This window comes from Ambystoma mexicanum, chromosome 14 (genome assembly GCF_040938575.1).
Source record: "Ambystoma mexicanum isolate Mex_15411 chromosome 14, UKY_AmexF1_1, whole genome shotgun sequence".
Lineage (NCBI taxonomy): Eukaryota > Metazoa > Chordata > Amphibia > Caudata > Ambystomatidae > Ambystoma > Ambystoma mexicanum.
Window position 1 is genome coordinate 523182134 of NC_090940.1, and position 1153433 is coordinate 524335566.

The 1153433-nt window shown below is 46.5% G+C and overlaps 1 long non-coding RNA gene across 1 annotated transcript; it reads right to left on the minus strand.

The window, feature by feature from the left end:
* Window positions 1–106063: 106063 nt before the first annotated feature.
* LOC138526924 (uncharacterized) lies at window positions 106064–723164 on the minus strand. The gene is made up of 3 exons (XR_011283777.1): window positions 723014–723164; window positions 473040–473399; window positions 106064–106180 (listed from the first exon to the last, which is right to left on the minus strand). It is a non-coding gene; the product is annotated as an uncharacterized lncRNA (long non-coding RNA).
* Between the last annotated feature and the right edge of the window lie 430269 nt (window positions 723165–1153433).

Genomic DNA, 1153433 nt, shown 5'->3' on the forward strand with positions numbered 1-1153433 from the left:
TCCTCTCCTCATCGCATGCCATAATCCACACACTCAACAGAATCCTTCTTGTCCTGCAGCAATTGGTAAAATGACCTCACCTATTGTATTTTTTACATAAGGCTTTAGCCCCAGGACAGCACTATTGGAAAAGTGGTAAACGCTGTCACAACGGAAACATCGTTTCCTCTCTTCTTCATCCTTTTTTGTATCAGTCAGTCCTCCTTTCCTATTCTTTGACACACTTATGAGTGTGTGGTATTTCTTTTGCAACTCTGGGCACTTACTCAAGGGAAGGGTTACTCTTTGACCACAAAGCCTCCGGAACGTTACCATCAGTACATTCTAACATAAGATTTGTGCTGCTGCTGCTTTCTCTTCCCAAAATGATACCTCTCTAGTACTATACTGAGTGACTTCTCATAAAGTTTGACCAGCATATTTATGCATTTATCATACTCAGACAGACAAACCACTGGATCAAGGCCAAGAAGCAGTTCAGAATCTTCTACTCCAAACTGAACACATCGGAGCAAATAAAGAGTTCTTGATGCTTTTATCACAGTTTATTTCTGCACATTCTTGTTTCGAGTATGATCATAAATACTACAGACAGATATCTGGAACTGCAATGGGGGCAACCATGGCACCATCTTATGCCAATTGTTTTATGTATGTATTTGAAAGCCAAAATATCCTTGAAAATGAGAGATGGAAACCTTACTTGAAAACCTGGATTCGATATATCGATGACATTTTTGGGATATGGTCAGGAGATAAGGAAGATTTGGATGTGTTCTTAGGATACCTCAACAGTATAGATTCACGGTTGCAATTTACTCTCGAAATTGGAGACCCCAACATACACTACTTAGATGTACAAACAGTGATCAATGGGAATAAGATCGACACAACGCTTTACACTAAAAAAACTGATCGTAATAACTTGCTCCATCGGATGAGTTTTCACCCTCCAAATATGCTACGCAATTTACCTTTTGGCCAAATGCTAAGAATCAAACTGATTGTTAGCGACCCAGAAGATTGTGAGAGACAATTGGAACAGCTTAAAGAAAGATTAAAATAAAGAGGCTACCCAGAAGCAGATTTGCAAACAGCATGTGAAAAGACAGAAATATTAACAAGAGAACAATTGCTTACAAAAAGGAAAGAAAGGACAAACCCAGAATTGGTCTTTATCACGACATATGCCATACAAAGCAATAAAATAAAAGAAATAATTCGGGACAGGTGGAATGTATTGACGAGTGATGCCCGGATTAAAGATTTGTTCCCACAACCACCCGTGTTTGCCTATAAAAGAAGTAACAATTTAAGCAACATGCTGGTGAACACAAGAAGCAAAAATTCCAACAGGAAACCAGACAAGCACCCCGGTACTTACCCGTGTATGAGCTGCTGCAATTGGAATAATGTGATGAAGGGAAATACTATAATGCACACCAAAACTGGAGCAAAAATCAAACTGAGGTACCACGCGACTTGCTTGTCAGAGAAGAACAAGTTACTTCTTACCTTGTAACGTTCTTTCGACGGGATGTTCCTCCGACGTATTCCTCATCTTAGATATATCCTTCCAGCTCTGCTGGCCTCGGAATTTTTTTTCTCTAGAGGGCGCTGCGCGTCGACGTCCTCCGAGTCGATGTCCTTCGACAGCCGCCGTATCGACGTCGACGTCATCCTGCCTATAAAGGCCGCGCGCAGCGTCCGTTGCTCAGTTCCGTTTTGTAGCCCACAATAATACTTTCTGGACTAACTAATCACCCTGAAGGAGCGTAAGCTGCAACAACAAGGGAAGTAGAACTGCGGGGATGGATGGGAGGGTCGATGAGGAATACGGCGGAGGAACATCCCGTCGAAAGAACGTTACAAGGTAAGAAGTAACTTGTTCTTCGAAGGGATTGTGTCCTCCGACGTATTCCTCATCTTAGATAGGCTTCCATAGCAGTATTCTATTATCGGAGGAGGGAGTACTGACTTCACGCTGTCTTCTATTGATGAATAGAATGCAGTACAGCCCTTCCAAACCTAGTCTCTTGACTGGAGGAGGAATCCAGATTGTAAAAACATGTAAAGGTATGGACAGACGACCATGTAGCGGCCGCACATATGTCTTTAACCGGCACGCCTCTTTTGAGGGCCGATGAAGCTGCAATACCTCTGGTCGAGTGAGCCCTAAGGTTTTGAGGGGGCTCCGTCCCTGCCAGTTTATAACATTCCAGAATGGCTAGAATGATCCATCTGGAAATGGTCTGCTTAGTTATTGGTAACCCCAGCTTGTGACCTGCGTAACCTACAAACAGCTGGTCTGCCTGTCTTATCCTGGCTAGTCTACTAATGTAAAAACTTAAAGCCCTCCTAGGGTCTAGCCTGTGTAACCTCTCTTCCTCTTTCCCCGGGTGAGGAGGAGGATAGAAAGATGGTAGGGTAATCTTCTGAGTGATATGGAATTCAGAAACCACCTTTGGGAGGAAATTAGGCTTCACTTGCAGGACAACTTTGTCTTTGTGAAATATAGTATGAGGGGGTTTACAAGAAAGACCTTGTAATTCGCTCACCCTTCTAGCAGATGTAAGTGCTATTAATAAAACAGTTTTAAGGGTAAGGAATCTTAACGAACAAGAATGGAGAGGTTCGAATGGTGTACCCATCAGGAAAGTTAGTACTAAGTTTAAATCCCATAGGGGAACTTGGAATGGTCTTGGGGGGTAAACATTGGTTAACCCCTTTAGAAACTGTATTACCAAGGGTAATTTGAAATAGGATGGTTCTTCCGCAGTACGCTTAAAGATGGATAGCGCTGCGAGATAGCCCTTAATGGTGCCAACTTGAAGGCCTGAATTTGCCAAATATAGTAGGAAGGACAAAACCATTGGTGTACCACATGAAAAAGGGTCGATATTCTGTTCTCTGATTCTGATATTCAGCTGCAAAATCTGTTCCAACGGCAGCGGTATAAAGACTTTGTTGCTGGCCTCCTTGCCGAAAGCAACACCTCCATAACATCATCAGGGAGGTCCCAATCCTTGTACCTCAGCCTTTCAGAAGCCAAGCGTGAAGGTTGAGGGTTTTGATGTCTGGATGGAGAACCTGACCTCCCTTCTGTGAGAGTAGGTTCTCTCTGAGTGGAAGTCGAATTGGAGGGCAGATGGACAAGTCTAGAAGGTCCGGGTACCACGTTCTCCTGGCCCAATCCGGGGCAATTAGGATCATGGTTCGCCGGAATCTTCTCAACCTCCTGATCATTTGAGGAATGACAGGGACCGGTGGGAACGCGTACAGAAGCGGAAACTCCCAGTCCACTATGAACGCGTCTCCCAGAGCTCCTCTCGGGGGAAATTCCCTTGGGCAGAACAGGTCGCATTTCCTGTTTAGGCTGGTGGCGAACAGATCTACCTGAGGGGTTCCCCAAAGGGCGAAGATCTCTTGAAGGACTTCCTGAGCTAGCTCCCACTCGTGGGAGACTGTGTTCTGCCTGCTCAGAGCATCCGCTGTCAAGTTCTTCTCTCCGGCTAGGTGAACTGCCGATAGAGAGATTCCTTCTTGGATTGCCCAAAACCAGAGCTGCATCGCCTCTCTGCACAGGGGTAGTGATCCTACGCCTCCTCTTTTATTGAGGTAAAGCATGGCCACCGTGTTGTCCGTCATTATCAGAACGTTCTTCCCTTGTACAGCTGGCAGGAACGCCTTCAGCGCAAGTCTGATGGATCTCAGCTCTAACAGGTTGATGTGTAGTCTGGACTCCGATGGAGACCAACGACCGCTGATGGTCAAGTCGTTGGCGTGGGCTCCCCACCCCGTGAGTGAGGCATCCGTGACTACTGTTATCTCCGGCCAGGGTTGCCAAAACTGTTCTCCTTTCAGAATGTTCTCCTGACAGGCCCACCACTGAAGGTCTCGAGCCACCCTGCCGGGAACCTGAAGAAGATCTGTCATTCTCCCTGAGAATTGTGACCACTGAGTCCTCAGTGCCCACTGGAGGGATCTCATTCTCAGGCGAGCCTCTGGCACTAGGAAAATGCAGGATGCCATTAGGCCTAGCAACCTCAAAAAGTCGAAGGCTGGGAGACGTTGGGCATGCTGGAACTTGGTAACCATCTGTAGAATATCTTGAGCACTCACCTCTGGTGGCGAGGCTTTTCCCAGGGAAGTATCCAGGATCGCTCCTATGAACTGGAGTCTCTGCGATGGTATCATTTGTGACTTCTTTAAATTGAGGGAGAAGCCCAGTCTGTGAAGGAAGTGGCACACGTGATTTAGCTGGATCTGAGCTTGTTCCGGAATAACAGCCCTGATCAACCAATCGTCCAGGTAGGGGTAGACGTGAATCCCTTCCCTCCTTAGACTTGCAGCCACTACCGACATTAACTTGGTGAAGACCCTCGGGCGGAGGTCAGCCCAAATGGCAGCACTCGAAATTGATAGTGAGAGTTGCCAATTGCGAACCTCAGGTATTTCCTGTGTTTGAGATGGATAGGCACATGGAAATAAGCGTCCTGAAGGTCCAGAGATACCAACCAGTCCTGGAACTGAAGGGCCTGGAGGATCTGAGAAAGAGTGACCATCTTGAATTTGTCTTTTCTGAGGAATTTGTTCAATTCTCGCAAGTCCAAGATGGGTCTCATTCCTCCGTCTTTCTTTGGAATGTGAAAGTAAGGGGAGTACCAGCCCTTGTTCCTCTCCGCTACAGGTACCGGTTCTATGGCACCTTTCTCTAGCAGGTCCCAAATTTCCTGCAAGAGGAGCGGATCTGGAGCTTTCTGAGAGCTGATCCCCGGAGGATGACTCTGAGGTATACGTAGGAAAGGCAGGCAGTAACCTTAGGCAACTGTTTCCAATGCCCAAGCATCTGACGTGATAGCCTGCCATACCGTCAGATGTTGAGTCAACCTGCCTCCTACAGGTGTCCTGTGAGGGAAGTCCTCAGAGTGGTTTTGGGGCGGCTGATGCAGATGCCGATGGTAAAGAGGCACCTGCTGTTGCTGCGGCTTTTGAATATCTACCCCGTCCACCTCGGGTAGTTCTTCTTTGACCCCTTTGAGTCGGTCGTCCTCTACCTCTTCCGAATGCGGAGTAGAAGCGAAAGGACTTGCCCCTCGCAGAGGTTCCTGTGGGACAAAAAGGAGTCTGACGGATTGCAGCTCCTAGGGATTTTGCTGCTGCTTTTGAAGTTTGCAGTTTCTCTAAACTGTCATCCGCCTTTTTCCCGAACAAAGAAGAGCCATCGAATGGCATGTTCAAGAGCCTGGCTTGCACATCTGGGGCAAAACCCGACTTTCTCAACCAAGCGAATCTCCTGGTTGATGTACTTGCCGCCATTGCTCTGCTGATACTGTCAGCCGAATCAATGCCCGTCTGGAGGGATTCGCACATAGCGTCTTTACCGTCCTGTATAATATTCAGGAACGCATCCCTTTCTTCTCCCTCCGGGATGCAGTCAGCCGCTGTAGAAGCACACTCCCAAAGTGTATGGCTGAACCTAGCAAGGGTGCAAGTAGCATTAACAGATTTTAACGCCATGCTACATGCTGAAAAGACTTTCTTTGCCATAGCATCATATGTTTTATCGTCCCTGTCCTGTGGGATGGTAGGATAAGCCGTCTTGACATCGGTAGAGGATGCTGCCTGTACCACCAGACTTTCTGGGGATGGGTGTTTAGACAAAAACTCTGGGTCTGTAGAAGATACCCTGTACTTTGTAGACAGTTTTTTTATTTACTGCTGGTACTACATCTGGGGTTTCCCAGTTTGTCATGATCTTTCTCTGAAGAGCTTTATGAAAAGGCACCACAGGATCCTCCTGTGGGCCTTTGTCAAGAATATCCGTGAGGTCATCTTGTTGGAAAGATTGTGAAGCTGCAGACCACCCCATGAACTCTGTAATCCTGGCCATTAAGGCTCTGTAGGGGGTTTCAGCATGCTCCCCCGGGTCTGGCTTAGCAAACTCCACCTCAGGGGAAGTGTCTAACCCACTTGCCTCATGTAAAGAATCATGAAGATCCTTTAATCTGCGCTCTTCAGAGGAAAATTCCTCTCTAACTGGGGTTACAGGTCCCTGTAACTGAAATGTGTCTTCCTGTTCAGACAAATCACCCTCTTCTAAAATTGAGGATATAGTTCTCAATTGTTCTGAACTCATAAAGGGAGTAAATCCCATTTCCAAGGCAGAGGGTGCCGAACTTGTCATTATTGGCCTCGAAAACGTCGATGTCGTCGACGCCGACGTCGAAGGCTTCGAGCGTGGCGTCGAAAACAGAGGCGGAGGCCTCGAAGACCTCGACAGAATTGGAATTCTACTCGACAATATCGAAGCCATCGACGTCGAGGGCCTGGGGATAGTCACTGGATGTGTGGTAACCGTGACTTTTCTTGGCGTCGACGCCGGAGTCGAAGCCGGCGTCGAGTCGACAGACCCGTGTGTCGAAGGTCCCTTCGACAACGGCGTCGAAGACATCAACCTCGACGTCGACAGAACCTTCGTCGACGGCGTCGACGGAACCTTCGAGGAAGGTTTGGAGGTCATAGTCCTGTTCGAGGGTTCGAGACGCGCTCGAGAGGTTTCTTTCGCCGGGTACTGCGACTCGCAGCGTTTTTGACCTTCGGGTCTTTCGACCAGAGCATCGCTCTCGGCAGTTTTCGAGGTGGTCGAGGCCGCTTTCTCGAAGACGCTCATCATATTTTTTCGGAATTCCTCCCATTCACCCCGGGAACTATGTTTCGTGGGGCAAGGGATTCTTTTTGGCGAAACAGAGGAAGAGGAAGACGGAGAAGGGGATCTTCGAAGTCTCCTCTTCGAGTGCATCGATCTCGAGGAGTGATGAGACCCACTCCGAGACCTGGAGCGCGAATGGTGAGGAGGAGACGAATGTCTCGACTTCGTCGACGAAGAAGAAGCTTTAAAAGTCTTACCTTTCTCCAGCTTCCCCCTACGCTCCTTCAGGGCCTTAGCTGTCATGGACATACAGTCCTCGCACTCCGAACAATGGTGTTCAGCTCCCAAACACCACAGACAAATTCTGTGAGGATCGGTCAACGACATCTTTTTGCCACAATCTCGACATTTCTTGAAGCCGGATCGAGGAGTTGTCGGTTCCAACGAGGAAGCCATCGAGTACGGATCGAATAACTCGAGGTAAATAGGATTAATCTGACTAAGAACTGAGCAACGGTATTCCGAGGCACTGAGTAAGCGCGGAAAAACGGAACTGAGCAACGGACGCTGCGCGCGGCCTTTATAGGCAGGATGACGTCGACGTCGATACGGCGGCTGTCGAAGGACATCGACTCGGAGGACGTCGACGCGCAGCGCCCTCTAGAGAAAAAATTTTCCGAGGCCAGCAGAGCTGGAAGGAGATATCTAAGATGAGGAATACGTCGGAGGACACAATCCCTTCGAATGTGGTTTACGCCATAAGATGCCCTTGTGGCATCTACTATGTAGGAGAAACAGCGCGTAAAATACGGATAAGGATAAACAAACACAAATCATGTATTCGCAACAGCAACATGACCTCAGCCGTAGCTAGATATTTCAAGGCGAATGGACACTCTCTCACACAATTGAGGTTTGCTGTACTGGAGGTACTATCTACCAAAAAACACAACAAAGACATGAAAAAATGGAGGGCACAACAAGAAGCCTTCTGGATTAACGAATTGGACGCACTAGCTCCCGATGGGATCAACGAGGAGTTTGATTTGAGTTGTTTTTTATGAAAACGTTTCCTTTTGGGATGTTATCATTTTTATAATTTTTATGGTATTGAATGTCCATGTTAACGCACAAGATGACACAACAGCCGTATAATTTTACCATAAATCTGTGACCACTTGCGGGGGAGTTGATACCAAATTGTATATCATGATTATATTCTGTTGATGTTGTCAGCTCATGACCATATTTACACTATATATTAGAGGGCACTATGGTTATATAGGTCACAATACTTAAGTTATACTACTCTGTATTAACACGAATATTAAGAAATTAACTACTCTGAGAAAGGAACACACTCATATTACTTTAACAGTGTTCCTTGTTAAGTATTCTTTAGCTAGATTTCATATCAAGTTAGTGATCAATACTCTGACAGACCTCTATGGTCAGCCTCTATTCATCAGGTAGAATTAGGAATTAAGGATAAGAGATATAGTGTTTTATGTAGATAAGTGGCACAATTCTTTTACCTACGCTATATACACAGCTCTATTTATCTCCCGATTGTACTAATACACTGTGGCTATACACATAACGTATCAAGATAACTACAGTGTTTCATAACAGATGTGAGTATTCTACATGTCCGGAGATAGTATTACTGATTTTTTGTCTTCAACATACTTTACTGACCTGCCATTGACAGACATAGATCGAGACACTACCCTGACGTCCTCAACCATAGCTTTTGTGGAGTGACGTGTGGATAGAGGAATGAGTAATTACCCCCTCACCTTGTTTTACATCTTACGCGCAGTTTAGGTCATTTTCACTAGCGTTCTCAAATCGAGGATTCATTCATAAGTGTTTCATCCTATGAGGAACACACGCATCGGATGATGTGAATATTTCATCGGCACATATTCGCATTGTGACTAGTGTGACCCACCATGTTACCTTTTTGGTTTTTTTACTTTTTTCACTTAATTCACGCTTTGTAGAGATTACAGGATGACGCCGCCGTATCGAAACGGCAATACATGTTCTGTCAGTTTCAAATTTTTTTTGTTTTAAAGAATTTTGATTAGTTCATTTTTTTCAGTGTTTGGCTAAATATATGAATTAGAATGAGTCGACGAAACCATATTGAGATAGAGAGTGTATGTTACTCCTAGTTTGATTAAGCATAACATTGTAATGGCACCATTCAAATATGACCGCCGCTTTTGTCCGTCATTTTCCTGTTGGAGCTCCATGGGGTTTCCATGGTAACTTTTAACAACAGAATAACTTGCAGTGAAACGTGCGTCCACGCGGTTTCACCGAGAGCTGAGGCGAGTCCTCATGCAGAATCAGGTAAGCTTATGCGTCTTACAGCATTGATCGTGCTATTGGTAGATGTTATATAGAGTCTGACTGACCCAGTATACACTTTTAAAGATTTACTTTGGAATCCATTCTTTGGCACTTGAACGCATGCAATCTCTTTTAGAGAACGCCCAGCCATTTTGCAAGCTCCACTTTTTACAGGGATACAAGGTAGGTGTTTAGTCCATAGTCCGAACATTATAATAATTTCTTTTACCTCTGAATGAGGATTAAAGTACATTTCTTTGCCTTTTTTTTCTCTTATTGATATGGCTAACTCTCCGTTTTTCAACATACTTCATACCCGTGTGTATACTTTTAAATATTACTATTTTTTGTGCACTTGGGGGTACAAATGGTGGCACACCTTGTTTTTTTCACACATATTAATTTATGCAATTGTTGGATAAATGCTTTTAGAAAATGTGATTTAATTAATGTGGTTGGCATCATCTTTGCGCATCCTGGACATTTTAACTGTGGTCATTTCGCCACTTTTTTGCATTTGGCGATATTTTGGTGATGTTGTGATTTCTTTTTTGTGTAACGTATGATGACGTATAGGCCCAGGATTTTATTCCGAAATGCGTTGGCCTTCCCACTAAGCACCTGCATTGAGAATATTTATCAATTGCAAAATAACTTGAATAAAAACTCAATTATATGAGAGATAAACATTGGATATGAGATTATTTTATGCCAGTGAGACATAATTTATAATTTACTTAAAGAAACCACTTTCTAGTGGATATAGGAGTGCAGCCCGCACCGTTGGCCTCACAGCCAAGGTCTTTGAACATTGAGACAAATCATTGGACTCATCCTCAGACAATGAGGGCAAATTCTCAAATTGTTCTTACCCATAATTCCCTAGACAATGCAAGAGGAGACATGTTTTTCTTTCACTGGAACAATGCAGACCCTGCTCTGCCAAAACATACTGCTCAACACATTTTTCCCACCTTTTCCACGGAATACTGGGCTCCCCTTGGATCTCCAAAAAATAGTTTGGTGGAGGTACACCCTGCGTTTTGCAAACTATGTAGGATTTCTTTATAAAATGTAACACACTACTGACAATGTTTTATTAACCACAGACAGGAGCACTATAGCTCGCTACCAGTTGAATTTGCCCTGTGCGATAAAAATGAGCACTGCAATATGAACTTCACAATAAAGGCAGCACATTAAGCTTGGAATATCAATGTTATTTGTTATGGTAAAACCACAGAACTGTTTGTGAAAGCCTGAAAAGGCTACGCAGTAAATGTAAATTCCACTGTAAATTCCATTGTAAATGTATCTTAAAGGGAAAATATAGAAATGTATTCAGGAGATTGTACACTTATAGAACTGTATTAAGGCATTTGTGTACTGTACTCCTGTATTCTGACGATTGCGCACTATACTCAGGTAAATGTCTCCAGCGATCGTACTCTAAAGTGTTTCCCACCAACTGCAACGTAATGCCGACTTCATAAAAGTGGAAACTGCAATGGAAAGTAAGATTGCTGTCAAATTCAGGATGTAACTTTGTGCTTTCTTCGAACATTTATTTTTCCTTTTTAATGATTTAGTTTATTTAAACCTTTCATATTATTTCTCTCTGCAGACACTACAGATGAAAATATATAATATAATTCATTCATCATACTTTCGCATATTCATCCTTAATCAATCACATCCTTTAAAATGTCTTTCAAGAATGTCATCCCCGCTATAATCAATTATACATTTTGTCCGGTTAAAAATAATAACAACCACTTGTCCACTGACATGGATTTCAAGTTTTCACAAATGTCAGACAAAAACACAGTCCGAGTTACTTGAAAGGCACTACACTCTAAAAGTAGGTGTTTCACAGATTCAGTAATTTCTTGATTTTTTCAAAATCTGCAGAAGGCCTCGGATTTTTGAATTTGACCATCAGCACCTCTCTTGTTGGAAGTATGTTTAAGCATACTTACATAAACAAGTCTCTTAATTCTGCGCATGGGGATTTGGACAAGTATGCAGGCAAGTGTCCTACTGCTCTTCTTTCTTGTTCCAAGGGCAAAGTCACTTTATAGGAGCATCTTCCATCTTGGGTATTTATCCAGTCTTGGATACACATTCTATTTGTTCACCTTCTGTGGGTTTGTTATAAGTATCTCTTCATTCAATTCGAGAGAGAACACCCAAGTTTGACACATTTCTTTTCATGTATCAAACAGCCTCTCGCTTTCCTCATATGAATTAACTCACAACATTTTAAATGGCGGAAGAACATTGCCCGTAATGCATTTACAATACAATGCTATAGATTTCCATAGAACGATGGATTGTAATGATTGCAGGCCCCATTCATATCTCACCAATGTTATTGGAATACTGGGTGCAAGTTAGGGACTTTTTTCCAGAAAACGCCCTCCAGGCAATCCCAGAATTGCCATAGTAAGTTTAAGGCAGTTTCGGCTCCATATGTAAGAACTGGTGTAACTTTTTATTTTTAAACTGTTACTATTGGTCACATGGTGAACTTGCCATACTTATTCTTCACAAGTCTTGCTTGAGATGCTAAGGTTTGGCATTTGGATTTCAATACAGATGTTCATTCTTTTTCGTTGATGTTGCTATTAATATGGACTCCCAAATAAGTGATAAATTGAACTTTCTCCAGTTTCCGATTACCAACCTGCCATGTCTCTCTTGCATTGTTTTTGCAACGGGCACTTGCTAAACCATGATCGTCTTAGTGATACTTAGAGGCAGACCATTATTCCTAATATAGGTTTCAAGAGTATTAATTCCCTGTTACAGCCCCATCACTGTCTGATCCAGGACAACTAAATCGTATGCATATAAAATCCACGGAATCACAATTCCACATAATTTGGAGTGGAAGGCCCTAACTACTTTTTGGGTTCATCCATTTCTGACAAATATATGTTAAATAGTATGGCAGCAAGCAGGAAGCCTTGTTTTAACTCCCTAAAGTTGTTATTTTTTATAGAGAAAAGCCCATCTCTTGTTAACCTCACTTGGACAGAAGTTGATGTATATAAGGCTCTTATTTTTGCTAGCAAGTCTCTCGGGCATCCCCACAAGCGCATTTTAAAACCATAGGGCCTCATTCTGAGTTGGGCAGTAAGGGATACCGGGCACCGTTAAGGAGACCGGTGCCGGTAATCTCTTAACGCCCAATTCGGAGGTCCCTTAGAGGTAACCACAAAGGACGAGTGGTCTGACCACACGTTCTTTACGGGACCTGTTAAGGGAACTTGGAGCTAATAACGGGCCCGCAATTAGCGGGCCGTTATTAGCGCCTTCCGCCTTCCCATTGAGCCCTATAGGGGCTCAAATGGGAATAGGGAATGGCATTTGGAATGGGGATTTACCGGGTCCGCCTAGGTTGGAATGTCCGGTAAGTCCCCATTCCACCAGACGGGACCCGGTATTGGAGGTAGCTATGGTGCTAATAGTGCCATGGCTACCGCCCAACTCGGAATGAGGCCCATAGTCTCTCTCAGCAGACTGTCGAAAGCTTGTTCTAGATTGACAAAGGCTGTGTATATTTTAGATTTGGACCCTATAGCTTTCAGCTTCAACAGATTTAGAAACAGTAAATTAAGATTAGTACCAACTCCTCTGACCAATCCTGATTGTCTGGGGTCCAAGCACCCAGAGCGGTTTGCCCATGTTCTAAGTTGTTGTAATCGAATCGTACCAACATTTTTTCCCCCAAGGTGCCTAAAAGAGGTCTGGGACGATAATTGGCTGTCTCTGCCCAAGCTCGCGTTTTTCAATATGGGAATATGTAATGCGGTGTTCCAGGACACCGGGAATTCTCTAGCAGTTAAAATTTCATGAAACAATAACATGCAGAAGTCAGCCCATGCCTCGTGATTTTGTTTCAGAGTAGAGTTTGTAAGGCTCAGCAGGACTGGGGCAGCGTGAGAAGCTTAGATTTTTTATTATGTTTAAGATGAACAAGTTACTTACCAACTGGTAATGTTCTTTCGATTCAATGTTCCTCCAACGCATTCCTCATCTTGGATATTCACTACCAGCTTCGCTGCTTCTGAAACATTTTCTCGGCATAGGGCGCCATACGTCAATGGCGCTGAGTCGATGTCCCTCGAAGGCCTCCATCCAGGGTGATGTCATCAGGTGTACAAGTAGCACATGCGGCGCCCGTTGGCCTCAGTTCTGTTTTTCCCTCCTGTTCATATTGATTGTCAGTGTAGGCAGGCAGTAGACAGCCCTGCAAGAGCTGAAGTTGTAACAGCATAGGAAATTCTACAGAGGGGTAGGATGGGAGGGTGATGTGGAATATGTGGGAGGAACATCCAATCGAAAGAATGTTACCAGTTGGTAAGTAACTTGTTCTTTGAACGGATTGTTTCCTCCAACGTATTCCTCAACTTTGATACACTCCCAAAGCAGTATGCACGATTTGGTGGAGAGAGTAGAATTTGAGATTATCTGCATTTTATAAGGCCGAATACAGAACTGCCTTACCAAAGACAACTTCTTGAGAGTGGGAAGACAGTAATACTTTGTGAATGTATGCAGTGAAGACCAAGTTGCTGCATCACAGATTGATTTAATAGGAACGCCCCTTTGAAGGGCTGCTGTAGAGGTATTGTAGGATTGGACCGAAAAAAAAGGTCCGACCGTACAATACGACCGAAAAATGCTACCACCAAAGGTTCGAACACCAAAAGTTCGAACCTCTGGTGGTAGCACTGAAGGTAAGTAAAAACATTTTTTTTAAAAGACTGCAGGGGCTGCAGGGGTGCCCCCTGCAACACCACACTCACTATACTGTGTGGTATAGTGATCAGGGTGTTGCGGGGGACACCCCCGCAGCACACCGCAAAAGAAAAAAACTCCCTGCTCACTATACTTCACAGTATAGCAGCAGGGGTTGCGGGGAAAACCCCTGCAGCCTCCATAGTATGTAAGTGTGTTCGCATGAGAAAGGTGCAAACTTTTGGTAGTCTGCACCTTTCTCATGTGAACTTTCCGGCCGCAACAAAATCAGCCGCGGTTGAATCACTTAGAACCGCTGTAGAGGCTATACCTCTGGCGAATGAGCCCTCAAGCCTTCTGGCAGGTCCTTGCCTGCCAATTTGTAACAAACCGAGATGCCAAGTATGATCCACCTTGATAAGGTCTGTTTTGAAACAGCTTGACCCAATTTTCTTCCGGTATACCCAATAAAGAGTTGGTCATCCTCTCTGAGCTTGGAGAACCTAGAAATATAAAAGCTTAAAGCTCTTTTAGGGTCCAACCTATGGAGCCTTTCTTCCTCTTTACCGGGTTGTGGCGGGGGGTAGAACGCCGGCAGAATAATTTTCTGGTTCAGATGGAAATCAGGTACAACTTTAGGTAGGACGGAGGGTCTTACCCTCAACACAACCTTGTCCTTGTGGAACACGGTATAGGGTGGTCTGGAAGAAAGTGCCTGCAACTCGCTCACTCTACGTGCAGATATTAATGCAACCAATAATATGGTTTTAAAGGTTAACAACCTCAATGGGTATGTGTGCAAGGGTTCGAATGTGGCACACATTAAAACGAACCGGATTAAGGTCCCAAACTGGGACTTGAAAAGAAGAAGGTGGGAACACATTTGTGAGCCCTTTTAGGAATTGAATCACAAAGGGAATTTTAAAATAGGAACATTTTTCCAAAGAGCGTTTGAAGATGGAAAGCGCTGCCAGGTAACCTTTAATGGTCCCAACATTGAGACCTTTATGTGCCAATGATAAGAGGAAAGATAACACCTCTGGAATTGAACATAGAAAAGGATCAACATTCTTTTCCCTACACCAGTTGTTCAAATGGCAACGGTACAGAGACTTTGTTGCTGGCCTTTTTGCCGAAAGCAACACCTCCATGATGTCCTCCAGGAGGTCCCAATCCTTGTATCTCAGCCTTTCAGAAAACCAACCTCAGGCATTTTCTGTGCTTGAGATGGATCGGCACATGAAAATAAGCATCCTAAAGGTTCAATGACACCAACCAATCCTGAAGTTGGAGGGGCTGAAGGATATGAGAAAGAGTAATCATCTTGAACTTGACCTTCCTGAGGAACTTGTTCAAGTATCTCAATTCTAAGATGGGTCTCAGTCCTCCGTCTTTCTTGAGGATAAAAAAATATGGGGAATACCAACCCTTTTTCCTCTCCGCTACAGGTACCGGTACTATAGCATCTTTCTCTAGCAGTGTTAATATTTCCTGCACAAGGAGCGGATCTGGAATCCTCAAAGAGTGTTTCCCAGATGGATTGTTGTGAGGCTGCGTTAAGAATGGAAGGCAGTAACCCTGGGCTATTGTTTCCAGAGCCCAGGCATCTGAAGTAATGTCACGTCATTCTTGCAGATGTTGAGATAGTCTGCCTACCCAACGGGGTTATGTGACACAAGCTCTGAAAGCGGTTTTGAGGCGGTTGCTGCAGCTGCTGATGGCAAAGAAGCTGGAGCTGGCTTTGCACTTTTACCTCGTCCACCACGAGGGATTTTTCCTTTGGCCTCTGACCGGCCATTCCTCTCGCCTTTCCAAATAAGGAATAGTAACGATAAGATCGTCCCCTTCAAGACTGTCCGGATGAACAAAAAGGCTGAGGTTGCCTAACAGCGGCCCCTAAAGATTTGGCAGCCGTCTTTGAGGTCTGCAACTTCTCAAGACTCTCGTCAGCCTTGTTGCCAAAAAGTTGAGACCTGCCAAATGGCCTATTCAGAAGATAGGACTGCACATCTGCTGGAAACCCAACTTCCGCAACCAAGCAAACCTGTGCATATCCGTGCTAACAGCCATGGACCTGCTAACGCTATCTGTATTGTCCAATACAGAATGAAGGGATTCTTGAATGGCCTCCTTTCCATCTCTAACGATAGCTAGGAAACCCTCCTTTTCCTCCCCTTCTGGTATGTGCTCTGCCGCCATGTAGATGCACTCCCACAGAGTGTATGAAAACTTGGCTAAGGCACAAGTGGCGTTGGCCGACTTTAAGGCCATACTGCCAGCTGAAAATACCTTGCTAATGGAATGGCAGTATTTTCTAGTGAGGAATTTATCCACAGCAGGGATGGAATCAGAGGACTCCCAATTCTTGGCCACCCTATTTTGTAAGGCCACATGGAAAGGTAAAACTGGGTCTGTAGGTGGACCTTTGTCTAGAATGTCTGTAAAATCATCCTGAATAAACTGAGCTTGTGGTTTGGTCCAGCCTAAATACTCTACCACTTTTGACATTAGGTGTCGATAAGAAGAGTCAGCGTGTTCGCCTAGCTCTGGTTTGCCAAACTCAGTCTCTGGCATTGTGCAGTGTGTCAGTAAGGTCTTTCATTCTACTTTCTTCAGAGATTAAACACTCTGGCACATTAGGAGTACCAAACTCCAGACCAAAAGGAACCTCCTCTTCCTCAGATCTTTCCTCTTCTTCAAATATTGAAGACAAGGCTCCTTCCTGGGTAAAAGAGTGTACGTTTTTTCAGGAGATGGATTCAGTTTTGTGCAAGGCTTTGTTTTAACAGCTTTTTCTTTTGCTGCAACATGCTCAGAGGACTGATCTGAAACCTTGGAAATCTTTGGCGCCAATGGTTTCAGTGTCGAGGTCGACAAGGGCGTTGATGTTAATGGCTCTGATGGTGTTGAGGCTTCGACAACCACCGTCGAAGATTTCACCTTTGGAGTATGAGGACCTCGAAGGCTCTCAATGCGTTTTTCTTCGATCACCCGGGCTCGAGGGCGCGCAAGTGTCGGAACAGGAATGCTCTCGGCCGGCTTCCGTAGAAGTTGCAAACAGAGGCTTGTCCTTCTCAAACATTTCAAACATTTTAGGCAAAATGCCTCCCACTCTGCAGAAGACTAATGCTTGGTGGGACAACTACATTTCCTGGGGGATTCGTCTGACGACGATGAAGAAGACGACCGGTGGTGTCGCTTCTTCAATCTCTTCGTCAAAGATGATGAGTGGCGGGAGCCACTTTGGGATCTCGACCTCTTTTCCTCACTCTTGCGTCGAGGAGAATGAACACCAGACTCGATGGTCGAGGATCGGTCGGTTTTGGTTTTACGACCTAACTGTAATTTCCCCTTCCTCTCTCGCAGGGCTTTACCCGTCATCGAATGACACTTCAAGCAGCCCATCGTGTCGTGGCCTTCTCCCAAACACCACAGACACGATCGATGGGGGTCTGTGATCGACATTTTTTAACTCATTCCTTGCACTTCTTGAAACCTGAGAGAGGGGTAGTCGGGGTTGATGCCAAAGAATGAACTATGTAGTAGAAATATACTAATGAGGCGCACCAAGTCTCTGAAGCAATACGTTCTGTGGAAAAATGGAACTGAAGCCAAAGGGCGCCGCGCGTGCTACTTGCGATTACATCACCCTCGACGGAGGCCTTCGAGGGACATCGACTCGACGCCATCGACGTACGGAGCCCTCTGCTGAGAAAAGTTTTCCGAAACAGCCGAACCTGGATGTAAATATCAAAGATTAGGAACACGTTGGAGGACACAATCCATTCAAAGTCATCTTTCTCAACTTCAATTTCCCAAGGGCCAATTGAGACTTCTTTTTCGAGAAAAACAGAATATTCAGGACATGGACATAGTGTGGTAAAATGCAGGTGGCGTTGTTTCTCTGTCACCATATTTGGGAGTGACGCTAGTTGAACAGTTGGATTATTATTCAATATGGCCCATAGAGGAGGAATTCTTCGAGCAGATAGCTTTTAGCATGTATTCTGAATTGTGTTGCGACCTCAGAGCTCTAGATGATATTAGCCAATTGTTGTACTGTTGCGTTCTTATTCTTCTAAGTTTGACTCTCTTCTCTTTCACATGTATTGATTTGTCACATGTCAGCACAATATATTTTCCTGACTTCACTCAGGTCTTTGTTGTAAGCATGCAATCTTGTGAATGGACCCTTGATGTTTTTTTTATGGTTTCCTCTAAACGCCAACAAGACATCTGAGCAGTCTAAATCTCCCTTCTTTTCACTTGGTTTCACAGAGTAATTGTTGATAATAATGTCAACATTGGCAGGATTGATTCTCAATCTATTAGCCCCATATTCTATTTGTAAAGGAGGTAAACGTTGAACACTATTACACTTTTAGAGATCCTTCCATGTTATTGTTAGCAATTTATGATCACTACTTGTCGCTGTGTTAATTATCAAGGTATCAATCGCATCCATTATGGATACATAATAGTAAGCAAGGTGGGCTTTCTGGTCATTACAAGACCATGTAAATTTGCCTGTTACGTCTCACTTTATTTGTCCTTTTAGCATGAAAAGATCATGTGCCCTCATTTCATGGGTCCATAGCGCTGATCTCATTTACATTGAATTTGCTGATACTCTTACCCTCTTCATCTAGATATTTGATATTAAGGTCGCCACATAATATCATGTGTGGATCTGTAAATTGCATGTACGTGTCGTCAATCAAGGCTGTTAGTACGTCTAGAAATCGTTTAGTTGCTATTTTGGCTAGATTCCAGTATAAATTAAATACCACTAATGTTTTCTTCTCGGTCTCCAGTGGCTGTAGCCAATCAAGTACCAGTCTTTGTAAGAATGGATGCGGGTTCTTCTCATCTATGACCAAAGTCAACAACCCTGAACAACGATGACCGGTTATCCCTTTTGGAGCTGGTTTTAAGAAGACTGTATCCTTCGCAAATCGTTTTTTGACGGATCCACGTATCTTGGCTGCACATAATATCATGAGTTGTCAAACTCATCTCATCGTTACTGAAGAGATGGGCGAAGCCTCTGATGTTCCTAAATCCCATTCTTAAAGCCCTGCAATCTTCATTTCTTGGCTGTTATCTTGCATGAGTAGATGCTAATGACGCTGAAACCCATGTCCAGTCTTCTTTTTGTTTCAAGGGGTGTCCCATTTGGATGTAAATCATTCACCTTCCTTTCACCTATATCGGACCTTTTGAAGGTGACTTTTAAGCCTGCCATCAATTGATCTGATTATACACTCACCAACTTTAGAGGTTTGCTGAGGTTGGCGGCGAGTTTGAGTCTTTTCTTACTCTGTTAGCCTCACGCCTACCAGTGTGTTACCCTCACACTTTTTCCTTGTTTACACCTGGCTGATCTGGTCGAAATTTCAACTTGTCGCTTATTTCAAAACCGTATGGAAGTAAATCAGCTGTCGTGTCTAACAGGTTATTTTGGATTAGTTCCGAGTTCAGATGCAATATAACCCTGTCTAAACGCTCTTCATTTACAAACTGGCCTATTTGTATGTCTTCAGAGACAATCCCGCGTAATGTAGGGCTGCAGTGTGTTGTTTTATTACATTTGAAAGATTTAAAATCAAATCGTCCTTGGAAGGCAGAATTCTTTCAACCACTACTGTTGTTAGTTTTGAGTCTAGTTGACGGTGATGACAACAACTCGTGGCTTAGGTTCTGATTTGTTGTTTGGGATGCCTCTAAAAGTCTGGATTGATACTGTCACAGCTTTTTGAGTTAAGGTTTTTCTTCTATCTTCCAAAGTTTGGAATGGCATCACCACTTTCGTATGCATTTTTTAAAGGAGATCTTCATTTGTTGTAGCTGTAGTTCCAGCCCCCCTCCCCCCCCTCCCTTCCCTCTGGTTGATAAGTGCTATTGATGGTACTGTTTGCCTGGGACTTTGTTAGATCAATTGTTTCACCTTGAAGTTCAGATTCATTTACTGAAGTCGAGAGGTCTAGCAGTGCTTCCATCTCTAGATTTTCTCCATCTTCTTCTAGTTTCCTGATCATCAGCTCACTGGGATTTCCAGTGATATCTTGTTGGTGGGTTGATAGTGACTTATCAGTTTGATATCCTTATCATTAGTTACTCTTCTTGTGACTGCTCTGTTGCAAAGGGTCAATTCCTTAGAGTAGACAGATTTCTCAAGAATGCTCGCGTTCAGTTTGATTTTTAACTTGTACATTTCTTGTCTTTTTAGTTCACTTGCTTCTTACTTTTTCAATTGTAGGGTGCCACTTACTAGATGGTTCAAAGATTGGAAAGACTTTCAAGTTCACTTGCATCGATTTTTCTTGTTTCAATAGTTTCGTTTTTATATTACATTCACTCTTTTCGTGGGTCCCTGAACATTGGGAGCAAGACTCACAATGAGTCAATAAAGCGGCCTTCTCCACCAGGGGCATATTGTTGTTATTTCCAACTGTCACAGGGATATTTACTTGTCTCAAGGTGTCTTGAGTCTCCATTTCTAGCTCTTGGGTATGCAGAGGTCCCTGCTGCAATATATGTCCTGGCAATTCAGGGAGGGGTGTACATTTGCACTTTTTCTAATTCTTGATCGCTACTCATTATTTGCCAGTTGTCTTTGCGTGTTAGTATTAGAGATATTGGTCAATCAATGGACTTTGTCTAGGGCATTCCTCAGCCATTTTACAGACTCTAGTATAGCAGCATCGTGATGTTTTTATCTCCTACCTCACTACATGCTAAATCATAGTCTTCCTTGCCATTGGATCGTTAGCTCAGCCTTTGTCTAAACACCTTTGAACCACATTAGTAAATGATTCTAAGAATATTAGTTTTCTGTTGATCCTAGCCATGAGGGTGTCTTGATCTTTAACCCCTTAAGTGCCAAGGACGAGATATCTCATCCTTGACATTACCTCCGTAGTGCCAAGGACGAGATAGCTTGTCCTTTTTGGCACCTTGTTTTGAGCGATCCCTGCAAAGCAGGCATCGCTCTGTTGAAAGTGAGTGCAAGAAATCTACCTTTGGCCTAGCCCCGCGTGGGCGACCATGTTGTCAATCCCAGACAAATCTCCTAGGGGGGTGTGGATCACTATGCCCATCCCTGCTCTTGTATCTCAGGGCCTTTGTGCACTGCGTTACTCCTAGATTACTCCTAAATTACTCCTATGAACACACTAACATAAGACACAAAGAAAACACATGAATCGATTCGATTCAACAATAGAAACACTTTTATTCATACATAGCAATGCATGCTGCAAACATTACTATAATGCAAATCTCGAATTTGCACCTTTTATGCTTTTGGTGCAAAATCTACCATGCAATGCAATAACTATAAGCCTTACAGGCTTCTACTGCAAGCAATCTATTAGCAACTCCAATCCACACCATTCCTCTCCATTCCACACCATACTTCACACTCTCTCTCTCTAAGACAAACCCTGTCTGATTACCCCATCTATCAAGTCAGCCAAAGCCCTGTGTGATTGTATGTTCTAATTCACCAAAAACATGTTTTATTCAACAATACTCCCCTTTTACTCTGTGTTGCTCTGTTTCTCCTCTCCAACTAACTCTGCAACCAGCCAGTCAGTCAGGGCCACGCCTCTCTCTGCCAGATCCCTGCCAGATCGATCTCATCAGCTCTGCTGCACCCAAAACCGCTTCCCGAAGTACATCCAATTACTCCCAAACGCCTCTCGAAGTCATCTCTCGATCTCTCAGAGTGCCAGTGTGCCATCTCCAACTCCATCTAGCATCTCAAACTACCAACTACCTCTCTCTTCAGAGAGTAGACCAGCAGACAGCAGCCACACAAATCTCAGAGCCTCACCTCTCATTATACTGTTCAATGACGTATTCATATCCATGATTACACTCGTTCTCTCTAAGCTAAAATGCCTCTCTTTATATCTGTCAGCATTTCTAAATGTGAGCAGTGCCTAAAAGTCTGTGATGCATGTACTTGTACTTTTCAATCACTGCATGTTCTGGTCAATCACTGCGTGTTCTGGTCATTGTGACATTTGTCATCATATCGATACCATATCTTCTTCTGTCTGCAAAGCATCCTACCATCTCCTCATATTTCTCCATTCAAATCCCTCTCTCCTTCGTGGTGCTGCCTGCCCCCACCTTCTCTCTGTCTGCAAAGCACAACCCAGGCTGATAAGGCTTCCAATGCCTTCTCCACTCGGACAAAGTTTGCGTCATCTGTCTGCCAAGCAAACTGTTTACACATACTTTGTACATTGTAACTCATAACAACTTCCGCGCTCCGCGGCGCTTCTGTGTGTCTCATTGGAATGGCTTCATGCTTTCTCTATTCTCGAATGTAGTGCTTACACTCTCTCTCGCAAACTCGAGTGCTATCTATAATGTAGACTTCATGCATATTCTAAGTGCACACTCATGCGTTTCTCTCTACATGCATACTTAATACATAACAACATATCTCTACATGTGTCTACATGTCTCTACAAATATAACATGTGTCTCTACATGGCACTTCAAATATAACAGTCCTCATTCTATAGCAAATTGCAAATGCATACAAAGTGGCAGAATAATGTAGATAGTCTAAAGTCACTACTTCATGTCACTACTAATCAGAATGAATGATGGATAACTGGATCCCTAAATGGGTAATGATTCTCTAACAATGGGTAATGATTCCATAATGATAACAAACCAGGCTTTTCCATACTATCAGGTTTCACAGCTCAAAACTGTAATCCAACCCCTACCGGGCTATGTGAGGAGGAGGTCTTCCTCACTGCCCGGGAGCTGGAAAACCTTCAATTTCACGTCGGCGTGAAAGTGAAAGTAATTCTCACCGCGGCAGCCATTTCGGGCTGCCGCGGTGAAAATGAAAGGTGAGTCTCCACTTTTCTCCCCCTCGATCGACGGCTGTATTTCAAGCCAGAGATCGAGGGAGGTGTCGTTGGAAAGGGGAGATTCTTTTGGCCACATTTCGGACTTTGAAAGGGGTTCTGGGTAATACATTCTGGGCCGATCTGCGCAAGTCAGACCTCTGCAGATTCCCACGTGTGTCCTCTTTTTGGAAATGCCTGGGGTTCCCAGTTTTACTTGGTCGATCGGACACCCTAAACCCATATCTGTATGGTGCACCCTTCCACGAAATTCATCAAATTCTGCTGTTGGAAAAGACTTGGGTTTAGCCACGTTTTTTGGCTCTCCCCTTTGCCCCCAGGTAGGTGCACCCACGCATGTGAGGTACCGTTTTCGTCGGAACACCTGTGAGAACGCGGGAAGGTAGGCCATATGTTGTTGGCAGCGTGTTTCGGTGGGTGAGCCGAGTGAAATGTGCGGAAATTGGGGTTCTTTTCCCCACATTTCGGACTTTGGCGGGCTTTCTAGGTAATACATTCTGGGCCGATTTGCGCAAGTCAGACCTCTGCGGATTCCCACGGATGTCCTCTTTTCAGAAATGCATGGGGTTCCCTGTTTTCTTTTGTGGCTCGGACACCCCAGACCCATATATGTATGGTGTGCACTTCCAGGAAATTCATCAAATTCAGCTGTCAGAAAAGACTTGGGGTTAGCCACGTTTTTGACTCTCCCCTTGGCCCCTGGTTAGGTGCACCCACACATGTGAGGAACCGTTTTCGTTGGGACACCTGTGGGAACGCGGGAAGGTGGGCCATCTGTTGTTGGTGGTGTGTTTCGGTGGGTGAGCCGAGTTAAATGTGCAGAAATTGGGGGTTTTTCGCCACATTTTGGACTTTGCCGGGCTTTCTGAGTAAAAAATTCTGGGCCGATTTGTGCAAGTCAGACCTCTGCGGATTCCCACGGGTGTCTTCTTTTTCGGAAATGCATGGGGTTCCCAGTTTTACTTGGTGGCTTGAACACCCTAGGCCCAAATCTGTATGGTGTGTGCTTCCACGAAATTCATCAAATTCAGCTGTACGAAAAGACTTATGGTTAGCCACGTTTTTAGCTCTCCCCTTGTCCCTGGGTAGGTGCACCCACACATGTGAGGTACCAATTTCGTCGGGACACCTGTGGGATCGCGAGAAAGTAGGCCATATGTTGTTGGCTGCGTGTTTCGGTTAGTGAGTCAAGTGAAATGTGTGGAAATTGGGGTTTTTTGTGACATTTTGGACTTTGGCGGGCTTTCAAGGTAATGCATTCTGGGCCGATTTGCGCAAGTCAGACCTCTGCGGATTCCCACGGATGTCCTCTTTTCAGAAATGCATGGGGTTCCCTGTTTTCTTTTATGGCTCGGACACCCTAGACCCATATATGTATGGTGCGCCCTTCCACGAAATTCATAAAATTCTGCTGTCGGAAAAGACTTGGGTTTAGCCACATTTTTGGCTCTCCCTTTTGCCCCCAGGTAGGTGCACCCACACATGTGAGGTACCGTTTTTGTCGGGACGCCTGTGAGAACGCGGGAAGGTAGGCCATGTGTTGCTGGCAGCGTGTTTCGGTGGGTAAGCCGAGTGAAATGTGCGTAAATTGGGTTTTTAGTGCAAGTTAGACCTCTGCAGATTCCCACAGATGTCCTGTTTTTGGAAATGCATGGGGTTCCCTGTTTTCTTTGGTGGCTCGGACACCCTAGGCCCATATCTGTATGGTGTGCCCCTCCACGAAATTTATCAGATTCTGCTGTCGGAAAAGACTTGGTGTTAGCTGCCTTTTTGGCTCTCCCCTTTGCCCTTAGGTAGGTGCATCCACACATGTGAGATACCATTTCCGTCGGGACACCTGTGGGAACGCGGGAAGTTAGGCCATGTGTTGTTGGTGGCGTGTTTTGGTGGGTGAGCCGAGTGAAATATGCGAAAATTGGGGTTTTTTCCTCACATTTCGGACTTTGCCGGGCTTTCTGGGTAAAAAAGTCTGAGCCGATTTGCGCAAGTCAGACCTCTGCGGATTCCCACGGGTGTCCTCTTTCCGGAAATGCATAGGGTTCCCAGTTTTCCTTGGTGGCCTGGACACCCTAGGCCCAAATCTGTATGGTGTGCACTTCCACGAAATACATCAAATTCTGCTGCCGGCAAAGACTTGCGGTTAGTCGCGTTTTTGGCTCTCCCCTTGGCCCCAGGTAGATGCACCCACACATGTGAGGAACCGTTTTCGTCGGGACATCTGTGGGAATGCGGGACGGTAGGCCATGTGTTGTTGGCGGCGTGTTTCAGTGGGTGAGCCGAGTGAAATGTGCAGAAATTGGGGGTTTTTTGCCATATTTCTGACTTTACCAGTCTTTCTGGGTAATAAATTCTGGGCCGATTTGCACATGTCAGACCTCTGCGGATTCCCACGGGTGTCCTCTTTTTGGAAATGCATGGGGTTCCCAGTTTTCCTTGGTGGCTCGGACACCGTAGGCCCATATCTGTATGGTGCGCCCTTCTGAAAAAATCGTGAAATTCAGCTGTCGGAAAAGACTTTGTGGTTAGCCTCGTTTCTGGCTCTCCACTTCGCCCCCAGGTGGGTGCACCCACACATGTGAGGTACCGTGTTTGTGTGATTTTCATATTGTTTCAATCCATTTGCTGCTGCCCTTTGTCACACAACCATTTCATTTCTCAAATGTGACCTACATTTAGTCACTGCTTTAGGCACCATACACTTTTGTAAACTGCACAAGTCACCTACCCTTGAAAAGGTCTGCCTGTGGTCTTTCAAAAAAATGTATGCTTTCCCTTCCTGCCCACATTGGTTTTCCTGATGTACACATGCTAAGTACATCTGTTCAGGCCGTAAGCATAAAACTCCTGCGTACCATGGCTTCGATTCTTGGCTTGTGGTATTGCTTGTTTGTGAAACCTTACAAAAAATGTGTTATTTCCTAACTGCAAGATTCGGGGGAATGTAGCGGAGCATTGTTTTTCTCAAAATTCATAGAAGCCATTGCCGTACCAGGCTAACCATGTCCATCACATACCTTTTTTCGGTCATTTTCCCACCTTTTTCATAAATTATGGAATTTTCCCCAACCTAGTTGTTCCCTGACCTGTGCAAATCACCCCTTCCTAAACTTGAAATTGTCTACTTTTCAGAAATGTATGCCTTTCTGTTCTCCAATTCGGCTTTCCTACCCTTTTCTACCATTCCGTCCATGCATGTCCAATTGGCAAAAATGGCCAAAATAGCCTACCTCTCACAAAACGGTTGATAACCACATCAAAATAATGTCTTTTCGTTTCCACTCAACCTGTTCTTGAAAGCCAATAATTTGGGGAATTCAGCACAGCAAACCATTTGTTCCTAGCTCTTACAAGGAAACGACCACAGGCTTCTTTGTACATCATTTTACTTGCATTTTTTGGAAAAAAAAAAAAAGTTGACCTTTTTTACTTATTTTCTCTCACCCCCCTAAAGCAACCTAGGATTCCTGGGTTGCGTTACGACTGCCTACATGTGGGAAGAAAAGGGGCCAAATTTGGCAGAGATAGCTCATGTAACAAAATAGTTACAAGACATTGAATGGCGACATACCGAAATCACCAAAAAAGGCCGTGGCACTGGGGGGAAAACCCATGGCACTTAAAGGGTTTATGGACTCATTCAAGCTTTTACTATTTAGTAAAGGGATTCAGTGCAATTGTTAGGGCCGACATTATAGTCGATTGAATTTGTGACATATTTATTGTAGGTAACGGATGATCATATTGAGACCGAGGGGATCGCTCCATGTTGGAATCGCTATCTGAAGAGTTTAAGCTCCATGTTACAGACACGCTAGCAAGTTGTCGGAGCTATTGGAGGCTTGTCCAATCCACTAAGGGTGGAATGCAAGAAGTCTTACTTACTTACCTGTAACTGTATTTCTCCATCATTGGTATCTTTCATAGATTCACATGCTTGAATACTCCCTGTCATCAGACCGGGAATCCTTGTTGATTTAAAAATAATTATATATATACATTATTTCCATAGAAACAAGGCAATGAGGGTTGCCAATTATGTCCAATAGGGCATACATTTGTGCAGTCCCTCCACCTCACTTTGGTACTATTTGACCCTAACCAATGAGGTGGCATGGCTTAATCTCCACCCCCGGCAGCCATCTTCAGATTTTGAGCCGTATACCGACTGCATATATGATGACTGCCGGGCCTTGGAGCAGCCTTTCAGGGGAGGCGGATGGGCGCATGTGAATCTATGAAAGATACCAATGCTGGAGAAATACAGTTACAGGTAAGTAACTTAGACTTTTCCAGCAGTGGATCTTTCATAGATTCACATGCTTGAATAGAATACTAAGCAGTTAAAGATGCCCAAAACGGTTACACCCTGAAGGTTAATCTTCAGTATACCTAGTGTATAGAACCTAAACTTAATTCACAAATACTAGGGAAGGTGGGAGAAAAGACTGCTCCTACCTTAAAGAAATAGGTGGCGGAGGACCGCCTATCCAACCCCTGATTCTTTGTTGGTGTCTTCTGTCGATTTGCCTCCAGGAAATTCCCTCTAGTTTTGTCCAGATTTTATGGTCCAAACTACATCCTGTTTCTGAGCCATATGTGATTCCTGGGACTACCTTTTACACACAAAACTGCTGCACTGGGATTAAGCTGAACTTTCCAAACAAGGTGTGGATTCGCGCCCCTTGTAGAGCGAACGTTTTCATTCGTTGCAGCAAGTTTAGTGCCCAATTATTTTCTCGAATTGTCTTGTTTATTAGAACTCCCAGGTAGCGTATTTCGCCGACTGCTTCAATTTCTTCGTTGTCGATCTTCCAATTAAAGTCTCGGTTTCTTTTTCCTTTTGCCGGGCTAAACTTCATTATTTTGGTCTTTTTTACATTGATTCTTAGGTCATTTTTCTCCATGTATTGTTGTAAACCTAATATTAGTCACTGTAGCCCTATTTGAGTTTTGTCAATCAGAACCAGGTCATCTGCATAGGTTATACACTAGATTTGATGACCATTTATTTTTGGAGAGAAGCGGTGTATGTTTGTTAATGCATCCGGGATATCAGCAATGAATAGTTTAAACAAGACTGCATCTAGAGGGCAACCTTGTTTTACCCCTCTATTCTTGGCTATTGCTTCAGTTAATTCACCCTTTCCATTTATCCTTACATTAATTGATGTTTTAGAGTGAAAGGCCATTATTGGATCTAGAATATTCTTTGGGCAACCCCAATTTTTAAGTTTTCTCCATAGAAGTTCACGATGTACTGTATCAAAAGCCTGTTGCATATCTACAAAGGCAAGAAATAGGTTTGAGCTATTCGACAAGGCTTCCAGTTTCAGTAGGTTTACTATGGTTAGATTAATCTCCGTCCCGACTCCTCTAGTAAACCCAGTCTGACGGCAATCCATGATTCCTTTGTTATTAGCTCACGTTGTTAATTTTTGTTGGAGAAAGGTAGCCATTATTTTTCCAAATGTATCTAGAAGGGCGACTGGCCTATAATTGACTGGGTCAGACTGATCCCCCTTCTTGAAAACTGGCACAACAATCGCCTCAGTCCAGGATACTGGGAGTAATTTTTGGTTTGTGATTCTGTCAAACAGTATAGCGATAAAGATGGACCATTCCGCTTTATGTGACTTTACTTTATGTGCCTTTAACATTACGTTGCAGATGCCATCAGGCCCTGCTGCTCTTGAATTTTTTAACTTGGAGATTGCATATTGTATATCTTCCTCGGTTTCCGCAACTTCCGATCATGTTAACTCACTATTCGTGTCTGTTAATGGGCCTTGTTGTGATTGTTTGAAAACGCCTGTAAAATGGTGTTGCCAGGCTCCCTCAGAAACTCCATTGGCAAGCTCGTCTGTTTGGTTTGCATTATTGTTGTTTAAAATGCACCAAATGTCTCTCACGTTGTTCGATTGAATCAAGGATAGCATCAACTCGCCACGTTCTTGATCTCTTGCACAGGCAAACGATTTATGCCAATTGCATTATTTTTGTTATCATTGTTTAATATGTAAGGCGGCGTTCACTCCAACGTTCTGCTTTAACTTCCTTATTTCTTTATTGAGCAGTTTCTTCTGGTCATTTACTAGTCTGCTCCAATCATGCCTGTGTGTTTTTCTGTTGTTTAGAACCCTTGAATTGCTCAGTTGTTGATAAGGCAATAAGGCGACATAGTTTATCGAATTTGCTATTTTGTTAAATAGAGTTCGATACTCCTCTGTTAGGCCTTTTATTTGATTTTCTTTTAGGCGTAACCGATTTCGCCCTTTATTTACTTGAACTGATTGTTTGCAGAACGCTGCTACCGGTTTCTGACTTAAAGGCCAGGACATTTCCAAGACGTCATGATCACTTCGATCTGTCTGGATAATTCGTAGCTTTGTGATCTTAGTCCATACATTTCTTGATGTCCATATGTAGTCAAGAATCTTTTTATGACCAAAGTTTCTCCAAGTGAACATTGGCGGTATGTCTCCAGTTATTTGTCCATTTACCATGTCGCAGTCTCTTGCGTCCATTTCATTGTCCCAACACACTCTCCTTTTGCTGATATTATTTTTGTCCTTTGTTTTTGATGAAATGAGCTTCTTTTCATCATTGAACCATGATAGGTTCATATCACTGCATATAATTATCTATAGTTCTTGGTGTTTCCTTTGATTTTTGTCAATTATGTTTGTTATTGATTGGATGAACATTCGCCTTTGATTAAGGCCCTTTGGGTCTCTTCTGGAACAGTTTGAAAGTAGTCTTCATGTCATGTCAGCTGTTGGTACGGTTGTCTCAATGGGTACCGTGCTGCCCATGGTTGTCTGGTAATTGGCACTTCTACAGGTATTGCTCTTCCGATGGGCACTGGACAAAGCCTTAGGGCGGCTCTCTGCTGGTTTATTTGCTCATCATACATCACATATCTCGGCGAGTATGTTCCTTGGTATTTCAAAATGGGTGGCTGGAGTGCAGGCCATATCTGGGACCTCCTCTACACTCCCCCCTCTGGTCGGTTCATCAACCACTTCTGCTTCCTCCTTTGGATTCACCTTACTTGGTTCTTCTGTATTCATTTCTTCTTCATCTTCTGGGTTTGTACATGATGGTGCGAAGGAGTGTCTCTTTGGAGTCCAAATTTTTATCACTCCTTTCAAACTTCCTGCTGTTTTTACATGTTCTTCTTTGTTCCAGGTCATTAGCTGGCGAGGTCCATTTGGGCTACAATAAATCCATTTTCCTTCGTACTTTCTTCGTTTCCTAGGATACGCAAATTTCGTTCCTTCTGGCGCATATTCGCTGGCCTTCACAAATTCTCTTATTTCTTCATCAGTCAGGTCTCTGGGCTTCCATCCTGGTTTGATATCGATCATGGCTTTCTTCGCGGTTTTCTGGCATTTTGAGATAATTATCTTGATAACACAAAATCCTAATAGTATCATCAGTAACAGGGCTCCCAGGAACTTGAATATGTCTGCCATCCATTGTGGGACCCATGAGAACAGTGTTCCAAACCAGCTGTCATCATCAACTTTGTCAGTTTCATCAATCATCTGGTTCTGTAGGTTTGTCAGCATACTTATGGCTTCTGCTAAAGTTCCGTCATGAGAAGGTTTAAATGTGCAACATGACTCTCTGATTTTTGTACAAACTCCTCCATCCATCGCTGTGATCATGTCAAGCACATATCTATTCTGTAAAGTCATCAGTCGGATTGCTCTTAACTCTTCCTTGATTGCGTTGAATCCCTTTATTGTCGAGTTGATGGTTTGCAGTAATTCACATCTAGTGATTTGCAACCACTTAGTATTTGCTCCAACCTGGAACCTTGGCATGATGATTATTGTGAACACAGATGAGGTGAGGCTGAAGAGCCTGTGCTCATACGGGATTGCATGGAATGTTTCTTCTGATTTGGCAGAAAAATAATTTTCTCTCTTCCTTTGGGATACCAGCTCAACAGATCTCCTTTTCCTCAGGTGAGCATCTGGTTTCAGGAAACTGTCAATATTCAAGTTGCTTTTCGGGATCACTAGTGCAGGAATGTGGACATTCATTGTTGTGCATATGCCTCCTCAGTTTTTCGGCAGTCTTATGTATGCTTGGATCCACATGCCCAGTAATGATTCATAATTACTGCGGTTCCATGAGTCATTTCTGGAGCTTCAAAGATTCTTCCGCAGTTCTGATTCTCTCCCATCTTCCTCGTGTCATTGTTCCTGAAGCACAATTTCGGGTTTTCCAGTGGCACTATTGCGGGGGCCCTCCTCTGTCTTCCACCCATGTTAGCAATTTTGTAGGTTTCGGCCATAAAGGTTTGCACAACCTCTGAGAGTTCTCTATTTCTTTCTTATAAACTCCAAAGACTATCCATGCTCGGCAGATCACTGTAACGCTCACCAGATTCCCACGGAGGCGCTGGTCTTGGCAGGAAGGTGTCTGTGACCCGAAAAGTGATGTGCAGGACTCGATTTGCTTCTGGGGCCGAACCTCTTCGCACTGTGTGTCGAACTCGAAGAGTGAGATTTCTGCAGGTGAAAGAATATGGGGGTTAATGATCTGGGTTGTTGAAGGTCCCTCTCTCTCTCTCTCCTCCTAGCTTCTCCGTAAAGCCCCAGGTCAACGTGCTCACCTTAGATAGGTGAATGCTGGACTCTCCATCTGCGTCTGGTGCAGGGTGCCGTTGCCAGTTCCTTCACTGGTGAAACATAGGCCTCTTGACATCAGAGGATCGCTACCGTCGTTAACTGCACGAGCGGTGAGTTTCCGGACACCTTTTTAGTCCTTATAGTCTTTAGGTGCGTGGGCACGTTAATATAGAACAGGACTCTGTATAATGCTTTTTCCTATTTGTCTTGCAGGGCTCTTGAGATAGGAGATGGTGTGAAGAGAGCCGAAATTGGAGCCAGAGCCTTGGAATGAAGCGCTTGGAAATGCGTAAGTAAATGCAAGCGCTCTAACTGTCTCTTTTCCCTTGCAGCTGTGAGTTCGTGCTGAAGAGATGCTGGAAAACGCCAGAGTATTTGCAGGCGTTCAATTGTGGCGAGCGCGATGGACGTGAGTAAATACCTGTCTAATGTCTCTTTGTTTGTCTTTCAGATGCTGGGTTGCAGCGTTGAAGAAATCCGGAATTCGCGGAGTGCCGGTAAGTAATAACAATGCTTTTGTCTTCACAGGCGGAGGTGCAGCGTGAAGAAATGTTCGCTGCCGATGGATCAGGTGAGGAAAGCGCTGCGTGTAAAGGTTGCCGTGCTAACCTGTTGTTTCTTGTCTTTGCAGGTGCTGCTGAATACTGGATACAGGAGTGGTAAGTATTGTTCTTGCAGGATCGGAAGGAAGAAAGGCTGGAACAGACTCGGTGAGCGTTCTGCTGCAGATGCAGAATAACGCGAAGCACGTTTGTTCAATCGGGTGTGGTTTAAATAGCCTTGGAGTGATGAGTCGTCTTCCTCCACGGCCCCGCCTAGGTAAGAAAAGAGTTCCAGTTCCAGAAGAGTTCCCGTGTTGTATCCAGGGAGTGGAGCTTGCCCCACCTAGGTAAGAAAGTAGTTTCTGTTCACAGAGGATTCCTATGTGGCTGGTAAGTAAGCAGCATGGTCTGCTGCAGGTAAGTCCACCCAAGCATCTTCATACATATTATGAGCCCGGCGCTTCCAGTGCCGGGACCGATGGCTTTGATGAGCCTGGTGCCACCGGCGCCAGGACAAGGTCCAAAAGGTCCCAGTGGGGACCGGCTGGTGCCTAAGATAACGGTTAGGGGCCTGCTTCCAAGGACGTTGGGCTGTTCCTGACTCCTTGGAAGCAGTGATCATGACAGCACCCCCCCTCAAGGCCCCTCCCAAGCGTGTCTTCTCCGGGGGTCTTGGCTTGTCGGGGTGATTCAAATGGAATTTCTTGACCAGACGAGGTGCGTGGACATGCTCTGAGGGTTCCCAAGACCTTTCCTGGGTGCCGTATCCTTTCAAATCAACCAGGTAATATAATTTAGATTTGGAGATTTTGGAGTCTAGGATGTTCTTTACTTCGAACTCAAGTTCTCCATCTACTAAAACAGGTTCCGGGAGTTCGGTCAATCGGGTTCCTGGTTGCACTGGTTTTAGTAAGGAGACATGGAATACTGGATGTATTTTCATATGCGAAGGCAATTCCAATTTAACAGCCACCGGATTAATTATGGTAGAGATAAGATAGGGTCCAAGGTATCTCGGGATGAAAGTGCGGGGTCCTTTTAGAGGTAGGTGCTTAGTGGATAACCAGACCTGATCTCCCACTGCGTAGTGAGGGGCCTCTTTACGGTGCTGATCTGCTCCTTTCTTAAATTGAGCTTTAGCTCTTTGCAGATGGGCAGTGGCTTCCTTAAAAGCACGAGTGATCCCCGAGTGCAAGTGATCCACAGCAGGTGTTTCGAATTCTTGGGGAGGATCCAGGTTAGAGGTTCTAGGATGGTGTCCGTATAATAGGAAGAAGGGAGTCTTCCCGGTTCCAGAATGAGTCGAATTGTTATAGGCGTATTCAGCGATCCAAAGAATGTCCTTCCAAGGGTTTTCAGTTTGTTGGAGCATGCAACGTAGATATTGCTCTAGAGTTTGATTTGTCCTCTCGGTTTGTCCGTCAGTTTGGGGATGGTGACTGGTAGAAAGTCTCACATCAATTTGGGCTAAACGACAGCAACTTCGCCAAAAGTGGGAGATGAATTGACTTCCCCTATCGGAGACCAAAACCGAGGGGAAACCGTGTAACCGAACAATGTTTTCTAAGAATCCTCGGGCTAATACTGAAGCTGAAGGTAGGCCCTTCAGGGGAATGAAGTGAGCCATCTTGGAGAATAGATCCACGACTACTAAAATGGTATTATACCCTGAGCATGGAGGTAAGTCCGTGATGAAATCCATGGACAGGGTATGCCATGGACAGGGAGGGATGTCTAGTGGGTGTAAGAGACCGGCTGGTTTCTCCTTCTGACTCTTATTCTGGGCACACACACCGCAGGAGATTACAAAGTCTCTAATGTCCTTCTTCCATGATGGCCACCAGAAATGTCTTTTGACCTTTTCCATGGTTTTGGTTATGCCAGGGTGACCCTCCATTAGTGAATCGTGATAACAGGAGATTACCTGTTTTTGTATTTTCTCACTGGGCAAGTACAATCGTCCTCCGAAATATGGTAGGTCTCGATCCACTGAGAATTCTTTTCCTTTTAATTGCCAGTCCTGTAAGTCGGCCGGAGTTAAAAGTGATTTGACTGTAGTCTTAATGTCTTCAAAGGATTGAGCGCTGACCAAGCCCAAAATCCTTTGTTCTGGGATTATGGGTATTGGTTCTGGATTGGTCAAATGTTCATCTATTCCCATCCAGGAGAGGGCATCTGCTTTTCCATTTTTACCGCCTGGTCGATAAGTAATTATAAAGTCAAACTCAGCCAAAAACAGAGCCCAGCGAAGCTGCCTGGAAGATTGAGCTTTGGCTGTCTTCAGATACTGTAAGTTGCGGTGATCAGTCATTACGGTGACTGTGTGTCTGGCTCCCAAAAGATAATGTCGCCAGGCTTTAAAGGCCGATCTGATAGCTAAAAGTTCCTTGTCTGTAATTGAATAGTTGATCTCGGGAGCCGAGAATTTGCGGGACCAAAAGGCTACAGGATGTAATTGGTGTGTGACCGGATCCCTTTGTGATAAAACTGCCCCCATAGCAAGACTAGAAGCATCTGTTTCTACGATGTAGGGGAGTTCTGGGCGAGGATGTTTTAGAACAGGTGCAGAAATGAATTTAGTCTTTAAGTCCTGAAAAGCTTGTTCTGCCTCGGTAGACCACTCAAAACGTTTGTTTTTCTTTAACAGAGCGGTGATGGGCTGGACTATTTGAGAGAATTCAGGGATGAATCTGCGGTAAAAGTTAGCGAAGCCTAACATGCTTTGGACTCCTTTTACAGAGGTTGGTGAAGGCCACTTGATGATTGCATCGACTTTCTTTGAATCCATATGGACTCCGTTAGGTGACAATATGAATCCCAGGAACTCAACTTCAGTTACGTTGAAAACGCATTTTTCGAGCTTAGCAAAAAGGTTATGTTGACGCAATCTCTCGAGGACCTCTCTAACGTGTTTCCTATGTTCTTCTTCAGATGATGAATAGACGAGGATGTCATCAATGTAGACAACAACACACACATCAATGAGTTCTCTAAGGACATCATTCATAAAATACTGGAAGGCGGCAGGAGCGTTGCAAAGTCCAAAGGGCATAACTTGATATTCAAACAGCCCATACTTGTTGCGGAAGGCCGTCTTCCATTCATCGCCCTCTTTTATTCGTACCAAATGGTAGGCTCCTCTGAGATCCAACTTTGTATATATATACATGCATCTTTGACTTGGTCCAGGAGTTCAGGGATCAAAGGAACTCAACTTCAGTTACGTTGAAAACGCATTTTTCGAGCTTAGCAAAAAGGTTATGTTGACGCAATCTCTCGAGGACCTCTCTAACGTGTTTCCGATGTTCTTCTTCAGATGATGAATAGACGAGGATGTCATCAATGTAGACAACAACACACACATCAATGAGTTCTCTAAGGACATCATTCATAAAATACTGGAAGGCGGCAGGAGCGTTGCAAAGTCCAAAGGGCATAACTTGATATTCAAACAGCCCATACTTGTTGCGGAAGGCCGTCTTCCATTCATCGCCCTCTTTTATTCGTACCAAATGGTAGGCTCCTCTGAGATCCAACTTTGTATATATACATGCGTCTTTGACTTGGTCCAGGAGTTCAGGGATCAAAGGTAACGGGTATCTGTTTTTAACGGTGATTTGATTCAGGGCGCGGTAATCTATACAAGTCCTAAGGTCTCCTTCCTTTTTCGGAACGAAGAACAAAGCCGAGGAAGCTGGAGATTTTGAAGGACGGATAAACCTGTTAGCTAGGTATTGGTCCAGATATTGTCTGAGGTGAAGATTCTCTGGCTCGGTGAGGGCATAAATCCTACTGCAAGGAGGAGTTGTTCCGGGTATCAGATCTATTTGACAGTCGTAAGACCTATCAGGAGGCAGGGTGTTAGCTTGGTCCTTCCGAAAGACGTCTTGGAATTCCTGGTATTCGGGAGGTAATTTGGGAACCTCAGAAGAGATTGCCGCCAGTGAAACATCAGGCCGAGGATAACAAGTGGTAAAACATTCTGGAAACTGAACCGTCTTTGCTCGCCAATCGATCTGAGGATTGTGCTTCTCTAACCAAGGGATTCCCAGAATGATCTGGAACTGAGGGGCCTTGATCACATCGAACACTATCTTCTCCCGGTGTCCATCTTGGCTCACTAACGTCACTTCTTGGGTGGCGTGCGTTACTGGTCCGGAGGCTATCTCCGTGCCATCCACTGTAGTAATGACGTCTTTTACTGCCTTAGGGACAAGAGGTAGATTCATCCTTGATACCATTTCACGGTCCACATAATTACTGATTGCTCCGCTGTCGATGTAAGCTTCAATTGCATGCAAACGATCTGGACGTTCAGGACTAATGAGGACCATAGGCACCACGAAATGCAAGGTCACGGGACAGATTTTAACGCTCGGCAAGAGGACCTCTACACTTGTCGGGCTAGGTCGTTTCCCTGCTCCGAATTTGTGGTACAGGTATCTGCGGCTCCTACAGCCTTCTTAGCTGGTTTCACTGGACAGTCTTGAAGAAAGTGCCCCGAGTTTCCGCAATAGAGGCATAATAGCAGCTGTCTTCTTCTTTCCCGCTCCTTTTGGGTTAAATGTCCTTTCATGCCCCCTATTTGCATGGGTTCCACAGTGTCAGCTCCCCTAGTAGAGGTCTGTGGTTTAGAAAACATTCGGGTATCAAATTTGGAACGATCAGCATTCCTGTTCTGTAATCTGTGGTCCAATTGGACAACTAAGTCAATATAGTCTGAGCATTCTTGTGGAGGATTCACGACTTGAGCTAACACATCCTTGAGCTCTCCACGCAGGCCTCTGTAGAAGAGCGTTATTCTCTTATCCTCAGGCCATTGAGTTTCCACTATAAGTCTGTTGAATGAGGCTATATAAGTCAAGAGGTCTTGATTACCCTGTCGTAACGAAAGAAGTTCATTGTCCAAGGCCTGCCCTTATGCATGTCTTGCGAACAGTTTCTCCATGCTGGACTGGAAGGCCTGGAAATCATGCAGAACCGGATCATCCTGAGTGACTAAAGGGATCGACCAATCTGCGGCGCTGCCACTGAGATAAGAAAGCACGAAAGCCACCTTGGTCTGATCTGTTGGGAAGGCAGCTGGTCGACATAAGAAGTGTAGGCGGGACTGGTTAATGAACACTGCAAATTTCTTTGGGTCACCAAAAAAGCATTCGGGCGGAGCCAAGGGCACATTGCCGGGTAGATTGATTTGCACTGGATTTAAGGATGATGCAGAAGGATAACTTCCTCCTGGAGCGGGCAAAGGTGTCTGTCCTGCCTGCGTTTGTAGCAATTGCCTAGCGAGGTCCTCTGTTCGCTCCTTGGAAATTATCAGCTCTCTTCTTAGAGAGTTTGTTTCCTGACGAGCTGCATGTACTTCTGCTCTTAGTTCCCTAAGTAACTGGGCTAATTGATCAGTGTCTGAGGTTTCCATTGCGCCTGCGTAGGAGTTTTGTGGTGGGCTTCGCGTTCTGTAACGCTCACCTGATTCCCACGGAGGCGCTGGTCTTGACAGGAAGGTGTCTGTGACCCGAAAAGTGATGTGCAGGACTCGATTTGCTTCTGGGGCCGAACCTCTTCGCACTGTGTGTCGAACTCGAAGAGTGAGATTTCTGCAGGTGAAAGAATATCGGGGTTAATGATCTGGGTTGTTGAATGTCCCTCTCTCTCTCTCTCCTCCTAGCTTCTCCGTAGAGCCCCCAGGTCAACGTGCTCACCTTAGATAGGTGAATGCTGGACTCTCCATCTGCGTCTGGTGCAGGGTGCCGTTGCCAGTTCCTTCACTGGTGAAACATAGGCCTCTTGACATCAGAGGATCGCTACCGTTGTTAACTGCACGAGCGGTGAGTTTCCGGACACCTTTTTAGTCCTTATAGTCTTTAGGTGCGTGGGCACGTTAATATAGAACAGGACTCTGTATAATGCTTTTTCCTATTTGTATTGCAGGGCTCTTGAGATAGGAGATGGTGTGAAGAGAGCCGAAGTGGGAGCCAGAGCCTTGGAATGAAGCGCTTGGAAATGCGTAAGTAAATGCAAGCGCTCTAACTGTCTCTTTTCCCTTGCAGCTGTGAGTTCGTGCTGAAGAGATGCTGGAAAACGCCAGAGTATTTGCAGGCGTTCAATTGTGGCGAGCGCGATGGACGTGAGTAAATACCTGTCTAATGTCTCTTCGTTTGTCTTTCAGATGCTGGGTTGCAGCGTTGAAGAAATCCGGAATTCGCGGAGTGCCGGTAAGTAATAACAATGCTTTTGTCTTTACAGGCGGAGGTGCAGCGTGAAGAAATGTTCGCTGCCGATGGATAAGGTGAGGAAAGCGCTGCGTGTAAAGGTTGCCGTGCTAACCTGTTGTTTCTTGTCTTTGCAGGTGCTGCTGAATACTGGATACAGGAGTGGTAAGTATTGTTCTTGCAGGTTCAGGATCGGAAGCAAGAAAGGCTGGAACAGACTCGGTGAGCGTTCTGCTGCAGATGCAGAATAACGCGAAGCACGTTTGTTCAATCGGGTGTGGTTTAAATAGCCTTGGAGTGATGAGGCGTCTTCCTCCACGGCCCCGCCTAGGTAAGAAAAGAGTTCCAGTTCCAGAAGAGTTCCCGTGTTGTATCCAGGGAGTGGAGCTTGCCCCACCCAGGTAAGAAAGTAGTTCCTGTTCACAGAGGATTCCTATGTGGCTGGTAAGTAAGCAGCATGGTCTGCTGCAGGTAAGTCCACCCAAGCATCTTCATACATATTATGAGCCCGGCGCTTCCAGTGCCGGGACCGATGGCTTTGATGAGCCTGGTGCCACCGGCGCCAGGACAAGGTCCAAAAGGTCCCAGTGGGGACCGGCTGGTCCCTAAGATAACGGTTAGGGGCCTGCTTCCAAGGACGTTGGGCTGTTCCTGACTCCTTGGAAGCAGTGATCATGACAATCACAACTCCTTCTTTCCATCCGTCTGGTAAAAGCACTGTTCCCCAAATCTGCATTTGGCCTCTGTTCTTCCAATTTTTTGCCTCTTCTGGAGTTTTTCCTTGGACTTTTAGCTTTGGGTTCACTTCCCATCTGATTGCTGCTCCTTTAATTCCAGGCTTCTCGTACCTGATCACATGATTCCTTGTATGGGCTCTGTTTCTTGTCTTAATGGCCCTCATTCCGAGTATGGTGGTAGTCATGGCGCTATTCCCGCCATGACTACCTCCCATACCGGTACCAACTCCGACTTGATTCAATGGGGACTTACCGGTGTAGTCCGACCTTTGCGGGACCAGTAAATCCCCATTGAAAAATCCATTCCCCATTCCCATTTGAGCCCCCATAGGGCTTAATAGGGATGGGGAAGTAGCTAATAACGGTACCGGACAGACCAGACGTTAAAGGAGGGACCCACTAAGGGCCCTCGGTATAGGGCGCAAAGGGTTTACCAGCACCGCTGTCCTTACCGGTGCCGGTAATCCCTTTGCGCCCAACTCAGAATGAGGCTCAATGTCCTGTATATAATCATCTTCATCTAGGTAATTTGTCTCGGTTGCCCATATCAATGAGGCATCCCTCCCCATAAACGGCCCTCTAGTGTTGCACATTGCTACGTGTGAAAGACAGTGTGCTGTCGGGACATCCATTTCTACAGCCACGAAGATCTTGGATTTCCCCATGCTGTACGGTAGGAGTGCACAAACTAAGCATTCTCCTTCTGATTTTCTTCTTCCAACTTCTTTCACGTGCTGGTATCAAATGTTGTTTCCTAGATGTGCTGTGTTGTCCAGGTAGTCGTTCAGTTCACTGTTATCTTCATGCAGGCTCCTCTTGATCCTTAGTGTCTTCCTGTAGTTTGCTATAACTACATCTCTAAGCGCCACTGTGTGGCTTTTCCTTGCTGGAGGACTCTCGGGCATTCTGGTCGATTGAGCAAGTTTCTTTATCTTCATCGATGTGGTAGGTGGAGGTTTTGCAATTCTCTCCTTCTCTTCTTGCATTCTTTTCCTGCCCTCTATAAGTGCCTTTATTAGCCACCAGCCTGTCACCGGCCTCGTGTATGGCTGCATTGTGGGCCTGGTACTTGCTCCTTGTGTTGGAACCTGTGTAATTGTCGGTACAATCTCAATTCCTCATGCCGTTTTTTCGCTCTAGCTATAAACTATAAACAGGAATAAATTATCTATTACCATTTGTGTCTTTGCAGTGAATTCTCCTACAGCTGCTTCTGTCTTTTAAGGGCTTTTGTTAAGTCTTCTTTCGTTGGATTTTCTCTTGATTCTTTTTGGTTTGTCTCATTATTTTCTGGGGCTGATTGTTCGGTAGGCAGTCTCATGCTCTCAATTGCCTTCGCATGAGGTCCTGTGGCCATTGACACACGCCCTGGTTCGTGTGAATTCAGTGTGTGGGTGCGTGTAGTTGTCAGTGCTATGTTTTCATTCATTCCGTGCTGACCCTGTCTCCAGCTCTTCTCTTCATTCGTAACTAAAGTGTGTATGTGTCACTGTTTATTACATTCATTTTCAGTTCATTCACTTTACCATCAGATTTTCTCTGGACTGGAATAACTATATAGGGTCTGGGTGTTTTTGTGGGACTCATGTGTACATCATCAGGTGGCTGCAATGAAATTGGAACGCTTTGTGCACCAAGAAAAAATGCAGTTCTGACCGTTAATGACAGCAAAATTATGATAAACACAATGCATAGATACATGCTAGTGCAGTAGGTAAAACAGCAGCGTTTCCTTCCAGAGAAGCGGGGGCGCCCCTCTGCTTGTGGGAGGACCAGGTTACTGTTCTGGGCCCCCATCTTGATCATAACAAAATGTCGATGTTTATTCTTTTCCCCCAATTCACTGTTGTTCTCCAACAGTTTGTATCATAAAGTGTCAGGTGCTTCACAAGTGTCCCCCCTCTTGCGGGTGGCGATTGTCTCTTGATAGAGGATGCAGTGTCCTTGCTAGACTATGGAAAAATAGATTAGACTAACACTTTGATAAGTCACTTTTACTGTGTATATTAAAAGTAGGTGAGTTCCCAGTCCGTCCCCCGAATCTACTTCAGTCCTGAGGACATGCTGGACACTGTTCAATGTGAAGAAATGGGAAAAAGGTAATTAAAACAAATAAAGGTAAAGTTCTTGTCTCTGTTCCCTCGATCTGTCCCTCAGTGGAAAACCTCAGCTTCCTCGATCTGTCCCTCGGCGGAAGGTTTTACTGGAATCTCCTCATGTAATCTCTCTGAAAGTTGGACAGCTCCACTTGCAGCATTATGCAAAGGAGGAGCGTTCCCATCTGTGCGACGTTAGTTGGATCTCTGATGAAGGTGAGGACGTCAACCTCGACAGGTCTCCCCACCATTTCCGGAAACTCAATTACTAGGCAAAAGAGGACATTGTGCGCCAGTCGGTTGTCCTCAGGTGACAGAGACATTTGTCCTGCCTTGCTGGGTTCAGGATTATAGGCTCTTTCCTTTACGTGAACAATGCTTGCACTTTCCTGACGCGTGGATTGCGACCAAATAACTTAGCTTGGTCCACAGCTGGCTCAAAAGTTCAGAGTTTGCTGGATCTCGAATAAATGTGAGAGTGTCTGTGGTTCTCCCGACAATAGCTGGGCACTCCTCTATGATGCGAAAGAAAAGCGTATTGACGGGTTCATCTATAATTTTCTGTGGTGGAAGCATTTGTGTCCTTATCACTGTATTCAGGCAGTCCAATGAAGGCTTCCGTGATGAAGGTAAGTAGTTGACAGATTACTTTCTTGCTGGCAGGATCCTGGATAAAGTCTGTGACACTGGTAACCCTCCCTACCAGCGACGGATATGATGCCAACACTAACTGGAAGTAAGTGAGTAGGTCCTCTGCGATGTTCCTGCTGGGGGACACCAAACTGCCAAACAAGGTCTTGATATTTGATGATTCAGGATACTGTGTTTAGCTCTTAAGGTTAAAGTCCTTGATCACTGTCTGTTAAAGTCTTGTTTCTCAACAACGCTTAAGTGTGGTTTGGTTTACAAGTTCATGTCAACAAAACGTATTGTGGCTTAAATGTGCAATTTTCTTCTTCATCCTGCAACTAGGATGCACAGAGTGTCCTTTTATGTCCTTATCCCCTTTTGCTTAGAGGAAATCTCCATTTTAATCCACATCTTGCAGAAGGGGTAATTTGTCTTTGCTTTGCTGCTCATGCGTCCTTCTTCCTCGTCATAGATCTCGTCTGCACCTGCTGAGGTTCTTCCACGTTGTCTGTGGGTTCTTTGCAGTGGGGTGCAGCTAGAGGGCTTTCTCCAATATAGGGCTTAATGTCTTTGAGAAAAATCCATGCTCTCCTGCCCTGCAGTTTTACAGCTGAAGGAGTGCAGTCCTCTATGATGAAAGGGCCATTGAATCTTGGCTCATCCCACCTCTTCCTCATGTGTTTTTTTTACCAATACTGCATTTCCAGGAAAGACGGGTGGAACACGTTGACCTTGAACTGCGTCTGTTTCAGTGTCTCCAGCTGTGTTTTGTGCGGTGCTGCACCCTTTTCGTCATCGCTGCATTGGTCTGAAATTACAGTAAGAATGGATGTCATACAGTTCAGATATTTTTATAATTCAGATCCCAGGACCTCTCGGGTTGGCTGAGCATCACATCTAGCTCTGTCTCGAGGAGTCAGGGGAGTATTCATTCTCCTTCCTGTGACTATCTCTTGCGGCGTAAGATGGTCGGCGCCTGGTTGGTTCCAAAGAGCATACAATGCCAGTGGAAGGCAGTGCAACCATCCCCTCTTTAGAGTAAGCTTCAACTTGGCTATCCTTTCCTTTAACAAGCTGTTGAGCCTCTCACAAATACCATTACCTTCTGGATGATACGCTGACGAGAACTTGTGCTTTATACCAAACAACAAGCTAATCTGTTCAAAGACTGAATTTACAAAATGAGCCCCATTATCTGATATCATCACTTCACACACCCCCCCAATCTAGGGAACACTTCTCTCACTAGGAATTTGGCCACACAGGTAGAGTCTGGGTGTGTACATGGACCTGCTTCTATCCATCTAGAGAATGGACACACCACTACAATTAAGTATCTGTACCCGTTGCACACTTGAATCATGTCGACATAGTCGATATGTAAGTGTTTAAAAGGCCCATTTGGCCGGGGATGACTCCTCTCACTACTTTTAATGTGTGCCCAGCAGTGAATTGCTGGCAGATTATGCAGTTCACTATGAAGAATGCAACATGCTCAGCTAAATTCGGTATAAACCAGGCTTCTGCGAGCGTTGCTGCTAGATTCTCTTTCGACATGTTTAGTGGGTAATGCAATTGCTCCAAAGCTATTTTTAGTAGGGCTACAGGCATTACTGGTTTACCAGTGTTGTCTTGCCGTCACAATCCATCAGAGGGGTTTAAAGAACACCCTCAACATTTCCATAGGTTCTTCTCATCCTGTGGTGTCTCCCCTTGAGCTCCATTAGTTGCGTCTGCCCCAGATTACTATAGGCTTCAGGTGTGGTATGTGCTACCATCATTCTCTCATGGGTGCACGCCACTTCCACTTCCATGACCGTCTCACTTTTGGAAGCCATGCGCTTGGCTTCCATGTCTGCTGCGTGGTTCCCGCGTGACACGAAATCTGTCCCTTTGGTGTGGGCAGCGCATTTTGTCACCGTGCCCACTAGGAGCTGTAGTGCCTTAATCAATGTGTCACATAAGGGGGTAGCCGCCTAACAAAGTTACACCATACTATAACTTGTGTATGTGGTGGGTATTATAAAATTGGTGGTCTATGCAGAAGTTAACCTATGATTCATCCTAGTGATGTAATCTGACATCCCCTGGGGGTTGAAAACAAGACAATATACTTTGTATTGTATAGGCAAGACAAGAAAACAGTTTTATATGGTGCAGTTTATTTTATTGCACTCAATTTTCTTTAACAAAACAACAAAAACGGAAATGCAGTGTTCTGATGGAAAAGCAAAATAATTTTTCAAGGCAATAGTAGAGCATCAGTGTCAAACCAAAAAGAAAAATTACTTATAGCATCATCATTTGCATGGTAAGGTTCTTTTACCAGCAACAACAGGGTAACACTTGTTTTAGTTACAAATAAGGTTTGACAGATTGTTTAACAAATTGTTTTCCAAATTGGGAAGCTCTGTAACACCAAATAAAGCAGGACAGAGTGGTGAATGTTAGTAGAGTAGTGTACATTTACATATAGGTGGGCAACAGTTTACCTCACAATATTAATGGTGAATCCTATATAGTTGTACACTAGTATACGGATCTACAAGTGACCAATCCTCAGTCGGTCTACGTCAGGAAAAAGAAAAATTCCCAAAGATGTAGGTTGGGTCAGCAGTGGTGGTTCTGGACCCTGGGACATTTCGGCTTCCAGTGTGGGTGCCTTCATCTGGGCCAAAAGAGGATTGTATCTCCCTGAAACGGTGCCTTAATCAGCCTGTCCAATAAGGCTGCATGCTGCACTGGCGTGCCGTCTGCTCGGAGGTAGCCCCTCCTTTTCTAGCGCACTAGTCCTGCGTGCACTGTGGACGTCACATAGGCAGAGTCACTGTACACCGTTACTTCCTGGTCTGCGTGATTCTCTATGGTGAGTACCAATGCCAATAGTTCTGCAGCCTGCGCTGAATAATGAGATGGTATTCGTGCACTGACGAGTACTTGAAATTCTCTGTTTGCTATGAGTTTCATTATGGCAACGTCTGTATATCTTTGTCCGTCTTCTTGGTCGATTCTCGAAGATCCGTCAATAAAAACGATCTCTCCTCCTGCCAGGGCATTTTCTTTCACCCTGGGAATTTCATCATAGAATTCTTCATAGTTTGCACAGCCATGTATTGGCTCTCCTTCAGTGACTGGCTCTGCTATGAATGTAGCTGGTCTCACTGTTTTACATCGAAGTACTTTGATCGATGGATTAGATATGATCACTTCATATGCAGAAGCTCTCTGAGACGTCAACGTGCCTTTAGGTTTCTCTAAAATAGCGAATAGTGAATGTTCGACGTATAACGTCATGGAACATCCCATCACAATAGTGGTTGCCATTTTCTATGGCGAATGCTGCGGCAGCTAAACTTTGTTCGCATGGAAAGTGGCCTCTTATTACTGGGTCCAGGATCCCACTTAATATGCCAGGGGCTTGTATCCCAACAAAGTTTTTTGAGCGAGCACTGCCATCATAACATTGCCATCTGTGTGCGAGAATAGGTAGAATTCCTCTGCATAATTAGGAATCCCGAGAACTGGAGCTGTACAAATCGCTCTCTTGAGTTCTGCAAACCCCTTTTCCATTGCTTCAGTCCATTCAATCTTTTCCTTTGTCGCCTGGGCCTTCTTCAGGGCCTGGAGCAAGGGCTTGGTATATGAGCTGTAATCGAAGGCCCATGCACTAACATAATTGCATAGGCCTAGAAAGCTCTGCATTTGCTTTATTGTGTGTGGCTTAGCCGTGTTCATGATGGCTTCAGCCCTTTCTGGGGTCACCTTTTTACCTTCATGTGAGATTAGCTGGCCTATGTATAGCACCTCCTGTTGACAATATTGCAACTTTTCCTTGTCAACCTTATAATCTTTCCCAGCCAGTACAGTCAATAGCTGAATAGAATTGCGTCTGCATTGTTCTTCCGTGGAGCTGCAGATCAAGATGTCGCCCACATATTGCAAGACGCCACTTACTAATGCAATATTGCTTAGGTCCATCTGTAGGACTCTGTTGAAGATGGACGGGGACTCAAAGTACCCCTGTGGCAACCTCGTGCTTTTCAGATGCGTTTGTCTGAATGTGAATGACGTCAGATCTTGAGAGTCACGGTGCAACGGGATTGAGAAGAAGGCATTTTTCAAGTCAATCACCATAAAATATTTTGCCTCTGTGGGTATATTACATAAGATTGTAGAAGGATTAGGGACCAGAGGGAACTCGGCTTCAACAATAAAGTTTAATGCTCTTAAATCTTGAATTAAACGCCAAGACCCTCCCTTTGATTTCTTGACAGGATAAATCACTGTACTACATGGTGACTCTGACGTCACCAACATGCCCTAATCCATCATGGTGGAAATTGTCTTCGCAATCCCTTCATCTGCCTCTCTGGACATGGGGTATTGTCGCGCTATCGGTGAAATTGCTCCTGGTTTCAGCTTAATTTTCACTTCTCCCACCCCCTTCAGGAGGCCTACGTCATATGGTCCTGTAGTCCATACTGAGACAGGCACCTGGGCCATGTCGCGATCAAAGTATTCCGGACGTGTCAGTGACAACATCATTCTCTGAGGCACTTCGCTTTTGATCATTAATACCCAACATATGAGACTCACTTCCACCCTTGTCTCTTCTGAGTCTGGTTGTTCTTCAAACAGATCGTCATCGGTGACGGCAGTCACTCAACACCCTTCTTCAATGGTGATAATTGCGCACCATTGTCTGCCTTCATCATCGTAGCCTTCAACCAATGCTGCTTTCCCACGCATTGCTGCGGTATGTATCATCAAGGAAAATACTTGTCCCTCCTCTTCATGCATTGGTATTCTTGGTCTGAATAAAAATTCATTGGGGGTTCTCATGGTCCTATCTGCGAGGCCTGGCAATCCTGCCATGAGCACACGCATGCCAAACTTCTGGCTCTAATGGTATAGCTCTCATGGCTGTATGCCCTGAGTATGCCCTGATCATTTCGCACATGTTTGAATAATGCCTTCCTGGAGTGCAGCATACTATGCCCTCCTCCGTAAACGTTATTGTTGTGTTCAACTTCGTCATTACGTCTCGACCCAAAATGTTTACTGGGGTCTGATGCGAATACAATTAAGGTACATTCATTTTGCACTCTCTTACGGAGACTGGGAGTGCGTCTGTAAAGGGAACTCGACTGTGAGCTTCTGTAAAACTCTGAGTATTTATGGCCTCGCCGGACACGGCAAATTTCCTTCTCATGTGCACAAGCGTGTTGCACCTGTGTCAACTAAGACGGAATATTCTTTACCCCCTATGATGACATTCACCCTAGGTTCCCTATTAGGGTCTGGTGTCACTGAGGATAGCTTAATGGCAACGTGCGCGCCTTGGAAACAAGGAAACATGAAGCAACACAGGTTCGATCCCCGGGTCCGCGCTTAGAAACCTCTGGGTGTTTAAGCGCGTTATAAATACGCAACTAGGAGAAAAAAAAAAAACAAAATTACGCAATTGAAAAAACAAACAATTCCTGTAACAGCGCCTTGATGCCCGCGGGCTGTAAGAGTGCATTAAAAATGCAACAAATAAATAAGGGTTCCCAGTGAGCTGTCCTAGTTCATATATAAGTTCGGCCCACTGTACACTTGTGGATTCCCTCCACTCTCTGGGCTGCCTCCCCTTCCAGAGTTTGTGCCCTGAGACGACTGCAGTGGTGCCTGTTGAAATTGCCCTTGTGGCAAATTCCCCATGTTCGTGGGTTGAACCCCTTGTTGCGCACCTTGCTGCACGCCTTATGCTTGCTGCTGCACTGTGAGATTCTGTGGATTGCCCTACTGTGAGGTCGCAGGTGGATTTGCGGTGCCTGCTGCCATTCCTTGGCTATTTTGCCACACGTCTTGACTTCTGCACGTGCGCGCCAAATGCCCCGTCATTTCACACAGCCAACATACTGGCGGTGGTCGGATTATTTGTCTGTTTGACATATCTGGGTTGCCCATTTGCACGTTTTGAAAACCTCCTTGATTACTCTGGAAACCTCCTTGATTACTTTGCCATCCTCTTACTCTAAATCCCCTTCCCCTCGGGTACAGTCCTACGTTACCCTGGTTGTTCTGCTGTGGGTTAGCCACCTGTTGTAAGTTCTGTTCAGCTGGGCTAGTTAGCATGGCTCCTTCGAGAGCATACTTTGATAATTTCTTTTGCACCAGCTTCGCTTCCTCACCCTTTCGTGTTGCTTCCTTTTTCCGATTCATTACTTGCAACAATCTACAGTAATGTGCGATAGTTAACTGTATTTCAGCCCAAGGTTTAGCCTCAAACCCTACCAATTTCTTGAGCTGTTTCTGCACCGGTTCTGGCAACCCTTGGCACAATATGTGGTAAAACACCGGTATAGATTTCGTCCAGGATTCATGCATTTCGAGCACCCACATGTCTTGAATATTCTGGATATAAATCAACCAATGTTCTGACTCCTTCATTTTTTGAGTCATTATAGCTCCCATATCGGAAGTGTCCGGGTAAAGCACTCATAGCACTTTCCATACTGCTGCTCTGCAATTATTAAATGGCGCTCTGTCGTGAGCAGTTTTAATTATGGTTACACCAGGGTACCCTGCCCGTGTCCACACATCGTCTGCTCTCTCACCAAGTATGGTGATCAGGAGACTTTTAATGTCCCCCATAGCTAACGTGACACCCCCTGTCATTTTTTCTAACTCATGTATCCACTTCCCGGTTCTCGATGTCAGCATTGGAAGCTTGTTTTTCAGGTTTTCTCGATCCATGTGTGGCCAAGGAATATATTGCGGTCTTGCTCCTCCCTTTTCTAATAGCGGAAATTGGAATGCGCAGCCTTCCTTTCTTCTCTCATAGCTCTCCTGTCTATTGCAGGTGTTATATTCCTGCATCATTGTCTGCCTGGAAATGAACTCAACCTGTCAACATAGGCGGGTGCCAACACCCACCTCTGACCATGGGGAGTTCCATCAGGCCAGTCCGATTGTGTGGCAGACTCTGATGTCTTCGGTACGGACTCACTAGCACCCGACCATCGTACCCCTTTGTCCCTTGGAAGCCGCTTTTCACACTGTCTCCCTTCTTCATTTGTCTTGCACTCCGTTTCCTCTCCGGAGTCGGACATTGATTGTTCCCAATTCACACAACTCCTTGTGTCATCATCATTTTTATTGATTTCTAGTCTGTCCAGGGAGTCTCCTGCTCACACTACTTCGGGTGACATCCTCAGTGTCATACAGTTGAGTGCTTTCCAAGCGCTCGTCTTCCCTTTCCCTTTAGGATATTTGTTCTAATCCCATTTCATCATATATTTTATCGATAGTTTCCCCGATGCTTCTGGTGTCGAAGTCATCTTCAATATTGGCCCCAATTGTGCCTGGCACTGAGTCGTGCGCAGGAAAGAATTCTTCAATGTCTTCCCATTCTACAACAGGATTGGGTTTTTTAACTTCCTGCTTCAAATATTCAAGATCGCGTGCCCTCTGTCTACGCTTACGTTCTATGACATCATCACATTCTTTGTGCTTCCTCGCCTCTTCTCTGACCTTATCTTCTTCTCTTCTCCTTTCATTTCTATGTTAATTTTCCCTTCAAACTTCCTCATCTCTTCATCTCCTTTGTCTATCCTTCCGTCTTATCCTTTCATCCCTTGACTCCTTGTCTTTCTCATTATTCTGCGCCTCGTCTAACCTCTCTTTAGGTCTCACATCATCACTTCCCTTCCCATCTAGTTTTAACAATATCTGTCCTCCCATCCATTCTTCCTTTGCGAATGCTATCTCATCAGTTCTGCTTTCACCTTCTTTCCATTTCTTTCCCTCTCTCCCCTTATCGAAAGATGCACTAATCTGTGCCTGACCCATCCTCTCATCATCTCGTCTCTCCTTGTCCCACGGGACTGCAGAGATAAGAATCTTGTCCTGATCCTTCCCTCGGTTTTCGTCATTACTGTAAGTAGGTGACTCATATGCAGGGTTGCTGTACCCTGTGGCTGCTTTAAGCTCTTTTAATGGGTAGAGTCGCTCAGGCTTCTTCCTCGGTTTCGGTTTTGGGCGGGGCAGGTGGCGCGGTATGCATCTCACCTCCCTCCGTGCATACGTTTAATATCCAGTCAGCAGGTGGCTCTTCTTCCTTCGACTGTTCGAACATTTTCCAAAATTCCAGAACAGTAAGGCATTTCTCTAGTTTTTTTCCTGTATATGTGGCATGCAAGTAAGTCATCATATGCTGTAAGACGGCTTTGGATAAGGACCCATTTTGTGGCCACGGCATAAACATCTTGTGGGCGGTACCCTTAACCCACTCGGTGCTATATGTCTTAGGCTTGTGTGCATGTTTCGGCAGTTGCTTATATAAGTGTGCCAATGGTGTAATTTCTTCCATACTTACATCTGTTCTACTTTCCTCTCAAACACCACTTTTCAATGCTTCCATGCAATTTAACACTATCAACAATATGAGCGAGCACCAAACACTGCAAGCTCCTATCCAATTTTTTCCCGCCAAAACTTTTTATCACCAATTTATTCAAGAATATCAGTTCATGTGCGATTCCCTCTCAACTATAGAATTGCGTAAAAACCCTATTTGATTTCAACAAAACAAGACAACATTTTCTTACATGTGCAACACAACAGAACAGGTACAACAGACATTTGACGGACTAGACAGACACCAGCTGGACACAAATATCTCCACCTCTAATTAGTACCCCGACATGGAGTTTAAAAAAACTCCTTTTACGACGTCTTTAAATGTGGTAGTAGCCTAGTCGCCCCCTATTATGTGGGCTCTGAGTTCACATTTCTTCTGACAGCTATATGAAAGCGCAGGAACAAGGCGAATCCTCTCTCTCCTCAGATGTCCGCCATAGACTCCTCTCTCTTCTCGGGTGCCTACCCCGTTATTCTTTAATATCTCAGGTGTCTACCCTGGTATTCTTTAATATCTCAGGTGTCCACCCTGGTATTCTTTACTATCTCAGGTGTCCACACTGGTATTCTTTAATGTCTCAATTATTCTCGAGTCGTTATCCCTTTATATATATACAGTCTTCTCTACTTCTGACTATTTTGTTTTTTCCCACCTCCCTCCGTTACCTTTTACCTTACTTGTTCTAATGCCTAAGATGTTTGCCAAAGCATTCAATTTTTTGTTTCACTCACCGCTCGCATGGTTCCTCTCTGGATCCTCGGGATCACCGCCTCCGTTACCGCCTCCTTTAGTCTTTCGTCTGTTCCGCTGCCCTTAGGAATGGAAGGGTTTATGTTTATAAAATGGGTCCTTTCAGACCCACTGCAGTTTTTTGGACAGATTTAAACTATCATTGTCCACGGGAAGCTTCACAATCTACTCGGCCAACCGCGAAGGACTCGTGATATTGCCGAAGACCTAGAGTTACTTCGTGTCGACGGTCAACAGGTGTCTTATTTTAATCAATAATCAATAATCGATGGTCAAAACCATCCTCTGCTACCAAGTGTACAGGAGGGCGGAGCGACCTCTGACAGGCCCATGGGTTCAGAGCTCACCCTCTAGTACTTTAAGACGAGATAGCTGCACCTTGAGGTGGATGGGATGCAGGATTCTCTTACTCCAACACCAATCAATAAGGACAACTCAAATGGTTTGGCAAAGGGAAGTCTGTTTAATGACAAGTACAAAAAACAGGGAAACATTAGGAAATCATCAGTGATGCGATCGCCCGTCTCGCTTCAACTCCCCCAATCTTCATACAAACAGCAATTCTTATAGGCAAAGGTTGTCATCATTGACGTGTAACACTCGAAAGTTTGTCATGCAAGTCTATTGGCTGGAAAAGGTAACTTAGGTATAGGTACTATATCTGTATATGGTAACGGGGTGTGGGGATTGGATAACTCTTATCGGGTGGGAATCTACGCCCATCCCTCTACATCACTCATGCTAGACGTCACTACAAGTACGACATCTCATTGGCTCTATTAACTATAGGACCATAGATTACTTGGTCCATTGTGATTGGGTCAGTTACACCCCCAAGCATAAATCTCCACTTTAATTAGCAGCATGCAGAATGTTCACCCAGATGCAGCATGCCCCAAGATTCACCCTGCCTCCCTTCCATCAATCAGTACTTTAGCGCTATGTGTCAATTAGTTGGCTGAGGATGGCCTCGAAACTGTAACTTCTTATCAGGGAAAGTTATGGCATCCTCTGGTTTTGGGTGACATCAGACGTTGGTACCTCTTCGCGCTTAGCTGGTCACGTGTCTGTACACCATGAAGCTGCTTCATTTTCCATCTATTTGCGTATTTGATTCTCTCTTCGGCCTCGCCACCTGCCTGGGCCTCCTTATCTCGACCTTCACGGGCAGGCTGCTATGCTCTTTAAGTTTTGATTCTTCGGCATTGGCGCTCTCCTCCCTTCCCTAGGTTGACCTCGAATTCCCAGGCATGAGCTGCTTCTTACTAAGTTTCGGTTCCGCTCTTTCGTCTGGCTTTGTGCTTGCATAGGAATCCTGGCCTGTTTGGCCCCTACCATCCTGGGCTTAATTCTGCTTTCATGTAGAGTGGACTGCACTTATATAATGTGCTTCATTGAGGTATATATATATAAATAACGAGGGGGTCTTGGGAGACTCTCTGCCAGACATGAGTCCTGTTTACAAGAGCCTTACCCAGAGTCTTTAGCTCACTATCTTTCACAGAGGAGAAATATCCTAAACATATCAGTCTTTGTCCTGCCCTGGGGCAGTCCAGCACCGAAATGCTAGCCAATTCTCCTCTGAACAAGAGTACCAACAGCAACCCCAGACACGTGTTTTGGTCTGGTTGAACCTCATCAGTAGGGTGTAGCTGTCCCTCTCTAAGAATAGTGAGCAAGGGGTCCACGTCTGGATTCCCCTAATACCTGAGGGTGAGACCCCAGACACGTGTCTATTGTAACCAGGACTCATGTCTGGCAGAGAGTCTCCCAGGACCCCCCTTGTTATTTGCATATTTCAAGTAACTTTGGGTCTCACCCTCAGTTACTAGGGGAATCCAGACGTGGACCCCTTGCTCACTATTCTTAGAGAGGCACAGCTACACCCTACTGATGAGTTTCAACCAGACCGAAACACATGTCTGGGGTTGCTGTTAGTACTCATGTTCAGAGGAGAATTGTCTAGCATTTCGGTGCTGGACTGTCCCAGGGCAGGACAAAGACTGATATGTTTAGGATATTTCTCCTCTGTGAAAGATAGTGAGCTAAAGACTCTGGGTTAGGCTATTGTACCCAGGACTCATGTCTGGAAGAGAGTCTCCCAGGACCCCCCTTGTTATTTGGTAGATATATATAGTTGGCGCTTGCCGCTCTATTCTTCTACTAAGCATAGCAAGCTGCACTGTTTTCTTAGCTTCTTGCGTTACAAGCCTATGTACAGGCGTTAGCTGGTTGCATACTTCCATCCTGCTTTATGGTTACGTTTCTTTATATTTCAACATCGTTTCTTCTTCTATGCCTGTGATATCCTTATCCATAGTGTTTCGTCTTAGTGTGTCATCTTTTGGTTGTTGTTCGTTCATCAGTACGTCTGTCCGGGCCCTCGTGTCGTCACCATTCACCTTCGATTAAGGCCCTTTGGGTCTCTTCTGGGACAGTTTGAAAGTAGTGTTTGTGTCATGTAAGCTGTTGGTACGGTTGTCTCAATGGGTACTGTGCTGCCCATGGTTGTCTGGTAATTGGCACTTCAACAGGTATTGCTCTTCCGATGGGCACTGGACAAAGCCTTAGCGCGGCTCTCTGCTGGTTTATTTGCTCATCATACATCACATATCTCGGCGAGTATGTTCCTGGTATTTCAAAATGAGTGGATGGAGTGCAGGCCAGATCTTGGACCTCCTCTACACCTTCTTTTAGATGTTTGTCTCTCAGATGGTTTGTGAGATGTAACAGGGCCTGTCTTGGCAGATTCCTCATCCAAGGAGTGGCACTTGGACTCCAGATGTAATAATAGCCTCCTGGGCCTGTCTTGGAAAGTCTTGTTGGTGAACGTTTTACAATTTTCACACTGGTGGATATCATGAGGGTATAAACATTAGATACACTGCTCATGTGTATCCCTCATGTACACTAGTTTCTTTCTGCATCTGGTGCAGTCCCTTTACAGGGAAGGCTTCTTGGCAGTTGGTGTTTCCTCAGCCATGGTGTGAAGTAATCCTTCACTTCACAAAAAAGGGTTGAAATCTTATGCTTTCTGATCTCAGAACGTCACAAATAGTAGTCCTTGACTAGATTAATAAAATAGGGTAAAATTCAAAAGTAGCTTTAACAGCTAAAGATAGTAAAATCAAAGAAGCCCAGAGAGCTGGAGGATTCCCTCTGTCTGTTAGACTGCACTGAAAATCTGAAGATGGCTGCCTGGGGTGGAGCTTAAGCACTGCCACCTCATTGGTTACGGTCAAATAGGACCAAAGTGAGGTGGAGGGAATACACAAGTGAATGTCCCATTGGACATAATGGGCAACTCTCATTGCCTTTTTTCTATGGAAATAATGTTTACATATAATTATTTTTAAATCACAGAGGATTCCTGGTCTGACGACAGGGAATATTCAAGCATGTGAATCTATGAAAGATCCAATGCTGGAGAAGTGTTTGTTATCAGTGCTTGTGAAGGCCTAGGTCCAGCATTGTATAAAGAGATTTCATGCCCTTGATGGTTCATGGCTGTTTCTAGTGATGTTTCACGTGACCACCATTCTAGTTTGGAATTGTTGATTTTCTTATTCTCAAGAGCAGGCGTCTTGACAGTATCATGTTGTATATTACTTAGACTTTTTTACCAGGCAATTGTCATTTTATCTCAGCCAAATCGTGTGATAAATGCACTGCCAGGATGGAGTGTTGGGTCTCCAAACTGGGAATTTGCGCGTTGTCACTCCCAAATGGACTCAAGAGTTTCACTTTTCGATTGTGTAAATTTAAAGACTGATATTCAAGGGACTCGGGTTGTATGAATAAAACATCTAAAAAGGCACAATCGTCTTCTATGTAAGATGATATACTTTGGCCATAGTTCTGTCATTTGGCTTTGATTTTATTTACATAATTTTCTGGAGAGATACATGGGCTGGGTGGGGGCCGTAGGTGTGAAGTATCTATAACTCCAATTGTTGTTAGATTAAGTTCAGGATTTAACACTGACACAGTAAGTATTGGAGGTAATTGTCTCAACAGGCCCCCTGGACAACTCCCCCCCATTTTTTCCTCCATCTCAGTGTCGGTTCTCAAACTGAACGGGGGAGCCGGGTGTAGTCCTCAGTTTGTGAGATGTTATGATCACTTTTGTCAGGCAAGGCAAGCTCAATCGCCGGCTTAATCGGCATGTTTGCAGGGTTAAACGCACATTTTATCTCAGTGTCACAATGGTATTGCTCACCTTGCTCCACACTGACACAGAGAATGCTGAGAGTATCTCATCTCATCATTTCCCTTGGCAGCACCTGCATGGACAGGTCGGCATCAGCTCAAGTTGCTTGTCTTCCAGGACGCTGCTGGTACTGCTGTGCACTAAAAGGGAGAAGCATAGTCACTTGTCTAGTCTCGTTTCTCTGGTTTGCTGACCCTTCCCAACTCCACGCGCGCCACAGGGGTTTTGAACAGAATCACTCCCCTTCACGATAGGCACAGAGGATAGACTCCACACAGTAGGCACAGTCCCCAGTTAGCAAAGGACTGCAGAGACTGCTCGACTCCTCGAACATTCAAGTGAACGTTTATGTTGGCATGCATGCGGTAGTCATGGAGACCAACATGGCCACCATGCAAAAGAACGGTGATAGGTCCTTTGCTTAAGACTCCTTAATGGTTGCCACAGAAATACCTGTCGGCAGGACTTGAAAGTCGCATGTCGCACCCTTGGGTCAGGGAGTGTGCAACCAAACGAGCAAAAACCGTACCCCCCAAAATGGTCCAATCTCCAACCTCACGGCGGAGGCACTCATGCAGTTGTCCCAACCTCACAGACAGCGGAGGCTCCCGCACTTGATCAAAGGCCAAACTGTCAAAGCTGCACCCATCAGCAACAGTCAAAGTGGTCTCTTTACGGACCGGAGATACAGGAAAAGCAATCTCATGGACTACAGCCCAGACTGCGACAAAGCCAAGTCACCTGCCGCACCAGTTAGCAAAAGCAAAGTGGACTCTAGCAGCAAACATGCACAGGTCCTTCCACAATGCTGGTACTCAGTGGGGCTACAGCACTGCACAGCTTGTCGCCATTGAAATGATACTGCAACAAGATAGGTATGTATCTTCTTTCTTTATTAAGAGCTGATGTACGCCCCACTAGTTCCTTCCGAACCTTTCTTCTGTTTGCCCTCCTTCTAACACTGGACCATCTAAAGATGCAAATTCTAAGAGCCCTAATGCAACACTCCACATTCTGAAGTTCAGCATGCAGAATGCTACAAATAACTTATCAGTTCACACTTTAGCAACATGATGAATCAAATGGCACACACTGTTTTCCAAGCATCTCAATGGCAGAAGAGAGAGAAAAACATCTTTCTACAGGTAGTTCCAGAATTATCCAGATTGAACGCCAAAGATTAGTAGGCACACATTGCAAATTATTTATATAACTAGATGAACAATTAGAAGAAATAAGAATAACTAATAGGTTTATAAAATCCCTTTGTCTTGTAGACCTCGAAGAAGCACGTGATGTGGGAATATTTATTTTATGTATTGGACATTTGTAAGGCGCCTATACAACCAATGGTGTTTCAAGGCCCCACAAGACAAAAAGGCGGGGGGGGACAAGGGAGAAAGATAACAATAATGGTCCCAGTAGGCCTTGTGACATTTGGATCGTGCAAGTGCAGTAACAAGAAGTGCGTGGGATGGGGCGGGGGAAGTGCCAGACTTCTTGAAATACGAAGTGCTGAGGTGGGAAGGGAAGTGCAGGGTAAAGAGAAGAGAGTGCAAGTGAAGGGGGGCATATGAGGGGGAGGAAGAGGGCCACAGGAGCTAGGCGGGCGCTAAGGGGTGGCCAGGAGGGCAAGTGCTAGGGATTGCATGGGGTGCAGGGTTGGAGAGGCCACATGATAAGTGCGAGAAGGAGGGTGGACTGGGGGGTCCTAGAGCCCTGTTGTACTCAGAAGGACCCAGGCATCCAGTCACTGCTGCAGAAGGGAGTGTTAGCAGGGGTGAGGGAAGGAAGAAGAGAAAAAGAAGATCTTGAGGAGCTTCCGGAAAGTAAGGAGATCTGGCTCAAGCCTGAAAGGGGCAGGGAGATCATTCCAGAGGGAGACTCCTGTGAGCAGGGGAGAGGGAGAGAGAAGTATTTTGCACAAAGTGTTGGCGCAAGAAAATCAGTGAAAAAATATGAAGCATTATAATAACATTATTAGTTGAATCAGTAAATGCACAAATTGACAAAAGTACACATAATTGCTGATATACAAAATACAGGAATATAGTGCAATTTAAATATTCATCATAAATGTTTGTGTTTTACTTCTCTCATATTTTTCCGCATTATCATCTATAATACATATATGTCACAACAGCAATGAATTTTGACTGTTGAAAAAATCAACTTGTGAGTACAATTTATGAATATTGCACCTCTTTTTGTGATTGAAATTTCCATGAATTGTACGCAATGCACATTGGTATGTGAAAAATGTGTGTTCATTGATTTCTTTATTTTTGCATTTGTGGTTGGTTAGTAAATAACCTTTAACATTCGATATAGAGTAAAAGAAAGATCAAATTGTACAATTATTTAGAAAAGAAAAGTTATTCTTTAAAACAATTACAATAGATACAAAATCATAAAACAATTTCAATTAATATATCCTAAAATACATCAAAGTGCAGGAATAAAGCCCTCCAACCCCCCTTAAAATATCAGCCGACCTAATATCCGGTTGATCAAAACAGAGTAGTAGAAAGGTGTAAAACCTTAATAAAGCCAGTGACAGTAATTACTACGGAAGTGGTTCAGACCCCCAGACAAGTGCCCCATATTAAATCAGCCTGACTTGAGGAACCATTTCAAGGACCTTGCTAAAATAATTACACTGTAAACCCTGTACAGATGGGCAAAATAGAATGAAATGGTCAAGAGTTTTAATCTCACTATTCCTCAAACAAAAACGACAAGTAGCAAGATCCTTAGATAGCATTCTGTATCTTACCAGAATCTACTTAGTTAGTGTTAGACCCCAAAGGAATCTCAAAGAGAGATTGAGTACTCTTGTCTGGATAAAGTGAAAGAAAAGGGGCAAGCACTCCAGATTTTTGTGGTCTTTCCCTAAATGCTCTAATGAGGAATTTGTATGCATGTTTTCGATCGTACAAATCCAATCATAGGCATATAGGGATTGTTTAGCTGAATTAGGCCGTGGAACTAGTTCTTCAATCGAACCACCAATTTCCGCTAGGAGCGTACTGGTACAATTGTACATATCCACAATTCAGGCACTCCCCCCTTCTTCAAGTAGAACTTTCTTATCGACAAAGAGGGAATCCACAACGGGGCATACGATTTTACACAGAAAAGACAAGATCTTCCAGAATGCGCTTGCCTTGAGTGAAACAATTCCCAAGTCATAGCGGATTACATCCACATGAAGAGAAGAAGGCAGTCTCAAAGTCCACCTCCAGATTAGTGCTTCGAGGGAAGATAAAGATTCCAGTGCCACCAAGGCATAACACTCCATCCCATATAATAATTTAGGAACAATTTTGCATAGATAGTCTCAAACTGCAGGTTTTAGGGAGAATTTACCAAATTTAGAATCAATCCTTTGTAACTGGTTTGCCATGGCCGAGGCTCGATCAAAGAGCCTGTGTAATGCCTTCCTATATTTGTCATGCCTGCGCCATGGGCGCATCCATTTACGCTCAATTTGGACTATATGTTTATCATTTATTTACAACAGACTCTTGGATCCATCTATATTTACTTTGGGAACTTTATTTCCCATTTGCGAGACTTTGGTGCTTTATTATTATTTCCAACAAACTACGCATACCATAATGCACCTGGCTACAAGCATCGATTCCTGGCTGTTCCTATTGGTTATCATAGGAACTACACCCCCCAGAAGCCCTAGGGACTTGCCCTGCTTCCACCAGCCCAGGAACAGAAAGGGAGGTGGCCGATTGCCTGCAGGTGTGCTTCGCCAGGTGAAACCAATTAGCCTGCCCCTGTGCTGGGCTAGGCAGTATAAAGGCTGCTGCCTGCAGTGGCTCAGCCTCTTGCATCTGAGAGTCCTTCCTCCACCTTTTGCATCTTCCTACGGATCTTGTATGCTGCTTACCTTCACTCCTGTTTGGACCCTGCCTTGTTGCTTGCTCCACCCTGCTGCCTCCAGCCATAGCCTGCCAGGCTCCCTGCCTCACAGCCCTGCTCCTCTGGGCTCTCCACACTGCAGCTGATCACGCTCTGCTGCCTTCCAGCCTTCCAGCCTTCGCCCTTGCCCTGCTGGGCTCTCCAAACTGCAGCTGATCACGCTCTGCTGCCTTCCAGCCTTCGCCCTTGCCCTGCCGGGCTCTCCACATTGCAGCCGATCACGCTCTGCTGCCTTCCAGCCTCCGCCCTTGCCCTGCCGGGCTCTCCACATTGCAGGCGATCACACTCTGCTGCCTTCCAGCCTCCGCCCTTGCCCTGCGGACCCTCTACATTGCAGCTGATCACGCTCTGCTGCTTTCCTGCCTCAGCCCTTGTCCTCTGGACTCCCTGCCCTGCAGCCTACCTCTCTGGCTACCTACAGCCCTTGTCCTCTGGGCCTTCCTACTTTGCAGCTTATCACGCTCCGCTGCCTACTACCTACCTTTTCCGCTGGGTTCTCGGCCTAGCAGCTCTCTACAGTCCTCTGCTACCTTCTACGTTCATCGGCCCTGTCCCTCAGGGTTCACTCCTTACTGCCCTGCCCTTACGGGATCCTTGCCGTGCAGTCTGCTTTACTCTGCTGCCCTAAGCCCTTTTTCCTCTGGGCGTTCTACCTTACAGTCCTACTCCTGTGGGCTTACTCATTGCTTTCCTGCTCCTCTGAGCTCTCAACCTTGTTCCTTACTGTCCTCTGCTATCCTATCCTGTTACACGACTTTCCTTTCATTTCCTTCTGCTAGTTTGCTATCACCTCCTTTACTGGATTTGTCTGTAGTATCTTCTCTTGTACTGTTTGTAGACCCTTTTGTACAGAGCTTGTCTGTTGGTTCCCATCAGTCAACCTCTGCCCCTTCCCTTGTCCTGTTTCTACATTGCAGACACCCAGAGCTGCTGTTCCAAGTCATGAGCAAACAGCGTGGGCCTCTGTTATAGCAAACTGTGCAGAAGGCTAGAGTATTTCCAAGGTTCGTGGAATACTCTTTTCCTATATCTGCATACACCCCAAGAGGGTATTCATTCTGTATCTTTTCCCTTGCTACTCTTGCTTACTCTTCGTTCTCTTTCCTTTCCGCTGTGTGTGTTCTTATCTGTCCACTTTATTTGGCACAACCACCCAAACCCTTTCTGGGTGTCCTGTGCCACTCTTAATAGAGTGCCACTCCTGACAGAATGCAAGAGCAAAAGATTTCTTGTTCCATAGGCCGGAAAGGCACACACAGACCAAAGATGCTTCCCTTTCGAGTTAAGAAACCTTTGCATAAACCTATGGTTTCCCTAAAGACAGCAAACAAGAACCTTAGTCTAAAGGACAGTCTCGCCTTATTAAACAAAGATTTACAAGCACGGTACTATACTCACTGGCTAGCTGACCCTTCTTCCATGTACAATTATTATGACATTTGCGACTATGATCCGCAGTCCTTATCTGTTGCAGAGCTACAGCAAGATAATGAATTCTTACAGATCTTGTTAGACCAAACAGTGAAAGACTCTCCTGCGTCTTCTGACAAGCCTTCTAACACCGCAACAGCTAAGGATATATCACTCATTGTGGGAGACTCTAAACCAGAATACGCTGTTGCCAGAGTGATATGCGCAAGATCAGCTTGGCAAGCCCCCCAGAATGCTGGAAAACCTTATTTGACAGGACAAGGCAGTCATTATCCTGAGGTTTGTGCATCTGGTCCTCGGTACAAAAGACCTATACTAACCATCGGTTGTCTAAATGCTTCCACAGTATCTACTAACCACAATAACCCTAAGGTCAGTCTTCCCATTGCTGCAACCGAATTTTCTACCACACCAGCTTCTGAAGCTTTAGATCAAACAAATGATACTTACCTTCTACAAGAACAACTCCTACGCCTTAAAAGAAAGACCGAAGACCTCTATGATGACTTTGTTTATTTGCATTATCAGAATCTTATGAAGGGACACACGTTACCAGACCATCTGACACTATGTCCAACACCTGACATCTTATCTTTAGAGATCGACATGATAAGGCCTGGAATTGCCATACAGAAAAGTATACAGACTTATACCAAGCAGATGGAAGACCTAAATATAGCATATGTATCCCTTCTAAAGACTGACACAGCTCTTTCACCTTCCAGCCACCGAAACTCAAGTTGTTGTACTGACAGAAAAGAATTAACTCCTCCGGTGGGTCAAATCACGCACACAGCCATTACACCACAAAACAAGGGTGGTCTTCTGATTGGAAATCCCTCTGAGTCAAAGGATGGTTCCGCCTTCACCCTTGCCTATTGTCCAGTACTCACACTTACAACCTCTTCTGAAATGACAATGGCAGCTGAAGAGATTGGCGCAGTTCACACCGAGCATGCTGAGTTGGCAAGCGGGGCTTGCCAAAGTGTGGCTGTGCTATCAGACAACACTCTTGAGCAATCAACATCTTCAGTTTCTTCGATACCCCCTGAATCGCCAGTGGTTGTGGTACCCGATCCACCAGTAGTTGCAACACCTGAACTGTCTGTAGCTGCTACAGCACCCGAACTTCCAACTGCAATTCATGATCTTCCTGCTGCTGGGGTTCCTAAACTCCCTGCCACATTTGAGACTCCTCAAGTCTCTGCTGCAAATCTTGAGGTTGCTATAGCTACTGTGATTCCTGAAGCTACTGCTAATTCTGATGCTCCCGATGCCCAGATTTCTACTTCCTTCGCAGCTGTGCTCGCTGCAGCAGAATCCTCTGCTACACAACCTGATCCCTCAGCACCTTCTCTTCCTGATCCTACATCCACCATGCTAACTGTTGCAAAGTCAGCGAAGGGTTTTCCTGTTAAGACTACTGCTCCAGTTGTTCCTGCTGGTGTATCTATAGCACTAAGACTGCCAGACTCTACTCTACCAGTCTCAGGTGCGTTCCAGCCCGCTGGCTCTCTCATGACACCCACACACCCAGTTGCTACAGCCTTGATACTCTCTACAGCCATTCAAGATCTCACTGCTGCTGTAACCTCTGAACTGTCTACTAATCATGGGAAAACCGCCGCTGTGACTCCTGAACTCTCTGCGGCTAACCCTAACGTTGTCATTGCTGCTCCGGATGTCTTGGAAAGCCTTCCTAAAGCTACCAACTCTGCTGTACCTATGGCTCCACTTTCCAGCACCATATTGTTGCCCATCAAAGCAAAATCTATCATGGAGCCTGCAGCAGTGTTTCGCAGTTCCTCTTTTCATGCACACACAGTTGGGGTCTGTGTTCCAAAGACTTCGTCTATTCTGATTGCTACATCAGAGGTTCTGAAGATTGGTACTATCTCCGTCATTCAAGACTCTCACCTTGCAACCCGTTTCTGGTGCTTCATGATGTGCCTTTTTGGATTAAGACTCTTGTACGGTGTGACAGACATTCTTCCTGTAGGTCGGTCTTCAGGGAGCCTGGAGAGGGGCATACTGTCATGCCTGCGCCATGGGCGCATCCATTTACGCTCAATTTGGACTATATGTTTATCTTGGATCCATCTATATTTACTTTGGGAACTTTATTTCCCATTTGCGAGACTTTGGTGCTTTATTATTATTTCCAACAAACTACGCATACCATAATGCACCTGGCTACAAGCATCGATTCCTGGCTGTTCCTATTGGTTATCAAAGGAACTACACCCCCCAGAAGCCATAGGGACTTGCCCTGCTTCCACCAGCCCAGGAACAGAAAGGGAGGTGGCCGATTGCCTGCAGGTGTGCTTCGCCAGGTGCAACCAATTAGCCTGCCCCTGTGCTGGGCTAGGCAGTATAAAGGCTGCTGCCTGCAGTGGCTCAGCCTCTTGCATCTGAGAGTCCTTCCTCCACCTTTTGCATCTTCCTACGGATCTTGTATGCTGCTTACCTTCACTCCTGTTTGGACCCTGCCTTGTTGCTTGCTCCACCCTGCTGCCTCCAGCCATAGCCTGCCAGGCTCCCTGCCTCACAGCCCTGCTCCTCTGGGCTCTCCACACTGCAGCTGATCACGCTCTGCTGCCTTCCAGCCTTCGCCCTTGCCCTGCTGGGCTCTCCACACTGCAGCTGATCACGCTCTGCTGCCTTCCAGCCTTCGCCCTTGCCCTGCCGGGCTCTCCACATTGCAGCCGATCACGCTCTGCTGCCTTCCAGCCTCCGCCCTTACCCTGCCGGGCTCTCCACATTGCAGCCGATCACACTCTGCTGCCTTCCAGCCTCCGCCCTTGCCCTGCGGACCCTCTACATTGCAGCTGATCACACTCTGCTGCTTTCCTGCCTCAGCCCTTGTCCTCTGGGCTCTCTGCCCTGCAGCCTACCTCTCTCTGGCTACCTACAGCCCTTGTCCTCTGGGCCTTCCTACTTTGCAGTTTATCACGCTCCGCTGCCTACTACCTACCTTTTCCGCTGGGTTCTCGGCCTAGCAGCTCTCTACAGTCCTCTGCTAACTTCTACGTTCATCGGCCCTGTCCCTCAGGGTTCACTCCTTACTGCCCGGCCCTTACGGGATCCTTGCCGTGCAGTCTGCTTTACTCTGCTGCCCTAAGCCCTTTTTCCTCTGGGCGTTCTACCTTACAGTCCTACTCCTGTGGGCTTACTCATTGCTTTCCTGCTCCTCTGAGCTCTCAACCTTGTTCCTTACTGTCCTCTGCTATCCTATCCTGTTACACGACTTTCCTTTCATTTCCTTCTGCTAGTTTGCTATCACCTCCTTTACTGGATTTGTCTGTAGTATCTTCTCTTGTACTGTTTGTAGACCCTTTTGTACAGAGCGTGTCTGTTGGTTCCCATCAGTCAACCTCTGCCTCTTCCCTTGTCCTGTTTCTACATTACAGACACCCAGAGCTGCTGTTCCAAGTCATGAGCAAACAGCGTGGGCCTCTGTTATAGCAAACTGTGCAGAAGGCTAGAGTATTTCCAAGGTTCGTGGAATACTCTTTTCCTATATCTGCATACACCCCAAGAGGGTATTCATTCTGTATCTTTTCCCTTGCTACTCTTGCTTACTCTTCGTTCTCTTTCCTTTCCGCTGTGTGTGTTCTTATCTGTCCACTTTATTTGGCACAACCACCCACACCCTTTCTGGGTGTCCTGTGCCACTCTTAATAGAGTGCCACTCCTGACAATATTAGGTTTAAATTAAACCAGAAAACAAGGTTACACCAAACAGTGGATTTTCCCCACAGCATCATTACCAATATACCAGCAGAATTTGGAATCTCTCCTTCCCTTGGTGCACTGAAGAACTTTTGTTTTAATTTGATTCATTTTTAAAGAATGTTTCAACGCAAAGGAAGAGAAAACATCAATCAAGTGTTCAAACCTACATGGGTACAATCAAATAAAAGAAAATCATCAGCATAGGATAGCCAATGGGGACACACATTTTGCAGATTTCAAGTGTTTGCCAATATCAGCCATGAAGAGATTAAAAAGGCAATGTGCCAAAACGCAGCCTTGCCTAACCCCTGATATGCTCTTATAGTATGGGAGAGCAATCAGGCATGATTAACAAGCACACGCATATTAGTCTGCACATAAAACCCAATTATCAATCAAAGCCCAAAGGGATTCTTCATGAATATAGTTTAGCCCAGAGTAGATTTCGTTTGACTGCATCAAAAGCTGATGATAAATCCACTGAAGCAACATAGATGGAATTATATTTTCCTCCCCAGGCTAAATTCTGCCCATATTCCTGCAGAATCCAGTCTGCCATTTCTCCAATACAGAAGAGTTCCTGGTTTATTGCTCTAGATGTGACAGCAGGATCGAGCCAATCACCTTGCTGTCAGCATCAAGAATTAGAAAGGGCATATACTTCATAGGGTAAGTTCTATCTCCTTTTTTGAAAATTGGAACAAAATGAGCAGTGGTCCAAGTAGATGGAAAAGAATTAAAGGTGATGAGATTTTGAAACAGACAGGATAAGTTCTTAGCCCAGACAGTGGGTTCACCCATAAACAAAACATTTCAGAGACCATTTGGTACAACTGCAAGTGAGGAAGAAATCTTATTGATCACCTTAAGTACCTCCTCATAATCAATATCAATTCCAAGAAGGGGGCAGTTATAACCTGACTTATTGTTTGACTAAGTGTCGACTCCTCCAATCGGGCATGCATGGAATCAAAATGCAGCACCCAGGTCAATTCCGGGACCATGTTAATTGAGGAATTGGACAAGGGGGCATCCAGGCCATTCATATGAGACCAAAAGGCCTTATAGTGTTCATTCCTGATGGCCTCTAACATACCCTCTGCGTCCTCCTGCCGTATTAAGGCTTGAGCCTGAAGAAGCCTGTTGTTGTAAGACTGTCGTAAACCTTTGACCAAAATATACCTCTTTATTGTAGGCGTGAGGGTGATGTTCCGAGGAGCCTTCCTCTTCTGACCACTCACATTGTTAGCTAATAACAAAGAGTCGACAAAGTCCACAAAATTATTGTTCACACAGAAGGTGTCAAGCATCCATGTATCAGAGGTATTATATAAACATTTAAAGAAACACTGATTTACTCTTACTTTAAAAGTATTCATGTCATTCCACTTCACCTTGTTACCAGCACATTAGAGGTCAAAGCGGCAAGTTCCTTCACAGTTTCCACATGTGTTACCACTATAAACACAAACTGACCCTCTAACATACAATGGTCACTAGTCTCAGTAATTAAGGTATCAAAACATGAACATTTCGAGAGCAGCCAGGTATCCACAAAAATATAATCAATTATTGATTGATGGTTTCCGTTCGACCAAGTAGGTAAAGAGGCAGCCTCTTCACTCAGAATTTCATGCAATAAAAATATACCCAGGCCAACCAAGTCATTCCGCCAAATAGTCAAATTTTCATATTTGTTCCCACAAGAGTTACTGGGGAAAATGTTATCACGTAAATGGAGGGTGACGCAATTACAGTTTAAGAGTTTAGGTCACCCGCAAACAAAAGGTGACCCTGAGGAATCTGATCAAGCCAGGCCTTCATATCATATACCAGCCAATCCAAAGTCTCCTTTAAATCTCCCATCCCTTAATGCCAGTAAACATTAAGTATAAGCAGATCCAGGCAACATTTGTCCAGAGATTTTATGTGGGTGACTAGGATGCCAAAACAAGAGTCATCACACCCACACCATCAAGGGCAATACAAGATTTAACAATGGGTAGGAGGCTGCCGGATGGACGACCAATCAATCCTCACTTAGCAGATTGAAAAGAGACTTCAAATCCATCAAAAACCAGGGGGTGGGGGGCAGACAACCATGTCTCCTGCAGGGTGACAATCACATAAGACTGAAATATCACACCCAATGCAGGATTAGAAAAAAGATGGGAATGACTCAGTGAGTTCCAGGAAAGAATACATAATTGACAATCAGAGGCTATGGTCTTATATTCTAAGGAACCAACGTTAAAGACGCATTGCATTCAGCAGCCATGACCAGTCTTTATTCTCCTCCGAGATCTTCATTTTTTCCTTTAAGCATTGGACCTCATCCCCAAAGGGTCGCTCTTTATCAAGCCCCTTCATAATATTACCCTTTTTAGATTTCTTTAATTGATGTCCCTTTCATTTAACTCTCATCTTTGGGGCTGAAAAGTTCAAACTTTGAGAAACATCTGGGGAGTTGGTAGAGATATTTCCCAATACAGCTGCAACCAGAGTATTGTTTATAAGGCCTCGAGGGTCGCTCACCCTTGAAGAAGGAAGCTTCCCCACACACACTAATGCATCACCGTCAACTTCATTACCACCTGCATTAGTGCTGGGAGTTAAGTCAATAACCACTGGATGGTGAGTTTCCCTCTCAGTGTTAGTACCAATATCCTTAGATGAGCCCCTAAAGTATGGGGTAGTTATGGGTAGCTTCCCATTCTCATAACTGGTTGTGTTCTGTTTAAATAAAAATTATTTTGCAGCCATATCTAATTTCAAATTGTCAAATTAAAAAAAGCAATGATTCCAAAACCACATAATTCGATTTAACTTCTGACTGTAGCTTCTCATAAAGGGAGACCAACATGCAGAGGATCTGATTTATGTCAGATAATGTAGGAGAAGCAGAATTCCTCATACTTATTACAAGTGGTCGTGGTCACCCCAGGCGCACCGGTCAAAGAAGAGCACACCAAATCTGTACTACTAGCCAGCCGTACCTTCTCCTTTCGTGGGAAAAAGGATTTTTAAAATGTTTTACTGCGACATGGTGTAAATAGGGGAGCAGGCCCAAATGCAGTCTGAGTCAAAATACCCTCCATCGGGTTACCAGTAGTCAGTGCGGTGGAATTCTCACATCCACCGTCAATAGATGGAGACAACACAAGACTAGAGGAGTCCGGAAAGGAGGGGAGAGGGAGGTTCACTGCTACCAACATTCTGGCATCAGAAATATATTAAATGTTGGTAATAGTCTGTCCAGCGGTGTCACCTGTCTTCAGATGAGGCAAGCTTGAACGGGCTAGCTTGTCAAAGGAAGAATGCTCTTTGTCTTGTAGCTATGATATTCCATGTTAGGCTTCTTTGTTCTTCTCATTGGTCATTTCTCTAACGAAGTGGAGTGCAGGTGCTTGTCTTTCTTGAGATGTGTAATTGGTACATTGACTCTGTTGGTCGGGTGACTGGCTTTATTCTTGACAGTGACTTTGGCTGTGGTCCTCTCTTTATTGTGGGCCCTGTGGGGTAATCAGAGCTTCATAGGGTATAGTCATTCCTGTAGAGCAGCGCAGGGACCTGAAGGAAGGAGACATTTCCAAATTGTAGTGGCAGACAGCATGAGGGCCATGCAAGCTGATGGAACAGGTAGAGCAGGCAATCCTCATTTTAGACTCCCCTTTTCTAGAAGACCTCTAATAAAATTCCATTTTCCAACTATCATCCTGGTGTCCCAGTCTTTGACTATCTCCTCTGTGATTTAAAGGATCTGAAATTGCTGGGAGCTATTTAGCTCTCGCTTTTACCCTAGGAGAGCCTGGTCAGCTTAAAACCAATAGTTACCAGGAACCCCAGACTGACTGATGCCTTACAAACATCCATATGTGACATTCATTTTGAATGTAAATAAAGGAGAATCAGGACACCTCTAGGGCACATGTAAATTTACCAGGTTACTCACCGTAGTGACCACCTTACTCCTAGTCCATAGTCCCCTTTCCTCCATACTTGTGGGACATCTCTCCGTCCTGTGGATCGGGACCGGAGCACTTTGTAAAAAGCATCCACATTTTTTAAAAAAATGTGTCGCTCCTCTCTTTAATGAGCGGGGCCCGGCACGTGGCCGTAACCCCGCCCACCTTGGCTCCGCCACGCGCATCGCCCATCAGTCCTTTTCTATCGCCGGGTCACAGACCCATTAGCAATAACAGAGGAACCTTATTAGAGGGGACGGCGGGCGTATGGAGAAAAGGGGACTATGGACTAGGAGAAAGGTGGTCACTATGGTTAGTAACCTGGTAATACTCCTACATCCCGTCCCCTTTCCTCCATACTTGTGGGAGATTCCCAAGCACTTCTTACAGGAACTACGGGTGGATGGAAATACCCCTTACTGAAACAGGTTCTTCAGCACAACCTGACCAAACTGAGCGTCAGCTCTAGAGCTCATGTCGAGACAGTAGTGCTTACAGAAAGCTGTTGGGGAGGCCCAAGTAGCTGCCCTAGCGATGGACTCCCAGGGGACATATTTCAGAAAAGCAACCGCGGCTGCCTTGCCCTGCACCAGGTACGCATAGATACCTTTAGGAGGTTTCAGCCTTTGGACGGTGAAAGACTCTGTGATGCAGTCGGCAATCCACCTGGAAATAGTTGCCTTAGACGCCGGCTTGCCCTGAGGGTTACCGTATGTCACAAAAAATTGAGAACTCCTAAGCTCGGAAGTCCTGTCCAGGTAGAACTTAAGAGCTCTTCGGACATCAAGACAGTGTGGAACTCTTTCAGCCTCTGAGGCAGGGTTCGGAAAAAAGACCGGAAGTGAGATCAACTGATTCAGATGGAATTCGGTCACTAACTTCGGTAGGAAAGCCGGGTTTGTCCAAAGGACTACCTTGTCCTTGTGAAAGACCAAGAAAGGATGCTCCACCGACAATACCTGGAGCTCACTCACTCTCCTCGCTGACGTAACGGCGACCAGAAAAGACACTTTCCAAGGCAAGTACTTGAGGTCCACCGTAGCCATTGGTTCAAAGGCTTTATGGCACAGCGCTGTCAGGACTACATTTAGGTCCCATGGCAGGTGCGGATTACGCACCGGAGGGTAGAGGCGTGTCAAGCCAGCAAAATGCCTCTTCACCATTGGGTTAGTTAGAGAATAAGAACACGGGTCTGTAGAAAGGTAAGCGGAAACCGCTGAGAGTTAAGTCCTGCATGACAGAACATGAACCCCTGACTCTGCTAGAGAGGACATGAAGGACAGCACCGTGTCAATCGTGGCCATCCTCGGATCCAACTTCTTCTCCAAACACCAATGACAGAACCTGACCCATTTACTCCTGTATTGAGATCTGGTCAAGGATTTCTTAGCTGCCTGGTTAATGCGCATGTTATCCGCAGACAAACTCAGATGCTCTAAAGACTTGAACTCAGGCACCATGCCACCAAGCTGAGCGATTGTGGGGGAGGGGTGCCACATCTGTTGTTCCCCTTGGTGAAGAAGATCGGGAGTTACTGGTAACCTGATCGGCGGATATGCCGTCTGGTGTTGAATTTCTGAGAACCAAAACCTGGCCGGCCAACACAGAGCTATCAGCAGAAGGGAACAGTTCACAGAGTTCTTCAACTTCCAAATTGCTCGATGAACTAGAGGCAGAGGCGGGAAGGCGTAAGCTCTCATGTTGTGCCATGGAATCTCGAGAGCATCCCCCAGAGAGGAGGCTTCCAGCCCCCCTCTGGAGGCATACTGAGGAAGCTTCTTGTTTACCGCCGTAGCAAAGAGGTCCACCTCTGGTGTGCCCCAACGCAAGAAAATCCATGATAGGACCTCCGCCTTCAACTCCCACTTGTAGCTGACCACTGTCTGCCGGCTGAGGGCATCCGCTGTGACATTCAGCTGGCCCGGGATGTGCATTGCAAGCAGCCAGACACCATGAAGCACGGCCCACTCCCAAATCCGGATGGACAGGTCGACAAGGGGGGGAGACTTTGTTCCCCCTTGCTTGTTTATGTAATACATTGATACCACATTGTCCGTTCTTATGCGGACCACCTTGTTGACAATGAGCGGTCCGAACGCCTTGAGCACCAGAAAAATCGCTAGAAGCTCCAAATGATTTATGTGCAGGAGCTTGTCCTGAGGCGACCAGAGGACCGAGGCCTGAAGAAGATCTAACGTCGCACCCCACCCCAGAAGGGAGGAGTCCGTCGTGATCGTCACCATGGGGGCTTGGTCCTGAAACCCTGCACCCACCGACAGGTTGCTGAGAGATGACCACCAGTCCAGGTCCACTCTCATGGAATCCGGAATCATTATCCGCATGGAATCCGGATCCACTGCCTGACGCCATGAATTCCGAAAAGCCACCTGGGTCCGTCTCACTTTGAGACGAGCAAGAGGAAGAGACAGAACACAGGAGGCCAAGAGGCCCAGAAGCCTCTGGAACCACCAGGCTGACATGCTCTCTGACTGCGCAAACATCTGATACGTGGCCAACAGATCCGCCATTCTGTCCCCGGTCAGATACACTCTGCAGTCGATCGTGTTCCAACGAAAACCCAGGAAGATCAGGTCCTGTGAGGCCGTCATGGAGGATTTCCGCCAGTTCACCGACAGCCCAAGATGGAACAGGAGCTAAAGGAGAGACTGGAGGTTGCCCGCTGCTACCAACGGACAAGGGCTGCGTAAGAGCCAGTCGTCCAAATAAGGATACACATGGATACCCTGGAGACAAAGATAGGCCGCAATCACCGACATCATCTTCGTGAAGACACGCAGCGCCGAACTGAGGCCAAAAGGAAGCACCCGAAACTGGAAGTGCTCCTCTCCCAAAGAGAAGCGGAGGTATCTCCTGTGTGGATTCCAAATCAGGATATGCATGTACGCATCCTGAAGATCCACCACGCTGAGCCAATCGCCCATCTGCAACGAGGAGCATATCTGGCCGGGCGTGATCATCTTGAATTTCTCTTGGGGTAGGAAAAGATTGAACTGGGAAAGGTCTAGGATGGTGCGCAGGCCAGCCTGGTTGGGTTTGGGCACCGTAAACAGCCGGGAGTAGAAGCCCTCCCCTCGCTCCCCAGGGGGAACAGGTTCCACAGCTCTGAGGTCCAGAAGTTTCTGAACTTCGGCCTTGAGGGACAGCTGAAAAGGAGGGTTAAAGGTTGGGGTAGGGGGTAAAGGTAAATGGAAGCCCGCTCGAGCGACTGACAAGGCCCATCTGTCTTCTGTGATGGTCTGCCACGCCTCCCAATGAGACGCAATGCGTCCTCCCACCGGGGTCTCGTGCAAGCGCTGAAAACCCTCATTTGGCAGGTTTATCGGTGGCGGTGCTATCTGAACCTGATGAGGAGGCTGAGGAGCGGGAGAAAAACTGTGTGCGTTGTTGTCCACGGCGGTTATTCCCTGCAGGAGTATCCACTCTGCAAGATTTGCGGCCGAGGAAGCCCCTAAAACCAGAGGAGGGTCGACTTTGAGACAACGGTCTCTGGAAGTTTAACCAGAACCGACAATGATTTAGCCGTCTGAGTGCTATCCTTGGTTTTGGTGAGCTCTACATCAGTAGAAGAATGAAAAAGCTCCTTACCATCGAATGGAAGGTCCAACACTTTTTCTTGCACTTCCTTAGAAAATTTAGTGGCATGCAGCCACGCCTGCCGTGAGGTATCAACCCCGAGCATGAGGCCTCGAGCCGAGGTGTCTACATGATGAGCCGCAGCCTCCAGGAGATCCTGGGCCAAGACCCTGGTATCAGAAAGGCCTCCTTTGAAGTCCTCCAGCTTCTAGACCGGGATGTGCTCCTCAAACTCTAACAGACCTTTCCACATCCGCATGTTATCTCCCGCCAATATCAATTTGGCGTTGGCCTGCCTAAGCTGCAAGGCCGAGTTGGCGAAGATTTTCCTCTCGAGGGAGTCGAGGAGCTTGTCCTCCTTACCCAGAACCTGAGTAGCCGTCGTGGAAGAGGATGCTGCAGGCCTGGACTGCAAAGTGGCCGCAGCCACAACCATAGAGGAGGGAGGCGGACAAGATGACAGAGCAATCTCTTCCGAAGAATGCAGCCTGTACCTCGCGTCAATCTTTTTATTGACAAAAAGTCCAGAGTGTGGCTTTTCCCAGACTCTTCGGACCTCGGCCAGAACATCCTTATGCAGGAACAGGCCGGTACGTTCCAAGGGAGACAGGGTGAACGCCCCAGAAAGCACGCCCTCCTGCGGAGCTGGTGCCTCGGGCACCGGAACATCTAAGAAACTCATCATGTCCAGTACCCGGTCATGAAAGGCTCTGATAGAGCGGGGAAGGTCCTCGTTGTCCTGATCGCCTTGAGGGTCATCTGACAGCTCAGGATCCTGCTGAGCCGTGTCAGGCACTGCCTTCTCCACTGGGGACAATGGAGGCAAAGGCGGGAGAGCAGGGTGGGCACCACGGGCAAGGGAGACGCCGGCGGAACCACCTGAGGAACAGGTGGAGCCGGAGGCGCCGGTGGACATATCTCCTTGAAAAGCCCTTTGAAATATTCCCTCAAGGGGTCGGTGCACATAAGCGCTTGAAATTTACCGAAAAAAGGCAACCTCAGGAGATTGTTTCGGGACCTGAGGAGGCCTCTCATGAGGTGGACAAGTCGAGGGACGTAACGGGGAAGGGTGCCACACCGGGCCCTCCACCGACGTATCCACATAAATCAAAGGAGCCGCCCCCAAGGGCAACAAAACATTGTGCGGAAGAGGCATCCGGGCGTTCCAATCATAAACCGGCCGGTAAGAATGCACACAAGGGACCTTAGGTTCACCCAAGAGACCGAGCCCTACACCAGAAGCCAATGGCGTAGTTGTAGGGGTAGCACCTAAAATGGCCACCCTAGGCATGGCGGGAACAGGCGCCATTTTGTCCTCATCTGAGGGGAACTGCGGCACGTGAGGAACTGAGGCAGGGGTCCCCGTCGATGGATCAGGGGTCTTAATCTTAGCCTTAACATAAGGAACCTCGGCCGAGCCGGTACTATGAGGCCTGGAATGTTTTTGTGACATACCAACCACCAACTGAGCCTTCGAAGGAAGGACCTCAGCACTGCCGGTAAAAGAACTTTGCTTCTTTGCCCCCTCAACAGATCTGGTGTCACCACAAGAGCGGGAATAGTGTGCTTTCACCGGCAAAGCCTTGACCGGCCTCTCAGAACTGTTGGTAGCTTTAGCCTCTGTACGAGTGACCTCAGACCCCGGTCCGGTAACAGCCTTTTCTGTGTGGGCCTCGAACATCCGTTCGGTAACTACAAGCCTCGACCTCGGGGCGCACCCCTGTTTTGTTTTTGAGAGAAGCCGACAGAGAGGCCTCAGAGCGAACTCTGGTACCCCACGACTTAGTAGGTTGCCCTCTACAAACAGCCCCCACAGGAGGGGCCTCGGAGCGTACTCCTGTTTTCACAGGCCCCTTACGGAGACCCTCGGAGAAAACTCTGGTAGAACTATTAGGCCCAACGGGCACCTCAGGGCGAACCCCGGTATCAGAGCGATCAACGCCCCTCCCGGACCGAGAGGAACCCGGGAAGGTATCCCCCGGTCGGGTGCTCTGAAAAGTAAAGAACTTACCGGGCGTTTTTTCTTCTCGTCGATGAACGCCTGAAAATGTGAAGGAGGAGTTCGTCGGAACACCTCCTACCTCCGCTCCAACCGACGCTGAAGTGCCCGGACCGAAAGGGAGTCACAGTAAAAACAGGAGTCCCAACGGTGTTCCGGACCCAAACACTCTAAACAAAGAGGATGGGGATCCACCCTCACGAAGCGACGGTGACACGATCAACAATCTGGAAAATCTAATTTGAAAGACATAGACAGACTAGTAAACGAACGCTAGCGAGAGCCAGAGAGGAAAAAAGGGAAGAAAATCTTCAGAGGATGCAAGTGCGTCCGGCCCCGATCGAGTGGAGAAAAGGACTGATGGGTGATGCGCGGGGCGGAGCCACGGTGAGCAGGGTTACGGCCGCGTGCCAGGCCCCGCGCAGGAAAGAGAAGAGGGACAAATTTCTGAAAAAAATGTGGATGCTTTTTACAAAGTGCTCCGGTCCCGTCCCACAGGACGGAGAGATGTCCCACAAGTATGGAGGAAAGGGGACAGGACGTAGGAGTAATAATAGATTATGCATAATGGGCAAAACGTAAATTGTGCATCTCATGTGGAAGTTACATTTGCAGTGTACTCCCTCCTGGTACCCTAGCGTCAGCTTCTGCCTACTGGCTGATGCTCGACACCCAGGAACTGGTTTTCGCTCATGCTCATCAAATCTTAATTTCGAACTCTGGTATTATAACATTCAGTGTCAGATGTCAGGAACTTTGGAACAAAGGACGACAGCTATCCTCTGCAAAAGAACAGGAGAGAGGTATTGTTAAAATACCTTGTTATTGGATTGCACTTTTTACTTGCTGTCATGTTTAAGAGGTTGCCCTTGAAAAATGCAAATAAACCTGCCCACGCCTAAGGACATTGTAAATATTGTGAAAGTAACTTTTGGACTGCAGTTGTTTCCAAGGCCTGATTTGACCTCTAAGGTCAATAGTGAAGATTACTTATTTTCTTCCACCCTCTGCTGAACATTTCAGATGGACAAGGCTGAGAACATGTTGCCCAATGAAAAAACATAACTTTATTAGCTGTGGCCAAAGAATGTGTATTAAAATCATTCAAGTGTTATATCTTAAAACTAAGCACCTGGAATCTGCTATCCACATAAGAACACAGCCTGGGTCCCCAAATCACCCATTCTTGCAACTATGAAGCTTAAAGAGAACTAGATTTCTTAACATGCCCTTATAATTCGGATACTATGTGTCCAGAAAATGTGTTTCCAGTTGAAATGTGATTTGTATTCAATGAATATCTTTACTATATTTTTTTACTACTAAATAATATAAAATGTAAGGCCTATTGCAACCTTATGTAAAGCACCACTATATAATTTCAGTGACAGGATTTGCATATTTTTAATTTTATCCAAAATAGGGTGAGAAGTAAAGTCATACAGGAATCAGCAAATAAAGTTTCATTTTATTCTGTCATGCCTGTAATTCATGTTAAACTACAGTTCATAAATGCACAGTTAATTTAGGCCCAGCACATTTCCCTTGCTAAAGGGCAGTTCGAAACAGTTTGAATAGTGAATTCAAAACCCTTTGAAGATTCTGATTCCCAGGCCTAACCCACCACAGGAATTCAATTGCCTTCCACAGAACTAGTGATCTATTGTGCTGAATGCAGTTTCTAAGGTGACAGTCCCATAAACCCACTTGCAGATATCAACTAAGAGGCTTGGGGTCTCGGCTTCAAAGGGCTTGTCATAATTCCTCAAACTCCAGGCTTCCCCTAAAAACTCTATTAGCCCAGGTGAAGGGAAAGTTAATTGAATTGTATACACAGCAAGAAGACGACACATTGATAGGATGCAAACGGAGAATGAAGGGGATGCACATCCAGTGCCACCTGCAGGAAAAAGTCAGCACCAGCAACATGAATAGAAAGAAACATGAAGAAAATCTTAAATTAAATATTTAATCATTAAAATAACTGCTGCATCGCGATGCAAGCTTGGATCGACACAAAATGTTTACATTTTGCACATAGGAGCAATATCTACCAAATCAAGGGAAAGAAACATATACAGTGCCACGTTAAAAATAGGCTAATAATGGCAAAAACATAACTTCCTCAAATTTGATCATGGAATGATCTTTTGAGTGTCTAATTGTGCGCACTGACATCTAGATTACAGTAGAACAAGTTACTTACCAACTGTAACGTTCTTTCAACTGGATGTTCCTCCCACATATTCCTCATCTTGTGATATTTGTTATCGCCAGCTTTGCTGCTTCAGAGTTTTTTTTTCGGCAGAGGGCGCTGTGCTCGAGGTTGTGGCGTCGATTGTCCTTCGATGGGCTCTGTACCGTGTCGACGTCGCTGTTGGTATAAATAGCTCGAGACGCGCCCGTTTGCTTCAGTTGTTTTTTCTAGGAAATATTTGTGGAACACCCAGGCGTGTCCTGTGACTGATAGGCCCATCGTGAGAGGAAAGTATAAGAAAATGTAAACTGTACTGTGGGGTAGGCTGGGAGGGTCGATGAGGAATACGTGGGAGGAACATCCAGTCAAAAGAACGTTACAGTTCGTAAGTAACTTGTTCTTCGAATGGATTGTGTCCTCCCATGTATTCCTCATCTTGTGATAGACTCCCATAGCAGTGGTCAATTTGGAGGTGGGAGTACTAGTTTTTGTTTTCATGGACGGAATGCTTGATGAAGGTATGCATTGATGCCCATGTTGCAGCTGAGCAAATATCTTTTGCAGGGACTCCCCTCTTCAAAGCCGCAGAAGTAGCCATTCCCCTAGTGGAATGGGCCTGTAGCCCATCCGGTGGGTCTTTTCCTGCTAATCTGTAGCATTCCAATGTAGCTAGAATGATCCAGCGGGATATAGTTTGTTTTGGCACCGCCAACCCCAATTTACGACCTGTATAACCCGCAAAGAGTTGGTTATCCTGACGTAATTTTGATATTCTTGAAATGTAAAAACTGAGGGCCCTTTTGGGGTCCGGTCTATGCAGTCTCTCCTCTTCTTTACTCATATGAAGAGGAGGATAGAATGTTGGTAAAATGATTTTTTGTGACAAATGGGAGTCAGAAACTACTTTCGGTAAGAAAGATGGTTTAACCTTAAGAACTACCTTGTCCTTGTAAAATGTGGTATATGGAGGTTTACATGAGAGAGCCTGTAGTTCACTAACCCTGCGGGCTGATGTTAATGCTAAAAGAAGGAAAGTTTTTAGTGCCTCAATGGACAGGAGTGCAGAGGCTCAAATGGTACACAAGTTAGAAATTTAAAAACCAGGTTTAAATCCCAAGTTGGGACATGAAACGGTACTGGTGGATATACATTGGTAAGTCATTTCAGGAACTGAATGATTAATGGAATTTTGAAGTAAGAAACCTCTTCTGAGGAGCGCGTGAAAATGGACAGCGCAGCAAGATACCCTTTAATTGTTCCGATCTGGAGCCCCAGATTGGCTAGATGCAATAGGAAAGAAAGCACCATTGGGGTGCCACATTGAAAAGGGTCCACATCCTTATCTTTTCACCAGTTACTGAATTTGTTCCAATGCCACCGATACAAGGATTTCGTTGCTGGCCTTCTGGCCGAAAGCAAAATTTCCATAATGTCGTCCGGAAGGTCCCAATCCCTGTATCTCAACCTCTCAGAAACGATGTGTGAAGGTTGAGTGTCTTGACCTCTGGATGGAAAACCCGACCTTCCTCTTGCGAGAGAAGATCCTCTCTTTGCGGAAGACGTATTGGAGGGCAGATGGATATGTCCAGCAGGTCCGGGTACCACATCCTCCTGGCCCAATCCGGGGCAATTAGGATCATGGTTTTCCTGAACTTTCTCAACCTCCTGATTACTTGAAGAATAACAGGGACTGGAGGAAACGCGTACAGTAGGGGGAAATCCCAGTCCACCACGAACGTGTCTCCTAGAGCTCCTCTCCAGGGAAATTCCCTTGAGCAATACTGTTCGCACTTCCGGTTTACCTCGGTCGCGAACAGATCCACTTGAGGGGTTCCCCAAAGGGTGAAGATCTCCAGAAGGTCTTCCTGAGCTAACTCCCACTCGTGGGAGACTGTGCTCTGCGTGCTCAGAGCGTCTGCCGCCGTGTTCTGCTCTCCGGCTAGGTGAATTGCCGATAGATTCATTCCCGTATTGCCCAGAACCAGAACTCCATTGCTTCTCTGCACAGTGGTAGTGATCCTACGCCTCCTCTTTTGTTGAGGTAGTACATGGCCACTGTGTTGTCCGTCATTATCAGGACATTCTTTCCTTGTACAGAGGGCAGGAAGGCCTTCAGTGCTAGGTTGATGTGTAGTTTGGACTCCGATGGAGACCAACGACCGCTGATTCTCATATCATTGGTATGAGCTCCCCACCCCGTGAGTGAGGCGTCAATTACTACTGTTATCTCCGGCCATAGTTGCCAAAAAGATTCCCCTTTGAGGATGTTGTCGTTGCAAGCCCACCATAGTAGATCCTGAGCAACTGCGCTCGGGACTTGCAGAAGATCCGACATACTCCCCGAGAACTGGGACCACTGAGTCCTGAGGGCCCATTGAAGGGATCTCATTCTCAATCTGGCCTCTGGCACCAGAAAAATGAAGGATGCCATGAGGCCGAGCAACCTCAGAAAATCAAAGGCCGGCAGATGCTGGGCTTTCTGGAATTTTGTTACCATCTGCAGAATGTGGAGAGCTCTTATCTTGGGAGGCTAGGCTTTGCCCGAGGAAGTGTCCAAGACTGCTCCGATAAACTGGAGTTTTTGGAATGGTATCATGTGGGACTTCTTGAAATTGAGGGAGAAGCCCAGATTGTGAAGGAAGTGACAGATGATCGACTGATGTTTTTGAGCTTGTTTGGGAGAACGTGCTCTGATCAACCAGTCGTCCAAGTAGGGGTAGATGTGAATCCCTCCTCTCCTGTGACTCGCTGCCACTACCGCCATCAGCTTGGTGAAAACCCTCGGGCGGAGGTCAGCCCGAATGGCAGAACTCGAAACTGATAGTGAGAACCGCCAACTGTGAACCTCAGGTACTTTCTGTGCTTGGGATGGATTGGCACATGAAAGTAAGCATCCTGAAGGTCCAATAATACCAACCAGTCTTGGGGTTGAAGAGCCTGAAGGATCTGAGAAAGGGTTACCATCTTGACCTTGTCCTTCCTGTGGAACTTGTTCAAGTTTCTTAAGTCCAAGATGGGTCTCAATCCAACGTCCTTCTTTGGGATGAGAAAATAAGGGGAGTACCAACCCTTGTTCCTCTCTGCCACAGGTACATGTTCTATTGCACTTTTATCTAGCAGGGTTAAAATTTCCTGCTAAAGGAGCAGGTCTGGAATTTTGGTCGAGTTGGCTCCCGGTGGATGATCGTGAGGCCTTTTTAGGAAGGGAAGGCAGTAACCTTGAGCTACTGTTTCCAGTGCCCAAGCATCTGAAGTAATGCCCCGCCATTCTTTCAGATGCTGAGAGATTCTGCGTCCTACTGGTGTTTTGTATGATAAGGCCTCAGAGTGATTTGGAGTCGGCTGCAGGAGTGGCTGAGGGTAAAGATGCCGTTCCTGAAGATGGCTTTGTAGTCTTTCCTCGTCCACCACGAGTGACATTTCTTTTGCCCCTTTGAAAAGCCTGTCCTTTTCCTCTACCAAAAGAAGAGTAGTACCGAAAAGGACGACCCCTCCAGGAAGATGAGCCCGAATAGGGTTTCTGAGGTTGTCGCATGGAGGCACTAAGGGATTTAGCTGCCGCTTTTGAGGTCTGCAGTTTTTCTAAGCTCTCATCAGCCTTACTACCAAACAGCCTCAAGTCATCAAAAGGCATGTTGAGAAGCCTGGCCTGCACATCTGGTGCAAAACCCGACTTTCTCAACCAGGCAAATCTGCGTAGCACTGTGCTTGATGCCATGGATCTGCTAATACTTTCAGCAGTATCCAGTTCAGACTGGAGACATCCCCCATTGCCTCCTTCCCGTCTTTGACAATATTCAGGAAGCTTTCCCTTTCCTCGCCTTCCGGAATATGTTCAGCCGCCGCCGAAATGCATTCCCACAGGGCATGTGTGAACCTGGCTAGGGTACAGGTGACATTGGATGACTTTAAGGCCATGCTACCCGAAGTAAAAACTTTACAGGCCCAAGCATCAACCTTCTTATCCTCCCTATCCCGAGGTATGGTTGGATATGCAGTTTGTCTCGAAGTAGTTGCAGCCTGAATAACCAGACTTTCTGGATTGGGATGTCTATTCAGATACTCGGGATCAGAAGTAGAAGTTCTATACTTCTTAGGAAAATTGCTGTTTACCGCAGCAATGTTGTCAGGGGTTTCCCAGTTCTTTTCCACTGTTCTCTGAAGCGCCCTATGGAAGGGGAGAACGGATCCTTCTGGTGGGCCAGAACAATTATGTCCATCATATCGTCCTGTTCAAAAGTGGGTGAGGTTCTACCCCAGCCCATATATTCTACCACTCTGTTCATTAAACTCCTGTACCCTGAATCTGCATGTTCTGCAGGATAAGGTCTTGCAAACTCTAATTCAGGTGACGTGTCAATGCCACTAGCAAAATGCAGAGTCTTGCACAGGTCTCTCATTTTAGATTCTGGGTCTATAAGTTCCTCTGGAACTTCTCTAGTGCCATATTGCACTGCAAAAGGAGAGATTTCCTCATCCTCAGAGCCAGTTTCTTCAAAAATCGAAGACATAGGGCCTCATTACACGTTGTGCGGTAAAAATCGCAAATTACCGGCATGGCGTTATTAACGTGTCCACCATTGCAAAAGGGCGCTAATAGCGTACCATTACGAGTACACGAACACAAGCATAGCGCCATGCCAGTAATGACCCCCCCGCCATGCCGCTAAAGACCCCAAAAAGACCCTTACCGGCACCGATGAAAGCGCAGATAGCACTTCCGACCTCCAGCAACATGCAAACAGTGGTTACCGCAATTAGCGGTCACCGTTAAAAAGCAGAACCGGAAATAGCGTCATCGCACAGGAACGGGAAGGAGCACGGCGGCCATCTTTAAAAACACAATCCATTGCCATCCTCTGCCCCCTGGACCTGTTTTGAGTAGTTTTCAATTGGAAATCCACAGGGACACCCTCGCCATGCCTAAGGCCGTTAAAAAAAACACGGACCGGCAGCGCAAGGAAAAGTTCACCACGGAGGAGCTAATAATGCTCACACATACCCTTGCTGCTAATGCCGCCGTGGTATTTGCGAGCGACATGCGTCGGGAGACCCTTATCCGAAAGAAGGCAATCTGGGCAGACGTTGCCTTGAAAGTGAGTGCAGTGGGCACCACCACCCGCAATGTCCGTGAGTGCAGAAAGCGGTGGGATGATCTCCGCCTCCGGGTCAGAAGCATCCTGTCTGTGAACCACAACATAACCACAGCAGGTGGATCTGATTCGCCGATTAAATTAAAGGAGTGGGAAGAGACCTGCGCCAACCTGATTGGAGTGGAATCAATAGAGGGAGTCGGGACAATGGAGCATGGCGTGGCAACCACTTCAGATGGAGGTGAGTGTACACATGAAAGTATGCACTGTGAATTTTCAGGTCCCCCCAAATGTGAGCCCAGAATCACCTCATGTATGCCCAAACATCCACAGATGCATACAACCCTGGCCATGTCAGTGTGAAACCCAAACACACACACACATGCACACATCACCAGAGACAAGTGCCACACACAACCATGCATGGATGAGCCACTGAACAGACACATCACCTGCATCCTTACCAATGAAGTCCAAATGCCCACAACTGCATTATTGACGTATATGGCATTAAGTACATAGAACCGTAACCAATGCCATCCCCCTCTTTGTCCCCGACAGGCTCACATACAGACAGTGAGGATACTGGCACTGGATCTCAGGCCCCCCCTGCGAGTAAAAAATCAAGGCCACCGGACACAGAGGACACCCCCACGACATCAAGGGGCAAAGGGAGAAGGGTCCCCATGCACAGTGACAAACATCGATGGAGCGCCACTGCCAAGATGCAACTGTCCACACCAGCAACAACTGCCCCACCTCCTGAGGTGAACCCACCACCACAGATCCCAGCCACGGAGGGCCCACCCTCAGCTGCAACTAGTTCCACAGGAGAGGCGGCAGCCACAGAGCCACTCTCGGATGTGGAGGATACGACATATTTCCACATGGAGATGCACACCCCAAACCCCCCTGGAACACCCGAGGCATCACCACAGCAGACACCTGGGTCCAGTGTCCCTGTCGAGGACAACATGGGAGGTTTCAGTACCCCCACCGGTGGCTTCACCAGTTGTCTTGGTTGCATCGGAAGGCGCAGCAGCCACACCACCAGAACGCAACAGTGCCCTTGACCTGGCCAGCATCAGCAGCACCAAGAGGACATAACTGTGCTGGTTGGGCAGCATGTGGAGGAGGCTGCCCATCTCAGGGCGGAGATTACAGAGACAGCCAGGCACTCCAGGGAGGCAATGGAGGCCTGCACCAACAGGCTGTGTGGGGAGATTGTCCAATTTAGGGAGGTCCTCACGCGGATAGCGGATGCAATGGACCGCCAGTTCCCACCACCACCACCACCAGGACAGTCAGCCACTTCCTCATCCGCCAGTTCGAGGCAGACAACAGACAAGCCCCCTACGCCGCTCCACACGCACCACCAGGCGCACGTCTAGCCACCCTCCTAATGCCGGTGGCAATGGCGAATAGGGACTGCATGGTCAAGCTTCCACGTGCATAGCTGGACAACAACATTGTGCCAGACACATAAGGGACTGTTGTGGAGGGTGGGGGGAAGGGTGTTTTTGGACTGTTGTGGGGTGTGGGGGGAAGGGTGTTTTTGGACTGTTGTGGGGGTGGAGGGAAGGGTGTTTTTGGACTGTTGTGAGGGTGCGGGGGTAGGGTGTTTTTGGACTGTTATGGGGGGTGGGGGGAAGGGTGGTGGGATGTTTGGGGACATGCACTTTTACATCTTCATATTTCTTAATACACTGGTGTTTGATCTATACACAGGCTTGGACTTCTTCATTGTGTATGTGTACTTTATTGGCGACAGGGTCCATTGTGCGCTTCCAAACAGACACCAGTGCATTACTACCCATATCCATTCCTACAAAAAGAAAACATGTAACTCAGAATATTTGGTTGATCAGATGCTGTCTCACAGCACATCCCTCCTGGCCATCCCATCTTGCATGACCTGCATCCCCGTAAACTTAGTCCTCATCACCATCATCATCCTCATCAGGTGCTTCTATTTCTACGTCAGGGGGCAGTGGCATATTCCGTCTGATGCACATATTGTGCAGCATGACACATGCCATGGTGATCTTGGCCACCTTCTTATGGCCATACAGGAGAGCGCCACCTGACCTGCTAATGCACCTAAACCGTGTCTTCAAAAGGCCAAAAGTCTGCTCGAACACGATGCGGGTACGGGTATGTGCACGATTGCAGTCCTCTTCGTGCCTGTTCTGTGGGTTCCGTACAGGGGTAAGGAGCCACCTCTTCAGGGGATAGCCGGCATCACCTGTATGGGGGGACGAATGGGGTCTGGTTACTGTTCACCTCAAGAGCGGCCTGTTCATATCAATTCACAAATTGACTTTGCATTGTGATTGAAGTCCACAATTAACAGCATGCATGCAGACGATCTGTGTGACTGCAATGTGCAAAGTTGAGCTCGACCCTGCAAGTGAACATGCCCCATTAATGCCTCCAACAGTAATTGACATGTCCTGGGTGTGGCCAGGTCTTAGGTGTCCCTGGGCCCAGGCAGAATTGGTACCACACTGCTAGTGTACTGCCATTCAAACATTTATGTTGCCATGCTGAGAGGCATCACTTCAGCGGTGCTATAGGTGCGTGGTACAATTCTATGGGTAGGGGTGATCCCTTTGCATGCATTCAAGAGCACATCGCATAATTGTGCTTGGGCTGCGCTGATTCTGTATGACTATCTTGACGGCATGTAGGAGATTTGTGTATTTTGTGGTGTTGAATGTTGTGCAATGTGGATGTGGATGGATGTTTAATGTTTCTAGACCTAGATTGTTCTCTATGTTGTGTAGCTTATACTTGCATGTTGGTTCATCTCAGGTACATTGCGGCCTTCCCAGATGGACATTGGCGTACATCTGTATGTGCATTTGTCCTACGGACGACAAGCTACACCCAGTTGGAGTATGTATCTCTCCCCATCGCACCCAGTTGGAGTATGTATCTCCCCCCCATCACACCCAGTTGGAGTATGTATCCCTCACCCAATCACACCCAGTTGGAGTATGTATCTCTCCCTCCCAATCACACCCAGTTGGAGTATGTATCTCCCCCCCAAAAACACCCAGTTGGAGTATGTAGGCCCCCCCCCCAATCACACTGCCATGTGCTTGCCCTGCTATTCACCAAGTAGCCACGAACGTTGTCCGGCTTGTCGCTTCATGTAGCGTGGGATGGTTGAGTTCCGCAGGACCATGGAATCATGGGTTGATCCGGGGAAACGGGCACAACAATGCGTGATTATCTTGTTGGTGTCACATACCATTTGGACATTGATAGAGTGGAATTGCTTCCTGTTTCGGTAGACAACTTCATTGTGATGTGGGACCACCAATTCCACATGGGTACAGGCGATGGCCCCAATGCAACTTCAGATGCCTGCCAGTAAATAGAAGCCAACTTTGGTGTTTGCAATCTCCTGGGCAGTCCGTGGCATGAATATGTGTTCAGGTGAATGCCTTAGGAAGGCATCGAGTACCTGGTTCAGCGTGCGTGAGAATACTGGTTGTGAGATGCCATGCATGTGCCCCACTGTATGCTGGTAGGTGCCTGTGGCCAGGAAGTGGAGCACAGTCACCACCTTTAGTAGAGGGGGGGATGGCAGTTCTGATGTCTATGAGGCTCACAATGAAATCATGTATCATGTCCACGATGCTGGTGATAGTATGCCGGTCCTGACGGTACAGGGTGTGTACCTGCTCAGGGGTTAGGTTAAATGGACTGGCTCTGATCCTGGGGATTAGTGGCTGCCTCTGTGGTATGACTAGGTGCCGTGGTGGTTTTTGCTGTGCCTGTCTTGCCCTCCTCCTCCTCCTGCGTCTCCTCTGTGCTGCCTGTTGTTGTTGCTGCTGCACTGCAATCATGTCCTCCAGCCCATGTAATGCTGCTAGTATTGGGACCATCTTGGTGTGGGAAGGGGTGTGTGAAGGGGTGTGGTGTGCTCCTTTTGTGCTGCCACAGTCTCCATTACCTCCACCTGTGCTGATTGTGTCCACCTGTGGCAGGTGGGAACACTGCTCAGTTCTCTTAACGGGTGGTTCGTGATGCCGGTATTAGCGCCATGGCGATAAGGGATTTTGGGGGCTTTACCATGCCGCTATTGGCATGTCCGCTTGGCTTGTGATGGTGTGCTATTAGCGGCATGGCGTTATTTACGGGATGGAGGGTCGCGCGCACGCGGACTAGCTGCTATTAGTGGCACCGTACTTAGCGGTGCCGCTAATAGCGGTGAGCCGGGTCGTAATTGGCATGGGGATTTAATGTTACCGGTATTCCATTACCGGTAATGTTAAATCCCTACCGCCTACCGTGTAATGAGGCCCCTAGACTTAAAAAAAAGTCTAATTTTGGTAATGGCGCAAATCTCCTCTCTTCCTCCTGAGTTTTAGTCGAAGGAATGGAAGGATTCTTTGAAGGTGTCGAAGTGTCAGGGGTTTTGACCCATGTTCGAGTTATTATGCTGCAACATTTGGTGCTGTGGGCTTAGGAAATCCAAGATGGCGGAAAGCCCACATTTGCACCAGGATCCAGGAAAACCACGCAGTTTTTGCGCACACCAAAATGGTCGCCTGACCTACCACCCACCAGTGTGAGCGTGATGGGCCAGGAGTGCCATGGGTGAAATGTGTGCAAAAGGAAAAACAGCAGTGCCGGTTGGCTCAAAAAGCGCTTTGAAATCACCTTTGTTTCTCTGAAATGCAAGCTAAAAATGCCTATTTTAAACATTGCAAGATATTCAAAAATCTCACTGAACACCAGCAGACATTTGGCAGAATGTATTCTTGTGTGCATACAAAATCTGGAAAGAGAAAGAGCCCAAAATAATGTTCATAATGAAACTGGCTGAGCCGTGGATGTCAGCAGCTGAAGTGAAATTGGACTGAAAGACACTAAAATCTAAATGTTTAAAATAAATGAGTGACCTACTGTTGAGTGTCACATAGTTTGCAACTGTTCAATGTCATAGTTTTGAACTTAGAATCAGTGTTCTAGCTGCATGTGTAAAAATTGTAAGTTTGATTTGGATGAAGAAAAACTGGGAACAAAAGTGACATTTAGGTGAAGCCTGGCTTAAAGAGATTGAATTCTGCCTGGCAACTACCCCCCGACAGGAGTTGAAACTTGCTCAGCCACTCTTCCCATGCCTGGCTGCATTCCGCTGCCCCCACCAAAGGGAGATGACACCTCTCTGATTGGATTAGGGGAGGAGCAGCTGGGGACTGCAGGAAACTGAACAATGAGCCTTCCTTGGCTCGGGCAAATGTTAAATTAGGGGGAGTCGTAAATGGCTTCCTCTTGAGAGAAACGGGGAGGGGCAGTGCCTCTGTGAGCAACTTGAGTTGGAGGAAGTGGACAAACCAGAAATTCCACCATGTGCTTTGGGAAACCACACCCCTCTGGGCCAGAGCATAATTTAAAAAAAGATGGATAATTCATAGTACGGACTTGTCAAAATTATATAATTAATATCATTATTCTTGTGATTTTTCTGTGCACATTTTAAGAGGTGTTAGAACTCTGTAGCATGTTCTGAGGCAAAACCCCATGAACTATGGAGATTGCAGACACGGGTTCACGCTAGAAAGATGAAAATTTACTGGAATATGCGTAGAGAGGCGGTGTACATCTGTGTCATTTTTGGTAAAAATACAATATTGGTAAACCAACCAAAAAGCGCAAAATGTTGTCATTTCTTAATCCAAGCTCTCAGAAACATCAGAGTTGGCACAGAAACTACCTTATGTGATATATTATGTGTATATGTAAAGTCAACCACTTGTGTATCTGGGAAATGTGCTTAGTTATGAAAATGATTTTCTAAGGTAAAAGCAAAGGGGATTGTTCTTTCTGTATGCCATAAAGATGACACCTGATGACTCACTGCTCCCTTCTCAAATCAGGTCAAAGAGAAATCCTTGACCTATCAAATCGTGAGTGGGTTGGGCAAAGAAAGTTAGCATCCACACCCATTTTCAAAAGACATAAAAAGAGCCACTGGAAGTCAGACAAGGACATTCATTTTCCAACCTTCAACTGAATTCCTGCGCAGCACGCTGACAGAGAACTCCAGAATCTAGAACTTCAGAATCCAGCAATCCAACCAAACTATTCTACAGCCGGGCAAGCTGTTGGATTCTTGCCAAGAACTTTTGCCAGAACCGGTAGCAGACCAAGAAAGAAGTGCCGACAGCAGAACCACAGACCAGATCAGAACCAGAGAGACCAGAACCAGAGAACCACAGACCAGACCGCAGTGAAGTGCAGAGCAGAGCTGAACCAGAGAGCTGTGACTTCAGAACCACCCGCCCGGAGTCCAGTCCAACCTGCTGACCAGACCCTGACGGCCTATTTCAAATTCAGAGTGTGAGTACTCAGCCAGAACTGTGCAAAACCAATCTCTTAGCTCAAAATAATCTGATTCAAAACATTTGAACCTGTCCAGAACTGCATCATAGGAATCGTGTGTCCCTTCTCCGATTTTAAACCTGTAAAAGTGTCATTTGCCATTTTGAATCATTATTTCATTTCTGAAAAACTACCTTCATAAAATCGTCCGTATCTCTTGAACGGTGTGTGCGAGGAACGAGATTTAACTTGCATTTGGAAGCTAAGATTCCCAGCTCTAACCCGACTTGCTTCTCCTTATAGCGACTCCGTAATTGCACTCGACGCACGTGACTAAATTGTCGCGATTTGACATTTTGCTTCATTTCAGCCACGTGTAAAAATATTTGTCTTTTGCTTCCATTACAGAATTCCGTTTTCAACCTGATAACCATCCCTGAATCATTGATAGGGCTGGCCTGAACTAATTTAAAGTAGCTATCACCCACCCTGAATCTCTTATAGGGAATTAAAATCATTTTTAGCATATTTTTCCCTTCTTTGCCTACCACATTTAAATTACTTTGCCTGTGTTTAAAATCATCCCTGTTTCTCTAAGCTTGCTGGGGGGAACGGGAACTGAATTGCATGTTGATTGTATTCCTGAAAACTGTGTGCTTTACTTCCAGCTCCTTATATTGCATAAAGGGAGGGAGTGAATTGCCACAAGGGGAAAAGTGAACATATTAGCTCTTGTTGAACCCATATCAGTTTATTCCTGTGCTGCATTTTTCCATCACTGCATTCCTTGAAATCATAAAAGTATTCTCAGCTACCTTGTTCTTTCCATACCAACTCCTAAGTAATAAAATAAGTGTGCTAGTATAACATTATCCATTGTTGATCGACATTATACTCATAAGTGTGATATCAAATCTTAATTTATTATAAAAGTGTGATATATATATTGTTTAATTATTCAATAAATCTTTTAAATTGCAAAACAAACCTACTTCTTGGCTCAGTGAGGTCAGGGGGATTCAAAGAGAGGGGCGTTATATAAGGGTTTATCATCCAGAGTATAACTTGTCATAAAAATATATAATTAAGGGCTTCCCTTGGGCGTCCCAGACGAGGCACTGACTTAGTGGGATTGCTGACTTGAAGTCACTTAACAGAGTGGGGGCTCGTCCGGGATTCTGGATTAGATCTATCACTTGTGCAGATTAATACAGTGTGCTAACTGACAGGCTATATAAATTCTGTTGGATCACCACGCCGTGTTACACTGTAAAAACACCCCTCAAAGGAACGCTCTAAGGAAACGGTCTGTTTTGCAAAATAAAATACAAACGTCTGTAAGTCAGGAAGGAAATCAAGTTCCAGAATGACGACCTTGGTAGATATCAAAATAGCCAGAGAACACCTCTTACATAAGCTATTTGTGAGAGGTGAGTGGGCTCATCGGGACCAGGCGGTCTGGTTGCAGGCAATCGCACCCCAGATCACTGGTGCCTTTCAAACGCAGAGGGACGACCTGGCGGCACAGATGCAGGCTCTTAGTCAGGAAGGGGACACCTTAGGCCAGGAAGTCTGCCAATTAAAAGAAAAAAATGAAGGAAATCACCTGGCCCTCCAGGGGCTGGGTGACCTCCAAAAAGAGCATCAGAACTTGTTAGAGCACACCAGGAGGGTGGAAGATGCTCTGGCAAGAAAGGAGCAGGCCAGTAGGGATGGGATTCAGGAGGTAACCCTCCTGCAGAAAAGACTGGCCCAGTATTCCAGGACCAATCAGGAGGCACAGAGAGAGAATGAGGCTCTCTGTCAGCACGATAGGCTCCAGAAACAGGTAGCCATGCAGGAGAGACTGATAGAGTCTAGTAAGGCCTTAACTGAGGAACTGAAAGCGCAGGCTCTTGCATTGCAACAGGGAGCAGGGGCTGATATAGATGAAGTTCGCTGGGAAAGGGAAACACCTGAGCATAACCTCAGGAGCCCTAGTACCAGAGGCCTTCATCTCTCCCAGTCCTTGGACTCTGCCTCCCCCATGTCCCCTGGCGCACATGAGCACAGGCCTACAGGGAGGGCAGATTACTAGCCAGCTAAAAGTATGGGGTTCGTAGGCCAGTACCTCCCAGGAATGGAGGGGTGGGCATCCGGGTAAGCACAGTGCAATTTAGTGGAGAACCCCAGGAGAGTAGGCCCACTAAGGGCATCCTGAAAACCTCTGCCCAGTTAGGTCAGTGGGGGGTACCCATCAAATCTTGTCAGCAAGGAGGGATCTGAAGACTCCTCTGAGCGGCCCAGGACACAGGAGACTAGGTCCCCACATTCTGCCAGCCATTCCCAGGCTCGCAGAATCTGGGAAAAACCTGGAAGATCAGACGGGCACCTCTGGGAGCAGTGCCTCTGAGTCAGAGGATGAGTGGACCAGGGTTACCCGAACCAAAAAGGCCAATAAGGCAAAAAGGGCCTTGCTTAAGGACCCCTTAAAGCAGATCAAGGCAATAAGGAGTGTCATCACGCCTTATCACAAGAACGCCAAGTATTCTGTTTGGGAACACTTGGAGCTCTATGAGCAAATGATGGAGACTTTCCATTTGAAGGACAGCAGTAGCTGCATCCAGTACGTCAAATGGACATTCTCCCCAGAATACTCCAGTTTCTTTGCGGAGCTGGAGGGCCAAAATCATTCAAGATGGTCCACCTATAGGGCGGCCATCTTGAAACATTTTTCTGTTCATAGAAATACTCAAGAGGCTCGCAAGGCAGCCTACAATTTGCAATGTGGGGAGGATCAGGCCCCACAAGAATTTGTGCAGGAGTTAAAGCGTGCTTTTGCGCAAACTACCAAAAGGGTGCGCACCGGCAGTAAGGAATTTGTTAATACGTTTTTCCATGCCTTACCCAAATACATAATGACCCAGCTCGTGAGAGATTTTCACTAGAAAAGATCTTTAGACTGGGTCATTGAGCAAGCCACCCGCATCTATGAGGTGCAGAAACCGGTGGAAAATAAGAATCAGCCCAAAAACCCCCAAACCAACAGCACCCCTGCTGCTGCCAAGGTGGCAGAGGTAAAGGTTGCCCCTGTTTTAGATTTGGAGATGGGAGGGCCTAAAAACCTGCCTGCACCGAACAATTCACAGCCCAGAAGGCCCTTGGGCCAGTCACAGACAGGGAGTCAAGAAGGTAATCCCACAAATGGGGTCCTCGCTCCCCTGACTATGTAAGTCCCTGCTACAAGGGAAACAGACCCATCCTGGGTTACGTGTGGACTCCTCCAGCCCAAGGGGGGGTGATCCAGCCAAGCACCTGACCCAGGGTACTTCCCTCCTAACTTCCCACAGGGGGGCAGAAATTCACCAAATCCTGGGCAGAACTTGTTCCCCAGGTATCCACCCAACTTCCAACCCCAAAATCATCCATCCTTCTTTCCCCAATTCCCTGAGCCCAGACAACCGAATCCGGGAGAGGGGAGGCCAAGGGTGGAGGGGTACCCAAATCTTCCCAACCCGGGGTACTACCAGAGAAGGGATAGCTACCCCTCCTGGGATCAGCCCAGGGAAGAAAATAGAACCCTGTATCAGCCTGAGTGGGTTTCACAGTTAGAGCGCCAGGTCCAAAATATGGCACAGGATCTGGGTCACATACTGAGGGCTCAACAGAACCCTCAGATGAGCATGCCACCGCAGAATGCCCCAAACTCTGGGCCTGGTGCTCCAGAACAATGATGGGGGCAGCACCCCGATAACCCACCGGTTCCCAGGGAGGAGGCACAAGGGGAAGGAGGGTGTAAAGCCTTGGAGGAAGCTTCCTTCCCCACTTGTAAACAGCCCCTGGAAACCCAGAAACCGGAAACAAAATCTCCTGCCCCTGAAAGTCTGCCTCCCAAGGAGCAGAGGGGGGGTAGGAGAAACAAAGGACCCAAACAGACCCATTTTGTAGAGGAGGTACAGGTCTACCAATTTGAGGGAGAGGGATCCTGGGAAAAGGATCTTCTCTTTCAGAGATGGGGGAACTCCTCCCAAGGAAAAATGGGTCCCAAGGGATTCCAACCCAGACTGGGTAGATGTGGGGATTGAGCTGTCGCCGCCCATCATTCTATCCCAGAACCAACAATACCGAAAACCCCTGGTTAAAACCCATCCTGGTGACTGCCTCAAAAAAGGGGGGGGCGGCCCAGGACCAGAACCAGGGGAACTCGAATATCCTCTTTCAAGTTGCCAACTTTTTCTTGCAGATTCCCATGACTCTCCACAGAATTCTGCCCAAATCTCTTCTCTCGCAATGTCCAAAACCAGAAAATTAGCCCACCAGTTGTCCAAAAATGTGCATTATCTGTGCCCCCTTACAGAGAAGGAGGGGAGATACTATGCCCTGGTTCAAGTACAGGGGCAGGGTACAATTTTGGCACTGGTGGACACTGGATCCCAAGCTACTCTTCTGTCCAAAAGGGCCTTTGATGAACTAAATGCAGGAAGGGGGAGAATTACACTTCCTGGACAACTCCAGAACTTTGACGGGAAGGAAATTCCCGTTGAGGGGACTGCAGATTTGGACGTCAAAATTGGGTGACACAAGGTGAAACACCCGGTCATAGTAGTGACTCCAGAGGGCACCCCTTGTTTACTAGGGAATGACCTCCTGAGAAGGTTGTCACCCCTAATAGATTGCATAAACAAGGTCCTCTGGACCCAGACTAGCCGACCAATAAAATTAAGTGTCAACCATATTAATTTAAACGGCACATGAACAAAAATCTGACCAAGTAGATTTTCACTTCCAGAACAACAAAATTCCAGATGTGACAGTAATAGCAGTAGGACAACAGACTGGTGATGGGGGGTCTTCTCTATTTCTGAAAATCAACCTTCCTTCCAATTTAAGGTGGTATTCCACACTGGAAGGAAATACTCTGAAATTCTTTACTAATCCACAATCAGACATTCCCACCCGGATAGTCCAGAAAGATGTGAAATCAGCCAAGAGCCTAGCTGATATTCAGCAAATTGGAGAGCAGTTGTTCATCCCTGTTCAGTTAAATGATGGGAAGGACTCTGTTCTCGCCCGAGTGTGTGTGAACAACGGTAAGAGCTTCATCAGCGAAGCCATGTTCCGCCAACTCCCAAAAGATCCAGCCATTCCCGCATTCAAACTGATAGACAAATGGGAAATGGACCTGGAAGCACCTAATTCCAAACAGCAGGTGTATGCTCAAAATCTTTATTGGCAACAATTTTACTTAGGCAGTGATATTCTCAATCGCTTTGCCATTAGTTTGGGCCTAACAAACTTCAAAGCTTGGTCCCGATTAGCGGATAATCCCATGGGCTTTGATGATCCAGAAAAAGCATTTAGGTCAGCCCAATTGCTACCTTATGCAGTTGAAATTCAGGTTAAAAAGGAAGTCACCATCCCAGAAAGGACCCGACAATTCTCCCTGGAAGTGAAAGTTAAAGGAGGACAGAAATTGAAAAAACGTGATGCTTATATGCATCTAAATGCTTCTCTCCAACAGCAAGGGTTAGGGGTAAACCCAACACCATTAGTCAACATAGAACATGACACCATTCCAATAGAGGTGGATAACAGCGACTTAAAAAGTATTACTCTAGCCACAGGCACCATTATTGGAATGGCGGTTGATGACCGACATTTCTCCATTGATTTGGGAAATGAACTATTAGGACCAATCCCCAAGGACTGTTTTGACAGTGATGACAATACAACACCAGACAGGATATTCACCCGGCATGGGAGGAACTTCCTGGTGTACACTTCTTGCCCTTATGGTAAGGAAGATGGAAATTGTGACTTCAGAGGGGATGAGGTGATTTTCCAGGTCCATGAGGGCGGCCTTTCCCACCTGAAGCCTCCGGTCCAAATCAGCACTCTGACCAGGGACTTCTCCACCCAGCTGGAGGAGGCCGCTGAGATAGCAAAACCAGAAGTCTTTCCAGGCTTCAGGCAGATGGTGGAAGAGAGAGTCAACCTAGCTGATGCCTGCGTGACTCTGGAACAGAAGCAAAAGTTGAAACAAGTTTTCTTGGATTTCCAAAATCTCTTTGCGGTAGACTCATATGACTGTGGTCTCACCGACATCCACACAACAACAATTCGCCGGACCCTGGCATGACTCCAGTGTTTGTGAAGCAATATTGCTTGCCTCTCGCATCAATGGAGTCCCTTACTGAAATAATTAAGAACCTTGAGTCCCGGGGAATAATCCGTCCAGTACACAGCACCTTCAATAATCCGGTGCTGGGAATATTGAAGCCAAACGGCCAGTGGAGACTGTGTGCCGACCTTAGGGAGCTCAACAAACAGGTCTATACTTCCCGATGGCCTCTGCCCTACATTGACCAAGGGCTGGCCCAGATTCAGGGGTCACAGGTATTCACTGCAATAGACCTGACCAATGGATACTGGACCGTGCCTGTCAGTAGGGAGGACCAATACAAACTGGCTTTTACCTTTGGAGGCCAGCAGTACACATGGACCCGGACTTCCTTCGGATACCTCAACTCCGGCAATGAGTTCAACATTTTCCTACATAAGGCCATGCCCGACCTGGGTGCGAGGGGTAACCTGGCTTATGTAGATGATGTCCTCATCAAAAGTTCATCTGTGGAAGAACACATCGCGGAGATCCATTATGTTCTGACACAGTTGAGGGCCGCCGGAGCAAAACTTTCCTTTCAGAAAATACAGTGGTGTAGAACCTGTGTTAATTTCTTGGGGAATGAGATTACTCCTCAGGGTCTCTGTCCCCAGGAAAAGAAAGTGGAATCACTTCAGAAACTGAAAGACCCCACAACTTTGCGGGAACTAAGGAGCCTCCTTGGACTGACTAATTACAGCAGAAAGTTCATTGAGGGCTACGCAGAGATCACCAGACCCCTGATTCATCTCTTGAAGGGGGGGGTCAAGTGGGAATGGGGTCCAGAACAATCCGAGGCAGTAAGACAACTCAAAAGGAGCCTCTCACAAGCGCCTTGCCTAGCTTACCCTGTCAGAAACAAGGAGTTCTTCCTTGAGACAGGGTTCTCTAATACGTGCTTGACGGCAGTATTATACCAAAAGCATGACAAGGTCAATAAAATAATCTCCTATGCGAGCAAAACTTTATCCTCTGTGGAGGAAAAATTCAACGGTTGTGAGAAGGCACTCCTGGCAACGGTGTGGGCATTGAAGGATTACCGCCCGTTCATCCAGGGGGAACACATCATAGTGGAGACTCCACACCAGCCTCTGCAATATCTCCGAAGTGACAGAATCCGGGCCGGAAATGTGAGTAATTCCGGAATTACTTCCTGGATTCTGTCAATGCAAGGCTTTCCTGTGGAGGTCAGATATGGCCAAAACAAGAAGAGTCCCCTCGCGCAAGGTCTGGCTGACTTGCATGATTGTGCCAGAGAAAACTGTCTCAAGGACGAAAGTCTAAAAATCAAGGACAACATGGAGGCATACCTTAATTCCCCACACAAAGTCTTTGAAGAAGACAAGTGTGAGGGAATGCACACTGTCTATGTGGATGGATGCTCTTACCATGTTGAAAACAACGGGGAAAAAGAACTGGTGGCCGGCGTAGGGAATGCGTGGGTGAATGAGTCTCCAGAACCCTCTGCTGCGTACAAAATCGGTCCCTGACAGAGTTGATGGCTGTGCATCAAGCCATCCTCACTGCTGTCCAACATCAACTCCACAAACTGGTTATAATCACAGATTCGGATTATGTACGGAACGGATTCTTGGAGCACCTGGCCAATTGGAAAACCAGAGGCATGCTATGTGCTAACAACAAACCCTTGAAACATGGGAAGTTGATCCAAAACATTGATGATCTGGTCACATCGAATGGGATGACCATCTACTGGAAAAAGATCAAGGGTCATTCCAAAGTAGAGGGACCAGACAAAACTGGAAATGACTTAGCTGATCAGCTGGCCAAAACCGGGGCCATCCAAGAGGATCTAATAGAGATTGAGTCCCTGTTGGGGGAAATCCAGGTCACGGCTATCACTAGGTTCCAGACAAATGCTCACAATGATCTTTCAACTGCACAATGGAGTAAGGAGACCCCTGATGCTGATTTAATTACGGCTCAGAAGCGGGATCCAATAATTGGTAAGTTTTACCAACACATTGAGGACCCTGAGAACTTTCCCCTGACGGATACCGATTATATTGGGAAAGAGGACCTTAGAGTGTTGATGAAATGTCCAAAGATGTTCCGAATCCAAGACGGTTTGTTGGTAAGGAAATCCCAAGCTGGCCATGATCAGTGGGTGGTCCCTACCTCATTCCGAAGGCTGATGTTAAGTCACGCCCATGATGCGGCCACCGCTGGTCATAGGGGGTTTCATACAACACTTGAGATCTTAAGAGAGGTTGCATACTGGCCACACATGGGGCAGGACCTCAACCAATACTTGAAAGGGTGTCTTGTGTGTGCACAATTTCAGCCGACATCCCTCACACAATTTGCGCCTCTCCAAAAGAGGGGGATGACACTGCCATGGTCAGATTTGCAAATCGACTTTGTAGGCCCTGTGATTCGCTCGTCTAGGGGAAACAAGTACATGTTGACGGTCACATGCTTGTTTACCAAGTGGGTGGAATGTCTCCCGGCCCCAAAATGCAGGGCAGAAATAGCAGCTGCCCTGATGATTAACCACATCTTTTCCCGTTTTGGTCTACCTCAAAGGATTGAGTCAGACAGAGGTAGCCATTTTACCAGCGAAGTAATGACTAAGATGTGGGACATACTGGGGGTCAAAAGGAAGCTACACATTGCTTACCGACCAGCTTCTCCTGGGCAGTAGAACGCTATAACCGAACCATTGTAAGCATCTTAAAAAAGTTTGTGGCAGATTCTGGGCCAAGTTGGGATATCCGAATACCTCTGGTCCTAATGGCCATCAGATCTACCCCTTCATCTGCAACCAAAATGTCACCATTTGAGTTGATGACTGGACGCAAGATGGTGCTTCCCCAGCATTTGCTATACAGGACCCAAGAGCAGACGTTGATCAATGCCTCCACAACTCATAAGTATGTGGAGAATTTGAGGAAACACCTCCAACATGCTTTTGCCTATGCTCAGCGAAATCTAGAAAGATCAGCTGATAGCATGAAGACCCATTACGATTTGAAAACGTCCAGGAAAGTATATAATGTGGGAGACCGGGTCTATCTATACAATTTCCAAAGGAACCAGGCCAAACAGCGAAAATGTTTGCCTACATGGAAGGGACCCTTTGAAATTATAGACAAGATCTCCCCAGTTGCATACAAGATCCGCATCCCCAAAGTTAGTTTGGCGGAAGGGGAAGACAAGTGGGTCCATATAAATCAGTTAAAGTGTTGCCATCCCAGGCAAACTCTGCAACAACTGGAGGAATCCTCTGGAATCCCAGAGGGGGCCGCTCCAGAGTAATTCAGTTCCAACCCTAAAATATCCCACATACAGTCTCTAAAATATTATGATTCTTAAATGCCGATGTATCCTGTTATATCTTGTTTTTAAAATAAGACTGCAAAATGTATCCTGATGTATAAAATGTATATGTTCGTTGCACTATTAAGAGTGGTGGATAAATGTTTAGGAATGTGTATTGCCGCTTTGCTTTATAATCCTAGGAGAGATGAAACCATGGAGACTGACCACGGAAGACGACCTGGGGACCGGGAGCAAAGATCCGAGGGGCCCAGGGTACCGCCCAATACTCCCATCAGGACCGGCAAGGAGAACTGATCGAACGACCCTGATGAAGGAAAATGATGAACTGTGCCATCTGCGGAATCGAAAGAAGATGATGCGGACATCCCAGCGCGTGGATCAAAACATCCTTTGCACCCGACTTCCCCTCGACTCGAAATCAAAGCGCAGTCAGGCGGGGGGCTTGTCAGGGGTTTTGACCCATGTTCGAGTTATTATGCTGCAACATTTGGTGCTGTGGGCTTAGGAAATCCAAGATGGCGGAAAAGCCCACATTTGCGCCAGGATCCAGGAAAACAGCGCAGTTTTTGCGCACACCAAAATGGTCGCCTGACCTACCACCCACCAGTGTGAGCATTAAACATCATCCTATTTCAATTTCAAAGCTGCTACCACAAATTTCAGTACGGCCAAAATCATGGGAATTGTTTCTCCAGTTATGAACATGTGCCACTAGTTCTCCAAGGATAGTGATTTCAAACTTTGCATGACATCTTTCATATACATAATTCTTAAGCTTGATAATCATGAACATTCCAACATCAAATGTTTAACAGTGTCAATAATTTCAGGCTCACAGCAAAATCTACAGAACCTATCCTTTTTCTCTATTTGTCTTCCAGTGGCCAAGACGTCTCGTATAGCTAGTGATGGGCCAGGAGTGCCATGGGTGAAATGTGTGCAAAAGGAAAAACAGCAGTGCTGGTTGGCTCAAAAAGCGCTTTGAAATCACCTTTGTTTCTCTGAAATGCAAGCTAAAAATGTCTATTTTAAGCATTGCAAGATATTCAAAAATCTCACTAAACACCAGCAGACATTTGGCAGAATGTATTCTTGTGTGCATACAAAATCTGGAAAGAGAAAGAGCCCAAAATAATGTTCATAATGAAACTGGCTGAGCCGTGGATGTCAGCAGCTGAAGTGAAATTGGACTGAAAGACACTAAAATCTAAATGTTTAAAATAAATGAGTGACCTACTGTTGAGTGTCACATCGTTTGCAACTGTTAGATGTCATAGTTTTGAACTTAGAATCAGCGTTCTAGCTGCATGTGTAAAAATTGTAAGTTTGATTTGGATGAAGAAAAACTGGGAACAAAAGTGACATTTAGCTGAAGCCTGGTTTACAGACATTGAATTCTGCCTGGCAACTACCCCCGACAGGAGTTGAAACTTGCTCAGCCACTCTTCCCAGGCCTGGCTGCATTCTGCTGCCCCCACCAAAGGGAGATGACACCCCTCTGATTGGATTAGGGGAGGAGCAGCTGGGGACTGCAGGAAACTGAACAATGAGCCTTCCTTGGCTCAGGCAAATGTTAAATTAGGGGGGGTCGTAAATGGCTTCCTCTTGAGAGAAACGGGGAGGGGCAGTGCCTCTGTGAGCAACTTGAGTTTGAGGAAGTGGACAAACCAGAAATTCCACCATGTGCTTTGGGAAACCACACCCCTCTGGGCCAGAGCATAATTTTAAAAAAAGATGGATAATTCATAGTACGGACTTGTCAAAATTATATAATTACTATCATTATTCTTGTGATTTTTCTGTGCACATTTTAAGAGGTGTTAGAACTCTGTACCATGTTCTGAGGCAAAACCCCATGAACTATGGAGATTGCAGACATGGGGTTCACGTTAGAAAAATGAAAATTTACTGGAATATGTGTAGGGAGGTGGTGTACATCTGTAGCATTTTTGGTAAAAATACAATATTGGTAAACCAACCAAAAAGCGCAAAATGTTGTCCTTTCTCAATCCAAGCTCTTAGAAACATCAGAGTTGGAACAGAAACTACCTTATGTAATATATGATGTGTTTATGTAATGTCAACCACTTGTGTATCTGGGAAATGTGTTTAGTTATGAAAATGATTTTCTAAGGTAAAAACAAAGGGGAGTGTTCTTTCTGTATGCCATAAAGATGACACCTGATGACACACTGCTCCCTTCTCAAATCAGGTCAAAGAGAAATCCTTGATCTATCAAATCGTGAGTGGGTTGGGGAAAGAAAGTTAGCATCCACACCCATTTTCAAAAGACATAAAAAGAGCCACTGGAAGTCAGACAGGGACATTCATTTTCCAACCTTCAACTGAATTCCTGCGCAGCACGCTGACAGAGAACTCCAGAATCCAGAACTTCAGAATCCAGCAATCCAACCAAACTTTTCTACAGCCGGGCGAGCGGTAGCAGACCCAGAAAGAAGTGCCGACAGCAGAACCACAGACCAGATCAGGAGCAGAGAGACCAGAACCAGAGAACCACAGACCAGACCGCGGTGAAGTGCAGAGCAGAGCTGAACCAGAGAGCTGTGACTTCAGAACCACCCGTCCGGAGTCCAGTCCAACCTGCTGACCAGACCCTGACGGCCTATTTCAAATTCATAGTGTGAGTACTCAGCCAGAACTGTGCAAAACCAATCTCTTAGCTTAAAATAATCTGATTCAAAACATTTGAAACTGTCCAGAACTGCATCATAGGAATTGTGTGTCCCTTCTCCGATTTTAAACCTGGAAAAGTGTCATTTGCCATTTTGAATCATTATTTAATTTCTGAAAAACTACCTTCATAAAGTCGTCCGTATCTCTTGAATCGTTAAACGAGATTTAACTTTCATTTGGGAGCTAAGATTCCCAGCTTTCCAACAAGCTCTAAACCGACTTGCTACTCCTTATAGCGCCTCCGTAATTGCGCTCGACGCACGCGACTAAATTGCCGCGATTTGACATTTTGCTTCATTTCAGCCACGTGTAAAAATATTTGTGTTTTGCTTCCATTACGGAATTCCGTTTTCAACCTGATAACCATCCCTGAATCATTGATAGGGCTGGCCTTAACTAATTTAAAGTAACTATCACCCACCCTGAATCTCTTATAGGGAATTAAAATCATTTTTAGCATATTTTTCCCTTCTTTGCCTACCACATTCAAAGTACTTTGCCTGTGTTTAAAATCATCCCTGTTTCTCTAAGCTTGCTGGGGGAAACGGGAACTGAATTGCATGTTGATTGTATTCCTGAAAACTGTGTGCTTTACTTCCATCTCCTTATATTGCAAAAAGGGGGGGAGTGAATTGCCACAAGGGGAAAAGTGAACATATTAGCTCTTGTTGAACCCAAATCAGTTTATTCCTGTGCTGCATTTTTCCATCACTGCATTCCTTGAAATCATAAAAGTATTCTCAGCTACCTTTTTCTTTCCATACCAACTCCTAAGTAATAAAATAAGTGTGCTAGTATAACATTATCCATTGTTGATTGACATTATACTCATAAGTGTGATATCAAATCTTAATTTATTATAAAAGTGTGATATATATATTGTTTAATTATTCAATAAATCTTTTAAATTGTAAAACAAACCTACTTCTTGGCTCAGTGAAGTGAGGGGGATTCAAAGAGAGGGGCGTTATATAAGGGTTTATCATCCAGAATATAACTTGTCATAAAAATATATAATTAAGGGCTTCCCTTGGGCGTCCCAGACGAGGCACTGACTTAGTGGGATTGCTGACTTGAAGTCACTTAACAGAAGGAATCTTCGACGACCCTGATGAAGTCTTCGACAAAGGCGTCAAAGAAGTTTTAGGCTTCGATATCGAAGCTGTCGGCGCCGATGGCGTCGCCGAAGTTGCAGATGTTTTCGACAACTTCTGTTTTTTATGAGGTGTCGGTGAAACACTCGACTTTCGAGGATTCCTCGACGATTTGTCGACTCGAGTTTTCTGGGTTTCACCCATACCACTGGGTCTTAACACATTAGTTCCCGACTTCCCTGTGTCGTCCAATGGAGCGACCGGGGTCTGGCTCTTTTGGGGTTTCTTTGAGGGGGTTGAGGCCGCATTCTCAAAGACCTCCATCATCTTTCTTCTAAAATCCTCCCATTTTCTTGGGGAATCCGATTAAGTAGGGCATCGAACTAATTTGGTCGATGTATCGGTCGATGTATTGGATGATGATGAAGGAGATCTATGTCCCCGTTTAACTTTTTTAGAAGATGAAGATCGCCTCGATCTACTACGAGATCGGGATTTCTTAGAGTGTTTTTTGTGACGTTCCGATTCTTTTGAATCGGACGATTTTTTATGTCTTTTCAACGAGGCCTTCGAAGCCTCCAGCCCCACCACTAGTATACCTTTCCTCTCACGGAGGGACTTCTCCATCATCGACTGACAGGAGCCACAGTCGCCAGTTCGATGATCTGAACCCAGGCACCAAAGACAGATGCAGTGAGGATCGGTGATTGACATCAGTCGATACACTTCTTAAACCCAGTCTTGGGTGCAGAAGCAGTAGATGATGATGACATTTTCTGACAGAAAATCTCGAAGCGCACCGTTCTCGAGAGCGAAGCAATTGGAAAAACGGAACTGAAGCCAATGGGCGCGGCTTGAGCTATTTATACCAACAGTGATGTCGACATGGTATGGAGCCCGTCGAGGGACAATCAACGCCACGACCTCGAGCACAGCACCCTCTGCCGAAAAAAAATTCCAAAGCAGTGAAGGTGGTGTTAACAATTATCACAAGATGAGGAATACGTGGGAGGACACAATCCATTCGAAATGTAGGTTTTATTACGATGGCATATTTTAATAAAATAAATTGTCAAAAAACGAAATTGTCATTTCTTCAATAGGAGTGGTTTTGACAACCACCTTTGCTGAAATATATAACTAATAAAACCACACCTAGTCACAAGGCAGGGGAGGAGTCCGAAAGATATATAATTGCATGCACACAGGACATAAGGATTATGATTATAGAATATGGGGAGATGAACACTGAGAATTTTTGGGGACAATCTAGAGATGAGAAAGTAGAGCTGATATTATTTGAAGGACGGACCCCATGCAGATTGGAGACCAGTCCCTGGAGAGAAGGATGGCCAGTCTTTGTTTGAGAAATGATATCCAGATAGCCCCCAGAAAAGCGGGTTTGCCGAAAAACAGCACCAGGCTCACTGAGTCCACAGCTGATTCTACAAATAAGCCACATTAAAAAAGGTACATCAAACCCAAATAAACCCCAAACTTTCTGTATAGATTGTCCACGGTAAATTTGGAAAAATAAAGGTCAGGGAGAAACCAGGAGAATGCATTTTGTGAATAGGAACACAGGTGCGGGCATTTAAATGCCTGGTGCTCTTCTAGTTACATTGAACACAAAGTGAGTTGTTAGTTCTTTAAAACCCAATGTTCTGAAACAATATTTAAAACTGAATGCATTTTGGTGCCATTTTAATGCAGAATTGCCTCAGTAAAATTAGTACTATTTAATATATGATTAGTGGCTTAAGCCGGTGTAGAGTAATTATGGATCATAGTGTGAGCCACGACACACTATTGTCTGAGAGATATCATGCATTAATGCAGCTTGGGAAGGCCATAGTTGCAGATTAGAGGTTTGCCAACTGAAACAAGTATAGGGAATTCATTTTATTCAATACAAATTGTGTAACACATTAAACCCCTGTAGTCCCTTATCTTTGGATGTACAGGCAAACTCATGTGTAATGAGGAAGCGCAGGGGGATGGGGAGTTAATAATTGTACATGTTACTGGAGAATAGTATACCTCCGAGCCAAACACACATGCAGGCTGAAAACTATACAGAAGCCTGTATGTATACATAGTTACACAGTGTCCAGTGATTCCCTCGAATACAAAGCATCGATTGAAAACGCATCAAATGCAAAAGCCTCGAAAAAATGCATTTTTTTGTAGGTAACTTTTTTAAAAATTAAAATGGGGTTTACGAGGTAAAAAAACAGGGGTTGGGGTACCCCCCATTAAATTTTTTTTTTAAAACTGAATTTTTTCGATGCATTTTTTTTCGAGGCTTTTGCTTTTGATGCTTTGGATGTCGAGGCTATCACTAGGAACCTAGTTGCACATGTAAGTAGACTGAAAGCAGTGCACACACACACACAAATTAAAAGCTGCATACTTAGCTGTATTCAAAGTCACACACACACACAGATTGCCCACATCCAAGCACAATGTTCAGGCAATCAGGCTATACAGATGTTAAGAAACCACAGACTATCAAGAATGTCCAGCGATTACAATGCCTAAGCCCATGATCACAAGTTAGTGTGTCCCAGTGGAGGCCGAACAACCTAACTAATACTGGACCTATACTGAGGAAACACCAGATGTCCTTGAAAATGAAGCAGAGCGATGAATGTTGATGCAAGGAAAGATGAGGCAACCATACAACCTTCCTGTTAAGCTGAGAGGACAACTTGCTTGACTCTGGAATACCCCAGTCTGCAGTACAATTGGATTTCATCTACCCAGAGAAATGAGTACCTAACTGCCTTATTCTGATTGAGTGTACGTGGTGACAGACCGTCCACCCAAATACCTGGGACAGATTTAACAGTTGATGGAGAAAAACTTCAATAAGATTTAGCCGAGATTATTTAAAAATCTTCCCCGGGGGAAAAACCTGAACCAATTTGGCTGTTGGTCTTGAAAAATGTCATCACCAGGAGCCATAAGAAGAGGAGGATATCCATGCCTTCACCATGGACAATGAGGGACTTGGAATAATCAAGGGGAATTGGAATGATCACCAGACACTACAGAAGATCCCAACCTATATCTACACAAGCACCTAGTAGAAAATGTAGGAATAGCAAAAAAGAAGCAGAGCATGTTTTAATGTCTCTTGCTTGACCACAGGTGTACAGAGGAAAGTGACATGTTGTCACTCCATCCACTATGATGCAGGGCACAGGGTGGCATGGGGAGGACCACCTGTATATCCTCCAACACCTGGGTCAAGTGGAAGAGGCTTGTCCCATGTGATCTAACATTGGTTACTAGTTTTTTTTTAAGTTTTCCCACCACATATAAATCAAAATTACACTTGGTCAGATAACATGAGCCCTGAGAGGGAAGTCCTGCAGTGCTATGACAATATGAACCTGAATAATAAATACCAGCTTGAAGGGAGAACAGTGAGGGGAGCAGTCAGTTGAATACCATTCTAAGCCAGCTGTGGACCAGAGCCCTCACAAGACCCGTTAGCATCATGTAGAGCTTGCCCTTTCCCGCACATGTGTGTAGAGTCTATGATGCTTAGAGTGTATGCAAAACAAGATGTTTACCAAACAGATGCACCTCCTGCAGCAGAGGCATTGGAAGAGGGTGGGAGAGCTAAGGAGGAGGTGAACAGAGGAGCAGCCAAGTTGGAGGAGGGTGAGAGAGCTGAGGAGAATGAGTTGAAAGGAGGAGCAGAGGATTTGGTGGATGGTGAGAGAGAAATTAGAGAGTGACAAATCTGAGGAGGGGGTTGTGAAAGAAAAATCAGAGATGGTAGAGGAGAGTGCAAGATCTGGTGAGGAGACAGGGAAAGGAGGAGCAGAAGAGTTGGTGTTACACTAAAGAAAGGACGGAGACCAGAAAGGACGGAGACCAGAAAGGTCTGAGACTAAGCCCACAAGGATACTCTTTTAGAGGCCTGAGTCAACCTGAAAAGGCAACAATGAATAACTAACCACACCACTTAAACCGGATTCAGTGTGACGTTGGCAGGGTCGCTGAAAGATTTTTTTTGAGTCTTTTTTTGTTCAGTGAAGTAAGACTTCTGTTAAAACACTGAGACTATATTTTGATTCAGTTATACCCCATTTATGAGAAAGGATTGTTTGCCACCCTGACACAACCTCCTTTGCATCTAGCAACTCAAAAAAACCACAAGAAGGAAAATGTTGGTGGTTAGGTGAAAGGCAATTTGGGTCAGGTGGCCATTTTATATATCATTCAGAATACACTGCGAGACTTGTCCTTGGCCCAAGCCTTGGGATCGTATCGCTACAGCCCTAAAATCTCTGCATTGGCTCCAAGTGGCTACTAGGATTAAATTCAAGACCCTATGCATTGCCCACAGTGCTTTCTAGGGCCTGGGTCCAAAATACCTTCAGCTCTCCCTCCGTAAATACCTTCCGACTCAAGCTCTTCGCTCCTCCTCCTTCAACTCCCTCAGGTTCAGTTGCTTCTCCAAGCAACGAGTTGGTGGTAGATCTCTTTCCTCAGCTGTGGCCTTCCTCTGGAACAGCCTCCCTGCCACCATGAAACTTGAGGAGAACCATCTCTGGTTCCAAAAGCACCTCACGACCTCCCTCTTTGCTTCTGCCTTCGCTCTTCCTCTCCCCTGCTGATCTGTCTGCTTCAGCTCTGTGCGAATAGTTACCCCCTGATTTCAGGCCCATGTCCCTGCCCACCCTGCCACACACCCGCACTGCCTCCTGGCAACCCTTGCACTTGGGTCTGTATCTGCAACTCTACAGTCCCCTTTCTTGCACTTATCAGACACCCCTTGTCTTTGCTTTAACCTTGCACTTGCCACATTGCTGGCTGTACTACTAGTTGTTGTCTTTTATCCCTTGCTCAGCACTTTCCACTTCTCCCCTCTCCCTTGCACTTTCCCCCTTCCCTGCCCTTGCACATTCTCAATGTGACTGGGCCTAGTAAGATCATTGTTTTGTCCTCCTTCTTCCCCACCCTTGCCTCGTCGCGCTCTGAAACACTTGTGTATGAGCAAAATACAAATAAAGTATCATATATCATACATCTGTGCTGCATACTTGGCATCTGATGGATTAATAAGTACTAGTGTTCGCCCTCTACACCCAAGCAGTCAGCTTGGCAGAGGTACCTTCAGGGGTAGATCAAGAAATAGCTGAAGATATCTGTAAAACGTGAGAGCAGTGTTGTATTGTAGCTTCTCGATAATGCACAGTTTCTGCTATATACAAAAAATGTGGACCTGAATGGTGCTTCTAAGTCACCATATGATGTATACTTGACCACTGCTGGTGAGAAGGCCTCGGATTGTTTAGATGCTTGCTGGATCCGTATTTGACCCATTACATTGTTGCATCGTGTTTTGGTTAGAATAAGTAGGTAGGGCAATGAGTTGGTGGTTGCTAGTACTGTGAATATTCATTGTCTATAATCTGGTGTCTACCAGTATGCAATGTAATAGTTGCAATATCTTTGATAGCTACCTCTACAGACACTTAATTGAAAACCAATCAAATCCTTAAAACAATGTAATGTGATAGCTCAAAGTCTGGTTTCTATAACATGACTCACATCATAGCAAAAGGACTGTGAAGAACAAGTGTAGGACTCATTGCTATGCAAATTACCAGTAAGTAATGAAAGCATTACTAGTTACTTACCTCTAAGTCTAAGCGTTCGAAAATTCACGTGACTATGTTGAGTTGGATATCACATCATGAACTGTCTCAGCTCACATAATCACATTTAATTTACCTTAGTTGTTAGAAAGGTATTCCTATAAGACATAAAAAATACATTTCAGCTGTGTTTCACTAGCATTAAGGGGTTTCATCTTAAAAATACATCATTACTGTGTTTTCTAGTTACTTTTTTATAAAACAATAAACCCTATCTGTCCGAAGGGGAACAAAACATTTATTTATAAATTGTACAATCACAGCTCTGGCAGAGTGGGTTATCCGAGGTGAAACGCATGCGCTATGATACCCTTCAGTTCTAAGCTTAAAACAAATTATTTTTCTTAAGTCGACGATGACAGTGATTTCTGCCCGAGTAATGATAGCAAAGCGCGCTATTGCTAATTTATTCTGTATTGCCACAGTGCTCTATTAATATAAAGCTAAATCACAGAATATGTCATTTTTTATATAGACACTTTTACAGTTGAATGTTTAGGTTTACGTTAGTGAATATATCTACTTCTGACATAAACATATTGGTCTAGATTTCCAAACCTTGATTTTGACGTTAGTAAACAGATGTGCTAGCGCATTTCATCGTTTGTACCAAAAAATAGAAGCAGTCCAATTCACAAAGGGCAACAGAATGATCGATTCTTAAATGTGCTCATTCAGATCCCCTTTTTCACCCGTTTGCGCATTTGTTTCCAATAGGCGCAGGGGGAGGCGCAAATCATAACAGGGTGATTTTAAACAGGAATGGAAATGCTTTCTATTTTTCAAGCATTTCCTAGAGAAGTGCCCTTTGGGGGCACGTCTTTGTGAAATGCCCTTCAGCATCCATGTGGGATAGAAGTATCTCCCAATACCAATGTATGCAAACTTGAGCTATTATCCAGCTCCTCCTTATATGCACAGAACACTATTGAGAATAGAGTGACCTGTGCATTTCTAAGAGTAGCAGAAATGAAACAAGCAGATTCTATGTGCTCCTTTTATTTGCACTCCTTTGTGAGAATCTGCCCCATAGTGAGGTAACTGTTCATTAGAAAATGTAGCTCTTTCTTACAAGGATGTTTCTTACACAGAACTGCAAGTTCCAGGGGTCATTAGAACCCTGGTGGTCTTTAGTGCTGAAATATCCCTGATGGCAATTAGCACTACTGGCAGTGCCAATTTGAGATTCGGATCGTGTTACATGATTACCATCATAGTAGTGTTAACAGTAAACTAATCACAATGGTAAACAATAAATACAATACCGGAGATAACTAGAAAAATTGGTTACCAGAGGACATATGGAAAAAATACAGTTACTACCAGTGCCCTTTATAGAATTGAACTCACCACTGCTACAATGACTGAGCCTGCCACGCTAGCCATTTTTAGTTTGGGCTATTTTTTGTATATTTCTTTATTTTTATTTGGTTTATACCAAACCTTTCATAAAATTCATCATAACATACATCACAATAATTCATCCAGAGAAGGGTTAGAAAAAGAACACAAATTCAGTTTGCGTCTCAAAACACAAATTCAATTCACATCTAACCTACGCACGTCCTAACTTTCTCCAACTTCCATATTTTATGCTTTGATAGTTTTTAACCCAATCAGACTTGAAATTCATTAAACATCATCCTATTTCAATTTCAAAGATGCTACCACAAATTTCAGTACGGCCAAAATCATGGGAATTGTTTCTCCAGTTATGAACATGTACCACTAGTTCTCCAAGGATAGTGATTTCAAACTTTGCATGACATCTTTCATATACATAATTCTCAAGCTTGATAATCCTGAACATTCCAATATCAAGGGGGTAATTCATAGAATTCAGCGCACAAGTGGTGCACGCCGCTGGCGCACAGTGTGCGCGTGCGAATCCCTGAGCCAGCTGCGTGCGCAAGAATCCATTTCCACGCACAGCGTATTCATGGATTCCAGCCACCAAAACCAGCCGTGGCGCACAGTGGCGCAGCGACCCTGCAGCAGCGCCAGTTACGCCCCCAAGAACGCCTCTCGCGCAGGGAAAAGCCATCAATATACCCAATCCAGCGCAAAGGGCTGCGCTAACCCTGTACCAGCACAGCAAGCGGGCTACGTGTATCACTGGGGTGCGCGGGAAGTACCTCACGCGATTGGCCCCGTGCGAGCAGGGTACGCGTATCTCAGGGGTGCGCGGGAAGTTCCACACGCGATTCCATCAGGGTACGTGTATTTCAGGGGTGGCGGGAATTTCCACACGCGATTGGGCCCGTGCGAGCAGGGTACGCATATCTCAGGGGTGCGCGGGAAGTTCCACACGCGATTCCATCAGGGTACGTGTATTTCGGGGTGCGCGTGAAGTTCCACACGCGATTCCATCAGGGTACGTGTATTTCGGGGTGCGTGTGAAGTTCCACACGCGATATCAGCAGGGTACGTGTATTCCAGGGTGCAGGGGAAGTTACACACGCGATTCCAGCAGGGTACGTGTATTTCAGGGGTGCGCGGGAATTTCCACACGCGATTGGGCACGTGCAAGCAGGTTACGCGTATCTCAGGGGTGCGCGGGAAGTTCCACACGCGATTCCTTCAGGGTACGTGTATTTCGGGGTGCGCGTGAAGTTCCACACGCGATTCCATCAGGGTACGTGTATTTCGGGGTGCGCGTGAAGTTCCACACACGATATCAGCAGGGTACGTGTATTCCAGGGTGCAGGGGAAGTTACACACGCGATTCCAGCAGGGTACGTGTATTTCAGGGGTGCGCGGGAATTTCCACACGCGATTGGGCCCGTGCGAGCAGGGTACGCGTATCTCAGGGGTGCGCGGGAAGTTCCACACGCGATTCCTTTAGGGTACGTGTATTTCGGGGTGCGCGTGAAGTTCCACACGCGATTCCATCAGGGTACGTGTATTTCGGGGTGCGCGTGAAGTTCCACACGCGATATCAGCAGGGTACGTGTATTCCAGGGGTGCGCGGGAAGTACCACACGCGATTCCATCAGGGTACGTGTATTTCAGGGTGCAGGGGAAGTTCCACACGCGATTTCAGCAGGGTACGTGTATTTCAGGGGTGCGCGTGAAGTTATGCACGCAATTTCAGCAGGGTACGTGTATTTCAGGGGTGCACGGGAAGTTCCACACGCGATTCCATCAGGGTACGTGTATTTCAGGGTGCATGGGAAGTTCCAGACGCGATTTCAGCAGGGTACGTGTATTTCAGGGGTGCGCGTGAAATTCCACACGCAATTCCATCAGGGTACGTGTATTTCAGGGTGCAGGGGAAGTTCCAGACGCGATTTCAGCAGGGTACGTGTATTTCAGGGGTGCGCGGGAAGTTCCACACGCGATATCAGCAGGGTACGTGTATTTCAGGGTGCAGGGGAAGTTACACACGCGAAATCAGCAGGGTACGTGTATTCCAGTGGTGCGCGGGAAGTTCCACATGCGATTCCATCAGGGTACGTGTATTTCAGGGTGCAGGGGAAGTTCCAGACGCGATTTCAGCAGGGTACGTGTATTTCAGGGGTGCGCGGGAAGTTCCACATGCGATTCCATCAGGGTACGTGTATTTCAGGGTGCATGGGAAGTTCCAGACGCGATTTCAGCAGGGTACGTGTATTTCAGGGGTGCGCGTGAAGTTCCACATGCGATTCCATCAGGGTACGTGTATTTCAGGGTGCAGGGGAAGTTCCAGACGCGATTTCAGCAGGGTACGTGTATTTCAGGGGTGCGCCGGAAGTTCCACACGCGATATCAGCAGGGTACGTGTATTTCAGGGTGCAGGGGAAGTTACACACGCGAAATCAGCAGGGTATGTGTATTCCAGGGGTGCGCAGGAAGTTCCACACCCGATTCCATCAGGGTACGTGTATTTCAGGGTGCAGGGGAAGTTCCAGACGCGATTTCAGCAGGGTACGTGTATTTAAGGGGTGCGCGGGAAGTTCCACACGCGATTCCATCAGGGTACGTGTATTTCAGGGTGCATGGGAAGTTCCAGACGCGATTTCAGCAGGGTACGTGTATTTCAGGGGTGCGCATGAAGTTCCACACGCGATTCCATCAGGGTACGTGTATTTCAGGGTGCAGGGGAAGTTCCAGACGCGATTTCAGCAGGGTACGTGTATTTCAGGGGTGCGCAGGAAGTTCCACACGCGATATCAGCAGGGTACGTGTATTTCAGGGTGCAGGGGAAGTTACACACGTGAAATCAGCAGGGTATGTGTATTCCAGGGGTGCGCGGGAAGTTCCACACGCGATTCCATCAGGGTACGTGTATTTCGGGGTGCGGGGGAAGTTCGACACGTGATTCCATTAGGGTACGTGTATTACAGGGGTGCGCGGGGAGCACCACACGTGAATTGCACATGTGGGCCCTCCCAGGTGTTCCCTCTACACCCTTCACGGCACCTGCAGGTGGCTCACACCACAGGGGCCTACCCTGCACATGTCCTGCAGGCACCCCATCCACCATGGCCATGCCCCCCAGCCAACCCACATGTCAACTTGCACTACTGCCCACCAACGCATGTCCCCCTGCACCCCCAGCCACCAGGGGCACCAACCACCAGGCCCCCACCCATGTCTACCACCACCCCCACCCCCCCAGTCACCAGGGGCAGCCTCCACCAGGCCCCCACCCATGTCTCCCACCACCCCCACCCCCCCAGTCACCAGGGGCACCCTCCACCAGGCCCCCACCCATGTCTCCCACCACCCCCACCCCCCAGCCACCAGGGGCAGCCTCCACCAGGCCCCCACACATGTCTCCCACCACCCCCACCCCCCAGCAGTGCAGGGGCAGCCTCCACCAGGCCCCCACCCATGTCTCCCACCACCCCCACCCCCCCGTCACCAGGGGCAGCCTCCACCAGGCCCCCACCCATGTCCAACTCATGTTCCCCACCACCCCCACCCCCCAGCACTGTGGGGCACCTGCCAGCAGGCCCCCACCCATGTCCAACTCATGTTCCCCACCGCCCCCACCCCCCAGCACTGTGGGGCACCTGCCAGCAGGCCCCACTCATGTCACCTATCACCCCCACCCCCCAGCCACCATGGGCAGCCTCCACCAGGTCCTCACAATCCCCAATCATGTGCGTTATGGTCAGCCTCCACAGCTAAAAAGCCCTACCAAGTAACCCATTCACCCACATGGAAATGGAAATTACATGTTACACCCCCAATGTTCATAAAGCAAATGAACCCATGTCCGTCACACACAATGGTTGCAATTGAATGGGAAAACACCCAACATGACATGCATGAAACCAATGAGATGATACCACACAGTGAAGTATGAAAACAAAATTGTATTAAAAAAAAAGAATGCAAAAGAAATGAAACAAACTACAATGGCAATGAAAAAAAGATAAGCTGCATGTCCGTTTAAAAAAATAAAAACACAAAATCCTAATCCAAAAAAATGTTGTCCAAAGTCAAATGAAAAATAAAATCAATCCAATGAAGAACTATGTACAAAACATCCAAGGGTCCATGAGCCCAACTGAACAAAGGAAACCTACAAAAAACCCTAACTAAAATGCAACTATATACAAAAAGTGGAGCAGTGTCCGTCGACTCCAAATCATAAGAACAAACAAAGGAAACCTAAAACTAAAGAACTATATACAAAGGCGGCGGACAAGTCCAGCGGCTCACTCTGTGGGGTTCCGGGCCAGGGCATCATCGAACTCCTGTTCGATGTCCCGGAGGCGGTCCTGTTCCATGGCCCCGAGGGTCCGCAGGGACGACGCCGTGTCCTCCTCCAACCCCCTGCGGATTGCCTCGAGGCACTCGGCCCGCCTCAGGGCCCTCCGCATGGAGTTCTCCACCCTGACCATTGTGAGCCGCGCCTCTTCCGCCCGCCGCCGCTCCGCATCTATGGCGTGGCCCAACCGCTGCCACACGGAAGACACTCTCTGTCCTGGGTCCTCCTGCCCTCCGGCCGATGCCTGCCCCTCCGATGTCGAAGGCCCCGAGCCTTCATGGCTCCCACCATGTTGCTGCTGCTGCTCTGCCTCTGCCCGTGCACTGCCTCCTGCTGCCTGCACATCCTCCGCCAGCTGGGGTGCAGTCGTAGATGTGGCCACCCCTGCTGGACGTCCGACTCCCGACTGTGGCAGGGATGCCTCCTCCACCAGCCTGGCCGCACCGTCAGAGGCAGCTCCACATGGCACCCAGGTGACTGATGGGTGGGAAGATGGCACAGAGGACGACTGGCGCGTAGGGGGTCCAGTTGAGGAGGGGGTCGGAGCAAGCCCCATCAGACGGAGGAATCCGGCCTGGGTGACCTGTCCCAGCAGGCTGACATGGTCAACGAGCCATTCCAGATGACGTGCAGTCTCTCCATGAAAAGACTGCAGGTCACCTCGCATGGCCCGTTGACGCAACGCCACACCAGCCAGGACAGGCTCAACCCGGACCTGGATAGCCACGTCCGCAGGCAGAGGAAGGCCAGTTGACGTCAGCTCATCCCCTGCCTGAAAACGGGTCTGGACGTAGGCATCCCTGCTGGTGCAAGATGATGCAGGGACAGGATCGGGGACAGGATTGCACACAGGCACCTCCGCGGCAGCCTGTGCTGCCTCCTGTCCCTGGTCCTGCACTGCACCACTAGCACCAGTGGGATCCCCACCTCCAGACCCCGTCTCTGGTGCTTGCACGGCCTCCTCCTCCACCAAACCCCCGACCAACCTGGATGACTCCGTGCCATCTTCCCCTGTTGGGCCCTGTGGGGTCCCAGCTGCCCCTTCTGCTGCCGAGGAGTCCAACTCCAACCTCCGCCTCTTGGACCTCCCCCCGGCAGCTGCGGCCTGGGACGCGGCACCGGACTCCTCACTCCCCGACGAGATGACAACACGGGAGGGGAGCCGGGCCTTGCGTCTCCGGCTGGCGGTGGGATCCCCGCCGCTGTGCTCCACAGCACCTTCTCCGCCCTCTTCTACAGTTGACGCTGCAGGCAGGGAGAAACAAAACACAGGCATCAGGGCACTGTACAATGGACACATACACACATGACAGTTGCACATGAGTGGCATTGGCAAACCTCAGACATGTCATCACAATCCCAAACACACATGTCATTACAACTCGCACACATGAGCTATACCACAGCCATATCGCAACTGCCACCACCATCCATACACATACAACAGCATGAGCAGCCAAAGGTGAGCCAGACATCACATGCAACACAGGAAGTGCACCACACATGTACACACACCACCACACTTGCATGCATGTGTACACCTCTGCCAAGTGTCGCACTGTTCAGACGGGCATCCATGTCACATCTGCCAATCAGGCTTCCACATCCCGCTGTCACATGCATCCATGTTGCATCACTGTTGCACCCTTGTCAAATACACACGCATGCACATGTACACAGTGCTGATACATGCAGCCGAAAACAACATACATGCGTGACATCACGGACATGTCTACTTGCATACACATTCATCCAAACATGTGTGCCCACACAACTGCATTTGGCATGCAAGCCTACACACAGAAGCACCATCCATGTCTCACACATCACAGCCCTCGCATGTGTCAGCCCCACGGCCCTGTACACCCCCACCCATACTCGACCCCATACAAACAGATGTGCAACCTGCACACTACCGAAGAATCACCACACGCACTGCTCACAATCAGGATGCATGTACACTCACCGCTCGACTCCAGACGGGTCTGCTTCTCTAGGACCTGGACGTGGACCGCTGGGGATATGCGTTCCAGGACCCTCATCTGTTCTTCCGACAGGTGGCCCCGGCGCCCCTTGGCATCCGCTTTCTTCAAGAGGCGCCGGGCCTTGTTCAGGGTCCTGGACCTGAAGTCCTCCCAGCGCTTCCTGACATGTTGTAAGTCGCGGACTGCCACCCCCTCCGCGATTATGGCAGTCACGATGTCAGTCCAGATCCGAGTCCGTCCTTCCTTGTCGGCGCGGGAACTTCCGAAGAGGGCATCATACTGCCCCAGGACTTACTCCATCAGGACACCAACTTCGGTGGCACTGAAGCTGGTGCCCCTCTGCCTCTCTGGCCGGGGGTTGTCAGTGGTCACAGATGGTGTTTGCCCCGACATGACAACCCCAGAGGCAGGAGTGGGTGGGCAACTGGGTCCTGGGGTTGGGCTGTGGAGCGATGGAATCCCAGTCGGGAGTCTTCGGTTCCAGCAGGGGTGGTCACAGCAACAGCACCCCTGGCTGATGTGCAGGCAGCAAATGGCAGTGCACGTGGGCAGCAGGCAGCAGCAGATGGCAGGTGGGAGTGTGCTCGGGGCTCTGGGGGGCAGTAGTTCGGCCTTCTGGGCAGGAGCGTGGTCTTCCGTGTGCATACGCGTGGCCAGCTTGATACGGAGTGATTTGGCACGTGAAAAATCTGCACGTCAGCGTTTAATTTGAGGAAAGGCCCTTAGCGCGTAAGCGCGTCTGCACGCATACGCATTTTCATTGGACAGAAGGCCCCTCAAGCGCAAGCGCCCCTGTGACGTGACGCGTACAGACATGCATGCGCATTTCAGCGCGCGTGAAAAACTGCACGTCCGCGTGTAATACGAGGAAAGGGCCCATGCGCGTAAGCGCGTGTGGAAACTGCACGTCCGCGTGTAATACGTGGAAAGGGCCCATGCGCGTAAGCGCGTTAGGAAACTGCACGTCCGCGTGTAATACGAGGAAAGGGCCATGCACGTATGCACGGCAGCACGCATATGCGATTTCATTGGACCAAAGGCCCTTAGCGCATGAGCGCGTCTGTGACGTGACGCGCGCAGGTGTTTCCCTCATTGCACGTGATGACAGAACACACGTGGATTTCCACCAATCGCGTGTGAAAGTTCCCAGCACCCCGGAACACACGTACCCAGGCTTATCGCGTGTGGAACTTCCCGCGCACCCCTGGAATACACGTACCCTGCTGATATCGCGTGTGGAACTTCACGCGCACCCCGAAATACACGTACCCTGATGGAATCGCGTGTGTAACTTCCCCCGCACCCTGAAATACACGTACCCTGCTGATATCGCGTGTGGAACTTCACGCGCACCCCTGTAATACACGTGCCCTGATGGAATCACGTGTCGAACTTCCCCCGCACCCTGAAATACACGTACCCTGCTGATATCGCGTGTGGAACTTCACGCGCACCCCTGTAATACACGTGCCCTGATGGAATCACGTGTCGAACTTCCCCCGCACCCCGAAATACACGTACCCTGATGGAATCGCGTGTGTAACTTCCCCCGCACCCCGAAATACACGTACCCTGCTGATATTGCGCGTGATACTTCACGCGCACCCCTGAAATACACGTACCCTGCAGAAATCGCGTGTGTGACTTCCCCTGCACCCTGAAATACACGTACCCTGCTGATATCGTGTGTGGAACTTCATGCGCACCCCGAAATACACGTACCCTGATGGAATCGCGTGTGGAACTTCACGCGCACCCCGAAATACACGTACCCTGATGGAATTGCGTGTGGAACTTCCCGCGCACCCCTGAGATATGCGTACCCTGCTCGCACGGGCCCAATCGCGTGTGGAAATTCCTGCGCACCCCTGAAATACACGTACCCTGCTGGAATCGCGTGTGTAACTTCCCCTGCACCCTGAAATACACGCACCCTGCTGATATCGCATGTGGAACTTCACGCGCACCCCGAAATACACGTACCCTGATGGAATCGCGTGTGGAACTTCACGCGCACCCCGAAATACACGTACCCTGATGGAATCGCGTGTGGAACTTCCCGCGCACCCCTGAGATACGCGTACCCTGCTCGCACAGGCACTATTGCTGTATGTTGCCACTTTTGTAATGCGCACGGACGCTACCGCCTGCCTTCGTGTGGCGGACGTGTTTGGGCTTGTGCGTGTCTTTCGCTCTGCGTGGCTTTGCCCTATTCGATTCCATGAATATGTGTGGTTCGGGTGCGTGTGGGCGTTCCGTCTGCTTCCCTGCAGTACATCCCCAGTTACGCCCTTATTTTCGCGCGTTGTTCCACATTCCGCACGTTACGCCCCATGTCCCGCCCACTTTCTGGTGTATGCGCCGAGGTTGTGCGCTTTCACTGTGTGCGTCGCGCACGCCTTTCGGGATGTTGCAGTGACTTGTGCGCCATGCACGGGTTTGGCGCACATCCCGGGGTGTACACGCGCAGGGACTTCCATGTATCGCACGCGTGCGCGTGCGCCTGTTTTTTTCTGCTTGCGCCTGCTTGCGCGTAGATTTTCGGCGCACGTTTGTTCCATGAATCGGCCCCCAAATGTTTAACAGTGTCAATAATTTCAGTCTCACAGCAAAATCTACAGAACCTATCCTTTTTCTCTATTTGTCTTCCAGTGGCCAAGACTTCTTGTATAGCTAATACAGCCTTAGCCACATGAACATATCCCGATAGTAAGGTGAAGGGAATTTATTATGCATACATATGCAGGGAGTTGATTAATAGGCCTCTGTTCTCACATCATACTAAAGGAGAGTTTGCATGTCAACCTTTGCTCCTGTGTTCTGATCCAGTCCTGCTCCTGGATCCTCTTTTTAACCTTATCGGGGGTTTCTAATAGGGTAGGCTTAGTTTGGTCAAGAGATTCTAATACTGCCTCACAGTTGTTTTTCCATGAATCTAATAGCTCTTTTCTTCCTTCATTCTACAAGATCTTAAATGGGAGGGGGCCTTCCACTTTGACACTTTTCCTAAAAAGCGCCAGGGATCTCATCCAATAATCAAGTTGACAGATTGTAGCCCCAGTTCATATCGGATGGCTACCGTTGGAAGGGATTTCAGTAGATGTAATACCTGCTTCCAGGATTGGCCTTCTAAAACCTCGTAGAAGTGCACAGGTAAGTTAATCGCAGTCCCTGCCACATATATCAGAATAGGGACCACCTTCTGTTTAAAGAAGGTGAGAGTGGGGATCAATGAACATTTCTCATATCTCCTCTGTATCATAAGAGCCTGGGTTGCCACATTTCATTCTTAGGGTTGTGTCATGCATTGCATTTTTACAGAGCTCAGATTGAGGGGAACCCCCAAATAGGACATTTCCTTGACACATTTTATGGGTTCTGAGGCCAGACCATGACCTTTGTCTTTTTGGTATTCATAACAAAGATCATAGTTTTTAAGATACTGAATTAACTGATTCAGACTTCTCTGTAGACCGATCATAGTCTGGTAAATAATGATAGCTCTCTGATGGTCATTAGAAGATCTGGGGGAAAGTCTCATGTTTTGAGTTTAGCCCAGAGCTTCTCCCTATTTATTTATGCTGTCAAATTCTTGTTTGAGATCTATGAACGCAAAGTACAGCTTACATTTACATGCTTATATGTGTCGCTTGTGACACTGTTAGGCAGAATCCTGTGCAGTGCCCTTAGGGACCACTACACACAATTAAGATTACAGGTGGAAATACAAGTTTTACCTTTGGTACACGCCTGTACTACTATGTTAAAGTGGTAGCAGTAGCGGAGCAGCCAGGCTTATCTCAAGAGTATATGAGCAGTAGCAGAGATTACACAAAGGGACCACAATTAATGTGACTCAAGCAAACACTGACTCAAGGTTTCAGGTAAAAAAATATAAGTACATTTATTTTTAAACCATCTGTTATAAACACAACACTTCTATTAATTTGAAACCACACGTAAAATACACTACAACCAACCAATTCACTTTGGTACACTCTAACTCAAGGTAAGTACCCTATGTTTTAACGGACCGGTGTTGTGAAACAAAAGACGTTACCGGGAATACACTTGCGATCACTTTTTGACAGTAATGACAGTTCGGTCTTACTAAAGAAACGCGTATCCGCGGGAAGAAATGTTACCTGGGCAAACAACACACTTAGCACCTGAGTTAACCAGAGAGAGTTGGGGGCAAAAATCATAGGCAATACTTTTGTCGTCAAGGCAGACAGAATCAGAGAACACTATTTGACGGAATTCAAGAGTCAATAGGCCAGAGCCAGTGTCAAGTGGAACCAGATTCCCGTTGTCGATGATCACACAGTCGGACAGTTCAAGATTCAAAGTTGCCAGGAATACTTAGATATTGTCAACAGAGGAAGCAAAAGTTATAAGAAGGAGGGAAAACAAGGGCAAGCCTTGGAGGCGAAGAAAAGGCATTCACCCTAATTCCTCAAGCAGAACACAGTACCCTATTCAATGAAGAGGCTGGTGCCACGGCAGTTGTTCCTGTTGGCTTCCTGCAGACCCACGGTTCGTGAAGCTTCGGTGCAAAGGAGGACGTCTGGAGGGGTCTACACCACACAGGGATGAAGCCGGCAGCAACGACGGTGAATAAAAGGTGCACTCCTTAAAAACAGGAGAGGCTCTTCAGGTGGCTATCCGGAGCACTACAGCAGCGTGCAGCGATTTCGACCAAGAAGAGGATCCTCTGGCTGTGGAAGATGAGCTGGTTATCCCCAATAGGCTCAATGGAAGAGGACTCCGGACTGGATCTTCTCTAGTCGTCGAAGGGTAGGGACTGCAGCAGGGATTCACCGGGACGGGGTAGTTGCAGCAGCCGTCTTCTTCTCCGCTTCTCTTCAGTTCCTTGTAGTTCCAGTGGCGACACTGACTACTAGCCCAAGAAACCTGCCTTTTATGCGAAAATGCCACATTCACACAGCCTGGCTGTCAATCACGAAGCAGGGGGGTTGTCCAGCCCGGACAACCACCTCAGCCAAACATGGCAAAGTGCGACTTGGGTTTCCTAGGATACCCTGTGCAGGGGGTGACTACACACCTCCCTCACATTCAGCCCACCTAGACACCCAGGTGCCTGGAGGAGGGCTTCTTGGCAGAAGCCCGTCAAAAAACAGTGAACAAAGGAGGCAAAACTGATTTGCCACGCAAAGTAAAAGACAAGAAGGAGTTTAACAAAATGAAATGGCGAATAAACCCGACTGGAGCCAAAAGAAAAAGTATTTGGTCAAGCGGGTTTAAGTTTGAGGCTAATATAATAGCCTAAAACAATACCACGTTTATATAATATAATCGCGGTAGAAAAGTTAGGGTAGATACCACTGCCACCAGCCAAGTCTAAATGTTAAAAGAGCGAAACAGTGCTCTAGGAGGTACAGATAAAAAGGGATACAGATTAACCTTTTCCAGTACTCCATGTAAGGTGGGGTGTACTGGATCTATGGTTAAATGACTAAGTAAAGTTAATGGCAACTTTACCCTTTTCTGGGGGACTGTAGATAGCCCCAGAAATGGAGTTGGTGGGAAGTCTAAAAGACAACCCTGTGTCACTGCACGGAAGATGCTGTGTACCACACAAAAGACGGGGACTACTGAAGTGGTGTACTCCAGAGTCCACAATCACAAAATCAGGTAAATGACACATGGCAAAACACGGGTAAGAGTGGGGGAAATGCTCACACTCTTACCAAGTGAAAAAAATAAACTCCAGAAATCCAGCAAAGCTGCTGGGGGACTCACTAGGTGAGGGAAATTAGCCATAAAATGAGAATTCTCCCTAACACTCACCCCCCCCCCCAGACTAATGGACAGGAGGATTTAATCCACTCCTGGATGGGTTACCTACCTCTAGTCGGTTAAAAACATCCTAGAGAGACCATCAGCATTTTGGTGGTGACTTCCTGCTCTGTGCTCAATGGGAAAATCAAATCGTAACTTTGTGTTTTCCCCTTTCATTTGCATCAAACATCTCAAGGGTGGGTGGTCAGTCTGAATGATGAAGGTAGATCCATACAAGTATGGTCTAAACCTCTTCAGTGACCACACAATAGCAAAGCATTCACGTTCTATTGTTGCCCACCTTGTCTCAGGATCCTTAAACTTCCTGCTGATGAAACAAATAGGGTGTTCCCTACCTTTCTCATCCAGTTGACTAAGGACTGCACCTATACCTACATTATAAGCATCAGTTTGTACAATGAAGGGTTGGTGATAGTCAGGAGCTCTTAGGACTGGAGCTTGACAAATGGCTTTCTTCAGACCTTCAAAGGCTTGATTGCACTCCTCATTCCACCTGACCTTTTTAGGAAATTTGGGAGAGGAGAGGAGATGACATTCAAGGGAGAAGCTATGGTTCCATAGTTCTCTATGAAGTTCCTGTAATACCCAGTGAGACCTAGGAAGGCTCTCACTTGGGTTTGAGTAGTAGGGGTGGCCCAGTTTTGTACAGCTTGTACTTTGCTAGGCAATGGCCTTATTTCACCACCTCCTACCTCATGACGAGGTAGACCACTGTACTCTGATCAATTTGACATTTACTTGCCTTTATGGTCAGATGGGCCTGTTCCAGAGCCTGCAATACATATCCTAGGTGTTCAATATGTTCTTTCCATGTAGCGCTGAACACTGCAATGTCATCCAAGTATGCCATGCAGAAGTCCTCCATCCCATTCAGAACTTGATTGACCATCCTCTGAAATGTAGCAGGTGCATTCTTTAGTCCAAAAGTCATTACCTTGAATTGGTAGAGGCCAGCTGGGGTGGAGAATGCAGTTTTCTCCTTGGCATGGTCTGTCAGGGCTATTTGCCAATAGCCTGACGTTAGGTCAAATGTGCTGAGGTACTTGGTTGCACCAAGTTTGTCCACCAGCTCATCTGTCCTAGGCAGAGGATGGGCATCAGTCTCTGTGACTGCATTTAGAGCTCTATAGTCCATGCAGAATCTCAACTCTTTGGATCCTGCCTTTGGTACAAGCACAACTTGGCTAGACCATGGGCTAGTAGAGGGATCTATAACCCCGAGATCAAGCATCTTGTTGACCTCATTCCTTATATAGGTTCTTACATTGTCAGACATTCTGTACCCCCTGCTTTTGACAGGCAAACAGTCACCAGTGAGTATATCATGCTGGCCCCAAGGGGTCAAGCCTGGTGAAAGTGAGAACAGGGAGGAAAACTGATTCAACAGTAACTTGCATTCATCCTGCTGGTCAGTTGTGAGACTGGAAGAGAGATTAGCTCCTTCCACTTGCTCATCTAAAGGTAAGTCTCTGAGGAGGTCAGGCAGAGGTTCACTGCCCTCCTCCTCCTGAGCTGAAGCAGAGCTCCTATGTCAGGTCTAGAGACATAACCCTTTAAAAGGTTGGTGTGAAAGACTCTGGGAACCTCCTTAGGATTGCCTAAATCCACCAGATAGTTTACCTCTTCAAGTTTACCCACAACTTTGAAGGGTCCTATCCATTTGTCATGCAAGGCCCTCTGCCTTGTGGGGACCATAACAAGAACAAGCTGGTCTTGAGTAAACTCAACCATGTTAGCCTTCTGGTCATGCCAATATTTGACCAGAGCGTGAACAGCCCTCAAGTTATCACTTGCCTCTGCCATCATGTGTGACATTCTCCTCTGGAGACCTATCACATAGTCAGTCACTCTGACTGGCTTGGGGGAAGGAGCACTCTCCAACCCCTCCTTAATCAGGGCCAATGGACCTCTGACTGGATGGTCATAGAGAAGTTCGAAGGGACTGAACCCTACTCCCTCCTGAGGGACTTCTCTATAGGCACAGAGAAGGCATGGCAGTAGAAGGTCCCACTTTCTTCTAACGGGTTCTTCTAAAGCACCTATCATGCTCTTCATAGTTCTGTTAAACCTCTCCACCAACCCATTGGTTTGGGGATGGTAGGCAGTTGAGAACTTGTAGGTGACTCCACAGGTTTTCCACATGGTTTGCATGTAGTGGGACATAAAATTTGATGCCCTGTCAGATATCAAATCCTTAGGAAAACCTACTCTGGTAAAAAATACCAAGTAGGGCCTTAGCCACAGCCGGAGCCGTAACAGTTCTCATAGGTATGGCTTCAGGAAATCTAGTGGCATGATCCACTACAACCAGGATAAACCTGTTGTCTGAAGATGTGGGAGGGTCAAGAGGACCAACAATGTCAATTCCCAACCCTCTCAAAAGGAACTCCCACCACTGGGAGAGGCACCAAGGGTGCCACATTCGTGGCTCCACTCTTGTCAGAGGTTTGGCAAGTGTGGCAGCTCCTGCAGAATTTGTCTACTTCTGAACCCATTTTAGGCCGGTAGAAGTAAAGAGAGAGCCTTTCCTTGGTATTCTTAAAACTTAAGTGACCAGCCAAGGGTATCTTGTGGGCTTACTGCAGAAACTGGAGTCAGTTCACTAGAGGTACTCCAAGTTTCTTGGAGTCTCCAGGGGTTGACTCAGTTGGTTCACTGTAGAAGAGACCATCTTCACAGTGCAACCTATACTTTCCAGGCTCAGTCCCATTGAGCTGAGAAGCTGCCTGTAGGCGAAGACCTTCAAGGGTAGGCCACTCTCCTTGTCCTTTGCTGAAATCTGCCCTGTTGGTTCCACCTTCTGCCAATAAAGACTGCAGCTCAGGATAGTCAACAGGGTCAAGATCTCCTACCAGAGTAAGATCTTCTTCTAGATCTGATTCCTCAGTATCTAGCTGAACCATAGAGGGTTGAACCTCACACTCAGCCTCTGCTGGTGGAGGAGTCACAGATGTGACTTTGGACAGCCTTGGAGGTGTCCTTTTGGGCACAGGAGTGCTTGCTGGTTTCTTGCTGGCAGACTTGGGTTTCCCCTTTGTCTCTTTCTGCCCTGCAATAGCAGTAAGTAAGTCCTGTGGACTTGGGGTGATAGTTTCTTCTATTATGTCCCCAGGAGAGCCTCTAAAGGTTCTCTCCCTTACAGACCTAGTGCGCTCCTGCTTCCTTCTGCTAGGGGTCCTGGGGGTACTAGACACAACTCCAAAAGTTTTGAGGTCATTACCCAGCAGGACCCTCCCAGGTACGTTATTTTGCATGCACACTTACAGGTATTCTGACAGTCATGTCATTACACTGGATGAGAGCTGGTAACTAGGGAACCATTTGCACAGGGCCTCCAGCTAACTTGGTTAGGTGTTTGGGCGCCTTAGCAACATCCTCTACCTTGAAAAAACATTCATCAACCACAGTTATGCTGGCTCCAGTGTCTCTGATGGCAGGGGTTTCCTGACCATTCACAAGAACACTATCTTTGTAATACTCTTTTTTATTATCTGGGATTGAGTTATAGACATCTAAGTCCTGTTGTTCCCAAAGACCCAAGGACACTAAAGAAACACTAGCTGAGACTCTCATGGGCTCATCAGCTAGTAACTGAAAGTTTCCACTGGCTATAGGTACTTCATCCAGCTGGAAGAAGGCTAAGCTATTAATGCTAGTTTCACACACTCATAATCCTTTTTATCCTCCTCCCCCAACTCCATTACAGCATCATTTGCAACAGGGGGAAGCCTAGAGAAAAGCCAGGAATCAGCTGATTCCCTGAGATACTTTGAATCCCATGATTGTACTCAAATATTGCTAACCAATCCAAAACATCAAGTTTAGTCTCATACATACCAATCATTTCCTTTGGCATACGGGGTCTCTTAGGGCTGGAAGACCTAGAAGACTCTGGGAGGGAAGCATTTTCTACAGACAACTTCTTCATCTCTAGTTCATGATTCAGCTCCATTTCTCTGAGCCTTAACTCTTGATGTTTCATGGCAGTTTGTGCATCAATACATTTCACTTCCAATTCAAGTCTCATTTTCTCAAGTTCAATAAACTCAGGAGTAAGTGCAGGACCTGTGGGGTCCCTGTGGACAGAGGTTGTGCTTTCTGAGCAGGCAAAGGGGTTGTAGGGTTTCCTAACAAGAACTCATCTACTTCTTCTGAAGTAACACTCTCAGAATCAGAAACATCAGTATCCACATTTGCTGGAGGGGTAGGCCCTTCTGACCCACTCTCCAGACTTTGTTTTCCTATTATCTTTGCAACCAATTCGGATTTCTTTCCTTTACCAGAGAGACTCCTCTCCCTACACATGGTTCTCAGAACCTAAGAAGTGTAGTTTAAGAGACCCTCTTCAGTGTAGCTTTCCATATTTGACATGATTTCTCAGTTAAATAGAATTGGTGGTGTTAGCCTTGTGGTTAGTTGAACCCAAGCAATAGCAGCACTCTAAGTGTAATCACTGTACTTCCAAATCCTCACCGCTGTACACCAGTTTTAGGGAGAATCCTGTGCAGTGCCCTTAGGGACCACTACACACAATTAAGACTACAGGTACAAGCCTGTACTACTATGTTAAAGTGGTAGCAGTAGCGGAGCAGCCAGGCTTATCTCAAGAGTATATGAGCAGTAGCAGAGATTACACAAAGGGACCACAATTACTGTGACTCAAGCAAACACTGACTCAAGGTTTCAGGTAAAAAAATATAAGTACATTTCGACGACCACAGAAGGCTGGATCTTCTCTGGTCGTCGAAGGGTAGATAGCTCGGGACTGCAGAAGGGCTTCACCGGGACAGGGTAGTTGCAGCAGCTGTCTTCTTCTCCGCTTCTCTTCGGTTCCTTGTAGTTCTAGTGGCGACTCTGACTTCTAGCCCAAGAGACCTGTCTTTCATGCGAAAATCCCCCATTCACACAGCCTGGCTGTCAATCCCGCAGCAGGGGGGTTGTCCAGCCCGGACAACCACCTTAGCCAATCATGGCAAAGTGCGACTTAGGTTTCCTAGTATACCCTGTGCAGGAGGTGACTACACTTCTCTCTCACATTCAGCCCACCTAGACACCCAGGCGCCTGGAGGAGGGCTTCTTGGCAGAAGCCCGCCAAAAGCCAGTGAACAAAGGAGGCAAACCTGGTTTGCCGCGCACACTAAAACACAAGAAGGACTTTAACAAAAAGAATTGGCAAATAAACCTGACAGGAGCCAAAAGAAAAGGATTTGGTCAAGCGGGTTTAAGTTCGAGGCGATTACAATAGCCTAAAACAATACCACATTTATATAATATAATTGAGGTAGAAAAGTTAGGGTAAATACCACTCCCACCAGCCAAGTCTAAATGTTAAAAGAGCGAAACAATGCTCTAGGAGGTACAGATAAAAAGGGATATGGAGTAACCCTTTCCAGTACTCCATGTAAGATGGGGTGTACTGGATTTGTGGTTAAATGACTAAGTAAAGTTAATGGCAACTTTACTCTTTTCTGGGGGACTGTAGTCAGCCCCAGAAATGGAGTCGGTGGGAAGTCTAAAAGACAACCCTGTGTCACTGCACGGAAGGTGCTGTTTAACACACAAAAGAGGGGGACTACTGAAGTGGTGTACTCCAGAGTCCACAATCACAAAAACAGGTAAAAGACACATGGCAAAACATGGGTAAGAGTGGGGGAAAATCTCACACTCTTACCAAGTGAAAAAAATAAACTCCAGAAATCCAGCAAAGCTGCTGGGGGACTCACTAGGTGAGGGAAATTAGCCATGAAATGAGAATTTTCCTGCATTGGAGTACAGCTAGGGTGGAATGGCATATGAGGAGGGACATATGTAATCTTATTGTTTTTGTAAAGCGCATCTGTGTATCCCACAACCCCACTACACAAACATTCAGCCTCCTCTGCCATTTGAACATGGGAAACCTGCCTATGATAGTACCACACTTTGACAATCGTTGCCTCACATGATCATCAAATTGCTCGTATTACTGGAATGTACACACAAGACTACATTTGCGGAACTATTTTGCTTGATTGTACCATAAGTCTCACAGTCCTACTTATCTGAATGCATCGTATCCAAACGTATTTAGTAGAACACTAATTTGTTCGAACTGTTACTGACCACACTACAGCTTAACATGATTTTCTCCCAAACGTACTGCATTCTAAACCTGCCCTATGATTACTGAATTGATATTGATTGTATTGCAGACCAAACACTGCCGTAGGATTATTAATACTACTGTGTTTTGGGACAGAAGGCAGATCGTTTTGTATCCTAAACCTGCCTATGACTACAAAGTGGTATTGATTACATTGCAGTCCAACTTGTTATACAACCTTACCACTAGATCAGTTGACAAAGCCTGCTGCCTCTCTGTTTGAACTTGCATACGCAATTGCATTATGTACCTGCTCCATATATTACTATTAGTCGTTGGTACCACTACTTACTCCGCTATCCAACCTAACCTGATACTCACCAACACGCTCAAAATGGCATGCACACCTCTAACCATGAGCAACAGACACCCTCCAATGGACAGCATTGTATCATTAGCCTTCCTGCCCACAACCCATTGCCAGAATCACCCCCATCACAACACTGCACAACCCTTACTTGAATTCACCAGCCTTATGAATTGAACACTTCTCCACCAAACCTACACCAAATCAACCCAGCGCTCTGATTCTCAGGAATTCCAGACTAGGCATTAGATTCACACCAGCCCCATTAGTATGCAAGCCCACCACCATTACTAAAACCCACATAACCTCTAGTAAAACAGTTAACATCCCTAAGATTACAACTACCTTGGGTACCTTGCCTAAGGAACTCTCCACCACAGCTGAGATCAAACACACTTCCAACGAAGCTACTCCAAAAAAAGCTACTATAAAGGGCTCACTAATCAACGCTAGGTCACTCTCAGCACACGCCTTAGACATTGCAGATTACATCTGCTGGTGTGCCAGCAGTGTGTTTGGTGGTTATTGTGGGCAAGGACCTGTTTGTTCAACTCTCCTGAAAAATACCTACTGGATGGATAAAAGTCCTTGAAGCCTCTACAGACTTGCAGTTTATGAAGTACTCTTTCTATTACACCTGTTTTCCGACTCAAAACAATAAACACACCGCGCATGCGCAGTGCATTGCACGGTGTGCCAGCAGTGTGTTTGGTTGTTATTGTGGGGAAGGACCTGTTTGCTCAACTCTCCTGAAAAATACCTACTGGGCGGATAAAAGTCCTTGAAGCCTCTACAGACTTGTAGTTCTTGAAGTCCTCTTTCTATTACACCTGCTTTCCAACTCAACCCCATAAACACACTGTGCATGCGCGCAGCACTGCACGGTGTGCCAGAAGTGTGTTTGGTGGTTATTGTGGGGAAGGACCTGTTTGCTTGACTCTCCTGAGAAATACCTACTGGGCGGATAAAAGTCCTTGAAGCCTCTACAGACTTGCAGTTTTTGAAGTCCTCTTTCTATTACACCTGCTTTCCGACTCCAGCCCATAAACACACCGCGTATGCGCGGAGTGCTGAAAGGTGTGCCACCATTGTGTTTGGTGGTGTTTGTGGGGAAGGACCTGTTTGCTTGACTCTCCTGAAAAATACCTACTGGGCGGATAAAAGTCCTTGAAGCCTTTACGGACTTGTAGTTTTTGAAGTCCTCTTTCTATTACACATGCTTTCCGACTAAAGCCCATAAACACACTGCGCACGCGATATCAGCAGGGTACGTGTATTTCAGGGTGCATGGGAATTTCCAGACGCGATTTCAGCAGGGTACGTGTATTTCAGGGGTGTGCGTGAAGTTCCACATGCGATTCCATCAGGGTACATGTATTTCAGGGTGCAGGGGAAGTTGCAGACGCGATTTCAGCAGGGTACGTGTATTTCAGGGGTGCGCGGGAAGTTCCACACGCGATATCAGCAGGGTACGTGTATTTCAGGGTGCAGGGGAAGTTACACACGCGAAATCAGCAGGGTATGTGTATTCCAGGGGTGCGCGGGAAGTTCCACACGCGATTCCATCAGGGTACGTGTATTTCAGGGTGCAGGGGAAGTTCCAGACGCAATTTCAGCAGGGTACGTGTATTTAAGGGGTGCGCGGGAAGTTCCACACGCGATTCCATCAGGGTACGTGTATTTCAGGGTGCATGGGAAGTTCCAGACGCGATTTCAGCAGGGTACGTGTATTTCAGGGGTGCGCGTGAAGTTCCACACGCGATTCCATCAGGGTACGTGTATTTCAGGGTGCAGGGGAAGTTCCAGACGCGATTTCAGCAGGGTACGTGTATTTCAGGGGTGCGCAGGAAGTTCCACACGCGATATCAGCAGGGTACGTGTATTTCAGGGTGCAGGGGAAGTTACACACGCGAAATCAGCAGGGTACGTGTATTCCAGGGGTGCGCGGGAAGTTCCACACGCGATTCCATCAGGGTACATGTATTTCAGGGTGCGGGGGAAGTTCGACACGTGATTCCATCAGGGTACGTGTATTACAGGGGTGCGCGGGGAGCACCACACGTGAATTGCACGTGTGGGCCCTCCCAGGTGTTCCCTCTACACCCTTCACGGCACCTGCAGGTGGCTCACACCACAGGGGCCTACCCTGCACATGTCCTGCAGGCACCCCATCCACCATGGCCATGCCCCCCAGCCAACCCACATGTCAACTTGCACTACTGCCCACCAACGCATGTCCCCCTGCACCCCCAGCCACCAGGGGCACCAACCACCAGGCCCCCACCCATGTCTCCCACTACCCCCACCCCCCCAGTCACCAGGGGCAGCCTCCACCAGGCCCCCACCCATGTCTCCCACCACCCCCACCCCCCCAGTCACCAGGGGCAGCCTCCACCAGGCCCCCACCCCTGTCTCCCACCACCCCCACCCCCCAGCCACCAGGGGCAGCCTCCACCAGGCCCCCACCCATGTCTCCCACCACCCTACCCCCCAGCAGTGCAGGGGCAGCCTCCACCAGGCCCCCACCCATGTCTCCCACCACCCCCACCCCCCCGTCACCAGGGGCAGCCTCCACCAGGCCCTCACCCATGTCCAACTCATGTTCCCCACCACCCCCACCCCCCAGCACTGTGGGGCACCTGCCAGCAGGCCCCCACCCATGTCCAACTCATGTTCCCCACCGCCCCCACCCCCCAGCACTGTGGGGCACCTGCCAGCAGGCCCCACTCATGTCCCCTATCACCCCCACCCCCCAGCCACCATGGGCAGCCTCCACCAGGTCCTCACAATCCCCAATCATGTGCGTTATGGTCAGCCTCCACAGCTAAAAAGCCCTACCAAGTAACCCATTCACCCACATGGAAATGGAAATTACATGTTACACCCCCAATGTTCATAAAGCAAATTAACCCATGTCCGTCACACACAATGGTTGCAATTGAATGGGAAAACACCCAACATGACATGCATGAAACCAATGAGATGATACCACACAGTGAAGTATAAAAACAAAATTGTATTAAAAAAAAAAAGAATGCAAAAGAAATGAAACAAACTACAATGGCAATGAAAAAAAGATAAGCTGCATGTCCGTTTAAAAAAATAAAAACACAAAATCCTAATCCAAAAAAATGTTGTCCAAAGTCAAATGAAAAATAAAATCAATCCAATGAAGAACTATGTACAAAACATCCAAGGGTCCATGAGCCCAATTGAACAAAGGAAACCTACAAAAAACCCTAACTAAAATGCAACTATATACAAAAAGTGGAGCAGTGTCCGTCGACTCCAAATCATAAGAACAAACAAAGGAAACCTAAAACTAAACTATATACAAAGGCGGCGGGCAAGTCCAGCGGCTCACTCCGTGGGGTTCCGGGCCAGGGCATCATCGAACTCCTGTTCGATGTCCCGGAGGCGGTCCTGTTCCATGGCCCCGAGGGTCCGCAGGGACGACACCGTGTCCTCCTCCAACCCCCTGCGGATTGCCTCGAGGCACTCGGCCCGCCTCAGGGCCCTCCGCATGGAGTTCTCCACCCTGACCATTGTGAGCCGCGCCTCTTCCGCCCGCCGCCGCTCCGCATCTATGGCGTGGCCCAACCGCTGCCACACGGAAGACACTCTCTGTCCTGGGTCCTTCTGCCCTCCGGCCGATGCCTGCCCCTCCGATGTCGAAGGCCCCGAGCCTTCATGGCTCCCACCATGTTGCTGCTGCTGCTCTGCCTCTGCCCGTGCACTGCCTCCTGCTGCCTGCACATCCTCCGCCGGCTGGGGTGCAGTCGTAGATGTGGCCATCCCTGCTAGACGTCCGACTCCCGACTGTGGCAGGGATGCCTCCTCCACCAGCCTGGCCGCACCGTCAGAGGCAGCTCCACAGGGCACCCAGGTGACTGATGGGTGGGAAGATGGCACAGAGGACGACTGGCGCGTAGGGGGTCCAGTTGAGGAGGGGGTCGGAGCAAGCCCCATCAGACGGAGGAATCCGGCCTGGGTGACCTGTCCCAGCAGGCTGACATGGTCAACGAGCCATTCCAGATGACGTGCAGTCTCTCCATGAAAAGACTGCAGGTCACCTCGCATGGCCCGTTGACGCAACACCACACCAGCCAGGACAGGCTCAACCCGGACCTGGATAGCCACGTCCGCAGGCAGAGGAAGGCCAGTTGACGTCAGCTCATCCCCTGCCTGAAAACGGGTCTGGACGTAGGCATCCCTGCTGGTGCAAGATGATGCAGGGACAGGATCGGGGACAGGATTGCACACAGGCACCTCTGCGGCGGCCTGTGCTGCCTCCTGTCCCTGGTCCTGCACTGCACCACTAGCACCAGTGGGATCCCCACCTCCAGACCCCGTCTCTGGTGCTTGCACGGCCTCCTCCTCCACCAAACCCCCGACCAACCTGGATGACTCCGTGCCATCTTCCCCTGTTGGGCCCTGTGGGGTCCCAGCTGCCCCTTCTGCTGCCGAGGAGTCCAACTCCAACCTCCGCCTCTTGGACCTCCCCCCGGCAGCTGCGGCCTGGGACGCGGCACCAGATTCCTCACTCCCTGACGAGATGACAACACGGGAGGGGAGCCGGGCCTTGCGTCTCCGGCTGGCGGTGGGATCCCCGCCGCTGTGCTCCACAGCACCTTCTCCGCCCTCTTCTACAGTTGACGCTGCAGGCAGGGAGAAACAAAACACAGGCATCAGGGCACTGTACAATGGACACATACACACATGACAGTTGCACATGAGTGGCATTGGCAAACCTCAGACATGTCATCACAATCCCAAACACACATGTCATTACAACTCGCACACATGAGCTATACCACAGCCATATCGCAACTGCCACCACCATCCATACACATACAACAGCATGAGCAGCCAAAGGTGAGCCAGACATCACATGCAACACAGGAAGTGCACCACACATGTACACACACCACCACACTTGCATGCATGTGTACACCTCTGCCAAGTGTCGCACTGTTCAGACGGGCATCCATGTCACATCTGCCAATCAGGCTTCCACATCCCGCTGTCACATGCATCCATGTTGCATCACTGTTGCACCCTTGTCAAATACACACACATGCACATGTACACAGTGCTGATACATGCAGCCGAAAACAACATACATGCGTGACATCACGGACGTGTCTACTTGCATACACATTCATCCAAACATGTGTGCCCACACAACTGCATTTGGCATGCAAGCCTACACACACAAGCACCATCCATGTCTCACTCATCACAGCCCTCGCATGTGTCAGCCCCACGGCCCTGTACACCCCCACCCATACTCGACCCCATACAAACAGATGTGCAACCTGCACACTACCGAAGAATCACCACACGCACTGCTCACAATCAGGATGCATGTACACTCACCGCTCGACTCCAGACGGGTCTGCTTCTCTAGGACCTGGACGTGGACCTCTGGGGATATGCGGTCCAGGACCCTCATCTGTTCTTCCGACAGGTGGCCCCGGCGCCCCTTGGCATCCGCTTCCTTCAAGAGGCGCCGGGCCTTGTTCAGGGTCCTGGACCTGAAGTCCTCCCAGCGCTTCCTGACATGTTGTAAGTCGCGGACTGCCACCCCCTCCGCGTTTATGGCAGTCACGATGTCAGTCCAGATCCGAGTCCGTCCTTCCTTGTCGGCGCGGGAACTTCCGAAGAGGGCATCATACTGCCCCAGGACTTACTCCATCAGGACACCAACTTCGGTGGCACTGAAGCTGGTGCCCCTCTGCCTCTCTGGCCGGGGGTTGTCAGTGGTCACAGATGGTGTTTGCCCCGACATGACAACCCCAGAGGCAGGAGTGGGTGGGCAACTGGGTCCTGGGGCTGGGCTGTGGAGCGATGGAATCCCAGTCGGGAGTCTTCGGTTCCGGCAGGGGTGGTCACAGCAATAGCACCCCTGGCTGATGTGCAGGCAGCAAATGGCAGTGCACGTGGGCAGCAGGCAGTCAGGCAGCAGCAGATGGCAGGTGGGAGCGTGCTCGGGGCTCTGGGGGGCAGTAGTTCGGCCTTCTGGGCAGGAGCGTGGTCTTCCGTGTGCATACGCGTGGCCAGCTTGATACGGAGTGATTTGGCACGTGAAAAATCTGCACGTCAGCGTGTAATTCGAGGAAAGGCCCTTAGCGCGTAAGCGCGTCTGCACGCATACGCATTTTCATTGGACAGAAGGCCCCTCAAGCGCAAGCGCCCCTGTGACGTGACGAGTACAGACGTGCATGCGCATGAAAAACTGCACGGCCGCGTGTAATACGAGGAAAGGGCCCATGCGCGTAAGCGCGTGTGGAAACTGCACGTCCGCGTGTAATACGTGGAAAGGGCCCATGCGCGTAAGCGCGTTAGGAAACTGCACGTCCGCGTGTAATACGAGGAAAGGGCCATGCGCGTATGCACGGCAGCACGCATATGCGATTTCATTGGACCAAAGGCCCTTAGCGCGTGAGCGCGTCTGTGACGTGACGCGCGCAGGTGTTTCCCTCATTGCACGTGATGACAGAACACACGTGGATTTCCACCAATCGCGTGTGAAAGTTCCCGGCACCCCGGAACACACGTACCCAGGCTAATCGCGTGTGGAACTTCCCGCGCACCCCTGGAATACACGTACCCTGCTGATATCGCGTGTGGAACTTCACGCGCACCCCGAAATACATGTACCCTGATGGAATCACGTGTGTAACTTCCCCCGCACCCTGAAATACACGTACCCTGCTGATATCGCGTGTGGAACTTCGTGCGCACCCCTGTAATACACGTGCCCTGATGGAATCACGTGTCGAACTTCCCCCGCACCCTGAAATACACGTACCCTGCTGATATCGCGTGTGGAACTTCACGCGCACCCCTGTAATACACGTGCCCTGATGGAATCACGTGTCGAACTTCCCCTGCACTTCGAAATACACGTACCCTGATGGAATCGCGTGTGTAACTTCCCCCGCACCCCGAAATACACGTACCCTGCTGATATCGCGTGTGATACTTCACGCGCACCCCTGAAATACACGTACCCTGCAGAAATCGCGTGTGTGACTTCCCCTGCACCCTGAAATACACGTACCCTGCTGATATCGCGTGTGGAACTTCACGCGCACCCCGAAATACACGTACCCTGATGGAATCGCGTGTGGAACTTCACGCGCACCCCGAAATACACGTACCCTGATGGAATCGCGTGTGGAACTTCCCGCGCACCCCTGAGATATGCGTACCCTGCTCGCACGGGCCCAATCGCGTGTGGAAATTCCTGCGCACCCCTGAAATACACGTACCCTGCTGGAATCGCGTGTGTAACTTCCCCTGCACCCTGAAATACACGCACCCTGCTGATATCGCATGTGGAACTTCACGCGCACCCCGAAATACACGTACCCTGATGGAATCGCGTGTGGAACTTCACGCGCACTCCGAAATACACGTACCCTGATGGAATCGCGTGTGGAACTTCCCGCGCACCCCTGAGATACGCGTACCCTGCTCGCACAGGCACTATTGCTGTATGTTGCCACTTTTGTAATGCGTACAGACGCTACCGCCTGCCTTCGTGTGGCGGACGTGTTTGGGCTTGTGTGTGTCTTTCGCTGTGCGTGGCTTTGCCCTATTCGATTCCATGAATATGTGTGGTTCGGGTGCGTGTGGGCGTTCCGTCTGCTTCCCTGCAGTACATCCCCAGTTACGCCCTTATTTTCGCGCGTTGTTCCACATTCCGCACGTTAAGCCCCGTGTCCCGCCCACTTTCTGGTGTATGCGCCGAGGTTGTGCGCTTTCACTGTGCGCGTCGCGCACGCCTTTCGGGATGTTGCAGTGACTTGTGCGCCATGCACGGGTTTGGCGCACATCCCGGGGTGTACACGCGCAGGGACTTCCATGTATCGCACGCGTGCGCGTGCGCCTGTTTTTTTCCGCTTGCGCCTGCTTGCGCGTAGATTTTCGGCGCACGTTTGTTCCATGAATCGGCCCCCAAATGTTTAACATTGTCAATAATTTCAGTCTCACAGCAAAATCTACAGAACCTATCCTTTTTCTCTATTTGTCTTCCAGTGGCCAAGACTTCTTGTATAGCTAATACAGCCTTAGCCACATGAACATATCCCGATAGTAAGGTGAAGGGAATTTATTATGCATACATATGCAGGGAGTTGATTAATAGGCCTCTGTTCTCACATCATACTAAAGGAGAGTTTGCATGTCAACCTTTGCTCCTGTGTTCTGATCCAGTCCTGCTCCTGGATCCTCTTTTTAACCTTATCGGGGGTTTCTAATAGGGTAGGCTTAGTTTGGTCAAGAGATTCTAATACTGCCTCACAGTTGTTTTTCCATGAATCTAATAGCTCTTTTCTTCCTTCATTCTACAAGATCTTAAATGGGAGGGGGCCTTCCACTTTGACACTTTTCCTAAAAAGCGCCAGGGATCTCATCCAATAATCAAGTTGACAGATTGTAGCCCCAGTTCATATCGGATGGCTACCGTTGGAAAGGATTTCAGTAGATGTAATACCTGCTTCCAGGATTGGCCTTCTAAAACCTCGTAGAAGTGCACAGGTAAGTTAATCGCAGTCCCTGCCACATATATCAGAATAGGGACCACCTTCTGTTTAAAGAAGGTGAGAGTGGGGATCAATGAACATTTCTCATATCTCCTCTGTATCATAAGAGCCTGGGTTGCCACATTTCATTCTTAGGGTTGTGTCATGCATTGCATTTTTACAGAGCTCAGATTGAGGGGAACCCCCAAATAGGACATTTCCTTGACACATTTTATGGGTTCTGAGGCCAGACCATGACCTTTGTCTTTTTGGTATTCATAACAAAGATCATAGTTTTTAAGATACTGAATTAACTGATTCAGACTTCTCTGTAGACCGATCATAGTCTGGTAAATAATGATAGCTCTCTGATGGTCATTAGAAGATCTGGGGGAAAGTCCCATGTTTTGAGTTTAGCCCAGAGCTTCTCCCTATTTATTTATGCTGTCAAATTCTTGTTTGAGATCTATGAACGCAAAGTACAGCTTACATTTACATGCTTATATGTGTCGCTTGTGACACTGTTAGGCAGAATCCTGTGCAGTGCCCTTAGGGACCACTACACACAATTAAGATTACAGGTGGAAATACAAGTTTTACCTTTGGTACACGCCTGTACTACTATGTTAAAGTGGTAGCAGTAGCGGAGCAGCCAGGCTTATCTCAAGAGTATATGAGCAGTAGCAGAGATTACACAAAGGGACCACAATTAATGTGACTCAAGCAAACACTGACTCAAGGTTTCAGGTAAAAAAATATAAGTACATTTATTTTTAAACCATCTGTTATAAACACAACACTTCTATTAGAAAAGTTAGGGTAGATACCACTGCCACCAGCCAAGTCTAAATGTTAAAAGAGCGAAACAGTGCTCTAGGAGGTACAGATAAAAAGGGATACAGATTAACCTATTCCAGTACTCCATGTAAGGTGGGGTGTACTGGATCTATGGTTAAATGACTAAGTAAAGTTAATGGCAACTTTACCCTTTTCTGGGGGACTGTAGATAGCCCCAGAAATGGAGTTGGTGGGAAGTCTAAAAGACAACCCTGTGTCACTGCACGGAAGATGCTGTGTACCACACAAAAGACGGGGACTACTGAAGTGGTGTACTCCAGAGTCCACAATCACAAAATCAGGTAAATGACACATGGCAAAACACGGGTAAGAGTGGGGGAAATGCTCACACTCTTACCAAGTGAAAAAAATAAACTCCAGAAATCCAGCAAAGCTGCTGGGGGACTCACTAGGTGAGGGAAATTAGCCATAAAATGAGAATTCTCCCTAACACTCACCCCCCCCAGACTAATGGACAGGAGGATTTAATCCACTCCTGGATGGGTTATCTACCTCTAGTCGGTTAAAAACATCCTAGAGAGACCATCAGCATTTTGGTGGTGACTTCCTGCTCTGTGCTCAATGGGAAAATCAAATCGTAACTTTGTGTTTTCCCCTTTCATTTGCATCAAACATCTCAAGGGTGGGTGGTCAGTCTGAATGATGAAGGTAGATCCATACAAGTATGGTCTAAACCTCTTCAGTTACCACACAATAGCAAAGCATTCACGTTCTATTGTTGCCCACCTTGTCTCAGAATCCTTAAACTTCCTGCTGATGAAACAAATAGGGTGTTCCCTACCTTTCTCATCCAGTTGACTAAGGACTGCACCTATACCTACATTATAAGCATCAGTTTGTACAATGAAGGGTTGGTGATAGTCAGGAGCTCTTAGGACTGGAGCTTGACAAATGGCTTTCTTCAGACCTTCAAAGGCTTGATTGCACTCCTCATTCCACCTGACCTTTTTAGGAAATTTGGGAGAGGAGAGGAGATGACATTCAAGGGAGAAGCTATGGTTCCATAGTTCTCTATGAAGTTCCTGTAATACCCAGTGAGACCTAGGAAGGCTCTCACTTGGGTTTGAGTAGTAGGGGTGGCCCAGTTTTGTACAGCTTGTACTTTGCTAGGCAATGGCCTTATTTCACCGCCTCCTACCTCATGACGAGGTAGACCACTGTACTCTGATCAATTTGACATTTACTTGCCTTTATGGTCAGATGGGCCTGTTCCAGAGCCTGCAATACATATCCTAGGTGTTCAATATGTTCTTTCCATGTAGCGCTGAACACTGCAATGTCATCCAAGTATGCCATGCAGAAGTCCTCCATCCCATTCAGAACTTGATTGACCATCCTCTGAAATGTAGCAGGTGCATTCTTTAGTCCAAAAGTCATTACCTTGAATTGGTAGAGGCCAGCTGGGGTGGAGAATGCAGTTTTCTCCTTGGCATGGTCTGTCAGGGCTATTTGCCAATAGCCTGACGTTAGGTCAAATGTGCTGAGGTACTTGGTTGCACCAAGTTTGTCCACCAGCTCATCTGTCCTAGGCAAAGGATGGGCATCAGTCTTTGTGACTGCATTTAGAGCTCTATAGTCCATGCAGAATCTCAACTCTTTGGATCCTGCCTTTGGTACAAGCACAACTTGGCTAGACCATGGGCTAGTAGAGGGATCTATAACCCCGAGATCAAGCATCTTGTTGACCTCATTCCTTATATAGGTTCTTACATTGTCAGACATTCTGTACCCCCTGCTTTTGACAGGCAAACAGTCACCAGTGAGTATATCATGCTGGCCCCAAGGGGTCAAGCCTGGTGAAAGTGAGAACAGGGAGGAAAACTGATTCAACAGTAACTTGCATTCATCCTGCTGGTCAGTTGTGAGACTGGGAGAGAGATTAGCTCCTTCCACTTGCTCATCTAAAGGTAAGCCTCTGAGGAGGTCAGGCAGAGGTTCACTGCCCTCCTCCTCCTGAGCTGAAGCTAGAAGCAGAGCTCCTATGTCAGGTCTAGAGACATAACCCTTTAAAAGGTTGGTGTGAAAGACTCTGGGAACCTCCTTAGGATTGCCTAAATCCACCAGATAGTTTACCTCTTCAAGTTTACCCACAACTTTGAAGGGTCCTATCTATTTGTCATGCAAGGCCCTCTGCCTTGTGGGGACCATAACAAGAACAAGCTGGTCTTGAGTAAACTCAACCATGTTAGCCTTCTGGTCATGCCAATATTTGACCAGAGCGTGAACAGCCCTCAAGTTATCACTTGCCTCTGCCATCATGTGTGACATTCTCCTCTGGAGACCTATCACATAGTCAGTCACTCTGACTGGCTTGGGGGAAGGAGCACTCTCCAATCCCTCCTTAATCAGGGCCAATGGACCTCTGACTGGATGGTCATAGAGAAGTTCGAAGGGACTGAACCCTACTCCCTCCTGAGGGACTTCTCTATAGGCACAGAGAAGGCATGGCAGTAGAAGGTCCCACTTTCTTCTAACGGGTTCTTCTAAAGCACCTATCATGCTCTTCATAGTTCTGTTAAACCTCTCCACCAACCCATTGGTTTGGGGATGGTAGGCAGTTGAGAACTTGTAGGTGACTCCACAGGTTTTCCACATGGTTTGCATGTAGTGGGACATAAAATTTGATGCCCTGTCAGATATCAAATCCTTAGGAAAACCTACTCTGGTAAAAAATACCAAGTAGGGCTTTAGCCACAGCCGGCGCCGTAACAGTTCTCATAGGTATGGCTTCAGGAAATCTAGTGGCATGATCCACTACAACCAGGATAAACCTGTTGTCTGAAGATGTGGGAGGGTCAAGAGGACCAACAATGTCAATTCCCAACCCTCTCAAAGGAACTCCCACCACTGGGAGAGGCACCAAGGGTGCCACATTCTTGGCTCCACTCTTGTCAGAGGTTTAGCAAGTGTGGCAGCTCCTGCAGAATTTGTCTACTTCTGAACCCATTTTGGGCCGGTAGAAGTAAAGAGAGAGCCTTTCCTTGGTATTCTTAAAACTTATGTGACCAGCCAAGGGTATCTTGTGGGCTTACTGCAGAAACTGGAGTCAGTTCACTAGAGGTACTCCAAGTTTCTTGGAGTCTCCAGGGGTTGACTCAGTTGGTTCACTGTAGAAGAGACCATCTTCACAGTGCAACCTATACTTTCCAGGCTCAGTCCCATTGAGCTGAGAAGCTGCCTGTAGGCGAAGACCTTCAAGGGTAGGCCACTCTCTTTGTCCTTTGCTGAAATCTGCCCTGTTGGTTCCACCTTCTGCCAATAAAGACTGCAGCTCAGGATAGTCAACAGGGTCAAGATCTCCTACCAGAGTAAGATCTTCTTCTAGATCTGATTCCTCAGTATCTAGCTGAACCATAGAGGGTTGAACCTCACACTCAGCCTCTGCTGGTGGAGGAGTCACAGATGTGACTTTGGACAGCCTTGGAGATGTCCTTTAGGGCACAGAAGTGCTTGCTGGTTTCTTGCTGGCAGACCTGGGTTTCCCCTTTGTCTCTTTCTGCCCTGCAATAGCAGTAAGTAAGTCCTGTGGACTTGGGGTGATAGTTTCCTCTATTATGTCCCCAGGAGAGCCTCTTAAGGTTCTCTCCCTTACAGACCTAGTGCGCTCCTGCTTCCTTCTGCTAGGGGTCCTGGGGGTACTAGACACAACTCCAAAAGTTTTGAGGTCATTACCCAGCAGGACCCTCCCAGGTACGTTATTTTGCATGCACACTTACAGGTATTCTGACAGTCATGTCATTACACTGGATGAGAGCTGGTAACTAGGGAACCATTTGCACAGGGCCTCCAGCTAACTTGGTTAGGTGTTTGGGCGCCTTAGCAACATCCTCTACCTTGAAAAAACATTCATCAACCACAGTTATGCTGGCTCCAGTGTCTCTGATGGCAGGGGTTTCCTGACCATTCACAAGAACACTATCTTTGTAATACTCTTTTTTATTATCTGGGATTGAGTTATAGACATCTAAGTCCTGTTGTTCCCAAAGACCCAAGGACACTAAAGAAACACTAGCTGAGACTCTCATGGGCTCATCAGCTAGTAACTGAAAGTTTCCACTGGCTATAGGTACTTCATCCAGCTGGAAGAAGGCTAAGCTATTAATGCTAGTTTCACACACTCATAATCCTTTGTATCCTCCTCCCCCAACTCCATTACAGCATCATTTGCAACAGGGGGAAGCCTAGAGAAAAGCCAGGAATCAGCTGATTCCCTGAGATACTTTGAATCCCATGATTGTACTCAAACATTGCTAACCAATCCAAAACATCAAGTTTAGTCTCATACATACCAATCATTTCCTTTGGCATACGGGGTCTCTTAGGGCTGGAAGACCTAGAAGACTCTGGGAGGGAAGCATTTTCTACAGACAACTTCTTCATCTCTAGTTCATGATTCAGCTCCATTTCTCTGAGCCTTAACTCTTGATGTTTCATGGCAGTTTGTGCATCAATACATTTCACTTCCAATTCAAGTCTCATTTTCTCAAGTGCAATAAACTCAGGAGTAAGTGCAGGACCTGTGGGGTCCCTGTGGAGAGAGGTTGTGCTTTCTGAGCAGGCAAAGGGGTTGTAGGGTTTCCTAACAAGGACTCATCTACTTCTTCTGAAGTAACACTCTCAGAATCAGAAACATCAGTATCCACATTTGCTGGAGGGGTAGGCCCTTCTGACCCACTCTCCAGACTTTGTTTTCCTATTATCTTTGCAACCAATTCGGATTTCTTTCCTTTACCAGAGAGACTCCTCTCCCTACACATGGTTCTCAGAACCTAAGAAGTGTAGTTTAAGAGACCCTCTTCAGTGTAGCTTTCCATATTTGACATGATTTCTCAGTTAAATAGAATTGGTGGTGTTAGCCTTGTGGTTAGTTGAACCCAAGCAATAGCAGCACTCTAAGTGTAATCACTGTACTTCCAAATCCTCACCGCTGTACACCAGTGTTAGGGAGAATCCTGTGCAGTGCCCTTAGGGACCACTACACACAATTAAGACTACAGGTACAAGCCTGTACTACTATGTTAAAGTGGTAGCAGTAGCGGAGCAGCCAGGCTTATCTCAAGAGTATATGAGCAGTAGCAGAGATTACACAAAGGGACCACAATTACTGTGACTCAAGCAAACACTGACTCAAGGTTTCAGGTAAAAAAATATAAGTACATTTTGACGACCACAGAAGGCTGGATCTTCTCTGGTCGTCGAAGGGTAGATAGCTCGGGCCTGCAGAAGGGCTTCACCGGGACAGGGTAGTTGCAGCAGCTGTCTTCTTCTCCGCTTCTCTTCGGTTCCTTGTAGTTCTAGTGGCGACTCTGACTTCTAGCCCAAGAGACCTGTCTTTCATGCGAAAATCCCCCATTCACACAGCCTGGCTGTCAATCCCGCAGCAGGGGGGTTGTCCAGCCCGGACAACCACCTTAGCCAATCATGGCAAAGTGCGACTTAGGTTTCCTAGTATACCCTGTGCAGGAGGTGACTACACTTCTCCCTCACATTCAGCCCACCTAGACACCCAGGCGCCTGGAGGAGGGCTTCTTGGCAGAAGCCCGCCAAAAGCCAGTGAACAAAGGAGGCAAACCTGGTTTGCCGCGCACACTAAAACACAAGAAGGACTTTAACAAAAAGAATTGGCAAATAAACCTGACAGGAGCCAAAAGAAAAGTATTTGGTCAATCGGGTTTAAGTTCGAGGCTAATACAATAGCCTAAAACAATACCACATTTATATAATATAATTGAGGTAGAAAAGTTAGGGTAAATACCACTCCCACCAGCCAAGTCTAAATGTTAAAAGAGCGAAACAATGCTCTAGGAGGTACAGATAAAAAGGGATATGGAGTAACCCTTTCCAGTACTCCATGTAAGATGGGGTGTACTGGATTTGTGGTTAAATGACTAAGTAAAGTTAATGGCAACTTTACTCTTTTCTGGGGGACTGTAGTCAGCCCCAGAAATGGAGTCGGTGGGAAGTCTAAAAGACAACCCTGTGTCACTGCACGGAAGGTGCTGTTTAACACACAAAAGAGGGGGACTACTGAAGTGGTGTACTCCAGAGTCCACAATCACAAAAACAGGTAAAAGACACATGGCAAAACATGGGTAAGAGTGGGGGAAAATCTCACACTCTTACCAAGTGAAAAAAATAAACTCCAGAAATCCAGCAAAGCTGCTGGGGGACTCACTAGGTGAGGGAAATTAGCCATGAAATGAGAATTTTCCTGCATTGGAGTACAGCTAGGGTGGAATGGCATATGAGGAGGGACATATGTAATCTTATTGTTTTTGTAAAGCGCATCTGTGTATCCCACAACCCCACTACACAAACATTCAGCCTCCTCTGCCATTTGAACATGGGAAACCTGCCTATGATAGTACCACACTTTGACAATCGTTGCCTCACATGATCATCAAATTGCTCGTATTACTGGAATGTACACACAAGACTACATTTGCGGAACTATTTTGCTTGATTGTACCATAAGTCTCACAGTCCTACTTATCTGAATGCATCGTATCCAAACGTATTTAGTAGAACACTAATTTGTTCGAACTGTTACTGACCACACTACAGCTTAACATGATTTTCTCCCAAACGTACTGCATTCTAAACCTGCCCTATGATTACTGAATTGATATTGATTGTATTGCAGACCAAACACTGCCATAGGATTATTAATACTACTGTGTTTTGGGACAGAAGGCAGATCGTTTTGTATCCTAAACCTGCCTATGACTACAAAGTGGTATTGATTACATTGCAGTCCAACTTGTTATACAACCTTACCACTAGAAATGTTGACAAAGCCTGCTGCCTCTCTGTTTGAACTTGCATACGCAATTGCATTATGTACCTGCTCCATATATTACTATTAGTAGTTGGTACCACTACTTACTCCGCTATCCAACCTAACCTGATACTCACCAACACGCTCAAAATGGCATGCACACCTCTAACCATGAGCAACAGACACCCTCCAATGGACAGCATTGTATCATTAGCCTTCCTGCCCACAACCCATTGCCAGAATCACCCCCATCACAACACTGCACAACCCTTACTTGAATTCACCAGCCTTATGAATTGAACACTTCTCCACCAAACCTACACCAAATCAACCCAGCGCTCTGATTCTCAGGAATTCCAGACTAGGCATTAGATTCACACCAGCCCCATTAGTATGCAAGCCCACCACCATTACTAAAACCCACATAACCTCTAGTAAAACAGTTAACATCCCTAAGATTACAACTACCTTGGGTACCTTGCCTAAGGAACTCTCCACCACAGCTGAGATCAAACACACTTCCAACGAAGCTACTCCAAAAAAAGCTACTATAAAGGGCTCACTAATCAACGCTAGGTCACTCTCAGCACACGCCTTAGACATTGCAGATTACATCTGCTGGTGTGCCAGCAGTGTGTTTGGTGGTTATTGTGGGCAAGGACCTGTTTGTTCAACTCTCCTGAAAAATACCTACTGGATGGATAAAAGTCCTTGAAGCCTCTACAGACTTGCAGTTTATGAAGTACTCTTTCTATTACACCTGTTTTCCGACTCAAAACAATAAACACACCGCGCATGCGCAGAGCACTGCACGGTGTGCCAGCAGTGTGTTTGGTTGTTATTGTGGGGAAGGACCTGTTTGCTCAACTCTCCTGAAAAATACCTACTGGGCGGATAAAAGTCCTTGAAGCCTCTACAGACTTGTAGTTCTTGAAGTCCTCTTTCTATTACACCTGCTTTCCAACTCAACCCCATAAACACACTGTGCATGCGCGCAGCACTGCACGGTGTGCCAGAAGTGTGTTTAGTGGTTATTGTGGGGAAGGACCTGTTTGCTTGACTCTCCTGAGAAATACCTACTGGGCGGATAAAAGTCCTTGAAGCCTCTACAGACTTGCAGTCTTTGAAGTCCTCTTTCTATTACACTTGCTTTCCGACTCCAGCCCATAAACACACCGCGTATGCGCGGAGTGCTGAAAGGTGTGCCACCATTGTGTTTGGTGGTGTTTGTGGGGAAGGACCTGTTTGCTTGACTCTCCTGAAAAATACCTACTGGGCGGATAAAAGTCCTTGAAGCCTTTACGGACTTGTAGTTTTTGAAGTCCTCTTTCTATTACACATGCTTTCCGACTAAAGCCCATAAACACACTGCGCATGCTTGCAGCGCTGCACGGTGTGCCAGGAGTGTGTTTGGTGGATATTGTGGGGAAGGACCTGTTTGCTTGACTCTCCTGAGAAATACCTACTGGGCGGATAACAGTCCTTGAAGCCTCTACAGACTTGCAGTCTTTGAAGTCCTCTTTCTATTACACCTGCTTTCTGACTCAAGCCCATAAACACACCGTGCATGCGCGTAGCGCTGCGTGGTGTGCCAGCAGTGTGTTTGGTGTACGGTGGGAGCGTGGCAGTGGCGCACTCCCTCTTGCATTTTCTGGATTGTATGGTGAGTGCCTTGCAATTTGGAACTTGCTAACTACATTGCCTCGCCTTGCGTGGGTTGATATTTCGTCTCACGCACTACCAGCAGTCTAACTTGACAACATATGGATTCAATTTTGTTGGCATTGTCGGAGAGGCTTTCCCTTCTTCCATCGCCAGTGAAGTCATTTCCGATTCAGCCAAGCTCGGATTGATTCCGCAATGGTTCTAACATTGTACTTTTGCGGTGAAACTTTGCTACTCGGCTCCTGCTTGAAAAGTTGTTTGCCATGCTGTGAACACCAAAAGGGAACGTCTACCCACTGTATGTTTTTGGCCACATTCCCCCAACTATATCATGACTGTTGAGGGAATGCTGTGTATTGACTGTGTGATTCAATTAATGTGCGGTGTAGTACCTGTGGGCCAGTGACTCTGAGAACCGTACGTCCTCTTAAGCAGTGGTGTGACTAGTTTGGGATTCCATTGCGCTTGTGGCGGGAGAGGTCCATGCGCTCCAAGACACAAGAAAGTCGCTTTTTGGAAGTCTTTGTGTTAAGAATGAAGCTACTTACAAGGCTTGCCATCTTGGTAACTGTAGCCGTGAAGTGTGTCTTTGGACCGTAGTGCCTTTGTCGTTAGCCTCGCAGCTGCACCTGTAAAGCTATTGTTCGGACACAGTCTTAGGGGGTGACTGCCGGTCTAGGAGCCTTTGAACCCCAGGAGGCTAAGGAACATTAGTCAGGTGTTTGCCAGGTTGAAAGCTGACATCTTGGCTGAAGTGGGGGTGACTGTCGGCACCTGTGCGTTTGAGCTCGTAGTAAATCTTGCTTTTCTGACTCTGACTATGTTTTCGAACTTGCTGCATCTTAGGAAGTGACTGTGGACCATGAGCCTTTGAACCCCAGGAGGCTGAGGAACATCAGTCAGGTGTTTGTCAATTTGAAAGTTGACATCTTGGCTGAAGTGGGGGCGGCTGTCGGCACCTGTGCCCTTGAGCCCGTACACGTAGTAAATCCTGTTTTTCTGACTTTGCCAATGTTTTTGCACTCGCTGCATTTTAGGGGGTGATTGCGGGCCGTGGAGCCTTTGAACCCCACTAGGTTGAGGAGTGCCGTATAGGTACTGATTCCTGGTCCTTGTGATTGATCCTCTAAAAGTGAAGTAGGACGCGTAGGAACACAGTTGACAAGTCCTGCAGAGAGGTTCTGTGTGCAGAAGCGGGGATCAACTCTGTTGAAGGGACAACACGCTTGTGTTTAGAGATGCAAGTTTTTGATTAAATCTATCTTTCAGTTTTTCCTTTTCTTCTCTTTCTCTTTTTCTTTTTCTTCCTTTTATTTTATTTTTGTGCAAAAACGTTCTTTTAGTTTATTTTGGTTCTCTAATTGTGAATAGGTGCTTGCAATTTTGTGTGTTCCATATTCACGTTGATAATTATTACAAGCACACAGATTAGGAATTTTCTGATTTTGATCGCTTTAAACTTTTTGTTTGAGTTGATTTATTATTTTTGAATCATTAAAACTGTTTTGATTGATTTTGTTTTTTTTCCAACCTTGGCCATGAGTAGATCCGTGAGAAGTGGAATCTGTTTGTGTAAACCCTCGAGAGGAACAACTAAAGCCATGACCGGTAAAACAGCTAATGTAACTCTTCCTTTGCTCTCACAAAGTAAAAAGTCCCTTCTATCCATGCCTGTACTTCCTCCCTCTATCCCAAGGCCTCCAGATATAGATGATGTCTCGACTTTGCCACCTGACCTTTAATGGGATCTGGGGACAGAGGCGTACCTCCAGAAGCCATCTCTAATCAGATCTTGCCCTCATTTTCGGTTAAAGATGCAAATTATGAACAAGGAAGTTTGATGAATGAAGCACCTAACCGGGCTGAGTTGAGTTGTACACATAGGGATGTTGAGGAAGGATTTGTGTCTATTTCGGGCACGTCGATGCTTGCCCCGGCCATCATGAATGAGCTGGGAAAATGCATAAGGCTGTCCTTTGGCCCATCCTCTCCGGCGTCAAGGTCCCATGCTCCTCAGGAACAAGTTCACTTGCACCTTCCTGACAAATTCATTGACAAAGATTTCATGGTACCTGTTAGGAAATCTTACTGATCGAGCTCTTATGATGCCGGACCTGATAAACACCTCTCGCACAGAGATATTGAATCTCTTCAGCCAGAAGGCCCATGTTCTCCACTGTCATGTTCATTAAGTGAGCATGACCAAAGATCAGTTTCTCCTGACTCCCATCTACCAACATCAGTGGATATTCCTTCCTCGACCCTGGAGGATTTTCCGAACAACATATATGAACAGGAGTTGCAGAACTTTCCTGTAATTACGAGAATCCTTAATCCCCTTGATAAAGGTCATGATCTTACTCATTGTTCTCTTAGAGAACTGAAACGTTCGCTAGGACATATGATGGAAAACATTTGCAAGATAGAAGGCTATATAAATAAGGGAATAGTTTCTTACCTGTAACTCCATTTCTCCAGCATTGGTATCTTTCATGGATTCACATGCTTAGAATATTCCCCGTCGTCAGACTGGGACCCTCGGTACACATATATAGCCTTTTCCTATAGGAAAAACTTCCGACACTTTTGTGTCCTATCTACGTCCTTTTAGGACCCGCCTACGCATGCTCCGTAGGCCGTCCCAGTATAAGAGGCCCGCCCCCGCGGCTCCCCTTCAGATTTCGGCCCCTCCAAAGTAGAAAGGGTTAAACTTATTAAGCAAATACATTGCATTCCGGGGAGGTTGGCGGGCGCATGTGAATCCATGAAAGATACCAATGCTGGAGAAATGGAGTTACAGGTAAGATACTATTCCCTTCTCCAGCATTGGATCTTTCATGTATTCACATGCTTAGAATAGATTGTATAGCAGTAACATCTGAGACGGCGGTGAGAATGTAATGTAATATACCCTCACCATAAATGCATATGTACAGCAGGAATAAGTTAACTCATATAACCTTACCCACATAAAGTATACTGTCATCAAAAGGTAGAAAAAACTGACTCTCCACAGCGTGGAGCTTACCTTACTGAAACAGATGGCGCAGGACAGCTCTTCCAATCTGCACCTCGTCCGCATGCTGCCTGGCAAGGCAGTAGTGGCGGGTAAACGTGTGGGGCACTGACCATGCCGCAGCCTGGCATATGTCTGTCAGCGGAATTCCTGCCCACAATGCTGCTGAGGAAGACGTTGCTCTTGTAGAATGGGCTCTAGGATGCCCTTGCAGTGGCCTTCCGGCCTTGGAGTGGCAAAACGCAATCGTTGATGAGACCCATCGAGCCAATCCTTGTTTAGAGATTGCTTTTCCCCTCGTCGACGGACCATATGCGATGAACAACTGTCGAGTAGACCTGAGTTCCTGTGTACGATGTAGGTAAAATTTCAGAGCCCTCTTAACGTCCAAGGTATGAAGAGCTTTTTCTGCTGCCGATGATGGGGTCGCGAAGAAAGTAGGGAGAACAATGGACGAGTGTTTGTGATACACTGTCGGAACTTTTGGGACAAACGTAGGATTAGTTGCCAGGACCACCTTGTCCTTAAAGAATCTCAAGTATGGCGGGTCTACGACCAGCGCTTGCAGTTCCGAGATTCTCCTAGCTGATGTGATAGCAATTAAGAATGCCAACTTCCACGACATGAATTTCATGTCCGACGTGGCCATAGGCTCAAATGGCGGTTTCATTAAGCCTGCCAACACTGTGTTGAGACTCCAAGTTGGAGGGAAACGTTTCACCGGGGGAAAAGTACGAAATAAACCCCTCATGAAGTGTTTCACCAGTCTGTCGCTGAATAGAGGAGACGACTGTCTCTTCCTCGTGAACCTCGAGATGGCCGCCAGGTGCACCTTTATCGATGTGAAGGATAAACCACTCTCCGCCAAGAGAAGCAGGTAAGGTAGAATTTGTTCCGGCGTCACCGTCAACGGTTGTAGGCCTTGCTGTCCTCGACACCATTCACAGAACCTCTGCCACTTATAGGTGTAAGATTTGTTGGTAGAAGGGGCTGGAGCCGCCTGCAGAATTTTTTGACAATCCTCCGAAACGTCTAAAGCACCGAACTCCGAAAAGTCAGGAGCCAGGCTGCAAGGTTGAGACTGTCCGGGACGTGATGCCACACCGTGCCTTTGTCCCGGGATAGAAGGTTTGGGACTCTCGGAAACGGTATTGGATGTTCCAGCGACAGGTGAAGCAGGTCGGAGAACCACGGTTGCCGCGGCCAATACGGTGCCACTAGAATTACCCGGCAACTGTATCTGCGTATCCACTGTACTGTCCACCGTATGAGGGGGAACGGAGGAAAAGCATAAAGGAACATGTCCGTCCATGGGAAGGAGAATGCCTCCCCCATGGAACCCTCCTGGGGCCATCTGCTTGCGAATTGCTCGCATTTCTTGTTGTCCTTGGTTGTGCAAGCGTCCAGAGGGGGGTGACCCCATTTCTCGAACACTTTCATCAGCTGAAGTGTGTCCATTTCCCATTCGTGTATCTGGGCCATGCTTCTGCTGAGGGAATCCGCTTGCGCATTCCTCACTCCCGGGAGATGGTGAGCCACGATGGAAATCCCGTGCTTTAATGCCCAATGCCATGTTTTCTGGGCCTCTATGGAAAGAGTTCTTGATCGCGTCCCTTCTTGTTTTCTCAAATAAAACATGGCCGTCGTATTGTCGGTCAGTACTCGTACTCGCGATCCCTTGATGTGTGGTAGGAATGCCTTCAAGGCCCATCGTACTGCTCTGAGCTCTAACACGTTTATGTGTAGGAGTGACTCCGTTGGAGACCAGCGACCTTGCGTTTGAAGGGTACCCATGTGAGCTCCCCATCCGGTTAGGGACGCATCCGTGACTATGGTTCGCTGAAACTCCGGTTCCTGTAGGGGTACACCGTTGTTGAAATTGTGCGAACTCTGCCACCACTGAAGGGTCCGAAGCAGCTTGTCGTCGTCGATGGTTATCTTGTCTGACCACGATCCTTGGGCCTGTGTCCATCGGTCCGCGAGGAATTCCTGGACTGGCCTCATGAATAGGCGACAGTTTTCCACCAGATGGATGCAGGATGCCATGGCCCCTAGGACCGAAACGTATTTCCTCACTGAGAGCCTGGTGGTTTGTCGTAGTCGGCCCGCCAGCTGATTGAGTTTTGAGGTTCTGTCGAGAGAAGGCTTCACTAGCCCCAACTGGGTCTCGAACTGTGCCCCCAGGAACACCAACGTTCTCGATGGCTGCAGAGAGGATTTTTCGAAGTTTATGGCAAATCCCAGCTGTTGCAGAAGCTGCATGGTGGCTTGCAAACTTGTGTCGGTCGACGCTGGGGAGGATCCCCTTACCAGCCAGTCGTCGAGGTATGGGTATACGTGGTGGCCTTGCTTCCTTAGCCAGGCCGCTACTGGGGCCAGGCATTTCGTGAACGTTCTGGGGGAGGTCTTGAGCCCAAAGGGAAGAACCGTGAACTGGTAGTGAGTCCGCCCTATTACAAATCTCAGGAATTTCCTGTGTTTCTGACACATTGGAATATGGAAGTACGTGTCCTGTAAATCCAGGGACGCTAGAAAATCCCCTTCTTGAACGGCGCGGATCACTTCCTGCAGCGTGAGCATTTTGAATTTTAGGCTCTTTAAAGACTTGTTGAGATCTCGTAAGTCTAAAATGGGACGCCTTTTGCCGTTCGGCATTTTTACGACGAAGTATCTCGAGTAGACTCCCTGACCTCTCTGTAATGTTGGAACTAATTCTATCACGCCCTTTGCTAACATGAGTGTTACCTCTTGTTGCAGTATCCTTAGATGGGAATGAGCGGTGAACGCAGGTGGAATGTGCGGAGGGCTGTGCTTGAATTGTAGAGAGTGCCCGTTCCTTACAGTGTCCAGCACCCATTGATCCGTCATTATTCGTTCCCACTCGTCGACATATGCGGACACTCTTCCCCCCAGAAAGGTGTGTTGACTGTCACTGCTGATCTTTATTTTGTTTGTCTCTCGATGACGACGGATAGGATGGTCTCTTCCTGGACGTCTGGAAGTTCCGGCGTCGGTTTGCCGTTTGGGAAGCACGCCTGTACCCTTGGGAGGGGTAAGCCGACCTGCCAAAAGATCTGTCTCCAGACGCAGAGAATCTGGAATTACGTGAAGCCCCTCTAAAGGGACGAAAAGACTTGTAGCTTCGGCCACTCTGGAGGGCACCCAATGAACGTGCCGTGTCCGAGTCCTCTTTCATTCCCTTTAGGGCCTCGTCTACCTTCTCTCCGAATAAAAGGTCTCCCTCAAAAGGCATATCTAATACTTTGTATTGTACCTCTGGTCTGAAGTAGGTACACTTGAGCCATGACTGTTGTTGTAATACGACCCCATTATTGACTTGCTTGAAGCCTGATTCAGCGAGGTCCACTGCAATGTTTATTGCGTGATTGGAGGCTTCCTCACCCTCTCGGACAAGTAACATCTCTGCCTTCCTATGCTCTTCCGGAAGATGATCCAGCAACGGCGCTAGCCTGTGCCACATCTCTCTGTCGTATCTGGCTACAATAGCCAGAGAGTTTGCGGCCTTTACTGTGGTTGCTCCCACGGATAGCACTTTTTTGCCAAAGGCATCCTGGCGTCTTGCTTCGTTTTCAGGAGGAGTCGTGCACTTGTGCTGGGCCTTCGCCTTCCTCGCCGCTGCCGCCGACACCACCGATTCTGGCGTTGGTTGGGAGGATAAACACTTGGGGGTAGACTCTGGAGCCTTAAACCTTTTCTCGAGGCGTCCTTTCACTGCCGGCTCCGAAAAGGGGTGACCCATTGTCTGCAACCCCTCCTTCCACACGTGGTCTAGTATTGGTATTGAGAACACAGACCTCCTTCTCTTACCCATGTGGTCGAACAAAAAACAGTCCTTTATCTGTTCTTCCTGGGACAAACCAAATTCCTTACACGCCTTCTCCATCATAGAATGGAATGATGCAATGTCGTCCGGAGGGGATGGGTGAGCTGGGCTTCTTGGGGTTTCTAACTCCACCTCTGACTCCCAGGTTGGATCCCTGGAGGGGGATGATGAGATATCGGACATGGCTCCCCTGTCCGACTCCGAATCTGGCAGCTCACCTTCCTCTTGGGGTGCCAGTGCTGTGATTGGCGTGCGAAAGTGCGTCGGTGGACGGGACGGGCCCGGCTCGTCGACGGGAGACTGTGGCAGGTTTACCTGAGGTAGTCTCTGGTCCAACGACTGTACCAAAGACTGAAGCGTGGACAGAATTTCCAACGACAAAACAGATTGAGGATTGAGAAGAGGGGCAGATACCGGTATACCGGATCCCCTCGTCGACGACTTGTCAACCAATCGTAGCCCGAGGTCTGCCGGGCCAGCTATTCTCCCGCTCACGTCCTCCCCCGAGGACAGCGACACAGCCTGTTCTTGCAATAAAGTATCCGGGGGAATCGGATCAAAAACTTCAGGCCTCCAGGCTTCCTGTAGAATCCCCGTTGACGAGGCCACCGTCGCAGTCGTTGTCGGTGGGACGGTGGATACCACATGCGTCAGTGGCAGAGTGGAGGCCGATGACTGGACCGCTGTCGACGACGGTGGCTTAGCAGGTGGTTTAGGCGGTCCCACTTTTTCCACACTTGGCCTGCCTTTACTCGACTCTCGATTCGAGGTCGATCTATGGTGATCGCCCGAGGAGGATTTTGGCCTTTCCTTGTCATACTTTTTTGATGAAGATGACGATTTCTTCGACGAGGATTCTCTAGCCGAATGACTCCGAGATGACTCTTTTTCCGTCGGTCGAGATTTCCTCACCGGTGGTTCCGACGAGGCAGCGCGGTGTGATGTTTTCGCCGATTGTGTGGAGCCTACCTCCGAAGGGGGGTATGCCCCTGCGCCATCATTCAGCCATGCCACCAGCCGTCGGTTTTCGGTCTTTGAGGGTCTTTTGAGAAAACCCTTTGCATATGTCGCAGCTATCAGCCGAATGATGAGGGTGGAGGCAGTATATACAATCCATATGTCCGTCCCCCTCGTAAACTTTTTTCAATCCGCACGTCGCGCATGGACGGAACAGCGCTTTTCCTGATATGGAGGAAAAGTTCTCGAACTCCAACTCCAGTACACAACCTTGTACCAAAAAGTAAGACGACGCGAGGAGATCCCACTACTTTGGAGACGGTTGAAATCTGAAGGGGAGCCGCGGGGGCGGGCCTCTTATACTGGGACGGCCTATGGAGCATGCGTAGGCCGGTCCTAAAAGGACGTAGATAGGACACAAAAGTGTCGGAAGTTTTTCCTATAGGAAAAGGCTATATATGTGTACCGAGCGTCCCAGTCTGACGACGGGGAATATTCTAAGCATGTGAATCCATGAAAGATCCAATGCTGGAGAAAACAGGGTGATTGTATTCAGGAGAACAGACTTCAAAAGGATGAAGGAATTCTCACCCTGGTAACATCGTCTATAATGGGATGGGAATCCAAGCAAACAATATCTACGCAAATGAGCCTAAATCGATCAGCAATGCTTAAAGCCTTCCAGGCAATTCCAGCGCTGAGAACAATCAGAAGCGATGACATTGACTGGGTTCGCTTAGCTAGTGCAAACCCTACCAGGATGATTTGTAGCTACCATTCCCATATCATAATGAATATTATATGGGAACAGAAGGATGACTTGGAATTATTGGGCTATATCCATCTATATTTAGCACTGACAAACAGGCCGAACTTTTTATTACAACACCCCTAGAAAAAAAGTTCTCCCAGTGACCGCAACAGCAGGAGGTGGGGTTTGCCTCATTTGATTGAGGATCTGTTTAAACAATGTATGAGTTTTGCGGCAATCGTCTCTGGAATGTCGGGTCCAGGCCTAAACATTCAGGTACCGGCACCAGTGAATAAGGGAAAACAGTAGGATAATGTAGATGGACTTTCGTTCCTCTCATTGAACTCATGAGGCATGGGCAATTTGCGAGGCTGGACAGCCAAACTTGATATAGCAACTCGTCCAAATATTTGTTTTGTCCAGGAAACAATGGCTCAGGGAGACTTTGACCTAGAGGGTTATTACATACATTACCATCCAGCGATAAGAGGGGTGCTCGGTCGTCCGTCGGGAGGGTTTGCTATCCTGATTCATAAGAGTTTCAGGATGACATCCACATTAGTGGGGGCAGAGGATTCCTTTGTAGCTGTGGAGGTTCTGCCATCGGGTTGTAACCCTTTGAGATTTTTACTCATAAATCTATATTGGAATCCTGCTAGAATTTTATTTGAGAATCTTACCAATCAACTAAGCACAACATTTGAAAATGTGTTATCAACGCATCTTAGAACTTGTATTTTGATTGGGGGAGACTTCAATGAGACATGCTTGATTATTAAGAACGAACACAGTATGAACAATCAGAGAGTAGGTTCTCGATCATTGATAAATGGAAAGAGATGGGTTAACTACTTTTTAACATGGGACATCCAATTGGCCCCTTTTGAAAAAGACTCATACCAGTATACCTGGTCTAGAGGGCCCTGTATGTCAATGATTGACTATATTTTCATATCGTCCAAGAGGCTAACCATGATCGTTCCTATACGAATCTGCAATCTACAGTATGGTGATCATTTCGCTTTGAAGTCATTACTCCAACTAAATATGGGTACATTTAAGTGTAACCCTACTGTAACAGCAATTGAATTTGATCGGCCTCGTGTATCACTAAAATGGAACTCAAAAATATGTCACAAATTCATACAAAAAATAGAAAATGATCCATTATTTATTTTGAGAGTGACTCAAGGTGGATCTCAATCAGTCATGTGCTGAAACACAAAATGCATGAAGAATTCATACCTATATGACACAGATTATGAAAGAGAATGTGGTAACAATTTCCAACACTCACCTCCACCAATTCAATGTGAACGTTTTGAATTAAAAAAAAAATAAACTGAAACAACTACGTGATCTTGGTCTATTTAGCTATGACCCTATGACATATTTGAGACAGAAACAGCTAATTTTACAAGCACATCGACGAAAGCTAAAATCTCTTATTTATGACATATATGTGACAGACAATCAAAAAATATTACGTCATCTCTTACAGAATGATTCTAGACATGTGTGGGGTACCCTTAGATCTTTAATTGGAACTGCAGATGCAATTGAAGAACCTGCGGTTTCCGCGGATAGTTGGGTAGAATTTATAAAAACTAAATTTGCAATGCCTCTGCAATCCGTTAATGAACAATCGCTAAATCTATTTAATATTGTGAAAAATAAGAGTATATGGTCTACTGATGAAATTCGAATGGCCATTAATAAAGTGAAGGGCTCTCGTGCACCTGGGCCTGATGGTATCCCTCCCTGTCTAATGAAAATAAACCAGAAATTATGGGCCGACATATTGAAAATAAGGTTTGATGCGATCCAAGAAACAGGCACTATTCCTAGTTCCCGGTGTTCGGCCATCATAATTCCGATATATAAAAAGGGAGTGACGAATGATCCCGCAAATTTTAGGCCAATTGCGCTTATGGATGCCTCTGAAAAGATCTATTCTTGTCTATTGCTGATTGTTATTCAGTCGTTTATATCAGCATTTTCCCTACTTCCAAAATTTCAAGTGGGCTTTCGTAAATGTATGGGCTGTTCTCTAAACGCCACCATAATTGCCCATTTATATCAGTCCACGAAACATTCAAATAAAGGACCGATATATATGGCAGCCCTGGATTTAACAACTGCCTTTGATTCTGTTATAAGATCCTTACTCTGGGCTAAAATGCTGAAGTATGGCTTTCCCATGACTTTGGTCGCGAATATCGCACTACTCCACCACCAGACCACTTATAGTGTACAAATGAATAGAGCAGGGGCAATGACCGGTCCTATACCCACCGAGATCGGGCTTAAGCAGGGCTGCAACATGGCTGCAGTCCTGTTTAACCTTTATCTCCTCGATCTCGATGAAGGTTGAGAGAATGTGGTCATTTTCCCGGTCAAATTAGGTGGTCAAATATTGAATTGGCTTAGTTTTGCTGACGATCTGTTATTCTTTGATCGGACGCCGTTTGGCTTGCAGACCAAGCTGAATTTATTCTATAGCTACGCTACTAAAAATAACTTGTTGGTAAATCCTACAAAATCTTATATTATTTCCTTTGCAGATGGTAGGAAAAAAACAGCAAAATTCAATTGGTGCCTAAATGGTATATCAATTCCAAGGCCCATTTCCATGAGCTACCTTGGATACAATTTGGCTACGACATACTTGCGTGAAATATGGAAAAATATCTTAAATGAAAAAATTCTACCTCTTACATCACAGTTGCGGATCATTTTTCAGATACTCCGGAGATTCTCCCTTTTACCAAATCTTAAATTTTATCTTCAAAAAATTGAACCCATCCTATTATATTACATAGACATTTGTTTATGTGACATCGAAGACATCTTGGATGTCTTGCAGGGAAAGCTGTGGAAACGGGTCTTGGGTCTGGCCATGTCAACCCCTAATGTTATCATTTGTCATGAGCTCGGACTATTACCATGAAAGGGGCCCCTAGGGGTCCCTCGTGCTATGGAAAAAAGGCAATAACCATACACGAAAAGATGCGCCAGACACGAGGTTCAAATTCCCAATGCTAGGGTTTATTGCAAGCAAAAGATAGTATCAATTGGCCAATTCTGATCTTATGCCCCGCGACGTGAGTTTCCTAGACCTCGAGGGACGCAAGAGAGCGAATTACGTACATCAGTTACATATATACAAAATGCATATCATACAATCAGCAAAGTCATGTTCAACAACCCTCTTTATTAAGTTCCTTTGAACTCGGGATGACGATGGACATATCCGACGAGTATGACGATTATGACATTTTCGATGTCTATTCTAGTAACAATTTGCAATTAGAAAGTGCAGAGGCATCTTTTAGTTGTTGAACAGAACACAATGGTTCTGTTCTTGGAAGCAAGCTGCACACGGGGGAAGAGCCACATTCCAAGCTTTGCTATCTATGAGGTACTATTCGTGTCCTGGGAGCCGACACGTTCTAAAGGGTTTTGCGAAGGGGGGCCGTAAGAAAAGCATAAATCAAGCCTTTAGCTGTATTATTCTAACATATTCTACCTTCGTACGAGACTGGCTGGCAGCTGTGAAGTGATTAAATGCCCTGCAGCTCTCTCCCAAGGCTACAGACAGGGAGCGTCAGCATTCCTCTCTGGGCTACTCATGAGGAGTTTCAACAAACTCTTCAGTCGCGCGACCTTGACTTTCATATTCAGACAACAATGTTAACAGTTGAGCAGGGTAAGCAGAATCCGCAAGAATTGTAAACTGCAAAGCAGGTTTTTGACAGAAAGCAATGAGCAATGGTTAACAAGCAAAATGGTGATTCTTGCTACATTTAAAATGGCCGCTCGTTGGTCAAGCATAGCAGTTTATATTTCTATAATTCGGTGCATAAGACGGTTGGCCCACGGCCATCAAGTTACGTCTATCATTCAAATGAAGGGTATTCATTTTTCCAGATTGACAAACCCTCCTTTTGGCCGTATGCCAAACGTCTTATTTATTCATTGTATCCTCCTCTAATGAGGATAAGTCTGGGGTATCTACATCTGAATCCTCTTCATCATTAATGTCTATCGTCATGAATTGTTTTACTGTTTTTGTTTCCTCAGTGTCTCTGTTATTTCGGCCATGCGTTTGTTTTCCTCTCAACACCATGTGCATACATCCCTTAGTACATCCATCAGTTATTTCAGTGCACACTATTGGTAAGCATTGTATGCAACAGCAGCATGTTATGAATATCCCGAGTACCATCATTAGTATCGAAATTAACTTCCATCCCCAAGACCACAATAATCCCCAAAACCAGGATCCTATCCCCCAACCCCCTTCTTCAGTAGAGAGTGTGGAACTTATGACATGTAATTTCCGTATCGCTTTAAATATTGTATGGGAGTAGTCATCTATATACACACAGCATGCAGTTTTTACGAGCTTGCAAACTCCCCCACGATCAACTAATATTATATCGAGAGCCATCCTGTTTTGAAGCGCCATTAGTCTTATTCCTTTTTCTTCTATCGTCATATTCAATAAAATATCAGTTGTGGAATCTATTGTTTTTTGTAATATTCCAGACAGTTTTCTTATATTGTAAGAATTTTCCATTTGGGACAAGAACGGTATAAATGATTTGGCTATATCCATTGCTATCATTCCATCCTCGCTACTCCTTTCGGTTCTACCTTTTGTTCGTTTGGCTACTTCTGCTGTCTCCAAGAGGAACACTCCTGTAAACAGTAGACTGGGGAGGTAGCATTTACCTCCCCAGTTTCTAGGTAACCATGGATATGCTTTTTCTCCACATATAAAGTAAACAGGGTCTCCTACCTACACGGGTTCTATTTCGTGTTTTAAAACCACTGTGTTCAGGCAGTTGCTAAACGTTCCTACTTTATAGGAACCCTTTTTCTGTAGACATATGGGAGCAGTTTTGGGGCTGTGATCCACTGTATAGGCAGGGGGCAGAGCATCTTTGTTCCATTCATCCCTCATTCGAAATGTCATTACTGATGTTCCTTCTGCTGGCGGGGTTGGTCTATTCTGCCTATGTAATCTATCTAGTCTTGTTATTTTTCGTGTATTCTTTCTCATGGGTTCTAGTGCAAACACGCAAGCTTTTTGGAATATGGAACAACCCACAGGTCTCATGATCACTTCCTCAAATTCACTCATATTGGTCTCATCTAGCTGACCCGTATTACTCTTTTTCCATTTCCCAAAGAACATTGCACTTAATGTTACCTCACATGAATAAATCAATGGCAGCGGTTGTACATACCAGCCTATCCCTTTCCCACCGTGCTGTGGTAAATGGGCGCAAACCCAGCAATCTTTTTTCTTTAAAACCGCATGGGTCATGTTCATGATGAGCAACAATATATTGTTGCTGTATCCTTCTCTATGTCTCTCTTTCATTGGGGGCAAAGTACCAGTTATTACATGAACCGGGCTTTCAGTAGCTGCTTTAGGCAAAAGTGTTTCTAATGGGTGTACGTACTCCAGGAACCATAGTGTAATAGCTGTTATTGTTGGTACTATCATACTTAAGAAACATAGGACCAATGTCCAAATCAGTACCTTATTCCTTTTACCATGCTTTTTCCCTAAATTTACAGTCTCTAAATCTATTATCTTTTCAGCAGGGGTGCAGGAGGAAGCTGAAACCGATCTTGACTGTTCTTCATCGTCCTTCTTCTTGCTGGCAAAGTTCGTCGCGAATGTCTCTCGTTCTTGATGCCAGAAAAGTTCAACGAGAAATGTCACAGTTCAATTCTGCCAGCCTTTCCACAGCCTGGATCATTTATCCACTCCGAACAAGATTAGTTGTTCTTTCTCCCACTGCTCAGACGATTTTCGGACAGTTCTTTATTGATAGAGTACTATGTGCATCCAGCTTGTCCCGCTCTGGCTTAGGACACATGTACTCTATCAGCCTTAGTACTTATGTGCGTCCAGCATGTCCTGCTCTGGCTCCTGACACATGTACCTTTATAAGCGCACCGAGGAGCCGTGAGTCTTGAATTGTCCAACTTGCACAATTCTCACACTTCTCTCCTCTACGCCCCTGGTTCCTACTCCGTCCGTGAGTGGAACCAAAGGCAAAAAGAAAAGCACCAAAGATATGTGGATCACTGTCCCTGTCGAGGCCGCAAATTATACCGATTCACTCCTGGTATTGTATGATCCGTGAATAGTGCCGTTGCATTTCCAGTATCAGGCTCAGTGTCAGCCTGTGGCACAATGATGGGTAGCGATGAGAACCGTGGCAATGATGTAGTTTCTTTCTTTGGCTTTGGTGCATTTGCAGGAACTGGTGGGCGCCAAAGGGGTACACGCGTTGTTTCTGCTCGTGTTTGTAATGCAGGGTTTGTGTCGCTCGGCAGTGATGTTGTTTCTGCTGAGCAACATTGGGGCACTTTTCGCTCTTTCCCCTTGCTGGCAGCCTCCTCAGGCTCTGTTTCGAGTTTCACTTCTCGTTTGCGCTTTGTTTCAACTTTCACTTCTCGCTCAGGCTGATGCTGTGGCACTGGACTGGCAACAGTTTCTTTCGTTTCTGAGACCGTTTCCTTTCTCTGGTCGTCGGAAGTTGTCAGCAGTCCTGGGAATCTTTTGGCATGTGTCGCGTGGATCCATGCCTTTCGTCCGTCTACTCGGATGGCCGTCTGCGTTGCCAAAAGTACTTGATAGGGGCCGCGCCACCTGGGTGCTAATGCTGTCTTCCGTTCAAAGTTTTTAATTAACACCCAGCTTCCAGGCTCCAGCGAGTGCCCCGGTCCAGTATATCGCACTGGTAACGCCTCCTGCACCTGCTGATGAATCAAACGCAACTTCTGTATTAAAAGCCCACAATAAGTGCTTAACATAGGATGCTCGACCTCACATAATCTTTTGGGCTGTGGTGCGCACCATACATTTGCTGGTCTCCCCATTATAATCTCATAGGGGGAGAGCCCAGTCTTAGCCTGCACAGACGTGCGCATACACAACAGCGCTGGGGGTAATGCATCCACCCAACTCAACTTGCTCCCAGCGCAAATTTTTTCTATCTTTGACTTCAAGATTCCGTTGTGTCTCTCCACAATTCCGGCAGAACTGGGATGCCTGGAACTGTGGACTCTCTTCTCTATTTGCAGACCTGCACAGATCTGTAGCACTACTGCGCCCACAAAGTGGGGGCCGTTGTCTGACCACAGGACACGGGGCAACCCAAACCGGGAGAAATACTCCTTTCGCATTACTTTTGCTGTGGACATGGCAGTACAGTCTTTTAAAGGATATGCCTCCACCCACTTGCGTAATGCACAAATTACCACTAACAGATATTTGTAGTTCTGGCACCTTCCATTTCTATGAAATCAAAATGGACCACCACAAACGTCATAGAGGGTGGGCCGAAACTACCTGCTGGAGTCACGGTTCCATTCCCTACATTGTGTTGCAGGCACGTGATACAATTCTGCACTAGTCTTTCTGCATTCTTTTTTATGTGCTCATTCTTCCATACTGTGGATAAATGCTGTACCATCTTCTTCGCGCAAATGTGGGTAGGGCTATGCGCCATTATAACCATTGCAGTTACATAACAATTTGGCAACATCCAGTTCTTTGTTTCCTTGTCCACCCAACATCCTTCCAAATCTAACTCAGCAGAGCCCTCAGCCCACCCCTGAATCTCTTCGGTCGTGGCCTCAGCCTGCATTTCTTTGACTGTGGCAACTCCATTCTCTATCATACAAGGTACTTCCTCAGTCTGTACTGTCATCATTTTATTCCCCAAATCTGTGGCTGTTTGCTTCGCAATCCTGTCTGCAAATGCGTTTCCCTCTCCCACTCTACATGTTACTTTCTTATGCGCCTTGCACTTCACTATAGCTAGGCGCTTTTGAAACGTGAGTGCAGACAACAATCGCACAATCAAAGGGCCATGCTGAATCCTGGCCCCATGTGATGTTAAGAAACCCCTCTCAGCCCAAAGTCGGCCAAAGTTGTGAACCACGCCAAAGGCGTACTGGCTGTCAGTATAAATATTCACGTTAAAATTCTCAGAGAGTTCACAGGCTCGGGTCAGTGCTATTATTTCTGCGGCTTGCGCCGAATTGTAGGGGATTCTTCTGCTTTCTAAAACACTCTTTAGGGTAGTAATTGCATATGCGGCCATTGATGAGCCATCAGGTAATTTAAAACAAAAGCCATCACAAAATAACTCCCCATCTGGCTCTCTTTGTGGGATATCGCTCAAATCAAACCTTCCCTTTGTTTCTTCTTCAGAGACCATTAAACAATCATGGGGTGGTGATTCGTTGTCACCAATTTCTGCTATGGGCAGTGGCAATAATTCTGCAGGATTCAATGCGCTACACCTCATAATTTGGATGTGGGGTGCAAACAAGATGAGCTCATATCTTGTCAGTCTAGCTGAGGTGAGGTGATGCGTCTGCGTCCTATTTAATAGAACGTCTATAGCATGTGGCACCATCAGAATTAAAGTGTGCCCCAATACCATTCCTTCCGTTTATTTCACTGACGCAGCAGCCGCTGCGACGGATCGCAAACATCGTGGTAGTACGCGCGCTACAGGGTCCAACGCGCAAGAAAAATAGCCGCACAGCCTATTTCTTCTACCTTGTTCCTGTGTCAAAACCGCCAATGCACAAACTTCACTCTCACTCACAAACAGTCTAAAGATCTTTTTATAGTTAGGAGTGCCTAAAACTGGCGCAGCACACAATGCAGCTTTTAATTGCTCAAACGCTTTCTGACATTCCTCATCCCACTGTAAAGGCATCTCTGCATCCTTTTTTGTCAACTTTATCATCGGCTTCACAATCAACGCAAAATGAATGATCCACTGCCGACAATAAGAGGCCATGCCTATTACATCTCTCACTCCTTTTTGAGTTTTTGGAATAGGCATACTAGAAATACTTTCTATGCGTTCTGGTGTTAATCTTCTCCCTTCTTTCGAAAGTAGGTAACCCAAATAAGACACCTCCTTCTGATTATACTGGAATTTCTTCAAACTTGCCTTGTGGCCATGGGTCGCTATGTGTGTCAATAGTAAGATAGTACTTTCTTTGCAGATCTCTTTTGTGTCAGCAGCTAGTAACAAGTCATCTATGTACTGCAAGAGTACCAACCTTCGGGTAATTCTAGCATGTCTAGCTGCTCTTTTAGCGCTCTGCTGTAAATGCTCAGGCTTTCTGTGTATCCTTGTGGAATGCGTGCGAATGTGAATGATCGACCTCCTAGAGTGAACGCAAACAGATATCTACTGCTTTTATCCACTGCAATGCTAAAGAATGCGTTCTTCAAATCGACTACACTAAAGTATTCTGCAGTGGCCGATATCATTGTCAGTATTGTTGGGACATCTGGGACCAAAGGGAATTGTGGGTCTACCACTTTGTTTAATGCGCGCAGATCAATTATGAAACGACAGGGTACCTCATTGCCTCCTTTCTTGTAAACTGGAAGAATCGAGCTGTTGCCCGTGCTACCTGCAATTTCCTCAACCACCCCCAATCTCACCAGGTCAGTAATAATGCTTTTCAATCCCTTCCACCTTCAACAGAAATTTTATACTCGGGAATTCGTGGTAGTGTGACACCTTCTTTCAAAGTTATTTTTGCTGGCTCTATTTTCAAGCATCCCACATCATTATCATGCATTGCCCACAGAGAGGTTGGTACTATGCTTACCTCTTCTGGCAACTCTTTTGACATAAATTCCGTCACCGGTGCATCGTGAGGCCACATCGTGAGGAACACCCCGTCTGCCGTACAATGTATGACTGCCCCCAATTTTCTCAACAAATTTAATCCTAGCAAGTTCTCTCCACAATTTTCTGTCGAAAGAAATGGACACTGTTCCGTAAATGGTCCTATTGTAATTGGGAAAGCTTCGGACATGGGGTTAATTACTGGTGTACCTGCGAACCCTACAGAAACATTCTTCTGCCCCGACAGTGGTATCTCCGGAACCAAGTGGTGGTCTATCGAGCACTTCTGTACCCCTGTATCTACAAGGAAACGGTGCTCCTTATTCCCGACTCTCATTTCTACGTAGGGTCCTCTCTGATTCACGGGAATAGACACTGGTTCCGACCCCTGTCGTGGGCTGTCCTATCGCGAAAATAACACATCGTCCGATGTGTAGTCACCGCTACTGCTATAATATGTGTTTGGTTGTGTATCAAAAATATTCCCATTTCCCCCTCGATGTCCTCCACTCTGATCATTTCTCTGTTGGCCCTGCCCGCCCTGATTTTGGTTTGAAACTCTTTGGTTCAATGCCTGGTTCAGTTGTGCTTGGTTTTGACCATATGATTGGGTTTGAGTACCTCCATTGGTATATCCCTGCTGCTGCTGCATGTTATTTCTGCTTGGGCCGTTTGACCCCTGATGTCCTCTATGAGGCCATCTCTGACCAAACCCACCTCTATTCTGTAGGTGCGGGCATTGCGCTCGGCAGTGTCCTTCCTCCTTACAGTACGCACATTGATTTAATCCCAATGACACCCCATGCATATTATTCAAATTTCCCCTGCCTTGTGCGTTTCCTCTACCTCTATTGTATCCAATGACCTGCTGCAGTAACACCCTTGTTTTTAAATTTACTCTATCCTTCACCTCTCTTTCTTTCGCCACGTTTACCCTGTTCTCATAATATTGGGCTATGTGTAATATCTCACTCACCGGTTTTGCTGCCCAGGAACTTTCCGACGTCATTAACATATCTTGAATTGGTGATATTAGTCCCCTCACATATTTATCAACAAATAGCCTTTTCCCCGACTCTGTGCTCACATCCTGCCCACTGAAGTCTGTGAATACTCCTTCAAATCTATTGAAATAATCCGTTACTGGCTCATCCTTGCCCCGTACACATGTAGTTAATTTGTCCCACTGATTCCTTTTTTCTGGAATTATTTCCCTCAATCTCCGCATTATCCGTTCTGGTAGATCTGCCATGCGGGTTCCCGGATTTTCCCCTACTTTTCTATTTTTGTCCTCCAGTAGTAACTCCGCCCATGTGGCGCCAAAAACCCCCGCGTCATCTTCCGTCCTCATCTGTTTCCATATATCTGCTGGCAAAATGGCTGGGAAAATCAAATCTATATCGCTCATAGTAAGCACTGCTGATCTCAGGGTTGACTCTACTTCCTTCTAGAAACTTGCTGGATTCTTTCTTATATCGGGAATCGTCTGTTTTATAGTATTCACCTCTTGCCTGGAAAAGGGGACATGCACATACTGGGCAGTGAAATGGGCTGATGTTACCTGCGCTCCTACTGTTCCCGTCGCAGGGATCTCTACTTTTGGTACAAACGTGGGCGGGACCTCTCTCATGGGAAATGCCCCACTCACAATCCCTTCCCCTTCTCTTAGGTTCAATAGTATTCCTAAGTCCAGTGATAGGTCAGTTTCTCCTGTACTTCGCTCGAATGCTCTCCTGTATACCGCTAGTATCTCAGGTGGGCTAGCCTTATTGTTTTTTATATCCTTCTCCATCAAATGTTCAGCCGTCGCTTGCAGTGCCTTTCTTTTCATTGGTATGGAATATTCGTCAAATATGTCATGCATAACAATTGTTGGAATACTAGGATTTGATACCCATTTTACTGCTTCTCGTATACATACTTTCAATTTCTCGCCCTTCTGTACAGATGACATTGAATGTCTCCGCTCTATGTATGATTCTACCGTCCCTCTCCCCTCTCTTCTAATATCCCAACCCCTGCACTCAGGTGCAGCAAACATTTCGGCATATTCATTATCGAACTCATTTTTAAGATCAAAAAGTCTATCCACATATTCCTTCACTTCTTCATCTTTTATTCTACAACATGCTAATTGGTTCAAATCTAACAATCTTTGTGGTGGTAATTCGTCAAGTAACTTTTTCCATTCTCCCACCAAAAATTTCCCCATGCATTCCAACCCTACCTGTCTCTTGTTGCTTCTTCGGTACCCATACAATGAGGCCAATGCTGCCGTCTCATCATTTCCTTCTATGTACATTTCTGCCTCTTGCCGTAATTCAATCTTTCTTTCTTTGCTGATCGCGCTTCGAGTTTCCCGTCCAAATCCTGTTCCTTCAGCCCCGCCTCTCGCCTACCCGGTCTCAATTTCGACTTCGGGAGGGGCGGATGGTGCTGAATCTGTCTCTAGAGCGGGAGGTGCGGATGGGATAAGTGACACAGGTGGCATCTGTGAAGGGCCTTGCTGGGTGCTGGGAAATTGTGTGTCCGCGGTCTGCAGTTGTGGGAGTGCTCGCGCTGTGGGCGGGGCTTGGGTTAACGCTTGCGTGAGGGGAAGTGCTTGGGCTGCGGGAGGGGGTATGAGAGCTACTGGTTGGGCCTGCGCAGTCACTGCTGGCGTGTTTGGTTTCGATTCTGGTTTTGGGCCTCGACCTGTGTTAGTTAACAAATGTTCCATTAATTCGTCTGCTATGTGTAGTTCCCGCTGCAGGTATATTCTATGTTCATCTGGTCACGTCTCCCTTCCCGTCTTAGACTTGCAGTCCACTCCTCCTCTTCCTTCTCTTCTGCTACCTCATGCTTCGTTTTGTGCCTACGCGCATGCTTCTCTCTACTCCTAAGTCGGAGCATTGCTTCCCTCCTCCAATCTTTGACAGTCTCAAAAGCTGCAGGTTGCGCTTTCTTTCTAATTAGCCCCCTTTCTAGGTTATCTATCCTCCCAATCTCAAAACTACCATTAATCGGCCACTGATGGTCGGGTTGCTTTCTAGTTTGCATATGCCAAATTTCACAAAATATTATCGCACCCACACCATATTTTGCATACATATCATAAGCCGGCGTTCCCCCAGGCGGTGCACTTTGGCCATATTCCAAGGACTGTCTACTGCAGCTGAAAAGCCCCGCTAAAGTGGACAGTACTCCAGGCATGTTTCTTTAAACTTCCCCTTTGGTTAGCCACTTTTACCTGAACGTTTGAGTTTGCAAAATCAACACTCTACCAAAAATCAGGTCTCTCTTTGAATCGGGGAATGACTCACCTGATAAAACAAGTCGCCTGTTCTAATGCAACCTCTCCCAACGTTGTGTCTGCGCTTCTCTGGCTTCTGCCTCGTCTCAGGACCCTCGCCTCCTTTGCCCTCTGGCCCGGTACGTCGATCAGGGATCAGATGTGTGCAGATCTGCGGAAGGAATCTCTCCTCACTTCTACAGAGAGCACCCTACAATTCATGATCCTGGCACGACCGTCCCGTCCTCGCCGTTCTTCCGCCTTTACTCCGTTACAACGTATACGATGGGGCAAGTAGGGGAGGGTCCCTATTCGGGCGCCATCTTGAAAGGGGCCCCTAGGGGTCCCTCGTGCTATGGAAACAAGCCAATAACCATACAAGAAAAGATGCGCCAGATACGAGGTTCAAATTCCCAATGCTAGGGTGTATTGCAAGCAAAAGATAGTATCAATTGGCCAATTCTGATCTCAAGACCCGCAACGTGAGTTTCCTAGACCTCGAGGGACGCAAGAGAGCGAATTACGTACATCAGTTACATATATACAAAATGCATATCATACAATCCGCAAAGTCATGTTCAACACCCCTCTTTATTAAGTTCCTTTGAACTCGGGATGACGATGGACATATCCGACGAGTATGACGATTATGACATTTCCAATGTCTATTCTAATAACAATGTGCAATTAGAAAGTGCGGAGGCATCTTTTAGTTGTTGAACAGAACACAGTGGTTCTGTTCTTGGAAGCAAGCTGCACACGGGGGAAGAGCCACATTCCAAGCTTTGCTATTTATGAGGTACTATTTGTGTCCTGGGAGCCGACACGTTCTAAAGGGTTTTGCGAAGGGGGGCCGTAAGAAAAGCATAAATCAAGCCTTTAGCTGTATTATTCTAACATATTCTACCATCGTATGGGACTGGCTGGCAGCTCTGAAGTGATTAAATGCCCTGCAGCTCTCTCCCAAGGCTACAGACAGGGAGCGTGGGCATTCCTCTCTGGGCTACTCATGAGGAGTTTCAACAAACTCTTCAGTCCCCCGACCTTGTCCTTTCATATTCAGACAACAATGTTAACAGTTGAGCAGGGTAAGCAGAATCCGCAAGAATTGTAAGCTGCAAAGCAGTTAGTTTTTTGACAGAAAGCAATGAGCAATGGTTAACAAGCAAAATGGCGATTCTTGCTACATTTAAAATGGCCGCTCGTTGGTCAAGCATAGCAGTTTATATTTCTATAATTCGGTGCATAAGACGGTTGGCCCACGGCCATCAAGTTACGTCTATCATTCAAATGAAGGGTATTCATTTTTCCAGATTGACAACCATTATCAGTAAAATGGAACTGGGGTCTTCTATCGAACTATGCCAAAATGCTGTCACCACCATCGGCCTCATTATATGAAGACTTGGCCATTATTATCTCTAAAAATTCACCACCTTCGATTGCAAAATTTAGAGTTAAAATGGATGCTATTTTGGCTGAAACAACAATAGCATAGGAGGATCTAATCTTAGGTCTTCCGTCGTGTAAATTGAAGTACCAAAGATTCTATTGGTGCACATTGGTTGACAAAATTAACAAATCTAAGGCATTCTATGAATATGCGAAATTCACTCGCTCATGGGGACAACATGTAAGTTATCTCGAGATCTTTCCTTGCCACAAAGCAAGACATACTTAAGATTTCGTTTAAATTTAATTCAAACCAACAAAAAACGAATGCATTGGTTCCCTGATAAACCCAAACTATATACTGGACAATGTAGATTTTGTGAACATATAAATGTTCTAGAAACATTAAAACATCTGATAGTCTACTGTCCACTTTTTTAATACAAAAGAAAACAAATTTTGGGGGATTATTTGTTCTCTGATTCAGAGTTGAGCAGGGAAACCTTGTGCCAAAGATGTATGGGGCGACAGAGCCAAGCTTTGACTCTTTCACTAACCAAATTCATAATATTTCTGGAGGTAAAGTTGTTAGACAAGAGACAAATGTGTTAAATTCCAAGTGATTGATAAAGGAAAATAACTTGTGCTTGCTCAAAATAAATATAAAGTCTCAAAACCTTGATTGGTATAAGTGCATTTATACAATCTGTCCTATATACGAAACCATCTCGAGAAATTATTTATCATAATGACAATTGCCTTAATGCGAATTCATATTCAGTGACATGTTTATGATTACTTTTGTTTTTTAATCTTTTATAGTGGTCTTAAAATAATATTTCTTTTTCTTTTTAAAAGTGTGTTATTGATGAAATAATTACTGTAAGATGTGTTGTAATGTTTTATTTTTGCAATTATGAAATTCTAAAGGTATTTTTATTTGATTACCATATAGAATTATTAATAAAAAATAAAAAAAAATAGAAGGCTATATAATGGCGCAGGAGCAATCCAACTCCTTCTATATCACACACCTGGAAAAAATGTGGTCAATACTTCAACCACCCATAGTTCCACAGCCCTCATCACCCGAAATATCAACACAGGGAACTCAAACGGACGCTGTCGTGATAGGCCCACGTCATGCAGATAGATCATACTCTCAAGCTTTGCAGGGCCTGCAACTATCTCTAGAAGGAATGTTATATGATGAATCCATCAACTTGTTTGAAGTGACTAAACTTGCATCATTTTGTGTGCATGCCTGTCGCGCGTCCGTTGGCCGTCCTAGTGGCGGTCTAGCTGTACTCATTAGGAATATCCTAAGATTTACGGGCAAGTTATTGGACAATACTGACTCTTTTGTGATGGTTCAATTAACCAGTGAAGGAACGCCCATCTTGAAGATATTGCTGGTCTCAATTTATTCGAATCCGATGGCACTATCCTTAGAGATAATCCTCCAATCCTAAAATGTGGCATTGACAAATTACCAGGTTACTCACCATAGTGACCACCTTACTCCTAGTCCATAGTCCCCTTTCCTCCATACTTGTGGGACACCTCTCCGTCCTGTGGGACGGGACCGGAGCACTTTGTAAAAAGCATCCACATTTTTTTCAAAAATGTGTCCCTACTCTCTTTCCCGCGCGGGGCCCGGCACGCGGCCATAACCCGCGCATCGCCCATCAGTCCTTTTCTATCGCAGGGTCCAAGACCCATTAGCAATAACAGAGGAACCTTATTAGAGGGGACCGCGGGCGGGCGTATGGAGGAAAGGGGACTATGGACTAGGAGTAAGGTGGTCACTACGGTGAGTAAGCTGGTAATACTCCTACGACCCGTCCCCTTTCCTCCATACTTGGGGAGATTCCCAAGCACTCCTTACAGGAACTATGGGTGGATGGAAATACCCCTTACTGAAACAGGTACTTTAGCACAGCCTGACCAAACTGAGCGTCAGCTCTAGAGCTCATATCGAGGCAGTAATGCTTACAGAAAGCAGATGGGGAGGCCCAAGTAGGTGCTTTAGCGATGGACTCCCAGGGAACATACTTCTGAAAAGCAACCGCGGCTTCCTTGCCCCGCACCAGGTGTGCATGGATACCTTTAGGAGGTTTCAGCTTTTCGACGGTGAAAGACTCTGTGATACAGGTGGCAATCCATCTGGAAATAGATGCCTTAGACGCCGGTCTGCCCTGAGGGTTACCAAAGGTCACAAAAAGCTGAGAAGAACTCTGAAGCTCGGAAGTCCTGTCCAGGTAGAACCTAAGAGCTCTTCGGACATCCAGACAGTGTAGAACCCTTTCAGCCTCCGAGGCAGGGTTTGGAAAAAAGACCGGAAGGGAGATCGACTGATTCAGATGGAATTCGGTCACTACCTTTGGTAGGAAAGCCAGGTTTGTCCGAAAGACTACATTGTCCTTGTGAAAGACCAAGAAAGGATGCTCCACCAACAATGCCTGGAGCTCACTCACTCTCCTCGCTGACGTAACAGCGACCAGAAAGGACACTTTCCAGGACTCGTACTTGAGGTCAACCGTAGCCATTGGCTCAAAGGGTTTATGGCACAGCGCTGTCAGGACTACATTTAGGTCCCAAGGCGGGTGCGGACTACGAACCGGAGGGTAGAGGTGTGTCAAGCCAGCAAAATGTCTCTTCACCACCGGGTTAGTTAGAGAATAAGAACACCGGTCTGTAGAGAGGTAAGTGGAAACCACTGAGAGATAAGTCCTTGTTATGCTTGAACTAAAATGGCGCTGGTGTGCAGTGCATTCTGGGAGCGCTTGGAGCCATGATGGATATTTAATTCATGCTGCAGTGAAAAGCTGCACACATTTTGCTGAGTGTTAGATTCACGGTGCTGAGAAAAACATGCTTTCCAAACCTGGTATGCGGTCAAGGACATTTCTGCCGGGAAAGCTAACTTTGTTATGGTTTGTTACTATTCTCCGTGGAGCATGTTTTTAGAGGAGGGAGGCACTCTGCTCCTTGAGGGTGGCTGTCGATTGACCGAGCTGGCAACCGACGGCTGCTCATCAACTGCGCAAGTGCCATTTCCAGAAGGTTCGAGAACTGCCACCCCTTTTCGGAGTGTGTATATATGCGGAAACCCGGAGGTGGTCAGGTGAGACTTCAGCCGGAGGAGGACGCTTACGTCCGGCATTCCTGTGAGCTGTGGTGCTCTCGGCCTGGCTGTTCCCGGGGTCTTCCAGCCGCTTCTGGACGAGATGAGGAATCCAGTTACGCTCACGGTGATGTATTTCCTTTTGAATTCTTTGCTTCTTCTGTGATTTATGTCTATGTTACTGCTGTGAGTTATTTCCATGTTATCACTGGTTGCTTCTAAACTTTGAATAAATAGCCGTATAAGTGCTGATTATCTTCTAAGAGTGTGTGGTTGCGAGTTATTGCGTCTTTCTGCGTTCAAAGTATTGGCTCTATAATTGCATTGGTGATTATGTTTTTCCGTGCACTCTGGGGAGAGCAATACAGTCCTGCAAGACAGAACATGAACCCCTCACTCTGCTAGGGAGGATACGAAGGACAGCACCGTGTCAATCGTTGCCACCCTCGGATCCAACTCTTTCTCCAAACACCAATGACAAAACCTGAGCCATTTACTCTTGTATTGAGATCTGGTCAAGGGTTTCCTGGCTGCCTGGATAATGCGCATGTTATCCGCAGACAAACTCAAATGCTCTAAAGACTTGAACTCAGGCACCATGCCGCCAAGTTGAGCGATTGTGGGGAGGGGTGCCACATCTGTTGTTCCCCTTGGTGAAGAAGATTGGGAGTTACTGGTAACCTGATCGGCGGACACACCGACAGGTGTTGAAGTTCTGAGAACCAAAACCTGGCCGACCACCACGGAGCTATCAGTAGAAGAGAACAGTTCACAGAGTTCTTCAACTTCCAGATTGCTCGATGAACTAGGGGCAGAGGCGGGAAGGCGTAAGCTATTATGTTGTGCCATGGAATCTCGAGAGCATCCCCCAGAGAGGAGGGTGCCAGCCCCCCTCTGGAGGCATACTGAGGAAGCTTCTTGTTTACCACCGTGGCGAAGAGGTCCACCTCCGGTGTGCCCCAACGCGAGAAAATCCAGGAGAGGATCTCCGCCTTCAACTCCTACTCGTAGCTGACCACTGTCCGCCGGCTGAGGGCATCCGCTGTGACATTCAGCTGGCTCGGGATGTGCACTGCAAGCAGCCAGACCCCATGAAGCACGGCCCACTCCCAAATCTGGATGGACAGGTCCACGAGAGGGGGAGACTTCGTTCCCCCTTGCTTGTTTATGTAATACATTGATACCACATTGTCCGTTCTTATGCGGACCACCTTGTTGACAATGAGCGGTCTGAACGCCTTGAGCGCCAGAAAGATCGCCAGAAGCTCCAAATGATTTATGTGCAGGAGCTTGTCCTGAGGCGACCAGAGGTCCGAGACCTGAAGAAGATCTAACTTCGCACCCCACCCCAAAAGGGAGGAGTCCGTCGTGATCGTCACCATGGGGGCTGGGTCCTGAAACCCCGCGCCGACTGACAGGTTGCTGAGAGATGACCACCAGTCCAGGTCCACTCTCATGGAATCCGGAATCATTATCCGCTTGGAATCCGGGTCCACAGCCTGACGCCAGGAACTCCGAAGAGCCATCTGGGTCCGTCTCATTTTGAGACGAGTAAGAGGAAGAGCCAGTACACACAAAGCCATGAGGCCCAGAAGCCTCTGGAACCACCAGGCCGACATGCTCTCCGACTGTGCAAACATTTGACACGTGGCCAACAGATCCGCCATTCTGTCCCCAGTCAGATACACTTGGCAGTCGATCGTGTTCCAACAAAAACTCAGGAAAGTCAGGTCCTGTGAGACCGTCATGGAGGATTTTCCGCCAGTGCACCGACAGCCCAAGATGGAACAGGAGCTAAAGGAGAGACTGGAGGTTGCCCGCTGCTGCCAACGGACAAGGGCTGCGTAAGAGCCAGTCGTCCAAATAGAGATACACATGGTACCCTGGAGACGAAGATAGGCCGCAATCACCGACATCATCTTCGTGAAGGCACGCGGCATCAAGCTGAGACCAAAAGGAAGCACCCGAAACTGGAAGTGCTCCTCTCCCAAAGAGAAGCGGAGGTATCTCCTGTGTGGATTCCAAATCAGGATATGCATGTACGCATCCTGAAGATCCACCACGCTGAGCCAATCGCCCGTCTGCAAAGAGGAGCGAATCTGGCCGGGCTTGATCATCTTGAACTTCTCTTGGGGTAGGAAAAGATTGAACTGGGAAAGGTCTAGGATGGTGCGCAGCCCAGGCTGGTTGGGTTTGGGCACCGTAAACAGCCGGGAGTAAAAGCCCTCCCCTTGCTACCCAAGGGGAACGGGTTCCACAGCTCTGAGGTGCAGAGGTTTCTGAACCTCGGCCTTGAGGGAGGGTGAGCCCGACAGCTGAAAAGGAGGGTTGAGGGGTGGGGTGGGGGGTAAGGGCAAGCAGAAGCCCGTTCGAGCGACTGACAAGACCCATCTGTCTTCTGTGATGGTCTGCCACGTCTCCCAATGAGACGCAATGCGTCCTCCCACCGGGGTCTCATGCGAGCGCCGAAAACACTCATTTGGCAGGCTTATCGGTGGCGGTGCCACCTGAACCTGAGGAGGAGGCTGAGGAGCGGGAGAAAAAACGCGTACGCTGTTGTCTACGGCGGTTATTCCCCGCAGGAGTATCCACTCTGCGAGATTTGCGGTCGAGGAAGCCCCTAAAACCAGAGGAAGGTCGATTTTGCGACGACGGTCTCTGGGATTTGAAAGGAGCTTTAACCAGAACAGACAATGACTTAGCCGTCTGAGTGCTATCCTTGGTTTTGGCGAGCTCTACATCAGTAGAAGAGTGAAAAAAAGCTCCTTACCATTGAATGGAAGGTCCAGTACCTTGTCTTGCACTTCCTTCGAAAACTTAGTGGCATGCAGCCACGCTTGGCGCGAGGTATCAACCCCAAGCATCAGGCCCGAGCCGAGGTGTCTACGTGATGAGCCGCAGCCTCCAGGAGATCCTGGGCCAAGAGCCTGGCATCGGAAAGGCCCCCTCTGATATCTTCCAACTTCTCGACCTGAATGTGCTCCTCAAACTCCGACAGACCTTTCCACATCCGCATGTTAGCTCCCGCCAAAATCAATTCTGCATTGGCCTGCCTGAGCTGCAAGGCCGAATTGGCAAAGATTTTCCTCCCTAGGGAGTCCAGGAGCTTGTCCTCCTTTCCCAAGACCTGAGTAGCCGTCGCAGAAGAGGATGCTGCAGGTCTGGATTGCAACGTAGCCGCAGCCACCACTGTGGAGGAGGGAGGCGGACAAGACGACAATGCCACTTCTTCCGAAGAATGCAGCCTGTACCTCGCGTCAATCTTTTTATTGACAAAAAGTCCAGAGTGTGGCTTTTCCCAAACTCTTCGGACCTCGGCAAGAACGTCCTTCTGCAGGAACAGGCCGGTACGCTCCAAGGGAGACAAGGTGAACGCCCCAGAAAGCACGCCCTCCAGTGGAGTGGTTGCCTCGGGCACCGGGACATCTAAGAAACTCATCATGTCCAGCACCCGGTCATGGAAAGCTCTGATAGAGCGGGGAAGGTCCTCGTTGTCCTAATCGCCTTGAGGGTCATCTGACAGGTCAGGATCCTGCTGAGCCGTGTCAGGCACTGCCTTGTCCACTGGGGACAATGGTGGCAAAGGCAGAAGAGCAGGGGGAGGCACCACAGGCAAGGGAGGCGCCGGTGGAACCAACGGAGGAACAGGTGGAGCCGAAGGAGCAGGTGGACATATCTCCTTGAAAAGCCCTTTGAAATATTCCCTCGTGGGGTCGGTGCGCATAAGCGCCTGAAATTTACCGAAAAAGGCGTCCTTAGGAGATTGTTTCAGAACCTGAGGAGGCCTCTCATGAGGTGGACAAATCCAGGGACGTAATGGAGAAGGGTGACACACGGGCCCGTCCACCGACGTATTCAAATAAATAAAGGGAGGCGCCCCCGCGGGCAATGAAACATTGTGCGGAAGAGGCATCCGGGCGTTCCAATCATAAACCGGCCGGTAAGGATGAGCACAAGGGACCTTAGGTTCACCCAAAGGACAGAACCCTACACCAGGGGCTAATGGCGTAGTTGTAGGGGTAGTACCTAAAATGGCCGCCGTGGTCATGGCGGGAACGGCCGCCATTTTCTCCTCATCTGAGGGGAACTGCGGCACGTGAGGAAGTGAGGCAGGGGTCCCCGGCGATGGTTCAGGGGTCTTAATTTTAGCCTTAACGTAAGGAACCTCGGCAGAGCCGTTACTATGAGGCCTGGAATGTTTCTGCGACATACCAACTGCCAAATGAGCCTTTGAAGGAAGGGCCTCGGCACTGCCGGTAAAAGAAGAACCTTTCTTCTTTGCCCCCTCAACAGATCCGGTGTCACCACAAGAGCGGGAACGGTGAGCAACCGCTTTCACCGACAGGGCCTAGCCCGGCCCCTCAGAACTGTTGGTAGCCTTAGCCTCTGTACGAGGGACCTCGGACATAGGCCTGGTAAAAGCACGGGCCTCGAACATCTGTTCGGTAACCACAAGCCCAGCCAAGGCCTCGGGCGCACCCCTGTTTTGTTTTTGAGGGAAGCCAAAAGAGAGGCTTCAGAGCAAGCTCTGGTACCCCACGACTCAGTAGAACTGGGCCTACAAACAGCCCCCACAGGAGGGGCCTTGGAGCGTACTCCGGTGAACACAGGCCCCTTATGGAGACCCTTGGAGAAAACTCTGGTAGAATTATTAGGCCCGACAGGCACCTCAGGGCGAACCCCGGTAACAGAGCGATCAACGCCCCTCCCGGCCCGAGAGGAACCTGGGAAGGTATCCCCCGGTCGGGGTGCTCTGAAAAGTAAAGAACTTACCGGGCGTTTCTTCTTCTCGTCGATGAACGCCTGAAAATGAGAAGGAGGAGTTCGTCCGAACACCTCCTCCCACCTCTCCAACCGACGTTGAAGTGCCCCGACCGAAAGGGAGTCACAGTAAAAACAGGAGTCCCAACGGTGTTCCGGACCCAAACACTCTAAACAAAGAGGATGGGGATCCGCCCTCGAGAAGTGACGGTGACACGATGAACAGTCTGGAAAATCTAGTTTAAAAGACATAGACAGACTAGTAAACGAACGCTAGCGAGAGCCAGAGAGGAAAACAGGGAAGAAAATCTTCCGAGGATGCAAGTGCGTCTGGCCCCGATCGTGCGGAGAAAAGGACTGATGGGCGATGCGTGGGGCGGAGCCAAGGTGGGCGGGGATATGGCCGCGTGCCGGGCCCCGCGCAGGAAAGGGAGGAGGGACACATTTTTGAAAAAAATGTGGATGCTTTTTACAGAGTGCTCCGGTCCCGTCCCACAGGACGGAGAGATGTCCCACAAGTATGGAGGAAAGGGGACGGGACGTAGGAGTATGCTATGTTGCAGTATTTCGATCATGACATTTTGATTGGGGGTGATCTTAATGCAAGATTGGATACGGAAGGAATTAGATCAGTTTCTAACGATGCCACAACCCATGCAAAGCAGGCAGTTGATAGGGTTAAGCTATGGTCTGACTTTTTCAAAGCTCTGGGGATATATCCACTTCCCTTAGCTGGCCATAACACTAAAAGATCTTGGCAGCATGGCACCCGCTGCTCCCTAATTGACTACATTTTGGCTTGAAGTGAGCTATCTGGTTTCCTTGACCCAATTTTGATCACCAACTTGGGTCTCGGCGACCATGGTGCTTTGTCCACCAACCTCCAATTTACTTGTAACATCTTTGAAAAATCGGAGGAAACGGTGCTTGTTGAAAGTGATAGATATGCCCTTTCTGTCCGCTGGAATCCTGGCACGTGTAGGAAACTCGTGTCTTGGGTTAACAGGGACATTTTGGTAAATAATGACAACACAGCTTCACCACTCCATCTAGAAAAGGTTACTGCCATTAATTGAAACATGATACATGATCCTCTGATAACTTTATCCAAGATGCCTTGACAGCACTTGGATTCCCATCCCTCTCAGAAGTACATTTCTGATAAAGGACATTTGAAACGTATAAAAAATTGCGATCTTAGAGCTGCGCAACATCTGCATTGATCTCCCACACTCTGCTTAACTGTTAAAAATGCCATTTTGGCTAGATAGAAGAAAAAATGTAAAGAAATGTGCCATGTGCACCATACTTTGGATAATCAGAACATAATCAATGTCTCATGTAAGCGTAACATAAGAGAGTTGTGGGTGACTCTCAGAAACCCTTCACGTACGCCAATAAATCGTTTGGTTGCTGCTATAAATGGAGACACTTGGCAGGAGTATTTTAAGGAGAAATATGCACTGCCTCCTTGCCATGTAGAGCAGAAAAATGACCTTCCCCTTATGACCATCGCACCCACATGTACTTGGGTGCTAAAGGATGTAATTTGGGTGATTTCTAAATTGACGTACACCAAATCGGCAGGCCCGGATGGGCTTCCACGTTGCGTCATTAAAGACGACCCGTACTTTTGGGCTAAACAACTGGTCACACGGTTTGAATTGATATTTCACTCCGGAGTAATTCCCTGCTCGTGGTTGATTGCAATTATTAACCCAATCCATAAAAAGGGCCCTCTGGACAATCCGGCCAACTTTAGGCCCATCGCCCTCATTGACGTACAAGCAAAAAATGTTGCTAGTCTTATACTAAAAGAATTGGAAGTTTGCATAGCAACATCTGCAATCGTAGCAAAAGCACAGGTTGGGTTTTGCAAGGCAATGGGCAAGCATTTGAACGCAACCATCCTTTCACACCTACTGTTGTCATCACATTTATATGGCCTCATTGGATCTTTCATCAGCGTTCAATAGTGTTCTTCTAACACGATTATGGATGAAAGTGTTGGCATATGGAATTCCAGCACATTTAGTAGCGTTGATCGGCCTCCTACACAAAAACACCTCATATAGGGTGCGCATCAACTCTGCTGGCCCTTTGTCTGACCATATTCCCACTAGAATTGGTGTGAAGCAATGATGCAACTTCGCAGCGATTCTTTTCAAGTTATATTAAGTGGATATTGACACCATATGGGCTATTAACGACATCTTCCCCGTTAAACTGGGAAATCTCAGCTTAAAGTGTTTGGCCTTTGCGGACGACATTATCCTCTTTGACCGCACACCTTTTTGGCTGCAAAACAAGCTGAACTATTTTCATCAGTACTGCACACTTAACAACTTGGTCATTAACTCAGCTAAATCGAACATCAAAGTTTTCACAGCAAAGAGGAATCTGCCTAGATATAGGTGGTACGTGAACTCAAAGCAGATAACCACAAAAAGCGATATGATCTACCTGGGCTATCAGCTTTCTAACATCAACTCGCTCAATAAATGGCAAACACTTTTGAATACCAAATCTGCTCAATTTATAACCCAGATGAAACTAATTTACCATCATTACTGCAAGTTTTCCTTCGTTCCGCTGTTAAACTATTATCAGTTAAAGGTTGAGCCAACACTATTGTATGGGCTTGACCTTTGTCTGTTGGACATGGGCCCGATCTAAACAAAACTCTGGGAAAAGTGTGGAAAACAGTTTTGGGGCTTCCGAGTTATCTTCCAAATCCCATTCTGATTAACGAATTGGGCCTTCAGGCTCTTGCTGATAGATTTGAATGGCGAATGTTAAACAACTTCACGAAGATGGTATCTCCTCCACCAAACTCATTATATGAGGTTCCTCATGCAATGTTGATTGACGATCATCCAGCATCGATCGCCTACTTTCATGCACGTATGAATAAGGTTCTCCTCTCTCTTCATTTAACTAAGCTAGATACCATCGAGTGCCCAGGGTTGGTAAAGAAACGATTCCATACGAACGCTTGGGCCCGCAACTTGGATTTAATAGCAGGCTATGTCTCCTTTAATAACTATGCCACCTTTAGACATGCGCAGAAACCACGCAGTCGTTACCTCTTGTACTTTCCAGACAATAAAGTTCGGAATATGTACATGATGTTTTGACTTGACTTAATCCATACTGGTTTTCGAATTGGCAAATGGCAACTCCATGGAGCAGTCGAACTGGGCTCTAATTGTCGTTTCTGTGCGAACTCGAATGAGACGGAAACCCTTCAGCACCTACTCTTGTATTGTCCCTTTTTTTTGTAATGTGAAAGTCACCAATGCTTAGCTGCTTACATAGGAATAGCCTTGAATCAAGCCTGTCATTGGGCCTCATTACGGCCCAGACGCTAATGGGTTAACAGCGCCGTAAAAGGCTGCGGCGCCGTTAGCCTATTAGAGCCTAATACGAGGTCCCTTTGCGGGACCCGACCTTAACGGCTGGTTTTACCAGCCGTTAAAGTAGGGACCCACAAAGGGACCTTGGTGCTAAGTACGGTGCCGCAATTTGTGGCACCGTAATTAGCGCCTTCCCCATTCCCATTGAGCCCTATGTGGCAAAAATGGGAATGGGGAAGGGCCCATGGTGAATGGGGAATTACCGCCCCGCCAACCTTGGAATGGGGCGGTAATTCCGCCATTCACCATGGCGGACCCCAGCATGGACCATTGGGCTAACAGCACCATGGTTTAGCGCCGGGGTCATAATGAGGCCCATTATGTCTGGATGCGTTGTATGGTGGGGAAGCAGCAACTCTATAATATTGGCTACGGTACAACTCGTGGGGAAAACTGAGGCTGTTTTAAAAGTAAAAATTGCTGGTTTAACAAACTTGAATTAGCATGTACCTTTGATAGTACTGTTTGGCGAACCATAATCTTTAATGGAAAAGTTGGTGTTTTCAGTCATGCCACAACTGCACTAGTGTTTGTATAAAAGACCCTTTTCTATATATTGAATGTGGATGTCGCTATTGGATGCTTTGACCAAGGTAAAACTCTGGGAAGATAGATCCTTTGGCAGATCTTCTCAGATACGGAAAGCATAAGGATCAACTGAATGAATCGGTCTCTGAATGCAATATGAAAGCTATTAAAGCGGTTAATGTATAAAACCTTTGATGTCAGAAAAGGCATGGTGGCGTAAATTGCAATGTTTTAGTCTAATCCGAAGTGTTTTAAAATTCTTATTCTTATTTCTATATGATACTAATACCCTTTTATGATTAGTAGTGAAAATGTTCCATTAGGGAACAAACAGTGATCAATATGTAATGAAACCCCTATGAGAAAAAGGGGAATCTTTGTTTTAAACTGTGGCAACAATTTATGGTACTAACAATGTGTAACTTAAGAGGTGTTGTAACACTGTAATATGTAAATTACTGTTTACGATTTTTATTTGTAGTAGTATACGTTTGGATGTCTATTTGTAAAGGTGTAAATGTGTTTTCCACCAAAAATACATAAAAATAAATAAATGAATAAATATAAACAAGATGCAGATTACATCACTACCCAAGACCTCGACTTTTTAGCCATTACTGAGACCTGGTTACATACTGCATCAGGACCATCTCTCTCCCTTGCCATCCCCAACGACTACTCCATCACCAGATGTGATAGAAACTCCAAAGGTGGAGGTGTCGCCTTCATCTCTAAAACCTCACTAGGCCTTAGACTCATACGAAGTCAGCACATTCAGTCTGCTGAACTATTATCCGTCAAGCTACCTATTTCCACTACCTAAACACTTACCATGCATCTGATATACAGGCCACTGGGGCCAGTGTCCACTTTCGAAGAAGACATTGCAGCCCTCCTCTCGACCAACACCAAGCCCAGCTCTCAAATCATGCTATTGGGTGACCTTAATCTTGGCTTCCAAGATGCTAAGGATCCCAAAGCACTAGACATTGCCAACACTATAACAGAACTAGGTTTTACCCACCGCATCCACACACCCACCCATTTGAAAGGCAGAACCCTTGATTGGCTCGCAGATTTCAACTGTAGTATAAATATCGTGTCCATTATCCCTGCGCTTGTTCAGATCATCATCTGAATACATTCACCATCAAATCTAACAACCAGTACTCTAAGCAGAATATAGCACCACCCATTCGCACCAGAAACAAGAAGGACATACCTAACGAAAAACTGCTCCCACTGATAGTACCTATCCTTAACATTGCCACTGAGTCACTCACTGACTCTATTGCGTTAGTTGATATCGACAATCAAACTATTCTTAAGGCCATCAACACTATTGCTCCACTTAAATTACATAAGTCAAAACAACAAACACACCTCAACTCTTGGTTTACCCCGACTCTCAGAGCGTTACGCAAAGACAAAAGGAACGCATAGGCACTCTGGAAGAGCCTACCTACTGCATCTAATAAGAATAACCTCACACTAGAATCCCTCAACTACAAAGAGGCAATCTTCCAAGCAAAAAAGACAGTTGCAATAACCGATTATCCAAGCCAAATCAAGTATGAAAGAATGCTTTAAGATACTCAAAGAATTGGAATCACCAGCTGCCCCCCTTGACACTTGTGTTAAAGATATCACATGGTGCTCTAACATTCAAAAAACACTCCTAGACAAAATCATTATGCTCCAAAATAAAATCGATTTTTAAAAAAAGCACTCCATCATCGGGCTCACAACAAAATCCACTAGCCAGCTCATCTATCCCCCTTCAGCATGCACACAAGCTATTCAATTTCACACCACTCCCCACTAAAGACGTAGAAAATATAACCCTCAAATTCAAACCTTCCAATTGTCAGGGAGACACCTGCCCAGCCCCCATCATTAAGGAGGCAACGAGAGAAGTAGCACCATTTATCAATACCCTAATAAATGCCTCATTTAACACTGGCATCGTACCCAACAACCTCAAAGACGCCTGGGATCTCCCATTACTCAAAAAACCATCAATAGACCTACACATCCCCATCAACTACAGGCCTATCACTACAGTCCCCTTTCTGTTGAAAATCCTGGACAGAGCAGCCTATCTGCAGATCCAGGACCATTTAGAATTCAATAGCCTCCTGGGCCTCAGAAAATCAGGCTTTAGACGCATGCATGGAACTAAGACGGCCTTTGACCGATTTTAAGACCCAAATTGAAGACTTAAAAGATAATGGCAAATTCTCCCTTCTCCTTTTACTCGATTTATCGGCTGCATTTGATTTTGTCAATTACCAAATACTATGCAACCATCTTATCTCCGCAGTCCATTTCTCAGATAAAGCCACCACTTGGATCAGATAATTCCTCGAGAACAGATCAATCAGGGTTTTCTCTCCTTCGGCTTCGGCCAAACCGGCACCAGTCTTGTTTGGAGTCTCTCAGGCATGATGCATATCCCCTACATTGTACAATGTATTTACGAAGCCCCTCTTCGATATCCTTGACCATTTGGGTGTCACCTACACTAATTATGCAGATGACACCCAAATACTCATTCCCATCACTGGTGACCACAAAGTAGACTCCAAAGCACTCAATGATATTTATCTCGTCATCCAGGCCTGGATGGCACAACATGGGCTGTGTCTTAATAACGATAAGACAGAGCTACTCATCCTAGGCTCACAATCCAGACTCAACAAGCTAGATCCTGATTTTGACTCCTTCATTATCGATGGTAACACCATCAAGGTGTCCAATGATGCTAAAACCCTGGGCATTTACCTTGACTCTACCCTACCACTAAAAAGACAAACCAACGCCATAACTTCCTCGGCGGTGTACACATGCAAACTCATCACCGCATGTCGACCTTTCCTAACCACTGCTAACTATACTACCTTAGCCAGAACTTTGGTCCCGTTCGAAACTCGACTATTGCAAAGCACTCTACTTAGGGACTTGCCAACAGTATACAAATAAATTACAAGTAATTCAAAACCATGGCATTAGAGCAGCACCCAATGTCCCCAGAAATCACCACATTTCCGACACCAGATAGTCTACACTAGCAACTTGTCAATTAAAGAATTGCTTTCAAATCATTATCACTTAAACATAAGTGCCTTGCAAACTGTGCACCTTGCTACCTATCAAATCTATTCACGCGCAACACTTCAGACCGCCCTCGGAGAACGGCCCAAGCACACTGCCTCATTGTACCGAGGTTCAAGCTAAAAAGGGCTGGAGGCAGCAGCTTCCCGGTGCTTGCAACAAAGCTATGGAACTCTCTACCTTTTCCACTCAGAACTGAACCGTCCTTCCACTCATTCAAAAGCAGAGCTAAAATCTGGCTCACAAGACAGGACCACCAGATATCTTGATCATGCCTAACAAATTTGTAAATAATGTACTGTACTCTGGATACTATGTATCCAGCCATGTATATATCTTCACTCATGTTTACCATTATCAATAACTATGTAAATATCTTCTTTTGTTTACTTTCTCTCATATGTAATAATATGTAAATTGATGTAATTGTATCTCAAGAAATGTAACTGTAACATTTAAGCAATGCGCCCAGGTGCCTGTGGGCTTGTCGTGCAATACAAATAAATAAATACAAATATACAAAAATAAAACGTACGGCCCAAAAGCATCTTGGCCCTACAAATCGGACAGGTAGATTAAAAGAAGAATAGATGAAAAGCAAAAAGAAAGCCTAAAAAAGGTGGGGTTTTAGAGACTGACGGAATAATAGGTGGTTCTCAGTAGCTCGATGAGCATAAGGGAGGGCATCCCAAAGCTTGGCTGTGGCTACCGAGGAAGTGCGTCCGCCAACCTGGGAATATTTAGACTGGGACCTCAATCAAATGTGTGTTCTGGGAGCGCAAGGATGGCTGAGGGGTTTAGGGGCGAAATTTAGCCTGCAGATACTCTGCACACATGCCAAAGAATGCACATTGTACAATGTAGAGCAATTTTAAAAGGATATTTGAAAACGGGAAGCCAAGGTAAGGACTGAAGAACAGGAGAGATGTGAGCCCTAAAGGGAGGGACAGTAGCCATCCAGGCAGCAAGAATTTAAGACGGTTGATCAAATAACCTGAGTGAGCCAAGCATAATGAGTTGCAGTAGTCAATAATTGTAAGAATCAAAGAAGCAACAACAGGGGAGCGCATATGGGGCAGTAGAAATGGAAGACCATTCGGCAAGATTTTAAGCTGGAAATGGCGATTTAGAGACCGAGCTGATCTGGGCTGCAGATGAAAGAGATGCAGACAATCTTATACCCAGGTCCTTAACAACAGGGATTGGAGATGGAAAAGGGCCAATCACAGATGGCCAGAAAACTGGCGTTTGGCGTGAAACCATGGAAAGAGAGCCAATCACTAATACATCAGTTCTGTCCCCATTGAGCTTAAGCCAGTTATTGCCAATCCAACATCGCACAGCCTCCAGGCAACTTCTCAGCCAAGGCGCAACATCATCATCGTTCAGAAGATTTAAGCAAACAATTATCTGCCTATCATTGGCATATGAGTAGCAACGGGGCCATAGGAGTGGATGAGTTCAACTAGCGGCTGAATGAAGACATTAAAGATGATTGAGAATAAGGCAGAGCCCTGAGGGACTCTGCATGTAAGAGAGGCTGGAGCAGACCGAAAAGATGTCAATAAAAGGGACTGGGCTCAATCAGACGAAAATGAATCGAACCTGCACCCTCCTTCCCTATCTCTTTTTGGCTGACCTCCCTTGGCCCTCTTTCTGCTCCCACCTTTGATGCTAAGAACCTCTGGGTGATCTTCTACTCCACACTCTCCTTCTCTCCTCACATCTCTGATGTCTCTAAGAAGTCAAACTACCAACTGCACCTCCTCAAAGGCATTCTCTTTTTCCTCTCCTTTCCCCCAGAAGCTTACTGTCTCTAGAGCTCTGGTTCTCTCCAGGCTGGACTACTGCAACAGCCTCTTTCTAAATCTGCCTGTTTCTACTCTCCGCCCCCTCCAAATCATCCAGAACAGGACTGTGAGACTTGTCCTTGGCCTCAAGCCCTGGGATTGTATCGCTGCAGCCCTAAAGTCTCTGCATTGGCTCCCAGTGGCTCCCAGGATTAAATTCAAGACCCTCTGCATTGTCCGCGGAGCTTTCTGGGTCCAAAATTCCTTCAATTCGCCCTCCGTAAATACCTTTCCACTCAGGCTCTTCCCTCCTCCACCTCCAACTCCCTCAGGGTCAGTTGCTTCTACAAGCAACGAGTTGGTGGTAGATCTCTTTCCTCGGCTGGGGCCTCCCTCTGGAACAGCCTCCCTGCCACCTTGGAACTTGAGGAGAACCATCTCCGGTTCCAGAAGCACCTCAAGACCTCCCTCTTTGCTTCTGCTTTCTCTCTTCCTCTCCCCTGCTGATCTGTCTGCTTCAGCTCTGTGTGAATTGTTACCCCCTGATTTCAGGCCCGGATGTCTGCCCACCCAGCCACACACCCGCACTGCCTCCTGACAACTTGGGTCTGTGTCTGCAACCCTACAATCCCCTTACTTGCACTTATCAGACACCCCTTGTCTGTGCTTTAACCTTGCACTTGCCACCTTGTTGGCTGTACTACCAGTTGTTATGTTTTATCCCTTGCTCAGCACTTTGCCCTTCTCCCGTCTCCCTGGCACTTTCCCCCTTCCCTGCACTTGCGCATTCTCAATGTGACTGGGCCTAGTAAGATCGTTGTTTTGTCCTCCTTGTTCTCCTCCCTTGCCTTGTTGAGCTCTGAAACACTTGTGTAGGAGTGCGAAACAAAATAAGTATCATATATCATAGATCTGTGTTGCATATTTGGCATCTGATAGATTGATAAGTACTAGTGGTCGCCCTCCACACCCATGTACTCAGCTTGGCAGAGGTACCTTGAGGGGTAGGTCAAGAAAGAGCAGAAGATATCTGTAAAACTTGAGAGCAGTGTTGTTGTGTAGTGTAGCTTCTCGATAATGCACAGTTTCCGCTATATACAAAAAATATGGACCTAAATGGTGCTTCTAAGTCACCATATGCTGTATAGTTGACCATTGCTGGTGAGAAGGCCTCGGATTGTTTAGATGCTTGCTGGATTCGTATTTGACCCATTACATTGTTGCATCGTGTTTTGATTTGAATAAGTAGGTAGGGCAGGTAGTTGGTGGTTGCTAGTACCGGGAATATTCATTGCCTTTAATCTGGTTTCTACCAGTATGCAATGTAACAGTTGCAATATCTTTGATAGCTACCTCTAGAGACACTTCATTGAAAATCAATCAAGTTCTCAAAATAATGTAATGTGATAGCTCAAATTCTGGTTTCTATTACATGACTCACATCATAGCAAAAGGACTGTGAAGAACAAGTGTAGGACTCATTGCTATGCAAATTACCAGTAAGTAATGAAAGTATTACTAGTTACTTACCTCTAAGTCTAAGCCTTCGAAAAAATTCACGTGACTATGTTGAGTTGGATATCACATCATGAACTGTCTCAGCTCACATAATCACATTTAATTTACCTTAGTTGTTGGAAAGGTATTTCCTGCTGACAGAGAAAATAGATGTCCTATAAAACATTAAAAAAATACATTTCAGCTGTGTTTCACTAGCATTAAGGGTTTGAACCTTAACAATACATCATTACTGTGTTTTCTGGTTACTTTTTATAAAACAATAAACACTACCTGTCCGAAGGGGAACAAAACATTTATTTATAAACTGTACAATCACAGCTCTGGCAGAGTGGGTTATCCGAGGTGAAACACATGCGCTATGAAACCTTTCAGTTCTAAGCTTAAAACAAATGATTTTTCTTAAGTGGAAGATGACAGTGATTTCTGCCTGGGTAATGATAGCAAAGCGCGTTAGTGCTAATTTATTCTGTATTGCCACAGTGCTCTATTAATATAAAGCTAAATCACACAATATGTCATTTTTCATATGGACACTTTTACAGTTGAATAATTAGGTGTATTTTAGTGCATATATCTACTTCTGAAATAAACATATTGGTCTAGATTTTCAAACCTTGTTTTTGGGGTGTTTGTGATGAGATGTGCTACCTCATCTCATCGCTGCACCAAAAAATAGAAGCAGCCCAATTCACAAAGGGCAACAGAATGAGTGAATCTTAAATGTGCTCATTCAGATCCTCTTTTTCACCCCTTTGCGCATTTGTTTCCAATAGGCGCAGGGGGAGGCGCAAATCATAACAGGGTAATTTTAAACAGGAATGAAAATGCTTTCTATTTTACGAGCATTTCCTAGAGACGTGCGCTTTAGGGGGCCCATCTCTGTGAAATGCTCTTCAGCATCCATGTGGGATAGAGGTATCTCCCGATGCCAATGTATGAATGGGGACTGGAACTCGCAAACCTGAGCTATTATCCAGCTCCTCCTGAAATGCGCAGAACACTATTGAGAATAGAGTGACCTGTGCATTTCTAAGAGTAGCAGAAATGAAACAAGCACATTCTCTGTGCACCTTTCATTTGCACTCATTTGTGAGAATTTGCCCCATAGTGAGGTAACTGTTTTATTAGAAAATTGAGCTCTTTCTTACAAGGATGTTTGTTTGTTACACAGAACTGCAAGTTCCAGGGGTCATTAGAACCCTGGTGGTCTTTAGGGCTGAAATATCCCTGATGGCAATTAGCACTACCGGCAGTGCTAATTTGAGTTTCTGACCCTGTTACAGGATTATCCCCACAGTAGTGGTAACAGTAAACTAATCACAATGGTAAACAATAAAGATTTCCCACGCTTACAGCTCAGGAAGTCTTCATTCTAATGACGACAAGGAGGCGAGCATTATGCTATACTTTCTTTACTACTGCCATAATTAGCTTTTAAAATGAAACTTTTTAAAACTACAAAATTTGTAATGTTTTTCTTAACATTTTGAAAAAGATGCAAATTTGGGTTTAAAAGTTCTCCAAACCAAGTAAGGTCTTAATGTTTTAACTCCAAAACACGACTCGCATGACTCTCCGGAGTTTGGCAGTCCTGACCTCTCCTCCTGCACCTATCAGCATGCAGGTCAGTCCTTAAGAACCCTCAACCGCAGGTCCTTTCCTCTTTCTTTTCCTTTCCCAAGCTTGTCTATTAATTGCAAAGGTCTTAAGGCCAACTAGCAACGATCTTCAAACTGTAACTGTGACTTCGAACTGTTGAAGTCTTGAACTCCCTGGATGACTGGTACTTGTGTTCACATTAATCTCTCTGTTCCCGATCAGGCCGCTCTTTGATCGTCTCCTACGAGAAATGGAAAACAATACTATGCTCCGAGCACCACTGGGTCCAACTCTTCCATGCTGCGTTATAGTTCCTAATGGTGGAAGGCGCCTAGGAATCTCTGATGCAATCTGCAGCGAGCTGCGAAATGCCTGGCAATTCCAACTTTCTCCTGAAACCTTGCAGGCCATCAACTGCAAAGTGTTCGCTATTATTAATGGGTGTCTCTGCCCGGATGGGTCGAGTAGAAGGTCCTGCTGATGAGGAACTATCCTCGGAAAATCCGTAGAAAGTTCCATTGCTACTAGAAACCAGGGCTGGGATTTCCAGATTGGGAGAATTATCACTAGTTCTGCTTGCTCCCTCCAAACTTTCGCTAACGTCCTTGTGATCATGAGGAACGGTGGGAATGCATAGTGGAGCGCTCCGCTCCATGATTGGAGGAACGCATCTGTGCCAGCTGCACCCGGGTCTATCCTCCAGCTGAAATACTTCTGAGTTTGCGCGTTCAGTCTGGACGCAAACAGATCTATGTGAAAGGGGCCCCAGAGTTCTTGTAACTTCTTGAAAACTCGTGGGTGCAGTCTCCTGTCGCTGGAGTCCACTAAATATCGTGAATTCCAGTCTGCTACCTCGTTGAGAGTGCCTGGCAGATATTCTGCTGTGACTGTGATCTGGTTCTGAAGGCAATAATGCCAGAGGTCTTTCACTAGTTCTGCTAGCAATTTGGACTTTGTGCCACCCAATTTGTTGATGTAACGCACTGCGGAGATATTGTCCATCTTGAGCAGCACACATTTGACCTTGTCTTTCGTAAAGGCATGGACTGCGAATGACCCTGCTAACAACTCGAGACAGTTGATGTGGAGACGTAATTCCTGCTCTGACCATTTCCCTCCTGTCTCTATGTGTTCGCACCGGGCTCCCCAGCCAGATCTGCTCACATCTGACTCTATGATGAGGTCTGGGGAATCCCCGAAAATCGCCCGGCCATTCAAGGCTTCCATATTCTGGAGCCACCGTTGTAGTTCGGTAATGGCGTCGGGGTCTAAAGTCACCATCTGATAGTAGCCGAGCCCTCCTTGAAGGTGTCTGATCTTTAATCTCTGTAACGCCCGATAGTGGAGGGGCCCTGGGAAAATCGCTTCAATGGAGGCTGCAAGCAAGCCCACAACTCTGGCGAGGTTCTGTAGTGAAATCACTCTCTTCGCTATCACTAGCCTGAGTTCCTTTTTTATTGCTCTCACTTTACAATGTGGAATCTTGAGGGTCGCCTTGAGCGTATCTATGTTGAATCCTAGGAATTCTATGGTCTCTACTGGTACCAACTGGGATTTGTCTAAATTCACTAAGAATCAGAGAGATGCTAAGAGAGAAAAAATCCACTGGACGCTCTTGGTGAGGGTCTCTTTGTCTGGGCCTAGCACGAGAATGTCGTCTAGGTAGATAATGATGCAAATCTCTCTCTCTCTCTTATGGCTGCTGTTGCTGGTCTCATCCGTTTGATGAACGCCCAGTGTGCTGACGCTAGGCCGAACGGGACACATGTAAAATGCCAGGTTTCCCTGTTTCAGCAGAAGCAGAGATATCTTCGAAATTCCTGAGCTATCGGAATCGTAAGGTAAGCGTCCTTGAGATCGAGCCGGGCTAACCAATCTCCTGTACGCAGGAGATCTCGGAGCAGATGGATACCTTCCATCTTGAAGTGATTGTACACTAGCCATTCGTTTAGACCTTTTAGATTTATGACTGGCCCTATTTTGCCCCCTCTGTGTACTAGAAACATGTTGCTGAGGAACCCTGGTCCTCTTTGAACATCTTGCTCTATTGCATTCTTGTCTCTCAACTTGAGCAGTTGGCTGTGTAACAGCGCTGCTTCTTCGTTCGACATCTGAATGGGACGAGGTTCTGAGCTCTGAACGGGGTCTCCTACAAAATCTAAATGAAGCCCTGCGACTGCTTGTAACACCCATGTATCGCGCGATAACGCCTGCCATGCGCTCAGATAATGAAGGGTTCTCCCTCCTACTTTCATGCTTATTGCACTCACCTCCTGATGCATTAGGCTGACGGTAGGATCCTCTCCCTCTACAACCTCTGAGAAACCTGGATGTGGTCGGGAAGAAGGTATCTAGTTGCTTCCGTTCCCAGTATTGGGCGCACGGCCCCTGGGGTCTATGATGGTAATTGGATCGACCGGACGGACGACCCCTTTTGGCGTCCGGTCCCGTAAAAAACACGATTTGGGAAGATCTTCTTTATTGAGCTTTGCGCTCTCTCTAGAGCAGAATAAGTGCCTACAAACTGTGCCATTTCTTTAGCGAATGCTTCGCCGAATAAAAGGCCTTTGGCATTTTCGCCAGCTTCGTAAGAAGCAAAATCACTTTGTTTCTTGTCGATCTTTAGCAGAACCCCTCTTCTTCTCTCGGAGGAGATTGCACAATTTGCATTCCCTGAGAGACACACTGCCCGTTGGGCCCAATTAGCGAGTGCGGAAACGTCCACTGGAGTACCAGTATCTTTCGCCTTCTCTGCTAGGTCCATTATTTTTGCCAATGGACCTGCAATATTGAGGAGCTTGTCTTGCAACCCTCGCCATGCACGATCTACCCCTTTCCTTATTTCTCGTGTAGATTTAGTCACGAAAATTACCATCTTGGGATCTAGATCTGGTGTTTCTGTTAGTTTCCCCAGTAAGTCTGGCCTGGGGCATTCTGATCTCATACGAGATCGTACTTCTCGTTCCAGTGGCTTGCGAATGTGCTGCGCCATGTAAGCTGCCACTCTAGGCGATGGCACCCACTCCAAAGACTTCGGGTGCCTGATGGGCTCCGTATCAAACATGTCAGTGGTGTTATCCACTTCTTGGGGATCGATTTCTTCTTCCACTTGTTGAAAGGTGTCATTCTCGCCCTCGTTGTCAGGCATACAACCTTCCTCGTTGTTCCCTATATTGTTAACCCCTGGGGTAAGGGGTCTGTCCTGGCATTGTTTTTTCTTTTCCAGGAAGGCTCTCTTTAGCCTAGCGACAGGGTCACTCACTCCTTGAGGAGCAGTATCCTCCCTTTCAACATTGCTCGGGGGAGTCAAAGAGTTCTTGCTCTTCCAAGCTGCTTTACGCCTCTCAGGTTCAACCCCAGCGGGGTGTCTGGCTGACGGTCCCTCTCCGGGGCTCTCTGCTCTTCTCTTCCTGGCAAGCCTTGCTTGCTGTTCCTCCAAAATAGCCTCCAACACTTCCAACCTTTGAGCGATAGGTTGTACTCCCTGCGAGACTGCTTTTGAGAGCGAGTCTCCCAGCACTTGCTTAAAACTTTGGGAGAGGTCTGTCTCTTGATTGTAAGGACCTTCCTCCCACTCTTCTTCCGACCACTCTGGCGAAGTGGATGGTGTCTGGCCAGGGCTTCTGCATTGAGCCATGTCTAGTATTGGCAGTGCCAAAATCTGTATGGATTAGATATAAATGCCCCTTCGTTTGTTCCTTTTTTTAAATGTAAATTCGATAAGTGTTGAGGCCGTAGTATGACTTGCTTCGCGATCGCACTTTCAACTGTGCGCACAAGCATTAGATGCGCAGGGAAAGCTGGGAGATTACTCCTTCTCCCCCTCCCCTGGGTCCTAATGCTAGTCGAGTTCGCCGGCACTAGCACATAGTATGGAGGAGCGGGGCCGGTTGACTGAGGCAAGCGTTTTTCACTCGCAGCGTCGGCCCCACCTCTCTCCTGACAAAAGAAAACTACTTATTTCACTCTCGCCGTTACTGCACGAAAACACATGCGACTCCTCCTCACACGCGCCGAAACCAAAGCGCTTCTAAGTATGTATGTATTTCTTCTTTTTTTTTTTTACATTAATCGTGCTAATATAAAACGCGCACCTACTACATACAATGCCTAAGCAAAGCACTCTTACTACAGAAGATATACATTACTGAATGGCTTGAAAGGCTCAACAGAATAATTAACATAGCAGCTTGGTAAATACTGAGGTACTTATCTCGACAAGGCAGCAAAAAAGAAAGAGGAAAGGACCTAGGGTTGAGGGTTCTTAAGGATTGACCTGCATGCTGATAGGTTCAGAAGGAGAGGTCAGGACTGCCAAACCCCGGAGAGTCATGGGAGTCGTGGTTTGGAGTTAAAACTTTAAGACCTTACTTGGTTTGGAGAACTTTTGAACCCAAATTTGCATCTTTTTCAAAATGTTCAAAAAAACATTACAAATTTTGTAGTTTTAAAAAGTTTAATTTGAAAAGCTAATTATGGCAGTAATAAAGAAAGTATAGCATAATGCGAGCCTCCTGTCTTGTCATAGAATAAAAATACAATCAAAACCGGCAATAACTAGAAAAATTGGTTACCAGAAGACATATGGAAAAAATACAGTTACTACCAGTGCCCTTTTTAGAATTGACCTTAACACTGCTACAATGACTGAGCCTGCCCCACGAGCCATTTTTAGCTTAGGCTATTTTTTGTATATTTCTTTATTGTTATTTGGTTTATACCAAACCTTTAATAAAATTCTTCATAACATACATCACAATAATTCATCCAGACAAAGGTTAGAAAAAGAAGAAAACAAATTCAGTTTGCGTCGCACAACACAAATTCAATTCGCATCTAACCTGCACACGTCCTAATTTTCTCCAACTTCCATATTTTATGCTTTGATAGTTTTTAACACAGTCAGACTTGAAATTCATCAAACATCATCCTATTTCAATTCCAAAGCTGCTACCACCAATTTCAGTACAGCCAACATCAAGGGAATTGTTTCTCCAATTATGAACATGTGCCACCAGTTCTCCAAGGATAGTGATTTCAAACCTTGCATGACATCTTTCATATACATCATTCACAAGCTTGATAAACCTGAACATTTCAATATCAAATGTTTAACAGTCTCAATAATCTCAGGGTCATAGCTAAATCTACAGAACCTACCCTTTTTCTCTATTTGTCTTCCAGTGGCCAAGACTTCTCGCATAGGTAATACGTTTAGCCTTAGCCTCATGAACATATACCGATTGTAAGGTGAAGGAAATTTATTAAGGTATGCAGGGAGTTGATTAATAGGCCTGTGTTCACACATCATGCTAAAGGAGAGTTTGTATGTCAACCTTTGCTCCTGGGTTCTGATCCAGTCCTGCTCCTGGATCCTCTTTTTAACCTCATCAGGGGTTTCTAATAGGGTAGACTTAGGGCCTCATTATGACCCTGGCGGTCCGTAATGGACGGTGCCGGTACGGGATCGGCACTGTTCATTACGGGATGCCTGATTACGAGGTCCCCTAGCGGGACCCGGAACAGACATCTGGTAAAAGCAGACGTCCTCTCCGGGTCCCACGAGGGGACCAAGGAGCTAATAATGGGAGGGAGTTATTAACGGGCCCGTTATTAGCTCCCTCCCCATTCCCATTGAGCCCTATGGTGGCTCAATTGGGAATGGGGATGGGTTTTTCCAATGAGGACTTACCGGGTCCTCCATGGTTGGAATAGTAAGTCCTCATTGGAGGAACCCGGTACTGGAACCCGGTATGGAGGCAGCCATGCCCCTATTAAGGGCATGGCTACGTCCATACTCGTAATGAGGCTCTTAGTTTGGTCAAGAGATTCTAATACTGCCTCACAGTTGTTTTTCCATGAATCTAATACCTCTTTTCTTCTTTCATTATACAAGATCTTAAATGGGACGGGGCCTTCCACTTTGGCATTTTTCTTAGAAAGCGCTGGGGATCTCATCAAAAAATCGAGTTGACAGATTGTAGCCCGAGTTCATATCTGATGGCTACCATTGGAAGGGATTTCAGTAGATGTAATACCTGCTTCCAGTATTGGCCCTCTAAAACCTCCTAGACGTGCACAGGTAAGTTAATCGTAGTCTCTGCCCCATACACCAGAATAGGGACCACCTTCTGTTTATAGAAGGTTAGAGTGGGGAATCAATGAACATTTCCCATATCTACTATGTATCATAAGAGCCTGGGTTGCCAGTCTTTTACATTTCATTCTTATGGTTGTCATCCATTGAATTTCTACAGAGCTCAGATAGAAGGGAGCCCCCAAATAGGTCATTTCCTTGACACATTTTATGGGTTCTGAGGCCAGACCATGACCTTTGTCTTATAACAAAGATGAACAAGTTACTTCTTACCTTGTAACGTTCTTTCGATGAGATGTTCCTCCGACGTATTCCTTATCTTAGATATCTCTTTCCAGCTTTGCTGGCCTCGGAAAAATGTTTCTCTAGAGGGCGCTGTGCGTCGACGTCCGCTGAGTCGATGTCCCTCGACAGCCGCCGTATCGACGTTGACGTCATCCTGCCTATAAAGGCCGCGCGCAGCATCCGTTGCTCAGTTCCGTTTTGTAGCCCACAATAATTCTTTCTGGACTAGACTAATCACTCTGAAGGAGCGTAAGCTGCAACAACAAGGGAAGTAGTACTGCGGGGATGGATGGGAGGGTCGATAAGGAATACGTCGGAGGAACATCCCATCGAAAGAACGTTACAAGGTAAGAAGTAACTTGTTCTTCGAAGGGATTGTGTCATCCAACGTATTCCTTATCTTAGATAGGCTCCCATAGCAGTATTCTGTTATTGGAGGTGGGAGTACTGGCTTCATGCTTCCTCTTATTGATGAATAGAGTGCAATACTGCCCTTCCAAACCTAGTCTCTTGACTGGAGGAGGAATCCAAGTTGTAAAACCGTGTAAAGGTATGGACGGACGACCATGTGAAGCCGCACATATGTCTCTAACCGGCACTCCTCTTTTGAGGGCCGATGAAGCTGCGATACCTCTGGTCGAATGAGCCCTAAGATTTTGAGGGGGCTCTTTTCCTGCCAGTTTATAACATTCCAAAATGGTTAAAATGATCCATCTGGAAATGGTCTGCTTAGTTATTGGTAACCCCAGCTTGTGACCTGCGTAGCCTACAAACAGCTGGTCTGCTTGTCTTATCCTAGCCAGTCTACTGATGTAAAAACTGAAAGCCCTTCTTGAGTCCAGCCTGTGTAACCTCTCTTCCTCTTTCCCCGGATGAGGAGGAGGATAGAAAGATGGAAGGGTAATCTTCTGAGTGATATGAAATTCAGAAACCACCTTTGGGAGGAAATTAGGCTTCACTTGCAGAACAACTTTGTCTTTGTGAAAGATTGTATGAGGGGGTTTACAAGAAAGAGCTTGTAACTCGCTCACCCTTCTAGCAGATGTAAGTGCTATTAATAAAACAGTCTTAAGGGTAAGAAATCTTAACGAACAAGAGTGGAGTGGTTCGAAAGGTGTGCCCATCAGGAAAGTTAGGACTACGTTTAAATCCCATAGGGGAGCCTGAAATGGTCTTGGGGGATAAACGTTAGTTAACCCCCTTAGAAACTGTATTACCAAGGGTAACTTGAAATAGGATGGTTCTTCCGCAGTGCGCTTAAAGATGGATAGCGCTGCGAGATAACCCTTGATGGTGCCAACTTGAAGGCCTGAATTCGCTAAATAGAGTAGGAAGGACAAAACAATTGGTGTACCACATGAAAAGGGGTCGATATTCTTTTCTCTACACCAGCTGCAAAATCTGTTCCAACGGCAGCAGTATAAAGATTTTGTTGCTGGCCTTCTTGCCGAAAGCAACACCTCCATAACGTCATCAGGGAGGTCCCAATCCTTGTACCTCAGCCTTTCAGAAGCCAAGCGTGAAGGTTGAGGGTTTTGATGTCTGGATGGAGAACCTGACCTCCCTTCTGTGAGAGCAGATTCTCTCTGAGTGGAAGTCGAATTGGAGGGCAGATGGACAAGTCTAGAAGGTCCGGGTACCACGTTCTCCTGGCCCAATCCGGGGCAATTAGGATCATGGTTTTCCGGAATCTTCTCAACCTCCTGATCATTTGAGGAATGACAGGGACCGGTGGAAACGCGTACAGAAGCGGAAACTCCCAGTCCACCATGAACGCGTCTCCCAGAGCTCCTCTCGGGGGAAATTCCCTTGAACAGAACAGATCGCACTTCCTGTTGACACTGGTGGCGAACAGATCCAACTGAGGGGTTCCCCAAAGGGCGAAGATCTCTTGAAGGACTTCCTGAGCTAGTTCCCACTCGTGGGAGACTGTGCTCTGCCTGCTCAGAGCGTCCGCTGTCAAGTTCTTCTCTCCGGCTAGGTGAACTGCCGATAGAGAGATTCCTTCTTGGATTGCCCAAAACCAGAGCTTCATCGCCTCTCTGCACAGAGGTAGTGATCCTACGCCTCCTCTTTTGTTGAGGTAATGCATGGCCACTGTGTTGTCCGTCATTATCAGGACATTCTTTCCTTGTACAGATGGCAGAAAAGCCTTCAGCGCAAGTCTGATGGCCCTCAGCTCTAACAGGTTGATATGTAGTCTGGACTCCTAAAAGGTGTCTGACGGATTGCAGCGCCTAGGGATTTTGCTGCTGCCTTTGATGTTTGCAGTTTTTCTAAACTGTCATCCGCCTTTTTCCCAAACAAAGAAGAACCATCGAATGGCATGTTCAAGAGCCTGGCTTACACATCTGGGGCAAAACCAGACTTTCTCAACCAAGCGAATCTCCTGGTTGTTGTACTTGCCGCCATTGCTCTGCTGATACTGTCAGCCGAATCAATGCCCGTCTGGAGGGATTCGCACATAGCGTCTTTACCGTCCTGTATGATATTTAGGAACGCCTCCCTTTCTTCTCCCTCCGGGATGCAGTCAGCCGCTGTAGAAGCACACTCCCAAAGTGTATGGCTGAATCTAGCAAGGGTGCAAGTAGCATTAATAGATTTTAACGCCATGCTACATGCCGAAAAAACTTTCTTAGCCATAGCATCATATTTTTTGTCGTCCCTGTCCTGTGGGACGGTAGGGTAAGCAGTCTTGATGTCAGTAGAATATGCTGCCTGCACCACCAAACTTTCTGGGGATGGGTGTTTGGACAAAAACTCCGGGTCTGCAGAAGATACCCTGTATTTAGTAGACAGTTTTTTATTTACTGCCGGGACGACATCTGGGGTTTCCCAGTTCGTCTTGATTTTCCTTTGAAGAGCTTTATGAAAAGGTACTACAGGATCCTCCTGTGGACCTTTATCAAGAATATCCGTGAGGTCATCTTGTTGGAAAGCCTGTGAAGGTGTTGACCACCCCATAAATTCTGTGATCCTGGCCATTAAGGCTCTATAGGGGGTTTCAGCATGCTCCCCTGGGTCTGGCCTAGCGAACTCCACCTCAGGGGAAGTGTCTAAACCACTTGCCTCATGTAAGGAATCATGGAGTTCCTTTAATCTGCGTTCCTCTGAGGATAACTCCTCTTGAACTGGGGTTGCAGATCCCTGCAACTCAAATGTCTCTTCTTGGTCAGATAGTTCTCCCTCTTCCATAATTGAGGACATTGTTCTCAATTGGTCTGAACTCACAAAGGGTGTGAAACCCATCTCCAAGGCAGAGGGTGCCAAACTTGCTGTAATCGGCCTCGAAAACGTCGATGTCGTCGACGCCGACGTCGAAGGCTTCGAACGTGGCGTCGAAAACAAAGGCGGAGGCCTCGAGGTCCTCGATAGAATTGGGATTCTGCTTGAGGATGTCGACAATCTCGACGACATCGTCATCGAAGACCTGGGGATAGCCACTAGGTGTGCCGCAACCGTGACTTTCCTTGGCATCGAAGCCGGTGTCAAAGATGGCGTCGAGTCGACAGACCCGTGTGTCGAAGGTCCCTTCGACAACGACGTCGAAGACACCGACCTCAGCGTCGACGGAACCTTTGTCGACGGCATCGACGGAACCTTCGAAGAAGGATTCGAGGTCTTAGCTTTACTCGAGGGTTCGTGACGCGCTCAAGAAGCTTCCTTCGCCGGGTACTGCGACTCGCGGCGTTTTGGACCTTCGGGTCTTTCGACCAGAGCATCGCTCTCGGCATTCTTCGAGGGGGTCGAGGCCGCTTTCTCGAAGACGCTCATCATATTTTTGCGGAATTCCTCCCATTCAGCCCGGGAACTATTTTTCGTGGGGCAAGGGATTCTCTTAGGTGAAACAGAGGAAGAGGAGGACGAAGAAGGGGATCTTCGACGTCTCCTCTTCGAGTGCTTCGATCTCGAGGAGTGATGGGACCCGCTTCGAAACCTGGAGCGCGAATGGTGACGAGGAGACGGATGTCTCGACTTCGTCGAGGAAGAAGAAGCTTTCAGAAGTCTTACCTTTTTCCAGCTTCCCTCTACGCTCCTTCAGGGCCTTAACTGTCATGGACATACAGTCCTCGCACTCCGAACAATGGTGTTCAGCTCCCAAACACCACAGACAAACTCTGTGAGGGTCAGTCAGCGACATCTTTTTCCCACAGTCTCGGCATTTTTTAAAACCGGACCGAGGGGTCGTCGGTTCCGACGAGGAAGCCATCGAGTATGGATCGAATATCTCGAGGAAATTGGATTAATTCTCTACGAAACTGAGCAACGATATTCCGAGGCACTGAGTAAGCGCGGAAAAACGGAACTGAGCAACGGACGCTGCGCGCGGCCTTTATAGGCAGGATGACGTCGACGTCAATACGGTGGCTGTCGAGGGACATCGACTCGGCGGACGTCGACGCGCAGTGCCCTCTAGAGAAAAAAATTTCCGAGGCCAGCAAAGCTGGAAAGAGATATCTAAGATAAGGAATACGTCGGAGGACACAATCCCTTCGAACATTGTTTTTAAGATCCTCAATTAACTGATAAAGACTTCTCTGTAGTCCGATCGGAGTCTGGTCAATAATGAGTAGATTGTCCGCGTAGATGATCCATGGGACCTTTTGTCCAAAGATTGTAGGTGGAAATAACCTCACATTTAACTGGTTTGTTGTCATATCAGAGATGTACAAATTAAACAGCAGTGGGGCCAGCGGGCAGCGTTGTTTTAGCCCACTATAAAAAAGATTTCAGAAAGGACCCCATCCCTGGATATCTCACCTGAATATCCATGCCAGTATATACCTCTGATGGCCATTAGTAGGTCTGGGGGACAGTCCCATGTTTTGAGTTTGGCCCAGAGCGTCTCCCTATTTATGCTGTCAAATTCTTGTTCGAGATCTATGAACGAAAACTACACCTTAGATTTAGAGGCTTATAGGTGTCGCTTGTGACACCTATAAGCCAAAACGATTGCATTGGAGTACAGCTAGGGAGGAATGGCATATGAGGAGGGACACATATAATGTTATTGTTTTTTGTAAAGCGCATCCGTGTATCCCACAACCCCACTAAACAAACATTCAGCCTCCTCTGCCATTTGAACATGGGAAACCTGCCTATGATAGTACCACACTTTGACAATTGTTGCCTCACATGATCATCAAATTGCTCATATTACTGTAATGTACACACGAGACTACATTTGCGGAACTATATTGCTTGATTGTACCATAAGTCTCACAGTACTAATTATCTGAATGCATTGTATCCAAACTTATTTAGTAGAACACTAATTTGCTCGAACTGTTACTGACCACACTACAGCTTAACATGATTTACTCCCGAACGTACTGTATTCAAAACCTGCCCTATGATTACTGAATTGATCGATTATATTGCAGACTTAACATTGCCCTATGATTCCTTGATGGATATTGATTGTATTGCAGACCAAACACTTCCATAGGATTATCAATACTACTGTGTATTGGGGCATAAGGCAGATTGTTTTGTATCCTAAACCTGCCAATGACTACAAAGTGGTATTGATTACATTGCAGTCCAATGTGTTATACAACCTTACCACTAGATCATTTGAATAAGCCTGATGCCGCTCTGTTTGAACTTGCATACTCAATTGAATTATGTACCTGTTCCATTTATTACTATTAGTACTTGGCACCACTACTTACTCAGCTATCCAGCCTAACCTGGTACTCACCAACACACTCAAAATGGCATGCACACCTCTAACCATGAGCAAGAGGCTCCCTCGAATGGACTGCATTGTACCGTCAGCCTTCCTGCCCCCGTGCCCACAACCCATTGCCAGAATCACCCCCACCCCCATCACAACAGTGCACAACCCTTAATTGAATTCACCAACCTTATGGATTGAACACTTCGCCACCAAACCTACAACGAATCAACCTTGCGCTCTGATTCTCAGAAATTCCAGACTAGGCACTAGATTCCCACCAGCCCCATTAGTACGCAAGCCCACCACCATTACTAAAACTAACATAACCTCTAGTAAAACAGTTAACATCCCTAAGATTACAACTACCGTGGGTACCTTGCCTAAGGAACTCTCCACCACGGCTGAGATCAAACACACTTCCAACAAAGCTACTCCAAACAAAGCCACTACAAAGGGCGCACTAATCAACGCTAGGTCACTTCCAGTACACGCTTTAAACATTGCAGATTACATCACTACCCAAGACCTCAACAATTTAGCCATTACTGAGACCTGGTTACATACTGCATCAGGACCATCTCTCCCACTTGCCATCCCTAAAGACTACTCCATCACCAGATGTGATAGAAACTCCAACTAATATAAAGGCGGAGGTGTCGCCTTCATCTCTAAAACCTCACTAGGCCTTAGACTCATACCAAGTCAGCACATTCAGTCTGCTGAACTATTATCCGTCAAGCTACTTACTTTTACTACCTAAACACTTACCATGCATCTGATATACAGGCCACTGGGGCCAGTGTTCACTTTCGAAGAAGACATTGCAACCTTCCTCTCAGCCAACACCAAGGCCAGCTATCGAATCATGCTATTGGATGACCTTATTCTTGGCTTCCAAGATGCTAAGGATCCCAAAGCACTAGACATCGCCAACACTATAACAGAACTAGGTGTTACCCACCTTCTCCACATACCCACCCATATCAAAGGCAGAACCCTTGATTGGTTCGCAGATTTCAACTGCAGTATAAATATCCTGTCCAATCATCCCTGCGCTTTGTCAGATCACCATCTGATTACATTCACCATCAAATCTAACAACCAGTACTCTAAGCAGAATATAGCACCACCCATTAGCACCAGAAACAAGAAGTACATAACTAACGAGAAACTGCTCCCACTGATACTACCTATCCGTAACATCGCCACTGAGTCACTCACTGACCCTACGGCATTAGTTGATATCTACAATCAAACTATCCTTAAGGCCATCTACCCTATTGCTCCACTTAATTTATGTAAATCAAAACAACAAGCACACCCCAACTCTTGGTTTACCCCAACCCTCAGAGCGTTACGCAAAAACAAAAGAAATGCAGAGGCACTCTGGAAGATCCTACTTACTGCATCTAATAAGAATAACCTCAGACTAGCATCCCTCAACTACAAAGAGGCAATCTTCCAAGCCAAAAAAGACACTTACAATAACCAGATTATCTAAGCCAAGTCGCGTACAACAGAACTCTTTAAGATACTCCAAGAATTGGAATCACCAGCAGCCTCCCTTGACACTTGCGTTAAAGATATCGTATGGTGCTCTAACATTCAAAAAGCACTCCTAGACAAAATCACTATGCTCCAAAATAAAATCGATTTGAAAAAAAGCACTCTGTCATCCGGCTCAAAACAAAATCCACTAGCCAGCTCATCTATCCCCCTTCAGCATGCCCACAAGCTATTCAATTACACACCCCTCTTCACTAAAGAAGTAGAAAATATAATCCTACAAAACAAACCTTCCAATTGTCACGGAAACGCCGGCCCAGCCCTCATCATTAAGGAGGCAACGAGAGAACTAGCACCATTTATCACTACCCTAATAAATGCCTCATTTAACACTGGCATTGTACCCAATAACCTCAAAAACGCCTGGGATCTCCCATTACTCATGAAACCATCACTAGACCTGAGCATCCCCACCAACTAGAGGCCCATCACTACAGTCCCCTTTCTGTTGAAAATCCTAGACAGAGCAGCCTATCTGCATATCCAGAAAATGACAAACACTGTTGACAGGCGCTCCAAAAGAGATTTATTTGTTAGTCTCTGTTGTCATCACAGTTTAGTACCATCATTTGCTGGTATTTTAAACAAACATAAATGGCCCCCAACACGTGTTTCCCCACTTATCTTCAGTGGTTCGTCAGGAGGGATAGTGCAATCAATCTTTTGAATTACTGCAAAATTAAAGTGAACAAAAAAAGACTCTCAAATATGTTCTTCTCATATGTCTAATATCAACAGAAACATTTGTTAAGATGTGTTTTCATAACATAAACAAACGAAATGTTAAAAATCGGACAGGTAGACTAAAAGCAGAAGAGATGAAAAGCAAAAAGACAGCTTAAAAAAGGTGGGTTTTAGAGACTGACGCAACAATAGGTGGTTCTCAGTAGCTCGAAGAGCATTAGGGAGGGCATTCCAAAGCTTGGCTGCGGCTACTGAGGAAGTGTGTCCTCCAATCTGGGAATATTTAGAACAGGACCTCAATTAAATGAGCGTTCTGGGAGCGCAAGGATGGCTCAGGGCTATAGGGGCGAAATTTAGCCTGCAGATACTCTGCACCCATGCCAAAGAACGCACAGTGTACAATGTAGTGGGATTTTGAAAGGATATTTGGAAACAGGAAGCCAATGTAAGGACTGAAGAACAGGAGAGATGTGAGCCCTAAAGGGAGGGACAGTAGCCAACCAGGCAGCTGAGTTCTGCAAGATTTTAAGACGGTTGATGAAATAACCTGACTGAGCCAAGTATAAGGAGTTGCAGTAGTCAATAATTCTAAGAATCAAAGAAGCAACAACAGGGGAGCACATATGGGGCAGTAGTAAGGGAAGAACATTCTGCAAGATTTTAAGCTGGAAATGGCGAGTGACAGACCGAGCTGATCTGGGCTGCAGATGAAAGAGAGGCAGACAATGTTATACCCAGGTCCTTAACAACAGGGACTGGAGATGGAAAAGGGCCAATCACAGATGGCCAGAAAACTGGAGTCCGGCGTGAAACCATGGAAAGAGAGACAATCACCAATACATCAGTTCTGTCCCCATTCAGCTTAAGCCAGTTATTGCTAATCCGACGTCGCACAGCATCCAGGCAACTCCTCTGCCAAGGCGCAGCATCATCGTTCAGAATATTTAAGCAAACGATTATCTGCCTATCATCGGCGTATGAGTAGCAACGGGGCCATAGCAGTGGATGAGTTCAACCAGCGGCTGAATGTAGACATTAAAGAGGATTGAGGATAAGGCAGAGCCCTGAGGGACTCTGCAAGTAAGAGAGGCTGGAGCAGACCGAAGAGATGTCAATAAAAGGGACTGGGCTCAATCAGAAAAAACATTAATCGAACCAAGAAAGGACCATACAAGAGAGGCCTGCCCCTGCTAAATGGTTGAGCAGGGTAGAGTGGTCCATGGTATTGAATGCTGCTGATTGGACAAGGAGAATCAGGGCACCCACACTACATTGATCAGAAAGACGGGTCAGATCATCCACCAATGAGACAAGTACGCTTTCAGCGCCTCAATGCCGGGCGGAAGCCTGACTAAAATGTTTAGAAAAATCATGTTTTCTCCAGGAACTCACCAATCAAGGGAGTGATCACAGAGACTCCAAAAGTTTCATAAGAAATGGTAAAAGAGATATGCGCCGGAAATTAGCAGGAATGGGTGGATCCATGGAAGGTTTTTTTTAGACACATGGAAATGACATATGAGGAGGGATACATAGTCTGTAGGTGTTGTTTGGTTTTGTGCCCAACCATTGCGTGCCCATGACCATGCAAATCCTTATGGCCTTTCCCACCCATTCCTGCCTCTGCCTGCCCAAAACACCTCCTCATAGGAACTCTTTGAGCTCGCTTTAATCAAGCTTAACCAACAGGCTTTGCATTCAAAGTACCTGCCAGTATTTGTTCAAAGCAGTCTTGTGAGTTAATGGGACTCATTACAAGTTTGCCGATATATGGTATAAATGCTGGTAATACCTTTTCTTTTACCAGCACTTTTACCGATCTAGCCAAGTACGATTTTGCCAGAACACAGTGGCTGTTAATCACCGGTGTTGGTATCATCTCATCCGGAACAACCGGTGCCGGTATCACATCATCCGTAATTACCAGCACCGGTCACACCAGCAACAAAAATATAGGATGGGTTGGAAACCTGCAGCCGTCATACCAGCACAATGGTATCATCGGCATATCACGAGATTGGATTTGCCAGTAATCTCAGCTGATATTCGCCACTAACACCAGCAAAACCAAGGCGGAGATAGCAACACCTCAGAGCAGTCAGTTAATGGACACAGCAGAGGAAATAAGGCCACAGGTACACCCAATCCACTCAGGTGGACCCAATGCACACAGGAAGAGTACAAAAGGGCAACACCTTCACCAACAACACTTCCCAACACAGCCATGCTGCAAGTCATTATTGCAAACATGGAGCTGGAGGTGCTGCATACAAAGCTACAGCTGCAGGGGCTGGGGCACAAGCAGAGGCAACAGGAGGCATGGGAGAGAAGGAGGTGGAGGATGTGGATGATGGGGATGCAGGTGGCAAGGCAGAGGCATGCAGTGATCCCTCTCACCAGGGTCAAACCCTGGGCCCTCACTGACAGGCAGATACTAACCCTGTACCGCCTAAACAGGGAGACCTTACCTGACCTCCTTACCCACATCCAGCTGGGCATTGGGAACAGTATCGGCATCAAGTCAGCCATACCACCTATGGTAAAGCTGGTGTTGGTCCTGCACTTCCTTGGCAGTGGCAGGTCTCAGCACTCTGTTAGCCAGCTGTACAGCATTTCACAGTCTGCCTTCTCCAGGGTGCTGGTGCAGGTGCTGGAGGCCCTCCTGCTCCAACTGGGCCAGCACATCTCTCTCCCCACCACCCAGGCACAGCTCAACGCCACCAAGGCCCTCTTCTAGGCAAGTGTGGGCATGTCTAATGTGGTGGCAGCTTTGGACTACATGCATGTTGAGCTGCTACCTCCCCACGCGGAAGAGCAGGTCTACAGGAACCAGAAGCATTTGCATTCCATGAATGTCCAGTTCACCTGTGTCGCAGACCTTACCATCACACACTGCTGTGACCGATTCCCAGGATCAACCAACAATGCAATGGTCCTGCAGAACAGCACGCTGCCGGTCATTGTTGCAAACGTGGAGCTGTAGGCACTGCATGCCAATCTATAGCTGCAGGGGCTGGAGTACCAGCAAAGGCAACAGGAGGCATGAAAGAGAAGGAGGAGGAGGAGGAGGATGGGATGCAGGTGGCAAGGCAGAGGCGTGCAGCAATCCCTCTCACCCGGGGCGCTCACTGACAGGTAGATACTAACCCTGTACCACCTAAACAGGAATATATTACTTGACCTCATTACCCACATCTAGGTGGGCATTGGAAGCAGGATTGGCATCAAGTCAGCCATACCACTGCTGGTAAAGCTGGTGTTGGACCTGCACTTCCTGGCAAGTGGCATGCACCAGCAGTCTGTGAGCACGCTGCAATCCATTTATCAGTCTGCCTTCTCTGGAGTGCTGGTTCAGGTGCTGGAGGCCCTCCGGCGCCTTGTGGGCCGGCACATCACTCTCCCCATTACCCGGGAACAGCTCAATGCCACCAAGGCCCGCTTCTATGCAATTGCGGGTATGCCCAATGTGGTGGAAGCATTGGACTGCACTTATGTTGAGCTAGTGCCACCCCATGCCGCAGAGCAGTTCTACAGGAAACGGAAGCAGTTCCAATCCCTGGATGTTCAGGTCACCTCTGTTGCCGACCTTACCATCACACACTGCTGTGCCTGATTCCCAGGATCAATCCAAAACACAGTAGTCTTGCGGAACAGCATGTTGCTTGTCTACATGGAGTGTCACAGAGGACAAAGAACCTGGATGATGGGTGAGCACATGTACAATCCCATCTACCTTGCACCATGAGTGATAGGTGAAGGGGAGGCAACAGTGTCCCAAATGCATGTCCGGAATGTTCCTTGTACATGCAGGACCCACCAGCGCACCCCTCAAATGACAGATCACAACGCACAACACACAGGAGAAGCACATGAATGTGATGCATCAGTCACTAACCGGTACTATCCAACCCCAACAGGAGAAACAAGATGCAATGCACTACAGGTACCAGAATGAAACACCCCACCTCCCCATTGAAATGGCAGCGGATAGGTTGACATGGCCACTTTTGCAATCAAATGTACGTCCAGAGGCACCTCCAAGAGCCTGGTGTCAAGCCTGGAGATTAATGAAAACAACAACAACAACAAAGACCAAGGTCCACGTACAGTCACAGAGAAGAACAAATTGCAGTGATGCACAATTACTTGTGCCTATCCAATGAAATGCACATGACCGGAACAGTCTGCCAAGGCCCACACTCACCTGTCATAAACTATGGGGTACAGGCCAAGACTAGGTGCAGGGCCCACAAACAGCAATGTTGCCCATGACAACGCTGAAGGTTGGGCCACCCAATGACACCCCCAAACATGGGATGAAACACTGGCAAACATTTACTGAGGGTCACTACCCTGCCATCAGACCTGGCATGCAATTTGTTCACAAGCAATGACACACACCATCATGGATGCCACACGGATCACCTTCACATTTGCACAAAAAGGTCTGGGAGCCCCTCTACTGAGAACCAACACAGCCAAATAACCTGTTCTATAGGAAGGTGCCCACTCGAAAGGGTCTACAACCACGTTTTAGCTCACTGTACGTTTCACCCCCTTGTGGGTTGTACAAAGACTAATATGCAAACAGATATTTCTCATCTGTGAAGGGTGCAGTGAGCTATTTTTTTTTTTTTTTTTTTTATTGTATATGGTTTACAAAAAACCTTTACAAATAGAACAAACTTTATAATTAAAAACAAAATAGTAAAAAAAGAGATAAACATTCATTGCTTTGCATTTGCATTTGAAAAAAGAAGAAAAAGAAAATGCCCGCTAAAGAAATACGAAATTACAGATTTACATAAGTTGCAAAAGTTTGCAAATTTTACAGAAAAGGGACAGACAATAGATAATCAACCGGTTTCAGATTTGAAATTTGATTGTCTAAGATTAATCAAGTCAATATAAAGTACTAGTTACAGAGAATAACAGATAGAATAAATACAAGGTATAAAATATGAAATACATTGCTCGTATTAAAAACACTGTGCTCATATAGTAAAAAATTCATAGTTCCAAGAATAGGAGCAGAAATCAGACCAAAGGGGCATATAGGTCAAGGGCTCTGATAAAGCCCGCCACAGCCAGACCAACCTTGATGTTCGAGATTGAGAGACATTGTGACCAAATCCAGTTATCTACCCCCAGTCGCCCCATAACATTAAAAATGCCTAGATATTTGTCCCTTAAAGAGGTCAAAGCCTTGCAGTCAAGAATGAGATGCCGAGAAGTTTCAGTGACCCCCAAAAGTTTGCAGAAACGACAGGTGGGATCCAAATCAGAAAACTTCTTCCTTTTGCGTAGGACTTCCCGAGTGGGAAGAAGGTTCCATCTGAGTTTTATAAGAAGAGAGCGGTAGTGTCTATTAGGAAATTGGATCAAAATAAAGGACATCTCACCTCTCTTCTTATGATCAAATTGAAGATCACTCAGTGAGGAATAACCATGAAGTTTTTCGATAGTGTTGCTCCAATCATGGCTGAACAAAGACTCCTTTACCTTGTTAGGGTTTGTAAGTAATGTGTCCCTGTCGGAGGATATGTCCATCAGGGTCTTATCGCAGAGAGTGGAGAAAAGATGGAGATATATGTTGTGGTCCGAGTGTGTCTGGGAAAAAATCATGTGGCCCACATCAACATATAAAGTATCAGGTCTAGGGGAAAGCAAGGCTGAGAACAATGAGAGAACCCTCCAAAGAATCCTAGCTCGTAGAGAAACCAGACCCAACTCATATCTAATGGCAACAGTAGGAATTGAATTGGGCAGTTTTAAAACTTTCCTCCAGTAAATACCTTCAAGAGAGTCCCAGAAGGGCAGAAGTGTAAAATAATGGAGTTCCATACCATACAATAACTTTGGAGTCACCTTACCCTTGAAAAAGTCTACCACGGGTTTGAGGGAAAACATACAATATTTATTCTCCAAAGTACGTGATTGGGAAATGAGAGGGAGCAATTTCTGTCTAAGAAATCGTCTCAGTTCTATCACCGATGGTTGGGCCAAGATCAAAAAGCCCAAATAGACGATTTTGTTAACTCGAGAAATGTTTGTTCCCCCCATTTTCCATACTTTGTTGTTTCGGGTTCTCCCCTTTGAGAATTCCATGATACGTGTTTTACCAGGATTGATCTTCAGCCCATTTAGCAGTGCGTACTGTTCAAATTTACACAGGAGCCTCTGCAGGCCCACTTTGGTCTGGTCGAACAAGAGAAAGTCATCGGCATATGCCAACCATGAGAATCTCAGGTCCCCAAGTTTAGCACTCACCATGCCTGCATTTTTCAGGAAGTTATCCACATCAGCCAAATAGAGGATAAATAGACAGGGAGCTAACGAGCAACCCTGTCTCACCCCGATACGCGTCCTAATCCTCCTAGAGAGAGTACCAGCCAAATCGAGCCTGATGTGTATCCCCGAGTTTTCATAGAGGGCCATAATGAGAGAAAGGAGGCCCGCCGGGATGCCCCATTTAGTTAATTTTTCCCATAATCTGGATCTAATGACCAGATCAAATGCATTGGATAAATCAATAGAGGCGACATACAAAGGACCATCAGATTTTCCCCAAGAAGAGGCCTGAAGGGCAGTTATAATAAGACCATTGAGGTGCAGTGAGCTAAAATGTGGTTGTAGACCCTCCTGAGTGGAAGAAATTCCAAAGAACAGGGTATTTGTCCCATGTTCCTTCTCAGTAGAAGGGCTCCCACACTCCTTTTCAATGTTGTAAAATCTGGGGTTTCACCCTAAGAAACCAGGGGTAATCCAGATGTAGACCCCTTGCTCTCTGTGTCTTAGAGAAGCTCAGCTTCACCTCACTGAGGAGGCCCAACAAGGCTGAAACACGTATCTGGGGTTGCTGATGGTACTCTTGTTCAGTGGACAATTGACTAGCATTTCGGTGCTGGACTGCCCTTCTGGGTGGGACAAGGACTGATATGCAAATGGGTATTTCTCATCCGTCCGTGAAGGGTGCAGTGTGCTAAAACATGGTTGTAGACCCTCCTGAGTGGAAGAAATTCCATAGAACAGGGTATTTGTCCCATGTTCTTTCTCAGTAGAGGGACTCTCACACTCCTTTTCACCTTCACATGTGACCCAGACTTCCATTAGGTACCAGGCATGGTGGCAATGCAAAGGCCTAGACTGCCCCACCCCGGCATGGCACCCTCACGGTCAGATACCAAAATACAGTGTGTGTTGGCCGTGCGCTGTGTGCAAGTATTTCCATTTCAGACTGGATAACCCCCTTGGCATTGCAATACTCATGCAAGGACTGAAACGTAACACAGTGTGGCACAATGTGAAATAGGACATGCATGCACAGATTGACCATCACGATGCCGCGTGACAGGCATCATGAGTCACACCTGTGTATTTCCACCTTGTAGGTGACTCTAGATACCCACTGCTTCTGTGGCTGTTGACCCCCACGTGGCTGATGAGCCCTGTGACGAATCCCAGATGCCACAGAAGAACAAGTTATTTACCATCTGGTAATGTTCTTTCGACTGGATGTTCTTCAAGTGTATTCCTCATCTTAGATATATTCGTCCAGCTTTAGCTGCTTCGGAAATTGTTCTCGGCAGAGGGAGCTATGCGTCGATGTTGTCGAGTCGAAGTCCCTCGAAGGCCTCCGTTGGCCTCAGTTCTGTTTTTCCCCTCTTGATCTGCTGTATAGATAGTGTAGGTATCCAGGTGTCAGCCTTGCAAGAGTTAAAGTGGTAATAACACCAAAAATCTACAGAGGGGTAGGATGGGAGGGCGATGAGGGATACGTTGGAGGAACATCCAGTCAAAAGAACGTTACCAGTTGGTAAGTAACTTGTTCTTTGAATGAATTGTGTCCTCCAACGTATTCCTCATCTTAGATAGACTCCCAAAGCAGTGTAAATGTTCTTTGGAGGAGGGAGTAGATTTTTAATATTATATAGCTGAATACAGCACTGCTTACGAAAAGCAAGCTCTTTAGAGTGGGAAGCATCCAGATTATATAATTTAGAAAAAGTGTGCAACGAAGACCAAGTCGCTACTTCACTAATAGATTTTATGCGAACACCTCTTTGAAGGGCTGTCGAAGAGGCTATGTCTCTGGTTGAATGGGCCCTCAAGCCTTCTGGTGGATCTTTGCCAGCCAATCTGTAGCATTCTGAAATGCAAAGCACAATCCAACGTGATAGGGTCTGTTTTGACACCGACTGACCCAACTTCCTTCCGGTGTAGCCAATGAAAAGTTGATTATCTACTCTAAGCTTGGAGAGCCTAGAAACGTAAAAGCTTAGAGCTCTTCTCGGGTCCAGCCTGTGCAATCTTTCCTCCTCCTTGCTGGGATGAGGTGGAGGATAGAATGTGGGCAGAATGATCTTCTGATTTAAATGGAAATCAGACACAACTTTAGGTAAGAACAAGGGTTTAAGCCTCAATACAACTCTGTCCTTGTGGAACACAGTATAGGGTGGCCCAGAAGACAGTGCCTGCAACTCGCTCACTCTTCGTGCAGATGTTAAAGCAACCAAGAAAACGGTTTTCAACTTTAGTAATCTTAAATGGCATGTGTGTAAAGGCTCAAAAGGGGCACACATTAAAAACTTTAGAACCAGATTAAGGTCCCAAACTGGGACTTGGAAAGAAGAGGGAGGAAACACATTGGTGAGTCCCTTTAAGAATTGTATTATCAAAGGAATTTTAAAATAGGAGCATTATTCCGAAGAGCGCTTGAAGATGGAAAGAGCTGCAAGCTACCCTTTAATGGTCCCAACATTGAGTTCACTATGTGCCAATGATAAGAGGAAGAATAATACTTCTGGAATAGGACACCGAAAAGGATCAACATTCTTTTCCCTGCACCAGTTGCAAAACTTCTTCCAGCGGCAACGGTACAAAGATTTTGTTGCTGGCCTTCTCGCCGGAAGCAACACCTCCATGATGTCATCCGGAAGGTACCAATCCTTGGATCTCAGCCTTTCTGATACCAAGCATGAAAGTTGAGTGTCCTGACCTCTGGATGGAGAACCTGGCCCGCCTTTTGTGAGAGAAGGTCCTCTCTCTGAGTAAGATGTAAAGGAGGGCAGATGGACATATCTAGAAAGCCTGGGTACCACATTCTCCTGGCCTAATCCGGGGCAATTAGGATGCTGTGCTTTTTGAACCGTCTTAGCCTCCTGATGACTTGAGGAATGACGGGGATCAGAGGGAACATGTATAGCAGTGGGAAGTTCCCCTCCACCATGAACGCGTCCCCTAGGGCTCCTCTCGGGGGAAATTCCCTTGAGCAATACCTTTTGCACTTCCGGTTGATTCCGGTAGCAAACAGGTCTACTTGAGGGATTCCTCAAGGGGTGAAGATCTCCTGAAGGACTTCCTGAGCCAGTTCCAACTCGTGGGACACAGTGCTCTGCCTGCTCAGAGCGTCCGCCAACATATTCTTGTCCCCGGCTAGATGAACTGCTGATAAGGAGATTCCTTCCTGAATTGCCCAATACGAGAGCCGCATTGCCTCTCTGCACAGAGGTAGTGACCCTACACCTCCTCTTTTGTTTAGGTAATGCATGGCCACTGTGTTGTCCGTCATTACCAGGACATTTTTCCTCTGACAGATGGCAGGAATGCCTTCAGCGCTAGTCTGATTGCTTTCAGCTCTAAAAGGTTGATGTGTAGATTGGACTCTGATGGAGACCAACGACCGCTGATTGTCAAATCGTTGGCATGAGCTCCCCACCCCATGAGTGAGGCGTCCATCACTACTGTAATCTCAGGCCATGGTTGCCAAAAATATTCTCCTTTTAGGATGTTCTTTGTGCAAGTCCACCACAGAAGATCCTGCCGAACCTTGTTCGGAATCTGAAAGAGATCCGCCATTTGTCCTAAGAATTGGGACCATTGAGTCTTTAGAGCCCATTGAAGGGATCTCATACTCAGGCGTGCTTATGGCACTAGGAAATTGCAGGATGCCATGAGGCCAAGCAGCCTCAAAAAGTCGTAGGATTGGAGATTTTGGGAATTTTGGAATTTGGAAACCATCTGAAGAATGTCTTGAGCCCTCGACTTGGGAGGCAAGCTCTTTCCCAAGGATGTGTCTAGTACAGCCCCTATGTACTGGAGCTGTTGGGAAGGTGTCATTTGTGACTTCTTGAAATTGAGGGAGAAGCCCAGTCTGTGGAGGAAGTAGAAGGTGACTTTCAGATGATTCAGGGCTTTCTCGGCAGAACACGCCCTGATCAACCAATCGTCCAGGTAGGGGTAGACGTGAATCCCCCCTCTCCTGAGGTGCGCTGCCACCACTGCCATCAACTTGGTGAAGACCCTCGGGCGGAGGTCAACCCAAATGGTAGGACTCGAAACTGATAATACGAGTCGCCAACCGCAAACCTCAGGTATTTTCTGTGCTTGAGATGGATTGGCACATGATAATAAGCATCCTGAAGGTCCAATGACACCAACCAATCCTGAAGTTGAAGGGCCTGAAGGATCTGAGAAAGAGTAACCATCTTGAACTTGTCCTTCCTGAGGAACTGGTTCAAGCCTCTTAAGTCCAAGATGGATCTCAGTCCTCTGTCCTTTTTGGGGATCAAAAAATATGGGGAGTACCATCCCTTGTTGCTCTCCGCTACAGGTTCTCGTTCTATAGCACCTTTCTCTAGCAGGGTTAAAACTTCCTGCTGTAGGAGCGGGTCTGGAAGCTTCAAAGAGTGACTTCCCGGTGGATTGTTTTGAGGTTGCGTTAGAAAAGGAAGGCAGTAACCTTGGGCTATTATTTCTAGAGCCCAAACATCTGAAGTAATAGCTCGTCATTCTTGCAGATGCTGTCACAGCCTGCCTCCTACAGGTGTCTTGTGATGCAAGTCCTCGAAGTGGTTTTGTGGTGGTTGCTGCAGCTGCTGATGGCAAAGAGGCTGCAGCTGTGTCTGGCTTAGCACGTTTACCTCGTCCACCACGAGTGGTTTATCTCTGGCCTCTTTGACTGGCCATTCCTCTCGCCTTTCCATATGAGGAGTAATAACGATAAGATCGTCCCCTCCAAGATTGTCCCTTATGCACGATAAGGCTGAGGTTGCCTAATAGCAGCTCCTAAAGATTTGGCTGCTACTTTTGAGGTCTGCAACCTCTCAAGGCTCTCGCCAGCCTTGTTGCCGAAAAAGTGAGACCAGTCAAAAGGCATGTTCAAAAGACGGTTTTGCACGTCTGGTGCGAAACCCGACGTTCGCAACCATGCAAATCTGCGTATTAATGTGCTAGAGGCCATGGACCTGCTCACGCTATCTGCAGTGTCCAATCCAGACTGAATGGATGCCTGCATGGCTTCCTTTCCATCTCTAACGATGGCTAGGAATCCTTCCTTTTCTTCCCCTTCTGGTATGTGCTCTGCCGCCATTGCAATGCACTCCCACAAAGGCACATGTGGAACTGGTCTATTTTAATGCCATACTCCCAGCTGAAAATACCATGCGTGCCCAACCATCCACATGCTTGTCATCCCTATCCGGAGGGATGGAAGGGTACGCCACCTTATTAGAATTTGTGGCTGCCTGGACCACCAGACTCTCAGGAGTAGGGTGTTTGGACAGATGGCCAGGGTCGCTACTGGAAGGGCCGTATTTTGAAGGGAGGGATTTATTCACAGGAGGAATTGAGTCCGGGGTCTCCCAATTTTTGGCCACCCTATTGTGTAAGGCTACATGGAAAGGTACAATCGGATCTTTGGTGGGGCCATGATCCAATATGTCAGTCAAGTCATCCTGGATGAACTGAGTTGGTGGTCTAGCCCATCCTAAATAATCCACCACCTTTGTCATCAGTTGTCTGTATGAGGGACTGGCATGTTCCCCTGGTTCTGGTCTGCCAAAATCTGTTGCAGGTGATGTGTCAATTCCAGTTGCGTTATGCAAGGTTTCCACTAAATCCCTCATTCTGCTTTCCTCAGAAACTAGACATTCTGGGACATTAGGGGTGACATACTCTAGGCCAAAAGGAACATCCTCCTCCTCAGACCTTTCTTGTTCTTCAAAAATTGAAGTCAAGGATTTAAAATATTCCTTCCTTGGTAGAGGTCTATACATTTTTTCTGGAGGAGCTGTTACAGTGGAGGCTGAAGGTTTTAGACTTTGCAGCTTTTTTCTTTTTCTGCTATTCTGTCAGTTTCTGGCTGAACTGGAGCCTTTGAAACCTTTGGCACTGAAGACTTCCGACTCGACGTCGACAAAGGCGTTGATGGCATAGACGAAATAGCAGTCGTTGACGGAGCTGGCTTTGAGGGCATCGAGATGCTCTTCGAAGGCTCGTCCTTCAAGGTGTGTAGGGCTCCGTACGGCATCGATGACCTCGAGCAGTCAACTTGACTCGAGCGATCTTTATCACTCAGGGTCCTGGAAGGTTCCCGATCTTTCCTCCTTCGATCACCCGGGCTCGAGGGCACGCATTAGTCGGAACGTTAATGCTCTCGGCCAGCTTCCGAGGAAAGCGCAGACCAAGGCTTAGCCTTTTCAAAAACCTCCATCATTTTTACTGTAAATGTTTCATATTCTTCATAGGAAGAGTGTTTTGTGAGGCATTTCATTTTCTTGGGGGATTCGTCCCAAGACGAGGTGGAAGGGTCCAGTGGCGTCTCTTTTTAGACTTTTTCGTCGAAGACAAAGAGGCGTGTGAACCACTTCGGGACCTAGACCTATGTTTTCGCCTTTCGCGTCGAGGAGATTTTTCCTCATGGGATCTCGACTCGACGCTTTGGGTTTTTCGGTCGGGTTTTTTACCTACCTGTAGTTTTCCCTTCCTCTCTCGCAAGGCCTTGTCCATCAGTGCCTGACACTTTGTACAGGCCTCCATGTCGTGGTTTTCACCGAGGCACCACAGACATTCTCAGTGCGGATACGTGATCGACATTTTGGAAACGCAGGTTTTACATTTCTTGAACCCCGAACCCAGGTTAGTCGGGGTCGATGATGAGGACATCTCGAATATCTTCTTCACAATAACTGCGTCACAGAACTATCGAGACGCGCTGAGTCTCCAAAGCAACACGTACTGCAGAAAAACAGAACTGAGGCCAACTGAGGCCGAGCATGCTACTTGTATACCTGATAACGTTGCTCTCGACGGAGGCCTTCGAGGGACTTCGACTCGACGACATCGACGCATGGCGCCCTCTGCTGAGAAAAAATTTCCGAAGCAGCTAAGGCTGGACGAATATATCTAAGATGAGGAATACGTTGGAGGACACAATCCATTCAAAAATGAGTTTACCCTCCAGTCTGCACACCCCTTGCCCCTTTGTAAATATCATGCACCATCACAGTAAGCACTTGTTTGAAAAAAAGGAAAGTCCTGTCATTCTTTCATTGCTTCAAGTGAAATTTTTGTATTGTAACATGAATAGTGGCAACCCTAAATACCCCCATCCCCAGCCCTCCCTACACACACCACTCCCCACACACCTCCCTCCCTACACAACTGCCCTCTCCCTCACAACATCCCTCTCCTTCTGCCCTCCCCACATACCCAGTGATGCAACCATGTCAGTGTTCTACAGTCACATGTGGCGCCTCTTCACCATGGGGCTCTTTGCCTGCTCCTGGGAAGACTGGAGTCGGCGGCTTCGGCACTGTGGTGTCCCAGGCTGGGATCCCTCAGTGGTGGTGATGGAGGTTGGTGGGTCAGTGCTCTGCCCCTGCATGTGCTGCAGGGATAATTTGATGCTGCAATTGGTGGTCTCAGCTGTGGCAGACACCTCATTGACCTCATGCACCTTTTGAGCAAGGGAGACGAGGGCAGAAATGTGATGTACAAGGGACTTTTCAGTCCTGCGGCTCGACCCATGTATGCATTGCCACATCAGGTGAATCTCATTAAGCTGATGGTGTGCCACGACAGAGTTCCGAATGGCTGTCCACAATGGCACGTAGAAATGCATCCTGTGATCGTATGCTGGGCAGTGGTGGAGGGCTGTAGGGTGGGCCAGGGCTGTAACAAGCAGAGGGTAGGACGTGTCATCGTCCTCCTTGTCAGTGGTGGTGACCCTGCCACCATGGACTGGTGGCTCCAGTGCCGGTGGTGGTATTGAGGACACAAGAGGGACAGCAGCGCAGGTTGCCCAGACTGTGGCCTGGTCAGGCCTGCCAGAGGTGGCTCTTGGGGCTGGCGTGTTTCCCTGCTGACCAGTGGTGGGGCCACAGATCTCAGGCACCACTGATGTGCCACTTGCAGCGGTGGGTAGTGATGGTGGTACGGCTGATTCAGCTGATGGTGGTAGGGTTGAGGCAGGCATTGTTGTGCCGATGACCCTGCTGCCTGGGTGTGCTGGCGGGGGTTTGGACTTCGTAGGTCTGGCTGCAGATGTTGACCGTCCAGCTCCATCGCTGGCCGTGGACTGCGTGTCTGTTGGGAAGAGATGAGCATACTGTTCAGTCATCTGGGAGCCATGTCTGAAGGCTTGCATTACACTCATGCAACATTCTGTGTGTCCTGCTCTATTCATGTGGCCTCCTTGGGGTCTTGGGCCTAATGTGTGCTCCTACATGTAGGTTGTGGGAGGGCTGTTTGCCTGTTGGCATGCCAAGGTACCTTTTTGTTCTTTGTGTGGAGGGCCAACGATTCATGTCATGGACTTCCTTAGCACTCATGGGCGCTTCACATGTGTATGTGTGGGGCTGTACATTTTTGCTACAGCGCTTGTGCATGGCTACGTCTACCTGCATCCCCTGGCATGTGTGTGTGTGATCTACCTATTTGCTGTGACTGAAATGTGTTGGGCTATTTCACTTGCATATTCGATGTTTGAGTGCTTGGGCATGCATGTACTTGGACACAATATTTTCATTTACATGGGGTTGGTTGTACCACCTTCGCCTTGGGTGCTTGCTCATGCATCTGCCGTCCCACCCCCTCATTGCCCTCCATATGCAGGATGGAGCTGCATGTCTCCTCCCAAGGCAAAAGGTTGAGGGGTGCCACAGTCCCTCATCCTGGGGCAGCCATCTCCCTCCTATGCTGAGAGATGAGGTTCCAGACCCTCAGGCACAGATCATCACAGTGCTTTCGGCAGTCCCTCTCAATGCGGGTGACAGTCCAAACAGCCGCCACCCTCTCATCCACCTCCTGCGATATGACAGTCTTTTTTGCTTGCTGGTCCTTCTGTGGCCAGCCCCAAAGAGTGCCTCTGAGTGCTGCACCATAGTGTCAACCAGTGCAGTCAGTTCGGCCTCAGAGAATTTGGGTTTGCGCAGGCAGACGTCAAGGACTGGTGTCTTTTGGCTTCCTGACATGTTTGACTCCTCCTGTAGCAATGGATGGCAGTTGGAAGTGGGGGATTCAAAGAGTTTTAAACATGGCCACCGGCGAGCTTCCCATCCTGGCGGAGACGCTATTTCGGGTGGTGGTAATTACAGCAGGTTGGGTGCCAGTATTGGTATTACCAGCACAAGTCTGATTGGAATACCGCTGGATGGTTGCCGACGCCAGTGATTCCGGCAGTTTGGTTAAAGGTATCAGTGTTACTGGCACAAATTTGCCAGTAAGACCCCTGGATGGCTGCTGATGCTGGTTATTCCGGCTTATGGGGTTTGCGCACGCCCATGGACTTGTAATTTGCTGGTAATTCCTGCAGACACTCCTGGAGCTGGAGGTAAATCAGGTCCCTAATGGAAAATACATGCCGGAATGGACAGCACCAGTATTACCTGTGCCGATAATTCCGATAATCCCGGCCATGGCATCCTATGGGACTCCACGGAATGTAGATTTACCGCCTTTTCCGTCACATGTAATATCCCAGTAATTCTGGGATATCAGGCAGTGGGAACAGTAGGGGCAGTTTGCCAGTATCTTACCAGAATTTCTGTTGGGATACCGGCAAACTTCTAATGAGCCCCATTGACTTTCTGCTTTATCACGTTATAGAATGAGGTGTCTGTGCGCAGCTGCTGCCAATCCATAGCTACAATTGTTTATCTCCTGGGTTAATTCTGCAGATTTTCTTTTTAAAATGAGAGCATAGCCAATAACCGGTTTGATTTACACCTTGTTCTCTCATGTCTAGAGAATGAAGAAGGGTGTGACCGATACAGGACATCCAGGGATTGTGCACTTTGCGGGTCAATAGATTTTGAAAACTGTTGTGATGATCAGTGTTCGACATGAAAAAAATAGTAGTTAAACTGTGGAATTTTGCACTGTTACCAAAGAATTGTCTACTCACATTTGCACAATCCAACAAGTGTGCAATATCACCTTTGGATTTTTAAGTGCAAATGTCACTGCTGGGTTCTTCGGTTGGTGCACAACTGCACCTGTTGTTGCAAATACCGAAGCTGCATCTATGGGGCCTGCAAACAGAAAATAGATGTTCCTCTTTGCAGCAGGCCCGTGGCACCATGAAGGTAGTGCCAATGCTTGTTCAGGCTGCATGTGCATTCAAGTCCCTGCCTAGGCCCGAGGGAGTAATGCCACGTGACATGACATGACAGGAATGACACAAACGCTGTGTGAGGGCGTTCCAAATTTGTTTAATTTTCTTTGAAAAATAAACCATTCTGGAACAATTTCTTTTTAAACACTAGTATGGGAACTGTGAAGAATAAAAAATGTCCATAATAACTTACTAGAAAGTCTTAATTCTATTAAAGACACGGAGGCGAGCATTATGCTTCTCTTTCTTTTATTTTAACATATGAAAGAAGCTCAGCAGCAAGTATTTTATGCAACTGACTGCGAGCACATAGTATGCATAACAAAGGTGCAGTAAAATATCAACACAAATATCAATAAAGTATCAAACAAAACCAAAGTTCAGTCTATAACTGTCTCTGAAGGAAGAAACTAAATTTCCCAGGAGACACACCATAGTTCACCAAAGGTCACTAGCATGGGACACCAGTCCACCAACAGGTACACAGTTGCCCTCATAAACAGTCCTGAAGATGATGTCACTTCCTCTTTCGAGGCTGCGAACTTGGCTGCCCGTAAACCAGTAGAGCGAAACTGTAACAGAATCCGTCTTGTGGAAGAAGAAACAGGGTCGAGCCGGAGATCAGGAGGACTTGTCTGTAGGCGCTGTCATGGAAGAAACAAATAGCTAAAATGACTTCATGCGTATGAAAACCCTAGTTCCCCTAGTGGGGGTGTGAGAGAAATCAGTGTATTATTTGAAGAGTACACATAACATGAAAAAAACGATAATCGCTCTCAAGCATGGCGTGTGCCGCTATTTCTCTCACCGGGCGGGATAATGCTCACCTCCGTGTATTTAATAGAATTAAGACTTTCTAGTAAGTTATTATGGAAAATCTTTATTCTATGTGAAGACCGGAGGTTCACATTATGCTTGTTTAAAGCTTACTTACCACAATCGATGCAGGCTGTTCTACCGGTTTCAGGTAGAATTGCTTAAAAATCGACTCACCTGCCCAATCGTCCATCCTCATGATGTCCTTTAAACGGACTCCAACCTGAAAGGCTTTGGAAGCCATGGCCCCTCTCACAGAGTGGGCGCAGAAGTGAAGATTATCTATTCCTGCTTGCGTCAGAGTCCAACGCACCCAGCGTGCCAATGTCGGGGCAGAAACCGCTTTGTGAGGCCTGCGCAAGGCTATCAATAATTTCTGTCACCTCTTCGTAGACCTTCAAACATCTGACCAGGCAAAGCTTGGGCTGCTCTCTGAAGGCGGGGTAAGATATCACTCTTGAGTTGCATTTTGTCCTCCTGTGTATGTGAAACACTATACCGTCAGGAGAAAAGGTCCTGCCTGCTAGATCAAGAGCTCTGACATGCGAAACCCTTCTGCAGGAGACCAAGTAGAGCAGCGTAGTAAGTTTGCCGGAGAGGGCAGTACGTGATAACGCCTCATTACGTGGCTATGAAAGAAAAAGATTGAGTACCTTATTGACGTCCCAAAATCTTGTTATAGCGGGATGGAAGCAGCACCGTAAGCCTACACCCTTGAGTAATCTGCAAACTAGGCGATGTTCCCCCGCTGGGACTTCCTGGAAGAGGTCATGGCCGGCAGAAATTAGCAAGTGGCAAGCGTTGACCGTCTTGTAGGCGAGACCCCTCTCAACCAAAGAGGTAAGGAAATTGAGGATCTCCTCTATAGGTGCTGAAACTGGATGAAACTCTCGATCCTGGCACCAGGTCATCCAGGTGCTCCAAGAGTTGGAGTCACATTTGAGGGTAGCAGGGGCCCAGCTCTCCTTGATGAGGCTGACGGCCTTGAGTGACATATCTGGAACTCTCTACCTTGCCTTGAAATCCTCCAGGCTGCTAGGATCAGTGACCCACTGAGAAGAAGGGGGTTGTGTTGACCTGACGTACCCAGTAGGAGATCTGGAAAGTGGGGTAGAAGGATTGGAGAATCCGTGGAAAGTTCCAGAAGAACTGGATACCAGGTCTGAGAGGTCCAGACCGGGGCTATGAGGACCAGCTATGTTCGCTCCTGACGGGCCTTCGCCACGGTCCTCTCTATCATGTTAAAGGGGGGAAAGGCATAGTGGATCTCCTCGGTCCAGTGCTGCAGGAATGCGTCTGTCGCAGTCGCTGCTGGATCTGGTCTCCAGCTGTAAAACACTGGTAACTGAGTGTTGAGGCTGTAGGCAAAGAGATCCTTGTACGTAGGGCCCCAAACTTGTTGATCGCGGAGAAAGACGTCTCTGTTGAGCCTCCAGTTGCTGTAATCGATCGAATGGCGGGAGTGCCAATCTGCTACCACGTTTGTGAGACCCGGGAGATACTCCGCCGTGACAGAGATCCGGTGTTCTAGACAGAAATGCCAAAAGTCTTTGGCTAGCTCCGCTAGAGGCCGTGATTTCGTGCCACTGAGATGGTTGATGTATCTTACTGCGGAAATGTTGTCCATTTTCAGCAAGATACAACAACTCGCTCTGTCCCTGGCAAAGGAGCGCACTGCGAAAGAGCCTGCAAGGAGCTCTAGGCAGTTTATATGCATTTTCAGTTTATGGGGAGACCAAGTCCCACCAGTGGCTACTGAGCCGCATCTCGCTCCCCAACCGGAGCGACTAGCATCTGTCTCGATTACTATATCTGGGGTGGATCCGAAGATGGCTCTGCTGTTCCAGGCTTCCATGTGCGTGAGCCACCAGTTGAGCTCCGTCTTCACCTGCGGCAAAAGTGTCAGACGCTGGGAATAAGAGAGGCTGCGCCTTAAATGTTGGCCTTTCAGCCTCTGCAGTTCTCGGTAGTGAAGAGGACCGGGAAATATTGCTTGGATGGAAGAGGATAGGAGACCTATTACTCTCGCTAGTTCTCAAAGAGATATGAGGTTCCTTTGTAGCAGTCTGCGAATCTCCCGTCGGGTGGAGTGTATCATGTCCGCCGGGAGACAAAGCTGAGAAATCTGGGTATCCACCACAAACCCTAGAAACTCTAGATTCCTGGGTGGACAAAGGATCGATTTCTCCCAATTGATAAGGAAGCTGAGACTGTGCAGCAGGTCTATGGCCAGCCTGGTCTGCTCTTCTACCAGTGCTTGAGATTGAGCCATGAAAATAATGTCGTCCAGGTAGACTATTAGCCTGACGCCTTGTTCTCTTAGATGAGCCACTACGGGCCTCAGAAGCTTGGTAAAAGCCTGAGGTGCTGAAGAGAGCCCGAACGGTAAACTCGTGAACTCCCAGTCTTGGTGCTTCCAGGAAAACCTCAGCTAGCTTACGTGGGCCTGCTGGTAAGCGTCCTTCAGGTCTAGACACATAAGCCAATCGTTTGGTCTCAAGATGTCCCTGAGAATGTGGATGCCTTCCATCTTGAAATAGCGGTAGACAATGAAATCATTGAGAGCCCTTAGATTTATCACTGGGCGTACTTTCTGCTTCCTGCAGAATAAAAATATGGGGCAGTAGAAGCCGCCCTGGCTTGAGCAGGAGCGAATTGCCTGTTTCAGATATAAGCTCTGTTTCAGCGCTACCTCGTCCGCTATTGACATTGCTATTGGGGCGGGCGACAGATTTGAAAAGGTTGCGCAAACAATTCTAGGCACAGACCGCAAGTTGCGTCCCTGACCCAAGCATCTCCTGATAAGGAGTCCCATGCACGCGCAAAGAGAGCTAGTCTCTCTCCTATAGGTGCTTGCGGCGCTGACGCTGCTATAAGTACACTGACCTGTGGATTGTTGCTGGGCTGGGTATCTGGCGGCATTGTGTTGGTCCCTGGACTGCTGAGGTCTTCTATCAAATGAGTACTGGCCGGAAGAGCGACCTCGACCTCGACCTGGAGACATTTTGGAAGAGAAAACTATTTTGATGGAGCCTGGAGCCTTGTCCAAGACGGTAAAAGTGCACACGAATTTTGACATCCCCTTCATAAAGGTAGTGCTGAAAAGCAGACCTTGGGCTGCGGCACCAGACTTGGTGTCCGCTAGTATACTCAGCTTAGCGTCAATCTTAAACAAGATGCCTTTCCAGCGTTGGGCTGATATGGCACAGCTGGCATTTCACAGCAGACAAATTGCTCTTTGGGCCCAACCCGAAAGAATTACCGGGTCAATGGGGTCGCCTGTGTGGATGGCTGCTTCAGCTAGGTCCATCGTTTTTGCCAGGGGACCAGTGACATCCAGGACTCTGTCCTGGCAGGACCTCCAGGCACGGTCAATGCCCTTTCTTGGATCTTTTACTTTCTTGGCCAGGAAAGTGAGAATCTTGGAGTCTAGCTCCGGAGTTAGAGCCACCTTCCCCGGAATCTCTGAGCGAGGGCATTCTGCTCTGAGTATTGCTCTAACCTCTTTATCCAGAGGCTTACACAGCCTGTCTTTGATACACTCCATTGTTCTTGACGACGGTTCCCAGTCGGTAGATCTGGGATTCACTAGATCCTCCCTCCGATGTAAACATCCCCCTAGAAGGAAACTGTTCCCCGGCTGACTTCTTGGGGATGGGGGCTGCCGCAATCCCCGAAGTTGACGTCGTGACCCTATGGTCTGAACATCCTCATCAGAGGAGGCGGGAGACTGATCGTAGATATCATATACTCCTTTGACTTTCTCGTCGTCAGTGCCCTGTCGGTATCCCTCCGGGCTCGAGGGTCCAGTATCCCTGTTGTCTTCCTCGGGGTAAGAGAGTCCATCAGGGGAAGGGGTTTCCTTCCTGTTCAGAAAGGCCTTTTTCAGCCTGGAGAAGGTGTCCGTGACGGCAGCAGTGGCTGGTTCTGACTGGCTCAGTGGGGTCGGAGAGTTTTCACTCATACGGGCCGGAATACATCCCCCATTCGAAAGGTGCTTTCTCCTTTGTGTCTTTTTTCTTCCCGGCGGGGAGGCTTCTTGTAGGTGCCTCTCCATGCGGTCCAGGCGCTGCTGAATCAGTAGGTGCATCTCAGATACAGCCTTCTTGATGCTGGTCTCTTTTTTAGGCTCTTTGCCATTGCCACTTTATCGATCTGGTAGGTATCCTCCTCATACTTAGACCAATCCTGGTCTGCCTTAGAGGAGTACTGAGCTGCCATAATTTCCAATTTATATAGCACCTTTCTCACTCACTCTTTTTTTTTCAATCATCCTCTTTATTTCTATTCTCTTCTGTGGGCACAGGACGCCTTCTCTCTAGCCCACTGTAACAGGATATTGGGCCTCATTACGACCCAGGCGGTAAGTTACCGCCTGGGCCGTGACTTTACCACCATGGCGTAAACTACGTTTACGCCATGGTGGTTGGCGGACTTACCGCCCCATTCCGAGGTCGGCGGGGCGGTAAGTCCCCAATCCCCATTTACCCTTCCCCATTCCCATTTTTGCCCCATAGGGCATAATGGGAGTGGGGAAGGCGTTAATTACGCCACCGTAAATTACGGTGGCGTAATTAACTCCATGGTCCCTTAGCGCCATGGATTTTAACACCTGCTAAAAGCAGGTGTTAAAAGCGCCATGGCGCTAAGGGACCTCGTAATTGGCGGTAAGGGGTCGGCGCAGCTAACGCTGGCGTTAACCCCTTACCGCCAGGGTCGTAATGAGGCCCATTGTGTGACTGATCCCAGTCTTCAGACCTCTTGCGTCTATCCTGTTATTGATCTTCTCTCCTTTTCTTCTTTTTTTTTTTTGATCAGGTAAACAATGAAGAATATTCAGGGAAAACACTGCCGTAGCTTCTGATGCTCGCGATCACAAATCCGCTATAAAATATAACGGAAATGCGCTCACGAGCGCCAGAAAGCAGAGCAAAGGACCAGAGTTCCCTCAGGTGGCCGTGGGCCGGGGAAGCACGCGGAACGTTACGCGAGGGTCCGCTGAGGCGGACCTTTGAAGGAACAGCAAATGAAATGCCTAACCGGCGTAGAACAAAACAAACAGTTTTCGTGTGTTCGCTACGTTCTCCGACGCCAGCAGGAAACAGCTGGCGTCAGAGACATTCAACGGCAGCCAAAGAGGACGCGAAAGGGGGAGCAATTGTTATCCTTAACAAACAAGATTACATCAATGAATGTGAACGCCAGTTAAGCGACAACTCCTTTTATGAATCTCTAGTAATGGATCCTACCAAGAGATTACAATCACTTATTAACAACAAAGTGATAAAAGCAGCAGAAAGAGGATGGATATCGAAGCAGGAAGCTGATTATCTGATGCCCTCCTGCCTGAGTGTTCCTAATTTCTATACACTGCCTAAAATCCACAAAACTCTACAAAACCCCCTTGGCAGACCAATAGTGTCCGGTTGTGGCTCCCTTTTAGAACCTCTCTCTAAATTTGCAGACTACTTCCTGAGCCCTTATGTAAAAGAAATGACATCCTACACCCAAGACACGACAGAAGTCATTAGAATAGTAGAAGGGATGAAGGTTGACAATGAAGATCTATTGGTTACATTAGACGTGATATCACAAAGATCCCTCAGGCAGCTACACTGAGTATGATAGAAGAAAAATTGCTAACAGCTAGAACGACAGGAAAGACACCCAATTCCTTTATACTTTGGTGCACTGAGATGGCGCTGTGCGAAAACTACTTTTTCTTTAATGGTCGATTCTACAAACAAATCCATGGGACTGCCATGGGGTCTGCAGTAGCACCGACTCTGGCCAATTTGTATGTTGAAACAATAGAGACACACGTGATCTTGACTGATGGTAACCCTTACAGAAAATACATCAAACTTTGGAAAAGGTTTATTGATGACATCCTGATGATATGGATTGGTGATCTGTTAAATTTTGAAGCATTTAAAGTGTGGCTGAATACACAAAATCTTTTTTTGAAATTTACCAGTTCTGCAAGCTATGATGACATTAATTTTTTGGATTTAACTATTTTTATTAACAAAGAACAACGAATACTTCAGGTCAAACCATTTCACAAGAGCACTGATAAAAACTCGATGCTATTATACTCGAGCTTTCATCCTCAACATACGAGGCAAAATTTGCCGTTTGGCCAGTTTCTACGTATAAAGAGAAACAGCAGTGAGAAAAAGGATTTTGTGGAAGAAGCTGTAAACTTGAAACAGAATCTGCTAAAGAGAGGTTATCCTAAAAAAAGTGGTCAAAAATGCATACAAAAGAGCCTCCAACAACAACAGAGATGCAATCCTAGAATATAGAGAAAAAAGAACTAATGATGATAAGATTGTATTTGTGAGCACATATAATCCATTGTCAAATGAAATATCTAAGATTGTGAGAAGAAATTGTCACATACTGGAAAAAGGGGAATGCCCCTTATCGACACCAAAATGTGCGTTCCGCAGAAGTAAGAACTTAAAAGAACTAACAACTAAAAATGATGTAACAACAAACCGGTACACACAACTGACACTAACAGAAAGTTGGGGCCTCCCCAGAACTAAAGGCCATAGTCCATGTGGACACTGCCAGTGCTGTGCACAAACGTGCAGGACAAAAGACATTGACCTGGGCCTGCACAAAAGATGGGAACAAAGAGCCTTTACCAATTGCAACTCTATGATGGTAGAGTATGCCATTTGGTGCCCCTGTGATAGACTTTATATCGGAAAAACAGAAAGAAAGATAAAAGTCAGAATAGGAGAACACAAAAGCTGTATTAGAAACAATACAGCAAATGCACCTCTAGTGGGACACTTTACCAGCCTAGGCCATAAACCGGAAGAACTCAAATGGACTGTAATTATGAAGATTGAATCAACCCAAGACTCTAACGCAGACAAACGCACCTTAAGCACACAAGAACAAAAAATGATCTTTTTGACAAAAAGCTATCCTGAAGATCTAAATGAAAATATCGATTGGAGTGTCTTCATTAATTAATTCATATCCACCCCACTCCCCTACGACACTTTCTAAATTTTAGTTAGCTCCCTGATATCTAACTACTACAGTATTAACTGTTACTCTGCGATTTCAGGCACACCGCGCCATCACTGAAATGTAATGCTCTTTCTTCCCTACTCCTTATGCGCGTAGGATGCGAAGGACTAGTGTTTCTACCCTGGCGCATGTGCACAACCTTGCCTTTCTCCTTTCCCATCACGGGCCCACATTCGATATAATTTTACTATTATCTACAACGATCTTACCATGAACTAGCCAACTGATGAGAGCACTATTTCAATGTTAATCTCTCTTTTGTTTCGAAAGCCGGCACATCGTGCAAGCTTTCAGAGATAGGATCCTCTATCTTTTCGACCACCTATCCTCCGTAGAAATGAGCAATACGAGGGGAGCAGTGGTATCTGTACAGTTTTGCACATGCGCACTGGAATATCCTCCATATGCGCATGAGCGTAGGAACTAGCGTCCTCAGTCATGCGCATGCGGACATAGAACCAGAGTTAACTCACCCCTCATAAAGCGTCTGACAGCTCAGTCCTTCCGAGCATTTGCGGTGAGAGGAGCACCAGCAGTACCAACGCTCGAACACTTGCTGTGATCATCTATTAACAGGTATACGTTTTGCTTCTCCCCTCACTACTTTACACCCCTGTGATTGTACCTTGATTCTTCGTGATCCACATGCAATGGTTAATCTCATGGCAACTTGATTGCCCTTACATCCACATTACTATCTCATTGGGGATGTATATTTCCAACACTTACCATCTATTCGCATGTAGCCAAATAGTCTTGCGTTTAGCCCTTTTTTTCTAGCTCTGTTCATCACGATTTACCACTCGTGAACAGAAGCACAAACGGTAATTAAATTGTTTAGCACCCCACCTTTTGATTACTGAATCTAGTATTTATCTATTTTTCAGTTTGATCTACAATCCTGCTCACTTGATGTCACGCATGAAACATCTCTAGTACTGCTACCACAACAAATTACGTATTTAAACTAGAGACACAAGTCAAGTAAGTCTTGCCATTTTTTCTTAAAGCCAGTACCACCTGCATCAACTCGTTAATATTTGAAAATAAGGCCATTGGCCGAGATTGTTGTAATTCCTTTGCCCTATCACTACACCATAGGGGACTGAGTGTCCTGTCATTTTGTTGTATGTCTACAGGGTTCCAATTTGACCTGCGACTTAGTAGCAAAGTGCAGTATCCTGAAGATGCTTAACCGACACTGAGAAACGGTAAGCTCCAACATACACCTTACTGAGCCAATTAATGAATGGTGTATTTGAGTTAAAGCAACCACACTAATTAGCCTGTGGTTTGTTGTTTTTATTATTAGGTTCACACTGGATCCACTTCTCGGTACTCAACACCAACGAAGTGGTTTTGGCACGTCTATTATGCACCCAAAAGGGATAAACCATCCGCAAACGCACACTGTTATGTCAACATCAAGTCTTCAAGTGTCCATCTAATACCATCACCAATTGGGTCAAGGGCGTTCGTAGGCCTTGGCTCAACTATCCCCCTGAAGAAGTTCCTACAACTAGTTTGAATCTTGGAAGGAACGAAACATGTTGGGTCTATACAGATACAACTGAGTAGTATCTAAATGAGTATCAAATAACCTTGATGCACTCTAAATATATGGTTACTGAGGCATCACAATTAGAGACATTGTTCAACAAGGGTTTCTATATGTATATATTGTGAGGTTTAATGTTCAGCGAAGAATGAATGTTACAATTATTCAAGAACTGTTTACATGTTGACCTGTACACTTGAGGTTAGTAGAGTACCTCATAGTAGAGATACAGTTTTCTCCTTGATGATGAATACCAAGCACTGTCTATGAAGCACTTGTCACTTTCGCTAGTTTTCTATGTTAGTTTTTATGTGTTTTTATATGATTACTATTTATATTAAAATTTGCTTTTGAAACAGAATTACTGATGAAGTCAGGTTGAATTCTCCTAAGACTTCTGTTTTTTAAGTTTGCACTTCCCCCACAGATGTGAGTATCCCACCAATATCCAGCGAATTATGTGTCTATAACCTAACTAGCGAGGTGGCCTCTCTTTTGTTGAAAGTACCTCAGGCAAAAACGCATCAAAGAAGGCATCAAGGTAACGCAACTATCACGTTAGGAAAAAAGAAAGGCATTCAGCAATTAAGCGCAGTCAAATACAGTTTGTATAAGCAGAAATATATAAAAATAAAATCACTATGTAAATACAGTCTTAGAACATGAATGTACTTATATCTTGCAGTGAGCAGCAAAGAAAGAGGAAGTTACATCATGTTCAGGACTGTTTATGAGGGCAACTGTGTACCTATTGGTGGACTGGTGTCACATGTTTGTGACCTTTGGTGAACTATGGTGTGTCTCCTGGGAAATGGAGTTTCTTCCTTCAGAGACAGCTATAGACTGAACTTTGGTTTTGTTTGATACTTTATTGATATTTTACTGCACCTTTGTTATTCAAAATATGTGCTCACAGTCAGGTGCATAAAATATTTGCTGCTGAGCTTCTTTCATATGTTAAAATAAAAGAAAGAGAAGCATAATGTGAGCCTCCGACTCACTTCCACCACACAGCAACAATTCCAAGGGGTCGTCTACGAAGTTCTAATTGTAACTGGAATCGAAGTAACGCAGTAGTTCTAACACGCTTCCTACCTTCTTAGCTGCCAGGTCCAGTGGGGTTTTTCTCTATGAAAGGCACATTCTAGGTTGGGCTGCAACAAAAATGTAATGGCAATACGTAGACAGAGAGAACGGGGCAGTAGGATGTGGAAGTGGTTTGAAACGTATATGCCCATAGCAATGTTAACCTTGTCATTGACATTTGACATTGTTATTTGCCATGTGTATGCACACTTGCCTGCGGTCTGGGCTTTTATGTCAAGTTAGGGTTAGTAAATTAGCACTATTGACTGGCTCTATAGTTAGTAATGGTAGAAAACATTCCTTTTTTGTGGGGTTGCTGATGGTACTCTTGTTCAGAGGAGAATGGCCTAGCATTTCGGTGCTCGACTACCCTTGTGGGTGGGACAAAGACTGATATGCAAATGGATATTTCTCCTCTGTGAAGGGTGCGGTGAGCTAAAATGTGATTGTAGACCCTTCAGAGTGGAAGAAATTCCATAGCACAGGATATTTGTACTATGTTTGTTCTCAGTAGAGGGGCGCCCACACTCCTTTTCACCTTCGCATGTGACCCAGACTCCTATCAGGTACCAGGCATGGTGGCAATGCACAGGCCTAGACCGACCCTGCCCCGGCATTGGCATCCGCACAGTCAGATACCAAAATGCAATGTGTGTTGGCCGTGCGCTGTGTGCAAGTAGTTCCATGTCAGACTGGACAACCCCTTGGCATTGCAATAAGCATGCAAGGACTGGAAAGTAAAACAGTATGGCACAATATGAAATGGGACATGCATGGACGGATTGACAATTGGGATGGCGCGTGACAGGCAATACCACTGCCGGGCATCATTGGTCACACCTGTGTCTTTCCACCTTTTAGGTGACTCTGGATACCCACTGCTTCCGTGGCTGATGACCCCGCTGAGGAATCCCCAGATGCCACAGAAAATGAGTTTACCCTCCAGTCTGCACACCCCGTGCATCTTTGTAAATATCATGCACCATCACAGAAGCACTTGTTTGAAAAAAGGAATGTCCAGTCATTGCTTGATTGCTTCAAGTGAAATGTTTTGTATTGTAATGTGAATAGTGGCAACCTTAAACACCCCCTCCCCATCCCACAATACACTTCCCTCCTTCCCCACACAACTCCCCTCCCCGTAACAACTCCCCCTTCTTCTGCCCTCCCCACACACCCAATGATGCACCCTGCCAGTGTTCTACAGTCACATGTGGCGCCTCTTCACCATGGGGTTCTTTGCCTGCTCCTGTGATGACGGGAGTCGGCGGGAGCAGAAGTGTGGGGTTCCAGGCTGGGAAGCCTCAGTGGTGGATATGGAGGTTGGTGGGTCAGATCCCTGGCCCCGCATGTGCTGCAGGGTCAATTTGATGCTGTGATTGGTGGCCTTAAGCTGTGGCTTGGACCTCATTGACTTCACTCTCCCTTTGGGCAAAGGAGACAAGGCGGCATTGGGATGTCTGAGGGACCTGTCAGTCCTGCAGCTCAACCCATGTCTGCATTGCCACATCAAGTGAATCTCAGCGAGCTGCTGGTGTGCCACGATGGAGAGTTCCGACTGCCTGTCCTCAATGGCACGCAGGAGTGCATCCAGTGATCATATGCTGGGCACTGGCCGTGGTGGAGGGCTCTGTGGTGGGCCAGGGCCGTAACAAGCAGAGGGTAGGGCGTGTCATCATCCTCCTTGTCAGTGGTGGTGACCCTGCCACCATGGACTGGTGGCTGCAGTGCCGGTGGTGCTATTGAGGGCACAAGAGGGACAGCAACACAGGTTGCCCAGACTGTGGCCTGGTCAGGCCTGTCAGAGGTGCTTCTTGGGGATGGAGTGTTTCCCTGCTGACAGGTGGTGGAGCCTCTGACCACAGGCACCATTGATGTGCCACTTGCAGCGGTGGGTGGTGATGGTGGTACAGCTGATGCAGCTGATGGTGGTAAGGCTGAAGCAGGAGTTGTTGTGCCGATGGCCCAGCCCTGCAGCCTGGGTGTGCTGGCGGGGGGCTGGACTTTGTAGGTCTGGCTGCAGATGAAGACAGTCCAGCTCCATCACTGTCCGTGGGCTGCGTGTTTGTTGGGAAGAGATGCTGTTGGTCGTCTGGGAGCCATGTCTGAGGGCTTGCAATAAACTCATGCAACATTCTGTGTGTGTTGCTGTATTCATGTGGCCTCATTGGGGTTTTGGGCCTAATGTGTGCACCTACATGTAGGTTGTGAGAGTGCAGATTGCATGTTGGCATGCCAAGGTGCCTTTTTGTTGTGTGTGGGTGGGCCAATGATTCATGTCATGGACTTCCTTAGCATTCATGGGCGTTTCTCATGTGTCCATGTGTGGGGCTGTACATTTCTGCTACAGTGGTTGTGCATGGCTACATCTACCTGCATCCCCTGGCATGTGTGTGTGTTCTGCCCATTTGCTGTGACTGACATATGTTGGGTCAGTTCACTTTCACATTTTTTGGTTGAGTGCTTGGGCATGCATCTATTTGGACACGATATTTGCATTTACACGCGGTTTGTTGTACCACCTTTGCCTTGGGTCACGGCTCGTCCATCCGCTGTCCCACCCCCTCAATGCCCTCCATGTGCAGGATGGAGCTGCATGACTCCTCCCAGGGCATGAGGTGGAGGGGTGCCACTGTCCCTCCTCTTGTAACAGCCGTCCACCTCCTGTGCTGGGAGATGAGGTTCCAGACCCTCAGACACAGATCATCCCAGCGTGCGTAAAGGGGATGATATCCTGTATGTTTGGTTTGAGAGGGGCTGTGGTAAGTGAATAATCTTGGGAGGTGATTTGAAGTCCTTCTGCGCAGAAGGAGTTCTGTGTAATACAATGGTGGCCACTCCGACCTTTCAACACTTGAATACCAAATGAGGCACCTGTTGGGATCTCCTCTTGGAGGATTGGGACATGGTCTTGCTGGATCAATCTTCCTCTTCTCTCGCCTCCAGATATCCTTGGCATAGAGGGGCTCCGACTTCGAGGATTAACCTCATTTACATTTCTAATGGCATCAGGAACAGCTGTAGTTAAGTGAACCATATTCCAACTGGGTTGGGTGACCATTTACCCCTCTTCTTCTCTTTGTCTATATCCATTCCTACCCTTCTGACAAAACCAGACCTGGCTGGTTTAACTATCAACAATAAGGGGACAAATGTTGTGTGAAATAGAAAAAAAACTATTCTCAAATTCAATCGTCTCTTGTATGCCTCCTTGAAGGACTCGGTTTCTGGTCTTTCTACGAGCATATTGAGGGAGGGTCATAGGGACTCACTGTATAACATCACATTGGCCTGCATTCGACAAATCAAACACCAACACATTCCAGCTAGTGTCTGGAAAAATACCTATTTGAGTGACGATAGCATCTCTCAATCTAAGACTCGCAAAAGAAGGGAACTTGTCGGTTTGGGAAGGCAGTGTATGACCACCTCTGAGCATGCGGCGTGCAAGCGCAAACTTCTGCAAAGACACAAGAACTTATTAAAATCCCTTAAGATGGATGCTTTCCACAGGCTTCAACATATTATGCTGGAAAACCTGTGTAAAGGTAAAGATGGACAATTTTGGTCTGCTGTCAACAGGACCTTGGGCAATGACAAAGGTGGTTTGGATTGACGCATATAATCTGCTAATTGGGTGAAATATTACACCAATAAATATGCCTTACCTGTTGATTTTAGGGTTACTGATGGTTATGATTTGGTTATCCCTGTTGTAGGCCTGTGTACCTGGGACAGGAAGGACATTGTGTGGGCCATTGGCCGATTTAGGCCGTCTCTGGCCCCTGTTCCGGAAGGTATACCTCCCTTTGTTCTTAAGGAGGGAGCTCTTGAAGCCTATGTTTGACTATATTTTCCAGTCCCATACTGCCCCTGCCTCATGGGTCCAATCTACTATTGTACCTATGCACAAGGGACATCAATCGTGCGATCAAAGGTAACAATTTCCTGAGCCAGTTTCAGGTGGGGTTCAGGGAAAAACTGGGCACCTCACTCAATGCGACCATCCTGGCCCACATTAGACATTATGTTTATCATTCACAAGTGGAGGATGTGTATTTAGCATCACTGGATATGACCAGTGCCTTTGATGGTGTCATAAGGTCTAGACTCTGGCAGAAAATGTTTGCTATGAATATCCCTTGCAAGCTGGTCCAACTGATTGCCCTCCTACATTCTCATACTACCATACAAGAACAGCACAATACCATACCATACCATACCAGCACAATTAATAAAGGACGCAGCTAGGGATCTAGCTCCCTTCATTTCCAAGCTCATAAACTCTTCCTTTAAATCCAACACGGTACCTACCAACCTCAAAGAATCATGGGTCCTCCCATTATTGAAAAAACAAACTCTGGACCCTACCATCCCCACCAACTACAGACCAATCACCCCAGTGCCCTTTCTACTAAAAATCCTATACAGAGCTGCCTACATACAAATCCAGGATTACTTGGAGGCCAACCACCTGCTTGGCTCTCGGCAGTCTGGCTTCCTCCCACTTCATGGCACGGAAACAGCTCTGCTAGACCTAAAGACACAAATTGAGGAATTTAAGGATAACAGGAAAACAGCCTTGCTTCTCCTACTGGACTTGTCGGCTACATTTGACTTGGTGGACCATGCAGACTTATGCAACCACCTTGAATCTGCCGCCAACTTCACCGGAGATGCTATAGCCTGGGTCCAATCCTTCTTAGCAAATCGCACCATGCGAGTCTTCTCCACCACCAACTCAGCTGACCCTATCAAAATAACCTGTGGTGTCCCACAATGATCCTGTGTCTCCCCTACCATGTACAATATCTTCGCCAAGCCTTTGTTTGACAAGTTGGACAGATTGGGTATCATCTACACGAACTACGCAGCTGACACCCAGATCCTCATACCCCTTTCGGGCGACTATGAGACAGACTCAGCCTTGGTGAACAAGATATACACTCTCATTCAGGCATGGATGGCCACACATGGCCTCTGCCTGAATGACGATAAAACAGAACTACTAATCCTAGGCCCTGAAGCCAACATCCAAAAACTATGCCCAAACTACACATCCTTCAGCATTGATAACAACCATATCAAGGTGATGCCTGTGGTTAAAACCCTGGGATTCTATCTGGACTCCTCCCTTACTCTCAAGAAGCAGGTCAACTCCCTCGCCTCCTCGACTACCTACACCTGCAAACTCATCCGTGCAGCTAGACCTTACCTCTCCAGTACAAGCTGCATTACATTAGCTAACGCCCTTATCATGTCCAGGCTAGATTGCTGTAATGCCCTGTATTCTGGAACCAATAAATATATCACTGATAAACTTCAAAGATTACAGAACAATGCCTTAAGAGCAGCACTAAATATCCCTTACAGAGAACACATCACTAACGTCAGGAAAGAGGTTAGTGGTTAAAAATAACAGATAGAATCCTACTTAAAACAGCTTCCCTGACATCTAAGTGTCTAAACAACCTAGCCCCCCGTATCTTATGGAAAAAATAAACAGGAAAATCCCCACGCGACGCACAAGATCCGCTAACACCTCCAAACTAGAGATTTCAAGGTTTAAATGCTCCACCATGGGAGGAACTAGCTTTCCTGTCAAAGCTGCTCACTGCTGGAACAAATTACCACGTGACCTCAGAACGGAACAACTGTACCCGAAATTCATGCATAAGATAATCAATTGGCTGCGCGCCAATGACACATAATTTACACCCAGCCTCCGACCCAGCCACGACCTACCCATTGACCGGACACCCCAAGACATGCCTTGTTCGGGGTATATGTCTGCATATATTCTTGGATATATTTTCTTTTTGCCGTTGTGTTTCATATGTATATGCTTGTATATAGTCTTACATATATTTGTTCTTCTTGCCGCTGTGTTGTATATACTCATGCCAAATACTGTAACAAGCTTAAGTCTTCATGTAAACTGTTGCGCCCAGCTACCCATGTGTTTGGCGCGCATTAACAAATAAATAAACAAACAAACATACAAGTTCGTCTCACGGAGGTGGGGTCTCTTTCACCAGCGATATACACATACATTGGGGTTAAACAAGGGAGTACACTGGCACCTATGCTCTTCAACCTATAAATGTGTGATGTGGAGAGACTGTGGCAGGGTCCTTACATCGTGCCCGTTAGGCGGTGGAGTATTAGGTTGGAGTGGATGGCTTTTGCGGCTGATTTTATTCTTCTCGATAGAACTCTGCGAGGCTTGAGAAAAAAAATACAGCTGTTCTTTAAATATGCTTTGGACAACAATCCCTTGCCTAATGCGTTCAAGTCTAAGGTCTTGGTCTTTTCTCGTAGAACTAAGACTCAGCACTGTGTTTGGATTATGGGACCGGATAATGTGGAAAAGGTCAAGGCTGTTATCTATTTTTCGGCTATTACCTTTCTAATAGGGCTATCATTGAGTGTTGGAAAAACATACTATCTGACAAAGCTAAAAAATTTACTGTACAACAGAAATTTTTGAAACACACAGTTTTCGAATGTTCACTGATACCCTTGAGGCGCTACTATGTAGCCAAATTTGAGACAATCATTTTGTATGGCCTTGACCTTTGTATCCACAATATGGGAAATACCTTAAACATAATACAAGGGAAGCTATGGAAGGAGGTATTGGGTCTCTCAATGGCTATCCCTAATGCGGTCATAAGACACAAGCTGTGTCTTGTCTTTTTAAAGACCAGGTACGTTTGGAGGCAGCTCTCTGTGTATAGAAGAATAATTGATCCTCCAATAAATTCCCTTTTTGAGAATTTACATCTAGCCATGCATGCTGGAACTTTCCCTTCTAACCAAGAATTTAGAGAAATTATGAGTTTGGTATTAGCCCATAATGGGGTCACTCACGAAGATCTTGTGCAAAGACCAGGGCACATTAAAAAGATTTTGTTTAAGACCGATTGGACTGAGACAATTGACTGCATTTCCTCTTATACTACCTATGTGGAATATTCTCATTTTCCCCATGCTAGAGAGTGTTTATTGCTGTATCTCCAGTGTTTACCGCTGTATCTCCAGCGTTTCCCTTGCCCTATTATTCACATAACTTAGATGGTTTTAGGCTCAAACAATTGCCTTTTCTTGAGATGATCAAGCTTTGGAGGGATGCCCCACTGTTGCTTAGCAACAACATATCCGAGAACAAATGAAGGTTTTGTGGAGTCTTTGATTCTTTTGAAACCCTGAGACACTTGGTTACTGTGTGTCCCCACTTTGAAGATGAACGTGTTAAATGTTTCAAAGAAAAAAATGCTGCTAACTCTGAAGTGTCTATGAATCTGTTTTGGTGCAGGTGCATGTGGGGCAGAAGTATTTCTTTGGTTTGAGCTCTGAAACTTTTTTTTAACCTGCATCAATCTTGAACAGGATAAGAAAAACCTGGATAGTGCACAATGATTATATTGAGATAATAGAATTTGTGGGAACTGTATTGAATTGAATTATTGCTCTTTTATTCGTTTGACCTTTTTTTATGAAGATGGATTCAGATTTTTATTCTGTTGTTTTTATGTGTGAACTAGTTTTTTCTTACTTTTTCTCGTCTCCTTTGTTCATTTATGTTGTGTAAGGTTTCTTGTGAACTATATATGCAACAATAAAAACATTAATTTAAAAAAAGGACAGTCCTCAAGAGTCGTTTTAGCTCACTGCACCCTTCACAGAGGAGAAATATCCATTTTCATATCAGTCTTTGTTCCACCCACAAGGGCAGTCCAGCACCGGAATGCTAGCAGTGCTGGACTACCCCAAGTTAGGGTTAGTAAATTACCACTATTGACTGGCTCTATAATTAGTTATGGTAGAAAACGTCTCCTTTTGTGTGGGGTTGCTAATTGTAGTCTTGTTCAGAGGAGAATTACCTAGTATTTCGGTACTGGACTGCCTTTGTGGGTGGGAACGCTCTGGATGTGCCGCCAGTGCATCTAGGAAGGTTAAGGTAACCCAAAATAAGAATCCATATGAGGTCATATTGGATCTTCAAATGAAACTTCAAATGAAAAAGCTATCCAAACCATGATTTATATAATTTAACTTTGCGTTGGGGTGGCACATATTTCTCAGTTTGGTGTGGCCCACCTTGAAGGTTTTAATGCCAGAGAGGATGAGATAAAGAACTGGTATCCGGTAAATAGGTTTACAACTATGATAAACAACCAGATCAATGAAGGGGAATGAAGTTACAGAATACCAAGCTGTAATACGAGGGCCCATGGCCACATTTCTAACAGGGAGGGTTCAGGAGCCCTGCTTGCTAAGTACAACGTCTTCCACCTCCAGTAAACATGGCTGGAGTCTACAATGTTCATTGAGGGGATATCACTTGCACCAAATCAAAGAAAATAGAGGCTTACGGGGTCGACCATATGGGGGGATGTAATCGCAGTAAGACAGGAAATTGAATCCTGCTCCCTTGACCAATTCCCTATCACAGACTCTGTTCATGCAGTTGAGCTAAGGATGGGAGAGCCTGGAGATAGGTGCACTATTTTGATCGTAAATCTATAAATCCCCAACCAGATATTGCATGCTTGGAGAGTATTCATGCCCTCTTGGAGAAGGTTCTCTCCACTTGGTGCGAGCCTTCAGAAAACAGGATGATCCTTATGGGTGGTGAATTTAACGCACAGTGCACTGACACCCAAGCCTGTGTTTCCTAGAAATATTATAAATAAATGTGTGATGCTACAAAAACGGAAATCAGAAAAGCGCCCAATGGGTGCAGTTCTTAAGCGATTGGGACCTCACATTTATGAATGACAGAACAAATGGGGATATACCTGGGAATTATACCCTGGAAACGGGCAATTCTCGATCAACATAGAGCAATTTTTTTTGGGAACAATGTACGCCTCATCAATACAGCAGATTTAAAAATGCAGCTGAATTGCTTCAGCGACCGTTAGATTCTGGCACTAAGCATTTCTTTCCCTAAGAAAAAAAGGTCCTTCTATAACTATAGTGGATTACACCCGAACCACGTGGGTAACAGTATTAGCTGGACTGCTAACCATGTACGAAAAGCAAATTTAATAATAACTAAACTCACAGATAGACATATCACTAGGGTCCCTGAACAGAAGTGAATTTTAAGCATGGCTAAAACGCATAGCAACTGTATCTGATGCAGGTATTCGTTCCCGCCGGGTAGATGTGGACAATCATATCAACAAATTCGATATTGCTATACATGACGCCAAAAGAGCAAAGGGCAAGACGATTGGGATGGTACGCAACTCAATGTAGACAAACATGGGCTATCATGGTGGCCTATAAGTTCTGGTTAAAACAATGGCGCTATTCCAGTAAAAATAGCATATGGCTAACTACCATCCGTACACTTTGAAATAAGTACATTAGAAATATATGGCAGATTTTGTCTCGAGCTAAGGGAGACAAATCTAATAAAATGTTGTTCGGAAAGATTCCCATTTATGTGTAATTTTCCCTCCAGTTGTGTACCCCCAACTTTTTGCTGCTGTTTAAACATCATAGTTTGACCTTGCTAGTGAAGCACAGCCTTCAGCTGCACTCCACTGGGCTTTCTCTCACTTTTTTATGGGCAAACTGGCATGCCCTTAAAGGCAGTCAGTACTGGGAGATTTTGTTTCCCTTAGTCCTTCCCAATGTTGCAACTTTTCTGCAACATGTTACAAGTGCACAATGTACCTTACAGTACAGTGCGTGTGGGTCTTCCTTTAGTTTCCATAGACCCTAGACTCCCTCAAAGGATTTCTTAGAAGTTAACTGCAGATGTGCCTTGGACAGGGCTAGTGGCAGCTTATCTTTTTGCATATTTTTAACTCTTTCCTGCCATGCACAGGAAGATGGCCTGGTTCCAAAATGGCCATGCCACAAGGTTCTTTGTCCTGCCCTTTGGCCATCTTGCCCCTTTGCCTTCCCCAGGTCGAGCCAACCTGGGTCAGTCCTTATTTGGGCATATATTCTCCCACGAAACGCCAAGCTTTTGCTGGCTTCTGCATGCCTCGTGTGTGTGCTTCGAGGATGGGGGCTGGACTGTTTAGTTCCAATACACAGTCTGAGTGCCAGAAAGTCTGGTGTGCTGTGAATGACTGGGACCTCCGTGGTCCGTGATTTGTCCACGTCTGGGGTGCCTGTATGTGAGCAGATCTCCCATTGGGTCCTCTTCGTTTGGCACAAAGGAGATTCTGGATAAGAGAAGGCCCCAAACACCCACACTAGGTAGATCTCTTGTGTTCTCACTGAACCTAGCATAGGATCCAAGTATCCTGAAACTAAGAAGCCAAGTCTGGGAACCACTGGTGACCCACTGGAAGGTTTGGCACCCTGAGCCCACTGTTGTCCCTCTGGACCCCTCTGCATCTGATCGAACTAGAAGGTCTGCGAAGATGCTTCAACCCATTAGAATAGTGGGACCAACTATTCTCTGCACCTTCATCAAACCCTGCAAGTAAGCCTTCTTGGGCATGTGACCCTGGGCCAACCAGTGGGCTGACCAGCTTGCGCAGGACCTTTGCTCTGACACCACTGCCGTTTTGAGGAGACCCTTGAAACTTGGTACATCGCAAGCTCTGTATTCACAGCACTCTCACACCGAATTTGTACACTTGGCATTCCCAGGTCTGGAATAAAGAGAGCGCCCGAACTGGAGTACACACACGATTACTGTATCGCCGAGCCATGGTGATGAACTTCACAGGTGCCTTACTGCTGTGCCCCTCTGTGCAATGAAGCCTAGTCTTGACTGCTGCCAATGCTACCTTTATTGGTCTGGCATGTCCAGAAGGTTACCCTGTTCCAAGAAACTAGGCTGGCCTTCAGAACCTCTGCCCACCAGGTTACAGTTCAGAAATCCATCTTAACAAATTGGTATACAGTGGTGGGATATACCTGAAGGTATTCAGTGTTGCACACTAGTGAAGGCATTTCAGATTACCCCGACCCAGGACACAGTGAGCTTATTACTAAGTAACTGTAAAGGCCATAGACCTATCTATAATAATGGAAACGATTACCAATATAACCTTGAATGCTTCAAAATCTGAAACATTAATGATGTGTACTCAGAGAGGCTTGCCTCATCAAGGTACAAAGATTGAAATGATCCAAAGGATCATGGAATGGCAAGAGTCCTAACTCCAAGCCATTGTGTCAGATGAGATTGCAGAAGGAGGTGGGGCTGCTCCCACTGACACAACTGGCAGTTCTGTCGTTGCCCTCATCCATGGTGTCCATGATGACAGGGATGATGTAAGGCAGCTTGAATTTATATGTTCACAGGCCCTCAGGAAGGGTTTTCAACCCGAAATGCATAGGCCTCCAATGTGAATTTTCCAGCCTCTAAATCACAATACCCCGAGAGGGTGTAAAAGCTTATGAAACGAATAAGCAATGAATAAAGCTATATTTAATTTTTGGCTACAGTGAATAATTATTGTATGAAAAATACTCGAACTTAACCACTTTAAAGTGGTCCATGGGTGTGCAACCCACACCGCTGGCCTCAGGGCCAAGGTCTTTTCCCACGATTTTTCCAGTGCTAACCACGGAGGCACTATTCACAGTGGGTTTACACCCTAAACTTTTTCAGAATTATTTCTTTACGTTGATACAACCTATTCCAAGCATATTATGTAGTGCATAGCTCACCACCATCCTAGTTGTTACTTCTCCACATCCGTGACCACATTTGAGCTAGCGCACACCACTATGTCGTACGAAGATATTGAATTTCTTACAGACAACAGAGCCACGACACTTGGCTTTTCAGCCGAAGAGGCAGATGCCATACTTGGTCTTATCAAGGAAACAGTTCATACCACAACTAACAGAGACCCTCAAAGCAAAATTAAACAACTAGAATATTCAATCAGGAAGCTAATTAACCGTAAACTATATGCAGTCACTCTCAGCCGATACTACAAAGCACAGCGCATTCCCAGAGGACTTAGAATACCATTACGTCCAACTTTATGTAAAGAAAACAGAGTGTTTGTTGAAAAATGGGAACAAAGATTAAACAAATGTTCCCTTGATTTGATATTACTTACTATCAAAGAACTTTCAGGGAATATCGAATTGCTAGAGAAAGAAATAGAAACCCTATCCAAGGATATAACAGTGCTGACATATGCAGAATCATTTGCCGAGATATTAGTAGATATCAATACCAAACTGGATAGTTACAAACGAGATTTAGAATCCCGCAAAATACGGAAATTCAAGAGAGACACTTATGACTATCTAAATAATGAAGTGTACACTTGGGCGGATAAATACCTTAACCAAACACAAAGACCTAATAAACCTACGAGCGACCAAAGCAGTTCTGAATCAGATAATGCAGAAACTGCAGATGAACCTACAACAGAAAATCCCACAGCAAGTGGATCATGAATTAATCTAAGACCTAGACAACCAACTAATTAATTAAGGAAAGATTTTTTAGGAGGACGAGGAAGAGGACAAGGAGAGGAAGGAAGAAGAGGACAAGGAATGAAAACACGATTACAAACAAATCGGAATTAGTGGTTAATCTATCAACCAGGAACCTTACAATCAAAGAAGTTAGAACACTCGAAAAAGGTGTAAAGTTTGTACCAACTTACAGCAATAATATGTTTATACCCAAAGGTCAAACTGTACAAACTAGTTCGTAAACTCAAACTGAAAACATATTTTGCCGAAACAACGAATACCATGGATACTCCCAACCAAGATGAAAACAAATACATTGAATTTAAACCCAAGAGCACATTTAATCCACCAGTGCACATACCAGCTATTGATATTTTTCATAATATGGTACTAAATGACATGAAGAAAATACAATTCCACCAACCCAAAAGGAGAAATTTGAATCGAGGAGAATTATCGATTATTAAAAACCTTTTCACAGACGACTCTATAACAATCAGATCAGCCGATAAAGGAGGCGCTATAGTTATACAGGATGCTGCACAATATGATTCCGAGTGTTTGAGACAATTGTCAGATGCTGAGACATATCAAATCCTATCGCACGATCCAACCAAAGACATTAAAGCTGAACTCAAAGGTATATTGGATACTGCATTGGAGAACAACTGGATCAGCAGCAAAACTAAAGCCTATCTGTGGACCCAATACCCTAAAATGCCGCATTTATACATTCTGCCAAAGATTCACAAACAACTTACTAATCCTCCTGGGAGACCGATAGTGGCTGCCACGGAAAGCATACTACAGCCCTTAGGCACATACATCGACTATTTCCTTCAGCCTATTATTCAGCAAACCTCCACGTATGTAAAATACACCACTCGCTTTCTACAAATTCTGGAAGGAATCGAGCTCACAACAGAAGATATTCTTTTCACCATAGATGTTGCTAGTCTCTACACAAGCATTCCACACAACTTAGGACAAAAAGCAGTGGAGAAATTACTATTTGATGCAGGATGCATAGGAACCAATAAAGAATTCCTCTTGATCTTATTGAAATTTATCTCAGAACATTCATGTTTTAAATACAAAGAAACGTATTACAAACAACTTACTGGAACCGCAATGGGAGCTACCATGGCACCATCATATGCCAATACGTTCATGTATGATTTCGAAACCAAGCATATCATTAATCACCCGCAATGGAGCATACATTTGAAAAAGTGGAATCGATACATCAATGATATATTTGGGATCTGGACAGGTAACCGAGAGGAACTCAACATTTTCTTACTGTATTTGAATAATATTGATAAAAGAATACAATTTACTATGGAAATAGGCAACCCAGATATCCATTACTTAGATGTCCAAACAGCGATTAACGGTTCCAGGATTCTAACAAAATTGTACTCAAAACCTACCGACAGAAACAACCTTCTGCACAGAATGAGTTTTCACCCACCCAATATCCTTCGTAATTTACCATTCGGCCAAATGCTGCGTATCAAAAGGATCGTAAGCGACCCAGCAGAATGTGATCTGGAACTAAACAAATTACACATGAAACTCAAGGAAAGAGGATATCCTGAGGATGATCTCCTAGCTGCCAGGACCAAAACAGACACACAAGATCGTGCACAACTGCTGTCCAAAAAACCTGAACGCAAGAGCCCAGATTTAGTTTTTGTCACAAAATACTCGATTCAGAGTCGACAAATTAAAGACAGTGTGCTTAAAAGATGGAACATATTGCAAAACGATCAGAGGATAAGAGAACTGTTTGTACAACCACCTGTGTTTGCATACCAAAAAAGTAACAACCTACGCAATCTATTGGTTGACACGGATAGCAAGAAATCTAAACAGAGAACTGCTGACAAACACCCTGGGACATATCCATGCATGAGTTGCGGTAACTGCAATAACATTATCAAAGGACCCTATATATCAGATCCAAGGACAGGAGAGAAAATACAACTCAGACATCATGCCACTTGTCTATCTGAGAACGTCATTTACGCATTAAAATGCCCATGTGCTAAGTATTATGTCGGCGAGACTGCACGTAAGGTACGAGTACGTATCAATGAACACAAATCCTGCATTCGAATCAATAACCAAGCATCAGCAGTGGCAAGACATTTCACTCAAAAAGGCCACACAGTAGCACAACTCAGATTTGCGGTGCTGGAGGTGATCCCCACTAAAGGACAGAGTGCGAACATGAAAAAATTGAGAGCCCAGAAAGAAGCGTTATGGATTGAAAAGTTGGCGTCCATGACACCAGAAGGGATGAATGAAGAATTTGATTTGAGTTGTTTTTTATAAATGATTTATATTATTGGTGTTCAATTTTTGCACTACATTCATATTAGGATTACGTTGTGGGTTCAAGTTTTAATTTTGTTTTATTTTTAGACCTATAAGTATCATAGACTTATATGACTTATTATTTCACTATTCTTTTTTTCCTATCTGTCAGTCTCTTTTTCCTTTTGAATTTCGTATATGATTATTCTCACCACTTTTGATTGAATTTTTTTAACTAGGCATTTCTTTATCACACCCATATAATCTGTTATTTTCAGTTATTTATACTTATGCTTTCACATCGTCCAGTCTAGCGAGCCTTCGCTTTTCATACTCATCACATTACACATATGAGCCTTTAACAGCATCCTAAAATGGCCGCTTTGTTTTCCAAACGCGCATTGCAGAGCGCATCCAACCATGTTAGCATTTTTGGTTGCCACAGCAACCTCTCATGACTAAGCTAGTTTCCCTCTGCACGCGAGCGCACACAGCGTTCTGCCGCCGCTCAGCGCTGCGTGAGATTCATTCAGGTACTGATACTTTTCCAGACCCTGCTTTGGCCGCCTGTCATTCTACTTCATCTAACCTCCTAACAGGCCCAGTTGAATACGGACACGATCGTCTCCGTGAAAGGAAGCTATTTAGCCTAGTAACACACACGCGAGCAGCAGGTCAGTTTACCTGCTTTTACTTTGTTGCATTTCTCTTTAAATAGTCTGGTTTTAATAACATCGCTCTATGCATAGACATATCCTTATTTCCGTTTCATTTTTGTTTTTGTTTTTGAATTTCTGCAACTTGATGAATCCTGTGATGATAATGATCTGCTTATACATGACCCTCATGACATTCAATTGGTAACGTACAACTTCTAATGTGATATACGCATACACGGGTGATTTGTTACATTGAATATATTGTATGATGTTTTCTTTTGCTGGGACATTGATACTGTTTCACTATTTATAAATGGTTGATTATATATTTACCATGCAAGTAGATTTGACCACAAGGCAGCTTGAATTTATATGTTCACAGGCCCTGAGGAAGGGTTTTCAACCCGAAATGCATAGGCCTCCAATGTGACATTTCCAGCCTCTAAATCACAATACTCCGAGAGGGTGTAAAAGCTTATGAAACGAATAAGCAATGAATAAAGCTATATTTAATTTTTGGCTACAGTGAATAATTATTGTATGAAAAATACTCAAACTTAACCACTTTTGAGTGGTCCACGGGTGTGCAGCCCACACCGCTGGCCTCACGGCCAAGGTCTTTTTCCACGATTTTTTCAGTGATAACCGAGGAGGCACTATACACAGTGGGTTTGCACCCTAAACTTTTCAAGAATTATTTCCTTACGTTGATACAACCTATTTCAAACATATTACGTTGTGCATAGCTCACCACCATCCTAGGGATGATGTAATGTCCCAAGATTCCTCTGCCAGCTCTGATGCTGATGCCATGTTGGAATTCAAGAAGCAAGAGCTGCTTTTTAAGCAGAAGGAGCTTGATTTCCACATGGCTAAGCTGAAGATAAAGCAGGCAGAAAAACAAAAGGACAGGGATCACCAGTTGGAACTGGCCAAGCTTCAGTTACAAATGGATACAAGGGATCTGGACATGGGTCTGGGTCCTCCTCTCATCCAAGATTTCCTAAAGATCTGCTCAGTGTGTATGATGAGAAGAATGACATTATGGACTGGTTGAATGCATTTGAGTATGCATGTGAGGTTCAAGAGGTTGGAAATGCTGATACAATTACATGGTTGCTCAGTATACTCCCCTTTTCTGGCTGCAGTGCTATTATGTAGATGTCAAAAGCTGAAAGAGTAGATTTTGCTAAATTGAAGCAAACTCTCATCTTAAAGTTTGGGAAGACTCCTGCCCAATACTTGAAGAGGTTTAGAGAGTACAAAAAGAAAGAAGGTAGTACTTGGGTGTATTATGTAACTGATTCCTTAAAAACTTGACTGATTCGGTTGAAGGCTATAAGGTCTCTATCTTTGAGGCTATTATATGTCTTGTAACGTTTGAACATATTTGTGCATCTTGTTCCCCTGAGCTTAAGCAGCACTTGGCTGATCCTAAGAAGCTGGCCATAGCAGCAGATTTGTGGGTGTCACATAGAGTGTCCCATACGACAAGACTCATCCTGGCAAGCAGGAGGAGGGGGGAAAGTCCAAAGATAAAGAGGGTGGGGGTCTGATAAAACCTCCTCCCAAAGGAACCAGCAAAAGAAATGTAAGGGTAAGTCACAGGAGCATTCACAAGGTAGTGGAAGTTATCCTTCCAAGCAGAACTCTGGTTACAGAAAGCCTCCCAATATCCCAAGACCCAGTGTATCTTGTGTGGCTTGTGGAGTAAGTGACCATGTGAAGGGGACCCCAAATGTAAGGTCAAAGCCTTGGGGATCCACTCTGCGATTCTGACCTTCCCCTCCTTTGAGGAGGAAGAGATCACAGGGGCATCCTTCTCCTCAGACTCCTTCCCCAGTGGGATAGAATCTGAGGTAGTCCTAGTTTCCCTGGGTTCCTGGGAGCTTACGGTCTCAGAGGCTTATGCTAGAATTCCTAATAACACCAAGCACTATTTTAAAGACAGTGGGCCTCATTACGAGTTTGGAGGTAGCCATGCCGTTTTTAGTGGCATAGCTACCCCCAAACTCGGGTCCGGGTCCCAAAAAATGGGATTTACTGGGCCATTTCGACATTTGCGGGCCCGGTAAATTCCATTTTTGGGACCCGGACCTGGTACGTCCCCATTCCCATTTAAGCCCCCATAGGGCTCAATAGGAATGAGGAGGATGCTTACAACGGACCCGTTAATGACAGGTCCGTTGTTAGCATCCTGGTCTGCTCGTGGGTGCCAATATGCACATCTGGCCTGACCAGTCGTGCATACTGCCACCCGCAAGCAAACTCGTAATGTAACGGCCCAGTATGAACGGTGCCGGTACTTTACCGGCAAAGTTCATACCGCGGCCGCCAAGGTCGTAATGAGGCCCAGTGTGCTGATCGATGGAGTTCACACACCTGCCCTTAGGGATAGTGGGGCCAGAAGAACAGTAGTGGATTCTACCTTGGTAGACCCAGAGGAAGTTGTCAGAGCTCCTTTGTTACCCACTAAGTTAGCTCATGCCCCCCCCTCTCAAGTTCCCATTAATGCCTGTAAATCTTACCATAAATGGTAAAATGGTCAGGATTCCAGTGAGCATTCAGAGCCAAGTCCAAGGAAAGGTCTTGCAGGGGAATGATCTGAGAGCTTTAGAGCTTGTGGTTGACACAGCAGAGACCATGCACAAGGTCACAAACAAGGGCTGCATTGGCCAAGTCCAATGCCCAGCCAAGGGGGAAACCCAAGGCCAATGGAGTCAAAAAAGACAGAAGAGGGAAAGAGAATATTCCCCCTAACTCACCTACCACTGCGGTGGAGGTGGTTGGTCAAACACTTGAACCTGACGAGGTGGAGGTGTTGCCAGAAATCCTCAATCCGCATGACCATCCTGAACTACAGAGTTTGTCAGTGGAAGGTGTTCCGGACAGGGATGAGTTCATTAAGGGCCAACGTGAGTGCCCATCTTTGGAAGGCCTCAGAAGACAGGCCTGATCCCAGCTTGAGGGTGAACCTCCTGGAAAGCACAGGATTTTTTGGGACGGTGGGCTCCTTTACAGTGAGCCCACAGAGTCTACAGAAGGAGACCATAAGAGGTTGGTGGTTTCCCTTGCTGTAAGACCCTTCCTCTTTCAGTTGGTGCATGAAGTCCCCCTTGAAGGCTATAAGGTCTCCATCTTTGAGGCTATGATATGTCTTGTAATGCTTGAACATATTTGTGCATCTTGTTCCCCTAAACTTAAGCATCAAGAGAAACAAGCAAAGGTTATCCATGCACTTCTACTGGCACAAGATGGGGTGCAAGTAGAAAGTCACTCCAGGAGCCGTGCGACATGCCAATTATCTGGGAAGAGCGATACAACAATCCAAGCTCCACTGGTACCACTCCCATTTGGGGGGGTTTCATTTGAGAGGGTAGGGATTGCCATTGTTGGTCCCCTTGACCTCACAAACATTGTCAGGCTATAGGTTTATCCCGGTGCCGGTCGACCATGCCACCAGGTATCCTGAGGCCATCCCATTGAAAGCTGTGACTGCCAAGTGTTAGGAAAGATTTCGTAATTGTAGGTAATTTTCCTTTCATGTGGCAACCCCTAAACTTTTTGCTGTTGTTTTTCACCTTGTTCTTGACTTTGCCAGAGAAGTGCAGCCTTCTGCCGCACTCCTCTGGGCTTTCCCTCCTTTCTTACGGGGAAACTGACATGCCCTTAAGAAAGTCAGTACCAGGGAACGCTGTTTCCCGTAGTTTCTTTTATCATGTTGCGGCTTTCGTGCAACATGACACAAGAGGGCACTGTAAGCTAAGTTACAGCTCTCTTGGGTCTCTATCCTTCTACAGGCCCTAGATACTCGTTTAGGATTGTATCTGATCGGTGCAAGTGATTCAGGGACGGGAATGGTGGCAGCGATCGTTTCTTGTGTTTTGAGCTCCTTTTGGCGGTCTAAGCGTGTTTTCCGCGCTTAACCCAAAATGGTGCCCTGGCTCCCAAAATGGCCAGACCACGAGGCTCCTTTGTCCTGTCCGCTGACCGTCTTGCTCCCTTCACCTTCCCCAGGTCGAGCCGACCCGGAGCCTTCCTTATTTGGGCATGTACTTTCCCGCGAAACACGGATGCTTTCGTGGGCTTCTACATGTCTTGTGTGTGCCTCCAGGATGTGGGCTGGGATGTCTGGTCCCAATACACATCCTGGGTGCCAGAGAGTCTAGGGTGGTGTGAATGCCTGGGACCACCGTGGTCCGTGATTGGTCCACGAATGGTGTGAGTGTTGATGAGCGGATCTCCCATTGGGTCCCCTCCGTTTTGGCGCAAAGGGAACCGTGGATAAGAGGGGGCTGGAAACACCACTACCATGTCGATCTCCTGAGTTCTCACGAACGAAGGAATACAGGAGCCAAGTATCCTGCAACCAAGAGGCTGGACCGAGGAATCGCTGGTGACCCGCTGAAGGACTTCTCCTCTGCACTGCTGTCGCCTTGTGAAACCCTTTTCACCTTTGATCGAACCAGAAGGCCTGGACTGGTACTTCGACCCTTGGAATAGCGGGGACAGCTATTCTCGCATCTTCACCATCTCCTGCCAGTAAGCCTTCGGAAGCGTCTCTGGGCCATCCAGTTGACTGACCAGCTTACACGGGAGTCTTGCTCTGTAACCGCCGCCAGGTTGTGTAGTATTTCGAGTCCTTGTCACTCTCACACGCTTCGTACACTTGGCGTTCCCAGGTCTGAAGTGAGTAGTGTACATGTGGCTCAGATACACACGGCCGCTCCGTTGCCCTGCTGTGGTAACAAACTGTGCGGGTTTCTTCGATTGGGACGTCTTTTTACTCATCACAATGACGAGGCGTTCCCTGCTGTTCTGAACCTGCCAGCTACTGAAACGGACGCGGAGAAGCCTTGGTCTGCTTGCATCGGGGACCGGTGAGTAGCATAGCTAGGATCTGGTCGCCCTCCTGCAGGAGCCCATTGCTTTTCCCCGCTGTGTCAAACAGCACCCTTTTCCGTACTCGCGCTCTGCTTCTGCCCACTGTGGAGGCTGCGCTTGAGTCGCGGAACTTGTTCTTCTTTTGTGGACTAAACTGAACTGCCTGATTTCCCTCGAAGAGCTTCTCCTTTTGCCCGTTGGCACCAGCGCGTGCAGGTACTTTTGAGCACAAGGCTCCACTCTTCGCAGGGCTCGGACTTCCATCTAGTTAGGTGCCTCTGAAGGCGAACTGGGTCTAAGCATTATTGCGCACTGCCTGTTTTCCCTCCCTTTTAGGTGGACTACACATTTCGTGCATATAACGCTTGAGACTTGTTGTATTTGTATATATATTGTGTTGATATGGTATGTGTTGGTTTACTATCGTTATATTGTGATTTTCTCGCTACGGTCATTGTTTTAAAGGCCTTGAAATAAATGTCTATATATTTTTAATATAACAACTGTTTGGAGTAGTTTGTAAGTGTTCTTGCTTTGTGTGCTCATTGCGGGCTTTCAGTCACCCTCACCCCTCTTGAGACCTAGTCTTGACCGCCGCGATCGCTACCTTGATTGGTCTGGCTCGTCCAGAGGTTACCCTGTTCCAAGTAATTAGGTTGGCCTTCTGAACTTCTGCGCCACCAGGACAGAGTTCAGAAATCCGTCTTAACACCAAGTCAGTTGCAAAAGCTTTACTTGGCATCTTTACTAGGGTTGACTTCTCTAAAGAGGTTGAGTCTGATAGGGCCAGCAACTTTATGTCAAAGTATATGCAGGCCATGTGGAAGGAATGTGGAGTTGCATATAAGTTCTCATCCATATACCACCCACAAACCAATGGCCTAGTTGAGCAGTTTAACAGGACCCTTAAGAGCATTATTGGAGCTCTGCAAGAGCCCCAAAGAAGAAATGGGATCTTATCTTACCATGCTTACCGTGTGCCTACAGAGAAGTACCTCAGGAGGGTGTTGGTTTGAGCCCCTTCAAGCTTCTTTTTGGTCACCCTGTGTCACGATCCATGCCACTGACCCCATCAGGTATAACAGCCCCCTGGCAGCAGTGGGGCTAAAGCCCTTCAGACTGGCCCCAAAGGCCTTAAAACTCCATCAGAAACATACATGGAGTCAGGCTCATTATCAGGAATAAAGCAATGCCAATTTTGGACCTTAATCCAACATGAAGACCTATTACACAGCTCAGTTCTTTAGAACCAAGCCATGCGGTTTAGTGTTTTTGGTGTGGCTGGGCCTGGAACTACTTGGCCTGGAACTACTTTACCTGGGCTATTTAATCCACACCCAAACAGCAGAACACGCTTTGCGTTCTTCTTCACTCCTGCAGCGTAACGCTCACCGCGTCCAGTTCCTGCTCATCTGCTTCTCCGGCGGCCCGATCCTGAAGCCCTAGATCTGGATTCCATTAATAACCTGGAAGAACAAGAAAAGCATTAGCGAGCAAGAACACTTACCTGTGAAGTAACCGGTCTTGAATCCATCCTGCGCTTTGCTTACCTCACCCATCGCCGGGTTTCACCGCATCGTGCAAGGGAGAAGGAACAAGGTCACCATAAACAAAGCACTTACCTGGGCAAGCAGCGCTTCGATCGCTCATCACTCTGGAACATCACTGCAACCTGTACAAAGAAGGGAAGAGAACACAGGTTAGCAATTAACACCAATAAACAGCGCAGCTCCATCGGTGCGGCAACTCCGAGATCGCAACCATCCCTGTGAAAACAAAAAGAGACATCATTAGGGAACAGCGTAGTGGAGCAAGACGCAGAGAAGACAGAGAAAATGGAGGGAAAGAAAGAGACAGAATAAAGACGGAAAAGACATTATAACTCACCTGGAAGACAGCAAGCAGAGTCGGAGTCACAGCCGGTCTGGACCCGACATAAGGGCACATGGACCAGTAAAGCAACTAGGTCCACGGAACACCCGCACCAACCATGCGCCCCTGCACAGAGACACAGGACGGAGAGTTCAATGCACAAAAACCCAAGGGAAGCAATAACCCCAACGGAGGGGATTTGGACCAGAGGGAGGTGGGAGTCCACCCATCACAGAACCAGTATCTTAACCCTCCATTCTCCTGTTATAGGCGCTACCCAACGTCTGGCACATAACCAAGCAGAGAAGGGTCCGGGATAGCACTTAGACCTCCATCCAGTATTGTGTGGCACCCCCGTGGATACCAGGTGAGCGTAACAGAATGCGAAGCCTCAATTAAAAACATCCACCTGGACGTCATGGAAACATCAGAGACTGACCAACTAGCCCAGTTACTGGGAGAATTACGGGCTGAGGTGCACTCAGCCCAGCAAGAAACCAACACCCTTCGGAGGGAGTTGATTGTCACCAAGGACCGCACCAATGAATTAGCCAGACAATTGCTCCAAACACAGGCTGGGCAGGCTCCGTTGCCAGGAAGTATTCCGTCGGTTCCAGCCACATCCGTCAATCCAGTGCAAGTGGTCCTCCCTGGGGCAGTTCCTTTGGCCCCACCGGAACGTTTTACGGGGGACCCAAGAAAATATGCAGTATTCATGAACCAGTGCCGCCTCCATTTTCTTTGTAGACCCGGAGCCTTTTCTAACGATCAGTCGCAGGGTTGCCTTTGTTCTGTCATATCTGAGTGGCAGTGCCGCGGATTGGTCCATACTGTTAGTAAGCCAGGATGACCCACTCCTGCGGGATTTCAACAGGAGATAGAGAAGCTGTTCGCCCGACATACCCAGGGCCAAGCTCTAGATAACAAACCTCTGTCCCTCCGCCAAGGCAAAACAGAAAGGTGATGGCTGGAAGGTTTCGAATTAATCATAACCACGGGCAAAGCTCTGGGCAACCCTCCAGACCATCATTTTTCAGCCTGCCAAGCCATTACAGAAGGGGAAAAACCATATGCAAATCAGGCTTGGTCCTACCCCAAAAGGGGCAGTCCAGCGTGAACTGCTAGGTCACATCCCTTCTGCACGAGACCACAAGCATCCCCAGACATGTTTCAGCCTTTGTGGGCGTCATCAGTGAGGAGTAGCTTGGGTCTCTAGGCCCGGCAGACTCGGGACCCACGCTGGGCATACCCGTCCCACTCGGGGTGACTTTAGCAAAACAGAAAGGTGATGGCTGGAAGGTTTTGAATTAATCATAAGCACGGGCAAAGCTCTGGGCAACCCTCCAGACCATCGTTTTTCAGCCTGCCAAGTCATTACAGAAGGGGAAAAACCATATGCAAATCAGGCTTGGTCCTACCCCAAAAGGGGCAGTCCAGCATGAACTGCTAGGTCACATCCCTTCTGCACGAGACCACAAGCATCCCCAGACATGTTTTAGCCTTTTTGGGCGTCATCAGTGAGGAGTAGCTTGGGTCTCTAGGCCCGGCAGACTCGGGACCCACGTCTGGGCATACCCGTCCACTCAGGCTGACTTTAGCAAAACAGAAAGGTGATGGCTGGAAGGTTTTGAATTAATCATAACCACGGGCAAAGCTCTGGGCAACCCTCCAGACCATCGTTTTTCAGCCTGCCAAGCCATTACAGAAGGGGAAAAACCATATGCAAATCAGGCTTGGTCCTACCCCAAAAGGGGCAGTCCAGCGCGGACTGCTAGGTCACATCCCTTCTGCACGAGACCACAAGCATCCCCAGACATGTTTCAGCCTTTTTGGGCGTCATCAGTGAGGAGTAGCTTGGGTCTCTAGGCCCGGCAGACTCGGGACCCACGTCTGGGCATACGTGTCCCACTCGGGGTGACTTTAGCAAAACAGAAAGGTGATGGCTGGAAGGTTTTGAATTAATCTTAACCACTGGCATTGCTCGGGGCAACCCTCCAGACCATTGTGATTTGCATATGGTTTTTCCCCTTCTGTAATGGCTTGGCAGGCGAAGAACGATGGTCTGGAGGGTTGCCCTGAGCAATGCCAGTGGTTAAGATTCAGTCTAAACCTTCCAGCCATCACCTCTTTGTTTTTTCTTTGTCACCCCGAGTGGGACGGGTATGCCCAGACGTAGGTCCCGTGCCTGCTGGGCCTAGAGACCCAAGCTACTCCTCACTGATGAGCCCCAACAAGGGTGAAACATGTTTGGGGATGCTTGTGGTCTCGTGCAGAAGGGATTTGACCTAGCAGTTCGGGCTGGACTTCCCTTTTTGGAGTGGGGCCAAGCCTGATTTGCATATGGTCTTTCCCCTTCTGTAATGGCTTGGCAGGCGAAGAACGATGGTCTGGAGGCTTGCCCCGAGCAATGCCAGTGGTTAAGATTCAGTCTAAACCGTCCAGCCATCACCTCTTTGTTTTTGCTTTGTCACCCCGAGTGGGACGGGTATGCCCAGACGTGGGTCCCGTGCCTGCTGGGCCTAGAGACCCAAGCTATTCCTCACTGATGAGCCCCAACAAGGGTGAAACATGTTTGGGGATGCTTGTGGTCTCATGCAGAAGGGATGTGACCTAGCAGTTCGGGCTGGACTTCCCCTTTTGGGGTGGGGCCAAGCCTGATTTGCATATGGTCTTTCCCCTTCTGTAATGGCTTGGCAGGCGAAGAACGATGGTCTGGAGGGTTGCCCCGAGCAATGCCAGTGGTTAAGATTCAGTCTAAACCTTCCAGCCATCACCTCTTTGTTTTTGCTTTGTCCTATTTGCCCCTATTCTTCATACCCAAGAAGGAGGGGGACTTGAGAATGTGCATCAAATACCGCGCACTAAACCAGGTAACAGTTAAAAACCGTTATCCTCTACCCCTTATCCCAGAACTGCTGGACCAAGTCAAGGATGCCCAAATTTACACCAAATTTGACCTCAGGGGGGCTTATCATCTCGTGCGTGTAAAGAAAGGAGACGAATAGAAAACCGCCTTTCGTACTAAGTATGGGCTGTACGAATATCAGGTGATGCCCTTTGGGCTTTGCAACGCTCCCGCTGCGTTCCAGGACTTCATGAACGATGTACTACGGGAATTGATCAATGTATGCGCCCTAGTTTACATAGACGACATCTTGGTGTACTCCTCTTCTAAACAGGACCATGTCAGGCACGTTTGCTCCGTCCTTGCAAAACTCCAACAGCACCAGCCATACGCCAAACTTGAAAAATGCTCCTTCCATGTCGCCGAAGTTGAGTTCCTTGGTTTTGTCCTCACTCCCAGAGGCGTCTGGGTGGATAGGCACAAAGTAGACACCATCCTTAGCTGGCATCACCGTCTTCAGTCAAAGGTGTCCAAAGTATGCTCGGCTTTGTGAACTTTTATCGCCGATTCATCCCGGGTTTCTCCCAGATTGTGCACCTATCACTTCTTTATTACGAAAAAACAACAAACTGTTCCAATGGACAGAAGAGGTGGAAAAGGCCTTCCAGGAACTCCAGAAAAGATTTACCTCAGCCCTGGTGCTATGACACCCCCACCCAGATCTCCCATATGCTGTGGAAACAGATGCCTCCAGCATGGCAATGAGGGCTGTTCTTTCCCAAAGGGATCCTGAAACAGGCCAGTTACATCCTATGGCCTTTTGGTTGCGAAAATGCACTACATCGGAACTTAACTATGAAATAACAGACAAGGAAATCCTAGCGATCAAGGCAGCCTTTAAGGCTTGATGGCATTACCTCCTAGGCGCCAGACATACCATCACAGTAATCACCGTCCATCGCAACCTACAATACCTCAAGACGGCAAAGGCTCAATCATCCTGTCAACTCTGATGGGCGTGTTCTTCACAGAATATGATTACATAATCACGTACCGATCTGGAGTCCAGAACGGAAAAGCCGACGCTCTATCCAGCATGGGTATTGATGAAAACGCATATTCAACCCCAGACCCGGTGGCCATTATTCCAGGTGACAAACTACTAGGATTTACAACAACGTTATCTCTAGACGAACTCCAAAAGGAAATTCGGCTCCTAATGAACACAGAGGCTCTACAAGACTGGACCACTCATGGTGAACATTACACAACAAAGAACCAACTCCCATATTTCAGAGGTCGTATATATCTATCGAATAAGGCACTACAAGAACAAGTCATTTCTGGTTATCACGACCCCTTGATAGAAGGACATCCAGGAATTGCTAAGACCCTAGCCAAGGTGAAAAGAAATTATTGGTGCCCGACCTGGCAAAAGGACATTACGCAGTTTATCCTGTCATGTGGCATTTGTGCACGGAATAAATCCCAGAAACAAAGATCTGCGGGCCTTCTTCAACCCCTGGAAATTACACCTGCACCTTGGCACACACTCTCCCACAATTTCATCACAGATCTGCCTCTCGGTCAAGGGTTCAACACTATCCTAGTGGTTGTTGACCTATTCTCTAAAATGGCCCATTTCATTCAGCTTAAGGGTCTACCAAACACATCCAGTCTGGCAAAGATGTTTTTAAAGCAAATCGTACGATTACATGGTTTCCCCTCCTTCCTGATTTCTGACCGAGGGAGTCAGTTTGTGTATAACTTCTGGGGGAAGAGTTGTGCAAATGCCCAAATCGATATTCGTCTCTCCACTAGTCACCATGGACAAACTGATGGCCAAACGGGGCGGATGAATCAGACCCTAGAGCAATACCTACGGTGCATGTTACATCAAGTGGAAGAAGGCTGGACGGATGTGCTGTGGATAGCCGAATATGCCTATAACAACTCGCTACACACCAGTACCGGACAGAGTCCATTCTATACCGTATTTGGAAGGCACCCACGTACTTCCGAATGCGATACCCCCATGGCCTTGGAAATGCCCGTGGTGAAGACTTTACATACGACCATCACTCAAGCCTTCAAAAAAGCAGCAGACCACTTGATCCAAGCCAAAGAAAGACAGAAAAGATTCTCTGAGCAACAGCGAAGAAAAGCCCCAGACTACCAAGTCGGAGATGAAGTCTGGTTGGCGTCTTGGAACGTGCCCATAAGAGGAGCTCGAACATTTCGTCCCAGATATCTAGGGCCCTATACCATCAAGGCTATTATAAATCCTGTGGCAGTAAAACTAGCATACCACCAAATATGCAGATCCATCCCGTATTCCACGTGTCACTCTTAAAACCTGTTCAGCCTGGAACTCGGGTCAAAACACCACCAAATCCGGTACTGGTTAACGGAGAACCCAAATTTGAAGTCAAGGACATCCTAGATTCTAAGCTCACCATGTCCAAGTTATATTACTTAGTGGACTGGAAGGGATACGGCCCTCAGGACAGGACATGGGAGCCTAGCGAGCACGTCCATGCGCCACACCTGGTAAGATGATTTCATCGGAACGATCTGACCAAACCAGGGCCAGACGGAGGAAATACCTTGAGAGGGGCCTTAGGGGGGAGTGCTGTCACGATCCATGCCCCGGACCCCCTCAGGTATAACATCTCCCTGGCAGCAGTGGGGCTAAAGCCCTTCACACTGGCCCCAAAGGCCTTAAAAGTCCATCAGAAACATACATGGAGTCAGTCCTGGAGCCTTTGGCTCCAGGTTCATTATCAGGAATAAAGCAATACCAGTTTTGGACCTTAATCCAACATGGAGGCCTATTACACAGCTCAGTTCTTTAGAACCAAGCCATGCATCTAGTGTTTTGGGTGTGGCTGGGCCTGGAACTACTTGGCCTGGAACTACTTTACGTGTGCTATTTAAACCACACCTAAACAGCAGAACATGCTTCGCGTTATTCTGCACTCCTGCAGCGTAACGCTCACCGTGTCCAGTTCCCGCTCATCTGCTTCTTCGGCGGCCCGATCCTGAAGCCCTAGATCTGGATTCTATTAATAACTTGGAAGAACTAGAACAGCATTAGCGAGCAAGAACACTTACCTGTGAAGTAACCGATCTTGAATCCATCCTGCGCTTCGCTTACCTCGCCCATCTCTGGGTTTCACCGCAACCTGCCAGGGAGAAGGAACAAGGTCAGCATTAACAAAGCATTTACCCGGGCAAGCAGCACTTCGATTGCTCTTCACTCCGGAACATCACCGCAACCTGTACAAAGAAGGGAAGAGAACACAGGTTAGCAATTAACACGAATAAACAGCGCAGCGCTCCGCGCATCAATGACTCGCCGCGGTCTTCGCCATCGGCGCGGCAAATCCCAGATCGCAACCATCCCTGTGAAAACAAAAAGAGACATCGTTACGGAACAGCATAGTGGAGCAAGACGCCGAGAAGACAGAGAAAATGGAGGGAAAGAAAGAGACAGAATAAAGACGGAAAAGACATTGTAACTCACCTGGAAGACAGCAAGCAGAGCCGGAGTCACAGCCAGTCTGGACCCGAGATAAGGGCACACGGACCAGTGAAGCAACTAGGTCCACGGAACGCCCTCACCAACCACACGCCCCTGCACAGAGACGCAGGACGGAGAGTTCAATGCACAAAAACCTACGGTGAGCAATAACCCCAAGGGAGGGGATTTAGACCAGAGGGAGGTGGGAGTCCACCCATCACAGAACCAGTATCTTAACCCTCCATTCTCCTGTTATAGGCGCTACCCAACGTCTGGCACATAACCAAGCAGAGAGGGGTCCTGGATATCGCTTAGACCTCCATCCAGTATCGTGTGGCACCCCCGTAGATACCAGGTGAGCATAAAACTCTGTAAGGGGACCCTTAACGATAGTCAAGGAGGGTTGGGAGATGCCCACTCCCTCCATCACTACCTACATACTAGACTATGTGCTAGGTCTCAGAAATGATAATTTACTCACTGTAGTGACTAACGTACTCTTAGTCCTTAGTGCCCTTTTCTCCATACTGCTTGGGCTTCCCTGCCAAGGGACGGGGACGGAACCTTTTACACCAGAAAAAACATTTTTCACTTTAAATTTAGAGGCACGCTGGGGTGCGGCCCTGGGAGCATTCGCTGCCCTGACCCCGCCCTCCGGCGCCACACCTTAGTCCCCATAGATGCATCGACAATAGATTAACATTGACTAATGACACCAGATTTATTAGTGGGAGGATGGTGGGACGTATGGAGGAAAAGGGACTAAGGACTAAGAGTATGTTAGTCACCACGATGAGTAACTTATAATTACCCTTACGTCCCATCCCCTTTCCTCCATACTGCATGGGTGATTACAACTGCGTGTAGCCCCAGGGTGTAAAGAATACCCTCCTTGAGCAAATAGGTTTCTAAGAACCGCCTCTCCGAAGGCCACGTCTGATCTAGACCTGGCGTCCAAACAGTAGTGCTTGCAGAAAGCCGAAGGGGTGGCCATGTAGCCGCCCTGCTTATGCCAGGGGACATGCCGCTGGAAAGAGATTGCTGTTGCCTTGGCTCTAACAGCGTGGGCGTGCATGTTGGCCGGCAGTGGCTCATGCTGCCCCTCGTAAGCTTCTTTGATGGCCGAGGCCATCCAACGGGCTAGGGAAGCCTTGAAGGCCTGATTCCCCGATTTTGATCCACCAAAGGTGACAAAAGATGCATCCGACTTGTGGAAGCCTTTGGTCCTGTCTAAGTACAATTTTAGGGCACGCCTGACATCAAGGCAGTGCAGAACTCTCTGTGCCTTGTCTTTGGGCCCAGCAAAAAACATAGGCAGTACTATTTCTTCGTTGGGATGGAATGCAGAAGGCATTTTCGTTAGGAATGCTGGGTTTGTCCGAAGGACTACCTTATCCCTGTGAAAAGTACTATATGGCTCTGAGGTGACCAGCGAGGTGAGGCCGACTAAAAAGGCCTTCTTAATGGTGACCAACCTGATGTCCGCGGATGCCATTGGTTTGAATGGTTTGTACACCAGGGCACCCAATACTATCTGGAGGTCCCACACAGAGTGCGGCTTCTTGATGGGCGGGTAGAGCCTGGAGAGTCCCGTCAGATGTTTCTTGACAATCGGGTTGGAAGAGGAAAAGGTCTCCTCCTGTGAGTTTCTGTAAGCCCCGATGGCTGCCAGGTAGGTGCGGCAAGTGTCCACCTTCATGCCTGAAAGGGCGGGGTGCGCCGAGAAGGAGAGCATGTCGTCCAGGCTACAAGCCAGGGGGTTGATATCCTTCGAGTCTGCCCAGTTGCAGAACTTGGTTCACTTACTCTTAAACTGGGCCCTGGTAGCCTTGCTCCTGGTGCCCTAAATGATCTCTAAATTAGCCTGGGAAAGGCTGAGGTGACCTAGCCTGACCTGTTCAGGGAACACGCTGTGAGGGCTAGTTTCTGTGGAGCGTGGTGAATGACCCTACCCCCTGCTGTGCCAGAAGATGCACTGGGCCCGTCGGAAGGCGAATTGGAGGACTCTCCAGGAGGCTCTGCAGCTCCAAGAACCATGGCCTGGCTGGCCACCACGGTGCTATTAGAATGATGTTAAGGTGGCGAGACTCCTTGATCTTGCATATCACCCTGTGTATCAGCGGTGTGGGCGGGAAGGCGTATGCTGTCATTCCGTCCCACCAAATCTGGAAGGCATCGCCCAGGGAGCCTGGGCCCTGACCCTGCCAGGAGGTGAACAGATGGCACTTCCTGTTGTCCGAGGAGGCAAAGAGGTCCATCTGGGTGTGTCCCCATTCATAGCAGATCTCCTGTAGTACCAGGTCGTTTAACTGCCACTCGTAGTTGTCCACTCCTAGTCTTCTGAGCCTGTCTGGCTCCAGGTTGGATTCCCCCGGCAAGTGGACAGCCATGGGGTAGATGTTGATCTCCAGGGCCCACTCCCACATGCTGACGGCCAGTCTGAACAGTTGGGGGATCTGGTACCTCCCTGCTTGTTTTTATTTTTATTTTTAAAAATGTTTTATTGAATATTTAAAAAAACAATACAACCCAAACTTGCAGTGTGTACAATAACATTTCGGTTATACATTGTCAATCTTGTTCACTGCCTCCCTTTACCCACCCCCCGTTACAAGCCTGCCTTCACTAATGTTCTATTTCTACATCTTGTGATGGGTATTCCTTTCCGTGGGATCCACTGGGTCGTGCATTGACCCAAATAGTTCTGCTATCAGTAGTTTCCAGGCCATCAGGGTCTCAGTTTCCTCCTCCCGCCCAGCACTGCTAGCTTCTAGCCATACCATGGTTTCCGCTTCCGCCCACTTCTGCAGGTCTTTTCACCATACTTCCAATCGTGGTTTGTGGCACGTCTTCCACCCCAAAGCAATTCTCCTCTTTGCAAGCGCATATGCCAGATCTTTCAGTTTGCTTACATGCCTAAGTTCCGCAGGCCCACACAGTATCCATCACGATCTTGATACCGTTTTCTGCTAGTTTGCGTGCAACCTCACCCCAGAAAGGCTCGATAACCGGGCATGACCAAAACATATGCACCATGCCCGCGTTCTCCCCATCACACTTAGGGTATGCCTTCCGTCCTGCATTCTTGAACTTGGCTATCCTCTGGGGTGTCAGATACGCCCTATGTGTGATGTAAAACTGCATCTGCTTAAGTCTCGCGTTCCTCGACACCTTCTTGTGATACCCTTGGACACGTTCCCACATCCCATCCTTCATCAGGGTTCCTACTTCCTCCTCCCATTCTAGTCTCCATTGCACCGCCTCCTTTCCCACCTTGGCCATCATCATCTCGTATATACTGGATATCTCGTGTCCCCCCTCTGCTATGTTTTATATTGTGTCTATGGCAGCATCTGGTTCTTCCTCAAGCACTAGTTTGGACCACGTACTCTTAATCCTCTGCACCAGTCTGTGGTACGTGATATACTGGCCAGTGTGTAACCCAGTTTCCACCTCCAACTCCCCAAAATCTGTTATGGACTCCTCCTGCCAAATATCCCCCATTGTCGCTATACCAGCTGGCTCCAAATTTTTCCTAATTATCATCCTCAGTTGCTCTTCTCCCCCCGCCAATGCAACCAGTGGTACCTGAGGGGAGCACGTCCATGGGTTCCCCATCAGTTGACATGCCCTTCGCCACATCTTCCATCCTAGTACCATCATCTTTGGGCACCCATCCATTTCCGCCTGGGGCAACCACATGATCTCCTTCAGATAGAATGGGGCACAGTCCTGCCTGAACAGCCTGGTTTTGGAGGTCACCACCTCTGAGAGCCATTTGGCCACATATTGCAGCTGACTTGCAACATAATAAACTTCATAATTAGGCAGGGTTATACCCCCCTTCTCATAAATGTTCTGTAGCTTCCAGAGGGCCACTCTGTTCCTTGTACCCTGCCACAGGAAGTCCCTGCACATACTGGCCAGTCTACTAAAGAACTTCTTTGGTATCAAATACGGGATATTCCCGAAGTAGTGCAGGAGCCTAGGCAAGACCATCATCTTCAACATTGCACCACGTCCCATCATTGCTAAGGGCAGCTTTACCCAGAACCGCATACAATTCTCAATTTTCGTAATGGCTACTTCTGTATTATGCTTATGCTCTTCTTCCACAGCGTGATATATATCTATTCCCAGATAGCGAAATGTGCTAGCTTCCCATGGCACTTGCAACACCGGTAATTGTTTAAGGGGGATCCCTTTATATCCACCCAACGGGAACATGCTAGAGCTCTGAGGGTTCACCGCTATAGCGGACATTCCCACATATCTTCCCATCACCTCCAAGACATACTGGAGGTTTTCCTCTGGATATCACAAATACAATAGTATGTCATCTGCATATAATGATATCAGGTGTCCTTCACCTCCCACGGGGATGCCTATCATGTCATATTGTTGCCTGTAACGCTCATCTGGTATCCACGGGGACGTCACTCAGCCTGTTCTGACCTCTTACGACCTCGAACCCTTCACTGGAGGCTATTCGACTGGAGACTGTGCCTGAAACACAGGATTGGTAGAGTTTAACTCCCTATTGTCTCTGTGTGCTTGAACCCCTTCTTCCCCGGGGTCCAACCCTTCCCTTTGATCCACAGCTCACCTTGTTTTCTTGGATAGTGTGCTCTCCGTCCTGCTTTCAGCGCAGGGGCACGTTGATTGATGCAGGCTCGTTGCTGCCTAGTTACTTCACTGGCAAGAGTCCGACAGGTAAGTATAATGAGTCTTTTGAACAGTTCTCTAACTTCGTTCCTTTCCTTCCTTAGATGATGGCCGGCGTCCGGGGATGGCGGCGTGCTGCTGAGACGAGTAGCGCTGAAGGTGAGTGAGAGCGCGATGCGCGATACACCCCTTTCGTATTTGCATTGAACTGAGTTCTTTTTCTGTGTCTTTTAGGTGCTGCAACGTTTTCAGCATGGATGCCGGTTATGAAGAACAAATGCGTTGGGTAAGCGCGGTATGCAGCGCCTCGAGATGTTTACACGCTAACCTGGAGTGTCTTTTCCCTCTTACAGATGGATGAGAAGTTCCAGAGAAAGAGTTCCCCCAGAGCGGCTGGGATTCAGGTAAGCGTTTGAAGCACGTACATTATTTAAAAATAAGCGAAGATTTGCAGAATGCTTACTAATGCCTTTTTTCTGTTCTTTTCCCTTTTCCTTAGGAAGCGACGTGCCAGGATGGGAATGACACCGCCGAAGATGCCCGCAGAACAGAAGGAGCGATGAATGATGGGCAGAAGCGCCGCAAGGTAAGGCTGTTCCTAACGGTGTTCTTGTCCTTGCAGGAGCTGAGCACAGAAGAAAGATGCAGGCCTACTGGAGACCGATCCGAACATGGTGAGTGTCATACTGCAGGTGCAGAAAACGCAAAGCATGTTTCTCAGCCTGGGTGTGGCTTAAATAGTCTCTCGGTATCCCAGGTGTCTCTGGGCTGAACCACACCCAAAAGACTAGACCGCACCTGCAGTTCTGGGAACCAAAATATGTGGCGGCATCCATCTTGTCCCCATCAATGCACTACAAGTCCAATCCCCAATGTTATCCTATGGGAGTGAGTGAGTCTGGTGCCACAAGCGCCAAGTCTGACTCCAAGTGGGTCTTTGGAGGGATGGAGAGGCCCTTGAAGGCCATGTAGGTGATTGTGGCCTGGCTCCAGCCTGACATCTTGGAGGGCTGGGTACATGAGGGGCAGGAATCATGACAGCACACCCCCAAGGCCCCTCTCAAGGTGGCTCTTCTGTCTGGTCCTGGTTTGGTTGGATGGTTTTGATGAAATCGTCTAAGCAAGCGATGTGCATGGATGCACTCACAAGGCTCCCATGTCCTGTCTTGTGGACCATACCCCTTCCAGTCTACTAAGTAGTATCATTTGGATCTGACGTACTTTGAATCTAGGATGTCCTTGACTTCGAATGCTGGCTCCCCGGCGACTACTACTGGCTGCGGTGGCGTTGCTACCCCGGTCCCAGGTTGAACAGGTTTAAGGAGAGACACGTGGAACACAGGATGAATCTGCATGTTTGACGGCAAAGCTAGTCTGACTGCCACAGGATTTATCACAGAGGTGACTGTGAATGGACCCAGGTATCTTGGACGGAAAGTTCGGGCTCCTTTAATGGACACGTGTTTAGACGCCAGCCATACTTTGTCTCCAACTTGGTAGTTGGGGGCCTTTGCTCGGGGTTGATCAGCAAACTTCTTTTGGCAATTCTTAGCTTGAAGTAGGTGTTCAGCTGCCTTTTTAAATGTTTGAGAAACGGTCATGTACAAGGTTTTGACTGCTGGCATTTCCAGGGTTGTAAGAACGTCCAACTCAGAAGTACGTGGGTGCCTGCCATACATGGTATAAAAGGGTGTCTGCCCAGTGCTGGTGTGTAGGGAATTATTATAAGCATATTCAGCTATCCATAATAGGTCGAACCAGCTTCCTTCAGCTTGGTGTAACATGCAACGCAGATACTGGTCGAGCGTCTGATTTGTCCTCTCAGTTTGACCATCCGTTTGGGGATGGTGACTGGTGGATAGCCGGATGTCGATCTGGGCCATAGAGCGGCATTTTCTCCAGAAGTTAGATACAAATTGAGTACCTCGGTCTGAGACCAAAACTGAAGGAAACCCATGGAGCCGTACGATGCCTTCAAGAAATACCTTTGCCAGAGTGGAAGCATTTGGGAGCCCCTTAAGAGGAATGAAATGTGCCATTTTTGAAAATAGGTCCACGACCACAAGAATAGTGTTAAACCCTTGACTGGGTGGTAAATCAGTAATAAAATCGAGGGACAACGTGTGCCAGGGTGCTGGTGGATTTCCAATGGTTGTAATAGCCCATCCGGTTTCTGCTTGGATGACTTGTTTTGAGCACACACTCCACAAGATAGGATGAATTGGATAATGTCTTTGCGCCACGTGGGCCACCAATAATTTTGTTTTACCTTGGCTAGGGTTTTAGCGATTACGGGGTGGCCCTCGATCAAGGAATCATGATAACCGGACATGACTTGTTCTCGTTGTTCTTGGTTTGGTAAGAATAAACGATTCCTGAAGTAGGGCAACTGATCTTTTATCATGTAATGTTCACCTTGTGCACTCCACGCTTGTAATTGCACCAGACTCATTAGGTTTTGTATTTCTTCATGTAATTCTTTCTGAGTTATGGTTGCTCTTTTTCCTAGGAGCTTGTCACTCGGGATGATTGCTATTGGGTCAGGGGTCTGATACCCTTGCTCTTCCATCCCCATACGGGAAAGGGCACCAACCTTCCCGTTTTTCACCCCTGGTCGAAATGTAATCACGTAGCCATATTCAGCAAAAAAAAGAGCCCAACGTAGTTGTCGTGAGGATTGGCCCTTTGCCATTTTTAGGTACTGGAGGTTCTGGTGGTCAGTTATTACGGTGATTGTGTATCTGGCGCCCAAGAGGTAGTGCCGCCATGCCTTAAAGGCTGACTTAATGGCCAGGAGTTCTTTGTCTGTGATAGCGTAATTGAGTTCAGGGGGTGTGAATTTACGCGACCAGAAGACAACATGGTGTAACCGGCCCGTTTCGGGGTCCTTTTGTGAGAGGACTGCTACCACAGTCATGCTTGAGGCGTCCGTTTCAACCAGGTATGGGAGATTAGGGCGAGGGTGGCATAAGATTGGGGCAGATGTGAATCTTGCTTTGAGTTCTTGGAAAGCCACCTCCGTTTCTGTTGTCCACTGGAACTTTTTGTTGCTTTTCCTTAGTAATGACGTGATGGGATGCACGATTTGCGAAAAAACCTGGGATGAACCGGCGGTAGAAGTTTGCAAAACCCAGCATACTTTGAACCCCTTTGAATGAATTTGGGGATGGCCAGTTCAGGATAGCATCTATCTTGTGTGCATCCATTCGGATTCCATTCGGGCTGAGAATAAAGCCCAGGAATTCCACCTCGGAGACCTGGAATGAGCAATTTTCGAGCTTGGCGTAGAGCTGGTGTTGATGGAGTTTCTCCAATACGGATCGGACGTGTTTAACGTGGTCCTGCTTTGATGCGGAATATACTAGGATATCGTCGATGTACGCTAGAGCACGGACATCAATCAATTCCCGTAGGACATCGTTCATGAAGTATTGAAATGCAGCAGGCGTGTTGCAAAGGCCAAAGGGCATTACTTGATATTCGTACAAGCCGTATTTGGTGCGAAAAGCGGTTTTCCATTCGTCCCCCTGTTTTACGCGAACAAGGTGATATGCCCCCCTTAGGTCTAGTTTTGTGTAGATTTGGGCATCTTTGACTTGATCAAGCAATTCAGGGATCAGTGGCAGGGGGTAGCAATTTTTTACGGTAATCTGGTTCAGTGCGCGATAGTCGATGCACGTTCTCAAGTCCCCCTCCTTTTTCGGTACGAAGAATAGAGGACTGGCTGCTGGAGACATCGAGGGACGGATGAACCCGTTGGCCAGGTATTGGTCAAGATAGGCCTTTAGGTGCTGGTTTTCTGGTTCCGTGAGTGCGTAAATTCGCCCACAAGGGATTTGTGCGCCGGGTATCAGGTCGATTTTGGCAATCGTATGGTCTATGCAGTGGCAGGGTATTAGCCTGTTCTTTCTGAAAGACATCTTGAAAGTCCTGGTATTCACTTGGTAGGGTGCCGATTGTCACAGTCGCAAGCGTGGAGGTTCTGGTGTCTATTGGTTGTTTCTCTTGGCGATCACATGTGTGGGCGCAAGTCTCGGGAAAGGCCAATTCTTTTGCTCGCCAATCGATTTGAGGATTGTGAGCTACCAACCATGGCATTCCCAAAATCAACCGGAACTGTGGTGCCTTAATGAGGTCGAAAACAATAGATTCTTGGTGTCCATCCTGGCACAGAAGGGTTAAAGCTGCAGTGCATTGGGATACTGGACCAGAAGCTATTTCCGTGCCGTCGACAGTGGTAACAGTGTAGATGGTTGATTTAGGGCGTAACGGAAGCCCCATCTTTGCCGCAAGATCCTGGTCTATGTAATTCCCAACGGCTCCACTGTCTATGTACGCTCTTACTGCGTGCATCCGAGATGGTTGTTGGTGATTGATCAAGACCACAGATAGTGCAAAATGGGAGGTCTGTAGTTCACCTTCTTCGCTCGACAAGTGGACCCCTACACTTGCCGGGCTGGGGAGTTTTCTGATTCCTTGATGGTATCTTCCTTGTCCGTGGCCCCTACCGTCCTCCTCGGTGGCTTCACAGGGCACTCTTTAAGGAAATGACCTGACCTTCCACAGTACAGACATAACTGCTGCTGTCTCCTTTTATCCCTTTCCGCTTTAGTCAAGGGGGATCTGACCCCCCCGATTTGCATTGGTTCTCCTGAACCTTCCGTTGTTCGGGCAGTATTATCCTTTGAACGCACATACGTAGGACGAGGGTCCGGTCTGGTTCGATCTGCTCTTCGGTCCTGTAACCTATGATCCAGTTGAACAACAAGGTCAATGAATTCTGAGCAGTCTTTCGGGGGGGTTCACTACTTGTGCGAGAACATCCTTGAGCTCCCCCCGCAACCCCTGATGAAATAACGTGGTTCTCTTCTCCAGTGGCCATTCTGCTTCAACTACGAGTCTATTGAACGTGGCTATGTATGTTAATAGGTCTTGATTCCCTTGGCATAGGGATAGAAGTTCGTTGTCTAATGTCTGCCCATGAGTACGACGGGCGAACAGCTTTTCCATCGCCTGCTGAAAGCCCCTGAAGTCATGCAGCAAAGGATCGTCTTGGGCCACAAAGGGTACAGACCAGTCCGCGGCGCTAACACTCAGGTAGGATAGCACAAAAGGGACCCGTGATTGGTCATTCGGAAAGGCCCCTGGCCTACAAAGGAAGTGCAGGCGGCACTGGTTCATGAACATTGCAAACCTCTTGCGATCCCCCGTAAATCGTTCGGGCGGGGCCAAGGGAACTGCCCCAGGATGGGGTATCTGAACGGGATTGGCTGATGGTGCTGGCAACGAGGGCACGCTTCCCGGCAATGGTGCATGCCCAGCTTGTGACTGGAGAAGTTGCCGACTTAAATCATCAGTGCGTTCTTTGGCTACTATCAGCTCTCTCCTCAGGGTGTTGGTCTCCTGCCTGGCTGCATGTACTTCGGAACGTAGCTGCCCCAACATGTGGGCTAACTGGTCGGTTTCTGATGTTTCCATGACGCCCAGGTGGATTTTGATGTGAGGCTTTGCGTTCTGTAACGCTCACCTAGTATCCAAGGGATAGTCACTCAGCCTCTTCTGACCTCTTACGACCTTGAACCCTTCCCTGGAGGCTATTCAACTGGAGACTGGGCCTGAAACACAGGATTGGGAGAGTTAAACTCCCTATTTTCTCTGTGTACTTGAACCCCTTCTTCCCCGGGGTCCAACCCTTCCCTTTGATCCACAGCTCACCTTGTTTTCTTGGATAGTGTGCTCTCCGTCCTGCTTTCAGCGCAGGGCGCGTTGATTGATGCGGGCTTGTTGCTGCCTAGTTACTTCACTGGCAAGAGTCCGACAGCTAAGTATAATGAGTCTCTTGAACAGTTCTCTAACTTTGTTGCTTTCCTTCCTTAGATGATGGCTGGCGTCCGGGGATGGCAGCGTGCTGCTGAGATGAGTAGCACTGAAGATGAGTGAGAGCGCGATGCGCGCTGCACCCCTTTCGTATTTGCATTGAACTGAGTTCTTTTTCTGTGTCTTTTAGGTGCAGCAACGTTTTCAGCATGGATGCCAGTTATGAAGAACAAATGCGGTGGGTAAGCGCGGTATGCGGCGCCTCTAGATGTTTGCACGCTAACTTGGAGTGTCTTTTCCCTCTTGCAGATGGATGAGAAGTTCCGGAGAAAGAGTTCTCCCAGAGCGGCTGGGATTCAGGTAAGCGTTTGAAGCTCGTACAGTATTTAAAAATAAGCAAAGATTTGCAGAATGCTTACTAATGCCTTTTTTCTGTTCTTTTCCCTTTTCCTTAGGAAGCAGGATGGGAATGACACCGCCGAAGATGCCCGCAGAACAGAAGGAGCGATGAATGATGGGCAGAAGCGCCGCAAGGTAAGGCTGTTCCTAGCAGTGTTTTTGTTCTTCCAGGAGCTGAGCGCAGAAGAAAGATGCAGGCCTACTGGAGACCGATCCGAAAACAGTGAGTGTCACGCTGCAGGTGCAGAAAACGCAAAGCATGTTTCTCAGCCTGGGTGTGGCTTGAATAGTCTCTGGGTATCCCAGGTGTCTCTGGGCTGAACCACACCCAAAAGACTAGACCGCACATGCAGTTCTGGGAACCGAAATATGTGGGGGCATCTATCTTGTCCCCATCAATGCACTACAAGTCCAATCCCCAATGTTATCCTATGGGAGTGAGTGAGTCTGGTGCCACAAGCGCCAAGTCTGACTCCAAGTGGGTCTTTGGAGGGATGGAGAGGCCCTTGAGGGCCATGTAGGTGATCGTGGCCTGGCTCCAGCCTGACATCTTGGAGGGCTGGGGACATGAGGGGCAGGAATCATGACATTGCCTTAAGTAGATAGCTAGGGGTTCTAGGGCCAGTATATAGAGCATAGGGGACCATGGGCAACCTTGCCTGGTTCCCCTACGGAGCTGCCACTTTTCCGATACCACTGACCCTGTTTTAACGCTGGCCAGCGGTTCACTATATAACATTTTTGCCCACTGTAGATATCCCGGACCCATCCCATAGCCAGCCAGGGACTCCAACAACCATGGCCATTTGACCAAGTCGAAGGCCTTTATTGCATCCAACGATACAATTGCCAGTTCGTCCTCGCTTTCGTTTCCATATTCAATGACACTATGGAGCCTTCTAAGATTATTGGATATGTTCCTATTTCGAACATAGCCCGTCTGGTCAGGGTGTATCAGTATGCCTATGACTTTCCTTAATCTGTTTGCCAAAACGGCAGTCAGAATTTTACTATCTTGATTCAACATCGACAGGGGTCTATAAGAGCTGCAGCTATGCCCTGGGTTGTTGAGTTTGGTAAGTGGTATTATAATCGCTTCTCGGAGTGACACTGGCAGTCTTCCTAGCTCATACGCCTCATTCAGCATATCTAAAAATGGGGGGAGCACCTCATCTTTAAATATTTTATAAAATTCGCTCAGTAGTCCATCAGCCTCCGGGGTTTTACTAGTTGGCAACTGTCTTACTACCTCTTCCAACTCCTCTAAAGGATTAGGTGCGTCCATCTCCTCTCTTTCCTCAGCACTGATCTGCGTCAATCCTATGTCCTCCAGTGTTTCCACTATCATCGCAAGATTATCTTCACCATCATCCCCATATAGCCGCCCATAATAGTTTGCGAACTCCTGATTAACTCCCTCTTGGGTATCCGCCACTGTCCCGTCTTCCGTTGTTATCGATCTAATCGGGGGTTTAGGGGTTTCACTCTTATCCATGCCAAAAGCCTTCCTGGTTTGTCTCCTCTCGCATGCTGCCGCTCTATATACTTTTTGTAGTTAAGGTTACACAGTCTTTCCCAGTGCCCTGCGCACTTTTGCTGCAGCCTTAGTATCAAATTTGTGTCTTGGTTGGTACTATTTTCTTTTCTATGTGCCCTTTCCAGTTCTCCCTCGGTTTCCTGCAGGCACGCCTGGATCCCTCCCTGCAATCCCTTAGATTTTGCTATTGCCACTCCTCTCATCACAACTTTGAAGGCCTCCCACAATATGCCAGCCGAATCCACACTACCCGTATTTGTCTCAAAGTAGCTAACTATCTCTTCCCTCATGTCCTCCCTAAAATGGGGGTCTCTGAGCGCCTGTGACCTGGGGCGCCATGTCGGAATTCTTGCTCTCGGGGGACAACATTGCCAACTAAGGATCGGAGGCGAGTGGTCCGAAAGGACCCTTGCTTTATATTCAACTTGCATGATCTCGGTCAGTATCTCTGGAGTGACGAAGACGTAGTCCCAGCCTTGTGTGTAGTTGCTGCGGGGCAGAATAATGCGAGTATTGCCTCTCATGAGGATGGCGTGCCCTCCATACATCTTCTAACCCAAAATCATTCATCAGCGACTGTAGCGCTCTAGCCGATGGGGCTGGCCTATCCATTTTCCCATCTGACCTGTCCACCCTAGGGTTGAATACGCAATTAAAGACCCCCCCCCACCCAAATCACCGCACTCCCTACACACATGCTAAGATTGTTACACAGCGTTTTAAAATATGCCGCAGTATTTTGGTTCGGGGCATACGTGTTTTCAATATTTATCTCCCTGTTTTCTACCAATCCCCTCATCACAACCATCCTCCCATCCGTCTCCACCAGTGACTGTAGTAGCTGAAACGGGACGTGTGGCGCCACCCAGATGATCACTCCCCTGGCATAAGCCGAATATGGCAAACCCACCACCGTTCCCCTCCATTTCTTCCTGATCATCTCCATCTTATCTCGTGTCAGGTGGTCTCTTGCAATAAGGCAATATCTATCTTCTGTCTTCGTAAGTACAGCATGACTTTATTTCACTTCAGGTAACTATTGAGCCCCCTGATGTTCCAAGTGATTATTTTAAGATCCCCCCATGACATGTAAGAGTCCCTCCTTTCCCCCCACCTATCATACCCCAGCTTGAACTCCCCTCAGCAGTGCAGTCCAAATCCAATTGTATACCCCTTCTACATAGGCTCGTTTCCCAACTTAAACTCCCCTTAACTAAAAACACATCAAACACCCCAACCTCCCTCCCTCCCACCCACCTCTCATCCCCACCCCAACTCACACTGAAACACCCCCCCTTTCCTCCCAACTGTTGCCCAGCTCCATCCCTGAATCTCAGGCTCCCCCACATCTAGCTCTTTCCTGGCACTGCCCTTACTTGGATTCAGTGGGGAGATGTCGCCCTATCGGTGCACCTACTACTAATGGGGATAAAGCGCAAGTATCCTGTGGCTCCGATATGTCTATACGGCACAGCGCTATGCATCACATTCCTAAATAGTCATCACTATATTCCAGTCCAGTGTTCGTTTGGCGAGCATATATGGCAGGGGCCTTCTGCTCTGTTATCATTCATTTTTCGCTAACAACCCAGCCCCCTTACCCTTATTCAATGTCACTCCCACCCCCTCTGCCCCCGTATCGCCGGCTCACTTATCCTCTCCGCTTCGGTCCTGGTCCCTTTCCGGCTCTGGACATCCGTGCGTGTCCAGCCAGCATGCCACTTCTTCCGGGTTCTTGAAGAAGTGGGCTTTACCCTTATGCAGAACTTTTAACTTAGCAGGGTAGAATAACATGTATTTCATCCCTGCAGTGCGCAATCTCCTCTTGACTGCCACATAGCTATAACGTTGCCTTTGCACCAGCATTGTATAATCCGGGGAAGGCCGTGATCGTTGCCGACGCTCGTGTTATAGTACCACCTTTACGGAAAAATTCCAAAATCTTCTCACGGTCTCTGTAATTCAGAATTTTCGCAATGATAGCCCTGGGTGGCGCCCCTGGTTGTGGTCTCCTCGTCTGGGCCCGATGCGCTCGCTCCACCGCAAATCCCTGAGAGAGTTTACCAGCTCCCACTGCCTGGAGCAGCATGTTCTTGACATAGTCCGTGGAGTCTGCACCTTATTCCCCTTCCGGCAGGCCCACCACCCATATGTTGCTTCGTCTAGCCTGCCCTTCAGCTTCCTCTGCCCGATTTTCCAAATTGGCCACTTGTTGCTTCAGTACATGGACCTCTTTTGCATTTGTGGAACTAAGGTCCTAATTTTTCTTCACAGCACTTTCCAAGCTACTAGTTCGGTCCGCCAGTGCTCTCACATCTTGCCGCAGTAGGTTTACATCTATTCCTACTGTGTCTATCTTCTTTTCCAGCGCTTCTCTGAGCTCGCACATCGCCACACCCCATGAGGATTTCAGTTCCGTAACAGCCTCCAGTATCTCCTGGTAGTCTCCCACCACACCCTCAGTCTCTTGCGTCTTCGTCCCAGACTGTGCTGGGGGGGGTAGTGGGTTGCTGCGCTTTGGTGAATACGTCCAGGGTCGGCTGTTTCACCCTGCTCTTAATTCCATTTTGTGCCATTTTGCGGGCGCCTTCTTGTTCTCTGTCAGTTCGACTTTCCGGGGCCCTGGGCACTGCTGGCACCTGTTCGTGGGTTCCTTATGGCTGCAATGTTTTGTGATGCTTCCTGGGGCCACCCACCGATTCGTGTCTCCTGGGCCGCACTGCGGGTGAAAGCACAACACTGTAATGTCTGTGCGGTCTCTTGTGGGCACGCAGCGTTTTCCTCTGTGTGTCCACTGTCTCGCCCGGACCATGAGGTTTCAGCTTGCCTCTGTCCCTGGTCTCGGCTGCGCTGCACCCTCCTGCTTGGCAGCGGCCCTGTCTTATTCGCGTATGGGCCTCCAGCCACCCCTACTCCAGCCGGGCCGCCATCTTTCCTTTGTTGTGCCAGACCTCGTGTGGCCCGTTCAGAACGCTCGTGAGCTGGTGGCACTGCTTCGTTGTGTCTTGTTATCACGCCCAGACCTCAGGGCTATTTAGTTGTCAGCTACGGCTTGTGCCCCATATGGCAGCTTGTCTGCATATATTTATCGTTGGTATTTATAGGGGGTCACTTTTCCAAGGGGGGGGGGCACCTGCGAGTCCACCACCCCCTATTCAGCTCGCTCCAAGTGCGAGATCAGCTGCATCCTGCCCGACGCACTCAGGGACACTGCAGCAGTCCCACGTCACACTCCCCGCAGCTCTCAGATGTTCGGAGCGGCCCGCTCCACGTTGTGAGGTCGCTCTAGCAACCTGCGCTGCATATGCTCAGGAGACAACGGTGGGTCCTGCCGTTGGTAATCCCCAGGGCTTCACGCCCCCTCTATGAGGTGCGCCACGGGCTCTCTCCCTCCCAGCGGTGGCCCTGTATTGTAGTGGCTGGGGGCCCCCAGCCGCTCACGGCATCAGCGCTGCCTGCTCCTTATTGAAACGGAGCCACAGTCCGCATCCGAACTCCAATGTATCCCCCAGGCATGCTCCCCACTGCGCTTTCTCCCTCAGCGCTGGGCTCGCAACATATGTTTCAGCAGCCCGGAGCGCCTGAAGTCACCAAGACTTTCCTCCTACGCTACACGTTATCTCGCAGCTTTGCACAATCGTCCGGTCCTCTCAAGGGCTGAAGGACGCCCTAGACAGTTGTTGCTAGCCTTCTCATGGGCTTGGGTGTCCTTTGCCTTAGGCCGCCATCTTGGTATTCGTTTAACGGCCGGGCACGGGATACAAAGTGTCCAGACTACCGCTCCTCCGCCGCAAACAAGACTCTGTCTCGCTCTTCTTCTGCCCAATGTACTCACACATAGGTCATATTGTTTTTGAGCTGTAATCAGCTGTTTGATGCACGCTTTTCAACGGATCTGTGTACCGGATCATGGAGCTTCCAGGAAACAAAGCCTATTCCATGGCTGCCTAGCCACGCCCCCCTCTACCTCCCTGCTTGTTGACATAGAACATACTGGTCGAGTTGTGTGTCTGAATGAGGATGACCTTGCCCTCGATAACCAAAAGGAAGGCTCTGAGCACCAGCCAGATGGCCTTCAGTTCCAGTCAACTGATGTGGAACTCCTGCTCCTGCTGGGACCAGTTGCCATGGACGCAGTGGTTGTCCAGGGTGGCCAACCAGCCCTCGAGAGAGAGGAGTCCGTGGTGATGGTGACCTGTGGGATAGGTTGTCGGAAAGGCTTGCCCGCCCACAGGTTGCAGTCCCTGGACCACCATGTGAGGTCGGCAGTCAGGATTCCATCTTCATTATGCTCGTTATCTAATAGATGTTCCACCAGGTTCGAAATTCGGCCTTGTCAAGACACAACTACACAAAGTACCAGACACCAGGTCCCTAGTCATTGTGGCCCACTGCCAATAAACTCTCTCGCATTGTTCCATGGTTCACAGTGCCACACTCATACTGGGTTGACTCCTCCCCCTTGCTCTCACTATACTCCTCAAACTACCTGGAGGTTACCATGGCGACTCTGGCACCCGATACGTTCCAACGTATGCCTTGGGGGGTGTGGCGTTGTTTCCCGGCAACAAGTATTTAGCTTCCGGGTTTCTGAGAACCGCGCTTCTGATTTTGTGTTAATCAGGTGCTGTCCTTGTCACGTTCTGTTTTTTCCTGAGATCTTGTTGTCTTGCTTACCCTCGTTTCTTGCCTTCCCCATCTGATCTTGATCTTAAGTTGACTCGTGCTGACAACGAACTCGGACCGCTAAACGACCTGCCTCTGCCTGCCCATTTGGATCTAATTACTACACGCACAAACTACAAACCCGGACCGCTAACAACCTGCCTCTGCCTGCCAATTTGGATCTTCTTACTACCCGCACAAACTACAAACCCAGACAGCTAACAACCTCTCTCTGCCTGCCAATTTGGATCTTCTTACTACCCGCACAAACTACAAACCCAGACAGCTAACAACCTGCCTCTGCCTGCTGATTTGGATCTACTCTGTCATCTGCACCAACGCTAACTAGCATTGGTAAACTAAGTACCCATTTCCCTGTTACCCCAACTACTATTTCCTGGAGTCGGACATGGACGTTCCATTCCACCCAACATCACGGCGCTCCAGTATTGCCCTAAGTTAGCGCAGGAACTTTTGGACTTCCATCCCTGGTGCTTAGAGTCGTTAGGTGTCCGCGTGCCATCGGGGACTTGAGACAGTTGGTGACTCTCGCTACGTCCTCGTTTCATCGGGTACTGACTCTTAGGGCAATACGCTGCTGTTAGGGTGTCAAATGAAGATTCCTCACTGGACGACCGGTGAACGTTTATCCAAGTCTTCTGTTTTCTAGTGTCACACGATTCCCGATTCCAGCTGGTGCCCATCTCTCCCAATCAATTGATCCCTTTGTATGTTTACTTAATCAGAGGGTTACATTGGCAGGGAGAATTCTTCGCCTACACAACGTGGGCAAGTACTCTTATGCCTCACCTGCCATACCAGGTACTCTGATATATTGCCAATTCTGACATAATCAGAAGCCTTATATATACAAAGATGGACACCAGTGACACCTTGTCTACCTTGATGAAAATGGTAGCGGATATCCGCACGGAGATGGTAGCCTCCCATGCCACTTCACAATCTCACACACAGATGATGGCTGATCTCCGTGCTGAGATGGTTGCTGCCCATGCAGCCACTCAGGGTAAGATAGTGGAATTACAGACAGGAGCCTCCTTGGGGGCTTCGGCTCCATCCCAAGAAGTGGCTCCTGTTGCTGTGGATCAGGTTTCTCCCTCGGCCGCTCCTCCAATATATCTGACATCCCAATACCATTGGCACCCCCAGAACGCTTCCATGGTGACCCTAAAATGTACCGTACCTTTCTTAACCAGTGCAGGTTACATTTCTTGTGCCATACTAAAGCCTTTCCTGATAGTACCACTAAAGCTGTCTTTGTGCTTTCCCATTTAGGAGGAAATGCCGCCACTTGGGCAAATCCCCGGTTAGAGGGCGGTAGTCCTTTACTCTTTGATTGTGATGCTCTCCTAGTAGCCATGGGTCGAGTGTTTGATACTCAGTACAGGACCCAAGCCACTGAATTGGAACTATTAGGACTACAACAAGGGGATACCTCGCTTCTTGCTAATGTTGCCAGGTTCAACCAATTGGTGGCCGAGACTAATTGGCCGGAAGACAAAAAGGTTTCTTTGTTTTATAAAAGATTGGCAGACAAACTAAAAGATACCTTAGCCACAGTTCCAGTAGTCCCGACTGCATATTAAGAACTCTTGGACTTTGTGCTCCAGATCGATGCAAGACGAGCCGAGAGGAAAGGAGAAAAGACAGGACTGGTTCCTTTACCTCCGCCATCACAACGCAGTTCCCAGCCTCCTCCAGAAGCAATGCAAATCAGAGCCGTTAGGGGACCCCTGATCGCTGCTGAATGGGAGAGGTGACGGACTACTAAACTCTGTTTCTATTGTGGGTCCACGGACCACTTACTGGAGGCTTGCTCTAAAAAACCCAAGAAGTCGGGAAACAGGAAGACTCAGTGATGGATGGAACCTAGTCACCGGATCTCTGGCTATCGGGTTCCAGTACTCTTGTGATTAAAGTATATTTCGATCTCCCCTCAGGTTTTTCATAGTCAGGGGAAGCTGTAATAGACTCAGGAGCAACAGGCAATTATGTGGATTAAGGGTACGCTTTGGTTAATGAAATCCCATTGGCCCTTAAGGAACATCCTGAAATAGTGAATGCTGTGGATGGCTCTACTTTGATTTCAGGGTTGATAACCGAAAAAATTGTTGATTTGTTCATGAACACCCTGGGGGGGCACAGAGAGACCATACGATTTGATGTGATTGTCGCCCCCAGTGCTAAGTCATTCTGGGTTTGCCTTGGTTGAAACTGCACAACCCAGTCATTGATTGGTCTGCTGAACATGTATCCTTCTCCTCAAGTTATTGTATGAATCACTGTCAAGAACAACAAGCTTGCACAAAGAATACCTGTCATTCCCTATTAGACACAGCTCCCAGTATCGGAGCCCTGGTTTCAACCTCATTACCTAAAGAGTACCAGGGATTTCAAGATGTCTTCAGTGCCCAGGGAGCCGATATACTACCACCGCATCAGCACTATGATTGTCCCATTGATCTAGTGCCTGGAGCTAAAATTCCATCCGATCGCATTTACTCCTTGACGGTGAAGGAAGACGTGATATTGAAAGAGTATATCGATAAAGCATTGGCTAATGGCTTTATCCAACCTTTGCGTTCCCCAGCAGCCTCACCAATGTTCTTTGTCCCTAAAAATGAAGGCGATTTTCGCCCTTGCATAGATTACCGCGACCTCAATGTGGTTACCGTTCGCAACCAGTACCCAATACCGCTTATTTCTGTACTCCTAGATCAGTTGGGTGTTGCTAAAATATTTACCAAGTTGGATCTGAGGGGTGCCTATAACTTGGTTCGCATGCGTTGGTGCGATGAGTGGAAGACAGCCTTTAAAACCAAGTACGGTTTGTATGAATATCTTGTGATGCCGTTTGGCCTATGTTACGCTCCGGCTACTTTCCAGCATTTTATAAATGATGCGTTTTGCGATATGTTGGATTGCTTTCTGGTTGTCTACCTGGATGACATTTTGATCTACTCACCCACGTACGAAACCCATGTTCAACATGTTTCTATGGTGCTTCAACGGCTCCAGAACAATCATGTATATGCCAAATTAGAAAAGTGCGTTTTTCATGTGAACCAGGTGGAATTCCTGGGATACGATATTACCAATAAAGTTATTCAGATGAGTGCTTCAAAAGTTTGAGCAGTTCTGGATTGGCCTGTTCCAAAGGATGTCAAGTCCCTACAATCTTTTCTTGGTTTTGCCAATTATTATAGGAGATTTATCCACTCCTTCTCCAAGATCACTGTTCCTTTGACATCTCTTACAAGTCCTAAATCACCATTTGTGTGGAATCCAGATGCCCAACAAGCATTCGACCTTCTGAAGTCAGCCTTTACCACGGCCCCAGTTCTACTCCATCCCGATCCTGATCTACCCTTTGTGGTTGAGGCCAATGCATCGGACACACCTGTTGGTGCCATTCTATCGCAGACCTGTAGGGAAACGTGGGTCTTACATCCAGTAGCCTTTCACTCACGCAAATTAACATTGTTTCAAGGCAACTACACTATCGCAGAAAAAGAGTTATTAGCAGTACATGATTCCTAATATGGAGACACCACCTCTTGGGTACTAAAGCACCAGTTAAAGTATTTACTAATCATAGGAATCTCTTGTCTCCCCAGTCAGTAAAATGTACCACCACTCGTCATGCAAGATGGCAAGAATTTATTTCCATGTAGCATTTTGTCATCACTTACCGCCCAGGCATCAGACATTCCAAAGCCGATGCATTGTCTCGTATCCACGGGTCAGCGTCCGGTCATCAGACTGGCGTTCCCATTCTGTTGCCACAGAATGTGATTTGTGCTTGTACTTTACAAACACCTCTACTTTCACATCTCTCCGACTGGGTTCAGAACCATTCCCAAGATATATGGGATTTAGATCGCCAGGTATTTCAAGGTATTCCTTACCATCAGAGTTAAATATACCTATCTGCTGGCCTCCCTCACACCATTGCCCTAAAATGGGAACATGATGCTAAGTGTTTGGCCCATCCAGGGATCAAAAAGACCAGAGAACTCCTGGACCGCTGGTGTTGGTGGCTTTCCATGGGCAAGGACGTTCGAGAGTACGTTGCTTCATGTTCGGTGTGTGCTCAGTGTAAGCAACAACCAGGCAAACCAGTCGGTCTCTTGCGGCCGTTAACATTCCAAAGCAACCATGGGTTATGTTATCAATGGATTTCATTGTAGAATGACCACAAGTCGATGGTTATGACTGCATCTGGGTGGTCGTTGATTCATTTACAAATATGGCTCTGTTTATTCCCTGCAAGGGTATTCGTAGCGCTCCTATTCTGACCGACTTTTTTCTTCACAACATCTTTGGTTTCTTTGGTCTCCCAGACATCATCATCTCAGATCACGGTTCTCAGTTAACATCAAGTTTTTGGGGTGCTCTTACAAAATCCTTGGGTATCAATGACAGATATTCTTCGGCCTATCATCCTCAGATAGATGGCGAAACGGAGCGTGTTAATGCCACTCGAACAGTTCTTGCGCTGTCTTATTTTGCAAATCCAAGACTTGGTATTCCCTTCTGTCAATGGCTGAGTTCGCGTATAATAATTCTTTGCACACTGCCACAGGCTAGTCTCCCTTCTTTGCTATGTATGGGCATCATCCTCGTACCATTTCTTTGCACCCATTGATTGTCCTCTCCGACCAGCCTTGCAGCATCTTCCTGTGTCAGGGATTTGACCAAGGTGCGCAACTCAATATCTCTGGATTTACAGCAGGCCATGTTGCGCGATAGAGCTCAGGCTGATGCGCACCGGAGACCTGCTCCTGATTATGTGGTGGGTTCCAAAGTTTGGCTTTCTTTTCGCAACCTTCGCCTCCCTGGTCGTCGTCCCTTACTTCCTCGTTTTGTCGATCCCTACTCTGTCACTAAGGTTATTAACAGAGTGGTGATGCGTTTGGGTTTGCCCTCCTCCTGGAAGATCCACCCGGACTTTCACGTGTCTCTTCTTAAACCTTTCCATCCCGCAACTTGGAGGTCCCAACCCTGATTCCACAACCCTCAGACGAGTGTGAGGTGAGTGGTATTTTGGACACTCGAGTACGTTGGAGGGTAAGTATGTACTTGGTTGACAGGAAGGGTTATGGCCCGGAGGACAGGACGTGGGAACCCTCTGGCAACATTTATGCTCCCGCATTGCTGGCTAGGTTCTGGTCCGCCAGGAGGGTTAGGCGATCTTTGAGGGTGGGTACTGTCAGGATTCCATCTTCAGTACGCTCGTTATCTACTAGACGTTCCACCAGGTTGCAAATTTGGCCTTGCCAAGACACAACTACGCAAGGTATCAGACACCAGGTCCCTGGTCATTGTGGCCCACTGCCAATAAACTCTTTCGCATTGTTCCCTGGTTCACAGTGCCACGCACGTACTAGGTTGACTCCTCCCCCTTGCTCTCGCTATACTCCTCAAACTACCTGGAGGTTACCATGGCGACTCTGGCACCCGATACGTTCCAACGTACGCCTTCGGGGGCCGGGCTGTTGTTTCCCGGCAACGAGTATTTAGCTTCCGGGTTTCTGAGAACCAGCGCTTCTGATTTTGTGTTAATCAGGTGCTGTCCTTGTCACGTTCTGTTTTTTCCTGAGATCTTGTTGTCTTGCTTACCCTTGTTTCCTTGCCTTCCCCATCTGATCTTGATCCTAAGTTGACACCTGCTGACAGTGAACACGGACTGCTAAACGACCTGCCTCTGCCTGTCAATTTGGATCAAATTACTACACGCACAAACTCTGAACCCGGACCGCTAACCACCTGTCTCTGCCTGCCGATTTGGATCTACTTGCTACCCGCACAAACTACAAACCCGGACCGCTAACGACCTGCCTCTGCCTGCTGATTCGGATCTACTCTGTCATCTGCACCAATGCTAACTAGGATTGGTAAACTAAGTACCCATTTCCCTGGTACCCCAACTACTATTTCCTGGAGTCAGACCTGGACGTTCCATTCCACCTGATATCATGGCGCTCATGTATTGCCCTAAGTTAGCACAGGAACTTTTGGACTTCCATCCCTGGCGCTTAGAGTCGTTAGGTGTCCGCGTGCCGCCGGTATAGGTGACCCTGGGGACTTGAGACTGTTGGTCACTCTCGCTACGTCCTCGTTTCGTCGGGTACTGACTTTTAGGACAATACGCTGCCGTTGTGGTGTCAAACGTAGATTCCTCACTGGACGATCGGTGGCCGTCTATCCAAGTCTTCTGTTTCTACTCCGATATCCATACTGGAAGGGTGTCTTGTACTCTATTCTTGTCTAGGTTAGCCTTACATACTGGCTCTATTGTCCTGCTCAGTTATCATATTTATACCTTGCATCTAAAACGGTATTATTTATGTTACAGACTTCCAGTTCCGTTACTACCAACCTCTTGTGTCAGACGACTCCCGTTTCCAGCTGGTGCCCATCTCTCCCAATCAATTGATCCCTTTGTATGTTTACTTCATCAGAGGGTTACATTTGCAGGGACAATTCTTCGCCTACACGATGTGGGCAAGTCCTCTCATCCCTCACCTGCCATACCAGGTACTCTGATATATTGCCAATTCTGACACTGGGTGGAGCGACGGAGGAACTTTGATCATCTCTGACTGAGTACCTGGTTCCTGGTTCCAGGATGCCGTAAGGTGCAGCTGTATCCCCCTCATCCTGAGTCTCGTGTGGGGGACGGCCAAAAGGACTGCTGCCATGTGACCCAGTAGGTGTTGGTACCATAAGGCCAAGGTCACTTCTCTGCTGAGGAAGTGCACCGTGGCCCTCTTGATGGCCGTGATCTTGTCCTTCAACGGAAAAACTTTCTCGGAGCACGTGTCCCATACGAGGCCCAAGAAGGTCAGTCTCTGCATAGGCTGCAGCTGCGATTTCTTGAGGCTGAGTGAAAAACCCAGCTCGTGCAGCGTGTTCATGAGAGTGTGGGAAGTGTGATGCACCGCTTCTGGAGATGTCACTCTGACGAGCCAGTCATCGAGGTATCGGTAGATGTGGTGGCCCTGAGACCTGAGGAGGGCCGCCACGGTTTTCATTAGCCTGGTAAAGACCCTGGGGGGCAGAGTTGAGGCCGAAGGGAAGCACATTGTGTTGAAAATGGTAGCCCATGATCCTGAATCATAGAAAAGAACGATGAGGCTGCCAGATCGGGATGTGTAAGTACGTGTCCTTCAGATCCAGGGAGCATATCCAGTCTCCATTGCACAATGTCTCTGCTATCAAAGCTGGCTTAACCATCTTGAATTTTTGTAGAGGTAGGGAGAGGTTGAGGGTGGAAAGGTCCAGCACAACTTTCAGGCCCGCCTGGTTCTTTTTCTGAATGGCAAAAATTCTGTAGTAAAAGCCTAAGCCTCGCTGGGAGGCTGGGACTTCCTCCACTGTCTGGCTCTCGACGAGCGACCGGATCTCCGGCAAAAGAGTTGCTGTCCCAACCTGTAGGAGTGGAGGGGAAGAGGAAGGAGAGGCTGGAAAAGGAAGGCAGTACCCTGTGGATACTACAGAGAGGATCCAAGGGTCCGCGAAATTCTGGCGCCAAAAATGTGCATGGATAGCAAGCCTGCCCCCCACTGGAGACATGTGGACCCGGAGGGGCGTGTCATGCCTTCTATCCCTCTGAGGCTTTTGCAGAGGAGGGGGACTGGAAAAAGCCCTTACCCCCCCAAGCACCATTGTGTTGCTTGCGCCGATGTTGTGTATGCGAACAATCAGGCTGCCTGGAACTCCGCTCTTGGAAGCAGCAGAACACTCTGTATTACGCCCCTTGTCCGAGCGCTGCTGTGACTGGGTGTATGTTTTGGGCGTGGTCTTTGTAAGGATGGATAAAGACTTGGCCTTTTGTCAGCTATTTTTCTTTTTGTCCAGCTCCTTGTCCGTGGTGGAGTGGAAGAGGTCACCCACTTCGAACAGAAGGTCTAATATACGTTCCTGGACGTCCGGGTTGAATTTAGTCGCACAGAGCCAGGTTGTTATTCTCATGTCCGTGATAATGCAGATGACCCGGCCAGAGGTGTCGATGTGGGCCACCATAGATTCCATGATGTCTTGAGCCACTATATTGGCCTCTGCCAGTCCCGCCTTGAAACGTAATTGGCTCTGCGTCAGAAACTCTGGGAGGAAGTACGCAATTTCCCACCAAAGCCTCTGGTTAACGGCTGCCAGCATGGCATCTTCGTTGGCTTGACGAAGATGTAGGGATGCGTTGGAATACAGCTTCTTCCCATACGGCTCCAAGATCGTCTCCTCCTTGCCTAACAGCGCAGCGGAGGAAGAGGCCGAGGACGACTGCGGCTTGGAGTATAGTGATGCCGCAGTGATCACTGAAGAGTGCAGCTGAGTGTGGGCCGAGAGCAAGAGTGTATCCCCCTCCATCTGCCTGTATTTGGCGTCGAGGCGTTGATTTACCAGCTGGACCGAGTGAGGCCTGAGCCAGCCCTTTTTTGCCAATGCGACTATGTCATTTTGCATATGGATACCCGTTTTTGCTGTGGGATGCAGCGTGTGGACTTCTGCAAGGACCTCCTCTGCTGGTTGCTCAACCTCAGGTTTAGGAAGGCCCAAGTACTCTGCCAGCCCTGCAAGACATTTGTGGAAGGCCTTGGCTGATGACGGTGTGTCGGGGCCCTCCTCCTCTTCCGTGTCCACTTGAGGGTCCGGTTGGTCCGGCACCAGTGGAGGGGTCCTGGAGGCCGAAGGCTGGGGAGTGGATACAGGAGCTGGAGGCTGGTACGGAACCGCCTGCACAATCGGTTGGGGGGCTGGAGCGGGCGGCTGAGGCTGCACCGGGGCCAGGGGCGCTGGTACTGGGGCGTGCGGCACAGGGGCCACTGGCGGGAGCACATCCCTGATGGCATCCCTGAGGATGTCCTCCATCCGAGGTGATTTCATGAGGCCAAGGCACCTTTCAAAAAATCTGTCCTTGCATGCAGGAGTGGTAGGCGATACTGACGTGGTAGCGGGCAGCTGCTGGTAACGTTGCATGCCCTGTCCATACGGACGCAGCAGGAACCTGCCTTGCGCAAATGAAAGGTAGGCTGTAGGCCACATACCGGGTTGACACCAGTCCCACCTAGACAACCGTTCCTCCACCTGCTCCCTGCCTTGGTGTGGTGTCGGGCGGATGTCCGGAATGTCTGGCACGGTGGCCATTTTGTCGAGCTGCCTTCTACGTGCCTGCGTTGTTTTGCTTGGCTCACTGGGCCCCGCCCCATCCAGGACTCTTGAGTGTGGATCATGGGGCCTACCCTGTTACTCAGGCTGAGGCCTGGTAAACATTTCACCCTTGGCGGATCTGCTGGTAGAACTGCGTATAGGCGGCCCCTCTGACATAATGCCGGTAATAGGGCATGGCCCCTCGGGTAAAGACCCAGTAAAAGAACCTTCTGGTCCCTCAGCAATGTCACTGGGAGGATCGATTGACCCCTGAGCCTGTCGGCTGTTAGCTGATGTAGCCTCTACTCGTGCTGGTATGAGGACCTGAGCGGTCCCTCCCACACGGGCGAGCCCTTGGGACGGAGTCTCCCTTGCGGTGTGCGCTGGAAAAGAGCAGCCCTGCCTTGGGCTTGGAGCGATGAAAGACGAAGTCCTTTAGGTCCTTTGGAGGCGATCTCTGGAAGAGCTCCCTCTACCTAGCTAGTCTGTTCTTCAGAGACCTCAAGGAGAGCGTGTCGCACGCAGTACAAGATGGCCAGCTGTGGTCTGGGCAAAGACAGCGTAGGCAGAGGGCGTGAGGGTCTTAAGTTGGAAAGAGATCCTCGCAGGAAGGAAACTTGCTTAACCCTGTAGAAGTCGACATGTGCCGAGGAGGAGCGTGACGCCTCAGGACCGAGTACCTGAATGATAAAAAGACAAAAAAGACAGAAGAGAAGAAGTATTGACGCATGGAATTATATGGCCGAAGCCAAACCCAAGAGCCCTGGTGAATTCGGCCTGTTCCCGTCGACTCGGAAAAGGGGACTGAGGTGTGGCACCGGAGGGCGGGGTCAGGGCAGCGCATGCTCCCAGGGCCGCGCCCCTGCGCGCCTCTAATGTTGTGTCTTGACTGTTGTGTAGGCAGAAGATACCTTCGTCCACAAGTGTCGCACAGAGATAGTTCAAACCACTCTCTGTACAACCTTTGAGGCCACAGGTGGGAGATGATCTTCCGGAACCGCAGACTTCTGGGAACCTCTGGACCACTGCAAAAAATCACTGGTTAAGTATCAAGCCAAAACAACATCCACAAACCAAACAACAAAGAATGGAGCAGTTTTACCAATGAATGACAGCAGCGATTCAGTTGAACCTATGGAGGGGTTCCGGGACCCACCAGTGTCTCACTCCCAGTATTGGATAGTAAACTCAGGAGGATAGGTGGGATTCCGAGTGCGCCGGGCCCACCCGCAGGTGGAATCCAAACAAGAAATCCAGGAAATGCAGTAGCAAGGTATGTAGCAAAAATGGAAGTCCAAAATCAGTCCATGATCCGTAACAAGAGTTCCAAAATTCAAGAGCCAGTAATCAGGGTAATCCAAAACAATCTGTGAAGCAATCCGAGGTCAGTTTCCACACGATCCAAACCAAAACGAATGTAGCGCCAAACAGTGTCCAAGAGAAACAGCTGTGAAGCACTGAACACTATGAACGAGTGTTTAAATAGTGGTGCTACGAGTGCCTTCCGGTCGTGATCGTGTTTTAGTAACACGTGAGCGGGAGGCGTTGGTCATGTGACGCGGAAGCAGGAAGCGAGGCCAATCTCGCAGCTGCCACGGAATGCGTCAATGGGGCGGGCGTCTTCGGGGATGGGCGGGCTGTTGAAACACCCGCCATGGAACACGGGAGTTCGAAGAGAGCACACGTGAGTCCCGGATCCAGGCAAGTGGAGGGGCAGAGTGGAGGTTTGGTGGGGGGGGCATTGGAAATGCCGGGAGCCCCAAGGGACGTGACATCTAAATTTTAAAGGGCAAGAAGGTTTTTTCTGGTGAAAAAGGTTCTGTCTCTCGTCCCTTGGAAGGGACGCCCAAGCAGTATGGAGGAAAGGGGACGGGACGTAAGAGTAAAAGAATCGTACTCCTGATGGGTCTGGCTAGTGAGAAGCTGAAGGCTGGGCAAGTTCTAGTGAAACATTGGTATGACCAGAAGGCTGCCCTCATCAACTTCACATCAGGTCACCAAGTCCTGATCATGAATCCTATAAGGCCTAGACCTTTGCAGGACAAATGGTCAGGCCCTTACCCAGTGACTGAAGGCTTTCATCCCAAGAGTTGAAATTGCTAGACTGTTGTTGGCTTCAGATGTTGAGGAGGAGGAGCCAGAACCTCTCTGTGACCTGTTCCAGGGCAGTTCTTAAAATAGCTCCATTGAGGGTGTCAAAGTGCCCCCCACCCGAATTCTGAAGTTTGCTGAGGCAGTTCTCGCCCTTGTTTTCACAAACTCCTGGTTTGCCACCTTGGTGCAAACATGATATTGACACAGGAGATAGTGTACCTACTAAAAGTAGGGGATACAGAATGTCAGACAAAGTAAGGTCTTACATTAAGACAGATTTCAACAAAATGTTGGATCTTGGGGTGATTGAACCCTCCAGTAGTCCTTGGTCCAGCCCTGTGGTTTTGGTTCCAGAGGCAGGTACCTCTGAGCTGAGATTATATGTGTATTACAGGGCTCTGAATGCTGTCTTCAAGACCGATGCACACCCCTTGCCTAGAACAGATGAGCTGGTGGATGCTTTGGGTGCCTCCAAATACCTCAGCACATTTTGACCTCACTGCAGGTTATTGGCAAATAGCTCTTGCAGAGCATGCTAAGGAGAAGACAGCTTTCTCAACACCTGAGGGTCTTCACCAGTTCAGGTAATGCCTTTTGGGGGTTGAAGAATGCACTTGCCACTTTTCAGAGGCTTGTGAATCATGTCCTTAATGGGTTGGATGAATTCTGTCTTGCATATCTGGATGATATAGCAGTTTTCGGTGCAACCTGGGAGGATCATGTGAACACCTTAGAATAGTGTTTCAGGCTCTTCACAAGGCCCACTTGACCATAAAGGCCAGTAAGTGCCAGATCGGACAAGGTTCAGTGGTCTACTTTGGGCATGAAGTAGGTGGAGGGAGGATACACCCTCTACCCAGTAAAGTACAAGCAGTACAAGACTGGCCTATCCCAACTACACAAACCCAGGTGAGAGCCTTTTTAGGACTCACAGGGTACTACCGAAATTTCATGGCAGACTATGGCTCCATAGCTGCCCCACTGACTGCTCTCACCAAGAAGGTATGTTGGTCTGAAGAGTGTGGGAAGGCCTTCAATGGCTTAAAAGACTTCTTGTGCCAGGCCCCCATTCTCAGGGCCCCTGATAACCAAAGAGCTTTTATTGTGCCGACAGATGCCTCTGACACTGGGATAGGAGCTGTACTACCACAACTAGATGAGAAGGGTAAGGAACAGCCTATTGGATGCATTCGTGGCCAGCTTAAGGACAGATAGCTCAGGTGGTCCACAGTAGGGAAATAATGTTTCTCTGTTGTGTGGGCACTAAGGAAGCTGAGGCACTACCTCTATGGGACCCACTTCACTGTGCACCGCGATTGGCACAGGAAGGGGGCCTGGCTCCCAAATGGCCATGCCACGAGGTTCTTTGTCCTGTCCTATGGCCATCTTGCCCCTTTGCCTTCCCCAGTTCCAGCCGACCCTGGTCAGTCGTTATTTGGGCATGCATTCTATAGCGAAACGGTAAGCTTTTGCGGGCTTCTGCATGCCTTGTGTGTGTGCTTACATGATGTGGGATGGACTGTCTAGTTCCACTGGATGCCAGAGAGTCTGGTGTGCTGTGAATGACTGGGACCACCATGGTCCGTGATTGGTCCACGTCTGGTGTGCCTGTATGTGGGCAGATCTCCCAATGGGTTCTCTCCGTTTTAGCACAAAGGAGATTCTGGATAAGAGAAGGCCCCAAACACCCACACCAGGTTGATCTCTTGAGTTCTCACTGAACCTAGGATAGGATCCAAGTATCCTGAAACTAAGAAGCCGAGTCGAGGAACCGCTGGTAACCTGCTGGAAGGTTTGGCACCCTGAGCCCGCTGTTGTCCTGCTGGACCCCTCTGCATCTGATCGAACTAGAAGGTCTGCGAAGACGCTTTGACCGGAACAGTGGGACAACTATTCTCTGCACCTTCAATCGGTCCAAACCCGGTTGTGTGCAACTTTGTTCTTAGACTGTGCACAAACCAATTACCCTTACTTGCCCTACGTGGTACTCATTTCAAGATCCCCTAGCCCAAAGGATATGCCATATGTATAAATCACCATATATGGTCGAAACAGCCAGACACATACTTACTGAATGCGGGCTTGGGATCTTTGTACATGACCACGTTCGACAGTTATGTCTATAGATATGACTTGATAAAGAGTGAGGAGTTATGGGTTTATTGCCTCAATTCAAAGTCGGAAAACCTACAACTTGCACTGTACTGGCTGTGGCGACATATTTTTAAATTACTTTCTGTGGACAGTATAATTCCTTAATTCGATTTTCTTGAATGAACAAAGCGATAAAGATGCGTTGTACCGCATTATTATACAATATTTTTCTGTAGCTTAATTGCCTGAGCTCATAGACTCTTACAATCAAAAGAACTCTACTATACTTTTTACAACCACTCACCTAAACTAAAATGCTCTTATAATTGGTTTAAACTGTCGGCTGCCTTCAACTATTAGATATGTTTGATTTTATTTGATTATAAGGTTTTTTTATAGAATGCAATGTATTTGGATTTTAAAATGTACCTTTTTTAGCTTTTAGAAGTTTATACAGGTTCTTCAAGAATCAAATGCAAATAAATAAATAATATTTCTCAGTTTGCTGTAGGGAAATGCTGGGCAGCCAGTGTGGTGCTTTGGACAAAGAAAATAAACACCTCCATTATTCAAAGCCTTTAATGCATTGTTCAGCAAAGGTCGCCAAATTTCCACTAGCTATTAGTGAGAAAAATATCTCAAGTACGATAGTGAGTATACAGAGGCCTTGAACCCTGCCTAAATGCTCAGCTTGCACATGTGCAGTCTGTGTGCACAATCCCTATTACCCTTTGCAGAGAGTGGCCTGGGGTCTGATGTTCTCTCAGGGCCTTGAGGTGCTAGACCGCCTGTATGATAAAATAATTTCTGGGTGATGGAGTCTATGGCAGGCAGCCATCGAAGTAAGTGAAAAAGGGCTAGCAATACCAACAGCCCAAGGCAGCCTGCTTTGTTTAAGGAGACTGTGGAGGTGTGTGTATCTGCAGCATGTGCTCAGCACAAAGGATAGAACTGTTGAGCTAGCTGTCGGTGGCCGCAAGGCAACATGGACTTGAGGTTTCCATCAGTGCCGCAGCAAACCCTGGTTAATGGGACACCTGCAGTGTCTAGACAGTATTGGGAGCAGTGTCCTCAAGTCTTCCAAATTGGGTGGTAGACTGATGAAATTGACTGTCCAAAGCTAACTAACATTGACCTTTTTAGTTTGGGCCATTAGATGTCGCCTGTGACACCTATAAGCTGAAATGATTGCATTAGAGTACAGATAGGGGGGAATGCTCACAGCCTGTCAGTGTTTTTTGGTTATGTCCCCATCCATAGACTGGCCATGGCCATGCTAATCACTATGGTCATTCCCGCCCCTCCCCGCCCAAAACAGGTCCTCATGGGAACTTTTTGAGCTTGCTTTAATCAAGCCTTACCATCAAACATTGCACTTGAAATGCCATCCAGTGTTTTTCAAAGCAGTCTTCTGAGAGTTACTGACTTAATTGGAGTTGTGAACCGAATACTGGGTAATACAAATGTCTCCCCAGGTCTTTCGCAGCCACTCGATTTCTGAACACTCTGCGTGTCCTTCACTGGGACTGGCATTGGACTGGCATTGGGACTGGCATTGGACTGGCAAAGGGTTGGCATTAAGCAAATACATTTTAGATTTTGTTGAGTTAATTTTTTCATCACATCAGGGGCAGATGTGTTTTATCCATACAGCTCATGTATTAGTCTAGTTCATAAGGTCGATTTTGGGTGTTCAGTAAGCAAACTAGTTCTAATGCTTTTTAACATGTGAGCATATGTTAGATCTGCGGACTGTCACATGTTTTGAGTTAGTTCTCTGTCGCGAAAATGACACCACAAATTCACACTGCCAATCCTGGTGATTGTATTCCAGCATTCTTTGTGTCCTAATGTTTTGAATATGAGTTGGCCTTTCATGGGTGTTAACTATAGTAGATCTCCAAAAACAATAACGTGTTTTCCTCCCAACAGTTCCTCATAACCAGTTTTTTGGCCTTCCTGCATTCTTAGATGAATTTAAGGCAGCATAAATTTGGAAACCATGCTTATTTCATCTACTAGGAGGACTTCTATTTGTCGTAGAATTCTGCGTACTTCAGTCGCAGCTTCTGTTGACAATTTGTAATAATCTCATTTGTTTTTGTGTTCTACAGGGAGAAAAAGTCAGTGTAAAGTTACACCTGCTATGCTGTAAGCAGCGAGACCTGTGGGGGCTGTTACAACAGCTGAAAGGTTGTTGTTTGTTACTTTTTCTACATATTTCCTGATTGTTATAATTAAGAACGTTTTGCTTCACCACTTACAACAAGAGCAGAGGTTTGTAATTTTCACAACTGCAAATTTAATTTTCATGCTTTAGTCCATGATCAGTTTCTTCAGTCTCTTCTAGGTAAATAATGAGTTGTTGATCATTTAGCTGTGATTGGAGCACTGACACATCTTTAGATTGTTTGGATTCATGAATAGGGTTTTCTACCTCATTCATTGCAATTTCGGCTTTGCTTTGGATGACTGGTTCTCCAAGTGGTTCTTGGCTTCCTGTAACAGAAGGTTGACTGCCTCAAGGAGTGTATTTTCTGGCATAGTTTCTATTACTTCTTCTTGTTAGCACTCATTGTCCAACATTTCTTTGTACTGCTTTGAATGCAGCTTCACATGTGAAATGGCCATCTAACAGTTATTGCTTCTTTCTCCATGGTTTGAAGAGTTGCAGTATGGCCATGTAATAAAGTAATTTTTGCTGAGGAGAATTAAAGGACAACTTTACATGATTTACAAGACTGGGTTTGGTAAGCCTTACTAGGCTTCCTTCACAATTTAAGAATATTTGGCAGTTGTCTCATCTGGCATAACATTATTTTTGTAGGAATAGGTTTGGGATATGTCGTAAAGGGACATGTTTTTTAAAGCATTATTTTTGCTTGGATAGTATATGCAATAAAATTGTTTTAAAAAATATTTTGGCTGTTGGGATGGATCATTTGTGGCTATATTTTCAATTTCCTGATAGGATTTAAGTACTCTTTTTCGGGACAAAGCGGGACCATGGTCCATCACAGAATGTTTTCAGATTTACCATAACAAGCTATAACTATTAAACGATTTGCAGCTTCGTAGGACCCGCAATCTCTGTGTGACAGCATTTTGATACCAAAGCTGTACTATTTTGTGACAGTGTTTTGTCGGATGAAAGGTCATCCAAAAGGTCTTTTAGCTCAGTCTTCTCAACTTTGGTGAAATAGGGTGTGACATACCTTGCAACAGCAGTTGAATTACCTGAAATGTATTGAATGTCTATATTGGCATTCCACAAAAGAGCAATGATAGGATTATAATCATTGATGTACTTGGATGCAGCATCTCTTTTAATGTTGTATTTGATAATTGGAGATTTGCCGTTTGCACTGTGCCTAACAGAAGACATGAACTTTATTTACTTGACCTTTGGTGCAAACTGGTCTAGGGAAGCCAAAGCGACATTTGGTGTAGTACTTTTGTTTGTTTCTATATCGGCGTTGGCAGTTTTGCCAAACGTATGTCTTTGAAAGTGTATGATTGCTGTCCGTAGGTCACTATGTGTGTCTTCTGAAGGATGTCGCATGTAATGCAGTGCTCAATAACAATTTGAGTGTACGAATTCGGCTAAATAAAAAGGGGGACATGTCAGCTGTGGTCCGTACATATCGTTGGGTTAGACAGGGCTGCGTCTTAGCCCCATGGGTATTTAACCAATATGTCTCTGACGTATCGGAGTAATTGCTGAAGGAGGGTCTTCTAGCGCCAAGAATTGGCTCCGTGAAGTTTATTTGGCTGGCCTATGCAGACGACTACTTATTATTTGACCAAACTAAGGTGGGGCTACAGCGTTTGCTGGATGTATTCGCCAACTATGCTAAGCTAAATGGGTTGAATATCAACCCCCTGAAAACCAAAATCCTTGACTTATTCAAAGGGCCGATTAGGAAGAAAACTAACCTCTGGAATCTGGGGGGCGTAAGACTACCTTGTTCCACCTGCTTTACTTATCTGGGCTATTATGTGAAAGCTAGTAGAGGCTCGAAAGGGCAGATTCATCTTCTCCTAAACAAAGCTAAGGTACTGGCCAGGCAGGTCCTTAAAATCGACGGCAAATATGGCCGATTCTTTATTTGATCTGCCCTCCTTTTCTTCGAGGGTAAAATCGCCCTGAAACTGATATATGGTCTAGAATTCTGTACGGGTTAACCATCTCCAAACTCGATGGGATTGAAGGTAACATCTGGAGACGGGTCTTACTTCTCCCTAATGCTGTCCCTCTGGCCGCAATTCGATTCGTGCTAGGCTACATCTCATCAAAATCCCAAGTTGATTGGAGGATGCTTATGCTCTACGCTAAACTTAAGGCACCTATATCCAATACTTTATATGAACTTGTTGGGAACAACTTTAAACAATCTGCTTTCTTAATTAATTTTGCTAAGTTGTGCGAAGTCATTTTGTGTAACATTAACTCAGATTTAGAGCAGCTAATCACTAATCCTACCAAAACTAAAAAGAAGTTGTGGGATTATGATTGGTGCCAGACTCTGGACGCTTTTTACTCCTACAGCTCTATGTCTCAACTGGCACATGAACACAAGAAAAGAGGCACTCTTTCCCCAATTCTCAGGATTTTTCCAAATCGTGACCATCGTCAAACCTTACTTAGATTGCGGTGGAATATTCTACCAACTCTGGACACCAAATTGAGGTGGAAACAGATTTCAGTGGCTGACGCCTTTGTAGATTCTGCCATATAGTTCCCGAAACGGCTAAACATCTTATTTTGTTTTGTACACAACTTAAAACCCTGAGAGATTCCTGTTTGAATGTACTAAAAGCTCTATTCTTGGGTTTACCAATCGAACTGGAATGGCAACACTGTTTGTGTATTGGAACTACTCGAGAGGGCTTGGCTCTATCTAGTTTTATTCATAATCTTCATCTGGAACATATGTGATTGAATGCATTTTGCTGTTCAAAACATATAGCTTTCAAAACATATAGTTTTCTTCTTTAGACACTATTTTTGCTATCCTAAGTGAATATATTGGTATTTTAATTGTCAATACATTAACTGTATATGCACTTTTGTATTTTTTATATGTATTTGTTTTTTCTTTTGTAAAGGTTTAATAAAACCATATACAATAAAAAAACTTATTTAAAAAAAAACTGTTCAATAAGTTGTAAAACAGTTTCATTACTGTTATAGTCACATTTGGGAGCATCTGTTATCCACAAAATCATGTGGATGTGTGGTGCTCCTCTGGATTGATATTCTTTTCTTCAGAAGAAGTGTTCTACTTCACAGACATTTTGTATTGCAGATGATGTGCAGCATTAGAATGACATGATGCTGAAAGTATTTGTGATACATTGACTGGATCAAAAGAACAGAGTTCTCCTGGACGTGTAATGCCTATTGCTTCTTTATTTTGGTTTGCAGTGCATAGGGAGTCATACATACAATGCACATCAGCATGACGTCAGAACCAGTATCCCTTTGTACCACGCATGTTTGCCAAGAGATTTGTGATACTTGACGACAAAACTTCAGCTTTGTCTTTTATCTTTTGAAGGAGTTGAGTAGCTGACATGTTTAAGAAATGAGAGCCTGTTTTTAGTGTGTGCGTAACTCTGTAACATAGAGTTGCTAGTTCGCTTTCGAACAAGAGGTGGAAAATGTATTCAACATTTTGCCAGAATCTTGGGTCTTCAGAATATATTCGTAAAGAATATTTTGATGCACTGATTTGTGTGGGTCTTTCATCTTATCTTCCTCTCTTTCCTGAGGGAAAGAGTAGAGGAAAACAACGTACTTCTACACCTTTCTCCCATATGCTCATTGTTGGAGTCCTTTTTGCTTGACGCATTTGAAATGTTTATAATGCATCAACCATGGTGTCTCTTGAATGTTGTGGGTGAATTTTATACTGGTCTAATATGTTGTCCGCAGAAAGAAGATCAACAAGTTTAAATTGGCCAGTTTGTGGTAATTCCTGAAATATTTGGGTGCTTTCTTTTAAGTTTCCTCTATGTTTATATCCCTATAGTATTAATTGTTTTCTTTAAGATATTCTGGGGCTTGGGCTTATTTAACTTTGTTTAAGTCAACTAGTTGTTGACACACCATTCAATACAATCTAACTACAATCAAAGTCGACCTACTCCTAGAGTTTCTACATTTTCATTAAGTTCTAATGGTAAATATCCTACTTTACCACAAATGCCTTCCAGTAATTCTGATAGGGCAATTTGGCAGTTTTGGGATGGAGACGTATTATAGCTTGGAATAGGTATACTGTTTGAATTATTATGCTGTCATACAGGTTAAAATGTTGAAAATCTTTTGGAAGTGGGAATATTTAGTTATTAGTGATAGCCTGTGGTGGTATTTGGTTATGATCAAGCTAATTATTGCAGTATGTGTAAACTAGTAAGGGGTTAGTTATATTGTATTTATTTTCTGCTGTTAGATATAAAGCTAATTAGAACCATTGGGATTCCTCATTATCTTCTATTTTGTAGGTCATATCTACTATTTTAGTACTCTTCTTATCAAAATGTTCTGCATCACCAGACACATACTTGATCCGGAATTTCAGCAGATGCGTTTTAAAACTTTGCTATTTCTGTCTTGTAAGTGTGCGTACGGAGGTTACAGTTGGTAAATTGTTGGTTGAAGTTTTGTAAAGTAATTGAATTTTCTAACTCCACTTCAGTTGCAAAATATGTATTTTGTATGTGTTCTATTTGTCTCAGGAGTTCTTTGGCTGTTCCACTTAGGAGATTGTTATTTAATTGTTGGAGTTCTAAAGCAGAGCTTTTTGTAGCATTGTATAATCGATGCACAAGGTTGCACATTGCAGAATGGTGTGTTGCTAACAGGTGCTTTTACAGGATGTTCCTGAAATGCAGGCTAATTAATGCCCTTGTTCTCCAGTGTGGATGCACACTGGGCAGGAGTCTTTTTCTGAGAAGATAAGCTGTCTGCACAGGCAGATTAAGTGAATATTATACATTTAACAGTTTAGGCCTGCCGACGATTCTGCATTTTTTTTCAAGTGCACATTAAGGGGTGAAGACAAGGGAGAACAGACAGAACAATATTCTGGCAGGGCTTGATACAGATTGTGTAAGTGCGGGAGGGTAAGAGAGGGGTAGGGGACCAAGTGTGCCCAGTCAATAGAGATTGGTGAAGTGCGGATAGAGAGCTCTCAGGGCTTTAGAAAATGCAGTGGGGTGTAGGGCCTTGTGGCAAGTGCAGAAGGACTGGCAGGGGTGCCTGGGACATGTGAGACGCTAAGGTACACCAGGCAACCGGTCAATAAACTGGATGGAAGGAGGGAGAGAAGGAAAAGCAGAGAGCTAGGTTAGCAGTGTAGGGTGAGAGAGAAGGAAATGGAGAAGAGGAAGGTCTTGAGGAGTTTCCGGAATTTGAGAATTTCAGGCTCAAGACGCAGGGCGGCAAGGAGGCTGTTCCAGAGGGAGGCACCTGCTGAGGAAAGGGATCTGCTGCCAAATCTCTGCTTGGAGAACCGGCTCACTCGCAGAAGGTTGGAGGAAGAGGAGTGGAGGGCTCGAGAGGGACAGTATTTAGGTAGGCAACATTGAAGGTAAGAAGGTCCCAGGCCTCAGAAAGCCTTGTGTACAATGCAGAGAATCTTGAATTTGATCCTTGCTGCCACAGGGAGCCAGTGAAGTGATTTCAGTGCCGGGGAGATGCGGTCCCTGGGCTTGAGGCCAAGGATAAATCTTGTAGTTCTCTTCTGGATGAGTTGCAGAAGGCAAAGGGCGGAAGCAGGGAGGTTGAAGAAGAGGCTGTTGCAGTAGTCCAGCCTGGAGAGAACTAAGGCTCTGGAGACAGTGATCCGTTGAAGGAAAGTGAGAAATGGTAGAGTGCCTCTAAGGAGGTGTAGTTGATAGTTAGAATTTTTTGAAATGTCAGAAATCTGAGAGGAGAAGGAGAGAGTGGAGTCGAAGATGACCCCAAGGTTTTTGGCCTCACAGGTGGCGGTAGGCGCAGGGCCAAGGGAGGCCGGCCAGAGTGAGAGGGGGAAGGCGGGAGAAGGTGTCCCAATGCGAAAAATCTCAGTTTTACTGGCATCGAGACAGAGGTCATTTGCAGCACACCATGATTGAATAGCAGACAGAAAAGTAAAAGACAGTCAGATATGAGTGAGGAGGAGGTGGCAGCTGAGGGTAGCCTGAAGGATAGCTGTGTGTCATCCGCATAACACTGGAAGTTAGAGGTGAAAGTGGCAATCAAACGTACAAAGGCAGCCATGTAGACATTGAAGAACCAGGGGGATAGGTTAGAACCCTGGGGAATGCTGCAAGTTGAGAGGGTGATGGTTGAAATAAAGGCACTGAGTTCGACCTGGGATGGGCGGTCTGAGAGAAAAGAGGTTAACCAAGCCAGTGTCATGACCCGGCGAAATTGCCCCTTCTGGACCTCATGGTCATTGTCACGAAGGGCTTGTACTCCTTGTTCCTCCCAACATGGCTGTACCAAGCTCCGTGCTACGCACTAGCTTTCACGTCGTAGCACGTACTATAAATTGGTCACGCCCCTGCGGTCCGCGCGTCTCAACGCCATCTTCGATAGTGACCCGACGTGTGTTTGCTCTCTACATTTGCTTCCTTGATCCTCATACTTCCTTCCTTGCCTTTTTTTCTGTTCCTGGACTTCCCCCCTACATTGCTTGTTATCGCTAATCCTGGACACCCTGGAACCACGAACTTCCCAGAACCCTGAACGCGCTCTGCAACCTGACGAGGCTTGGGCGAGCCTATTCAAGACCCGAACCACCCACAGGAAGAGTCCTGCGGCCAAACAAGGGAGATCCCGATCACAGGTGAGACAGGGGGAGATGTATGACAGCCAGACCCTGACCTGTGATTCCCAAGGTGTCACAAAGCCGAGAGATTAGAGTGTTGTGGTTAGCCATGTCAAATGCAGAGGAGAGATCAAGGAGAATGAGGACAGAGGGAGTGTTAGTATCAAGATTTGAGAGCAGTTCTTCACGGGTGTTCCGTGCCTCTGGATGCTCTTAAATCAGACTGATGGTCATAGAAACAGCTAATTGATTCCGTGTGGAGGTGTGAAACCATTCACCTGCACAGAAGTTAGAAAAGGTATCTATATTGACATTGCGCATGTGTGCAAGGTGTGGTTTTAGTTCTTGATTAATTTAGTTAGTGATTTAATTCTGTTTAACACTAATATAAAAATAAAATCTCTTTAGTTTAAATGTACTGTCAATCATACAGATAGGTTTTAAATGCTGAATGCAACAGTTCAGATTTTTTAATGAGATTGCTAAGAGCACTGCACTGGAATAAAATGGTCTTTTATGAATTGTGGCTACATCAACATTGGTAGATATAGTTTGAGGTTGATGTTCAGGAATACTTTCCTTACTGCATATTTTATCTGTGTTTTAGAATGAGGTCAATTACCTTTTTTGTAGTGATGCTTGTTTTAGTTTGCTTCAGTGATGTTACTATGTCTCTTTTTTTAATGTTCTCATACATTATTTTGTGGAGTGTGACTATATGACTTCTCTTTGTTTTTATCTGCTCTAGCCTTTCATTGTTGTCTACGGAATTGACTTTAGTAGGCATTTTGTTGTATCTGTTGGGAAACAAAGTGTGTATTTCAAAGTTGTAGAAGGATTATGTGGGTGTTATAGTAGAGATATGAGGGTTTTGTACTGACTTAATTATGTTACTACAATGAAGGTGACATACATGGTACATTAATATATTTTCCTTTTAGCAGTTGAAGAGTTTTATTTGTTCTGCAGGTGTCTTTGGCAATCTTCCTTTTTTCTGCAAATGTGAAAAAAAGACGGTTGGTACATGTGATAATGTTGAAGTGGTTTAAGTAGTAGTGATATAGATACATAGGACATTGCTATCTTTTGTGACCGTCGACGACGACAATATGATGTCTGTGGACTATGACACCCACACAAAGTAGTCGCACGCATGTGATTTCCACGACGGAGCACAGCATTCGTTAACCAATTATAAGTGCGTCATGTCGGAACGGACATGTCTGAAATAGGTGGTATGTTCTTTAACATGAGACATCCGGGTGACGTCGGCATGACGGAAATATGCAAACACCGACATGTACATTTATAGTAGGCAGACTTGTGGTTGGCATTTAAAAAAACATTTTTGGGGAAATTTATATACATAAAATGTACATCGCATTATTTTCAAAAAGGTATGGGGAATCACTGTGGGCAACAAAAATAGGGGTCTATAGGGGCTATAGATTATCATGATTAGGTAAAGTAGGGAGAGACATTTCAGCAAACCGTCTGTAATTTATATTTGCTTGAACTGATTTAGGTGATTGCTGGGGTAAAGGGGTAAAGGGACAGGTAGGGCAATGAAAATCAACATTTCTGATGACATGATTTTTAACATATGTGACTAGTTCTTCAAATTGATTAGTAAGGACTCCTATTTGTAAAGATAATTTGGTCATTTGATTTTGCAGATTTGGTAATTGTGGTTCTCTTTCTGGGAGTTCAGCTTGTTCATGATTACTTTTGGGTCTGCTTTCTTCCTCTACATGATGAAGTATGAAAAAAGAGAAATCCTAATTTTTAATAGGTTATGCATAAGTTTCATTATTTGCTTGCCTTATAACATATATTATTTACTGTTAGTTACTTGTTAATCACTCATATTATCTTTGGGGAAGTACTCCTCCAACCACTCAAAATGTGCTTGCCATTTCTGCCAAAATATACAATGGTCATATTTATTTATGAAAAAAGTGTTATAATGTATGTATAATGAATGGTTACAAATCAAAGAAAAACAAAGTTTACATAGAGTTGTCTGTGAGACTGTTCTGCACTGTTGGGTTGCTGTGCGTCAGTGTCTGTGAAGAGTTGCACTGAACTGACGACATGAGGTGTACAGTTATTCTTTGTACTTGGTATAATCCATAATATTGTGTGCTCATTAACAAATTCGTTTTTGCATTGGTAAAAGTTTAATTGTATATAGATGTACATTTGGGGGGTACTAAATGTTTTAATTTTTATGCATAACTTTTATATTAGAAGGGTAAGAAATATTGGGCCTCATTACAAGAATGGTGGTGCAGGAAACCAATTGGCGGTAATTACCACCATACAACGAGTATGGCCAAGGAGTGGCAGATTTACCTCCAACATCATGCTGAAGGTAAATCCACCCCTTTCCCCCGAAAGTCGGCAAAAATCAGCGGAATTGCCGTTGCAGTAATTCTGCCAAAACAGCCCCATAGAGTCCAATGAAATCTTCAAAATTTGGGGTAACTCTGCCACCAACATTTGTAATCTGGCGGAAATTACGCCGGACAAAGTGGCGTTAACAGTCATTCTGTTGGGCAGTATAGTGCCCAACTCATAATGAGACCTATTATTTTGTCCTCTGTGGTTTTGGGTTATATTGATGCTCCCTGGTCCCAGGTAAGTCTGAGGACATTCCATCTTGTCTGCAAACGTTATAGCTGTTGCATAGCAGGGGAGAGTGATTTTTAGGTTTAAGGTTTGAAAAGAGAAATTAGGAAGTTGTAGGAAATTAGGTTGCACTGGTAAAAACCTATTAAATCCAGTGAACAATCTTTGTTAAAGGGATGTTATGGTTATTTTGCCTGGGTCAAAATGTATCAAATTCAGTGAAAAAACTTTAGTTGAAGGGACATTATGGTTAAGTTATGCTAATAAGAACATATGAAATTAAGTGAAAAAACCTTTGTTACAAGGATGTTATAGTTACGAAGTAAAATCGAAAAACCCAAGAAATATGCCAGTTATGGTTTGCTATGCAATCATAACTAGCTCTACCGCCATGCACTTGTGAGACTATCACCCAGGACACCAAAGATGACATCCCAAATGGCATTACTGATGACATCACATATCCTGGGCAGTAGTTTCTCTTTGATGCAGAAGATATGATCTAGTTAAAATGCATTGAAAACATGATACACATACTCTAAAGGTGCTGAATATGTAGACCTTACCTTTGTACTAAATTCTTAAGGTAGTTTGCTTAGGGTTTCACCTGAGCTCATGGCGTAGATACATGGAACATTAAATAGGCCCCTGACAGACTACAACTTTTTTATTCATGATGATGAACCCTGATCTTCATGTTATTCTCTAGTCATGGTATTTGTTTCCTCATTATTAGTGTTTCCTGTATGTGTCTCAGATTTTTATGCATTAATGCTCTCCATGTATATTTTGTTGTACTAACACATGTGTTTGCATTCTTGTATTGTTAGTGGTTAACTGAAAGTTTACATTAGTGAACATTCTGATAGGCTTGGAGTTATGATTCAACTAGTGAGACATACCAGGTTAAACATACTCTACTCCTGTGATCCACTCTTGAGCTATTGCATATGTGTATGCAATTTTAGTTTGCTCTATTAACAACAAAACTTCAGTAGAATGTTTGTGTTTCAATAATTGTACATTTTGATACACAGATTAGTTGATGAGAGGTTTCCCGATCATCTTTCATATGTTTCTAGCAATACTCAGAATAGAACCCTATGTAGCGGCTTTCCATCAGGGGTGATGTCATATGTTATGTCAGTGATGTCATTGATAATGCCATTTGTGATGTCCTCTTTGATTTCCTGGGTGTTAGTTTTAGGTATCCCTACAAAATATCCCCACCAAAAATATTGCCGTACATAAGGCCGTTTGTCTCGACATAGGCAATATTTTTGGGGGGGATCATTTGTGGGAGCGTGGGAATAGCCCGTACATTTTAAAATAATGCAGGGGTTGCAGTGGTGTCCCCCGCAGGGTCCATGGGTCAATATCGTCACAAAAATATGGCGATATTTTTGTAACGCAATATTTTTGCGGGGATGTTATCACATGGAACCTAATTTTTGCAGTGCATGGTGGTGGCGCTAGTTATGGTTGCATAGAAAACCATAACTGGTGTATTTCTTGAGATTTTCGATTTTACTTTCCTGTATTCCTGTAACAAATGTTTTTTCATTGAATTTCATAGATTTTTATTAGTAGAACTTAATAATAATGTTCCTTCAAATAAAGTATGGTCACTGAATATATATATCTATGTACACGCACACACAGAAAAAAGGACAGATTAGATTGGCTAGGGAACGAGATGATATCCTGGACAAAGGAAATGTATAAAAAATAAAAAACAGGAAGGAGAAGTGCATGGTCCACTGTGGAGGTTGACTAACAGACCAGCAGGAGGGAAGGAAGGAGCGGCAGATGGTGGAGGCAAATTGGGGAGCAGGTGAGGTATGAGATAGAAATTGGTATTGCAATGTGACTGCATGTTTGTGTGGTGAGTATAAATTAATACTGACTGAAGTGATGGTGACTGAGTAAGTAGTGTGGCAGAGGAAGGCAGTGGATGATAAAATAATCATCCACCTGATATGTAAGTGGGTTTACCCTTTTGTCCAGAGCTCAGTGGCAGAAGCATATCCACATACTTTGACATTGAGAACAAGTGGAGGAATTCCTAGCCACTTGAATTATCTTTAAGTTTTCCTGTGACAGGTACATGTGGCACATGGTCGATTCTTCAGGAACCAAGCTGTGAAGGCTACCGCTCAAGGGCAAGAGTGGAGAACCATCCTGCCCTGTTAGAAGAGAAGGTTCCTGGTTCAGCAGAAAGAACACTAGACCCTCCTTTGACAGGATGAGAGTTCAGAGAATCATATCCTCGCTGGCCAACAAGGGGTTACTAATATCAAGTAGCAGGGACAGACCCTGCATTTGTTCAGTTGCTCCAAAAGACATGAAATAATTCGGCAGAGATGGGGTCATGAGTTCCATTAGCATGCAAGCAAAGAATATTTGGATTTTCCTTGGTGGCAAAAAGATACAGTGAAGGAGAGCTCCAAAGATAGAACACTTCCTGAACCCTGGCCAGATTGAGTTCCCATTTTGGTTCAACACATTAAACATGCTTAGTTTGTCCAGCTCAGCCATGATTGTAGTGCTAATACATCTGTCAATATGCATCCTCCTTTTTAAAACAGAGGTTGCAGAGCCATACAAATATGAACAATCTGGTTGACACGGGGAAATCTTTTTCCACTTTCTCCTTGTGCATATCTTCTTGGCTCTTGGTGGGTTGAGGTTGGTTCCCAGGAGTAGGGACAAGAACCATAGGATCTCCAGCATGGGCTCTGGAACTACACATACTGAGCAAATGGGGGGTGCGGTCATGCGGCTGATGTCAGTGTCTGCGGAGGCAGCATCTGAGGGGGTAGCATTAGCCACAGAGATTCTGGACCAGTTGGTGGAGCCGCAGGGGTAAGACCTCCTACATCAGGGACATCAAAATGGCAGTTATTTTATGTGATTTCATCAGATTCATAAACCAAGAGAAAAAAAAGCTGACTCCTGCTCCAAGACCTGACTCTGCATGGTAGGTGATAATGAGTCTAAAAGATGTAATGCCATGCAAGAATGGAACCCAGTGCTACAGATGGACTGGAACCATTCAAGGACCCAAAAACTTCACAGATGATGAACATGCAGTTAGGCAGCTCACCATCAAACCGGGAAGTCTGTACTGATGACCACTGCAAATCGGGGGCAGCTTCATATCTGGCCATGGTGAGGGGGTGCAGCCTGTTCCTGAAAATGCTTTCTGGAGCAGAACCCTTGAGCACAGGTTCTCTGGAACCCATGTGTAAAACCCTGGTAGTCGTGCTGTGACTTGGTATGCCGTAGGCCCTCAGCGAAAGAAGCTGAAGTAGTCACTTCATGTAAAGTTGTCCCTTTGGGCATAGACCTGCTAGCAGAGGCAGAAAGGCCCTCAGAGTGAGCACTAATAGAAGTCATTCCATAGCGTCCGGCTTATGCCCAGTGGAACTTTTATGCCCCTCAGCATGTGCGCGGGTAAGAAAAGCCTGACAGGATTCAGCTAGTCCATGGGCAGTGGGAAGATGTTGCTGAACAATCAGTGTTATGACCCCTCTCAGTCAAGGAGCTCTCTGTTAAGTAGTCCCACTGCTGAGACGCCATGGAAATCAAAGGAGTACTCACATTGTATGATCTGGCAGTCTTCCTAGTGGATTCTAGAAATAGTCTGGAGGTAATTTGGTAAAAATCTCCCTGCAGCGCTGTAAGTGGTTCTTTACATCAATTGGAATAAGTGGATCACAGGCAGCACAAGCGTCCCATCGCTGCACAGTACTGATATGGGGACATCGGCATGGTTGGGGAGGCCTGACGATACCTAGTCAGTGCGCACCGCGGGTTGACTGCGGGGAAGCACAGACCTAGGGCACGGGATACCATCAGCAACTGATCTCACGTTCCCGAAGAATACACTACGAGTAATGAAGATTATCGATTAATAATTTATTACCAGGTTACTCACCGTAGTGACCACCTTACTCCTAGTCCATAGTCCCCTTTCCTCCATACTTATGGGACATCTCTCCGTCCTGTGGGACGGGACCGTAGCACTTTGTAAAAAGCATCCACATTTTTTTCAAAAATGTGTCCCTCCTCTCTTTCCTGCACGGGGCCCGGCACGCGGCCGTAACCCCGCCCACCTTGGCTCCGCCCCACGCATTGCCCATCAGTCCTTTTCTATTGCAGGGTCAAAGACCCATTAGCAATAACAGAGGAACCTTATTAGAGGGGACGGCGGGCGGGCGTATGGAGGAAAGGGGACTATGGACTAGGAGTAAGGTGGTCACTACGGTGAGTAACCTGGTAATACTCCTACGTCCCGTCCCCTTTCCTCCATACTTATGGGAGATTCCCAAGCACTCCTTACAGGAACTATGGGTGGATGGAAATACCCCTTACTGAAACAGGTTCTTCAGCACAGCCTGGCCAAACTGAGCGTCAGCTCTAGAGCTCATATTGACGCATTAATGCTTACAGAAAGCAGATAGGGAGGCCCAAGTAGCCGCTTTAGCGATGGACTCCCAGGGAACATAATTCTGAAAAGCAACCGCGGCTGCCTTGCCCCGCACCAGGTGTGCATGGATACCTTTAGGAGGTTTCAGCTTTTGGACGGTGAACGATTCCGTGATACAGGAGGCAATCCATCTGGAAATAGTTGCCTTAGACGCCGGCCTGCCTTGAGGGTTACCGAAGGTCACAAAAAGTTGGGATGAACTCCGAAGCTCGGAAGTCCTGTCCAGGTAGAAGTTAAGAGCTCTTCGGACATCCAGGCATTGTAGAACCCTTTCCGCCTCCGAGGCAGGGTTCGGAAAAAAGACCGGAAGGGAAATCGACTGATTCAGATGGAATTCGGTCACTACCTTTGGTAGGAAAGCTGGTTTCGTCCAAAGGACTACCTTGTCCTTATGAAAGACCAAGAAAGGATGCTCCAGCGACAATGCCTGGAGCTCACTCACTCTCCTCGCTGACGTAACGGCGACCAGAAAGGACACTTTCCAGGACACGTACTTGAGGTCAACCGTAGCCATTGGCTCAAAAGGTTTATGGCACAGTGCCGTCAGGACTACATTTAGGTCCCAAGGCGGGTGCGGACTACGAACCGGAGGGTAGATGCGTGTCAAGCCAGCAAAATGTCTCTTTACCACCGGGTTAGTTAAAGAATAAGAACACCGGTCTGTAGAGAGGTAAGCGGAAACCGCTGAGAGATAAGTCCTGCAAGACAGAACATGAACCCCTGACTCTGCTAGGGAGGATACGAAGGACAGTACAGTGTCAATCGTTGCCACCCTCAGGTCCAATTCTTTCTCCAAACACCAATGACAGAACCTGAGCCATACTCTTGTATTGGGATCTGGTCGAGGGTTTCCTGGCTGCCTGGATAATGCGCATGTTATCCGCAGACAAACCCAAACGCACCAGAGTCGTGAACTCAGGCACCATGCCGCCAAGCTGAGCGATTGCGGGGAGGGGTGCCACATCTGCTGTTCCCCTTCATGAAGAAGATCAGGAGTTACTGGTAACCTGATCGGATGACACACCGACAGATGGTGAAGTTCTGAAAACTAAAACCTGGCCGGCCACCACAGAGCTATCAGTAGAAGAGAACAGTTGACAGAGCTCTTCAACTTCCAAATTGCTCGATGAACTAGGGGAAGAGGCGGGAAGGCGTAAGCTCTCATGTTGTGCCATGGAATCCCGAGAGCGTCCCCCAGAGAGGAGGCTCCCAGCCCCCCTCTCGAGGCGTACTGAGGAAGCTTCTTGTTTACTGCGTGGCGAAGAGGTCCACCTCCGGTGTGCCCCAATGCGAGAAAATCCATGAGAGCATCTCCGCCTTCAACTCCCACTCGTAGCTGACCACTGTCCGCCGGCTGAGGGCATCCGCAGTGACATTCAGCTGGCCCGGGATGTGCACTGCAAGCAGCCAGACCCCATGAAGCACAGCCCACTCCCAAATTTGGATGGACAGGTCCACGAGAGGGGGAGACTTCGTTCCCCCTTACTTGTTTATGTAATACATTGATACCACATTGTCCGTTCTTATGCGGACCACCTTGTTGACAATGAGCGGTCTGAACGCCTTGAGCGCCAGAAAGATCGCCAGAAGCTCCAAATGATTTATGTGCAGGAGCTTGTCCTGAGGCGACCAGAGGTCCGAGACCTGAAGAAGATCTAACGTCGTACCCCACCCCAAAAGGGAGGAGTCTGTCGTGATCGTCACCATGGGGGCTGGGTCTTGAAACCCCGCGCCCACTGACAGGTTGCTGAGAGATGACCACCAGTCCAGGTCCACTCTCATGGAATCAGGAATCATTAACCGCTTGGAATCCAGGTCCACAGCCTGACGCCAGGAACTACGAAGAGCCATCTAGGTCCATCTCATTTTGAGACGAGCAAGAGGAAGAGCCAGTACACATGAGGCCATGAGGCCCAGAAGCCTCTGGAACCACCAGGCCGACATGCTCTCTGACTGCGCAAACATCTGACACGTGGCCAACAGATCCACCATTCTGTCCCCGGTCAGATACACTCGGCAGTCGATCGTGTTCCAACGAAAACCCAGGAAAGTCAGGTCCTGTGAGACCGTCATGGAGGATTTCCGCCAGTTCACCGACAGCCCAAGATGGAACAGGTGCTGAAGAAGAGACTGGAGGTGGCCCGCTGCTGCCAACGGACAAGGGCTGCGTAGGCGCCAGTCTTCCAAATAGGGATACACATGGATACCCTGGAGACGAAGATAGGCTGCAATCACCGACATCATCTTCGTGAAGACACGCGGCGCCGAACTGAGGCCAAAAGGAAGCACCCGAAACTGGAAGTGCTCCTCTCCCAAAGAGAAGCAGAGGTATCTCCTGTGTGGATTCCAAATCAGGATATGCATCCTGAAGATCCACCACGCTGAGCCAATCGCCCATCTGCAAATAGGAGCGAATCTGGCCGGGCGTGATCATCTTGAATTTCTCTTGGGGTAGGAAAAGATTGAACTGGGAAAGGTCTAGGATGGTGCGCAGGCCAGCCTGGTTGGGTTTGGGCACCGTCAACAGCCGGGAGTAAAAACCCTCCCCTCGCTCCCCAAGGGGAACGGGTTCCACAGCTGAGGTGCAGAAGTTTCTGAACCTCGGCCTTGAGGGAGGGTGAGCCCGACAGCTGAAAAGGAGGGTTGAGGGGTGGGTTAGGGGGTAAAGGTAAGTGGAAGCCCGCTCGAGCGACTGACAAGACCCATCTGTCTTCTGTGATGGTCTGCCACGCCTCCCAATGAGACACAATGCGTCCTCCCACCGGGGTCTCGTGCGAGCGCGGAAAACCCTCATTTGGCAGGCTTATCGGTGGCGGTGCCACCTGAACCTGATGAGGAGGCTGAGGAGCGGGAGAAAAACCGCGTACGCTTTTGTCTACGGCGGTTATTGCCCGCAGGAGTATCCACTCTGCGAGATTTGCAGTCGAGGAAGCCCCTAAAACCAGAGGAAGATCGACTTTGCGACAACGGTCTTTGAGACTTGAAGGGAGCTTTAACCAGAACAGACAATGATTTAGCCGTCTGAGTGCTATCTTTGGTTTTGGTGAGCTCTACATCAGTAGAAGAGTGAAAAAGCTCCTTACCATCGAATGGAAGGTCCAGAACCTTGTCTTGCACTTTCTTCGAAAACTTAGTGGCATGCAGCCACGCTTGCCGCGAGGTATCAACCCCAAGCATCAGACCCCGAGCCGAGGTGTCTACGTGATGAGCCGCAGCCTCCAGGAGATCCTGGGCCAAGACCCTGGCATCGGAAAGGCCCCCTCTGAAATCTTCCAACTTCTCGACCGGAATGTGCTCCTCAAACTCCGCCAGACCTCTCCACATCCGCATGTTAGGTCCCGCCAAAATCAATTCTGCATTGGCCTGCCTGAGCTGTAAGGCCAAATTGGCAAAGATTTTCCTCCCTATGGAGTCCAGGAGCTTGTCCTCCTTTCCCAAGACCTGAGTAGCCGTCGCGGAGGAGGATGCCGCAGCCCTGGATTGCCACGTAGCTGCAGCCACCACTGTGGAGGAGGGAGGCGGACAAGACGACAAGGCCACTTCTTCCGAAGAATGTAGCCTGTACCTCGGGTCAATCGTTTTATTGACAAAAAGTCCCAAGTGTGGCTTTTCCCAAACTCTTCGGACCTCGGCCCGAACGTCCTTCTGCAAGAACTGGCCGGTACACTCCAAAGGAGACAAGGTGAACGCCCCAGAAAGCACGCCCTCCTGCGGAGTGGGTGCCTCGGGCACCAGAACATCTAAGAAACTCATCATGTCCAGCACCCGGTCATGGAAAGCTCTGATAGAGCGGGGGAGGTCCTCATTGTCCTGATCGCCTTGAGGGTCATCTGACAGGTCAGGATCCTGCTGAGCCGTGTCAGGCACTGTCTTGTCCACTGGGGACAATGGTGGCAAAGGCGGAAACGCTGGGGAAGGCACCACGGGCAAAGGAGGCGCCGGCAGGACCACCGGCGGAACGGGTGGAGCCAGAGGCGCAGGTGGACATATCTCCTTGAAAAGCCCTTTGAAATATTCCCTCATGGGGTCGGTGCGCATAAGCGCTTGAAATTTACCGAAAAATGCGTCCTCAGGAGATTGTTTCGGAACCTGAGGAGGCCTCTCATGAGGTGGACAAATCCAGGGACGTAACGGGGAAGGGTGCCACACCGGCCCCTCCACCGACGTATCCACATAAATTAAGGGAGCCGCCCCCGCGGGCAACTAAACATTGTGCAGAGGAGGCATCCGGGCGTTCCAATCATAAACCGGCCGGTAAGGATGCGCACAAGGGACCTTAGGTTCACCCAAAGGACCGAACCCTACACCAGGGGCCGATGGCATAGTTGTAGGGGTAATACCTAAAATGGCCAGCGTGGTCGTGGCGGGAATAGCTGCCATTTTGTCCTCATCTGAGGGGAACTGCGGCACATGAGGAAGTGAGGCATGGGTCCCTGTCAATGGGTCAGGGGTCTTAACTTTAACCTTAACGTAAGGAACCTCGGCAGAGCCGGTACTATGAGGCCTGGAATGTTTCTGCGACATACCAACTGCCAACTGAGCCTTCGAAGGAAGGGCCTCGGCACTGCCGGTAAAAGAAGAAACTTTCTTCTTTGCCCCCTCAACAGATCTGGTGTCACCACAAGAGCGGGAACGGTGAGCAACCGTTTCACCGACAGGACCTTGCCCGGCCCTTCAGAACTGTTGGTAGCCCTAGCCTCTGTACGAGGGACCTCGGACGTAGGCTCGGTAGAAGCCTTATCGGCACGGGCCTCGAACATCCGTTCGGTAACCTCAAGCCCAGCCAAGACCTCAGGGCGCACCCCGGTTTTGTTTTTGAGGGAAGCCGAAAGAGCGGCCTCAGAGCAAGCTCTGGTACCCCACGACTCAGTAGAACTGGGTCTACAAACAGCTCCCACCCCACAGGAGGGGCCTCGGAGCGTACTCCGGTGAACACAGGCCCCTTACGGAGACCCTCGGAGAAAACTCAGGTAGAATTATTAGGCCCGACAGGCACCTCAGGGCGAACCCCGGTAACAGAGCGATTGACGCCCCTCCCGGCCCGAGAGGAACCCGGAAAGGTATCCCCTGGCCGGGGTGCTCTGAAAAGTAAAGAACTTAACGGGCGTTTTTTCTTCTCGTCGATGAACGCCTGAAAATGGGAAGGAGGAGTTTGTCCGAACACCTCTTCCCACCGCTCCAACCGACGTTGAAGTGCCCAGACCGAAAGGGAGTCACAGTAAAAATAGGAGTCCCAACAGTGTTCCGGACCCAAACACTCTAAACACAGAGGATGGGGATCCGCCCTTGCGAAGCGACGGTGACACGATGAACAGTCTGGAAAATCTAGTTTAAAAGACATAGACAGACTAGTAAACGAATGCTAGCGAGAGCCAGAGAGGAAAACAGGGAAGAAAGTCTTCCGAGGATGCAAGTGCATCCGGCCCCGATCGTGCGGAGAAAAGGACTGATGGGCGATGCGCGGGGCGGAGCCAAGGTGGGCGGGGTTACGGCCGCGTGCCGGGCCCCGAGCAGGAAAGAGAGGAGGGACACATTTTTGAAAAAAATGTGGATGCTTTTTACAAAGTGCTCCGGTCCCGTCCCACAGAACAGAGAGATGTCCCATAAGTATGGAGGAAAGGGGACTATGGACTAAGTAAGGTGGTCACTACGGTGTGTAACCTGGTAATAAATTATTCATCGATAATCTTCATTACTCGTAGTCCATTCTTCGAGAACGCGAGATCAGTTGCTGATGGTATCCCGTGCCCTAGGTCTGTGCTTCCCCGCAGTCAACCCGCGGTGCGCACTGACTAGGTATCGTCAGGCCTGAGGACGGAGAGATGTCCCAGAAGTATGGAGGAAAGGGGACAGGACGTAGAAGTAAGGCATTGTTCACCAAAAAGGAAATCAGGAAATCAAACATCCACAGAGATAATTTAATATTACACACCCACGCACCCACCACACTATTTGTACGCCTAAAATATCAATATGGTTACACCTTTGTATATGAACTTGGAAATGCATTTGTTTTAGGCACACATTGAATTCATTTGTGGTGTCCAAAGAGATAGTGAATGTGTAAGTAAACAAAGTTCACTTTTCACAATCCTCTGTTATAGCACAGACATATTGCAAATCTAATTGGCAGACTAGAGAGGCTCGAAATCCATTGACAACAAGAAGCAGATCGTTTTCAACCCATTGTTCATGTTACATGTGTATTAACTAGGGAATGTCATTATCAAATGTCACACGTTGTGAACTTAATGTTGATTCTGAAATAAACTAAAAGGATATTGAACAGAAAATAATATCATATGCTGCAGGAATGGTTGTACACAAATGAAAAGGTTTACAGATATTTGAACCACATCATGAATGTTAACTATGTAGTTTATGTAAAGAAAACGGTAATTATAATGGTAATTGGCATTGATGGTTTGCATTGGCAGAAATTGTGCAATATGTGGGATAGGCAAAACCAGCCACCACCGCCTTTGTACCAGATATTCTGAAATACATTGGGCAGACAGAAATGTAAAATGAAGAATAATTTACTGAATATCGTTAAATACTTTTAATTGCATTTTTGGTTTGAAAGCAAACTAATTTGATGCCACAATGTTTCGCTGTTATCTAAGGTTTAACTATTCTGAATTAAGCGTACAACTTTGTTATTATTTCATTGTCAGTAAACACATAGCTCTCAACCATGTGTGTCACAAAGGCGGGTGAAAACACCCGATTTTACTTTTGGCGGGTGAGAGGCCCATTGAAATGAATGGGCATGCAGGAGGCTTGGCGGGCGAGTCAGCTGTTTAGAAGGCGGGTGACACCCGCCAAAAGCGTGTGAGTTGAGAGCTATGGTAAACATATTACATTGGTTCACGTATTTTTTAAAAACTCTACCTGTAGTTCTTTGATGCACTCTGCTTGCATACTTCCTGTACAAAAACGATATTTAGTTTTAGCATGTAAATACGGGAAAGCCAAATCGTTAAAGTAATTATCAAGGAAGATAGCATAATAGCATATTAATTGATTAGCTTTTCATATTAATCGATTAGCTTTTCAAAATCATATACACTTTGTCAATGAAATGGAATCAAAGATCAGTTGCATTGATTGTTGAAAAATTCTGAAGCTAAGCCATTCAGAAAGGTTATATTATCAAGTCAATTCTTGTTTCTTACAAGGCCAGCAACAGAGTTTCTCACTGAATTAATTGTATGAATCTTTCTTCCTAATGTGCAAAGTAGGCAAGGTGAATAATTGTACTAAAAGTTTTTGAGTTCATGGCAACCAGAAAAAGTCAAACCGAATCTCTTTATTGTGATCGGTTTAATAATGCATCAGTCTGGTTCACGGCTCATATTGAGGACACAAACAAACACAGACCAGAACTTGATAATCTCTCGGACAAAAGAGAAGCAGAGCTCACAAACTGAATATGTCTGGATAAAATGAGTTTATGTCTTATTTCATTATTATGTGAAAGTCAATGAAGTCATTTAGAATGTTCTATTTGACAGCCTTCCTTAATGGACACATTTTTTGTTTTGTTTAGCTATTCAGTGTGTGATTTCCAAATATACTTCCTTTTACAGCTGAATCGTCATTCTGCTTTAAAGAAACATCCAACGATGAGAAAAGCAGCGTGGGTTTACTGATATACAAACGCAAGAGCACACAAATAATTAAAAGGACGTGATTTTTTCAAATACTTCTATAACTATACAATGCTAATACTTATAGAAGTGTTTCACAGCAAAGGGTACATGCATATTGGGAGAAATTGTGCTTGATAAGTAACGAAAACCTAAACCAGTGCAGACAATTAATCTTGCACATCTTAGTTTTGGGGTGATGGTGCCTTACGAAATACATGATAAAATAAAATGAATTGCATTATACGTTGTCGTCTACTGCATCATGGCAATTAAGTTAAAGCTTGTATCCCTTTTCTTTGCAGTTCAAACATTTGTTCTGCCTTCTGCTCTGCAGAAGTGAGTACAGGAATGATTAGTGTTTAAACCCCTACCTAATGCCCACAATTCTACAAAACAACATTGATCCCAATCATAAAGAAACAACAAGCACAGAGAGTGGGGTAGGGTGGGTATGGGTGTTGAGAAAATGGGTCTAGGGTGGATGGGAGAATGTATAGAGAGTGGGGGTAGGATGGGGTAGAGAGAGTGGGGGTGGCTGAGTAGGAAAGGTTGAAGGGAGAGTGGGGGTGGGGTGGCTGAGTGGTGGTAGTTGGTTGGAGGAACGCAACATGAGCAACAAAGCTGCCTTGGAAGGACTTGTCAAATGTAGCCTAAAAATAGCCCAAACATAACCCAACAAGCATGTGTAATGGGGGTGGGTTCGGCGGGGAGAAAGAGTGGTGGTAGAGAGAGTGGGAATCGGCTGGGTGGTAGTAAAGAGAAGGCCTTGAGGGGAAATAAAATGTTCACAAAGTAGCCCAAATATAGCCCAATTGTACGCAAAATAAACCAAAATAGACCAATAAGGCCACTATGCAGGTGTCATGATCACTGCTTCCAAGGGGCTAGGACCAGCCCAACGTCCTTGGAAGCAGGCCTCTAACCTTCATCCTAGGCACCAGCCGGTCCTTTTGGACCCTGTCCTGGCGCCGGTGGCACCAGGCTCATCAAAATCACTGGTCCCTGCACTGGAAGCGCCGGGCTAATAACATGTATAAAGATGCTTGGGTGGACTTACCTGCAGCAGACCATGCTGCTTACTTACCAGCCATATGGGAATCCTCTACGAGCCGGGACTAGTTTCTTACCTGGGTGGGGCAGGCTCCACTCCCTGGATACAACACTGGAACTCTTCTAGAACAGGAACTCTTTTCTTTCCTGGGCGAGGCAGTGGAGGAAGACGCCTCATCACTCCAAGGCTATTTAAACCACACCCGATTGATGCAACGTGCTTCGCGTTATTCTGCATCTGCAGCAGAACGCTCACCGTGTCGGTTCCAGTCTTCATTCTTCCGATCCTGAACCTGTGAGAACAAAAGCTTACCTTTCTTGTATCCAGCCTTCAGAAGCACCTGCAAAGACAAAGAAACAACAGGTTAGCACAGCAACCTTCACTCGCACCGCTTTCCTCACCTGATCCATCGGCAGTTACCAACTCTTCGCGCTGCTCCTCCGCCATTATAAAAGCCTGAGAAGACAAAAGCATAATTATTCCTGTGGGGAATTTACTTGCTTGGCACCCCTCGAATTCCGGTTTTCTTCAACGCTGCATTCCTGCACCTGAAAGAGAAAAGGAGAGACATTAGGCAGGCTATTTACTCACGCGCCATTGCGCCCTCCACAATTAGGCGCCTGCAAATACCCTGGCGTTTTCCAGAGTCTCTTCAGCATCCGAACTCATACCTGCAAAAGAAAAGAGACAGTTACCACCCTGCCAAGACCAGCGCCTCCGTGGGAATCAGGTGAGCGTTACAGAACGCGAAGCCTACCGCAAAACTCCTACCCAGGCGCAATGGAAACCTCAGATACCGATCAATTGTCCCAGTTACTTGGGGAACTAAAGCGGAAGTACATGCAGCTCGTCAGGAAACGAACGCTCTAAGAAGAGAGCTGATTATATCCAAGGAGCGAACAGATGACCTGGCTAGGCAATTGCTACAAACGCAGGCAGGACAAACACCTCTGCCCGCTTCAGGAGGAAACTATCCTTCAGCATCCTCCACAAACCCAGTGCAAATCAATCTACCCGGTAATGTGCCCTTGGCTCCGCCCGAACGCTTTTCTAGTGACCCAAAGAGATTTGCAGTGTTCATTAACCAGTGCCGCTTACACTTCTTATGTAGGCCAGCAGCCTTCCCAACAGATCAGGCCAAGGTGGCCTTCGTGCTTTCTTATCTCAGTGGCAGTGCTGCAGATTGGTCGATCCCTTTAGTCACTCAGGATGATCCGGTTCTTCATAATTTCCAGGCTTTCCAGTCCAGCATGGAGAAACTGTTCGCAAGACATTCACAAGGGCAGGCCTTGGACAATGAACTCCTTTCGTTACGACAGGGTAATCAAGACCTTTTGACTTACATTGCATCATTCAACAGACTTATAGTGGAAACTCAATGGCCTGAGGATAAGAGAATTACGCTTTTCTACAGAGGCCTGCGTGGAGAGCTCAAGGATGTGTTAGCTCAAGTTGTGAATCCTCCACAAGACTGCGCAGACTATATTGACCTAGTTGTTCAATTGGACCACAGATTACAGAACAGGAAGGCTGATCGTTCCAAATTTGATACCCGAGTGTTTTCCAAACCGCAGACCTTAGCTAGGGGAGTTGACACCGTGGAACCCATGCAAATAGGGGACATGAAAGGACCATTAACCCAAAAAGAGCGAGAAAGGGGAAGACAGCTGCAATTACGCCTCTATTGCGGAAACTCGGGGCACTTTCTTCGAGACTGTCCAGTGAAACCAGCTAAGAAGGCTGTAGGAGCTGCAGTTACCTGTACCACAAATTCTGAGCAGGGAAACGACCTAGCCCGACAAGTGTAGAGGTCCTCTTGCCGAGCGTTAAAATCTGTTCCGTGACCTCGCATTTCGTGGTGCCTATGGTCCTCATTAGCCCTGAACGTCCGGATCGTTTGCATGCAATTGAAGCTTACATCGACAGCGGAGCAATCGGCAATTATGTGGACCGTGAAATGGTATCAAGGATGAATCTACCTCTTTGTCCTAAGGCAGTAAAAGACGTCATTACTACAGTGGATGGCACGGAGATAGCCTCCGGACCAGTAACTCACACCACCCAGGAAGTGACGTTAGTGAGCCAAGATGGACACCGGGAGAAAATCGTGTTCGATGTGATCAAGGCCCCTCAGTTCCAGATCATTCTAGGAATTCCTTGGTTAGAGAAGCACAATCCTCAGATCGATTGGCGAGCAAAGACGGTTCAGTTTCCTGAATGTGGACCACATTCATCAAAATCACTGGTCCCGGCACTGGAAGCGCCGGGCTCATAACATGTATAAAGATGCTTGGGTGGACTTACCTGCAGCAGACCTTGCTGCTTACTTACCAGCCATATGGGAATCCTCTACGAGACGGGACTAGTTTCTTACCTGGGTGGGGCAGGCTCCACTCCCTGGATACAACACTGGAACTCTTCTAGAACAGGAACTCTTTTCTTTCCTGGGTGAGGCAGTGGAGGAAGACGCCTCATCACTCCAAGGCTATTTAAACCACACCCGATTGATGCAACGTGCTTCGCGTTATTCTGCATCTGCAGCAGAACGCTCACCGTGTCGGTTCCAGTCTTCATTCTTCCGATCCTGAACCTGTGAGAACAAAAGCTTACCTTTCTTGTATCCAGCCTTCAGAAGCACCTGCAAAGACAAAGAAACAACAGGTTAGCACAGCAACCTTCACTCGCACCGCTTTCCTCACCTGATCCATCGGCAGTTACCAACTCTTTGCGCTGCTCCTCCGCCATTATAAAAGCCTGTGAAGACAAAAGCATAATTATTCCTGTGGGGAATTTACCTACCGGCACCCCTCGAATTCCGGTTTTCTTCAACGCTGCATTCCTGCACCTGAAAGAGAAAAGGAGAGACATTAGGCAGGCTATTTACTCACGCGCCATCGCGCCCTCCACAATTAGGCGCCTGCAAATACCCCAGCGTTTTCCAGAGTCTCTTCAGCATCCAAACTCATACCTGCAAAAGAAAAGAGACAGTTGGAGTGCATTTCGAAAGCAGGCAACAGGCACTTACTTACGCACTCCCAAGCGCTTCATTCCTATGCGCTGGCTCGAACTCCGGCTCTCTTCAAACCACCATCTTCCGCCTCAAGAGCCCTGCAAGACAAAAGGCACCATTTGAAAAGAACATTATACAGAGCCCTATTCCATACTAACGTGCCCACGCACCTAAAGACTGTAAGGACATTCAAGGTGCCCGGAAACTCACTGTTCGTGCAGTTAACGACGGTTAGCAATCCTCTGAAGTCAAGAGGCCTACGTTTCAACCCAGTGAAGGTACTGGTAACGGCACCCTGCACCAGACGCAGATGGAGAGTCCAGCATTCACCTATCTAAGGTGAGCACGTTGACCTTGGGGCTCCAAGGAAAAGTGAGAGGGGGAGAGAGAGAGACACACCTACAATCCCAGGTCATTAACCCCATATTCTTTCACCTGCAGACATCTTACTCTTCGAGTTAGACACACAGTGCGAAGAGGCCCAGCCCCGGAAGCCAATCGAGTCCTGCACTTCACTTTTCAAGATACAGTTACCACCCTGCCAAGACCAGCGCCTCCGTGGGAATCAGGTGAGCGTTACAGCAGGTGGGAAATAGAAAGCCGGCAAACTTGCTTCTTACAAAGCTGCAGATTGGAGCAAATCTTGTTAGAGAGCTCTGAAAAACGTGTGTATGAGCGCAATAGAAATAAAATATCAATACAATACAATCTCACTGGGTAGTATGGCGGAGGAGATTTGAAAAATAGATTTTAGTGAGTTGGTCATTTCATGCCGTGGTATTGCTGGTTGCTGCGCCAACCAGATATTCTCAGTTTAGAACCTCATTTCCCTCTCTCATTTGTATCAGTGGCTTCAGCAATTTTGTGACTTGCACCACAAAACATTTGCCACAACCAAAAATAGACGAGTATCATGTACCTCCTTTTCTACGTAGAGGTTTGAGGAGGTTAACCGAGAGAAAAAGAGAATGCAAATCTAAATCGTGTGAAGCTCAATGAAAATGAGGTCAGATTGTTGAATACCTGCACAAGACAGAGTGACTGGATTACAGCACTGACAAAGCACACACCTATGCCTATTTTACTGTCCAGGAAGACTAAAGTGGGCATCACACACGAGTTAGGAAGTTTTATAAGGGCAGAGAGCAAGCATAGCTAGTGAAACATCAAATACAAAGTGATGCACAGTAGACTAGTTCGTTGTTGCCAAACTAGTGCACCAGCGATAAGGTCCTTACATGCAGCATAGTAAACAATGCTGCAGAGGATGCTAATTCTCTCGCCAAGCTCCTCCCTGGAAGCAATAGTGCAGAATACCCCGTCATTTTCTAGTTATCCAAGTAATCATCGACAGGGGCAAAGGCTCAAGCAAAGTCAATGCTTACGCAAAGTGTTGCAAGCTGTACAGGGGCAGTGGTATGATTTGGAAGCATTTATTTACTGTTATATACCTTCATTTTGAACAGTATGTAGTCTGTCAAACAGTTGATGTGTGTGTGCAGTCATTTGCATGCCACTTACCTGTAACTGTATTTCTCCAGCATTGGTATCTTTCACAGATTCACATGCTTGAATATTCCCTGTCATCAGACTGGGAATCCTTGGTAATTGAAATATTAAAAGTAATAATATAAAACTTCGTCCTTAGGAAGAAAAGCTACACCCATAGAGACCTGCAGGGCCTGTGTAGCCTTCGCTGGTGGAGTCCCTCCACCTTCCTTGGTCCTTTTAGGCCCCAACCAATGAGGTGGCAGGGCTTAGGCTCTACCCCAGTCAGCCATCTTCAGATTTTGAATCGTGAAGGCTAGTAACTGATGACTGACTGGAGAAGGAGCAGCCTCTACCCAGGGGAGGAGGGCAGGCACATGTGAATCTATGAAATATACCAATGCTGGAGAAACACAGTTACAGGAAAGTAACTAAGACTTCTCCAGCATTGGATCTTTCATCGATTCACATGCTTGAATAGAATACCAAGCAGTCAACTACCATGTAGCATGTCTGATAGCTGAAGGTTGCACCGGTATGTGCATGCTCTATATATAGCTTGTGTAACATCCTTATAGTGTACAAAGTAAGGCTACCAGAAAATACATGCAATGGGGTGGTGGGAACAATCAAGAGTGAAAGTTAAGGAAAAAAAGGCTGCTCCTACCGTAAGTGAATAAGTGCTGAAGCACTGCTTGTACTACCGTGGATTCCCTTCTGCTGTCTTCTTCCAAGCAGTAATGCCGGGCAAACATGTGGAGAGTGCTCCAGGTGGCTGCCTGGCAGATGTCCTTCAAAGGCACTCCTGCCTGAAATGCAGTTGAGGCCGCTGTCGCTCTGGTGGAGTGTGCCGTGGCTGGCAGATGGGTATTTCTGATTGGGTCACAGTGAGTAATGCGACTGGAAACCCAACATGCCAGATCTTGCTTGTTTCGGTATGCACTGACCCTTGGTTTGTCCTGCAAAGGTGACAAAAAGTCTTGTTGAAGTCCTGAATTCTCTTGTTCTCTCAATGTAGAATTTGAGAGTCCTTGCCACAGCAGCGTCTGCTCTGCTGCGGTTATGTGGCTGCCAAAGAAAGTGGTCAAAAGATTATTTCTGCTAAGATGGATTTAGACACGACCGTGGGAATTAATTTAGGATGTGGTTGTAGACTGACGCTATCCTTGTAAAAGATTGTGTGCGGCTCAGTGATTAGTGCTTGTAGCTCCCCGATACACTAGCCGAGGGGATAGACACCAAGAAGGCTGTTTTCCAGGATAAAAACATATTGTGACACCTGTGAATAGGTTCATAAGGCACTCTCATTAGCGCGACTAAGAATGCGTTAAGACTCCAGATAGGAGCACTCTTTCTCTGTTTGGGAAAAGAGCACATAAGTCCTTTAATGAAGGTTTTGACAGCCGGGTGTGCCACTAGAGAGTGTTGATGAGGCCTGGTGGTATAAACGGAAATGACCGAAAGATGGACCTTGATGGAAGTAATTGCCAAACCATTCCATTCTTTGCTAAAGGTAAGGTAATATCTGTTCTGCAGGTGCCAATAAGGGATCTGTTCCAGCTTCTGAACACCAGGATCTGAACTGTTTCCATTTCTTAGTATATGTATCTCTGGTGGATGGAGCCCTGGCAGCTCACAGTATACCCCAGCATTTGGGGTCTAGGGAGAGATTGTGGAATTGTTGCTGCTGAGGAGCCAGCCCTCGAGGCACAGGCTGGCCGGGTTGTGGTGAAGCAGTTTGCTCCATGTTGAGACAAAAGGTGCGGGTGAGGCAGGAGGCAAAATGGCTTCTGCTGCGCTAGTTGAAGGAGTGCAATGTACCAAATCTTACGTGCCCACATTGGTGCAATCAGTATCATTGTGCAGGGTTGTTCGTTTATCCTGCGCAGCACCCGAGGGATTAAAGGTGTCAGCGGCAACCTGTAAAGGAATTTCCCCTTCCATTCTATGGAGAACGCGTTCCCCAAGGAGTATTTCTCTGGATACCTGGAAGGGAACTGATTGCACTTCTTGTTCACGTGGTTTGCAAATAGGTATATGGTGGGTTTTCCTCATCTGAGGAATAATCTCTGAGGTTGCAGTCGTTGATCTCCCATTCGTGGGATTCGCTGAATTGCCGGCTGAGTTTGCCTGCCAAAACATTGTCCTTGCCGGGGAGATGTTCTGCCCTCATGTGTATCTTGTGGTGTATTGCCCAGTTCCAGAGCTGTTGCGCCTCCATTGACAGGATCCTGGACCTGGTGCCGCCTTGTTTGTTTGTGTAATGCCTTGACGTGATGTTGACCATCTGCACTTTCACCATCTGTCTGGAAAGTACCGGTAGGAAGGACCTTAACGTCCACCGGATGGCCCTGAGCTCCAGCACAGTATGTGTAGACAGGCTTCTGCCGATGACCACACCCTGTTGGCGTGCAAATTGCCCAGATGGGACCCCGAGACCGTGAGTGAAGCGTTTGTTCTCAAGAGTAGAGTGGACGTGGGTTGCTGGAAGGGTAAACCTTGTAGAAGATGAGAGTGTTTGGCCACCATTTGAGGGCTTTGTAGAAATTTGGCATGAGCTGCACGATGTCCTCCCACGATCTGCTGTGTTGAGCCCTTTGGCTGTCCAGTTCCTCCAGAAGCAGACTCATTTCAGTCTGCAATTCGGTACAAGGAAAATACAGGAGGACATCATGCCCAGGAGGGATTTGTATTGTCTGACATTAGAGCTTGTTCTCTCCTTGAACCATGCGATCAGATTTCGCACTGTGGCCACTCTGTCCGGAGAGGGGCAAACTCTCGGAATTTGAGTGTCCAGATCTGCTTTCTGTGAGGGGTAGTTGTGATGATTTCTCCCCGTTGATCGAGAACCCCTCGTCCTGGAGTGGGGTTGTTGCTTTTTCCACTGCCTTTGATGCTGTTTCCAGGGAGCCTCCTTTCACTAGCCAGTCGTATAGGTATGATAAAACCTGTACCCCAGAGAACCTGAGGCGAGTGATCACTGGGGCCAGGCATTTTGTAAACACTCTTGGTGCAGACTTTAGCCCGAAAGGAAGTACCTTGAACTGGAGCTGTTGGTTGCGACAGTGAACCGGAGGTACTGTCTATGGGATGGATGGATGGGTACATGGAAGTAGGCGTCCTCCAAGTCTAGGGTAGCGAGGAAATCGCCCTTGCTCAGCCATGGAAAGACAAGTTGAAGGGAGGCCTCTAGAAAAAAGTGGGACTAGAATCCCTTCACACATTGCAGAGGTGGTACCCGCTCTATGGCGGCCTTTTGTAAAAGCTTGCAAGCTTCTACCCTTAGCTATTGCAGCCAGAAGATGTTTTCCTTTGCGGTGGGAGGGTGGTGGTCGCTGAAGTAAGTCCATTTGTATGTCCTCCTCTTATAACTTGAAGCACCCATGTGTCCGACATTATGGTGTATCAATGACTGAGGTGCAGCAAGTCATGTTCTCCCATTGGGGTGTGATGTAGAAGGTGCGCCAAGTACAAGTCTGTTCTTCTTGGTCTGGATGCTTCCCTGGCATGAACCCCTTTTGTCACTGTGGGGTGCATTTAAGGCCCTAAGCAGAAATCCCCTTCACCTAAAACCGCATTTAAACAGTTCCACCAAAATGAATGTGCTTTTGTCTTTCTGGCACATGTGTGGCAAGATAAACGGCCCTGCGTTTGCTTCATTTTCGTCTGCATAACTAGAAGTTGTGCCCTGCCTTCAGAACGGAGCTGCATGTGTTTTTCTCACATCTGGAGAACATAAAGTAAGCATGAAATCTGAAACAGCTTTGTTTTAGTGATGAATCACATGATGGGCAAGGGTTTCTACATTACAGCCTGACACGGCTTTTGTTTCCCTTAGATGTGAACCATTGTTCTCAAATTACTGAAAATGAAAGAAATAGCGTGGCCTTTTCTCTTTTCTTTGTCCAAATCAAAGAAAACCTGTGCAGTATCCCTCTGGATCATGAGAAACTGTACATGCAAACCCCCTCCAAAGGACTAATTGAAAGACAATTCTGTGACCTTCAGAACCGCATTTTGAAACTTTAAATGAAAGACCTGCACAAGTGTGAATCTGCTCTTTGGAAAATAAGGAAAAATATTGCTTAAAAGTCAACCTTGAATGACAGCTGTTTCTTGCACAGAAATGTCTGAATATGTGTGGGTGGAGGATTGGCTACCCAATGTACATTATATTTGTCACCCAAAGATATAGTTACATTGGAGAAGGCTCAGAAACCAGGAAAACTGGTTTTCGGCTCATGCACAGAATTCATTTGCAAGCCTTGCCTCCCACTGAAAATTCGTATGAATAAGTGAAACAGTCCACAACGGCATGTGAGGTGGCTGAGAGTGTGAGGATTCTCTGTTCTGCCAGACTAGCAGACATTACTGGAAGAGGGGACAACAGAAGCCAGTGTGGCTAGTGCGTGACCAAGAAGTGCGATTTCCTCCAGCACCCACTCTGAAAGAGGAACTGTCAAACTTCAAACGACATCATAAAAGTCCTTTGTTGCAAGCCGAGCCCGGAGGAGAACGTTTTTTTGTGGTGGTCTGCAGCACCGCCCCGATATGTGAGAAATCTGCTCCATTGACATTAAAGGACTTCTTCATTTTAACAGATTTTTCCCAGCACCTTGAATAAATAGTCATTTTGTATTATGCTAGTTTTCCATGCGATTATAAGATGACTGTAAAGAGACCAAGGGCATTTTTCTAGGACTTTGTGCACTGAAATGGCCAAGAAAGACACGTTTGTGGCTGAATTATAAATGGTATAAATATGAAATTAGGTGGAAAGATGGAAAATGTAATTATGAACATGTGTACTAATTGGCAGAATTTGAACTATTATGCATTTTATGAAAAGGGCAAAAATGTGCCAAAGGGCGATGCTACCTCGCACGGAGCCGGTGAACGGTTTGTCCAATTCCCTGTGACCCATTGAATCCGCATATCTACTTCTTATGGCAGTGGCTAGTATAAGTTTGAAGCTTTGATCCATAACTCATTGTTTGCTAAAAAGTGGATCTGAGAACAAAGAAATGTCATAAATGCAAACACACAAATGATGCCCTTTCCCCTGAACCAATCGGCCCAGTGGGAGGAGAGAGGACTGGCAAGCTGTCAGGATTGGCTCCCAGATGGCTCGCAAATGTTCTCTCCTGTTTACAACAGCAGGAAGGGTAACACGTCATCTAGACGGATCACACACACCTTGCGGGAGCTAGTGATATGGACACCCTGACCTGGTCTCCGTTCCCGTCCTTTCCATCCTCCTAGAGCACGCGGGTGCAGGTTGCCAGGTTATGCTGGAGGAGGCGGAGCTAAGTATTCCATGGCAACCTATTTAATACTTCCGGGTGGCCGTAAACGCTGCTCCTGATTTTGTTACAATCACGGCTCTTGCTCTTGAAGAACTTTGTTCTTGTCCCATTCTTGACCTGTATTTTACCCATTTCCCTCCTTTGCCTTGTACCCTCTTGCCTTTCTGAATTACCGGAATTGAAAATTGGAACGTTTACTCGACTCCTGCACGCCTGCCGATTCCAGCCTTGAAATTGCTCTAATGACGGCGAACCGGAACGTTACTCGGATACTCTTTTGGCTCAACGATTATAACCTCGATCCCTGCCGGCACAACGACAAACCCGGCCCGTTACCTGACAACTCCTCCGCTCATTCTTTTCTAACCGTACAATTCATTTCGCACTACAATTCAACGGTTCCATGTGATAATATCGCCGAAAAAATATCGCCATACAAAAATGTCGCCATATTTTTGCGGCAATATTACCCCATGGAACCTGCGGGGGACACCCCCGCAACCCCCATATATTTAAAAGGGAGCGGGGGACACCCCCGCAGCCCCCCCATCCATTTACCCCATAAATTATCCCCACCAAAAATATCGCCTATGGCCGTTTCCGACGACCATATGTACGGCAATATTTTTGGTGGGGATATTACCTGATACCAATTCAACTGGAAACGACACATGTGTACCATAATAAACATCTGGATTGCTTCGAGGCACTCGGGTACCAGCGCCACTCAGTCCGGACTCACCTTTACCCAGAAGAATAACCAGGTTACTCACCGTAGTGACCACCTTACTCCTAGTCCATAGTCCCCTTTCCTCCATACTTGTGGGACATTCCTCCGTCCTTTGGGACAGGACCGGAGCGCTTTGTAAAAGCATCCAAAAATTACAAAACATTTTTAGTCCTTCCTCTCTTTCTATGCGGGGCCCGGCACACGGCCATAACCCCGCCCATCCCGGCTCCGCCCTGCGTATCGCCCATCAGTCCTTTTCTATCGCCAGGTCAGAGACCTTTTAGCAATAACAGAGGAACCTAGTTAGAGGGGACCAAACTGAGCATCAGCTTTGGAACTAAGGTCTAGACAATTATGTTTACAAAAAGCCGATGGGGAGGCCCAAGTTGCTGCCCTTGCAATGGTCTCCAAGGGGACATATTTCTGAAAGGCAACTGCGGCTGCCTTGCCCCGCACCAGGTGTGCATGAATACCTTTAGGAGGCTTCAGCCCTTGAACGGTGTAAGACTCCGTAATCCAGGCCGCGATCCATCGGGAGATGGTCGCCTTAGAGGCCTGGATTACCAAAGGTGACGAACAGTTGAGAAGAGCTCCTAAGTTCAGAAGTTATGTCAAGATAGAACTTGAGAGCCCTTCTAACATCCAGACAGTGTAGAACCCTTTCCGCATCTGAAGCGAGGTTCGGGAAAAAGACCGGCAGGGAAAAAGACTGGTTTAGATGGAACTCAGAAACCACCTTCGGCAAGAAAGCAGGGTTTGTCCGTAGGACCACCTTATCCTTGTGAAAAGCCAAGAAGGGATGTTCCACCGACAAAGCTTGGAGCTCACTCACGCGCCTTGCCGAAGTGACGGCCACCAAAAAGGACACCTTCCATGACAGGTGCTTGAGGACCACCATGGCCATTGGTTCGAAAGGCTTATGGCACAACGCCGTCAGGACCACATTTAGATCCCACGCCGGGTGCGGACTACGAATCAGAGGATAAAGGTGTGTCAAGACTGCAAAATGTCTCTTAACCACTGGATTAGACAGAGAGTAAGAACATTTGTCCGTAGATAGGTATGCGGAAACCAACGAAAGATAAGTTCTACATGACAGAACCTGAACTCCTGACTCTGCTAAGTAGGATACAAAGGACAACACTGTATCAATCGTAGCCCGCCTTGGGTCCAACTGCTTGTTTAAACATCAATGGCAGAACCTAAGCCATTTGCTTCTGTACTGGAACCTAGTCGAAGGTTTTCTGGCTGCCTGGATAATACGCATGTTATCCGCAGACAGGCTAAGATGTTCTAAAGACCTGAACTCAGGCACCATGCCGCCAAGCTGAGTGATTGTGGGGAGGGGTGCCACAGTTGTTGTTCCCCCGGTGAAGAAGATCAGGGTCACCAGTAGCCTGATCGGCGGATACACTGACAGGTGTTGAAGTTCTGAGAACCAAAACCTGGCTGGCCACCTCGGGGCTATGAGCAGAAGAGAACAGTTCACTGAGTTCTTCAATTTGCAAATCATCCGATGAACTAAAGGCAGAGGCAGGAAGGCATAAGCCCTCCTATTGTGCCATGGAATTTTGAGAGCATCCCCCAGAGAGGAGGCTCCCAGTCTGTTTCTGGAGGCATACAGAGGAAGCTTCTTTTTTGCCACCGTAGCGAAGAGGTCCACTTCCGGAGTGCCCCAGTGCAGGAAAATCCATGAGAGGACCTCCGCCTTCAGTTCCCACTCGTAGCTGACTATAGTCCTCCAACTGAGGGCATCTGCCGTGACATTCAGCTGGCCCGGAATGTGTACTGCAAGTAGCCAGACACCATGCTGAACCACTCACTCCCAAATCTGGATGGACAGCTCCACGAGCGGGGGAGACTTGATGCCCCCTTGCTTGTTGATGTAAAACATCGACACCACATTGTCCGTGCAAATCCAGACCACCTTGTTGGCTATGATCGGTCTGAATGCCTTGAGCGCTAGGAAAATCGCCAGGAGCTCCAGATGATTTATGTGTAGGAGCTTGTCCTGAGGCGACCAAAGATCCGAGACCTGAAGAAGATCCAATGTCGCAGCCCGCCCCAGAAGGGAGGAGTCCGTTATGACCGTTATCGTCGGGCTGGGTCCTGAAACCCTGACCCCACCCACAGGTTGCTGAGAGACGGCCACCAGTCCAGGTCCGCACTCATGGAAGCCGGAATCGTTATCAACTTGGAGTCTGGATCCACAGCCTGAAGCCAAGAGCTCTGAAGAGCCATCTGAGTCTGCCTCATCTTGCGGCGAGCAAGAGGAAGCGCCAAAAGGCATGAGGCCATGAGGCCCAGAAGCCTCTGAAACCACCAGGCCGACACGCAAACATCTGACACGTGGCCAACAGATCTGCCATTCTTTCCCCGGTCAGGTACACTCTGCAGTCGATCACGTTCCAGCGAAAACCCAGGAAAATCAAGTCCTGAGAGACCGTCATGGAAGATTTCCGCCAGTTCACTGACAGCCCGAGGTGGAACAGGAGCTGGAGGAGAGACTGAAGATTGCAGGCAGCTTTCAGCGTACAAGGGCTGCACAAGAGCCAGTTGTCCAAATACGTATATACATGGATACACTGCAGACGAAGATAGGCCGCGATCACCGACATCATCTTCGTAAAGACACGCAGTGCCGAACCTAGGCCAAAAGGAAGCACTCGAAACTGAAAATGCTCCTCTCCCACAGAGAAACTGAGATATCTCCTGTGTGGACCCCAGATCAGGATATGCATGTAGGCATCCTGAAGGTACACCACGCTGAGCCAATCGCCCATATGCAGGGAAGACCGTATCTGGCCGGGCGTGATCATCTTGAATTTCTCTTGGGGTAGGAAAAGATTGAACTGGGAAAGGTCTAGGATGGTGCGAAAGGCCAGCCTGGTTGGTTTAGGCACCGTAAACAGCCGGGAGTAGAAGCCCTCCCCTCGCTCCCCAAGAGGAACAGGTTCCACAGCTCTGAGGTCCTGCAGTTTCTACACCTTGGCTTTTAGGGAGGGCGATCCTGACTGCTGGAAAGGAGGGTTGAAGGGTGGCGTAGGGGTAAGCAGAAGCCCGCCCGAGCGACTGACAAGACCCACCTGTCCTCGGCGATGGTCTGCCACACCTCCCAATGAGATGCAATGCTTCCTCCGACCGGGGTCTCGTGCGAGCGAGGAAAACCCTCATTGGGCAGGCTTTTTAGTGGTGTTACCACCCGACCTGAGGAGGAGGCTGAGGAGCGGGAGAAAAACTGAGTCTGTTGCTGCCTCCGGCGGTTATTACCCAAAGGATATTGATATTGATATTTTATTTCTATCGTGCTCATACACAAGCGTTTCAGAGCGCGACAAGGCAAGGGAAGGGGAACAGAGGAGAAACAAAAACAACGATCTTACTAGGCCCAGTGACATTGAGACGCGCAAGTGCATGGTAGAGGGGGAGAGGGAGAAGTGCATGGAAGGTGGAACAAAAGGAGAAAAAAACCCCATAAATAATAATAAATAAATTAATAAATAAAAAGTCAACAAACAGAGGGAGTGCAGCCAGCAAGTGGCAGTGCTGGGTTTAAGGCAGCAGGCTGGATAGGTCTGATAAGTGCAGGAAGACCAAAACAAAGGGGTGGGGCTGTATGGGCACAGATACAGACCGCAGTGCAAGGGAAATCCCGGAGGCAGTGCGTGTGGGTGGCAAGAGGAGCAGGTACCTGGGCCCAGAGGAAAGAGGGTGGCCAGGTGCATGGTGCCGAGGGAGAGTAGAGTCAGCAGGGGAGAGGGGGGGCAAAGGCAGAAGCAAAGAGTAAGGTCTTGAGGTGCTTCCGGAACCGGAGATGGTTCTCCTCAAGTTTTAGAGTGGCAGGGAGGCTGTTCCAGAGGGAGGCCCCAGCCGAAGACAGAGATCTACCCCCAGCTCGTTTCTTTGAGAAACGACTGATCCTGAGGGAGTTAGAGGTAGAGGAGCGGAGTGCCCGAGATAGGAGGTATTTGCGGAGGGATAGCTGAAGGTATGTTGGACCCAGGCCACAGAAAGCCTTGTGGACAATGCAGAAGGTTTTCAATTTAATCCTTGCATCAACTGGGAGCCAATGGAGAGATTTCAGAGCTGGAGAGATACGATCCCAGGGCTTGAGGCCAAGGACAAGTCTCGCAGTCCTGTTCTGGATAAGTTGCGAAGGGCGGAGAGTAGAGGTAGGTAGATTAAGAAAGAGGCTGTTGCAATAGTCCAACTTAGAGAGAAACAGAGCTTGGGAGACAGTGAGCTTCTGGGGGAATGAGAGGAAAGGAAGAGTACCTCTGAGGAGGTGCAGTAGGAAGTTTGACTTTTTTGATACAACAGCGATGTGGGCGGAGAAGGAGAGTGTGGAATCAAAGGTGACACCAAGGTTCTTGGCCTTGCAGGTAGGGATAGGAGGAGGGCCAAGGGAGGCCGGCCAGAGAGTGAGGGGAAAGGAAGGTGATGGTGTGCCAATGAGGAGGATCTCAGTCTTGCTGGCATTTAGACAGAGATTGTTGGCAGCACACCAATCTTGAATGGCAGTTAGGCAATCAGTGATGAGAGAGGTGGAGGAGGTGGCCGAGGGCAGCCTGAAAATGAGCTGAGTGTCATCTGCGTAGCACTGGAAGTTTGAGCAGAAAATGGCAATACAGCGGGCGAGAGTTGCTAGGTATTGGATGGAAATCCTCGGCGAGAGGTTAGACCCCTGGGGAACACCACACGTGGAGAGGAAGATAGATGATAGGAAGGACCCAAGTTGGACCTGGGAGGGTCGATCAGAGAGGAAAGAGGTCAGCCAGGCCAGAGCCTGATCGGTGATGCCCAGGTTATCACGGAGACGGTTGAGCAGGATGGTATGGTTGACCGTGTCGAAGGCAGAGGAGAGATCAAGTAGGATGAGGACTGAGAGAATGCTAGAGTCAAGGTTGGAAAGCAGATCTTGACGCATGTTCAGGAGAGCAGTTTCCGTGCTTCTGCCGGATCTAAAGCCAGACTGATGGTCATGGAGACAGCCAACAGAGTCAGAATGAAGGATTAGCTGAGAGATGGCCAGCTTTTCAAGGAGTTTGCCCAAGAAGGGGGTAATGGAAATTGGGTGATAGTTGGCCAGACAAGAGGGATCAGCTGTGGGTTTCTTGAGGAGAGGATGCACAAGGGAGTGCTTAAGAGGGGAGGGGAAGGATCCTGAGGCAAAGGAGTGGTTGCAGAAATCAGCAAGGGCCGGAGCAAGGGTATCAATGTGGTCCTTGATAGTTTTAGAGGAACAGGGATGAACCTGTTTTGATGAGGCTTTCATAGATTGGACTTGTCTAGCGACCTCATCAGGGGAGAAAAGAGGAACGGAAGAGAAGGAGGGAGGGGGGAAGGCTGGAGGAGGGTCAGTGAGTACAGAATGAGAGGGGAGAGGGGAGGGATTGGAAGAGAGGGTGGACAAGATGTCCTGGATTTTTGAGATAAAGTGAGAGGCCAGGGCATTGCAAAGAGCCCGGGACGCAAGGGGAGGGGTAGAGACTGCAGCAGGGTTGGCCAGCTCCTTGCAGATTTTAAAGAGTTCGTCCGAGCTGTTAGATGCCGCAGAGACACAGGCTTGAATGTGGACTTCTTGGTACGGACAGAGAGACGGTATTGCCTTTGGAGTAGGCCACAGGCCAGTTTGTCAGAGGATGAACAGGAATCCCTCAATTTTCTCTCAGCCGCCCTACACTTACGTTTAAGTGTAGCTAGGTCAGAGTCATACCAGGAATTGCACTTGGCTTTGGACTTCAGGCGGATCCTCATGACAGGGGCAAGAACATCAAGAGTATCAGAAATAGAGGAATAGAGAAGAGACAGGGCTGTGTCAGGGTGTGAGTCAGCCAGAGGATGTGGGGGGGAGGGAGTAGGTGGCAGCAAAAGCCTCGACTGACACACGCTTCATGGGCCAGATATCCAGGAAGGTAGGTGGCAGTGTTGGGATAGGCTTGGCTTGGGGGGAAGAGAGAGAGAGATAAGAGGAGAAGAGGTAGTAGTCACTCCAAGAGAGAGGAGTGGAGAAAGGGATAGAGAAGGGGAGGCTAGAGGAGATCAAGGCATCAAGTGTGTGCCCTGCAGAGTGCGTTGGGCCAGAGGGATGGAGGGAGAGGGAATCGCAGAGGTCGCGAAAGAGCAAAGTTGAGGGACAGGCAGAATCGAGGTGAATGTTGAGGTCACCAAGGAGGAGGAGTTGAGTGGTTGAGGCCAGAAGAGAGGAAGAGAGGTCAGCCCACTCATAGAGAAAAGAGGTGATCTGACCAGGGGGCCGGTAGAGAGTAGCAATAGTAAGAGAGTGGCTGGGAGAGATTGAGAGCCTGCAGACGAGGTATTCGAAAGAGGAGTAGATCTGAGTGGGAATGATAGTGGTAAGAATCCACTCTGGAAAGATCAAGGCTACACCCCCCTGCGGGCCGAGTGGACCTGGGTTCGGAGAAGATCTTGAAGCCAACAGGGAGGATAGTGTCAAAGCTTGTGACAGAGCTGCCCGTGAACCATGTCTCTGTAAGAGCAAGGACATCAAGGTCAAGTTCTTCAAGGAGGTGTCAGATGTCAGAGGAGTGTTTGACAGCAGAGCGAGAGTTGAGAGTGGCAAGATGGAGAAGGTTGCCAGCCTCGAAGACCTTCCGGGGAGGGGTACAAATCAGAGGTACGCCCTGCGGAGTTGTGGAGGTAGCCAGAAGAGGGGCAGAGGAGGGAAGAGTGGGCAAGGTAGCCAAGGAATGAGAGGAGGGAACAGCCGGAGAAGAAAGAAAGTTGATGAGGCGAGGGAACCGCCTATCAAAGAGGAGGAGATTGGCCTGGGGACCTTTGACCATGACAGTGCCATTTACGTAGACGTTAAGGATGACTCTAGAGGAGTCGAAAGAAGCCATGAGGACTTCCCAGCGTGTGCCACCATTTATGGGAGAGGAGGAGACAGGAGAAAGCACAGAGATCATATGGGGGGTCCATAGATCTGGCGATGGAACAACAAAGAGGATGTCAGTGAGGGTCTGTCTGGAAGAGGCACTGGTGTAGGTATCAGCAATAGGGAGACCAGGGTTGGTAGCTAAGATATCCTTTTTAAACTTCTTCTTTCCTGACTTAGTGAGTAGGGATGGATAGTTAATAGAGAAGCAGTTGGAATAGAGTGGAGAAACAGACAGCGCCATGAGTGTGAACAGAGGAGGTAGAGGGAGTAGTAAGCAAGCACAGCGGTAAATAACAGTCACTGGGATAGCAAGTTACAATCAATGGTCAAAAACTTAAATGCAAAAAACACCCAAGTTTGACTTTCAAGCAAATGCAAAAATACACCCAAGTTTGACTTTCAAGTTAAATGCAAAAAACACCCAAGTTTGATTTTCAAGTTAAATGCAAAATACACCCCCAAGATTGACTTTCAAGCTGAATGCAGAAAACAACCAAGTTTGACTTTCAAGTTAAATGCACAAATACACCCAAGATTGACCTTCAAGCTAAATGCAAAATGCACCCAATTTCGACTTTCAAGCTAATTGCAAAAATACACCCAAGTTTGACTTTCAAGCTAAATGCAAAATACACCCAAGTTTGACTTTCAAGCTAAATGCAGAAAACAACCAAGTTTGACTTTCAAGTTAAATGCAAAAATACACCCAAGATTGACTTTCAAGCTAAATGCAAAATACACCCAAGTTTGACTTTCAAGCTAAATGCAAAAATACACCCAAGATTGACTTTCAAGCTAAATGCAAAATACACTGAAGTTTGACTTTCAAGCTAAATGCAAAATACCTACCCAAGTTTGACTTTTAAGATACATAAGGCCCTGTAGTTAGGGAGTCAAGTGGGAGTCAGATGGTAAGGGTGAGTACACACATGATTACATTTTGAGAACATAACAAGGAGAGCTGAAAGAGTACCAGCAGAGGAGGTAGTACAAAGGAAGTCAGAAAGGAGGGACTAACCCATGCAGAATGTGTTAATAGAGTCATGGTAGTCCAATAGTCCAGGGGTAGCAGCCTCAGGGAGGGTTTGGCTGTGGCAGTACTTCCATATAGCAGCCAATGAAACATACAGGGAAGCTGACAGGAGCCTTTGTGTGGGCCTGGGTGCACTGAGCAGGCTCCCGCCTCCCCGTTGCTGCTATTGGTCTATGGCGACCTGGGCAACCAATGGAAGGGGGAGACCAGTGCAAGCACAGTGGAGCTTAGGCAAAGGAAAGGTGCAGCCATCTTGGAGACAGGCAGAGCACAATGGGCCCCAATGAGGGAGAGGCAGAAGAAAAGTAAGAACGTTTACTCGACTCCTGCACGCCTGCCGATTCCAGCCTTGAAAATGCTCTCACAACGACGAACCGGAACGTTACTCGGATACTCTTTTGGCTCAACGATTATAACCTCGATCCCTGCCAGCACAACGACAAACCCAGACCGTTACCTGACAACTCCTCCGCTCATTCTTTTCTAACCGTACAATTCATTTGGCACTACAATTCAATGGTTCCATGTGATAATATTGCCGAAAAAATATCGCCATACAAAAATGTCGCCATATTTTTGCGGCAATATTACCCCATGGAACCTGCGGGAGACACCCCCGCAACCCCCATATATTTAATAGGGAGCGCGGGACATCCCCGCAGCCCCCCCATCCATTTACCCCATAAATTATCCCCACCAAAAATATCGCCTATGGCCGTTCCCGACGACCATATGTACGGCAATATTTTTGGTGGGGATATTACCTGATACCAATTCAACTGGAAACGACACATGTGTACCATAATAAACATCTGGATTGCTTCGAGGCACTCGAGTACCAGCGCCACTCAGTCCGGACTCACCTTTACCCAGAAGAATAACCAGGTTACTCACCGTAGTGACCACCTTACTCCTAGTCCATAGTCCCCTTTCCTCCATACTTATGGGACATTCCTCCGTCCTTTGGGACGGGACCAGAGCGCTATGTAAAAGCATCCAAAAATTTCAAAACATTTTTAGTCCTTCCTCTCTTTCTATGCGGGGCCCGGCACACGGCCATAACCCCGCCCATCCCGGCTCCGCCCCGCGCATCGCCCGTCAGTCCTTTTCTATCGCCAGGTCAGAGACCTTTTAGCAATAACAGAGGAACCTAGTTAGAGGGGACGGCGGGCGGGCGTATGGAGGAAAGGGGACTATGGACTAGGAGTAAGGTGGTCACTACGGTGAGTAACCTGGTTATACTCCTACGTCCCGTCCCCTTTCCTCCATACTTATGGGAGATTCCCAAGCACTCCTTACAGGAACTATGGGTGGATGGAAAAAAAAAAACCTTACTGAGACAGGTTTTTCAGCACAGCCTGAACAAACTGAGCATCAGCTTTGGAACTAAGATCTAGACAATTAAGTTTACAAAAAGCCGATGGGGAGGCCCAAGTAGCTGCCCTTTGCGATGGTCTCCCAGGGAACATATTTCTGAAAGGCAAATGCGGCTGCCTTGCCCCGCACCAGGTGTGCATGAATACCTTAGAACGGTATAAGACTCCGTAATCCAGGCCGCGATCCATCGGGAGATGGTCGCCTTAGAGGCCTGCTTACCTTGTGGATTACCAAAGGTGACGAACAGTTGAGAAGAGCTCCTAAGTTCGGAAGTTCTGTCAAGATAGAACTTGAGAGCCCTTCTAACATCCAGACAGTGTAGAACCCTTTCCGCATCTGAAGCGGGGTTTGGGAAAAAGACCGGCAGGGAAAAAGACTGGTTTAGATGGAACTCAGAAACCACCTTCGGCAAGAAAGCAGGGTTTGTCCGTAGGACCACCTTATCCTTGTGAAAAGCCAAGAAGGGATGTTCCACCGACAAAGCTTGGAGCTCACTCACGCGCCTTGCCGAAGTGACGGCCACCAAAAAGGACACCTTCCATGACAGGTGCTTGAGGACCACCGTGGCCATTGGTTCGAAAGGCTTATGGCACAGCGCCGTCAGGACCACATTTAGATCCCACGCCGGGTGCGGACTGCGAATCAGAGGATAAAGGTGTGTCAAGACTGCAAAATGTCTCTTAACCACTGGATTAGACAGAGAGTAAGAACATTTGTCCGTAGATAGGTATGCGGAAACCGCCGAAAGATAAGTTCTACATGACAGAACTTGAACTCCCGACTCTGCTAAGTAGAATACAATGGACAACACTGTATCAATCGTAGCCCGCCTTGGGTCCAACTGCTTGTTTAAACATCAATGGCAGAACCTAAGCCATTTGCTTCTGTACTGGAACCTAGTCGAAGGTTTTCTGGCTGCCTGGATAAAACGCAAGTTATCAGCAGACAGGCTATGATGTTCTAAAGACCTGAGCTCAGGCACCATGCCGCCAAGCTGAGTGATTGTGGGGAGGGGTGCCACAGTTGTTGTTCCCCCCTGGTGAAGAAGATTGGGGTCACCAGTAGCCTGATCGGCGGATACACTGACAGGTGTTGAAGTTCTGAGAACCAAAACCTGGCTGGCCACCTCGGGGCTATGAGCAGAAAAGAACAGTTCACTGAGTTGTTCAATTTGCAAATCGTCCGATGAACTAAAGGCAGAGGCGGGAAGGCATAAGCCCTCCTATTGTGCCATGGAATTTTGAGAGCATCCCCCAGAGAGGAGGCTCCCAGTCTGTTTCTGGAGGCATACAGAGGAAGCTTCTTTTTTGCCGCCGCAACAAAGCGGTCCACTTCCGGAGTGCCCTAGCGCAGGAAAATCCATGAGAGGACCTCCGCCTTCAGTTCCCACTCGTAGCTGACTATAGTCCTCCAACTGAGGGCATCTGCCGTGACATTCAGCTGGCCCGGAATGTGTACTGCAAGTAGCCAGACACCATGCTGAACCACTCACTCCCAAATCTGGATGGACAGCTCCACGAGCGGGGGAGACCTGGTGCCCCCTTGCTTGTTGATGTAAAACATCGACACCACATTGTCCGTGCAAATCCAGACCATCTTGTTGGCTATGATCGGTCTGAATGCCTTGAGCGCTAGGAAAATCGCCAGGAGCTCCAGATGATTTATGTGTAGGAGCTTGTCCTGAGGCGACCAAAGATCCGAGACCTGAAGAAGATCCAACGTAGCACCCCGCCCCAGATGGGAGGAGTCCGTTATGACCGTTATCGTCGGGGATGGGTCCTGAAACCCTGACCCCACCCACAGGTTGCTGAGAGACGGCCACCAGTCCAGGTCCGCACTCATGGAAGCCGGAATCGTTATCAACTTGGAGTCTGGATCCACAGCCTGAAGCCAAGAGCTCTGAAGAGCCATCTGAGTCTGCCTCATCTTGCGGCGAGCAAGAGGAAGCGCCAAAAGGCATGAGGCCATGAGGCCCAGAAGCCTCTGAAACCACCAGGCCGACACGCTAACATCTGACACGTGGCCAACAGATCTGCCATTCTTTCCCCGGTCAGGTACACTCTGCAGTCGATCACGTTCCAGCGAAAACCCAGGAAAATCAAGTCCTGAGAGACCGTCATGGAAGATTTCCGCCAGTTCACTGACAGCCCGAGGTGGAACAGGAGCTGGAGGAGAGACTGAAGATTGCAGGCAGCTTTCAGCGTACAAGGGCTGCACAAGAGCCAGTTGTCCAAATACGTATATACATGGATACACTGCAGACGAAGATAGGCCGCGATCACCGACATCATCTTCGTAAAGACACGCAGTGCCGAACCTAGGCCAAAAGGAAGCACTCGAAACTGAAAATACTCCTCTCCCACAGAGAAACTGAGATATCTCCTGTGTGGACCCCAGATCAGGATATGCATGTAGGCATCCTGAAGGTACACCACGCTGAGCCAATCGCCCATCTGCAGGGAAGACCGTATCTGGCCGGGCGTGATCATCTTGAATTTCTCTTGGGATAGGAAAAGATTGAACTGGGAAAGGTCTAGGATGGTGCTTAGGCCAGCCTGGTTGGGTTTAGGCACCGTAAACAGCCGGGAGTAGAAGCCCTCCCCTCGCTCCCCAAGAGGAACACGTTCCACAGCTCTGAGGTCCTGCAGTTTCTGCACCTTGGCTTTTAGGGAGGGCGATCCTGACTGCTGGAAAGGAGGGTTGAAGGGTGGGGTAGGGCGTAGGGGTAAGCAGAAGCCCGCCCGAGCGACTGACAAGACCCACCTGTCCTCGGTGATGGTCTGCCACGCCTCCCAATGAGATGCAATGCGTCCTCACACCGGGGTCTCGTGCGAGCGAGGAAAACCCTCATTGGGCAGGCTTTTTAGTGGTGTTACCACCTGAACCTGAGGAGGAGGCTGAGGAGCGGGAGAAAAACCGAGTCTGTTGCTGCCTCCGGCGATTATTACCCAAAGGATATTGATATTGATATTTTATTTCTATCGCGCTCATACACAAGCGTTTCAGAGCGCGACAAGGCAAGGGAAGGGGAACAGAGGAGAAACAAAAACAACGATCTTACTAGGCCCAGTGACATTGAGAACGCGCAAGTGCATGGTAGAGGGGAAGAGGGAGAAGTGCATGGAAGGGGGAACAAAAGGAGGGAAAAAAACATAAATAATAATAAATAAATTAATAAATAAAAAGTCAACAAACAGAGGGAGTGCAGCCAGCAAGTGGAAGTGCTGGGTTTAAGGCAGCATGCTGGATAGGTCTGATAAGTGCAGGAAGACCAAATCAAAGGGGTGGGGCTGTATGGGCACAGATACAGACCGCAGTGCAAGGGAAATCCCGGAGGCAGTGCGTGCGGGTGGCAAGAGGAGCAGGTACCTGGGCCCAGAGGAAAGAGGGTGGCCAGGTGCATGGTGCCGAGGGAGAGTAGAGTCAGCAGGGGACAGGGGGGTCAAAGGCAGAAGCAAAGAGTAAGGTCTTGAGGTGCTTCCGGAACCAGAGATGGTTCTCCTCAAGTTTTAGAGTGGCAGGGAGGCTGTTCCAGAGGGAGGCCCCAGCCGAAGACAGAGATCTACACCCAGCTTGTTTCTTTGAGAAACGACTGATCCTGAGGGAGTTAGAGGTAGAGGAGCGGAGTGCCCGAGATGGGAGGTATTTGCGGAGGGATAGCTGAAGGTATGTTGGACCCAGGCCACAGAAAGCCTTGTGGACAATGCAGAGGGTTTTCAATTTAATCCTTGCATCAACTGGGAGCAAATGGAGAGATTTCAGAGCTGGAGAGATACGATCCCAGAGCTTGAGGCCAAGGACAAGTCTTGCAGTCCTGTTCTGGATAAGTTGCGAAGGGCGAGAGTAGAGGTAGGTAGATTAAGAAAGAGGCTGTTGCAATAGTCCAACTTAGAGAGAAACAGAGCTTGGGAGACAGTGAGCTTCTGGGGGAATGAGAGGAAAGGAAGAGTACCTCTGAGGAGGTGCAGTAGGAAGTTTGACTTTTTTGATACAACAGCGATGTGGGCGGAGGAGAGTGTGGAATCAAAGGTGACACCAAGGTTCTTGGCCTCGCAGGTAGGGATAGGAGGAGGACCAAGGGAGGCCGGCCAGAGAGTGAGGGGAAAGGAAGGTGATGGTGTGCCAATGAGGAGGATCTCAGTCTTGCTGGCATTCAGACAGAGATCGTTGGCAGCACACCAATCTTGAATGGCAGTTAGGCAATCAGTGATGAGAGAGGTGGAGGAGGTGGCCGAGGGCAGCCTGAAAATGAGCTGAGTGTCATCTGCGTAGCACTGGAAGTTTGAGCAGAAAATGGCAATACAGCGGGCGAGTGTTGCTAGGTATTGGTTGGAAAGCCTCGGCGAGAGGTTAGACCCCTGGGGAACACCACAGGTGGAGAGGAAGATAGATGATAGGAAGGACCCAAGTTGGACCTGGGAGGGTCGATCAGAGAGGAAAGAGGTCAGCCAGGCCAGAGCCTGATCGGTGATGCCCAGGTTATCACGGAGACGGTTGAGCAGGATGGTATGGTTGACCGTGTCGAAGGCAGAGGAGAGATCAAGTAGGATGAGGACTGAGAGAATGCTAGAGTCAAGGTTGGAAAGCAGATCTCCACGCATGTTCAGGAGAGCAGTTTCCGTGCTTCTGCCGGATCTAAAGCCAGACTGATGGTCATGGAGACAGCCAACAGAGTCAGAATGAAGGATTAGCTGAGAGATGGCCAGCTTTTCAAGGAGTTTGCCCAAGAAGGGGGTAATGGAAATTGGGCGATAGTTGGCCAGACAAGAGGGATCAGCTGTGGGTTTCTTGAGGAGAGGATGCACAAGGGAGTGCTTAAGAGGGGAGGGGAAGGATCCTGAGGCAAAGGAGTGGTTGCAGAAATCGGCAATGGCCGGAACGAGGGTATCAATGTGGTCCTTGATAGTTTTAGAGGAACAGGGATGAACCTGTTTTGATGAGGCTTTCATAGATTGGACTTGTCTAGCGACCTCATCAGGGGAGAAAAGAGGAAAGGAAGAGAAGGAGGGAGGGGGAAGGCTGGAGGAGGGTCAGTGAGTACAGACTGAGAGGGGAGAGGGGAGGGATTGGAAGAGAGGGTGGACAAGATGTCCTGGATTTTTGAGATAAAGTGAGAGGCCAGGGCATTGCAAAGAGCCTGAGACGCAAGGGGAGGGGTAGAGACTGCAGCAGGGTTGGCCAGCTCCTTGCAGATTTTAAAGAGTTCGTCCGAGCTGTTAGATGCCGCAGAGACACAGGCTTGAATGTGGACTTCTTGGTACGGACAGAGAGACGGTATTGCCTTTGGAGTAGGCCACAGGCCAGTTTGTCAGAGGATGAACAGGAATCCCTCCATTTTCTCTCAGCCGCCCTAAACTTACGTTTAAGTGTAGCTAGGTCAGAGTCATACCAGGAATTGCACTTGGCTTTGGACTTCAGGCGGATCCTCATGACAGGGGCAAGAACATCAAGAGTATCAGAAATAGAGGAATAGAGAAGAGACAGGGCTGTGTCAGGGTGTGAGTCAGCCAGAGGATGTGGGGGAGGGGGGGAGTAGGTGGCAGCAAAAGCCTTGACTGACACACGCTTCATGGGCCAGATATCCAGGAAGGTAGGTGGCAGTGTTGGGATAGGCTTGGCTTGGGGGGAAGAGAGAGAGAGATAAGAGGAGAAGAGGTAGTAGTCACTCCAAGAGAGAGGAGTGGAGAGAGGGATAGAGAAGGGGAGGCTAGAGGAGATCAAGGCATCAAGTGTGTGCCCTGCAGAGTGCTTTGGGCCAGAGGGATGGATAGAGAGGGAGAGGGAATCGCAGAGGTCGCGAAAGAGCAAAGTTGAGGGACAGGCAGAATCAAGGTGAATGTTGAGGTCACCAAGGAGGAGGAGTTGAGTGGTTGAGGCCAGAAGAGAGGAAGAGAGGTCAGCCCACTCAGAGAGAAAAGAGGTGATCTGACCAGGGGGCCGGTAGAGAGTAGCAACAGTAAGAGAGTGGCTGGGAGAGATTGAGAGCCTGCAGACGAGGTATTCGAAAGAGGAGTAGATCTGAGTGGGAATGATAGTGGTAAGAATCCACTCTGGAAAGATCAAGGCTACACCCCCCTGCGGGCCGAATGGACCTGGGTGCGGAGAAGATCTTGAAGCCAACAGGGAGGAGAGTGTCAAAGCTTGTGACAGAGCTGCCCGTGAACCATGTCTCTGTAAGAGCAAGGACATCAAGGTCAAGTTCTTCAAGGAGTTGTCAGATGTCAGAGGAGTGTTTGACAGCAGAGCGAGAGTTGAGAGTGGCAAGATGGAGAAGGTTGCCAGCCTTGAAGACCTTCCGGGGAGGGGTACAAATCAGAGGTACGCCCTACGGAGTTGTGGAGGTAGCCAGAAGAGGGGCAGAGGAGGGAAGAGTGGGCAAGGTAGCCAAGGAATGAGAGGAGGGAACAGCCGGAGAAGAAAGAAAGTTGATGAGGCGAGGGAACCGCCTATCAAAGAGGAGGAGATTGGCCTGGGGACCTTTGACCATGACAGTGCCATTTACGTAGACGTTAAGGATGACTCTAGAGGAGTCGAAAGAAGCCATGAGGACTTCCCAGCGCGTGCCACCATTTATGGGAGAGGAGGAGACAGGACAAAGCACAGAGATCATATGGGGGGTCCATAGATCTGGCGATGGAACAACAAAGAGGATATCAGTGAGGGTCTGTCTGGAAGAGGCACTGGTGTAGGTATCAGCAATAGGGAGACCAGGGTTGGTAGCCAAGATATCCTTTTTAAACTTCTTCTTTCCTGACTTAGTGAGTAGGGATGGATAGTTGATAGAGAAGCAGTTGGAATAGAGTGGAGAAACAGACAGCGCCATGAGTGTGAAGAGAGGAGGTAGAGGGAGGAGTAAGCAAGCACAGCGGTAAAGAACAGTCACTGGGCTAGCAAGTTACAATCAATGGTCAAAAATTAAATGCAAAAAACACCCAAGTTTGACTTTCAAGCAAATGCAAAAATACACCCAAGTTTGACTTTCAAGTTAAATGCACAAATACACCCAAGATTGACCTTCAAGCTAAATGCAAAATACACCCAATTTTGACTTTCAAGCTAATTGCAAAAATACACCCAAGTTTGACTTTCAAGCTAAATGCAAAATGCACCCAAGTTTGACTTTCAAGCTAAATGCAGAAAACAACCAAGTTTGACTTTCAAGTTAAATGCAAAAATACACCCAAGATTGACTTTCAAGCTAAATGCAAAATACACCCAAGTTTGACTTTTAAGCTAAATGCAAAAATACACCCAAGATTGACTTTCAAGCTAAATGCAAAATACACTGAAGTTTGACTTTCAAGCTAAATGCAAAAATACACCCAAGTTTGACTTTCAAGCTAAATGCAAAATACCTACCCATGTTTGACTTTTAAGATACATAAGGCCCTGTAGTTAAGGAGTCAAGTGGGAGTCAGATGGTAAGGGTGAGTATACACATGATTACATTTTGAGAACATAACAAGGAGAGCTGAAAGAGTACCAGCAGAGGAGGTAGTACAAAGGAAGTCAGAAAGGAGGGACTAACCCATGCAGAATGTGTTAATAGAGTCATGGTAGTCCAATAGTCCAGGGGTAGCAGCCTCAGGGAGGGTTTGGCTGTGGCAGTACTTCCATATAGCAGCCAATGAAACAGACAGGGAAGCTGACAGGAGCCTTGGTGTGGGCCTGGGTGCACTGAGCAGGCTCCCGCCTCCCCGTTGCTGCTATTGGTCTATGGTGACATGGGCAACCAATGGGAGGGGGAGAACAGTGCAAGCACAGTGGAGCTTAGGCAAAGGAAAAAGGTGCAGCCATCTTGGAGGCAGGCAGAGCACAATGGGCCCCAATGAGGGAGAGGCAGAAGAAAAGTAAGAACAATGGTATTTTGAATCAAATGAGCCAGCAGAGGGCTCCCCAGGCACTGAGTGCTCTGCCAGCAAGATACATTTCAATTTGCAGCAGAAAATGCTGAGCGTGCCACTTCAGGCGCATAAGACACCAAAAATGGAGTGCTTACCCTTTGTGGGGCGCTAGTTGTGCTGGAGTTGTTTGCAGGCAGCAGGAGGTCTTTAGGAGCAAAAACGAGGGCTCCAAATGTCCAGAGGATCTGAAGAGGAATGAATGCAGGGCCTCGTGAAGGAGTATCCACTCTGCGGGATTTCCAGTCTAGGAAGCCCCTGAAACCAGAGGAGGGCCAGCTTTGCGACAGCGGTCTCTGGGTCCTAAAAGGGGTTTTAACCAGGACTGACAAGGACTTAGCTGTCTGGGTGTTGTCCTTCATTTTGGTGAGCTCCACATCCGTTGTGGAATGAAAAAGCTCCTTACCGTCAAACGGCAGGTCCAACAACTTGTCCTGTACCTCCTTCGAGAACTGGGTGGCATCCAACCACGCCTGTCGAGAGGTGTCAACACCCAGAATAAGGCCCCCAGCCAATGTGTCGACGTGATGAGCCGCGGCCTCAAGCAGATCCTGGGCCAAGACTCTGTCGTCAGATAAACCCGCCTTAAAGTCTTCCAGCTCCTCGACCGGAATGAACTCCTCGAACTCTGACAGACCTTTCCACATCTTCATATTCGCCCCCGATAACACCAGTTCCGCGTTAGACTGCTGGAGCTGCAAGGCTGAGTTAGCGAAAATCTTCCTCCCAAGGGAGCCCAGAAGTTTGTCCTCTTTTCCCAGAACCTGAGTCACCGTCGTAGAAGAGGACACTGCAGGCCTGGACTGCAAAGTGACCGCAGCCACCACTGTAGAGGAGGGGGGCAGACAGGATAACAGGGCCACCTCTTCCGAAGAATGCAGCCTGTATCGAGCGTCAATTTTCTTATTGATGAAAAGTCCAGAGTGTGGCTTTTCCCAGACCCTGCGGACCTCAGCCAAAACCTCTTTCTGCAAGAACAGGCCGGTACGCTCCGAAGAAGACAAGGTGAACGCCCCAAAAGCACACCCTCCTGCGGAGCGGGTACCTCGGGCACTGGAACATCCAATAGGCACATCATGTCCAGTACCTGGTCGTGAAAAGCTCTCATAGAGCAGGGCTGGTCTTCTCTGTCCTGCTCGCCCTGCACATCATCCGACAGGTCAGGATCCTGCGGAACCGTGTCAGGCACCGCCTTGTCCACGGGGATAATGGGGGCAAGGGCGGAAGGGTCGGTGGAGGCACCATAGTCAAGGGCGGTGCCGGCGGAACCACTGGTGGAACGGGTGGAGCCCGAGGTGCAGGTGGGCAAATCTCCCTAAAAAGACAATTGAAATACTCTTTCATGGGGTCGGTACGCATGAGCGTCTGAAATTTGCCAAAAAAGGCGACTTGGAACTGCCGGAGAAGGCCTCTCAGGAGGAGGATAATTCCAGGGACGCAGAGGGGAGGGTTGCCACACAGGCCCATCCCCCGAAGTGTCCACAAAAATCAAAGGTGCCAAACCCACAGGCAACGAGACATTGTGCGGAAGGGGCATCCGGGGGTTCCAATCATAAACTGGATGAAACAGATGCGCACAAGGAATTTCATGTTCACCCGCGAAACCAACTCCTACACCTGAGGCTGATGGCGTAGCTGTTGGGGAAGCGCCCAAACTGGCCGCCGTGGTCGTGGCGGGAACGGCCACCATTTTGCCATCACCTGAGAGGAACTGCGGCACGTGTGGAAGTGAGGCAGGGGTCCCCGTCGGTGGATCAGGGGTCTTCATTTTAGCATTTACATAAGGAGCCTCGGCCGAGCCGGTACTATGAGGCCTGGAATGTTTCTGCGACATACCAATAGCCAAACTAGCCTTCACAGGAAGGACCTCGACACTGCCGGTAAAGGAAGAACTTTCACTCCTTGCCCCCTGAATAGTTCTGGTGTCGCCACAAGAGCGGGAACGGTGAGGAACAACTTTCACCGATAAGGCCTTGGCAGGCCTCTCAGAAATGTTGGTCACTTTAGCCTCTGCACGAGGGACCTCGGACCCATGTCTGGTAACAGCCTTACTAGCATGGGCCTCGAACATCCGTTCGATAACACCAAGCACCCCAGTACTTTTGAGGGAAGCCGATAATGAGGCCTCAGAGCGAGCTCCGGTACCCCACGACTCAGTAGAACAGGGTCTACAGGCAGCCCCCACAGGAGGGGCCTCGGAGCGTGCTCTGTTATCCACAGGCCCCTAACGGAGACCCCAGAAGTTTGTCCTCTTTTCCCAGAGCCTGAGTTACCGTCGTAGAAGAGGACACTGCAGGCCTGGACTGCAAAGTGTCCGCAGCCACCACTGTGGAGGAGGGGGGCGGACAGGATGACAGGGCCACCTCTTCCGAAGAATGCAGCCTGTATCGAGCGTCAATTTTCTTATTGATGAAAAGTCCAGAGTGTGGCTTTTCCCAGACCCTGCGGACCTCGGCCAAAACCTCTTTCTGCAAGAACAGGCCGGTACACTCCGAAGGAGACAAGGTGAACGCCCCCGAAAGCACACCCTCCTGCGGAGCGGGTACCTCGGGCACTGGAACATCCAATAGGCACACCATGTCCAGTACCTGGTCGTGAAAAGCTCTCATAGAGCAGGGCTGGTCTTCGCTGTCCTGCTCGCCCTGTGCATCATCCAACAGGTCAGGATCCTGCGGAACCGTGTCAGGCACCGCCTTGTCCACGGGGATAATGGGGGCAAGGGCGGAAGGGTCGGTGGAGGCACCATAGTCAAGGGCAGTGCTGGCGGAACCACTGGTGGAACGGGTGGAGCCGGAGGTGCAGGTGGGCAAATCTCCCTAAAAAGACCCTTGAAATACTCTTTCATGGGGTCGGTACGCATGAGCGTCTGAAATTTGCCAAAAAAGGCGTCTTGGAACTGCCAGAGAAGGCCTCTCAGGAGGAGGATAATTTCAGGGACGCAGAGGGGAGAGTTGCCACACAGGCCCATCCCCCGAAGTGTCCACAAAAATCAAAGGTGCCAAACCCACAGGAAACGAGACATTGTGCGGAAGGGGAATCTGGGGGTTCCAATCATAAACTGGATGAAACGGATGCGCACAAGGAATTTTATGTTCACCCGCGAAACCAACTCCTACACCTGAGGCCGATGGCCTAGCTGTTGGGGAAGCGCCCAAACTGGCCGCCGTGGTCGTGGCGGGAACGGCCACCATTTTGCCATCACCTGAGAGGAACTGCGGCACATGTGGAAGTGAGGCAGGGGTCCCCATCGGTGGATCAGGGGTCTTCATTTTAGCCTTTACATAAGGAGCCTCGGCCGAGCCGGTACTATGAGGCCTGGAATGTTTCTGCGACATACCAATAGCCAAACTAGCCTTCACAGGAAGGACCTCGGCACTGCCGGTAAAGGAAGAACTTTCACTCCTTGCCCCCTGAACAGTTCTGGTGTCGCCACAAGAGCGGGAACGGTGAGGAACAACTTTCACCGATAAGGCCTTGGCAGGACTCTCAGAAATGTTGGTCACTTTAGCCTCTGCACGAGGGACCTCGAACCCATGTCCGGTAACAGCCTTACTAGCATGGGCCTCAAACATCCGTTCGATAACATCAAGCACCCCGGTACTTTTGAGGGAAGCCGATAATGAGGCCTCAGAGCGAGCTCCGGTACCCCACGACTCAGTAGAACAGGGTCTACAGGCAGCCCCCACAGGAGGGGCCTCGGAGCGTGCTCTGGTATCCACAGGCCCCTAACGGAGACCCTCGGAAAAAACTCTGGTAGAATTGTTAGGCCCAGAAGGCACCTAGGGGGCAACCCCCAGTGACAGAGCGATCAACGCTCCACCTGGCTCGGGAAGAGCCCGGAAAGGTATCTCCCTGCCGGGGTGCTCTGAAAAGTAAAGAACTTACCGGGCGTTTCTTCTTTACGTCGATAAACGCCTGAAAATGCGAAGGAGGAGTACATCGAATCACCTCCTTCCACCGCTTCAACCGACGTTGAAGTGCCCGGACCGAGAGGGAGTCGCAATAAAAACAGGAGTCCCAACGGTGATCCAGACCCAAACACTTTAGACAAAGAGGATGGGGATCCGCCCTCACGAAGCGTCAGTGACACGATGAACAATCTGGAATGTCTAGTTTGAACGACATAGACAGACGAGTACACAATCGCTAGCGAGAGCCAGAGAGGAGGAAAAAAAGGGAAGAAGATCTTTCGAGGATGCAAGCGCGTCCAGTCCCGAACGAGCGTAGAAAAGGACTGATGGGCGATGCGCGGGGCGGAGCCGAGATGGGCGGGGTTATGTCCGCGTGCCGGGCCCTGAATAGCAAGAGAGGAAGGACTAAAAATGTTTTGAAATTTTTGGATGCTTTTACAAAGCGCCCGGTCCCGTCCCACTGGACGGAGGAATGTCTCATAAGTATGGAGGAAAGAGGACGGGACGTAGGAGTACAAGAGAAACAAACTCAGCCCTTGTGTATTCCCAAACCAGCGCACATAGACTTGAGACTTTTATTGCTGGCACTGAGGATGTTAGGCGTCCTCGTTCCGTCAGGACAGGATTGGGACTAGAGACTTCCTGTTTACCGTAAAGGCGTCCTCGTGCCGTCGTGGTTTAGGGTTAGACAAGGAATACAGAGGTGCTTCATTGGTTTCCATTCCTGCCTCCTGTCCATCTTGGTAACTTCTTTTCCCTGTTTGCGCTATACGATCTTGATATTTCACTCCTGTTCCTCAGTCTTTTCATTTCTTGTCTTGTGTCTTAGAACCTGTCACAAACCTCTTAACCTGCATACTATTGCACCAGATCCCAGTCTAGAGAAATACAAAAGAACCATTCCTCTGTCGGTTAGTCTTCCACCTCTTGTTTTTATTCTTTGTGTGTCGGAATCAATTAGTTGAGTAACCTTGCCTTGCTCTTCCCTTACAGTGTCAGGGTTTTCGTGTGGTGTTTCCATCTTTCGATTAACTGACTCCTCTGTACTTAGTTTGTTTTGTCCAGAGGGGTACATTGGTAGAAAGAACTCAATGGCTACACTTCGGGTTCAACTACCAAGGATTCTGACACAAGCTATCTGTCATGACCACTGTGAGGGGGCACAAGTTGTGCCACAAGCAGGCTCCCAGCAGAACCCTGAAGGCCTTAAAACCACTGCATAAGGGTTCCTGGAGCCAGTCCTGGCGCCTTTGGCACCAGGCTCATATGTAGGAAGGAAGGGCTGTTCAAACCAGGTCCCATTTATGTACATGGGCCTTTAAATCCAACAAGGAAGCACCCATACAGTCTAGTTCTAAGGACCAAGCCATGCGGTCTAATGTTTTGGGTGTGGCAGGCATGGAACTACTTTCCCTGGTACTACTTTACCTAGGCTATATAAACCACACCCTGACTGCAGAACATGCTTTGTGTTATCCTGCAACCAGCAGCGTGACACTCACCGTGTCCAGCTCCTGGTCTTCAGCATCTTCCTGTAATCCTGCAAGAACAAGAACAAGATTATTCTGTCATACCGGAGAAAACATCATCCAGCACTCAGCATCTCAACTGGGCTGCAATCTGTGGAAACCGACAGAAGAAACATCACTCACCTGTGAGTTCTAGTTTAAGGACTTCCGGCTAACCGCTACCACAGCTGCTGTTCGAACATTGTGACCTGCAATAACGAGAAAGGGAAAAACAATATTAGAATGTGCGCCTCCAAAACATGGAATTCCATCAGTCTTATCTGAATTCCATTGCGCTATGCCACGCTTCCACCCGGAGCACCACAGCAACATCTGCAAAGGAAAAGAGACATATTCAGGTTCGCTTTCAATATTAAACAACCACACAGCGCTGTACTACCTTAACAGATTCCGGGGGCCTGTTTTTCATCACGCTCTCATCCACTCGCAGCACCACAGCGGCCTGTGAGGAGAAGAAGAAGAAAACACAGGTTAGCTTTAAAAGACAATAAAGGCGCTGCGCTTTGCGCTTTCTCTTACCTAGAAACGTGCCTCTCCATCCAGCACGCCAGCATCAAGACCTTCGCACCCGAAAAGAAGAAGATAAAGACATTAACAAATTCCCACTATAAACAGAACAAAGACTTACAATTAAAAAAACTACCTGCCTACCAGCAGATTTGAAGTGAAGCAACTCGGGCAGCTCGCCAACAAACGTCAAGCGCCCCTGCCCAAGAAACGCAGGACGGATAGCTCACCCTACAAATAACTAAGATTCATTATTCAGCACTGGGCAACTACACATCCAGGGTTCCAGATCTCAGAGCCTTCCAGACGCCCCCGGGGATATCAGGTGAGCGTAACACTGTCCTAACCCAGGATAGGAGTAATTCCAGAGTACTTCCCCCCAGATTGTAAAATAGATGATGTCATCTGAGCTATATAAGAGGGACACAGAGAGACACAAGGGATCCTCCCCATCTACAGCAAGATACACAGATTCCAGATCCAGACACCTACAAGAATCCAGGGAGAAAGGAGATGAGGCAGCTGATGTCATCCAAGAGAGTACAGAGACCAGAACTTGCCTAGCTGACCACATCTAGGAGAGCACAGTGACCAGATACCTTGGCCTAGCTGTGCAGAGTGACCAGATCCCTTGGCCTAGCTGTGCAGAGTGTCCAGATCCCTTGGCCTCGCTGTCCAGAGTGAACAGAGACATCGCTGGCTTTCCAGAATCCCAAACTCAAGCTTACATTGTAATTAGCAAATAACCCCATTCCAAAACTGCATGCCCCTCTCTTTTGAATCTTGCAGTCGATAGAAAATCCCATTCAAAGTCCCAAATTGCCAGTATAATCCATTCACTTTTTCATAGACGAATCTGTATATGTGTATGTATGTTTATTTATTTATTTGCATTTGTATAGCGCACTTACAGTCCAAGGGCATCGAGGCGCTGTTACATGAAATCTTACATGAAAGTGTAATTGACTAGTTTACAGGTGACCGAGTAGGTCTCTTGGGTACAAGTGCATAAAAATCAGTGACTTAATACATGAAAGGTAGGTGAACTTGAAAACATAATCAAGTGGGCACGCAATCAGTAATACATCAGAGATAACATGGCAAAGGAGTAAGGAATACAGTTATACAAAAAGCTTGGTTTTGATGGCTTTACGGAAAGCTTGGTGGGACTCGATCATCCTTAGGTGAAAGGGAAGAGTGTTCCGGTGAGAGGCGGCCAGTGTGGGAAAGCTAGACCCCCCAGCGCGAACTTTGAGCGATTTAGGAGTGATGATATTGTTGGCATTCTGAGGGGCCTTGTGGAGGTGTGCTTAATGATTCTTTAGGAAAGGTAGGGTGGTGCCAGATCATGAAGGCATTTATGTGTAAGCGACAGAGTTTTAAAGATGATTCGCTCTTTGACTGGGAGCCAGTGAGCCTCTCTCCGTACTGCGGAGATGTGGTCTTTCCTTGATGTGCCCGTGGCCGCTCTGAAGGCGTTATTTTGCACCAGTTGGAGTTCAGCAAGGTTCTGGCAGGAGGTCCCTAGAAGGAGGGCATTGCAGTAATCCAACCTTGATCCAATTTTTGCTCTAGCGATGGTAAGACAATTCTGACGGGATAAGAAAGACCTGGCTGCATTGAGAACTTTAGAATAGTAGGCGGATGAGGAGGCCACGGCGCTAACCTGTCTTTCCATGGTCAGGTCCGAGTCAAGATAAACACCAAGCGTCTTAACATTATTGGATACCTTGATGGGGATGTTGACAATAGTTAAGGACATGTACTGCTGATCCAAATTGCCCAGAGTAGTTGGGGAGCCAATTAGGAGGATTTCCGTTTTCTCACTATTAAGGCAGAGCCAATTATCCACCAAACATGACTGGATTGTGGAGTATATGGTGGTGAGGGTGATCAGGTCCTCTTTGTAGTTGCCAGTGAGTGGAATAAGCATCTGTGTGTCATCCGCATAGTTGGTGTACGAGATGCAGAGAGAGTCCAGGATGCTGAATAGAGGCCTAGTGAAAAGGTTGTAGAGGGTGGGCGCAATCCAGGACCCTTGCGGTACTCCACATTTGATGATGCTGGGGGTGGCAGAGGCTGAGTCTGAGAAGACTTTCAAAGCCCTTTCTTGGAGAAAGGAGGTGATTCAGGCACAGGCTTTGGGGGAGAAGTTGGCTGCAGTTGCAAGATGGCAGCAAAGGGTGTCATGCTCTACCAAATCAAAGGCCGCTGATAAGTCAAGGAGCAGTAAGAGTGCAGGTTTGCCTGAGTCTCTATGATCGTCCATTTGATTCTTTAGGTATAGAAGGGCCGTTTCAGTGCCATGTCGTGGGCGGAAGCCAGATTGCCGCAGGCCTAGGAGACGGATGTCTTTGAGAAATTTCTGGACTTGCAGGTAGGTTGCTTTGTCAAGGATTTTTAGGAGGAAAGGGACAGTAGTAATGGGCCTATAGTTCCCTGGAACCGTTGGGTCTAGGGACGGATTTTTGAGGAGCGGGCGAACCCAGGCTTCCTTGTGGTCCTTGGGGACAAGGCCAGTTTTAAATGAGGAGTTGATAAAGGCTGTTATGACGGGGTCGAGAGGGGTGCAGAGTCTTTAATGAGTTGTGCCGGGCAGGCATCACTCTTACAATTGGAGGGTTTGATGGTTTTGAGCAAGGCAATGACTTCCAGTTCTGTCATTTCTTTGAAGTCAAATGGGGTGGATGTGTTAGAATTTGAGACTGCCGGCGTGTTGTCATGCAAGTCTGATATGAGAGGGCTAAGGGCTTTTTGATGGCCTCTGATTTTGGTTTGGAGGGTATTCAGCTTGTCCAGCATAGCTGACTGAATGTTGTTACACCAATTTTCATCCTTGAGGAGAGTGGGAGGAGGGGTGGAAGGCTTCTCAAGCTCACGGAAGATAGTGAATATTTCTTTGGATCCTGATTTGGCATTGTTGATCCTAGAGTTAAAAGAGGCAGCTTTAGCTTGGATAATGTAGGTTTTTCATTTTTTAGAGATGGCTTTAAAGGCACTCCTGGTGGCCTCCGAAGGGCTGGCTTTCCAAGCAGAGAGTGCTAGCCTTTTTTGGCTCGTTCGTCTAGTAAGTCCTTAGAGAACCAGGTATTAGAGTGTTTGGCTTTTTTTTTGGCTTTCTTGAGCCAGAGGGGGGCTATAGAGTCGACAGCTTGTGTGATGATGTCTTTGTAGGTGGTTGCGAGAGTGTCAGGGTTGTCAGAGAACGGGGCTTGGAGTGCGGGAACCGATAAGAAGGGTGCAATGTTTTCTGCAGTGAGCTGCCTTGAACTTCTAGCAAAGGCAGCTGGGCATGGAGTGGTAGGCTTCGAGGAGCCTTTTTTTGGAGAGGAGGTTGAATTGAATATAATGGTGGTCCGACCATGGGATGAGCGTGTTGGCAATTACTTGGATGGTGCAGTTATGCTGGGCAATCCAATCTATGGTGCTTCCTTTAATGTGTGTGGGTTCATGGATGATCTGGGAGAAGCCCAAGGTGGTCAAGGCTTTGTTCACTGTATTGGCATGGGAATCCTTGGGGTCGTTAAGCCCTAAGTTAAGATCGCCCAACTCCCTTTTAATGTTGTCAGACAATTAAAGGATAAGGTTTTCATGGAGGCAATGGGCCCTGGGGGGGGGCAATATATAATGTGCATAGAAAATGTGCAGTTGTGAGAGGCGTTAATTTTAAGAGGGAGGTAGTCGCAACTGAGACTGATTTGACCTAAAGCCTCCCTGATAGAGAGGGATTCCCTTGCAATAAGGGCGACACCACCACCTCTCTGGTGCGTATGGTCTTTTCTAAGTATTGTGTAGCCTGTGGGATGGCAAGAGCTAGAGCAGGACCAGAACTTTCGTTGAGCCAAGTCTCAGTGATTATTAATAGGTTAAGATTGTCTTTGATAATGAGGTCATTAATATCCAATGCATGGGCCGGTAATGAATGTGCATTGATGAGTGCACACTTGAGGGTATAGAGGGGAGGAGGGTGATGAGGAGCTGGCGTTGCAGTGCTGTGGTTAGTAGCACAGGTGGGTAATAGTAGGGGCCCAGTGTCATGATGCCTACTCCCGGGCATCTGGATCAAGCCCATCAGCCACGGGAGCAGGCATCCAGATATTTAATGAAACCCCAGCAGCCCCGGCTGGGGGCTGTCTGGGTTCAGTCCTGGTGCCTTAGGCGCCAGGCTCATAATAGAAATCAGTCCTAGCGCCATAGACGCCAGGCTCATAGACATTACTTACCTCATGCAAACCATGCTGCAAATGAATCCAAGCCAACGTGAGGCCCGGATGGGACTATTTTACTACAGGGACTATTGTTTACTCGGGTGTGGTTCAAGGTACTTCTTACCTGGAACTACTTTGGAGGCTATTCAAACCATGCCCGAACAGCAGCACATGCTTCGTGTTATTCTGCATCCAGCAGCGTAACGCTTACCGTGCCTGCAGTCAGCATCCAGTCTTCAGCCACGCCCGTCTCAAATCCAGAGCTCCTAGCAAAAGAGAAAAAGAAGAAGGAAAGGTTAGAACACAGATATTATTTCAATCCTTACCTGATTTCCGGATCCACCACGTCTTCGAACTTGAAAAGGACATTATTTCTACACGCGTCGCATCGCCAGCTGCAGCGCCGCGCCATACTCACCAGTCCTCACAGCATTTTTCGATCCGGCGCAGCCTCCATCATTTTCTTCGCCGAATTCCACCATCTAGGGGACAAAAAAAACATAAGGTGAGCCAAGAGAGCCAACAAATACAACCTCTCCACCATAGACTTACCTGATTTACAACCGGAGGCATTATTCTGTAACAAACCGCAACTTCTTACGCCGCACCTGTAAGGAGAGAGAAACCAGCAAGTTAAATACACGCATCTTTTACCGGACAGTGTTGGGTAATACAGACTCTTACCTGAACACCATCAGCTGCCACAAGACAATCTTCCCTTGGACCCAGCTGCAACACAAGAAAGGAATGTACAAGAGTGAACATCGGACATATTGAACTCCTTGAACTTTATACTTACGGGTTCTCGCCTGGAACCTCGGAGTCAATATTCATCCGGAACTCTTCCAACGCCTTCGAACCAGTGAAGTTACTGGTATCTACGCACCCCTGCATTCCACGCAGGATGGAGAGCACATCATTTAAAAACATAAGGTGAGCTTACTGAAAGTGAATATCGGAGTTGATTAGTGGGGAGAACAGTGGGATGCCATTACTAGAATCCACGGGTGGCTAAATCCCTTTCTCCACTTGCAGGAGAATACTTCTACGGGTCAAGCAGACGAGATTAGGCAGTCCAGTCCAGTCTGTCATCTCTGCACTACGCTTCACGTTGGAGGAGGTCGCAGCTGTCTGGGTCCGATCGACGCCCCTGTGGGAGCCAGGTGAGCGAACACCCAGGCAGATGTATTTCCTGGTGCGTGGGCATAGTATGGCTGGTGTTATTTTGAACCACAGGTAGTGCCGTGGGCAGGTGCATAGCATTAGCAATAGCATGTAGTGGAGTGGGCATCACATCAAGATCAACAGGTAGTGCCGTGGGCAGGTGCATAGCATTAGCAATAGCATGTGGTGGAGTGGGCATCACATCAACATCAACAGGTGGTGCCATGGGCAAGGGCATAGCATTAGCAATAGCATGAGGTGGAGTGGGCATCACATCAATATCAACAGGTAGTGCCGTGGGCAAGGGCATAACAACAGCAATAGCATGAAGTGGAGTGGGCATCACATCAACATCAACAGGTAGTGCTGTGGGCAAGGGCATAGTATTAGTAATAGCATGTGGTGGAGTGGGCATCACATCAACATCAATAGGTAGTGCCGTGGGTAAGGGCATAACAGCAATAGCATGAAGTGGAGTGGGCATCACATCAACATCAACAGGTAGTGCCGTGGGCAAGGGCATAGCATTAGCAATAGTATGAGGTGGAGTGGGCATCACATCAACATCAACAGGTAGTGCCGATGGTAAGGGCATAACAACAGCAATAGCAGGTAGTTTAATAATATTGGCCATAGCAGTGGGCGTCGGGGTACAGAATTGGCATGGTGCGTACGCATTACTGTGAACGTCAGATCCGGAGGCGAGTATGTGGGCACAGAGCAGCCCCCAACTGAGTGGGCAAGCGAACTAGTGTCATAGACATAGAGTCACAAGTGGGCGACAGGGCTTCTCCTGTATCTTCAGCGAGGTAAGTGTTGTTAGCGAGTCTGTGGCAAGAATCATGTGGCACGCGGCAGGACTTTATGGTAAACCTTAGGGATGATAGGCGTGGTTGATGGACCATGTGACTGGACACGTGTGGATCAGCGATGTATACGGCGCCGGCAGAGGCCGGGGGCTTAAGGAACGTGGTAAGTGCAGCGTTCCTCGTTCCGATATTGAGATGCACACGGGTAGGCGCGCTAGTGGGGAACCTGGCTCCAAGCCTGAGGTTGCGTGTTGGCACGCAAGGAGCGTGAGTGAGGGGTTGGGCAGGGCGCATGCGGAAGCGGAGTCACGAATTTCTTATGAAGCAGGGGAGGGCTGAGGGGGAGAGAGTGGTAGGCTTTCCCCAACCGGGAGCGTTGAAGCAAGCTACGTCGCCTTTGGCCTTACCTTCAGTATAACAGCATGCACCCTCGCAAACCGATTTCCGATTTTGACAGCAAAGCCCTTTCCGTGGCTACCTGTCATCACAAGTCCCGCGTAAAAACGAATTTCCATTCTGCTTTATGTTTTTCTTTTGCATTTGTTTTGTGTCCCAAAATCGATTTTATTACCTTGTGTCCATGTTGCCTTGGTGCTCTGCTTAGTAGTCTGTAAGCTTCCTTATCTTTCAAGTGTAGCAACATAAATTTCTTTTCCAGCTGTCCCACTGCGGTTGTAAGCTGCTGTGCGAGTAACAAGTCAAATCAGATTATGCCGTTTTGCTCATAAATTGGGTTTTCATTTTCTTTTCTGGCCTCCCATCTGGGGTGGTGGGCTGAATTCTAAATCTGATTTTTCCTTCTTTATCCTGACTCCTCACGACTGCCTTCCATCCAAAAAGAATTAAGTTAGCAGATGTTTGGGGGGGTGAGTGCTGCAGGGGGAGTGCTTAACCTTAGTACCATTATATGTTTTAAAAATAATTTTTCCTGTTTTGCCATTCTTGTGAATTGTGGGGATTTTGAACTGACTGTGTTGTAGGAATGTTTGCATTTGTATTGCCACAACTTTGGTGGCTGCAGCTCAATTGTTTGATTTTGCTGTTATTTTCATTGAACCATAACATTAATAAATATCATATTGATACACACTGGCCTGGTTCCTCGTCCACTGTGACACGGGGTGTTTGTGAAGGTTGGGTGCAAGACGGGTTGGGGACCTACTCAAATAAAAGAACCCATGGTTGATTAAAGATAGAAAGTGTTTCTATTGTGCGCCACATTCATTGTCAGGGGAAAGAGTCCCTAGCTGGAGTGTGCCGTGCTATAAATGACTACATCACGTTGGTTCTGGTACGTGGTGGAACCGTGTTTGTATCTATGCCCTGATTGGAAGGAGGTCAAAGAGGACGCTTGACCCTGGAACAATCTGCCGTATGACTTGTATTTGGAGCTGGTACCTTAAAAGGAATGAAAAAGGACGGCGTTCCTTGTCCCTTAACAAGATATTCGCCCTTACGCTGTCAGTGTCATCCTTGATGCCCTTCAAGTGGTCATCTATTTTCTTTCAAAATAGGTCTTGTCCATCGAAGGGCATTCAAGTGGTCATCTATTTTCTTTCCAAATAGGTCTTGTCCATGGAAGGGCATGTCTAGGATCGGCGCCTGTACCTCTGGCCTGAAACTTGTGGCCTTTATCCATGCTTGGCGCCTCAAGACTGTGCCGTGTGCCATCTAGCTGAAGCCGCAGTGCACAGTGTTCACAGATGTGTCGATCATGTGGTCAGAGAACACTTTGCTGTCTATGATAATGGCCTTGGCCTCTTTCTGAAACTCCTCCGGAAGGTGTTTAGTGAGACAGGAAATATGGAGCCATAATTCTCTATCCAGCCTTGCCATCATGGCCATGGCGTTGCTGGCTCGCACCGTCAATGATGCAGCCTTTGAAAACATGTGCCCCACCGTTTCTAGTTTACGCCCCCTCCTTATCCAGGGGAGCTGTCTGGGGAGCGACTGGGTTTTACAGTCTTTTCCTCTCAGCCACCGTAATGACGGAATCAGGTTTAGGATGGCCTCTGAGACACCACAGGGCAGAATCCGGTGCTTTGCATTTCTTCTCCGGTCTCGCCACCAGCGCCGAAGTGGACAGTGGTGTGGCTAGGATCTTTTCACCTGCGTCCCAAATGTTTTCTAATATTGGTATCGTGGTGATGGTGCGTCGTCTTCTGTCTCTGTGCTCATACAGAACTGATGCCTTCTCCTCTGTGAAGACTGATATTTTGAAGATCTCTGCCTACTTTGCCATGATGGAATGAAAAGATACGATATCATCCGGAGGTGAGGATGCCACGGTGTGTCACGTTTCTTCTGCTTCTCGATGACAATAGACTCCCAGTCATCTGGGTCTGTGTCTGGAGTGTCCTGAGGCAGTTCACCCTCTTCCGGCTCGTCGTCCTCACTGTCGGGTCAGATAATTCCCTAAATGTGTCAACAGGCTCCCCAGCATCGTCTACAATGTCTTCAGGATGTTCTGAGACTGTGATAATTGAAGGAACATTGCGCACGCTGGACCTTTGAGGTGAAGACCTTGGAAGAGATAGAGAGCGTCTTCTCTTAAGAGACCTGGGGGATCCGCCATAGCGTGAGTGTTGACCTTGTTGACTGCTAAATGATGAAGACCTCCTTTGAGGAGATGGAGAGTGTCTTCTTTTTTGAGACCTGGGTGATCCGCCATAACGTGAGACTTGTGTCGGCGGTGAAGGAAAGCTGGGTGATCCGCCGTAGCGTGGTGATGTGCTTCGTGAAGGTCCGCTTACAGGAACTGCGTGCATGACCAGGAGTCTTGCCCTTTGCTTCCTTTGGAACTCGTCCATAATTCTGTGCATGGACTGCAGTAGAGAAGGGTCAAAAGGATCTGCCACGTCTTCTATCACTGGTTGCCAGTGAGGACAGTGCTCTTTATGCTCTACTGGCCGTAGTTCCTCCCACTATGAGAAATCCTCCTGTAATATGATGTCAGGTAGTTCGTTCATCTCAGTTACAGGGGATAGAGGGGCAACGCCTTCTAACCGATTTAGTTGTGGTGTATGAGAGTCTAAAGCTTCCTCTGGCTGTTGAAAGGGCTTGTTGATCATGTCTGATGGTGTTGGGTAAACAGACTGTGTTATGTCCAGTTCTTGGGGGCTCGTTGACAGTTCTCCCATTGGCGGTTTCTCCGTAGACATCAAATGTTTGGAGTGCTTCGTCGACGAGGATGCCTTCATTGACGCATGCTTTTCGGTAGTGTCTTTCGTGGACGGGTGGTTCATCAACAGTTTTTTCATCGATGATGATGCCTTAGTAGACGAGGTGGTTGATTTGACGGTGGACGACGGCTTATCCGTCGACGAAGGGACAGTTTTAGTGAACGGCAAGGTCAGTTTAGCCGTGGACAGCCGTTTCATTGGAGGTGGAGAAGAGAAAGAGGAACTTTTACCTTTGTGTAGTTCTGCTTCCAGTAGACCTTTAGCTACAGATTCAGTTGAGGACTCCTCTTCGTGCCCTTGGATGGCAGAGAGTCTGCTCTATCCACTGAAGAGGCTCACCTCTTTGGAGCTTACTTCTCAGGGTGCCTGGAGGAAGTTGAGGGAGCAGTTTTGCTGGATTCCTCATCAGACAACATTTGTCTGCTCTCCATGTGGAGTAATGGTCTCCTATGCCTGTCCTCCAGAATCATCTTGGAGAAGGTCTGACATATTTTAAATGACTGGATGTCATTGGGTAAAGACAATAGAAGCAAAGTTTGTGGTGGTCTCTGATGAATATGACCTTCTTACCACACCTGGAGCAGTCCTTGACAAAGGAGTTCTTCTCCTTGACAGCTTGTACTTGATTCTCAGCCATAAGGTGAGAGTGAGCAGCCAACAAACTCAACGTTTTTAGATGGTATGGGGCGGAAAACTGTTCCCAAAGAGTTGTACCAGGAAGCCCCAGCGAAGATGAAGCTTAAAAAAGCTTAACGTATGACAAAAATGTCTAGAATTTGTCACGATCCGCTTCCTTCGCTCCCTTTCCCACCACTTGGGGGCATGATCTGGGGTTTATTCCCTACTGGACTTTCCTTCCGAACCTTATGCTACAGTGCTGTGATGAATTGGGAGCGCTAAATCCTTATTTGCCAAACTACTTGCCTTCCGGATCCATTCCAGGTTTTTGCCAGCCAGTATGCTGCTTTAATCAAATGACTATGCTTCCCAGAATGCCTGGCCCACTGCTTCATCTCCACCCTTGCAGGAAAAGGCTGGGTGGAGGATAGGCAACACCTGTGGCTGCAGGTGCAGCAAGCAGCACACCTGCGGCATGTGCTCGTTAAGCAGGTTTAAAAGCCTCAGTTTGCTTCAGTCCAGCGCTGGTCATTGTTGCAGTGTTCCTGTTGTGACTGGCCCCTTGTTCCTGGTTCTTAGCCTTGTGCCTAGTTCCAAATTTCCATTGCTTGTTCCTTATCCTTGGATTTTGAATTTATCTGCTTAATTGATTTCTGCTTGCCAGATTTCCCTTCTGTCTTCCCCTGTTTGCAGGCAGCATTTCTCAGTGCTTCCCTTTTGGTGCAGCCCAGTTTGCCTGTGTTCTATATTTCTCTGACTTGTCCTTTGCTGCTGTATACCTTGATGCCTTAGTCTTTTCTCCTTTTAGATTAGCTTTCTGCCTTTTTTCCTTGGACGGGTGAGGAAAGTTTGCCCTTGTAATTTCGTTTTCCCTGTTCCTGTTCCTTTACTTTCCTTGGAATCCATTCCATGTTTTCCCTTGCACCTCTGCATTTACTTTCCATTGATCATTAGGTGTGGTGTGCGGTTGTAGCTAACTCCTGTGTGAATGCCTATGTTTTCCTTACTATTCTGTAATCACTATTCCTACTTGCCCCTTGTCTTGAGTCTTATGTATTTAGTTATCCTCCCATTGCTGTTACAGCCTTTGGGGGTCCCTGTTTGATCAACAGGGTTTGGGGGCTCGCTGACATTCAAGTGGTATTTCTCGTCCTCGTGAGTACTGTTTTTAAGTTTCCTTATTTAATACCATCAAGAGTGTTAGATCACAGATCCTGTCGTTGCTTGCCCTCTACGTGGGCTTAGCGCTGTCAGTACCTGTAATAGCAATTGTGGGTAGGAGCTTGCCGACTTTCCTTACAGTCATAAGGAGTATCTAAGTGCTTACCCCACATCCCTTTTCATATATTTGTATTGTTGTCACACTTTGTTTGCACTCCTGGGTTTTAGCATACCTGAGTCTTGGTTCCTGTATGTATGTTGTTTGACTCAAACCATTCACTGTGTGATAGTGTGCACATTTCCCTTGCCATATTCACTGCCTTTGTCCTTACTTGACAGATTCCTGACAGAATGAGTATTGAAAAAACAAATTTGCTTAGAGAGTTGAAGGGGATTCCCCTAATCTGCAGACACAGTGAAAAATCTGAAGATGGCTGACTGGGGGGGGAGCCTAAGCCCTGCAAAAACAAGGGGGGTTCTGGGAGTTTCTCTACTACCGGCCTATATCACGGGTTAGAGTCTCAACTAGAGTCTTTAGCTCACCATCCTTTAACAGAAGAGACATTTCTACTACATATCAGTCTTTGTCCTTCCCAAGGGCAGTCCAGCACCGAAATGCCTGGCAATTCTCTTCTGAACAAGAGTTCCAACAGCAACCCCAGACACATGTTTCGGCCTGGTTGGGCCTCATCAGTGAGGTGGAGCTGTGCCTCTCTAAGAACAGTGAGCAAGGGTTCCATGTCTGGATTACCCTTGTGACTTAGGGTGAAAACCCAAAGCTACTTAATATGCAAAAACAATGAAGGTTCTGGGAGTTTCTCTATTACCGGCCTATATCCCAGGTTAGAGTCTCAACCAGAGTCTTTAGCTTACCATCCTTTCACAGAAGAGAAATTTCCACTACATACAAGTCTTTGTCCTGCCCAAGGGCAATGGAGCCTAACCCTGCCACCTCATTGGTTGGGGCCTAAAAGGACCAAAGGAGGTAGAGGGACACCACAAGTGAAGGGCTACACAGGCCATTTGGGTCTATATGGGTGTAGCTTTCTATTGTTGTAGCTTTTCTTCCTAAGGAAGACGTTTTATATTATTATTTATATTATTTAAATTACTGAGGATTCCCAGTCTAACAACAGGGAATATTCAAGCATGTGAATCGATGAAAGAGCCAATGCTGGAGAAGTACTTGTTTTTTAACTTTCATTTTTGCGGATCCTGAAAAATGTACACATTACCAAATCGGTTATATGCATTTGTGAATGCAATCAAAGGCTGTTAGTTAAAGAAGAACAAGTTACTTACCAACTGTAACGTTCTTTCGAGTGGATTTTCCTCCCACGTATTCCTCATCTTGTGATAATTTGTTTCGCCAGCTTCGCTGCATCGGAACATTTTTTTTCGGCAGAGGGCGCTGTACTCGATGTCATGGTGTCGAATGTCCCTCAACGGGCTCCATACCATGTCAACGTCACCGATGGTATAAATGGCTCGAGCCATGCTTCAGTTCTGTTTTTTCGAAGAAATACTCGTGGAACATCTAGGCGAATGCTGTGACTGATAGGCCCATCAAGAGAGGAAATTGTAAGAGAATGTAAACTATACTGTGGGGTAGGCTGGGAGGGTCGATGAGGAATACGTGGGGGGAACATCCAGTCGAAAGAACGTTACAGTTGGTAAGTAACTTGTTCTTCGAATGGATTGTGTCCTCCCACGTATTCCTCATCTTGTGATAGATTCCCATAGCAGTGACCAATTTGGAGGTGGGAGTGCTAGTTTTTGTTTTCATGTACAGAGTGAAGTACTGCTCTGGCAAAAAGTACCTCATTTGAGGATGAGGCATCTAAGCAGTAATGTTTGATGAAGGTATGCATTGATGCCCATGTTGCAGCTGAGCAAATATCTTTTGCAGGGACTCCCCTCTTCAAAGCCGCAGAAGTAGCCATTCCCCTTGTGGAGTGAGCACGTAACCAATCCGGTGGGTCTTTTCCTGCTAATCTGTAGCATTCCAATATAGCTAGAATAATCCAGCGGGATATGGTTTGCTTTGTGACCGCTTTGTGACCGCTAACCCCAATTTACAAACCTGTGTATCCCACAAAAAGTTGGTCGTCTTGACGTAATTTTGACATTCTTGCAATGTAAAAACTGAGAGCCCTCTTGGGGTCCAGCCTATGTAACCTCTCCTCTTCTTTTCCCAAATGAGGAGGTGGATATAATGTTGGTAAAACAATTTTCTGCGACAAATGGAAGTCGGAAACTACTTTCGGTAAGAAGAACAAGTTACTTCTTACCTTGTAACGTTCTTTCGACGGGATGTTCCTCCGACGTATTCCTCATCTTAGACATCTCCTTCCAGCTCTGCTGGCCTCGGAAAATTTTTTCTCTAGAGGGCGCTGCGCGTCAACGTCCTCCGAGTCGATGTCCTTCGACAGCCGCCGTATCGACGTCGACGTCATCCTGCCTATAAAGGCCGTGCGCAGCGTCCGTTGCTCAGTTCCGTTTTGTAGCCCACAATAATACTTTCTGGACTAACTAATCACCCTGAAGGGAGCGTAAGCTGCAACAACAAGGGAAGTAGAACTGCGGGGATGGATGGGAGGGTCGATGAGGAATACGTCGGAGGAACATCCCGTCGAAAGAACGTTACAAGGTAGGAAGTAACTTGTTCTTCGAAGGGATTGTTTCCTCCGACGTATTCCTCATCTTAGATAGGCTCCCATAGCAGTATTCTATTATCGGAGGAGGGAGTACTGACTTCACGCTGTCTTCTATTGATGAATAGAATGCAGTACAGCCCTTCCAAACCTAGTCTCTTAACTGGAGGAGGAATCCAGATTGTAAAAACGTGTAAAGGTATGGACAGACGACCATGTAGCGGCCGCACATATGTCTTTAACCGGCACGCCTCTTTTGAGGGCCGATGAAGCTGCAATACCTCTGGTCGAATGAGCCCTAAGGTTTTGAGGGGGCTCTTTCCCTGCCAGTTTATAACATTCCAGAATGGCTAGAATGATCCATCTGGAAATGGTCTGCTTAGTTATTGGTAACCCCAGCTTGTGACCTGTGTAACCTACAAACAGCTGGTCTGCCTGTCTTATCCTGGCTAGTCTACTAATGTAAAAACTTAAAGCCCTCCTAGGGTCTAGCCTCTGTAACCTCTCTTCCTCTTTCCCCGGGTGAGGAGGAGGATAGAAAGATGGTAGGGTAATCTTCTGAGTGATATGGAATTCAGAAACCACCTTTGGGAGGAAATTAGGCTTCACTTGCAGGACAACTTTGTCTTTGTGAAATATAGTATGAGGGGGTTTACAAGAAAGAGCTTGTAATTCGCTCACCCTTCTAGCACATGTAAGTGCTATTAATAAAACAGTTTTAAGGGTAAGGAATCTTAACGAACAAGAATGGAGAGGTTCGAAAGGTGTACCCATCAGGAAAGTTAGGACTAAGTTTAAATCCCATAGGGGAACTTGGAATGGTCTTGGGGGATAAACATTGGTTAACCCCTTTAGAAACTGTATTACCAAGGGTAATTTGAAATAGGATGGTTCTTCCGCAGTACACTTAAAGATGGATAGCGCTGCGAGATAGCCCTTAATGGTGCCAACTTGAAGGCCTGAATTTGCCAAATATAGTAGGAAGGACAAAACCATTGGTGTACCACATGAAAAAGGGTCGATATTCTGTTCTCTACACCAGCTGCAAAATCTGTTCCAACGGCAGCGGTATAAAGACTTTGTTGCTGGCCTCCTTGCCGAAAGCAACACCTCCATAACATCATCAGGGAGGTCCCAATCCTTGTACCTCAGCCTTTCAGAAGCCAAGCGTGAAGGTTGAGGGTTTTGATGTCTGGATGGAGAACCTGACCTCCCTTCTGTGAGAGTAGGTTCTCTCTGAGTGGAAGTCGAATTGGAGGGCAGATGGACAAGTCTAGAAGGTCCGGGTACCACGTTCTCCTGGCCCAATCTGGGGCAATTAGGATCATGGTTCGCCGGAATCTTCTCAACCTCCTGATCATTTGAGGAATGACAGGGACCGGTGGGAACGCGTACAGAAGCGGAAACTCCCAGTCCACTATGAACGCGTCTCCCAGAGCTCCTCTCGGGGGAAATTCCCTTGAGCAGAACAGGTCGCATTTCCTGTTTAGGCTGGTGGCGAACAGATCTACCTGAGGGGTTCCCCAAAGGGCGAAGATCTCTTGAAGGACTTCCTGAGCTAGCTCCCACTCGTGGGAAACTGTGTTCTGCCTGCTCAGAGCGTCCGCTGTCAAGTTCTTCTCTCCGGCTAGGTGAACTGCCGATAGAGAGATTCCCTCTTGGATTGCCCAAAACCAGAGCTGCATCGCCTCTCTGCACAGGGGTAGTGATCCTACGCCTCCTCTTTTGTTGAGGTAATGCATGGCCACCGTGTTGTCCGTCATTATCAGGATGTTCTTCCCTTGTACAGCTGGCAGGAACGCCTTCAGCGCAAGTCTGATGGCTCTCAGCTCTAACAGGTTGATGTGTAGTCTGGACTCCGATGGAGACCAACGACCGCTGATGGTCAAGTCGACTGTTCTCCTTTCAGAATGTTCTCCTGACAGGCCAACCACTGAAGGTCTCGAGCCACCCTGCCGGGAACCTGAAGAAGATCTGTCATTCTCCCTGAGAATTGTGACCACTGAGTCCTCAGTGCCCACTGGAGGGATCTCATTCTCAGGCGAGCCTCTGGCACTAGGAAAATGCAGGATGCCATGAGGCCTAGCAACCTTAAAAAGTCGAAGGCTGGGAGACGTTGGGCATGCTGGAACTTGGTAACCATCTGTAGAATATCTTGAGCCCTCACCTCTGGTGGCGAGGCTTTTCCCAGGGAAGTATCCAGGATCGCTCCTATGAACTGGAGTATCTGCGATGGTATCATTTGTGACTTCTTTAAATTGAGGGAGAAGCTCAGTCTGTGAAGGAAGTGGCACACGTGATTTAGCTGGATCTGAGCTTGTTCCGGAGAAACAGCCCTGATCAACCAATCGTCCAGGTAGGGGTAGATGTGAATCCCTTCCCTCCTTAGACTTGCAGCCACTACCGACATTAACTTGGTGAAGACCCTCGGGCGGAGGTCAGCCCAAATGGCAGCACTCGAAATTGATAGTGAGAGTTGCCAATTGCGAACCTCAGGTATTTCCTGTGTTTGAGATGGATAGGCACATGGAAATAAGCGTCCTGGAGGTCCAGAGATACCAACCAGTCCTGGAACTGAAGGGCCTGGAGGATCTGAGAAAGAGTGACCATCTTGAATTTGTCTTTTCTGAGGAATTTGTTCAATTCTTGCAAGTCCAAGATGGGTCTCAGTCCTCCGTCTTTCTTTGGAATGAGAAAGTAAGGGGAGTACCAGCCCTTGTTCCTCTCCGCTACAGGTACCGGTTCTATGGCACCTTTCTCTAGCAGGTCCCAAATTTCCTGCAAGATGAGCGGATCTGGAGCTTTCTGAGAGCTGATCCCCGGTGGATGACTCTGAGGTATCCGTAGGAAAGGCAGGCAGTAACCTTGGGCAACTGTTTCCAATGCCCAAGCATCTGACGTGATAGCCTGCCATACCGCCAGATGTTGAGTCAACCTGCCTCCTACAGGTGTCCTGTGAGGGAAGTCCTCAGAGTGGTTTTGGGGCGGCTGATGCAGATGCCGATGGTAAAGAGACACCTGCTGTTGCTGCGGCTTTTGAATATCTACCCCGTCCACCTCGGGTAGTTCTTCTTTGACCCCTTTGAGCCGGTCGTCCTCTACCTCTTCCGAATGCGGAGAAGAAGCGAAAGGACTTGCCCCTCGCAGAGGTTCCTGTGGGACGAAAAGGAGTCTGACGGATTGCAGCTCCTAGGGATTTTGCTGCTTCTTTTGAAGTTTGCAGTTTCTCTAAACTGTCATCCGCCTTTTTCCCGAACAAAGAAGAGCCATCGAATGGCATGTTCAAGAGCCTGGCTTGCACAGCTGGGGCAAAACCCGACTTTCTCAACCAAGCGAATCTCCTGGTTGATGTACTTGCCGCCATTGCTCTGCTGATACTGTCAGCCGAATCAATGCCCGTCTGGAGGGATTCGCACATAGCGTCTTTACCGTCCTGTATAATATTCAAGAACGCATCCCTTTCTTCTCCCTCGGGGATGCAGTCAGCCGCTGTAGAAGCACACTCCCAAAGTGTATGGCTGAACCTAGCAAGGGTGCAAGTAGCATTAACAGATTTTAACGCCATGCTACATGCTGAAAAGACTTTCTTTGCCATAGCATCATATTTTTTATCGTCCCTGTCATGTGGGACGGTAGGATAAGCCGTCTTGACATCGGTAGAGGATGCTGCCTGTACCACCAGACTTTCTGGGGATGGGTGTTTAGACAAAAACTCTGGGTCTGTAGAAGATACCCTGTACTTTGTAGACAGTTTTTTATTTACTGCTGGTACTACATCTGGGGTTTCCCAGTTTGTCATGATCTTTCTCTGAAGAGCTTTATGAAAATGCACCACAGGATCCTCCTGTGGGCTTTTGTCAAGAATATCCGTGAGGTCATCTTGTTGGAAAGATTGTGAAGGTGCAGACCACCCCATGAACTCTGTAATCCTGGCCATTAAGGCTCTGTAGGGGGTTTCAGCATGCTCCCCCGGGTCTGGCTTAGCAAACTCCACCTAAGGGGAAGTGTCTAACCCACTTGCCTCATGTAAAGAATCATGAAGATCCTTTAACCTGCGCTCTTCAGAGGAAAATTCCTCTCTAACTGGGGTTACAGGTCCCTGTAACTCAAATGTGTCTTCCTGTTCAGACAAATCACCCTCTTCTAAAATTGAGGATATAGTTCTCAATTGTTCTGAACTCATAAAGGGAGTAAATCCCATTTCCAAGGCAGAGGGTGCCGAACTTGTCATTATTGGCCTCGAAAACGTCGATGTCGTCGACGTCGAAGGCTTCGAGCGTGGCGTCGAAAACAGAGGCGGAGGCCTCGAAGACCTCGACAGAATTGGAATTCTACTCGACAATATCGAAGCCATCGACGTCGAGGGCCTGGGGATAGTCACTGGATGTGTGGTAACCGTGACTTTTCTTGGCGTCGACGCCGGTGTCGAAGCTGGTGTCGAGTCGACAGACCCGTGTGTCGAAGGTCCCTTCGACAACGGCGTTGAAGACATCGACCTCGACGGAACCTTCGTCGACGGTGTTGACGGAACCTTAGAGGAAGGTTTGGAGGTCATAGACCTGCTCGAGGGTTCGAGACGCGCTCGAGAGGTTTCTTTCGCCGGGTACTGCGACTCGCTGCGTTTTTGACCTTCGGGTCTTTCGACCAGAGCATCGCTCTCGGCAGTCTCTGAGGGGGTCGAGGCCGCTTTCTCGAAGACGCTCATCATATTTTTTCGGAATTCCTCCCATTCAGCCCGGGAACTATGTTTCGTGGGGCAAGGGATTCTTTTTGGCGAAACAGAGGAAGAGGAAGACGGAGAAGGGGATCTTCGACGTCTCCTCTTCGAGTGCTTCGATCTCGAGGAGTGATGAGACCCACTCCGAGACCTGGAGCGCGAATGGTGACGAGGAGACGAATGTCTCGCCTTCGTCGACGAAGAAGAAGCTTTAAAAGTCTTACCTTTCTCCAGCTTCCCCCTACGCTCCTTCAGGGCCTTAGCTGTCATGGACATACAGTCCTCGCACTCCGAACAATGGTGTTCAGCTCCCAAACACCACAGACAAATTCTGTGAGGATCGGTCAACGACATCTTTTTCCCACAATCTCGACATTTCTTGAAGCCGGATCGAGGAGTTGTCGGTTCCGACGAGGAAGCCATCGAGTACGGATCGAATAACTCGAGGTAAATAGGATTAATCTGACTAAGAACTGAGCAACAGTATTCCGGGGCACTGAGTAAGCGCGGAAAAACGGAACTGAACAACGGACGCTGCGCGCGGCCTTTATAGGCAGGATGACGTCGACACGGCGGCTGTCGAAGGACATCGACTCGGAGGACGTCGATGCACAGCGCCCTCTAGAGAAAAATTTTCCGAGGCCAGCAGAGCTGGAAGGAGATATCTAAGATGAGGAATACGTCGGAGGACACAATCCCTTCGAATGCAGAGTTTCAGATAGATCTCTTATTTTTGTATCAGGATTTATCAGTTCCTCTGGAACTTGTCTAGTTCCATATTTTACTCCAAAAGGGGTGATCTCCTCCTCATCTCATGAACCAGATTCCTCAAAAATCGAAGACATGGACTTAAAGAAGTCTGATCTTGGTAAAGGTGTAAACCTTCTCTCTTCTTCCTCATCATTTGTCGAAGGAATCAGTGTTTTCTTCGAGGGAGTCTTCGAGGGAGTCGAAGGAATCTTCGACACACTCGACGAAGCCTTTGACAAAGGTGTTGAAGATAAACTAGGCTTTGTCATCGGAGCAGTCGGCGCCGATGGCGTCGATGAAGTTGCACCCGACTTTGACAATTTTTGTTTCTTATGAGGGATCGGAGAGGCCAGAGTGCCATTTAGCAATGCTTAAGACATTCTGTTGGTGCTTTAATTACAATGCCCACGCCTTAGGTTGGAATGTGACATTGATGACATATCACACCTTTAACCTGTGATACTTAGATGTCCTTTGTGATATGTTTGTGGATGCATATATGAACATTCAAACAAGCCATATGCAACCATTGAAACTAAACGTGGCATGCATTATGGGATAAAGCACACACATACTGTACACTAGGAAATAAATGACTGACAATCTCTAAAACTATTTCTATCAACAATACTTGCAAAAAGCCAGTTTGCACAGACTGCAGAAACAACACGATTTGTGGAATGCTGCTACGCCTAAGAATTTAGGCATTGTTTCCAGAGCAATTGAAACTTTTATAGCAGTATTAAATAAGCTGTATAAATTATGTGTACATTGAGAGAGTGGGTATTCTTGCGGGTCTGAAGGATTTGGTTCATTTCTCCTGTGGGCACAATGCGCACATGGGTTTCATCAACATCTTCCACTACAATCGGAAATGTGTCTAGGCTAAGGACGCACGTTTTCACAGATTCAATTCGACTGCTGCAGTAGAGTAGCAAGTAAGTGTATGTACTCCTTCAAATTTGTCAACATGGCCTCTATTTCTTGGTTAAAAATCTTGGAGAATGTGGGCTGATATATGGACGTCCAGGGTTACTGTACCAAGTAGTGATCAGATAGCAATAAAATTAAGCACAGACAGCAACTTGAACTTCAACAGAGGTGGCACTGCAGTGTTAATATTTGTGCAAGTTTTCAGTTTGTTGTTAATTCGACACAGTACTTCGAGGATTGCTCCTTCATTTACACAGTATGGGGCAGATTCTCAAAAACAGGCTTATCTCAATAAGATGTGCAATGGTGCAATGGTGCACCTGCGCCATTACGCATCTAATTGGAGATGGCAAAGTCAAAAAGAAAACACCAAAAAAGGGCCAGTGTGCAAAGGTGCAAGAGTTATGGTGCAAAAGGGGCGCAGACAAGCGAGCATTTAATGGTGCATCCGAGTTGCATATATCCTTGGCGCAGTCAGATGCCCACTTTTTTATGTGAAATGCTGACATGAGCATCAATTTGCACCAAAAACATGGACATCACATCCGATACCCCAAAAAAGAGTGCATCATCCCAGAAAACACAAGCAAAGTATTTTGCACAATTTGTTTAATGTTAATTCTCTTGTTTTGTCTTATGTGCATAATAAATCTGAGAATAATACAATGCATATTTTTTAACTTCAGCTTTGTGGCGATTTTACTTTGTAAAGTGAATCACTTCCCATGGGTGTAAGTGCATGCCATTTAAATGTCTCAGGTGGTAGTTTTGCTACGTAATTCAGAAATGTCATAAAGCGATGTCGATGATTGTGTTGATGTAGAGTAGAATTATGCATATAATTGTGTAAAAACTGGCAGTGTGACTGCTATACAGCCACATAGAAATGATTATATATACTAATGTCCTCTCATACCTCCGCAAGTGCTCTATGGCTGCAGGGGTATGAGGGCCCCATGGGTGCAATAAATGGCAACACAAACACACAGTATGCAGCTATATCGTAAAATGCCTACACTAATCCTGCATTGGTAAATGTATAAGGAGGCATTCCAATATATAACTTGTCAGATATAAGGATCATGTTGAAGACCTTGTGAAGAATGACAGTGCATTGACTAGTGGTGGTATGGCATGGGCGGCGATGTGTGTGTTAAGGGCCCCCGCTCATTAACTCACCATCTCCAGCATGATATGGTGTGTGAAGCTGTACCTCTGGGTGACCAATTCATCAGCCAGTTGAAAAACAGTGACCCTTCCATGTATCATTTCCCTCCTCATCAGTCAGTGCAGCAGCATGATGCCTACTTTATTGACCAATTTGGGAATGTGAACGTGCATCCCTCTCCTGTGTTTTTATACTATGTTTTTGGTTGTAAATGAGGTGCACTGTGTGCTTCTTTGGTTAGATATGTCACTTGGACGTTTTTCTGGGCCACTTTCTCCACTTTTAAATGGAGTAAATGTTGAACAGCTTTTTTAGAGCAAATTCTGTGGTCTGGTTTTGCGAATCAGGATTTTGGTGCATCTTTGCTCACTTTCTGTGGTCATGTTTAGTTTGATGGGGTTGCAAGATTTCCACCCACGTTGTGCATCTTTTGCCCACATTTTTCACTCCTTTTATAAGCTGGGATTTGGAGCCTCTATTTCCTGCACATTTGAGGCGCATCTCAGATTTGCACACTTTTTGCTTTTGAGAATCTGGTTCTGGGCCTTCAAAATACGTTCAGAACTCACATGAAAAAGGCTTTTCTTGTACAATAAAAGCGTACATCTCCTTTTTATAGATACAGCTAAATTTGCCTCGCAAATTCATTTTTTTCTTAAGACTGAGAAGACAGCCACAATTATTACTGTGCTGTATTGTAAGCACGTATTGACAAATAGGAAACGGGCCTGTCCAGCACTGCACAGCACAGAGGGACTTGATGACAAGATGCAGCCATTTAAATGTACTAAGTAAAATCTAGTGGTGGATTTCAGATAAAGCAAAGCTAGTAGTGTGCCATAACACACACATGCACGATCACATTTTATAATTTAAAGAAGCAATGTTTTGATACTAGCATAAAGAACTGCGGATGTATATATATTTTTTTATTAAAGTGCATTGGTTTATTAAAAACCTCTAACAATTTTACAAAATTTTAAAAAACGAAAGCAAAAGAAAATAAATGATAAAAATGCAAAGAAATGGATACATACAACTTCATATGATATTAAGACATAATCAGAAAAAGAGAAAAAGGTAATCAATACTAGAAAACTATTTAAAAAGGAACAATCAATTAATAAAAACATAATAGTCTAACAGCTGCTATTGTCAATAAATTGTGATTGCCTGAAAGAAATCTAAGCCAGAACTGATGTGAAATCAGTAAAGTAGGACCATGCAGAAATGGTCTTAAATATGGAGATCTACGTTGAAATGTGCCTCTGCGATCACCAAATAGGTGTTTACAAGATTCGGCTGCTTAATACCTGAGCATAGCTCAATAGAATGTTTACACAAAATCTTAAAAAGTTGTCTCCCAAACTAGCACTAGGGAATGTGTACAGGTATGTAGGTAATTCACCCATTTTCTTAGGTTCTGTTACAAGGAGACAATAAGGCTTGTATTTCTATACAGATTCCATAGTATAAATCCAGTCTTTCTCCCAGAGCTTTTTCTTTACCAAAGTGGATTTATGTAAAAAAAAAAAAGTGTTGTGATCAGTACCTAATTGAATAAGTAGGCGATTGCATTTGTTAGCCAATTCCTTCATCAGTATACATGAAATAGTGTGCAAACAAGACTTTGTCTACAAACATTGTATTAGGAGGAGGTTGCACGATTTTGTAGTACAGTGAACAAATGTTCCATTGTATACGTGCCTTTAGAGAATTTAGACCAAATGTGTGTCTAATACCGATGCCCGGGACACAATTAAGCAATAACAGAACCTTTCTCTATAAAATGCCTTTGAGTAAGTTAAGGCCCTTGCAGTCATCTAAGTTCCAGAGTTTCAGGCGACAAGTAATAACTGGTATTACCATTCCGGTATAATATTTAACAAGAGGGACTAACAAATAAAGGCAAAATATTAAGTGCTACAATTGAGCAGTGCATACTGAAATTCTCTTCCTAAGAAAAATCAAAAGTAGAGCAGGATTTGATCTATTCTGAATTTTATATCCTAAGACAGTAAGATGGGTAAATAACTCTATTTTAGTACTGGAGAGGGCCTAATTAAACTCAGATTGTTTTTTCGGACATCTTAACTGAATTATTTTAGTTTTTGCAATATTTAAATCTAATTCAATCTAATTCACCTTGTGATGTTATATCCTTGAAAAAATGTTCATTTGATGTCGATTCATACAACCTTATAGACAAAAAACAATATTTTTTCATAAATAGACAAAGTGAGTCTTTTTTCTTTGATGCAGAGGGTGATAAGGGGCATGAGTGCTTTTTTAGCAAAATTTCTCTCTGGACCTATTCAATTTTAATTTTGTTTCGTAAACTATGAATACATCCAAATCAGAGGTTACAGGATTCCAATATAAATTAATTATGAACAGGTCAGGATTTAATTGACATTATTTAATTTTAAGCTTTATTAATAAACGCCAGGCAGGGATCAGCCCAAACATCTACATTACAAATGAAGGTGTTATTTACTGCAAAGAAGAGGCTTCCACATATGTCTCCAGTGCCACAAGTAGCTAGCTGTAACACATTAAAAAGAAACTGCCTAACAACGGAGGTTTCAGTCAGCCACACCTCCTGAAAAAGAGTTATTCCAAAAGAATTAAAGACTGGACATGTATCTGAAATAGATCCTTGTGACCTCTTGTGTTCCATGAAAGTAATTGCAAATCAGAAGTGTTAAAGAGGTTGTGTATGTTATGTTATGTTATGTTATCTCCATTTGTAAAGCGCACGGTCGCCTGCAGGCATCATGACCTATCAAGTGAAGCTCAGTGTGTAAGGCTAAAGGTAGGCAGGACCAATCCAATTATTTGGACAAATTGAGCTTATCAAATAGGGCAACAGGCACGGTTCTCCAGTTTGGTTGATCATTACAGCAGGAGAAAAGTGTCTTTCTGCAATGGAAAATAAATCATAATCCAAAGTCAATAGATTTTGAGTTTCCTCCAGCAGCAGATAAGCTATCATTCTGGATTTAAAGTGAATGCAAACTCAACCCAGTGAATGTCCTTAGCGGCAACATTCCTTATTCTTGAAATATCATATTATGGTACAAGTCCAAAGAGTAAACATTTTATAAACTGACATTCAGATGATGCAACATTGGCAACAAATAAAAAAGCATATGCGTAAGATTAGAGAGATTATGATCAACCGCTTATGTTGGAAACAATAGGAAAGCCAAACAACAATTTTGTAATTGGGTAAAAATTTACAAACAACTGTTTGTAAATAAAGGAAAATGAAAAATTACTATTAAGCCTCCACAAAAAATCAACACATTTCTTGTGGAAATAGATCAATGGTGTAATTATATGCCCGGATAACATAATATCAAATATTATTCAGGAATCATGTTGGGTCGATCATTATAAACAAACATTTAGCCATACACCTATGACGAAATTACTCTTTAATTTTGACACCCTCCAATTATGGGTGGCAAATTTTCAGTGGACGACATAGAAATTAAATTTATTAATTGCAAAAGCTTGCGATCAATGGGTCCGGATGGCCTCCTTAATATGTTCTTAAAAGCAAATCCAGGTATGTGGTCACTTATACTGAAGAAGTAATTTGAAAATGTTACGAGGGACTGCTATATCCAGGTAATTACCGACTAATCGCATGACAAGATTCTACTGCAAAAATCTGTGCTGCCATGTTGCTGGGCGAATTAAATAAATGGGCTAACAAAATTGGTAAACCCACGAAATTCCAAGGGTTTAGAACACAAATTGGGACATTACGTAATGTTTTTTTAGTCATACTTTTATAGAAACAAGCATTGATATCGAAGAACAATGAATAATTTAGTGCATGTGTTCATATATCACTTGCCTTTGACTACATCAACCGAAACGGATTATGGAATAAACTTTGGTCTTGGGGCATACATAAAGGTTTTTTGCTATGTGAGCCGGCTGGCCCTGCAACGAAGGCCCTAAAGAAAGGCTGTCTCCTGTCTGTTTTTCTATTCAGCCTGCCCTCACTCCAAGAACAAAACCGGCACACGAGACGGTCTCTCCCATAAGGCAGGAATATGCTGCCTCGATGCCCTGCATATCAGTCCATGAGATCGGGCTTCGTGGTAAGATGCCTGCTGCCTCTTACTTCAAGGAGGCTTCAACCATTGTAGATGCGGCAGATGTCCCACCCTTGGCCCTTTCCGATTGGCGAGACTATTTGCCAAAAGAGCCAATGCAATGTGAGCCCGATGGCCCTGCTGGCTGGCCATGCAAGGAAGGCCCTAAAGAAAGGCTGCATTCTGTCCGTGCCTGTACGGACCTGGCAGGCTGTACGTACTACTGTAAACCATCGCTTAGGTACGCGCATTCTATTGTGCTGCAACCACCTCATTGTTCTGAGTATCATGACTACATATATATTACAAACACAATTTACTCCTGAATGCCTCAACATGGAATATCTCTCCTTGCATTACCGCTTACTCATTCCCCTGACTGCCTGCAAGCGCCACACACTCCACTGTGCACTCATGCAATTGTAGTAAGTAGGAGATTGTCCTGTCATACCACACTAGCTTGCCGCAATATGTTATTCTCATAATGTCCACAGCAAGTCACATTGCAATGCAATTATAGCCCCCTGCACCATGAGGAGAGATGCCTTCTGTTTGTGCATTCAATTTGTCATTAATGTTGCAAACTTTGCATGTCCTATGCTTGTCTACAGGCCTGAAGTAACCCCCCCCCAACACCATGAGGTGTGGTTTTGCCAGTTTGTAGGCATACACCTATGTTGTCTTTATGTTTGACTACAGGCCTGAAGTAGCCCCCCGCACCATGAAGTGGGACTTTGCTAGTCTGTGGGCACACACCTATTTTGTCTTTATGCTTTTCTACAGGCCTGAAGTAGCCCTCTGCACCATAAAGTGAGCCTTTGCCAGCCTGTAGGCACACAACTATCTTGACTTAAACCCATATGCGTTTTCTCACACTTTATGGTTTGTACTATGCACTTTCTGTAACTAGTGCCTAGATGCCTCTGGTTTTTGTGCGCTGATTTAAATGCAAAAATAAATAAATAAATGAATTGAAATTAATAATTAGTTTATATCTTCGTACCTCTGTGCATATTAGATTGGATATTGGAGCATATTTAAGCAAAGAGGTAACTACATTCAAAGGATTACGCCAAGGCTGTGTCCTGGAGCCTGCACTATTTAATCTAAATGTGTTTGATTTGAATAAAGTTCTAGATAATATTAATGAATTTTCTCTGAAATTGGGCCATCTGAGGATTCATGTGTCAATATTTGCCGATGATATCATGCTGTTTGATAAAGCACAAGTAGGACTACAGCGTGCTCTGTCTTCTTCCTTGGAAGTGTATATGAATTTAAACAATCTAAAAACAAATGCTACATAATCGGCTGTCTTAACAGGTCTAACAAGGAATGAAAAATTCACCCGGTATATAGAAGGGAAAAAGACTATGCAGTCAACAAAACTGCCCTACTTTCAATATGACATCCACGAGAAACATAGCCGCAAAGATACTATGACAAGAATAAAAAAAGGAAAATGGTACCGTTTTTGGCTCAAATGAGAAAAATCAAGTCAAAGTTTTGTGCTTTTACGTTGCTCCGTCTTAGAAAATATTATTGTGGGAAAGTGATACCTTTCTTAACTAATAGGCTGCAGGTATCCCCTCTGCCCATACTTAAGGCACTAGATCGAATGGAGGGGGTCCTTTGGGAAAAGATCTTGGGATTGCCCAATGCAATTCCACAAGCTTTAATTCGTTATGAATTGGGGCTTCAATCATAGACTTCTAGAATAAATCGAAATAAATTGAACCCGATTTTATAAGATCTTAAATCCAACAAAGAATTAATTATTCAATGATTTGAGTAAATTGCATCAGGAAAATGCACATACAGTTTTAACGAAGTATGTCCAGGAATGTTAGTTGGATTTGTCAGAATTGGACAGTAATCATCTAGCTTTGCTGGGGGCGTGGCTAATAGGCCATGGAGTGAGACGTGTCTCCATGTGAGCTCCTGCAGATTCGAGAAGATCCTGGGTGAAAAAATTGCGTCTACAATGAGCGTTTGTGCATAAAAAAATTAGTACAGGAGGATGAAATGGTGGAGCATGTCTGGGAAGAAACTAGTACACTAAGGACTTGAAGCTGGCTGCTGCAAGATTGTAACCAGTAGTGGAAGAAACAGAAACAAGATGGCCGGCAGCAAGGAACAAAGGACAGCTGTGAGGAGGGCGGATATATGAAAACCAGCGGCTGGAGCTTGCGCTTTTTCAACAAATGGCAGAGAGAAGTACCTGCCCGCTATAATGTTACATCGGAGGCTGACTGGCGGTCAGGATCAATGAGAAGGGCTGCCGATGCAGCTTCGTGAAACGTGGGAGAAGGAGCGGCTGCCTGAAAGGTGGGGGCGGAACGAACAAGAGGATTGGGAAGACAGGCCCCCAGGGGGAGAGCTGCTGGCAGACGGCACGGCGACTGCGGCCGGGTTTAATAACATATCCGCAGCTGCCTGCACGGGGGGGGGGTTGGACGCGACACTTAACGACAGACTGAGTGAGGCACACAGACCCTTGGAAAGAGAATGGAGGGCTCTGTTACTGTGATCAGCTGAGACGCGGCACACGCAGCTAATTAAGATACGCATTAAGGCTTTGCTGGCACCTGAAGCTATGATGCATTAGAGCATGGAGCATGCCTGAGAATATTTCGTAGAGGGCAGCCTGGAAGCGGACCTGCAAAAAAACAGGCACACCAGCCACACGAACATTGCCCCCAGCGTGCACAGGGTGCATAGCAATTAAAGCATGTTCAGTAAAAAACACTCTGAATTGTGGCTGTGCAGTAGTGCACCAGTGCCAGATGCCAAGTACAAGGCAAGGTGGAGGTGCTGCGGACAAAAACAAGTGCAGTAATCCTGGATTGAACTAGATGCCACAGACAGAGGCGATAAGAGCAAAGGGCACAAGGCTCTGCGGCAAACTTGAAGCCACCACAAGGTCACAGGCCATAAAACTGGTACCCATGCAGAACTGTAGGGCATACCAGCAGACAACGCTGGCAGAGGGTGGAAGCAAGGACTTCACAGTGGACTGACCAAGACTACGCAGCAGGCACCGGACTCACAGGTCAGCATGTAGGAGGATACCTGACCACCAGGCCTGGGAAAACTCCTAGACTGACCAACAAAGCACGGTGAGGAGGCAGCTGAGGAACCGACCTGGACTAAGACCTAGCAGAGTTGCCTAGGATGAATAAAAGCCCCCTACATTCATGAAGTCGCACGAAGACCAGCCAGAGCGAGCACAGCCCAGCACTAAGCAAGCATGAGAAGTGCACAGAACGACACCACGCAGTATATGTCCAAACAACAACCAATACTGTTAAGGAGGGATAACCCGCCGGATCAAGGAGGCGCAGGGGCCAATGCCAAGCTTGGGAAGCACAGTAAGAGTCCTCTGATTCAAGGCCCACAAAGCTAACCAGCGCACCTTATGGCGCACTAATATCTGTAGATGCACCCCACACCCCGCGGGCGATGCCGGCAACTCCCAAATTGAACCAAGCACTAGATTAGCCGGGGCAGGCTGAAGGGTCCGAGAGATTAGCCCCAACTACTGTGAACTGATACACTAGGTGGCACCAGGATGGTATCCAAGTTGCCCAAAACAAAAGGGAAACAACCAACAATGGAGGAATTCCCAAAAACACCTCAGTCAACGGAGGGAGCCAGGAATAGAGAAAGGAACCCGCAAAAAGATACTGCACCAGCGTGCAACGATCAGCAGATCCTGGACGCGATTGCAGACCTGAAAATTGCATGGGAAACCAAGCTGGAGGCCGCCGTGGCTGAACTCAAAACATCACTGGAGCTTAAAATTGGAGCGGTGCAAAAGGACGTCAATCTACTGAGACAAGACGTAAAGAAAATAGCCGAACGCAAAGGAAAACTGGAGAAGGAAGCGAACTCAAACACAGCTGCCTGCATGTCACATGCATCGGAGATCCACATACTGCGGCAACAAGTGAGCAACCTGGAAAACAGAGCAGAGGAAGCGGAAGGATGGGCCTGCTGAAACAACATACGCATGGTGGGGCTCCCGGAAGGAGAAGAAGGACCAAACACCAACGATTACATAGAGACCATGTTGCTGCAAGAAATCGCGGCAGAGCACTTACCCAGGGGTTTGCGGTGGAGAGAGCGCATAGAGCCCTGACAAAGAAACCACTGCCAGGAACCCCCCCACCCCGAGACCGATAATTGCCAATATCTTGAACTACCGAGACAGGGAGAAGATCCTGGAATTCTTCCGAAAAGGGGGTACAATACAAAGGGAATCCGCGACTATCACAGCGTACCCGGACTATACTCTCCTGGTGCAGAGAAGGCGACTAAACTATGGGACTGCGAGAGGTGGGCTTTAAGTATGTGTTGATGTACCCAGCGAAATAGAAAGTGTTTCACAGGAACAAGGCCCTTTTTTTTAAACCCCAGAGGATGCAACAGAGTGGCTGGATGGACAAAATTGCCAGTCGGGGACAGACACACAGAATGACGGAACGGAGAAGTGAAGCAGCGTTTCCAGAAATTGGGGTGCTGTATAAACTATGACACTGGGACTTGAATATAAGATAGAGCAAGCGTAAACTGGATACGAGTTAGGTTTTAAGTAGAAGAATACGGGCGCACATAATATAATATGGCATGATTGCGGGAGATACAGCTGACCCACTCTCACACCCCAATAGTTAGTTTAGATAGGTTACCGGTAGTGTGGTAAACTCCTGCTGAGGTCCTAGTACCGGCAAGCCGAGATAGGACTAAATGCGGGATTGCCTGAGATCCAGGGATGGAGCTGGGCAACAGTTGGGGACGGGAAGCGCGGGGGATGGAGGGGAGATGGGGGATTTGTAGTGTTATTTGTTAGGGAACGAGCTTCCACACACGCGCGGTGGTGCTTAAATCGGAAAATGAAGAGAGTCAGAGGTGGGGACTGGGTATGGTTGAAATATGGGGGACCTTAAGATATTAACCTGGAATGTCAGGGGGCTCAACAGTTACCTGAAGAGGAACAAGATAAGGATGAATTTAAGAAGGCAGAAAATAGATATAGCCCTAATACAAGAAACACATCTCACGAAAGAAAAACAAGAGATGATACAGAGGAAATAGAAGGGGACCATCATAGGTGAAACGTATTCGGCTTATGCCAGAGGGGTGATCACTTGGGTGGCACCACATGTCCCTTTCCAGATGCTACAGACCACAGTGGAGGCGGACGGGAGGTTGGTGGCAATACGGGAATTGATAGAAAACAGAGAAATACGCATTATCAACACATATGCCCCGAACCAAGACACAGTGGCTTATTTCAAGACCCTATATAGTAAGATGAGCCCGTACCTGGGGGTGTGGTTATATGGGGAGGGCACTTTAACTGCACATTGGACCCAAGAGTAGACAGGTTAGACAGGAAATTAGATAAACCCACCCCTCTGCCAAAACTCTAAAGACACTGTTGGGAGACCTTCGGCTGGAGGATATGTGGAGGCTACACCACCTACACGATAGACATTACTCGCATTACACTGCCCCACAAAACTTGTACACATGGTTAGACTATATGTTCGCCTCACAAGAGATGACGGGAGAAATAGTGTGATCAGAATACAAAGCGATGGTCCTCTTGGACCACTCGCCACTGGTTATAACATGGCAATATATGCCTCCAAGAGCTAGGATCCCAACGTGGTGACTCAGAGCCGAAGCATTGAGAGACACAGTGGGCCTGATTAGAACTAAGGTGGTAAGGGGTTAACGGTGCCGGTAAAGGTGCCAGCGCCGTTAACCCCATACAGCCTCATTACGACGTTCCCTCGCGGGACCCGCTCTGGACCTCTGGTCAGACCAGACGTTCTTTGCGGGTCCCGCGAGGGGACCAGCATGCTGTATTGCTCTCCCCAAAGTGCACGGAACAAACATAAATCACCAATGCAATTACAGAGCAAATACGTTGAACGTAGACAGATGCAATAACTAACAGCCACGCGTTCTTAGAAGATAATCAGCTCTTATACGGCTATTTATTCAAGGCTTAGAAGTACATAGAAATAACTCACAAAAATAATATGGACATAAATCACAGAAGAAGTAAAGAATTCAAAAGGAAATACATCACCGTGAGCGTAACAGAATTCCTCATCTCGCCCAGAAGCGGCTGGAAGACCCCGGGAACAGCCAGGCCGAGAGCACCACAGCTCACAGGAGGGCCGGACGTAAGCGTCCTTCTCCGGCTGAAGTCTCACCTGACCACCTCCGGGCTTCCGCATATGTACACACTCCACACAGGGGAGTCAATTCTCGAACCTTCTGGAAATTGCACTTGCGCAGTTGAGGAACAGCCGTCGGTTGCCAGCTGGGTCAATCGAGAGCTCCCCCCAAGAAGCGCAGTGCCTCCCTTCTCTAAAAACACGCTCCACGGAGAACAGTAGCAAACCATAACAAAGTTAGCTTTCCCAGCAGAAATGTCCTTGACCGCATACCAGGTTTGGAAAGCATGTTTTTCTCAGCATCGTGAATCTAACACTCAGCAAAATGTGTGCAACTTTTCACTGCAGCATGAAGTAAATATCCATCATGGCTCCGAGCGCTCCCAGAATGCATTGCGCACGTGCGCCATTTTAGTTCAAGCATAACAATTCCACCCTTGAATATTTACCTTCCATAGCCCAGTGGCACAGGAACCGGTCTCTGAAACCTACGAAATGTTAAAACTAAATTGGGAATACATTGAATGCAACAACAACAAACAATTATAATAGACAATATAATAAAAATGCAAGCAAAAGCGTAACGTAGTGTACCCCCAATATCAGGTATCCATGAAAATAACCAATCCCACCAATTTCCAGTACGATCTTGAGACACTTGAGAAATGAGATCCCTCAAACCTCGAATATGACTTTCAATAGATCGTGAATGGTCACTTAAATTGAAACAACACATACCTTCAAATGCGTTACACCCTAAATTATGTTTTAGCAATAGATAATCAACAGCAGCTCTGTTCTGCAAAGTTGCTTTTCTAATAACTTGACTATCAAGGTGTAATTCTTCTAATGCCTGCGAAGTATGATTAAGGCTTTTGACTACTAAACATGCTAATTTCATCAAAGATTTGTAACCTCCAGCAGCTAAACCCCAAACTCTCACTAATGAAAGGGTTAATGCTAGAACCTCAGCTTCTGATAATAAATGTACATGTGAATCACAGTCAGGAGATAGACCTACAGATTCGAAAGTTGTCCTTTTACCTCGAGTTATCGCTGGGTGTAAAGGAAACATCATTAGTCCTAATCGAGTTAAAGCACATGGACCTCCAGAAATGTTAGCTGGAATATAAGTGTATGTAATGTTACCACATGAAAAGAGCCATCCTGTTGGAAGTTTCACATGATTCAAATGACTGGCAGTTATCACTGTATGATTACAAGACATAGGGCCTCATTACGAGTTGCCCGGTAAAACCGGGTTCATTACCGGCATGCCAGAATGAGCGTGTCCGTGCACGTATGAACCCGCTAATTGCGGGTCATCACGAGTGCGCGAGCACGTGCGTTCCCCCATGCCGGTAGTGGCAAATTCCGCCATGCCGCTAAAGGGCCTCCAAGCCCCCTATACCAGCATCGCGGGCCCGCCCATTGCGCTACCGCCTCACACTAACCCGTAAATACCGGCACGGTAATACCGTCATGTTATTACCGTGTTCGCAAAAAACGGACCCGGAAATTACCTCATCGCGCAGGAACGGGAAATGGGCCGGCGGCCATCTTTAAAAACACAATCCATTGCCATCCTCCATTACTACCACTACACCTGTGTTGTTGAGTGCCAAAACACAACCAGGATGTCAGAGGCCACTGGGAAAAGCTCACAAAGGAAGAGGAAGCAGCACTTTTCAGATGCAGAATTGACAATGCTAGCGGACACCCTACAACAGCATGCTGACATAATCCGAAGCACGGACCTGAAGCATGCGGCCCAAACGCGTAAAAAACAGGTGTGGCAGGAGGTTGCGCAGAGGGTAACAGCAGTGGGGTGCACCCCAAGGAGTGTCTGGGATTGCAGAAAGCGCTGGGACGACCTCCGCCTCCGTTTCCGGAAGATCCTTGCTTAGAACCGGAGGGCCGCAATGGCGACAGGCGATGGCACACACTCCCCTGTTAAGCTCACCACATGGGAAGAGATTGCAAGTGGATTCATCGATCCAGAATCCATAGAGGGGATCGGAGAGCAGGAGTTCGGGGCAGCTACCACAACAGGCAACACTGTTTGTTGCGCACACGGGGACATTTGGGATCTGTGGGGTGTGTGAGGGAGTTTGTTTTGGGATTGTGGGAGGGGGGAGTGAGCACAGTTTTGCACTTTCATATAATACACAAGTTTTCTGGAGAACAATCCCTGGCTGGACATTGTAATTTTTGGTGTGCATCCATTTAATGTGTTACGGTGTTCAGTGTCCAAACTACAACATTCCCTTTGTGCATGTTCACATTGGCCCAGTGTCTGACTGACAAAAGTCATTCATGGTCCCTGTGTCTTAAAAGTATTCGTCAATTAGTGCTTGGCGTACAGCATGGCCGTCCTGTGCACCACGTACTGGCAGGGGGGCTCCTTCGCCTCCATCTCCATCCCCTTCATCCTCACCCGGGCCATGCATGTCAATGTCAGGTGGCAGTGGTACATTCCTTCGGACGCACATGTTGTGCAGCATGACACAGGCCATGGCGATCTTTGCCACCTTCTCAGGCCTATACAGGAGTGCCCCACCAGACCTGCTTAGGCAGCGGAACCGCGCCTTCAATAGGCCAAAGGTCTGCTTAATCACAACACGGGTTCGAGTGTGCACACGATTGTACTCCTCTTCATGGCTGTTCTGCGGGTTACGCACAGGGGTAAGTAGCCACGGCCTCAAGGGATATCCTCCATCACCTGCAAGCAGATACAAATAGGTGTGTGTCACTCTGAACTGACACCTTCAGGGAGCACGGTCATGGCAGCAGCTATTAGGTGTGAGCATGCACATGTCCCTGTACGTGTACCAAATAGTCACCTATATGGAATGTATACTGTAAAGAGGTGTGGAACACTGGATGGGGTTGAATAGATGATGCAGGGTGTAAGCATGCATGCTGAGGCAGGTGTGCTGTGGCAGTGCGACAATGTTTAGCCTCCAAATCATGCAGTATACTGTTTGCTATGCATGGTCACACTGGCCGCATTGGCACAGTTGCCATCCTATTCAGTCATGCATTGCTTGCCATCACCATGGTGGCCTGGTTGTGCCTCTTACTTGTTGTCATCCATTTACATCATTTGTGATATGTGCCCCAGTGATGTGTCATTTTCAGTTTGGCTGTGTCAGGTGAGGAGTTTAGCTCTGCATTCATTCTACACTCACTGGCTATTGCCACCCAGGTGTACTATCCCTCCCTTTCCCACCCAGGTGTACTATCCCCCCCCTTCTGCATCCGCACACATGAGTACCCCACAGCATGGCCATGGGCCTGTTGTGCAACTCACCGAGCAGCCAGGCACGTGGTCCAGCATGTCGCTCCATGTGACGGGGTAGCGTGGAGTTGCGCAGTACCATGGCATCATGTGTGGATCCAGGAAATCGGGCGCAGTAATGAGTGATGATCTTGCTGGAGTCACATACCATTTGCACATTGATGGAGTGGTATTGGTTGCGATTGCGTTACACCGCCTCTGTGGCATGGGGGACTACCAATTCCACATGGGTGCAGTCAATGGCACCGACACAATTGGGCATGTCTGCCAGTGCATGGAAGCCTACTTTGGTTTCGGCTATCTCCTGGGCAGTCCGTGGTAGGGATATGTGGGTGCTTGCGTGCTTCAGGAGGGCATCCAGCACTTGGTTCAGCATGCGTGAGAATAGTGGTTGTGAAATGCCATGCAGCTGGCCCACTGTGTGTTGGTAGGTGCCTGTGGCCCGGAAGTGTAGCACAGACACCACCTTCAGTAGTGGGGGGATGGCAGTGCGTATTTGTATGTGGCTGGCAATGTCGTTCTGTATCATGTCCACTATGGTGGTGATGGTGTCACGGTCCAACCGGTACAGGGTGTGGATCTGCTCAGGGGTTAGGTTGAATGGGCTGGGTCTGGTGCGAGGGATTAGTGGCTGCCTACGAGGCGCTGGTGGTAATTGCTGGGCCTGTCTCACCCTCCTTCTCCTCCTGCGTCTCCTCTGTGCTGCCTGTTCTTGCTGCTGTTGTTGTTGCTGTAGTTGTAGCAGTATAGGCATGTCCTCCTACGCCATGATTGCAAATGCTAGTGGTAGCATTTTGGTGTAGGAAGGGGTGTGGTGTGTGGGTGTGCTCCTTTTGTACTGGCCCACTCTGCATTGCCTACACCTGGGGGGGGGTTGTGGTGTGTGGGTGTGCTCAGTTCCTACTGGCGCAGCCTCCTTTGACTCCACCTGTGGGGATTGTGTGCACCTGTGGCAGCTGCCTTGTATCTTGGTTGCTGTTTGTGGGTGGTCCGCGATGCCTGTTTTTCCGGCATCATGCAGCCCGTTGTTACCGTGTTCGCGATGCCGGTATTTCCATGTTTGCGTGGGTTGTGATTACCCCCTATTACCGGCATGCCGGTATTTACTACCTGAAGAGGCACGTGTACGCGCCTATGCCGCTATTAGCGGCACCGTAAATAACATTGCCGTTCATACCGGGTTTGCGGGTCAGAATGCTACGGAACGTTAAATGATACCGGTATTTACATACCGGCATCATTTTTCCCTTACCGGCATGACTCGTAATGAGGCCCATAGTGTTATTTACACTGGTGCATTTGCGTGGCACTCGCGAACACAGTCTTCTCTCGAACATTGTATGATTGTGCTAATTGGTCAACTCTATTTGTCGGCATTTGCCAATTTCTTGTGCATTGCATGTCATAACGTAACATACATCACCTTGGGTTATATTATAAATAATAACACTTGTCAAATTTCTCCATTTACGGTAAGTCTCTTGGCAGAACCTACAGTATTCATAAACTGAAAAAGATTGCCTAATATTTGATTCTTGAACTGAAGAATCATTGTGTGTGACGCCGAAGATATGCTTTAAAACCGGAACAGGCGTCGGCGCCGCTACTAAACACGTAGTCAATAAAGCTTCAGCATTGGGCACATCAGTAAGACAAAAGTGTGATATGTTCAGTACTTGCTGTGCCAGATATATCCACATGTTCTCCGCTTGAGTAATCATAGGAGAATGTTTTTGCCTTCCTGAAAACGCATCCTGCAAGACTGGCATCAAGGTTGTTTTCACTTGCTCCTGATGTGTTTGTCGCATTTCACAAATCCATGTCTTCAGTCTGGCTGGCTTTTCGGCACTGGCATAAGGCTGCTTGGGGACAGCATTATTCATCACTATCACTATCCCCTTGATCACTGGCAGAGATGTGACATTTTTCGTTGGTAGCAGCAGACTGTTTAACTCTCCCAAATGGAGTCCATTTAGTGCCACAATTACACCAACCAGACACAGGATCTACAAGGCAAACCCAGAAAAGAGATATCAGTGTTGCACATCACTCTCTCAGGTAACATTTGTCTGCGGGTACATATTGCCATTTCTTTCTACCAAGCTCCATAACTAAAACTACTTGATCTCTGCCTGATGCAATGACATCTGCGGGCACTGGTGGGCCACTTGGCTTTTCCACCCACACCTTTGCACCCGGTACCATACTGTCTGAAGAGCCAAAGCCGCGATCCCCACGGGTAGTTAACACTGTAGGAGGCTCCCCCTTCTTAATCATGGACAACTTAATAGGAATGAATATTAATTGGGCCACTCGATCACCCTTGTGGATTGATAACAATTGATCCCCACTATTCATTAGGATGACTTTAATCTCGCCCTGGTAATTAGCATCAATTACCCCTCCCAACACGTGAACTCCCTTCAATGCTAGGCCAGATCTAGGGGCAATCCATCCCATAAGCTATGGGGGAATCTGTACTCCAATCCCTGTTTCAATCACAACTATTCCTCTTGGATCCCATCTGATTTCTTCATGGGAATGCAAGTCTATCCCTGCTGACTCTGGAGTTGCTCGATAGGGAGCTAAGGAACCTGGAGTAATTTCCCAGTACAATAGTGTTTCTCTGACTGAATTGGGTTGAACCTGTAAAGTAGGAGTCCTTAATCGCATCAAAGGAGTTTCATGTTCATACACAGGCCTATTGTTTACTGCTTGCACCGCATCAAACACACGATCACGCCAGCCTGCCAAACTGCTGTCTCCAAATTTGCGCAACTGTTCTTTCAATAACCCATTCATTCGTTGAATTAACCCTGAAGCAGCTGGGTGATATGGGATGTGGTACACCCACTCAATGCTCTTTTCCTGACAAAACTCCTGTATTAATTTGCCTTTGACATGTGACCCATTGTCACTTTGAATCTGCAAAGGCACTCCATAATGTAATATGATCTGATCTAACAACCTGATGGTGTTCAGTTGGGTTGCACGTTTGCACGGCAAAACCATCAAATATCCTTAGTATGTATCCACAATAGTACATGCATACTGACAACCTCTACTGATTGGCATGGGACCGATATAATCAATCTGCCAAATTTGACCTGGTAATTTTCCTCTTCTCAATGTGCCTCGAACAATTTGAGGGATAGGTCTATGCAATTGGTGTTGGCACATGGGACATTGCAAAATGATCGTTTTCACTACTTCTAAAGGAAGACTGATGCCTCGAGCTTGTGCCCACCTGAAAGTAGCCTTTTCTCCAAGGTGCCCACATTTCTGATGGGCCCATTTGGCCAAACCCTCCAAATCGTCTTTCTGAGCCTCTGCATCCACAGATGAAATCTTGGTGTGTTCGTCTGCAACAGAATTAAACCAACGTTCTAATGAGTCTGTGGCACAATGCGCGTCCACATGATATACAGTGACTTCACTTTGTAATAACATTTCTGCAATATCTTGCCACAGTTATTTTCCCCACAACGCTTTTGAATGAATCTTCCACCCATTCTTTTGCCAAGTTGGCAACCACACTGCCAATCCATTCGCCACTGACCATGAATCTGTGTACACATAACATTGACCAGCGGTCTCTTGTTTCAATGCTTGGTAAACTGCGTAAAGTTCTGCAAACTGATTGCTCTTCCCTTTCCCTGTCGTTGTCAACATCTTTTTTGTTTTGGGATTGTACGATACGGCTTTCCAGTACCGCTCAGTTCCCACATATTGAGCTGAACCATCCATGAACCAAGCATGCTCTGTTTGCTCCACGGTCAAATCGCTGTAAGGTACCCCCCATTTCACGGGAGACTCACGTTTTTCAGGCACTTCCGGTGGTTTGTAATCTGAGGGCGGCATGTACTTTTGCCACTCCACCCTTTCCTGATTTGGCTCTGTCTTGAATATACCATTTCCACTTAATTATGCTGGCTTCTTGAGCATGACCTATTCTATGCGTTTTAGGAGAGCTCAGTACCCATTGCATGATTGGTATTTCTGGTCTCATAAATACATCATGGCCCACCGTCATCTGCTCGGTATCAACAAGAGCCCAATAACATGCCAGCAATTGCTTCTCAAACGGAGTGTATGAGTCACCAGCGTCTGGTAACTCACGACTCCAAAACCCTAATGGCACACGTTTCCAGTCTTGTTTCTGCTACACACTCCAGTTAGCATAATTGTCTTGTACAGACACATTTAATTCCACTTCTCCTTCCTTCAAGGGCCATAAATCAAGCACCTGCTGCACGGTGTCTTTCGCCATCTCAAAGGCTTTCTGCTGCTCTTCCCCCCACTGAAACTCATATTTCTTTTGTGTCACCTTGTAGAGGGGGGCCAATATCTGCCCTAATTGAGGAATGTGCTGTCTCCAAAACACAAACAGTCCTATTAACTGCTGAGCTTGCTTTTTGTTCATTGGAGTGGTGAATTCAAGTATTTTCTGTCGGTTCTTTGGCACCATTTCTCCATGCCCATGATGCCACTGAATCCCTAGGAATATCACTGTTTCAGCTGGACCTTGAATTTTACTCGGATTAATCTCCCACCCTTCCTTTTTCAATCCTTCCATAAGGACATCTAACTGGCTTTGCACACTGTGCTCATCCTTGCCTTGGATCAAAATATCATCAATGTAATGAGAGATTTGTATGTCCGGTTTGCACAGTATCGTGTCTAAGTGCTCTGCCACCAGCCGGTGACAGATAGTCGGGCTGTGTCTGTACCCCATAGGTAGCCTCGTGAAAGTGTACTGACATCCACTCCATGAAAATGCAAACTGTTCTTGACACTCGTCAGCAATTGGCACGGAGAAAAATTCATTAGCTAAATCGATCACTGCATACCAAGTACCCTCAAACTTTTGGACATTTTCAATCAAGGTAACAGCATCTGGGACTGCGGGCTCTAAGGGAGGAGTGTGTTTATTCAACTCCCTGTAATCCACCGTCATCCTCCACGACCCCTCTCCCTTTTTAATAGGCCAGAGAGGATTGTTCCATGAGGTGGTAATAGGGCGTAATACACCTGCCTCCACGTACTCTTTGATGGTGTCTGAAATTTCCTTGTGCCCCCCAGGAATGCGTTATTGTTTCATTGCTACTCGCTTAGTTGCCACTGGCACTTCCACTGGGGCATCTTCAATTCGCCTGCGGTAATGGGTGTACAGATTAATGCACTCACCCCAAACTGGTACATTTTACCACCAAGTCCCAAGGTTAATCCTTCCAAAATGTCAAAGCCAATTATATATTCAGGTATCGGGACAATCAACACTTGATACTTCTGCCTATTCAAATTGCCTATTTTCATCTCCACTTTCGTTTGTACTGCGGGGGTCTCCTTTCCCCCTAGACCTGTAATAGTAAACTGTTTGCCTTTAAATCGTGTTGGATTACCATGAATCAAAGAGGCCTCCGCCCCGGTGTCTATCAATGCTCGCACCCCTTGTGTATTTCCTGGCCCTCAAAAAATCTTAACATCAACAAGAGGCCGCCTATCCACTTTTATGCGGGCAGACGCTGCCGGAGCTTGGCCGAAGCCCTAGTCAAACTTCGAATGAGTGTGACTCGACTCCGCCTCTAGCATTGCACTCACCACCTTTCTCAAATCAGCGTATGTTGGCTGGTACAGGGAAGGTGTCCCCATAGACCCTTCATCTTGTTCTTCCGCAGGGGGAGCAGAAGGTGAGGTGTCCCCCTGTGGCATGGTGACTACTTGTTTCTTAACCTGTTTATAGCGCTCTTTGGCTGCAAGTCCTCGTTTTTTGTATAATTCATACATTACTCTGGTTTCAATGCCATTGATTTCTTTGTGTGGCACACCATCTTTTAACAAAGCAAAAACATGTCTTTTCGGGACACTCGGGAGTCTCTGCTATCTTGCCGCCTGCCTTCGGTTCTTCTCTCACTATGCCCCTCTCTCCCGTGGCTTGTTATCGCTTTTATCCCACTCCCCCAAATCTGCAAGTTGCCGAATGGCATCTGCTACCTCATCAGTAGCCTTGCCCATCATACCTACGAGCAAAGTCATAATAACACTTTTGTATGCAGGTGGCGCAGTTCTAATCACCATGTTTCGAGTTGAAACTGAGAGCGGCACGGCTCCCATGTGATCAGGAGCATCTACGTGAATAGCCTCTTTCATAGCATGCTCCCGGACTTTTTGAATTGCTGCTCTCGACGTATACCACTTCGTTTCTTCACTGGGCCAATCTGTGGTAATAGGGTATTTACGGTTACATGCTTGGGCTACCAGGTGCAACAAAGACACCTGCGTATCTTGACCATTTGCATCAGGGGGCGGTCCTGCTCTTAAGACCTCCTGTACATTGGTGTCAATTGACAGGGGTAAAAAACGCGGTGAATCCGTAGAATCTACCAACAACCCTGCAGCACACCCATCTAGTAATCTCACCATCCATGTCAGTAAAGCTTCCCCTGATTTTTGCCTCAAACGGGTAATAATTTCCCCAAGCTCCTGTTGTGTGTAATCCTCCAGCGTGGTTAAATCCACCATTCCGCCAGCAGGATCCTGCGGGTGGGGTCCGGCTCGCCGTCTTCTAACGGGCTTAGCCACCACGGTTTTCTGTTTCACTTCCATTTTGGGGTCAGACTCATCTGCGGAACTACTTTCTAGACTGGTCGAATCAAAAATATCACCATCCCACTTATCCGGATCCCAGTCTACGCCAGCGATTACAGTTGCCACCTTTCTTTTGTTGAACCCTCCCCGTCTTTTCCTATACTTATACCGGGCCACTCTGACTGCTGCTCTCTCGGCCACCGCCTGATATGTGTCGGCCTTATCTTTAAACAGTTTCATTTGAATCTGCTGCATTAACACAGTCTGCCGTTCTGCAGCTAGCTCTCTTTCTAATCGCAAGACCTCATTTTTCATTTCCACCTTCATTTGCTGTATTTTCCTATAAGCATGCAAAAGAACCCAACCTCGTCTACCTAATGCCGCACATTCTTTACCACGTTCTACTGGAACTTGTTGCAAGCATGCCATTACATCAGCCGGATCGGCATCTCCCAATCCTTGATCCCATGTTTCAATTAGACCTGCACCACATGCCCACGGCTGAGCCAACTTATCATATGGACTCTTAGTCCAGCCTGGAATAACAACATCAGAACAGTCACCGCCAGCGGTAACGCTCTTCTTCCTGAACAAACTACTCATTATCGCAAACAAAACAAAACCTCGTTGAATCTATAAATTTTTTCTCTCCACGCTGCAATCACTCCCACAGGCACTCACACACTGACAAAAAGGGAAAAAAAACTTCACTATTCAAAAGCTTCACTTACAAGACAACCAAATCCTATCTACGTTTCAACAGATTCTTGAATACTCGGCACAACTCATCACAAGCATCCTGTTTGTGACGCCAAAAATGTATTGCTCTCCCTAAAGTGCACAGAACAAACATAAATCACCAATGCAATTACAGAGCAAATACATTGAACGTAGACAGACGCAATCACTCACAGCCACGCGTTCTTAGAAGATAATCAGCTCTTATACTGCTATTTACTCAAGGCTTCGAAGTACATAGAAATAACTCACAAAAAATAATATGGACATAAATCACAGAAGAAGTAAAGAATTCAAAAGGAAATACATCACCGTGAGCGTAACAGAATTCCTCAACTCGCCCAGAAGTGGCTGGAAGACCCCGGGAACAGCCAGGCCGAGAGCACCACAGCTCACAGGAGGGCCGGACGTAAGCGTCCTTCTCCGGCTGAAGTCTCACCTGACCACCTCCGGGCTTCCGCATATATACACACTCCACAAAGGGGAGTCAATTCTCGAACCTTCTGGAAATTGCACTTGCGCAGTTGAGGAACAGCCGTCGGTTGCCAGCTGGGTCAATTGAGAGCTCCCCCCAAGAAGCGCAGTGCCTCCCTTCTCTAAAAACACGCTCCACGGAGAACAGTAGCAAACCATAACAAAGTTATCTTTCCCAGCAGAAATGTCCTTGACCGCATACCAGGTTTGGAAAGCATGTTTTTCTCAGCATCGTGAATCTAACACTCAGCAAAGTGTGTGCAGCTTTTCACTGCGGCATGAAGTAAATATCCATCATGGCTCCGAGCGCTCCCAGAATGCATTGCGCACCTGCGCCATTTTAGTGCAAGCATAACACATGCTAACAACGGATCCGTTGTTAGAATGCTCCCCATTCCCATTGAGCCCTATAGGGGCTCAAATGAGAATGGGGATGGGCCATTCCGACTTTGGAGGGCCCAGTATTTCCCCATTCAGGGACCATGGACCCGGACCCGAGTTTGGAGGCAGCCAAGCCCTTATTAAGGGCATGGCTGCCTCCAAACTCGTAATGAGGCCAAGTGTTTAGGGAGGACCTGAGAGAAGAAATTGTAGAATACTTCAAAAATAACACTGGGAGTGTAGAATCGGCCAGCACCCTATGGGAAGCATTTAAGGTGGTGATGAGAGGATCAGCTATAGTCAAATCTAAAGGGTTGCAGGGAGGCATACTACGAGAGCTGCAGAAGGCAGAGGCAAAACTAGAGACAGTCTTGGGTAGAGGAGGTAACACCCGAGAAGAAGCTGAAACCATAAATCAATTGCAGCAGGAATGTGTAGGGCACTGGGAGAGATTATGTAATTTAAACTATAAGAAATACACAGAGAGGCAGCACGCTGGGGGAGACAAGCCGGGGAGATTGCTGGCATGGTTGTATAAAAGTGAGACCCCCAGACCAACAATCAGAGCAGTAACAGGGGAGAGTGGACAAATATTGGATACTCAAGAGGGCATGAACGGAGAGTTCCTTGAATTCTATAAACGATTGTACAGGGACGCAGGAGGGGGTGAAGGGAGCGAGACAGTGGATACACTAGAGGATATTGGCTTACGAAAATTAAGTGCTGAAGAGCAAGAGGACCTAGATGCCCCAATTACATTGGAAGAACTAGTAGCGGTGGTGGAGCAGCTACCCACCAGTAAAACCCTGAGAGCAGATGGACTCCCCAGTGAGTTCTACAAAATGTATAGGAAATAAGTGCTCCCCCCGCTGCTGGCAATGTTAAATGAAGCATTCGAAACAGGGATACTGCAAGAATCCCTGAGAGAGGCGATCATTATCCCACTCCCCAAACCTAATAAGCCAAGCACGGACTGCGGGTCGTACAGACCGCTGTCTATGCTGAACCAGGGCAGTAAGATACTCACGGCTGTGTTGGCGAGTAGAATGAGACAGGTCATAAGCAGATTAATACATCCCGATCAGACCGGATATGTCCCGCACAGAAGCATATCCAACAACCTCAGACGGCTCCATCGGGTTATAGAGCACACAGAAGGTGACACGCGCGAGATTACAATTGTATCACTAGATGCAGTGAAGGCTTTTGACTCTGTCAAATGGCCTTGGTTGATGGCAGCCCTAAAAGAATATGGGATGGGACACGGGTACCTGAAGTGGGTGAAATTACTATACAGTTCTCCGTTAGCCAGAGTCAAGACAGGAGCAATCTTATCAGAGAGGTGGCAACTCAGTAGGGGCACCAGACAGGGATGCCCTTGGTCTCCAATGCTGTACATTCTAGCACTGGAACCCCTGGCGATATACCTGAGACAACAATACGAGGAAGTGGGGATCTACACAAAAGGGGGACCGCACTTGATTTCATTATACGCAGATGACATGTTGTTATACTTGAGGTAGCCTGAGGAAAATCTGCAATACATCCTAGAAGCAATGGAGCGATTTGCGTTGCTCTCTGGTATTGCAATTAATCCTAAGAAATCGTGTATATTCCTTTTGGGGAGGTATAATGGGGTCCCACAGGAACAACTGCCAGTTTTACAAATACCCTGGGAGACCAGTACTTTTAGATACTTGGGGATTGACATCTATCACACGGTGGAAGCAGAATATAAACATAACACTGTGAAAGCGGTAGCAAATATTGAGAATAACATGAGGTTCTGGACTAAGCTACCCTTGGCCATGATGGGGAGGGGGCGCTGCTGAAGATGGTCGTATTGCCTAGGCTAGTACATTTCTTTGGGAACATACCATACATGATACCCAAGCGTTTTTTTGTCAAACTCCAGAGCATATGGAGGGGCTTCATCTGGCATGGAACTAGGAACAGAATAGCCCTATGGAAATTACATAAAGCGTATGACAAGGGAAGTATAAAACTGCCTAACTTTGAGATCTATCATTTGGCCAGTCAATTGCAATACGTGGCTAACTGGTTAACGGAAGACTCAACATCAGAGTCCAGGCTGTTGAGATCTGAGTGTGCAACGTTTTTTTTGTTGTTGAAAGAATTGATATGGCTGCCCAAACCTGAGTTACAAGGGCACCCGGGGATGTTGGAATTGGGATGGAAGATATGGCGTAAGGCCTGCCAGGCCATGGAGAACCCAACCTTGTGTTCTCCGCAAGTGCCGTTAGTGGCATTGACCGGAGGAGACGTGCAACTGAGGAAGATGATTCGTAGGCATTGGGAACCTGTGGGAATCACAACAATGGGAGACATATGGCAAGAGGGGGAAGTAAAGGAATTTGAGGTGCTGGTAGAAGAAACAGGTTTACACTTATGGCAGTACACTACTTATACCAGATTGGTACGGCGGGTGAGAGAGACATGGTTTGAAATAATGTTGGAAGATCAAACTGACACGGCCATAGAAACGATGTATGATTTTGCAGATGGAGGGCATGAGATTTCCCGAATCTATGAGCTGCTGATGTCCAGGGTGGGAAACGAAGTGGCCCGGTTAAGATGGGATTGGGAAGAGGAAGCAGGGGAATTCATGGAGGACGGGTTATGGGAGATAATTCAAGGGTACCATAGGAAAGTGTCTAGGAATGCAAGGCTACAACAAATACAGCTATATGTAACCCACAGGGCATACATGACCTCCCAGAAGGATAGCTCAGTTCAAGAGCGCTGAACGGCCAAATGCGGGGAATAAAACACTGGGATGATACACATGTTTTGGGCATGTCCAGAAATTGGGAAGTTCTGGGGAGAAGTAGCCCACCGACTAAATGAGAAAGGGATCAATCTAAACGTTGAATCAGTGTGGGCATGCATGGCAGGGGGTTACCTAGACATCGGCAATTGAAACGTGTGCAAACTTAAGGACTTGGCTTATATACTTCCCAAGCGCAGAATTGCCATAGGGTGGAAAGCATGCAACAGACCGAAGGGAGAGGTTTGGTGGAATGATCTCCTAAAATGGACCGAAGCCGAAACGGCAGTATGGAATGAAAAAGTCAGTAGGGGAGGGGAGGGGAGTAGGAAGCAGAACGCTGATGGCTTGGAAACACTTAGTGGCCACACTGTCGGGATGCACCCAGGACTGCTCAAGCGATCACGAAACTGCTGAGATACTGATGGGGAGGTACCCTTAGAAAGTGGGGAAACGGTAGAGTGAGAGGTGGAGAAGGCTCGAGTAGGGGGGTGGGTAAGGGGTAAGCAGTAGATACTTAATAACATTTACATGATGCTAAACTATTATGACAAGTACTGCTGGTTTTGTTGAATGTTGATTGCTTGTTGAAAAAATTAATAACATTTTCTTTTTAAAAATCATCTAGCTTTGCTGGAAAATCCAGAAAAGATCTTGAGAAAGTTAAAAACATATGGTTTCAACTAATACAAAAATTAAGCAAACAAAAACTATTCAAAGAATATGTTAAGATGGTTAGATCAGTACACCTTTTACCAAAATATCTATTTAGCTATCCCAATAAACATCTGTAATGACTTCATGAGATTCAGCTTTAATTTATTAGGAGCCCTGGGGAAATGGGTACCAATTTGTGGCTTAGGCATTGAAAACTGTGCCATGCCACAACAATTTAAAACCTTGAAAAATCTGATTATAAACTGTGTGGCTATGCACAACTATAGAAGACTAATATTAGAAAAATATTTGTATAGCCCTAGCAGGTTCTTCAGTTCGGAACTCTGGTTGAGTCTAATGGTGGGGAATAAAATATCATTGACCGTAGCACTTTTTATATTTCTTAAGAACATACATGAACTTTTAGATGAGGATTTATAATATAAAATGTAATCAATTATGTGTAAATTTATAGGTTGAATTATTGATTTTATTAACTGATGCATGAACTAAGAATGACATTTTTAATGTTAATATATTATAATGTTGACAAAAAATTGTGAAAAGTTTAGTTAAACTGTTTCACAAATAAAAATAAATCATATAACAACGCCAAAATGTTCACCCCATTCAAGACAATCACTGATGCAGTAGGAAGAACAAATTACTTACCCCTGCTAATGTTCTTTCTACTGGATATTCCTCCCAGGGATTCCTCATCTTAAATATATCAATATCCTGCTTTGCAGTCTCTAAAAATTATTTCGACAGCAGAGGGCGCTGTGCGGCATGGAGTCAATGTCCCTCGACGTTTGCCATTCGCTCGCCCGGATGTGATTGATGATAGTATGAATAGCACTCTCTACACCCGTTACCTCAGTACCTAGTTTTTCCCTCTTTCTGACAGCCGACTTGAGGATTATAGAACCGGCATGGGCACTGAAAGAGAGAATTATATTTAAACAATCGCCCACAGCCAAAAGGATAGGCTGGGAGGTTGATGAGGAATCCAAGGGAGGAACATCCAGTAAAAACAACCATATCAGGGTTGTCATGTTTTCTTGCTTCTGCATCAATGATGGTCAATAATGGTCTTGCTGGTCATCAATCAGCATCTTAAAGTAAGAGCCTTATTCTGGCGTGCATTTAAAAATGGAAATCGCCGCAGGGTACCCTTTGACGGTAGCCAACTGCAGCCCCTCATCGGCTAGGTGCAGTAAAAATTAAAGCACTGCAGGTGTATTACAAGAGAAAAAATCTATATCTTTGGCTCTACAGCAGCTGCAAAATGTGTTCCAATGGCAGCAGCATAGTGCTTTTGTTGCTGGTCTTGTAGACAAAAGCAACACCTCCATTGCGTCTTCTGGGAGTTCCCAATCCTTATATCTCAACCTCTCTGAAACAAGGCATGAAGGTTCAGATTTCTGATTCCTGGGTGAAAAAGACTGCCTCCTTTTTGTGCGAGTAGGTCCACTCTCTGGGAAAGACGGAATGGAATGGCAGATGGACATGTCTAGAAGGGAGCACGTCCTCCTGGCCCAATCCGCAGCAATCAGGATCATGGAGTTCCCAAACTTCCTCAGTCTCCTGATGATATGAGGAATACCAGGGACTGTGGAAAAGCATGCAAGAGAGAAAATTCACTGGAGCAGAACAAGTCACACTTCCTGTTGGTACTGGACACAAACAGAAGCACTTGAGGGGTTCCCCAAAGGGTGATCTCTAGAAGGATTTCCTGAGCTAACTCCCACGCATGGGAGATCCTGAGCTGCCTGCTCAGAGCATCTACCGTTGTCTTCTCTTGTAGGTGAACAACTGACCGAGAGATCCCATTTTGTATCGCCCAAAACCAGAGCTGCACTGCCTCCCTGCACAGTGGTAGTGACCCTAGTCCTCCACTTGTATTAAGGTAATGCCTGGCTACTGTGGTGTCTGTCATCATCAGGACGTTCTCCCCCCATGTGGAAGGCAAAAAGGCCATCAGCGCCAGTCTGATCACCCTCAGCACTAACAGGTTTATGTGTAGTCTTGATTCTGATGGGGACTACAGTTCGCTGATTGTCAGATTGCTCATGTGAGCGCCCCGTCTCTTGAAAGAAGCATCTGTGACTGCAATTCTCTCCAGCCAGGATTGGCAAAAGGTTTCCCCTATTATAACATTCTCCTCGCAGGCCCACCACAGGAGATCCTGTGCGACCTTGCTTCAGGACCTGAATAAGGTTAGTCATCCCGCGAGAGAATCGTGACCATTGGGATCTGAGGGCCCACTGGAGGGCCCTAATCCTTAGGTGGGCTTCTGGCACCAGAAAATGCAGGATGCCATGAGGGCCAGCAACCTCAGAAAGTCGAAAGGTGGTAGATATTGGGTGTTTTGAAATCTCCTTACCATCTGCAAGATATGAAGAGCCCCCAACTCAGGAGGCAAAGCCTTCCCCAAGGAAGAGGCCAGGACTGCTCCAACAAATTTAAGCTTTTCAGAAGGTGTCACCTGGGATTTTTTACAGTTGAGGGAGAAGCCTAGTTTGTGAGTGGCAGGCGCACCCAGCAAGCAACTACATCAAGTACTGTTTACTGTGCCGGAGGACTTTGTGGGGCCTGCGCCGTGGTTTCGTTTGAACATTTCCCTTGGAGTTAGAAGCGTTCTGCTTCTGCCGTGTTGCAGTGTTGCTGTTTGTCCACAGGGAGGACGTACTTTACAGCAACACCGGATTGCCTGGACTACAGAAATAAAAAAAGGTGACTGACTGTGCACGTTGCTAACACGAGTTGTGTTGTTGTGTTGGGCACGTTGCCAACAACGGGTTGTGAGGGGGTGTTACAAGAACTTCAATTGACAGTGCGTAATACTTCCTTTTTCTTTGCTATTCAAAGGTCCTAACCCGCTGTCCCCGCCCCCATGGCGCGCACGCTACCAAAATAAAATCACCTGCATCAGCGCACCCGCGCGCGCACCCAGCAAGCAAGTACATCAAGTACTGTTTACTGTTCACGGTGCGCGGCGCGAGGTGCGGGGACTGTTAAAACATGTGTGCTACCAAAGGTCAGACCAATATTTGATGAGTGTGATGATGGAGGTATAAATTGCAAACTGCAAGTGTTAAGGTGTTTAAAACAGTGCTGATCTGCCCCATAAGTGGGAAATTGTATAAGGACATCGATGAGTGGCGGAGGGGAGATCAACACATGATACTTGTAGCACCATTGGAAAGCATTGTGTCTAATTGCTTGGGTGTGTATTTCGTAATATCTGTAATCAATAGGTACTTGTGTTTTGCGGTTGACCAGCATGGTTAAAAAGCTGCGAAACGGGAAAAGGTGTCTTAACGGGTCTCCCTCTGTGTTAAGCGAAGGAAACATGTCAGAGGATGAGTTATCTCAAGACACTATAAATCAAGTTTAAAAAAAAAGGGAGAAGTGCTAGCAAGGCATCAAGTGTTAAGGAACTAGTTTTAGTCTCTTTAAATATACAATGCCCAAACACAACATCGCTTGATTTGGCAAATTGCAATGACGCACCAAACAAAATAGATACATTGGCTCAAATTCACATGGAGAGTACTGATGGGCTCACATATCCACTAAATCCTATATGTAACATACCCATCACCGATAGCTCGTTGCTGGGTGCGGTAGGTGATGGATATAGTCTGCCTACTGATGATACTTCACTGGTAGCACCAGAGGTTCTTGCTGAACTACACAGCAGAACCCGTCTATCAAATGGTCCCTCGACCCCCGCAGCAAGCTCACGTAGTTTGAGAGAACAAGTACACTTTCATGCAGGAGAGAAAAAGACACAAAACAAAAAGCAAGCTCACCTGCCCATGACTTGGTGAGCAATCCATCTGAAATAATGTATGCGCACTCACCTGTTCTAGGGTCTGACCCACTTCTATCTAAACGACTCTCTGATACAATACGCCAACCAAATTCATCCCTTCCACTCTTCCCACTTGAAGACATGCTGGTTGATCTGAATCAACAAGAGCTACAAATTTTCCCTGTGCTGGCAAGGATTCTTAACTTGTTGGACAAAGGGCATGAATACACCCATGGAGCAATTGGTGCCCTTAGTACAACAACCTCTGATATTGCCTCTAGATTGAGTAGAATAGAAGGCTTCATGATGGCACAGGAAAAATGCCATACATTCTGGGCCGAACAACTTATCAGAGGCACTCCAAGAAACAACAACAAATTGTTGGAGCTGATAGGAGCGGAAAACAACGGTATTGAGCCTGTGACAAAATCACAATCTACCCAAACCAACTTTGGGGATATTTCTAATACTTTGGAAATATATACAGATTCTTGCTCACTTGATAAAAAAATAAACCAGTTGCCGCCTTATGCAGAAATTGCAAAACTGCAACACGAGAGAATTTTGGTATTGGAAAAAATTGTCATAGCTGCGAATCTAGTCCCTGTTGAGGTTCTCTGTGGAGAACAGGTTTCACACGGGGATAACCATGCTCCTTTGTCCCACCCCGGTCCTGATAGTCCTTCGGCTCTCACGGATCTGATTGACCTAAATGAAGGTGCTAATCTGAAAGTACATGATCCTATTAAAACCGCATCTGAAGACTCTAATGAAAACCAAACACCATTTTTTATGTCCCGCAAAGCAAAAAAACTTTATGCTAGAGCGAAAAAGAGACAAGCCCATACAGGAGCACAAAATGGTATAACACAAGTGGGGCTCAATTAAACAGAAAAAAATGGGAACAAAAAACAAAAAAAAATGTTGATGTTAGGAGAGACATTAAAAAAAAAAATGTAACTAAAATAAAGGATGAACCGATCATTGACTTAACCCAACTAAATATGGAAAGCCAGGTACTTTTGGAGGTCAATGAATGTAATGTTCAGGGGGAGTCTGCATCCGCATCAGCAAAGGGGTCCGATAAAACACCAGAACCGAGGTGTAGTGAAGACATCTCGGAAGTTGTTAAAGATGCTGGCAATATATCTACCCCTCTTCTTATACAAACACAGCTCCAATGCTTTTTTGAAAAGATGGATAAGAAAATAACATTTCTAACTCAACCATCTCATGGTACTGTGATCAACACTGAAGACACTGTTCTGACCACTAATGTAATGAATGTTAATGATACTAGTCACGCACAAAATGAGAAAAAAGAAATGGAGTCAGCTATGATGTCTGGGACTGGTAATAAACAGGCAATCACGGTAGGACTAGATGCCCACGACAAAAAGAAACCCATTAAAGATATTCCGACACATGATGGACATGGTCTAAATAGTATGAACAGTCACAAAGAAGTGTCATCTGAAATGAAATTGGTGATGGGTTGGACGGTAGACCCGTCAAAGATCGACAAACCAAACCTAAATTGGGCCTCTTGATGAAAGTGTTTCATCAAATTCCAGACCTGCGAAATCTGGTATCAAATGATATTGATTGGATTAGGCTCCCATATGTCCCCAATTGTAGGATGTTGTGTAAATATCAAAACATAATAATTGTTTGTCTAATATGGCAACATGTTAAAGACTTTGAAATGTTGGGTTATGAATTATCGATGTATTATTGAATGGAAGATGCAAGTAGTTTTGTTGAATATCACGCTCCATTGTGCCAAAATAAACCTAGTGCTGAGGTGAGAGAGAATGAACTTGTAAGCATGCACGAAAAAATAAGAGTACAATCAGAGGCAGTGGCTCAAATTGTGACAGGTCTTGCATGGCTTGAACCATTAATGAAAACTATAATTGGTGAGCTCCCAGGAAAGGTAAATCTATAAAATGATGCATTGTTTATAAATTCATGGAACTGCTTTGGCCTGAAGAACTTGAATGCATGGTTTCAGAAATTACAACATAGCAAATTACCTGCTATAATTATGGTTCAGGAAACCATGGCACTCCAGGATATTTACCTAGAAGGCTATACAGCATTTTGTGCACACGCCGTGAGGGGTGTATCTGGGCGTCCATCATGTGGACTTGCAATTTTTGTAAAACACATATATTCTGTCAAGGCACGGCAAGTGTTTACATCTATTGACATACTCGCAATAGAAATTACATCAAGCACTATAATGTATCCGCACATACTATTAATCACTCTATACTGGAATCCAACTGCAACCACTGTAGATACCATAATGGAAAAACTAACAGGCCGATTCATGGATTAATTAGCGCGGCGCAAGTGGGCAAAAACGTGCGAATCGCAGTGGAATAGCGAAAATCGCAGTGCAAGTGCGAAAATCGCACGAAAAGCAGCGTACATCGATTCATGGAAGTCCGTGCGCGAGAAAACCAGCGGATGTGCGATAAAAAAGTGCGTGGCGCACGTTGGCGCACAGGCCATCTAACAGCGTGCGCCAGGTCACAGCGAAAATCGCACAGGCCACAGCGAAATTCGCACATAGCGCGGCGCACGCAACAAAAGTAGGCGGAACACGGGCGTAACACTCGGAATGGGAACAACTTGCCAAAACGTGGGCGTCACGGGGGAAGTACAGAGCACAAGTGCGCGGAACGCTCACACGCTCGCCTACAACACGTATTCATGGAATAGAATAGGGCAAAAAAGCGCACGTTCAAACCAGCGCACAGGCACAAACACGACCGCCACAAGAAAGCAGGCGGTAGCGTCTCTGCGGCTGTAAGAAATGTGCGCCAAAAGGTGCGCCAACAAATAGCACCTATATACTGCCATGATGAATGTCCTATACTGTGGCCCCCCAGGACAAATGACGTGCAAAGGGGTACCCACAAAAACGGACACCCGCTGACAAAAAATACGTGTGCGTGTATACCGGGGTGCGCGGGAAGTCTCACACGCGATTTGGCCGGGTACGTGTATTTCAGGGGTGCGCGGGAAGTTCCACAGCGATTGGCCCAGTGCGAGCAAGGTATGTGTATTTCAGGGGTGCGCGGGAAGTTCCACACGCGATTGGCCCAGTGCGAGCAGGGTACGTGTATTTCAGGGGTGCGGGGGAAGTTCCACACGCGATTTCAGCAGGGTACGTGTATTTCAGGGGTGCGCGGGAAGTTCCACACGCGATTGGCCCAGTGCGAGCAAGGTATGTGTATTTCAGGCGTGCGCGGGAAGTTCCACACGCGATTGGCCCAGTGCGAGCAGGGTACGTGTATTTCAGGGGTGCGGGGGAAGTTCCACACGCGATTTCAGCAAGGTATGTGTATTTCAGGGGTGCGCGGGAAGTTCCACACGCGATTTCTGCAGGGTACGTGTATTTCAGGGGTGCGCGGGAAGTTCCACACGCGATTGGCCCAGTGCGAGCAGGGTACGTGTATTTCAGGGGTGCGCGGGAAGTTCCACACACGATTCCAGCAAGGTATGTGTATTTCAGGGGTGCGCGGGAAGTTCCACACGCGATTTCAGCAGGGTACGTGTATTACAGGGGTGCGCGGGAAGTTCCACACGCGATTGGCCCAGTGCGAGCAGGGTACGTGTATTTCAGGGGTGCGGGGGAAGTTCCACACGCGATTTCAGCAAGGTATGTGTATTTCAGGGGTGCGCGGGAAGTTCCACACGCGATTTCTGCAGGGTACGTGTATTTCAGGGGTGCGCGGGAAGTTCCACACGCGATTGGCCCAGCGCGAGCAGGGTACTTGTATTTCAGGGGTGCGTGGGAAGTTCCACACGCGATTCCAGCAAGGTATGTGTATTTCAGGGGTGCGCGGGAAGTTCCACACGCGATTTCAGCAGGGTACGTGTATTTCAGGGGTGCGCGGGAAGTTCCACACGCGATTGGCCCAGTGCGAGCAAGGTAGGTGTATTTCAGGGGTGCGCGGGAAGTTCCACACGCGATTGGCCCAGTGCGAGCAGGGTACGTGTATTTCAGGGGTGCGCGGGAAGTTCCACACGCGATTTCAGCAAGGTATGTGTATTTCAGGGATGCGCGGGAAGTTCCACACACGATTTCAGCAGGGTATGTGTATTTCAGGGGTTCTGGGGAGTACCACACGTGAATTGGCCGTGTGGGCCCTCCCAGGTGTACGCTCCACAACCTCCATGGACCCTGCAGGCAGCCCACACCACGGGGGACTACCCTGCACCCATGCTCATGTCCCGCAGGCAGCCCATCCACCATGGGCATGCCCCCCAGCCAACCCACATGTCACCTTGCACTACTCATCAACAATGCATGTCTACCACCACCCCCACCCCCCAGAAGTGCAGGGTCAGCCTCCACCAGGCCCCCACTCATGTCTCCCACCACCCCCACCCCCCTGCCACCATGGGCAGCCTCCACCAGGCCCCCACTCATGTCTCCCACCACCCCCACCCCCCAGCAGTGCAGGGGCAGCCTCCACCAGGCCCCCACTCATATCCCCCTGCACCCCCACCCCCCAGCCACCAGGGTCACCCTCCACCAGGCCCCCACTCATGTCTCCCACCACCCCCACCCCCCAGCCACCAGGGGCAGCCTCCACCAGGCCCCCACTCATGTCTCCCACCACCCCCACCCCCTGCCACCATGGGCAGCCTCCACCAGGCCCCCACTCATGTCTCCCACCACCCCCACCCCCCAGCCACCATGGGCAGCCTCCACCAGGCCCCCACTCATATCCCCCTGCACCCCCACCCCCCAGCATCCAGGGTCACCCTCCACCAGGCCCCCACTCATGTCTCCCACCACCCCCACCCCCCTGCCACCATGGGCAGCCTCCCCAGGCCCCCACTCATGTCTCCCACCACCCCCACCCACCAGCAGTGCAGGGGCAGCCTCCACCAGGCCCCCACTCATGTCTCCCACCACCCCCACCCCCCAGCCACCAGGGGCAGCCCCCACCAGGCCCCCACTCATGTCTCCCACCACCCCCACCCCCCAGCAGTGCAGGGGCAGCCTCCACCAGGCCCCCACTCATGTCTCCCACCCCCCCACCCCCCAGCAGTGCAGGGGCAGCCTCCACCAGGCCCCCACTCATGTCTCCCACCACCCCCACCCCCCAGCCACCAGGGGCAGCCTCCACCAGGCCCCCACCCATGTCTCCCACCCCCCCACCCCCCAGCAGTGCAGGGGCAGCCTCCACCAGGCCCCCACCCATGTCTCCCACCACCCCCACCCCCCAGCCACCAGGGGCAGCCCCCACCAGGCCCTACCAAGTAACCCATTCACCCACATGGAAATGGAAATCACATGTTACACCCCCAATGTTCATGAAGCTAATGAACCCATGTCCGTCACACACAATGGTTGCAATTGAATGGGAAAACACACAACATGACATGCATGAAACCAATGAGATGATACCACACAGTGAAGTATGGAAACAAAATTGTATTGAAAAAAATAAAGAATGCTAAAGAAAGAAAACAAACTACAATGTGAATGAGAAAAAAAAACCTGCATGTCCGTATAAAAACAAAAAACTGGAAATTAGAATCCAAAAAATATTTGGCCAAAGTTAAATGTTAAAAAATCTCCATGCAATAAAGAACTATGTACAAAAATTCCAAGGGTCCATGAGCCCAACTGAACAAAGGAAACCTACTAAAAAACCTACCTAAAAACCAACTATATACAAAAAGTGGAGCAGTGTCCGTCGACTCCAAATCATAATAAGAAAGAAAGGAAACCTAAAACTAAAGAACTATATACAAAGGCGGCGGGCAAGTCCAGCGGCTCACTCCGTGGTGTCCCGGACCAGGGCATCATCGAACTCCTGTTCGATGTCCCGGAGGCGGTCCAGTTCCATGGCCCCGAGGGTCTGCAGGGACGACGCCGTGTCCTCCTCCAACCCCCTGCGGATTGCCTCGAGGCACTCGGCCCGCCTCAGGGCCCTCCGCATGGAGTTCTCCGCCCTGACCATTGTGAGCCGCGCCTCTTCCGCCCGCCGCCGCTCCGCACCTATGGCGTGGCCCAACCGCTGGCACACGGAAGACACTCTCTGTCCTGGGTCCCCCTGCCCTCCGGCCGATGCCTGCCCCTCCGATGTCGAAAGCCCCGAGCCTTCATGTCTCCCACCATGTTGCTGCTGCTGCTGCTCTGCCTCTGCCCGTGCACTGCCTCCTGCTGCCTGCACATCCTCCGCTGGCTGGGGTGCACTTGTTGATGTGGCCACCCCTGCTGGACCTCCGACTCCCGACTGTGGCAGGGATGCCTCCTCCACCAGCCTGGCCGCACCGTCAGAGGCAGCTCCACAGGGCACCCAGATGACTGATGGGTGGGAAGATGGCACAGAGGACGACTGGCGCGTAGGGGGTCCAGTTGAGGAGGGGGTCGGAGCAAGCCCCATCAGACGGAGGAATCCGGCCTGGGTGACCTGTCCCAGCAGGCTGACGTGGTCAACGAGCCATTCGAGATGACGTGCAGTCTCTCCATGAAAAGACTGCAGGTCACCTCGCATGGCCCGTTGACGCAACGCCACACCAGCCAGGACAGGCTCAACCCGGACCTGGATGGCCACGTCCGCAGGCAGAGGAAGGCCAGTTGACGTCAGCTCATCCCCTGCCTGAAAACGGGTCTGGACGTAGGCATCCCTGCTGGTGCAAGATGATGCAGGGACAGGATCGGGGACAGGATTGCACACAGGCACCTCCGCGGCCGCCTGTGCTGCCTCCTGTCCCTGGTCCTGCACTGCAACACTAGCACCAGTGGGATCCCCACCTCCAGACCCCGTCTCTGGTGCTTGCTCGGCCCCCTCCTCCACCAAACCCCCCACCAACCTGGATGACTCCGTGCCATCTTCCCCTGTTGGGCCCTGTGGGGTCCCAGCTGCCCCTTCTGCTGCCGAGGAGTCCAACTGCAACCTCCGCCTCTTGGACCTCCCCCCGGCAGCTGCGGCCTGGGACGCGGCACCTGACTCCTCACTCCCCGACGAGATGACAACACGGGAGGGGAGCCGGGCCTTGCGTCTCCGGCTGGCGGTCGGATCCCCGCCGCTGTGCTCCACAGCACCTTCTCCGCCCTCTTCATCAGTTGACGCTGCAGACAGGGAGAAACAAAACACAGGCATCAGGGCACTGTACAATGGACACATACACGCATGACAGTTGCACATGAGTGGCATTGGCAAACCTCAGACATGTCATCACAATCCCCAACACACATGTCATTGCAACTGGCACACATGAGCCATACCACAGCCATATCGCAACTGCCACCACCATCCATACACATACAACAGCATCAGCAGCCAAAGGGGAGCCAGACATCACATGCAACACAGGAAGTGCACCACACATGTACATACACCACCACACTTGCATGCATGTCTACACCTCTGCCAAGTGTCGCACTGTTCAGACGGGCATCCATGCCACATCTGCCAATCAGGCTTCCACATACCGCTGTCACATGCATCCATGTTGCATCACTGTTGCACCCTTGACAAATACACACACATGCACATGTACACAGTGCTCATACATGCAGCCGAAAACAACATACATGCCTGACATCACGGACATGTCTACTTACACACACATTCATCCAAACATGTGTGCACGCACAACTGCATTTGCCATGCAAGCCCACACACACAAGCACCATCCATGTCTCACACATTACAGCCCTCGCATGTGTCAGCCCCACGGCCCTGTACACCCACACCCATACTCGACCCCATACAAACAGATGTGCAACCGGCACAATGCCGAATAATCACCACACGCACTGCTCACAATCAGGATGCATGTACACTCACCGCTCGACTCCAGACGGGTCTGCTTCTCTAGGACCTGGACGTGGAGCGCTGGGGATATGCGTTCCAGGACCCCCATCTGTTCTTCCGACAAGTGGCCCCAGCGCCCCTTGGCATCCGCTGCCTTCAAGAGGCGCCGGGCCTTGTTCAGGGTCCTGGACCTGAAGTCCTCCCAGCGCTTCCTGACATGTTGTAAGTCCCGGACTGCCACCCCCTCCGCGTTGATGGCAGTCACGATGTCAGTCCAGATCCGAGTCCGTCCTTCCTTGTCGGCGCGGGAACTTCCGAAGAGGGCATCATACTGCCCCAGGACTTGCTCCACCAGGACAGCAACTTCGGTGGCACTGAAGCTGGTGCCCCTCTGCCTCTCTGGCCGGGGGTTGTCAGTGGCCACAGATGGTGTTTGCCCCGACATGACAACCCCAGAGGCAGGAGTGGGTGGGCAACTGGGTCCTGGGGCTGGGCTGTGGAGCGATGGAATTCCAGTCGGGAGTCTTCGGTTCCAGCAGGGGTGGTCACAGCAACAGCACCCCTGGCTGATGTGCAGGCAGCAAATGGCAGTGCACGTGGGCAGCAGGCAGTCAGGCAGCAGCAGATGGCAGGTGGGAGCGTGCTCGGGGCTCTGGGGGGCAGTAGTTCGGCCTTCTGGGCAGGAGCGTGGTCTTCCGTGTGCTTACGCGTGGCCAGCTTGGTACGGAGTGATTTGGCACGTGAAAATCCTGCACGTCAGCGTGAAAACCGAGGAAAGGCCCTTAGCGCGTAAGCGCATCAGCACGCATACGCGATTCTATTGGACCAAAGGCCCTCAGCGCGTAAGCGCGTCTGTGACGTGACCCGCACGGGTGTTTCCCACACAGCACGTGATGACAGAGCACACGTGGAAAGACTGCACGTCAGAGTGTCATCGCATGTAATTGGACAGCACCTCAGAGTCTCATCGAGTGTAATTGGACAAAAGTGCGCGTACACGCGATTGGCCTATGTACGTGTAAATCAGGTGTGCGCGGACACTTACACACTCAAGTACGTCAGCGCACCTGTATCCCGGTGTGCGCGGCAATTTCCACACGCTATTGGACTGGGTACTGGATTTCAGGGGTGCGCGGGTCACACGCTCGCCTACAACACGTGCAACGCATTAATTTGCGCGATAACAAAATAACAAGCTCAGACCCAGGATGAACATACCGTTCCTAGCAGCAGTGGGCGTGGCCTACCAAAGGAGGAGGAGGAGGATAGTCAGGGCCAGAATATTCACACCCAGAACCAGCCTTTTCGGGATGCCTGATGACCAGGTGCATGGGAGGTACAGGTTTCCACCCCACATCATACTGGACCTGGTGAGTGAGTGGGAGGATGACCTCACATCACCCACCCTGTGCTCCCAAGCACTCAGCCCCCTGGAGAAGGTCCTCAATGTACTGCACTTCTTAGCCACTGGATCATTTCAGCGGACAAGTGCCATTGTGGGTGGTGTATCACAGGCCACCCAGTCACGCTGCCTACACCAGGTCTTGAATATCATCACTGCATGCCCATCAGTCCGCAGGCACATATACCTGCCCAGAACCCCTGCAGAAAGGCATGCTGCCGCCCTGGATTTTTACGCTGTGGCACGATTCCCCAAAGTGCTAGGTGCCATCGACTGCACCCATGTGGCTCTACGTCCCCCCAGGGCATCTGAGCACATCTATAGGAACCGCAAGCACTGGTAGTATGTAATGCCAAGGGAATCATCACCTCAGTATATGCCAACTATCCCGGGTCAACCCACGACAGCTTCATTTACCGAATGTCCACCCTAAGCCGGGACCTAGAAGCTGGCCGGCATGGCGATACATGGCTGCTTGGTGAGTATGAATGCCACTGCACATGCATGCATGTCAGATACTGAGCAAGGTCACAACCCCACCAATGATACCAATCACCACCTCCACAGGGGCAGTGCCTACCCTCTCAGCCCCCACATGATGACGCCAATTCGGAACCCCACCACGCCACCCCAGGTAAGATATAACGCAGCCCACATTACAACCCGGGGCATAGTGGAGCGCACATTCGGAGTGCTGAAGTCACGCTTTCGCTCCCTTGACCGTTCTGGCGGGCAGCTGTTGTACGCTCCCCCAGTAGTGTGCTGGATCATAGTGGCAGCATGTGTCCCGCACAACGTTGCAACACGGCGGGGCCTGGCAGTGGACATGGTGGTGCCCCCCATCCCCAACCACATGCACAGCCGCTGCGCATGGGAGGGGAAAGGGCACGGGGGGAGGCAGCCCGTACACAGCTAGTGGCTAATTACTTCACATAGAAATCACACCCCTGTGGAGTGCACACTGCCCTGGCACATTCCATCTGACAATCAATGATGACTCAACCTGACACTGATCCTGAATGTCTGGAGAAAGAACCGTGAAAACCATATCAGCCTGAGATTGTTCACCTGGAAGTGTCACAATGTGTGCATCCCTACCCACACTGACACCACCAATGCAGTTTTGTGAAGTTACACATTCAAGCAGCTAAAATGAATACCCACTTGCAAAATGCAACAAGAGGACAGTGCCATGTCAGCCAACCCAACCCCAGCACCGCCACCCGACACACCGTGCCATGTCATGCTATTTGCAGGTAAACAAAGTAATCCCCACAACATGACACTAGTGTCACAATGTACAGTGTCCCTATTAGAAACTTGCAACACCTGAAATGCTCACAGTAATGCCGGACCAACAACAAACTTGAGCACGTACTACCATTAACATGACATCACTAATGTTTAATATTAGTAGTCTCACCACCTGGAAATGCCTGCACTCCCACCACTACCAACTGTGCAGTGTTGGCGCCATGTAGAGTTGTAGGTGCACTGCTGCCAACATGGACCACATCTCCAGACTAGAGGTCCTTGTGTAGACATGAGGAAGGGACCTGCAAATTGGGAGGTAGACACAGAAGATGAGTTACACATCAATGCAACATGCAGTGTACAACACAACAGCAATATGCACTAGGAATGTATACACAGTATTGACTACAGACTGCCCACACAGCTCATGGGAGTCCAACGTCACTGTGTAATTCACTGTCACTTGGGCACACCCTTTGCAAGCCCATGGAAACGGGAAGCAGGAGGGGTGTGTGTGACTCAAACCCAAGCATCTGAACCAAATACATTACAAGCCTGCATGTGCCCAGCCACAATGCAGCGTATGCCCACAGGAACCACGGAAGCCAACAAATCGTCCCAAAAAAATTGGGAATAAAATAAATAAAAATAAAAATTAATATAAAAAAAAAATCAAAAATGGCCATTGAAGGGCCTGGGGGGGTTGGGGAGGCCACCCAGGAGGTCCGAGGACAGGATGCACACCAGAACCCACCTGCGTGGATCCTGGGGAAAAAAAACACCTCCATGGGCTCATGGCCCACACGGCTACCCTATTGTGGGAGTATCACTGCTATCGCTATTATCACCTGTGCAGCTGCATCCGGAGGTGGTTGCACTATGGGAGGCAGCCCACGCAAGGCCCTAGTCTGCTCCTCCATGGCTGCAAGCATGCGGGTGTGGTAGGTCTGGTTCTGGAGGATGAGTGTGCGGAGGTCCCCATGCAACAACTCACGAGATGCCTGGACCTCCGCCCTCGTTGCCTGCATCTCAGCTGAGAGCGTACGGGTGAGACGCTCCAGCTGCTGTTCTGTCCTTTGGTGTGTTGAAGCCTCAAGCTCAACAAGAGTCATCCTGAGGTGAAGGAGCTCCTGCCTCAGGGCTTCCCTGTGGCCCTGGGACTCAATGGAGATGGCCTCCTGCAGAGTCGCCAGTGCCGCCCGCCTGTCCCTGTTGGACCCCAACATGTCCTCCCTGTGTGACTGGCAGATGGAGTCGGTTGCCTGCTCTAGTCGCTCCATCAGCCTTTCAGGGGGGACAATGGAAGTGGCCACCCTATCCATGGCCTGAGCCATTATCTCGGATGATGCTGCCTGTTGGGTTGCCATACCGTAAATGGATTGCTCCCATGCAGTACTGCCAGGTGGCGTAGGGCCACCACGTCGGCGGGCACCACACCTGTCTGGGGCAAGGCGAACTGCGCCTTGCTGTGCCGGCACTGCCTGAGGCTGCAGGACTGCATTCCCCCTCTGATCTGCTGGCCCAGGAACAGGATCAGATGTTGCGGAGTGTGACCCTGCATCCGTAACCACCAAAGGCGTAGCTGCCAACACTGACATCCCCATTGAGGGTTCTGACCCTGGTGCAGGTGGGTGAGACAGAACAGAATCCCTCCCTGGAACACTCACCTGCGACGGCACGTAGGTCTCATCCAAATCAACACCTGAGTACAGCTCGGGGGAGGTGCAGCCAGAGACACCCCTTGAGAGCAGGACCTGCAGCACTTGTGGGTTCTCACCCACCACCACACCACGTCCCTCACTGGTGGTTGGTCGGCCCTCGGACCCCTCCTGGGTCTGCACCATCTCCACAACCCCAGCAGTATCAGGTGCGTCTTCCCCTGCAAAGACATAAAAACAAAGAAATGGAAACAGGCATTAGCACCATGGCACACAATGAGGGCTGAGAAGCAAGAGAACCAGTACTTGTTTGACACATGTCCCACATGACTAAAACCCTCCCATGCATGCACCCTCACTGCGTATGAAGGGCAGGCAAATGGCACACACTGATGACACCAAGATGGAAGATGAACACATTTTCTGCATGCTGCCTGGCAGTGGCATCACACATTGGCCTGTGATTGGCAGGTGAAACACACATGCCATCACACAGATGGCATGTACCATTGCTATTGAGTGAAGAGGGCAGCACCTATTCATTCAGTCCAGTTCCCGCATGTAATAGCTTTTCTAAATCAAACAGGTCAGATTCTTCACCTGGAGCTGCCAGTCCGAAATGGTGCAATTGCACAGGGACATGTTTGAACAAATGATATCCAGGTAACAAAGTCACTCCACTTTACCATAGCCATGTCAGACATGTGACTAGAGGACTGCGACATGCCTAGTAAAAGTGGTGGAATGCAAACAATCTGACTAAATGAACAGTGGAAAATTAAGCAACAATGTTGTGGCAAGGTGACACTTCAAGGGGAACTGGCGTGCAGTTGTGCTAGATGTCTACTGTTGGCAGAAGGGATACTGCTATGGCCAAATGCAGCTGCGCAGGATGTATTGCATGAAGCACATGGCTGACCCATACGACTCAGGTGCACACACTCTCACCTGTCACACAAACAGAAGCCCTCACACACACCATGCACATGGATGACACACACATGCATGTGCACTCACCGGACAATGCCTCGTAATCAGCCAAATCTCCCACGCCTTGGATCTGTTCCTCCGTGACATAGGTCCCAGCGACTGACTCATGTGGAGTGAGTTCCATGTCTACTACTGGAGACCCACCTCCAGTCACTAAAGTTGCGGCATGACTTGAGGCCAGCTTACTCTTTGCCCTGCGCTTTAGGTCATTCCAGCGCTTATAGCAATCATTGGCTGTGCGCCTCACGATTCCAAGGGCACTTACGATGTCCGCAACGGTCTGCCAGTGTGCCTGGCGTTGTGCAGGTGTGGTCTTGGATCCTGCAACAATGACCATCTCGTTGTCATGTGCGGACACATACTCGACAAGTGCATTCAGTTCGTCATCCGTGAAGCTGGGCTTCCTGGACGGGCCGGACTGTGTAGCCGTGTCTGGGGCATCAGCCTGTGCCGGACGAGCACTCTTCCTCTTCCGCTTGGAAGGTGGTGGTGATCCTGAGTGTCCTGCGCCGCTCTGGACACTAGGGGCAGGAGCCCTGGTGGACTCTGTATCAGGAGTGTGGGATTGCACACTCAGCATGGGAGTTGGTGCAGGCATTGGCTCTAGTGTGATGGTGTCAGGGGGAATGTCAGCAGCATGGACTAGGACCGACACTGTCCGGGCTGGGTGTGTGAAGGCTGGGGTGGATGGAGCCGCAGCTGCCCCTGCAGCCTCTCCGCCCTGCCTACTTGGTGCAGCAGATGACCTTGCTGCCCCAGATGCACGTGGCATGGTGACATCAACGTGCACCAGCGCACGTGTCATAGGCCTGCTGACCTGGAAGTCAGCCATGGAGTCAGCCAGGTCTGGTGCCACAATGGGCTGGTCCAACAAGGGCTGAGCATGGATGGTGTCAGCCACATCAGCCTCAACGGGAGAGAGGGGTGGGGGGATTATGGGTGCCCTTGACTGGTCCTCCACACATGGGGGGACAGGCTCACCCTGCAAGTAACGACCACGTCCCCTACCGGATCCACCACGGCCACCACTTGTGGCTCTTCCACCTTTGCCACCCTTTACGGAATCCTCGCCTCCCAGCCATGGCACTGATGTTAATGTGCGTATGGGAGTGGCTGTAAAATATTGTCCTGGGCAATTGGGTGTCAAAGGGGTTGGGTACCAGATGGTAATTGTACCCTAGTGCTCTTGCAAGGCTGATTGTAACCCCTGGGGAAAGATGACGGGTCACGCTACGCACAGGAGCCCCAAAAAAGGGAGATGACGTGCACGCAACCCCTCCTAGACCACGTGTGCAGAAAGAAAAACCTGCACTACGCTGTGGCACCCAGTAACACAAGAATGAACGTATGCGTGTCACACGCAGCCTAGAATGACCTCTGAAGGGGTAGGCTACACACAGGGCAAGCACAGATGTTAGATACGTGCGTGACTCACCGTCTGCCAGGTAAAAGAGCGTGAAAAAGGAGCGCGTTTGGTTGGCAACACACCCGCCAAAAGAAGATTTGTACGCTGTCTGAGGAGACAGGACAACAGTAGAAGGGAACACTGTTTGAGGGAACAGGCCCAGGTAAACCAGTAAAAGAGGAAAAAGAGAAAAATCTGTCAGAGGTAACAGGGAATACGAACTTGAAACGCCGTGAAGTAAATCGCGTGTGAACCGACAAGAAGTACAGAATTCACCCACTCGCTCTCCACGAAAAGCACGTACAAGGAAATGGTGTTCTACGCGTACCTTTTATACAGGCCCACACGTCCAGCGTCACTTACGCGGCGTGTACGCGCTAGGGCCATTTCCACCAATTACACGCTTTGTGACTTATGCGTGTAGGGCCATTTCCACCAATTACACGCTTTGTCACTTCTGCGTGTAGGGCCATTTCCACCAATCACACGCGATGACACTCTGACGTGCAGTCTTTCCACGTGTGCTCTGTCATCACGTGCTGTGTGGGAAACACCCGTGCGGGTCACGTCACAGACGCGCTTACGCGCTGAGGGCCTTTGGTCCAATAGAATCGCGTATGCGTGCTGACGCGCTTACGCGCTAAGGGCCTTTCCTCGGTTTTCACGCTGACGTGCAGGATTTTCACGTGCCAAATCACTCCATACCAAGCTGGCCACGCGTAAGCACACGGAAGACCACGCTCCTGCCCAGAAGGCCGAACTACTGCCCCCCAGAGCCCCGAGCACGCTCCCACCTGCCATCTGCTGCTGCCTGGCTGCCTACTGCCCACATGCACTGCCATTTGCTGCCTGCACATCAGCCAGGGGTGCTGTTGCTGTGACCACCCCTGCTGGAACCGAAGACTCCCGACTGGAATTCCATCGCTCCACAGCCCAGCCCCAGGACCCAGCTGCCCACCCACTCCTGCCTCTGGGGTTGTCATGTCGGGGCAAACACCATCTGTGACCACTGACAACCCCCGGCCAGAGAGGCAGAGGGGCACCAGCTTCAGTGCCACCGAAGTTGGTGTCCTGGTGGAGCAAGTCCTGGGGCAGTATGATGCCCTCTTCGGAAGTTCCCGCGCCGACAAGGAAGGACGGACTCGGATCTGGACTGACATCGTGACTGCCATCAACGCGGAGGGGGTGGCAGTCCGGGACTTACAACATGTCAGGAAGCGCTGGGAGGACTTCAGGTCCAGGACCCTGAACAAGGCCCGGCGCCTCTTGAAGGCAGCGGATGCCAAGGGGCGCCGGGGCCACTTGTCGGAAGAACAGATGGGGGTCCTGGAACGCATATCCCCAGCGCTCCACGTCCAGGTCCTAGAGAAGCAGACCCGTCTGGAGTCGAGCGGTGAGTGTACATGCATCCTGATTGTGAGCAGTGCGTGTGGTGATTATTCGGCATTGTGCCGGTTGCACATCTGTTTGTATGGGGTCGAGTATGGGTGGGGGTGTACAGGGCCGTGGGGCTGACACATGTGAGGGCTGTAATGTGTGAGACATGGATGGTGCTTGTGTGTGTGGACTTGCATGGCAAATGCAGTTGTGTGTGCACACATGTTTGGATGAATGTGTATGTAAGTAGACATGTCCGTGATGTCAGGCATGTATGTTGTTTTCGGCTGCATGTATGAGCACTGTGTACATGTGCATGTGTGTGTATTTGTCAAGGGTGCAACAGTGATGCAACATGGATGCATGTGACAGCGGTATGTGGAAGCCTGATTGGCAGATGTGACATGGATGCCCGTCTGAACAGTGCGACACTTGGCAGAGGTGTAGACATGCATGCAAGTGTGGTGGTGTGTGTACATGTGTGGTGCACTTCCTGTGTTGCATGTGATGTCTGGCTCCCCTTTGGCTGCTGATGCTGTTGTATGTGTATGGATGGTGGTGGCAGTTGCGATATGGCTGTGGTATGGCTCATGTGTGCCAGTTGCAATGACATGTGTGTTGGGGATTGTGATGACATGTCTGAGGTTTGCCAATGCCACTCATGTGCAACTGTCATGCGTGTATGTGTCCATTGTACAGTGCCCTGATGCCTGTGTTTTGTTTCTCCCTGTCTGCAGCGTCAACTGATGAAGAGGGCGGAGAAGGTGCTGTGGAGCACAGCGGCGGGGATCCGACCGCCAGCCGGAGACGCAAGGCCCGGCTCCCCTCCCGTGTTGTCATCTCGTCGGGGAGTGAGGAGTCCGGTGCCGCGTCCCAGGCCGCAGCTGCCGGGGGGAGGTCCAAGAGGCGGAGGTTGCAGTTGGACTCCTCGGCAGCAGAAGGGGCAGCTGGGACCCCACAGGGCCCAACAGGGGAAGATGGCACGGAGTCATCCAGGTTGGTGGGGGGTTTGGTGGAGGAGGGGGCCGCGCAAGCACCAGAGACGGGGTCTGGAGGTGGGGATCCCACTGGTGCTAGTGCTGCAGTGCAGGACCAGGGACAGGAGGCAGCACAGGCGGCCGCGGAGGTGCCTGTGTGCAATCCTGTCCCCGATCCTGTCCCTGCATCATCTTGCACCAGCAGGGATGCCTAAGTCCAGACCCGTTTTCAGGCAGGGGATGAGCTGACGTCAACTGGCCTTCCTCTGCCTGCGGACGTGGCCATCCAGGTCCGGGTTGAGCCTGTCCTGGCTGGTGTGGCGTTGCGTCAAGGGGCCATGCGAGGTGACCTGCAGTCTTTTCATGGAGAGACTGCACGTCATCTCGAATGGCTCGTTGACCACGTCAGCCAGCTGGGACAGGTCACCCAGGCCGGATTCCGCTGTCTGATGGGGCTTGCTTCGACCCCCTCCTCAACTGGACCCCCTACGCGCCAGTCGTCCTCTGGGCCATCTTCCCACCCATCAGTCACCTGGGTGCCCTGTGGAGCTGCCTCTGACGGTGCGGCCAGGCTGGTGGAGGAGGCATCCCTGCCACAGTCGGGAGTCGGAGGTCCAGCAGGGGTGGCCACATCAACAAGTGCACCCCAGCCGGCGGAGGATGTGCAGGCAGCAGGAGGCAGTGCACGGGCAGAGGCAGAGCAGCAGCAGCAGCAACATGGTGGGAGACATGAAGGCTCGGGGCTTTCGACATCGGAGGGGCAGGCATCGGCCGGAGGGCAGGGGGACCCAGGACAGAGAGTGTCTTCCGTGTGGCAGCGGTTGGGCCACGCCATAGGTGCGGAGCGGCGGCGGGCGGAAGAGGCGCGGCTCACAATGGTCAGGGCGGAGAACTCCATGCAGAGGGCCCTGAGGCGGGCCGAGTGCCTCGAGGCAATCCGCAGGGGGTTGGAGGAGGACACGGCGTCGTCCCTGCGAACCCTCGGGCCATGGAGCTGGACCGCCTCCGGGACATCGAACAGGAGTTCGATGATGCCCTGGCCCGGGACACCACGGAGTGAGCCGCTGGACTTGCCCGCCGCCTTTGTATATAGTTCTTTAGTTTTAGGTTTCCTTTCTTTCTTATTATGATTTGGAGTCGACAGACACTGCTCCACTTTTTGTATATAGTTGATTTTTAGGTAGGTTTTTTAGTAGGTTTCCTTTGTTCAGTTGGGCTCATGGACCCTTGGTATTTTTGTACATAGTTCTTTATTGCATGGAGATTTTTTTACATTTGACTTTGGACACATTTTTTTTGGATTCTGATTTCCAGGTTTTTTGTTTTTATACGGACATGCAGGTTTTTTTTTCTCATTCACATTGTAGTTTGTTTTCTTTCTTTAGCATTCTTTATTTTTTTCAATACAATTTTGTTTCCATACTTCACTGTGTGGTATCATCTCATTGGTTTCATGCATGTCATGTTGTGTGTTTTCCCATTCAATTGCAACCATTGTGTGTGACGGACATGGGTTCATTAGCTTCATGAACATTGGGGGTGTAACATGTGATTTCCATTTCCATGTGGGTGAATGGGTTACTTGGTAGGGCTTTTTGGCTGTGGAGGCTGACCATTACGCACATGATTGGGGATTGTGAGGACCTGGTGGGGGCTGCCCATGGTGGCAGGGGGGTGGGGGTGGTGGGAGACATGAGTGGGGGCCTGGTGGAGGGTGACCCTGGTGGCTGGGGGGTGGGGGTGCAGGGGGATATGAGTGGGGGCCTGGTGGAGGCTGCCCCTGCACTGCTGGGGGGTGGGGGTGGTGGGAGACATGAGTGGGGGCCTGGTGGAGGGTGACCCTGGATGCTGGGGGGTGGGGGTGCAGGGGGATATGAGTGGGGGCCTGGTGGAGGCTGCCCATGGTGGCTGGGGGGTGGGGGTGGTGGGAGACATGAGTGGGGGCCTGGTGGAGGCTGCCCATGGTGGCAGGGGGTGGGGGTGGTGGGAGACATGAGTGGGGGCCTGGTGGAGGCTGCCCATGGTGGCTGGGGGGTGGGGGTGGTGGGAGACATGAGTGGGGGCCTGGTGGAGGCTGCCCCTGGTGGCAGGGGGGTGGGGGTGGTGGGAGACATGAGTGGGGGCCTGGTGGAGGATGCCCATGGTGGCGTGGGGGTGGTGGGAGACATGAGTGGGGGCCTGGTGGAGGGTGACCCTGGATGCTGTGGGGTGGGGGTGGTGGGAGACATGAGTGGGGGCCTGGTGGAGGCTGCCCCTGCACTGCTGGTGGGTGGGGGTGGTGGGAGACATGGGTGGGGGCCTGGTGGGGGCTGCCCCTGGTGGCTGGAGGGTGGGGGTGGTGGGAGACATGAGTGGGGGCCTGGTGGAGGCTGCCCATGGTGGCAGGGGGGTGGGGGTGGTGGGAGACATGAGTGGGGGCCTGGTGGAGGGTGACCCTGGATGCTGGGGGGTGGGGGTGCAGGGGGATATGAGTGGGGGCCTGGTGGAGGCTGCCCCTGCACTGCTGGGGGGTGGGGGTGGTGGGAGACATGAGTGGGGGCCTGGTGGAGGCTGCCCCTGCACTGCTGGGGGGTGGGGTGGTGGAAGACATGAGTGGGGGCCTGGTGGAGGCTGCCCCTGCACTGCTGGGGGGTGGTGGGAGACATGAGTGGGGGCCTGGTGGAGGGTGACCCTGCACTGCTGGTGGGTGGGGGTGGTGGGAGACATGAGTGGGTGCCTGGTGGAGGGTGACCATGGTGGCAGGGGGGTGGGGGTGGTGGTTGACATGAGTGGGGGCCTGGTGGAGGCTGCCCCTGCACTGCTGGGGGGTGGGGGTGGTGGGAGACATGCATTGTTGATCAGTAGTGCAAGGTGACATGTAGGTTGGCTGGGGGGCATGCCCATGGTGGATGGGCTGCCTGCGGGACATGGGCAGGGGTGCAGGGTAGTCCCCCGTGGTGTGGGCTGCCTGCAGGGGCCGTGGAGGTTGTGGAGCGTACACCTGGGAGGACCCACACGGCCAAATCACGTGTAGTACTCCCCAGAACCCCTGAAATACACATTCCCTGCTGGTATCGCGTGTGCAACTTCCCGCGCACCCCTGAAATACACGTACCCTGCTCGCACTGGGCCAATCGCGTGTGGGACTTCCTGCGCACCCCTGAAATACACGTACCCTGCTCGCACTGGGACAATCGCGTGTGGGACTTCCCGCGCACCCCTGAAATACACGTACCCTGCTCGCACTGGGACAATCGCGTGTGGAACTTCCCGCGCACCCCTGAAATACACGTACCCTGCTTGCACTGGGACTATCGCGTGTGGAACTTCCCGCGCACCCCTGAAATACACGTACCCTGCTCACACTGGGCTAATCGCGTGTGTAACTTCCCGCGCACCCCTCAAATACACGTACCCTGATGAAATCGCGTGTGGAACTTCCCGCGCACCCATGGAATACACGTACCCTGCTCGCACTGGCCCGTTCGAATGTTTAACTTCCCGCGCACCCCTGAAATACACGTACCCTGATGGAATCGCGTGTGGAACTTCCCGCGCACCCCTGCAATACACGTTCCCCGCTTGGCGTTTGCTGTTTGCCAGCCCGGTGAACTGGTCCAGGGTTAGCGCAGCCCTTTGCGATGATTTAGCGATTTGGATGGCTTTTCCTTGCGCGAGGGCGTTCTTGGGGGCGTTACTGGCGCTGCTGCAGGGTCGCTGCGATTCTCTGCGCCACGGCTGGTTTGGAAGCCTGAAATCCATGAATACGCTGTGCGCGGAAATCGGTTTTAGCGCACGTGCCTAGCGCAGTCAAAACGCACGCGGACACTCTGCGCCAGCCGCTTGCGACACTTTTCTGCGAAATTCTATGAATTACCATGTTAATCACGTAATGACTGAAGTTGTAGAAGACTCTCCTAATGTTATGATCATTATAGGTGGTGACTTTGATTCTAATCTCAGTGCAAGTAGTGTGGTCCAAGCAACATCTAACTATGGATATACTACATCCTCTTTTGAAAGGGGACAATTATGGTCAAATTACTTTGATCAATGGGACATGCAAATAATACCATTTCCTGACAAGGATCTACTATTCACTTGGTCTTGTGGTCCTAAAAACTCTACTATTGACTATATTGTGATGTCTGGACCTATAGCTAATACTGCATCTGTGTGCAACATCATAAATTCCCACCTAAGTGATCACTGCATTTTGGAGTGTTCCTTCGAATGTACTCTTCCAGTATATAACGTTTTACCGGCCTTGTCTTTAATGGAAATTGATCAGCAAGCTTTATCCATACGTTGGAATACGAGACTGTATAGGAAACTGAATTTCTTGGTGAACAGGGACAATGTTAAAATGAATCCTCAGTTAATGACTATATCCGAGGTTAAGACCTACGAATCGGAAAATGCTAACATGACACGTAGGCACATTGAATAGCTGGCAGCACAAAAAGGAAATGAAACACAGGCAAATCAAAAGGGATTGTACAATGCTGAAATTGCCACTAATAAAAAGAAGAAGAACTTAGCACTGCGTAATCTGTCTAAATCCTATAATGGTACACTATCTTACCTCACAGAAAAAAAGGCTAATTTGATAACTTATAAATATGATATTAAACAACTAAAGCTTGCTAAATATCACAAGTCTAACCAGAGAATGATTTATAATCTCATCCAAAAAAACACAAGAGAAATCTGGGCAATGCTAAGAGATCCCCTAATGAAAGAAACACCATCTTTGTGCTCGGCTGTTAGTGGGGAAGTCTTGACAGACGTATATTGTAACAAATATGCACTGCCACCCAAATTCAGACACCAGCAGACTTTGGTTAATATGTTAGATCTGCCATCAAAATTCCCATGGGGAGTGTATGACATTGAAACGATAATAGGGAATTTGAAACCCTCAAAGGCTGCCGGTCCGGATGGCATCCCTCCCATTGTGTCTTAAAAGATGATCCTAAATTATGGGCTGGTATCATTCTGAGGAGCATAGAATGTGTGTTTCAAACCAAGAGAGTACCGGTGTCCTGGTTATCGGCTATTGTGATTCCTATACATAAAAAAGGTCCACTCAACGATCCATCAAACTTTAGACCGATAGCCCTCATAGATGCAACAGCAAAAGTATTTGCTGCCCTAATTTTAAAAGATCTTAATACATTTATTGTAAAACAGAAGATCCTTTCCCGATTCCAAACAGGTTTTAGGAAAGGAATGGGCACGCAACTAAATGCTATCATACTGGCTAATCTATTAAAGCTAACCAGGATGAAAGATCATGGCCCGATTAATATGGCTCTTCTGGATATATCTGGTGCATTCGACTCAGTAATAAGACAAATTCTCTGGGGAAGAATGCAAGAGCTTAAAATACCATCTCAAATTATAGCCATGAGTGTACTATTACATACTAACACGAACTACAGGATAAAAATGGACCAAAGTGGATCTCTTACCTCTCCAATCGACACATATGTAGGAGTTAAGCAGGGATGCAATCTTGCAGCTAACCTGTTCAACCTGTATTTAACAGAGATTGGTGTCCTATGGTCAAGATGTAATTCTTTCGCGGTCAAATTGGGGGTTCTGCGATTGGATTGGATGGCTTTGCGGACAATCTAATACTATTCGATCTTACCCCATTTGGACTGCAAAACAAATTGACATGTTTGGTTGAATTTTGTGACAATCACAACTTGAAATTAAATACAAAGAAATCGAATATCATGGTTTTTACCAACAAGAAAAAGCTAATACATTACCAATGGAACATCAAAGGGTTGTCTATTCCGCGGCCACTGGGCTTGTTATATTTAGGGTACAATTTAACAAATGCTGACTCACTTGCAAAATGGCAGCTGGAAATTATTACCAAAGCTTCTCCACTAATTTCCCAAATGAAACTAATACACATGAAGCTTTGTCAATTCTCACTAATACCACTGATTGAATATTATACGCTTCAAGTGGAACCGATAATTATCTATGGGCTAGACTTATGTTCTCTTGAAATTGGAAAAATTCTTAACAAAACGCAAGGTAAAATATGGAAGCAAGTTTTGCATTTACCCACATCACTTCCAAACTCCATAATTATTCACAAATTGGGACTTACCTCACTAGCTACGAAATACTTATGGTGTAAAATGGCCAGTTATGCAAAAATGCTAGATCCAGTTTCAAATTCCTTGTATGAAGACCTAGGACACATGTTAAAACAGGGTAGCCCAAAATCTGTATATGATGTTGGACAACAATGTGAAAAAACATTAGAAAAAATTGCAATGGATACAGATGATTTAATCAAACGGCCACAAATTGTGAAGCTGAAACTACAACAATATGATTGGGCACTTACAGCAGACACAATTGGGTCCTACATACTGTATAAGGAATATGCCAAATTTCGTCATAGTCAAAAACCTGTACTAGAATATATCAAGCAGGTACCCTGTCAAAAGATCCGCACATTATATATGCGATTTAAATTCAACCTATTCAGAACAACAGCACGGATTAAAAGTTGGCAGCATATTCCACGACTATCTGTAAAAGGTTGTAGATTTTGCAAAACACCTCTAAATGAGACTCTGAAACATCTGGTAGTGTACTGTCTCTACTTTGCAAAAGATAGGAAAATGCATCTAGGGAAATATGTGGGTGAAGCAGCTATCTATGATTTGGAATTCCTGTGGATAAAATGTATGTGGGGGACACAGGAAACCCTTGATTATTGACCTGTATCATTTTTTAACTATTCTTGAGAGAAAGCTGGAAAACAAATAATCATGGAATTATATAGAGGTTGATTTGAAGTGGCCACTAAAAGCTAACTTGTAACTGTGCGCAAATTGAGTTAATCGTGCTAAATATGCTTGCCTCTTGAATAAATGCTCTAAGGTTTGATCATGATATTGATAGACATGTTCTAACTATGATTCACTACTGTTTTGACACCTATTTTTATCTTTCTCTGCTATTTCTTTTTAGTATCATGTAATTATTATAACATCTGTAATTTGAGCAAGGAAAAGAAATAATAATATTGGTTTTATGTTGATTTTATAAAATGTGTTTTTTTTTCTTCTTTCTTTTTTTTTATACCGATGTTGTAAAGATATATTATCGAAAAACAGCAATAAAAAAATAAAAAAGTGGCAGGTGTTGGTGAGATGTTCCAGAGCATGTTCGGGAGAACGTGCTCTGAGCAGCCAATTGTCTAGGTAGGGAAAGATGTTAAGCCCTCCCCTCTTTAGATTTGCTGGCATCAACTTGGTGAAGATCCTCGGTTGGAGGTCAGTCGGAAAGGCAGCACTCAAAACTGATAGTGAGAACTGCTAATGGTGAACCCTAGGTACCTTTTGTGCTTGGGATGTAAAGGCATATTAAAGTAAGCATCCTGAAGATCAAGTGACGCCATCCAATCCTGGAGCTCAAGGGCCTGGAGTATCTGTGAAAGAGTGAGACTCTTGAATCTGTCTATACTGCGGAGGTTGTTAAAGTGTCTAAAGTCTAAGATGGGTTGCAGTCCTCTGTCTTTCTTGGGAACCAGAAAATAGGTGGAGTACGAACCATGGGATTCCAGTGCACCTTTCTCTAACAGGGAAATAATCTCCTGTAGAAGGAGTGGATCCAGAGAGATTGCTTGTCCAGGGGCGATCTGGAGGCCTTTTATAATGATATATTTTATTGTTTTTTTTGCATAGAAATTACAACAACAACTGACTCTATCTGGGTCAACAAAGAAACAAAACTACAAAAAGCATCATCAAAGGAGGGGGACATCGGGTTTGAGTCAATTGCTCCAGTCTCATACAATTTAGCAGTTTTGTTTTACACACTTGTATGACTCCTGGCACCATTTTTGGACAAGGGCTCACATTGCTTCCTCCCACCGTTGCCAGATTTTGCTGGCTTTTTCGGGGCATCCCCTTGCTCTATATACTCTCTGCTAGCGCATAATTGTACATCTGCAGCCCATTGTTCGATTGTCGGAACCTCTGTCACACCCCATAGTTTTGCAATGTTCCTCTTGGTTACTGCAGTGGCGGTTGACAGACACAGTTTTTCATATCGGGACAAATCCTCCATTCCCAACAACATCTCGGGATCCCTAGGGATCGTTTGGCCCAGGACCTTTGACAATATTTCACAGCATTGCTGCCAGTAGATTTGTATGCGTGGGCTGTCCTATAATATGTGAAAGAACGTGCCCTCCACATTACGACAACACAGACAGTTGGGTTCTGCTATCTTACCCCAGCGGTACAGTGCCACTCTCGGATAGTATACCCTGTGTAGTATCTTTAATTGAATTAAGCGTAGTCTGGCCGAAATGGCCACCTCACATGGACATATTAGGGCTTTGATCCAGTCTTCTGGCATAATAATTCCTACATCCCTTTCCCACTTGGTTTTCAGACTCAGTAGTTCAGGTGTGGCAAAGGAGGTGATGGCAGCGTATATGATCGTGGTAACTTTCGTGTCTATTCGTTCTATGACTACATTCCTTTCCACTGGGGTACACTCTGGCATGTTGGCCAGAGCAGGTAGGTGTTGCTGTAGGGCGTGTCTAAGTTGTGTGTAGTGGTATCTTTCGGTTGCTGGGAGGTTAAATGTCACCAGTAGATCCTCAAAGGGTTTGGGGGTCCCATTTGCTACTATATCCCCCACTTTCCGCACATCACACTCTACCCAGGCTGGCCATCGGGGCAGTTTAATTACTTCAGGGAGGTTGCTGCTCTCCCATAGTGGTTGTATCGGTGTGACCTTCTTTTCCCATCCAAGAGAAGTATGTATCTCTGGCCAAATTTTGGATGTCTGTGTCGACATATCTTTATGAAGTGGCGCTGTGGTTTTAAGTATAGTTTCAGTGGCGGGGCTGCACGTATGTGTGGTAGATTTACATCCGCATGCAGTGCATCATTAACCACCATCAGCTGGCTGGCCCAGTAATATGTCTGTAGTCGTGGGAGACTGATCCCACCCTCCCATATAGATCTCTGCAGCGTTCGGAGTGCTATTCTTGGGTGTCCACCACTCCATAGGAGTTTCCTTATTGTGCAGTCTATTATCTAGAAAGTCTTTGTGGGTATGTGAATTGGGGCATTTTGTAAGACATGAAGAAAGCGGGGGAGAGCCAACATCTTAAAGAGGGCTGCCCATCCTAAAAAAATTTCAGTGGAAGAGACATCCAGTGCTGTACGTCTCTTGCACACCTTTCCATGATGGGGTGCAGGTTATCAGCTGTGTAATTGTTAAGGTTGCACGTGATTTGGATCCCCAGATATCGAAAGTGGTCCCTTACGATCTTGTATGGGCAGGACTCAGGGAGTCTCCCTCCTGCATCGTTGATCGGGAATAGTGTTGACCTCTCCCAGTTAATCCTTAGTCCACTAAAGGCCCTTATTGTTCTAATATTCTTGTCACCGCTGAGCATGCTGAAGCCGGGTTTCTCAGGTATATCAGCAGGTCACCGCGTATAAGGAGACTCTGTCTTCCCAGCCCGATGGGCTTGGGAATCCCTTCCAGGCATGTGACAACCTCAGCAGTATAGCCAGCGGTTCCATTGCTAGTGCGAAGAGTAGTGCCGATAGGGGGCAGCCCTGTCTCGTCCCCTTGCCCAGCGCAAAGGGTCTAGACACCCACCCATTCACCTTGACCTCAGCTACTGGTGAAGCATACAGTAATTTGACCGAGCTAAAAAATTGAGCACCAAACCCCATCCGTCTCATGATGTCCCAGAGAGCATCCCAGTAGACAGAATCGAACGCTTTCTCGAAGTCTATCGCCTACAGTGCCAATGGGATCTCTATGGTCTGGGCCCGCTCGATTGCTAAGTGAAGTCTACGTATATTCATCCTCGTGGATCTGCAGGGCATGAAGCCACATTGATCTGGGTGGATCAGGGATGTTATAACTTTTTGTAGTCTCGTTGCCAAGACTTTGGCTAGGATTTTTGACTCGCTGTTAATCAGGGATATTGGTCTGTATGAGCTGCACTTTTCCGGTGGCTTGTCAGCTTTGGGTATTACTATTATTGTGGCCTTTCTGAGGTAGCCGGGAGGATGCCCAGTTCTCTGGCTTTCCGATGCATGTTCAGGAGATCAGGGGCAATCTCGTTGCCTCCTATTCTCTTCCAGGTTTCCACCGGGAAACCGGTTGGACCCGGTGTTTTAACAGCTTGGAGTTGTGTCATTCCCGATATCACTTCTACTTCCATGATATCTGCTTCCAGACTAGTGCTTTGTGGAGGGGTCAAGAGAGGAAGGGTGACCTCAACCAGCATGGAGGACGAGGGGCTGTCATTGGGGGCGTGATATAGATCTTCATATTATTGTGCAAACCCTTCCACTATCTCTGCATGTATTAGAAGTGGGTCGGCATTATCTGGGGTGATCATTCTTACCTGGCTATGGCCTTCATCTCATCACTCCAGCCGCGCTAACATTTTCCCCGCTTTGTCCCCTGTCTCATAGATCCTAACTTTCATTGCATTATGAGCCTGGCTGGCGTTATAAAGTGACACGTTTTGCAATTTCTTTTGGGCTAAGATTAAGGCTCTGTGCGTGTCTGCTGGTCCTGAGTAAGGTGAACTGTTTCAGCTTGTTTAAATTCTTCCTCTGCTTCTATTACTGCTTTCAGGTGTGTTTTTTTATGCGCTGTGGTCCAGGAGATGACCTCACCGCAGAGTACAGGCTTGTAGGCCTCCCCGAGTGTAATAGGACATTCCACCGAGTCTACATTTAGCTCAAAGTATGTTTTGCTGGCGCTTTTCATGTGTTCAGTCAGTTCCAGGAAGCCCAGATAGTATCCGTTCAGGCGCCATAGTGGTGGAGGTGATGGTTTAGAGGTTTCAATCATTATGAGCAATGGAGAGTGGTCTGAGATGCCCCTTGGTAGGAAGGTTGCCTGCGTAGCCATGTTTATCGTGGGTGTCGGTAGGAAGAAGTAGTCCAGCCGTGACATAGAAGTGTGTGTCCCAGAGTGGAATGAGTATACCCTATCGTTTGGGTGTAGGTCACGCCACATGTCTCGAAGTCCAAGAGCTTCAGAGAATGTTGCCAGTTTAGTACGTGTGTTGGGGTCTCTACCGCGTAGGTGTGCGCAGTCTTGAGTCACATCAAGAACCTCATTAAAGTCCCTTCCCAGGATTAGGATCTCAGATGTATCCTCAATCAACAAAGGTGATATGTCTTGTATCATTGTGGCTAGCAACGTGGGTGGGGAATAGATCGCCAGGAAGGAGACTTTTTTGTCCCATAGTGTGCCTGTAATGTACGTGAATCTACCACCCGTGTCTTGTGTCACCTTTTCTAGGGTAAATGGAAGTCTCTTGTGTCTGAGTCTTATCACCCCTCTCAAGACCATTGTAAAGCCTGCCTGTATCGCTGTCGGTAGTTAGTGCGTCCAAAGAGGTTGTTGTTCATGCCTGCCAGGTGGGTTTGTGTTAGGAAGACCACATCCGGGCTGGGTCTGTTTAGGAACTGTAACACCAGTCTCCTTTTTATGCTACTCCCCAGTCCGTTCAAGTTCCAGGTCATGACTTTAAGGGCCCGTTTTCCTGTGTTAGTTGTGGGCATTTGATAAGTTTAGATGTGAATATCTAATACAGTATGTAGGGTAGGTGCTGGTGGCCCCAGTCCCTATTGCGTGCCAATCTATGGTTGTTCTATGTGCGTTGAGTGCTAACCGGATCCAGGAGTGTTTGGGTACAACTCTCCTCCATCTTATTGGTCTTGCAACATATACTTGGAAATTAAAAACATTACCAACTTTCCTCTCTTTCATACCTTGCCCCAACCTGAAGCATCTGTCGCCCGAACAGTAGTCAGAGGACGGCAAACAGCACGCCTCCAGCTAGAATATTAACTTTAGTAACTCACAACAGGGGCCTCGGACCAGTGGTATGTAAACATTGAGAAGGAAGGGACAGAGGGAAAATTTCAAGCGGAGTAAGGGAGAGAGGGAGGATGGGGGGGGCTGTGCATCTACGTTGGCCGTTTCTTTTTAGGCACATCCGTGCTCTATGAGTTTGTGTGCAGCGCACACGATATATTAGTTTGGTTATCCATTTTCTGAGTTGTTGAGGGCTAGTTTGCTTCATAGGTGTATCTGTTGCAGTCCATTCCCTCCTGCTGTATTGGCTCTTGCGCTGGTGGCTGCGGGGCCGGCGGGTCTCTCTCTGGCGGCACCCGAGGGTTCCTATTTCTGTTTCTGGTGTTTCTCACTACTCTCCAGTCGCCTTCCATATGTTTCGTAGCCCAACTCCACGCCTCCTTAGGATCAGTGAAGTGCACTGTTCTTCCTGCATGATATATCTATCTTAAGTTGGGCCAGGAATATTAGGCCATAGTTCACGTTTAGGGTCTGAAGCTGTTTTTTCAGTTGGTCAAACGATTGCCTGGCCTTTTGCACTTCCCTCGTGTAGTTCGGAAAGAATGCAATTTTGGACCCATTATAGGTCAGTGTGCCCTTGGCATGTGCCATCTGGAGTAGCGCGTCTCTGTCCCTGTAGTTTAACAGTTTTGCTACCATGGTGCGCAGGGGCGCTCCAGGTATCGGTCTTCCAGGGGGCATCCGATACGTACATTCGACTGAAAAGAATTTTGAGAATGTTTTGGATTCGAACAAATCAGTGAGCCATTGTTCAAGGGACAGTTCCATGGAGGGGCCTTCAGTTCTTTCTGACAAGCCCAGGATACGAACATTATTTCGCCTTGATCTTCCATCACTTTCCTCTACTCTCTCCTCCATTGTTTTCAGGCATGTTATGACCCCGGCTAGCCTCAGTTCTAGATTGCCTAGTCCATCTTCAGTTCCAGAAATGTGCTGTTCCGCTTCTCCTGTACGGGATGTCAGTTTCTGTAAGTCGTGGTGGAGGAGTGAAACATCCATGCTGATGCCATCAATTTTTTGTTCCATGGTGGCCCTGGAGTCTGCAATTGCAGCCATGATATCTTTCAAGGATACAGTGTTTTCCGTTCTTGCCATGGCGTCTGGTTGATCGTGTCCCAGTTGGGAGCGTGACGTGGACGTGGTAAATTGGTCAATTTTGCTTTGATTGGTTAGCTTTTTCATCTTGTCCTTCCCCATCAAAGAAGCAGGTGTCGGCCAGTCATGTTTGACAGGTTCTATTACGGTGGTTAGCAGGCAGCACGTGGCAATTTGCACCAATTAGTCAGAGTCGGATTGCAGGGGGTGTTTTTAGTCCAGATTGTGTAACAACCACAATTATGGTGATTTCTGTTTCGCTGTGTAGTTTCACTCCATGTCCTTAGCTATGATTTGATTGGTTCTCGAGTCTGTGTACCAAACCTTGGCTGGAGCTGTATGGGGGGTGGGGGAGAAGCAGTTGACTTTTGTTATTTCTCTGGTCACCCAGAGGCTTGTATTGGCTTTACTGGTTTTCTTGTAGGACAACGTTCACACTATCCCTCTTGTGCCGATGTTTTGGAGTAAACTGCTGACAGGAGGTTGCTTTAATTTTGTTCTCTCCCCTTCTCCTGTGCGGCACCGGTCGGCAGTTGTGGCATTTCGGCTCGTGCAGGAATGTGTGGTGCGTGGCAGGTCTGTTGTCTGTTCCCTGTCATCCACTATTGGTCCCCTAAAACAAGGGCCGCTTTGGTTCGACCACCCTTCCACACAAAGGATATCTGTTTAAGAGTCGGGGTCTGCTCACAATTGGGGCTCTATGTTACTTGGAGGGGGCCCTCAATAACTCAGTGTAGTGCTGTTCAGAGGCGGGTGCGTCGCCTGGCGCTCTGCACAGTAGGGGACCTCGCCGGATTTGTGCAGGTTTTAGTGTGTTACAATTGCCCCTCACGCTGGTCTCTGATCTCTTGTTAGTATATTATGGGGGGGCCTGAGGACAATGCAGGCGGTGTATCTGTGTAGCTCTGCGTTGTGATCCCCCAGTGCACCTTCTTCAGCGCATTTTCTTATGCCTTGCCCAACCCATTGGTAATGTTCCCACTGCTTTCCAGCCTCGCTTGGTGCGCATATTCTATCCGGGTATTGGTTCCGGGTGTAGTCCAGCGGCTCACCGCACCTCTTCGGAGTGTTAACTGTTGGTCGGAGTGAGGCCCACATGCTTTGCACGGTGGTGTGTACTCACGTTTTGGCCTGTTATGTGGCGGCCGGGTGCTTATCCCCCTCGCACTTCGCTGTCATCTCTACTCCGTCTCCGCTGCCTCTATCATACGTGGGGCTCCTCCTCTGGAGCTCCCCGAGGATCTAGTAGCCGACTGTTAGGCCTCAGCTCGGGGCTCGGCAGACTCTGGCCCGATGGAGGCCTTTGTAGAAATGGGAGACAGTACCCTTGGGTCAATGTCTGTGTGCCCATCCATCTGAGGTTATGCAGTGCCATTCTTACCGATGCTGGGCCAACCTGATTTCCACAGGTTTTGGGGCTGTGGCTGTGCTAGAGGGCAGTGAGGAGGTAGCTGCCTGAGTAGCCTTACCTCTTCCGCCTTGACTAAAAGAGGAGAAGTAGCAAAAAGAACAAACTATCCAAGCCTGCATAGGTAGGCGTGGTTGTTGTGGCTTAAACGACAGCCATAGATGCTTTGGGATTTTCTACATCATTTTTCGCCTGCCTTTGGCCCAAACAGGTTGAACCCATTGAAGGGCATGTTCACAAGCCTTGATTGGACGTCAGGGGCAAACCCAAACTTGCGTAACCAGACAAATCTCCCAATTACTGCACCTGAACCCATACACTGGCAGGCGGAGTCTGATGCATCAAGGCCTGACTGAAGTGACTGGCAAGAAGCTTCCTTAACATCATTGATGAGGTTGTTAAAGCCATCTCTCATCTCCCCTTCGGTAATGTTTTCTACTGCTTGGGAAATGACATTCCATAGTGTGCAAATGTATTTTGCCAGAGAACAAGATGCATTGATGGCTTTCAATGCCATGAATCTTGCAGAGAATCCCCTCTTAGCCAGTGCGTCGTATTTCTTATCATCCCTATCTGGTAGGATGGTCTGATAAGTTGCAGATTTTGAGGTGTAAGTAGCCACCTGCACCGCCATACTTTCTAGTGAAAGTTTCCTGTAAAGGAAGTCATGGTCAACAGAGGAAGGTCTGTACATTTTTCACCAACTTCTTGTTCACAGCAGGAGTGGTCTGACCAGGTGTTAAGGACGGGACCCGTTAAGGGACCTGGGCGCAAATAACAGGCTTGGCATACGCCGGCCCATTATTTGCGCCCTGCCCATTCCCATTGAGCCCTATGGGGGCTCAAATGGGAATGCGGAATGGTTTGGTGAATGGGGACTTACCGGTCCCTCTAAGGTCGTAATGGACCGGTAAGTCCCCATTGTTAGGGAGAATTCTCATTCTATGGCTAATTTCCCTTACCTAGTGAGTCCCCCAGCAGCCTTGCTGGATTTCTGGAGTTTGTTTTTCCACTTAGTAAGAGTGTACACCTTTTTCCCACTCTTACTTGTGTTTTGCCATGTGTATTTCATCTGTTCTTGTGATTGTGGACTCTGGAGTACACCACTTCAGTAGCCCCTTTCTTTTGTGTGTTACATAGCACCTTCAGTGCAGTGACACAGGGTTGTCTTTTAGACTTCCCACCGATCCATTTCTGAGGCTGACTACTGTCCGCCAGAAAAGGGTAAAGTTGTCATTAACTTTACTTAGTCATTTAACCACAGATCCAGTACACCCCATCTTACATGAAGTACTGGAAAGGGTTAATCCTTAGCCCTTTTTATCTGTACCTCCTATAGCATTATTTCGCTCTTTTAACATTTAGACTTGGCTGGTGGCAGTGGTATCTACCCTAACTTTTCTACCACGATTATACTAGAGAAACGTGGTATTGTTTTAGGCTATTATATTAGCCTCGAACTTAAACCTGCTTGACCAAATACTTTTTCTTTTGGCTCCGGTCGGGTTTATTCGCCATTTCTTTTTGTTAAAGTCCTTCTTGTGTTTTACTTTGCGTGGAAAACCAGGTTTGCCTTCTTTGTTCACTGTCTTTTAGCAGGCTTCTGCCCAGAAGCCCTCCTCTAGGCGCCTGGGTGTCTAGGGGGGCTGAATGTGAGGGAGGGGTGTAGTCACCCCCTGCTCAGGGTATCCTAGGAAACCCAAGTCACACTTTGCCATGATTGGCTGAGGTGGTTGTCCGGGCCGGACAACCCCCCTGCTGCGTGATTGACAGCCAGGCTGTGTGAATGGGGGATTTTTGCATAAAAGGCAGGTCTCTTGGGCTTGAAGTCAGAGTCGCCACTGGAACTACAAGGAACCAAAGAGAAGCGGAGAAGAAGTCGACTGCTGGAACTCTCCCGTCCCGGTGAAGCCCTGCTGCAGTCCTGAGCTATCTACCCTTCGACGACCAGAGAAGATCCAGTCCGGAGTCTTCTTCCCTTGAGCTTGGTGGGGATAACCAGCTCATCATCTACAGCCAGAGGATCCTCTTCGTGGTCGAAATCACTGCACACTGCTGTAGTGGTCCGGATAGCCATCTGAAGAACCTCTCCTGTTTTTTTTAAGGAGTGCACCTTTTATTCACCGTCGCTGCTGCTGGCTTCAGCCCTGTGTGGTGCAGACCCCTCCAGACGTCCTCCTTCGGATCGAAGCTCCAGGAACTGTGGGTCTGCAGGAAACTTCCAGGAACAACTGCCGTTGCACCAGCTTCTTCATTGAATAAGGTACTGTGTTCTGCTCGAGGAATTAGGGTGAATCCCTTTTCTTTGCCTCCAAGGCTTGCCCTTGTCTTCCCTCCTTCTTATAACTTTTGCTTCCTCTGTTGACAATATCTAAGTACTCCTGGCTACGTTGAATCGTGAACTATCCGACTGTTTGATCCTCGACAACAGGAACCCAGTTCCACTTGACACTGGCTCCGGCCTATTGACTCTTGAATTTCTGTCTAAGAGTGTTCTCTGATTCTGTCTGCCTTGACAAAAGTATTGCCTATGATTTTTGACCCCAACTCTCTCTGGGTATCTCAGGTGCTAAGTGTGTTTTTGCCCCGGGAACATTTCTTGCTGCGGATACGCGTTTCTTTCGTAAGACCGAACTGTCATTACTGTCAAAAAGTGATCGCAAGTGTATTCCCGGTAACGTCTTTTGTTTCACAACACCGGTCTGCCCAAACACAGGGTACTTACCTTGAAGTTATACCGTACAAAGTGAATTGGTTAGTTGTAGTGTATTTTACGTGTGGTTTTTGAATTAATAGAAGTGTTGTGTTTATAACAAACGGTTTAAAAATAAATGTACTTATATTTTTTACCTGAAACCTTGAGTCAGTGGCCCTCATTACAACCTTGGCAGAGGACCATGGTGCTATTAGCACCATGGTCCATGCCGCTACTGTTACAATTCCGCCATGGTGGATGGCGGAATTACCGCCCCATTCCAAGGTGAGTGGGGCGGTAATTCCCCATTCACCATTTGCCCTTCCCCATTCCCATTTTTGCCCCCATAGGGCATAATGGGAATGGGGAAGGCGCTAATTACGGCACCGTAAATTACGGTGCCGTAATTAGCTCCAAAGTCCCTTTGCGGGTTGGATGTTTAACGCCTGCCAAAAGCAGACGTTAAACACCAACCCGCAAAAGGACACTTGTAATCAGGCGTTAAGGGTTAACGGCGCCAACGGCGCCGTTAAACCCTTAACGCCTGAGTTGTAATGAGGGCCAGTGTTTGCTTGAGTCACAGTAATTGTGGTCCCTTTGTGTAATCTCTGCTACTGCTCATATACTCTTGAGATAAGCCTGGCTGCTCTTCTACTGCTACCACTTTAACATAGTAGTACAGGCTTGTACCAAAGGTAAAACTTGTATTACCACCTGTAGTCTTAATTGTGTGTAGTGGTCCCTAAGGGCACTGCACGGGATTCTGCCTAACACCCATTGTACCAAACCAGAGTCGGTACCGGTATGGGAGGCAGTCATGGCGCAAATAGCGCCATGACTTCCACCATACTCGGAATGAGGGGCTATGATTAGTAAACAAATCCATTTGATTAGCAATGTTGTGCTAATACGTTTAAAGTAATTTAAAGTTATTTGTGCCCAAGACATAAAATGAGCAACAATACAGCAGTTTTGTATACTGCTGAAGTAAGACATTAGTGAGACGAGGGGCCTTGCAAATTCTTTAAAATTCCGCTAGACCTGCAGGTTGAGTAACTTACTTTACTTACTCAACCTAAGAGAAATGCACTCGATCCATGGCAACGGGTGACATGAAATTTAAATGAACTTTCTGTAAAATGGTGCATGTCACCACAAACCCACTTTATGTATGGCACACTTATGCCATCCAGAAGCCAGCCATGCACAGTGAAACCTTTATTTGACATTTACTGCAAGCAAAGTAAATGTTAAATAAAAGTTTCAAACATCCCCTGCAAATGGTACTCGACTATGCAAGAGGGCGAAAAGACAGGATGAATGTATGAAAAATGTAAAAATAAATAGATATGATAAAAAGGTTCTGAATACTGCTTTCTCCAGCAGGTGCATATATATGTATAATGCAATCATAATCATAGAGCACAGCAACCTCTGGAGGCTAATTAAAGTGTATGGTAGTGCAGTAGATCTTTAGGTGTACAGACTAGACGGAACTTTTGATCACTACTTTGCATAAACATATATGTAGCTTTGTGTATTTATTATGTAAGAGGAAAGAAAGTAAGAGAATAAGTAGAGTGGAGGCCTAGCAGGCAGAGAACTGATCAAACTTGGTGGAATATTGTAGTTTGCAGCCATCTTAATTTCAGGGTAGCTGGTATAAAGCAACAGGGTAATAAGATAGAAGAACTAGTTACTCTTACCTTGTAACGTTCTTTCGATGGGATGTTCCTCCGACGTATTCCTTATTTTAGATAGAAATCCTTCAGCTTTGCTGGCCTCGGAAAATTTTTTCGCCAGAGGGCGCTGCGCGTCGATGATCGCCGAGTCGATGACCCTCGACGGCCTCCGTGCCGACGTCGACGTCATCCTGCCTATAAAGGCCGCGCGCAGCGTCCGTTGCTCAGTTCCGTTTTGTAGTCCCCAGTAATGTTTTTGGATTAGACTAATCACCTTGAAGGAGCATAGGCTGCAAACCCACAGGAAGTCATACTGCGGGGATGGATGGGAGGGTCGATAAGGAATACGTCGGAGGAACATCCCATCGAAAGAACGTTACAAGGTAAGAGTAACTAGTTCTTCGAAGGGATTGTGTCCTCCGACGTATTCCTTATCTTAGATAGACTCCCATAGCAGTGGTATTGTGACTGGAGGCGGGAGTAATAAAAGTTATGTTACCCTTCCAGAATGGACAGAGTGTAACACAGCCTTGCCGAATCTAGTTTCTTGACTAGAGGAGGAATCCAGGCTATAGAATTTGGTAAATGTATGTGCGGACGACCATGTGGCAGCCGCACATATATCTCGAATTGGCACCCCTCTTTGAAGGGCTGAGGATGTTGCGATACCCCTGGTAGAATGAGCCCTTAGATTTTGAGGAGGCTCCTTTCCTGCCAATTTGTAGCACTCCAGAATGGCTAAAATAATCCATCTGGAGATGGTTTGTTTTGTTATTGGAAGGCCCAACTTATGTCCTGCATAACCTACAAAGAGTTGGTCTGCTTGTCTGATCTTAGCCAATCTGCTGATATAGAAGCTCAAGGCTCGCTTAGGGTCCAGCCTGTGCAGTCTCTCTTCCTCCTTCCCCGGATGAGGAGGAGGGTAGAAAGAAGGTAATATAATCTTCTGAGTGATGTGAAACTCCGAGACTACCTTCGGGAGGAAGTTAGGCTTCACCTGAAGAACAACTTTGTCCTTGTAAAAGATTGTATGTGGAGGTTTACACGATAAGGCTTGCAACTCGCTAACCCTTCTAGCAGATGTCAATGCTATTAGCAAAACAGTTTTGAGGGTGAGAAGCTTCAATGAACAAGAGTGTAGTGGTTCAAAAGGGGCACCCTTTAGGAAGTTTAAAATTAGGTTTAAATCCCATAAGGGAACTTGAAAAGGTTTCGGGGGATAAACATTAGTTAATCCTTTTAGGTATTGTATTACCAATGGAATTTTGAAGTATGAAGGCTCCTCTGCAGTGCGCTTAAAGATTGATAGCGCTGCGAGATAGCCCTTAATTGTGCCAACCTGTAGGCCTGAATTAGCCAGGTAAAGTAAGAATGACAACACCATAGGTGTACCACAAGAAAAGGGTTCAATATTCTTTTCTCTGCACCAGCTGCAAAATTTGTTCCAACGGCAGCGGTATAGAGTTTTAGTTGCCGGCCTTCTGGCCGAAAGCAACACCTCCATAACATCATCCGGAAGGTCCCAATCCTTGTACCTCAACCTTTCAGACACCAAGCGTGAAGGTTGAGGGTCTTGATGGCTGGATGGAGAACCTGACCTTCCTTCTGCGAGAGAAGATCCTCTCTGTATGGCAGTCGAATTGGAGGGCAGATGGACATGTCTAGAAGGTCCGGGTACCACGTTCTCCTGGCCCAATCCGGGGCAATTAGGATCATGGTCTTCCGAAACCTTCTCAACCTCCTGATCATTTGAGGAATGACAGGGACCGGAGGGAACGCGTACAGAAGTGGGAACTCCCAGTCCACTACGAACGCATCTCCTAGAGCTCCTCTCGGGGGAAATTCCCTTGAGCAAAATCTGTCGCACTTCCTGTTGATACTGGTGGCGAACAGATCCACTTGAGGGGTTCCCCAAAGGGCGAAGATCTCTTGAAGGACTTCCTGAGCTATCTCCCACTCGTGAGAGACTGTGCTCTGCCTGCTCAGAGCGTCCGCTGTCAAGTTCTTCTCTCCGGCTAGGTGAATTGCCGATAGAGAGATTCCTTCCTGAATTGCCCAAAACCAGAGCTGCATCGCCTCTTTGCACAGTGGTAGTGAGCCTACGCCTCCTCTTTTGTTGAGGTAGTGCATGGCCACTGTATTGTCCGTCATTATTAGGACGTTTCTTCCCCGTACAGACGGCAGAAAAGCCTTCAGCGCTAGTCTGATGGCTCTCAGCTCCAACAGGTTGATATGTAGTCTGGACTCCGATGGAGACCAACGACCGCTGATGGTCAAGTCGTTGGCGTGAGCTCCCCACCCCGTGAGTGAGGCATCCGTGACTACTGTTATCTCCGGCCATGGTTGCCAAAACATTTCTCCTTTCAGGATGTTCTCCCGACAGGCCCACCACTGAAGGTCTCGGGCTACTTTGACCGGGATCCGAAGGAGATCTGTCATCCTTCCTGAGAACTGTGACCACTGAGTTCTCAGTGCCCACTGGAGGGATCTCATTCTCAGGCGAGCCTCCGGCACGAGGAATATGCAGGATGCCATGAGGCCTAGCAACCTCAGAAAGTCGTAGGCTGGGAGATATTGGGCATTCTGAAATCTGATGACCATCTGCAGAATATCTCGAGCCCTCACCTCTGGTGGCAAGGCTTTTCCCAGGGAAGTGTCCAGGACTGCTCCAATGAATTGGAGTCTCTGTGATGGTATCATCTGTGACTTCTTTAAATTGAGGGAGAAGCCCAGCTTGTGAAGGAAGTGGCAAACATAATCTAGTTGTCTCTGAGCCTGTTCCGAAGATACAGCTCTGATCAACCAATCGTCTAGGTAAGGGTAGACATGAATCCCTTCCCTCCTTAGACTTGCAGCCACAACCGACATTAGCTTGGTAAAGACCCTCGGGGCGGAGGTTAGCCCAAATGGCAGAACTCGAAATTGATAATGAGAGCTGCCAATTGCGAACCTCAGGTATCTCCTGTGCCTGGGATGGATCGGCACATGGAAATAAGCGTCCTGGAGGTCTAGAGATACCAACCAGTCCTGAAGCTGGAGGGCCTGAAGGATCTGAGAGAGAGTCACCATCTTGAACTTGTCCTTTCGGAGGAATTTGTTCAATTCCCGTAAGTCTAAGATGGGTCTCAGTCCTCCGTCCTTCTTCGGTATTATGAAGTAGGGGGAGTACCAACCCTTGTTCCTTTCCGCTACAGGTACCAGTTCTATGGCACCTTTCTCTAGCAGGTCTAAAACCTCCTGCAAGAGGAGCGGATCTGGAAGCTTCAAAGGGTTGTTCCCCGGTGGATGACTCTGAGGGATATGTAGGAAGGGCAGGCAGTAACCTTGGGCCACTGTCTCCAGAGCCCAAGCATCTGACGTAATAGCCTGCCATTCCGTCAGATGGTGAGTTAACCTGCCCCCTACTGGTGTTCTGTGAGGGGAGACCTCAGAGTGGTTTTGAAGCGGCTGATGCAGTTGCCGAAGGTAAAGTGGCTCCTGCTCCTGCGGGTGCGGCTTTCTTTCCCCTACCCCGTCCACCACGGGTAAATCTTCCTTGGCCTCTTTGAGCCGGTCGTCCCCTGCCCCTTCCATATGAGGAATAGTAACGAAAGGACCGTCCTCTCCACGATGATCCCGAAGGACGAAAGGTATTCTGACGGATAGCAGCTCCCAATGACTTGGCTGCTGCCTTGGACGTTTGCAGTTTCTCCAAACTGTCATCCGCCTTCTTTCCAAAGAGGGTAGAACCGTCAAAGGGCATATTCAAAAGCCTGGTCTGCACGTCAGAGGCAAAACCAGACTTCCTCAACCACGCATGCCTGCGGATTGTGGTACTTGCCGCCATGGCCCTGCTGATACTGTCAGCAGAATCTAGGCCAGTTTGTAGGGTCTCGCACATCACATCTTTACCATCCCTGATGATGTTTAAAAATGCGTCCCTTTCCTCTCCTTCTTGGAGGCAGTCAGCCGCTGATGAAGCGCACTCCCAAAGGGTGTGGCTGAACCTAGCGAGCGTACAGGTCGCGTTAATAGACTTTAACGCCATGCTACAGGCAGAAAAAACCTTCTTAGCCATGGCATCATACTTTTTGTCATCCCTATCCTGCGGAGCAGTGGGGTATGCAGATGTGCTGCCTGATGAGGTTGCAGCCTGTACAACCAAGCTCTCAGGAGTAGGGTGTTTTGACAAATATTCAGGGTCAGAACTAGCCACCCTGTATTTTGTTGACAGTTTTTTATTTACTGCCGGGATAATTTCTGGCGTTTCCCAGTTTGTCAAAATCCTTCTCTGTAGAGCAGAGTGAAATGGAACCACAGGATCCTCCTGTGGGCCCTTGTCCAGTATGTCAGTGAGGTCATCCTGCTGAAAGGCAGGAGAAGGTGCAGACCAACCCATAAATTCTATGATTCTAGACATCAGAGCTCTATATGGAGTCTCCGCATGTTCTCCTGGGTCTGGTTTGATAAATTCTGCTTCAGGAGAAGTGTCCAAGCCACTAGCTTCCTGAAGTGCATCCTGAAGATTTTTTAATCTTCCTTCCTCAGAGGCGAAAGTCTCTGGCTCTGGTGATGTGGTCCTCTGTAAATCAATATCTTCTGAATTCCTCCCACTCAGCTTGCGAGCTGCGTTTTGTGGGGCAATGAACTCTCTCAGGAGAACTCGACGAAGATGACGAAGGGGATCTCCTACGTCTCTTCTTCGAGTGTCTCGATGTCGACGAGTGGTGGGAGCCACTTCGTGATCTAGATCGAGAGTGTTTTTTATGGTGAGGAGACGAACGTCTCGACTCTACCGAAGAAGCTTTCGAGGAAGTTAAAGTTGACCTACCTCTCTCGAGCTTCCCCCTACGCTCCTTCAAGGCTTTCGCCGTCATGGAAAGGCATTCCTCACACTCCGAACTCTGGTGCGTGATTCCCAGACACCACAAACAGACCCTGTGAGGGTCCGTCAACGACATTTTCTTCCCGCAGTCTCGGCACTTTTTGAAACCGGACCGAGGGGTCGTCGGGTCGGAGGAGGATGCCATCGATATCGAGGTAAATAGTAGTTATTATATACGTTATCTTGACGAGAACTGAGCAACGGTGTTCCGAGGCACAACGAAGCGCGGAAAAACGGAACTGAGCAACGGACGCTGCGCGCGGCCTTTATAGGCAGGATGACGTCGACGTCGGCACGGAGGCCGTCGAGGGTCATCGACTCGGCGATCATCGACGCGCAGCGCCCTCTGGCGAAAAAATTTTCCGAGGCCAGCAAAGCTGAAGGATTTCTATCTAAGATAAGGAATACGTCGGAGGACACAATCCCTTCGAATGTCAAGGACTATGGGATCAGCTCATGGGTTGAGCACCAGTTGCATAGATGTACACAACCAGCAGATTACGGAACTAGTTTTGCTATCAAAAGCATTTGGCCGTGTGATCATGTACATTTTCACTCATCAATATGATGCATCTTCCCCAACAAATTTAAATATAGTTGACACTGAGATTTAGATACACTAACCTAAACTTTACTGTAAAGCATGGACTTTTAGGAATGGAATTGCATGACTGTCTTTTAAAGAAAATAAAGTTAACACATACTGGTCTTTGGATAGGATATAGTTGACTGAATAAAAACATCATCCCGATTAAAACTGGTTTGCAATTATTTGAAGAAAAAAAAATAATTCTGGCCTAGCTCTCCCCCACAGGCCTTTGGCACTTAAAGATGAGGAGAGGATAAAAGCTGCACTCTCTCTCCATTATCCCCAGTGAACTTGCAATGAACAGAGAAAAAAGGGTTGCAAGAGCCCCGAGGACAAGTGTGGAATGCAGGGTGAGCTGTGCTTTCATTGAACAGAATAGCTTAAATAGCTAACGTTGTTAAACAAGTTTCAATTTAATTTGCAAACCTACAGAATTACATAGCAAATTGCTGTGCAACACTGCTTATTTTATGCCTTGATGTCCAGTAAAAAGATACCATAGCTGTCCCCTTCGCCTCACAATGCCTAACACACGCACACAATCAAAGTGATTGTGTGTTTATGCAAGGCGCTGGGGAGCCCATGGAGAATGCATGGTATTTTTTACCAGACATTAATCATAGATGTCCAGTAAAGAAATACCATCCCTGTCCACTGGGCCCCACAACACCTCAGAATGAGAGCTGATTTTGGCAGGTGGGTAGGGTAATTGTGCAACAAAGGCATTTTTAAAATCACTTGCCAAAATCAGATTCACAGACCAGCAACAAAAAAACACACACACACACACACACACACACAAACACTCACACACACACACACACACTCACACACACACACACACACACACGCACACACACACACGCACACACACACACACCAAGCACTCTATCATTCACAAAAGCACCCATCACCATACACTCATATAACACAAGCACACACAAATCCATACACATTTAAATAAAAAATAAATGAACATTAAGTTACCTTTTCCCATGGTCCTGAAGTTTCCTCCCCAGCGTTCAAGCTCATGCATCATGTACAGGAATCGGGAAGCAAGAGCTTCTTGGTTCCTGCACATGCATGCATGGGCATGAGCGTGGGTGCTGAAACACCCGCTCCAGCCTGCTCTCTCTGTAGGTGCGAGGAGGCACATACAGACATGCAGTTCCTCAGCCAGCATTTCCAATGAACTATGCAAGGCTGGCAAAACAAAACAACACCAGCCTTGCATGGCTCATTGAGCATGTGTGGCTTGGGAACTGAACTGTCAAAAGGAAACAGTGTTTGCCTTTGACAGTTCAGCCAGCCCAGGAGCGCTCCCTCGGCTGGAAAAAGCAGCTGAGGGAGTGCTCAGTGTTTCACTGGGCTGGCTCCTACATAATGGGTGAGGGGGCCACTGGGTCGACGCCCCCTCACCCATTATGGATGAGCCGCCCCTGCCCAGGGCTCCCCCACGCCCCACGTTTTCTTTCCTCAGTTTTTGTGAAAAATATTTTTTTACACGTTTCAGGTTGGAGTCCCGTGCCCCCCGCCGTCCCCAGGAATGAGGCTGCCCTTCAGTTTGAATATCTCTGCCTTAGGAGGACCTCTATCCAAAATGTGAGTACGGTCATTCTGTTTAATGTCCTTAGCAGGACATTGCCAACACAAATACTCAATCACACTATTCATGACTGTTCTATTGGTTGCATTCTGGAACATTGGGAGTCCCAAAACGTTCCTACCCACAGGGTACAACGCCATATACCTCAAAGATAGACCCAAAGGATATGAAGAAATCAGATTTTGATTTGGGTTTAAAACACAAATTTGTCGCTGAGGTTGATGTCAAAGGGCTCTTTGACTTGACTCCTTTGAGGAGGAAGTTAAAGAAGGTTTTTGCTTCGATGAAGTCTCAATGGTAAATGCAGTCATGCTATGTAAGAGGACATCCTTGCGGTCTTCAGACTGGGGCTCTTGATCACGGGGTTCGAAGCCTTGCTGGATTCCCTGCCGGTCTTGGAAGATGCAATGGGTTCAACAGCCTTTTTCGGCTCTTGAGGGACCAAGTGTCATGAATCCTCTCGGGTGGCGATGGTTGCCGTTGTTAAGGCTTCGCCGCCATAAAACCCTGCCACCACGTCCTCCACGCTTTCTCCGCTTAACGGTCTAGTGTTTTTCTTGTCCGTTCTTCTGGTCTATTTACTTCCTGTCACCCATGGCTCCCTGCGTTGCAACCGTCTCCTTTCGGTTTCACAGTGAGACGCTACCAGTGCTTTTCTCTCTCTCTGCTACCCTGTTTTTCCCTTGTTTTTTCTCCCGTTTTTTCCCCTTTTCCTTCGCTCTTCCCTCCGCGCTTTGCCATGCTCCACTTGCAGCATTTCTCTCTCCGCCGCTTCCCCCTCGCTTACGCTCCACGGCGTTTTGCCTGCCATTCATACAAACTCCCTTTCCTCTCTCACCCTGTTCACCCTGCTTGATTTTGGAGCTTCATATTTCGCATTGCATTTACGGGGATACTACGTCTGCTACTGCTACTACGTCTGCTACTGCTACGCATCCTGCCTCATCTACCATCCAGCAGTACTACAACAACACAGGGGTTTTTTCCGCCTTCGGGCTTTTTCCCCTGACCCTGCCTGCATCCGGGACCGGAGTCGAGGTGTGAACCAATTCAGAGTTTCACCACGGCTTTGCCCTGTGTCAGAGCTCTAACTTCAAGAAATAAAAAGGATTACTTAGCTCATCGACACAGAATCGGATCGTCAGACTCTGAAGACTCAGGTGAGGAGAGTGGTGCCTCGGGTGGGAAAGCAGAACATTCGGGGAATACCCCTACGGTGGCCTCAGGACTTGCACAGAGTTTTGACAGTTTGCAACGCCAGGAATTACAGATGGCTACTCCAGAGCAGCTGCAGGAACAGATGCAAGAGCTTTGGAAAGCTGTACAGAGCCTTTCCCAAGAGCTACAGACCGTCAAGGCGGAAAATGTAGTGTTAAAACAATTGGTTTCGGGTAGAGAACCTCCTCCTCCTCCAGAATTGCCACCGGTTGCTCTACCTTCAGGAAACTTTGACGGTTCTCCCAAGAAGCTTAAGGAGTTTTTGGAGGCTGCCACAGTACACTTCAGTTTCCGTCCCCGCATGTTTTCTTCTGACCAAGCTAAGGTTGGTTTCCTCATTTCGAATATGGTTGGCAATGCCCTCGTCTGGGCAACCCCTCTAGTGACTGGAGAGGACCCCGTTTTACAGAATTATGGGAATTTCAAGACTCTTCTCAGAGAGACTTTTGAAAGACATGAACTCACCTATACTGCTTGTGAGGATCTCCTGGATGTAAGACAGGGATCCTCGGATCTCCTCACTTACATCACTAAGTTCAAGACCTTGGCTGCAGGGGCCAGCTGGCCCGCACAGGCACAATATGCCATTTTTCGTAGAGGTCTTAAGGAAGAGTTAAAAGACGAATTAGCACGGTCTCCCCGACCTGCTTCCTTTTCGTATCTTTTATCCTCAGTCCTACAAATTGAACATCGACTGCAGGAGAGGCGCAACGAAAGAAGGCGTTACAGAGGAAGTCCCTCTAGTATCGATCCATCACCGAACACTCTTTCTCCATCTCCTATTTACAGTGAAGAGCCTATGCAGATAGGAATCACTCGGGCACCACTCTCCGTGGAAGAAAGGAGGAGGCGGAGAGAAAAAGGACTTTGCGCCTACTGCGGGTCTGACAAACATCTTCTCAAAGACTGTTCCGAACTGCCTCGGCGGCGTTCGGGAAACAAATCATCCCGGTTTTATAAAGGGACAGAAAGCTAGGGGTTACCAAACTCATCCAGTCCCTGGCTGTATCCACTAAGGAAACACAAGAGGATTCCAGACTTATGGTGATCAATATCAGCGTGAAGATCCAAGATCAACTGGTAGAGACTTTGGCACTCTTAGACTGCAGAGCAGCGGGGAACTTTGTTGATACCTTATGGGTAGACAAGGTGGGCCTCAAAAGGCTACCACGACTCGAGGACCAGAAGGTGGAGGGCTAGATGGTACTCCCTTGTCGTCAGGACCCATAACGCAGACTACAGAGGAGATAGAAGTCCGGATCTTTCAACATGTGGAGAGTCTACAATTTGATATCATTAAAGCTGCCCATTTTCGAGTCATCTTGGGAATCACTTGGCTCAGGAGACATAACCCGCAAATAGATTGGGTCTCTAATCTGTTACGTTTCGAGTCTGAGTTTTGCAAACAGCATTGCCTTCCTAAGCAACCGTACTTACAACTCCAGGTCACCCCAACTTCTTGTCAAGAATCCTCAACAGTCCATACTATGTCACACTTTAGTGAGACCTTCCGAGAGATCTTCGCCGAGGTCAAGCCAGCACCTCTGCCACCCCAACGCCCAGAGGATTGCTCTATAGACCTTGAGCCCAACGCCCTGGTTCCATTTGGCCGCATGTTTCCCCTGTCCCAATCCGAGAAGGAGGTCTTACGAGCTTACCTGGACGTCAATCTTCACAATGGCCTCATCCAACCGTCCAAATCTCCCGCCGGAGCCCCTTTGTTCTTCATTTCAAAGAGGGATTCTAAAGAATTACGACTGTGCATAGACTATAGAGGTCTCAACAAGGTCACTATCAGAGACCGCTACCCAATGCCACTTATCACAGACATACTTGAGGCGGTTCGAGGTGCACACATTTTCACAAAGTTGGACCTTCGCAATGCTTACCATTTATTGCGCATTGCAAAGGGGGATAAATGGAAGACTGCTTTTCGAACGCCATTCGGGTTGTTTGAATACAGAGTTATGATGATATTCTAGTGTTTTCGATCAACAAGGAAGAACACGAGCAGCATGTCCTGGTGGTACTTAATCGACTGAAGGAGAACTGTTTACTGGCCAAACCTGAGAAATGCCAGTTCGGAGTCTCCAGCATTCCATATTTGGGGTTAATTTTGTCTGATCGGAGTATCTCCATGGACCCTCGCAAAGTGTCTGCCATTTTGGAGTGGCCTTCTCCTTCTTCCGTTAAGGAGGTACAAAGATTCTTGGGTTTAACAAATTTCTATAGAAGATTTATACCCCGGTTCTCCGAGATGGTGTTACCCATTACATCCCTTCTCAAAAAATCATCCGGAACTTTTGTATGGTCCTCAGCGGCAGAATCTAGTTTCCGACATCTCAAGACTCTTTTTTGCTCAACGCCCATTTTGCTCCAGCCCGATCAATCCAAACAGTTTATTGTGGAAACAGATGCCTATTCAGCCGCCATTGGTGCTGCTTTACTCCAGGAGTCTGAAGGAATAGAACATCCTGTGGCCTACCTCTCTCGCACTCTGACGGCCAGTCAACTAAACGACTCTGTCCTTGAAAAAGAGTTATTAGCTATGAAACAGGCCTGTGAGGAATGGCGGCATCTGTTATTGGGTGCGAGCATTCCCTTCGTCATACGAACGGACCATAAGAACCTAAAAGTCCTGCAGTCCCTGCAATGTGCCAACTCTCGCCAAGCGCGGTGGGCTTATTATTTTTCTCAATACGATTTCACCATTACTTATTTACCAGGCTCTCAGAATGTTCTGGCCGACGCCTTATCCCGCAAGGAGTCGTTTACCGACTCGGGTCACCTCACACCTGAACTTATGTTTCCATCTAATCGTATTGTGGCACACATTCATACTTTCCTACAGGAGGTCAAAGAGGCTTCGGACTCTGAACTCTGCATAAAAGATAAATGACAGGCGCCTCAGTATCGTCTCAAGGACGGTCTCTGGTTTTACAAGGACCGGCTTTACATACCTTGAGGACATCTCCGTAAGAGGATTCTCAAGTGGTGCCATGACAGCTGGGTTGCAGGACATCGAGGTCAGTCGAACACCATTGAACTCATTAGACGCTCTTTTAACTGGCCCAACCTCCAAGAGGAGGTCCAGTCCTACATAAAGGCGTGCCCGGTTTGTGCCATGGCTAAGAACCCACAGGCAAACCGTTGGGTCTCCTTACTCAGCCAGACTTACCCCAGAGGCCATGGGGAAACTTGTCCACCGACTTCATAGTGGATTTACCCTTATCCGATTCCTGCTCTTGCATCATGGTAACGGTTGATTTGTTTACCAAGATGGCCCATTTCTCTCCTCTGGAGGGTTTACCTACGGCTGCCCGCATGGCTGAGGTTTTCATCCGGGATGTGTTTCGCCTTCATGGCTTGCCCGATAAGATTACTTCGGACCGAGGTAGCCAATATAATTCTAAGTTCTGGAAGGCACTATGTTCACGTTTAGGAATAGACAGGGCTCTTTCCTCGGGGTTTCATCCCCAGACAAATGGCCAGACGGAAAGACTCAATGCCACTCTTGAACAATATCTCAGGTGCTACACAAATAGACCCCAGGATAATTGGGTTCAACTTCTTCCCACGACGGAATTCGCTTACAATAACACTAAACATGCTGCCACAGGCATCACTCCTTTTTTCTGCAATTACGGGCTACATCCCAAGGCCATATGGACCTTTGCTCCTCATACCAGCAATTCTCCGGTGGCAGAATCTGCACTGTCTGACATTTCAGAAGCCCACAGGACTGCCAAGGACAGTTTAGCAAAGAGCCTCAAGGCCTATAAGACGCTTGCTGATCAACATTGCCAAGCTGCCCCTAATTGGACTAAGGGGACGAAGGTTTGGCTTTCTACCAAATACCTACCAAGGTGGATTCGTTCCTCCAAGTTGTCTCCCCGTTTCCTGGGTCTGTTTCCCATCTTAGAAAGGATCAACCCGGTAGCTTACAAGATACAACTACCATCCTACCTCCGCCGGGTACACCCGGTCTTTCATACCTCTCTTCTTAAGGAATCACAATCTGAACTGCACTTTAGGACAAGGTCCTGGCAAGACATACAACAAAGTAACACTCAAGAGGTCTACGAAGTATCTAAAATTCATGACTCCCGGTACTACCGGGGATGACTACAATACCTTATTTCCTGGAAGGGGTACCCCAGGTCTGAAGATTTCTGGGAACCCGTGCATTTTGTCAAAGTGCCCCGTCTAGTAGCTCGATTCCACCGTATGCATCCTGGCAAGCCTGGCGGAGTAGGCAGTAAGAAGGGGCATACTGTCATGAATCCTCTCGGGTGGCGATGGTTGCCATTGTTAAGGCTTTGCCGCCATTAAACCATGCCACCACGTCCTCCACGCTTTCTCCGCTTAACGGTTTAGTGTTTTTGTTTTCCGTTCTTCTGGTCTATTTACTTCCTGTCACCCATGGCTCCCTGCATTGCAACCGTCTCCTTTCGGTTTCACAATGAGACGCTACCAGTGCTTTTCTCTCTCTCCGCTACCCTGTTTTTCCCTTGTTTTTTCTCCTGTTTTTTCCCTTTTTCCTTCGCTCTTCCCTCCTTGCTTTGCCAGGCTCCACTTGCGACATTTATCTCCCCGCCGCTTCCCCCTCGCTTACGCTCCACAGCGTTTTGCCTGCCATTCATACAGACTCCCTTTCCTCTCTCACCCTGTTCACCCTGCTTGATTTTGGAGCTTCGTATTTCGCATTGCATTTACGGGGATACTACGTCTGCTACTGCTACTACGTCTGCTACTGCTACGCATCCTGCCTCATCTACCATCCAGCAGTCCTACAACAACACAGGGTTTTTTTCCACCTTCGGGCTTTTTCCCCTGACCCTGCCTGCATCCGGGACCGGAGTCGAGGTGTGAACCAATTCAGAGTTTCACCACGGCTTCGCCCCGTGTCAGAGCTCTAACTTCAAGAAATAAAAAGGATTACTTAGCTCATCGACATGGAATCGGATCGTCAGACTCTGAAGACTCAGGTGAGGAGAGTGGTGCCTCGGGTGGGAAAGCAGAGCATTCGGGGAATACCCCTACGGTGGCCTCAGGTCTTGTACAGAGTTTTGACACCAAGAGGGTCCACCTTCGAAAATACCTCCATCATCTTTTCTCTGAACCTTTCCCATTCAACCGCAGAAGCGGTCTTATCAAGAAAACTTGCCTGGCGCTTGTCAAGCGAGGAGTCAGAGGATGAGGAACAATGGTGCGGTTTCTTCAACTTCTTCTGTGACGATGAAGAGGAAGAGTGATGGGAATCGCTCCTGGATCTTGACCATTTGGAATGTCGAGATCGTTTCTTTGGCCTTTTTGAAGACTTGTCTCCAGTGGAGCTTCTACCTTCGGAAGACTTTCTCTTCATCAAGGCCTTGCTGGTCATCGACTGGCAGGACCCGTACTCAATGACTTCATGTTTTTTGCTGAGGCACAAGAGAAAAATCTTGTGGATCTGTGATCAACATCTTCGAATTACAGTCTTAAAGCCTGCCTTCTGCGTAGACATTGTGAAGATTTTACGCAAAAAGTAAAGACGTTAGTCGAGAGATTCGCTGAGGTTATTCAAACCTTTTCGAGAGCGTGCAGGCAGCGGGTGCAGTGTATGCTATTTATGTTATCATCGATGTCAAGTCCAGACGCGAGAATGGCAACCGTTAAGGGACATTGCCTTGATGCCACACAGCGCCCTCTGCTGTAGAAACATTTCAGAGACTGCAAAGCTGGATATGGATATATCTAAGATGAAAAATCCATAGGAGAACATAATCCCATAGTAATATAAATTATAGTGCCAGTTTATGAGGGGCTAGCTAGAGTGCTCTTTGGAGTGCAGCACTTCACGGATCTACTATGTTTGACTGCCAGAAAAACTTGCCAATGCTGGGACAAGACCACAAATATTGGTGTAATCGTCAAGTTCATTTACAAGAACTGAACTTTCAGAACAGAGTAACTTGACATCTTTTAAAGTCACATTCAAACAGACCTGTTTGGCCCCTTGAATGCTTCTGGTATTAATACTTTCAAAATATAAAAAACAGTTCTCACCAGAAGTAGTACTTCTTGGCCAACGCCTTATTTGTAGGTTTTTTTGTTCAGTTAACCTAGGTCATTTTTGGTGAATCGCACTTAGATTAACTGAATTGGGGAAGCATTCCTCATAAAAGATGCAGCCTATTAAAGAGTGAACCATGTGCTTTAATAAAAAGACATATGAAAGTTAATGTTTGGAAAAATAGTATCAACAAATAAACTGTTTTTGACTAAATTTTTAGTTATGTGGATTAGGATTCAAAAGAAACATAACAAAAGAATAAATATCAAGCTTGTGATATCAAGGGTGTGGATGTCTTGCCGACCTCTGCTGCTGTTTTCTGGTCCATGAGTGCCTCTGTTGCGGGAAAACTGTTTGGCCACGCCCCCTGCACATCAAGGGCACAGGTGTTTCGCTCCTGAAGGTTGTGTAAAGACTGTGGCCGGTGAGCCTACGCAGCTGAAGTATTGTGCAGGATAACTACTCAGGAACTACTTAAGAAGACATCCCAGAAAACTCTGAGAGGCCACACAAATATTTGATCAGGTGAGGGCAGAGGTGGGGCATCATATTTTCACTGCTCAAATCCACAGACACGCCACAAACGCGCTAATGGGTGAGCGCAAAGCTGAACTAACTGAATAAACTGAAATGCATTGAACCGAGCTGTGCAGTGGTTCCCAAAGACACAAAGGTGTATCCACCTGTCGCTTGGCTCCTGGCTCCTGGTTACCCCTGGTTACTGTTCCCACCATGTCAACACCCAGATGAAAAATCCTCAACTGTTAAAAGGAAAATGCCACGGGTACCCTTACCACCTTAACCATGCACTGCAATAACCTCACTAATTCTGTAAGACCTTCGGGGGAGTCATACATTCTGATAAGTGAAATCCATCGATTTGTTGGCTCATTTAGCATTTCCGGTAAGCTTGGACCCCATGGGGGACAAAAACAATGCACCCCTTCACGCCTGAAACTACATTTCCTAGCTTTCCTGTGCTTTTTCCCATAACATTTGGCGCTTGTGTGCTGGCGCTTCTGGTACAATCTGGTATTCGCTGGTAGTTAATTAGCTGACTTACACTCCCAAAGTTGATTCCCTTCTATTCAGGTCCGCAACGGCTAAACCTGTGCATTATTTACTAACAGCCTATAAGATCGTTAATTGCTGCATTTAATCTTGGAAAGAATTGTAACAGGTTTTTGTCATTTCAGAATTATTGTGTGTAAACTGTGTTAGGATCGATGGTTAGGCAGAGAGAAAAAGCACTCTCATAGAAACCAGTGTGTATCATTTTTGCTGAGTTTTGTAGTTCCAGATTTCGCCTGAAACTTCACTTTCCAGCTTATTTCCCATAACATCAGGCGCTTCTGCGCCGGTGCTTCTGGGACTTCTGGGACAAGCCGGTCTTCGACAGTCCAGATAGGACACGTCATACTTTGGCACACCAATATATCCTCTTTCTGTTTCCCCTAAGTTCTTGCCCCCTTCACTCCTTTCGTGCTGCTGCATCTTTCTCTTTCTTAGGTGACCTTTCTCTCCATCCTACTCCTATAAGCTGCCTGACAGCTTTGATTTATATACCACTACCACACGGACTCTACATAATACTGCCGATATCCGGGTGCTCTCCTCACCTTTCCAGATCTTACTTGGCCGTTTTTGAGAAACTCCCCTCTTTTACCCTGCCTTTCACTTGAGTTGTCTACAGAACGGACAGCCGTACGGCTATCAACAACAAATACCTCCTGACCCAATTGGAAATTGTTCCCTCCTCCTCACTGGAACCCCTTACACAAGCTGGACCGACCTATAGCTGTCCCACCCGGTAATCTACCAGTAGTACACAATATCAATGATGGCGTAGATGGTATAGAAACCATTTACAATGAGGGCTATATACCTCCCCTCACTGTGAACATCACACAACTCTCCAAACCCAGGCACCAAATGGAGTCCCCGCTTCCTATCAATAATCATCATCACGACAACAGTATCTTGTTAATTGTAAACTTAGATCCACAAGGCCATCAGCCATAAAAACACAAAATAGCAGACTACTCCCTGTAGAGATGACTATCTTGATGCCAAACTGCCTAACAGCTCCGACATCCAAACTCCAACCCTTAGGCTACTACCTACCAACATAGTAGAAGAGATAGGATCAATTAATACACCCCGTATCCTAAAAGCAAGCATTTTAAATTCTCCCAAACTAGTTTGATTGATAGTAATGACCTTAAAGCATACTTCTTAACACCAAATCACTAAGCAAGCACACTATTGACATACATGATTACATAATTGACAATGATCTTGACATTCTGTGTCTAACAGAGACCTAGCTCACGGAATCTAACAGCCCTATGATCAACCAGGCCAACTCCAAGGAATATACAATTTACTGTAGCTATGCTTGCAAAGAAAAAAATTCCACTTCTTTGAATCCATCAGTCATTGCAATCACTGTGAAATTCTTCCACTGAAATTTTATCCACATATTGCAGTTGCGTGAAAGTTCTTCTCCCGAAGATATGCCAAACTTTAACAAGGATACTGTACAACTCCTGAGATCATTGAATAAACCCAATTGTGCTACGCTGTTCTTGGGAGACCTAAACCGCTGGCGTAACAATACTACTAATAAAGACACGGTTTTTCTAGAACAATGCCTGAACAACATTGACCACTATGTCCACAACAGTGACCCCTCCTATAATAAAGGGAATGTGCTAGACTGGTTAGTCTCCAGAAATCTGGACACATGCACTAAAAGTATAAATCCTTGTATTTGTTCAGACCATTTCTTCATTGATTTTAACATCCTACTCCAAGACATTCCAGAGAAACAAGCTAATGCCCTCAAGAATGTCATCAGTCGTAACTATAAAAAGTTACAAACCTCTGATTTAGAGAAGTGCCTCAATGGAATCATGATCTCTACTTCTAACCTTGACTCCGCAGATCTGCTGGTGTCAACATAAGACTCCATCATGACTCGTATGTTAGACCAGGTAGCCCCATTAAGAAAAAAAACAGTCAAAGAAAACACTGTGCACAAAAAGTGGTTTACATCTGATCTCACAATTTGGAGCAAAGAAAAGAGATGAGTAGAGTGAAAATGTCTGAAAACCCCTTCTGGTGCACACAAAGAAACCTGAAAATAACTTGAATGCTCCTACAGGCTAGCCATATTTGAGACAAAAAAATAATGAAGTTACTCATTGTAGTGACTACCTTACTCCTAGTCCATAGTCCCCTTTCCTCCATACTTATAGGACATTCCTCCGTCCTGTGGGACGGGACCGGAGAACTTTGTAAAAAGCATCACATTTTTCAAAAACGTGTCCTTCTTCTCTTATTATGCACAGTACAGCACGCAGCCATTACCCCGCCCTCCTTAGCTCCGCCCAGCACATCGCCGATCAGTCCTTTTCTATCGCCAGGTCTATGACCTTTAAGCAATAACAGAGTAACCTTTTTAGAGGGAACGGCGGGTGGGCGTATGGAAGAAAGGGGATTATGGACTAGGAGTAAGGTAGTCACTACGGTGAGTAACTTAATTATACTCCTACGTCCATCCCCTTTCCTCCATACTTTTGGGAGATTACCAAGCACTCCTTACAGGATAAAGGGTGGATGGAACTCCTTTACTGAAAGAGGGTTTTAAGAACAGCTTGTCCAAACTGAGCATCAGCACTGCAGCTCAGGTCTAAGCAGTAATGCTTCACAAAAGCTTATGGGGAGAACATATGTTTGGAAGGCAATGTCAGCTGCCTTGCCCCGCACAAGATGGGCATGAATTCCCTTTGGAGGTTGAAGGCCCTGAACGGAATACACTTGAGAGATACAGGAAGCAATCCATCGGGAGATAGTTGCTTTCAAAGCTGGCTTTCCTTTTGGGTCTCCGAAGGTCACCAAGAGCTGGGAAGAGCTCAGAAGATTAGATGTTCTGTCCAAATAAAACTTAAGAGCTTGTCTTACATCCAAATTATGCAGAACCATCTTGGCATCTGAAGCCAGTTCTGGGAAGAAAACTGTAAGGAAATTGACTGGTTGAAATGAAAATCAGATACCACCTTTGAAAGGAAAGAGGGATTGGTCCGGAGGACAACCTTATCTTTATGAAAATTAAGGAATGGATGCTGAACCGACAAGGCCTGAAGCTCACTTACACGCTTTGCCGAAGTCACAGCAATCAAAAAGGACACTTTCCAGGAAAGGTACTTAAAATCGACAGTAGCCATGGGCTCAAAATGCTTATGACACAAGGCCGTAAGGACGACATTCAAATCTCACCTCGGATGCAGGTTACGGACAGGAGGATAAAGATGCATCAGGCCCGCAAAGTGTCTTTTAATGGCTGGATTAGACAGTGAAAAGGAACACTAGTCAGTGGAGAAATAAGCAGCAACAGCCGATAAATATATCCCGCAGGACAAAATGTGGATGCCAGACTCTGCCAGATGTGAGACAAAAGACAGGACCGTGTCAATAGTAGCCTCCCTAGGGTCTAGCTGCCTAGCCAAACACCAGTGACAGAAGCGTAGCCATTTACTTCTATACTGAGATCTTGTTGAGAGCTTCCTGGCTGCTTGAATAATGCGCATGTTATCCGCAGACAAATTGAAGCGCTCTAAAGATCTGAACTCAGGCACCAAGCCGCCAAGCTGAACGATTGTGGGGAGGGGTGCCACAGTTGTTGATCGCTCTGGTGAAGCAGGTCGGGAACCAGTAGAAGCTTGAGCGGCGGGCACACTGTTAGGTGCTGAAGCTCCAAAAAACAAAACCTGGCTGGCCACTTAGGGGTTATGAACAGCAGGTAGCAATTCACTGTGTTCCTCAGCTTTCAAAGCACCCGATGGATCAGAGGAGAGGCGGAAAAGCATAGGCCTTCATGTTGTGCCCTGGGATTTCGAGAGCATCCCAGAGTGAGGAGGCTCCGAGCCCCTTCCTGGAGGCATACAGGGGAAGCTTCTTGTTTGTAGTTGTCGCAACAGGTCCACTTCTGGAGTGTCGCAACAGCAGAAAATGTCTGAGGATCTCTGTGTTCAGTTCCCACTCGTAGCTGACAATTACTTGTCGCCTGAGGGCATCCACACTGACATTCAGCTGGCCCGGGATGTGAACTGCTACCAGCCAGATACCATGCTGAAAGGCCCATTCCCAGGTCTGGATGGCAAGATCCACAAGAGGAGGGGACCTGGTACCCCCCTGCTTGTTGATATAGAACATGGACACCGCATTGTCCGTGCGGACACGGACCACCTTGTTGACAATTCCTGGTTTGAACGCTTTCAGTTCCAGATAATTTATATGAAGCTGTCTGTCCTGTGGCGACCAGAGATCTAAAACTTGAAGATGATCCAGCGTCGCACCCCAACCCAGAAGGGAGGAGTTCGTTGGCGGGCAACAGTCCTAGAAGGGAGCGCCCACCGACAGATTGCTGAGAGACAACCACCACAAGAGGTCTGTCCTCATGAACGATGGAACCAGTATCATTTTGGAATCTGGATCCAGTGCTTGAAGCAATGAGCTCCGAAGAGCCATCTGCATCCGCCTCATCTTGAGAAGAGCAGGAGGAAGAGCAAGCACGCAAAAAGCCATGAAGAAGACACTGGAACAACCAGGCTGACATCCTCTCCGACTGCATTAACGCCTGACACGTGGCAAACAGATCCGCCATTCTGTCCCCAGTCAGGTGTACCTTGCAATCGATCGTGTTCCAAACGGAAACCCAGGAAAATCAAGTCCTGAGAGACCATCATGCAGGTTTTCCACCAGTTCACTGACAGCCCAGGGTGGAACAGGAGCTGGAGGAGAGACTGAGGTTGCTTGAGGCTTTCAGTGGACAGGGACTGCGCAGCAGCCAGTCGTTCAAATATGGATACACATGGATACCCTGAAGCCGAAAGTTGCGATGACCGACATCATCTTCGTAAAGACACAAAAGGGAGCACACAAAACTGGAAATGCTCCTCCCCCATGGAAAACCGTAGGTATTTCCAATGCAGGCTCCAAATGAGGATATGCATATAAGCATCCTGAAAGTCCACCACACTGAGCCAGTCGCCTTTCTGTACAGACAACTTTTTCTGGCCGGGGGTGATCATCTTGAATTTCTCTTGGGGAAGAGAAAGGTTGAACTGGGAAAGGTCTAGGATGGTGCGTAGGCCAGCCTCGGTGGGTTTGGGCACCGTGAACAGACGGGAGTAGAAGCCATCCTCTTGCTCCCCTAGGGGAACGGTTTCCACCTCCTTGAGTTCCAGAAGCTTATGGACTTCGGCTCTGTGGGAGGGCGTCCCCGACTGCTGGAAGGGAATATTGAAGGGTGGGGTAAGGGGAAGGGGCAAGCGGAAGCCTGCCCGAGCTACTGACAAGACCCACCGGTCCACAGTGATGGTCTGCCATGCCTCCCAGTGAGGCAATGCGCCCTCCAACCGGGGACTCGTGCGAGAGCCAAAAACCCTCATTTAGCGGGTTTCTCAGAGGCAGGACCCCCAGATCCTGAGGAGAAGGCCGAGGACCGAGAGAAAAACCGGCCTCGCTGCTGATGCCGGCGGGAATTTCCAGCTGGAGGATCGACTCTCTGTGTTTTCCGATCTAGAAACCCCCGAAAACCAGAGGAAGACTGAGGCTGCAAAGGTGTTCTCTAAGCCCTAAAAGGTGGTTTTATCAGAACAGACAAAGAATTTTTGCCGTCTGAGTGCTGTCCTTTGTTTTAGTCAGCTCTACGTCCATTGACGAATGGAACAGTTCTTTGCCGTCAATAGGAAGGTCCAGAACTTTATCCTGCACCTCTTTGGAAAACTTTGTGGCATGAAGTCAAGCCTGACAAGACGTGTCCACGTGAAGCATGAGGCCCCGAGCTGAGGTGTTGACATGATGCGCTGCAGCTTCAAGCATATCCTGCGCCAGGACTCTGGCATCTGACAAGCCAGTTTTAAAATCATCCAGCTTGTCCGCAGGAATAAAACTCCTCAAATTCCGACAGACCTTTCCACATTTTCATATTTGCCCCTGCTAAAATGAGCTCTGCGTTCGCTTGGCGCAACTGAAGAGCCGAATTAGCAAAGATCTTCTTCCCCAAAGAATCAAGCAACTTGTCCTCCTTGGCCAGTACCTGAGCCACCGCTGTAGATGACGCTGAAGAGGGTCTGGATTGAAGCATAGCGGGCGCCACCAGTGTGGAGGAAGGAAGCGGGCAAGACGCTAAGGCTATCTCCTCCGTAGTATGAAGCCTATAACGAGCATCAATCTTTTTATTAACATGCAGTCCAGAGTATGGCTTATCCCAGACTTTGCGGACCTCGGCCAAAACGTCCTTCTGAAAGAACAAGCCGGTGTGCTCCTGAGGAGACAAGGTGAATGCCCCCGAAAGCACCCCTTCTTGCAGAGACTTGTCTATAGGAGACAAGGGCGGCGGAGGCAGAAGGGCTGGAAGTGGGCCAACTGGTAGAGGTGGGACAGCTGCTGGAACAACCGGTGCTGTGACGGGAACCGTCGGAACGGAACCCGGCCCTGTAGGGCAGATTTCCTTAAAAAGCCCTCTGAAATATTCCTTCAAGGGGTCAGAGTGCATTAGCTTCTGAAATTTTCCGAAGAAGGCATCCTCCGCCGAAGGCTTAGACACTGTGGCAGGCCTCTCATGAGAGGAATAGCTCCAGGGCCGCAAAGAAGAGGGTTGCCAAGAGGGGCCCTCAACAGCCGGGTTGACGTAGATCAATGGCGCAGATGCTGCAGGGAGCGAGACCGAGTGCTGTAATTGCAACCAAGCGTCGCAGTCATAAACTGGACGAAACGGTGCACAAGGAAAATGCTGTTCACCCAAAAAAATGCTCCCAGCACCCAACGCCGATGGCTGAGCTGTAAGGGAAGAGTCCAAAATGGCCATCACAGTTCGCCCGTGAATGGGCGCCATTTTGTCAACGCCTGAGGAGAACTGCTTCACATGTGTGAGTGAGGCAGAGGTGACCAGAGACAGGTCAGGGGTCTTGACTTTAGCCTTGACACAAGGAACCTCGGCAGAGCCGGTACTGTGTGGCCTAGGATGTTTCTGAGACATACTAATAGCCAAATTAGCCTCTGAAAGAGGAACCTCAGCGACGCCGGTAACAGAAGAATTACAGTCAGCAACCTCACTCTGTGCCTCCTCAACAGAACCACTATCCCCACTAGAGCGGGACCGATGAGGAACCCACCTCACCGAAAAGACCTTAACAGGCCTCTCAGTTCTGTTGGTCACCTTAGGCTCCGATAGAGGAACCTCGGACCCAAGTCCGGTAACACCTCCCTCACGAGGGGCCTTGAACCTTGGTTCAGAACAGAAAACCTCAATAGAGGCCTCGGGGCACACCCCAGTGTCTGTATGGGAAGCGCCAGACAAGAAGACCTCGAAGCAAGCTCCGGTACCCACCGCCTCAGTAGAACAGGCCCGTTGACTAGCCCCCACAGGAGGGGCCTCGGATTGCAATTCGGTGTGAGTAGATCCCTTACGGAGGCCCTCAGAGAAAACTCTGGTACTTTTCTTAGGCCTAGAAGGCACCTCAGGGGAAACCCCAGTGACAGAGCTTTTAAAGCCCCTCCCGGAATGGGAAGACCCCGGGAAGGAGTCCCCCGATCGGGGTGCCCCAAAAACTAAAAAACTTACCAGGCGTCTCTTCTTCTCATCAATGAAACTCTGAAAATGCGGAGGAGGAACGCGCTGAAACACCTACTCCCACCGTTCTAGATGACGTTGAAGTGCCCGGACCGAAAGCGAATCACAGTAGAAGCACGAGTCCCACCAGTGGTCCGGAGCCAAACACTCTAAACAAAGAGGATGGGGATTCGCCCTAGCGGAACGTCGTTTGCAGGAAGAACAATTAGGAAAATCTAACCGAAACGGCATAGACGGACTACTACGCGACCGCTAAACCGGAGCAGGAGAGACGGACACTGGAAGGAAAAAATCTTCCGAAGATGCAAGTGCGTCAAGTCCCGAACCTGCGAAGAAAAAGACTGATGGGCGATGCGCTGGGCGGAGCTAAGGAGGGTGGGTTTACGGCCGCGTGCGGTACCCCGCATAAAGAGAGAAGAAGGACACATTTTTGAAATATTGCTCCTGTCCCGTCCCACAGGAATGAGGAATGTCCCATAAGTATGGAGGAAAGGGGACGGGATGTAGGAGTATAACTATTTTAATGAGCAAATCAGTGGGGCAAACAATAACACCAAAAGGTATTTTTAAAATACTAAAATACTAAAATTACTTGAAATTACTCACTAAGACTGTGCTAAGGTTCAGCTTCCCTTCGCTGATAAAATTATCATGGCACGTGACAAGATCAACAAAGACTTGGTAGCCAATGAACCCCTCAACCACATGCTACTGCGCCCAATCTACCAAACATCAATCATAAGTTACCACAAAAAAACTACTTAAACTTCAATTTCAAATCCATCACAATATCAGATATGGAGAAAAAAACATTGAGCATAATGCACCCCACCTTTTGCCCTGGAGACATTATTCCTTCAAAGTTCATCCTGCATAACATAGGGTTCTTTTACCCTTTTCTAGCTAGATTTGTGAACGCTTCCTTCCATCATAACCATATCCCAGAGATCATTAAGGAAGTCACTGTCCCCCCTCTAGTAAGGAAAGCGTGTCTGGACCCAAAAGACACTAAGAACCTAAGGCCTATCATCAACTCCACATTGTTCTGAAGATTGTAGATAATATAGCCACATCACGCAACTTCAGCATTACCTAGACTCCACATTAAAATTACACACTAGGCAGTCAGGTTTCCGTTTTGGGCATGATACAGAGACTGCTCTGCTTGGCCTCCAGACCCACATGCTTTAGATCACAGACAAGGGCAAAGCAGGACTGTTTGTCTTATCGGACCTATCAGCATTGTTCGATCTCTTAAATCACGAACGACTTCTCAACATTCTTGCCGATATAGGGAACTGCTCACAAGAAACAGTCAATTGGATCCAATCATTCTTATCCCATTGTAAGTCTATTATACACTGGGGAAACACAAACTCAGAGCCTGCTCCAATCCTATGTGGCGTACCTCGGGGGCTTGTCTAGCTCCCACATTGTTCAACATCTATATCCGACCACTCTGCTATCTCCTCGCTGAAAATTGGGTGTTTTTCACTAATTATGTGTACGAAACTCAGCTAATACTTGAGATCAATGGAGAGTAGCATACTGACACAGCCAACCTTCGACATGTATACAATTTGATTGAACACTGGATGACCACCAATTTGATGTGTCTTAACTGTGGGAAAACTGAGCTGTTGATCTTCGGATCTCTTCAGGCTCGCACTAAACTGGATGCCGGTTACTCCAGCTTTAACATCAAGGGCAGTAACTTCCCCACACTAGAGAAAGTTAAAACCTTGGGTACCTACCTAGAATCCTACGTCAGTGCAGAAGCACACGTCAACCAGACAACCAAAAATTGGCAATATGATTTCAGATTACTCAGGAACATAAAACCATTCATCCCCGAGGCCAAATGCCCAACGATAGAACGTGCAATCATACTACTGTAATGCCCTCTATCTGGTACAAACAAAGGATGCCTCAATGAACTCCAGGTTTTGTAAAATGACGCCAATACGTATCATAAAAGGGATCCCTCTGAGAGTGCACTTCTCCACAAGTAGGCAAAATATGCACTGGCTCCCAGTTACAGCCTGTATCCAACTTAAGATTGCCATGTTGGTCTACAGATGCCTCTCTGGTAATGCTGCAACCTATTTGAAGACCAGACTGGTCATCTATGAACCTAAGAGAACCTTACGCTGAGGTAATCAGGCCTCATTTGCTGCCCCAGATGTAAGCGAGCTAATGGCTTAGGCAGGTCCTTACCTGGAGCTTTTTACCAGTGGAACTACAACAGGAAACACACCTGCCCTCTCTCTGTAAATCCCTAAAAACCATGCCTTTCAGCTGAAGTGGCTTGAACATAAACCTGAGTCTTTTTTCCATCCTTGTCCTGTCATTAATGTTCGTACCATTGTGTTTTTGTGTGCCCTGATGCCTGCAGATTTTCCGTGTGTTGTGAATAAATAAATAAATAAGAGATCAAGGACACCAACGCTGTTAACAAGACCACATGTCCACCTCACAAAGGCCTTGACACCGGCAGGGGTGATGACTGGCCCAAGACTACTGATAATCTACTTCCCTTTGGGGGGGCCTATAACAATCAGTCCCGGACTACCGCTGGGCTACGTCAGTGTACAGCTATTCCAGCCTCTGCCTATGGGACGGCCCCATTGCCCGGATACCCCATAGACTGTTTGCCCAAGGGGGGTATAATTGTACCAATGACAGCCAGCACTGATATTTCCCAGATAATCAAGCGATCTCTCTTACCACAGGGCCATGGCATGATGCAGTTCGGAACAGTAAACTGTCAGATGAAAATAGGGGGAAAGGCGCCTCCAAGGATACAGGAGGCACCAGCAGGGGCAACTAGCGATATCCAGGTGGGAAGTGGCCGATTCGGCCCCATACCCCCTCCAAGCTAACTGTAAAGCGATCATCGGATCAGATTGGAGCCCAGCCATCAAGGAATGCAGAATGTGCCCAGCACCAAGGAATGCAGATGTAGCACTGTTCTGTCCAAACTCATGATACTCAAGAATGTGATCCTATTCCTGCTAGAAGTAATTGGGAAGGGAATGGACAAGGGGGTGGGGCACCAATTAGTCCAGGGGGGTGGAAAAAAAGCCTCAAATACATTGTGGACTGCCACACCCATCACTCCAAGATCCACAGAGGAATGAAGACAGTCTACCAGCGGAAATAGAGCAAGCACTAAAATACTGTGAGCCCTGGCTTGCAAAGGATCAACGCCTCCAACAAATGCAAGTGTTCGGGAACACACCTTGCATAGCCAATACCCAGTACAATCCCCACCATTGCAGACTCCTACCTCGATGTTGTTGGTGCATCCAGGGCAAAGGTGGTATTCGCCAAGATAGTAGGTAGGACTGACCACAAACCATCTATATCCACTGTCAAAACCGCCAAGGTGCCAGGCCAGAGTCTCACACAGGGGCGGGGGTCAATATATTTATTCAAAGTACCCATTTTGGCAACTAACCAGCATGGACCTAGGGTTTGCACTTTTAAATAAATGTACACACTAGCTCCAGGAAGTGAGGGGTTGCTTATTTGTTACCAGGGAACTGTAAATTGTACCCGAATATGCCACAAGGAGGGGAACAATTCCAACTTTATTAGAAATGCCCTTAGAGAGACAAAAATGGTGAAAGGCATACTGAGCTTTGGCAGGAGATTCTATCTCCCAGCGAACAGTGTAATCGAACTGAGTGCTCACCCCCCCAGCAGCACTGACAATATCCGGGAAAAAAACACAGTTGCACATTCTCTCGGCTGCAAATGCCATCCCTCCGGGGAAAAGGAAAATTACTGACTCTCCCTGGTCTAAACCAATGTAGTAAATGGCATCTGATGGCCAGCAGGCCTACCCAACCTAGGCTGAGAATCTCTATTCAGCGGGCAGAGCCCTGACCGGGATAGCACAGGGTCCCTGGGCACTGGTACTTAACCTAAGTGAAACTTAATCTCACTATGGAGGGAATGTGTAATGACTTATGTATGTGCAATGGTTTATGTGTCATGATGTACTTTTATGGCTTAACGCTGAAATCAAGTTATTGATTGATTGACAAATATCAAAAGAGCATTTAAGGAGGGCGCATTTCATTCCCTCACAAAGTCTAGGTAGGCCAGTTGTGATAACTGATTTAAAAAATGGTATCAATGTCATCAAGGAAACACTTTTCACTAGACAGAAACTGCTTTTCCAATGAAATTCTGAATTCATTAATTGTATATTGCGCCAACAGGGATTGCGCAATAGACAACCATCTTGCTTGGGTTCTCAATGCCGCCCCGCTATCCGACCATCTGCTATTAATAAAAATGGGCTGCATGAGGGTAACATTTTACCACTTGCTGATGATTCACTACTGTTATGCACGTTATAACAAAGTACAGTAGCTGGAAAGACATATTTTACCAAATGCATGACAAACTCTGAACTGGATTTGTCACAGAATCTGTACAATGAATCCAAACAAAACTGAAATAATAGTGGAGGGAGCACCCCACTTCCTGTGGTGGCATATTTATATCTGTCCAGAAATGCAGGAGAAAGTTCAAAGCCTAGCTCATGAGAAATTTCACAGTGTTTTCGAAATAGCACTTTGCACATGCAAACATGAATCATGATCACATTCTCCAATCAGAAACCCATAGAGAAATGGAAGAAGTGACAGTGAAAGGGATTGCACTTTCAGGAACAATTTGGAACCTGACTCTCCCTGCATCTAATGAGAAGACTCACCAACAGAAGAAGAAGTTGATAAGCCTGGCACTCAGGACATCAAGGAGACCGGTTTAGTGAGGAACCCAGATCACATTCTCCCTAAGACCCCAAGATATTAACAAGGATAAAACCATCTCTATCCATGAGACACTTAATCAACCTCTTTGGTGCTTCCACACAAGAAGGACAAGACACTGATGTACTGACAGACGATTTAGCAGGGCAGTTTTTGTAGACAAATATGTGCATAATGGAGGGGTTGGGTAGAAGAGCAGAAGATCACCTTGGTCTATGCTGACCCTAGTAAAAGCATCAAAGGAACTGATTTTGGGGCAGCTTAAGGTAAATGAGGAATTGAAGAATGATATGGCCCACTGTGAAGGTTCCCCATCTGGTAGGGGAAATCTCCCAGATTTTTGGAAGTTTTAGGCATGCTAATGAATAGTTTCTGGCAAGAAAGTCACATCTGCTAAAAAAGTGTCAATTTCGCAGGTTCCGGGCTTTCCTTGCCCTTTTCGGTGACCTTGCTCCAAGCGGTCACTTCCTGCTTGGAGCGTGGGTGTCTGTGCTCCTGGACACTGGTACCCCTCGCTTTTGGTGTTGGTGGCACTTCCTGCCTCAGTGACCCCTCTCTGGCTTGAGGTTCTGCCTTCGTAGAAGCTAAAGTGTTCCCCATGCTGTCTCTGGTTTCCACCCACCTGCTTCGTTCTTGGCTCCTCCTCTGCGCGGCTTTGCAAGCCGTCTTTTCTCGCTCCACAGCGAATGCTCTCCCGTTTGCTGCATGTTCGCTGGTCTTTCAGTTCTTCCCTGGAACGGAAGCGGAAACTTGATTGGTGTTGGTTTCCACGGATAGGTGAGGACGAATGAAGGTCAGAAACCGAGCCTTCCACATTAAAGGAGACCTGCACATATTTACTGTTCTCAATTCACATGTAACCAATAAACATGCCAGATTGTGGGAAGGGGAAAGTGGAGTGTTATTCTACTCAGGACATTTGTTATCCCCAAAGGGGGGAGTCATTCCCAGTAGGATCTCTCTTGTCCTGTCCACTTGGGAGGATGTTGCGTAGCAGGCTAACCTTCCTATTCCCAAAGTGGGTGGCTCCCAATTGGGGAGAAGGAATGAATTGCCACATAGGAAATAACTGGAGGCAGACAGAGGAAGAGGTGGTTAGAGTGGCTCTAGAGAGAATCGACCAGAAAGAAAAAGGTTCTGCCATCTTCGTACATTTCAGGCCAACACATTTCCTGTGTCCCCTGCCCTCTTCCTGCGGACAAGGCACCCTGGACGTGAGCTCACCAGGGAAAAGACTCGGCACAAAGCAGCCATGATTGAAGCCCTTACAAGAAGGCTAAAAGAGAACAAATAAGCTCCGGCAGGTAGCCAATGGAAGAGGGTGAGCCAACCAACATAGTAGATTAATCTTTGGACTTTGAGATTAAAAGCAGTCACCTGGAACGCAGTTGGGCATACAGTCTACTTCAAAGTAGTCCGGCACAGAGGTGAAGACAGATAGCTCAAAGCGAGAGGAAAGCTTTTCCCCTACCCATTTCAAAGGCACATTTGGGATCAACCTGCCATGTGGACAACGCCAACTGTAACTGAAGCACTGGTATATATGCAAAACAATATCATTCAATGGCTTTACAGCAGAACTGAACTTGTATACATTTCCTCCATAAACTAAGTATGAGATTAATAAAGTAAAGTTTATTAAACACAAACACATGGGAGGCTCAGTTACGAGCACTGTATCATCTAAGGCAAATGGTTTCCAACAGTAAGTTCATAGGTTATGCAAATGGTCTATGTGGATGTTGTGAAATCAATATCAATATTATATTTCAACTGCAAAAAGTAACAGATAAGATGCTTCTAATAGTGAACTGAGCTACCCAACCAACACATAAAAAAACAATGAAGTCATTGTGCATTCAAGGAAAATCATGACAGCTTTTAAAAAAAGAACTGTATTAATACAAATATTATGGGCGCTAAAATCTCTTGCTTGTGCTAATGAGCTAGGATTAGACTAATCTGAATAATATTGGTAGTTTTTTGGGAAGATCATTTTGCAAGAGGTCCTGCAGTAGTGAGAAAAATGCTGCAGATCTCCAGAAAGATTGACTCTGCATCATTACGTTGCTATAGCAGGCATTCATAGAAGGCAATCTTTGCTAGCTCAAGCATCCTGCCCTTGAATAGTGGCATGTCTTTTCAACCCCCATTTTCTGAGGAAATATAATTTAGCTACCATGTGTGTGTAGATCCTATCAGCCTATGGTTATCTTTTCTCAACCTTCCAAGTTCAATAAATCATGCAGTATGATTATTTTTGCTTCCAATGTAAAAACTGTCCTAGAACATAATTTGACCCAAAGTGTTCACCGGTAATGTTCTAATTTTGGGAAAGAACATAAAATGTGTTTGATATTAGTACTACAGGTGCATTGCCAAGGAACAAGTTACTTACCTGTAACTGTTGTTCTCCAGCATGGGTCTGGCATGGATTCACATGCTCATGAATATTCCCCGTCGTCAGGCTGGGAATCCTCGGTAAAGAAAAATCAGTATCAGTTTCATTTCTGATCTGTCTTTCGTAGTAGTAACCAATCACTGATCTCTGCGTCATACTGACCACAGCCAATGACTGCCATCTCCCTAAGCCCCGCCTCTTGCAGCCATCTTCAGATTTGGTAGCACGTGAAGAGGCAGTATGACCAAGTGAAGAGCCGCAGAGGGGTAGGCGGGAGGGTTCGCATGTGAATCCATGCCAGACCCATGCTGGAGAACAACAGTTACAGATAAGTAACTTGTTCCTTCTCCAGCATGGGGTCTGGCATGGATTCACATGCTCATGAATAAAAGAATACATAGCAGTACACACATGCACAACCACGGGAGGTGGCAAAGGCTCAACATTAAGCATTACATCAAAACTCAACATTAAGCAATTCTTATCTCCTCACTAGGCTCACCTTAGGCGAACAGGCTGCGCAGCACTGCTTGGCCGACCCTGGACTCCTCCCTGGAATCCCGATCGACGCAGCAGAATTTCGTGAAGGTGTGCGTCGACCTCCACGTAGCAGCCCTGCAGATGTCCAGCAAGGGCACACCAGATAGGAACGCCGTGGTAGCTGCGATCGCTCTGGTGGAATGGGCTCTCGGACGGCCAGGCAGCGGTCGGTTTGCCAACCGATGGCAGTACATGATACAGCCAGAGAGCCATCTGGAAATGGAAGCCTTCGAGAGAGCCTTCCCCTGATTGACAGGTCCAAAGCTCACAAAAAGTTGTGACGTCTTCCGAAAACACTTCGTGCAGTCCACGTAGAACTTCAGCGCTCTAGCCACATCCAGCGAGTGCAAAGTCCTTTCAGCCGGCGACAAAGGCGATGGGAAGAAAACAGGCAACACCAAGGGTTCGTTGAGGTGGAAGTCCGACGGCACCTTGGGCATGAAGGAGGGGTGCGTCCTGAGCACTACCCTCGTGTCGTGAAAAGTCAAGTACGGGGGCTTGCAGGAAAGGGCCTGGATCTCTCCCACCCGTCGTGCGGAGGTGATGGCCACAAGAAACGCTGTTTTCCACGACAAGAACTTCAACGAAGCCGAGTGCAGAGGCTCGAACGGAGGTCCCATGAGCTTGGTCAGCACCAGGTTGAGCTCCCACGCCGGGGCCGTGGCCTTCACCGGCGGGAACGGTCTGAACAGTCCCTTCATGAATTCTTTCACCAGACGATGAGACCACAAAGACGACCGTCCCGTGGTTCTGGTGTATCGGGAGATCGCAGCAAGATGAATCTTGATGGAAGCGTGCGCCAGTCCAGCCTTGGCCAGCGTCAGCAGGTACGGCAGTACTTGGGGAGCCGTAATCCGTAGAGGGTTAATCTTCTGTGCGTGGCACCAGACAGAGAACCTCTTCCATTTGTGTCTGTAGCATTTAAGAGTTGAGGACGCCCTGGCCTTTGCAAGAACCTCTCTGCAGTCGGCCGGTATGTCGTAACCTCCAAACTCTAACGCTGCAGGAGCCAGGCCTGCAAGTTCAGAGACTTCGGGTCGTGATGGAGGATGGCGCCTCCTTCCCTGGAGAGAAGATCCGCATCCACTGGCAGTTTGATTGACGGGGACGCTGATAAGTCCAGAAGGTCCGGGAACCATATCTGCCTCGGCCATGCAGGTGCGACAAGGATCATCCTGCACCGTGACCTCTTGAGCTGGTTGATGAGCCGGATCAGCAGCGGCAATGGAGGGAACGCATATAGGAACAGGCCCTCCCAGGGGAACGAGAAAGCATCGCCCATGCTCCTCGGCTGGGGAAACCTGCTGGCGAACCTCCGGCACTTGGAGTTCGTCGCCGTCGCGAACAGGTCGATCTGGGGTGTGCCGCTAGATCCTGTAGTAGTTCCCACTCGTGGCACGAGCACAGCTCTCTGCTGAGCGAGTCGGCGATGGTGTTTTTTATTCCTGCCAGGTGAAACGGCACCAGAAACATCCCTTGGGCGACGGCCCAATGCCACAGATCCTGTGCCTCCTTGGACAGGGCTGGGGATCTGGTACCGCCCTGCTTCCTGATGTAGAACATGGTGGTGGTGTTGTCGGTGAAGATCCTCACCACCTTGCCCTTGAGGGACGGAAGAAAGGACCAGAGGCCCCAAAACACTGCACGGAGTTCCAGGACGTTGATATGGAGGGACCTCTCCGCCGGCAGCCAAAGACCCCTCGCGTGCAGGTTTTCGGTGTGCGCTCCCCACCCCTCCAGGGAGGCATCCGTGGTCACTGTCTTCTGGTGGCCCGGGGTCTGGAAGTCCATGCCCGCCGTCAGATGCGCGCGGGTGCCCCACCACCGGATCGCTCGTCGGAAACTCTCGTCGAGTGTGATCCTCTCCTCGAAGCTGCCCGTCGTCTGGATCCAGCGCGCGTCCAGGAACTCCTGCAACGGGCGCATCCGGAGCCTGCACAGGCGGATGAGATAAATGCAAGAAGACATCATTCCGAGGAGGGACTTGATGGACCTCACCCTGGCCGCGTCCGCAACCAGCATCTGCTGCACCTTGCCCAAGATGGCCCTCGTCCTTTCCTCCGACGGAGAGGCCAGAAGCGACACTGTGTCGAGCTTCGCTCCCAGAAACAGTGCGTCTTGCACGGGCACCAGGTGGGACTTGGCGTAGTTTATGGAGAATCCCAGGTCTGTGAGTAGTTGGACGGTCCTTGCCGTGTGCTCCACGGCGAGCTCCTTCGTCTTTGCTCGGATGAGCCAGTCGTCCAGGTAGGGGTAGACGTGGATCCCCTCTAGGCACAGCCGCGCCGCCACCGGTGCGAGGCACTTGGTGAACACCCTGGGTGCCGACCTCAATCCGAAGGGAAGGGCTCTGAACTGGTAGTGACGCCCTTGGACCACGAATCTGAGAAACTTTCTGTGTCCCTTTAGGATGGGGATATGGAAGTAGGCATCCTCCAAATCCAACGACGACAGGAAATCGCCCTCCTCCAGTTGACCCAGGACGTTTTGGTGGGTGACCATCCGGAACTTCTGTGCCTTGATGAATTTGTTCAGTCGTCGTAGGTCCAGGATGGGACACCATCCTCCCGTCTTCTTCTTCACGAGGAAGTATCTTGAGTAAACTCCAGAGCCCCGAAGCCTCTTTGGGACGAGCTCGATGGCGCCCTTCCTGAGCATCGCCTTTACCTCCAAGAGAAGTTGAGGGACGTGATGTTCCTTCCTGGCCACAGGGGGGACGCGCGGGCACCTCTTTAGAAACTCGAGCGCGTGACCCTGAGCCAGGGCATCCAGCACCCAGTGGTCGGTGGAGATGGACTCCCACACGCTGACGAAGCTCGCCAGCCGGCCTCCCACCGGGGTGCTTCGGTGGGGGCTCGACCCCACGGGCGGTTCAGTCCTGCTTCGACGAGGCTTTGCCGCCTTGTCCTCCTTGGCGACGACGGCGGGGTCCGCCCGACTTGCCTCGTCCCCTGTAGGCTTCCTGTGACGACAAACGGGCCGCTTGACGATAGGTGGAAAATCCGCCGCTGTAACCTTTGGAGGCACACTGTTTGCCTCCGCCGCTCCGAAAGGGTGGCCGTCGTTGCTGGAGAACACCAAGAGTCCGGGCCGTCTCCGTGTCCGCCTTGATGGCTTGTAGGGAATCGTCCACTGTTTTCCCAAACAGGTTGCTCCCGTCGAACGGCATGTCCAAGACTCTAGTCTGCACGTCCTGACGGAAGTCAGTAGCTTTGAGCCATCCACGCCGCCTAAGGCACACGCCGTTGCCCAACTGGCGAAATCCAGTGTCAGCGATGTCCATCGCTATCGTAATGGCGTGGTCCGACACCACTTCTCCTTCCTGCAAGATCTCTAGGGCATCCGCCCTCTTGTCGTCTGGTAGGAAGTCCAGCAGGGGGGCGAGTTTGTACCACAACTCCCTGTCGTAGCGGGCAACGATAGCCAAGGCGATGGCAGCCTTAATCGTCGTTGCTGCCGATGAGATGACTCTGCGTCCCATCGTGTCCAATTTCTTTCCCTCGCCGTCCGGCGTGGAGGTTGACGTAGAGGCCGCGCCCCCCCCGCTTTCTTCCTGGCCGCCGCGGAGACGACTGAGTTCGGGGTCGGCTGTGCCCGAAGGCACAAGGGGGCCGCGTCCGGGACCCGGTACTTCTTCTCGTACCGATCCCTTCTAGCCGGCGTTGTGGATGGGTTCTTGAGGAGGGAGAGACCCTCATCCCAGATATCATCCAGTAGAGGTACAGCGAGGACCGTCTTCCTCTTGGTCTCGCGCCGTTGATAAAGGAAACCTTCCTTCTTCTTCTCTTCCGGGCAGAGCTGGAAAAGCTTGGATGCCCTGGCGATCATGGCGTGAAACGATCCAATCTCGTCGGGCGGGGAAGCCCGGGTGGGAGGTGACGACGGGAGATCCTCATCGTAAACCTAGTCGTCTGTACCCGTCGCGGCCGTGTCAGTCCCCGTATCATCCCCACGTGTCGTGGACGGGGAGGAGGGCTGAGCAGGGCGCGATGGTTGAAAAGGAGGTGGAGGATGAATCCTTCTTCTCTCAAGAGGAGGGCTCCCAGAAGGGCCTGGCTCCGGGTCCCCCGTCGGGAGCGGTTCCTCCGTTGGTGGTAACAGCAGTCTCGTCCTTATCTCCGAGCATAAGGACTGTATAGCCAACAAAATGGCTGCCGAGTTGTCTTGCGGCACTGGTTGAGGGGGTTCCGATGGGCGATCAGGAGCCCCGTCGGCACCCTCGACGTTCTCGTCGTCTCCCACGTCGGGGTCCCTCCCGACAGGATGGTCTTCTTCCACGCCAGCGCCGTGGCCTAAGACTTCGATCAGCTCCTCCTCAGAGGTAGAGGCCGAAATCACGACGACCTCCTGCCCCCCCTTTTTCTTCTCCGTCGGAGGTTTCACGGGGTTCCTGTCGATGGGCATGAAAGAGGATTCCCTCTGCGGTGGCAGGGAGATTCTGGGCCCCGAGGTCGCCACCACTGGTGTAGCCTCCACAGGCTGAGCCAGGGCCGCCGCGACTGTCTCGATAGAGGCCTTGGCTGGATGGATCAAGGCTTTCACCACCTTAGGTGCGCTCACCGCCTTCTCCTTGGGGGGAGGGTCACCACCTCGCTCCCCCTCCGATGGGGCCTTCGAGCACGACCGGGGTCTCTCCAGGAGCTTTGCCGGGTGCTCGCCCTTCCTCTTACCCGAGCCAGAGCGTTGGCTCGTGGTTGATGGCGCCGGGGAGGATGCGCCCTGCCTGGCGCCCGTAGAGCCCGACCTTTCGGCGCTCCCGGTGCCAGCGGACTTGCGGTGCTTGGCCTTCTGTTGGACCCCCGTCGCCGGGGCGCCCTCAAAGGTCTTAGAAGACTGCTCTGACTTCTTCTTCTTCTTCTCGCCTGACGGGCTCTTACCTTCCAGCCAGTTGGCGAGACGCTGATGGCGGTCCTTCATGGTCCGCTCCGACATATTGCCGCAAAACGCACAGTCCTTCTCCACGTGCGTCTTGTCTTCATGTTAAAGACATTCTGAAGCTGGCATCCAGGGCAGACCCTGAACAGCTTTCCGGGCGTCAAGCTTCCCTTCTCCTGGGCCATGCTCGAGAAGGGCCTGAGAAACTTCTGGAGTCCTCCAAAAGCGTGGCTCGACGAAATCTTCACCCTTGAGGGGCGTAGAAGAATCCGACACGGGTCCCCGTTGATCGGATAAAGAAACGGTGGAGCTTGAGGCTCTTTTGACCGAAAAATAGAAAATTTTCCTAAGAAAAAGCACGAAAAAAGCACTAACGCTCGAGAGCAATAGCACGAGGATCCCAACACTTGAACGTGCGGTAAAAATCTTAAGATGGCTGCCAGAGGCGGGGCTTAGGGAGATGGTAGTCATTGGCTGTGGTCAGTATGACGCAGAGATCAGTGATTGGTTACTACTACGAAAGACAGATCAGAAACGAAACTGATACTGATTTTTCTTTACCGAGGATTCCCAGCCTGACGACAGGGAATATTCATGAGCATGTGAATCCATGCCAGACCCCATGCTGGAGAATGTGTGTCTTCTGTGATCCATCCTGAAGTATGCAGCCTATAGGGAGTCCAATGCCTGTAAGGTGAAATGTTTATATCCTTTTGAATTTAATCCTGCATTCCATAAAGTTAGTTGTATAGTTTTCACCTTCTTCAGGTATATCTACTCACTGCTCATCTGCAAACTGGCAGTGAATTTCAAATTCCCCAGCCAACTGTACTTTGTCAGAGTTAATGTCATGGTACACGTCCTGTATAAGTGTATGATTGCAAGCCAAAGTAATCCCTTCTGCATCCCCTTGTATAGCTAACTGATGAGCAACCAGTGACTTTGTAAGAGGGCAACAAATTGATTTTAAGGCCATATCGAATCAGCACGTGAGCTGACACGTGATGTAATCGTTTTTTTAATTGGAAGCCTTTTGCCGAGTGTAACATGGTAGTGCAGATGCTGTTTCTGAGTCCCACATAATGCACCTGGTACTCTTACAAAGCCAGTCCTCACAAAAAACGTAATCCCTACCATATTCAGTCGGCAGTTATGCCAGAGGGGCACCAAAAGGTGTAGAAAAGGGTCTGTTCTGAGCAATTATATGTCCCTGCTAAGCAGTGTGATTTCAGACAGCCGCCAATAGAGGTTGTAGGGCTAGTAGAAACAAAAGAAGAGGGACAATGGCATCCTAATTGTGTTCCTTGGGCTATGCCCATTACAAATGACTCTGGCAGTGAGATTAGTATGTAACTATTTGGTTTCAATATGGAAAGATTGCGTGGGAGTGTTGGTCGTGTTGAATCCCTGCTTCCTACTACTGTGACTTACCGAGCTCCTGAACTGCTGTATGGAGCTGCGAGGATTTCTTTTGTTTCCCAGTGAAGGCGGAGTCAGACGACTCAAATACTCAGCCTCCGACGTGGAGCATTGCGGAGTGAGTGGGAGTGTTGGTCGTGTTGAATCCCTGCTTTCTACTACTGTGATTTACCGAGTAACTGCTGTGTTGAGCTGCAATGATTTCTTTTATCTCCCTGTGAAATACCCAGCCTCCGACGCAGGGCATCGCGCAGTGTTGTTCGTGTTAATCGGGTTAGTGCAGGGTGAGGTATGCCACCTGCTCTTCAGCAAAAAAAAATCAGGAAGATGGAATCCTGATGGGTGAGCTTTGCAAGCCCCTGGCGCCTGTAACACTGCCTGGAATACTGCCTGGAACACACCCACTGACAAGACTTAAACAGCAACGTTATAAGTCTGCTTTGTCAGAGGAGCCAGGGGAGCCGACTTATGAATTTCCAGGAGCTGGGGGCGGGGGGCAAATACAGGAAGTGACATCACTGGCAGTTATAGGACCGCAAATTTGCATGTAGTCGCCAACTTGGTGCAACGGCGCGCAAAGGGGGTGGAGCCGCACACAGCGCAGAACAGTGGAAACATTGGCTAGCATGTACTGCATATACTAAAGTAAGAAGGAGATTTAAGCCTTCGAGTTGCATTCCAGTAGGCCATCACTGCCCCTACTCCACCCCTCTATAATCATCCAGGTTGTAGTAGCCCTCAAAAGGCAGAGTAACACAACTAGGATGGGAGAACGAAATGCCGCCCCATCCTGTGAGTGTGTCAAACGTCAGAGCAAAGACGGTGTGTGTGCCTCCTACCATGGAGCATAATCTCACTAATTTGGTGCAAATCTCGGTAGTGGGAGCATGGGAATCCCCTGCGTGTGTGTGTCGGCTGCAGACCCCGGATCACATGCTCACTTCTTCAGTGTGAAACTCTGGCCAAGGCTCTTTGGGCAAGCATTCAGGATGGGTCTCACACCTATAAACAGTGTGATATATTGAGTGGGAACCTCACTCCTTGGAGCATAGTATCAACCGTTGCTGGTAATCTCAAAACTGAATGTACAGTTTCACTCTTGGTCATCTCAGTGACCGCATGTATATTAATGGAGTCGGTCTCCCATCTGGGAAGACAATTATATTTCTGTTAAAACACTCTGAATTGTCACTCCAGTTTTCTCAATCTATAGATTCATACCATATTCATTCAATGTGTGTGCAGGGGTGATAACTTGTGTCTGAGAGAGCTCATTCTTTCATTCGGGAGAGATAAAGGGGTAACAACCCCCTGTATGTGGGATCAGGCTCATTTTGCCCCATTGCCCCTCCAGAAGGAGTGAGCAGGTTTTAAGACCCTGCTGATTCTGCTATCCGACAGGCTCGAGCCTTCTATCCCTTGCCCCATCACCGCTCCCAACATCCTGAGTGGCAGCTTATGGACAGCAGGCAGCTCCGGACATGCCTGTTGCCAATTGAATGTAGACAGATCTACTATTTAGACCCTGGGAAAGAGCCATGAATCCACATTGGTGGTGAATAAGCACTCAACATACAGAACACAATGGTATAGTGTTGCAGTCCTGCTGAGAAATGACAATTCTGAGCATGTGAGCAGTAGGCTGGATCAGTGCTGCCCCATAAAAGGTGTAGAAGCCTCTGTGAGAAGTGGCAGTACTGTCCCAACGGTGAGAAGTGTAGTATTTTCACATTAACTATGCTTAAGAACTTTGGGTTATTAAACAGTGCTGCTACATTCTGAGTAATTCCATCCCTTTAAATATATGAGCTCTTGTATAACCACAACAGTGTTGAGTTATTCTGATGATGACAGACTTGCTCAATAGTTCTGGTTCTGTATCATTAAATGTACTTCAGATCTTTAGAGTATCGGAAGGATAGCTCAGGGGCAACGGGCTTGCCTTGGAAGCAAGACGACACAGAGCAACACAGGTTCGATCCCGCGGTCAGGGCAACACAGGTTCGCTCCCTCGGTCCACGCAACACAGGTTCGTTCCCTCGGTGCGTGCAACACAGGTTCACTCCCTCAGTCCGCGCTTAGAAACCTCTGGGTAGTACACGCATTATAAATAACCAATTAAAATAAAAAGAAATACATCTGTTGAGAAGTGCTGGGGCCTTGTCAATAAGAGTGTAGCAGCTCAAACGATAAGTGCTGATGTTGCCCCATCAAAAGTATAGCAGCCCCACTAAGATGAGCTAGCACTGCCTCAACAAAAGCATAGTATTATTGCTGAGAAGATTCAACAATTATAGAAGCCCTGTTAAAGCAGTACTATCCCATCAAGAATATAACTGCCTCAACAAAAGCATAGTATTATTGCTGAGAAGATTCAACAATTATAGAAGCCCTGTTAAAGCAGTACTATCCCATCAAGAATATAGCGAGCTAACTGAGGAGTACCAGCATTGCCCCATTTCAAATATGGCAGCTCTACTAGAAAGTGCTGGCTCATAGGCCTCCGCTCACCACCCATAGCATTCACCCTCAACACGTGTACACCCAGAGACATGCAAACAGTCTCATTTGCCCTCTCCCTGCCCCTGCTCCCAGCCCCCTCTGTCGCTTTGCATCTGTGCCTCCATTTCTAAAAATCGTTTTGGGTTGGGTGTATCTCTACATCTGTGCACCCCTCTTGCCAACAGGGGTGCATAGATGTACAAATACACCCAACGATATGAGTTGGGGCTCTTATCAATCAACGCAAGAGTGGCATGGAATATGTTAGTGATGAATAGAATGATCATTGTGGATAATCACGTACCACAGTTTGACATTTTGTATGACCTAAGAAGTGGAGGTAAAGAGACAATTAGCCGACAATGGGTGCACACTTGTGAAAGTTGTCTCATGGATTTGAAAACAGACATCATGACTCTGAAGAACAACCCATATCTAGTAAAAAAAGAAACTGTGGGAACAAGATTTGGTGAACACGGTAGAGACAAGGAACCATTATGGGCTGAAGAAAAACGCAGCGCTAGAATCAAGGACATGGAATATATTACGACAATATATCGAGAAATCGCTAAATTCAAAACATAGAGCTACATGTATGAAATTTCACCAACTTATTTGAGACAAAAGAAAGTATATGTATGAGATATAGAGAGACACTCTTGAATCCCAAATGTAGGTTTTGTAACGACGCAGATGAATCTTTGAAACACTTGACCCTGTATTGTACAGCACTCAAGCAGTTAAGAACTCGGCATTTGGGTACTTTCGTAAACGAGAAACCATCATTATGTGGTGATGATTGGTGGGTGGTGTTGGCAGATCAAAGCAAAAAACTGTTTTAAGCCTTAACTGCTTACTTATATAAAATGGATAGTTTACTAATCAAAGTGGCTACAACTTAAGATAAAAGGTGGTAAATCAATGAAAGCATGTGTAACATGAGAGTTAAGATCAAAAGACATGATATGATGTGACGTGATTAGCATATGAAATTGTTCATTTTTATCTTGTTTTTAAAAGTTTATAATAAACTATATATAAAAAAGGAAGGATTCCTGCATGCCAAATCTGGAGAGTATATGTAACATGGCGAGTGTGGGTGGTGTCCTTCTCTTGCCAGATGATGTATAATATGTACCGGACGTTGTTCCAAAACATCCACCTAGGTAAGTCACCTGCGTAGGACATACAGGCCAATTGTGGGAGGTATCTTTGCAACCTGTTTGTCAGAATTTTTCCAAGAATGTTTATGTCTGCTTTAATTAAAGTTATTGGCCATATTTGTGCCACTTTGCATTGTCTCTGTCTTATGTATGACTGAAGGAGGTGAGTCAAATAAGAGCAGATGTCAGATTTGTTGTTACTTGTTGCATAGAGTGAACATACTGCCAGAATAGATTTAGTTGTAATTTGGCAAATGTCAACCTCACTTCTCCATCTGTCTAGGTCATTAAGATCTTACTCCTGAGAGATCTGTGCAGTAAAAGCCCCACCTCAAATCCGTTACCCTCTCCTTCAGGTCTGCAGCTGTTACTTATCTTTCCATCTGAGTCCCTGCTTAGTTGTCCGACTTCATCCATAACAAATTGTGTCATTTGAATGGGGCTATACCAGTTTTTTTTACATTTCAGGTATTGTTGAATGTTCTTATGTTTTACACAGCATTGATTTTGTTAACGTTAAATCCATTAACCCAGAGAGCTGTCATGCATCACAATTACATAGTGATTTCTGAATGGGTTTCTAATTTCCCTAAACGGCAGAAGTCGATCACATCAAATGTGTAAGTGTATTAGTCGGTGTGGAAAGGTGTGGAAAACTTAAAAAGCTGCAGCTCAATAAATGCATAAAAGGCCACATCTGAAACATAGCAAAACATGTTAACTGCAGTAAAGAGCAATAAACTAAACTGAGTGATGTCACAATCAGATCATAAAAAATAATAATGCATGTGAAAGTTATATATTTAACTTTTAGTCACAATGACCACTATAAGTCACTAAACCGGACCTGTAAATGGGGATGGAAAGTTTGAATCCCTGTTGCGTGTACCTGGAGCCAACAAAAAGTAGGGGGAAATTATGACATAAGTGCCATACAAGGTAATATTACTAAATCAAACGTAAGAAGTGTACATGCACATTAGGAACACGTGCATATGAGCACAACAAATGGGATACATGCCATACAAGTATATTAGTATCTGTGCTAAACCATTCAGTGAGAAACTGTTTTCGTGCCGCTTCTCGTAAGCAACAAAGCCAATATAGAATTATCAGTCTGAAGTATCTTTGTGTACCTGATTATTCATCACTTTTATCGTGATCCACAATGATCTCAGATATTCTCATCTGCAACAGTCTGTTCACTGGTATTGTTCTGTGGAAATAGAGGTGACCTTCTCTCATTGTGATTTGTAGGGAAATCTATCCCAGCAGTCTTCCCTATCTTTGATACTGTAGATGTTTCTTCTTAAGTCGACCGCAAAGTTTTACCCATTGATGACTTGCCCTTTGCTTCTTGGTCTTGCCTTGTAAGGTGAACCATGAAGTCTTCCGGTTCCAGAAATTCTTTTGTCATTACATCTTTGGTAACAATCATCCAGGCATGGTCCAAGAGAAATTTGAAATTTATTTTCAACACTTTCGCTTCCAAAATCCTTTTGTTGTAGAAAACATAAAAAACCATCCGATTAAATACATAATAAAGCCAGAATTAAAAAAAAACAACAGAGAAGGAAAAAGAAAGAACGAGGATACATTTTAACATGGCAGGAATTGCATATTAAAAAAACAGTGAATTATATACAGAAAACTACTAGAATTAAAAATGATGTTATTTTATTTGAGAGAATATGATGAAATGATAAAATGGACCAATTAAAAAGAACAAAAGCAAATATTTAATGTAAAGCTTCCATCATTACCAGTCCACTAGGCTAACTATTCTTCACAAAGTGTCACAGGTGGCACCAGAAATCATGCTGGTTCTGTGAGACAACACAAGGTTTATTTTTCCCAATATATATTTATTGAAAGCTTCAAAAAGAGGGTACATCAATTTTGCTTAGCCGTAGGCAGATCACCAGACCTTAGATCAAGCAGCCAGCCGCGCCAGAGGCACAAAACAAGGCATTTAAATGAAACATCTGTCACCAATTTGCAACACCACAACATTGCTATCAGAATTTTCACAGCATACAGTTCCCGAACAATAATGTCAGAATCCCCCTCCCACACCCCCCTGACCACCTGAAACGGTGTAAGAGTAGGGGCCAAACGTCACATTCAAGGGACAACCTCTGGATGATGGGACGAGAGAAAGAAAGGTCAATAGAAGAAAGGAAGGATGGATGGAGACGAACTGACAGTTGGCCGCCGAGTAATGTAGGTTGGGATTTGCCATAACCTGCTACTCCTGATTCCAAAAGCTTAGACCACTCGTGTGGGGGGAGAGGACATCTCATGCCTTTGCTGGAGCAGTGTGGACGGCACAGTGTTCTACGCCATCTATGTCCCTTACCCGTCCCAGGACGTCCCAGAACCTCCTTCCTGTAGGTTTTCACCAATGGGCATCCCCACCACATATGCCAATATGTACTGTCCTGCCCACAGTTTCTTCAACACAGGGAGCTAACATTAGGGTACATCCTCGAGAGCCGCATTGAGGTCAAGTGCCATCTAATCAATACCCTGGCTTTATGCATCTTGTAATGGATGGCTATCGAGGAAGACCGCACAGCCTTTTATATGCATCTCCATACATCCGTGTCCTCGGGGAGTTGCAGGTCCGCCGACCACTTTGCCGTGAAATAAGCCCTCTAAAGCCCATGTGTGTGTTAAGGATGTGTTAAAACTGGGTCAGGGGGTGTTTCAATGCTTCACCCCAACATGCATCTGTCATGACCCCCTTTAGCTGTAAATATAAAAAGGGAGCAATGGGTGACAAGTTCAGCGCGGTCTCGATGTCAGTTTTAGAAAGGAAACTTCCTTTTTTCCACAACTGTCCGGTCCGGACCTGTCCCGCCTCGTAGCAGATTTGAAATCTGGTGAGGTCCACTATCTTATCCAGAGGTGCCACACCACCGATTGGACCGGTTGTTCACTCCTTCAGGGGAGTCGTCACTGTGGAACCCACAGCCATTCTGCCCCCGTCATCGGATAAATAAAACGTTCTCTAAGGTGACCCATCGCCTTCCTTGTTTTCAATGACATGTTCCACCAGGATCCCGAGCTGTGCAGCACAACAATATTCATAAGTGTCTGGTAAACCCGTTCCGCCCTCCTCTTTAGGCAGAGTAAGGGTAGATTATGCTATCCACGGCCACTGACCTGCCCACAAAAAGCAGATTAGAGCCCTTTTGACATCAGTATGGAATGCCGGAAGTATAACGGGAAGGGCCTGAAACAAAAACAAGAGTCGTGGGAGGACATTCCTTTTTATGGCGGTCAGCCTGGCTACCCAGGTCAGCTTTAGCCCTGACCATCTTTGGAAGTCTTTAGCTATCACATCCCAAAGGGTGGCGGGGAGAATTAGTTTTATACAGGCCAACCAAATTTGCAGTGATATAAACCCCCAAATACTTGATCTTCATCTGTTGAATCTGTAAGCCTAGCTCTTTCATACTGTCGGATCGAGTGAGGTGATTTATTACGCAGAGGGAGGGCCACCGTTTTTGTGATATTTATCTTGAAGCCCAATAGCTGGCCGTAATCTGTTAAGGAGTTCAATAATGCGGCACCCGAGGTGCTTGGCGAGCTCAGGTATGCCACGATATCCTCGGCATATAACGCCAATTTATACTCTACTGCTCCCTTTTCAGGCCTTGAATAGATGCGTTAGAGCGTATCGACACTGCTAGCGGTTCCAAGGCTAGCACAAAGATAAGTGATGACAGGAGCAGCCCTGTCGTGGTCCCGCGGCTCAAGGGGAATTTGTTACAGGCCACACCATTTACCATCGCCCTGGCTCTCGCATGCTGATACAGACCCATTGCCCCCATGACCCATCTAATCCCTCAACCCCATCTTCACTAAGGCGGATCTCATACATTTCCATTCAACTCTGTTGAGTGCTTTCTCAGCATCTACAGACAGAAGTAAGGCATCCTCCCATCCAGCGCCTACGCCCGCAATAAAGCCGAGAGTTTAAAAAATGTTATCCATCCACTCTCTGTATCTGACAAAGCCAACCTGGTCGTTGTGATTAAAGGTAGGGAGACCCTGATTCAGCCTACTAGCCAGGACAGTAGCATAAATCTTTGCTTCTGTGTTGATGAGTGATATGGGACTGTACGCCCCACACTCCAATACATCCTTACCATGCTTGGGAATTACCACAATCCGGGCTTGTGTAAATGATGGCGGAGCTGTCCCTCCCTCCAGTCTGCTATTAAAATGTTTTGTCAGGAATGGAATCAGGAGGGAGCTGTGTCTCTTATAAAATGCTGGAATGTAGCCGTCCTGTCCCGGGGCCGACCCCACTCTCAATCTAGAGATTGCCACACAGACCTCCTCCCCTGAGATAGGGGCATCCACGATCCCCCGCTCTCCCACGTCCAGTTTCCACAGGGGAAAGGAGTCCAAGTATGCCCAAGCCTCCCCTTTACCCTTACAGTCCTCCGTAGTATATAAAAGTCTCTGGGGGTCATTCCGAGTAGGGCGGTAAGAGTTAACGGTCACCGTTAACGAGACCGGTGCCGTTAAACCCTTACCGCCCTATTCCGAGTTCCCTTTGCGGGTTGGTACTTAACGTCTGCTTTTTGCAGGCGTTAAAAAACCAACCCGCAAAGGGACCTAGGAGCTAATTACGGCACCATAATTTACAGTGCCGTAATTAGCGCCTTCCCCATTCCCATTGAGCCCTATGGGCCAAAAATGGGAATGGGGAAGGGCCCATGGTGAATGGGGAATTACCGCCCCCGCCAACCTTGGAATGGGGCGGTAATTACGCTATTCACCATGGCAGAGTTGGAAAAATACTGGCGTCAACCAAGGCGCTAATAGTGCCTTGGTTAACGCCAGGGTCGGAATGAGGCCCTCTGTATCTGGCTGCTATTGCTACAGGATCAGTTAGGAACTCACCCTTTGGACCCCTAATTTGGAAGATTGCTCTTTCCGACCTCTGGCGTCTCAGACGAGATGCTAATCGTGGTAGGGGTCTGTCCCCCTTAGCGAAGAACCGCTGCTTTATAAAGCGAAGGTGCGCTATTGCCTTCCCGTGACATATATCCCCCAACTCTCATCTCAATTACCTTATCTCCAGCATTAGGCTGTCCGACTGCGCCCCCATAGAACTCAACTCCTCCTCCCTCTCCCTTATCTAGTCCTTGAGCACCACCTTGCAGCGCTTCCTCTCCCTCTTTTTGTCCACACTTTCTAAAATAATAAAACCGTGAAAGGTGGCCTTAGCCGCCTCCAATACCCTATGAGGCGAAACATCCCTGGTATCGTTACACCAGAAAAAATCCTCCATTTCTACCCAGAAAGAGGCACTAAAGATGCTATCATGGAAAAGAGTGTCATTACAAACCTAGCGCCTGTCCATCGGTTCCCGCGGACCCACATCCATGGTAACTACACCAATGTCATGTTCAGACCACCCAACCACGTGGATATCTGCCCTGATCACAAGATACACCTGCAAGGCTGCCAGCAGCACATAATCAATTCTTGTGGAGGTCTTGTGGGGAGGTGAATAACAAGTGTAACCTCAAGTGTGGGGATGTGCTGTTACCAGGATATGTTCCTGCAGCAATGCTGACAAGGCCACATCCTCTTGCGACAAGGGAGGCTGCGTGCCGCTTCTGACAGATGGCTAGTCCATGGTTGGGTCTCTTATGAGGTTCAAATTCACCCCCACAAATCCACATCCCATACCCCCATGAGTCTGGCAGGGTCAGTGCCTCTGAACAGAACGCTAATTGACTTTAGTTGTGGGCATAAATCGAGCACAAGGTAAACTCCCTTTGACCGAGTGTGAAGTTCACTACCAACAAGTGTACCTCCATGCCCCTCTTCACCTGAGTTACCTCCAGGCCGAGGTCGCCCAGAACAAGGATGCCCACCCACGCTCATTTAACAGGGCCCAATTCCCACCATTATTTCCCCAGTCCCTTTCCCCTCAAAGCATACACTTTCTCCGTCTTGAATTTAGTCTCCTGTAGCAGCAGCACATCCAGCTTGGACTGTGTAAATTCCCTAATGACCATGGAGCACTTCTGGGGAGAATTCCAACCATTAACATTAAGCAATCCCACCCTAATGACTCGTCAAGTACCCGGCAACACCATCATAAAGTCAGCAAGTTAGATCTCAACCCGATGAGGTCCCCATCTTTAACCCTTGATAATCTTGCAACATAACTTAGTGTCCCATGTCTCTCCAATCGGTCTTCCGCCCCTCTTAAAGTCTCTGATGATTCCCCCCTCCACCGTTTCCCCATTCCCACAGGCGGTCCGCCCGCTCCCGCCCCCATGTTCACAAGAGCGAGAAAGACTCTGTTCGAACCTGGAGATGCCCCAAAGAGAAGGTAGAACAACGGGGCCGCCAAAGGAGAGAAACCCTCCCTCCCCAAGGGCCTGAGACCTACATCTCGCGCCATTCAACCTCCACCCGTTAGTAACTTCAAAATTACAATATGTCAACATAAACGCTTGATCCCCGCCATACCCGAGGGGTCGCCCAGCCCTCTCGATAGAATTTCCCAAAGGGGAGCCACTGAGCACTTCACAAACAACCAGAGTCAAAGAAAGAACTCTGTTTGTTGGCTGCCTAAATCACAGTGTGTTAAATCGCTGGTATTCCCTTGTGCCTGCCGCCCTGCCTCTCCTGGTTCAAGCTGTAAGTCCTCTACACTGGGCCATTGTTACTACTGGCCCACGATCATCCATTTTCAGGTGTTGTAGGACCCCCTCTGCCTCCTCCAGCGAGGTAACCCTATAGTCCTTTGCGCAATGTTGAAAAGAGAGGGCAAAGGGAAACCCCCATCTGTAACGTATATTCTTTTCTCGCAGCCATTGGGTCAATGGGTGGCAAAGATAGTGCTTATTCAGGGTCATTGCCAAGAGGTCCTGGAAAATCCACACTTCAGAGTCCGCAAATATAATCCGATCCTTCTCTCTGGCCCAACATAGGATGGCTGCGGTATTCTTGAAGTAGTAGCACTTGTCACCAGAATCGATATGGGACCCTGTGGGGGTCCTCCCGCCCGGTGAATCCTATCGAATACAATTTTAGGGGAGGGCACCTCCTCGAAGAGGCCATTTATCAGTGATCGCACACAGAGCTCCAGCATGAGGGCAGACTCCCCCCTGGGTCTCCTTCTTACCTAGGATTTTTCTTTCAAAATGTATATAGTGCCAAAAGCCTGCAGGCATTGGGGCCCTCCGAAAACATGAAGACATGGTCATAAGCTAGACAGGACAACGCAAAGGGAGAGAACAAGGAGGTGAGGAGGTGAAAGATGCTGGGGGATTAAGAGAAAAGCAAAGCTTTCAGCCCTGAGCGAAATATTGCAGGGTCTATTTGTTGTCTGAGGTCACAAGGAAGAGAATTTCAGAGGCTAGCTCCAGTAGCAGGGACATATCTACCCAGAACTTTTGTACTTAAGTAGTTTAATGGACAAATCAGGTGGAGGGAAGAGAACGCAAGGTTCTGGGGGCAAGCCGTATCCGATTTTTAAGATGGGTGGGGCAAGAGTCGTACAGGCATTTATGCACCAGGGTTGCAGTCTTAAACTGTACTCTTGCTGTGACAGGGAGCCAATGCACTGATTGACAGCATTCTGTTATGTGGTCCCTCCTTGTTTTCTTTTTAATGATGCGTACCGCATCATTCTGGACTAGCCAGAGTTTTTGTATGCTCTTTTTAGAGGCCCCCCCCTATGAGGGCCTTGCCATAATCAATCCTTGGGAGTATCACTGCGTATGCAAAGGATGCACTATTGGGTTCAGACAGAAATGGTCGGAAGAATATTTTTGGCGGAATGAGGTTTTCAGGGCTGGATGGCGTCTCACTCAGAGTCTCACTTATTGTTTCCTTTTCTCTTGTGGGAAGGGGGGGTACGTTTTCCAGATCGGTTTGAATCTTTGCCCTTGATGTTTTTATTTTGTTTTGAAATGCTATTTGGGCCATAGCACAATCTTGGCCAGAGTAATATTAGGGGGTGTTAAGGCAGCTGTTTTTTCCAGCATGTTAAAGACCTCAAATACATTTTTTGTGCTTTTTTCGGCTTCCACAATTTGGTCATTAAAGAAGGTGCCTTTGGCCTCAACCATATTTTCCCTGTAAATTGTTTTAAGACACTTTCCAATTGGCTTCATTAGTAGGGGAGGGGTGTTTGTGCCATTTTGCTGCGACCCTTCTCTTCTCCTTTCAGAGGGAGATTAGTTATTGAGTGAATCAGCTTCTTTGTAGCACATTATCTCTCATTTGTTTGGGGCGGATGGGTGCCACTCTGTTTAGCATGTCATTCAACTGGCTAGAGAGTTGATCAACAAGAATGGAAGGGGAGTCAAGGTCTAACGTTGGTGACATAACATGTGATAGATACTCCTGCAGATCTTTCCACTTACTTTTTTGAAATTTCGACTCATAATTCGTTTTACCGGGCTAATGATTTTAAGGGGTGGTGATGGAGCACATATTGTGAGGGTAATAGCAAGGGGATCGGACCACACGCAGGGGATTGTACTCATGATTCCTACTGTAAGATTTTTAGAGGCCACCCAATCAAGCATGTGACCCTTCTCCGTAGTGGGTTCTGAATTATGCACTATGATTTTTTGATTGGTGAGGGCCGATTTTGAGGTCAGAGGTCTCTTTATCTAGGATGTTGTTATGCCAAAGATTTAGATCGCAGACTAGAAGTGTTGAGCGGTTTGGTCCATTTATATCATTAAGGATATTGATAATTTCACTGTTAAAGCGGTAGACAAGCAGGAGGTTCAGCAGCAGCAGGCAGAATGGGTCATTTTTAGATTGAGTATTTCACAGCCTTCTCATTTGATGCTTTTTATAAAAAATGTAAGGTGTTTTTTTGCGATAACTGCAACACCTCCGGCTTTGCCTTGAATGCGGTTTTGACAGCAGATATAATACCCATCAGGGGTGGCTGTGTCTATCTGGGGTCCGCTAGCATCGCTAATCCAGGTTTCCGTGAGAAACGAGAGATCCAAATTGAGATTAACAATGTAGTTGTGGATGTCTATAGTGTGCTTGTTCGGAGATCTTGTATTAAGTAGGGCACATTTCAATAGGTTAGATAAGGAAGCTACAACATGCTTTTGTGGTTGTTATCTGTGGAAGGATGTGAATGTTCGTGCGCCTCTCACGGTTTTCCAAAACATTCACCTTTAGTTCGAGATCTCTCATTTTATGTTCATAATCCTGCATCCTGCCGTCCATTTTCATTTCTCTGAGGTACGCCGATAGCTGATTATTCTCTAGGGTACTCCAGGCCCGTCCAGAGCTCCCTCTCATGCAGGGTGCACTGTGTAGAGGCTCGGCTCTAGTTCCAGAGGTCCTCGTGAGGCAAGCGTGCACTCCCTTCTCCGCCCTAACTGCTCACCCACCCAGAGGAGCTGCGGCCACAGTCCTCGCCACCTTCCTTACTGTGGCTGGTTCACTGTCCCAGGGTTATGGGACCTCTGTACTGCTTCACTCTACTGTGGCTCAGCTCCCGATGTGGGTCCCTGCTTCACTGCCACCTTTATGCCGGTATGTAGTTACTCCAAACTGGGGTGGGCCCGCCAGTGGCCATGGCTCCTCCTGGCACCCAGAACGTTGGCCAGGTCACACCTACTCCCGCGCCAAGCAGATCGCTGTGGTGGCTCCTGGGGCTGGTCCTCGGGGGCTGCCAGCCCTCTGTATGGCAGCGCGCTGGCTACTCAGCGTTGTTGCCGCACACCTCTCTGACAGGATTTCCTTCTCTCAGCAGTCAGGACTCAGTTGCTGCGCTGTCGCCAAGATGGCACCTGGAACGCGATCCTCCAAAGCCAGGCTGTGGCTTTGGTAAAGATTATCTCAGTAAATCTGTCTATTCCCAGGACCAAATTCGGGCAGTGGACTCCAGGGATATTTAGGAGTCCACTCCTCCAGTTTCAGGGCTGAATGTCAAGCTTTCAAGCATTTATTTGGTCTCCCCAGCGCAAGGGTTTTTATGTGGGCCCTAGGGTTGTTCCCCTCTCTCTCGTCTCCCTCATAGGTATCCCCTATTGCCTAATAGCTGACTTCTTCTATGGTTGTATTCCCTAAGGCTGGCTAGCTATACTCCCTTCAAACTAACTCCAACTTCTCCTCCCACCAATACCCTATCCCTCAAATGTTCACTACCATAGTTCTTGCCTCCATCCTTTGATCATGCAACTCCTCCCACTCTCACTCTCCTCCTACCAGTCATGCTCTCCTCCTACCACTCCTACTCTCCTTGTACTATTACTCCCCTCTTATGACTCCTACTGTCCTCCTTCCACTCCTACACTCCCTTTCACACTACTACTCCCCTCCTTCCACCACTACTCCCTCCAAGCTGCTCACTCTCCTTCTCTACCAAACACTTCCCATTCACTCCTTACACTGACTTATCCTACTCAGTCCCCACACAAACACACACACACAGTCACACTGCAGCACTCTTATATTTACTAAACCAACACCTCACCTTTGGAGAAAAAGTCTCAACAACCCACTGCTTCCTCCTGCTTGTACCTTGGTCTACCTCCTACACCTTCCCTGACCTCACCAGGAAAACCCACACCTGCCCATTCCTGATGCTGGCTTAAAGGCATGGTCTAGTAAAAATTTTTATTGTCCCTACGGGTCGGCCATGTTTTTTTAAGCCTAAGTGGCTCGATTTTAGAAAACTTTCCTATGGACCTTACCCGAGTTTTCGTCCATTGAACGCACGCGAAAACAAGCACCAGGGAGCCGCCATTTTCTGATAATCCTATCTTTTCCCCGATCGCCCTGGCTGACCTGCTTTTGCGGCACTAAATCAATTCCCCCGCCCCTGAGCCTGTCATCAGCAGACTCGTACCGCCCATTTCCCAACGCCAAAGCACGTCTCGTGTCAACATTCGCTGCGCTTCAGCTAATGACGTGTCGCCATGGAAATGGCAGGACGCCTCTCTTCTCAATAAGTATAAACAGACCGTTTCACAACACACAGCAGCCGATTTTCGATTCCATTCCTCTCTCTGTGTTACTTTGAGTATTCTGTGACTCGTTTCAGTGCTCTGGTCAGCTACCTTCGCCGCTTGTAGCCCGTGTGAACAGATACCAGTACCACCGCTATAAATTATTTTAGTTTGTTTAACACACAATGGCTACAATAATGCCCCACATGTACGAGCCCGAGTATACCGAGGAGGAACTACTGGAAAGGGAAGCACGCAAAAACGATGGGGATTCGGACGGCAGTTGGCAGGACGAATCAACAGATGAAGAGCCTGGGCCTAGTCGAATGGACGGCGTCTCCACCTGGTGCACATGCAATCGGTGCGAGCTAATGCCAACCGAGGACGAGAACTGCTGCTGCCGAGAAAACTCGGGATGCCTGGCCTACATTTCGGAAGTCGAGCCACGACCACAATGAATCACCGAGCTGCCAGACTTCAGGACAGCCTGCCTCACACGGGCGTGTTGAGAATAATGATGGTGCTTATGCACGAACTTCGAGCAACTGTTCGTCCTCGTAATCCGAGTAACGAGTAAGTATACTCTGCTTGTCATGCCACTCCTATTTCATGGTCTTCTACTATATCCAAAATTACATCTACATATCATTGGAACGCATGTAAGTCGTTGAATAGTGTGCATTGTCTAGATAGCATTTGTCCGTGTAAAATGCCATTAGTTACAAGAATTGTCATTGACAACAAACGTTTATTAAACTTATCTTGGTAATTTAAAAACAGTTTGTTTCATTCCTTTTCACAGGTGGTACAGGCTGGTGGCCTATCGTTCCTTTACATGGTGGCTTCACGGGAGGCTTGGACAACGCGTTCGAAGAGTGATACCCGCCTGTGCCGTTCGTGCCAGTAGAGGAACGTTCCCGAGTGACAGCGGTCAGTACAGGGGATCTGTATAATCTTTAAAGTCTTGTATTTTTGTGTCATGAAAATAAGATACAAAATAAAACACCACATATATTTTAACAACGGTTGTCTCGATTTTTTAAATGAATCAAGTGTATCTCCATTCAAGGATGGACGTCAGACATCTGTGCTCCGAATGGGTGAAGGTCTGGTTGCTGTGAAGCAGGGTGGTCACTATCTATCTAAGCTAACATAACATATTCTCGATAATGCATGCACTAAAACACACTTGTTCAAAGTCTTTCAGTAGGTTATGTCTCTATAAAAGTCACACATATATCTATACTAACATTTACCATTGGATTATATAGTCTTGACCACTATAATACACCGGTTGAAGTGTGGGTCTGTGCTCACAAGAATCTCCGGTATGTGGCATTTGTTAATAATAAGCAACGATATACTGATGCTCGCTGGCACGGGGGGCTGTGACGGGCACGAACGGCCAAGGTGCAAAACTACATGTACACTTCAAAAGGTGTCCCACGCCAAGGGGCCATTGTTCACATGGTCTCCTCAGACCCCGTGTCTCCAGGCAGGCCTCCCCTGAGGCAGGCCGCCCCTATGCAATCCACATAAGTGTGTCTCCATTCAGCAGTCTTCCTGTGCCTTATCTGCACGCCCCAGGCCCATCCATCCGACCCTCCTCTATCAAAGGCGGTTCACACCCGGGGATGAGCGCTCGCATGGGGTGCTGTCAGGGGCGGGAAAGGCCAAGGTGCCAAACTGCATGTACACTTCAAAAGGTGTCCCACGCCAAGGGGCCATCGGTCACATGGCCTCCTCAGACCCTGTGTCTCCAGGCAGGCCTCCCCTGAGGCAGGCCGCCCCCCTGCAATCCACATAAGTGTGTCTCCATTCAGCAGTCTTCCTGTGCCTTATCTGCACGCCCCAGGCCCATCCATCCCACCCCCCTCTATCAAAGGCGGTTCACACCCGGGGATGAGCGCTGGCATGGGGGGCTGTCAGGGGCGCGAAAGGCCAAGGTGCCAAACTGCATGTACACTTCAAAAGGTGTCCCACGCCAAGGGGCCATCGGTCACATGGCCTCCTCAGAGCCCGTGTCTCCAGGCAAGCCTCCCCTTCAAGCAGGCCGCCCCCCTAATACCACGACATACATATGTCATTCATTCACAAACACACACCAGTTTCTAATACTTTAAAAACCACTCGATATGTCTCATGAGAAGATCTTTGTGCTTTGCAAGTCAACTTTCGAACGTGCTACCTGGGAACCACTGAGATCTATGCTAATCTGCTCGTCGTCGTGCTATCCGTGAACTTCTTTGACCGCTTCGAGCATACCCATCAGTGCGCTACCTGTGGCCATCCACCTATTCTCCCGCAACATACTGCTCTGCTTGCTGAATCCAACTGTTTGTTGGTCAAGGTAATGCCATGTATCCTGGTCACATTTCGCAGATTTTTAAATTTCTATCTATTTTCGAGTAGAGTACACAATAGTGCTATGTTCATTGGTCTCATTGGTATTGACTTGAGTTTCCATTGCTATGCTATCAATAGATCTATTTATTTTCATCTGTGACTATTGTGATTGAATTGCATCCTTCGGGGGTCCAGTCAATAATGTTAGCATGTTTCCTTCTCGTGCAAGAGAGAACATCCAAGGGACGAGTCACATGTTCAGATTTCAGTCACATCAATTATACATTTCTGCAACTTATGCAAATACTAAGCAGCACATAATGAACTGGTATAGTTCCTGCGACCAAAACAAACCTTGCATTGATCATTGTATGATTCATTTACTTTTGTATCAAATCTTTACTCTTAAAGATTGTATAATAATGTCGATATTTACTTTTCAGATTTATCAACAATGCCTGCCTGTTCGATTAGCGGTTGCCCTTCGAAGACCCATGCGAAATCTGAAGGAACTACAATGCATGTATTCCCGAAAACTGTTGATCGAATAAGAGAATGGGTCAGACATTGCGGATATCCACTGGATGAGCTGGAAAGTAGAGTCCAACAAGTCTTAGAGGACAAGAGGGGTGATCGATACCACATCTGCAGCCGGCACTTTTCCTTGGACATGTACACAACTTCTTGGGTAACAAAGAAGAATAAACGGCGAACGACACGGAAATTGCACGAAAACGCTATTCCCACTCTATCCGTCCACATTCCGCCACCGGTGAGTCAAGTGTCCGGATTTAGCTTTCGGCCTTGCGGTAGTGTGTAGCCGAATGGATTAATAGATATTGTAGGTGTTCTATCCCTTGTAATAATTTCGATATTGATATGAGTGTATAGTTTTTTGAATAATGACATTTATCAATATATTATTTTTTGATTTCATAACCCACAAACGCAATGTATATATATATGGGGACAGGGAACTGTGCTGTATTGAGCATTTTTCAAGTATTCTGTCGGCTTACATGGCTATTTTTAATATTGGCATTTCATTATCAATCATTAATTGACCTTTACAACTTCTTGACTATCCCTTGAATCTGAAGCAAGAACATTCTACATCCTTGACGTGGTCGCAGTTATCAACCACGTCTAGCGCGTATCAGGTAATCTTACTAGGCTAATCCGCTTCATACTTGTTTTATGCATGTCAAGTAATAGTTTTATTCTATTGTGTAATTATTTTACCGAATGTTTGGTTACTGCTTTCCAATTGATATACACCTTAGTTATCGTCCACTGGTGTTTTTTTTCAGTTATAATTAGTGTTATCCATACTAATGCAAGTACTGTCTTTCAGGGAGATGCTGAAGCGTCCGCCACATCTACAACTTTTCTAGATGTTTTTCAACATCAGGAGGTATGGATACTGACAGCTCCATCGAGCGTCATCATCAGAGCTGGAATTCTTGTCGTTTGATTGTTCTACACAATGTTTCATTCGTGGTTAGCCGTTGATATGTACCTGTGCTGTCGACCCCAGGTGTGTGTTATGTTTTCACAATTGTAATCCTCACTAATGCAAGTACTATGTTTCAGGCAGTTGATGGAGCGTCAACCCCTGCACTTGATGCAGAGCCTGACATTCAAGTATACGAATTGGCGCAACAGCTTTCGGAAGTGCGCACTACATTTGCAACATCCATAGATATTCTTCAGCAGCACGAGGTATGGATAATGACAGCTCCATCATGCGTGATCATATAACGTGATTCCATTTGCTATACTTTCTTCCCTATTAACGCAAGTGCTGTGTTTCAGGGAGACGACGAAGCTTCCACCACAATCACAACATCTCATTTAGATGATGCAGATGTAAAGGAATCGTTGAAATAAGTCGATGAAATGTGATCATATTTGGATTTTCCTTGATTCTTTTGGACAATGCATCTTTCGCGGTTATCTCTTTATATGTACCTGTGCGTTCGACCCTAAGTGTGTGTTATGTTTCCAGTATTGAAAACCATACTAATCCAAGTACTGTGTTTCAGGGAGACGACGGAGCTTCCACCACAATCACAACATCTCATTTAGATGATGGAGATGTAAAGGAATCGTTGAAATAAGTCGATGAAATGTGATCATATTTGGATTTTCCTTGATTCTTTTGGACAATGCATCATTTGCGGTTATCTCTTTATATGTACCTGTGCCGTCGACCCCAAGTGTGTGTTGTGTTTCCAATATTGAAAAGCATACTAATGCAAGTACTGTGTTTCAGGGAGATGCTGATGCCTCCTCTCCAATACAACAATTCATGGCAGTCCATGCAGAGCCAGAGGTATGGATACTGACAGTTCCATCGAAATAGATCATCACTGGTCGAATACTTGTCATTTGATTGTTGCACACAATGTTTAAATCGTATTTGGCTATTGAGATGTACCTATGTGTTCGTCCTCACGTGTGTTTTATGCTAACAATATTTTGATAGATAGTAATGAAAGTACTATGTTTCAGGGAGACGATGGAGCTTCATTCCGTGCTGTCTCTGCGGATACAGAAAATATAGTCGTTGCAGCGCAAGAGGAAGGGAGGACATGCGGAAACGAATCGGAGCTACAGCGTGCAGATGTTGAAGGTCCAGTCAAAAAAGTTGCAAAGAAAAAAAAACAAAAAAGGTTAGTTACAAACAGTTCATAACTTTAAAAAAATGTTTGTGCTGGGGACTATTTTATGTTTTTTTCCAGTCAATTCTACTACACTCCATCTTGTGTTTAAACTGAACATCCCTTTTCCAATCTCTCCTCCAGTTACCCGTGGGTGTCAGAACTATACACACACAGACAGTGAAGCGAATGAGAAATGTGGCTTGCCAGACCGTGTACACTATGGAGGAACTATTAATTGAGGCGAGGCGTGTTCAGGCTCGAGATGCTCATGTCCAATGGCCAGAACATGAATTAATTGTGTTTGGAGACTACAGCAAAGTTGCATTGGACCATAGCTACAGTGCGACCGCACCATCACAAGAAGATGTTATTGAATGTATTGAAGATAGCTCTGAAGTAGTTGCAGATCAATTTACATAATCTACACCCGCCAAAAATTTGCCACCAAAAAACCTGTCGACATTGTTGTGTTCTCCCATCAATGTCGAAGTAATAGATGTTGAAATGACAGAGAATGAACCAGCCGCAACATCCATAGACGCATCAGAACTTGATATCAGCGATATTACTTACCAATGTGTTGAAATCTCCACAACGTCAAAGGCCGACACAACATTGACGCAGGATGACAGTCTAATGAAAGAGAGCAAATACATTGTATTCGACAGTTGTTTGATGGAAATTATAAGTATGCTGAAATGTGTGCATTCCATTAGAGGGAAAGTATGTGGGAAGCCATTGATTAATGTGACTCGTCAAATAAAAGGCAGTAACGTCAAAATAAATGCCGCCTGTAGATTAAATCATAGGTTATCATGGTCTGCACAACCGATGCTGGGGAAACTGCCAGCAGGCAATCTACTGTGTGCAGCTGCATCACTTTTTAGTGGCTCCAGTTTTAGAAAGTTAGAGGCTTTCTTTCAGTTTGTGGGACTCCATTTCATTTCTAAAGCGCTGTACTACACATACCAACGTGATTATCTGTTTCCGGCCATTAGTGATGCTTGGAAAATTGTCTCTAGCAAGTACATTCGAAGGCAAACGATTCAGGCTAGCCGGCGATGGACAGTGCGACAGCCCTGGATTTTCTGCCAAGTACTGCACCTACCACTTTCAGGACATGGATAGTAAGAAAATTGTGAGTTTGGTGGTCGTTGCAGGTAACACAATGTACATCCTCAGTGGCCATGGAGAAACTAGGTTTTATAAAATCAGTGGAATATCTACAATCGAGGGGAATGCACATCGACCTCATAGCCACGGATAGACACGTTTCAATTGCCAAGACAATGAGAGAGCAGTTCCCACATATTAAACATCAATTTGACGTATGGCATCTTGCTAAATCAATCAATAAGAAAATCTCGGCTGCAGGGAAAAAAAAAGGTTTTGAAAGTATTTTGCAGTGGTCACATTCTATCACCAACCATCTTTGGTGTAGCTCAAAAACTTGTGAGGGGTCAGTGGAAATACTACTTGAAAAATGGCGGTCACTGATGCACCACTGTACCAACGTTCACCGCTGGACAGCAAATGAACATTTCCACCAATGTGAACATGGCCCTTTGTCCCCAGAGGAGGCACGGAAGAAGAAGTGGTTGATTCCATCTTCACCGACACACAAAGCCATTGAGAAGATTGTTTTCGACAAAACTCTATCAAGAGATTTGAGAGGACTGACAGAATTCTGTCACACAGGAGATTTGGAGGTGTTCCACAATATGTGCCTAAAGTACAGGCCAAAGCGCTTGCATTTTAGCTTTCGGGGCATGAAACATTGCACTCTACTAGTGGTCTTGGCCCATAACAGCAATGTCGGACGTGAACAATCTAGTACTAGGGGTAAAGTAAGGATGCCTCGCTACACTAAGGTGTTTTCAAAACGAAGTAAGCAATGGGTGATCAAACCAGTCCATGATGAAATGCAGTTCGACTTTGTGAAAGGCCTTATTGTTGCTGTGTTAGAGAAGCACAGATATGTAATTTTGGACGTTTCTGTGCAGAGCAGTGATCCATTGCCACCGAACATTGCGACTGTGCCATGCCCACCCGAAGCACTGCTGATTGTGAAGTACAAATCCCGGTTTAAATAATTGCAATACGATTGTCTTTTTGTAAATAAATGTTATTGTACAGGTACCTGTAACCCTAACCCCTACCTTCACCATCATGTGTGGCAAACAAGCTGGGTGTCATCTTTGAATTCTCTCTATTCACCTCATATATGTGTATGTATATATTTTTCTCATGTCTCATCTCATGTAAATGTAAATGCTGCACACTGTTAACGGAGTGGAGGCTTGCGTATTGCAAATAATAAAACAAACAAACAATAAATCTCACTTTTAACTCAACTCCTGTGGTACTTTATACTTTCCCTGACCTTCTGCCAAAAATTAAATGTCTCAATTTGGGCTGCAAAGCTCGCAGACAACGGGGACAAAATTGGGGCACTTAGAACGCGCCAGCCAAGCGGCCCGTGGCATTTGGGAGAAAAGCCAGTTCGCATTTGCACATTGAGGCGCACTACATAGACGGATTCTAAACTTCAAGTTCTCACAGATGCCTATACTACGTGATGTTGCAAATAAAGAATGCAAAGGACAGCGCCCAGATGAGGCCCACAAGTCGCACTGGAAGAATAAGGGTCTATTGTTTTTTGACCTTGAGACAGGGACCATGCCGAAAGAACTACATTTGAAGGGAGTGCGCAATAACGTAAGAGACGATAAGGCAGAAAATTCAGAAACTAGACCGAGTTTCAGTTTTAGGTCAGTATACGAAAATCATTGTCAAGAGCACGGTCCGTTTTACAGACTGCATTACGAAGAGACACAATGGAAATTTCAAATATAATGTAAGTAAATCTTTACACGCTTTTATACCGGAATGAAGATTTAATGAATGGATGTATGAATAAATGAATGAATGAAGAGCTAGGAAAAGCAAGTAAAACTGTTCGTAGTGGGCACATGGGCATGCAGGTCCACTGGTCTCACCGATCTCGGTCCTTGGCCCAGCCACTTTTCCCTGCACTACGGGACTGTCTCTGTATCCTTCAGCCACTTCTCCCGGCATTTACCTTGCACTTGCCACCAGCTGGCCCTATTATTTAATTTGTATTCAACTAACCATGTACAGCCCTTCCCCATGCGCGATCAGAAAGACACCTGGCCTAGTAGGATCGTTGTCTGTCTGCCCTTGTTCCCCACCTGCCTCGTCACGCCTAGAAACACTTGAGTATAGGCGCGTTACAAATGCCATATCATATATCATATCATTCCTCACGCATGTAGACTGTCGTTTATCATTGTGTGTTGGCCTCGATTTATCTTGTTACTTTTCGCATTGATTTTAGAGACGAACATACTCCATTGAACTATCCTTGCAAGCAAATAGTTTCTGATCGGCCATAATAAATAAAATGAGTAATATTAATGAAGTTCGGCTAGCGAGACTAATTATCATTTTTTTGTTTTCATAACAGGTATTTGATCCCTTTCTGCCACTGCCACCTGTTTGAGACACCGGCGGATGGATTCTTCAGCAGACACCTGCAGCTTTGTGTCAACAGCTGGAGCACGGTCACCATGTTATGGGACGATCTCCAAGGGCCCACATGCCCTTACGCTGTACTAGTGGCTAGAAGCAACATATCAACCTTTAGGCTGGACTAGTGCCTAGTTGATGGAACAGCCTTGCGGTTCACCGTGCTTCCAAAGTGATTCTTTTTACGAAAATGAACACCCTGTGTACCATAAAGGAACAGCGCGTGACTCAAGATGAAACGGAACAGTTATTGCGGATACAGATAAAAGAAAATAAATAGCTTCCGGAGTTCATATGTCAATTGCTGAATATTCTCTAAACATTTAATGTCAAATAAATGTACTTTACCAAAAGTACTGTGTTGCTGTTTCATTTTAAAGTACAGTTTCATATTCCGAATTGTGGCGCGCTGTGTTGTGAGTTGATCTGTGTTGGTTTCCGGGTTCTGTGTGGAGTCACGCAGAAGACGACAGGGCGCGTTTGCCTACACAGCACAGTAACGTCACGGGGAGAGGCGGGCAATATGAATGTTTTGATAATGTCAGGCTCAGGGGCGGGGGAATTGATTTAGTGCCGCAAAAGCAGGTCAGCCAGGGCGATCAGGGAAAAGATAGGATTATCAGAAAATGGCGGCTCCCTGGTGCTTGTTTTCGCGTGCGTTCAATGGACGAAAACTCGGGTAAGGTCCATAAGAAAGTTTTCTAAAATCGAGCCACTTAGGCTTAAAAAAACATGGCCGACCCGTAGGGACAATAAAACATTTTACTAGACCATGCCTTTAAGTTCCCCTCAGTCTGTGATGATTGGATAACTCCTCCTGGCCAATTTAGTTTTCTCTTCCCCTCCTGTGGCGTGTAAGTGCGAGGGAAAGTCATTAAGATGGGTTAAGCTGTCCCTGCTCTGCCCTGCTAGCGGCATCTCCAAAATGGTGGATTTCACATTTCCAGGCTCTTGCTCTGAGGTCAGGCCCAGTCCGGGTTGGGAACCAGAGTAATTTTATCAGGTGAGGTTGTGTGTGTGAAAGGGTTGGGTGTGGGGGGGAAGTTAGAACTCTCCTTTTATTCACTGGTCTATGGGAGTCCTGAGGGAGGGGTTAGAACTCTTTTTATTCTCTGGTGGTATATAGCAGTGTGGAGTTTAAGAGCCGGTAGGCCAACACTCTCACTCCGGCGGCTCAGCAGGGTTAGATATCTCTCATGGCAGGACATCTCTGCTGGGCAGCTGTGGTTTTCTCTGCTCTCTTCTTATTTGGTGGGTGGTTCGCAGGAGTTGTCTTTACTCGATCATCTGAAGGATCTCTCTGCTTCTCCTTTTAGACTGGAAAAAAACACTGGCCAGTGTGACAAAGGCACCCTGACCTTGTCAGTTACAGTGCTATCCAGGAGGAATATGGATATACCAGGGAAAGACCCAAGTTCGGTATACAGTCCCTATCTGAGTGAGTGCATGTGCAGACACATACCTCCAATCCTATCTAGAAATAGAAAGCAGCTAGGCTGCCACCAACCCTTGGGAGGACGGGAAGTCATAACCTTCACCCAAGGCTCCCATGCGAGAATCTGAGGCCCCATGCCCGCCAACAGAGGGAGATCGATGATGGCAGCAGGGAGAGGGTGCTGCAAAAAAGACAGATGGTTCACCACAGTAAGGGTGGCAGCAGCAACTTGCAGCTCCAACACCACACTACATATAATCAGATTGGCAATGACCATAAGAGTGACTGCCAAGCCCAAGCTTGCACTGCTGACCCACCAGGAGCCTGCAAGGATAAAGGGAACTGAACCAGAATCCCCTTACGAGTAATCCCTCCTTCACCTCCCAAATACTTGTCCCATTATGCAGCCATGTTCTCTGGATGAATGGATAAGTGGGACAAGAAGGCAAGACTTAGCCCCCTTTTTGAAACTTCTGAAAAAACACACACACACACACACACACACACACACACACACACACACACACACACACACACACACACACACACACACACACACACACACACACACACACACACACACACACACACACACACACACACACACACACACACACACACACACACACACACACACACACACACACACACACACACACACACACACACACACACACACACACACACACACACACACACACACACACACACACACCCCCCCCCCCCCCCCCCCCCCCCACCCCCCACCCCCAGAAACAAGGGGAGGATTTAAGGCAATGGCAGGAAGAACGGGCTGAGTGAGGTCAGTGGAGTTGGAGGTGGCTGTCCAAGAGACCAGCAGGAGGTGCAGCAGATTTTGGAGGCATTGTGTGAAAAAGCTGTGGCATTGGTTTTGTGAGAACAAGGGTACTGCTGTGTGAATGAGCGTGACTGGGAAATAAGTGCAGATAGATCATCTAGTGTAACGGGTGCATGGCATATGAGTGAAAGAGGGGTGTGGTGTAAAGGTGGTTGGAGGAGAGTAGTGGTGGCTGGGTGTAGTCATAGGGGCTGGATGGCAGTAGCAGTGTTTGGCAGGGTTCTACGTGATTATATTGCAAACATTTTCATTGGGGGGGGGTCCCCTTAACCACCCCATATACATTTTAAAAAACAATTCTGTATTTGCTGTAATTGTTTCTCTGAAAAATACCTCTCTGATTTTTCCCCGCTGAAATCACTGGAAACCGTTTGGGAGTAGTAGTGGTTGAGTAGTAGTAATGGTAGTTTGGAGGAGAGTAGTAGAACTAAGAGGAGTAATAGTTTGGGAGGAGAAGTGGCAAGGTGAAGGAGTAAGGAAAGAGGTAACATTGAAGGCCGGATGCAGGAGAAAGGCGTGGTGAAAAATCAGATAGAAAGCACACCGGTGGGGAGTAGCAAAGGCAGAAGAAGCAAGTATAGTAGCAGGGAAAGGTAGGGTTGGGCGTGATAGGCATACACTATTCCTACAGATCAACTGCAGGCACTGTTCCCGTTAGAAAATGCACCCATGGTAAAATAGGGCCAGTTAGAAAACAAAAACAGGGAGCCTAGATAGCTGGCACTTAGGAAACCATCGGTAAATAAAGCCAGCTCTTAGACAGTTGGGGGTAAAAGCCAGCTCTTAAACAGTAGGGGGTACCAATCAGTAGAACTACCTCCAATTTACAGACACCTGGGCTAGGGAGGGAACACAGAGGAGATGAGATAGAGTGGGACGGCCTTAGGGCCCATCAAGTAAAAAGATAAGAGTAATTGGACTGTTCTTGCATCTCCAGGGGTTGTTTGTGCCACTGAGACACCAGACTGAAGCAAGAGACAAGATTTGAGTCAAGGGTCTACAAACATACATGTTGGCATGGGAGAGGCTGGGGACAGGCTTGGGTATAATTGGTTTAACATTGTTCTCCTTCTCCCCCCTTTGACAAAACCAGGGCTTTTGAGTTTTTTCATGCATTTTTCAGATCCACCGAACTTCAATTAATTTGTTTCAAATGGTCCAACACACGGCAAAACATGTTTGAGGAGTAACTCACCCTTTAACAAGTGCTACAGGATAATCAAATCAAAACGGTCATGCCACTGAAAGGCCCTAGGAAATTTCTTTGATAAATATTTGTCATTTTTAAGAACTAGGTTCCCAAATTTGCATGTTGGAAATTAATCCTTTTTCTTGCTTTTTTAAAAACTTTGTTTTCAACATAATTTTGTGAGTGAGACAAGGGATTGATGGGTGTATTGTGCATAAGAGAGTAGGATGATGAGGAATGAGTACAATCATGGATAAATGGATGAGTGAGAGGATGAGTGTTGGATGGATAGATACATGCATTGATGGGTGAGGGATGGATGAACAGATTGATGAGTGACTGAATAAATGTTGCACTGACGGATTACTGAGAAAAAGGTGACTAGCAGGGTGAGAGATGGATGGATTGGTGCGTGTTGGTGAGTTTTGCATACATTGCTAAGTGAGTGAATGGGTGGTAGACTGAAGGATAGATGAATGGACTGGTAAGTGAGAGAGTAATTGATTCATTGCAGAGTGAGACTGTATGTGTTAAACAAGGGTGTGGGAGCCCCTCTACTGAGAGTTAACATGGGTCAAATTACCTGTTCTATCGAATGTTTTCCACTCGGGAGGGTCTGCAACCACGTTTTAGCTCACTGCTCTGTTCACAAAGGAGAAATACCCATTTGCTTAGCCGTCTGGAGGGCAGTACAGCACAGAAATGTTAAGGAATTCTCTGAACAAGAGTACCACCAACAACCCCAGACAAGTCTTTCAGTCTTGTTGGCTGGTCATTTCTGGACCCTTATCAAGGATGTCAGTTAGATCATCCTGCTCAAAGGGGAGGGTAGGCCTATCCATCTCAAGTAATCTACAACCTTAGACATCAACTGTCTATATGATACATCTGCATGTTCTTCAGATTCAGGTTTACCACATTCTAGGTGAAGTGTTCACTCCACTGGCTGTTTGTAAGTTGTCATAAAGATCTTTTAGCCTTGTCTCCTCTGATATAAAGCTTTCAGGGACATTTGGTGTACCATACTGTAGCCCTAATGGTGGATCGTTATCCGATGGCTCATTGTCCTCATAAATCGAGGTTAGTGATTTAAAATAATCCTTTCTAAGTAAAGGAGTATATGTTTTATCAGCTATGGGTGTCGAAGGCGATATTTTCAATGAAGTGGTTTTCGACTTCGATGGTGTCGAAGGCGACATTCGTGTCGATGGCGCAGCTGGCGTGAAGGCGCAGCTGGTCTCGATGGTGTCGACAACCTCAACTTATTCTTCGACTTGCGGCTCGAAGGATCCTTCGATTTCTCATTGCGTCAAGGCCTCAACGGCTCTCAGTGTGGATCTGGCCTTCATACCCGGCTAGAGGGTGTGCAGGATTAGGCTCAAGCCCTTTCCTTACCGGCTTTAGAAGGCGCATGGCTTATCAAGGGTTTATGATTTTCAAACATTGCTTGCATTTCTAACCTGAATGCTTCACATTCAGCAAGAGTGGAGGCCCTTGTAGGACAGGATATAGCTCTCTCAGGAGAGGAGTCAGATGAAGAAGTCGAAGTGGGCCACTTATGGTGCCTTTTCTTCGATGACGATGAGGAGTGATAGGAGTGATAGGAGCCAATCCTCGACCTAGACCTTTTCAACTTCTTCCTTTGAGGAGTCACCTCTTGCATCGCCCGAAGAAGGTTTTTTTTGACGGGGTGGTCAATGGGGATTTCTTGGGTTTTCTACCTACCGCCCATTTCCCCTTTCGCTCCTTCAGAGCTTTTCCGGTCATGAATTGGCATTTCGAGCAGGCCGAGGTCTTTTGCTCCACACGAGACACCACAAGCATACTCGAAGTGGATTGGTTATCGACATCTTGGAATCGCAGTCCTGACACTTCTTAAACCCGGTCTTTTGGGTAGTCGGTGTCGAAGATTAAGACATTTTATATTGCAAATGAAACTATTGAAGCGCGCCATAGTTCTCGAAGCGTAAGCTTACTCAGAAAAACGGAAACTGAAGCGAACAGGTGCTGCGCATGCTATATATACCTTCGATGACATCATCATCGAGATGGAGGCCCTCGAGGGACATCGAGTCAACTGTATCGACACACAGCACCCTCTGCCTTAAACATTTTTCTGAAGCAGCTGAAGCTGGATATTGAATATCAAAGATGAAGAATACGTGGGAGGACACAATCCATTCAAACTACCCATTTGCATATAGGTCTGGTCCCACCCACAAGGGTAGTTCAGCACAGAAATGCTAGGCAATTCTCCTCTGAACAAGAGTACCATCAGCATCCCCAGACACGTGTTTCGGCCTTGTTGAGCCTCCTCAGTAAGTTGAAGCTGAGCCTCTCTAAAGCACAGTGAGCAATGGGTCCACGTCTGGATTACCCTAGGTTACTCAGAGTTACTTACAAATTAAGCAAGGGTGTCAGAGCCTCTCTACTGAGAACTAACGTGGATCAAATACCCTGTTCTGTGGAAATTCTTCCACTAAGGAGGGTCTACAACCACGTTTGGCTGGGACCAGACTGATATACAAATGGATATTTCTCCTATGTGAAAGGTACAGTGAGCTAAAACTTCATCGTAGACCCTTCAGAGTGGGCACCTTCACATAGAACAGATTATTTGTTCGTGTTTGTTCTCTGTAGAGAGGCTCCCAGAACTCTTTGTAAGAATGTATGTGGTTGCAGATGTATGGATGGATTAATGCGTGCGGGAGTGGATGGCTGGATTTTTGAGAGTGAGTGAGAAGATGAATGATGGAGGGTGCTTGTTGGATAGATATATGGATTCATGGTAAAGTGAATAATGGGGTAAGGGACAGATGGATGTGTGATTGAGAGAGTGGGTGAAAGGCTGTGGGCCTCTTTCCTGGTCTGGTGGTCTGGAAATAAGGGTGTCGGTAGCAACGTACCGGCACCCTTTTCAGACCGCCAGACTGGGAGAATGCCTGCAGGGACCAGTGCTCCCGGGAGGTGTGACCTGGCGGGAGCACCAGCCCCTGCAGGCATGGTTTTCACTGAAGCACCGGCACCATTAGTCCCTATGGGACTCAACCCGAATGGGAATTCAGTTTCTGCCGCCTGACATCCCGGGACGCTGGGACTTGTAATATCCGGGAACTCAGGCGGTGGGGTCTCAGGTAGCATAACAGTGTTAAGAGGTCAGTGGCAACCCGCTGGTAGCACCAGCGGGTTACTGCCGACCTTGTAATGAGGCCCTGTGTGTTGGACGTAGAGGTGGACTTGAGAAAATTAGCATTGTATGGATGTGCGAAAGAATGAAAGGGTGAGTGCTGTGGCATCAGAGAGCCCACCTTTGCAGTCCTCCAGCCTGTGCTGAGAATACAGTCTTGAAATTCAAGCAATTCCCTCCATAACTTGAGGTTAGCATCCGCAAGTATCGCCTCTGTGTTTGCCTGGTGTAGCTGAAGCCCCGCGTTGGGAAATACTTTTTCCCCAACCCTGTGAAGGCTCTTGTCTTCCTTAGACAACACTTGTGCTGAAGCAATGTAATAAGCGGAAGTGGCCGCCACCACTGTAGACGAAGGGAGTGGGCATGAAACCAAAGGAATTTCTTTAGATGAATTAAGCTTGTAAAAACCATCAATTTTTTTGTTAATGCGATGCCCCGTATGAGGCTTTTCTGATATTTTGCAGGCCTCTGCCAGCACATCTTTCTGTAGAAAAAGACCTGAACGCTGCTGGGATTTCAACGTCAGGGTCCCCAATAATGTCCCCTCCGGAGATGGACTATCCAACAATGCCATTACATCCAGCACTCTGTCATGGAACGCCCTGATTGAAAAGGGCGGGTACTCACTGTCCTCACTCATTTCCTCCTTGTCCTTTTTGGCAGGAACTGAAGGTAGTTCCGAAACATGTGGCGGGTCAGACACGATCAGTTCTAGAAGCTGCACAACCAGAGACTGTGGTGGAGGAGGTGGAGGAGGCAATGCCGAAGGCTGATGAGGCAATTCAGACACACTTTGAGGCAGTGGCCGAGGAGTGGGTTGAGGTTTGAAAGGCGTTGGGCACAAATTCTTGAAGGGGTCCCTAAAATAAGCCTTAGGCTTAGGCGTGGGCAGTGGCTGATCCAACGGGCCATACCTCCACGACTCCATCGAAATTGGGTGCCACCCCTTACTTGATCAAAGTAGTATAGAGGGGCCGAATTTGGCTAGAGCGCCATAGTTTGCAGAAGAGAGATTCTAGTACTCCAGTCAGATGCCGGCCAAAAAGGATTCGGTTATCAAGCTCGGGCGACGAAAGATGGGGTCTGGCTGCTATACCGAGTCCTCCTGGCAAACTTGTTAAAATGGCACAGTTGGAAGGAGCAGACAAAATGGACAACTCTGACATGTAGGCTGTGACATCATCTTGTGACTCTCTGAAGAGACCTGCGTCATAGGCCTGTCTGAGGCCATCACTATGACAGGATTTGTAGGAGCCTTAGAACTGACTTTAGCCCTCTGTGAGGGATCCTCAGCTGAGCCGGTAATCGGAGACCTTGGGCATTTGCCCAACTTCTTCTCTCCCTCAGCACGACCCATATGGAGTTTAAACCCTTTGATGGGCACCCAGTGCCAAAAGCCCCATTGTGGGAACTCCCAGCCCTGCTGGCTTTTCTCTTAGCCCCTATTTGGGGATCCTCCGGAATGACCATGTATTTGTAGCCCCTGTCCAGGGAACCCCAGGAGAAACCCATGTACATTTCCCCTCTGAGTGGGGATCTACAGGGAAACCCCCAGTACTTTTAGCCCCTGTCCAGGGTACTGCAGGAATTACCTGGCTGGGGAACCTCGGGGTGACCCCGGTACATTTAGCCCCTTGAAGGGGATCATCAGAGGTGACTCCAGTATCCAGATTAGATCCTTTCAGGGATACCTCAGGGTGCACTGTGGTAAGGGTTGAGCTGTTGAGGCCACTCCTAGCACTAGATGACCCCGGGAAAGAGTCATCCAACTGGGGTGCCCTAAAAAGTAATGAACTTACCAGACGATTCCTCTTCTCATCGTCTTCCCACCTGACGATCCTACGCTGAAGTGCCCAGACGGATAGAGAGTCACAGTAAAGAAAGGAATCCCACTCTGGGCCCAAGCACTTCAAACAAAGAGAATGAGGATCTGCTCTTGCAAAGTGACATTTGCAAGATGAACAGGAAACGAAACCCTGTTGCTCTGGCATAGACGGAGATGAAGAAGACCACTGAACCGGAGCAGAAAGATTGAAGGTCAAGAGGAGAAAAACCAAAACCCCACGATGCCAGTGCATCTGACCCCGACCACGGGGGCTAAAAGGCAGTGCACTGGGCAGGGCTCAGGAAGGCGGGGCTACACCCACACTTGATGGCATCGCATAAATATAGAAGAAGGACAATAACATTTATGATGCTTCAAAAAGAGCTCCGGTCCCGTCATGAAGGAAGAATGTCCTAAAAGTATGGAGGAAAGGGGATGGGTCATAGGGGTATGTTATGCTGCTATATTGAATGGTTCGCCGAAGAAAAATAATAAACTGGAAGGATAGCATAATGGACTGAACCGGGCGATGAGACATACAAAACCAATAATTTGTAAATTCTTAAATGTATTGCAAAATGAAGAAGGAATACAAGAAAACAGTATAATTCAAACGTTAAGTGGAAAAAAGGTACAAAAAAAACAACAAAAAGTATCCAGAATATCTAAAAAATGAAGGAAATTTCAAGCATGGCATTTAATATTAATGTCATTGTTCTGTGAATAAGTGAGAAGGAAAAACATTGACAAAAACAATTGAAAGGAAAGACAATGAGACTGAAAAATGTATATGGGAAAAAAGAAAAAGATTAAAAAAAACAGATTATTTACAGTAGAGTCTAAATTCAAGTTCTGCAAAAAGTTAAAATTTAATACATTTTGAATTTTAAAATAGAAAATGAATGTACATTTCTGTGTTTTTTTGTTTCAAAACACAGCATATTGCTAATTGCTAAACAGAGATTTGGCATGAAAATTCTATGAGAAGGAGCAAAAAGGAACTAATTAGCGAGAGGTGAGGTTGTCCTATAGTGAGGACTTCCATTTTAAAGCCCCTTGGCGTGTGTAATTGTTCCTAAATTGTTTTAAATTGTAATTTTTCCAAGCAGTGCCCTACTGCTGTGCGCCAACTGTAAATGGTTCAATTACATCTTTAAATTAAACCCCAGTAGTACATTATTATTGAATGATTTATTGAATTTTCTTCATTGATTATTTTAACATTAATTTTTCTTCATGTGATCAAATTCATACATCTCATATGCACATATTTCTCTCTTCTCGCAACACGTGTTTCCCCATGGTCAATTTCCCATGGCTATCAGGAGAGAATTTAACAAGAAGTCTTAGTTACTTACCTGTAACTGTATTTCTCCAGCATTGGTATCTTTCATAGATTCACATGCTTGAATATTCCCCGTCGTCAGACTGGGAATCCTCGGTGATAAATTAAATAATAATAATAATTTTTTTTTAAATATATATATATATAAACATATATATATATATATATATATATATATATATATATATATACACTGCCACCTAGCAGTGCATGTACATAGCCCATTATAGCCTATGAGCCACTTCATTGTGTAGTCCCTCCACCTCACTTTGGTCCTTTATGGTCCCAGCCAATGTGGTGGCAGGGCTTAAGCTCCGCCCCCGGCAGCCATCTTCAGATTTTGAACCGTAGAGATTACAGTATGATGGATGCCGAGCATAGGAGCAGCCTCTCAGGGGAGGCGGGCGGGCGCATGTGAATCTATGAAAGATACCAATGCTGGAGAAATACAGTTACAGGTAAGTAACTAAGACTTCTCCAGCATTGGATCTTTCATAGATTCAGATGCTTGAATAGAATACCAAGCAGTTAAAACATGCCACCATTATAAACAGATATGCATAATTACAGAAAAACATATTTCTGATCAAACCTTTACCATGCAGCAACACAACGGTTACATACTTCGGGAAAGGTGGGAAAGGAGGCTGGTCCTACCTTATACAAAGAGATGGCGGAGCACTGCCTGTCCAACTGCAGTTTCTTTGTTGGTATCTTCAGTCAGGCAGTAGTGTTTCGCGAAAGTATGCAGAGTGCTCCACGTGGCAGCTCTGCATATGTCTTTCAAGGCCACCCCTGCGTGGAATGCTGTTGACGCCGCCCTTCCCCTGGTGGAGTGAGCAGACGGCGGTCTAGTTAAAGGGTCGCCTTTCAACTGATGACAGTGGGTGATGCAGGACGATACCCAGCGTGCCAGGCTTTGTTTGGATATATGTTGGCCCTTGGTACGGCCAGAGAAGGAAATGAATAGCCGGTTTGAGGAGCGGAACTCCTTGGTTCTTTGCAAGTAAAACTTCAACACCTTAGAAACGTCTAGAGAGTGTAATGTCCTTTCCGCTTCCGAAGCGTGATTCTGGAAGAAGGTTGGTAAAACAATGCGCTCAGTGAACGACATCTCCGAAAGTACCTTGGGGAGGAACTTAGGGTGAGGCCTTAAGATGACGCGGTCCTTCTGGAACAAGGTAAACGGAGGTTCCGAAGACAAAGCTTGCAACTCACTGATCCTTCTGGCCGATGTGATGGCTACCAGGAAGGATGTCTTCCAGGACAAGAATTTCATATCGCATCTATGTATGGGCTCGAAGGGAGGTTGCATGAGGGCTGTTAAGACGGTGTTGAGGCTCCAGTCCGGAACTGGTGTAGGTGTAGGCGGATGAGTACGCATCAGTCCTTTCAGGAAGATCTTGATCGCTGGTAAGGAGAGTAAGGCTTGCGTCTCCGCGGTTACTGTGTAGGCCGCTATGGCTGACAGATGGACCTTGATAGAGGACAGTGAGAGCCCTGATTTAGCCAGGTGCAACAAGTAAGGCAGAATTTGATCAACCGAGGCCGTGAGGGGATCGATCGCAGAGGTCTCGCACCATTTGGAAAACCTGGTCCATTTTCTGGTGTAGGTGAGTTGCGTGGATGGGGCTCTAGCGGCCCTGATGATATCCCAGCATTCTGGTGGTAACTTTAGGTGCATCAGTTTACGCTGCTCAGGAACCATGCTTTGAGGGACAGGCTCCTCGGGTCGTGGTGGAGGACCTTGCGGTTCTGTTGTGTCAGTAGATATTGATGTGATTTGAGACGAATCGGGGTTTTGCAGGATAGATGTCTCAGCATCGGGTACCAGACTTGCCGTGCCCAATCGGGTGCAATAAGAATCAAGGAACAATCCTGTTCTTTCACCCTGCGAAGTACCCTCGACATGAGGGGAATGGGTGGGAAGGCGTAGAGGAGCTTCCCCGACCAATTCACTGAGAACGCGTCTCCCAGCGATTGGTGCTCAGGGTATCTTGACGCAAATCTCTTGCATTTTTTGTTGTTCCTGGTGGCAAAAAGGTCGATCTGCGGATGGCCCCATAAGGCAAATATCCGTCGGGTTTCTCTGTCGTCCAACTCCCACTCGTGTGACGCTGTGTATTCTCTGCTTAATCTGTCCACTAGGACATTGTCTACTCCTGGAAGGTGCTCTGCCCTGATCTGTATCCCGTAGCGCAAGGCCCATGCCCATAGCTGTTGGGCTTCTTGCGACAGAATCTGAGACCTCGTGCCTCCCTGCTTGTTTGTATAGTGCATGGAGGTCGTGTTGTCTGTCTGGACCGTAAGAACTTGACCAGCTATAACCGGTAGGAAGGCTTTCAGCGCCAACCTTACGGCCCTGAGCCCCAACACGTTGATGTGGAGCTGGGACTCTTGTGCCGACCAAGATCCCTTGGTTTGGAGGTCCGCAAGATGAGCGCCCCAGCCTGATAAGGTTGCGTCCGTCCGCAGCAGGAGGGTCGATGGCGGTGCTTGAAACGGCATTCCCTGTAGAAGATTCCTCAGAGCGTTCCACCATCGAAGGGCCTTGTGCAACGTCGATGGAATCTGGACAATGTCTTCCCAGCATCCGAAAGCTTGTTTCCATTGGTGGTCCAGAGCTTCCTGAACCGGCCTCATGCGAAGCCTGCAGTTCGGTATGAGGAATATGCATGATGATGTCATGCCCAATAGGGATTTGTAAGAGCGTACAGATGTTGTCTCTTTCTGTAGGAAGTTCGAAGTTAAGCGTAGAATCGCTGCTATTCTCTCTGAGGATGGTCTCACTCTGGGAATGCTGGAGTCGAGCTCGGCTCCCAGGAAGAGAGCTACCTTGCTGGGAACGAGGCAGGACTTCGTCTGGTTGATGGAGAAACCTAACTCTTTTAGGAGGTTGACCGTCCTCGACACTGCCGAACGAGCCTTTGCAGCTGAACTTGCCTTTATCAGCCAATCGTCCAGGTATGGAAAAACGTCCGTTCCTGCTCTCCCGAGACTTGCCGCTACCGGTGCCAGGCATTTCGTGAAAACTCTTGGCGCCGATTTTAGACCGAACGGAAGCACTTGAAACTGAAAGTGGAGCCCTCCCACTGTGAACCTGAGGAACTGCCTGTGTGCTGGATGGATCGGAATGTGGAAGTATGCATCCTCCAAGTCTAAAGTGGCCAAGAAGTCGTGCTTGTTTAACCAAGGTAGCACCCCTTGTAGAGCTACCATCTTGAAAGTTATGCGCTTGATGAACTTGTTGAGAGCCCTCGGGTCCAAGATGGGCCTCCATTGACCGTTTTTCTTTCTGACGAGGAAGAATCGGGAGTAGAAACCTTTTCCCCTCTGGGAATAGGGTACTGGTTCTACTGCTGCCTTCTGGAGCAGTTTTTTCACTTCGGACATGACCTGTCCTAGCATATGCACTCTGCGGGGAGTTGGAGGCAGGGAAGGAGGTTGGTCCAGAAATTCCAAGGTGTGACCCTTTCGGATCACCTGTAACACCCATTTATCCGATGTAATTGACCGCCAGCGCTGGAAAAACTGGCTCACCCTTCCCCCCACCGGGGCGTGGCGAAGGGGGGGGGGAAATTGGTTGTCAGTTCTGCTTGCCTTGCGACTTCCCTTGGGCGGAGCCACGTCTGCCTCTATGGGCGTATCTGTTTGATGACTGATATTTATTGCCTTGGTACGTGCCGCCTTGTGCTTTTTGACCATAGGAGGAACGACTGTATCCCTTGAACTTGGAAGATGAACCTCTAAAGGGACGAAAAGACCGGTGATCCTTACTTTTGTCCTTTAAAGAACTGATGGCTCTGGCTGTGTCAGTGTCTGTCTTGATTGCCTTCAAATGGTCGTCTATCTTTTTCCCAAAGAGATCTTGGCCGTCAAATGGCATGTCTAGTATCTGCGCCTGAACTTCAGGTCTAAAGTTAGTAGCCTTCATCCAGGCCTGCCTTCTGAGCACTGTGCCGTGCGCCATCTGCCTGATTCGGCCACATCAACTGCTGCGTCGATCATGTGATCCGATGTTGCTTCACCATCCGCGATTATGGATTTTGCCTCCTCCTGGAGTTCCGGTGGTAATTGTTTTGCCAAGTTAGACATGCGGAGCCAAAGCTCGCGATCGAATCTTGCGGTCATGGCCAGTGCATTACCCGCTCTGATTGTAAGTGATGCAGAAGATGATACTTTCCTGCCCATGGCTTCCAATTTACGTCCGTCCTTATCCGGTGGTGCCAACAACGGTGAGGAGGGGTTGGCGAGTTTCTTTCTGGCCGCCACTGTAATAACTGAGTCCGGTTTTGTATGACCCCTTAAACAAAGCGGTGCTGAATCCGGAGCTTTATATTTCTTTTCTGGCCTGGACACCAACGCCGGAGTCGATAAGGGCGTAGATAGGATCTTGGATCCGGAATCCCAGATGGTATCGAGGAGGGGAATTGTGGTCACTGTCCTCCTTCGTTTGTCCCTGTGCTCATAGAGCACTGATTGCCTTTCCTCCGAAGAAACCTGAATTTTAAACAGTTCTGCGGCTTTACCTATTATGGTGTGGAAAGGGACGAGATCGTCCGGTGGTGAGGCCTTGCCCGGCGAGTCTCTCCTCCTGGGCTTCTCGACGACGTAGTCATCCCAATCACTGGGTGCGTCTGGCTCCTGAGTAATTTCTCCTTCTTCTGGTTCCGAAAATTCACCAAAAGGATCCTCCTGCCAGTCTGATACCGAGATGGTGGACGGTACCATGGTGGGATCTACGTCCGGAGATCGCGGTCTGTGCGATGACTGTGGTGACGGGACTCTTGTAGGTGAAGCACTGTGGGTGCTGCTCCTCGGTCTTCGAACAGGTGATCTCATCCGTTTTTGCGGTCTACTCCTGTAAGGAGAGCAACCCGATGTGCCTGGAATCGGGGATGACTCTCTAGGAATGGGATTAATCGGAATTTGCTTCTCCCTTTGCCGTTTGTAAAATTCTTCTACAATCCTCTGCACGGATAACATGAGCACCGGATCATGAGGATATTCGGATTCTCCCGTGGACGGGTGCCAAGGAGGGCTGTATTGTTTCGGTAAGGGACCGATGGACTCTTCCACCACTTCCACATCGGAGAATTCTTCCTGAAGAATTATATCCGGATGTTCTGCCATGTGCCCCAAAGGTGAAAATTGCTGCACCAGAGGTTCAGTTACAGTATTCTTCTCAATGATATTGCTTGTAATGACAGGAGCTTCAAGAGTGAGAGGCAGTAAATCCTCTGTAACTGCCGAAATTTGCGGTGCCTCTGAAGGCGTTATGGATGATGTTATCCTCGTCGACGACTGAGATTTTCCCGTCGACGAGGGCTTCGCCGCCGACTGAGATTTTCCCGTCGACGACTGAGATTGTCCCGTCAACGAAGGCTTCGCTGTCGACTGAGATTTTCCCGTCGACGACTGAGATTGTCCCGTCGACGAAGGCTTCGCTGTCGACTGAGATTTTCCCGTCGACGACTGAGATTTTCCCGTCGACGAGGGATTCGTCGTCGACGACTGACATTTCCCCGTCGACGAGGGCTTCGTTGACGAATGTGAAGTGTGTTCCGTGGACGACTCCGTCATGGACGAATGCTTCGTGGACGAGTGGTGTTTCTTGCTCGTCGACGATTGCTTCGCGGTCGACATGTCCGATGACGATGATCTAACTGTTGACGATGTCTTAAGCGTCGTCGTCGTCGATGCTGGTTTCGTCGACGGTATGGCCGATGACGGCCTTTACCTTTCCCTTCATTCGTGGGCGGTTTAACCGCCGACGACTGCCCCCCCCCCCATTTTTTGCAAACTCCTCCTTACCTCTGGAGGCAGATTTTGCTGACTTTTTCTGGCTTGACAGGTCAGCTGGAGGCAGAAAGGGTATCAATTCCAGCTTCCTCTTTTTGGATTTGGGAGAGGAACTCCTTTCCACTGAAGAGGCCCTTCTCTTTGAAGTTTGCCTCTCAGGTGGAGTGCTGGATTGGACAGGAGCTGTTCTGACAGACTCTTCGTCCGAGGATTGATCCCTGGATTCCAGGTATGAAAGGAGTCTTCTATGCCTGTCATGAAGGGTCTTGGTGGAAAAAGTTTTACAAATCTCTCATTTTTTAATGTCATGTGGGTACAGACAATAAATGCAATGCTCGTGGGGGTCCTTGTAGTAAACCAATTTCTTCTTGCACCTCGTGCAGTCCCTGAACAGGGAAGGCTTCCTGACAGCCTGAGGTGCCTCCATTTCTGAAGAGAAGTTCAGTCGACGATTTTGAGAGGAAAACCACAAGTTTTGCCACCAAGGTTAATTGGAAAGAAAGCCCCTAAGAAGGGGAACAAGATGGAATATATTTTACAAATATATTCCACACAAAAGTAGAAAGAATTTGAAAAAAGCTCAGAGAGTTTGAGGATTCCCTGTGTCTGATAGACTGCGGTGAAAAATCTGAAGATGGCTGCCGGGGGCAGAGCTTAAGCCCTGCCACCTCATTGGCTGGGACCATAAAGGACCAAAGTGAGGTGGAGGGAATACACAATGAAGTGGCTCATAGGCTATAATGGGCTATGTACATGCACTGCTAGGTGGCAGTGTATATAGGTATATATATATATATATATATATATATATATATATATATATATATATATATATATATATATATATATATGTTTATATATATATATTTTTTAAAAAAATTATTATTATTATTTAATTTATCACCAAGGATTCCCAGTCTGACGACGGGGAATATTCAAGCATCTGAATCTATGAAAGATCCAATGCTGGAGAAACAAAAAATCTAACAACCGATGTTTACAAAACCTTCCCGAATATGTCTTTTCAACTCTTGCGAGCTATTTGGCTAAGTACTCTGATGATCCTTCAATGAAACTTTTAGGCACTTACCCTAAATTTCGCTTAATTCTCCTCTTTCGTCCTTTCTAATTCAAATTTGTCTTCTCTGTTTTTTTCTGGCTGTTCTGTTACCGTAAAATTAATCAGTTACATAATTAGTTTCCATTTTCATAAAAATGCACTATGTTAAACTTATATCAGTTTTGTTCACCTTTACTGAAGCCAATCTACTTTAATTATTGCAGTCACAGTGAATGATCTAATATGATGTGGAATGCCACATTTTAAGCTTGGTTTTCCCACTTTTTTTTATTATACCCTGACCTATACTACTGAGTGAGCACGGTCTAAAAAAGGAAAGAGAGATGAAACGAAAAGTAAATTCCCCCTCCTTACCTGAACGAGCGATTCATGAGATACGATTGTCCATGCAGCGTCCATTCCGCGCTGTGTTTTTGCTCATTCTGAGCTTCTTAATATACTATAGAGGGACTGACATCATCTAGTTTCCTTGCGCGATGACATCAGCACGCTTGTGCTTCTCGCAGCCATTTTGAATGCTGCTTTGTTTTTATTGCTCCTCCCACTCAAATTTTAGCTTTACTCTTTGTTTTAACTATAGTTCCTTATAAGTATGCACTTACATTTGCTAACAATTGTCTCCTGCACACTGACATCTCATCTTAATTAGTCACTAGGATCCCTTGTCTTGCCTACAATTTTATTATCTAAGCTTATTTTAATCCTTTATTCCAAGATCTTAGTGTAGCTGTCATTCAATCTTATTTATTCTAATATTTCATTTTAATCCCGTATTTTACTATATTTTCACCCGAATGATTCAATGTTTACAGACCATGGAGAAGGCTACCAGGAACCTATCCATATTCAATTCTCTGTTTGCCTTGCCCTCTGGTGTTTGTACTTTTTGGCTTTTTCCTCATGAACCCGTTTAGTAATGGTTACACATACATTTTTAAAAAAACGGTTCATAATACAGACAAAAAACAATTTATAATACAGACAAAACATGTTCTCTTATCAATTCACTTTCTACTAATTTTCCAACTTTGGGCCTGAAGCCTAAAGGTCAGACAAGCCATGCTCATAACTCAAATGTCTTGAATGATCAACAGATAGTACGCCCAGTTTCTAATTTCATAGCCAGTAGACCATCTCATGCTCTGAATTCAGACCTGATATACAGGTGTCCATGAGAAAAACCCATTCTGATTCCTTACTTCTTAGTAAGAGTTCTCGGTTTCCTCCTCTCTCTGGGGCATTTACCTTTTCCAGCCCAGTAAATTTGATCTTGTCCATTTCTGTATCATGGTGCTAAGAACTGAAGTGGATAGAGAGCGGGTATCTTGAATCTCTATTTCTGATTGCTCTCATGTGTTCAAGAAGTCTTGTTTTCAGGGCCCTGATTGTGTTTCCAAAGTACATTTTCGGGCACACACATATGATGCCATAACCCACGAATTTGCTATTATGATTGATGAATTGTTTTATGTCTTTACTTTTTCCATTTGGTAGGATCTGATTCTTTACTTCATTTAGGATGAGGACAGAGTTTGCAATTCCCACATTTGAACATTCCTATTGGGGGAGGTATGTTTAAATAGCTACTGAGGTTTTTAAGTGACTCCTTTTTGAGTTTCCTTGGGCTGATCTGTTGTTTTATGGTGGGTGCTTTTCGAAAGATCATAGTTGGACTTTCATCTATATATTTTTTGATGCTGTTGTCTGCCTTCAAAATATTACAATGCTCCTTAAGAATACTTTTTGTGATGCCTACATCACTACTATACGTGGTGATGAAATTCCCTTTGGTCATTTCGTTTCTTGTTTTTTGTTTGTTCTTTAAACGATAGTCTCTAGAGATTTTCTCTGCATTTATTAGAGCTTTATTTAGAGATTCGGGCTGATAGCCTCTTGCATGATTTTGACTTTCAACTGTTTTACATGTCTATCAAAAGTTTCTCCTGTGCTACAGTTCCTTTTGACTCTAAGTATCTCCCCATAAGGAATATTCTTAATCATGTGTTTCGGTTGGTTGCTCTCTGCGTGCAAGATGCTATTCACTGCTGTTGGTTTGATTAATAGATTTGTTAGGATTTTGCCACCATCAATGTACAATTCAAGGTCCAAGAATTGCATCTTCTCTTTACTACTATTCATCATAAATTTGATGGTGTACTCATTTTCATTGAGGTAGTTAACATACTCCAAAAGTTCTCTTTTTCCTTCATTCCAGATCATAAGCACGTCGTCTATATATCGTCCCCAATATATGACGTTATTGTTTACATTGAAGGATCTATGTTGTCACGCATGATTTAATTTGTAATGTCCCATAAATAAGTTTGCATATGGTTTTCGCGCCCATAGCCGTCCCTTGTTGTTGCCGATAGATCACTGTGTCAAAAGTGAAGATATTATTCTCCAGTACAAATTATAACATTTTCAGTATCATTTCTTTTTTGGTTAGTATATGAAATTGACCTCATTTTCCAGCAAGGGCTTGAAAGGGCTGATTCGGCTGTGAACGCTGCTTGTGAGGACACTCAATTCTTTGCTGCTACTATTTCAACTTTGTGGACTTTATTGAACACTTGACTTTGAAAACTTGATCACATGCTCTTGTGACTCCTCCTCCACCTCCCAGAAGCCCATAACATGTATAGCGCACGTGCATTCGCGCGCGTGCATTCAAGCAAGGGCTTGTAAGGGCTGATACGGCTGTGAACGCTGCTTGTGAGGATGCTCAATTCTGTGCTGCTACTATTTCAACTTTGTGGACTTTATTGAACACTTAACTTTGGAAACTTGATCACATGCTCTCGTGACTCCTCCTCCAACTCCCAGAAGCCCATAACATCTAGAGAGCACGCTCATTTTTGCGTGCGCTTTCAAGCAAGGGCTTGTAAGGGCTGATACGGCTGATAGGGTTGGAGGGTGCAGAGGTAAAGCTAAACTGAGACCATTGTTTAATTAATTGTTGCTTGTGTATTTAATTTTTACTTTTTGTAATACCTTATTTTGCTTAAGCCGCATGGCTAAATTGTACACTTTGCTGACTGATATCCCCCCCTAAGGCTTTTACGGAAGCTCTGTTTTCAAGCCACATTACGCCAAGGAGTGCTCCTCAGGCTATTAGTCATAATAAACGAATTGTGCGCCACAGGTCAATGTCTCTAACAACTGACATCCAAACGTTTTATGCGGACAAAGTTCCCGGTAACTTAGTACTCCCAAGCGAACCAATGGAGATACCTGAGCAAACACCATTGCTTTCTGCCATTGTTGTCACAACTGCTGAAATTCAGGTGCCGCCTATAGATCTATGCACGCCGTCTGATTCCCTATTGGTGGCGTTTTCAGAGGCAAATCTTCTGGGCGATTTTGCTCTGCCGTCACAAACTCAGCCCATAACTAAGGTGGAAGTACTCCCTGCAGTTGCACCCTTTTCATTTTCCCCATGTACGGAAGCGAAGCATGGTTTTCATGAATCGAATGAGGAGCACGGCGCTTCTCAACACTGGGTAATAACGGTAGCATATCGCCAAAAACAAATGAACGAGATAATCTACCTGATTTTGAACACTTGTCACAATCACCGGTAATGTTAACGGAATCTCCACATGTATCTTCAATATCATCAGTTTCGAGTACTCAGCCTACTCCGAGACGAGTTATCCATGTATTTCCCCACAATAATGATTTAGCAACATACCCAATGGCTCTATGTGCAGAAACAAGACTGCAAGCTATGAATACAGCCTTGTTCTCACTGGCAAAATTGTACGAGTCTCTTGATAGACCAACATTTCTTATTGAAAGAACTGCTGGAATCAAGGCATATGCAGCTTCGACAATGACGCACTCAGTGTCTTCTAATAGCACGTTGGATTGTGTCATTGTCAACAAAACTATCCAACTAGGTGAACCTATTGTTCTGCCTAGGTCTTCAGGTGTCGATTCCAATCCCACGAGCTTAGTTATGCGTCCAGTAAACCAACCATCTGTAAATAACAAAAGCAATGGATGCATAATACGGCAGGCGAAAGATGAGGAAGTGATTAGAGCCGATAATAGAATCCCTTCAGCTGAGCACCAGGTGCTGGACTCTGCTATAGCAACATGCAAAAAGCTGGATAGTCCAGCATTTGGCATCTTTGCTGAGCAAGATAATAGCAAACCAAAAGAATCTACCACGACTCCAAAAATTGTTCCTGTTAAAAAAACTAAGAATGAAAAAATGTCCAAGTTGCAAAAGACTAGAAATTTTCGGCAATTTGTGAAGCTGTTATCACTTCCTGACAGAGGCATCAAAGAAAGAGGTGCTGCCATTGTTAGGAAGTATGCTGCTCTTTCTAAGCTCAAGATTGCCGCAAAACAATCAAATCAGGTGCCCCAAAATATTGATGAACCTTTGCCCCATGACTTGCAATATGCCCCCTTGGATAATCTGGTTGATGCAATTTCCAAAGCAAGTGTTGCACCTTCAATCTGGAAAAATGCACCTGCTTTGCAATTAAAATCAATGAACAACTCCTTTCAAACTTGCTTGGCGCCCCTAATCGAGGCTTCTCCCACATCTACCCTACAGATTAGGCGCAAAGAAATCCAGAAATCAATAGGGTTATTTATGTCACGTCCCTTTTGTACTTCGACAGCAAACACAAGTCTTAACTGATATGTCTTGCCAAGCAGCTCCTAGCAAGTTGGCGCAGACAATGACATTTCACCCCACCACTAAACCTATGGGCCCAAACCATCTGCAATCTCGTCAAAATGCTGTTGGACTGCTTGGTGACAAAAACCCTGAAGCTAAAAATCGCTCTAAAGGTAGACAAAACAATTGCAATTACAGCACGCATTTCAGCCTTATCCTACAATGTCGTGGTGGCGAGCACTGTTTTTTCGACCTTAATAGGTCGGCTGTCTTGAATATTCTAAATAACATTGCTTCCCTTCAAGATGTGTTATCTGCCAATATTGCTCAAATAGAGTTCATCAATGAATATGATAAGTCAGTGGTCAAAATATGGATGTTGTCAGCTCTGGTTCGAAACTCCATTTGGCAAGCCAGACAGGAAATTTATCAGATGGGATTTATATTGTTAAATCTAACCGAGGAGGCTTCTGGAGAAAAATCCCATTTGCAGAATTCAAGAGCTGCCCATATGCAACCTTGGTTGACTACCCCCATAACAATCTCTTATTCTGCAGGGGAGAATAATCATTCACGGTCTGTGGCTTTTCTTCGTGCTGATGCACAAGACAACTTTCAATAACAACCCGAGAACACTAAAAATCATACTTTTAAACTGGCCTTGTGGAATACGTGAGGACACAAGCATCTAAAGTAATCCTCGGTGAGCCTTCTAGCCCATTATGACATCATTCTATTGCAGGAAGTGTGGCTTACGAGTCTTCCCATATGGGAAAATCATCAAATTTTGTTAATTCCAGCCTCACATCCTTTGAGAGGGCGACCCATTCCGGGATTACTTATAGCTATTAAGTCTTCTGCTAACTTTTATTTAGAGTCCTGGGCTTTGCCCAACAGCTATATGCAACTAGTCAAGATCACTCACAATCACAAGTGTCTTGCTTGCCTGAATCTCTATTGGAACCATCAGGCGATCAAAGACAATTACGTTTTTGAGGGGTCTAGACATTTGTTTTGATCTCATCGACAAAGACCCCTCAATAGCCTATATGATTATAGCAGGGGATCTTAACATGAACTGCTTTAAAGGGAAATGAGGCAAGTTCAGTGAGTCCTCTAAACAATGGACTCTCCTTATGAAGGAAAGAGGGTTAATTATGGTGAATGGTTCAATGAAAGACGATGTTCCGTCCAATCACACATGGTAATGCAGTAATCATACGTCTTTGGTTGACTATATATATGTTGACAGTAACCTGTTTACTTTGTAAAAGTTCTTTAAAGTTATTTAACAGACATTGAGTGACCATACTATTCAGGAAATTATATGGGAATGGCCAGATAACACCAACCAAGACTTGCCTCAGCGTTATGCTGTTGATTTGATGCTGTCTTCTAAAGGAAACCGTTTTAGGTGGTCGCTGTCGATCTTGGATGATCTCCTTTTGGCTGAAACATATTCTTAAAGACATTTTAGGCCCTGATATTCTTTATCAAGAGGGGTCTTATGTTGTGCCGTTCAGTTTTTCACAGTAAAGAGTACTCAACAATCTACAACTAAGCAAAATCACATGCATGTGTATGATGAAGAAATCAGAACCCATAAAGCTAATCTGAAAAGAGAAATTCAGAACTTAACCTGTACTTCCCTTATGGAAAAAACAAAACAAATTAACAGTCTCAAAAACAAGTATAACAACTGGGTCAAACAACGCAAAGCTGCTATGCATCTCAATGATGCTAGGACCAAGTTACAGTCGCTAGCATCCAAGAGCTCCGCCATGGTGTGGGGTCTGATAAAAACAGTATACATGAATTCTCAATCTGTGACTCAGATTAATTCAATCTCGGAAGAAGTGTGGTCACAATATTACACTTCACTATATGCATGTTCGCAATGGGCTATTTATGTTCCTTCGTCAGCTTTTGACATGAACCCCCAGTTGACTATTAGTGAAATCGATATATTGGATAACATAAAAAAGCTAAGTGCTTCGAGAGCCCCGGGACCGGATGGGCTGTCAAACATAATGTTGAAAGCCCACCCTGAAGCCTTGCCCAGCATCTTAAGAGTTATATTCTCCCAGACCATCTACTCACAAAGAATTTCCCACTCATGGCAGAAATCGATTATTGTGCCTATATATAAGAAGGGAGACAGATTGAGTCCTCAGAATTATAGGCCTATTGCCTTATTGGATGCCCCTGGCAAGTGATTTGCATGATTAGTCCTGGATGATTTTAATAAATGGTCCAACTCGCTTAACATCAATGACCCGTTTCAAACTGGCTTCATACCGGGACAAGGCACATCCATTAATTTGCATGTTCTTCATGCCATCAAAGAACACAAGTTACAGATGAAGCAGCCTCTGTTGCGACTTTTATTGATTTTGCTACTGCTTTCGACTCTGTTTCTAGGCACCTTCTTTTCTCTAAATTAGCCACTAGTTCTTGTCCAATATATTTACAGCACTGGATACAGGAATTTCATACCAACACATCTATTCAAATAAGACAATCTATGGATGGTAGGCTTACACGCTTTATTAATACATACAAAGGTCTGAAGCAGGGTTGACAGTTGGCATCTTCTATATTTAACTACTTTACATTTGACATAGTGCATAGTTTTGCAGTGGCCACATCTGATTCACCTCGTCTGGGGGACTGTGCGATCCCCTGGCTGTTTTACGCTGACAACCTTGTGTTGCTGGTGAAAACTCCCAGGGGTCTGCAGACACTGCTGGACACTTTGGGTGACTATGTGGATAAGAACAACTTTATAGTCAACACAAACAAATAGAAGATCATGATGGTAGTGCCCTCGCATGCAAAAAAAAGGATTTATCGAGTCTGGTTCCTCCAACAGCATCCTCTTGAAGTTGCAGAGGAATATAAATATCTGTGACTAAACGTTAATACTATGATATCGGATGCGCCATACTGTAATGAAATTAAAGTAAAAATGAAGACTGCGTCCATGCAGGCCTCTATATTACATCACAAGTATGGCTCCTTTTCTCTGAAACCTCTACTGATATAGTATTGCCAGAAAGCGGTGCCAACAGTGATTTATGGTGCGGAGACTAGGACATGGCGAGATGAACAAGTTTCTTCTTACCTTGTAACGTTCTTTCGATGGGATGTTCCTCCGACGTATTCCTTATCTTTGATAATAGGTTTCCAGCTTGCTGGCCTCCGAAATTTTTTCTGTAGAGGGCGCTGCGCGTCGACGTCCGGCGAGTCGATGTCCCTCGACGGCCACCGTATCGGCGCCGACGTCACCATGCCAAGAAATAGCCACGCGCGGCATCCGTTGCTCAGTTCCATTTTGTAGCATAAGAAAAGTCATGCCTGAATTGGTATTGACCTTGAAGGAGCGTAAGCTGCAACCACAAGGGAAGTATTACTGCGGGGATGGATGGGAGGGGCGATAAGGAATACGTCAGAAGAACATCCCATCGAAAGAACGTTACAAGGTGAGAAGTAACTTGTTCTTCGAAGGGATTGTGTCCTCCGACGTATTCCTTATCTTTGATAGACTCCCATAGCAGTGGCATGTAATTGGAGATGGGAGTAAGAATGTCATGTATCCCTTTAGGGATGGACCGAATGTAATACGGCTTTGCCAAATCTGGTCTCTTGACTAGTGGAGGAATCCAGGTTGTAAAATTTTGTGAATGTATGTGCGGACGACCATGTGGCAGCCGCACATATGTCTCTGACCGGTACCCCTCTTTGGAGGGCCGAAGAGGCTGGATACCCCTGGTTGTATGAGCCCTAAGATTTTGGGGTGGCTCTTTCCCTGCCAGTTTGTAACATTCCAGAATAGCCAAAATATTCCACCTGGAAATGGTTTGTTTTGTTATGGGTAATCCCAACTTGTGACCTGAGTATCCTACAAACAGTTGGTCTGCTTGCCTGATCCTAGCCATTCTGCTGATGTAAAAGCTTAGAGCTCGCCTTTGGTCCAGCCTATGTAGCCTTTCTTCCTCTTTCCCCGGATCGGGAGGAGGGTAGAACGAAGGTAAAGTAATTTTCTGAGTAGGAACCAGTTACTTACCTGTAACTGTTGTTCTCCAGCATGGGTCTGGCATGGATTCACATGCTCATGAATATTCCCCATCGTCAGGCTGGGAATCCTCGGTAAAGAAAAATCAGTATCAGTTTCGTTTCTGATCTGTCTTTCGTAGTAGTAACAAATCACTGATCTCTGCGTCATACTGACCACAGCCAATGACTGCCATCTCCCTAAGCCCTGCCTCTGGCAGCCATCTTCAGATTTGGTAGCAGGTGAAGTCGCAGTATGACCAAGTGAAGAGCCGCAGAGGGGAAGGCGGGAGGTAAGTAACTTGTTCCTTCTCCAGCATGGGGTCTGGCATGGATTCACATGCTCATGAATAAAGAATACATAGCAGTACACACATGCACAACCACGGGAGGTGGCAACAGGCTCAACATTAAGCAATACAACAACTCAACAGTAAGCATCTCTTACCTTCTCACCAGGCTCACCTTAGGCGAACAGGCTGCGCAGCACTGCTTGGCCGACCCTGGACTCCTCCCTGGAATCCCGGTCGACGCAGTAGAATTTCGTGAAGGTGTGCGTCGACCTCCACGTAGCAGCCCTGCTGATGTCAGCAAGGGCACACCAGATAGGAACGCCGTGGTAGCTGCGATCACTCTGGTGGAATGGGCTCTCGGACGGCCGGGCAGCGGTCGGTTTGCCAACCGATGAAGTACATGATACAGCCGGAGAGCCATCTGGAAATGGAAGCCTTTGAGAGAGCCTTCCCCTGATTGACAGGTCCAAAGTTCACAAAAAGTTGTGACGTCTTCCGAAAACTCTTCGTGCGGTCCACGTAGAACTTCAGCACTCTAGCCACATCCAGCGAGTGCAAAGTCCTTTCAGCCGACGACGAAGGCGACGGGAAGAAAACAGGCAACACCAAGGGTTTGTTGAGGTGGAAGTCCGACGGCACCTTGGGCATGAAGGAGGGGTGCGTCCTGAGCACTACCCTTGTGTCGTGAAAAGTCAAGTACGGGGGCTTGCAGGAAAGGGCCTGGATCTCTCGCACTCGTCGTGCAGAGGTGATGGCCACAAGAAACGCTGTTTTCCACAACAGGAACTTCAACAGAGCTGAGTGCAGAGGCTCGAACGGAGGTCCCATGAGCTTGGTCAGCACCACGTTGAGCTCCCACGCCGGGGCCGGAGCCTTCACCGGCGGGAACGATCTGAACAGTCCCTTCATGAATTCTTTCACCAGACGATGAGACCACAAAGACGTCCATCCCGTGGTTCTGGTGTATCGGGAGATCGCAGCAAGATGGATCTTGATGGAAGCATGCGCCAGTCCAGCCTAGGCCAGCGTCAGTAAGTACAGCAGTACTTGAGGAGCCGTAATCCGTAGAGGGTTAATCTTCTGTGCATGGCACCAGACAGAGAACATCTTCCATTTGTGTCCGTAGCATTTAAGAGTTGAGGACGCCCTGGCCTTTGCAAGAACCTCTCTGCAGTCGGCCGGTATGTCATAGCCTCCAAACTCTAACGCTGCAGGAGCCAGGCCTGCAAGTTCAGCGACTTCGGTTCGGGATGGAGGATGGAGCCTCCTTCCCTGGAGAGAAGATCCGCGTCCACTGGCAGCTTGATTGACGGGGACGCTGACAAGTCCAGAAGGTCCGGGAACCATATCTGCCTCGGCCACGCAGGTGCGACGAGGATCATCCTGCACCGTGACCTCTTTAGCTGGTTGATGAGCCGGATCAGCAACGGCAATGGAGGGAACACGTAAAGAAACAGGCCCTCCCAGGGGAACGAGAAAGCATCGCCCATGCTCCTGGGCTGGGGAAACCTGCTGGCGAACCTCCGGCACTTGGAGTTCGTCGCCGTCGCAAACAGATCGATCTGGGGAGTGCCCCACCGTCGGAAGAGGCGGTCCATTAGATCCTGTCGCAGCTCTCTGCTGAGCGAGTCGGCGATGGTGTTTTTCATTCCTGCCAGATGAAACGGCACCAGAAACATCCCTTGGGTGACGGCCCAATGCCACAGATCCTGCGCCTCCTTGGACAGGGCTGGGGATCTGGTACCGCCCTGCTTCCTGATGTAGAACATGGTGGTGGTGTTGTCGGTGAAGATCCTCACCACCTTGCCCTTTAGGAATGGAAGAAAGGACCTGAGGGCCCAAAACACTGCCCTGAGCTCCAGGACGTTGATATGGAGGGACTTCTCCGTCGGGAGCCAAAGACCTCTCGCGTGCAGATTTTCAGTGTGCGCTCCCCACCCTTCCAGGGAGGCATCCGTGGTCACTGTCTTCTGGTGGCCCGGGGTCTGGAAGTCCATGCCCGCCGTCAGATGCGCGCGGGTGCCCCACCACCGGATCGCTCGTCGGAAGCTCTCGTCGAGTGTGATCCTGTCCTCGAAGTTGCCTGTCGTCTGAATCCAGCGCGCGTCCAGGAACTCCTGTAACGGGCGCATCCGAAGCCTGCACAGGCGGATGAGATAAATGCAAGAAGACATCATTCCGAGGAGGGATTTGATGGACCTCACCCTGGCCGCGTCCGCAACCAGCATCCGCTGCACCTTGCCCAAGATGGCCCTCGTCCTTTCCTCCGACGGAGAGGCCAGAAGCGCCACTGTGTCGAGTTTCGCTCCCAGAAACAGTGCGTCTTGCGCGGGCACCAGGTGGGACTTGGCGTAGTTTATGGAGAATCCCAGGTCCGTGAGTAGTTGGACGGTCCTCGCCGTGTGCTCCGCGGCGAGTTCCCTTGTCTTTGCTCGGATGAGCCAGTCGTCCAGGTAGGGGTAGACGTGGATCCCCTCCAGGCGCAGCCGCACCGCCACTGGTGCGAGGCACTTGGTGAACACCCTGGGTGCCGAACTCAATCCGAAAGGAAGGGCTCTGAACTGGTAGTGACGCCCTTGGACCACGAATCTGAGAAACTTTCGGTGTCCCTTTAGGATGGGATATGGAAGTAAGCATCCTCCAAATCCAACGACGACAGGAAATCGCCCTCCTCCAGCTGACCCAGGACGTGCTGGAGGGTGACCATCCGGAACTTCTATGCCTTGATGAATTTGTTCAGTCGTCGTAGGTCCAGGATGGAACGCCATCCTCCCGGCTTCTTCTTCACAAGGAAGTATCTTGAGTAAACTCCGGAGCCCCGAAGCCTCTTTGGGACGAGCTCGATGGCGCCTTTCTTGAACATCGCCTTTACCTCCAAGAGAAGTTGAGGGACGTGATGTTCCTTCCTGGCCACGGGGGGACGCGCAGGCATTTCTTTAGAAACTCGAGCGCATGACCCTGTGCCAGGGCGTCCAGCACCCAACGATCGGTGGAGATGGACTCCCACACGCTGACAAAGCTCGCCAGCCGGCCTCCCACCGGGTGCTTCGGTGGGGGCCCGACCCCATGGCCGGTTCAGTCCTGCTTCGACAAGGCTTTGCCGCCTTGTCCTCCCTGGCGACGACGGCGGGGTCCGCCCGACTTGCCTCGTCCCCTGTAGGCTTCCTGTGACGACCAACGGGCCGCTTGACGATAGGTGGAAAATCCGCCGCCGGAACCTTTGGAGGCACCCTGCTTGTCTCCGCCGCTCCGAAAGGGCGGCCGTCGTTGCTGGAGAACACCAAGAGCCCGGGCCGTCTCTGTGTCCGTCTTGATGGCTTGTAGGGAATCGTCCACTGTTTTCCCAAACAGGTTGCTCCCGTCGAACGGCATGTCCAAGACTCTGGTCTGCACGTTCTGCCGGAAGTCCGTTGCCTTGAGCCATCCACGCCGTCTAAGGCACACGCCGTTGCCCAACTGGTGAAATCCAGTGTCAGCGATGTCCGTCGCTATCGTAATGGCGTGGTCCGACGCCACTTCTCCTTCCTGCAAGATGTCTAGGGCCTCTGCCCTCTTGTCGTCTGGTAGGAAGTCCAGCAGGGGGGCGATTTTGTACCACAACTCCTTGTCGTAGCGGGCTACGATAGCCAAGGCGTTGGCAGCCTTAATCGTCGTCGCTGCTGATGAGATGACTCTGCGTCCCATCGTGTCCAATTTCTTTCCCTCGCCGTCCGGCGGGGAGGTTGACGTAGAGGCCGAGGCCCCCCCCCGCTTTCTTCCTGGCCGCCGCGGAGACGACCGAGTCTGGCTGTGCCCGAAGGCACAAGGGGGCCGCGTCTGGGACCCGGTACTTCTTCTCATACCGATCCCTTCGCGCAGGCGTTGTGGATGGGTTCTTGAGAAGGGCGAGACCCTCATCCCAGATATCGTCCAGTAGAGGTACAGCGAGGACCGTCTTCCTCTTGGTCTCGCGCCGTTGATAAAGGAAACCTTCCTTCTTCTTCTCTTCCGGGCAGAGCTGGAAAAGCTCGGATGCCCTGGCGATCATGGCATGAAACAATCCAATCTCGTCGGGCGGGGAAGCCCGGGGAGGAGGTGACGACGGGAAATCCTCGTCGTAAACCTCGTCGTCTGTACCCGTCGCGGCCGTGTCCGTCCCTGTATCATCCCCACAGGTCGTGGACGGGGAGGAGGGCTGAGAAGGGCGCGATGGTTGAAAAGGAGGTGGAGGATGAATCCTTCTTCTCTTAGGAGGAGGGCTCCCAGAAGGGCCTGGCTCCGGGTCCCCTATCGGGAGCGGTTCCTCCGTTGGTGGTAACGGCAATCTCGTCCTTATCTCCGAGCATAAGGACTGTATAGCCAACAAAATGGCCGCCGAGTTGTCTTGCGGCGCTGGTTGAGGGGATTCCGACGGGTGGTCAGGAGCCCCGTCGGCACCCTCGACGTTATCGTCGTCTCTGACGTCGGGGTCCCTCCCGATGGGCTGGTCTTCTTCCACACCAACGCCGTGGCTTAAGACTTCGATCAGCTCCTCTTCAGAGCTTGAGGCCGAATCCACAACGACCTCCTGCCCCCCCTTTTTCTTCTCCGTCGGAGGTTTCACGGTGGTCCTGTCGATGGGCATGAAAGAGGACTCCCTCCCCGGTGGCAGGGAGACTCCGGGCCCCGAGGTCGCCACCACTGGTGTAGCCTCCACAGGCTGAGCCAGGGCCGCCGCGACTGTCTCGATAGAGGCCTTGGCCGGGTGGATCAAGGCTTTCACCACCTTAGGTGCGCTCACCGCCTTCTCCTTGGGGGGAGGGTCACCGCCTCGCTCCCCCTCCGATGGGGCCTTCGAGCTCAACCAGGGTCTCTCCAGGAGCTTCGCCGGGTGCTCGGCCTTCCTCTTACCCGAGCCAGAGCGTTGGCTCGTGGTTGATGGCGCCGGGGAGGATGCGCCCTGCCTGGCACCCGTAGAACCCGACCGTTCGGCGCTCCCGGTGCCAGCGGACTCGCGGTGCTTGGCCTTCTGTTGGGCCCCCGTCGCCGGGACGCCCTCAAAGGTCTTAGAAGACCGCTCGGACTTCTTCTTCTTTTTCTCGCCTGACGGGCTCTTCCCTTACAGCCAGTTGGCGAGACGCAGATGGCGGTCCTTCATGGTCCGCTCCGACATATTGCCGCAAAACACACAGTCCTTCTCCACGTTCGTCTTGTCCTCATGCAGGCAGTAGAGTCAAAGGGAGTGTTCATCCTCCTTAAAGACATTCTGAAGCTGGCATCCAGGGCAGACCCTGAACAGCTTTCCGGGCGTCGAGCTTCCCTTCTCCTGGGCCATGTCCGAGATGGGCCTGAGAAACTTCTGGAGTCCTCCAAAAGCGTGGCTCGACGAAATCTTCACCCTTGAGGGGCGTAGAAGGATCCGACACGGGTCCCCGTTGATCGGATAAAGAAACGGTGGAGCTTGAGGCTCTTTTGACCGAAAAAGAGAAAATTTTCCTATGAAAAAAGCGCGAAAAAAGCACTAAAGCTCGAGAGCAATAGCACGAGGATCTCAACACTTGAACGTGCGGTAAAAATCTGAAGATGGCTGCCAGAGGCGGGGCTTAGGGAGATGGCAGTCATTGGCTGTGGTCAGTATGACACAGAGATCAGTGATTGGTTACTACTACGAAAGACAGATCAGAAACGAAACTGATACTGATTTTTCTTTACCGAGGATTCCCAGCCTGACGACGGGGAATATTCATGAGCATGTGAATCCATGCCAGACCCCATGCTGAAGAAATATGAAATTCAGAAACCACCTTTGGGAGGAAATTAGGCTTCACCTGTAGGACAATTTTGTCCTTGTGGAAAATTGTATGTGGGGGTTTACAGGAGAGAGCTTGTAGCTCGCTCACCCTCCTAGCAGATGTTAGTGCTACCAATAGGACAGTCTTAAGCGTGAGAAATCTCAGCAAACAAGAATGAAGTGGTTCGAATGGAGTGCCCATTAGGAAGTTTAAGACTAAATTTAAGTCCCATAAGGGAACTTGGAATGGTTTTGGAGGATAAACATTAGTTAATCCCTTGAGATATTGTATCATTAGAGGTAGTTTGAAATACGATGGTTCCTCCGCAGTGCGCTTGAAGATTGAAAGCGCTGCGAGATAGCCTTTCACAGTGCCAACTTGAAGGCCAGAGTTTGCCAAGTAGAGTAGAAACGATAACACCGTTGGTGTACCACATGAAAAAGGGTCGATATTCCCTTCTCTACACCAGCTGCAAAATTTGTTCCAGCGTTAGCGATATAAAGACTTTGTTGCTGGCCTTCTGGCCGAAAGCAACACCTCCATGACGTCATCAGGGAGATCCCAATCCTTGTACCTCACCCTTTCAGAAGCCAAGCGTGAAGGTTGAGGGTTCTGATGTCTGGATGGAGAACCTGACCTCCCTTCTGCGAGAGAAGATTCTCTTTGAGTGGAAGACGGATTGGAGGGCAGATGGACATATCTAGAAGGTCCGGGTACCACGTTCTCCTGGCCCAGTCCGGGTCAATTAGGATCATGGTTTTCCGGAATCTTCTCAACCTCCTGATCATTTGAGAAATAACAGGGACTGGTGGAAACGCGTAAAGGAGTGGAAACTCCCAGTCCACTACGATCGCGTCTCCTAGAGCTCCTCTCGGGGGAAATTCCCTTGAACAGCACAGGTCGCACTTCCTGTTGGTGCTTGTGGTGAACAGATCCACCTGAGGGGTTCCCCAAAGGGCGAAGATCTCTTGAAGGACTTCCTGAGCTATCTCCCACTCGTGGGAGACTGTGCTCTGCCTACTCAGAGTGTCTGCTGTCAAGTTCTTCTCTGCGGCTAGGAGGACTGCCGATAGAGAGATTCCGTCCTGAATTGCCCAAAACCAGAGCTGCATTGCCTCTCTGCACAGTGGCAGTGACCCTACGCCTCCTCTTTTGTTGAGGTAGTGCATGGCAACCGTGTTGTCCGTCATTATCAGGACATTTCTCCCCTGTACTGATGGCAGGAAAGCTTTCAGCGCTAGTCTGATCGCTCTTAGCTCCAATAGGTTAATGTGTAGTCTGGACTCTGCTGATGGTCAAGTCATTGGCATGGGCTCCCCACCCCGTGAGTGAGGCGTCTGTGACTACTGTTATCTCTGGCAATGGTTGCCAAAACAGTTCTCCTTTCAAGATGTTCTCTGGATAGGCCCACCATTGAAAGTCGTGGGCTACCTTGTCCGGAATCCGGAGGAGATCTGTCATTCTCCCTGAGAATTGCGACCACTGAGTTCTCAGTGCCCAATGAAGAGAACTCATTCTCAGGCGAGCCTCTGGCACAAGGAAGATGCAGGATGCCATGAGGCCTAGCAACCTCAAAAAGTCGAAGGCTGGGAGACGTTGGGCATTTTGAAACTTGTTGACCATCTGCAGAATATCTTGAGCCCTCACCTCTGGTGGCAAGGCTTTTCCCAGGGAAGTGTCCAGGACCGCTCCAATGAACTGGAGTCTCTGTGATGGTATCATCTGTGACTTCTTTAAATTGAGGGAGAAGCCCAGTTTGTGAAGGAAGTGGCAGACATAATCTAGCTGGGTCTGAGCTTGTTCCGAAGATACAGCCCTGATCAGCCAATCGTCTAGGTAAGGGTAGACGTGGATCCCTTCCCTCCTTAGACTCACAGCCACTACCGACATTAGCTTGGTGAAGACCCTCGGGGTGGAGGTCAGCCCAAATGGCAGCACTCGAAATTGATAATGAGAGTCGCCAATTGCGAACCTCAGGTATTTCCTGTGTTTGAGATGGATTGGCACATGGAAATAAGCATCCTAAAGGTCCAGAGATACCAGCCAGTCCTGGAGCTGGAGGGCCTGAAGGATCTGAGAGAGAGTTACCATCTTGAACTTGTCCTTCCTGAGGAACCTGTTCAATTCTCGTAAGTCCAGGATGGGTCTCAGTTCTCCATCCTTCTTTGGTATGAGAAAGTAGGGGGAGTACCAGCCCTTGTTCCTGTCCGCTACAGGTACCGGTTCTATGGCACCTTTCTCTAGCAGGTCTATAATTTCCTGCAAGAGGAGCGGATCTGGAACTTTTAGAGAGCTGTTCCCCGGTGGATGACTCTGAGGGATGTGTAGAAAGGGTAGGCAGTAACCCTGGGCAACTGTCTCCAATGCCCAATCATCTGATGTAATAGCCTGCCATTCCGTCAGATGGTGAGTTAACCTGCCCCCTACAGGTGTCTTGTGTGGAAAGACCTCAGAGTGGTTTGGGGGCGGCTGATGCAGATGCCGAGGGTAAAGAGGCACCTGCTGCTGCTGCGGCCTTAGTACTTTTGACCCGTCCACCTCGGGTGGATCTCCTTTGGCCTCTTTGAGCCGGCTGTCTTCTGCCTTTCCCGAATGCAGAATAATAGCGAAAGGACTTTCCTCTCCCAGAGGTTCCTGAGGGGCGAAAAGGAGTTTGGCGGATAGCAGCTCCTAAAGATCTTGCTGCTGCTTTAGATGTCTGCAACTTTTCCAGACTGTCATCAGCCTTTTTTCCGAATAATGAAGAGCCGTCAAAGGGCATATCCAAAAGTCTGGCCTGTACATCTGGAGCAAAGCCAGACTTTCACAACCACACATGCCTGCGGATTGTTGTACTTGCCGCCATGGCCCTGCTGATACTGTCAGCGGAATCGATGCCAGTTTGAAGTGACTCGCACATGGCATCTTTGCCATCTTTAATAATGTTAAGGAAGGCTTCCTTTTCCTCTCCTTCGGGTATGCAGTCAGCCGCTGATGAAGCACACTCCCAAAGTTTGTGACTGAACCTGGCGAGCGTACAGGTGGCGTTGATGGACTTCAACGCCATGCTACAAGCAGAAAAGACTTTCTTTACCATAGAATCGTATCTCTTGTCATCTCTATCCTGTGGGACAGTAGGGTAAGCGGTCCTGCTGCTTGATGAAGTTGCCGCTTGGACCACCAGGCTCTCTGGAGTCGGGTGTTTCGATAAGTATTCAGGGTCAGCTGCAGCTACCCTATACTTGGCTGATAATCTTTTATTGACAGCAGGGATAACTTCAGGAGTTTCCCAATTAGATGCAATCTTTCTTTGTAAGGCTGTATGGAAGGGGACCACAGGATCCTCCTGTGGACCTTTGTCTAATATGTCTGTCAGGTCATCCTGTTGAAAAACAGGCGAAGGCGCAGACCAACCCATGAATTCAATAATTCTTTTTTTTTTAACTTTTCTTTATTGGCATGGTGAGAGAACAGACAATCAACACAATGTACAGCATAGCAAGAGTAACAGATACACACATGGTAATGCAATACATGGGAATGCCAGACAGGTACAGATGGGGCCATTATTCGGATTCAAGCGGCACAGCAGTGGATTAGTTTACATCACCAGGAGGAGGGGAGGACAACAGTTCTAAGTCATCTTTGTTATTTAAATAGGTGCAAAATTCCGTCCACACATTCCTGGGACGTGAGATCAGCGGGAGGGTATTGATGTAGTCCTCCTCGCATGCTTGAGTCCAGGTGAGGGCCCTCATCCACATCTCAAACGAAGGGGGGGGATCGGCACTTCCAACATTGTAATATGCATTTTTTGGCTATTATAGTGGCAATGTTCAGAAACCTAGCCATTTTCCTCAACTCAGGGCTATCCCACAGGCCAAACAGTATAGCTAGGGGTTCTGAAGGGATACGGGACGCTGTGATATCTGAGAGAGCTTCAATTATGGCCTTCCAGTATGGGCCCAGCGCATCACAGGACCAGAACATATGAGTGTGATCTGCAGCAGGAGACCCGCACTTAGGGCAGGTGCGGGCCTGGGTGTGTGCAAACCTGTCCAGTCTTTGTGGCGTGTAATATAGTCTGTTAAGGAGCTTGTATTGCATGCACCTATGTCTGGCATTCAGAGAGGTGGTTCGAGTGTGTATGCACATTTTCCCCCACATTGCGTCAGTGATGGGGAGGCCCAGCTCCTCACTCCATGTATCCCGAGTCTTGACTGGCACGTCTGTGGGGTCGGCCATCAACAATTTGTACAGCGCGGACACTATCCCCCTAGCACTAGCCGAGTTGGATATGTAATGAATCTCAGGTGAGTCTGGGGGCTCATCTGGGTATGAGGGCCACCAGGTGTGGAACACCGCCCTCAGCCTGTAGTATTGTAGTAGTTCCAACACAGTACCCAGGTGTCCGGGGCGCCACGTCTGCGGAGTGATAAACTTCCCGTCGGGGTAAAAGTCGGTCAGGGCCCGGTAGCCCAGGTCATGCCAGTGTTTCATTAAGAGTTTATCATGTGTAGGGCTGAGGCCCCGGAACTGCCAGGCGGGCAGCCATTTGTAGTACGGGCGGCGGTCGGGTTGTGTCTGCAAGATATATTTCCAGGCCCTGACAGTGGCCGCTACAGGGTCTGCCGGGGCGTCGGCGTGATATGTGTGATGGAGAATGAGGGAGAGGGTGTTAACACTCTCGCTTGCTAGTTTCTCGAGCTTCACATGCGGGGGGGGTCGGAGAACGTGTACCAGTATGTGGTGTGTTGGGCCTGCGCGGCTGTCCAGTATTTAGCAAAATCGGGGGCCGTGAAACCCACGTTACCATAGGGAAGAGTCATGTGTTGCCATTTCTTATGAACCGTGCCCGAGTGCCATAGAAATTGTGCACATGCAGCGTGTAGGTTCCTGAAATATCACTTTCCGGGCCAGATCGCCACATTAGTGAAGACGTAGAGAAATGTAGGGACCATCATCATTTTGATTAGAGATAGTCTACCTGACAGAGAGAGTGGGAGACTGCGCCATTTCAACATTTGAGCCTCAGCAAGCTGCGCCACAGCCGCGTAGTTGTCAGCCAACAGTGAATCTTTAGTGAGGGACACCTGCACTCCAAGGTATCTGATGCCCCTCGGTGACCATCAGAGGGGGAATTCGCAGGGCGGTTGTGTAGTGGACGGGGTGAGCGGGAAGATTTCAGATTTGGAATAGTTTATGGTGAAGCCCAAGAAAGTGCCAATTTTGGTTATGTCTCTCAATAGGTGGACAGCCGGGTCTCTAATATATAGAAGCACGTCGTCGGCATATAGAGAAAGGATCAAGGGAGTAGCACGGTGACGTATACCTTTACGCGTATGTTTGTCCCTAACGTTATCAGCCATGGGCTCTATAGCGAGCGCGAAGAGTATCGGAGAGAACGGGCAGCCCTGGCGGGTACCTCTGTGGAGAGCAAAGGGGGCCGAGGCCCTGGAGTTGACTAGGACTCTGGCTGCGGGGCTTGTGTAGAGAAGTTTGATGTACGACCTCATGCGTGGGCCAATTCCCATTTTGTGGAGCACCGCCCACATGTATTGCCAGCACACCATATCAAATGCCTTCTGGGCATCGAGGGTGACCACCACGGCCTGTGCGTTGAGGTCAATTCTAGCCAGAACATTGAACAGGCGATGGATATTAAGGGCGGTGGATCTGCCGGGCACAAAGCCACTCTGGTCGGGGTGGACTAAGTGGGGCATAATGGGGAGAAACCTATTGGCAATGATCTTGGCAAATATTTTTGTGTCAGTGTTGATCAGGGAAAGGGGCCTATAGGACCCACATTCGTCCATACCTGGCTTGGGTAATACAGTTATAAGCGCCTTACGCATGGATTGGGGTAGGATGTTTAACTTTAAGGATTCGTTCCACACCTCCAGGAGTCTGGGTGCCAGAATGGCTACATGCTCCTAATAAAACTCAGAGGTGAGGTTGTCCGGGCCTGGTGCTTTGCCCCTAGGGCAGTTCGAGATGACCGTGGTTATCTCATCGAGGGTCATAGGGGCTTCAAGTAGGTCGCTGGTCGTGCGGGAGAGAAGGGTCATGGGGATTTGATCTCGCAGGGTGTCGGTGTCTTGCAGGCTGTGTTCTTGCTGGGGGCCATACAGGGTCGTGTAGAACGCGGTGAATGTCCTAAGGTTATCATAGTCAGACCAGCACATGGTGCCTCCTGTGTCTTTGACGCAATCAATGCAGCTCCTGCCCCCCTCAGTTCGGACCAGTCTGGACAGTGTCCTACCCGGCCTATCCCCCTCACCATACTTCCTGGCCGCCACGGGACGGGCGAAGTACCGAACTTCTCTTAGGGCATGAGATTCAAATGTTTCTAATTCCGCTCTGATCTGTGCCAGTGTGGTTGGGGAAGGGGCGGTGGCATATGCCCTCTCAAGCTCTTTTAATTTTGCTTCTGACTGTTGCAAGCTATTTTTCATGGCTTTAAGGACCCCAGCCTCTCTAGATATGCACATCCCTCTGATGAAGACCTTGAATGCCTCCCAGCGCACTCCATCGGAGGTGTCATTCCTGTTGTTGCACTCAAAGAAGGTGTTGATGTCAGCTAAGATATCAGCTTTAAAGACTAGGCCTCCGACTTAAATCTCCAAGAGAAGCGAGGGGGCTGGTCGTGTCCCAGTGTTATCTGAAGTGTTACCGGTGAGTGGTCCGATAGTGTGCACGGTAATATCTTGGTCACTGTGACCCTGCCCATCATGCAACTCGATATGAGGAAAAGGTCGATCCTGGAGAGGCTATCGTGTACCGATGAGTAAAATGTGTACTCTCTAACCTGTGCGTTGAGAGCTCTCCATACATCCCTGAGATCAAGTGTGTCTATGTAACCTATGGGCAGCGCGTGATGGGGCTTTGCGGGCCGTCCCAGACCTATCCAGGTCTTTATCTAGGATCAGATTCATGTCCCCGCCCCATATGATGGGAATACCAATATATTTCAGAAGCGTGGTGGTGATGGCATCAAAGAACTCAAGGGCATCAAAGTTAGGGGCATATATGTTCACTAGGAGGCATTCCATATTAGCGAGTGAGCAAAGGAGGATCACATATCTACCCTCAGGGTCAAAATGGCTGGAGCGCAGGGAAAACTGGACTGACTTATGGATTAAAGTTAGGACCCCCCTGGATTGGGTGGAGTACTTCGTATAGTATCTGTTGTTGCCCCACGTGGGGGCGAGACATGTTGCTAGGCGCCCAAGAGCATGGGTTTCTTGGAGAAAGAGGATTTTGGTGCCATGTCGCTGGGCATGGGCAGTTATCCTGCGGGCCTTAGTGAAATTGCTTAGACCTCGGATATTCCATGTGACATTGTTCAGAGCCATAGTGTCACATTATGGAACATCCCAGTGGTAGTATTTGTTAGGATTTTCCCTTATGCACTTGCCGTGTGCACAGTAGTGTTGAGTTGAAGTCATGTGTTTCTCAGTCATGTTTTTAACTGTTAACTCAACCCCAACTTCACCACCCCCCACCCTCACTGCCCAACCCCAACATGCAGTGCATACCTCCCACCCCAGAACACACATGGCCCCCCTTGGGCCTGCTCCGACCGGAAACCAAAGGTCAGAGGACCAGATCCAACATGGATAGGGCCACATCCTAGCCCAACGGGGGCCAGTCAATAAAAGGAACAAAATAAAAGTGAAAGCAAACATTGCAACTGCAACGGGGGGCGCTGGTGCCGTGCGGACGGCATTTGTGGCTTGATGTACGGCAGCAGATGCTGTCCCGAATGTGTTGCTGCGGTAAACAGGTATCACAGACAGCCTCTGAGACCAGAGAGTACCCTCTGGCAGGTTGACATCGCAGGAGAGAGTAAGGCACAGGGATAGCTCCAGGAACCAAGTGGGGGAGAAGGTAAAGTAAGCAGTTTAGGAGCTAGCTTCTGGCCCGCATACACATGACAAGAGGCTGCAGTTACTGAGTGGACACGGTGAGGTTGCCATCAACACATCGAAAGTCATGGATCCGTGGACATTTTTATAACATCGTGGGCTGTGCAGTCTATGGCGCGTGGTTGCCTCGTGGCCCAGGAAGAGGTATAAGTAATTCAATGAACTTCACCGCTTCGTCAGGGACAGTGAAGAAGAAGATCTTGCCATCATGGGTAATCTTTAGCCGTGCCGGGAACAGGATGGCGAAGGGAACGTTGCGCTCCCTGAGCAGCTTCTTGACGCCTAAGCACTGGCGCCTCTCCTGCTGCACCACCAGCGAGAGGTCCGGGAAGATTCTAACGATATGGGCCTCAAATCGCAGGTCTCCATTTTCCCGCGACAGGCAGAGGATGAGATCTCTGTCGCGGTAGTTGAGTATCTTGGCGATAATGGGTCTGGGGATGTCGCCAGGTATGGGGTGCGGTGACAGGGCCCGATGAGCCCACTCGACTGTGAAATACGGTGAGAGGGCAGGGTCATCCAGCAGGTCTTTGAGGAGTTTCTCCACTGCGTCCTCCATTGACCCTTAAGGGCATTCTTAGGAACCCCGATGATGCGCAGGTTGTTCCTACGGGAGCGCGACTCCAAATCATCACATTTCGCCTTGACACTTTTCATGTCACGCGTTAGGGAGGCCACAGTGTCCTGGAGTGCGTTAATGCCATCTTCGTTCACCGGGATCCTATTTTCACCCTCGGTGATCCTCGATCCCACCTGGTCTACTCGAGCCTTAAGCGAGGCGACATTAGCATTGATGTCGTCTAGTTTTTCATGGAAGGAGGCGAAGTTTTTAGCCATAGATTCCATTAGTAGTGTGAGGTCAGGGGCTCCGACCGCTCGGTGCTGGGTTAAGTCTGGCTCGTCCTGGGGCAATGATGTGCTGCTGGCTCATCTCGAGGGAACGCTTTAGCGTACTTGTCCATTGTACCTCCTTGGGCCGCCGCCTTGTGTCTGCTAGGCATTGTCGCTGTGGTGGGCCCGGTTGCAGTGAGGGCCCACTTATGAGTAGGATGGAGAACTGGGGACGGCAGGGGCCGGCAGGCTCAACCGTAGTGTCCTTCGGTGGCGGTAGGCGGTTGGGGGGCCACCTCAGATAGCAGAGAGTCAAGGGTGGAGCGGCAAAGCTGTGATGGGGAGCGTTCGCGGCCTCCTCATGTGTACAGGTTGCACGGGGGGGCCAGCGGGATCTTTCTCAGGAGGGCGCGGGCAGAGGCGGCGACAATGTCAGCGGGAAAGTGGGCAGACAGTATGGTGAGGGGGCGCTTCCTTATGACAGTACTGGCCCGCAAGGTCATACACAGCGGGCAGAGGTCTCGACGGCCACCGCTCCAGCCCCTGCTCACCTGGTCCGCCGCGGCAGCGGGGCGATAAAATCCTCTGTGTTGTCGGTGCCGGGGAGGCCGCGATGATCGCTGACGCAACAGGTAGCATTCACAGTGTGGCGGCGTCCGCAGCAGGACCTCCAGGCATCCGCCGCAATCCCACAGAGCGGCGGGAAACAGGAGCGGGGAGGGGACCCAGGAGTCAGGCAGGCCAGTCGGGAGGGCCGGATGTTAGGCAACCGCCGGGGCCGGGTGGAATACTAGGCCCAAATCCGACAGGGCTGCCAGCCAGGTCCCAGGTGGGCCGATCGGGTCCAAAATCGCAAAAAATGTCCAGTGCAGTGGCAGGAACAGCTCAGCCAGCCGATCGTCCTTCACAATGTCGGGAACCGCAGATGGGAGCAGATGAACGCCGAGGCCGCACGGAGCTGAAAGGCTAGGCAGCCATCTTGGGCTGCTCCACAGCGCCACTCAATTCAATAATTCTTGCCATCAGGGTTCTATAGGGTGTTTCGGCATGTTCCCCTGGGTCTGGCTTAACAAAATCCACTTCTGGGGAAGTGTCCAGCCCACTTGCCTCATGTAATGACTCTTGTAGGTCTTTCAACCTTCTTTCCTCAGAGGTGAAATCCTCTAAAACAGGTAGTGTGGTCCTCTGCAACCCGAAGGTTTCCTGGTGAGAATCTTCCCCTTCTTCATAAATTGAAGATAATCCAGGGTACTCTGACCTCTGAAATGGTATAAACCCCATTTCTAAGGCAGAAGGAGCCAAACTCGTCATTATTGGGCGAGAAAACGTCGATGTCGTCGACGCCGATGTGACAGGCTTTGAAGGCGCTGAGAACGGCGTCGAGAAAACTGGAAGAGGCCTCGAAGAACTCGAGAGGATCGGGATCCTACTCGAGGATGTCGACGACGGTCTCGGCGTCGTGCCGGAGGCTCTTGGAATCACCGTTGACTGTGGAGTAGCCGTGGTCTTCTCTTTCATCAGCGTCTTCTTACCCGATGGCCCGTGGCGCTCTCGGGTGGAATGTTTCGCCGGGTGCTGCGACTCGCGGCGTTTTGATTTTTTGGGTTTTTCACCTGGGGTATCACCCTCAGCTGTCTTCGAGGGGGTCGAGGCCGATTTCTCGAAGCCGCTTAACATTTTCTTCCTGAATTCTTCCCACTCAGCCTGAGAGCTGTGTTTTGTGGGGCAGGAGACCCTTTCTGGGGAAACAGAAGACGACGAGGAAGGGGATATTCGACGTCTCTTCTTTGAGTGTCTTGATCTCGACGAATGGTGGGAGCTACTTCGAGATCTAGAATGGGAATGTTTTCAACGGCGAGGAGACGAATGCCTCGACTCAGCCGAAGAAACTTTCGAGGAGGTTTTGACTGACTTACCTCTCTCGAGCTTCCCCTTGCGCTCCTTCAAGGCTTTTCGCCGTCATGGACATGCAGTCCTCACACTGCGAACAATGATGCTCGGCTCCCAAGCACCACAAGCAGATCCTGTGTGGATCCGTCATCGACATTTTTTTACCGCAGTCTCGACATTTTTTTAAGCCGGATCGCGGCGTTGTCGGTTCCGATTAAGATGCCATCGAGAACGATAGAAGATGTAGATTAGGTTATCTGACTGAACTGAGCAACGATGTTCCGAGGCCCCACGAAGCGCGCAAAAACGGAACTGAGCATCGGACGCCAGGCATGGCTATTTATGGGCATGGTGACATCGGCGCCGATACGGTGGCCGTCGAGGGACATGGACTCGGCGGACGTCGACGCACAGTGCCCTCTACAGAAAAAATTTCCGAGGCCAGCAAGCTGGAAACGTATTGTCAAAGATAAGGAATACGTCAGAGGACACAATCCCTTCAAAGAATATTTTGGTCAATTATTTAAGGTTCCTTTTGGAAATACCTGTTGAGACTACCGAAAGCTGTTTCTATATGTTTATTGAGATATGAACTTGGATTAACCTCTCTTTATACAATGAACATGTGGAAGCTGTGCAGTTTATATCGGAAGTGTATCATGACCTCCAAAGAGAATACCATTCTAAATGTATTATCTAAATACAAAAATGTAACCACTCATGTAACTATGTCAATTTGGCGCACAAAAGTTGTAGAGTTTTTGTTAGAGGCCGATGTTTCCAATGACCTACTGATATCTAATCCAAACAAAGCAAAAGATAAAATCATGTTGTGGGATTGGATCAATACACGCTCACAATGTTTAGAACGCAAGCACTCAACAATGTTCCCTACTGTAATCAAGAAATTAAGAGTTCCAGAATCTTATGTACTAATATTCCCTGGTTCTAAATACAGAGATGTATTAATCAGGTTTAGATTCAATGTGTGGCATACCAAGGATGTTCTCACTAAATGGAAATTAAAGCCTATTTCTGAGAATATCTGTCGCTTTTGTAAACATCCTAAAACGCCTGAAGCTCTGCCTCATCTAATAGCTGCTTGTCCTCCGCTTCTTCGAACTAGGATTGATCATTTTAAGCGTCATTTTGAAACTTATAAATTGTTGACAGCTATAGACTTTTGGATCATGGTATACAATAACGATATGAACAAAGTAAGAAATGTTGTTATCAACTTCTTGCTGTCACTTAATCTTAAAGATAACATCTCTGAACTGTAACAAGCTTGTTTTAAAGCATTAATAACATGTACAATTTTGTAAAATGCATAGGCAAGAAATGTCATTTATTTCTTTTTAATTTTTGGTTTTAACTTTATGGTGTAATGAAATATTTAGACTGTTTAGATTTTAAATGAGAATTGTCAATAATATTTTTCAGTTTTGATGTCAACAGTTAACATTGTATGTTTTTAAATATATTGAAAAGTTGATTTATCAAGTATAACAATAAAAAAAATAAAAAAGAAAGACCTAGTTTTCAAGAAGAATTCTGTACTTTCCAAGTCTTTCTTGTGTTCTATGCTCGTGTATAAAGAAACCACGTCCAAGGTGACAAATATAAAGTTGTTTTCCCAAGGAATCTGTTCTAGCTGTTGCATTACGTTCTTTGTGTCCCTGAGAAAAGATGCTTGACTTGTTGCCAAAGGTTGCAAGTGTATACCAATATGTTATGTTATGTTATTTTGCCAAATTGTCAAAAATATTTTTCTGTTTTGATGTCAACAGTTAACATTGTATGTTTTTAAATATATTGAAAACTGGATTTATCAAGTATAACAATTAAAAAAAAGAAAAAAAGAAAGACCTAGTTTTCAAGAAGAATTCTGTACTTTCCAAGTCTTTCTTGTGTTCTAAGCTCGTGTATAAAGAGACCACGCCCAAGGTGACAAAAATAAAGTTGTTTTCCCAAGGAATCTGTTCTAGCTGTTGTATTACGTTCTTTGTGTCCCTGAGAAAAGATTCTAGACTTGTTGCCAAAGGTTGCAAGTGTATACCAATATGTTATGTTATGTTATTTTGCATTATATATCGCCTTATGTACCATTGGTATGGTCTCAAGGTGCTGGTAGGTTGAACGCCCTCGGGAACCGAAGTTCGAGTCAGTAGAGAGAGTAGAGAGAGTGAAAGGTGCGCTGGTGTGGCATTCGTGTAATAGCTGCTTCATAGCGGTAGGTGTGGTGGTTGGGGGATCAAGAGTGTGTGTTCGTTCTGGTGGGTTTTAACCAGACCGGTTGTGGCTGCGTTAGGCCTGAGGAGAACGACAGGCTGGAGGGTGTGTAACCAGCAGTGTTTAGTTAGAGTGATATGGAGTATGTGGCAGATGTTGGTATGAGAACAGCTATACCGAATGGTGTCATAGTATCTCTGTGTTCTAGTTGAGTGATGGTGTAAAGAAGAGAGTGAGCGTGGTGATGTGATATTATGGTTTACATGCTCTTCAAACGATCTATGCACTCCAAACCATTCCAAGTATCTCGCGCACTTCTATGCGCTCCGGTCTGTTCCATGCACTCCAATCAGTTCCATACACTCCAGTCCGCCCATCGCACTCGCGTCCGCTCAATGCCCTCCGATCCCTTGCACGCGCTCCGATCCGCTTCACGCATTCCGATCCGTTACATGCACTCCAGTCCGTTTCATGCACTCAAATCAGTTCCATGCGCTTGAATCCGTTCCATGCACTTGAATCTGTTCCATGTACTCTGATCTTTCTGTGTATTCTAAGTTGTTTTATGCACTCTATCCCATAATTCGCACGTACCTTCCACATATTTCACCTGTAACTTTCATATATTACACCAGTACCTTCCACATATTTCATCCGTTCCATTCACATACTTCCCAGCTCCATCCACATCCATCACTCGTTCTATCCACATATGTCACCCATTCCACCCACCTATTTCACCTGATCCATTCGATTTATCCACTCATCCGCTCTACACGCTTGTACGCTTTACGCACTCGTCCGCTCGAGACACTCGTCCGCTCGAGGCATTCGTACGCTCGAGGGAATGCCACACCCTTGTCCGCTCTACGCCCTCACCCGCTCTACGCATTCACTCGTTCTACGCACTCACCCGCACTACGCAGTCACCCGTTCTACGCAGTCACCCCTTCTACGCACAGAGGCAAAGATTTCTTTGAGGGTTGTGGCCGGGCAAGGGTCTAGCGGAGAGCTGGATGGTTTGCAGGCAGACAGAAGTTTGAGAAATTGGTCGGGTGATATTGGACTAAAGGAGTCGAACATTGGTTGCGTAATGGTCGTAGGCGGTGGGTTAGCCGGTATGGGTGGAGGGTTGCCTGGTGGATGCAAGTGAGCCAGTTTGGTGGTTAGGGCGTTTGTTCTTTTGAGAGCCGTGGTGTAAAAGTGGAGAGAGAGTGAGTCGCATAGCGATTCTGAGGGGGTCCGGACGGTGGTAGTGCATGTTGGTTTGGTGAATTCGGTGGATGATTTTGTGAAGTTCTTTGCTGGGGTTTTTGCAGTTTCGGATTCAGGCGTTGTATTCGGCTTTTTTTGTTTTCCGGATTACGGCCTTGTACTGATGAAGGTGCCGGGCCAAGGTGGCTCTGCTCTCTTGGGTTTTGTCTTTCCGCCATTTGCATTCAAGGTATTTATATAGTTGTTTAGTGGTCTTCAAATCAGGTGTGAACCATCTAGGGAACAGGCCACAGTGGGCTGATAGTTTGCAAGAGGGTGTGAGCCGCATTAGTGAAGTGTTGAGCCATGAGTCAAAGGCGTCAGGGGTTAAATGATTATTGAGTTGGCAGGTAGGTGGAGGAGACTGGAGGAGTGCGTCGGCTAGGTCAGGAAGGATTATTAGTTTTTTCCAGCATTTGTGTAGATTCGGAGGTTCAGGTTCAAGTAGGGGAAGCGAGTAGGGTGAACAAATGGCGAAAGAGACAATGAAGTGGTCGGACAAGATGATAGGGGTGAGGGGGGTTTACATGTGTCCGGTTGTGGGAGCTGAAGATGGCATCAAGAGTGTGTCCTTTATAGTGAGTCGGGCCGTTTATGTGGGGTTGGAGGTTAATTGCATCTAGACCGTCAACCAGAGAGTGTGTCATAGGGTTGTTTTCCGGATTACGGCCTTGTACTGATGAAGGTGCCGGGCCAAGGTGGCTCTGCTCTCTTGGGTTTTGTCTTTCCGCCATTTGCATTCAAGGTATTTATATAGTTGTTTAGTGGTCTTCAAATCAGGTGTGAACCATCTAGGGAACAGGCCACGGTGGGCTGATAGTTTGCAAGAGGGTGTGAGCCGCATTAGTGAAGTGTTGAGCCATGAGTCAAAGGCGTCAGGGGTTAAATGATTATTGAGTTGGCAGGTAGGTGGAGGAGACTGGAGGAGTGCGTCGGCTAGGTCAGGAAGGATTATTAGTTTTTTCCAGCATTTGTGTAGATTCGGAGGTTCAGGTTCAAGTAGGGGAAGCGAGTAGGGTGAACAAATGGCGAAAGAGACAATGAAGTGGTCGGACAAGATGATAGGGGTGAGGGGGGTTTACATGTGTCCGGTTGTGGGAGCTGAAGATGGCATCAAGAGTGTGTCCTTTATAGTGAGTCGGGCCGTTTATGTGGGGTTGGAGGTTAATTGCATCTAGACCGTCAACCAGAGAGTGTGTCATAGGGTTGGTGGGGATGTCAAGCCATATGTTGAAGTCTCCTAGAAGGGTGAGGTTGGGATGGTTTAGTTGAAGGATGGCAATAGAGTCCCAGAGATTGTTTGAGAATTCTCTATCATAGCCAGGGGGTCTGTAGATTATTAGGAAGCTGTGTAAGGATGACGGGGAAAGGGATAGTTTAACGAGAAGTGATTTGCAGGAAGGAATGGAGGGTTGGTTGACGATGATTGAGGCGTGGAAGTGAGACTTGTAGACAAATGCTATTCCCCCTCCTCTAGAGGTACGGTTCATTGGGATGAGGGAGTAGTCGGGGGGAAGGCTTCATTGGCGATAGGGGCGAAGTTGTCAGAGAACCAAGTTTCGGTGATGAAAACCAGGTCTGGTTTGTTAGAGGTGAGGAGGTCAAAGATGCTGTGTCTGTTTTTTGCTACAGAGCAGGCATTAAATAGGATGCAATTTATTTTGGTAGCTGAGGTTGGTGTCAGAGCTGCAGCAATGGGGGTTGGGGGCGAGAGGGTGGAAACTGGAGAGCGAGTGGGGTGGGGAGGTTGCTGATCGATGGGAAAAGTGGGCGAGCAGAAAAGTTGGCAAGTTTTGGGTGGGAGAGGATGGATGCGTGTGTTCGGGTGATTGGGTTTGGCGTGGGGGATTTGAAGGTGGGGTGTGGGGGGTTAGGAGTTTCGGCTGCGGTCCGGGAGAAATCGAGGGAGAGGGGTTTCAGGAAGGGTGAAGCAAGGGGGGATAGAGGTGATTTGGGGGGGTGAGGTGGTGGGTCAAGACAGGGGAGGCGATGAGTGTTGAGAGAATGAGGGGGACCAGGTACATTTCCTCATTAGTGGTTTTGTTGCGATTGGTGTGAGTGAGAGGGTAGGGGGGTCAGAGGGGAAGAGGGATGATGCTTCTGTTCTTGCTAGGGCTAGGCATGCGATTTTTAGGGAGGTGAAAGGGTGTGGTCTGGGGGATGATGGTGGGGGTTAGTGGGAAAAGCGGGGGGTGCATGATTGCTGGGCAGGGTGTGCCTGGTATGTTAGTGAGGGAAGTGGGTATGATCAAGGTAGGCTGATTGGTGGGGGGGTTCAGGGGAGCAGTGGTCTTAGGGTGGTTGGCTCGCCATTGTGACCCTCTGGCTTGGTGTTTGGAAAGGGGATGGGTAGGGGATGAGGTGGAGGGTGGGATGGTTTGGGGAGGGTGGGGGCGGTCCACGTGGTCGTTTCCGGCAGACCTTGGTGGATTGGGGGCACTCATGGTTAGTACCTGCTATTAGGTATCCATTCAGAAGTTAGGGATCCCATGCCATTTATTATTGGACGACATGCTGGGAATGTGTCGTAATTTTTATGAATCTTAGATAAAAAATAGATGATAGACATCACTGGTTGTGTTACATCCTTATATGAACGAGAGAGTTGAAACAAAAAGTAATTTCCCCCTCCTTACCTGAACGAGCGATTCATGGGATGCGATTGTCCATGCAGCGTCCATTCCGTGCCTTGTTTTTGCTCCTTCTGAGCTTTTTAATATACTCTAGCGGGAATGACATCATCGCGTTTCCTTGCGTGATGACATCATCATGCTTGCGCGTCTCACGACCATTTTGAATGCTTTGTTTTTATTGTTCCTCCCGCTGCAATTTTAGCTTTACTCTTTGTTTTAACTATAGTTCCTTATAAGTATGCACTTACAATTGATAACAATTGTCTCCTGCACGCTGAAATCTCATCTTAATTAGTCACTAGGATTCCTTGTCTTGCCTACAATTTTATTATTTAAGCTTATTTTAATCCTTTATTGCATGATCTTAGTGTAGCTGTCTTTCAACCTAATATACAGGTGTCCCTGAGACAAATCCATTCTGATTCCTTTCTTCTTAGTAGGAGTTCTCTGTTTCCTCCTCTCTCTGGGGCATTTACCTTTTCCAGCCCCAAAAATGTGATCTTGTCCATTTCTGTATCTTGGTGTTCAGAACTGAAGTGGATAAAGAGCGGGTCTCTTGAATATCTATTTCTGATTGCTCTCATGTGTTCAAGAAGTCTTGTTTTCAGGGGCCTGATTGTGCTTCCAGTGTACATTTCCTGGCACACACATATGATGCCATAAACCACAAATTTTCTATTACAATTGATGAATTGTTTTATGTCTTTACTTTTTCCATTTGGTAGGATCTGATTCTTTACGCCATTTAGGATCTGAGGACAGACTTTGCAATTCCCACATTTGAACATTCCTATAGGTGGAGGTATGTTTAAACAGCTACTGAGGTTTTTAGGTTACTCATTTTTCAGGTTACTTGGGCTGCTCTGTTGTTTTATGGTGGGTTTCTTTTTCAAAAGATCATAGTTGGACTTTCATCTATATATTTTTTGATGCTGTCGTCTGTCTTCAAAATATTCCAATGCTTCTTAAGAATACTTTTTGTGATGCGTACATCACTACTATACGTGGTGATGAAATTCACTTTGGTCATTGTTTGTTTTTGTTTGTTCTTTAAAAGATAGTCTCTAGAGATTTTCTCTGCATTTATTAGAGCTTTATTTGGAGATTTGGGCTGATAGCCTCTTTGCTTGAATTTATCTTTCAATTGTTTTACATGTCTATCAAAAGTTTCTCCTGTGCTACAGTTCCTTTTGACTGTAACACCCTGATTCATGGATTATTTGCGCCAAAAAAAACGGGATTTGTGCGCCATTCGGCACGCAAATCCTCATTTGTTAAACAGGGATTTGCGGGCAGAATGGCACACAAATCCCTTTTTTTCAGCGCAAATAATCCATGAATCAGGGCCTAAGTATCTCCCCATATGCAATATTCTTAATAATGTGTTTCTGGTGCGTGCAAGATGCTATTGGTTTGATTAATAGATTTGTTAGGATTTTGCCACCATCAATGCACAATTTGTGAAAATAATGACGCCAGGCAGACAAGACTCCAACGGGAGTTTATTGATTACAGCAGGCACCTAACCGAGCGGCAGCTGCAACTGAACTGAGACTCCCGCACCGGTCCAGGCACATCAAATCCAAACATTCCTAGAACCCTATGACTCATGATAGAGTTGCTCTGTACGAAATACACACCACACAGTACTCTTGTGAATCAACATACAAGGATATGTGAATACATAATAGTGCTGTGTACTTTGCCCATCACAACACATCTCACCCCTTACATTTGGATCAGATTTATTTTACATAGTAGTCTTTAAACCAACTAGGTTTGTTCTTAACTCTTCCTGACCTTGTCTCTGTTCCAAATTTTGTTTGACTGTTATCATCAGACTCTCCATCCAACAGCTGATTGCTTCCCTTTTCACAAAACTCAGCAAGATTGTTGTTACCTTCATCACATTTACGGTGTTCGTTGCTTTCAACCCCAACTGGACATTTCGCTAAGAGGCACCTAACCAAGCGGCAGCTCCAACTGAACTGAGACTCCCGCACCGGTCCAGGCACATCAAATCCAAACATTCCTAGAACCCTAATAGAGTTTCTCTGTACGAAATACACACCACACAGTACTCTTGTGAATCAACATACAAGGATATGTGAATACATAATAGTGCTGTGCACTTTGCCCATCACAACACAATTCAAGGTTCAAGAATTGCACCTTCTCTTTACTGCTATTCATCGTAAAATTGATGTTGTACTCATTTTCATTTAGGTAGTTAACATACTCCAAAAGTTCTATTTTTCCTCCATTCCAGATCATAAGCATGTCGTCTATATATTGTCCCCAATATATGATGTTATTGTTTACATTGAAGGATCTATGTTGCCACGCATTATTTAATTCGTAATGTCCCATAAATAAGTTTGCATATGGTTTTCATGCCCATAGCCATCCCTTGTTGTTGCCGATAGATCACTGTGTCAAAAGTGAAGATATTATTCTCCAGTACAAATTATAACATTTTCAGTATCATTTCGATTTGGTTAGTATACGAAATTGACCTAGCTTTTAAGAAGAATTCTGTACTTTCCAAGCATTCCTTGTGTTCTATGATCTTGTATAAAGAGACCACGTCCAAGGTGACAAATATATAGTTGTTTTCCCAAGGAATCTGTTCTAGCTGTTGTATTACGTACTTTGTGTCCCTGAGAAAAAATGCTAGACTTTTTGCCAAAGGTTACAAGTTTATAGCAATATATTGAAAGCTCCTCTCTGATACGGATCATATGCCATTTATTATTGGGCGACATGCTGGAAATGTGCCGTAATTTTTATGAATCTTAGGTAAAAAATAGATGATAGACATCACCCGTTGTGTTACATCCTTATATGAAAGTTCCTCCTCATTTAGTTAACCTTCATTAAACCAATTTTTACTCATCTTTTTCCATTTCAATTGTAACTCTGATAATGGGTTATTAAGGAGTATTTCATATCAGTCTTTGTTATTGAGATGTTTGTTTCCAACATTTCCCCCTTTATCAGCCATCTTAGTGACTATGTCTGTATTCTTCCCTAATTTATCAATCGCTTGCTTTTCCTTGAGGGTTAGATTGTGATGTACGTTTGATCATTTGTTAGTTAACTAATTCTGCCTGACATCTTTGCTGAATGCTTTTGAAAGATGTCCACAACATTATTTTTTTTTTAAACCTTTATTTTTTGCTGATCGGTGTAACACATTTCACATAACCAATTGAATTGGTCTCAGTAGGTACATAACAATGAAGCACATGACATTTTATTATATAAATCGTACGTGATACAGTATTTTCAAACGATTATGAGGATTCCTCTGACCTGTTTTCTTGGCTTTCCTTAAGGTAGGCTCATAGCGGAGCCCAAATGTCTTTTGGTCTATTGGTAGGCATGACACTTCTATTGTAATGTTCTTCAGTACCCTGAACATATAATACATCTCGTAGCCATGCCTTCTGAGTGGAGGCTGCTTTGGATTTCCACAACTTTAGTATATTTCTTTGGGCCACTGCCCCTGCTATAGCAAAAACCTCTGAGTTTTAATTGAAGCCTTTCCTATATCATCCAGGAGATATTTATGTGGGACCGCCGGAATATGTATCCCTGCAATTTCACTAATATTTCTAGCTACGTCTTCCCAGAAGGTCTTTATGGGGGGACACTCCCAATACATATACAGTGAGTTCACATTGGGGGCACCACATTTGGGGCAGGCTACTTGGATGGTAGGGTTGAACATAGAGATCTTCTTCGGGGTTATATGTAGGTGATTTAATATTTTTAATTGAATTAACCTGAAGTTAGAGTTAATCGAGATGGCGTTGGTGTACTTGCATTATCTTGCCCATTTAGTATCTTCTATGGTGACGCCCAGATCTCTTTCCCATGTTTGCTTCATGGTGTTCCCTGATGGGGTGTGTTCTTGGACTGCTTTGTATAGTCTGGATACTGTTCCTGTAAAACCTTCCTGCGACATAACCGCAGATAGGAAATCATGTATTGGGATGGGGGGGCCTTGGGAAATGATGGCCATTTGTTTTTGCAGGCTGCTTTCATGCAATAGTATTGTAAAGTAGTGGTCAGGCCTGATCCCACTTTATTATGCACTGTTGCGAGTGTTGCAAACCTGCCCTCTGGGTATACGTCTCCTATCCTCATTTCTTTGTCTGGGTCCAATTTTCATTGCAGGGCAGTGTCAAATGTGGGTTCTAAGTCTGGATAGTGCCATAGAGGGGTAAACAGCCAGTACGGGATTGTGCATCCTACCCTTGTAAACAGTGCCAAGGCACTCACTGTGGAACTGACAGGATCTACTTCCCCAAGATTACCACTTTTCTTTGTGAATGGCATTGCTTGAATGTTAACTGGGGCTACTGCAAATTTCTCGGCCCTTACGTGTGCATGATTTTCCGCAGTGTCCCCACAGTACTTTGCAAAGTGTGCTTGTGCTGCATGAAAATATAATATGAAGTCTGGGGCTGCCATTCCACCTGTTTCATATCTTTCGCATAGCCTGGGCCGTTTAATTCCAAACGATTTCCCATACCAAGGTCACCGCTAGTCTCTGTAACCTCTGAAAAAAATCTCTGAACATATATAGAAACTTGGGCACTACCACCATTTTAAGCAGGGCAATTTGTCCATATATAGATATTGGTAGTTTTCCCCAAACAGCTAGTTTGTGTTCCAGGAGCTGAAGATATGGTTCGTAATTGATAGCGTATAGGGAATGCCTATCAGTAGCCATTATTATTCCCAGGTAACGTGCTGTTGTAGGGGACCATTTAAAATCTGATGTAGCTGGACATTGCCCAGTGGTCGGCGTCAGTGGTATAATCTCTGACTTTGTCTGGTTAATTTTGTAGCCAGAGTACATGGAAAATGTGTTTATCCCTTGCATTATCGGGGGTAGATGTGTTTCCGGACACCTGACATACACTATTGTGTCATCTGCATATAATGATAGTAGCTGGGGAACTCCTCTAATACGGATGCCCCTCCACGTGTGTTCATGTCTGACCTTGGCAGCCATGCCCTCTATCGTAAGCGCAAATATGAGGGGGACAGTGGGCAACCTTGCTGGGTACACCTACCTAACGTAAAGGGAGACAATAAAGTGTTGTTGGTTCTTACCATTGCTACCGGGTTCTTGTAAAGCAGGCAGATATATCTCATAAACATTGGCCCAAACCCTAACTTGCCCAACATTACATACATATAACTCCACGATAACTCCACGATACAGAGTCAAACGCTTTTTCGGCATCTAGAGTAATTGCCACTGCTTTAGCGTTCAGGTCCAATTGTGAAGTAATCGCAAAGAATCTCCGCAAATTCAGTGCCGTTGATCGGGTCGGGACGAATCCCGTCTGGTCCGTGTGGAATGAGTTGTTCATGTGCGGGATCAAACGATTTGCTATTGCCTTAGCATACATTTTTGCGTCCGAGTTAATCAGTGACAGTGGACGATAGTATGATGGGTCTTGGGAGGTTTATGAGATTTTAATAGAACTGTTATTGTTGCCTCTCTCATGGTGCTCGGTAACATTCCACTCTCGAGCGCCTCTTCCCAGATCTCCAACAATTTCAGGGCCATCTCTGATTTGTATACCTTGTACAGGTCAATCGGGATACCGTCCGATCCCGGAGCTTTACCGGCGTGCAGATCAGAGATCGCTTGTTCAATCTCCTCAGCCGTCAGTGGGATTTCCAGTAATGCCCTTTCCGTTTCGCCCAATTTGGGCAGTGGGAATGTATTCATGTAGGTTTGGAGTTCTTCTGGCGTCACTGTATCCGCATTTGTATACAATTTGGCATAACATGTTTTGAACTCTTCATTGATCGTTTTTTGATTGTCCCTGTTGAATCACGAATGCTGGTAATATGCCTCAGTCCCTGTTCTGTTCTAAGGGTTGCCATTGTCCTACTCGCCTTGTTTCCCTCTCCATATTTTCTTGCCCTCGCAGGTTGCGTTATATAATACAACTCTTTCCTCTGCCAATGTCTTACATTTTTCCAGTTGTTCTTGGATTTTTTGCATGCGCGTTTTGCCTGTGCTTGCTGGTTGCAATATCTCAAGGGCCCTTAGTTAACATTCTGTCCGGCCCAATTCCTTCCTGATTTCTCTTAGGGCTCCGTAGGCTGTCCCCATTAGCTGGCCTCTCAGCCACATTTTAAATGTCTCCCAAACCAGACTCTGGGTCAGCACTGTGCCTGCGTTGCGTGCAAAGAAGTCCTCTATTTCAAATCTGAGTGGTTCGATCACTGACTCATCCTTTAATAGTTCAGGGGGCATACGCCAGGTGCGGGTGGTACGCTCTGTATCTCTTAGTGTCAACCTCAGAAGAACCGGGGAGTGGTCCGACAACATTCGTGGGAGGATTGAGCTCTGTTCTATCTCTGCTATCAGCTCGGGGGAGCATAGCCAGTAGTCTATTTGTGAGCTAGATCCGTGTACCCCCGAGTAGAATGTGTAATCCCTCTCGAGGGGGTGCAGCTCTCTCCATATGTCTGCCAGTAGTAATGAAGCCATAGCTTGTTTCAGTTTAAGTGCCGCTTTAGTGTGCAGCCTGTGATTCTCCCTCGATCGGTCCAGCTCGGGATCTAAAATTAAGTTGAGGTCCCTTCCCATATCACGGCTGCTGTCCCCAAAGGCAATATTAATTACACTATCCGGAGATAGAACTATGGGCTATCTATGTTAGGGCTGTACGTGTTGACCAGTATGATGTCTTTGTTGTATAGACGTCCCCATATTATCACGTAGCGTCCATCTTCGTCTGTAAGTATTTTGGACACCTGACAGTTAACCCTCTTGTGTACAATTGTCATGACTCCTCTCGCCATTGAGGAGTAGTTTGTAGCTACTTTTGTGGGGCCCCAACATTCGTGCAAATCCATCTGTAACCTTCTGAACGGCGTGCGTCTCTTGCAGTAGTAGTACGTCAATCTTGTGTCGAGTTGCATGCGCAAGTATCTTCCTTGCTTTTATTGGGTGTGCCAGTCCCTGTATGTTCCAGGTGAGCAGCCTAATGTCTTGCATTTCCGGTAGCCTTAATATTAATGTCATGTGTATGTCGCAGCTTCCCATACAACTCTTGAAGTGCCATGTTTCGTGCGCCTTACATATCAGTGTTTTCATATATACCTTTCCATTTCCACTCCTGTTTACCTCCGATAACCATATCAGCCTGTATAATTCTGATCTTTATATTGTAAACTGTCTCTTCTACTTCAACCCATGGGCAACTGGCCCAACTCCCCACCCGCCCCCCCACCCTCACCACCCCCCCAACTGGACAGCGTATACCCCTCATTTAACTTCAACCTTTGAAAAAGTGGGCAGCTCTGCATGGCTATTCTGCCTTTTTTCCGTGTGCCAACCAGATCGCTTTATGAGCCGCTGCACCTGTAGCTTTGTGTATCCACGTGTATTAACTCATTTTGTATTCTCGAGTTCCCAGTATACTTTTATTTGCTTGGTCAGGGTACTTGGTCCTTGTCCTTTGTAGGTTGGGGCATATTTCGTTCAATGTACCCCATTGCCTCGTCCGGTGTTTCAAAAAAATGTGTTTTCCTAGCATATTGCAGCCTTAGTTTGGCGGGGAACATCATCGCATATGGAATAGATCGTGCCCTGAGTGCTCTCTTGATTTGATCGGAATTGCGCCGAGCCGCTTGCACCCCGTTTGAAAAGTCAGGGTAGATATGTACCGTGGTGGAGTCGTATGTCAGGGTGCCCTTCTCGGGACAGGCTTAGGATCATATCCCTGTCACAGTAATTAAGGAGGCGGGCTATGACCGTGCGCGGAGGTGCACCTGGTTTTGCAGGGGCCACCAGGGCTCGATGGGCTCTCTCAACCAGGAACTGCTGCGATAGCTGTGCGTCTGGGGGGACTGCCCAGATTACGTCTTCCACATACACCTCCATTGGGACGTTAATTTGTTTTTCTGTCAGTTCGACCACCCTTACATTGTTACAACGGGACCTGGATTCTAAATCCTTGCATGTCATGACTACGGGGTTCCCCCTAAAAAGAATTTCCAAAATTTCTTGGGTGGCCGCTTACAATTCCTGGTCTAAGGATAGGTAGGGTTGGGCTATTCTACCAGGGCTCTTCCTCATCAACCAACATGGCCGCCTCATGTTACAACTCCTAGATTGGGCAAGCGGCCTAGTTTTCTGTCACTCTGGAGTACTTAAGCCCCTCCCCTTTGTTCAACGGCGCTTCGCGTCTTCAGCTGTGTTCAGCGGACGCTTACCGCGGTTCATCCCTCTGACAGGAATTCCTCAGTTCCCTTGTAATTCATAGATACCCCCCTCTGTAGTGCCATGGTCATTGTTTTCCCGTGCCATTCCGCAACTTCTATTCTGTGACCTCTGTGTGGAGTTGGCGTTCGTCAGTGTGGAGTTGGCGGGAGACGCATTCCTTTTGGCTTTTCGTTTTGTGAGGAGTTTTCGAGGCACCCATTCCTGTTCTGTCTCCTTTCCACAGCAAGTATCATTTACCTCATTAGCTGTCTCCACTGATTATTTGTTCTTAAATGACGAGTGCTCTGCTTGCATTCGTTCTCCAAGGGCAAGTGTATGTTTAACCGCCAGTATTGTATTAGTATTACGGAGCTAGGGGTTTAGTGTGGAGATTTTGTTTCTAGGAACAGAGGTGTTCCGTTTTTTCTGTCACAGTTAGGTGCACTAATTCTACTCATTAAGGTGCCTAAAAGGTTAAATGTTGTGCACGTTCAGTTTTAGACACATTAGGGTGTTTCTTGCAAGGAGTCGTTAGCAATACTATTTCTGACTGGGAATTGTTAGGAATAGCACTTTTGAGGTATTTCCAGGAGCTCCGGAGAATAACCTTACCTCTCCAGTCACAGTTCAGTGGTAGGAATAGGTTGAATTTTTTCCCACCTCACCTTTAGGCATTTTATCTACACCCTACATTCCATATAGGGTTTTCCTTCTTCCCTAGTTTAGGCCCTTCTTCAGAACACGCACCCCTGCGCAGAAGCAGGATGGAGAGCTAACCAAATCACCAACTAAGGTAATTGAACAATACAGTTGCTGGAATTTTTGACCTATAATATTTTCCCCACATTAGGACGCATTCCAATTGTTCTCGTGTTGTAATTTGTTTTCTGTGGTATAGAAAGAGAGTCCAGGTGGGGTAGTGAACAACTGATAACTGCGCACCCTGAGAAGTTTCAGAATAACACGTGGTGTCCCCGAGGAGTCTAAGGTAAGCGTTACAGAACGCGAAGCCATCATAAAAAATACTCCGCTTGGGCATCATGGGAACTTCTGAGGTAGACCAGTTAGCTCAACTACTGGGAGAACTTAGAGCTGAAGTCCATGCAGCATGGACCGAAACCGGTGCTCTTAGAAGGGAACTGGGAATCAATAGGGAACGAACTGAAGAATTGGCTCGCCAGTTATTACAGAATCAGGCGGGACAGGTTCCCCTTCCCCAAGGTAATGCCCAAGCTTCCTCATCAACATCGCCCCCAGCTCCAGTCCAAGTGGTGATTCCAGGAAATATTCCCTTGGCTCCTCCCGAACGATTCACGGGGGACCCAAAAAAGTTTGCAGTGTTTTTAAATCAGTGTAGACTACATTTTTTGTGCAGACCTGGCGTGTTCTCCACTGACCAATCAAAGGTTGCCTTTGTGTTGTCTTATTTAGGTGGTCATGCAGCCGATTGGTCCATTCCTTTGGTTAATCGGGATGATCCCGTGTTACAGAACTTTTCAGAATTCCAACGAGAGTTAGAGAAACTGTTTGCTCGCCATTCACAAGGCCAGGCATTGGACAATGAGTTACTGTCACTCAAGCAGGGCAATCAGGAGCTGCTTGCCTATGTAGCCACTTTTAATCGATTAGTGGCAGAAACTAATTGGCCTACGGAAAAGAGAGTGACGTTGTTTTATCGTGGTCTGCGCAATGAGCTGAAGGATGTTCTTGCTCAAGTTGTCAATCCGCCTGAATGTATCACAGAATTCATAGATCTGACAATCCAGTTGGATCATCGCCTTCAGGATAGGAGAACGGATCGAGCTCGTCAGGACAATCGACCCTTTGTAGTCTGTTCAAGGGAACCAGTGTCGAAGTCAGGATTAGATGTTCACAATGAACCCAAGCAGTTGGGCGGAATTCGAGGCCCTATATCCCAAGCAGAGAGAGAGAAGAGACGACAACTGCAGTTGTGTTTGTATTGTGGCAAGGCCGGTCACTTTTTAAAGGATTGTCCAGTAAAACCTTCACGGAAGCCTTTAGGAGGAATTAATCCGGATAAAAAAGAACAGACGGCGGAAAACTCCAGTGCCCGACAAGTCTAGAGGTCCGCTTGTCGAGAATGGAAAAGGTTGCAGCGACCTCACACTTCGTGTGTCCTATAGTCCTTTTTTGCCAGAAGAACCCCACAGAGAGGCATGCATTAGTTGCATATATAGATTGTGGGGCCATTGGCAACTACATGGATCAACATCTGGCTATTAAATTGGGATTCCCTTTGAGGAATAAGTTAGAAGCTGAAAATGTTTCCGGGGTGGATGGCACACCTTTGGTGTCAGGCCCCGTAACCCAGTGCACTGACCCCCTTATGATGCTTTGCCAGGAAGGACACAGGGAGAGGATCTCTTTTGACCTGATTCAAGCTCCTCAATTCCAGATCATCTTGGGGATACCTTGGTTGGAGAAGCATAACCCTGTGATCGATTGGTGTTCCCGGACATTGACGTTTAACTCCAAATGCCAGAGTATGTGTTTTTCTGCAGAAGGTTCGAAAAACGTCAGGCAGTCTGAGATAAATAGCAGCACTACCTTAGGTCTCATAGGTTCGTTACCAGTGGAGTACAAAAAATTCCAGGATATTTTTCAAGAAGAACGACAGGCGGAAATATTGCCCCCACACAGACCTTATGACTGTCAAATCGATCTCATTCTAGGGGCTCAGCTTCCTTGCAGCAGAATTTATGCCCTCACTGAAAAAGAAAATGCTCATCTGAAGTCTTATCTGGATCAATACCTGGCCAATGGGTTTATCAGACCGTCCAAGTCACCGGTGGCATCTCCTCTTTTTTTTGTGCCCAAGAAGGAAGGGGATTTGCGAACCTGCATAGATTACAGAGCACTAAATCAAATCACCGTGACGAACCGCTATCCTCTTCCCCTTATTTCGACCTTGCTGGATCAGGTGAAGCAGGCACGAATATTCACCAAGCTTGATCTTAGAGGTGCCTATCATCTCATTCGCATTAAGAAAGGTGAGGAGTGGAAAACTGCTTTTGGAACCCGATTCGGGCTCTTCGAATATCAAGTCATGCCCTTCGGGCTTTGCAATGCTCCTGCTGCTTTTCAGTCCTTTATGAATTATATCTTTAGAGAACTACTGGACATCTGTGTGGTGGTCTATGTGGATGACATTTTAATTTTCTCTGCAAACCTGGCGGATCATGTTAAGCACGTGACATCAGTGCTTCAAAGGCTCAAAGAAAATTCTCTGTATGTGAAATTGGAGAAGTGTCATTTTCATGTCCCCGAAATTGAATTCTTGGGGTTCATTCTATCTTCAAGTGGAATCAAAATGTATAACAGAAAAGTTGATGCCATCCTGTCTTGGCCCGCTCCAACTTCTGTCAAAGGAATCCAGAGTTTTCTGGGATTTGCACATTTCTATAGGCGGTTTGTCTCTGATTTCTCTCGCCTAGTTCATCCTATCACCTCACTACTTAGAAAAAACAGGAAATTTGAATGGACCAATGAAGCGGATGAGGCATTTAAGAAACTAAAGGAGCAATTTACTGCAGCACCTGTTCTCCAACATCCGAGACCCGATCTTCATTTTGTAGTTGAGACTGATGCTTCAAATGTAGCTATGGGAGCTGTGTTGTCTCAGCGTGATCCTGACACCCAAGAATTGCACCCAGTAGCTTTTTGGTCAAAGAAGTTCTCTGCTGCAGAATTGAATTACACCATTACGGATAAGGAGTTTTTGGCTATAATTTGTGCCTTGAAGGAATGGAGGCATCACTTGCTGGGCGCACGACACACTGTGACCACCCTCACCGACCATCGGAACTTGCAATACCTACGCTCAGCGAAGGCACAATCTTCAAGACAGTTACGATGTGCTCTCTTTCTCGCTGAATATGACTTCGTTATTACCTTCAGACCAGGAGTGCGAAATGGAAAGGCTGATGCCTTGTCTCGAATTGGTAATAGGGAAGAAGCCTATGTGCCGGTGAATCCTGTGGAGATAATTTCTGGAGAAAAGATCCTAGGAGTAATGAACACAACAGACTATGCCTTTGAAGAATTAAGAAAGGAAATTCGAAACCACCTTACGCAGGACGAATTGTTGAACTGGGAATCCAGAGGAGAAGGTTTTACAGTGCAGGAGGGCCTTCCCTTTTATCAGGAACGGTTGTACTTGCCCACGCCCAAACTACAATAAAAAGTGATTACAAACTATCATGACGCTCTTTTGGAAGGTCACCCCGGAATCACAAAGACCATGGAGAAGGTTAAGAGGTCATATTGGTGGCCTACTGGGAGAAAAGATATCATTCAACATTTGAAAACTTGTGGTAACTGCGCTCAAAACAAGAATCAAAAAAGGAAACCTGCTGGCTTGCTTCTTCCGTTGAATGTGCCACCAACCCCCTGGCACACCATCTCTATGGACTTCATCACAGATTTGCCTCCTTGTGAAGGGTTTGACACGATCATGGTGGTGGTGGACTTGTTCTCCAAGATGGCACATTTTATAGCATTGAAAGGATTGCCGTCAGCCTCAGTGTTGGCAAAAACCTTTTTGGAGAATATTGTGAAGTTGCATGGCTTTCCTACGGTGATAATCTCTGATCGAGGAAGCCAATTTGTCTCTAAATTTTGGATAAAATGTTGCGAGTTGGCTAAAATCGATGTACGTTTGTCCACCAGTCATCATCCCCAAACTGACGGTCAAACTGAGCGAACCAACCAAACCTTGGAACAGTACCTTAGATGTATGTTACACCAACTAGAAGACACTTGGCTAAACGTTTTGTGGATAACTGAATATGCATATAACAATTCTGTCCATTCCTCCATTGGTTTGAGTCCTTTTTACACCTTGCATGTTCGACATCCACGTACTTCAGCTTACGATCCACCTGAACCGTTGGAAATGCCAGCAGTAAAATCTCTGCATGAAAAAATCACCACTGCCATAGCTCAAGCTCGAGAACAATTATCTGTGGCTAAAGAATCCCAGAAGAAATTTGCTGATGACAAAAGATGTGTTGCACCAGAGTATAAGGTGGGAAATTTGGTTTGGTTAGCCACTCGAAATCTGACCTTCAAGGGATCTAGAAAATTCCTTCCCCGCTTCCTGGGACCTTTTGCCATTGAAAAAATCATCAATCCCATGGCCATGAAGCTAAGCCTTCCTAAAACCATGAAAATCCATTCGGTATTTCATGTATCTCTTTTAAAGCCTGTCTATCCAAACACACAAATTTCCGAAGCACCAGCCCCTGTGGTTGTGGATAATGACCAACTAGAATATGAAGTCAGGGCCATCTTAGATTCCAAGATTGTGTGTAATAAGCTATTCTACTTAGTGGATTGGAAGGTTTACGGCCCTCAAGACAGAACTTGGGAACCCTGCGAGAATGTTCATGCCCCTAGGTTACTCAGAATCCTTTACCGCAGCCACCCGTCCAAACCAGGGAGGGGGAATTTCAGTTTAGGAGGGGCTTTGGGGGGGAATACTGTCATGACTACGGGGTTCCCCCTCAAAAGAATTTCCAACATTTCCTGGGTGGCCGCTTACAATTCCTGGTCTAAGGATAGGTAGGGTTGGGCTATTCTACCAGGGCTCTTCCTCATCAACCAACATGGCCGCCTGATGTTACAACCCCTAGATTGGGCAAGCGGTCTAGTTTTCTGTCACTCTGGAGTACTTAAGCCCCTCCCCTTTGTTCAACGGCGCTTCGCGTCTTCAGCTGTGTTCAGCGGGCGCTTACCGCGGTTCATCCCTCTGACAGGAATTCCTCAGTTCCCTTGTAATTCATAGATACCTCCCTCTGTAGTGCCATGGTCATTGTTTTCCCATGCCATTCCGCAACTTCTAATCTGTGAGCTCTGTGTGGAGTTGGCGTTCGTCAGTGTGGAGTTGGCTGAAGACGCATTCCTTTTGGCGTTTCGTTTTGTGAGGAGTTTTTCGAGGCACCCATTCCTGTTCTGTCTCCTTTCCACAGCAAGTATCATTTACCTCATTAGCTGTCTCCACTGATTATTTGTTCTTAAATGACGAGTGCTCTGCTTGCATTCGTTCTCCAAGGGCAAGTGTATGTTTAACCGCCAGTATTGTATTAGTATTACGGAGCTAGGGGTTTAGTGTGGAGATTTTGTTTCTAGGAACAGAGGTGTTCCGTTTTTTGTCACAGTTAGGAGCACTAATTCTACTCATTAAGGTGCCTAAAAGGTTAAATGTTGTGCACGTTCAGTTTTAGACACATTAGGGTGTTTCTTGCAAGGAGTCGTTAGCAATACTATTTCTGACTGGGAATTGTTAGGAATAGCACTTTTGAGGTATTTCCAGGAGCTCCGGAGAATAACCTTACCTCTCCAGTCACAGTTCAGTGGTAGGAATAGGTTGAATTTTTTCCCACCTCACCTTTAGGCATTTTATCTACACCCTACATTCCATATAGGGTTTTCCTTCTTCCCTAGTTTAGGCCCTTCTTCAGAACACGCACCCCTGCGAGAAGCAGGATGGAGAGCTAACCAAATCACCAACTAAGGTAATTGAACAATACAGTTGCTGGAATTTTTGACCTATAATATTTTCCCCACATTAGGACGCATTCCAATTGTTCTTGTGTTGTAATTTGTTTTCTGTGGTATAGAAAGAGAGTCCAGGTGGGGTAGTGAACAACTGATAACTGCGCACCCTGAGAAGTTTCAGAATATCACGTGGTGTCCCCGAGGAGTCTAAGGTAAGCGTTACATTGCACTTCATTTGGGTTAACTTCAGATTCCTTTTGATTGTCTCTATATCCTTGCCGTGGTTTACCACAGTGTCCTCGACATTGCTTATCCAGTTCTCTGTTTCCAGTACACGTGCATTCACCTGTTAGCGGTCCGCTTTAATGGATGAGATAGTGCTTCCTATTTCATCCAGTTTAGTATTAACTGCTGCAAATCCTGCTTGTAAAGCCACCATATAGGGATCTGGTGATTCACTTCTGGGACTGCACTGCTCCGGCGTGACCACCCGTGATGCTCCGGCATTGTGGTCCTCCGTGGGGACGCTTGTGAAAGCGTCCATGGATCCCTTTCTGTGTGCTTTATTGCCTCTGGGCATGCTGAGCGCAGGCTGTGTGCACACTTGGCCTCTACCCCCAAGCTGGGCTCTGGTGTGGTACGTTCAACTTGTGTTAGAGACTCTGTTTGGCTGCAATTTTTGTAGTCAGTGGTTCCAGTGGGGAGTGGTTTATGGCGCAGTTCCTCACTGTGGTGCAACTCGGTACCTCTCACATATGTTGTCCCACAGTCATCTGAGGGATATCGTGGGGCTCCCTACCCCACCCTTGGGGCTTCTCTCTGTGGCAGTTCTGTGTTCTCAATCCGTGGATTGTATAGGAGGGGGGGTGTCAGTGCACTGTGGGGTGAGCTGCACCACCTCCTATTACACTGCCCAGGCTCCCTTGGGATAACAACAAGGGCTCCCACCTAGCTTGATTTGTGTGGCTCTGCCTCACCCACGCACCTTCAGGATCTTGCTGCAAGAGCGAGAGCGGTGGGGGGGGCCTTGCTGCAAGAGCGGGAGCGGGCTGGTGTCATGACCACTGCTTCCAAGGAGTCAGGACCTACCCAACATCCTTGGAAGCAGGCTCATAACATATACTATCGGCACCAGCAAGTCCCAATAGGGACCTTTTGGACCTTGTCCTGGCACCGGTGGTGCCAGGCTCATAGCATGGACCCGTCCAGGCACAGGAAGCGCCGGGCTCATAACAAGTGTGAAAGTGCTTGGGTGGACCTACCTGCAGCAGACCATACTGCTTACTTACCAGCAAGATGATGTTTCACTCTCTTCTGGCAGGGACTACTTTTCCTTCTGGGTGGGGCAGGCACCACTCCCTGGATCATTGATGCTAGACCCCTTCTGGAAGCAGGAACTCTTTTGCCTGGGCGAGGCTGTGGAAGAAGACACCTAAGCACTCCTATGGACTATTTAAACCACACCCGATTGGTGCAAGGTGCTTCGCGTTATTCTGCATCTGCAGCAGGACGCTCACCGTGTCAGCTCCAGCGAATCTTCAGTTCCGGATCCTGTGAATACGAAAATTACCTGCTGGGAACCAATCCTCAGTCTTCAGCAGCTCCTGCAAAACAAAAGGCAAAGGTTAGGCAAAGGCAAAGTTAGCGGTTCAACTTACCCGATCCATCGGCAGCATTCAAGGCGTTTTTTCTGCATATCTCGTCCGGCATCGGGCCTGCAAAGACAAAGAACATTGGTTAGTAACGCTTAGTTACAAAACTGCTTACCTGTGTTACGCTCGCTCCAACTCTGCTCGCGCTGCATTCCGGCACCTGTAAAGACAAAAGAGACATTAAGGTGCATTCTACAGCCCTAGAGCAGCCTTTCTACTTACGTGCCTTCGTATGCACCATCTTCTTGTTACGCTCTCTGCCACGAACCTGGGGGGAGCATCTTCTTCGGCACCGACAGCATCTGAAAGGGAAAAGACATAGACATTAAGGAGATAAGACATTTGAAGAGAGCAATCTAAAGGGAACTTTAATACTTACAAGTCACGCTCGTGCAGCACACGGCGGCATCGCTCTCAACTTACCCTCTGCAATTAAGAGGCTGAACTCCAGTGAAGTAACTGGACCCAGCGCCCCTGCATGAGACGCAGGATGGAGAGCCCAGCATTCACCTATTTAAGGTGAGCACAACAATCGACCGAGTACCACGGGGAGAGAGGGAGAGAGGGGCTTGGAACTTCTCCCAATCTTCCAGCCACTAATACCTTGATTTTCCACTTGCAGACACCTCACCCTTCAGGTCAAACTTTCGGTGAGAAAGGGGCCAAATCCGGGAGCCAAACGAATCCTACGCCTGACATTGAAGACGGTTTCACCGCCCAGTCAAGACCCGCGCCTCCGAGGGAACCAGGTGAGCGTTACAGAACGCGAAGACTTACCACATATTTCCCGCCCAGGCGCAATGGAAACATCAGACACAGACCAATTGGCCCAGTTGCTCGGGGAGTTGAGAGCAGAAGTACACGCAGCGCGCCAGGAAACAAATGCCCTAAGGAGGGAGTTAGTGGTTTCTAAGGAACGAACAAACGATTTGGCTAGACAATTGTTGCAAGCCCAAGCGGGACAAACTCCTCTGCCTACCCCTGGGGGGAGCCATGCTCCAACGACTTCCTCTAATCCGGTGGAAATTAATCTACCAGGAAATGTACCTTTGGCCCCGCCCGAACGCTTTTCAGGTGATCCAAAAAGATATGCTGTGTTCATCAATCAGTGTCGTTTGCACTTTTTGTGTAGACCTGCCGCTTTTCCAACGGACCAGGCTAAGGTGGCCTTCGTGCTCTCATATCTTAGTGGCAGTGCCGCAGATTGGTCTATTCCTTTAGTGACTCAGGATAACCCAATTCTTTACAATTTCCAGGACTTCCAAGCTAGTATGGAAAGATTGTTCGCAAGACATTCTCAGGGACAGGCCCTGGACAATGAACTTCTTTCACTACGACAGGGCAAACAAGATCTTCTGGCCTACATTGCATCATTCAACAGACTAGTGGTTGAACCCGGATGGCCTGAGGATAAGAGGATCACCCTTTTCTACAGAGGCCTGCGTGGAGAACTCAAAGACGTTCTGGCTCACGTGGTGAATCCTCCACAAGACTGTTCCGAATACATCGATCTGGTGGTTCAATTGGATCATAGAATACAAAATCGAAAAGCTGATCGTTCCAGAATTGAGACTCGAACTTTTTCAAGACCACAGAGTTCCGCTAAAGGAAATGATATCGTGGAACCCATGCAGATTGGGGTTGTGAAAGGACCTCTAACCCAAAAGGAAAGGGAAAGGAGAAGACAACTGCAATTGTGCCTCTATTGCGGAAACTCAGGGCATTTCCTTCAAGATTGCTCAGTGAAACCAAGGAAGAAGATAGTAGGAGCTTCCGATAAAGGTGCCAAAGGTTCAGAGTCGGAAAACGACCTCGCCCGACAAGTGTAGAGGTCCGCTTGCCGAGCGTTAAAACCAGTTCTTTGACCTCGCATTTCATCATGCCCATGGTCCTCGTGTGCCCAGAACAACCCAATCGTATGCATGCCATTAAAGCATACATTGATAGTGGCGCAATCGGCAATTACGTGGACTGTGAATTGGCCGCCAGGATGAATCTATCTCTTTGTCCTAAGACGGTGAAAGACGTCATCACCACCGTGGACGGTACGGAAATAGCTTCCGGACCAGTAACTCACACCACCATGGAAGTGACGTTGGTAAGCCAAGATGGACATCAAGAGAGGATCGTGTTTGATGTGATCAAGGCTCCGCAGTTTCAAGTTATCCTGGGAATCCCTTGGTTGGAGAAACACAATCCCCAAATTGATTGGCGAGCAAAGGCAATCCGGTTTCCAGAATGCGCTCCTACCTGTTATCCTCAGCCTACCACTAAGCTAGTAGCAACTACTTCTGAGAGTCATCACCTGCCTCCTGAATACCGGGAATTTCAGGATGTCTTTCGGAAAGATCAAGCTAATTCGCTGCCTCCTCACAGATCATACGACTGCCAGATAGACTTTGTTCCGGGATCCACTCCTCCGTGCAGTCGAATTTATGCCCTCACAGAACCTGAAAATCTTCACCTGAGGCAGTATTTGGACCAGTACCTGGCTAATGGATTTATCCGTCCTTCGAAGTCCCCAGCCTCTTCAGCTTTGTTCTTCGTTCCAAAAAAAGGAGACCTGAGAACATGTATAGATTACCGTGCCCTGAACCAGATTACGATTAAGAACAGATATCCGTTACCATTGATCCCTGAACTTCTTGACCAAGTTAAAAGTGCCTGTATCTACACAAAGCTGGACCTCAGAGGAGTTTACCATTTAGTACGAATAAAAGAGGGCGACGAATGGAAGACGGCCTTTCGTACTAAATATGGACTGTTCGAGTATCAAGTAATGCCCTTTGGGTTATGCAAAGCACCGGCTGCTTTTCAGTATTTTATGAATGACGTCCTCAGAGAGCTCATCGACGTATGTGTAGTTGTCTATATTGATGACATTCTGGTCTACTCGTCCTCTGAGACGGATCATCGAAAACACGTCACAGCAGTACTGGAGAGGCTCCGAAAACACAGACTTTTTGCAAAACTGGAGAAATGCGTTTTTCATGTCACGGAGGTCGAATTTTTGGGATTTATTTTGTCACCTAATGGAGTCCACATGGACTCAAGAAAAGTGGACGCTATCATTAAGTGGCCCTCACCAACGTCTGTGAAAGGAGTTCAAAGCATGTTGGGCTTCGCCAACTTTTATCGTAGATTTATTCCTGATTTTTCTCAAGTAGTCCAACCCATTACTGCCCTTCTCAGAAAGAATAAATGTTTTGAGTGGTCTACGGAGGCTGAACAAGCCTTTCAGGAACTAAAAACAAAATTCACCTCGGCTCCAGTTTTAAAACATCCTCGCCCGGAACTTCCCTATATCGTGGAGACTGATGCTTCCAGTCTCGCAATGGGAGCAGTGCTCTCGCAAAGAGACCCAGAAACAAACCAGTTACACCCAGTAGAATTTTGGTCCCGCAAATTTTCGGCTCCCAAAATCAACTATACCATTACAGATAAGGAACTTTTGGCTATTAAGTCCGCCTTTAAAGCCTGACGGCATTATCTCCTGGGAGCCCGACACACAGTCACCGTTATCACGGATCATCGTAATTTACAGTACCTTAAATCAGCCAAAGCTCAATCCTCTAGACAACTTCGCTGGGCATTATTTTTTGCCGAATTCGACTTTGTGATAACTTACCGACCAGGCAACAAGAATGGTAAAGCAGATGCTCTCTCCCGAATTGGAGTAGATGAACTCACGACCAATCCTGAACCAGTACCCATAATTCCGGAACAGAGAATCCTGGGTTTGATAAGTGCACAAACCATTGAAAACCTTGAAGCTAAAGTTAAAGAACTTCTGACTCCAGCAGAAGTGCAAGACTGGCAACTCAAGGGAAAAGATTTCACAATGGATAAGAACTTACTATACTTTCGAGGAAGATTATATCTACCATGTACCGATTTACAAAGACAAGTGATCTCTTGTTACCATGACTCCTTAATGGAAGGACATCCCGGCATTGCCAAAACATCGGAAAAGATAAAAAGACATTTCTGGTGGCCATCTTGGAGAAAGGACATTAAGGATTTCATAAATTCCTGTGGTGTGTGCACTCAAAGCAAAAGCCAGAAGGAGAAGCCAGCAGGTCTCTTACATCCAATAGACATTCCTCCACACCCATGGCATACTCTCTCCATGGACTTCATCACGGATTTACCACCATGCTCCGGATTTAATACAATTTTAGTGATTGTGGACCTATTCTCGAAGATGGATCATTTTATCCCATTGAAAGGGTTACCTACAGCTTCAATTCTGGCCCGAGAGTTCCTCGAAAACATCGTTCGGTTGCACGGCTTTCCTTCAGTTTTAATCTCAGATAGAGGAAGTCAATTTATTTCTCACTTCTGGCGGAGTTGTTGTCGCCTAGCCCAAATTGACGTAAGGCTTTCAACCAGCCATCATCCCCAGACCGACGGGCAGACCGAGAGGACCAACCAAACCCTGGAACATTATCTGCGCTGCATGTTACAACAGTCGGAGGGCACTTGGAAAGACATTCTCTGGATTGGGGAGTACGCTTATAATAATTCAGTCCATGCCGGAACCGGAAAAACTCCTTTTTTTCTTTTATATGGACTCCACCCTCGCACTTCAAATCTTGATCCACCTCAAAATCTTGGGACACCCGCTGTAGATCATCTGCATTCTACAATCACTCAAGCCTTTAAAGAGGCCACGTCTCACCTTAAGCGGGCCAAGGATCAATACAAGAAGTGTGCGGACATACATCGAAAGGAAGCTCCTCAATATCTTGTGGGAGATCAAGTCTGGCTATCCACCAAACATTTACCTCTAAAAGGACCACGTAATTTCAATCCGCGATACCTGGGACCTTACCCAATCACTGCCATAATTAATCCAGTGGCAGTTAAATTGGGCCTACCTGCCCATATGAAAATACATCCAGTTTTCCACGTTTCTCTACTAAAACCCTTGCAACCTGGAACCCGTTTGACGAAATCTCCAGACCCTATTCTTGTGGACGGAGAACTGGAATTCGAAATACAAGACATCTTAGACTCCAAGATTTCCAAATCAAAATTATACTATCTGATTGACTGGAAAGGTTATGGCCCCCAGGAACGATCTTGGGAACCGTCGGAACATGTTCATGTACCCCGTCTGGTTAAGAAGTTTCATCGAACTTTTCCTGATAAACCGAAACCCCCGGAGAAGACGAATTTGGGAGGGGCCTTGAGGGGGGGGTGCTGTCATGACCACTGCTTCCAAGGAGTCAGGACCTACCCAACATCCTTGGAAGCAGGCTCATAACATATACTATCGGCACCAGCAAGTCCCAATAGGGACCTTTTGGACCTTGTCCTGGCACCGGTGGTGCCAGGCTCATAGCATGGACCCGTCCCGGCACAGGAAGCGCCGGGCTCATAACAAGTGTGAAAGTGCTTGGGTGGACCTACCTGCAGCAGACCATACTGCTTACTTACCAGCAAGATGATGTTTCACTCTCTTCTGGCAGGGACTACTTTTCCTTCTGGGTGGGGCAGGCACCACTCCCTGGATCATTGATGCTAGACCCCTTCTGGAAGCAGGAACTCTTTTGCCTGGGCGAGGCTGTGGAAGAAGACACCTAAGCACTCCTATGGACTATTTAAACCACACCCGATTGTTGCAAGGTGCTTCGCGTTATTCTGCATCTGCAGCAGGACGCTCACCGTGTCAGCTCCAGCGAATCTTCAGTTCCGGATCCTGTGAATACGAAAATTACCTGCTGGGAACCAATCCTCAGTCTTCAGCAGCTCCTGCAAAACAAAAGGCACAGGTTAGGCAAAGGCAAAGTTAGCGGTTCAACTTACCCGATCCATCGGCAGCATTCAAGGTGTTTTTTCTGCATATCTCGTCCGGCATCGGGCCTGCAAAGACAAAGAACATTGGTTAGTAACACTTAGTTACAAAACTGCTTACCTGTGTTACGCTCGCTCCAACTCTGCTCGCGCTGCATTCCGGCACCTGTAAAGACAAAAGAGACATTAAGGTGCATTCTACAGCCCTAGAGCAGCCTTTCTACTTACGTGCCTTCGTATGCACCATCTTCTTGTTACGCTCTCTGCCACGAACCTGGGGGGAGCATCTTCTTCGGCACCGACAGCATCTGAAAGGGAAAAGACATAGACATTAAGGAGATAAGACATTTGAAGAGAGCAATCTAAAGGGAACTTTAATACTTACAAGTCACGCTCGTGCAGCACACGGCGGCATCGCTCTCAACTTACCCTCTGCAATTAAGAGGCTGAACTCATATCCAGTGAAGTAACTGGACCCAGCGCCCCTGCATGAGACGCAGGATGGAGAGCCCAGCATTCACCTATTTAAGGTGAGCACAACAATCGACCGATTACCACGGGGAGAGAGGGAGAGAGGGGCTTGGAACTTCTCCCAATCTTCCAGCCACTAATACCTTGATTTCCCACTTGCAGACACCTCACCCTTCAGGTCAAACTTTCGGTGAGAAAGGGGCCAAATCCGGGAGCCAAACGAATCCTACGCCTGACATTGAAGACGGTTTCACCGCCCAGTCAAGACCCGCGCCTCCGAGGGAACCAGGTGAGCGTTACAGCTGGACAGCCGCTCGCACACAGCGCACATGGCGGCCACCGGGGAGGGGATGCCCGCCCGCACCGCCACCCACGGAGACTCAGGAGCTTACGCGCACTCTGAGCTCACGGCCTGCTCCAGTGTTCACTCTGTCTCAGTGTTCTGGCACCGTTTCCGCTGTTTTGCTGTCCCTCACTTCTATACCTGCGGCTCTTCTCTGGGTCGCATTCACTTTCTCTGCCTGTTCCAGATGATAGCAGCCATGTCGCGGGTGGAGGGAGGTGCAGCAGGCCTTGCACGCCCTTCACACTCTGGCGGCCCGCCGGTTCTTCACCACGGGTTTACTCAGTGCTTGCTGGGTAGTTTTACGCCCCAGGGGTAACCATGCTCTGGCACCTCAGCTTACTCTCCCACCGTGGCACTCTAATAAACTTTCTCTGGATACACAGGATATTCAGGAGGATATGTTTCACTCAGCGCAGCTACTCTTTCAGGCGGCCATTTTCATTGGCATCTGACAGCGCCCCTTCACAACATTGTTTTCTGACAATATCGGCATGAATTTAGATTGAGGTTTAAGAGATGTTTCCTCTGCTGATAAGTGTCTATTGCCTGCTCTTCTATAAATCTTGGAGTTGTAAAGCTTCCTTCATTTTCATTAAAATTCAACAGGTTTACTGTTTTTTTCCACCAATTCAACAGATAGACCTGACATTTCTTGCACTTCCTGTTGTTCATTTAGCTTAAAAGCTGTTTCCTCAAAGTATTATTTTAACTTTCTGCAAAATTTAAATGTGTCCACCTGCCTGTGGAAATAGTCAGTTTTATTTGTTTGGCTAAATGACAGTCCTTTATTCAATGCTGTGGTTGGTACTGAGTCAATTGGATAGTCTGAGAGGTTAAGTACCAGATCTATCTGTTCACTTGTCTTTGGGAGAAAGTTTGCATTCCTCTTTGCTTTCCTCCTTTGTTTCTTTGATCCTCCCCTATTGTATCGGTCACAATAAAGGTGTCATGACATGCAAACAGCTGGGAACAATTAAATTAAAAGTAGAGGAGTCGCCCAGGGAAAAGACCTAATTATTGACCGAAAACAATGTTTTAAATTGTGTTTTACTATTGACTACATCTCCGACCTATTAATTGATGGTGCTGTGCCTACTATGATCACTTATTTTCCGTGACACATTGTAATCACTTTGTAACTTATTGCTACTGATTGCCGTTCTTGCGGCTTGTCTTTTTTCTTTGCTTACTATCGGCGCCCTCACGCCTCATTCCTGCCTCATTCCCGCTAACTCCCCGGCATTTATGTGCCGGAGAGATTGCCTGCAGTCCTAGCGAGAGGTGAGGTTGTCTGCTAGTGAGGACATCCATTTTAAAGCCCCTCGGCGTGTGTAATTGTTCTTAAATTGTTTTAAATTGTGTTTTACTATTGACTACATCTCCGACCCATTAATTGATGGTATTGTGCCTACTATGATCACAGTCACTTATTTTCTGTGACACATTGTAATAACTTTGTAACTTATTGCTATTGATTGCCGTCCTTGCGGCTTGTCCTCTTTCTTTGCTTATGATCGGCGCCCCCGCGCCTCGTTCCCGCACCATTGCCGCCATTTATGTGCTGGACAGAATGCCCGCGCAGCGGACGGGCGCAGCGTACAAGCCCGTCTGTGCACGTCTGTGCCCAGGCTGGGCCTTGGCGGCTACCATATGCTAGTCCATCTGTCTGTATACATTGGTCACGGTCTGATCTTCTTGCTTTAGCCCCAGCAGCCACTGTTCTTCCTAGCAACTTTAACAACCATGCTCTCCCTGGGGTCCTTTTGACTAACCCTAACACGCCCAATCTGAATGGCCTTTTAGTGAACACTCGCTCGCTGACGGCTCATGCCCAGCATTGTAAGGATTTGTTGGAAGACCACCACCCTGACTTTGTTTTCATTTCTGAAACTTGGTTAACTCTCCATTTTGAACCTGTCATTGCTCAAATCATCCCCTCCATTTATGACACGTTGCGCTGTGACTGCAGCCCTCCTCGTGTTGGTGGGGGAGTTGCTGTCGTTTTGAAAACTGCTTTTAAAGTTCGCCTCATTCAGTTAGACCCTGATCTCAATATGGATGGGATCCTGGTTGGGATTCCTCTGTCTGCCACTAACATTATTTATGTTCTTCTGATCTATCATCCCCTGGGATGTGATCAAACGTTTTGTGATGATTTCCCTGGCCTGGTTGATACAATTCGACAGAAATTCTCCAACATGGCCACTGTGGAGATTTTAATCTTCTTCTTACTAAGGCCAACTGTTGCTTGGCTAAACAACTTACAGCCTCCATGTCTGATTTGGGTCTTTCCCAGCTGGTCACGGATCCGACCCACCAACTGGAGAATACGCTTGACCTTATCTTTGCCCAACCGGCAGTTTTGTTGGTCTTCCCAGCATTTACCATAATTTGGTCAGATCATTTGGTGGTTCCCTTTTCTTTGACGACAACAGCTTTTCTCCCCCTAGCCCCAACAGTTTGTTCTGAAGCGAGGTTGGCACACTGTTTCTCTGCCTAATCTTGCCACTTTGATCCTTGAGGACTGTAGTAAAGTGCTCCAGTGTACACTTGAGACAGTCTTTCAGACATTTACATCTGTGGATGATGCTCTTGCTCCCCACAAGCGCTGCCTGACGAAGACCCGTTGGTCTGAACCTTGGTTCACTGCTGAACTAAAAGATTTCAGACTTCGCTGTAGGCAGGCGGAAAGGAAATGGTGGTTGGCGTACCTGTTGGGCGACTGTGCCTTATAATGGCTTGCTACTCTCGATTATCATAAAGCCATTATGGTTGCTAAACAGACTTACTTTAGCACTAAAATTGAACAAGTCATAAATCAACCCAGAGCATTAGTATTGGTTGTTCAGTCTCTATCAGTGCAGGCTAAGTCCCAGCCTGGTATTCTTCCATCTCAGGATCTCTGTGACACCTTGTCCGTGTTCTTCGACGAGAATATAATTACCATCCGTAAAGCTATTGATAGGGTTCGATCCCAGGAGATGCAACCTACACCGTCTCCTTGTTCCACCTGCCCTGTGCCTGTTTTGACCGCACAGTGGTCTTGTTTGCCGATAGGGAAGTTCTGGGAGCTCTTAACAGTCTCAGGTCAGCATCACCCAGTGATTCCATCATGCTCTCTGTACTAAAGAGTATTTCTGACGTCATTGTTCTGAGACTCACTGAGGCTGTAATTGACTCTTTCTCTTCTGGAGTCATTCCAGTTAATCTTAAACATGCCCTAGTTATCTCATTGCTGAAAATGCCTGGTCTGGAGCCCGCAGTTTTATCAAAATTTCCCTGCTGCCTTGCCTTATGAAGTTGTTGGAATCCCTGGTGTCCCCTCTTCTCAGTGCTTTTCTGGAGTAGTCAGGTTACTTTGACCCGTTCCAGTGAGGCTTTTGGCCCGGTCGGGGCATGGAGTCAGTGCTAGTCTCTGTTATAGATGACCTGACTCGTTTGGTTGCTCAGGGTGGGGTGGGAGCCCTGATTTTGCTTGATTCATCAGCAGCGTTTGACACCATTGACCATCCTACCCTTATCGCCCGTATGTCCTCGGCTGGCCAAGTTCTGGCGTGGTTCTCATCTTTATTGATGGGTCACTCCCAGTCGGTGTCTCTTCCCCCTTTCTAGTCTCAGGCTATTTCTTTGCTCTGTGGAGTTCCTCAGGGCTCCTCACTGCCTCCAGTGCTATTCAATCTCTATATCCAACCACTCTTGAGTATAATCCATGCCTTCAACTGTTTATGCTATTCCTATGCCGATGATACTCAAATTATTGTGCAGTTGGATTTAACCATACCTGAGACGGCAGGTAGATTGAAGAAGTGTTTTCAGGCCATTGGTGACTGGGTGGCCTCCAAATGGCTTAAGTTGAACAGAGACAAAACAGAGATGTTAGTCGTTGGCACGGCACTGCACTCTCTGTTTTGGACCACTGATTTTTGGCCTGAGAGTCTTGGCCCGTTTGCTCAGCCGGTACCTTCCATGAAAGATCTGAACATAAAAATATCTGCTCTTCTCTCTATGGTCGACCACGTTTCCTAGGTCTGCCAGAAAGCTAATTTCAAATTTTGAACTCTTCGCAAAGTTATTTCTTGCATTCCTCGAAAATTTCACACACCAGTGGTTTCTTCCCTGGTTATCAGCAATATTGACTTTTACAATGCTCTGTATCTTGCTCTTTCACAATATCTGCTTCAGCACCTCGAACTTATGCAGAATGCGGCAGCCAGGGCTGTTCTTCATCCTCCCTTTGGCGCCGGGATGACTCTGCCTTTGCATCAACTTCACTGGCTTCCCGTGGAGCAGCGTATTCAATTTAAATAGCTATGCTTGCCGCATAAATCTGTCCACAAATTAGGAGCAGAGTTTCTTCAGGCAAAGTTCAGTATTTATAAACCTGCCAGGCTGCTTTGCTCGCTAGCACTGACGACCATCTAGCCCCGAGGGTCAGGCTTGTTCGAGTGGGAGGTTGTGCTTTCTCAGTGGCGGCAGCAAAGTCTTGGAATCTTCTCTCGCTTTCTTTACATAACATTGAGTCTCATTTGGCACTGAAGACCTTTTTTATTTTGTCTTCCTGGTTTTGGTTGACCTCACTTCCTAGCTTACTGCCAAGATGCGTTCGGGCCTATGTTGCGCTCTACAAATGCGATTAGGATAAGATCAGTGCAAGCATGTTATCCACGCAAAACAGGTAAGACAAGCATAAGTTAAGGTAAGTGAAACCGAGTGATTTAAAAAAAGCTGTTAATAAGCATACACAGGAATCAGACTAATTGGCGACTTCATAAGAAAAACTAAAGTGAAAAAATGAGGCATGCCGTCATGAAGTAAATAATAGGCACGATTAAAACAAAGAAATGCACATTGCAGATGGGTAAAGTGAACGATTAAGTGCATTTTGAGTGGGAATGAAAAATAATAAGCACAAAAAATGCAAGTACTAATTATAGTGGGCATTAACATGGAGGTACACATTTAAGATTAAAGGCACAGGAAAGCAGGTGAGCGCAACATGGAAGATTAAAGGCCCTGCACGGGGAAAGTAGTGAAAATAAGAGCCAGTTGCCGAGTCAGTGAACCAGCGGTAGCTCGCACGGAACGAGGGGGGAAAGTCAGAGGCAGGTTAGCAAGCAGGCAATCGAGGTAGTTGCGAGTAGGTAAACAAATTAGAACTCGCACAGAAAGAGAGGAAACGCGAGTTGACAAGCACCGAATACAAGTGACAGTATGGTATAATTGTTCGAAATTTTAGTACAGACGAAATTTGAACAATTATACCATCATTCTTTTTTTTCGAAATGTTTGAGTGAAACGTTTCTTTATGTATTTGATGTTTAAATGCGAGGGTCAGATATCCTATGTTAGAGTGTTTCCTTTAGTTTTGAAGGGCAATCCTCGTCAGAGTAGGAACAGAGAGGCATTTGATAACATTTATGATTTAATAAAATTTTATATTTTGAGAAATCATCCAAAAGTGGTCCGCCTCACATTTCTGACCCCTCACACTACCTACAAACTAAAGCTAAGGATATGTCTGCACAGGGTGTCAGTTATTAAAGAAAGTTGTCCTAATATGACCCTCACACTAAAACAGAACAATAGCAGCTAGGAAATGTCTCTTTCTTGATGTTGGCAAAAAGTGTTCAAAACCAAAAGTTTAATGATACCTCCAACTAAAATGTTTTCCAAAGTGTAGGTTCTTGAATCCAGAGGATGGTCCCCTTCCCCTGGATTCTTAATCAGGATAGCGAAGATGAACAAGTTACATCTTACCTTGTAACGTTCTTTCGATGGGATGTTCCACCGACGTATTCCTTATCTTAATAGATTACATCCAGCTTGCTGGCCTCAGAATATATTTTCAGTAGAAGGCGCTGCGCTTCGCCGTCCCTCGAGTTGATGTCCCTGGACAGCCTCTGTATCGGCGCCAACGTCATTGTGCGTATAAATAGACTTGCGCAGCGTCTGTTGCTCAGTTCCGTTTTGAAGCTTAAGGGTAGCTGTGCATGAATTGGTTATTGACCTTGAAGGAGCGTAAGCTGCAACTACAAGGGAAGTTTTACTGAGGGGATGGATGGGAGGGGCGATAGGTAATACGTCGGAGGAAGTTCCCATTGAAAGAACGTTACAAGGTAAGAAGTAACTTGTTCATTCGAAGGGATTGTGTCCTTCGACGTATTCCTTATCTTGATAGACTCCCATAGCAGTGGTGTGTAAATGGAGGTGGGAGTAAAATTGGAATATTTCCCTTTAAGAATGAACAGAGTGTAACACAGCTTTGCCAAATCTTGTCTCCTGGCTAGAGGAGGAATCCAGATTGTAGAATTTTGTAAAGGTATGTGCGGACGACCATGTGGCAGCCGCTCATATGTCTAGAATCGGTACCACTCTTTGCAGGGCCGAAGAGGCTGCAATACGCCTGGTTGAATGAGACCATAGGTGTTGAGGGGGCTCTTTCCCTGCCAATTGGTAGCATACTAGAATGGCTAAAATAATCCATCTGTAAATGGTTTGTTTTGTGATTGGCAATCGTAATTTGTGTCCGGCATAACTTATAAACAGTTGGTCTGCTTGCCTAATCCTAGCAAGTCTGCTGATATAAAAACTCAAGGCTCGCCTTGGATCCAGCCTATGTAGCCTCTCTTCCTCTTTTCCAGGATATGGAGGTGGATAGAACAAAGGTAAGGCTATCTTCTGAGTGATGTGGAATTCAGAGACTATCTTTGGGAGGAAATTAGGCTTCACTTGTAGGACAACTTTGTCTTTGTGAAAAATTGTATGAGGAGTTTTGCAAAATAGAGCTTGTAATTCGCTCACTCTTCTGGCAGATGTCAAAGCCACTAGTAAGACTGTTTTAAGGGTGAGAAATCTTAATGAACAAGAATGGAGTGGTTCAAAGGGAGTACCCATCAGGAAATTTAAGACTAGATTTAAGTCCCTTGGAACGGATTTGGGGGATAAATATTAGTCAACCCCTTCAGAAATTGCTTTACTAGGGGTAATTCGAAATATGATGGCTCCTCCGCAGTGCGCTTGAAGATCGACAGCGCTGTGAGGTAGCCCTTGATCGTACCAACTTGAAGACCTGAATTCGCCAAATAGAGCAAAAAAGATAACACCATTGGTGTACCGCATGAAAAGGATTCAATATTCTTTTCTCTGCACCAGCTGCAAAACTTGTTCCAACGGTAGCGGTATAAAGTCTTTGTTGCTGGCCTTCTAGCCGAAAGCAACACCTCCATGATGTCATCTGGGAGGTCCCAATCCTTGTTTCTCAACCTTTCAGAAACTAAGCGTGAAGGTTGAGGGTTCTGATGTCTGGATGGAGAACCTGACCTCCCTTCTGCGAGAGAAGAACCTCCCTGTGTGGAAGACGAATCGGAGGGCAGATGGACATGTCCTGAATATCCGGGTACCACGTTCTCCTGGCCCAGTCTGGGGCAATTAGGATCATAGTCTTCCGGAATCTTCTCAACCTCCTGATCATCTGAGGAATGACAGGGGCTGGAGGAAACGCGTACAGAAGTGAAAACTCCCAGTCCACTACAAACGCGTCCCCTAGAGCTCCTCTCGGGGGAAATTCCCTTGAACAAAACTGATTGCACTTCCTGTTGATACTGGTGGCGAACAGATCCACTTGAGGGGTTCCCCAAAGGGTGAAGATCTCTTGAAGGACTTCCTGAGCTATCTACCACTCATGGGAGACTGTGCTCTGCCTGCTCAGAGCGTCCACTGTCAAGTTCTTCTCTCCGGCTAAGTGAACTGCTGATAGAGAGATTCCTTCTTGAATTGCCCAAAACCAGAGCTGCATCCCCTCTCTGCACAGTGGCAGTGATACTATGACTCTTCTTTTTTTGAGGTAGTGCATGGCCACTGTGTTGTCCGTCATTATTAGGACATTTTTCCCTTGTACAGAAGGCAGAAAAGCTTTCAGCGCTAGTCTGACAGCTCTCAGCTCCAACAGGTTGATATGTAGTCTGGACTCCGATGGAGACCAACGACCGCTGATGGTCAAGTCGTTGGCATGGGCTCCCCGCCTCGTGAGTGAGGCATCCGTGACTACTGTTATCTCCTGCCATGGTTGCCAAAACAGTTCTCCTTTCAAAATGTTCTCCCGACAGGCCCACCACTGAAGGTCTCGAGCCACTTTGTCCGGGACCTGAAGGAGATCTGTCATACCTCCTGAGAATTGCGACCACTGGGTTCTTAGTGCCCACTGGAGAGATCTCATTCTCAGGCGAGCCTCTGGCACAAGGAAGATGCAGCATGCCATGAGGCCTAGCAACCTCAAAATGTCAAAGGCTGGGAGACGTTGGGTATTTTGAAACTTGGTGACCATCTGCAGAATATCTTGAGCCCTCACCTATGGTGGCAAGGCTTTCCCCAGGGAAGTGTCCAGGACCGCTCTGATAAACTGGAGTCTCTGTGATGGTATCATCTGTGACTTCTTTAAATTGAGGGAGAAGCCCAGTTTGTGAAGGAAGTGGCAGACATAATCTAGTTGGATCTGAGCTTGTTCCGAAGATGCTGCTCTGATCAATCAATCGTCTAGGTAGGGGTAGACGTGGATCCCTTCCCTCCTTAGACTTGCAGCCACTACCGACATTAGCTTGGTGAAGACCCTCGGGGCGGAGGTCAGTCCAAATGGCAGAACTCGAAATTGATAGTGAGAGTTGCCAATTGCGAACCTCAAGCATTTCCTGTGTTTGAGATGGATTGGCACATGGAAATAAGCATCCGGAAGGTCTAGAGATAACAGCCAGTCCTGAAGCTGGAGGGCCTGAAGGATCTGAGAGAGAGTCACCCCCTTGAACTTGTCCTTCCTGAGGAATGTTTTCAATTCTCGTAAGTCCAAGATGGGTCTCAGTCCTCCATCCTTCTTCGGTACTAGAAAATAGGGGGAATACCAATCCTTGTTCCTCTCTGCTACAGGTACCGGTTCTATGGCACCTTTCTCTAGCAGGTCTAGAATCTCCTGCGAAAGGATCGGATCTGGAAACTTCAAAGAGTTGTTCCCCGGTGGATGACTCTGAGGGGTGCATAGAAAAGGAAGGCAGTAACCTTGGGCAACTGTCTCCAATGCCCAAGCATCTGACGTAATAGCCTGCCATTCCGTCAGATGTTGAGTTAACCTGCCCCCTAGTGGTGTCTTGTGAGAAGAGACCTCAGAGTGGTTTAGAGGCGGCTGACACAGATGCCGAGGGCAAGGAGGCACTTGCTGCGGCTTTTGTACTTTTAACCCATCCACCGCGGATTGTAGTACTTGCCGCCATGGCCCTGCTGATACTGTCAGCAGAATCAATGCCAGTTTAAAGGGACTCACACATTGCGCCTTTAACATCTTTAATGATGTTCAGAAATGCTTCCCTTTCCTCTCCTTCCGGGAGACAGTCAGCCGCAGATGAAGCACAATCCCAAAGTGTATGGCTGAATCTTGCGAGCGTGCAAGTAGCATCAATGGATTTAAGCGCCATGCTACATGCCGAGAAGACCTTTTTTGACATAGCGTCAAACCTTTTATCATCCCTGTCTTGTGGAATAGTAGGGTATGCAGATCTACTGTTCGATGAAGTTGCTGCTTGTACAACCAAACTCTCTGGGGTTGGATGTTTGCTCAAATATTCAGGGTCAGAAGCAGATACCCTATATTTGGCAGATAGTTTTTTGTTAACTGCCGGGATAACCTCAGGGGTTTCCCAGTTGACAGATATTTTTCTCTGCAATGCAGTATGAAAGGGAACCACAGGATCTTCCTGTGGGCCTTTAAGTAAAATGTCTGTAAGATCATCCTGTTGAAAAGAAGGTGAAGGTGTAGACCACCCCATGAACTCTATTATTCTGGCTATCAAGACCCTATATGTGGTCTCAGCATGTTCCCCTGGGTCTGATTTAGCGAATTCTACTTCTGGAGAAGTATCTAAACCACTTGCCTCATGCAAAGAGTCTTAAAGGTCCTTCAATATATTCTCTTCAGAGATAAATTCCTCTGGTATAGGTGTAGTGGTCCTCTGTAACTCAAAGGGTCTTTCATGGTCAGAATCCTCCCCTTCCTCATATATAGAGGACAAAGCTCTGAAATAATCTGACCTTGGGTATGGTTTAAAACCCATTTCTAAAGCAGAAGGGGCCAAGCTTGTACTCACCTGTTGAGAAAACGTTGATGTTGTCGACGCAGAAGTCAAAGGCTTCGATGAAAACGAAAAAGGCGTCGAAAAAGTATGAAAAGGCCTCGAAGAACTCGAGAGGATCGGAATCCTACTCGCAGTCGTCGAGGTTATCAACGACATCATTGAGGTCATGGTCGAAGCACTCGGTACGTCTACTGACTGAGATGTAGTAACAGCAGTAGGTCTGTCCTTTATCGGTGTCGACAGCGGCATCGAAGACGGCGTTGATTCGACCGATTTGTGTGTCGACGGACCTTTCAAAAAAGACGTCCATGACGCAGATTTATGAGACGAAGGAACCTTTGACGACGGCGTCGATGACACGGTCTTACTGCCTTTGCTCGAGGGTTCATGACGCTCTCGGGCAGTTTCTTTCGTGGGTGCAACGACTCGCAGCGTTTCGATTTTTCGGGTCTTTCACCCAGGGTGTCACCTTTAGCCATCTCCGAGGGGATCGAGGCCGGTTTCTCGAAGACGCTAAGCATTTTTTTACGGAATTCCTCCCACTTAGCTGGAGAGCTGTGCTTCGTGGGGCAGGTGACCCTTTCCGGGGAAGTAGAAGAAGACGAAGAAGAGGGAGATCTACGACGCCTCTTTTTCGAGTGTTTAGATCTCGAAGACTGATGGGAACCGCTTCGAGACCTTGAGCGAGAATGTTTCCTGTGACGGCGAGGAGATGAATGTCTCGACTCTGCCGAGGAAACTTTCGAAGAAGTTGAAGTTTTAAGAGTCTTACCTCTTTCTAGCTTCCCCTTATGCTCCTTCAAGGCTTTCGCCATCATGGACATACAGTCCTCGCATTCCGAACAGTGATGCTCCGATCCCAGGAACCACAAACAGATCCTGTGAGGGTCCGTCAACGACATTTTCTTCCCACAATCTCGACACTTTTTGAAACCAGACCGTGGGGTCGACGGTTCAGAAGAGGAAACCATCGAATGAAGAAGATATCTTCAAGGAATAATAAGAAATACTTGAAGGAAGAACTGAGCAACGTGATTCCGAGGCCCACAAAGCACGGAAAAACGGAACTGAGCAACGGACGCTGCGTGAGTCTATTTATACGCACGATGATGTTTGGCGCCGATACGGAGTCTATCGAGGGACACCAACTCGATTGATGTCGACGCGCGCCCTCTACTGAAAAAATGTTCACAGGCCAGCATGTTGGAAGTGATCTATTAAGATAAGGAATACATCAGAGGACACAATCCCTTCGAAGTACCTTTATCTAATAGTTCCTTCGTCTCTTCACTGGCCTCACAAAGTTCTTGTTCAAATCAAAAACGTTCTGTGATATTCTTTCTGTAGAATCTCTTTTAACTTTGCAGATCAGCTGATATACTTCCTGCCAGGAATCCTCACACAAATTCACTGTCTGGTGTACTTGCCTGCCAAGACTTCTCTAATACACTTTCAGATGCCGTGGTGTACTCCCCTGCCAGAAATCTTGACTCAATTTCAGCTGCATGCTGTACTCGCCTGCCAGATCTTCTCTTGCGTTTTTCACCATTCTTTATCACAGTTCTTTGGTTACACCATCAAACTCCTCCCCACACTGGAATCATGTGCATCTATACTAGATTTGGGGTTTGCCTTTATACTTTGTCTTGGCTGCATTCACACATTCTTCTTATCGGGTATTGATTTTTTCCTGCGTGCATTCAAACAAACTTACCTTTTATACTTTGTCTTGTCTGCAATAAAAAATTCTTCATATTGGGTATTGATATGGTACTATGGATTGACTGCATTCGAACAAACTTTGTGTATTTTCTGCTTTGTCAATCTTGTCCCACTCCCACTTTTGTTGGTGTGCTTGTCGGAACGCCCCGGGTTCCCCAACCGCTTTGGGCAGACTCAACAGTGTCTTCCAGTGTTTCCGATGTTGCTCTCGCCTCTGCGGTATGATCCCTTCATGCGCAGTCCAGTTCAGAGTGTGCTGACATTCAATTAGCATCCTGTGGGTTGGAGAATGCTGTCACATCGAGCGGTCAAACCTCAAAGCGCTCCTCTGCAGCTCTTGTTGCTTGCACGCACTGCTTCCCCTCTTCTCCCAGGAGTCTCTGGTTCACCAGCTCTGTTGGTGTGCCTCAAGTTAGGAGCCCTAGCATGGACTGCAACTTCTCCTTTTGCACTGCTCGACTCAACTGTTCGGTAACCATCTTTAAATGTCCCACGCACTCCAGGTTTGGAAAAACAACTAGCCTGCATGTTGTAATTTGAGGACCTGTCATTTTACACAAACTCCTTCATTCTCCTCCTCGTCTCAGTACCTGACTCAGTACCTGAGTGATTTTGGGAGTTGAAGTCCATGGCTGTCATTGGACGTTTAACTCTAAAAAAAAAAAATTCTGAGGGATTTTAGATAAAGGTACTTTAGCAACAGAAGAAGCTATAGGTGAGTTGTGGATTTTTGGTTTAAAGGTGGAAGCCTGACTAGAATGAGAATACCCCATTAGGAACACAGGTGTCATACAATCTTCCTCATGAAAAAGTGGGGCATAGCACGTCTTCTCCAATGAAGTCACCACATCTCCTCCTATGTGATTCTCCCTCATAAAAGCGCCCCCAAGGTCAGGGTCAGGTAGTGGCTGCCGTCCCCTAGCCACATGGGAAGAGTCCACTGCCGGGGAATTTGTAATGACTCCATTGGAATCATCACAGACCATAACCGGAAGAGAAGGGAAGTCTTTTGGACAGCCACAGGAACCGAGAAGCAGCACCAGCGGGGCTCGAACATGGAGAAGAGCTCAGCAGCAGAGCGGAAGCCGCAAAGGATGTAAAAGGCGATATGCAAAACCGGTGAGCCCCTCAAGCAGAGACAGGATGCTGAAGCGTTGTTTCAGGATTACCGCGAGAGGACCGGAGAACGTCATAAAAGATCAGTGAGTTCTGGGAAGGGAAACAGGGACACCAGGGCACTTCGTCAACGCTATCAAACTGAGATAAGAGTCAGTGAAGTGAATGAAAAGGGATTTGAAACCCAATATGTCAAAAGGAATAGTAACAGAAGTCAAGCTTGCAAGTTTATAAAGTGAACTGTATGAGAAAGTCCTGGCAGGAGAGTATACAAGGCAAAGTCAAGTTTGCAAGTTTATAAAGTGAATTGAATGAGAAAGTCCTGGCAGGAGAATATACCAGGGAAAGTCAGGTTTGCAAGTGTGCAAAGTGAACCACATGAGAAAAGACTGGCAGGAACGTACACCAGGCAAAGACAAGCTTGTGCATCAAATTGCACTGAATGTGGAAAATTACATGGTAAGGGAGTATACCAGGTGTCCTGCAAGGCTCTCAAATGTTTGACAGTTATGCTAGCCCTTCTTCCTTACGTGAAGACCCTTGGTCAGTCTTTTCTAGTGGCGTCTTGCTAGATGACTTCTTCTTTTTCTTTTTGCGCTCACGTAGCCTTTCATGGAAAAGGTAAAGACGTTCCTCTCCAGCCGCCAGAGTGATTTCTGGTGAGCCTCATAAACGGCACCCTGGTGAACTGGAGGAGCGCCATTAAGAACAGGGAAAAAGCCCAGAGGCTAAAAATGAAAACACCAGTTGGAGTTGCAAGAAGGTAGCTGTAGTGGAATTAGGAATGCCATGCTGATGTAAATAGGCAGTAGAGAAGGATCGCCCGCAGAATCTTCAAAAGAAAGGATGAGAAAAAAGCAGTAAGGAAGGAAGGTAAGTAAAGCAAGGCAGGGTAGCGAGAGACACCGCAGGGAAAATTACAAAGAAGTGTTCTAGTGGGTTACAATGTGGCGAGCCCTTGCCGCGTTGTGAATAAGAACGGTGTGGGATGCCATCTTGGAAACAGCAATTAGACGGGCACTGAGAATAACACAAGGGAACGAGGTGGCTAGTGCTGCTTCCACCATCAGTGCCATAGAGACCAACGAGTTGTCGTAATAGTATGACCCCCTCTCCCCTGTTCTGGCAGTGGCTTTCATGGGTTGTTTCTATGGAACCGACAGAGATGGATTGGAGCGTGGATATGTGAAGCTCGTTTCCTAGTGCGTTCCTGGGAGGTATATCCCTTCCAGTGCACAAGATACTGCAGACTCCCTCTGTAGTATCTGGAATCAATCAACTTCATACTCCTCCAGAGTGGCGTTTTCTTCGGATAGCAAGGTAGTGCTCTTGGGTTGAAATCGAGTGTTGGGATCCGGATGATTGGTCTTCAGAAGAGAGGAGTGAAAACCGGCTGTATGCGCTTCCAAGCCTTTGGCAACTGTGATTTATAGGCTACAGGATTGATCCGTGAAGAAATAACAAAGGGCCCCTGAAATAGGGGTGGCAACTTGGATGGGCGGATCCAGTGTGGTAAGTACTTAGTGGATAAAGACCCTTTCTCCAATCTACCACTCAGGATTCTCACCTCGTAGTTTATCAGCGTAATGTTTGTATCGCTCCTTGGTTTTATGAAGACATGTTCTGGCAATCTGGTGGTTGTATGAGATCTGTTTCAAAAGTACATCGAGAGATGGCAAATTAGTAACAGGAAGCACTGAAGTAGGTAGCGCCTGAGGATGGTCACCAGAAGAACAAAAAAAAGGACTCATCTTGGTAGCCGTATGCCATGAATTGTTGTACACAAATTCGGCTAGAGCTAGCATATCCGACCGGTTGTCTTGTGTGTGTGTTAAATAATACCTCCAATATTGTTCCATTGTGCGGTTAACCCGTTCAGTTTGTTCATTTGTCTACGGGTGGTATCCAGAGGACAATAATATTTCAATGCCAAAGACCATAGTCATACCTGGGGCAGAATGAAAACCAAGTAGGGGGGAGAAATTAACTGTTTTGGTAAATGAGTCCACTGTGGCCATGGTGGTCGTATGACCTTTTGAAGGAGGTAAGTCCACTACAAAATCAGTAAAGAGGTATGTCCATGGTCCGATGGGAACGGGCGACCGAGTGGGTTTTCCCACTGGTTTCTGAAAACTGTTTTTGTTCTTGGCACAACCCAATCAGGAAGAGACATTGTATTGAACATCGGTCTTCATCATGGGCCAGCAGAAAGAGCGGGAAAGGTGGACGTGACCCCCTTATGTCCCGCGGGTGGGATATCATGGCCTTGGGCTAAAGCTTTTCACTGCAGTTGAACCGAAGGGGCAACTAAGCGGCTTTTATAGAAAATAAATCCTTATCTTTCGTGTAGATGGTTCTTGTTCCTTGGCGGTAAATGTACCCGAAAGTGGTCATACTTGGACTTGACTTCATCAAGAAAGGGTTGAATAAGATGTATGACTTGCTTGTTTTGGAAGATCTTTTCCTTCTTCCCTGAACCGTCTTCTTCTTCAGCCATAGTATGGCGGGACAGGGCATCCGTCTCCAGGTTTTGGCTTCCCAGTAAACAGGTAATGTGGAAATCATATTGGGAGAAGAAGTAGGCCCATTGGGCCTGTCTGCTATTATTACATTCAAGTTGTTGTAGGACTTGGAGTTTCTAATGATGTGTATGATCTTCAAAAGAATGCTCAGTACCTAGCAGATGTCACCACTTTATGCAGCCGCACGTATGGCTAGTAACTCTTCCTCGATCACCGAATAGTTTTGTTCACTTGGTATCAAAGTTCGAGAATAGAAAGCCACAGGATGTTCCTCTTGGTTGTTTCCTTCCTGTTTGAGTACTGCACCAATTGTTCCATGTGAGGCGTCGGTCTCTACAATAAATGGGTTTGTCTGAACAGCTTGTTGGAGGACTACTGCAGAACAAAACCTTTCATTGAGTGTCTGAAATGTGTATTCTGTGGCCTCCGTCCAGAGAAAGGGTACTACCTTTTTTAATAAGTGAGTAATAGGTAGTACTATTCATGAGAAGTCAGGTATAAATCTCTGATAGAAATTGGCTACCCCCAAATACCTTTGTATATCTTTGATGGATTTGGGAGTAGGCCAAGAGTTAATAGCTTGCACCTTGCAGGCATCCATTTGACTGCCTTGATGGGACAGGAAGAACCCTAAATAAGACACAGAACGTACCTCGAACATGCATTATCGGGTTTAGCTAGCCATTGGTTTTCTTGGAGGCAATGTAACACTCCAGAGAGATGACTTTGATGTTCCTTCAGATTGTGAAAACAGACGAGGCACAGGGAATACCGCGAGAGAACCTGATGGCTAGCGCTGCTTCTGCAATCAGTGCCATAGAGACCAACGAGTGGACGTGACAGAGGCTGAGACCCACATACAAGTTGTTTTTGCATTCAAGTTGTTTTGTTGAAAAATGAAAAGCAAGAAAGACTCATGCTCTTAGGATTTTGAAAAGTTTGAACTGACCTGGGGAAGGGAGACACTTCCCTAGGAGCAGAGTACAACACCAAGAGGAGGGAGATGTCCTCTTGGCCTACAAAGAATGTTGCCACATTTTCTTGTTGAACAAAGCATCCCAAGGAAGATTCATGCCCTTAAGATTTTGAATTGTGTGAACAGACCTGGGAAAAGGAGACATTTCCCTAGGAGTGGAGTGCAACACCAAGAGGAGTGAGTTATCCTATAGGGCTATAAAGAACCTTGATTGTCTTATTGAACTGTTATATTGATGAAGAGAAACCAGGGCAATGGAGCCATCCCCTGGAACCATGAACACTATCCATTGGGAACGTTTGTGTTGGAGTTGCACCTTTCATTTTAACTTGAACGTTTGTGCACTTTTAAGCCCAAAGACATTACCCTTAGCACCTTATAGTTACTTGTAGAATGTGAGGGTTAGGATAGGATTTCAGACACAGGACATTTTGCTTTGGACAGCTTGACACAAGACAGAACCTTAGTTTTGGTTGATGTAGGGAAATACCTCCTAGAGTAGGGACAGTGAGGCATTTTCCAATCCCTTTATTATTTTGAATACATCTTTGTGAGCACAATCATACGGTCGCTGTGTCTGTGTCTCATTCCTGGCTCCTCACAAACCAATACAAACATTGCAATTAATAGGTTTCATTTTTACACAGGGAAACAGGAATACAATTAAACAATAGAAGAATATGTAGGCACACTGCACAATCTGGCAGTACCTTGCAAACTTAACGTGGGAATGGGTACTGATGAACTCATCAGAAACCAAACCATAATACAAACAAACAAACAAACAAAAAATTGTGGATGTGTGGCAACCCCACGCTAGAGGAGCCTATATCAATAGCAAAGAAAGTGGAAACATACTCCGGTGTGTTAAAAAAATAACCAGGTTACTCACCGTAGTGACCACCTTACTCCTAGTCCATAGTCCCCTTTCCTCCATACTTATGGGACATTCCTCCGTCCTTTTCAACATTTTTAGCCCTTCCTTTCTTTCTACGCGACGCCCGGCACGCGGCCGTAACCCCACCCATCTCGGCTCCTCCCCGCGCATCACCCATCAGTCCTTTTCTATCGCCAGGTCAGAGACCTTATAGCAATAACAGAGGAACCTTACTAGAGGGGACGGTGGGTGGGCGTATGGAGGAAAGGGGACTATGGACTAGGAGTAAAGTGGTCACTACGATGAATAACCTGGTTATACTCCTACGTCCCGTCCCCTTTCCTCCATACTTATGGGAGATTCCCAAGCACACCTTATAGGAACTATGGGTGGATGGAAAAAAACCCTTACTGGAACAGGCTCTTCAGCACAGCCTGATAAAACTGCGCATCAGATCTTGAGCTCAGGTCTAGACAATAATGCTTACAAAAAGCTGATGGGGAGGCCCACCGCCTTTGCGATGGTCTCCCAGGGGACATATTTTTGAAAGGCAACTGCGGCTGCCTTGCCCCGCACCAGGTGTGCATGAATACCTTTAGGAGACTTCAGCCCTTGGACAGTGTAAGACTCCATAATGCAGGCAGCGATCCATCGGGAGATAGTCGCCTTAGAGGCCTGCTAACCTTGTGGATTACCAAAGGTCACGAACAGTTGAGAAGAGCTCCTAAATTTGGATGTTCTGTCCAGATAGAACTTAAGAGCCCTTCTAACATCCAGGCAATGCAGAACCCTTTCCGCCTCTGAAGCGGGGTTTGGAAAAAAGACCGGCAGGGATATCGACTGATTCAGATGGAATTCCGTTACCACCTTCGGCAGGAAAGCAGGATTTGTCCGTAGGACTACCTTATCCTTGTGAAAGACAAAAAAGGGATGCTCCACCGACAAGGCCTGGAGCTCACTGACCCGCCTCGCTGACGTAATGGCAACCAAAAAGGACAGTTTCCAGGATAGGTACTTGAGGTCCACCGTGGCCATTGGTTCAAAAGGCTTGTGGCACAACGCAGTCAGGACTACATTTAGATCCCACGGCGGGTGCGGACTACGAATTGGAGGGTAGAGGCGTGTCAAGCCTGCAAAATGCCTCTTAACCACTGGATTACCCAGAATAATAACATTGGTCCGTAGAAAGATAAGTGGAGACCGCAGAAAGGTAAGTTCTGCATGACAGAACGTGAACACCCGACTCTGCTAGGAAGGATACAAAGGACAGCACCTTGTCAATCGTAGCCCCCCTTGGGTCCAACTGTTTCTCCAAACACCAATGACAGAACCTGAGCCATTTACTTCTGTATTGGTATCTAGTAGAGGGTTTCCTGGCTGCCTGGATAATATGCATGTTATTCGCAGACAAGTTAAGATGTTCTAAGGACTTGAACTCAGGTACCATGCCGTCAAGCTGAGCGATTGTGGGGAGGGGTGCCACATCTGCTGTTCCCCCTGATAAAGAAGATCGGGGGTCACTGGTAACTTGATCGGCGTATACACTGACAGTTGTGTAAGTTCTGAGAACCAAAACCTGGCCGGCCACCACAGAGCTATTAGCAGAAGGGAACAGTTCACCGAGTTCTTCAGATTCCAAATTGCTCGATGGACTAGAGGCAGAGGCGGGAAGGCGTAAGCTCTCATGTTGTGCCATGGAATCCCGAGTGCATCCCCCAGAGAGGAGGCTCCCAGCCCCCCTCCTCCAGGCATACTGAGGAAGCTTCTTGTTTACCGCTGTAGCAAAGAGGTCCACCTCCGGTGTGCCCCAATGCAAGAAAATCCATGAGAGGACCTCCGCCTTCAACTGCCACTCGTAGCTGACCACTGTTCGCCGGCTGAGGGCATCCGCTGTGACATTCAGCTGGCCCGGGATGTGCACTGCCAGCAGCCAAAAACCATGAAGCACAGCCCACTCCCAAATCTGCATGGACAGGTCCACGAGAGGAGGAGACTTGGTGCCCTCTTGTTTGTTGAAGTAATACATCGACACCACATTGTCCGTGCGTATGCAGACCACCTTGTTGGCTATGATAGGTCTGAACGCCCTGAGCGCTAGGAAGATCGCCAGAAGCTCTAAATGATTTATGTGGAGGAGCTTGTCCTGAGGCGACCAGAGATCAGAGACCTGAAGAGGATCTAACGTCGCACCCCACCCCAGGAGGGAGGAATCCGTCGTGATTGTCACCGTAGGGAATGGGTTCTGAAACCCTGCACCCACCGACAGGTTGCTGAGAGATGACCACCAATCCAGGTCCACTCTCGTGGAAGCCGGAATCATTATCAGCTTGGCATCCGGGTCCACAGCCTGACGCCAAGAACTCCATAGAGTCATCTGGGTCTGCCTAATCTTGAGACGAGCAAGAGGAAGAGCCAACAAGCACAAGGCCATGAGGCCCAGAAGCCTATGGAACCACCAGGCCGACATGCTCTCCGACTGTGCAAACATCTGACACGTGGCTAACAGATCTGCCATCCTGTCCCCGGTCAGGTACACTCTGCAGTTGATCGTGTTCCAGCGAAAACCCAGGAAGATTTCCACCAGTTCACCGACAGCCCAAGAAGACACGCAGTGCCGAATTGAGGCCAAAAGGAAGCACTTGAAACTGGAAGTGCTCCTTTCCCACAGAGAAGCGGAGATATCTCCTGTGTGGATTCCAAATCAGAATATGCATGTACGCATCCTGAAAATCCACCACACTGAGCCAATCGTCCATCTGCAAGGAGGACCGTATCTGGCTGGGCGTGATCATCTTGAATTTCTCTTGGGGTAGGAAAAGATTGAACTGGGAAAGCTCTAGGATGGTGCGCAGGCCCGCCTGGTTGGGTTTGGGCACCGTAAACAGCCGGGAATTGAAGCCCTCCCCTTGTTCCCCGCAGGGAATGGGTTCCACAACTCTGAGGTCCAGAAGTTTCTGAACCTCGGCTTTGAGGGAGGGCGAGCCCGACAGCTGAAAAGGAGAGTTGAAGGGTGGGGTAGGGGATAGGGGTAAGCGGAAGCCCACCCGAGTGACTGACAAGACCCATCTGTCTTCGGTGATGGTCTGCCACGCCTCCCTATGAGACGCGATGCGTCCTCCCACCGGGGTCTTGTGTGAGCGCATAAAACCCTCATTTTGCAGGTTTTTCGGTGGTGTTGCCACTTGAACCTGAAGAGGGGGCTGAGGAGCGGGAGAAAAACCGAGTCTGTTGCTGCCTGCGGCAGTTATTCCCTGACGGGGTATCCAATCTGTGAGATTTCCGGTCAAGGAAGCCCCTAAAGCCAGAGGAGGGTCGGCTTTGCGACAGCGGTCTCTGGGTTTTGAAGGGGGTCTTAACAAGGACCGACAAGGACTTAGCCATTTGAGTGCTATCCTTCGTCTTGGTGAGCTCTACGTCTGTTGAGGAATGAAAGAGCTCCTTACCGTCGAACGGAAGGTCCAACACCTTGTCCTGTACCTCTTTTGAGAATTTAGTGGCATGTAGCCACGCCTGCCATGAGGTATTAACCCCCAGCATAAGGCCCCGAGCCGAGGTGTCGACGTGATGAGCCGCAGCCTCCAGGAGATCCTGGGCCAGGACCCTGGCATCGGCCAATCCCCCCTTAAAATCTTCCAGTTTCTCGACCGGGATGAACTCCTCAAAATCCGACAGACCTTTCCACATCCGCATATTAGCCCCCGCTAACACCAGTTCGGCATTACCCTGCCTGAGCTGCAAGGCCGAGTTGGCGAAAATCTTCCTTCCAAGGGAGTCAAGGAGCTTATCCTCCTTTCCCAGAACCTGAGTAGCCGTCGTGGAAGAGGATGCTGCAGGCCTGGACTGCAAAGTGGCCGCATCCACCACTGTGGAGGAGGGGGCGGACAAGACGACAGGGCCACCTCTTCCGAAGAATGCAGCCTGTATCGCGTGTCAATTTTCTTATTGACGAAAAGTCCAGAGTGTGGCTTCTCCCAGACACTACGGACCTCGGCCAGAATGTCCTTCTGCAAGAACAGGCCAGTACGCTCCAAGGGAGACAGGGTGAACACCCCAGTAAGCACAACCTCCTGCGGAGCGGGTGCCTCGGGTACCGGAACATTTAAGAAAGCCATCATGTCCAGTACCCGGTCATGGAAAGCTCTAATAGAGCGGGGCAAATCCTCGTTGTCATGATTGCCTTGCGCATCATCCGACAGGTCCGGATCTTGCTGAGCCGCGTCGGGCGCTGCCTTGTCCACGGGGGACGTAGGGGGCAAAGGCGGAAGAGTCGGGGAAGGCACCATGGGCAAGGGAGGCGCCGGCGGAACCACCGAAGGAACGGGTGGAGCCAGAGGCACGGGCAGACATATCTCCCTAAAAAGCCCTTTGAAATATTCCCTCATGGGGTCAGTACGCATGAGCGTTTGAAATTTACTGAAAAAGGCTTCCTCCGGGGACTGCTTTGGAACCTGAGGCGGCCTCTCATGAGGAGGATAATTCCAGGTACGTAACGGGGAAGGGTTCCACACCGGCCCCTCCGTCGACATATCCACATAAATCAACGGCCCCGACCCCAGAGGCAACGAAACAGAGTGCGGAAGGGGCATCCGGGCGTTCCAATCATAAACTGGCCGATAAGAATGCGCACAAGGGACTCTGTGTTCACCCACGGAACCAAGCCCTACACCTGAGGCCGATGGCGTAGTTGTAGGGCCATCATCCAAAATGGCCGGGAACGGGCGCCATTTTGTCATCACCTGAGGGGAACTGCGGCTTGTGAAGAAGTGAGGCAGGGGTCCCCATCGATGGATCAGGAGTCTTAACTTTAGCCTTAACATAAGGGACCTTGGCAGAGCTGGTACTGTGAGGACTGGAATGTTTCTTTGACATACCAACTGCCAAATTAGCCTTTGAAGGAAGGACCTCGGCACTGCCGGTAAAAGAAGAACTTTGCTTCTTTGCCCCCTCAACAGGTGTGGTGTCGCCGCAAGAGCGGGAACGGTGAGAAACAGCTTTCACCGACAAGGACTTACCAGGCCTCTCAGAACTGTTGGTAGCTTTAGCCTCTGTATGTGGGACCTCGGACCCTGGTCGGGTAACAGCCTTATCTGCGGTGCCTCGAACATCCGTTCGGTGACAGCAAGCCCACCCAAGGCCTCGGGGCACACCCCGGTCTTATTTTTGAGGGAAGCCGACAGAGAGGCCTCAGAGCGAGCTCCGGTACCCAACGACTCAGTAGAACTGGGTCCACAAACAGCCCCCACAGGAGGGGCCTCAGAGCGTGCTCCGGTATCCACAGGCCCCTTACGGAGAAAACTCTGGTACAATTATTAGGCCCAATGGGCACCTTAGGGCAATCCCCGGTAACAGAGCGATCAACGCCTCTCCCGGTCCGGGAGGAACCCAGCAAGGTATCCCCCGGCCGGGGTGCACTGAAAAGTAAAGAACTTACAGGGCGTTTCTTCTTTTCATCGATGAACGCCTGAAAATGAGAAGGAGTTCGCCGGAACACCTCCTCCCACCGCTCCAACCGACGTTGAAGTTCCCGGACCGAGAGGGAGTCGCAGTAAAAACAGGCGTCCCAATGGTGATCCGGACCCAAACACTCTAGACAAAGAGGATGGGGATCCGCCCTCGCGAAGCGTCGATGACACGTAGAGCAATCTGGAAAGTCTAGTTTGAACGACATAGACAGACTAGTAAACGATTGCTTGCGAGAGCCAGAGAGGAAAAAAGCGAAGAATATCTTCCGAGGATGCAAGTGCGTCCAGTCCCGAACGAGCGCAGAAAAGGACTGATGGGCAATGCGCGAGGCGGAGCCAAGGTGGGCAGGGTTATGGCCGCGTGCCCGGCCCCGCACAAGAAAGAGAGCAAGGACACATTTTTGAAAAAATATTTTGGATGCTTTTTACAAAGTGCTCCGGTCCCGTCCCACAGGACAGAGAGATGTCCCATAAGTATGGAGTAACCGGGACGGGACGCGGAGTAAAACAAAACATGATCAAAGGTTATATGTAGCATTGAGTGAGTGACAAAAGAAGGAATTAAATGCAAGTTTAGGGTGAAGGAAGAAGAATACCTTGGGAAAGTGATCAGTGGAAAAGGATATAGGCCAAGAGAGGACACAATGTGAGTTATTAAAGAGGCACCAAAACTAACCAGTAAGGTCAAAGTATAAGCATTCTTAGTGATGGTAGAATTCTACAACAAATTTATCAAGATTTTTTCAGTGAGAGGTCATCCCACCCCTAGACTATTTAAACAAAATGTAGAGTTTGCTTGGGATGATGAATGCGAAAAAGCAGCAAATGAAATCAAAGAAGGAATATTAAGAGCCGAGAATCTAGAGGGATATGATGTAGAGAAGCAATCAGTTATGGTAGATGCGAGCATGAAAGCGTTAGGGACCTCATCGGCAGTAAATCCACAGAAATACCACCAAACAGATTTACTATTAATGCCACTTGTTGTGGCGGAATTAGCACAGGATTACAAGTGTCAGTATGGCAGTGTTAGTCCCCATCTATGCAGTCCATAGGACTCCATGTAAATTTCAGCAGAATTACCATCAGTGGTAATTCCACCAATATTGCCTCTTTTTGACGGTAAAATGTCAGAATTAGTTCCAGCATTTTGTTGGAGATTTTTCCTCCACACCACTGCCCCAATCATAGTTATGCTGTACCGCTGCATTGCCCCAGGTTTTAGCCACACTGCCCAACTTTTAATAAGGCCTAAGGTGCCATACTATCACAAGACAATGGGGGAAAGGAGAAAAATATCTGCAATGATTTAAGAGCAATAGCAGAGTTTGAAAGTAAATACTTGTAATAGAAAGAGAATTATAAGCATGTGTTTGGGATGTGGAGTACTTCAGAAAATATGTATGGGGATGGCAAGTCATAGCACGTACTTATCACAGGCCTTTGTTAGCAGTTCTTATGGTGCAAGGTATGTTAAAAGTCACACATATGATATAGTAAGTCATTTGATATGATATGATGAATAATTTATAACGTGCCTGTACACAAGTGTTTCTAATTGCTAGATTAAGTCTTTGCTTGCAAAAATAAGATTTATGGGTAGAATATGTTTCAGGGGCGCAGAAGAGTTTGCAGATTTCCTGTCTAGTTTACCAATAAAGAATGGAAAAAAGGACCTCTATGAAGAGGAAGACTTCATAGCAAACATTACAGACACATTTACTGATCAACACAGTCTGCTCATATTCAGAGAGGCATGGGAAAGAGAATTGTGAGCCCACGAAGGGCAATGTCGTCGGTCAGAAGGAGGAGACAAACCAATATTTACCATTTTCTACAAATCCACGAAACCCAGAAGGGGATTCCTGGCAGGGGAGTACACCAGGTAATCCATTTAAAGTATATGAAAGAAAAAAACATTGTGAAAAGATACCTGGCAGGAGATTATACAAGGTGATCTAAATAATATACTGAAGGATTCCTTGCAGGGGAGTATACCAGGAAGCCATTCTTAAGACGTTGTTGATTAAAAGAGACATGTTTGCCCACCTTAGAAAGTTATTGTATGGAAGAGACATTACTACCATCCTTAAGGAAACATTGTTTGAAAAAGACAAGTTTGCCATCCTTCCTGAAATATTCCAGTGGAAGGGAAACACCTTCTGAATCCAAAGACTCCTCCTTGGAGGAGACTATTTTGTTGGATTCATCTATTTGCTTTACATGTGAACACTTTTTGCTAAACCTAGATCAGAGAAATTTTTCTTTGAACTTCTTAGTTGTTCATTTCAAGTGTGAGGGTCAGATATGTTTTGTACACAAGGACAGTTTACATAATTTTAACAATGAGACACAGACTGATCTTTAATTTCAGTTTCCTTGGCAGGGACACTTTCTTTAGGATAGGGACAGAAAGGTATTTATCCAGCCCTTTTACTTTAATAAAAGTTACAAAAGTTAAAAGTTACAACTTTGTATCCACCTCTCATTTCTGACCCCTCACTTAGGGTGTCAGTGGTGGGATCGGATTCAGTTGGCACAAACTGGGGGGCCCTTAAGTTTGAGAAATTTTGTAAGAGAACCTACCATTGCCACTGGACATTCTATAGGATTTGACTTATAAAGTCGTAAGGAGGAATTGCTGGAGACCGAGGTTTGATACCCAGTGACATGGTCATTATAAACCCTCCTGGTACTGACATTAGACTGGCCTCTAAGACAGGTTTGGCCTGGCAATATGGTTTATATGTATGAGATATGTATGAGATGGTGTCATAGACCCTGATTATCGAGGAGATGTAAAAGTGATGCTACAAAATAATGGAAAAGAAAAAACCCTACCAAATTAAATCAGGGGAGAGAATAGACCAAGGAATTTTGGAGAAGGCTCTTTTTCCTAAACCCCAAGAAATCAAGGGTTTTGTCGAAACTGGGAGAGGGACTAAAGGTCTTGGAGAAGCAGACATAGACCACCATTTAGACCAACAATAAAACATGTCCCTATGGGAGAAGAAGAATCTGAGGTTATTCCTGACCTAGCCTTTGCCCAAAGAAATTATCCCTTACTGGCCGAGCCCTTTCTTCAGGTATTACCTCAGGAGGAAGGAAAGGAAAAGGGTAGCCCATTTTACTTCTTAAAATCGGGGTTGTTATATAGGGGAGATGGTGGACCTGATGGTATTTCTAGGTTGCAAATAGTGGTACCTAAAAGTCTTAAAACAATTCTTTTAGAAATTGCTCATTCTCATCTGGGCATCTAGGAACAGCTATATCACAAGCCCAAATACTGAACTGATTCTATTGGCCAGGAATATATGCTGATATAAAAAATGGTGTCAGTACTTGTGCACATTGTCAGAAAACGAGTGCCCAGATACCTGCCCAGCTCCCTTACAGACCTTACCTATTATAAACAAAACTTTTACACATATAGGTATGGATATGGTTAGACCCCCAGAACCATCAAAGTTGGCAAACCAATACATATTGGTGATAATGGATTATGCAACTCATTATCCTGAAGGTTTTCCCTTGCGGAATAACACCTCACAACAGATTCTAAAACATTGAATTCCCTTTTTCTCAAGAGTTGTTTTTCCGAAGGAGATCATGACTGATCAAGGGTCTGCCTTTAGGAGTAAACTCATGTCTGAGGTGAAAGAGATTCTTCTGATTAAAACTTTGCGTACTTCTATCATCCCCAAATTGATGGTTTTGTTGAGTGATTCAAAACAACCTTAAAACACATTCGAAATAAATTAGTAGAAGTGGGTGGAAATAATTGGGATGTTATGACACTATGGGCTCTTTTTGCTATTAAAAAACACCACAGTCGTCCACAGGATTCCCCCCATTTGAGCTATTACATGGTAGAGAACCAAGAGATGTTTTAGATATGTTTTGTGAAAAATGGCAAGAACGAGAAAATACTTCTCTACTGTTATCTCAAACTGCCCAGCAGTTGAAAGAACATATGACAGTGGTTTGATCCAAAGTACAGACTAATATGACTAGAGCCCAGCACTAACAAAAAGAGTAACATGATCAGAAAGATGTATTAAGATCCTTTTCTGGGGGTCAGAAGGTCTTAGTCCTCCGTCCTTCTCCAGATAATAAAATGCCCTCTAGGTGACATGGTCCATATGGGATTATATAACAGACAGGACCTTTTAACTATTGAGTTTCACAACCAGATGGAAAAATGAAGGCTCACATCTATCATGTAAATCTTCTTAAAGAATGGAAAGACAATCCTGTCGAAGACACTTCAGTGATGTTAACTAGTCTATTATCTGATGAGACCCCTACAACTACGCCATCGGCCTCAGGTGTAGGACTTGGTTCCGTGAACCAAAACCAAAAACAAGATTTTATCTCTTGGAACATTTCCCTGATGTTTATAGAACAGCACCAGGAAGAGTGAAAGGCGTATATCATTATATCCATACCCCTCAGAAAAGGTTATTCATTTAAAACTGTATTGAATACCTCAGAGTAGAAAGAATATCATTCAAGAAGAGTTGGGAACCATGTTAAAGGTGGATATTATAGAACCTTCTCAAAGCAGATAGTCTTCCCCTATTGTGTTGGTCACTAAACCAGATCAATTATGGAGATTTTGAATTGATTTTAGAAAAGTCAATGAGGTTTCTCAATTTGACAGTTATCCCATGCCAAGGAATGATGATCTTATTGAGAGGTTGGGAACTGCAGTATATCTCTCCACGACTGGTCTGACTAAGGCATACTGGCAAGTTCCAGTTAATCCCAAAGATAAACCAGCTTTTCCACCCCCTAGGTTGTTTTTCAATGTAAGGACCTGCCTTTTGGTTTACAAGGGTCCCCAGCCACCTTTCAAAGGTTAATGGATAAAATTATTTGACCCTATGCTTCCTTTTGCAGGGCATATATTGATGATATCATCATCCATAGCAAATCTTGGAAAGAACATATGCACATCTATATTTAGTTACTAGATCCCTGAGAAAAGCAGGATTTACAGCAAACCCAAAGAAGTGTCTTCTCGCATGGTCTGCAGTAAATTATCTTGGGTTCTTTGTGGGGAATGGACTAGTTCAACCCCAGACTGAAAAGGTCAGAGCAGTAAAAGAAACTCCTTCTCCCAAAACCAAGAAAGAGGTAAGCACCTTTTTAGGTTTGGTTGTATATTATAGACGGTTTATTCCTAATTTCTCATCTATAACCTCTCCTCTTACAGATAAACTCCGAAATGCAGAACCTAAGAAACTCAAATTGCGACAGAGGCGTAGAGAGGGTAAGGGCTGAGGGGCAAGGACCACCCAAAATCTGTAAATGCCAGCTCGGCAGCACTTTGTGGGCATTTACAGATATTTTTGTCAGTGTAGTGGGCCCAATTACATTAGCTTCAGGCCCCATTTGCTAGACAGTCCTGGCTACGCCTCTGAATGGCGATCAATTATGTTTTGTATACACTGGAGGGTAAATCCCCTACTCTGTGGGGATCTGGGGAAAAGATTCAACAAAGAACAACAAATAATGACCCCCCAGGGTGTAAGATATAGGTGATACGGTGTACCAATTACCGGTACTCACCTCACTTTTTCTAACCTCAATAAGCAACTACTAATGTACAACACTGTAGCATACAGAAAAATTGCCACAGACTAATCAACAAGTAAGGTTTCCCTTGAAGTATCACTCTCAATTGGACCTGCTATTATCAAGTTCCAAAGAGTGTCCTAAATGACTCTGGCTCTATGTATTTTATCTCTGGTTAGCAAGTGGTCATATCATCATTGCTATAAATTTAACACTTGAATATTGACCAGAGTCTCGGCTTTAATTCTCATTATTTTAATAGAAAACATAAAACAACTTTTGGTGCAAGAGCCTCCGTGACATTTCACACAAAAATTATTATTTTTCAAAAAGATACATTAGTTTGAATATAATCTTTTGATCAAAGTGTCAGCATTTGAATTAATCATGCACGATAGAAAGCAAAATCAGTTAAGTACAAGTAAAACAAAAAGACCATACAAACATTTTTTTTGCAAAAAAACCAATAAGACAAAGTTTTCATTTGGACAAAACTATGAATAACACGAAAAATAAGAAATAAATAATAAATTCTATTCCTGTAGCAGAGGGATTTTATAACATTGCTTAGTTTTCACCCTATTTTGGTTTGACATTGCTTAGTTTTCAACCTTATTTTGGTTCTGAAAATCCACATATGTGTTCACCAAGAAACCCCAGACAAAGGGAAACAAAAGGCCAATTATTGTTCCTTATGGGGTTTAAGAATAAATGACTAGTGTCAACTTGACTTATGTGTTCACACTAGACTACTGCTTCTTACAGTACTGCACAGGTCTACGTAACTGGCCTAGCTGATGTAAGTCCAGTGATCAACATTGTCAGCCAAAGAAGGTCAGGCAGATGTAGATGAAATACGTTTCGGCGTAGAGATCTGGTCAGAAAACGCCTTCCTCAGGACCAAAAGTCAGATGTGCAAGAATTATAGCCCCTATAAAAACAAGCAGAAACAAAGAGAGCAAGAAGGTGGAAAAAAGTAACATTAAAAAGAGTTTGGGAAGATTAAAAAGTCCAACCGAACACGACTGCTAAAAGACTAGGGGCGTGCCAATTTCTATTCAAATAATACATATGAGGGGAAAGGACCAGACATGAAAAGAAAGAAGAGAACACCCAAGCCCATCACAGGGTGAAGAGACAAATAATAAACAGGGTTGTTCATGGCAAGATACAATATGTGTGCATAGTCCAACACCGTGAGGAAATATTGCAATGTGTAAATAATAAATCAGGCAAGAAACAATCGTGTGCCAGAGTCGTCCGAGGTAATAAATAAATATGGGGGTGCGCCATTGTTGTGATGGTGGCCATAAATATGAGTATTAAAACCAAAAAGTTGTGAGTAGAGTCAGATATGGGAACATTTTTATGGAACCCACTGGTGAAAAGTCACCCCTGAGTTAGAATCTTGTGCTCAGTATCAAGGGGGTATCTTTACCTCAACTGTGGCGGTAGAACAAGATCAGAAGCCACATGCAGTGTTGCCAGATTGAATAATATCTGTATTCTGGAAGGTATTGATAACCGGAGGAGCCAGTAACATATATGCGCACTTCACTTATCTAGAGGAAAACACAAATCCATGTCACATAAAATTGGTGTCTCTCTGAGGTCCGTGTCCAGAGATCCAAATAGTGAAAAATGTACTTAAGATACATAGCAGAAGTGAAAGAATAAAGGTCTGTACCTGAAGTCATGCGCTTATCTGGGCACTGGAATCCGCACATATCAAAGTCAGCGTTCCTGCCGTTAGATAGCTGAATACTCGTCTGAGCTATGTGTCTCTGAAATAGGAGAAACACAAAGGCAAAAGGAGGCGTGTTAAGACGCCATGTGCGCTGTATGAGACCAGCGATTGTAGTATAGAGCTAAGATAGCTCGCAGTGATGGAAATAAAAGAAAGCATGTACTCACCCGATTCCCTTGGGTATATAGGACGAGGGAACTCAGGTCTTCTCTGCAGGGCGGGCATTTGGTTCAAATAGAAACAGGGAACGGCAAATGCCGTCTTCGTCACCGCTGGAGGTCTGCTGAGTTCGTTTGCGTCCGGCGAGCGGCTCTCTCGGTAGTACTCGCCTCACTGGAGGGGCGCAGCCTCTATCGGGCAGAAGATATCCTAGTTATATTTGAGTGGCTAAAGAGCCAACGAGTGTGGAGACGTGCAGCTTGAGCAGCCACGTTAGATCCGTAACCCGGAACTTGGAATACTGTCCGGGTCACCGGGGGTGCGCCATTGTTGTGATGGTGGCCATAAAGGGGAATGACACTCAGCTTGATACTAAAACGCAAAAAAGTCTCAACAGAAAATAGAAAAGGTGTCAATGTCCATATTCAAGTCCAATGGGTTGAAGCAGAAATTAAAAAGGGACTGAGTTATATGAAGGTATGTGCTACCTGTGGGGACAATTGACAGTGGCTTGTCCAATATGTGTAGCTTTAGAGATTCCAACTGTAGATCCATCTGTGTGTGGAATGTGGAAAAGGGGAATTTCTAGGGCCACAGAAGGGCAAATGGAGAGCCAAAGGCTGTCTGAACAGCAGAATCCCGGCATATGAGTGGCTAGAGCCAAGAGAGGTAGGGAGGAAAAAGTGAAGCTGTGCTCCAAAATGGTCTACAGCAAACATCATGTATAACCCTGGGGGTCCCCAAGGTCAGTGTAGAAATTGACATGGCGGAATTTCCTCATTTAGACCTCTCCGTTTATCTAAAGTTTGTAAGCGATGGATCCATCTAGATTCCTTATCATTCAGTGCTCTCTTTGGATTGGAACTGTTTTTGACAGTATCCAAAACCCACCAGTGCAAGTCCTCAGAGCTATGGCCAAAAGCTACATAGTGTGACACCATTGGTGCTTGATGATTCTTGCACTTAATCCTGGATCGATGTTCATTGATCCTTATATGAACTGGTCTTGTGGTTTGGCCCACATATCTCAGTCCACACGGACATTGGATGCAATAAATTGCATTTGTTGTTTTGCAGTTGGACAAGAAACGTATGTCCCATATTCTCTCCTCAATTTTAAAGTGGGACGTTTTCTTTGTGCATTTGCATGCACGGCAGTTTCCACACGGAAAATGACCCACCAGGGGTCTAAGAATTATATGACTTATGTTGGGTTTGCCGTGGCTAGTAGAGTGCACCAATTTATCTCTCAGGTTTCTCGATCTTTTAAATGCAAACAGAGGTTTGCCTTTGTCTTGAAGACAGTTACTGACCATTGGCCAATACTTCAAAAGGGTTTTCTTAATAACAAATGATTGTGTACTGTAGGTCGTAACGCAAGTTATGCGGTCCTTATTTTGTGTTTTCGGGTTGGTTTCCAATAGATTTTCACGGGGCGTAAATCTTGCTCTTTTTAATGCATGGGATACCAGTTTCTGGGGGTATCCTCGTTCCTTTAGTTCACCGGCCAATTTATTAGCATGTGTATAGTAGTCAGCAACCTCAGTACAATTTCTTCGGAGCCTAAGAAATTGACTGAAGGGCAAATTCTCTTTGAGAGGTCTAGGGTGAAAACTCTTAAAGTGTAGAAAAGTATTTCTGTCTGTGATCTTTTTGTGTAAATTACAGGCCAAATGTCCAACTTTCACATTGATGCATAGATCCAAAAAATTGATAGTCAATTTGGAATATTGCATCGTGAATTTGATAGTATTATGTTGGCAATTCAAATAGGCAAAAAATTCCTGTAGAGTCTCAACCTTTTCTATTTTCTGTTGAGACTTTTTTGCGTTTTAGTATCAAGCTGAGTGTCATTCCCCTTTATGGCCACCATCACAACAATGGCGCACCCCCGGTGACCCGGACAGTATTCCAAGTTCCGGGTTACGGATCTAACGTGGCTGCTCAAGCTGCACGTCTCCACACTCTTTGGCTCTTTAGCCACTCAAATATAACTAGGATATCTTCTGCCCGATAGAGGCTGCGCCCCTCTAGTGAGGCGAGTACTACCGAGAGAGCCGCTCGCCGGTCGCAAACGAACTCAGCAGACCTCCAGCGGTGACGAAGGCGGCATTTGCCGTTCCCTGTTTCTATTTGAACCAAATGCCCGCCCTGCAGAGAAGACCTGAGTTCCCTCGTCCTATATACCCAAGGGAATCGGGTGAGTACATGCTTTCTTTTATTTCCATCACTGCGAGCTATCTTAGCTCTATACTACAACCGCTGGTCTCATACAGCGCACATGGCGTCTTAACACGCCTCCTTTTGCCTTTGTGTTTCTCCTATTTCAGAGACACATAGCTCAGACGAGTATTCAGCTATCTAACGGCAGGAACGCTGATTTCGATATGTGCGGATTCCAGTGCCCAGATAAGCGCATGACTTCAGGTACAGACCTTTATTCTTTCACTTCTGCTATGTATCTTAAGTACATTTTTCACTATTTGGATCTCTGGACACGGACCTCAGAGAGACACCAATTTTATGTGACATGGATTTGTGTTTTCCTCTAGATAAGTGAAGTGCGCATATATGTTACTGGCTCCTCCGGTTATCAATACCTTCCAGAATACAGATATTATTCAATCTGGCAACACTGCATGTGGCTTCTGATCTTGTTCTACCGCCACAGTTGAGGTAAAGATACCCCCTTGATACTGAGCACAAGATTCTAACTCAGGGGTGACTTTTCACCAGTGGGTTCCATAAAAATGTTCCCATATCTGACTCTACTCACAACTTTTTGGTTTTAATACTCATATTTATTTATTACCTCGGACGACTCTGGCACACGATTGTTTCTTGCCTGATTTATTATTTACACATTGCAATATTTCCTCACGGTGTTGGACTATGCACACATATTGTATCTTGCCATGAACAACCCTGTTTATTATTTGTCTCTTCACCCTGTGATGGGCTTGGGTGTTCTCTTCTTTCTTTTCATGTCTGGTCCTTTCCCCTCATATGTATTATTTGAATAGAAATTGGCACGCCCCTAGTCTTTTAGCAGTCGTGTTCGGTTGGACTTTTTAATCTTCCCAAACTCTTTTTAATGTTACTTTTTTCCACCTTCTTGCTCTCTTTGTTTCTGCTTGTTTTTGTAGGGGCTATAATTCTTGCACATCTGACTTTTGGTCCTGAGGAAGGCGTTTTCTGACCAGATCTCTACGCCGAAACGTATTTCATCTACATCTGCCTGACCTTCTTTGGCTGACAATGTTGATCACTGGACTTACATCAGCTAGGCCAGTTACGTAGACCTGTGCAGTACTGTAAGAAGCAGTAGTCTAGTGTGAACACATAAGTCAAGTTGACACTAGTCATTTATTCTTAAACCCCATAAGGAACAATAATTGGCCTTTTGTTTCCCTTTGTCTGGGGTTTCTTGGTGAACACATATGTGGATTTTCAGAACCAAACTAAGGTTGAAAACTAAGCAATGTCAAACCAAAATAGGGTGAAAACTAAGCAATGTTATAATATCCCTCTGCTACAGGAATAGAATTTATTATTTATTTCTTATTTTTCGTGTTATTCATAGTTTTGTCCAAATGAAAACTTTGTCTTATTGTTTTTTTTGCAAAAAAAATGTTTGTATGGTCTTTTTGTTTTACTTGTACTTAACTGATTTTGCTTTCTATCGTGCATGATTAATTCAAATGCTGACACTTTGATCAAAAGATTATATTCAAACTAATGTATCTTTTTGAAAAATAATAATTTATGTGTAAAATGTCACGGAGGCTCTTGCACCAAAAGTTGTTTTATGTTTTCTATTAAAATAATGAGAATTATAGCCGAGACTCTGGTCAATATTCAAGTGTTAAATTTATAGCAATGATGATATGACCACTTGCTAATCAGAGATAAAATACATAGAGCCAGAGTCATTTAGGACACTCTTTGGAACTTGATAATAGCAGGTCCAATTGAGAGTGATACTTCAAGGGAAACCTTGTGTTAGACTTGTTGATTAGTCTGTAGCAATTTTTCTGTATGCTACAGTGTTGTACATTAGTAGTTGCTTATTGAGGTTAGAAAAAGTGAGGTGAGTACCGGTAATTGGTACACCGTATCACCTATATCTTACACCCTGGGGGGTCATTATTTGTTGTTCTTTGTTGGATCAATTATGTTTTGACAGGCGGAAATATATCTTGTGCAGTGAATCTGTATTGAGGGTAGCAGACTTCAATAGGGAATTCATCCTACAAATTGATGTCTTGCATAATAGTTTAGATGCAGTTCTTTCACAAAGTCATGATGGTATAGAACATCCTGTCCTCTATATAAGCAGGAGATTATTTCCCCAAGCGAAAAATGATGAGACTCTAGAACTTGAAGCCCTGGCCATTAAGTGGGCCCTAACCTACCTTAAATATTATCTGACTGGTAGAAGGTTACGAATTGTCACAGGCCATGCCATTTCAGGCCATGCCAAGTAGTGATGAGAGGAGGTGAGAAAGATTGCAGTATTGGCGGAGGTCGAGTAAAAGAAATGTGTTGAGACTTAGACAAGTACAAGAAGCCCTACCAAGTTTAAAGGTTGGTTACTGTGCTGTGTGCAGAATTATTGAAGTAGGTCCAATATCGTGCAGCTGTTGTGCATAGGTTGCCAGTGACACACTACTTTGTGAATGGAAAAAGGTTTCTGCAGCCATCTATTACTGCGCCACAGTGGTGCAGTAATAGATGGGTGCAGAAACCTTTTTCCACTTTTAACAAACGAAGTGGGGGAACTCTGTGTCTTCGTTTCCTGCACACACCATTGCGACACTGTAATACTGTTATGTTGCATCAAGTCGCGGAGGTCCAAGAGTGACTGTACACAAAATTTTTCCTACTGCCAAGATGCTTTTCTCATGTATACCCCAGAGAATAGTGTGGAAGTATTCCAAGGATTCCTGTCGCCAGCCAGAGGTCAGAAGGGGTCTCATCAACAGAAGCATGTGTGACTTTGTGAGTGCTGCTGGGATGTTCTCTTGTCAAATGAGAACATTGGTTCGCGATACATACACCTTTTCAAGGCAAATGGCATGTCTTTGTCGCAGTGGCAATAAAATGTTGTCTCACAATCTACACACTGCAGTGAAGACCCTATTATAAGAATGTCAACTGACGTTCAAAACACACATTTACGTATGAAGACCGCAAAAAACCTGTTTCTACATAAGCACATTTACACAAAAAAAATCAAAAACCAAAAAAAAAAAAAAGAAGGTTCTTTTAAGAGCCACCACACCTAACGACGTCCGCTCCCCTGGATGAAAGTTATTCCCCCACTCCCACGCTCGCCCAGCAGAAAAGGTCAGCAAATATTGCAATAGCTGCACGGTGGCACGTGTTACATACGCCCCTTTTGCAGATGACGGCCATAGAAATGGGCCTGCAGAGGCTACGTGATTGGGCAATAACGTTTGTGGGTGTGGTGTGTACAGACAGACTGTGGAACACAGTGTATTTGTCGACAGAAACACAGAGGGTGCGGTTATGGCTGTGTGTTTCACAAGGCACAGCATGCAGGTTTTAGGGGATTCCGACATATATTGAATGAAAGTGAATGGAAAACACTGTGCAGTGGCTACTCATTTTGCAATCTGTCATGTGCATGTGTAGTGCTATGGAGTAGCTAGAAGGAAGTGCCAGATTTTGGTTTCTCTGTGTGACACTTTGGTAACAAGCAATCATGCCGATATTATTGATGTTCATTGCTCAGGGAAAATAGCGAAGCATGTTACACAATCTTAAGTGCCGTTTGCGATGAAGGAGGCACTTGCCCAGTTCATGCGTTTGTTTCATGTCTCTTGCAGACGTTTGTAGCGCCTTATGCAGCCACTGATGTAGCAGCGTAATTTCCTATTTGGTCAGCAAATGCAGACAGAGTGCATTGCAAAGAAGAGTATTTGTGGCTTTGATGGGCATGTGCCAATGGCATCCTTCGCCCATGGGACTATGACTTTTCACAGCATGAATACTCTTCCCCACCTATAAAGTTTTTCTTAATATTCCAGCCATCCGGATTTTTGCACACCCCATCTAAATTGGCTTGGTGCCCTTCTTGAAAGTAGTGACTTTTTTTGTACTTCGTGTTGCACTGTGGCTCTCTTGAAAATGCTCTGGAACACCTACAAAAACCTCTTTGTACATCGACCCACTTTGTAACCAATTGAACTACAGTGTTTACCACACTGCCACGCCTCCTGCCTTGCATGCGTACATTGGCAAATATTTTGTTGATCTGTGAAAGGTGCTTTCTTCATTTACCTTTTTCCCTTTTACAGTTCTTTTTATTTATTATGGTGTTCTCACACACGCCACAGAAGGAATGGCAGGAAAGGTCTGGTACAGAAGGGGCAGCATCTGTCTGGATACTATAGGGGACGTGCCGGGAGACGGAATTATTGGGTGGTCCTCACCTACATAGGCGGCAGTCATTGTAATGCTCCCGTAAGGACTGTTACAACGCCCTTCCAAGTACCTTCCCTTTGTAAAGTAGCGCTTTGCAATACATGCACAATACAATGCCCTTTGCCGGGTAAAAGTCTGTAGCGCAGCATATGGTTTGTAAAAGCTATTTTACAGCTCCGCTGGCCTACAGGAGTGCCCCTCTTGTTGCCCCCAGCAGATGTGAAAAATGCTGTACATGGAAGTATCGCACGTAATTGCTGAAAGGGCGGTAGCTGGAATTGTGCTTTGTTTTCAATTGTTGTCATATGCCGTAGAAACTGTTTATTTTATGCCATTACTGTTAGGGGTAGCATTCACGGATATAAATACATTGTGGAATACAGGAATGTTTACAAGGACGGGAAACACAGCTTCATTACGTGCAACAGGAAGCCATTTATTCTGTGCGACCCAACCCATGCTTTTGTAACCGGCACTAAGGTTGTTTGCGCTCTGCATATTTTGCTGTTTCCTTACTTGCCTTTACATGCACTAGTATGGAAGGTGCAGCAGCTTTTCCAGTTTACAGACTAAGTACAAACTGTCCCACCTGCACTTACATATTTTCTTCAAATGTACGACCGGCAGGTGACCTCTTGATACTTTCTGTCACACCGCTGATTGCAGACACAATGGCCCTCATTACGACCCTGGCGGAAAGTGACTGACCGGAGCGCCACAGCGTAAATTGCGTTTCCGCCATTGCACGAAGGAGCAAAGTGCGGCCCATTCCGACCCATCGGGCACGAGCACCACGCCACGGCGGAAGTGCAAAGTCCGCGATGGCGGAAATGACCCCAAAACGGCCCACACCGCCGCCGTACGGCGCCCTAGGTGCAATACCGCCACCCCTCTTAGCGGTCACCGCAGTGTGCGCCTACCGGAAAGTACGGTGACCGGAAATATACGGAAACGGAAGTTAAAACATGGGCCCGGAACGGGAAACATCCCGGCGTACACCTATAAAAACACTAAAACCACACAACCACTAAAATCACTACCCTGAAACACACCCCAACCCGTCACCCACCCTAGCGAAACCAAGAAAAATGGGAAAAGTAGCGAAGAAAGCGTGCGACCGCAAGCGGCAGGTCCACTTCTCCCGTGAGGAACTCACCGTGCTAACAGAGACCCTCCAGGAGAATGCTGCCGTCGTCTTCTCCACGCAAATGACCAGAACGGCACTTGCAAACAAGAAGACCATATGGGCTCTTGTGGCACAGCGGGTAAGTGCGGTGGGGACCACACCCCGCACCCCACAGCAATGCCGCAAGCGATGGGACGACCTGCGGATACGCGTCCGCAGCATACTGTCTGCCAACCGCAACATTGCCACAGCCACCGGGGGAGGTCCTGAATCACCCATCAAGTTGACCCCCTGGGAAGAAATCTGTGCCTCCACCATCGGAATGGAGAGCATAGAGGGAGTCGGAGGGATGGAGAAAGGAGTGCAGACATCCGAAGATTCAGGTAGGTGGCCCAGATAAAACAATGCCAAATCCACACAGTCCATCCATGTGAAGTACCATGCGTCCACATAGTGCAACAGAAACACATGTCCAGGAGAACGTCCACACACATCGGCCTGATAGCGCACGTTAAAACCCACAATAAATACATAAATAATTAAAAACCCCTAATACACGCACTACACGTGCAGCAGGCACACCCAAACTGCAGGCTGCCAAACAACTGCACCCTCACTCCACACACAAATGAAAGCACCTCCAAGGCCCCGACCCAAATCACCCTCAGGTACCACCCCAAAGCATGTGATACAATGCCATTCCAATTCCTACAGACCCATCAATAACCCTCGCCCTCCTTTACTCCACCACAGGGTCCGATCCAAACGACGAGCTACAGGACACCCCTACCAGCACACCTGCAAAGAGGGCCAAGACCAACGGCCAGAGACCCTCCACCTCAGCTGCACGCATCAAGACACGGCAGCAGCACAAATCAGGTGGCAGCACAGAGGAGGGAACATCAACAGGCACCCCAGCAGCCAGCATGGCCACAACACCACCACCACAGGTCCCCCCAATGGATGCCACAGAAGGCACTGCCTCTGGTGGCAGCAGCACCATAGGTGACACCCCATTGATGGCAGCATGCTCGGACACAGAAAACGGGGATGTCGAGGTCAGATCCATCCATGACCTGTCCCAATCCCCCTGTCTGTCCCATCCCGTACAACATGAGGATACCACGCAGGTGCAGCCACAAGACGACGACTGGCCATCCCCCACAAGCCCTGTGGCAAGGCAACATGAGGACAACAGCCCCTCTGTGACACCCCCGCAAATGGCCATGGCCCAGCAGAGGCAACAGTCCCTCGACAAGTTAATCGTCCAACAGCAGCAAATGGCCACACTCCTCAAGGACCATGCCGATGAATGTGGGGGCACTAAGGCAGACATAGAAACATCAACTGAGACACTTAGGGCAGAAATGGAGAGAGGTACAGAGACGCTAAGGGCACAAATGGAGAGTAGCACCGAGAGCCTGAGAGTCCAAATGGAGAGTAGCACCGAGAGCCTGAGAGTCCAAATGGAGAGTAGCACCGAGAGCCTGAGAGTCCAAATGGAGAGAAGCACCGAGAGCCTGAGGGGGGAACTGCATGCGACGTCCAAAGACGTATGTGCCGAACTTGCCGCAGTGCGCCGTGTGCTCACTGAGCTCTCGCAAACCCTTAGGGACATGCATGGACGTGAGCAGGCAGACACATCATCCGTTGCAAGTTCCGTCCAGGGCAGCCCCCAACGTAGATCTGGAAGGAACCTGCGCTCCACAGGCAGGGGTGCCCCTGATACCCGCAGAGGGGGCTTGCAATAGCGACAGCCCACTGACAATGAGCATCTTTGGACACTGGTGTTCGGGGGGGAGGTAGGAGGGTGGAGGGGGTGTGTTGGGCTCACTTGGGTGGCGGGTCGATAGGGTGTTCAACATGATATCACATATGCCATAAAAAGTGCACGATCAACCAATGAGATGTGTGGACATTGATCTTTGTGTACTAGGCCATCATAGGCGTACAGTCCATATTGTGCATGTCCCAGACACACGCAGTGCCACGAGTCCCGTGTCCATGTATCAGCCACCAGGCGTGAGTGCTAGAAGCATACATCAATGAGATGCTGACGAATGTCACGGGCCTCCGGTGCCTCGCAGACTCCATGAGGTGCTGCCACATCCCCACCCTCATCATGACCATCATCAGGTGCTTGCAGTTCTGCGTCAGGGGGCATGGGCACATTTCTACGTACGCACATGTTGTGGAGCATGACACATGCCATCACCATCTTTGCAACCTTCTCATGGCGGTACAGGAGTGCCCCGCCAGACCTGCTGAGGCAGCGGAAACGAGTCTTCAGTAGGCCGAATGCCTGTTCTATGACTACACGGGTACGTGAGTGGGCATGGTTGTAGTCCTCCTCATGCTGGTCCCGTGGGTTCCGGACTGGTGTGAGGAGCCATCTCTTCAGTGGATATCCAGCATCACCTGTATGTGGACGAGAAACGTATGATGTGGAATGCCATTGATACGTACGCACACCCCCCCCCCTTCCTGCCAGGTCATTGCCAATTCACATACCCCACATCATCATGCATGTAATGAGACTCACCGAGTAGCCATGATCTGTTCCCTGCGTGTCGCTCCATGTAGCGTGGTATTGTAGAGTTCCTCAAGACCATAGAATCATGGGTTGATCCAGGGAATCGGGCACAACAATGTGTAATGATCCTGTTGGAGTCACACACCATTTGTACATTCAGGGAATGAAATTGTTTCCGGTTGCGGTACTGGGCCTCCATGGTATGTGGGACGACCAATTCAACATGGGTGCAGTCGATGGCACCAATGCAACCCGGTATGCCGGCTAGTGCATGGAATCCCACTTTTGTGTTGGTAATTTCCTGCTCCGAGCGTGGTAGAGAGATGTAGTCGTCTGCGTGCTGCAGGAGGGCATCGAGCACTTGCAATAGTGTCCGTGAGAACAGTGGCTGAGAAATGCCGTGCAACTGTCCGACTGTGTGCTGGTAGGTGCCTGTGGCCAGGAAGTGGAGTACAGACACCACCTTCAGTAGGGGTGGGATGGCGGTTGGGCTATCAATCATGCTGACAAGGTCAGCCTGTGTCATGTCCACAATGGCGGCTATGGTGTCCCGGTCCAAACGGTAGAGGGTGTGGATCTGCTCATCAGTGAGGTTGAATGGATGTGCTCGGAGGCGTGGGATTGCGGGCTGCCTGCGTGGTGGTAGTGGCTGTGCTGGCGGCCCTTGCTGGCCCTGCCTTGGCCTCCTCCTCCTCCTGCGTCTCCTCCGTGCGGCTGGTTGTAGATGGTGTTCGTCTTCTTCTTGGAGTCGGAGCACTTGCAGTGCTATCAGGTCCCCCAGGGCCAACATCGCGAGTCCTGCCGGTAGCATTTCGGTGTGGTTGTGGGAGGAGGCTGGCTGTGCAATTTATGTGTATTCAGGCTGTATGGCCTCCACCTGTGGTGATTAATTCCACCTGTGCAAACTGCTCTCCCCTTTGGCCGAGCACGTCCCGCGCACAACGCTGCAATTCGGGAAATGGTATCTTGCTATTGCAATCATGTATTTGTACCCGATGGCCGTGTAAGATTGGTTGATATGTTCATTCTGCTGTGGTCCCATTGTTTCCCATACTATCTGTGCAGTCGCGAACAGACTTGTGAAGGGTCAGTGGAACGTAGTACTCGAGTAACGGTGGGCCCTCATGCATCACTGTACCGAGTTGCAACGACGGGCGGGGCGTCCCATTTGTGGGTGAAGGCAGTTGCCATTTTCACACACAGCCGCACTCGATTGAATAATTAGTGATTTCAAACGGCCACAGATGCCTTTTCGACGTGATGTTGCAAATGAGGAATTCGAAGGGCGGCGCTTTCGGTTTCCAGCTAGCGGCGAGGAGATGCCCACAGGTCTGACTGCAAATATAACGTTCTATTGTTCAGTGTCCTTGAGACAGGGCCCATGGCGAGGGAGCAATGATTGATATGAATAGTTTGGGATGCGCAATAGCTACGTGGGCGATGAGGCCGGCCGTTCCCAGATACATGTTACTTCACAACACTGGAATTACGGCCTGGGGCACTGTGGATTTAGCAGGCTGCATAACGCACAGACTCAATGGATGTTTCTAATGTCATGTGAGTAAATAATCAGGCGTTTTGGTCCCGGGATGGGGGAATGATGAATGGATGCATGGGCAGGTGATTTGATACAGAGTTTGCCATGTACAGGGCTTCTTGGGATCTTTCCGCCTCCCCTACGCTATGTGATGCAGGGCTGCCTTAGTGGGACCATCGTCTATCTGGCCTTGTTGAGCCCTCCCTGTCTCGAGGCGCACTCAGACACTTGTGTCCATGCACGTTGACATTCCCATCTGATGGAATCTGTTTTGACAGACGCATGCACAGGTACACTCGTTTGTGATGGTGTTTGCACCTCGATATAGATGGTTATGAGTCGCAAGTGGTTTTGGGGTGGTGATGATCCTTTTGAGTGGGCTAGCATGCATATGGCTGTGGATTTCGTGTGATCATTGAAGTGAGTTGTTTGAATGTAGTTCTGATGGCCATTCTGTTCTTTTTCTGTTCTTTTGGTTGACAGGTATCTCCTCCCCTTTTGCCACTGCCATCTGTATGCCACTCCTGCAGATGGGGTTTACTCCCGACACCTGCTGCTTCATGTTAATCAGTGGAGCAGCATTACGATCTTATGGGACGATCGCCAATGGCCCACATGCCCTTACGCAGTACTGGTGGCTCGGAGCAACATTTCGGCCTTTCAGCTGGACTAGTGCCTCCCCATTGGGACGGCCCTGCGGTTCTGTGCGCTTCCATGTTGCCTTTTCGTACGTGAATGTGGCTCTGTGTACCATGGGGGAACAGGGCGACACACAGGTAGTGGCTGGTCATTTCTTGCGGATGCAGCCCACGATGGTGATTAGTGTTTTGGAGTTCATGGCCTGATGGCTGTATGGGCTTGGTGACTTTGATGTGCATTAAATTTCTATTCTGATTTGGCCCGTGTAGCGTTTTTCTTTGCAAGTGATGTGGCATATGCCGATTTGGGGGGCGATGTGTTGTGAGGAGATCTGCATTGGGTTCCAACTTCGGGATTTAGTTGCGTGGTACTGTGCTGGGCGCGTTTGCCTACGAAGCCCAGTGAGGTCAGGGATGGGGGCTGCCAATATGACTGTTTGAATGTTGTCATGCTCAGGGGCGGGGGATTGGGTTTTGTGTAACAGATGCCGGTCAGCCAGGTGGACTGGTGGAATGATGTGATTTTCGGGATATTGCTGGTCTCAGGTGCCTGTGTTAGCATGCGTTTCTTGGTGGGGGACTGTGGTCATGTCCATTGGGATGGCTTCTGTATTCGTGCCATCTGTGCCCTGCAGCTCCCATTGGCCCCTCGTGTTTCTTTTGTTCGTTGCCATGCATGGGTGACTTGTACATTTCAATGGTTGCATTGTGACTTCATTGCACCTACGGGGAGTTGTACTTTGTGGGCAGGGAGCGGTGTACAGGCACTCAGTGGGGCCGTTTACGGTTGATTCGCGATGCCGTACTTCTCGCCATGGCGGAATGGTACATTACGCCATGCCTGATGGCGTTAGGTACATGTCCGCTAGGGTCGGAATTGGCGTACCCTTGCGCCATGGTGGTGTTTGCGGTTTGGCATGGCGCGCGCGCGCGTGCTTGGTGCAGTTAGCGTTGGCGTTCACTACGGTGTCGCTAATGGCTTCGTACTTTGCGGTGACGGGTCATAGTCGCACCGAGCGCTATTCGATGGCGGTATTGCATTTCCGCCATCGTTTTTCGATTTCCGCAAGGGTCGTAATGAGGGCCAATGTATTTGTTTCACGGTCATGGAAAGGAAAGCAGCAGATAAATGAAAGTAATGCAACATTTAACACGGCCACGTGACAATGCAGGTTGCTGGTCCTTGTTTAACAGTGGTCGTTATACAGTTAAGTGTACTGAAGCCACACATTGGTAGGTTTGCACAGTCCCCCATGATGTGGTAGCTTTCTGCATGATTCCATAGGGCTGACGGCAGGGGCGTTTTTACCAGCATACAGTGGATGACCTATGCATTGGTCTAGGTGTGGAACGGAAAAACGTGCGCTTTCACAACTACTTAAAAGTGCATTCCAAGATGCGGCCATGCGGCCACTAATGGAGTCCTACGGATACTTGCAGTGTGATTGCACATATGCCAACCAGGTGCAGTGTCCCTAGCCAATGTTCATATTGCTCATTTGTACTCATCTCGGCCACTACTGTGCGGCAAAGATGTATCATGCCCTGTTAACACAAAAAAGAGAGCCTACTGCCACACTACACAACATTTACTATGTACATGTATAATTGGTACCATACGCCAACACTATTCGGAAAAGTAAGGGGTAGCGCAAATGGATACATACACCAGACAATGTGCACTTTCCACACTTTTATCCTGAGGGCAGCCAAGGAATTAGTAACAAACTGTTGTTAACGGGACGTTATGGTTATGTTGCCGTACGAAATACCTATCCTCTTTACAGAAAACGCTACGCTAAAGCAACGTTCTGCTTACAGTGCCCTACTAAAGAAATATGAAATTCACTAACAAAAACATTGTTAAAGGGACCTTATGATTAATTTGCACTAGCAAAAACCTATGAAATTCTATGTAAAAACGTTGTTAGAGGGACAGTATGGTTACAGGTAAAACCAAAAAAAAGACATTCAACAGCAATGGTAAGCTAAGCAACCATAACTCGCGCTACCACCTTGCACTCCTAAGACTAACACCCATAACATCAAAGATTCGGTTTTACCTGTAACTATAATGTCCCTGTAACAATGTTTTTTCATAGAATTTCATAGGTTTTTGCTAGTGCAATTTAAGCATAACGTCCCTTTAACAATGTTTTTGTTAGTGAATATATATATATGTGTGTGTGTGTTTTCCGTAGAAGGTTTTCTATATTACTCATAGGACATTTCAACATTGCTATTTTATATTCTATATTATATTTCTTTTGTTTCTGAGGGGAAAGGTTGATAGCATTTCTGAATGTCATAGAAGCCTGGAATGTGGAACAAAGAATGGGGAGAGGATGGGAGTGGGGAGCTGAGGTTATGGAGTGATTCGCCAGGCCTCTGTAAAGTAGGAATAATCTTCATCTTGAATGAAGAACCTTTCATGTGTGGTCAATACACACCACAATTTCTCCTTCACTGTCTGGTTTTAAACAACCTCTACCCTTTGGCACATTTCAAAGTCCTCCATTTTTAGACCTGTGGGAAGTTTCACTCGCCTTCTCAATTTGTAGTTGTTTTTCTCTTTCCTCAACACTGTGTGTAATTTTCTTCTCCCAGGTGCTCCCAATTAGCTTTCTTGCTTTAAAAGGCAGTTTCAAAGACAATTGCTTTCTGGGAACCCTCCATTAACCAATCCCTTATCTCCATGTGTCTATTTCCAGAGATGGAGGCCCCCATCGCTGTGGCAGCACCTTTGACATAATTGAATGTTAGGCCTGATAACATCTCCAGTTATTCCCAATCTCTCCCAATATTGGAGCATAGTCTGTTCCATCCTAAATGGCCTTATTAAATGTTTTTTTTAACCCACTAAGCATTATCTCAGACGTGTAAAACCTGTATGTATTTGCTCACCGTGCAAAATGGGCACTAAAATATGACCTCTTCTGTGATGTGTGAACTTTCCTTTCCACAGGATCTCTACAGCCACCTCTTCGCTGCCATTGATTATCTGCCCCCTATGCTGGACAGGATATAGTTGAATGCCACCAATTCCAGGAGTGCTGACTCTTCTATTTTGCAAGGGTATAATTTGGAGATGGAGCGTAGCATTGTAATATACTCTGGGTATTTGCACTCCTACAGTATCTTGTCCCTGATATTCAAAATCATTTGTAGACCTGTTATTCGGGAATGCATATACTGTTGTGTCTTTTGGTCTGCAGATAGCCCTAAATTAAGTTGGTACACAAATCCCATTGTTTCTGTTACCGGTCTCCAGATCTTCTTGACTTCTTCATGATTATGCTCCCTCGCCAGGTGTCCCTGCCTTCTTTCAAAATTGAAAGTGCTGAAGATGACAAAGAGGAGTAATCAATTGAGGAGGATGAAGATGAGGTTCAAGATAGAGACTTCTTCCTATACTTCTTCATTCGCTTACTTTCATCCAATTCCTCCTCTAAAGCTTACTTTACAGTTTTCCTTGCTTCCCTGATGACAGGGCACGATTCTTAGGATCGGCACATAAAAGACGCAAAGGGCGCACACCGAGAAGGAGCCTACGCTAGCGGTGGCACAGAGAAATCTTTGTGTGGCACGCGTTTTCATGGATTCCCAGAGGCATCAGTAGCCGTTGCGCAATAAACAGCAAGCTGTGCAAGTAACGCCACCAACACGTCCCCATGCACAGTAAAAAGCAAGTGAAATGCCCAACACAGCGCAAGTCTCCACGCCATCCCTGAGCCAACTCACAGCCCCCCCAGGCATATCACACGAAAACACCCTGCAATCCCCGTCCGCACCCCAGCGTAATCACGCAAAACACCCTGCAATCCTCATTCGCACTGCAGCGTATTCGTGCAAAAGCACCCTGCAATCCCCGTAAACACCCCAGCATAATCGCACGAAAACAGCTCACAATCCCCAGATGCATCGCAGCGTAATCGCGTGAAAACACCCTACGATCCCTGTCTGCACCCCAGCATAATCACACAAAACAGCTTGCAATCCCTGTCCGCACCCCAGCATAATCACGCGAAAACACCCCATGATCCCAGTCCGCACCCCAGCGTAATCGCGTGAAAACAGCTCGCAATCCCCGGACGCACCCCAGCGTAATCGTGCAGAAACACAGCGTGTCCCCCGCCTGCACCCAAGCGTAGTCGTGAGAAAAGAGCTTGCAATCCCCAGATGCACCCCAGCGTACTTGCGTGAAAACACCCTGCGATTCCCATCTGCACCCCAGCTTAATCGTGCGAAAACAGCTCGCAATCCCCGAATGCACACCAGCATAATCACGCGAAAACACCCCGCGATCCCCGTCCGCACCCCAGCGTAATCACATGAAAACAGTTCGCAATCCCCAGACGCACCCCAGCGTAATCGCGCGAAAACACCCGCGATCCCCGTCCTCACCCCAGTCTAATCGCATGAAAACAGCTCGCAATCCCCGGACGCACCCTGTGTACCCTGTGCGCCCCCCCATAGAAAACGCACACCCTCCCACGCAAGGCCTGGCCCACCACCAGCCAAATGGCACCCCAACACCTTGCAATCCACGGCATTCAGTCCCCTCCAGACGGGACAACCCCATCCCAACCCCCATTACCCGTGACCCCACCCTGCAGGCAGCCCCTCCACATGGGATACCCCAGCCGCCATCATCCATGACTCCACCCTGCAGGCAGCCCCCTCCACATGGGATACCCTGGCCCCATCACCTGTGACCCCACCCTGCAGGCAGCCCCATCTACATGGTAGAACCCAGCTCTATCACCCATGACCCCACCCTGCAGGCAGCCCCCTCCACATGGGATACTCCAGCCCCCATGCCCCCTGACCCCACCCTGCACGCAGCCCCATCCACATGGGATACCCCCACCCCAACCCCCATTACCCGTGACCCCACTCTGCAGGCAGCCCCATCCACATGCGATACCCACATCCCATCACCCATGACCCCACCCTGCATGCAGCCCCCTTCACATGGGATACCCCCCACCCCAACCCCCATCACCGGTGACCCCACCCTGCAGGCAGCCTCCTCCACATGCGATACCCCAGTGCCCATTACCCGTGACCCCACCCTGCAGGCAGCCACCTTCATATGGGATACCCCCACCCGAACCCCCATCATCCGTGGCCCTACCCTGCAGGCAGCCCCCTCCACATGGGATACCCAAGCCCCCATCACCCATAATCCCACTCTGCAGGCAGCCACCTCCACATGGGATACCCCAGCCCCCATCACCCGTGACCCCACTGTGCAGGCAGCTCCCTCCACATGGGATACCCCCACCCGATCACCCGCAACCCCACCCTGCAGGCAGCCCCCTCCACATGGGATATCCCTACCCCATCACCCTTGACCCCACCCTGCATGCAGCCTCCTCTACATGGGACATCACCTACATGATGTACCCTGACATAGTGACACATCATCACTCCATCGATTTTGTGTCGTGCACCTTGACTGCCGTGTTGTGACACCAGCCAGAATATCCACCGGGACATGTATCCTGCAAACCAAAATGAATGCATTCACCCAGGCCCCATCCATGAGTGAGGCAGCTGGCCAAACAGAATTGCTGTCCACAACCATCTCCCAACATACACATGTAACACGTTAATGTAAAAGTGAGGCCATGCTGGCCATGTAACAATGTCATGGCATCAATCCCCAGGGACAAATCGTTCACCAATGACAGAATCAAAAGCACCCTCAATGTGTGTCACATGAACAAACACTGGCCATGTGTCTCACAGCCTAAGCCTCATTGAGCTGCTATTCCTAGAAGAGAATCCCCAATAAATACATCACTGGTTCACCCATGTGTGAAGGACATGGCAATCAGAAAGTGCACCACGCACAGAGACAGCTAAATTGGGCAGCCAATGTGTAAATACAAAGAAATGCCAACAGTGTATCCCAGTGCAAGAGGTTGACCCACACCAGAGATGATGATAACTGTACAAACACATGCTGGTGAAGAGGAAAGCACCACCTGTGTATTACACAGCATCAAGCAAATCATGTGCAAATGTCCTGAACATTTAACACTCCCAAAGATACCCCACCCACCTCACTCACAAACACAGTGAGGGCAAATACATAGTGATGCTGCACATGGGAAAGGAAATGCCATTTGCCCGTGCACACACAAAATCCCACTTCACACACCACCAATGGTCCGCCCCATGTGTATACTCAACCCGCAAATAAACCCCCATAAATAACACATGCAAGTAAGCAACCACACACATGACTAACATTGGGCAAGATCATGGCTACTAAATAGACTACCAAACAGGCACACTGCAAAAATAACTGTGACCGACAATGACTGTGAGAGTAAAAAATAAATATATTCAACAGTTGTATTTCCATATATATACTTTAAATAAAATCATAAAAGTTTTCCATGTAAAAATAGAAAAATTAAAATGTCCATGTGTATAAATATATTTACACTAAAAAATGTGGAAAAGTACAAATTAAACATGGTTACCAGGAGCCCTTCAACACACAAAAAACCATGTACAAGAAAACATGGAGGATAGTCCAGAGTCCACTCCAAATAAAAACACAGATAAAAGGAAACTTACACCTACATAACTATGCACACAAAAATTGAGTAATGTCCATAATCAAAGCTCCAAATAATAAGGAAAAATGAAAGGAAACTTATATCTACAAAACTATGTACACAGGCAGTGGGCTAGTCCTCCTCATCACCAATGCTACTCAATGTCTGGACCAGGGTATCATCGAACATTGCATCCACTTCCCCGAGGCGGGCCTCAGTTCTCTCCTTGAGGGCTTGCATGGACAACAGCATGGACCTATCCATCCCCTCCCACTCCTTGCAAGTATCCTCGAGGATGGCAGCCCGCCTCCTTGTCCGACGCAGTGCAATCTCCGCCTGGCCATGGTGACTCTCGCGTCCAGAGCCCGCTGCCTCTCTGCCCCGATTTGCTACTCGTATCGCACGAACACGGAAGACATCCTCCATCTGAGGTCCACATTTGCATCCAGCCTGACGCCAGATACCTGCCCCCTTGGGATGGTATGCCCTGAGTACATAAGCCTCCTCCTCGACCCGGGGGGTCTGACCCGTGCTCTGCTCCTGAAGGCCTGCTCTCCCCCCATTGCCATTGCTCCTGTCATCACCTGGATCGGCATGGTGGCCACCTCAGCTGATCCACTGTCGACTCCCAACTCATACAGGGATGTTGACTCCACCAGATGGGCCAACATGGGTGGGACTGGTGCACAGGGGGCCGTGGTGGTATCTGGGCCGGATGGTTCTCGGGAGTACGACTTGCACACAGAGAAGCAAGACGAGGAGGGGTTTGCATTAGTGCCTAGGCCACACAGCACATTCGAGACCAGGAATGCTACTAGCTAGTTCAGGAGATACCAGACATCATTGTGATGATGTGCAGGCACGCGAGTGCAAGCATGCACATCATCGCGAATGACGCTGGTACACTTCCAGATACCGACTAGTAGGGATACCACTCTGTCCCCAATGGCAATATCCGCAGGCATTGGGGTGTCGGTCTGGGTGGAAACAACTGACACCTGTGGATGGGTCCGGCCTGGGGCATGCCGGCAGGTGCATACTGCTGCAGGTGCTGACCCAGAGACAGGATTTGCACAGGCCCCTCCACGGTGACCTGCACAGCCTCATGTCAGAGGGTCAGGACTGCAGAAGTCACACCCACCTCACCACCCCCGCCGTACCCCATGGACTGGGTTACTACGGCCTCCTCCTCCTCCACCAACCTGGATGCTTCCCGAGCGTCTTCCGCAGTGGATGGCCACTGTGTCTGCTCACCTGTCCCCCCTGCTGCCGAGGAGTCCACGTCCACCTTCACCCTCTTGGACTTCCCCTCAGCAGCTTCGGCCGATGGTCCAGGCGCGACACCATCCTCCTCGCTCCCTGAAGATGTTGATTCCCGGGACCGTGGCTGGGCCTTAGGCCTTTGCCTGGTGGAGGCATCCCTACTGCCTTGCTCCACAGCACCATCGCCACCCTCTTCTTCCAACGCAACTGCAGATAAGGAGACACAGAACACAGATATCAGGGTACTGCACCGATGTGTGCTTGGCAACAAACATTTTCGCATGAAGTACACTGCCAAAGAGTACAACCATCATCACCCTCCACAACACACAGGTACATGCAATGTACATACATACACATACATGTCTGTCGTTCACAACTGACAAACACATCCAGGGACATGGCACTGTCAAAACCTATCAATTGTGCATGCTACGCACACATGCATCAGGGGCTCATACACATATCATGCCCACACATCACCTGACAGTCCTCAAGCAGTGCACTGAGCAATCACATCGGAGTCCCCTCAACAGAAATCACGCTACATGACTAGGTCACACAATGGAATCCCCTGTTACATCCATCCAGGAGTGATGGCCAGTCACACAGTCACATCTTAGACACATGAACACCATGCATGCACATGAGGTTGCCGACACCACCTCATCTGTCACACTCCTCACACGGGCACATCTTAGACACATGTAACAAACCATGTGCACGTTGTGAAATGCTGCAGTACAACACACAATGCAAATTTAAGACCATTGAAATCACACAGGGTTCACTGAACACATGTAGAGCACTGTCTGTGACATTCACACAGACATCCGTACAAGAGGCATACTTGCTGTAAACCCAAGGTGCACACTCCCACAATACATTAAAATGAACATGCATTGTGGAGCCCAGCAACACACAGACACTCACCTGAGGACTCCAGATGTTGCAGCATATCGTTGACCTGGGTGTTCAGCGCCAGGTAGAATTTCTCCAGGACCTGTATGTCAGTGTTGTTCAAATGGCCCCTGCGCCCCCTTGGTTGGCACCAGCCTGGAGGAAGCGCAGGGCCTTGTTGTGGGTCCTGGATTTCAGGTGCTCCCAGCACTTGTGCATATGGTGGTGGTCACGGGATGCCACCCCCTCCACGTTGATGGCATCCACGATCCAATCCCAGATCAGCTTCCGTCCTTCGTTGCCGACTTGCTTTGGGGCATAGAAGAGGACATCATAATGCCCCAGGATATGCTCCACCAGGATTTCAACTTCCCTGGCAGTGAAGTTGACAGCCCTCTGCCTCGCTGCCATGGGGTTGCCACTTACCTCTGAAGATGTTGGTTGAGACATGGAAACCCCCAAGGCAGGTGTGGGTGGGCAAAGTGGTCCTGGGGCTGGGCTTTGGAGCAGTGGAGATGTTCTGGCACGTTGGGATTCTTCAGAATCAGCTGAGATGGTCACAGGGCCAAGGACAAGAGCACTGACAATGGCTGGACAGCAGACACACAAACTGCAGGACAGGTGGGCAGCAGGCACACACAGTGGGCAAGCAGCAGCAGATGGCTCGTAGGAGGCAGGTCAGGGCAGTAGGAGGAAGGTAAAAAGGCTTATAGGCAGGAGCGTGTGTCTTCCGTGTCTCTCCCATGGGCAGCCAGAAACAGAGTGACGAGTACTGTGCGCGTTAGAAGTTGGCACGTACACGTGAAATCTGAGGAAAGGGCTGAATCGCGTAAGTTACGTGGCACGTGCTGGGCATTGGCGTTCAGATCGGGTATAAAGGAGTGTGTAGGACAAAATTAAACCGCACGTGTGAATTGGAGCAGACGGACGAGTGGACTTCAGTTATTTTTGGGGTGCCACGCAATTTGTTCACTACTGTGACAGTGCGAGCTTCTTATTTTGGTGGGGAATATGCCTCGTGTCCTTTTCTTTTTTCTGAGACTAACGGTGAGTCACTTACGCATTAGTCATACTTTGGGTGTCCCTGTGTATCATGTACTCTCATTATTAACATTACAGTTGCTTTCGTGGGCTTCGCGTAAGCATTTTTTGTGTTGCCACAGAGTATCACTTAATGCTTTTTCTTTTCACGGGAGCTACCGAGGTGTTGCGTACACGTATTTTTGATTTTTGGGGTGCCTGTGCATTACAGGTCCCGTTCATTTTTTCACCAGGGGGAATATTGAGCCTTGCTGGACCACAATAGTACATTTTACATCACATACTCTGCCTCCTCACTCGTAATGCCCAGGATAATTGCTTGTTGTGCCTCCCATTGTACAAATCCATCTGTACCATGAGTAGGAAGGCCCCAAGAGGGAGAGGTGGCTGAGGTAGCTGGGGACGTGCAAAGAGAGCTGTGCCCCGCCCCCAACAGTGTCAGAGAGCTGCAGGTGATGCTGCTGTCCCCTGCACCCAGGGTCAGGGATCGCAGGTGATGCTGCTCTCATCACCACCTATGGTCAGGGAGCTGCAGGGGCAGCTCCTGTCCCCAACAACCAGGGTCAGGGAGCTGCAGCAGTAGCTGTTGCCCCCCACAGGTACACGGACCCGCAGGAGCAGCTGATGTCCATGCATCCAAGGGGAAGGGATGTACAGTCAAAGGACCTGGCCCCAGCGCCCAGGTACGGGGACCTGCACGGCCAACTACTGTCCCAGCATCAGTAGGTGATGTCATGGCCCAGGCCACAAGTGGTCCAGCCCCTACTGCCCTGAGTGGGACCAGCCACACAGGGTGTGCACCACCTTCCAAGAGGCAAAAGCATGCAGAACAGGGAAAGGCTCTATCCCAAAGCACGTCAAAGGACACCGCCATGTGGAGGAAAAGGAGCTTCAATGATGAAGAACTCCAGATCCTCATGGACTACGTGCACGACCACCACTATGACATGTGCACGCAGCCAGTGACCACACATACGCCTGCTCAACGTATGGTACAATTGGAGCGAGTCAAGGATGGCATCAATGCCTTGGGGAATGAGAGGTGCACCGCTCGTGAGGTCATGAAATGGTGGAATGACCTCCACTGTCGAAGCAAATCGAAGCTGGGTGCCAACCTCGCTTCTGCTCCGGTGACTGGAGGTGGGTCACCACAGGAGTAGGAGCTCACGCCACATGAAGAAGCCATGAGCCAGTTGATAGAAGCCATGAGCCAGTTGATTCATGTGGATCAGCTGCAAGTCGTGGGAGGCCTGCCAGATTACGAAGAAACGTCCATTGAGGGATGAAATATGTGCATCCTGAATATGTGTATGTAGATTAAATAAATATGTATGATTGTGTAGCACATCCGCCTGCATTTGTATGACTGCCATGGGTGAACCATGTCATGGTGTACTGACTTGTGCTTAGTGTACTGCAGAGTGCATACAGCCCATGTGGTGCACATCGGTTGAACATGGCTTTGGGACAGTAGTCGTCAACAGCCATCAAAATACTAAAAGACATGTTCGGCATGCCAACACAACGTGGCATCTCGGTATTTACATCAGTGATGTCAGTGACTCAGCTATGCCAGTCAAGTGCTTTTGTCTGAAGCACATGCTATACAACATGCACTGCATGTAGTAGAAAGTCCATCCACACATGTCCATAGGTTGGTTAATGCTATCCATACCTTACATGAACACTGGCAGTAGGCGGGACACATTGTGCCATGAGTGACATGGCATTTTACTACACTGTTCAAGTGCCAGCTGCAGCTATGGCACTGACCCCCTTGTAAAATATGTCTGGAGTCATCCATTTTCACCTGCCACACTCAACACACCCCCCAAGGGTGCATGGCCCTGTCCCTCTTGTGTGTCACTGTCCCTCTTCCTATCCCCCAGCAGATGTCATCACCCTCTCCACATCACACACCTGGGACAACACACTCGGGGCATTTCCACATTGTGTGCACTCCCTATGCCAGTGGTACACTGGTGTAAGATGTAATTGTAGTGGACTTGGCTGTGATTATGTGTGGACATGTTCTCATGTACCCTAATGGCATGTTGCACATGCTTTTTTTTGTCAGAATTAGCATATTTCAGTCTACTGGTTGCTTTGCTATGGGGCAGGATTTGCATACACAGATACATGTGTGTTGGCAATGGGTGCAATGCTTACATGTTCAGGGACATGGGATGTAGTGGCAAGTCTGCATACGCCATGATCTGTGAGCTTTTTGTACATAGCGTGTGTATGCAAATGATGGCATGGTAACATGCATGGCAATGTGTTGCAGGACAGCATTGTGATACCTATGTATTTAGGTGTTGGAATTTACATGATTCTTCATGTCTTTATATGTCTATGTGCAGGTGATGAGCCACCAATGCAGGGGAGGAGGTTGAGGAGGAACAGGAGCCTGAGCCCCAACAGAGCATCAGTGGAGGATGTGTTGTGGCAGCCCATGAGAACCCACTGGTGCTACAGGCCATCCGGGGCATGACTCAGTATGAGTCCGACTCCAATGTAACCAGTACCTCTGGTAGTGAACCGGATGTCGATTCCTCTTTGCTGTCGTAGGTGAGTGCATCAAGTGTTAGAGATGTTGTAGCCTGTGCGTCTGCAGGAGGTCACGTCCCCTTACAGGGCTAGTCAGTGTTGTCACGTCCGTCTCTGGTGGTTATGGCTGCAGGGTCACGCTCCACACTATTGGTTTCTGGTCCTGGGACAGATGACCAAGGAGGGATGCAGTCCTGCAGCCACAGACAGCGGCATCATATCAATGGCCATGCTCCCTTGGGACTGGCAGGAGTGGGGCCTGCACATGTGGTGGACGTGTTGCGGCTGGGGAGACAGTGTGGGAGCAGTCCATGTATAGTATTGCACAACAACAGGGTGCTTCCTATGAGTTAATGGCTCAGGGCATGGATAGGGTGACCAATTCCATGATCCCCCTAGCAACACAAGTAGAGCACCAGCTGCAGACATTGCGGTCCACATGCCGCTCGCACAGACTGCACATGGAGACCAGCAACAGGAGCTGATGGGCCAAACTGAGGTCTCTGCAGGCATCCCTGCTTGCAGAGGGTTGAGCCCGCAGGCAAGAGTTTCTGGCCCTCAGAACTTCAATAGAAGTTCTAGAGGCAGCCGGCAGTACACAGTACCAAGAGCAGATGCAACTGTTGAGTCATACCATCTCGGAGGAACTCTGTGCATCCCGTGAGGTGTTGCATGCAGACCTCCGAGGCTTCATGTTGCAGATGTATTCATCAGAGTCCCGCCTGGCCGCTGCCATGGAGGACCAGACCAGGGCTCTACCTGGTCTCACTACCACCTTCAGATTATACACAGGAAGGTGGTGACAGCAGCGACATCCCTCCCAATCATGAACCCATGGAGGGAATTGTTTTTTCAACATCCACCTGTTAGGGAGAATTCTCATAAACAGCTGATTTCCCTTACCTAAAGAGTCCCCCAGCAGCTTTTCTGGATTTCTAGGATTTATTTCTTACACCTGGTAGGAGTGTGAACATTTTTCCCACTCTTACATGTGTTTTGCTGTGTGTGATTTCACTGTTTTTGTGATCTTGGGCACTGGAGCCTCACCTACTCCATGTGCACCACTTTTTGTGTGTGTTACACAGCACCTTCAGTGCAGTGACACAGGGTTGTCTTTGAGACTTCCCACTGACTCCATTTTTCTGGGGCTGACTCTTGTCCCCCAGAAACATGTAAAGTTGCCGTTAACTGTATATAGTCACTTTAAACCAAAGACCCAGTACACCCCATCTTACATGGAGTATTGGAAAGGGTTAGCTCTTTTCCCTTTTTGTCTGTGCCTCTTGAAGCCTTGTTTCGCTTTCTTAACACTAAGACTTGACTGGTGGCAGTGGTAACTACCCTAACTTTTCTACCGCGATTATCTTATATAAACATGGTAATGTTTTAGGCTATTATAGTAGACTCTTGTCTGATTGGCTAAGGGCACTGGCCTTGCCAGGCCAGCCACCCTGCTGTGTGATTGAAAGCCAGGCTGTATGAATGGGGGAAAACTGCATAAAAAGCAGGTCTCTGGGACTGGGAGAGCAGAGTCGCCACTGGAACGAAAGAACCAATGAGGAACTGGAAAAAGAGGACCCCTACCATGACTGAACCGCCCGGTGAAGCCCTGCTGCAGGTCCGAATCTCCAAATCCGGCGACAGAGAAGATCATCCAGGAAACTTCTTCCCTTGAGCAGGTGGGACCAACCAGTTTGCCCAAACTACAAGCCAGGACCCCTCCTCTAGTCAAAATCGCTGTACAGAGCTACAGTTGGCCGGATAGCCAGGAAGGTCGGACCCTGCTTAGGTTTTAAGGAGCGCACCTTTTGTTGATTTGTTCTGCTGCTGGTTTCTTCCCTGGGTGGCGCAGGACCCTCCAGTCTTCCTACCTCGTGTCAGTCCGACAGTCGCTTCAGGAACCGTGAGCCTGCAGGAACCACCAGGAATGTCTGTCTCAGCTACAGCTCCCTCTCTGTTTCAAGGTATTGTGCAAATCCGGTTGTCCGTTTCGGTCAGCCGCGGTGAAAGTGTTTGAAATCTTTCTCCAAACCAAGGGCTTGTCCTTCTCCTCTCTTTGAACTAACTTTTCTACCAACCAACCTCGTCCGGAATCTGTGCCACGAACTTTACCGCGAACTACATAACTTATTATCTTGCGCAAAAGACTTTTGAACCATTGACTTTGGCCCTAAGCCTTTTCTATCTGATTTTAACCTTGTAGTCTCTCTTGTTCTACTGCCTTGATTACTTACCTGTTGGTGTTGCCTAATTTCCAATAACTTTGTCTTTCCCTCCCTTTTAAATTGCTGGAGTGCCATTTTGCTCCCACTTCATTTGTGAGCTTAACTTATCTGGAATTTAAGGGAATTGGTGTGGTGTATTTGTGATTTTTGACTTGCTTAGACTAGTGAAATGTTAAACAACTGTTGAGTAAATAAATATATATTCATTTACTTAGAAACCTTGAGTCAGTGTTTGCCTGAACCATAGTAATTGCTGTCCCTTTGTGTAACTCCTTGTACTTCTCACTTACTCTTGATATAAGTCTGGCTGCTTCGCTACTGCTACCACTATAACTGTGTAGTACAGGTGTCACGACCCGTGACCCAGAACCCCCCTGGCATGGTCACATGCCAGGTAGGGTTAGGACTTGGGGTTCATTTGGGGCCCCAAGGGCCTTACATTATCACCAGGGACTCTCCTGGAGTCAGTCCTAGCGCCAGGCTCATATTTGGAATGGGACTTGAGGGGACTACTTTTTGTGTGTAAGCCTGCAGCCAACATGGAGGCACCCACACAGTCTAGTCCCTAAGAACCAGACTGTGTGGTGCAGTGTTTTAGGGTGTGGTAGCCCGGACTACTTTACCTGGACTACTTTACAGGGGAAGGCTATATAAACCACACCCAAGCTACAGAACGTGCTTCATGTTATTCTGCAGCCAGCAGCGTGACGCTCATCGTGTCCAGAGACCAGCACCCGGCGTTCCTGGAATAGCGGACCTGCAGAGGAGACAAAAGAACATCATTAGCAATCCCTGCTTACCTGCAGTTTACCATCCTTCGATCCCGGCTGCTCGCGGTCTTCCATTGCGTTGGCAGCATCTTCAGGACATCACGCACGCACCGGAACGAAGCACCTGGAGGGAGAGAGAAAAAAGGACAACGTTAAACAGGTTACTCACGGCAATTACAGCAGTAACCATAACATCCTCACCTGGATGGGCATATCTTGGCCGGTTCTGCTCCGGAAATCTCTGCACGCCCAGAAATTGTGACCTGAAAAGGAATAAAGAATACAGGTTAGCCCAAAAAGACATTAGCGCGCCGCACTTCACGCTGAACCTACCATTCTTCATACGCTCCGCGTCCATAATCAGGAGCCTGATCCAAGCAGCGCACCCAGAGAACCTCCGAACACCTAAGGGGGAAAGAATCAGGGAAAGACATTAATAGCACGAAAGAAAAGCAAAGGCCTTCAGAGACTGCTATAACCAGACTTACCTCCTTAAAGACACTTGAATGGGTTGGCACCAGTGAAGTTAACTCAGTTGCTTCAACCCGCAGAAAACTACGCGCCCCTACGCGCAAAGCAGGACGGAGAGCACGCCAGACATCATAACAAGGTGAGGAGGGGGCCATCAGGTCGAGTTCAAGGGGCTGGTGGGAGGAAACGAAATCTGTGCCTAAGTCCAGTCCTCCTGTGTTTTCAGGCCCACCTGCCATAGAAGACATGATCCCGAATTGGGCACATCCGGGGGGAATCCGGCAACCAGGGCATACGGGCGTCCCCGTGGATACCAGGTGAGCGTAACAGTATGCGAAGCCTCATAACAAAATCCACCTGGGCGCCATGGAGACTTCAGAAATTGACCAACTGGCCCAGTTATTAGGACATTACGCGGCGAAGTGCATTCGGCTAGGCAAGAGACTAATACCCTGCGAAGGGATCTTGTTGTCACCAAGGATCGCAATGAAGAAATCAGCAGGCAACTACTGCAATCACAGGCCAGGCAAGCTCCATTACCCGGAACAACTTCGCCGGAACAGGCAACCACGTCGTCTACCGCTCCAGTGGGAATCAATTTACCCGGAACAATACCGTTAGCACCGCAAGAAAGGTTTTCAGGAGATCCAAGAAAGTATGCAGCATTCATGAATCAATGTCGTCCTTCATTTTCTCTGCAGACCGGGTGCATTCCCTAACGATCAGGCACGAGTAGCATTTATTTTGTCATATCTAAGTGGTAGTGCAGCAGATTGGTCAGCGCCGCTTGTGAGCTATGATGATCCGTTACTACGCGACTTTGGGGGCTTCCAAAGGGAAATGGAAAAGCTCTTTGCCCCACACACCCATGAACAAGCTGTAGACAATGAACTCTTATCAGTCCGACAAGGGAATCAGGACTTACTTACATATATAGCAACCTTCAATAGGTTAGTGGCCGAAACCAGGTGGCCTGAAGACAAGAGAACCACATTGTTTCAGCGAGGCCTTCGAGGGGAATTAAAGGACGTCTTGGCCCAGGTAGTTTATCCACCTAGAGATTGCAGTGAATTTATCAATCTGGTGGTGCAATTAGATCATCGACTACAAGATCGGAAAGCGGATCGGTACAAATCCGACACACGGGCCGTGTATCTACGAACCAAGGATGCTACTCGGGGCACGTCAGAAAATACCACAGAGCCAATGCAAATTGGAGGCATACGACCACCGTTAACAAAAGCCGAAAGAGACAAGAGAAGGCAACAGCAGTTATGTTTGTACTGCGGACAATCGGGGCACTTCTTAAAAGACTGTCCAATAAAACTCCCCAAGCGAATTGTGGGAGCTACAGAAAAGGATGCGGGTAAGGAGTCGGAAAACTGCCTAGCTTGACAAAAGTAGAGGTCAGTTTGTCAAGTGAGAAGAATGAGTCACCGACCTCACATTTTGCAATACCAGTGATCCTAATCAATCACCAACAACCTTCAAGGATGCATTCCGTTGAAGCTAACATAGACAGCGGAGCAGTTGAGAATTATATTGATCAAGATCTGGCCGCACGGATGTGGCTTCCCTTAGGTTTTAAGTCGAACACAGAAAAGGTGACCACAGTAGATGGGACTGAAATTGCTTCCGGACCAGTGACCCAATGCCAATGTACAGCAGGAATAACCCTGCTATGCCAGGATGGACACCGGGAGTCGATTTCCTTTGATCTCATCAAGGTGCCTCAGTTTCAGCTAATATTAGGGATGCCATGGTTAGTTGCTCATAACCCTCGGATAGATTGGCGTGCAAGAAAACTGACTTTTCCTCATGATTGCGCCTCCACCTGTTATCTCCAAGAAAACAAGTCCAGTTTCAAGGTTTCTATGAGTCCTAGAATCGGCATATCTACACTTGGCGCAACCAGTACTCTCCCTGAAGAATATCAAGATTTCCAGGATGCGTTCAAGAAGGAACAAGCTAATACCCTACCACTGCACAGGTCCTATGACTGTCAGATTGACCCCATACCTGGTGCACAGATCCCTTGCGGCAGAATCTATGCGCTCCCTGAATCAGAAAACTAGCATCTAAAGTCCTATCTGGACCAGTACTTGGAAATGGGTTCATTCGCCCATCCAAATCACCTGCAGCCAGTCCCCTATTCTTTGTACCAAAAAGGGAAGGGGACTTGAGAACCTGTATTGACTATCGCGCCCTGAACCAGATCACTGTGAAAAACCGTTACCCACTGCCCCTTATTCCCGAGATGCTAGATCAAGTCAAAGATGCCCAGATTTATACTAAGTTAGACCTCAGAGGACCGTACCACCTGGTCCGAGTTAAAAAGGGAGATGAATGGAAAACGGCCTTTCGTACTAAGTATGGGTTGTTTGAGTACCAGGTAATGCCTTTCGGGCTTTGCAATGCCCCGGCGGCGTTCCAATATTTTATGAACGACATCCTAAGGGAGCTGATTGATGTTTGCGCCCTAGTCTACATAGATGACATCCTAGTGTATTCAACCTCAGAACAAGACCATGTCAAGCATGTCCGCGCTGTCCTTGCCAAACTGCGCCAACATCGACTATACGCAAAACTTGAAAAATGTTTTTTCCACGTAACCGAAGTTGAATTTTCTTGGTGTTGTTCTTACTCCGAAAGGCATTCGAATGGTTGCACACAAGGTGGATGCCATTCTTAAATGGCCCTCCCCGACCTCAGTAAAAGGGGTCCAGAGCATGCTGGGTTTTGCAAATTTCTACCGTCGATTCATCCCAGACTTTTCTCAGATTGTGCATCCGATCACGTTACTTCTACGAAAAAACAATAGAAAATGTATGTGGTCAGAAGATGCCAAAAAGGCCTTCCAAGAACTAAAGGAAAGGTTCACCTCAGCCCCGATTTTACGACACCCTCATCCATATCTTCCTTACATCGTGGAAACAGAGCTTCCTGTATGGCTATGGGGGCGGTTCTTTCTCAAAAAGACCAAGAAACGGGCCAATTGCATCCTGTGGCCTTCTGGTCGTGAAAATTCACATCTCCTGATCTCAATTATGCCATCACCGATAAGGAACTGCTTGCTATAAAATCTGCCTTCAAGGCATGACAGCATTATCTCTTAGGGGCCAGGCATACAGTCACTGTATTTACAGACCATCGGAACTTACAATATTTAAAAACAGCAAAGGCCCAATCCTTGCGCCAATTACGATGGGCCCTTTTCTTCGCTGAGTATGACTACGTAATCACTTATCGACCAGGCGTAAGAAATGGGAAAGCTGACGCACTATCTCGCATGGGCATCGATGAAAGAGAATATGCAACTCCAGATCCAGTGGCCATTATACCTGGGGACAAGCTTTTAGGCCTCACCACAGCTTTAACACAAACTGAACTTAGAAATGTGATTGAACGGGAAATAACCCCAAGCGAGTTACTGGAATGGCATACCAAAGGAAAACAATACACTGTCAAAAATCAACCGCCATATTTTGACGAACGCCTGTACATGCCTAAAACCGAGCTAAAACAACAAATCATTTCAGACTATCACGACTCTTTGATGGAGGGTCATTCCGGAATTGCCAAAACTCTAGCCAAACTAAAATGCAATTATTGGTGGCCCACTTGGCGTCAAGACGTTATCCAATATGTTCAGTCATGTGGAGTGTGTGCACAAAATAAGTCATTGAAGCAAATACCAGCTGGAATCATGCAACCATTAGAAATACTTCCGGCACCATGGCACACACTCTCTCTCGACTTCATTACTGATTTACCTCCCAGCAAAGGGTTCAACACCATTTTAGTTGTAGTGGACCTTATTTCTAAAATGGCACACTTTATCCCTTTCAAAGGCCTTCCAGATGCATCCCAGCTAGCAAAGGTGTTTTTGGAAAACTTTATCAAGCTGCATGGATTCCCTTCAGTCCTGGTCTCTGATCGAGGGAGCCAATTCGTATCGAACTTCTGGAAAAAGTGCTGCGCTATGGCTCACATCGACAAACGGCTATCCACCAGCCATCACCTCCAAAAGGATAGTCAAACAGAGAGGACCAACCAGACCCTCGAACAATTCCTACGATGCATGCTGCACCAAGTCGAAGGAACCCGGAGAGATCTATTATGGATAGCCGAATATGCTTACAACAATTCAGTACATTCTAGTACTGGGCAAACACCTTTTTACACCCCCCTACGGCAGACATCCACATACTTCCGAACTAGACAGCCCTCCCAGCCTTGAAATGCTGGCTGTAAAGACTCTTCATGCAAACATCACTCAAGCCTTTAAAAAGGCAACAGAGCAGTTAATCCAAGCCAAAAGTAAGCAAAAAAGGTTTGCAGACCAACATCGGAAAAAGGCTCCTGACTATCAGATAGGAACTGAGTTTGGCTAGAAACAAAATACATACCACTAAAGGGAACCCAGACTTTTCGCCCTCGCTATTTGGGACCTTATCCTGTTCAAGCCATCATCAACCCGGCACCAGTTAAACTAACATTGCCAGCTAACATGCAAATTCATCCAGTGTTCCACGTCTCACTGCTAAAACCAGTACAACCCGGTACACAAGTTAAACCACCACCTCAACCCATCATGATCGGTGGAGAACCCGAATACGAAGTGAAAGATATCCTGCATTCCAAATACACCAGATCCAAACTATACTATCTAGTCGATTGGAAGGGTTATGGCCCTCAAGGCAGATCTTGGGAACCTAGTGAGAACATTCATGCACCGCGTTTCATTGGAACGTTTCATCGAAACTTTCCAGACAAGCCTGGACCAGGCAGAAGAATTACCTTAGGAGGGGCCTTGGGGGGGAGTGCTGTCACGACCCGTGACCCAGAACCCCCCTGGCATGGTCACATGCCAGGTAGGGTTAGGACTCAGGGTTCATTTGGGGCCCCAAGGGCCTCACATTATCACCGGGGACTCTCCTGGAGTCAGTCCTGGTGCCTTTGGCGCCAGCCTCATATTTGGAATGGGACTTGAGGGGACTACTTTTTGTGTATAAGCCTGCAGCCAACATGGAGGCACCCACACAGTCTAGTCCCTAAGAACCAGACTGTGCTGTGCAGTGTTTTAGGGTGTGGTAGCCCGGACTACTTTACCTGGACTACTTTACAGGGGAATGCTATATAAACCACACCCAAGCTACAGAACGTGCTTCGCGTTCATCTGCAGCCAGCAGCGTGACGCTCATCGTGTTCACAGACCAGAACCTGGAATAGCAGACCTGCAGAGGAGACAAAAGAACATCATTAGCAGTCCCTGCTTACCTGCAGCTTACCATCCTTCGATCCCGGCTGCTCACAGTCTTCCATCCCGTTGGCAGCATCTTCAGGACATCACGCACGCACCGGAACAAAGCACCTGGAGGAAGAGAGAAAAAAGGACAACGTTAAAAAAGTTACTCAGGCAATCACAGCAGTAACCATAACCTCCTCACCTGGCTGGGCATATCTTGGCCGGTTCCACTCCGGAAATCTCCGCACACCCAGAAAGACCATCGCAACCTGAAAAGGAATAAAGAATACAGGTTAGCCTAAAAAGACATTAGCGCGCCGCACTTCGCGCTGAACCTACCATTCTTCATACGCTCTGCGTCCATAATCCTCGCAGGAGACTGATCCAAGCAGGGTACCCAGCGAACCTCCGAACACCCAGGGGGGAAACAATCAGGGAAAGACATTAATAGCATGAAAGAAAAGCAAAGACCTTCAGAGACTGCTATAACCGGACTTACCTACTTAAAGACACTTGAATGGGTTGGCACCAGTGAAGTTAACTCGGTCGCTTCAACCCGCAGAAAACTACACGCCTCTGCACAGAAAGCAGGACGGAGAGCACGCCAGATATAACAAGATAAGGAGGGGGCCATCAGGTCGAGTTCAAGGGGCTGGTGGGAGGAAATGAAATCTGTGCGTTAGTCCAGTCCTCCTGTGTTTTCAGGCCCACCTGCCATAGAAGACATCATCCCGAATTGGGCACATCAGAGTGGAATCCGGCAACCTGGGCATACGGGCGTCCCCGTAAATACCAGGTGAGCGTAACAACAGGCTTGTACCAAAGGTGAAATTGTACTGTCACTTGTAGTCTTAATTGTGTGTAGTGTTCCCAAAGGGTACTGCATATAATTCTGCCTAACACTGGTGGCAGCGGTGGGATAAAAGTATAGTGGTTACACTTGGAGTGCTGCTATTACCTTGGATCAACTAACCACAAGGCTAACATCACTAAAAAGCAAAATTAATCATGTCTTATATGGAAAGCCACAGTCAGGAGACCCTCCTGAGTTACACTGCTGATTACTTAAGAAACATGTGTAAAGAAAGGAAACTCTCTGCCAAAGGCAAAAAGATTGAATTAGTTGAAAAGTTGTTAAAGAACCCAAGTCTAGGGAGTGGGTCTGAAATGCCGGACTCCTTAGCAAATGTGGAAAGTATTGAGGATGATGCTATGTCTGTTAATGATGAGTTTGGAAGAAGTAGATGTGTCTCCTAATGTAGGTCTTTCTGCTCCCTTGCCTGCTCAGCAACCTCAATCCTTGTCCACTGGGAACCCCACAGGTCCTACAATCAGTCCTGAAATCATTGAACTACAGAAAATGAGGTTTGAACTGGAATTCAAACATCAAAAACTGAAACTCAGAGAAATGGAGTTGAATCATGAGCTTGAAATGAAAAGATTGTCTCTTGAAAATGCTTCTCTCCCAGAGTCTTCTAGGTCTTCCAGTCCTAAGAGACCCAGTATGCCTAAAGAAATTGTGGGTATGCATGATGTTAAGCTTGATATTTTTGATTGGTTGGCAATGTTTGAATATAACCATGGTATTCAAGGTCTCACAGGGAATCACTTGCTTCCCTGGCTCTTCTCTAGGCTACCCCGTTGCATCTGATGTTGTAATGGAGTTGGGGGATGTGGATAGGATGGATTATGAGTGTGTGAAGCTAGCTTTAATTGCTAGATTTGGGAAGACCCCTTCCCAGTACCTTAAGAGGTTTAGGACCCTCAGAAAACATGATGGTATCCCTTGGGCTACCTGGGTATGTTAGTGTTTGAAAAACTTAGATGGTTGGATTAAGGGTTACAGAGTAAACACTTATGAAGGAATGAGAAATCTTGTAATGTTGGAGTCTATTTTGATGTCTGCTCTCCTGAGCTCAGACAGCACTTGGCTGATTCTAAGGAGATAGATCCAAAGAAGTTAGCTAAGCTGCTGACTTGTGGGTTGCCAACAGGGCTAATCACAAGGATTCTGGGGCTACTCAGAAAAAGGATGAGGGGAAACAGCCAAAGAAAGTCAACGACGAGAATTCTAATGCCTCCAATCCAAAAGAGGGCCACAAACAGGAACATAAGGGTAAACCACTGAGGAAACCAAATAAGGCTAGTGCACCATCTGGACCCAAACCAGATGGAGGTCAGAACAAACCCCCATTCATCAAAACATTTGGGAAATGTTATGTTTGTGGGTCAATTGACCATGTGAAAGGGTATCCCAGCTGTAAGGGTAAACCTTCAGGGGTCCACACTGTCTCCTTAGCCTTCCCCCCAGAGGAAGAAGTACCAATGGCAAGTGGAAACTTTCACCTACTGGCTGTAGAACCCATGAGAGTCTCAGCTAGTGTTTCTTTAGTGTCGCTGGGCTTGTGGGAACAGCAGAACTTAGATGTCTATAATTCCATCCCAGATAATACTAAAGAGTATTATAAAGATAGTGTTCTCGTGAATGGTCAGGAAACTCCTGCCATCAGAGACACTGGAAACAGCATAACTGTGGTGGACAAATCATTTTCTAAGGTGGAGGATGTTGCTAAGGCACCCAAACACCTCAACAAGTTAGCTGGAGGCCCTGTGCAAATGCTTACCCAGTTACCAGCTCTCATCCAGTGTAATGATATGACTGTCAAGATACCTGTTAGTGTGCAGAGTGAAATACCTGGGAGAGTCCTGTTGGGTAATGACCTTAAAACTCTTGGAGTTGTGTCAAGCACCCCCAGGCCTCCCGGTAAAAGGAAACAGGAGCTCACAAGGTCTGCAAGGGAGAGAACCTTGAGAGCTCTCCAGAGGAGATGATGGAAGAAAATATCACTCCCACTCCACAGGAGTTGCTCACTGCTATTTCTAGAAAGACTAATGCAGAGGGGAAACCCAAGACCTACAGGAAAAAGTCAGACAGCACGCCTATGCTACCAACAAGGACATCACCAAGATTGTCCAAGGTCACTCCTGTGACTACTCCACCTGCTGAGGCAGAGTGTGAGGTGCAACCCTGTGTGGTTGAACCAATATCTGAAGAGTCAGATATAGAAAAAGACACTGTCTTAGTTGGAGATCTTGGCCCTGTTGAACATCCTGAGTTGCAGTCTTTACTGGCAGAAGGTGGACCCAACAGGGCAGACTTTAGCAAAGGACAGAGAGAGTGTCCTACTCTTTAACGTCTTTTCGACAACAGGCTGCTAACCAACTTGATGGGAAAAAGTTAGAAAGCACAGGTTAAGCTGGGAAGATGGCCTCTTCTACAGTGAACCAACTGAGTCAACCCCTGGGGACTGCAAAAGAATTGTAGTGCCCCTTGCTAACAGTCTCCAGTTCCTACAGTTAGCCCATGAGATACCTTTGGCTGGTCACTTGAGTTTCAAAAAGACCAAGGAAAGGCTCTCTCTCTACTTCTACTGGCCTAAGATAGATAGGTTCAGAAGTTGACAAGTGGAGTCAAGAATGTGGCACCCCTGGTGCCTCTCCCAGTGGTGGGAGTTCTTTTGAGAGGGTGAGCATTGACATTGTCGATCCCCTTGACACTCTCACATCTTCAGGGAACAGGTTTATCCTGGTTGTAGTAGATCATGCTACAAGATACCCAGAAGCCATACCTATGAGAACTGTTACGGCTCAGGCTGTGGCTAAGGCTCTACTTGGTATTTTTACCAGAGTAGGGTTTCCTAAGGAAGTGATATCCGACAGGATATCCAACTTTATGTCCCACTACATGCAAGCCATGTGGAAAAACTGTGCTGTCACTTACAAGTTCTCTACAGCCTACCATCCACAGACAAATGGACTGGTAGAGAGGTATAATCGTACTATGAAGAGCATTATAGGTGCTTTAGAGGAACCCCGTAAGAAAAAGTGGGACCCTCTACTGCCATGCCTTCTCTTTGCATATAGAGAAGTCCCTCAGGAGGGAGTTGGATACAGTCCCTTTGAACTTCTCTATGGCCATCCAGTCAGAGGTCCATTGGCCCTGACCAAGGAGGGGTTGGAGAGTGTTCACACATGATGGCAGAAGCAAGTGATAACTCGAAAGCAGGTCAGGCTCTGGTCAAAAATTGGCATGACCAACATGGGTGAGATCTCTCAAGACCAGCTTGTACTAGTTATGGTTCCCTACAAGGCAGAGGGCCTTGCAGGACAAATCGATAGGACCCTTCAAGGTTGTGGGCAAACTTGGAGAGGTGGCCTATTTGGTGGATTTAGGCAGTCCTAAGGAGGCTAAGGAGACACCAATCGTTTAAAGGCTCATGTCTCGAGACCAGAAGTGGGAGCTCTGCTTCTAGCTTCAGCTCAAGAGGAAGAGGAGAGTGAGCCTCTACCTGACCTCCTCAGAGGCCAAACTTTAGATGAACAAATAGGAGTTAATCTCTCTTCTCAGCTGACTTCTGAACAACAGGAGAAGTGCAAAGTTCTGTTGAATCAGTTTTCCTCCCTGTTTTCACTATCACCAGGCTTGACCCCTTGGGGCCAGCATGATATCCTCACTGGTGCCTGTTTACCTGTCAAAAGCAGGGGGTACAGAATGTCAGAACATGTGATATCCCACAATAAAGCAGAGGTCAACAAGATGCTTGATCTCGGAGTTATAGAGCCCTCTACAAGTCCATGGTCTAGTCCAGTTGATCTAGTACCAAAGGCAGGATCCAAGGAGTTGAGATTCTGTGTGGACTATAGAGCTCTAAATGCCGTCACTAAGACTGATGCCCATCCTTTGCCAAGGACAGATGAACTGGTGGATAGACTTGGATCAGCCAATTACCTCAGTACATTTGACCTAACCTCAGGCTATTGGCAAATAGCACTAACAGACAATGCCAAGGAGAAAACTGCATTTTCTACCCCAGCAGGCCTCTACCAGTTTAAGGTAATGCCTTTTGGACTAAAAGATGCACCTGCTACATTTCAAAGGATGGTTAATCAAGTTCTGAATTGCAGTGTTCAGTCCTACATGGAAAGAACATATTGATCACCTGGGATATGTTTTGCAGGCTCTCGAGCAGGCCCATATCACCATAAAGGCAAACAAATGTCAATTTGGACAGAGTAAAGTAGTCTACCTTGGTCATGAGGTAGGAGGAGGTGAGATAAGGCTATTGCTCAGCAAAGTACAAGCTGTGCAAAACTGGGCCACCTCTACTACTCAAACCCAAGTGAGAGCTTTCCTAAGCCTCACTGGGTACTACAGGAATTTCACTGAGAACTATGGGACCATAGCTTCTCCCTTGAATGTGATCTCCTCTCCAAAATTTCCTAAAATAGCTAGATGGAATGAGGAGTGCACTCATGCCTTTGAAAGCCTGAAGAAAGCCCTTTGTCAAGCTCCTGGCCTAAGAGCTCCTGATTATCACCAACCCTTCATTGTGCAGACAGATGCCTCCAATATAGGTATAGGTGCAGTCCTTAGTCAACTGGATGAGAAAGGTAGGGAGAACCCCATTTGCTTCAACAGTAGGAAATTGAAGGAACCAGAAACAAGGTGGGCAACCATAGAGCGTGAATGCATTGCCATTGTGTGGAGTTTGAAGAAGTTTAGACCATACTTGTATGGATCTACTTTTGTGATTCAAACTGACCACCAGCCCTTGAGATGGCTAATGCAAATGAAAGGGGAAAACCCAAAACTTCTGAGATGGTCAATCTGCCTGCAAGGGTTTGATTTTACCATTGAGCACAGAGCAGGATGTCACCACCAAAATGCTGATGGTCTCTCTAGGATGTTTTTAACCAACTAGAGGTAAAGATTCATCCAGGATTGGATTAAATTCTCCTGTCCCTTAGTCTGGGGGGGGGGGCGAGTGCTAGGGATAATTCTCATAAATGGCTGATTTCTCTTACCTAAAGAGTCCCCCAGCAGCTTTGCTGGATTTCTAGGATTTATGTCTTCCACCTGGTAAGAGTGTGAACCTTTTTCCCACTCTTACATGTGTTTTGCTGTGTGTATTTTCACTGTTTGTGTGATCTTGGGTACTGGAGCCTCACCTTCTCCATGTGCACCACTTTTTGTGTGTGTTACACAGCACCTTCAGTGCAGTGACACAGGGTTGTCTTTGAGACTTCCCACTGACTTCATTTTTCTGGGGCTGACTCCTGTCCCCCAGAAACATGTAAAGATGACATTAACTTTATATAGTCACTTTAAACCACAGACCCAGTACACCCCATTTTACATGGAGTATTGGAAAGGGTTAGCACTTATACCTTTTTGTCTGTGCCTCTTGGAGCCTTGTTTTGCTCCCTTAACACTAAGACTTGGCTGGTGGCAGTGGTAACTACCCTACCTTTTCTACCGCGATTATCTTATATAAATGTTGTAATGTTTTAGGCTATTATAGTAGCCTCGAACATAAACCCGCTTGACCAAATACATTTTATTTTGGCTCCGGTTGGGTTTAGTCGCCATTTCTTTTTGTTAAAGTCTTTCTCTTGTTTTACTCTGCGCGCAAAACCAGGGATGATTCCTTTGTTCGCTGTCTTTTCGCTGGCTTCTGCACAAAAGCCCTCCTTAAGGTGCCTGATAGTCTAGGTAGGCAGGATGTGAGGGAGGGATCTTCGGAACCCTGCTATGGGTTGCCTTAGTAACCCAAGTCGCACTCTTGTCTGATTGGCTAAGGGGACTAGCCTTGCCAGGCCAGCCACCCTGCTGTGTGATTGACAGCCAGGCTGTATTAATGGGGGAAAACTGCATAAAAAGCAGGTCTCTGGGACTGGAAGAGCAGAGTCGCCACTGGAACGAAAGAACCAACGAGGAACTGGAAGAAGAGGACCCCTACCACGACTGAACCGCCCGGTCCGAATCTCCATATCCGACGACAGAGAAGATCCTCCTGGAAACTTCTTCCCTTGAGCTGGTGGGACCAACCAGTTCGCCCAAACTACAAGCCAGGCCCCTCCTCTGGTAGCATTTGCTGTGCAGAGCTACAGTGGGCCGGATAGCCAGGAAGGTCGGACCCTGCTTTGGGTTTTAAGGAGCGCACCTTTTATTTGTTGATTTGTTCTGCCGCTGGTTTCTTCCGAGGGTGGTGCAGGACCCTCCAGTCTTCTTACTTCGTGTCAGTCCGACAGTCGCTTCAGGAACCGTGAGACTGCAGGAACCACCAGGAACATCCACCTCAGCTACAGCTCCCTCTCCGTTTTAAGGTACTGTGCAAATCCGGTTGTCTGTTTCGGTCAGCCGCAGTGAAAGTGTTTGAAATCTTTCTCCAATCCGAGGGCTTGTCCTTCTCTTCTCTTTGAACTAACTTTTCTACCAACCAACCTCGTCCGGAATCTGTGCCACAAACTTTACCGCGAACTACATTGAACCTATCATCTTACCCCACCCACAGGAGTGGTAATACTTTAGATTACATTTTTGCTCCCTCTTCCTATGTTGATAGGGCTAGTCTTATACCGCTTATTTGGTCGGACCATTTTCTGGTGCCTTTTTCCATTCTTTTATCAACCTCTCCAACTGCCGTAGTAAAGCCTGCGATTCGCAAGCGTAGCTGGAAAGCTGTCCCCAAACCTAAACTTATTGACATGCTTCAGTCTCTCTGCAACTCCGTGGAGTGTTGCTCCCTAACCACATTACAGGAGGCTTTCACTGCCATGGCAGGGTGCTTTAGCACCCTATAAACTATGTCAACAGCGCAGTTGTCCACCAGAGCCTTGGTTTTCGCAAAAACGCAAGGACAGCAAACTCCAGTGTAGGCAGACAGAAATAAAGTGGCGCAGGAGTTACTCCCTCAACTCTAAAATGTGTTTTCGTAACACATTTGCTGCTTATCACAGAGAAGTGATCAATGCTAAAAAAGCATATTTCGCCCACACGGTGGAAGAGGCCATTAACAAACCTAAGGCGTTATCCCAAGAGCTTTGTGATTCCATTTCCACCTTCTTTCTCTCTAAAATAACTGCTATCCGAGACAATATTAAGATTGAGGCTGCAGCCATTGTGGCTGCCCCAGCTTTTGTGAAGCCTCCTCCTACTAAAGGCTGTTGGTCGTTCTTCCCCCTTTTTTCCAATACTGAAGTTTTATCTGCGATCCATAAACTTAAATCTGCAACTCCTACAGATGCTATACCACTAGTTCTTTTACAAGAAACATCCACTGACCTGATTGACCATATTACCTCAGCTGTCAATGGGCCTCATTATGAGTCTGGCGGTAACCTGACGTTTTTTCCGGCTCGGTTACCGCCGGACTCGTATTACCATTCCACCTCCGTGATTCCCGGAATTACCAGGGCATTACAACCCCGGTGACCCGGGAATTCTGGAGGCAGAAATCGGTAAATCCCGATTCCCATTGAGTCCCATAGGATTCAATGGGAATGGGGACCATGGAAACACCGGCACCTTCTCGTGATGGTACCGTTGTATCCACGTCCGCCTGCAGGTGGGCGGTGTTAAACCCGCCTGGTCAGACCTGGCGGGAATGACACCTCCACCTGCAGGACTCGAGATCACCCGGTATGGAAACAACGGTGGCGGCGGGTTTAACGCCACCGTTATTTCCATACCGGATGACTCGTAATGAGGCCCAATGATTCATTTACCACAGGAACCATTCCGGATTCCCTTAAACATGCATTGGTAATTCCCTTGCTCAAGAAGCTTTCGCTGGATCCTGAAGTGCTGGCTAACTATCGCCCGATTTCCCTCCTGCCTCTTTTGATGAAGGTTTTGGAGGCGCTGGTATCCCCTCTGCTTTTTACTTTCTTGGAATCCACTCAGTTCCTTAACTCGTGATGGATGACCTTATGTGTCTTGTTGACCAGGGCGGTGTCGGAGCAGTCCTGCTTTTAGATCTGTCGGCTGCTTTCGACACTGTCGATCACTCACTTCTGATCTCCCGCCTCTTTGAAGCCGGTATCTCTGGCCAGGTTCTGGAATGGTTCACAACCTTTCTGACTGGTCGCTCTCAGTCAGTGTCGCTTCCTCCTTTCTGCTCTGCCCAGGTCTCTCTATCCTGTGGTGTTCCTCAGGGATCGGCACTTTCCCCCATCTTGTTCAATATCTACATAAGACACTTACTGTTTCTGATTGAATCTCATGGGTTTCGCTTTTACTCTTACGCGGATGACACCCAGATATTGGTCCGTTTGGTCCTGACAAAACCAGAAACAGCCAAGCGGCTAAAAATGTGCCTGGAAGAGCTGGGTATCTGGATGACGATGAACTGGGTTAAATTAAATGGTTCCAAAACCGAAGTTCTGGTTGTGGGTACATCTACCCCTCAATTGTTTTGGACGGCCGACTTTTGGCCCTCCGCATTAGGCCCCCTCCCGATACCGGTTTTATCTGTCAGGAATCTGGGAGTACGTTCCTCAGCTACCCTGACTATGGAAGAACAGGTGGGAGCAGTTTGTAAATCGGCCACTTTAAACTTAGGGTCCTTTGGAAAGTCCTCCCCTTCATTCCTACGGCAAGTCAGGCACCTGTACTTGGAGCTTTGGTCCTCAGCATTCTGGACTACTGCAACTCACTATATCTGGCCCAACCCAGTTATCTCATCGGGCGCCTGCAGCTACTCAAAAATGCCGCTGCTCGCTCCATTATCCGTCCTCCTTTTGGAGCTCATATGACACCTATATTGAGACAACTCCTGGCTACCTGTTACCCAACGGATCCTGTTCAAGTCTATGTGCATGGTCCACCGAGCATTCTATAGAAAGGGGACAGAATATTTGCAAAGCAAATTCACTCCCTATCAACGCACGCGCACCCTCCGTTCTCTCACCGCCCGCCGGCTGACTGTTCCTCAGTACAGGTTAGCCCATAGGGGTGGCCGTGCCTTCTCTGTTGCCGCTGCTGAAGTATGGAATCGCCTTCCTATCTCATTACGAGATATCTCTGATCATCTGGGCTTTCGGCGAAGATTGAAAACTCTGCTTTTTTAGTGGCCCTTTAAGCTCCTTGCTTCACCTTTCCTCAGCGCCAAGATGCCTTCGGGTGTATGTGCGCTTACATAAATGCTTTTAACATAACATAACATTGAGCAAAAGACTTTTGAACCATTGACTTTGGCCCTAAGCCTTTTCTATCTGATTTTAACCTTGTAGTCTCTCTTGTTCTACTGCCTTGATTACTTACTTGTTGGTGTTGCCTAATTTCTAATAACTTTGTCTTTCCCTCCCTTTAAATTGCTGAAGTGCCATTTTGCTCCCACTTCATTTGTGAGCTTAACTTGTCTGGAATTTAAGGGACGTGGTGTGGTGTATTTGTGATTGTGATTGTGATTTTTGACTTGCTTAGACTAGTGAAATGTTAAACTGTTGAGTAAATAAATATATATTCTTTTACTTAGAAACCTTGAGGCAGTGTTTGCCTGAACCATAGTAATTGCTGTCCCTTTGTGTAACTCCTTGTACTGCTCACTTACTCTTGAGATAAGTCTGGCTGCTCCGCTACTGCTACTGCTACTGCTACCACTATAACTTTGTAGTACAGGCTTGTACCAAAGGTGAAATTGTACTGTCACTTGTAGTCTTAATTGTCTGTAGTGTTCCCAAAGGGTACTGCATATAATTCTGCCTAACACCACCAATGTGGGTGTTGACATGCATCCTGTCCCTCCCCCCTTTTCCCTCGTGGGTGGACCCCCCAGTCCAAGACGGACATTCTTTTTCTCCCTCCCGCCCCCGGCCAGATGTTGGCATGTCATATTTTGTTTTGCCCTTTGCTGGTTTTTACTAGAGCACTACTACTCTGAGCACCATCTAGCATTAATAAAGAGATAGAATACATAATTCCACAACTATGCTTTAAACACTGTCCTAAATTTCAGGTGCTCTGGATTCTTAGGTAATTTAGTTGGCACGGAGTTCCAGCAAAACACTGCTGCACCTGAAAAATACCTTTTCTTGGAAAACACACAGCTACATTTGAAAACTTCTAGTCGAAAAGAATCAAGATGTTATGTTATGTTATCTAGACTTGTAGAGCGCACGGTTGCCCAAGGGCATCATGGCGCTAGAGAGGGGACCTACTCACGGAAGGGCGGGCCAAAGAGAATGGAGACCTAAAACAAATTGGTCTTAAGGGCTCTTTTGAAAACAAGGTGGTTGGAAGCACTTCTTAGTGCCAATGGAAGATTGTTCTAGAGTTTAGCAGCTGCGATGGAGAAGGCCCTACCGCTGACCCTTTCACTGTTAAACCTTGGGACAACAAGGAGATTAGTGGTGGAGGAGCGTAAACTCAGCTCCTTGGCCGTGGACCGCCCGGTGGACAATACACAGCGACTTAAAATGGACACGCTGGCCCACCGGAAGCCAGTGAAGTCGGCGGAGCACTGGAGAGATGTGGGCTCCATAGGGAGTGCTAGTGGCTAGCTTGGCCGCAAGGTTCTGCATGCGCTGAAGCCGCTGTATTAGGCCCATCGGCTGCGACAGGTATTAAGAGTTACAATAGTCCAACCGCGGGAGGACTAACGTAGATACCACAGGGGGGCGAATGGCTTCCGGTATCATGGGTAGAACCCTCTTAAGGACCCCGATCAGATGGTGGGCAGCTCGGCACACAGCAGTCACTTGGTTGGACATAGAGAGAGAGGCAGAGAGAATGACACCGAGGTTTTTCACTTTACTAATTGGACTAGGAAGAGGACCTAGAGAGGTGGTCCAGAAAGCAGAGGTCCACAGTGAGGAATCTGGAGGACAACCCACCACCAATACCTCTGTTTTGTCACCATTAAGTTTGAGCCAGTTCTGGTCCATCCAGCCACCGACGGCTCTCAAACAGTCATGCAGGCATGACGACACCTCAGCCTGATCTTGATCTAGTCGGATCAGGATTTGAGTGTCGTCAGCATAAGAGTAACAGTTGAGGCCGTAGGAGTGGATGAGGCAGACCAACGCCCAAATATAGATATTGAACAGAATCGGGGAAAGGGAGGATCCCTGTGGGACACCGCAGGTGAGGGAGCAAGAAGAAGAAAGAAAAGGGGGCATAGCAAGAGTTTGTGTATGGTCTGAGAGAAAGGAGGTGAACCACGCAAGAACTGTAACTTTGTAACTTGTCCTAAGCGCCCATTTACCCCTGGGTCTGGAGCGCTATACTAAATAAAATAAACAAACAAACAAACAAACAAACGCAAGAACTGGGCCAGATATCCCGATCTGAGCCAGGCGTGAGAGCAGGATGGGGTGATCAACCATGTCAAACGCGGCTGACAGATCTAACAGAAGCAAAGCACCGACTCCACCCGCGTCAACTAGCCTGCACATGTCGTCTTGTACTGGAAACAGCACACTTTCAGTACCTCTCCCAGGCCTAAAACCAGCCTGAGCAGGGTTGAAGATTTTAGAAGATTCCAGAAAAGAGAACAGAAGGGGAGTGATAAGAGATTCCAGAAGTTTGGACAAGAAAGGAAGCAGAGAGATAGAGCGGAAGTTGGCGGGGACTGTGGGGTCAAGTGTGGGCTTCTTGAGAAGGGGATAACCCTCGCAGATTTCAGCTCAGAAGGAACCAGTCCTGACAGGCAAGAGTCATTTATAGCTGAAGTAATATCTGGTAGTAGGTTTGGGGCGATCTTCTTCATAATGGTGGCGGGAATAGCATCCTCGAAAGAGGATGATTTAATTTTCAAGATAGCCGCTAGGACCTCTGCCTCGGTAAAAAGTGGGAAGGTAGACCAATTGGCTGAGGGATCAATAGGGGGTGCAGGTAATGACATGGCGGCATCTGGAGTCATTATCGCAAGAGGTTTCGCAATATTAGAGCGGATCACTTCAATTTTAGTGTTAAAAAATAAGACAAGGTCGTCGCACAGCTTTTGAGGGCTTAACCTTAGAAGTAAGGGCCTCAGAAGAGGCTAGTGAGTGAACAATAGAGAACAAGTTTTGGGTTGACATAACGCATTTTCGATTTTCTGGGAGAGAAAAGTGGCTTTAGCCATTTTAACACTGACGAGATAAGTAGAGAGACCAAGTTTGTAGGTTTCTCTGAGCGCAGGGTTGTAGCTTTTTCACCATTTGCGCTCCATTTGTCTAAGTTTCAGGGGAGCAGATTTAAGCTGATCCGTAAACCAGGGTTGGAAGGGTAGTCTGCGACCTTGAGTCAATTTTAGTGGGGCGCAAAAATCTGCGGCGGCCACGAGGGTTTGGGAAAGTGATTTTAGAGATAGTGGCCTCAGAGAGGCACAGTTGATGGCTATTTGGGCACTAAGTGCCTTAGTATCGACCGAGCGCCAAGAGCGTAGTAGGGTTTTAGGAGGGAGGAGTTTACAAGGTGGATTCGCTAGTATAAGTGTGCAGGATACCAGATGGTGGTTGGAACATACCACTGGTTCAATGGGGCCAGGACATAGCAAGGAGTCCTTGGCAAATACTAAGTCAAGCGTGTTGCCATGAGAGTGAGTGGGGGCTTGGATCAGTTGATGTAGGTTCAAAACAGATAGACTATCGAAGAAATAATTCATCTCAATAGGTCTTGGCAGATTGAAATGCAGGTTAAAGTCACCTAATATCACTAGATTGGTATATTGTAGATTCAGGTCAGCTACGAGGTCGGCTAGACCTTTCCTGAAAGACCCTATGGGCCCAGGAGGACGATATATGAGCAAGAAATGAATAATACAGGAAGGCACAATGGCACATCTAAGAAGTAGGGCTTCCATATTAAGTGCGTGGGGGCATAGCAAGTGGGTGACAGCATTCTTGTCCCTAAAAATAACCGAAACCCCTCCCCCACGTTTGGGGTGTGGGCGGTCGTGGTGAATGATGAGGTAGGCAGGGGGAATAGCTTGGACTAAAGCTGGCGCCGAGCTTGGTGTTAGCCAGGTTTCTGTCAGGCACAAAAAATCTGGTTGCCTACTAGATAATAGGTCCCAAATTTCACCAGTGTGAGCTGGGAGAGACCTGGTATTCAATAAAAAATAGTGTTGGAGTTTCCATAATGGGCTCCATGCTGCTGATAATGGTTGCAGGAATGGGAGTCATAGTGGGCGAATGGTGACTCCAGCCAGCTGGCCAGATGGTGTGTGATGGGGCAAGGGAGAGCAGAAAGCTTCTGTCAAGCAGTCCCTCCCGTCCCCTCCCGGCACGGACGGGCACAGACGGGCTTGACTAAAGCGCGCCTTTGGAGCGCTGGCGGCGCGCACGCTGCGCTGATGGTCGATCCTGCACATATGTGCAAGGATCGTGCCGAGAATGCGGCAGAGGGCTGGAGCAAAAGGACTACAAGTTAGTACTAGCCCATTGTACACAACCCTAAACTGCTGAGATCGTATTGCCAAATGTCCACGTTGCAATAATAAAAACAAATAACTTTTTCTTCTTTCACTCCACTTCAGCCACACACAAAATGAACTGTCAAGTAAGTTCTAATGAAATTTAAATCTAAAAGCAGGTAAAATACAGTGCGGTGCAGATAAATTCAACAGCTGTCCACTAACGGAGCAGATTACTTCTAGCTGCGTGGGCGGTCGATCCTGCACATATGTGCAAGGATCGGGCCGAGAACGAGGCAGAGGGCTGGAACAAAGGGCGTAGAAAGAGGACTACGAGTTAGTCCTAGCCCAATGTACACACCCCTAAGCTGCCGAGATCGTATTGCCAATTGGCCACGTTGCAATAATAAAAACAAATAACTTTTTCTTCGTTCACTCCACTTCAGCCACACACAAAATGAACTGTCAAGTAAGTTCTAATGAAATTTGAATCTAAAAGCAGGTAAAATACAGTGCGGTGCAGATAAATTCAACAGCTGTCCACTAACGGAGCAGTTTATGTCCTGGAAATCTTCTGGTTGCTCGCCAGATAAGAAGGGGTATGCAGATCAATTGCATTTGTAGACAATGCATAATAATTTAGAAGTAATCCTATCATCTAATGGCAGCCAATGAAGAGATTTTGAAATAGGGGTTACATGATAGAATTTCTGTGCTCCAAAAAACAATCAGGTAGCTGCATAAACAGCTTTTAATTGAGCCAAAGAAGATTGAGGAATACCTATTTAAATGGAGTTGGCAAAATCAATCTGAGTGAAAACCATAGATTGAACTAATAAATTAAAATGTGATGTAGATAAATGATTTCACAGATCTAAAAACAAATGAAAATTAGCAGATTTAACCATATCATTGACATGTTTTGGTGAACACAATCTGCAACCAAAGTGAATCCCAACTATTTTGCAGTGTGGGAACACTCTGGGGCAGCCCCTGTAATTTTAGCATTAATAAAGAACTGGAAAAAAGTAGATTGACAAGAAGAAGAATAAAATAAAACCTGTGTTTTGGAATGTTTCAATTTAAAAGAAATGAGAGGACATCCATGCCTCAAATATCCAATAGGCAATCACCAAGACGTAGCATGTCTTTCCAACGGGATTCTGAGATACAACTGTTTATCATCAGCATATTAATGCATTTCAACTCTATGCTTAGCAGCCAGATCACCCAAGATTTCCATATATAAATTAGACAGCAGTGGTGAAAGAATGTAACCCTTGGGAACTCCAAAAGTTACTTAAATTGGTTCAGTCAGAGCGGGTCTTACCCAAGGCTATTCTTAGAGGTACTGTGATTATATGCCAGGGATCGCCACTTCTCCCCAAACAGGAGTCCTTTCCCATGAGGCTAGGGAGGTGCGGCCACTACCCAATAGTCCCCTTATGGGTGGTTTCATATGCGAGGACCTCATGGGTAGGTACTCCCCTTTTGTGGACAAAGATGATCACCTATGGTACAGCCTGTTGACCGTCACACCCCAACATTCCCCAACCCCCCTACATTCCAAACCATTTCCTTGAGAGTAGATCAATGTATTATTGTAGTGGCTGCACTATGGACTCAGGCTTAGCCCTCTCCCCTCAGATAAACAATGTATCAAAATCCTGTCACTGCCACCTTAAGCTCCTAATATGCATTTTCCCTTACCTCAACTACCCCAACCGACCCTCCCCTATTATGTCCACTGTTATGTCGAGACTGGACTATGCCAGCTCCCATGTATCTGGGTACACCAGCATACCAACTTAACAAACTGCAAAGAGCTCAAAACGCTGCAGCCAGACTCCTTCTTGAACATGGAACACATCTCTATCGGTCTCTGCACCCTTCACTGGCTCCCTGTTGGACGAAGGGCCACTTTCTAAATCCTATGCATTATCCACCAAGCAGTGAAAAAGACCGGCCCAGCATACCTACAAGAGAAGATCACACCCCTGTGACTCATCACGTACCCTAAGGTCAAGAACTTCCCTCTTACTTGTGATTCCATACTCCAATTCAACCAGGGTTGGAGGGTTCGCCTACTCAACCTTTGCTCCAACCTGTGGAATTGAAGTCCTCCTCACATTCGAAAAACCCAAAACTACATGGCCTTCCGTAAAGCTCTAAAACCCTGGCTCTTTACGTAAAGCATCATTAGGACCGTCTAAGGCCGCCGAAACTCATCCTAATATCTAGAACCATGAGTTTCAATGACATTAAATTGGATTAGGACTGTCTAAGGCTGCTGAAACTCATCCAAATTCCTTGAATCATGAGGTTCAATGACATTAAACTGGAAAGTAATTACAACCGGCCAAAGAGTGTTCCTAGGGATACCGAGGGAAGAGACCACAGAAATCGAACAATAAGACATCAAGGCGAATTAGGAACTGTTAGGCCACAGTTGGCAGCCTCAGTGTCCTGCAAGCTCTAGGATATGCGTCTGCTGACTCTCCGCTTCCCGTTTCTACTACACAGGCCTAACAACCCCCTGCAATCATGTTGATGAAAACCCACTCACGCCCGACTACATACCTAAGATACGAACCATCCCACGGCACTAGAACAACCGGATTCTACAATGCCACAGGCCAGCCTGTCCTTTAGCACCACTACCTCGGTACAACCGCATTGCGACAAGATATATCCTGACCTATAACCAGTATCCTGCCAAGACCTACCCTATATTCGATCATAAACCACAACTAGGGATCCAGAAAATGAGCTCTCTGGCACATAGTACTGAGCCCAAGAATAATGACCCTCTGCCGTGCAAATCTTAACTTAGCGGGTCCAAACTGTAAATATACCTCGGAGTACTAATACCACGAAACACGAGAACAATCACTACCAGCTCAACCAGACCCAGAAAGTAACCAGGAAGAGTAGGCTCCTAAGAGTAAATCATCCAGACACTCACCTCTCCTACCACTACGCTCACTCTCCTCTTTACACCAACATACAATAGAGCGCAGCTATACCCCTCAATCAATTTTGGCCTAGCTGCAAACATACAAACAACTCTCCATGAACACCTCAACAACCTGTTAGAATGCAATACTACCCCATGAAAAATATTGGCCTAGCTGCACACATAAACATCATAAACAGGCGTAATACCACCTGAATGCAGTCTTGGTGACCAACCACCTGACTGCACACATTCAACTAATCTCTCATTACCACTGCACCTCATGTTAGGATGCAGCCTCCATCAAAGAAAGCATACTGGCTGCACACATACTGAGTGCACCCAAGCACTGTATCCTACCCTACTCTCTCGATTAAACTGGACTACAGTCCCCAAGGGCGTTCAACCCACAAGCGCCTTGAGATCATACCAATGATATATAGGGCGCTATATAAATGCAAAATAACAATAACAATACATGGGATACAGCCAAAACAGAGAGTACTAGGATGAAGAAGAGCACAGAAGACATGAAGATTACTGACTATGTTAGTACTGGTACAAGGTGGCCCGGAGGAGGCATCAAGGTGTCAAATGAAACAAAGGACTTGGCCAATCTGCCAGGGCGGGACTGGCAACAATGTATAAGAAGAGTCGATGGACTAAAGCACTTGTCAAGCCTTGGCAGGAGAGGCAACAGGTGTGGTATTCATCCAGAGCAGGAGTTTCAAATCCTGTCAGCTGACCGGGGATGCCGAAAAGCGGGGGTTGCCAGCGAATCACTGAGGAAGTTCTCTGTGGGTCCAGCTGGAGCGAATCCGAGCACAGAGCAGGAAAAGGGGACCGAGCAGTACAGCAGAAGGCTGATCCGCAACAATGCTGCAGAAACGGAGGAGAGAAGCCTGAAGAGCCGGAGACACGGACCCCAGTCGCAAGTCCTGGTGGCAAAACAAAGTCCCAAAGAAGGTAACGGGAAATACAAGAGACACGAGGTGGTAGTGAGGCAGACCCAGTAGTAACAACCAAACTATTGGGAATAATGGCAGCAATAAGCCCACTGACCACCGGATAGTGGTCTGGGATCCCAACACAAGTGAATCAAGCATCCAAGGAGAACTTCCTCATCCCAGTGGCAGCAATAAGCCCACTGACCACCGGAGAAGAGTCTGGGATCCCATCACAAGCAAATCAAGCATCTGTGATGAATTAGTAGTGATTCCCACTTCTCATGTGGCCAGAGAAAGGAAGACACATTCTGATCCTGACCCTGGGGGAGTGGTGTTCTGCTGGAGGATCACATGCAGGGATGCAGGTCAGGAGCAATGGGAAACCCCTTTGTCCCTTTGTTCAACTTTCCCCAAAGCCCCACTCTTCTAATGGTTTATTGTAAAACAACAGAAATAAGAAAACCTAATTTTGCCATATTTCCCTAAGTAGTGGGACAAAGAAGAGGGCTGAAAAGGTACAATGTGGCTGGAGTGGCCAGCTGATTCATGCGATGACCCATGGATGAGGGAGACAGAGAGTCTTAAAAGGCCCACTCAGGGCCGGAGAGAAAGACCTGTGGGGTGAAATATAGCCTCTGGATGCCAGAAATAAAGAGGCCACAGTGAATTGTAAATGCCCATAGAAGCATAAGGTCAGCACAGAAATGGTGATGTCAGACATGAGGCCTATTTAACCACAAACAGGCCTAAAATCTAAAGGAAAGAAAGTGGGCCTTAATCAAAAGTGCGAAGATATGCGCCATACATTTCAGCAAGGAAAAGAAAGACATATGGCTGACAGTCCATGGAGAGCTGTACTTTCATTTAAAGAGACAGATGTGTGCAAATGATCTTCAATGTAATACCAGATTGTGCTCCAGTCATCTAAAGTGAAACGGACCTCATTGCATTTACAAGAATAATAACGTTACTCACCGTAGTGACCACCTTACTCCTAGTCCATAGACCCCTTTCCTCCATACTTATGGGACATTCCTCAGTCCTGTGGGACGGGACCGGAGCACTTTGTAAAAGCATCAAAATTTCGCAAAGATATTGGGCCTCATTACACGGATGGCGTTAGGGATTTACCGGTACCGGTAAAATACCGGTACCGGTAAATCCCTACCGCCTTACTACGAGGTCCCTTTGCGGGTTGGGGATTTAACGCCTGCTTTTAGCAGGCGTTAAAATCCAACCCGCTAAGGGACCTCGGAGCTAATTACGGCACCGCAAAATTGCGGTGCCGTAATTAGCGCCTTCCCCATTGCCATAGAGCCCTATGGGGCAGAAATGGGAATGGGGAAGGGCAATGGCAGAAAGGGGATTTACCACCCCCCCAACCTTGGAATGGGGCGGTAAATCCCCTTTCCCCAAGGGCGGTGCCGGTATTTTACCGACATGAGCCATGGCGCTAATAGCGCCATGGCTCACCGCCTACCGGGTAATGAGGCCCATTGTCCTTCCTCTCTTTCTACGCGGGGTACCGCACGCGGCCGTAACCTCGCCCACCTTAGCTCTGCCCAGCGCATCGCCCATCAGTCCTTTTCTATCGCCAGGTCAGAGACATTTAAGCAATAATAGAGGAACCTTATTAGAGGGGACGGCAGGCGGGCGTATGGAGTAAAGGGGACTATGGACTAGGAGTAAGGTGGTCACTACGGTGAATAACCTTATGATACTCCTATGTCCCGTCCCCTTTCCTCCATACTTATGGGAGATTCCAAAGCACTCCTCACAGGAACTACGGGTGGATGGAAGCCCCCTACTGAAAAAGGTTCTTCAGCACAGCCTGGCCAAACTGAGCATCGGATCTGGAGCTCAGGTCCAAACAGTAGTGTTTACAAAAAGCCGATGGGGAGGCCCAAGTAGCCGCTTTCGCGATGGTCTCCCAGGGGACATATTTTTAAAAATATGTCCCCTGCCTTGCCCGTACCAGGTGTGCATGAATCCCTTTAGGAGGCTGGAGACCCTGAACAGTGTAAGACTCCGTAATACAGGCAGCGATCCATCTGGAGATAGTCACTTTAGAGGCCTGTTTACCTTGTGGATTAACAAAGGTCACCAATAGTTGAGAAGAACTCCTAAATTCTGTCCAGATAGAACTTAAAAGCTCTTCTAACATCCAAGCAATGCAAAACCCTCTCCGCTTCTGAAGCTGGGTTTGGAAAGAAGACAGGCATGGAGATTGACTGATTCAGATGGAAATCAGATACCCCTTTGGTAGGAAAGAAGGATTTGTCCTTAGGACCACCTAGACCAAGAAGGGATGCTTCACCGACAGAGCTTGAAGCTCACTCACACGCCTTGCCGAAGTAACGGCGACCAAAAAAGAAACCTTCCACGAAAGGTGCTTAAGATCTACTGTGGCCATTGGTTGGAACGGCTTATGGCACAACGCCGTAAGGACCACATTCAGATCCCACGTCAGGTGCGGCTTGCGAACCGGAGGGTAGAGACGCGTTAGACCTGTGAAGTGTCTCTTAACCACTGGATTTGACAATGAATAAGAGCACTGATCCGTGGATAGATAGGCGGCCACAGCCGAAAGATAAGTTCTGCATGACAGAACATGAATGCCCGACTCTGCTAGGTGAGAAACGAAAGACAGCACAGTGTCAATCGTAGCCACCCTGGGGTCCAGCTGTTTTGCTAAGCACCAGTGACAGAACCAAAGCCATTTGCTTTTGTACTGAGACCTTGTCGAGGGCTTCCTGGTTGCCTGGATAATGCGCATGTTGTCAGCAAACAGATTGAGATGCTCTAAAGATCTGAACTCAGGCACCATGCCGCCAAGCTGAACGATTGTGGGGAGGGGTGCCACAGCTGCCGACCCCTCTGGTGAAGCAGATCGGGAACCAACAGGAGCCTGATCGGTGCCCACACCGACAGATGTTGAAGCTCTGAAAATCAGAACCTGGTCGACCACCACGGAGCTATGAGCAGAAGAGAACAGTTCACCATGTTCCTCAGCTTGCAAATTGCCCAATGAATCAGAGGCAGAGGCGGGAAAGCATAGGCCCTCATGTTGTGCCAAGGAATCTCGAGAGCATCCCCCAGAGAGGAGGCTCCCAGCCCATTTCTGGAGGCATACAGAGGAAGTTTCTTGTTTGCTGATGTTGCGAAGAGGTCCACTTCCGGTGTGCCCCAACACAGGAATATCTATGAGAAGACCTCCACTTTCAATTCCCACTCGTAGCTGACCATTGTCCGTCGACTGAGGGCATCTGCTGTGACATTCAGCTGGCCAGGGATGTGTACTGCTACCAGCCAGAGGCCATGCTGAACCGCCCACTCCCAAATCTGAATGGCCAGATCCACAAGAGGAGGAGACTTGGTGCCCCCTGCTTGTTGATGTAAAACACTGACACCACATTGTCCGTGCGGACATGAACCACTTTGTTGGCAATGACCGGCCTGAACGCCTGGAGCGCCAGGAAAATCGCCAGAAGCTCCAGATGATTTATGTGATGGAACTTGTCTTGGGGCGACCAGAGGTCGGAGACCTAAAGAAGATCCAATGTCGCACCCCACCCCGGAAGGGAGGAGTCTGTCGTGATCGTCACCATCGGCGCGGGGTCTTGAAAACCCACACCCACTGACAGGTTGCTGAGAGACGACCACCACACCAGGTCCACTCTCATGAAAGCCGGAATCGTTTTCATCTTGGAGTCCAGATCCACAGCCTGATGCCAAGAATTTTGAAGAGTCATTTGCGTCCACCTCATCTTGAGCCGAGCAAGAGGAAGAGCCAATACGCACAAGGCCATGAGACTCAGAAGCCTCTGGAACCACCAGACCAACATGCTCTCTGACTGCGCAAACATCTGACACGTGGCCAACAGATCCGTCATTCTGTCCCCGGTCAGGTAAACTCTGCAGTTGATCGCGTTCCAACAAAAACCCAGGAAAGTCAAGACCTGAGAGAAAGTCATGGAAGATTTCCGCCATTTCACTGACAGCCCAAGGTGGAACAGGAGCTGGAGGAGAGACTGAAGATTGTTCGAGGCTTTCAGCAGGCAAGGGCTGCGCAACAGCCAATCGTCCAAATACGGATACACATGGATACTCTGAAGCCGAAGATAAGCTGCGATAACAGACATCATCTTCGTAAAGACACGCGGTGCCGAGCTGAGGCCAACAGGGAGCACTCGGAACTGGAAGTACTCCTCCCCCACAGAAAACCGTAGGTATCTCCGGTGTGGATTCCAGATCAGGATATGCATATATGCATCCTGAAGGTCCCCCATGCTGAGCCAATCGCCTTTCTGTAAAGAGGACTTTATCTGACAAGACGTGATCATCTTGAATTTCTCTTGGGGTAGAAAAAGATTGAACTGGGAAAGGTCTAGGATGGTGCGCAGGCCAGCCTTGTTGGATTTGGGCACCGTAAACAGTCGGGAGTAGAAGCCCTCCCCCAGCTCCCCAAGGGGAATGGGTTCCACCCCTCTGAGACCCAGTAATTTCTGAATCTCAGCTCTGAGGGAGGGTGACCCAGACTGCTGTAAGGGAGGATTGATGGGTGGGGTAGGGAGAAGGGAGAAGGGGGAAGCGGAAGCTCACCCGAGCGACTGACAAGACCCACAGGTCCTTGGTGATGGTCTGCCACGCCTCCCAATGAGACGCAATGCGTCCTTCCACGGGGCCTCGTGCGAGCATAGAAAACCCTCATTTAGCTGGTTTCTTGGTGGCGGCACCACCTGAACCTGGGAGGACGCCGAGGAGCGGGAGAAAAAACGACTTTGTTGCTGCCTTCGGCGGGAATTTCCCATAGGGGTGTCAACCCTGCGGGATTTTCGATCTAGAAAACCCCTGAAACCAGAGGAAGGCCGAGGCTGCGACAATGGTCTCTTTGTCCTAAAAGGTAGTTTTACCAGGACAGGCAAGGACTTGGCAGTCTGAGTGCTGTCCTTCGTTTTGGTCAGCTCCAAGTCTGTTGTAGCATGAAAGAGCTCCTTGCCATCAAAGGGCAGGTCCAAAACCTTATCCTGCACCTCCTTAGAGAACTTGGTGGCGTGCAGCCAAGCCTGACGAGAGGTATCCACGCCGAGCATAAGGCCCCGGGCCGAAGTGTCGACATGATGCGCCGCAGCCTCCAGCAGATCCTGTGCCAGGACCTTGGCATCTGACAATCCCAGCCTAAAATCCTCAAGCTTTTCAGTGGGAATAAACTCCTCAAACTCCGACAGAGCTTTCCACATTTTCATATTCGCCCCCGCTAACACCAGTTCTGCATTGGCTTGGAGCAGCTGCAGGGCTGAATTAGCGAAAATCTTCCTCCCAAGGTAGTCAATAAGCTTATCCTCCTTGCCCAGAACTTGTGTAGCCGTCGTAGAAGAGGATGCTGCAGGCCTGGATTGCAAAGTGGCCGCAGCCACTACCATGAAGGAGGGGGGCAGACATGACGCTAAGGCCACCTCTTCCGAAGAATGGAGCCTGTGGCGCGCATCAATTTTCTTGTTGACAAACAGTCCAGAGTGTGGTTTCTCCCAGACTCTACAGACCTCAGCCAAAACGTCCTTCTGCAAGAACAAGCCGGTACGCTCCGAAGGAGACAAGGTGAACGCCCCCAAAAGCACACCCTCCTGCGGAGCGGGTGCCTCGGTTACTGGAATATCCAACAGACACATCATGTCCAGCACCCGGTCGTGAAAGGCTCTGATAGAGCGGGGCTGGTCTTCGCTGTCCTGATCGCCCTGTGCGTCGTCCGACAGGTCCGGCTCAGTCGCATCGGGCACCACAATGGCCTTGTCCACTGGGGATAACGGAGGCAGGGGTGGAAGAGTCGGGGGAGGCCCAGCAGGCAAAGGCGGTAGCGGCTGAACCACAGGAATCGCAGCTGGAACCGACGGTGCAGGCGGGCATATCTCCCTAAACAAGCCTTGAAAGTAGTCCTTCATGGGGTTGGAACGCATAAGTTTTTGAAACTTGCCGAAAAAGGCTTCCGGGAGGCCTCTCATGAGGGGAGTAATTCCAGGGATGCAAGGGAAAGGGTTGCCAAGAGGGCCTTTCCCTAGTGGTGTCCACATAAATGAAGGGCGCCGATGCTGCAGGCAGCGAGACATTGTGTGGTAATGGCATCCGAGCGGTCCACTCATAAACTGGACGAAATGGATGTGCACAAGGAAACCGATGTTCACCCACAGAACCACCCCCTGCACCTAGGGCCGATGGCGTAGTCGTAAGGGGTGTATCCAAAATGGCCGCCGTGGTCTTGGCGGGAACGGCCGCCATTTTGTCAACACCTGAGGAGAACTGCGACACGTGTGGAAGTGAGGCAGGGTTCCCCCCAGGCGGGTCAGGGGTCTTCATTTTAGCCTTAACACAAGGAACCTCGGCCGAGTCGGTACTGTGTGGCCTAGGATGTTTCTGTGACATGCTAATAGCCAAACTAGCCTTCACAGGAAGGACCTGGGCACTGCCGGTAAAGGAGGAATTACAGTTCAAAACCTCACTCCTTACCCCTCAACAGATCTGGAGTCACCGCAAGAGCGGGAACGATGAGGAACACACCTCACCGACAAGACCTTAACAGGCCTCTCAGAACTGTTGGTACCTTATCCTCTAAACGAGGGACCTCGGACCAGAGTGCGGTAAAAGCCTCTTCACGTCAGGCCTCGAACTTCCGTTTGGTATCAACAACCTCAACAGAGGCCTCAGTGCGTACCGCAGTGTTTTTATGGGAAGCTCCAATCAAGGAGGCCTCGGAGGGGCCTGGGAATGTAATCCGGTGTCAGTAGGCCCCTTACGGAGACCCTCGGCGAAAACTCCAGTATACTTTTTAGGCCTAGACGGCACCTCAGGGCAAGACCCGGTAACAGAGCTTTTGACGCTCCTCCCAGACTAGGAAGACCACGGGAAGGAGTCCCCCGGCCGGGGTGTCCTAAAAAGTAAAGAACTCACTGGGCGTTTCTTCTTCTCGTCGATGAAGGATTGAAAATGCTTAGGGGGAGTGCGCTGAAACACCTCCTCCCACTGCTCTAAACGGCATTGAAGCGCCGGGACCGAAAGGGAATCGCAATAAAAACATGAGTGCCACCGGTGGTCAGGACCCAAACACTCTAAACAAAGAGGATGGGGATCCGCCCTAGCAAAGCGTCGCTGACAGGAATAACAATTCGGAAAGTCTAGCTGAAATGGCATAGACGCGATCGCTAGCAGGAGCCAGAGAGGAAGAAACTGGAAGAAAAAGTCTTCCGCTGATGCAAGTGCGTCCAGTCTCGAACGAGCGGAGAAAAGGACTGATGGGCGATGCGATGGGCAGAGCTAAGGTGGGCAGGGTTTTGGCCGCATGCAGTGCACCATGTAAAAAGAGAGGAAGGACAACATTTTTGCAAAATGTTGATGCTTTTACAAAGTGCTCCGGTCCCGTCCCACAGGACGGAGGAATGTCCCATAAGTATGGAGGAAAGGGGACAGGAAGTAGGAGTAATAAAAGAATTTCATTTTTATTTTTCCCTTATCCAAATGACAGTATGCTAAGAGAAATGCTCACTAGACTTTCAAAGTTTGAACATGGATTCCTTATGTAACTGCACTATACATATGGACAATGCAGAAGTTATATTCATGTATTTTGAAACTGTGAAATTAAAATATTACATGTGATTAAGGCCCAGGTGCCTTATAAGATGCCGTGTGAAATGAAATTGTATGTGAGTTTAAAAGCCATTTGCTTGCAGGGTACATTAGCCGGTCATTTCTTAACCTCCAATACCTTTCCTCTGCTGCCCTGAAGACAGGGGTCTGGTTGTCAACTATCAATCAAGGCCATTACTTAAATATATAGAAAGAAATACACTGCTTAGATCGAAACCACGGTGGGGACTGATAAGGCCATGCCTGTTCTTGCAGCAGAAGTGACTTTGAGGTCACAATTCCCATACAAAGTCCATTAGAGTTGCTATTAGGGCCTCACAGGCCTTGAAGAGGAATAGGCTAAGATAAACATGAGCCAGCCTCTGCCTAGTGACATGTTTAAGGAAAAATGAAACTTAGAGGAACAAGGGTGGGGGCTAGAGTGAGCAAGGCCTGTAAAGGCTGCAGGTGAATTAGTAGGAAAATACATATTATTGCATAAAAGGGGCAGCGTAGATACCACAACCGTCGTTCTAGACTTTTATTAAAGGTGACAGTCACCCCCTTTGAACCATGCTAAAACGTTTTTTGTGTGATAAACATAACTAAATTTATTAATGAAAATTTCATTTGGGCCTTCCCTTGATTCCGAGAGATTTGAAAGATGGTGTGGGGGTGAAGGAAATAATTAACATGAAAATTATGAAGTGGCATATTTTTCACTGATACAGCTCCTGAGTAAATAAAGAAAAATGGTATCTCTGCATAGGATGGGTGTGCCGGTTTCAGACAAGCCTCATCTGATTTGCCTTAAAATATAGTTCTTAAAAATATATTTATGCATGTAAAGATTTGAAAATTTAGGGTACTTGCCATGTTGATAGATTTTTTTTAGTTTTAAACATGCCAAGCCCCCTGTCAAATTGGGATGACAAAGCTTTCTCCTACCACAGCTGTCCTGACTCACTCCCCCCATCTCCTTGTCCTATTAGCACACAGGTGGGAGGTGGGTAAAGACAATCAACCAATCCCTTTCGCGGGAAATATTGACAAGTGTTTGATGTCATTTGCCTTATAAGTAGAAGAGTTTGCATTACAACTGGGCTTTTTGTCACTTAATCCGGAAGGCAACCTGCTGCTGAACTCTTGCGAGAAACATCCCAGCAGAGAGGCCTAAATCTTGCAGTGGAGACAGAAACCAGGAGACATAAGCTGACTAGGACCCTTTAGAGGATTCAGAGGAGACAATCCTTGACGGACCCCCTTGCTGTCCCAGCGGTGCCCTGCTGTTCCTTGATGCCCATTTCAAGGACTCTCCTGTAAGTAAAACTATCCCCAAAGCCATAGATTGTGTAGGCCCTGCATTTTTCAAGTGTTGTTCTAGTTATTTCCCCATAGCAAAATATCCTGTTTATTTGTGTACATCCTTAGCATATTTAATTAAAGTAAATCAATTAATTCCCCTATTGAAATCCCGGAAGGTGTTTTGTTGGCATACAAAACCAACAAGCTCTTCCCAGTGTGTTGTGAACCGGTATAGACATAAAGATCTGCCAAAAGAATGAATCCCAAAACACTGTTTCTACGTAATTCTGCAGGGTGTAAAACTAAATTCCCCATTGATCCCCTTAATTTTAAATCAAAGGTGTGAAGCCTGGTAGTGCCTTTGCATGTGCGGGGTGCAAAACAAAATTGCCCCCTTGAATCCATTGTGCTCTGACCTCTGACCTAAACCACAAAGCCCTGCCTGTTATTTGTAGGTGTGGTAAAACTAAATTAAAATCCCCCCAAAACAATTCCCATTGTGTTCCCACTCTCTGCCACTGGCCTTCAATTCAGAAGGGTCAGGTCTAATTGATGTTTGGAGGGTGTGGGTTGCTGGGAGAAAAGTATCATAACCAAATCAGCAATCAGTGTGTGTCTTGAATTGTACTTTTTCTGTATTTGTGGGTGATTTAAAAAGAAATAATTTAGCTTCGGCCCGACTTTCTGGAAAATGATCCTCGTGAACTACAAGGCCCCTAGGACTAGGCTGAGAATTAACGGTCGCTTAGCGGACTCGATCTCCCTCACATGCGGAACGAGACAGGGATGTCCTTTGTCCCCATTGCTCTTTGCTTTGGCCACGGAGCCGCTGGCTCAACGAGTTCGGAAAAAACCCTGAATCAGTGGCCTGAGGACCGGCTCTGCGCAACATAAAGTGGCCCTCTATGCGGACGACATTCTGTTCACCATTACAAACATTGAGGGATCCATGAGGGCGGCTCCCTGACTGAAATCCACAGCTTCGGGATGTCATCGGGATTCGCGATTAACTTCCAAAAGTCAGCGGCGTTGGGAGTGGGCTTGACCCCGGCCGAACGGGAGTCCTTAGAGGAGAGAGGTCCCTTTCAGTGGAGCATCAAATCGATCCCCTACCCGGGGGTCCAGATCCCGCACATCCAACGAATGTTTATCAGGCTAACTTTCCGTCACTCTTTGAGGAACTAGAAAAGGATTTGACCCGCTGGCAATATCAAGAGATCTCCCACCTAGGCCGCATCGAGACATGCAAAATGAACTTACTTCCTCGCTTCCTCTATGCCTGTGCTGCCCTCCCGATCACCATTCCGCTTCCCCCCCTACAGCGGCTCCAAAAGAAAGATGGTGGACTTCATCTGGAGGAGGAAGAAAGCACGCATCCCACGAAGATTAATGATGGCCAGCATGAGACTGGGAGGCCTGGGGGTGCCCGACCTCCGTAAATACCAAATGGCGGCGCAGCTGGCCCATCTCCAAGCATGGGGGCTCGCTACAGGACGGCCGAAATGGGTGGAGATTGAACAATCCTGCCTCTCCCTCCCCCTTCGCTTCCTCCCATTCTTACCCACTGCCTTACGACGAAGCTGGCCGGGAACACTAACAGCCACAAAACAAATGATAAAGGCTTGGGAGTGGGCCCGCAGACACTGGGGCGTTCCAGGAGGCCTGAGCGCGCTCTCTCCAATCTTCCTCAACCTAGCTTTTTCCCCAGAGCCCATCCCAAAAACTTTAGGAACTGGGTCACAGGAGGCCTTGCCACTCTGGGGTAACTTTTCGAGGGGGACTCCCCCCTAACCTTCGAACGCTGTAAGAGGACTTCCCAGTTAGCGGAGACGGATATGTATACCTATGCCCAACTTAAGCACTGGTGCTCCAACCCCCATATCCGTGCGGCGGCCACAAGACCCTCACCTCACTAGAGCTGATGGTGAACGCCCTACCGGCCCGGGGAAAGATTTCAGCCCTCTATAGACTGCTGCAGGATGACCCCCTCCAGTCCAGGCCCTCCTATATGTCTCAATGGGAAACAGACCTCGGGCACACCATTGAGGATCACATGTGGGTGGACATCTGGACAACAACGCGTACAGCATCCCGCTGTATCACCAACTGGGAGTGTGCCCATAAGCTACTCCTGCGCTGGTATTACCATTACCCCCCTCTACGCCTCCACCACTTCCAACCGGCACTAGACCCCCACTGCTGGCGTCTCTGCGGCCTTCCAGGATCCTACTTCCATATGTGGTGGACCTGCCCCCGAGTGAAGGAGTTCTGGACTCACTGCTTAGCTTCTATAAAGGATGTCATCCAGGTGACCATTCCGCTCACGCCCGAACAAGTCCTTCTAGGGATCCCACTGCCAGGCTCATACCCGAGGTCAGAGAGAAGAGCAGCCCTGGTGTCCCAGTTCTTGTTAGCGGCCAAATTCATGGTGGCCCGCACTTGGAAGTCTGCGGATGGACCCTTGATGGCCCTCTATTGGGTCAAACTCTGGGATATTCTGATAGCCGAGAAGGTCACGGCAGCCAAAGCGGGATTGCTTCACCGATACCGAGACATTTGGGCGCCAGTACTGGACTATGACCTGAACTATCCGGCCCTGACCCACAAACCGCGCCTGATTGCGAAAGCCCTTCACTCTATGGACGACCCGCTACCGCCACCAAACCAGACCGACTGAGGCCCGAGAACTATGCCCGCCGAGGAACGCATGGGGTGGGAGAAGGGGACTCTGTGTCTTTACGATCTGAGAAGCTACATGCAATGTGATTGTATCATTTCTCCTGTGTGTTGATTTATAAATAAACAAATTAAAAAATTTAAAAAAAGAAATAATTGTGACTGCATATCTCAGTGTTATCTCTGTGTTGGTGCCTTTACGGAAGTCATTTTTGTTCTTGTGTTGCCACAGCACTGGTGGCTGATGCTAGTCTGTTTCTCAAATTTGGTTTAAACAAGTTAATAAATCTATACTCTTAATACACATCGGACTGGTTCCTAGCTCATTGTGGCACCGGGTATTTGTCAGGGTTGGGTGCGAGACAGATTGGAGGCCTAACCAAACTGACCCTTAACTAAACTAATAGTTCTTTATTGCGCGCAACATTCATTGGGGGAAAGGAACTCTCTGAGTTGAGTGTGACCGCGTAATAAACAGTGACAGACACCAGTACCAGGAAGTTCTGGTTGCATAACGAAGTCCCAAAGAAGGTAACAGGAAGTACGAGAGACCCGGAGGGGACACAGGGTCGTAGAGATGCGGGCCCAGTAATAACAGTCAAACTATTGGGACGAGTGGCAGCAATAAACCCACTGACCACCAGAGAAGGGTCTGGGATCACAACACAAGTGAATCAAGCATCCGACGAGTACTAGGACAAAGAGGGCTGAAAAGGTACAATGTTGTAGGAGTGGTCAGCTCATTAATGCGGATGACCCGAACATGAGGGAGACAGTGAGGCTTAAAAGATCCCTTCATGTGCAGGCCATGGAGCTGTCGTTGTTGGAGAAGAACAGAGGAAGCAAGAAGCAGAATCAGCGTGGTCGGTGCTGGCAGGCCAAGCAGAAACTGGAGGAAAGAGAAGACACCGGGACCACTTCATGGCAGATATCAGCTGCCGCTCCTGAGAAGGTCTATGTCCCCAGAAATCTGAAGTACGGAGGTGCGACCCGGCAAACTGCTTCTGCTTGCCTACCTTCGCTCGCGCCATCCATAAGTGGAGCTCCTCTTGCTCCTGCGGCTATCTGGTGCATGCCAGCCACAGCAGCAGAAGTCCTGTGAGAGGTGAGGGGAATTCGAGGCGCGCATGTTACCTGGTGAGTTCACCAGCGAGCAGCGACACTGGAATGCCCGTTTCCCGCTCACATGCCAGAATCAGATGTTCAGCGGGTAAGCAAATGTTGTGTAGAAGTGAAAGTAATTCAGAGAAATGTTGTGAATGTCAAATTATTGTGAAGCAGCAGAAGCAGCAGTAGCAGCACTCGCGTATGGGTGAAAGTGATACCCCAGCCAATTTCGAATACTGAACTATTGTGAAACAGCAAAAGCAGCACTCACATGAGTGAGACCGATTCCCAAGTTCTTTGTGAAAACCGAACTACAGACAAGCAGCAAACCTTATTATAGCAAAGTCAAATGACTTTAACATTAGATGTGTAAGGCTGTGGAAGACCCAGCCATTTGAGGGAGCAACTTTGTTGAGGGTTAACCGTCGCCTGCGTCCATTCTGGACTTCGTGGTGCCTGACCCATAGAGGACTGAATGCAGTAATCCTCCCAACATGGCCGCCTGATACGGAACGCAGCCTGCCAGTCTTTGCACTCCACGCTTTGCACACTACTAAACAGACACGCCCCGTGGCACTGCGCGTCTCAACGCTACCCCTCGCTGTAGTTGGACGTGTGTTGCCGGAGTTCGCTCGGGGCTTTTTCCTCACTCCTGTTTTCCAGTTCCTTGAATCCCCCTCCTTCCTTCCTTCCCTCTAACTTACCTCCGAACTTCCTGGATTTTCGCCCACTCTCGAGTCACGGCGTTCCGTGCCTCCGAGCCCGGACACTATTCCTTCCTGGTTCCGTCCTGGACTTCTGAACGTATCCTGGAATTGAAACATCTTTCTCACGCTGGAATCCGAAGACCAGCACACAGGCTTATATAAATCCCGGACCGTGCGAAAGAAGTCACCGAAGAAGGTCACAAGCAAACAAGAAAAACAGGTGAGAAGGGGAGAGCATAACCCAAGCCAAGAGAGACTGAGACCAAGGCAAATACAATCTAGCCAATATTGTCAACAGAAGAAGGGGGTTAATTCAAGGTCTGTAAACTCTGAAACGTGTTGCCTATACTTTGTAGAACATATGCTAGAAGCTGGGATACATACACCTCTCTCCAGCGAGACTGCCCTCCGCAGGAGCTGTCCGAGAAACAGGAATAAAAGGGCACATCCTACACAAAAGGACCAGTCCCACGCCAGGGTGATGCATATATTACAGGGCCTGGGGGCACGCCCTGCCATGGGAGTGGGGGGACCTGACCCTGAACATCCCAGCAGGTGCTGGAGTGTGTGTGGGCATGCCCCCTACCAACCCCTCTTTACCTGCAGGAATGGCGGTGCCGGTGTGTAGAGTAGTCGCCGGGGCTGCAGCAGGTCCCGCTACTGCCCAGAAGATGACGTTGCACCAGGACGCGAAGACGCCGGACCACGCAAGCTAGCCCGGCCATATGATCCTACCGCGGGATGCGGTGGCCGGCACTAGACCGAAAGCTGAGCAGTAAGGGGACAAGACAGCACTTGCTCAACTGTCGGGACACGGCAGCGAACACAGTGCAATAGCTGGAGCAGTGGGCAGCTCAAACGGCAGCCACTAGCCCACCAGAGAGTTTGGTTTTATTACATAAAGGCGTCAATGGTGGTCATTATGACCCACTAGCCCACAAGGGATAATTGGGAACAACTTGGCCAGTAAAAAGGCCTTAAAGAGCAGGCGTATTTGGGTTCCAGCAGGGCTTAGGCTGGAAATACAACAGGAACCAGGAAGGGGTGGGGCTTACAAGCCCTTTTGGAACCTTTCTAAGCCCTGCCCCTGTCACACCTCTTCAAAGAAGATAAGTGATTGTTAAGCTAAGTTGGCCAATCCTGGGAGGGGTATGTAAGAAAGAGTCTGTGAATGCTTGAGTGTGGGTTTGTTGGATGAGGACTGGAGGTGCTGGAGGACACCCAAGAAACCACAGGAGTTGAGAGCAACGGAGCGTGGAATCTATTGGAGAGAGAGTGGGCCTGTGGAGTGTTTGGGTGTCAGAGCAAGGGGTGTACAGAGTAGAAATAGAATAGAAGGTAGTGGTAGGTTGGAGTGGAGGTAGTGGTGGTCAGCATAGCAGAGTAGTGGGTGAGAGGTAATAGAGTGGTACTTGGTAGTAGTGGGCGTTAGTGAGCATTTGTGAGTGGTAGTAGCAGTGGAGTGGGAGCAGTGGTAGTGAGAAATAGTAGTGCTGAGAGGGGGAGTAGCAGAGTAAAGAGGACTGGTAAGAAAGGAGAGACAATAGTCATAGCCAAGGACTTGTGGAGGCAAGGGGGTAGAGCAGGAGGGAAGGAAGGTGGAAAGGATAACAACTGAGGTAGCTGGAGGTAGCGACATAAGTATGTGAAAGAGTTGAGAAGCAAGAGGAGAATTAAAGACTAACGGGTGGAGGTGAAAAGGCAGAGTGAGGGATTTGAGGGATAGCAACATGGTGGGAGGAAAACATCTAGGACCCAGTGTGGTGAAGGGTCAGGTAAGAATGTGTGTGAGAGAAGAGAGAGAGTGACACTGGGTGGAAGAAGGCACCATCCCTAACTCCCTAGAACACTAAGTTGGTTATGTCAGGGAAAGACTATAAAAGGAGTTAGTCATCCGTCGTCTTAGGGAAAACTCCAACAGAGAAGCCAGCAAAGTGACAGGCAGGTGTTACCATTGGCATGCACTAACATCTCTGCTAAGGATGTCTGGGCTGGGGAGGGTGCAACCTGGTGGGAAACAGAGAGGGACGGTGTCGTGACTTGCCACGTAGTGAAGAGAGTATGGACCTCCGTTCCCAAGTTCCCCACAGAGAGGTAGAATGAACTCCCTGTGCGAGCCTTGGAACCACAGGTGGTTGGTGTTTCACAGGATCCGCAGTGTCGAGAACCCCAAAGCTGTTGGAAGGAAGGCAAGGTTAACACAAGCAATAAAAATACCTTGAGTCAGTGATAAGTACTAGAATAAGGCTTACCTAAACTCAAAGTCAAGGGCTGTGGTGTTCAAAGCTGTGGTGCGAAGGAACGCCAGCGATCCTGAAAGCCAGATGAAGAAACACTGACTCTGGAGGAATCACCTGAGAGACTAGAGTCTTTCGTAGTACTGTGACAAAACGTAGTTCAAGGAATCCAAAAGCAGTAAGCAAAAAAAAATGCTCCGAAGATCAAGATCCAGGTTGAACAAATCAGAAAGGGAAGATCCAAAACCAGTCCGTTTCCGTTTAGCCAAAGTCCAAGTATCAAAGTTCGAGCAAATCCAAGGAAAGGTTTGAGGAGCAAGAAAGCCAGTCCGAGTGACGTGAGCCGAGGTCTTGAACAAGAATATCCGTAACGCAAACGCCTAACAGTGTAGAAAACAGCTGTGAAGCGAGGAGCGTTTGAATCGCCCGGCTTTTACCTCCGTCGACATCCGATCACGTGATTTAGTTTCGTGACACGTGATCGGGATGCCGACGCGAAACCAGGAAGCGGGCACGATTGGCTGCCCCAGCCCGTTCGTATCCTCCATGGCAGCTGCCAGCGAAAACGAGGAAAACGAGGAAACGAACTAAGCCGCTTCCTGTGGCTGACACTAGACCACGGAGGCTGATGTTTCCTACGCACCACAGGTAACAGGGCATAATGAGGAGGCGATTGTGTAGAGGGAATTTGGGCTATGCTAGGTGTCTGGGCGTCCCTATGTGTCTGGGCGTCCCTATCTCCAGAAGGGGCATGCAAAGCTATGAGTGAGGAAGGATTCTTCCCGGAGTGTATGACAGAGCCCCTCCTCAATGGCCCACGACCACGTGGGCAGGTGGGATGGTCCCGATGAAATCGAGAAACGAGCCTCGGGGCATGGACATCCTCCGCAGGGACCCAGCTCCGCTCCTCCGGACCAAAACCCACCCAATCCACGAGGTACTGGAGACCCCCCCTGACCAAACGTGAACCCAAGATGTCAGAAACCTCGTATTCAATGGAATCACCCACAGAAACGGGCCCAGGGGCAGAACGGAGGCGGGTAGAAGGAGGGCAAGGCTTCAGGAGAGAGGTATGGAACACCGGATGGATGCGCCAAGACACAGGGACTGAGAGGCAATAGGCCACCAGGTTAATGACTCCAGAAATCCTATAGGGGCCCACAAAAGGGGGAAGCAGTTTACGACAACCCGGCAGCCGGAGATGGCGAGTAGAAAGCCAGACCCTGTCACCTGTCACATAAGATGGTGCCACGCTTCTCTGTCGATCAGCCGCTGCTTTAGCAGATATATGGGCCTCACGAAGGTGAGTGAGTGTTTGAGCATGAACTGCCGACAAATCACGTGCACAGGAGGCCGCTTCTGGGTTGTCAGAAAGCGTGATATCAGGAATAGGAAGGGTTCGAGGGTGCTGACCATACAAGACATAAAATGGAGAAAAGCCTGTGGAAGCATGGACTGTTTTGTTGTATGCGAACTCAGCAAGGTGTAAGACCTTTAACCATGTTTGTTGGTGCTGTAAAATGAGACAACGCAAGTATTGCTCCATGGCCTGGTTCACCCTTTCCGTTTGGCCATCCGTCTCCGGATGGTAAGCAGAAGAAAAACGGGAATCAATGTCCAAGAGTTTTGTGAGTGCTCGCCAGAAACGAGAAGTGAACTGCGATCCCCTGATCCCCTGTCCGAAATGATAATCGTGGGTAACCCAAATAGACAAAAGACTGACTTGAAGAAGAGGCTGGCCAAAGCAGGGGCCGAGGGGATGCCAGAACATGGGATGAATCGGGCTACTTTAGAGAAGGAATCGACCACCACCCACACGGTGTTGAATCCTCCGGTCTGGGGTAAATCCGTCACGAAATCCATGGAGTTCGTGTGCCAAGGGCGAGGTGGAATAGGCAAGGGCTGAAAAAGACCCACGGGGCGTCCCCAACGATGTTTACTTTGGGCACATATTGCACACGAGTTAACATATCCTTCCACATCCCATTTCATAGAGGGCCACCAACACCAGCGCCTTAGAATGTCAAAAGTGCGTCCTTGCCCGGGATGTCCATTGATAGCATTGTCGTGGGACCATTCCAAGGTAAGATTGCGGGCTTTCATTGTCGGTAACCACAACCTATTCTGGATGAACAGTAAGCCGTTATGAAATACCAGACTCCAATCGGAGACCTGCTCGGGATGTAAGGAAACCCACGTCCTTATAGATTGTACTAGTGACATAGGGGGCGTACAAAGGCAGATGACATGTTGGTCCAACAATCTTTCAGGGTAGACAGGCAAGGAGATCCCACCAGGAGAACGAGATAAGGCATCTGCCTTTCCATGAGAAAGGCCTGACCGGTGTTTTATCTGGAAGTCGAAGGCAGAAAAGAACAAATGCCAAAAACCTGACGACTGTTTAAACACTTAAGCGAAGCCAAATCTTGAATGTTACGATGATCAGTGTATACTGTGATTGTGTGTTTGGCCACCAAAACGTGGTGCCGCCAGGTCTGAAAAGCAACCTTGATGGCCAATAACTCCTTTTCAGTGACTGTGTAATGGTTTTCAACGGAAGAGAACTTTCGTGAATGGAATGCCACCGGATGTAGGTGGCCTGTAAACGGACAGTTTTGGGACAACACTGCCCCGAGAGCAAAAGAAGAAGCATCTGCTTCCGCGATGAAAGGAAGTTCGGGATCGGGATGTTTTAATACTGGAGCAGTGGTAAATGCTGTTTTTAAGGCGTCAAAAGCATCCTGGTGAGTATCTGACCACAAAAAGGGTACTTTGGGACTGGTCAAGGCGGTAAGTGGAGCTACTAGGGATGAAAAATCCTGAATAAACCGCCTATAAAAATTGGCGAACCCAAGAAACGATTGTAATGATTTGAGATTACTGGGTTCTGGCCAATCCAACACTGCGCGGACTTTGGACTGATTCATGGTTAGTCCGCCTGGAGATATGTGGAAACCCAGGAATTCAACATTGTCGGTGTGGAACTCACACTTTTCAGGTTTGGCGAAGAGTGAATACCGTTGGAGACGGGACAAAACCTCACGGACGTGTAACACATGCTCTTTAATATTACGGGAGAAGACCAGAATATCATCGAGATAGACCGCTACACACACGTCCAGTAAATCATGGAAAATATCATTCATAAAACGTTGGAACGTGGCTGGGGCGTTACAAAGCCCAAAAGGCATGACCATGTATTCAAATAATCCGGACCGTGTACAAAAAGCTGTCTTCCATTCGTCTCCGGGGCGGATTCTTACTAGGTTATAAGCCCCACGGAGATCGAGTTTAGTATAGATGGAGGCATGACTCAACCTATCCAACAACGGGGTTATCAAGGGAATCGGATACCGGTTCTTTACGGTAATGGCGTTCAAACGGCGATAGTCAACGCAAGGTCGCAAATCGCCTTCTTTTTTCGGGACAAAAAAAATAGGACTGGCCGCCGGAGAGGTGGAAGGGCGTATGTGGCCAATCCTAAGAGCCTTCTGAATGTAATGCTTTAATGCCTGTTCTTCTGAGGGTGACAATGAATAAATGCGCCCTGAAGGAATGACAGAATCAGGTATTAAATCAATGGGGCAGTCGGGGGGGCGCTGTTGCGCACGTAGAAAATGGCTGCCTAAACCCGTGGCTCCCGCGCTGCCACTACATCCTGAGCCTATAAATCCGCATTCCGGCTGACTGATTTGCTGCAACTTGGTTGATCTCCTTCTGCCGGGGTCCTGCACGGTCTGTGGAAGTTTGAGCCGGGAAAAGTGCTTCATCTCCGAGATTTGCCCCCGCGAAGTTACTCCGACACGAGCGGCGCTCCCTGGCCGGCTCCCGGCTCCAGAGGAATCTACCCGAGTGCCGCGGCGGCTGGTTGGTGTGGCCTGATCTGGGCGGGGCTTCCCCTCCTTCGCGCCTAATCCTGGCATAGGTGCCGCTGGCGCCGCTCCCTCTTGAGACCTGGTCCCGCTAACGGACGTGCGGCCCCCCCTTGCTTTTTCCGCCTGCTCCCCGCTTGGCCCCCGGCCGGGTTGAGCGCGGAGCCCACACTCCCGCTCCTGAAGGCGACGTTCCTCGGGACCGGCTGAGCTGCTGAACGCTGAGGCCCCTGCGTGCGGCCACTTCCAGCCGGGCTGGACGCCAGAGACATCTGGAATATCCTGCTAGGTGAGGGGGCTTCCGACCCGGGGGAGATCGGGGGTTTATCTCCAGAACTCCTGATTCTGAGCGACGGGCCTCCCGCTTTTAATAGCCTCTCTAGACCCTCTGTTTATCTGTCTATCGGGCCGCAATCCACCCTACGCTCTCCTGTGACCGATCCCTGCTCGTTGTGACTAATACCAGTACTTCGCTGCACTAGATACGCGGCCGATCTGCTGCCTTCTGGTGTCTACCTCTGGAGGCCGGTATACTGGATATCCTGCGGGTGTGCTTGACATCATTGGCACGAGAAGTGGTGGTTTCTTCCCTGCAGATAACCGGTTCCAGATACAATATATAAATAGAGTTACTGCGATCATGGGGGAACCTGGCAGATCCAACAGGGCCCCTAAGACCCCTAGGAAGAAGGGCCCTATGGACACATTCACCACTGCGGTCAGTCAATCTGAGCCAACTGACACCCAGCAGAGCGAGGACGAGCAGGGCGGACATGTGACGCTGGACAGAGAGGATAAATTGGCCATGCTAGTTCAAAACGGATTTCTGGCTGTAAATACCAAACTGGATGAGATAGTTGCTACCATAGGTTCCTTGAAGGCCAGAATCGATAAGGAAAGTGCGCGTGTCACTGAGGCTGAGGGCAGGATAGGTGCCACCGAGGATACTGTTGGTCAACACAGTCGTGATATAGCTCATATCCAAGACAATATGTACAAGCTCCAGAGTAAGTGCGAGGATCTTGAATCTAGATCCAGAAGGAACAATGTCCGAGTGGTGGGTGTGGCCGAATCCTTCGGCAAGGGCCAAATGGAGAAGCAATTGGAAGAACTTTTTAAATCCTTATTTGGGCCCGACACATTGTCCGAACACTTCCTTGTTGAGAGAGCACACCGCACCTTAGCGCCGGTTCCCAAACCTGGGGCGCCACCACGAACTATAATCGCTCGTCTACTAAATTATAGAGACAGAGACACAATCCTCCGTTTGGCCAGAGAGATGGGCACGCTGCACTACGAGGGCAATCGCATACACATCTATCCTGATTTCTCCGCCTCTGTCCAGGCTAGCAGACGCTCGTATGAGCAGGTCAAGAAGCTCCTCAGAGAACGACAGATCAAATATGCCTTAATGTTCCCGGCCAAAATGAGAATCCAACACGCAGGGAGGTCGCACTTCTTTGAAAACCCATCCGAGGCCCTTTCATATATTGAATCCTCTATACCTCTCCCTCCAAGGGGAGAGCGACCGGCTCCGAGCAATAGACCTCGACCAGCAGACTAGGAAGTGCGTGCTTTCATATTCGACATTAAGAGTTTTTAGGCCCCATGCCACGGGCCCTTTTGTTCAGTGATTACAGTCAGCCATCTTCTGTGAGTGGCAGCGTTGGAGGCCTGGGATGGCGGTCATGTGAGGCAACATGGCTACCCCGGGAGTATTCCACAAGTTTGGGGTCGCACACTGTCGAGTTGGGGGAGACGGTGCGGGTGGCGGGTGGGTTGGAGGGGGGGAAGGCTGGGAATGTTTGTTTCGAGTCCCATGCTGCAAAATGAGTATGCTCCCCCTCTACACGGGTCTCTGCCCTGAGAAGGTTCTTTGGGGAAGTTCTAGTTGGTTACTGTTTGTACTTGTGGTCTTGAGTGCACTTACACGGTCTGAAAGACATGATATTTTCTCTGGGAATCGTCCGTTACTACCCATACAATCCTTTTGTAAGGCCCTCTTCGCATCCTGGTTATTACCCGTATACTATATTTCAGGTAAAGCTCTGCTCATGCTCTGAGGGTTAAACTTATCTCATGGAATGTGAGAGGGCTGAACAATCGCTCGAAAGCCAAAAAAGTGGGTAATTACATTGTCAGACATGGTGCCCAAATCGTTATGCTACAGGAAACCCATACTATGGGAAATGATAATGAGGTCATCATGTCCGGCTGGGGCAAGTCCAGGTTCTACACCAACTATTCATCCCAATCCAGGGGGGTTGCCATTCTTATACACCCGAACCTCGGGCTCCGGCTCGATGGCCATAAACTGGACCTTCTGGGCAGATACGCACTTGTCTGGGGCTCGATATTGGGACAGCAGATACTGTTGGTCAACACATATGGGCCTAATATTGATGACCCCACTTTCTATGCTGATGTATATCAATTGATCGCTACTGTCAACATCCACACCATAATTTGGGGAGGAGATTTCAATATTGTTATGGACCCGGTGTTTGACAGATCCAGCATAACTGTAAGAGCACCTAGTAGGGCCTCTCTTGCTATGCAAAATGTTCTGTCTCAGCTTGTCCTCGAGGATGCCTGGCGAGCTCTCCACCCAACTACGAGGAGTTACACCTACTACTCTTCGGTACATGATTCCGAGTCCAGGATCGACTATTGGTTTATCTCCCCCTCTTTAATTGCTGGTGTAGAGACATGTGAAATACTAGCCCGCACTTTATCTGATCATTCCCCAATAACACTTGAAGTCACTGTTCACAATTGCCCTAGACCCCCTAGAAGATGGAGGATGCCTGGGGGGTTGCTCCGGGACCCCGGGACGGTGGAGGGGCTCCACACTGAGATTGCTGAGTTCCTTGAAATCAACATAGACTCAGTCGATAAATACTCCACGGTATGGGAATCCTTTAAGGTCTGGGTCAGGGGTGCGCTACTGTCTAAATCTGTTGGTCTTCTTAAGGGAGTCAGGGCGGAACTGTCCCTGACTGAAGGCAAGCTGAAATTACTGGAGGACACTTATTCTCGCAGCCATGACAGGAACATATTGGCGGACATACAGTCACATCTTCAGGAGTTCAGCAAACTGGCCTCTAGAGAGGTGCAGTACATGGCATCCCCGATCCGTGCACGCAGATATGGCGAGGGCAATAAAGCGAGCAGGTCCCTTGCCAACTTGCTCAAACAGGACAGACACCCAAATCGTATTACCAGCATACAGACACCTGGGGGTACGGTTATAGTGAATGAGGACGAAATAAATTCGGAGTTTGCGGGGTTCTATGAACGATTGTATAGTAATAGAGACACTAAATCACCCACCGAGATAGGGACATACCTTTCGGCACTGAAAATGCCAAAACTCCACGATGAGACCCGCCTCGCACTGGACCAGCCTCTTACTACAGATGAGATTGCTGCGGCGATTAAAGATTTAACGTCAAGTAAAGCTCCAGGATTAGATGGCCTTGGTGCTGAATTCTACAACGAATTTAGTTCGGAGCTTGTTCCATTGTTGTTGCGGGTCTGGGAGGAATCCCTTCAGTGTAACATACTACCCCCTTCCATGAGAGAGGCGTTAATAACTGTTCTCCCTAAACCACGCCGCCCTCCCCAGGATATGTCGTCCTACAGGCCACTGTCTCTTATTAATACAGATGCTAAAATATTCGCCAAAGTACTGGCCAACAGGCTATTGCCGGCGGTCCCAACACTGGTCCACCCTGACCAGAATGGGTTTGTCCCTGCTAGATCCACGGCACTTAACCTACGCAGGCTCTTTGGAATACTGGCCCAGGTTGACCCTGTCAGGAACGCTGTGGCCGTATCATTAGATGCCGAGAAGGCCTTCGACTCCGTCTCTTGGGCCTACTTGCTGGCAGTGTTGGAGTCATTTGGGATTGGCCCGAACTTTATCAGGTATGTGCAATTGCTTTACTCGAAACCTGGAGCCCGGGTGCTAACAAATCAAACAATCTCGGATATGTTTCTGTTGGGACGAGGCACTAGGCAGGGCTGCCCATTTTCGCCTATACTATTTGCCCTGACAATAGAACCAATGGCAATTGCGATAAGACTTCGACACTTCAATAGGGGCATCAACTTGAGGGGAGCCACACAACTAATATCCCTATACGCGGATGATACACTCTTGTATATTCGTGAACCGGAGGATAACCTACCCCCCATAATGGCAGAGATTCAAGAATTCACTGCATACTCTGGGTACACCATAAACAAGAATAAGTCAGAGGTTTTTCCACTTACACCGGCAACAGACTGCCCCATTTCTCTGGGCGGGATGAGATGGTCCAGCGAGTCCATCAGATATTTGGGTATACTCGTCTCACGTGGGAAAAATAGATTATACGCTGACAATCACGATGCCACGTTACAGGCCTTGAAGACCAAACTGTTATTGTGGGACCGCCTTCCGTTGTCACTGCATGGCAGAGTAGCAGTCCTTAAAATGGTAGTCCTTCCCAAGCTACTTTACCTATTTGTAAACATTCCAATTTGGCCGGGAAGGCTCTTTTTCACTAAACTTAGGTCCATGGCCACGGCCTTCCTTTGGCACGGACAGACTCCAAGAATAAGCTGGGAAGGGATAACTAAACCATACTCTTCGGGTGGGCTGGCGGCCCCTGACTTTGAACTTTATTATCATGTATCCCAGGCCCAGTTCTCTAAATATTGGTATTCCAGGGATGGAGCCCCCCCACATGTTGATGTAGAAGAACTTACCACTACACCCACGAACATACAGTCTGTCATTTTTGATGACCACTACAGAGACACATGTGATTTCAACCCTGTCAGTAGAACGGTCGCTTCCTGGCGGGCAATATTTAAGAAGCTGAGGCTTTCGTGCTTGTATAATCCGGAGGTCTCCCTCTGGAGATACCCTGGTATCCCCCCGACACATGATGCCTGCTTGCGATCTGCCTGGGACCCTGATGACGAGATGTGCCTGGGGGATATGTTTATCGATGCAAGGTTTGCGACCCTCCAGCAGACAACCGGGGCTTTGGGCAGGGGCCCACTTAGGGTTCTGCAATACTACCGTATGAGATCGGCCTTCCAGAAACACTGGGCGTCTTTCCCTGATGAACCCCCTACACACCCTTGCGTTCAGATGATCACTGCCGGAGACCGCTTGAGTGTTTCCAGTCTATATGCCATGGTACAAGCACACTCCCCCACGCCTGGTCTTAGCAGAGATAAATAAGAAAAAGATCTCCAGATTCCTATTGATGATAAGACTTGGGATAGATACTGTTCATTAACTAAAAAGGTTTCCCTTAATGCTGGGCTACGTGTGATCCAATTTAAAATTCTCAATAGACTGCACTACACCCCGGCCAAGATAGCCAAGTTTGTCTCCAACGCTCCGAGTCAATGCCCAAAGTGCAAAGCAGACTACGCTGGCTCGTTTCACATGTACTGGAGCTGCCCGGTGGTGGCTGGGTTCTGGAGGGAGGTGGCAGATATACTGGATGAGACAAATCCCCCCGACGCTGTCCCCACAGAAATACCTATTCGGTGACACCGGAAAATGTTCTGAAAAGACCAGAAGACTGTTTAATGTCACATGTGCAGTGGCCAAAAAATGCATTCTGTTACATTGGAAAAATCCGTCGCCACCCACTGTGCAGCAGTTCCTCCGAGAGCTGGTCTATGTGAATGAGGCTGAGGAGCAGTTTGTTCTCACACGCCCCTCGGCCTGCAGACCTAAGGATATTTGGGGTCCCCTTAGAATGTTTCTTTGTGATATGATCTCCGACGGTGACAGCGATACTTAGACCCATTGCTCCGTGAAAATGTATATTATATGTACTATGTTCCTCTGCTTTACCTTGCCATGATGTTTGTGATCTGTATGATGAAACTCTAACTGTGTTTTGTGTTTCTCTCGACCACCAATAAAAAGAGTTTTAAAAAAAAAAAAAAATCAATGGGGCAGTCAAAGGGACGATGTGGTGGGAGTGTTTCAGCCGGCCCTTTATCAAAGACATCATGAAAGTCCTGATACTCCGCAGGTACTCTGATTGAGACCACTCCCACTACGTGAGACCCAAGGGGGAGGTAGATTCCTCCTGCAATGTGAGTTGTGCAACGGCTCCTAATGCTCGTGAAGGAGATGCATTGTCGTCCGGTGCGATGAGGCAAAAGTTCTGACAAACTTCAGATTCAAACTGAACCTGCCCCGACTTCCAGTCAATTAAGGGGTTATGCTGTTTCAACCAGGGAAGACCCAGTATGAAACCAAATTGAGGCATAGAGATTAGATCAAAAGATATCACCTCCTGATGTATGTCTTGTATGGTTAGAGTGAGTGGGGCCGTTTGGTGTCGGATAGGACCAGAAACCAGTGGCCTGCCATCCACTGCTTGCACCGGTTCACGATGATGTTTGGTCACCAGTGGTAAATTCAAAGATTCTGCCAGCTTAATATCAACATAATTCCCTGTGGCCCCAGAGTCTATAACAATTGATACAGTATGGACAATGTCCGAAGTGGGTTTTAAGGTAGCCTGAACCAAGACACGTCTGACCCTCCAAAAAGAGGGTACTGAGTTGAGGGAGAAGAAGAACTGCTCGATCCCGCCCCCGGGTCTAGAATTGGGCATTCCGAAAAACCGAGTTTTTTAACTTAGGACGTCGGGGACACTTCTTTACAAAATGGCCATTCAACCCACAGTAGTAGCAGGCGTTGTCGGTTCTTTGGCATTCTCTCTCCATTTGGGAAATCGGACTACGAATTCCACCTATTTGCATGAGCTCTCCTCCGGTATCTGTAGGTGGGGGGTTCAAACCTGTGCTAGTAAACCCTGCTTCGTTCTTACGTTCAGAACGCCTAGCATCAATTTGGAGGGCAAGATCTACTAAGTCCCTGTATGTCGTGGGTAAGGAAGGGATGACTGCCATGGCATCCTTCATGGGATTATTAAGGCCCTTATAGAATACTACTACCATCTTTGTTTCGGGCCAGGCTGTTTGGGCCGCTAATTGATTAAACCGGGCTATGTAGTCCAAGAGACACCCTTTCCCTTGAGTTAGACCTAATAACTCGAGATCCCGAGATTGGGTCTTGTAACGGGTGTCAAACACATGAGACATTTCAGTAACTAACAAATCAAAATCATAGAGAACAGGACTATTGTTTTCTAGTAGGGGGTTGGCCCAGGCAGCGGCAGTGCCAGCTAAATGAGACAGAGTAAAAGCCGCCTTGGTGGTAGAGTCTGGGAAAGCCTGGGGTTTGCAGAGGAAATGCAATTTACAATGATTTATGAATGTCCGGAATTTCTTAGGGTCTCCATGGAATCTCTCAGGAGTGGCCAAAGTAAGGGGCGTAGGCAGAAACACTAGAACCTGAGGAGACAGAGCAGGTTGTGCTATGGGAGGTGGTGCAGGGACATCACCTAACTCAGCATCAGCGGGTAGAGGATGTTGGGTGCTTTGGATAAGGTCTAAGCGCTGATGTATGGCAGAATTGGCAGCTGTCATATCGGCCCTAAGTATTGTTATTGCCTGTACCAATGCAGCCATGGGGTCATCGGGTACGCCCTCCATACTCTCTGTAATGCAAATGCTTCACAGTCTGTCGTGACTTGCCACGTAGTGAAGAGAGTATGGACCTCTGTTCCCAAGTTCCCCACAGAGAGGTAGAATGAACTCCCTGTGCGAGCCTTGGAACCACAGGTGGATGGTGTTTCACAGGATATGCAGCGTCGAGAACCCCAAAGCTGTTGGAAGGAAGGCAAGGTTAACACAAGCAATAACAATACCTTGAGTCAGTGATAAGTACTAGAATAAGGCTTACCTAAACTCAAAGTCAAGGGCTGTGGTGTTCAAAGCTGTGGTGTGAGGGAACGCCAGCGATCCTGAAAGCCAGATGAAGAAACACCGACTCTGGAGGAATCACCTGAGAGACTAGAGTCTTTCGTAGTACTGTGACAAAACGTAGTTCAAGGAATCCAAAAGCAGTAAGCAAAAACAATGCTCCGAAGATCAAGATCCAAGTTTAACAAATCAGAAAGGGAAAATCCAAAACCAGTCTGTTTCCGTTTAGCCAAAGTCCAAGTATCAAAGTTGGAGCAAATCCAAGGAAAAGTTCGAGGAGCAAGAAAGCCAGTCCGAGTGTCGTGAGCCGAGGTCTTGAACAAGAATATCCGTAACGCAAACGCCTAACAGTGTAGAAAACAGCCGTGAAGCGAGGAGCGTTTGAATCGCCCGGCTTTTATGTCCGTCGACATCCGATCACGTGATTTGGTTTCGTGACACGTGATCGGGATGCCGACGCAAAACCAGGAAGCGGGCGCGATTGGCTGCCCCAGCCCGTTCGTATCCTCCATGGCAGCTGCCAGCGAAAACTAGGAAACAAACTAAGCTGCTTCCTGTGGCTGACACTAGACCACGGAGGCTGATGTTTCCTACGCACCACAGGTAACAGGGCATAATGAGGAGGCGATTGTGTAGAGGGCATTTGGGCTATGCTAGGTGTCTGGGCGTCCCTATGTGTCTGGGCGTCCCTATCTCCAGAAGGGGCATGCAAAGCTATGAGTGAGGAAGGATTCTTCCCGGAGTGTATGACAGACGGCCCTAGTGCCAACTTCCCCAAAGAACCCAATCAGCCCTAAAGACCTATTTTGGCACTGACAGCCACTTGGACTGTTGTAAAGTCAATAAACACCCTTTGACTATCAGACGGTGTGTGCATGGTTTTTTGTGACAAACGCTCCATCACACATACCAAAGGGACTTTGATGCTATGGGGGCAGAGTTAGAGTGGCCAAAGGGAACTCAGCACAAGTGGTGAAGGGTTCCAGAATCTTGTATCTCTCTATACCTTTCTCTGTTTCTGGTCTCCTCCACTTTCTTTTGCACAAAGCACTTTCAGTATAATGCAAGCAGGCAATGCCCACTTGTCAAAGGAACAGGGATTGGGACCCTTAAAGCAGATTTGCTTTTGTCCAGGCACCTATGAACTTTTGCCTATAAAAGAATGGGCCTCCCACTCCTTTGATTCACTTTTGGACCATCCAGAACATAAGGAAGAATGTGTTTGGATCTCTGCTGGGAATGTTGACTGTTCCAAAGCCCCAGCCACTGAGGTGGAGGAGTACTACAAGGCAGAGAGAAGTTCTGCCCCCTACTCACTCCCAGAGCACATGGGTGGTGACTTCTGCTGAGAACCGGGAACTACCATACGCCACCAAACCTCCCTAGGCTTGGAAAGCAGAACCAGAAAGGAGTCATACTGTCCTAGGGCCCCTGAAGTGGGTCTCACAGTATCTGGATGGTCAATTCAGCGAGGATCCATGTTCTACTGCATTGAACCACATTCGCACTCGAACCAGAGGGACCGCCAGTGCTGCATTTCGCACTTCATCGAACCTTCAAACAACCACTGCTTTGCATCAGCTGAACCGGCTAGTCAGAACTGAGCATTTCATGCAGTAATAGTTAATCATTTTTATTGGGAAACAGTCCCATCAAATATACAGACATATTTCAAACATAAGCTTTAAATACCATAAAATTCAACTAACATCCAAATCCCAAAATAGATAAAGTTCATCATAAAAAATTATAACATTTCAAAAAACTCTTAATTAACTCTGTGCTACACAATTCGCAGGCTTAGTCAACAAAAATAATGCCAATCGGTCTTCTTTTTAATATGTTTACAGACAGCCAAACTATGTTGGTAGTAGCCCTTAATGCATACTAGCTGTCCCGCCCCTGGCCTTTTTTTTCTCTCATTCTTAGTATTTTAGAAAGATTGTTAGTTATGTCAAAAGTGATGAACTAAATTCATTGGGATGACATATTAAGTGCTTAAGAACCTTTTCTTATGTTTTGGACAGAAAAAAAACCAATTTCAAGCAGTTTTCCTGATTTTTATTTAGTGTGCACAAATGAGTAAAAAAACGTGTTAAGTCATCTTTACTTGCTGAACAAGGGGTACATGACACACAGTTGGAATTGTTCTTAGGCCATTCGGAAGTGAAGCTGGTTGGCGGCAGCATGCCCCAATCTCATGTTATTGTAATGGGTCCTAGTGAAAAAAGGTTCAATGTCATCAAGCTAGTGTTCAGCACACACATTATTCTTCACTTCATTGTAGCTGCCAAGCATCCTACTTGTCTGGTAACCGCCGAATTTATGAGGCAAACCAGTCGTTATGGATTTCTTTGTGTACCGTTTTCTTTTTTTATTAGGGTTTTGAGGGTACGACATTACATGAGGTAAAATTTGATCATAGTGACACAAATCGAGAAATACTACAACCCCGATCCAACAACGCTATAACAATCCCTAAAATTATACATAGATTACAGCTAATATTTTTGGCGGTGAGAGAGAAATAAAGATGTGAGGGCGAGGGGAGAGTAGCAGGGATAGCAGACAGAAGGAACAATAAGGGCAGGGAGGGGAGGGGCTAGAAGGAAAGTTGTTGTTATGTAGTCACTGAATCACAATTTCTGTGCTTATGTTTTCAATCCTGGATATACCTATAAAGGGTGGATATTCAACTCATAAGCCATTTGCTTAATATTACTCAACCAAGAATAGCTTGAGTACCTGTGAGATTCAAACAAATCACATATAGCCCCTCTATAAAGGGACATCGGAGGAGAATATCAGAACTTGTCCAGTATAGCAGAGCCCACAGAACAGCCTCTAATTTAACTGCCCTGGTGCCCAGCTTTAACGTGAATGGGACACTACGGGTGCTCATGAGCGGATAAAAGAGGGGACTAAGGGTCTGATTTTCTACTCGTCAAGTAAATTCCTAAAGCCCCCGACCTCTGTTCAGTATAGGACGGCTGGTAAAGTCTGTGCTTAACAGATCTCTATTGTTAGTGTAACTGCTCGATGCGTGAATCTTTTAAAGAAGGTTTGAATGACTCCACCACGTGTGGATCAGATTAGAGTTTTTAGTCACCTGAGAATGGCACCTGCCAGTACTGTTTAAACAGACATCCACATAGTCAAAGTGTTCTAATTTCTCGAGTCGCTCGCCTAATAAGTCGATGTATAGTTTAGGCTTTTTCCTCGCTTTACAGGAATTGGATTTGCTTTGAGAGAGAATGGTCAAATTCTAAAGTTTACATATAGGCTGAAAGAAACCTAGCAGTTTAAGACACCGGATGGGGTCTTAGAAATTAAGAGTTAAGTAATCTGTGACACCTCTGCCTGAAAGCAAGGTTTCACGACCTACATCAATCTGCAGAGAAAGAGCACCAGGACGGTGATAACCTTTCTGGGGAAAGTGTCGGGACGTGAGCTGGAGTTGGCTACTGCTGTAGCATTGTGTACCGATAGTTTATGAAAGGTCAGTTATCGAGTAGATGCGCCGTGTTAATAACAATACAAAATAACGATATTGCTATCGATTAATAAGTAGAAGTAATACATTGCATTGAACAGCGTCTACCCTGGTAATCATACTGAATAATTGTTCCGTTCTACTAATGGACAATGCGCATTTGCCATTTTCACTAAGGGTTTTGGTCAAAATGAAATGTCTCAGGGGCCATTAGAAAGTAATACGTTTCTTCTTGCCATGCATATTTATCATAAGTCTATTTAATTGTCGTTGCATTTCTCTTGGCCACCTCCAACACTGCCCCGGTGCATGACCGTTCAGAAAATACATGTGAACAGATAGAGAGATGGGAAAGTGCTCGTGCACATGCGTGATAATCCTGGCATTACATGCACCGTTTTCATTGTCAGCAACGTGAATAGGCTTCCTATGCACGGCGTAAAACCGTGCATGTTGTGCCATGTCATCAAATCCGGTGTCGTTACATTCAGAGTACGTCTCCTCCAAAACATGCCTTATCCTACTTTAGTTTCAGAAGTGGAAAACGCCATGCCGTCTCCAAAGCATGGCAAGATCACACTGCACAGGAGTACAATTAGGGAGAGTGGCCAGTAGACAGAATTGAGATGGTTTCGCCGAAAAACGTGTAATACCATATAACATTACCTTCGTTTTTAATGTAGAAAATACATGCATGAACGAGGTAGCTCAGCTTCACTCGTCCGAGGGTCATCATTCTTAAAGGGCCCTCACCTGCGCCCTTGTCTTTCGGATCTGCCAGAGCACTAGGGGACCACTCTGGTGGTTATAGTGCGCGGTACAAATATCCTTTAACAAATATCATTTAACATTAACATTAACTTTCAGTTCCTTTACTTCAAATGTGGAGGGTGGTTTGATTAAAAACGCTACCTGAAATAGAAGCTTGGAGTAAATTCTGTATTCTCATTTTACCGGACATCAGCAGAGAGGTCTGATGACCAGAGACCGACATATTAAGGTATTAAGCCCCCCCAATCGGATTTTAGACACCAATTAACTGGCAGTGTACAGAGCAAACAAAAGCGCGCCCACATCATTTGCAGACACAACGCATTTATGACATACGGGAACACGGACAAGAAACAATTCGTTTCCTTGTAATGTATGTTGTAATTATTCCGTAAAAAAAACATATATATATATATATATATACATATATATATATATATATTTCCCATTCATTTTTATGGGCTATCGTTTTTCAAGTCTATTTTTTTAAACATCAACGGAGGCTATTTTAGGTAAATCGTTCTTAAAAAATAAATCGGATTAGAGGGAAAAAACGTAAAAAAAGAACTGATTTCTATTGAAGAGGAATGCACTTTCCTAAAAACACATATGAAAGTTAATGTTCTGAAAAATTGTGTCAGCAAATTAACCGGTTTTTCTAATTCGGTGGTAGCTACGTTGGCTTCGATTCGAAAGAAACAACACGACACAATAATTATCAAAATGATAATTATGGGGTTGTATTTTCACAGTGCTGACAAATACTTATCTACATCGGGGTTATGGGTTTGGCTCAGATACACAGTCACATAGTTTCTTCCTCCAACTTTGAAAGATCCTCAATTGTTTTTGTCAATTTAAAAGACATTTTCGAATCAAGTAGTGCGAACACAAGCTCTCTGTGTGAGTTACTTTCTCCTGAGAGACAAGAATATTTGATTTGCTATTTGGTCTGCCTAGCAATCTCGAGTTTTACTTCATAATGCCGATAAGCTTTTCGTGGTTAAGTGTATTTCATCCCATGGCTGTGGTTAATTTTATGTCTGCCTGGAAACGTGGATGGCAGCCATTGAAGTTTCTACGGTGTGTGTGGAGAAACAAAATCTCTTATGTCGTCCCAGTTAACAGTTAATATTTTGGATGCTTAACATGCAGTACGAGGACGGTTCGGAGGGTTTGCATCGAAGTGAAACATGACCTAGTCTACTAGACGCAATTATTAATATTAATCTTACCATCTCCCTGTAGGTTGCTTGCATTCATATTTCCACCAATTTAAACAGCGATGGTACCCTGGGCAACCAATCAGATAATGCAGATATAAATCAAAACCCTATTCATTTTAAGTTGAATCGGCGCTTTTACGTCATGGAAATGTAACTTTTAGGGATGTATTTTAACCAAAGCCACAGTCTCTGTTAATGAATATTTATGGACGTGAAATATTGTTATTCACCGTGACCCTTTGGTAGCTGGCGAGTGTGTTGAATCAAAATGTGCGCCATTGTATGCCCATAAAATACCCTAACATGACTGGGTAGGATTCAATAATTCTATGTATACGGGAAGCAGGGTTCTAAAACGGGCGTGACTCTTCCTTTGTTGAAATGTTAACATGAGTTGGCAGCTCATAAACTAGAAAACGTTTGTTTCTTTGTAATTTCATCCTTGTTAAGCAGAATCATAATCGAAAAATGCCAATAGAATATTGTCAAAATTATAAACAAATACCATGTTAGTAGTTCCATATTTTCTACCCTTTGTAAACTTATATTATATATTATTTCTGCCATAAGTAAAAAAATAGCGTGCATACGGGTAAAACCATAAACATGTTTATGGGATAAAGAAATGCACACACCGATAGTCCACCGTTTATTTGAAGTGATACAATTAACACTAATAACATCGTTCGCTTGAATTTTATTTTTTGCATAAAGCAAAAAGCACATTTGCAAATTAATGTGCGGTCTGATGGAAAACAGAGGGGGAGCTAAAAAGCTACTTCGGTCAGATGCAGCCACTGTTATACAAAGCATTGAAACAAAACGGATGAAATGAAAAGAAATCGGAAACTATTAAAACGTGCCCGATAGCACGAAACCCCGACCAAGCAGTATTCGCTGCGTCTCGATTCCAAGTTTGCCGTGGCAAGCAGGGTGGTTCCGGCCGGATCTTACAACCTCGCTGTGAATGAACATCTTAAAGCTGTGTTTGTGATGGTAAAGTTTGTGTTCACTCTTGCAGTGAGATCCCGCATTTACATCTATAATGTTGATACACGATGCCCGTTTTTGTGCTGTATTCCCCTGAATATATCAAGCTTTCAAAGTTCGATGTCAAATGACTTAACGGATAATGAATGTGGTCCTTGCCATTCAGAAGGAGTGACCTTGGGATTCTGTCGGTGCTGCGGCTCGACTACCACAGGGTTTGTGAAACTCGGGCTTTCAGGCAGCAAGCAGGGAGGGCTACTCCAACACAGCTCGGGAATGTATAAATAAATATTGAAATGAGCTCCCATCAGAAGGCGCCAGCGTGAAGAGCTGGGGAAGCTGCGCGGCCGGCAGTGTCACTTGAGGATACGCTTGGCTAATTTCTCAGCCCTGGAGATGGGAGGGTGGCTCAGTCCGCGACGGAGATTCTCAGCCAGTCAGTCCTCTGCTACTGCAGAGAGTAACGAGCATTGGCAATGCCAACAGTTTGGACTTTAGTGTCTATCTGTACTCCAACGCAAACTCTGTGTTCCTCCTCATATGTCATTCCATTTATCGGAACTCCAATGCAATAGTTTCAGCTTATATTTGTCGCAAGCAGTACCCAATAGCCCAAACTAAAAAACAGAGATTATATAAACCAAACAAGAGTTGGACTGGTTTCTGGATTATGCAACCACACAGATCCCTCTTATGAGGGCATTCCGGCTGAGATGACAGGGGTCTCGGCTAAAAGAAAGGCTTATTTCCCAATGCTATATTTTTTTAGACACCGAAATAGGAGCAAACAAGAAGGTCAACATGGATGAGTGGAGGAGAGAAGAGGTGCTAATTTAGGGATAGAATCAAACAGGGCAGCAAGGGGACATCTGGAAAAGGGTGCTCTGCCTGGTGGTGGTTAAAAGCAGCCACTGTTGCACTTTCCAGGAAGGGGTAGTATAGCAAAAAGGAATGAAAAATTCAATGAAGGAGCAGGAATAGGAGCGAATAAGGGCAGCACAGATGAGTGGAGGAGAAAAGAGGTGCCAAATGAGGGATGGAATCTGGAAAATCCATTTGTTAGGCACATCTTTAGGGGTATTAACTGACCATGGTAGCAGGTGCAAAATGGTGCAAGTACCTGGGCCTCTAATAGCAATGCCTGGCAAATGCCTAACACTTATACACAACACAGAACTGTTGGCTTTGCCAATGTTTGTTGTCAACAGTACTTCAGTGAAGCACACGTAGAGTGCTTACATGTCTAGTGGCTGATAAATTCATGTGCAGTGCCTGCAAAAATGGGAAGTTCTCAAAGCCTGCTAACATTTGTACATCATACAACTAGTGTCAAAATAGGACAAAACCAGTCTTTGATTTATCAGCGTCTTTGAGGGATTGTTACATTAGGCTGAGAGAATCAAATTTAAAGTTGATGACTTATTTCTGGGACATCCCATCCAGGTCCAACTCGCTGACATCAAACCTAACTGTGTTTGCTACCTATTTTTCCCGCTGAGCATGGTACATTGCACACCAAGGAGGTTACTGTCACAGCCGCGACTCCTGTGTCTTAAGAAGGCAAGAAAAGTTTAAAATGAACAGTTGCTCTATTGGCACAGCAGAGCCGAATGTCATCACAGGAGCACATGGACACAGGATCTTCAGTACTCCACCCAGGGACTATAAAATAACCTATATATACCAATTGCCCGCTCCCCAAAAAAGAAAATGCAGATTAGGTGCAGGGGGCTCTAAACAGAGATTCTCCCACAAGAAAACAGTGTGTGGGTAAGGCTTGAAACTTGTGGATACGGACGGCCTGCAATTCGATAAAAATCCAAAAGGTGGAAAATGCATGAAAAGAACCTACCTGACGATACAAGGATTAAAATACATAAATAACAAATGGCAAGAAACAACAGTAAGCTGCATGGCAGAGGGTCTGATGGGATACGAAGCAGAAGTTTTGGCACAAGTGGATGCAGTATGTGCACCGTTCTGGACTGAACATATCACAAAACTAACATGGACTGAGGCAATGGAGAAATCAGTGAAAGTGCACAGAGAATATGAACTTTGCTTTTACAGTGCTGGAAAAGTATCAAAGAACATTGAAATAAGACTTTGCTCAGCACAGCGGCAGGGATGGATTACTACTGGGTGTGCAGCCAACAAGCATACTTGCACCTCCCACCATCATGTACGCCACGCTGCACTCAGCTCTGCTTGTAATCCCAGAAGTACATTTGCAAGGGGGGCCGACAGACACTTTTGCCCCTACCACCGTCCCAATTTCTGAAGAAGAAACAAGAAACCCATTGCCAGCACCCGAGTTCCACATCTTTCCCGGGAAACTAAAGGGCATAATGCTGCGAAGGAAGAAAAGAGTGAATGATCTATCCAAGGACTCATCAAACCTGCTCGAGGAAATACCAGACGAATACCAGCTCTTCAACCAAGCAGACACTTTATTTGCCTCACTGCTACAGCCTAGTGTGCAAGCTGCGGCCACTGCTGAATGGCTGCAGTTTGTTCGCTGGGAACTAATACAGCTGGCTAATAACACAGAGCAAGGATTCAACGTCATAAAGATGGTACTCCGCGCCCTGAGGCTAATGACAATGCAGAACCGCTACGCCCTTGATATGCTGACGGCCATGGAGGGAGGCGTGTGCAAGAAAATCGGGGAATCATGCTGCACATTCTTGCCCCCAAAGTTGGCAAGAATAGCTCTCTGTCACACATAATCAAAGCTGTGCACACCCTGGGAGTGCGCATGAAGAAAGAAGCTGGAATAAAAGTTGAAAACTGGTTTGATCTAACTTTTTCTTGGGCTTCATTCTGGTTGGGGGCGATTGTATAGATGTTGGTACCCATCATCGTCTTTATTTTGGTCATTTTTTGCACGTGCCAAATGGGACTCTGATGTTGTGCCAGAGCAGTGCCCAGAAGCGCAACAATGATGGTCTCAATTGGGGGAGCACCCAAGCACTTCACGGTACCAGAGAATAGTACCAAACAGATGACCCAAACAAAGCCTGCATGATAGAGGTCTAACGCCCCTTACACACCTGTGGCACAGTTACCACACGCCCACCTGACCCCAAAAATTACACAGAGCACTGAGTAGATTTAGCAGGAGATGGGATTTGTATTTACATGACATATACCCCAGAGGAAAATGCCCAATCTGGAGAAAGTTTACAAGATGTTTGCAGGGCATGGGTTCCAAAGGACGGATCACCACTACACCTGAAAGCTGAAAGGTTAGATAGAGTGAACGGGGGAAGAGAACGTGTATTGGAAATTAGTTGCCAATGACACTGCCAGGGAGTTTGTTAATTTAGGATTAACAAAATGGGGGAATGTTGGGAAGGAGAGAGGGTCTTCTCACCTTCCTAGGCGATACTGAATGAGAAATAAATGCTGAGAGAGTAAATTTAGAGAGCAGGGGGTGCACAAAAAAGGGGCACACGATCACCTTAGTGCATGCATTATAGGCCATATGGTAGATGTTGGTGTGAATGCCATCTTGGCAAGCAGAAGCTATTTTAGAAGTTAGGCCAAAGCACAACAAACAGTATTTTGTGTGCTAGTATTAGGCCCCTTGCATGAACGCAAACACCACCCCCACCCTGGCCAGGTCTGAGAGATCCACAACCTCCTCCATTGTTCAGAAAGTTACAGGCCCTCACGCCCTGGGAAGATTGTGCCTTGCAAGGCCATAAGAAGGGAGCAGAGCACCTCTTGGCAGTACCATCCTACGGAGCAGACTGCAAGGCCCTCCTGCCCCTAACGATCCCCACATGAGAAATACAGCTTTTACACCCCTTGATCGATCACTAAGTTCAGAAGGCAAGGCTATCGCGCCTTCAGGAATGGGTCACATGATTTGTGCAGTGAGTTACAGGTTGGCATTGAATTATAGCCCAAAACTAAGGTGGAGGACCTTGGGAGTTGCTGATCTGTCTAGGAGCGAGTGAAGTGTGTGTGAGTTAGCGTGACGTCAGTTCTCCCTCAAGCCCATCCCTTTATCTGCCAGGTGCATTGTTACAATGTAGCTAGTTCACTGGTAGGTCAGCTCACCACAGATGACAAGCCCAGCAGCCCTCACATGAACAAAGATGGACAGATGAAAATGGACCAAAGGCCTAGCATCCCATATGGAGTAGGCCCTATGTCAATAGGCCACCTCCAATCCTTGTTGTAAAATTGTACTATATATGATTACATCGTTAGTGACACTGTTTGTGCTTATAATGTACTGCACATACCCACGTACCTCAGTATGTTCGGCGGCAGCAGAGATCTTTGCTGATGCATTTCTAATTTTGTAGAAATAAATCATTGTTATCTTTGCAAGAGTGTCCTCGGCCTTTTTCCCTAGTGGGCTGTATTTTGTCTTGTGTGAGCATGCAGGGGTGTGCCTTCATGGGGTGGATGAAAGTGCCAAGCTGACTTATTTCATGACGTGGCCAGTGATGGAGTGTGGCACTTTTGATTCTATCTGCACTGGCAGTGCCATGTCAATCCATTCTTTAATGTGCTGTCATGGGTGGTTGAGAGGAAGTTGTCAGGACTTTTTCTAGGTAGTGGGGAAGTGCTCTCGATCAAGTAGCTAGGCGCTGTGTAATGCTAAATGTGTGGTTGGGAGCGGTATGGGTACGCAACCTAAGGCGTTAATTTCTATGCGCAAGAGGTAGTGCAGTGGAAGAGTAGACTGACAGCTGTGCCGCATGTGTAAATTGACTGGTTTGTCTAAGCGGGTCGTAGTGAGGTTGAGTAATATCCGGTGTGCAGCTGTTGGGCCTAGTAGGGGCATGCATGTGAGCAGGGCCTCAGGGAAACATAGCTGGTACAGTGTGCAGTGCAGCAGGAGATGAGAGCATAATCAGGGTAACAGATTGGGGGTCAAGGAGAACAACTTACATCGTGATTGACATAATAGTGCTGGTCGATTGAATGAGTTCCGTTAGGGGAGTTTTCATAAATCCATTGAGGTAAGGCTTCATAAAACTATCCAAGCTTGTACTTCTCAAGGAACCTTGGCAGAGTGGCAGAGCAGTCAGACTAATCATAGGATGAAGCTGTGAGTTGTACAGGGCTGTCACATAGTGTGGTGAGGCCCGGGGCAAAAAACGTTTGGTGAGGCCCCCTTATAATTTTTTGCACTGGATCAGTGGCGCTGCCGCCATAAACAGGAGACAAGAGAAATCTCCCATTGAGTTTGTGTGGAGGAACCCAAATATGGTTCATTATTATGACAGCAAATCAACTACAGCAAAGTGATGTTTCTGTACTGAAGACAAGTTCACTCCAGACTAACAGTTTTGTCATATGCATAAATATAAGATGGCGTGACGACGTGGTGTGCAGGACGCCAGTTTTAGGAAGCGCCCTGCCCCTTTTTGCACATTAAAAAACACATCATACATAGTGACACATAGATGATGTTGAGTGGTGGCTGATACATTTTATAACTGGAGAGGCTTAAATGTTTGCACCAATTATGTGGGATTGACAGAGCACAGTGAAGGAGCCCAAACCAAACAAGGGATGCTTGAGATGGTTTCTCGCCCCAAAATTGTTTTGAAACCAATGAAAATGGTGCATTTGACAGCACTTTCTTGAAAAATTAGGTTAAAAAGCCATAGAGTTTGCAATTGGTTTTGTATGGTAGCACATGAAAAAAAACATTAGATGCAAGTCAGGAACCGTGCACAGGAGCACAAAATATGCCTGTATTGTATGAATTGTTTTTCATGTTGGCTGTTCCCATACATGTCCATGCAGGCTGCACCAATATATACCAGTATTACATATAAGGACTCACAGCCGGTAAAAAACACCCTGCCACGAAAAGTATATCCAGACTGGCTGTGCCACATAAGTGTTATTACTGGCTAAACTGGGCAATATTCAATGTAGGCCAGACTAGCCACCTGATAACACTTATCTTTTCTTTACCTAGGCCTGGCTGAAGATGAGTTGGGGCCCATTTCAATATAACGGTTGGGGGTCCCCAATTTCTTAGAACGAAAAGGTGCATACATTATAATGGAGACAAAGAAATACAGCCAGGAGTTAATAGACACTGATTATCACAAGGTGGCCAGTCAGTAGGGAGCTGAAACACTAAATGCCCACTGAAATTCTTTAAATCGCCTTTGCCAGAAGTTGGATGATGTGGAGGAACCAGTGTTAAAAGGCAACTAGGTGATAACATTTCTGTATATCCCAGGGAAGTGACATCTGAAAGGGCTCCAGCAAACACAGCTGTAAGGCAAGTATTTCAAAGTGCTCATTTTAAGCCCCATAACGAAAGCAATATATAAAGAGAAATATATTGCTGTGTGACAAGACTGATGACTGGCACCATGGAGGCATTTGCTGGTGTCCCCCAGAGCCACTTTCAACTGAAAGAGCTGAAAGGCCCCGGCGAGACAGCTAGCTAGCAGGGAGCTGAAAGACCAAACGCCCACTGAACATCTTTAAATCCTCCTTTGTCAGTAAGTTACGCTCACTCCACTGGCTACCGGTCAGCCAGGGTATCTGCTTCAGGCCTTGTGCATAGTTCACTGGGCTATCCACGGTCAAGGGGCCGAGTTTTTGCAGGCCAAATTCTCCCGCTACCATCCTGAGCGAGATCTACGCTCCTCCACCGCGGATCTCCTTGTAGTCCAAAGATATCATCGTTCCAGGTTTGGCGGCCGGGCTTTCTCCGTGGCTGCGGCCAACCACTGGAACGATCTCCCTCCGGCCATGAGGAAAATCCCCAATCATCTTGCCTTTAGAAGAGCTCTTAAGACCACTCTCTTCTAGCGCCCGCCTTTGTAGCCTGCCCTAAGCGGTTCAGTCCTTCCTCTTCAGCGCCCAGATGCCTTTGGGCGACCGTGCGCTCTACAAGTGAAGATAACATAACATAACATAATGATGTGGAGGAACCGAGGTCAAAAGGAAACAAGGTGATAATACTTATGTGTACCCCTGGGAAGTGACGGCTGGAAGGGCTTCATCAATCGCAGCCTGTAAGGCGAGCATTTGAAAGCGCTCATTTCAAGCCCCAGAACAAAGGGAATATAAAAAGGAATATATTGCTGCGTTACAAGACTGATGACTGGCAACATGGGGGCATTTGCTGTGGTTCCCCGAAGACCCTTTCAACTGAAAAGTCTGAAAGGCCCTGACACTGTCCCTAGCTATACTCTTATGTTTGCTTTATCCCTGATGCATGGTTCCATGCATCCTAGGCAAATCCGCCCAACAGCCCCCTCCCTTTAATTAGGGGTGGGGACTGGCAAATACAACACTTTCATCCACCAGTCACACTACTCCTCACTAGGGGAGGGGATGAAGCATAACAATTATAAAATCGCCCTAACAAGGATGTACCTTGGAAGGTGTAGGTGGGGGTGCCTGTCCCTACTGCCTGGGCCTACTGAGAGGCCCAGGCAGGAATGTGCCTTTCCTGTCGGCCATGCCTGGAGGACGCTGGCTTTGCCCGCCAGATTTTAGCATCCACAATTATGGAGTTAGTGTAATCGGGCTGCAGCCAATCAGAGGCTGTTAGAGGCACCATTGTGGCCTCTACAGAGCGGTGAACGTCGCAGGGGCAATCTTCCCTGATGCGAGCTCAGTGCTCTGATGTCGATGTTGTCGGCCACATTGGTAAAGGCCTCCGGCCGTATTCCAAGACATGGATGTTCTGTAGAGAGCATTGTGAGGGCGGTGGATGGGTCACAAGCATGGCCCCTATGCAATGGAACTTTGGTGCAGATAAGGGGGTCACTGGGCCAGACAGGCATTTTCCTTTCCTGTCTGCCTTCCCTGGAGGATGCCGGCTTTGCCTGCCGGTTGTTAGCACCAATGTGTTAAAGAAAAGCGTGCTCTCTTCTTGAAATCTCCTTCATCATGTTAAATAAATGAAGCTGGCTCGATCCTGGCGTTAGTAAAGCTTGAACTGAATTCATGTTTGGAGTAAAGGTTGAGCCTTATTCATGTTAATGTGTCGATTACTTACTGATAATCATAATTACTTTCTAGTCCTACCTTTCCTTTTTAAAGTACTTTATTTTGAGGCACCAGACTCAATGACAGGAACTCTTTTCCCACTCATTTTCAACTAAACCCCACCCTTTCCTCCTACTGGAGTAGAAGTACCTTATATTCCCATGATTCGCTAGTTCCCTTTTCCAAGCACCACATGGGCCCATATCGAATCTCTGGGAGGGAGAAGTGGGCTGGAAATAATGTGGTGTGGAAGAGTCAGACTAGGAGTAATGAAGATTACCAGCAAGCAATCCCCACATTACCTCCACATCCCTCTTTACCCTGCCTAAATGTGCTTATGTGCCGAAAATAACCACCCATCGGCCTTTTGATACCACACTCCACCACCAATTTATTCACCACGTCAAACTTCATTCCTTGCACTCAGTACTACTATGCTGAAGGTTGTTCAACTCTGACCTACAATGTTCATACATGTATCAGGATCAGCCAGGTGGCTGTTTTACAGATTTCCTATATCGGGGCACCCAGTGTTTTGGTCCAAGATGCCGACATTCCCCTTGTTGATCTGCTCTAAATCACAGCAGGGCTTTGTTTCGCAGAGGCTACATATATGCCCCTTCTACCGGCTGGTTAGATCAGGGGAAACATGTTGGTCTTAGAAGCAACAAAGCAGAGAAACATAGGTTGAAATCCCGGGCCTCTGCTTAGAGATTGGTGTCCAGTGATAAGTGTGTAATAAAATATTAATTAACTAATTCCACAGCCCACTTCATTCATCTGCTTATCGTTGGGTCTACTTGGCTTTCTACCAGGTCAATTCCCCCGAAAACAGGCTGTCAGATTTCCTAAATGACTGAGTTATATACAAGTATGTCAATACCACCCTTTTTACATTCTACATCTGTCAGATTATTTCTTTCAGAGATGCTGGTTTCTGAAAAAATGCTGGGAAGTCCACCTCCTGAGATTCGTGAACTTTGGACACCACCTTAGGCAAAACATATGGATCACATCTGTATACCCAGGAGCCTGGACAAAACTGCAGGTACATGCATGTATAATAAAGGCCCTAATCTCACATAGTCATCTATCTGAGGTGACTGCAACCAGAAACGCAACATTCATAGACAGAAATACTTTTAAAACGAATCGAATTAAGAGGTTTCAAAGGGGGGACTTGGAGAGGTTTACTATGAAGGGAATATCCCATGCTGGAAAGCCCGCTGGTACAACAGCCTGGCCTATAAATACCTTGGACATCAAATGTCGATTGCTCTGAGCCTGTGAGTTGGGATTCTAATAATGGCATGGAGGCATGTATTATGCATCAAACTCTTCTTTATTCACTCCACAGCAGTAAGAAAACAAACGTAACAAATTGGAGGACCACAATCCCTAAGTGACATCATAATAGACACTGGTATGGAGTACTCCTCCTCAAGCAGCCCTTCCTCTTTTCGCAACTGTGACCTCTCAGCCATCCACCAGCGATCCTTGTGGGAGAAACAGGACTAACGACAACACTGATCCATCACTGCCATGCAAACCCTCCAGACTGCAAGTCAGTAGAATGATTGCCCGGGGAAGAAACCATCTGACAGAAAAATGGAAACAGAAACAAATGAGGGTGGTGAAAATCCTAGTGTGGGATAATACTCGCTTCTGTGCCAATGAATAGAATCCCGATTCACCATCACAGGCTAGGAGGAATGATCATTCTATGGCAAGGCATGGAGGCTTCCTATTAGGCATGTTCAAAGTCTCACTGGAGGACATATCTCGAAGCAAGCAAAATACTTTGCAATTGAATTTATCAAACATGCTCTAATTGGACCAATCACCTGACCACAGAATGTCCTTCAGTAATACCTCAGACCACAACGCTGCCGAAGCAATAGCCCTACGTGCCGAATGAGCCTCAAACTGAGTGATGGCCAGCTCGCCCTCTCCATCGCTTAACAAACCCATCTAGCCAGAGTAGGAGAGAAGACAGGACGAAATGGATTATGAAAGAACAGAAAGAGCTAGTCCGAAGAGCCACTGATGGAAGCCGCAGCATAACCAATTTAGACGAGAGCTCCTGAAGAGACAAGAACACTATTTCCCAGCCATACCTGAAACAATGAGAACACCAAGTTCACATCCCATAAACATGAGTACCCTGGAAGCCAGAGGGGGGTCTGGATACCCCACTGCCCTTCGACAGTCTACAAACAAAAGGGTGCTCCACCACAAGAAAGCCCTCCACCAAAAATATGGGAGGAAGAGATGGCAGAATGCTATGTATTGATGATATGATAAGACAAAAAATGGGACAAGCTGGCAAGGAAATCCACCCCCTGAATGACCCATGCATTCTCTGAGATGAGCCAAGCCACCAACTGAAGGGATCGCTGTAGGACTAACAGGTGAGAGCAGAGGGCCGGATCCAGTAAGAGGTCCTGGGATGCTGGCAGTCGTAGTGGAGGGGCCATGGCCATGTGCAATAGAAGAGGGAACAAAGGCTTGTGGCGCCAAAGAGCAGTGACCACCACCAAGATCGTGCCCTGCAACTGGGCCTGCAGAAGCATGCGCGCAATCCTCCAAAATGTAGGGAAGACATAATGCCTCCCTCATCCCCAATGTTAGAAAAGAATATTGGTTGCACCGGTGAACGGATCCGGTTGCCAACTGAAGTATCCCGGGAGCTGCGAGTTGAGCTGGGATCCAAAATAGATCCAAACTGAACAAACCCCAAAGACACTGAAAGACCAGAAATAATTGGGATTGCAGCCTCCATGCATTGACAGGAGCACCAGACTGCTGACAGATTGAGTGCTTCTGGAATCTACTCGGCCTGAACTTTTATCCAAGACCAGAGGCAAAACTTCCAAAAAACCCTTGCCAGTTCCACCCCCACATCTTGTTGATGTCCCAAACCGCTGATACATTGTCCATTATCATATGCTTGAACAATAGATCCCTACTCTCCTGGCTCACTAAAGAATGGGCAGGCCTTGACATGAATATCAATATCCTGGGATGGTGCTTTGCAGGAGACCCAACAAATTCCAACCAAAACCCTCTGATGGTATCAAGAACACAAGTGTCTTGAGAAACGAGACCTATGACTATTAATCATCCCCCCATCTACATTTGTTTCTAGAGGGGATAGAAGATTCTCGGTGTATGGTCCCAGACTTTGGAACAGTCTACCCAGGGAAATACGGAATTCAGACACCCTGCTTAATTTCCGGAAGGCCTTAAAGACCTTCCTGTTCAAATAAAATGTGCCCACTGGATAATAATTAGATCTTTTCTTGCTCTCAAATATACTTAGGAATATACTTTGTCCTAGCCTTCCTGAGTTATTAAGTTATTAATACGATCTGCGCCATTATACGGTTAGGTCGGTTTACAGCGCGTTACAAATCCCTCAAATGAAATCAAATGACTGGGTCACCCTTCTTGGCTGGCATTACAACTGCATTATTTGCTGCGGTTTTATGGTCACATAATTGTGATATATGTTAAAGCATAACTAGGATATGCACAAGATTAAAGTCACTGGAGGTGAAGGTTACACACAAGTATCACTGCACTATCCGATTATTTTTGTTGTTACAATGTTTTCATGTTACTAAAAAAAGTTTTTTGTTTTTGTATTGTGCTAAATTTATAATCCACAAAAAAGACAAATGAGAAAAAAGCAATAGCAACAGCAAAATAATAAATGCTGTATGTGTTCAAATTCGTAAATGTGTTTTGCCATTGATTATTAAAGTTGCATTCTACACAGATTTATTTAATGTGTGAGATACATAACAAAGTGAATTATGTTTGCATAAAAGAGATGTAAACTCCAAATTTTGGACGGCGGGACGCCCCGTGTTTCAATCTTGAGAAACGAGCAAGCAGTGATTAATTTTCATTATATAAAAAATGCAACTACCCCACCATCCCCCGTTTGGTGGTCCACCCCTCGGGTCTGTCAAATCAAACCTGAGTAAAGACTACTCTGCCTCTTCCATCTCTGAAACCATGGCCGTAGCTCCCTGGGCCCTCTGGGGGTAGAAAGACTGTTGCTGTCGTTGAGGGGTCATCACAGGCTCTGGCTGGCAAGCTGAGGGAGGGACTAATGAACGTGGCTTGTGGCTGGCCGCTTAGCTCCTGTGGCTGACCGTGGAAGAGACCTGCTGAGAAAACATCGTCCTAAGGGAAGACTTGACTTTCTCCAAGGAGGTAAAAGTCCCCACATATTTGCAGAGCTCCTTAAGAAATGTGTTCCCAAACAAACAGAAGTTGGCCTAAGGACTTGGCCCTCTTGTGTCTGCTATACCCCACAGTTGGAGCTGAGTTTAAGACATTAAGACATATACTCTTTCTCCTTTCTTGCAGGATAGAGGCGTTCACATCTCCCAGAAGACATATTGCCCACTGGGCCCATCTGCTAAACTCCATCTGGTCCACTGATTAACCCCCTGCCTTTGCACTCTCAGCCAGATCAAGAATCTTCAGGAAGGGGCTAGAAACATTCAATAGCTTATCTGGGAAGGACTTCCAGGTTCTATCCATCGCCTGAACATAATAATCTTGGGGTCCAAGACACCAGTGGATGCAATGTTCAAAGGAAGGGAAGGGCAAGGGCATACCGCCCTCATCTTGCTTCTAGCAGATGAATCCAATTTATGGTGTAGCAAAGAAGAGGCATACTCCACGAATACCTGAGAAGGAGTCCACTCTCTGGAGTTAGGGTGAAACAAAACATCAGGACAAAACATAGGGTTACCCGTAACATCCTAACGGCTGGAAGGGCTCTCTCCAGGGTCCAGTGAATCACCATCCACACCCCTGGGATCAACACCCAGTGTACCCATGTTAATATCAAGGGCTGGACCTACAGCAGGGTCCAAGGGCGATGGGTGTAGAGCTGTAGTAATCGTGGCTCTCTTAGCCTGATTATGTACATCCTCTAGGCCTGGGGGTCTACTGAGAGCCTGAAGCATCTCTGTCGTGGATGGTGTCGTCACCGTCCTGGCCCTGTGGTCACCGGGCAAAGGAAAAGCACCATGGGCAGCCTCCTGCTCCTGATGCTTCCTTGGGCCTTGGTTGGCTGTAACCCACGTTGCCTTGCCCCAGGAAGTGAAGATGACAAACAGGGATCCTCCAAAGCCAAAGCCTCAGTCACAGAGGACTGGATGGTCTGAGCAAGAGCCAACATCTTCTGTTCAAAGGCTTTGTCAACTGCCTGAGGGAGAGGGGTAGGAACAAAAGAAATAAAATGGTCCCGTCCTACAACCTTCTCCAGAGGAGCTTCTGTTTCTCCTCAGAAAGGAGGTCTAAAATAGGTAAACCCGCCAGCCCTTCTCCTCAGTCATGCTTGAATACAAGGAAGGGTAATTTGCCCTCCCGCCTTAAGAATGTACCCGGCCTGGAAAGGAAGCATGCTAATGAGACGCCTCTGGGTCCTTTGCTGTAACCCATGTCAGCACAGCCTTAACGAAGCTGGTCTGTGCTGCCAGTGAATTACACCTGAATGCTGCAAACATTCCCACCCCTCCCCGACTATGGCGAGTGCAGAGACGAATGAGGGAATGGCTTGCCCCCAAAAAAAGGTACAGAAAGAAAACACCAAGGACTACATGAAGAATCACTGTAAACAAACCAAAACAAGGTAAGTCTTTCACTCTCACCCCACATGCAGAGCAGTAATAAAAAAGGAAGAGCTGCTTGTGGTGGAGGACTTTATACCAGTCTCTATTATGATGTCATAAAAGGATTGTAGGAGATGTGGTCGACCAATTTGTTCATTTGTTTCTTACTGCTGTGGAGTGAATAAAGAAGAACTTGATGTATAATAGGAAGCCTCTGTGCCATGCCATAGATTTCTCTGCCTCTGAAGACTGACTCCAGGAATCTCTAAATGCCAACACCTCTGCCCACTGTGCTGGAGATGTTGCTGCTGTTATTGTGAGATAAGAATTTGATGGGCATCAGCACTAATGGAAATTTGAACACTGGAGCGGTGGCCAGCTCTATGAGGAGAGACTACTAACAGGACCACAGAGACAGAGTCCAGAATCTTTTGCAGAGGTTTGGGGAGTAGAGGAAGGCAAGCATATAGGAGGCACTCCTGATGTATTGTTTGCCCTTGCTAAGGCCACATTATTCCTGCTCTGAACTACAAATGTCTTGAGGACTCTGATTATCGCAGTAAGATCTCTCGAATTGGAGGAACTGTGTGCCTACTGCTGACTCCACTCTTTTCCAAGAGTGGCTCCCCACACCAGGTCACTGGTGTTGACAACAAGAATGCTATCTGTGGGGGATGAAAGAGGAAATGACCTAAGGACATTTTAGGGAATCGTTCAACTCCTGCTGGATGGTAATCTTCCTCTCAGAGTTCCCTGAAGCTGTATCCCAATGAGTGAGAAGAGTTTAAAGGCAGCAAAAAAAGACTAACTTTATTGAAGGTCAGTCTTTTGCCTACCACTTCCCTGCCCCTATCAACCCCCTGCAAATGCATCTAGCCACACTCCGCCACCCCCACCTCACTTGCCTCGTCCGGCTCTTCTGAGAATATTCCAGCTTCCCTCCAGGCCGCTCCCCCTACAAAAAGATTTATGAGACGCAGCCGTTTGTACGCGGTCTGTAAGGGGCATGTTCTAAAGACAGCAATCAGATTTATGAGAGGCCCCATAAGGAGCCTGGCTCAGGGAAGCACAAACACACATGCTGCCATCTGACCCTGCAACTGTAGAATCTTTCTGGCTGTGGTCCAGTCCTCCTGTAGCATTCCCTTTTGAAGACTCTGCAATCTCAATGCTCTCTCTTCTGGAAGAAGGGGTTCCATGTCTTAAAATCGCGGCAAAAATGGCAGCGTATATAAAATATCACGACAAAAATGCTGTGGTTTTGCCGCCACAATCATGTAAAGGATGCAGGGGAAACCCCCGGACCCATTATAACATTTAAGGTGAGCGGGGGACACCCCCACAACCCCCGCGCCCCTTAAATGGTATAATGGGGTACACCTTTACCGGGTCAAAAACACAGCATTTTTGCAGCAATTTTTTTTACCAGCAACATTTTTGCCACGATTTTATTACCTGATACAGAAGAAGGACCCAATTTCTTGCCATCAGAATCTGGCGCCAATATATATTGAATGACAGTGGCAAAAAGCGATTTCTATTGATTTATCAGTGGACCCAAGGATCTCAGGAATCAGAAAATGTCCTCTTTGTGGGTCCTCAAGCATTTGTCTGTTAAGGCTCTGTTGATCGGGTTTTCCGGGTATGCGAATGCGTAAATTCCTCTCAAGTGAGTGCTGTCACCAGGTGACCTAAGACCTTGGTAAAGATACAGGGTACTGTTTTGAGTCCCCACTCCCTAGTAATGCCTCTGGCTCAACCCTTTCGTCCTCCTTGTCCTGACAGTTCTGATTGTATTGGAAATCCTATTCTGTAACCAAAGTGGATGGTGTTGTTCACCCATTTGTCAGATGGCAGTCTTTACCACTTTTCTGAGACCCAGTGGATTCCTGCCCCCACAGGCCTAGTGTCAAGACTTTTGGTCGGGAAGCTGGGCAGATGATTTTCCTGGCTGGTGTGACATCTCCCACCTGATTATCTGAAGCTGATTCACAGATGCTTTCTCTGAGTGAAGACATCTGGAAAACCCTTTTCAATGGGCCCTCACAGATGACTTTCTAGATGTATGCCTACTTTGCTTATTGGCATGCTTATCTGCTATGAATACTCTGTGGACTGTATCCTTCAGAGAATCGCCAAAGAACATGTTGTCTTTGATGGGCATTTCAAGGCATCTGCCTTCTGACAACTGTCAGTTTGTCAATCTCTCAGGTGAAGCTGGCCCCTGCCTGCCACCACTACCCCTAGAGTTAGGGCTGAAGATTGTACTCCACCATACAGCAGATCTGAAAGGAGTTATACCTGGATCTGAAAATTTGACAGGGTGGGTGCACAGTCCATTCCCTCCTCTGTAGTTTTCACCAGTTATGACAAAAATCAACCCATTGCTGCTTTTGCTGTATAGGACACACATGAACAAGCCCTGAGACCAAAGTGGTGTGCCCTTGTATATGCTTTTTTAAGCTTCAAGACTGCCTTCCTATCGGCTGCATCTTTTACTGACTCATCTGAAGCAATAGATCTTCCAACCAGACTCATTGGTTTCTCACTTACACGTACTGTCTGTGCAGGCAAGATTCTTCTCCCTGTAGTGGGTATAGTTTCATCATAAATCTGTAAACACTGACTTTATTGGGTTCTGCCTATTTACACAGGATTACCACTTTTATTTCAGATTAAGGAAATCCTGTTTTCAATGACAGTTGAGGACACATTCCCTGTTTTTTTGAAAATGTAGTCATCCCTTATTGGAAACCTATGAATCCAGCCACCAGGAATAATACTTTTCACAGGATTGGCCATATAGGCATTTGCCCTTTTTCCTTTTTGTCTTTCACCTCTTCTATATCTGTGGTAGAGGATGCAGAGGAGGAAGGAGAGTCCCTCCTAGATTTCTTCTTCCTCTTTCTTGATTCTTCCCTTATCACCCTTTTAAAAAATATTCTGCAAATCCTTGTCCTTCTCTGTGATTGGTTTCTTCTTCCTCTCTTCCTGCTTGAGTCTGAGGAGGAAGAGGATGCAGATGAAGACTCAATGTCCTCTAAATGCCTCCACTTGCATGTTTTTGCCACTTATGATTGCTCCCTTCACCCACTACAACCCTTCTGGTTTTCTTTAGGCTTTTTATACTTACTGAAGCACATGCTCCCTTTGGTCCAAACATTCTCCGATCCAATATGGCTGCCTCCCTGCTGGGGCAACGCATCCTCTCTTTTATTTGGTGTGCATGTAAAAAGACACGCCTGCAGAAACATGGCAAGCATGACCGGAACACCATTCCCTTCTGATATGGAACTTTTCCGTGCCTCAGCCAGTGGATGCACCCTCTGGCATGATGCCTCTGCAAACTGAGTGGTAAGACCATGAGGTATATTCGTTATGCTGCCTGCCCCTTACGCAACTAGCTTTCAACAGCTCTCAATCTATTCCCAGCTGTCATGCTAGGATTTTCGTAGTTGGTGCTCTCCTGCCGCTTAACTCTGGAGAGCAGGCTGTGATTTTAAATGCCACATATAGGTGTGGATTTGGTCCTTATGTATGTTCACAGTACCCTCCACCACGGGGGAATCTTTCATCATTGTGCTAAACTACATCCCCTTACCCCACAGGGAATCCAGGAGACATCTCAACCTGAGAGGCAGTCAATTGCCCAACAAACTGACCCTCAGTCAGTGAGCTACACAGGTTGCCCCTCAGATGCCCAGAGCAAGAGGATGTTTGTGACATTTTACTGATTTGCAGCATACTAAAGTCACTATCAGAAAGAAGGATAACTTTTAACTGATGCATCATGGGAACAGGAGGTAGTTATAGTCCAGAAGTGGGCAGAGGTAGGGGGAAAAAGAGCGAGAAAAGGGTTCCTGTCATGGAGGCTGACACCTCACAATCTTTTACTCCGGATGACATCATAGCAGCTACTACTAGACTTAATTCGGCTTCGCCACTGGGCTATATTCTGCTAGGCATTCTTAAAGAAAATGCACCCAGCATAGCCCCCAGGATGGCACAGGCAATAAATTTTTCATTCGTGTGCCTCGGGTATTATCCCTAGGAAATTGAAGCAGGCATTGGTCAGTCTGCTTTTAAAGAAACCCTCCCTTGACCCCGCAGTTCTGGCTAACCTTTGTCCTATCTAACTCCTTCCTGTCCTGATGAAGCTTCTTGAGTCTCTTATGTCCCCTCTGCTAAACTCATTTCTTGAGAGGTCTCATTTCCTCAACCCTGTTCAGTCAGGTTTCCGACAGGGCCATGGAACGGAGAGTGTCTTGGTTTCAGTCAAGGATGACTTTGTAAGACTCTGCAATCAGGGAGGAACGGGTGCTCTTATCCTTCTTGACCTATCAGTAGCATTCGATACAGTTGATCATACCCGTTGGTTGGATCACCTGACCCGGGACGGCCTCTCTGACCCGGTCCTTGCATGATTTTCCTCCTTCCTGACTGACAGGGGTCCAATTCTCTCTCTTTCCCTGTTTCGCTCTTCTCCCACTTCGCTTTCCTGTGGGGTGCACCAGGGCTCGGCCTTGTCCCCTACTTAATTCAATGTGTATATTCAGCCTTTAATTGGGCTTGTCAACTCCCACGGCCTCTGCTGCTATTTCTACGCTGATGACACACAGATCCTTGTATGGCTTGATCTTGCTAGTTCTGACACCTCATCTCAGCTGAGGCGTTGAGTGGAGGCTGTGGGAATTTGGTTGAGTAACAATTACCTCAAATTGAATTGGGACAAGACGGCGGTCCTGGTAGTGGGCACCCCAGCTGCGTCCTCTGTTTGGACCTCTTCTTTATGGCCTTCTGCTCTGCCCCCTCCTAAGCAAGTACTGATGATCAAGGATCTGGGTGTAAAAATCGCTGCTTCTCCTTCTAGCTCAGCCTGAATATCTTATCCATCGCCTGCAATGTTTTCAAAATCTGGCAGCCAGAGTTGCATCTGGCTTGCCTTACGGTCTAGATACTTCTCCAGTGCTTTGTTGTGTGCACTGTATCCCAGTCTCTTAACGCCTCACGTTCAAATCGATATGTTTGGTTCATTGTGACTTTATGGCCAGGGGCTGAATACTTGCAGTTTAAATTTCGCCTCAATGCCCTGGACGCTCACTTTGATCTCAGGATGCCTGTCTTGTTCCTGTAGCCCATTTTAGGCTTTCTAGGATTGAAGGCTGGGCCTTTTCTATTGCCACAGCTAAAATTTGAAACACCATGCCTTTTTCGTTGAGGGTGATGGAGAATCACCTTTGATTCACGAGTGCTGTTAGAACTCTTTTATTCTAGGCTCAGCTTTTTTTGTGGGCCTGTCTGTTGGGGTTGCTCCCAGCGCCAAGATACCTCTGACGTACGTGCACTTTATAAGTAGCCTTAACATAGCATAACATAACAAGTAACTAGTGGGAAGAGGAAAAGGGGCGTGGATCTAATGATATTACAGTATAGTTTGGCCCCTCCTCGGGTTAATGCAAAGTTTAGCATGCCACCTATTATGGTAAAACGTGGGTTCTCTTTGTACGAAAGTAAAGAATGGCCCCTCCTCACGTTAAAATAAAGCTTAGGATACTCTTCAAATTGATGTAAAGTTTAAAACGTGACTATCTGAAAGTAATGATTGGTCTGTCTTCGGGTTAACTTAATCGTTAACAACATCCTTCCTCATCTTAATGTAAAGCTTACCACCTCCACACAGGAAAGTAAATCCTGACCCCTCATCTCATGCAAAAGGAAAAATATGTTTGTTTTTGGTCAGCATTTTTCAAGTTCATGGAGTGCAAAAACAGCCATAATAAGTGTTATGCCTTCTGTAACACCTTTTTATACTGTCGCAAATTACCACCACAGCAGTTTTTCAGAAAGCCTAGGCTTGTCTGTAGAGTGGCGGACTGTGTCTCTGCCAGGGGTATCCAAAACCAAGTCTGCTGGAGTTAAAATTAGTGAAGCGAAGATAACACAATGGAAAGTGAGAATTAGATGCTACAAGCGCAAGAAGGGAGGGATGCAGTGAAAGAAAAATATTTTGTGATAGCATGGATGCACGTCAGCCCTGTTTGGTAGTCCATACTTCCTTTAAAGGGAGACGTTGAATATGTCCTTGAGTGTTGTGGTACTTGGGTTCTGTTTTCAAGGCAGATTTTGAGAATTGTAATTTATTTGCACTGTAATGTTGGATGCATGAGGGGCTCAAGGAATTGCTACGGCACTCCTGGAATTTCGGTGGCATATTTTCCTGGCCTCTCTACGCGTTGTACACCAGGTAAAACTACATAATATTAATTCTGTGACTGCTATGCCTGAGTCAAGAGTGACACAGTCAATACAGTGTATAAATGTGAGGACTGGGAGCATAGCTCAAGGGCAATGCATAGTCTGGGAAACAAGACAGCACCAAACAATCTGGCATGAAGCGCGATATTAAAAAAAAGAGATTACTTTTTTTTTTTTTTTTTTTTTTATTATTGAACTTTACACAGTAACAACTGCGTTTTGTCAACGAGAGCATTGGTAAAAGAGATTAAAAGGGGGGGACTCTTCAGAACTCAGCAGGAGGGAATAGAAGAAAGAGGAGGAAGACAGAAAAGGGAGACAGCTTCTTGGTTGTCATTCCGCCATAGTTGGAGCCAATGGGGAAGTAATTTCAGCAAAGTCATTGTCATCGGTCTGCTTGATTTTTGTAAACACTACCTCGATCAATTTCGACAATGCCTGAGACCATTTGGTGTTCTCTCCGGAAATTAGACTATTCCATATATCGACTTTCTGCCAGAGCCATAGGGTCTCCGAGAGAGGGAGTAGATAGGCGTTTCTTATGTCATTGATGGCAGTGCAGTCCATTATCAAGTGTTTTAGTGTTTCAATTGTGTTACGGTTCTTGCAGAGACGACAAAATCTTACCGAGCCCTGGTTTCTGAGCGTTAATATCTCTCTGGTTGGTAGCAGGTTAAAACGGGCTCTCATGATCACGTTTCTCAGTTTTTTTTCCGGAAATTTTGCACAGTAATTTAAAGGTTTTTTCAACTTATTAAAAGAGGGTGGTAGATGGTTCAATGATTTGTAGTTTGCAACTTGCTCTATTGTGGTGATCCAGTCCATGTCTTCCATTTTTGTTTTGATACGGTCAGGATTGTTCTTGAGGTCCGTCGGGGAACATTTGATCATTTCTAGATCTTCATGTCTCCTGGTCACCCAGTTTTTTAGTGCGAGACAGTTACCGGTGGAAGTTTCCCTGTGAATGATGTTCAGGATCGGTAGTGTGTCAGCTGAGATGATTTTTCTATATAAGCGCATTGCGCTTTGGTTTACTAGAGATGTTAGAGAAACCAATCCTAACTCTCTTCTGATGGCGGCTATTGCGGTAGACTTGGGGAGGCCCAGGAGTGTTTTCCACACATATCCCTCTAGTTTAGGCCAGATGTGCGGCGGGAGATATAACGAGGCTTCTGCTCCATAAGTCAGGGATGGCACTAGTTTCGTTTTATAGAACAGAATCGCTGGGAGCAAGGAGAACTTTCCAAATTTACAGTCAATCGCCCTTATTTGAGCTGTTAGGCATTTTACTTTTGCCCAGAGTTGAGTTTGGAAACTGAGGTCCGTTTTGGATGTATCAAGTTGTATCCCCAGGTATTTAAAGTTGGTGACCACTTCGATAAGCTCATTGTCCAAGTAGATGTTGGGCTTGGAAATGTTCTTTACCTTCATTTTCTCCAGAACCAAGATTTTTGTTTTGGATTTGTTTATTTCTAACCTGTTGTCCTCCATGTAGGTTTGTAGGTTAGATAGTTTACGTTGGAGACCCACTTTGGTTTGATCCATGATAGTAATATCGTCTGCGTATAGTAGACGGGGGATCTTGACTTTCCCAATTTTTGGAGGGAATGCTCGGATCTTTACTTCCGAGTGCTGATAGTCGCCTAAAAAGGTGATAAACAGTGCTGGCGCAAACGGGCAGCCCTGCTTGACTCCTCTTTGTACAGGTATTTCTTCTGACGAATCACCTTGTTGGTTAAGTCTTACTCTCATCTTTGTGTCCGTGTTAAGTGCCATAATGGGTTCCAATAGTTTCCTCGGGCAGTTCCAGCTTTGAAGCTTTGCCCATAACCTGGCTCTATCGATCTTGTCAAAGGCTTTCGAAAGGTCCACGAAAGCCAAGTGGAGTTTGGGTGCCCCTTCTTTCACTTTGGCTTTTAGAATATTCAAGATGAAGAGGTTAATCGTCGTGGAGCCATGTTTCTGAAAGCCCGTTTGGAAATGATCGTTGGCCTCGCTGTTTTTCTCCCAGATCCGGAAATGAGCCAGGAGGCGAGTAGCATATAGTTTGCTCAGGATATCTAGTAACGCTATTGGTCTATAGCTCGCCGGGTCCTGTCTTGGTCCTTTTTTGTAGATTGGTATAATGACGGTTCTTTGCCAGGATTCTGGGATCTTCTTCCTTCTGCCACAGATCTTAAAGATGTCACTGATTACCGCCGCCCATTTAGGGGGGGAGATCTTTAAATCTACATTAGTCAGACCATCGGGACCCGGGGCTCTCGAGGTTTTTAGTTTTCTGATAGCCTCTTCGATGTCTTCTGGGTTAGATAGATCAACCCAAACAGTGTCTGGGGATGGTATGACCTCGATCGAGTTATCTTGAGGCCTTTTGAATTGGATCGTGTAGTATTGAATCCAGGATTCTTCTGAGACTGCATTTGTAAAAGTCGAACTCTTCGTGGAGTTGATGTCTTTTATCAGAGACCAGAGTTGACTAGATTTTTTTGCTTGTATTGCGGACATCATCTGTTCGGCATCATTTTGATAGCGACTGGCCCTGTTGTGTTTGAGCCAGGTTTTATAGTTTTTTACTTCCAGTTGCCAGTTAGTCCAGTCTTCAGTGTTATTTGTTTTCTTCGCAGATCTTAGTGCTCTGCGCACAGTCTGTCTTTTTTTTACCAGTTCTTTATTGTATGTGTGCAAATTATTTGTCATCTCCTTAGTTCCATGAGCATTTTTCTTGTGGAAAGGGAGTAATAGCGGCAAGTAGTTAGGTCGTTCTTCAGAATCTTTATTGCCGATTTTGTTTTATTTATTCTCCCAGGAATTTTTAATTTTGTCGATGTCACGTTCCGTCAATCTGAGCCGAGTTTGTTGAGTGTTGACTTCCGAACCCCAGTCATATGTTTTAGGTTTTGTCTTGGGAACGACCCAGTCCGCTCTCAGTAGGTTATGGTCACTGTTCACCGTTTTCTGAACTTGGAAACTTTTTAGGTCTTGGACGAGGCCGGGCGACACAAAAATGTGGTCTAACGTTGCTTGAGAGCCCAAGCGTTCCCATGTTGGCATGTTGTTTTGTGAGGGAAAGAGCGTCGCCACGTTTTGAATGTGTCGCAATGCCATAACCTTGTTCCATGCCTTACCTCTTTTGGAGGCGGCATCTTCCCGCTCTCGGGGCGAATTTGGGCAAACTTGGTCGTTTGATAGTAGGATGCATTTGGCATTGAAGTCGCCACAGATTATAATTTCAATTTTGTCGAATTCTGCATAGAGGTGATCCATCGCCGTAGTCATGTTGTCGCAGAAAATTTTAATGGACATTCTTTGGGGATTCCAGTAGCAGTTGAATATTGCTAAAGTCTTTTGAAAAACGTTTTCCGTCTTGACCTTTCTATTGGTGTGAGAAGTCAGCGTTACGAGCATTTCATATGATTTTTTCCAAATTTTGGGTTCTGTTAAGCCTGAGCTGGATTTTATGGCAGTTAGCAAGCCAGATGACGGTCGGCCGAATAGGCCTTTTACTGCCGGGGAAATTGCAACCGCATAACCGTCCAAACTTGGTTGTGTAGAGAGCCATGTTTCTTGCAGACATAGTATGTCAAATTGATTCAGATTGACATCTCCTACCCTTGTTAAGTGCCTATGGCCTCTCGTATTCCAGGAGGCTAAAGATAAAGAGGTCGCTATTGGGTGGTCGTTTGTAGAATCTTTATCGCAAACCACCACCTTTGATGATTGCTATTTTGTTTGTTTTTTAGTCCATCTTGAGGAGATCCAATTCCACGGTCCCATTCTTTGCGTTTCTAGCTCTCCTTTTTCTTGGGGGGTATGGGAGATGTATATGTCCTCCCCCGAGGAATTCTTGTTATGATTACTACGCAGCGTGGTGGAAGCCTCTTGTTCTTTTAACCTTCTTTTAGATTGTCCGGAGTGCGCCATATAATCTTGTATACTCTTATGACTTGTTAGGTGAGTCTTGGTTCTTTCTATCATAGGTGATTGATCTCTTCGCTCTCTATCTAAAAATGTTCGATACTCAGGATGTTCTCGAGAGCTTTGGGGGCAGAGAGTTCTCTGAGCCCAATGTTGGTTTGTCACTCGGGATCTGAAGTGATAGTGACAGTTTTGTGTTTGTCTCTTGCCCTCCTCGATGTCTAGGTTGTAGGCGCTGCTTTTTATTTCCCACAGGTGAAACCCCATTTGATGCAGATCCTGGTATGCAGATTCGTGAATGTATGTGACGGTCTCTGCTTTTAGGTGAATAAAGGCTTTTGCTTTTTTATCCTTGTGGTAGGGTTCCACTAATATCAGATCCTCCGTAGTAATTCTTTTGAGCGTTTTGACTTTCTTTATGATTTGTAGTATTGTCGGTCTGTTTAAGGTGACTGAATATCTCTCTGGTCGAATTTGTTCCAGTTTAAAAACTCGAATCGTCTTTCTTGGTTTTGTAGACGTGTTTTCCCGGACATTAAGTTCATCGTAATCAATTTGTCGATTTGGAGTTGTCTGCGTGTCCTCTTTACTCTTTCTCGAAGTCTGTGGGCTGGATCGTAATCTAAGCGCCCGACTATATGTCATTGGTTCATTTGTTCTTTGGACCTGGGTCTCAGGGGATAGTCTGGACTCAGTTTTGTTGAGACCCCCCTGCGTCGCTTTCACATTGCGACAGAAGGTATCTGGCTTGATTGATCGTAACTTTGTTTGGACCTCTTTTATCGGTGATTCCGATATTATATTTATGCTATCCTCCGAGTAGGTAGAGAGGTTCATTACCTCTGGACATTGTAGGAACTCTTCAACTGATTTCAGCGATCTTGAGGGGCCCAGTGTGGAATTTCGGTTGTTGGTCTCTTGTTGTAGTTTAGTGAGTCTTTTTGTCGGCGAGTCGGTGATCCTTTCACCCGAAGTCGGTATTAGTGTTCCGGTCTTTTGTGGGTTAGGTTTCATAGATCTCCGCTCTTTATCAGGTATCAGCGCATTTACTGACTTAGCTCCATTGGTCCCTTGTTTCTGATTTTTTGAGTTTAAGACCAACGTAATGGGATCGTGGTTTTTGGGGAGATCTTCCCTTTGATCCGGGGCTGCCACCGTAGTCGGTGATGGAGTCTTAGGATGTTTGTTTAACATTTCAAGCTTTTCGATCTTTCTTTCTAGGGCTTCCATTTTTTTCTCCCAATATATTTTTAGGATCTCAACGTCTTGTGCAGCTCCTAGGTTGGTTCCTTTTTTTGGGAACAAGGTAGATGCGGGTTCGCTTGATGGTGGTCTTGCGTTCGATTTAGTGTCTGAGGTATTACTCAAATTGGATATTTTTTGATTTGTCGGCAGGAGGCGAGTCTCTATGAGGGTGAGTTTATCCATCACTTTCGATAGAATTGCTGTGTTATTTTGGACATTTTCTTTGATTGCTTCATATAGTTTGCAAAAGGGAGCTAACACTACCGTCATAGCTGCCATATTCGCAATCATGTCCGGTTTCTTATTTGGCGAGTCGTTTTGTAATGATGCTGCGATTTCACTAAGGCGTCTCTTTTTTGGTGGAGTGAGCAACTTGTCAACTCTTTTTGGTGAAGTACAGAGATCCGGTGTGGGATTTAATCCACTGACCCCCATCGGAGTATCCGGAGTTCGCCCTTTTCTAAGAGGCCTCTTGTCACGCTCCGTGAATTTAATATCCAAATCCTGCCGCACTTGTTTTGCTTTTGGGTAGTCCTTTTCTTGGATCTTTGTTAGATGGGACTTAGACCATGCCCATCTGTCTTCTTTGTATAGGGAATCCATCCGTATTACGTCCATTGATTTGTTCGGGGATTTCACTTCACTAACTTCCTCCTCCCGTTCTTCATCTTGGATTATAATTTCTTCAGTGGTCGCGGTTTGACTGTCTGGCGGACTTATGCAGTGTGCGTCGTCCAAACTGGTAATGTTTGGGACACTAGTGATCCTGACTTGGTTCTTTGGGGTAGTTGTTAGAGTTAGATTGTCAAATTCCGGACCGGCTACTTTTCTTACAGGAAGGGCCCTGTGAAGTTGAGATTGTTCCGCAAGTTCGGTCTTGTCTATTGGCCTTATGTCCGGCTCCGTCCTTCCTTGTTTGTGCGCTGGATGAGAGTCAGCGGCAATTTCGAGCATTTCTGCATCCGAGATCTCGGTCTCTATACTCGGTTTTCTTTTCGCTTGCTGAGTCAGAAAAGCTTTGAATAGGTGGGACGAAGATGGATTGTAGTGGCCTCGTGGCCGTCTTCCTGGTTTTTTGCACTCTTTCCTTGCTGTCAGTTGCCCCTGTAGGGTCAGCTTAGTTTGTTTCTCATCTCCCCTTTTTTTCTGGTTTTGGAGACCTGGGTTAGAAGTGGTGTTCGCTTTAGATCTCTCTTTTGTTTTCCCTGTTCCTCCAGTTGTTTTTTCATATTCCGCGTCAGTTTCTTTATTGGAGCCCTCCGACTCTTCTTCCGTTGCGATGTCACTATCGAGATCCTCTTTTTCAGATTCCAAGTCTTTTTCTATATTTTGAGGATTTAGCAAACCTTCTTGTTCGGTTTGTATCTCGGTAAAATCAGCGGTGTTAGCATTGTCCACCAATTTGGGGCTGTTAGTACTTCTTTGTGGATCCTCATGGCACATCGCTTGGATACGTATGGTGTTAATTGCGCCCAAGGTCGTGTCAGAGGTTATTGGGTTGGGTGAAGTTACCCCCCCCTTCTCCTACTCCGGGGCATAAGACGTCTTTTTGATTTGCAACAGTGAGTGGGGAAGTGTCTATTCGTGCCACCCAGGGCCCCTGTTCCTGTGATAGTTCTGGGTGCCTTTGCCCTGGGGACTGTTGCCCCCCCATTCCACGATCTTGCACGTTGTGGGGCTGTAGGTCCTGTAGGTCCTGGGACTGCGCTGTTGCCGGGGGGTGAGCCCGGCCAGCTAGGGTTGGTAGAGTTGAAATTGCTACCGACTCGAGTGTGTCGAGTGTCTCTAATCGGGCAAGTAAGTCTTTCTCCCCCTTCGATAGCAATGGCGCAGGTTTGGCGCGAGACACGGCCTGGTTGGCATTAGGGGAGAGGTAGTCCCTGATGGAATGCATCCCCCCCCAGACCTTTCGCTAAGGAGGTTGACTTACTTCTCCTGCGTGTTGCGGCGTCTGAGTCGATGGGTACGGTAGATGCCGTCGTAGTTTGTAGTCTCCTTCTCCCCTCCTTGTCGGGGTTTGACGGACGAACCTCCGGCTCCATAAGAATGCGCTTGCTGCGGGTTTGCTGCGGACTGCGGCAGACTGCCACACACCTAGGCACACAGCTCCGCTACACCGCTCCGCGGTAGGATGAGAAAGAAATGCTACTTCCTGTAGCACAACGATGTGGACAGCTTAGCTCTGGGACTGCCACACACCTCAGCACACAACTCCGCTACACCGCTTCGCGGTAGGATGAGAAAGAAATGCTACTTCCTGTAGCACAACGATGTGGACAGCTTAGCTCTGGGACTGCCACACACCTCAGCACACAGCTCCGCTACACCGCTCCGCGGTAGGATGAGAAAGAAATGCTACTTCCTGTAGCACAACGATGTGGACAGCTTAGCTCTGGGACTGCCACACACCTCAGCACACAGCTCCGCTACACCGCTCCGCGGTAGGATGAGAAAGAAATGCTACTTCCTGTAGCACAACGATGTGGACAGCTTAGCTCTGGGACTGCCACACACCTCAGCACACAGCTCCGCTACACCGATTACATTTTCTTGTTTTTTTAATTTTGTTTTTATTGAGCATTAATAATAATAATAATCAATGTCCATCGTGTGAGGACATTGGACATCAGCTAGCGGGCGACTAGGAACCAGTTCTCTATAGGCTTCCAGGAATGGAGCCCATTCCATTTCCATGCCAGGTGAAATGCCATGTAGGAGGCCAGTGATGTTTTTCCTTTCGTAAAGGTCCATGGCTTTACTTGCGCAGGCTTCTTCCGACGGGAGGGCCGGCGCCTTTCAGCCCATAGTGATGCAGGTCCTAGCAGCGAGCAGCAAGAAGTGGGTCATGTGGGGAAATCTCTTCAAACACTCGCCCTGTTGCTCCAGGCCAAAAAGGACCAGTCCCGGATCCAAGGCCCGGGGAATCCCCTCTATCTTCCTGATCCATGCCAGGACCTCCTTCCAGTATGCTTGTGACTTGGGACAGGCCCACCACATATGCCAGTAGTCGGCATGATTTCCACAGCCTCTCCAGCACATGGGACTTGTCTGGGCATCCATCTTTGAGAGTCTCAGGGGGTCGAACTGCCACCTGTGTACTAGTTTTAGACCATGGAGATTGTACTGTGCCGAGATTGACGTTTTATGAGCTGATGTGCACATCCTGGTCCACATGGCGTCCGTCATCATCGGGCCCATGTCTTTTTCCCATCTTTTCCGCAGTCCTTCTGTGTTGGGCCCTCTTGTGTTGAGGATTGCAGCATATTGGTGCGAAATGAGTCTTTTAGCACAGGCTGACTCACTCATGATTTTCTTAACGGGGGTCAGCTCTCTCACCAGTTTCTCCTTCCATTTTGCTGCGTTTAGGGTTCCTTTTAGCTGGAGAAATTTCAACACCTCTAAGGACCCTATTTGGAGGCCCGTATCCAGATCCTGGATCTTCATGCAATCCTCTGGCTTTGTGAACTGGCCCACTCTTTCGAGGCCTACTTCATACCATCCCTGAAACCTTTGCGGATCTATGATGCTGTTTCGAATCGGCAAGTCCCAGATGCAGCTCATGGGGGATGGCCAGGTTGTGAGACCCTTCATTTCGCCCCTGTTCCACCACAGACGCAATAGAGACCCTGTGGCAAAATGCTTAATAAGACTTTTCGGGAAAACTTTCCTTGGGGCCCATAGCCATTCTCCTTGGGTCACCAGCCTCAATCTGTAGTTTTTAAATGGCCACCCACTGTTTTGGTTTATCTCCACGTAGGTGCGGGATTGTGGCCCTGAGCTGCGCTGCACGGTAGTAAGGATAGATGTCCAGGAGTCCCGTGCCACCCATTTCTTTTGGTTGAGTCAATGTGGAGTATGCTATCCTCTGTTTCTTGCCCTGCCACAGGAACTTGAGGACCATTACCTTTATTTCCCTGAAGTGGGAACCCGGGATCACGATGGGCAACATTTGGTATTGATATAGCAGCTTGGGGAGCACCACCATTTTAATCGCGTTCAAATGACCTAGCCATGAGATAACCAGTTTGGCCCATTTCTCCAGGTCTTCAGCTATTTCCGTGAGCGAGGGGGGTACGTTAGATTCATAAAGTCTGTCCATGGACCTTGCGATGTTCACCCCCAGGTCTAAGGGATTGGTACACAATTGGGATACCGCACATGGTCGTGACTCCCTGGACCTGATGTTGCAGAGCTTTGTAACGGAAGAGGGTGGACTTGTTCGCATTCACTTTTAGCCCATCGCAATGGCCAAATTCTCAGATCATTTGCAGGATTTTGGGTACATCAGACTGTGGGCTTGCTAGATACAGAAGAATATCATCAGCAAACATTGCCAATTTGTACTCCGTCTCTCCTATGGTTATGCCTCCGATTGACCTCTCTCTCCTGATATTGTTGCCAAGTGGTTCAATAGAAAGAACGTATAGAAAGGGTGAGAGAGGACACCCCTGCCCAGTTCCCCTGGTCAGGAGTATCTCCCTGGAGATTCAGTTGTTGACAACCACCCTTCCCATTGGATTTCTATACAGGGCCCGTATCCCTCTTATGAGAGTCTCTCCGAAACCCATGTTCCTCAGCACGGCCCAGACAAATTCCCACTCCACTCTGTCAAAGGCTTTTTCGGAGTCCATGCTGAGGTGTGCATGGTCTTCGTCGAGTCCTCCGGTGTGCTCTATTATGTCCAGGGTCTTCCTCATTGCATCTGCTCCCTGTCTCTCCTTTATGAAGCCCACCTGATCATGATGTACCAAGCGAGGCATAATGTCTTCCAAGCGGGTAGGTAGAACTCTAGTATATACTTTTGTGTCTGTGTTTAGGAGCGATATTGGTCTGTATGATTTACAAATCGTGGGGTCCCTTCCTGCTTTTGGAATCACTACAATGTGTGATGATGAAAATGATGGCGGAGCGTGGCCTGACTCTCTTATGTGGTTGAACAGAGCTGCTATATGAGGGGAAAGGATGCCTGAAAACTGCTTGTAGAAGCCCATGGTAAATCCATCCTCCCCCAGGGTGCCTCCTGGCAGCAGCCTCTTTACTGCCACTTCAAACTCCTCTGGGGTGATGTCCGCCTCTAGGTGCGCACGCTCTGCATCTTTGAGACTCATCAAGCCCGCTGCCTCTACATAGTACTCCATCTCTTTACTAGCCCTGATCCCCTCGGTGGTGTAGAGGACCCCGTAAAAGTCTGCAAATTGTTCCGCTATCTCTGTGGCTGATCGCACATTCGCCCCCTCATCTGTTTGGATCTCTTCTACTGATCTGTCCGCTCTCTGGGCCCTAAGCATGGCGGCTAACATTCTGCCCGCCTTGTCCCCCTTTTCATAGAAGGTCTGCTTCAAGAACTTCAGCTTTCTAACGACCTCTCCTTTCCCCATGGCTCTCAGATCCTCCCGTTTACTCTTGATGGTAGCAAGATGATCCACCTTGCACACCTGTGGGCATGTAATCTCCCTTCTAGCTCAGCGATTTGCCCCCTAAGTTTTTCTTCAAGACGTTTACGCCCTCTCATGCGTCTCACCCCTTCCCTCATGATATGGCCCCCTCCACACCACCTTAGCCACCTCCCACACCATATTACCATCCACCGTTCCATTGTCGTTGATTTGGAAGAACTCCTCTATTACAGATCGCAGCTCCTGTTCATACAATTGGTCCCGCCATAGAGTCATTCCATCTCCACCTGGCTTCTCTACGACCCATTCCCTCCAATTGCAGGGTCGTAATAACCATATTGTGGTCAGACCATGCTTCTGGACGTATTATACAGTCCTGTACCCTGTATTCGCTCTCCCTGTCAATTAGCAGATAATCAATCCTTGTGAAAGTATCGTGGACCTCTCATCTAAAGGTGTAACCCAATTTTCCCGGGTTGCAAGACTTCCATACATGTATCAAACCCTCCTTCTCTAAAGTAGCCACAAATCTACTGGCCTCCTCCTTAGGGGCACTTCTGCTCGTTACCCTTGCCTGCTGCCTATCCAGTTGGGTATCTGTCGAGGTGTTGAAATCTCCTACCACCATTACCAAGTATTCTCCCTTGCCCCTGAGTGAAGCCAGTGCCATCTCACTGAATGTACCTTGCTCTTGATTCGGCATATATACGGCTATTAGAGCGATGCATGCAGCGTTCCATTCGCCCCGGATTACTAGACGTTGGCCTTCCAGAGAAGGCTTAATTGCCAGGTTCTCAAACCTGAGCCGTTTACTTAGGAGGACTCCCACTTCATCCTTATTTCGTTCCCCAGAAGCCCAAAATGTCTGTCTCACCGTTCTCCCCCTCAAAGGTCTTTCTTCTCCGCCTTAAGTCTGGTCTCCTGTATAAAGAGGATATCTAATTCTGCCCTCTCGAATTCCCTTACCAGAAGGGACGTCTTGGTGGGCGAATTGAGCCCCTTCACGTTAAGTGTCCCAACCCTTAACCCCAGCCTCCTCAACTGTGCCTTTGTGTGCCCTGTTACCTCTACATTGGATCCCATACCCGTCGGTAGAGCTCACAGCTCCCCCGCTGATAATGACGCCTTCCTGTCCTCCCCATCTCGCCTTTAGATTTCCTGTCCCGTTTGATTCCCCCTTCCCCCACCCCGAAACTATAACAGTAACTAACCCCATAATGGGGACCAGCCAAAACGGTGGGCTCAGGTCCTTTGGTGTGGGACGCCCTCCTAAAATCGAGGGCCACCCGGGTTCAACCCCCAAATCGCTGTGGTGTGTCAGTTATCATACCCTTAATCATTACCACATCTAGACGTGTTTATGCCCCTATGTGATTGCGTAGTGTTTCGGGAGTCCGAGTATCAATGTCTTTCGTATTCCCATGTCCCATACCTTCTCATGGCGGTTTCATTGGAAAACGGGATTCGGTTTGAAATAATTCCTTCCCATTTTGGCCCTTCTTTGCTTGCAGGACATACTTTCTTGCTCCTCCGGCTGGGAAGGAGGGGCCACGTGTGGGCCCGCCGGACCTCTGGCGTTCGCCTGGTCCATTAGACTGTTTAGGACTTGTTTGGCTTCCTCTGGTGTGGTGACCCTGTAGTCCTCCCCTTTATGTTCAAATGTTAGGTCGAAGGGAAAGCCCCATTTTTAGTGAATTGCCTCCTTCGTGAGCCATATCATGAGGGGCGGACACACCCTTCTCCTCGCCAGTGTGAAACCCGAAAGGTCCTGAAATATTTTTAGTTTGGAGCCTTGGAATTCAAGGACCTGCCTCTGCTTAGCCCTGATGAGGATTTCTGATTTCTCTTTGTACTTCAGGAATTTGACCACAATCGAATGCGGGCCTCCTCTGAAAGCTCTGCCCCCTCTGTGGGCTCTTTCAATTGTCACCTCTTTTCCCCCCTCGTCCTCAAAGAGGAGGTCTATTATTTCCTGTACTTTCCTTTCCACCTGCTGTGGAGTCTCACCGTCCTGCTCCGCAAGTCCCAGAATTCGCAGGTTAGACATCCTCTCCCTGTTTTCCATATCATCCATCTTGCATGTCATTTCCTCATCCCTCAGTTCAATGTTGGTCATTCTGGCTCCAAGAGTTCAAAATTCAGCTGATTGTTCTTGAGGTTCTCCACCTTTCCTTCTATTCGGTCCACTTTCCCTCATATTTCAGTGATTGAGGTCTGGATGTCTGACCGGAGTGCCTTAATTTCAGCCGTAATCCCCGCAATGTCTTCCTTGGTGGCTGCCGTTGCCATCCTTGACTTGTCGCACTGTGCTGACTCCTGTTCCTCTTGGTACACTCTTCTGTAGTGCTGTAGTCTATCAATGGCCCCCTCTGCCTGGGAGCCCCCTCTGTATTTCACCTCCTCCTGGGCCGCTATTATCACAGAGTTTCACCCAGAACTTAGGGGTCTCTTCGTCAGTCCCAGGCAACCCTACTTCCTCGGAGCAGGCTCCCCCTCCTTTCTGGATGTTTCTATGTTCAGCTTCAATGTACGTGTGCGCCTCGGGAGGGGCTGTGGCCCTACTGGCCGTTAGGTATCGCGCCTGTTGGGTGCTAGGGAGCCAGTATGTTCTGCTAGATCGGGGACCTGCGTCAACCCGCTGGGAAATTCTCTGGTGTGGTTTGTTGTGCACCTCAGCCTCTCCCCACCTTTACCAATCAGGCTCACTCCCCGCTAGCCACGTGGATTCCCAACGTGTCTGGAGTGCCTGGATCGAAAGTCTGAAGCTCCCTGTTGCCCCTCGTCTTGCAGTCTCAGTTTATCTGGCCCCTTTGGGGGTTCCCGGGTTCCGCCCCCGTGTCTTGTGCTTCTTCTCCACGCCACTGCCTCCCGCACGGGTGTGGCCTTGACTGTGGGTTGGCGCAGTGTGTGTCACTTTTCTCCCTCTGTGCTATATCCGGGCCTCTCTCATATGTGGTCCATTCTGGTGCTTGGGCCCCATGATCCGTTGTCCCCACACCCTGGGGGACCCTCTGCTCCCTTTGCACTACCCCTTGCTCCACAGCTTGTGCCGTACTCTCTCCTCGGGAGCGAAGCCTTGTTGGGGTCCGCTAGCCTGATCCGAGGAACCAATGCACTGTGCTTATAATGTTAAGTAATGTTAGGTGGTCTTTTCACAGGATCTCAGCCCTTCAGTTTCATTGGCATCACTCCTTACCGCACTTAGTTATGTCTGCCCATTCCTGGTATCCGTATTCCCACTTGGCTTCCTTCCCCTGTGGGCTCTGCGGCTTGCCGTTCATTTGTCTGATCCCTCTCACTAGGTATCCTCAGGGCGCCGTGCTTCTCGTGTCCGTACCCCGCTGGGCGGGCTCATCGACTCGGTGACTGGGTCTCTTCTGTCCTACGCGGAGCTCTCTCTGGATGGAAGACTCCTTCCGTGTCCCTTTCAAGGTCCGCTTTTCGCCTCCGCTACGGTAGTTCTCCCTCCCGGAGTCGCCGCTTTCTCCTTCAGCGCAGCGGGCTCCTGTCGCTCGCTGACTCTTGCTCCCCAGTAACGGGTACGTTTGCAGATTCGGAGAGCAGCTAATGGCTCCGGTTGCTAATCCACTGGGCACATCGCAGCCCGGCGCTCTTGGTTGCTTTGCCTTCTGCCATTTCCGGGGGCCTGTTGGGGGATGGGCCGATCACCGGTTCTCGGTCTTCTGCTGAGTTTACGGCGCCCGGATCGACAGCTACTTGATCCCCCACAATTTCGATACACGTAGTTGGTTTTAATGCTTCATTTCTCATTCAGGTATTGCTCTAAATCATCTCTTATTATCCCACGAGGCCCAAAGCAGTGCGTTAGGCAGCCAGCAGGTAAGCATGCACCAACATGTGTTTACACCCTCTGTCCCAACAGGCCATCCCCACCCTTTCTGGTCCCCCCGTGTTGTTCCCTTGTGCACCCCCCCTTCCTGCACACAGGAGTCAGTCCTGATACATTCTGGTTTCACCATCACCGTCTTGTGGCCAATGCTGGATTTTACTTATATGGACTTCATTGATTCACGGTGCGTCACCTTTTTTCAACTCTCATGCTGGACTTCCTTTGCATCTTGTACTCATTGTGGCCCTGAATCATGCTGTTCCATCTTCATCTTGTATCCTGGCTTGCAACATTATGTGTTACTACTGACTTCTGCAATTGTATTCGCTCTCCTCTCTTGCTTCTCCACTCTTTTTGATTGCTTACTCTCTGTTCTCTCCTCCCCTCCCCTATCCCTTTTCCCATCTCCTCCCCTCCTCCCCTTAATTTCTTCTATGCACTTACTCTATCAGAATTGTCCCTGGACCTACTATGATAGAAACCTCGTCTGTCGCTCCCTATCCCCTTACTTTTGCCCCCCCCTCCCTCCAGCACTATCTGAAACATTGTCAGGCCTAGCACTATAGTCACTTGTTTTGTTCCTCCCCTCCCTTTCTGCACCCCTCTCCCTCACCTTTTGTTTTCTTCCGGCTCTACCAGAAATGTCGTCAGGCCTAGTACGGTAGTCGCCTGTCTGTTTCCATTTCCTTCCCACTCTCCCCCTCCCTTCCTTATCTATGTTTTAGCACTTGCACTATCTGAAATGTCGTCAGGCCGAGTACGATAGTTAACTTCCCATCCTTACTGGTCATGGCCTGTAAGAATGTTGTTGTATTTTCCCTTGTTCCCTTCCTTGCCTTGAAGCGCTTTGAAACACATTGTGTACAGGCGCTATATAAATAAACTATCATATCATTTCATATCATTGCTGTCTGCGCCCCCTAGTGGTCTCAATGATTACATTTTTAATGTAAGGTTGTTGGTAGCAGAAGTTAATGCAATTGAGTGGTCAAACTAGCACAGCAAAAGTGAAAACGCATTGCACCTTGATGCCAAAAAAGGTGTTAGTAACAGTTTTTATGTGTCATGTCATGCTGGGCTTTATTTTAGTTCACAGTAAGTGATTTTAGTTCAGAGTGATGCCTTACTTCAGAGTGGGCTATAAGAGTACTGCAATACATAGCCATCCACACTGAGAAAATATAACCTGACATCCGTAAGCAGGCTGTGTTCATTAGATCCTGTGAGAGATCGAGGTGGATGCGCATAGTGGAATTCATTTCAATATTTTGCAACCTGAAAAAGGAAATATTGCAGTACAAATCAGCAAATTTGGTGGGGTGTATGCATAATGAAAAAAAATGGAACTGTGGATTCTATAATGACAGAATTCCATTGCTTAGGTCCGTATCGTGCCACATGATTGAAAACAAGTTCTTACAGAGGTGGTTCTTTGACTTAAATGATTTTTTTGGTTTGGAACAAAAGCTCGGTGAGAATCAAATATCAGAATTTGATACATTTGTTTTTGATATGAATGAAAATGTGTGAAATACTACATTTTTTACTTTTTTAGCTTTCACATTAGCTGGACAGTCTGAAAACCAATCGATTTCTGTGGAATCTTGCATGTTCAAGCACCAAAAGAATCCATTCATTTTGGTGGGGGGCTCGGAAGGATTGGTGAGGGCTGCTTGACAGAAAGCACGTAGATCCAAAGTGAGGCCTTGTTCCATCTCATTTAGTTTAATTACATTTATTTATAAAGCGCCGGCGGGCGCAAAGTCATAAGGGTGCTATCCCAGAAAGGGTATAGACAAAACACAACCTATTCCTAACAAGACGTAAAGGGCCCGATTGATGGAATTACTTGCACAGGAAATAGGGAACTTGCATGCCAAACTGCGTGAAAAATCCTGTTCGTCGGTTTATGGAGTCGAATGAACTGTACTTTTCCAGGACTTGCGTGGAGTTCGGGGAGGCTCCACACGTCTCTGAGAGAAGTTGAGCGCCTTGTGCGAGATACTAAGCAGAGCGTAGGGGGCATGGCTTGCGCAAAGGTGTAGGAAGGGGGCGGAACACAGAAAATGTGGAAGAACATGTGAAAGTGGGTGTTACGAGGGACATCCCGCAGGCAGTCCCTCGCATGCCCACTATTGCGACAAATAACATGTATTCATGGAACCACCCGCGCAGCCTCTCTGCAGAGAAATGGCTATGCAAATCCCTCGATCTCTACGTCAGCCAAAGGCAGGTGTAAAGGCACTTGCACATAGGAATCACAGCGCGGAGGTGGGTTTGCATGTTGAATTAAGGGGTGCGTGCACTCAACCGGGGTTCCGTGTGTGTACGCAGTGTAGCGGGGTGCAGGAATGGTTTACGGGGGTTTGCACGCAATTCTCAAAGTTTTACCCGAGTTACGAAGTATCATACGCATGTAGTATGGTTGTCGCCAAGAGTTACGGGGGACTCTGTGCAGGGTCCCCGAGATGCAGGCCTGCGTGCGGTGGACCCCACACACTGTTTGAAGGGTGCACACTTTTCCATGAATCGGGCCCAATGTCTTCAAGTTGCGTTTGAAGGCATGGATTCCATACTTCTCAACTGCTGGCAGGGCATTTCATGCCCTGGGTGCTGCCGCAAAGAAGGGTTGTCCATGATTACATTGAATACGAAATGTCCTAGGGAGAAAAAAACTGATGTTAATTTCTAAAGAAAATAACTTTCAGCTTTGTCTCCCCCGGACATTTCTTGCAACCCACTCCCACCATCCCCCTTACCCACGGAAGAGTGCTGCTGCCTCCATTATTTTTTTCACTGCCGTATTCAGCATTTTCTACCATTCAGGTTTTTTTCTACGTTTTCTATGGATTCTGCAAAGAAGGCACATCTCCCCACTGCGATTTATTTGATTCTGGGCACAGAGAGCACACTCGTTAATATATCTCAGTGCTCTCTGGACGGCCCTTTTTGGTTAGACTCTGCCAGATATGCTGGGTACTAACCTGATAGGCATGTGTGTGTTATTGTGAGTAATTGGTTCGAGATTCTCGCTTCCATAGGCAGCCAGTGTAATTTCTTTCTCGCATGAGAGACATGATCTCTCCTGGTCAATCCTTCTACCACTCTTACCATGCTATTCTGGATTACCCAAAGTTTAGCTATATCACCCTTGTTGAGGCTTATCAAGAAGCTACTACAATAATCCATCTTTGAGCCGATATTCACCAGTGCCATGTTAATGCAATTTAACTTTGACACGAATGGACAAAGAGTCGTCAGTAATTTGATGTAGTAGACTGACCTAGGGACTATGCTATTCACCTGGGGCTTCAGACTCAAATCTGATCCAGATAGACCCCCAGGGTCTTGATCTTCACTTGAGTGTTGATCTTACAGTATGTGACCATAAAATGCTGATATTCGGGACTCAAGCTACGTAGTCTGGCCCCGGTACCCATAATCATGTTAAAGTAAAATTCGGTCCTTTTTTGTGTTAATGTAAAGTCTGCATTTGGTCCTGCGTATTACAGTAGCACTTTATCACTCTTTTTTAACACAGCATTTTAGTCTTTCTTCCTGGTCTCTCCACTTTTCAAGTAAAGCTTCCTCTTTCAACTTTTTTAAAGTGAAGCTTTGTCTACCTTTATGTAAAAAAAAAGGGTTAGTACCCCTCAAATTAGAGTAACGCTTGGTTACTTCTTGTGCTAAAATATAGATGGATCCTGCTTAGTGTTAAAACGAAACGAAAATAGACTCCCAATTGACCCCTCCAAGGAATGCACGATTCCTCATCACATTAACATAAAACTTGATTCCTCCAAGATTTATAATAAAGCATTATAAATGCAGATCCAACAGTTAATAGGGCACCACCCCATGCATGTCTGAGTTATGTCACCTTAAGAAACTTCTTAAGCCCCAACCCAAATAGTTGTATGACTCATTAGGACCCTAGAACTTAGACTCTTGGTGCAATTTAAGGGGGGCGGGAGTATGTACCCTTCAACTTTGGTGGCACAGCAGATTGTCGCCTAATGTTTCAGTACTTAGCATTTTTAAATGAAGCATTATTACACTTCAAGTTGCAATCATAAAAATGCTTCATTCTCTCAAACTGTTAAACTTGATAACCTGCACAGTCTGCATGCACCTCCCTTCAACCTGGTATCCCCTGGTAAGGTTGAATATGCATCCCCACTGAGCAAGCCGTGAGAGAAGCTGTAAATGACTAGCCAGAACAAAGACATGCATGGAGAACACAGGGGTTGGGGAGGGGGGGGGGAATGTTGAACACGGTGTGAAAGGGCTAAAGGTTTTTTTCGTCCCAATATGTTGGGATGGGGAGGGGAAAGGTGTACCCCTCCTCTGTGGCCCTCTGTATCCTACCCCCTGCTGTATATCTCTTCTGTTGTTATTTCTGAAAAGTGCTCCTTTGTGCATCTGTACTGTTGTAGACGTCGGTAAAACGCTCCGTTGTGTATCTAATAATAATTGCCACCTCCAGGGGTACTTTGTGCCACCAATTTAAAGGGAAGATATTCATTATTGAAGGTTCATTTGTCTGAACAAGTCAAGGATCCATTGTGGGAACTTCAGAAAGCTGCAAGTGTCAAAGGGCCCAAGAACTGAAGGAGGCCTGCGGACAGGGCACCAGGTTAGATAATGACTGCTGCATATTGAGGGAATTCTGGTGTGAGAAAGTCGAAGACGAGGGCGCGTCAAACTCAGCTATCCATTTACCCCTTTTCTTTTACCAGTCAGATAGGCTAGTCTCAGGATTGCTGGTAATAGTAGTACACAAGACAATGCATTATTAGTGATGGCATGATGTACTAGTTCTGTTGCTCACAGGAGCACGTGAGACACTTTTATATTTTCTGTATAATATTAGTGTTCTTACAACTTAAGAGTGTGACGAAAAAAATATTTTTGTCTATATGGTTGACCTTTTTAAGTGTTTGTAATGGAAATGTTTCCATGTGCGGTACAATAAATTGCTATAGCGTTCTAGCTTCTCACACAAGACTGCAGCTCTTCATACTGTCCGACTACCAGCTCCTCCTACTGTCCACGAGTGGAGGCACCACATACTTCCACTAGTGACAGCTCCTTACACCACTTATCAGTGAGCCAGTGCCAACTCTTCGCAAGGCACAACACTGCCAGCTGCACACACTGTCCTCCACTGCCAGATCCTCATGTTATCTACGGCTGACGCCCATACCCGGGGCCTGCATGTTATATACAATCGCTGCATGAGGTGCTCAACCCACTGAGCTGTCTTATTATACCAAAGATTATTGTATGTCTAATACAACCACTGGCAACAGAAAGACCTTGACCTGAAAATGCACTACTTTAAACACTTTATTCTACAATTTCCTGTGTGGAATTCTCCATTCTATGTCTGACTCTCTTCCTTCAACCAGCCCCTTTCTTCATCTGTCTCGCCCCTTTCATATCCCACATCTTTTTCAGCAAAATAGCTCCTCTGCTTAGATCAGATGCCTAACATTGTAAGGATGCCTTTTAAAAACTCACTTTCCTTTAGGGTGCATTTTGATTTTCGTCTAAGTGTCAAAATATTCTAATTACTTACATGTAATCTTCATTCTACAAACATGTGAAAGCACAAAAGATATAAATGTTGAAGAAAGAAAAAAGTTAGGTGATTGTTTATCCAGGGGATTTATATTGCTTATACATGCATCATATCCGATGTGAGAATCTAAATATGTTTTGCCAATATTGAAAACTGATGAGTGTTTGGGAAAACCGTTTCTGGTTTGGTAACATATAACTCAAATTTTTTTTTTTAAGTTTAGTTTAGTTTAGTTTCTTTATTTATACCGCGCGCCGAACCTTGAGGTAACTGGGCGCCGGAGACTTAGAGGCGGTTACAGCAGATTAAATACATACAGGCAGAATATAGACATACAAGATAATGACAATAAGTGCAGATGACCGGGTTACATGGTGGTCGGTAGGCAGACGCAGGATAAGAGTACATTACTTGGTACGTCAGACAGAGGTGGCGTTCTTGTTGGAGAGCCAGGCCTTCGCTTTTGCTCTGAAGGTCCAGAAGGAGGGTTCTGCTTTAAGGTTCAGTGGTATAGCATTGCATTGTTTGGCGGCTAGGACTGGGAAGCTGGAGCCGCCTGCTTTTTTTAGTAAGAATGTAAGGATGGAAAGACAGTGAGAGTACACTGTTCTGGTTGAGGTGTGTTTGTTGAACTTGACTGCCAGATATGTGGGGGCTTCGTTAGATAGTCATTTGTGGACAATGACAAGGGATCAAAGGGTGATTCTGTCTCGTACCGGGAGCCAATGGGCATCTTGTCTGAGGCTGGAAATGTGTGAGTGCCTCGGGATGCTCAGAGCCGCTCTGAGGGCATTGTTCTGCAGGACCTGCAGTTTGTTTAAGTTACGTTCTTATGTGCCAAGAAAGAGGGTATTACAGTAGTCAATTTTTGAGAGCACTAGTGCTCTGGCTAGTGTAATGCAGCTGAAAGGTGAAAGGAAGGGTTTGCAGGCATTAATGAGCTTATTTGTGTAAGCTGTGGAGGAGGCTGTAGCGTTCGCCTGTTTTTTGAGTGAGAGTGTGGAATCTAGATAGACCCCTAGGGTTTTCATTTCTTTGGCTCTAGTGATTTGGTTACCGTCTATGTTGATAGACGTGTAACGGGGGTCCAGTTTAGTTACCCGTAGTTGGGAGCTCAGTTTTCTCGTCGTCGAGGCATAAGCCATGTTCTGCCATCCAGGCTTGGATCTCCAGGTAGAGGTTGTTGATCCGTATGACATCCTCTTCGTAGCAGCCTCATAGGGTGATGAGAACCTGGGTATCATCAGCATAGCTGGTGTATGTGACACCCAGGTTATCAAGGCAGTCGAGCAATAGCTTTGTGAAGATATTGTATAAGGTCGGCGAGACGCACAACCCTTGTGGTACGGCACAGAGGATGGGGATGGGGTGGGCTGAAGCCCCTGGTGAAAAAACCCGGGTGGTTTGGTCGGCTAGGAAGGATTGGACCCAGGCGGACACCTGGCAGCTGAGGCCGTCAAATGTTCCGTGAGGATTTGATGGTCGACGAGGTCAAAGGCTGCCGAGAGGTCAAGCAGCAGGAGAATGGCTAGGTTGCCCTTATCCTTTGCCTCGTCCATCTGGATTTTTAAGTCCAGGATGGCTGTCTCTGTTCCATGCTTTGGTCTGAACCAGACGGTTTAAGGCCCAGGAGGTTGTTCTCTTCAAAATTATTCTGGATTTGCAGGTAGGCCACTCTGTCTAAAATCTTTAGGATGTAAGGGATAGTAGTAACTGACCTGTAGTTGGTTGGGATGTTAGGGTCTAGGTTAGGTTTTTTTAGCAGGGCCATGACCCAGGCCTCCTTGAGACTGCTCGGGACTGAGCTTGTTTTGAAGGATGCATTGATTAGGGTTGTTATGAAGCGGGCCAAGTCGCTGGCGCCTTCCTGGATGATGGGAACTGGGCAAGAGTCCCCTTGGCATCTGGATGGCTTGAGGCCTTTGATGATGCCTTCCACATCTTTTGTGGATATCGGGGTGAAAGAGAAGGGGGGGCAAGATGGAATTTTAGAGGTGGGTGGTAGAGGAGCGTTTGCTTTTTTGGCGAGGCTGAGCTTTTTCATTTCAATTTTCGATTGTAGCACGGCGATTTTGTCTGCCAGGGCTTTTTGGATCCGCTCACACTAGTCTGCATCTTTCACGCAGGTTTCTGAGGGTGGGCAGGGGGACTTCAGTTCCCTGAGGATGGTGAAGAGCTCTTTTGTTCTAGATTTGGCGTTCTCAATTCTGTTATCATAGGTCTCTTTCTTGGCCCTGAGGATCGAGGTTTTGTAGATAGTGGCCGCTAACGTGAATAGTGTTTTGTTGGCCTGGTTGGGTGATTTTCTCCAAGTTGCTTCTGCCGCTCGTTTGGCGTTCCGCAGGATTTTAAGCTCTGGGGTGAACCATTTGTTCAAGTGGACTGTTGGTTTAGCTTTAGTGAGTTTGATAGGAGCGATGATATCTACTGCAGATTCAAGTGTTTTATTATAGAGTTCTGCAAGTTTATCCACATTTAGTTTGGAATAGTTTGCTGGATCAAGAATGTATATCTTCCCCTTAAAACAATCAGGGTGTAGACACCGGACTAAGACTCATTTTATCAGGTCAACTTGGCATAAGTAGCATTAACCATCTGACTGATGGAATCAGTACTCTTAATCACCAATCTCTCTGGAAATACTGATCAGCACTCTAAACTCTTGACTTGGTATTAATTTCGTCTTGATAGTGGCACCACCAGTTCCAAAATTACCTGAACAGATTTCCGATGGTAAGACAATGTGCCTGCCTTTTGATGAACACCAGTTAATGGGTTACTATGGATGCTTTGCTTTTCAAATATTAATTTTCCTCCAATTCACATTTAAATCCAGGATTCCCTCATTTGGCTCAGAGGTGGAATTACTTCAGACAGAAATGGTCCTTTAATATACACTTTTCAAAATCTATCTTTTGAAATGTCTGGGGTAAGCACGGAGACATTGATTGCATCCTTTGGTAACCTTTAAATTCTTCTGCATTCATCACCACATCACTAACGATGGTAAGGGTAGATGTCTGCCAGAATAAGGGACTGGGTGGCCATCAGAACTGGTCTCTTGACCTGTAAACATAGAACCAGTTTGCTTTTCTTTTCCACTGGCTGGAATTGTCCTTTCCTGGCTGGTCTATAACAGGCGGCTGGATTAAATGAATTGAAAGGGTCACCAATCGAGTGTGACTTGACCAGAATCGGGGGCCTAAAAAGATTACAGTCTTCATATGTGGAAAGCAAGGAGAGCTTCACTAGTTTGACTGAAAGTAATAGTGTGTTTATTCTGGGAGTAGTTATAAAGAACAGTGCTGTCTTAAGCTAGCTATATACCTACCACAAAATGCCACATTATGCAGATTTCCAGAAAAGTAACATTTACAATTTAGGAGTGTGGGCTTGATATACTTGCGATGGCCGGGCATTTGGAGTTCCTAATGAAGAGCACGGAAGAAAATCATTGAATTTTGTGGTCTGCATGACTCCTGCCGTGTTGGGGAATGCTTTTTAACGTGTACCCAACAAACCGAGAATAATCCTCAAAAAGGGAGATGTTTTATCGTTTTGAGGGCCATTTTCCATCATTTCGATGGATTTAATGCTTTGGGGCACTAGAGAAAACACACTGACATGACATACATGTTTCTACCATAAAAGTGCAGAGTTTACCACATGACCTGCCTTTAACCATATATCTCCTGTTATAAAAAGGGGTCGTTTTCCTATTGAATCTTCATTTTGGTATTGGGACATTTGAATGCTTCATTTGAGGACTTTTTGAACTTTTTCAGCAATCAAATCCTACCAAAATATTCATAGAGATCTTCGTTGATTTGAATGACAGATTTCAAGCATTCGAAGTAATATTTTAAACTTTTGGTGGTCATTTTTTTTAAACACTGGACGTCTCCATGAGTTAATCCCTTTGCCCAAATTGGGATCGCGGTTCTAATTACATTTCAGTCTCTGACTTGAAAAATGGAAGGAAGGATGTAGTGGTCATGAAAGCCGTGTTATCTCAACATGTTAAGATAATTTAATGAATTACGAGTTTGTTTAGGCTTTTGGGGGAGGTCGAGAAACTTTATGACTTCCTCTCCCAAAAAGTTAAATGAAGTGCTGGCCATTTCCATACCAGTAAATTATACCAACAGCTTGTTCGCGTTAACCGTACGCTAAAATATGACTCATACACGCAAACTCTCCTAATTTAGGAACTGTTTTTCATATTTTCTTTTACGTTCCCCCTTTAATTTGCTGCTTGCAAGCCAAAGAACAAATTATCCTCCATTTTAAGGAGTTCCAAAAGGTTGCCTTCTAAGATACTTAACATCTGAGGTGACACATATGATAATTGTTCAATACACGAGTGGCAGTGAGCAGTCGGTGTATAACTCCTCCCTCACGCGAGGTCCGGCTGCTGCGCACTTCGCTGTCATACTCTGGGTCCCTCGGGTGGCAGTAGGGTGGCTGGACCTGTGTCGTCTATATCATGCATGTGAGTGTGTTTAGTGTTTTATTGATCTTTGGGGGTATGTTTTAGATGGTTCCTGTCCAGTGCGCCGACAGCGACCACTAAGCTGACCAAAAAGGGAGCCATCAGCCCCCCGACCCCAAATACACCCCCATCATCCCGATTCATCCCCTGACGTCATAGCTACAGAATGCCTCGTCTGATTTGTGAACTGTGGTTGGGGGTGGGGCGTGGAGTTGAGGGTGGCGTCACAGCAACCCCCCTTCCGATTACCTAAAGCCGTTGTTTCTCCCGTTCGGTCAAACTGCCAATGCGATGTGAGGGATTTTTTCCTCCAGAACTTTCCTCACAGAGATAAACAGCGCAGCGCCTTCCCCGCCCCCCGCCCCCCAGCGCCGCCGCGCACAAAACACTTGACAATTGCTTTTCTTTTTTTATGAGGTTGTCATATTTTCCTTACCTGTTCAGCGGAACAGGACACCTGCCCCCAGCTGGTGACCTGCCTGTCGTGTGGTCACTGTCACGTGTGCGTGTTTGTTTGTGTGGGTGTGAATGTGTCTGAGTCTGCCTGTCTCAATCCGCAGCTTTTCGCCGTGCCTCAGGAGGCCAGCTGGTTCTCGCGCGCGCTCGCTCGCTCGCTCGCTCTCTCTCTCGTAAGCACACACATACTCTGAATCCTTGGCAGCCGCGCCGGGTTCAGGCGAGGACAGAGCGCGCGCCGCTGCGGCAGACGAGAAAGGAGGGCCGCGAGCCAAAGCATCGCTCTGCGGAAGGTGGGAGATGACTCGGCAAAGAGCCTCGAGCTCGGCGGGTGAGGGGGAGGCGCGGCGGACACAGCTGACAGGACCGCACAGCCAAGGCCAGGCTCTTCCTACGCAGCGCTCTTTTTTTTGCCGCGCGGCTGTTGAGCGCGAGACAAGTGTAAAAGCGAATATGCCCACATTTTATGGGATACATTTTAAATTTTATCTCGTGGTACAAAGTCACAACACAATCGCATCTCCGTTGGGTGGGCGCCCTGTTCATTATAACGTTCATAAACACGGCCTGCATGTGCCACAGCTGCGAATACCAAATGTATAGAAAAAGCAACAGGAGTTGTGGGGAACGTCACAAATACAAACTTTGGTTTTATTGTGGAGGGGCATAAGAGGGCTATACTATTCACAAAAGTAGTGGTAAGTCACCCTCCAAGGGGCAGTTAAGGGTAAGCCAGAGGTACCAGTTAGATAAGAATTGGGGTAGTCACATGGTGTGAGACTACACAAGACTTAGCAGCTTGGTATTAGGTAACCCACCTTTTGGTTATAGATCTGTACTACACACGTTGGTAGTGTGACTGAGCAGCCAGGCCTGTCTCAAGAGAGGTAAATGTGAGATGTACAGCTGTACAAATCAGTAAATACAAGTAGCCAAATAACACTCAAGGTTTCAGTTATATAAAGTGGTGGAAATGGAAAAAATGTGGTGGGGTATCCCACAACACAAGGGCTGGAGTGGGGGAGGAGTTGAGGGGGTGCGGTGCCTGAGGGGGCGTGGTCGAGAGGGGGCGGGGCTGGTAGTGGACATCCAGCACTGCTGGAATACGTAAACAAAAAAAACAAAAAACGCCCGCGACGGCAGCATTTTGCTTGACACACCAGTGCCAAAGCATCGGTAAAAGGCAATGCTGCTGTCGCGTGCGCTTTTCTTTTTATTTTGTATATATATTTTTTGTTTTTTTTACTGTTCCAGCACGGTTCATGGTTTTGGGCGGCTGACTCAGGCCGGATCCTGAGATCCGGCTCCATATCTGGTGCCGGATCTCGGACCCGCCAAGAGCCGGCCCAATGACCAGCACTGGTTATATATATATATATGTCAGTTTTAAATAAGCATACTTAAAAAAGGCAAGAGATTGTAACAATACAAATTCTCTTTTAAATAATATTTCAGAATCAAACAAGCCAGTGAATAATCTTTCGATATGCTTCATACACTTCTCCTTGCATTATATTATATATCACACTAGCATACTTTGCAGATTCGGAGTTGCAGAAAGGAGCGGTTAAGGGAAACAAAAAGGTTAGAACAGATAGATTCTCAGAAACTGTGAGGACAACTGAATCCTCCAATGAAGTCTAGATCAGCCTTTCCCAGCAGTAACCGTGTTAACCAGCCACAACATATGAGGGACAAGCAATATCAAAGTCAATGGATTTAAGAAGAGTGCCTTTAGGGAGCCAGGACAGCCAAAGTCATTTGAGCACAGTCTATGGATCTGATGCACTTCTTGGAGAAAAGTTTTGCACAAAGTTAGAGTTCAGAAAAATCAGTAATTAGGTGCAAGTCGGCACGACTTAAGGCAAGAAGGTAAGTACCCCCAAACCCGACAGCACCTCTGGTTAGAGGACAATGTGGTCCAGATGGATTCCGTCTTGCGACAGCCAAGCAGACCCTGGTTCCTGAGCCTCAGTCGTAGGGACAAGAGGGAGGGGGCCTGGAGTGCTCCTGCAGCAGTACTCAGGAAGGTCGTCGGCAACTATGGGCTCTTTTCTTTTCAGCGGCACTTCGCGGTTTCAGCGCTTAGCAAACAGCACTGATGCGGATCGTTGGACACCGGTTGGACTCTCCATGCTCCCTCAGTCCTGCACTCTGGTGAGGGACGTCCTGCTTCTGGAGGGTTATTAGGAGGCTCCTGGAGCTTTTAGCCGGATTTGTTCCACAGCAGATGTTGCACTCAGTGTTGGTTCCTCGACCCCAGGTATTGGGCTTCTGCAGCAACAGAGAGACATAACAAGTCGGGAGGGGAGCCAAGTGGAGTTCGTCTCAGGGTTAGTTCGTCCCACTAGCCCTAGTGGAGAAGTCGTTCCTGAGGATCTTTTCTACCGAGGTGGAAAAGGAGGTCAGCACAGCAGCAGGGCTGCACTGGGCAATTAAAGGTCCAGGAGGTTGCAGCAAGCTTTGTTCACGGTTTCTTCTTTGGATGTTCTTCCAGTGGCCAACTCTGCCTTTAGTTCAAAAACCGTCTAATTTTATGCAGGTTTCTCCCATTTTTGCACAGCCAAGGTTGTCAATCACACAGCAAGTGGACAGACAGCCAGTCAATCAGGACTAGTTTCATTCAGGCATTCCTAGAGACAAAGGACAGGGGAGTTTTGGGACCCTCCCTCATATTCTGTCCTTTGACACACACTGGAGCCAGGGGCAGGCTTCAGGGCTGAAGCCCGCCAAAGGCAAGACAAACAGAGGGCTAAAACCTGTCTCAAAGCACAGAGTAAAAGCCATGAAAGACCTCACAAACAGAAAATGGTGAAAAAAAGATGGAGACCATTTTGACAAAATGGTCACCCATGGGTGCTGTACTGGGTTCAGCCTGCGGTAGAAAAGCACATTGGTAGGAACAATTAAACCACTGCCACCAGCCATTTAATGTGGGGAGGTTAACATAAACATGTTACATGAGAAAGTAGGATACTACCTCCCCATGCCACCCAGACACTCCACATAAGATGGTGTGTGCTGGACTTACAAAGAGAAAAGGTAAGTAAAGTCAATTTCACTTTACTATTCTTGGGAACTGTAGTTCACTCAAGAAAAGGTAATTAAACCTTCTAGGATAGCCAAGGGGTTTCTCAGTGACACTGCACTGACCATGTTGTGTGTCACTATGCAAAAAGCAGATGCCTATCGAGTTTGTCAGACTCCAAAAACAGTGAAAACACAACATCCAAATCAGGTAAAACCACATGAGAGAGGGAGAAAAAGGTCCCACTAACCTAGGAGTTAAAATTAAAAAGTCCTAAGTCCAGCAAAAGAGCTGGGGGTCTCTAAGGTGGGAGGATTTTTGCACAGAAATCAAAATTCTCCCTAACAGTTCCAAGTGTCACTTTTTGTTCATTTGGCACCACTGTTTTTTTCAGTAAAATAGTTGGAGCTAATGCATCCCCTATTGGGCTTCCAATAAAATGAGATGCCTGGACTACATTCCTCTTATGCCACCTTGTCACGGTAGTTATGAGTTATTATTCACCACACACACATGTTGCAATTCCGACAGTACCGTTAATATCCCATAACACTTTACACACGAAAATGGCAAAAGTTCCTCCAACTTGTGTTCTCGTCAATGAAAGTTAGCCACATTTGGCATAAATCTGACCACGTTGGTCTGATTTGGCCACAGATCTGGCCAAATTTGGGCACTCATGCAAAGTTTCCTCAAAGTTTTCATACCCAAAATATTTATTGAAAAAAACGTTTTTTGCATTGTTATTTAGGTAGGGCCTGGGACATTATGCTTATACACATATCTTCAAGTTTTGATTTTCAAAATCTTTGGTACATACTTAGCCCATATGCTGTAGTCGTTCATGCACGGATCAGTCAAAGTCGAGGTATTCACTTTTTTAAAATACATTTTTCATTTAAAAAACATATTTGCTATGCCTTAATACTTTACACATACATATAGGGTGTGGTGCTTACAAGTTAGAAACATTCAACTATTCAACCCTGCAAATAACCACTCCCAACCCTTTATAGGTTGACAATCCACTCCTCAATGCCAGTTACTGCATACCTCCCACAAAGTTTTGATGTGGCATGCACCGGCTTCAAAGGTTGATTTACCCGCCAACATGGCACATAACCCCATCCCCATCCTCAGTTTAGGCACCCTCCCAGGACCATAGTAAATTATCCATAGTGCAGACAAACGTCCACATCCTCCCATAGTTAAAATGTTCGATTTCAATTTCCTCCCCTCAATTCTTCAAAGAGCAATGAGGTATGTCCAGAGATCAATAGAATGCAGGAACATATGTCAAATCGTGATAACTTGTTCATCACTAGCCTCTGGACTGCTCCAGCACTCACTCAGCTGTTGCCCTTTTCAGGACGTCCCGTATTCACAATTCCTTGGACAGGCTGCGTCCTTCCAGATATAGTGATTTGCTGCTTGGCTAATTTCAAAATTAGTGAAATAAAAGTGTTGGGATATTTGCTTTTTACTTTTTAAGTAATGCTCCCAGCAAATATATCTTAAAGGAAGCTCAAAGTGTTTACATGGGAGCATCCATTTTGTCATTTCAAGCAGCCTCCTCTGTTCATGTTAAGCTCTGCCCTGGTGGCACTAATCAAGCAGCAAAAGCCCCCTACAGATGCCATTTTAGAATCGAGTTCTGGCAAAAAAACCAACCGGTGAATTAATATTAAATAAATAAACCGGCGGTATGTTTGAGGCTATAAGAATTAAATAATTAAAGTCGGTAGCCTCGAACAATGGGAAAATCCCATAGAGATATATTTGCGGTGGAATATAAAAAGTAGTATCCACTGCCACCAGCCAAAACTCGATCAGGGCGGATGGAGACGTGTCCCCTCGAACAACAGACCCCAAGGCAATTGAATTGCCCCGACCAGTACATCCACAATATGATGGTTTGTACTGGTTTCTGTTAATAATTTGGGACTAGCAAAGCCAATGGTGACTTTACATGCCCTGGGAGACAGTAGTCAGTACCAGGGTATGGAGTCTATGTTGGGGGGTCGCTACGACACCCCTGGGTTACGGCACAGAGGGTGCTGTGTAACCCACATCAAAAAAACACATGAGACCCTATGGAGTAAAAGACCCCATAGTCCATAAAACACATGGAGGGTTAAAGGAACACCTCAAATCATGTCTAAGAGTGGGAGCACAAGAATCTCACTCTTAGCAGGAGAGAAAAAAATAACCCCCAAAAATCCAGCAAAGCTGCTGGGGGACTCCCTAGGTTTGGGAAATTAGCCTTACAGAGAATTCTCCCTAACATGAGGTCCTCAAGTTTATCTCTATCTCATGTTAAGTGGCATAAAACTAACTTGTAGTCTAGATGGACTCACATATTCCAATGGTCTGTATGGATGAGTGTGATGCTGGCAATGAATTGGAGGGACAGGGCCTCCCTGTCTTTGTCCTGTACTCCTTGTTCATGTGTGTTCTGTGTTGTTTACGGCACACCTGTCCATTTGGGACTCCTGGTAGTGCAGCTCTTCCTCTTTTTGGTTGTGGTGAACTGACCCTTGGGATACCCTTATGGCACCCATGGGTGGGGGTAGAACCCTGTGCCCCTAGTGTATGTTTTTGGGCACCTGTGTGTGGCCCACAGAGCAGAGTATGGGCTGGTAGCAGCTCCATGCTGAATTTGACGGGTGCTTTGAGTATTCTCCATTTTGGGATACCCAGGCCTTTCCATAGTAATCAGTAGATTCCTGATAAGAGACACGATGGCCCCTGTGGCCTCTTGCTTTCTATTGCCTGTTACCTTGTTTTCGCAAAGTCCTGGGAAGCCCTGACTATGTCCCTTTTCTTGACTGGCTGTTGGGTGGACATTTCATGTATGATATTGTGGGGAAGTCCAGGCCAGACTGGCTGGAGCTGGCAGGATTCGCCCTTGGAAGGTATGGCATGCTTGGAAACACTAGTTCTATCGGGGGAACTGAAGTTGCTGTCTAGTCTTCAAGCAAGATGGCCGCTGTGGGTATATATCCAAGCCACGCCCACAGCACAGCACGTTGTATCTGTCGCTTAGACTCCAGCACTGCTGTTTCGTACGCTGCCTTTGATCTAGCCTTCCTTGTGATTTTTCCCTTATCCTTGCCCTGCTCGAGACCTCAGTCTGTCGGCATTTCTCTGCCATTCCTCCCGTAAGCTTGCTTCGTTCTGTTGCCTTTGGCGGTTCCTCCTTTCCTTTTCCTACTTGTCTGTCTCTATTTTCTCTTGCGCACCTCCCTCTTTTTCTAGTCTTGTTCTTTCTTCTCTTTCCTATTGCCAAACCGGTATTCCTTCGGATCGGCAATATTTCCCTGTTAGTTTCTGTTGAGCTGACTATCGGAGCATTTCATTGGTCTCTGCAAATCATGCTACAAAGCATTATTGTGGCTTACCTGCAGCTTTCTCTCTCCAGTCTTAACATCCACGGCTCGCCTTATCAGTGACTAGAACTCCCTATCTCTTTTGAGCCTATACAAACTGGCAACATCTGTTTATTCAAGAGATCTACTATCCTCCTTACTTACCAAAGACTTTAAAAGACATTGTATTAAAAGAACAATTGGACCACCAGGGTTTTTTTGCTTTTTCCCTGGTTTTGGGGTTTGGCTCCTCGGGGTTCCCCGAAGGCAGGTACCAATTCCTGTCAAGGTGGCCTCCGAGGGAGCCAGACCCTACTTGCACGACAAAAAAGGACAGAAATCCTAAGGATAAGAAGGCGCAGGACACCAGAAAACCATGCAAGAAGACAACATCGAACCCCAAGGACAGCTCATCCGAAGGACCAGGTGAGGAGGAGGCTTGGGAGGGTAAGCATCAGCCTGACAGAATACAATGCCCAGAGATCCCAATGGCGTCCTTGGAGGGATACCAAAGTTGAGGTACAAGCCCTAAGAGCAGAGAATGTGGCACTCTGACAACAAGTTGTGTTGCGTGGAGAAGATCGTGGTGACTAACGCCCTATGACCTTATCGTATAGGAAGTATGATGGCAACCCAAGAGGTCTTAAGGATTTCTTGGACGCATGTCAAGTTTATTTCACCTTTAGATCTCATGCTTATGAGACAGCCCGACCCTGGGTGGGTTTCATTATTGCAAACTTAACCCCTTAGTGCCAAGGACGAGATATCTCGTCCTTGGGATTACCTCCCCAGTGCCAAGGACGAGATAGGTCGTCCTTGGCACTTAAGGGGTTAATGAAGAAGAAAATGTTAGCAGGCTTTGCTTGGTGAAATACCGAAATCAGCAAAAAAGGCCTTGGCACTGGGGGGGGAAAACCCATGGCAGTTAAAAGGTTAATAGGCAATGCACTAGCCTGTGCCACACCGCTAGTGACCAATAATGACAATCTGGCACTTAATGACTTTGACGGCTTTCTAGGACTATTCCGAGAGCGTTTTCATAGCCCTGAAGTGCTCTACACCTCTTTTGAAGCCATGTTGGATGTTCGGCAAGGAACCACCGATGTACAGTCCTATGTCTCACATTTCCAGAGGTTGGCAGCTAAGGCGGACTGGCCGGACTCTGCCCAACAGACCATCTTTAGGCAAGTTTTACACCAGGATAATAAGGATGAGTTATCCGGCATAGCACGACCTGCATCCTTTCAAGAATTGGTGACACTGTCTTTACAGATTGAGTATCGATTATTTGAACGACGCCAGGAGAAAAGAAGGCCTTGTTCTTACCCTCCTTCTAGCCCTTACCTCCAGCCTCCCAAGGAAGCTCAAGCCGCAGAAGAACTGATGCAGATTGGAACGATACGTGGACTGTTGACCCCGGAGGAGCACAAGAGACGCAGGGATACTGGTCTTTGCATGTACTGTGGCTCCTCCAGGCGTCTACTCAGGAATTGTCCTGAAGTCCCTCCTGAACGGAAGGAAAACGCCAGCTCCCCGGTCTTATGCAAGGGAAGTATCGGGGGTGCAGCTTACAAACCTTGCTTCTACACTAGACCAATGGAGGAGAGAGAATACAACCGCCTAATGGTGTTCCATGTACATTTATGGGTAACCGGTCCTGAACCCATTCCCCCCACTAGTTCTATCGGGGGAACTGAAGTTGCTGTCTAGTCCTCAACCAAGATGGCTGCTGTGGGTATATATATCCAAGCCATGCCCATAGCACAGTGCGTTGGCGCTGTGGGTATATATATATCCAAGCCACGCCCATAGCACAGTGCGTTGTATCTGTCCCTTGGACTCCAGCGCTGCTGTTTCGTACACCGCCTTTCATCTAGCCTTCCTTGTGATTTTTCCCTTGTCCTTGCCCTGCTCGAGACCTCAGTCTGTCAGCATTTCTCTGCCGTTCCTCCCGTAAGCTTGCTTCGTTCTGTTGCCTTTGACTGTTTCTTCGCGGGCTCTAGCACGGTTCCTCCTTTCCTTTTCCTACTTATCTGTCTCTATTTTCTTCCGCATTCTATCACCTCCCTCTTTTTCTAGTCTTGTATTTTCTTCTCTTTCCTATTGCCAAACCGATATTCCTTCGGAACGGCAATATTTCTCTGTTAGTTTCTGTTGAGCTGACTATCGGAGCATTTCATTGGTCTCTGCAAATCATGCTACAAAGCATTATTGTGGCTTACCTGCAGCTTTCTCTCTCCTGTCTTAACATCCATGGATCGCCTTATCAGAGGGAGTATCTTCCTGTGACTAGAACTCCCTATCTCTTTTGAGCCTATATGAACTGGCAACATCTGTTCATTGAAGAGATCTACTATCCTCCATACTTACCAAAGACTTTAAAAGACATTGTACCAGAAGAACAAATGGACCACCAGGGTTTTTTGTTGCCAACCAGATTTTTCCCTGGTTTTGGGGTTTGGCTCCTCAGGGTTCCCCTAAGGCAGGTACCAATTCCTGTCAAGGTGGCCTCCGAGGGAGCCAAACCCTACTTGCACGACAAAAAGGACAGAAAACCTAAGGATAAGAAGGCGCAGGACACCAGGGAACCACGCAAAAAGACGACATTGAACCCCAAGGACAGCTCATCCGAGCGACCAGGTGAGGAGGAGGCTTGGGAGGGTAAGCATCAGCCTGACAGGAGCCTTCCCAATGACTGTATATTGTGGGTACACCCTTGTTGTGGGGCCTGGGTGAATGGAGTGTGTGGCCAATATACATTGCATGTTATGTGTGTCTGGTTTCTGGTGTGTGACGCAATGAATGAGACAACGCTGCCCGAAACCGGTATGAATGCAGTGTGGTGTGCTGAAAGGCTGGGTGCTTGCTCCAATCCACATTCCTTGTTGTGAGTGTCTAGATGGAGAAGAATGGCCTGAATGCGCAGTGAGCTGATTGGCTGCCTTCCTGCTGAATGCCCTTCTGAATGATTGGCTGCCTGAGCATGGCTCAGGAGTGTGATTGAGAGCCAGAACAGTATATCAGGGGACCTCTCATTTACTGGAATTGTTCAGAAGCTGAAATCGAAACTTGGTGCTTAACCTCAAAGCCGAGCCGGAAGAAGAAGAATTGCTGCTGCTTTCCTTCGATGAAATCGGAAAGCTGTCGTGTCTTCAAGGACTGATCCAAGAGTGGACCTGGCTAGGAGACCTCTTCCCGAGCTATGTGGTAGTATCATGCACCAGCTAATCTTGGTGTCAAGTCAAAGGGTTGAATGAAAAAGGGTCGAATACAATACGCTCGACTCAAAAGGATCGAAAAAAAGGATTGAATGCCTTTTTTGAAATGTATTCATTGCCTAAGACACTTTGAAATCAAGGACTCCCTTGCTCATCAGAGTAGACCGTTTTGTCCCGCTGGAGAAAGTTGAGGTCGTTGACGAACCGAGGAGAGTCCGCCAGTGGGTTTCCCGCCACTTGAAGTCCACAAAGACACTGACGAAGATCCGAAAGCCTGCCGTGGTCAAGTCCCGATCATCAACGTCAACACTGACGACCCAACGCCCTTACTGGGCCTACGTTCTTCATTTCTTACTCTTCATGGCAACAAACTCTCGTCATCAAGGTGCACCGAACGCCACTTCTTCGCAGGACATCCACGATCGATCGTCGATGAGCACCGCCAAGGCCGAAGCTGCCGCCTCAATGACATTGTTCTCCCTTTCATCGAGGAATCTCGACAACTCGTGGCGCATGCCTCTAAGGGAGTCCACTCAAGAAGGATCCGTCAACAACCCGTCAATGAACTCTGCTAAACCAGGCATATTGGGGTAGTAGAACTTTTTTTTAGAAGGAACCAAGACTATTTTAAACAATATATGGACTGGGCTTGTTGACACACTTTATTTACAGGTTGCCCAGGTGGAGGGATCCTCACACAGAACTGTGTCTAGTGGTAGGGACCCAGTAGTCTGCCCTTTATTTAACCCAACTTGTCTTCATTCTCATGTCTATTGTTGATTCACTTTTCTATTTCATTTGTATGCCATTGAGACTGCCAGCAGTTGGTATATTTTTAAAGGAGTCAAAAGTTAACTGTGGTACCACATAGACATTGTACATATTAATCATTTTAGTAATGCCAAAGCACAACGTGTGTTATTGATTGTGTATATATATTGAACCTTATTTATATAAAGACATTTCTTATCACCTAAAATAGTGTGTGGACATTCCTTTGTGGGGTCTTGGGGACTACACTGTACTTAAGAACCAGCCTGCATCACCTCCTGAGAGCTTAACCCTTGATTGCTCGTCCATTGCTGCCAACAATAGAGATTCTTGGCTGGGTGGCTCTGTGCTTCTACTCTGCCATATAGAGGGCAGGAATACACATTACTGCCCTCCAATCTTTACAATGACTCCAGTCTCTGTTCCTGTAAAGTGAAATGGGAGTATTCACTCAAAGGGAACTAGAGGGGCATCAAATCATAAAATTAACTCCTCATATTCATAATAGGCTCATAACATACCTTAATTCTCTCATTTAGCAGTATTTCTTTGCAAATCGCGGATGGGAAAAGCAGCAATCAAGCGGCCTCAGTCCCGCGAGCCCCATTTATTATGTAAGTCACGTGACAAGCGTATGTGGCATGCCGCTCCAGTCACGTGATCGCGTGCAGTTGTAAAATGCGTACAAAAATAGTACAAGTAGACCGCTGTCACTAACTTGTTTTTATTCTATATATTTGTTCAGTAGTTCGATCTACTTCATGTTGAGAATGTTGTCATTTAGGTATAAATCTGACCAGTGGCACATATGTAATGACGTGCAAGCACCTCCCTCTTTTTCTAGTCTTATACTTTCTTATCTTTCCTATTGCCAAACCGGTATTCCTTCGGAACGGCAATATTTCCCTGTTAGTTTCTGTTGAGCTGACTATCGGAGCATTTCATTGGTCTCTGCAAATCATGCTACAAAGCATTATTGCGGCTTACCTGCAGCTTTCTCTCTCCAGTCTTAACATCCATGGCTCACCTTATCAGAGGGAGTATCTTCCTGTGACTAGAACTCCCTATCTCCTTTGAGCCTATACGAACTGGCAACATCTGTTCATTGAAGAGATCTACTATCCTCCATACTTACCAAAGACTTTAAAAGACATTGTACCAGAAGAACAATTGGACCACCAGGGTTTTTTGTTGCCAACCAGATTTTTCCCTGGTTTTGGGGTTTGGCTCCTCAGGGTTCCCCGAAGGCAGGTACCAATTCCTGTCAAGGTGGCCTCCGAGGGAGCCAGATCCTACATGCACGACAAAAAGGACAGAAAACCTAAGGATAAGAAGGCGCAGTGGCGCAGTGGCACATACGTAATGACGTGCAACCCTGTAGTCACATGATCATTTGTGGTTACCAATGTCAACAAATATTCTTAAAGTGATGTAGTCATCATATGTAAACCCTATGTCTGCGCGTCTGCGTTCTAACTGCAACGTCTTCTAGTCAAAGCATATATACATTTTACCACGTATTATTGTCATGCCATTCTCAATGCTTTACATAAATAGAAGTCAAAGCATATATACATTTTACCACGTATTATTGTCATGCCATTCTCAATGCTTTACATAAATAGAAACAACTCAAAATCACAAGAGAGAAGACTCCCTCTCTATTCTGTGTTTTCATTATTACTGAGTAATTTCCATGATCTGTGATTCGTCATATCATATAGGGAATTACACACATAATTATAAAAGTAACAGTTCTTCAATTCATCCTTAATATTCCATTGTTGTATCACATCACAGGCTTATTGTCAACATGTACACATCTTGAACATACCATATTATAATGCCATTCACAATGATTCACAAAAGTGGAAGCACCCTAATTCAATATGTTTACATAATAGCAATAACAGTCCAAGGAGATAATTAACTCTGTGCGTTGCACATGGGTACATAACTTATATGATATTGTGCTTCATCAAGTTATTTACAGAATGTTTTCCTAAAAATCTCAAAAGTACCATTACCTTTTAAGCTAATGTTCAATGAAGTTTCAAAGGTCCCCATGCATTGAAACCAATAGATGTTAGTCACTTACTGGCAATATCATTCAAGTTCGTTAGGCTATGAAGTTATCTTTTAAATAAATCTTATAACATGACCTTTCAGCTACATGGTACAATCTGAAAGTTGTCCTAACTGTCAACTATTCACTAACACCATTATGGGAATAGTATAATTCAGGTAAATTCCAACCAGACTTCATTGATCTCCTACTCAAGTGAAGTATAGTTCATGATAGTTTAGTGCAAACTACACAATGGACAATATCTAGAACAAAGTGTACATTTCTACAAATCCACAAAGTGTGTTAAAGAAAACAGGTTAAGTCATATTCCGTTTTCATTCCTCTTGGTGTTAGAGTTTCCAGGCGGTCAATCCAGGCAATTTCTTTCTGGTGTAGTACTTTAACTAAATCTCCTCCCCTACGTGGTTGGCCAGCGGCGTCGTGCTTTCGAGCATTAATATTGCATACTATTCTGCTCATACACCTTTGGAAGTACTGCTCTAACATGTAGTTAGTCTGACCCTCCAAAGTATGAACATTCATCCAAACGTTCTAGCTAATACTTTATTAGGCAAAGAAAAGCCTTTGGACAGGACAGCCAAAGACTGTTGTGGATTGAGAAATGGTGAGTGGACATAAAAAGTGATAGGACACCATTAATGTAATTATACAATTTAGCAAGCGCAGCAAGCAAGTCTGAACTTGACCAGCGGAGTACTGGGTGGAGGAGGGTTCTCCCCCGTGAGAAAACCTTTTGAAAAAAACCAGTAAAAATCACATATTTCAGTACAATTTTTCCAAAATAACAATAAAAGTGCATATATATATATATATATATATATATATATATATATATATATATATATATATATATATATATATATGTTTCTTTGTGATTTAAAGGGCTACCGAATACTGTACGCTAATAAGCTGCAGACAGCGGTAAGCAGGCAGGATACTAATACCCAATATAACATAACGAACAAATGAAAAGCATTTCCAATTCCAACATCGTTTTCTAAACAATGACATTTGTGGTTTGATCCATTACCGTGTGAGTTGCATTTAGTAGAAATGCAGTATGGACAGAAAGTACTGCAGTATAAATGAAAGACGCATATCCTCGGGAGGATAGCTCAGCGGCAACGTGTTCGCCTTGGAAGCAAGACAACACGGAACAACATAGGTTCGATCCCCAGGTCCGCGCTTATAAACCTCTGGGTATTAAGCGTGATATAAATAACCTATCATATCATTTCCATTTCCAACATAGATTAGCCAGACAAAAGGTAGTGTGACACTTTCCTCAGAAGTGTCCAGCTAGAAATTACCTCACATGTGAAAGGAATGTTTTCACCTGTCAGCATGAATCTCATTAAAGGGAAAAGGAAAGATAATAGCTTAACGTGAGTGGGAATTCACCATGTTGGAAACATTCCTTATAATGCAATGGTTCCTGCAGAGTAGTGTTGAGCTGTTTGGATGCCTGTCTTTTGATATGATGTACCTTTTTCAGAGGGTAAATGGGGCCATCTTTGGCTAGAAACTCTTGATCCTCTAGAGTAGCAGGGGCTATGTTTTTTCCTGTACAAATGAAAATGGGCAGCAGTTCTTCTTCCAGCACTGGTTTACTAATACTCTACAATTGAAGACAAGAATAGAACTCTACTCTTGATCTGTGACAGAATACCATCTGGTGAGAGCAGGCTAGCCCAAGCTTTTTTGTATCTGTATTAACATAACATTATGTGGCTGGTTCTGATTTTGAAAGGGGAGGTCCTTTAATCAGACCCACCTTTAATAAATGCTTCATGCCAAAATATAATGCATACATGTACCTTTGCTGAGCATGCCTCCTGGTGCCATCAGAAACAGTCCTTCAGTGGCACAGAGCCGGTTCAAAGGTCACATGTGCATTGCTGAATTTCTGCTAAAACATGTTTCTGCAGGTAGAGGTGGCTTTTAATCTGGTTGTGGCATGCGGACTACCAGGAACACACAATTGTATAGCCACAGCAATTTCACATCACACGAGTGTCAGTGCTGTGAGCAGGACTGCAGCTCTGTCAGGAATGATGTGTATTAGTGTCTTGTTAGACTGTCTCCACTGGAGCCATGTAGAACAATGGCCAGGATGCTACCTACCCCTTTGATTTTCTTGCAGGAAGAATAACACCTATCCATAGGATACAGGAACCTGCCCCAGGAGGACTCATGGGAAACAGTGCTTCAAAGGCAGCACCGAAATAACAAAGCTACTCTCACACCAGGGTGCATGTCCACTGGAATCCCTTTCAAGTCAGCAGGCATGGAAAGGGTGGGGTTAGAATAGCCAGAAAGGAGAAGTTGACTTGGTTTCTGTTAGCACTATGTTCCATTTTTGCCTTTATAAGAAGAGGGACACCTCCTCATTCTTTGATTCATCTTTGTACTTGTACATGGACCAGAAGGGTTCACTGGTCGTTTGTTGGATGTACTGGCTACTTGTTATGTTATGTTTGTTAAAAGTATTTGTAAAGCGCTCGTACGGCGAGAGGCATCATGGCGCTGAGGGGGCAAAGGTGCGGTGGCAGAGAAACGGGCCTAGAATAATAAAGTATTCAGGGTGCGGCGGAAGATAACGTGGTCACCAGTGGCACGCTTTCGTGGCCAACACAGAAAGCGCGGCCACCTATGCGTGATAGTCTAATGCGGGGGACAGACAGCAGAAGGGCAGATTGCGATCGAAGTGGGCGGGTATTGAGGTACTGTGTAAACTTTTCTTGGAGGTATAACGCTCCCATTTTGTAGAAAACCCGATGCACAATGCACATGGACTTAAAGTGGATTTGCTTTTCAATGAGAAGCCAGTGAAGTTGGCTGAGAAGCAGGACATGTACGCTCGGAAAGGGGGATGCAGGACAGCTCTAGCAACGGCATTTTGGTGCATCTGAAGCCGATTAGTAAGATAGCGTGGCTGTCCAAAATACAACAAACTGCAATAGTCAGTTATGCTGAGAACTAGTGCTGCCACCACAGGGGCCTGCAACTTGTCAGGAACAAAAGGGAGCACTTTCTCTAGGATGCGTAGTTTGAAGTGTTCAGATTTACACACATCCGCCACCTGCTCCGACATAGATAAAGAGGAAGATATTTTTACCCCCAGGTTTTTCACTGCTGGGGAGGGCAGGGGCATGAGCAGAAAGTGGTGGGCTTGAAGTCGCCGTCCAGAAGGAGAGAGGACTGGAGGTACCCACCACAAGCACCTCAGTCTTGTTGCTATTCAGTTTTAGCCAATTGGCTGCCATCCAGACACCCAAGTCCTCCAGACATCTCTTGAGCCGCGCCCCAATATCTGGCCACGTGTGATCCAGAGGCACCAGAATCTGCATGTCGTCAGCATATGAATAATATGAATAATATCTACTTCAAAGTCCAAGTCCTCTGCAATAGGACAGAAGACAGAAGGGATAACATGGAACAGTGGGGGTGACTGCTGTTGGACCAAGGCCTCACTCCCAGCTGCAATGGAACCAATACCCTTTTTACTGGAGTTGAAGGATCCACTGTAGGTTCCATCCAAGCTCTCTGGAGTGGGGGTGCAGTACAAAAGGACTAAAACTGTCCTTGGAAACCCTGGACTGGGTCTTCCAGCAACCACAGAACCAAGGAAGTGACCCCTGGCTCTTCCTGCATCTCTAAACAACCTCATCATTTGTTTTGGCACCTTAAATGCTGTCCAAGCTGCTGCAAAGGAACAAGAGGGGACATCCATGACTAAACTCTCAACAGCCTTCAGATCTCAAAGTTTGCTCTACTATCTCCACTTCTGATAGCCACTGAGTCTTCTAGTGTCCCCAACACGATACATCTGCCCTGATCACAGCTTCTTCAAGGTCCCAACTGACACTGCTGCAGTGCCCCAGCACTGTGTTGAGGCAACCAAGTCCGCTCACTGCCAAAGGCAAGTCTCTGCTTCTCCATCCCCAAGGCGACTGAGTCTTCCAGCACCACTGACCCCACACAAAGTCTGCCATTTCTAGCATCTTCAAAGTGCAAGCCAACGCATTTACCAAACAGTGCTTCATTATTGGAACCTGCCGCCACCACTTTGCAACTCGATCTTGGCCAGGTGCCAAAAGCACTCGGACTCCTGGTCTAATGCCAAAAAGCTGTCTCAATGCTGGTGAGTCCTAAATTCAAGAAGTAAGGCACTGGGAAGAGGCCCTGTCTGCCAGGTCCACTTTTTGGGACCATAGTGACTTTTATGCCCCCTTCTCTACTGTTTGACAAGAGCACATCCTTGAACATTGATATTGTTGCTCAATCTTGTTGCATCAACACCCTGGCCTATCACCTAGATTTCCCTTTCACATAAATCTGCATTCTTTGTGTAATCTAATTTCGTTGTTTGGATTTTACTGTCTGATTAAAAGTATACATTTTATAGAAACTTGATTGGACTTTTTTATTTTGAACCATTGTATCAAAGTTGTTTGCGTTGCTACTGTGTCTCAGCTCACATCCTTCTTCAAGAAATAGCCTGCTCTTTGCCCTCAATACCACAAAAGGTAAAAGAGGTATACTATCAGGCTGTGCCAGTTTCACTTTATGAGTGGGATAACTGCTGGTGTAGCAGTGGTGTGGAGGCTAAGTAGGCTATTTAGCCCCTATTCATCCCTGTATTCCTGAAGAGCGTTAACCATTTTGTTACATGGCCAAATAAACCCAAGGAGGCACCACTGCCTTCATACTCCCTAGAGTTCAATTGGGTCCATCATATAAATTGATGGTCTCATGAGAAGTGTTCTGATTCCTGAGATGTCCATGTAGGTACCTTTCAATATAAGTGTTTTCTCATGGCACTACCACGTAGTGCCATCCTTTAAAGGACCCCTTCAAGAACGGAGAGTCTGCAATCCTCCCTTCTGCAAATACCCATCCGCAGGAGGACCCATATTCACATATTGTTTTGGGCTTGAAGTCCTTCTGTAGCATCTTAAGGATAAAGTCTCTCACCCTGCCTGCTGTCTCATGCGTGTTCTTGCAGACCCACCCGCATCGGATGACATACTTGGGATGAAAACTCTCAGTGCTTTGTTGCATGACTCTGTTCAGCAGGCGATGATTCTGTGCTATTCAGTACCTGGTGCTGTCCTGACATGTATAGCATGCCCATCTATTCCTTACAGCCCCCACAATGACTGAGGCAGTGTGACACACCTAATTGTATTTCAAATGGGTGCTATGGCTCTGATAACTTTCTATGTCCTGAGAACAGTGCACTCATAAGGCCTTGTGAACGAGCCTTGTGCAGATCCCCTGTTTGGATATAATTTTGAACCCATTACCTAAAGTTTGCAGTAGTATCATGGGAAATCCACTGTGTGTGTAAAACACTTGTTTTAGCATTGACAGTCAATGTGTAAACCTTGAAACCTCACCCTGTCTAGCTCAGTACTGAATGGGCATACCATGTAAGCCACTGAACCTGGACTCAAAACTATTTTAGCCTCCTGTACAGTTAGCAGCTAGTCAGTGACACATCAGTTACTCAGTAGGTCCAGGGGAAGACCTTCTCATTTCAACACCAATATCTATTATGATTGGTTGTTTGGTAGCTTGGCTAAAGGATACTTGTGTGATACCTTTTCTGTGAGCAAAGGGTTACATTTTATAATAACCTGATAAGACATGGTAGATTTATATATATTGCATTTCTTTGCGGTGCTACATTTTGTCATCCATCTTCTATAGATGACTGAGTCTTGTTAGCAAGATGTGAGCCACGTGTTCTTGTGTACCCCAGTTTTGAGTTGACGTTAAAGGTTTTGTAAACCAGTGCACCATGAATCTTAAGAAGCACCAATTTTGATCCATCGGTCCTCTCTATAGCTCTCTGGCTTTTAAAGTCCAGCTCTTGGTGTGACATTAGCAGCAACCCTAACAGATAATTAACCTAGAAATTAGGCTGGTGAGAGGAAAGGCAGCATGAAGGTGATAGGAGAGAACAGTAATTGGAAAGAATGGTAATTGGAAAACAGGGAGAGAAGGTTTGACAGTGTTAGGAGAGGCAACCGATAACAGAAGAGAATGATGCCAGAGGAGGGGTAAGGGTAATGGGAGCAGAGAGTGATGACAGAGGACTATAATGACAGTAGAGGGTTGAGGGGAACGGAGAGCATTGTCAGCGGAGTATAGTGCCAGTGGAGGGGTGAGGGGAGCAGAGAGCGATGCCAGAGGCATATAATGCCAGTCGAGGGGTGAAGGTGATGGGAGCAGAGAGCGATGACAGAGAGCATATAGGCAGTGGAGGAATGAGGGTGATGAGAGCAGAGAGTGATGACAGAGGAGAATAATGCTAGCGTGGGGGGTGCGGGTAATGGGATTAGAGAGTGAAGACTGAGGAGTATAATGCCAGCAGAGGGGTGATGGGAGAGGAGAGTGATCACAGAGGAGTTGATGGCACAGAAGGAGTGAGGTAATGACAGAGGAGGAGAGAGGAAGTGTGATGAAGATAGGTGAATGGTGACAGAGGAGTATAATTGCTGAGAATGGGTTAAGGTGATGGCAGAGGTGTACGGGTGAAACCAGAGGAGTGAAAGTGATGGAGGACGGTTGAAGGCGTATGGTAGTGGATAGGTGAGGGATAATGGGAGTGGAGACTGATGACAAAGGAGTAAAATGCACAGGAAGAGTAGGGGTGATGAGCGAGGAGTGATTGAAGAGGAGAGGGGAGGCAGAGTGATGATAGAGTGATGATAGAGGATTATGAGGGCCGAGAAGTGTTTAAAGGATAGTTCCGGGACTTTTTTTTTATTGTCCCTACGGGTCGGCCATGTGTTTGTAAGCATAAATCGGTAGATCGTAGGAAACTTTCCTATGGACCTTACCCGACTTTTCGCCCATTATCGCACTCGAAATCAGCCTCCATTTTGTGATAATCCTATCATTCCGCCGCATCGACCTGGCTCACCTGCCTTTGCGGCACTAAATCAAATCCCCCGCCCCTGAAACAGACTTTATCAAAACATTCATATTCCCCGCCTCTATCCGTGACGTGACTGAGCTGCGTAGGCAAACGCGCCCAGGCGTCTTCTACGCGACTCCACACAGACCCCGGAAATCAACACAGATCAGCTCACAATACAGCGCACCACAATTCGGAATATGAAACTGTACTTTGAAATCAAACCGCAAGATTGTAAATGTGGTAAAGTACATTTATTTGACATCAAATGTTTAGAGAATATTCAGCGATTTGCATTTTTATTTGCTCATGTTCCAAAAAGTTCGTATTGAGGAACGCGATGGTCCTTTGCTGTACACAGGGTCTTAGAGCATCTCACAATACAGCGCCACAATTCGGAATGTGAAACCGTGGTTTAAAAGCAAACGGCAAGATTGTACATTTGGCAAAGTACGTTTATTGGACATCAAATGTTTAGAGAATATTCAGCGATTTGCATTTTTCTTTGCTCTCGATCCAAATTAGTTCGTCTTGAGGGAAGCGATGTTCGTGTGCAGTACACAGGGTGTTGGTTTACGATAAAAATAAGCTCTTCGGTCGCACTGATAATCGCATGGCTGTTCCAACAACGAGGCACTAGGCCACCACAACGGTAGGTATGTTGCATCTAACCGTTAGTACCGCGTAAGGGCATACTTGTACTTGGCGATCGTCCCATAAAATGGTCAGGGTGGTAACGTTGTTCACGCGGAGAAGCAACTGGCGGCTGTAGAAGCCGTCCGCCGGTGTCCGGTACTCGTGACACAGACAGTAGTGAATGATGTACCTAAAAACATAAAAAATGAAATTAGTCTCACCATCAGATCCTTATTAAAATCATAGCGAGGACAGCGCTACTGGGTGTACACAAGTGTTTAAAGGCGTGGCGAGGCAGGGAGGGGGGGAGTGGAGTACAAGGTAAGTAGCATAAAATAATAAATAAATAGGGCCAGCTGGTGGCAAGTGCAAGGTAAGTGCAGAACAAGTGCTGGGAAGGGGGGGCTGTAGGATACTGAGACAGTCCCCCAGTGCAGGGGTTGACAGGGAGGCAGTGCAGGTGGAGAGTGGAAGGGCCCAGGACCGAGGTCGCAGACAGTGGACCAGTTGTAGCAGGGGAGAGGGAGAGAGAAAGCAGAAGCAAAGAGGAAGGTTTTGAGGTGCTTCAGTAAAAGCAGATGTTTCTCCTCAAGATAGTGCGCGGTAGAAAACAATATGCCACATAGAACGAACAAGTACAACTGAACCCGTCTTTAAAGCCACTGTATAGTAATGAAATTGCGGTATAAACTCATCAAAAGTTACTTACATTATATTTGCATTTTCCATTGTGTCTCTGTGTAGGGCAGACCCGAAACACCACTCCTTCTTTGCCGACGTTACTTCTTCTAATGAACGTGGCTCATCGTTTCGTTTCTGAAATTTTATTCATAATCTTTTCTTAGTCTTTCAGGATGGTCCCGGCCTGTCAAGGTCAAATCACAATAGAACCTTATACTGGGTCGTGGGCCGTTCCGCCACCCGAGCAAAACATCAAAGCAGCTGACCTTCACTTTGAGCGAGCACACATTTCTAGTTAGCTCCAGTTAGTGTAAGGGCATCTTGTCTGCGTGCCTTTTTTTTTATTGTCCCTATGGGTCGGCCATGTGTTTGTAATACGGAAACATTCTATAATTTTTGTAAAAATGATTTATATTACTGTTTGGTTTAATTGCAATGGGCCTGCAACATGAGGAGACTCGAGAGAACAGACAATCAAATTACAATCATTTAAACCGTGATGTGTATTTCTCAATGAGCTCTGCTTTAGGTGGACATGGAACAGAGGCAATGTTGGGTGGCAATGCAGTTGTCCCCTGCATAGGTTCGTTCACCACTCCATGTATGTGCCTATCGAGGACATCTACGATAAGTCTCTCAATAAACTCATATTGCATATCCTCAAACACTGGTTTGATCACCCATTGTTTACTTCTTTTAGTGAAGGCCTTATTGTAGCGAAGCGTCCCTAAAGTTCCGGTCGTCCTACTTTGTTGACGGCCAACATTATGGTTATGTGCCAAGACCGCTAGAAGAGTCCGATTTATCATGCCTTCCATGCCAAAATGCAATCTTTTGGGCCTGTACTTTAGGCACATATTGTGGAACACCTCCAAATCTCCTGTGTGGCAGAATTCCGTGAGTCCCCTCAAATCTCTTGTTATAGTTTTATCAAATACAATCTTTTCAATGGCCTTGTGAGTGGGTGATGAAGGAATCAACCACTTCTTCTTCCGTGCCTCCTCTGTGGACAAATGGCCATGTTCACATTTGTGGAAATGCTCATTTGTCGACCATCGATGTACGTTGCTACAGTGCAACATTACTGACCGCCATTTTTCCAGTAGAATTTCCAACGACCCTTCACATGTTTTTGAGCTCCACCAAAGATGGTTGCTGATTGACTTGGACCACTGTGAAATACCTTGCATATCTTTTTTTTTTCCTGCAGCCGACAATTTTTTATTGATTGTTTTTGCAAGATGCCATACGTCAAATTGGTGATTTATATTTTTGTACTCTTCTCTCATTGTCTTGGCAATTGAAACGTGTCTGTCCGTGGCTATCAGGTCGATCACCATTCCCCGCGATTGTAGTTCTTGCAATGATGCTACAAAGCCAACTTTCTCCATGGCCACTGAGGATGTACTTTGTGACACCTGCACGACCACCGAACTCACAATTTTCTTACTTTCCATGTCCTGAAAGTGGTAGGTGCAGTACTTGGCTGAAAATCCTGGGCTGTCGCACTGTCCATCACCGGCTAGCCTGAAGCGTTTGCCCGCGAATGTACTTTCCATTGACATTTTTTCCATTCTCCAAGCTTCGCTGATGGCTGGAAATAGATAATCGGTTTGGTATTTGTAGAACTGACTTTTCGCAATGAAATGGATTCCCACAAACTGAAAGAAATACTGTAACTTTTTAAAACTTGAACCACTAAAAAGTGCGGCTGCTGCACAAAGTAGATTGCCTGCTGGCAGTTGCCCCAGCATGGGTTGTGCAGACCATGCGAACGGATGATATTGTGTACAGGTGGCATGTATTTTAAGGTTAGTGCCTCGAATTGCACGAGTCACATTAATCAATGGCTCCCCACATACTTCCCCACCAACCCAATGCCCACATTTCATCATCATAATAATATCCATCAAACAGCTATCGAATACAATGAATTTGGCCTCTTTCCTTATACTGTCACTCTGCATCCCAGCTGGTTCGGCCTGTAACGTTGAGGACATGTCACTCGCATGAAAGGTACAATCTCTGATATCGTCTTCCGCTATGCTGAGTGATATTGATGGTGTTTCATTGTCGTCCACTTCATTCTCTTCCATTGCAACATCTGTTCCTTGTCCGGAGATGGGAGAAAAAAACAATGTCTTCAACTTTCGCGCGCTCTTATTTTTTGCGGGTGTGGATTCTGTGAATTGATCTCCGACTGCATCCAAACTACCAGGAGGACATTCACTATCAATGGCTGGTGGTGGTATAGCTCCGTTGACAATCACTTCATATTCTTCCCATTGGCACGATGCATCTCCAGTCTCAAGTCCCTGCCAAAAGGTTTGACAAGCAACATCTCTCGTTCGCTTCACTGTCTGTGTAGATCTAGTTCGTACACCCACTCGCAACTAGAGGACAGATTAGAAAAGGGATGTTCAGTTTAAACACAACTTACAGTATTGAACTATTGACAGTGAAAGACAACATAATATAGTGACCGGGACACTAACCTTCTTTTGCTTTCTTTTCTTTGAAACTTTCTTGCCTCGAACTTCAACATCTGGACGCTGTTGCTCCGACTCGTGTGTGCATGTCTCCACTTCCTCTCGCGCTGCAACGACTATATTTTCATGATAAGCACATCCATCACTCACTGAGGCTCCATCGACTCCCTGAAACATAGAACTTTCATTAGTATGTATAATAATATTGAAAACACAAAATGTACTTGGGGACCAATACCCATACGTACATCTCAATAGCAAAACACGAATGAACGCATTGTGTAGAACATTCAAACGACAATAGTTCACGCATTGTTAATCTAGTTAGATGGAACTGTCAAGATCCATACCTCGGGCTCCGCATAGACTTCCATTGATGATATTATTGAAGATGACGCTTCAGCAACTCCCTGAAACACAGTAATTGCATTAGTATGGTTTTCTATTTTGTTTAAAAGAACATAAACTTTCTGCAGGCGTCAACGGCTCATCTAAATAGACCTGCACAAATGATCAGTTGTCTAAAATAAATAATGGATATCTAAATATGATTCGATTTGCTCCATCGTTGGAAGTGTCACCACCCAGAGATCTGCATCAACTACTAGGGGTGATGTTCTTGTTGAAGAAGCTCCGTCAGCTCCCTGAAACATAGTACTTGCGTTAATAAAGAAGGAAGTATAGCGGATGTAATCACGTCATTTGATCTCGCATGATTGATCTGTCAGTATCCATACCTCGAAATGCATAAGAACATCAAGGGACGCTGTAACTGCGGTGCACACTTCTGCAAGCTGTTGCGCCGACCCGTAACTGCATGCTCCCCCTTCTTCTTGGACTAATGCTCCATCGACTCCCTGAAACATAGGACTTTCATTAGTAATGAACACAATATTGAAAAAAGAAGACACATAGGAGGGCGACGACAGAAGGACATACCAATGGCTAAAAACGAAAGAAACATTGTGTGTAACAATCACGCTACAAGAATGCAAGATCTGATGATCTCCATCGATGGAACTGTCCGGAAACGTACCTCGAGCATCTGAGTGACATCTACGGTTGTCGTCAATGCGTTGGACTCCTCAGCATCTCCCTGAAAGACAGTACTTGCATTATTTTGGATAACAATAATTATAACTGAAAACAAAGACTAGAGGACGAGTACTGTGGTGTACCATTAGGTAAAATGATTACACGATCAATTAAAACTATTGATTTACATGCCTAAAACAAGTCAGTGTCAGAATAGCTAAGTAAGATTACCCGATAGGCGCTTGAAGTGGCTGATGACTGCAATAACGACACGGATGGAGAATCTTCCGCCTTCATATTGAGTGGATACATAAATGGGGAAATTATTGTTAGCTAATGCTACACACTACCGCAAGGCCGAGAGACAAATACGTAAACTTGACTCACCAGTGGAGGGATGTGGACGAATAGAGTGGGAATAGCGGTTGAGAGCAATTTTCGCCTCGCTCGCGGTGTTTTCTTCTTTATTAGCAATGATGTGGAGTACATGTCTGGGCTAAAGTGCCTGCTGCAGATGCGGTATCGATCACCCCTCTTGTCCGCAAAGACTTCAAGGACTCTACTTCCTAGCTCAGAGGCTGGATATCCGCAATATCGGACCCATTCTCTTATCTGATCTATTGTCTTAGGGAAAACATGCATTATAGTATCTTCAGATTTGTTATGGGTCTTCGAAGGGCAACCGCCAATGGAACAGGCAGGCATTATGGAAAGTTCTGAAAAGTAAAGATCAACAATTCTCTATGAATACCAATGTGTTAAAACATTAAATGACACATAAAAGGTTCAATGCAAGGTCCGTTTTGGTTCTTGGAACTATACACGTTATTCACATGCGGATAAGTATTTCAATAACTTTCAAAAAATAGAAAAAGTAATTTGACTAAACTCAGAACATGTGACTAGTTCCTTGCATGTACTGTCGTGAACGAAAAGAAAACATGGATGCAATTTGATGACTACTAGCAAATAGATATAAATTAAAAAATTGGACGCAAAATGATTATGGTACATGGACTTACCTTGACGAACAAACAGTTAGATGCAGGGATCAGAGTAGTTTCTTGTCGTAGAACAGGGAGCAGTTCACAGGTTGCAAACTGACGAGTTTGCTCAAAGTGGTCACGGAAGTTCACAGAGACGAAGAGCAGATAACCAGCACATTCACGGGTTGACTAGCAAAGCGCAAAGAAGTTCTCATTAGAAATATGAAGTGGGTTATAAAGAATTCGAAACAGGGGTGTGTTTGTGAATGAATGACGTGTATATGTCGTGGCATTATGCGGATTGCAGGGGGGCGTCCAGCGTGAGGGGGGATGCTTGGCAGGAGACACGGGGTCTGGAGGTAGACATGGGAACAACAACCCATGCTCTATAGACCACTTTGAAGTGTACATGGTCTTTGGCACCTCTTGGCCTTTATCGCTCCCTGACAGCTCCACTTGCCAGCAGCGCAAGTACCCTGGTGCGAACTGCCTTTGATAGGGCGGGGGGTGGATCGGGGCGGTGGTCGTGCAGACAAGACACAGGAAGACTCGTGAATGGAGACACACTTATGTGGATTGCAGGGGGGCGTCCAGCGTGAGGGGGGATGCTTGGCAGGAGATACGGGGTCTGGAGGTAGACATGGGAACAACAACCCATGCTCTATAGACCACTTTGAAGTGTACATGGTCTTTGGCACCTCTTGGCCTTTATCGCTCCCTGACAGCTCCACTTGCCAGCAGCGCAAGTACCCTGGTGCGAACTGACTTTGATAGGGCGGGGGGTGGATCGGGGCGGTGGTCGTGCAGACAAGACACAGGAAGACTCGTGAATGGAGACACACTTATGTGGATTGCAGGGGGGCGTCCAGCGTGAGGGGGGATGCTTGGCAGGAGACACGGGGTCTGGAGGTAGACATGGGAACAACAACCCATGCTCTATAGACCACTTTGAAGTGTACATGGTCTTTGGCACCTCTTGGCCTTTATCGCTCCCTGACAGCTCCACTTGCCAGCAGCGCAAGTACCCTGGTGCGAACTGCCTTTGATAGGGCGGGGGGTGGATCGGGGCGGTGGTCGTGCAGACAAGACCCGTTTGCCGCAGGGCCTCACCAAGGAGAGGCCATCTAACTGAATGTAAGAGGATGGCTGCAGGATCTACTACATGGAAGGCAGGGGGGTGAGTTTATAAATACCTCACCCTCCCAGGAGAATATATGGGGGTCATCTCTGTACCCGGTGCCCAAAAAGAGGATTTATTATGATCAACCATATTTATTATTTACCTATAACCATGTTTTGTATCAATAAAATCCAACAGCTTTTTATTGCCAACGCTTGATGCCAACCCACAAAATAATATATGTATGACTGCTGCATATATGGGTTCAACGGTTATGTGGATTGAAGGTGTGCGGCCAGCGTGAGGGAGGATGCTGGCCGGAGACATGTGGTGTGACAAGACAAGGCACTGGAAGGCTATTCAACGGAGACACACTAGATTCATTTAAAAAATCAAAACAACCATTGTTAAAATATATGTTGGGCTTTATTTTAGATTTTAATTAAACATAAATAATAAACATTACACATTGTAAAGTTGAGGTTGCAGCACATCGAGGGAAAATCCGCGGTATTGTCCACTGTCACTGGGGAAATGTTGTCTAATGGCAAGTACCGCACAGGCAGGTATTACTCTCCGAACGCGGTGTCCGAGCCTCCCGTGAAGCCACCAAGTGAAGCAACGATAGGCCACCAGCCTGTACCACCTGTGAAAAAAAAAGATGCAAACTGTATTAAACTGACCAAACTTTCTTATCAATGTCGATTCAGGTAACACATGTCATTTTTCTTAGAAAAAAATTATATCTAGAAAATGCACTATATGGAACCAATTTACATGCGTTCGAATGATATGTAAATGTAATTTTATATGTGGGAGACGACCATGAAATAGTGGTGGCATCACTGACATCACAAACAGAGTATACTTACTCGTTACTCGGATTACGCGGACGAACAGTGCCACGAAGTTCGTGCATAAGCACCATCATCATCCTCAACACTGTCCGTGAGAGGCAGGCTTCCCTGAACTCTGGCAGCTCGGTGATGCATTGCGGACTTTGCTCGCCTTCCTGCAGACTTTGCTCGCTTTCCGAAATGTAGGCCAAGCACCCGGAATTTTCACGGCAGCAGCAGTTCTCCTCCTCAGTTGGCATTAGCTCGCACCGATTGCACGTGCACCAGGTGGAGACGCCGTCCATGCGACATGGTCCAGGCTCTTCATCCGTTGACTGGTCCTCCCAACTGCCGTCCGAATCCCCATCGTTTTCGCGTGCTTGCCTTTCCAGTAGTTCCTCCTCGGTGTACTCGGGCTCGTACATATACGGCATTATTGTGGCCATTGTGCGGTAAAGATAGTAAAATAATTTACAGAGATGGTACAGGTGTTCACATGGGCTACAAGCGGCGAAGGTAGCTGACCAGAGCACTGAAACGAGTCACAGAATACTCAAAGTAACACAGAGAGAGGAATGGAATCGAAAATCTGCTGCTGTATGTTGTGAAACGGTCTGTTTATACTTATTGGGGAAAGAGGCGTCCTGCCATTTCCATGGCAACACGTCAATAGCTGAGGCGCAGCGATTGTTGACACGAGACGTGCTTGAAATGGGCAGTACGCGTCTGCTGATGTCAGGCTCAGGGGCGGGGGATTTGATTTAGTGCCGCAAAGGCAGGTGAGCCAGGTCGATGCGGCGGAATGATAGGATTATCACAAAATGGAGGCTGATTTCGAGTGCGATAATGGGCGAAAAGTCGGGTAAGGTCCATAGGAAAGTTTCCTACGATCTACCGATTTATGCTTACAAACACATGGCCGACCCGTAGGGACAATAAAAAAAAAGTCCCGGAACTATCCTTTAAGGTGATGTCAGCGGAGGGGTGCAGGTGATGGCAGAGGAGAGTGGATGGAGAGGGAGGGAGGAGTGGCAGGCGCTCATCCGAAGTGCTCACAAGTGTGGCTGTTTGGCTGGAAGCTGGAAACCCTGCAAGCAGACTGTTTTTTGCCATGCTGTGTGTCCTCGCCATCGGCAAGCAGATGTTTTTGGACTACGTAATTAAAGTAATTATTGACTTTCTTCTCTTCGAACATTATCAATCACTGAGCTCTAAGTGTGCGGGCTCCCCGCATTGGTTGCTACTGTGCTCTGTAAAATCACTTCCTTGTTTAAAGCAACACATCCTTCTGTTTTTCCAGCTCCACCTACTTCGCCACCCACAGCCTGCCGTCACCTGTTGTAACTCCATATTAGCACCGGTACACGCGCATCTCACGCGCGCATCCGAAGTGCTTACAAGTCTGGCTGTTCGGCTGGGCGTGTTGGCGCTGGCTCTCTGGGCTTGCACAGGCACCTTGTTGTGAGGAGAAGTTTTCCTCTGCCCGTGATTAATCTGCCGTGAGGTTAGAAAGTTGCCTGGCAACAGCTGCCTGAATCAATTGTTAATGCACTGTAGTCTGTGTATGGGGCTACTCTATTAGACTGTGGTAGAACAGCAACGTAACACATGCCTCTAACGCTATACAATGAGAAATAAAAAATAAAAAAATACATTGGAATCGCCTAAATCTAATTCCGCCCAAAAGAACGGTTAAAAATCGAAAGTGCGAAAAGGTGTTTGAACGGGTCTCCCAACACAATGAGTGAGGGGAATATGTCGGATGAGGATTTGTCACAAAAAACTGTAAATCAGACCAAAAAAAAGGGGAGGTGTGCGCGAAAGGTCACAGGATGTATTAAACCCTCTGGCCCCATCTCCCTGATTCCAAGCATGGCGGTGCCTTCAACCTCTTCCACGTCTGATAACCAGGTTGTAGAACCAAATAATATACAAGCTGACAGCATAAAGAATAACAGTCTAGACGGTAATGATGGCCAATTTTATCCGTCCAATCCGATCTGCAATGTACCTATTAATAACAACTCTCTCCTGGGTGCGGTAGGTGACGCATCCATTCTCCCTCCCTCAGACACTTCATTACTGGCTCCTGTTGTTTTGGCTGCGCTACATAGCAGAACACACCTGTCAAACGGCCCTTCAACCCCAGCCTCCAGCTCTCGTGGGTATAGAGAACAGGTTCATTTTCATGCAGCAATTGCTGTGAATCTGAACCAGTTAAAACAAAAAGGGAAGAAGAACATGAGTTTGGCAGAAAAAGGGAGGAAACAAAAAGCTAGTTCTCCTGCGCCTGAGCTAGTGGGTAATCCCGGAGACATACTATAACTGCATTCTCCTGTCCTAGGAGTTGACCTACCCCAAAATAAAGGCATATCCGACCCTCCGTGGCTGCCCAACTCATCGCTATCACTATACGCACTTGAGGATACATTAGTGGACCTTAACCAACAAGAACTCCAAAATATTCCAGTACTGACGAGGATTCTGAACTTGCTCGACAAAGGGCACAAATACACCCATGGTGCTATTGGTGCTCTAAGCTCTTCAACTTCAGAAATCTCAAATAGACTAAGTAGAATGGAAGGGTTCTTAATGGCTCACGAGAAATGCCACACATTCTGGGTGGACCAAATCCTTATTGGGAAGCATAATGTACAAAATCAACAGTTGGCTTCTGCATGTACCACACGGGCTCAAGCCACACAGACAGCTCCAACATGTGTACCAGAGCTTCTATCATTAAAAACATGTGCCCATACCACGCAGCAACAAGTCTTTACTGTTGAAGAGCACAGTAAAGGCTTTATTCCTCCCTATCTAGAAATTGCCAAACTTCAGCATGAACGAATACTGGTCATAGAAAACATCTTGGTGGCCGCCAATTTGGTGGTTTCCCCTGAGATATTGCGAGATGAAAAGTTTGGTAGTCCTGAAACAAAGACCATTTCCTCAAATGCCATGCCGGACAGCCCTTCAGCCCTCACTCATTTGATTGACCTGAATGTGGTTACTCACTTGGGTTCTCAGCCGGTCATTGAAGCCTTGTCAGAACAATGTGAGACTCAGCAATCCACGTTCTTTATGACACGTAAAGCCAAAAACCTTCACGCAAGAGCATTGAAAAGGCAGGCAAAGACAAACGCACAAAATGCAAGTACTCAATTGGGTGCTTCCACGATAAACAAAAAAAAAAAAAGAAAATTCACTCCAGATCCCGAAAGATACTGGTTCGAATTTGTGCACCAATAACACTGCCATAACATCCAAAGACGAAATGATTATTGACCTTACACAATTGAATACGGAAAGCCAAGTACATTTGGAGATAAACAAGTGTCAGCAGAAGGAAGGCTTACCATCGTTATCCCCCATTAAGTTTCCAAATGTGAAATTACAGGAGGTGTCAGAGGGGGCTCACGATCCCGATAAGGATGTTGGCGCCCAAAGTTCTCCCTTTCTAATCCAAACACATCTCCAAAGGTTCTTTGAGAAAATGGATAAGAAAATTAAATCGTTGACTCACCCCACACCAAGCATTGTAAACAATGCTGAGGGAATTGTCAAAAATGATAGCGAGATCAACGATGTTGGTATGGGTCCGAGGGATTTAGTTACATCTAATAAACTAAAGCAAGAAGCAATGGCGGCTAAAGTAAATGGGCCACCCCAAGTGTTCTTAGGGTTAAACCCAAAGATGGTCGTGTCTGGCCCTGACCACATAAAAAATAATCAAGCCACAAATGATAGAACTGACATTGATGGTCACGGTGCGGACATGCAGCCAGCATATAAGGATGTTCCACCTGAGATGAATTGGTGATGGGGTGGATGGCAGACCCGACAAAGATTGATGAACCTAATTTTAAACCGTGCTTCTCTGATGAAAGTCTTTCATCAGATGGACTTCCCCATGCACCTAATTTTCGAATGATCTGTAAATTTCAAACTAATTTGGAATCATCAGAAAGACTTTGAGATGCTAGGTTATACATTATCTGCATGTTACTCAATGGAAGAAGCTACAAGGTTTATTAAGTATCAAGCCCCAGTGCTCTCACATGATTTGATGGCTGACTCAAGGGACTCTCAGTTGGCAAGCTTCAATGAAAAAATAAGAGTTCAATCGGAGTCAGTAGCTCAAATTGTATCATGTCTTTCATGGTTGGAACCTTTTGATGAAATCAATACTTAATGATAGACCAGTGAAGGTTAACTTATAAAACAATGTCTTTGTGATAAACTCATGGAACTGTTGTGGATTTAAAAATCTTTGTTTATGGTTTAGCAAGCTGCCTCAGAATAAACAGCCCACAAGAATTTTGGTACAAGAAACTGTCAATGCAGAATATTCACTTTGAAGGGTATTGTTCTTTTTTTACCCACGCAGAGAGGCGCACTTGGATGTCCTCCGGGCAGTCTTGCTATCCTTGTGAAGAATGTATATTGTGTTAAAGTGCGGCAAGTGTACTCTTCACCTGAGATGCTTGCGATTGAAGTTGCACCATGCACTCTGGTGAGTGCTCATTTATTAATCATCTCCTTATATTGGAATCCATTCACTATACATATGGAAGGCATAATTGACAGACTAAATCATCTGTTGATGGATGTGGTTGTTGAAACACCAAATGTGCAAATTATGCTAGGTGGTGATTTCAGTTCTACTCTAATGACAAGTAATCTCGGGTATGAAACACCTAATTATGTATATGCCTTGTCCTCTTTTGAGAGAGGTCAATTATGGGTTAATTCTTTTGAAGAATGGGATATGCAAATAGTACCCTTTGTCTGTAAAGATCCATTATTCACATGGTCTTGGGGACCCAAATACTCGGCAATCAATTATATTGTGTTCTCAAGTAGCCTAGCCAACATGGCTTCCTTGTGTAGTATCTTTAACCCCAACCTGAGTGATCATTGCCTATTGGAGTGTTCTATCGAGATCATGTTTCCTGTGTACAAAGCTGTTAAATCATTCTCATTACATGGAGTTGACAGGCATGCTCTATCTATCAGGTGGAATCCAGGTCTATGCTGGCAACTGAACTTTTTAGTTAATCGAGACATTGTAAAAATCAACCCTAGCTTGATGTCTGCAGGGGAATGTAAGTCATGCGACCTGGTGAATGAAATCATGATTCGTGGGCATCTTGAGCATCTTGCAGCTCAAAAAATCAATGAGAAACATATCGATTGCCCTGGAATATATATTGCATCAATTGCAAGAAGAAAAAAGCAGAAAAACATTGCAATTCGTACAATGTTAAGGAACTCTATGAACAGAAGTGCAAATGCAACGGGAAAAAAGGCAATCCTGACAAAGTACCAAAATGATATTAAAATTATAAGATTTGATAACTACATTTAAAACAATCAAAAAATGATTGCTGACCTTATATACAAAAATACCCGGGAAGTCTGGGCGACATTAAGAGATCCCCTAATGAAAGCCCCTCCCCCTACACCATGCTCTGCTGTTAGTGGGGAGGTCTGGGTAGACTTTTTTCATAATAACTATGCTTTGCCACGGAAATGTATGATTAGTCAAACGCAAGTCATAACGACAGACCTACCAACATGTTGCCCCTGGGGAATAGATGACATTGGGATAATAATAAGGAACCTGAAAGCTTCGAAACTGCCGGTCCAGATGGTATCCCGCCCTGTGTCTTAAAAGACGATCCAAAGCTGTGGGCAGCCTGCCTGAAACGTCGCTTTGACTACTTGTTTCAAACAAGAACTCCACCATCTTCTTGGCTATCTGCGACCGTGATTCCCTTGCACAAAAAGGGTTCGCTTAGCGACCCAGTCAACTTTAGACCCATTGCACTTGTAGATGTATCTGCGAAGATTTTCGCTGCATTAAGCCTTAGAGAACTCAATGAATTTATTTCATCACAACACATCCTTTCATGGTTCCAGACAGGATTCAGGAAAGGAATGGGCGCTCAACTGAATGCTACCATTCTAGTGCTTCTACTGCAGGTCTCGCGGCAGAAGGAGCATGGTCCAATCTACACGGCCTTTTTAGATCTCTCCTCGGCCTTTGACAGCATTATTAGAAAAATTCTATGGCAAAGAATGCAGTCTCTTCACATCCCAGCGCATCATATAGCTATGATAGCCCGCTTGCATAGCAACACAAATTACAGGGTAAGAATAGACCAAACTGGGCTATTAACAGACCCTATTCCTACTTTTATAGGAGTTAAACAAGGATTTAATCTAGCGGCTATATTATTTAATTTGTACCTGACTGAGATTGACAATTTATGGCCCAATTGTAATTCCTTTCCGGTCAAACTAGGAGTCCTTTGGATTAATTGGTTAGCTTTTGCGGACAATCTGATCCTGTTTGACCGGTCGCCGTTTGGCCTTCAAAATAAATTGGTGTGCCTTGCTGATTTTTGTGACACACATAACTTGAAGTTAAATGCAGCAAAATCAAACATTCTTGTGTTTACGAACCAAAGAAAATTCATCCCTAATCAATGGCACATTAAGGGGATGGCAATCCCACGGGCGCTAGGGATGTTATATTTGGGCTATAACCTGACCAATACTGAGTCGATAGCGAAATGGCAGTTAGCAATTTCCATCAAAACTACTCCATTGATTGCACAAATGAAGCTACTCTACTTGAAGGTCTGCAGATTCTCCTTAATTCCCCTTATTGAGTTTTATACACTCAAGGTGGAAGCAATTATTCTCTACGGCTTAGATTTATGCACCTTGGATATTGGGCCAGTCTTGAACATAATTCAAGGTATGATATGCAAAAAGGTTTTGCACTTTCCAAATTCATTGCCTAATTTTGTTATCATCCATGAATTAGGGCTTTCATCACTCGCATCAAAATGTTTATGGCGCAGACCGTCCAATTATGCTAAAATGATAAATCCAATATGCAACTCATTATATGAAGATCTGGCCATCATGTTAAAGAATGGCATACCAAAATCATTGCACACAGCGGGCCAATTGTGCCAACAGAGTCTTGGATTGATTGCAATGGAGACAGATGACTTGGTCAACTGGTCCCAAATTGTGAAAATGAAATTGTATCAATATGATTGGGCAAGCACGGCTGATATGATTGGGAACTATACAGCGTATACGGAATACGCGAAGTTCTGTCATAAACAGAAACCCTATTTGCCATATATCAGGCAGGTTCCAGGCCAAAAGGTGCGTACAATATATATGCGCTTTAATTTCAATCTTCTGGCAACTAGAGCCTGCATGATACATTGGCAAAGGGCTAGTGACACATTAGTTGACGATAGTTGTAGATTCTGCAAACACTCTGTAAGGGAAACTTTGAAACACCTCGTGTTACACTGTGTTTTCTTTGCCAATGATAGGCAAAAATACATGGGAATGTATGTGAATCTTGCAGTTGCCTATAACCTAGAATTGCTATGGATACAATGTATGTGGGGCTGTAGGCAATCTTTGATAATTGCGCTATATCATCTTTTGGCAATCATAGATAGCAACTTGGAAAAAATGAAGATATAGAGCGCTCAGAATATAGGAATGGAGCCTTGTTGTCTAAAATTGTGAAATGGTGGAAAATTGACTTGTATGTTGAGATCTTGATTGGAACTAGACGATGTATATAACAACTGTACGGATAAGACGTTTGTCATTCAACGAGTCCCATGAAGTGGGGTATAGAGCACGGAGCAAGCCAGATATTTGCAGGGAATGTGTAAATAAACAGGGAACAGTATGCATTAACTAAGACATGAGATCTAATGAAGTGGATTTTAAATGAAAATCGCAAATGCACCAGCTACTGGATGCTGGCTAATTGAGACCTGTTGATTTTGTTTGGTGCTGTAAATAATTGCATCGACTTTAAGGATGAATTGTTATTTTAAGAATTTGTAAATTTTTAACATAAATGTTGTAAAGATGTTTACATCAAAAACAACAATAAAAAATAAAAAAATAAAAAAGTGGCAGGATGTCAGAGGCCTGTCAGGAGACGTCTGCTTGCCTGGATCATGGGCATCCGTGCATCTGCTGGCATGCCTGAAACAGACAGATGACAGAGGGAAGCTAGCAGCAAATCCATTTACTCTCAGTGGTTATGGCTCCTGCACTCCCCGCTCTCCGTTAACTCTCCTGAAATCTCATTTAGTGCAAAACCAGCATCCCGGTTCTGCCCCCAGAGCAGAGGTGCACATGGAGGTGCATGTGGGTGCTCTGATGGGAGGAGCAGGGGATACAGGTTTGAAAGGCAGGCGATTAGAATAGAGAAGAGAGAACAGAGACTAGGAGCTGGGTATGAGCGACAGCAGGGGTGCGCCAAGCACCAGAAAGATTACAGGTGTTGAGCAGAGGGCGCAGAGCTGGGTTTAGGTATCGTAACGTGGGAGTGCCCTGGGAAAATGGACAAGAACAACTTGGTTGTAGCCCCTGACCTTCTATCCTGGGCTACAACCAAAAGACCCGGGGCTAAAGCCCTCCCGATCCCTCTAGCGACGGCCCTGTCGTCAGCAACTCGCCACTGTGGGCAAGGAGCAATTTGGAAAAAGCACCCCTCCAGTTTCAGAGGACAGCCAGGTGTCAGCAAAAGCAGAACAAGAAGGTTTCAGAATTTTTATTAAATTGGAAAGAATATAGGCAGCGCAGAGCTTCGGTTGTCGGCTGTTCTCAGATCACCATCCTTTGTTGTTTTTGTTAAGCAGAGTTGGGGCATAGACAGACATTTACATGCCTGCCTGCCCCATACGTTCCACCTGCCTAAAAGCAATGCATTAATGCCAACATTTGATTTGATACTTGGGTCCATGTTAAATGCCTCCCTCTGTGTAAAAATTGAGGTAAGCATTTATATGTCTTTGCTCTAGGAAGTGCAACAAATGCATGTAAACCAAGTCTGCCTGTGACAGATTGCCATTTGCCATGGGTGTGCAAGTGCTTGTTTTTCTTATTTATTTTAAATTAATAAAAGGATACCGGTAATGTCATCTCTGGAAGGGTAATCTGCCAATCAAATTCCCCTTTCATAAGCTCCATTCCAAAAGCATAGTGAGTGCCTGTGCCGTGCTACATCGTTAACCTGATCTGCAGCGCCTGGTCCACCACTGGCACAGAGCAGGTCTGAGGACACAAGTACCCATTTGACAACTGGAGCGACAGACAAGTCTATGCAACAAGTGGTTGCATTTAAGACATGAACGCCTGTACCCAAACCGTATATTTATGGGTTTGCTATCCTGCTGGCAGACATATCTTTGAAAATAAGCCATACCTGAGATATAATATGGTGGATGGTATTTCTCATAATTATTAAAGCCACAGCAATTTGATATCACACATGTGTCAGCCATGTGAGCCCAGCTGAGCTGTGAAAGGATTATGTGTATTCTCCCCAGACAGGCTGTCCTTGCTACTCCTAGCCGTAATGTAGTTTGTTCCCCAGAGAGACAGCCGCTACACAGGAAGCTGTCCTGGGAACAGGGATCAAGCGACATAACCATTCACAACAGGAGTAGTCTTACACCAGGGTGCTGCATATCTAAAGGCCTTTGATTCTTTTGAGAAGGGGTGGGGCTGGTGTAGGCAGGGTGCTCTTTACAGCTGTAGGAAGGTTACACCATATTGTTTCTCTCTTCCTCCATCTTTCTTTCATGTTCCCTCCACTCCCTTTAGCACATACCACTCTGGGTGTGATGTCAGAAAGCAAAATCCATTTGTTCTAAGAACAGGGATTGAGCCCCTTAAGCAAGCTAGCTTTAGCCCAGTCACCCGTGGGCTTTAGCCTTTGAAAGCAGTTGTTTCCCACTCCTTCTTGTATTCACTCTTGAACAAAAATTAGAGGAAGAATTAATTGTACCTTTGTTGGGATAGTTGATCTCTCCAAAGTCCTCCACCAGTGAGGTGAAGACTGAGTGTCCAAGGCAAAGCTGAGCTCTGTCCCCTAACCATCCCTAGGGACCATTGGGGGTGAATCCTTGGGACAAGAGCTGCCTCTCTGCCAGCCACAATGGTACCCAGGTGTGAGCCAGCCTCTCTTGTGTGTGGGATCCTGAGAATAAGGACTAAAATGTACCCTTTAGCCCCTGGAATGGGACTCACTTAAAACTAAGTGCCAAGACATGCAGAATTCCTGTGTTTACACCATCAAACCCTTTCAACTGTATCAAACCATTAGGGCCTTCTGGAGCTGCCTTTGGCTTTCACCTGCTCCTTTGAACCGCAAACTGCGCATTTGAACCCTTTCAACTGCATTGAGCCATCATGTCCCCCCAGAGCTGCCTTTGGCTGTCACCTGCTCTTCGAACCACTGAACTCCGGATTCTAATCTGCTACCATGGCCACTGGACAAGGGGCCAGTCCTTCCTCATCCTCAGGGTCCAATTGGACCCAGTCCTGGCGCCTCTGGCGCCAGGCTCATGTAAAAGTGTGCCTTGCACACTCTGTGCCAGTGGCAGGTGCAGCTGGGCCGGGTGTGGTCGTAGAACAGCATTGGAAGGCACGTGCCAGAGTCCCTGGGAAGGGCAAGTTGGAGTCAGTAGGCGGGGCTAAAGGGAGGGGCTTGAGCCAGCCTATATAAGGCCAACCCATCCACGTGCCTTTGCTTCGCATTATTCTGCTTTCAGCAGCGTAACACTCTCCGCTGTGCTTACCTGTGCATCACTGGATTCCTGCAGCTCCATTCCTGAAGACTTCTCTGAGGACACTCCTTACCTGCTGCCAGCCGCTACATCGCTGTGTGCGCATCTTACCTGGATTCCATCACTGCCGGAGCCGGAGTCTTCATCTTACCTAATCCGGGCGCCCAGTAACCCGTAGCTCCCCTTCTCTCCATTTTCACCGGGGTATCTTCATCCTGCAACTGCAAATCTTCATCGAGCATCCGGACGCCATTCTTCGCCGTCGGCCTGCACCTGCGAGGGAAGAAAGACCACAACAGGTTAGAACTCATACGAATAATGAACGCTTGGCCGCGCCATACAAGAGACTACAGTTTCCTTATAAATACCAACTCACCTGTCACTGTTGAAACTCCATTAGTCTCTAGGGACTATCCGGACCCTCCTCGTCTCCGATTACTTCTTCGTAGCTATGGGAATGGAATGAGACATTGCAAGAATTATTATGGACAAAATACAGACAGTCTAATTGAACAACAGTCTTAACTAAAAGACTTACCTTCTAAGTGGTTTGGTCGCAGCTGGTCTGGATCAACACTTCCACGGACCAGTGAAGCAACTCGGTCCGTTCTACATGCCCCTGCTAGGCTAAGCAGGATGGATAACTCAACATTACAAAACAAAAGGTGATCTCGTTTGGGAAGGCGCTTGCACACTGTGTTTTGACACAAAAGGGTTGGAGGAAGTTACGATATCCCTGCTCCATTTTCATTGCCTCTCGTCTTCACACAGGGGCAACACCAGTATCTCGAGCAGCAGGCCCAGCAGCAACCTGAAGGGGGAGACAATTCAGAGTAGTCAAGTCAAGGGAGGGCTCCAGCCGTGCCCCAACACCTCCGCAGAGACCAGGTGAGTGCAACAGAACGCAAAGCCTCTCCAAATCTCTGGCCGGGCATTATGGAAACGTTTGCAACCGACCAGTTAGCCCAATTATTGGGGGAGTTAAGGGCCGAGGTGTATGCCTCAAGACAAGAGACTAATTCCCTGAGGAGAGACCTTTTTGTAGCCCTAGAACGAACAGATGATCTGGCAAATCAAATGCTCCAGGCACCCGCAGGAGAAGTCCTGTTACTCGCGATTACACCAACTCCTTTGCCGCACCTCTCACCAACAGTGCAGGTGGTACTCCCAGGGGTGGTTCCACTTGCTCCACCCGAGCGTTTCTTTGGCGACCCGAACAAATACGCTTTGTTCATGAACCAGTGCCGCCTCCACTTTATTTGCCGACCAGGAACCTTCCCTAACAACAGTGCAAGGGTGGCCTTTGTGCTTTCTTATTTGGGAGGCTGTGCAGCTGATTGGTCTATACCACTAGTGGCCCAGGATGATCCAAAACTCCAGAACTTTCCAGAATTCCAAAGGGATTTGGAAAAACTGTTTGCAAGGCACACCCAAGGACAAGCATTAGACAACAATCTACTATCCCTGAGACAAGGGTATCATGATTTAATGACTTCTATTGCCACCTTCAAGTGCCCCGTAGCGCAGACCAACTGGCCGGAGGAGAAACGGACCACACATTTTTACCGGGGGCTTCGTGGTGAATTAAAGGACGTACTAGCTCAAATTGTTAATCCACCCGAATGCTGTGCAGACTATATCAATCTAACTGTGCAATTGGACCACCGATTACAAGACTGAAAAATGGATCGCACGAGGGCGGAAGGGAAATCAGTCTACACAAGGCATCGGGACACTCAAGCTAGGAGTCATGAAATCTCTGAACCTATGCAATTAGGGGGATTACGGGCTCCCATTTCTAAGGCTGAAAGAGAAAAAAGGAGGAACACCGGCTTTGTTTATATTGCGTAAAGGCTGGACATTTCTTACGAGATTGCCCTACTATACCCCCCAAGAAGGTGGTAGGTGCCACAGACAATGACAACGAAGACAAGGAAAAGAAGCCGGAAAACTCGGACGCCCAGCAAGTGTAGAGGTCCACTTGTCGAGTGGAATCAAGAAAGTTGTAACAACCTCACACCTGGTCATTCCGATATGAATAGCCCATCACCAACAACCATCAAGAGCACATGCTCTAGAAGCCTACATTTATAGTGGTGCAGTGGGAAATAACATCGATCATGGGTTGGCTGCATGGATAGGCCACCCACTTCAGCAAAAACCACACTCGGAAAACGTCACTGCCGTGGATGGTTCTCAGCTGTCTTCTAAGCCAGTAACTCAACACACCGATGAGGTAATGCTGACATGTCAGGATGGTCATCGGGAAGCATTTCGTTTGATCTCATAGGGTCCCCCCAGTTCCAAATGCCATGGCTTGAAACCCATAACCAAGGATCGACTGGCGCACAAGAAAGCTGACCTTCCCCCGAGAATGTGCCAAGAGCTGCTACCTTAAGGATATGAGGAAACTGCAACACAATGAGAAGCCCATCCTGGGAATGTCGGGTTCATTGCCTTCCGAATATCAAGACTTTGAGGACGTGTTCCAAAAGGAACAAGCCAACACCCTGCCACAACACAGAATCAGAATTTACGATTGCCAAATTGATCTAGTCCCAGTTTCCTGCAGCAGAATCTATCTGACTGAGCAAGAAAATCAGCATCTACAAACATATCTCGATCAGTACCTAGCTAATGGGTTCATAAACCTATCCAAGTCTCCAGCCTCCTCAGCTCTCTTGTTCGTGCCAAAGAAGGAAGGGGACCTCAGAACCTGTATAGATTATAGGGCGTTAAACCAGATTTCCGTGAAAAATAGATATCATCTGCCACTCATACCTGAGCTACTCGACCAAGTAAAGAATGCTCAAATCTGTACAAAGTTAGATCTGCGAGGAGCTTACCATCTGGTCAGAGTGAAAAAAGGCGACGAATGGAAGCATTCCGAACCAAATATGGGTTTTTCGAGTATCAGGTCATGCCCTTTGGGCTATGCAAAGGACCAGCCGCATTCCAGTTCTTTATAAACGACATAATCCACAAACTGCTAGACGTCTGTGTCCTTGTTTATATCGACGATATCCTCATCTATTCGGCATCCAAGGAGGAGCAAGTGGGCCATGTTAGAGCCGTTTTGGAAAAATTCTGTAAGAACCGGTTATACGCCAACTGGAAAAATGTTTTTTCCACGTTACAGAAGTCGAGTTCTTGGGCTTTATGCTTACCCCACGAGAGGTACACATGGCCATCCCCAACATCAACCAAAGGAGTGCAGAGTGTTCTTGGGTTTGCCAATATATACCGGCGATTCATCCCAGGATTTTCTTAAATCGTCTACCATATCACCTCTTTGCTAAAAAAGAATAAACAGTTTTCTTGGACCCCCGACGCTGAAAAGGCATTCCAGGAACTGAAATCAGCTTTCACTTCAGCCCCTGTTCTCCGGCATCCACGACCCAACCTACCTTACGTGGTTGAGACCGACACCTCCAGCGTGGCTAAGGGGGCAGTGTTATCACAGAGAGACCCAGACACCGGACAGTTACATCCTATAGCATTTTGATCCCGTAAGTTTACAGCACCAGAAAAGAACTATGCCATAACCGACAAAGAACTGTTGGCGATCAAAGGAGCCCTTAAAAACTGGAGACACTACCTCCTGGGGGCTAGGTATACTGTCACCGTTATCACTGATCATTGCAATTTGCAGTATTTAAAAACAGCCAAAGCCCAATCTTCTCGTCAGCTGCGCTGGGCTCTCTTCTTCGCGGAGTATGATTTCATAATCACGTACCGATCAGGAGTGCGGAACAGAAAAGTTGACGCTCTGTCACGAATGGACGATAACAAAGACGCATTTATACCCTCAGAAACAGTACCCATTATTCCGGAGGAACGAATTCAAAACCAGATCGCAGTAACCGCCTGTTGGGAAGAATTGAAGGTCAGCCTCCAATCTCAAATGGATCAAACCGCCCAACAAGAATGGTGAAATAAGGAAAAACAGTACTCCGTCACGGACAACTTACCCTATTTTCAGGGGAGACTATACATTAGGGATAAAGAAACTCGAGATAAGATTATAGCCAACTACCACGAATCATTAGTGGAGGGACACCCCGGGATTACTAAAACATGGGCCAAGATCAGGAATAATTATTGGTGGCCAACTTTGAGAAAGGATGTGGCCCAATTTATTGCGACCTGCGGAATTGTGCACAGCAGTAATCCCAAAAGGCCAGCACTGCAGGATTATTACGTCCCCTAAGCATACCACCGGTCCCTTGGCATACATTATCCATGGACTTCAGTACAGACTTGCCTCCCTGTGACGGCTTCAACACCATCTTAGTGGTGGTGGATTTATTCTCTAAAATGGCACACTTTATTCCACTAAAAGGACTTGCTACCGCTGGAACCCTGGCCAACGTATTCCTAGAGCAAATAGTCAAATTACATGGCTTCCCTTCAGTACTGATCTCTGATCGGGGGACACAATTCGTCACAGCCTTCTGGAGGAGTTGTTGCAAGATAGCGCAAATTGATCTTTGCCTCTCTATGTCAAGATTAGTCAGGCGAGTACAAAGGCAGCGAATATGGCAAGGGAAATGTGCACCCAGGAACTACGACTCAGGTATGGTAGAACCCAGGAGTGCAAATAGAGTGTGACATCAAAACCAATATATGAAAAGGGATGTGGGGTAAGCACCTGACCGCGAGGAAAGTCGGCAAGCGCCTTACCCCCAATTGCTGTTACAGGTACTGACAGCGCTAAACCCACGTGGAGGGCAAGCAATGACAGGATCTGTGTACTAACACTCTTGATGGTATTACATAAGGGAACTTAAGATCAGTACTCACGAGGACGAGATAAACCTCTTGAATGTCAGCTAGCCCACGAATCCTGTTGAAGAAACTGGGACCCCGAAAGGCTAGAACAGCAATGGAAGGAAAACTAAATACCTAAGTGGGAATAGTGTTTACAAAATAGTGAGGAAAACATAAGCATTCACACAGGAGCTAGCTACTACCGCACACCACACCTAATAATCAAAGGGAAAATAAATGCAGACGTGCAGTGGAAAACATGGAATGGATCCTCTAGAAAGTAAGGATCAGGAGCAGGGAAAAACGAAATAACCTATGCAAACTTCTCCCTACCCCTCCAAGGAAAAGACAGGAAACTAAACTAAGAGGAAGGCTAAGGCAAATGGGTAACAGCAGCAAAGGACAGAGTCAAAGAAATATAGAACACAGACAAACTGGGCTGCATCTAAAAGGGGAAAGCACTGAGAATTGCTGCCTGCAAACAGAGGAAGACAAAAAGGGAAATCAAGGGAGCAGAAATCAATTAGCGCATGAATCCGAAATTCAGGGCGGAGGAAACAAGAAAACAGGAACAAGGAAGTAGGTACAAAGGCAAGGAACCAGGAACCAGGGACTAGTCAAAAACAGGAACACTGCAAACGATGACCAGCGCTGGACTGAAGTAAGACTGAGGCTTTTAAAGCTGCTTAACGAGCACACGCCTCGGGTGTGCTGATTGCTGCACCTGCCGCCACAGCTGTTACCTATCCTCCACCCAACCTTGTGTTGCAAGGGTGGAGGTGGAGCAGTGGGCCAGGCATTCTGGGAAGCATAGTCAATTGGTTAAAGAAGCATGCTGGCTGCCAAAAACCTGGAATGGATCCGGAAGGGAAGTAGCTGGGAAAATAGGGATTTAGCGCTCCCAAATCATCACAGCACTGTAGCATAAAGTTCGGAGGAAAAGTCCAGTAGGGAATAAACCCCAAATCATGCCCCCAAATGGTGGGAACGGGAGCGAAGGGAGCGAGTCGTGACACTCTACCAGTCACCACCCCCAGACCGATGGTCAAACTGAAAGGACTAATCAGACGCTAGAGCAGTACCTGAGATGCATGCTGCAGCAGACTGAAGGATCCTGGAAGGATGTTCTTTGGTTAACTGAATTTGCTTACAATAACTCTATCCACAGTCGTACGGGACAGACCCCATTCTATAGCATGAATGGTCGGCACCCTCGGACATCTTCCTTTGACCCGCTTGATGAGCTAGAAATGCCGGCAATCACCTCCCTACATAAGACTATTACCCAAACCCTCAAGGAAGAAACTAAGAGCTTAACTAAAGCCAAAGAACAGCAAAAGAAGTTCGCTGACAGGCATAGAAGGGAAGCTCCACATTACCAAATCGGAGATAAAGTATGGTTGGCTGCCAGAAATATACCACTAAAAAGGCCTCGGGTCTTCCACCCTAGATATCTTGGGCCTTATCCCATTAAAGCCATCATCAACCCAGCCGCAGTGAAGCTAGATCTACCCGACAATATGCAAATTCATCCAGTGTTTCACGTTTCCCTCTTAAAGCCTGTGAAGCCTGAGACTAGGATCAAGAAACCACCAGAACCTGAAATTATCGAAGGAGAACCCTAAAATGGTACGGTCAAAACTGTACTACTTAATCGACTGGAAGGGTTATGGACCTCAAGACTGCACTTGGGAGCCTGTGGAATTTGTCCATGCACCTCGACTAATCAGGCAGTTTCATCGTAACAATCCCACCAAGCCTGGACCAGGAAGAGGATCCCCTGTGAGAGGGGCCTTGCGGGGGAGTGCTGTCATGGCCACTGGACAACGGGCCAGTCCTTCCTCATCCTCAGGATCCAATTGGACCTAGTCCTGGCGCCACTGGCGCCAGGTTCATGTAAAAGTGTGCCTTGCACACTCTGTGCCATTGGCAGGTGCAGCTGGACCAGGCGTTGCCGTAGAACAGAATTGGAAGGCGCGTGCCAGAGACCCTGGGAAGGGCAAGGTGGAGTCAGTAGGCGGGGCTAAAGGGAAGGGCCTGAGCCAGCCTATATAAGGCCAACCCATCCACGTGCCTTCACTTCGCGTTATTCTGCTTTCAGCAGCGTAACGCTATACGCTGTGCTTACCTGTGCATCACTGGATTCCTGCAGCTCCATTCCTGAAGACATCTCTGAGGACGCTCCTTAGCTGCTGCCTGCCGCTACATCGCTGTGATCGCCTCTTACCTGATCCAGCTACTCCATCGCTGAGGGCCCTCCTTACCTGCTGCCAGCCGCTACATCGCTGTGCGCACATCTTGCCTGCATTCCATCACTGCCGGAGCCGGAGTCTTCATCTTACCTGCATTCCATCACTGCCCGAGACGGAGTCTTCATCTTACCTACGCCGGGCGCCCAGTTACCCGGAGCTCCTCTTCTCTCCATTTTCACCGCAGTATCTTCATCCTGCAACTGCGAATCTTCATCGACATCCGGACACCATTCTTTGCCGTCGGCCTGCACCTGCGAGGTAAGAAAGAACACAACAGGTTAGAACTCCTACGAATAGTGAACGCTTGGCCGCACCATACAAAAGAATAGAGTTTCCTTATAAAGACCAACTCACCTGTCACTGTTGAAACTCCATCAGTCTCTAAGGACTTCCCGGACCCTCCTCGGCTCTGATTACTTCTTCGTACCTATGGGGATGGAATGAGACATTGCAAGAATTATTATGGACAAAATACAGACAGTCTAATCGAGCAATAGTCATTACTAAAAGACTTACCTTCTAAGTGGATTGGTTGCAGCTGGTCTGGATCAACACTTCCACGGACCAGTGAAGCAACTCGGTCTGTTCTACGTGCCCCTGCTAGGATAAGCAGGACAGATAGCTCAACATTACAAAACAACAGGTGAGCTCGTTTGGGAAGGCACTTGCACACTGTATTTTGGCACAAAAGGGTTGAGGGAATTCACGATATCCCCGCCCCATTTTCATTGCCTCTCGTCTTCACTCAGGGGCAACAACAGTATCTCAAGCAGCAGGCCGAGGAGTCAAGTCAAGGGAGGGCTCCAGCCGTGCCCCAAAACCCCCCGTGGAGACCAGGTGAGCGTAACATCTATTTGCAGCCGAGCCCAACCCCCATCATGTTGCTGTCCCGGCTAGAAATTGAAGCTCATGATTGCACCCGCCGACTTCAAACCGCCTCTTGGAGCCATCTGTAGGTTTGCTGCTGATTGACATTTTACCAGACCATGGGGGATCCATTGAACTGCAACCTTTGAATGGCGCACTGAAGACATTTGATTCGAACTGCGCATCCAGCCACTAGCCTTTTCACCGTCAAACCGACCATGAAGGCCCTCACGATTCACACTGCTCTGAGCATTGCCTTTGAACCATGCAAGCTCCTGTTAGATCTCTGCTCGACATCCGCTCTCCATCTAGAACAACGCAACTGCTGTACCCAAGCCACTGAACTTCACGTTCGAACCTGTTCGCCACTGCACCATGCTAACTGAGCGCAACGTTGCCTCGGCTCAAATTACGAGCTCTTTATTGCATCTGCTCCTTTCAAACCACCTCTTTGAAACTCCAGCATCTTCGTTGCTGATCTTCGAGAGTCGACCAGACCCTAGGCGATCCTTTGAACCGCAACCGCCAAACGCCACACTGGAGCCACTTGACTTGAGCTGCACAACATTCACCAGACTCATCGCTATTGAACCAACTGTCGAACCGATCCTGGTGGACCTCACAATCCACCAAGCCTGGACCAGCGAGAGGATCGCCTGTGAGAGGGGCCTTGCAGGGCAGTACTGTCATGGCCACTGGACAAGGGGCCAGTCCTTCCTCATCCTCAGGGTCCAATTGGACCCAGTCCTGGCGCCTCTGGCGCCAGGTTCATGTAAAAGTGTGCCTTGCACACTCTGTGCCAATGGCAGGTGCAGCTGGACCAGGCGTGGCCGTAGAACAGAATTGGAAGGCACGTGCAAGAGACCCTGGGAAGGGCAAGGTGGAGTCAATAGGCGGGGCTAAAGGGAGGGGCCTGAGCCAGCTATAAGGCCAACCCATCCACGTACCTTCGCTTCATGTTATTCTGCTTTCAGCAGCGTAACTCTGTACGCTGTGCTTACCTGTGCATCACTGGATTCCTGCAGCTCCATTCCTGAAGACATCTCTGAGGACGCTCCTTACCTGCTGCCAGCCGCTACATCGCTTTGCGCGCCATCTTACCTGCATTCCATCACTGCCGCAGCCGGAGTCTTCATCTTACCTGCATTCCATCACTGGCCGAGACGGAGTCTTCATCTTACCTAAGCTGGGCGCCCAGTTACCCGGAGCTCCTCTTCTCTCCATTTTCACCACAGTGTCTTAATCCTGCAACCGCAAATCTTCATCGAAGATCCGGACGCCATTCTTCGCCGTCGGCCTGCACCTGCGAGGGAAGAAAGAACACAAAGGGGTTAGAACTCTTACGAATAATGAACGGTTGGCCGAGCCATACAAGAGACTAGAGTTTCCTTATAAAGACCAACTCACCTGTCACTGTTGAAACTCCATCAGTCTCTAGGGACGACTTCCCGGACCCTCCTCGGCTCTGATTACTTCTTCGTACCTATGGGGATGGAGCATTGCGAGAATTATTATGGACAAAATACAGACAGTTTAATCGAACAATAGTCATAACTAAAAGACTTACCTTCTAAGTGGATTGGTCGCAGCTGGTCTGGATCAACACTTCCACGGACCAGTGAAGCAACTCGGTCTGTTCTACGTGCCCCTGCTAGGATAAGCAGGATGGATAGCTCAACATTACAAAACAACAGGTGAGCTTGTTTGGGAAGGCGCTTGCACACTGTATTTTGGCACAAAAGGGTTGGGGGAAGTCACGATATCCCGCTCCATTTTCATTGCCTCTCGTCTTCACTCAGGGGCAACACCAGTATCTCAAGCAGCAGGCAGATGAGTCAAGTCAAGGGAAGGCTCCAGCCGTGCCCCAACACCCCCGTGGAGATCAGATGAGCATAACATCTATTTGCAGCCGAGCCCAACCCCAGCATGTTGCTGTCCCGGCTAGAAATTGAAGCTCATCATTGCACCCGCCGACTTCAAACCGCCTCTTGGAGCCATCTGTAGGTTTGCTGCTGATTGACATTTTACCAGACAATGGGGGATCCTTCGAACTGCAACCTTTGAATGGCGCACTGAAGACACTTGATTCAAACTGCACATCCAGCCACCAGCCTTTTCACCGTCAAACCGACCATGAAGGCCCTCACGATTCACACTGCTCTGAGCATTGCCTTTGAACCATGCAAGCTCCTGTTGGATCTCTGCTCGACATCCGCTCTCCATCTAGAACAACGCAACTGCTGTACCCAAGCCACTGAACTTCACGTTCGAACCTGTTTGCCACTGCACCATGCTAACTGAGCGCAACGTTGCCTCGGCTCAAATTACGAGCTCTTTATTGCATCTGCTGCTTTCAAACCACCTCTGTGAAACTCCAGCATCTTCTTTGCTGATCTTCGACAGTCGACCAGACCCTAGGCGATCCTTTGAACCGCAACCGCCAAACGCCACACTGGAGCCACTCGACTTGAGCTGCACAACATTCACCAGACTCATCGCTATTGAACCAACTGTCGAACCGATCCTGGTGGCCCTCACAATCCACACTTCTCCAAGCATCACCTTCAAACCACACAAGCTCCTGTTCGACTTCTGCTCAACATCCACTCCCCACCTAGAGCATTGCAAAGGACTGCACATCCCGTCTCCAGCCTCTGAATCGTCGAATCAGCCGTTGAATCGACCCATGTGGCCATCACGATCAGCAACCCCTCGAGCACTTTATCGAACAACCCCAGTGCATCCACACACCAGCATCTTTGCAGTCGGACCAACTGTAAAACCGACCCAGGTAGCCCTCACAATCTGCACTTCTTCAAGCATTGCCTATTGCCTTTGAAATGCAGCAAGCTTCTATTCGACCCCTGCTCAACACTGTTCCCCATCTAGAACAATGTGACCACTGCACTGAAGTGAAATCTATGCAAAAGAAAGTTATAGCTGTGTCTAAACATCTTAGTTGTAAAACTGCCAAAGTTAATGATTTTAAATAGGGGTTGTGAGGTATCTCTTCCCCTTGGGTGTTCGGAATAGCTTTGCATTGTGACACTCCAAGCCATTTTATATCTGCCTTTAAAAATGCATTTTATCTGCTACGTCATATTATTATTCTTTTTTATGAATCAATGATGAATTTGTATGTAATGTATACTTGTTTTTCACTTTATGGCTAATGCTGAATAAAGTATTATGATGATGATGATGATGATGATGATTAAATCTATGCAAAAGAAAAGGATGTAAAACGTTATTTGTAAAAATCAAAATGTGAGCTGCTGCCGGCGCAAGGCATCTGAAAAGACACGTTAGGACATTTGCAATGTTAGCAGCCCATCTACAACAAGGATATTTATCCAAAGTATATCACAAGGCACACAAAGAAATGTCTTCAGTTACATAGAAGAATCCAACAATCCTTTGTTAATGGGAGAACAGTTCCTTTTGTTTTCTAAAAGCACAACATTTTATAGGAAAATACAAAGCCAAATTGGGCCCTGTATTGTGTCGGTTTTCCTTTACAAGACTGAGAATCAGATTTGCATAAATAAACATGAAGAGATATGAAATCTGTCAGTCTTTTGACTGTAAAGAAATGTATAATTTTGACCTGTTTTGTGGAAATTTAAATGCATTGGGGAGCATGAAATGACTTTCAAAGGCTGCCTTTGAGAATAACTTCATAAACATGGCATGAACAGTCACATTGCATTCCTTTCACACCAGCCATAGCAACAGGAGGGGGGATGGCTTGCTTTCTGAAGAGAAAAGTATGATGAGTGGCTTTGAAGCTATCAATAAAATATTGCTCTGCATTTACAACTTCCATCTGTCTCAGCTTAGGCTAAACACTGTTAAATGTACAATAAGCGGCCCCTCTAAATTTTCTAATCTGCTCATTAGCGAGGAGATGTAAATTCAAACATTTGGAGACTTGATGTCTGATACAAGGGACAGGCAGATGCTGTAATTAGGAAAAAGGCTGGGACTGGATCATAAACGGCCCTTGCCAGCAGCCTAACTTCAGAGAACTTACTCCATGACATATAGCATTCTAAGTAGTCATTAATGACCAGCGCTCAGCTTCAAATGAAACAACAGTATATGATACTATATGTTCTGTTAGACAACAGAGTAACTGGAGATGCCATTTAATATGTTGTTAAAGTAGAAAAAACTGCCTTTTGAAGTTGACATATGGAATCATACATCTGTTAATAACGTTCAAACAAAATGCTGTAGAAAGTACACAGACTTTGGCCAATTAGATTAGAGAGATGATACACACCTCTAAAGGGAGCGGTTTCTGATCTATAAAAGGTCAAACCCATAGATTTTGGAGAGACACACTTGCTCACTCACTGTCTTAGATGGACTGACAGACTGACAGAAGAAGAAAAATTAGAATTGACAACAGAAAGGAGAAGGGAATCGAGATATTTTCCTTTTGGACCAGTTTTGTATTAACGGTAGTACAATGTAAGAGAGGCCTACTTAGAGTTAATGCCCATTCCTTCTTCAGTGGAGAAGATAACAGACTGACCCAATGCAGAAAGAGGGAAACAGGCTGTAGAGGGAAGCAGACACCATCATGGCCACCTGTACTCAAAGGGGGAGAATTGAACCAGTCCTTAAGAGGGTGCCCAACTGTCTGCGACACAGCCAAAAAAATCATGGGGAAATAATTCTGAGGGGAGCAATAAAGTAAAGGGGATTCAATTAAATCCCAGTCCTTTTTATTAGTGAAAGTACTTAGTGGGTGGTGAATATAACTTGACTATACATCCTGAGAAATTAACACATCTTTCAGAAATGTATGCGCTTCTGGAATTATAGATTTGAAAGAATAGATCCTATATTGTGTATACTGGGAGATCTCCCGCCTCCTTCTCTGTATATAATGATCAGGAACGGAAGAAGTATTCTGGAAGTCAAAGGAATATTGGCTAAATGGAAAATTCCTGCGGGACTTTCAAATTGTTAATTAGGTTGCACCAAAATTCTAATATCCAGGGAAGGTTTCATTTCGATAGTAACATATCTAGAAAAATGTACACTAATTCAGGTTTGAGGCAGGGATGCATTTTAGTTCCCTGCCTGTTTAATCCTTATGTGTCCGATATAGCCAACTGTTAGGGGAAAACAGCTTTTGGGTCACCCAAACTATGGGAATTTAAATATAGTTGGCTAGCCTACGCTAATGATTTCTTGTTGTTCGACTGTAAACATATCGGTCGACAAAGATTCCTTGACGCATTTGCAATATACTCATATGAGAATGGTTTGAGAATTAACCCAGCTAAAACACAATAATGCAATTATTTTATTGCAACCAAGTGGGTTGGTAATTTCAAATGCAAATTAAATGGCACAATGTTGGATACAGTGGATAGCCTAAGTTACCAGGTATTTCCAATAATGAGCAAGAGTCACATCATGGAGTTTTTGAAGCATAATGCCGAAACCCTTGTAGCGCAGATGAGCAAAATAAGGAAGAAAAAAAATTCTCATGAATTCCTCTGATCAAATTCTACGAGGCAAAGGTGGTTCCAAAGTTGATCTGTGGGGCGGACATAATGCAGCCTTGGGTCCTGGATGAAAGAGCTACAGGTGCTTATTTGGGGAAAGGTTTTGTGACTTCCTAACTGCTTAGCGGTGGTAGTGATTCGTTATGAGTTAGGTTTGAATTCTCTGTCAGTTAGTTAGAGCTAGATGCAAATACTTATTGCTTTTACAACAAATGTTGGATCCCCCTCAACAGTCACCATATGGCGACATGATCGTTTTATTTGAGCAGAAAAAGGGCAATGCATTGAGGCAATTTAGGGATTCCTGTTTTAAGTTTTTGAAGGAAGTGGGCCTGGAGAGAGGGGCTCATAACCAATCGGGGATGCATTAAGTTGGCTTCATATCGGCCTGATTGGTGTCTTACCCTTAAAACTCTAGACAAATATAGGTCCCTCGAACATTTGAGATCCGAGCATAAGAAACTGGGTGTTCTGGCTTCCCATTTGTAGTCCTTTCCTAATAAATATGTATGTGATACTTTCATGAGATTCAGGTTGGACCTTCTCCCAACTAGAAAAATGTTAACCAGAAGAGATTTGCTGCCCAAATATGTTACATATTGTCACTTTTGCGGGGATGTAAATGAGAGCGAAACTTTGAAACGTGGTGATATTCTGTATTGCACTTATTTATAATCACACTTTGATGTGCTGTTGGCAGCTTCAGTTCGAAGAAACCGGTCAATGAGCATAGATGTGCGCTGTGTGTTTCTCTGTTTGCAGAGCCTATTCCGGAGTCTTTCTACACAGTCTTCAAAAGCCCTAATCTATGCAGAGTGTGCAATGTGCATTTCCGTGTTTGCATAGCCATCAGAGCCTATTCTGGAGTCTTTCTACACTCTCTATTGCCAGGAGGCAGTTTTAAAAGCCGTAATCTATGCGGAGTTCACACTGTGTGTGTCCGTGTTTGCAGAGCCACCAGAGCCTATTCCAGTCTTTCTACACTCTCTATTGCCAGGGGGCAGTCTTTAAAAGCCCTAATCTAAGAGGAGCGTGCAGTGGGCGCTGTGTGTTTCCATGTTTGCAGAGTCATCCTTGCCTATTCTGGAGTCTTTCACTCTCTATTGCCAGGAGGCAGTCTTTAAAAGCCCTAATCTATGCGGATCACCCAGTGTGCGCTGTGTGTTTCGGTGTTCCTGTGGGCCAGTGGGCCTTGAATGGCTGGCTGATTCCTGACTTAAGGCCCGAAGGTCATTGGTACTCCAGCTCCTGCTTCTTTGAATCCCCATCATTCGTCGTGAAGGTACAGCTTTCTTTACTCGTCTACCAAGACTCTTTTTTCCTTTAATCATGAACGGCTTGTGAAGTGGGAAACGTATGGGTCATAATGCAGTCTCGTCAGGGGTGCCCGAGGAAGAAAGTGTTGCCCAGAGCACTGTTCCCCTTAGCTCTCCGAAAATTGGTGTCACGTTTGGCACGGTTGACTCTGAAGGGCCAGGACAAACCCCTGCTACTCGGCATGCACAACCATTCCAAACAATAGACAAGGGCCTTGGTGGAATATTTACTGCTTTGTCACCTGGTAAAGTCCTTGTGCAGAACTCTTGTGAGGTATCTTGTTCTCTTAGTCACGTGGACCCTATGACCTACTGAACTGTGAAGATTCGAACTTTGTATCTGACGTCTCTATTATGGCACTGTTATAACTTTATACTAACAAAGCACTTGAAGCAAATTATCTCTCGGCAAATGAGAATGACACCTACCTCCGTGATGGTCAGCTCTCTTTGAAATAGAAGCAGGAGGGAATTACCTGAAAACCCCTCTCAAACCCAGCCAAAGGCTAGATTGAAGTGAAGTCTCCAGGGGAAACCCCGAAGGGAAAAAAACTCCGTGAGGTGCTGCTGGGGAGCGTGGATTCCTGCAGCGGCTGGTGGAGGGTCACACTGGTTGGGCTGTGAACCGGAATCTTGTCAGGGAGGATTCTGATAGAAACAGAATAGAATTTCAGATAAGTAAAGATACCGAATCTCTAATAGTAGAGTGGTAGGGATAAGAAAGGCAGCTTACCCTGACAAGCCTATGCCCTTCTAAGCTTTTCTTTTTCAATCGGATGTGAAAAGTTGGCAATGCGCCTATATGATATTAAAGAGGTTAGGATATGTCCAAAAGTAAAGACACAAAGATGCAAAGAATGTTGTAGGAATTGGAGTCTTACCAACAGGTGATAGCCCAAGGGAGGAATTGTAATGAGCAGGATAGAGGGCTTGAGCTCGAGGGGACTGAAGACTGAATAGGAGGTCTGAAGTTGAAATCTAATGTTGACGTAATAGATAAGCAAGATTAGAGGGAGAAAACCCTGTGAGAGACACGGAAACACAAAAAGCTAGACAGAACAAAACACTACCAGAGAGAACAGTCGGGAACACAGCGAGGTGACTTCCTGTTGATCCGCTGGGCTCGGAAGGAAATCGAGATCTCTAAGTTTCAGGAAACGGAAAAGTAAGGAGAAAAGGGATTGAAGCTACAAGGAACGATCTACTGAAAAGCAGCAGAAGAATAACTTCAGATAAGAAGGTAGCGAACTTACGATGCGCAGCGCGACTCTGAATAGAGAAGCAACGCGTAGTGCTGAAGTTCCTGTTGCCGGAAATACCATTCCGGAAGTTGGGGGCGGAGCTAATCCCGCGGTCCGGGGAGCGGGAACAACTAGAGCACGGCTTACAGTCTCTGGATCCTCCATGTTGAGAGTCCCGATTCCGGGTTGAACCGTGGGTGTCACGGGTATCGATTCCTGGAAGTGTGCAGCAGTGCGATTCCACAGGACAGTTGTAACAGTATGCCCCCTCTTAAAGTCGTTACCCCCTGGTTTACCGAGGTGTCTCTTGTGAAACCTTTTAATTAGCCGCGGAGCATGGATACTGGATTCTGATTCCCAAGTCCGATCAGAAGGGGCGTAGCCCTTCCAGTCCACCAAATACTGAAGTCTTCCACGGTGAATAAGTGAGTCACATAACTCTGAGATTTCGTACTCCGCATCAGTATGGTGCAGAACAGGTGGTGGACGAGAACAAACCATAGGATGGAAAGTACTTCGAATGTCTTGTTTCAGATGAGAAACATGAAAAAGCGGATGTATCCGAGCCCATGTCTTGGGTAACTTCAGCTTGATGGCTGCTGCCCCTATGGCCGAAATCACCCGAAAAGGGCCCATGAATTTAGGAGAAAATTTGGAAGGCCTAAAGTGTCTAGGTAGGAATCGGGAAGATAACCAAACCAGATCTCCAGGTCGTATTACGGGAGCTTTAGATCGGAGGCGATCTGCCATCTTCTTTGTTCTTTCCTGAGTAGATTTAAGAGCCTGAGAGGCTGCGTGTTGACCCGATGTATCTTTTCCAGGAGAGACTTCACGTCCGGACATTTGTCATCCAAAGATCTTTTGTCAGGGAAAGAAGCAGGATGGAATCCATAGGAACAAAAGAAAGGAGAGGTCTTAATTGCGGAATGATACGCATTGTTATAAGTGTATTCAGCGATTGGTAGTAAACTTAGCCAGTTATCTTGAGCTGCTGAGATGTAGCTCCGTAGGTATCCTTCCAGGGTCTGATTTAATCTTTCAGTCTGACCGTTGGTTTGTGGATGATACCCAGAGCTCAAAGCCCGGGTGATACCCAAAATTTGACAGACCTGTTTCCAATATTTTGATGTGTATTGACAGCCTCTATCGGAGATGATAGTCTCAGGTATACCATGAAGCCAAAAAATTTGGGAAATGAAAGTTCGTGCCATTTGAGCCGCCGAAGGGAGACCAGAGAAGGGGAGAAAGTGAGTCAGTTTGGTAAATGAATCAATTACAACCATAATAGTCGAACATCCTTCGGAAATTGGAAGATCCACAATAAAGTCTGTCGAAATAATCTCCCAAGGTCGAGTGGGTATTGGCATTCTGACCAGAGTTCCGAAGGGAGAATGTCTAGGACTCTTATTTTGCAGGCAGACAGGGCAAGACTAGACATATGTTAAAATGTCATTTCGCATTAAAGGCCACCAAAAATATCGGGAGGCCAATTCACAGGTATTGACATCCCCTCTATGTCCTGCAGATTTAGAGTCGTGGCACATATTTAGAACTTCCTTCTGTAAGGATTTAGTGGGTACAAAAACCTGTTCACCACGGAAATAACACCCTTCCTTTTTGGACAAGAGGCTCAACTCTTTCCTAGTTAACCTCTTCAAAATGGAGGGCACAGAGCTTTGTTCCAGACGTTTGAGAAAATCTGTAGATTTGTAATTCCTTTTGATGTTCAGAACACAACGGGGAAAAATCGGTTCTAGTTTGACCGATAATTGATGAGTGATCTCTTTACGCGATAAGGCATCAGCTTGTAAATTACTTCTCCCAGGTATGAATGAAAATATGATCCTGAAAGGGGAGAAAAAATGAGCCCATCTAGCCTGTCGGCTGTTGCATGTCTGAGCATATTGAAGGATCCTTAAGTTTTGATGGTCAGTACGGACTTCCACTGGAAACTGAGCTTCCAATAGCAAGTGTCTCCACTCCTCAAAAGCCCTCTTGATCGCCAATAGCTCTTTCTCAAGAACAGTGTAGTTTAATTCTGCCGGAGAGAGAGAGTCTTGGATAAATATGCGATGGGGCGTTCCAAACCTTGATCATCCTCTTGAAGGAGAACAGCACCCAAGGCATATTGGGAGGCATCTGTTTCGAGAATGAAACGGCGAGATTGATCTGGAGTCATGAGAATGGGCGCTGAAGTGAACCTCTTCTTCAAAGTATCGAAAGCTTTTTGCGTCTCCTCATTCCAGACATATGGAACTCCTTTTTTTAAAAGGTTGGTTAAAGGCTGAGTAAGAGCCGAGAAGTTGGGGATAAACCGACGATACAAAATAGAGAATCCAACAAAACGTTGAATTTCTTTGATTGATCGAGGTTTAGCCCAGTTCTGAACCGCCATAACCTTGTCTGGATCCATTGCGATACCTTGTGCCGAAAGAATATAACCCAGGTATGTCACCTGGGGCTGATGAAAGAAACATTTCTCCAGATTGCAAAATAAATGATTGTTCTGGAGTCTATGTAATACCTCTCTGACCTGGGATTGATGTTCAGAAATGTCCTTTGAAAAGATCAGAATATCATCTAGATAAACAATAACAGAATGTAATAGTAAATCCGAAAATAGATGATGCATGAATCGCTGGAAAATGGCCGGGGCATTGGACAACCCAAATGGCATGACTTGGTATTGAAAATGGCCAAAAGGTGTGCGGAAGGCCGTTTTCCATTCATCTCCCTTTCTGATCCTGATAAGGTGGTAAGCACCCTTTAAGTCCAGCTTTGTATAAATGAGGGCTCCCTTGACGGCCTCTAAAATATCTGGAATGAAAGGCATCGGGTATCGGTCTGGAATGGTGATCTTGTTCAACCCTCTGAAGTCTATGCAGGGTCGAAGTTCCGAAGAATTCTTCTTGGGCACGAAGAATAGTGAGGCTGCCGCTGGAGATGTAGATTCGGTAATAAGTCCATTCCTTAGATTGAGATCTAGGTATTCCCTTAGGGCGACCTTCTCAGATGAAGAGAGGATGTACATCCTTCTGAAGGGTAACGGCTGGTCTGGAATAAGATCGATAACACAATCATCTCTGCGATGAGGGGGAAGCAGTGAGTATTCCGAGGAGGAAAAAACCTCAGCAAACTCACGGTACTCAGAAGGAAGGCCGATGACAGACCCAACATAGTGACTTGTCTGTTCTCCTCTTGTCTTGGATGAAAAACCCTGCTAGTTTTCCCCAAACAATTATTGAGGCAAAACTCTGATCCCAGGAAGAGTGAACCTGCCGCCCAATTTATGTAGGGATTATGCATTCGTAGCCAAGGTAGTCCTAAAATGACAGGGAATTAAGCGCTTTGTATAACATCCAAGGTAATGACTTCCTCGTGTGTAAGAATTGACATGATTAATGGACAGGTTTGATTAATAATTGGCCCTGATGTTAAAGGGCTACCATCTACACTCTCAACAGGGATGGCTTCACCTTTAGAAAACAAAGGTAGATGATGTTGTTTAGCCCAAATTTCATCAATGAAATTTCCGGTGGCGCCATTGTCCACTAGTGCCGGAATCTCGGTCATCTTCTGGTTATCAGATTTGAGGGTGATATGTAATACAAACATTAGAGTGTGAGAATGCTGGTTTCCTTGTGAGGCCGGCATATTTAGAGAGGAACCTAAAGACACTTTAGAATCCCGTTACGCGGTTCCTCCTACGACCGGGAGCTGGCGTTTCCCGATCGTCTCAGGGGAGTGATGGGGCACTCCTGGACAGTGTGAGTATTTGAGCCACAATACATGCACAATCCCTGAGTCCTTCTGCGTGATCTCTTCTCAGGGGATAAAGGCCCTCGATTAGCTGATCCTAACTGCATAGGTTCCTCATTTGAGTTACCTCTGTGTGTTACAGGAGTAGTGGAATATGTACGAGTAGTGAGTTTCCCTTTGCACCTTTCACTGCTCCTTTCTTTTATCCTATAGTCAACTTGCATGACTAAAGCGATGAATTCTGTCAATGACGTGGGACGTGGGACCCTATATACTTCATCTTTAAGATCTTCAGACAGGCCTCTCCGGAATAGAGTAACCTGTGCATCATCTGACCAAGTAGATTCACTGGCAATCTGTTTGAATCTAGTAATATAGGTCAGGATGTCTTGATTGCCCTGTGTAAGGTCTAGTAGTTGTTCCTGGGCCGCTATCCGAATCTCCTGCCTACCGAACATTGATCTAATGCTATTGCAGAAGGCAGAATGGGAATCTAATATAGCATTATTGGTTGTGACCAAGGGAGTAGCCCGGGCTAGGGCAGGTCCCACCATCTGTGAAATCATATACCCTACTTTGTCACGATCAGTGTGGAAGAAGGCTGCCTTAAAGGCAAATTGTACTGCGCAAGCATCAAGGAATTCCTTTATCTTATGTGGATTGCCATCGAACTGACCCCCTGGTAAGGGACCAGGAGGAACTTCTGAGCAATGCGGAACCCTGCTAGCTGCTGCCTGTTGGGAAACCAACTGGGCAGTTTGTTGCTGAGACTGATGCTGAGCCTGTCGAAGATTAGCATTTTCTTGTTTCAGACTTTGCACCTCTGAAGTCAGAGATTGTACCACAGCTATGAGCTGCTGAATCTGTTGATCCATCACAGAAGTCGTCCTTCACAAATGCCGAAGATAAGAGAATTCTCTAGGTCAACCGGGCGTTGCTTACTGTTATAACTTTATACTAACAAAGCACTTGAAGCAAATTATCTCTCGGTAAATGAGAATGACACCCAATGGCTGCAACCGGGAGGCGGGAGCCGGCCACACTGTCGAAGGCTCACTACGAGGCCCTCCCTCCATCCACCCTTCTCACTTTCCTTTCTCCGACCTGGATGAGCCCCTTCCCTCTGCTCCCCATTACCCTCCACCTGCGCTGGACTGCCAATACTCATGCGCTTCAATGGTGGTAAGGAATCTGCAAATTGGAAATTTCATTCGTGATGCGACGAGCGACGCTGCAAATTGTGACAAAATGCACCTTTCCATCGTGCGTGCATACTTTGCTTTGTTTGTTGTGCATTTCCGCACTCCTTGCATTACCCACTTGGGTAGACATTATTAGAGCAATTGACTTGCCTGTTACCATCATTCCTTCCAAGAAGGCCGTTTTTCTGTTTCATTGTGAATGTTGCTTCCATCTTCTGGGCCAGCTCCTGCCTCCCTCTCCCATTGGTTGCCTTGGCCCCCTTTAGCCAATGGCTGCAACCGGGAGGCGGGAGCCGGCCACACTGTCGAAGGCCCACAACAAAGGCCCTGTCTACCGCTGTCCACCGCGGTACGCCGGATCGCCTACCCCCCATGAGCGTCTGTGTGCCCCCCCTGTCCCCCGTGAGTGTCTGTGTGCCCCCCACCCACGCCGTGAGTGTCTGTGTGCCCCCCTGCCCCCCGTGAGTGTCTGTGTGCCCCCTCCCCCGCCGTGAGTGTCTGTGTGCCCCCCTGTGAGTGTCTGTGTGCCCCCCTCCCCCGCCGTGAGTGTCTGTTTGCCCTCCTCCCCCGCCGACAGTGTCTGTGTGCCCCCCTCCCCCGCCGTGAGTGTCTGTGTGCCACCCCTACCCCCCGTGAGTGTCTGTGTGCCCCCCTGCCCCCGTGAGTGTCTGTGTGCTCTCCCTGCCCCCCGTGAGTATCTGTGTGCCATCCCTGCTCCCTGTGAGTGTCTTTGTGCCCCCCTCCCCCGCCGTGAGTGTCTGTGTGCCCCCCTCCCCCTCCGTGAGTGTCTGTGTGCCCCCCCTGCCCCCTGTGAGTGTCTGCGTGCCCCCCTCCCCCGCCGTGAGTGTCTGTGTGCCCGTCTGCCCCCCGTGAGTGTCTGTGTGCCCCCCTGCCCCGCCGTGAGTGTCTGTGTGCCCCCCCTGCCCCCTGTGAGTGTCTGTGTGCCCCCCTGCCCCCCGTGAGTGTCTGTGTGCGCCCCTGCCCCCCCGTGAGTGTCTGTGTGCCCCCCTCCCCCGCCGTGAGTGTCTGTGTGCCCCCCCTGCCCCGCCGTGAGTGTCTGTGTGCCCCCCTGCCCCGCCGTGAGTGTCTGTGTGTCCCCCTGCCCCCCGTGAGTGTCTGTTTGCCCCCCTCCCCGGCCGTGAGTGTCTGTGTGCCCCCCTCCCCCGCCGTGAGTGTCTGTGTGCCCCCCTGCCCCCCCGTGAGTGTCTGTGTGCCCCCCATGCCCCGTCGTGAGTGTCTGTGTGCCCCCCCTTCTCCCCGTGAGTGTCTGTGTGCCCCCCTGCCCCGCCGTGAGTGTCTGTGTGCCCCCTCTGCTTGCTCCCCCCCTTTTTGCTCTGCGTTTCACCCCCCCCTTCCTGCCTCCTTCCCTTCCCCCCCTCCTTCACTTCCATCCTCTTCCACTACCTTCCTACTCCCCTCCCCATCTTCTTTCTCCCTCCTCTCTGTCTTCACCCTCCTAGCACTTACTCCTATCATCGGTTCCTTGACTCTTGATAGCAGCTTGTCGGTCTCCCCTCCTCCCCCCCGTGTTCTCCCCTTCTACCCCTCCCCTGCTCTTCAAATCTGTCACCGACATTTTTGCTTAGCAGCGTGCCTTGTTCTCCCTTCCCCTCCTTCCCCTGCCCCCCCCTCCCACCCTGCCTCTTGTTTACCACCTGCACTGCGTAAATTGTCGTCAGACATAGTAATGTTACTGCTTGCTTTGTTCTCCTTCCTATCCATTACCTCCTGCCTTACTTGTTCTATGCACTTGCACTATCAGAAATGACGACAGGCCTATTATGATAGTTATTTTCACATTCTGTATTGCTTCAAGGACTTTGCTGAATGTAACTGTATTCTCCTATGTCCCCTCCCTCCTTGAAGCGCTTTGAAACACATTGTGTATAGGCGCTATATAAATAAACTATCATATCATATCATATCATACCTCCGTGATGGTCAGCTCTCTTTGAAATAGAAGCAGGAGGGAATTACCTGAAAACCCCTCTCAAACCCAGCCAAAGGCTAGATTGAAGTGAAGTCTCCAGGGGAAACCCCGAAGGGAAAAAACCCTGTGAGGTGCTGCTGGGGAGCGTGGATTCCTGCAGCGGCTGGTGGAGGGTCACACTGGTTGGGCTGTGAACCAGAATCTTGTCAGGGAGGATTCTGATAGAAACAGAATAGAATTTCAGATAAGTAAAGATACCGAATCTCTAATAGTAGAGTGGTAGGGATAAGAAAGGCAGCTTACCCTGACAAGCCTATTCCCTTTTAAGCTTTTCTTTTTCAATCGGATGTGAAAAGTTGGCAATGCGCCTATATGATATTAAAGAGGTTAGGATATGTCCAAAAGTAAAGACACGAAGATGCAAAGAATGTTGTAGGAATTGGAGTCTTACCAACAGGTGATAGCCCAAGGGAGGAATTGTAATGAGCAGGATAGAGGGCTTGAGCTTGAGGGGACTGAAGACTGAATAGGAGGTCTGAAGTTGAAATCTAATGTTGACGTAATAGATAAGCAAGATTAGAGGGAGAGACACGGAAACACAAATAGATAGACAGAACAAAACACTACCAGAGAGAACAGTCGGGAACACAGGGAGGTGACTTCCTGTTGATCCGCTGGGCTCGGAAAGAAATCGAGATCTCTAAGTTTCAGGAAACGGAAAATTAAGGAGAAAAGGGATTGAAGCTACAAGGAACGATCTACTGAAAAGCAGCAGAAGAATAACTTCAGATAAGAAGGTAGCGAACTTACGATGCGCAGCGCGACTCTGAATAGAGAAGCAACGCGTAGTGCTGAAGTTCCTGTTGCCGGAAATACCATTCCGAAAGTTGGGGGCGGAGCTAATCCCGCGGTCCGGGGAGCGGGAACAACTAGAGCGCGGCTTACAGTCTCTGGATCCTCCATGTTGAGAGTCCCTATTCCGGGTTGAACCGTGGGTGTCACGGGTATCGATTCCTGGAAGTGTGCAGCAGTGCGATTCCACAGGACAGTTGTAACAGGCACCTGCTAAAAGGGTCCGCTTATCCTTGGGCATTCGATCGCAACTTTATGCTGGCAGTCCTAGTAATTCGGGGCGAGTATTGGAGGAGGTTTATTTGTACAAACCCATTTGTAACCTAACGCCAGTACCCTTTTCTCAGGGCAAAGTCTTTGTTTCCGACTTCCAAGGCTCGCCGAACCAAGTAGAAGCACTAACGTTTTTTGATCAGCCGGGTCCAAATTCTTCACGGTCTTCATCTTCCCACTCACCATCAACAAGAACAAACCTCTGCCTTAAACTTTAACCATGTCCCTCACGTTCACCAGGAAGATACTGTTGTAGATGCATTCTCTTTTCCGGTCCTTTCGAGGATCTTGGACACTATGTACACTATGGACAGAGGCCATGATCACACCCCTTTGCTCAGTTTTAAAAAACATTTGTGTTAAAGTTAATTTTATTGAAGGTTCATTACTGCTTTGGGAACATCTCAAGTAAATTGAGATAAATGTGGTGGTGGGTATATTCATACTATTGTAACTTTGGCACCCGCTGCTTCTCAAACATCACCTCTAGTCCTGTGTACTGGACTTGGGGAAGGGGCTGACTTGAAAGTTCTATCTGAAGTAATTTTACCAATGGTCCAAGTGGGGTACAGTTATTATCATCAGATGGTAAGAACTCCCCCAACGTCGAGAGTAACTGTGACGCTTTGCCTACAATTGTGAATTCAGTTGTGGCTGAGGCCAGTACTGCACTGGTATCGGCAGGGGACCATTGCCCCCTTAAGAACCTAGGGCTAAAAGAAAAAAAATCTAAAAATGCCCAAAAAGTAAACACGCTGTTTGGTCAGAACAAAAAAATGTCCTTAAAATTCTTACATTCGATCAAATTCCAGACAGACGTTTTTCCAGAGGATTGCAATGCATCAGGTATGACCGCTGTTCCAGAAAATTTCCCTGCCATGTCACAAAAATTGAAGGTGGTAGGCAAGCATAAGAAGGTAATGGTACTGATTGCTCTCTTGCAACTGGCCCTATGCAGAGTCTTTTAATTAACCCTGCAAGTAAGAGCAAGTCACTAATTACGGCCTATTTAAAACCTAAATTTAAAACTACTACCGTAGAGTCTTTGGATTTATCTTTGCTCTCTACTTATTCAGCAGGGTTTAATGAAGATGACTTAGACTCTACCTCTGAGGCAACACCTGAACTTTCAGTTGCTGTCCCTGTGGTTGCGAGAGGGCATGAGAGGCTTCCATGTAACCCCTCCACCTCAGCAAGCTCCTCAGACTCAGCGGCCTTGCAGCCCACATCCCCCACTTTTGTTCCATCCAAATCTCACATGTGGCAGTGGGAGAATCATTACATGTTCGTATTATGGAAGAAAGGAGGTTGGCTGTATTAAGGCCTCCTCGCCCATTAAGCCCGGTAATTAATCATTCACGGGCTCCTAAGGGCCCAAATATGGCCTCTTTGTTTAAGTTACCTTTGAAGGAGGTGGTGCACTAAGAAGATGACGACTTATTTTATGTATGCCTTAAATGTACCTTTAAGGTTAAGGAGTTTTACCCTCTAAACCGTCAATATATTCTTGCATTGTTTAGAGAAATTCCAACCTTAAAACTACTAACATCTGAAGACATTGCTTGAATATTTTTTCTTGACTTTTGACAGGTAGACATGGTAAAAGTGGGTTTTTATTACCAGTTAATTAAAAACCTTGTTGTGGTCGAATCAGCATGTTTGTTAAACGTAGGTTACTTGTTGACCCAAGAGTGGGTGGGTGCAATTTCGAACAAATCTGTTGTAGGTGGAGGTGGTGGACCGGACCGTAGCCCACGTGAACCCCTGCGTGTTAATGTAACATTAGATACCACAAATATAAAGGGCTCAGGTTTCCACCGTTCCGTTCAGTGGCTTTTGATTGATCACACATTATTAATTCCTTGCATGAGAATAATTTGATTCCTAGGGGCTCCAAGTGAAATAACCCCATCAGATTCTTTTTGTGGAATGCACGCAGGTTCACCCGCCTCCGTATTAATGAGGATATATGGAAATTGGTGGATTTGATTGGCTTGCAAGAAACTTTTATGTTAGATACCCCACTTGTAGATGGCTTTTCTATTTTGTAAGAGCCTGCAAGGAAAGGGCTAAGAGCGAGGCCCAGTGGGGGTCTAATTTGTGCCTGGCGGGTGTTTCCTGGTTCAAATGTGACAATTTGTTTTTAGGCTGCCCTGATATCCCTGGTATCAAAATAACATGGTGGGACTTGGTTGAATGAGCTTGGAGGTCTTTGATAGTTTTGAATGTTTACTATAATCCTGCTGTGACATCTTTGGTAGATTTTTTCTTAGCTATTACCAAGGTGATTGAATCTCAGTATGTATCCAGAAATATGTGCATTGTTATCATGGGGATTTTAATTCAGAGTGTCTGGATGGTGACTGGTACGATTTAGGTTCTATTCAACATTATTCCCGGATAGCTAGAGACAGAGGGCTACTGTTTCATTCTTTCCTGGATAGATGTGACCTGAAACGTCTTAATGGAAATATTAAGGGGGATACGCCACCAAACTACACATGCTCTAATGGAGTCCATAATACCACCCTGGATGATATATTTTCGTTAAGTCATTTTACTTCTAGTTTTGACTTTTTAGAGATAATAGATAGCACATGTAGTGATTACTTTCAGTTGATGTCACTCTTGGGAGGGGCCTGTATATTTGGACCTAAGTCACCGGTATTGAGTCCAATTGAAGTTAGGCCTGGAGAACATGCTATATCAAGGCCTCCGAAGCTTGCATTACGCTTTAATGATAAGGTTCTCCAGAATTTATCTCAGGGTGCATTTCGTGAAATGTCTCCTCAGTCTTTTGGTACTCACTTGCAGGACTAACTTCTAGGGTTAATACCATTGAAAAGCTGAAGTAGGGACTTCAGTGGCACGAATTCTACTAATACATTTGATAAATGTGTGAGTGTGAAGAAGAAAAATCTGAGAAGAGACATTAGAAATGCCAGAAAAATTAGAATCTATAGCAAATATAACTATAAGAAAGCTAAAACAAGCTTATAGAAACTGGTTAAAAGGGTATAGGCATTTATTCTTTCAAAAGGATGCGGAACGTATGTTGATCACACTTGGTTTTAGAGATTCATCAAATTTCTGGGAATTAATAAGAGGGGGGTGTGTTCAAACATCACCACAACTGCAGCCAATATCTGGCTCCCTATGAGAGACTTATTTTAGAAACTTGTATGCTTCCCCATCTTTGGCAGTGGCTTCTTCCATGGGCTGCAGACTGGTAACTAAGGATATTCAATCTTGGCAGATTTTAGACATAGATATTGAGGGGATTCTTTCTGCTATTAAAAGGGTGAAATCCTCCTGATGGGCTAACAAACGTAACTTTAAAATCAGCTTCGCAATTATGGTCGGAGGTGCTGTTACAATTGTTCCAGACCATCTTAGTAAGTCATCAGTTTCATCAGACTTGGAAGGAGGCCATAATTGTTGTGATTTTTAAAAAGGGAGCTAGATCGGATCCTGTGAAACTACCACCCTATCTCCCTTTTGGATGCCTCCTATAAGATTTGTTCATGATTCATACTGAAGGATCTTGAACGTTGGGTTGAAGACTCTGGCAAATTGGACTGAAATCAGTCATGTTTTAGAAAAGGTACAAGTACTTCCTTGAACTGCTTGTTAATTCAGCTTTTGTCTAATCAGGCTGTCCGGTCCAAACGTAGTTTATATCTGGCCTTTTTAGTTATTTCTAAGGCCTTCGATTGTGTTGATCACTTGCGGTTTTGGGAGATGTTAAGGTTGTGGGGCTGCCCAGACTCTTTGGTTGGTATTCTGGAGCACTTGCATTCAGATATTAGACGGAAAGTTAGGTTGGACCAATGGGGCACGTTCTCTGGTTGGATGTATGCTGAACGCGGACTACGCCATGGTTGCGTGCCAACTCCTTTCTTATTTAATCTTGATATTCTCAGCATAGGGGCAGCTTTAGCTGGTATTGTTGTTAATCCCCCTAGATTGGGTTATCTGAAGCTGCATAACCTCTTATACGCTGATGTCCTTGTGTTGATGGAATAAATCACTACATGCCCCCAGAGATTGCAAAAAATAGTAGATGACTACTTCAAGGACCTTAGCTTGTACATAAATGTGCCTAAGTTGAAGGTCCTGGTGGTAAATCGATGTAGGATCCTTTCTGGTATGTCTAATTTTGGTTGGTATATCAATGACCAGAGAATGGAGGGGGTACGCGTATTTAGATATCTTGGGGTTTTGCTTAATGCCAAAAGATCATTGGCTGTGGCGAACCAGGCACTTAAATTTGAAGCGATTACGCAACTTCAGGTACTCAACAGAAAATATGGGCGTTTCTCTTTACTCCCGGCCTTGAAAATGTATAATCAAATCTGGTCACTAAGTTGATTTACGGGGCTGAGTTACATGAAGAGGGCCTGACCTGGTCTAAACTGGAGTCTTTTATTTGGAAGTGACTTCTGTCCCTCCCTATGGGCATCACCGTTTGCAGCTTTTTGACATATTATGGGTCTTGTATCCTTATTTATTTATTTGAATTTACAAAGCACATTAGCAGCCCAGAGGCATCGAGGTGCTGGTCCAGAGGAGAAATAGTAAATACAGGGTATGGCTACTGGTTACAAGAGGGTGTAGCATAGGGTGAATAAAGAGAAAAAACAGTGTTGACAGTAAATATAGGCGTTTGGTAGTAGAAGAAAGAGAAAAAAATAATAATGGTTACAGGTGAAGCTACTGGTTACAAGAGGGCGTAGCTTGGGGGTGAATACAGCAAAGACAGTGTTAACAGTAGGTAACAGAGTTCTGTGCTAGAGTGTCAGTAGACAGATGGGGTAGGTGGATCATCAGTTTATGTGAAGAGAAGGGTCTTGATTGCTTTCCAGAAGGCCAGGTGTGCAGTTATCCCTCTAAGATTAGGTGGTAGAGCATTCCAATGCGCGATAAATGGAAAGCTGGATCCTCCTGTGCGTGACCTTAGGGACAGTGATTCTGCTGGTGTAAGGGGTTCTGTTCGGTTTTGTCGAGAGCGGTCTGGAGATTCTGTCTGATAGGTAGAGAGGGGCTATGTTATGCAGGTATTTGTGAGTGATGCTAAGCGTTTTGAAGATTACCCTTTCTTTGATAGGGAGCCAGTGAACTTGTTGTCGGGTGGATGTTGTATGGTTACATTTGGGTTTGCCGATGGCAGCTCTGAGGGCGTTGTTCGGGACAACCTGTAGTTTTTCAATGTTTTTTGTGGAGGTGCCGACTAGGAGGGCGTTACAGTAGTCCAGATGGGAACCAGTTATGGCTCACGCTATGGTTAAGCATTTTTCTTTGTAGAGGAAGGGTCTAGCCGTTGTGATAAGCTTGGTATGGTAGGCTGCTGCGGACGAGATTGCGTTAACCTTAGAGGTAAAGGTTACCTGGCAAAGAGTTTTATTACTGAGAAGTATTATTTTTCCTCCTGCTTTTACCCTTTTTGAACAATTGAATGTCCTATTTAAGCAAGGAGATTGTGGGTCTCTGAATCTATAGATGAATAGTGTGTTAAATACCTTGGAGGAAAATGCTGTATTGGATTTAGCTCACTCCTGCCAAGGTTAAGAAGAAAATATATGAAAAAGATTGGATTGCAAATAGACACTGCCTTTAGTCTTATAAGATCTTTGAGCACTTTTCCTTGGATATAAAGCCTTATAATTCTATGCAGATATTTATGATAAAACATCTGTCAAAACAATTAAGAGAGTTTTGGCTACTGGTAAAATTAAACCTGCTGCCAACTAATGATGTCATAGGTACAAGGAACAGAGCTCCTAAGTAAGGAAGATTGTCTCTGTTGCTTCTGTAAGACCTCAAAGGAAACTATAAAAAACATAAATGTTGAATGTTGAGCACTTTACAATCTTCGTGTAGAAATATTTGAGTTAGATTTTTAAAAAAGACCATTGTTTTCAAGGGAAATGCTGTGGTGGAACTTACTTTTAGACCCCAGTGATCAATTGGCTATAGCGACGACCAATTGTGTAAATATATTTTTAACAGAGACAGACTATTTTAATGTAACTTTGTTATGAAGTTTTATGAGATTGTATCTGTGTATGTGTGTAAAGTTTTACTTGCTGAAATTATGTCACACAATAAAGAATTGAATTGAATTGAATAACCGCACTTTGTATTTTAGAAAGCACATTTTTAGCTTAGATTTTATCGATAACGCATATTTGTGGCAGCGCTTGTTGGGAGGTTATCCTACCTCTGTAGCAGTAGTTGTGTGGGCTTTATTAACAGCTTAAAGATCTTTACCTCTTCTAGATAAAGGGCACAACTAGAATCATTATCATTTAAAAATTGGGCCTCGATCTATTAAACACTTGTGGCCTCACCTCAGTTTTAATTGTCGGATTTTGTTGGAAAGAATGTTCATATGAATTGTTATGAATTATTGTTGTTTATGATGAAGTCTATTGTAATATTGCTCTTTCCCTTTTTTTATCTCTTTGGTGTTTAGTGTTTTAAGATTAACGATATACAATAAAAAAAGGGATATTTCTCTGTACATATGCCTAGAAAAATAAGGTAATTTAAGTCTTTTCTTGGTTATACCACCAACCAGAATCATGCTATTACTGCTGAACCTCTCAATACAAAATGGAAAGTGTTAACTGCCCATTTTCCCGCCTTGAAGTTGCCCATTGAAAATGAAAAATGTACACTTTTACACAGTACTGAAAAAGAAACACAATTGAGCGGAATCTAGCAAACATCCATTTTCATTTGGCAAGTGGTTTACATGCGGGAATGTTAAGGAGCTTGTCTTTCAATTGAGTTTTCTAGAACTTTAAAAAAAATCTGACATGTCCATTGAGTGGGTGACGGTAATTATTTTCAAAGAATTTGAAGTACAGAGATTTAAATAGGCAGGAATGTTCTGAGTTCATTTGGTTTTTATCAGATGAAAGCTTTATCCTGGACTCTCATTCATTTGAATGTCCGCTAAGGGTAAATCAGGTGTATATATTGTAATGTGTGTGTTATAAAAGTCTCTATTCCTTTAAACGTAGCATAGAAAAGTTATACGGCCAGTGTATTGATCCTTCTTCATTGTAGTTACCATTGATATTGTAATTTCATAGGTGTATAATTGGTTCACATTTAAATTGATTAACTTTTTAATAAATAGACCTTCTCGGCAACCCTGTGTGTTTCTTGTCTTGAAAGAGGAGGGTAGTTGCACAGTGTCAATATTGTTAACTTGGGGGGCTCCCAGTCCATAAAAAGAACTTTATTAAATGAACGTAAATTGTGTATGCCTGTTTTTAAATAGGTGGGAAATTCCACGTAATGAGATGTTGCCTGATTAAAACATCCTACAGCACTTGAACCTTGTTGAACCAAACAAACAGCCCCAAGTACCCTGGTTTCGACACAGTCGAACCATCAAGAACTGCAGTGGGTCTTATTGATTGCTTACTGCCTCCTTGGTCCATCCTTTGGCCCTATAGACTGTTTTGGTCACCTTTTAATCTCTTTTGCACCCAAACATATCCTTTTACAAACATTGTGGGGCCCCTGACCCAGGTTTCTCTTGCTCCTCAGCTTGACCAAATTGGCTCCCTCTCTTGTACTGTCATGAGGATGATACCTTGTCTTTACATGTGGGTCCAAGATCCTGCTTTCCCTTCCGTTTCGTTCTGGCTAACTTGGCTCCCATCTCGTCAAATACTATCATGAGGAAGATACCTTGTTTTTGTATGTGGGTCCAAGACCCTGCTTTCTCTTTCATTTAATTCAGACCACCTTGGCTCCCTCTCTCTCGCCAAGTACTGTCACGGTGAAGATACCTAATTTTTGATGTGCATACCAGACCCTGCTTTCTCTTTCTGTTTCGTTTTGACCAACTTGGGTCCCTCTTTCGCCAAGTAGTGTCACAAGAAAGATACCTTGTTTTTCTATGTGGGTCTCAGACCCTGCTTTCTCTTCCATTTAGTTCTGGCCATCTTGGCTCCCTCTCCTGCCAAGTACTGCCACAAGGTAGATTCCTTATTTTTGTATGTGGGTCTCTGACCCTGCTTTCCAAGCCTCCACCTTTATCTCCGCAGGCCAATGGACACTCTGATGATCCTCCTTGGGTGCTCGCGGTGGTTTGCCAGGCTGCGCAGGTGCTTCTCTGCTGGCTGGCTCTGGTCCCCTGCTTCTCATTCCCAGTACAGGTTTCCCGCTCCTGGTTCTGCTCTAGATTCGCTCCACACCACTGGGTTATTTGTTCCTTTGAGACCGTAGGGATTTCTACTTCTCTGTGTCTCCTTTGAATCTCCTGGGTTGGGCCGTCCTTCTCCTTCGGCTGCTGGTGCGACTGTGGCTCGCCCGAATGCAGTTACTCTGGCTTTTCCCACAGTTCTGTAAATGCTTTGTCAGTTTTTTTTAAACCTAATCTCCCAGTCTTGCCTCTGCGGAAAGCTACAATGGTGATTACCATTCCACCAGGTATTCTTCATGGCTCTGCGCCTCTTCTTCATCTCAGTTGTAGTCCCATAGGTCTTGGACCTGATCAACTGGGGCCCACTCTATGTATCCGACCAATCCTCACATCTTCAGCTTCCATTTCAGTGAGAAGACTCCCAAAGCACTGCTGAATAATGGTCTTCAGGTCTGCATCTCTTATATCTTCCATAAGGCCTTTCACTCGAATAGTTGCTCTCCGGGATTGGTTTTCCAGATCTTCTGTCTGCACTTGCAAAATTATGCGTGGCCCTAGCTAGTTGTTCCAACAATTCGCTATTCTGGGTAACTTCCTCTGTTACTTCTGTTAAACCCCGCTCAGTAACATCCACTCTAGCGCCTATGTCGTTAATCTCCTTCCTCACCTCTGTCAGTGAGCTCGGTAAATCTTCTTTCATCTTTTCCAATTGAACCTGAAAGGTGTTCACCATCCTTTCTTCCATTCCTTTAAGACATTCCTGGAGATCTTCTTTTTTCAAGGCCATTTTAGTTGTCTCTGGTTCCTTTTCTCCCATAACCTGTTGTACCCTCTCGTCCCCGTGGGTGTTCCTTTAGTACGAGGTCGCCAATAGCGTTCCAACTGGCCTCCCTGTGTATTAGCGGGTGTTTTAGCCTTCGTAAGGGTGGTTTTCCCTTTAGCACCTGGCATCTGGAAGTGTGCGCTTTCACCTCCCGTAGGAGGGGAAATATATAACCTTTAGTCTGATTGTCAATGTCTCAACGGCACCTTGATGTCTCTTATTAGTTACAATATTACTAAACACCTGCACACCTCTTTCTTTGATGGTATAGTGTCCTCAGCCTTCTTCCCCCTTCCAGTTTTTTAAGTCCCATATTCCTGGTAAGACCCCAATATGTTTATTATTGGAGAGAGGCGCTTTATGTATCTCCACCACACATCTTCTTCAAGCGCAGTTCAGCTTTCCTTTTAAATATAGGAGTCGCAACCTCCCCTTCTTGCTCAGAACTTCCTCACTCCATAACCGATCCTTGCTTGCTCGAAGTGGGTACCGCCACACACCACGTCTTACCACAGCTCTTTATTTTCCCAAGAATCTCTGTGCCTGCTCACTGCTTAGATCCACCTTTAAAGCCAGTTTCCATTTCTCATGGCATCAACCACTCAAGATATACTCTCTGCCACATGGTTCCCTTCTTCAGACACAAATCCACTATGGGCGTGGCCCGCTCACTGTCCTTGCCCTCCTCCTTCAGCACCTTTCCAGCTGCACCAGCCACAACAATCGAGCCGCTCTGGCCCTCCACCACACGGCTCAAATCTAATCCACCTCGCCTCTCACAGCCATGTCCCAGCATCTGCTACCAAAATTCTCCTCACTCTCGATTCCATGTCGGCGGCTACTCAAGTTTCTTGCATCACACCTCAAGCTCATCCTCTGTGGCGGAGCCTGCAGCAGGATTTTGTCTTGTGTTTTGTCAGCCCGCGGGCACGCTTTAAATTGGCCTGAACAGAGCTCAGGGAACATGTCTCTATACTCCAGCGGCCATCTTGGAATCCTCATCATTTCAATTTTAATCATCAGATGCCTGATATTATATCCTTCCTTTCATTGACATAGGTTATATACTGGGTTCCCCAAAATACTTTTAATTGCTGCCTGGGATTTAATGACAACAAAAGTTTAGAATCCCTGTCTCGTAAGCAGCTGACCGTTCAGTGCTTTCAGTGTGGCTTGACACTGGTGTTCTCGCTCGTTATAGGGTCCTTTCCTCAAACCATCAGTCGGTGTTGGCTAGCATTGTGAGAGTCGTGAGAACCGGGTTTGGGCTGAGCATTGCTCTTCCTCGTCCGCTTTTTGTTATGTCTTTTCACGAGCAGCGAGGCAAAGACAGCAACGAGGCAGTGACATCTGGCGTGGAGTGCCGCGTGCAGCGGATGTGCCCCAGTGGTCTGTTGTGGTCCACGGTAGATGCAGTGAGTGGACCTGGACTATATCAGCGAGTCAACTTGTCCACTTGAGTACTCCTTGAGTACTGCTATTATTCCAGCTGCAAGCCTTCGTAACTAAGTCCTTTTGATTCCTCCTCCCTCCCGGTTGGATACATTGATACTGCGCAACCCACTCCCTACTTGCTTTGATATTGATTTTCTTAAGAGCCTGCTTGATATGCTGTTCTGTTCTGTGTTCTGTTTTGTAAGGACTATCACACTACTAGCAGCTGATCATATAACATGCCTCGCAGACCGTACCTGAATAATGGTCTTCAGGTCTGCATCTCTTATATCTTCCATAAGGCCTTTCACTCGAATAGTTGCCCTCCGGGATTGGTTTTCCAGATCTTCTGTCTGCACTTGCAAAATTATGCGTGGCCCTAGCTAGTTGTTCCAACAATTCGCTATTCTGGGTAACGTCCTCTGTTACTTCTGTTAAACCCCGCTCAGTAACATCCACTCTAGCGCCTATGTCGTTAATCTCCTTCCTCACCTCTGTCAGTGAGCTCGGTAAATCTTCTTTCATCTTTTCCAATTGAACCTGAAAGGTGTTCACCATCCTTTCTTCCATTCCTTTAAGACATTCCTGGAGATCTTCTTTTTTCAAGGCCATTTTAGTTGTCTCTGGTTCCTTTTCTCCCATAACCTGTTGTACCCTCTCGTCCCCGTGGGTGTTCCTTTAGTACGAGGTCGCCAATAGCGTTCCAACTGGCCTCCCTGTGTATTAGCGGGTGTTTTAGCCTTCGTAAGGGTGGTTTTCCCTTTAGCACCTGGCATCTGGAAGTGTGCGCTTTCACCTCCCGTAGGAGGGGAAATATATAACCTTTAGTCTGATTGTCAATGTCTCAACGGCACCTTGATGTCTCTTATTAGTTACAATATTACTAAACACCTGCACACCTCTTTCTTTGATGGTATAGTGTCCTCAGCCTTCTTCCCCCTTCCAGTTTTTTAAGTCCCATATTCCTGGTAAGACCCCAATATGTTTATTATTGGAGAGAGGCGCTTTATGTATCTCCACCACACATCTTCTTCAAGCGCAGTTCAGCTTTCCTTTTAAATATAGGAGTCGCAACCTCCCCTTCTTGCTCAGAACTTCCTCACTCCATAACCGATCCTTGCTTGCTCGAAGTGGGTACCGCCACACACCACGTCTTACCACAGCTCTTTATTTTCCCAAGAATCTCTGTGCCTGCTCACTGCTTAGATCCACCTTTAAAGCCAGTTTCCATTTCTCATGGCATCAACCACTCAAGATATACTCTCTGCCACATGGTTCCCTTCTTCAGACACAAATCCACTATGGGCGTGGCCCGCTCACTGTCCTTGCCCTCCTCCTTCAGCACCTTTCCAGCTGCACCAGCCACAACAATCGAGCCGCTCTGGCCCTCCACCACACGGCTCAAATCTAATCCACCTCGCCTCTCACAGCCATGTCCCAGCATCTGCTACCAAAATTCTCCTCACTCTCGATTCCATGTCGGCGGCTACTCAAGTTTCTTGCATCACACCTCAAGCTCATCCTCTGTGGCGGAGCCTGCAGCAGGATTTTGTCTTGTGTTTTGTCAGCCCGCGGGCACGCTTTAAATTGGCCTGAACAGAGCTCAGGGAACATGTCTCTATACTCCAGCGGCCATCTTGGAATCCTCATCATTTCAATTTTAATCATCAGATGCCTGATATTATATCCTTCCTTTCATTGACATAGGTTATATACTGGGTTCCCCAAAATACTTTTAATTGCTGCCTGGGATTTAATGACAACAAAAGTTTAGAATCCCTGTCTCATAAGCAGCTGACCGTTCAGTGCTTTCAGTGTGGCTTGACACTGGTGTTCTCGCTCGTTATAGGGTCCTTTCCTCAAACCATCAGTCGGTGTTGGCTAGCATTGTGAGAGTCGTGAGAACCGGGTTTGGGCTGAGCATTGCTCTTCCTCGTCCGCTTTTTGTTATGTCTTTTCACGAGCAGCGAGGCAAAGACAGCAACGAGGCAGTGACATCTGGCGTGGAGTGCCGCGTGCAGCGGATGTGCCCCAGTGGTCTGTTGTGGTCCACGGTAGATGCAGTGAGTGGACCTGGACTATATCAGCGAGTCAACTTGTCCACTTGAGTACTCCTTGAGTACTGCTATTATTCCAGCTGCAAGCCTTCGTAACTAAGTCCTTTTGATTCCTCCTCCCTCCCGGTTGGATACATTGATACTGCGCAACCCACTCCCTACTTGCTTTGATATTGATTTTCTTAAGAGCCTGCTTGATATGCTGTTCTGTTCTGTGTTCTGTTTTGTAAGGACTATCACACTACTAGCAGCTGATCATATAACATGCCTCGCAGACCGTACCTAAGGAAGTTGCGTAGCAACTGGCTTTGTGTAATGATTCACACCTACCGGTCTGTCATATATCAGACCTTAAATTCTTGGGAGGGCTGCACGATGGAACACTGACGTGCACTGTGACCGAGCCTCAAATACATACTGAGGTGGACGATGAGACCGCAGGCCCATCAGGTGTTCCTCTGGCTATGAACCGGATGTTGTTTAAGGATGTATTTACCAACAAGATGATTATTGAAAACAACCTAAGTAACTTTGAGAGCAGCCAGAGGGCTAATGGGTCATTGCCTCAGGGGGTGGTGCAAACAACTTCAACCTAAAGCATACGGCCAGAAGTAAACATTAAACAAGTTTGAAGTAGGCCTGATGGAGGCATGAAGACGCAAACACGGTCCTTGGACTCATGTCCTTTTGAACAACATTGGGAAGGTAGGGACATGATGTCCCTCTTAACTATTGATTCAGGAATGGGCAACCCAGAAAAGGGGAAGGATATTGGCAAGCTCCAACATAATGGCGAGAGAAACATGTGGAAACACATTCTGACACAATCACTGGGTGCCACACCAATTGCTGGGAGGAAAGTGATCGAGTTTTTTCCTAAGGCGGGGACTAGCACGGAAATTAGATGTCACGGAACCACTTAAGGCAAACCTATGTGTTTGTGAGGACTTAATAACTGATGGTAGTATATTTGAGTGTCCTGGTAACACTGGATGTATTACTTCTGTAACACTACACTCTGACCAGAGTGCTATACATGAAGAAATTAATGAAAAGCACCTTAATCCCAAGATATATAAACTCAGAGACTGAATATACTTCATGCTCAGTGTTGCAGGACTCTCCATCTCAATTGGTAGAATTAATGACGGCTAATTGCCTGCAATCAGAGAAAGAAAACCTACATCCTTATCCACTGCATGACACTATAAGGAAAGCTGATGAACAAATAAGACTGACATGTCCTCCTATCTCAGCTTTAAATTCAATTTTGTGTGCGCCTGTGGCACCTTGTTCTATGATAATCTCCGGGATGAGCTATCATGAACAAAAAAATCTGAGCCCATAAAGCATCAATGTACCAAAGAAAGAAAGAAAAAAAAAAACGGGGATCTAGAAAATTCTTAAGAAATATATGTTTTCAATCTGAGGAGGTCCGAAGCACCTCTATATCTGAGGACCACGCAGACATCAGAGCAACAAATTCCTCAACTTCCAGTGATAATCTGAACAAACATAATAAGGATCTGTTGGAACATATAGCGGGCACTGAGCCATCTATGGTGCCCTTTCCGATGGAAACTGCTACCCTGACTAAATCAGAGGCTACAACAACTTGCGACTCTGATTGCATGATGCAAAATAAGACCAACACAGCATGCTCACCTAATGGAACAGATTCTATACCATCTAGTTCTCTGCATAAGGAATCGTCAACATGGGAAAAATGATCAATAGTTCTATCCAAACTAACCTTTTATGTGGTAAATATGAAGACCTAAAATTACCAGTGGGTAACTTGGAACATAAGCCGGATCCCATAGAACCAACAGAAAGACACTATGATGAACTGTCCCTATTTGTAGAGGTGCCTGAAGTGGCAAAAAAATGCTGATGAATCATCAAAAACCAAAGCAATCCGATGGGCGCCGATGTTTGAGCCAAGAAAGAGGAAATCTATAGTGGTGAATAATATAGAGACCTTCCCAACTAAACTTACTGGGAATACAGGAAATAGCAGAAATTGCCTGAATCCCTCCATAATTATTCAGGAAAATCAAGGGGATGTTGCTCAATTACAATCTGAATCCCAAAGATTGAAAAATGACCCCTTAGCTATAGAGAAACAAGAACACGTACGCCGCCTATTTGGCCCAAAAAATAAACCCGGGCCATCCACTGGGACTACCCTCCCTAAAAGGGCTTCTCCTTCTTTGGCTCATCTAGTGACCTGTAACAAACAGACTAAAAGTAAACAAAAAGCTGTGAATCATAAGAACTTCCCAGGAATCATTGAAAGATGTGTTTCTTTGAATCAAAATATGACATAAACTCTGAAGTCCTCTTGAATAGTAGTGGTATACTTAAGCTATTGCATGAAGTACTAGAGGCAGAAAGCATCACCTCCCATGATATTGATTACATTACGTTTCCAGACATTAATTGCACTAATTCCGCTGAGGTTGCTTTCTGTTCCAGATTCATTGCCAAGTCAATTCTGGCACAATATGAGGAAATTGCTAAATATGGTATTCTAATTAGACAAGCAACCATGGAAATGGCTGTGGCTTCCAGTCTTGATAAACCTAGTGCAATGGATATGGTGGAGATGCCGGAAGAGTCTAAAGCTAATGGTTTGGCATGGCTGATTAAATTTCTGAAGGGTGAGATTGCGAAAACCGTTACCCCACCACCATTGATTTGATAGAGTGGGACCTACAAATGCTAGTCTGGAATACCAGAGGGTTTAATAGTTTCCTGCAGGTCAACCCTCAAAGTTCTATCTTTCTGGAGAATGATATTGTTCTGCTTCAAGTGACTTGGTTGGGCAAATCGAAATGGGTTGATGGATTTGCAATAGCCCAACAAATGGCTAATAGCCTTACAGGTGGAATACAATCAGGTGGTTTACTAGTTGCTGTAAGGAACACCCCAATAAGAAGAATGATAACAATCTCTTCCAGTTGGAATCCCAAATCTGCTTTTCTCCTACCAACAGACTTCCTCGCTATTCTGCTTTCCCAAAACTCCCTCTTCTTCCTGTGTGTTTTGTGTTTAAATGCCCAGGGGGAGGTGAGTAAATATGGGTATTGTTGATCAATTTATTTGATTGGTCTATAGGTTGGGCACACATTTGTCATGCGCCTGTCCTTGAATGAATATAAAGACCACTGATTGTTTCTTGTCATGTATTTTATTGACTAATTGCCCCTTGTGTCAACACGTGTTTAGAGCTCTTATGGTCTTACCCAAGACAGGGTTAGTAATCCAACATTATACAGAGTATATAATCTAAAGGTATTGAGCCAAGTGGCATTGTTATCAAACTAAATATTATTAATGTGTTCAAAATATAGCCCAAATATTTAGTTCAAAAGAAATTAGATAGACAGACAAAAAATGGGTGGGCAATGGGGAGGATCAGAGAGGGCAGAGAGATGGGGAATACATATATTCCATTAGTTCACTAAATATTGTCAACATTACTTTTAGCTCAATCCATATCACCCATGTTTCAGTTAGGTGCTGCTAAAGCGGAGGGACACAACCGTGTCACTGTGCAACCCTACCTGCATGCCAATAGACACTCACTATGTATTCGATTTTAAATATATTCATGCATTAGATCATTTTATATATGTGCATATTCCATGCTCTCTATTTTTTAATTTGAATAAAACCTTCAAAAGGGCATATAAAGTAAACTACAAATTTAGCTTATCCCAATATTCACAACATCAAATAGAATTTACATTGTTCATCTATAAGTATATAAAGGATATGTTCCTTGCCAGACCTGTAAATGTCAAATAATAGATTAAGGGGACAATTCTTTGCCCATATCAACTCTTATCATGTCGACTGTTAAAGTACTGCATGGTCAAACATTGTGTTTTCAAATGCTGCCCAGACCTATGGATGTTTGTACATCAAATGTGTTTAAATCAAACTGCATTTTTATTATTCAAATTCTGTAGCTATTCATAATTGACAGGAATGTATGCCTGCAATTAATTGTTTGTCCCCTACTTTCTTACCTTAATCTTCCTAGCGTTCTCCTTAATAATTGCAGCATTCCGTGTGCATTCTTGCTGCAGCTTACATTTTCAAACATGTATTTATTACTGTTTACATTGTGACGTCACATGCAGTGCGTGCAGTGTCACATGTTACACAGTCGGCCATTTTAAATGGTAATGTTTATCCATATGCACTCATAACTGTATTTACAATATAAATTCATAATGCACCTTACCTATGATTTATTTTTAGCTATATATCTTTCATTATCAATATTAAATGCTTATTTATGCAATTTGTGATTCAATACTATACATGTTGCTAATTGTGTATTATTTAACTTATCTGGCACAAACGTGAGTGGACAGTCACCTTATTAATATTGCTTAATATTAGAATCCTTATTATAAAAAAAACAATCTGTTAGTAAATACTCAATAGTAATTCCTTTGTCAAAAATATTCAATATTGTTCAAAGTGAATTGTATGTTATTATCAAGCGTGGTTAGATGGACTTTTCAAAGAAGGATGCCTATGCTTATTACACCCATGATAAAGTCTCTTTTTCTATACATTACACCTCAAACTACTGCAACAATTTGATTGGTCTCCATATCCATGGGAAAATAACACATCTCACACCGCCTTCTTTCCTATTGGCTCTCCCACCTAAGAAGGTGGGGTATAGGAGTATCTCTGTTACTATTTGGTTTTCCTTCCCCATAAGCTTTCGCCCCTAGCTTCCAACATCATGGAATTAAAGATTTTGGGCACAATAATTCCACAATTTTATACATATATGTTCTCTGTATTCCACATCTTATGAAATCACATTTTCATGAGTCCCTCACTGTGTAACTAGTGTATCAATCCATCCACCTCTCCACGATGTACAGTTACAAAGTTGTAATTTTAATTGTAATATTTTAATTTCAAAACTTTACTAAATGACAATAATATTCATATGTATGGTTGCAGTATTGAGCCACACTACTGTAGATATGCTTGGTTTTGCAACAGGATATATATATATATATATATATATTATATATATGTATATTTTATGCATAGGCTAACATATCATTTGCACACACATTTATTAATACATAAAAAATAACATTATCATATATAACATTCATGAGGACAACTATGAACATAAAAATAAGACAAATGAAAATAGCAATCAAAATATGATGAATAGAACATTCAATAATATAATTCAATGCACATTAATTAAAATACCAATGTACCTTCGATTTTTCTATCAACATTTCTATCAACATTTGAAATGCTGCAGCAACAATCACCAAGGATTCAGCCGAGAAAATGGCAGACCAAAATTGGTCATAGGATATTCTTTCCAAGGAGGTACAGAAATGTCCATAGTCATTCATTGAAACTCATTCATGATTATACAGGAAGTGCGTATATGCCTACTTGTTTCAATTTCTATCTTACAAATGCCACAAAGCCTTTGGTCACGGGGGACATTAGTCCATGCTCCTATACAATCATATTCTGGTAAGAGATTAAGGAACAGTTTTAACATAAAGCGTCTCAATGGCTGGGTACAGCTTTTAGTCAAGTAAGTGCATGTCGTTTGCAGGGAGAATCCCTGCAATATATATTCTGCATAAAGCCTTTTAGTGGCTAGCGAGTCGATAGACCAAACAAAACCTGAGTTTAATAGCGTAGACCTCAATTGCTACAGAAAAAAACAGGGGTTTCTACCTTAGCCATCTCTAGGTCAATAGCATCCAAGCGAGATTGTACTGTATTCATCAGTTCAGTATGCACCACATTGCCCAACCTAATTCGCGAATGTTCAATGAATTGGAATAGAATACTAGATGATGCTGAGGATTGATCTGCTAAAAATATCTTCAACCAGAGCTCACAAAGAGCCATCTTCCACATAGTTAGCAAAGATGTGACTCCCAATTACAGTATAAGAGCCGCCACAGAGACCGTAGCCGGCAGACCCAGCATCAATCTCAGTATTTTCCCCTCTAAGGTATCCAGCCAACTCACATATTTTCCTGAAAGAGTTGGCACCAACCCTGCTTATAAAACCTTTGACCACCTGCCGGCTCCGAATGGCCTTGAGAGATGTGTGAGACCTATAACAAAGAGAACTGGAAAAACTATAAACAGGCGGGGCCAGGTAAAGATAATTGCCCACCTTATCCAGATTCACTCCACCCATATGCCAGTTATAAGTCGAGGCCCTTAAGCCTTTACCATTTAGTTGCAGAATTTTAGTTTCACTTTGATTTATTATCAGGTGATTTAAGGCAGCATACTGTACAAACATATTAAATCGTATGCTGGAGTCCCACTGGGGTGCGATCCAGCAAGACCATGTCATCAGCATAGGAAATCCAGGAGGTGATAACACCCCCAATACACAGCAGAGAATTGCGCAGTTCGCTCATCACTGTGCCCATGTCCGCCAAATACAGGGAAAACAAAAAGGGCACAATAACTCACCACTGTTTGAGTCCTTTGTTGGTGGACATGGGCACAGAGATTGAGCCATCCTGCGCCAACCTCACTATGACTGTGGTTTCCGTGTAAAGCAGCTTAATATAATATACCAGATGTCCATTAATACTCCAACTCTCCATATTCTTCCACAGGCTGGGTCTAGATACGCAATCAAATGCAGTTGTGTAGTCGACAAAGCAAAGACATAATGATCTGTCAGCCCCACAGTTCACATGCCCAGATGGCATAATTAGTGCAACATCCTTTTGGAAATCCAAGTTGTTGTGGTCTCAATAGATGCTTAGCCTTGATCCATTTTGTGAGTAACCGTAACCGTAAGGTTGCAAAGACTTTACTACTAGTATCTAGCATCGCTAGAAGCCGATAGTTACAGGGATCCATGTATCCTCCTTTCTTGTATACCGCAATAAGCATAGAATTGCGCCAACTGCCAGGAATGACACCAGTGAAGAACATGTTTTTAAACATAGCATATAAAAATGTTGCACAGTAGGGCGGGTTTCTCTTCAATATTGCTTTGGACATCCCACCAGGACCAGGATCTCTAGATGACTTCAACTTGTCCTCATTAATTTTAACATCCAATACCTTGTCCTCATTAATTTTCCAGTCCAGATCATTATGCAACAAATGTACTACCTCTGAGGCCTAGGTTCTAAAAAAGGGCCCTAGTAAAGATTCCCCATATGCAGTACCCATGCTTGTTCTGTAATACCACATATCTCAATAGGATTTGTGGCAGTCACATGGCTCTGATACAAATACCAAAACATATGCGCATCATTGCTCTTAATTAAGCCAATGAGATGAGTGTTGTCGAAGCCAGTTTTTATACCTTGTACGGTGCCCACCTATCATGCTTTTTTAAACGATGTCGGAAACGTTACTACTTTTCTTTATTCCTTTAATGTATGTATGTAGAACACCCTTTCTCCTGTGTATGGCCATATCAAAAAAGGAAGTACTCGTCTTGTATTGTCATTAGTTTAGGTCTTTGTTTCTGAGGCCATAATATCTCTAAACATTCACACATGTCACCCCTGCAATTAACCAACATTTCTAATGGAGAGCGGTAGTTATTAGTTATCTGAAAGTTAATTCTGTCTAGGTTAGTTTCAGACCAAATTACCCTATTCGATTGGAGGTAGACTGTGGCTTTAGTCAGTATATTATTTTTCTTAAAAGGTTTTCTTATGTCAAAACTAGCACACATTATAACGTGGTCACTCAAAGCTGTACTTCTAACTTCTTATTTCAGTATCCGTTGGCACAATGTATCTGTGGCGAACATGCTGTCCAAGCAAGATGCCTGACAACCATTCTGTCAGGTGACCACACCAAGCAGACTTTAACTTTCAGTAGGGAATAGGGGCTCAAGATTATAATCCAATAGGGCTCTCTCCATACCCGACCCTTATTGATAAGCTCTGCCCCATGCTTGGTGCCCAATGCAGAAAACCTCCCAGGTAACACATAACCGCTCTACAGTAAACATTCATCCTCAACCCCAATGCAGTGTGTATTAAAATCTCCTGCAACCAAAATCCCCTCCCCTGGATATGTACTCTGCCATTTGGACACGATCTCAATAATTCGTATAAACAGTCTCCAGTCTAAGAGCCATATGGAGGATCATATAGATTCATCAGTAATGTACGATTATTTTTCTTGGAGAAATTAATGATTGCCTCACTAATGAACTGTGTATTTTCTATGTCTATGTTCCATGTACTGGCATCAATGTGACTTCTCACACCTGTGCAGAGACCACCCTTGGGCCGTCCTTTATCTGACTTTTCAACCGCCAGCGGAATTATTCGATAACCATCAAAGGAAATGTCAGAGACAAGCCACGTCTCATGCAGTAAGAAAACATCAGCAGCACATACTGCGCTGATGCCTTCCACGTGAGACATAAAAGAACAGAAACCACGCGTGTTGCAGGAAAGCACTGGTCAAGGCTTCAAATCATCAAAATATCAATAATGTCGACCCTCCAACACAGGGATCAAGTTAAGGAGTGATCCAACATCACTGTCATGTGTATGCTTAACTTGCTCATTATATGTGGACGTCACCCTCATGATCTTTTGCTGCCTTTTACCCTCCTGAGTATACATGGGTAAAACAAAGTGTTCATCAACTCTGGTTATTTGTTGTGTCTGTATAGTGCGCCCATTTAAAAAAGTCTTTAGCTTGTCCAGAAGCTTTTCAACCACCATCAAGGATACAAAGGTTACCACCACCCAATTGCTTTGGCTACATAATGCCAGCAATTCCACCCGTTCAATGTCTTGGGGTGATATAATTCTTAATTCATGCATTTTATCGAACATTTGCATCAATGTACCCCCTATTTAAAATGGGCTGTAGGCCATGGGGGAAACTTCCTCAATGCGTAAGCTTCTAGAGGCATTGCCAGTATATGCTGGTATTGAGCCGTTAGGTTCCAGAACCAAATAATGATTGTAAGATGGGCATTGTGTATTTATGTCACATACCGGCACAGAACCGGGTGCTCTGAGTCCATCTTGGCTCACATAAAAAGTCAATTGTTTCTTTTCCTGGCATTCACGCTGTTGTAGTTCTCAGGTCAAACTGATCCAATTCAGTGGGCAACATGGTTGTATTAGCCTCACATTGCACTGCAATACCATTCCTCACCAATGGCATCAAAGTCAAAGCTTGTCTAGCACAGTGTGCAAGGGCCTGCACTGAAAGCGTACTTTGCTTAGTAGCTATCATTCTTTTTTTCATCCCTGGTGGATGCCACAGTGCCATTCACAACGCCAGGGACACAGACACCAAGCGTAATCAGACGCCTTCTGTTGTGCGCTACCATGGCTACAACGTAGGAATGTGAATACGTCCTTTCGTCTTCTATGAAAACGCTGCAGTCCAACTCCTCGTTGCTTCTGATTAAGTCGGTACACGCTTCATTTCCGTACAGTTCCCTTTGAAGTTCCATTCCTCGTGTTGTTGTTCTACTTTCCTGTTCTGACCTTCGGACTGTTTTGCAGACTACTGTTTGTTGCTTCCCTTATCTGTCCTTCTGCTTCCTGATCTACCGTTGCTGACCTCGGCTTGTTCATTGCCTTCTCCTGGATTTGTACCTTACCTGATTGCACGCATGGCAACTGACCACGCCTTCCTCCAAGGATTTCTTTTGGATTTGTTCTTGTACTTTTCTGCTTGCAACATATTTGATCACATTCTGTTATTTGGATTGAAATTTAGCTTTGTTTTACTACCTGGCACCTTGTTTGTTATTTTTATTTTTTTTCTGTGTTCCTTAAGAAGAATACTACTACGAGTGGGTGCGGGACAATTATTAAAGCAACAAGAACTAATTTACTTGGTTATGAATTTTGGATGCAAGCAGTAAAATGACCAAGTACTACATTTCCATTGCGGTAGTGCATCCTCGTTCCGTCGGGACTAGTTCTCAGTAGTCACTAACACCTTCCTCAGGTTCCACCCCTTTTATTATTCTGAATATTGTCCTGCTTTCCTATCTATTCCTTCTCACAGAAAATGCAGTCACCATAATTAAAATCAAGGATAGAGTACCTGTTACCTTATAACTGTAATTGTTATTTCCCATCTGAAAACTGTGGTAACGATATCCTTCTCTTTTCTTTCTCCCAGCTTGGCGTGTACTGGTAGTATCTTGCTCTCTCATTTGAATTGTGGTGGTGCCTGTTTATTCCTACGGGTAACACAGTGTCTCAAAAGAAAGGTCATCCTCGTTTGAGGAGACCCTTATTGGGTTCAAATTGTAATTGTGAAAACAACAACCAGAATATCCCAACCGGTACTCCTATCCAGGCAACCTGATTCCAGACACATGAGTTGTGACAGAATCAGAAGCCATGGACACTACCGACATGCTAAGTAGTTTGGTACAGTTAGTGGCAGATCTCAGAACCGATATCACCTCAGCTCATACGGTTCTCCGTCATAGAATGGATGTCTTAAATGGAGCCCAACCTCAAGGTGCAGAGTATGCGGGGGCGGCAGCTTCTTCTGCACCTGCATATCCCGTTCCTGCACAAAATCCAGTTCCTGTATTGATGTCAACCCAGTTCTCATTGGCTTAGCCTGATCGATTCCTGAGTTATCCAAAGAATTATCAAACCTTTATCAACCAATGCAAACAACACTTTTTATGTCGCCCTGCTTCTTTCCTTGACTCCACTATGACAGCTGCATTTGTCCTTTCCTATTTAGGAGGGTCTGCAGCCCCCAGGGCCAATCCACAATTAGAATCCAATAGTTACCTTTTATATGATTGTGCTGCTCTTCTTATCTCCATAAATCGAGTATTCAGTACCCGGTACAAGACTCAGGCCACTGACCTTGAGTTTTTGGGCTTAACACACCTTGTATTGCCAGCCTCGATTCTGTCTCTTTTATAGGTGCCATCACTAAATCTCCTGTTTCGGAAATTCCAGACGAATACCGTGAATTTCGACAAAGCAAAAGCTGAACAACTGCATTCACATTGTGATTACGATTGCCCTATTGATCTACTCCCTGGTTCTAAGATTCCTACTGGACGGATTTATTCCCTTACTGTAAAGGAAGATCTAGTCCTAAAGGAGTACTTGGATAAATTGTTGGCTAATGGCTTTATACAACCTTCTAAGTCTTCAGCCTCAGCGCCTCAGCGAAGGGGATTTGAGGGCTCCTATTGACTATAGAGCCCTCAATGCTGTAACTGTAAAAAACAATACACCTTGCCACTCATTTCTGTGTTACTGGATCAGTTAGGATCCTCAGTTGTGTTTACCAAATTGGATCTGAGGGGCACCTACAGTTGGTGCGCATTTGTGCGGTGATGAGTGGAAGACCGCTTTCAAAACCCGTTATGGGTTGTTCGAGTATATGGTCATACCCTTTGGGCTATGTAATGCCCCTGCCACCTTTCAAAATTTTATGAAGGACATATTCCGCGATATGTTGGATCACTATGTAGCCGTGTATCTGGACGACATATTAATCTATTCCGACTGCTGTGCCCACCATGTGACACACATCCGTTCTCTTCTGCAATGCCTAACAAAACACCATCTGTTCACTAAAGCAGAGAAATGCGGTTTTCACGCCTCTTCAGTTGGATTTCTACCACAGCACCAGTATTGCATCATCAGGTTCCCCTTCAGCCTTTTTTTGTAGAAGCTGATGCCTCCAGCATTGCTTTGGGTGCTATTCTGTCACAGAAATGTCCTCACACGGGGAGAATCATGCAGTGGCGTATTGTTCCTGCAAACTGACTCCTGTTGAGAGGAATTATTTGGTGATGTACCGCAAGCTCTTGGCTATTAAGGACGCCTTTACTGAGTGGAGGCATCATTTGATGTGGGCCCGTCACCCGTTTCTGTACTTACGGACCACTGCAACCTTTTGGCCCTCAAATCTTTAAAGTGTATAAACGCCAGACACACCCGTTGGCACTTTTTCTTCTATTTGTTTGATTTTACCATTTCTTATAGGCCGGCCGTATTGCATACTAAGGCCGACGCTTTTTCTCGGTTGGCCGAAATACTACCCTCCCATATGGGTGTTCTGTTCTTGATGGTCGTGCAGATTAAGATACCTCCGTCCCCAAGTACCACACGGGTAGAAAGTAAATCACTACCAGTGCAATCTTTGAGGCCACAGGTGTAGAGTGCCGTCAGTCTGGAACCAGGAACACCGGAAGGACCCCCTGACCACTGCAAGGCAATGAATGATTAGATCAAAACAGTAGCAATGGACAACAATGCAAGGTAACAATGTAAACGTGCCAGAGGGCTTACCCAAAATGTGGTGGCAAGACAGCCTTGGGTGAATAGCGAAAGCAGGAGGGGCCGGTGGCAGCAGCAGGTGGGCAAGGTTCAAGCAGCACTCAGGATGGAAAAACACCTGAACCAAAACATGTAGTACAACGGATGATCCGTGAGCAATCCAGTAAACAGTCCGAGGTCAGAAGCCAGAAGGAAAGCCAAAGTCAAGAGTTCCAGAATCCAAATAGCAGAGCCAAAGGTCGTAATACCAGAAGACAACAGTTCAACTTAACTCCAGGGGAAAAAACAAAGCAATCCTTAGAACGTTCCGTGGTCAATGAAGTTCAAGATATCTGCAAAAGTCCAAATGCTGTACAGTACTCCAACGAAGCAGCTGTGAAGCGTTCCTTCTGCGTTTCCGTGATCCTTTTGACTGTGTAGAATAGTCACATGATGCGAGTCACAAGGGAAACGTGAGAACCGCGTCATGTGACCCGCGATGTGGACGGAAGCAGTTGCTGGCGTTTGGTCATGTGACATGAGGTTCTTCGTGCACCCATGGAATAGCGCTGCCTCTGTGCGCCCATGGAATAGCACTGCCCAGGAGACAAATGCCATGGCAGATGCCAATGCAGGAAGGGCCGTAAGAATCCTGGGTTGCCTATTAGGCATCTCCCCTGTCTGGTGAGTGGTTGCCGCCGAGTGCGTGCGTGGTTGCGGGGACTGCAGTAAACTTGATGGGTGACGTGTGCGGGGCCAGGAGGAATGGTACTAGATGTGGATCTGGGAGACGGTGCGGGGCCAAGAGGAATGGTACTAGATGTGGATCTGGGAGAAGTGGATCTGGGAGACGTGACAATGGGGAATACTGAGATTCTGCTTCCATAGGATGTGGTTTGTGGTTGTACACCATGGTCTACGCTCCGGGAGATGTTATAAAAACTGGGTTCAACTGAACGCTGATCATTTGGATGACTTAAACCTATCCATCATCAACGGTCTACCACATGTCCACGACCAGATATATATTCCAAATGAAACAACGCGCCTATCCGCTCTTCAGTGGTGTCATGACTCCCCTCTCGCAGTACAACCCGGTAGGCAAAAAACACTGGAGTTGTTGCAGAGGTGGTGTTGGTGGCCTAACATGTCCCAGGATGTTATTGACTACCTGAAAACATGTTCAATATGTGCTTAATGCAAAGGTCAAACCAGCAAACCCATGGGCCTATTACACCCTCTTTCGGTTCCACACAAGCCCTGGTACATGATTTTGATGGATTTTATCATCAAGCTTCCACCTATGCAGGGTCATGATACCATCTGAGTGGTGGTAGACTACTTTAACAAGTTAGCCATGTTTGTCCCATGTGTGGGCATGCCCACTGCTCCTGTATTGGCTTATATGTTAAAACTATGTTTCATTTCTTTGGCCTACCATCTGTCACAGTCTCAGACAGAGTCTCTCAGTTTACCTCGCATTTTTGGAAATTGCTTACATCCTCCTTTGGCATTGAGGATAGATAGTTCAGTGCCTACCACCCTCAAACAGACGGCCAGACCGAGAGATTAAATGCAACCCTTGAGCAATATGTTCATTGCCTATGGTTACAATACCGAGATAACTGGCTTTCTCTCTTATCTACTGCCGAGTTTGCATACAAAAACTCACAGCATTCTTTGACCAATTCATCTACCTTTTTTTGGCTTTTTATGGACAACATCCTAGAACTATCCCATTGGATCTGTCTCTTCCCTTTGAAAATCCAGCGGCTAATGCCTTTATTCATAATCTGTTGCTCATACATGCTAGCGTCAGGTCTCATTTGGAACAAACCCAGACTAGCGCCACAAATATGCAGACACTCATCCCCTCCCTGTTCCAGATTATCAGGTTGGTTGCAGGGTTTGGTTGTCTACCAAGAATCTACATATACCAGGGAAGCGCAAATTACTTCCTTGATACTTCGGACCCTATACTATTCTTCATGTATTCAATCCTTTTGCTGTTCCTCTGGAATTACTGGCACATTGGCGGGTCCACCCGGTGTTTCATGTGTCCTTACTGAAACCTTGTTCTCTTTCTACCAGATTATCCTTACACCTGGCCCCTATGGACATCCAGTGTTCTGATAAGTATGAGATATGGGCAATTTTGGATACTAAAGTTAGGAGAGGCCCATGTTACTATTCTGAAGATTGGAAGGCTAACGGTCCAGAGGACAGATCCTGGGAACCAGTGGAAAATATACATGCCCTCCTTCTTGTGGCCTGCTTCCATGCCTCTTGGGGGTTGATTCGACATTTGAGGGAGGATACTGTCACAGTGTGCAAGGGCCTGCAGTCCCCAAAGCATTCTTGAATTAGTAGCTATCGCTCTTTTTTTTTGTCTTTGGCGGGTGCCATCGCACCTTTCAGAATGCCAAGGACATAGACGGCGTAATCATACGCTTTCTGTTATGCGTTACCATGGCTACAACATAGGAACATCAATACTTCCTTTTGTCTTCTATGTAAACGCTGCAGTTCAACACCTCTGTGCTTGTGATTAAGTCGGTACGCGCTTCATTTCCATACCGTTCCCTTTGAAGTTCCATTCCTCGTGTTGTTCTATTTTCCTGTTCAGACCTTTGGCTTGTTTTACTGAGCCCTGTTTACTGCTTCTCTTATCTGTCCTTCTGCCTCCTGATCTACCGTTAATGACCTCGGCTTGTTCACAGACTTCTCCTGGATATGTACCTTAGCTGATTGCACGCATGGTAACTGACCACAGCTTCCTCCACGGATTTCTTTAGGATTTGTTCTTGCGCTTTTTTGCTCGCAAGGTAATTGATCAAGGTCTGTGTTTTTTTCTGTTCTCCTTAAGAAGAATACTGCTACAAGTGGGTGCAGGACAATTATGAAACCATCAGGAACTAATTTACTTGGTGTATGGATTTTGGACGCTATGCAGTAAACTTACCAAGTATTACATTTCCATTGTGGTAGTGCATCCTCGTTCCATCATGGCTAGTTCCCACCAATCACTAACGCCTTCCCTGGGTTTCACCCCTTTTACCATTCTGGATATTGTCCTGCTTTCCTATCTATTCCTTCTCACAGAAAATTCAGTCACCATAATTAAAATCAAGGTTAGTGTACTTCTGTTACCTTATAACTCTAATTGTTGTTTCCCATCTGAAAACTGTGGTAACGATATCCTTCTCTTTTCTTTCTCTCATCTTGGCGTGTACTGGTAGTCCCTTGCTCTTTCATTTGAATTGCGGTGGTGCTCGTTTTTTCCTACGGGTAGCACAGTGTCTCAAAAGAAAGGTCGTCCTTCTTTGAGGAGACCCTTATTATTGGGTTCAAATTGTAATTGTGAAAAAACCAACCAGAATATCCCAACCGGTACTCCTATCCAGGCAACCTAATTCCAGACATGTGAGTTGTGGCATTGTCTTACCGTTGTTATTCTCTCCATACTATGATTGTTCCCCAAAGACCATTTCAAGGATTGCAATTCAGGGAATTGCAGCCATTTTAAAGTACCAGATGGTATTTTTTTCCTTAGGCAAAGTAGTATCATGTTTGGGTGCAATAATGTTGCCTACCTTTCCAACTCTCACCAGAAGTATGGAGACATTTGTAATCTTTGCTAGGTAGCTAGCATTAATAGGAGGATTCCTCTTCTGTTTATTGTCTAATGGTGTAATTACAGATGTTTTATTTTTCCTCTTTATCCATCTGCGTCTCCTTTTTCAATTTTCTGTGCAGTTCAACCAGAGTTCATAGATGTTATCACTTCCAAGCTTGCCAGTTCCTGCTCAAATATGGTACTAGCCTCTTCCACCGGGGCTGAAACCATGGGCCTATTGGTGTTGGTTATGATGGACAATGGCGTATTTGCTATCCTAGAATCAATTGTGGTTTTCACCTCTACACAATAGTCACTTTCCTCCATTGTAGATGAACTTATTTGTGTCATGTTATAAGAGCTGTTTGAAACAGGGTATTGTTAGGCCGAGCTATGGCAGGTAATGTGATTCTGTGTTTTAGAGATTTAACTTCATTTAAAATATTAACTGTCCTCATAGCAACGCAATCTGAGGTTAATTTTCAATTCTTGTTAAAACATTCTATATTTCCTTCTCTTATGTCATGTATGATATAAAGATGTCTGTTCCATTAGGATTTGCTTTGAAAGACAATATGCACTTATGGAATGCTTTTACAACTTCAGGGCCTCTTACATCTGGTTGCCTTATGCCAATTGAACACAATAAAGTCTGTTTTTCCAGGCCTTTCAGACATAGTTAGTTTATACTTAAATGTCATACAGCCAAGCAAGGAGCTCATAATCTAAAAAACTGTCCATAGTCTCAGGGTAATTTGTGTATTTTAAAACAGTGAAACCTCAGATCAAGGTATTTATGAGGGTGCCTTTTATCATTACACAATAGGCTATTCAATTCATATTGACCTGTATGTCACAAAGATGCCTCTATAACAATTTAGCTTTAACAGACCTGTTTACTTTGAGTGAAACCCCCTTTGTCAGAGTTTTCTGAATCAATGAGTTCTTGCTCTAAAAAGAAAAGGTAATTTACAGAAGACTGCTTTTTAAGTGATATGCAAACTTAATTCTTGACTGTGCGTATCATTATCATATGTAGTTGAAGTACTAATATGTACTATAATTACAAAGGCACCATTCCAAGAAGGCAGACACTTTTATTCCTTGGATTGGTTCCTTCGGAAGCTATAGAGGAAGTCTTGGTTAGCTATTTCATAATCCTGTTTTGAGGTTTAAAAGTCGTATTATGTTTTTATACGAACAACAGGTTTCCATGGGTTTCATTGGGCATAGACCAATGTTCATTATATCTTGAAATACTTGTCTCAATTTCCATTTTTGTTCATCTGTCTCACAGGTATCAGCCAAACAGATCTGTTGCTCAGCCACCTGCTGAAAAACTGTGAATATTGCTAGTGTTGCAATCTCTGATGTATCTTCAAGATGGGCGGAAAGATCTCTTTTTATGTTATCTACCTGAATGAGTGATTCATTAGTCTTACTGGTATTTCCTTTTCCAAAGTATCACATTTAACGTCCTCCATCCTATATGAGCACAGGGATTATACCAAAAAAATTCCCCTTATCGAGTATAAAAAGTGTCCCTAATCTGATATCATCAGTATTCTTATACCAATCTTCAGGTATTTGACCAATGATAGGATTTGCTAAATCAATTCAAAACGGCTTGGGATTGACTGCCATTAATTACAAAGTAGGTATCTGAAGATAAAAAGACACTTAGGGGATAATTATTGTCAACCAATAATTTAATGGTATCTTCTTTTTTTTCAAATTTATTTTTATTGTGATCAACAGGTGTATCGACCAAGAAGCTTGAAAACAAGTAGCAAACATGCCAATTTGATCACCAGTTGTATAATAATAGAGTTAAACAATTCAAAGGAGGGATTAGGAAAAATAAGAAAGGACCCCTGCCATCTGAAAGCTCAGAACAGAAAAGAGAGTGGGGGAATAGAGAAGCAGGATAAGGAAAGGAAGAGCGAGAAGGAAGTAGGTAACAATCAGAAAAAGAAAAGAAGGACAGAAAAAAGAAGAGCCCACGTCAACCCCCTCCCGCAGAGGATCGAGAGAATGCCTTGTCCATTAGGGACGTTCGGCTGGCTTTGTAGCAGAGTCTATGCCTGTTGGTCAGGTTGCGTGATAGGGAAGGTTCCGTCGTGGCTGCTGGTCCATGATAGAATTGTCTGTGCCAGGTTTCAAGGGTTTATTGGGCATGAGGATTTAAGCCGTTGTTTTACTCCTGTCTCGACAGTAGCACTGAGCTGTATGTCAGGCCTAGGCAATTTGACCTTCACTGAGATACTGCAGGAACGCAAGCCATTTTGGTCTATGTGCGTGTGGGTCTCCTTCATAAAGGCTGTTAGGCTTTCCATGGCATAGATTTCCTTAGCTTTGCTCAACCAATCCGATTTTGTAGGGAGGGAGGACGCTTTCCACTTGATTGTAACACAGACACGTGCAGCTAATAGCAAGTTTTTTGGCATATGTGGGAGAAGCAGATATCTGTTTTCAATCTGTTCAATTTCCGAAAAGGACCAGGAGGGGAGTTAATTCTCTATGAATACTTTCAATCTCGTGGATCCTCCCTGGGATTTCTTTCCAGAACAGCTGGATTCGGGGACAGCTCCACCATTGGTGTCAGTATGTGCACACCTGTGTTCACCCTCTCCATCAGTAAGGGGAGATGCTCTCATACATTTTTGCTATGCGTTGCAGAGTTAGATGCCATTGAGTCAGAATTCTGCAATTGTGCATTTTATATTGCATCGCGATCGAGGACTTCCAGACTGCTCTATGTATAGCATCAAAGCCTGCTTAGTTATCCTCCCACACTAGTTCTTGGATCCATTTGGCCTTGGTGCTTGGGGACGGGGGGGAGATGGCCCCTGTCTATAAGCGCCCTATACAGGCAGTTTATGAGCCCATTGGTACCAGAGTGCGTGTTCAATATTTTTTTAAATGGAGTCAGAGAGCGCTTTAGCTGGTCTTTCCATTTGCGATCCGTGAGGACTCCTTTCAGCTGCAAGTACGGCAGAGAGTTAATATTCAGGCCTTGTTGCACCTCTTCGAGTTCTTCTTTAGTCAAGAACGAGCTGTCCTTCTACAATTACCCCACTCTGACCAGTCCCTGCTCATATTGGGGTTGGAACCGAAGGGGCTCCAGGATAGAATCTCTAATTGGTGGGGCCCAGTTGCAGCTAAGTGGGGAGGGCCATGTTGTGACTCCCACCATGCCCGGGTTTCTTCTATCCCATAATGTCCAAAGTGTCTTGAGGACCGGGTGCTCCCTTGCCCTACGTGGGATGGCCTCTCGGGGGGCCCACAGCCATTCCCCCAGGGTGACTGGAGCAAAGAGACCATTTTCCAAAGTGACCCATTGTTTGCTATTGGTTTCAGGGATGTGGTCTACAAGAACACGAAGCAGCGTAGTATGTGTGAATGTCTAGATAGGCAAGACCTCCCTTTTCCTTTGCAAGGATGAGAGTGCTGTATGCAGTGCACAGTCTTTTGTTGCCCCAGAGGAATGTCAGCAAGGTTCTTTGGGCTGTGTTCAGGAAGGCGCTAGGGAGCGCGATGGGGAGGGGTTGGAAAAGGAAAAGGATCCGTGGCAGGATGTTCATTTTGATTGCCGTGAGTCTACCAGCCCAGGAGAGGTTGAGTGTGCCCCATCTGTCGAGATCTTGTTGGATCACTGACCACAATGTTTTGTAGTTAGACAAACAACCCTTGAAGGTTCCTCGTGATCATTATGCCTAGATATCTAATGCTTGATTGCGTGACTCAGAGGCCCCATGTATGTGTGTACGCCACAGATGATGGATCAGGATCCCTGAGCAGGAGGAACATTGTTTTATTCCTGTTTATGCAGAACCCTGATTGCGATCCGTACTCCTCAATGTCCTGTATGAGTACTGGGATCAAGTGTTGGGGTGGGAGACATAAGCCAGCACGTCATCCGCAAATAGCGCTAGTTTGTATTCTACACCATATCTAAGGAACCCTCTGATTTGTGGATTTCACCTAATGTTTTGAGCTAGCGGCTCCATGACTAAAACGTATACAAGCGGGGAAAGGGGACACCCCTGTCTCGTACCTCTGGTTAACGTAAACTGCTTGGAAGCGATTCCATTTACCACTACTTTTGCTCAAGTATTCCGATGTAGAGCCTGGGCTCCCCTGATCCAGTTTGGGCCTAGACCTGCTCTACACAAGACCTCCGACATGAACCTCCACTCCACTCGATCGAAGGCCTTTTCGGCATTGACTGATATCAATGTGGGCTCTACTTCCATAATCGGGATGGAGGCCATGAGGTCCAGAGTTTTGCGGACATTATCCGAGCCCTATCTACCGTTGACATAACCTGCCTGATCATTGTGGGCAAGACCATCGCCCAACCTCTTGGCCAGAATGCAAGCGTAGACCTTTGTATCAACATTTAACAGTAAGATAGGCCTATAGGAGCCACAGTCCATCCTGTCTTTCCCCTCTTTGGGTATCACTATAATCCTTGCCTCTGTGAAGGATGGTGGGGCTATGCCCGACTCTATGACACTGTTAAAGGGCAAAGTGAGGAACAGCATTAGAGCACCCTTGAACCTTTTGTACTAGTCTGGGGTAAATTCATCTGATCCCAGAGACGAGCCTGCCTTTAGGCCAGAAATGGCATGATCAACCTCCTCTGTGGTTACCGGGCTATTCAGCCTATCTCAGTCCTCGTCGGTCAGCGCAGGGAACGCTACTTTGGACAAGTATTCCTCACTACTCTCAGGGGTGAGGGCGGTGTCAGAGGTGTAGAGCTGCTCATAGAATTGGGCAAATCTGGCTGTTATGTCTATCGGGTTTGTCAGTATGGAATCAGCGGAAGTCCTGACCTTCAAGACTGCCCTATCCGATTTCTCTCTTCTGAGCCTGGCTGCTAAGAGTGTGTGCGCTTTATCGCCTTTCTCGAAATATTTTTGCTTAACAAATCAAAGACTAGTCAGCGCTTTGCTTTCCCAAATCTCTTTTAATTCTTTCTTAAGGGCTCTTATCTCCTCTCTTGTCTTGGTAAGATCTCCCTACTCTCTAGCGAGGACCCCTTCTTTATCAGCAATTAAACGTCTGACTTGAGTTTCTCTTAGCATTCTCAGTCTTTTAACTGAGGAGCCTTGCGCTATGATTAAGCCTCTTATTGTGGCTTTTGCAGCCTGTCAGATGGTCTGGGTGGAGGTCTCATCTGTGTTGTTTCTCTCAAAGAAAATGCGTATCTCTTCGTCCAGGCTTTCCCGGAAGAGCCTATCTCTAAAGAGTGTATGTGTTGCATGTCCATCTTTTGTCTACCATATGTTCTGCCCCAAGTCTAGGTCGAGTGTGACCATGTCGTGATCCGACCATCCCACTACTTCAATTGTCGCTTCTACGATCAAATGCTCTAGGCTCCCTTCCAAAAATATATAATCAATGCGGTTAGAGGTTTGGTGAGGTGGTGAGTAAAATGTGTAGGCTTTGCTCTGTGGGTGTGTGGTCCTCATACATCTATGAGGTGGTGTGCCGCAAAAAGCTGCTGAAAGGCTCCGTTGTCTGGAGTGGCTAAAGCACCCGGGCGATACGAACGCCAATCTAAGTTTGGATTAGTGATTTGATTGAAATCCCCACCACACATAATAGAGCCACCCCCTCTCCTTCTAGGGTCTTCAAAAAATCTTTGCAAAAAGATAGTTGCCGAGTATTGGGAGCGTACACTGAACACAGCGTGATTGCGTGGAACCGATCGACCCGTGTATAATGAGAAATGCACCCTTTGGGTCTCTGCACAAACATTTTATCTGGAGACCCAGGGAGGCTCGGTACAAAATGCCCACCCCACCTTTCTTATCCGGGCCAGATGCCCAAATTGATCCCCTTATACCTCCTCCTCTAACCTCAAATTCTCCCAGTTGCTTATTCTTGGTTTGTTGGACAAATAATATGTCGAGGTTAGCTAGTTTGAAGGTGCGTTTTAGCATGCTTCTTTTTTGGGGTGAATTTAACCCTTTTACATTGAGGGAACCCATTCTAATCGCGTCACCCCCCCCCCATCATCCTCCTTAAACAGGCTTGCCATCAGTTTTCCGGCATGTTTCATTCGCAATTGTGCCCCTAGCCTGTTCACTATCCTTGGCATTTCTCTCATGATCTGTAAGCTGCGGTCAAGCACCCACCACACCTCCTGACCCCTCCCCACCCCCAGAAAAAGTATAAAGTATAAGATGGTAAGAAAATAGAAAGTACGAAAGAACGTTGAACTGTGTTCGACTGTGGTGATGCCCTGGGTGTTAACACAGGGCCACACAACGGGTGTTATCCCCGGAACCCTTCGGGTCTCAACCACTTTGGAATGCGAGTTCTAAGCGGATTACTCGATATCCACTGTCAATGATGCCCAGCCCGGCTTCAGTTTGAGTTGATTCTGGATTGCGCAATCTGCACATCGCATTTCTATCGGGGGGTGTTCAATCTTTGAAACGTCTTGCCTCCCTTGGTCTTGCTTTTTTGGCACTAGGGGCATGAAGGTGTTCTCACAAGCTCCGACGATGAGGGCACCTCCTCCCCCTCTGTTGTATTCGTCCCTGCTTGCAGGATCCTGAGAACCCCCTCCGCCTCCTTCCTCGATGTAACCCTGTATTCTTCATTTCCGTATGAGAATGTTAAGGCGAACGGGTGATTCCACCTATATCTCATGCTCTTTTCTTGCAGCAGTAAGGTGAGAGGACGGCATGCTCTTCTCTGCGCTAGGGTAGCGGCTGAGAGATCTTGGTAGATGGAGTCCTCAAAGTCAATTGATTCCCACTCTCGCGCTTTCTGAAGGATATCTACTTTGTGCTTGTAATGGTGACATCTCGCCAGGACTGATCTTGGTCCGCCGGGGGGACCACCAGCTTGGTGGACTCTCTCAAATTCCAACTGGGGGGTGATTGGCGAGGGAAGTATGGAAGCTATGAGGGCTTTGACTCTTCTTTCTAGGGATGCAGGGGTCTCGTTTGGGGATTCTTTGAGGCCCTGTATCCTATAATCGCCCTTCTTTCACGGTTCTCCAAAACGTCAACTTTTGCTTCCAAGTCCCGATTTTTCTGTTCAAGTTATTGGAAACGGCCCTCCGTCCTCATTTCAGTTATATCTGCTGACTGCTGGTAGTTCTCCAGTGCCTCAACTTTGTCGTGGCCATGCTTGTCCTGAACGCATGGATTTCCCCCAGCAAAAGGCGAATATCGGCTTTGGTTGATAGATCCTGGTCTCCCCCTGAGATTGTGATGTCATCTTGGAACGTGGGAGAAGCCATGTTTGCGGATTCCCTGCAGAATTTCTGCAACTTTTGAACTGTTGTGAGGCCTGCTTCCGGCTGCATACAGAGTGTGCTTTGTCCGTCACTGCCGGGATATGCATGTGCTCCTTACTCAAAGGCGGCATCTCTCTGCTGGCTACCGCTCTACGGAAATGCTCCTCCAAAACTTTGGGTGGGGTTGCAGATCGCTCAGTATGATCCCGGTCCTGCAGCCACTAACCCTGTTCTTGACTTTAGCGCAAGACGCTATGTTTCCGTGGGGTGGGCAACCCGCTCCTGTTTCTTCCTCCTAATGTGGGCCAAAAATCAGGGGAGAGGGTTGTGCTGTGGGACCCTCTATTTGTTGTCCAAGCGCCGCCGTTCACGGGTAGATCTCCCGCTGCACCACCAAAATGTTGTGCTTCAAACACTAGTCACTGCGTGCCTGTGGAGGCAGGCGCTACAAAGTCTGTGAAGCCCTTCCTATTCTTTCCTGCCACCATTTGAGCATCTTCCTCACAATCAAGTTCAGGTTGTTTGGTCAAGGATTCTAAGGAATAAAAATATATTTCAAAACCACAAATGGAACAGTGTCAGGATATATAGGGACATTAACCAGCTTCAGGCGTCACCTCTTCCCTTCGGTCTGCCCACCTGCATCCAAAATCACTCTGGCAAAGATGGTACCCCAGACATATCGACCACTAATGAGGCCACTTCGGGCAATAGGGGCAAGTTTGCTTTTTTTCCCACTGAGAGAGATGGTTGAAGTAGCAGGGACGTAGGTGCCCTATTAGCCCAGGGAGGCTTCACAAGCGATGACCTTGACTGCTGGCCACGGGCCTCTTACGGGATGTTACCCTTGATGGCACAGAAACGATTTCAAGAAGGCAAAATGGCGACATAACCATGTCCCCACTCTGAGATCCAAGGGGACCTGATTGGGTAGGAAAACATGGGGTTACAATTTCCTTGGATGCATAAAGGAGTGCGGAGCTATGACTTGCGGTACCAACTCTGCCTGCCACACTCCCAACAGGCAGACATGCTGCTGGGCCTCAGAGGAACATGATAGAGTCCATTCCAAGGGACCCTCAAACTAGTCTGGCTGCTCTCAAAGTGAAGTTCCCTTGGTGTTCTCCAAAACCCCTAAAAGTTCCCCCTGGCATGCAACAGTTTGATTACGGTGGTGGTTTTGTTGAAAGAATCCTTCAGGGGGTTGATGACTACCCATTTGATTTGCACAACAACTCCAGCTCTCAGTACAGTTTTCATTGCCAACTGAAATAAGGCCATGCAAGTCTTGCAGCCCCCCTCTGGATACAAGGTCAACCGGCTACAGGGACCTGTCCGCCACAGCTCCAGATACAGTCTTTCCATTTGCCAATGTATTTACCACTCCTGTGCTTGTAATGTTATGTAGAAATATATATCTTTTTACACATTTACATTCTGAACTCTTAGTATGGTGACATGAACTCATTTCATGTCCTTTGTAGACAGTCCACCCCACAATTATGGGCAAGAAAAACAAACAGCAAGTTCTCAAAACTCGACATTTATTTAAAAGAATAGATCCAACTTCTGCTAAAGTGATCTCCAACTTTAACAAAAGAAACACTATAATGTTATATATGAAGAATTGGTCAATAATACACATTTTCCCTGCCTACATAACTCTCACTACTGGTTCTCACACAAGCATTAATTTCCAATCTCAATTCCATAGATAAATATACTCAAAAAGATATTAAGTATTTTAAATACACTTCTCCTTTGATTGCTTCTATCTAGTCAACTCAATTTATTTCAATGGTAACATAGCCGTTTATTGGCCAGTGCAGGCATTTATCTCAAAACACTTGCTTTTCTCCAGTATGAAAAACATTTTGGTATCAGAGAAAAGTTTACTTGAAGAAACAACATTTCATTTAAAAACCTATATTTATCTATCTATATTGTTTATTGTATAGCGCCATTCGCCCTTAGGCCTCAAGGCGCTTATATAGACAAAGACAGGCACATAAAACATAAAGCAGTGGGAATCTAGTATTCTAGGATAGTGTTGGAGCTAAATAGCTAAACTATCCCTCCATCAAATGTCTTCATTTGTTTTTTTGAAGATATTAGTTGACGCACAGTTCTTGAGATCGAGAGGGAGAGAATTCAAATAGTAGGAGCCCAAAAATTCAAGTTGGCTCCACCAATTTCTTTAAGGGTCAGTCGTGGCTGATGAAGCATTTGATTTTCATTAGAGCGAAGGGTTCTTACAGGGGCTTTTTTTATCTTGTTGATAAGATAGCTTGGTGCGTTTACTAACAAACATTTAAACACCAATACTGCACCTTTAAATTAGATTCGCTGTTCGACAGGGATCCAGTGTAGTTTTCTCCTGGCAAACAAAATCTTAGAGCACCAACTCAAGCCATAAACAACCCTAACAGCTCCATTTTGTATTGTTTGCAGTTTGTTTACGTTTGTTTTGGAGGTGCCCATCAAGCGACTATTGCAATAGTCTAATTTTGCACTTAGATTGCACCGGCAATTATAGCTCTATTCCGTTCTGTCAGATATGGGCGAATTTGCCAAAGGAGATTTGTATAGAACGCACATGTAGATTTCAGGTTCGAAATATGCCTCTTAAATGATAGCTCAGAGTCAAAAAGACTCCAAGAATTTTCACATGTTCTGACACTAATGTTATTACCATTTATCCTAAAGCTTGTATAATGATCATCCAGCTAAGGAATTGGTTGCCATCCATTTTCGAATTGCGACAAACACATCATTTACTCTTTGACCATCGTCCTCATACGTTCCTGACAGCTCAAAAACTAACTGTGTATCGTCGGCATAGTTGGTGAACCGGACACCAAGTGTTATGAGCATGTCGCATAGGAGCTTTGAGAAGACATTAAAAAGTAGAGGAGACAAACAGGAGCCCTGTAATACTCTGTATCTTAGGCATGATTTTCTCAACGAGAAGTTTCCTTTAACTACTGCAGCCATTCTGGGTCCCAAAAAGGATTTAAACCATTTGGGTGCATGGGGTGTACATTTCCCAACTACAATTAATCTCTCAACTAGAAGATCATGAGCTATTAAATCAAATGCTGAGGATAAGTCCAATAGCAGGAGTAACGCTGCATTCCCTTCTTCGGTGATAGTGGCAATATTGGATTGTAGATCCAATGGGGCCGTCTCCGTACCATGCTTTGCTCGGATACCGGATTGTGTCATTGTTCTCTACAAAGTTTGGATACTGTAAGTAGGCGATTGTATCAATTATTTTCAGTATAAAAAGACATATTTATAATTGGTCTAAAAATCTGGACCCAGGAACAGAGGGGTCCAGATTTTCTTTTTTAATAAGTGGAGTTATTCATGCCACTTTTATATTTTCCAGGACGTATGCTTCATTAAATGATTGATTCACAAACTTGGTGACCCATGGAGCAAGAGTATCTACAAAGTCCTTAAATAATGTAGCTGAAAAAATGTCCCCTTTGCGTGAGGTAGGTTTTCAGCTATAAATAACTTTGAGCACTTCTTTCTCAGACACTTCTTCAAATGCAAAAGACCTAGATATTTAGCTCTGGGAACGGATAATTTCTCAACAGTTTCAATATCAGGGAGCATGTTCACCTGGTCTCTAATGGCCTGTTGATGGTTCTCTGTTTTATGAATCAAAATCCTGACACCAGGCATTATCTTCTGGTTTCTGAGTCTTGGATGATGCGCTTTTTAGTTCCTGCAGAATCATAAATAGTTCCTGCGACTGGGATTTTGCCTGCTGTATTCTCTCGTTTAGATTTTTTGCTTAGGCTTTAAACATTTCCTGTTTATAAGCGTTCGCTGTTTGTTTATAAATGGAGGCCGACTCGGCTGTGGAAGATTTTCTCCAGCAACACTCAGCTTTTCGCCTAGCTCTTCTTGCTTCCAAGATTTCCGAAGACAACTATGTATTCTGGCCTATAGATTTATTTGCTTTATCAGTTTTTAGAGGGGCTAAAGAATCAAAAGCTTGATTAGTAGTATTTCTACAAGAGGAAGTAAGCTTTTCAAGTGGAATATAATCTTCTAGGGATGGTATTAATGGTATTACTTGTGCTTTAAAAGCCTCACAGGTCACTTTTTTATGGTTCCGCAAGGTCATAGATGTGAAAACCTGTGTATAGGCGCGTTACAAATGCCATATCATATCATATCATATCATAGATGGCTTATTCCTTGATAATGATAGATCTTGAGAGGATGGTGTGTAAAATTCAAAGTTGACATGCGAGTGGTCTGACCGAACACATTCCTCGACCTTGGTGATGGTTGTTTTCAAATATTTTATTAAGTACCAGTCTAAGGTGTTGCCACCACTATGGCTTGCAGATGAGACCAACTGCATAAATCCAGTGGACTCCAGGTATAGCTTCTGTAAATGTATGGACGCTATATGTAGCTATTAATCAGGGCATTTATGTTGTTAGGCTCCCCCTTATGCATGTGATCTACTTCTTCCTGGTCTGCCAGCTCTCCTACCCCATGGGCCTTAATAAAAGCAACCTCATGGGGCAGGATATAGGAGGCATTTTTAGGTAATAAGTAGAAAGCAGTGATGGAGGATCGTGCGCTGGGGTAGAGAGGGAAATGTTTCCCATTATGACTGGGTGCTTTCCCTGCCCTACAAGCTTCTCCTGCCTGGCCTTTTGGTTTGCCCTCCCCATAGGCCTTAAAAGCAACCTCATGGGGTAAGACAATGCCAGAAAACACAGGTGCTAAAAACAAGGGAGAATCATTTCATCCATTGTTCGGCACGGCTGCATCCAACCCCGGAATGTGATTCATTGATGTTTTTGCTGTTTTAGAACTGACCTGTAGTGAGGAAAAGAGGCTGTTAGCCTCTAGTTTGCTGCGTGCTATTTAATGGCCTCCATAACCTGTGCTAAGCCCATGCTGGAGATGGGGAGCAGGGCTTACTTGGCGTACCTTCCCGTACCTTCCACGAACCACCACAAACGGTCCCCGACGGGCTGGCGCTGGCGCACCTGGCGTGTCAATTTGTGTAGCCATAGAACTACAAAAACAAAGGGAGTTGTAGTTTTCAGAGCCTACTGTCTCGCGTATTGCACGAAGCAGCTCTAATAGACTACAATGCTGGTTGTTTCACAATATCAATCTGTGTGGCTAAGTTTTTCATTTCCCTAAATCAAAATTGCATTAAGACACAACATTAAGCTAAAATTCGCTGATCACTAAAATGTCCTATTTATTCGACTTAATTTCCCTATGTATTGACTATGTGCTGATCATTTAAATGTAGGCAAGAACAGATTACAACTGACACCTACAGGGTTGAATTACAAAAATAATGTTTACATAATAATACTCTCTTCTCTGATCGCATGTGTATGCATTCCTTTCAGAATATGTTTGTGCAGCTTTCTCTGAACATGTGTAGATAACTTTCTATGGGCCTCATTACGAGTCTGTCAGTAGCCATGAAGCTACTAGCTCCATGGCTGCCACCAAACCGGGCTCCTTTACCGGGTTCCCTGAATGGGGAATTACCGGGCCCTTGCAAGTTCGGAGGGCCCGGTAATTCTTCCCTCTCGGAACCCGGACCCCGACCTTCCCCATTCCCATTTGAGACCCCATAGGGCTCAATCGGAATGGGAGAGGGAGCTAACAATGGGCCAATTACGACCGGCCCGTTGTTAGCTCCCTCTTCCCCTCGCGGGAAACGGTAACAACGCCTGGTTTTACCAGGTGTCCTTACCGGGTCCCGCGAGGGGACCTCGTAATCAGGCGGAATGGTGTTAATGGGCCCGCCACCATTAGCGTAGCCCGTTAACCCATTCCGCCTTACTTGTAATGAGGCCCAATATATGTGTATGTGTTTCACTTTAAATACAGGTGTGTGCAGCTTTAAATACACACGTGGGTGTACTGCTTTCAATCTCTTCCTATTGATTTTCCTTCAGCTCAACAAGTCTGCATTGGAGATGTAATCTTCTCCCAACAAAAAAAAATCTACAATTTTACTGCATTCCTTCCCCTTTCATGTTGCACATAAGACTGATTGTACTTGCCAAGGTAAGGCATGGAACTTAAACACGTTGCACAAATCTCTATGAATATATTGAATTCCTTGGGTTAAATTCTATTTTCGCATACATGTAATTCATAACTAGAGTCGTAACAGCTGCTTATCGCACGATAACCTAGAACTGGCATCAGGGTTTCCTTAACGCTTTGGTTACGATTATAAAACCTGTTTAACACAGAAAGGTGCCTGGTTAAATATCCAAAAGCCATAAGGAAAGACAACGTAGCCGATTAATCAACTGCAAATGCGGGCCTTGAAAGAATCAAAAGGTAAATATTACCCCTCAGATCTCTTTCTACCATATCACCCGCCAACCCTCAATAACAACAGTGTGAAAATGCAGCAACAAGATGCCTAGAAACTGCAAAGATAGATTCAGAAAGGAAGAAAGAAAGAAGAAAGAAGATGAAGGGAATTGGAAGCAGCCCATCCTTCTGATCAGCCATCCCGCGACACTACAGTCTTCCCACTACCTCACCTCAAGAGACCACTGACCGCTTTTATCTCCAGATACCCACAGAAACACCCAGCTGAACCACATTACTATGACCAAACATTGCTCCGAGAAACAAGACTCACCAACGTCCCAACACCCTTACTTACATCGACTGTCATCTAACCAACTTTGAATGGACCCACAAGAATCAAGCCTGTTACATGATTCATCACTAGAACCCCACACACAATCCACCACAACCACGCAGCAGTATCTAATAGATGTGCCAGACCACAAGAAGAGACTGCTAAGCCTCTTTAAACTGAAAGCCTTAGTGTGGAGACCTGGCAAAGTATAAAAATCAACCCTGAATAACACAGCAGCACTCGAAGAGAGCAGCTAAACCCACCCAGAAATGATCGAACAAAATGCCTCCTGATCAGTGCACTCCTTGGACATTTTCTACCTTCTCTCTGAAAGCCAGATAGACTTCGCCTTCACAGAAATGTGGTTCTATGATGCTCAGTTGCTGGTTATCCACAAGAGTATCCCATCTGGCTTTAAGGCAATCTGTTCTAATTGCAACAATAGGCTAGGAGGTGGCATAGCTATGATGCACAGAGACTCCTTAATAGTTTCAACACCATTCATTGACATCACCACAGACTGAATTGCTCTCTCTGACCTGATCCCACAATTGCATTAAGGGTTCTTAATCTACAGACCTCCCCCCTACAGCCCACACTTTGCTGCCAAACTCGCTGACGCCGCTGCCTTCCTGGCCATAGATCGTCAACTACTAACTAAACATAGAGATGTCAGCATCTGGCGCGAGAAGGAAAACAACATCATTACAAAGTCACCTGAAGCAAACCTTGCAGCGCTACACCTCAAACAGATGATTATGGATCCCAGCTACATAGCTGGGCACATTCAGGATGGCATTTTCGGTTATGAAAATAAAAACACTGACTTCTCCCCAGTTCAACTCCCCTGGGGAGATCACTTATCTATCCCAATCACAATATTCACGTAGACACCATGCGTTGCATTACCATCAAAATAACCATCTACCTTCACCAGACCGTGGACAGAAATAGACATCAATTCCACACTAGAAAGACTGAAAGCACACAAATCTACCATCCCTGCAGAAGGACCAACAACTACACTGGATGCAAAACTCTTCAACATTCACAACTGGATTATTCATGCATAGACTGTATTGCCCATAAGAAACCTTTCAAAAAAATAAACAAGTTAATGGTTCACCCCAGACTAAACTACTTAAAAAAAGAAAATCGTAAACTAAAGAGAATCTGGTGGAAAAACAACCTACACGCTAGCAAATTCACCTACCATCAACAATTACATCTTTAATAAGCTGAAGTAGCCAAAGTGCACTACTCTACATGCATTGATCCATCATCACAGTGCAGAGGAAATATATAAGATCATCAAAAAACTCAAGAACTGGACAGCGTGTAAGGTGACACCTACCCCTAGGTAAAAGCACCATGACCACATCACACTGGCGCTAAGAACGCTGCATTGGGTCCGTCAAAAAAACAAAACTTCAAAACAGCAAGAGAGCACAGTACGAGCAAGGCGAGCACGGCAGACAGCACGACGGCACAGCTACCCATGCACGGCAGTTCAAGAGAAGGAGAAAGACAGCAGGAATCGAGAGAGAGAGAAGTGACGTTGCCCGTTTTAGTCCCAGGCCCGCTGAACCTTTGTGTAAGAGGAAATAAGACTGCAAACAATAGCACAAGTGTCTTGCGGCAGATGTCAGCGGTACATGGGTCAAGCCCACGCCGATAAGCAGGAGCTGGGGAAGCTTCCGCGACCGTGGTACCAGCATTGACTCCAAAGAAGCCGAAAGCCAAGCGGCTCAACACAGCCGGTGAATCGAGGGGAGAACCAATAAGAACCGGGCTGTGTTGAATGGGAAGGGCAAAGTGGCAAGTTTGAACCAAATTCAATGAACTGTGAAAAGTTTTAAGGGGAGACCAGCTACAGAGCGAAGCTGGCACCATGGGGGCGCTAACATGAGAGACTCCCCATCAGAGCGAAACTACAGGTAACAGAAGGCCGGAGGAGAACTGGCAAAAGGTGGTCAAAGTGGTCATACAGGAGGTCTAGTAAAATCCCCGTACAATTGAACGAATTTGATCTAAAAACTGTGTGAAAGTAAGGGAAGTGAATCCCACCACAGGAAAAAACAAGGGAAGTGAATCCTGCATTGAGAGAAAGCAAGGGAAGTGAATCCTGCAAATGAATGTGAATGTGAAGTTGGCAAGTGTGAACCCGACCGAGGGATGCTGACAAGAAGGGGGCAAGTCTAAAACCCCAGGAAACAGTGTGTTGACAAACGTGAGCCTGGCCGAGGAATGTCCACTAAGAACTGTTTGAAAAGACATTAGGAAGACAAGGAGAAGTGCACTATCCCGCTTGCCATTTTAGAGTTCCGAGCCTGGCCGAGGGAAACCCAAGGGTGGAAAGTTACCACCCATAATTCAGGGAGAAAAGAACTGTTATACAATTTGTGGAATACAATTTGTGGAAAGGTCAGCACCCAGAAGAGGGGGACACAAGGGGTGAATCTATCACCCGAGAAATACGTAGTGCAGAACTTTGTGTTTGTTTGTTGTTTTTCTTGAGAATCCTCTCAGGCCCACAGAATCAGGAAATCACAACCCCAAAAGCCTTGATATCGATAAGTACTGTTATAGGATTTAAAACCAGAAGAGGGAGATCCAAGGGGTGAAAATCGATCACCCAAGATACCAAGGCACAAGGGTCAGCCCCAGAAGAGGGGCACCCAGGGGTGAAGAATCCTCACCTAAAGCAAAAGCAGAAAACAAACTTTCATTTTGTTGAGGGAGCTTTTATTTTGTTATTTGAACACCTCAGGCCCTCGAAGGCAGGAGACTTTCAAGGAAACGAGACTTGGCCAGCGACGGTCCTGATAGCTGCGAGGGATACTGTCGACTCGTGCTGGGAAAGCTTGAGTGTGTGCTGTGCTCCAAGATCCCACCTTACCCTGTGCTCAAAACGTGGGGAAGGAAGAACTAAGCTACCGCATCCTGACATATTATTTGAGAACACTCCTTTCTATTCTTGAAAACCATCCCACACCCTTTTTTGTATTAGCTTTGAGGTTTGGCAATAGGTTTCTTAGTATAGGCCCTTTTATTTTCACACAACGCAACTAGGACTGCTTTATTTTAATTTGATGGTCGACGCTTGCTCCCATCTTAGATTTAGGTTTAGTTTAGGCGTTTTTCCACCTGGAAAACATTGTTCAATAAACACCCTTGAACTGCGATCACTTGTGTCTGTCTTTACTGTTGCCACCATGAGTTCCTCTCAGGCAATGTATTGTTGGGGGGGCGGGGTTTGAGGGTGGCCAGTGTAATGGATTTGGATGTGTTGGAGAGTGACCAATGTGTTGAATTTGGATGTGTTTTAGGATGATCAAGGTGTTAAACCTGGATATAATTCAATAACCAGTGTGTTGAATTTGGATTTAATTCAGGGGTAGCCAAGGTACTAAATTAATATGTATCTCGAGGGTAGCCAATGTAGTGGATTTGGATGAGCTTGGGGGTACCCATTGTATCGAATTAAGAAGAACGCAATACAGCTGTCCTCGAACCCACTACCAACTCTCAAATATTCTACTTACTCACCCTAAAATACAGAACAATATAAAACATACCGCTACTGAAACAAAACATAAGGCCATCACAAAATACAACAAACTACACATACCACACAATACCGAGCAAGAAATCAAGCCAATCACACAAACTCCACACACACCCTCACACCAAGCACAACACAACAAACACCAAATATCACAAACCAACACAAAGTGACTGGTTATTCTGGACTGAAGCTACCAACATCACATCAAAGCTCTTGCGCTTTTCCCTTTCAATCCCACTAGCAAAGCCCCACCCTCCCCCGCTCCTTCCATTTCAGATCTGCGCCAAGAGACCATGGAAGTGGCAGCAGTGCGCGGTACAAGACCAAATAACATAACTGATTGCTGCACACTTCAACCAACAGATCCTTGACATCCAGGATCTCTGCAATAATAAGAGATGCCTGCACTCAAATGCCATCAGTGAGATTCCACCACCAACACCCCCCATTACTTCCACTCTGTAATCTTTTCTTCAGTCTGCAGAGGACCTACAAGCTACCACTGACACATGCAAACCATTAGGATCTCCTGAATATCCAGGCACCCCCATCCTTACAAATCCATCTTGAAGTCTCCATATATATCACCCATCTTCCTATCCTTCCTCAATTACTCCATTAGCACTGGAAGAGTTCCAGCTCAGTTGAAATCTGTATACATCAGATCTCTTCTTAAAAAGACCAATAGCCTTTTAGATATCACCCTATCTCAAGCACCTTTAAATCAGGAAACTTGTAAAAAAATTAATTTAAAGTCTACTACAGGATTTCATCGAAACAGCCTCCTGAGCCAGGCTCAGCACTGATTTAGACCTGATACGCTCCATCTGGGAAACACTTAAAAACAATGCAGATGAAAAGTTGAGTGTGCACTCATCCTGCCAGACATTTCAGTCACTTTGACACCATCAGTCACAAGATCCTTCTAAATATACTGGAAGATATTGGTATTAAAGAAACAGCTTTACATTGGATCACCTCTTGGTAGAACAGAAACCAATAACTTGGGCCCCTACAATTCCTGCCTTACCCATTTACCTGCTGAGAACCAAACTGACTCACACTCTCACCTCCACTTCCATCATCAATGGATCTGGTATAATAGATCTACCACTATGCAAATGACACACAATATACACATTTGTGAACCATCGTCACCAAACACTCCGGGCATTAAAAACTGCCTTCCACAGGTGGATGGTTGAATGACTGCAAACAGTTAATTCCAACATGTTCTAAATCCAGCGCAATCCCTTCGCCTGACAAGATGTGCACTTACCCGATCCAGATGACCAAAGTAAGGAATCTTGGACCTGCAATGAACAACACCTTTTCTCTTGATCCACAGATTAGAACCAATGCCAGAAGCTGTTTCTCCCAGCTCTGCATGCTATACCACATCTTACCTTACTTAACATTCACCCACAGAGCCATGGCCATAATTGTTCTAATGCTATCCTCACTATTCTATGCCAACAGCATATATCTTGGACTGCCAGAATATATAATGAGGACATTTCAAAGAGTTCAAAATGCAGCAGCCAGACCACTTCTCAGAATTCATTGATTTGAACAGATCACACCATCATTATTTATTCTGTACTGGCTACCTCAAAAAAGGGGGTTTGTTTCAAAACATTGTGTTTTGCCAAACATTCATACCATAGAGGTGGCCCTTCCTCCTTCAGAAGTAAGTATTTTTTTTCAAGATATTTTATTTATTTTTAACCAAAGAAATAACAATTAAACAACATTCATCGGTATTGGCAAAAGCTTAAAATAGCACAGTTCATTGTAGTGATAATAAAGTCATAAAATTAACATATATTTCATTCACAGTGATGCCTGGCCGTGAAACCAGGGATGGTAGTGGAGAACTCCGTGCGGGGGAGGGTTCCTCAGTGTGCGATTCATTCTAGCCAGCGGGCGGTGGGCGGCTTTTGCGTGAGGGCTGGATAGTGTTCTGCATAGTCCATGAATGGGGCCAAGGTGTATCGGAAGGGATTGAGGTTGCCCAAGCGAAGTGCAGTGATCCTTTCTGCTATGACGATGTCCCAACACTTGGCCCACCATAGTGGAATAGAGGGACCCTCAGGGTGCTTCCAGAGATGGGCAAGGGCTATCTTGGCCGCTGTTCATAAGTGTGTGCACAGGCAGGCTGCATTCCCTGACAGCGGCAGGTTCCCATCCCGAGTCTCACAGCATAATGATTCCGGGGTCCCACGGGATACTGAGACCTTTGATTGCTTGGACATGCGTCAGTACCCCTTTCCAGTAGTGCGCCGCCTTAGGGCAATCCCACAGGAGATGGAATAGCAATCCCTCCTGCGGACAACCTCTCCAGCAGTTCGGTGATGGGCTTACGCCCGCTTTGTACAGTTGGGCTGGTGTGAAATAGTACCTGAAGCACACTTTATATCCCCCTTCCCTGTTAGTAACACATTGGGCCTCATTACACGGATGGCGCTAAGGGATTACCGGCACCGGTAAGGGCACGGGTGCCGGTAAGCCCTTAGCGCCATACTACGAGGTCCCTCAGTGGGTCCCTTCCTTAACGTGTGGCCAGACCACACGTTAAGGAAGGGACCCGCTGCGGGACTTCAGGGCAAATAACGGTACCGCTAATAGCGGGGGCTCAATGGGAATGGGGAAGGGCCTTGGTGAATGGGGAATTACCGCCCTGCCAACCTTGGAATGGGGCGGTAATTCCCCCATTCACCAAGGCGGAATCAGTAAAATACTGGCGGCAATGCCGTCTGTGTAATGAGGCCCATTGAGTGCTTCTGTGAAGTCTCGCCCATATTTTGATCCATGCCTCTGGCTCCAGGGAGCGCCCCAAGTCCTTCTCCCAATTCAACATGTATCTCTCTTTCGACTCAGGACTAGATTTTTCCAAGAGTTTGTAGAGGGCAGAAATCTTGCCCCTCAGAGGGGATGACGTCAGTGTGAGTTCTAGAGGTGTTAGGTCCCTGGAGCCGCGTTCTTTATTGGAGCGTTGAGTAATCCAGTGACAGATCTGTGTGTAGCGGAATCGCTCCTCCTTGGGGATGTTAAACCTCGCCTGGCAGTCCTCAAATGAAAGCGGTTGACCCTCTTCTAGAAAGTCCAAGATTCTGTGAAGGCCGCCCTCTGTCCACTTAGCGAAGCTGCGGTTGCAAAGGCCAGGGGAGAAGCCTGGGTTGCCCCAGATTGGAGTCAGTGGGCCTAGTGAGCTTTTGATTCCCCACCTCCTGTTTGCGGTTCTCCAGCTGTCCACCATGTTGCTGGTAGCGTGTTCAGTGTGGGGGAGGATCTCTGGGGCTGCATATGTGGCAGGTCGGACAGGGGTGGCTTGCACCATGCTTCTTCCAGTTGTAGCCAACATGGGCGATCTACGATGCGTGTCCAAGTAAAGGCGTGTGTGAGTTGGGCCGCTCGCCGGTATCTGGAGATATCCGGTACGCCCAGTCCACCTAGCTGACGGCTACGGGTCATAAATTTCCTGGCAATGCAGGGTCTCCCCCCACCCCCACCCCCCCAGATGAATTCCAGGATTTCTCGCTGCAGAGAAATGAGGTCCGCTTCTGGGATATGGGTTGGGAGTGCATGGCAATGGTACAGCACTCTAGAGAGTAAGTTAATTTTCACAGCCGCCGCTCGGCCCAGCCATGAGATCTCCTGTTTGCTCCACCGCTTCAGATCTGCTCACAACGTTTTAAATAGCTGCGGGAAGTTATGTTTGTAAACCAATGCGCTAGTTTTGGGGATTTGAACGCCCTTTCAGTGTGGTATTGGCCCATGGGATCGGAAGGTCGGGACATAGAGTGCTTCCCTGTCACTTTGGTAGGTTAATCGGAAGAGCTGAGGACTTATCATAGTTCTCTATGAACCCGGAGATTGCGCCAAATGACTCTAGTTCTTCAAGCAGGGGTTGGAGTGACCTATCTGGATCAGTGATAGTCAGGAGGACATCATCTGCGTAGAGTGCCACTTTGTGTTCAGTCCCGCCCACAGTGATCCCCTTGATATTTGGGTTAAGGCGAATCCTCGTGGCGAACAGCTCCATAGACAGGGCAAACACCAGGGGCGACAACGGGCACCCCTGACGGGTCCCTCTGGATATGGGGATGGGCGCTGATTTCCTCCCGTTGACTCGGAGTTGTGTGGACGGGTGTGCGTAATTTGCCATTGTCCAAGTTATAAAATTGTGGCCCAGGCCCATATGAGCTAGGGTGCTCTGAAAATAGTCCCAGTTTACTAGATAAAACGCTTTATGAGCGTCGAGGGATATTACCAATAGCGGGGTCTTCATTCTGTTCGCGGACTCAATGATATTTAGTGTGCGCCTAACATTGTCATGGGTCCCCCTGCCCGGGATAAAGCCTGTTTGATCTTTGTGTATTTATTTATTTTTTTATTTATTTGTTTTGGTTTATTCAAACCTTTACAAAGAGAAATATATACAAAAAAACAACAGATTTCAATAAACACAGATATCACAATGTACAGAAAACAGATTTCATTAAAGAAAAAAAATTTCACAATACATTATTTATACATTTCAATTTCATTAAAATACAAATTCGTTGACTTTTATTTTCAAGGCGATAGAAGAACCATGAAGCATTTCACACCACAGTTTATTTCTATCCACCCCGGCTGTATTATAGACAAAATGTGCAAAGCTTTCCAATCTCTTCTCACGAAGATTTGGACATTCCAGTAGTAAATGTTTTAGGGATTCACCTACGTCTTTTGATTTACAGAACCGACAAACTTCTGTCCCACAGGAGCTCAACCCCCGAATAAAGAGAATCTCATTTGTGCTTAAAACGTTAAATCTGAATCGCATGTAATAGTTTCGAAATTCTCTTGAAGGATATTTTTTCAGATATGTTTCCGGGTAAGGACAGAATTTCCAATATGACACACTTTCAGTGTATAGCTTCGAATTTAGCAGAACTACATTGTTCTCCAACCAATCAAATACATTAACAACCTCCTTCACTTTGTGTGGAAACTTGATAAGTGTATTTACCGATAGACCCAAATCAAGAAGTTTCTTCTCACAGTCCTCTTTTAGATTAAGCATAAAATTTCCATTTGACGCATGTTTCAGATGAGCATAAATTGTGCCATTTTCAGCTACCAAACATTTTCTTAATAGAGCCAATTTTCTATTAAACATGATACTATTGAGTGATCGTAGACCAAGTTCGTATCTTATTAGCTCTAAAGGAATACAATTTGGAACATAGTATAGAACTTTTCACCATATCATAGATTCCAGTTGGCGTAAAAAGGACCACATGTTTTTAGAGAAAAATTCACACCCATAGGACAATCTTGGCAACACCTTAAGCCTATAAAACAAGATGCAAGGTTCGAGAGTAAATTTGCCATATGTTCTTTCAATGCCTTTTATTTGGTTGAGAGCTACTTTTGCTTTTTGTATCAGTCTGGTCTTTATTACTTTACTGGAGTTACTGGAAAAAACATACCCCAACCAGATTAGGACAGATTGGCTTTTGATTTTAGCACCATTACAGGTCCAATACGAAAAAAATGGAGTTGGACTTTTGCAGCCCCCGTGAAAGATTATGGTTTTGCTCGGGTTAATTTTCAGTTTTCTTTCTTCAATAAACAAACCAAAATCATTTATAAGCTTTTGCAGGCCAATATTTGTGCAGTCCATTAATTAAAAATCATCAGCATATGACACCCACCTAACAATTGAGCCTCCAATTTTGGGTCCAATTAGACCACTAGAATCCAAGGACCTGCCTGCATTAGACACATACAGATTAAAGAGTGTTGCAGCTAATCTGCAGCCCTGTTTAAGCCCATTCTCAGTGGGAATAATATCAGACATTTTTCCTTTGTTGTTTAGTCTGCCTCTAATTGATGTTTCTGTATAAAGATGAATAATTATGTCTAACAGGTCTTTATCTATGCCTAACATTGACAAGGTTTTCCATAAAGTGGGCCTGTCAACGAAATCAAATGTGGAACTAAGGTCCATGGATGTAATATATAAATGCTTCATAGCTTTTTGTTTGACCGCACTCATTAACTCAACCATCAGCAGACCTCCAGCATCAGTACCTATGGCTTTACGAAAACCAATCTGCCTATAGTCAAGGATATTGTTGTTATCAATCCACATTTTCAGTTTTTCAAGTACCATACCAGCAAAGATTTTTGACTCCACATTCATAAGTGAAATAGGGCGGTCATTTTTGGGACACAGACGATCACCTTTCTTAAATAGAAGCAAAACATATGACACTTTCCAGTTATTTGGGATCTTTTTTTTAAGGCAAATGTCCACAAATAAACAATGTAGGATCTTAGACCACAGGTCAATATTGTTTTTTAGGTTGGCAAAAGATAAGAGATTGGGACCCGGGGTGGAGGTAGGCTTTGCTTTTTTAATTAGGCTTCTGATATTCAGAATGGATGTGTCCAATTGCCATACAGCATCTATGAAAACCTCAGACCACAAGCAATATTCCGGAGACTTATATAAAGAACCAAAGTACTTGGACCATACCCCAGCATCAATGGGGTTCAGTTGTAAACACTGTTGATTACTGTGGTCTTTATTTATTAAAGACCAAAAGCTGGTATTATTATTCCCATGCATGGTCTTTAACATTGCCTCTCCATCTTTTTGAGCCAGCCCGCCTTTGATACTCTTGATCCAGTTCTTATATTTTTGTTTACATTGCCTAATTTTTAGACTCCTCTCTGATTCCCCCATATCTTTTCTCTTTATATTTCTGATATGTTTTCTCAAAGTGATCTTTGCTTTTTTTACAGTCTCAGCAAATGTATGTGTGTGCACTTTAATTGATTCTGTCTTATCACTTCTGAGCACCTTGCTACAATGTAGGATATCTTCAATATAATCACCAAAATTATCGACCGAGTAGCAGATCAACTTTTTCTCATAGTTTGAATATGAAGTCCTGTGAAAAAATGTAGTTAACCTTTTCCATTTTGCCACGATTCCATTTTACATGTTTGCCATCATTAAATGCTTCAATTTGAATAGGAAAGGACATGGTTTCATTATTACCCTTACTCCAAGGGAGTTCCAGCTTTAGCATTGCATGATCACTATAACAATTTTCTATAACTTCCAGCTTTTTACAGTACAGTTTCTCATGAGTGGTCACAAATATATAATCTAGTATGGAACATGACCCACGAGCAGCCCAATGTCATGATCTCTGCTTCCAAGAGGTCAGGACTTGCCCAACTCCCTTGGAAGCAGACCCATAACCCAGGTTCCGAGCGCCAGCCGGTCCCAATTGGGACCTTTTGGACTCTGTCCTGGCGCCGGTGGCGCCAGGCTCATAAATGTGCCCAGTCCCAGCGCTGGAAGCGCCGAGCTCATAATGATTGGGTGGACTTACCTGCGGCAGACCATGCTGCTTACTTACCTGCCAGTTGAGCCTCTGATCCTCTTCTGTTCGGGACTACTTTTCCTGTTGGGTGGGGCAGGAGCCACTCCCTAGGTTCAGAACCCTGGAACTCTTCTGGAAAGCAGGGACTCTTTTCTTTCCTAGGCGTGGCTGTGGAAGGAGACACCTAAGCACTACAGGAGGCTATTTAAACCCCACCCGATGGATGAATCTTGCTTTGCGTTATTCTGCATCCTCTGCAGCAGAACGCTCATCGTGTCTTCTGCATCTGATCCTGGGCCTAAGGAAAAAGGCTTACCATCCTGAATCCAGTCTTCAGCAACACCTAGAAAGACAAGAAAGAACAGGTTAGCATTACAGTCTTCAGTGACAGCGCTCCTTTTACCTGATCCATCGGCTGTCATCAACGCCTCGTGCTGCATTCCGGCATCTGAAAGACAAAAGCTTACCAATTCTGCGCACGCTCCGGAGGCCTTCGGCGCTGCATCCCGCATCTGAAAGATAAAACAAGGTGCGTTTAAAGACTTTGGGGAACTTAAATACTCACGAGCCATTACTCCTTTCACATCTAATCCAGTGGGTATTCCGGCACCCTGCAGCCACTCCGAACTTATACCTGCAAAGGAAAAAGACAGTTAGAGCGCGCCGTGAAGCAGGCAGCAAGCGCTTACTTACGTGCTTCAAGGCGCTTCTATTCATCACACGGGCTCCATCTTCGCCATCGCCGGACCCTGCAAAAAACAAGATACAACAGTACTAAAGACTTTTAAAGACATTTGAATTACTCGAAACTTACCGTGCGTGAAGAAAACGACGGACAGCAGTCCTCTGAAGTCAAGAGGCCTGCTTCCCTTATCCAGTGAGGAAACTGGTTTCAGCACCCTGCTCCGAAGCAGATGGAGAGCACAGCGTTCACTTACCTAAGGTGAGCGCGTTAACCTTTGGGGTCCTACAGGAGAAAAGAAAGGGAAGAAGAGAGAGACATTCAATAACCCAGTTCATTAATCCCATATTTTCTATCTGCAGACACCTTACCCTTCAAGTCAGACATACAGTGCACAGGGTTCCAGCCCAAAGAGCCAGCCGTGTGTTACACATCACCTTAGAAGATACGGTATACGCCCAGTCAAGACCGGCGCCTCTACGGGAATCAGGTGAGCGTTACAGAACGCAAAGCCTACCACAAAACTCCCGTCCAGGCGCTATGGAAACCTCGGATACCGACCAGCTAGCCCAGTTGCTTGGGGAACTAAGGGCAGAAGTGCATGCAACCCGTCAGGAAACCAACGCTCTAAAAAGGGAACTGATTATTTCCAAGGAGCGAACAGATGATCTTGCTAGGCAATTGCGACAGTCACAAGCCGGACAGACCCCGTTACCCGCATCTGGGGGAAATCTTCCTTCTACATCCTCTATGAGTCCAGTGCAGATCAACCTACCTGGGAATGTACCTCTGGCTCCGCCCGAACGATTTTCTGGTGACCCAAAGAGGTTTGCAGTATTTATCAATCAGTGTCGGTTGCATTTCTTATGCCGGCCAGCAGCATTTCCAACTGATCAGGCTAAAGTAGCTTTCGTGCTTTCGTACCTTAGTTTTAATGCGGCAGACTGGTCGATCCCTCTAGTAAATCAAGATGATCCGGTCCTTCATGATTTTCAAGCTTTTCAGCTCAGTATGGAAAAACTTTTCGCAAGACATTCACAGGGGCAGGCTTTGGACAATGAGCTTCTTTCGTTGCGACAAGGTAATCAAGACCTTTTGGCTTATATTGCATCTTTCAACAGACTGATAGTGGAAACTCAATGGCCTGAGGACAAAAGGATTACGCTGTTTTATAGAGGTCTACGTGGAGAGCTCAAAGATGTGTTAGCCCAAGTAGTGAATCCCCCACAAGATTGTTCGGACTATATAGATTTAGTTGTTCAAATAAATCACAGACTGCAGAACAGGAAGGCTGATCGTTCCAAGTTTGATGCTCGAGTATTTTCCAAATCGCCAACTCCTTCCAAAGGAGTAGACTCCGGGGAACCCATGCAAATAGGGGGCCTGAAAGGTCCTCTAACACAAAAGGAGCGGGAAAGAAGAAAACAGTTGCAATTATGCCTCTATTGCGTAAACTCAGGGCACTTTCTTCGAGACTGTCCGGTGAAACCTGCCAAGAAGGCAGTAGGAGCTGCAGTTACCAAAGTTACAAACTCTGAGCAGGGAAACGACCTCGCCCGACAAGAATAGAGGTCCTCTTGCCGAGCGTGAAAACCAGTTCCGTGACCTCGCATTTCGTGATACCTATGGTCCTCATTAGCCCTGATAATCCGGATCGATTACATGCAATTGAAGCTTACGTCGACAGCGGTGCCATCGGCAATTATGTGGATCATGCAATGGTTTTGAGGATGAATCTAACTCTTTGTCCCAAGGCTGTAAAGGACGTCATTACTACGGTGGATGGAACGGAGATAGCCTCCGGACCAGTAACGCATACCACTCAAGAAGTGACGCTCGTAAGTCAAGATGGACACCATGAGAAGAACGTGTTCGATGTGATCAAGGCCCCTCAGTTTCAGGTTATTCTAGGAATTCCTTGGTTAGAGAAACACAATCCTCTGATCGATTGGCGAGCAAGAACGGTCCAGTTTCCAGAATGTGTCTCTACTTGTCATCCTCCATCTGGTGTTGCACTGGCAGCTACTTCTTCAGAGACGACTCCTCAGTTACCTCCCGAATACCAAGAATACCAAGATGTTTTCCGGAAGGATCAGGCTAACTCTCTACCTCCTCATAGGTCTTATGACTGCCAGATAGACCTGATACCTGGATCTACTCCTCCTTGTAGTAGAATTTATGCACTCACCGAGCCTGAGAACCTTCACCTTCGTCAATACCTGGATCAATACCTGGCAAATGGGTTTATTCGTCCTTCCAAGTCCCCAGCTTCTTCAGCTTTGTTCTTCGTTCCAAAAAAAGGAAGGAGACCTTAGAACTTGTATAGATTATCGCTCCCTGAACCAGATCACCGTCAAGAATAGATATCCGTTACCTTTGATCCCTGAACTCCTGGACCAGGTCAAAAAAGCATGCATATTTACAAAGTTGAACCTTAGAGGAGCCTACCATTTGGTTCGAATAAAGGAGGGCGATGAATGGAAGACGGCCTTCCGCACCAAATATGGGCTGTTTGAATATCAGGTCATGCCCTTTGGACTTTGCAATGCCCCGGCCGCCTTTCAATATTTTATGAACGATGTCCTCAGAGAGCTCATAGATGTGTGTGTTGTTGTTTACATTGACGACATCCTCGTTTATTCTTCATCGGAATCTGAACATCGGAAACACGTGAAAATGGTCCTCGAAAGATTGCGTCAACACAAACTTTTCGCTAAGTTGGAAAAATGTGTTTTCAACGTGACTGAAGTTGAATTCTTGGGATTCATATTATCACCTAGCGGAGTACGTATGGATTCAAAGAAGGTCGATGCAATTCTCAAATGGCCATCACCATCCTCCGTAAAAGGTGTGCAAAGCATGTTAGGCTTCGCTAACTTTTACCGTAGGTTTATCCCCGAATTTTCTCGAATAGTCCAGCCCATCACTGCCTTGTTAAAGAAAAACAAACGTTTTGAATGGTCTACCGAGGCGGAACAAGCTTTCCAGGATTTGAAGACTAAATTTATCTCTGCACCAATCTTAAAACACCCTCGCCCCGAACTCCCCTACATCCTGGAAACTGATGCTTCAAGCCTTGCCATGGGGGCAGTTCTATCACAAAAGGACCCGGTAACCAATCAGTTGCATCCTGTGGCATTTTGGTCCCGCAAATTCTCGCCTCCTGAAATCAATTACACGATTACTGACAAGGAGCTTCTGGCTATCAAGTCTGCTTTTAAGGCTTGGCGGCATTATCTGCTGGGGGCCCGACACACCGTTACTGTGATTACGGATCACCGAAACCTGCAATATTTGAAAACTGCAAAAGCCCAATCCTCTAGACAACTCCGTTGGGCATTATTCTTTGCCGAATTTGACTTTATAATTACCTATCGACCCGGTACAAAAAACGGTAAAGCCGATGCCCTTTCTCGAATGGGAGTGGAAGAACACTTGATCAACCCTAAACCTGTACCTATCATTCCCGAACAAAGAATCCTGGGTGTAATCGCCACACAATCCATAGAGGAAGTTAAGGATAAGGCCAGGCAACTTGTAACTCCAGCAGACATACAGAATTGGCATTTAAAGGGAAAGGACTTTGCAGTAAAGGACAACTTGTTATATTTCCAAGAACGATTATACCTGCCCAGCACAGATTTACAGAAAAAAGTAATCTCTTGTTATCACGATTCTTTAATGGAAGGACATCCTGGTATGACTAAGACTTCAGAAAAGATCAAGCGCTACTTCTGGTGGCCGTCTTGGAAAAAAGATATCAGAGACTTTATAATGTCCTGTGGAGTATGCGCCCAAAACAAGAGTCAAAAGGAAAGACCTGCAGGCCTCTTACGCCCTATTGACATCCCACCTCGCCCTTGGCATACGCTTTCTATGGACTTCATCACCGATCTACCTCCATGCTCCGGATACAATACGATTCTAGTAATCGTGGACTTATTCTCCAAGATGGCGCATTTCATTCCGCTCAAAGGCTTGCCAACAGCAGCAACTCTGGCCCGTGAATTTCTGGAAAACATCGTCCGACTGCACGGTTTTCCTTCGGTTCTAATATCGGATCGTGGTAGTCAATTTATTTCTCATTTTTGGCGAAGTTGCTGTCGGTCGGCTCAAATTGATGTGAGACTATCGACCAGTCACCACCCTCAGACCGACGGACAAACCGAGAGGACCAATCAAACTCTGGAACAGTATTTACGCTGCATGCTGCAACAAACTGAAAAAACTTGGAAAGACATCCTTTGGATAGCCGAATATGCCTACAATAACTCTGTCCATTCGGGAACTGGGAAAACCCCGTTTTTTCTTTTATACGGCAGTCACCCTCGAACCTCGGAGTTGGATCCCCTCCAAGATCTTGAAACACCAGCAGTAGAATACCTGCATGCTACAATCACCCAAGCCTTTAAGGAAGCTGTTTCTCACCTTCAAAGGGCTAAAGAACAATACAAGAAAGGAGCAGATCAACATCGGAAGGAAGCCCCTCAATATGAAGTAGGGGATCAAGTCTGGTTATCTACCAAATATTTACCTCTAAAAGGGCCACGTACATTCAACCCAAGATACCTTGGTCCCTATTCCATCACTACCATAGTAAACCCAGTAGCGGTCAAGTTGGACTTGCCCCCGCACATGAAGATTCATCCGGTCTTCCACGTCTCTCTATTAAAACCTGTGCAACCTCAAACCCGACTAACTAAATCTCCAAAACCTATCCTAGTTGATGGAGAACTCGAGTTTGAAGTCAAAAGCATTCTGGACTCCAAGATCTCCAAATCTAAACTATTCTACCTAATTGACTGGAAAGGCTACGGCCCCCAAGAGAGATCCTGGGAACCTGCTGAATATGTCCACGCTCCTCGCCTAATCAAAAAATTTCATCGAACATTTCCTGACAAACCCAAACCCCCGGAGAAGCCCGGTTTGGGAGGGGCCTTGAGGGGGGGTACTGTCATGATCTCTGCTTCCAAGAGGTCAGGACTTGCCCAACTCCCTTGGAAGCAGACCCATAACCCAGGTTCCGAGCGCCAGCCGGTCCCAATTGGGACCTTTTGGACTCTGTCCTGGCGCCAGTGGCGCCAGGCTCATAAATGTGCCCAGTCCCAGCGCTGGAAGCGCCAAGCTCATAATGATTGGGTGGACTTACCTGCGGCAGACCATGCTGCTTACTTACCTGCCAGTTGAGCCTCTGATCCTCTTCTGTTCGGGACTACTTTTCCTGTTGGGTGGGGCAGGAGCCACTCCCTAGGTTCAGAACCCTGGAACTCTTCTGGAAAGCAGGGACTCTTTTCTTTCCTAGGCGTGGCTGTGGAAGGAGACACCTAAGCACTACAGGAGGCTATTTAAACCCCACCCGATGGATGAATCTTGCTTTGCGTTATTCTGCATCCTCTGCAGCAGAACGCTCATCGTGTCTTCTGCATCTGATCCTGGGCCTAAGGAAAAAGGCTTACCATCCTGAATCCAGTCTTCAGCAACACCTAGAAAGACAAGAAAGAACAGGTTAGCATTACAGTCTTCAGTGACAGCGCTCCTTTTACCTGATCCATCGGCTGTCATCAACGCCTCGTGCTGCATTCCGGCATCTGAAAGACAAAAGCTTACCAATTCTGCGCACGCTCCGGAGGCCTTCGGCGCTGCATCCCGCATCTGAAAGATAAAACAAGGTGCGTTTAAAGACTTTGGGGAACTTAAATACTCACGAGCCATTACTCCTTTCACATCTAATCCAGTGGGTATTCCGGCACCCTGCAGCCACTCCGAACTTATACCTGCAAAGGAAAAAGACAGTTAGAGCGCGCCGTGAAGCAGGCAGCAAGCGCTTACTTACGTGCTTCAAGGCGCTTCTATTCATCACACGGGCTCCATCTTCGCCATCGCCGGACCCTGCAAAAAACAAGATACAACAGTACTAAAGACTTTTAAAGACATTTGAATTACTCGAAACTTACCGTGCGTGAAGAAAACGACGGACAGCAGTGTCATGATACCTACCCCCGGAGCACCAGGACTGGCCCAGCACCCCCGGAAGCAGGCATCATGCCCTCGGGAGGAGTCTCAGCAGCCCCAAGTAGGGGCCCTGTGGACTCAGTCCTGGCGCCTTTGGCGCCAGGTTCATATTGGACAACAGTCCTGGCGCCAAAGGCGCCAGGCTCATAAAAGATGACTTTGTGTTTAAAGGTGCTTGGTGTAAACTTACCTGATCCAGACCATGCTGCAACAGCCGGGCCATCTTGAGGCCAGAACTACTTCTCCTGTGGGACTCTTTTACCACCGGGTGTGGTCGGGGAAGGATACATACCTGATTGGAGGAAGGACACATTCCAGGAACTTCTTCCAAGGCTATTTAAACCACACCCGATCAGCCACACGTGCTTCGCGTTGTTCTGCATCTAGCAGCTGGACGCTCACCGTGTCTGCTCCTGCATCTTGACTTCTTCCACGCCTGCCAGCATCCTGATCACCTGCAGAGGAATAGAACAAGAGAACAGAAGAAGGAAAAGACCTTACCTGTTAAATCTGCAACCTGGAGACATTTCGCCAACGATCCTGAAAAGGAAGACATTTATTTTAAAAACTCATCGCATTGACTGCTGCAGCGCTGCATTTACTCACCTTTACAGGGCGCCTCCATCAGCAGCGACCATCCGGATCCACAGTCGCTCCCCAGCACCTAGGGAGAAAAAGACAAGAACAAAGGTGAGAGAAAGAAGGGAGAAGGGAAGCTAAGACTCCATGTTAAGACTTACCTGTTGGGTCATTCCCTTTTCATTTCGGGTCCGCGCCGCATCCAGGCAGTTCCAGACCCCGGCCCCTAAGGGGAAAAAGACATCAGCATTAATGGGCAAATGAAAAGACATTATCAAAACGCTCATTAAAGACTTACCTGATTTCCACAAGGATTTCACCTTTCATCTCGGGTCGGTGCCTGTTCCCCGGCATTCCGTACCCCGGCCCCTATGGGGAAAAAGACATTAGCGTTAGAACATTAACGCATGGACACAAGGGGAACCATTAATCAAAAAACTTACCTGGAAGCCAAGCAAGTTTGCTTCTCACCAATCCGAAAATCCAGTGAAGCAACTGGATATCTACGCGCCCCTGCATCAGAGGCAGGATGGAGAGCTCGCCCTTCCAGACCCTAAGGTGAGCTGTTGCGCTGAATCACAGAGGGGTGTCAAGGAGAGTGAGAGGGGAAAGAGGGAGACCGATTACTTACCCTGCACACCCTTAATACCCTATTTTCGCCTACAGAAGGGTACTTCAGCGAGCCAGGCAAGCAAGAGTTGGGGGGCCTGGTCCAGTCCATCTTCCGAGTCCTGCGCACCACCCTGGAAGAGGCCACCGCAGCGCAAACCAGGCCGGCGCCTCCGTGGGAGTCAGGTGAGCGTTACAGCAGTCCTCTGAAGTCAAGAGGCCTGCTTCCCTTATCCAGTGAGGAAACTGGTTTCAGCACCCTGCTCCGAAGCAGATGGAGAGCACAGCGTTCACTTACCTAAGGTGAGCGCGTTAACCTTTGGGGTCCTACAGGAGAAAAGAAAGGGAAGAAGAGAGAGACATTCAATAACCCAGTTCATTAATCCCATATTTTCTATCTGCAGACACCTTACCCTTCAAGTCAGACATACAGTGCACAGGGTTCCAGCCCAAAGAGCCAGCCGTGTGTTACACATCACCTTAAAAGATACGGTATACGCCCAGTCAAGACCGGCGCCTCTACGGGAATCAGGTGAGCGTTACACCCAAGTAGGCATGATATTGTAGACTCGTTCCATGCCCCAACTCTTTCCAAAATCCAACCATTGACAACCTCTAGTTTTTTTACTATCCAGATTGGATGAAAAGGCACGTATCTGGTACTGTTCAGCTTTTGTAGGTGAACAATCCGCATTCAGATCCCCCGCAAGCAAAATAAAACCTTGTGGGTATGAATCAAGCCAGTTGCATATCTCTTCATTTAGACAGACAAAAAACTCCTGTAGTTCACATCTATTCTCATTACATGTATTCCAATATACGTTGAACATCAACAAATGAGCAATTCCAGCCTCTGTTATCAATTCAAAACTAGCTCTTATGGCACAATCCAGTACAAAAGAACTATCCAGAAGTTTAATACACATATCAATTCTATAAGCCAGCAGCAAACCACCACTTGGTCTACCTCTATCTTTTTTTTTGCAGCTAATCCTAGGGTATTAAAACCATCAATGTACAAGCCAGAGGTGACCCAGGTTTCTTGCAACAACACAAAGTCATATTCATTAAATTTCACACATTGCACAGTGTCTAACAAAAGATGTTTATATCCCCTTGTATTCCATGATACAACTTGGAAATAAGACCTCGTGCTAAAGTGGTTTAGGGACCGATTTCAGTTGCAATGGATTCTCGTAAGGACAGTGCAAGCCAACGCCACTCTTGCATGTCCTTTAAACAGGACTTAGCTTCATTGATAGCCACCACCCCTTCATTTTGTATTAGAGGTAATTCAGATGTTCTAATCTCGGGAGTTCCATTGTACATTGGCAGCTTAGAGTTGGCAGAATTATTGTAAGGTATAACATCGAAGCCTCTCCTCTGTAAGGAGCCTACCTCCTTTAAGAGAAGCGCTCTAATCAGGGGAGATTTGATAGTCAACCTTACATAATCATATCTCAGATTATGAATGAAGTCCACAAGTTGTATATCCGCCGATGTTATCAGGCAAAGTTCAGGGATTTCATTAAATAAATTCAATATATATGGTCTATTCAAAGAACTAGGACCACCTTCTTCAAGTACATAATACATAATTAAACTATGCTCGCTGGAAAAGCCGGTGCCCTTAAATGTCCAAATGGCGGATCGTTCTGCACACTATGTCTTGTAGGCGCGGGCCCATTGTCAACGATAGGCATTCTGCATAGGGGTTCATATAACCTATCCGTCATACGAGTAGTGTCTACAAAATCCCCTGAAGAAGAATTTTCGTTAGGTTCATTCAAAGCATAACCATTATAACTTGTGGTATATTTCTTTTTTAAGATGTTATCAACGATAATTCCCAGATTATGTTCCGAGACCCCTTCAAGACCATGACCTGCATCTTTTATAGCTGCCTCTGGTACTGGGTTACTTGTCTGCCCACGTTCTTCATTTATATGTCGAGAGTCTACATTTCGGTCCTCACATAATGTTTGAGCCACGGTATCGGTCAGATTATCATCATGCAGGATGTTTTTAGTAACCTTCGACAAGGCACCCACATTACCACTCAAGTTCTGTTTTTTTAGTATATTTTCAACCAAACGGCAAACCTCTTGTTCAGTGAGACCCTTCTGGGTCTGCACACATTCTTCATTTTTAGGTCGAAGGTCTATATTCAAAGGCCCACTTGAAGATTGAGCCAAGATGTCATTCAGTTTATCATCATACAGAGTATTTTTAGTGACTTTCGGCAAAACTACTGTATTTTCACTCAGCCTGTGTTTTTTTAAGATGTTTTCAACCATACAGCAAACATCTTGCTCTGTAAGAACATTCGGGGGGAGGGGGGGCGCGCGTCCAACCACCTTGGATACATTCATCGTGTCTTGCTCGACCATAGGAATCTGAGTAACAGTTCTTACTTGTGTATTCGGAATTTTGCTGACTACATGCCCAGATACAGCGTGTATTTGCAGATCCTCAACACTAACCACGTTATCATTCATCAAGTGAGGAGGTACACAAGCAGACATGATGCCTGTTGAGGATGGTGTATTGGGGCGTGACTGCATTTCTGGATTTTTAAAATTATCAAATATGTCAGCCACACCTCTTTCCATACGCCTAAGATTTTTATCAATCCTATCTGTCACCTGTTTGTGTTTTAAAGCATCTGTTAGTCTATTAGCACCCTCAGTATAATCTTTCTCAGGTTTATTTCCTATTTCTGTTATACCTTCATATGATATATGCTTCCTTCTTACAGTACTGGGCATAGAATTTGTTCGTGGTTCCTTGTTGTTACAAAGGTCATCAACATCAAATCGCATGTCCAGATTTCTCATAAACTTAAGAGAGCTGTTGTTTAAACCCTTAGATTGAAAAAGATTTTTTTGCTTTTTTGCTTTTTTCGTTTGTTTTTTAGAAATTTTTGTTATCACAGGGTCATTCACCATATTCAGTCCTTTCTCACTATCTTCCGTGCCATCTGAGAACGCACTTACTTTGGACTGTTGTGCAAGTACTTCTTCCTGGTCCAGGATTGTATTATCAGATATAAGTATAGGTAAATTTCGGACATCCTGGCCCAAAATTGTGTTATCAGAAATAAGTATCGGTGCACTACTAGCGTCCTGATTACATGTTGGTAAGCTACCTACCTGTACAAATATTTTGATACACCAGTTCCTGATTTAGGGTTTTTTTGTTGCCTTTTTCTTCCCACTCATTCATTATATTAGAGCACAATTTGGGTAAGGCTCTTAGTGCAAGTACAATTTCATTCAGTAGTCTAGACTGCTTCTTGAGCTCAACAAACATGAGCGCATTCACACTAGCATGCTCATTGTTTGTATTTCCTTGAACATTGCTAGAGTATTGGTTAACCTCATCCTCTGTGATAGTTTCAAGATGTTGTGTTATTCCCCTTAGGGATTGATCTGCTGTACTAAAAATAGGGGGCGTGTTATCAAACAGCAGACTTGAGTTTAAATCACATGGTAATGTATTATCGGGAGCCAAGGTACTATCCCCTTCATACAGACTTTGGGAGGAGACAGGAAAAACCGTATTGCTCATGTCTGAAGCACTCCCACAGACATTTTTACACGACTGTGCACTTTCAATTAGATCATCATCTGTGTCTGACGCGCCAGGCAGGGCTGTCGCTACAGCCAATGCCATGCTTGCACGACGCGTCAGAATATTAGGCACAAACGTTGCTTTCTGAATTATTTTCCCTTTGTGGACAGACATTTGGACTATTGGTAGGTACCTAAGTACATCAGTGTTCTTACCGCTCTCTCTGAATCATCCGCCCACAGCGCAAGCCATTCACCATTTCAATTATCTTGCATAAACTGTTTCACAAGCCAAATAAGTTGGAATCAATAAAAGTGGAGACCACACACCTACCCCACAGCCTGCACACTGCACGTCGCACAGTTAACAGTAAACAGTACTTCCTGTACTTCCCACGGTGCGCGCGCGAGTGCGCAGGCTGAAGGGTTTAAGTAGGCGGTGATAGGAAGGAGGGGTGTCGCAATCCACAGGAGGCGGAAGCAACACCAAGTCCTTAAACAGAAAGGGAGACAGAATATAATGTTGAAGCAATTGTACTTGGGCAAACGTGTCACCGCCTACAGGTAAATGCGCATAGAACTCATAGAATACACGTACATGTAGAATACATGTATATGGTAAATCCTCACGAGGCACTCGTGTAAAGAACAGTCACCTTTTTTAGTGCCTATGGGACAGGCAAGCCGCCGTGTTCGCGGAAAAGACGTCCTCCAGGCGAAAATCCTCAGTTTCCTGCAGAGCAAAGGAAAAGCACTTCAAAATGCCATCAAGGTCCAAACTGCAACAGACGGCACAACAGGTAAACAGTACTTCCCGTACTTCCCACGGTGCGCGCGCGAGTGCGCAGGCTGAAGGGTTTAAGGAGGCAGTGATAGGAAGGAGGGGGCGTCGCAATCCACAGGAGGCGGAAGCAACACCAAGTCCTTTTTTAGTGCCTATGGGACAGGCAAGCCGCGGTGTTCGCGGAAAAGACGTCCTCCAGGCGAAAATCCTCACAGTTTCCTGATGCTGCCCGGAAACTGAACTTTGTGTATTAACTCGGGGAGAATCCTGCCTAGCCTCACTGCTAGCACCTCGGAGTAGATTTTTCCCTTGGTGTTCATCAATGCTATTGGCCTATATGAAGCTGCTTGTTCGGTGTCCTTCCCCGGTTTTTGGAGTAGGATGGTGGTTGATATTATTATTACCTTTTTAGTGGATAAGAAAGAGTTGAATAGCAGTGTTAGTTGCGGAATTTGGATGCGTGCAAATGATTCATAAAACTTGGACGTCAGCCCGTCCGGGCCTGGGGCAGTGTTCTTTAATGATTTTATGACGTCTAGGATTTCCTCTGCAGAGATCAGGGCTTCTAGGGAGTCTAGGGGGGACGTGACAGCCGGGGCGTGAAATGATGCTAGGTAGCGCTGCTGCTGGGCTCTATCCTCTTGAGATGAGGGTGGCCCTTGCAGAAACGCCTTATGGTGGTTTACCATGGTTTCTATTATGTCTGGGGTGGTGAATTTGCTTTTCCCATCCGACCCTTTGAGGCTTATGATGTTGTTTCTGCTGTGTGTCTTTCGTAATTTGTATGCTAGAAGCCGGTTTGCCTTATTGCTTTTATGGTAATAGAATTGTTTCGTGTAAGCCAAGGCTTTCGCGGTGCGGTCGGCCCAGTGCATCTCTAGCGCTCTTCTAGCTTTTTTTAGCTCCCTGCCCGCCCTTCTAGAGTATTGGGTCCTTAGTTCTTTTTCTAGGGTGGAGACTTTGGAATCCAAGACTTGTGTGCGGATCTTGGAAACTCGGGCCTGCTCAGCGGCTGCGTTGATAAACACCCCTCTTATGAACGGTTTCATAGCCTCCCATAATAGCCCAATTGTGATTTCGGGGTTCTGATTTTCCTTGAAGTAATTGATCAGGGAGCCTTCTGCCTCTCCCCTAAATACCTGGTCTAGTAGCATGGTATCATTGAGCTTCCAGAATCTGGGAGGTGGGTCAGGGCCACCTAAGATTGAGAGGTCCGCCGATACGGGTGCATGGTCGGATACCATACGTGTGTGGATTTCAATGTTGCTAAAGCATAGGAATATAGTGCAAGTCGCTATTAAGAGATCAATTTGGGAGTGACCTCCATGTGCATTTGAGTAAAACGTGTAGTCGCGGGTCTCTGGGTTGGCTACCCTCCATATGTCTACTGTGCCTGACTCTCTTAGGAATCTAGCTAGTGCCAGTCCACAGGTGATATCTGGGTTGGATGGGGGCAGAGATTTATCCCTTACGGGGTCCGGAACTGCGTTAAAGTCCCCCCCGATTAGGAGGTACCCCATGGTGAAAGTTAGTAGCGATGGGAGTAGTTCTAATATGAATTTGTCCTGATTTGCTTTAGGGGCATAGATCTCTGCGATTGTGATTGGTTGCTTGGCAATGTATCCACGTATAAGGAGATATCTGCCCGCCTGTTAGGCAGAAACCTGTGCAGTTCCCTTAGGGACCACTGCAAAAGATTTAAGACTACAGGTGTTTGGCAGTAAACCCACTTGGTAGCAGTCTGTACCACACAGATTCACTTGGTAGCTGTGGCTGTGCAGTCAGACTTCCCTCAAGAAGAGTTAGGCAGTATGTAGAGTATACACAATAGGTACAGAGATACAGTAGCACAAGCAAACACTGACCAGAGCTTTGGTGTAAAAGTATATAATTATTTATTTAAAGACACACTTGTAAGTTACACTAGCACAAAAGAGGTAAGTAAATTCAGCACACAGTCACTATTATATATATAAACCCTAATTACTTATTAGACAAGTCTTAGTGAGAAACACCACTTATTTTCAGACAGAGGTGAGCGCTAAACATAAGATGGCACTCTAATAAGTTATAAAAAAGGGAGGGAAAAAGGCAGAGTTATGGAAGCACACACATTTCAATACTTTTAAAAGAACCACAGTAAGGCAGAATAGGCAGAGTTCTACTGGAGAGCAAGGAAGTCAATTGCAAGGCCCAGCTCTTGGAGAGAGCAAGCAGAAGGGGTCCAGGTTCACATAGTGGGGTTATGCCCAAAGAGTCTTGTACATAGTTCGCACAAAAAGGATGAAATTAAAGTCAGGAAAAGTTAGCTAGGTTGTCCCAGGCCAGCCCAGGTTAGAAAGTCAATGCTTTACTGTCACCCCGAACGATCTGTCGCAAGGGAAGCCAGGCGGGACACAGTACCTTAAGTGTGAAGGAAGCTCCAGCGGGGGCAGTTGTTCCTGGCAGCGGTTGGAAGTCAGTGTTTCGTCCAGAGGAAGAGGAGGTCTCGCCGTGGAGGAAAGATGAAGGTCGTTACACTGCCAGGGAAGAAACCAGCCGCAGAGTTCTTCGGTTAAAAGGTACTACCCTTCTCTTTGCGGTAGTGGTAAGTCGTGGTATTCCGGTTGCTGGGCTGCTTGGCACGGGCAAGGCGGCCACGAGATGCTCCAGGAAGGTGAAAAGAATGCAAAACTGGTTATCCCCACCAGTCAAAGGAAGAAGACTCTCCGGACTGGAGATCTCCTCTGTCGTCGGGAAAAGTGGTGAGACGGTTCAGCAGGGCTCCACCGGTGGTGTCGTCGTTGCAGGTCGGCTCAGCTTCTCCCTCCTCGGATTCTTAGGTCCTGTGGCGACTTCTGAAGTTCCAGTCCCCAAAGCCCTGCTTTTATGTAGCACACCCCATTCATTCAGCCTAGCTGTCAATCAAACATGCTAAGTGGTGAGCCGGCCGGCTCACCACTTGGGCCAATCACACAAGAGTGCGACTTGAGTTGCCAAGGCAACTCAGTCCAGGGTGCCTAAACCCCCTTCGGTTCTACCCAACATTTCATATTATTTTGGTTAAAATAAAAACATATGCAAAATATGATCATTCCAAACAAATGACAGGCTTGTAATACGCAAGTGGATTTTCCTTCTATACTTGAGATCCGGGAACATAGCTCTTGTGATGAAATCCTATAATTGCATTAGTTTTATGTTCAATGTCTTGCAACCTGCTGAGGTCTTTTGGTGGCAGAAAACTAAAGTATGGGCCTTGTCTTTACATGGGGCACAGTTCTTTTTTGGTTCTCTGCCTTGTCTTCCGCACCGAAAAGATAGTCTCCAAATCAATCTTTCAGAAAGGATTTTCTCAGTTCACTTGATTTTAGGCCATTATGCACGCTCTATTTTGTCCAATAATTCCAGTTGACGCTTGCGGGTTATTCATTATGAAATATTAATTAAATATATGTGATTTTAGGATTGGACCTTAGGGCACCAGATAAAAAAACGTTAGTGCCAGCGGATCACACTCAGTATCTCCCTGCTCCCCATTCTCATTGGGAAAGTCCTCCTCCACCATATTCAGTTGAGGTGCATGACTATTGCCATAAAGAATACTGTGCAACTGCTCCCGGAGGCTGCTCTTAATCTACGTAAAATCTTGGGTACAAGCAATTTCATTATTTTCCTTATGATGGAGTCAATCTCGAATCCTATCAGGAGGTTATGAGCCGCTTCTTGATGAGGTTCCATTGGCAGCTCAACAAATGTGTCCTTGTATTTATCTGACCAACCCCTCTTAGATGTCCCCCTATTAGCCACATTTAAGCTTCTCGTTAAAGTTTGTATGTGACTGTACATTTTAGGACAAGCTGTTATCACTTAGTGGCATGGTTGAGGCTAGCGATTTAACACTTGCGCCAAAACCAGTTCCCATGGGAGGAAAGAAAGGGTTAATAGGATTTTTAGAACACAAGATTAAGATTTTCTTGTGTAACTCAACCAATTTCCTCTTGCATTATTTAGCAAGTTATAGAAATTGCACCAGGGAGCACCCTTCTCTCTTATACAGGTCACCGCCATTCAAGATTTCTTCCCTAGAAATGGGCAAAAGTGGCAAATGGACTATGGCGTTCCTCTTATGCATCTTACAAAAGGGGGAGCAGTGATAGTAATGCAAGGGTAAAATAAATAATACAAATTAAATAATACCCAATAGCCCAAGATGCTTGGAATAGCTCTGCTACCTGCATGCACACCCTGCAGAGGTTGCTACTAATTGTGTAGTCGCTCCACCACACCCTCTAGATTTGCAGGAAAAAAACTGGGGGGATTTTAGGGGATGCTGGAAAAGGGTGGTAAAGGTAATTAACCATTATAGCAGTAGTTTAGCAATACAGCAGTTTTGATGAGGAAACACCCTGCAGCCTTTTAACCAACAAGAACAAGGACAAAGCATTTCCCTATACATACTCATCCCTGCGCTATCAGCTCTTACATCCCTCAGACACCCCTTCTGTAAACCTCTTGTTTATCAATGTAGAATAGTTAGATGTGGGGGTAGTAGGGAGTGTTGAGGGCGCTTTAAAAGATGACAGGGAACATGGCCACAAGCAGCGAGGCCACTCAGGGTGCTCCATCTATGTCACCTTTCAATGGCCTTCCTCCCTTGCAGATACAGTGGGTGCTGAAGAGTTATCACACTTATCTGCATGCCTATCACCTGTCCCTGTGCCATTTCTAATCCCCACTCCAGGCCTCCTGAGGAAGTCCTTGAGGTCTGCAGACTCGCTGGACAAGCGTTCCAGCAGCTCCTTGCAGGTCCCTTACCAAACCCCAAACACCACATCTCACCAATGAGAGCACAAACACAGAGGTAGGGCCTGCCCATGAGTCAAGCTTCATCTCCTTATTACTCCCATGCAGAGCCCATCTCTGCGTGAAGTCGAGATCATAGTTTAGCAGGTAAACTGTAATATTTACATTAGTACTCCCCACTAAATCTAACTGCCAACTAGTATATTAGTCTTCTGTTGAATCTAATCATTGATGCTACTGGAAATCATCTTTCAAACCAATTATCAATGAACACACTCAGAGATTTATGGAATTCAAAACAATTGTCCTTCCACAAACCACGACAATATCAGATATTTACAGAAAAGGTTTGGTGACCCTTATTTCAATTAAGACCACCTGGTGATTTTCGTCTGTGAATGTACAATGAAGCTGGATTCCAACCTATGGAATTCCTGCTCGCTTATTGACACAACTTTCAACCTTGTTTAAGGCTTTCCACCGTAATAAGTTTAGATTCCGATTACGTTTATCTGCCCAATTCACAGCGACTGGATAATTGTTATATTTGTAGATATCTCCACAATGTTCTAAAATGTGAAGTTCCTGTTTTCTGATTGTACTGCCTATATAAGTCAAACCACATCTGCAGGTTGGGGCATAGACCATATACTACATATCACTATTAATGTGGTCGCATATTTATTGTTCCCAACGGTTGCCAACTTTCCTATTAGTTGTTGTCATTCTCAAAACTGAATTAGCGTGCTCTGTGCTTCTTTTAAATTAATACATCAATTATCTTAACTGTATCTTAAATGTTTCTGCTTGGTGAGTTATATATCTGAAAGCACTTTCTTAAAGGCCTTAATGCACAAGAAAGAAAAATAGAAACAACTATGATAGTTATGGTTTTTAAAGCCACCATAACTACACCACTGCTATCATAAAACAATAATAACTCGCCCACCCTATGCACCACTCATGATATCTCTTTATGGTAATTCCTGGGAAGTCGGGCTTCTATTGAATATTTCATTTTTGCAGTTGATAAGGTTTACTTCTTTGCATTGTCCCTCACATGAAATGTAAAATAAATATAAACTGTTTTTTCCTGCTCCTTATTGTAATGTTAGAAAATGGTGTGCTTTTTTATTAGGTCTTTTTGATGTGTAAGTCCATTTCAAAGTTTGGTTACATGCATGCCACTTGCAGTGGCCAAGTTATGGTGGCTTTATAAACTATAAATAGAGAATTGTTTAGATGTATTTCTTGTGCTGCAGCTCACTGTCTCTAGAGCTCTGGTTCTCTCCAGGCTGGACTACTGCAACAGCCTCTTAATCTGCCTGCTACTACTCTCCGCCTTTACAACTCATCCAAAACAGGACTGCTAGACTTGTCCTTGGCCTCAAGTCCTGGGATCGTATCTCTCCAGCCCTGAAATCTCTTCATTGGCTCCCAGTGGCTGCAAGGATTAAGTTCAAGACCCTTTGTATTGTCCACAAGGCCTTCTGGGGCCTGGGTCCGCAATACCTTCAACTCCCTTTGGAGATATCTTCCACTCAAGCTCTTTGCTCCTCCACCTCCAACTCCATCAGGGTCATTCGCTTCTCCAAGTAATGAGTTGGGGGTAGATCTCTTTCTTGGGCTGGGGCCTCCCTCTGGAACAGCCTCCCTGCCTCTCTGAAACTTGAGGAGAACCATATTCGGTTCCGGAAGCACCTCAAGACCTACCTCTTTGCTTCTGCCTTCTCTCTTCCTCTCCCCTGCTGATCTCTGTCTGTTTCAGCACTGGGCACCTGGCTGCCCTCTGATTTCAGGCCCAAATCCCTGCCCACCCAGACCCATACCCGCACTGCCTCCTGGCAACCCTTGCAGTTGGGTCTATATCTGCAACACTACAGTCCCCTTCCAGCAATTAATAGACACTGTTTGTCTGCGCTTAGGTGGCCCAGACACCTAGGTGCATCTTGCCATTAGCACCCCTGTAGATCACTGCACGGGTGCCAATGGTTTTCTTTTATTTGGGAATAATGAAAGAAAAACATACCTTTTTCTCGCTGCCGACTCAGCGCTACCTTCAAACCAGGATGTCCATCTTCAATGTTGATGACTGAGGTCTTCAACATTTAAGAGGGGACTGCCTGGCTGAAGGCAGCGCAGCGTATGGCGGCGAGGAAAGGGTACATGTTATTTTCATTATATTGGGCCTCATTACAACCCAGGCGTTAAGGGATTAACGGCGCCGTAAAAGGTGTCGGCGCCGTTAAACCCTTAACGCCTGATTACGAGGTCCCTTTGCGGGTTGCACTTTAACGCCTGCTTTTAGCAGGCGTTAAAAAACCAACCCGCAAATGGACCTAGGAGCTAATTACGGCACCGTAATTTACGGTGCCGTAATTAGCGCCTTCCCCATTCCCATTGAGCCCTATGGGCCAAAAATGGGAATGGGGAAGGGGCCATGGTGAATGGGGAATTACTGCCCCGCCAACCTTGGAATGGGCGGTAATTCCGCCATTCACCATGGCGGACCCCGGCATGGACCATGGTGCTAATTGCACCATGGTCTAGCGCCGGGGTCGTAATGAGGCCCATTGAATGAAAAGAAAACCATTAGCACCCGTGCAGTGATCTACACAGGTGCTAATGGAAAGGGGCAGTGGGTAGCAGGTAACATTAATGAAAGTGCTCGGAAAGCAGGCTTACCTTTATGAATATAGCCAAGGTTCTGATCATTTTTATTGGCTCCGGGCACCTCCCAGGATGCTAATGTAGTGTCAAGACTCTTTCAGTTCTCAGAGGTGTTCTCCTAGCTCCGATTTGATTACAATAGTTTTTATCTGCAATAGATGCAGGAGAGGGTGCTCCCTCCTCACTTGTGTATACCGTTTCCTTTAGTAATGATACAAGATCAGTAGATTAAACACTACTTCAGCCCTTCTCTAGTTCAAGATATAAAGCTGTTGGCTAGCTAAGGTTCTCACATAGCCTACAAATGAAGTAAAGCTTACCTTTTGTTTAAGTATTAAGCTGGTAAGATAGCTCAGTAGGTGAACGCTCTTTGCTGCCATCTGTGTGTGATCTGCAAGTCGCCGGATCGAATCGGTCTCTGTGCCTCTAGCCCACAATGTCACTGCATACAGGGTCACTGAAGGCACAGCACTCAGGACTACAGCATGTTACAGACACACCAGCTTCAAGGACACATACCTTCCTGCTCACACGGTCACAGAGACTCTGGTTACAATGCTCAGGATAATAGCACCTACTGGAAGAAACGGTATCTGAGATCCAGCGGTTCCATCTCTCAGGGTCACAGAATAGAAAGTTTTAGCATTGTGGGGTATAGTGCCTCTAGGACACTCTATGTCCGGGTAGCGTTCAACTTACTGAGTGTTTCACTGTTATAGGGTTCTTCATGAAACTTAGGATCACAGCTTCTCCAGATAATTGGTCCAAGAATACAAAACACCAAGGCCAAAGTACCTCCAGCGTTATAGCTTTTCAGGGTTCTTCAGAAGATAACATGGCACATCTGTCTTCAGTGCCAGACTGCCCCTCTTCTGTCTGTTAAAACATATTCTTTTCCTGATGTCTGATTCAGGCAAGTTCTCTCCACTGAGGACGTAACTCTAATTTTGAGTTTAAAAGGTAATGATATGTTGTTATGTACAAAAGTTGGGTGATATAAACAAAGGAATCAGAAAGACAAAACCAAAAGATATTAGTCTTACTTTAGTAAACTCTCTCTGGGTCTCTCCCTGGTGTCACTCGCAGACTGTTAAGCACAGAGTGGATTAGTGGGACAGCTTCCTGCTTTCATTGTGGGCCTTTCCCTGTGGCCGCAGTTTGAGTAGCATCTATCAGATTGAACAGACACTCCAGTTTAAGTTCCGAGCTGCACCACAGTAAAGTCCACAGCATCCTCCAACAGTCTCTGTGATCTTCCCTGCTGCCTATTCAGCATCATGTACCAAGTCTTTTATAGGCCAGTCTGCCATTTTAGAACTCTCAGTCATGCATGTATCGGCTGCAGGAACAAAATCAAATTGAGAACTCAAGTGGGTAAGTCTTACTCTTTCACTGTTACTACCTAACCTCTGCAGGTCTGCATGGACAGGGACCATGGTGGTTGTCTTTGCTTCCCATGTGGAATGATTTCAAGAGCCAGTAGCAGCAGGAGAAGTCATTTGGTGGTTACCTACCCCAGGCACCTGGTGTTGTGCAGGGGGAGAGGGGATACCAACTATGGTCCTACATCTCATAGTGGGTGGTGGGGCCATACCCCCTGAGGTTGCCCCACATACACTCTTAGAGTCAAGTAAGGTACTTTATCACACTTCATATTGGCTTAGTGTCCTTGTTCCTGGGTTCTCTTCTCACAAAGCCTTGTGCTTCTCATCACATGACTAGAAAACCTAGGTGACAAAGCCCAGACTGCCATCTTGGATTTCAAAATGCAGATTTGGCATTGCTAGTGTATAACATCTCTCCTCAGCAGTATCCTCTCAAAATTGATATTACAAGCATATTCCCACTGTGAAGGTCAACAAACCATTCAAGGTAAGGGGGTTTACTCCTTGCCTAGTACATATTCTTCAAGCTGTCGCAAGAGATTCGACACACCATATTAAATGTTTTGTAAATTTCCAAACTTTGACATGACTTGACTAATATAATTCATTTTTGTATGAATCAATATTTTGCTTCTCTTTGACTGCACACTGTGCTATTAGAATGGCAAAGCTTGTGCATATGCCATATTCCTTGCTTAGTAAATCCCTTCTTCAAATTCTCACATTTGTTTTGGAGTCTGTTTGAAAATACCCAAAAACAATGTTCAAAGTAAGGCTGTGCTTTGTTGCTCAGTGACAGACTCTGCTTTCAAAGAAACTTCCTATGCAGGTTCTGCAGGTTTTACAAATAAAAGTTTTAATAATTTATGGTAGTACGCAACCCCTACATATAAGGAATTTATTAGCTACTTTTACGCACTAAAAATAGGCAAATACTCCTGAAAAATTAGAATAGAGAATAAAAATACTTCCAATAAAAATGGAAAATGAACACATAGGACGCTGTCCCCTGTTTTCATCCACACAGCTACATGGATATGTTTGGACCAGTAATACGTTTAATGCCACAGGAATAAAGTCTTCTAGTCTTGCTGCCTGATCTGAAGAGGTACAAACAGCCCTACAGATAAGGGGTGTATGGGCCACTTTAACTCCTAAAAATAGGCAATTACTTCCAAGAGATAAAAATAAGCAGTGAAAATACTAAACAACTAAAAAATAGGAAAAAAGACATGTAGAATTTTGCACCCCTGTTTTCACCCTCAAAGCTTCATGAATCTTGTTGTACCAGAAGTGCACATAGTACCACAGGAAGAAACTACCATTTAAGTTGCCCGATTGGAAGAAGTTAACATGTATCTAGATGCAAAGAAACCAATATTACAAAAAAAATTCCGTTTTTCAGTTAAAACGTATTTTCTCCTCGCTCATAAAATACTATCATTAGGAATTGGACTTTACATTTTTACTCCCTAAAAAATAATTTTACTCTTTAAAAAATAGTGAGTAAAATACCCCCACTTCCACATCTTATCTGGAGCACTGAGTACAAATGTATATTTTTAATTTGCATGAATAAGGTGATGCAAGGAAATATTTATTATGACCAATTTCTAATAAAACATATTTTGACTTGCTTAGAAAATTCTGCCATTCCGAATGGGACTTACTTTTATACTTCCATAAAAATCATTTTACTCCCAATTATAAAAGTATGGAGTAAAATACACTCACTTCAAAATCTTATCTGGAGCACAGGTGGTACGAACACCTTTGCTGCTTTTTTTATTTGGTGGCAGCAGTGGCTAACTGCATGGTAGTGTGCATGCCTGCAGGCATTGTTGAATTGTTTGGGATTACACATAATCCAAAAAGTGTATCGTACCAGCATGTCTCGCAGTGGTGTGAGTGTGGCAGTTTAGTAGTGTGAAGAATCAGTGTTCTCGTTTGCTTTCCACCCCTTAAGTAATGATTGTAATGCACTACCTTTGGTAGACTGCAGCTACTGCCTGTGGTGACCTAATGCCTGATGTGAAGTGGATCTCCATGTGTTTAGGTTTAACCTGCCTTTTATATAAGGAACAATAGTAATACTGCTTAAGGGGGTGCTTTCGACCAATTATGTACTTTATTGTGCTGTTGAAGACCAAATTCAGCAGCCCTGAAAATTCTATAGAGGACATGCTGCTGATCTCCATAATATTCTCTGCAAGTTAGGAATACATTTGGGTTGTAAGCCTACTTTAAAAAACAGTTTAGTCCTTAACCACTCACTATATAGCTCCATATTCTTCTCACTGAGTGCTAGAATGGATTTACAAACTCTGGCCTGGTGGACAGTTGTTTAGGAGGCCACCCTTGTAAGATAAACAGGGGGCTCTTCTGCGAAGATAGTCAGACCAATTCACAATAGCTTGGAGAGCAGTTAAGGCTAAATCTCAAGAGGAGTGAGGGTAGTGTGAAGGTATCATGAAGTACGACACAGACAACAGATTCAAGATTCAAAATAAAGTAATTGCAGGTGTGGACTTTCACTTAGATTTGCCTGACATGATTAAGAGGATATGCCTGACCTTCACTACTATTTGCAGGCATCTTCTTCATCCCAGTACCAAAGTGGTGACATGGTCTAGTGTGCATTACTCTGTCGCCTCTTCTTCGTCCCAGTACTGTCAAGTGTTACATGTGGGGAACTGAGGTTCACTGGTTTATGATAGCACATAAAGGTTGGGGTAGGGTTAGGATGGTCGTCAATGGGAAAAGGGGGATACCATGTCTTGCCTGAGGGCACCCCAGTCCCAATCCTCAACAACTCTCCACCCAGCCCTAGCTTCTCCACCCCAGGGTCAGGATCCACAAGTGATGGCCTTTCTCTGGACACCTGCTCAGAGGATTCAAGGAGAGTAGGATTGAGAATACCCTCAGGTTGCTTACATACCCTTCCCTAATGCATGTTGGACCGAGGTGCTTTACAGGGAAACCGGGAGAGTAAGTCAACATTACCTTGCTTTCGACTTTTTTGTTGCTCAACTGTGAAGCAATATGGCCGAAGGTGCAAGAACCACTGCATTACCCGAGGGTTGAACTCTTTCCTCTGACTCATCCAAACTAGAGGAGAGTGATCTGTTACCAAACAAATCTTGCAACCCAAGAGGTAATATTTTAAATGGATCATGGCCCACTTTGTTGCCAATGCTTCTACCTCAATGACTGAATAATTGTTCTCTCTGGGAAAGAGCGTTCTGCTGATGTATGGTATTGCGTGTTCAAAACCATCATAGTTTTGTGACAGAACAGCCCCCAGTCCTATCAAGGAAGCATCAGCCTGAAGTATGAATTCTTTGGAGAAATCTGCCATGCTCAGCAGAGGGCTCTGGAATAAGGCTTGTTTCAAGGTTGTATAACATATTTCATCTTCTTCCCACCTAATCCTTTGGGGCTCTGCATTTTTCAGCTTGTCTGTCAGTCTGGCTGTCTTACTAGAAAGAAATTGAATAAATCTGCAGTAGTATCTGATGAGCCTCAAAAAGGATCTCAGATCTTGCTTAGTTTTTGGAGGGGTGTATCAAAGACATCCCTCACCTTCTCTTGTTGTGGTTGGATACGGGGCATTGGGTAAGCGTCAAAGGCAGAAATGGCATTTAATTTTCAAAAATCTATACAAAACCTCCAACTTTCATTGGGTTTTGCCATCAACACCAGTCCTTTCAAGGAAGCATCAGCCTGGAGTATGAATTCATTGGAGAAATCTGCCACGCTCAGCAGGGGGCTCTGGAATAAGGCTTGTTTCAAGGTTGTATAACAGATTTTATCTTCTTCTTCCCACCTAATCTGTTGGGCCTCTGCATTTTTCAATGTGTCTGTCAGTCTGGCTGTCTTACTAGAAAGAACTGGAATAAATCTGCAGTAGTATCTGATGAGCCTCAAAAAGGATCTCAGATCTTTCTTAGGTTTTGGAGGGGTGTATCAAGAACAGCCCTCACCTTCTCTTGGTGTGGTTGGACGGTGCCATTACCTATGAAAAACCCAGCACTTTGAGCCAGCTAGCACTTTCTTGGATTGGCAGTCTACCCTGCTTTTCTTAATACTCTCATGATGGTGTAGAGGTGGTATAAATGATCTTCCCATGTTTTGGTGTGTATTACGATGTAATCTATATAGGCTTTGCAAAATTCTGAGTATGGTTGTAAACGTTTATCCATACGTCTCTGGAATGTTGCAGGAGACCCATGTAGCCCTAAAGGCAGGACTTTAAACTGAAACAATCCCATAGGAGTATCAAAGGCAGTTTTCTTTTTATCAGGCCCATGCAAAGGTACCTGCCAATACCCTTTTGTGAGCTAGAATGTTGAAAGGTAGAAAGCATTACCAAGTCTATCTATCAGATCGTCAATACGGGGCATTGGGTAAGCGTCAAAGGCAGAAAAGGCATTTCATTTTCAAAAATCTATACCAAACCTCCAACTTCCATCGGGTTTTGCCACCAACACGATGGGGGAGCACCAAGGGCTATTAGAAGGTACAATGATGTTAGCCTCTAGCACGGTTTTAACCTCTTGAATGATGGTTTCCCTATTAGCCTCAGGTAACCGATACGTTTTCAAGTGTATCACTTTGCATACGGGGGTGAAGATATGATGATATATACCCTTTACTCTCCCAGGTTCCTCTCGAAACCCATCTGTGTACTGTTTTATAAGTTCTTATGAATCCTGTTTCTGATTATTATTAAGGTCAGATGAAATTAGGGCCTTACTCTCTGTATCTCGTGGCAAGAGACAAGACAATATTATGGCCGCGGACACTGTGGGATGTTCTTTTCACTTCTTTAATACATTTATGTGATAGATCTGGGTTTTATGGCGACGGTCTGGTTGTGAGATCTTATAATTACATGGACCAGTTTGCTCTATTACTTCGTATGGTCCATGCCACTTGGACACAAGTTTATCTTTCAAAGTCGGTAGTAAGACGAGGACCGCTTGTCCTATGGAAAAAGACATGAGAGAAACCTTTTTTTATCATAATAGGTCTTTTGTTATTCTTGTGCTTTAAGCCATGTCAACCTGTCCCAAAGATCTTACTGTCATCATGGGTTCTTTTAATCTATTCACAGTCTGGGAGAGGGGAATTGGTGCTTCCTCTATCTCTTCCCAACATATCTAGGACATCTGGTTGTTTTTGTCCATAAAAGAATTCAAACTGGAAAAATCTTGTTGAGGGATGAGGGGGTTTTCCGGATCACAAACAAAGCCCAGAGTATAATTTGATCCCAGTTTTTACCATCTTGTTCAACTAGCTTCCGAGGTATAGTTTAGGGAGTCCTAATACATCTTTCCACTAGGCCATCGGGCTGGGGATGCTACACCAATGTTCTAAGAGCGGCAACATGCTCTTTCACTTCCCCCATAAGCTTGCTCATGAAAGTAATATCGCCTTCGGGAACCCTACCCGGGAGAAACAAGGGAGTAGATGTTTCAGAATCTGTTGTGTCGTGTTGGCTCTCAGGGGGAAGGCCTTGGGATAACGTGTAGTGTAATCTACAATGACTAGAATATATTTATTCCCCAGTTTAGAAGTATGCAAGGTTCCCACAATCTGGGACCTCAATTATAGGCAATGTTTTTAAGGGGACTGGTGGAGGTACATGTGTGCTAGGTTTCTGACAGACTATGCACACTTGAATAAAGGTTTAACTGTCAGCATACATTCTGGGCCCCTAGAATTTAATCGTTATATTTGCTTGAGTCTTAGACTGCCCCAAATGGCCTCCCGTCAGATGTGAATGGGCTATCTCAAGAACCACCCGTTTATGACTCTTAGGGACCACCAGCTGGGTTTTTACCATACCTTCTGAAGTGGTATCTCCCCTATAAAGAAGCCCATGATTAAAAAAGAAACAGGGTCCCCGTTTCTGACGTCCCTCGGGTTCTGATACAACTTGCAAAAATGCTTCAGTCAACAAGGGGTTGTTTCTTTGAGCGAAGGCTACGTCAGGAAGTTTTCTCAGGCTCTTCCTCTATTGATCTTCTGAGTTCAGATTTGGGAGGCCTCTCAAATTTCCAATCAGCCTCCCCAAAGCCTTGAGCCCCCCTGTCTATAGTCTCTTGTCCAGATTTTCCTCCAAGCCTAGGGAACACTGCTTTCTCAAGCACCCACTGAGCGACCTTACCTCCTTGGTGGATTTGGAATGGGTCCTTTCTGTGATTTTGTAGCAATATCTTAACATCACCTCGAAAGTCTGGATCTCTCACTCCCGCCAATACATCAATCCAAATCTCCAAGCCAACCTTAGGTACTAGTCTAATGTAAGTCTCAGGGGGTGGAATCAATATCAATACAAAATTAGTCACTCTGTCCATTAATATGGAATCCCAAGGGAAGGAGCCTTTTAAAGGCATTTTGTGGGTTTCCGAATTCAGCAAATTCCTCTTTTATTGCTACTGTACACCAGTCTCATGGTGGCAAGAAAAAGATAGATGCCAACATATACAGCAACCTCATAGTCTGCCCTTTTATGAGACCAAACATTCCACATATACCAAATTATCGAGATTGTTGGTTATGCAGAATGTGGCAGTTCTTTTCCGCATGGCAGCTGTAAATCGGCAGACATGGGTATACACTGCTGCCAGCCCTCCAACCACAGGGGAATCAAGGGGGGTGAGTTGTTGTGGTAAAATTAACGTTTGATGACACATCTTCAGGATCTCAATCCAAATAGAAAAGGCTGAGAAAGAGAACCTTGATATTTTGTAAAGGCGAGTTCCATATTTAGCCATGTAACTAACCCGCAAGTTGTTAATGCCTCACAATTGTTCCCTTAGCACACTAAAAAGATGTGGATGCATATTTACTAAGTTTCTGCATTTGTACATATTTCTCTTTTTTTATCGACTAAATTGGCTGATAAAAAACTCACCACAACACTTAACCTAATTTAAGTTCTCACTCTACTTTACTCATCAGGTTGGCTGGATATCTGTGAAATCTGTCTCATGTTGCAGTTTGCCACTTAAATCCGCACTCGCTGAATATGGTAAAGAGCTTCATTTGGGCCTTGAACCATGTGAAGAGAGGAGAGCAGACATTTTAGATGAGACACAGTTCTTTCATCATTCCCTTTAAGTAGGGATTTCATGATATTACACAGGCTCCTGAGTGTGCAGCAAAGGAATATTAGTTTCCAGAACCACGCAAAAACAACACCAGACATTTGACATTAAATATAGTTCATATGCAAAGCACACAACAGTACCTCATCTCCTGCAGTATACTATATCACCCAATGGTGCTTACTCATCCTGATGCTTAATTGGCATCTTCTGTAGATGTGCTTCACACCATTTTGTTAGTAGATGGCTGGGAAATTCTGGGCATTACAATCCATTGTTGGTATATTTAATAACCAAAAATGCCGTTTGTGCTAATCTTTTGGCTGATGATTTAAGGCACTGTGTAGTACCCGAAAACTGGAAAGTTAATCGGGAGAAGTAGCTCCTGAGTCGCAATGCACAGTGCACAGAATATCCTACTGTGCTCTCCCACACAACCTCTCAACTCCTCTTGCAAACTACACCTTGCATTCCCTCTCTCAAACATAAACACACGGGTGTTTGCTCTTTTTCTTAACTAGGGGCCCTTTTCTAAAACCCTGTGCCCTTTAAAACTGGAGACTTAACATCCCATGTATGTTTAAGGAAGACAAAAACCTTTCCCTTTGCTTCAATTTAAAACACATATTGTGCTGTCTTAGAATAGTATTCAAACACACTAGCATGCCCAAATTGGTCGAATTCTGTAGTTTACAAAACTTTGATAAGATAACACAGCATGGATTTAGTCTTCAAAACAGACAATTTGAAAGGTTGTGGGAGGAGTTCGAAAGAGACACATGGCGTGCAAAAATCTACCTTTTAATACTGTCTAGAACAATTGTCGACTTAATAAGTTTGTATTGGACTTTTAGAGAGAAATCAGCCACCTGGAACGGCGCAAATGCCTCGCCTTTAAAGAGTCCAGAAGGTATAGCAAATGCTTTGCAGGAGGCTAAGACAGGATTCCCTATCAGTGGGGCACCCCGGTTAGTAATACAATAGCACGGGTGTCAAAAGGAAACAGAGCGAAAAGTCATCCAACAACGCCTCCCCCTATGCACAGCAAAGTCATAATTGTACGCCGTGCAAAAACTGTAATTCTTTTCATCTATGCCAAATGTATTTTGTGGCACGTAGTACTAAATCATTTAAATGAAAGAAATCAAAGCATCCAGCACAAACAGTAACACACAGTTAAATAAAGGAGTATATTGTGTAATTGATAAAGTGCAACACCGTTTGCAGAGAGGAAAAAACCTCTTTGGTCATTAAGGGGTTCTGAACTACTGCAGGGCAAGATGTATTTGCTCCGGGGACCGACCACCTGGCGCTTCCAGGCGCAGACAGGCGGCTCATCTCGCCACCTGTGAGGCTAACTTATTCCGAAAATAAAAAAAATCATCAGTACAGTTAACTGTAAGTATTTTGTTTTATATGTGGGTTAAATACAAATCTGTTAATCAAAAATAGTTTTAATTGTAGGCCATTTAAAAAAGGCATGGAAGGCGACACTCTAACTCGGATGCCCGGCTGCTCCCTTCACAGAGATCCTCAAAATCCATACCCTACAAATCAAATGATGTGAACATGAAGTACAGATAATCGCGCAAGCACGGTATGGCATCATGTGTCACCATACGCTCCAGAGGGAAAGTCCTAAAAATTATAGTGGGGGACTCATCTACAAACGCAATGGGATCTGACGTTGCCAGAAATTAGCATATCAAGGTGAAATACGAACATTTCATTATATTGGCTTTGCATAACCACCCAAATTGCACGGGACGAATGACATTTGCCTTTTTTATAAAATCAACACACACACAAAACTAATGGAGGATATTTTCTTCTAATAGTGTTTTTGAAAACGTTAAAAGGTGTGCATGTTTTAAACTCCAAGAACCAATACAAAGTTTTCCATGGAACTTGCAGTACCGAAATGGGACATTTCACCTTTAGTTGATTGTTATTTTTCATAAGGTTATATAGTTCAGTGGTGCAGAGTACGCCCTGCAAACCTGATGACTTTTGTATGTGCTGGAGTCGGCCTCCAGCCTTCACACATGCATACAGCCACACGCACCCAGGCATGCAAGGACGACACGCCGGAGACGTGTGATGGCTCCGGTCTCCGGCGCGAACTGCCGGGCACCGCCTTTATTTAACTAATGCGCATGCGCGAGCCCCTTGGCTGCCTGCGCATGCGTACTTCGTGTACGCAGTACACAACATCCCTCCTTTTCCCCGGAAATAAACAATTAACACTTCATTGCAGAAACAATAACAATTAACAACAGACTGCAGAAGTAGAACCTGGTTCTTTCTTCGGATTTGCAACAACACCTTTCCCCACCTATGGTGCAGGGTCCATGATGAAGTCTCTGAACCTCTGGGGAAGTCGTCGTCCGGCCCTGCTCGGGTACCGGGGTGCCCCGTCACTAGGGGCCTCCGATGTCTCGTGATCTGCAGTTGGGGTGGCTTCTTCCACCCTTGTCTCTTCCCCTTGTTCCGGGACTTGGTCTGCTGTTGCCTCCTCACTCGCGGCCTTGATGCGCTTGAAAAACGACACGTTTCTGGTGACAGTTCCTCTGGCATTGGCTGCGGTGACCATTGTACCTTTCACGTGCGTTACTCCCAGTGGTTGGGTCTCATACGTTGTCGACAGCTTTCCTTCTGCTCTTCTATTTCGTACCAACACGGTATCCCCAACAGCGATCTGTTTTTCTGGCAATCTCCTCCGCGCTGTTTCATTTTCGTTCCTCCATGACCTTTCTAGTTGTACTTGGTCATTGTCGATCACTCCTGGTTGTCTCCCCTCTGACTCCGGTATGAGCCCCCTTGGGATCCTCTTGAAAAGTGCCTCAGCCGGGGCTATTCCAGTCGATCGATGCGGTGTTGTGCGATACTCCCGGAGAAATTCGACCAAATTCCGTCGGAGGTCTTCCCCACCATTTTCGGATATGCGAAACACCTTGTTTAGTGTCCGCATGAAGCGCTCCACTTCCCCATTGGCTCTTGGCCACAGTGGGGTGACCTTTTGGTGTTTTATGCCTCTCTCTTCGCAGTATCAAGCAAATGATTGTCCTTGGAAAGGTGACCCATTGTCCGAACATAACTCAAGGGAAATCCATGGGTAGCAAATATCTTGTCTAAGGCCAGGGTGGTGTGGTCGGTGGCCTGAGACTCGACCAGTTCCACCTCTGGATATCGGGACCATTGGTCAGTCACTGCTAGGAAGTGTAGTCCTCTTCCGGTCGAGCCAAAATCGGCATGTACTGTCCCCCAGGGTGAATCGCTCCTTGCCATGGACTGAATCGGGGGTCCCTTCTCCGCCGGGCTCGTTGCTTGGCACGGGATGCAGGCCCTTACATACTCTTCCACTCTCTTTTCCAATTCAGGGAACCACACTTTGAGTCTGAGACGTGCCTTCATTCTGGTCATCCCTTGGTGTCCGTTGTGTGCCAACTGAAGGACCTTCGGCACGAGTGACCTGGGTATCACAATCCGGTGCCCTCTCAGCAGGAGACCATCGGCAGTCACTGACAGTTTGTGTCGTGCACCCCAGAGCAATTGCAGGTCCCTTTGCGTTTCTGCGTTTCTTCGGGCATTATTCAGAAGGAGTTTCCGCCATGCTCCTGTGGCTACCGCACCTTTCACTCTCAGAAACGCCTCATCCGAGTTCGATTCGTTGGCAATTTCCTGTCTTGTCAGGGCAATGGGAAGCGCCGACTCGACAACCATGTGAATGGTGTTCATACAGTTTGCAACCTCCGTAGTGTCTCTGGGTCTTCCTGTGCCGGGGTGGCGAGACAAATAGTCTGCAGGGTTGTGCATGCCTGGGCGGTATACCAGTTTCACCCCGTACTCCATGAGGGATAGCATCCACCTCTCTATCCGAGGTGGCGGTTTGGACGGCGCGCCAGCCAGGATGGGCAGTAGGGGTTTGTGGTCCGTTACCACAACAACTGGTTTCCCCAGAATATATAATCTAAAATGTTTACAGCCCCATAGTATTGCGAGGGCTTCGCGTTCAATTTGGGAATATCTTCTCTCTGTGTCTGTCAGAGCCTTGCTGGCGTATGCAACGGGTCGCATGGATCCCTGTTGATCCGCCTGCACGAGAACCGCCCCAAGTCCCACTGGACTGGCGCCCACTATGATTTCGAACTCCAGGGCCGGGTTGAAATACGCCATGGTGTCTTGTTCAGACAGGGCATCCTTGATGGCCGTGAAAGCTCTCTGTTCCTTGCCAGTCCACGTCCATGCCACTCCGTTCCTCGTGAGTGCTCTCAGGTGTTCGGAGAGAGATGCTAAGTCTCGAATAAACCGCCCACAGTAGTTCACCATCCCTAAGAAACTGCGGACTTCTGCCGGGGACGTGGGAGGTGACGCTTCTCGAATGTCTCTCACCTTCTCAGGGTCAGGGGATATGCCTCCCGCATGGAAGACAAATCCAAAAAATTCCAGGCTGTCCTTCAGGAATTCGCACTTTTCTTGGTGCAGCGTCAGGCCAAGGTTGTGGAGCCTTTGAAAAGTGTTTTCCAGACGCTTGATGTGCTCAGCTTCAGATTTGGCAAAGACTAGGATATCGTCTGACATGTTTATTACTCCTTTTAGTCCGGACAGAGCCCCCCTGATGGCATTTTGGAAGACTTCTGCCGCCGAGGAAATTCCAAAACTGAGCCTTTTATATTGGTACAGTCCTTCGTGTGTAGTAAAGGTTGTAATATATCTAGACTCTGGGTGGAGCTCCAACTGGTGATAACCCGCTCTCAGGTCTAGTTTCGAAAAGAATTTCGCACCCTGAAGTTCACCAACGATGTCGTCCAGAGTGGGAGTAAGATGACGTTCTCTTTTTATGGCCATATTTGGAAGTCTCATGTCCACGCAAATGCGTACAGCCCCAGGCTGTTTGGGTTTTGGGGCCAATACAATAGGAGAGACCCACGGGGTGGGCCCTTCCACCTTTTCAATGATGTCTCGTTCCACTAGGTCTTGTAGCTCCTTTTCCACCTGAGCCCTCAGATGAAACGGTATGCGACGATGTTTCAGCGCCGTTGGTCTGACTGATTCGTCAATGTGGAGCCGTATTGGCTCAGCCTTCAGTTTCCCTATGCCCCTGAAGGGCTTCTCGAAGCGTGTCAGCAGGCTGTCCAGATCTGTGTGATACACGGCAAAAGTGAAATGAACCAGGTCGAGTGCTTCAGATGCTGCGCAGCTTAAAAGAGAGTGTGGACTGACGTTGGTTACAAAAAACCTCGCTTTGATGCTGTTTTGGCCATGGGTCACTGGGGCTACGAATACCCCTTGGATGGGTAGCGGGGTATCTTCACCAAAAGCGTATATCTGGGCTTTGGAGGGCGACAGGGTTGGTGGGCCTGCCAGTGCGTTGTAATGTCTGTCCGCCAGTACACAGACTGAAGCTCCCGTGTCAATGAGGACTGGGGTGGGAATTTCTCCAATGTCCACAGTACATATGGGCCTTCGTCTGGTGCCGGGGCCATTTGCGATGCTGGAAATGAAGAAAACTTCTTCCTCCTCTTCTTCCTCTTCTTCGGCAATGTTTAGGTCGTGCATGTCCTGTTCAAGGGAGGATATGCCCCTTGCCGTGCGAGCTCCACCTCTACTGGCCCTCTCTGGTCCTCTGTTTGCTGCTACGGGCATGGCGGCCCTACACATCCTTGCGTAATGCCCCAGTATCCCACACCTGCCGCATGTTCGTGATTTGGCTGAGCATTCGCCCCTGTGTGGGAGGTCATATCCACAGTAGGAGCACGACTGAGGGGTACCTGAAGTCGTGGGACCTTCTCCCTTCTTCGGTGTCCATCTGGCCTTCCCAGGTGTGAACCGTCCGACTGCTAGAGCCTCCTCCTCATTCTTGGAATGTGTCGCCGCGTCCATTTTCGATCCTCTGGCCTCCGCCAGCTCATACGCTCTTCCCATGTCCAGGATTTGCCGGAGGGTCAGCCCTGATTCCCTCAGGACTTGCCTCCTCAGTTTTCCTGAGCAGCAACCTTGCAGCAGTTGGTTGCGGACCATCTCCTCTTCGTTGACCCACCTGCAGGAGCTCGCTAGGTGTCTCAAACGGGCACAAAACTGGTCCAGTGACTCTTCGCTTCGTTGTTTTTCTGCCCCCATGACAAACCTGTCGAAATCAACATTCGCCAATGGTAGGAAGTGATCCCGAAGTGCTTGCTTGACAGCGTCATACGTTGCCACTGGAATGTCAAGGGAGTCATATATTTTCTGGACTTCATTGCCTGCAGAGTACATCATGATGGCGATCTTTGCTTCGTCTTCAGTCTCCCCCGAGGCTCTGAACATCATTTCCAGTCTTTTGACCCATGTGAGCCATTTTGGGCCAAGTTTTGATGGGGGCCCCGTAGTATCAAATTCGGGCATGGGAGCCAAAGTGGTGCGCACTCTGCGTGGTATTGGGGCAACGGCGCCCTCATCATCGGTTTCTTCACCCATCACTATAGGTACTCACTGTATTGTCTTGGCAGGCTGACGGATGATCCAACTCCCAACTGTGGCAGAGTTTACCTGTTGGCTCTTCTGCCACTTTTCTTTTTTTTTGTGTCACAGCCCTGGTTCAGCTGGGCTGTGAAGTGTCCAAAAATTTCTGCAACTGCTTGCAGCGGGCAGATGGCGCACGAGCACCCGGAACGGGCCGCAACCACTGCGTGTGTCGTTGTGAGTGAGCACTCAAAATGACCGCCGGCTGTTAGAGCGGGTCCGCGACTGCGGAGTTGTGCTTCGTTTCGCCGGTGTGTCGGAAATGGGAAGAACAGCTCCGATCCCGCCTCGTCGCCAATTTTGTATGTGCTGGAGTCGGCCTCCAGCCTTCACACACGCATTCAGCCACACGCACCCAGGCATGCAAGGACGACATGCCGTAGACTTGTGATGGCTCCGGTCTCCGGCGCGAACTGCCGGGCACCGCCTTTATTTAACTAATGCGCATGCGCGAGCCCCTTGGCTGCCCGCGCATGCGTACTTCGTGTACTCAGTACACAACAATGACTGTGGTTCGAGCTTTAATTCATAAATTCAAAATGGGACATTCAATGTTTCTCATTTTAGCTGTGTGGGGGGAGGAGGGGACTGAGTCCACTCTCTGAAAAAAGTGGGTGGACTGCGTCGAGCTGCGTGTACCCTCGACTTGAGTCTGATTTACGCTCGCTCAAAACCTTGTACATGTGCAGTGCGGTTTGCGTCTAGTACCACAACGTGGCATGCGGGGTGTGGTGTCTCTACAGTCTGTTTTGCCGTGCGTGGTGGCGTGGTGGCGCTACAGTCTCTTGGCTTATTGGTAATGAGTAAAAAAAAGGAGGTGCATTTCTCAGTGGCCCTAGCAAAGAGAGCTTTGTGTGTCAGCCGGAAGTACAAATGTCAATGGCAAGTACTGTAAGTGGCTCCTTTTTCCTTTGCCAGTGTTCTTGAATACAAAAGTTCAAGGTTTAGCTGGGGTCAAGCAGTATCCAATTGGCAAGGACCGTCAAAACACGATCCCGGCCCTGGAGCATTTCTTTTCGTTTTTGTATAAGGGTTTTTAGGTTGGAGTTGAGCCACAAACTGTGAATAAATAAAACAGCCTAGATTTACCTAAATTGTTTTGGGCAGGAAGACAGACAATCAATATTTTTTTTGTGTTAATTGCTTTTATCCTTCCGTCGCCTCTTGCAACCGTCTGGCTCTGAAAGGGAAACATTTTTTTCTGTCCTGCTGTGTCTCAGTGAACTCAGATCTTTTGTTTTTAAATGTTTCAAAGCCCTTGATTTAAAAGTGTGCCTTTCAGTGCAATCCTGACTTGAAAAGTGCAAAAGGAGCCCTGTGATGGTACTAGCCACTGATTTAAGAAGGTAAGGATGACATGTAAAATACCACATAACTGTTCCAAAAGTAGCTTGTGTAGACACTACCTTCTAAACATTCTCTGCCAGTAATAGTAATAGAGAGACAATTATATCAACGAAAAGCAACATGCATGAACATTACATCAAACTTAAGCCTCCTTGTATTTCTGAAAATTGCGTATGTTGTTCTAAACCAGCAATATGCAATCTACAGCTACCCAGAGCATAGGAATGAGGGGAGTTGTAGTTCAAAACATCTGGAGAGCCAAGGGTTGCACCTCCCTATTCTACACCATTATACATGAGTTTGGAGAAATAAAGCTGAAAACACATAATTTTACGATTCCACCATTAAGCTACAATGTCTTATACATAACATCAGAGAGGCACAAACCATAATTCCTCTCTGTGTGACTTCTAAAGCAGATCAGACCATCAAGCAACAAAGTGCACACTTAATGGCACATAGATTATGCATACTGTGATGAATCTAGCAAGTTCATCCCTAAAAACCGGATAAGGGCCTCCTCTAACATGGCCAGGGGAAGGCAGCTGCCCAACCCTGGGGGTGGTATTTCGTGGGAGGATCATGTGGGAGGGTACTCATGCCAGCGAAAACTGGTGAAACACTTAAACCTAGATTCCCCCAATCTCCCTAAAATTGTGATGGCTTACTGTAAAACAGAACATGTTAATACCACTAAGGACTTCAAGGTCTAGAATACCTGTGTACTGGAACGAGGAAGATGGGCTCAGAGGTAGTAAAGATTCTAAGTGAAACTAATCTGAATGAACAGTCTAGTTGCTACAAAGGAAAACACCTGAGCAGGGTATTTCAATGTAGAAATTAATTGCAGCTGAGAGAAGAATGTGGGCATGGCGTGACTGTAGTAAACCAGTGTACAGAGGTTGTTGAGAGCCCAACTGATGCCGATGCGAACTTGGAAGACGGAGGACCATGCATAGTGTTTGCAGCGGGAAGCAGCATCAGAAGAGGCAAGCTGACTCATGGGAGACATGCTCCCATTCAGGCAGGCTTTATTCTGAAGTGTGCTGCGAAACAGAGAAACACTGGAGATTCAGAAGCAGACGGAGCAGTCCACTGAAGCAAAGCGGACGCTGCCAGGAGGGTGGACAGACCACGAGAGGTCCGCCGCCTCTGGTAGCTAAGCAGAGGAGACGCAGAGTCAATCCGCTGAGTTGGCCAAACCGAGAAGGTGACCCTCAGGGCGCTCCGAAAAGACTATGTAGGTATAAAAGACCATTTTGAATACCGAACCAAGAAAGTAACATTACTGTGAGCTGGGCATAATTCCTCTTATATGGGATATCAAATAGAGGAAACCTATAACCCACATTGCCAACAGTCAATAGGCGGTATAGAACCAGCTACGCAAAACAAGGCTGTAAATCCTCTTTTGTGGGATAGCAAATAGGGGAAACCTACAACTCACATTACCCACAGCCAAGAGGCTGTACAGAAGCAATAAAGAAGCAACAACAGGGTACAGTTCTCTTTGTTGGGATATCAAAGGAGGACATTTGTAACCCAAATTGTCAAGAGACTATAAAGAACGTAACCAGTGTTCAACTCTCATGTGATGTTGGTGTAGAGAGTCTGAGGAAAAAACATTGCCACTGTGAACAATTGTAGAAGTAGGAGATTTATTATGGCAAGTGAATTAACCAGGAATGGGATCTATAGTGGTTAGTCCTGGCAGACACTGGACCAGGAAAGAAGAAGATAATGTGAACTATTGTGTTGGTGGAAAAAAGGTGTTGCAGAATGAAAGTGTTATATCAATCATCATTTCTTTACAAACTGTTTCTTTACAAGAAGACTTTGTTTTGCTATCCTGAAATAAGTATTCAGTTGGAAGAAAAGTGCCATATGCCGATAATTGTAGTATGTCCTGAAGAGAATATTTTTCTTAAGTTATGAACTGCTGTTGGTGAGAAAGGCATTGGTCTTGAGAAAAAGGATATTGTGGAAGCTATTAAATACTTTCAAGTGGAAGGCGAGTGTTATGGAAAAACAGTTGCCTTAACCAAAAGGAAAGCAGGAAGAATAACAAGAACTTTCGTTTTGGAAACAAGTGTTTATGATAATATATTTTTCATCACCCAAGGCAAAATCCTATTGGGAGACAATGAACTTTTGTGTTGGATTGAAAAAAGGAACTTTGTTGAATCAGAACTGGTCTTTGAGTGTTCCTGAATTGAGCCAGGGGAAGGGAGTGCAACTCTGGTCACAAGGAATACTCTTTGGGGCGTATATGTTTGAGCTTGTGCACTGGGGTGTTGAACTGAAGATTGCCAATTACTCTTGTTGTTTGTATCAGTGTGAGGGTCTGAGACCTTTGGACAATAGGTCATCCTTCTTTAGTTTAGTTTGCCAGGTAGGGCCATTCTCGTTAGGATAGGGAAAATAGGAGTTTATCTCACCTTTTATTGTTTACTAAAATTGCAAATTCTGAGAAAAAGACATTTTTGTCCGCCTCACATTTCTTACCCCCTCACAATACACATACAGTACTTGCCACCTACATTTGTATATATCAGTCAACACGCTATACATCCTTTGAATCTTTGTCTCATCAAGTCACCTATTGACTATTATTTTTCAATTGCTGATAGGCCTAAAAATAAACTACCTGCACTTCTCCACTCTCCTCACGGTGTGCTGTCCATGCCCAAGGTTTGGCCCATGCTAAGCACATTGTAATGTATGATGTCATGCCAATCTGTGTTAAATCTTATGTATGCTTCCACAGACTTCAAAGTGGTGACCTTGGCTGTGAAGGGGTTTGGATACGCGCCTCCAAAGAAGGGACACCACTAGGAGTTGAGATTGAATGCACTTCCTTCAATACCTTTTTAATTGGCCTTTTTAACATTTTATTTTCTTGCTTTTATTTACCTAGTGACAGACAATATGAGGCTGAAGTTATGTAGAGTTTGGGCAGGAATCAGCCTCAACGCTTGTTGGCAGAGGGCGTGTAGAGTAACCTTTGAAAAGACACTGAACAGACTTTGAGAGTCCGTCCAGTGGTCAAATTGCCTTGACAGCCAATGCTGTATGGTGTATATTTACCTGAACGGAAGTATTTTTTAATCACTAAAACAGTTTTCTTTAAATGCTGTCTTTTTTAAATGTGCAGTCAATTTTAGTAGAATAAAACATATACAATAGGGGGTTGACGCTTATGTAGGCTCGGGCAAGCATTTATTCTCAGTGGTTTGTGGGCATGGGGTTCTGTGCACTCTTTGAAAGCTCAGTGTGCCACCTAAGTAATGACTGTTTATGCGTAGCAGTTTGTGAAGACAAACATTCATTTTATGGGGGCAGCTCTCACATTCATCAACACGAGAAAAACATTCATAGTGCAGTCCTCCGTAGTTCAAGGTCATTTCAATTCAGATCGTTTTATTCTGACACATCCATTTAGCACAAACACATAAAATACACATACAAGTGATGAGATTAAACAGTACCATAAAAAGTGCCTAGTGCAAAACTCATACTACAATCTGTCAAATTAATTGAAATAAGGTCCCATAGTGGTTTGACAGGCAACTCAATTAAAAGCAAACCTTGAAAAAGTCCAACTCTGCCCACATTTGCTCACCCAACTAATTCATGAAACAGATCCCTAAGTATGTAATAATAACGCATTTGTAAAAGGCATTATCCTTGGGAATCCTGTTGAAGACCCTTCTAGGGATGAATGTTAAAGGTTTAACGTTGATTAACCAATAAAACATAAAAAAAAGGCATCAATAATGTCTGATAAAATAACTGTCATTTTAAGCTAGTGCAGAATCTAGCACTGTCTTCCTGACCCTTAAAGCACATGTCCCAAAATTCACCAATTTGAAATAAGTCGAATGGGAACTCTGAATTAGAAGAAACTTCGAAGCCTCTAAGTAACTGAGATATTTTGCCATTACCAGCAGTGGGTAAAAACAACAAGCTCCACCGTGATGAAAAGATAAGTTCGATAAATCATAAGCTTTAAATTTACAGTGTATCTATAATTATTTCACTGTGATTCTGATGTAAGCCAAATCAAAATTCTGTAAGCCATCAAGTAACTATATCATAAAATATATGGCTTTATTCAATTACAAATGAAGATGTGATTTTAAACACTTTAAATTTCAGGCTTACGTTTTATTGAACTTATATTTTCATCACGGTGGAGCTTTTTGTTTTTAGTTTAAAATTTGTGTCTGATTCCACCATGTTAAACAGGACCCTCCCCACTTTTTGAATGCAACATGACCAGCAGTGGGATCGAAAAACGCCTTCTAAAGCAACACTAGCAACAAAGGGATAATCAAAAAAGTGCTGTGACTTTTATTCACATCCCACATTTGTACATAGTAAATGTAACTTGGGTTAACTCCCACCTTGCCAAAGGCAGTAAAAGTTGTAGCTGGTTCAACTACAATTTAGAGATTAATATACAATCGTTCTAAAATGGTAAGAAATCTGTCTACTCAAGTAGCAGGGTCTGTAATCTGTCCATATCTATTGATGAACGGTTTTGAGGTACTGTTACTCATTCCCAGTTATCAATGTAGAGGCATTAAACTATTCTTCCTGACACAGGCAAGAGCCATCCTGACATTATTCAGCTAAGCAATCACTACAAATTGGCCACAAGGTCACAGTAGAGTGAATGGTTCTCACCTAGCCATATTTTAACAAAGAATTTCAATACGCAAGTTAAAATAACATTGCTAACTCAGGGGCTAGCTACTTTATTGTACACAAGTAATCATGACCTATATGCAGATGCCAAGTAGCCATATGAGAAGACTATTTTCTATGGTCAAGTCCATGTCTGGCTTTCAGACTTACCAGGCAAACATACATCCAGGAGAAAACTTAGATCAAAACTATCAAACTCAAACGTATGCCCATCGAGAGCATCTTTTGTGCAAATGTTCTAGAGATTCATCTAGTCAAAATTTAGAGCGGCTTCATAAATGCCATAGTCCTTTTCAAATGTTTTTAGTACATCGTAGCATAGCTAAATCTAAATCAACAGTCACCCTTTTAGCCTTAGCCAGGAGAGTCAATTTAGCCTCCTTATAGGATTTGTCAAGCCAACAACAACATTGGTTGATCATTTGATATCCACCAGCTCTAAAAGCCCTTCTAGAATACGTTTCTAACAAAAAATGTTTCACCCAAGCTTCATAGACCTTGAGCTTCTAGGCACCAAAATGGCACCTATAAAAATAGCTTCACTGAACTGGCTGTTGTGCAATATAATTGCACCATTCCTCTCGTCAGACCACCTCCCGCTCCACTTCTCATTTCTCCTCTCCTCTCCATGACAATCCCACGTCATCCAAATTAATGTTGAATTGCACAAGATAAAGGCTAAGTTTAGATTCCCCAAATTCAAAAAGTAGATGTTGACCACAATTCCAGAGGCTTCTAAATGTATTATCATGTGATATATGGAGGTCATTATCCAATCCTCGTGACAAGTGAAAGTGGTGATAAAAGTGTCAGTAAAGGTTACCTGCATCTTTCCTACCACTGTTATTTATCCAGGGTGATTTTAATGGTTATGGCAGGCAGATTGGTAAGGTGTAGCCATGCAAATCTGACAACATTAACACCAGCATCTGATTATCATACTAATAGTAATGCAGTTGATTCTGATGGGGTTCACCTGAATTTAACACCTAGTAAAAACGTGTGCTTTTAATAGGAATCCATTGTAAATACCTCCTGCTTTACACTGAAGAATAAAGGCAGTTTCACTTGTATTATCAACCTCACACTGCCACATGTTTTGGAAAATGGACAATTGCACGTAGGTGACCTATTGCATTTAAGTGCAAATATTGATGGGGTCCTACAGTAATATTGCCCAACTTTTTAAAATGACCCCCAATGAGTGAATTAACAAAGCCAGTGGAAGAGGTATGGGTGTGCATGGCCGCCTGGCAAACACCTGCCATTTAAAGTATTCAATTTAGTGCTAAGATATCAATCAATCAGAGCACCCATTCTTTTCTCAATAGCACTTGAATAATTTGCAAAGTCTGATATGCCCCATGCCTCCTTTTCTAGATTGAACCCCACCCACAAGTCCTGCAAATCTCCAATATTGGCATCACAATCTCTCATCAAGATCACAATTGGGTAAGAGCTCAGAAACAATTCCATAATTTCATCATGGTGCGCCAATATCAATCTAAGATAACCTATTTGGTTGCGTAGAGCCTGTCCTTTTAGAAACTTGACAGAGTTATAAACGATTATGATTAGCAAATCTGGGATGGACTTTGATTTCTCTCTAGTGCAGACGATTTTGATACACCCTAGATAGACATTGGAGAACTCCAATGGACACAAAATGATGGGTCCACCAGCAGACAGATGTCCTCTAGGATTTTTGACAGCCATCTTTAAAATATATAGTTCTCTAACAAAGGACCAACTTTCTTGAAAGGCATTAATCTGTAGGTTACCAATAAACTGCTAGCAATCGTGGTCCTGAACTCTTTAAGTAGACCAACAATGTTGCACATTGCACGATGCACAGAACTGTTTATCTCAACCGAAGGATGTCAGATAAGGAACTTTTGTCACCACATGCATAAGATGGAGAACCCCCTCCATCAGCATAGTCCCCTTTTGCCTGTACCCCATTTCAAGGTTTAGCCCAACCAATTACAGGAGAAATAGAACCTCTGTCATAAGTGCTAAACCCTAGCAGAGGACTTTCTTCACAAATCACAGGCCCCATTTGCCATCATAGCCAATGAAGAAGAAATTCCTTGAAATAATATGTTATGCAGTATCTGATAGTCAATCGTTAGCATCTAGGAAAGATGGAACCTCAAATGGCATTGTTTATTATGAGTATGTCCTTACCACTTATCACAGTAACCCAATCCAGTAATTGTCTATGACTTTTTCCAAGAGAGGTTTTGCATTTGCATAATATTTCTTATCGGGTGTTGTAAAAAAAAGAAAAGCGGCCATATTCAACTAAAATGGCTAGGGGTCTCATTGAGTTTGATTAAAGGTTAAATAGGGAACAAACTGTATGAGCAAAAGATAGCACAACGCAACCTCCCTGGATAGAGTTTGTCCCTTTTCCCAAATACGCCACCGTCCTGGCCTTCTTAATATCTATTTTCGCGAAAAAAATATCTAGTATTGGCTTCTGGAAGTCAACAACCAGGATTGTTGACAGTTGCTAAACTGTTAGATAAAAAAAGAGTAGGCCCGAATTTCACACTCACTAGTTTTTAGAGATTCTTTGGCCGCCAACATCTGTGCTGCTAAATCATCCATAACTTTCATGAGAAAAAGATCACTTTTCCATTAGGTTTTCCATTAGATTTCTTGCACAAACCTGGTTTGCACACCAGTCACAAAATTGGCTTCCTTTATGTAATTAGACATGCAACCTTGGTGGGGAAAGTCTGACTGGTTTGAGGGAATGCCATAGTCTGACTTCCCTCCTCCACCACAAGAATGTGACACAATGGATTTAATCATTATCTGGTAATATTACCTATGTACCAGGAAGAATGAGATATCCAAGGAGTTCAGAAGTCCAACAGCCCAATAGAATGGAGAGTTCAAACTATATAAAAGATCAAGTCATGTAATAACCACTGCGGCTTAAGATCCACTAGCACAATTGTGATGCAATGGAGATCTGGAAAATGCTGCCATTACTAATAGAATGGAGCACACTTCGCTTGTATATGCATCATAATATTAGGAATTGCACCTTACCCCCAAAAATATCAAGATATATCTACAACGTGACAATGGGGTCACAGGAACTCCATTATTACGTGGAGCCTTACAAGTAACAGGGCATGGCAGAACGATCAAGTAAACAAGAGGTCAAAGTAAGACAATACTCCAGAATTCCAATCCAGAGACCGAAGGATTTGCCTGGCCTCCAGCACCTTCGTGCACCCACTGTGGACAGCAGACACTTTGCAGCACTTGCTCGTTTATGGGGGTGGGGGGAAAAATTATGAAGCCAAGTACTGTTTCAGATGCTGTGCTTGACCCCTGCTGCAGGCTCTCAACTCCGTCTCCTTCTTCTATCGGTACGTACGCAGCCTGCCGCCGTTTGTTGCCACATTGTTGCACTTTGAATGTTTCGCGAAGGCCTCTGATTATGAAAGCAAACAGTATTGGGCCTACTAGATCAGGGGTGCAGTAAAAAAGTAGTAATAATTCTATACCTTATAAAAGAATTACCTGCGCCTTTACCACACCACTCAAGTCAGAGTTTGGAGATTAAGTGGAGGATTTACCTGCAGCAAAATGTTGGAGGTAAATCCTCCACTTTACAGACAAAAATCAGCAGATTTACTCTGTGGTATAACCACACACGGTAAGTCCGCCAAATACCAATGGAGTCCTATGCACTCCAAAAATGTTGATTTACTCCACCCTCCCACCACTGTTAATCGCGTGGGACTGCCATGGATAAAACTGACAATAGCGGTAACAGAGTTTGGCTGTAAATTGGCAGATTTACTGGCAAACGTGTAATGAGGCCCATGTGTGCCTCCCACTCTCTTTGCAGGCCAGAGGCTCTCAACACCAGCTCCTTCTTCTCCCGGCACAGAGAGTGCCACAGACAGCAAGCACACTTTTCAGGAGATACCGATTGTGAAGCCATACATTATGCCAAATGCTGCGTGTGCCTTTGCAGACCACAGGATTCCAGTCTGCCACAGATTGCAGAGACTGCACTGCACAAGGTCACATTAAGGCAGCGTTATTGAGCTGTGGGCCAAGGCAGGTGCACATTTTTTTAACAAGTATTGGCAATGCCAACAGTTTGGGCTTTGGTGGGCATCCAATAGCAGTGCCTGCAAAATGCCTAATGCTGTATATACATGGTCATTCAATGGGTGGGCAAATAACCAGACACCTACTAGCGTTGTGTCCACTCCAACATACAGTACTTACACAATATGAAGAAAAACATAGGTTTCAGCTCTGCGATGCTAAAACGAAAAAAAAATATCCTGAAACGTGATTATTCTAATTCTGGTCAATCACAGATGGATGAAATCCTGATTCCACCTCAGTGGGATTCAAACATGTGACCTATAGATTGCATTATGTGCTCAGTCAGCAGCATTCGCTCAGCCCAGCTATCTATCCTAGCTAGCAAAGCTACCATTTTTCCCTCGCCTCTAACCTGCCTCTGTCCCTCACTTCCTCGGCCTCCACTCTAGCACTTCACCCATCATGGCCACATCCTAAACACAGCTGGTCATACAGCCTACCTGTACTGCAAAATGTCCTTTGTTGGTTGTCCATAATCTATGCACGCCTGTCGTGGTGCAGCCTTGGAGTAGCAGTGAAGGTGCACTGCAGAGATAGTGTGTGGCATTCCTGTCCTGGTGTTAAGTGAGTTGAACATGAGTCTAAAACACTGGCAAGCCTTCAGATTGGCCAGCGATGCCTGCTGACTGGAACAAAAGCAACCTTGAGATCCTGAGTGTTCTCCTGCCAAGCAGAAAACAAGATACATGTAGCACCTGCATTAAGAATGTTCCTTTCTGGAAGGTTCTACACCAGAGACCACAGCTTCACAAGCAGGCCAATATCAATCAAGGAGGTGGTTAATCAATGATGCACAAAATTAAGAGTAACTTGCAAACATGCTCTGGGGGCTTTCATGCCCCATCTGCAGTACTCACTAGCCACGCCGTGCATCTCTGTTACGTGGTCTTTGCACTTCTGAATAGGTGCAAAAGCTGCCGTAGCTGACAGTCTCGCTTGCTGAGAAAAGGGTAGCCACCCAGCAATATTAAAATTTCCCTAAATCAACAGAAATGCTCGCTTACCATTTCATAAGCAGGTTGAATGTTTAAATGACAGTTCCCAAGCCTGAAGAAGGCACATTTACGAGCAGTTAATTAATTCTGGAAGTGTTGACATTGATTTTCCCGTTGGAAAAAACACTTTTCGTATCATGCCCATAACGTTTACTAACAGATAGCATTGCCACACAGTTTTGATTTTGTGTGTTTTTTTTAAAGTATTTATATATTTGTAATTTCAGTTTACAATGTGATTAGTGTACAAAATCCCACGAACACACAGAGGACAGTGTTCAGAATCTGTGAACACTGTCTGCTCTGTGTTTGTAGGATTTTGCTCGCACTTTGGATTTCTACCTCCCTGAATTCGGCAACACGGCGCATGCTGGCAGTGGGGAGCTAGAAATCCTGAATGCAAGCAAAATCCTCCAAAACACCCAGTGGACAGTGCTCACGTCAGAGAGGATCTCAGGGATAAAGACCCTGAGATTGTCTCCGGCGTGAGCACTGTGGGTTTCATGTCTTATTGCAAGTTTCTTATTTGAACACTTTACAGTTGGTTTAAAAGTGGCGGGGAAGGAAAACAACGGAAAGAGAATGCACCAAAGGACAAAAATAGAGATTGGGTGAGCCAGACAATTTACAACCAGTCGGATTGTGGGATTATGCAGGGGAAGCATCTGCCTGACCCTTCTCAGCTTACAGAGGCAATCATTAAGCCAGTAAGGGTTCAAGCACTACATGACATGTATGACAACATTGCCGATTTTGTGTTGTAAGACATTGATACATATTAAAACTGTTTTAAAAAGGACGAGCAACAGCCATAGATTTATTAACAAAAACAAGGAAATGAAACACAAAAAGGACAGAAATAATTACTGCTGTCAAAAGTATTGTAAATTACGTTAGCTATTTAAAAAAAAGATTATACTCACATGATTCAATATATCATTTTATTTGGGAGATGCATGGTATCTTTCATATTCAAAGATGGCTGCTAGTTTCGGCTTGTTTCCATAGAGCTTCCTTAGAAAAAGTCATCCAAGATGGCTGCCTCCATGGAAGAGCTCAAAGAATTCCAAGATGGGCAGGAATGGGTGGGATTAGCCATATGGATTAGCATGGCTGGGGTCAGGAAATGGGAGGTATTAAATAACCTAACAACTGTGTAACCCTCCTCAAATGTCATCTCCATTGGAAAAGCATTACAGACCCTCATTCAAAGCCCATATTGCCCATATTTCAAGCTCTTATGTTAAAGCTCTTATTTTAATGACAATAGCTTCGGCTTAAAGGTAGTGCTTTCAGCGCCACTGAATAACCCAAATTAAAAATGGCCTTGTAGGATGATTTATATTGAAGTAAATACTTTTTCCAGATTCACTGTAGTAGTATGGTGTTTCATGTTGTTTTATAAATAAATGAATGAACGAATGAAACCATAAAAGGGGTTCCTTTTTTGGAAGGATCAAGGTTAAACCAATATAAACTGTGGCAATACCCACCCATCCCATATGATATTGTGCCCCAACAGCCCTCGCTTTCTTTTTCTTTCAGACTTAGGTTAGCTTACCTTTTTGGCCGAAGACAGTATTTTTCCTGCCACATATTAAAGGACATGTGAACAGAGACTAAAGACTGTAGGCTCCATCCCTTCCAAGGTTGCTGAAGCAAGGCCACAAGCCTGACCCCAGTAGAATAAACCAGCCTGAACTGAACTATACAATGGACTCTTGTAAAAGAACGAAAGTTGTGACGGGGTGGAGGAACTACTCCCCTCAGATGAGGAGACGAGACAGGAAACACTCCCTTGGGAAAGGGTTCCTGACTTCCGCCTGGATACAACTAATCAAAAGTACGTCAATATGCGTTACTTCCATTCATGAACATTGTAGATAGACTAACATTTTGAATTAATGGATTTATTGTTTTGCGGGAGGTGGAATAAACATACCAGAAGGTCTGGCCAGAGGTTTTCTTAAACAATTTTTTGTCAGATGGCCAGAAGTCTATAAAGGTAAAATATCCCCTCAGGTCAGTGTGGTGAGTTTGGGTCATAAGCAGGATGCTGTGCTCTTTGACTCCCAAGCCAATTAATAAATCATCTCTGTTTACCATCAACCAAAATGAAGATGTGAGCCTGTCTTCATTGACAGTAGGTGACTGTGAATCTGGCCTTTTTCACAACGCGGGTGCATTGGCAAAATTACAGAGGAGCAGATTGGCTCCTCTCCAATGTCCCACATTCAAGACTAAAAAAGAGTAAAGGTGTCCTGGTCAAAATCCTCCAATGAGGAGTCAGGAGAAGGTCAGTCATAAGTGGTGCACTTTTGAGGATCTGTCTCGGAAGCCAGCAGTTTTTCCATGATGATTAAACAAGACATTGAATTGTTTCAGAGTTATTTGATTATAGGATGGACATTCAGGGTCAGGTATTTTGTTTTACTGTTTGGTTTGTTATTGGCTTGCTTATTATGATTTTTAGGAATAATATATTTGCTATGTCCTGGTATAGAACTGGCAAAATAATGGCAGTTAGGACTGTTCTGGTGTTTTCTGGTTTCCGGTCTGGTAAAAGTTTGTGGAACCCAACCAACTTCTGGTATTCTGGTATAGTTATTAATGGGAATGAAAAAGTATAAAAGAGGATAATGAAACAGGAATTCTAAAGAGGGAGAAACTATATTGCCCGAAGTAAATATGGATAGTTGGGGTGAGTACAGGTTGAGTGCCCCATATACAGAAGAACACCCTTTCCCTGTATGGGGTCCCTGCCCCTAGGAAGGAGGTGGTGGACCGCCTATCTAATAGAGATAGAGGAGAAAACTATACTTATATCTACAATATATGCTAGTATAAATTTGAAAAATAGGTATGAGCTACAAAATGGTTGAAAGAGACTTAAAAATGGGACTAAGCCCAATCTGCTCGCATTCCATTGTTATTTCCTGGAGGGCGTATTTCCCTGAGGCTCAGATGGTCCGCTTTCAAACTTTAAATCACCTTCACAAGAAGTGTGTCAATGGAGTGTAGGCAGATTGATATATAAAAAATCCCTAGTACAGTGGATCACAAACAGTCAATTCAATACATCTGAGTAATTCTTTCCATCAACTGGAATATGTTCATCGGAGTGCAACCGATATGTGCTTCAGTTGTTTTGAGGGGATTGCGATAGGTGGGAGTCTATCAAATACCCTGATGCCAGTGGACAGTTGTTACTAAAGTCCAATGGTTTGTAGATTTCAGTGAACCCAAAAGGGAGGTTAAAAAGAGGAGGGGAGAAGGGAGGCTGTTCTCCACTACAGCAAGGTTAGTTCTTTGTATGCCTGTGTTTTTTATGGGATATCATCCATTCTAGTGGTCGACCGGTTTCATGATGTTCTTTCGTATGTCATCTTCTTCAGGACCTCTGTTTTCTCTGCATCCTATGGGATTGCCTTGAGATGTGGTGGTGATGGCCACATCCAATCTAGGGAAGAAAATTGAAATATTTTTCAGCCTGGTTCCGGTAGATATTTTTTATACTTCTTATTTTAGAATTAAGTAGCTTCAACTGAGCAGCTATTTCAAATTAATCAAACTTCTTGTAGATCCGTAGGATCACATTGAATTTTGTCTGGTGCCCCAAAAAGGCTGTCTACGTCTCAGTAATTTCATCATGGTTGTCAATGAGTCAGAACATTACACTTGAAAAAACAAACAGTACCTTGTGCCCAGACAGTACTGATGTTAGTCTAGCTGGTCTTGATAATTGTAGTGCTGGATCTTCTATGGAACGGATAATAGCGGGTTAGCCTGTGGTTCTTATCTTTTTTTAGGTGCATTATGCTCTGTGCTAATGTATTGTTATGCAAGCCCTTGGTTGCCACAGTCTGCGCGGAGGAGCCTCTTCATGCATAGTGTTTTTGACCCATGTATTTCTGTATGGCATGCAAATTTTTTCATTTCGAGCTCCAATCTATTGCAGTCCTGGCGTCCTGACCCATATGGGGATCTTTCTTTTGGAAGTGGACATCTTTTGGTATGTTTTCTAAAGTAAACAAATTGCAACGGAACAAGATTCTCACTTAGCGAGTCCGCGCTCGACATTCTCTTTAACTACATTTCACTACGACACTGTGTGTCCGTAGCTGTAGCATCCGTGTTAGGTACCATTTTTTTATCCCAATGAGCCGCATTCAGTCGCAGCTTTTACATACAGATGTCATCTTACCTTAGTTGTGGGAGATTCCTGCCAATAGGTAGGCCGCTCAGCGTTCTCCTGCGTACCCGATGCAGCAACAAGAAACAGTTGCTAAGGGATGCTCTGGGTATATAAATAGTCCTTCATCTATGTTGCCTGTGTCTGTTTATGCTGTCGGCCATGTTAGAGTGTACTAGTGCTGTAACTGGCATACTTCTTCAATTGGATTATCTAATCTCTAGCCAGCATTTTGCAAGTTTCAAATGATCTGTGCATTTGATGTTGAATCAATTAGTGCACTATTATTGTCCGAGGATATAATTCTCGTGGGACCTAGGGTAATGGATTGCGTTTATGCCCGGAAGCGCTTCAAAAAAGGGGGGGGGCGCACATGGGTGAAAAGCTGGTTTTCCACCAGTGGTGTAAGGTCACAATTATCTTTAATTGTGCCTCAATAACTGCAACAACAACCTGAAATTCAGTATCGAAGCCAGCAAAACAGAAATTCACTTTTTAGATCTGGAGATCACTGTACAGGATGGCAGATTGTCTTCCCGGATCTACAAGAAGGAAACCTATTGGAATTCATTACTATACTATAACAGTTACCTTCCAAAAGCCTTATGAGACAATCTGCCCTTTGCCCAGTTCCTGTGCTACAGGAGGACTTGTACATACACTCAGGACTACAACATACAAGCTGGAGCCCTCAAAAGACATCTAAGGAGTAGGGGCTTCCCGAAAGAAAATGGTCAATGACACCTATAAAAGGGCCAGGAATATACCAAGAGAAATCACCTTGCAACAACACCAAAAAATGGTGGACAAAGACGGGATAACAGCGGTCCTGAGCTATTTACCACTCTTCAATTCACTCAAAAAAGAGATAAAGAGACTTCGGCCTATGCTTAACACAGGGATGAGTGACCTAGCGCTACCTTCTTTTGCTACCAAAAGGAGACAGAATATCAGGGTCCATCTGGTTCATACCCTGAAAGAAATCAATGAGGAACACCACAACCCCACAATCTGGGGGACAAGAAGACTCACAGGTCACACACCATGCGTAGGATGCACGATGTGTGCTCAGACAAGTAGAAGCACAAGCATCAATATAGGGTGGAAAACACCCTGGGAACAGAGAACATTGCCGAACTGCAAGAGTAAAGGTGGTATTTACCTTATCAGATGGCCATGCAAGCTAAGATATGTAGGCATGACCGTAAGGGAAGTGAGAAAGAGACTGATTGAACAAAAATCGTGTATCAGAACAACAAAACTGACTGCCCCGCTGGTTGCCTATTTCCAAGCAAAAGCACACAACCAGGACCAGTTAAAATGGACAATATTGGAAAAAATAAGACTTCCCCGCAGAGGAGGCAATTTCCCTGACCTGCTACTAAAACGTGAGCAACAGTGGATTTTTTGGCTAAATACAGTGAAACATGGCCTTAACGAGGAAATCCAGTGGCACGAGCTTGCGTTAATGAGATAGATGGACATTACCAGCAAAAAGCATCAATCAGCCCCAACTAAAAGTTGGGAATCCCCATTGGCATACAACCAATCGAGCCCTTGGCACACACAACCCCTAGTGGGAAAAACCAAAGAGGGTTTTACCGCCCAAATCTGATGATTGACCACCCTATTTATTACCATATTATCTCCTGAAAGATAACTGTGACTTTACACCACTGGTTGTCAACCAGCTTTTCACCCATGTGCGCCCCACCCCCCCCCCCACCATTTTTGAGGCGCTTCCGGGCATAAACACAATCCATTACCCTATATCCCACGAGAATTATATCCTCGGACACTAATAGTGCACTACTTGATTCAACATCAAATGTACAGATCATTTGAAACTTGCAAAATGCCGGCTAGAGATTAGATAATCCAATGGAAGAAGTATGCCAGTTACGGCACTAGTACACTCTAAGATGGCCGACAGCATAAACCGACACAGACAACATAGACAAAGGACTATTTAGATACCCAGAGCGTCCCTTAGCAACTGTTCCTTGTTGCTGACAGTCCGCTACGGACACTGTCATGGCCACTGGACAAGGGCCCATGTTTCTACCACCTACAGGGTCCAAATGCACCCAGTCCTGGCGCCTCTGGCACCAGGCTCGTGCAAAAGTGTGCTTGGCACACTTTATTCCTAAGGCACGTGCATCCAGGCCAGGCGTGGCCATAGGAGACCATTGGGGAGCACGTGCAACCTCTGGGAGTGGCAAAGAGGAGCCACAAGGCTGGGCCAAAGGGAGGGGCCGGGGCCAGCCTATTTAAGGCCAACCCGCCAGCACCCTGGCGCTTCGTGTTAGTCTGCTTTCTGCAGCATAACGCTTACCTCTGCCTGCAGAGTCCTTTCCTGTTTTCCAGCTCATCACCTCGATGCGTGTCTTACCTGGCTCCAGCCACACCATCCCTGAAAGCACATCTTACCTGGCTCCAGCTACACCATCGCTGAAAGCACATCTTACCTGGGTCCGGCAACACCATAGCTGAAAGCGCATTACCTGGCCCAGCGACTTCAACGCTGAAAGTGCATCTTACCTGGGTCCGGCTGCACCATCGCTGAAAGCGCATTACCTGGTTCCAGCTACACCATCGCCTGCAGCGCATCACATCTTACCTGGTTCCATAATCATCAGAGTTGGAGTGCATCTTTACCTGTTCCGGACATCCAGCTACACAGGAGTTTCTTCCATCCATCCTCTTCACTGAGTCTTCCATCCTGCAACCGCGGACAGGCCTTTGGACAGCCGCTTCCCGCTTGACGTCACCAGGCCATTCCTGCAAGAGAAAAGAACACACAAGGTTAAAAACTGCATAAATAACTTATGCTAGGCCGTGCAACATGGGAGTCCTGCATTCTACCCTGAAAGCCAATTTACCGACCTAATTAGGGGCTTCGCCATTCTCTTGGGCTTCATTGGGCGTCATTCTAAACACTGCAACTCCATGCAGTCATCTTCACACCTATAGGGGAGAGAAAAGACATTGCAAGAATTACGAACTATAATCACGGCAAAATGACATTGCAATAATTCCGAACTATAATCATGGCAAAAACGACATTGCATTAGAACATGGACAATAATCGTTGTTATTTACCTTATCACATGGCCATGCGAGCTAAGATATGTAGGCATTACCGTAAGGGAAGTGAGAAAGAGACAAATTGAACACAAATTGTGTATCAGAACAACAAAACGGACTGCCCCCCTGGTTGCCCATTTCCAAGCAAAAGCACACAACCAGGACCAGTTAAAATGGACAATATTGGAAAAAATAAGACTTCCCCGCAGAGGAGGCAATTTCCCTGACCTACTACTAAAACGTGAGCAACAGTGGATTTTCCGGCAAAGTACGGTGAAACATGGCCTTAACTAGGAAATCCAGTGGCACAAGCTTGCGTTAATGAGATAGATGGACATTACCAGCAAAAAGCATCAATTAGCCCCAACTAAAAGTTGGGAATCCCCATTGGCATACAACCAATCGAGCCCTTGGCACACACAACCCCTAGTGGGAAAAACCAAAGAGGGTCTTACCGCCCAAATCTGATGATTGACCACCCTATTTATTACAATATTATCTCCTGAAAGATAACTGTGACTTTACACCACTGGTGGTCAACCAGCTTTTCACCCATATGCACCCTCACCCCCCCACCATTTTCTGAGGCGCTTCCGGGCATAAACACAATCCATTACCCTAGGTCCCACGAGAATTATATCCTCGGACACTAATAGTGCACTACTTGATTCAACATCAAATGCACAGATCATTTGAAACTTGCAAAATGCCGGCTAGAGATTAGATAATCCAATGGAAGAAGTATGCCAGTTACGGCACTAGTACACTCTAAGATGGCCGACAGCATAAACCGACACAGACAACATAGACAAAGGACTATTTGGATACCCAGAGCGTCCCTTAGCAACTGTTTCTTGTTGCTGCATCAGTTACGTGAGAGAACACTGAGTGGCCCACCTATTGGCAGGAATCTCCCACGACTAAGGTAGGATGACATCTGTATGTAAAAGCTGCAACCCTCTAATATAGAACAGCGACCACACAAAATGCGGCTCATTGGGATAAAGAAATTATACCTGACACGGACGGTACAGCTACGGACACTGTCATTGCCACTGGACAAGGGCCCATGTTTCTACCACCTACAGGGTCCAAATGCACCCAGTCCTGGCGCCTCTGGCACCAGGCTCATGCAAAAGTGTGCTTGACACACTTTATTCGTAAGGCACGTGCATCCAGGCCAGGCGTGGCCATAGGAGACCATTGGGGAGCACGTGCAAGAACTTCTGGGAGTGGCAAAGTGGAGCCACAAGGCTGGGCCAAAGTAAGGGGCCGGGGCCAGCCTATTTAAGGCAACCCGCCCGCATCCTGGCGCTTTGTGTTAGTCTGTTTTCTGCAGCATAACGCTTACCGCCGCCTGCAGAGTCCTTACCTGTTTTCCAGCTCATCACCTCGATGCGTGTCTTACCTGGCTTCAGCTACACCATCCCTGAAAGCGCATCTTACCTGGCTCTAGCTACACCATCACTGAAAGCACATCTTACTTGGGTCCGGCAACACCATTGCTTAAAGCGCATTACCTGGCCCAGCTACATCATCGCTGAAAGTGCATCTGACCTGGGTCCAGCTGCACCATCGCTGAAAGCACATCTTACTTGGGTCCGGCTGCACCATCGCGGAAAGCGCATTTCCTGGCTCCAGCTACACCATCGCCTGCAGCGCATCGCATCTTACCTGGTTCCATAGTCATCAGAGTTGGAGCGCATCTTTACCTGTTCCGGACATCCAGCTACACAGGAGTTTCTTCCATCCATCCTCTTCACAGAGTCTTCCATCCTGCAACTGCGGACAGGCCTTTGGACAGCCGCTTCCCGCTTGACGTCTCCAGACCATCCCTGCAAGAGAAAAGAACACACAAGGTTAAAAACTGCATAAATAACTTATGCTAGGCCGCGCAACACGTGAGTCTTGCGTTCTACCCTGAAAGCCTGCTGAAAGTGCTTGACCCCTGCTGCAGGCTCTCAACTCCGTCTCCTCCTTCTATCGGTACATACGCAGCCTGCTGCCGTTTGTTGCCGACATTGTTGCACTTTGGATGTTTCGCGAAGGCCTCTGATTATGAAGGCAAACAGTATTGGGCCTACTAGGTCAGGGGTGCAGTAAAAAAGTAGTAATAATTCTATATCTTATAAAAGAATTACCTGCGCCTTTACCACACCACTCAAGTCAGAGTTTGGAGATTAAGTGGAGGATTTACCTGCAGCAAAATGTTGGAGGTACATCCTCCACTTTACCGACAAAAATCAGCAGATTTACTCTGTGGTGTAACCACACACGGTAAGTCCGCCAAATACCCATGGAGTCCTATGCACTCCAAAAATGTTGATTTACTCCACCCTCCCACCACTGTTAATCGCGTGGGACTGCCATGGATAAAACTGACAATAGCGGTAACAGAGTTTGTATGTAAATTGGCAGATTTACTGGCAAACTTGTAATGAGGCCCATGTGTGCCTCCCACTCTCTTTGCAGGCCAGAGGCTCTCAACACCAGCTCCTTCTTCTCCCGGCACAGAGAGTGCCACAGACAGCAAGCTCACTTTTCAGGAGATACCGATTGTGAAGCCATACATTATGCCAAATGCTGCGTGTGCCTCTGCAGACCACAGGATTCCAGTCTGCCACAGATTGCAGAGACTGCACTGCACAAGGTTACATTAAGGCAGCGTTATTGAGCTGTGGGCCAAGACAGGTGCACATTTTTTTAACAAGTATTGGCAATGCCAACAGTTTGGGCTTTGGTGGGCATCCAATAGCAGTGCCTGCAAAATGCCTAATGCTGTATATACATGGTCATTCAATGGATGGGCAAATAACCAGACACCTACAAGCGTTGTGTCCACTCCAACATACAGTACTTAAACAATGTGAAGAAAAACATAGGTTTCAGCTCTGCGATGCTAAAACGAAAAAAAAATATCCTGAAACGTGATTATTCTAATTCTGGTCAATCACAGATGGATGAAATCCTGATTCCACCTCAATGGGATTCAAACATGTGACCTATAGATTGCATTCTGTGCTCAGTCAGCAGCATTCGCTCAGCCCAGCCATCTATCCTAGCTAGCAAAGCTACCATTTTTCCCTCGCCTCTAACCTGCCTCTGTCCCTCACTTCCTCAGCCTCCACTCTAGCACTTCACCCATCATGGCCACATCCTAAACACAGCTGGTCATATAGCCTACCTGTACTGCAAAATGTCCTTTGTTGGTTGTCCATATTCTATGCATGCCCGTCGTGGTGCAGCCTTGGAGTAGCAGTGAAGGTGCACTGCAGAGATAGTGTGTGGCATTCTCCTGTCCTGGTGTTAAGTGGGTTGAACATGAGTCTAAAACACTGGCAAGCCTTCAGATTGGCCAGCGATGCCTGCTGACTGGAACAAAAGCAACCTTGAGATCCTGAGTGTTCTCCTGCCAAGCAGAAAACAAGATGCATGTAGCACCTGCATTAAGAATGTTCCTTTCTGGAAGGTGCCACACTAGAGACCACAGCTTCACAAGCAGGCCAATATCAATCAAGGAGGTGGTTAATCAATGATGCACAAAATTAAGAGTAACTTGCAAACATGCTCTGGGGGCTTTGCTGCCCCATCTGCAGTACTCACTAGCCACGCCTTGCATCTCTGTTACATGGTCTTTGCACTTCTGAATAGGTGCAAAAGCTGCCGTAGCTGACAGTCTTGCTTGCTGAGAAAAGGGTAGCCACCCAGCAATATCAAAATTGCCCTAAACCAACAGAAATGCTCGCTTACCATTTTATAAGCAGGTGGAATGTTTAAATGACAGATCCCAAGCCTGAAGAAGGCACTTTTACAAGCAGTTAATTAATTCTGGAAGCGTTGACATTGATTTTCCCATTGAAAAAACATTTTTCGTATCAGGCCCATAACGTTTACTAACAGATAGCATTGCCACACAGTTTTGATTTTGTGTGTTTTTTTTTAAAGTATTTATATATTTGTAAGTTCAATTTACAATGTGATTAGTGTACAAAATCCCACGAACACACAGAGGGCAGTGTTCAGAATCTGTGAACACTGTCTGCTGTGTGTTTGTAGGATTTTGCTCGCACTTTGGATTTCTACCTCCCTGAAGTCGGCAACACGGCGCATGCTGGCAGTGGGGAGCTAGAAATCCTGAATGCAAGCAAAATCCTCCAAAACACCCAGTGGACAGTGCTCACGTCAGAGAGGATCTCAGGGATAAAGACCCTGAGATTGTCTCCGGCGTGAGCACTGTGGGTTTCATGTCTTATTGCAAGTTTTTTATTTGAACACTTTACAGTTGGTTTAAAAGTGGCGGGGAAGGAAAACAACGGAAAGAGAATGCACCAAAGGACAAAAATAGAGGTTGGGTGAGCCAGGCAATTTACAACCAGTCGGATTGTGGGATTATGCAGGGGAAGCATCTGCCTGACCCTTCTCAGGTTACAGAGGCAATCATTAAGCCAGTAAGGGTTCAAGCACTACATGACATGTATGACAACATTGCCGATTTTGTGTTGTAAGACATTGATACATATTAAAACTGATTTAAAAAGGACGAGCAACAGCCAAAGATTTATTAACAAAAACAAGGAAATGAAACACAGAAAGGACAGAAATAATTACTGCTGTCAAAAGTATTGTAAATTACGTTAGCTATTTAAAAAAAAGATTATACTCACATGATTCAATATATCATTTTATTTGGGAGATGCATGGTATCTTTCATATTCAAAGATGGCTGCTAGTTTCGGCTTGTTTCCATAGAGCTTCCTTAGAAAAAGTCATCCAAGATGGCTGCCTCAATGGAAGAGCTCAAAGAATTCCAAGATGGGCAGGAATGGGTGGGATTAGCCATATGGATTAGCATGGCTGGGGTCAGGAAATGGGAGGTATTAAATAACCTAACAACTGTGTAACCCTCCTCAAATGTCATCTCCATTGGAAAAGCATTACAGACCCTCATTCAAAGCCCATATTGCCCATATTTCAAGCTCTTATGTTAAAGCTCTTATTTTAATGACAATAGCTTTGGCTTAAAGGTAGTGCTTTCAGCGCCATTGAATAACCCAAACTAAAAATGGCCTTGTTGGATGATTTATATTGAAGTAAATACTTTTTCCAGATTCACTGTAGTAGTATGGTGTTTCATGTTGTTTTATAAATAAATGAATGAACGAATGAAACCATAAAAGGGGTTCCTTTTTTGGAAGGATCAAGGTTAAACCAATATAAACTGTGGCAATACCCACCCATCCCATATGATATTGTGCCCCAACAGCCCTCGCTTTCTTTTTCTTTCAGACTTAGGTTAACTTACCTTTTTGGTTGAAGACAGTATTTTTGCTGCCACATATTAAAGGACATGTGCACAGAGACTTAAGACTGTAGGCTCCATCCCTTCCAAGGTTGCTGAAGCAAGGCCACAAGCCTGACCCCAGTAGAATAAACCAGCCTGAACTGAACTATACAATGGACTCTTGTAAAAGAATGAAAGTTGTGACGGGGTGGAGGAACTACTCCCCTCAGATGAGGAGACGAGACAGGAAACACTCCCTTGGAAAGGGTTCCTGACTTCCGCCTGGATACAACTAATCAAAAGTACGTCAATATGCGTTACTTCCATTCATGAACATTGTAGACAGACTAACATTTTGAATCAATGGGTTTATTGTTTTGCAGGAGGGGAGGTGGAATAAACATACCAGAAGGTCTGGCCAGAGGTTTTCTCAAACAATTTGTTGTCAGATGGCCAGAAGTCTATAAAGGTAAAATGCCCCCTCAGGTCAGTGTGGTGAGTTTGGGTCATAAGCAGGATGCTGTGCTCTTTGACTCCCAAGCCAATTAATAAATCATCTCTGTTTACCATCAACCAAAATGAAGATGTGAGCCTGTCTTCATTGACAGTAGGTGACTGTGAATCTGGCCTTTTTCACAACGCGGGTGCATAGGCGAGATTACAGAGGAGCAGATTGGCTCCTCTCGAATGTCCCACATTCAAGACTAAAAAAGAGTAAAGGTGTCCTGGTCAAAATCCTCCAATGAGGAGTCAGGAGAAGGTCAGTCATAAGTGGTGCACTTTTGAGGATCTGTCTCGGAAGCCAGCAGTTTTTTCATGATGATTAAACAAGACATTGAATTGTTTCAGAGTTATTTGATTATAGGATGGACATTCAGGTTCAGGTATTTTGTTTTACTGTTTGTTATTGGCTTGCTTATTATGATTTTTAGGAATAATATATTTGCTATGTCCTGGTATAGAACTGGCAAAATAATGGCAGTTAGGACTGTTCTGGTGTTTTCTGGTTTCCGGTCTGGTAAAGGTTTGTGGAACCCAACCAACTTCTGGTATTCTGGTATAGTTAGTAATGGGAATGAAAAAGTATAAAAGAGGATAATGAAACAGGAATACTAAAGAGGGAGAAACTATATTGCCCGAAGTAAATATGGATAGTTGGGGTGAGTACAGGTTGAGTGCCCCATATACAGAAGAACACCCTTTCCCTGTATGTGGTCCCTGTCCCTAGGAAGGAGGTGGTGGACCGCCTATCTAATAGAGATAGAGGAGAAAACTATCCCTATATCTACAATATATGCTAGTATAAATTTGAAAAATAGGTATGAGCTACAAAATGGTTGAAAGAGACTTAAAAATGGGACTAAGCTCAATCTGCTCGCATTCCATTGTTATTTCCTGGAGGGCGTATTTCCCTGAGGCTCAGATGGTCGTTTTCAAACTTTAAATAAATCACCTTCACAAGAAGTGTGTCAATGGAGTGTAGGCAGATTGATATATAAAAAATCCCTAGTACAGTGGATCACAACGAGTCAATTCAATACATCTGAGTAATTCTTTCCATCAACTGGAATATGTTCATCGGAGTGGAACCAATATCTATCAAATACCTGATGCCAGTGGACAGTTGTTACTAAAGTCCAATGGTTTGTAGATTTCAGTGAACCCAAAAGGGAGGTTAAAAAGAGGAGGGGAGAAGGGAGGCTGTTCTCCACTACAGCAAGGTTAGTTCTTTGTATGCCTGTGTTTTTATGGGATATCATCCATTCTAGTGGTCGACCGGTTTCATGATGTTCTTTCGTATGTCATCTTCTTCAGGACCTCTGTTTTCTCTGCATCCTATGGGATTGCCTTGAGATGTGGTGGTGATGGCCACATCCAATCGAGGGAAGAAAATTGAAATATTTTTCAGCCTGGTTCCGGTAGATATTTTTTATACTTCTTAATTTAGAATTAAGTAGCTTCAACTGAGCAGCTATTTCAAATGAATCAAACTTCTTGTAGATCCATAGGATCACATTGAATTCTGTCTGGTGCCCCAAAAAGGCTGTCTACGTCTCAGTAATTTCATCATGGTTGTCAATGAGTCAGAACATTACACTTGAAAAAGCAAACAGTACCTTCTGCCCAGACAGTACTGATGTTAGTCTGGCTGGTCTTGATAATTGTAGTGCTGGATCTTCTTTGGAACGGATGATAGCGGGTTAGCCTGTGGTTCTTATCTTTTTTTAGGTGCATTATGCTCTGTGCTAATGTATTGTTATGCAAGCCCTTAGTTGCCACAGTGCGCGGAGGAGCCTCTTCGTGCATAGTGTTTTTGACCCATATATTTCTGTATGGCATGCAAATTATTTCATTTCGAGCTCCAATCTATTGCAGTCCTGGCGTCCTGACCCATATGGGGATCTTTCTTTTGGAAGTGGACATCTTTTGGTATGTTTTCTAAAGTAAACAAATTGCAACGGAACAAGATTCTCACTTAGCGAGTCTGCGCTCGACATTCTCTTTAACTACATTTCACTACGACACTGTGTGTCCGTAGCTGTAGCATCCGTGTTAGGTACCATTTTTTTATCCCAATGAGCCGCATTCAGTGCAGTCGCTGTTCTGTATTAGCGGTTCGCAGCTTTTACATACAGATGTCATCTTACCTTAGTTGTGGTAGATTCCTGCCAATAGGTAGGCCTCTCAGCGTTCTCTTGCGTACCCGATGCAGCAACAAGAAACAGTTGCTAAGGGATGCTCTGGGTATATAAATAGTTCTTCATCTATGTTGCCTGTGTCCGTTTATGCTGTCGGCCATGTTAGAGTGTACTAGTGCTATAAGTGGCATACTTCTTCAATTGGATTATCTAATCTCTAGCCAGCATTTTGCAAGTTTCAAATGATCTGTGCATTTGATGTTGAATCAATTAGTGCACTATTAGTGTCCGAGGATATAATTCTCGTGGGACCTAGGGTAATGGATTACGTTCATGCCCGGAAGCGCTTCAAAAAGGGGGGAGGGCGCACATGGGTGAAAAGCTGGTTTTCCACCAGTGGTGTAAGGTCACAATTCTCTTTAAGGAGATAATATTGTAATAAATAGGGTGGTCAATCATCGGATTTGGGCGGTATGACCCGCTTTGGTTTTTCCTATTAGGGGTTGTATGTGCCAAGGGCTCATTTGGTGGTATGCCAATGGGGATTCCCAACTTTTAGTTGGGGCTGATTGATGCTTCTTGCTGGTAATGTCCATCTATTTCATTGATGCAAGCTCGTGCCACTGGATTTCCTTGTCAAGGCCATGTTTCACCGTATTTAGCCGGAAAATCCGCTGTTGCTCACGTCTTAGAAGTAGGTCAGGGAAATTGCCTCCTCTGCGGGGAGGTCTTATTTTTAACAATATTGTCCATTTGAACTAGTCCCGGTTGTGTCCTTTTGATTGGAAATGGGGAACAAGGGGGCATTCATAATTCATTACTATACTATAACAGTTACCTTCCAAAAGCCTTATGAGACAATCTGCCCTTTGGCCAGTTCCTGCGCTACAGGAGGACTTGTACATACACTCAGGACTACAACATACAAGCTGGAGCCCTCAAAAGACATCTAAGGAGTAGGGGCTTCCCGAAGAAAATGGTCAATGACACCTATAAAAGGGCCAGGAATATACCAAGAGAAATCACCTTGCAACAACACCAAAAAATGGTGGACAAAGACGGGATAACAGCGGTCCTGAGCTATTTACCACTCTTCAATTCACTCAAAAAAGAGATAAAGAGACTTCGGCCTATGCTTAACACAGGGATGAGTGACCTAGCGCTACCTTCTTTTGCTACCAAAAGGAGACAGAATATCAGGGTCCGTCTGGTTCATACCCTGAAAGAAATCAATGAGGAACACCACAACCCCACAATCTGGGGGACAAGAAGACTCACAGGTCACACACCATGCGTAGGATGCACGATGTGTGCTCAGACAAGTAGAAGCACAAGCATCAATATAGGGTGGAAAACACCCTGGGAACAGAGAACATTGCCGAACTGCAAGAGTAAAGGTGGTATTTACCTTATCAGATGGCCATGCAAGCTAAGATATGTAGGCATGACCGTAAGGGAAGTGAGAAAGAGACTGATTGAACACAAATCGTGTATCAGAACAACAAAACTGACTGCCCCCCTGGTTGCCCATTTCCAAGCAAAAGGACACAACCAGGACCAGTTAAAATTGACAATATTGGAAAAAATAAGACTTCCCCGCAGAGGAGGCAATTTCCCTGACCTACTACTAAAACGTGATCAACAGTGGATTTTCCGGCTAAATACAGTGAAACATGGCCTTAACGAGGAAATCCAGTGGCACAAGCTTGCGTTAATGAGATAGATGGACATTACCAGCAAGAAGCATCAATCAGCCCCAACTAAAAGTTGGGAATCCCCATTGGCATACAACCAATTGAGCCCTTGGCACACACAACCCCTGGTGGGAAAAACCAAAGAGGGTCTTACCGCCCAAATCTGATGATTGACCACCCTATTTATTACAATATTATCTCCTGAAAGATAACTGTGACTTTACACCACCGGTGGTCAACCAGCTTTTCACCCATGTGCGCCCTCCCCCCCACCATTTTTTGAGGCGCTTCCGGGCATAAACAAAATTCATTACCCTAGATCCCACGAGAATTATATCCTCGGACACTAATAGTGCACTACTTGATTCAACATCAAATGTACAGATCATTTGAAACTTGCAAAATGCCGGCTAGAGATTAGATAATCCAATGGAAGAAGTATGCCAGTTACGGCACTAGTACACTCTAAGATGGCCGACAGCATAAACCGACACAGACAACATAGACAAAGGACTATTTAGATACCCAGAGCGTCCCTTAGCAACTGTTTCTTGTTGCTGCATCAGTTACGCGAGAGAACACTGAGTGGCCCACCTATTGGCAGGAATCTCCCACAACTAAGGTAGGTTGACATCTGTATGTAAAAGCTGCAACCCTCTAATATAGAACAGCGACCACACAAAATGCGGCTCATTGGGATAAAGAAATTATACCTGACACGGACGGTACCGCTACGGACACTGCCATGGCCACTGGACAAGGGCCCATGTTTCTACCACCTACAGGGTCCAAATGCACCCAGTCCTGGTGCCTCTGGCACCAGGCTCATGCAAAAGTGTGCTTGGCACACTTTATTCCTAAGGCACGTGCATCCAGGCCAGGCGTGGCCATAGGAGACCATTGGGGAGCACGTGCAAGAACTTCTGGGAGTGGCAAAGTGGAGCCACAAGTCTGGGCCAAAGGGAGGGGCTGTTAGGAAAGATTTCGTAATTGTAGGTAATTTTCCTTCCATGTGGCAACATCTAAACTTTTTGCTGTTGTTTTTCACCTTGTTCTTGACTTTGCCAGAGAAGTGCAGCCTTCTGGTTTTATTAGCCGCCAGCTTAAGGACAGAGAGCTCAGATGGTCCACGGTAGAGAAAGAATGTTTCTCTGTTGTGTGGGCCCTAAGGAAGCTGAGGCCCTACCTCTATGGGACCCACTTCACTGTGCAAACTGACCATAAGCCGTTAAAGTGGCTAATGAACATGAAGGGGGAGAATCCAAAGTTGCTTAGGTGGTCCATAAGTCTACAAGGCTTCGACTTCACTATTGAGCATAGGCCAGGTGTTCAACATAGCAATGCTGATGGGTTGTCCAGAATGTTTAACCGACCTGAACAAGAGACTCATCCAGGGGTGGATTAGTTCCCCCTGTCCATAGTCTGGGAGGGGCGAGTGTTAGGAAAGATTTCTTAATTGTAGGTAATTTTCCTTCCATGTGGCAACCCCTAAACTTTTTGCTGTTGTTTTTCACCTTGTTCTTGACTTTGCCAGAGAAGTGCAGCCTTCTGCTGCACTCCTCTGGGCTTTCGCTCCTTTTCTTACGGGGAAACTGACATGCCCTTAAGACAGTCAGTACCGGGGAACGCTGTTTCCCGTAGTTTCTTTTATCATGTTGCGGCTTTAGTGCAACATGACACAAGAGGGCACTGTAAGCTAAGTTACAGCTCTCTTGGGTCTCTAGCCTTCTACAGGCCCTAGATACTCGTTTAGGATTGTATTTGATCGGTGCAAGTAATTCAGGGACGGGAATGGTGGCAGCGATCGTTTCTTTGTATTTTGAGCTCCTTTTGGCGTTCTAAGCACGTTTTCTGCGCTTAACCCAAAATGGTGGCCTGGCTCCCAAAATGGCCAGACCACGAGGCTCCTTTGTCCTGTCCACTGACCGTCTTGCTCCCTTCACCTTCCCCAGGTCGAGCCGACCCGGGGCCTTCCTTATTTGGGCATGTACTTTCCCGCGAAACACAGATGCTTTCGCGGGCTTATACATGTCTTTTGTGTGCCTCCAGGATGTGGGCTGGGATGTCTGGTCCCAATACACATCCTGGGTGCCAGAGAGTCTAGGGTGGTGTGAATGCCTGGGACCACCGTGGTCCGTGATTGGTCCACGCATGGTGTGAGTGTTAATGAGCAGATCTCCCATTGGGTCCCCTTTGTTTTGGCGCGAAGGGAACCGTGGATAAGAGGGGGCTGGAAACACCACTACCATGTCGATCTCCTGAGTTCTCACGAACGAAGGAATACAGGAGCCAAGTATCCTGCAACCAAGAGGCTGGACCGAGGAATCGCTGGTGACCCGCTGAAGGACTTCTGCTCTGCACTGCTGTCGCCTTGTGAAACCCTTTTCACCTTTGATCGAACCAGAAGGCCTGTACTGGTACTTCGACCCTTTGGAATAGCGGGAACAGCTATTCTCGGCATCTTCACCATCTCCTGCCAGTAAGCCTTCGGAAGCGTCTCTGGGCCATCCAGTTGACTGACCAGCTTACATGGGAGTCTTGCTCTGTAACCGCCGCCAGGTTGTGTAGTATTTCGAGTCCTTGTCACTCTCACACGCTTCGTACACTTGGCGTTCCCAGGTCGGAAGTGAGTAGTGTACAATTGGCTCAGATACACACGGCCGCTCCATTGCCCGGCTGTGGTGACAAAACTGTGCAGGTTTCTTCGATTGGGACGTCTTTTTACTCAACACGACGACGAGGCGTTCCCTGCTCTTCTGAACCTGCCAGCTGCTGAAACTGACGCGGAGAAGCCTGGGTCTGCTTGCATCGGGGACCGGTGAGTAGTTTAGCTAGGATCTGGTCGCCCTCCTGCAGGAGCCCATTGCTTTTCCCCGCTGTGTAAAACAGCACCCTTTTGCCGTACTCGCGCTCTGCTTCTGCCCACTGTGGAGGCTGCGCTTGAGTCGCGGAACTTGTTCTCCTTCATTTGTGCACTGAACTGAACTGCCTGATTTCCTTAGAAGAGACTCTCCTTTTGCCCGTTGGCACCAGCGTGTGCAGGTACTTTTGAGCACAAGGCTCCACTCTTCGCAGGGCTCGGACTTCCATCTAGTTAGGTGCCTCTGAAGGCGAACTGAGTCTAAAGCATTGTATCGCACTGCCTGTTTTCCTTCCCTTGCAGGTGGACTACACATTTCGTGCATATAACGCTTGCGACTGTCATATTTGTATATATATTGTGTTGATATGGTATGTGTTGGTTTAATATTGTGATACTGTGATTTTCTCGCTACGGTCATTGTTTTAAAGGCCTTAAAATAAATGTGTATATATTTTTGATATAACAACTGTTTGGAGTAGTTTGTAAGTGATCTTGCTTTGTGTGCTCATTGCGGGCTTTCAGTCACCCTCACCCCACTTGAGACCTAGTCTTGACCGCCGCGATCGCTACCTTGATTGGTCTGGCTCGTCCAGAGGTTACCCTGTTCCAAGTAATTAGGTTGGCCTTCTGAACTTCTGCGCCACCAGGACAGAGTTCAGAAATCCGTCTTAACAAATTGGTGTACAGCGGTGGGATACGACTGAAGGTATCCAGTGTTGCGCACGAACTAAGGCATTTCAGGTTATTCCAACCAGGACACGTAGTGAATTGTTGTAGTATAACTTTAAAAAGGCCATAGTCCTATCTAACAGTATGGAAACAAATACCTTGTTAACTTTAAATGCTTCCAAATCAGAAACATTGAAGAAGATGTGTGCGGAGAGAGGTGTTTCCTCTCAAGGCACGAAATTGGAAATGATCCAAAGAATCGTGGCGTGGCAAGAAGCGCAGCTTCACGCTATAACTTCTGAGGACAGTGCAGAAGGTGGTGGGGCTGCTCTCACTGGTAGAACCGACGGTTCTGCCGCTGCACTGATCCATCGCGACCACGAGGACAGGGAGGACGAGATGTCTAATGTTTCCTCTGCCAGTGCTGATGGGGAGGCTATGCTTGAATTCAAGAAGCAAGAGCTGCGGTTTAGGCAGCAGGAGCTTGAATTCAGCATAGCCAAACTAAAAATCGAACAGGCAGAAAAACAAAAAGACAGGGATCACCAGTTGGAACTGGCCAAGCTTCAGTTTGCAAATGGGTCCAAGGGTCCTGGACATGGTTCTGGGGCTGCCTCTCATCCACGGTTTCCGAAAGATCTGCTCAGTGTGTATGAAGAAAGGAATGACATTATGGACTGGCTGAATGCGTTTGAGTATGCATGCGAAGTTCAACAAGTTGACAATGCTGTTAAGATTGCCTGGTTACTCAGCAGACTGCCCCATTCTGGCTGTAGTGCCATTATGGAAATGTCGAAGGCTGAGCGAGCTGATTTCGCAATGTTAAAGCAAACTCTCATTTTAAAGTTTGGGAAGACTCCAGCCCAATATTTGAAACGTTTCAGAGAGTATAAGAAAAAGGAAGGTGGTACTTGGGTATCTTATGTCACTGAATCCTTGAAAAACTTAACTGGCTGGGTCGAAGGGTATAAGGTTTCTACCTTCGAAGGCATGATAAATCTTGTCATGCTGGAACACATTTTTGCTTCTTCTTCCCCGGAGCTTAAGCAGCATTTGGCCGATTCGAAGGAGATAGATCCTAAGAAGCTGGCCATTGCAGCAGACTTATGGGTGTCACATTGAGTGTCCCATAAGGACAAAACTCATCCTGGTAAGCAGGAGGAAGGGAAAAAGTCCAAAGATATGGAGGGTGGAGAATCTGCTAAATCATCTTCTCATAAGGGCCACAAAAAGAAAAATAAGGGTAAGACACAAGAGAACTCACAGGGTAGTGGAGGACAGCCTCCGAAACAGAACTCTGGTTACAATAAGCCTCCCTATGTAAACAGACCCAATGGATCTTGTTTTGCTTGTGGAGCAACTGACCACGTGAAGGGGGATCCCCGTTGTAAGGTTAGACCTTTGGGGGTCCATTCCGCTAATCTGGCCTTCTCCTCCTACGAGGAAGAAGAGATTACAGGAGCATCCTTCTCCTCAGACTCATTTCCCAGCGGGATAGAGGCTGAGGTAGTTTTAGTGTCCCTGGGGTCCTGGGAGCCTAAAGTCGCAGAGGCTTATGCTAGGATTCCGGATAATACCAAGCACTACTTTAAAGACAGTGTGCTGATCAATGGAGTAGATACGCCAGCTCTTAGGGATAGTGGGTGCAGTCGCACTGTAGTGGATTCTACCTTGGTAGACTCAGAGGAAGTTGCCAGAGCTACTCTGATGCCCACTAAATTGGCTGACGGCCCACTCCGTATGTTCCCAGTAATACCTGTAAATCTTACTTTAAATGGTACAGCAGTCAGGATTCCAGTGAGCATTCAGAGAAACGTCCCGGGAAAGGTCTTGTTAGGTAATGATCTCAGAGCTTTAGGGCTCGTAGGAGACACTGCCGAAAGACCCTACACACGGTCTCAAGCACGGGCGGCATTGGCCAAGACCAATACGCTGCCCCAGCCGAAGGGGAAACCCAAGGCGAAAGGAGTCGACAAGTCACGACGAGGGAAAGAGAATATTCCCCCGAGCTCGCCTACCACTGCGGTGGAGGAAGTTGGTCAATCGCCCGGGCCTGACGAGGAGGTGGCGATGCCTGAAGTATTTGACCCCAACGATCATCCTGAACTAAAAGACTTGTTAGTTGAAGGAGGTCTTGATAGGGACGAATTCAGTAAAGGCCAACGTGAGTGCCCATCTCTGGAAGGCCTAAGGAGACAGGCCTGCTCCCAGCTTGAGGGTGAACCTCCTGGGACGCATAGGACTTATTGGGAAGGTGGACTCCTGTATAGTGAGCCCACAGAGTCTACAGAAGGAGACCATAGGAGGTTGGTGGTTCCCCTTGCTGTTAGGCCCTTCCTCCTGCAGTTGGCGCATGAAGTTCCCCTTGCTGGTCACCTTGGTATGAAGAGGACCAAGCAAAGGTTATCCATGCACTTCTACTGGCCCAAGATGGGGGTGCAAGTAGAAAGTCACTGCAGGAGTTGTACCACCTGCCAGTTGTCTGGTAAGGTTGGCGCGACAATCCAAGCTCCGTTGGTACCGCTCCCAGTTGTGGGGGTACCATTTGAAAGGGTAGGGATCGACATTGTTGGTCCCCTTGACCCGCAAACATCCTCGGGCAATAGGTTTATCCTGGTGCTGGTCGACCATGCAACCAGATATCCTGAGGCCATCCCATTGAAAACTGTAACTGCCAAGTCAGTTGCAGAAGCTTTACTCGGCATATTTACTAGGGTTGGCTTCCCTAAAGAAGTTGTGTCGGATCATGGCAGCAACTTTATGTCGACGTATAGGCAGGCTATGTGGAAAGAATGTGTGGTCACCTACAGGTTCTCTTCTGCATACCACCCCCAGACCAATGGTCTGGGGGGGCGTTTCAACAGGACGTTAAAGAGCGTGATTGGGGCTCTGGAGGAGCCTCAGAGAAGAAAATGGGATCTTCTTGTTTCATGCTTACTGTTTGCCTACCGAGAGGTACCACAGGAGGGTGTTGGCTTCAGCCCCTTCGAACTTCTGTTCGGTCATCCCGTACGGGGACCCTTAGCCATCGTCAAGGAGGGATGGGAGATGCCCACTCCCCCTGTTACTACCAAAGTAGTTGATTATGTGCTAGGGCTCAGAAAACGAATGGTACTTCTGATGGGCTTGGCTAGTGATAAATTGAAGGCAGGGCAAGCGCTGGTGAAACATTGGTACGACCAGAAAGCTTCCCTCATCAACTTTACACTTGGTCAGCAAGTCCTGATCATGAATCCCATAAGGCCTCGAGCTTTACAGGACAAATGGTCAGGCCCTTACCCAGTGGTGGAGCCCCTGGGTGAGGTTAACTATTTAGTGGACCTTGGAAGGCCTGGACAGGCTCCAAAAGTGTTTCACGTAAATAGGCTGAAGGCTTTCGTCCCATGAGTCGAAATCGCAGCACTGCTACTGGCTTCAGATGTTGAGGAAGAGGAGTCGGAACCTCTCCCCGACCTGTTCCAAAGCAGTCCTTCAGATAGCTCTTTTGAGGGTGTCCGAGTGGCCCCTCACCAAAATGGACAAGGCTCAGTGGTTTACCTTGGACATGAAGTAGGTGGAGGGAGGACACAGCCTCTACCCAGTAAGGTACAAGCAGTACAAGACTGGCCTACCCCCACTACGCAAACCCAAGTGAGAGCCTTCTTAGGACTCACGGGTATTACCACAATTTTGTGGCAGACTGTGGCACCATAGCTGCTCCTCTGACTGCCCTCACAACTCCGAAGAAACCCAAGAAGGTAACTTGGACCGACGAGTGTGAGAAGGCCTTCAATGGCTTAAAAGACTCCTTGTGCCAGGCCCCTGTCCTCAGGGCCCCTGATTATCAAAGAACTTTTATCGTGCAGACGGACGCCTCTGACACTGGGATAGGAGCTGTACTATCACAAGTAGATGAGAAGGGTAAGGATCACCCTATTGGTTTTATTAGCCGCCAGCTTAAGGACAGAGAGCTCAGATGGTCCACGGTAGAGAAAGAATGTTTCTCTGTTGTGTGGGCCCTAAGGAAGCTGAGGCCCTACCTCTATGGGACCCACTTCACTGTGCAAACTGACCATAAGCCGTTAAAGTGGCTAATGAACATGAAGGGGGAGAATCCAAAGTTGCTTAGGTGGTCCATAAGTCTACAAGGCTTCGACTTCACTATTGAGCATAGGCCAGGTGTCCAACATAGCAATGCTGATGGGTTGTCCAGAATGTTTAACCGACCTGAACAAGAGACTCATCCAGGGGTGGATTAGTTCCCCCTGTCCATAGTCTGGGAGGGGCGAGTGTTAGGAAAGATTTCTTAATTGTAGGTAATTTTCCTTCCATGTGGCAACCCCTAAACTTTTTGCTGTTGTTTTTCACCTTGTTCTTGACTTTGCCAGAGAAGTGCAGCCTTCTGCTGCACTCCTCTGGGCTTTCGCTCCTTTTCTTACGGGGAAACTGACATGCCCTTAAGACAGTCAGTACCGGGGAACGCTGTTTCCCGTAGTTTCTTTTATCATGTTGCGGCTTTAGTGCAACATGACACAAGAGGGCACTGTAAGCTAAGTTACAGCTCTCTTGGGTCTCTAGCCTTCTACAGGCCCTAGATACTCGTTTAGGATTGTATTTGATCGGTGCAAGTAATTCAGGGACGGGAATGGTGGCAGCGATCGTTTCTTTGTATTTTGAGCTCCTTTTGGCGTTCTAAGCACGTTTTCTGCGCTTAACCCAAAATGGTGGCCTGGCTCCCAAAATGGCCAGACCACGAGGCTCATTTGTCCTGTCCGCTGACCGTCTTGCTCCCTTCACCTTCCCCAGGTCGAGCCGACCCGGGGCCTTCCTTATTTGGGCATGTACTTTCCCGCGAAACACAGATGCTTTCGCAGGCTTCTACATGTCTTTTGTGTGCCTCCAGGATGTGGGCTGGGATGTCTGGTCCCAATACACATCCTGGGTGCCAGAGAGTCTAGGGTGGTGTGAATGCCTGGGACCACCGTGGTCCGTGATTGGTCCACGAATGGTGTGAGTGTTAATGAGCGGATCTCCCATTGGGTCCCCTCCGTTTTGGCGCGAAGGGAACCGTGGATAAGAGGGGGCTGGAAACACCACTACCATGTCGATCTCCTTAGTTCTCACGAACGAAGGAATACTGGAGCCAAGTATCCTGCAACCAAGAGGTTGGACCGAGGAATCGCTGGTGACCCGCTGAAGGACTTCTGCTCTGCACTGCTGTCGCCTTGTGAAACCCTTTTCACCTTTGATCGAACCAGAAGGCCTGTACTGGTACTTCTACCCTTTGGAATAGCGGGAACAGCTATTCTCGGCATCTTCACCATCTCCTGCCAGTAAGCCTTCGGAAGCGTCTCTGGGCCATCCAGTTGACTGACCAGCTTACACGGGAGTCTTGCTCTGTAACCGCCGCCAGGTTGTGTAGTATTTCGAGTCCTTGTCACTCTCACACGCTTCGTACACTTGGCGTTCCCAGGTCGGAAGTGAGTAGTGTACATTTGGCTCAGATACACACGGCCGCTCCGTTGCCCGGCTGTGGTGACAAAACTGTGCAGGTTTCTTCGATTGGGACGTCTTTTTACTCAACACAGCGACGAGGCGTTCCCTGCTCTTCTGAACCTGCCAGCTGCTGAAACTGACGCGGAGAATCCTGGGTCTGCTTGCATCGGGGATCGGTGAGTAGTTTAGCTAGGATCTGGTCGCCCTCCTGCAGGAGCCCATTGCTTTTCCCCGCTGTGTAAAACAGCACCCTTTTGCCGTACTCGCGCTCTGCTTCTGCCCACTGTGGAGGCTGCGCTTGAGTCGCGGAACTTGTTCTCCTTCATTTGTGCACTGAACTGAACTGCCTGATTTCCTTAGAAGAGACTCTCCTTTTGCCCGTTGGCACCAGTGTGTGCAGGTACCTTTGAGCACAAGGCTCCACTCTTCGCAGGGCTCGGACTTCCATCTAGTTAGGTGTCTCTGAAGGCGAACTGAGTCTAAAGCATTGTATCGCACTGCCTGTTATCCTTCCCTTGCAGGTGGACTACACATTTCGTGCATATAACGCTTGCGACTGTCGTATTTGTATATCTATTGTGTTGATATGGTATGTGTTGGTTTAATATTGTGATACTGTGATTTTCTCGCTACGGTCATTGTTTTAAAGGCCTTAAAATAAATGTGTATATATTTTTGATATAACAACTGTTTGGAGTAGTTTGTAAGTGATCTTGCTTTGTGTGCTCATTGCGGGCTTTCAGTCACCCTCACCCCTCTTGAGACCTAGTCTTGACCGCCGCGATCGCTACCTTGATTGGTCTGGCTCATCCAGAGGTTACCCTGTTCCAAGTAATTAGGTTGGCCTTCTGAACTTCTGCGCCACCAGGACAGAGTTCAGAAATCCGTCTTAACAGGGGCCGGGGCCAGCCTATTTAAGGCCAACCCGCCAGCACCCCTTACCTCCGCCTGCAGAGTCCTTTCCTGTTTTCCAGCTCATCACCTCGATGCCTGTCTTACCTGGCTCCAGCCACACCATCCCTGAAAGCGCATCTTGCCTGGCTCCAGCTACACCATCGCTGAAAGCACATCTTACCTGGGTCCGGCAACACCATAGCTGAAAGCGCATTACCTGGCCCAGCGACATCAACGCTGAAAGTGCATTTTGCCTGGGTCCGGCTGCACCATCGCTGAAAGCGCATTACCTGGTTCCAGCTACACCATCGCCTGCAGCGCATCACATCTTACCTGGTTCCATAATCATCAGAGTTGGAGCGCATCTTTACCTGTTCCGGACATCCAGCTACACAGGAGTTTCTTCCATCCATCCTCTTCACTGAGTCTTCCATTGTGCAACCGCAGACAGGCCTTTGGACAGCCGCTTCGCTCTTGACGTCACCAGGCCATCCCTGCAAGAGAAAAGAACACACAAGGTTAAAAACTGCATAAATAACTTATGCTAGGCCGTGCAACATGTGAGTCCTGCATTCTACCCTGAAAGCCAATTTACCGACCTACTTAGGTGCTTCGCCATTCTCTTGGGCTTCATTGGGGGTCATTCTAAACACTGCAACTCCGTGCAGTCATCTTCACACCTATAGGGGAGAGAAAAGACATTGCAAGAATTACGAACTATAATCACGGCAAAATTACATTGCAATAATTCCGAACTATAATCATGGCAAAAACGACATTGCATTAGAACATGGACAATAATCGTTGTTATTTACCTTATCACATGGCCATGCGAGCTAAGATATGTAGGCATTACCGTAAGGGAAGTGAGAAAGAGACAAATTGAACACAAATCGTGTATCAGAACAACAAAACGGACTGCCCCCCTGGTTGCCCATTTCCAAGCAAAAGCACACAACCAGGACCAGTTAAAATGGACAATATTGGAAAAAATAAGACTTCCCCGCAGAGGAGGCAATTTCCCTGACCTACTACTAAAACGTGAGCAACAGTGGATTTTCCGGCTAAATACGGTGAAACATGGCCTTAACGAGGAAATCCAGTGGCACAAGCTTGCGTTAATGAGATAGATGGACATTACCAGCAAAAAGCATCAATTAGCCCCAACTAAAAGTTGGGAATCCCCATTGGCATACAACCAATCGAGCCCTTGGCACACAAAACCCCTAGTGGGAAAAACCAAAGAGGGTCTTACCGCCCAAATCTGATGATTGACCACCCTATTTATTACAATATTATCTCCTGAAAGATAACTGTGACTTTACACCACTGGTGGTCAACCATCTTTTCACCCATGTGCGCCCCCCCCCACCATTTTTTGAGGCGCTTCCGGGCATAAACACAATCCATTATCCTAGGTCCCACGAGAATTATATCCTCGGACACTAATAGTGCACTACTTGATTCAACATCAAATGCACAGATCATTTGAAACTTGCAAAATGCCGGCTAGAGATTAGATAATCCAATGGAAGAAGTATGCCAGTTACGGCACTAGTACACTCTAAGATGGCCGACAGCATAAACCGACACAGACAACATAGACAAAGGACTATTTGGATACCCAGAGCGTCCCTTAGCAACTGTTTCTTGTTGCTGCATCAGTTACGCGAGAGAACACTTAGTGGCCCAACTATTGGCAGGAATCTCCCAAAACTAAGGTAGGATGACATCTGTATGTAAAAGCTGCAACCCTCTAATATAGAACAGCGACCACACAAAATGCGGCTCATTGGGATAAAGAAATCATACCTGACACGGACGGTACAGCTACAGACACCGTCATGGCCACTGGACAAAGGCCCATGTTTCTACCACCTACAAGGTCCAAATGCACCCAGTCCTGGCGCCTCTGGCACCAGGCTCATGCAAAAGTGTGCTTGGCACACTTTATTCCTAAGGCACGTGCATCCAGGCCAGGTGTGGCCATAGGAGACCATTGGGGAGCATGTGCAAGGACCTCTGGGAGTGGCAAAGTGGAGCCACAAGGCTGGGCCAAAGGGAGGGGCCGGAGCCAGCCTATTTAAGGCCAACCCGCCCGCATCCTGGCGCTTCGTGTTAGTCTGTTTTCTGCAGCATAACGCTTACCGCCGCCTGCAGAGTCCTTACCTGTTTTCCAGCTCATCACCTCGATGCGTGTCTTACCTGGCTTCAGCTACACCATCCCTGAAAGCGCATCTTACCTGGCTCCTGCTACACCATCGCTGAAAGCACATCTTACTTGGGTCCGCCAACACCATCGCTTAAAGCGCATTACCTGGCCCAGCTACATCATCGATGAAAGTGCATCTTACCTGGGTCCGGCTGCACCATCGCTGAAAGCACATCTTACTTGGGTCCGGCTGCACCATCGCGGAAAGCGCATTACCTGGCTCCAGCTACACCATCGCCTGCAGCGCATCGCATCTTACCTGGTTCCATAGTCATCAGAGTTGGAGCGCATCTTTACCTGTTCCGGACATCCAGCTACACAGGAGTTTCTTCCATCCATCCTCTTCACAGAGTCTTCTATCCTGCAACTGCGGACAGGCCTTTGGACAGCCGCTTCCCGCTTGACGTCACTAGGCCATCCCTGCAAGAGAAAACAACACACAAGGTTAAAAACTGCATAAATAACTTATGCTAGGTCGCGCAACACATGAGTCTTGCGTTCTAACCTGAAAGCCAACTTACCAACCTACTTGGGAGCTTCGCCATTCTCTTGGGCTTCATTGGGGCTCGCTCTAAACACTGCAACTCCGTGCAGTCATCTTCACACCTATATGGGAGAGAAAAGACATTGCAAGAATTACGAACTATAATCACGGCAAAAACGGCATTGCATTAGAACATGGACAATAATCATTGTTATTTACCTTATCACATGGCCATCCGAGCTAAGATATGTAGGCATTACCCTAAGGGAAGTGAGAAAGAGACTGATTGAACAAAAATAGTGTATCAGAACAACAAAACTGACTGCCCCCCTGGTTGCCCATTTCAAGGCAAAAGCACACAACCAGGACCAGTTAAAATGGACAATATTGGAAAAAATAAGATTTCCCTGCAGAGGAGGCAATTTCCCTGACCTACAACTAAAACGTGAGCAACAGTGGATTTTCCGGCTAAATACGGTGAAACATGGCCTTAACGAGGAAATCCAGTGGCACAAGCTTGCGTTAATGAGATAGATGGACATTACCAGCAAAAAGCATCAATCAGCCCCAACTAAAAGTTCGGAATCCCCATTGGCATACAACCAATCGAGCCCTTGGCACATAAAACCCCTGGTGGGAAAAACCAAAGCGGGTCATACCGCCCAAATCTGATGATTGACCACCCTATTTATTACAATATTATCTCCTGAAACATAACTGTGACTTTACACCACTGGTGGTCAACCAGCTTTTCACCCATGTGCGCCCCCCCATTGTTTTAGGCGCTTCTGGGCATAAACACAATCCATTACCCTAGGTCCCACGAGAATGATATCCTCAGACACTAATAGTGCACTACTTGATTCAACATCAAATGCACAGATCATTTGAAACTTGCAAAATGCCGGCTAGAGATTAGATAATCCAATGGAAGAAGTATGCCAGTTACGGCACTAGTACACTCTAAGATGGCCGACAGCATAAACGGACACAGACAGCATAGATGAAGGACTATTTAGATACCCAGATCGTCCCTTAGCAACTGTTTCTTGTTGCTGCATCAGTTACGCGAGAGAACGCTGAGTGGCCCACCTATTGGCAGGAATCTCACACAACTAAGGTAGGATGACATCTGTATGTAAAAGCTGAAACCCTCTAATATAGAACAGCGACCACACAAAATGCGGCTCATTGGGATAAAGAAATGATGCCTAACACGGACGGTACAGCTACGAACACTGTCATGGCCACTGGACAAGGGCCCATGTTTCTACCACCTACAGGGTCCAAATGGACCCAGTTCTGGCGCCTCTGGCACCAGGCTCATGCAAAATTGTGCTTGGCACACTTTATTCCTAAGGCACGTGCATCCAGGCCAGGCTTGGCCGTAGGATACCATTGGGGAGCACGTGCAAGAACCTCTGGGAGTGGCAAAGTGGAGCCACAAGGCTGGGCCAAAGGGAGGGGCCGGGGCCAGCCTATCTAAGGCCAACCCGCCTGCATCCTATTGCTTTGTGTTAGTCTGCTTTCTGCAGCATAACGCTTACCGCCGCCTGCAGAGTCCTTACCTGTTTTCCAGCTCATCACCTCGATGCGTGTCTTACCTAGCTCCAGCTACACCATCCCTGAAAGCGCATCCTACCTGGCTCCAGCTACACCATCGCTGAAAACACATCTTACCTGGGTCTGGCAACACCATCGCTGAAAGCGCATTACCTGGCCCAGCTACATCATCGCTGAAAGTGCATCTTACCTGGGACCGGCTGCACCATCGCTGAAAGCGCATTCCCTGGCTCCAGCAACACCACCGCCTGCAGCGCATCGCATCTTACCTGGTTCCATAGTCATCAGAGTTGGAGCGCATCTTTACCTGTTCCGGTCATCCAGCTACATGGGAGTTTCTTCCATCCATCCTCTTCACAGAGTCTTCCATCCTGCAACCGCGGACAGGCCTTTGGACAGCCTCTTCCCGCTTGACGTTACCAGGCCATCCCTGCAAGAGAAAAGAACACACAAGGTTAAAAACTGCATAAATAACTTATGCTAGGCCGCGCAACACGTGAGTCTTGCGTTCTACCCTGAAAGCCAACTTACCACCTAGTTGGGAGCTTTGCCATTCTCTTGGGCTTCATTGGGGCTCGCTCTAAACACTGCAACTCTGTGCAGTCATCTTCACATATAGGGGAGAGAAAAGACATTGCAAGAATTACAAACTATAATCACGACAAAAAGACACTGCAATAATTTCGAACTATAATCATGGGAAAAATGACATTGCATTAGTACATGGACAATAATCATTGTTAAAAGACTCTTACCTTCCAAGTGGTCGGTTGCAGCCTGTCGGGGCCGCCAATCCACGGAACAGTGAAGCAACTAGGTCCATCCAAGGAGCCCCTGATAATGACAAGCAGGACCGAGAGCTCATCCTTACAAGAAATCAGGTGAGCGTACATGGGCAAACGCTTGCTCATCTCGCTTTGGAACTAAGGGTTCGGGGGGAATCTCGATACCACCACACCATTCTCATTGCCTCTCATATTCCCTCAGAGACAGTACCAGCAAACAGAGCAGTCAACATTGCAGCAGCTGGGGGAGAGAACCGATTCAGGGGAGCCAAGTCCAGGGAGGGCTCCAACCGTGCCCTAACGTCCCCGCAAAGACCAGGTGAGCGTAACAGACACAGAGTGCCTTAGTGAAATGTAGTTAAAGAGAATGACGAGCGCGGACTCGCTAAGCGAGAATCTTGTTCCGTTGCAATTCGTTTACTTTAGAAAACGTAGAAAAAGATGTCCGCTTCCAAAAGAAAGATCCCCATATGTGTCAGGCTGCCAAGACTGCAATAGATCGGAGCTCGGAATTAAATAATTTGCACGCCATACAGAAATGTATGGATCAAAAACAGTATGCACGAAGAGACTCCTCCGCACGCACTGCGCGCACTTAATTGAGTGGCAACTAAGGGCTTGCATAATAATACATTACCATGGAGCAAAATGCACCTGAAAAAAGATAAGAACCACAGGCTAACCAGCTATTATCCTTTCCGCAGGGGATCCGGCTCTTCAGCAGCATTTTCCGGTATCTGACGAAAATAACAGAGTTCCGGCACTACAATTATGAAGACCACCCAGACTAACATCAGTACTGTCTGGGCACAAGGTACCGTTTGTTTTTTCAAGTGTAATGTTCTGACTCATTGATAACCATGATGAAATTACTGAGATGGAGACATCCTTTTTGGGTCACCAGACAGAATTCAATGTGATCCTACGGATCTAGAAGAGGTTTCATTAATTTGAAATAGCTGCTCAGTTGGAGCTACTTAATTCTAAAATAAGAAGTATAAAAAATATCTACTGGAACCAGGCCGAAAAATATTTCAGTTTTCTTCCCTAGGTTGGATGTGGCCATCACCACCACATCTCAAGGTGATCCCATAGGACGCAGAGAAAACAGAGGTCCTGACATATGAAAGAACGTCATCAAACCAGTCGACCACTAGAATGGATGATATCCCAAAAAACACGGGATACAAAGAACTAACCTTGCTGTAGCGGAGAACAGCCTCCCTTCTCCCCTCCTTTTTTAACCCCCCTTTTGGTTTCACTGAAATCTACAAACCATTGGACTTTAGTAACAACTGTCCTCTGGCATTAGGGTATTTGATCGACTCACACCTATCGCAATCCCCTCAAAACAACTTAAGCACATATCGGTTGCACTCTTATGAACATATTCCATTTGATGGAAAGAATTACTCAGATGTATTGAATTGACCCAGTGTGGTCCACTGTACTAGAGATTTTTTATATATCAATCTGCCTACACTCCATTGATGCACTTCTTGTGAATGTGATTAAAAGTTTGAAAAGGGGCCCTCTGAGCCTCAGGGAAATACGTCCTCCCAGATATGTCAATGGATAGCAAACAGATGGGGGGCATAGTCCCATTTTTAAGTATGTTTCAACCATTTTGTAGCTCATACCTATTTTTCTAAATCATACTAGCATACATTGTAGATATAGGGATAGTTTTCTCCTCTATCTCTTTTAGATAGGCGATCCACCACCTCCTTCCTAGGGACAGGCCCCCCATACAGGGAAAGGGTGTTCTTCTGTCTGCGGTTTACGGTATTCTACACATTTACTGTATTTAAATAACTAGATTACAAAAAAAAAAATATTTTCCTTACCTATGTTCTTGTGTGATAAAAAAGAAACCTTAAATTAACACTTTAGGTAATTGTCTAACCCCAATCAGATTCCCCGATTGTTCTGTGCTGAGTGCCCCATAGACCTTTTCAGGATCCCAAGGCTGCGCCTTAGTACATGCCCTCTCCCTTCTCAGGAACAGATAAGAGTGTAATCAAATAGTGAGAGCCACAGGAAATAATGGGACTGAATAATGGGTATTAAAACCAAACGTGGGACAGAAATGGGCAAAGAACAGTCCAATTATGTGCAAGCCCCACATAAGGGCACACCTGCCCCCTTCTTGTATGCCAATTACAATAGTGGCACGTCAAGTACCTTGACGTCTGGCACCTGTTAATACAAGAGGATTGACATGCACTGTTTCCATGAGAGGACACTTTTAATGGTCTAAAGTGAAAATCTCTTTTTTTTAATGAAAAAAGCCAGATTTAGAAAGACCGCTCTGAGACTGCTCAGAGTGGTTTCTCTAAATCGAACTGCCATGCCCATGATGCACAGGAGTTTTCGCAGGGGCCGACAGGTGCTGCCAAGCAGGTGAAAAAGTGTTTGTCTGTGTGCCTGTATGTCTGTGTGGCTGTGTGTGTTTTAAGGGGAAATGTTTGTAATGTAGAAGGTAGGGGAGAAGATAAGTTTAAGTGTGTGGGTGGAGCAGGAGTATTTGTTGCTTGGAATGGAGGGGGCTCTGGCAGCGAAGTGGAATCTGAGAAACCAAGCATTGTCTCACCCACTAGTACTCTGGGACTTGTCATTCAGGTGGCCAGGACACAGCCATCGCATTTAGATCCAGTTCCTGGGGGTGGACCAGTGCGGGAGTATTAGCTGGGTGAAGGGTTTTAGAGGAGTGGGGGTGAGGCAGCTGATGGTGAGATGCAGTATTCCCCACTTTTTTTTAGGATTCTCAGAGGTCCCAACTTCCCCCCTCCTTTTTTCACAAACACTGGGCCGAGGAAGAGGGTGAATGAGAGGAACAAGATTAACTCTCATACATCGTACTGGACATGTCCCATTAATCGAGTCAGGCAAAGTCAGGAACTTGACTTCAAGTGCATACACCTGATACCAATTAGCTCTCCTCACACGGATAAAACACAAACCCTAAAAACACACCCTGAGTAAGGCGGAACACGAGTATGAGCAGGACTTCCGGGGTGAAGGCAAACCTACTGGAGCAGAGCGACAGATCGGGGGCGAGAGCAGCGGGATGAAAAGCCACAGAGTTCCCTACTGGTGGTTGTTGCCTCCGAAAGACACGTGGGGAAGGTCAGATCCCGCAAGTGAAGACTGCATTGTGTTTCAAGGATGCCAGAGTTGGGGAAGCGAGGCCAACACAGTGATACTAACCTTGACTCGTGAATTGGATAAAATAGAACCATGAAATAAACGCACAGAGCCAGTGAGTTGGCAAGGGAACTGAGAGATCAGTGTGTGTTAAAGAAAGTTTGACGTGGCAACATTATATCACCAGTGAAGGATGCATAAGTGTGAATGAGACTTGAAGAAATGCAGATCCGTGAATGAACTTTGAAGTAAAAATACAGCTGCAGGACCAGCAATACTGAGTAATGGAGTGGTCTGGCATATAGAAGTATCCCACTTAAAAGTCTCTGTTAAAGGTACCTTGTTTGTAACAATAAAGCAAATTAAGTGGAGAAGCACAGCAAGCAGAATTATCTCCTAGAGAACGGAAAAGTGGAATTTGAATGGAACTATAAATCGAAGTTGTCCTGCGGAGGTCTGCAAAGGCATCCACGCACATTCGAAAGTTTTCGACATTCGAAAGTGTCTGAGCTCGGCTGAGGGAGACCCGAATTGTAATAAGTTTGCGGAAGGGAGCCCCTTTGCAAGTTTGGTTGAACGTTGTGTTTGAGAAGGTCTGAGCCCGACAGAGGGGAACCTATGTGAACTTAGTGTTTGAAAGGATCTGAGCCTGACAGAGGGGAACCTATGTGAACTTTGTGTTGAAACACTGTTTGAGGTCAGAACAAGAGACTTTAACGTGGAAGGCCAGATGAGCCACAATCTACATTTTTGAACTGTTTGTTGTATTAAGATTCCGAGCCATAGTGTGTCATCCTGCCTACAAAGACTGCCTTATTCCATGGGGTCTAACGTGGGGAGGAGAGCTGATTAAGCTACCTCTAATAATTTGAACACTGATTTTTCCTTTGTATACATTTCTCCTTTATACACTTTTTGTACAAGAGATAGGGCAGGCATTATGTTTTGTTAGCATTGGCCATTTTGATTTGAGAGACTACTAGGACGGGTTTGTTTATCATTTTTTTTATTGATGGTTAAAAAACATACAAACTTTAATGCAATACATATTATGAAATTATTTCATTTACAATTAGATCTCAACAATAATATAATTCCATTTCACAATCCAACTATTAAATAGGCATATAAAATAATTCAATTTAATCTTCATGTTTTATCAATCTATAATATTTGTTAAAAGTGAATTATCGGAATATACCATACTACAAATCAGTGCAAAAATGAATCACAGATTATCTCCATCAACACAAGACTACTAAACAGTTAGGTAAGGATTTGCTGCAAGTGCCAAAGATTTTATAAATCCAACCACTGCCAATACTGCAGAAGTTGTTCTCCCTGCTAAGCATATATTCCAAAGTTGTTCATTATCAGTAATTTGATTTGATCGTAGATATCTGTCAAAGTATAATATACGGTTTAATATGACAAAGATTTACATTCAATCACCAAAGTCTTAAAGTTTCATAAGAGCCCTCTTCACAACAGAATATACACATAGCATGCTCGTTTGAGATCTGACCATACCTTGCTAGGATCCGTCTTGTTAGTATTAAATTCCAGCGGAATCATAGGAATATACCCCTTGTTACTCGATCAGGATAAATGTTTAAAAAGGGCCTATAATACCATGTTTTTTATAGTCAGTGTATAGATGACTCAAAGAACGATAGGAGTGTAAGACATCAGTTGTTTTTGTCCAATCACAACTGAACAATGATAGTTTCACCTGCACAGGAGTATGCACCAGATCTTCAATTATGCAATCAATTTCCGCTAAGGTAACCATACCTCTTTCTGCAATCGACATCATCCAGGTGTAATTATAATTCTGCAAGATCTTGTTTAGATCTATAAATAGAGATCCCAAGGTGGGACATAGGATCTTACAAAATAAAGAATTTGCCAATCGGCTCTTTATTTTAAAGATCTTATTCCCAAGTCAAATCTTATAAGAGCTCCTGCCAAATAATTTGGCAACCTCAATGTTCTTCTCCAAAATATTGCTTCTGAAGATAGATACTCTAGTGGATAGGTTTCAATCCTATACAGCAGTTTGGGTATGAGTTTGGATTCATAGTATCTGATAGCTGGTTTCAAGGAATAGGTGCAGAATTTTCTATCAATCTTCATCAACTGAGAAGAAAGAGCAAAAGCTCAATCCTTGAACCACAATTTTTGTTTCCCAATACTGGGGTGAGAATTTATCAAAAAGGCCAAAAAAGTAATGGAGTCGACAATGTCTAATTTTGTCTTGTGTATCTTCCATCGATAAGAGCCTTTTGTCTTCCTTCTAGAGAACTGCATTATCTTCGTTTTTTGACTGTCAGGGAATGGTCCTCAATTTATTTCATAAACAAATGAATCAATTGCTGAACGCCAACCGCGGTGCAGTCAAAAAGCAAGAAATCATCGGCATAAGCCACAGATGTTATCCTTAGATTGCCCAATTTCGGTGGCACAAAAACTGTTGACTGCAGAGAATCATCTGCATCTGCAAGGTATATTTTAAAAGACAGGCTGCTAAAACACATCTCTGCCTAAACCCACACAAGGTAGGAATGGGCCTAGATAGACATCCTTGATGGTTTAGGCGAACCTGTATCTTTGTATTATTATACAATCCGACAATCACTCGCAGCAGTCCAGATGGTATACCCCAGGCATATAATTTCTACCATAATTTCTTACGGTCAACCGTATCAAAAACCGAGGCCAGATGGAGTGACACAACAAAAATGGACTTGTAAGTCCCTGCCCAAGACAATTGCAGTAGGCAGTTTATCACAAGTCCATTTAAGGAAGTCCCTTCATTGCGCCTAAATCCTGTTTGCCATTTACTCAAGATCTGGCAATCTGCCATCCAAGATTCTACGTGTGTTAGCAAAAGGGATTTATAAACCTCGATTTCAGCATCTTTGATCGCAATCAGCCGATAATTTAGGGGGCATGAACGATTTCCCCTTTTGTAAATTGGCATTACATATTCTGTGGACCAAGAGTCTGGCATTTTACCCAGACTCACAAAATTCTGAAATAGAGAAGATAAAACTTCAGACCATAGTTCGGTGAGCACTTTTGAATAAGGAATTGGTGAGTTTGCTAGGACAGGAGCAAAAGAGAAACTAAGATGCAGAATTGAACAAAGCACTACTTCTTGTCAAACATCTTCTGAGTTTAAATCAGTACCATTTACATAAGCTAACATTAAGGTACAAGTCTCATGCTTCTTAACTGAGAAGACATTTTGAAAGTGGTTTACCCATTCCATTTAATTTAATGCTAATTTGCATACTTGGTTGTGCAGCATCAATGCTATTAACTTGCTTCCAAAATGTTTTGGAATCTTTATATTTGCCAGTTGAACAGTGAGTATTTAAGAAAGTTGAAGATTTTTAGTAGGGTTAGTGGCGATGAAGGTCTGTGTATTCTCGAAAGTTGCATTTATTCAATTAGGCTGAATTGCTTATTTTGCGGTTTGTATTTGTTTTTATTTGTATAGCGCAGACCAGGCCCAGGGGCAACCGGGCGCATATCTTAGTAGAACATTACATTACAGGTAATGGAGCATTACATTACGGGTGGGGCATATCATCACAATAGTCCCAACAGATTGCAAACAGAGTATACAATTGACGTTACAAATCATGGCATATATCATAGCGGAGCAGAACAGAGCTAGGTCCCCGATGGCCCGTCCAGAACAGAGGAGCGGTTGTTAGTGGGATGTAGCTAACCAGAGCTTGGCTTTGTGTTTGAATTGGTTGAACGAAGGTAGCGTTCTGATCATGAGTGGTACAGTGTTCCAGAGCTTGGCTGCCAGGACAGGGAAGCTAGCGCCTCCAGCAGAATGAAGTTTGAATCTAGGGATCGAAAGACCTTGGGTTTGTGCAGATCTGAGTGCTCGTGCTGGTGTATATTGAGTGAATCGCGAGGCTAGGTATGAGGGGGCCTGGTGGTTAATACATTTGTATGTGAGGGCCATTGCTTTCAGGGAGATCCTTTGGGCGAATGAGAGCCAGTTGAGGTTCTTCCTGGTTTCTGAAATGTGGGCAGATCGGGGGATGTTAAGGGCTGCTCTAATGGCATTGTTGTGGGTCGTTTGAAGTTTGTTAAGATTACCCTGGTTAGTGCCCTGGTACAGTGCATTGCAGTAGTCCAGTTTGGACATGACCAAGGTCCTGGCCAAGGTAATGCAGTTCTGGGCAGTAAGGAAAGGGCAACAGGCTGAGATCAATTTGCAGGTGTATGCAGACGCTGCGGCCACTGCATTGGTTTGTCTAGTGAGTGTCAAGGAGGCGTCCAGGTATATACCCAGAGTTTTGGTGTCTTTAGATACTTGAATCAGATTACCATCAATGTTAAAGGAGCCAAACAGGTGACTCAGTTTGTTAAGTCTCTGTTGCGTGCCTAAGATGAGAAGCTCGGTTTTGTCATTGTTAAGGCACAGTTCATGCTGGGCCATCCAGGCTTGTATGACAAGGTAAATGTCATTGAGGGCTTTAGAGTCTGCAATGTAGTCACCAGTGATGGGTATGAGTATCTGGGTGTCATCAGCGTAGTTCGTGTAGGTGACACCCAGAAAGTCAAGCACGTCAAATAAAGGTTTGGTAAAGACATTGTAGAGAGTTGGGGAAACACAGGACCCCTGCGGGACTCCACAGGGGACTGGTGTGGGATCGGCCGATGCAGTAGGGGAGAAAACTCTCATGTGCCTGTTGTCAAGGAATGACCTGATCCAGTTAGATGCATTGTCAGAGAAGTGGGCCGCTGACTTCAGGTGCCGACATAGTATTTGGTGATTGCCCAAATCAAAGGCAGCTGATAAGTCCAGTAATAGTAGAAGGGCCAGTTTACTGTTGTCTTTGAGGTCCTCAATTTGAGTTTTGAGATCAAGTAAAGCTGTTTCAGCCCCGTGCTTAGGTCTGAAGCCAGATTGTCTTGTGCCAAGGAGGTTATTGGTTTCTAAGTAGTTCTGGATCTGCAGGTAAGCTGCTCTGTCAAGTATTTTGAGTAGGAACGGTACGGTGGTAATTGGTCTATAGTTGGTTGGTGTTTCAGGGTCTAGAGTCGTTTTTATTAGGAGAGGGATAACCCACGCGTCCTTTAAGTTGTTGGGTACCGTACCCGTTAGGAATGAGGAGTTAATGAAGGTGGTTATAAAAGGAGCATGGTCATGTGCTGCTTCCTTGATGATGGGTGCTGGGCAGGAGTTTCCTTGGCAGTTAGAAGGTTTTAAATTGCGAATGATGTTTTTGACCTCAGGGATGGTTAGTGGGGAGGAGCTAAAGGGGGTGTGAGTAAATTAGGCCGTCGGAGTATAGGAAGGTTTAGTGGGGGGGTTGGTGAGTAGGGTAGTTTGTTTGGCGTTAATTTTAGATTGCAGGTGGTGATTTTGTTGAGGAGAGCGTTTTGGATGTTGTTGCCCCATTTACTGTCTTTAGTGCAGGTGTCAGGCGAAGGGGATGAGGATTCCAATTCTTTAAGGATTTTAAATAACTCCTTTGTGTTAGATTCTCCTTGTACGATGCGTTGGTTATAGGTCTCCTTTTTGGCTTGTAGAATCGCTTCCTTGTAATTGTGGGTAGTGATGATGAGGCGATCTTTGTTAGGGTCACATGGGTGACTCTTCCAAAGTGATTCCGCCTTACGTTTTTCTTTGCGTAAAGTTCTTAGCTGCGGGGTGAACCAGGAGTTCAAATGGGCTTGTTGTTTTGCTTTCCGTAATTTGATCCGTGCTATATTGTCAATGGCTTTGAGCAGTGTTTGATTGAAGATATCTACTAGGACTGTGGGGTCATTATGTTGGGACACGCATTTGTTCAGGATGGGAAGGATGAGAAGGAGGAGTTTATCCTTGGTGATGTCTTTTTTATTCCTTGTGGGAATGGCTGGAGCTATCGTGAGAGGAGTGTGAGGGTTGGTCGCTGGTAGGTGGAAGATGATGATATGGTGGTCAGACCAGGCACAAGCGTGGTTGGAACATATGGATGTGTTGCAGTTAAGGTCAGTAATCCAGTCGAGCGTCCTGCCCTTAATATGGGTAGGTTCGTCAATGCGTTGTTGGAAGCCTAAATTAGCTAATGTAGTAGCTACTTCAGCGGCCAAGTGATCCTTGGTGTCGAGAAGGCCCAGGTTAAGGTCACCTAGAAGCAGTACCTTAGAGTTGGGTTTGGTATTGATGGTCAGAATGGTTTGTCGATATTATGCTTTCTTTTGATGGATCAATCCAGTTTTTGTTCAATTTGGAATTAGAATGGTTTGTGGTGCCTTTCCTAATTTCGCTGCCAGGTTATTTTTCTCAGTATTGCTTCCTGTTTAGGGAGTGCGGCGGGTCAGAAGAAGGAAGCAGACTCTGATTAGACATTTCACTATCTTCTTTATTAACCAAAGCAAAAAAAATGCCTATATGCCTATCACTCCCTAAACTATAAGGCGTCCCTACATAAAAAAACTAGCTACGGTGCTTGTCAGTCATCAGTGAATGTCTTAACAGAATCTGTCGACCATCCAAACTAACCTAAACTGACGCTACCACTAAGGGCAGGAGAATGACTCCCTTCTCCTGGAGTTTGCTTTCCACAAACTTTATTCAATACTTGATTTTCAGGAAGTCTCTGTTGACTCTTCTGATCAGTCTATGCAACTCATTCAATACTTGAACATGCTTTTGCTTCTTCTCTGTTTGATAAATGGTCTTTGCTGTTGTATTCCTTTCCTCTTGGTTCTCTCCACAGAAGGAGGTTCTTTGTGGACTTTGATTGATATGACAAAGAGTATTTCAATAATGATTCTTTTTTACTTCTTTAGGTTTCAGTATCCTGATCTCCTTAACTCTACTGGGATAAGAATGATTGGTCCCACAACAAATCCCATTGTTAACTCCTCTGGGTTTTAACATTACAGTCTCTTGGACTTCACTGGGACGAGTATGATTGGTCCCACATAGATTTGTGTTCACTTGTCTGGGCTTTAATACTACAGTCTTTTGGACTTCACTGTGATGAGTATAATTAGTCCCACACTGATTCTCTATCACTCCTCTGGGCTTTATTATTAAAGTCTCTTGGACATCACTGGGACGGGTATGATTGGTCCCACAATGATTAACGTTCACTGCTCTGGGCTTCAGGGGTGGACTGGGAACCAAAAGAGGCCCTGGAAATAAGTGGCCACATATTACACATTTTGAGCAAGCCCAACAATTTTCCTATGAGTTAAAGTCAAAATATAATACAAAAGAGGCTGAGGGTGCAGAGGCCCACTGGGAAACCACTAGAATTCCTTGTAGGCCAGTGCAGCCCTGCTGGGCTTTATTATTGCAGTCTCTGGGACTTCACAGGGATGAGAAGGAATGGTCCCACAACGATTTTCCTTCTCCCTCCCGGGTCTCCCGTTTTCCCTATTACCTGCTGTCTGTAGGGATAATGTCACTGGGGCTTTTATTCCCTCATGGTCGGTTCTCCCTACTTATCATTGTCCTGGATGGCCATGCAGTATCTTCAATACCTTTAGGTTCTGCGTCCTCATTTGTGCAGTGGTGTCTGTGTCATTTAAAGCCACCACAGGCTTGTTGTCATCATGCTACTACTTTCTGCCTCTCTCTCACTCAGCGCTTCAGGATGCCACATGTCCGACTCTCTTTCCTTCGGTCTCCCGATGTCAAGACAGAGCGTGCCTAACCCAGTTCCTTGTGCCTCTCTCGTTACAGGATGCTGCACATCTAGCTTCTCTTACATATCAGTTTCTCGTCCCGTTTGTAACTCATGGGTTTTCTCTCTCTTCCAATCTCCTCCCTTCTCATATATGACGTAGCTATGGGACTTCAGTTAAATGTGCTTTTTCATTTAAAGGAATATTTACAGTTTGCTGATGACAGTAACACATACTGATCTTATCTACACACCAATTGTATAAGGTATATCAAAATAGGTATTCTTGGGATGTGTTTTACGGGGAGTCTCTCCCAGTGAGGTCCGACTTGCCTCGACCCATAGCAGGGGTGTTCCAGAGTGAGCTCACCTCCCTAGCCTCACAGGGGGGCTCCTCCTTGGGGAGAAGGGACGAATTGCCGTGATTCATCACATAACTTTTCTCTTATTTCTCTGGCTTCCCCATCTCTATTAATAGGAAACCGATTTAGGAAGTTTACATTCCCTTTTTTGCCCCTTTAAATGTTCAACTGTAAAGAAAAATGGTAACAAATGCAAAAAACCACCTCATTATTCTGGCATTGGTGTCTTTCCTTAGACTCATTCATGTCAAGGGGGAGTGATTCGTAATCAGCCTAAAGTTTCTGCCAGTTAAATAGTATCTTAAATTGGTGATGGCTCCCTTGATGGTCAAAGCCTCCAATTCAACAGTCCAATATGAATGTTCTGTAGGAAAAAGTTTCCTACTAGCATGTAAGATTGGGTGTTCTATGCCATTGTGTTCTTGGGAGAGTATGGCCCCAATCCTATTTTGGAATCGCCTTTACTGTCCATTGAAATCTGGCATCTTCAAAACCGGTTTATTACAAGGGTAGTCTTTAATGCAGCAAAACTTGCTTCATCTTCTTTACTCCATAGGAGTTTGAGGTTGGGCATTCTTCAGTTTATCCATAAGATAAGCGGGTATACTCGAGTAGTTGGGTATAAACCTATGGTAATAACCAGTTAGCCCAAAAAAAGCACAAAGTTCGCTCTTGGTCTTTGGTGCTGTTGTTGTTGGACAGCTTAGATTTTTTCTTAGCTGGATTAGTCTGTTCCCTACGAAGAAGCCGAGGTATTTAACTACCGACTGTGCAAGGTAACATTTTCAGGGGTTGGCAGTTAGTCCATATCTCCTCAAAGCTCGGGTAATCTGATATAGATGGTATACATTGTTGGGCCAACTATTGGTGTGCATCACAATGTCATCCAAGTACACCCCACAAAAGGCTGCATAAGGTCTCAGTATTTTGTCCATAAGACATTGGAATGTGGCAGGTGTGCCATGAAGACCAAAAGGTAAAACCTTAAACTGAAACAGGCCTTGAGGTGTTAAGACGCCCTGGGAAATCCCAATTTACACAGAGGATCAGGAGCCAGAAAAGCCAAGACTCAGTAACTGAAATAGACAAATTGAAAGGCAAAACCCAGCTTTATTAACATCCAAATAAGGCAGGGACAGCATAAACTCATAAAAGGTTGTTACTCTGAGTGTGCTTATCAAAACCAACACATTATATATTCACTAATTGTCATAGCTGACATCATACTGTAATCTTAGTTACCAAAACAGGGGACTGGTTAAGGGGATTGACTACATATACATTCTATAAGGGTTAAACTTTGGCTTGGATATCACTTGTCTGATGGCTCCTCCTGACACCACCTCTAAATTGTTATCAGTGAAAAGACATCACCTGAACAATAAACTATTTGTTGACAATACATGCTGGGTCGGTCTAGCATCAGGAGTTCTGATTGGTTGGCTTCATACTAACCAACCCTGCACAAATGACATGTTGTCAAGATGGAAGGAAGCCAGAAGCAGGTGAGAGAGGTCCATGGACTGCTTTCCTTTCAATTAAAGAAGATAGCATTCCTCATTCTAAGAGCCAGGGTGATTCCCTTTGTATTTGACCTTGTGTGGCGCCTCCTGTCTGTATGTCAGGTCTTCGGGACTTCTTCTCCTGGTGTAGAGGTAGCACAAACTCCTGCCTCCCCGTTAGGTCTTGGCACCTGGGTTAGTGATGCCACAGGCCACCCCAACCCTTTGGGGAAAGAGGGTTAGGGTTCGTTGAGTGTATAGGTTGGGGGGCTGTAGGAACACCGGAAAGAGGGTTAGGGAAGTTCTGTGGGTAGGTAGGGGGTGGTTAGGGAAACATGCTCCTCGGCTCCTGCTCCTACACTTGGAGATCTCCGCCCTCCCACTCCTGCACACTCCACATTCATGCTGTATGCCCAGTGAGCGTGGGCCTTTGTACTGGAGCCCCTAACCAATGCAGCACTAATGCGTATGCTGTCCTAAACTCTGTTCTTTGTCAAAAGATAATGCCCCTTGACTTTTCCCCACATTACATCATGTAAGGCATTGACATTTTTCCCACATTACGTCATGCAAGGCATTGGTTCTGAATTTTTCACCATGCAGGTGGAATGGACCCTTGCATTACCCCATGCAAGGGTTTGCCCCGGTATCATAGAAAATACATAAACACTTAGCTTCATGTTCGATGCAAGTTCTTTGGTTTTATGGCCTTTTTCATGTTGACTGGCCCAAGAGCCGTCCTTTGGCTCCGTTCGCCACTGAAAGGGATATAAGGCAATGTCAGAACGGGTGCGCGTACACTCGCTTCCCTAATGGGTTACTACCCAAGCGTTCGGTCGGTCCGTGCCTTGCCAACGCTTCACAGAGTACACACAACTTAAGTGACCCCAAGAATCATGCGCAGAGTTTTTAGATGTGTCCCCATGCAGGGTTAATGAGAGAGCCCCATGAGATCAGTCTTGTTTAGTTTGTGGCTCTGGTTATGCACTGTTAGTATTAACAAGGCAGGTTCCTTCCATGCAGTATGCAGTAAAACCGCTGCGCAAGGAAAATCAGTTAGCGTTACTTATCTTGCATCTTGCGCGGGGCCTGGGATGTGACTGAAGGCGGGCTGGGGGCCCGTGAAGACTTGCTACCCGGAGCTCTGAGGAAACACGTCCTTCCTTGGTGCGGGTCAGGATTGCAAGCAGCGCTCGTGGGGCGCGGCTTGCGCTTGCGCGTCTGTGCGGGCGTGGCCGGGGGCGTAGCCATCTTCTCCCCAGCAGGCTCGTGCTGCACACGGCCTGCTGGGTAATGTAGTCTTTGAGCTGTTCTCTACCCCTGGACTCTGGATCTACAAAAAGAGTGGAGAACACGCCTGGAGAACCTTGTTGGATGCCTCAGGGCCTCCCTCCTCCCTCCAATACTCATCACAGGGGTCACCACTCCTCCCACCACTCCTACATTTGCCTGAGACCTGACACTAGGAATATGCGTGAGGAGTGAGGCAGGTGTCCTATCTGTGTTCATTGCTAATGATTGGACAGTGTTCTTCAGTTATGAGTTATGTATGATGAGATTGCGTTTGAAATGTTTTCACCCTGCATTTATTGGGATCTTAGCTAATATTGGTATAAGTTTTATGGTTCCGTTTACCACTGTGGACACTCTTGGGCTACTCTTCATGGAGTTTTCTTTGTTACATAGTTCACTCATACCAGGCTTACAATGGTTGGCTCTGCTCTTCCGGACTTTAATTAGACGGGGAGCATTCTTCTTGTGCTGGGAATTACTATCTTGTTCTTTCTCTGTAGTGTGTGGACCCTCCCTAATTTCTCTGTATCTTGGCTTTGGTTGTTAGTTACTGTCAAACCTCTGCACAGATCTGTATTTCTTTAATTTCAGCATTTTAAGTCCTCATGAAGGCTTGAGGCCTTTCATTTACTTAGAAGCGTGTTTTGGGCTTCCATTTTGGAAAGGATGGCTGCCTATTACTCTTGTGTTTCTATGTTAGGGCCTCATCACAAGTTTTTTTTAAATTTGTTTTTTTATTGACAATATACATATAAGGATGGGCGTGACAGCCGACCCAACCAGCAAAACAATCAAAATGAACCAGATCGTCAATGATATTTTCTCTTTTTTTTTTACAATAACTCCCTTCCCCATTTCCCTCCTCCCACCCCACCCCCCCAATAGATCAACATGGCAAGTTTTGAGGTGTTGCAAACTTATTGAAACTTAGGGGAGAACACTTGCATACCACATGATTGTTAGAGGTACCACTTGAGACAGTGGGGTCCGACCAAAAGACAATTGAACAGGAAACATCTCGGGTCCTTGGGGGATGTAAGAACATTTACCATATAAAAGCAGCTCAGTATTCATTCTACAACCGCATAGAAATACAATCATCATGGAGAAGAACTGCAGTCCATTCCTGTAGAAAATCAGTCATAGTATCGTTTGTTATTTCAGTAAGTTTTTCGTATACAAAAATCGACCTAAGTTTACTGAGCCATTCCTCCTTGGAGGGGGAAAGGGCGCTCTTCCATTTTTGGGCTAGCGCCAGCCTCCCTGCTCGTAGCATGGCCCCAATGATCTTGGGATAAACATTCGATTCTGTCTCCGGCATAGGAGTGCCCAGTAGAATTTCCAACGGGTGTAGGGAAGGGCCAAACCCCTCGATATCTTTAATCCAGCTGAGTAGTTCCGACCAGTAAACCTGTATGACCGGACAACCCCACCACATGTGAAACCAGTTTCCTCGTTGGTGACAGCCCCTAGGGCAAATGGGGGACACATCTCTAAACATCTTGGACAACTGGGCCGGGGGACGGTGCCATAAATGGAGGATTTTAAAGCTATGTTCCATGGCAGCGGTATACAGAGAGCCCGTAAAGATACTTTTAAAGACAGCCCTCCAAGTGTGATCATCCAATGGCATGCCCAGCCTTTCCTCCCATATTTTTTGAAGGGTTGTCTACCCTCTAGGTCCGCTGTTATCAAAACACTATAAAACTTAGACAATGAACCCTTTTGATTTGTACTTTTAGCCAGGATAGTTTCAAAAGGAGTGAGGGAGCGTCTAAGCTGGTCAGCCCAGCGAGGGTGGGTCAAAATCCCCTTCAAACGTAAATATTCAAAGACTGTGGGGGTCTATCTGTCAGTGCCTCGATCAGGTTGTCATACTCTATGAAGCCCTCTTCTCGTGAGAGCTGAGAGACCCTCTACAGGCACATGTCTGACCAGGCCTGAGTTTCTCGGAAACCCCTAGAGCCCAGGTCAATGGGGGGGCCCCAGAGCAAGGACAAAGGGGAAGGCCATGAAGACAGTTGTTTATTAGCTTTATTAGGCTTCCATACTGCCCACAAGGCTGCCAGGGTGGGATGTGTTCTGAGCTGAGAAGGGAGAGCCTTAGGAGGGGCCCACAAAAGGTCTCTAACTTTTTTCGGGTGGGTGTGAATGTCCTCGACATAAGTCCAATATGTTCCCATATCGTCCCGCATATGCTCCAACATCACCCGGAGTTGGGCTGCTTTATAATAGAGCCGGAAGTCGGGGAGACCAAAACCACCATAAAGCTTTGGGAGGGTCAGGGTGGAGGTTTTAACTCTCGGCCGCTTACCGTTCCAAATGAATTGGAGGACACGGGACTGAAGCACTTCAAAAAAGGTCTCGGGTATCACGACTGGAAGCGATGCGAAGAGGTAGACGAGGCGGGGCAAAATATTAATCTTCACTGTGACCATGCGCCCAAGCCGGGAAAGCTTGAGGGGTGCCCACCGTCTGAGGTCGCTGCTAACCTGAGCAAGGATTCCCGGGAAATTGCACTGGTATAATTGGGATAGATCTCTGGGGATGGTGGTGCCCAGGTACCTTGTGCATTTCCGTTCAATTCTAACCCCCAGAATGTCGGCGTCACTTCCGATGTCTCGATCCCCTGGACCCATTGGCATGATGCTTGATTTGGACGTGTTTATTTTCAGTCCAGAAAAGGAACCGAAGTAGTGTACAAGATCAAATAACCGGGGCAGGGGGTCTTGAATATTTGTTAGGTAGCCCAGAATGTCGTCCGCAAATAAGGATAGCGTAAAGTCACAATCACTACACCGTATTCTCGTGATTTCTGGGTCGTTCCTAACCGCAATGGCCAGGGGCTCCATTGCCAAAGCATACAATAGGGGCGAAAGGGGGCATCCCTGCCGGGTTCCTCTAAAAAGGGAAAAAGGCTCTGAAGTGCCTCCGTTGACCAGCACTCTCGCCGAGGGACCATTGTATAGAGCTGCGACCCACCCACAAAAATTGTCTCCCAGACCCATCTTTCGGAGAACCCTGCCCATGTAAGGCCACTCGACGCGGTCGAAGGCTTTTTCTGAGTCTAGCGAGAGAAGGTACCCCTCCACTCCCTGTCTAGATGCCTTGTGCATAAGGTCGAGAGATTTTCTTATATTATCTGATCCCTGGCGACCGGGGATGAAGCCCACTTGGTCTCCATGTACTAGGGTAGGGAGGAGCTTTGCTAGTCTATTCGCTAGGAGCTTAGCCAATATTTTAACATCAGTGTTAAGGAGGGATATGGGGCGATATGATTGACAATAGGAGGGATCCTTGCCCTCTTTAGGCAGGACTACGATTAAAGCAGACATCATCGTGGGTGGGAGGGTGCCTTGATCCAGTGCAGCATTGAACATCTTAGCTATGAATGGGGCAAGCGTGGATCTGTAGGTCTTATAAAACCTAACTGTAAAGCCATCGTCCCCCGGGGCAGTGCTGCTCTTTAATGAGGATATGGTGTCTATTACTTCTTCCGGGGAAATGGGGCGTTCGAGAGAATCAGCCTTGTCAGGAAGAAGGCCTGGGATGGGAAGGAAGTCCAGGAAACTGTCAACATCATTCCCATCCCCTGTATATTCCGAGCAATACAATTTTTCATAATATAGCCTGAATTGTTCTGCTATCTTGCTATCCCTCACGGTCGAGTCCCCTTCCAGGGTGCGCAATGAATTCACCCTCCTACTGTTCCTAAGTTCTCGAAGTCTCCAGGCCAATATCTTATCCGCCTTTTCCCCCTTTTCCATATACTACTGTTTCAGAAATGAGAGCTTCCTTTCCGTTCGTCCCACCTGGAGGTCCGCCAACTTAGATCGCAACCCCTGCAGTTCCTCCCATTGCCCGGGAAACATCTGTGTTTTCAACTTCCCCCCCGGTTGGATAGCCTCTATCTTGTCCTTTAACAATTTCTCCTCACGGTCCCTCTCCCTTTTTCTCCCAGACCCTATAGCAATAAGGGTGCCTCTAATTGTTGGCTTAAATGCCTCCCATACTCCCATAGTACCAACCTCCCCGTTGTCATTAAGGGTGAAATAATCTTCTATGGCTGCTAGGAGGGATTGGCGTATCTCCTTGTCTTGCAGGAGGAAGGCCAATCCTAATCTTTACCATATCGTGATCCGTCCACGGGACGATCTCCACACCCGAGTCCGAGACCTCTCCCTGCAGCGAGGAATCAACCAGGATGTAATCTATACGAGAGAAAGCAGCATGTGGCTTTAAATAGTAAGTGTAATCGGGGTTCCGACCCCGCTCGGGTATACACGTGTCACATAGACCCAGTTCCCCATTCACTTCCTGGAAGGCCAACGCCAATTTCTTGTGGAGACGGATGTTGGGGCAGGGATTATCAGACTTTCTATCCCTCTCGGGGCAAAGCACCATGTTAAAATCCCCACCCACCAGTAGGGTGCCCTCAGAAAATGACATTATTATCTCTTTCATTCCCTCCCAGAAGGTGTCCTGCGCTTCATTCGAAGCATATATGCAGACCAATGTGAACAAACGGCCCCGCACTTCCCCCTTTACCATCAGATAACGACCATCCGGATCTGCTTTTGAGGCTTTAAACACAAAATGGGCCCCAGGGGAGACCAACAAAGCTACTCCCCACTTCTTTGCCTGGGAAGAAGCCGTGAAAATCTGCTCAATGGTCTTGGCCTTGAGCTTAGGCTCCTTTCCCCGAACCCAATGAGTCTCCTGCACAAAGAGAAAGTGAAGCCGCAGCCTCGCAAATTCCCTCAGAATTAGCGACCTTTTTGTAGGCGCGTTGAGCCTGCGGACATTTAATGACCCCACTGTCATGAATTGGAGTGAATCATCCATTAAAACACAGGTAAAGTCTCATAGCTCCATGCTTAGAACAGCAAGCATTGTTGCTCCCACAGTGGTTCCGCAACCCCCTAGCGGCTCGAGACAGCCCCAGGGGTGCGAGAAAAACCAGAAAACTTGGCGCGCCATAACTGTAACCCCAGCAACCCAACTCCCCCTCTTCTCCCCCCTCAATCCCCCCTCATCGCCTGGTTGTTCCATGGCTTCATCCAATCGCCAGACCAGGCCACCATTGTCTCCCCCCTCTGGGCTCATAAACTCTTTATAAAGAACAACTCAAGCCCCCCCCCACCCCAGGATCAACGCAGTTCACAAACAGTTACATCACCCTCCATTCACAAAGTCAAATGCCGGTTTATTCGTCTGGTGCCAAGAGCTCGCTTCAGGTACTCGGAAGGTCCGGGGAGGCTGGAACCACTCTCCTAAATTTCCTTTGGCCACAAACTCTGCGCCTTTCCCTTGGAGCTTTGTTCCCTTTTGGGCCTGTCTGGGTTCGCTCATGGTCCTGCTCCCCCATCTCCATGTTTGAGTTGTCCAAAAGTTCACTCTCTGGATATCGTCCTCAGTGATCAAGGCATACTTGTAGCCCTCGAACTCGAAAGAGAGCGAGAATGGGTATCCCCACCTGTATCGGACCCCCCTGGACTGGAGCATCTTCGTCAATGGGGAACAGAGGTGACGTCTTGCAAGGGTGAAGGCCGACAGGTCTTGATCCACCGAGATCTTGGCCCCTTCCCACTCCACCAGGCCCTTCTTGCGAGCCAGCTCAAGGATCCTGCTTTTCTCGGAGAAGTAATGAAAGCGAACTAGAATGGATCTTGGGCCTCTAGAGGATGCGCCCGCTCTATGGGCCTTGTCAGTGGTGGGTTCGTTGGTGTTGGCCCCCTCGAATAGCACTCCTATTACTGCATTGATAGCCTTGATGATGTCTGCTTGCGTTTCGCCTTTGCGTTCCGGAAAGCCTAGGAAACGTAGGTTACAGCAGCGTTCCCTATTCTCCAAATCATCCATTTTTAAGGAGCATTTCTCTTCTCTCCTCTCGAGCTCCGACAGGCGCATGTCAAACTGTGTCTCAAAGATGTCGCTCGAAGCTGTATTGTTCTCCAGTGCCTGAACCCTGTCGTCAATATTGTCCACTTTTTTATCCAAGGTGTTCAGTCGTAGCGCAATATCCACCCCTAAAGCCTCTAATTTCCTCGAGTAGGGCCGCCATGCCCCTGGTGACTGTGCTTGTACCAGCAGATTCCTGTTGCGTCTGGGCTGCCATTTCAGGGGGTATCAAGGGGTCGGGGGCGTGCGGCGAAACTTCTGTAGGGTTTCCTTCCAGTTCATAGACTCTCCCCAAGCATCCCTGCTCCGTGGGGGCCTCCCCTGAAAGCTTGTGCCCAAGGTGACCCGCTATCACACACGCATACAATGCCACAGGGGGCGAGGGACAATGTCAGCCGAGGGGCGAGGAGTGGAGACCCAGCAACGGGGGTCCGAGTCCCCGACTAATGCACTCCTGCGGCTATACGTTTCACCTCCGCCGGGTTCCCACCTCCCCTCTCACCCATCGAACTGTATAACTTCACTCCCGTCAGAGCAGAGGCAGTACTTAATGTTCCAGAGGCTGGGCGCGGGGAGGACCCATCTCCAAGCCTGTACCCCGGTGTGGCCTGCTGAGGTCGATCTCTCCCAACTGGGCCCTGAGTTCCCGTTCTGTCTGCCTCTGAGCCGCTGTACTCGGGGGACACCCCGCTGCCCGAGACGGTGTATGCCAGGGGCTCTCCCCAGCCTCACTCTTCCCGTGACACCTTCAGTCTCCCGGAGGTCCTCCTGCCCGAGCCTGCACCTCCTTACCTCCTCGGCACAGATTTGCCGCTCAGCCTGTGGGAGTCCGTGTGCTGCGTGTGTAGGCCAGTGCGGGGCTTCGCCTGCCTCCCACGCACTGCTGACACCGATTCCTGGAGCTCCAGTTCGCCCTACGCGGGTTGACCAAGCACCGCTCACTCCTGTGGGGGCCCTCATGCACCTTCCTTCTCCTTGTACTATAGGCCTCGCCCAGGCCTGGAACTCCACGGCGCTTTCGTAGTACCACCTCCGGCTCCCGGATCCGCTGCGGGTGCCCCCAGATGCGTCCCGCTCCTACCGATGTGCACTAGGCGGGGGGGGAGCCGCCAGTCAGGGTAGCCGAGCCCCACCATAGGCCTCGCTCCGGCCCGGGTTCGCCGTAGATTCTCGCGGAGCCGCGGCGCGCAGGGGGGAGGGGCTTCTGTCCCTCTAAACTCGGAAGCTCTAATCTCCGGTACAGTTCCCCCTGGGGGCTCAAATTTGGGCCAGGGGTGCCCGGCTCACTCAGATGGGTGGGGGTGGTGCCAGCTTCTCACTCCGGGGGTGTCGGGGGGGCTCAGGTCCTGCGATCAGTGCCCTGTGGAGGAGACGAGCCGAGATGCGTTAGAACATCTCCGCGCCCCCTGGTGGATCCTCATCACAAGTTTGGTGGTATGCCAGCTGTAAATCTGCCGGGATACCGCCAAAGCAAACAGCATTACCCCAACTCGGTCCGGCACTATTAGTGCTGGATTCCGAGTTGTGATAAGGCTGTTACTCCCCATTTTGTTTAGAGTCCATAGGTTGCTATCGGGTATGTTGGGCGCTACTACTGCTGGCGCTAATAGCTCGCAATAATAGCACCGCAAAAGGGTGGAACGTGCCCCAACATTTCTGCCCAAACTCAGAATTGGGTGGACCGGCAAAGCAGTAGTAATAGCGTTTCAGCTTCATTTTTACCGCTCCGCCCAACCGGTGATGATGCCCTAGATGAGCTATTTTCGCGTATCGTTCATGTTGCATTCAGCTTATACAATGCTTATTTTAGTATTCTACATGTCTTTATGAATGCCATGTTAATATTCTTCACGTATAAATGCATATATTAACTAGTGTTTGTGTCCTCCATGTTGAGTTCACATTTGCTTCATGTCTAATGCTTGGACATGTATTCATTGTCAGTTCACTTATTCTTGCCATCTTTTAATGTAGATCGTGTCCAACTCCTTTTGTACTTGTCTGGTACATGGGCATTACAGTTGCCTTAATGAAGAACGTTTCTCATCTGTGCGGTATTGGGCTGGGGGGGGGCAGTAGCTATGGATGACATATACATCTGTCTCTCACCATCCCCCCTTCTGGTCGGGTACTCAACCACAGTCTCCTTCATTCCTTCCCTGCGAAAGGCTCTTTAGGTATGTGCATGTGTGTATGATATGCTCATCCACACTCCAGGTCATATAGCAGCATTCCCCATTAGAACCACAATATACCCAGTGCTCTGTTTAATTGTGAGAGTCCTGAGGACAAGTAAACCTTGATCTTACACTGGCGATAGATCTTTCCATTCCATTTCCCACTCAAAAGTCTCTATTAAAGTTACCTTGTTTGTAACAATAAAGCAAATTAAGTGGAGAAGCAAAGCAAGCAGAATTATCTCCTAGAGAACGGAAAAAGTGGAAGTTGAATTGAACTATAAATCGAAGTTGTCCAGCGGAGGTCTGCAAAGGCAGCCACGCACATTCGAAAGTTTTCGACATTCGAAAGTGGTCTGAGCCCAGCTGAGGGAGACCCGAATTGTAATAAGTTTGAAGAAGGGAGCCCCTTTGCAAGTTTTGTTGAACTTTGTGTTTGAGAAGGTCTGAGCCTGACAGAAGGGGACATACATGAACTTTGTGTTTAAAGAGGTCTGAGCCTGACAGAGGGGAACCTATGAGAACATAGTGTTTGAAAGGGCCTGAGCCCGACAGAGGGGGACCTGTGTGAACTTTATGTTGAAACATTGTTTGAGGTCAGAACGAGAGACTTTAACGTGGAAGGCCAGATGAGCCTCAATCTACATTTTTGAACTGTTTATTGTATTAAGATTCCGAGCCATAGTGTGTCATCCTGCCTACAAAGACTGCCTTATTCCCTGGGGTCTAACGTGGGGAGGAGAGCTGATTAAGCTACCTCTAATAATTTGAACACTGATTTTTCCTTTGTATACATTTCTCCTTTATACACTTTTTGTACAAGAGATAGGGCAGGCATTATGTTTTGTTAGCATTGGCCATTTTGATTTGAGAGACTACTAGGACGGTTTTGTTTTCATTTTGTATTGATGGTTAAAAAACATTCAACCTTTAATGCAATACATATTCTGACATTATTTCATTTACAATTAGATCTCAACAATAATACAATTTCATTTCACAATACAACTATTAAATAGGCATATAAAGCAATTCAATTAAATCTTCATTTTTATCAATCTATAATATTTGTTAAAAGTGAATTATCGGAATGTACCATACTACAAATCAGTGCAAAAATGAATCACAGATTATCTCCATCAACACAAGACTACTAAACAGTTAAGTAAGGATTTGCTGCAAGTGCCAAAGATTTTATAAATCTAACCACTGCCAATACTGCAGAAGTTGTTCTCCCTGCTAAGCATATATTCCAAAGTTGTTCATTATCAGTAATTTGATTTGATCGCAGATATCTATCAAAGTATAATTTACGGTTTAATATGACAAAGATTTACATTCAGTCAACAGTGTCTTAAAGTTTCATAAGAGCCCTCTTCACAACAGAATATACACATAGCATGATCTTTTGAGATCTGACCATACCTTGCTAGGATCCGTCTTGTTAGTATTAAATTCCAGCGGAATCATAGGAATATACCCCTTGTTACTCGATCAGGATAAATGCTTAAAAAGGGCCCATAATACTCTGTTTTTTATAGTCAGTATATAGATGGCTCATAGAAGGATAGGAGTGTAAGACATCAGTTGTTTTTATCCAATCACAGCTGAACAATGATAGTTTCACCCACACAGAAGTAAGCACCAGATCTTCAATTGTGCAATCAATTTCCTCTAAGGTAACTATACCTCTTTCTGCAATCAACATCATCCAGGTGCAATTATAATTTTGCAAGATCTCATTTAGATCTACAAATAGAGATCCCAAGGTGGGACATAGGATCTTACAAAAAAAAGAAAGAATTTGCCAATCAGCTCTTGATTTTAAAGATATAATTCCCAAGTCATATCTTATAAGAGCTCACTCAATGTTCTTCTCCAAAATATTGCTTCTGAAGATGGATCACCTCTAGTGGAGAGGTTTCAATCCCATACAGCAATTTGGGTGTGAGTTTGGATTCATAGTATCTGATAGCTGGTTTCAAGGAATAGGTGCAGAATTTTCTATCAATCTTCCTCAACTGAGAAGAAAGAGCAAAAGCTCAATCCTTGAAACACAATTTTTGTTTCCCAATACTGGGGTGAGAATTTATCAAAAGGCCCAAAAACGTAATGGAGTCGACAACGTCTACTTTTGTCTTGTGTATCTTCCATCAATTAGAGCCTTTTCTCTTCTTTCTAGAGAACTGCATTATCTTCGTTTTTTGACTGTCAGGGAATGATCCTCAATTTATTTCATAAACAAATTAATCAATTGCTGAACACCAACTGCGGTGCAGTCAAAAAGCAAGAAATCATCGGCATAAGCCACAGATGTTATCCTTAGATTGCCCAATTCCGGTGGCAGAAAAACTGTTGACGGCAGAGAATCATCTGCATCTGCAAGGTATAGTTTGAAAGACAGGCTGCTAAAACACATCTCTGCCTAACCCCACACAAGGAAGGAATGGGCCTAGATAGACCTCCTTGATGGTTTAGGCGAACCTGTATCTTTGTATTATTATACATTCCGACAGTCAATCGCAGCAGTCCTGATGGTATACCCGAGGCATATGATTTCTAACAAAATGTCTTACGGTCAACCCCATCAAAAACCGAGGCCTGATCGAGTGACACAACAAAAATGGACTTGTAAGTCCCTGCCCACGACAATTGAAGTAGGCAGTTTATCACAAGTCCATTTAAGGAAGTCCCTACATTGCGCCTAAATCCTGTTTGCCATTTACTCAAGATCTGGCAATCTGCCATCCAAGATTCTACATGTGTTAGCAAAAGTGATTTAAAAACCTCGATTTCAGCATCTTTGATTGCAATCAGCCGATAATTTAGGGGGCATGATGGTTTCCCCTTTTATAAATTGGCATTACATATGCTGTGGACCAAGAGTCTGGCATTTTACCCAGACTCACAAAATTCTGAAATAAAGAAGATAAAACTTCAGACCATAGTTCGGTGAGCACTTTTGAATAAGGAAGGCGGAGTGGACAGAGAGTGGCAGTCCTGCAGGAGAGTCTGGAAGGTCTGTTGCCCATTTCTACTGTTTTCGGTGTGGGGGAGGACCCTTACATAAACCCCTTCCATCCGCCGAGTGGATGCGGAGTGGACGGAGAGTGGCAGTCCTGCAGGAGAGTCTGGAAGGTCTGTTGCCCATTTCTACTGTTTTCGGTGTGGGGGAGGACCCTTACATAAACGCCTTCCATCCTCGGAATGGACGCGGAGTGGACGGAGGGTGGCAGTCCTGCAGGAGAGTCTGGAAGGTCTGTTGCCCATTTCTACTGTTTTCGGTGTGGGGGAGGACCCTTACATAAACCCCTTCCATCCGCGGAGCGGACGCGGAGTGGACGGAGAGTGGCAGTCCTGCAGTCATGACTGTCAGGGCTGCAAGGGCAAACAGAGAAATGCGCGAAATTGATATTAACTCGGAGCAGAACGACCCCCCGAGAGAGGAAGAAATGGAGGAAGAGGGTAGACGCCTGAGGAGCGCCAAACCTAACCAGAAAGAGCAGTGTCAAAAACAACAACAAACATTAACCTCCAAGGAACATCTTGCGGCAAACATGGGTTTGCTTCAAATGGGCTCCCCAAAACTGATGATGCAGCAAGAGCAAGCGACCACCATAAAGGCGCAACCCACCAAAAGCAAAGTCTACCGGCCAGCAGTGGTCTTAGAAGACTTTAAACCAGCCCAACACGGCCCCCAGCGACGACCATCCTTACCTGGAGGGGGCGACTGACGTGCTGTGGGCAAAGAGCCTGGAAGTCAGGACAGCCGAGGCTTCTGCCTGCCGGAAAGATGCCCGGTCGCAACTCCGAGCTGCTGCGGTTGAGCAGGACCCCGCGGAGGCGTCCCTCGAAGGGGGACCGTGGCCCGCGTGGGACGGCGAGGAGGGGCCGACGGAGAGGGAGGGCACGGCTGAGGAGGTTGGAGCCGCCAGGAGAGCGAGCCTTGGAGTGGGAGCCAGGCTCGACGGTCCGGCGCAGTCCTCCATACTTCCCTCCCCCATCGGAGCGCCGCAGGGCGCTCCCCGCCCCACAGCGGAAGCTCTCGGAGGAGGGCTGCCAGGCGTGGATGTTGCTGAGGGAGGGGAAAGGAGGAGGACGGTGCAACGGCCTCAGGAGAGGCAGAGCGAGAGGAGGCGGCGGGCCCCCCACCTGAGGAGAACGGGAAGGGAGAGCCCGATAGAGAGCTGCACACTGCAAGGGCATCACCGCCGTATCCACTAGCGGAAGCGAAAGTGAAAGTGGTGGCTCTCATTCACAAAGAGGCGGAGGAAAGTGCAAAGACCAGTCTGGTCTCAGAAAAAATCAATGAACAATGGCAATCCAACCCTAATAAAAAGAAAAGACAGAGAACAAGTTCTTTGCCCCTCAAGAAACTCAAGAGCCGCAAAATAACGAAAAATAAGATCAGTATCAGAACGAAAAAAATGCCCCAGAAGCTCGAACAGCAACAAAAAACACCAGGACAATTGATGGACAAAATAAATGAAAACGTGCCACAGAGAGGAGAAGGAGGGGCACTTAAAAATTCTAGAAAGGATTATTTTTATGCAAACATAAGGCAAAAAGCAACAAAAGAATACTCCCAGAGGGAACTTACAGATCTTGAAATACTGGAAGCTTTAAATGATTGCTTACCAGTAGCAAAACTACGCAGAGTTGAGCACTACGTTAGTGATAACCTGTCATACAATAAAAGATTGGCCTCAGAAGGCAGTAATAAGGCACAAGGACAGCCAAGTGTCAAAGAGAGGGCTGAGGGGGAATCACCGAGCTCGATGCCACCCCAAAAGAGTCCTATGAATTCACCAAGAGGCCAGTTAAATCCGGAGCTGACAAAAGACACAGAGAAGGGGGAACACAAGAGAAATGCGGACAAAGAGTCAGAAATGGGGGCTGTCATGTCTCTGCGCAAAGGAAACCCCCATACCATTCAAGATGAGAGCCTTACTACAGTTGATACGGAAGGTCCAAATGGCTTAACAACAGAAAATGAGGAAGGCTCCTGCAAACTAAACCCTGCAACACCCTCACCCCCTGAGGGTACAGCCCCGAACGTAGACAACTTCATAGGAACAGACAGAGACAAAGCTCACAAAACCCCAAATAAAACGCTGGTGCCTGAAAAACTCAATCAACCAGGGCTCTCCAAAGCCCAAAGAGAGAGCACGACAATAGAAAGGCCATCCACAGCAGGCACAGACGATCTAAATCAAGATAATCTTATGAGACCCCAAATCAACCAAAACTTGAATATGGGGGGAAATGACAACCGAAGTTCCCATATCGACAAAAATCGAAAAGGAAGAGCCTCATCAGAAACAACAAGGCCATCTCGAGGCAGCTGGACAAATCAGACAACAATGTTAACTGAATCACCTATAAGAAGAATCTCTCCACATCAACTGACCAGCCCGACGGATTCCTCAAATAAAAAAAATAAATTGACTTATTGTCAATTATGTCATCAGTGAACATTGCATTGGCACCATTTATGAAGCTTTACGAAACTATTGCTGACTCCTTGAAAGACCATACAAGCATCCAAGCGATGATCCAGAGCAAAGTTATCTTCCTAGAAGCATATGTCATGGCTTTGGAAGCCAGAAAATCAAGCACAGTCATAACAAACGACGAGGGCTCGTCTTCCCGACAAAAAGAGCAGTATGGAGAAAAAGAACAAAGACTGGTGAGCAAAACAACGGGGACTCAAACTATAGCTACAATAGACCTCACAACAAATAACTTACCAACAGAGGGTGCAAATAAAGAGGCGAAGTTAATACCGACCGGGAGCCAACCAACAAAGAGACCATCACCTAGACAACCCACTATTGGAAACCAAACTGCAGAAGGTATTTTTCAATTTTTTACACAACCAGTAAATAAAAAGGAAATATCACTAATGAAAGCCAAAGAACCAGAGTCGAGGCAAACAAAAAACCTAGAAGTATCAGAAAAAAGAACCTCCAGCCTATCACCATCAATAATTGAACGTATTGAAAATGAAGAATTGATGAACCTGAGCCAATACCTGCCAGAAAAACTCTCCTATGAGCCTAAAGGCACATAGCCCCAGCGAAGCTTTAATTTCACAATCACACAAAGAAAAAGAAAATACAGAAATCGCAGGGAGACATGAAGAAGCGACTGGAGAAAAAGCCGCAAAAAATTCTAGGGAAAACGCAAAAAACACAAAGAACAAGGGCGTTAGATCAATTGAAACAGATAGACAGACAAAGCTAAAAAGGATGATGAAAGAAACAAAAAAAGAAAACGAAAGGACAAAATCGAGACCCAGAGACAATCAGACCCCAAGAAATCGGAAAAAAGAACAAAGACATAACTCCTTCAAACAGAAAGATGGTGAACGTGGTAAATCAAGAAGGAGATCAGAAGATAGATGGGACGAACAAAAACATAAAAGAAAACCGTACAGAAATACATCACCAGGCAGACCTCGTTCTCATTCCAGGAACGCCCACAACAAAACCAATGCTGAAAAGCGACTCAGCCCATCACAAGATAAAGGAGAAACAATCTTTCGGTACAGATCCAGAACAGAGAAATACAACTTAAAACCGAGAAAAGTGGACAAAGCTAAATGGCGCATAAAGCTGACACAAGTGAAAGAAAACAAAGATGAAATAACCTTGAACCGAAATTCGGTGTTAAAACTTTTTAAACATATTCAAAAGCTGAATCAGATAAAATCAGAAGACCTGCTTGTGGTAGAGCCCAGCCATGTAAACGCAAAAGCAAAAACGGTACTCTACGTAACATCAACAACGTTGAAAAACCTGATTCTCGATTGTAGTGAAGAGCTGGACGAAATGGGCTATGATGTCAAAGTGCAATCAGCCACAAGCGAAGAAGATAACAAAAGGGAGGCTGAAAACAAAGGGCGCAATACGCCCAGCAGAAAGCAAGTAGGCAGACACCTAAAAAGCACCATAGGAACAACCGGCCGTAAGAAATCTGCAAAAAACAAGGAAAGAGCAAGAGCCCTGGAACCTGAAGAGAAACTGAGGGAAAACCAACAAGCCTCCAAAGAAAACAAAAACTATGAAAGTTCCACAAAAAACAAAGATACAAAAAAACTTAACAATGCCAGGACAATCCCAGAAACAGCGGCCAAACTTTCAACAGAAAAAGTCCCACAAAAAAGATGTGAACCCATAAAAGGCATATGGTCCTGGTTGCCTAAAACTCTGAGAGGAAAAAAAGCAAATATAGCAACCCGCGAGAGACGAGCACATTCTTCAAGATAGACATCGCTCGACCCCCCAAAAGTGCGAACTAAAAATGTGCTCGTGGAACACGAGAGGACACACCCACCTACTGTCTCCAAGTGACATGGACCTGGGGTCATATGACCTATTATTCCTCCAAGAGACCTGGCTGACTGAACCCCCTGCAATAAGGGGGTTCGAAGTCATCCTTGCACCAGCCAGACAAGGACGTCGAGGAAGACCTTCATCGGGTTTACTGATTGCGTCTAAAAAAGACTCCGGGATCAAATTAGAAGAAACATTGATCAGCAACCAATTGATTCTGATGGTCAAGGCGTCATGGACCCGACGGAATACCGACAAAAATGCCTATGAGAAAGTCACCTTAATCGTAGCAAACACCTACTGGAACCCAGCAAGCATAGAGCCTACCACCTACATAGAAAAAATTGAGGACGCGATAGACGAGGCACTATCTGAACATCTGGTAAAATACTTCCTCATTTGTGGAGACTTGAACGCTACGTGCACGAGCTCGGACGAAAGGGAGGCGGACCAAGGACACAACTCAACAGGCAAACAACGTGGCAATCTATGGGTCAAATTGATGAATTCAAGAAACCTTCACAATTTGCACGAAGTATTCCCAGACTCAAATCGCCCGCCATCATGGGAAAGAAATGAATCAACAGGTACCATAGACTATATCTTCGTCACCGAACCAATACTGGCAATAACGAAAGACTTTGAAATTACACGAGTAACAGTAAGTGACCACAACCCCCTGTCAACAACTTGGATGTCAACAAGGCCCCGGAATGATTACACTGAGCACCAAGTCATAGTCAACAGGAAGGGAAACCGCTTACATCTTACAACAGATTCCATTGTGGAAATAGAAAAAGGATTCAGCTCAATGTCAAACCATTTGGGCAAAAATAAAACAGACTATACGCCACTTCTGACGAAGTTCAAGAAGAACCGTAAAATAAAAACAAACAGTGGAAATCCCCCAAGACACGCGTACGACCTAACACTGGTGGAGAAACGACGGGCACTGCGTAAAATACAACGCAAAGCAAAATCTTCTGGATCTCCAGGGGCTGTGAGAGCGGCGGAAGTGGAAACCAAACTCTACAAAGCTTGGGTAAAAGGTCATAGACTGTCCCTCTACCAACAAGACGCTGAAAATATCCTAAAAGCGATAAACGGCAAAAACATAAAAGAATTTTGGAAAATCTTGAGAGCGGGTAATGAAACGCAAGAAAATACTATCATAACCGAGATTGGAGAAACTATGTGGACAAAATACTATACTACTATGTACCTGGCACCAACTACCAACTTAAAATTACAGGGCGAAATGTCTTCGGAGCCATGGGTAAACATAGATGACCCACAGGAAATCCGATTAAAGATCAGAGGCTTACAAAACTCTCATGCCCCAGGACCCGATGGGATTACGAACATTGATTTAAAAACAAATCAAAATGAGTGGGCCAGTCTGCTAAGTAAAATCTTTGGCAGATGCTGCAGCTTGAAAACAATACCACCCTCATGGAAACAAGCAACAATGGTACCAATATTCAAGAAAGGAGACAAAAAGGACCCGACAAATTATAGACCCATTGCGCTCCTGGATGTGATAGGTAAAGTGTTTGGCTCAATGCTTCTTGACCGCTTTAAGATCTGGGCGGAGGAATCACCTTGCAACGACCCACTCCAAACTGGATTTAAAAAAAAATCTGGGCACGACAGCTAACATTCTAATGCTAAACGTGCTGAAAAACAGAGTACTGGAAGGGGGAACGAGAATTTTCCTGGCGTTCATCGACCTGACCCAAGCATTCGACCGGATTGACAGAGTCTGCCTATGGTCCAAACTTGAAGCCTGAGACTGTCCACCTTCTATACTAAACCCGATTAAGGCACTGTACACTGATACTTCAATACGCATTCGACTCGACCAAAACGGTCTCTTATCATCACCCATTCCAACAGCGCGGGGAGTGAAGCAGGGGTGCCCTTTGGCCCCGGCCTTATTTCTGGCATTTATCGGCGACATCCAAGATGAGGATCCAGAAATTCGAGCATTTCCTCCAGAAATCTGCAAAACCCCGATAACACGATTGCTCTACGCAAACGATTTGGTCCTAATGGATCACACACCAATAGGTCTGCAGCGCCAATTGACAAAGCTCCAAGGGTATATGCAAGAAAATAAACTGGAAATAAATGCAAAGAAAACAAAATTCCTAGTACTAGAAAAATCGACCAGGAAAACAGAAAAACTGAAACTAAAACTGGAAGGATCACTGATCGAGCAAGTGTTCGATTTCAAATACCTAGGAGTAATCCTGGACTCCTCTTCACAAGACAAAGCTATGCAATTGGCCCTGATGACCAAAGTCAATAAATTGGCAGCTCAAGCTAGGGCCATAGATAAAAAGTTTGGGAGATTCTCACTGATCCCAGTGCTAGAACACTACAAGAAAAAGGTGATGCCGACATTAACATATGGGGGAGACGCAAAAATGAACCTACCACCATCCATCTGGACAAAAATTGAGGCAAAGTTTTGGCGAAAAGTACTTAGACTACCAAACTCGACCCCAATAGCCTCAATTCGACGAGAGCTCAGCTTACCATCTCTTAGAAGTTCAGTCTCACAATCGTCTCTAAGGCTGACAAGGAAATGCCGGATGGCCGAGCCACCGTCAATATATTTTCTCATCAACCTCGAAATAGAAAGGAACACAAGCAAATCCCTTAATAAATGGAAAGAAGAAAACATCAGTTTGCTAGAACAGATACAGGCAGATGAAGAACAACTAACAAAGTACCCAAAGAGAACCTTCACCAAAATCAAAGAACTTGACTGGATAAACACCCTGGAGACAGCAGGAAAAAATAAACTAACCTTACACCTGCCTCCAAATACGAAAAAACTCAATGAACTCCAGGAGTATATAAAGAAGTTACCATCCAGGAAGGGGAGAGATATGCTGATGAGGGCCCGTTTAAACTTACTGCAGAAAAAACAAGATCCTGTCAATCAGAGGCCAGTCGGAAAATAATTGTTGTCGATTTTGTGCGACACAAGAAAAGGAAACAATCCGCCATTTGCTCCTAAAATGTGCCTCAAACCAACATATAAGAAGCCGATACTTAAAATCAACCTTCACAGACTTCATCATAGAGGACGAAGAAATATGTTGGTCTTGTCTAATTGGAGGCAACAAAACACAATGGCAAATAGCCACTTACAAAATCTTGGAAGCCATAAACTGGCCGACAAAGGCACATTTTTAGAGAGCTGATCTCTTTTCTTTTCTTTTTCACGACCGCAGACAAAAGACAGAAACCTCAAATTTTGTAAAAATCTTTTGATTAAACACAAATAAAAAAAATAAAAAAAAATAAGGAATTGGTGAGTTTGCTAGGACAGGAGAAAAAGAGGAACTAAGATGCAGAATTGAACAAAGCACTACCTCTTGTCAAACATCTTCTGAGTTTAAATCAGTACCATTTACATAGCTAACATTAAGGTACAAGGCTCATGATTCTTAACTGAGAAGATATTTTGAAAGTGGTTTACCCATGCCATTTAATTTAATGCTAATTTGCATACTTGGTTGTGCAGCATCAATGCTATTAACGTGCTTCCAAAATGTTTTGGAATCTTTATATTTGTCAGTTGAGCAGTGAGTTTATAAGAAAGTTGAAGATTTTTAGTAGGGTTAGTGGCGAGGAAGGTCTGTGTATTCTCAAAAGTTGCATTTATTCAATTAGGCTGTATTGCTTATTTTGCGGTTTGTCGATATTATGCTTTCTTTTGTTGGATCAATCCAGTTTTTGTTCAATTTGGAATTAGAATGGTTTGTTGTGCCTTTCCTAATTTCGCTTCCAGGTTATTTTTCTCAGTATTGCTTCCTGTTTAGGGGGTGCGGAGGGTCAGAGGAAGGAAGCAGACTCTGATAATACATTTCACTATCTTCTTTATTAACAAAAGGAAACAAAATGCCTATCACTCCCTAAACTATAAGGCATCCCTACATAACAAAACTATCTACGGTGCTTGTCAGTCATCAGTGAATGTCTTAACAGAATCTGTCGACCATCCAAACTAACCTAAACAGACGCTACCACTAAGGGCAGGAGAATGACTCCCTTCTCCTGGAGTTTGCTTTCCACAAACTTTATTCAATACTTGATTTTCAGGTAGTCTCTGATGACTCTTCTGATCAGTCTATGCAACTCATTCAATACTTGAAAATGCTTTTGCTTCTTCTCTGTTTGATAAATGGTCTTTGTTGTTGTATTCCTTTCCTCTTGGTTCTCTCCACAGAAGGAGGTTCTTTGTTGACTTTGATTGATATGACAAAGAGTATTTCAATAATGATTAATTTGTACTTCTTTAGGTTTCAGTATCCTGATCTCCTTAACTCTACTGGGAGAAGAATGATTGGTCCCACAACAAATCCCATTGTTAACTCCTCTGGGTTTTAACATTACAGTCTCTTGGACTTCACTGGGACGAGTATGATTGGTCCCACATAGATTCGTATTCACTCGTCTGGGCTTTAATACTACAGTCTTTTGGACTTCACTGTGATGAGTATAATTAGTCCCACACTGATTCTCGTTCACTCCTCTAGGCTTTATTATTAAAGTTTCTTGGACATCACTGGGACGGGTATGATTGGTCCCACAATGATTAACGTTCATTGCTCTGGGCTTCAGGGGTGGACTGGGAACCAAAAGAGGCCCTGGAAATAAGTGGCAACATATTACACATTTTGAGCAAGCCCAACCATTTTCCTATGAGTTAAAGTCAAAATATAATACAAAAGAGGCCGAGGGTGCAGAGGCCCACTGGGAAACCACTAGAATTCCTTGTAGGCCAATGCAGCCCTGCTGGGCTTTATTATTGCAGTCTCTGGGACTTCACAGGGATGAGAAGGAATGGTCCCATAACGATTTTCCTTCCCCCTCCCGGGTCTCCAGTTTTCCCTATTACCTGCTGTCTGTAGGGATAATGTCACTGGGGCTTTTATTCCCTCATGGTCGGTTCTCCCTACTTATCATTGTCCTGGATGGCCATGCAGTATCTTCAATACCTTTAGGTTCTGCGTCCTCATTTGTGCAGTGGTGTCTGTGTCATTTAAAGCCACCACAGGCTTGTTGTCATCATGCTACTACTTTCTGCCTCTCTCTCACTCAGCGCTTCAGGATGCCACATGTCCGACTCTCTTTCCTTCGGTCTCCCGATGTCAAGACAGAGTGTGTCTAACCCAGTTCCTTGTGCCTCTCTGGTTACAGGATGCTGCACATCTAGCTTCTCTTACATATCAGTTTCTCTTCCCGTTTGTAACTCATGGGTTTTCTCTCTCTTCCAATCTCCTCCCTTCTCATATATGACGTAGCTATGGGACTTCAGTTAAATGTGCTTTTTCATTTAAAGGAATATTTACAGTTTCCTGATGACAGTAACACATACTGATCTTATCTACACACCAATTTTATAAGGTATATCAAAATAGGTATTCTTGGGATGTGTTTTACAGGGAGTCTCTCCCAGTGAGGTCCGACTTGCCTCGACCCCTAGCAGGGGTGTTGCAGAGTGAGCTCACCTCCCTAGCCTCACAGGGGGGCTCCTCCTTGGGGAGAAGGGACGAATTGCCGCAATTCATCACATAACTTTCCTCTTATTTCTCTGGCTTCCCCATCTCTATTAATAGGAAACCGACTTAGGAAGTTTACATTCCCTTTTTTTGCCCCTTTAGATGTTCAACTGTAAAGAAAAATGGTAACAAATGCAAAAACCACCTCATTATTCTGGCGTTGGTGTCTTTCCTTAGGCTCATCCATGTCAAGGGGGAGTGATACGTAATCAGCCTAAAGTTTCTGCCAGTTAAATAGTATCTTAAATTGGTGATGGCCCCCTTGATGGTCAAAGCCTCCAATTCAACAGTCCAATATGAATGTTCTGTAGGAAAAAGTTTCCTACTAGCATGTTAGACTGGGTGTTCTATGCCATTGTGTTCTTGGGAGAGTATGGCCCCCAATCCTGTTGTGGAAGTGCCTTTACTGTCCATTGAAATCTGGCATCTTCAAAACCAGTTTGTTACAAGGGATAGTCTTTAATGCAGCAAAACTTGCTTCATCTTCTTTACTCCATAGGAGTTTGAGGTTGGGCATTCTTCAGTTTATCCATAAGATAAGCGGGTATACTCGAGTAGTTGGGTATAAACCTATGGTAATAACCAGTTAGCCCAAAAAAAGCACAAAGTTCGCTCTTGGTCTTTGGTGCTGGTGTTGTTGGACAGCTTAGATTATTTCTTAGCTGGATTAGTCTGTTCCCTACGAAGAAGCCGAGGTATTTAACTACCGACTGTGCAAGGTAACATTTTCAGGGGTTGGCAGTTAGTCCATATCTCCTCAAAGCTCGGGTAATCTGATATAGATGGTATACATTGTTGGGCCAACTATTGGTGTGCATCACAATGTCATCCAAGTACACCCCACAAAAGGCTGAATAAGGTCTCAGTATTTTGTCCATAAGGCATTGGAATGTGGCAGGTGCGCCATGAAGACCAAAAGGTAAAACCTTAAACTGAAACAGGCTTTGAGGTGTTAAGACGCCCTGGGAAATCCCAATTTACACTCAGGAGCCAGAAAAGCCAAGACTCAGTAACTGAAATAGACAAATTGAAAGGCAAAACCCAGCTTAAATAACATCCAAATAAGGCAGGGACAGCATAAACGCATAACAGGTTGTTACTCTGAGTGTGCTTATCAAAACCAACACATTATATATTCACTAATTTTCATAGCTGACATCATACTGTAATCTTAGTTACCAAAACAGGGGACTGGTTAAGGGGATTGACTACATATACATTCTATAAGGGTTAAAGTTTGGCTTGGATATCTCTTGTCTGATGGCTCCTCCTGACACCACCTCTAAATTGTTATCAGTGAAAAGACATCACCTGAACAATAAACTATTTGATGACAATACATGCTGGGTCGGTCTAGCATCAGGAGTTCTGATTGGTTGGCTTCATACTAACCAACCCTGCACAATTGACATGTTATCAAGATGGAAGCAAGACAGAAGTAGGTGAGAGAGGTCCATGGACTGCTTTCCTTTCAATTAAAGAAGATAGCATTCCTCATTCCAAGGCCATGAGCCAGGGTGATTCCCTTTGTATTTGACCTTGTGTGGCGCCTCCTGTCTGTATGTCAGGTCTTCGGGACTTCTTCTCCTGGTGTAGAGGCAGCACAAACTCCTGCCTCCCCGTTAGGTCTTGGCACCTGGGTTAGTGATACCACAGGCCACCGCAACCTTTTGGGGAAAGAGGGTTAGGGTTCGTTGAGTGGATAGGTTGGGGGGGCTGTAGGAACACCGGAAAAAAGGTTAGGGAAGTTCTGTGGGTAGGTAGGGGGTGGTTAGGGAAACATGCTCCTCGGCTCCTGCTTCTACACTCTCCGCCCTCCCAGTCCTGCACACTCCACATTCATGCTGTTTGCCCAGAGAGCGTGGGCCTTTGTACTGGAGCCCCTAACCAATGCAGCACTAATGCGTATGCTGTCCTAAACTCTGTTCTTTGTCAAAAGATAATGCCCCTTGACTTTTCCCCACATTACATCATGTAAGGCATTGACATTCTTCCCACATTACATCATGCAAGGCATTGGTTCTGCATTTTTCACCATGCAGGTGGAACGGACCCTTGCATTACCCCATGCAAGAGTTTGCCCCGGTATCATAGAAAATACATAAACACTTAGCTTCATGTTCGATGCGAGTTCTGAGGTTTTATGGCCTTTTTCATGTTGACTGGCCCAAGCACTGTCCTCCGGCTCCGTTCGCCACTGAAAGGGATATAAGGCAATGTCAGAACGGGTGCACGTACACCCGCTTCCCTAATGGGTTACTACCCAAGCGTTCGGTCGGTCCATGCCTTACCAACGCTTCATAGAGTACACACAACTTAAGTGACCCCAAGATGCATGCGCAGAGTTTTTAGATGTGTCCCCATGCAGGGTTAATGAGAGAGCCCCATGAGATCAGTCTTGTTTAGTTTGTGGTTCCGGTTATGCACTGTTAGTATTAACAAGGCAGGTTCCTTCCATGCAGTATGCAGTAAAACCGCTGCGCGAGGAAAACCAGTTAGCGTTACTTATCTTGCATCTTGCGCGGGGCCTGGGATGTGTCTGCAGGCGGGCTGGTGCCCCGCAAAGACTTGCTACCAGGAGCTCTGAGGAAACACGTCCTTGCTTGGTGCGGTTCAGGATTGCGAGCAGCGCTTGTGGGGCGCGGCTTGCGCATGCGCGTCTGTGCGGGCGTGGCCGGGAGCATAGCTATCTTCTCCCCAGCAGGCTCGTGCTGCACACGGCCTGTTGGCTAATGTAGTCTTCGAGCTGTTCTCTACCACTGGACTCTGGATCTACAAAAAGAGTGGAGAACACGCCTGGAGAACCTTGTTGGATGCCTCAGGGCCTCCCTCCTCCCTCCAATGCTCATCACAGGGGTCACCACTTCTCCCACCACTCCTACATTTGCCTGAGACCTGACACTAGGAATATGCGTGAGGAGTGAGGCAGGTGTCCTATTTGTGTTCATTGCTAATGAATAGACAGTGTTCTTCAGTTATGAGTTATGTATGATGAGATTGCGTTTGAAATGTTTTCACCCTGCATTTATTGGGCTCTTAGCTAATATTGGTGCAAGTTTTATGGTTCCGTTTACCACTGTAGACACTCTTGGGCTACTCTTCATGGAGTTTTCTTTGTTATATAGTTCACTCATACCAGGTTTACAATGGTTGGCTCTGCTCTTCCGGACTTTAATTAGACGGGGAGCATTCTTCTTGTGCTGGGAATTACGATCTTGTTCTTTCTCTGTAGTGTGTGGACCCTCCCTAATTTCTCTGTATCCTTGGCTTTGGTTGTTAGTTACTGTCAAACCTCTGCTCAGATCTGTATTTCTTTAATTTCAGCATTTTAAGTCCTCATGAAGGCTTGAGGCCTTTTATTTACTTAGAAGCGTGTTTTGGGCTTCCATTTTGGAAAGGATGGCTGCCTATTACTCTTGCGTTTCTATGTTAGGGCCTCATCACAAGTTTTTTTTTAATTTGTTTTTTTATTGACAATATACATATAAGGATGGGCGTGACAGCCGACCCAACCAGCAAAACAATCAAAATGAACCAGATCGTCAATGATATTTTCTCTTTTTTTTTTTTACAATAACTCCCTTCCCCATTTCCCTCCTCCCACCCCACCCCCCCAATAGATCAACATGCCAAGTTTTGAGGTGTTGCAAACTTATTGAAACTTAGGGGAGAACACTTGCATACCACATGATTGTTAGAGGTTCTACTTGAGACAGTGGGGTCCGACCAAAAGATAATTGAACAGGAAACATCTCGGGTCCTTGGGGGATGTAAGAACATGTACCATATCAAAGCAGCTCAGTATTCATTCTACAACCGCATAGAAATACAATCATCATGGAAAAGAACTGCAGTCCATTCCTGTAGAAAATCAGTCATAGTATCGTTTGTTAGTGCAGTAAGTTTTTCGTATACAAAAATCAACCTCAGTTTACAGAGCCATTGCTCCTTGGAGGGGGCAAGGGCACTCTTCCATTTTTGGGCTAGCGCCAGCCTCCCTGCTCGTAGCATGGCCCCAATGATTTTGGGATAAACATTCGATTCTGTCTCCGGCATAGGAGTGCCCAGTAGAATTTCCAACGGGTGTAGGGAAGGGCCAAACCCCTCGATATCTTTAATCCAGCTGAGTAGTTCCGACCAGAAAACCTGTATGACCGGACAACCCCACCACATGTGAAACCAGTTTCCTCGTTGGTGACAGCCCCTAGGGCAAAAGGGGGACACATCTCTAAACATCTATGACAACAGGGCCGGGGGACAGTGCCACGAATGGAGGATTTTAAAGCTATGTTCCATGGCAGCGGTATACAGAGAGCCCGTAAAGATACCTTTAAAGACAGCCCTCCAAGTGTGATCATCCAATGGCATGCCCAGCCTTTCCTCCCATATTTTTTTGAAGGGTTGTCTACCCTCTAGGTCCGCTGTTATCAAAACACTATAAAACGTAGACAATGAACCCTTTCGAGTTGTACTTTTAGCCAGGATAGTTTCAAAAGGAGTGAGGGAGCGTCTAAGCTGGTCAGCCCAGCGAGGGTGGGTCAAAATCCCCTTCAAACGTAAATATTCAAAGACCGCGGGGGGTCTATCTGTCAGTGCCTCGATCAGGTTGTCATACTCTATGAAGCCCTCCTCTCGTGAGAGCTGAGAGACCCTCTCCAGGCCCATGTCTGACCAGGCCTGAGTGTCTCGGAAACCCCTAGAGCCCAGGTCAATGGGGGGGCCCCAGAGCGAGGACAAAGGGGAAGGCCATGAAGACAGTTGTTTATTAGCTTTATTAGGCTTCCATACTGCCCACAAGGCTGCCAGGGTGGGATGTGTTCTGAGCTGAGAAGGGAGAGCCTTAGGAGGGGCCCACAAAAGGTCTCTAACTTTTTTTGGGTGGGTGTAAATGTCCTCGACATAAGTCCAATATGTTCCCATATCGTCCCGCATATGCTCCAACATCACCCGGAGTTGGGCAGCTTTATAATAGAGCCGGAAGTCGGGGAGACCAAAACCACCATAAAGCTTTGGGAGGGTCAGGGTGGAGGTTTTAACTCTCGGCCGCTTACCGTTCCAAATAAATTGGAGGACACGGGACTGAAGCACTTCAAAAAAGGTCTCGGGTATCACAACTGGAAGCGCTGCGAAGAGGTAGAGGAGGCAGGGCAAAATATTCATCTTCACCGTGACCATGCGCCCAAGCCAGGAAAGCGTGAGGGGTGTCCACCGTCTGAGGTCGCTGCTAACCTGAGCAAGGATCCCCGGGAAATTGCACTGGTATAATTGGGATAGATCGCTGGGGATGGTGGTGCACAGGTACCTAGTGGATTTCCGTTCAATTCTAACCCCCAGAATGTCGGTGTCACTTCCGATGTCTCGATCCCCTGGACCCATGGGCATGATGCTTGATTTGGACGTGTTTATTTTCAGTCCAGAAAAGGAACCGAAGTAGTGTACAAGATCAAATAACCTGGGCAGGGGGTCTTGAATATTTGTTAGGTAGCCCAGAATGTCGTCCGCAAATAAGGGTAGCTTAAAGTCACAATCACCACACTGTATTCCCGTGATTTCTGGGTCATTCCAGGGGCTCCATTGCCAAAGCATACAATAGGGGCGACAGGGGGCATCCCTGCCGGGTGCCTCTAGAAAGGGAAAAAGGCTCTGAAGTGCCTCCGTTGACCAGCACTCTCGCCGAGGGACCATTGTATAGAGCTTCGACCCACCCACAAAAATTGTCTCCCAGACCCATCTTTCGGAGAACTCTGCCCATGTAAGGCCACTCGACGCGGTCAAAGGCTTTTTCTGAGTCTAGCGAGAGAAGGTACCCCTCCACTCCCTGTCTAGATGCCTCGTGCATAAGGTCGAGTGTTTTTCTTATATTATCTGATCCCTGGCGACCGGGGATGAAGCCCACTTGGTCTCCATGTACTAGGGTAGGGAGGAGCTTTGCTAGTCTATTCGCTAGGAGCTTAGCTAATATTTTAACGTCAGTGTTAAGGAGGGATATGGGGTGATATGATTGGCAATAGGAGGGATCCAGGGTGCGTAATGAATTCACCCTCCTACTGTTCCTAAGTTCTCGAAGTCTCCAGGCCAATATCTTATCCGCCTTTTCCCCCTTTTCCATATACTTCTGTTTCAGAAATGAGAGCTTCCTTTCCGTTCGTCCCACCTGGAGGTCCGCCAACTTAGATCTCAACCCCTGCAGTTCCTCCCATTGCCCGGGAAACATCTGTGTTTTCAACTTCCCCCCCGGTTGGATAGCCTCTATCTTTTCCTTTAACAATTTCTCCTCACGGTCCCTCTCCCTTTTTCTCCCAGACCCTATACCAATAAGGGTGCCTTAAATGCCTCCCATACTCCCATAGTACCAACCTCCCCATTGTCATTAAGGGTGAAATAATCTTCTATGGCTGCTAGGAGGGATTGGCGTATCTCCTTGTCTTGCAGGAGGAGGTCGTTACACCTCCACCGGGCTCCGGTCGCCGGGGCAGGGGGAAGGCCAATCCTAATCTTTACCATATTGTGATCCGTCCAGGGGACGATCTCCACACCCGAGTCCGAGACCTCTCCCTGCAGCGAGGAATCAACCAGGATGTAATTTATACGAGAGAAAGCAGCATGTGGCTTTGAATAGTATGTGTAATCGGGGTTCTGACCCCGCTCGGGTATGCACGTGTCACATAGATCCAGTTCGCCATTCACTTCCTGGAAGGCCAACGCCAATTTCTTGTGGAGACAGATGTCGGGGCAGGGATTATCAGACTTTCTATCCCTCTCGGGGCAAAGCACCATGTTAAAATCCCCACCCACCAGTAGGGTGCCCTCAGAAAATGACATTATTATCCCTTTCATTCCCTCCCAGAAGGTGTCCTGCGCTTCATTCGGAGCATATATGCAGACCAATGTGAACAAACGGCCCCGCACTTCCCCCTTTACCATGAGATACCGACCATCCGGATCCGCTTTTGAGGCTTTAAACACAAAATGGGCCCCAGGGGAGACCAACAAAGCTACTCCCCGCTTCTTTGCCTGGGAAGAAGCCGTGAACATCTGCTCAATGGTCTTGGCCTTAAGCTTAGGCTCCTTTCCCCGAACCCAATGAGTCTCCTGCACAAAGAGAAAGTGAAGCTGCAGCCTCGCAAATTCCCTCACAATTAGCGACCTTTTTGTAGGCGAGTTGAGCCCGCGGACATTTAATGACCCCACTGTCATGAATTGGAGTGAATCATCCATTAAAACACATTAGAACAGCAAGCGTTGTTGCTCCCACAGTGCTTCCGCAACCCCCTAGCGGCTCGAGACAGCCCCAGGGGTGCGAGAAAAACCAGAAAACTTGGCGTGCCATAACTGTAACCCCAGCAACCCAACTCCCCCTCTCCCCCCCTCCCATCACCCCCTCATCGCGTGGTTGTTCCATGGCTTCATCCAATCGCCAGACCAGGCCACCATTGTCTCCCCCCTCCAGGCTCATAAACTCTTTATAAACAGCAACTCGAGCCCCCCCACCCCAGGATCAACGCAGTTCACAAACAGTTACATCACCCTCCATTCACAAAGTCAAATGCCGGTTTATTCGTCTGGTGCCAAGAGCTCGCTTCAGGAAGGTCCGGGGAGGCTGGGGCCACTCTCCTAAATTTCCTTTGGCCACAAACTCTGCGCCTTTCCCTTGGAGCTTTGTTCCCTTTTGGGCCCATCGAGGTTCGCTCACGGTCCTGCTCCCCCATCTCCATGTTTGAGTTGTCCAAAAGTTCGCCCGACACTCTCTGGATATCGTCCTCAGTGATCAAGGCATACTTGTAGCCCTCGAACTCGAAAGAGAGCGAGAATGGGTATCCCCACCTGTATCGGACCCCCCTGGACCGGAGCATCTTCGTCAATGGGGAACAGAGGCGACGTCTTGCAAGGGTGAAGGCCGACAGGTCTTGAAACACCGAGATCTGGGCCCCTTCCCACTCCACCGGGCCCTTCTTGCGAGCCAGTTCGAGGATCCTGCTTTTCTCGGAGAAGTAATGAAAGCGAACTAGAACGGATCTGGGGCCTCTAGAGGATGTGCCCGCTCTATGGGCCCTGTCAATGGTGGGTTCGTTGGTGTTGGCCCCCTCGAATAGCACTCCTATTACTGCATTGATAGCCTTGATGATGTCTGCTTGCGTTTCGCCTTTACGTTCCGGAAAGCCTAGGAAACGTAGGTTACAGCGGTGTTCGCTATTCCCCAAATCATCCATTTTTAAGGAGCATTTCTCTTCTCTCCTCCCGAGCTCCGACAGGCGCATATCAAACTGTGTCTCAAAGATGTCGCTCAAAGCTGTATTGTTCTCCAGTGCCTGAACCCTGTCGTCAATATTGTCCACTTTTTTATCCAAGGTGTCCAGTCGTAGAGCAATATCCGCCCTAAAGCCTCTAATTTCCTCCAGTAGGGCCGCCATGCCCCTGGTGACTGTGCTTGTATCAGCAGATTCCTGTTGCGTCTGGGCTGCCATTTCAGGGGATATCAGGGGGTCGGAGGGCGTGCGGCGAAACTTCTACTAGGGATTCCTTCCAGTTCATAGACTCTCCCCAAGCATCCCTGCTCCGTGGGGGCCTTCCCTAAAGCTTGTGCCCAAGGTGACCCGCTATCACATACGCATACAACGCCACAGGGGGCGAGGCCCAATGTCAGCCGAGGGGCGAGGAGCGGAGACCCAGCAACGGGGGTCCGAGTCCCCGACTAATGCACTCCTGCGGGTATAGGTTTCACCTCCGCCGGGTTCCCACCACCCCTCTCACCCATCGAACTTTATAACTTCACTCCCGTCGGAGCAGAGGCAGTACTTAATGTTCCAGAGGCTGGGCGCGGGGAGGACCAATCTCCAAGCCCTTGTGTCTGTACCCCGGTGTGGCCTACTGAGGCCGATCTCTCCCAACTGGGCCCTGAGTGCCCGTTCTGTCTGCTTGGGAGCCGCTGTACTCGGGGGACACCCCGCTGCCCGAGACGGTGTATGCCAGGGGCTCTCCCCAGCCTCACTCTTCCCATGACACCTTCAGTCTCCTGGAGGTCCTCCTGCCCCGGCCTGCACCTCCTTACCTCCTCGGCACAGATTCGCCGCTCAGCCTGTGGGAGTCCGTGTGCTGCGTGTGTAGGCCAGTGCGGGGCTTTGCCTGCCTCCCACGCACTGCCGACACCGATTCCTGGAGCTCCAGTTCGCCCTACGCGGGTTCACCAAGCACCGCTCACTTCTGTGGGGGCCCTCACGCACCTTCCTTCTCCTTGTACTATAGGCCTCGCCCAGGCCTGGAACTTCACGGCGCTTTCGTAGTACCGCCTCCGGCTCCCGGATCCGCTGCGGGTGCCCCCAGATGCGTCCCGCTCCTACCGATGTGCTCTAGGCGGGGGGGCGCCAGTCAGGGTAGCCGAGCCCCACCACAGGCCTCGCTCGGGCCCGGGTTCGCCGTAGATTCTGGCGGAGCCGCGGCGCCGCAGGGGGGAGGGGCTTCTGTCCCTCTAAACTCGGAAGCTCTTATCTCCGGGACGGTTCCCCCCCCCCCCCCGGGGGCTCAAATTTGGGCCAGGGGTTCCTGGCTCACTCAGATGGGTGGGGGTGGTGCCAGCTTCTCACTCCGGGGGTGTGGGGGGGGGGCTCAGGTCCCGCGATCAGTGCCCTATGGAGGAGACGAGCCGAGATGCGTTAGAACATCTCCGCGCCCCCTGGTGGATCCTCATCACAAGTTTGGTGGTATCCCAGCAGTAAATCTGCCGGGATACCGCCAAAGCAAACAGCATTACCCCAACTCGGTCCGGCACTATTAGTGCTGGATCCCGAGTTGTGATAAGGCTGTTACTCCCCATTTTGCTAAGAGTCCATACGTTGCTATCGGGTATGTTGGGCGCTACTACTGCTGGCGCTAATAGCTTGCAATAATAGCACTGCAAAAGGGTGGATCGTGCCCCAACGTTCTGCCCAAACTCAGAATTGGGTGGACCGGCAAAGCAGTAGTAATAGCGTTTCAGCTTCATTTTTACCGCTCCGCCCAACCGGTGATGATGCCCTTGATGAGCTATTTTCGCGTATCGTTCATGTTGCATTCATCTTATACAATGCTTATTTTAGTATTCTACATGTCTTTATGAATGCCATGTTAATATTCTTCACGTATAAATGCATATATTAACTAGTGTTTGTGTCCTCCATGTTGAGTGCACATTTGCTTCATGTCTGATGCGTGGACATGTATTCATTGTCAGTTCACTTATTCTTGCCATCTTTTAATGTAGATTGTGTCCAACTCCTGTTGTACTTGTCTGGTACATGGGCATTACGGTTGCCTTAGTGAGGAACGTTTCTCATCTGTGCGGTATTGGGCTGGGGGAGGGGCAGTAGCTATGGATGACATATACATCTGTCTCTCACCATCCCCCCTTCTGGTCGGGTACTCAACCACAGTTTCCCTTATTCCTTCCCTGCATAAGGCTCTTTAGGTATGTGCATGTGTGTATGATATGCTCATCCACACTCCAGGTCATATAGCAGCATTCCCCATTAGAACCACAATATACCCAGTGCTCTGTTTAATTGTGAGAGTCCTGAGGACAAGTAAACCTGGATCTTACACTGGCTATAGATCTTTCCATTCAATTTCCCACTCAAAAGTCTCTGTTAAAGGTACCTTGTTTGTAACAATAAAGCAAATTAAGTGGAGAAGCAAAGCAAGCAGAATTATCTCCTAGAGAACGGAAAAAGTGGAAGTTGAATTGAACTATAAATCGCAGTTGTCCACCGGAGGTCTGCAAAGGCAGCCACGCACATTCGAAAGTTTTCGACATTCGAAAGTGGTCTGAGCCCGGCTGGGGGAGACCCGAATTGTAATAAGTTTGAAGAAGGGAGCCGCTTTGCAAGTTTTGTTGAACTTTGTGTTTGAGAAGGTCTGAGCCTGACAGAAGGGGACTTACATGAACTTTGTGTTTAAAGAGGTCTGAGCCTGACAGAGGGGAACCTACGTGAACATAGTGTTTGAAAAGGCCTGAGCCCGACAGAGGGGGACCTGTGTGAACTTTATGTTGAAACATTGTTTGAGGTCAGAACGAGAGACTTTAACGTGGAAGGCCAGATGAGCCTCAATCTACATTTTTGAACTGTTTATTGTATTAAGATTCCGAGCCAGAGTGTGTCATCCTGCCTACAAAGACTGCCTTATTCCATGGGGTCTAACGTGGGGAGGAGAGCTGATTAAGCTACCTCTAATAATTTGAACACTGATTTTTCCTTTGTGTACATTTCTCCTTTATGCACTTTTTGTACAAGAGATAGGGCAGGCATTATGTTTTGTTAGCATTGGCCATTTTGATTTGAGAGACTACTAGGACGGTTTTGTTTTCATTTTGTATTGATGGTTAAAAAACATTCAACCTTTAATGCAATACATATTATGACATTATTTCATTCACAATTAGATCTCAACAATAATACAATTTCATTTCACAATACAACTATTAAATAGGCATATAAAGCAATTCAATTAAATCTTCATTTTTATCAGTCTATAATATTTGTTAAAAGTGAATTATCGGAATGTACCATACTACAAATCAGTGCAAAAATGAATCACAGATTATCTCCATCAACACAAGACTACTAAACAGTTAAGTAAGGATTTTCTGCAAGTGCCAAAGATTTTATAAATCCAACCACTGCCAATACTGCAGAAGTTATTCTCCCTGCTAAGCATATATTCCAAAGTTGCTCATTATCAGTAATTTGATTTGATCGCAGATATCTATCAAAGGATAATTTACGGTTTAATATGACAAAGATTTACATTCAGTCAACAGTGTCTTAAAGTTTCATAAGAGCCCTCTTCACAACAGAATATACACATAGCATGATCTTTTGAGATCTGACCATACTTGCTAGGATCCGTCTTGTTAGTATTAAATTCCAGCGGAATCATAGGAATATACCCCTTGTTACTCGATCAGGATAAATGCTTAAAAGGGGCCCATAATACCCTGTTTTTTATAGTCAGTATATAGATGGCTCATAGAAGGATAGGAGTGTAAGACATCAGTTGTTTTTATACAATCACAGCTGAACAATGATAGCCACGGGTGAAAACCCGCACAGAAGTAAGCACCAGATCTTCAATTGTGCAATCAATTTCCTCTAAGGTAACTATACCTCTTTCTGCAATCAACATCATCCAGGTTCAATTATAATTTAGCAAGATCTCATTTAGATCTACAAATAGAGATCCCAAGGTGGGACATAGGATCTTACAAAAAAAAGAAAGAGTTTGCCAATCAGCTCTTGATTTTAAAGATATAATTCCCAAGTCATATCTTATAAGAGCTCAGTCAATGTTCTTCTCCAAAATATTGCTTCTGAAGATAGATCACCTCTAGTGGAGAGGTTTCAATCCCATACAGCAGTTTGTCTGTGAGTTTGGATTCATAGTATCTGATAGCTGGTTTCAAGGAATAGGTGCAGAATTTTCTATCAATCTTCATCAACTGGGAAGAAAGAGCAAAAGCTCAATCCTTGAACCACAATTTTTGTTTCCCAATACTGGGGTGAGAATTTATCAAAAGGCCCAAAAAAGTAATGGAGTCCACAACGTCTACTTTTGTCTTGTGTATCTTCCATCGATTAGAGCCTTTTCTCTTCTTTCTAGAGAACTGCATTATCTTCGTTTTTTGACTGTCAGGGAATGATCCTCAATTTATTTCATAAACAAATTAATCAATTGCTGAACACCAACTGCGGTGCAGTCAAAAAGCAAGAAATCATCGGCATAAGCCACAGATGTTATCCTTAGATTGCCCAATTCCGGTGGCAGAAAAACTGTCGACGGCAGAGAATCATCTGCATCTGCAAGGTATAGTTTGAAAGACAGGCTGCTAAAACACATCTCTGCCTAACCCCACACAAGGAAGGAATGGGCCTAGATAGACCTCCTTGATGGTTTAGGCGAACCTGTATCTTTGTATTATTATACATTCCGACAATCAATCGCAGCAGTCCTGATGGTATACCTGAGGCATATGATTTCTAACAAAATGTCTTACGGTCAACCCCATCAAAAACCGAGGCCTGATCGAGTGACACAACAAAAATGGACTTGTAAGTCCCTGCCCACGACAATTGCAGTAGGCAGTTTATCACAAGTCCATTTAAGGAAGTCCCTACATTGCGCCTAAATCCTGTTTGCCATTTACTCAAGATCTGGCAATCTGCCATCCAAGATTCTACGTGTGTTAGCAAAAGTGATTGAAAAACCTCGATTTCAGCATCTTGGATTGCAATCAGCCGATAATTTAGGGGGCATGACGGTTTCTCCTTTTATAAATTGGCATTACGTATGCTGTGGACCAAGAGTCTGGCATTTTACCCAGACTCACAAAATTCTGAAATAAAGAAGATAAAACTTCAGACCATAGTTCGGTGAGCACTTTTGAATAAGGAATTGGTGAGTTTGCTAGGACAGGAGCAAAAGAGGAACTAAGATGCAGAATTGAACAAAGCACTACTTCTTGTCAAATATCTTCTGAGTTTAAATCAGTACCATTTACATAGCTAACATTAAGGTACAAGGCTCATGATTCTTAACTGAGAAGACATTTTGAAAGTGGTTTACCGATGCCATTTAATTTAATGCTAATTTACATACTTGTTTGTGCAGCATCAACGCTATTAACTTGCTTCCAAAATGTTTTGGAATCTTTATATTTGTCAGTTGAGCAGTGCGTTTATAAGAAAGTTGAAGATTTTTAGTAGGGTTAGTGGCGAGGAAGGTCTGTGTATTCTCAAAAGTTTCATTTATTCAATTAGGCTGTATTGCTTATTTTGCGGTTTGTCGATATTATGCTTTCTTTTGTTGGATCAATCCAGTTTTTGTTCAATTTGGAATTAGAATGGTTTGTTGTGCCTTTCCTAATTTCGCTTCCAGGTTATTTTTCTCAGTATTGCTTCCTGTTTAGGGGGTGCGGAGGGTCAGAGGAAGGAAGCAGACTCTGGTAATACATTTCACTATCTTCTTTATTAACCAAAGGGAAAAAAATGCCTATCACTCCCTAAACTATAAGGCGTCCCTACATAACAAAACTAGCTAAGGTGCTTGTCAGTCATAAGTGAATGTCTTAACAGAATCTGTCCACCATCCAAACTAACCTCAACTGACTCTACCACTAAGGGCAGGAGAATGACTCCCTTCTCCTGCGGTTTGCTTTCCACAAACTTTATTCAATACTTGATTTTCAGGTAGTCTCTGATGACTCCACTGATCGGTCTATGCAACTCATTCAATACTTGAACATGCTTTTGCTTCTCTGTTTGATAAATGGTCTTTGTTGTTGTATTCCTTTCCTCTTGGTTCTCTCCACAGAAGGAGGTTCTTTGTTGACTTTGATTTATATGACAAAGAGTATTTCAATAATGATTCTTTTTTACTTCTTTAGGTTTCAGTATTCTGATCTCCTTAACTCTACTGGGATAAGTATGATTGGTCCCATAACAAATCCCATTGTTAACGCCTCTGGGTTTTAATATTACAGTCTCTTGGACTTCACAGGGAGGAGTATGATTGGTCCCACATAGATTCGTATTCACTCGTCTGGGCTTTAATATTACAGTCTTTTGGACTTCACTGTGATGAGTACAATTAGTCCCACACTGATTCTCGTTCACTCCTCTGGGCTTTATTATTAAAGTCTCTTGGACATCACTGGGACGGTATGATTGGTCCCACAATGATTAACGTTCACTGCTCTGGGCTTCAGGGGTGGACTGGGAACCAAAACAGGCCCTAGAAATAAGTGACCACATATTGCACATTTTGAGCAAGCCCAACCCTTCTCCTATGAGGTAAAGTCAAAATATAATACAACAGAGGCCGAGGGTGCAGAGGCCCACTGGGAAACAACTAGAATTCCTTGTAGCCCAGTGCAGCCCTGCTGGGCTTTATTATTGCAGTCTCTGGGACTTCACAGGGATGAGAATGAATGGTCCCATAACGATTTTCCTTCCCCCTCCCGGGTCTCCCGTTTTCCCTATTGCCTGCTGTTTGAAGGGATAATGTCACTGGGGCTTTCATTCCCTCATGGTCAGTTCTCCCTACTTGTTATTGTCTTGGATGGCCATGCATTATCTTCAATACCTTTAGGTTCTGCGTCCTCATTTGTGCAGTGGTGTCTGTGTCATTTAAAGCCACCACAGGCTTGTTGTCGTCATGCTACTACTTTCTGCCTCTCTCTCACTCAGCGCTTCAGGATGCCACATGTCCCACTCTCTTTCCTTCGGTCTCCCAATGTCAAGACAAAGCGTGTCTAACCCAGTTCCTTGTGCCTCTCTGGTTACAGGATGCTGCACATCCAGCTTCTCTTACATATCGTTTTGTCTGCCCGTTTGTAACTCATGGGTTTTCTCTCTCTTCCAATCTCCTCCCCTCTCATATATGACATAGCTATGGGACTTCAGTTAAATGGGCTTTTTCATTTAAAGGAATATTTACAGTTTCCTGATGACAGTAACACATACTGATCTTATCTACATACCAATTTTTATAAGGTATATTAAAATAGGTATTCTTGGGATATGTTTTACGGGGAGTCTCTCTCAGTGAGGTCTGACTTGCCGTGACCCCTAACGGGGGTGTTGCCGAGTGAGCTCACCTCCCTAGCCTCACTGGGGGGCTCCTCCTTGAGGAGAAGGTACGAATTGCCACGATTCATCACATAACTTTCCCCTTATTTCTCTGGCTTCCCCATCTCTATTAATTGGAAACCGATTTAGGAAATCTACATTCCCTTTTTTTGCCCCTTTAGATGTTCAACTGTAAAGCAAAATGGTAACAAATCCAAAAACCACCTCATTATTCTAGCGTTCGTGTCTTTCCTTAGACTCATCCATGTAAAGGGGGAGTGATCCGTAATCAGCCTAAAGCTTCTGCCAGTTAAATAGTATCTTAAATGGGTGATGGCCCCCTTGATGGTCAAAGCCTCCAATTCAACAGTCCCATATGAATGTTCCGTAGGAAAGTTTCCTACTAGCATGTAAGACTGGGTGTTCTATGCCATCGTGTTCTTGGGAGAGTATGGCACCCAATCCTCTTTTGGAAGTGCCTGTCTGTAGAATTAACTCTCCATTGAAGTCTGGCATCTTCAAAACCAGTTTGTTACAAAGGATAGTCTTTAATACATCAAAACTTGCTTCATCTTCTTTACTCCATAGGAGTTTGAGGTTGGGCATTCTTTAGTTTATCCATAAGATAAGCGGGTATACTCGAGTAGTTGGGTATAAACCTATGCTAGTAAACAGTTAGCCCAAAAAAAGCACAAAGTTCGCTCTTGGTCTTTGGTGCTGTTGTTGTTGGACAGCTTAGATTTTTTCTTAGCTGGATTAGTCTGTTCCCTACAAAGAAGCTGAGGTATTTAACTACCGACTGTGCAAGGTAACATTTCAGGGGTTGGCAGTTAGTCCATATCTCCTCAAAGCTCGGGTAATCTGATATAGATGGTATACATTGTTGGGCCAACTATTGGTGTGCATCACAATGTCATCTAAGTACACCCCACGAAAGGCTGCATAAGGTCTCAGTATTTTGTCCATAAGGCATTGGAATGTGGCAGGTGCGCCATGAAGACCAAAAGGTAAAACCTTAAACTGAAACAGGCCTTGAGGTGTTAAGACGCCCTGGGAAATCCCAATTTACACAGAGGATCAGGAGCCAGAAAAGCCAAGACTCAGTAACAGAAATAGACAAATTGAAAGGCAAAACACAGCTTTATTAACATCCAAATAAGGCAGGGACAGCATAAACACATTATATATTCACTATTTGTCATAGCTGACATCATACTGTAATCTTAGTCACCAAAACAGGGGACTGGTTAAGGGGATTGACTATATATACATTCTATAAGGGTTCAAGTTTGGATTGGATATCACTTGTCTGATGGCTCCTCCTGACACCACCTCTAAATTGTTAACAGTGAAAAGACATCACCTGAACAATAAACTATTTGTTGACAATACATGCTGGGTATGTCTAGCATCAGGAGTTCTGATTGGTTGGCTTCATACTAACCGACCTTGCACAATTGACATGTCGTCAAGATGTGAGCCAGACAGGAGTAGGTGAGAGAGGTCCATGGACTGCTTTCCTTTCAATTAAAGGAGATAGAATCCCTCATTCCAAGGCCATGAGCCAAGGTGATTCCCATTGTATTTAATCTTGTGTGGCGCCTCCTGTCTGGGTGTCAGGTCTTCGGGACTTCTTCTCCTGGTGTAGAGGCAGCACAAACTCCTGCCTCCCCGTCAGGTCTTGGCACCTGGGTTATTGATACCACAGGCCACCGCAACCCTTCGGTGAAAGAGGGTTAGGGTTCGTTGAGTGGATAGGTTGGGGGGTTGTAGGAACACCGGAAAAAAGGTTAGGGAAGTTCTGTGGGTAGGTAGGGGGTGGTTAGGGAAACATGCTCCTCGGCTCCTGCTTCTACACTTGGAGATCTCCGCCCTCCCACTCCTGCACACTCCACCTTCATGCTGTATGCCCAGTGAGCGTGGGCCTTTGTACTGGAGCCCCTAACCAATGCAGCACTAATGCGTATGCTGTCCTAAACTCTGTTCTTTGCCAAAAGATAATGCCCCTTGACTTTTCCCCACATTACATCATGTAAGGCATTGACATTCCCCCTACATTACATCATGCAAGGCATTGGTTCTGCATTTTTCACCATGCAGGTGGAACAGACCCTCGCATTACCCCATGCAAGAGCGTGCCCCGGTATCATAGAAAATACATAACCTTCATGTTCGATGCGAGTTCTGAAGTTTTCCGGCCCTTTTCGTGTTGACTGGCCCAAGCGCCGTCCTCCGGCTCCGTTTGCCACTGAAAGGGATGTAAGGCAACATCAGAACGGGTGCGCGTACACTCACTCCCCTAATTGGTTACTACCCAAGCGTTCGGTCGGTCCGTGCCTTGCCAACGCTTCACACAGTACACAAAACATAAGTGACCCCAAGATGCATGTGCAGAGTTTTTAGATGTGTCCCCACGCAGGGTTAATGAGAGAGCCCCATGCGTTCAATCTTGTTTAGTTTGTGGCTCCGGTTATGCGCTGTTAGTATTAACAAGGCGGGTTGCTTCCATGCAGTATGCAGTAAAACCACTGCACGAGGAAAACCAGTTAGCGTTCCTTATCTTGCATATTGGGCGGGGCCTGGGATGTGTCTGCAGGCGGGCTGGTGCCCTGCGAAGACTTGCTACGAGGAGCTCTATGGAAACACGTACTTCCTTGGTGCGGGTCAGGATTGCGAGCAACGCGCGTGGTGCGCGGCACACAGAGTGCTGGGTAATGTAGTCTTCGAGCTGTTTTCCACCCCTCGACTCTGGATCTACAAAAAGAGTGGAGAACACGCCTGGAGAACCTTGTTGGATGCCTCAGGGCCTCCCTCCTCCCTCCAATATCCATCACAGGGGTCACCACTCCTCTCACCACTATTACATTTGCCTGAGACCTGACACTAGGGGTATGCGTGAGGAGTGAGGCAGGTGTCCTATCTGTGTTCATTGCTAATGAATAGACAGTGTTCTTCAGTTATGAGTCACGTATTATGAGATTGCTTTTGAAATGTTTTCACCCTGCATTTATTGGGATTTTAGCTAATATTGGTGCAAGTTCTATGGTTCCGTTTACCACTGTGTTCACTCTTGGGCTACTCTTCATGGAGTTCTCTTAGGTATATAGTTCACTCACACCAGGCTTACAATGGTTGGCTGTGCTCTTTCGGACTTTAATTAGACCTGGAGCATTCTTCTTGTGCTGGGAATTACTATCTTGTTCTTTCTCTGTAGCGTGTGGACCCTCCCTAATTTCTCTGTAACCTTGGCTTTGGTTGTTAGTTACTGTCAAACCTCTGCACGGATCTGTATTTCTTTAATTTCAGCATTTTGAGTCCTCATGTAGGCTTGAGGCCTTTCATTTACTTAGAAGCGTGTTTTGGGCTTCCATTTTGGAAAGGATGGCTGCCCATTACTCTTGCGTTTCTATGTTAGGCCCTCATCAGACGTTTGGTGGTATCCCAGCAGTAAATCTGCTGGGATGATACCGCCAAAGCAAACAGCATTACCCCAACTCGGTCTGGCACTATTAGCGCTGGATCCCGAGTCGTGGTAAGGCTGTTACTCCCCATTTTGTTAAGAGTCCATAGGATGCTATTGGGCATGTTGGGTGCTACTACTGCTGGCGCTAATAGCTCGCAATAATAGCACTGCAAAAGGGTGGAACGTTCCCCAACGTTCTGCCCAAACTCAGAATTGGGTGGACCGGTAATGCAGCAGCAATAGCGTTACAGCTTCATTTTTACCGCTCCGCCCAACCGGTGATGATGCCCTTGGTGAGCTATTTTCGCATATTGTTCATATTGCATTCAGTTTATACAATGCTTATGTTAGTATTCTACATGTCTTTATGAATGCCATGCTAATATTCTTCACGTATAAATGCATATATTAACTAGTGTTCGTGTCCTCCATGTTGAGTGCACATTTGCTTCATGTCTAATGCATGGACATGTATTGTTTCATTGTCAGTTCACTTATTCTTGCCATATTTTAATGTAGATTGTGTCCAACTCCTCCTGTACTTGTCTGTGACATGGGCGTTACGGTTGCCTTTTTGAAGAACGTTTCTCACCTGTGCGGTATTGGGCTGGGGTAGGGGCAGTAGCTATGGATGACATATACATCTGTCTCTCACCATCCCCCCTTCTGGTCGGGAACTCAACCACAGTCTCCTTCATTCCTTCCCTGCATAAGGCTCTTTAGGTATGTGCATGTGTGTATGATATGCTCATCCACACTCCAGGTCATATAGCAGTATTCCCCATTAGAACCACAATATACCCAGTGCTCTGTTTAATTGTGAGATTCCTGAGGACAAGTAAACCTTGATCTTACAGTGGCGATAGATCTTTCCGTTGCTTGGAAATAGGGCAGGGCATCTATTTGGGTATACTTTTGTATCTAAGCATCCAAGTTTATTGCTATTTTCATTCCATCTGCCCGGTTGACAGTGTTTTTTGCAACTGTTTATTGCTATTCTTAGAACACCGAAAGCCAGTAGTATCAGGACTACTATCGCTATTAATATTTTAAATGCATTAGCTAGGTAAGTATCCAAGAGAACAGGTAGTTGAACCAGTCATAATTTTTAATCTCTTCCACCTCCTCCACCATTTTGATGTGTAGTTATGTTCAGGTGGCTAGGGCCTCTGTGAGGATCCCATTCTCCTCATCCTGGCAGGGTATGTACATGCAGCAGCAAGAAGGCACAATTTCTGTGCACACGTCCCCCTCCATGTCTGTTATTAAAGTGAGAACATACCTGTTCTGGAGGACAATAAGTCTTATTGCCCTCAGCTCCTCTTTTATGGCATTAAAGCCTTTCACAGTTGCATTGATTGTTTGCAACAACTCCATCGGGATATTTGTAACCATTTTGCATTCATGGATGCCTTTAAACCGGGAGTAAAGAAGGACGTAAATAATATTTCCGTCCTACAGAATAATTTATGCTGAGATGGTATGTCTTTGTAGGCCTTTATTGATGCGTTTGAAAAATAGTTTACCCTCTTTCTGCATTTTAGGGTAAGAGACCTTTTATTTCTTAAGTGTGCATTGTTCGAGGGAAATCACCAATCTGAACTTCACTCTGGGGCGCTACTGATGTATTTATTACTACCAGAGAGCACAGCCCTCCTCAATTTGGAGGGAGCTGCATAAAGTCTTTTGAACCACAGGCTCAGTGTGGCCCAAGAGTATGTCAGTGCCAAATTTCATGCCTGGTAAATCCATGATGCGTTTGCATTCTTCATTTTCATCAACTTCATTGTGCAATTATTTTTAAAACATAACTTCGGTGCTTGTATTTTAGACATTGGTAGTGGGCACGCTTCATCGCCTGCCAGTGTTAAAAATGTGGCAGTTTGTTTCCATTCTTCATGGTATAATTAACTGTGCTGGTTTATCTCATCTATGGATGCAGACACTACTGCCTCTGCTCTGCACCCCATTACTCCGTCAACCCATTCCCCTGTGAAGAATATTTTTCCAGTTATTTGCAATTGTGGCCTGTTGAAATAACATATTAGCCTTCCCTGGACATCCCTGCATTTTAACATTTCATGAGCTACTCTGGACCTCTACTATGTTTGGACCTGTCAGGATATATTTGAACACCTTACCAGGAAGTGCTTTGTTTATCAGACGTGCTTCAACATTATCCATCATGTGTTTCTCCATCTAGGTATGGGAAGTCTGCTGATGTCACACATTTTATAACGGCCAATTGTCCTTCAAATTATCCTCCTGTCAGGCATAGTGCAAGATATAACAAGCAATGTGCTCTGAGTTCAAGTACTACTTGAGGGATGAATATTCTAGAGGCAGTCATGGCATAGGGTGTAAGGGAACACACATAACTGCTCTTATCAGATGTCTCTCTCCCTACTTTGCTCATGTGCTAGTATGATATGAAATTATATGATATTGCATTTATAACACGCCTATACACAAGTGTTTCAAGGCACGATGAGGCAAGGGAGGGGGAACAGAGAGAGGACAAAGACAACAATCTAACTTGTTACACTCACCTGGTCTCTGCGGCGGCATTGGGGTACGGTTGCAGCCCTCCCTGAACTTGAATCACCCCCTTCAGGCCTCTCCCTCAGTAGAAAAGCTCTGAGCGGTGGTACGTGGTGATACTGCTCCTGCATGGAGATAAGTGTGTGAGTGCGCCAATCTGTGATTGTTGTACCTCTCGGACCCTTCACCCCAAAGTACGGTTTCTGTGAGCATACGCCGTCCCATAAAGCTCACCTGTGATTTATGGAAGATAAGCTCTCCATCCTGCTACTTCTGGCAGCGGCGCATTGAATGGGATCTAGTTCCTTCACTTATCCCTGATGAGGATTGGTCCAGTCCAGCTGCAACTATGCTTCTCCTTATGATTGTTAAGTCTATCTTGAGCTCTTGTGATGCTGTCTGTTCTGTGTAATGTCTTTATATGTTGCTCCTATTTATGCCCGCAATAATGTCTCTCTTCTGTTTACTTCCCTTAGATGGAAATGCAGCCTCAATGCAGCTGTGAGACGTGAGACGCGGCCGGATGGAAGATGGATACTACCGCAATGTTCGACAACAGGTAAGTGATGGTTTAAGGAAAAGCGTGAAGTATGGAAAGCGCAACCTTAAACTGACAGTTTTTTTGACGTGTAACCTTGTCTTCTGTTTTTCCTTGCAGGCGCTGCTGTCGACAATGGAGCGTGTCGTGCTGCGGTGCCAAGATGAAGATATTGGCATTCCGGAAAGTGTAAAGATGAATACTTGGTTCGCCGAAGAGCTTTACAGGTAAGAACTGCTTCCCCCAGTTGGTAAGTATGCTGGCAGGAAGCAGGATGTCCAGGAAGCAGGATCTTTAAAGGTAAGTCTGACCTCAGGCGACGGTGAGCGTTACGCTGCTTGCAGTGCACAATAACGCAGAGCATCTGTCTTGAGGATCGGGGCAGCTTATATAGCTGAGATCGTGGGCACGCCCTTTAGGGCCAGCTTACCAGCCACACCCAGAGAGTGAGCATGTGCATGTTACGCTCACCTGGTAATCACGCGGACGCCACCCAGCTGCGGAGACTCTGGTGCCCTTCTCAGCCGCTCCCTGGTATAATCAGCGGGGAAGTTCTGCCTGGAAAACAGGTGGGCAATGTTAAAGACTGGGCAACTGGGGTAATAGCCTCCCAACACCCCGTATGCCCGCAGCCCCTCCCCGGACCTTTCCTCACCTTGTTATTCGTTTTGGCATGCTCTCCATCCTGCCTTCTTGGCAGGGGCGCGTTGTCCTTTGTGGGCGAGTGCGATCTAGTTACTTCACTGATGCTGCCCTTTAGAGTCTTTCAGGTAGGTCTTATTACTGTTATACTGTAAGCCTTTCTTGGATTCATAATGTCTTTTCTCTCTTCTTAGGTGCACGGAAGCTCGCTGTGGAACGTTGGCTGAATTTGGACTCGCCGGCAGGTGATGGTGTTTCGAGAGCGCCTTCATGCGGTAAGTAGACGCTATGCGCAGCGCTATGATGCCTTGCCTTTGCAAACTTGTTGTCTTTTGTTCCCGTAGGTTGCGGTGCTTACCCGGAGCAAGAAGTCCCAAGGCGGTGCTGGTCGATGGGCGACTTGAGAGGTAAGCTGCCGGCACAATTGTAAATGTCTAATGTCTTGTTTCTCTCCTTTTGCAGATCCGACGGTCCGGGAGGCTCGTTATTCCTTGGATGCTGTTTGCAGGAGCATAGGGCAGCTAGTGGTGGAATCACAGGTAAGCTGCTGCAAATAACGATGTCCCTTTTGTTTTTCAGGTGCTGTTCTTCCGAGGTTCGCAGATGCTGCTGAACACGATGAGCGTCACGTTGCAGGATTGCAAAGTAACGCGAAGCGTGTTCTCCAAGTCGGGTGTGGTTTAAAAATCATCAAGAAAGTAGTCCAGGTAAAGTAGTCCCTAGGCTACCACAGCCAAAACACTATACCGCATAGCTTGGTTCCAAGGAGCCAAGCTATGTGGATGCCTCCATGTTGACTGGCATTGAAATAAAGTAGTTCCCAAGCACAAGTCTTCATTAAGTATTAGCCTGGTGCCAAAGGCGCCAGGACTGGCCCCAGGAGGGCCTAGGCAAAGGATGCCTAAGCTTGTTGGGGGCCCGAGCCGAGACCCCTCCTAGGCCATGGGCCTGCCGGGGGGGTTTCAGGACATGGGTCATGACAGCACTCCCCCCTCCCCCAAGGCCCCTTTCAAGGTGTTCCTTCTGTCCGGCCCTGGTTTAGTTGGAAAGTTGCGATGATATGTTCTGATCAGAAGTGGTGCATGAATGTTTTCACAGGGTTCCCAGGATCTGTCTTGGGGTCCAAATCCTTTCCAATCGACTAGGTAGTATAACCTTCCCCTCGAATACTTGGAATCCAAGATGTTTCTGACTTCGAATTCTGGTTCTCCGTCAATAAGTATGGGTTTTGGTGGTGTCCCAATCCGTGTACCGGGCTGCATCGGTTTTGATAGGGACACATGAAATACTGGGTGAATCTGTAGGTTAGGTGGTAAGTCTAGTTTGACGGCCGCTGGTTTGATAATTGCATTGATGGTGTAAGGACCTAAGTACCTGGGTTGAAAAGTCCAGGTTCCCTTGATGGGTACAAACTTGGCAGCCAGCCAAACCTTGTCTCCTACCTGGTAGTCTGGGGCCTTTTCCGGTGTTGGTCGGCAAATTGCTTTTGTTTTTCTTTGGCGAAAATAAGATGTTCTTTGGCCTTTTTGAAAGCCTGAGTGATGTTGGTGTGAAGAGTTTTTACTGCTGGCATTTCCAAATTTGTTGGGACATCTAGTTCTGAGGTAAGTGGGTGTCTACCATAAAGGGTCTAAAAGGGTGTTTGTCCGGTACTGGAGTGCAAGGAGTTGCTATATGCGTACTCGGCTATCCATAACAAATCTTTCCAGTCTCTTAGTTCATGGTGTAACATGCACCGTAGGTGTTGTTCGAGGTTCTGGTTGGTCCTCTCGGTCTGACCATCCGTTTGGGGGTGATGGCTAGTGGATTGCCTGACGTCAATTTGTGCCATTGCACAACATTTTTTCCAGAAATTGGAGATGAACTGGCTATCTCGATCGGAGATCAGGACTGATGGGAAGCCATGTAGTTTTACATTACCATCCAGGAACACTTTGGCTAGAGTGGGTGCGTCAGGGAGGCCTTTGAGTGGAAAAAAATGCGCCATCTTTCAGAACAAGTCCACGACTACCAGGATGGTGTTAAACCCTTGACTGGGAGGTAGGTCAGTGATGAAGTCGAGGGAAAGAGTGTGCCAGGGAGTGGGAGGAATGTCTAAAGGTTGCAGAAGACCGGATGGGTTTTGTTTTTGCGACTTGTTTTGCTCACAGACTCCGCAGGACTGAACATATTGGATGACATCCTTAGGCCAGGCAGGCCACCAGAAGTTCTGTTTTACCTTGGGTAGAGTCTTGGTGATTCCTGGGTGCCCTTCGATCAGGGAATCATGATAACTAGCAACAATTTGTTGTTATAGCTCTTTGGTTGGTACATACAACTGATCCTTAAAAAAGGGTAAGTAATCTTTAATGGAATATTGTTCTCCTTGCGCTTGTCATGCGAAGAAGGCATCTGGGTTCATGGTTCGTTGAATCTTATCTCTCAGTTCAACTTGGGTTAAGGCCATAGTGAGGCCCAAGAGCTTGTCTTCCGGTATGATGGGGACTGGATCTGGGGGCGTGTATACCAAGTCATCAGTGCCTGTACGAGAGAGTGCGTCAGCTTTTCCATTCTTGACCCCTGGTCGAAAGGTGATTGACTACGCAACCGACAGCAAAACCCTTAATGAAATCTACGCAGTAATACAAGCGTGGATGGCACACCATGGACTTTGTCTCAATGATGAAAAAACTGAGTTGCTCATCCTTGGTACTCAGGCTAAACTAAAAAAACTAAATTCTGACTTCAAATCGTTCATCATAGATGGTAACCCCATCACTGTCTCAAATAATACTAAAACCCTTGGTATCTACCTTGATGCCACCTTATCCTTCACCAAACAAACTAATGCAGTAGCATCATCAGCCGCTTACACCTGCAAACTTATCACTGCATGTAGGCCGTTTATTTCCATACCCAACTGCATTACACTTGCCAGAACACTAGTTTTGTCCAAAGTAGACTATTGCAATGCCCTGTACTTAGGCACTAGCCCCAAAAATATCCACAAACTACAAGTAATTCAAAATAATGCCATCAGGGCAGCCCTCAACATCCCCAAGAAATCGCATATTTCTGAGACTAGACGTAACCTGCACTGGCTCCCAATAGAGCACAGAATATCTCTCAAAACCCTTGCCCTTACTCACAAAGCCAGGGCTAACCTTGCACCAACTCACATCACTAAACAACTTACCCCAAACACATCATCAAGACCTCTTAGAACAGCTAAAGCAAACACTATGTCCACACCAAGATTCAAACTCCATAACTCGGGTGGGGCTAGTTTCCATGTACAAGCCTCTAAGTTATGGAACACGCTCCCTGCTTACCTCAGGTCAGAACCTTCCTTCAACCTATTTAAACGCAATACTAAGCGTTGGCTTCATGACTTGGACACAATGACAGTTTAACTTCCTAGAGCCTAAACTTGCTGCCTGCCCACAGTACATATTGTAAATGATATACTAGCATGCTATATACTATATCACCTATATATTATTATATATTATACTATCTGCAGCCCCATTGCCTACGGTATGAAAAATGCAATATGTATTTATGTACTTGTAACACCATATTCTGTATCTATCTGTAACGGCAACCATTGTAACTTTTGCCTAACATTTGCAAATGTAACTTGATTCCTTGTAACTTGATCTAAAAATTACTCGCCCGTATGCCCCTGGGCCTGGCTGCGCTTTATAAATAAACTAAATACAAATACAAATACATAGTCATATTCGGTGAGGAAAAGGGCCCACCGCAATTGGCGTGAAGACTGGGCTTTAGCTGTCTTAAGGTATTGCAGGTTTCGGTGGTCTGTGATAACTGTAATGGTGTGTCTGGCCCCCAGAAGGTAGTGCCGCCAGGCCTTAAAGGCGTATTTGATCGCCAAGAGTTCTTTGTCCGTGATGGGATAATTCATCTCCGGGGGAGAACATTTCTTCGACCAAAAGCCCACTGGATGTAGCTGGCCGGTTACTGGATCTCTTTGCGAGAGGACAGCTCCCATCGATATGCTGGAATCGTCTATTTCCACGATATAAGGAAGATCGGGGCGAGGATGTCGCAGGATTGGCGCAGAGGTGAACCTTTTCTTGAGTTCCTGAAAAGTTTTCTCTGTTTCTTCGGTCCAGGCAAATTTCTTGTTATTATTCTTAGCAATATGGTGATCGGGTGTACGACCTGTGAGAAGTCTGGTATGAACCGGCGATAGAAGTTTGCAAAGCCCAACATGCTTTGTACTCCTTTTACTGACGTTGGTGATGGCCATTTCAAAACGGCGTCCACTTTATGCAGGTCCATTCTGATGCCTCCTGGAGTAAGAATAAAACCCAGAAACTCAACTTGGGTGTCGTAAAAAAAGCACATCTCCAGCTTTGCATATAAACAACGTTCCCGGAGCTTGGAGAGGACTGAACGGACGTGCTTGATGTGATCCTGTTTTGAAGTTGAGTACACTAAGATATCATCTATGTACACTAGGGCGCAGACATCAATTAACTCTCTCAAAACGTCATTCATAAAATACTGAAACGCTGCAGGAGCGTTGCATAACCCAAAGGGCATGACTTGATATTCGAAGAAACCATATTTGGTGTGGAAAGCAGTTTTCCATTTGTCTCCGCTTCTGACCTGCACCAGGTGGTATGCTCCTCGAAGGTCTAGTTTGGTGTAAATTTGGGCATCTTTGACCTGGTCCAGCATTTCTGGGATGAGCGGCAATGGGTAACGGTTCTTTACAGTGATCTGGTTTAATGCGCGGTAGTCAATACAGGTTCTTAGGTCCCCTTCTTTTTTCGGTGCGAAGAACAAAGGACTAGCTGCAGGGGACTTGGATGGGCGGATGAATCCATTTGCGAGGTACTGGTCTAAATAAGCCTTCAGATGAAGGTTTTTGGGTTCCGTGAGAGCATAGATTCTGCCGCAAGGAACCTGAGCACCGGGAACAAGGTCTATCTGGCAGTCATAGGGCCTGTGCAGCGGCAGCGTGTTTGCTTGGTCCTTCTGGAATACATCCTGGAAATCTTGGTATTCCTCCGGCAAGGTACTAGTCACTCCCAAAGTTGCCACTTCAGGAGTCCTAGATATACTGAAAGCAGGTTACTGTTCTTGGTAATAACAGGCTGGAGACAGTCGCTGGGAAAGGTTAATTTTCTTGCCCGCCAGTCAATCAAAGGGTTGTGAGCAACTAACCATGGCATCCCTAGTATGATCCGGAACTGAGGTGCCTTGATGAGATCGAACGAAATAAGTTCCCGATGTCCGTCCTGGCACAGCAAGGTTATCTCGGCTGTGCGCTGGGTTACGGGTCCGGAAGCGATGTCTGTCCCATCCACCGTGGTTACCTTGTCTGTAGTCGGCTTGGAACACAGGGAAGCCCCATCTCTGCAGCTAGGTCCTGATCTATATAATTCCCAACTGCTCCGCTGTCGATGTATGCTTCAATGGCATGCATTCTTGACGACCGTTGGTTATTAATTAAGATCACCGGAATTGCAAAGTGTGAGGTCGGTGGCTCTTTTCCCTCACTCGACAAACTGACCTCTATGTTTGCCGAGCTAGGCAGTTTCCCGACTGACACTCCTTCTCTTCATCTTTTTCCGTGGCTCCAACGATCTTCCTCAGAGGTTTCACTGGGCAGTCATTCAGAAAATGCCCTGACTTTCCGCAGTACAGACATAGTTGTTGTTGTCTCCTTTTATCTCGCTCTTGTTTTGTTAGTGGGGGTCGTACCCCTCCGATTTGCATGGGCTCCACAGTATTTTCTTGCACTCGAGATACATTGTCTCTAGGCCGAACGTACACTGGCCGAGGGTCCATTTTAGAACGGTCTGCTTTTTGGTCTTGCAACCGGTGGTCCAGTTGCACAACCAAGTCTATGAATTCTGAACAATCTCTGGGAGGATTAACAACTTGAGCTAGAACGTCTTTTAATTCGCCTCGTAAGCCTCGATGAAACAACGTGGTTCTTTTGTTTTCAGGCCACCTAGCTTCAGCAACCAATCGGTTGAAAGTAGCGATGTATGTTAACAAATCCTGATGGGAAAGGAGTTCATTGTCCACAGCTTGTTCTCGAGTATGGCGAGCAAAGAGTTTTTCCATTTCCCTCTGAAAGTCTCCAAAGTTATGTAATAAAGGGTCATCATGAGACACCAATGGTACCGACCAATCTGCGGCGCTGCCACTTAGGTATGATAAAACAAAGGCTACCCGGGCTTGGTCATTTGGGAATGCTCCCGGCCTGCAAAGAAAATGAAGGCGACACTGATTCATGAAAGCTGTGTATTTTCGTGGATCACCAGCAAACCTCTCCGGTGGTACCAAAGGAACTGTACCTGGTAACAAAACTTGTACCGGAGTAGAGACAGTGGATGACGTGCTAGGATTTTGCATCGGTGGGTTTTTCCCAGGTAGAGGCGTCTGACCCGCTTGTGATTGCAAGACTTGCCTGTTGATATCTTCGTATGCTCTTTAGTCACCAATAAGTCTCTCCGGAGCGCGTTAGTCTCCTGTCTGGCAGAGTGAACCTCGACACGAAGTTCTCCCAACAATTGGGCCAATTGGTCTAATTCTGATGTTTCCATGGTGCCCAGGTGGATTGGTTTGGCAGGCTTCGCGTTCTGTTACGCTCACCTGGTATCCACGGGACGCCACCCAGCTGCAGGGACTCTGGTGCCCTTCTCAGCCGCTCCCTCGTATAATCAGCGGGGAAGTTCTGCCTGGAAAACAGGTGGGCAATGTTCAAGACTGGGCAATTGGGGTAAGAGCCTCCCAACACCCCATATGCCCGTAGCCCCTCCCCGGACCTTTCCTCACCTTGTTATCGGTTTTGGCGTGCTCTCCCTCCTGCCTTCTTGGCAGGGGCGCGTTTTCCTTTGTGGGCGAGTGCGATCCAGTTACTTCACTGATGCTGCCCTTTAGAGTCTTTCAGGTAGGTCTTATTACTGTTATACTGTAAGCCTTTCTTGGATTCATAATGTCTTTTCTCTCTCCTTAGGTGCGTGGAAGCTCCCTGTGGAATGTTGGCTGAATTTGGACTCACCGACAGGTGATGGTCTTTCGAGAGCGCCTTGATGCGGTAAGTAGGCGCTATGCGCAGCGCTATGATGCCTTGCCTATGCTAACCTGTTGTCTTTTGTCCCCGTAGGTTGCGGTGCTTACCCGGAGCAAGAAGTCCCAAGGCGGTGCTGGTCGATGGGCGACTTGAGAGGTAAGCTCTCTCCTTTTGCAGATCCGACGGTCTGGGAGGCTCGCTGTTCCCTGGATGCTGTTTGCAGGAGCAGAGGGCAGCTAGCGGTGTAATCACAGGTAAGCTGCTGCTAATAACGATGTACCTTTTGTTTATCAGGTGCTGTTCTTCCGAGGTTCGCAGATGCTGCTGAACACAATGAGCGTCACGTTGCAGGATTGCAAAGTAACGCAAAGCGTGTTCTCCAAGTCAGGTGTGGTTTAAATAGCATCAAGAAAGTAGTCCAGGTAAAATAGTCCGTAGGCTACCACACCCAAAACACTATACCGCATAGCTTGGTTCCAAGGACCCAAGCTATGTGGATGCCTCCATGTTGACTGGCATTGAAATAAAGTATTTCCCAAGCACAAGTCTTCATTAACTATGAGCCTGGCGCCAAAGGTGCCAGGACTGGCCCCAAGAGGGCCTAGGCAAAGGATGCCTAAGCTTGTTGGGGGCCGGAGCCGAGACCCCTCCTGGCCCCTGGGCCTGCCGGGGGGGTTTCAGGAAGTGCGTCGTGACACTGCAAAGGCAATCCATTAGCAGCCACACCCAAGAATACACTTGGGGCTGCTTAATGGATGGAATGTTCAAGGTTAATGCATCCTGCTTAATGGATGGAATGTTCAAGGTTAATGCATCTGAAGTGCTATGTCCATAATAAAAGCTTTTTGGTGTTAAATGGATGTTCTTGTTTCCTTTTGTTCATGAGCCTAGCGCCAAAGGCACCAGGACAGTGTTCACCCATGTCTCCTGTGCATGCGACCCCTGCATGCCTGTGCCACTGACTTCATGACCATGACAAACTAGGCCAAGTGACATTGAGATCGCGCAAGTGTAGGGAGAGGGTAGGGGAAAAGTGCCAGGGAAGGCAGAGGGGGCAGTGCTGTACATGGGGTCACAATAACAAGAAGTGCAGCCAGCAGGTGGCAGGTGCAAGGGTAAGTGCAGACAGCGGTTGTCCAATAAGTGCAGGAAGGGGAACTGTAGGGTTACAGATACAGACCCAAGTGCCAGGGTTGCCAGGTGGCAGTACGTGTGTGCAACTGGGCGGGCGGGTACTTGGGCCCAAAATCAGAGGGTAGCCAGGTGACCAGTGCAATATCAGACAGGAGATCAGCAGGGGAAAGGAAGAGAGAAGGCAGAAGCAAAGAGGAAGGTCCTGAGGTGCTTCTAGAACTGGAGATGCTTCTCCTCAAGTTTCAGAGAGGCAGGGAGGCTGTTCCAGAGGGAGGCCCCAGCCGAAGAAAGAGATCTACCCCCAACTTGTTGCTTGGAGAAGCATCTGACTCTGAGGGAGTTGGAGGTGGAGAAGCGGAGAGCTCGAGTAGGAAGGTATTTCCGAAGAGAGAGTTGGAGGTATTGAGGACAGAGGCCCCAGAAGGCCTTGTGGACAATGCAGAGGGTCTTGAACTTTATCCTGGGAGCCAGTGAAGAGAGTTCAGTGCTGGAGAGATACGATCCCTGGGCTTGAGGCCAAGGACAAGACTTGCAGTCCTGTTCTAGATTAGTTGCATTGGGCGGACAGTGGAAGCAGGCAGATTTAAAAAGAGCCTAATGCAGTAGTCCAGCCTAGAGAGAGCCAGAGCTCTAGAGACAGTGAGCTTATGCGGGAAGGAGAGGAAAGGAAGAATACCTCTGAAGAGGTGCAGTTGGGAGTTTGACTTCTTAGAGACATCCAGAGATGTGAGGAGAAAGGAAGAGTGTGGAGTCGAAGGTGACCCTGAGATTCTTAGCCTCACAGATGGGAGCTGGAAGAGGGACAAAGGAGGCCGGCAAGAGAGTGACAGAAACGGTGGGTGCAGGTGTACCGATGAGAAGATTGGTGCCACAAATTGTTAGTGACATGGGCAGAATCGGTAATAAATCTACTGAAGTGCCTAGAGTCATCTAGCACACGTCTTATTCCTTTCACCTGTGTGACTTCTTAGAGACATCTGAGATGTGAGGAGAAAAGGAGAATGTGGAGTCGAAAGATGACCATGAGGTTCTTAGCCTCACAGGTGGGAGCAGGAAGAGGGCCAAAGGAGGCCGGCCAGAGAGTGACAGGAAAGGAGGGTGCAGGTGTACCGATGAGGAGAATCTCGGTCTTACTGGCATTAAGGCAGAGATCATTGGCGGCACGCCACTCCTGGAGAACAAAGAGCAAATATGAAGTTAGATGTCTGTGCCTTACCCATGACCTCTCTAAATTCTATATGTATGGGATAGTCCCAATTTCTAATCTTATCCACAGGAGTGAGTGATAGACAACTAAACATTGAATGAGGTCCCAATTGTTAGTGACATGGACAGAATCAGTAATATAGCTACTCAAGTGCCTAGAGTCATATAGCACACATCTTATTCCTTTTACCTGTGTGTTTACGAAAGGGAATTCTTTTTTGCCATTTCACTTGTCATTGTAACAGTAGTTATATTCCTGTTCACTGGACTACCTACATTATAAAGAACCAATTCTCTTAATGCCATAAAAATAATAAAATAGAGGCTACAAAATGTAATACATGTTGCTACAAGCATAATTGCTAATGTGTCTACCTTTTGCAAATAATTGGAAGTATTATTCCTTGGTAAAAGCAAATGTCTACAGTATTGAATAATCCCATTCTTTTCACCTTAAGAAGTCCCTTTAAATGTTCTTCAACAAATGGGTATTTACAGAAATAACTGTGTTAGAATTGAAAGGAAACTTCTTTCTAGAATATAGTAGGCTTTTATGTTAAACAGCAATGGCGAAACACATGGTCCATACTCCTAAAAAGGGATAAGTGCCCATCAAATAGTATGAAACTAAGAAAAATATATTTGATATATTGAGTATTTGTAATTTTCCTTTTTCTCTGGGAGTGTTACTTCAAATGCAGCTGAGTTGCTTAAGACAATGTTGGACCAACTTCTTGTGTGTGGGAAAAGAGAACAATGTTTTATTCTTCTTGCTGCTGATTGCCTCTTGTCATCAATCTTGTTTTGACTCTTCCTACGTCTTCTGCACATTCTAAGTCGATGTTGGCAGGCAGGGGGGTCTTTTTGTTGTAGAGTTTTACGTCACTGAATTGCATCCAGGCCCCTCCTTCCTAGTAGCTTTTCTGCTATCTGTGTAACTGCTTCCACTATGAATGGTCCATTAAAACGGGGATTGTGCCAACGTTTCGTGACATCTTTACACAGAACTGTGTCCCCTGGGAAAGGTACTGGTGGTCTTAATAAAGTCTAGGGATCAACTTGTTAATTTGGTTCATCAGTCTTCTTTGACTCGCTCTGCTGCACTTTGAGCTGTCGATACATACATTTAAGAGACTCTGTCGCAGCCATCGAATAATCATGCATTTCTTGCCAGAACACAGTCGCTACATTCTCTGTATCAGTGTAAGCTCAAGTGGGAGGAGTAAGTGGTGTGCGCATATGGCATCCCATCACCAGCTCATGTGGAGTCAGGTGATGGTCAGAGTCGGGTTGATTGTGTAATGCAAATAAGGATAAAGGAAGGCAATGTAGCCAACCTTTTGTAAGTGTCTCTTTTAGTTTGGCAATCTGCGCCTTTAAGAGCCTGTTGTGGTGTTCGGAGATGCTGTTTGCTTGTTGGTGGTAAGCGGACAAGAATGCATTATTAATACCCACAGGATTGTGTGTGCTCAAATACCTGTTATACAAAATGAGGTCCATTGTCAGGCCGGAGCACTTTGCACACTCCCCATCTTGGAAATACCTCACGTACCACGAACTTTGCAGCACATGTTGCATCTGGACGTGTGCTTGAACCTGCTTCGATTCATCAGGAAAAGGGATAAACGACTACTAGCATATACCTGTAGCCGTTACAAATTTGGAACATATCTACATAGTTGATATGCAAATGCTGAAATGGTCCAGTAGGACGGGGTGCTCCTCTCACTGTTTACAAAGTATGGACAGCTGTAAACCTCCAGCACGTCAAGCAACATACAACAAAATCTGCACTATGTTCTGCCAGATTTGGGACAAACCACTCCTCTGAAATCAGTACTGCAAGACACAGGGCCTCATTATGAGTTTGGAAGTAACCCACCGGTGCTACTGGCGGGTTGCAGCCAAACTCATAATACTGTTTTCCTGCCTGATATCCCGGTGCCATGGCCTTAATGTCAGGCGGCGGAATGTGTAAGTCCCACTTCCTGTGGAGTCCAAAAGGACTCCCAATGGACTCCATGGGAATGGGGACAGATAAGCCCCGGTACCAGTGCTAGCAGTGCTGGTGGTTCCATTAAAACCATGCTTTCAGGGGCCGGTGGCCCAAGCAGGTCAGACCTGCTGGGAGCAAAGGCCCCTGCAGGCATACTTGTAGACTGGCGGTCCAGAAAGGGCATTGGTAAGCTGCTACCGGCACACTTAATTCCAGACAGCCAGACTTAGAATGTGGCCCACTCTCTTGATATATTTGCTGGGTGATGCAATTGGTCAAATGCTTTTTTAAGCAACCATATATGCATGAGTAGTTTCTGTCCTGCAACCACATTGTATCTGTGCGGGATAATGAGCACCCTCTTCGTTTCCATAACTCTTGCTCTTCTCGTGGTGCTCTTCCCTTTGATTTGGTAATTTTTGCTATGGGTAGTGTATTAAAACCCTTCTTCAGTACCATGTTGCGTGTGCATGTGTATTAAGTTTATATATGCTGCTCTTTTTGCTTCAATATTGGTTGCCCCGTTGCCTTGAGAAATCAAATATGCACTTCTGGTGTGCGCTGCACACTTCACCACAGTGATGGCCGATGGGAGTTGGCATGCATCTATGAGCCTGTCTAATAGCGGCGCATGCTGCACTGGTGTGCCATCTGCATGCAAGAAACCACGCCTCTTCCAAAGTGACAGCCCTGCGGGTGCTGTTCACGTCACATAGGTGGAGTCAGAATAGACCGTTACCACCTCATCTTCATACGCTTCAAGTGCCAAAATTAGCGCTACCAATTCTTCCGCTTGTGCAGAGAAATACGATGGCAATCTCGCACTTGTCACTGTCTCAAAGCTGTCATTCAGTTTTGCTCTCACTACTGTTGTCCCGCTGCGCCTTTCACCAGTGCCCTGGTCTATTGTATTGGGAGGATAGCTCAAGGGCAATGCGCTCACCTTGGAAGTAAGACGACGCATAGTAACACAGGATCGGTTCACGCTTAGAAACCTCTGGGTATTAAGTGCGTTATAAATAACCACTTATGATGATACATTATTGATGATGACCCACCAATGAAGAGAATGATTCCCCCTCCTGGGGCATTTTCCTTAACATCTGGTATTTTTTCAGTTATATTTAGTGCAATTAGTGCAATCAATTTAGTGAATGCCTTAGCTGTGAGCCCTGCTGCCCTCCTTCCTCCCGATTGGTTCCCTGTTAATCTTTATTAGCCAATTGAAGGAACCAGTGAGGTGAAGCAGGCCCCCAGCTCGAAGGCCCCACTCTAAGACCTGGTTTCTGTCTGGCCTCCCCCTGCCACCCCTCTCCCCTCCTGTCCTACTACATGTCTCATGCACTTATTAGTATCAGAAATGCTATCAGGCACGTACAATTGACGCATTGCTCTGTTCATCTTACCGTATCCTCCCCTCTATCCTTTCTTTATGTATAGCTCTTGCATTATTGAAACGACCGTCAGGCACATACAATAATTATGTCATAAGTTGTAATCAGTTTGTATTCCTCTTTGTTTTATGTTGTACCTATATATACATTGCACTTGCCCATTCTGAATGTTCCAGTGCCTATTAAGAATGTCACTTGGAAATGCTTGCTAAGTGTATAGGCGCTATATAAATGACCAATGAATAAATACAAATAAATTAATTAATCATGCATGTTAGCGCCCTCATATACTGGTTCTGCTACAAATCTGGCTGGGTTCACTACTCTGCACCTTACAATTTTAATCAATGGGTTTGATATAATAACCTCAAAATCTTTGTGTAATCAGTGTGCTTTTGGGCTTTTCGAGAATAGCAAACAGGGCGTGGTCAACATATAATGTAACTGTGCAGCCCATAGTTATGCTGGCAGATTTCTCAATTGCAAAGGCTGCTGCTGCTGCCAATGCTTGTTCACTGGGATAATGACCTCTCATTACTGGGTCTAAGATACCACCGCATAATGCTAGTGGCTTGTGCCCCATGGTAGTCTTTTGCGTGAGGACAGCTGTTATCACTACTGCGCTTGAATGGGAAAATAGAAAGAATTCTTCATTATAATCAGGGATAACTGAAACAGGTGCTCTGCTAATTGCTAGCTTCAGTTCGTCAAAGGCATCTATCATACCCCCTGTACAGACCCTCATCGCAAGTCTGGCGGTAACCCTTAAAAGGGGCAGTGACGGAATTTGCACCGCCAATACCGCTCTGCCAGATCATGAGCCAGAGCATTTACCGGCAACAGTAAAATTAGCCAGTGCTATCACAGCCAGCACAATTACAGCCGGAGCTATTAAAGCCAGCCACACAAGGTGCAAACACAGCCGCATTACAAGTCCATGTCCGGCGGTATTACCGCTGAGAATCGGTGCTAATTCTGCCGAAAAAACACGGCACAGTTACCTCCATCCTCCAGTTGGAGGTAAATGAAGACAGGTGCCTAAAATGAAGACACAGGTGATCCTAATCCACCCCAGGGGGCAACATAAGGCACACCCCTACCCCAAAGACTGTTTCCAACCCTATGCTGCCACTAGCCACTGTGAGATGGGACAGGTAGCTGCTCATGCTGTGCTTGGAAGTAGAGAGGCTGGACAAACAGGCGGGGTGGGCAGGAGGAGTGACCAAGCAAGGCGTGCACCGATCCCCAGGGTCAGACCCTCACCGTGGACCCTCACTGACAGCCAACTGGGAGTCCATAACAGAACTGCTCACCACAATACAGGACGACATAGGGAGCAGGATCAACATCCGGACAGTGGTGCCCCCGCAGGTGAAACTAGTGACCGTCCTACAATTCTTTGGAACTGGCACTCTTTGACCATGATGCACAGCATGGTGCAGTGCTGGTGCTTGAAGCCCTCCTGCGGCAAGTGCAACATCACATCTCACTGCCTACCACACCAGCCCAGGTCAATGGTCAATGCCATGAAGGCACATTTCCATGCCATTATCGAAATGGTAAATATGATTGCTGCCCTGGACTGTACCCATGTTGCGCAGGTGGCCCCCAGGCCCACGAAGCAGTGTAACAAAACTGCAAGCGCTACCACTCCATGAAAGTGCAGGTGACCTGCGACCCCAACCTCATCATCATCCACTGCTGTGCCTGCTACCCTAATTACACCCACAATGTCATGGTTCTACGGAACAGCACACTGCCAGGATACATGAAGCGTCACAGAGGACAACGGACATGGATAGTGGGTGAGTAGAAAAGCCAGCACAGAGGCGCTCTGGGTCACATGCCCAAATAAGGGGGGTTTGAACGACCACACAAAGGCTGGCATGACAAGCAAATGTGAAATCCACACATGACCACCTCCCACACCAACGTCACAGTACAGACCAGGGAGCATACACATGTCTGATTTACCTGCATGGAGAAGCAGTAGTGCACATACACCATCATGCCTGCCCACGACCATAATGAAAATCACCCAAGACCAAACATTACACCTTGTACTGAGCCTCCTCACCATCATGGCACTTGAATCCGCTGCCTCATACCCTCCTAAGGACAGAAACATGAGACTGAGGGCAAGATTGTCCCGTCTCCATGAACCATCATCCCACCACAACTATAGAGGCTATATCGATCTAGCTAACAAACGCTCGCAATACTTCAAATCTGCCACTCTCCACCCTGCCCCCATAACAACTAACCAGTCACCCTCACAAAGAGTCATCCCTACTAAAAATAAACAACTTCCCTCGACTAAACTAACTAGCACCCTATCACTAACTGGGTCACTCATCAATGCTAGATCCATGGTAGCCCACACTACAGAGATCTCGGACATTTTAACCAATGAGAATTTAGACCTACTAGTCATACCGAAACATGGCTCCATGAGGCGGCTGGCCCTGCCATCATGCTAGCAATACCCGACGGCTACCAACTACTAAGAGTCGATAGACCCAACACCAAAGGAGGTGGCCTAGCTATCATCCATAATTCTACCTTAACTATTAGATTAGCCACTACCTTGCTATTTCCATCATGTGAACTCCTTACTGCTAAACTCCACCTTTCTTGTAACCGCACCCTCACCATGTATGTCATCTACAGACCACCTGGACCACTAGGAACCTTCGAAGACGACCTAACTAGTATCCTAACTAATAATACTAAAGACCACGCTCAAATTCTATTACTGGGAGACTTCAACTTGGGCTTTAATGACTGTAATGACAAACACGCTCTATCTGTTGCCTCACTTCTGAATGACTATGCCCTAACACAAAAAGTCTCCTCCCCTACTCATGCCAAAGGTAGGACCCTAGACTGGGTTGCTGATCGGAATTGCAACATTAGCATTACCAACATAATGCCACAATCCTGGACTGACCATTATTTAATTGTATTCAATGCCTCACTTGACCTTATCCGACCCAAACCTATACTTATGGCCCCGCCACTCCCCACCAGAAGCAAAAAAGACATCACAGCAGAACAACTCTTACCCCACCTCCTCCCCACTCTCGACAATCTAGATAACATCACAGACCCCACTTCGCTTGTGGAAGCCTATAACAGCACGATGATCAAGGCACTTGACTTGATTGCCCCTATCAAAATACGCAAAAGCAAACAACTTTGTCACCTAAACAACTGGTTCACACCACACCTGAAAGACCTCAGAATTCAAAAAAGAAAGCTGCAGTCAATTTGGCAACACTCACCCACTGAGGAGAACAAAATTAAATTAGCCACTCTCGCCAAACAGTATAAAAAGGAAATCATAAGCACTAAAAGAAATACCTTTAATGATAGAATATCTAAGGCCAAATCAGATACCAAGGAGCTATTCTCCATCCTCCGTGAAATGGAATCACCCATACCCCCGACTGATAACATTCCTAAAAATAAGCTCTGGTGCACTAATATACAAAATGCCCTGGCGGGTAAAATTAGCCTGCTCCAAACCAAAATTGCCAATAAAAAAGCTTCCCTGCTTCTGCCAACGGAGCCTAAACCTCAGCCACAGCTCCCTCCAAACCAGCCTAACACCCCTCACCCATTTAGCTTCAGACAAATATCTATAATAGAGACAGAAAAAATCATACTATCTCTAAAGCCTTCCAACTGCAAAGGAGACAATTGCCCTGGCCAAATTATAAAAGATGCAGCCAGAGACCTAGCTCCCTTCATCTCTAAACTCATCAATGCATCCTTTAAGTCTAACCTAGTGCCCAATAACCTAAAACAATCTTGGGTGCTTCCCTTGCTAAAAAAACAAACACTTGACCCTGCAATACCGACAAATTACAGACCCATCACCACCGTCCCATTTCTGCTTAAAATTATTGACAGAGTAGCGTACCTACAAATTCAGGACTACTTAGAAACTAACAATCTACTAGGCACACGGCAATCTGGCTTCCGTCCCCTTCATGGTACTGAAACAGCCCTGATTGACCTTAAGACCCAAATTGACGAGTTGAAGGACAATGGCAAATCAGCTATGCTACTCCTCCTTGACCTATCTGCGGCCTTCGACTTGGTAGATCACGCAGTCTTATGCAATCACCTCAGTTCCGCCGCTCATTTTTCAAGTGATGCCATAACCTGGGTACAATCCTTCCTTGCAAACCGGACAATGAGAGTCTTCTCCCCCCTAGCAGCCGCTGATCCCACACAAGTTTCATGCGGTGTCCCTCAAGGATCATGTGTATCTCCGACGATGTATAACATCTTTACTAAGCCTTTGTTTGACAAGTTGGACAGACTGGGTATCATCTACACTAATTACGCAGATGACACTCAGACCCTTATCCCCCTTTCGGGCAACTTCTTGGAAGACACAGCCTTAGTAAATAAGATATATCTCCTCATTCAGGCATGGAGGGCATCTCACGGCCTCTGCCTGAATGACGACAAGACTGAGTTACTGATCCTCGGCTCAGAGCTGGCCATCAAAAAACTTGACCCAAACTATGCCTCATTCAACATCGACAATAATGTCATCAAAGTGATGCCTGCAGTCAAAACCCTCGGGGTCTATCTCGACTCAGCGCTCACTTTCAAGAAACAAACTAACTCACTAGCATCTTCCACTGCATATACTTGCAAATTGATCCGAGCTTGTAGACCATTTCTAACTGAGACTAGCTGCATTACACTAGCTAATGCACTCATCATATCCAAGTTGGATTACTGTAATGCTCTATATGCAGGATCTAACAAGTATATCCTTGATAAACTCTAAACTCTCCAAAATAACGCAATTAGAGTAGCTTTAGTGCCTAGATACAAAAAGAGTACAGCTGGCGGCTCCAGTTTTCCGGTCATAGCTGCGCAAACTTGGAACAAACGCCCTATGGATCTCAGAATGGACCAACCTTACCCTAGCTTCAGGCGGAAAGTCCTCACCTGGATACGTTCCAATGACACTTAGCTCGTCCGTCCCATTGCCACCTGCTCTAGAGACCCTAGATGACTGTAACTAGATGAATTGATTTCTGGTTAACTAGCTTGAACTGTAGTTTTGCATTTTCTTGTACATGCACCTTTGTTACTAATGTGAACTGTATAACTGTATATTTCCTGTAACCAAGTTCTCAAGTATCCTTGTATTGTCTGCGCCCAGCTACCCCTTCGGGTTTGGTTCTGCGCTATACCAAATAAGCAAACAAACAAACAAACAAACAAACCACATGCACCAACATGACTACAGGTACCACAATGCAACATGTACCCACCAAAGCAATGCAGACAAATGGCCAAAATGCCACACAGCACAACATCCCTGCAAGTGCCACATCCATGCACCCATGTGCGGCCAGCCCACAATGTCCACCTGTTGCTACCAGACGCCAAGGCATGGTCCATGGGGAACCCAGCATGTCACATGCAAGGGAATAGGGTGCATGTTAAGCACAAACAATGCATGGCATGAGTGACACTGCATTCACATACATAGAATAGACACTTGCCATGACATGAAGACCCATCTGCATGCACAAGTAGTACATTGCCCTGGTATTGTGTAAGTCCACCCCCACACATTACACCGTGACTAATGTCCGTGCCCCCCCCGGTGTCTCTGGATACTCACAGCTGCCCTGGCTAATGACCCCTGTGTGTGATCCACAAACACCGGAAGAGAATGCCTACAACCACTCTCACAGCCAGACCTGTATGTCCATTGAACATACCTGAAGACATGTTTCCGCTGCCTCGACCGTACCGGTGGAGCCCTGATGTATGCTCCAGAGAAAGTCAGCAAAATTGTGCTTGTATGTGCAATGTTGCACAATATCTGCCTAAAGAGAAATGTTCTCGTACCCCCTGACGTGGAAATGCCACCTCCAGAGGATGAGGATGTAGTGCCTATGGCTAAGGCAAATGCACTCAATGCCAGAAATAACGAGAAGGATGGCAGAATGGCACGCCAGGGACTGATAAAATCTTTATTTTGACACTTTCACATTACACAAGCCATGCAGCACTATGTGACACCACCCTAATCAATAAACACGACAAAGACGCAATCATGAATGTCCTCACATTGAAGAATTTTAACATTTTTATGGCATGAAGTTCCTCAACTATCCCTCCTCTGTGCTCCCCCACCAACTCCGCAGCACACTATCCCCCACCAACTGCCCAGCACACTATCCCCCTACCCACCACCAACTCCCCAGCAGACTATCCCCCCTCCTCCCACCACCAACTCCCCAGCACACTAACCCCCTCCCTCATCTGACCAACTCCCCAGCACACTATCCCCCCTCCCACCGCCAACTCACTAATACACTATTCCCCTCCCTCCTCCCACCACCAACTCCCCAGACTACTATCTTCCCTGCCCCCTCCCTCCTCCCACCACCATCTCCCCAGCATGCCCACTCATGGCGGCCAGTGCCCAAAAGTCATTCAAAGTCAGGGCCTCTCCCCCCCTGCCTGCCCCTGGTGACTTTATGTGAAGAAGGCACAGGGACTATCGTTGCAGTGTGCCCTGCTGTGACTCCTCCATGGGTGTGGTGAAGGTGGACGGGACGGAGCCTGTTATCAGGTTCTGTTGCAACTCATTGCCATGCCGGATGGCTTCCGCTAGGGCAGATACAGCCTCTGTCATTTCTCTGACACGTTGTGCATAGAGTGTCAGGGTGGATGTGTTGGTACTCATCTCAACCCTATTCCTCACCATTTGCCGCACAACCTTGCGTGTGGCCCATTGACACTCTCCCTGATGGCCTGCAGGTGTCCAAAGTGAGTGTGCGCAATCTCCTCCATCTCCTGATGTATGCGCTCCATGTCATCCAGCCTTTGCAGCAGCACCCTCAGAGACGGACTACATGGTCTGGGTGGGGGGCTCTGCACTGGGCCAGGGCTGAATGTGGGTGAGCCATAGAATGGAGTGTACTCATCCGGCTCTGGTGTCATTTACACTGGCGGCGTGGAGGGCTTCCTGGGGAGTGTAGGCCTTCGGCAGGTGTTGACTCTGGGCTGGTGTCCCCCTGTGGCTCCACAGTGGCACTGGCTGCAGGTGTTGCCTCGGTGTATGTGCATACAGCTGCAGGTGTGGGTGCAGCTTGACCTGCTCTGCTCCTGGTGGCTGCTGGTGTTGGTGTAGGGCCTGCAGTGCCACCTGCATGCTTAGCCTTGCTGGCTGCAGGCATAGCACAGCGGTCGGTGCACGAAGGTGTGGATCATGTGTGCCATTGTGGAGTGATGGTGGCAGACCTTGAGGGACTTGAAGCGCCACTCCCTGATGTGCCTGATACCTTCTCCTCCTCTGAGGCCTCTGGCGATATGTGAGTGCCTGTAGAGGAAATAGGAAATGTTGTCAGGTATGGTTTGCCCATGTGTGTAGGCATGCAAGACACAATTGCAATGGTGCAGAGTGTGACCCCACACATATGGGCAAATCAGCATGGTTGGCCATGGAAGGATGCTTGTGGGTCCACTGTGATGGGGTTTCTTGTGCGATGGGTGTGAGACCCATGACCTGTTGGTCGTTATCGTGTATTTGGGTAGGGGAGAGTGCCCATGCTGGGCCAGTTTATGTCTGACATTCATGTTTGTGGTCCTTCATTGTCTACTTCCCCTGTGCAGGTGGCACTCACATGGTGGGGACGGGGGGTGAGTGGCTTGTACATGGCACTGTCATGGCTCTATGGGCAATGCTGCGCAGCGAGCAGGGCTGTACTGTGGTGCGTGGTGATTGGCAGGCTGGGCACATGTCTGTGTGTGGGACGTGTACTTCCCTGCGTCTTGCCTGCCATGCCCTCATGGGCATGCCTACTGGGACAGCTTATTGCAGGGGTGACTGCTGCACAGTGTCATGGTTGCTCACACAGCTCAAACCCGCTGGCACAGGGGGCACCAGTAGGTTTGTGGTGCGCATTACATTTGTTTGTTTCACTTGCCTGCCCTCCCCGCTCCTGTAAGGCTCAGGAGTGCCCTTGGTGCCATGACCCATGGCTGCTGTGCAGGGGGGCTGACGTACCACCTTATCACTCTGGGCTTATCACTCTGCCCTGTCGTTATGCCCAGCTTTGGGGTCTGCAGACATGTGTCCCTGTCCACTGGGGCTTCTTATGCTAGGTTGTCATTTGGCATGTATTTCTTGGGGGGGGGGGGCATTCACCTCCTGCCTCCTGTCTGCTGGCTCCCGCCTTTCCACTGCCAACTCCCTCTATCCCTTCGAGGTCCAGCACTGTGCTACATTTTTCTTTCTAGGCGGCGTGGACCAGTGGCTCGACATGGACTCATGGTGGTATTGGGACAGCAGTGCCTGCACCCTTACCCTCAGGTCATTCCACCTCTTGCGGTAGTCCTCACCATCATGGTGTACACTGGAAACTGCTGTCACCTACTGGGCGATGGTGTTCCAGATTGCTGTCCAGCGCTGGCCACTACTCTTCCTTTTCCTGCTTCCATAAAGCTGCTCACAGTGGCCCACTACCTCATCTGTGAGGACCACAAGCCCCTCCTCACTAAATGTCAGCTTTCTCAGGCGATGTTCAGCCACCTCTAATCATAGCCTCTCCTGGGACATACTTGCAGCTTTACAGCACTGGATGGCTGCAGGAAGTGGAGCTATTCAGTGGATTGTGTTTTTTAAAATGGCTGCTGTGATGTTTCCTGTTCCAGCGGTGAAGCAATTTCCACCAATGCTATTAGCGCAAGCGCTAATAGCGCTGTGTGTGCTGGTGGTAGTGCTATTAGAGCTGCTTCCTTGGGAGTAGTCCTTATTTTGGCGCAATTAGTGCTGGGCGCTAATAGCGTTACTGTCGGTGTCAGGGGTATGTTCATACCAGGTTGTGATACGGCACGGATTGCGCTGCTCGACCCGGTTTTAACGCTATTTGCACCCAGCTGTAATTGCACTGATTTATCGCCGGACTTGTGACGGGGCCCTATGTCACTGCTGTCTTTCTGTACTTCCTTGAGTCCTTTTAAAAGTGGTATGACATATGTGCTATAGTCAAAAACCCATGCCCTGCAATAATTGCAAAGGCCTAGAAATTGCTGTAATCCTTTCACTGTTCTGGTCTGAATGTTTTCAATATTGCTTCTGCTCTCTCAGGCCTCACTTTTCTTCCTTCTTTTGATATTAGCTGACCTACTTCTCCCTGGCAATATTGCATTTTCTCTTTTTCAACCTTGTACCCTTTTTCTGCTAGTACTGTGATTGGTTTTATTGAGCCTCTCCTGCACTCTTCCTCTGTCATGCTACATGCTAGAATGTCAACTACAGATTGCATTACTGTGCTGTCAAGTTGTACATTTCCCAAATTCATCTGCAGCACTAAGTTAAAGACCTGCAGTAACTGAGTATGTTTTAATTTAATTTAATGCCACAGTAAGTAAACAAGGTAAAATACTGTGACTCTTCATGCAATGGGATGGAAAAGTAGGCATTCTTTAAATCAATTACTCTAAAATATTTAGCTTTGGATGGAATATTATACAATATTGTGAATGGTTTGCAGGTGTGGTTTAGCAGCCATGCAGTGAGCAGCTGCACCTTGGAGCTCATAAGAGATCCTGCACGCAAATCAGTCAGACTGGCCTGATTTGCCATAAAACTTAAAATACATACGAAAGAAAGGTGTCGGAAGATGCAGAGAATGTCTGGGGAGAAGCCCGCCGCGCAAGAGGGAGAGGAAAAGCCACACAATGACTGAAAAGAATCCACGTAGTAGCAGGCAAGATGGCGGATGGGAGCCGGCTGGTGCGTTGAGGAGGAGCCAGGAAGCGGGTGCCTGAGCTGGCATCAGCGCACAACAGAGGAGCAGGTGGCAAAGCGGGAGGAGAGCCGGAGAAGGAACCACGCGAGAAACCCAGCTTTAGCTGCAACGCGAAGCGAGTGGCGGCTGATCCTGAAGTTGCTGCGGAAGGGACGGAGCGCCGATCGAGGGCAACCGACAGTGGAGAGGAGCGGCAGAGCGACAGTGCTCAGCAGTCCCTGGGCATGGTACAAGAAGTGAGCCCTGGAAGGCAGTTAGGAGACTGTAGCACGGGCAAGGTGAAAGGGGCCCCTAGGGGACCCTGACGTCTATGGAAACAAGGCGAGTCACCACACACAATAGATACGCCAGACACGAGGTTGTATTCCCAAAGCTAGGGTTTTATTGCAAAGCAAAAGTCTCAGTTGGCCAACTCGCTCTCACGCCCCGTGACGTGTATCTCTAGACCTCGAGGGTCGCAAGAGAGTGAATTACGTACATCAGTTACATATATACAAAATGCATATCAAACAATCAGCTATGACACCCCCCTTTATTGGGGTCTTTGAACTTGGTGTGATGATGGACATCTCCGACCACTATGACACCTTCACACATCTATTCTAGTATCAATTTGCAATTTGTGAGTGTGAAGGCATCTTTCAGTTGTTGAATAGAACACAGCGCTTCTGTTCTTGGAAGCGAACTACATACTACAAAAGCATACTGACTATCAGTATACATATTCACATTCAAATTTTCAGAAATCTCGCAGGCTCTGGTCAATGCTATTATTTCCGCGGCTTGTGCTGAATTATAGGGAATTCTTTTACTTTCTACAACACTCTCTAGAGTAGTGATAGCGTATGCAGCAGTTGTCGTGCCATCTGGTAATTTAAAACATGAGCCGTCACAAAATAACTCTCCATCCGGCTCTTTCTGTGGAATATCACTTAAATCAACTCTTCGCTTGGTTTCTTCCTCAGTGACCATTAAGCAATCGTGGGGGGGTGATTCATTCTTCCCAATTTCTTTTATGGTTAGTGGCATTAATTCTGCAGGATTCAAAGCGCTACACCTCATAATTTGGATATGGGGCGCGAACAAGATAATCTCATATCTTGCCAATCTAGCAGAGGTGAGGTGTTGCGTCTGTGTCCTATTTAATAGAACGTCTATGGCATGTGGCACCATCAGAATTAAAGTGTGCCCCAATACCATTCCTTCTGTTTGTTTCACTGACGCAGCCCCCGTGGCGACAGATCGCAAACATCGTGGTAGTGCGCGCGCTACAGGGTCCAGCGCAGAAGAAAAATAGCCGCATGGCCTATTTCTTCCACCTTGTTCCTGTGTCAAAACCGCCAATGCACATCCTTCACTTTCACACACAAATAGTCTAAAAATGTTCTCATAGTTCAGCGTACCCAAAAATGGAGCCGAGCATAATGCAGTTTTCAATCCATCAAATTCTTTCCGACATTCCTCATCCCACTGCAAAGGCATAACCGCATCCTTTCTAGTTAAATTCACTAATGGTTTCACAATTAACGCAAAATTACCAATCCATTGTCGGCCATATGAAGCCATGCCTATTATGGCTCTGACTCCTTTTTGTGTCTTTGGAATAGGCATACAAGAAATACTTTCTATGCGTTCTGGCGTTAGTCTTCTCCCACCTTTCGAAAGTAGGTAGCCCAAATAGGCCACCTCCTTTCGATTATACTGAAATTTCTTCAAACTCGCTTTATGGTCATGTGCCGCTAGGTGTGACAGCAGTAATACAGTGCTTTCTTTACAAATCTCCTCTGTGTCTGCAGCTAGCAATAGATTGTCTATGTATTGCAAAAATGCACAACCCACGGGTAATTCCAGCATGTCTAGCTGCTCTTTTAATGCTCTACTGTAAATACTTGGACTTTCCGTGTAACTTTGCGGAATCCGTGTAAATGTAAATGATCGTCCTCCTAATGTGAACGCGAACAAATATCTGCTGTCCTTGTCCACTGGAATACTAAAGAATGCGTTTTTCAAATCTACTACACTAAAATATTCTGCTGAAACAGGTATCTTTGCCAATATTGTAGTGACATCTGGCACTAGAGGAAATTGCGGATCTACTACCTTATTCAATGCGCTTAGATCAATTATGAAACGGTATGGTACCTCATTACCTCCTTTTTTATAAACCGGAAGAATCGGGCTGTTGCATGTGCTGCCTGTGATTTCCTCGATTACCCCTAATTTCACCAAATCTGTAACAATACTCTTAAATCCTTTTACAACTTCAACCGAAATTTTGTATTGGGGTATTCGCGGTAGGGTAACACCTTCTTTCAAAATAATCTTTACTGGCTCTATCTTTAAACATCCTACATCGTTGTCATGCATTGCCCATATACAGGTTGGTACTTTACTTAGTTCCCCGGGTAACGCTTCGGACATGAATTCTGACACAGGGGCATCGTGTGGCCATATCGTTAGAAACACTCCGTCTGCCGTGCAATGTATAACAGAACCTAGTTTTTTCAACAAGTTTAATCCCAACAAATGTTCTCCACAATTTTCTGTTAGAAGGAAAGGACAATGTTCAGTAAATGGTCCTGTGGTAACTGGGACTGGTTTGGACACTGGGTTTATGACTGGTGTACCTGCGAACCGTACGGAAATATTCTTTCGCCATGACAGTGGTATATCCGGAACCAAGTGATGGTCTATTGAACACTTCTGTGCTCCTGTATCTTAAAGAAAGCGGTGCTCCTCATTCCCGACTCTCATTTCTACTTAGGGTCCCCGCTGATTCACGGGAATAGACACTGGTTCCGACCCCTGTCCTGGGCTGTCCTATTGGGGAAATAACACATCGTCCGATGTGTAATCATTACTATTACTGTAATACGTGTTTGGCTGTGTATCGAAAACATTTCCACTCTTCCCTCTATTTCCCCCACTCTGTTTTCCATATTGTTGATTTTGCTGTCCCTGACTCTGGTTTGGAGCATTTTGGTTTTGGCCTTGGTTTTGATTACCTCCGTTATTATGATGCTGCTGCATACTATTCCTATTTGGTCCATTTGCTCCTGGGTGTCCTCTATGCTGTCTCCTCTGACCAGACCCATTTCTATTCTGTAGATGCGGACATTGCGCTCGCCAATGTCCTTCCTCTTTGCAATATGCACACTGATTCGGTCCCACTGTTTCCCCATGCATATTCGAATTACTCCTTCCTTGTGCGTTCCCTCGCCCTCTATTATGTCCCACTACTTGCTGCATTAATACCTGTGTCCTTATTAGGCATTCTTTCAAGTCCACCCCCACCTGTTTTAGCAACGATAATTTGTTCACCATCTCCTTCTGCCCCGGCGATGGTAATTGCTGCCGTTTATTATGCGACCCCTTTTCTCCCTTCCCAGGTCTCCCGATATCCCTACTCCTGCATGCAGGTGTAGTAAACACTTTGACAGGTGCAGTAAACATTTCGACATAATCATTATCTAATTCATCTTTAAGCTCAAAAAGTTTATATACATGTTCTCTCACTTCTTCATCCCTCTCCCTACAGCGTGCTAATGCATTCAAATATAACAATCGCTGCGGTGGTAATTTCCCAATTAGCTGTTTCCATTTCTCCACCAAATATTCACCCATGCATTCCAACACTACCTGTCTTTCGTTGCTTCTACGGAAGTCATATATCGAAGCCACTGCTGCCGTCCCATCATTCCCGTCTATATACATCTCTGCCTGTTGCTGCAATTCCACCTTCCTTTCTTTGCTGATTGCGCTGCGAGTTACCATCGTGCACGCCCGTTGGTCAGTCCTGCCTCTTGCCCCCGCGGTTTCAACTTCAACCCCGGGGGGAACAGACGGTACGGAGTTTGTGCCATTGGCTAATAGGAAGTGTTACGCGCACGGTCTGTGGCTGCGGGAGGGCTTGAGCTACCGGAGGGGGAGCTTGAGCTACGGGCGGGGTCTGGGCAATACCTACTGACGTGTCTGGTCTTACTTCTGATCTTGGGCCTTGTTTTGTATGGGTCAATATGTTTTCTATCAATTCATCTGCTATGTGTAATTCTCGTTGTGGATATATTTTTTCTATATTCAACTGGTCACGCCTACCTGTCCTTCTTAGACTCTCAGTCCACTCCTCCTCTTCTTTTTCTTCCGCTACTTCACCTTTCAATTTATGCCTGCGCTCATGCTTTGCTCTGCTTTTGAATCGGAGCATTGCTTCCTTTCTCCAGTCTTTAATAGTGTCAAATGCTGCAGGACGTGCTTTCTTTCTTATCAACACCCTTTCCAGGTTGTCTATCCTCGCTATCTCAAAACTACCATTAATCGGCCACTGATGGTCTTGTTGCTTTCTGGTTTGCCTATGCCAAGTCTCACAGAATATTATCGCACCCACTCCATACTTCACATACATCTCATACGCCGGCGTTCCCCCAGGTGGTACAATTTGGCCATCTTCCAAAGATTGTCTACCACAGCGGAAAAACCCCGCTAGGGTGGACAATACCCCAGGCATGTTTCAACCTTCCCCCTGGTTAATCAACCTTACCTAGGGCGTTTGATTTTGCAAAGTCAACTCTCAACCAATATCAGGATACTTTGAATCGGGGAATGACTCACCTGATAAATCAAGTCGTCCGTATACTGACGCACCAAAGGACGTCGTGTCTGCGTTTCTTGGCTTCCGCCTCGTTTCGGGACCCTCGGCTCCTTGTTCTCTAGCCAGGCACATCGATCAGGGATCAGATGTGTGCAGATCTGCAAAGGAGTCTCTCATCACTTTTACAGGGCGCCCCGAACACCTCTTGATCCCGGCTCGATCGTCCCGTCCTCGCCGTTCTCTGCCTTACTCAATTACAACGTTACTCGATGGAACAAGTGGGAGAGGGTCCCTATTCAGGCACCATCTTGAAAGGGGCCCCTAGGGGATCCTGACGTCTATGGAAACAAGGCGAGTCACCACACACGATAGATACGCCAGACACGAGGTTGTATTCCCAAAGCTAGGGTTTTATTGCAAAGCAAAAGTCTCAGTTGGCCAACTCGGTCTCACGCCCCGCGACGTGTATCTCTAGACCTCGAGGGACGCAAGAGAGTGAATTACATACATCAGTTACATATATACAAAATGCATATCAAACAATCAGCTATGACATGTTTAACACCCCCCTTTATTGGGTTTCTTTGAACTTGGTGTGATGATGGACATCTCCGACCACTATGACGCCTTCAAACATCTATTCTAGTATCAATTTGCAATTTGTGAGTGCGAAGGCATCTTTCAGTTGTTTAATAGAACACAGCGCTTCTGTTCTTGGAAGCGAACTACATACTGAAGGGAGTTGCATTCCGGACCTTGCTATCTATCAGGTGCTATTCGCGTCCTGGGAGCCGACATGCTCTAGCGGGCTCAGTAAAGAGGGGCCGTAAGAAAAGCATAATTCAAGCCTTCTGCAGTATTATTCTAACATATTCTACCATATAACGAGACTGGCTGGCAGCTGTGAAATGATTAGATGCCCTGCAGCTCTGCTTCAAGGCTACATTTGGGAGGGAGCCGGGCATTCTTCCTGGCGCTGCCTACGTTTGTGTTTCAGCGAACTCTTGTTATCCTCACAGCCCTGCGGCCTTGTCCTTTTCGCATACAGACAACAACGTTTCACAATCGAGCAGTGCAAGCGGAAAATATACTGCGAAGCAATAGGAACAGAAAGCAATGAGCAATGGTTAGAAAACAAAAATGGCGATTCTTGTTATATCAAAATGACCGTTTATTTGGCAAACTCGAAAACCTATATTTTGTCATATCTTGCATGAGACGGTTGGTCCACAGCCACCAAAATGTGTTTGCGGTATCAAAGTAGAGGTATGCGTATTTCTAGACTGACAAAGGAAGTAGGGGTGACCAAACCACGGGAAGCAAGCCCCCCCCCCAAGAGTCATCGCCATAACACACACAGGGAGACCTAAAATACACCAGCCCAGGGCCAAGTGCCCCATCAGCACGAGATTGGCTGGGGACTCGGCCACGCCAAATGCCAGTAAGTGTGAAGGAGTCCTGAGCCTATGTGGGAGGCCATAATCCGATCCAAGTGGCAAGGGTGGGCAAAAGGGAGCAGCGCAACGGAGTTGGCGACACAGGACCCTCGGGGGGAAGAAATGGTGGACAAAATAGCACATAGGCCTGAAACACCTCCGGCCGGCCTGGGACGGAGCAAATAAACTGCCCACGCAGCAGAGAGAATTAAAAGAAAGTCCCATCACGAAACAGTGCCCTTTGAAAAGGGGAAAAAAGGGGCCCATCTATAACCAAACTAAGACCGCTATTGGGAGTGCCCAGAATTCATACCCACGCATGATAGGGATTATGCACACGAAAAGGGGGAACAGCTACCACCAGACCCCGAGATACATTGTTGCTTAGGGTCGGCCCACTCCTAAGCTCCCGATGCCGGCAGCTGCCTGAGGCATAGCGGGAGGTCTGCACACATGGCCGGGAGCGAGGAGGGGTCCCCACTGTGCACCCGAAGCCCTGAGAAGGTGAACGGGGCCTGCCAGCACCAGTGGACAAGCCACCAACAGGAGAGAACGCAACTCACTGAATTAATGGACTACAGCACCAGAGCACAGGGTGAGAAGCGGTTCCACGAGACTCCAGAAAGCAGCACGCGAATGACAGACCGCCGCCAGTCATCCACAACCTCCAGCTAACCCACAACAGCAGGAGCGGGCTGCACACAAGGTAAGTGCGCTAGCAAAGGGCAATACCGTGCAGCAGATGTCCAAACAGAGTAGAAGACGATGAACAGCATCCATAGATAGTACAGTGACGTGGGAGGGCACAACCCATCGACTTGGCATAATTGCGCCTAAGAGTGTGGGGGGGAAGAGGTTGGCTTGTGCGCCCCCAGCGAAATGAAGTAAAAGAACAAACTGCTCTCAGGAACTCTTTACTGCAGGCTGAAGGCCACCTGAGAGAGCTGACTGAATGCATGGCGAGTGGGCAAGATCACAATCCTCAAAGTGCAGCCTACACGCAGCACAAGCAAGATGAGAAAATACACTGGAAGGACTGAACACTAGGATAACCCGGGGAGAGAAAAAGAGAGCCCGGACAGACACGCAGCTGGGATGGCAACCATAGACACTACGCAGCTGACCTGGAGTGGGTCCAAGAAGCGGAAAGGAGAAAACCAGGGGCGCACATCACTGGTGTCCCACTCGAAACCCTTAATAACGTGAAAAGGGAAAGGAACAGACGGTCGACGGAGAATCACCACACAGGCACATAAGTTAAATAACACAGTCCAACAGGAAGAAAGCAAGGACCCGGATTGCGAAACCGAGCAGGGAGCAGCAAGGTCCCCAAACATAAACAAAAAGGAGGAGAGCGAAGACCCTGGGACATGAGTGGCACCCTCCAGCACCTGCGTAACAAGAGCAGCACGACGCAAACTTGTCACTCGACAAGGAGCAGAAGAAAAGAGTGCAAGACTACGGGCACGAGGCAGGGACATGCCGGACTAACACAGAGTGGGAAAGGCCAAGCAGACCAGCATGGAAACTTTTGCCTGCAAAAGCAACACGAGCCAGCCAATCCGGACAGATGCCAGTATGACCACGGCAAGGCCAGAACAACAAGAAGGGAGGCAAGATGATGGCCCCATTCTTGAGGCCATAGCAGCATTGAAAACCTCACTAGAGCAGTGATCGTAGATGTGGGCCCCCTGAGACAGGATGTTAGGACCCTGGCAGACCGAGTGACTATGGCAGAACAGCAGGTGCAGACCAACACCAGTAACATCACTACTGCGCACTCCCAAATGACAGACATGCTGGATCGTGTACACACTCTCGAGCATAGAGTTGACGATGCTGAAGGGAGGGCCCACAGAAAAAACATAAGGATTGTCGGCCTGCCAGAGGGAGAGGAAGGCAAAGATCCCACGAATTACATAGAAAACCTGCTGTTACAAGAAGTGGGAGCCGGGGTACTATCCCAAGACTTCGCGGTGGAAAGAGCCCACAGAGCCCTGACCAGGAAACCCCCGCCGGGAGCACCCCTGAGGGCCGTGATAACCAAAATCATAAACTTTAAAGACCGGGAGAAGATACTGACATTCTCGAGAGAGGGAGGAGCGATCATCAGAAACTCCTCCAAGATAGCGATCTACCCGGACTATACAGCGCTAGTGCAAAGACAAAGAGCGCGCTTTGGACCGACAAAGGGGTGCCTCAGCAATGCAAACCTGAGATATATGTTCTTATAGCCTGCTAAACTAAAGGTGCTCCATAATGGCAGAACACACCTCTTTGAAACCATGGAAGAAGCCCACGAATGGATGGATCAACAAGGGATACCCCAGTTAAATGGCAGAAATACGGTGAATGACAGGAATGCACCACAGTAAGATACAGACGGAGAAGACTGAAAGGCCTAGAAGCGCAGTAGACACCAGAGATGAAACGGGGACCAGATGGAATACATAGTAGGAGTAGGAGACAGAGGAGGCAACCCCAAAGCTGCCCCGATAAACACCACAACGAACAACCCCAAGGACTTCAACAAGTTAGAGATGCCAGTTTCAAGGCATCACGTTGCAGCTAGCCAGCCCCGGTGCCCTGGGACTGCGCAATGAAAGCGGCAGAGCCCGAGCAGGTGGAGGGTGGCTGGGCGTTTGTTCATAGTTAAGGTTTGTTGGTTGAAAGGTGGCACGAGAATGGGAGTACTTCATAGACACAAAGAACATCACATGAGCGCACGAAGCAAAAAGACAAAAGCACGAAAGGAGAGAATGTATCACCAGACGACCAAAGGGCAATGGAACCTAGCAAAGCCCACTCTGAGCGAGGCTGTACGGGAGGAAGGTAAGGCTTAAGTATTGGCTTTTCAGGGCTGGTCGGTTAGGCGACACTTATCCGTTTGGCTTGAAAGAAGTGTGTAACCACATAATTCTTTACAGTTTGAAGTTCCAGTGTTGCTGTTGCGTCCTGCTGTGTATGGTGGTTAAAAAGCCAAATACACCACCTGAATTATTAGTCCATCAACACACTCAGACATAAGACTGTGCAAGTTAGTTATTCAGATGATTGTTACCCTTTGTGATCATAATGTGAAATAAACATTAGCAGTTAGAGGGTGAAAAGTTCCAGAGATATATTTATAAAAAACAAGAATTTAAATCACATAGTTTTTCCAAAGAAAGTTTCGATCAAAATCACAGAGAATCACGCATTGGTGACGGGGAGGATTGTTGGGTTGTGAGAAGTGAAAGGGCAAATAAGAAAATGTACAGTATTAATTTCAAATTGTGTTACAGTTTCTGTACATCCGGATCAAGGTATAAGGAGGGGTTTATTACCTTATTTGTGAGTCTTGGTTAGGCTAAGCCTAGAAAGGAAATCATTCAACAGCTAGAGGAAGATATATTTAATTGGCATATGAAAGGACTATTGACAGACAAAGAGAAGAGTTACTTGGTGATCAAAGAACCAGTAATACCAACCATTTACTTTCTCCCGAAAGTGCATAAGGAATTTGACACCATACCAGAGGGTCGCCCATCCTAAGCGGCATAGTATGGGCAACCGAAAATATTTCAGAATATTTGGATAACATTCTAAGACCAAGAGCAATTAAATTGAAGTCATATCTGAAAGACGCTACTGATGTGATTTTAAAATTGAAACATATTGAATGGAACAAAGACTACAAACTGGAAAGCCTAAATGTGAAGGCACTATACACATCCATACAACAGCAGTGGGCAATTAAAACTGTAGACTACTCATTTAAAGAAGAGACAGCATCACTATATCAACAAATTCAAATGATCAAAGAAATACTCACGCTAACACTTGAATTCAACATCTTTAATTTCAACAACTGCTTGTACAAGCAGACAAAAGGTGTAGCCATGGGCACAAAATATGCCCCAGCCCTAGCTAACCTTTTTATGGGTCTGTTCGAGGACACTGTTATATATCAAGACGAGGCACACCAAAATAAATTGATACAATGGATGCGATTTATTGATGATGTCCTAATTATTTGGAAAAGGACTGGTGAACAATTTCAAGATTTTACGGTTAGAATTAACAACAACCATTTCGAGATCCAATTTACCGGGACAAGTGATCCAAATTCAATTAACTTTTTAGACTTAACAATTTATGTGGATAACAACAAACTAAATACACTGACCTTTAGAATGGAAACAGAAGTCAATTCCACACTCCATGCCAACAGCTGCCACCGAAGATCAACTATTCTCAACATACCGGCCGGAGAATTTGTGCGAGCAAGAAGAAACTGTCTTACACAAAATACTTTTGAGCAAGAATGTGCATTCCTGAAATCTAGATTTCTCGCAAGAGGTTACACGGATTAATGTGTTAGATGTGCATACAACAACAGTAAAGATTTGATATAAGAACAAACACTTGAGCCAAGCAGTAAGAGGAAAGCAACGGAGCAACAATCAAAAGTGGGTTTTGTAACTAAATACAGCAGCAACCATCAGATTATTAACAAAATCTTGACAAAACATTGGCACCTCTTGAAGCTGGATGAAAATATCAGGAACTATGTGTATGCTAAACCGAGAATGATTTTCAAAAGAGAAGAGACACTTAGAAATAAACGAAGTCCATCACTATTACCAGACATTGAAAGTCCAACCAGTATCACATGGCTACAACCACAAAACATGGGATTCAGAAAATGCGGCAACTGTACCATGTGCAGATGTGCACATGAAAAAATGTGTAAATTCACAGACCACCATGGCAAAGAGATTGAGATAAAACAGGTAATAAACTGTAGGACCAAGTATGTGGTTTATGGTGTTATATGTGTATGTAACAAGGTATACATAGGTAGTACCATCAGGGAATTAAGAACTCGTATTAGGGAACACCTGGCGAGGATAGGGAGTCAAGACCCACAACGCCCCCTCGCCCTGCACTGGCAAGACAAACATCAAATGGAAAGGAAATCAGACATCAGGTTTATTGGTCTCCAAAAAATCTCATTGGGTAAAAGAGGAGGTAACAAAGAAAAAGCACTCTGTCACGCCGAAGCAAGAGTGATATGCAAACTCAACAGTACAGTTATGGGCCTGAACTCGGACGATGAGATGGTGTCCTTTTTGTAGTAACCCTTATTGGAATGTTAGATTTTGGATTATGATGAAAGAAATGTCTGAAGATCATTACAATGTACTTGATTTTTGTTTTTTTATATTTTATTCTACTTAAGTATGCTTATAATCTCGCACATTTGTGAACAATAACACTAAATTTGTCAACCTAGATCATCTAATAATTAGACTATTTTGAAACCATTTACGGATGACACCTTAGATTGAATATAGGTTTGGAAATTGTAAAAAGTCAAATGGGCTAAATCTGGGACACTTAAGTACTTGAATGAAGAGAATATCAATGCGCTAAATTGGGCTCCCCATAGTATTCATAAGACAAGAATATTATTTTCAAAATAAGGTTAACTTATTTATTTCAGAATGTTACTAATATTAATTCAGATTAGGAAGAGTGAACTCGCACAACACGCATACATTTCGTGCATTCAACCCAATCCGGACAAATTCCAATAGAAATGAAGGGCTATCAATGCATTGGATGCCCAAAAGATGGTGCCTGACTAATGAAGCCAACAACCGGATCAAAAGATGGACTTCGCCAGAGCATTGCCATGTCAACGCCAAACAATGTTAAATACACTAGAGAGACGCCATTCGGCATACGAGTAACAGCCGACGCATGTGATCGAGGATACAGATGAGACATCGGTAAGAGACCTTCTGCCTTTTCCTTACCTTTTTTACTTATGTAAAATGCAATCACAAAGTATTGGCCAAGTGGCCGGACAGAGCCCTGACTAGTTTTCATAGCAAGAAGCACAGCTGTTCAGACGGCGCGTGGAAACTATGTATATTAGAATCTCTGATTAAGACTCAAGAACTCATTCAGGGAAAGAGCGATTTAATGCTATTCGCTTAAACACAGTGACATTCTCGGTTTCGCAACTGAAACACAAATCAATATGCTTCAACACGATTGACCTTTTAGAAGCGCACATTTCATAGTTATGATCTTACACCTATAACGAATCCAAGTGTTTTCTCTGGAACTTGGATTTAGAATATTATAAATTTGAACTTTACAGTTACATATGCTTGGTACCTTTTCTAACGCGTAAAACTTTCGGAAAAAGGGTACAAATGGTCTGCATACATAGAGCGACCATTTATTATTGCTAACATTGGCAAACAACCAATTGCAATGCAATCATATACATATTTAATTTAATCACGGGGATCTAACCCGTGTATTCTGGAAATACCTAAGAAGAGCCTAACCAAGACTCACAAATAAGGTAATAAACCCCTCCTTATACCTTGATCCAGATGTACAGAAACTGTAATAGAGGAGCTTTGAAATGAATAACAAAGAAACGTTAACACAATGTGAAATTAATACTGTACATTTTCTTATTTCCCCTTTCATTTCTCACAACCCAACAATCCTCCCTGTCACCAATCCTTGATTCTCTGTGATTTTGATTGAAACTTTCTTTGGAAAAATTATGTGATTTAACAAATTCTTGGCTTTTATAAATACATCTCTGGAACTTTTCACCCTCTAACTGCTGATGTTTATTTCACGTTATGATCACAAAGGGTAACTTTATGATTTAATTCTTTTTCATAATTAAACAATCATCTGAATAACTAACTGGCGCAGTCGTATGTCTGAGTGTGTTGATGGACTGTACGGGAGGAAGACGAGAGTACACCAGCAGGAGAAGCAGAAAGCAAAACACCAGGGAAAGAGGACGAGAAGCACGCTCGAAAGAATAATACGGGCCCATGGAAAAAGGCCGGCCACAGCACGAGCAGCCAAAATGAGGGATGAAATCAAAATAGCCACTTGGAACGTATGAGGGCTGAACAATTATGTCAAGAGACAGAGTGTACGCTTGGTTGAACACATCAAAAGTGAAGGTGGGAATGCTGCAAGAAACCCACTTGACTAAAGACAAGCAGTCCAAAACAACAAGGACAAATGTACGGCTCAACCTATTCCAACTATGCCCGAGGACGATTAACGTGGCTAGCCCCCAATCGTCCCGTTCCAGTTTATGACCCAAGAACAAGACAAAGAGGGCAGGTTGATCATTGTGCATGGCATGTTAGAAGACAAAGAAGTGTGTTTGGTCAATACATACACCCCAAATCCTGATGCAACAAGGTCCTTCAAGACACTTGCACCTTGACTAGCCACATTCAGGGAGGCAACCTACATTTGGGCAGGAGATTTCAACTGCATACTTAACCCGATGTTGGACAGTTCGGACAATAAATACATAAAGCCAGCACCACAGGCACCACAAGTGAAAGCCCTATGGGAGATTCTAGATCAGTTGAAACTGGAAGATGTCTATAGGAAAATGCATGGGGAAACCAAAGGATACTCCCACTATAGCACCCCGCATGGGAAGCATACATCCATAGATCACCGGTACCAAAACCCTGGGGGCATTCACTAGCATACATTTCAGAGCAAGGACACTCTCAGACCATGCCCCTCTACTGGCGGTATGGGAATACACTCATAGGAAAGCCCCAGTACCTACGTGGAGGCTGAGAGCAGAAGCACTGTTGGAGGATGAGTTCCAAGAACACATGCAAGACACGATAGAATACTACTACCACCATAACTCAGGCAGTGTAGACAGGTCCGGGACCCTGTGGGATAGGGGGGGCGGCGATAGGCAAAACGGGGGACTTAAAGGAAGCATCCTGGCAGAACTGGTTAAAATAGAAGAAGAAATAGAACGATCGGAAAGACAGACGGAGATAACCGAGGAAGAACCGGCCAAATTAATATCACTAAGGTTGCAGTGCAAAACCATTTGGGAGAGGTTGGGGAACCTAGACTATGGGAAGTATGTGCAGAAATTACACCCAGAGAGTGATAAGCCAGGCAGACTCCTTGCCTGGTTAACCAAGCATGACACAAAAAAGGAACTGATCAACGCAATCAAAAATGAGATGAGGGAAGAGTTGAGGACCCAAGACGCTATTAGCCAGGTATTCTCACAATTTTGTGAGAAACTGTACTCTCGGAATGAAGAGGCAAATATCTCGGACATAAGTGATTCCCTAACCCAGATAGAACTACCAAAATTAACCAAAGAACAGATGCAGATACTAGAGGCCCTGCTAACAGTAGAAACGCTAGAAGCTGTAATAGATAATCTCCTGATGGCGAAGAACCCCAGACCCGACGGGTTGCCCGGTGAGTTTTACAAGAAGTTCAAGCAGACGCTGGTACCTAAACTGCTAGAAGTCTACGGAGAGGTGTACGTACAGAGGCAATTACCAGACAGTATGATAGAATAACTAATAATACCAATCTTGAAGCCGGGAAAGTCACCACTAGACTGCGGCTCCTACTGGCCAATTTCCATTAATGAACCAGGATTGCAAAATCCTGACAGCGACCCTGGCTGACAGGATCAAACAGATCACACGTACGTTGGTGCACTCTGACCAGATGAAGTACGTCCCAGGCTGAACCACCACATGGAATTTGCAAAGGCTGCAACATGTTATAGATCAGACTAACTTGAGACACAAGGAGTGTGTGGTGGCGTCTTTATATGCAGTCAAAGCCTTCGAATCTGTGAACTGGAAATGGGTATTGCATGTGCTTAAGCACTTTGGTATGGGGGAGGGTTTGCTGCAGTGTATAAAGTTGTTATATAGGGACCCAAGGGCGAGGGTGAAGACGGGCAGTCACATCTCAGAGGCATGGAGAATAGATAGGGGTACAAAGCAGGGATGCCCGCTGTTGCCAATGCTTTACATATTGGCCTTGGAACCCCTAGCTGTCTTTCTGAGAGCAGAGTATAGTGATGCAGGAATTAAGATAGATAACGTCATTCATCTAGTCTCATTCTACGCAGATGACATGCTCCTATATGTTGGAGACCCATGAAATAACTTACCATATCTGTTCGAGGTAAAAGGAGTATTTAGTAAATTGTCCGGTATATCCATTAACAAACAGAAATCCTCCATGTACCCCCTAGTTGGACTCAGGAAAATTAGCACACACCAACTCCCAGACTTAGGCCTGTCATGGGCGCAGCGTACCTTCTTCTATTTGGGGATAGATGTATACCATGACCCCACAGAGACTCACAAGGCCAATACGAAAGAGGCAGTAGAGAAAATTGTAAAGTGAATAACATTCTGGAAGACACTGCACTAGGGGTTATAGGGAGTGCAACCCTGCTGAAGGTGACAGTAATGCCCCGCCTCCTGTACTATTTCACAAACATACTCCACAACATACCCGGGACATTACAATAGCGTGGGAATTCCTGTGGGGAGGGGGAAGGAATAGACTGGCACTGAACACACTGCAAAGAGATTATGAGTCAGGAGAGATTAAACTGCCATATTCCGAACAGTACTACTTGGCAGGACAGCTACAATTTGTGGTACACTTGCTGGGGGACAAGCCATCTATAGACACATTGCTATTGCAGCCTGCACTGCAGCATTGCTACTTGAGAGAGTTAATATGGATGGAGAGGTCCTTACTCCGAACGCTCACTACACTGGCCATACTGGGACTGACCCTCTGGAAGAAAGCAGGGAAGATCCAGGGAACCCTGGACCCCTACTCAGCTGTCATGATGCCTACCCCCGGGGAACCAGACCAGGTCCAGCAGCCCCAGGAGAAGGCATCACGTTCCCGGGGGAAAGGCCCAGCGACCCCTGTTAGGGGCCATCTGGACACAGTCCTGGCGCCTTTGGCGCCAGGCTCATATGAGCCTTCAGTCCTGACGCCATAGGCGCCAGGCTCATAAGGGGAAAACTTACCTGGACTTACCTGATGCAGACCATGCTGCAAGGGATCCAAGCCCTCAAGAGGCCTAGAAGGGACTACTTTACCTAGGGACACTTTTGCCACTCGGGTGTGGCGGTGGAGGAATACTTACCTGGAACTACTTTGGAGGCTATTTAAACCACGCCCGAAGAGCGTGGTTTAAATAGCCTCCAAAGAGCACACGCTTCACGTTATTCTGATTCCAGAGCCATCGCATCGTCGAACCAAAGAAAATACTTTATTTTTACACATGTCGCATCGCCAGCAGCAGCGCCGCGCTGCACTCACCATTCCTCGCAGCATCTTCACGTTTCACTGCAGCCTCCTGCATGTTCCCGCCGCATTCCGGCACCTAGGGGGAGATAAAGACAATAAGGTGAGCCAAGGGAACATATAGAGGAATGCTGGTTACCACCCTAAGACCTACCTGATTTACCACCGGGGGAACCATTCCTCTCCTCGGGTCGGCGCAGCTCCCACTGCACCACCACCGTACCCCAGCCCCTAAGGGGAAACAAAAGCACAACAGGGTGAATCAAAAGGACAATCAAGAGGAGCCACCTCCCGCCATAGACTTACCTAATTTTAGCTCCGGAGGTATAACTCCTCGACTCTGGTTTTCTCTCAGCACCTGAATAAAGGAGGAGACCACAGATTACGGGATTGGATAGGCGTGATGGTCAGGCATTTGAACTCTTACGAACTGCATACTTACGGCGTCTTTCCGGGAGAGTCAAAATAGCCCTGGAACTCACCAATTCCTTCGACCAGTGGAGCAACTGGTCCATCACGCGCCCCTGCGCTCGAAGCAGGATGGAGAGCTCACCCTTTCAAACCATAAGGTGAGACTTTAGAGGGGACATCGGAGGTGGTCAGTGGGGAGAACAACAGGGGGTGGGGGGAATTTACGCTCAATTCCACGGGTGGTTAATTCCCCTTTCTCCATTCACAGAAGTGTACTCCTACTGGCCAGACAAATGACACATCTCGGCCCTACGCATTGCGCTTGAGGAGGCCGCAGCAGCCCAGATCAGACCGGCGCCTCTGTGGGAGTCAGGTGAGCGTAACAGAACGCAAAGCCTACCTACAATTTCCCACCCGGGCGTTATGGAGACCTCAGAAACTGACCACCTGGCCCAATTACTAGGGGAACTGAGGGCCGAAGTGCATTCCGCCCGTCAAGAGACCAATACTCTTAGGAGAGAACTGATCTTATCAAAGGAGCGAACTGATGACCTTGCTAGGCAACTATTGCAAAGTCAGGCTGGACAAGCACCCCTACCTGGTTCCGGGGGAAATCCAGACCCTGTGGTATCAAGTAACCCTGTGCAAAGAAACCTACCTGGAAATATTCCGTTAGCTCCACCCGAACGCTTTGCCGGAGATCCAAAAAGGTTTGCCGTATTTATGAACCAATGCCGCTTGCACTTTTTATGCAGACCTGGAGCCTTCCCAAACGATCAAGCCAAGGTAGCTTTTGTATTGTCATATCTCAGCGGCAGTGCAGCCGATTGGTCTATCCCACTGGTTGCTCAGGATGACCCAATGCTCCGGGATTTTCTGGGCTTTCAAACTAGCATGGAAAGACTATTTGCCCGGCGCTCTCAAGGACAGGCCCTGGATAACGAACTTTTGTCCCTACGGCAGGGTAACCAGGATCTCCTATCGTACATCGCGACCTTTAATAGGTTGATTGTAGAAACTGGGTGGCCTGAGGAAAAACGGATCACGTTATTTCATCGAGGACTTCGAGGAGAACTAAAAGATGTCTTGGCTCATCTTGAATCCACCTCAAGACTGTGCTGAATATGTAGACTTAGTGGTCCAGTTAGATCATAGACTTCGGAACAGAAAAGCAGATCGACCCAGGTTTGAGAACCGGGTGTTGGTCAAAACCCCTGCTAACCCCAAAGGAGCTGATGCTTCAGAACCCATGCAAATCGGAGGAGTTAAAGGACCCTTAACCCAGAAGCAAAGAGAAAGGAGACAACACATGCAATTGTGCCTTTATTGTGGGACCTCTGGGCATTTTCTATGGGATTGCCCTGTAAAACCGCCGAGGAAGGCGGTAGGAGCCGCTGATACAAGCCATACGGAGTCAGACTCGGGAAACGACCACGCCCGACAAGCATAGAGGTCCGCTTGCCGAGCTTGAAGAAGGACACTCAGACCTCGCATTTCATCATGCCAATGGTCCTCATAGATCCTGAGCAACCATCACGTATGCATGCCGTAAAAGCATACATCGATAGCGGGGCCATAGGAAACTATGTGGACTACGAATTGGCTTCCAGGATGAATCTGCCTCTCTGCCGTAAAACCACCTCAGATGTCATCACCACAGTCGATGGAACCCTAATCGCCTCTGGGCCTGTAATTCATTCCACCACAGAGATGACACTAGTAGGTCAGGATGGGCATCGAGAGACTATTGTGTTTGATGTAATCAAAGCCCCACAGTTCCAGATAATACTGGGGATACTGTGTTTGGAAACACATAATCCTAGTATTGATTGGCGAGAAAAGAGAATAACCTTCCCGGGTTGTGCACAAACCTGTTATCCAAAGAAAAACCTGAATGCAGGCCTGGCTACAGTAACCACAGCAGTCATGCAACTACCTCCAGAGTACCAAGAATTCCAGGACGTCTTCCAAAAGGAACAGGCTAACACCTTACCTCCTCACAGATCGTACGATTGTCAAATCGATCTCATACCCGGTGCACAACCCCCTTGTAGCAGAATCTATGCCCTTACAGAACCTGAGAACCTCCACCTATGACAATATTTAGACCAGTACCTTGCCAATGGTTTTATTCACCCATCCAAGTCCCCTGCGTCTTCAGCTTTGTTCTTCGTGCCCACAATGGAAGGTGACCTTAGAACGTGCATAGACTACCGCGCATTGAACCAGATAATGGTAAAAAACTGATACCCATTGCCTCTGATCCCTGAACTACTAGACCAGGTGAAGGACGCTTGCATATATACCAAACTAGATCTCCGGGGGGCATACCATCTGGTACGAGTAAAAGAAGGCGACGAATGGAAGACTGCCTTCCTCACCAAATATGGATTATTCGAATACCAGGTGATGCCTTTAGGGCTGTGCAACGCACCAGCAGCCTTTCAATACTTCATGAATGATGTCCTTCGTGAACTCATTGACGTTTGTGTTGTCGTATATATCGATAACATTCTGGTATACTCCTCTTCAGAATCTGATCATGTGAGACACGTCCGAGCAGTCCTTGAGAAATTGCGCCAGCACAAACTATATGCTAAACTAGAAAAATGCGTTTTCCATGCCACAGAAGTTGAATTCCTTGGGTTTCTCCTAACACCGAAGGGAGTCCGAATGGACTCACGAAAAGTAGACGCAATCCTTAAGTGGCCATCACCAAGTTCAGTTAAAGGAGTTCAAAGCATGCTCGGCTTTGCCAATTTCTACTGCAGACTCATCCCGGATTTTTCACATGTTGTACATCCCATCACAGCACTCTTGCGGAAAAATAAACGCTTTTTGTGGACTGAAGAAGCCGAAAAGGCCTTCCAAGAACGGAAAGCGAAATTCACGTCTGCACCTGTATTAAAGCATCCGCGCCCTGAACTTCCATACATAGTGGAAACTGATGCATCCAGCCTAGCCATGGGAGCTGTCCTGTCTCAAAGGGACCCTGAAACTGTCCAGCTTCACCCAGTAGCGTTTTGGTCCAAAAAATTCTCGGCACCTGAGTTAAATTATGCAGTTACCGACAAGGAGCTATTAGCCATTAAGTCCGCCTTCAAGGCTTGGCGGCACTATCTTCTCGGTGCCAGGCATACCATCACTGTGATCACCCATCACCGGAACTTACAATATTTAAAAACAGCCAAGGCTCAATCATCACGTCAACTCCGATGGGCATTGTTCTTTGCCAAGTTCGATTTCGTAATCACCTACCGTCCAGGTTGTAAGAACGGTAAAGCTGACGCTCTATGCCGAATAGGGATGGGAGAGACTGAAGTGAACTCAGAACCGGTACCTATAATTTCCGAACAAAGGATTCTTGGCATGACCACTCTACAAACCCTAGAGGACATTCAGAGTAAAATCCAGCAACTCTTTGATCCTACAGCCTTGCAGGACTGGATAAAGAGAGGCATGAACTTTTCAGTCAGCAATGACCTACCTTATTACCAAGGGCGCCCGTTTCTGCCACACAAGGAACTACAAGAGCTAGTCATTTCCCGTTATCATGATACCCTGATGGAGGGGCACCCAGGTATTGCAAAAACCGAAGCAAAAATCAAAAGACAATTCTGGTGGCCCACCTGGCGAAAGGACATTAAGTCATGTGTGATGTCTTGCGGCGTTTGCGCCCAAAACAAAAGTCAGAAGAAAAAGCCAGCTGGACTCTTACAACCATTAGACATTCCACCTGCACCATGGCATACCTTATCATGGGACTTTATTACTGACCTACCTCCTTGCAATGGGTTTAACACCATTCTTGTTATTGTGGATCTTTTTTCCAAAATGGCCCACTTTATTCCTTTAAAGGGGCTACCTTCAGCTTCAATCCTAGCCAAGGAATTTCTTGAAAACATTGTTCGTATACATGGATTTCCATCCGTACTGGTCTCTGACCGGGTGTAACGCTCACCTGATTCCCGTAGAGGCGCCGGTCTTGACTGGGCGTATACCGTATCTTCAAAGGTGATGTGTAACACACGGCTGGCTCTTTGGGCTGGACCTCTGTGCACTGTATGTTTGACTCGAAGGGTAAGATGTCTGCAGATAGAAAATATGGGATTAATGAACTGGGTTATTGAATGTCTCTCTCTTCTTCCCTTTCTCTTCTCCTGTAGAACCCCGAAGGTTAACGCTCTCACCTTAGGTAAGTGAACGCCGTGCTCTCCATCTGCCTCGGGGCAGGGTGCTGTAACCAGTTTCTTCACTGGATAAGGGGAGCAGGCCTCTTGACTTCAGAGGACTGCTGTCCGTCGTTTACTGCACGAACGGTAAGTTTCGAGTAATTCTAATGTCTTTAAAGTCTTTAGTAATGATGTCTCTTGTTTTGCAGGGTTCCGGCGATGGTGGATGACGGGCTGAAGTGAGTTGAAGATGGAGCCCGTGTGATGAATAGAAGCGTCTGGAAGCACGTAAGTGCTTGTTGCCTGCTTCACGATGCGCTCTAACTGTCTTTTTATTTTGCAGGTACAAGTTCGGAGCGGCTGCAGGGTGCCGGAATACCCACTGGGTTAGATGTGGAAAGGAGTAATGGCACGTGAGTATTAAAGTTCCCCAATGTCTTTAAACGCACCTTGTTTTGTCTTTCAGATGCGGGATGCAGCGCCGAAGGCCTCCGGAGCGTGCAAAGAGTTGGTATGCTTTTGTCTTTCAGATGCCGGAATGCAGTGTGAAGACCTCCGGAGCGCACGAAGAGTAGGTAAGCCTTTGTCTTTCAGAATGCAGCGGGAGGCGTTGGTGACAGCCGATGGCCGAGGTAAGTGAAGAGCTGTCACTGAAGACCGTAATGCTAACCTGTTCTTTCTTGTCTTTATAGGTGTTGCTGAAGACTGGATTCAGGATGGTAAGCCTTTTTCCTTAGGCCCAGGATCAGATGCAGAAGACACGATTAGCGTTCTGCTGCAGAGGATGCAGAATAATGCAAAGCAAGATTCATCCATCGGGTGTGGTTTAAATAGCCTCCTGTAGTGCTTAGGTGTCTCCTTCCACAGCCACGCCTAGGTAAGAAAAGAGTTCCTGCTTTCCAGAAGAGTTCCAGTGTTCTGAACCTAGGGAGTGGCTCCTGCCCCACCCAACAGGAAAAGTAGTTCCAAACAGAAGAGGATCAGAGGCTCAACTGGCAGGCAAGTAAGCAGCATGGTCTGCTGCAGGTAAGTCCACCCAAGCATTATGAGCCCGGCGCTTCCAGCGCTGGGACTGGGCATATTTATGAGCCTGGTGCCACTGGCGCCAGGACTGGGTCCAAAAGGTCCCAATTGGGACTAGTTGGCACTCGGAACCTGGGTTATGAATCTGCTTCCAAGGGAGTTGGGAAAACCCTGACCTTTTGGAAGCAGAGATCATGACACCGGGGCAGTCAATTCATTTCTCATTTTTGGAGAAAATGTTGTCAACTGGCGCAAATCGACGTGAGGTTATCAACCAGTCACCACTCCCAGACCGATGGTCAAACGGAGAGGACTAACCAGACTCTTGAACAATACCTGCGTTGCATGTTGCATCAGACTGAGAGTAATTGGAAGGACATTCTTTGGATCGCTGAATATGCATACAATAATTCAGTTCATTCTGGAACTGGGCAAAGCCCTTTTTATACCCTATATGGGCACCACCCTCGAACCTCAGACCTTGACTCACCCCAACATCTAGAAATGCCTGCAGTGGACCATTTACACTCCACGATTACACAAGCCTTTAAGGAAGCAACAGCACATTTGAAGCAAGTGAAGGAGAAATACAAGGTGGATGCGGATCGGCATAGAAGTGATGCTCCACAATACCAGATAGGAGACCAAGTAAGGTTGGCCACAAAACACATACCGCTGAAGGGAACACGGACCTTTAACCCGAGATATTTGGGACCTTACTCTATTAAGGCCATTATGAACCCAGTGGCCGTCTAGTTGGACTTACCGGCTAATATGCAGATTCACCCCGTCTTTCATGTGTCACTTTTGAAGCCAGTGCAACCAGGGACAAGAGTAACCAAGCCACCCTACCCCATCCTTATAGATGGGGAACCCGAATTTGAGGTTAAAAACATCCTGGACTCCAAGATGGTGAAATCAAAACTTTTTTATTTGATTGACTGGAAAGGTTATGGACCACAGGAAAGGTCTTGGGAATCTAGTGACCACGTACAGGCACCTCGGTTGGTGAAAAGATTCCACCGAAATTTCCCGGACAAACCTAAACCACCGGGCCTTGGGGGGGAGTGATGTCATGATGCCTACCCCCGGGGAACCAGACCAGGTCCAGCAGCCCCGGGAGCAGGCATCACGTTCCCGGGGAAAGGCCCAGTGACCCCTGTTAGGGGCCATCTGGACACAGTCCTGGCGCCTTTGGCGCCAGGCTTATATGAGACTTCAGTCCTGGCGCCATAGGCGCCAGGCTTATAAGGGGAAAACTTACCTGGACTTACCTGATGCAGACCATGCTGCAAGGGATCCAAGCCCTCAAGAGGCCTATAAGGGACTACTTTACCTAGGGACTCTTTTGCCACTCGGGTGTGGCGGCGGAGGAATACTTACCTGGAACTACTTTGGAGGCTATTTAAACCATGCCGAAGAGCAGCACACCCTTCATGTTATTCTGCATCCAGCAGCGTAACGCTCACCGTGCCTGCAGCAGCATCCAGACTTCAGCCACGCCCGCCTCGAACCCGGAGCACCTAGAAACAAGGGAAGGAAGGAGAAAGGTTAGAACCAGAACGTTTACCAGCTTCTTACCCGATTCCAGAGCCATCGCATCGTCGAACCAAAGGAAAGACTTTATTTTTACACACGTCGCATCGCCAGCAGCAGCGCCGCGCTGCACTCACCGTTCCTCGCAGCATCTTCACGTTTCACCGCAGCCTCCTGCATGTTCCCGCCGCATTCCGGCACCTAAGGGGAGATAAAGACAATAAGGTGAGCCAAGGGAACATATAGAGGAATACTGGTTACCACCCTAAGACCTACCTGATTTACCACCGGGGGAACCATTCCTCTCCTCGGGTCGGCGCAGCTCCCACTGCACCACCGCCGTACCCTGGCCCCTAAGGGGAAACAAAAGCACAACAGGGTGAATCAAAAGGAAAATCAAGAGGAGCCACCTCCCGCCATAGACTTACCTAATTTTACCACCGGAGGTATAACTCCTCGACTCTGGTTTTCTCTCAGCACCTGAATAAAGGAGAAGACCACAGATTACGGGATTGGATAGGAGTGATGGTCAGGCATTTGAACTCTTACAAACTGCATACTTACGGCGTCTTGCCGGGAGAGTCAAAATAGCCCTGGAACTCACCAATTCCTTCGACCAGTGGAGCAACTGGTCCATCACGCGCTGCTGTGCTCGAAGCAGGATGGAGAGCTCACCCTTTCAAACCATAAGGTGAGACTTTAGAGGGGACATCGGAGGTGGTCAGTGGAGAGAACAACGGGGGGTGGGGGGAAATTACGCTCAACTCCATGGGTGGTTAATTCCCCTTTCTCCATTCACAGAAGTGTACTCCTACCGGCCAGACAAACGACACATCTCGGCCCTACTCATTACGCAGGAGGAGGCCGCAGCAGCCCAGATCAGACCGGTGCCTCTGTGGGAGTCAGGTGAGCATAACATTGGCACAGATCCCGCTAGCAGGACTGAAGTCCTCACACAGTATCATAGGCACTGGGAAGCCAAAGGAATTGCACAGGTTGGTGACTTGTGGAAGGAGGGACAATGGGTGGAATTACAGACTGTGATATAAGAATATGGTGTACATAAAGCCCACAACATGCTCTACAATGGCATGGTAAAAACAATAAAAAAGAGATGGCTGAATCTATCAGAGGACACCGGAACAGTGGAGACACTAGATGCATGGTTCGACGTGGCCGAAGGAGGATACACAGTGTCCAGACTTTATGAACTGCTCCTGAAAAGCCACAACACGCAGGAACTGCCAGCATGAGGAAAGTGGGAGGTAGAACTCCAAAAAATCTTCACAGATGATGAATGGTCAAGGGCCTTAAGGTACATAAAGAAGGTCTCCAGGAATGTGAGGTTCAGGCAAACATAGCTGTATGTTACACAAAGAGTATACCTACATCCCAAGTAGAATATCCAAGATGGGGAGTAGAGCAACCCAAAGCTGTCCAAGATGTGCAACGGAAAATGTGGATATGGTGCATATGTCCTGGGTCTGCCCAGTAATAACAAAATGTTGGGATGATATTAAAGCAAGAGTGGCAGAAGGTGGAATCCACATGCAAGCATGGACACCTGAATCTTACCTGCTGGAATCTTCCCGAGAGGTGGCAAGCCAAGAACACACCTAGCAAAAATGAAAGACCTGATGTGTATCCTGCCGAAGCATCGCATAGTAATAGCGTGGAAATCCACTGCTAGCCCTACCATAGAGGCATGGTGGGCAGACTTAAAGCGATGGACATGGGCCAAAACAACAGTATGGACTACAGTACTACACAGAGGAGCAAGCGAAAGCAGTGATAAGATACTTGCATGCAACGCATTGGTACAGGGACTGTTTGCACCAGGGTAGTAAATGACATAGACAATCCCAGTGTGGCAGAAACTATAGACACACTGGCAGGAGAAAATGAGGAGCAGTGTTAGAAAAAGTCCAAGTTAGCAGTGGGGCGATGGCCTAATGTGAGATAACCCTGAAGGTGAAGATATCCAGTTGCAAGTAAGCAACAAGAGCTCCGTATATGGATGATTAAGATTGCATGCCATAGACAGACAAAGAAGATGTTGAACACTCCCAGCACGACGGGCCAGAATGAATTATGTTATGTTATTTGTTGTGTGTTATTTAAATGTTGTGTAAAAAAACAATAAAGAGTTTTAAAAAATATATTGTGGCTGACTTCGGACCCAGTGGGAACTCTGCCTCAACAATATTGTTTGGGAGGGTAGGTCCTGAATAAATCTCTATGCCACGCCCAGTCGCTTTTTTCACTGGGTACATACTCGTGTTACATAGGAATTCTGAAGACACTAATATCACTTGTCGCACTAAGGAAGCAATCGTGTCATAGAAACCCTCATCAGCTTCCTTTGACATGGGGCCTGGTCTTACCCACCGTAAAATAAGTCCTTGCTTCAATTTGATCCTGACTGCCCCATTCCTTTCAATATACTAACGCCACAGGGGCTGCTGGTCCACAATATATTTGGTACATATGCCAAATCTTCCTGGAGAAAGGACTGTACATTTTTCACTAGTGACATTCATTGAGGTATCGCCCTATTTTCAATTTTCAACTGATATGTGAGACTTATATTAAACATCACTTCCTCATCTCAATAGTCACCTGTAAACATGTCTTCATCTGTTAAGAGCCATCACTGTTCTCCAGTTTGAGCCTTCTTCATCAACTCTGTGCAGAATTACGCTGTCTTCCCTTTCTATTGTTGCATCTAATTCAATTGTAATTATCTGCCCTTCGTACACATCCATGGGTACGTCAGGTCGGAACAAGAATTCTGTTGGTAACATCAATAGTCTGTTCTGTATTCGTGGAAGCCACACTAACAGTATCTGTACTCCGTAAAGGAATACTTTATGGTTTAATGGCACACCTCTTTGTGCTTCCTGGCCATAGAATGCTGTTATGAATTCTTGTGCATTCACGTAATGGACCCTGGGGTAGAACATATTATCCCTGGTCAGTGAATGATATTGTCTTGTTTAATTTGCTCAACAAGTCTCTTCCCAATATGTTAACTGGTGTTTTGCAGGAATATAATAATGACATGGACATGTCGTGTTCTCCTATGGTAATAGGTAAAGCGTCTGTAAAAGGAACCATAGTTGTTGCCCCAGGAAATCCTTGTGTGTTCATGACAATGGCTGACATTGGGAGCTTCTCTTCTTTAACACAAGATCGTGTAGCCTCTGTATCTACTAAGAAGGAACATGTCTTGTCACCTATGGTCACCCGATCCTTGGTTACTCTTGTAGGTCTGGTGTGATTGATAGGATGGAACACATCAAGTCTTTCTGTAGGCTTTCCTATTGTGGGCAAATATCCAGTCCTATGCCAGTGAAAGGATTGCCTCCCACTACTGAAACATCCCCTATTCTAGGTGTGGGTGTCTGTGGCTTTATGTTCACGTTCCATGATGTCATTGCATTCTGTTGTGCTGGTGTCTGTGTCTGTATTGGTGCTTGCTGTATCTGCATCAGGGCTTGCTGTATATGCATTGGTGCTTGCTGTGGAAGGGGTGGCATCTCTTGATGTGTTGGCTTTATTTTTGGAACTTGTGTCTATTACAGCATGCAATCTAGGGCATACTGTTCAGCTGGTCTATGCGGTATATGGTGGGGATATACTGTCCCCCCTCTTGTATCTGCTGCTTACCAGTTCTGTTGCATCCCTCTCCTACTTCTGCATTGGCATGAAAATTTACCCATTTTCCCACATATCCAACATTGCTGTGTCTTTCTCCCAAATCTAGGTTGTCCCCCCATTAAACCCTCCTCCTTGTGGAGCTTGAAATCCACCCCTCTGCCACTGGGTGCAAACCCTCGCCCTCATGGAAAATAATTACACACTCCTCTTCCTGAAAAAAGTGAATTCACTGCTGGCTATACCTGCTGTGCCCCTTGTGTGTTGAAACCTTCCCCTCCACTTGTCAAAACTGCCCCTTCCACTAAAAATGTTGACTTGCTCAATCTTTCAATGCTCAATGTTCTTTCTTTCTCTTGCTGTAACCGACAATGGTGAACAATCATCAATTGAATGTCCGCTCATGTCTTCGCTTCCATTCCCACAATCTTTTTCAATTTTCTTTGCACTTCCTCAGAAAGTCTCTGACATAAAATGTGATAAAAATAGTTATGTTTTTGTCCCACGGTTCTTTAGTTTCTAACCTCCACTGAATATCCTGAGTACACACCGCCAGATATTCGTCCGCTCTCATTTTACAAGCCATAATTGTGCTCACATCTGACATATCTGGGTACTGAACCCTAAATAGTCTCCATACATTAGCTTGACAGCTATTAAAGGATGCTCCATTATGACTGGTATTTTGTGCAGTCACACCAGAGTAACCCACCTTCTTCCAAATGCCATCTGATTGCTCTCCTGATAAAGCAGCAAGCAGTCTTTTTATGTCACCTTCAGTTAGGTTCATCCCAGCTGTCATTGTCTCTAATTCATAAATTCATTTACCCGCCCCTGATGTTAATTATCTTTGCCCTTTTGTGGCCATGGATTATATTGCCAAAACCAGTAAAGTGGGAATCCACTTGTTCATGGGCATCTGGGGATAACTTCACAGACTAGGAACCTCCATTAGATCTAAATTATTTTAAAGACGAGGAGTACAGACCATATAGGAAAAATTAAGAGCGAAAAAGGCCAGTTTGGGCTATGCATATATCATTTTAATCCAATTCTTTATTTAATTAATTATTCATTTTCATTTTCTTAAAACATTTAAAAAAACAGAATGATTACAAATATAAACATTTGCAACATACAACATCACTTCCTGTTAAAATGAATACATATATCATAGTGGATCATCCAATGCTTTTAACCACATAGGATCGAAAAGTGCAAAAGTGCGTGTGCAAATCAAGAGTCAATAAAGCACCATGGTTCCATTAACTTTTAGATTGTATTGCTAGAGCCAGCTTGTTTTCACAATTAACAATACCACACAAGTGATGGTCATAGGTCTCTTAGCTTTTAGGTGGTATTGCTAGGGCCAGCTTATTTTCACAATTAACAACACCATACAAGTAATAGTGGACTATGGGTGTTTTTGGAGGATTCTAACAACTCACGTATGTCTCACTCTACTTTTAACAAAACATCTCTCAACTATAGTTTCAACGTTATGCTATCTACAAATCCACCATTGGGTATAGTAGCTCGTCTTCATCAGGACTTGTACACAGGTAGATATTATTCTTTCCAACTAGTGGCTTGACACGCTTTACTAAAAGACAATAAAACATATACTTATATTAAAAGTAGTTCTAGCCAACTTTAGTTTCTCGCTCAAAAACCTTTACCAAATGGTCCTATTCATTTTCATAAATGAAGATCAATGACCGAATTTGTGTTCAACTCAACGCCTAGCCAGTCCTTATTTCTTAAATGCCCATCTTCCAGGAGTGATCCAAATATGCACTTCTGCAGGAAAAGACCAAAAAGCACAAATTAATCTATACTTTTTGTCTAGATTACTGTGTACATATATGGGGGGCATTAAACCATGTGACATTTCAGGGTCCGGTACCCCCTATATGTGTACACAGTTCTCTAGACAGAAAGTATAGATTAATTCGTGATTTTTCATCTTTTCCTGCGCAAGTGCATATTTGGATCGCTTCTGGAAGATGGACACTTAAAGAAATGTAGACCCGTCTAGGCGTTGAGTTGAACACAAATTTAAGTAATTGTTCCTCATTTATGAAAATTAATAGGATCCTTTGGTAAAGTTTTTTGAGTGAGAAACTAAAGTTGGGCTAGAACTACTTTTAATATAAGTAAATGTTTTATTGTCTTTTAGTAAAACGTGTCAAGCCACGGGTTGGAAAGAATAATATCTACCTCTGTACAAGTCCTGATGAAGACGAGCTACTATACCCAATGGTGGATTTGCAGATAACATAACGTCAAAAATATAGTTGAGAGATGTTTTGGTAAAAGTAGAGAGAGGCATATGTGAGTTTGTAGAATCCTCCAAAAATACCCATAGTCAACTATTACTTGTATGGTGCTGTTAATTGTGAAAATAAGCTGGCTCTAGCAATACAATGGCATTTACCCATGTGGAATTTCGGGGTCTAGTATCCCATATATGTGTGCACAGTTCTCTAGACAAAAAGTATAGATTCATTCAGGCTTTTTGGTCTTTTCCTGCAGAAGTGCATATTTGGATCGCTTCTGGAAGATGGCCATTTAAGAAATATGGGCATGTGAAGGCGTTGAGTTGAACACAAATTAGGTAATTGTTCCTCATTTAAGAAAATTAATAGGACCATTTGGTAAAGGTCTTTGTGTAAGAAACTAAAGTTGGGCTAGAACTGCATTTAATATAAGTAAATGTTTTATTGTCTTTTAGTAAAACATGTCAAGCCACTGGTTGGAAATAATAGTATCTCCCTCTGTACAAGTCCTGATGAAGACGAGCTACTATACCCAATGGTGGATTTGTAGATAGCATAACGTTGAAACTATAGTTGAGAGGTGTTTTGGTAAAAGTAGACAGAGGCATATGTGAGTTGGTAGAATCCTCCAAAAACACCCACAGTCGACTATTACTTGTATGGTGGTGTTAATTGTGAAAATAAGCTGGCCCTAGCAATACAATCTAAAAGATAAGAGACCTATGACTATCACTTGTGTGGTATTGGTAATTGTGAAAACAAGCTGGCTCTAGCAATAAAATCTAAAAGTGAATGGACCCATTGTGGTTTATTGACTCTTGATTTTAACATGCACTTTTGCACTTTTCTATCCTATGTGGTTACAAGCATTGGATGATCCACTATGATATATGTATTATTTTTAACAGCAAGTGATGCTGTATGTTGTAAATGTTTATATTTGTAGTAAGTCTGTTTTTAACCAACTTTATTTTTATTTGAACTAAGACAATAATTGGTCATTAATTACAACATGCATTATGAACAATGTTACCTTCATGAACCCCATATTCATTACGTTTGAACCTTAGCGTCAAATCCAGTATTGTCTACTTACTTTTCTATCCCCTCCCACCCCCTCCCACCTTACCCGCCCCCTTACATCCCATCATTGTTCATACCAAACAAAAACTTTGGTTTGTAGACAGAACAATTCCATGAGCCAACCCCTCGGTCATATTCTCTGCTGTCCTTATCTGATGTGGATATTTCTGAGGATCCGGGGTTTAAAGTATTGTGTCTCCCTCTCTCCCACGTAATCATGAAGGGGTTCCCATATGGCCAAGAATTTCAGATATGTCCCTGATTTTGTGGCGCAGATGTTCTCCATTGCCATAACTCCCCACACTTTCACCCACCACCATGGCGCTGTAGGACCATCCAATGTCTTCCACCGTTGGGCCACTGTCATTCTGGCTGCAGTCAATTGATGGGTTATGAGGACCCCTCTGTTCCCTGAGGCTGCATATTTCCCTTCTGCTACTGCCCCCAGCAGGATGACTTTTGGGGACCATGGTAGGTCGACGCCCGTTATGTCTCTGATAAGGCTCAGTATTTCTTTCCAGAACACTTTCATTCTTGGGCATGACCACCATATATGGAACATATCTCCTCTTTCCCCACACTGTCGCCAACATTCTGGAGGGTACGTGGTGATCATTTTGTGTATTCTACTTGGGGGCATATACCAGCAATAGCAAAGTTTGTATGCCGATTCTTTAATTGCTGTGGATTTGGATAGTTTATGAGCCCTCCTCCAGATTGACTCCATTCTTCCTGTGTAATCTCCTCCCAGTTTTTCATGTATTGGAGGGTGTCTTCTGTTTGCCCCCTGTCTAGAAGCTTGTGTAGTCTAGTGATCCCTTTTGTGGGTGTCCCCTCCCGTATTGTTAATTCTAGGCCTATTGGGGTCGTAGCCTGGCCTTTTTAACCTTTGGATGTGAAATCCAGTGGCGCAGTTGTATATATGTGAATCTGGATTTTCGGTAATGCCAAATCTTTTTTTACAGGCTTCGAAGGTGAGTGGGGCACCATCCTGGTGCATATCTTGTAGGGACAGTGTATCTGCGTCTCTCCAGCCTTTCCAGAACATTTTATGGAGCCCAGGCGAGAAGTCTGCGTTATGTACTATAGGGGATAGTGGACCCAGACCTTGTTTGACTCCGCTGCCACGGATAGCCCTATCCCAGCTGTGCAGTGTCGTCTTAGTGGCGTCTAATAGGATACCCCCCCTTATCTCGAGCATTTGGCTTTCCGGTCTGTTCTATTTTCCCCCATCCTGGGAGAGGGTCTTGACCTGCCCATTTCAATGCTGGTGTCAGCTGAGCAGGTAAAACATATCTCCCCATGTCTGGAACTCCCAGCCCTCCAAGAAGCGTGGGTCGTATCAAGATCCGTCTTTGGATCCTCGGTTTCTTGTTTCCCCAGATGAACTTAAACACTGCCTTCTGGAGTTCCTGAATTCATTTTGGGGGAATCTCCACCGGGGTTGAGCTTACAACATACAGTAATCTGGGCAGCAATGTCATTTTTATCGCCGCTATTCTCGCAAACCATGAAAGTTCCTGGGTATCAGATCTTTGCAAGTCTTCCTGCAGGCGCTTCCATAGAGGTGTAATGTTTGCCTTAAGCAGGTTCTTTACAGTTCTAGTGATATGGATCCCTAGATATTCCAGGGACTGCTTTTCCCACTTTAGGGGGTAATGTTCCTTCAAGCGTGCTATGTCCCCACTACTTTCGGTTATATTCAGTGCTTTAGATTTGGAATAGTTTATTGTAAACCCTGATGTTTTTTCAAACTCCTGCAATTCTTTAATTATTCTGGGTAATGTGTGTATGGAGTCTGCCATATAGAGCATAAAGTCGTCTGCATAGAGGGCTATCTTGTTTTGAGACTCCCCCTGCGCACCCCTTTAATTCTTGGGTCTTCCCTTATTCTGCATGCAAATGGCTCCATTGCCATGGCAAATATGAGTTGGGAGAGAGGGCACCCCTGCCGAGTACCTCTCCTGATGCTAATTCTTTCTGAGGTGTAGCCATTCACCATGAGTTGCATAGATGGATGCTGATAGTTTGCTAAAACTATCTTAGTGAATGTTGGCCCACAACCGAAGCCCTCCAGTAGCAGTTTTAAATACTCCCAATCTATGCTATTGAATGCCCGTGTGGCGTCTAGCGCTGCAATCGAGAATTTCTGGTCTCCCCTAACCCCACAATCTATGATATCAATTACTCGCCTGACATTATCCTGTGTGTGTCTCCCCTTTACGAAGCCTGCCTGGTCTTCATGTATTATCTCAGGCAGTACTGTTGCCAACCGATTCGCCAACATTTTTGCATACAATTTTGTGTCTGTATTGAGGAGAGTTATGGGGCGGTAGCTAGTGCATTCTACTGGGTCTTTCCCTGGCTTTAGGGGTAATATCGTGGTCGAGTGTCCCATGTCCTTTGAGACTGCTCCCCTGTCCCTGATTAAATTGAAAAGGCGGGTGAGGGGGGAGGCCAACTGTGTCTGGAAAATTTGTATAGAACCAATTTCCTAATCCGTCTGGGCCTGGTGCCTTCCCCCTGGGTAGGGCTGCTATCGCATCACACACTTCCTGCATTGTGATTAGATCTCCTAACTTTGCTTTGTGTTGTTCCGAGATCTGAGGCAATTTTATAGCCGACAAATAGGATACTTGCTCTGCTGTTCTCAGGTTCTCGTTAGTCAGCAGATTTTTGTGAAAGTGGACCATCGTTTCTAGTTTCTCCTCGTCCCCTGTTTGCAATACCCACTGATATTTCTTAGCCGGGTAATATTATTGCGCGCCTTCTGTTTGCGCAGTTTGGCTGCTCAAAATGTATTCGCTTTCCCCCCGTGTATGTAGTATGATTGTTTAATGTTTAGCAATACTTGCGCTGTTCTGTCTGCAGTGTGGTTTTCTAGCTTGGCTCTGGCCTTTTTAAGATCCCACCAGGTTCTGGGCGTCTGTCGGGAGTTATGGAGTTTTTCAGCATTTCCCACTTCTTCCTCTAATTTACGTGTTATAAGGGCTTTCCCCCTGCAATATTGCGTTGCTTGTGCTATGAATTCCCCTCTAATTACTGCTTTCCCCGCGTCCCACACCACCCTCTAGTCTACCTCTCCATTATCATTTTCCAGGAAATAGTTTCTTATGACATCTTCCATGTGTGCCCTAAGTGCGATATCCTTTAAGATCGTCTCATTTAGTCTCCATTGTGGTCGGGGTCTATTTTTAGTCCCTTGTAGTTCTATACAGATCACAACTGGGGCGTGGTCGGAGAGATATTGAACACCAATTTCTATTTTCTTGACGTAGGGGATTAGTGTAGAGGAAACCAAAATCATGTAGATTCTGGAATATCCCCTGAACACTGCTGAGTAGTGTGTGTATTCCCGGTTTTCCGGGTGGAGAAACCGCCACGTTTCTATCACCTCCAAATCTCTAAAGAGTTTTCCAAGGGCCTGTCTGTTTTGCTGATCTACTGTAGTCGGGGGGGAGTGTCTTATCTAATTGTGGTCCATCACACAGTTGAAGTCCCCTCCTATTATCACCCGGCCCTCACACCACCCTCCCACCTTCTGGAGTAGTTTGGGGATATACTGGTCTTGTTTTTCATTGGGGACGTAGACTGCAAGAATTGTATAAGTTTGGATGTTAATAGTACCCTTTACACCAAATATCTACCTTCCTGATCCTTTATTGTTTGTTGTTTGTGGAAGCCTAAGTCTCTGCTCCATAGGATTGCCACCCCTTTTGTTTTTGTCTGGCTTGAGGCAAAGAACTGGAGAGGGTATGTTCTGCTTCGCAACCTTTTTTCGTCTTTCTGGAGCAGATGTGTCTCCTGTAGGATCGCGATCTTCGAATGCATAGCTTCCAGTCTGCCTAAGATCGATGTTCTTTTAGCGGGGGAGTTTAGCCCCTGGACATTAATCGAGACAATGTTCACTTCCTCCATTACACCCTCGGTGAGGATTATCTGCATATAGGACCCCATGTTCTGTTTGCTGTAACTTTCTCTTCCTGTTTTCGCTTCTATTTTTACTCATTTGTGGAGTTGGCTCAACTTTCTTCACGGTTTTTGGGTTCTTTACTTTTCTGTCCCTTGTTCCCTTTCCCACCCTTACATACCCCCATCCCCTTCCCCAATTCTGGGTGTGCATGAGACCTGGGCTCCGAAGGGGCCCCCCGCTGATCAAAGACAGGCTTATGGCCTCTAAATTCCCCCCCCCCCAGTTTACAATAGTCAGGAATTGTATTACCTGACTCTGCTTCCAAGATTTGTAACCTCCTACCTCCATGCAGACGCTCCTATTCAATTGTGCGGTCTTCTCAAATATAGTTGGCACATCATGCATTGTCCGTATTATGGGCCGAAAAAAAAAACATTTTAAGAAAATGAAACATTAATAATGAATTAAATAAAGAATTGGATAACAATGATATATGCATAGCCCAAACTGGCCTTTATTGCTCTTAATTGTTTCCTATATGGTCTGTACTCCTTGTCTTTAAACTAATTTAGATCTAATGTATATTGCAGCAGTCCTCCTCCTTTCTCTAATAAGGGGAATTGTGTGAACCCAGCGCCCTTTCCAAGTGCATTTGCACCCTTTGTCTTTAGCACTGCATCTGTCATACTAATTCTCTTCCATCCTGGTAAATTCCTCAGTTTGTTTACATACTTTTCTTTTCTCTTCTAAACTATTTTATCACCCCTTCGGGCGTCCGGTATATTCAATGGGCTCTGGCCTTCTCACTGGTTCTCCCAAATCTAACCATGCTATCTCTTTCCATATCCCCATGCTTGTGGAAGGGGCTTGTGTGGCCTCCTCGTCTCCTCTTTCCTCTCTCTCTCCCATCTTCAAACATACTATCATCATTGTCATCCCCCTCATTCTCTCCTCTGTCTTAAAAATCTAGTCTCCAAAGGGGACCTGACTTTTATATTACACTCATCACCTCCTCCAATACGTTCCCCCATCTTGCAGAGAACCTCTTCTTCTCCCCATCATGCTGCAAGTGCCAACCCTCATTCATATGGTCCCTTCCTCACCTTTATCTGGAACGGTGTGCTTGTTAAGTATTGCATCCACTTTCTTACAGCGTCTTTCTAAGCTCCTCCCTCTTTCTTTCTGTTCTTGTCTCAGGGCTCTCTCTTTGACTGGGAGCATAAGTCCCCTAATAATATTATTGACTTCTTCTCTCCACTTTTCCCTGCTTCTTTCTATCTCTCTTTCCCTCTCTTCATTCCTTTGCTTTTCGTTATCCCTTTCTGCAGCCCTCCATCTTTCCCTTTCTCTTTCTTCCTCTTGTCCCTTCTCCCTTTCTCTATCTGCTTCTCACTTCTTTTCTCTTCGTTCTTCTTCATTACTTCTTTCTTTCTCTCTCTCCTCTCTTTTCCGCTTCCATTCTCTTTGCTCCTGTTCCTTTTTTTTGTTTTCTTTCTCCTACCTTTCTCTAATTCTCCTTTCTCTTTCTTTAAAATTGTCCATGAATTTTCCATCTATTTTGAGCATTATCTGCCTTCCTACCCATTCATTCAGCACAATCGCTGTCTCGTCGTTATTGCCCTTCCTTCCTCTCGCTCTCTCTCTCTCTCTCTCTCTCTCTCTCTCTCTCTCTCTCTCTCTATCTCTCTCTCTCTGTCTGGCTCTCCTCTTCGGCTTCTTTCAGTCTTGCCTACAGATTGCACCTCTCATCATATTCCACTGATCTTTGTTTACTTATTTTTTCGCCACTTCTACTTTCTTCACTCCTGTATGCGGGGGGCACCTATGTGGGATTAGTGTGCTCCGCTGCTGCTTTTAATGGTCGTAATCCATGTGCTTCCAAAGGCGGCTCCCTGCATTTGGCAAGAGTAGGAGCCATGGTTGCTATGCTCTCTTCGTCATGCTGATTAAGCATCCATTATTTCGTGGGCGTTTCCTCTCTAGCTCCCCCATACATTTTCCGCAGTTCCAGAATGGCTAGTCGATTCTGTAACTGTTTTCCTTTATACACAGCATGTAAATATGTGCACATGTGTTGCAGTACTGACTTTGAGTGAGTGCCCTCCTGCGGCCAAGGCATAAACATTTTGCCTGCAGTGTCCCAAACCCACTGAGTGTAGTGCCTAAGTATTGTGTCCTTGTACCGGGGTAGCGCTTTACCCAGGCGAATAATGGGAGGGTCTCCCATGATAGCACGTCACAAGTTAATTTACCAATACTTACCACATTTAATCTCAGTTCTCACTCTCTTTTACCTCTCTTATTTCAAAAGTGGCACCACAAACAACACTCACGTTCCAAACAGCCCCACTTCTCTGTTCCCTTCAAACCTTTTGAGTGACACCATAAACGCCACTCATGCTCTGAGCAGCCCCACCTCGCTGCTCTCACACCGGACCACACCCCTCAGTCCACACCACACATTCATGTTGTCCACAATATAGACCAATACGCACACAAAGTTCACTTTTCACAAAACCTAAGCTGTCTTACAACATGAGGCTGGTGCCAGCAACTACTACACAAATAAATACACTATAGCATCTTTGCAAATCCTGGTTAGGTTATCCTTCTCTTATTATTACCCGCAACGAGGTGTACCACATGTTCTTTCCCGACCCTTGTCAGAAAATATCTCTTTATCTCGTGTAGGTTCCTGAGGACTGACTTCTGAATGTCTCCCACCTGCCCAAGAATGCGCCAGCAAGTGCGAATGTGTGTGTCTGCTCCTACAGGGCACGCAGAGGACATTGACCTGCCCATAGAGGACCCTGATTTGCCTTTTGATACATCGGAATGCCTGAAGCTGCCTGATGGTGGAGAGAGCTGAACTGCAGCTCCGATAACTCAGGTGAGCGTGTCTGTGTCCAATTATCATGTTGTACACGGCATCCTGGATGTGGAAAAAAACTATGTTGATCAGACCTTACTCCAACTTACACCTAAACCATGTGACATCCGTGAATCGTGGGGCTCGAACTGAATTTTCCTCAGGAGGCTGAGCTTTCTGGCAGTTGGCAATTCCATAATGAAGATCGGATGATGGCCTCCTCGCCACGCTCTGGACCCAAGCAATGTCAACTCCCTCCCCTGTTCTCCTTGACACTCCTGTGGCGGTAATGGTAGGGGAAGGCGGCAATGCTATGCCCTTGTGGATCGGGCGGGGAGCAAAGAAGGGGTGGGAGTAGGATCAGGCATGGGATTAGGTGAAGGAACTGATGCGCAGATTGGACAGTCCGCCAACACCTGGAAACCTTCAATGCCACGGAACTCCTTGTTATCGTGGATTGAGCCTCCCTCCCCCCAAAATCAAAGAACGCCAAAGGCGATCCAGGCACACCCAACCTATCTGTTTGCATCTAATTCTCCATCAGTGCATGCATCAAGAATACATCTACTCCTTAATGAATTCCAAACAAAAAAGAAATGATGTGTTTGGTACAGCGGCCCAAAAGGGGGCACCGAGATTGATGGATGCTACTGCCAAGATAATGCTAAATAACGTTATTGAGCCCATCAAACTGGGTGAGAGTCTTAACTTCTTGCACTCTAACAGCTTCCATGAATGAGAAGGACAAAATCGCAGAATCAGAAAGTGAATTGCGATGTACGAACAGCGGAGTATGTTCCTCTGAAAGATTTGAATGCATGGTAGGAATGTCTTTTTCCAGCGAAACAGCCTCCACATCAGAGATCCAGTTTTATCAGTTTGGAGATGTCCGATATCAGAACTGAGATAGATGTGTCTACCGCTTCAATTTTGCACCAGAGCCCAAGAAATGAGACAGAGGTTTCTTTGAGCAAGCCACCAACCATAATGTAAATACAAAATAATGTCATGGCAGCCGTTACAATATCCTTATCTCCATTTCTGAAAATGTTTGAATCTCTAAGTGAGACAGTGAAGGATCAAGTGACTTTACTAGCAATGATCCACTCGAAGCAGATCTATATGGAATCCTTCACAACGAAAATTCAATCTCATCTAGATAAAGAGGCGGAGCAAACAGTACAATGGTAGGCCCGATTGTTTGATCTAACAAGGGGGGATTACGTCGATAAATCAACACTTATGGCCTCAATTGTCGATTTAATGAGGCTGATGAGGCATGAATTACATCCTCTGCGAAATCAGAATGGAAGTGTGATTCATGGGCCCACAAGAAACAAAGAGCATGGGTTACCCTCAGCCTGATCTACCAGTACTAATAAATCCTAATGCTAAGAACGCAAATCGGGAAAATGGCATAGTACCAATAGTGAGCTCTGATGGAGTAGTAAGGGCTCAGAACAACAAAGGTCTTGGAAGACTCCAGTTACAAATTGCCTGAGCAATCTCTCATGGCCTAGACTCTGAGGGGCCCTTGGGGCTGCTCCCCTTGGGCCAGGCCTGAATTTTGATGATGATAGATGGAGTTTCCATGATAAACCCTATTGAAGATTATAATGAGGACCCGTCCGGGCCAACACACGTGGAATCCCCATTGAAAGAAGTCCCTCTGAAAAAACATTTTGCAATCTTCAAGAAACAATCAGCTGGATTAGTACTGGCCAACGTGGCCCAGAAGAATTTAAAAAATAGACCCAAGGGTCCCTAACTAAAATCAAACAGTTCAAGATTTATTTTTGTGAAACTTAAGAACGCCACCGGCGAAGCAGACCCTATTATGAAGAGAGTGAATGCAACAAATAAACAGCTGGGAACTATGATCAAAGAAACTCAACAAATGGCCTCTGATTTAAAGAATGGTGAGGAGTCCGATCTGGCCTCAGATCTGGAGCAAAGGAACATCCTAATGAACCTATCAGTTTATATGTCGGAGGATGAGGGGGTAGAGGAAAACCCACTGGTTCTGATTAAAGACATTTCGATGGAGGAAGTATCAGAGGGTGATCTGGAAGCCTCAGAACTAAATATTAGTGTTCTCTCAACTAATATACAAATGAGGGATGTTTTGGCAGCCTTGCGTGAAGTGACATTTATGACCCTGGAGCAAAAATGCCTTACCATGGGGTCAGACTAGACTGCCTTGTACCATGAGATCAACAAACTTGAAATACCCTGCCCGAAATTTTATCTCCCAAGACAAACACTGGATAACTGTACAGCGACCATTGAACGTATTTTAAGATCACTAGTTGGCTTGATTTTGAATAGGGCTAATGTCCTAAAACTCATCCACTTCATTCCAAATTTGAAATGTATCAGCATATTAAAATCGTGCAATTTCTGGATGAACTGAGAATGGACTGGGTTATTCTACATCTATCCTCACCTTGGGTTAAAAATGCTTTATTAGACAGCAGTGCAGCATTTTTACCCTTCGGATTTGAGCTCTCTAGAAATCTCATGAGAAATTAAGCAAAAAAGATGCGAAGTACTACCCGAGATATTAGAACTCCAAAAGGGATTCATCCAAGAGACCTAAATAACCTACACCCAATAAGTGAAAGGATATGATAGGTTATTTATAACACGCTTAATAACCAGAGGTTTCTATGCGCGGAGCTGTGGATCAAACCTGTGTTGCTCCGTGTCGTCTTGTTTCCAAGGGGTGCACGTTGCCACCGAGCTATCCTCCCGAGGCAGATGACAAATGGCCGTGCAATGGGAAAGGAAAGACTCCAGCATGTATCAGTAAAATTTGATACAAGGGACACAAATTTAGAAAGGTTAATACGTAAGACATTGTGGCTTCTAGTGTAACATCGGGAGGCCTATATTTCCACCTGCTCCTATCTTGCTTGCATTCTACCTCAGTTTAGCAGTCAGGGGAGTTGTGACTTTCGCCCTTGAGTCTATGTTCCTGGAATACAAGAGGTTTTACTCATTTCTTTGAGGAGGGAAATTCAGAATTACAATCCTATGATTTCATCCGCCTCCAAGAAACATGGATGCGAAAGATTCTGCTTTGTGATGGGTACATACCTTGTTTAAATCCTGCTCTTCTGCGTAACGCAGGGTGCCCATCGTCAGGCCTGCTGACTCTGGTTACGTCTGCTTGCAACCTTAGAGTGCAGGAGGTAATAAATCCCAACCCATTCATCCAGATTATGATCATCTCTATATCGGGCGGGAGCAAACTGATCCGAAAGTCCCTGGCAATATGGAATCTGTACTGGAACCTAGCAGGAATTAATGACGCTATCTTCATTGAAATGCTACTTTCAGCTATTGATGACCCACAACTGTAGGTGCTACTATGTGGAGACTTGAACATCCATCATCTGTTTTATAATAAGGGAGAAGAGGTATCCTGCAACAAACTCTCTAAGAAAGTGCACATTTGGCTGAAAGTTCTTTGTGAAAGTTCCATTTTCCCCCTTAATGGAAAACTTTGTGAGGACAATCCACCCAATCCCACCTGGAGGAAAGGAACCTCAGTAGCCTATCTGGACTATGGGCCTCATTACAAGTTGGGCGCAAAGGGATACCGTGCACCAGTAAGGACTCTTGTGCCGGTAATCCCTTTGCGCCCTATTCGAGTAACCTTAGCGGGTCTCTTCCTTAACGCATGGTTTTACCAGGCGTTAAGGACAGGACCTGTTAAGGGACTTTCGAGGTAATAACGGTACCGCAATTTGCTGTACCGTTATTAGCGCCTTCCCCCTTCCCATTCAGCCCTATGCGGCCTCAAATGGGAATGAGAATGGCTTTTTCAGTGGGGACTTACCGGTCCCGCAAAGGTCGGAATAGACCAGTAAGTCCTCATTGAACCATGGCGGACTCGGTACCGGTTTTGGAGGTAGTCATGGCGCTAATAGCGCCATGATTACCTCCATACTCGGAATGAGGCCCTATGTCTTTGCCTCCCTGGAAATTATTCCTGTGCTTAAGTCCCTGAAGGTTCTTGAAATGTCAAACAGCGATCACTGTATGCTGGCTTTGACATGGAATGGTACGCAACAAGGTTGTTCTCTGAGAAACTGCCCGAAACTAAATGTAACAAATGGGAATAACAGGGTGCAAATCCATCCATCAGATGTCCCGGTGATGACAGCAGACTATCTGACAAACTCCCTAATGGGTCCCCAGAGGCAGTAATATTACTGGGTATTGGAACCGTCAAAGGTTGCAGCGGAATAAGATTTAAAGCCGTCTCCAAAAATGATCATGCTTACAACAGAGAGGTGTGGTTGAAAAGAGGAAGATCTATCCAGCTGACCTAAGGAGAATAAAGTCCAGTCAAGGGATTGACCAGACCCTCTGTATTAAGCAGAGGAAACAAAAGTATAAGAACTGGCTTCGCATGTCCAAGGCGCCACACATACAATGGGATGCAGAAACAATGCTAATTCCTTGGTCACTCACAATACACAAGAATGGTTGTCATTGTTGAATGGGCAATATAGAATATCTAACCTTTTGACATCTGCATTTCCAGAATCAGTATGGATGTCTCACTTTGCTACTCTTTACGCAAGGACGTCGATTTCGTCAGGTTATGTGGGGGATGCAAAACAAGGAAAGTGGAATATTGACTGGGACAGAATGGACATCCTAGGCTTAATTAAAAAACTAAACCCTTCAAGAGCTCCCGGTCCAGATAGCTTGTTAGTCTTCTGAAAGCCAATCTGGACGCATGGTCCGATTTCTGCTCATTGATTTTTGATGCAATAATGGATGACAAACAGATTCCAAAAGCGTGGAAAAATGTGGTATTCATAGCAAACTTCAAGCAGGGAGATAGATCTATGCCAGCAAACTATCGCCCAATTGCGCTTTATCCGATAGGAAAATGATTTGCCCCCGTTCTTCTCCGCCGACTGACTATTTGGTCCAAAGAAACTGGAAAGAATGATCCCAGACAGACTGGCTTTGTTAAAGGAGTTGGGACAAATGTCAATCTTTTTGTCCTTAACTTATTAAAATTGGAGACGATCAGATGTAAAACAACAACATACATGGCCTTCATTGATCTTAAACAGGCCTTTGATAGCGTGGATCTAAATAAATTGTGGCACAAATTACAGACATGGGGCCTCATTACGCGGTAGGCGGTAAGGGATTACTGGCACCGGTAAGAGCACCGGTGCCGGTAATCCCTTACCACCCTATTCCGGCATTATGGAAGCGACCCGTTAAGGGACTTCAGAGCTAATAACGGTACCGCAAATTGCGGTACCGTTATTAGCTCCTTCCCCATTCCCATTGAGCCCTATGGGGGCTTGAATGGGGAATGGTTCCCGGAATGGGGACTTACCAGGTCCTCCAAGGTTGGAATGACCCGGTAAGTCCCTATTTCGGGAACCCAGAATGCGGTAAGGAGGTAGCCATGGCACTAATAGCACCATGGCTACCGCCTACCGTGTAATGAGGCCCATGGAATTGACCCCCAGACCTAGTAGCTGTAATACGAGCACTCTATTCCACTACCTTGGTGCAGGTGAGACTCTCTGGAACTGGCGATGTCTCGAAGAAAATTGACACTTCGAACCAAGTGAGAGCGCTTCCCCCAATCTTGAATGCAACTCCTGTGCCCGGGATGATCTACGCTGCCGACCTGGTCCTTTTAGATAAAACTCCAATTGGTCTCCAAAGAAGACTGAAGGCTCTGGAGGCCTATTTCATTGAAAATGGGCTAGTCATGAATGTGATCAGAACCCAAATTACGTCTATTTTCAACCTACAAGGAACCACCAAAAGGAAGTTTTCTGTGTTCCTATGTTCAACTAAATTAGTACAAGTCCATACCATCAAGTACCTAGTCTGGATAAACTCAAGTATTTTATTTATTTATTTTTATTTTTTTTTACTCTTATATAGCGCACAAAACCCAGAGTTATATAGGCGCTTTTAACTTAAGAATATGGTTACAGTAAGTGCTCCAGGTTAAAGAAAGGAAGCGTAAGAGGTGAATTACATCATTGAATGTGCAAAAGGTAATACATCATATGCCAAGTGCAAAAGTACATGGCAATCATATCCATTGAGCCTGAACCCATGTTGCTAGGCAGCATCAGCAAACAGATACAAAGTCAAATCAGTGGCCAAATACATGGTGCCTACCCCATGTTGCAGGGTGGCAGCAGCACACAAATGCGAAAGCCAAATCAATAGGCAAATACATGGTGCCTACCCCATGTTGCAGGGCGGCAGCAACACATAGATGCAAAGTCAAGTCAGTGGGCAAATACACGGCGCCTACTCCATGTTGCAGAGCAGTAGCAGCACAAAGATGCAAAATCAAATCAATGGGCAAAACATGGTGCCTACCCCATGTTGCAGGGTGGCAGCAGCACACAGATGCGTGAGTCCAGCAGTGAGCAAATACATGGTGCCTACCCCATGTTGCCGGCCGGCAGCAGCACACAGATGCGAAAGTCAAATCAATGGGCAAATACATGGTGCCTACCCCATGTTGCAGGGCGGCAGCAGCACACAGCTGCGAAAGTCCAGCAGTGGAAAAATACATGGCGCCTACCCCATGTTGTAGGACGGTAGCAGCACACAGATGCGAGAGTCAAATCAGTGGGCAAATACATGGTGCCTACCCCATGTTGCAGGGTGGCAGCAGCACACAAATGCGAAAGCCAAATCAATAGGCAAATACATGGTGCCTACCCCATGCTGCAGGGCGACAGCAGCACACAGATGCGAAGGTCAAATCAATGGGAAAATACATGGTGCCTACCTCAAGTTGCAGGATGGCAACACCATGTAAACGCAAACATTACTTGGGGGGTCTAAAAGGCTTGGAGGAGTGATATGCAGGGAGGGGGAGGAGATCAAGGGCAAGAAAAGGGGTGGGGACACACACAACATCACAGGTGACCAGGGTGAATGTGGGGGCACACACCACATCACAGGTGACCAGGGGGAGGCGTGGGGGCACACACAGCATCACAGGGACTGGAGGGGCACACACAGCATCACAGGATCACAGGCGACCACAGGGGGTGTGGGGGCACACAGAGCATCACAGGTGAAAGGGGGGGGCACACACAGCATCACAGGTGACCAGGGGGTGGGTTGGGGGTTCAGACAGCATCACAGGCGACCGGTGGGGGGCGAACACACAGTATCAATGAACATGAGTGGAAGGAGAGTCTAAGAATAAAGGCCAGGTTCCTGGATGTGGGGGCACGAGGGTGGATGTGGGGGCACACACAGCATCACAGACGACCAGGGAGAGGCGTGGGGGCACACACAGGATCAGTGGGACTGGGGGGGGCACCCACAGTATCACAGGATCACAGGTGACCACAGTGGGTGTGGGGGCACACAGAGCATCACAGGTGACCGGGGGGGGGGGCACACACAGCATCACAGGCGACCAGGGGGTGTGGTGGGGGGACAGACAGCATCAGAGGTGACCGGTGGAGGGGAACACACAGTATGAATGAACATGAGTGGGAGGAGAGTCTAAGAATAAAGGCCAGGTTCCTGGCATGCAAAGCATTGGTGCTCCACGAGAAAATGTCCATAGTACTTGTTCTTACTTTTTTTCATCAACAAGCAATCCCTATTTGACATACGGATCGGACATGGAGTATTTGGGATCTCCTGGAAGGATACTTTTGAGGAAAGTACTTTCGCTGCTGCAATCCTTCCCGGAAGCTAGAATAAGATTTGAGCTAGCTACCCAGTCAATGTATTTGATGGTTATTTGGAAATCTATTAAGCTATATCGAAAAACCCTCTTGGATGAAAAAAGCTCCCTCCTCTGGACATCCTGAGATCAACTGCTACAGCCCAGCAAAATGTACTTCTTAATGGGTGGAAAGCCAAATGTAAGGATTGGTTTGTAGCTCTTGAAAGCTCAGCAGAAACTTTAATGAGCAATCTGACTAAGATCCAACAAAAAATCCAGTGGATGGGCTGGATAGAAACCCAGGAGAAGAAAGCCACCTCCAAACTCTCCATCAACTGCCCGTTAGAAAGTCGCACCCTGAACCAACTACCAGAGTACTTAAAGACATTTCCTTGTGCGAAGTTCAGAGACCTCTTTCTGCGTTTAAGACTAAATCTCCCCCTACTTGAGAGGATCTGTCACATCAGAAACAACTGACGGATCAGATAGTGTCCTGTCGCTTCTGTGAAGATTCCACCCACAAAAAAACGTTGAGAAATCTGCTCATTGATTGCCCAGCTTTGATAGTGACTAGAAGTAAATACCGGGCTCAGCTTCCATTGAATTTGCTCCCATTGATTGCGGATAATCGTTGGAACTCTTTACTGTTGGGAGAACAAAAATCATTCATTTTTACTGTTCTACAATTTGGAATGAAATATCCACTCTGGGAAAGTTCTGATTTTGTGTTTTGTGTTTTTTTTCTTTTTTTTCTCTCTCTGTTTTAAACACTCTTCTTGATAAAGGAAATGACAAAAGTAAAATGTTTGTAATAAACCTATATACTCATACATTTTTTTAAAAAAAATGCATATTTTTATCTCATCACAGTCCTCCAATATACAAAACAATCCCCTCCCCAGTTGTCATACTTACATCTGTGGATCCGCTCACAGTCTTCGATATCGAGTCTCCCATAACTGCCAGTTGCCCTCTGCCCTACAGTGCTTCCTGTGGGACCGAACAGGAATTTTCTCCAAACGGCTGTCCTGTCAACCTCTTTCAGGTGTAGTACCGCTCACCTCCGCAGTCCTCGGGCAGCGACACAGAATCCTCGACAATATGAGGACTCTAGCAAGCCATTACCTCTGCTACCATCTGTTAAGATGGCCTGGAAAACCCAAATTTACACAGAGGATCAGGAGACAGAAAAACAGACCAAATAAGGTAAATAGACAAAGTGAAAGGGAAAACCCAGCTTTATTAGCATCCAAATAAAGCAGGCACAGCACACAAGCATGAAAAGCAATTGCTATCTGCGTGCTTATCAATAAACAACACGTTGCATACTCACTATTTCTCATGGCTGACATCATACTGTAATCTTAGTTACCAAAATCTACAGGTTACGGGGATTGGTTAAGGGAATTGACTAAATATACATTCTATAAGGCTTAACATTCTGATTGGGTTCCACTTGCCTAATGGCTACTCCTGAGACCACCTCTAAATTGATAACAGTAAAAAGACATCACCCCTATAATAAACTACTGGTTGTCATAATATGTACTGGGCGACCTAGCTGGTCAACGGTTGCGCTGCATGCTTGCACTCTGCACCACTACCCCTTTGTTGCTTAACACATGTGTCGCACAACACCGTGGCCTTGACCTGTGAGGGAGAAACATCACACTGTGGAGACAAACGACGTTGCAATTGAGTCGGATACCCGACCCTTGGGAAAATGAGAACTTCTCTATGCAAACCGGCAATCAGCTGTTCGTCCGCAGCTGGCAAGAAGTGAAACCATGACAGCCTCGCACAAAGAAAACAGCTACTACTAGAGGCGCTGATTGAGAGTAAGTTAAAAAGGGGAGAGGTATTTGTGACTGTATACAGTGGTGCGGGGAGGAGAATATGCAAAAGGGAAATGCTGCAAACCTGTCCTCTTCCATTTAGGAAAACATAGTGGGGAACGAATCCCACAAGGGAGGGGAGATTCCCCTAGTGCCAAAAAAAATTGATTTGTGACAAAGTATGATTCTCCTTGCTCTTTCTTGTCAAAGTGAGCCTCGGAAACCAATGTTGGGAGTTGAAATAAAAAGAAATAAAAGATGACCAGACACCCATAAAACCGACATAAACAGTTGTTTATGTATAACAGGGCCAAGAGAAGGAAAGACCAGGAACAAGGATTTTTCCCATGGCACACCAGGACGGAAAGACCAGCAAAGAGGATTGTCCCCCTGGCATGAGAAATTTCAGGGACTATGACCAAGGAAGGGGATTGTGCCCATGGCGTTGGGTGGGCATTATTTGCCATTCTTTAACAGAAGAATATCTGCAGGAAGCAGTCCCATTATATTATTTTCCCTGGTAGTCATGGACTATGACCAAGGAAGGGGATTGTGCCCATGGCGTTGGGTGGGCATTATTTGCCATTCTTTAACAGAAGAATATCTGCAGGAAGCAGTCCCATTATATTATTTTCCCTGGTAGTCATTTTTGTAGTAGTTAAGTGTAAGGTTCAGAATAGGTTTTGGACACAGGACTGTGAATATTATTTTGGGCAAAGGCAGATTTGTGAAATCACTAACTTTGTGTCCGTCCTCTGCCGCCGGCATCTCACAGGGCTCCTTACGAGTTCCCCAGTATCCCACCAGTAATTCTGGCTGGATACCTGGGAACTACTATAACGTCTCTGCCGCCCAATAACCCGATGTTACCAGGTTATGACGGGCAGCCGGAGATGCTGGTAACTCCCCATTCCATGTAGTCCCGGATGAGAGTGATTCAGGCAATAATCTGCCGATTAGGGCTTCATCTACTGGTAGGTTAGACCTGCCAGTAGCTCAGAGCCCTCACTGGCAGAGTTGGAATTTGCTGGTCTGGAAAGGTGCTAGTATACGTTATTACCGGCACCTTCTTTTTGGACCAGCAAACCTTACAATGAGCCACATACAGATAAGCTTTGTAGTATCAATGCAAAACCACTATGATTAATCTGGCTTGGCAACCAACACAATGGGAGAGGACAAGGGACATTCAGATGGTCAATCAGGTCTGCTTTAATCATTTCTTCAACATCCTCTTCAATTATTTTCTTCCTGGCTTTGGAATTTGATAAGGCTTCAAATTAGTTGTTTTTCCGGCTAGTGTTCTGATACAATGGAAATAATTACAAACTCTACCAGGTAGGTGAGCGAACATCTCAGGGAATTGAGTCAATACATCTGTGCCTGTTGGGAAGGGGACAGTTCAGGAGAAACAAGTGTATTTTCTCTCTCAGGTTCTATAAGGAGAGTCGTCATAGTAACAGTGGTGTATTCTCTCAGATCTAACCTCCACTCTTTGAGTAGACTGACATGATATAATTGGGTTTTCTGTTTCCTGTCTGGTTGAGATATCAGATAGTTTAGTTCAAGGGGCCCTTCTGATCCAATATTTTATAGGGTTGAAACCATTTGGATACCAACTTGTTCTCAGAAGTGGGTAAGAAAACGAGGACTGATTGTCCTACTGAGAATGTACGGGAAATAGCATGTTTATCGATGTTCTGGCCCTGCATCAGATGTTTCCGTACAATTGCTCTCACTGTTGCCATACAAGATGGTAGTCTCTGGACGGTTTGAGAAATTGGTAAAATGGCCTCTTTTCTTTCCTCCCAAGTCTCCCTAAACATATTTAAGATGTCTTGGGGTTCCCTCCCATATAGGAATTCAAATGGGGAATATCCCAGGGAGGTTGAACTATCTTCCGGGCACTAAATAAGGCCCTGGGGTTCATCACCTCCCAGTTTTTTCCATAAGGGTCAACCAATTTGCATATTATCCTCTTTAGTGTCTGGTTGAAACGCTCCACTAAATATCGGTTTGGGAATGATCTGTCGAGGTTCTTATTGTTTTACATCTGAAAATACCTTAGCCCAGCAGAATTTTGGTGTTATCTGACTTTGAGTTTTTCCAACTCCTTGATGGGTTGTAGTCAAATGGGAGTGAGCTTGTTCTAATACCACCTTTCTACGGCTTATCAGGACCACTAACTGGGCATGACGAACTCCCTCTGAGGTTTTGCCAACCCAATATATTAACCCTTTCTTTAAAAAAAAAGAAAGCACCAGCCTGGTTTCGTCCTTCTTCCGAAACTGCTTTGGCGAAGGATTCCATAAGGATCAGGTCATTCCTTTGGGCGTATGCTAGGTCAGAAAGGAGAGCAACCTCTTCCACCTCTTGGGGAGATTTCTCCTTCCTGGGAAGATCTGCCTCACCAAACCCCTGTGAGCCTCTGTCTGTTTCATCTTTGGTTATTACCTCAGGTGCACTCAGTCACCCTTGAATATCTCCAGGATATGATTACAAACAAACTTCCTCAATTTCCTATGTATGTTTATATTTTAGTGGTTGAAGATTTGAATTCACAGCTGGAACCACTGAAAGATTTAGAGGGACTGTGGGACGACCAAGAGTTGGCCCGGGATATTCCCAGTTTGAAAGTGGCCTGTCCCTATAGGATACACCGCTTAGCAGTGGAATCTGCTTGTATTATGTTTAATCGGAAACTTAGAAATCATGGAAGATTTGCCAATGACCAACCAGCCAAATCGACTTTTATTGCCACAATGGGAATTCACTCACTGATTATATTTTTATCCCTGCAATTGACTGGGCTAGAGTGGGAGAATTTGGGATCTCAGTACGAACGGTAAATTATCATTTCCTGCTAATTGTGTGTAGCCCAGGAAATAAACCTGGGATGGGTAATTCACAGGTTTCCTCCACTACACAGCATATAGAAATCGAGGGTCATGCACGGAAATCAGTGAAGTGGGCCAGTACATTTACCTGCAAAACTAAGCCGACTATTTATTCCTCCATTCTTGATAACCTAAGTATTATCAATGAATTAGAACCCAAGGACATGGCGATTTTGGTTGAGTTAAAAAAACTGAAGGCCAACATCCAACCACATGTTTCTGTCCCTGTCGGTCCAGTAAAAAGGAAAGCTTTGAATTATGATAGTTAGTACAATGGGGCTTGTGGAGAAGCAAAGAGAGAAATTGACAAATGTATTGGCTCTCCAAGGGCGTTGGATAGAATTAAATTGTGTCATCTAAGATCCAAGTATAAGAACTTGATCGCTATCAAAAGAAAGTCTATGTTGTGGCAAAGTGGGAAGCTCTTTGTAATGCCCTCCACCTTGGCGACACTGTGTTATTTTGGAAAATGGTAATTGATAGGGAGTTGAAAGGCAATCAATCTTTGAATTGGTGTATTAGCAGGGAAGATTGGAGAGTTCATTTTTTGGACTCATATCGCTCTTCCATTCTACTCCCTTCACTCAATGCAGAATTTGCTAGATCATGAAATTCCTTACATTACAGTTAAAGAAGTGGTGGATGCTATCGAGACTTTGAAAAGTAAAAAGGCTGCTGGCCCAGATTTACTACCGTTGGATTTTTTTAAGAATGAGGTCTCCATTTGGGCACTTGTGTTGTGCAAAATATTTAATGCTATTTTGGTACAGGGAGGATCCCGGAATCCTGGCTCATCGCGCTGATCATCCCAATCTATAAGAAAGACGGAAGGGACTCACAGGCTAATTATAGGACGATCTCTCGTTTAGACAGAACTGGAAAGCTGTTTGGTAAGGTCATTTTAAATCATCTGCAGGCTTGGGTGGACAGCAGTGGTATAATTAATGACCTTCAGACGGGCTTTCGGAGGGGCAGAGGAACAATGGATCAATGCTTTTTGTTCTTTTCTGATGCTGTGTTATGAAAGCTGAATGTTTATGTGATATTCTTGGATCTAAAAACAGCTTTTGATTCTGTTTCTAAAGCAACTCTGTAGCAGATATTAGCAGCACGTAAGGCCCCTCTGTACCTGATTTCTATAATATCTAAGCTTTTTTCAGATACAAAAGCATGTGTTCGCTATGGGTTACTTTACTTTACTATAGATTATTTGTAAGGCGCAACCTAAGTGACCTGGGGGTATACGGCGCCGATGAAGCTGAATAGAAAAAGGTGCTAGCTGATAGGGCGAGTGGAGGCAGGCCCAGACATTATCTGAAAAGGTAGGGTTCAAGCTGTTTCTTAAAACACTCCATAGAGGAGCAGTTTCTTAGTTCTAAAGGCAGTGCATTCCACTTAGCGGGAGCAGCCACCCAGAAAGCCCCTTTTTTACAAGTTCAAGGTATGCTTTCGGTACTTGCAGCAATTTCATACTACTTGAGTGCAAGGAGCATGAATCTGGTTTATTTTTAAGTCTTCAGGCTATATATGCTGGAAAGAGCCCTATCAGAGATGTGTAGGTGATCGTGAATAACCTGAAATCTATCCTAGCTGCAATGGGCAGCCAGTGCAGGCTTTTCCGCACCTCTGGCACATGCTCACATTTCCGCATCCCCATAATCGCTCTGAAAGCACTGTTTTGCACTACTTGAAGTTTGGCGATTTATCTTTTACCTAGCCCAACTAGCTAGGAGAGAGCTTCAATAATCAATTTTAGAAGAAATAAAGGATCAGGCAACTGTTTTGCAGCCCTTTGGGGAGAGGAATGGTTGAATATGCGAGAAGAGTCATATGTAATAGGCTGATGCTGGGACAAGACTATTAACCTGAGCTGACATATTTAGTGACTGATAAAATACTACCCCCAGTATTTTTTGTTTCCCTTTAGTAGTGATATAATGATTCGCAATGCAGACAGAGTCATATTCCGCATTGAGGTTAAGTAGTCTAGGGCTGGAATCAACAATCATAAGTTCCGTTTTTTTGTGGTTCAAAGCCAGCCCACTCATATCCATCCACTCATGTATCAGTTCATAGATTTCTGAGACTATTGAGGAGTCTTTCTCACAATTGCCTGACAGGGGAATGAGGCATTGCCAATCGTCCGGATAGTTTGAAAAACATATGGTCTTTTTCTCCAGTAGTTGGAAAAAAGGGGGTTGTGAAGATGTTATTCATTTTGCCCGTGTATTGATGTGTGTGCTATGCAAAGGGTTTTGAAATAAATCCTTTTTTGGGCTGGTAGCTAGTGTCAGGTTCTCAATGCTGGAGTGATATGTTCTCTCTTGTTGAGTCTGAGAAGTAGTTTTGCTGCTGGATTCTGTATTTGCTGTAGTTTTCTGGTGAGATAATATGGCATTCCAAGGTAGATGCTGTTGGCGTAGTCTTCTTGACATGACGAGGGAGATGATGGTGAGTGTTGAAGATTGCGGGCCCTCTATATCATATGGCAAAATAAACCATTGTCAGAACTGGCTTTGGTTGCAAATCATTGTGTGGTGTGTCAGGAACAAATGAAGTAGAATATTGAAAAATAAACAAATGACTTTGCAATTGCAAAACTCCTGTGACAAGGGATGGATTTCTGGGAAATATCCGGGGGAGGAGTAGAGGCAGAGGAGCCCCACATTCAAACCTGCAGGGATAGCAAGAACAGCAGACATATCAGGGGCAGCAGGGAAACAAGGACCTACGGCCTTTCAAGGATAAAAGAGACACTGTTAATCCATCAGTATGCAATTACAGTAAACAGACTAGTCACTGCAAAAATCAATGCCCCTATATGTCCCAGTGAGGTGTATTCCCCAGTTCTAATGAGCAGGGTTCTACTCCAAACTATGCAGTAAGTTAATTTAGCCCTTACCCCAATGACATTGACTTACACATCAACCTTTTACCCTAGACACCCTTTAAAACTACCCAATAAATCTGTATACGCTCTGACTCAGAACAGAAGATAGCCTCACTGTCAGCCCTTTGATACCTGTGGCTCAAGAAGGGCCATATGAGGTAGAAGGAACGGAACATCAATTCCCTTCTTGGTTGACACTGATGCAAGTAGATCCTGAATGTTTCCCCCACATACCATGGTCCACAGATACGGTGAAGGAAGTAGGAAGCTCTAATGTTCGTGTGGTACACCAAGTTACAGAAACCCTAACAGTCATGCTAGGTCCCATAACTGATAAACACTCTTTCCCTTTTTTTGTCCTTCTGCTCCCATTAATCTATTAGATGCAGACTTGCTGTGTAAGCCCAGGTGCACTAGCTAATGTACTCCAGAAGGATTGTTTCTGAGTTTCCCCAGTTAAAATACTGGAGCAGTTTTATCAGCCCTCCAAGTTCCAAAAGACAAGATTGCACAACCAGGAGTAGGGGAATGTTCCGCTGACCTACAAGATCTTATAGACTCTATAACCAGTTCCTGTGGTCAGTCCATGATGATGAGGTAGGTCAACTTCATAATACTGAACCTGTAAATATAAAGATTGATCTTTCTAAGCGATGACCCCACATTCCCCAGTATCCCTTGAAACCAGAGGCAGAAGAAGCTACCACTGCAGTTATTGAATCACATTTGAGGCAAGGTATCTTTATTGAAACTACCAGTCCATGGAACACTCTGATTTTGCCAGTCAAGAAGCCAGGTAGAAATGCTTACAGAATTGTGCAAGACCAAAGGGCAGTGCATTCAGTAGTTATTAGATTCTAAACTGTTGTCCCCAACCTAGCTATCATTCTTGAGTGTGTAGCCCCAACCACAACCCATTTTACAGTGGTGGAATTATGTTCTGCGTTCTTCTCTGTTCATATACACCACAACAGTCAATATTTGTTCACTTTTTATCACAGAGAAATCCAGTACACCTGATCTCAGCTGCTACAGGGATCCTCTATCCTGTTTTCCCAGTGGTTAAAGAAAGATCTAAATGATATCATGTTCCCAGGAAAGTCAGTGCTGGTCCAGTACGTGGATGCCTTACTGCTAGCATCCCCTTCTTTGAGGCTTGCAAAATGGACACACGGGTGCTGTTGATTGCTCTGGCTAATAAAGGTCATAAACACCTTGAAACAGAAGTGGCAATTATGTAGGGAAAAGGTACACTATTTAGGATACAATATTGTAATAGGCCATTGAGTCATCCAGAAAAGATGCCGTGCACAACATTCCCAAGAAACAAACATTTACAGAGATTAGAGTGTTTCACAGCATGGTGGGCTACAGTAGACAATGGATTCTGGATTAGGTAGAAATGGTAAATCTCTTGCAATACCATACACACATTTACACTATAAACCCTTTGCAGTGGTCACTAGAAGGCTAAGAGACATTCACTAATATAAAGAAGAAACTGGTTCAGGCTCCTGCTTTGGGTCTAAATGACTATAAGAAGACATTTGCTTTTTATTGTCATGAGAGGAACGGGTTTGCCCTTGCAGTACTAAGGCAGAAACATGGGTTCCATTAAAGGCTTGTCAGATATAAAAGTAAGGGACTTGATCTGGTAGCAGCCCGTGTGCTGCCTTGCTTTTGGTCAGTTACTGCAACAGCAAAAGCAATGGAACAGTATGAGAATATTGTGTTAGGGTCTCACTTGAAAGTACTGGTGCCTCAATATGTAGAGCCTGTATTAATGAAAATGAAAACATAATACATGTCTATGTATTGGGGGATAACAGGTACAAGGTCCTGTTGTTAAACTCTTCCAATATTACCCTGACATGATGTCCAGTCCTTATTCCAGTGTCTCTACTCCCCACTCTCCTGGATGGTGAACCACACTAAACAGAACCCCATCACAGTGTCACTATTACTGACTCTCCTCTAATGCCTGAAGGGTTTTAACAGACACTGCCTTACAAAGCGCAGACTTAATATACTTTGTGGAAGATTCTTGTTAAAGAGATCAACATAGAAAATTGGTGGCAGGGTACACTGTGTGTGCTCCAGAGGTAGTTGTGGAAAATTACCCCAGGTTACTTCAGCACAAGTAGTAAAGCTCGAAGCACTCTCTAGAGCATGTATAGTGGCAGAAGAGCAAACCATAAATATTCTGATTCAAGGTATGTCTTTGGAGTAGCCCATGATTTTGGATGCTTATGGAAGCAGAAAGGGTTTCTAATCTCCTCAAGGATGCCTATCAAAATTGTTCATTAGTTAAAAGCCTTTTTGGATGTCATTATGATCCCACAGCAAATAGCCATAATAGAATGTGCAGCTCCCCAGCCTTTGGACAAAGAGGTGAGTTGTGGAAGCGACTTTGCTGATTCTATTGCCTGTCTTGTAGCGGTTACTATGATATTAAAGTGGGGAAGGTCCCTGAACCATCTCTCTTTAACACCCTTGAAGAATTGGCACAGATAAAACAAAGCGATCACCCAAGCAAAAAGGATTACTGGGCATGCAAAGGGTGTAAACTTCTCAAAGACTGTCTGTGGAGAGATTAGCAAGGTCGATTAGCAGCCCCAAAGATATTGCTAACACATTTAGTTCATTTATACCACAGAGAAGCTCACATGACAAAATGTGGGAGGATTGCCACTCTTGGAAAACACTGGTTTGCACACGAGTTTGCTACCATGACCCAAGTATATTTCAGCAGGTGTGCTGTATGTTATCAGAACAATGTAGAGAAAATGGTCCAAGTTACACCAGGAGCATCCTTTGGCCTATTTGTCAGACTTCAAGTGAACATCCTTCATCTACCCCGCTGCAGTAACTTTCAATATGTTCTAGTGGTACTTTGCAGGCTGGGTAGAGACTTGCCCGTGTAGTTGGGCCATGCCATTACAGTTGTGAAAATTATTATTGAGGACTGCATACCTAGATCTGGTGCTCCTGTCACAATAACTGCGACTAAGGGACTCATTTTGAAAACTGGATAGTAAAAGAACTCCTTACTGTTCTCAGTGTGAATCATAATCTCCACTGTCTGCACCATTCACATTAAGAAGCGGGGTCCTGGGAGTCCCTCTGCCAGACATTAGTCCTGGTTACGAGAGACTTACCCAGAGTCTTTAACTCACTGTTTTCACAGAGAAGAAATATCATATCAGTCTTTGTCCTGCCTTGGGGCACTCCAGCCCCGAAATGCTAGGCAATTCTCCTCTGAACAAGAGTACCAACAGCAACCCCAGACAAGTGTTTTAGTCTGACTGGACCTCATCAGTATGGTGGAGATGTGCCTCTCTAAGAATAGTGAGCAAGGGGTCCACGTCTGGATTCCCCTAGTAACTTAGGGTGAGATCCAAAGTTACTTAATTATGCAAATTAACAAGGGGGGTCCTGGGAGTCCCTCTGCCAGAAATTAGTCCTGGTTATGAGACACTTACCCAGAGTCTTTATCTCACTATCTTTCACAGAGAAGAAATATCCCAAACATATCAGTCTTTGTCCAGCCTTGGGGCAGTCCAGCCCTGAAAGGCTAGGCAATTCTCTGAACAAGAGTACCAACAGCAACCCCAGATTCATGTTTCAGTCTGGTTGGACCTCATCAGTAGGGTGGAGCTGTGCCTCTCTATAAATAGTGAGCAAGTGGTCCACGTCTGAATTCCCCTAGAAAGGGGTGAGACCCAAAGTTACTTAAATATGCAAATTAACACTATCTTTCACAGAGAAGAAATATCCCAAACATACCAGTCTGTGTCCTGCCTTGGGGCAGTCCAGCCCCGAAATGGCAACAGTTCGCAGAGGCAGTGGAACATCAAAATGGTGAGATCAAGAATAGGTTATCTAGGTTTTGTCAAGAGACTGGATTGAAGTGGCCCGATACTCACCGTTTAGACCTGCTTAGTATCTACATCAACCCAAATCGAAGGACAGTGTAAAGCCCCCATGAGGTACTTTATGAAAAAATAATGAGAATGCCCTCATCTCCTGCCATTGAGCCTGTCTATGCTAATATCCATTAGTCAGATGATGATTTGCTTAATTATGTAAAGACTCTTATCTGCTCAATTAGCTTTGTCTACAAACAGGTGAAGTTTTTTTTTTTTTAAAGACACCAACTGAAGCCTGCCATTCTCTGGAGCCTGAGGTCTACTTGATGGTGGACCTACCAACGAAAATCTGCATTGGCCCCTCCATGGCATGGGCCATTTCAGGTACTGTTGACCACAAATTCTGCCCTGAAGGTCTGTGGGATCCCCATGTGCATGTAAAGCAGTGCAAGCACACTGTGGCACCAGAGCAATGAATAAGAAAATCTATACTGGCAGACAACTGTGATCCTCTACAGTTTGTTTGCTATATCAAGCTGTTCCCTTTCCTTATGGGAGTTACAATCTATTCCTATACATCACAGGCCTTGACGAAAATATAACTTATTTCATGTGGTAACTACTGAAAACGTTTAATTATGGCTGTGGTGACGTCGGAAGTACACAGTATCTTGGTTTAGTGGGAGTTGTGGTCTTAATGGGAGCCTGGACAGTGGCATTAACCCTTTCAGGTTCCAAACAAAGGGGGGGGGGTCTAGGAATCTCTCTACCAGCACGAACACAGCCCAATGACCTGTTCTTGGGTGAATAACCCCTGGGAGAGACTCTACCAAGTCTTTAGCTCACTGTCCCTTTCACAGAGAAGAAATTTCCCCGCATATCAGCCTTTGTCCTGCCCAGGGGCAGTCCAGCGGCGAAATGCTAGGCAATTCTCCTCTGAACAAGAGTACCATCAGTAACCCCATACACGTGTTTCAGCCTTGTTGGGCATCATCAGTGAGGTGAAACTGTTGCCTCTCTAAGAACAGTGAGCAAGGGGTCCACGTCTGGATCGCCCTGTTAACTTAGGGTGAAACCCAAAGTTAATTTATTCAAAACAAAGGGGGGGGTCTGGGAATCTCTCTACCAGCACAAACACAGCCCAATGACCTGTTCTTGGGTGAATAACCCCTGGGAGAGACTCTACCAAGTCTTTAGCTCACTGTCCCTTTCACAGAGAAGAAATTTCCCCGCATATCAGCCTTTGTCCTGCCCAGGGGCAGTCCAGCGCCGAAATGCTAGGCAATTCTCCTCTGAACAAGAGTACCATCAGTAACCCCATACACATGTTTCAGCCTTGTTGGGCATCATCAGTGAGGTGAAACTGTTGCCTCTCTAAGAACAGTGAGCAAGGGGTCCACGTCTGGATCGGCCTGTTAACTTAGGGTGAAACCCAAAGTTAATTTATTCAAAACAAAGGGGGGGTCTGGGAATCTCTCTACCAGCACGAACACAGCCCAATGACCTGTTCTTGGGTGAATAACCCCTGGGAGAGACTCTACCAAGTCTTTAGCTCACTGTCCCTTTCACAGAGAAGAGAGAAGAAATTTCCCCGCATATCAGCCTTTGTCCTGCCCAGGGGCAGTCCAGCGGCGAAATGCTAGGCAATTCTCCTCTGAACAAGAGTACCATCAGTAACCCCATACACGTGTTTCAGCCTTGTTGGGCATCATCAGTGAGGTGAAACTGTTGCCTCTCTAAGAACAGTGAGCAAGGGGTCCACGTCTGGATCGCCCTGTTAACTTAGGGTGAAACCCAAAGTTAATTTATTCAAAACAAAGGGGGGGGTCTGGGAATCTCTCTACCAGCACGAACACAGCCCAATGACCTGTTCTTGGGTGAATAACCCCTGGGAGAGACTCTACCAAGTCTTTAGCTCACTGTCCCTTTCACAGAGAAGAAATTTTCCCGCATACCAGCCTTTGTCCTGCCCAGGGGCAGTCCAGCGCCGAAATGCCAGGCAATTCTCCTCTGAACAAGAGTACCATAAGTAACCCCATACACGTGTTTCAGCCTTGTTGGGCATCATCAGTGAGGTGAAACTGTTGCCTCTCTAAGAACAGTGAGCAAGGGGTCCATGTCTGGATCGCCCTGTTAACTTAGGGTGAAACCCAAAGTTAATTTATTCAAAACAAAGGGGGGGGGGTCTTTCAGGTTCCATGTGATAATGTCCCTGCAAACATGTTGCCATACAAGAATGGCACTGTTTTTTGTGGCAATATATATATTTTTTATTTAAAATGTTTTGTTTAATTTTACAAACTTTTCATTTACTGTTATTTTACATTTCTAAAAAGTAACACTATATGACTACATTTCAGTCGTTCAAATTGCTGTCTTCTTTGATCGCAGTCCAAAATTCGATTACTGTGAAGATTAGGCATTTGTCTTGTCCTCTTAATAAATTGGCCCATCTTTCTTGAGTTGTCAATTGTTTTTGGGATATCCCAAAAAAGTCTCTATATAAATCTCTTTTTTTCCTTCAGAGCCGGACAGATCATGATCAAGTGAAAAAGTGTTTCAGGGCTATTTAACGATTTACAAAAACGGCAATCAGAAGTTTTATTAACTGATTTGCCTGTCATGGTTAAGTAGGGTCTGTAAGATATTAAAGCGAAAACGCAAAAATAGGTCACGGATGATGCGGTCCGGAAAATAGTTCAAGTAGCCTGGCAGTTCGTGAAGGGCCCTTATTTCAGTGTCGCATTTAAGATGACGTTTGTATTTACTTTGTTCGGCTACAGTTTTGATCCAGTCGTTGGTCCGAACTTTGCGTTTCGCATGCTGTGGTCTATTTATTAGCATTTCTTCAGTAATTTCTTCTGTATGTATTTTCTGTTTGATCTCAGAAGTCCACTTGGAAAGGGCTGTGATTTGAAAAGCTTGTTTCTTTTCTTTAAGGATTTCCAGCGATGGTATTTTGTCTTGGGAGATTATTTTTCTGTGGAGATCCATTTGCTTCCAGAGAACTATAGATTGGATGGATTGGAGGGCTACTTCATAACGGATTCTTGGAATCGGGAATGATCTAGGAAGAGATAGTGTTTTCCTCCAAAATAGTGCCTCATAACGAGGCCATTTTATTGTTTGCTGGTTGATCAGTGATTCACTGGCATAGGTCAGGATCGGGATTACTTATTGCTTGTACAGAGCAATTGTAGCTTTTATTGAGTAGGTTCTGAATTTTAGATGAAAAAATCGACATTGCCTTGCAAGAGATCTCGCTTTTCCCTTAATGTGGTCTTTCCATTCTTGTTCATTTAAGGAGGGATTAATCATTACGCCCAGGTTATCACGATCTGTTCGCTTTCCAGATGTATATTTAAGTTATATTGGTTTTTATTTTTTTGGGAGGAAAGTTTAATTATCTTGGTTTTATTGATGTTTATCTGCAACTCTTTTTCCATCATGAAGTTTTGTGCTTTGTCTAAGGTTTTTGTAGGCCTGATACGGTTTTATCTCGAATGATGATTCATCGGCGTAAATTAGGCTTTGGATTGGCTCGTTATTGATCTTCGTAGGATTCGTCACTGTATTTTGAATCCTTTCTCCGATCTCACAGGTGTACAAATTGCATAGGCAGGCTGCGAAACGGCACCCTTACTTCAAGCCATTCCAGGTGGAGATTGGCTTTGTCACCATACCATCATTGTTTAACCGGACTTGGACAGAGGTGTTGGAGTAGAGTTGTTTTATCGGGTTCAGGATAGAGGGTGGACAGCCCCATGATGTTAGTTTAGTCTAAAGTTTTTGTCTGTTGACAGAGTCGAATGCCATCTTTAAGTCTATAAAGATGGCATATACCTGTTGGGTCTTAATTATTGCTTCATATTTTATCATGTTCAACAGTAGTAGATTCACATTAGCTCCTATTTTGTTGACAAAACCAGTTTGTCTTTTTTCCTGCTTGCCGTTCTCTGCTGCCCAGGTGTTAAGTTTTTTTACCAGGTAGCCCGCAAATAGTTTCCCTAGAGGATCTAGGAGCGCTATAGGTCTATAGTTTACTGGATTTTTTTCGGTCTCCGGCTTTGAAAATTGGAATAAGGATAGCCAGTGTCCAGGTGCGAGGGATTTCCTTTGTCTTTCCAATGAGCTGAAGATGTTGGATGAAAAAGGTGGCCCATTCTTCTGGAGCTGCTTTGAGATCGGCATTCGATAGTCCATCGGGACCTGGGGCTCGAGATGGATTGAGGGCCATGATGGTGTTTCTAAGCTCTTCAATATCCCAGGTGAGATTCCAAGAACAATCTTCTTTCTCCATTTCGATTGTCGGAATATCGATATTTGATTTGTAGAGAGTCGTAAAGTGTTTGGTCCATGTCTGTGCTTTGACTTCTTGGGTGCTTTTGGTGAATCGTTCAGCAGTGACCAAAGTTGTCTTGTGTTTTTCTGTTTAAGCGCAGCTAGAATCGCTTCTGCATCATTTTGTTGAATTATGGCTTTGATTGAATTTGAATATTTCTGTTTTTCTTTTTTTATTTTTATTTTGAAATCAAGTTCTTTCTTTTTTTTAATTGTCGTATTCGTTTATGAAAGAGTTTTTTCTTCAACCTGATTTCGATATTGAAGTGGTGATTTTATTTTAATGAGTTGTTAATCCCTGAACGTGGTTGATAGTATTTCTCCAGGATCCAGCCATAGTTCAATTTTGATTGATCTTGAAGTGGCGACCCTTCAAAGGTTGATATTAATCCCGATATCTGATGACTCTTTATTCAGAGTTTGTTCAAACAGTTGTTGAGTTCAAGAGCTGGTAAGATTATTTGAGGGTTCTGTAATCTTAGTGTGTCCCATGGGATTGATATTTGATGATGGTCACTGGTGGACTGTGGAGAATTAGCAGTGGAGATGATTCATTTTCGTATACCTTCTGAAATGAAAATATAGTCTATGATTGATGTAGATTTTTCTCGTGACCAGGTTGGGAGGGGAAGACCTTTACTTTTTATTGGTAGATAATTCAAGGATGTATTACGGATGTTTAGTTTATTTTCTAGCTCTAGATGACAAATCCTGGGAATCGAGTTTTAGACCTTGTCTGCTGAATAAGTGCATGTTAAAGTCTCCCACAATGATGAATTCTACTCGGTTGTTGGAGTAGGCGATAGTATCGATTTCATCACATATTGAGTCTATAAATTTGTTGTCATTCATTGCGGTTGGGTTCCAATAGATGTTAAAAATGGATAGATAGGTGATTTCCAAGCATTGATCCAGGTCGTTAATGACAGTTGGTATGAGTATGGTAATGTATTGTGACCAAGAATGGCTATTCTTTCTTGTTGTTATTGACCATGAAGGGATGATTTTCATTAGGATAATCTTTCCTGAAGCAGCTCTGCCTTGCTGAGAGGTAATTGATGGGATTCATCAAGGTTATAAATCCATCACAAATTACATCTTCTTTCAACCAGGTTTCCTGTAAACATATAATGTCTGATTCTGCAAGAAAGGCTGATCCTTCATCAAAGAGGTGTTTATGGCCTCTAGTGTTCCAAGGGCATAGAGATGTTTTACTCGATTGGGCAATATTGCATGTTGATTGTTATAAATAGGTTTTCCTACACATACTCAGGCTTTCGCCTGGAATGCTAGATGTTGTTTTGCATTGGGGGATCCATTGTAGGTCACGCCATATTTCTTGTCTTTTCAAGGCATCATATGTGTTAGTCTGGTAGTTTTTCCTGTTGGTATCTCGAGACTTGGGATCAGTATCGTTGGTATTCTTCTGAGTATCATGTGCCGATTGTTGTTTCATCGGTTTGTTGTGGATGTATAAGTCGAACAACGCTAGTTTATTACTTAATTTTTTTTCAAACATTAATCTGGATACAAAGATCTCCAGTTTTGAAGCCTAGAGTTGCTAGTTGAGAATTGCTGGATAGAACACGCTGCATTGTTCCTTCAGTATAAAAGTCAATACGGACTGTTTCCATCTGTCGTTTATTGGGAAAATGGATCACCTCAATATCACGGGAACCAATCTGAGCCAGTTGCGGTACTGCATTGAGTAAACGCAGAACATTGGCTCTATTCATGGTTACAGGCTCGTCAGAGTTTGTCGCAGTTGGAAATAATGATACTCTAAATGCAAACGATGCTTTCATTGTATTAAGAAAGTTTGGTCTGATAAGTGGTGTATCCGTTTGGTCAGATGGAATGGCCTTGTTCTTAGGTCTATTTTGCATTTCTGGAGACGACCAAGATTCATCGTTTGACACAGCTGAATATACCAAGGAGATGTTGTTTGATGGATCATGATTGAATGGACTCATTTGGGCGGATTCAGAAGATGTTTCATGGCATTCGTCAAGGACAATCAATACGGCGTCTTGCGAATCTATAGAAATAGAATTATAAACAATAGAGTTGTCAGAAGTACTAATGTAAGTGACTGACATGGGATTTGTCGCTTTGCTCGGTATGTCTTGGTTAATAACAGCTAGTAAAGCGTCAAGTGGTTCAGGCTGTGAATGGTCATTGTGTTTTGGTTGTAATGCTTAAAGCTTTCGTATTTGTTGTAGTTGGAACAACGGATCCCGGGTTAGGTTGCTTTTGAATTGTTTTTCTATTGGTTTTAGATTTGATTTCTGGAGGAGATTTTTGGACCGCTTGCATTTTTCTTAGGAATGCACGTTTGAGGTTTTTTCGGGTCTTTTTTTTATTCGTCTTACTCGGTGGTTCTTTTCCCGCATGACCTCGTTTGGTGAGATCAAAAATGTCGAAGGGAGTGCATAATGCCGGTTTGGCATTAGCCTGGTTCGATGGTAGAGCTTGGTCCAGTGCTCCAATAGGATACGTTTGGATTTCATATTGTGTCATATTGTCTGTTTTGGTGACATCTGCTTGCGTTGTACTCATGGTTTGCGTTTGTTTGGTTAGGTTGTTTGTTCAGATTCCTCCCTCGATATAATAGTACCTGATCGCTCAAAACAACCCTTTCCCTCATCAATGCAGTCTCAACCACCGAACTAAATAATTCCTAAATCTGTGCTCGAGGACTCCTGTTTCACACCATCCCTCCAAGAAAGAGCAAGAGCAGCCAAACAACAATGGCAATCAACATATTTTCCCACAGACTCTTTCAATTGTGAGAATAACAAGCCATTGTCGGTTCGCATTGCGCGTCTCTCCCTTGATATTACAGAGATAGATGCAATTATGGACTCTCTGGAGAAAAGAACTGAAGTTTTTGGGGAGTCTCTTAATCCTATCGCGATTCAAAAGATCAATACATCCACACCCATTGCACCTAAAGGAGCCCAGGTGTCCCTAAAAATTTCTCCAAAATGTCCTCATGATACATTGTCTAATCCACCTAACAGTGAACTTTTAGAGGTTGAATCCTTATCTCCACGTAAGAAATTTGAACCCTTGAACAACTCCCCTGAAATCCCGGAAAGACTACCGACTATGATGCTCGACCTCCAGAACACTCTAGTAACAGTACTATCTGTAGCTATGATACCTTTTCTCAAAATCCAAGAAGCCATGGTTGACACAACGAAAAATCAAGCGACCCTGCTAGCCATGATTATGACTAAGCAAACCCATCTTGAAGGCTTCATTGGAACTATACAGCGTCTTAAATACGAAGCGGAAACCTCTAGGACGTGGCAAAGCCGCCTAGCGGAAGTTGCAAGAATTGATCGAGCAGATAAACAAAACTTGATGTAGACAGTATCAATAATCACTAAGAAAATGATTGATGAAAAAGTAAAAAAACATCCGCATGTGCCATCACATCTACACCACCTAACCAAACAAATGCAAACCATGAGTACAACGCAAGCAGATGTCACCAAAACAGACAAGATGATACAATATGAAATCCAAACGTATCCTATTGGAGCACTGGACCAAGCTCTACCACCGAGCCAGGGTAACGCCGAACCGGCATTATGCACTTCCTTCAACATTTTTGATCTCACCAAACGAGGTCACGTGGGAAAAGAGCCACTGAGTAAGACGAATAAAAAAAAGACCCTAAAAAACCTCAAACAGGCTCGCGTGCATTCCTAAGAAAAATGCAAGCGGTCCAAAAATCTCTTTCAGAAATCAAATCTAAAACCAATAAAAAAACAATTCAAAAGCAACCAAACCCGGGATCCGCTGTTCCAACTACTTTTTTAAAATGTATTTATTTTATTTGTAACATCTAGTTTCTTACAAACTTTTATTACAACTTATTTCATCCCTTCAGTAGTCACAATTTCTCATGTCAGAATAAGTTATTTATCCTTTCAGTTTATGGCTTTGTCTAGGAAGTTTTTCACCAAACAAGTTAAGTGTACCGAACTTCCATTCAAGATCCGGATCCACAGATCCTCCATCGTATCATTTGCAGGCTTAAATTTGCTCAGATGGATGGATCTCAAGTCACTTAGAGCCGCACATTCGATTAACAGATGTTTTATTGACTCTGAATATAATTGGCAATGCCGACAAGCTTCATCTGTGACAGTCTTCATTTGTCTCATCACCATCATTTGTTTTGTTTTGTATATATTCATTCTTAGTCTGAGAAATGTATCTCAATGGTATCTTGAAGGAAATTGGCATAAGTATGTTGGCATGTTATCAACTTTGTTCTTTGTCGGTCCCAAATCTAAGGCTGTCGACATCTTTTCATGCTTGTTCAGGTTTTCAATCCATAGCCACTTTTTCAGCTTCTTTCTCGCGATTTGGGGACGATTCATCAGTGTGTCCATCGAAATATTTGAGGTATGCATGATAGCTTTCACTTTATCTGACCATTTTAAGAGCAAGCCTTTATGCAGATGTTTTCCTCCTGATCTTAATATTTTAAATGCTGGTTCAGGATTCGATATTTCCATCTTTCGTAGCAAGGTCATGGATTTCCATAGTACTGTTCCATAAAGACATTCCAGTGCCAGCTCGTGGCATATTATAATCATGGATAGATATTTAGGTAATCTCAAGACTCAACGCCAGAACATACCTTCCATTTGAGACAAGATCTTCTGGTCTATAATCCAGCCAGCTTCCTCCCCACTGTTCCAACTACAACAAAAACCTGAGTATGTGTAGGAAAACCTATTTATAACAATCAACATGCAATATTTCCCAATCAAGTAAAACATCTCTATGCTCTTGGAACACTAGAGGCCATAAACACCACTTTGATGAAGGATCAGCCTTTCTTGCAGAATTAGACATTATATGTTTACAGGCAACCTGGTTGAAAGAAGATGTAATTTGTGACGGATTTATAACCATGATGAATCCCATCAATTACCTCTTAGCAAGGCATACCTGCGTCAGGAATGATGATCCTAGTGAAAATCATCCCTTCATGGTCAATAACAACAAGAAAGAATATCCATTCCTGGGCACAATACATTACCATACTCAAACCAACTGTCATTAACGACCTGGATCAATGCTCGGAAATCACCTATCTAACCATTTTTAACATCTATTGGAACCCGACCGCAATGAATGACAACAAATTAATAGACTCAATATGTGATGAAATCGATGCTATCGCCTACTCCAACAACCGAGTAGATTTTATCATTGCGGGAGACTTTAACATGCACCTATTCAGCAGAGAAGGTGTAAAACTAGATTCCCAGGATTTGTCATCTAGAGCTAGAAAATGGACAAAAGAACTAAACATTCGTAATATATCCTTGATTGATCTACCAATGAATAGTAAAGGTCTTCCCCTCCCAACCTGGTCACGAGAAAAATCTACATCAATCATAGACTATATTTTCATTTCAGAAGGTATACAAAAATTAATCATCTCCACTGGTAATTCTCCACAGTCCACCAGTGACCATCATCAAATATCAATCTCATGGGACACACTAAGATTACAAAACCCTTGAATAATCTTACCAGCTCTTGAACTCAGCAACGGTTTGAACAAACTCTGAATAAAGAGTCATCAGATATCTGGATTAATATCAACCTTTGAAGGGTCGCCACTTCAAGATCAATCAAAATTGAACTATGGCTGGATCCTGGAGAAATACTATCAACCACGTTCTGGGATTAACAACTCATTAAAATACAATCATATGCACCACTTCAATATCGAAATCAGGTTGAAGAAAAAACTCTTTCATAAACGAATACGACAATTAAAAAAAAGAAAGAACTTGATTTCGAAATAAAAAGAAAAAACAGAAATATTCAAATTCAATCAAAGCAATCAAAGCCATAATGCAACAAAATGGTGCAGAAGCGATTCTAGCTGCGCTTAAACAGAAAAACACAAGACAACTGTGGTCACTGCTGAATGATTCACCGAAAGCACCTCATATGATCCAAGAAGTCGAAGCGCAGACATGGACCAAACACTTTACGACTCTCTACAAATCAAATATCGATATTCCGACAAACGAAATGGAGGAAGAAGATTGTTCTTGGAATCTCACCTGGGATATTGAAGAGCTTAGAAACCCCATCATGGCGCTCAATCCATCTCAAGCCCCAGGTCCCGATGGACTATCGAATGCCGATCTCAAAGCAGCTCCAGAAGAATGGGCCACCTTTTTCATCCAACTTCTTCAGCTCATTGGAAAGACAAAGGAAATCCCTTGCACCTGGACACTGGCTATCCTTATTCCAATTTTCAAAGCCGGAGACCGAAATAATCCGGTAAACTATAGACCTATAGCGCTCCTAGATCCCCTAGGGAAACTATTCGCGGGTTACCTGGTAAAAAAATACATAACACCTGGGCAGCAGAGAACGGCAAGCAGGAAAAAAGACAAACTGGTTTTGTCAACAAAATAGGAACTAATGTGAATCTACTACTGTTCAACATGATAAAATATGAAGCAATAATTAAGACCCAACAGATATATGCCATCTTTATAGACTTAAAGATGGCATTCGACTCTGTCAACAGACAAAAACTTTGGACTAACCTAACATCATGGGGCTGTCCACCCTCTATCCTGACCCCGATAAAACAACTCTACTCCAGCACCTCTGTCCAAGTCCGGTTAAACAATGATGGTATGGTGACAAAGCCAATCTCCACCTGGAATGGCTTGAAGTAAGGGTGCCCTTTCGCAGCCTGCCTATGCAATTTGTACACCTGTGAGTTCGGAGAAAGGATCCAAAATACAGCGACGAATCCTCCGAAGATCAAGAACGAACCAATCCAACCCCTTATTTATGCTGATGATATCATCATTCTAGATAAAACCGTATCAGGCCTACAAAAAACCTTAGACAAAGCACAAAACTTCATGATGGAAAACGAGTTGCAGATAAACATCAATGAAACCAAGATAATGAAACTTTCCTCCCAAAAAAAATAAAAACCAATATAACTTAAAGATACATCTGGACAGCGAACAGATCGTGATAACAAAGGCAATCAAATACCTGGGCGTAATGATTAATCCCTCCTTAAATGAACAAGAATGGAAAGACCACATTGAGGGAAATCTCTTGCAAGGCAAGGTCCATTTTTTTCATCTGAAATTTGGAACTTACTCAATAAAAGCTACAATTGCTCTGTACAAGCAAAAAGTAATCCCGATCTTGAACTATGCTGATGAATCACTGATCAACCAGTAAACAATAAAATGGCCTCGTTATGAGGCACTATTTTGGAGGAAAACACTATCTCTTCCTAGATCATTCCCGATGCCAAGAATCCGTTATGAATTAGCCCTCCAATCCATCCAATCTATAGTTCTCTGGAAGGAAATGGATCTCCACAGAAAATAATCTCCCAAGACAAAATACCATTGCTGGAAATCCTTAAAGAAAAGAAACAAGCTTTTAAAATCACAGACGTTTCCAAGTGGACTTCTGAGATCAAACAGAAAATGCATACAGAAGAAATTACTGAAGAAATGTTAATAAATAAACCACAGCATGCGAAACGCAAAATTCAGACCAACGACTGGATCAAAACTGTAGCCGAACAAAGTAAATACAAACGTCATCTTAAATGCTAAGGGCCCTTCACAAACTGCCAGGCTACTTGAACTATTTTCCAGACTGCATCATCTGTGACCTATTTTTGCGTTTTCGCTTTAATATCTTACCGACCTGCGATTACTTAACCATGACAGGCAAATCAGCTAATAAAACTTCTGATTGCCGTTTTTCTGAATCGTTAAATACCCCTGAAACACATTTTCACTTGATCATGATCTGTCCGGCTCTGAAGGAAAAAAGAGATTTATATAGAGATTTTTTTGGGATATCCCACAAACAATTGACAACTCAAGAAAGATGGGCCAATTTATTAAGAGGACAAGACAAACGCCTAATCTTCACAGTGATCACATTTTGGACTGCGATCAACGAAGACAGCAATTTGAACGACTGAAATGTAGTCATATAGTGTTACTTTTTAGAAATGTAAAATAACTGTAAATGAAAAGTTTGTAAAATCAAAAAACATTTAAAAAAAACCAAAAAGAAAAAAGTACATGCTATGCGGCCAGGAGCCGCATTGGGTAGAAAGTGCGATTCTCCAGGCTATAGGCTGTCCAGAGGCAAGTGCTGAAGGTAGACAGAAGCTGGGGAGATTGGGTGTGAGTGGTTAGTGGCCCTGACCATGCATAAGAGTCCAAAACACCAGAGGAGGGAAGAAGGGAAGCAGGAGGTAAAGAGGAGAGTCTTGAAGTGTTTTCAGACCTTAAGAAGGTCCTACTCAAGATGCAGAGGGAGGGGGAGGCTGTTCCAAAGGAGAGTTCCAGTTGAGGAAAGCACACAACCTCCTGCTCCCTGTTTAGCGAAACGCTTTACACACAGAGAATTGGGGGCAGAGGAGCGTAGAGGTCTAGAAGGAGAGTATTTGGTAAGAGAGAGTTGCAGACAGTGTGGTCCCCAGCCTCACACAGCCTTGTGGCTAATGCAGAGGGATTTGAATTTGATCTGTGCAGTAACCGGGAGCCAGTGGAGACTTTTTAGGGCAGGAGAGATGCAGTCCTTGGGCTTAAGTTCAAGGATAGGCCTTGCTGCTCTATTCTGGATTAGCTGAAGGGTTCGCAGAGTGGAAGAAGGTAGAATGAGTAGGAGGCTGTTGCAATATTCAAGTCTAGAGAGGACCAGGGCTCGGGAAACCTTGAGCTTCTGGGGGAAAGTGAGAAATCAAAGAATTCCTTTGAGAAGGAAGAGTTGAAAGTGGGACTTCTTAGCAATGTCCTGCGTGTGAGGGAGGAAGGATATAGAGGAGTCAAAGATGACTCCAAGGATTCTGCTTCAGAAGAAAGTGCAGGGAAGGAAGGAGGGACCAGGGGTCCCAATCGGAAGGATATCAGTTTTGCTGGTATTGAGGCAAAGATCGTTTGAAGTGCACCAGCCCTGGATGGCAGATAGGCAGTCAGGGATGAAGGAAGGTGCGAGTAAGTCAGCAGGAAGTCTGAAAAAGTGTTGCGTGTCGTCTGCATAACACTGGAAGTTGGGGGAGAAGGAGGAGATGAGGAGCGCCAGCTGAGCAAGGTAGAAGTTAAAGAATCAGGAGGAGAGGATAGATCCCCGGGGAACACCACAGGTGGAGATGGATGTAGTAGAGGAGAAGGTGCCAAAGATGACATGGGAAGAGCGATCAGTTAAGAAAGAGGTCAGCCATTCCAGTGTCTGTTCTGAGGTACCAAAGGTATAGTGGAGCCTTTGTATGAGGATGGAATGGTTGACCGTGTCAAAGGCAGAAGAGAAATCAAGTAGAATTAGGACAGCTGGGGAGGTGGAGTCCAAGGATGCAAGCAGTTCTTCACAGGTGTTCAGAAGAGCATTTTCTGTGCCTCTGGATGCTCGGAATTCAGATTGATGATCGTGGAGACCACCAACAAGATCAGTGTGCAAGTTGAGTTGGGGCAAGGCCAGCTTCTCCAGCAGTTTCCCAAGGAAGAGGGTGATTGAAATAGGGCAGAAGTTGGATGGACAGGTCCGGTCTGCTGATTTTTTTTCATTAGCGGGCGCACAAGGTAGTGCTTGAGGGAGGAGATGGAAGAACCAGTGGTGAACGAGTGGTTGCAGAAATCAGCAAGTGCGGGGGCAAGATAGATAATGGTGTGCTTGAAGGTTCTAGGTGAGCAGGCGGAACCTGTTTGGAAAATGTCCTCATAGAGGAGAGTGCGGGGGCAAGAGAGATAATGGTGTGCTTGAAGGTTCTGGATGAGCAGGGGGAACCTGTTTGGAAGAGGTCTTCATAGAGGAGACACCTCTGGTAACTTCTTCAGGTGTGACAGGGGTGAAGGAGGAGAAGGCGGAAGGAGGAGGGGAGTGGCCAAAGGAGGCAAGGGGGTGTGGGATGGGTTTGGCAGGTGAATAACAAGGGCGTTCAGGATGTCCTGACTTTTGGTGGCAAAGTGTGTTGCTAGTGCATTGCAGAGGGCCTGGGAAGGAAGAGGGGAGGAGGAGACTGCGGAAGGGTTGTTGGCTAGCTCTGTGCAGATTTTGAAAAGTTCAGCTGTGTTACTGGATGCACCTGATACCCGTGCCTGAATGTGCGCCGTTTTCTTGGTACGGATGGCGAGTCTGTATTGCCTTCGGAGCAGGTGGCAGGCCAGTTTGTCAGAGGGTGAACCTGAGGTTTGCCACTTCCGTTCTGCTCTGCACTTTAGTTTCACGGCTGCAAGTTCAGAGTCATACCCGGTGTTACGCTTGGAGGCAGGTTTCCGGGCGGATCCTCATGACTGGGGCAAGGATGTCAAGAGTATTGGTGATTGCTGAGTGAAGAATGCTAAGAGCAGAGTCAGTGATAGAGTCTGAGGTAGGGGGCAAAGGGCATGAGGGTAGAAGCAAAGGCAGCGGCTGACAGTCAATTCATTGTGCGAATGTTCTAGAACGAGGTTGCCAGGGCTTTTGTGGGTGCGGTAGGAGGGCCGAAGGGAACCAGATGAGAGGAGAGAAGAGAAGTGTCCGACCAGGAGAGAGGGGTGACCAGAGGGGAGTGAGAGAGAGGTCCGAGTGGATGTTGGCATCCAGGGTGTGTCCAGCCGAGTGGGTTGGACCTGAGGGGAGGATGGCGAGGGAAAGAGAGGCGCAGAGGTCAATGAAAAGAGTGGATGCTAAGGCAGGGGCCTGTGATTGAATGTTGAAGTCACCCAAGAGAAGGAGGTTGGATGTGGATGAAAGTAAGGAGGAGCAGAAATCAGCCCATTCAGAGAGGAACAGGGTGATAGCGCCTGGAGGCCGGTAGATGGTAGCAGTGGTCAGAGTGGAGGGAGAGATGACCAACATGCAAACCAGGCTCTCAAAGGAAGTATAGAGTTGGGTGGGTACGATGATGTAGGAGCCCACTCAGGATAGATTAAGGCGATCCCACCGCCAGCACGGTGAGGTCGAGACTTGGAAATGATCTTGAAGCCGTCAGGGAGGATGGAGTCAAAAGCAGTAACTGAGCTGACATTGAACAAAGTGTTGGTGAGAGCAAGAATGTCGAGGTCAGTGTCTTCAAGAAGGAGGCAGATGTCAGCAAAGTGTTTGTTGGCAGAGAGGGCGTTAAGAGTTGCCAGGTGGAGGAGGTCTCTGCCTGTGAAGGTTTTCTGAGGAGGAGTACAGGGGCGTGGTACTCCAGTCAGGGGAGGAAGGACAGTGAGAGGGGTGAGGGGAGAGGCAGCACAAGGAAGGATGTTAATGAGGGAAGGCAGGATCCGGTCAAAGATAAGTAGGTTGGGTTGAGGACTCTGAACCAGCATAGTGCGAGTGTGGTAGACATTAACGATGCAACGTGAGGATGAGAAACCAGCCAAGAGGACTTCCTACTTGGTCCCACCGTTAATGGGAGAGGAAGTGAATGAGGAGAGAGTATAGATGAGATGGGGAGTCCAAAGACCTGGAGAGGGGACAGAGAAAAGTATATCCGTGAAAACCTCTTTGGATGTTGCGATGACATAGGTGTCTGCGATGGGAAGGCCAGGGTTTGCACGCAAAATGTTTTTTTTGTGCTTTTTCATTCCAGACTTAGTGAGAGAGGGAGGATAGGAGATAGAGTAGGAATTAGAGAAGATAGGAGAGATGGTGAGTGTCATTAGGGTGACGGAGCGAAGTTGAAATGAGAGGGGTAACTGCACTGCACAGTTCTGGCGTAATCTCACAGGTGGCCTAATAGTAACAAAGGAAGAAAAGAGCGATGCAAATTTGCACGCAGGACGGAAGAGGCACAATGCAGTGAAACTAGGGTGCAGGATGTAAATACACACAGCTAAATTTGTTTTCTCCAAATAAAAAGGCTCCAAATGCAGTGAAATTAGGGTGCTGGATGTAAATATACACCGCTCAGCTAAATTAGTTTTCCAAGAAAAGGCCCCAAATGCAGTGAAATGAGGGTGCTGGATGTAAATAGACAAAGCTAAATTAGGTTTTCCAAGAAAAGGCCACAAATGCGGTGACATTAGGGTGCAGGATGTAAATACACACAGCTAAATTCGGTTTTGTGCAAAGGACACACCGGAGAGGGTAGAGAGGAGGATGAGGATAAGGAAAGTGAGATATGCAAAGATATATATCAGGCTGATAGTAAAGGAGGCAAATGAATAGTTCACCATCACTCACTGGAGGCTCAATAGTTCGTAGAGGTGCTGAGGGTGGGTGTAAATGTTTGTTGGCTGGGTTTCAATGTTGATTCCCTGTCAGAATGTGAGAGGCTTTCTGATATTTCTGAAAAATGGTACGAAACTTTCACATATATGTGTTAGTAAGTGTTTTGTGTGAGATGTATGTTTGTGTGTATTGTTTGTGGTTTGTGTATGATGGGTGTTTTGTGACTGGTTTGTTTGTGGGGTGAGCCATGCGCAATTTTATGACAAGTCCTTTTAGGTCTGTATATTTAAAAGGTGTATATGCTTGAGTGCAGTGGGCAGGTCTTTTCCAAGAAGTGCTTTTTGAAGCATGATTTCTTTATGATGGGGATGCATGTGATGTTCTGCCAAATTAGTTGTACGTTTGTGTGTTGTCATGGCATGCATGTGTGACCCTTTCTACATATTAATGTGTAGCTTGTTTGTGTAGGGGGCATGTGTGATGTTTTGGCATTCAGATTCTAGGCCGGTATATTTGTTAAGGTGTGCATTTTTGAGTGCTGGAACAGGCCTTTTCTCTATTTTGGCATGATTGTATGTGCATACTCTTGACAGGAGAATTTAGGAGGCTATGGGCCTGTTAGGGATAATTCTCATAAATGTGCCAATTCCTCCCATGTTAGAGCCCTCCAGCTCTTTTGCTAAACTTTGGGACTTTGAACATTTAGTTCTGTGTGTTTTACCCTTGTGTTTTCTTTGGTTATGGAGTTTTAGACAACTCCATAGGCATCTTTTCATGTGTGTCACACAGCACCGTAAGTGCAGTGACACAGGGAAGCCTTTTAGGCTGTCCCAAGTTTTAAATACCTTCTCTGGGATAAACTACTGTTTCACAGTGAATGTGAAGTTAAATTGACTTTACTAGCCTTTTAAGTTCCTAGACCCAGCACACACTATCTTACAATAGAGTGCTGGAGGAGTTACCTAGTATCCCCTATGTCTAGAAACTCATGTAGCAGTCAAATGCTACTCTTTCTTATCAAAATGGCTAGTGGCAGTGGTTTTACAACGAACTACCATGATTTATCCCGACGGCGAACACCGGTAGCTAAAAATCGCGGGAGCCATGTTTTTCAAGATGGTGTCTGAGCCCCCTTTGTTTAAACAGGTCCCAGTGTTCTTTTTTCGCCATTTCTTTTTGGAAAGGTCCTTCTGGAGTTTGTCTCTGCGCGCCAAACAAGGTTTGGTCCCTTTGTTTCCACGCCTTTGGTGGGCTTCCGGATTGAAGACCTCCAGTGGCGGCCGAGTGTCTGGGGTGGGCAGGAAGTGAGGGAGGTGCCCAAAACTCCCTGTGCTTAGTGTCCTAGGAGACCCAAATGCACTCTGGCGTGATTGGCTGGCTGACTGTCCGACAAGGACAGCCACCCTGCTGGGTGAGTGGCAGCTAGGCTGGAATGAAAGGGAGAAAACTGTTTAAAAGCCGAGTCTCTTGGACTGGAAAGCAGAGTCGACCACTGGAATGAAAGAACTGAAGACGAGCTGGAAGAGGACGACTGCTGCAACTACTGGACTGTTGGTTTGCCTGGTGGAGCCCTTCTGCAGGTCCGAATCGCCAAGTTCACCTCAACAGAGAAGCCCTTCAAGGAAGACTTCTTCCTTTGAGTTGGTAGGACCAATCAACTCGTAAGTCAGCTGGACACCATTCTCTGAGCTGGTTGTATTTTCCTCAGAGAGTTGCAGGAAACCCAATAACCAGGGAGAAGGACACCAGATTGTGCACTTTAAGACAGCTACTAGAATCGAAGATTTGCCAATTTGCCGGCTTTGTGACCAGTCCCCGTGCAGTACAGGAGTCCACTGACGTCCTCCCGCTTGTCCCCACGTCTGAGGCTCAGCAACAGGGAGATGTGCAGAAACTGCCAGGAACAGACGTCTTCAACTGCATCTTTTTCTTATAAGGTACTGTGAAAATCCAACCGAGAGAACTTACCTCTCACTGCGAAAGTGTGTACAACTTTGGCAACTTGCAGGCCTAGTCATCTTCTGACCCGACATATGAACCTTTCTTCCGTGAACTACTTCCGAGAACCGTGGCAAAGGCTTCTCCATTTAAATACCAGAACTGTTTTACCTATACAGGACACTAGCCCATTGACTTTGGCTTACCTATCGCATTGAATCAACTCCTCGGGTGAACTCAAACTATTTGCACTGTTTAAAAGTAACTCTGATATTCGTTTTAGTAGCTTATGCCTTTTTGCTCCTACTTCAACTGCTCTGAATGCCATTTTGCTCCTCCTTCAAAGTAGCATAAATATTTCAGAACCGGTTAGTGTGAAGTATTGTAGTATATTTTTGTGTGATATTGATTTCCTCCTTTTAGTGAATGTTTTCTAACTGACTGTGTAAATAAATTAAGACGTGTTTTACCAAGAAACCTTGAGTTTAAGTGTCTATCTGAATACTTGTGATTGTAGACGTCTGTGTAACATCCTTACAAGGTCACATTCCCTCTTGAGATAAGCCTGGCTGCTCAGCTCGCTACCAAAAACTGTGTGGTACAGACTTATACCAAAGGTTGGTTTTGCTTACACCTGTAGTCCTAGTTGTGTGTAGTGGTCCCAAAGGGTACTTCATACAAACTTTGCCTAACACTGGTGACAGGCGGTAGGATAAATTGTATAGTTGGTACATTGAGAGTTCTGCTTTACTTTTGTTCAGATAGTAACCTTCACAAGGCTAAGCACCACTAGAAAAGCAATTGTTTCATGTGGCCCTGATCATTTTAACAGTAGATCAACTGAAGGAAATGTGTAAGGTCAGGAACCTCCCAGTTAAAGGAAAGAAAAATGAATTGGTAGAAAGATTGTTGGAATTTCAAAGTCTCAGAAGTGGGTCTGTTACACCTACTCCTTCTGCAAATGTGTGAAATGTTGATGAGTATGATAATGGATCAGAGTCTAACTCTTATGTTATTGATGAGCAAGAAGAGCTAGAGGAGTCTCAGGAGGAGAGCCCCTCTGCACCTCAACAAGCTCTTGGGCCTCAACCTTTAGCCACAGGGACCCTACGAGGTACAGTACTGAGTCCCGAATGTGTCTCTCATGAAAAAATGAGACTTGAGTTAGAATTCAAAAGGCTCCAAATGCAAACTGAAAGTAAACAACAAGAAATCAAACTCAGAGAAATGGAAATGCATCATGCTCTTGAAATGAAGAAATTGGACCTCATTACAAGTGCTCCGGGCCGGAATTAACGCTGCCGGTATAACCATACCGGCACCGTTTCCGCATCCGCCTAATCATGACCTGCGAACCCGGAAATAGCACCACCTCCATCCGCCACCGCGGAGTTAAAGCTCCCGTGAACTCCGCCTGCACGGAAACCCCTCCGTTGCTGGCAATACGAAACACAGCGAGCATCACAACTAGCGCGGACATGGAAACACCGACAACAAAATGGCGGTAAAACCGTGATCACGGTGGCGGTACCGCCGCCACAGCGAACATGACGTTAAACTGTGCCTGGTGTCCTGAATCAGGCCACAGGTGCACCAAGTCAGCCCAGCTGGACCCAGCAGGCCACTGGGAGCGTACAAAAGGGCCACACCCAGCCCAACTCAAAACAGAACCATGCAGGCAGCAGCTCTAGTAGCATTGGGACTGGGCCTACTGAACCAACAGGCAGCACTGCACATATTGGCAGTAATGTTGCAGAGGAGGAGGAGGAGGCGGAGGCCTAGGAGGCGCAGGCGGCAACCAGCTAATCCTGTACCCATGTCAAACCCCATTGTCCAGCCGGCAGCACCCCGCAGGCAGCCTGCAATACCACGAATCAGGGCCTCACCCAGGAACCTCACCCCAGGACAGATCCACACATTATACCGGCTGGACCATCCAACAATTCTGTACATCACTGGCCTGATAGAGGACGACATCAGCAGCCACATAGACAGCCCCACCGCCACCCACCCCCCTCCTGAAGGTCGTGTCTGTACTGCACTTTCTTGGCACTGGTACCTATCAACACGCAGTTGGTGAGCTGCACGGCCTTTCACAACCCTGTTTCTTAATAATCCTGGTTCAGGTACTGGATGCCCTGTTGCGCCATGTGTCTGAACAGATTGCCCTACCCTGTACCCTCCCCCAGGTGATTGCCACCAAGTTGGCCTTCCATGCCATAGCAGGCATGCCAAATTGCATAGGTGCAGTCGACTGCACCCACATTGAGCTGACAGTACCACGTGCAATTGAAATGGTGTTCCACAATAGGAAACAGTACCACTCACTGAATGTACAGATGGTATGTGATGCGACGCAAGTGATTACACATTGCTGCGCACGTTTCCCGGGCTCAACCCATGACTCAATGGTACTGCGGAATTCAACATTGCCATGGTACATGGAACGCTATGCTGGACAAAGCACATGGCTATTGGATGAGTACAGCTGCCAATACTCCGGACCTGTGTATGTGGGGGGTGTGTGTGTATGACCAGGGCAATGAGCTACGTGAGTGGGCTGCTGCGACTGCACATGCATCACCCCCCACCCATCCACTGAATAGACAGCAGAACCCAAACTTCACAAAGCAACACATGACAGGTAGCCACAGTGTGGCCGTACACACCCTGCCACCTGACACACACAGCCTGAACTCCCGCTGGCACACACACCTGGAGCCACAGCAAACCCCCCCCATAATATGCAACACAGCACTCACAATGCACATGATGGCTGTACATGAGACATCCTGCATCTACTATATCATCACTGTGGAGTGACCATGCCATGTGTGCACACCACTGCACAATGCCATACTCACAAGCCACATGCACACCAATGCATTGGTCAATGTCCTGCTGCCAACCCCCACTATGATGGCCATAGAAGATTAACACCCATCAGTGAAAACACTGGATGACACATACGCATAAATGAACAATGACACAAGATTGCACTGCATCTGATGAAGACATGATACTACCAACACTGACATGTCTCCCAGATCTACATCCCATGTAGGATATGCCGGATATGCACTCACGCCATGGCTGATGAGGCCTGTACAGAGGCCAAGGAACAGGCATGAGGATGCGTACAACAGGGCACATGTCCGCACACGTGGCATGATTGAGAGGACATTTGGACTACTGAAGGCCCGGTTCCGCTGTTTAAGCAGATCTGGCGGATCACTGCTGTACAGTCCAGTGAAGACTGGTAAAATTACGCTTGTTTGTGCCATGCTGCACAATATGTGCCTGCGCAGGAACATTCCAATGCCCCCAGACGTAGACGATGATGAAGATGGGGATGGAGACGGAGATGGGGATGGGGATGGGGAGAGAGATGGGGATGTGGATGGGATGGCACAACCACCTCCTGGGGGTCCACTAGATGGACAACGAGCACGGGATGCACTGATTCGCATTTACTTTTGAGAGACAGCACATCCACAGCATTTCAGGGATATGGTGATGCCACTAAATGAATAAAGGGTATTTCCGTGACCAAATTCTAATTGTCCCTACGGGTCGGCCATGTGTTTTCAGGCATGGATCTGTCGATCATAGAAAAATTTCCCATGGACCTTACCCGACTTTTCGTCCACTAAACAAACGATAAATCAGGCTGCTGTGCGCCGACATTATGTGATAATCCTATCACTTGCCCCATGGCCCTGGCTGACATGCTTTTGCGGCACTAAATCATATCCCCCGCCCCTGAGCCTGACATCAACAAAGCATTCATATTCCCCGCCTCTCTCCGTGATGTTACTGGGCTGCGTAGCCAAACGCGCCCAGTCGACTTCTACGCGACTTCACAAAGAACCCGTAAAACAACACAGATCCTCTCACAACACAACGTGCCACAATTTGGAATATGAAACTGTGGTTTAAAAGCAAACAGCAAGATTGTACAATTGGTAAAGTACATTTATTTGACGTCAAATGTTTAGAGAATATTCAGCGATTCGCATTTGTCTTTGCTCTCGATCCGCAAAAGTTCATCTTGAGTCACGCGCTGTTCTTTTGTGGTACACAGGGTGTTGGTTTACAATAAAAGAAGCACTATGGTCCCACTGATAAACGAAAGGCTGTTCCAACAACGAGGCACTACACCACTGTAACGGTTGGTATGTTGCTTCTAGCCACTAGTACCGCGTAAGGGCATATTGGTCCTTGCCTATCGTCCCATAAAATGGTCAGGGTGGTGAAGTTGTTGACATGGAGCTGCACCTGGCAGCTGAAGAACCCGTCGGCCGGGGTCTGGAAATGATGGCATTGGCAGTAGGGAAGGATGTACCTGTATTAAAAACATAAATTAGTCTCTCCAGCCGATCTTCATTAAAATTATTCATTTTATTTATTGGGCCTGAAACTATTTGCTAGCGAGGATAGTGCAACAGAGTATGTTACGTTATTCCCACTAACCCACCCCCTCTCCTCCGCCTTTTTCAGAGCCGCCTGAGCGCCAGGGGACCACTTCGGCGTTGATAGTGCGCGGTACAAAATGCCACATTGAACGAACAAGTACAACTTAACCGGGCTTTAACGCTACGCTATTGTTAATATATTCCAGTATAAAATCATCTAAAGGGTTACTTACATTAGATTTGCATTTTCCATTGTCTAGGCGTAATGCAGTCCCTAAATACCACTCCGTCTGTGCCAGCGATCTTTCTTATAGTGAACAAACATGAAAATCGGTCTCGTTTCTGAAATTTCATCCTTATCATCTCTTACGTTATTGCACCCCTCCTTCAAAAGAAGTCTTTAGGCACGGTGCCTGTCTGTCAAGGTAAAAAAACAATAGAACCTTATACTGCGAGTCGTGGGCCACTCCGGCCCGCAAGCAATAAATCGAAGCAGCTGACCTTCACTGTGAACGTGCATACATTCTTACTTTGCAACATTCCGTGTAAAGCCATCCCTGAGAACTTGAGTTTTACACTCCATCTTTGTATATTGTCCGCGTGCTTTGCAGCCCTAAAGAACCATAAGTATGGAGATAATTGTCTATTTATGTAAAAGTGAGATTTATCGTTTGTTTAGTGGACGAAAGGTCGGGTAAGGTCCATAGCAAATTTTACTACGATCGACCGATTAATGTTTAAAAACACATGGCCGACCCGTAGGGACAATAAAAATTTAGGACCGGAAATACCCTTTAATTGTACTGCATATGAAATGACAGATGCCCACTCATTATGGTACTTTTCAAAGGTGTTGTATTTTCAATAAACCAGGTAAGAAAGTGCATTGGGTAGGTAAGCTGTACATCCGTGCCCACCCACCACCCAAACGTACCCACCCCCCTACACCCATGGTGTCCCCAAATGTCATGTTGACTGGCATCCCCACATGCCACAATTTGCGGGGGTGCTTATGCGGTGCCGTGTCCTTGCTGGCGGCTCCAGTCAGCCGACTAGAACGCCTCCGTGTCCTAGCAGTGGCAGAGCTGGATGGGGTGGTGCTGGCTGAGGTGACTGTCGGTGTGACTGTGGGCAAGCGCCCTTGAAACGCCTGCTGGGCTACCAACATTGACTGAGCAATGCTGGATTGCACACTGTTCCCTTCCCTGACATGGCGTGCCAGAGTGACAATGGTGGCTGCAAATCGTCCAATCGACCTGGAGAGCCGCCGCACCGACGTAGCATTGCTCTCACGCTGCAGCCTGGCCTCCTCCCGCTGATGCACGGCCTCCTCACGCTGCAGCCTGGCCTCCTCCAGCTGACTTTCCACCAGCTGCGTCAGGGTGGCCTGTTGTTGCTCAAAGTGCTGCAAGCGTGAACTGAGCTCAGCCATGGAGGGAGTTGGGGAGCACATGGGGCTGTGCAGTTCTTGGGGGCTGAACTGTAGGCCATGGATGGGTGACACCTCATCCATGTTGTCCCCCTCACCCTGTTGTACTGCTGCGGCCTGCATGGCCGGGGCACTTCCATCATTTGATGCAGCCTCCTCAGCTGTGCAGATGGGCTGTGAATCGTCATCCGGGGCTAGGGTGGGTGCCTGCATGGGGATGGTGGCGTATGCTGGTGTGCCTGATGTAGCCGGTGTGCCTGATGTAGCCGGTGTGCCTGATGTAGCCGGTGTGCCTGATATAGCCGGTGTGCCTGATGCAGCTGGTGCTTGTGTGCTGGAGCAGCTGGCATCATCCTCCTGGGCAGAAGTGCTGCATTGGGCGTGTGCAGGTGGCCGCTGCGTTGCCTCTTGGCCGTCGCTGTCACTTGTCTCGACTGTGGGGATACAGAGGGCATGCTGTTAGTTGTGTGATGTTACTAGATGTGTCCATCACATGCAACCAACATGATAATCCATGACCACTTGCATATACACACTTGTGACTATTGATGCACTCAGGTGTGTGTGTGTCTGCTTCCATTCAGGCACGCACTGTGTGCATTTCCAGGGTTCATGCTTTGGGGATGTGTTACTTGTCATCTGGCCAGTCAGTGGGTCCATTGGGTCCCTCCTGCCCTGTTGGGAGAGGCATTGTGAGTGGGTCCATTGGGTCACCCCTGCCCTGTTGGTGGGGGCATTGTGAGTGGGTCCATTGGGTCACTTCTGCCCTGTTGGGGGGGGCATTGTGAGTGGGTCCATTGGGTCACTCCTGCCCTGTTGGGGGGGCATTGTGAGTGGGTCCATTGGGTCACTCCTGCCCTGTTGGAGGGGGGGCATTGTGAGTGGGTCCATTGGGTCACTCCTGCCTTGTTGGGGGGGGGCATTGTGAGTGGGTCCATTGGGTCACTCCTGCCCTGTTGGGGGGGCATTGTGAGTGGGTCCATTTGGTCACTCCTGCCCTGTTGGGGGGGCACTGTGAGTGGGTCCATAGGGTCACTCCCATTCACACTTATGGCTTTGTACTATGTACACTTACCAGCATGTGCAGTTGGGCTCACTCCTGCCTCTGCCTCTGCCTCTCCTATGCCGTGGATGCCTTCGAGGTGCATGACACTGCTGCAGCGCTCCTCCCATTGTTGCAACTTGAGAGGGGATGCAGGGCCTCCACCATTGCCAGTGCTGTGTTGGCGGTGTGCAGTCATGAGGTTGCGCACCCAGAGCCTGAGGTCATCCCACCTCTTATGGCAGTCCTTCACAGAGCGTGTGGTCACACCGACCACTGTGCACTTGCGTGCTGCCTCCGCCCACACCTCCTTGCGCCGTTGCTGAGTAGCGTGCCGCTCGTCTGCACTAAAGAGCATTTCTGCATGCTCAACAATATGGTCCACTAGAACTGTGAGCTCAGCCTCACTAAAGCGCAGCTTTCGCTGTCTGCGTGCTGGTATCCTGGATGCCATTCGATGAGTTGTCAGTCTCAGGGAGGTAATCTGACCTGTTGTGTCTGAGGATGGCAGTGGATTGTGCTTTATATAATGGCTGGCTCTCTGTTTCCGTTTTTTCCCGCGGTCATGGTGTTTCCGCTTCCGGTGTTGGTGTTTCTGCTTCCGGTGTTTCCGTGTCGGCGGGGGCGGACACGGGTTTAGCACCGTTTTCTGTGGCGTAAAGTCCATGTGCGTGGGTGTTTACATGACGGCGGTGACTCCGTTTCAGCCTCGGTGTGTTGCGCGCAACCCAAGTGCCGTAATCGGCCCTTCTTTCCGCAACCTTGCGGTCGCGGAAGTGGTGTAACCGTCGTCACGGAATCACCGTATTCCGGCACGGCCGACTCGTAATGAGGCCCATTGTCTCTTGAAAATAGTTCTATCCAAGAGTCTCCTAGGTCTTCCAGTCCTAAGAGACCTTACATGCCTAAATACGCTGTGAGTATGTATGAGGTGAAACTTGATATTTTGGATGGGTGGCTGCTTTTGAATATAACTATGGGATTCAGGGTTTCACAGGGTTTCAAAGGGAATCATTTGATTCCTTGGCTTTTGGCTAGGCTCCCCCAGGTTGCAACTGACGCTGTAATGGGGGGGAACTTGAAAGATTGGAGTATGAAAATGTGAAGCTAGCTTTGATAGCTAGATTTGGAAAAACTAATTCCCAGTACCTTAAGAAGTTTAGGACCCTCAAAAAGCATGATGGTACCCCTTGGGCTACCTGCGTGTGTGAATGTTTGAAGAAGTTAGATGGTTGGGTAAAGGATTACAGAGTTAACAATTTTGAAGGAATGAGACATCTGTTTTTACTGGAAACTATTTTTGATGCCTGTTCTCCTGAGCTGAGACGGCATTTAGCTGACTCTAAAGAGCTTGATCCCAAAAAGTTAGCAAGAGCAGCTGACTCCTGGGTAGCCAACAGGGCCACACATAAGGATTCTGGGGCCACTCACAAAAAGGACGAGGGGAAGCAGCAGCACAAAGGTGAGAATAAAGATAGCTCTAATTCCAACCACCCAGAAGAGGTCCCCAAACCAGAGAAGGTTAAGGCCCCTGGGAAACGTGGTAGGTGTAGTGAATCCTCTGGTGCTCAACCAGAGGGAGGTCAACAGAAACCCCCATTCCAGAGAGCATTTGGAAAATGTTATGTCTGTGGGTCGGTAGACCAATTGAAAGGAGATCCCAGATGCCACGGTAAACTTGCAGGGGTCAGCAGTGCCTTCTTAGCCTTCTCCCCAGAGGAAGAGGTACATATGGCTAGTGACCACTTTCACTTATTGGCGGAAGAACCCTTGGGTGTTCAAGCCAATGTATCCTTAGAGCCCCTGGGTCTGGGTAAGAAGCAGAATATGGATCTGTACAACCTCATTCCAGAGAACTCCAAAGGGTATTATATGGACAGTGTTCTTGTAAATGGCCAGGACACTCCTGCCATGAGAGACTGGGGCCAGCAGAACAGTTGTGGATGAAAGCTTTTTCAAGCCTGAGGATGTTGCAAAGGCGCCCAAAGGTACCACTAGATTTGCTTGAGGCCCTGCCCAATTGGTTTCAATTCTACCAGCTCTCATTCAGTGTAACAATATGACAGTGAGGATTCTTGTCAGTATTCAGAGTGAGGTGCCTGGGAGAGGCCTGTTGGGGAATGACTTAAAAACTATAGGAGTAGTGTTCAGTACCCCCAGGCCTCCCAGTACACAGAAACAGAACCAAACCAAATTGGCTAGAGAAGCAACCTTAAGAGACCCCTCTGAGCCCGTGGGACCCTCTACAGAGACCCGACACTGTATGCCCATGTGTTGACCTCTAACCAAGGCAAATCTGAGGCTAGAATAGTAGGGAAATGGGAGCCCCAACCAAGCTCCAACATTGCCCATCCAGTTGTAAAGTCTCTGACCCACCCTACTTCTGCGGAAGAGGTGGATAGACATATTGGAACCCTCCCTAGGCCTGTGAGAGCTGGTAATTCTCCAAGCTGGTGGAAAACCAGGAAAAATAGGCCTAAGGCTAAACACGTTAAGACTGTTGGATCTTCTACTGAAAACTCCAGTATAAATTCTAGTGTTAGGAGGGAAACTTTCTAAAACAGGTAAAACCACATCTCAGAGGAAGTGGAAGCATGTACCCTGCTTGCCCACAGCCCCTCAAACCAAATTACCTGAGACCCAACCTGCTCTTGTGAGAGAGGTGGTAAGGAACCATGGAGGTCCCTCTAGGTCTAAGGGATTCCTTTCTAAAGACCCTTTGAAAAAGCCTATTGAAGGTTCAGAGGTTGTTACAACCTCTGAGGGACTGTTAGAGCAGGTCCCCTATACCTTAAATAAAAGAGATGTACCAAACAGGGTTTGTAGGTCATATAGTTTACAAATTAAAACCACTGATAAAAAGTGTCATAGCAAGGGTTACAAAAGGTTGCTGGTGAACTCAGCAGGCCATTTGACCGACCTGCAACAAGAGATCCATCCTGGTGGGGATTAGAACCTCCTTTCTGTTCCTTAGTCTGGGGGGGATGAGTGTTAGGGAGAATTTTCATAACTGTGCCAATTTCTCCCACCTTAGAGCCCTCCAGCTCTTTTGCTAAACTTTGGGACTTTGAACGTTTAATTCTGTGTGTTTTACTCTTGTGTTTTCTTTGGTTATGGAGTTTTAGACAACTCCATAGGCATCATCTTTTCATGTGTGTCAAACAGCACCCTCAGTGCAGTGACACAGGGACGCTTTTTAGGCTGTTACAAGGTTTAAATACCTTCTCTGGGATAAACTACTGTTTCCCAGAGAATGGGAAGTTAAATTGACTTTAATAGTCTTTTTAAATTCCTAGACCCAGCACACACTATCTTACAGTAGAGTGCTGGAGTGGTTACCTAGTATCCCCTATGTCTGGAAACTCATGTAGCAGTCAAATGCTACCCTTTTCTATCAAAATGGCTAGTGGCAGTGGTTTTACAAAGAACTACGATGATTTTTCTCGACCGCGAACACAGGTAGCTAAAAATCGCCGAGCCATGTTTTTCAAGATGGCGTCTGAGCCCCATTTGTTTAAACAGGTCCCAGTCTTCTTTTTTCACCATTTCGTTTTGGAAAGGTCCTTCTGGAGTTTGTCTCTGCACGCCAAACTAGGTTTGGTCCCTTTGTTTCTACGCCTTTGGCGGTCTTCAGGACTGAAGACCGCCTCTGGCGCCCGAGTGTCTGGGGTGGGCCGGAAGTGAGGGAGGTGTCTGAAACTCCCTGTTCTTAATCTCCTAGGAGACCCAAATGCACTCTGGCGTGATTGGCTGGCTGACTGTCCGGCAAGGACAGCCACCCTGCTCGGTGAGTGGCAGCTAGGCTGGAATGAATGGGGGAAAACTGTTTAAAAGGCAAGTCTCTTGGACTGAAAGGCAGAGTCGACACTGGAATGAAAGAACCGAAGACGAGCTGGAAGAGGACGACTGCTGCAACTACTGGACCGTTGGTTTGCCCGTTGGTGCCCTGCTGCAGGTCCGAATCGCCAAGTTCACCTCGACAGAGAAGCCCTTTAAGGACGACTTCTTTCTTTGAGTTGGTAGGACCAATCAACTCTTAAGCCACGTGGACAACATTCTCGGAGCTGGTTGTATTTTCCTCAGAGTGCTGCAGGAAACCGAATAACCAGGGAGAAGGACACCAGCTTGTGCGCTTTAAGACAGCTCCCGGAATGGAAGATTTGCCAGTTTGCCAGCTTTGTGACCAGTCCCTGTGCAGTGCAGGAGTCCCCAATGTCCTCCCTCTTGTCCCCAAGACTGAGGCTCAGGATCAGTGAGATCTGCAGGAACTGCCAGGAACAGACATCTTCAGCTGCATCTTTTTGTTCAATATAAGGTACGGTGAAAACCCGACCGAGAGAACTTACCTCTCACTGTGAAAGTGCGTAAAACTTTGGCAACTTGCTGGCCTAGTCAGCTTGTGACCAGACAAATGAATCTTTCTTCCGTGAACTACTTCCGAGAAACGTGGCAAAGACTTCCGTTTAAATAACAGAACCGTTGTTACCTATACAAGACACTAGCCCATTGGCTTTGGCCTACCTATTGCATTGAATCAACTCCTCTGGTGAACTCAAACTATTTGCACTGTTTAAGGGTAACTGATATTCGTTTTAGTAATTTATGCCTTTTTGCTCTTACTTCAACTGCTCTTAATGCCATTTTGCTCCTCCTTCAAAGTAGTGTAAATGTTTCAGAATCGGTTAGTGTGAAGTATTGTAGTATATTTTTGTGTGATATTGATTGTCTCCTTTTAGTGAATGTTTTCTAACTGACTGTGTAAATAAATGAAGAAGTGTTTTACCAAGAAACCTTGAGTTTAAGTGTCTATCTGAATACTTGTGATTGTAGACCTCTGTGTAACATCCTTACAAGCTCACATTCCCTCTTGAGATAAACCTGGCTGCTCAGCTCGCTACCAAAAACTGTGTGGTACAGACTTATACCAAAGCTTGGTGTTGCTTACACCTGCAGTCCTAGTTGTGTGTAGTGGTCCCAAAGGGTACCATACAAACTTTGCTTAACAGGCCCCACCTGCTAAACATACTGTGAAACAAACAGAGAAAGCAGTATGTTTTCATGTAAGATTTGTATTTGCTGTATTGGGGTGTGTGTGTGTGTGCGCATGTATGCCCATTAGTGTTTTGTTGGTTTGAAAGGAAAACGTATGTTCTATTGTGGCCGCTGTGGTTGCTGCATGCCTGTGAGGAATCATGAATTTGGAGGTTGGTACGTTTTTGTGTGGTTGACCCCATATAATATGGTGGGGCAGGCTTGGGTGTGTTTCTGTAGAGGTGTGTCTGTGTGATTGGGTGTTGCATTGGTAACGTCTTATTTTAAAACACGTTGCAAGCCCTTTAATGGTTTCCTTGTGCAGTGCTGTATTTATGTTCATTAACTACTTTTTTTGCATGTGGTTCAACATATATTTTGATATGTGCGGGGAGCAAACATACCTGTCTCAGGCCCAACGTGGTGGTGATAGGGCAGGACAGGTATCCTTCTTTCGAAAGCCTAATCTTCACAGGTGCATTATGGTGCAGCAAAAATAACAGTTTTATCAGAGGAGGAGGCACCCTCTTCTTTATCAATTTGTGCCAAATAATCAGTCTACTAACTGTGTCAAAGGCACTACAGAGGTCTGAGGAGGACATATAAACTGTGCCAATAGACCTCGCAGCCACCGCAGCATGAATATGTGAAAGGATAGCTTCATTCAGAGTGGTTCCCACATTTTGCCTTAAACCCATCTGACTGGGAACCAAGATATTTAGTTTGGTCACCCACATCACAAACTCCTTCAAGACCACGGGAGCAAAGATTTTACATGTGTCATCTAAAAGGGCAATGGGTCTATAGTTGGATGGATTAGACATATCACCCTTTTGTTATATATGGGAAGAATATATGCCGCACTTCATGAAGGGGGCTTCACTCCTGTTTCCAGGATTTCTCTAAACAGCTTTACTAAAATGGATGCCCAGAAGACTGGATCTTGCTTTAATGTAATAGGGGCTAGATTGTCAGGGCGCGGGGCCCTTGAGCCTTTACTTTTCTTGATAAGAAGTTCAGGGTCTTCTGGGTAAATGCTGTCCATTAGTTAGCCTGCGATATATCACTAGGTAGATCAGGCATCCCACCCATCCCTAGATCTTTGAAAGTAGTAGCATAATATGTTGTCCAAGTATTCTCACTTATTATGGATACTTCCGCCACCACCACCTCTATCACAACAGTTTTAGTAGTAAGTTTAAAATTAGGTTATATCTTGTTTTACTAAATGCTTGACTGCCAATTGGCCATCTTTTACACGCAATTGGAACTTCATAGTTTTGTCATCGTTTCTATATCGCTGCCTAATTTTCTGTTTTTCAAATAGATTGTCTTTCTCTGATAAATTACAGTAATGAAGGTTACAGAGCTGAAGATTTTAGATTTTGTTTTGCTTTTGCCACTCTAGAATCATACCGATGTAATGATTATTCTGATTGAATACTGGACCCCTCGATGTCACTTATGCCAGACACTCAGCCACAGTAATATTAATATTACTGCATGAGAAAACATTCTGGCTGATAGATCTTCCTGCAACCTCCCTTATTTGTTGAGTGAATCTAATAAGTAGGGAGGTATACCATCTCACCCTTGACCCGTTAATGCCTATTTCTAGAAAAGGGAACCAGGGTCGAAATTCTAACTTTTTAGTGCAAAAGTCAGTCTAATTGATAGGGGTCGATGATCACTAGAGTGCAATTCAAGAATAGTTAATGCCGTGCAATGGGAGACTAGAGACGAGGACACAAAAATATGGTCTATCCATGAGGTTAATATACCCCTAGACCACACATAGAATGTTCTTCGAAAAATCCTCTCCCTTGGTCACCACTAGAAAACAATCCCAGATGCCAAAGAATTCACACCAAGATTCCTCCCACTGCCTAGACTCTGTATTAACTTTTTTTGAAGGTGTGCCTTTTAGATTGTAAATGCAACTGCACATTCGGCATTAAAATCCCCTCCTGCTATGAAATTTGGGGCTTGACCTGAACCCAGCCAACGCTTTAAAATAAGTGACAATTCTTCCTTATATTTATTGAGTGTCATTTTGGCCGTATTCCAGTATTAATTCAGGAGCAGGATTTCCATATTGATTTTAGGTATGTTAATCCCAATTGCTAAAATCCTGAAAAAATAGTCTTTAAACAAGGAGGCCTCAAGACCCAGACTATGTCAATAAGGATTGACAGACCCCCGCTAAGTCTCCCTAAACCTTACATTTTAGCTAAATGAGAACAATTCTGTTATCCATTAACAAAAACGGGCAGAGAGACCATGTTTCTTGGATCATATATTTGTCATAACTATGTAACAGGGATTCTGGATTGGATAGTTCTCGTAAATCGGTTGAATCCACAACAATTCCAAGATAAAACATTTAAAGATTTTGTTGGATTCCTTGAGGCTGGAGATTCTTACAGATAGCCTCAATAGCCAAGACCAATCGCCCGTAGATCCATTCATTTTGCGGATCCCCCATCCCACGGAAGTGAGAGAGGTAGCTGTCCAAATCCTCAAATTCTGGCCCTTAAGATACTTGTTAAGGCCAAGATCCTTCAGATCTACCCTTTCAAGAAAAAAGATATCCATCTGGGCTTGGTTTTGGAAATGGATTACATCAAAGTCCATTGATCTTAAAGTGTCAACCTGATCCCACACTAGTATTGCAACCAGTCTCGAGTAGAAGTGTACAGTTAGTCTATTCAAACGGGAGGGTGGGATTGTTATGAAATCAGTGTCTCCTGAATGGAGAGATCTAAGTGACAGAATAGCTGTAAAAATCATCAAACCTTGGTTCAGTTTAAATGTACAGGCCCTTTAATTTAAAGAATGTTCTCAAGCTCAAGAGTATTACTTTTTGGAATCCAGGGGGCCCAATCTCTTTGAGCCTCCAAGTGATCCCTCCTTCCATGCTGATCTTCTCTGGGGTGCATCTCGTTAGATTTTGTTGGCCCAGTCTTTGGCCCCTCAATATGCTCTTCTACATTGATGGCATGGTTGGCCGGCTGGTCATGGCTTTCCATTGGCAGCTCACACATTTCATTCAATTGTTGAGCTGTCGTCTCCTTTCGTGATCGTTCCGAAATTTGAGGAAAATCTGTATTTCTTTGTTGAGCCACATAAGCTTCTTTTTTCTTCATCGATTTCTTTTTGTTGACTTTTTGAAATGTTGAAATAAAATGTCTTTGACTGATCCACGCACAAATTGTCTTTGGTGCCTCGGTTCCGACCACCGAATTGAAGACTGTGGTTGGTGCCAGTCGATGACCCATAAGGCCTTAAAAGAACGTAGAGATAAACTGCGATGGGTGAGGGTTCATCAAAGCCTACTTCGAAGGGGAAAGACTCGGCTGAGTCTTCAAAAACGTATCGTAAAAAACATAGGTCGAGGAGTAGATCGAGAAAGTCTTCTTTGTCATCAAAAAAGACAAAGAAAAGACGGCATCGATCTCCCTCATCCTCCTCGACGTCTTCAGAGGAGGTGATAGCATGCCCATCAAAGCATGACTCCCCTAGTAAATGGGAAGCCTTTTGAGTTTCCATGCTAAACATTTTTGAGAACGTGGCTCAGAACCCCTCAAAAAAGGCTAAAGGAGACCATGCCCCTACTCACGAAAAACGTGACAGAGGAAGGTCCAAAGCAAGAAAAGCTGATAAAAAGTCATCGAGGGTGTCATCGAGGGACTCTTCTCAATCACCTCATGAAAAAGACCTTTTGGTGCATAAATCGAAGGTAGAGGGAAACAAAATGGCGTTGAAACATCATACGCCATCAAAGTCAACATCAACGCCATCAACATCAAGGCCCTCGAGTCGACAACTCCTTCAAAGGAAGCTACGCCGAGTTCACGATCGATAACTTTGAAAGCTCCTTCGACAGTTTCCGGAACTCCCTCGATGATTACATCGAGATCATCGAAGGTTCCCTCGATTATGTCGAAGGCTGTGATTACGTCATCGGCGCCATCAACGTTTACGTCGACGCCCAAGCCTTTAATAAGGGAAAAACCCACATTACCAGAAAAGATTTTTCAACCTGAGAGTTGACATGATTTTATTAGGACCATGTCATGCATCTGTGAGGGAGAATCAACAGAAGAGGAAGAAGTCACCTCTGCTGGTGTTAAATTTGGCACAAGATCTGTTCCAGAGGAATTAATTAATCCTCAATCAAAAATTCAAGATCTACAAAAATGTCTTCAACAGCAAGTGGTCTGGACACTTCTCCAGAGTACGTATTTGACAAGCCAGACCCATCAGAGCAGGCTGATGCGGGTTACAGAAAACTCATGAATAAAGTTACAGAATTTATGGGGTGGGGTAGAAGTTCACCAGTCTGTCAGGATGATGACATGACTGATATACTATCAGGAACATCTCAACAAGACCCCATTCTCTCTTTTCACATTGCCTTGCAGAGAAGGGTTAATTCTGCATGGGAACACCCTGAAGCCATACTGGCAGTAAATAAAAAAATTGTGTCAAAATGTAGACCTTGCAATTCTGATCCGGAATACCTGAACAAACACCCAACTCCAGAAAGTCTGGTAGTACAAGCAGCCACTTCCACAAGAAATGCTGCATAACCTACAATCCCTCCAGATAGGGATGATAAAAAGGTGGATGCATGGTCTAGGAAGATTTTTACATCCGGCAGTATGGCTTTGAAGTCTACTAATGTAACCTGTATCTTGGCAAGCTTCAAATATACCCTGTGGGGCTGCATGTCAGCGGAAGCTGAACACATCCCAGAAGGTGAAGCGCGTGATGGCTTTCTAGCCATCTAAGGGATGGAAAGGAGGCTTCGGGAGAATGCCTTCAATCAGGGTTGGAGGTCCATGGTAACTAGCACGTTGCTACGTAGATTTGCGTGGCTAAGAAGGTCTGATTTTGCTCCGGATGTGCAATCCAGGCTTCTTAATATGCCCTTTGACGGCTCGAGGTTGTTTGACAGCAAGGCAGATGAAAGTTTGGAGAAGCTGCAGACCTCCAAAGCGGCGGCAAAATCTCTCAGTGCCGCTATAAGACAACCTCAGCAACGCCCCTACATAGGCTCATCTTCCTTGAGGGGTTGTCCTTTTCGTTATTATTCCTCAATTGGAAGAGGAAGAGGGCAGGCCAGTCAGAGAGGTCAAAGAAAATTTCCTCGGGGCGAGGAAAAGATGCTAGATTTGCCCCAGCAGAGGCATCTATGCCTTCAGCCGCTGCTGCAGCTGCCACAAAACCACTCTGAGGTTTTGATCCCACAAGACCCTGGCGGGAGGCAGAATCTCACAACATCTAGAAGAATGGCGGGGCATTACTTCAGATGCTTGGGTGCTGGAAAGAGTATCCCACGGTTACTGCCTTCCTTTTTTTAAAGAAACCTCAGAATCACCCCCCGGGATACAACTCTGTCAAACATCCGGATCCGCTCCTGTTGCAGGAAGTCTTAACCCTGGTACAGAAAGGTGCAATAGAAGATGTACCTGTAGCGGAGAGGAACAAGAGTTGGCATTCCCCATATGTCCTCATCCCAAAGAAGGACGGAGGACTGAGACCCATTTTGGACTTAAGAAACTTGAACAAGTTCCTAAGGAAGGACAAGTTCAAGATGGTCACACTTTCTCAGATCCTTCAGGCTCTCCAACTCCAGGATTGGTTGGTATCATTGGACCTTCAGGATGCTTAGTTTCATGTGGCAATCCATCTCAAGCACAGAAAGTACCTAAGGTTTGTGATTGGCAATTCTCACTATCAGTTTCGAGTTCTGCCATTCGGGTTAACCTCCGCCCCAAGAGTTTTCACCAAGTTGATGGCGGTGGTGGCAGCGAGTCTCAGTAGATGGGGGATTTATGTCTACCTATGAAAAACACATGGCCGACCCGTAGGGACAATAAAAATTTAGGACCGGAAATACCCTTTAATTGTACTGCATATGAAATGACAGATGTCCACTCATTATGGTACTTTTCAAAGGTGTTGTATTTTCAATAAACCAGGTAAGAAAGTGCATTGGGTAGGTAAGCTGTACATCCGTGCCCACCCACCACCCAAACGTACCCACCCCCCTACACCCATGGTGTCCCCAAATGTCATGTTGACTGGCATCCCCACATGCCACAATTTGCGGGGGTGCTTATGCGGTGCCGTGTCCTTGCTGGCGGCTCCAGTCAGCCGACTAGAACGCCTCTGTGTCCTAGCAGTGGCAGAGCTGGATGGGGTGGTGCTGGCTGAGGTGACTGTCGGTGTGACTGTGGGCAAGCGCCCTTGAAACGCCTGCTGGGCTACCAACATTGACTGAGCAATGCTGGATTGCACACTGTTCCCTTCCCTGACATGGCGTGCCAGAGTGACAATGGTGGCTGCAAATCGTCCAATCGACCTGGAGAGCCGCCGCACCGACGTAGCATTGCTCTCACGCTGCAGCCTGGCCTCCTCCCGCTGATGCACGGCCTCCTCACGCTGCAGCCTGGCCTCCTCCAGCTGACTTTCCACCAGCTGCGTCAGGGTGGCCTGTTGTTGCTCAAAGTGCTGCAAGCGTGAACTGAGCTCAGCCATGGAGGGAGTTGGGGAGCACATGGGGCTGTGCAGTTCTTGGGGGCTGAACTGTAGGCCATGGATGGGTGACACCTCATCCATGTTGTCCCCCCCACCCTGTTGTACTGCTGCGGCCTGCATGGCCGGGGCACTTCCATCATTTGATGCAGCCTCCTCAGCTGTGCAGATGGGCTGTGAATCGTCATCCGGGGCTAGGGTGGGTGCCTGCATGGGGATGGTGGCGTATGCTGGTGTGCCTGATGTAGCCGGTGTGCCTGATGTAGCCGGTGTGCCTGATGTAGCCGGTGTGCCTGATATAGCCGGTGTGCCTGATGCAGCCGGTGCTTGTGTGCTGGAGCAGCTGGCATCATCCTCCTGGGCAGAAGTGCTGCATTGGGCGTGTGCAGGTGGCCGCTGCGTTGCCTCTTGGCCGTCGCTGTCACTTGTCTCGACTGTGGGGATACAGAGGGCATGCTGTTAGTTGTGTGATGTTACTAGATGTGTCCATCACATGCAACCAACATGATAATCCATGACCACTTGCATATACACACTTGTGACTATTGATGCACTCAGGTGTGTGTGTGTCTGCTTCCATTCAGGCACGCACTGTGTGCATTTCCAGGGTTCATGCTTTGGGGATGTGTTACTTGTCATCTGGCCAGTCAGTGGGTCCATTGGGTCCCTCCTGCCCTGTTGGGAGAGGCATTGTGAGTGGGTCCATTGGGTCACCCCTGCCCTGTTGGTGGGGGCATTGTGAGTGGGTCCATTGGGTCACTTCTGCCCTGTTGGGGGGGGCATTGTGAGTGGGTCCATTGGGTCACTCCTGCCCTGTTGGGGGGGCATTGTGAGTGGGTCCATTGGGTCACTCCTGCCCTGTTGGAGGGGGGGCATTGTGAGTGGGTCCATTGGGTCACTCCTGCCTTGTTGGGGGGGGGCATTGTGAGTGGGTCCATTGGGTCACTCCTGCCCTGTTGGGGGGGCATTGTGAGTGGGTCCATTGGGTCACTCCTGCCCTGTTGGGGGGGGCACTGTGAGTGGGTCCATAGGGTCACTCCCATTCACACTTATGGCTTTGTACTATGTACACTTACCAGCATGTGCAGTTGGGCTCACTCCTGCCTCTGCCTCTGCCTCTCCTATGCCGTGGATGCCTTCGAGGTGCATGACACTGCTGCAGCGCTCCTCCCATGCTTGCAACTTGAGAGGGGATGCAGGGCCTCCACCATTGCCAGTGCTGTGTTGGCGGTGTGCAGTCATGAGGTTGCGCACCCAGAGCCTGAGGTCATCCCACCTCTTATGGCAGTCCTTCACAGAGCGTGTGGTCACACCGACCACTGTGCACTTGCGTGCTGCCTCCGCCCACACCTCCTTGCGCCGTTGCTGAGTAGCGTGCCGCTCGTCTGCACTAAAGAGCATTTCTGCATGCTCAACAATGTGGTCCACTAGAACTGTGAGCTCAGCCTCACTAAAGCGCGGCTTTCGCTGTCTGCGTGCTGGTATCCTGGATGCCATTCGATGAGTTGTCAGTCTCAGGGAGGTAATCTGACCTGTTGTGTCTGAGGATGGCAGTGGATTGTGCTTTATATAATGGCTGGCTCTCTGTTTCCGTTTTTTCCCGCGGTCATGGTGTTTCCGCTTCCGGTGTTGGTGTTTCTGCTTCCGGTGTTTCCGTGTCGGCGGGGGCGGACACGGGTTTAGCACCGTTTTCTGTGGCGTAAAGTCCATGTGCGTGGGTGTTTACATGACGGCGGTGACTCCGTTTCCGCCTCGGTGTGTTGCGCGCGACCCACGTGCCGTAATCGGCCCTTCTTTCTGCAACCTTACGGTCGCGGAAGTGGTGTAACCGTCGTCACGGAATCACCGGATTCCGGCACGGCCGACTCGTAATGAGGCCCATTGTCTCTTGAAAATAGTTCTATCCAAGAGTCTTCTAGGTCTTCCAGTCCTAAGAGACCTTATATGCCTAAATAAGCTGTGAGTATGTATGAGGTGAAACTTGATATTTTGGATGGGTGGCTGCTTTTGAATATAACTATGGGATTCAGGGTTTCACAGGGTTTCAAAGGGAATCATTTGATTCCTTGGCTTTTGGCTAGGCTCCCCCAGGTTGCAACTGACGCTGTAATGGGGGGGAACTTGAAAGATTGGAGTATGAAAATGTGAAGCTAGCTTTGATAGCTAGATTTGGAAAATCTAATTCCCAGTACCTTAAGAAGTTTAGGACCCTCAAAAAGCATGATGGTACCCCTTGGGCTACCTGCGTGTGTGAATGTTTGAAGAAGTTAGATGGTTGGGTAAAGGATTACAGAGTTAACAATTTTGAAGGAATGAGACATCTGTTTTTACTGGAAACTATTTTTGATGCCTGTTCTCCTGAGCTGAGACGGCATTTAGCTGACTCTAAAGAGCTTGATCCCAAAAAGTTAGCAAGAGCAGCTGACTCCTGGGTAGCCAACAGGGCCACTCATAAGGATTCTGGGGCCACTTACAAAAAGGACGAGGGGAAGCAGCAGCACAAAGGTGAGAATAAAGATAGCTCTAATTCCAACCACCCAGAAGAGGTCCCCAAACCAGAGAAGGTTAAGGCCCCTGGGAAACGTGGTAGGTCTAGTGAATCCTCTGGTGCTCAACCAGAGGGAGGTCAACAGAAACCCCCATTCCAGAGAGCATTTGGAAAATGTTATGTCTGTGGGTTGGTAGACCAATTGAAAGGAGATCCCAGATGCCACAGTAAACCTGCAGGGGTCAGCAGTGCCTTCTTAGCCTTCTCCCCAGAGGAAGAGGTACATATGGCTAGTGACCACTTTCACTTATTGGCGGAAGAACCCTTGGGTGTTCAAGCCAATGTATCCTTAGAGCCCCTGGGTCTGGGTAAGAAGCAGAATATGGATCTGTACAACCTCATTCCAGAGAACTCCAAAGGGTATTATATGGACAGTGTTCTTGTAAATGGCCAGGACACTCCTGCCATGAGAGACTGGGGCCAGCAGAACAGTTGTGGATGAAAGCTTTTTCAAGCCTGAGGATGTTGCAAAGGCGCCCAAAGGTACCACTAGATTTGCTTGAGGCCCTGTCCAATTGGTTTCAATTTTACCAGCTCTCATTCAGTGTAACAATATGACAGTGAGGATTCTTGTCAGTACTCAGAGTGAGGTGCCTGGGAGAGGCCTGTTGGGGAATGACTTAAAAACTATAGGAGTAGTGTTCAGTACCCCCAGGCCTCCCAGTACACAGAAACAGAACCAAACCAAATTGGCTAGAGAAGCAACCTTAAGAGACCCCTCTGAGCCCGTGGGACCCTCTACAGAGACCCGACACTGTATGCCCATGTGTTGACCTCTAACCAAGGCAAATCTGAGGCTAGAATAGTAGGGAAATGGGAGCCCCAACCAAGCTCCAACATTGCCCATCCAGTTGTAAAGTCTCTGACCCACCCTGCTTCTGCGGAAGAGGTGGATAGACATATTGGAACCCTCCCTAGGCCTGTGAGAGCTGGTAATTCTCCAAGCTGGTGGAAAACCAGGAAAAATAGGCCTAAGGCTAAACACCTTAAGACTGTTGGATCTTCTACTGAAAACTCCAGTATAAATTCTAGTGTTAGGAGGGAAACTTTCTAAAACAGGTAAAACCACATCTCAGAGGAAGTGGAAGCATGTACCCTGCTTGCCCACAGCCCCTCAAACCAAATTACCTGAGACCCAACCTGCTCTTGTGAGAGAGGTGGTAAGGAACCATGGAGGTCCCTCTAGGTCTAAGGGATTCCTTTCTAAAGACCCTTTGAAAAAGCCTATTGAAGGTTCAGAGGTTGTTACAACCTCTGAGGGACTGTTAGAGCAGGTCCCCTATACCTTAAATAAAAGAGATGTACCAAACAGGGTTTGTAGGTCATATAGCTTACAAATTAAAACCACTGATAAAAAGTGTCATAGCAAGGGTTACAAAAGGTTGCTGGTGAACTCAGCAGGCCATTTGACCGACCTGCAACAAGAGATCCATCCTGGTGGGGATTAGAACCTCCTTTCTGTTCCTTAGTCTGGGGGGGATGAGTGTTAGGGAGAATTTTCATAACTGTGCCAATTTCTCCCACCTTAGAGCCCTCCAGCTCTTTTGCTAAACTTCGGGACTTTGAACGTTTAATTCTGTGTGTTTTACTCTTGTGTTTTCTTTGGTTATGGAGTTTTAGACAACTCCATAGGCATCATCTTTTCATGTGTGTCAAACAGCACCCTCAGTGCAGTGACACAGGGACGCTTTTTAGGCTGTTACAAGGTTTAAATACCTTCTCTGGGATAAACTACTGTTTCCCAGAGAATGGGAAGTTAAATTGACTTTAATAGTCTTTTTAAATTCCTAGACCCAGCACACACTATCTTACAGTAGAGTGCTGGAGTGGTTACCTAGTATCCCCTATGTCTGGAAACTCATGTAGCAGTCAAATGCTACCCTTTTCTATCAAAATGGCTAGTGGCAGTGGTTTTACAAAGAACTACGATGATTTTTCTCGACCGCGAACACAGGTAGCTAAAAATCGCCGAGCCATGTTTTTCAAGATGGCGTCTGAGCCCCATTTGTTTAAACAGGTCCCAGTCTTCTTTTTTCACCATTTCGTTTTGGAAAGGTCCTTCTGGAGTTTGTCTCTGCACGCCAAACTAGGTTTGGTCCCTTTGTTTCTACGCCTTTGGCGGTCTTCAGGACTGAAGACCGCCTCTGGCGCCCGAGTGTCTGGGGTGGGCCGGAAGTGAGGGAGGTGTCTGAAACTCCCTGTTCTTAATCTCCTAGGAGACCCAAATGCACTCTGGCGTGATTGGCTGGCTGACTGTCCGGCAAGGACAGCCACCCTGCTCGGTGAGTGGCAGCTAGGCTGGAATGAATGGGGGAAAACTGTTTAAAGGCAAGTCTCTTGGACTGAAAGGCAGAGTCGACACTGGAATGAAAGAACCGAAGACGAGCTGGAAGAGGACGACTGCTGCAACTACTGGACCGTTGGTTTGCCCGTTGGTGCCCTGCTGCAGGTCCGAATCGCCAAGTTCACCTCGACAGAGAAGCCCTTTAAGGACGACTTCTTTCTTTGAGTTGGTAGGACCAATCAACTCTTAAGCCACGTGGACAACATTCTCGGAGCTGGTTGTATTTTCCTCAGAGTGCTGCAGGAAACCGAATAACCAGGGAGAAGGACACCAGCTTGTGCGCTTTAAGACAGCTCCCGGAATGGAAGATTTGCCAGTTTGCCAGGTTTGTGACCAGTCCCTGTGCAGTGCAGGAGTCCCCAATGTCCTCCCTCTTGTCCCCAAGACTGAGGCTCAGGATCAGTGAGATCTGCAGGAACTGCCAGGAACAGACATCTTCAGCTGCATCTTTTTGTTCAATATAAGGTACGGTGAAAACCCGACCGAGAGAACTTACCTCTCACTGTGAAAGTGCGTAAAACTTTGGCAACTTGCAGGCCTAGTCAGCTTGTGACCAGACAAATGAATCTTTCTTCCGTGAACTACTTCCGAGAAACGTGGCAAAGACTTCCGTTTAAATACCAGAACCGTTGTTACCTATACAAGACACTAGCCCATTGGCTTTGGCCTACCTATTGCATTGAATCAACTCCTCTGGTGAACTCAAACTATTTGCACTGTTTAAGGGTAACTCTGATATTCGTTTTAGTAATTTATGCCTTTTTGCTCTTACTTCAACTGCTCTTAATGCCATTTTGCTCCTCCTTCAAAGTAGTGTAAATGTTTCAGAATCGGTTAGTGTGAAGTATTGTAGTATATTTTTGTGTGATATTGATTGTCTCCTTTTAGTGAATGTTTTCTAACTGACTGTGTAAATAAATGAAGAAGTGTTTTACCAAGAAACCTTGAGTTTAAGTGTCTATCTGAATACTTGTGATTGTAGACCTCTGTGTAACATCCTTACAAGCTCACATTCCCTCTTGAGATAAACCTGGCTGCTCAGCTCGCTACCAAAAACTGTGTGGTACAGACTTATACCAAAGCTTGGTGTTGCTTACACCTGCAGTCCTAGTTGTGTGTAGTGGTCCCAAAGGGTACCATACAAACTTTGCTTAACAGGCCCCACCTGCTAAACATACTGTGAAACAAACAGAGAAAGCAGTATGTTTTCATGTAAGATTTGTATTCGCTGTATTGGGGTGTGTGTGTGTGTGTGCGCATGTATGCCCATTAGTGTTTTGTTGGTTTGAAAGTAAAACGTATGTTCTATTGTGGCCGCTGTGGTTGCTGCATGCCTGTGAGGAATCATGAATTTGGAGGTTGGTACGTTTTTGTGTGGTTGACCCCATATAATATGGTGGGGCAGGCTTGGGTGTGTTTCTGTAGTGGTGTGTCTGTGTGATTGGGTGTTGCATTGGTAACGTCTTATTTTAAAACACGTTGCAAGCCCTTTAATGGTTTCCTTGTGCAGTGCTGTATTTATGTTCATTAACTACTTTTTTTGCATGTGGTTCAACATATATTTTGATATGTGCGGGGAGCAAACATACCTGTCTCAGGCCCAACGTGGTGGTGATAGGGCAGGACAGGTATCCTTCTTTCGAAAGCCTAATCTTCACAGGTGCATTATGGTGCAGCAAAAATAACAGTTTTATCAGAGGAGGAGGCACCCTCTTCTTTATCAATTTGTGCCAAATAATCAGTCTACTAACTGTGTCAAAGGCACTACAGAGGTCTGAGGAGGACATATAAACTGTGCCAATAGACCTCGCAGCCACCGCAGCATGAATATGTGAAAGGATAGCTTCATTCAGAGTGGTTCCCACATTTTGCCTTAAACCCATCTGACTGGGAACCAAGATATTTAGTTTGGTCACCCACATCACAAACTCCTTCAAGACCACGGGAGCAAAGATTTTACATGTGTCATCTAAAAGGGCAATGGGTCTATAGTTGGATGGATTAGACATATCACCCTTTTGTTATATATGGGAAGAATATATGCCGCACTTCATGAAGGGGGCTTCACTCCTGTTTCCAGGATTTCTCTAAACAGCTTTACTAAAATGGATGCCCAGAAGACTGGATCTTGCTTTAATGTAATAGGGGCTAGATTGTCAGGGCGCGGGGCCCTTGAGCCTTTACTTTTCTTGATAAGAAGTTCAGGGTCTTCTGGGTAAATGCTGTCCATTAGTTAGCCTGCGATATATCACTAGGTAGATCAGGCATCCCACCCATCCCTAGATCTTTGAAAGTAGTAGCATAATATGTTGTCCAAGTATTCTCACTTATTATGGATACTTCCGCCACCACCACCTCTATCACAACAGTTTTAGTAGTAAGTTTAAAATTAGGTTATATCTTGTTTTACTAAATGCTTGACTGCCAATTGGCCATCTTTTACACGCAATTGGAACTTCATAGTTTTGTCATCGTTTCTATATCGCTGCCTAATTTTCTGTTTTTCAAATAGATTGTCTTTCTCTGATAAATTACAGTAATGAAGGTTACAGAGCTGAAGATTTTAGATTTTGTTTTGCTTTTGCCACTCTAGAATCATACCGATGTAATGATTATTCTGATTGAATACTGGACCCCTCGATGTCACTTATGCCAGACACTCAGCCACAGTAATATTAATATTACTGCATGAGAAAACATTCTGGCTGATAGATCTTCCTGCAACCTCCCTTATTTGTTGAGTGAATCTAATAAGTAGGGAGGTATACCATCTCACCCTTGACCCGTTAATGCCTATTTCTAGAAAAGGGAACCAGGGTCGAAATTCTAACTTTTTAGTGCAAAAGTCAGTCTAATTGATAGGGGTCGATGATCACTAGAGTGCAATTCAAGAATAGTTAATGCCGTGCAATGGGAGACTAGAGACGAGGACACAAAAATATGGTCTATCCATGAGGTTAATATACCCCTAGACCACACATAGAATGTTCTTCGAAAAATCCTCTCCCTTGGTCACCACTAGAAAACAATCCCAGATGCCAAAGAATTCACACCAAGATTCCTCCCACTGCCTAGACTCTGTATTAACTTTTTTTGAAGGTGTGCCTTTTAGATTGTAAATGCAACTGCACATTCGGCATTAAAATCCCCTCCTGCTATGAAATTTGGGGCTTGACCTGAACCCAGCCAACGCTTTAAAATAAGTGACAATTCTTCCTTATATTTATTGAGTGTCATTTTGGCCGTATTCCAGTATTAATTCAGGAGCAGGATTTCCATATTGATTTTAGGTATGTTAATCCCAATTGCTAAAATCCTGAAAAAATAGTCTTTAAACAAGGAGGCCTCAAGACCCAGACTATGTCAATAAGGATTGACAGACCCCCGCTAAGTCTCCCTAAACCTTACATTTTAGCTAAATGAGAACAATTCTGTTATCCATTAACAAAAACGGGCAGAGAGACCATGTTTCTTGGATCATATATTTGTCATAACTATGTAACAGGGATTCTGGATTGGATAGTTCTCGTAAATCGGTTGAATCCACAACAATTCCAAGATAAAACATTTAAAGATTTTGTTGGATTCCTTGAGGCTGGAGATTCTTACAGATAGCCTCAATAGCCAAGACCAATCGCCCGTAGATCCATTCATTTTGCGGATCCCCCATCCCACGGAAGTGAGAGAGGTAGCTGTCCAAATCCTCAAATTCTGGCCCTTAAGATACTTGTTAAGGCCAAGATCCTTCAGATCTACCCTTTCAAGAAAAAAGATATCCATCTGGGCTTGGTTTTGGAAATGGATTACATCAAAGTCCATTGATCTTAAAGTGTCAACCTGATCCCACACTAGTATTGCAACCAGTCTCGAGTAGAAGTGTACAGTTAGTCTATTCAAACGGGAGGGTGGGATTGTTATGAAATCAGTGTCTCCTGAATGGAGAGATCTAAGTGACAGAATAGCTGTAAAAATCATCAAACCTTGGTTCAGTTTAAATGTACAGGCCCTTTAATTTAAAGAATGTTCTCAAGCTCAAGAGTATTACTTTTTGGAATCCAGGGGGCCCAATCTCTTTGAGCCTCCAAGTGATCCCTCCTTCCATGCTGATCTTCTCTGGGGTGCATCTCGTTAGATTTTGTTGGCCCAGTCTTTGGCCCCTCAATATGCTCTTCTACATTGATGGCATGGTTGGCCGGCTGGTCATGGCTTTCCATTGGCAGCTCACACATTTCATTCAATTGTTGAGCTGTCGTCTCCTTTCGTGATCGTTCCGAAATTTGAGGAAAATCTGTATTTCTTTGTTGAGCCACATAAGCTTCTTTTTTCTTCATCGATTTCTTTTTGTTGACTTTTTGAAATGTTGAAATAAAATGTCTTTGACTGATCCACGCACAAATTGTCTTTGGTGCCTCGGTTCCGACCACCGAATTGAAGACTGTGGTTGGTGCCAGTCGATGACCCATAAGGCCTTAAAAGAACGTAGAGATAAACTGCGATGGGTGAGGGTTCATCAAAGCCTACTTCGAAGGGGAAAGACTCGGCTGAGTCTTCAAAAACGTATCGTAAAAAACATAGGTCGAGGAGTAGATCGAGAAAGTCTTCTTTGTCATCAAAAAAGACAAAGAAAAGACGGCATCGATCTCCCTCATCCTCCTCGACGTCTTCAGAGGAGGTGATAGCATGCCCATCAAAGCATGACTCCCCTAGTAAATGGGAAGCCTTTTGAGTTTCCATGCTAAACATTTTTGAGAACGTGGCTCAGAACCCCTCAAAAAAGGCTAAAGGAGACCATGCCCCTACTCACGAAAAACGTGACAGAGGAAGGTCCAAAGCAAGAAAAGCTGATAAAAAGTCATCGAGGGTGTCATCGAGGGACTCTTCTCAATCACCTCATGAAAAAGACCTTTTGGTGCATAAATCGAAGGTAGAGGGAAACAAAATGGCGTTGAAACATCATACGCCATCAAAGTCAACATCAACGCCATCAACATCAAGGCCCTCGAGTCGACAACTCCTTCAAAGGAAGCTACGCCGAGTTCACGATCGATAACTTTGAAAGCTCCTTCGACAGTTTCCGGAACTCCCTCGATGATTACATCGAGATCATCGAAGGTTCCCTCGATTATGTCGAAGGCTGTGATTACGTCATCGGCGCCATCAACGTTTACGTCGACGCCCAAGCCTTTAATAAGGGAAAAACCCACATTACCAGAAAAGATTTTTCAACCTGAGAGTTGACATGATTTTATTAGGACCATGTCATGCATCTGTGAGGGAGAATCAACAGAAGAGGAAGAAGTCACCTCTGCTGGTGTTAAATTTGGCACAAGATCTGTTCCAGAGGAATTAATTAATCCTCAATCAAAAATTCAAGATCTACAAAAATGTCTTCAACAGCAAGTGGTCTGGACACTTCTCCAGAGTACGTATTTGACAAGCCAGACCCATCAGAGCAGGCTGATGCGGGTTACAGAAAACTCATGAATAAAGTTACAGAATTTATGGGGTGGGGTAGAAGTTCACCAGTCTGTCAGGATGATGACATGACTGATATACTATCAGGAACATCTCAACAAGACCCCATTCTCTCTTTTCACATTGCCTTGCAGAGAAGGGTTAATTCTGCATGGGAACACCCTGAAGCCATACTGGCAGTAAATAAAAAAATTGTGTCAAAATGTAGACCTTGCAATTCTGATCCGGAATACCTGAACAAACACCCAACTCCAGAAAGTCTGGTAGTACAAGCAGCCACTTCCACAAGAAATGCTGCATAACCTACAATCCCTCCAGATAGGGATGATAAAAAGGTGGATGCATGGTCTAGGAAGATTTTTACATCCGGCAGTATGGCTTTGAAGTCTACTAATGTAACCTGTATCTTGGCAAGCTTCAAATATACCCTGTGGGGCTGCATGTCAGCGGAAGCTGAACACATCCCAGAAGGTGAAGCGCGTGATGGCTTTCTAGCCATCTAAGGGATGGAAAGGAGGCTTCGGGAGAATGCCTTCAATCAGGGTTGGAGGTCCATGGTAACTAGCACGTTGCTACGTAGATTTGCGTGGCTAAGAAGGTCTGATTTTGCTCCGGATGTGCAATCCAGGCTTCTTAATATGCCCTTTGACGGCTCGAGGTTGTTTGACAGCAAGGCAGATGAAAGTTTGGAGAAGCTGCAGACCTCCAAAGCGGCGGCAAAATCTCTCAGTGCCGCTATAAGACAACCTCAGCAACGCCCCTACATAGGCTCATCTTCCTTGAGGGGTTGTCCTTTTCGTTATTATTCCTCAATTGGAAGAGGAAGAGGGCAGGCCAGTCAGAGAGGTCAAAGAAAATTTCCTCGGGGCGAGGAAAAGATGCTAGATTTGCCCCAGCAGAGGCATCTATGCCTTCAGCCGCTGCTGCAGCTGCCACAAAACCACTCTGAGGTTTTGATCCCACAAGACCCTGGCGGGAGGCAGAATCTCACAACATCTAGAAGAATGGCGGGGCATTACTTCAGATGCTTGGGTGCTGGAAAGAGTATCCCACGGTTACTGCCTTCCTTTTTTTAAAGAAACCTCAGAATCACCCCCCGGGATACAACTCTGTCAAACATCCGGATCCGCTCCTGTTGCAGGAAGTCTTAACCCTGGTACAGAAAGGTGCAATAGAAGATGTACCTGTAGCGGAGAGGAACAAGAGTTGGCATTCCCCATATGTCCTCATCCCAAAGAAGGACGGAGGACTGAGACCCATTTTGGACTTAAGAAACTTGAACAAGTTCCTAAGGAAGGACAAGTTCAAGATGGTCACACTTTCTCAGATCCTTCAGGCTCTCCAACTCCAGGATTGGTTGGTATCATTGGACCTTCAGGATGCTTAGTTTCATGTGGCAATCCATCTCAAGCACAGAAAGTACCTAAGGTTTGTGATTGGCAATTCTCACTATCAGTTTCGAGTTCTGCCATTCGGGTTAACCTCCGCCCCAAGAGTTTTCACCAAGTTGATGGCGGTGGTGGCAGCGAGTCTCAGTAGATGGGGGATTTATGTCTACCTATGAAAAACACATGGCCGACCCGTAGGGACAATAAAAATTTAGGACCGGAAATACCCTTTAATTGTACTGCATATGAAATGACAGATGTCCACTCATTATGGTACTTTTCAAAGGTGTTGTATTTTCAATAAACCAGGTAAGAAAGTGCATTGGGTAGGTAAGCTGTACATCCGTGCCCACCCACCACCCAAACGTACCCACCCCCCTACACCCATGGTGTCCCCAAATGTCATGTTGACTGGCATCCCCACATGCCACAATTTGCGGGGGTGCTTATGCGGTGCCGTGTCCTTGCTGGCGGCTCCAGTCAGCCGACTAGAACGCCTCTGTGTCCTAGCAGTGGCAGAGCTGGATGGGGTGGTGCTGGCTGAGGTGACTGTCGGTGTGACTGTGGGCAAGCGCCCTTGAAACGCCTGCTGGGCTACCAACATTGACTGAGCAATGCTGGATTGCACACTGTTCCCTTCCCTGACATGGCGTGCCAGAGTGACAATGGTGGCTGCAAATCGTCCAATCGACCTGGAGAGCCGCCGCACCGACGTAGCATTGCTCTCACGCTGCAGCCTGGCCTCCTCCCGCTGATGCACGGCCTCCTCACGCTGCAGCCTGGCCTCCTCCAGCTGACTTTCCACCAGCTGCGTCAGGGTGGCCTGTTGTTGCTCAAAGTGCTGCAAGCGTGAACTGAGCTCAGCCATGGAGGGAGTTGGGGAGCACATGGGGCTGTGCAGTTCTTGGGGGCTGAACTGTAGGCCATGGATGGGTGACACCTCATCCATGTTGTCCCCCCCACCCTGTTGTACTGCTGCGGCCTGCATGGCCGGGGCACTTCCATCATTTGATGCAGCCTCCTCAGCTGTGCAGATGGGCTGTGAATCGTCATCCGGGGCTAGGGTGGGTGCCTGCATGGGGATGGTGGCGTATGCTGGTGTGCCTGATGTAGCCGGTGTGCCTGATGTAGCCGGTGTGCCTGATGTAGCCGGTGTGCCTGATATAGCCGGTGTGCCTGATGCAGCCGGTGCTTGTGTGCTGGAGCAGCTGGCATCATCCTCCTGGGCAGAAGTGCTGCATTGGGCGTGTGCAGGTGGCCGCTGCGTTGCCTCTTGGCCGTCGCTGTCACTTGTCTCGACTGTGGGGATACAGAGGGCATGCTGTTAGTTGTGTGATGTTACTAGATGTGTCCATCACATGCAACCAACATGATAATCCATGACCACTTGCATATACACACTTGTGACTATTGATGCACTCAGGTGTGTGTGTGTCTGCTTCCATTCAGGCACGCACTGTGTGCATTTCCAGGGTTCATGCTTTGGGGATGTGTTACTTGTCATCTGGCCAGTCAGTGGGTCCATTGGGTCCCTCCTGCCCTGTTGGGAGAGGCATTGTGAGTGGGTCCATTGGGTCACCCCTGCCCTGTTGGTGGGGGCATTGTGAGTGGGTCCATTGGGTCACTTCTGCCCTGTTGGGGGGGGCATTGTGAGTGGGTCCATTGGGTCACTCCTGCCCTGTTGGGGGGGCATTGTGAGTGGGTCCATTGGGTCACTCCTGCCCTGTTGGAGGGGGGGCATTGTGAGTGGGTCCATTGGGTCACTCCTGCCTTGTTGGGGGGGGGCATTGTGAGTGGGTCCATTGGGTCACTCCTGCCCTGTTGGGGGGGCATTGTGAGTGGGTCCATTGGGTCACTCCTGCCCTGTTGGGGGGGGCACTGTGAGTGGGTCCATAGGGTCACTCCCATTCACACTTATGGCTTTGTACTATGTACACTTACCAGCATGTGCAGTTGGGCTCACTCCTGCCTCTGCCTCTGCCTCTCCTATGCCGTGGATGCCTTCGAGGTGCATGACACTGCTGCAGCGCTCCTCCCATGCTTGCAACTTGAGAGGGGATGCAGGGCCTCCACCATTGCCAGTGCTGTGTTGGCGGTGTGCAGTCATGAGGTTGCGCACCCAGAGCCTGAGGTCATCCCACCTCTTATGGCAGTCCTTCACAGAGCGTGTGGTCACACCGACCACTGTGCACTTGCGTGCTGCCTCCGCCCACACCTCCTTGCGCCGTTGCTGAGTAGCGTGCCGCTCGTCTGCACTAAAGAGCATTTCTGCATGCTCAACAATGTGGTCCACTAGAACTGTGAGCTCAGCCTCACTAAAGCGCGGCTTTCGCTGTCTGCGTGCTGGTATCCTGGATGCCATTCGATGAGTTGTCAGTCTCAGGGAGGTAATCTGACCTGTTGTGTCTGAGGATGGCAGTGGATTGTGCTTTATATAATGGCTGGCTCTCTGTTTCCGTTTTTTCCCGCGGTCATGGTGTTTCCGCTTCCGGTGTTGGTGTTTCTGCTTCCGGTGTTTCCGTGTCGGCGGGGGCGGACACGGGTTTAGCACCGTTTTCTGTGGCGTAAAGTCCATGTGCGTGGGTGTTTACATGACGGCGGTGACTCCGTTTCCGCCTCGGTGTGTTGCGCGCGACCCACGTGCCGTAATCGGCCCTTCTTTCTGCAACCTTACGGTCGCGGAAGTGGTGTAACCGTCGTCACGGAATCACCGGATTCCGGCACGGCCGACTCGTAATGAGGCCCATTGTCTCTTGAAAATAGTTCTATCCAAGAGTCTTCTAGGTCTTCCAGTCCTAAGAGACCTTATATGCCTAAATAAGCTGTGAGTATGTATGAGGTGAAACTTGATATTTTGGATGGGTGGCTGCTTTTGAATATAACTATGGGATTCAGGGTTTCACAGGGTTTCAAAGGGAATCATTTGATTCCTTGGCTTTTGGCTAGGCTCCCCCAGGTTGCAACTGACGCTGTAATGGGGGGGAACTTGAAAGATTGGAGTATGAAAATGTGAAGCTAGCTTTGATAGCTAGATTTGGAAAATCTAATTCCCAGTACCTTAAGAAGTTTAGGACCCTCAAAAAGCATGATGGTACCCCTTGGGCTACCTGCGTGTGTGAATGTTTGAAGAAGTTAGATGGTTGGGTAAAGGATTACAGAGTTAACAATTTTGAAGGAATGAGACATCTGTTTTTACTGGAAACTATTTTTGATGCCTGTTCTCCTGAGCTGAGACGGCATTTAGCTGACTCTAAAGAGCTTGATCCCAAAAAGTTAGCAAGAGCAGCTGACTCCTGGGTAGCCAACAGGGCCACTCATAAGGATTCTGGGGCCACTTACAAAAAGGACGAGGGGAAGCAGCAGCACAAAGGTGAGAATAAAGATAGCTCTAATTCCAACCACCCAGAAGAGGTCCCCAAACCAGAGAAGGTTAAGGCCCCTGGGAAACGTGGTAGGTCTAGTGAATCCTCTGGTGCTCAACCAGAGGGAGGTCAACAGAAACCCCCATTCCAGAGAGCATTTGGAAAATGTTATGTCTGTGGGTTGGTAGACCAATTGAAAGGAGATCCCAGATGCCACAGTAAACCTGCAGGGGTCAGCAGTGCCTTCTTAGCCTTCTCCCCAGAGGAAGAGGTACATATGGCTAGTGACCACTTTCACTTATTGGCGGAAGAACCCTTGGGTGTTCAAGCCAATGTATCCTTAGAGCCCCTGGGTCTGGGTAAGAAGCAGAATATGGATCTGTACAACCTCATTCCAGAGAACTCCAAAGGGTATTATATGGACAGTGTTCTTGTAAATGGCCAGGACACTCCTGCCATGAGAGACTGGGGCCAGCAGAACAGTTGTGGATGAAAGCTTTTTCAAGCCTGAGGATGTTGCAAAGGCGCCCAAAGGTACCACTAGATTTGCTTGAGGCCCTGTCCAATTGGTTTCAATTTTACCAGCTCTCATTCAGTGTAACAATATGACAGTGAGGATTCTTGTCAGTACTCAGAGTGAGGTGCCTGGGAGAGGCCTGTTGGGGAATGACTTAAAAACTATAGGAGTAGTGTTCAGTACCCCCAGGCCTCCCAGTACACAGAAACAGAACCAAACCAAATTGGCTAGAGAAGCAACCTTAAGAGACCCCTCTGAGCCCGTGGGACCCTCTACAGAGACCCGACACTGTATGCCCATGTGTTGACCTCTAACCAAGGCAAATCTGAGGCTAGAATAGTAGGGAAATGGGAGCCCCAACCAAGCTCCAACATTGCCCATCCAGTTGTAAAGTCTCTGACCCACCCTGCTTCTGCGGAAGAGGTGGATAGACATATTGGAACCCTCCCTAGGCCTGTGAGAGCTGGTAATTCTCCAAGCTGGTGGAAAACCAGGAAAAATAGGCCTAAGGCTAAACACCTTAAGACTGTTGGATCTTCTACTGAAAACTCCAGTATAAATTCTAGTGTTAGGAGGGAAACTTTCTAAAACAGGTAAAACCACATCTCAGAGGAAGTGGAAGCATGTACCCTGCTTGCCCACAGCCCCTCAAACCAAATTACCTGAGACCCAACCTGCTCTTGTGAGAGAGGTGGTAAGGAACCATGGAGGTCCCTCTAGGTCTAAGGGATTCCTTTCTAAAGACCCTTTGAAAAAGCCTATTGAAGGTTCAGAGGTTGTTACAACCTCTGAGGGACTGTTAGAGCAGGTCCCCTATACCTTAAATAAAAGAGATGTACCAAACAGGGTTTGTAGGTCATATAGCTTACAAATTAAAACCACTGATAAAAAGTGTCATAGCAAGGGTTACAAAAGGTTGCTGGTGAACTCAGCAGGCCATTTGACCGACCTGCAACAAGAGATCCATCCTGGTGGGGATTAGAACCTCCTTTCTGTTCCTTAGTCTGGGGGGGATGAGTGTTAGGGAGAATTTTCATAACTGTGCCAATTTCTCCCACCTTAGAGCCCTCCAGCTCTTTTGCTAAACTTCGGGACTTTGAACGTTTAATTCTGTGTGTTTTACTCTTGTGTTTTCTTTGGTTATGGAGTTTTAGACAACTCCATAGGCATCATCTTTTCATGTGTGTCAAACAGCACCCTCAGTGCAGTGACACAGGGACGCTTTTTAGGCTGTTACAAGGTTTAAATACCTTCTCTGGGATAAACTACTGTTTCCCAGAGAATGGGAAGTTAAATTGACTTTAATAGTCTTTTTAAATTCCTAGACCCAGCACACACTATCTTACAGTAGAGTGCTGGAGTGGTTACCTAGTATCCCCTATGTCTGGAAACTCATGTAGCAGTCAAATGCTACCCTTTTCTATCAAAATGGCTAGTGGCAGTGGTTTTACAAAGAACTACGATGATTTTTCTCGACCGCGAACACAGGTAGCTAAAAATCGCCGAGCCATGTTTTTCAAGATGGCGTCTGAGCCCCATTTGTTTAAACAGGTCCCAGTCTTCTTTTTTCACCATTTCGTTTTGGAAAGGTCCTTCTGGAGTTTGTCTCTGCACGCCAAACTAGGTTTGGTCCCTTTGTTTCTACGCCTTTGGCGGTCTTCAGGACTGAAGACCGCCTCTGGCGCCCGAGTGTCTGGGGTGGGCCGGAAGTGAGGGAGGTGTCTGAAACTCCCTGTTCTTAATCTCCTAGGAGACCCAAATGCACTCTGGCGTGATTGGCTGGCTGACTGTCCGGCAAGGACAGCCACCCTGCTCGGTGAGTGGCAGCTAGGCTGGAATGAATGGGGGAAAACTGTTTAAAGGCAAGTCTCTTGGACTGAAAGGCAGAGTCGACACTGGAATGAAAGAACCGAAGACGAGCTGGAAGAGGACGACTGCTGCAACTACTGGACCGTTGGTTTGCCCGTTGGTGCCCTGCTGCAGGTCCGAATCGCCAAGTTCACCTCGACAGAGAAGCCCTTTAAGGACGACTTCTTTCTTTGAGTTGGTAGGACCAATCAACTCTTAAGCCACGTGGACAACATTCTCGGAGCTGGTTGTATTTTCCTCAGAGTGCTGCAGGAAACCGAATAACCAGGGAGAAGGACACCAGCTTGTGCGCTTTAAGACAGCTCCCGGAATGGAAGATTTGCCAGTTTGCCAGGTTTGTGACCAGTCCCTGTGCAGTGCAGGAGTCCCCAATGTCCTCCCTCTTGTCCCCAAGACTGAGGCTCAGGATCAGTGAGATCTGCAGGAACTGCCAGGAACAGACATCTTCAGCTGCATCTTTTTGTTCAATATAAGGTACGGTGAAAACCCGACCGAGAGAACTTACCTCTCACTGTGAAAGTGCGTAAAACTTTGGCAACTTGCAGGCCTAGTCAGCTTGTGACCAGACAAATGAATCTTTCTTCCGTGAACTACTTCCGAGAAACGTGGCAAAGACTTCCGTTTAAATACCAGAACCGTTGTTACCTATACAAGACACTAGCCCATTGGCTTTGGCCTACCTATTGCATTGAATCAACTCCTCTGGTGAACTCAAACTATTTGCACTGTTTAAGGGTAACTCTGATATTCGTTTTAGTAATTTATGCCTTTTTGCTCTTACTTCAACTGCTCTTAATGCCATTTTGCTCCTCCTTCAAAGTAGTGTAAATGTTTCAGAATCGGTTAGTGTGAAGTATTGTAGTATATTTTTGTGTGATATTGATTGTCTCCTTTTAGTGAATGTTTTCTAACTGACTGTGTAAATAAATGAAGAAGTGTTTTACCAAGAAACCTTGAGTTTAAGTGTCTATCTGAATACTTGTGATTGTAGACCTCTGTGTAACATCCTTACAAGCTCACATTCCCTCTTGAGATAAACCTGGCTGCTCAGCTCGCTACCAAAAACTGTGTGGTACAGACTTATACCAAAGCTTGGTGTTGCTTACACCTGCAGTCCTAGTTGTGTGTAGTGGTCCCAAAGGGTACCATACAAACTTTGCTTAACAGGCCCCACCTGCTAAACATACTGTGAAACAAACAGAGAAAGCAGTATGTTTTCATGTAAGATTTGTATTCGCTGTATTGGGGTGTGTGTGTGTGTGTGCGCATGTATGCCCATTAGTGTTTTGTTGGTTTGAAAGTAAAACGTATGTTCTATTGTGGCCGCTGTGGTTGCTGCATGCCTGTGAGGAATCATGAATTTGGAGGTTGGTACGTTTTTGTGTGGTTGACCCCATATAATATGGTGGGGCAGGCTTGGGTGTGTTTCTGTAGTGGTGTGTCTGTGTGATTGGGTGTTGCATTGGTAACGTCTTATTTTAAAACACGTTGCAAGCCCTTTAATGGTTTCCTTGTGCAGTGCTGTATTTATGTTCATTAACTACTTTTTTTGCATGTGGTTCAACATATATTTTGATATGTGCGGGGAGCAAACATACCTGTCTCAGGCCCAACGTGGTGGTGATAGGGCAGGACAGGTATCCTTCTTTCGAAAGCCTAATCTTCACAGGTGCATTATGGTGCAGCAAAAATAACAATTTTATCAGAGGAGGAGGCACCCTCTTCTTTATCAATTTGTGCCAAATAATCAGTCTACTAACTGTGTCAAAGGCACTACAGAGGTCTGAGGAGGACATATAAACTGTGCCAATAGACCTCGCAGCCACCGCAGCATGAATATGTGAAAGGATAGCTTCATTCAGAGTGGTTCCCACATTTTGCCTTAAACCCATCTGACTGGGAACCAAGATATTTAGTTTGGTCACCCACATCACAAACTCCTTCAAGACCACGGGAGCAAAGATTTTACTTGTGTCATCTAAAAGGGCAATGGGTCTATAGTTGGATGGATTAGACATATCACCCTTTTGTTATATATGGGAAGAATATATGCCGCACTTCATGAAGGGGGCTTCACTCCTGTTTCCAGGATTTCTCTAAACAGCTTTACTAAAATGGATGCCCAGAAGACTGGATCTTGCTTTAATGTAATAGGGGCTAGATTGTCAGGGCCCGGGGCCCTTGAGCCTTTACTTTTCTTGATAAGAAGTTCAAGGTCTTCTGGGTAAATGCTGTCCATTAGTTAGCCTGCGATATATCACTAGGTAGATCAGGCATCCCACCCATCCCTAGATCTTTGAAAGTAGTAGCATAATATGTTGTCCAAGTATTCTCACTTATTATGGATACTTCCGCCACCACCACCTCTATCACAACAGTTTTAGTAGTAAGTTTAAAATTAGGTTATATCTTGTTTTACTAAATGCTTGACATCCAATTGGCCATCTTTTACACGCAATTGGAACTTCATAGTTTTGTCATCGTTTCTATATCGCTGCCTAATTTTCTGTTTTTCAAATAGATTGTCTTTCTCTGATAAATTACAGTAATGAAGGTTACAGAGCTGAAGATTTTAGATTTTGTTTTGCTTTTGCCACTCTAGAATCATACTGATGTAATGATTATTCTGATTGAATACTGGACCCCTCGATGTCACTTATGCCAGACACTCAGCCACAGTAATATTAATATTACTGCATGAGAAAACATTCTGGCTGATAGATCTTCCTGCAACCTCCCTTATTTGTTGAGTGAATCTAATAAGTAGGGAGGTATACCATCTCACCCATGACCCGTTAATGCCTATTTCTAGAAAAGGGAACCAGGGTCGAAATTCTAACTTTTTTAGTGCAAAAGTCAGTCTAATTGATAGGGGTCGATGATCACTAGAGTGCAATTCAAGAATAGCTAATGCCGTACAATGGGAGACTAGAGACGAGGACACAAAAATATGGTCTATCCATGAGGTTAATATACCCCTAGACCACACATAGAATGTTCTTCGAAAAATCCTCTCCCTTGGTCACCACTAGAAAACAATCCCAGATGCCAAAGAATTCACACCAAGATTCCTCCCACTGCCTAGACTCTGTATTAACTTTTTTTGAAGGTGTGCCTTTTAGATTGTAAATGCAACTGCACATTCGGCATTAAAATCCCCTCCTGCTATGAAATTTGGGGCTTGACCTGAACCCAGCCAACGCTTTAAAATAAGTGACAATTCTTCCTTATATTTATTGAGTGTCATTTTGGCCGTATTCCAGTATTAATTCAGGAGCAGGATTTCCATATTGATTATAGGTATGTTAATCCCAATTGCTAAAATCCTGAAAAAATAGTCTTTAAACAAGGAGGCCTCAAGACCCAGACTATGTCAATAAGGATTGACAGACCCCCACTAAGTCTCCCTAAACCTTACATTTTAGCTAAATGAGAACAATTCTGTTATCCATTAACAAAAACGGGCAGAGAGACCATGTTTCTTGGATCATATATTTGTCATAACTATGTAACAGGGATTCTGGATTGGATAGTTCTCGTAAATCTGTTGAATCCACAACAATTCCAAGATACAACATTTAAAGATTTTGTTGGATTCCTTGAGGCTGGAGATTCTTACAGATAGCCTTAATAGCCAAGACCAATCGCCCGTAGATCCATTCATTTTGCGGATCCCCCATCCCACGGAAGTGAGAGAGGTAGCTGTCCAAATCCCCAAATTCTGGCCCTTAAGATACTTGTTAAGGCCAAGATCCTTCAGATCTACCCTTTCACGAAAAAAGATATCCATCTGGGCTTGGTTTTGGAAATGGATTACATCAAAGTCCATTGATCTTAAAGTGTCAACCTGATCCCACACTAGTATTGCAACCAGTCTCGAGTAGAAGTGTACAGTTAGTCTATTCAAACGGGAGGGTGGGATTGTTATGAAATCAGTGTCTCCTGAATGGAGAGATCTAAGTGACAGAATAGCTGTAAAAATCATCAAACCTTGGTTCAGTTTAAATGTACAGGCCCTTTAATTTAAAGAATGTTCTCAAGCTCAAGAGTATTACTTTTTGGAATCCAGGGGGCCCAATCTCTTTGAGCCTCCAAGTGATCCCTCCTTCCATGCTGATCTTCTCTGGGGTGCATCTCGTTAGATTTTGTTGGCCCAGTCTTTGGCACCTCAATATGCTCTTCTACATTGATGGCATGGTTGGCCGGCTGGTCATGGCTTTCCATTGGCAGCTCACACATTTCATTCAATTGTGGAGCTGTCGTCTCCTTTCGTGATCGTTCCGAAATTTGAGGAAAATCTGTATTTCTTTGTTGAGCCACATAAGCTTCTTTTTTCTTCATCAATTTCTTTTTGTTGACTTTTTAGACAGGTTTTTCTGTAGCCACCTCCCCTGCCAGAGTATAATTAAGTGAAAAGCACTCATTTTCTTCAATATTTTCTTGGATTCTTGTCAGCGATCTCAGAAATTTTCTTGAAAATGTGTTCCTTGAGCCTTTGTTCTTATGAAGGTTTTAGGATCTTGCTTTGGAGCATGACTGGAGCTCCTAAGAGAAGACACTGATTGCAAATCTGTAGTTGCTATAAGAATGTCCTTCGATTCTTGATGCCTGGAAGTTAACAGTGGCTCCTCATTTTGGGACTCAAAAAGTTCGGGGGAGGCCCTTAATCAAGGCTTTGCATTCTGGTGTGTTGTAGGAAAGCCAAATCTAGATGTAATTTACTCTGATTTTTACCTGCAATCTGGGCTCTACATTCTGGTGTGTTGTAGGAAAGCGTAATCTCAATGTAATTTACTCTGCTTTCTAACTGCAATCTAGGCTTTGCATTCTGGTGTGTTGTAAGAAAGCCAAATCTAGATGTAAATTACTCTGCTTTTTACTACATTCGGCTGCATTTCTAGTGCGCTGCTGCCCTTTTGTGATCTTCCCATGCCCCTTGTAACTGTGGCCCTGTGCTTATTGCTGATATTTCTTATGTTTGTCAAAACTAGTTCCTGTATTTATAACTCTGCTACCCTTGTGCAAGTCTTGTTTAAAGCACCTTCTTCATCTGTGCTTGCTTGGCTGCTAGGCTGCCTGGTGAGTTCTTTGTGCGCTGTGCATCTCCCTTCTCCTCCTCCGTTTGGCATCCTCCAACCCCCACCCCTTCATCTCTATGGTGCTTTCCATCTGCCATATATACTCTAGCTGCTACTCTATTACCTATCCCCTGTATCTCTTTTGAAGCCTGGTAATAAGCTTAAGAAGGATGTCCTGGTCTCAAATCCAGATCTGCCCTTTGCCGACACCTTTGTCAATGCTATCTCCAGGCAGATGATTACTGACATTCTCTTTTTAGTTCTTTTTCCAGACCTATGACCTGCCCACATGGTTTCTGTCCTCTCTCCTTTCTCTTCCTCACCCATCATGGATGGAACCAGATGGAAAGTGCTCTTGGCACCTCTTGGCACACTTCCCGTCATCCAGGTTCATCATAAATGTCTACTTGAATGGCACTATCATGGCCCAGTCCCCTCAGCCCAACTTCCTCCTTCTTGCCAGGTGACTACCGTCTCTCATTCACTTCCTTCCTTCTCCTGCCACGCCTCCTTCTCCCCCCCTTCCTGCCTCTCCCACACCTCCAGTGATGGTACCTTGTCCCTGTACCCCATCTCGGAAAACCTTAAAAGGAGGCAACCAGTTTCCCTTACCTACCCTCAATTCTCACTCCGCTGTCAAGCACTCCTCTGACATCTGTCCCCTCCTTGAAGACCTTGACCTCAATATCAGCGGAAATCCCCGAGACATGGTTCAATGCCAGCTATGTCACTGCTTTTGACACTCTTCTTTCTGAGCGCTACAAGATTCTCTCCAGGTCCAGGCCCAACCAACCACGAGGCGGAGTGGCCATTGTTTTCCCTGAATGGATCCCTTCCTCTATCATATCTATTCAATCCTACTCCTGCTTTGAATGTCTTGTCTACAAGCGTTGCATTTCTCCTACCCTTTCTATCACTCTGCTACTATCTACAGGACTCATGGGCTGGTCTCCATCTTCCTTTACGAATGGGATGACTTTACCTCTTCTCTCCTGACTTTTACCGCTAAGGTTCTTCTCCTCGCAGGCTTCAATATCTATCTTGACTCACCTGATGCAGCCTTACCCTTCTGCAGCCTCTGTGATTCTTTCTCCCTCACCATTCTTCTCTCTGGCTCCACTCACTCAGCCAGGCACACTCTTGGTGCACTCATCTCTGCTGACCTTTCTCTCTCTAACCCTCTTCGTACACCTCTGTCTTGGTCTGACCATTCTCTCCTTTCTTCTCATCTGGAGCTCCTGGTTCCCTGGCTAAGCCTCTGCCCGCACTGACAGCCTCCTTCTCCGAAATTCGACCAATGAAGCCAGTGTCATTAGCCGCCTTTGCCGCCTCTTTTCCCCCCTGCAACCCTGCTATTGATACTCACTCTGACACAGCACTTTCTAACCTTCACCTCTCCATCGCCAACACCCTTGACACCATTGCCCCTGCCATGAGGAACCGCATGAAGCCTGCCTCAAAGTGCACCAGTTGGTATGATTCCGACCTTGTCTTGCTGAAAAGCAAGTACAGAGTTGTGGAACAGAAGTGGCTGCATCACGCACATCCTCTGACAAACTGGCCTGTCACCTTCTCCAAAGGCGTTACAGACTTTCCATCCAGCCCAAGAACCATGCCCACATCCAACCACGTATCTCTAGGGCCACAAATAACACAGCTGAACTTTACAAAATCTGTAAGGAACTTGGCAATCCTGCTGCAGTTTCTACCTTTCCTCTTCCCTCCCAGGCCCCCTGAATGGCCTTGGCCTCCCACTTCTCAACAAAAACTCAGGAAATCCTGTCCTCACTTTCCTCCACCCCCCCTCCAACTGCACCTATGTGCCCCCTCAGCTTCTCTCTCCTCTGCTCCAACTCTCCTCCTTTGCTCCCATAGCACCTGATGAGGTCACTAAGACTGTCTTCTCTATGAAAGTCTCCTCCAAACAGATGCCTCCCTGCTACCTTGAAACTATCAAGGACAATATTGCGGCTCTCACTCCCTCTTTGGCTGAGTTCTGCAATCCCTCTTTTGCCACTTGCCCCTTCCCATCACCTCTTAAGCACTCCCTTGTGCATCCCCTCCAAAAAAAGGCATCTGCAGACCCTTCCTGTCCGACGAACTATCACCCAATCTCCAGTACCCCCTTCTTGGGCAAACTCTTGGAGAAGCTTGCCATCTCTCAACTAATCCGTCACACTGAATCTGTTGGCTGTCTTCACGACCAGCAGTCTGGCTTCAGATCAACCAGGTGCATGGGAACTGCTCTCCTGAACACCTGTGAAGACTTGCTCTCCAACCTCGACTCCAACTCTGCCTCTGTTCTCATCCTCTGTCATGATGCCCGCTCCCGGGGAGCCGGTTCAAGCCCTGCGTCCCCAAAAGCGGACATCCAGTCCCCAAGGAAGGCCCCAGCAACCCTATATAGGGGCCCTTTGGACAGTGTCCTGGCGCCTATGGTGCCAGGCTCATAAAAGACATCAGTCCTGGCGCCATAGGCGCCAGGCTCATTATGGATGTGCTTCGGTGCACTTACCTGATGCAGACCATGCTGCAGGATCCCAGCCTCCTTGAGGCCTGAAAGGAACTACTTTACCTGTGGGACTAATTTACCATCCGGGCGTGGTCGGGGAATGATACATACCTGGAACTTCTTCCAAGGCTATTTAAACCCCACCCGAACAGCCACACGTGCTTCGCGTTGTTCTGCATCTAGCAGCTGGACGCTCACCGTGTCTGCTCCTGCATCCTGACTTCTGCCACGCCTGCCAGCATCCTGGATCACCTGCAAAGGAAGAGAAGAAGAGAACAGAAGAAGGAAAAGTCCTTACCTGCTAAATCCGCATCCCGGAGATATCTCGCCGACAATCCTGAAAAGGAAGACTTTTATTTAAAAGCTCATCGGGTCGATCGCTGCAGCGCCGCATTCCACTCACCTTTACTGGGCGCCTCCATGTTCAGCAGCGATCATCCGGATTCGCAGTCACGCCCCAGCGCCTAGGGAGAAAAAGACCAGAACAAAAGGTGAGAGAGAGAAGGGAATAAGGAAAGCTAAATCTCCATGTTGAGACTTATCTGTTGATTCATTCCCTCTTCATTTCGGGTCCGCGCCGCATCCTGGCATTTCCGGACCCCGGCCCCTAAGGGGAAAAAGAGACATCAGCGTTAATGAGCGAATGAAAAGACATTACCAAAAAACGCTCATTAAAGACTTACCTGATTTCTACAAGGATTTCACCTCTCATCTCGGGTCGGTGCCTGTTCCCCGGCATTCCGTACCCCGGCCCCTATGGGGAAAAAGACACTAGCATTAGTACATTAATGCATGGACACAAGGGGAACCTCTTATCAAAAAAACTTACCTGGAAGCCAAGCAAGTTTGGTTCTCACCAATCCGAAAATCCAGTGAAGTAACTGGATACCAATGCGCCCCTGCATCAGAAGCCGGATGGAGAGCTCGTCCTTCCAGACCCTAAGGTGAGACGCTACGAGGAATCACAGAAGGGTTTCGAGGAGGGTGAGAGGGGAAAGTGGGAGGCTGATTGCATTACCCCGCAGACAGTTAATCCCCTATTTTCGCCTACAGTAGGATACTTCTGCGAGCCAGACAAGCCAGATTTGGGGGCCCGGTCCAGTCCGTCTTCCGAACCCTGCGCATCACCTTAAAAGAGGTCACAGCAGCGCGAACCAGGCCAGCGCCTCCATGGGAGACAGGTGAGTGTTACATCCTCCTTGACCTGTGTCCTTTGCCTTTGAGATCTGAAATCATGCCACCCTCCTTAACCGATGCCATGATGCACTAGAGATCACAGACTTGGCACTGGCTTGGCTGACCTCTTTTCTTTCAAAGTTGTCCTCACAGGTTCAAATAGTCCCTTTTCGAATGGATTGTGTCCTCCCACGTATTTCTCATCTTAGATATATCCTTACCTTCAGCTTACTGCTTCGGAATTGTTTTTCTTCTCTCCACCAGAGGGCGCTCTCTCGAGGCCGTGGCATTGATGTCCCTCGGCGGGCATCTGTCGAGCACCGACGTCTTCCACTGTATAAGAGCCTCGAGCGTGCCCATTGGCTTCAGTTCCGTTTTTCTCGTTAGCTTCGCTTCGAACCCTTCCCCCCCGAAGACGGGATTTAAAAAATGCCTGAAATGTTGAAAGAAAATGTCTTTGACTGATCCACGCACAAATTGTCTTTGGTGCCTCGGTTCCGACCACCGAATTGAAGACTGTGGTTGGTGCCAGTCGATGACCCATAAGGCCTTAAAAGAACGTAGAGATAAACTGCGATGGGTGAGGGTTCATCGAAGCCTACTTCGAAGGGGAAAGACTCAGCTGAGTCTTCAAAAACGTATCGTAAAAAACATAGGTCGAGGAGTAGATCGATAAAGTCTTCTTTGTCATCAAAAAAGACAAAGAAAAGACGGCATCGATCTCCCTCATCCTCCTCGACGTCTTCGGAGGAGGTGATAGCATGCCCATCAAAGCATGACTCCCCTAGTAAATGGGAAGCCTTTTGAGTTTCCATGCTAAACATTTTTGAGAACGTGGCTTAGAAACCCTCAAAAAAGGCTAAAGGAGACCATGCCCCTACTCACGAAAAACGTGACAGAGGAAGGTCCAAAGCAAGAAAAGCTGATAAAAAGTCATCGAGGGTGTCATGGAGGGACTCTTCTCAATCACCTCATGAAAAAGACCTTTTGGTGCATAAATCGAAGGTAGAGGGAAACAAAATGGCGTTGAAACATCATACGCCATCAAAGTCAACATCAACGCCATCAAAGACTTCGAAGGCCCTCGAGTCGACAACTCCTTCAAAGTAAGCTACGCCGAGTTCACGATCGATAACTTTGAAAGCTCCTTCGACAGTTTCCGGAACTCCCTCGATGATTACATCGAGATCATCGAAGGTTCCCTCGATTATGTCGAAGGCTGTGATTACGTCATCGGCGCCATCAACGTTTACGTCGACGCCCAAGCCTTTAATACCCACATTACCAGAAAAGATTTTTCAACCTGAGAGTTGACATGATTTTTTTAGGACCATGTCATGCATCTGTGAGGGAGAATCAACAGAAGAGGAAGAAGTCACCTCTGCTGGTGTTAAATTTGGCACAAGATCTGTTCCAGAGGAATTAATTAATCCTCAATCAAAAATTCCAGATCTACAAAAATGTCTACAACAGCAAGTGGTCTGGACACTTCTCCAGAGTACGTATTTGACAAGCCAGACCCATCAGAGCAGGCTGATGCGGGTTACAGAAAACTCATGAATAAAGTTACAGAATTTATGGGGTGGGGTAGAAGTTCACCAGTCTGTCAGGATGATGACATGACTGATATACTATCAGGAACACCTCAACAAGACCCCATTCTCTCTTTTCACATTGCCTTGCAGAGAAGGGTTAATTCTGCATGGGAACACCCTGAAGCCATACTGGCAGTAAATAAAAAAATTGTGTCAAAATGTAGACCTTGCAATTCTGATCCGGAATACCTGAACAAACACCCAACTCCAGAAAGTCTGGTAGTACAAGCAGCCACTTCCACAAGAAATGCTGCATAACCTACAATCCCTCCAGATAGGGATGATAAAAAGGTGGATGCATGGTCTAGGAAGATTTTTACATCCGGCAGTATGGCTTTGAAGTCTACTAATGTAACCTGTATCTTGGCAAGCTTCAAATATACCCTGTGGGGCTGCATGTCAGCGGAAGCTGAATACATCCCAGAAGGTGAAGAGCGTGATGGCTTTCTAGCCATCTAAGGGATGGAAAGGAGGCTTCGGGAGAATGCCTTCAATCAGGGTTGGAGGTCCATGGTAACTAGCACGTTGCTACGTAGATTTGCGTGGCTAAGAAGGTCTGATTTTGCTCCGGATGTGCAATCCAGGCTTCTTAATATGCCCTTTGACGGCTCGAGGTTGTTTGACAACAAGGCAGATGAAAGTTTGGAGAAGCTGCAGACCTCCAAAGCGGCGGCAAAATCTCTCAGTGCCGCTATAAGACAACCTCAGCAACGCCCCTACATAGGCTCATCTTCCTTGAGGGGTTGTCCTTTTCGTTATTATTCCTCAATTGGAAGAGGGCAGGCCAGTCAGAGAGGTCAAAGAAAATTTCCTCGGTGCGAGGAAAAGATTCTAGATTTGCCCCAGCAGAGGCATCTATGCCTTCAGCCGCTGCTGCAGCTGCCACAAAACCACTCTGAGGTTTTGATCCCACAAGACCCTGGCGGGAGGCAGAATCTCACAACATCTAGAAGAATGGCGGGGCATTACTTCAGATGCTTGGGTGCTGGAAAGAGTATCCCAAGGTTACTGCCTTCCTTTTTTTAAAGAAACCTCAGAATCACCCCCCGGGATACAACTCTGTCAAACATCCGGATCCGCTCCTGTTGCAGGAAGTCTTAACCCTGGTACAGAAAGGTGCAATAGAAGATGTACCTGTAGCGGAGAGGAACAAGAGTTGGCATTCCCCATATGTCCTCATCCCAAAGAAGGACGGAGGACTGAGACCCATTTTGGACTTAAGAAACTTGAACAAGTTCCTAAGGAAGGACAAGTTCAAGATGGTCACACTTTCTCAGATCCTTCAGGCTCTCCAACTCCAGGATTGGTTGGTATCATTGGACCTTCAGGATGCTTAGTTTCATGTGCCAATCCATCTCAAGCACAGAAAGTACCTAAGGTTTGTGATTGGCAATTCTCACTATCAGTTTCGAGTTCTGCCATTCGGGTTAACCTCCGCCCCAAGAGTTTTCACCAAGTTGATGGCGGTGGTGGCAGCGAGTCTCAGTAGATGGGGGATTTATGTCTACCCCTATCTGGATGATTTGATGATCAGAGAACGTTTCCCAGAGCAAGCCCAGGAGCATCTGACCAAGACTTGCCACTTCCTTCACAAACTAGGGTTTTCTCTGAATTTAAAAAAGTCAAACATGATACCATCACAGAAACTCCAGTTTATCGGAGCACTCCCGAATACTTGCTCGGGCAAAGCCTCGCCTCCCGAAAAGAGAGCTCACCACATTCTGCAGATGGTAGCAAAATTTGATTTTCTCAGGTTGCTCGGTCTGATGGCATCCTGCATTTTTCTGGTGCCAGAAGCCAGATTGAGAATGAGATCCCTTCAATGGGCTCTCAGAACTCAATGGTCCCAATTCTCAGGGAAAATGTCAGATCTGTTGAAGGTTCCAGCCAAAGTAGCACAGGATCTACAATAGTGGGCTTGCAGACATCATATCCTCAGAGGAGAATCTTTTTGGCAACCATGGCCGGAGATAACAGTAGTGATGGACGCCTCACTCATGGGGTGGGGAGCCCATACCAACGATCTGACAATCAGCAGTCCTTGGTCTCCATCGGAGTCCAAACTACACATCAACCTTTCGGAGTTGAGGGCAATCAGACTAGCGCTGAAAGCCTTCCTGCCCTCTGTACGGGGGAAGAAGGTTCTGATAATGATGGACAACACAGTGGCCATGTACTACCTCAACAAGAGAGGAGGAGTGGGGTCACTGCCGCTGTGCAGAGAGGCGATGCTGCTCTGGTTCTGGGCAATACAAGAAGGGATCTCTCTTTCAGCAATTCATCGAGCCGGAGAGCAAAACACAGCAGCGGACGCTCTGAGCAGGCAGAGTACAGTCTCCCACGAGTGGGAGATAGCTCAGGAAGTCATTCAAGAGATCTTCGCCCTTTGGGGAACCCCTCAAGAAGATCTGTTAGCGACCAGCACCAACCGGATGAGCGAGCAGTACTGCTCAAAGGAATTTCTCCCGAGAGGAGCTCTAGGGGACGCGTTTGTGGTGCGCTGGGAGTTTCCACTCCTGTATGCATTCCCTCCATTACCTGTGATCCCTCAAGTAATAAGGAGTTTGAGAAAGTTCAAGAAAACCATGATCCTAATTGCCCCGGATTGGGCCAGGAGAACGTGGTACCCGGACGTTCTGGACATGTCCATCTGCCCTCCAATACGTCTTCCAAGAAGAGAGGATCTTCTCTCGCGAGAGGAAGGTCATGTTCTCCATCCGGAGGTCAACACACTCAACCTTCATGCATGGCTTCTGATAGGTTGAGACATAAGGATTGGGATCTTCCAGATGACGTGATGGAGATTTTGCTTTCGGCCAGAAGGCCAGCAACCAAATCTCTGTATCAGTGTCGTTGGAATAAGTTCAGTAACTGGTGCAGAGAAAAGAATGTGGACCCATTTCAATGTAATATCCCCAAAATTTTATCTTTTCTGTTACATTTAACTAATCTGGGGCTCTAGGTTGGTACGATAAAAGGATACTTAGCAGCGCTATCCCTTTTTAAGCGCTCTCCAGAAGAAGAATCTTACTTCAAGATACCTTTAATAATTCAATTCTTAAAAGGTTTAAATAATGTATTTCCACCAATACCTTTCCAGGTTCCAGTGTGGGATTTGAACTTAGTTCTAAAATTTCTCATATGTATTCCATTTGAGCTTTTACACTCTTGTCCGCTAAGGCTCCTTACTCTGAAAACAATACTCCTTGTAGCATTGACATCAGCCCGCAGGGTAAGTGAGTTGCAGGTGCTTTCTAGCGGTCCTCCTCACACTATCTTTTAGAGTTAAGCCATCTTTTTTGCCAAAAATTGTTTCGGATATTCATCTGTCACAGAAAATAACTTTACCTACTTTTTACCCTCCTCCTCATGCAAGCAAAGAAGAGGAGTGGCTACATAGACTAGATCCCAGAAGAGCTCTTAGTTTCTACATTTCAAGATTGGCAAAAGTAAGTCAGTGTGATCAACTTTTTGTGGGGTACACTGGACGCAAACTGGGACTTGCAGTAACTAAACAAACATTATCTAGATGGATAATTTTGGCTATAACAGAATGTTATAGATTGGCTGGGAAAGAACCACCTGATGGAATGAGAGCTCATTCAACCAGGGGCATGGCAACTTCAACAGCACTAAAAAGGGGTGTCCCTGTACAAGATATTTGTGCAGCAGCCATATGGTCATCCATGCATACCTTTATAAAACATTATTCTCTGTACTCGACTTCTTCTCAAGGAAGTCTGTTTGCTAAATCTGTACTCCATTCTGTACACAATTAGAATAATTCTGTACTCCCACCTCCGAGACAAAACTGCTTTGGGTGTCTATCTAAGATGAGGAGTACGTGGGAGGACATAATCCATTCGAAGAACAAGTTACTTACCAACTGTAACGTTCTTTCGATTGGATGTTCCCCCCACGTATTCCTCATCGACCCTCCCAGCCAACCCCACAGTACAGTTTACGTGAATTACACTCTAAATTCTTTTAAGTCTTGGGTCAAAAGAGGCACGCCACTAATTAAAATCCATGGACTACATTTTACGAAAAAACAGAACTGAAGCCAACGGGCGCGCTCGAGGCTCTTATACAGTGGATGACGTTGGTGCTTGATGGATGACGCCGAGGGACATCGATGCCGCAGCCTCGAGAGGAGCGCCCTCTGGTGGAGAGAAGAAAAAAAAATTCCGAAGCAGCAAGCTGAAGGTAAGGATATATCTAGGATGAGGAATACGTGGGAGGAACATCCAATAGAAAGAACGTTACAGTTGGTAAGTAACTTGTCCTTCTATCCGCTACTTCACGCTCTACCTGCGGTGTCCCTCAGGGTTCTAGCCTGTCACCATGGCTTTTTAACATTTCCCTTGCTCCCCTTGCCCACCTGATCTCCACCTTCTATCCTCACTTCCAGTGTTATGCAGATGACACTCAGCTCTCCTTTAAGCTTCCCTCCTTTTCCTCCTCGCCTTGCTCTCTTATTCCTGATTGTCTGACCGCTATTCCGGCATGGTGTGCTGCCAATGATCTCTGTCTTAAGGCCAGTAAAACCAAAATTCTTCTCATTGGTACCTCCCTTCCTTCCCATGTACTCTCTGCCCCCCTCCCCTCACCCACTTGTAAGGCAAAAACATGGAGTCATCATTGATTCCTCTCTCTCCTTCTCACCTCATATTGCTGAACTCGCCAAGAAGGCTCACTTTCAGCTTCACCTCCTCAAAGGCATTCTTCCTTTCCTCACCTTTCCCCAGAAACTCAGTGTCTCTGGAGCTGAGTTCTCTCCAGGCTGGACTACTGTAACATCCTCTTCCTTAATCAGCCTTTTCCTCCCTTCCCTCTCTTTCAGCTAATCCAGAATAGGACTGCAAGACTTAGCTTGGCATCAACCAGGGACTGCATCCCTCCAGCCCTTAAAGCTCTCCACTGGCTCCCGGTGAATGCAAGGATCAAATTCAAGACCCTCTGCATCATCCACAAGGCTTTATGGGGCCTGGGGACACACTACTCTCAACTTTCTATTATAAAATAACTGCCTGCTAGAGTCCTTCAGTCCTTTAGGTGAAACTCTCTGCATGTCAGTCACTTCTCCAAGCATTAGAGTGGGGGGTAGATCTCTTTCTTTGGCAGAAGCCTCCCTCTGGAATGGCCTCCCTGCCCCTCTCAGACTTGAGACGCATCCCCTTAAGTTCTGGAACCTTCTCAAGACCTTCCTCTTCTCCTCCTCCTTCCCTCTCCCCTTTCCTTATTAATGTCCCCCCGCTGTTACGACTGGCTGCCTGGTCCCTCTGAGTCAAACAGAGATCAGGCCCACCCTCGACCAGTCTGCCTCAGCACCCCGCCCTTGTCTTTGGGCACCCTTCCCTGATCAGACTACTGAGTCTGGTCCACCCCCGTCCCCTCCATGCACTACCTTACCCTCACCCCATCCCCAGAGTACTTGCCCTACAGGCCTCACCTAGCAATTGCCACCTGTTACCCCCTAACACCTACCCAGCATCTTTCATCCCCTCCAACTTCCCCCCTGCCCCTCCTTGATCCCCCTCGATCCCTGCACTTCCTGTTGCTGCACTTGCATGGTATGAATGTCACAAGGTCTAGTAGGACCATTTATTGTTGTTTATCCTCCTCTTTTCTCTTCTCCCCTTAGTCTTGTGGTGCCTGGAAACACTTTCTCCTGTACAGGCACCATACAAATGTTAAATAAATCAAAATAAAACAAATAAATTGAGAATTATTCTCTTAACAATGGCCAATTGGGAAACTTAGAGGCCAGATTTAAAAGATCATATTCCATCGTATTTATTTCCAAGACCCTTAAGGTTGAAGACAAAGGCCTCTCTTTCACATGTGCAGCAGTTTTGTTTTGCTCCAAATTCTTTTGAGAAAATCTGAGTTGTGCGAATCTGACTCTTTAATATCGTCGTCTAGTCTGACAATGGATTCCAGTACTAGATGGAACGCTGTAATTGACGAGGGCTACAAGGCGTTGATATTGGAAAATGTGTCTAGATTCCTTTCAGACCTAACACCTGTTAGGGTTACAAACGTCTCTCGATCTTCAAAACTCAATGTGTGCAGTATTTGTGTTCACACCACTCGGCTCTTTGGTTCACCCCTGTGTGGTGCCCCTGTTTTCAATGCCACATGTTAAAGGATCATCACACATTTCCTGGCAAAGCCGAGGAAGGAGGCATCCAAAACTATGAAGTGTGAGAAACCTGAGGGTAACCTCACTCCTACTCTCCCTGGATCCTCTGCTTAGGTCGCCAGGGAAAGGTCATCACTCTTGAATCCCAACCCTGGGGGAGGAGAAGTGAGGGGGGATCACCTGGGTGGAGGGACTTTGGGGATTGGGAGAGGGAGAGGAGTACCTATAGGAGAGACATCGTATGCCCCCTTTCCTATTAAAGATCATTATAACCCTCCCACAGCCTTTGTAGGCTCCCTTCATTATCCCACCTTTCACTCCTGACAATACTGGGATGGGGAAGAGGTGAATAGGAGTAGTGAACACCAAACACCAATTTCACCACTGCAGGACTGGGATGAAGAAGATGCCTGTCGAGTATTATGAGGGTCAGGCATGTCCTTTGATTATGGTCAGGCAAGCCGAATTGAGACTGCACACCTGAAACCTGTAAAGTGGTTGCAAGTGTTGAAAAGGAGAGCAAGAAAGCAGTATGGAGAGCCACAGGAAGGTTTGTGTGAGGAGGACCAGCAGGGGACCTGGACAGTGATGAGGCAGCCGTGGTGGAACCTGTGGAGCAGATCCAAAACGCCAACGGACATCCCAGTTGTGGGTGCCTTCAGATCTGGAAAACAAGCAACTGGAGCTGCGAGTGAGGGGAAAGGATGCCGTCCACGTCCGCCCAGAGGCAGTGGAGTTCCCATTGTGTGCCTGACAGCGCCCGGTATGCGAGTGAGGCTCCCAGAGGCTGGACTGTCACCTGAGAAGCGAAGAAGAAGCAGCCGGAACCACAGAAGAGAAACGCCGGAACCGGTGAGTGACAGGAGTAGCCACTTAGAAGCCAAGGTGCTCCTAACATGCTGCACATATGCATATTGAATACCGAACTATGGGAAACTTTGAAAGCTATTTAAATTATGCTTATTGAATACCAAACTATGAGAAGCGTTGAAAATGACTTAATTCACACATATTGAATGCTTAACTATTAGGAAACTTGTAATGAAACTGCACGTATGCATATTGAATACCGAACTATAAGAAATCTTGAAAACAACTTAAATCATGCATATTGAATTGCCGAAATATCAGAAAACTTCAAAGCAACACAAACTATGCACAGTGAAATACCAAACTGAGTAAAAACTCGAAATTAAGCTCATTGCAGCCTGAATTGGATAAAACTGCATGGGCCAATCAAATAGTGACCATTTGAAAGCAACCCGAGAAAAGGAGTGCAAGTGTGAAAAAGTACCATAAGAAGGTGGGGCCATGAAATAAGACCACAGTGCGGTATGCAACGTAGTGTGTTCGGTGATATCAAGGTGTAAGGAGGCTATCCCTGCATTCTCCTTTAAAGACGCTGCTACTAGGACTTTTGACCAGTCCACTTTTCATTTCATTGAATTTCCAATCCACGGTCTTAAACACACTGTGCAAGCACGGAGCGCAGCGCGGTGTGCAACACAGAGTGTTCGGTGATATTGAGGTGAAAGGAGGCTACCCTGCATTCACCTGTGAAGACACTGGTACTAGGACTTTTGACCAGTCCACTTTTTATTTCGTTGAATTTCCAATCCACGACCTTAAACACACACGCAGCGCGGTGTGCAACGCAGTGTGTTTGGTGTTCGGTTTCGGATTCGGATGATAGATACGTTATGAGGTGTGCGCTACCTTCTTTGATACAACGTGAGTTCTGTAACTGAAGGTAAGCGTTATCCCTGCAAAGATAGATGCTCTGATAGGCCTTGTTGAATTACCTTCCTGACACATTGGCAAGCTGTTTGATATTGGACCTTTGCACACAACATTTGGTCACTCGTGACCTATCACTGCTTAAACCTTATATCTGCACAGTGCTTTCACTTTCATTGGATTTTGCCTTTGCTATCCACCTGTGGCCATGACTAACTTTCTGCTGATAAGTTGCAGCATACTCAGTCCGAGTTAGCCGACAGTGCTAAGTGTAGGTCTTTCTTTTTAGTCTGTCTGCCTCACAGTAAACTCCTGCTGGTGGTTGCGGATATTATCTTTGAGCCAGCAGGGTGCATTCAGTCGAGGATACAGCGGATGTTTGGCTAATTACCATGATAATTACTTGGGGTTCGCTTCTCTTCGGTTGCTGGTGACAGTGGATTGATGCATCTTTGAGCCAGCCTGAGGTGATACCCCTTAAGCTTTAAAGGTACTTTGGTTAGCATCTACCCTTCTGGAGTGCAATGATATCCTTGCAAGAGCTAAACTATTAACATGAAGCTGAGAAGTAAGCTTAAGAATAACAAAAAAACTGTGAACATTGTAAAGGCAGCAGGGACAGCAGATAATGGTGTGCAGACTTCTCTGACTAAAGGAAAAAAATCACTGATTTTTACAGAGAGAATACTGCGGTGGCTCAAATTCACACGGAACCTTTAGACATTGTCATTCCTACGAGTGATGAAGTTGGCAAACCTGCGGAATTTGACAATAATAACTTGCTAATAAACCTTTGCTACAGTGTGGAGGGGCAAATCTTACAACTTAAAAGGCCTGGGACTTCAGTCCCTGAAAAACGATGTGAGACTGTAGTTGAATATGCTATATGCAATGGAAACACTACATCTAATAATATATCCGCTGTGAATAAGGACAGGTTGTCCTGTTCTCCTGGTCTCACGGGCTTGGCTGATAGCTCTAATGTGGGCACTAGTATCTCACATGATAATGCCTTGTTGATCTCTAACAATGAATGTGGCAAATGTAATATTGAGGCCAAACTTAAAGACCTAGAAACACACAACACAGCTACTAGCTCTACTTTAAAAATACTACTGAGACTTTGCTACCCTATCTCCTCACAAGTCAGAAATAATGCTGACTCATTGAGGGAAATGGCTAAGGCCGATCCTATTCCCAAGTTGGGGGTGGCAAATAAAAGAGGAGAAGCTGCTAGTAACTCAGCCCCTGTTTTGCATGCATGTAATGCAAATTTAGACTCCAACTTGGTTGAAATTATGATAGGTAGTGACAGCGAGAGTGAGGATTGTTGCCATTTATCTAAAAGAGAGAAACGAAGGAGGGTTAGAGATTCACAGAAAGCCTCAAATGATGGGGGGCTATCAGCAGTTGAGGATACAGTGAATAATGTGCCTAATAAAAATCGCACAAAGAGGGGCAGAAAGAGGGCTGCCAGAAATGCAAAAAAAGTGCTCTTAAAAGGGGCACTCTAGCCTACTGGGTTATTTATTCTGATAAAAACAAAACCCCTGACAAAAATCTCCTGGGGGTGTAAGTGTCTGGTGATCTGTCTGATGGGGTTAGTGATAGCTTTACTGACATGGCTGATATTTCCTCAGCGAGCGGTAATGGCAGTGTGGCTGAATCGGTAGTGCTTGCACTGCCTAAAGCTAAGCCTAAGGTTAAGTTCTCCAAGGTGGCCCAAGATACATGGACGACAATTGAAAAGTCTGAGAAGAAGTCCATGGGGATTTCTGGGCCCTTAACCCTGATTAATAAACGCTTACCTAAGAAACAGTTTGTCATCTCTGGTTGCAATAAGAGAAATAATAAGGCTATTAATAGGAGCAAACTGTTGGAAGTCTTCAGCTCTATATTGCAACTGAGGATACTGAAAAGTGGGGTTTTTAAATTTGTGGAGCCTTGTAAAGGTAACTTTAGTCGGATACATTGCTATTCAGAAGTGGTTGTTTGCCTTGTTAGGGAATGCAAAGATGATCTGAAACGCAGTGGCTATTTGCTTGATGATAATATAAACACGGGTGATTGACCCAGTACTAAAGGTGACCGTGAGGTTGGTAGAAACATCCAGCTGGTAAAAAGTACTAAGATTGGAAATGATGTAAACAAATCCCATTGGGAATGGCTGTGTTCCTTTCTGCCACCAATGAATAATAGTAGATGATTGGATTGCCCTGCTATTTCATGGAATACGAGAGGTCACAGTCATCTCTTTTCTGTTAATGGATCTTTTCAACTATTAAATGGCGCACTTTTTGTTTTCTTGCAAGAAACGTGGTTACTAAATAATGCTGCTTTTGATGGATTTAAGGCCTATCATGATTTGGCAAAAAAAAGGGGAAAGGGTAGACCTTTTGGGGGCCTTTCCATTCTGGTGTCTAACTCATTAAAATCTCAAGAATGTATATTGCCCTCCATTAACCCTAATGTTGTGATGGTGGAGGTTATGCTGCATAATAACTGTAAAATGATACTGATTAATGTATATGATCCGCCAGGAAATGAACATACTTCTACTATACAGCAGGTCATCTATGAATGTTTGGTGTCAAACTCTATGGGAGAAAAATAAATAGATATTATACTAGGCAGTGATCTCAATTCCAATCTACTGTCTAGTGATATTGGTGCATTTACTAAAGCAGCTTGCTGGAAAACATTGATCTCTGATATAGAACTATCTGTAATTAATGGAAGTATATTTGACAGATCTCTCAATTATATCACCTGGTCTAATAATGGGCATAGTTCCACCTTTGATTTTATTTGCCTTAGTGAGACGTTATTTGGCCAACTAAAATGTTTTGTGCTCGTGAATAATATATTCAGTGATCACTATCTTTTACAGTGTGTGCTATCGCTGGATGTTATCTCTCCTGCTCGGGATGCTGTTGGTGAAATTTATACGTATGGAAAAGGAAATAGAATTGGCTGGTCTAATTCAAACTTGGAAAAGGCAAAAAAATGGTGTGAGAATATTGCAGTTGAGCATTTATTATATTTTCCAGCTGAAGATATTGTATGTTGGATATCTAAACACCTTTATGAACGAATGCACATTGCGGGAAAGATATGCCCCCAAAAAAAACAATGTTACCAATAGTAGAATGTTCGATAAGAACATAAGTGAGCTGAAAAGAGAGATGAGAAGAAAATTGTGGCAATGTGATAGTTCTGATCTGAGCTTAATGCTACGGCTGAAGGCCGAAAAATCGATAAGAAATAGGTATTGTAATGGGATCAGACGCTATGTGGCTTCTGATAAAAATGCTACATGGCAATACATGGTGAGGATGCATAGATGGTAACACCAAGATGTTGTGGTCTAGCTTTAGAGCTATTAGTAATGTTGGTAATCCGGAGCTTCTGATTCCTATAGACTGCTGCACATGGGCCAAATATCTTACCAATAAATTCCACTAGGAAACTGCCAATTTAGATTTCCATCTGATAGATAATTTATCCATATGCAGGGATGATATTCTGCTAATAATTAAGGACCGTAAATGCTCACATGCCCCTGGTCCTGGTGGGCTTTTTAATATCATTCTTAAAGAAAATCCTGAAATATGGGCGGATATCTTGGCAGTGTTATTCCAAAAGATCATAGAGACAGGAAAGATGCCCGATTCTTGGAAGTTTCTAATATCATTCCAATATTCAAGAGCTGTCCTCGTTGTTTGTCGGAGAGCTATCTGCTCCTGGCACTTACCGATGTTCCTAGCAAGGTTTTTTGTACTCTTATTCTTCAGCAAATCAATAAGTGGATTGAGAATGAAAACATCTTGGACAAGGCCCAAACCAGCTTTAGGAAAGGCTGTTCCATGGTGGATAACATTTTCATTCTAAATATTTTGATCGAGCAGGCTAATTGTGATAAAAAGCTACTGTTATATGTATTATGTGTTGAATTTTCCCCTGCTTTCGATTCTGTAGAGCACCTGAAGGTTTGGATGAAACCTAGATCTTTTGGTATGCCCCCTCACCTCCTCTATTGTTGTATGATGATCTATGATGATAGTAGGGCCAGGATTAGGTTGGATAATCAGGGTACACTATCCTATTCTATACATATATATATAAAGGGGTTAGACAGGGATGTGCACTTGCCCCTACATTGTATAATCTATTCATGGCTGGTTGTATATTCAAAGACAAAATGAATGCCTTCCCTAAAATTGGCCTACATAAGGTTGGTTGGGTCTGCTATGCAGATGACATTATCATATTTGTAAATATTTAGGTAGGTATCTGTAACAGTGATAATGCCCTGTGTGAATACGCAAAAACAAATGGACTTTCTGTCAATTTGACCCAGTGGGCTGCAATTGTTGAAAAAAAATGACAATACCTTGCACTCTGGGAATGATAAATATCTGGGACATGCGATATGTGGAGATACAAGAAAATTAATTGAATCCTCTGGTCCAATTAAGTAAGAGAACTAAAGTTATGGCTATGTTAACTGCTGTTATGGCATTCTCTAAGAATACAGCTGGCTTTAGCTTGTTGAGTATTGTTAATGTCTACAAGAAAAAGCTGGCGGCTATTTTCTTATATGCTCTGGAATCATCTTTTTCTGACTGGTCAGATTGGGCAGATGAAACTGAGGGACTCATTTGGAGACGCTTACATGGTCTCTCCAAATATACTCTGATACAGGCCATTAGGATTGAAATTGGCCTTATCTCCCTCCCTAGTCAGAAATGAACATAACAAGGCTAGATTATATGTTAAAATAAAATATGCACGGCCTGGCACGTTACTGCATATTCTTCGTGAAGGATTGGAGGGAGGCAAACTGGAGGCTTTGAATATCTTTCAGAATAAAATCTTTTATTTCTTTTGAAAAATAGGGTTCTCCCCCAAGTGGCATCATGGTGAGGGGGTGGTACTAAAATCATTGAAGAACTCTATAGAAAAATGGGACTGAGCCGCCAGTCATGATAAAGTGGCAGAATTGAGCTCCTTATGTATGTTTGCCAAACTACCCTGTAGGTATAAAAAATCCTCAATATTATCTAAAACTAATGTCATCCAAAGACAACCGCAAAATATTTCTGGACATCAGACTTAATGTATTGGGGATACGTGGAGCCTGGACGGGTATCCCGATTGACAGAAGGTTCTGTAGACTGTGCCTAGATGAATCAGAGATTAGAAACTGCAACTGAGTACGAGGAGAGATGGGGGTCATTCAGGGATTTATTTGGATGAGGTGTAAGCTTTGGTTTATTTTGTGGATATTGAGGTTGGGGATTGGTAGGGGTGTATGTTTTGTCCTTTTTTTTTGTGTTTTGTGTTGTCACGTCTTGCCATGAGATAGGAGGGTGGGGATGTTTTCAGATTTAGTTTTGAATAGCTGTTACTTTAGTAGTAATTTGCATTTTGTTGCACTGATGTATATGGAGTAATATTTTGCTTGTTCCCATTCTGTTGTTACTCAGTTGTATTATGTTTTGTATAATTATTAAATAAAGTTGATAAAAAAAATTTAAAAAAAGAGAAACTGCAAGGCAGTCCTTACTTGTTGTAAAAGTATGAGCTCTATCTATGATAAATATTTTAAAAAATGTGAGTTTGATCCTATCGATATGACTAGTGAGAACTTCTGGCTTAGGTGTCTTGCGGGGATGAATAGGAGCCTAATTATTGCGGTGACACAAATATGGAAGGTGGCAAATGCACGTCTAAGAAAATGTGAAGAAGAGGTGAAGCTTTTGGTTGATCTATAAGCAGTCAGCTTGCTGTAAATGTGTTAGCTTCTTCTTCTTCTGTCTTCTTTTATTTGTTTTTACCTTATGTAGTATTTCTACTGTTGAGATCCATTCTATTGTTTGTATAATTGGGTCGATAGGAGTATATTGCAGTTTCTCTTGTTCCTTTTATAAGACCTTACCTTATAGTTGTATGTATTTTCTGTTTTATCAAAATGTTAAAAGTGAAAATGTAATTTTCTTCTTTCCTGTTTGAACTTTATCTTTATTGTGCGTTTTTTTTGTCATATTTGTGAAAGGTTCTTTAAACTGAAACACAATAAAATAAAAAAAATAAAAGAAATAAGACCACACTAATGAATGGTATGAACAAATGCAATGCGGCTACACCTTACGCCCAAAAGCCAGTGAAAATAGACCAAGTGAATCTGACTCTGTACTCAGGGGCCAGCTCAGAAGAACCTGTGTGAACTACAGAGTCCAGGAATCCTGGTTGCGCGACCTGTGATTGGTGGACCGTGTGGTCTGAGAACTGCGCCTAGACCTGTTAGACCTAAATTGTGAAAACCAAGGACATGGTTAAACAAGCCACAGAACAAGTGGCTGAGCTAACATCTTGGGGAAGGGACCCTGAGAATTGAGGAATTACTAATATTGATTTGAGGAGGTAGCCTCAAGACCTGTTTCTTTTGAACTGTGTTGCTTAAAATTTGGGGAAGGGAACCCTATGGATTGGGTGGAGCTATATTGCCTTGGACTGGAGAAAGGCAATCTTAAGACTTTTGGGGAACTGTTTTGAACTTGGGGAAGGAGAGCTGAAGAGGAGGTTAAGATCTGGAAGAACCTCAGAACTTTGTTGAACACTATTTCTTTGATTATTGACATCCCTACACGTTAGTTAGCTTTAGCTGTGAGGGAAACATAGGTTTTTGACACAGTCATTCTTAAGTTGAACTCTTGGACTCAGACGTAACTTAGTTTCGTTCAGGTAGGGAAATCCCACCTTAGCATAGGGCAAGTTAGGCCTTCTACCATTCTGACATTTACTTTAATAAATCCGTTTGTTTGAACATTTAATCGCTTGTCTGTGTCTTGCTTCATGATGCCTTCACAGGAGTCAGATAGGTTGACATATAAAGCACTGGATACGCCCTCATGGGGAGAAGAAATGGATTGTCAGCATTCATATTTTCTTCAAGCATGCAAGCGTCTATAATGCTGCCTTGCTTATTTTTAAGGGTGGCCTTAAGCTTAGAGGCTGTATTTGAATGCATAATTCTCAGAGTGGAGGCCACCGCCGGCCTGTCACTACCTGCTCCTGCACCACAGTAGCCATAAGGTCACTCACTATGATGGTTGAATTTGTGAAGGATGGGGAACTACGTAGGTTGTAGTGTGACATTTCCATGGCTCATTTGACTGAGAAGAACAATCAAGCCCTAATTGCAACTCTCAGGCCAAGCGCCAAGATGTGTAATAAATTTGGAAAGAAGACCTTACACTTGCCCCTCACACAGTCTCAATTTCTTTAGATTCAATCCACTCACACACAGATTGTGGGTGGATCTAACTATAGATTCCTGGTTCTTGCACCGCTGAGCTGCAGACTTCACCAGACTTTGCGCAGGAGCCTGACACTGCAATCCTTTATGTTGTTAATAGCATGCAGGTGTGATCAGCACACAAAATGCAGCAGTTGGGGAGCGGAGCAAAGATCTCTTTTCGCTCAAACTATGAAGGGCAGATGTAAGCAGCTTAAAGGGACCAAACCAACATAAACCCCCTAAATTTCAATGACCGATACTTAAACGGGTCTGCAAACTACAAACACATAAACTGGCGGGCGAACACGCCAGCGAAGTTGCCCTGGTGGGTGCCGCCCCTTAGTGGGGGTTGCCCAGCCGACCTCCTCCCCCACTCCTCAAACGGGTCAGAGGGGGTGGGGATGTGGAGGAACACAATAGCCCGCCCCCGGAAGCAGACGGGAGCACGCGAAACATGAGGGGCGGGGCAGGGAACTGAGGGAGTGTCAGGCACCATAAAGGCACGGGTTTTCCAGGTACCAGCACATTATCCCTCGGTTTCCTGCCTCGCTGGATCGTGAATTTTGTTTCATATCCTGCCTCACGCGGAGAACCCTCTTGCATCCTGGTTCCCGGGCTTCGTCGGCATCGCGGTTCCAAGCGCGGTCCAGGAGTTGGAGACGTGCTGATTGCGGGAGTTCCGGCCGCAGTGGGTTTCGTTTCCAGCCGGGCAAAGAAAGGTACGTCCAATCGTTGAGTGGTTCGATTGCTGGACGGCCCGCGGTGAGCGTCTTGGCGGCCGCCGAACGCAAGTGTAGTTTTGTGTGCAGCGTGGTCGTTGGGCGGGGGTTGGGGGATGTCGGGGGAGGGAAAGGGGACGGCTCAGGGAGAAGCACCAAGGCGGACGGGCTCCCAGGGAACGCTTGGTGGTTCCGTTGAGAGGGCGAACAAAACTTCTGTAGAGAAAGCTTGGGGGTCAAGAGCATGTTTACTTTTATTGAAGGGATAGCATAGGGACATGGCAGTAGGAGTACTATGGAGCACGTTACCTATGTTCACTGTAACGCCGTTTGCGGTGGGTGGTCTCGGCAGGGAGCGGGGGGGCCATTGGAGCGATTTTTCTGTGTAACGTCGGTTTGCGGCAGGGGCCGCTTCCTTAGATGCATTTTAATTGTTCCATTCGTGTCACAGGCATGTGGGAGCGGTGCGGGGAGTAGATTACAATGTGGAATTCAAATGGCGTAATTGTGCAAGCCAATGTGCAAATCAAGCGGCATGGGCCGCTCCCTTGAACGCAATTAGTTGCTCCGCTCGTGTCACAGCCAAGTCTATGTCAGGGATCGTTGTCCTTGTGGGGCGCCAACAAGCGCCCGGGACCGTTGGGTGGTTGCTGGGTACAGCGCATGTTCGGGAGGCCCACATCTACTGCGAATGCTTTGGGCACGACGAGTTAAGTGTTATAGGAAATGCATTGTTTTCGGCTGTGGATGCGGTAAACCAAGGTGCGGTGCGGAGAGGGGACAACAATGTGTAATCGAAATTATTTTGTGTTCGTTATATGAAAGGGGTCTAACCATGGTGGGAGGGATGCGTTAAGGAGGGCAAGATGGCGTTGCAACTGTTCGCGGGAACGGACGAGACCGCGGTGCGGAGGGAGGGAGAATGTATTGCAATGGGGAAATAATGTGTGTGGTGTTTTTGCTTTGAATGGTTTTACTGCGAGCGATGCAGAGATTGGATCGCAGAAGGGTCGAACACATCGAGTTTGCCAGTAATTGAATAAGCGCAGCGCCGGCAGTGATTGGGTCAGGGAAGCGCCGGCCTTAGCCGCACAGCAAAGGGGCCAAGCCGGGTATAGGCGATGGTAAGAGGCACGGGGAGTTAACTTGTAAGGGCATCTAGGTAGGCATCTGGTTTGTCGCGCAGACCGCGGGCCAGGTTGCAAGTCCCAGCAACACATACAAGGGGCGTCGAGGGGATTGCTTGGTATCCCTGCTTTCATGGATGCGCGTAAGGCTCGGCGCAGGGTTCGGACTAGATAATTTAGGGGGGGCGGCGCACGCAGAGCAGGCGGCAACGGGAGGTAGCAGGGCTGGGTAAAGGGTCACGGGACCCGCGCGCTTGGGACTGCTGAAACCAATAAGGGGGGGGGGAAAGACTGGGAGGGTAGGGAACGGAAGGGAGTATTGCAATGGCCACCGAGCCACGGATTGCGGGGGACGCTTGGGGAGGCGAGAGGGGCCCACACGTGCTCGTACGCGGGGGGAGCTCAGCCTACATAATGGGTCGAAATGCTCTCGTGGAAGAACCTGGTCTCAGCGTGCGGGAGATTAGACAGACAGAGCCCACATACACTTGCGTGGGGGCGCGGGTTTCCGTTTTATAAGACGAGAAGCGCTGAAAGGTTGGGACAGGGACAGAGGGGCCACGCAACCAACTTGAGTGAGGAGGCCTATTGATTTTGAACTATTACAGAAGGTCATGACAGCAACCGTGGGGGGGGTGCTACTCTCAATACCAAAGCACCATGTTTAAAGTATGCTCCGCATTGGCCTTTTGGGGCCCTACAGATCAGTGAGCTAGTGGCAAAAGCAAAAATGACCAGAGCCACAGAGCCCTATTATGGGGCGACGTATTGCATAAGGGAGAGTGGCTATCGGTCACCATCAGGTTATCCAAAACAGACCAGCAGGCCAAGGGATGCAAGCTAGTGCTGGCCAAACTGGGACAAGAAGCGTTCTGTCCAGTAGAAAATATGACAGCATATTTTGCGATTAGGGGGGGGGGAGAGCCGGGATACCTGTTCAGACACGAGGACGGAGCCCCACTTACCCAGTTACAATTCAGGGGAGTCTTGGAGGGAGCCCTGGTGGGATCCGGCGTGAACCCGGTCCAATATTCAACCCACTCGTTCCGCATAGGCGCAGCCACGACGGCAAGCAGGGAGGGCCTGGGAGAGGACAGGGTCAAAAAGATAGGGAGATGGGGATCCGACAAATACAAATTATATGTACGGTAAACAGGCCAATGCGGCACTGGGGGGGGAAGGGTCCTGTGAGGTGCCGTGGGCACCACCTCTGCCAAAGATCTAATATGACCTCTCATGTTTCCACAGAAGTCACCAGGGTATGGGTCGTGGGACACTCCTTCGTGGCCAGGGCAGCTGCCAGAGCACGGACGGCGTTTTGGGACAGGAACCTGGGCCTCCGGAATACACAGATCAGTTGGATCGCCAAGGGAGATATAAAAAGCAAGCTCTTATGGGATACATTGGAACAAGCAGCTCAGCAACACCCTTCTCCCGACATTTTGTTAATACACATTGGGGGCAACGACCTGGTGACAAAAGGGAGGAAGGATTTGACAGAGCTATTAAGAACTTTACTAACCAGAATTGGGAGGGTGTTCAGGGAGTGCGAGGTGATGTGGTCTGAGAGAATTCCAAGGCAGGAATGGAGGGGGGGCGTTACGCCACGGGGCGATAGAGGAGGGGAGGAGGAAAACTAAGGGTCGTATGGGGGGGTTCCTAAAAAGTAGAGGGAGGGTATGTGTTCCGCACCCGCTGATTACCTTAAAGGTACCTGGTTATTTCGATAAGGCCAAAACACACCGGTAGGGCTTCCTGTACAAGCGGCACTTGGGGGACGGGGTGGACAGAGTAGAGTAGAAAGGACTCAAAATAGACGGGCATCGCAAAGCGATGACCATATAGGCAGGCAGAAAGGTGTGGCTCGGCACCGGAGGGCGGTGTCGGCCTTAATGTTGGGATGTGGTATATGTGTAGCGTTGGGGCACTTGTGGTGGTGCCGGTATAGGAACCTGAACAATATCGAGGCACCGCGTGGCTGCCTGTTTTACCTAGACCCAGACACAGGACACAGTGGCAAGTGTCAGGGGAGGGGGGGCAGGGATTCCCAACAAGGACCTTAGATCAAAGGGGTGGAGTGTATGTCAAGAAGTCGGTCATGGGAAACCTACAAAAGGCCAGGGGTAGAGAGAGGTTAATAGCAAGGGCCGGGCTCAAACTGAGGCGTCCACCGGACGAGGACGGTAAGGGAGAGGGGGGGGAAGGGCAAGGGATACCTAGGTAGCCACACACAGAGTAGAATACCTGTGGTGGTGAATTACGGATCGCCTGTAAGATAACTCCAAGACTTTATGAAAAATAAAGCTGCTGAGGCATTTCAATCTTCCAACTGTACAAGGCGTCCGAGTTGTTCTTTCCAACATGTAATGTTTGACATATGCTGGGATGCGTGGGGGGAGGGAGGAGAGGGGAGTGGGGCCATGGGGCCAGGGCATGGAGGAGGGGCGAGGACGAGGCACTGGGGTGCCCACGCTATGGCGGGCGAACGCGCCAGCGAAGGTGGCCTGTGGGGCGCCGCCCCTTAGTGGGGGTTGCCCAGCCGACCTCATCCCCCACTCCTCAAACGGGTCGGGGGGGCGGGGATGTGGAGGAACACGATAGCCTGTCCCCGGAAGCAGACGGGAGCGCGCGAAACATGTGGGGCGGGGCAGGGAACCGAAGGAGAGTCAGGCCCCATAAAGGCACGGGTTTTCCAAGTACCAGCACATTATCCCTCGGTTTCCTGCCTTGCCGGATCGTGAATTTTGTTTCCCACCCACCCTCCCAAAAACAAAATGTTTGTAATGAACTGTCTTTTGTTTTGCAGGTCGCCCAGCGGAGTTACATTGCGATCCCTTTAACGAAGCACTGACAGACCCATAGGGGAATGATCAGCCAACAGATTAGATTTACGGTGCCCCAAGAGTACTAGGCTCGGGGGAGGCCCTGGGAAAAAGGGGAGGGATGTAGGGGACTTGGGAGCCAATTCCAAGCCCAAAATTGCAGGGCGGGGGGGGGGAACGAATAACAAACTCACAAACAAGGCCATCAAGGGAAGTCGGTCGGGGGGGAGCAAGAGGAGACTACGGGGGGCTCAGGTAACCGGGACAAAATAACAGTAAGGGGAAGTCTTCACGGAAGGAGGGAGGAATGAGGGGGAGGGAGGTGGGGGATCCAAGATAGGGCGGCAGGCAAACAGAGGGAACAGGGGGGAGGAAGCCAGCCCCAAGGAATAAGGGGGGGGCAAAGACCAAAAGCTGGGGGACAGGAGACGGGGTACGGAAGAACAGGGCGGGGAAGTCTGCCCCTGGGGGGAAAAGGAGCTAGGATATGGAGGGGCAGAAACGGCAGGCAGGGGGGGTTTGGCGGCACCCTAAAAAACTGGGGACCTGGAGAGTGGAGGAGCAAGCTAGGGAAAGGAAGGTAGGAGAAGGGCTAGGGTACACGGAAGAGATATTATGATGGCGGGGGGCACTGGGCTAGACTCCACAGGGAGGCCTGGGGGGAGAGGGAACTGGGAGGTTTTAGGGGCTCGGCAAGACGGAAGGGAGACACGGGGGCAGCCTAGATAGGGTAGGGCTTCCGGTACAAGCGGCACTTGGGGGACGGGGGGGCAGAGTAGAGTAGAAAGGACTCAAAATCGACGGGCATCGCAAAGCGATGACCATATAGGCAGGCAGAAAGATGTGGCTCGGCACCGGAGGGCGGTGTCGGCCTTAACGTTGGGATGTGGTATATGTGTAGCGTTGGGACACTTGTGGTGGTGCCGGTATAGGAACCTGAACAATAGCGAGGCACCGCGTGGCTGCCTGTTTTACCTAGACCCAGACACAGGACACAGTGGCAAGTGTCGGGGGAGGGGGGCTGGGGATTCCCAACAAGGACCTTAGATCAAAGCGGGGGGCGTATGCCAAGAAGTCGGTCATGGGAAACCTACAAAAGGCCAGGGGTAGAGAGAGGTTAATAGCAAGGGCCGGGCTCAACCTGAGGCGTCCACCGGACGAGGACGGTAAGGGAGAGGGGGGGGAGGGCAAGGGATACCTAGGTAGCCTCACACAGAGTAGAATACCTGTGGTGGTGAATTACAGATCGCCTGTAAGATAACTCCAAGACTTTATGAAAAATAAAGCTGCTGAGGCATTTCACTCTTCCAACTGTACAAGGCGTCCGAGATGTTCTTTCCAACATGTAATGTATGACATATGCCGGATTGCGTGGGGGGTGGGGTGGAGGGGAGTGGGGCCATGGGGCCAGGGCATGGAGGAGGGGGGAGGACGAAGCACTGGGGTGCCCACGCTAAGCAGTCACTGTCTTCTGCACCACAACAGCTTTTGACTCACTGAGGAATTCAAGATTTTTCCGCAACGGTCCATAAACACCTGTAGGGCAGGCTGCCCATCCACGCCCATTGTCTTCCTGCTGACTGCAGCCACTTTACTGTGGCTTGGCGATCCGCTTGCCGGGAGAAGTGGCTTTGAATTGTTGGAGGCTGAGCCTCAATGCCCCAGAGCACCTGTGCCGTAAATGGTCATAAACCAAAGGTAGAGAGAGAGTAGCGCTGTTGACTTCACTGCCACTTCGCGGCCCGCTTCCCGGGAGAAGTGAGTTTTGACTTGTTGGATGCACAGCCTCAATACACCAGAGCAGCTGCGCCGAAAATGTTCAGAAATCTAAGATTCGCAGTAGCCCTGCCGACTGCAGCCACTTTGCAGACAATTTTGAGATATGAGACCTGAAACACTTTATTTTACTGCTTCTATAGAAATTGAAATACAAATAACATGTTTTATTTAGCAATGATTGTGGGCAAGAATTGTTTTGGTCAAGCTGCCCCAAATTTGGTGCGAATATTACACTCTCTTCAGGACTCCCTACAGGAAAAGCACTTTTCGGGGCGCATATAAGTTCGCCAAGGTTCGAGGGAAGTTAAAAAGAACTTTGCACCAAAAATATAGATAGACCTGCGATTTTCTGGAAGTTTACGTGAGGTTCTAGAAATAGGGTCACTTGTGGGGGGTGAGGGAGTCTTCAAACGTCCCAGGCGATTTTTCATAATGCAAACTTTCCTTTCCCCTTTAGCTCAAACTAATGGACGAACTGGCTGCAATTCCCATTCACATTCACGAGGAGCTTGCATTTGATCCAAAAGGGTCATGACCCTGGTTTGGTGCAAATCTGTCCGGTGGTTTGACTTAGATCGAGAAAAAAATGGCATAAAACTGATTAGTGAAATCTAGGTTCGCACAAACTATTTGAGCCGTTTCGAAAAGCCTGATTGGTGTTTGAGGACCAGCAACAGGTCTGCAAATTGTAAGTTGAAAAACAGCTGAAACCCATGCCATGCCATAGGCAAAGGGGTCATTGTCGATAGTGATTGGCCTGCAGTCATGCAATGAGAGCAAAGTAGCAACTCAGCCTGGCCTCATGTCACCTTGGATGACTTGACAGTGCCCAGCCATGCTCGATTAAATAGCCAATGACCCAAAGATCTGCAGTGAGTGGGGGCGGGGGGCGTTCTGGGGGTGGTGGAGTCGGGGACAACAGCCATTATTGCAAGTGGCCACTTTAGGTGGCTTGGTGGTGGCCAAGGATGCAAGTCATGTCCAATCACCCATGGACCTTCAATGATAGGAAAGAGGCCACTAAGTCGTGCTGCGGGTGAGTCCCAGGGGTCACTTCATGTGACTTGCTAGGGCCTGATAAAAGCCTTAGGCCATAACCTGGTACATACGGCCACTAGCCATGGCAACAAGCTATGCCAAGTGGTCTGCAGGCCTGTAATGAGGAAAAGTGGGGCCTCGACATAGGCCAGTTCTCAAGGCCAGTTTTGGAGGTAGATGGGTCCCGGCAATGGCCAAAGGACATTCCCTGTAGACATGAAATGGGGAAAATGAGTCAAAGGCCTTTGCTGCTGGCAGTGCCCAGCGACAACGTCCTGTAGCTTAGGCTCCACTGGGTGTAGTTAAAGCATATGCTCCATGTAATGAGGCCACTGGGCATGGCAGGAGACAATGCACAGTGGCCGCAGCAGGTGACTTGGGCGTTTCTGGGTTATGGCCACTGGCCATACTTTGGGTGCTGGGGCATGGCCTTAGTCCACTTCGATGGCTTAGGAATGCCCAGGCAAAGAAGTGCTCACTGGGAGCGGCAGGACAACCCCCGGAAAAAGTTCCCACTGGTCACTGCAGGCCAAGCCCAAGTGGGTACTGCAGTTATTATAGTGTATATTATATTTAAAAAAACGCATTGACGTTCCCTGAAAATGCTTTGACTAAAATAATGTTACTGTCAAGTTTACCTTAAAATAAATTGATATTCGGTGCAAATCAACCATAACCAGCTACTGACGTTGTAAAACAACCATAACTGGGACACTGCCATTTACTGCTCATGACGGCACACATGCGAACATAAATAACATGCATGGATCCACACCTTAAAGATGACAACAGTGAAAAAACGAGCTGCAGAAAAATTGTGGTATGTCAAACTGATTAGGGTCACTTTAAATGTGTGGTAATGGCCAGCGCTTATAATAACCCAAAAAAGACGTTAACATTATATCAAAGACCAGATTTTCCATGTTACACAGCACACCCCGTTGTGCACAGAGGTGAATGATTCACGATAGTGGTGGTAGCCGGGTTATGGTTGCTTTATTATTTTTGTGCTGTAGACGTTATTTTCTTAAAGCCTTTTCTCTGAATTTCAGTTTACAGGGTGAACTAAAACATAACACCCCATTAACCTACGTTTCTTTGTGTTTCACACAAACAGACGCACGCACACACGTGCACACACGCGCATTTATATCAGCAAAATATAAAAGATAGCACTACTAGATTAAAGTGTATGACAGTAGCATATCCATCAACCCACTTTTATTTTACCATTTAGTGATTGGAATCCAAAGAGAAAGTGACAGATGCCCTGAAAATATGTCTTTTGAATTCTCCTTCCATGTGATGCACTGTAATAACACTCTGATGAGGCAATGTTTTTCTCTCAGCCTGATTAAAAACCAATTAGAGTTTAACACTTCCAGATGAGAAAAGTACTTTACCAGGATAAACCGTTAATTGGGCCACATTTTCAAAAACATATTGCAGAAATCAGAGAATGTACATTCAGGACACATTCTGTTACTTTAAAAAAGAAAATTGAGATTGCACTTTAGGCAGCACATTTACAGAGACCATATGGTACACTCCAATTTTGGGTCAAGTTGCATTAATATTTGTGCTTTTCCAAGTATGGTAGTTGGAGCTGGTGCTAAGATTTATGCCACACTGTACCTACAGAAGGACATATTTATACTGGTTTTGCTAGTACCCTTGCACTCCCTGCCTGGTGGTGCCTACTGTTGCCTCGCTTTAGAGTTGGCACAGACCTTTTTAAGACAAGCAGCATCCTGCTATATTTCAGTATTCATTTTGTGTGAACAGGAAGGTCTATTCAGTCTAGGTGATAGAGCCAGCTTTCCTACCTTATGCACCACAAATGTGACCTCGTTATGAAAGCTCAATGACTTGCAGTGTAGATTTAGGACAAAGCACTGGTTTTCCAAGACAGGGGCGTGTCTGTTCTTCGGGTACGACTTACCAAGCATAGGTATCAGGAGAGGTGATGTCACGTGGTCTGCTCATTTTTGTACAGTTAAGTTACTTTTTTATTTGCAGTAATGAATAACAAAATAAAATGAAGTTAAAACACAATGGACCCCATTTTTGAAGTCCATGCAAATTGCATTTGTGCACACAGGCCCCTCTATGCAGTTTTGACCCTTTACATTACAAAGAGCAAACAATGCACACAAATCCAGGCTCATCCAGGTCTCTGTGCATATTTGCAATTTGTAGTGTAAACACAAGGAAATGCCCCCACCCTGACTGTGCATGGCGGTAGGCCCCTACATGGATGCCTATGCATTCTGCCAGCTTTGAGCAGTTACGGAAATCTGTCAGATTCCAAAGGAGTCCAATATATTTTTCCAGCATCTAAATCAAATGCTGGCTGAAATGTATTCAGATTCGTATGGCAGGGCTGGTTGGGGTGGTGGATTTAAAAATGAGCATCTGTACGTCTACTCCACCATACAAATTAACCAAAAGGCCTGGTTCATAAAAAGCAAGTGTGAGCATTTTATGAACCATATTACATATTGGAAGGACACATGAGCAAATATATAACTGCAAAAAACTGTGCAATAAGTAACTTCAAATAGTCTATACTATTTTGGAAATCCATGTATCCAAGACACCCTTTTCACCCTAGTCTCACAGGTTGTATACGAATTGTATTCCAACTGTTCGAATGACAATTGACCTTTTCACAATTGATCGAATTGTGAAGGTCAATTGTAACATATATGCGAGCGGAAACCCCCCGCAACCCCCACCCAACCCAAACCCGCCCAAAACCCTATATATAAGCGATTTATATATATATATATATATATATATATATATATATATATATATATATATATATATATATATATATATATATATATGCAGTCAATTGTGAAAAGGTCAATTGTGACCCTTTAAATTCGGTCAATTGTTCATTCGAACAATTGTAAACAAACAATTTGGGTAATACCGTCTCACATTATCCTATATTCATAGTCAGGGGAAACCTATTGTGATCATTTGCTTTGTTTCACTTTTTTTAAATGAGAAACATTCTGCCACATTTCTTAAGCTCGATACAACCACTTAGTAACCTTCTTTATCACATTCAAACAATTACATTTGGTCAAATATACATGACTTAAAATGTGCATAGGACTGTTGTGATTTACAATATCAACAACACTTATTTGCACTTTTTTTTACATTACTCATTACATTCAGTATTGCTCATATTGAATATCACAAGTCCCTTATTGAAGTTTACATGATCTAAAATGTGTATACATGCTCAGTTCTATATACACCTTAGCCCATTAGTGTATATTTATCAGTTTTGCGCAGTATATTCTTTACTTGTTTCTCTTTCCTCTTCTCATTTGTTTCAGCATGTAAATGTCTATAATACTATTCCTACATGTTTCTGTCCGCATGTGGAAGTAATACTGTACATTCTTCAGGGGATCCTGGTTGACATCACTTAGGGGAATGGCATGTTATAAGTAGTGCATCAATTGCTTATATGCTGTAGATCACAAAGATACTAAACATTAATATTTAAAATGTAATTCATTCTAATTCCTTATACAAACATTCTTGTTGAGATATGAATATACCCCACTTTCATGTTCAAGAAGGCCCCTTTTAGTTCTAAATGTTCCTTCAAGTATCCACTGATGTCCTTATTGTCGAGCTGTTCTAAATATAGAGCAACTCTAATAAATGACTTGGTTTTTGGTTAGTATAGCAGTAGTCATTATACAATTTTTTTTTAAATTGTACATGTGTGTCATTTCAACCTTTATAGTATAATTGATTAAAACATGTGAATGTATTATTCATTTCTGTCTTGTTGAGAATAAACCATTTTGCTTTGCTAGTTGTAGATCTACTCTTTACCTTATCTCTTGTTTCAGTAATATTTATTCCTGTTCTTTAGAGAGATAATGCTTGTTTGCGCTCTTGGGGGATCAGTCAGAAAAAGTTTATTTCGGATTCAAAAATCCATAAAACACATAAGTGCAAGCAATACATACAATAATAAAACCCTTCCCTTAAGAACATCCACAAAAACCACATTATGCATCTGCGAAAACAGTCACATAATAAAATACCAAATAAAATACAATATAAACTGCTGTTACTGCAACAATATCAAACCTATCATTTGAATACCCTTCCCAATGTAGCTAATCGGGGGAGTCAACAACACTCCTCGCCCTGTAACCTCAATAACCCTTTAATAAAATACATTGCTCATTTCAAAAAGGTAAGTAAAGCCCATGCAACCAAAACAGAGTCTGCGCTTAAAAGAAATGAAATAGCATCTCTGTAATAGCGAATCTTAGTTTCCCTAAGGACTGGAATTATTGTCACTCTCCGTATCCCTCCGTACCCTGGGCAAAATAGTAACAAATGCACAAAATTTTCAGTAATATACCCACACACCGGACAAACAGCAGTATCTGGATATCCTTTCCAGTTCACTGTGTTGCCCCACGAATGGAGACAATCGAACCTTGCCCTAGTGATTAGCCGCCAATCTTTTTTATATGAATCCCAAATTAAGTAGGGTTGAATCATCAAAGGCAGACTAATCATTACGTGCAATTTAACAGTGTTATTTTCGTACTCTAAAAGTATTCTCTTCCTGGCAAACACTTTGCCTAAAGTAGGTTTATAACCATGCACCTCTGTTTTAGTTAAAAGGGCAGCTTGAGGAAAAAGAATACTTAAATTGGCCTCTTCTAGGGCATTATCTATATAATGAAGCCATTGAATTATTTGCCACCCCGTCCTCCCCAATACAGATCTAATAATAAAATGGCAAAGAGAGGCATGTACATTCGCCCACATCCGGACCCAGAAGAGTATTGAGGCCAACGCCCACTGATCCTCCCAAAATTCCAGACCCATATCTTTCTGGCTAGAAATACTCGCTGAAGAATTAGGGAGTCCCAGAAGTCTCCTGAAAAATTGGTTCTCCTTGACTTGTACTTCATCCGCCTTCTGGAAACCCTACAAATGTGCCCCATATAGTGTAACAGCCTTTGCTTGTGCTACATATATCTTGGCTACCACATCAAGCGGTTGACCCTCACAGCGGGACATAAAACAAAACGGGCCCCTATTTGTTGGCTCAATTTAACCGATTGTTTGATTAGATGCGACTTCCCAGTGAGAGCTTCTGAAAATCTTATCCCTAGGTAATTAAAAACCTTCACCCCGGGGAAGACTTCTCCAGCATATATCATGGGTCGCATTAATGCCAGCCGTTTTCTACCCACACAGGCCATTACAGCCGATTTTTTAGAGTTGATCTTTAACCCCAAATTGCTTGTGAAGGCTGCATATGCATTAATCAGGATCTGCAATGCTCTCGGGGTCCTGGCTAACAGTACTGTATCCTCCGCATATGCCAGCACAGGAAACGCCTGACCCCCCCATTACCAAAAAGTCAGCCAAAATATTTAGCAAATGCTTCAAGAGACGGTTAATATAGAGGCAAAAACATAATGGGGACAGGACGCAGCCCTGCCTCACCCTGCACCCGACCTTAAAGCAAGCTGTGCAATGCCCCCCTGGACCACTGCACACACATGCCTCATTGTCACAGTGAACTTCCATCAAAACCCTCAATATGTTCCCCAGACAGCCCATGGACCTAAGCACTTGTCAAAGCTTTGACCTGTCTACCTTGTCAAACGCCGTGCTCAGGTCCATAAACGCTAAATACACCACCTCTTCCCTACAAAAGACTGAGTTGGGCACAAGGAGGTACAAATTGAGACTCTTCTCCATGGTTCCTACCCTTGGCGGAAACCAAACTGAATGTCGGATAAAACTAACTGCTCCGTCAACTAGGATTCAATATGCCCTAATAGTATTCTCCCAAAGATCTTAAAAGAAGTGTCCAATAGTGATATTGGTCTACAGGCACTTGGGCTTGTATGATCACCCTTCTTGAATATAGGAAATATAATAGCCTTTTTCCAATATGGAGGATATCTACCTAATTCCATGCAAGCGTTAAACACCACCGTCAGGAGAGGAGCCCACAAATCCAGGGGGTCCGGAAAGAGCTCTGAAGGTATTACATCAGGGCCCAGCGCACGATTATGGTTTTACTGCCTTATAGCCTTATTCACCTCATCCAGCCCAAACTTTAGGCAGGAGGAAATTGGGTCTGCACATCCCCTCATATTCGCTCCTCTAAACAGATTCCCAAAGTGCTCCAACCAGGCTGTTTCCATCACATGAGTACCACTATCCTCTTTAATCAAACAACCTCCAGGTCCCTTCTTCACAAACTCCTAGAGGGCCTTCTGGTCATTCCTTTTCACTGCGTTCAGGAAGCCCTCCCAAGCTGCCCCTTCTATTGCCAATTTTCTACTCTTTAACTCTGCTTGATAATGTGCCCTGGCCTGAGCGATCTCGCTTCTACTAGCGGAGAAGGCCTTTAATATCTGCAAAGGTTCTCTCTTTGCGCTTCTACAGGCCTCATCAAACCAACCCTTGCGTGACACTAGGCCCTTACCTTTATTTACTAACGTGAATTTTTCCAAAAAAAGGCTCCAACCAATTCAACAAACTGATTCACAATTTGCCCCGGTGATGAACTGCCCTCCAATATACTATGTAATAGAGCTGCATTCATTGAGATGGTTTGAAAATGCAAGTTTTTCTCCTTTATTGACCCCCATTTAATTCTTCTTGTACCGGGAACCACCTCCTTGATTAGACAGGGTACAGAATCCATTTGGGCCCCCAGCCCCAACATCCCCTTTAAACAAAGACGAATGGGATGGTGGTTACTATTCACATCCTGGATAACTTGAAAACTTAAGGCCCGATCCCAAGAATTCACTAAAATACAGAGTCAATTATCGAGGAGCCCAAATGATTATTAAAAGTCACCAGGCCTGGAATATCTGGGGCCAAGTGACCATTAACAGTCTGTAACCCCCATTCAGTCAACCAAGAACACAATTGGAGTCCCTTATTACAGACCCTTGCATCCCTCAATATTGGGGTAGGAATATTCACAGACAAATCCTCCAGAGGATCTAATAGGTCCTTAGCCATCCCCTGGCCCATTTTAAGATTAAAGTCGTCGCCCCAGATAAACAATTCATTACTACTTCTACCTGAAGACAACAAATCCTCAATAAATCTCTTAACACTGCCTAGTCTGTCCGCCTCTGCTTTATGAGGGCTATTATAGAAGTTAATAATACAAATCGATTCGCCCCTCGAGGAAGAGAGACGCACCACCTGGAGGACATCGATAGACGTTTCAACCATCTTAACTTTGCAATCGAATGAGGTCTTTATCAAAATAGACAGGCCCCAATTCTTGGGGGATAAGGATTCCTAAAAGAGGCTAACTGTATTTTCTGGCTTCTCTCACAGGGCAGAAGGCATGCTTATTTTCTTAAAAGTTTCTCTGTTTAGTTGCCAATTCTTACCATTTTGGTTTACACGCTCATCTTGGACGTGTCTGATTCTCTGCCATTATGTGCATGTTTGTAATGCTGAAAGTGCTACCTATAATTATTTTCTGCATTATATTATGAGTTGTATGTTGTATATATGATGCCATGATGTCACATCACTATATGATGCAGTCGGACCGCATTAGTTTGCAATTGTGGATTTTATTTGTCTTACATATTGCATTAGGTAGGTCTTTTGACTCGTTCACATATAGAATTTATATATGCCAATTTTTACGAGATGTTTTTGTCTTTTTTTTATCTGCGCTATATTTATACATCCATTCTGGCAAAAAATAGAAAACAAAGTTATCTGAATGATTGATCGCTCACATAAAGGGTATCTATCATACCTAGGCCTATTGTAATGGTGTGATTTTATGCCATTCTGTTTGTCATTCAGTCCCAACATATTACTTTGTATTAAGAATAAAGGCTTCAGTTCTTGTTTTAACACTTTTTAATTGATATCAGACAGATTTGAACCACTGAGGTTTAGTATCACTGTTCAGCAAAAATCATCATATTTATTATTTTTTTAATGAAATGTTTCACTAACAGTGCTGTTTTGCAACAACTTCTATGTTCAATTATTAAAGTTTTTGGTTTTCTTCCTGTTTTGCTTAAATATCTTAAGCCAAAGCAACATATACTCAGACATATTGCATTGTAAATTTGACAATTTGTGAAGCTGTTGACACTGACAAAATCAGACTCAGGCACCAGTTAGGTTAGTTCAATAGATATTTCATAGAGCAGCCGCAGAGAAAACACGAGAATGTCCACCAGCAGTGTACTTCAGACAAATCCCATTCCCATTTTTCCATATTTCCCCTATCCCAGTGCATTGTTTTATATGTATTTTGAAAGGAATGTATGACTTAATAAATTAAGTTTTTACACTTTCCAAGTAACAGAATAAAACTCTTACATAAAAGCAGGCAAACTTTCAACTATTCCAAAACACTTCCTATAACTCCTATACAATATCAGCAGAGATATGTGTTTGCATCCCAATTAAGTTTGCAATCCCTTGTCAGAGCTCCTTTTGCAGCTAGGTAAACTTGTGCCTTGCTGGAAATTAGCTGTGTAAACATAGTTTGTGCTGCCATTAGTAAGTGGGTGGATATACCTCGCTTCTGTGTGCCTAAATAGAACTCCACCTTGTCAATTAACATATATTTTTCAAGATGGGTCATCTAACTAAACTAGGCTGCTGAAAGGAATACAAGGTCTAGCTGCCTTAAATGAGTACAATATTTTCTTTGTTTCTTCTTTCCCTCATTTTTCACATACACATTTTTTGCAACTTGGCATTCTCTTGACTCCTTATTTCGTTATACTGTATTGCTCCTATAGACTGTTTATTGTCCACTTTCGGTAAAGGTCACAATTAGTGTCTGTGGTTTTTGAAGTATTGTTACATGCCCTGCATTTGCCATTAGGATAATGGCCTTTTACTGGCTGCAATCCCCAACTTTCTGTACGGGTCTGGTTGAGTGGCTGGATTTTAGAGATATTGTTGCACATGATCAAATATTAGGGCTTTTATTAAAGCAAAAAGAGGACATGATAACCTTTCTCCTTTATTGTGTACCTTTTCCTTTCTTTTTGATTATATGTTTTATATCAAATGATACGTTTGTAAAGGTGTTGACGCATACCTTTTCATACAATAATTATTGCTTGTTGCTAAAAGCAATATTTGCTTCTTGTTTCACTATTATGTGGGGATAACCCCTCACTTGTAGCTTGCTATTTAACTTATTTGCTGTCTTTTTATATGTTGCAGTCATGCTGCTATTCCTCTTCAGGCATGTAAATTGCCAAGTGGGAGATTTTCTTTTGTGTGTTTGTCATGATTACTTTGGCAATGCAAGAGAGCATTTTTATCTACTGCCATATGAGATGGTTTGACTAATAAGGCCCCCGTGATGGTAATTATTTAGATTTAAAAAATGTATGTCTTGATTACTCATAGTATGAGATTTGGGGTATTTATCCAATTCAAACATTTCTCTGCCTCTATTGCACTTCCTTTCCAAGGAATTCGCACTCAGTGTGGACTCAGTGTGGACTCAGTACATCATAACAAGAACGAGTTGGGAACTGAATGGTCATCCTTCCTTAGCCACAGAGTTTAGTCTACCATTTTCATTGTGGAATTCTGTGGTATGTGGATATAAAATGATTCAACATCTAAATAAATTACCATATCGTTAGACCAATTACATTCTTGCGCTTTTAGTTTTAATTATTCTTCAGATAAGATTTCATTTCAGTGACTAATCAATCATGTTAAATAATAATCCACACGTTTGGATAAGGGTTCCAAGATTGATGGAATTCCAGTGATTGCTGGTCTTCCTTTGGAAGTATCTAATAGTTTCTGGATTTTAGGCGCAAGATAGAACACTGGAATCCAAGTTTCTTGATTAGTAAGGTATTTTCCTTCTTGCTTAGACATCACTCCCTTCTCAATGGCTTTACTTACTTTATTACTAATCTCCTGGATTAATGCTGAAGTAGGATCTTGATATAATTTCACATAATAATATGGCATTTTTATAGGACCTTTCCCCATTGGTATGGCATAAAAGCACTGTGGGCGAATGTCTTTGGAGGACCGAAGTCTGAGGTATGAGAGATTGGTCAGAAGAAATAAAAATGTGTCTGTGCTTTTTAGCCATTACAAAGATAAAAGGGGTGGCTAAGTCCTTGCTAGCGACCCATGCAGAGCTGGCTTGTGGGTGGGTGCTGTGAAGGATATCGGGAGGGTTTGTGAGTCATGGCGACTGATTATGTGTCCAGCTGGACCACATTTTTATTTATCGTGGGATTTAGCTGCATTCTAGTGCCAGAGGTGTTGTGCGATGTGTCATCAAGTAGCAGATACATAGGGGTGGGTGGCATTGCCTGCGGCAATCATTCAATTGTTTTAGGCATTCAGTCATGTGCATTTCACTATTTAGGTTTATTAAAGATCTACCTTTGTTTCCTTTGTCAATAACCAAATATGGATTTTTCTCCTCAACTTCAACAAAGCCTTTTCTCTTCTTTATACAAATTATACAATTTCCTATTTTTAGATGTTTCTGCTTTTATTACTTCCTCTAACACATTATTTTCAAAATGTATGGATTCAGGTGAATGGTTGGTGGGCAAGGGTAGAAATCTGATTTCTCTCTAAATCCTGTCATATTACTGGATTGATTTAGCTCAGCCTTTTGAATGAATTCCTTTAATCTGATTTTTCTTATGAATTACTGGAATACTATCCTAAATTCAAAAGAGTCTAGTTGTTTTGTGAGTACAAATCCAAAGCATTTGTTTTAGGCCTGTTCTTCCTCTAATGTTAAAAAATATTTGGAAATATTAATCATCAACAATTCCCTTTTAATGTGATTCTCTGTTGATACTCCTAATTACCTTTCATTATTCCTCTACCTAAAAAAGAATTACTTTGTCTTTAATTTCTTTGGTCTCTAAAGCCTCACTCTCGTCTTGTTTCTGAACATGTGTTTTGTTTTCTCTACTGTTTTTTAAGACACATTGGGCCTCATTACAACCTTGGTGCTAAGTGCACCAACTTTACCACCATGGTGTAAACTCCGTTTACACCATGGTGGATGGCGGATTTACCGCCCCATTACAAGGTGAGTGGGGCGGTAAATCCCCATTTCCCATTTTCCCTTCCCCATTCCCATTTTTGCCCCATAGGGCATAATGGGAGTGGGGAAGGCGCTAATTACGGCACCGTAAATTACGGTGCCGTAATTAGCACCAAGGTGCCTTAGCACTATGGAACTTAACGCCTGCAAAAAGCAGGCGTTAAGGTGGGAATCAGGCGTTAAGGGTTAACGGTGGCATTAACCCTTAACGCCTGAGTTGTAATGAGGCCCATTAACCCTAAAGTTGTTACCCTAAGAGATATCAAACTGGATTCCCGGAAGAATGTCTTATATTAGTTACACTAGCGGACAGAAACATGTAGGAACAATATTTGCCATTTGTAGGTTCAACAAATTAGATGAGCAAAGACATTAAGTAAAGAATATACTGTGCACAATTGATAAATATACATTAATGGGCTAATGTTTAAATAGATCTCAGGATGTATAAAGTAGCATACATTATGTAAACTTCAATACTTTACTTATACTCACAATATACAATATATGGGTGAATGTAATGAGTAATGTAAAAGGCTGTAAATGTATGGTGTTGATATTTTAAATCATGAAGAGTGGTTTGTAAACTTCAAGTCATTTATCTATGACCACATGTAAATGTATGAATTTAATAAAGAAAGTTATTAGGCTAAAGAAAAGTGATGCAATGTGACTCATTTAATATAGTCAACTAAAGCAATAGATCAAAATAGATTCTGTCGAAGAAACCTAACAAGGGACTTGATTCTAAGTGAGATAAGTTTGGTAAATAATAGATAGCAGTACTGCAGAGGGAACACGGGAACAAAACCTCATGTGACTCTCTTAACAGTCTCAACCCTGCCCTGTATATCAACTTATATAGATTTTGAATACATCTAAATCAGTGTGGCCAGCAAAAGAATGCAATGGTTCATTAAAGAGGTTTGCACTCCTTCCAATTATACAATTATTCTTAATGTGGAGACAGAGGTCTCTGGTCTTTCCAGATCTGCTTCGGCCTCCTTCTAGGGATAGCTGCACACAGAGACGTCTTTATGCGTGGGAAAATGGGGCACATCCTCGAGATCCCCATCATCCCTTTCCTGGAGGGGCCCACACTAATTTAGGAGTGGGGGGATTGGACTTGAGAGGGGGAGTCTGGAGCCCAGCCTAGAGGGGGGAGCCGAAGCTGCCTAAGACAGAAAACACAATGATTAATAATTTGCTTATTAAAAAATTAAACAAAATGCATTTTTATTTAGCAGGTACAAAGATACATATGTAGGGGTAGCTAAGCCCCTGCTACCGACCCATGTAGAGCTGGCTTGTGAGTGGATGCTGTGAAGGCTGTCGGGGGAGTATGCGAATCAAGGAGACTGATTATGTGTCCATCTAGAACACATTTTTATGGTGGTATTTAGCTGTATTCCAGTGCCACAGGTGTTATGCGATGTGTCATCAAGTAGCGTATGATTGCAGATGTATGCGGGTGGGTGGCCTTGCCTGCAGCAATCATTCAATTGTCTTTAGCATTCAGTCATGTGTAGTTCACTATTTAGGTTTATTAAAGCTCTACCTTTGTTTTCTTTCTCGATAACCAAATCTGGATTTTTCTTAACTTCAGCAGTGCATGTTTCTCTTTACTCAAATTATCCAATATCCTATTATTAGATGATTCCGATTTCTTTACTTTCTCTAACAACTTATTTTTAAAACGTATGGATTCATGCGAATGAGTGTGTGGGCAAGGTTAAAAATCTGATTTTTCTCTAAATCCTGTCAGAGGCTTTGATTGATTTAGCTCAGTCTTTTGAAAGAATTCCTTTAATCTGATTTTTCTCATGAATTACTGGAATACTATCCTTAATTCAAAAGAGTCTAGTTGTTTCATGAGTACAAACCCCAAGCATTTGTTTAAGGCCTCTTCTACCTCTAATGTTAAAACATATTTGGAAATGTTGATCACCAAAAATTCCCTTTTCATGTGATTCTTTGTTGATCCTCTCAATGGTCTATTACCCTACATAAAAAAGAAGTACTTGACTTTGATTTATTTTGTCTCTAAAGCCTCACTCTCTGCTTGTTTCTCAATATGTGTTATGTTTTCTCTTCTGCTTTTTAAGACAAGCTACCCCTAACGTTGTTCCCCTAAAATACATCAAACAGGATCCCCTAAAGAATGTCTTGTATTAGTTACACAAGAGGACAGAAACATGTAGGAATAATATTAGACATGTGTAAGTTCAGCTAATGATACGAGCAAAGACAATAAGTAAAGAATATACTGTGCACAATTGATAAATATACATTAATGGACTAATGTGTGTATAGATCTCATAATGTATAAAATAGCATATATTATGTAAACTTCAATAAA